General features: G+C 36.8%; 4 protein-coding genes and 10 long non-coding RNA genes across 28 annotated transcripts; 5 read left to right on the top strand and 9 right to left on the bottom strand.

The window, feature by feature from the left end:
* Positions 1-77739: 77739 nt before the first annotated feature.
* Positions 77740-78915, top strand: LOC121696888. The gene is made up of 2 exons (XR_006026350.1): positions 77740-77809; positions 78574-78915. It is a non-coding gene; the product is annotated as an uncharacterized LOC121696888 (long non-coding RNA).
* A 5431-nt stretch (positions 78916-84346) lies between these two features.
* Positions 84347-100726, top strand: LOC121696880. Its single transcript, XR_006026342.1, has 3 exons — positions 84347-84357; positions 95187-95192; positions 100286-100726. It is a non-coding gene; the product is annotated as an uncharacterized LOC121696880 (long non-coding RNA).
* On the bottom strand, positions 97731-161891 carry acadl (acyl-CoA dehydrogenase long chain). Its single transcript, XM_042077948.1, has 11 exons — positions 161740-161891; positions 130197-130379; positions 128807-128944; positions 127993-128157; positions 121655-121721; positions 120312-120476; positions 120138-120239; positions 119933-120046; positions 98456-98583; positions 98256-98342; positions 97731-98121 (listed from the first exon to the last, which is right to left on the bottom strand). The coding sequence occupies exons 1-11, from the start codon at positions 161820-161822 to the stop codon at positions 98028-98030; spliced, it is 1326 nt and encodes a 441-aa protein (XP_041933882.1). The 5' UTR covers positions 161823-161891; the 3' UTR covers positions 97731-98027.
* Positions 157752-160433, top strand: LOC121696876. Its single transcript, XR_006026336.1, has 4 exons — positions 157752-158138; positions 159407-159477; positions 159694-159747; positions 160287-160433. It is a non-coding gene; the product is annotated as an uncharacterized LOC121696876 (long non-coding RNA).
* Positions 161892-163270: 1379 nt separating the features above from the next.
* Positions 163271-240584, bottom strand: LOC121696874 (mitochondrial pyruvate carrier 2-like). 2 transcript variants are annotated; one of them, XM_042077960.1, is made up of 5 exons: positions 240333-240583; positions 198511-198551; positions 198238-198322; positions 184951-185062; positions 163271-163877 (listed from the first exon to the last, which is right to left on the bottom strand). In XM_042077960.1, exons 1-5 carry the CDS (start codon positions 240478-240480, stop codon positions 163850-163852), a joined length of 414 nt encoding a protein of 137 aa, XP_041933894.1. In that variant the 5' UTR covers positions 240481-240583; the 3' UTR covers positions 163271-163849. The 2 variants fall into 2 exon arrangements, with proteins under 2 accessions (XP_041933894.1, XP_041933895.1); XM_042077961.1 differs by lacking the exon at positions 184951-185062 and having other exon boundaries at positions 240333-240584.
* Positions 240585-259091: 18507 nt separating this feature from the next.
* Positions 259092-280697, bottom strand: LOC121696873 (PEST proteolytic signal-containing nuclear protein-like). 4 transcript variants are annotated; one of them, XM_042077958.1, is made up of 5 exons: positions 280589-280697; positions 269506-269653; positions 269279-269353; positions 269106-269161; positions 259092-259535 (listed from the first exon to the last, which is right to left on the bottom strand). In XM_042077958.1, exons 2-5 carry the CDS (start codon positions 269650-269652, stop codon positions 259415-259417), a joined length of 399 nt encoding a protein of 132 aa, XP_041933892.1. In that variant the 5' UTR covers position 269653; positions 280589-280697; the 3' UTR covers positions 259092-259414. The 4 variants fall into 4 exon arrangements, 3 of the variants coding, with proteins under 3 accessions (XP_041933892.1, XP_041933890.1, XP_041933891.1); XM_042077956.1 differs by having other exon boundaries at positions 269506-269702; positions 280589-280684; XM_042077957.1 differs by having other exon boundaries at positions 269506-269699; positions 280589-280675.
* Positions 280698-308970: 28273 nt separating this feature from the next.
* Positions 308971-790317, top strand: dmd (dystrophin). 11 transcript variants are annotated; one of them, XM_042077915.1, is made up of 80 exons: positions 308971-309173; positions 347599-347660; positions 352058-352150; positions 355924-356001; positions 368729-368821; positions 369447-369619; positions 373679-373797; positions 381683-381861; positions 395281-395415; positions 427641-427787; positions 428692-428873; positions 429375-429525; positions 434007-434126; positions 434409-434510; positions 434841-434945; positions 435439-435618; positions 448601-448782; positions 452639-452762; positions 453630-453717; positions 469413-469654; positions 470919-471105; positions 471631-471776; positions 483244-483456; positions 493445-493558; positions 496261-496416; positions 500852-501022; positions 510796-510978; positions 511156-511290; positions 513162-513314; positions 516496-516657; positions 516968-517078; positions 521478-521651; positions 522116-522271; positions 522362-522532; positions 524834-525013; positions 525415-525537; positions 525808-525978; positions 527591-527707; positions 528365-528499; positions 529348-529500; positions 531936-532106; positions 551807-551917; positions 560023-560183; positions 568550-568688; positions 570352-570527; positions 570607-570754; positions 572908-573039; positions 581716-581865; positions 581985-582065; positions 585344-585428; positions 586884-587053; positions 587916-588033; positions 618400-618611; positions 622612-622766; positions 622866-623046; positions 640309-640481; positions 649746-649902; positions 658410-658524; positions 658697-658965; positions 682069-682212; positions 682961-683039; positions 683933-683993; positions 685650-685688; positions 713782-713843; positions 718207-718281; positions 721922-722123; positions 723738-723823; positions 737267-737424; positions 739011-739177; positions 746516-746627; positions 746743-746879; positions 755287-755325; positions 757495-757560; positions 764755-764820; positions 764924-765082; positions 765412-765655; positions 772440-772560; positions 775040-775132; positions 788478-788503; positions 788801-788943. In XM_042077915.1, the coding sequence occupies exons 1-79, from the start codon at positions 309095-309097 to the stop codon at positions 788498-788500; spliced, it is 10782 nt and encodes a 3593-aa protein (XP_041933849.1). In that variant the 5' UTR covers positions 308971-309094; the 3' UTR covers positions 788501-788503; positions 788801-788943. The 11 variants fall into 11 exon arrangements, with proteins under 11 accessions (XP_041933849.1, XP_041933850.1, XP_041933848.1 ...); XM_042077916.1 differs by lacking the exon at positions 788478-788503 and having other exon boundaries at positions 395281-395286; positions 788801-790317; XM_042077914.1 differs by lacking the exon at positions 788478-788503 and having other exon boundaries at positions 772446-772560; positions 788801-790317.
* Positions 329817-350382, bottom strand: LOC121696882. The gene is made up of 3 exons (XR_006026344.1): positions 350373-350382; positions 347099-347112; positions 329817-329927 (listed from the first exon to the last, which is right to left on the bottom strand). It is a non-coding gene; the product is annotated as an uncharacterized LOC121696882 (long non-coding RNA).
* LOC121696890 lies at positions 332822-345541 on the bottom strand. The gene is made up of 3 exons (XR_006026352.1): positions 345530-345541; positions 342382-342386; positions 332822-332898 (listed from the first exon to the last, which is right to left on the bottom strand). It is a non-coding gene; the product is annotated as an uncharacterized LOC121696890 (long non-coding RNA).
* Positions 337870-341330, bottom strand: LOC121696881. The gene is made up of 3 exons (XR_006026343.1): positions 341163-341330; positions 340243-340250; positions 337870-337881 (listed from the first exon to the last, which is right to left on the bottom strand). It is a non-coding gene; the product is annotated as an uncharacterized LOC121696881 (long non-coding RNA).
* LOC121696884 lies at positions 452574-478198 on the bottom strand. The gene is made up of 3 exons (XR_006026346.1): positions 477970-478198; positions 453608-453777; positions 452574-452744 (listed from the first exon to the last, which is right to left on the bottom strand). It is a non-coding gene; the product is annotated as an uncharacterized LOC121696884 (long non-coding RNA).
* Positions 790318-1081165: 290848 nt separating the features above from the next.
* Positions 1081166-1095798, top strand: LOC121697419. Its single transcript, XR_006026447.1, has 3 exons — positions 1081166-1081245; positions 1083415-1083417; positions 1095787-1095798. It is a non-coding gene; the product is annotated as an uncharacterized LOC121697419 (long non-coding RNA).
* LOC121697418 lies at positions 1090156-1102431 on the bottom strand. Its single transcript, XR_006026446.1, has 3 exons — positions 1102273-1102431; positions 1090610-1090615; positions 1090156-1090167 (listed from the first exon to the last, which is right to left on the bottom strand). It is a non-coding gene; the product is annotated as an uncharacterized LOC121697418 (long non-coding RNA).
* A 7106-nt stretch (positions 1102432-1109537) lies between these two features.
* LOC121697371 lies at positions 1109538-1115391 on the bottom strand. Its single transcript, XR_006026435.1, has 3 exons — positions 1115163-1115391; positions 1114572-1114578; positions 1109538-1109549 (listed from the first exon to the last, which is right to left on the bottom strand). It is a non-coding gene; the product is annotated as an uncharacterized LOC121697371 (long non-coding RNA).
* Positions 1115392-1153433: the final 38042 nt, after the last annotated feature.

Raw genomic sequence — 1153433 nt, 5'->3', positions numbered from 1 at the left:
ACGCAGTAGCCGGTGTCAAGAAACTCTATGAGACTCCCGCGACATCTTATGAAGCCAAGAACCTGACTGTTTGTAACTGTTTGCGTCCTGTTTCTTGTGCTTTTTTACTGAGGGCAATCATATTAATCATTGATATCAATTGCAACACCCAGAGCAATAAAAATACATTTTACAAAATTAGGGAATGCCGCGATCGGCGGACTTTGACCTACACACGCAGTAGCCGGTGTCAAGAGACTCTATGAGACTCCCGGGACATCTTATGAAGCCAAGAACCTGACTGTTTGTAACTGTTTGCGTCCTGTTTCTTGTGCTTTTTTACTGAGGGCAATCATATTAATCATTGATATCAATTGCAACACCCAGAGGAATAAAAATACATTTTACAAAATTAGGGAATGCCGCGATCGGCGGACTTTGACCTACACACGCAGTAGCAGGTGTCAAGAGACTCTATGAGACTCCCGCGACATCTTATGAAGCCAAGAACCTGACTGTTTGTAACTGTTTGCCTCCTGTTTCTTGTGCTTTTTTACTGAGGGCAATCATATTAATCATTGATATCAATTGCAACACCCAGAGGAATAAAAATACATTTTACAAAATAGGGGAATGCCGCGATCAGCGGACTTTGACCTACACACAGGCAGTAGCCTGCGTCACGAGACTCTAATCATGTATATACTGAGCACTGCATTAATCAGCGTCTCCTCCGTGGCACACATAGGAAAGGCAGCGCTGTGCTATATAGCACTCTAAGAATTGCATAGCTGGTTCGAATCCGGCCTGATGCACCGGCCGCTGGGCCGTTCCCTCCGACTCACGTTGTTTTACGTGACGCCGTCCTCTGGTCATCGCGTTCCGATCGCCCGCGACATCTTATGAAGCCAAGAACCTGACTGTTTGTAACTGTTTGCGTCCTGTTTCTTGTGCTTTTTTACTGAGGGCAATCATATTAATCATTGATATCAATTGCAACACCCAGAGGAATAAAAATACATTTTACAAAATTAGGGAATGCCGCGATCGGCGGACTTTGACCTACACACGCAGTAGCCGGTGTCAAGAAACTCTATGAGACTCCCGCGACATCTTATGAAGCCAAGAACCTGACTGTTTGTAACTGTTTGCGTCCTGTTTCTTGTGCTTTTTTACTGAGGGCAATCATATTAATCATTGATATCAATTGCAACACCCAGAGCAATAAAAATACATTTTACAAAATTAGGGAATGCCGCGATCGGCGGACTTTGACCTACACACGCAGTAGCCGGTGTCAAGAGACTCTATGAGACTCCCGGGACATCTTATGAAGCCAAGAACCTGACTGTTTGTAACTGTTTGCGTCCTGTTTCTTGTGCTTTTTTACTGAGGGCAATCATATTAATCATTGATATCAATTGCAACACCCAGAGGAATAAAAATACATTTTACAAAATTAGGGAATGCCGCGATCGGCGGACTTTGACCTACACACGCAGTAGCAGGTGTCAAGAGACTCTATGAGACTCCCGCGACATCTTATGAAGCCAAGAACCTGACTGTTTGTAACTGTTTGCGTCCTATTTCTTGTGCTTTTTTACTGAGGGCAATCAAATTAATCATTGATATCAATTGCAACACCCAGAGGAATAAAAATACATTTTACAAAATAGGGGAATGCCGCGATCAGCGGACTTTGACCTACACACAGGCAGTAGCCTGCGTCACGAGACTCTAATCATGTATATACTGAGCACTGCATTAATCAGCGTCTCCTCCGTGGCACACATAGGAAAGGCAGCGCTGTGCTGTATAGCACTCTAAGAATTGCATAGCTGGTTCGAATCCGGCCTGATGCACCGGCCGCTGGGCCGTTCCCTCCGACTCACGTTGTTTTACGTGACGCCGTCCTCTGGTCATCGCGTTCCGATCGCCCGCGACATCTTATGAAGCCAAGAACCTGACTGTTTGTAACTGTTTGCGTCCTGTTTCTTGTGCTTTTTTACTGAGGGCAATCATATTAATCATTGATATCAATTGCAACACCCAGAGGAATAAAAATACATTTTACAAAATTAGGGAATGCCGCGATCGGCGGACTTTGACCTACACACGCAGTAGCCGGTGTCAAGAGACTCTATGAGACTCCCGCGACATCTTATGAAGCCAAGAACCTGACTGTTTGTAACTGTTTGCCTCCTGTTTCTTGTGCTTTTTTACTGAGGGCAATCATATTAATCATTGATATCACTTGCAACACCCAGAGGAATAAAAATACATTTTACAAAATAGGGGAATGCTGCGATCGGCGGACTTTGACCTACACACGCAGTAGCCGGTGTCAAGAGACTCTAATCATGTATATACTGAGCACTGCATTAATCAGCGTCTCCTCCGTGGCACACATAGGAAAGGCAGCGCTGTGCTACATAGCACTCTAAGAATTGCATAGCTGGTTCGAATCCGGCCTGATGCACCGGCCGCTGGGCCGTTCCCTCCGACTCACGTTGTTTTACGTGACGCCGTCCTCTGGTCATCGCGTTCCGATCGCCCGCGACATCTTATGAAGCCAAGAACCTGACTGTTTGTAACTGTTTGCGTCCTGTTTCTTGTGCTTTTTTACTGAGGGCAATCATATTAATCATTGATATCAATTGCAACACCCAGAGGAATAAAAATACATTTTACAAAATTAGGGAATGCCGCGATCGGCGGACTTTGACCTACACACGCAGTAGCCGGTGTCAAGAAACTCTATGAGACTCCCGCGACATCTTATGAAGCCAAGAACCTGACTGTTTGTAACTGTTTGCGTCCTGTTTCTTGTGCTTTTTTACTGAGGGCAATCATATTAATCATTGATATCAATTGCAACACCCAGAGCAATAAAAATACATTTTACAAAATTAGGGAATGCCGCGATCGGCGGACTTTGACCTACACACGCAGTAGCCGGTGTCAAGAGACTCTATGAGACTCCCGGGACATCTTATGAAGCCAAGAACCTGACTGTTTGTAACTGTTTGCGTCCTGTTTCTTGTGCTTTTTTACTGAGGGCAATCATATTAATCATTGATATCAATTGCAACACCCAGAGGAATAAAAATACATTTTACAAAATTAGGGAATGCCGCGATCGGCGGACTTTGACCTACACACGCAGTAGCAGGTGTCAAGAGACTCTATGAGACTCCCGCGACATCTTATGAAGCCAAGAACCTGACTGTTTGTAACTGTTTGCGTCCTATTTCTTGTGCTTTTTTACTGAGGGCAATCAAATTAATCATTGATATCAATTGCAACACCCAGAGGAATAAAAATACATTTTACAAAATAGGGGAATGCCGCGATCAGCGGACTTTGACCTACACACAGGCAGTAGCCTGCGTCACGAGACTCTAATCATGTATATACTGAGCACTGCATTAATCAGCGTCTCCTCCGTGGCACACATAGGAAAGGCAGCGCTGTGCTGTATAGCACTCTAAGAATTGCATAGCTGGTTCGAATCCGGCCTGATGCACCGGCCGCTGGGCCGTTCCCTCCGACTCACGTTGTTTTACGTGACGCCGTCCTCTGGTCATCGCGTTCCAATCGCCCGCGACATCTTATGAAGCCAAGAACCTGACTGTTTGTAACTGTTTGCGTCCTGTTTCTTGTGCTTTTTTACTGAGGGCAATCATATTAATCATTGATATCAATTGCAACACCCAGAGGAATAAAAATACATTTTACAAAATTAGGGAATGCCGCGATCGGCGGACTTTGACCTACACACGCAGTAGCCGGTGTCAAGAGACTCTATGAGACTCCCGCGACATCTTATGAAGCCAAGAACCTGACTGTTTGTAACTGTTTGCCTCCTGTTTCTTGTGCTTTTTTACTGAGGGCAATCATATTAATCATTGATATCACTTGCAACACCCAGAGGAATAAAAATACATTTTACAAAATAGGGGAATGCTGCGATCGGCGGACTTTGACCTACACACGCAGTAGCCGGTGTCAAGAGACTCTAATCATGTATATACTGAGCACTGCATTAATCAGCGTCTCCTCCGTGGCACACATAGGAAAGGCAGCGCTGTGCTACATAGCACTCTAAGAATTGCATAGCTGGTTCGAATCCGGCCTGATGCACCGGCCGCTGGGCCGTTCCCTCCGACTCACGTTGTTTTACGTGACGCCGTCCTCTGGTCATCGCGTTCCGATCGCCCGCGACATCTTATGAAGCCAAGAACCTGACTGTTTGTAACTGTTTGCGTCCTGTTTCTTGTGCTTTTTTACTGAGGGCAATCATATTAATCATTGATATCAATTGCAACACCCAGAGGAATAAAAATACATTTTACAAAATTAGGGAATGCCGCGATCGGCGGACTTTGACCTACACACGCAGTAGTCGGTGTCAAGAGACTCTATGAGACTCCCGTGACATCTTATGAAGCCAAGAACCTGACTGTTTGTAACTGTTTGCGTCCTATTTCTTGTGCTTTTTTACTGAGGGCAATCATATTAATCATTGATATCAATTGCAACACCCAGAGGAATAAAAATACATTTTACAAAATTAGGGAATGCTGCGATCGGCGGACTTTGACCTACACACGCAGTAGCCAGTGTCAAGAGACTCTATGAGACTCCCGCGACATCTTATGAAGCCAAGAACCTGACTGTTTGTAACTGTTTGCGTCCTGTTTCTTGTGCTTTTTTACTGAGGGCAATCATATTAATCATTGATATCAATTGCAACACCCAGAGGAATAAAAATACATTTTACAAAATTAGGGAATGCCGCGATCAGCGGACTTTGACCTACACACGCAGTAGCCGGTGTCAAGAGACTCTATGAGACTCCCGCGACATCTTATGAAGCCAAGAACCTGACTGTTTGTAACTGTTTGCGTCCTATTTCTTGTGCTTTTTTACTGAGGGCAATCAAATTAATCATTGATATCAATTGCAACACCCAGAGGAATAAAAATACATTTTACAAAATAGGGGAATGCCGCGATCAGCGGACTTTGACCTACACACAGGCAGTAGCCTGCGTCACGAGACTCTAATCATGTATATACTGAGCACTGCATTAATCAGCGTCTCCTCCGTGGCACACATAGGAAAGGCAGCGCTGTGCTGTATAGCACTCTAAGAATTGCATAGCTGGTTCGAATCCGGCCTGATGCACCGGCCGCTGGGCCGTTCCCTCCGACTCACGTTGTTTTACGTGACGCCGTCCTCTGGTCATCGCGTTCCGATCGCCCGCGACATCTTATGAAGCCAAGAACCTGACTGTTTGTAACTGTTTGCGTCCTGTTTCTTGTGCTTTTTTACTGAGGGCAATCATATTAATCATTGATATCAATTGCAACACCCAGAGGAATAAAAATACATTTTACAAAATTAGGGAATGCCGCGATCGGCGGACTTTGACCTACACACGCAGTAGCCGGTGTCAAGAGACTCTATGAGACTCCCGCGACATCTTATGAAGCCAAGAACCTGACTGTTTGTAACTGTTTGCCTCCTGTTTCTTGTGCTTTTTTACTGAGGGCAATCATATTAATCATTGATATCACTTGCAACACCCAGAGGAATAAAAATACATTTTACAAAATAGGGGAATGCCGCGATCAGCGGACTTTGACCTACACACGCAGTAGCCGGCGTCACGAGACTCTAATCATGTATATACTGAGCACTGCATTAATCAGCGTCTCCTCCGTGGCACACATAGGAAAGGCAGCGCTGTGCTATATAGCACTCTAAGTATTGCATAGCTGGTTCGAATCCGGCCTGATGCACCGGCCGCTGGGCCGTTCCCGCCAACTCACGTTGTTTTACGTGACGCCGTCCTCTGGTCATCGCGTTCTGATCGCCCGCGACATCTTATGAAGCCAAGAACCTGACTGTTTGTAACTGTTTGCGTCCTGTTTCTTGTGCTTTTTTACAGAGGGCAATCATATTAATCATTGATATCAATTGCAACACCCAGAGGAATAAAAATACATTTTACAAAATTAGGGAATGCCGCGATCGGCGGACTTTGACCTACACGCAGTAGCCGGTGTCAAGAGACTCTATGAGACTCCCGCGACATCTTATGAAGCCAAGAACCTGACTGTTTGTAACTGTTTGCGTCCTGTTTCTTGTGCTTTTTTACTGAGGGCAATCATATTAATCATTGATATCAATTGCAACACCCAGAGGAATAAAAATACATTTTACAAAATTAGGGAATGCCGCGATCGGCGGACTTTGACCTACACACGCAGTAGTCGGTGTCAAGAGACTCTATGAGACTCCCGTGACATCTTATGAAGCCAAGAACCTGACTGTTTGTAACTGTTTGCGTCCTATTTCTTGTGCTTTTTTACTGAGGGCAATCATATTAATCATTGATATCAATTGCAACACCCAGAGGAATAAAAATACATTTTACAAAATTAGGGAATGCTGCGATCGGCGGACTTTGACCTACACACGCAGTAGCCAGTGTCAAGAGACTCTATGAGACTCCCGCGACATCTTATGAAGCCAAGAACCTGACTGTTTGTAACTGTTTGCGTCCTGTTTCTTGTGCTTTTTTACTGAGGGCAATCATATTAATCATTGATATCAATTGCAACACCCAGAGGAATAAAAATACATTTTACAAAATTAGGGAATGCCGCGATCAGCGGACTTTGACCTACACACGCAGTAGCCGGTGTCAAGAGACTCTATGAGACTCCCGCGACATCTTATGAAGCCAAGAACCTGACTGTTTGTAACTGTTTGCCTCCTGTTTCTTGTGCTTTTTTACTGAGGGCAATCATATTAATCATTGATATCAATTGCAACACCCAGAGGAATAAAAATACATTTTACAAAATAGGGGAATGCCGCGATCAGCGGACTTTGACCTACACACAGGCAGTAGCCTGCGTCACGAGACTCTAATCATGTATATACTGAGCACTGCATTAATCAGCGTCTCCTCCGTGGCACACATAGGAAAGGCAGCGCTGTGCTATATAGCACTCTAAGAATTGCATAGCTGGTTCGAATCCGGCCTGATGCACCGGCCGCTGGGCCGTTCCCTCCGACTCACGTTGTTTTACGTGACGCCGTCCTCTGGTCATCGCGTTCCGATCGCCCGCGACATCTTATGAAGCCAAGAACCTGACTGTTTGTAACTGTTTGCGTCCTGTTTCTTGTGCTTTTTTACTGAGGGCAATCATATTAATCATTGATATCAATTGCAACACCCAGAGGAATAAAAATACATTTTACAAAATTAGGGAATGCCGCGATCGGCGGACTTTGACCTACACACGCAGTAGTCGGTGTCAAGAGACTCTATGAGACTCCCGTGACATCTTATGAAGCCAAGAACCTGACTGTTTGTAACTGTTTGCGTCCTATTTCTTGTGCTTTTTTACTGAGGGCAATCATATTAATCATTGATATCAATTGCAACACCCAGAGGAATAAAAATACATTTTACAAAATTAGGGAATGCTGCGATCGGCGGACTTTGACCTACACACGCAGTAGCCAGTGTCAAGAGACTCTATGAGACTCCCGCGACATCTTATGAAGCCAAGAACCTGACTGTTTGTAACTGTTTGCGTCCTGTTTCTTGTGCTTTTTTACTGAGGGCAATCATATTAATCATTGATATCAATTGCAACACCCAGAGGAATAAAAATACATTTTACAAAATTAGGGAATGCCGCGATCAGCGGACTTTGACCTACACACGCAGTAGCCGGTGTCAAGAGACTCTATGAGACTCCCGCGACATCTTATGAAGCCAAGAACCTGACTGTTTGTAACTGTTTGCCTCCTGTTTCTTGTGCTTTTTTACTGAGGGCAATCATATTAATCATTGATATCAATTGCAACACCCAGAGGAATAAAAATACATTTTACAAAATAGGGGAATGCCGCGATCAGCGGACTTTGACCTACACACAGGCAGTAGCCTGCGTCACGAGACTCTAATCATGTATATACTGAGCACTGCATTAATCAGCGTCTCCTCCGTGGCACACATAGGAAAGGCAGCGCTGTGCTATATAGCACTCTAAGAATTGCATAGCTGGTTCGAATCCGGCCTGATGCACCGGCCGCTGGGCCGTTCCCTCCGACTCACGTTGTTTTACGTGACGCCGTCCTCTGGTCATCGCGTTCCGATCGCCCGCGACATCTTATGAAGCCAAGAACCTGACTGTTTGTAACTGTTTGCGTCCTGTTTCTTGTGCTTTTTTACTGAGGGCAATCATATTAATCATTGATATCAATTGCAACACCCAGAGGAATAAAAATACATTTTACAAAATTAGGGAATGCCGCGATCGGCGGACTTTGACCTACACACGCAGTAGCCGGTGTCAAGAAACTCTATGAGACTCCCGCGACATCTTATGAAGCCAAGAACCTGACTGTTTGTAACTGTTTGCGTCCTGTTTCTTGTGCTTTTTTACTGAGGGCAATCATATTAATCATTGATATCAATTGCAACACCCAGAGCAATAAAAATACATTTTACAAAATTAGGGAATGCCGCGATCGGCGGACTTTGACCTACACACGCAGTAGCCGGTGTCAAGAGACTCTATGAGACTCCCGGGACATCTTATGAAGCCAAGAACCTGACTGTTTGTAACTGTTTGCGTCCTGTTTCTTGTGCTTTTTTACTGAGGGCAATCATATTAATCATTGATATCAATTGCAACACCCAGAGGAATAAAAATACATTTTACAAAATTAGGGAATGCCGCGATCGGCGGACTTTGACCTACACACGCAGTAGCAGGTGTCAAGAGACTCTATGAGACTCCCGCGACATCTTATGAAGCCAAGAACCTGACTGTTTGTAACTGTTTGCCTCCTGTTTCTTGTGCTTTTTTACTGAGGGCAATCATATTAATCATTGATATCAATTGCAACACCCAGAGGAATAAAAATACATTTTACAAAATAGGGGAATGCCGCGATCAGCGGACTTTGACCTACACACAGGCAGTAGCCTGCGTCACGAGACTCTAATCATGTATATACTGAGCACTGCATTAATCAGCGTCTCCTCCGTGGCACACATAGGAAAGGCAGCGCTGTGCTACATAGCACTCTAAGAATTGCATAGCTGGTTCGAATCCGGCCTGATGCACCGGCCGCTGGGCCGTTCCCTCCGACTCACGTTGTTTTACGTGACGCCGTCCTCTGGTCATCGCGTTCCGATCGCCCGCGACATCTTATGAAGCCAAGAACCTGACTGTTTGTAACTGTTTGCGTCCTGTTTCTTGTGCTTTTTTACTGAGGGCAATCATATTAATCATTGATATCAATTGCAACACCCAGAGGAATAAAAATACATTTTACAAAATTAGGGAATGCCGCGATCGGCGGACTTTGACCTACACACGCAGTAGCCGGTGTCAAGAAACTCTATGAGACTCCCGCGACATCTTATGAAGCCAAGAACCTGACTGTTTGTAACTGTTTGCGTCCTGTTTCTTGTGCTTTTTTACTGAGGGCAATCATATTAATCATTGATATCAATTGCAACACCCAGAGCAATAAAAATACATTTTACAAAATTAGGGAATGCCGCGATCGGCGGACTTTGACCTACACACGCAGTAGCCGGTGTCAAGAGACTCTATGAGACTCCCGGGACATCTTATGAAGCCAAGAACCTGACTGTTTGTAACTGTTTGCGTCCTGTTTCTTGTGCTTTTTTACTGAGGGCAATCATATTAATCATTGATATCAATTGCAACACCCAGAGGAATAAAAATACATTTTACAAAATTAGGGAATGCCGCGATCGGCGGACTTTGACCTACACACGCAGTAGCAGGTGTCAAGAGACTCTATGAGACTCCCGCGACATCTTATGAAGCCAAGAACCTGACTGTTTGTAACTGTTTGCGTCCTATTTCTTGTGCTTTTTTACTGAGGGCAATCAAATTAATCATTGATATCAATTGCAACACCCAGAGGAATAAAAATACATTTTACAAAATAGGGGAATGCCGCGATCAGCGGACTTTGACCTACACACAGGCAGTAGCCTGCGTCACGAGACTCTAATCATGTATATACTGAGCACTGCATTAATCAGCGTCTCCTCCGTGGCACACATAGGAAAGGCAGCGCTGTGCTGTATAGCACTCTAAGAATTGCATAGCTGGTTCGAATCCGGCCTGATGCACCGGCCGCTGGGCCGTTCCCTCCGACTCACGTTGTTTTACGTGACGCCGTCCTCTGGTCATCGCGTTCCGATCGCCCGCGACATCTTATGAAGCCAAGAACCTGACTGTTTGTAACTGTTTGCGTCCTGTTTCTTGTGCTTTTTTACTGAGGGCAATCATATTAATCATTGATATCAATTGCAACACCCAGAGGAATAAAAATACATTTTACAAAATTAGGGAATGCCGCGATCGGCGGACTTTGACCTACACACGCAGTAGCCGGTGTCAAGAAACTCTATGAGACTCCCGCGACATCTTATGAAGCCAAGAACCTGACTGTTTGTAACTGTTTGCGTCCTGTTTCTTGTGCTTTTTTACTGAGGGCAATCATATTAATCATTGATATCAATTGCAACACCCAGAGCAATAAAAATACATTTTACAAAATTAGGGAATGCCGCGATCGGCGGACTTTGACCTACACACGCAGTAGCCGGTGTCAAGAGACTCTATGAGACTCCCGGGACATCTTATGAAGCCAAGAACCTGACTGTTTGTAACTGTTTGCGTCCTGTTTCTTGTGCTTTTTTACTGAGGGCAATCATATTAATCATTGATATCAATTGCAACACCCAGAGGAATAAAAATACATTTTACAAAATTAGGGAATGCCGCGATCGGCGGACTTTGACCTACACACGCAGTAGCAGGTGTCAAGAGACTCTATGAGACTCCCGCGACATCTTATGAAGCCAAGAACCTGACTGTTTGTAACTGTTTGCGTCCTATTTCTTGTGCTTTTTTACTGAGGGCAATCAAATTAATCATTGATATCAATTGCAACACCCAGAGGAATAAAAATACATTTTACAAAATAGGGGAATGCCGCGATCAGCGGACTTTGACCTACACACAGGCAGTAGCCTGCGTCACGAGACTCTAATCATGTATATACTGAGCACTGCATTAATCAGCGTCTCCTCCGTGGCACACATAGGAAAGGCAGCGCTGTGCTGTATAGCACTCTAAGAATTGCATAGCTGGTTCGAATCCGGCCTGATGCACCGGCCGCTGGGCCGTTCCCTCCGACTCACGTTGTTTTACGTGACGCCGTCCTCTGGTCATCGCGTTCCGATCGCCCGCGACATCTTATGAAGCCAAGAACCTGACTGTTTGTAACTGTTTGCGTCCTGTTTCTTGTGCTTTTTTACTGAGGGCAATCATATTAATCTTTGATATCAATTGCAACACCCAGAGGAATAAAAATACATTTTACAAAATTAGGGAATGCCGCGATCAGCGGACTTTGACCTACACACGCAGTAGCCGGTGTCAAGAGACTCTATGAGACTCCCGCGACATCTTATGAAGCCAAGAACCTGACTGTTTGTAACTGTTTGCCTCCTGTTTCTTGTGCTTTTTTACTGAGGGCAATCATATTAATCATTGATATCAATTGCAACACCCAGAGGAATAAAAATACATTTTACAAAATAGGGGAATGCCGCGATCAGCGGACTTTGACCTACACACAGGCAGTAGCCTGCGTCACGAGACTCTAATCATGTATATACTGAGCACTGCATTAATCAGCGTCTCCTCCGTGGCACACATAGGAAAGGCAGCGCTGTGCTATATAGCACTCTAAGAATTGCATAGCTGGTTCGAATCCGGCCTGATGCACCGGCCGCTGGGCCGTTCCCGCCGACTCACGTTGTTTTACGTGACGCCGTCCTCTGGTCATCGCGTTCTGATCGCCCGCGACATCTTATGAAGCCAAGAACCTGACTGTTTGTAACTGTTTGCGTCCTGTTTCTTGTGCTTTTTTACAGAGGGCAATCATATTAATCATTGATATCAATTGCAACACCCAGAGGAATAAAAATACATTTTACAAAATTAGGGAATGCCGCGATCGGCGGACTTTGACCTACACGCAGTAGCCGGTGTCAAGAGACTCTATGAGACTCCCGCGACATCTTATGAAGCCAAGAACCTGACTGTTTGTAACTGTTTGCGTCCTGTTTCTTGTGCTTTTTTACTGAGGGCAATCATATTAATCATTGATATCAATTGCAACACCCAGAGGAATAAAAATACATTTTACAAAATTAGGGAATGCCGCGATCGGCGGACTTTGACCTACACACGCAGTAGTCGGTGTCAAGAGACTCTATGAGACTCCCGTGACATCTTATGAAGCCAAGAACCTGACTGTTTGTAACTGTTTGCGTCCTATTTCTTGTGCTTTTTTACTGAGGGCAATCATATTAATCATTGATATCAATTGCAACACCCAGAGGAATAAAAATACATTTTACAAAATTAGGGAATGCTGCGATCGGCGGACTTTGACCTACACACGCAGTAGCCAGTGTCAAGAGACTCTATGAGACTCCCGCGACATCTTATGAAGCCAAGAACCTGACTGTTTGTAACTGTTTGCGTCCTGTTTCTTGTGCTTTTTTACTGAGGGCAATCATATTAATCATTGATATCAATTGCAACACCCAGAGGAATAAAAATACATTTTACAAAATTAGGGAATGCCGCGATCAGCGGACTTTGACCTACACACGCAGTAGCCGGTGTCAAGAGACTCTATGAGACTCCCGCGACATCTTATGAAGCCAAGAACCTGACTGTTTGTAACTGTTTGCCTCCTGTTTCTTGTGCTTTTTTACTGAGGGCAATCATATTAATCATTGATATCAATTGCAACACCCAGAGGAATAAAAATACATTTTACAAAATAGGGGAATGCCGCGATCAGCGGACTTTGACCTACACACAGGCAGTAGCCTGCGTCACGAGACTCTAATCATGTATATACTGAGCACTGCATTAATCAGCGTCTCCTCCGTGGCACACATAGGAAAGGCAGCGCTGTGCTATATAGCACTCTAAGAATTGCATAGCTGGTTCGAATCCGGCCTGATGCACCGGCCGCTGGGCCGTTCCCTCCGACTCACGTTGTTTTACGTGACGCCGTCCTCTGGTCATCGCGTTCCGATCGCCCGCGACATCTTATGAAGCCAAGAACCTGACTGTTTGTAACTGTTTGCGTCCTGTTTCTTGTGCTTTTTTACTGAGGGCAATCATATTAATCATTGATATCAATTGCAACACCCAGAGGAATAAAAATACATTTTACAAAATTAGGGAATGCCGCGATCGGCGGACTTTGACCTACACACGCAGTAGCCGGTGTCAAGAAACTCTATGAGACTCCCGCGACATCTTATGAAGCCAAGAACCTGACTGTTTGTAACTGTTTGCGTCCTGTTTCTTGTGCTTTTTTACTGAGGGCAATCATATTAATCATTGATATCAATTGCAACACCCAGAGCAATAAAAATACATTTTACAAAATTAGGGAATGCCGCGATCGGCGGACTTTGACCTACACACGCAGTAGCCGGTGTCAAGAGACTCTATGAGACTCCCGGGACATCTTATGAAGCCAAGAACCTGACTGTTTGTAACTGTTTGCGTCCTGTTTCTTGTGCTTTTTTACTGAGGGCAATCATATTAATCATTGATATCAATTGCAACACCCAGAGGAATAAAAATACATTTTACAAAATTAGGGAATGCCGCGATCGGCGGACTTTGACCTACACACGCAGTAGCAGGTGTCAAGAGACTCTATGAGACTCCCGCGACATCTTATGAAGCCAAGAACCTGACTGTTTGTAACTGTTTGCCTCCTGTTTCTTGTGCTTTTTTACTGAGGGCAATCATATTAATCATTGATATCAATTGCAACACCCAGAGGAATAAAAATACATTTTACAAAATTAGGGAATGCCGCGATCGGCGGACTTTGACCTACACACGCAGTAGCAGGTGTCAAGAGACTCTATGAGACTCCCGCGACATCTTATGAAGCCAAGAACCTGACTGTTTGTAACTGTTTGCGTCCTATTTCTTGTGCTTTTTTACTGAGGGCAATCAAATTAATCATTGATATCAATTGCAACACCCAGAGGAATAAAAATACATTTTACAAAATAGGGGAATGCCGCGATCAGCGGACTTTGACCTACACACAGGCAGTAGCCTGCGTCACGAGACTCTAATCATGTATATACTGAGCACTGCATTAATCAGCGTCTCCTCCGTGGCACACATAGGAAAGGCAGCGCTGTGCTGTATAGCACTCTAAGAATTGCATAGCTGGTTCGAATCCGGCCTGATGCACCGGCCGCTGGGCCGTTCCCTCCGACTCACGTTGTTTTACGTGACGCCGTCCTCTGGTCATCGCGTTCCGATCGCCCGCGACATCTTATGAAGCCAAGAACCTGACTGTTTGTAACTGTTTGCGTCCTGTTTCTTGTGCTTTTTTACTGAGGGCAATCATATTAATCATTGATATCAATTGCAACACCCAGAGGAATAAAAATACATTTTACAAAATTAGGGAATGCCGCGATCGGCGGACTTTGACCTACACACGCAGTAGCCGGTGTCAAGAAACTCTATGAGACTCCCGCGACATCTTATGAAGCCAAGAACCTGACTGTTTGTAACTGTTTGCGTCCTGTTTCTTGTGCTTTTTTACTGAGGGCAATCATATTAATCATTGATATCAATTGCAACACCCAGAGCAATAAAAATACATTTTACAAAATTAGGGAATGCCGCGATCGGCGGACTTTGACCTACACACGCAGTAGCCAGTGTCAAGAGACTCTATGAGACTCCCGCGACATCTTATGAAGCCAAGAACCTGACTGTTTGTAACTGTTTGCGTCCTGTTTCTTGTGCTTTTTTACTGAGGGCAATCATATTAATCATTGATATCAATTGCAACACCCAGAGGAATAAAAATACATTTTACAAAATTAGGGAATGCCGCGATCAGCGGACTTTGACCTACACACGCAGTAGCCGGTGTCAAGAGACTCTATGAGACTCCCGCGACATCTTATGAAGCCAAGAACCTGACTGTTTGTAACTGTTTGCCTCCTGTTTCTTGTGCTTTTTTACTGAGGGCAATCATATTAATCATTGATATCAATTGCAACACCCAGAGGAATAAAAATACATTTTACAAAATAGGGGAATGCCGCGATCAGCGGACTTTGACCTACACACAGGCAGTAGCCTGCGTCACGAGACTCTAATCATGTATATACTGAGCACTGCATTAATCAGCGTCTCCTCCGTGGCACACATAGGAAAGGCAGCGCTGTGCTATATAGCACTCTAAGAATTGCATAGCTGGTTCGAATCCGGCCTGATGCACCGGCCGCTGGGCCGTTCCCTCCGACTCACGTTGTTTTACGTGACGCCGTCCTCTGGTCATCGCGTTCCGATCGCCCGCGACATCTTATGAAGCCAAGAACCTGACTGTTTGTAACTGTTTGCGTCCTGTTTCTTGTGCTTTTTTACTGAGGGCAATCATATTAATCATTGATATCAATTGCAACACCCAGAGGAATAAAAATACATTTTACAAAATTAGGGAATGCCGCGATCGGCGGACTTTGACCTACACACGCAGTAGCCGGTGTCAAGAAACTCTATGAGACTCCCGCGACATCTTATGAAGCCAAGAACCTGACTGTTTGTAACTGTTTGCGTCCTGTTTCTTGTGCTTTTTTACTGAGGGCAATCATATTAATCATTGATATCAATTGCAACACCCAGAGCAATAAAAATACATTTTACAAAATTAGGGAATGCCGCGATCGGCGGACTTTGACCTACACACGCAGTAGCCGGTGTCAAGAGACTCTATGAGACTCCCGGGACATCTTATGAAGCCAAGAACCTGACTGTTTGTAACTGTTTGCGTCCTGTTTCTTGTGCTTTTTTACTGAGGGCAATCATATTAATCATTGATATCAATTGCAACACCCAGAGGAATAAAAATACATTTTACAAAATTAGGGAATGCCGCGATCGGCGGACTTTGACCTACACACGCAGTAGCAGGTGTCAAGAGACTCTATGAGACTCCCGCGACATCTTATGAAGCCAAGAACCTGACTGTTTGTAACTGTTTGCCTCCTGTTTCTTGTGCTTTTTTACTGAGGGCAATCATATTAATCATTGATATCAATTGCAACACCCAGAGGAATAAAAATACATTTTACAAAATTAGGGAATGCCGCGATCGGCGGACTTTGACCTACACACGCAGTAGCAGGTGTCAAGAGACTCTATGAGACTCCCGCGACATCTTATGAAGCCAAGAACCTGACTGTTTGTAACTGTTTGCGTCCTATTTCTTGTGCTTTTTTACTGAGGGCAATCAAATTAATCATTGATATCAATTGCAACACCCAGAGGAATAAAAATACATTTTACAAAATAGGGGAATGCCGCGATCAGCGGACTTTGACCTACACACAGGCAGTAGCCTGCGTCACGAGACTCTAATCATGTATATACTGAGCACTGCATTAATCAGCGTCTCCTCCGTGGCACACATAGGAAAGGCAGCGCTGTGCTGTATAGCACTCTAAGAATTGCATAGCTGGTTCGAATCCGGCCTGATGCACCGGCCGCTGGGCCGTTCCCTCCGACTCACGTTGTTTTACGTGACGCCGTCCTCTGGTCATCGCGTTCCGATCGCCCGCGACATCTTATGAAGCCAAGAACCTGACTGTTTGTAACTGTTTGCGTCCTGTTTCTTGTGCTTTTTTACTGAGGGCAATCATATTAATCATTGATATCAATTGCAACACCCAGAGGAATAAAAATACATTTTACAAAATTAGGGAATGCCGCGATCGGCGGACTTTGACCTACACACGCAGTAGCCGGTGTCAAGAAACTCTATGAGACTCCCGCGACATCTTATGAAGCCAAGAACCTGACTGTTTGTAACTGTTTGCGTCCTGTTTCTTGTGCTTTTTTACTGAGGGCAATCATATTAATCATTGATATCAATTGCAACACCCAGAGCAATAAAAATACATTTTACAAAATTAGGGAATGCCGCGATCGGCGGACTTTGACCTACACACGCAGTAGCCGGTGTCAAGAGACTCTATGAGACTCCCGGGACATCTTATGAAGCCAAGAACCTGACTGTTTGTAACTGTTTGCGTCCTGTTTCTTGTGCTTTTTTACTGAGGGCAATCATATTAATCATTGATATCAATTGCAACACCCAGAGGAATAAAAATACATTTTACAAAATTAGGGAATGCCGCGATCGGCGGACTTTGACCTACACACGCAGTAGCAGGTGTCAAGAGACTCTATGAGACTCCCGCGACATCTTATGAAGCCAAGAACCTGACTGTTTGTAACTGTTTGCGTCCTATTTCTTGTGCTTTTTTACTGAGGGCAATCAAATTAATCATTGATATCAATTGCAACACCCAGAGGAATAAAAATACATTTTACAAAATAGGGGAATGCCGCGATCAGCGGACTTTGACCTACACACAGGCAGTAGCCTGCGTCACGAGACTCTAATCATGTATATACTGAGCACTGCATTAATCAGCGTCTCCTCCGTGGCACACATAGGAAAGGCAGCGCTGTGCTGTATAGCACTCTAAGAATTGCATAGCTGGTTCGAATCCGGCCTGATGCACCGGCCGCTGGGCCGTTCCCTCCGACTCACGTTGTTTTACGTGACGCCGTCCTCTGGTCATCGCGTTCCGATCGCCCGCGACATCTTATGAAGCCAAGAACCTGACTGTTTGTAACTGTTTGCGTCCTGTTTCTTGTGCTTTTTTACTGAGGGCAATCATATTAATCTTTGATATCAATTGCAACACCCAGAGGAATAAAAATACATTTTACAAAATTAGGGAATGCCGCGATCAGCGGACTTTGACCTACACACGCAGTAGCCGGTGTCAAGAGACTCTATGAGACTCCCGCGACATCTTATGAAGCCAAGAACCTGACTGTTTGTAACTGTTTGCCTCCTGTTTCTTGTGCTTTTTTACTGAGGGCAATCATATTAATCATTGATATCAATTGCAACACCCAGAGGAATAAAAATACATTTTACAAAATAGGGGAATGCCGCGATCAGCGGACTTTGACCTACACACAGGCAGTAGCCTGCGTCACGAGACTCTAATCATGTATATACTGAGCACTGCATTAATCAGCGTCTCCTCCGTGGCACACATAGGAAAGGCAGCGCTGTGCTATATAGCACTCTAAGAATTGCATAGCTGGTTCGAATCCGGCCTGATGCACCGGCCGCTGGGCCGTTCCCTCCGACTCACGTTGTTTTACGTGACGCCGTCCTCTGGTCATCGCGTTCCGATCGCCCGCGACATCTTATGAAGCCAAGAACCTGACTGTTTGTAACTGTTTGCGTCCTGTTTCTTGTGCTTTTTTACTGAGGGCAATCATATTAATCATTGATATCAATTGCAACACCCAGAGGAATAAAAATACATTTTACAAAATTAGGGAATGCCGCGATCGGCGGACTTTGACCTACACACGCAGTAGCCGGTGTCAAGAGACTCTATGAGACTCCCGCGACATCTTATGAAGCCAAGAACCTGACTGTTTGTAACTGTTTGCCTCCTGTTTCTTGTGCTTTTTTACTGAGGGCAATCATATTAATCATTGATATCACTTGCAACACCCAGAGGAATAAAAATACATTTTACAAAATAGGGGAATGCCGCGATCAGCGGACTTTGACCTACACACGCAGTAGCCGGCGTCACGAGACTCTAATCATGTATATACTGAGCACTGCATTAATCAGCGTCTCCTCCGTGGCACACATAGGAAAGGCAGCGCTGTGCTATATAGCACTCTAAGTATTGCATAGCTGGTTCGAATCCGGCCTGATGCACCGGCCGCTGGGCCGTTCCCGCCGACTCACGTTGTTTTACGTGACGCCGTCCTCTGGTCATCGCGTTCTGATCGCCCGCGACATCTTATGAAGCCAAGAACCTGACTGTTTGTAACTGTTTGCGTCCTGTTTCTTGTGCTTTTTTACAGAGGGCAATCATATTAATCATTGATATCAATTGCAACACCCAGAGGAATAAAAATACATTTTACAAAATTAGGGAATGCCGCGATCGGCGGACTTTGACCTACACGCAGTAGCCGGTGTCAAGAGACTCTATGAGACTCCCGCGACATCTTATGAAGCCAAGAACCTGACTGTTTGTAACTGTTTGCGTCCTGTTTCTTGTGCTTTTTTACTGAGGGCAATCATATTAATCATTGATATCAATTGCAACACCCAGAGGAATAAAAATACATTTTACAAAATTAGGGAATGCCGCGATCGGCGGACTTTGACCTACACACGCAGTAGTCGGTGTCAAGAGACTCTATGAGACTCCCGTGACATCTTATGAAGCCAAGAACCTGACTGTTTGTAACTGTTTGCGTCCTATTTCTTGTGCTTTTTTACTGAGGGCAATCATATTAATCATTGATATCAATTGCAACACCCAGAGGAATAAAAATACATTTTACAAAATTAGGGAATGCTGCGATCGGCGGACTTTGACCTACACACGCAGTAGCCAGTGTCAAGAGACTCTATGAGACTCCCGCGACATCTTATGAAGCCAAGAACCTGACTGTTTGTAACTGTTTGCGTCCTGTTTCTTGTGCTTTTTTACTGAGGGCAATCATATTAATCATTGATATCAATTGCAACACCCAGAGGAATAAAAATACATTTTACAAAATTAGGGAATGCCGCGATCAGCGGACTTTGACCTACACACGCAGTAGCCGGTGTCAAGAGACTCTATGAGACTCCCGCGACATCTTATGAAGCCAAGAACCTGACTGTTTGTAACTGTTTGCCTCCTGTTTCTTGTGCTTTTTTACTGAGGGCAATCATATTAATCATTGATATCAATTGCAACACCCAGAGGAATAAAAATACATTTTACAAAATAGGGGAATGCCGCGATCAGCGGACTTTGACCTACACACAGGCAGTAGCCTGCGTCACGAGACTCTAATCATGTATATACTGAGCACTGCATTAATCAGCGTCTCCTCCGTGGCACACATAGGAAAGGCAGCGCTGTGCTATATAGCACTCTAAGAATTGCATAGCTGGTTCGAATCCGGCCTGATGCACCGGCCGCTGGGCCGTTCCCTCCGACTCACGTTGTTTTACGTGACGCCGTCCTCTGGTCATCGCGTTCCGATCGCCCGCGACATCTTATGAAGCCAAGAACCTGACTGTTTGTAACTGTTTGCGTCCTGTTTCTTGTGCTTTTTTACTGAGGGCAATCATATTAATCATTGATATCAATTGCAACACCCAGAGGAATAAAAATACATTTTACAAAATTAGGGAATGCCGCGATCGGCGGACTTTGACCTACACACGCAGTAGCCGGTGTCAAGAAACTCTATGAGACTCCCGCGACATCTTATGAAGCCAAGAACCTGACTGTTTGTAACTGTTTGCGTCCTGTTTCTTGTGCTTTTTTACTGAGGGCAATCATATTAATCATTGATATCAATTGCAACACCCAGAGCAATAAAAATACATTTTACAAAATTAGGGAATGCCGCGATCGGCGGACTTTGACCTACACACGCAGTAGCCGGTGTCAAGAGACTCTATGAGACTCCCGGGACATCTTATGAAGCCAAGAACCTGACTGTTTGTAACTGTTTGCGTCCTGTTTCTTGTGCTTTTTTACTGAGGGCAATCATATTAATCATTGATATCAATTGCAACACCCAGAGGAATAAAAATACATTTTACAAAATTAGGGAATGCCGCGATCGGCGGACTTTGACCTACACACGCAGTAGCAGGTGTCAAGAGACTCTATGAGACTCCCGCGACATCTTATGAAGCCAAGAACCTGACTGTTTGTAACTGTTTGCCTCCTGTTTCTTGTGCTTTTTTACTGAGGGCAATCATATTAATCATTGATATCAATTGCAACACCCAGAGGAATAAAAATACATTTTACAAAATAGGGGAATGCCGCGATCAGCGGACTTTGACCTACACACAGGCAGTAGCCTGCGTCACGAGACTCTAATCATGTATATACTGAGCACTGCATTAATCAGCGTCTCCTCCGTGGCACACATAGGAAAGGCAGCGCTGTGCTATATAGCACTCTAAGAATTGCATAGCTGGTTCGAATCCGGCCTGATGCACCGGCCGCTGGGCCGTTCCCTCCGACTCACGTTGTTTTACGTGACGCCGTCCTCTGGTCATCGCGTTCCGATCGCCCGCGACATCTTATGAAGCCAAGAACCTGACTGTTTGTAACTGTTTGCGTCCTGTTTCTTGTGCTTTTTTACTGAGGGCAATCATATTAATCATTGATATCAATTGCAACACCCAGAGGAATAAAAATACATTTTACAAAATTAGGGAATGCCGCGATCGGCGGACTTTGACCTACACACGCAGTAGCCGGTGTCAAGAAACTCTATGAGACTCCCGCGACATCTTATGAAGCCAAGAACCTGACTGTTTGTAACTGTTTGCGTCCTGTTTCTTGTGCTTTTTTACTGAGGGCAATCATATTAATCATTGATATCAATTGCAACACCCAGAGCAATAAAAATACATTTTACAAAATTAGGGAATGCCGCGATCGGCGGACTTTGACCTACACACGCAGTAGCCGGTGTCAAGAGACTCTATGAGACTCCCGGGACATCTTATGAAGCCAAGAACCTGACTGTTTGTAACTGTTTGCGTCCTGTTTCTTGTGCTTTTTTACTGAGGGCAATCATATTAATCATTGATATCAATTGCAACACCCAGAGGAATAAAAATACATTTTACAAAATTAGGGAATGCCGCGATCGGCGGACTTTGACCTACACACGCAGTAGCAGGTGTCAAGAGACTCTATGAGACTCCCGCGACATCTTATGAAGCCAAGAACCTGACTGTTTGTAACTGTTTGCGTCCTATTTCTTGTGCTTTTTTACTGAGGGCAATCAAATTAATCATTGATATCAATTGCAACACCCAGAGGAATAAAAATACATTTTACAAAATAGGGGAATGCCGCGATCAGCGGACTTTGACCTACACACAGGCAGTAGCCTGCGTCACGAGACTCTAATCATGTATATACTGAGCACTGCATTAATCAGCGTCTCCTCCGTGGCACACATAGGAAAGGCAGCGCTGTGCTGTATAGCACTCTAAGAATTGCATAGCTGGTTCGAATCCGGCCTGATGCACCGGCCGCTGGGCCGTTCCCTCCGACTCACGTTGTTTTACGTGACGCCGTCCTCTGGTCATCGCGTTCCGATCGCCCGCGACATCTTATGAAGCCAAGAACCTGACTGTTTGTAACTGTTTGCGTCCTGTTTCTTGTGCTTTTTTACTGAGGGCAATCATATTAATCTTTGATATCAATTGCAACACCCAGAGGAATAAAAATACATTTTACAAAATTAGGGAATGCCGCGATCAGCGGACTTTGACCTACACACGCAGTAGCCGGTGTCAAGAGACTCTATGAGACTCCCGCGACATCTTATGAAGCCAAGAACCTGACTGTTTGTAACTGTTTGCCTCCTGTTTCTTGTGCTTTTTTACTGAGGGCAATCATATTAATCATTGATATCAATTGCAACACCCAGAGGAATAAAAATACATTTTACAAAATAGGGGAATGCCGCGATCAGCGGACTTTGACCTACACACAGGCAGTAGCCTGCGTCACGAGACTCTAATCATGTATATACTGAGCACTGCATTAATCAGCGTCTCCTCCGTGGCACACATAGGAAAGGCAGCGCTGTGCTATATAGCACTCTAAGAATTGCATAGCTGGTTCGAATCCGGCCTGATGCACCGGCCGCTGGGCCGTTCCCTCCGACTCACGTTGTTTTACGTGACGCCGTCCTCTGGTCATCGCGTTCCGATCGCCCGCGACATCTTATGAAGCCAAGAACCTGACTGTTTGTAACTGTTTGCGTCCTGTTTCTTGTGCTTTTTTACTGAGGGCAATCATATTAATCATTGATATCAATTGCAACACCCAGAGGAATAAAAATACATTTTACAAAATTAGGGAATGCCGCGATCAGCGGACTTTGACCTACACACGCAGTAGCCGGTGTCAAGAGACTCTATGAGACTCCCGCGACATCTTATGAAGCCAAGAACCTGACTGTTTGTAACTGTTTGCCTCCTGTTTCTTGTGCTTTTTTACTGAGGGCAATCATATTAATCATTGATATCAATTGCAACACCCAGAGGAATAAAAATACATTTTACAAAATAGGGGAATGCCGCGATCAGCGGACTTTGACCTACACACAGGCAGTAGCCTGCGTCACGAGACTCTAATCATGTATATACTGAGCACTGCATTAATCAGCGTCTCCTCCGTGGCACACATAGGAAAGGCAGCGCTGTGCTATATAGCACTCTAAGAATTGCATAGCTGGTTCGAATCCGGCCTGATGCACCGGCCGCTGGGCCGTTCCCTCCGACTCACGTTGTTTTACGTGACGCCGTCCTCTGGTCATCGCGTTCCGATCGCCCGCGACATCTTATGAAGCCAAGAACCTGACTGTTTGTAACTGTTTGCGTCCTGTTTCTTGTGCTTTTTTACTGAGGGCAATCATATTAATCATTGATATCAATTGCAACACCCAGAGGAATAAAAATACATTTTACAAAATTAGGGAATGCCGCGATCGGCGGACTTTGACCTACACACGCAGTAGCCGGTGTCAAGAGACTCTATGAGACTCCCGCGACATCTTATGAAGCCAAGAACCTGACTGTTTGTAACTGTTTGCGTCCTGTTTCTTGTGCTTTTTTACTGAGGGCAATCATATTAATCATTGATATCAATTGCAACACCCAGAGCAATAAAAATACATTTTACAAAATTAGGGAATGCCGCGATCGGCGGACTTTGACCTACACACGCAGTAGCCGGTGTCAAGAGACTCTATGAGACTCCCGGGACATCTTATGAAGCCAAGAACCTGACTGTTTGTAACTGTTTGCGTCCTGTTTCTTGTGCTTTTTTACTGAGGGCAATCATATTAATCATTGATATCAATTGCAACACCCAGAGGAATAAAAATACATTTTACAAAATTAGGGAATGCCGCGATCGGCGGACTTTGACCTACACACGCAGTAGCCGGTGTCAAGAGACTCTATGAGACTCCCGCGACATCTTATGAAGCCAAGAACCTGACTGTTTGTAACTGTTTGCCTCCTGTTTCTTGTGCTTTTTTACTGAGGGCAATCATATTAATCATTGATATCACTTGCAACACCCAGAGGAATAAAAATACATTTTACAAAATAGGGGAATGCCGCGATCAGCGGACTTTGACCTACACACGCAGTAGCCGGCGTCACGAGACTCTAATCATGTATATACTGAGCACTGCATTAATCAGCGTCTCCTCCGTGGCACACATAGGAAAGGCAGCGCTGTGCTATATAGCACTCTAAGAATTGCATAGCTGGTTCGAATCCGGCCTGATGCACCGGCCGCTGGGCCGTTCCCGCCGACTCACGTTGTTTTACGTGACGCCGTCCTCTGGTCATCGCGTTCCGATCGCCCGCGACATCTTATGAAGCCAAGAACCTGACTGTTTGTAACTGTTTGCGTCCTGTTTCTTGTGCTTTTTTACTGAGGGCAATCATATTAATCTTTGATATCAATTGCAACACCCAGAGGAATAAAAATACATTTTACAAAATTAGGGAATGCCGCGATCGGCGGACTTTGACCTACACACGCAGTAGCCGGTGTCAAGAGACTCTATGAGACTCCCGCGACATCTTATGAAGCCAAGAACCTGACTGTTTGTAACTGTTTGCCTCCTGTTTCTTGTGCTTTTTTACTGAGGGCAATCATATTAATCATTGATATCAATTGCAACACCCAGAGGAATAAAAATACATTTTACAAAATAGGGGAATGCCGCGATCAGCGGACTTTGACCTACACACAGGCAGTAGCCTGCGTCACGAGACTCTAATCATGTATATACTGAGCACTGCATTAATCAGCGTCTCCTCCGTGGCACACATAGGAAAGGCAGCGCTGTGCTATATAGCACTCTAAGAATTGCATAGCTGGTTCGAATCCGGCCTGATGCACCGGCCGCTGGGCCGTTCCCTCCGACTCACGTTGTTTTACGTGACGCCGTCCTCTGGTCATCGCGTTCCGATCGCCTGCGACATCTTATGAAGCCAAGAACCTGACTGTTTGTAACTGTTTGCGTCCTGTTTCTTGTGCTTTTTTACTGAGGGCAATCATATTAATCATTGATATCAATTGCAACACCCAGAGGAATAAAAATACATTTTACAAAATTAGGGAATGCCGCGATCGGCGGACTTTGACCTACACACGCAGTAGCCGGTGTCAAGAGACTCTATGAGACTCCCGCGACATCTTATGAAGCCAAGAACCTGACTGTTTGTAACTGTTTGCGTCCTGTTTCTTGTGCTTTTTTACTGAGGGCAATCATATTAATCATTGATATCAATTGCAACACCCAGAGCAATAAAAATACATTTTACAAAATTAGGGAATGCCGCGATCGGCGGACTTTGACCTACACACGCAGTAGCCGGTGTCAAGAGACTCTATGAGACTCCCGGGACATCTTATGAAGCCAAGAACCTGACTGTTTGTAACTGTTTGCGTCCTGTTTCTTGTGCTTTTTTACTGAGGGCAATCATATTAATCATTGATATCAATTGCAACACCCAGAGGAATAAAAATACATTTTACAAAATTAGGGAATGCCGCGATCGGCGGACTTTGACCTACACACGCAGTAGCCGGTGTCAAGAGACTCTATGAGACTCCCGCGACATCTTATGAAGCCAAGAACCTGACTGTTTGTAACTGTTTGCCTCCTGTTTCTTGTGCTTTTTTACTGAGGGCAATCATATTAATCATTGATATCACTTGCAACACCCAGAGGAATAAAAATACATTTTACAAAATAGGGGAATGCCGCGATCAGCGGACTTTGACCTACACACGCAGTAGCCGGCGTCACGAGACTCTAATCATGTATATACTGAGCACTGCATTAATCAGCGTCTCCTCCGTGGCACACATAGGAAAGGCAGCGCTGTGCTATATAGCACTCTAAGAATTGCATAGCTGGTTCGAATCCGGCCTGATGCACCGGCCGCTGGGCCGTTCCCGCCGACTCACGTTGTTTTACGTGACGCCGTCCTCTGGTCATCGTGTTCCGATCGCCCGCGACATCTTATGAAGCCAAGAACCTGACTGTTTGTAACTGTTTGCGTCCTGTTTCTTGTGCTTTTTTACTGAGGGCAATCATTTTAATCATTGATATCAATTGCAACACCCAGAGGAATAAAAATACATTTTACAAAATTAGGGAATGCCACGATCGGCGGACTTTGACCTACACGCAGTAGCCGGTGTCAAGAGACTCTATGAGACTCCCGCGACATCTTATGAAGCCAAGAACCTGACTGTTTGTAACTGTTTGCGTCCTGTTTCTTGTGCTTTTTTACTGAGGGCAATCATATTAATCATTGATATCAATTGCAACACCCAGAGGAATAAAAATACATTTTACAAAATTAGGGAATGCCGCGATCGGCGGACTTTGACCTACACACGCAGTAGTCGGTGTCAAGAGACTCTATGAGACTCCCGTGACATCTTATGAAGCCAAGAACCTGACTGTTTGTAACTGTTTGCGTCCTGTTTCTTGTGCTTTTTTACTGAGGGCAATCATATTAATCATTGATATCAATTGCAACACCCAGAGGAATAAAAATACATTTTACAAAATTAGGGAATGCCGCGATCGGCGGACTTTGACCTACACACGCAGTAGCCGGTGTCAAGAGACTCTATGAGACTCCCGCGACATCTTATGAAGCCAAGAACCTGACTGTTTGTAACTGTTTGCGTCCTGTTTCTTGTGCTTTTTTACTGAGGGCAATCATATTAATCATTGATATCAATTGCAACACCCAGAGGAATAAAAATACATTTTACAAAATTAGGGAATGCCGCGATCGGCGGACTTTGACCTACACACGCAGTAGCCGGTGTCAAGAGACTCTATGAGACTCCCGCGACATCTTATGAAGCCAAGAACCTGACTGTTTGTAACTGTTTGCGTCCTGTTTCTTGTGCTTTTTTACTGAGGGCAATCATATTAATCATTGATATCAATTGCAACACCCAGAGGAATAAAAATACATTTTACAAAATTAGGGAATGCCGCGATCGGCGGACTTTGACCTACACACGCAGTAGCCGGTGTCAAGAGACTCTATGAGACTCCCGCTACATCTTATGAAGCCAAGAACCTGACTGTTTGTAACTGTTTGCGTCCTATTTCTTGTGCTTTTTTACTGAGGGCAATCATATTAATCATTGATATCAATTGCAACACCCAGAGGAATAAAAATACATTTTACAAAATTAGGGAATGCCACGATCGGCGGACTTTGACCTACACACGCAGTAGCCGGTGTCAAGAGACTCTATGAGACTCCCGCGACATCTTATGAAGCCAAGAACCTGACTGTTTGTAACTGTTTGCGTCCTGTTTCTTGTGCTTTTTTACTGAGGGCAATCATATTAATCATTGATATCAATTGCAACACCCAGAGGAATAAAAATACATTTTACAAAATTAGGGAATGCCGCGATCGGCGGACTTTGACCTACACACGCAGTAGCCGGTGTCAAGAGACTCTATGAGACTCCCGCGACATCTTATGAAGCCAAGAACCTGACTGTTTGTAACTGTTTGCGTCCTATTTCTTGTGCTTTTTTACTGAGGGCAATCATATTAATCATTGATATCAATTGCAACACCCAGAGGAATAAAAATACATTTTACAAAATTAGGGATTGCCGCGATCGGCGGACTTTGACCTACACACGCAGTAGCCGGTGTCAAGAGACTCTATGAGACTCCCGCGACATCTTATGAAGCCAAGAACCTGACTGTTTGTAACTGTTTGCCTCCTGTTTCTTGTGCTTTTTTACTGAGGGCAATCATATTAATCATTGATATCAATTGCAACACCCAGAGGAATAAAAATACATTTTACAAAATAGGGGAATGCCGCGATCAGCGGACTTTGACCTACACACAGGCAGTAGCCTGCGTCACGAGACTCTAATCATGTATATACTGAGCACTGCATTAATCAGCGTCTCCTCCGTGGCACACATAGGAAAGGCAGCGCTGTGCTATATAGCACTCTAAGAATTGCATAGCTGGTTCGAATCCGGCCTGATGCACCGGCCGCTGGGCCGTTCCCGCCGACTCACGTTGTTTTACGTGACGCCGTCCTCTGGTCATCGCGTTCCGATCGCCCGCGACATCTTATGAAGCCAAGAACCTGACTGTTTGTAACTGTTTGCGTCCTGTTTCTTGTGCTTTTTTACTGAGGGCAATCATATTAATCATTGATATCAATTGCAACACCCAGAGGAATAAAAATACATTTTACAAAATTAGGGAATGCCGCGATCGGCGGACTTTGACCTACACACGCAGTAGCCGGTGTCAAGAGACTCTATGAGACTCCCGCGACATCTTATGAAGCCAAGAACCTGACTGTTTGTAACTGTTTGCGTCCTGTTTCTTGTGCTTTTTTACTGAGGGCAATCATATTAATCATTGATATCAATTGCAACACCCAGAGGAATAAAAATACATTTTACAAAATTAGGGAATGCCGCGATCGGCGGACTTTGACCTACACACGCAGTAGCCGGTGTCAAGAGACTCTATGAGACTCCCGCTACATCTTATGAAGCCAAGAACCTGACTGTTTGTAACTGTTTGCGTCCTATTTCTTGTGCTTTTTTACTGAGGGCAATCATATTAATCATTGATATCAATTGCAACACCCAGAGGAATAAAAATACATTTTACAAAATTAGGGAATGCCACGATCGGCGGACTTTGACCTACACACGCAGTAGCCGGTGTCAAGAGACTCTATGAGACTCCCGCGACATCTTATGAAGCCAAGAACCTGACTGTTTGTAACTGTTTGCGTCCTGTTTCTTGTGCTTTTTTACTGAGGGCAATCATATTAATCATTGATATCAATTGCAACACCCAGAGGAATAAAAATACATTTTACAAAATTAGGGAATGCCGCGATCGGCGGACTTTGACCTACACACGCAGTAGCCAGTGTCAAGAGACTCTATGAGACTCCCGCGACATCTTATGAAGCCAAGAACCTGACTGTTTGTAACTGTTTGCGTCCTATTTCTTGTGCTTTTTTACTGAGGGCAATCATATTAATCATTGATATCAATTGCAACACCCAGAGGAATAAAAATACATTTTACAAAATTAGGGAATGCCGCGATCGGCGGACTTTGACCTACACACGCAGTAGCCGGTGTCAAGAGACTCTATGAGACTCCCGCTACATCTTATGAAGCCAAGAACCTGACTGTTTGTAACTGTTTGCGTCCTATTTCTTGTGCTTTTTTACTGAGGGCAATCATATTAATCATTGATATCAATTGCAACACCCAGAGGAATAAAAATACATTTTACAAAATTAGGGAATGCCACGATCGGCGGACTTTGACCTACACACGCAGTAGCCGGTGTCAAGAGACTCTATGAGACTCCCGCGACATCTTATGAAGCCAAGAACCTGACTGTTTGTAACTGTTTGCGTCCTGTTTCTTGTGCTTTTTTACTGAGGGCAATCATATTAATCATTGATATCAATTGCAACACCCAGAGGAATAAAAATACATTTTACAAAATTAGGGAATGCCGCGATCGGCGGACTTTGACCTACACACGCAGTAGCCGGTGTCAAGAGACTCTATGAGACTCCCGCGACATCTTATGAAGCCAAGAACCTGACTGTTTGTAACTGTTTGCGTCCTATTTCTTGTGCTTTTTTACTGAGGGCAATCATATTAATCATTGATATCAATTGCAACACCCAGAGGAATAAAAATACATTTTACAAAATTAGGGATTGCCGCGATCGGCGGACTTTGACCTACACACGCAGTAGCCGGTGTCAAGAGACTCTATGAGACTCCCGCGACATCTTATGAAGCCAAGAACCTGACTGTTTGTAACTGTTTGCCTCCTGTTTCTTGTGCTTTTTTACTGAGGGCAATCATATTAATCATTGATATCAATTGCAACACCCAGAGGAATAAAAATACATTTTACAAAATAGGGGAATGCCGCGATCAGCGGACTTTGACCTACACACAGGCAGTAGCCTGCGTCACGAGACTCTAATCATGTATATACTGAGCACTGCATTAATCAGCGTCTCCTCCGTGGCACACATAGGAAAGGCAGCGCTGTGCTATATAGCACTCTAAGAATTGCATAGCTGGTTCGAATCCGGCCTGATGCACCGGCCGCTGGGCCGTTCCCGCCGACTCACGTTGTTTTACGTGACGCCGTCCTCTGGTCATCGCGTTCCGATCGCCCGCGACATCTTATGAAGCCAAGAACCTGACTGTTTGTAACTGTTTGCGTCCTGTTTCTTGTGCTTTTTTACTGAGGGCAATCATATTAATCATTGATATCAATTGCAACACCCAGAGGAATAAAAATACATTTTACAAAATTAGGGAATGCCGCGATCGGCGGACTTTGACCTACACACGCAGTAGCCGGTGTCAAGAGACTCTATGAGACTCCCGCGACATCTTATGAAGCCAAGAACCTGACTGTTTGTAACTGTTTGCGTCCTGTTTCTTGTGCTTTTTTACTGAGGGCAATCATATTAATCATTGATATCAATTGCAACACCCAGAGGAATAAAAATACATTTTACAAAATTAGGGAATGCCGCGATCGGCGGACTTTGACCTACACACGCAGTAGCCGGTGTCAAGAGACTCTATGAGACTCCCGCGACATCTTATGAAGCCAAGAACCTGACTGTTTGTAACTGTTTGCGTCCTGTTTCTTGTGCTTTTTTACTGAGGGCAATCATATTAATCATTGATATCAATTGCAACACCCAGAGCAATAAAAATACATTTTACAAAATTAGGGAATGCCGCGATCGGCGGACTTTGACCTACACACGCAGTAGCCGGTGTCAAGAGACTCTATGAGACTCCCGCGACATCTTATGAAGCCAAGAACCTGACTGTTTGTAACTGTTTGCGTCCTGTTTCTTGTGCTTTTTTACTGAGGGCAATCATATTAATCATTGATATCAATTGCAACACCCAGAGGAATAAAAATACATTTTACAAAATTAGGGAATGCCGCGATCGGCGGACTTTGACCTACACACGCAGTAGCCGGTGTCAAGAGACTCTATGAGACTCCCGCGACATCTTATGAAGCCAAGAACCTGACTGTTTGTAACTGTTTGCGTCCTGTTTCTTGTGCTTTTTTACTGAGGGCAATCATATTAATCATTGATATCAATTGCAACACCCAGAGGAATAAAAATACATTTTACAAAATTAGGGAATGCCGCGATCGGCGGACTTTGACCTACACACGCAGTAGCCGGTGTCAAGAGACTCTATGAGACTCCCACGACATCTTATGAAGCCAAGAACCTGACTGTTTGTAACTGTTTGCGTCCTGTTTCTTGTGCTTTTTTACTGAGGGCAATCATATTAATCATTGATATCAATTGCAACACCCAGAGCAATAAAAATACATTTTACAAAATTAGGGAATGCCGCGATCGGCGGACTTTGACCTACACACGCAGTAGCCGGTGTCAAGAGACTCTATGAGACTCCCGCGACATCTTATGAAGCCAAGAACCTGACTGTTTGTAACTGTTTGCGTCCTGTTTCTTGTGCTTTTTTACTGAGGGCAATCATATTAATCATTGATATCAATTGCAACACCCAGAGGAATAAAAATACATTTTACAAAATAGGGGAATGCCGCGATCAGCGGACTTTGACCTACACACACAGGCAGTAGCCTGCGTCACGAGACTCTAATCATGTATATACTGAGCACTGCATTAATCAGCGTCTCCTCCGTGGCACACATAGGAAAGGCAGCGCTGTGCTATATAGCACTCTAAGAATTGCATAGCTGGTTCGAATCCGGCCTGATGCACCGGCCGCTGGGCCGTTCCCGCCGACTCACGTTGTTTTACGTGACGCCGTCCTCTGGTCATCGCGTTCCGATCGCCCGCGACATCTTATGAAGCCAAGAACCTGACTGTTTGTAACTGTTTGCGTCCTGTTTCTTGTGCTTTTTTACTGAGGGCAATCATATTAATCATTGATATCAATTGCAACACCCAGAGGAATAAAAATACATTTTACAAAATTAGGGAATGCCGCGATCGGCGGACTTTGACCTACACACGCAGTAGCCGGTGTCAAGAGACTCTATGAGACTCCCGCGACATCTTATGAAGCCAAGAACCTGACTGTTTGTAACTGTTTGCGTCCTGTTTCTTGTGCTTTTTTACTGAGGGCAATCATATTAATCATTGATATCAATTGCAACACCCAGAGCAATAAAAATACATTTTACAAAATTAGGGAATGCCGCGATCGGCGGACTTTGACCTACACACGCAGTAGCCGGTGTCAAGAGACTCTATGAGACTCCCGCGACATCTTATGAAGCCAAGAACCTGACTGTTTGTAACTGTTTGCCTCCTGTTTCTTGTGCTTTTTTACTGAGGGCAATCATATTAATCATTGATATCAATTGCAACACCCAGAGGAATAAAAATACATTTTACAAAATTAGGGAATGCCGCGATCGGCGGACTTTGACCTACACACGCAGTAGCCGGTGTCAAGAGACTCTATGAGACTCCCGCGACATCTTATGAAGCCAAGAACCTGACTGTTTGTAACTGTTTGCGTCCTGTTTCTTGTGCTTTTTTACTGAGGGCAATCATATTAATCATTGATATCAATTGCAACACCCAGAGGAATAAAAATACATTTTACAAAATTAGGGAATGCCGCGATCGGCGGACTTTGACCTACACACGCAGTAGCCGGTGTCAAGAGACTCTATGAGACTCCCGCGACATCTTATGAAGCCAAGAACCTGACTGTTTGTAACTGTTTGCGTCCTATTTCTTGTGCTTTTTTACTGAGGGCAATCATATTAATCATTGATATCAATTGCAACACCCAGAGGAATAAAAATACATTTTACAAAATTAGGGAATGCCGCGATCGGCGGACTTTGACCTACACACGCAGTAGCCGGTGTCAAGAGACTCTATGAGACTCCCGCGACATCTTATGAAGCCAAGAACCTGACTGTTTGTAACTGTTTGCGTCCTGTTTCTTGTGCTTTTTTACTGAGGGCAATCATATTAATCATTGATATCAATTGCAACACCCAGAGGAATAAAAATACATTTTACAAAATAGGGGAATGCCGCGATCAGCGGACTTTGACCTACACACACAGGCAGTAGCCTGCGTCACGAGACTCTAATCATGTATATACTGAGCACTGCATTAATCAGCGTCTCCTCCGTGGCACACATAGGAAAGGCAGCGCTGTGCTATATAGCACTCTAAGAATTGCATAGCTGGTTCGAATCCGGCCTGATGCACCGGCCGCTGGGCCGTTCCCGCCGACTCACGTTGTTTTACGTGACGCCGTCCTCTGGTCATCGCGTTCCGATCGCCCGCGACATCTTATGAAGCCAAGAACCTGACTGTTTGTAACTGTTTGCGTCCTGTTTCTTCTGCTTTTTTACTGAGGGCAATCATATTAATCATTGATATCAATTGCAACACCCAGAGGAATAAAAATACATTTTACAAAATTAGGGAATGCCGCGATCGGCGGACTTTGACCTACACACGCAGTAGCCGGTGTCAAGAGACTCTATGAGACTCCCGCGACATCTTATGAAGCCAAGAACCTGACTGTTTGTAACTGTTTGCGTCCTGTTTCTTGTGCTTTTTTACTGAGGGCAATCATATTAATCATTGATATCAATTGCAACACCCAGAGGAATAAAAATACATTTTACAAAATTAGGGAATGCCGCGATCGGCGGACTTTGACCTACACACGCAGTAGCCGGTGTCAAGAGACTCTATGAGACTCCCGCGACATCTTATGAAGCCAAGAACCTGACTGTTTGTAACTGTTTGCGTCCTGTTTCTTGTGCTTTTTTACTGAGGGCAATCATATTAATCATTGATATCAATTGCAACACCCAGAGCAATAAAAATACATTTTACAAAATTAGGGAATGCCGCGATCGGCGGACTTTGACCTACACACGCAGTAGCCGGTGTCAAGAGACTCTATGAGACTCCCGCGACATCTTATGAAGCCAAGAACCTGACTGTTTGTAACTGTTTGCGTCCTGTTTCTTGTGCTTTTTTACTGAGGGCAATCATATTAATCATTGATATCAATTGCAACACCCAGAGGAATAAAAATACATTTTACAAAATAGGGGAATGCCGCGATCAGCGGACTTTGACCTACACACACAGGCAGTAGCCTGCGTCACGAGACTCTAATCATGTATATACTGAGCACTGCATTAATCAGCGTCTCCTCCGTGGCACACATAGGAAAGGCAGCGCTGTGCTATATAGCACTCTAAGAATTGCATAGCTGGTTCGAATCCGGCCTGATGCACCGGCCGCTGGGCCGTTCCCGCCGACTCACGTTGTTTTACGTGACGCCGTCCTCTGGTCATCGCGTTCCGATCGCCCGCGACATCTTATGAAGCCAAGAACCTGACTGTTTGTAACTGTTTGCGTCCTGTTTCTTGTGCTTTTTTACTGAGGGCAATCATATTAATCATTGATATCAATTGCAACACCCAGAGGAATAAAAATACATTTTACAAAATTAGGGAATGCCGCGATCGGCGGACTTTGACCTACACACGCAGTAGCCGGTGTCAAGAGACTCTATGAGACTCCCGCGACATCTTATGAAGCCAAGAACCTGACTGTTTGTAACTGTTTGCGTCCTGTTTCTTGTGCTTTTTTACTGAGGGCAATCATATTAATCATTGATATCAATTGCAACACCCAGAGCAATAAAAATACATTTTACAAAATTAGGGAATGCCGCGATCGGCGGACTTTGACCTACACACGCAGTAGCCGGTGTCAAGAGACTCTATGAGACTCCCGCGACATCTTATGAAGCCAAGAACCTGACTGTTTGTAACTGTTTGCCTCCTGTTTCTTGTGCTTTTTTACTGAGGGCAATCATATTAATCATTGATATCAATTGCAACACCCAGAGGAATAAAAATACATTTTACAAAATTAGGGAATGCCGCGATCGGCGGACTTTGACCTACACACGCAGTAGCCGGTGTCAAGAGACTCTATGAGACTCCCGCGACATCTTATGAAGCCAAGAACCTGACTGTTTGTAACTGTTTGCGTCCTGTTTCTTGTGCTTTTTTACTGAGGGCAATCATATTAATCATTGATATCAATTGCAACACCCAGAGGAATAAAAATACATTTTACAAAATTAGGGAATGCCGCGATCGGCGGACTTTGACCTACACACGCAGTAGCCGGTGTCAAGAGACTCTATGAGACTCCCGCGACATCTTATGAAGCCAAGAACCTGACTGTTTGTAACTGTTTGCGTCCTATTTCTTGTGCTTTTTTACTGAGGGCAATCATATTAATCATTGATATCAATTGCAACACCCAGAGGAATAAAAATACATTTTACAAAATTAGGGAATGCCGCGATCGGCGGACTTTGACCTACACACGCAGTAGCCGGTGTCAAGAGACTCTATGAGACTCCCGCGACATCTTATGAAGCCAAGAACCTGACTGTTTGTAACTGTTTGCGTCCTGTTTCTTGTGCTTTTTTACTGAGGGCAATCATATTAATCATTGATATCAATTGCAACACCCAGAGGAATAAAAATACATTTTACAAAATAGGGGAATGCCGCGATCAGCGGACTTTGACCTACACACACAGGCAGTAGCCTGCGTCACGAGACTCTAATCATGTATATACTGAGCACTGCATTAATCAGCGTCTCCTCCGTGGCACACATAGGAAAGGCAGCGCTGTGCTATATAGCACTCTAAGAATTGCATAGCTGGTTCGAATCCGGCCTGATGCACCGGCCGCTGGGCCGTTCCCGCCGACTCACGTTGTTTTACGTGACGCCGTCCTCTGGTCATCGCGTTCCGATCGCCCGCGACATCTTATGAAGCCAAGAACCTGACTGTTTGTAACTGTTTGCGTCCTGTTTCTTCTGCTTTTTTACTGAGGGCAATCATATTAATCATTGATATCAATTGCAACACCCAGAGGAATAAAAATACATTTTACAAAATTAGGGAATGCCGCGATCGGCGGACTTTGACCTACACACGCAGTAGCCGGTGTCAAGAGACTCTATGAGACTCCCGCGACATCTTATGAAGCCAAGAACCTGACTGTTTGTAACTGTTTGCGTCCTGTTTCTTGTGCTTTTTTACTGAGGGCAATCATATTAATCATTGATATCAATTGCAACACCCAGAGGAATAAAAATACATTTTACAAAATTAGGGAATGCCGCGATCGGCGGACTTTGACCTACACACGCAGTAGCCGGTGTCAAGAGACTCTATGAGACTCCCGCGACATCTTATGAAGCCAAGAACCTGACTGTTTGTAACTGTTTGCGTCCTGTTTCTTGTGCTTTTTTACTGAGGGCAATCATATTAATCATTGATATCAATTGCAACACCCAGAGCAATAAAAATACATTTTACAAAATTAGGGAATGCCGCGATCGGCGGACTTTGACCTACACACGCAGTAGCCGGTGTCAAGAGACTCTATGAGACTCCCGCGACATCTTATGAAGCCAAGAACCTGACTGTTTGTAACTGTTTGCGTCCTGTTTCTTGTGCTTTTTTACTGAGGGCAATCATATTAATCATTGATATCAATTGCAACACCCAGAGGAATAAAAATACATTTTACAAAATAGGGGAATGCCGCGATCAGCGGACTTTGACCTACACACACAGGCAGTAGCCTGCGTCACGAGACTCTAATCATGTATATACTGAGCACTGCATTAATCAGCGTCTCCTCCGTGGCACACATAGGAAAGGCAGCGCTGTGCTATATAGCACTCTAAGAATTGCATAGCTGGTTCGAATCCGGCCTGATGCACCGGCCGCTGGGCCGTTCCCGCCGACTCACGTTGTTTTACGTGACGCCGTCCTCTGGTCATCGCGTTCCGATCGCCCGTGACATCTTATGAAGCCAAGAACCTGACTGTTTGTAACTGTTTGCGTCCTGTTTCTTGTGCTTTTTTACTGAGGGCAATCATATTAATCATTGATATCAATTGCAACACCCAGAGGAATAAAAATACATTTTACAAAATTAGGGAATGCCGCGATCGGCGGACTTTGACCTACACACGCAGTAGCCGGTGTCAAGAGACTCTATGAGACTCCCGCGACATCTTATGAAGCCAAGAACCTGACTGTTTGTAACTGTTTGCGTCCTGTTTCTTGTGCTTTTTTACTGAGGGCAATCATATTAATCATTGATATCAATTGCAACACCCAGAGGAATAAAAATACATTTTACAAAATAGGGGAATGCCGCGATCAGCGGACTTTGACCTACACACACAGGCAGTAGCCTGCGTCACGAGACTCTAATCATGTATATACTGAGCACTGCATTAATCAGCGTCTCCTCCGTGGCACACATAGGAAAGGCAGCGCTGTGCTATATAGCACTCTAAGAATTGCATAGCTGGTTCGAATCCGGCCTGATGCACCGGCCGCTGGGCCGTTCCCGCCGACTCACGTTGTTTTATGTGACGCCGTCCTCTGGTCATCGCGTTCCGATCGCCCGCGACATCTTATGAAGCCAAGAACCTGACTGTTTGTAACTGTTTGCGTCCTGTTTCTTGTGCTTTTTTACTGAGGGCAATCATATTAATCATTGATATCAATTGCAACACCCAGAGGAATAAAAATACATTTTACAAAATTAGGGAATGCCGCGATCGGCGGACTTTGACCTACACACGCAGTAGCCGGTGTCAAGAGACTCTATGAGACTCCCGCGACATCTTATGAAGCCAAGAACCTGACTGTTTGTAACTGTTTGCGTCCTGTTTCTTGTGCTTTTTTACTGAGGGCAATCATATTAATCATTGATATCAATTGCAACACCCAGAGGAATAAAAATACATTTTACAAAATTAGGGAATGCCGCGATCGGCGGACTTTGACCTACACACGCAGTAGCCGGTGTCAAGAGACTCTATGAGACTCCCGCGACATCTTATGAAGCCAAGAACCTGACTGTTTGTAACTGTTTGCGTCCTGTTTCTTGTGCTTTTTTACTGAGGGCAATCATATTAATCATTGATATCAATTGCAACACCCAGAGCAATAAAAATACATTTTACAAAATTAGGGAATGCCGCGATCGGCGGACTTTGACCTACACACGCAGTAGCCGGTGTCAAGAGACTCTATGAGACTCCCGCGACATCTTATGAAGCCAAGAACCTGACTGTTTGTAACTGTTTGCGTCCTGTTTCTTGTGCTTTTTTACTGAGGGCAATCATATTAATCATTGATATCAATTGCAACACCCAGAGGAATAAAAATACATTTTACAAAATAGGGGAATGCCGCGATCAGCGGACTTTGACCTACACACAGGCAGTAGCCTGCGTCACGAGACTCTAATCATGTATATACTGAGCACTGCATTAATCAGCGTCTCCTCCGTGGCACACATAGGAAAGGCAGCGCTGTGCTATATAGCACTCTAAGAATTGCATAGCTGGTTCGAATCCGGCCTGATGCACCGGCCGCTGGGCCGTTCCCGCCGACTCACGTTGTTTTACGTGACGCCGTCCTCTGGTCATCGCGTTCCGATCGCCCGCGACATCTTATGAAGCCAAGAACCTGACTGTTTGTAACTGTTTGCGTCCTGTTTCTTGTGCTTTTTTACTGAGGGCAATCATATTAATCATTGATATCAATTGCAACACCCAGAGGAATAAAAATACATTTTACAAAATTAGGGAATGCCGTGATCGGCGGACTTTGACCTACACACGCAGTAGCCGGTGTTAAGAGACTCTATGAGACTCCCGCGACATCTTATGAAGCCAAGAACCTGACTGTTTGTAACTGTTTGCCTCCTGTTTCTTGTGCTTTTTTACTGAGGGCAATCATATTAATCATTGATATCAATTGCAACACCCAGAGGAATAAAAATACATTTTACAAAATTAGGGAATGCCGCGATCGGCGGACTTTGACCTACACACGCAGTAGCAGGTGTCAAGAGACTCTATGAGACTCCCGCGACATCTTATGAAGCCAAGAACCTGACTGTTTGTAACTGTTTGCGTCCTATTTCTTGTGCTTTTTTACTGAGGGCAATCAAATTAATCATTGATATCAATTGCAACACCCAGAGGAATAAAAATACATTTTACAAAATAGGGGAATGCCGCGATCAGCGGACTTTGACCTACACACAGGCAGTAGCCTGCGTCACGAGACTCTAATCATGTATATACTGAGCACTGCATTAATCAGCGTCTCCTCCGTGGCACACATAGGAAAGGCAGCGCTGTGCTGTATAGCACTCTAAGAATTGCATAGCTGGTTCGAATCCGGCCTGATGCACCGGCCGCTGGGCCGTTCCCTCTGACTCACGTTGTTTTACGTGACGCCGTCCTCTGGTCATCGCGTTCCGATCGCCCGCGACATCTTATGAAGCCAAGAACCTGACTGTTTGTAACTGTTTGCGTCCTGTTTCTTGTGCTTTTTTACTGAGGGCAATCATATTAATCATTGATATCAATTGCAACACCCAGAGGAATAAAAATACATTTTACAAAATTAGGGAATGCCGCGATCGGCGGACTTTGACCTACACACGCAGTAGCCGGTGTCAAGAGACTCTATGAGACTCCCGCGACATCTTATGAAGCCAAGAACCTGACTGTTTGTAACTGTTTGCGTCCTGTTTCTTGTGCTTTTTTACTGAGGGCAATCATATTAATCATTGATATCAATTGCAACACCCAGAGCAATAAAAATACATTTTACAAAATTAGGGAATGCCGCGATCGGCGGACTTTGACCTACACACGCAGTAGCCGGTGTCAAGAGACTCTATGAGACTCCCGCGACATCTTATGAAGCCAAGAACCTGACTGTTTGTAACTGTTTGCCTCCTGTTTCTTGTGCTTTTTTACTGAGGGCAATCATATTAATCATTGATATCACTTGCAACACCCAGAGGAATAAAAATACATTTTACAAAATAGGGGAATGCCGCGATCAGCGGACTTTGACCTACACACGCAGTAGCCGGCGTCACGAGACTCTAATCATGTATATACTGAGCACTGCATTAATCAGCGTCTTCTCCGTGGCACACATAGGAAAGGCAGCGCTGTGCTATATAGCACTCTAAGAATTGCATAGCTGGTTCGAATCCGGCCTGATGCACCGGCCGCTGGGCCGTTCCCGCCGACTCACGTTGTTTTACGTGACGCCGTCCTCTGGTCATCGCGTTCCGATCGCCCGCGACATCTTATGAAGCCAAGAACCTGACTGTTTGTAACTGTTTGCGTCCTGTTTCTTGTGCTTTTTTACTGAGGGCAATCATATTAATCATTGATATCAATTGCAACACCCAGAGGAATAAAAATACATTTTACAAAATTAGGGAATGCCACGATCGGCGGACTTTGACCTACACGCAGTAGCCGGTGTCAAGAGACTCTATGAGACTCCCGCGACATCTTATGAAGCCAAGAACCTGACTGTTTGTAACTGTTTGCGTCCTGTTTCTTGTGCTTTTTTACTGAGGGCAATCATATTAATCATTGATATCAATTGCAACACCCAGAGGAATAAAAATACATTTTACAAAATTAGGGAATGCCGCGATCGGCGGACTTTGACCTACACACGCAGTAGTCGGTGTCAAGAGACTCTATGAGACTCCCGTGACATCTTATGAAGCCAAGAACCTGACTGTTTGTAACTGTTTGCGTCCTGTTTCTTGTGCTTTTTTACTGAGGGCAATCATATTAATCATTGATATCAATTGCAACACCCAGAGGAATAAAAATACATTTTACAAAATTAGGGAATGCCGCGATCGGCGGACTTTGACCTACACACGCAGTAGCCGGTGTCAAGAGACTCTATGAGACTCCCGCGACATCTTATGAAGCCAAGAACCTGACTGTTTGTAACTGTTTGCGTCCTGTTTCTTGTGCTTTTTTACTGAGGGCAATCATATTAATCATTGATATCAATTGCAACACCCAGAGCAATAAAAATACATTTTACAAAATTAGGGAATGCCGCGATCGGCGGACTTTGACCTACACACGCAGTAGCCGGTGTCAAGAGACTCTATGAGACTCCCGCGACATCTTATGAAGCCAAGAACCTGACTGTTTGTAACTGTTTGCCTCCTGTTTCTTGTGCTTTTTTACTGAGGGCAATCATATTAATCATTGATATCAATTGCAACACCCAGAGGAATAAAAATACATTTTACAAAATAGGGGAATGCCGCGATCAGCGGTCTTTGACCTACACACAGGCAGTAGCCTGCGTCACGAGACTCTAATCATGTATATACTGAGCACTGCATTAATCAGCGTCTCCTCCGTGGCACACATAGGAAAGGCAGCGCTGTGCTATATAGCACTCTAAGAATTGCATAGCTGGTTCGAATCCGGCCTGATGCACCGGCCGCTGGGCCGTTCCCGCCGACTCACGTTGTTTTACGTGACGCCGTCCTCTGGTCATCGCGTTCCGATCGCCCGCGACATCTTATGAAGCCAAGAACCTGACTGTTTGTAACTGTTTGCGTCCTGTTTCTTGTGCTTTTTTACTGAGGGCAATCATATTAATCATTGATATCAATTGCAACACCCAGAGGAATAAAAATACATTTTACAAAATTAGGGAATGCCGCGATAGGCGGACTTTGACCTACACACGCAGTAGCCGGTGTCAAGAGACTCTATGAGACTCCCGCGACATCTTATGAAGCCAAGAACCTGACTGTTTGTAACTGTTTGCGTCCTGTTTCTTGTGCTTTTTTACTGAGGGCAATCATATTAATCATTGATATCAATTGCAACACCCAGAGGAATAAAAATACATTTTACAAAATTAGGGAATGCCGCGATCGGCGGACTTTGACCTACACACGCAGTAGCCGGTGTCAAGAGACTCTATGAGACTCCCGCGACATCTTATGAAGCCAAGAACCTGACTGTTTGTAACTGTTTGCGTCCTGTTTCTTGTGCTTTTTTACTGAGGGCAATCATATTAATCATTGATATCAATTGCAACACCCAGAGCAATAAAAATACATTTTACAAAATTAGGGAATGCCGCGATCGGCGGACTTTGACCTACACACGCAGTAGCCGGTGTCAAGAGACTCTATGAGACTCCCGCGACATCTTATGAAGCCAAGAACCTGACTGTTTGTAACTGTTTGCCTCCTGTTTCTTGTGCTTTTTTACTGAGGGCAATCATATTAATCATTGATATCAATTGCAACACCCAGAGGAATAAAAATACATTTTACAAAATAGGGGAATGCCGCGATCAGCGGACTTTGACCTACACACAGGCAGTAGCCTGCGTCACGAGACTCTAATCATGTATATACTGAGCACTGCATTAATCAGCGTCTCCTCCGTGGCACACATAGGAAAGGCAGCGCTGTGCTATATAGCACTCTAAGAATTGCATAGCTGGTTCGAATCCGGCCTGATGCACCGGCCGCTGGGCCGTTCCCGCCGACTCACGTTGTTTTATGTGACGCCGTCCTCTGGTCATCGCGTTCCGATCGCCCGCGACATCTTATGAAGCCAAGAACCTGACTGTTTGTAACTGTTTGCGTCCTGTTTCTTGTGCTTTTTTACTGAGGGCAATCATATTAATCATTGATATCAATTGCAACACCCAGAGGAATAAAAATACATTTTACAAAATTAGGGAATGCCGCGATCGGCGGACTTTGACCTACACACGCAGTAGCCGGTGTCAAGAGACTCTATGAGACTCCCGCGACATCTTATGAAGCCAAGAACCTGACTGTTTGTAACTGTTTGCGTCCTGTTTCTTGTGCTTTTTTACTGAGGGCAATCATATTAATCATTGATATCAATTGCAACACCCAGAGGAATAAAAATACATTTTACAAAATTAGGGAATGCCGCGATCGGCGGACTTTGACCTACACACGCAGTAGCCGGTGTCAAGAGACTCTATGAGACTCCCGCGACATCTTATGAAGCCAAGAACCTGACTGTTTGTAACTGTTTGCGTCCTGTTTCTTGTGCTTTTTTACTGAGGGCAATCATATTAATCATTGATATCAATTGCAACACCCAGAGCAATAAAAATACATTTTACAAAATTAGGGAATGCCGCGATCGGCGGACTTTGACCTACACACGCAGTAGCCGGTGTCAAGAGACTCTATGAGACTCCCGCGACATCTTATGAAGCCAAGAACCTGACTGTTTGTAACTGTTTGCGTCCTGTTTCTTGTGCTTTTTTACTGAGGGCAATCATATTAATCATTGATATCAATTGCAACACCCAGAGGAATAAAAATACATTTTACAAAATAGGGGAATGCCGCGATCAGCGGACTTTGACCTACACACAGGCAGTAGCCTGCGTCACGAGACTCTAATCATGTATATACTGAGCACTGCATTAATCAGCGTCTCCTCCGTGGCACACATAGGAAAGGCAGCGCTGTGCTGTATAGCACTCTAAGAATTGCATAGCTGGTTCGAATCCGGCCTGATGCACCGGCCGCTGGGCCGTTCCCTCTGACTCACGTTGTTTTACGTGACGCCGTCCTCTGGTCATCGCGTTCCGATCGCCCGCGACATCTTATGAAGCCAAGAACCTGACTGTTTGTAACTGTTTGCGTCCTGTTTCTTGTGCTTTTTTACTGAGGGCAATCATATTAATCATTGATATCAATTGCAACACCCAGAGGAATAAAAATACATTTTACAAAATTAGGGAATGCCGCGATCGGCGGACTTTGACCTACACACGCAGTAGCCGGTGTCAAGAGACTCTATGAGACTCCCGCGACATCTTATGAAGCCAAGAACCTGACTGTTTGTAACTGTTTGCGTCCTGTTTCTTGTGCTTTTTTACTGAGGGCAATCATATTAATCATTGATATCAATTGCAACACCCAGAGCAATAAAAATACATTTTACAAAATTAGGGAATGCCGCGATCGGCGGACTTTGACCTACACACGCAGTAGCCGGTGTCAAGAGACTCTATGAGACTCCCGCGACATCTTATGAAGCCAAGAACCTGACTGTTTGTAACTGTTTGCCTCCTGTTTCTTGTGCTTTTTTACTGAGGGCAATCATATTAATCATTGATATCACTTGCAACACCCAGAGGAATAAAAATACATTTTACAAAATAGGGGAATGCCGCGATCAGCGGACTTTGACCTACACACGCAGTAGCCGGCGTCACGAGACTCTAATCATGTATATACTGAGCACTGCATTAATCAGCGTCTTCTCCGTGGCACACATAGGAAAGGCAGCGCTGTGCTATATAGCACTCTAAGAATTGCATAGCTGGTTCGAATCCGGCCTGATGCACCGGCCGCTGGGCCGTTCCCGCCGACTCACGTTGTTTTACGTGACGCCGTCCTCTGGTCATCGCGTTCCGATCGCCCGCGACATCTTATGAAGCCAAGAACCTGACTGTTTGTAACTGTTTGCGTCCTGTTTCTTGTGCTTTTTTACTGAGGGCAATCATATTAATCATTGATATCAATTGCAACACCCAGAGGAATAAAAATACATTTTACAAAATTAGGGAATGCCACGATCGGCGGACTTTGACCTACACGCAGTAGCCGGTGTCAAGAGACTCTATGAGACTCCCGCGACATCTTATGAAGCCAAGAACCTGACTGTTTGTAACTGTTTGCGTCCTGTTTCTTGTGCTTTTTTACTGAGGGCAATCATATTAATCATTGATATCAATTGCAACACCCAGAGGAATAAAAATACATTTTACAAAATTAGGGAATGCCGCGATCGGCGGACTTTGACCTACACACGCAGTAGTCGGTGTCAAGAGACTCTATGAGACTCCCGTGACATCTTATGAAGCCAAGAACCTGACTGTTTGTAACTGTTTGCGTCCTGTTTCTTGTGCTTTTTTACTGAGGGCAATCATATTAATCATTGATATCAATTGCAACACCCAGAGGAATAAAAATACATTTTACAAAATTAGGGAATGCCGCGATCGGCGGACTTTGACCTACACACGCAGTAGCCGGTGTCAAGAGACTCTATGAGACTCCCGCGACATCTTATGAAGCCAAGAACCTGACTGTTTGTAACTGTTTGCGTCCTGTTTCTTGTGCTTTTTTACTGAGGGCAATCATATTAATCATTGATATCAATTGCAACACCCAGAGGAATAAAAATACATTTTACAAAATTAGGGAATGCCGCGATCGGCGGACTTTGACCTACACACGCAGTAGCCGGTGTCAAGAGACTCTATGAGACTCCCGCGACATCTTATGAAGCCAAGAACCTGACTGTTTGTAACTGTTTGCGTCCTGTTTCTTGTGCTTTTTTACTGAGGGCAATCATATTAATCATTGATATCAATTGCAACACCCAGAGGAATAAAAATACATTTTACAAAATTAGGGAATGCCGCGATCGGCGGACTTTGACCTACACACGCAGTAGCCGGTGTCAAGAGACTCTATGAGACTCCCGCGACATCTTATGAAGCCAAGAACCTGACTGTTTGTAACTGTTTGCGTCCTATTTCTTGTGCTTTTTTACTGAGGGCAATCATATTAATCATTGATATCAATTGCAACACCCAGAGGAATAAAAATACATTTTACAAAATTAGGGATTGCCGCGATCGGCGGACTTTGACCTACACACGCAGTAGCCGGTGTCAAGAGACTCTATGAGACTCCCGCGACATCTTATGAAGCCAAGAACCTGACTGTTTGTAACTGTTTGCCTCCTGTTTCTTGTGCTTTTTTACTGAGGGCAATCATATTAATCATTGATATCAATTGCAACACCCAGAGGAATAAAAATACATTTTACAAAATAGGGGAATGCAGCGATCAGCGGACTTTGACCTACACACAGGCAGTAGCCTGCGTCACGAGACTCTAATCATGTATATACTGAGCACTGCATTAATCAGCGTCTCCTCCGTGGCACACATAGGAAAGGCAGCGCTGTGCTATATAGCACTCTAAGAATTGCATAGCTGGTTCGAATCCGGCCTGATGCACCGGCCGCTGGGCCGTTCCCCCCGACTCACGTTGTTTTACGTGACGCCGTCCTCTGGTCATCGCGTTCCGATCGCCCGCGACATCTTATGAAGCCAAGAACCTGACTGTTTGTAACTGTTTGCGTCCTGTTTCTTGTGCTTTTTTACTGAGGGCAATCATATTAATCATTGATATCAATTGCAACACCCAGAGGAATAAAAATACATTTTACAAAATTAGGGAATGCCGCGATCGGCGGACTTTGACCTACACACGCAGTAGCCGGTGTCAAGAGACTCTATGAGACTCCCGCGACATCTTATGAAGCCAAGAACCTGACTGTTTGTAACTGTTTGCGTCCTGTTTCTTGTGCTTTTTTACTGAGGGCAATCATATTAATCATTGATATCAATTGCAACACCCAGAGGAATAAAAATACATTTTACAAAATTAGGGAATGCCGCGATCGGCGGACTTTGACCTACACACGCAGTAGCCGGTGTCAAGAGACTCTATGAGACTCCCGCTACATCTTATGAAGCCAAGAACCTGACTGTTTGTAACTGTTTGCGTCCTATTTCTTGTGCTTTTTTACTGAGGGCAATCATATTAATCCTTGATATCAATTGCAACACCCAGAGGAATAAAAATACATTTTACAAAATTAGGGAATGCCACGATCGGCGGACTTTGACCTACACACGCAGTAGCCGGTGTCAAGAGACTCTATGAGACTCCCGCGACATCTTATGAAGCCAAGAACCCGACTGTTTGTAACTGTTTGCGTCCTGTTTCTTGTGCTTTTTTACTGAGGGCAATCATATTAATCATTGATATCAATTGCAACACCCAGAGGAATAAAAATACATTTTACAAAATTAGGGAATGCCGCGATCGGCGGACTTTGACCTACACACGCAGTAGCCGGTGTCAAGAGACTCTATGAGACTCCCGCGACATCTTATGAAGCCAAGAACCTGACTGTTTGTAACTGTTTGCGTCCTGTTTCTTGTGCTTTTTTACTGAGGGCAATCATATTAATCATTGATATCAATTGCAACACCCAGAGGAATAAAAATACATTTTACAAAATTAGGGAATGCCGCGATCGGCGGACTTTGACCTACACACGCAGTAGCCGGTGTCAAGAGACTCTATGAGACTCCCGCGACATCTTATGAAGCCAAGAACCTGACTGTTTGTAACTGTTTGCGTCCTGTTTCTTGTGCTTTTTTACTGAGGGCAATCATATTAATCATTGATATCAATTGCAACACCCAGAGCAATAAAAATACATTTTACAAAATTAGGGAATGCCGCGATCGGCGGACTTTGACCTACACACGCAGTAGCCGGTGTCAAGAGACTCTATGAGACTCCCGCGACATCTTATGAAGCCAAGAACCTGACTGTTTGTAACTGTTTGCGTCCTGTTTCTTGTGCTTTTTTACTGAGGGCAATCATATTAATCATTGATATCAATTGCAACACCCAGAGGAATAAAAATACATTTTACAAAATTAGGGAATGCCGCGATCGGCGGACTTTGACCTACACACGCAGTAGCCGGTGTCAAGAGACTCTATGAGACTCCCGCGACATCTTATGAAGCCAAGAACCTGACTGTTTGTAACTGTTTGCGTCCTGTTTCTTGTGCTTTTTTACTGAGGGCAATCATATTAATCATTGATATCAATTGCAACACCCAGAGGAATAAAAATACATTTTACAAAATTAGGGAATGCCGCGATCGGCGGACTTTGACCTACACACGCAGTAGCCGGTGTCAAGAGACTCTATGAGACTCCCACGACATCTTATGAAGCCAAGAACCTGACTGTTTGTAACTGTTTGCGTCCTGTTTCTTGTGCTTTTTTACTGAGGGCAATCATATTAATCATTGATATCAATTGCAACACCCAGAGCAATAAAAATACATTTTACAAAATTAGGGAATGCCGCGATCGGCGGACTTTGACCTACACACGCAGTAGCCGGTGTCAAGAGACTCTATGAGACTCCCGCGACATCTTATGAAGCCAAGAACCTGACTGTTTGTAACTGTTTGCGTCCTGTTTCTTGTGCTTTTTTACTGAGGGCAATCATATTAATCATTGATATCAATTGCAACACCCAGAGGAATAAAAATACATTTTACAAAATTAGGGAATGCCGCGATCGGCGGACTTTGACCTACACACGCAGTAGCCGGTGTCAAGAGACTCTATGAGACTCCCGCGACATCTTATGAAGCCAAGAACCTGACTGTTTGTAACTGTTTGCGTCCTATTTCTTGTGCTTTTTTACTGAGGGCAATCATATTAATCATTGATATCAATTGCAACACCCAGAGGAATAAAAATACATTTTACAAAATTAGGGATTGCCGCGATCGGCGGACTTTGACCTACACACGCAGTAGCCGGTGTCAAGAGACTCTATGAGACTCCCGCGACATCTTATGAAGCCAAGAACCTGACTGTTTGTAACTGTTTGCCTCCTGTTTCTTGTGCTTTTTTACTGAGGGCAATCATATTAATCATTGATATCAATTGCAACACCCAGAGGAATAAAAATACATTTTACAAAATAGGGGAATGCCGCGATCAGCGGACTTTGACCTACACACAGGCAGTAGCCTGCGTCACGAGACTCTAATCATGTATATACTGAGCACTGCATTAATCAGCGTCTCCTCCGTGGCACACATAGGAAAGGCAGCGCTGTGCTATATAGCACTCTAAGAATTGCATAGCTGGTTCGAATCCGGCCTGATGCACCGGCCGCTGGGCCGTTCCCGCCGACTCACGTTGTTTTACGTGACGCCGTCCTCTGGTCATCGCGTTCCGATCGCCCGCGACATCTTATGAAGCCAAGAACCTGACTGTTTGTAACTGTTTGCGTCCTGTTTCTTGTGCTTTTTTACTGAGGGCAATCATATTAATCATTGATATCAATTGCAACACCCAGAGGAATAAAAATACATTTTACAAAATTAGGGAATGCCGCGATCGGCGGACTTTGACCTACACACGCAGTAGCCGGTGTCAAGAGACTCTATGAGACTCCCGCGACATCTTATGAAGCCAAGAACCTGACTGTTTGTAACTGTTTGCGTCCTGTTTCTTGTGCTTTTTTACTGAGGGCAATCATATTAATCATTGATATCAATTGCAACACCCAGAGGAATAAAAATACATTTTACAAAATTAGGGAATGCCGCGATCGGCGGACTTTGACCTACACACGCAGTAGCCGGTGTCAAGAGACTCTATGAGACTCCCGCGACATCTTATGAAGCCAAGAACCTGACTGTTTGTAACTGTTTGCGTCCTGTTTCTTGTGCTTTTTTACTGAGGGCAATCATATTAATCATTGATATCAATTGCAACACCCAGAGCAATAAAAATACATTTTACAAAATTAGGGAATGCCGCGATCGGCGGACTTTGACCTACACACGCAGTAGCCGGTGTCAAGAGACTCTATGAGACTCCCGCGACATCTTATGAAGCCAAGAACCTGACTGTTTGTAACTGTTTGCGTCCTGTTTCTTGTGCTTTTTTACTGAGGGCAATCATATTAATCATTGATATCAATTGCAACACCCAGAGGAATAAAAATACATTTTACAAAATTAGGGAATGCCGCGATCGGCGGACTTTGACCTACACACGCAGTAGCCGGTGTCAAGAGACTCTATGAGACTCCCGCGACATCTTATGAAGCCAAGAACCTGACTGTTTGTAACTGTTTGCGTCCTGTTTCTTGTGCTTTTTTACTGAGGGCAATCATATTAATCATTGATATCAATTGCAACACCCAGAGGAATAAAAATACATTTTACAAAATTAGGGAATGCCGCGATCGGAGGACTTTGACCTACACACGCAGTAGCCGGTGTCAAGAGACTCTATGAGACTCCCACGACATCTTATGAAGCCAAGAACCTGACTGTTTGTAACTGTTTGCGTCCTGTTTCTTGTGCTTTTTTACTGAGGGCAATCATATTAATCATTGATATCAATTGCAACACCCAGAGCAATAAAAATACATTTTACAAAATTAGGGAATGCCGCGATCGGCGGACTTTGACCTACACACGCAGTAGCCGGTGTCAAGAGACTCTATGAGACTCCCGCGACATCTTATGAAGCCAAGAACCTGACTGTTTGTAACTGTTTGCGTCCTGTTTCTTGTGCTTTTTTACTGAGGGCAATCATATTAATCATTGATATCAATTGCAACACCCAGAGGAATAAAAATACATTTTACAAAATAGGGGAATGCCGCGATCAGCGGACTTTGACCTACACACACAGGCAGTAGCCTGCGTCACGAGACTCTAATCATGTATATACTGAGCACTGCATTAATCAGCGTCTCCTCCGTGGCACACATAGGAAAGGCAGCGCTGTGCTATATAGCACTCTAAGAATTGCATAGCTGGTTCGAATCCGGCCTGATGCACCGGCCGCTGGGCCGTTCCCGCCGACTCACGTTGTTTTACGTGACGCCGTCCTCTGGTCATCGCGTTCCGATCGCCCGCGACATCTTATGAAGCCAAGAACCTGACTGTTTGTAACTGTTTGCGTCCTATTTCTTGTGCTTTTTTACTGAGGGCAATCATATTAATCATTGATATCAATTGCAACACCCAGAGGAATAAAAATACATTTTACAAAATTAGGGAATGCCACGATCGGCGGACTTTGACCTACACACGCAGTAGCCGGTGTCAAGAGACTCTATGAGACTCCCGCGACATCTTATGAAGCCAAGAACCCGACTGTTTGTAACTGTTTGCGTCCTGTTTCTTGTGCTTTTTTACTGAGGGCAATCATATTAATCATTGATATCAATTGCAACACCCAGAGGAATAAAAATACATTTTACAAAATTAGGGAATGCCGCGATCGGCGGACTTTGACCTACACACGCAGTAGCCGGTGTCAAGAGACTCTATGAGACTCCCGCGACATCTTATGAAGCCAAGAACCTGACTGTTTGTAACTGTTTGCGTCCTGTTTCTTGTGCTTTTTTACTGAGGGCAATCATATTAATCATTGATATCAATTGCAACACCCAGAGGAATAAAAATACATTTTACAAAATTAGGGAATGCCGCGATCGGCGGACTTTGACCTACACACGCAGTAGCCGGTGTCAAGAGACTCTATGAGACTCCCGCGACATCTTATGAAGCCAAGAACCTGACTGTTTGTAACTGTTTGCGTCCTGTTTCTTGTGCTTTTTTACTGAGGGCAATCATATTAATCATTGATATCAATTGCAACACCCAGAGCAATAAAAATACATTTTACAAAATTAGGGAATGCCGCGATCGGCGGACTTTGACCTACACACGCAGTAGCCGGTGTCAAGAGACTCTATGAGACTCCCGCGACATCTTATGAAGCCAAGAACCTGACTGTTTGTAACTGTTTGCGTCCTGTTTCTTGTGCTTTTTTACTGAGGGCAATCATATTAATCATTGATATCAATTGCAACACCCAGAGGAATAAAAATACATTTTACAAAATTAGGGAATGCCGCGATCGGCGGACTTTGACCTACACACGCAGTAGCCGGTGTCAAGAGACTCTATGAGACTCCCGCGACATCTTATGAAGCCAAGAACCTGACTGTTTGTAACTGTTTGCGTCCTGTTTCTTGTGCTTTTTTACTGAGGGCAATCATATTAATCATTGATATCAATTGCAACACCCAGAGGAATAAAAATACATTTTACAAAATTAGGGAATGCCGCGATCGGCGGACTTTGACCTACACACGCAGTAGCCGGTGTCAAGAGACTCTATGAGACTCCCACGACATCTTATGAAGCCAAGAACCTGACTGTTTGTAACTGTTTGCGTCCTGTTTCTTGTGCTTTTTTACTGAGGGCAATCATATTAATCATTGATATCAATTGCAACACCCAGAGCAATAAAAATACATTTTACAAAATTAGGGAATGCCGCGATCGGCGGACTTTGACCTACACACGCAGTAGCCGGTGTCAAGAGACTCTATGAGACTCCCGCGACATCTTATGAAGCCAAGAACCTGACTGTTTGTAACTGTTTGCGTCCTGTTTCTTGTGCTTTTTTACTGAGGGCAATCATATTAATCATTGATATCAATTGCAACACCCAGAGGAATAAAAATACATTTTACAAAATTAGGGAATGCCGCGATCGGCGGACTTTGACCTACACAAGCAGTAGCCGGTGTCAAGAGACTCTATGAGACTCCCGCGACATCTTATGAAGCCAAGAACCTGACTGTTTGTAACTGTTTGCGTCCTATTTCTTGTGCTTTTTTACTGAGGGCAATCATATTAATCATTGATATCAATTGCAACACCCAGAGGAATAAAAATACATTTTACAAAATTAGGGATTGCCGCGATCGGCGGACTTTGACCTACACACGCAGTAGCCGGTGTCAAGAGACTCTATGAGACTCCCGCGACATCTTATGAAGCCAAGAACCTGACTGTTTGTAACTGTTTGCCTCCTGTTTCTTGTGCTTTTTTACTGAGGGCAATCATATTAATCATTGATATCAATTGCAACACCCAGAGGAATAAAAATACATTTTACAAAATAGGGGAATGCCGCGATCAGCGGACTTTGACCTACACACAGGCAGTAGCCTGCGTCACGAGACTCTAATCATGTATATACTGAGCACTGCATTAATCAGCGTCTCCTCCGTGGCACACATAGGAAAGGCAGCGCTGTGCTATATAGCACTCTAAGAATTGCATAGCTGGTTCGAATCCGGCCTGATGCACCGGCCGCTGGGCCGTTCCCGCCGACTCACGTTGTTTTACGTGACGCCGTCCTCTGGTCATCGCGTTCCGATCGCCCGCGACATCTTATGAAGCCAAGAACCTGACTGTTTGTAACTGTTTGCGTCCTGTTTCTTGTGCTTTTTTACTGAGGGCAATCATATTAATCATTGATATCAATTGCAACACCCAGAGGAATAAAAATACATTTTACAAAATTAGGGAATGCCGCGATCGGCGGACTTTGACCTACACACGCAGTAGCCGGTGTCAAGAGACTCTATGAGACTCCCGCGACATCTTATGAAGCCAAGAACCTGACTGTTTGTAACTGTTTGCGTCCTGTTTCTTGTGCTTTTTTACTGAGGGCAATCATATTAATCATTGATATCAATTGCAACACCCAGAGGAATAAAAATACATTTTACAAAATTAGGGAATGCCGCGATCGGCGGACTTTGACCTACACACGCAGTAGCCGGTGTCAAGAGACTCTATGAGACTCCCGCGACATCTTATGAAGCCAAGAACCTGACTGTTTGTAACTGTTTGCGTCCTGTTTCTTGTGCTTTTTTACTGAGGGCAATCATATTAATCATTGATATCAATTGCAACACCCAGAGCAATAAAAATACATTTTACAAAATTAGGGAATGCCGCGATCGGCGGACTTTGACCTACACACGCAGTAGCCGGTGTCAAGAGACTCTATGAGACTCCCGCGACATCTTATGAAGCCAAGAACCTGACTGTTTGTAACTGTTTGCGTCCTGTTTCTTGTGCTTTTTTACTGAGGGCAATCATATTAATCATTGATATCAATTGCAACACCCAGAGGAATAAAAATACATTTTACAAAATTAGGGAATGCCGCGATCGGCGGACTTTGACCTACACACGCAGTAGCCGGTGTCAAGAGACTCTATGAGACTCCCGCGACATCTTATGAAGCCAAGAACCTGACTGTTTGTAACTGTTTGCGTCCTGTTTCTTGTGCTTTTTTACTGAGGGCAATCATATTAATCATTGATATCAATTGCAACACCCAGAGGAATAAAAATACATTTTACAAAATTAGGGAATGCCGCGATCGGAGGACTTTGACCTACACACGCAGTAGCCGGTGTCAAGAGACTCTATGAGACTCCCACGACATCTTATGAAGCCAAGAACCTGACTGTTTGTAACTGTTTGCGTCCTGTTTCTTGTGCTTTTTTACTGAGGGCAATCATATTAATCATTGATATCAATTGCAACACCCAGAGCAATAAAAATACATTTTACAAAATTAGGGAATGCCGCGATCGGCGGACTTTGACCTACACACGCAGTAGCCGGTGTCAAGAGACTCTATGAGACTCCCGCGACATCTTATGAAGCCAAGAACCTGACTGTTTGTAACTGTTTGCGTCCTGTTTCTTGTGCTTTTTTACTGAGGGCAATCATATTAATCATTGATATCAATTGCAACACCCAGAGGAATAAAAATACATTTTACAAAATAGGGGAATGCCGCGATCAGCGGACTTTGACCTACACACACAGGCAGTAGCCTGCGTCACGAGACTCTAATCATGTATATACTGAGCACTGCATTAATCAGCGTCTCCTCCGTGGCACACATAGGAAAGGCAGCGCTGTGCTATATAGCACTCTAAGAATTGCATAGCTGGTTCGAATCCGGCCTGATGCACCGGCCGCTGGGCCGTTCCCGCCGACTCACGTTGTTTTACGTGACGCCGTCCTCTGGTCATCGCGTTCCGATCGCCCGCGACATCTTATGAAGCCAAGAACCTGACTGTTTGTAACTGTTTGCGTCCTGTTTCTTGTGCTTTTTTACTGAGGGCAATCATATTAATCATTGATATCAATTGCAACACCCAGAGGAATAAAAATACATTTTACAAAATTAGGGAATGCCGCGATCGGCGGACTTTGACCTACACACGCAGTAGCCGGTGTCAAGAGACTCTATGAGACTCCCGCGACATCTTATGAAGCCAAGAACCTGACTGTTTGTAACTGTTTGCGTCCTGTTTCTTGTGCTTTTTTACTGAGGGCAATCATATTAATCATTGATATCAATTGCAACACCCAGAGCAATAAAAATACATTTTACAAAATTAGGGAATGCCGCGATCGGCGGACTTTGACCTACACACGCAGTAGCCGGTGTCAAGAGACTCTATGAGACTCCCGCGACATCTTATGAAGCCAAGAACCTGACTGTTTGTAACTGTTTGCCTCCTGTTTCTTGTGCTTTTTTACTGAGGGCAATCATATTAATCATTGATATCAATTGCAACACCCAGAGGAATAAAAATACATTTTACAAAATTAGGGAATGCCGCGATCGGCGGACTTTGACCTACACACGCAGTAGCCGGTGTCAAGAGACTCTATGAGACTCCCGCGACATCTTATGAAGCCAAGAACCTGACTGTTTGTAACTGTTTGCGTCCTGTTTCTTGTGCTTTTTTACTGAGGGCAATCATATTAATCATTGATATCAATTGCAACACCCAGAGGAATAAAAATACATTTTACAAAATTAGGGAATGCCGCGATCGGCGGACTTTGACCTACACACGCAGTAGCCGGTGTCAAGAGACTCTATGAGACTCCCACGACATCTTATGAAGCCAAGAACCTGACTGTTTGTAACTGTTTGCGTCCTGTTTCTTGTGCTTTTTTACTGAGGGCAATCATATTAATCATTGATATCAATTGCAACACCCAGAGCAATAAAAATACATTTTACAAAATTAGGGAATGCCGCGATCGGCGGACTTTGACCTACACACGCAGTAGCCGGTGTCAAGAGACTCTATGAGACTCCCGCGACATCTTATGAAGCCAAGAACCTGACTGTTTGTAACTGTTTGCGTCCTGTTTCTTGTGCTTTTTTACTGAGGGCAATCATATTAATCATTGATATCAATTGCAACACCCAGAGGAATAAAAATACATTTTACAAAATAGGGGAATGCCGCGATCAGCGGACTTTGACCTACACACACAGGCAGTAGCCTGCGTCACGAGACTCTAATCATGTATATACTGAGCACTGCATTAATCAGCGTCTCCTCCGTGGCACACATAGGAAAGGCAGCGCTGTGCTATATAGCACTCTAAGAATTGCATAGCTGGTTCGAATCCGGCCTGATGCACCGGCCGCTGGGCCGTTCCCGCCGACTCACGTTGTTTTACGTGACGCCGTCCTCTGGTCATCGCGTTCCGATCGCCCGCGACATCTTATGAAGCCAAGAACCTGACTGTTTGTAACTGTTTGCGTCCTGTTTCTTGTGCTTTTTTACTGAGGGCAATCATATTAATCATTGATATCAATTGCAACACCCAGAGGAATAAAAATACATTTTACAAAATTAGGGAATGCCGCGATCGGCGGACTTTGACCTACACACGCAGTAGCCGGTGTCAAGAGACTCTATGAGACTCCCGCGACATCTTATGAAGCCAAGAACCTGACTGTTTGTAACTGTTTGCGTCCTGTTTCTTGTGCTTTTTTACTGAGGGCAATCATATTAATCATTGATATCAATTGCAACACCCAGAGGAATAAAAATACATTTTACAAAATAGGGGAATGCCGCGATCAGCGGACTTTGACCTACACACACAGGCAGTAGCCTGCGTCACGAGACTCTAATCATGTATATACTGAGCACTGCATTAATCAGCGTCTCCTCCGTGGCACACATAGGAAAGGCAGCGCTGTGCTATATAGCACTCTAAGAATTGCATAGCTGGTTCGAATCCGGCCTGATGCACCGGCCGCTGGGCCGTTCCCGCCGACTCACGTTGTTTTATGTGACGCCGTCCTCTGGTCATCGCGTTCCGATCGCCCGCGACATCTTATGAAGCCAAGAACCTGACTGTTTGTAACTGTTTGCGTCCTGTTTCTTGTGCTTTTTTACTGAGGGCAATCATATTAATCATTGATATCAATTGCAACACCCAGAGGAATAAAAATACATTTTACAAAATTAGGGAATGCCGCGATCGGCGGACTTTGACCTACACACGCAGTAGCCGGTGTCAAGAGACTCTATGAGACTCCCGCGACATCTTATGAAGCCAAGAACCTGACTGTTTGTAACTGTTTGCGTCCTGTTTCTTGTGCTTTTTTACTGAGGGCAATCATATTAATCATTGATATCAATTGCAACACCCAGAGGAATAAAAATACATTTTACAAAATTAGGGAATGCCGCGATCGGCGGACTTTGACCTACACACGCAGTAGCCGGTGTCAAGAGACTCTATGAGACTCCCGCGACATCTTATGAAGCCAAGAACCTGACTGTTTGTAACTGTTTGCGTCCTGTTTCTTGTGCTTTTTTACTGAGGGCAATCATATTAATCATTGATATCAATTGCAACACCCAGAGCAATAAAAATACATTTTACAAAATTAGGGAATGCCGCGATCGGCGGACTTTGACCTACACACGCAGTAGCCGGTGTCAAGAGACTCTATGAGACTCCCGCGACATCTTATGAAGCCAAGAACCTGACTGTTTGTAACTGTTTGCGTCCTGTTTCTTGTGCTTTTTTACTGAGGGCAATCATATTAATCATTGATATCAATTGCAACACCCAGAGGAATAAAAATACATTTTACAAAATAGGGGAATGCCGCGATCAGCGGACTTTGACCTACACACAGGCAGTAGCCTGCGTCACGAGACTCTAATCATGTATATACTGAGCACTGCATTAATCAGCGTCTCCTCCGTGGCACACATAGGAAAGGCAGCGCTGTGCTATATAGCACTCTAAGAATTGCATAGCTGGTTCGAATCCGGCCTGATGCACCGGCCGCTGGGCCGTTCCCGCCGACTCACGTTGTTTTACGTGACGCCGTCCTCTGGTCATCGCGTTCCGATCGCCCGCGACATCTTATGAAGCCAAGAACCTGACTGTTTGTAACTGTTTGCGTCCTGTTTCTTGTGCTTTTTTACTGAGGGCAATCATATTAATCATTGATATCAATTGCAACACCCAGAGGAATAAAAATACATTTTACAAAATTAGGGAATGCCGCGATCGGCGGACTTTGACCTACACACGCAGTAGCCGGTGTCAAGAGACTCTATGAGACTCCCGCGACATCTTATGAAGCCAAGAACCTGACTGTTTGTAACTGTTTGCCTCCTGTTTCTTGTGCTTTTTTACTGAGGGCAATCATATTAATCATTGATATCAATTGCAACACCCAGAGCAATAAAAATACATTTTACAAAATTAGGGAATGCCGCGATCGGCGGACTTTGACCTACACACGCAGTAGCCGGTGTCAAGAGACTCTATGAGACTCCCGGGACATCTTATGAAGCCAAGAACCTGACTGTTTGTAACTGTTTGCGTCCTGTTTCTTGTGCTTTTTTACTGAGGGCAATCATATTAATCATTGATATCAATTGCAACACCCAGAGGAATAAAAATACATTTTACAAAATTAGGGAATGCCGCGATCGGCGGACTTTGACCTACACACGCAGTAGCCGGTGTCAAGAGACTCTATGAGACTCCCGCGACATCTTATGAAGCCAAGAACCTGACTGTTTGTAACTGTTTGCCTCCTGTTTCTTGTGCTTTTTTACTGAGGGCAATCATATTAATCATTGATATCACTTGCAACACCCAGAGGAATAAAAATACATTTTACAAAATAGGGGAATGCCGCGATCAGCGGACTTTGACCTACACACGCAGTAGCCGGCGTCACGAGACTCTAATCATGTATATACTGAGCACTGCATTAATCAGCGTCTCCTCCGTGGCACACATAGGAAAGGCAGCGCTGTGCTATATAGCACTCTAAGAATTGCATAGCTGGTTCGAATCCGGCCTGATGCACCGGCCGCTGGGCCGTTCCCGCCGACTCACGTTGTTTTACGTGACGCCGTCCTCTGGTCATCGCGTTCCGATCGCCCGCGACATCTTATGAAGCCAAGAACCTGACTGTTTGTAACTGTTTGCGTCCTGTTTCTTGTGCTTTTTTACTGAGGGCAATCATATTAATCATTGATATCAATTGCAACACCCAGAGGAATAAAAATACATTTTACAAAATAGGGGAATTCCGCGATCAGCGGACTTTGACCTACACACACAGGCAGTAGCCTGCGTCACGAGACTCTAATCATGTATATACTGAGCACTGCATTAATCAGCGTCTCCTCCGTGGCACACATAGGAAAGGCAGCGCTGTGCTATATAGCACTCTAAGAATTGCATAGCTGGTTCGAATCCGGCCTGATGCACCGGCCGCTGGGCCGTTCCCGCCGACTCACGTTGTTTTACGTGACGCCGTCCTCTGGTCATCGCGTTCCGATCGCCCGCGACATCTTATGAAGCCAAGAACCTGACTGTTTGTAACTGTTTGCGTCCTGTTTCTTGTGCTTTTTTACTGAGGGCAATCATATTAATCATTGATATCAATTGCAACACCCAGAGGAATAAAAATACATTTTACAAAATTAGGGAATGCCGCGATCGGCGGACTTTGACCTACACACGCAGTAGCCGGTGTCAAGAGACTCTATGAGACTCCCGCGACATCTTATGAAGCCAAGAACCTGACTGTTTGTAACTGTTTGCCTCCTGTTTCTTGTGCTTTTTTACTGAGGGCAATCATATTAATCATTGATATCAATTGCAACACCCAGAGCAATAAAAATACATTTTACAAAATTAGGGAATGCCGCGATCGGCGGACTTTGACCTACACACGCAGTAGCCGGTGTCAAGAGACTCTATGAGACTCCCGGGACATCTTATGAAGCCAAGAACCTGACTGTTTGTAACTGTTTGCGTCCTGTTTCTTGTGCTTTTTTACTGAGGGCAATCATATTAATCATTGATATCAATTGCAACACCCAGAGGAATAAAAATACATTTTACAAAATTAGGGAATGCCGCGATCGGCGGACTTTGACCTACACACGCAGTAGCCGGTGTCAAGAGACTCTATGAGACTCCCGCGACATCTTATGAAGCCAAGAACCTGACTGTTTGTAACTGTTTGCCTCCTGTTTCTTGTGCTTTTTTACTGAGGGCAATCATATTAATCATTGATATCACTTGCAACACCCAGAGGAATAAAAATACATTTTACAAAATAGGGGAATGCCGCGATCAGCGGACTTTGACCTACACACGCAGTAGCCGGCGTCACGAGACTCTAATCATGTATATACTGAGCACTGCATTAATCAGCGTCTCCTCCGTGGCACACATAGGAAAGGCAGCGCTGTGCTATATAGCACTCTAAGAATTGCATAGCTGGTTCGAATCCGGCCTGATGCACCGGCCGCTGGGCCGTTCCCGCCGACTCACGTTGTTTTACGTGACGCCGTCCTCTGGTCATCGCGTTCCGATCGCCCGCGACATCTTATGAAGCCAAGAACCTGACTGTTTGTAACTGTTTGCGTCCTGTTTCTTGTGCTTTTTTACTGAGGGCAATCATATTAATCATTGATATCAATTGCAACACCCAGAGGAATAAAAATACATTTTACAAAATAGGGGAATGCCGCGATCAGCGGACTTTGACCTACACACACAGGCAGTAGCCTGCGTCACGAGACTCTAATCATGTATATACTGAGCACTGCATTAATCAGCGTCTCCTCCGTGGCACACATAGGAAAGGCAGCGCTGTGCTATATAGCACTCTAAGAATTGCATAGCTGGTTCGAATCCGGCCTGATGCACCGGCCGCTGGGCCGTTCCCGCCGACTCACGTTGTTTTACGTGACGCCGTCCTCTGGTCATCGCGTTCCGATCGCCCGCGACATCTTATGAAGCCAAGAACCTGACTGTTTGTAACTGTTTGCGTCCTGTTTCTTGTGCTTTTTTACTGAGGGCAATCATATTAATCATTGATATCAATTGCAACACCCAGAGGAATAAAAATACATTTTACAAAATTAGGGAATGCCACGATCGGCGGACTTTGACCTACACACGCAGTAGCCGGTGTCAAGAGACTCTATGAGACTCCCGCGACATCTTATGAAGCCAAGAACCTGACTGTTTGTAACTGTTTGCGTCCTGTTTCTTGTGCTTTTTTACTGAGGGCAATCATATTAATCATTGATATCAATTGCAACACCCAGAGGAATAAAAATACATTTTACAAAATAGGGGAATTCCGCGATCAGCGGACTTTGACCTACACACACAGGCAGTAGCCTGCGTCACGAGACTCTAATCATGTATATACTGAGCACTGCATTAATCAGCGTCTCCTCCGTGGCACACATAGGAAAGGCAGCGCTGTGCTATATAGCACTCTAAGAATTGCATAGCTGGTTCGAATCCGGCCTGATGCACCGGCCGCTGGGCCGTTCCCGCCGACTCACGTTGTTTTACGTGACGCCGTCCTCTGGTCATCGCGTTCCGATCGCCCGCGACATCTTATGAAGCCAAGAACCTGACTGTTTGTAACTGTTTGCGTCCTGTTTCTTGTGCTTTTTTACTGAGGGCAATCATATTAATCATTGATATCAATTGCAACACCCAGAGGAATAAAAATACATTTTACAAAATTAGGGAATGCCGCGATCGGCGGACTTTGACCTACACACGCAGTAGCCGGTGTCAAGAGACTCTATGAGACTCCCGCGACATCTTATGAAGCCAAGAACCTGACTGTTTGTAACTGTTTGCCTCCTGTTTCTTGTGCTTTTTTACTGAGGGCAATCATATTAATCATTGATATCAATTGCAACACCCAGAGCAATAAAAATACATTTTACAAAATTAGGGAATGCCGCGATCGGCGGACTTTGACCTACACACGCAGTAGCCGGTGTCAAGAGACTCTATGAGACTCCCGGGACATCTTATGAAGCCAAGAACCTGACTGTTTGTAACTGTTTGCGTCCTGTTTCTTGTGCTTTTTTACTGAGGGCAATCATATTAATCATTGATATCAATTGCAACACCCAGAGGAATAAAAATACATTTTACAAAATTAGGGAATGCCGCGATCGGCGGACTTTGACCTACACACGCAGTAGCCGGTGTCAAGAGACTCTATGAGACTCCCGCGACATCTTATGAAGCCAAGAACCTGACTGTTTGTAACTGTTTGCCTCCTGTTTCTTGTGCTTTTTTACTGAGGGCAATCATATTAATCATTGATATCACTTGCAACACCCAGAGGAATAAAAATACATTTTACAAAATAGGGGAATGCCGCGATCAGCGGACTTTGACCTACACACGCAGTAGCCGGCGTCACGAGACTCTAATCATGTATATACTGAGCACTGCATTAATCAGCGTCTCCTCCGTGGCACACATAGGAAAGGCAGCGCTGTGCTATATAGCACTCTAAGAATTGCATAGCTGGTTCGAATCCGGCCTGATGCACCGGCCGCTGGGCCGTTCCCGCCGACTCACGTTGTTTTACGTGACGCCGTCCTCTGGTCATCGCGTTCCGATCGCCCGCGACATCTTATGAAGCCAAGAACCTGACTGTTTGTAACTGTTTGCGTCCTGTTTCTTGTGCTTTTTTACTGAGGGCAATCATATTAATCATTGATATCAATTGCAACACCCAGAGGAATAAAAATACATTTTACAAAATAGGGGAATGCCGCGATCAGCGGACTTTGACCTACACACACAGGCAGTAGCCTGCGTCACGAGACTCTAATCATGTATATACTGAGCACTGCATTAATCAGCGTCTCCTCCGTGGCACACATAGGAAAGGCAGCGCTGTGCTATATAGCACTCTAAGAATTGCATAGCTGGTTCGAATCCGGCCTGATGCACCGGCCGCTGGGCCGTTCCCGCCGACTCACGTTGTTTTACGTGACGCCGTCCTCTGGTCATCGCGTTCCGATCGCCCGCGACATCTTATGAAGCCAAGAACCTGACTGTTTGTAACTGTTTGCGTCCTGTTTCTTGTGCTTTTTTACTGAGGGCAATCATATTAATCATTGATATCAATTGCAACACCCAGAGGAATAAAAATACATTTTACAAAATTAGGGAATGCCACGATCGGCGGACTTTGACCTACACACGCAGTAGCCGGTGTCAAGAGACTCTATGAGACTCCCGCGACATCTTATGAAGCCAAGAACCTGACTGTTTGTAACTGTTTGCGTCCTGTTTCTTGTGCTTTTTTACTGAGGGCAATCATATTAATCATTGATATCAATTGCAACACCCAGAGGAATAAAAATACATTTTACAAAATAGGGGAATGCCGCGATCAGCGGACTTTGACCTACACACACAGGCAGTAGCCTGCGTCACGAGACTCTAATCATGTATATACTGAGCACTGCATTAATCAGCGTCTCCTCCGTGGCACACATAGGAAAGGCAGCGCTGTGCTATATAGCACTCTAAGAATTGCATAGCTGGTTCGAATCCGGCCTGATGCACCGGCCGCTGGGCCGTTCCCGCCGACTCACGTTGTTTTATGTGACGCCGTCCTCTGGTCATCGCGTTCCGATCGCCCGCGACATCTTATGAAGCCAAGAACCTGACTGTTTGTAACTGTTTGCGTCCTGTTTCTTGTGCTTTTTTACTGAGGGCAATCATATTAATCATTGATATCAATTGCAACACCCAGAGGAATAAAAATACATTTTACAAAATTAGGGAATGCCGCGATCGGCGGACTTTGACCTACACACGCAGTAGCCGGTGTCAAGAGACTCTATGAGACTCCCGCGACATCTTATGAAGCCAAGAACCTGACTGTTTGTAACTGTTTGCGTCCTGTTTCTTGTGCTTTTTTACTGAGGGCAATCATATTAATCATTGATATCAATTGCAACACCCAGAGGAATAAAAATACATTTTACAAAATTAGGGAATGCCGCGATCGGCGGACTTTGACCTACACACGCAGTAGCCGGTGTCAAGAGACTCTATGAGACTCCCGCGACATCTTATGAAGCCAAGAACCTGACTGTTTGTAACTGTTTGCGTCCTGTTTCTTGTGCTTTTTTACTGAGGGCAATCATATTAATCATTGATATCAATTGCAACACCCAGAGCAATAAAAATACATTTTACAAAATTAGGGAATGCCGCGATCGGCGGACTTTGACCTACACACGCAGTAGCCGGTGTCAAGAGACTCTATGAGACTCCCGCGACATCTTATGAAGCCAAGAACCTGACTGTTTGTAACTGTTTGCGTCCTGTTTCTTGTGCTTTTTTACTGAGGGCAATCATATTAATCATTGATATCAATTGCAACACCCAGAGGAATAAAAATACATTTTACAAAATAGGGGAATGCCGCGATCAGCGGACTTTGACCTACACACAGGCAGTAGCCTGCGTCACGAGACTCTAATCATGTATATACTGAGCACTGCATTAATCAGCGTCTCCTCCGTGGCACACATAGGAAAGGCAGCGCTGTGCTATATAGCACTCTAAGAATTGCATAGCTGGTTCGAATCCGGCCTGATGCACCGGCCGCTGGGCCGTTCCCGCCGACTCACGTTGTTTTACGTGACGCCGTCCTCTGGTCATCGCGTTCCGATCGCCCGCGACATCTTATGAAGCCAAGAACCTGACTGTTTGTAACTGTTTGCGTCCTGTTTCTTGTGCTTTTTTACTGAGGGCAATCATATTAATCATTGATATCAATTGCAACACCCAGAGGAATAAAAATACATTTTACAAAATTAGGGAATGCCGCGATCGGCGGACTTTGACCTACACACGCAGTAGCCGGTGTCAAGAGACTCTATGAGACTCCCGCGACATCTTATGAAGCCAAGAACCTGACTGTTTGTAACTGTTTGCCTCCTGTTTCTTGTGCTTTTTTACTGAGGGCAATCATATTAATCATTGATATCAATTGCAACACCCAGAGCAATAAAAATACATTTTACAAAATTAGGGAATGCCGCGATCGGCGGACTTTGACCTACACACGCAGTAGCCGGTGTCAAGAGACTCTATGAGACTCCCGGGACATCTTATGAAGCCAAGAACCTGACTGTTTGTAACTGTTTGCGTCCTGTTTCTTGTGCTTTTTTACTGAGGGCAATCATATTAATCATTGATATCAATTGCAACACCCAGAGGAATAAAAATACATTTTACAAAATTAGGGAATGCCGCGATCGGCGGACTTTGACCTACACACGCAGTAGCCGGTGTCAAGAGACTCTATGAGACTCCCGCGACATCTTATGAAGCCAAGAACCTGACTGTTTGTAACTGTTTGCCTCCTGTTTCTTGTGCTTTTTTACTGAGGGCAATCATATTAATCATTGATATCACTTGCAACACCCAGAGGAATAAAAATACATTTTACAAAATAGGGGAATGCCGCGATCAGCGGACTTTGACCTACACACGCAGTAGCCGGCGTCACGAGACTCTAATCATGTATATACTGAGCACTGCATTAATCAGCGTCTCCTCCGTGGCACACATAGGAAAGGCAGCGCTGTGCTATATAGCACTCTAAGAATTGCATAGCTGGTTCGAATCCGGCCTGATGCACCGGCCGCTGGGCCGTTCCCGCCGACTCACGTTGTTTTACGTGACGCCGTCCTCTGGTCATCGCGTTCCGATCGCCCGCGACATCTTATGAAGCCAAGAACCTGACTGTTTGTAACTGTTTGCGTCCTGTTTCTTGTGCTTTTTTACTGAGGGCAATCATATTAATCATTGATATCAATTGCAACACCCAGAGGAATAAAAATACATTTTACAAAATAGGGGAATGCCGCGATCAGCGGACTTTGACCTACACACGCAGTAGCCGGCGTCACGAGACTCTAGAACATACATAGCAAAGAAAGACATAGCAGCTTGGTCCGTTTGAATACCTACATTACAAAGTTTGAATGAAGTTTCTATGTCTTTTCAACTTTGAAACTTTTATACTTTTTAAACTATTGAAGAAAAACTTTTTAAAAATCCCCATAGACTTAACATTGCCGATTATGACATCATAATACGGCCATTAAGCAATTAGAATCCTATGGCAGGTGTTCAGGCCACCTGCAGCCTCAGGCTTTAAGCATACAATCTGGGTCAATTAAGACTACACATCCTATTCAACTGTTTCCTCTGCCCAAAACTGTTTCAAAATAAAAGTCCTCACTACAATAACCCACTGTTAAACAATGTAACCCATTAAACTACTGAACTTTTTACATTCAACTTTTAAACGGTCTACTTTTAAACTATCATTAAACTATCTATTAAACTAGCTGTCTATCGACAACTTTTAAACTATCTACATTCAACTTTTAAACTTTTAAACTATATACATTCAACTTTTAAACAGTCTAGTTTTAAACTACCATTAAACTATCTATCTATTAAACTAGCTGTCTATGAAGAACTTTTAAACTATATACATTCAACTTTTAAACAGTCTACTTTTAAACTATCATTAAACTATCTATCTATTAAACTAGCTGTCTATCAACATCTTTTAAACTATCTACATTCAACTTTTAAACGGTCTACTTTTAAACTATCATTAATATATTATTTTACGTTAATATAACTCTGAAACGTGTTGTCACGACTAACTCAAGAAACACTACACCAGTGTGCTGTAAAGGTGTTTGAGTCGTGACTCACTCGGATCTTTCACCCGTGTCTTTAAATTAACCCATGAGTCGCGAGTCTCTAGTATCATTAACTCGGATCAGTTGAGTCCTACTACAATTCAATCTAAAATGATAAACAGCGCCACACACAAACCTCTTGCAACATTAGCTAGCCTCCTAGCCCTAGCCATCGTAGCTGCCAAAAATGTAACAATTTCATAGGCAACCACAACTCCACAAATCAACTCAAGCGACTGAGTGAGCAGGCAGTCCGAGATAACTGGTTAAAGCCTGTGTTGCAGGTTAAACACCACTGTTGATTAATGGGTACATAAAGCACTCAATATATGTATATCATTTTAAAAATGTCTCCAAATGGTGTTAAATGCCAGTTTTTGTTGTTTTTAGCATTAGCGGGTTTTTTGTACGCAATTCTGTGATGACGTCACTTTGGGGACTACTTGATCTGCGCTTCATTCATTTCAATGCATTTCAATGGACATCGCGGTTACACTTTCAACATAATGTTTGTATATTTACACTTCGAATTTCGTACAGCATTTATATCACAGCTACCCTATGATCTACCAATGGTAATAACGGTGCCTGATATCAATTTAGTATTTTTTCTGAATTTCGGGAGGTCTCGTTTTGGAGGGTATATGTTTTACATTCATTCCTATGGGAAACGGTCGCGGTTACACTTTCAACATAAAGTTTGTATATTTACACTTCGAATTTCGTTACAGCATTTATATGACAACGACCCTATGGTCTAACAAAGATAACAATGTCTTCCGATTTTAGTTTAATGCAATTTTCTGAATTTGAGAGGCCTCGTTATGAGGCTATAATGCACCTATTCAGTTCAATGTATCGATATTATGCTTATAACATTACGACACTTTTTTTGTTACTGTCAGTGAACAGCACCGAATGAAAGTCAACATGTTCTTTATATCTAGTGATAGTGATCATGTCGTTAGTTCAGATAAGTAGGCTACCGGGCAAGCTTAGTCAGAAGATCAGAATATGAAGCATCATGATAGCTAGCTGTGCTAACTTTTTAGTCCCACCTGTGAGCCACCCCAGTTACTTAGCTTCTAGCCGCCGCCGATTAGGCTGGTCGTGTCTTCAGCATGAATATTTTCGATAACTACTGCTCGTGATTGATTGCCATTGACATCGTCAGGGTACGGCTTACCAAAGAGGGAGATAATATGGGCAAGTCGCAGTTTTGCAGGTGCTTGTGTGGGCTGTGCCGTCCCGATGGAAACTGTGGTGGAGAGCTGCAGTAACTAGGGAAGCGAGTGCATTTTGGCCGCTGGTCGAGGAGCTCCCCCGTGATCTGCATATGACATGATCTATCTAGCTATCTATCTACCTGTCTATATACATATCTAGGCTATCTATAGCCTATCTATTTATCTATAATCTGCGCTATCTACTGCTGAACAATCCCTTACTCGTCTCTCTTTACTCCTCTCGTTACTCTCAAGGGTCTCAAGGTGGGCTTTGGTCTGTAGTCTCCCCAAGGTGACGTAATGCAATGCATTGTGGGGGAAAGGAGAATCACTTCAAATGCTGTGAAATATTACCTGCTTTTTCGTATTATATTCCGTTTTGTGATACCCAACAACATCAAATACAATGGATAACAGTTTAAATGTTTATTATCAACAAGCAAATTGTGCAAATTCGTTGGAAAATGAACCCTGCAACACGGCCTTTAACTTCCCGCAGAGCCGGAAACATTGCAGACTCGCAGACCATGGGACTCAGATTGGAGCGGCTGAGTAGCAATCCGGGTTAGTCGGATCGGCCGGCCGGTTAGGCTACGTTGAGTACGAGTCAGTTTAATCAGCCGGCTACGTTGTCATGAGTGGATCTGCGAGAGTGAGTAGCTCCTCGAGGTGAAAAGCAATTCCACAACAAAAGCCATTCTTTCACTTCTGAAATAACATTCAATGTTCTGCATGTAGCCTAGACATAATTAGTTTTGGTGTATAGATGTAGCATATTAAAATGCAATTAGGTTGTGCAGACAGTCCGAACTGCACGCTCATGGAGCTGCTTGAGTATCCCAGCAAACACATAACCTTTAGGGAACGTTCCCTAAAGGTTCCCTAAAGGTAAATATTTTGAACCTTTAAAGAACCTTTAGGGAACGTTCCCTAAAGGTTCCCTAAAGGTAAATATTTTGAACTTTTAAAGAACCTTTAGGGAACGTTCCCTAAAGGTTCCCTAAAGGTAAATATTTTGAACTTTTAAAGAACCTTTAGGGAACGTTCCCTAAAGGTTCTTTTTTTTTTACCTTCAGCTAACCTTCTATGAACGTTCCCTAAAGGTTCTCTTTGAGGATGCATAGGTAAATATGGGATGTCTTAATTATAAGATTCTGAATAAGCAAAATCGATTGTGTGGAGGGAAGAGAAAAGCTGTTCGTGTAATACAGACTAGCTGATGATGTCTGCTTTTCTGTGTGCTTCTAGTGAGCTTGTTGCTCTGAGTGTGTGTGCCCCCGGATGGAAAAAATGCAGAGAACAAATTTCTAGTAGGAATCTCCAACAGTCTAACTTAACTTAACAACCATGTTGGTCCAGTTTAGATGGCAGTCCTCGACCAACACATACCAACACCCCTGTTAATCCAGTTTAGATGGCAGTCCGATACAAACGCATGCTAACATTCAACAACACGATAACATTCTACTATGAAAACAACAATAACAATAAAAATAACAAAAACACAATGCTAAAAACCATGTTGGCCTAGTTTAGATGGCACTCCTACACAAACATATGCTAACATTCAACAACACGATAACATTCTACTATGAAAACAACAATAAAGAGACACTGACACAAGTGTTAGGTTTATAAAACGACTTTATTTGTATTTTCTATTTAGAACTGTCTTAACATGGTTAACAAAACTTCAATTAAATACACACACACACACACATACATAGACATACACACACACACACACACACATACATACATACATATGCACACACACAATTAGTATACACACACACGCAAAACACAATTAAACTATACAAGACATTCAATGCATTTCACAACCATATTGACACCAGATCTGTGGTGTGTGCGTTCCATTAAAACTGTATCTAAGATGACTAATGTTACCTATAAATGGTTTACCTAATTGTTTTAATGCTGCGGCTGATCTTCTAGGTAAACATGGTATGGGATCCCATCTGCGCATCTTCCAGGAGTCCTTGACAGAACTTACCCCACAGGACCTTCCTCCTCATGAAGACCTGTGAAGAAAACAGATCATACACACATTTAACTGGTTACCCCACCCCACACACACTCACTTCCACTCAATTTGTTTCAAAGATATGGGCCAAACACCACTTTATTTTTTCTCTTCTATTTCCGAGGCTACTCATTCTTACTGTTGTTGACTTATTGACAAACATTTCATTTTAATTTCTAATGTTAACTAACACTGTACGCATTTAAGTTGAGCTGGCACATAATAATAATAATAAAAATATATAATAATAGCAAGAACTCATTGCCGGTTAATTGTTATCCATGTGTACTTTACATCCCAAACCTATGTCTTGTTTGCATTTTTGTATATTATGTTGATATGTGCCTACATTATTATTTATTATTATTATTTGTTGTCTCTATTGTAGCCTACAGTATGTAGCCGATCTATATTACTCTTTGTTTATGTGTATACTAATGCTGTCAAAATATCACGTTCATTTCAATTTATTAATTACAGAAACTAAATGTCTTCAAAAGTTTGTTGAAGGTGTTTACATTTATTTCCATTCCAATAACATTACTTTTCTTTGTCTCGTTTTCCTACTGTTTAGTTAAATATTTTCTTGAACTGCTCTATTTCTTATCCTGGACTGCCACCTACTGGATAGAAAAGGCAACAGCCTAGTAATTATGTGAATAAAAATCTACAAGAGTATATATTTAATTAGATTATTTGTTTAATCGACTGATAGCCCTAGTGTATACTAGTACATGTCTATTTGTTGACTGTACATAGAGTTAACACATACCAAAATCAAATTCCTTTTGTACCTAAGTAGGCCTAAATAAAATTCTGATTACCTTAAAGGAGAATTCCGGTGTGATATTGACCTAAAGTGTATCGAAACATGATACCGAGTGTGAACGTATGTCTCATAGCCCATCTCGACTTGTCCCCTGCACTCCAAAATCTGGCGCTAGTTAGCCGATGCTACCAACATCTTTTTCAATAGTGGTGCTTCTGCATCGGGCTAGCCATGCAAATAAATCACTGTTTTACACACATTTACGAGGCTCAATGTATCTCCACACTTCATTGGTAGACTTCCGAGGGCCCTGACATTTAAAACGAGACATTGAGAACTTTGAAAAAGCACTGGTAGTTTACTTACAAGACGATTTATACAGACAGTATCTTCACGAAGTTTAGCGTTTGCAGCCATCTTGAATTTAGTCACGATAAGTCGAGCAACGAGTAAGAATGAACAGCTATGATAAGGGATCAGATTCCAAAAATAATTCAGTGGAAATGCATGGATTCCAGTTTCTTAGCAGCAACTGGAATCCATGCATTTCCACTGAATTATTTTTGGAATCTGATCCCTTATCATAGCTGTTCATTCTTACTCGTTGCTCGATGGCTAGCCCGATGCCGAAGCACCACTACTGAAAAAGTTGTTGGTAGCATCGGCTAACTAGCGCCAGATTTTGGAGTGCAGGGGACAAGTCGAGATGGGCTATGAGACATACGTTCACACTCGGTATCATGTTTCAATACACTTTAGGTCAATATCACACCGGAATTCTCCTTTAACTATCACACAGTAGGCCAACAGGCCCGCCGAGGCACCCACCAAAACAGATCGAACACTATGGGTGTGTTCGAAACGGGTAAAGTTGCTGCCTTTTAAGATATCTAACTGGGGAGCAAGGCAGCAAGTGCGGTTCGAAACCGAAAAAACAAATTCTGCTGCCTTTTAAGATATCTTAGAATTCCCAAATAACGGTCATTTTTGAAGGCAGCATCGATGCACACTTCATGCTGCCTCCTACCCATAATCCCTTGCGGCAACGTCTGAAACAGCTGTGAAAGGTAAACAAACATGGCTGATGACATCGGTAATGGCTGCTGAATCTGTTTAAAATGTCATTTGTGTGATCTTATTTTGCTTAGATTTGCAGATTACAGATTAGAAATAAACAATTTACTATCTGATTATGCCATTGTTGTAACCATTAATAGCGTCTGGTCTGATATATCTGCCGGCCGTAAAACTAATTTATACCGTTAGCCTGCTAGCTTACGTAAGCTAATTTAGTTTAACGTCAGGCCTTTGCTAACGTCATACCGTAGTGTTAACCAAAGATTCTAGAGTGCTACGCTCATTTTTAAAAGATGCATTTAATCCAAAGTCATGTCTAGTGAGACAGCTCTCTATGTAGGGAGGGAGGCAGTAGGCAGCTGTCTCCCGTTTGGAACACACCCTATGTTTCCCGCACTCTGATTTAGAAAAGCATTCTAAATTCTAGAAGCTCGTGACAATAACGTTACTTCACTAAACTGCCACTTACTGAAGTGACTTCTCTGCTGGCGACGGTCTGCTTTTACAAAAAGTTATTGTAGAAGATCTGCTATTTTTAAATAGAAATCTATTTATCATAATATCAAATCACCGCTAGAGACCACGGTCACCGCCACCGGTAAGTTATGTTACATTACGTTACATTACGTTACGTTACATTACATTAGCAGAGAGAGCTAACGTTATAAGCTAGTTAACGTTATGCTACCACTAATCCTATGGGAGCTATGCTAGCTAGCTAATGTCTGAACAGTTAGCTCGGTAGCTAACATTATTTACCATCCATTTCTTTATTATATTAAGTAGTTAAACAATCTAGTAGCACCGCTTATTCAATGACCGAAATGTAATCGTAAGCGTACAATTTTCCCCATAACGTTAATGAAATAGTTTGACGCGAAGACCGCAATCGTAACTTAAATATAGGAACGTCAGCTATAATCAACCGTCCTGTATTTCCAAACCTCTTACGTGTAGCACTATGCGTCACTTAATATTAATTTCTACACAAACCAAGAACCAAACTAGATTTGTTCAAATCTCCACACCTATGGCTATCGAAAAATATATGGTTCAAATGTTGAAGTATTAAAAAACATTGTTGTTTTACAATTTTCGAACGAAAGGGTTAGTAATGGGTGGTTTTACGATAGCTAACGTTAACGTTAACATTTGGACTAGATTCGAAGCTAAGTTATCATCGATATTCAAGGGCAATCCTCTATTAACCAACACATGAAACTACATTTCTACAAGATAAGTCATATAATGACGACCACGAAAGGTGTAGGCTTTATGTAGTTAATCTGACGACAGGTCTACAACCTACAAAGACATTGGCCACATTAATGATGGCATAGGCCAAGTTAGTAAGTTAGCTGTTAACGTTATGCACGCTTCGTTCTCCCAAAACAGTGAAGGCGAGAAATCCACACAGTCGTATAACACAATACTGAATTTTGGGATAAAAGTACCAGTCAAGTCAAGATTATATGTGTGCATTTATACCTACTGTGAGAGCTCCAGTGGCAGTGATCACAATCAGTACAGTTTTAACGTGTCTCTCTAGCACACCACACAATGTAACTACGGGCTCTGGTAACGCAAATAAACAGGAAATCATGAACATCAACATCCGGATGCACACCATTTAGACTGTTTCGTGGGGAAATGTCAAGCTACGACCTATTCCATGAGAAAAAGATGGACAAACATTTCCATAACAATTGGGTTCTATCAAATTATTTAATTATTTTGGATTGGGCCAGAGCCGAACAACATCCACGAGTAAATCCATTAACCCCACTCTTACTCATTACATTAAATTATATTTTGAGCTATTGGTGTAGCAGAGTTTCTTCACTTATTTTGTATTGCCCATTTCCGTCCAGCACACAATTTTAGAATTTGGATGTGCATTGCTGTTGTACAGACGGTAAACTTTGAATGGGTTTACTTAATGGGCAGCCGTGGCCCACTGGTTAGCACTCTGGACTTGTAACCGGAGGGTTGCCGGTTCGAGCCCCAACCGGTGGGCCGCGGCTGCCCTTGAGCAAGGCACCTAACCCCTCACTGCTCCCCGAGCGCCGCCGTTGTAGCAGGCAGCTCACTGCGCCGGGATTAGTGTGTGCTTCACCTCACTGTGTGCTGTTTGTGTTTCACTAATTCACCGATTGGGTTAAATGCAGAGACCAAATTTCCCTCACGGGATCAAAAAAGTATATATGCTTATGCTTAAAAATGTCCCAACACTTTTTGTCAATATGTTTTTTTTTTTCGCTCTATCTCTTTTTGTGAAGACAACAAAATAGTAATCTAAGGCTGTTTTTTGGGGGTAATATACAGGAGTATAATTTTGCATGGTAAGTATCAAGTGTCAGGTAAGTAAAGTGTCAGGTTAGTATTAGCTCTTCCTTGCTTGCTTGGACCATTCAAGAATGGACAGGTTGCAAAGACAGCAGTATACTCGTCGATGGAAGCTTGCTCAAAGGACTCTGATGACTGTCAACCAACAACAAAGTGAAGAGATTGAAGAGGAGGAACAAAACAATGGAGCAGCAATGGAGCAGGAACAAGACAATGTTGATTCTGACTTGGAGGTTACAGAACAAGGGGAGAGAAGCAACTCAGAAGAGACAGAAGAGGATAGTGAGGAACAGGTGGGTGCAGTTGCTTCTCTGGCCTCTGACTTTGACATGACAGAAGTGGAGGCAAGTACCTCCACAGAAGAGTCTGAAGTGGAGGACGATCCTCATTCAGTTAAGGATTTTCTTCAGGGGTGGGCCTCAAAACACCAGATCTCCCACACTGCCTTGGATGACCTTCTGAAGGGTTTAAAAATGCCACCCTGAATTGCCATCAACTGCCCGTACTCTGATGCAAACTCCAAGACACATTGAAGTCAATACGAAATCGGGCATGCAATACATACATTTTGATTTCAAGGACACACTCACGGAACAGCTGCAGCTTTACCCCAGAGAAGTTATTGAAGTGGTAGGAGAAATAGAAATCTCTTTGAATGTGGATGGCTTACCACTTTTCAAGAGCAGCAAGACAACAATGTGGCCTGTCCTTTGCTGTATTCACCTACAACCACAAACGGTGTTTCCTGTGGTCCTAACACTAGGCTCCTCTAAACCAAACTCACTTGAGTTCCTGGAGGAAATGGTAGATGATCTTCAGGACCTACTGAGAGATGGTCTCAACAATGGAGCCATCAGAGTGAAAATTCGCTGTATTGTCTGTGATGCACCTGCTCGAGCTTTTGTCAAACGCATCAAACAATACACAGGTTATCATGGCTGTGACAAGTGTGATCAGAGAGGTGTATGGGAAGGAAGGATGACATTCCCAGTAGTGTATGTTCTCAGCCTAAGAACAGATGACAAGTTCCGCCGCCGGATGGAGGACCGCCAATGCAACGAGGACATTCCGCCAACACCACTGATGAGGCTCCCAGTAGACATGGTTGAGCAGTTTCCCATTGATTACATGCACCAAGTCTGCTTAGAAGTCATGAAGAAACTCCTACAAGTATGGATAAAGGGGCCGCAGAGGACACGCATGTCTTCTGGTCAAGTAAATCAGGTAAGCGAGAGGTTGTTGTCATTGAGGAAATCGATGCCCAGTTGCTTTGCCAGAAAACCTCGGAAGCTGGAGGATATCGACAGATGGAAAGCCACAGAGCTACGCCAATTTGCAGTATACACAGGCAAAGTGGTGCTGAAGGGCATACTAAAGGATGAGCTGTATGATCACTTCATGCAGTTCAGCATAGCCCTGAGTCTCCTCCTTAGCCCACACCAACAGGAGCACAACAAGTATGCTGAGGAGCTGATGGCTTATTTTGTTAATCAAGTCAAGGACCTTTATGGAAAGCATTTCATGGTGTACAATGTACACTCTCTTGTGCATGTCGCAGCAGAAGCAAGAAGATTTGGATGTCTGGATGCTTGCAGTGCATTTGTGTTTGAGAATTACATGCAAAGACTAAAACGGCTTGTGAGATCGGGAAAACAGCCACTTGTACAGGTAGCAAAGAGGCTCATGGAGATGAAGCAACACCAAAGGAACGTCATACTGCCAGAGAAAAGTAAAGTGTCACGACCAAACAACAGCTTTGTTATCGATGGCAAATGCTACGAGGTGATCGAAGAAACAGACAACAAAGATGATTCTGGAAGTCCATTGTTACGGTGTCGGGTATATGAATCACCTCTTCCCTTGTTTTTGAGTCCTTGTGACTCGCGCATTTTTGGGTGTTTCAAGGTGCACTCAAAGCGCTATTCAGTAATGATGGTTCCAGAAGCCAACTGCACCAAGAGAGCAATAATGGTGGAAAACAGAGATGACATTGTCTTCATGGAAGTCCTCCATGCAACTTAACCACACAACAGCTGAAACTGTTGCTGAGTGGATCATAAACGGCCCCAGCAACGAAGAGGACTGTCACAAGGAGTGTTTAAAAAGCCCACCACCGTCAACATAGAGCCGCACAACAAACGACAATGGCTGAAACTGTTGCTGAGTGGATCATAAACGGCCCCAGCATCGAAGAGGACTTTCACAAGGAGTGTTTAAAAAGTCCACCACCAACAACATAGAGCCGCACAGTTTTGTGTTAGTGACGGACTGTGCCTAGGTCGATGGTGGTTGGCTAGGGTTTTTATGGTTATGGTTCAGTCCGCATCAACGGGACGGACCAACCTAGCCAACATAGACCATGCCTAGGCTAGTTAATAGTATTTTGGGTATTGGCTATTTCAATGTGTTAATATGGTGGCAGCATGGAGTGTCTCCAGGACGCTGGTTTCACTGTTAAGCCTTCATGAGGTGTCGTGGGCCTAACTTAATGAAACATCGGTGGATAAGGGTGCCCACTTGATAACCCCAGTGACATGCCACATACTATGCACTGCTGTTGGATGGGCCATTTGGCATACATAGAGTCTGCTAAGTTAATGTTTCTATACATCGTTGTTCAATCTAACCCAACCTAACACTGTGAAATGTGTAGTTTACGTCTGCCCATAATTTGTCTACTAACAATCAAAATGAGACTGTTCTTTCAGATTGTTCTGTTTAACCTAACACAATCTAACACTAACTTAAGCATGAAGTAGTCAATGGGTCTGTTCGAAACCGAAGACAGCTCCCTGCTCACTAGACATGACTTTTGATTAACTGCATCTTTCAAAAAGTGAGTGTAGCACTGTAGAATCTTTGGTTAACACTACGGTATGACGTTAGTTGGTTACAACAATGGTTTAATCAGATAGTAACTTTTTTTTTTTTTTTCGAACCGCACTTGCTGCCTCGCTCCCCAGTTAGATATCTTAAAAGGCAGCAGTTTTTCCCGTTTCGAACCCAATGAAATGACCCAATGACCTCTACATCTATGTTTGTCCTTGTGAAATGTCAGTCTTTCCCACAGATTGAATTATTTGAATTAAGTAACTCTTCACCCCTCAGCAACCAATCACAACAAATTGAGTCCTAATCTGTGGAAAAGACAGAAGTTTTTGTCTAGCAACAGTTTAACTTAACATTATAAAGGAAACGTTATATTTTCCCCATTAACACCATTGTCCGTCTTGTCCCGTCATACTAACACCCCACTCATTGGCCTGTACCTTGACGTGGTGAGTGGGCTTTCAACTGAACGGGCCATGCATGCTCAACAAAGCAATATAACATGCATGCTAAACAAAACAATACAACATGAATGCTCAACAAAGTAATACAACATTCATTACTTTACCATGCTTACCTTAACTTCCTTTCCTTTGTAGAAATGGCAGATAAAAAATATGCTGTGGTGGAGTTTCAGGACGGTGCAATGGCTGCTGTTCCCAGCACCTGGGTGGTCCAAAAACAAAAGGTACTTTTAATGTTAATGCCTAGATAAGAATTATGTGTTTTCTGTAGGGCTGTCAATCGATTAAAAAAATTAATCTAATTAATTACATACTCTGTGATTAATTAATCTAAATTAATCGCATATATAATTTTTGCTGTGAAAATATTTTAAATATTTGAATTCAAATGAATCATTGAATAATCAGCATAGTGACATTAAAGTTCAAAAACTCTTATTATTTTCACTGTTCAAATAATTGCCATAATAATCTATGATATGACCTAATATGCTGAGGAAATAAATTCAAATGTGCTTCGGGAAGAAGCTTTTTTTTCACATACAAGGCATTTCAGGCCACAGATATAACCTAGGGGACACAATGAAAATGAATTAACACTCCCCTCAATGTCAACACTTATTTATTTTCATTGATGTGTGACTATAGAGTTGATGAACTCCGGTGATATGCAAATTCCTTGCTGCAGACATTGCAGAGGACTTTATTCAACACTTTATTTTTAATCAACACCATCAGGCCATTTTTTAAAAGTAAATGTTCCAATCAATGATCCAGACTGCACGTTTTCGTCTTTCTCCTTAATTTTACAGTCTAATTTTTACTAACTAGAACGGCTCGGGGTCAAAGGTCATACGGAATCGATTAATCTGCACTAATTTTTTTAATCAGTTATTTTTTCTCAAATTAATTAATCAAAATGAATCAAATCAGTTATTTTGACAGCCCTAGTTTTCTGCAATACATGACTACTTTCATAACTTTACAGGGAACATTTTCATACTGGACCAATAACGAGGTCACCAAAAAAGTTAAAAAGGCGGTCCTGCCGGACAAGGACAAATGGAAGAAATTCCAAGTCAAAAAAATATGGCTATGGACAGGTAAAAAAATATTTAAAAAATAACTAATGGCAGAAATCAGACATGTGTTAAGGCTGAAGAATTGCAAACCTGGTTATATGGAGGCAAAACATTGTACTTAGCATATTACTAAACTGCATGAAAGATTTCTCCCATTCTTTCCCTTAAGATTCATACAGCAGGGCGGCCGAGATGGCAAAAACAGCTACTTTTACTTCAAATTTGGAGAGTGAGGTGGAAATCAGTAAGTACCATACCGAGTCCTCTGATGGTAAGTCTCCATTGCTGCCACTTCCCTCTAGAACCATGACTGCTCTGACCTAACCACTTCAAAATCACCCTTGAAGACCCTTATCAGATCTGCTGTTGTTGGTGTTAACAAGCTCATTTTTCTTAACTTTGCAGATGAAATGCCCCCCCCCCCCCCCCAAAAAACATAAAATAACAGAGCCCGTCCCAACTCCTCCCAGAGCCCTCCCACCTCCTCCAGAATGTAAGTACAAGTCTCCATTGCTGCCACTTCCCTCTCAAACCGTGACCGCTCCAACCTAACCACCTCAAAATCACCCTTGAAGACCCACTTTATCAGATCTGCTGTTGTTGGTGTTAACAAGCTAATTGTTCTTAACTTTGCAGATGAAATCCCCCTCCCCCCAAAAAAAGCCCTCCCACCTCCTCCAGAATGTAAGTACAATTCTAGGTTTCTAGGTTCTAGGTCTATATTCAGCTATTAACGACTTCTATTGACTAAAAAAAAAACATTCTACTTGATAGACAACAACGGAAACACAAACGAGAGTGAGAGTCTGAGACTCCCGGTAAGGCGTAAACAAAACCCTTAAATGTTCTGCTGTACTCATACCTTCACTGATGCCGTCTCCTTTTTCTTTTGGATCACTAGACGAGCTATCTGAAGACATGTTTTCCAGGGGAAAACAACGTCGGCCGGGAAGCCTGGAGTCTCCAGGGTCTCCAGGGAGTCTAGCGTCTCTGACAAATACACTTGTGCAGGGTAAGTGAAATACACACATCGAAATTACAAATAAAAATATATATAAAAGTGTTTAAGTGTTAAAACTGCATTTCACAATCATTCATTTCTTGAAATTCCAGTTACTGGTCTATCTCCACTGGCGGGTCCTTCAAATGGTAAGCACGGTGTTGTGAAATAATCCTGTAAATACAAACAAACAAACAAATATTCCAAAATTCAGTAATATTGAAAATCACTAATATTTCTGTTTTACAACAGGCAATTAAATATACAAACTGTTCTATCACTGTTCCTTTTATCACTTTTCCTGTCCTAACTATTGTATTGGTGTCACAAAACAGTGTATTATTGTTGTTGTTATTATTATTACTTATTATACAGCTCTTCACAATGCAAATAGAACGCTCCATTGACTTGAATGGGATTTCCCAAAGTTCTACCGGTCATTATTTTCATCTTGCTTTGCCCTGAAGGGACTTATTTTCCCAATAATGACCGGCATAATATACATTATCCTTTACTAATACATCATATAATGTATTAATGTCTCGACATTTGTAACATCAAATGCAAATATGTCTTCTTTTCTAATTTGAAGCAGAGCACACTACAACACAGTTGGCAAATGACAGTAAGTCTAAATACTGTCAGTCAGCTGTCCTTACTTAAAGGTGCCATGTGTAAAAATTGAGGTATTAGCATGCTAAATTACTAGCCACAGCCCGACAGGTGTCATAATACCAGTTTCTGCCATGGGAGGCGGTATGCAGGCAACATAACCGCCAGCCAAACTGCAATACACGAATAACTCGCACGGCTTGTGGGCGTACTTGAACCAAAGAGTATACACCTGTCGGGCTGTGGCTAGTAATTTAGGCTAAATTTAGGCTAGTAATTTAGGCTATTTAGGTAAAAAAGGCTTTAATAAGATAGTATCTACATAAAATATCCAGTTCTTTATTTCTTTACAAAATTGTGATACATTCCTTTTTTTTATCTTTTAGATTTTCAGAGGAAAGTGCTAATGAAATTAGATATCATAATTGAACAGCAACAGCAAATTTTAAATTTGACCAAGCAAAACATGCCACCTGGGAACGACACAGACAACGTCCTCGACCATCCCTGCGAGACCCTGGAGGACCTGGAGAGACTGGAAAAGGAGATGGAAGACAGGGCAAAAAAACAAAGAATGGTGACCAATTTCATTTCATGCGCACACACACACACACAGGGCTATAGGGGCTGGGAAATATAAAAGGTATATTGTATAAAAGGTATACATTTCTCCAAAGGTATGCATTTTGATTATATACGCATAGCGCAATATAGTCATCTTCACCATTGTGCCCACAACTGAGCTGATGATGTATAACAGGGCAGTGGCAGCTAACAATGATCTCTCCGTGTCTTTCAGACTATGTACCTGCGCTCACTCGGCGGAGCAAACCTGAATGCTGCCGTTAGGCGAATGCTCCTCCGAGTGGGCAACAATGACCTCTGGTCAACTTTTAGTTTCAAAGGGAAGGCTGGGCAAGCGCCCTTTCAGTAAGCTACAGCTTTGCGAAGCAATGATTGGTAAGCTGTTGCTTATTGCAATAAATACTTTATTTACTTATTACAAGTAAAGTTGGGTATTGTTTGGGTTTTCGGTGTCACACCATATGTACGATGGTGTTAAAACATGGATCTGTTTGACAACTCTAAATCTTTACTATGTGTTTTAGGAGCATGCCAGAAATTATTTAAAATAAAGCCGGACCAGGCAGAAGATGCCATTGGCCAGGCGCTTAAGTTGGCGCCACACAGGAAATTAAAGTGGTAAATGAGTCATAATGATTGCACCATAACAGCCCTCTTATAATTTATTTAATCAAACATTACTAACAATCTTGCAATGTTTTTCTTTGTTTAAGATGGAAGAGGAAAGAGGAAAGGAAACACAATGTAAAATAAAATCTGTTTTATGGATCACATGTCATGTCATTTACTTGATATAGTGGATAAGGTGTATGATAATTAGTACAAATTCCAGTGATATCTGTGTACAAATTCAAGTAATGTCTGTGTTCTACTAATAGTAGTGGCCTAGTGCTATATATGTATATCTATAGAGCAATAACTGCAGATCAGTGGTACAGATAGGTGGACAGGTGGTAAGGTGAATTGGAGAAAACAACTCTGCAAAGATGAATGAAGCTCCAGGGAAATGCTGATAAGTATTGACAACTCATGATGGGTCAAATTAATTGAGAACGTACTTATGAATATCTGGCATTTCCTGTGTGGAAAATTAAAACTATAATTTATTTGTTTCAGTGTTCAAGACCTTTACATGGATCCCTGCGATGTGCACTTTCAACCTCTAATGTAAGTTGTGTACGCACTATTACTGCTTTTAAACAAATCTTGCAAAGGAAAATGAATCAATATCAGTCTATAAAAATGGTGTCCTTTTATCCAAATACAAAAACGTGTGTCTTTTCAGTGTGCACTTGTGATTCAATACTCACATTTGATTTTAGTTGTCCTCCCAAGGATGCTATTGGAAAGGATATGAAAATGAGCACTTTGGTCAGCTGTCACCCATGGCCCATGTCTAATCCCACTTGTGACCACACAACAGAGGCCTGCTTTGGTAAAGAAAACGGTACGACTATGTCTTGAGCATTATGCATTTACTAGCCATAGCATGTAGTCAGTTTCAGATCATACGGTACGTTTCAGATCATGCAGGTTTTACAGGCTCAAAATATAATATGGGCTATTGCCATTCGCTGTTAAATTACATTTTCTGAAAAAGTTAGTTATACTACCTGTGTCTATGCATATCACGAATTGTTTGACAACTGGCTTTTTTGTGTCTTTCAGACCAACACATGGAGTGGAGGCCAGACGTGTCACTGGATTCTAGAGACCATATCAGCTCAGGTACTGCTACTGCACACGTAACGTTACATTGTAAACATTGAATCAAATACTAGGCCAAAACCATGCCTTGGAAAATGCACTATGTTTCACACACACATGGTTAAAACAACATGCCTGCATAACGATGTAGCCTTTTGGTGTGGGACATGTTTTCAAAAGCATTGGACAATTAACATACCTGCAAATCTCTCGTCCAGTAATCCAGTGTGCTTTTTGATCCAAGGAAAACAGGTAACCCAAAGATGTGCATTTGAAAAAAACACGTAGATTTAGTGTCATGTCTTCTCTCGTTCGCAGGAGCTGCATTGAAAGACCCATCATCCAAAGGCAGAAGAAGGACTCCCGGATTTAAACCAAGTGTCGCCTGAATAAATTGTGTGTCATTCTCGTCTGCAATTCCCCAGCGAATACTTAATAAAACATTTCATGTTTTACATGCTGTCTGCTCATTGACCATTATAAATCTAGTGTTGTGAACATAGCCTGTTAAGGTGGCAAGAATAAGTCGCCAATATTACATCTATAATAATAATAATAATAATAATAAAGCTTTATTTGTATAGCACCTTTCATACACAGAATGCAGCTCAAAGTGCTTTACATTTGAAGCATGTAACACAATAGTAGTCAGTCAGTCATTATCAATCACTTTTCTTTGCTGTTTATGATATGCTCAGCAACATATCAAAAATATAGAAAATGACGTCATAAGACTGGCAGCCTTAACCCTCTTACCCCCCACAAGCACGCCATATGGCAACTGTGGCAAGGAAAAACTCCCATATTCCAGGAAGAAACCTTGAGCAGAACCTGACTTAATAGGGGGAGCCCATCTGCTTCTGGCTGGCTGCGCCCTCCAATAGTAGCAGATGTAGAATAATCTGAAAATGTAGTCTACAGGATAAGATGAGTTAACTAAAAGCTTTCCTGTACAGGTATGTTTTCAGATCTTTTTAAAAAATATTTACTGAACTCGCCTGCTTGATGTACAGAGGCAGGGTGTTCCATAGTTTGGGGGCATAATGGATAAACGCAGCTTCTCCACTTTGTTTGTGGAGCACTTTGGGTACGATTAAAAGATTAGAATTGGATGATCTAAGTTTCCTTTGTGGTTGATAAGATATTAAAAGCTCAGAGATATATGAAGGTGCTATGCCATTCAGAGCTTTGTAAGTAATTAACATAACCTTAAAATCAATTCTATAGGAAATAGGGAGCCAGTGCAGTTCAGCCAACACAGGGGTGATGTGTTCTCTCTTCTTAGTCTTAGTTAAAAGTCTAGCCGCAGAGTTCTGTATGAGTGCCAATTTCTTTAGATGTTTTTTGGGAAGACCAGTGAAAAGTGCATTGCAGTAGTCTAACCTGCTAGTGATAAAGGCGTGAATTAGTTTTTCTGCATCTTGTTGAGTTAAAAAGGGCCGCACTTTGGCAATGTTTCTCAAGTGGAAATAGGCTGTCTGAGTAACTTTACTGATATGGGGCTTAAAACTTAACTCTGCATCTAAGATGACACCGAGGCTTGTTACTTTTGGTTTGACCTGGTGTGCCAAGTTCCCCAGATTACTAAGAATAATATCTCGCTTTAGTTTTGGTCCAACCAGAAGTACCTCTGTTTTGTCATCATTTAGTTTCAAAAAGTTTTTGCTCATCCACTGATTAATGGAGGTTAGGCATGCAGTGAGGGAGCAAAGGCCATCTGGGTTAGTTGGCTCAACAGAAAGATACAATTGGGTATCATCTGCGTAGCTGTGGAAGTTTACATTATGTTGACTTATGACGTTTCCCAATGGAAGCATATATAGAGAAAATAGCAGGGGACCAAGGCAGCTCCCCTGGGCCACACCAAAAGGCAAGTCATGTTTTTCAGATACATGATCTCCTAGACTGATATAAAAATCTCTGCCAGTAATGTAGGTTTGAAACCAGTTTAGAGCATTATCAGAGAGACCCACCCACTTCGCAAGGCGGTGAATTAGGATGCTATGATCAATGGTGTCAAATGCCGCACTCAAATCCAGAAGAATAAGGATTGAGACTTTGTTTGAGTCGGTAGCTAGTCTGAGATCATTGACTATTTTTACTAGAGCCGTTTCTGTGCTGTGATTTGATCTAAAACCTGATTGGAATTTTTCAAGGATACTGTTTTCGTTGAGGAAGGTATTTAACTGATTACAAACAACTTTTTCAAGTACTTTGCTCAAAAACGATAGATTTGATATAGGCCTGTAGTTGCTCAGATTGGTATGGTCAAGATTTGACTTTTTAAGTAAAGGTTTCACAACAGCGGTTTTAAAAGCAGTTGGAAATATACCTGTTTCTAATGAGGTATTTATTACCTTGAGAAAAAAGGGAGCTAAGCCATCATATACTTTTTTGAGGAATGTAGTAGGGATTGGATCTAAAACACATGTTGAGGAGCCGGTTTGAGTTATAATTTTGGGGGGCTGTTTTTGGGTGTACTATCAAACATATTACTTGTGTTACCAATAGCCTCCCTTATAGAAATGACTTTGTTTTTGAAGAAGTCTGCAAATTCTTCGCATCTTAGAGAGGATGCCTGACTGAGTGTATCAAAAGGTGTTTGATGCAATAGCCTATCAATGGTAGAGAACAACACCCTAGAGTTTCCACTGTTTTCAGCAATTACCTTAGAGAAGTGGTTCCTCCTCTCATTCCGAATAGCTCTATTATAATTTGCAATTTTTTCTTTTAGAATGGCACGGTGAACCTGTAACTTAGTTTTTCTCCATGTTCTCTCAGCTTTCCTACATGATCTTTTTAGATCATGGATATTTTCGTTCATCCAAGGTGTCAGTTTGCTACAGGGCCTTTTTTTAGTCTTTAAGGGTGCCACTCTGTCAAGCAGAGCGCCTAATTCACGATTGAGAGCCTCTACCATTTGATCAATGGGATGATGTAAAATATCTAAATTTATGGAGTCTATAAGAGCTATGAACTGCTGTTCTGCTCTAATGTCCAAGAGTCGCGATTTGATTGCAATTTCGGGATGAATTTTTGGAGTATGTAGTACAATATTAAAAGATACACAATGATGATCAGACATATTTATATCATTTACTGATAAGTCTGTGACTTCTATCCCTCTGGAAATGACTAGATCGAGGGTGTTGCCAAGGTTGTGGGTGGGTCCTGTAACATGCTGCTGGAAGTTAAGTATTATTATTATTATTATTATTATCATCGCCTATTATTATTATTATTATTACTACTACTAGTAGTAGTAGCCTACAGTGGGCAGTGCTTCGACTTGGCCAGCTTCACTCGCGGTCAGCGCGTGGGATCACGCGGTATCACGCGACTTTAATTTGTATTTTTCCAGTGAGACGCTGCAACAACCCAAACAACCGGTAGATGGCTCAAGTGAGCAGGGTGTCTCGTAAAAAGAAATGGAGCCTGGAAAACCCTACACAGACTTCACTACAGACTTTAGCAGACTGGTTTAGAAATAATGTAATAGCCAGAAATATGCCTGCCCTGCCCTAATAAAGAAATATTTGGTTAACTGCGAGTGAATCCCGTTTACAGCCGTAGAGACGCAGGACAAATTAAACATTCTGGTTTTCTCCGAGTGCAACGATGATAGACAGACATCATTTGGACAAAATATAGAGTATTAACCTCCGTTGCTCAGCCATACCAAATGCCTTCCTGTTACGTCCTGTTATCACGGAGTTACAGGTGATAAACGATTTTTGATGGTCACAAGTTTACTTCATTAGGGACTGTTCGTTATTTATTTAAGGGGCTACCGGAGGAGTTTTGGGAGCATTAGTCCAAAAAGACGTGACCCTCCCTCGCCAGCAATACATTTTTCTATGACCCTCCAAAGTGATTATGAAAAAATCACTGTCAACTTTTTCCGGGTTTATCTCCTACTGTATTTTAACGTTTTCACATATTTGGCCATAAGCCGTTTATCATAGGCTATCACGAAACCAAACTACAAAGGCGAACACTTTAACAGGGGGAATTAATTGGGCATGAATCATGCTGAACGCTATTTCGCTACCTTAGAATAATAAGGTTCTATCTGCGTTTTGAGTAGGTACAACCGGGACGATTGAAACGGGGACGAATGAAACATTCCGGTTTTCTCCGAGTGCAACGATGATAGACAGTTTGGACAAAACATGGAGCATATTAACCTCCGTTGCTCAGCCAAATGCCTTCCTGTTACGTCCTGGTATCACGGAGTTACAAGCGATAAACGATTTTTGATGGTCACAAGTTTACTTCATTAGCGGTTTATTTTTTTGGATTATTAAAGAGTGTTTTTCTTTTAAAGGTTTGACTTCGTGCTTATTCAGTAGAGCATTTAGTGCTCTCCCCAATCCCAGACGTTCACATTGCATGTTTGTTTGTAATGGATGCAACCGCGAGATAGGCTATGCGTTTGACAATGAGTTGTTAACAGAACCAAGACATATAGCCCAGCAGCAATCTAGGGACTGATCGTTATTTATGACCGCCGCGCAGCGAAGCGGCGGTCATATAGGTTTAGTCAGATTTTTTTTTTTTTTTTCTTTTTTTGTTTTTTTCTTTTTCGCATGCCCAAATTTCCGTCAATGATTCCCGGGACACTGAAAGACCGGGGTACACGAAACTTGGTGGGCATGTAACCCCACATGGATAGCATGGAACCATCATTTTTCGTTTTGATCTGTAGCCCCCCCGCTGGACTGGACCCCCCGAAAGGAGGGTAGGGCAAACACAGTTTTCTGTGAATATCTCGAAAACTGTAGGGTTTAGGAGGACCATTTTTTTTTTGTATGTTGATCTCAAGGGGCCATGTCAACCCATTCCATAACCACTCATTTCATGTATAGCGCCACCTAGTTAAACACAAAAAAGTAAAAATGAGGTGTTGTAATTGAAGGTATCTGTGACCTAACATAGTCAAAACTGCACGAAATTGGAATTGTAGGATCATTATGACACCCTCTGTATGCACGCCAAGTTTTGTGGAATTCCGTTCATGGGGGGCCACACAATAAATTAATTTATGTTACTATACACCAACTGGCCTGTAGGTGGCCGGAGACAGTTTTCTGTGAATATCTCGATAACCGTAGGGCCTAGGAGGTCCACCTTTTTTATGTATGTTGGTCTTAAGGGGGCATGTCAACCCATCCCATTACCACTTATTTCATGTATAGCGCCACCTAGTTAAAAATTAAAAAGCAAAAAATTAGGTGTTTTCATCACAATATCTCTGGCTGACAAGGTCAAAACTGCACGAAATTAAAAGTGTAGGATCATTATGACACCCTCCGAATGCATGCCAAGTTTTGTGTACTTTCGTTCATGGGGGGCCTTACAATAAAATAATTTATGTGTACATTTAGTGACGTACACCAACAAGGATTCCCAGGACACTGAAAGACCGGGGTACACAAAACTTGGTGGGCATGTACCCCCACATGGATAGCATGGAACCGTCATTCTTCGTTTTGATCTGTAGCCCCCCCGCTGGACTGGACCCCCCGAAAGGAGGGTAGGGCAGACACAGTTCTCTGTGAATATCTTGAGAACTGTAGGGCCTAGGATGACCAATTTTTTCCGTATGTTTGCCTCCAGGGGTCATGTTAACCCATTCCATGTGCACACATGTGCATAAACAGATACACACGCACACACATACATTTACAGTAATCATACGTATGACACATTCTCACACAGTAGACATATGTACGCATGCATGCACATGCACAAACACACATACGCAGGCAAACACACAAGCACGCACATACACACACACACACACACCCACACACATAAACATACATTTGTACACGCACACATGCACACAATTCAAGAATTTTTCCCGTCATCTACTCCCTGAATTTTTGGTCATTGATACCCGGGACACCGAACCACCGGGGTACATGAAATGTGGTGGGTATGTAGCCCCACTAGACTTTTACGGAAAAATTTCATTTCGTCCCCGGGGTTCAGTAGGATTAAAAGAAAGCCAAAATAAATATTCATCATCATCATCATGGCTGCATTTTCAGTATTGGCGAGAAGTAGTCGTTTGTCCACTAGATGGCGCATCGTTGCAGTGAGACGTAATTTTGTTGGACGTTAAAAGTGGGTTGGAAAAAACAATGGACGCTTCATACAAGGACTGTAATTTACCGCAGCGAACATCTAATAAGGATAGGACGATGTTCACATGAAGTGTAATTCCCATTTCTTCTTGAAGCCGAAATAAATCTCAGGATGTTTATCGGACATGCTTGGTTTTTACTGCAGGTACGTTAATCTTGTAATATCAATAAGGACCTAGGTAACGTTACCGTTAGCGTTGGTTGAGTGATGGAGGCATTTGATTTATTGCATTTGTAGAAAACTATAAATGCGGTTATACCAAGCAAATGTATAGCAGCACTGTTTGTATCTTTCGACTGTCATTAATTGCACGTGCTACAAAATCATTCTGTGCAATGGAAGATTTACCAACGTTACACCGGTCTGATACAGTTTTGCCTATACATGCGTGAGACTGAGACGCCTGTTTATTTTGTTTTAAGTGCGTGCATGGTGTGAGAGGGGAATCGATGTGCTTTGATTACAGCTTGGTAGTTGTAGTCTTGTGAAATTAAAAAGCACGTGTGTGTGAAGTATCCAAACAATGACACCTTCATTTCATTATGGCTGCTTTAGCAACACACCTTAAGCTACTGTGTAGTGGGTCCCATTTAGAAGTGGCTACTTCATTCGCGCTTTCCTTGACTCATGGAGCTGCTTGAATGTTATTACAATTTTTCGCCACGATATGACAGTTTAAGTCCGCTTGATACTGTAAGGCGTAAGCCATTGGTTTCCAAAGGAGATTTTATTTGTGTCGCCAGCATAGCCTATTGGCAATTTATGTTGTAAATAGGCCTACCTTATAACCCTACCTGTAGCTTAGGGAAGCTAACAGCTTTCTATTAGGATCTAGTTTGTTATTTACCGTTTTGTCATAACTCCCTGATGCATTTTTGCATTTAGAATAACCAGAGCGTGTATATCTCAATCGGAAAATTAAACAATATCGGGTGCCTATGGACTAGGCTGGGTGAACCCAGCCTGATCTGCCCGCTATTTATTTTTTGATTTCTTAAAAAGATTGAGCTTGGTCTGATGAAAGCCAGACTAGCCATGGACCTCAGTTAAACAATGCAAGGGAACATGAATCAGCCTATATTTGCACTAACAATAACGGACAAAAGCTCTTCAACTTTGGCCCATTAAAATGTGTATGAACAGTCTAGCGACGCATTTCATCAAGGCCCATTTGGACATGTCAGTTATTTGCACCACTGGTTAGATGTAAAACAGCATTTCGTTTCAGACTAGGCTAGCTGTTGAAAACGGCATGGAACTGACAGAGATGTTTTTGTTTAAAAATACATAAAAAATAAATAAATAAATAAATAAATAACATTATGCTGATACCTTTTGCTTTTCCCAAATACAATGTAGCCTACAGGTGTAAGTGACCTTTCATCAATCCAGTTGCAATGGATGAACTGTGATGAACTGCCCTACTTGTGATTGTTTAGAGATTTTAAAGGTTTTATAACAATTCTACATCTTCTTTGGCTATTCTACAATCTATTCACCTTTTCAGCACCAGTAGGGTACTTTCTGTGCAGCCGCACACACGAGTTGCTATAGCAACCGCTGCTGTGCTTCATACACTGAGGAGATAAGCATGCAATTGTGGTTGAAATACTCCCGAAACACAAAGAAAACAAACCAAAATATATCTATGCAAGAACATGGGATGTTGTTGTATTCCAAACAATAAGCCAACAGTCGTGGAAGGGCATTACTACGGTTAAATCTCACTATAATCTCCTAGCTGTGCGATATGTCCCATTACAACCCATTGATTTGATTCGTGTTCTTGCCGTCCACTAGGCTATTTTGCTGTGGCGCGAACAAAACGTGACGTCACTTGCAAGGGGTGAATACCAGCATAGGCTTAATTATTTCCTTTACTCCTACCACAATAAAACTTTACACAATGAAGTCAAGTCAAGTCAGTTTTATTTAGTATAGCGCATTTAACATGCACAGAGTGCAACCCAAAGCGCTCCACATACAAGACATTGACAAAAAACAAAAGACAATAAGACAAAAAATGCCAGACGGAGCGGCGTAGTCGCCAGCGTTGACACCTCATGACAAAAACATTTAAAAAAATAACAAACACAAAAGATGCTGGACGGAGCGGCGTAGTCGCCAGCATTCCCGTGACACTAAGACATACAAGACAGACAACACAGCAAATTGAAAATAAATAAATAAAATAATAATAATAATAATAATCATGTTAAAATTAGTCCAATTTCCAACCGGCTGAAAAAGTCCAAGGGCAATGATGACCCACGTGAAACTGCCAATGCGAGACCAACAAAGTTCTTTCACTGACCAACTCAGAGAATTTACTGGCAGTCTAGAGAGCAGAGCACTGGAAGAACAACAGTCTGAAGTCATGATGGGCGATCTTCCTGCTGATCAGCAGCTCGGTGGCTTTAGCAAGGACCGTTTGTTGCTTCATGGCTCCCGACGTCGCCATCAGAGCTCCCCACGTCAACACTCAATCCAGACTGCAGGCACCCAGCATCAGAGGCTAGCAGTAGTGATGGGCAAATGAAGCTTTGGTGAACCACTAAACCACAGCAGTGTGAAGCTAGCAACAGTAATGAAAAAAAAAAACAATATGGCTGCCACATGTAGATTTTTCAACATAAAAGTCCTTACCCAAACCAGTATATGTAACCAAAAATATTGGTTTGCTAAGGACTTTTATGTTGAAAAATGTGTGGCGGCCATCTTTTTGCTTTTCAGCTAGTGTTGCTAGGTTCACACTGCTGTGGTTCAGTGGTTCACCAAAGCTTCATTTGGCCATCACTAGCTAGCAGTGCTATACATTAACGTTATGGTAGCTCGCAGGTCAGCCGCAGCTCGGTGGTCGTGGCAGCTGCAGATCTCTCGCAGAGTAGGCCCATTGCCCTGAGCAATCTTTCTGTCCAGACGAGTCCAGACAGAGGATGTGCAGTGTCAGATGGAAGAGGGACGGCTAGTCAAGGCAAGCTCATCAGCCCAGTTGAATAGAAACTAACATTACCGTTAGTTATCAGCCAGAAAAAAGGACCAAGAATAACACTCAATTGTCATTTTCATCTCTTATCTGTATAAACTGTTCCTGGTATCAAGAAATGCAAATCTTCACACTAGCTGTTAAAAACTTCTGATTTACTAGTTAAAACGTACAACTTCGTATACTGTTTACCACCATTGAAACTCTGTGTGAACTTCTTAGTTTACCGCTGGGAAACCGAGGGACCGTACCACTATGGGTAAATAGAGGGGTTTCGCGGGTTGCATGATCCAGACTACAACGTTGAGTTGTCATGGACTACAGGTAGGAACTACATCCTGTGTGTTTTGAAAATAGTTTTCATACACAACGCAATGAGTAGGCTAATAATTGGATATAGGTCATTGCTATGCATCTGCTAAAATGTATGGTCAGTCATACCTTGTCAACCCACACATAAGGCAAATAATAGCCTACTATGACAACATTCAGTTTTCTTTTATTTACCACAAAGTCCGGTATAATACAGCCTAAACCATGTTGGGCATTAAGTCAAGTATCAGTAGCTTAATCCATGTAGGCTAGTTAGCTGGTTTATTTGTCGTCTTCCAGAAATGCAAACCAACGTGGACGCGCGAGGACGCTCGTGCCCAACATTAAACTCGTCATCTACCAATCAGCATGTAAAGACTGGTGCCGGAAGTTGCAACCATGTAACGCCATGTTTTCAAAAATGTCGGCGGCCAAATCCCATGCTAAGTGGCTGAAGCTAACCCTTCAAATCCTGACCCCTGGGTTATACCCCTGGCAGGTACTACCAAGCCAGGCAGTTTTTAGGTTAGAGGCCAGTCTAAAAGCAGCATTGTCGTCAGCATTGGCAGTAGGATGATTGGATGAAGATTGGGCCTATGTATTTGTCATACATATGAATGGTGTTTCTGCCTATGCAAATTAGGACATATTAAGCGAGCGTTACTTTTCATATACTTTTACTATGTAGTGTTATTGTGGTAAGAGTAAAGGAAAAATTAAGCCTATTTGGGTGTATTTCGGACATATTCGATTAGTGTATAGCTCATTATATTCAAATTATTTTTCAAAGAAACTTGTTATACAAAAACTTTTAAAGAAAAGGAAAGGAAAAAAATATCCCCATTGGTGGGTGTATTGTTGCCTGGCCTTCTTGGCACACATCTCGGATTGAACATTATTAATATTAAAAATGAACATAATTTCCTCAACCAGGATTTCTTAGGACTTTTAGTATGTTGTTCTGGACATGAAATGATCTAAGCTGCAAAAAATTATTTTACAATTAGTCGTAAAATGCTACTTTGCCTGGACTACCATGGCGGTGGAGTGCATTACCTGTCATTTTCTCGGTAATAATTGTACCTGCTGCATCTCAGTCTTCCTGGAGCTTTCTCCGAGTGGTCCTTGGCTCTTGGCCTACTCTTCTAACTATCATTCTGACTCTCTGGTCAGAAATCTTGCGAAGAGATCCTGTGCATTTGCCGGTTGATGATGCAGTGATGTTCCTTCCACTTGCAGATAATGGCTCCAATACTGCTTACTGGATGACTCTGAAGTTTTGAAATGCATCTGTAACCAGTTCCATTGATATGTTTTGCTACAATAAGGTTGCAAAGGTCTTGGGAAAGCTCTTTGCTTTAACCCATCATGATTCCAGTTTGTTCCTTGCCTTTGTATAATGCTTTTTCTTAGCGTGTTCAATACTTTTTTCCTCTGCCTTTCCACCTTTTTACTCATAACTATTAATGTTTGGATTTTTTAATATGTGTGGATTACCTAAATTAATACTAATGTCTGGTGAAAATGTCATGCGAATAGCCTCACTGGAAGTATACTTACTGAAAACAATGTTGACGTGTTAAATACTAATTTTCCCCACTGTATTTATTTACGATACATTATTCATTGGGGCAATTGCTGTGTCACTAGCTACTTTTTAGAGTTTAACACGGTTTTAAACTCACCGGTGACGCAAGAAGTCCCGTGACGTCTTGAGCTTCACTGCTGTGTCATATGTAGGCCTACCTGTGGTTTAACCTGCTGCTGCGTTTTACCTTGATCTCAATTGTTGTGTCTTCAAGGAAATTCACATCACACACCAGAGAGCGTATTTAGCGTGGTTTTAGGAGAGACTAAACCATAGTTTGCAGGATGAGACCTATATTATATTATTATATAGGCTCCATTATAACCACACATAGGCTACACACACTGTTGGCTAGAATTATTGGTTACACTTTACTTGACAGTATCGACATCAGAGTGACATGACAGTGTCATGAACGTGTTATAAACAAGTCATAAACGTTTGACATAACGCTTCTGACATTTGGTTTTTGTCATAACAAGTTAGGGTTAAGATTAGGGTTAGGGTTAAGGTTAGGATTAGGGTTCATGTGTCATGACAGTGTCATGTCACTCTTATGTCGATACTGTCAAGTAAAGTGTTACCGAAATATTTGTATTATTAATAATAACGTCTACTACATTTGGTCTTATTACACCAGATACAATAGCCTACAATAAAGACTACAAAATAGGAGTTGCTTAAATAGGCAAATGCCTAACTAAAATCGACAAAAAACAGATTATTTGTCAGTAAAATAAATGGACGCACAGCAGATCATACTGTTACGAAACATAAAAGGTCAATTCCCATTTATGCAGTCAATGGAAATGGTTCGCAATAATGGCTTGGCGAATGCACTTCCTGCCTGTTAGATCAGCAGCATCAGGCCAGAAGTAGCCTATTAAAGTCCTCCAAGGCCTTGTGGCTGAGGGAAACGGGGCTCATCCCAGTCGATTGCCAAATTGTGGAGGACTGCACAGGTAACTATTATGTTGCTTACCCTTTGTGGTGTGGTTCGTAGACTGCTGTTGAAAATGCGTGCGTCATGCACACTGCCAGGCCATCTCGCTACTAGGTTACATTGCGAATGCACATGTTGTTATCGCAAACCATTTGACAGTTTATAGAACAATTGATTGACTGATTTAATTTCATTAACACAGTGGATGAGATGATGGAAGAATCAGATTCCAGATTTCCACAAGACTATTTCACGATATATTGCAACATTGTTTGCGTTTATCACTTTTAAAATTGACTTTACATTTCCAAAGTTTTTTGGCGGTAATTATGAAGGTCTGACCGAAACATTGTTCTGTAGTGTTCTGATGAAATAATTGCATGTGGAATGGACAGTGTGTGAGATCTCTTTTAAACTACTGGTAATTATAACACAAAAAAAAAATATTTTGCTGCAACAATCATTAAAACATATCCCCCAAAATCCTGAAATGCGTCCACCATTAAGTTAAGACTGCATCTGCTGGGTTAAAACTCAAAATCAGAGTAGTTCTGGTTTAACCCGAGTTTAACTTGGAATTAACTAATCCTGTGTGAGTCGTTACACAGCAATCACGTTCAACTTCATGCTCAGCTGCGTGTTAAACTCCAAAACCTCGGTTTTAAAAAGTATGGTTTTAAATCGCAGCGCAGCTAGCTGCCATGCTAACTCACAGAGCAATTGGCCCATTAAGTCTAACTAAGTGTAGTCCACGTGAGATGGGATGACCAACGCCATCTCCCATCAGCCTGGAAGGATACTTAAAACCTAACTATTTTCTTGTCTACTTAGAGCAGCTGGTGGATCTTTAGGTGAAGTCAATGCTGTCTTTCCTTTGATGCGCATCATTGTAAATAAAACTCTGTTCCTGATTTTTCCTACCATTTGTCTGACTGGGTCTTTATTCATCTCTGGTATCAAAATTACCATCAAGCCAAGATCAACTAATGAAATGAAATAAACCCTTCACACAATACCTAACACACACAAACTCACTGCAAGACCCCAAAAACATGGACACTACAAGTGTCTGCATTACTAAGCCAACTAGGGCATCAATTTCAAAGCTGAATCAAAGTTTCCAGGTTCAATTTTATTTTCAGCCAGCTTTGCAACCAAGATCAAGCAATGAAATGAAATTAACCCCTCACACAGACACAAATGATGAAACTTTTATTGCCCCAAAGAGAATTTGTTTTGCACTCAAGTGAGCCACATTGAACATCAAGTACAGACGACAATCAGTTTAAATTAGTCTTCTATGAGTTAATTCACGTCTTGTCCTTTCCAAACAAACTCTGGTTGCACCTTCACCTTCTTAACACCTGTCTTGCCAATCGACCTAATTAATGACTTCTACCTGTCATGGTGTGCCACTGTGCTACAACCTGATCCAGGCACACCAATAGATGATTCAAGCTCATCCTCAGAATGCACAGTAGCTCAATTATTAAGGCAAGTGCATAATGTGAAGGTCCTGGGTTCAAACCTCACCTGAGGCACATTATGGGCTGTATTTTGGGCACCAGCGCATGGCGTAAAGTTCATTTTCCACCCGCGCAAAGTTTAATTCAGTATTTTGCACGTTTATTTTTTAAACATTGCGCCCAGGGGTGTGGCAGTTAACAACCTAGGGAGGGGCCTGGCGCGTTGTCTAAAAATCGCTATCGTACACCACCTAAACTTGGTCAGAAGTCAATGGCGAGTTGTTCATATGCTATTTTAAGAGCGCATGTCAACAGTCATATTGGCAGGTGCACGCCCCATCCTTCTATCATTCATGAACGCACACCAGTGCACGTCCATGCAAAGCATTACAAATTGCACGATTACAATGGGAAACATAATTAGAATAAAGATATTACGAAATACTGTACATCTCATGATGAGTAGTTATTCACCATCATTTGCAAATTGGTAATGACGGTTAAAAGTGATTAGGGGAGAGGCGAGAGACACGTATGGAGCACAGCTGAAGATGCACTGTCACGAGATATAAGCAATTCCTCTAGCATAAATGTTGTTTTATTCAGTCATTTGAGCAATATTAGGGTAAGTGTTGCTTTTTCCAGCCTATGTTTTCGATGGTAACCCATTGTCAGTCAATAGTGAAAGTAACTGCATATAACTGTCTCCTTGGTGAAGTTGAGTATGAGTATGGAGAATGACTGACTCCTTGGTGAAGTTAGTTTCACTTTGCCAGTGAGTTCAAATAATAGACAGTTGCAAATGCGTGAAGGCTATGCTAGGTTTTAGTAAAACATGGTTTAAGATTGACTATTCCATACGGTCTCGCAAGCAGCCTCCTTCAAATGCGCCGTTGAATGCCAAAATACCGATGCATTTATTTGACATATCACGCTTTGCGCCGTTAAAGGGAATGACAGATGTCATTCTCATTGGTTTAAAATGATGTTATGCCCTGCACTTTAGAATGTCATGATAGGGCCCTATGTCTATTTTTAAACTGAGTTAAAATTTCTCACTTGAATTTGGAAATTGTGACAATTTGCTTACATGAATTCAGTTTGTGATACTCCCTCACTCAACTCTCAACTGTGAGTTGGTCAGTAGCTCACAGTCATCCACCTGCAGCTCAGGAGACCCGGGTTTGAAACCCTCCTGAGACAGTACTCTGCCCATGCTTCCATGATCTTTTAAGACTTGCTGGTGCTGTTGTCCTTTACAGGACATGGTGTTCTAAGCGCCCAAAGGTCTAAAGCTGAGATCTGCAGTTGCAACTGTGACTTAAAACAACAAATGCTATATATTTTAAGTTTATTTTTGAAGCTTTCTCCTTTCATTGGGACAGGACTAGAGGTTGACAGGGAATGAGCAAGAAAGAGAGATGGAATTAGGATTGGGAAATAACTACAGGTTGGAAACAAACCCATGTCCTTTTGGGCACTTAGACCCGAAGGTGGCCACTTACCACACAGCTCCGAAAGACAAAATCATTTTTTTTTTTTTTATCACAAAAACAGAATTATTCTTTTTGCTAAAGAGTTCTTAAGTTACCTTTTCCAAGGATGTCCATGAAAATTCCATAGACAGATAACAGGCTTTGAGCAAATTGCTGTACATTTCACGTATGACACCGTTTCTGTGTATATCAGAACAAAATCAAGTCAAATGTAATTCCTTATTATGTACAACATTTATTTTATTCAAAAATATAGCAAGTAAACAATGGCACGGACCATTCAAGTCTGATTTGATGGCTCCTACTGTAAAGCATTAATAATGGCTCGCACAACACATTAAAACGGCACATTTAATCTTTTCAGTCACTAAAATGGCACAATGCTACAGGAAATCATAACTCGAAGACAAATAATTTCATTAACCCTGATGCAGATGCACATTCGTCTTGACTCATTGACATTTACCAGTAGTGCATTTACTGTACACTGAGGTTCACCATCACCCCTCTCTCTATTGTTGTCCCACAATGGTACGGGCAATCAGCTCTTTCATGATTTCATTAGTTCCTCCATATATGGGCTGAACTCGGGAGTCAGCAAATGCTCTTGATGGGTTGAGAGAGAGGGAGAGAGAGAGAATAATTACCTCATAAAACACAAATATACTGTATAAAAAAGTGTAAAGTAAACAGGTGGATAAGGGCCTGTGAGTACAAGTCAGGCCAACTTTGTAACTTACTTTGCAATAGGATACTCCCACATGTACCCCCATCCACCATGCATTTGCAAACACTGAGTTGCTACTTTGTTCTGCAACTCAGACGTCCTGAGGGAGGATGACAGAAATCTTAGGTCAACTAACATGCTTTTTGTGAGCCTCTTCCAAAATCTTGGCAGACTGCTGCCAAAAATGATGATGACATTTCTCCTTACTCTCACCAGTACTTAGCCATAGATGCAGTGGAAGAGTCCAACCGTCTCAAAGCATGTAGCTGGAGGCAGGTATCTATAAATGCTCTGCCTACACAAATTTCAGTCTTAAGTTCTGCCAGCTTGTGTTGAACAGTCTGAAAGAGGAGAATAGTTATAATAGTTATAATAGTTATATAAAGACAGGCAAGAATACCTGAGATGCTGTCTTACACCCTGAGATTGACTATGCCACCAGCGGGATAAAGTAAACATATCTTAAAGGAACACGCCACCCAATGTCAGTAGTAATATATGTTCTCACCTTAACTTTTACGAGTTGAGTCATACCTCTCCCGTTAATTAATATTACTACGCTAGGTCGAAGTACTCCCAAGTGCTATTGCGCCACACATTGTAGTTCTCCTGTTTATTCGCTTGGAAAATCGCCACGTTTCATGTTGTGTGACCTTACACATTTTTATCAACTACTCGTGCAACTGTATTTAAGTAGGGAAAACGTGGATGTTTTTGATTACTGCGATCTTCCTCCCTCTATGGCTACATCTGAGCCCGCTAGCATAGCAACATGCTAACACATTCGCGCAGCGCACCAGAGCGTTTGAGTGCACGTACCGACACGGGAGAGGTATGACTCAACTCGTGAAAGTTAAGGTAAGAACATATATTACTACTGACATTGGGTGGCGTGTTCCTTTAAACTGCTAAAAACCAAAGATTCTACAGGAGAGTAGAGTAAAGCACTAGATCAGGCACAAGGCTTCAGCATCTGGCACACATCTGTGTGCCATCTTGTAGCTCCTCAGTCAGTGAGGAAACAACCTAACACATGGACTTATACATACATGTGAAATGGGGGATTTTCTTGCCATGTAATGATCCAATAATGACCGATTCCATGTTTCTAGGAAAGAAAAAACTTGTGGAGCTTTTTAATGCATGTTGATGACAACATGCATTAAAAATATACCACTGGAAGGAGTTGACTTCCACCACTGACGAGGCTCAAAATAGCATTACTCTTCGATGGAAGTGTGAAAAGGGTCCCTACAGACATATCAAAGTATTTTAAACTTCGTAAGTATACAGAAAGGTTTAAAAAATTGTTTATGAAGTCAGTGCATATAAACTCATCTTCCAGTGGTCACCATCTTGAGAAAGCCTGTACAAGTCAGTGTCAACTGTCAAGATGGCGGTGACCGGGAGATTAGTTAAGGTAATGCACTGACTTCATAAACAGTCCTCATTCAGTGTATGAAGTCATTAAATGTCCAGTCAGAGTTTTTGCCAATTACAAAGGGTGGTCCAGTTCTCTTCAAGTCAAGTCAAGTTTATTTATATAGTGCATTTCATACACAGAGGTCATTCAATGTGCTTTACATAAACAAAAGCACAGAAGGGCAATAGTCAAATAATAGTTTAAAGGATAAAGATCATAATAAAAAAGAAAATATAAAAAACGCACAAGGTAAAATCATTTAAAAATAAAGAATAAATAAAAAGACAAAATAAAAGACACAAGGTAGAAGACAGATTCAGAATTTGTAACTCAGTGCAGTTAGCAGAAGGCATCTGAGAACAGTTTGGTCTTAAGTCTAGATTTAAAATTGGCTACAGTTACAGGCCTTTTTGATGTCATGTGAAGTTGGTTCCAGAGCTGAACTGCATTACAGCTAAAAGCTGCTTCATCATGTTTAGTCCTAACAGCAGGTTTTACTAACAGCCAGGTTTTTCTCCTGAGACCTGAGAGGTAAAAAGCTGTAGAAATCTGGGGTATTTCTGTATGTATTCTGATGTGTTCATCTGTGTTACTTTTGTGTGTAGTAGAGACGTGGAGAGGTACATGCCATTGTTTCACTCCTTAGTTCTAATCCTTAGGCGCCTGTGTGGCTGCACATAGGATTTACCATCAACAGGTCAGACTGCCATGTTCATGGCCGTAGTGATAGCATGGGCAGAATGAGATATCACCTTGTTATTCTGTTTTCAGGGCTAGTACTTTTCCTATTATTTTTGAGCTATGGCTGGTACCTTCCACGTTGGCATGATTTACGTTGATATGATTTTAGTATAACAGGCTTTGTCTCAGGTTTGGACTTCGAGACGGATCGAGGAAGCGACTCGGGGAGCATCTTATGCCAAGACGCTCAGCAGCAGCCCGCTTCTACTAACTACCACACCTGTTAGACTCTGTGCAGTTTTACTGTTTGAGACTTAGCCTGTGCTCGGTTAGTGAGTGTTGTACCATCTACAATAAATTCTTTTAATCACCGATCCTGATCCAGCCGTCAAGCTTTATTGACCATCTTCAGTACAGACATCAGAACTAAAACACAACGCAAAACGATCGTGAATCCAACATTTGGTTTCCGTGACCCGAACGCAAGAGGAGGGGGAAGACGAGAACATCCATTCGGCGAGGTCAGACTGAGTCTTCGGGTTCAAACAGACATCGAGGGCAGATTTTGAAACTTCACATCTGTAAGAAGAGTCTACTTTGGGGCCCCGGGCTGATGTGACCAACCCCAGCTGGAAGCCTACCAAGAGGGAGGACGCTGTGCGCGTGTGCACCCGCCGCAGTGAAGAAACTCTGACCAGGTGAAAGCAAAGAGTTTTTTCTCCTCTGTGCGTGAAAAGAACCAAGAGTAAAGTTAAAAAATAAACATAATTTAGGGAGTAAATTAGAATTTTTTTGATTTAAAGCTGCACATTAATGAGAGTATTGAAGTTTGTGTCATTAAGTGTTTTGACAAGTAACGTGCCTATATCAATGATTGATGAGCTCTAGATGTCATTGGATATAAGAAGTTTTCTGATAAAAAAAGTAAACGGTTAAAGTGTACACATATTTTGGGTAATTGGAATAGATTCGTGAACGAATTAAAAGAAGTAATCGATTAACTACGGACAAGCTTGGGGGATTAAAGCTTTTATTTTTCTGTACTGCCATTACATGCTGAGCTGTGTGGGTTTTGTGATAAAGTGTGATAAATGCTGTGCGGGTGCCGAAGAGAAAATAGAAGGAGTTACTGTTGCTACAGTCATTATTGTTGCTGAAGTGAACTGTGTGGTTGTTTCTCAAGGTCTTTGTTTAGTTTAAAGGCCTAGGACTAAACTTAGCGTTACAGTGATACGGAGAGGAGACAAAATCACCAGAGGGGGGTGTTTTGGTTGTGCAGTAGGTGAAAAGTGGAATAGGGTTTCCAACCTATGTTTTTGTTGACTTGGTCAACTGTGAATTTAACGAGAGATCGTTAAAGGTGTGAGTGAGACGTTGTCGTTGTCCAGACGTTTTTGGGGAGAAAGGAAATAGTCTGAGTTAAGTGGAACTGACACTGGTGAAAGTTATTGTTGTGGCTTCATGCTGTGAGTAAAATAATTTACCAGGTGCCAGGTTACGGAGCGAGAGAGATAAGGAGAGAGTGTTTTCTTTTCCCTGGCGGGAGCAGCGAGCGTGTGTGTGTGTGTGTGTGTGGAAAAAAAAGAAGAAGGACAGAGAGAGAGAGAGTTTTTTTCTCTGGCCAAAGCAGAATCGCAAAAGTTGGCACTAAAACATCACACACTACTGACAAATTTAAGTAAAAAGTTTAAATAAAGGACCTCGTCCTTGTCCGAACACATAGTCCAATTCGTATGGCTTCGGGCCCCAATAATAATTTGGAACAAGACATTGTGCAAGAGAGTAAGAAATCAGAGATGGTTCGCGGGCGCAATAAGCAAAAAGAAGATAAGCAAGCAGCTGACCATGATGAGGAGAAAGTGAAGCCTCAGCAGGAGGAGACATTCGCTGAAATATAAGATTATGTGTCAGATTGGATGGCGAAGAAATTTCAATTGGGCAAATTTGAGGAAAAATTGAGAACAGATTTTGAAATTGATCCAGCATCTATTGTCCAGGGGCGCTGGCCACCTAAGAAGGTTCGTGAGGTGTATTTGAGTTGGAAAAAGCACAACAGACATCGTGAGCCCTATGCCTTTTTGTTAATGAGCCAACTAAGGCGATCCTTTATGGGGGCTATGCGGGCATCCTGCTCGCAGGAGGTGGATGCCGAAAAACACCGTACTACATGTCTGGCAGAAGAATTGAAATCTCAGGCAGGGAAAGCTGGCAAGAGGTTGCAGACGGCCGCAATTGTGGAAGAGTCATTGAGAAGGAAGATCCAAGAATTGGAGACAGAAATTCGAGACAAGACTTGGAGAAGTGAGATGGAGGAACAGTTGGCAGAAGCAGACATGTTGCTAGAACACACTGGAATGAGGCGAAGAGGAGCAGTCCCAGCGCGCCACTCTGAGGGGAGGAGCCAACTCCTCCCACTACCACCGCCCCATCAAGGGGAGGGGGGCGTGGAGGGCAGCACAGCACCCGCCTCTATCCGACACTGCACGGCTTGGACCCAGCAGCGCCACCTGCCATGGGGGAGGCTTCTGGAAGTGCAGTGGACATCTCTGACACTATTGAGCTGGGAGGCAGTTTCATCGCACACTATCCGGCTATTGGAGGTCTGTTTGAGCCAATGAACAGCACCCCACCTGGCGGGTACCAACAGCCAACAGGGAGAGGCCCCTGTTACCAACAATCTACAGCTGATGCTCAAGCCAGCATGGGCCTAGCAACAGGCCCTGGCCTCTACGCTTCATATGTGACCCACTACCAACAACCTGCTAAACCCCAGCAGGGCCATTACCAGCCACTGGCCACTGCTACAGCACCCACTCCAACACCATCCATGCTGTTACCAGTGCCACCTGCAACCAATCCCCAATACCTGCCACCCGAACAAGCCAACCAAGCACCAGCGAATGATGACGCAACTGCTGTCCCCGTGACTGACGCCCCATCCACATCTGATGCAAGCCAGGGAGCGGCTGCTCCCGTAATTAAGCCCAAGACCAAGAGGCACAGACCACCAGCAGAGGGATGGGATGTCTGGGATGAATCAGCTGATGAGGCCCTCATATGCCCAGTACGCACAGTAGCCAACGCTGATGGTGTGTCTGTGTTCTACCAACCAGCAAAGGGCGACGAAATCCAGAAGTGGTCCGCCGCCATACAACACCCTCGGGATGCCGGACGGCATACCTGGACGAAGAAAAAAGAACTCAAGGAGATGAGAGACCTGCACCCTTTTGACGCATTGAAGATCCTACATCGTTACGTTACTGCCTTGCTTGAAGGCAACTACCAAAAGACCAGGCAGTCGTAAAAGTGAAAGCACACACAAGGCAAGACACCCTTGAGGCAAGAGGCAATGCATTGGCGGATGCGGCGTCAAGAACAGCCGCAAGAAAAAGAGAGGGAGGGGATAACGAAACGACTAACGAGAATGGACACGGAAATGGAAACACGGACGGATCTAACGGTAACAGGAAATTCTTTTGAAAATAACAACGAGAAATGCATGATGAGAGTGACCAAGAAGATCAAGGAAACAGCTGAAGAGGGAAAACGGGAAAGTTTGGCCAACATCAAAGACATGCAGAACAGCGCAAGCCGAGAAGAGAAGTGGACTTGGATTGAAAATGCGGCGAAGCTCCATGACGACAACCTGTGGAGGTTTGGAACACGAACAGTGGCTCCAGAAAGTCTTCTGCCATACCTGGCGACGCAAATTCATTCGCTTGGACACGTGGGAGTGGAAAAAATGAGGAACAGATTCATACAGGTCTGGTGGGCCCCAAAGTTCACAGCAACGGCCAGGGACATCGTCAAGCGGTGTGCCACCTGTCGGCAAAACAACCACGACAGAAAGGTCAAGCTGCCAACATTGAAAACACCTGCTCCACCAGGGCCTTTCAGAGTTCTTCAGATAGATTACATCACCCTTCCAAAGTGCAAAGGCTATCGCGACGTTCTGATTGTCCTGTGCAAGTTCTCTAGGTGGATCGAGGCGTTCCCTGCACGATCCGGAACTGCACTACACACTGCCAAAGTCCTCGTGAAAGACATCATTCCACGATACGGATTGCCGGAACAGATCTGCTCAGACAACGGAACACACTTCACTGGAGCAGTCTGCGCCGAGGTGGCCCGCATGCTGAATGTGCAATGGTCCCTGAACTGCCCTTACCACCCAGAATCCTCTGGGCAGGTGGAGAGAGCCAACCGGACGCTGAAGGAACGACTGGCCAAGAAACATCAAGAAGGCATTCCTTGGGTTGACGCCTTACCAACAGTCCTGTGTAGCATGCGTGCTACAAGCAACAGGGACACAGGACTCAGCCCATTTGAGATCGTGACTGGCAGGCCTTTCTCAGCACCAGGCACGATTGATCTGAGGAAAGCCGACATCCACCTGACATCAGATGCAATGCTGAACTACTGTGTGCAATTGACAGAAGCGGTCCAGACAGCGGCTAACCAAGTGAAAGAGGCCTGGGGAGACCCCCCGGAAGGTGGGCACTCTCTAGTGCCAGGTCAGTGGGTGATGAATCACAAGCCCCAAAGGTTAGCGCTAGAAGCGAAGTACGATGGGCCATATCAGATCTTGTTGATAACACAGTCGGCAGTAAAGGTCCAGGGCAAAACCAAATGGATACACGCGAGCCACTGCAAACTAGTTGATCCGCCGGAAACATGACACGCCGAGCAGGGTACGAATTATATCTCATTTTCCGCCCGTCTTCTTTTTAGAAATAGGGTGTAGACCAGGGAGGAAGATTCACGGAAGACTTTCATTTTGGCGGTGGATTTGTTGTTTTCACGGGAGGTCAGAGGAAAAAATGAAAAGGGTAGGGACACCAGTGTAGAATCTTTCCCTGTAAAACCGAGCCTGCTTGGAGTGTTGTGCTAATTGACTCTTGGTGACACAAACTCATGCTCAGAAAGGTGATAGACTTGGACAAGTCTTACCTGTTTTTTTTATTACTGGCATTAGCCATTATCTAATTCAGGAGTGATTACATATACCTGTGAAATGTTTAATCATTATTTGCTTGCATATTATATTGTCATGTTACAATCAATACTATAACTTGATTATATATTACATTTAATCATTATATGATTGTTCTCACTGCAACCATGACTATCCTCCAACTGATACTGCTCTTCCTTTTCACTCCACATGTACCTATGAGGTTGCCGGGAGCCACGGACATCATCCAGGACAGAGACTTTTGCCTTTGAACTGAACTGTTGCCTGCCGGTCTCCTTCACTTCTCCCCAAAAAGACTCTGTTTCCCAAAGGAATCCTCAACTCCATCGTTCTCTAACAGCGATCAGCTCACTGAATTCTGTGTTGTGTAACTGTTGTTGTGTGTCTCCTTTATCAACTGAAAAATGTCACTGAGAATGTTGTTTTGTTGTGCTGTTATCCTGTGTCACCTGGTTATTGTTACTGATACTCTGTATGACAGCCATCATGATGTGCACAAGGACAACACTTTTCTGAAGACGGCTCATGGGTTGGCCCAGGCCAAGCGTAAGCATTCGTGTTGGGTATGCGGGTTAATGCCATCTGCCTCTGAAGTGTATCCTTACATAGCCATCCCCTTTACCATCCCAGAGTATGTAGCAGCCTTTAACAGTACTACAAATGGTTCCCCTGATGACATCTTTCCCAATCCTCCATGGGCCAGAGGGCCCCCTACTAAGCTTAAATTGAGTTATGCCCCACGTGGTGTGATCTGTTGGGTGGCCGACAAGAGTGGACGGTCGGTGGTAGGTCAGAGCATCTGCCCATATGAAGTTCAGGTTGGACAGACTGAGGTTTCCATTGAACAGTCAGGTGAAGTGGTCCTTATTCCCCTTCCCCCGATGATGCGTGTTCCAGGTGGGACGCCAGGAAGCACGGTCGTCACTAATGCACTAGCCCCTGTGTGTGTGGACAGTATGCATATTCCTATCTTCACCCTAATTGGCAAGGCTCCTGTTATTTATCTTATGTTGTTCCAGCTGTGAGGATTGTGGGGAGGGAACATTCATACACCCTAGGACTAAGCGGGACACTTTTGGGGGTCACAGTACTGTTGCAACCCCGACACAGAGATTCTTTGCCGCTTTAATTCCAACTTATGGCCTAACTGTGGCGCTTGATGAGATTAGAGATCTGGTACACATTGTTGATGTAGTAGCTAATGACACTGCACGCGCTCTTTCAGACATTAACCGAGAACTGTATGCAGTAAGACAGGTTGCCCTTCAGAATAGACTCTGCCTGGACGTGGTTTTGGCCAGTAAGGGAGGTGCTTGTGCTCTGATTGGACAGGAATGCTGTACTTATGTGCCTGACTCGACCGGTAATGTCTCCAATTACATCAAAGATATTTACACCCACGTGCAGCAGCTTAAGCGGGATAATGGTAGCTGGTCCCTGGGAGGTTGGTTGAGTAGCTGGGGTGGGCCCCTATTTGCTCAGATTGTCCAGTTCATTATGCCCCTGCTCATTCCCATCTTTGTCATCTACTTAGCTATCCAAGTGGTGTTGTGTATCATTAAGCGTGCCACCACTACCATTCCAAGATTGGCCCCTGTTAGAGTACCTCCTGCCCAGCCTCGGGATGAACCGAGGATGTGGGTTTGATTCCTTTCCTTTTTAATTTTTTTTATGTGTGAGACAATCCTCCGGAACGAAATCAGTTATTATGTTTTTCTTTTAAGACACCGGCACTTCCTCCTTTTCAAAGTGCTAGAGAAGTAATCTTGTCTTGGTTTGTCCTCTGTTCTTTAGACCACATCAGACTCCTTTTATTTGTTTTGTATGATCTATAAAAATCTGTGTTTTTTAATTGATCAAGAGGGGGGACTGTAGAAATCTGGGGTATTTCTGTATGTATTCTGATGTGTTCATCTGTGTTACTTTTGTGTTACTTTTGTGTGTAGTAGAGACGTGGAGAGGTACATGCCATTGTTTCACTCCCTAGTTCTAATCCTTAGGCGCCTGTGTGGCTGCACATAGGATTTACCATCAACAGGTCAGACTGCCATGTTCATGGCCGTAGTGATAGCATGGGCAGAATGAGATATCACCTTGTTATTCTGTTTTCAGGGCTAGTACTTTTCCTATTATTTTTGAGCTATGGCTGGTACCTTCCACGTTGGCATGATTTACGTTGATATGATTTTAGTATAACAGGCTTTGTCTCAGGTTTGGACTTCGAGACGGATCGAGGAAGCGACTCGGGGAGCATCTTATGCCAAGACGCTCAGCAGCAGCCCGCTTCTACTAACTACCACACCTGTTAGACTCTGTGCAGTTTTACTGTTTGAGACTTAGCCTGTGCTCGGTTAGTGAGTGTTGTACCATCTACAATAAATTCTTTTAATCACCGATCCTGATCCAGCCGTCAAGCTTTATTGACCATCTTCAGTACAGACATCAGAACTAAAACACAACGCAAAACGATCGTGAATCCAACAAAGCTGATTTAAAAAAGCTGATTTCGAGGCAACAGAGCTAAGTAAATTTGTGTGTCATCTGCATAGCTATGATATGAAATCAAAATATAGCCGCAAGCAGCAATGAGGGGGCCAAGCAGATGAACAGAAGTTGGGATTGAGATTGGTATTGCATTGATCTGGACCGGACTTGACTGGACTGGATTGGATTGGGAATGGGTCTTCAGTCCAGGTACAAAATTTGGTTTCCATACGTAAAAGCATTGCTGACATATGAGCCTACTTCCTGTGATTATAGATTGGATTGGACTGGACTGGACTGGATTGGACTGCACTGGATTTGATTGGACTGGATTGGGATTGCTGAGATATGAGCCTACTTCATGTGATTGTTGATTGGATTGGACTGGATTGGTCTGCATTGGATTGGATTGGGATTGCTGAGATATGAGCCTACTTCATGTGATTGTTGATTGGATTGAATTAAATTGGACTGGATTTGATTGGACTGGATTGGATTGCTGAGATATGAGCCTACTTCATGTGATTGTTGATTGGATTGGATTGAATTGGACTGGACTGGATTGGATTAGAATGGACTGGATTGGGATTGCTGAGATATGAGTTTACTTCATGTGATTGTTGATTGGATTGGATTGGATTGGATTGGACCGGATTGGATTGGGATTGCTGAGATATGAGCCTACTTCATGTGATTGTTGATTGAACACTCACCTCCACATCACAGGCTATCGTACCCCCACCATCACTGGATATTGCACCCCTCCCCCACATAGCGATCACGAACAATGAGGTGACAATGACTTCAGTCAACAGCAATCACACACAAATCCCAGATGCACCCCTCCCCCTCCCCACACCCCCCATCATCACAGCAGATCAAGCTTTCCTTACCAGCCTGTCAAGTTGCCCCGCATCCTTCTTCTTTGTGCTTCCTCCCTAGCATACCACTGCATAGAAGAGGACACTGGCAACAACAGACTGGTAGAACATCCTGAGGAGCTTGCTGCACACATTGAAGGACCACAGCCTCCTCAGGAAGTACAGCCTGCTCTGCCCTTTCTTGTAGAGTGTGTCCGTGTTGGCTGACCAGTCCAATTTATTGTCCAGGTGGAGACCCAGATACTTGTAGGTGCTTACCACCTCCACATTGACCCCATCAATGGAGACTGGTAGCAGAGTGGGCTTAGACCTGCGTCAGAAAACTTCTGTATGTGGCATGACTCTGTGTTGTAGCAGAAGTCAGATGTGTACAGGGTGAACAGGACTGGTCAGGTAATCTGTACCAGGTTACCAGGTGAGCATCCACACCCATCTGCAATAGCTTGTCTCCTAGTCTGAGGGGTTGGATGGTGTTAAAAGCACTTGAGAAATCAAGTGATGTCTTGATGTCTTTCACAGTGTTGGAACTTGTCCGAGGCGTAGACTCAAGTTAAAGATGTGCTTCAGTGGCTTCCCCAGTTCAGCAGCACAGGCCTTGAGTAGCCTTGGACACAGTCTGTCAGGCCTTCTTGGGGCGAAGTTTCTTTAGTTGAACTCTTACTTGATCTGCTGTGATGATGGGGGGTGTGGGGAGGGGGAGGGGTGCATCTGGGATTTGTGTGTGATTGCTGTTGACTGAAATCATTGTCACCTCATTGTTCGTGATCGCTATGTGGGGGAGGGGTGCAATATCCAGTGATGGTGGGGGTACGATAGCCTGTGATGTGGAGGTGAGTGTTGCACTGGTATTGAGGGGGTGTGGGGGTGCATGGGGGCTGGGGAATGACCACCTCCTTGATGTCCCTGTCAAGGCTGCCAGAGTCGTGGACACCTCAACAGGCACAGGAAAGGATGCGTCAGGTGGTGGCAGGACGTGAGGTGATGGTGGCTTAGGTCGTTGGGTGTCACCGGGATGCAGAGCTGGAGAGACTGGGAGGCTGGGAGGTGGGGGTAGGGCAGGCACGCAAACAAGAGCAATGTCTGAGTCAGCAGGGGGTGGTGGACAGACCACTGCCATTGGAGCTGGAGCAGGGCAGTCAAACCTGTTGTAGAAGTGGTTCAGCTGGTTCGCCCTGTCCAGGTCCCCCTCAACAGAGCTGCTGCTCTTCTTCAGGCCCCTGGCAAAGGCATCCTATGTAGCATGGAATTGCCCTCTTTCCACAGGAGCAGCTCTTCTGACAACCCTTAACACATGATATTGCCATCCATTGACACAGGCCAGGCAGGCTGTGTAGAATACTGCCCAAGCGATTCATCATTATTATAGTATTCATATTAATAGCGACTTGAAATACAACCCCAAAACAGAAAAAGTTGGGACGTTGTGCAAAATGCAAATAAAAACTAAATGTGATAATATACAAGTCTCGTAAACCCATATTTAGCAGCAAAAAGGACACAGACAACATATCTAATGTTGAAAATGAAAATTTGGACTATTTCATGGAAAATATATGTTCATTTTGAATTTGATGCCAGCAACATGTTGGGACGGGAGCATGTTTATCACTGTACTGCTTCACCTCTTCATTTAACAAAATTCTGTAAATGTTTAGGAACTGAGGAGACTATTTGCTAGAGTTTTGAGAATGAACTCTAGCAAATAGTCATTACTACACGATTTCAGTTGCTCAACAGTATGGGGCATTCTTAGTCATGCTTTCCACTCCATTATGCACCTAATTTAACAAATCTGAACTGCAGACAGGCCATTTTAGCACCTGGACTCTTCCTCTATGGAGAAATACTATTTAAATGTGTGCAGAATTCATTTGGCCATTGTTTTCCTGAAATATTCAAGGTCTTCTCTAGAATAGATATTGACTGGATGGCAGTATATGTTGCTCAAAACCTGTATACATCTTTCAGAATTGATTGTGCTTTGCCAAATGTGCAAGATGCCCATGCTGTAGGCACTAATGCTCCTCCACATAGTCATAGATGTTGTTTTAATGCTCAGTTCGAAACCCAAGTTGGATACATGGATAGGCCCTCTCCTCTTTAGCCCAGATGAGTCCATGATTTCCAAAAACAATGGCAAATGTTGATTGGTCTAACCACAGGACATTTTTCCACGTTACCTCAGTTCATTTTAAACAAGCTCAGGCCCAGATAAGACGGTGGTATTTTCTGTATTGTGTCTCAATACAATTTTGGTTGTTAGAATTTTGGCTGCAGTTTTTGAATTGAGTATCAAACAGTGCACATAGACAATGGTTATCAGAGGTTGTCCTGAGCCCATACAATGACAGGTGTGGAAACAGGTCTGGTGTTGATGCAGTGCCATCTGAGGTCCAGAAGACCACGACCATCCAATGTGTTTTTCAGCTCCTTCCCTTGTCCTGTAGATGATGGACCCCCCAAATACTTCACAATTTCATCTTAAGAAGCATTAAAATGGCATTGTTTCATCGTTTGTGTACACAGGTTTACACAGAATGATGAATACCCGTACATCTTTACTTCTAAGAGACCCTGCTGGGATGCTCTTTTTCATACCCAATCATGTTGCCTGTTACCCTAATTAGTTTTGAAACATTCCTCCTTTTGTTTTCTTTATCATTACACACCTTTTCCAGCATTTTGTTATCCCTGTCCCAACTTTTTTTGAAACATGTTGCTGGTATCAAATTCAAAATTAAAATATATATTTCATGAAATAGTCAAATTTGTCATTTGATATGCTTTTTCAACATTTGATATGCTGTCTGTGTCCTTTTTTCAAGTAAATATGAGTTTAAGAGATTTGCAGATTATTACATTCTGTTTTTATTCACATTTTACACAACGTCCCAAGTTTTTCTATTTTGGGTTGTAATTGTTTTATAATGAAAACTGAAAAGCACTTAGACTAGGCCTACCATGAAATTTCTCAACCTCGATTTCGCCAGCTTCTCGATATTTTATCGCTGCCAATGTCTTTGCAGTCCACAGCAGCAATAAGTGGTTATTTATTGCCTTCTAGTGGTGAAATGAAAATCCAAGTAGCCTAGCCTATTTTGCATGGGATTTCCAACAATACAGGAAGTAGCGTTAACATAATCGTGCACCACTGCTGAAGAAGACGTTGTGTTTTTGATGTGTTTGTGGACTAAGTTTGTGCATAGTAAAAGTGCAAGGATACAAAGACAGAACTGACTGATATCTTATTCATGGACTGTTTTACAAGATCACCTTTTCGGTAAGTAGTATACGTAAAACTATTTGATCAATCAAAACTATTTTCTTTGCAGCAGGCTAAGCTAGAACTAGTGCTAGTGGAGAAACATGGATAATTAGCAACAAAAGTTCGAAGTCTTTCAATGTAACGTTACATGATCACAACTTTATTTCATACTGCTTGTACAATCAAGATATCGTTTGAAAGCTGTATTCCCGTTGTGTTGGTAGGGCTGTAGATTTCACAACTAAAATGATATATAGCAGAGATATGAAAGCAGTTATGGATGATGGCATTTGATCGCGGCTGCTAGCTGCCTGATAGGGAACTGCAAAGAGCTTCAAAAGCGCATTTTTTTGCGGGGGGACATACATACTTTGAACACATCCTACAAGTTTCCAGCAGCTTGTTGACCGGGTTGTCCACCCAGGTTGTGATCCTCAGACATCATAGATTTCATTTTTATATGACAACCTTTTACAACAGCCCATGTCTGATTTAGTAAAAACGGGTGTTTTGCCCCCTGGGTAAAAGTGAAACTAACTTCACCAAGGTGCCAGTCAACGAAGACATTTATATGCAGTTACTTTCATTATTGACTGACAATGGGTTACCATCGAAAACAGGCTGGAAAAAGCAACACTTACTAATATTGCTCAAATGACTGAATAAAACAACATTTATCCTGCAGAGGAGTTGCTTATCTCGTGACAGTGCGTCTTCAGCTGTACTCCTGTCTCTCGCCTCTCCCCTAATCACTTTTATCCCATTATTATTACCAATTTGCAAATGATGGTGAATAACTACTCATCATGAGATGTACAGTATTTCGTAATATCTTTATTCTAATTATGTTTCCCATTGTAATCGTGCAATTTGTAATGCTTTGCATGACGTGCGCTGGTGTGCGTTCATGAATGATAAGGATGGTACGTGCACCTGCCATTATGACTGTTGACATGCGCTCTTAAAATAGCATATGAACAACTCGCCATTGACTTCTGACCAGGTTTAGGTGGTGTATGATAGCGATTTTTAGACAACGCGCCAGGCCCCTCCCTATTGCCACACCCCTGTTAGTGAATGTTGTGTGTGATGTCTGTATGCTATGAGACCTTGAATTTCCCCTTGGGGATCAATAAAGTATCTATCTATCTATCTATCTATCTATCTATCTATCTATCTATCTATCTATCTATCTATATATATATATATATATATATATCTAACCCTATAATTAGGCTGGAGAATAAAATGGTCAGTTTTGGCAGATTTCCTGAATAGTGAATTTGCAGCCAATAGTACTACTCACTTCGCAACACTACAGACTCATGTACAGTAGGTGGCGGTATGCAACAAATGAACAATGCAATATGCCAATAAACTAAAGAAGACGACTACTCACTTCAAGATCTGCTTATGTTATGCACCAAAGCCAGTTTATAGTAACCTGACCCTAACCAGATGAAGTTCGTTCCGCTTAGCTCCGCCTAACTTCACTCACATCCATCTGGGACCTCTTCCATTGAGTGTGATTTCTGCAACCGACTTTATGGTTCAGCCAATCAGGACGCAGGGCGGGAGTTTCATAGATGTGACATAGCGTAGAAGCGGCTGTGAGACTGTTATTAGCGTCACGGGTTGGCTTCGATGTGAGTGGTTGAAGAAGCACGTCAATAGATGACGGACAAGTGGCTTATTCAATCATATGCAAGCATTTTTTGATTAGGCCCAGCCTTCTGAAGCAACACTTCAATGGATCGGTTCCAGATGGATGAGTGGAGCTAGGCGGAGCGAAATTCATCTGGCTAGGGTCAGGTTAAGTTTATAGTACATTGCAACAGAATTGGAGAAGGGATCAAATACTGAGGAAGAATCAGTCCCTCAATGATTGGAATTAAATGTTTGACTGTCAAGTATTGTTCTTTTGTACTTCTACGTTTTCTCTGCTGGCCCTTCAGCAGTTCGTTTGCTGTGCCAATGCGTGTGTTATTTTTAGCTCGTAGACCACCTATTAAAAATATACGTTTTCGATGTCCGGAGACGGAGAACGGAGAGCCATATGTGCTTACTTTTTTTTTTTTTAACAATCTCTATGCTACTCACCAAAACGTAGGCATGGAAACATGATGAAGTATCCAACTGTCGTGTGTTAAATTTTTGTGATTACGAGCCAGTGGTTTTCAAACATTATGCGCGACTCGGACATCTGACGAAATGCAACAGGCTCATATAGTCCTCGCATTCGCAAAATGAGGACATACATTAGACTGCTCAGATAATAACAGGTGTGCCTCCTCAGTTTTGCACGGTTTTAGTCAAGTTATAGGCCGGTTTTAGTCAAGTTATAGGCCTGTTTACCTTTAAAGGTTCTGTTTCATTTTGCAATGAGCAGTGTGTGTGTGTGTGTGTGTGTGTGTTACAATAATAATAATAATAATAATAAAAAAAAACATTTGAAAAAAAATTCTGACCGCCCGATTCACGTTGGCTGGGGGGCAGGGGGGCCCATCAGACATTTGTGCCCAGGTGTCTATGAATTGGTAATCCGGCCCTGCCCCCAACAAATCGCACCTTTCCACCTCTGGGCTATGATGTCCAGGAGGAGGAGGGGCCTGAGGCTAATGGCCTACAAGCTGATCTGATGTCTGATGTGTGGAATATGGGGAGGGAAGCATACCTGTCAACACTCCCGTTTTTCCCGGGTTCTCCCGTATTTCAAGGTCATCTCCCAGCACCCTCCCATTTTGTTATTTCTCCCGGAAAACTGTAATTTGCATGGCCATCAAACATCATTTTAAAATCATTGATCCATTCATTTTTTCTATTAGTCTGACATCTCCCAGGTCGTAAGCAAGTGGGCTAGTTGAATGGCCTACTCCAGAACTAGCTGTTGTGAAATTGTTGGGAATTTAATTGATTAACACATCACATAAACTGTTATTGAGTGATACACTGCAATTGTGCCCTCGGAACCAAATCTGACAGCAAGCAGCTTTGGCGTTTTGGAAGTAGGCTGCAGGCAGGCAGCTGGTGGATACATAACTGGCATGCGTAAGGTAATGGTAAGGTAAAAGCAACGACCGAAATGCAGTGTTGAAACACGTGTATGAAACGTATTAAATATGCAAACACAAATCCGATATAAACACTAACACCCCCCCCCCCAACAAAAAATCTCCCGTTTTTGGAAAGCTAAATGTTGACAGGTATGGAGGGAAGTGGCAGTGTTTTTTTTTTTGCGCGTCTGTAGAAGTCAGCCAAATATGAGGGGACTGACATGAGATTCTCTGTGCTTAATGAAAATATACATTAATCCCAAATCACAAAATAATGGTTGAATATTACTGATGATATTTCATTGTTATTTAAGAACATGCAACGCGCACAGGGCACTAAAAACATCTTGCTCGTAAAAAATCATCATACCGCATACTGTGACGGGTCGGTTATTTAGCCTACTTACTGTAGGCTGCGCAAACCACAGGCCTTTATTTTGGGCAAGCCTGCATTCGAGGCAGGCCTTTAAGGCTTCTGTTGAAGAATTTGATATAAAGCCTGCGGTAACAGTTGTCCTCCTGCCCCCGCTACCACAGCTGTGTAAGTGAGTCCCTGGATAGTGTGGCATGCTCACGCATTATGTCTCCTTGCAAACTTGACTATAGCGAAACCATTAATGAAAGCAAAGCAACCATTTACGTCTTCATAAAATAACAACTTGCAGATATGCCTTCATAGCTTTGGGCTTCATTCAGCATTTTGTTCTTCCACTGGAAATGACTCTTCTACATTTGCTGCCTGCTGCATCCTTTCTGTTTTTATTGTTTAGAAAACGTTTGAGGTCTTGAGTTAATGCATTAAACATTGTTTGCTGGTAACCCGCCACAAATAGCCTACAGATTCTTGCGTGCATACATTATCATTCTCTCTCCAAAATGTGCCCGTTCTATAGGCTGGCAAAGTGCGTAATTCTGCGGCATAAAGCAGATGTATTTGTTTATTGTACAGACAAATAAAAATAACCTGTCAAGCAGTCAATTGACTACACTGCAGTCAAGAAGTAGGGCAAATTAATTTACGAAACCAAAACCTGGGTCATAGTTGTCTAAGCCTCTATTGCGTAGCCTGTTAAAAACGTTGCTAGATAGTAAATTGCTAGCCTGGCCTAATTGCCTTCCTACGTACTTCCGCTCGATTTTCATCTCCCTCCACGACTTCGTCTGGGATTCCGGCCATTGGCCTCGCTCGCAGCGGTATATTCGACTCCGCGCCAACAGTGAGCAGGAGGCGAAAGTTGTGAGAGACGACGTCGAGATTCTGCGCTGTGTTTGAATTGTAGTCCTTGGGGAGTTGGCAATGGCATAAGTTAATGAAGCAATTCAGTCCGTTCTGGCTACGCTTCCAAATATTCAGGAATTGAAGTCCGAACAAAAGGAGTGTTTAACACATTTCATTTCGGGCAAAGATGTTGTGGCCCTACTCGGGATTTGGGAAACGTTTGATTTGTATCGCGCAGTAGCCTCGATATTAAATTACAGCATGTGTGGCAGACCCGGTATGAATGAAGCGGCGTGTTTTCAATGATCACATCTAGCTTTGACAATTGTGATGATATTGTATCACCGAGGCTATTTGCCCCTGTGTTGGGCTTTCCCCTGCGTTCCCCTGTGTCTTCTGTGTTCCCGGCCTGTGCTTGTTTGTGTGTGTGTGTGTGAGTGCGCGCAAGTGTTTGTGTCTCTCCCTCATAGAATGTGTCAATGAGTTCTGATGTGCTTTGATTGGGGGGAGGTGTCCGGGAGGGAATATTTAGGGGTTCAGATAGGTTAGGGATTGCTAAGAGGAGGGAATAGAATAGGGGGATCTAGCAAGTTTAGTCAGAGTAGAAGTGGATTACGTGCGAGTGATTTGTGTTGCGTTGTGTTGTTGGCCGATGAGTGTGAATGACGAGTGATTGAGACCGTGATTTATCAGCGATCAGTTTGTTGTTTTGTAGTGGACACCTCCTGTTGCCCGTGCACTAGCCTGTACATCTATAGGAAATAAACTACCAGAGTTTTGGAATGATATATCAGCCTTCCCGTCTCCTAACTTCTCATCGGCGTTACAATATGTTATCTTCAACCTTACTGTTGAATAGTAATCTGCTATTTGCTATTCTTCCACTAACTCTTACATTTGTATCGCAAAGCTGGCATGGTCATTTACATCCATCTTGTTCGCTTTGGTGGCGAATGGTTGTTGTGCAATTTCTGAGCATTGTAGTGTAGCTTCACGATCAAGCTGGCGCATAACATACGTCACGGCCAAACGTTAGCGATTGGGTGAAATCAGATCCAATCGTTTTAAACTTCTACAGAGTCCACGCATCCAGCTTGCAAACGTTCGTCAATAGCCGAGATCCCAGACCCTTGTAGAAGCGAAGCGTACCAAGGGGATGGCAAATGGCCAGGCTAGTAAATCGCCAACGACATTGTTTTCTGCAGAAGCCTACCCTAGGCTACAGATTAGTTCTGAACAGTTATTTTTCTACTGGCTCAATTATCAAAAAGGTGCTTTCTCTTCGTCCTCCACACATTAAGCAGGTAGTTCCGTAGAGAGACGTTAGAATAAATTAGCATTTACGATTGACAACGTTGTGATAAGTAGGCTACTAACTTTGCAAAGTTAACTTGAATGCATCAATTTTGAACAAAGTTGTGTAGGCTACACCGCGCCAGTTGTAGTCTGCATGAACAGTTCTTGCATAAGACACTGTTTTGATTTGCGTAGGGGAGGTGCGGGCTGAAGCCAACCTGTTTGAGGGAGAGCGGTACAAGGAGAGAATGCTTGCTATCCTGCGCATATCTCTACAATGAAATAATGTGTCTAGGCTAATCTATATTTTCAATAAGCAATCACTGCATGCCTATGGAAACAATAAGTCAATATATTAGAGATATTAAGAGTAATGCAGGAATGGACGTTACAGTTATTCAGTAACTGTAACGAATTACTGAAAATTGAATTGCTTGCTGTCATTGTACAATAACATAGACAACAAATTAAGATATTTTTTCGTTTTGTGGAGCGGCATCGGTAGGCTATAAAAAGCAGATTTCGATTTTCGTTAACCACTGTGTAGCCAAGACTTATGCCATACCCAAGTAGCCTAAATCAAGGTCATTTTTAATTATGCATGATTTATTTTGTTATTGAATTCGTAGGCTGGGATTCCTCTCAGCAACAATTAGAACCCGATTGACGCAAAGTGTGGAAATAAAAAAAATTAAAAAAAAATCACGAAATGAAATCAAATTGCATCATATTTACAGTCTATACTTCTCTGCGTTCCCCTGCGCACCCATTACTCTCGTTTGAATTACGATGCACAGTGGCTGAAAGTGGTACTACAGTTTCATGCAGCTTCACGTCACGTAATGCGTGAATTTCAAAGTAATGCCCACTGTACGTTTGTCATGATTTTTAAGAATCAGAATTACCAGTTCCAACACTAAACACTAATTAATTACTATGTGTTCGTACAGAAATAAATGTATAATTTCATACATAAAAAAATATTATGTAGGCTATATATGGCCTGATGAAAGTGGACAGCTAAGAGCTAAGAGATATTGACTAGGCTACCGAAGATCTGCTCCAAGAAAATCCTCATAAAAGACAGATAGACAGCCAATCTGAACACTTGCTTGTGCCCCAACCAGCTGAAAAGGCCTAGCAAAAAAGCTGCTTAAGACTATACCGCACGGTCACTCATCTAAAATCTAGTAGCCCAGTCTGTACCAACCTCATATACTGCCAGACAAATTCATAGAATCAAGGGAGTAGCTGCTAAAATGCCATTGCAAAGCAGCAAAAAGGTGTTTGAAGCCGCTGGTGCCTCTGGAGTCCCACGAACCTCAAGGTGTAGGATCCTTAAGAAGTTTGCAAGTGTGCATAGACCTACTATTCAGCCACCCCTAAACAATGCTCACAAGCAGAAAAGGTTGCAGTGGGCTTAGGAATACATGGAGACTAATTTTCAAACAGTTTTGTTGAGTGCCGTGCAACACTAGATGGTCCAGATGGATGGAGTAATGGATGGTTGGTGAATGGCCACCATGTCCCAACAAGGCTGAGTCGTCAGCAAGAAGGTGGCGGAGTCATGTTTTGGGCTGGAATCATGGGGAGAGCTGGTAGGCCCCTTTAGGATCCCTGACGGTGCGAAAATGACCTCGGCAAAGTATGTAGAGTTTCTGACTGACCACTTTCTTCCGTGGTACAAAAACAAGAACCGTGCCTTCTGTAGCAAAATCATCTTTATGCATGACAATGCACAATCTCATGCTGCAAAGAATACCTCTGGGTCATTGGCTGCTATGGGCATAAAAGGAGAGAAACTCATGGTGTGGCCCCCATCTTCCCCTGACCTCAACCTTATAGAGAACCTTTGGAGCATCATCAAGCAAAAGATCTGAGGGTGGGAGGCAGTTCACATCCAAGCAGCAGCTCTGGGAGGCTATTCGCCTTATTCACCCGGCGGCCATTACGAGGCTGAGGGGTACACTTGCCATTACACCTCAGTCCAGCAGATGGTGGTGGTAATGCACTCCGTTTGCAAACTGCCAAAAAAAGCTCACCGAAAAAGGAGAAGGGTTCACTGGCCTGTTCTTCTTCAGTGAGTTTTTTTAGCAGTTTGCAAACAGAGTGCATTACCATTGTTTATCTGAACTAGCAAAAGTAATAGGAATGTGGGACTTGACAAAGGGTAGACATGCATGGTCGTGTGATCTGCGTATCAATAGTGTAATGTGAATGCACAACATTTCAAGTTCGTTTCTCTGTGGACGCGGAACAAATTCGTAAACAAAACGAAAACAGACCTAATGTAAACGTAGCCCAAGTAGTAGAAAGCAGTACATAGTTGAAACCATTACATAGTATCCATTCATCGTGACTATCTTGATGGAAAATGAGACGATGGAAGTGTCAATGTTTACATATTACTCACCTGTAGATGTGCTATGGTCTTGCCAAATGCTTTCCTCTGCATGACATAGTTCCTCGTTTCCTCAAACATGAACTCACAACTGGCAATAGCCATAATGGCTATCAGCAAGCGCTCCTGAGACACACAGGAAGAAAGATTAAATCACAGAGAATGGAACTGTCCTCTTAACTACATTATCACACTAATATTATTTGTTTTTGTTTACCTGTGGCAGTTCATTCATTAGGTAGTAGAACCCTCTGTTGACTTCCCCTAATAATGCATCTCCTGGGAGACGTACATCCTCAAAGAACAGCTCTGCAGTGTCCTGTGGGCAAGGTCCTTGTTAAAGGTACTCTGTGATCAAGTTATGTGGTTGTGCAAATCTGCAAGTGCATACCTGAGCTTTCAGGCCAATTTTCTCCAACTTCCGACCCTTCTGAAAGCCCTTCATTCCATTCTCCACCAGGAAAAGGCTGATGCCATGAGCTGCTGTACGGGCCTCACGATTTGTCACAGCAACCACAATCACCAGGTCACTCATCCACCCATTGGTAATGAAGACCTGAAATATGAGGAGTGTATACAGTAGTCATGATATAATTTTGTGTCACTTGACATGTGAGTGATATCACACAGTGCTAATGCTAATACATTTTACATTACATTTGCTCATTTAGCAGACACTTCTATCCAAAGCGACTTAGATATGACAATTATATTACAAAGACCATTGTCTCTGGAGCAATTTGGGGTTAAGTGCCCCGCTCAAGAGCACAACAGTAGAAGTCAGGAATTGAACCCACAACCTTTCAAACTACAGCATGCTAGCCCAGCTCCTTAACCACTACGTTACCACCGCCCAACGTTCCTTATGTGATGTTAAATAACTTGAGAAACGTCACATAATTTATGGTATGTTAACTGCTTTTCCACCATTATTTATCAGTCAAACAGCCTAAGTTTTAATCTTAGGCTTTTCCACTGTGACAATTATGATCTGTCAGCAGACCATCTAAAGCACTATTATTGAAAGACATTGGCAATACTGGATATGGTGAAGCATAGGCCATAGAAAGATGTGACTATGGCCTTTGTAATTTCTAAAGTGATGTTAAATAAGTTGTACTCTTCAAAACCTTAAATAAACAAATGTTTGTGTCATTGTTGCTTATAGCCATCAGCCAAACATCAAAACAGTTCTCTTTCGGTTCGACTCACTTGACATTTCACTTTGGGATGCACCTCCTAAAGGTAATTGACTGAAACCTATTCAATCACACCTATAGGCCTACTTGGTCAATGCAATATGAAGTCCATATATGGCTCTTGTCCCGCCTATTCACTCGCAGTGTTCGTAGCAAGCCCTTTGTTAGCGTTACCAAATCTGGAAAGCTTCAACTTCAATGTCACTTTTCCCACTGGCATCATGCAGTACTTATTGGTTAGTATTCACTATACGCTGGTTGGTTGGTCAGAAGCACTGGTCAGTGAGATGTTTAGAGAAAGAGTCATAGAAACTAATGGATGTTCTATTTGACAAGTTGTTGATGGCACTGGACTATAAAAGCCTTCAGCTCAACATCTGTTAGCAATAATTTATTTTGGTTGCCTGAACTATAAATTGACCTTTAAACTGATGGCAAATAAGAGTAAAGGTAGTAATCTTTGATATATTCCATATACTATTCAAAGCAAATATATGAGTAATTATGGGAGTAATAAAGGTCAGTTCAACCAAACCTTGTTTCCATTTAGGATCCAGTCATTGCCATCTCTCTTGGCATAGGTCTTTACACCCTGCAAATCACTTCACAAAATAAAAGAGAAACAGTTAATACTCTTGACCTGGGGCAAACACACACACAGAGACAGGCGGGTGGGATATGTAGAGGGGGGCTTTGTGTTGTCTGTTGTGGGGAAGCACAGAGTGAGTCCATCTTATGCTACATCCACACTTTTCCTGGTTTTGTTTGAATCCAAAACACTTTTGTTTGTGCCTCTTGTCCATACTACTCTGGGATGTTCAAGCTACCGAAATGAAATTTGAATTGAGGTTTTTGAACAATATTTACTTGAAACCGTGTACATGGAGGATAAACCTCAATGTTTTTTTTTTCAGTGTTGAAGATGATTGTTGATTGTAATTGATTTTTTCTCTCTACCTGAACTCATGATAAAACATGATTTTAAAATAATTTCTGTAAGTTTCAAAATAAGTTGTCAAAAAGGTCATATCAGCCTTTGCCGCATATAGGCTAAAGATTTTAGTATTTAAAAACAGAAGGCCTACCAAGTCAGTACTGTAGGTGGCAATGCCGCTCTGACCACAATATGGTGCCAACGCCTGTATTAACCCTTAGAGCCCTAAGCTGTTTTTAGGGCATTTTCACTACCTTTATTCATAAGGATTTATTCTGGTCATTGTAAGTGCCACACACACATATTATATATTGTTTTTTTCAGCAGAGTCTAGGCTATCTGCCATCATTTCATGTATTAGTACTAGCATTGATTTTATTTAGATTTTTAAAGAATTAAAATACAAAAAGCGTATTATAAAAATTATTATATTTTGATATGTATCTCACCACAGCAAGCTCATAGCTCTACATGCATTTCATTTGTGTGTAGGGCAGACTGTCCTGAATCTAACAATATAATTGCCATGTTGGAGGTATACTCTGGGGCTGAGCAATTTACAGAAATATGTGGTGTATGTAAATGTTTTTTATTTATTGATGAAAAATGACCTTTCTGCGCTCCATATCTGTGACACGAACTGATCTGACCTGACTTGACCCGAGTTTGCGTGTTAGCCTGCGTGTGTATGCACTCATAATGATTCTCAACTTTTTTATTTTCATACTTGATCGTACAGACAAGTGGGTGGTCTCGTTGGAAAGCCCCACTTCTGCCCTGTCACTCTATAAAGGTTTCATCTCGCTGCGATGAACAGTTCCGGAGCAATGTAAGGCCATCCTTAAAAATATTTTCGTTTGCCGTAACCCGACCGACCCTGTCAATTTAGAACCGACCCAAATATTTATTTTTTTCCCCTTTTAGTCCGACCGACTTGCCGGTTGTAAACTTGCGTTAATACCGACCGATTGTTTTTTTTACTCTAAACAACCAATACAAATGCAATAAAATAATATTTCTTTTAGTAGGCCCAAGTATTGTGAATATAAATTGCCTACATGCAAACGTGGCTCACTTAAATAAAACCCTGTGGCGTCATCTCTACACCATTGGTTTTACGCATGTCACACTATGGCCTACGCTTCGTTTCATTCACACAAACTGATAATGCTTTTACTTGGCATGAAGTTCTGGAAGAACTGTGGCCAGATCTTTTCTCATCCCTTCTCCCCCCCTAGTCTAACGGTGACCGTGTCGGAGTATAGAAATTGGTTGTGGTCTATTTAGCATTTCTCAAAATATGGGTCCGCAACATGGAGACTGCTGGTCCGCGGAGTCGTGGAGTGAAATTTGGCCCGGTGCTTCATTTGATAATTTGCTGCGCAGTTGATCAAGAAACCGCGGATCGACGAAAGAATAAAACAAACGTTTCTGCTATCGATGTCATTAAACATGGAGCCCTACGATTAAGTGGTGGTATGAGCATTCATTCAATGCGCGTCTGCGTGAGAGAAACTGAAACTAATCGATAACGTTGGTATCAAAGCTCCGCTTCAACCTGTTGGAAGGCTATTTATTTATTTAACGAAACTTAATAGAACGACGTTGTTTTTTGGAACTTCCTTAGAAACAGAGCAGAGACTGTATAATACACTGTATAGCATTGAGTATTGTAGGCCTATAGTCAAATTTCAATATAACGTGGCCAAGAGCTTGTAGCCTTCTTTCTGGGTACATGTAGATGAGCCCTATGACCCCAAAGTCTGCCATGACCGGGCCTCAGGTCAAAGAAGTTTGAGAAAGGCTGGTCTATATAACCTGCATCAGAATGAGGTTTGCAATGGTGCGCCTGAAGGTACGGGTTGAAGACCCAGTCAGTTACGTCACGATATGCACATTTGTGTAAATTCATTCCTACGTAATCACCATGACCAAAATTGTACTTTTTTTTTACTTTGAATCTTGAAAAAAAAATTTTTTGGCTGTTACTGCAAACAAAAATATTTTTAAGGATGGCCTAACAGAGAAGAAAGGGTGTGTTTTTTGACGCACTTTGCATCAATTGGGTTCTAAGGGTTAACTCATGTAATAATTACTTATCATTCCCTAATGTTAATGGGGCACATATAATTGACATTGCCTGATGCAAGATTTCTCATTCACCAATTTATAAGACTGATTTGTAGCTGCACAGTTAAACACCATGGAGATTTAGGATGACATGCAAAAACAGCGCTGTTGTAGTCTTATGAAAGTAAAAGTCTATTTCAAAGTTGGATGGATTCTTGGCTCATGCTGCTCACTTCAGCCATTTATTAATAGCAAAACCTGTCGATTAAGTGTGTTCGCAAATTTAATTAAACTCACAGACATTGCTGGTGTAATTATTGCAACCATTATTATTTTATTAATTGAATGTTAACTGGTGTTCAATAGTGTTTCTGCATACTCTGTGTAACTTAACTCTGCAAGTCAATTAGTGCAATTAATTAGTGCAAGTGCAATTAATTGAATTTTGATCTTTATTATGGCTCCGAACGATCTCAAAAAATGTAAAAAGAAAAAAATATTATTTTGCCACATTCCGTTTAGAAAAAGAATTTCGGGAATAGATGCACAAAAACATGCAGCACACTGATTCACGTTGCTTATTTTTGCCCTGCACACACTCTCTCTCTCTCTCAAATGACAAAACACGCCACTCCCCTCTGTGCACATTCGGCTGCTCCGAAAGTCTGGCTGAGGAGAGGCTCCATTCTAAAAGGCTCAAGCATTTTGAGCTGTGTGTGGTCATACAGTCGGTTGTGTGGCGAAATTGCAATTCAATCTGTTATTTACGAAAATGTAGCATCGTTAAAACATGCCAGAGTTGTAACTAATGCTAATTCTCTGCTAAGTTTGTTGTCAACTACAGTAAACTACTCTGAAAAGTTATGGCAAGATAATCTAATGTTAGAACACGCCTGGTTGTGGTATACACAGTGGCGTTGTTAGACCTGGGCATTCAAGGCTATAGCTCCGGATGTCTTGGGAATAGCCCCGGATCTCTAACCTGACCCTCGCCAGATGAATTTTGTTCCGCTTAGCTCCGCCTAGCTTCACTCACATCCATCTGCGACCTCTTCCATTGAGAGTGATTTCTGCAACCGACTTTATGGTTGAGCCAATCAGGACGCAGGGCGGGAGTTTCATAGATGTGACGTAGTGGAGAAGCGACCGTGAGACTGTTATCAGCGTCACGGGTTGGCTTCGATGTGAGTGGTTGAAGTAGCACGTCAATAGATGACGGACAAGTGGCTTATTCAATCATATGCAAGCATTTTTTGATTAGGCCCAGCCTTCTGAAACACCTTTCCAATGGATCGGTTCCAGATGGATGAGTGGAGCTAGGCGGAACGAAATTCATCTGGCGAGGGTCAGGTTACCGGATCTCTATGCCTTAAAAGATGATAATGAAAATCGCCCTAGAGGTTTTTATGAGGTTCTAATCGAACGCCACTGCCAGCAGCCACAACTGCAACATTGTTACTAACACTGACCTGGCGTTCCTTACAGAGTCGGAATAATTTGTTGCAAATTCAACATCAGTGTTCTATTCTTCAGTGTTCTTTTCTTGTTTTCTTACAATACAGCCTATAAGGCCTAAAGAAAACTAATTTATAATAGAGCTCGCTGTTACAGTGTACCTACCTGATTAGGTACAGTGGTACAACCTGTGTAACAACATGTACTATCAGGTACTATCATTGTACTTGCATTATGTATTTGTGGGTACCTACATATAGTTGTTACATTGTAATACTGAGTGCTTTTACAAAACTTTGCCAATTTGCCAAAATTTTCATCAGAGGCAAAGAGCTGACCTGAGACCTGCTGGATGGGGTAAATCTGGTCATGGTAGATTTGATATACAAACCATTCTTAGCTCCGGTCAAGGCCTCATTGTCTTCAGTGTACATGTAACAGCTGTGCTGCTACAACCTTGTTACTCTTTGATACAGTGGAATAAACATATTAAGTGTACCAGTTAATTACTTACATGTACATATGACATGTATGTTGTGTCTTTGATGTCTGAAGACAATGAGGCCTTGACTGGAGCTAAGAATGGTTTGTATATCAAATCTACCATGACCAGATTTACCCCATCCAGCAGGTCTCAGATCAGCTCTTTGCCTCTGATGAAAATGTAGGCAAATTGGCAAAGTTTTGTAAAAGCACTCAGTATTACAATGTAACAACTATATGTAGGTACCCACAAATACATAATGCAAGTACAATGATAGTACCTGATAGTATATGTTGTTACACAGGTTGTACCACTGTACCTAATCAGGTAGGTACACTGTAACAGCGACACATTAAAATAAAGTGTTACCCAAAGTAGTCTAGGCCTACACGAGACTAAACCAAATATGGCTGAAATACATAGGCCATCATGATCAACAGTGACGCAGAACCATGGATTTTTTCCGTTTATAACATGTTTTGTTTATAACTTAAACCAACATAAAGTAAAAATGTTGACCAAATTATTTAGTATAGGCTTACTTGATGATAATACATAGCCTGCCCCCTAACAGTCCTCTGGGCCTATGTACAAAATAGTGAATCATGTGATAGGCCTACAGATATTGATGCTGATTGAGAGCAACAATGAACATTGTAGGTCCTACACCTCTCCTCCTAAAATAAATGGTAGGCTCTAACTGTTATATGCTACTGCGCCAGGATTGTGTAGGCTACATCACTAGTTTTACAAGCGCACACACTAAATGGAGAGCTAGGGTTAATGCAGACTGCGCCTTTAAATAGGCGACTTTTTATCCATCAGCACAATGCTACAGCAGGCTATTTGCACTAAATATAAATAAAGTACATACATTATTGGGAAACTACAATTAAATCTCAAAGTAAAATGGAAGCGTATCAATCACTAGAAAGATATTATAAAATGGCTGAATACTTATGCATCATAAAAGATCCCCAGATTGAAACCAGTCACTAGGTACAGATTCAGTGACCAAACATTGGCCATAGAGAGAGGCCGCCACAAGCAAACATGGCATCCAAAAGAGGAGAGGGTATGCACATGCTGCACACAAGAAATCAAAAATGAAAAACATTTTCTTTTACATTTTAATTGTAAAACATGTGAAAACTTTAGATCAATATATTTCACAAAATGTACAGAATGACACTAAAATGAATTACTTTTTAGGAGAGTACCTAATAACAACCTATAATCCTTACTACCACTAGCGGCACGATATGTCAAAGAATGCCATAAAGCAAGAGATAGCCACTATGTATTTTTTTTCCTTTTTTGGATTTTGTATTCTTTCCTTCTTTATTTTTTTTCTCCATTGCTACTGTGTGTGTGTGTTGGAGGAGGGGGTGGAGTGTGCGTGTGTGTGCGTGTGTATCATATGTGTTCTAATGTTCTATTATTTTTATTATTCTCCATAGTCCATGTCAATTGTTGTAATTTTTACTAATTGCTAATTCTTTTGATGTAATTACTACTTGGCAACAGTGTAACACTTACAGTCATGCCAATAAAGCTCACTTCAATTGAATTGAAATTGAATTGATAGATAGATAGATAGATAGAGAGAGAGAGAGAGAGAGAGAGAGAGAGAGAGAGAGAGAGAGAGAGAGAAAGAGAGAGAGCGCAAGGCATGGAAAGACTGCGTGAAGGTGCACATAGCCCTACAATGAAATAGGATTGTCTCTTATTTAAATAGTACAACATGCAAAATCCTTGTGAGGTAGACAATGTGGCGGGCCGTTGCAAATAAGGCAATGTATGGGAAACACTGCACTCTACCTAATCTGAATGCTGTCTGAATGTCCTTACTCGTACAGCAATCAAGCTCCGCTCTAAAATCTTTGATTAGGCAGGACTAAATTTACTCCTGAAAGTGAAAACTGATTACCTGCCTGCTCCTGGTTCTGTCATGGCAATGGCACCAATGCATTTTCCAGCAACCATTGGGGGGATGAATTTCTCAATTTGGGTATTGCTGCCATAGTGACTGATGTATGGCATCACAATGTCAGAGTGAAGAGAGAATCCAGGCCCTGAGCAGTTAGAGTACATCCTAAAAGGGGCAAAATATAAAATAAACATTTACATTTACAAACAAATTCAAAACACAAAAAGTAGCCTATAACTTAATTGAATTTAGTCTCCACAATTGACTACGTTGTGATAAGAACTTTGCAGAACAAATTTGCACAGTGTGGTAATGATTTAGCCAGTTGTCTTTTATGTACCAATGTGCCAACAATCCTTGCACTATTGTTAGTAATTTGATTTATGTGCATGCAGAGGACAGGAAGGTCTGTTGCAGAGAGAGAGAGTAAGATAGAGAGACAGAGTGACAAGGATTTTATCCCATTTAAATAGCATATCAGAAAATCATTGAGTGGCGGTCAATGTTGATACTGTAGCGGGCCGCCACATACAGTATAAGCCAAAGTATGGGAAACGCAGCTCTACATTGTTGAATTCAGGCGTGATATATGTGAATAACACACACACACAGACAGACATTTCTGTCATTAATAGAGAGATATTACATTAACTGCATGTCATTATTATTACATTTGTGGGAAATTATTATGTTTGTGGGTTTATGACCTTTAAGTAGTGTAGATTTTTATTATGTGTGATTTATTATATTTGTGGAAATTATTATGTTGGTAGGTGTTACACAAGAATGCAAAAAAAAAAAAAAATACACTCACTGTTCCTCCCACACCACAGCAGCAGACAGCAGATCCCCTCCAAGGCCTCCATGTTCCTCAGGTGTAAAAACTCCCAAAAGACCACACTCACCTGCCTTTTCCCACACCTCTCTGCTTACCTGGCCTGCTTTCTCCCACCTGGACAAACATGAGTTCAATTAGCAATTAGACAATATGGAAAATATTACTCAAATGCGTGTAAATGCGTAAGTTTAAGAAAGTCTATTAATGTCAAATGCACAATTCAATAATACAAATGGACATTACGTATGGACTGCTTTGAATGATGATTTCTTAAACTAGCCTACCTTGTCACAGATTGAGTGGGCCATAGACTCCTTGATAATCCCAAACGTAATTTTCTATTCTAACGCGGGTTCTGCTGTGCATGGGCCAAATTGTGCTCCAGCATCAGAATCAGGGTAAGGGGTGATGAGTGTCGGAAGGCATGGGTATCCTCTATCCCCCAGTACCCATCAAGTTCTCTTGTAATTGCACATATAACATTAAGTTACAGCCTACACATTAATTAGTCTGTAGTGGAAAGTCTAAAGATATTATGCCAGGTTTGTATATAGTTTGGTTACCTAGCAACCGAGGCTTAAAGACGACAAGTGGGTGCGTTCAAAGTCGCAAACATAGGCAACATTAATGCGACATTAATGCAGCAACAGACCACGAATATTCGCCTCTTTTTAAGGCAAACTGAAACACGTTTTATTAATTATTATTAATTTTATGATGGATTACACACTCGACATTCTGAAATGTCCTGCACGATCAAGGCCAAATTAAGTTATCACGCAGCCACTGTGTCAGCCACTGTGTCACTGAGTGCTGACGGTGACGGTGCGTTTCTGATGTCAGATTATTATGTAGGCTAGCCTACTAGACTGTTCTCACGTTGCAGCGCTTTACTTATATGAAGTAGCATTAATCAATATGAGGGGCAGAGGGGGATAAATGTTGTCCCCACCGGGGATAAAAATAATTTAGCAGAGGTAGGGATAGGAAAACCAGAGGGGGGGGGGAATCCTCACCATCCCCCCCCTACAAATCGCACCCTGCAAATAACGGTCATGATATAAGGGCAACAGAAATTTATTCAAAATATTGAAGTAGAAAGTCCTGCAAAGCCTAAATGTTATGTCTTCATACGAGGACACAGGGTCTTAGGAGCATAAGTTCACACAGTAAAGCAACATTTGTGGAAGGGCTTATCTAAGAAGAGAACGGAGATGTGTCCCTATACAACTCATTGCTATATCTCATTCACTATGCATGCAAAAAGTGAGGAATTTAGGTCTTGGGCTATTTGGAACAAAGTTAAATCATAAATGACTTCATACATAGAATAAATGTATTGAAATGAATGTGAATGTTTGCTCACTCTGTATGGTGTGGCATCACCTCCTCTTGAAAGAACCGGCGTACACTTTTACGGAAGAGGTCATGTTCTTCAGAAAAGATCTGCCTTGTTCCAATATCCATCATGGTCTTTGCACTTGAGGTTTCGAGTCGATAGCAGTCCACATTTTTCCCTTGCTGAGCATGTGTTCCAACATGTTGCAATCTGGGATTAAAAAACAGAATGTTTTTGAAACTAGAACATGTTTCAATATGAGACATGTATTGTGTGAGGAAATAGGCCTTCAGATTTTCCTAGTACTGTACATACAGGTGAGTCACAAAAATGAGAATATAGTTGAAAGGTTCGTTTTTCCCCATTAATGTATTTCAAAATGTGAATCTATCATATATTCTTCATTCCTTAGATATAAAGTGAAATATTTCAAGCCATTTTTTGTTTTAATCTTGATGATTACTACTTACAGCTCCTAAAAACCAAAAATCAGTATCTCAATATTAGAATAAAAAGGTTAGGCTTATAATACCGAAATATCAACCTTTTGCAAATAAATTAACTAGTCTGACTAATCGAAAGTAGTTCACTTAAACACTGTACACAAGTACTGCATCACTGTGGCGCGGTATGGAGGCAATGAACCTGTGGCACTGCTAGAGTGGAAGCCCAGGTTGCTCTGTTAGCAGCAATAAGGTCTTTTTGTATCGTTAGGTCTGGTTTAGTGTCTGATTTTCCTCTATGGGGTTCAGGTCAGATGAGTTGTCTGATCAATCAAGCACAGTAATACCATGGTAAGCAAAACAGTTATTAGCAGTTTTGGCTCTGTGGGCAGGTGCCGAGTAGTTTTGTCACAATATCAAAATTATGACTTTGATACAATACGTGCCATAAATATCTTGGTACTCAATACTGAAACGATACCACAGCGAAATCCTAAAATATCTGGAAAAGAAAGGACACAGACCTCCTCCAAGTGTATTTTCAAGTGTATCTAAGTATCTTGTGTTGAATTTGGGGCACTTTTGTGGTGTGCAGGTAAATTCTGGGTTCTAAACTTCCTTCATAATTATTATTTTTAGTCAGTAAAATAGTAGTTTGTGTGTGATTACTGTAAGTGCTTTAGTGTTTTTTTATGAAAGGGATAATGTATTGTCCGCCGGTAATTATCAGAAAATAAGTCCTGAGAGGGCGAACAGAGCTGACAATTACCGGCGGACAATACACTATCCGGCTTATTATACAGTGGGTCCCATTTAGAAGTGGCCACTTCATTTGCGCTTTTCGTGATTCACGCAGCCGCGTGAAATGTACAGTGGGCATTACTTCAAATTGGCCAGCTTCACGCATGATTCGCACATGACCTCACGCGCGATCACGCAACTTTAATTTGTATTTCTCCAACGACGCTGCAACAACCCAAACAACCACCAGATGGCTCTTGTTGGCTCTTGGCTCTTACAGTTAACACGATAGTACCCAAATTTCAATAGCCACAGAATGGACTTCGTTTGGTAGGTTTTAGGAATCATTAGCCTACATGCTTTAGGCTACTTCAGGACATGGCTGCCGTCACCAGTATTAGTCCAGTCATTTTAAGCCAAAATAGGGGTCAAGGTTGAACAAATTGCAACACAAGCAAACTTAGCTGATTTTGAATCCTCAATATGTCCTGAGTAAGGGAAAAAAAGCCCCGAAGAATCCCGATAGGGGAAAGTTTCGAAAAAGACCCAAATATACCCTATTCATGCGCCTATACAGTATTTTTCTCACGTGAATAGGGGGAAAAAAATAACCTTCACATATCACCATGAAAATTACTGAGTTGATTACTTACATCAAGACAAACAAAAAATGTATTATAAGTTTTTTTGAAATTGTTTGTTAACATGGGCAAACGGGGCATAATGTAATTACGTATACTGTAGTTAATTTGTATAAATACCACAACGGAGCTAATAGTCCAGGCAAAGGTCTGACCCAAAACTAATTGCAACAGAATTTATTTTTATATTTCAATTGGTGATCTTTACACCATAGTAAAAGACTATGAAAATCCAGTTGGTGGAAATATGTTAAAATGAGGGTTGTTTTATGCATTATTCTTCAGCAAATACTGACAAAACTGTAATTAGAATGTTGTAGAATACACATTCTAAAGAATATCTGACCCCATCTAACTTAACATGGAATTTTAGAATCTTGCATTGTTGAGGAACATTTTTATTTTCAAAGATTGAATTCCTTTGGCTTATTTCAGACTGGTTTGTTGCAAAATTGGTGTCTATTTTTACATTGTGGCCCTTTGAATCAATGGAAATGGTTGTTGAATCTTTAAATAGAGCCAAGTGGGTTTTTGCATGTAAGTGTTCCACAATGTGTAATCTGTACAAACACATAGTTAGGCATTATTCAGCTTAGGAAAGTGGTTTTGGTGTTTACGTAATCGGATTTAGAGGTCATTGAAACATACAGTATATCACACTAAAGTATCAGTCCATCATTTTGCAAGTCTTATAGTAATTGACCTCTTGCCCAGGGGTTGACTGATATACTGTCTGTCCAGTCAGAGGGGCCTGTATGATGCCCCTTTACTTTGCACAATTATTGTCTAAAACAATAATCGGACAGCACAGTATGTTTATGTTAGTGAATGCAGGAAAATTGTAAAGGCAAAGTTGAAGATGGACATGATCATGTCCTAATTCGACAGAAGGGTGCAGATGGGATAACTGCAGTTAGCCTCCAAGTGACTCTATTGTTGTGACATCTGGCAAAAATGCTATACTAATAAATATAGTTTAAGATTAATAATTAACAATGCATGCCTATGCATGGGTCATGGTTTTACCAAAGTCATAGAACAGTCAAAACTATACATATTCTAAAAGTATATGCACTGTACATGAAATATAGCATCAATCAACTTATGTCCCATCTTCCTCCATACCATGCATAACACATACTCCTCTATTCTGTATAGGCGAATCAAGTGAACAGCTGATACATTTTGGCCTGCACTATTAAGGGAAACAAATTAAACACCCTGAACTGTATATTTTCTGAAAGCATATACCCTCCGGAGGAGATATAACACCATTTAAGACATTTCCCATCTTCCTCTATGCCATGCACCATACATTGCCCTCTATTCTGTAAAGGTGAATCTAGTGTAAAGTGGATACATTTTGGCCTATACTGTCCAGGGAAAACAAATTAAATACCATAAACTATATATTTTCTATAAGCATATACCCTCTAGATGATATATAATACCAGTTAAGACATGTATTATCTTCCTCCATGCCTTGGACAATTTGTTTGTCAAATGTTGCAATTAGTTTTGGTCACTAGCTATACACAATTACATCATGCCCTGTTTGCCCATGTTAACAAACAATTTCAAAAAACTTATAATACATTTTTTGTTTGTCTTGATGTAAGTAATCAACTCAGTAATTTTCATGGTGATATGTGAAGGTTATTTTTTTTCCCCCTATTTGCGTGAGAAAAATACTGTATAGGCGCATGAATAGGGTATATTTAGGTCTTTTTCTAAACTTTCCCCTATTGGGATTCTTCGGGGCTTTTTTTTCCCTTACTCAGGACATACTGAGGATACAAAATCAGTTAAGTTTGCTTGTGTTGCAATTTGTTCAACCCTTTCTCCTAAAATGACTGGACTATATTGCCACAGCAATACTACTTTTCAAAGTAGGCTAGTATTGCACCACCCCCGAAACGCACTAAGACATTTTCCTTGTAGACATACCCATGGTTACACTAGACAGGCAACTGTGCTCTGTTCCCAGAGCATGCTTTCTCTGTCTATGATCTGCAGGCTTATAGGGTCTCCTCAACGAGGAGATTGCTAGTCAGCAGATAATGTGCAGCAATTGAATGGTAGCCTATGGAACCGCGGACCGAAAGAAAAATAAACTAAACATTTTCCTGATTAGAAAATATTTCTTAATTTAGTGTTATCAAATAAAGAGACATGCAATTAGGGGGTAGTGGTGTGGTCATTGTTAACGTGCGACATTTCTCCATATGTGTCAGACACCAAACAGGACGAGGACCACAAAAGCGTCACGTTCAAAAGTTTATTTAAGGGTTGGGGGTTTCAGGGGTTCCGGGGGGGGTACAGGAGTTCCAAGAGTCTGCGTGTGTGTGTTCCCCCAGTAGCCGAACAGCGATGGCAGGAGCTGGATGATCCGGGAAGTCCTGGGGGAAACACACACACAACAGCAATTGAAACGAAGCAGCAGTACAGTCAAGGACTAGGCGGTATTCGTAGAAGAGGGACGGAAGGCAGGTCAAGATTACCGGGGCTGGAGAACACAGAAGTAGTCGAGCGGGCCCGGGATCACAGGCAAAGAGTCAGAGGCGTTTTCAATAAACAGGCAGGTAACTGGTGCTGGTTGCAGACGATCTGACAAGTGTGGACTGAAAAGCAAGGCTTTATATAGAGGGCATGATGAGTGGTGAATGCAGTGCAGCTGGTAGGTAACGAGGGTGAGGCAGAGCAGAGCAGGAACAGGTGGAGGTCATCAGACTTCAATCAGCACGTGTTACCAGGCAGAGAGAGAGCTCATGACAGAACCCCCCCCCTAAGGGACGGCCCCAGAAGTCCCCAAGAGTGACACCACGTCGGGAGGGCGGAGGGGAGCCGGTGGAGGGCTAGAATTCCTCCGAGCGGTCCGAGTGAACATCCTCATCCTCGGAGGGAGCTGGAGGGTCGTGGACAGAAGACGGGACAGGTACCGAGACAGGGTCAGGGTCAGGCACATGACAGGAAGCCGGGCGGGCAGGACGGTTAGGGACCCCTCTGGGGCGGCCCCTACGGATTGCAGGTTGATCAGGATGCAGACGGTGGAAGTCGGCGATGAGTGTCCGGTCCACAATCCGACTGGCTGGCACCCAGGTTCTCTCCTCAGGTCCATAGCCCTCCCAGTCGACGAGATACTGGAGGCCCCTACCTCGCCGTCTGGACCGAAGCAGGCGTCGAACGGTGTACACCAGCCCACCGTCAACGAGGCGAGGAGGAGGAGGAGGAAGCGGCACGGGGACCAGCGGGCTTTCATGCGTCGGCTTGACTTTCGAAACATGGAAAGTAGGGTGCACCCTCATGGAGGTTGGCAACTGGAGCCGGACTGCGGTTGGGCTGATGACCCTCTGGATAGGGAACGGGCCGAGGAATCGAGGTGCCAGTTTACGCGATTCCACCCGCAGTGGGAGATCCTTGGCTGACAGCCACACCTTCTGGCCAACACGGTAGGCGGGTGCCGGCGATCTTCGGCGGTTAGCCCCAGTGGCATAGCTGACAGCTGACTTGAGTAGCGTGGCACGAGCTTGTGACCAGGTACGACGGCAACGGCGGGCATAGGCGAGGGCAGACGGGCAGGACACATCTCCTTCCTGGCTGGGGAACAGGGGGGGCTGGTAGCCATACACACACTGGAAAGGTGACATACCAGTGGCAGAGCAGGTGAGGGAGTTGTGAGCATACTCTATCCACATCAGTTGTTGTGCCCAAGCCTGGGGTTTGCGAGAAACCATGCACCGCAGCGCCTTCTCCAGCTCCTGGTTTGCCCGCTCGGATTGACCATTGGACTGGGGGTGGAACCCAGAGGTGAGACTCACTGTGGCCCCTAGAAGACGGCAGAACTCCTTCCAGAATGTAGAGGTAAATTGCGGGCCTCGGTCAGAGACAACATCCCTGGGCAGCCCGTGTAGACGGAAGACATGATCAAGAACAGCCTGGGCAGTCTCTCTGGCAGATGGCAGTTTAGGGAGGGGAATGAAGTGTGCCATCTTGCTAAACCGGTCAACCACAGTGAGAATGACAGTCATCCCACCTGATGGTGGGAGGCCAGTTACAAAGTCCAAGGAGACGTGGGACCAGGGTCGTGTGGGCACAGGCAAGGGCTGGAGTAAACCAGCGGGGGGCCGAGTGGAGGACTTGTTCTGATTGCAGGTGGGGCAGGCACGGACGAATTCTCGGACATCCCTTCTCAAAGACGACCACCAAAAGCGCTGGGCAAGGAGATGGCAGGTGCGGGCGGAGCCCGGGTGGCAGGCAAGGCGGGAGTTGTGTCCCCACTGTATGACCCGGGACCTCAAATTATCTGGGACGAAGAGACGACCGTCTGGGCATGCACTGGGACTGGGATGGTCACGGAGGGCCTCTTGAATTTCCTCCTCGATATCCCAGGTCAGGGCAGCTACGACGCAGGGATCGGGCAGAATTGATGCAGGTTCCTGGGAAGGGGCGTCATCCTTATGAAACTGACGGGAGAGAGCGTCCGGCTTGGTGTTCCGAGAACCTGGGCGGTATGACAGGGTGAAGTTGAATCTGGTGAAAAACAAGGCCCAGCGGGACTGTCTGGGGTTAAGACGTTTGGCATTGCGGATGTATTCGAGGTTTTTGTGATCGGTCCAGACCAGGAACGGAACTGTGGACCCCTCCAGCCAGTGACGCCACTCCTCCAGGGCAAGCTTGACAGCCAACAGCTCACGGTTTCCAACATCATAATTGCGCTCTGCAGGTGAAAGCCGGCGAGAGAAAAATGCACAGGGGTGCAACTTGTTGTCCTCCTCTGCCCGTTGAGAGAGTATGGCCCCGACTCCCACGTCTGAGGCATCCACCTCGACAACGAACTGCCGGTCTGAATCTGGCATCTGGAGGATGGGGGCAGTGGTGAACCGGGCCTTGAGGGTATGAAAGGCTGTGTTGGCCTCTGGGGTCCAGAAAAAGGGGTGTTTGATGCTGGTCAGAGCTGTGAGGGGAGCGGCGACGGAGCTGTAGTTCCGGATGAATTTCCGGTAGAAATTGGCAAAACCGAGGAATTGCTGCAGCTTCTTCCTATTCCCCGGAACTGGCCAGGAGGTAACTGCCGAGACCTTTGCGGGGTCCATCTGGATATTGCCTTCAGCGACGATGTATCCCAGGAATGACACAGTCTGAGCATGGAACTCGCATTTCTCCGCCTTGACATAGAGAGAGTTCTCCAGGAGCCGTCGAAGAACCAGCTGGACATGACGGGTGTGTTCGGACAGAGTTCTGGAGAAAATTAAGATGTCGTCCAGGTACACGAAGACGAATTTATTCAGCATGTCCCGCAGCACATCATTCACCAGCGCCTGGAATACCGCTGGGGCGTTGGTGAGGCCAAATGGCATTACCAGGTACTCATAATGGCCGGTGTGGGTGTTGAATGCTGTCTTCCACTCGTCACCCTCCCTTACTCGCACTAGGTGGTAAGCATTTCTAAGGTCCAGTTTGGTGAAAATAGTGGATCCCTGGAGCAATTCAAAAGCAGAGGTGAGTAAAGGCAGAGGGTACCGGTTCTTCACTGTGACATCATTCAGACCTCGATAATCAATGCAGGGGCGAAGAGAACCATCTTTCTTTCCCACAAAGAAGAACCCGGCACCAGCAGGAGAGGAAGACGGGCGGATGAGTCCAGCTGCCAGGGAGTCCCTGATGTAATCCTCCATAGTTTTTCTTTCAGGAGGGGATAGTGAGTAGAGGTGACCTTTGGGTGGAGCAGTCCCAGGGAGGAGATCAATGGCACAGTCGTACGGACGGTGTGGGGGCAGAGATGTGGCTTTGGTCTTGTTGAACACCTCTCGGAGGCCATGGTAACATTCAGGGACATTAGAAATGTCGTGGGCAATGCTGGGGGGTACTGAGCCGGGGGGCAGCGAGGCAGCACGCAAACAGGTCAGGTGGCAGGCATTTCCCCACTCTTTCACAGTTCCGGAGGCCCAATCGAGGTGAGGATTGTGGAGACGGAGCCAAGGGTAGCCCAGGATTAGGGGTTGGCCTGGAGAGCTGAGCAGGTGGAAGCGGATGGTCTCTCGGTGGTTTCCTGACACCATCATTGAGATGGGGGCTGTGATGCTGGTAACTGTGCCAATTGCGTGACCGTCCAGGGCCCGGGCTGGAACAGGAGTGGACAAGCGATGGCTTTCCAAGCCCAGCTGACGAGCAAGTCCTGTGTCAATAATGTTTGCTTCTGCGCCAGAGTCCACCAGGGCTGCCAGGGTGTGGGTGGAATCAGACAGGTGAAGACAGACTTGGATGAGGGGTTTACGGCTGATGGAGGGCTGAATGTTCATTGAGCTCATCCGGATTCCTCCTACATCTGGTGAGCTCCGGCTTTTGCTGGACAGGTGGCGACTCGATGACCATCACCACCACAGTACAGGCACAAGTTGGAGGTGATGCGTCGCTGGCGCTCTGCAGGGGTTAGGGAGGTGCGGCCGATCTCCATCGGTTCAGACTGGTCCGGCTGGCTAGATGGTGTGGCAGGTGCGGACAGAAGGGCAGTTGGGACACTCCGTGTGCTGGTGGATGGACTCTGGCGCCCTCTCTCATGACGGCGGGCCTGGATCCTGCGGTCGATGCGGACAGCCAGAGCAATGGCTTCATCAAGAGTGGGGGGTTGATCATGGGAAACCAGCTCGTCCTTTATGTAGTCCGCCAGGCTGTGGAGGAAAGCATCCACCAATGCTTCCATGTTCCAGGAGCTCCGACTTGCCACGGTTCGAAAGTCGATGGAGTAATCCGCAACAGTCCTTCTGCCTTGGCGAATACTCATCAGGATCCGAGATGCCTCGGCTATTGTGGATTCCAAATCGAATACCTTGAGCATCTCCTCTGCGAATAGGTTGAAGGTTGCACATGCTGGGGTCTGGCGCTCGAACTCCGCCGTTCCCCAGAGTCGAGCTCGGCCCGTCAGGTGAGTGATCACGTAACCGACCCTCGCCCCTTCAGTGGCAAAAGTCCTGGGTTGCAGGGTAAACTGGACACGGCAGCTCGTCAGGAACGCCCGTACCTGGGTTGGGTCGCCGCTGAACCGCTCTGGATTGCCGATCCTGGGTTCTGGGGCTCCGGCAGCCACGGTAGCAGTGGACTGGGCAGGAGACTCGGGTGCTGGGCCGGTGAGCAGGCTGGCTGGGGCTGGGCCGGTGGGAGCAGGCAGAGGAGAAAGGTTGGTGAGAAGTTGAATGATCATTGCAAGTTGTTGCTGTTGCTGCTGGAACTGCTGACGCTGGCTCAAGCCGGCTTGAAGTAGGGAGGCAATGTCAGCAGTGTTGCGGTTTACCTCTCTCTCTGTCTCTTCCAGGCGTTGCATGGCGGTGGGTGGTTCTGGTTCGTCGGTTTCCATGCTGGTTCGACCGTGCGCTGGGTCCATGTTTGGTCAGATCGTACTGTCAGACACCAAACAGGACGAGGACCACAAAAGCGTCACGTTCAAAAGTTTATTTAAGGGTTGGGGGTTTCAGGGGTTCCGGGGGGGGTACAGGAGTTCCAAGAGTCTGCGTGTGTGTGTTCCCCCAGTAGCCGAACAGCGATGGCAGGAGCTGGATGATCCGGGAAGTCCTGGGGGAAACACACACACAACAGCAATTGAAACGAAGCAGCAGTACAGTCAAGGACTAGGCGGTATTCGTAGAAGAGGGACGGAAGGCAGGTCAAGATTACCGGGGCTGGAGAACACAGAAGTAGTCGAGCGGGCCCGGGATCACAGGCAAAGAGTCAGAGGCGTTTTCAATAAACAGGCAGGTAACTGGTGCTGGTTGCAGACGATCTGACAAGTGTGGACTGAAAAGCAAGGCTTTATATAGAGGGCATGATGAGTGGTGAATGCAGTGCAGCTGGTAGGTAACGAGGGTGAGGCAGAGCAGAGCAGGAACAGGTGGAGGTCATCAGACTTCAATCAGCACGTGTTACCAGGCAGAGAGAGAGCTCATGACAATATGAGGTAGTGTTAAGCAGTGAAGTGATAGCCTATTGCAGGTAGGCAATGTTCAGACAGATGACGGGCACTGCTTTCTCTGTTGGTATTTCTGTCCCTCAGAAAACTGCGTTAAAATGGTATTTTTAGCAGTCAAAATGTTTTTTTTTTTACACATTTGAATGGTAGGCTATGGATACATTACTTGGGCTTAGGAAGCAAAAAAAAAAAAATATTAAACCCTACAGCAAGTAGCCTGCCTTGGTAGGGACGTTATTTTATTATATAGCTTAGGAAAGCTAACAGCTTTCTATTAGGATCTAGTTAGTTAACTTTCACGGTTTTGTCATAACTCCCTCTGTGCATTTTTGGGGAGCGAACACGTCGCAGACGGGACGCCAGAGCGATATCTCACTCGCAAAATGAATCCAATTTGCATAATAATTTGGAAGCAAGTTTCATGCCAAACAACCCAAGATTGACTGAGATATAAGGTCACTTCCTGTTTGGTGGATTCGCCACTAATTTTGATTGGCTGTGACAGGCAAATGATTATGTCAATGGCTCCAGAAAGTAATGCACTGATAAAGCATAGTCTGAAGATGGTCTGTGCCAATTTTGGTAAAGATCGGATAAAATGTGTTACCTGTGAAAATGTTTACATGTTTCCAAAAAAAATCCAAGATTGCAGCTAGATTGATTACAGTGACATCATAAGTTGGCATTTGTCGGCCATAAGACCTTCCATAGTATTAACAGACACCACTTCTAAGTTTTAATTCCAAACACATCAACAGTTTCAAGCCAAAATGCATTTTTACGAAGTGCAGCGCCCGCTATACGTCATAGGTCACCAAATGTATTGAGCTTCCTCCTAATTGGGTCCTTAGTCAATGTACCAAGTTTAGCTTTGATACATGAAAGAGTTGCTGAGATATAACTTCACTATCAATTTCGAATGGCTGTTACAGGCGAAAACTTTTGACAATTGTTTCAGAAAGTAATGCACTCATAAGGCATGGTCGGAAGATGGTCTGTGCCTATTTTGGTGGCGATCAGATGAAATTTGTGACCTGTGAAATTGTTTCAGTGTTTTTGATAAACTCCAATATGGCGGCCAGATCAATTACGTTGACGTCACAAATTGGCATGTTTCAGCCTTAGGACTTCCCACAGTATTAACAGACACCCCCTAGTACGTTTTAATTTCAAAAACATCAACAGTTACAAGCCAAAACGTAATTTTGCTAATTGCAGCGCCCCCTAGAGGTAAAATGTTACCAAATTTCTTGAGCGTCCTCCTTATGGGGGCTGAAGTCCATGTAATAAGTTTGATTAATGAAAGGGTTGTTGAGATATGAGCTCACTTCCTGTTTGGTTGCTTTGTCACCAATTTCGATTGACTGTCATGGGTAAGCGCTTTTGAAAATGGGTCCAGGAAACAATGTGTCAAGTTTTGTGACGATAGGAAAAAATATGGTGGAAAATCCATCATGGCAGAAATTGAATAATCATAGAACAAGGATACCTCATTGTTGAAAATCGTGCAAACCGGTCAAAAGCAACGTGCCTGAACGCATCCAACTTTGACCAGTTGGTGCCGACATGAAACTGGAATGAATTATGACACTGTCCCCAGTCAGTGTGCCAAATTTCACAACTTTTTACTAGACTGTTCTATAGGCTGCCATAGACTTCAATGACAGAGGAAAGAAAACATAAAAACACAATGGGGCTTCGCTGCTTGACCCCCAATTACGGTCAAGACTATGACTTATAGAACACGCCTGTGTATTAGGGCCTAGATAGGGTATTTCGATGAGTAGGATAATTTAGCTCCACACAAAGGGCATGTTTGTTTGTTTGTTTAATTTAAGGCCATTTCAGCAATTAAGGCTATTTCTTGGACAGAACATTGTTGAACTTTTTTTTTCAAAGGGCATGTAACTGGAGAGTGCTATTAATGTGTTGATTCAATTCCCCACCTCTTGGCTCTCATCTCTGACCTACATCAAGAATAACCTCGATGCTGCACTGTTCACAATCCCCACTCCTGTTAACAGACTCTGTAGTCAGAGACAGACACAGATACGTGTCCCATTAAACTGACAGTTGCCAGTGCGGCCTATATCTAATTTATTTAGTTCATATTGGACTACTAGTTTTAAGGTTTTAAACTAGCTATGTTTAAAAATTGTCAGTGAAATATGTTACTATTTGGAAAAATGTAGAGATGAACCGATTGATCAGCTGGTGACCCAAATTGGCTGATTTACACATGATCGGCCATTTGACCAATGCCGGTCAAATGCACTCCCACACCACACTTTAAACATCACCCAGTAGAGTTAGATGTACAGTAAAGTTAAAGATGCCAGTTAATATAATGCTGAAACAAACAAACAAGGGGAGAAATTAATGGACATTATATGCCAAAGAAAATAGATGGGTCTTTGATTTAAGTAGTTTGATTTAAAACTACTGATGGTGGGACAGGACTTAATTCCTATAGGGAGATTATTCCAGAGTCTAGGGGCAGCAACAGAAAAAGCCCCTTTAGATCACCTTTAGATTTTAGGGTTGCATTTGGGACTGAGAGAAGATGTTGTGAGGAAGACCTCAGTGGCCTAGAAGGACAGTAGGGACTTAAAAGGTCACAGATATACTGTGGTGCCATTCCATTTAGGGCTTTGAAAACAAAAAATAAAACTTTAAAATTAATTCTTTATTTGACAGGTAACCAGTGGAGTTGGGCCAGCACAAGATTTATGTGCATATGTTTCTTTGTTCCAGTAAGAAGCCTAGCTGCTGCACTTTGGACTAATTGAATTCTAGCAAGAGTAGATTGGTTCAGACCTAAATACAGAGAGTTACATTAGGCTGCGCCTAACGTAACTGACTGCATTCATGATCAACTACGGCACACAACGGGCGCCCCGGTTTTTATTCTGGGGGATTTCAATCACTGGAAATTATGCTACCAGGTTATGAACTACTCAGGGCTTAAAATAAAAAATAAAAAATTCGGTTATAATGAAAAATGTTACACTATTGTGCACATGCCATTATAAAGTAGTCGATGCTTTCAGTGAAAGCCCTTACCACAGTATGTTTCCAGTGAAAACATCATCTGATGGCAGGTTCACAAATATAAAACAGTTCATTCTAACTACAAATGCAATTGCAATGTTTTATTGCGCTACTCTGTATGGTTAGGCCAGGGATGCGCAAACTTTTTGGCTCAAGGGCCACACTGGGTTTTGCAAATTGGCCGGCGGGTCTTTTATAGTCTATCATTTAGTAACAAATGCTGTTTGTTACTAAATGTTGATGCTGTTTAACACATTTATAAATTGTGCACTGTCGCTTTAAGAACAATTCACGTTTAGTTCTCAATGATCTTCTGCCAGCTCCGCTCCGCTATGGCTACTGCTGTACCTATGGCTGTGCCCTCTCACAGTTTATAAATGGTCAGTAGTGGGAACTACTGTTGCCTTCATGATTTCTATTTAAAAGTTTCTTATAAGAAGGAGATATCAATTATCAACAATGACAAGCCAGCTGGAACCTGCCGCTCTCTCTCCCTCTCGTGAGCGCTCAGACGCGTTCCCAATTAAATGGAGAAGCATATCGTTCAAGTTAGATCTGCTGCAAAGGCGATAACAAAGAGTAGGCATCATCTATCATCTCTATGTAACATGATGTTTTGACTTTGATATTGTAAACATTCTCAAAGAAGAGTGAAAAGCAGTTTGCAGTAAAGCTAACCAATGTCGTCTCTCGCAGGAAAAAAATAGCGAGCAGCCTGATAACCAAATTAAATGCTCGGCGGCCCGGATTAATGTCCTTGGCGGGCCGAGTACGGCCCGCAGTTTGCCCACCCCTGGGTTAGGCTATATTACTTGCATGAGAAAAAAAATCCCGAGCAGCTTTCAGCCATTACCAAACATTTTGGCCTACACGCATTTTTATAAAATTTCATTGTTTGAATGTTAGCAAGAAACAACGGGCTACTTTGGAGTGGTCATAGTAGTAGTAGTAGTAGGCCTTTATTGTCACATAGTCACAAAGTAACCAGCGAAATGAACCATCAACCTGTCCATACATTACACAAACATACATATAATATGACAAGGGGGGTAGACAGGACAGGGAGACAGGGCGTTGAGGAAGCATAACATGAGGAGAGGGGAGGAGAAAAAAAGGCAACCCCCAGACTATGCTCCTGTGGGGAGTACAGTGTGGGAACAGGAAAAAAACACCTCAGCAACATTAGCACATACACTTTACACAACATGAGAGACACACGGCTTGCAACAAGGGGGAGGGAGTGGGGGGGGGGTGGAGGGGATACCAGTGCAGGCAGGCAGCCATCCGGTCCTGCAGCCATTTCGGCGCTGGTCACAGACCCGCTTGACAGACTGGGGGGTACAAGCGGCGAAGGCGTGGGATGGGGGGTAGTGGGGGGGTGAATGCATGTCTGTATATATGTTAGATGTATGTGTAGGCCTGGTGAAGCACTCCGCCTGGTGCCCAAAGTCTTAGTGCCTCAGTCCGCAGGATTGTCAAAGCGATAACACAGCAAGTTGCTATGGAGACTGACTGGGACATGACCAAGGCTGAGTCCACAATCAGCAGGTGTCTGTGGGGGGTGGGGAAAGGGATGCAAGAGCGTCTCGCTGCAGTGCTCTTCCGGCAAAGATGCATCCTCTTAGGCTAAAAGATGCATAAATTAGGCTACTGATGATGGCAAGAATAATAATTATGTTATATTCAACTCTGACTAAACACAGTCCTCACATGGATTACCAAGTATCTAGTTGTTTTTAAAGGCAGTTGTTGGAATCCACTTCGTTGTAGGCTAAATACTCTAGACTATGATTATCTGCAGTTGCGGATTCACTCGCAGAAATGCACAGTTGCACACGCATTAAGCTCTACCAATCGTAGCCAATTTTGTGCCTCCACCTTTGATAACACCACATAAACTAGTAGTTAACAATGGATATTTTGATTGAGATTTCTTTGTTTTCATTTTCTAACACTCCGTAATTTCACACCATCAATGATTATCAGGTGAGTGACAGAAGCACTGTAAGCTCCTTTTCCCTCCAGTACTCTTGCGCTCCCCATGACACTTTCAGTTGTCTGCTACAGCTTCCTACAAGGACATGCAGCCAAATCCTGCCCTACTCTGCCTTTTGATTGGCTAAACACGTTTGTTAGGTTGCGAGAGCTGCCATTAGTAGGTTAACTCAGAGCGTTATCTCGAACAACAAAAATGATGACCCTCATTTATAATGATTTCCCGACTTTTTCTTCGGAGGAAATGTTCCTCACAGCTGCGACACGTCGGAAATCTGACAAGGTGCCGGAATACTTTAAGCAAGCCCTGCAATACGTGAGATGTGGACAAGCACCAGTGGCTTCAAATACCTGTTTGCTGCTTTGCAATGGCATTTTAGCAGCTGCTCTCTTAATCCTATGAATTTGTCTGGCAGAAACCTTCCTTATTATGCCTTTGTCTGCACGAACCCGCCTGTGCTCTGAATCAGCGACAAATTTCTTCACAGTACGATGAGTATGCTTACCTTTTCCAAGGTAGTACACAATTTCGTGCTTTTCAGCAGCAGAGAGATCCTTTTTCTTTCCCACATTGCTTGAAACCTGTGGCATGCTTAATAATGTGGAACATCCTCCTTTGATTGGGCTCACCTGGCAAACTAATTATTAGGGGTGTCACCATTCTCCAAATCCTCGATTCGATTTAATTTTCGATTTTAAAGTCACGATTCGATTTGATTTTCGATCTTTTTTTAATATTACTATTAATGCATTCCTTATATGCTACTTACTTTTTTTTGGCCTATACTGCTTTTAGTTTTGAAACCGTTACAACCGCGAGGTTGTAATGTAAACAGAACAAACATTAGGCTAAACAGAGACCTGTGGGGTATACTACGAAGCATGTTATGGTGGCCTTACATTGTACGATTTTTTAAGTATATTTTTTGGGGCTTTTTATGCCTTTAATTATAAGACAGTGGAGAGTGACAGGAAGTGAATGGGAGAGAGACCAGGGGTGGGATCCAGAAAGGACCACGGGGCGGGAATCGAACCCGGGTCGCCGGCGTACGGTGCAGGTGCCCCAGCCAGTTGCGCCACAGCTGGGGCCTATATCAAACATGTTTGATATTATCGCAAAGTCTTTTTAGTCGTGGCTCATGCAAATAGTGACGTAACAATATAAAAACCAATAGTGACCTCTCTCCAATACCAGGAAGGGGCAAAGTAGGTGACAGCTGTAGCCTATATGATTATTTGTTATTTCATTTCTTATAAATTATTAGTCGGCTATTCCACAGAACAACTCTATAGCTGTTAGGGATGTCACACATGAAACAATGCTGCAGAAACACGAAAAAATGCCTTTGATAGGAGTAGGCTATCATATGAGTTCCTGTTGATATGTAGTGCATGATGGAAATAATTTAAAGGGATCTAGTAGTAGCAGTCTTGTAAATAGTGACCCTGCATGATTCCTAGTTGTTGCAAAATCATATGCACGTCCATAGTGGCATATTTGCACGCACAACACTATTAAAGTGCATGTCCACCTGTAAGATATATGACAGAATCCTACACGTGAGATAACTTCGTTTTTCAAAACAATTGATTGGTCAGTGGGCGGTAGATTACACGATTTGAGCTATAATTTAGCACATAACCTCCTCCCGACCAGGTTTAGTTGCGAGCATAAGATACCATGGTGATATAGCGACGCTAAAAAAGATACACTTTCGTGTCACAGCATACCCTGGCTTTGAGCATACCTCGCTAACCCACTAATTAGTATACCCCACTGGGGCCTATTGCACAAAACTAGGATTAGGGATTAAGCCGGGATTGGTTATCCTGGCTCAATTTATCTGTGATCCAGTTGCACAAAAGCGGGATAGGGGGCAGCAGTATATGTTATGGTATAAGTTACCATGGCGATTTATTCTGTGGAGCTAGCCTGCTCCAGACCAGGCTAAGTTCCAGGATCTATTTAATCTCATCCCTTATCTCAGTCAGCTGTCACAACAAACGGACACCAATAGTTATTCCATTGCCCACTACACATTGTTATCACATATACCTAGACCCACTGTAATTATTTAAATGTTTGTGATCATGAATTAACTTTTATATACACGCCATTCCCGACCTGTCATGCGAATGTGACGTCACGGGAGCGCCGTAACCATTTTGTACGTGGTGGTCGCGACACTAGTTGCAATATTCTCTTAAACAGAGGTGTCGCTGTTTGTTGCTGTTGTGAAAAGGCTATCGCTACCTACTTCACACCATAGAAGAAGCAATGAAGCCACTCTAGTTGCCATGGTGAATCAGTGAATCTGTGATTGGTGGCGGGGTCTATTTGAGGGAGCCGTGAGCGTGCATTATCCAGGATAGGTTTCACCTGGCTTGATGAATCCGTGTCTGCTCATCCTGGCTTGCTCATCGTGCAACCAATTAAGCCTGTACGCTCTTGTTTTGGATTCATTGAGCGCAGCTCAGTAACTTATTCCGGATGTCTTAATTCTGCTTTTGTGCAATAGGCCCCAGAACATAGTGAAATGAAACAACACAGAATAATAATTTGATTGTTTCAGCGCACTCCGAAGAGACCCAAGGTTAGTGTTCGTGGAATATGTTCTTTGTGCATTTTAAGCCTTAACCCTTAGAACCTGATTGACACAAAGTGTGTCAAAAAACACACCCTTTCTTCTCTGTTACATTGCTCCGAAACTGTTCATCGCAGCGAGATGAAACCTTTATTGCATGACAGAGCAGAAGTGGGGCTTTCCAAATAGACTACACACTTGTCTGTACGATCAAGTATGAAAATTAAAAAAAAAATCATGAAATTAAATCAAATTGCATCATATTTACAGTCTATACTTCTCTGCGTTCACCTGCGCACTCTCGTTTGAATTACTCGCAAACCCGTGATCGCATCGATATGGCAAGCATCAGATGCAAGAGGGGACACAGGGCTATCCATTGGTACCATGTTTATCGATCCTTCTGGCTTATAAAGACGGACAAAGTGACTGCACACCCATTGCACACCCATTGCTCTCGTTTGAATTACTCACGGACCCGTGATCGGATAGATAGATAGATAGATAGATAGATACTTTATTGATCCCCAGGGGAAATTCAACATATACCACACATGTCAGATGAAAGAGGAGACTCAGAGCTATCATTTGATACCAAGGACATCCTTCTGGGTTATAAAACAGACAAAGTGACAGCAAAATAATAACTTCATATAGCTGGACTTACCCCACGTTTTTGTCTGTTCTTGTGGCAGCATGTTTATAATCCAACGCTATCGTGTGTTTCTCTATGGCAAAGCATGTTCATAATCCTAGCAAATTCCTGCATTGCATCCCAATTTGTTCAACAAAGACACACCTTTTTGCCTTTACTTTGTTCATGGCAATGCAGTAAAAAGTTGAGAATCATTATGAGTGCATACACCATAGGCACGCAGGCTAACACGCAACCTCGGGTCAAGTCAGGTCAGATCAGTTTGTGTCACAGATATGGAACGCAGAAAGGTCATTTTTCATCACTAAATAAAAAATGGCATTTATTTCCGTAAATCACACACCACATGTTTCTGTAAATTACTCAGCCCCAGAGTATCCCTCCAACATGGCAATTATATTGCCCGATTCAGGACAGTCTGCCCTACACACACATGAAATGCATGTAGAGCTATGAGCTTGCTGTGGTGAATAAAGGTAGGGAAAATGCCCTAAAAACAGCTTAGGGTTCTAAGGGTTAAAGTAATTTTGAACTGTAGCTAGATCATCTTTTCACTTGCTAAGATGAGTAGTCTAAGTTAGTGTTAATTGACGTGAATGAACAACAAAATACTTCCACACCGGTGATTTCAGAGTAGCAAGAGGGGTTTCGATTTCGTTAGGTTGATGTGTATATTTTAACTGGCTGCAACCTAAAATTAGAGGAGTGTGATGCCGCAGTTCAGCACGTGCGAGTGCTTTGTGCATCTTGGCATACATGCTGGTCGTGACATTAGGGGTGTGGCTACATCGTCGATTCTACTTTTGAGTTCGAAGTTCGAGATTGAGATGTAAAATCGAAATCGTGACAGCCCTACTAATTATCATAGGTGTCTGAGGGTGATTTCAATTATCCAAAGAGCCCTGAATACCATCCATGAGACACTTAAATCCAATTTGCATTATAATTTGGAACACAGTGTATTTTTTTTAGGGCTGTAACGATATGCGTATCGAAACCGAAATCGCGACACTCATACCCACGAACCTGTGTCGCGGTGTGAGAAGGCAGAATCGTGACGCACCCCTTCTAAGAGTTTCCCGCAGCGCTTTGCAGCTTACACAGCCGCACATAAGCAACACACATCTCCCGCCTTACTTACCAGTACGTTGTCCAAAAATAAACAAATAAATACATTTCATAGCTCTTGTAGTTTTCAATGTAGACTATGTGTGCAACTTCACCAAACAGTATAGTAGTAAATCCCCTCTCCATGCCCCGCTCTCTCTCTCTCCTTCGCACGCAAACAAACAACTGCCACCACTGTCCATCGACGGAGATGCTGTGGAGAGAGTGAGCAGCACAACATTTCTGGGGGTGCACATCAGCGACGACCTCTCCTGGACCACCAACACAGCATCACTGGCGAAGAAAGCCCAGCAGCGCCTCTACTTCTTGCGCAAATTGAAGAAGGCAAGTGCCACGCCTCCTGTCATGACTACATTCTACAGAGGGACCATCGAGAGCATCGTCTCCAGCAGCATCACAGTGTGGGGCGGAAGCTGCACAGATCAGAACAGGAAGACCCTCCAGCGCACTGTTAACACAGCTAAGAGGATCATTGGAGCACCACTCCCCTCCCTGCAGGACATTTACACCACCCGCCTCACCCGCAAAGCACTAATGATTGTCAAGGATACAACCCACCCTGCACACAAACTGTTCAGCCTCCTGCCCTCTGGAAAGCGTTACAGGAGCCTCCGCTCCCGCACCACCAGACTGGCAAGTAGCTTCATCCACCAAGCAATCAGGATGCTGAACACTCTACCCACTCTCCCATCACTGACAGCCCCCCCCACCCACCAGCCAACCAGGAACCTAGGAAACTAGGATCCTGTCTACCAAACCCCCCCCCCCCCCCAGTTACTTCATGTAACTGTTAAGACTATAGAAATATACAACACAACTACCTCTATTTTTTTTTAATATATGTCCTATATTTCTATTTTGATACATACATGTTCTATATTTCAGTCTTGCACTTTAATTTAATGTTTATTGTCTATGGCTATGTCCATAGTATGTCTATGTCTGTATTTAAAGCATGTCTATGTCTGCATGGGAAAGTAAGAAACGAAATTTCAATTCTTTGTATGACCAGTGCATGTAAAGAAATTGACAATAAAAGCCGACTTGACTTGACGCTCAAAGGACACGCGACCCACAGCATGCACATTTAATCCAAAGAAAACATTCACAATTGTGAAAGCAAGGATGCATAGAAGACGACTAACTAAATTACTATTAAATCTGGTTAGCATCACTAGCATGCTGCACACATTTGTTTAAATGGTGCTTTAAATCGCTTGCACAAAATCCAAGAACAGACATGTTCATGTTCAATGTTAATGAAGACGAGAGAGTGAATAGTGGCAAGCTGAGGCGAGCCCGAAGGCTGCCAACGAGGGCCCGGCGCTAATTGTAAAGCAATTCACGAAAGACGCACTGAACAGAAATGCTGATGTGGTACATGAAAATTTAGCTAAAAATGTGGAGAATGCAATGATAACGGGTGAGGAATGTTTAGAAGACAGACTATCGTAAATCCTCAAATGATGGCTGGGGTCTTTTATTTAAGCTGCACAAAGCACAGCACCTTTATTTGGGGCAGGCTTGTATTTGAGGCAGCTAGGCCTTTATTTCTTTTGTAGTGCGTTTTATTGTGAGACATAGGCCTACTTTTCGTCTTTTTAAATGTAGGTTACTGCTTCAGCCTCTGGCAAGCTCAGAAGGGGGGCGTCAAGCGACTGGTAGCTTGAGAGCGACGTGTTGGAGACTCATTGTAAAGGGACCATTGTAAAGGGAGGTAAATCACGAGGAGGAGGAATCTGTGTACATCCGTGACGAATGGTGCCGGGACACTGTAGTAGTATGCAAACATTGCTCACCACTGGCAGAGTTTATGATCATAAAGTGCCGTCCTTTTTACCTGCCAAGGGAAATTACTGCGATTCTGCTAGTCGCAGTATACATCCCGCCTACCAACAACAACAGCGATAAGAACGCGGCTCTTAGTGAACTGTACCAGGCTGTCAGTGAACAACAGACGGCACACCCAGACGGTTTCACCATCTTCACTGGAGATTTTAACCATGCTGATCTTAAAACTGTACTTCCAAAGCTACACCAGCATGTTGATTTTTCAACAAGAGGAGATAACATCCTGGACCTGGTCTACACTACACACAAAGGAGCATACAAAGCCACCCCCCTCCCCCACATTGGACTTTCAGACCATATCACTGTTATGCTAATGCCCGCATACAGACAAAGGGTAAAAACGAACAAACCGGTTCGTAAGCAGGTAAAAGTGTGGCCTGAGGGAGCCTCCGATGCTCTTCAAGACTGCTTTGACACAACAGACTGGGGAATGTTTAAGCAGGCAGCCACTTACAACAACCGGACAGACATAGAGGAGTATACAGACACTGTAACCTCTTACATCACCCACCAAGTGCATCGATGATGTGACCCACACAAAAGACATCATCACTCGGGCTAACTGGAAGCCATGGCTGACAGGGGATGTCCTCAGGCTGCTGAGGGCCAGAGACAAAGCCTACAGAGCTGGGGATGAAGCTGGCATGAGAACAGCGAGAGCCAACCTGTCCCGTGGCATCAAGGAAGCAAAAAAGGAATACACTCACAAGATAACCACCCACTTCAAAGACAGCAGGAACGCACAAAGCCTATGGCAGGGCATTCAGGCCCTCACGGACTACAAGCCCGCGCCACAGAGCTGTGAGAGCAACATCCCTCTGCTTAACAACCTGAACCGCTTCTTTGCTCGCTTTGAAGCACAAAACAGCACCTGCCCACAGAAGACCCATCCCCCTCTACATGAGCAGCCCCTGTGCCTCTCTGCCGACAGCGTGAAGAGGACACTTGCTGCTATCAACACCCGTAAGACAACAGGTCCAGACAACATCCCAGGTCGTGCGCTGAAGGACTGCGCAGGGGAGCTTAAGGATGTCTTCACAGACATCTTTAACACTTCCCTGAAGCAAGCCATCGTCCCATCATGTTTCAAAGCTGCCACCATCATACCTGTGCCGAAGAAAACTGCTCCATCCTGCTTCAATGACTACCGCCCTGTGGCACTGACACCCATCATCATGAAGTGCTTTGAGCGGCTTGTCATGTCACATATCAAATCCATTCTCCCCCCCACCCTGGACCCCTTCCAGTTTGCATACCGAGCCAAGCGGTCTACAGAGGATGCAATCTGCTCTGCCCTCCACCCAGCCCTCACCCACCTGGAAAAAAGAGACTCATATGTGAGATTGCTGTTTATAGACTTCAGTTCTGCATTCAACACCATAATACCACAACAACTCATCTGCAAACTAGACAAACTTGGACTCAGTACCTACCTCTGCAACTGGCTACTGGACTTCCTCTGTCAGAGGCCCCAAGTAGTACGTGTTGGCAACAATACCTCAAGCAGCATCACACTGAGCACAGGGGCCCCCCAAGGCTGCGTGCTCAGTCCGCTGCTCTTCACCCTGCTGACGCATGACTGCACTGCAACCTACAGCAACAATCACATAGTGAAATTTGCTGACGACACAACTCTGGTGGGTCTCATCACCAAGGGCGACGAGACTCAATACAGGTTGGAGGTCGACCATCTGACCACGTGGTGCAGGGACAACAACCTCCTGCTGAACGTCAGCAAGACCAAAGAGATTGTTGTTGACTTCCGGAGAGGTCACACCCAACACCTGCCACTGACCATCGACGGTGCTGTGGTGGAGAGAGCGAGCAGCACCAAATTCCTGGGGGTGCACATCAGTGAAGACCTCTCCTGGACCACCAACACTGCATCACTGGCGAAGAGAGCTCAGCGCCGCCTGTACTTCCTGCGGAAACTCAGGCGAGCAAGTGCTCCACCAGCCATCATGACCACATTCTACCGAGGCACCATTGAGAGCATCCTCTCCAGCTGTATCGCTGTGTGGGGCGGAAGCTGCACTGAATACAACAGGAAAGCCCTGCCTTTTTCCTCAAAAAGAAATTCAAGGACTTTTAAGAGGACCTCAATTTATTTATGTGCGTTTTCAACTTTCAAGGGCCTTGACATTTTTTTTAGATTCAAACTTTCAAGGATTTCAAGGACCCGTGGGAACCCTGGAAAGTGCACAGAACTTGTTCATTTGAGAGCGCTCTCTCGCAGCTGTAGACGGTAATGTTTCATGTAGGGTTCATGTCAGTTAATATGAATTAACATTTAAAAACATGTTCAATATATTTTCATATATAAGTCGCACCTGACAATGGGTGTGTTCCAAACGGAGACAGCTGCCTACTGCCTCCCTCCCTACAGAGAGAGCTGTCTCACTAGACATGACTTTGGATTAAATGCATCTTTTAAAAATGAGCGTAGCACTCTAGAATCTTTGGTTAACACTACGGTATGACGTTAGCAAAGGCCTGACGTTAAACTAAATTAGCTTACGTAAGCTAGCAGGCTAACGGTATAAATTAGTTTTACGGCCGGCAGATATATCAGACCAGACGCTATTAATGGTTACAACAATGGCATAATCAGATAGTAAATTGTTTATTTCTAATCTGTAATCTGCAAATCTAAGCAAAATAAGATCACACAAATGACATTTTAAAAAGATTCAGCAGCCATTACCGATGTCATCCGCCATGTTTATTTACCTTTCACAGCTGTTTCAGACGTTGCCGCAAGGGATTATGGGTAGGAGGCAGCATGAAGTGTGCATCGATGCTGCCTTCAAAAATGACCGTTATTTGGGAATTCTAAGATATCTTAAAAGGCAGCAGAATTTGTTTTTTCGGTTTCGAACCGCACTTGCTGCCTTGCTCCCCAGTTAGATATCTTAAAAGGTAGCAACTTTACCCGTTTCGAACACACCCTATAAGTTGCAGGCCAGACCAGCCAAACTATGAAAAAAAGTGTGACTTATAGTCCGGAAAATACGGTATTGAACAAATTGCAATCTACATGCCATGTCAAACAGTACAAGTAGTACAACCGAATATTAAATAGATTGTTTGCAAACTATGGTAATGTTATACTAGTGTGAACATTGCACTTTCATCACGTTAGCAAACTATGATCACAGTTGTTATGTCTCATCAAAATTCACTGATGAAGGTTCGCTTTATCCCAGAAAACCACACTCGTTTCACTTAGGCTATAAGCCTAGACTGAAGCTGAAGAGATGAACTTGGCACTTATCATGTAGTGGTGTTTTCTATAGCCTATTCGTTGTCACCTGTCGTTCTTTGTGAACTCTTTAAAAATGTTGGGATATAGGGGAGCGCGGGGAACAAAATAACACGGGGTTAAATATAACATGGACTTTTTTCCTAGTTGCAGAGGGTTGATCGGGGCATGCTATTGGTCAGTTAACCACATTACTAGGAGAAGGTGTTCCACAAATGTTCAGTCAGTATGGACGTGTTTTCACGGAGATCTACAGCAAAGCGTCTTTTGGAGGCATCAAAGTAAATGTCTAGGTGGTACTTATCTTTTGATTACTGAGTTATGGGTGCAGCTCACTGACTTTTATCTTGTATCATCTTAATAATCGTTTGTTGGCTAAAATTGAACACCGTTTTGAAAAATGTAGTCAACTCACAGCAGGAGCTACCTTCGTATAACAAACATGACGCAGCGGGGTTAGTTGTAACCTGTAACCTGCAGGAATGAATGCTATGGTACGCACGCCACGGTGTGGCTTACGTGGTTAATTGATGATTGGTGATTTGACAAGACAGTTTAGAGAATTGGAGTAGCTCAGAGAGATAATCTCTCAATAACTCAGTAGAAGGCAGAGCTTTCTGCTACCGTGCACCCCTCCTCTGGAATAAGGTCATCCTTAAAAATATTTTCGTTTGCCGTAACCCGACCGACCCTGTCAATTTAGAACCGACCCAAATATTTATTTTTTTCCCCTTTTAGTCCGACCGACTTGCCGGTTGTAAACTTGTGTTAATACCGACCGATTGTTTTTTTTACTCTAAACAACCAATACAAATGCAATAAAATAATATTTCTTTTAGTAGGCCCAAGTATTGTGAATATAAATTGCCTACATGCAAACGTGGCTCACTTAAATAAAACCCTGTGGCGTCATCTCTACACCATTGGTTTTACGCATGTCACACTATGGCCTACGCTTCGTTTCATTCACACAAACTGATAATGCTTTTACTTGGCATGAAGTTCTGGAAGAACTGTGGCCAGATCTTTTCTCATCCCTTCTCCCCCCCTAGTCTAACGGTGACCGTGTCGGAGTATAGAAATTGGTTGTGGTCTATTTAGCATTTCTCAAAATATGGGTCCGCAACATGGAGACTGCTGGTCCGCGGAGTCGTGGAGTGAAATTTGGCCCGGTGCTTCATTTGATAATTTGCTGCGCAGTTGATCAAGAAACTGCGGATCGACGAAAGAATAAAACAAACGTTTCTGCTATCGATGTCATTAAACATGGAGCCCTACGATTAAGTGGTGGTATGAGCATTCATTCAATGCGCGTCTGCGTGAGAGAAACTGAAACTAATCGATAACGTTGGTATCAAAGCTCCGCTTCAACCTGTTGGAAGGCTATTTATTTATTTAACGAAACTTAATAGAACGACGTTGTTTTTTGGAACTTCCTTAGAAACAGAGCAGAGACTGTATAATACACTGTATAGCATTGAGTATTGTAGGCCTATAGTCAAATTTCAATATAACGTGGCCAAGAGCTTGTAGCCTTCTTTCTGGGTACATGTAGATGAGCCCTATGACCCCAAAGTCTGCCATGACCGGGCCTCAGGTCAAAGAAGTTTGAGAAAGGCTGGTCTATATAACCTGCATCAGAATGAGGTTTGCAATGGTGCGCCTGAAGGTACGGGTTGAAGACCCAGTCAGTTACGTCACGATATGCACATTTGTGTAAATTCATTCCTACGTAATCACCATGACCAAAATTGTACTTTTTTTTTACTTTGAATCTTGAAAAAAAAAAATATTGACCTACCTACCGACCCATTTTTAATTTTTTTTGGCTGTTACTGCAAACAAAAATATTTTTAAGGATGGCCTGAGCGTATTACAGTAATATGGGATATTCTACGGGAAAATATTAAAACGGCGGGGAAAAATGATAAACCCGGAAAAAGTGTTTTTTTTTCGGTCCCTGTGATTATTTGTGAAATTGTGCAAACGGCCTTTTCAAGTCATTCACAAGCTCCCAAATTACGCTCGTCTGAGAACTTGAGTTTTGGATAATGTTCAGCTTCGGCAGCTTTACAATGACTGAGGAAGCCTAGAGGCGAGTCCATAGCAACAAGTTCATGTGTTTGAATTTGTTATTACCCATTGTGCTTTGTTGAATGGTCTCAATCTTTTATTGTTTTATAGAGCTGGTAAGTCCCGCCCTTTCCGCTATCCCCGCTGGACCTCTAGATTGAAAAATCGTTAATGCAAGTGAATGTGAGAAAATAATTATTTTCTGGTCCCGTTTGAATTTTGCCATGAATGTGAACATATGTTGTCTGTGAATTTTTAATATAAATTTTCGTGTAAAGAATGCTACAATTGAGCAGGTAGAAGTTTGATGCGGTTAAACTTTGTGTGAGAGCACTTTGTGGACTACAACTTTCCGCTAGACGACAGATCACTAGTTTCCCATAACAACCATCAGTTGGTCGAGATGTAGAGGGTTATTAAGATCGACTTTGAACACAGTGAACCATACAACTTTACAATCACACTGTATCATAGTGTTAATGTGTTGAGTGAAGCTAGACATGTTTCAAATATTTTTGTTACCATGTGTGTTTATTCCTGCCGTTACAAAAACTAGCATCTCAGCTAATGTTAGCGATTAGCTCACGTCACAGGCGACATGTAGTCTTTCTCGTTATGTCTTTTCCACAACTGATAGCCGAAGAATCATATAATATCCTGTCAAACTCGTAACATGAAAAATTATATTAAAAATTCACAGACGACATATGTTCACATTCATGGCACAAATCAAACGGGACCAGAAAATAATTATTTTCTCACATTCACTTGCATTGACGATTTTTCAATCTAGAGGTCCACTGGGGGTTTAGCGGATGGGCGGGACTTACCAGCTCTATTTCATGTGAATACTTACTAGAGGAGTAACTTATTTCAAGTAGGCTAATGCAGTTGCAGGAAGTGTGCATTTAGTTTCCATGCTTATTGTGTTTCCACAACGATGTTAGTGAGTAAATCTACTGAAATGGCCACCATCTTGGTGAAGTGTGATGTGTAAGATCAGAAAGCAGAGGTTGATTTCAGAGTGATAGCCTAAGTCGATGTGTTTTCATAGCGCTTAAAAGTGTGGGCGGAAGGTATCGACAATTGGCCGAGGAGGGTGATGTCTTTTTTGAAAATGATGCTGAAGGGTCGTTGAAAATTTTCTAGCAGGGAGGGGGTCATGTAACCTTTGATTGAAGCACTCAAAATCCCTCCCGTTTGTAAATAACGAACAGTCCCTAAGTGAAATTAAATTGAAAATAATCCGCTGGATAGGTAGGCCTGGTTTAGCCTACTTATTGCAGGATCGAATCCAGTTTAATGCTATAAAGTTTGTAAAAATATAGCCTATACATGCAGTGTAGTGTACCCACACAGCAAAGGAGTCTGTGGCGGACCCGCCCTCAAGCCGCCAGATCCGCCGGACAGTCAACCTCCGATTTGGCTATGGGCACAGAACACAATCCGACTCCGCCAGCGCGCCCTCAAACCGCGGCGGACCCCGTGCGAATGCGCATATCGAACGCGCCCTCTCAAGTTAACGGCTCTTTCCTCAGTTTTCTCGTTGATGGAGTGGAAGACGGCGGCGTCTGAAGGCTCACTGTAAGTATGCTCCTATATGCTTTCTTTTGAAGTTACCTAGTCTATCCAGTGAAAATGTACTTCCATAACACAAATTACTTACTTATCTAGCTTTGCTTGCTGATATAATCCGATTAGAAATTGCTATACCGTAACGTTAATGGCCAGCTTGATGGCTGTAGCTTCTAGTGCTAGCTCATATTAGCTGCCAAGTTACACACCAGCTAGTTTCTAGGTTGCGCACGCTAATTTAGCTCACCTTTCACAGGGCTAAATCCTGTCTAACTTGAGCTTTGTTAACATTTCATAACTTAACTCAAAATTATGTTTAAAATGAGCTAAGCTAACTTCATGTGTTTGCCTGCGAACAACAAAGTTGGCTTGCGTGAGCTAGCGTTAGCTTGTTGGCTAACGATAATGTTAACAGGAAAATTAGTTTTTTTTCTTAGTGATTATGGACTCGGGCGCTGTCTTAAAGAAAACCTAGGCTACTTTGGATGTGTTTAAACATCATTTCGTTCTGGTAGGGGGCTGATTTTACATTGGTTAACGTTACCTGTCTTGGATAACTTGAACGTTAGCAGCTGATAAGCTAATTAAGGTTATAATGATATTCCCTGTCATAGCCCGATGTGAGTCGTGCATGCTCAGATGTGTTTGTTGGTGTTTGTGTTTGTTTTTGAACTTTGTTGACAATATTTATACTTAAAACAAACTGCTTCGGGATTAGTGCCCTTATATTTTGTAAAAGTTAGCGAGAAGTCGGCTAACTGGCATACTATGGGCTCTGCTATGTGGCTGCACAAAATAAGCAGGGAAGGATTTTCGATCAGCCGATATAAAAAGTCCGTTTTTGCAGACGTTTCCTGGTTCCAAAACCGGGCTTTTGCTAACTTTTATCTAATATAAGGCCACAAATCCCGAAGCTATTTGTTTTATGTAGACATACCGCCGTCAACAAGTTCATGGAATGATGATGAATGTTTCTTGGAGTAAGATTTAATGAGAAGGGGCAGTATTTGACTTTTGCCTCTTATAACTACTTTTTCACATCTTTACATGCTTCATTGTGGAGCGGAGGTCTTTCTACCGGTCAAGTATCATTGCCTTGTCACAGACCAGACGATTTTCAACGGAACTATGAGCTAAAATGATCAGCATCACACTCTCTGGATCCCGATATAAAGCTCATTTTTTAATGGAGTGTAAGATTGGTAATGTTACATATTTGGCAGTTTCTTTCTGATGATAAAAGTAATGTATATTTATGTTCTACATCTGTGTTACAGGTCATTCACCAGTGGCTCCAGTCTGGTTTGGGGGTCTACCCTTTCTCATCCTGGCCTGCCAGCCAAGTAAAGTAAGCTATACAGTTTTACATTTGATTTATTTGACTTTTGGTCCACACTTAAAAAATAATAATAATAATAAAATAACCACATGCTTTTGTAACTGCCTTTATCAGTTCAGGATGAATTGAATGTAAATCTCAACATACAAAAATATGCTTGTCTTCTGTAATAAAATCCACCTACTTCAAAAGCTCTCTAATGAAATGCACATATTTTTATTTTAGAAGAGAAATAACTACAGACCTCTGCTGCTGATACCGGTTCAGGATGAATTGCAGGTAAATCTCAACATATAAAATGCTTTTATCAGCTTTGATAAATACCTCATTTCTAATACCCCCAAATGCTGGACTGTGTAACTAACAAGTAGTTGTGTCTGGGAACTGCTTTTCTGATGCCTTTTTTGTATTTTAAGGGAACAGGTCTTTGCCAAAATGTGGTCAATTCCATAACTCCTCATCACACTTACAGGAAGGCTACACTGCGCACGTAACTGAAGCATTCAGTTTGCAGAGCATCTGTTGCAACAATTGGCTTCCACTGTAGTCAATGGAACTGGTTACACCAGACGTGACGGCGTACAGTATGTTTAAAAACATTGGATTAGTCTTCTAAAATTATTTTTACACTCTGCGAACCGAGTGCTTCACTTGCGGACTCGGTGTAGCCCAGGCCTTACAGGTAGTAGATTTTGTCACAGTTAGACAGAGCCGATAGCAGCCTGCTGACGGCGGTAGCTTTATATTCATGTAGCAGACATTCCGTTTAAAAGTAGGTAGTTCATTTAGGTCATTTTGTTATGCTTCTATGATTACAGATGCTGCGAGTCAGTGGTTCAACCAGCCAACAAACAGGAAAAGCTCAAGGCGGAGTCTTAACTGTCAACAACTCTACCCAAAAAAATCAGGCTACTTATTTCCCACTAAGAAAAACAGTGGTCTGGTATGAAGGTTATCTGTGTTTTGGAACATGTTCTTAATATTCATTAAATAATAATAATAAAAAAAGTTTGACACTTTATGGTTGCATTTCATTTTACCTCTAATACCTGTTCAATGTATTTAGTGTCTACGATGACCTCTCATTGAGCATTGAGGTGCGGTGAGGAGCATTGAGACAAGTTTCCACAATTGGACAGTTAGCAATTGCATAAAGGATTTACAGTTTGTAACTGATGGATAACTTGTAGGCTATTGTAGTGTAGCAGAGCTGAATTGATGTAGCCTACTGCTAGTTAAACCCCTATTTTCATACTTGCTGTTTCACAATGAAGGCATTTGGTTGTAAAATCACAACGTGTTTCACATGATAGATTTTGACTTCATGTCTTGAACTGAATGTATTAAGTCATTTGTATTATTTGTCATATTGGTTGGTACAATACTTTACATTAAAACCTAGTGCAGTCTAGGTGTTGGCCAGATAGGTTAAGCTATATATTTCTGTAGTAGTAGCTAGTTTTTGGCCATGAAATATGCCAGGGATATGGGCCAGATGAACTGCTTCATGAACGGATCCTAAACGGATCCTGGACGGATGATTAGCGGGTCCGAAATGATTCCGCGGCGGATGCCTCTCATATGACCGGGTCCAAAGCGGACCCGGAGCGGATCTGTGGCTCATTCGCGGATCCAAAGCGAAACCGTGGCGGATGTATCCATTTATGTACGGATACGCAATGGGACCGCCGCGGTGTCTGATCGGATCCGCGAACCAGCATCGTGCAAGTGGACACAGTTTCGGATCCGATTTCTGGATCCGTTCCGGAGTTCACCGTACCTCCGCGGCGGATACGTTTCGTAGTCCGTTTGCTGTCTGGGTAGTGATCGTGGCGTAGATATGAAATGCTACTTCAAATCCATCTAAAACAACTTGTTTGTGAATGTTTGACAACTCCTGCAGCTGTGAGGAGCAACGCGAGCACGCGCAAGGAAACCAGTAGCAGATAGGTGGGGGAAACCAGAATGGCACACAACACCATAGCCTACAGGCGCGCCTGATATCACATAATTACACTTGTTTGCACCTTCAACAGCATGGCTTAACTTTACCTGGTTAACGCCCACAAATGCCCATAATGTTTGTGTGGAAGAATGACATACGGAGAGCTTAGCTTACGTTAATAACCACACAAAGTTACAAAAATATTTCTATAAGTTAATGTTCACGTTACCTGAGGCCAAACACAATCGAAAAGGTCAGTGTCAGATTTCACATTATACTTCAGGGTTTACGATTAATTGCCGTCAAATAGGACACGTTGAAGTTACCTGTCAACGCCAAAGTATTGTCCGCAAAGGTCAGTTCTCCTCATTCGAGAAGAATACTTCTGAAAAACTTTAAGGACATTCATCTCAGGAACTAAGTTACTGTCAACTTTGGTCTACACTGTTCTGCCAGTGGCTCCTCAGGAAAATGTCAATATGGCTGCCGCTTTGTCATAATAAAAGCCTGTTTCCGAAATGCATCAATATGCTCTGTCGCTATCCACTTTGTAGAGTTTAAAAGGGTGGTTCAGGATTTTGGATAGGACCTCATTTCCAAGTTAGCAAGTGTGATATTTATTAGTGGAGACATGTTTTTTCAAAATGTTTCATCCAGTCCTTCTAGTTGCAGAGTTCACAGGTGCTGGCTAGCACAAGTCAACAGTATGTGTTAGCCTGCCACAAAAAACAGTCTTACCCACTCCAATTATAACGCCAGACAATCAATGTAAATGTATGCAGGGGCTTACCTGGGCTATGGGGCCTCTTAAAAATAATAATAATAATAATAATAATCAACTAGAAATGCATTAATTGCTGACAAAGATCCTTAATATAGACCCTTTCAACAATAAAAACAAAAACAATGCTTGAACGTTCTATTTGGTTCCCAATCTACTTCCTCTGCATTAAGATAACATATGGAATGTTAAAATGGAAAGCCTTGTGGGGCCAACTATGATGCTGATAATGGAGCTCTCAGGAACGGATCGCGGACCCGCCGTGGCTCCGCGCTGCATCCGCTCCGCATCCGTGATTAAAACCATAACTCCGCGGCGGGTCCGTTTGGGACCCGCAAATTGATACATGCATCCGCCGCGGACCCGCAACGGACTCATAAAGGCTCATCTGGTCCGGGTCCGTTTTGGACCCGTTTATCTAATTTTCAAAATCCCTTCTGTTCTTGCTGTAGGATAAAATAGGATAAACTATAGGATAAAACAAAAACTATCACTAGGCCTAGGCTAGGCTACTACAGCAATATAGGCCTAAGATTAATCTGCATTGCCTCATATTTTAACTTAACAATACTGTCAATAAGCCTAACAGAAAAGGTTTAAGTACCATTTACTGTACAAAAGTGATCACTACTCAATGGAAATATAAAGTTGACATTTATGGAAAGTTACAGGTTATAGGCTATTCTGTTTTAGCCTACGTTGCCTAGGCTACTCTACATTAATTTTGTGGTCAAACCACTTGGGGAAGGAGGGGGGGGGGGGGGGGGGTCCCCTGTGAGTTCATACATCAAATGTGAGATGAATCTGATGAAACTTCTAGTAATGGTAGAGGTAAGACCAGTGAAATAGCCATTCTATCTGTTGCCAGGTGGTGATACTATGCCAGAAATGCATTTTGGACATTACCATAATAACAATAATAATAATAATAATAATAATAATAATAATAATACATTTTATTTAAAAACTCCTTTCAGGACACCCAAGGTCGCTTCACAGATAAAACAAATAGAAGGAAAAAAATATATATATCAAAAAAGGAGTATAATCAATAAACTGAAGTTTCAGCCAAATCAGCCAATGCTTCGTGACTTTGACACATTTTGTGTTTATTCAGAGAACTATTTAAATTCATTGCGCCACCATTTCGACACATTTTAACACCTTCACTATTTATCATCAACAACATCTTGACATCATGTCCTCTAATTTTGATATAGTTCGGATGAACCACCTAGGAGGAGTGTGTCGAAATTGATCCACCACATTGATCCACCATTGATCCTCCATTGTAATAGATCACATTTCATCAAAATTATTATTATCTCGACTTTCAACGTGAAATAGGCCCTTAGAGTGTGCCTGCTATGGAAATTATGCAGGGCCTATGTTATGACATCACAAAATTGTGGAAATGGAAGGTCGATCAGGAATACACAAGGCACCAAACTACACGTTTAAGTAAGCCTGTTGGTATTTTCAAAGTGTGCTTCTGAACATACTCAGTCAGGTTCTCCATACACTGAAGTGATTTTTTGGAGAACAGTTTGAGAGAAAAATGTTTTAATGGAGAATGTATGCTCTTAATCACACAAATATTATTATTATTTTTTCATTTCTAATGAAGTCTTTGGTTCGTCACGGATCTGGTTCTTCTAGTTCTGCTTTAGTCCTTGATTATATCTGAAAACAGAAAAAAATAAAGAGATCATCACTTCATGTTCTCAGCAAACAAATGCATATACATCATATATGTACTTAAACAATTATAGGGGTCTCTTTAATTAAATTCAGTAGGCCTATACATCTGTTCTTTATTCTGATTCATGAGATAGCTGAAGCGTTATCAAGTTCTTCAATTCAGAACTCATTTTCTTAGACATATTATCTGGCTCTTCAAAATGTTGCAGAAAGTTCCACATGAACATTAACAGGCCTTTCCAATGCAAAGTAGAGGGTGACAATTTTTTAGGAATCCCGCAGGTCACGGTATTCCCACGGGATTCCCGCGGTATGGGAGTCAATTTCATTGTTGGTTACGTGATAGGGACGGGATAGAGCATAGCAATAGACGGCACCGAAAATCAAAAAATCCAGTGGAAACTAGATGGCAGAAGTGTGTAGGCCAATCTGCCCACCAGCTTTTTCTACTTTGTCACCTACAGAGTTTGACAGGTACGATCTTTCAAAACGCCATGTTATTTCCCATAGACATTTGACGACCGAAGGTTGGATGGATACGGAAGTTACGGAGGCGGGACTTATTCTGGAGAGGTCTATCAACGGGAGCGGGCGGGAGCGGGGCGGAGCCTGAAATTAAAGAAAAAAAATTATGCTGCAATGCGGTGAGTGCGCCCAAAGATTGCGAGGCATTTCAAGAGAACCACTTACAACTCACAATACGTTTGTTGATTGGCTACTGCTAGCCGCAGAGTAGCCTATAAATACCCCAAATAAATACCTGTGCTTTGCGCAGCCTAAATGAATAGTACACCCCGGACATAATTTGAGGATTTACGGAAAGTATGCAACGATGTTGGACACCTGGCGATGCTCTGGCCGTCTACTGTGCCTCTGACTCCGCTGCCACATTTGGATGGTAACTCGACAAGTGACCGCGAAGATTGGATGTCCTGGATGCGTACAGTGGGTATCAGTTAAGTTTGGACGGTTTCCTGCATGAATTGCGCACACCATATTCTCGGCAGAAATGGCACAAACTGCAGTTGACACAAACAACCACAAGTTCTGCCACTACTATTTTTGATGCGACTTGACTTACTGCTTCCATGACGCAGTTTCCAAGTCAATTTAAGTTTAAGCTTTCACTTGACAAAACATTCTAATATGAAAATGTAGATGCAATTGTTGTAAAATGGTGCAGCTCCTTTACGAGAGCCCTGTGCGCAGGGATGGATAGAGAGAAAGCGAGAGGGGATATGTATGTTAGAACTGAGATGCGTGTGGAAAAAGTAGACGTGCTGTTGAGACTGGAGCGAGTCATATTCAAAAAAATTCAAAAATAAATCTGCAGATAAAACCAATATCCTCATTCATTGCAACCGTAACATGCCTGCTTGCCGACGTTCAAACGAAAAAGATATCAAAGCACTTTTTGCGTTTGAATGTAGCACGATGTTTAAACAGCTGGACAAATGATTTAGGTAATTGATTATAGCCTGTACACCAGCAATTGTTGAACCTGTACAAGGACATTGACAGTAGCCCAGCCTAACAAGCATGTTGCAAAAGACATTGAAAGACACAATTCATAAATAAATCATGTAATCTGCAGCGCTTTATTTAACAAACTGCAAGCAACAGGAGGGTTGAGTCTAAACGACACTGAGTTTTTTGAAGTTTTAGAAATATTTTCGTATTTATGTTGTATACCCTATTTGTCACCTTCGTTCACATAGAGTTGATAGACTAATGGTAATGCAGGGGACTGCGACAATGGCAAGCAGGGTTAGATTCCTGATCTATGCATAATGCACAAATTTTGCCAGGGCGGATAAGCATAGTTGTAATGGGCATGAATAAAAAAGGCAAAATACGTCCTTTGCCGAACCCAAATTTTATCTTAACGAAACAACTCTAAATATCAGAGTGGGATAGGTTGGGATATTGTAGAAATTTCACTTAAATTGCAACCGCAACATGCCTGCTTGCCAACGTTCAAACGACAACGAAAAAGATATCAAAGCACCAAACAAACAACAAGAGGGTTGAGTCTGAATGACACTGAGTTTTTGAAGTTTAGAAATATTTTCGTAATAAAAATGGTCATTTAACCAATAAAGGCTGAAAACTTATAGGCTACATGCAACCCAGCAGAAGACTATTATATTGGCAAATCATTGAACACCATTGGGTCAGGCATCAGCATAGTGCTTGGTGTCAGAATTTAAGCACGATAAATGCAAATGACTGAAGTTACCACTCACTGTCAATGACATGTGCAGAGTAGGCTACCCTAACACCAAGGTAATGTGTGGAATACCACCTATGACTTATCCTTTTTTTTGGCCATTTAAACATAGATTTTTATTCACATAATTACTAGGTTGTTGCCTTTTCTAGGTGGCAGTCCAGGATAAGAAATAGCAGTTCATGAAAATAAACTAAAGGTACAAAGACATTTTTAACGCGTTATTATTATTAGTCCACGCGTCTGTAATTAATTCAGCGAAATTAACATGTTATCCTGACAGCCCTAATATAAATCATTAATAATACTACTATGTCAATGTTATGTCTAAAGTATAGGAATGCATACTATATCCAGTCAAATTTTGTAGTATGCAAAGCCACCACTTTTGTGTCGTTTAGTATGGACGTATACCGAATTACACCTTTTTCCTTCCATGCCCCCAGGCTTGTGATTGGGGAATCCTCCATGAGCCAAAGGCAAAGCAGGAATACATGGAGCAGACTTGTATGATTATCCAGGAGAGGGGAGTTTTCCTTTCTGACAGCGGCCTGCTCGGTGGCTCTCCAGATGGGATGGTGGCCAATGACCTCATCATTGAGGTGAAATGTCCCTATTCAGCAAGAACCAAGACCAACCTGCAGGCAGCGGAGAGAAAGGACTTTTTTCTAGAATTGGATGAAATCACTGGCTTACTGAAGCTCAAGAAAACCCACAATCACTGGCATCAGATTCAGGGCAATCTGCACATGACAGGAGCCAGCAGTTGTCATCTTGTGGTATGGACTCCTCTTGACCTTGTAATCCTGCTCATCCAGGATTGTTTCCTACCTCGCATTCTGTCAGAACTGTAAAATGGTTGGTGTACTGACCCTGCATTCATGACCTGTTCTAGTGCAGGGTTTCATTCTGCTGCAGCTTGCTGGGTCACCAAGGTATTTCTTCTTTGTTTTGTTGCACATTCTCATCACACAGTACATAACACACTACACATAGTCAGATGCCATTTACACTGATACTCCTAGTCTCTTTAAGGGGTAAGGCCTCATTTTATCATTCATGATATAATTTTATCAAATGACCATTTATATTTGTCTACTGCATGGTCTTCCATATTTTGTTGTGCTTGATTTGAGCCAGGCGATTGTGGTATCAAGAGGAATCAAATGGAAATGTTTGTATTCAAAGTTAACTGACTGGGAGTGGGAGCAACTGTGTGACGACTCATTTTTGTCTGCTAGTTCAGCTTGTTTTGCACCTAGCCTATCGAAGTGTACGTCCAAGTAGTTCCCTCAATTATTCATCCAATTGATGGTGGCTTAAACTGAATGATTTTGATGTGACAGACAAAAATATAGACATGATTAAGACATACGTAAAACAATGACATTTATTTTTAAGGATTTCAGTTTCAGGCATGAATTGGTGTGGTGTCTTTCAAATCACAACCATTGTTCTAATGATTTAAGCAAGGACACTTAAAAATGTTGTGACAGACAATTCATGCTATTTCACGGAGAATGGGCTTCTGTAAATTCGTAAGACAAACACATACTTTAAGGATCTTGTTGGCATGCTTCTTATACTGATATGGGATGTAGGTCAAAATATCAAACATTTTCAGACGTTGTATAGAACGCTCCACATGAATCCTTGCACTGGCAACAAGTCTGTTGTGGTTAACTTCCTGCACTGTGAACTGTCCATTGACAAGGAACGTTGGGATGTTCAGTGAAACTCCCTCAGGCAAAATGTCACGAATAATGAATCCCTTATCTGCCATCACCGTATCACCTGGTTCTAGCTGTTGGAGTACTCCGCAGTCAGCTGTTATCACCTTGTCCGAGGTACTTCCACCATATAGGTCACTGACGAAGGTAATAACTCCATTGGGAGCCACGCCAATCAGAGCTTTAAGTGTGTTGCGTCCTTTGTAATGACTGTACCGATGACTCTGGGTGTCCAGTCTTTCTGTGTTGGAGACAGCCACTTCAGTGCAGTCAAGCACAATCCGACAGTCAGGAAATGGCTGGAAGCAATCTGGCAGGGATGTTTGGTTTTTGACTCTGGAGGGGATGTTGTTTTCCATCATGCCGACATATAAAATGTCATACAGTGCACTGCTGATGGTGGTGAAGATGTTTGTGACTGTGGTACGGCAGCAATTGAACCTTGTTGCAAGGTCTAGGATGCCACAATTCAGTCGGAGCTTCATCAAAGTCAGGAGTAGCTGATCGATAAGGGGCATAATTTGTACATTCCAATTGAAATGATACTGGAGATCAAATTTGGAGAGAAGGGCTTCCAAAAAGAGGACAGTGGCAACATCTGGCAAGCCAGTGTAGTAATTGACTTTGTCAGGGTGGGAGGAGATTTGACTGAATGAAAATGTTTGTTTTTGTTTCTCCAATTCTCGTTTCAGTGTGTCTGAACACTCTTTACACTCTTTAAACTACATGAAGAACCCAAAGTATTTCCATACAGCACTTTTTAGAGTTGGTGACGTAATTGTCCGCTCATGCTGGCCATTCTGTATCTTCCATTTTCGAAACAGGGGGGCTATTGAAAGGGCTCTGGCTCCAGTCATTATTTGTGTTACTGGCTATTAGCTTGATTTGGTCATGGGCCAATGCTACAATACGTTTGAGATGGCAAACAATAAAATAAAAAAAAACTAATCAAGACTGTAAAAATGTGCTACACATGGCACTAAAAACCGAATAGTTTATTTATTGTTCGACTACGGCTATTTCACGTCATGTTCGAATGCATATTCGAATATCGAATAAAAAGTGACAGTCCTATTAAAGAAAGCAACAAGTAGCCTAGCCTACAACTTCTGTTGCTGCGTGCGCTGTTATTCTGATAGTTTTGGATTCAGTGGCAGGATTCCTGCTCAAATAAAAGATGGGCGTGATGATGTGTATGCTGTGCATTTACGGTGTTAATGGACTCCTAGAGTGGCTCTGTCTATTGGACTGACGATGGACACCTGTAGAGGACTGATGGGATTGTAATAGACAATGATTACGTGCACCTGTGAAGAGGGAGAAGTTCGTTGACATTGGTTGATTAACCACTTGTTTTCACCTGGCCCGGTGCTTTATATGAGCGTGCGAGGTGACCGGGAGGAGAAGGCCATGAGAGGAAAATGCGACAGCAAGTGGCACAAGGGCAGAGAGCCCACCATCACCGCAAGCTAAGTACCCTGCTATGGGAAGTTATATTTCTGTAGCGTTACTTGCTACGAAGTGGGGAACGAAGTGGCGGGTGGCTCATGAATGTTTGTTGTCCGTTGCAGTTCAGGATTACATCGGCCGGGCAACAACGCGATCTGGGAGAAACCATGTTAAATTCAAAAGCATCTAGGTAGTCACAGAAGGTTGTAGGGGAGGAAAAGAGAACAAACTGTGTAACCTACCTGTGTTACACTCAAACTTATTAACTATGATGTATACCATTTTAAAGGGCTAGCTCTCCTGATTACAATGGTGGGTATATTTGATCTCTGCCATGTAGCATGGCCACAAAATAAGCCTTTTTGTCTCACAAGGGCATCAAATATGAAAAAATGCAATGTTTTGAGCAGTCTGCAAAGGTCTAATAAATGTATCATAAATTTTGACTGAGTAGAGGACAAATTTGTGAATCTACCATACACTCTAGGTTTTACTCTATCTACAACAGAAATTAGGGGAGGGGGGGGGATTTGTGCCATAAGGCCATCAAGTATAAAAAATGGAATGTCCGGTGCAGTCTGCCAAGGTTTAAACCACCGCCTAGCAGCAACCAACATAGCAACTGAAAAAAGGACCGAAGGCTCTCATAAACAATGTAGTGACCAAAAGGGGATCTACTGTACATGAGCGTTTCTCAGCCAACAGCTGGCAGTCTGTGCAACAATGACTGCAGAGTAGGGGGGTTTGGCATCTGATTCCCAAAGAGGCTGACATAAGTGTTATGGAGCAACTGAGATCTTTGAACCTCTGAGCAAGTTTACAGATGCACTTTCCTCAGAGACATGTGTGACACTACTAAGCCTGTTCTTGACTGCATCACTGGTGTAGAAAAATGACCAAGGACAAAGGAAATGTATCAGGTAATGATTGAATACCTTAACAAGAGACACTGCAGAAACTGCTTATCTAATAAAATCTAACCAAGTGTAATTAATCTTATATCAAGATCAAAAAATCTATTTGGTATTGTTATCAGTATGAAGAGAGGGTAAGGGTACATGAATTATCATGAATTCATGCATGAATTTATTCATGATGTATGCCTTACTTCATTCATTTCTAACTTGCTTAATAATATTCAATACATCATAAAAGTCAATCATCAAACAATGTCTCTGTAGGCAGCCTAGGCTCTGAGATCTGCACTCAAAAACAATTGCTAACAAGTGTTGAAAACCACTCAAAGGCAAAATAAAGTGTTCCAACCAAAAACCGACGAGATGCGCGTTCAGGAGAGTTTCAATTGCACGGGAGTGGTCCCGGGCTCCCTGTTTTGTTTCAACATAAACAGAAGTAACGTTACCCTACTTTTAAATCTAAAAATCTAATGATGTGCTGGTAACGTTTGCAAAATAGCGATTTTTGAAAATTTTCTTATGAAGAACAGGATCTGTACAATATAAAACAATGATCGTTTTAGAATCCTTATTACTGTATGTGTAATGAATCTTGTTTATATGAAAGTTTCACTTTTTGAAAAATTACGGTGGGGAGGAATTACTTTTATTTTTTTTTAAATGCTCTTGTATTTAATTTGTTTGGTTTGAGTAGTGATCTACAAGGGGAAACTATGTACCCGCTGGCACTGAGGGAACATTGATTGGTGGGAGGCAGGGGCGCCGCTAGGGTTGTATTTCATAGTACGCACCATAGGTGCCCCCCACCCCCAAAAAAAAAAAAGATACTCGACCTTATTTACAAGATTTGCGTTTTTGGTAAATGTAGGCTATAGTCTATTATGTAGGCCTCTCTTTATTGAGTCTAAGAAAAACCTTTACATAAATTGGAACAGAAAGCCCTTCTTAGTCACGTCAACCTACCCATGTCATCCCTTATCAAATAGCCTACCGCATGAAGCGTCTAACTTTTACAACACTGACTGCAGGCTACGTGGGCTGTAGGGGTGTTTTCAAGCTTTTTAAAAGTTCTGGGATGAGGGAGATTTCTCCCCCGGGAATTTTTTTAAAATTCTGGTTGCACACTATTTAAACGCAGTTTGGGAAGGACAGGAATACCGTTACAGAGCAGGGGCTCTGGCTCAAATTAGGTGAACATACCTTATGCACCTTATTAACTTCACTGCCCAACCCGCGAAAAAGGGAAAGAAAAAAACAAGTTTATGTCCTTGTTCCAAACAGTGCTTTATTTTTTTTAAATAAGCCTACAGAGGAAAGCAAACAATTCAACATTTTAAACATGTGTAGACCGTGACCGTAGAGGACAATCTCTCGCTGCTGTCAGTGTCAGCATCACTGCTAACAACAGTGCGTCTTTTAACGTTACGGTTAAACGCCTGAAAAATATGAAGCTGCTGCTATTGTTTTCTTTTCATGACTGAATGATTTAGGCTATTATCCTATAATTGCATGGAACGTTGTGTTTTTAAGCGTCAGAATTGACCCATGCAAAGCCACGCCACACAGGCCAAGGCATGGCAATGCTACGTTTTCATATTTTATAGTCTATGATTTCCATGCACACCATATTCCGGTTTTATTCGGAACAATGCCAATATTCAGATTGTACGTGAGTCAATAAATATAGGCTAGTTGTCACACAAGTGTTTTTTTATTGTTGTAGGCTAATATTGAATGATTTCATAAATAAAGCTGTGAAAAAATTGTACGCACAGTGCGTACAGGATTACGCCTGCCGGCGCCACTGGTGGGAGGCACAAAAGCTTCCTTTCAATAGCTGGCAAGATGAGGCAACTCTGATGCATGGCCCCTTCACCACAGTGGATCCTCTTTGGCTGGAATGAATAGCAGAGACATGTAGACAATGATCTCATCCTTCACAGTATTTTCTGGGATGTCCTTATTAGATTTCTGCTTCCTTGTTGAGTTCATCTTTTTAGCAAACCACCTCACAAGAATTTGCTGATCTACTATCTTTTATGGCCTCTCGCTCTGACAATTTCATGATTTTAGGGGATTTTAACATTCACATCTGTTGCCCATCAAAACCTTTGGTTAAGGACTTTTTATGCCTTGTGGACTCTTTCAATCTTGTGCAATCTGTTATGGCCCCGACGCATCAGAAAGGCCACACATTAGACCTAGTATTGTCTTATGGTTTCAATGTTTCATTTTTTGATTTTATTTTAATCTATTTTGTTTGGTCCCCCTGTATCTCCCCCTAAGTCCTATTCCTTTGCCCGTTCTATTAATTCCACCACAGCCACAACATTCTCTAATACTTTCATCCTCTCTCACTCACCTACTATTTCTGTTGCTATTTCCACCTGCTCTGACATTGAAAAATTAGTCACTCTCTTTAATGCATCATGTCTTGAGACCTTAGACTGTGTTGCCCCACTAAAACAAAAGCGTGTCAAAACTATCACCACTCCATGGTTAAATGCCACGACCCGTTCTGTCAGAAAATCTTGCAGGAAAGCAGAGCGCAAATGGAAAAAAGAGAAGCTTCAGGTCTTCTATGACCTTTTCAGAGATTCTCTAAAGACCTACCAAAACTCTGTTAAGGCAGCAAAGGTTGAGTATTATGCTCAGCTTATCAACAATAATGCTCATAGGCCAAAAGTTTTATTTAATACCATTAACTCTATTATAAATCCTGCCTCTGCGTCATCTACTCTTGTCCCTTCAACAGAAATCTGTGAGAAGTTCCTCAACTTCATCGATAAAATTGACAAAATAAAATCTCAAATCTCACCTCCAGATTCGGATCCCTCAGTGATAGAACTTTCACCTAGCTGCCTCCAACAGTTTCAGGCTATATCTTCCTCCCAGCTTTCTGAGGTTGTCTTTCATATGAAATCTACATCCTGCCACTTAGATGTTTTACCTGCACGCCTTTTTAAAGAAGTTTTTACCATCATCTGCCCTCTTGTATTGGCCATAATTAATCACTCACTAACCAATGGAGTGGTCCCCTCAGGTTTTAAACGTGCAATTGTGCAACCTTTACTTAAGAAACCTAACCTTGAGCCCAGTGACCTGAAGAATTATAGGCCTATTTCTAAATTACCTTTTCTGTCAAAGATACTAGAAAAGGTTGTCCTCTCTCAGGTTTCTTCTTATCTGAGTGAGTTCAATATATGTGATAAATTCCAATCAGGTTTTAGATCTCTGCACAGCACTGAATCGGCCTTGCTTAAAGTCCAAAACGACATTCTCTTAGCAGTTGATTCTGGATCTTGCGCCCTCTTGGTGCTTCTTGATCTGAGTGCAGCATTTGACACCATTGACCATAACATCCTATTAAAACGCTTGGAGGATGAAGTTGGTCTCCAGGGTTCTGTTCTGCAATGGTTCTCTTCTTATCTTAGTGATGGATCATTTTCAGTTAGTTTAGGCAATTTCTCCTCTTCCTCTGCCCTTATAAAGTGTGGTGTTCCTCAGGGTTCCATTTTGGGCCCTCTTTTATTCTCTCTTTATATGCTACCCCTTGGCTCAATTTTTAAAAAGTATAACATTCAGTATCACTGCTATGCAGATGACACTCAGTTTTACCTGCCTGTTAACACTAATGGCATTTGTTCTTTGGAGAATATTTTTAACTGTCTCAGTGACATCAAATGCTGGATGGCAAGACATTTTCTTCAACTGAACGAAAGTAAAACTGATATAATTATTTTTGGCCCTCCAAGTGATGTTTCTATCTTGAAAAATGCACTAGGACCTCTCTCTGCAAACTGCCACAGTGAAGTAAAGAATCTTGGGGTTTTCTTTGACTCCTCTTTAAATTTTAATAAGCAAATAAATAGTGTGGTCAAAGGCAGCTTTTTCCAGTTAAGAACCATTGCAAAACTGAAGCCCTTTTTGTCCTTCTCCGATCTTGAAACTCTTATACATGCTTTCATAACATCTAGACTAGATTATTGTAATTCATTATATGCAGGCCTGACCCACTCCACTCTCAACAGACTTCAGCTAGTTCAAAATGCAGCAGCTAGATTATTAAGTGGCTCTAAGAAACGTGAGCATATAACTCCTGTGTTGGCTAAGCTGCACTGGTTACCTGTGGAGCACAGAGTTAAGTTTAAAATTTTACTTTTTGTCTTCAAAGCCCTCAGTGGTTTGGCACCTAGTTACATAGGTGACCTACTAATTCCTTACAGCACTCCAAGATCACTTAGGTCTTCATCTCAGAATCTTCTCTATATCCCCAAAACACGCCTTAAGACTAAGGGTGATAGAGCCTTCTCTGTTGTTGCCCCCCAACTCTGGAATAGTCTACCTGTACATATTAAGTCCTCTCCAACCATTGACTGCTTTAAGTCTAACTTAAAGACTTTCATTTTCTCCCAAGCTTTTAATCTACCTTAATACCCCCCCCCCCCCACACACTCTTTATTCTTTATTTTATTTTTGACCAATTTGTGTATTATTTCAATTATTTATTTATTTTCCCCCCATGTTATATTGTTGTACCATTGTCATTGTTTTATGTTTGTTTGTAAGCACTTTGGTTCAACTCAGTTGTTTTAAATGTGCTATAGAAATAAAGTTGACTTGACTTGACATTGCAGAACCACTCAACTTTATTAATTTATGGTGAATAAATGTTATATTACTGTGCACAGCCTGACGTGACGATGCTAGCACGTTAGCAGCGGTTAGCCAACGTTAGTTATCTACAAGTCTGAGTGATTTATTATTAGCTGTGCAAAGTCTGAGTTGAAATGTCCAGGGATATTCCAACTCATGGAACGTCTCTCGGCCAATCAGAAACAAATAAATAGTTCCATAGAACCCAATTGTTGTATTATTGAATAGTACTAGTGAGGCGGCTAAAATCAGACAGTAATCTAAAATCTTTGCTAAAATGTGTAACGATATAACACAATACGTACATACACTCAGTGTACGTGATCGGGAGGATTATTTGAAAAAACTAAGGCTACATTATCAGATAGGACCATCCTGACAGACCCATACCGTCAGTGATTGGAAAGACAGGTTTGCCATCAGTTGAATGGCCGGACATTATTGAAAAACCGAGTGTCTACAGTAAGGAGAAGCTGAGGGTGTATAAATCATTGAATGCATATAACTATCTCCTAAATGGTCATGTCCAAGACTTACAATAGGCCTACAATGACGTGGTGAGTTTTGTGTTTGCCGAACCGACATTTTACCGAGCCAGCGCCCGCCCATGTCACAAGGCAAAGATGTATTGCAAACGTGCTAATTACCAACCATTTCGTTTGAAAATTCTAAAACAATGTTTTTTAATACTTCAAAATAACATTTGATAAATGAACCTCACATTTTTCAGTAGCCATAGGTGTCTAGATTTGAACAAAATCTAGTTTGTTTATTACCGGGCCTTTTAATGCCTGAAATATCCAATTTTGTTTACCACGCTCGGAGTTAGTGCTGGGCCTTACACAGTAGTAGCCTAGTAGCTAGTAATCAAGGATTTGGTTTAGCTCTTAGAGTCACAGTAAAATTAAAAATTTGGTAGGCTACATAGCTTATTTAGATACACTTATGGTGTGGGCGCTTGCGTTTTTTTAGGAATCCGCAGTCTTGGTTTGTATAGAAATGAATAAGTGACATAGGCCTACATGTAAAGAGGTTGGAAATACAGGACGATTGGTAGGCTAATATGTGAGGTTCCGATACAAGGCTTGGGTTATCGTGAGTCAAACGAACAACTACGTTCTCACTGAAAAATGTAGCCTAGGCCTACTTATTTCAAATTTAACCGATGACTTTTTCGGTTCTGGCACCCGACAGCACAGCAAGATGAGACCATGATAACCTTTAGCCTCCCGAATATGACTGTTCGTTTAGCTTCCCAGCTGAGGTGATGGTTTGTTTTGCCTCCAGTGAACGTAATGACGTAGGCTCAGAAGGTACCTATAGCCTAGGCAAATATGAAACGGAGATGTAACGTGGCTACCAGCGGGATTTTGAACTTCCATTTTTCATGCATTTTAGAGCAAAAAATACCTTCCTCGACATCAACAGATGTTATCCAACACCCCACATCTCCACTCAGGTCCAGATTACGAAATCAATCGTAGACACCTCTGATAATTAGTTTGCTATAGTTTGATAATTAATATAAACGAGCCCAAAGGAAAACTACTTAAGAAGGATGCTCCACATTGTTAAGCATGCCACAGGTTTCAAGCAATATGGGAAAGAAAAAGGATCTCTCTGCTGCTGAAAAGCGTGAAATTGTGCACTACCTTGGACAAGGTATGAAAACATTGGATAAAATGTATGCGTGATCATTGTACTGTGAAGAAATTTGTCGCTAATTCAGATCACTGGCGGGTTTGTGCAGACAAAGGCATATTAAGGAAGGTTTCTGCCAGACAAATTCATAGGATTAAGAGAGCAGCTGCTAAAATGCCACTGCAAAGAAGCAAACAGGTATTTGAAGCCGCTGGTGCCTCTGGAGTCCCACGAACCTCAAGGTGTAGGATCCTCAAGAAGTTTGCAAGTGTGCATAAACCTACTATTCGGACACCCCTAAACAAAGCTCTCAAGCAGAAATGATTGCAGTGGGCTCAGGAATACATGAAGACTAATTTTCAAACAGTTTTGTTTACGGATGAGTGCTGTGCAACTCTAGATGGTCCAGATGGATGGACTAATGGATGGTTGGTGAATGGCCCCCATGTCCCAACAAGGCTGAGACGTCAGCATGGAGTCATATTTTGGGCCGGAGTCATGGGGAGAGAGCTGGTAGGCCCCTTCAGGGTCCCTGACGGTGTGAAAATGACCTTGTCAAAGTATGCAGAGTTTCTGCCTGGCAACTTTCTTACGTGGTACAAAAACAAGAACCGTGCCTTCCGTTGCAAAATCATCTTTATGCATAACAATGCACCATCTCATGCTGCAAAAAATACCTCAAATACCTGGATCATTGGCTCCTATGGGCATAAAAGGAAAAACTCATGGTGTGGCCCCCATCTTCCCCTGACTTCAACCCTATTAAGAACCTTTGGAGCATCATCAAGCAAACGATCTGTGAGGGTGGGAGGCAGTTCACATCCAAACAGCAGCTCTGAGAGGCTATTCTGATAGCTCTGGGAGGCTATTCTGCAAAGACATTAAAGGAGAATTCCGGTGTGATCTTGACCTAAAGTGTATTGAAACATGATACCGAGTGTGAACGTATAGCTCATCTCGGCTTGTCCCCTGCACTCCGAAATCTGGCGCTAGTTAGTCGATGCTACCAACAGGTTTTCAAAGGGGGTGCCTCAGGCATCGGCCTAGCCATGCAAATAAATCACTGTTTTACACCATTTACGAGGCTCAAAGTAGCTCCACGCTTCATTGGTAGACTTCCGAGGGCCCTGACATTTAAAACGAGACATTGAGAACTTTGAAAAAGATTCCAAAAATAATTCTGTGGAAATGCATGGATTCCAGTTGCTGCTGCTGGAATCTATGCATTTCCACGGAATTATTTTTGGAATCTGATTTTCCAAAAAATGGCTTCCTGACCATTTGTATTGGTCTTTGTGCAATCAATTAAGCCTGTACGCTCTTTATTTGGATTCATTGAGCGCAGCTCAGTAATCCCGGATGTCTTAATTCTGCTTTTGTGCAACGGGCCCCTAGACCTAAGCTGAGCTCTAATCAGCTAGTTAAGTCAACACACCAGCAATGGTTTCCGGAGTCTTTAGTCTCTGTTCTAGGAAATGGACTTGATATTCAATATCCATGATACTCAATTTTTTGAGTCTCTAACATTTGAATTTGCTTACTTTGTACTGTTAATAATTTGTATAGTGGATTTGTATTTGTATAGTTTCTTTTATAGTGCCCTCCAGAATTATTGGCACCCCTGGTAAAATTGGTACACAAATTGTAACCGAGGCATTTTTTTGCATTTATATTCAACTTTTTTTAAATCAGTTTCTGTGAACTTTCAGCAGTAGTTCATGACTATTTTTCACTATGGTATAATGAGACCCATGTTTATCTAGCCCCCACACAAGCCGAGTAGGATGGTAAGAAAGGCAAACAATTCCATAAGGATCACTGTTAGAAAGTTGCAGGAAGAAGTATCATCTTGGGATCACCAAGTCTCTCAAAATATTCCCCGCAGAAGCATGGATTCAGATTGAATTTCAGTCACAAAATGTAAATATAGCCGCAAGCGGCAATGGCGGGCCCGAGCACCTCTGGGCCGCAACCCGTGACATTTCAGAATCCAACAAAGCACCGACATGGTGCATTTGTAAAATGTACATATTTGATGTGTGTGCTATTTGTTTTTGCATGTTGTTTTCTGGCCCATTTACTTGCTTGGCCAGGTGGGGGTGGCAGGCCCATTGTGTGTCGTCATAATCATAATATAAATTAACCTGAGAGATTTCAGATTATTAATTTTAAGCAAAGAACATTTCTGATACACTTTTTGGCCAGATGGTGGCGCTATATTAGGCATTTGAATTACACATGTGAATATCATCACAATAATGATATCCAATATTTTGCAAAGTTTCAGATCAACCAATATAGGCATTACTAATTTCTGGCACATTTTCCTGCTTAGCCAGGTGGTGGCGCTATGCCAGGCAGGCCCATAGGGTGTGCTAGGCATGTGAATTATATGTGTGAATATTATCACAATAATGATATCCAATATTTTATAAAGTTTCAGATCACATACCTGCAAACTCAGAAGGGCTGAAAAAGGTGACATATTTCCGAAAGACGCCCACCCCACCCCCCCCCCCCTGCGCGCAGAGGATTTGAAAAAGTTTTACATTTTAACTACATGCACATAGGTAGACCTGAATTGAATTGAATTGAATATTATCATATTATATTATAATAAACGTGCAGTAAGCAGAATTTAAATATGGCTGCTTTTGACACTTTTACATTTTAAAATGACATAGTCCTAACAGTAGGCCTACCAGCTGTTTTGAGTTAAGGCCATGTTTAGCCTAATTGAATAACTTAATGATGGAGAAGATATTTTCAGACCTGCCATTCTTGAAGAAATGTCAGTATTACCTCAAACCAGGGAAAACACATTGCCCACCTTGGCCTTCATGTATGCAGCCAAAAACAGACCAAACAACATAAATGTTGACAATCTGTTTTAAAGCCTAATCCTTATCTATAAAAATCACTGGTGTTGACAGAAAGGGACTGTGGATGTCCATTTTCTGGTCTCTATTCTAGCATGTCTGGTTTATTAGTACCTCTTTTCAATCCATTATTATGTGATATTTTTTTGTGAAGAAATACATCTATCCCTCATGTATATATTGGTGTCTTTCTGCTCCTCTCGTGTCTACTGAGGCTGCAATGATCACATTCCAACTAAAGGGGCGGGTCTCAGCAATGTGCGTTATTAGTCTACTATAGAAGCCTAGCTCTCGCTTGTTTGCGCGCTAATTATCAAGAATTATGATCTATATGCTACACAGAAAACAAACAAATTAAACACCTATCACTGAGCAAGTCAAAATATTTTGCTAGGTCCACTTTCAGATTTGTTGCAAATAACTACATTTGGCCTTGGAAAGGTCTGCGCTCCCTGAGAATGTCATGTCTAACCATCATCGACACATGGAAAATATAATGCTAAATGAAATAACTCGTGAACTAGCAATAACTTTCCAAAACAATATTAAACTATTAAGCCGAGCTAAATTCACAATCGCACTCAGTGCAGAGTCGTTTTGTTTCGCAAAGCAATTCAAAGCGGCCAGCTGCGGGAACGTAAATTTGCGAGTAAACACTTGTTATCCTCACCTCAGCAATTCTTTCATTTAACCCACCCGAGGGCAAGAGATGACAATATGAGAGGGCAATATGATGTTTTACCTTGAATTTATAGTCAGAGAGACTGTAGCATGTGTCCTGTGTTTGTTAGCTAACATTTTCTTTTCTTCCTTGGTCATATCGCTGCTGCAGGCCATAGCAGGCAGGCTATGCGTAACAGAAAGTGAGGGAGATAAAGCCCGCCCTCAGAAACAACTGATAGGTAGGTCTTCAAAAATAGCACAAAGAGAGGCCAATCACTTGTCTATAAATCTCGCATGAAATCGACAATAGTCTCACTCCAGACTAAGTTGCACCCCCCCCACCCCCTGAAAAAAACTCTTCGGATCTACACGATTCACGTGAATGACATATTTTGATTCAAAAACGGCGATTTTCGCCGAAAGGTGACTAGTTTGCAGGTATGAGATCAATCACTTAAGGCATTTTACATTTCTGGCACATTTCCTACTTGGCCAGGTGGTGGCGCTATGCCAGGCAGGCCCATTGGGTGTCTGAATATCATCATAATCATAATATCTATTAACCTGAGGAGTTTCAGACCATTCATTCAATGCACTGTGACTTTGACACATTTCCTGTTTATATGGTGAGATATCAAAATCATGACATATTACAACATATAAAAAATCCCTTCGCAATTTAACATCAGCAACATCTTGGCATCATATTAGCCAAATTTTACATGAATCTGACAAACCGTCTAGGAGGAGTATGTTAAAATTGATCATGTGACATCAGTGTAATTGCCATTCTTTCTGTTGCCAGGTGGTGGCGCTATGCCAAATATGCATTATGGGCATGTGAATATCATCACTCCCATGGTATTCAAAGACCTGTGAAATTTAAAACATTTCAAGCCATGCATGGTGAAATAAGACACATTTATTGTTTATGTGGAAGGGTATTAAAATTCATAGTTTTGCCATTTCGTCAAATTACAACATATCAAAAAAAGCTTCACAATTTAGAATCAGAAGCATATTGGCATCATGTATACCGACTTTCACATGAATCGGATCAACCGTCTAGCAGGAGTATGTTAAAATTGGTCATGTCCACAACGCACAAAATCCCAATTACCTCACTTCCTGTGGGTGTGGCTAATGGCATGTTAATACAAAAGTTGTTTGTTTTTGGGAGATACATACACCCACCAAATTTGGTGTGTGTATCTAAAACTATATGCCAACCACAAGTCACAGTGACATAAGGGGGCGCTATGGAGTTCCTGGGCAATGCCCGGTGCCAAGCTTTTATCTCTGTCTATTCACTGTATCACTTGATGTGTGTGCCAAATTTCATGCGTTTTCACCCATGGGAAGCACCTCTTTTGGCATCATGATTCATCACATATTTCATCACATATTAGTCTGCACAAAATCCCAAATACCTCACTTCCTGTTGGGCGTGGCTAATGCATTGTACATACGAAAGTCGTTCATCTTGGAGATACAGACACCTACCAAATTTGGTGTGTGTAGCTGAAAGTATATGCCCACCACGGGATCAGTCATCTAAGGGGGCGCTAGCGAGTCTCTGGGCCATACCCGGGGCCAAGCTTTTTTACCTAGCTGCTTTGTGTGACACCTGATGTGTGTGCTACATTTCAAGACTTTTCGATTATGTTAACCACCTCAAAATATTTGCCAACCACGGGATCAGTCACCTAAGGGGGCGCTAGTGAGTCCCTGGGCCACGCCCGGGGTCAAGCTCTTGTACCTAACTGCGATGCGTGACACTTGACGTGTGTGCCAAATTTCAAGAGTTTTCGACCATGTTAACCACCTCAAAAACAGGAGAGCAAAAAAGTGGAATAACAATAATAAATATAGCGGCAATGGCGGGCCCGAGCACCTGCGGGCCGCAACCCGTGACATTTCGGAACCCAACAAAGCACCGACGTGGTGCGCTTCTGAAATGTACATATTTGATGTGTGTGCTAATCTGATTTATCTGATGCATCTGATGGTGATTTCCAACAGACATGGAAAAAACACATTCCTTATCTTGCCAATTGGCGGCGCTATGTAAGGCATGTTAATAAGACATTTGAATTTCATCATCATGACATCTAATTGTGTGTAAAATTTCAGATAAATCAGTCAAAGCATTTAACATTTTTGGCACATTTCCTGGTGGTGGTGCGCTTCTGAAATGTACATATTTGATGTGTGTGTGAGTAATCTGATGCATCTGATGGTGATATCCAACAGACGTGGAAAAAACACATTCCTTATCTTGCCAATTGGTGGCGCTATGTAAGGCATGTTAATAAGACATTTGAATTTCATCATCATGATATCTAATTTTGTGTAAAATTTCAGATAAATCAGTCAAAGCATTAAACATTTTTGGCACATTTCCTGCTTGGCCAGATGGTGGCGCTATGCTAGGCCTGTGAATTACGCATGTGAATATCATCACAATAATGATATCCGATATTTTATAAAGTTTCAGATCAATCACTTAAGGCATTGTCCATTTCTGGCACATTTCCTGCTTGGCCAGAAGGTGGCGCTATGCCAGGCAGGCCCATTGGGTGTCTGGATATCATCATAATCATGATATCTATTAACCTGAGAAGTTTCAGACCATTCATTCAATGCACTGTGATTTATGACACATTTCCTGTTTATGTGGTGAGATATTAAAATCATATCAAATATATTACAACATTCACAAATCCCTTCACAATTTAACATCAGCGACATCTTGGCATAATGTTTGCCAAATTTCAAATGAATCTGACAAACCGTCTAGGAGGAGTATGTTCAAATTGATCATGTGACATCAGGATAATTGTCATTCTTTCTGTTGCCAGTTGGTGGCGCTATGCCAAACATGCATTATGGGCATGTGAATATTATCATTAACATGGTCTTTAATGACCTGTGAAATTTAAAACATTTCAAGCCATGCATGGTGAATAATGACACATTTATTGTTTGTGTGGAACGCTATTAAAATGAACAATTTCGCCATTTTGTCAAATTACAACATGGCAAAAAAAGGCTTCACAATTTAGAATCAGGAACATCTCGGCGTCATGTATACCAAATTTCACATGAATCGGATCAACCGTCTAGGAGGAGTATGTTAAAATTGATCATGTCCACAACGCACAAATTCTCAATTACCTCACTTCCTGTGGGCGTGGCTAATGGCATGTTAATACAAAAGTTGTTTGTTTTTGGGAGTTACATACACCCCCCAAATTTGGTGTGTGTATCTAAAACTATATGCCAACCACAAGTCACAGTGACATAAGGGGGCGCTAACGAGTCTCTGGGCCATACCCGGGGCCAAGCTTTTTTACCTAGCTGCTTTGTGTGACACCTGATGTGTGTGCCAAATTTCAAGACTTTTCGATTATGTTAACCACCTCAAAATATTTGCCAACCATGGGATCAGTCACCTAAGGGGGCGCTAGCGAGTCCCTGGGCCACGCCCGGGGTCAAGCTCTTGTACCTAACTGCGATGTGTGACACCTGACGTGTGTGCCAAATTTCAAGAGTTTTCGACCATGTTAACCACCTCAAAAACAGGAAAGCAAAAAAGTGGAATAACAATAATAATAATAGTGAAAAATAATAATCCTTACAAAAACAATAGGGCCTTGCGCCCTTCGGTGCTCGGGCCCTAATAATAATCCTTACAAAAACAATAGGGCCTTGCGCCCTTCGGTGCTCGGGCCCTAATAAAACATTACAATTGGTAAAAAAATGGCAATATGATTTAAAAGACAGATAATGTAACTTATTGCAATGTAAATGTAATTTAAAGAGGCCCTATGCTAGCCTAGAAATCTAGACGCGCCCCTAGCGGCCAGGGCTAGTCTAGCAACTCTCCGTTGGCTTGTAAGCTCCAGAAATCGAAACTCAATCAGGCCAATGAAATCGTGTATAGAGTCGTTAGGTGGGCTTAACATGATGATTGATGGCAGAGTTGCAACGGTTTGGCTTGAATTCCCTGCTACTTGAAAACAAATAAGATGGATGTTGCTGTTGGCGAACAGTGTGACACGAGTTAAGCTTTTATTAAGTTGGCAAACGTTTGAACTAGCCAACTAGCTCCGCTGGTGGGAAACGCATGGGACTCCTAGCGCTGCCGCTGTCCTATTGCGTGCAGAGGGAATTTGAAAGACAACTGATTATACCGCCCCTCGGACTGAGCACTGCGAACGGTGAGTACCCAGACCCTACATTTTAATGTGGGTCTGGCTCGTCAGGCTAGCCCTATGCAACAATTTTAGCAAAAATGATCTTAATTATGCAGGTTGAGAGTCGTTCTAATGGTTCTACAACACTTTTTGGGTCGTTTGGTGGGTGCTTCGTCTCCCCCTAGTGCTTCTCCGCGGAAAAACCGAATATGCAACTTTCTGGTCGCGGTCCGAACACATCCGGATGTAACTCGGCGGAAATACTCGAAAATGTAGTCAGATTGTAGTTTCTAAGAAGACTGCAAAACGGACTCCGACTTGGCTTTGTTGCTGTTGAAATTGTAAGTAGCCTACCCTTGGGTGAACTTCGTTTTTGTAATGTGAGCCCTATGTGTTTAGCTTGGTTTATTGATGGGGGTTTAGTGTAGCAGTCACTTGCTACCGAAGCTGCAGGGGGAGCTATGTCGTAAAAAATGCGAGCCCAAATCAGGTGAAAGCCCAGAAACGGCGAAGGAATAACCAGACCTGCATATGGCTTCTCCAATTAAATAAATAAATATCCTCATGTATTAAAACAATAAAATTGGTAACAATTAGCAATAGGATTTAAAAAATAATCCTCATTTAATGTAATGTATTAGTAAAATCAAGTTTTCCTTCATGGTCACAACTAATATGTAATTGTGGAGACCTCCAAATCCTGAAGAGTTGAAATGATCCAGCAAGGCCAAGGAAAGAATTTACAGCAAAGAGGTTCCAGACTCGTGGGATGATAACCAAGGAGTAGCGTGCCCAGATGAAGCCTATAGCCACAGAAAATAGTAAAAACACATAAAAACACAACAACTTAGAAAACATTCTCACTTACAACATGCTGTGGCATTCACCACTATTAAGATTCATGCAAGGAACCACTTACTGCTGAATGTGTACTTTAATTGCGGCTGCTCAGCTAATGTAACATTCTTTTTTGGATTTGGAAACTTTCCTTAAAGGTTTGTTTGGTTGTACTATGGTTTACCAGTAAAAAGTTTTTCTAACAAAAATATAACTCTAGTTTACGTACCTCCCTAACGTTCTCCTGACATGTAAATTGTGGAAAACTTGGGGTAACCTTGAGAGAATGTCCAGTCCACATTGGGAGTGGTTTTGTTATCAAATGTTATCAAATGTCGGGCGGGGGTATGTCGGGCGGGGGTATAAGGCGTTGGCCTTAGGAAACTGAGGTCGTTTGATATGGGCATGTTTTACCATGGGATTCTGGCAAGTGTTCTTTTTTATGCTATTGTATGTTGGGGCGGTAGCTTAACAGTTGAGGACAGGAACAGGTTTAATAAACTGATAAGGAAAGCAGGTTCCATCATTGGTTCATGCCCAAGTTCTGTGGAGGAAATCCTAGAACAGAGGGTGATGAAGATGAGGAGTGTGCTGCCAAGGGATGACCACCCCTTGTACAGCATGTTCACTAAAAGTTGTAGGAGCCAAAGGCTCCTTCTATCTAGATGCTTCACAGAGAGATTTAGGAGGTCCTTTGTTCCTACAGCGATCAGACTTTTAAACAAGAGCTGACTATTGTTGCTTTTGCTTTATATTGCTGTGGTTATTGTGTCCTTTCAGTGCCTGTGTCTGTGCATACCTATTAATTTGTTGTTTTAGTGTATGTTGTACTGTGCCCTGTCTTAAGTATCAACTGTCCTACTGATGTATGTTGTTGTGTGTGGTTGCCAGGTAGCAAAAGAATTTCCCCCTTGGGAATTAAAGCAACACCAAAGAGTTTTATGTACCTTAAAATAATGTTTCCAAAATCGTTTCAGTGGTTAATCAACTCGTAACAGGGTGAACGGCACTTCTGCATTCGCTTCGCAGCCCTCTATCGGCTGTAACCGCACTGTGTAAGTTTGCCAGATCAGGTAGCGGTTCTGAAGTTCGATGGAATGAGACATAAGAAACTACAAATTTGACTTGCATCTGATGTCGCAATATATCGTACTTTCATAAAATCATGCAACATATTCTACCTTGTCTGACATTGTTATTTGCAAAGCCAGTGCTGGATAAACAATTAGCATGCGTGCGACAGACGAAAAGTTATTTGGTGTTGCTTTAATACAGTGCAATCAATCAATCAATCAATTAATTACGAGATAGCGTGATCATATTTTTATAACCTCGTAATTATGATAAAAGATCTCGAAATTGTGAGATGAAGATATCTAAACATGATGGATGCTTGCTGGAAGTTGCGCTCTTCCTACAGGAGCAATGGGCCAATCCCAAATTGAGCTCTGAGGACTAAGGACTAAAGACTCACAGACTTAATTGATCTCAGGTGCTAAGTGAGTGAGTGTGTGAGGCCACATGACCCATCTCAGACCCCGTTTACATGTACATGGTTATTTTGAAAAACGGAGACATTTCCCTTTGTTTGTGCCCTTCGTTTACACACAAACAGAGAATTCGCCTCTGAAAACAATTCTTTCTAATAACTCCGGCCAGAGTGGAGATTTTGGTAAACTTTGTTTGCATGTTTGCAGAAAGAGGAAGAGATTCATTGCTGTTGTTTCTATTTTTGGGATTCTGATTGGCTAACGTGTGCTTGAGCTTCTCGTTACACTGCCACCTACAGGTTTGGCATGCTCTTGACTGCATTTAAACCCGGGTTAGTGTAAATGAAATTTTTTCTGAAAACTGACAGATGTGCATGGTGTTATTTTTGAAAACAGAGAGGCTGAAATGTCCGTTTATAAAAATAGCCGGCCATGTGTAAAGGTAGCTTCAGGTAGGTATAAATGGGATTGGGACAGCACTTCACAAGATCACATGTTGCCATGGCGACGTTTAATAACAAAGATGTTGCTGACACTTGCCGGTTTGAGAATTTTCATTTTAAGTTTGTTGCTTAAAACGTTGCTAACAGGTTCAAAATGTTGTTTGAGAGCATACAGTAAATATGTAAATTGGTGGAGTTTTGAGCAAGAACGTCATTTGCATTAACACCAAATTGTCTTACAGTGAAAGCGAACGGGGCATACATTCACGTCAAAAACAAACTATTTTACACCACTGACAATGTTAAAAATAGAAAGACACTTCTGTGGTAGTGTGGTGAGGTTGTCCATCGAAGTATTGTAAGCATACAATAAGTGTTTCGAAAGATTAAAAAAAATATTTTATGAAGGGTGTGTTTTTGGTTAGCTGTCTTTCTGTTGTGGCCACTGTGAAGAAAAGGCTTTTTAACAACATTTACATTCATTCATTTAGCAGACAATTTTTATCCATAGCGACTTTCATATGTCAATTAAATTAAACCAATGACACAACAGTGGAAGCAGGGAATTGAACCCCCATCTTTTCAGGCTACTGCATGCTAGCCCAGCTCCCAGTGATCATTATTAGTATTAGGAAATGGTTTATAAAACATGTATCCACACCCTAATTAATCATTAGTGCATGTGTATGTAACATCTGTTAAATAATGGAAATAATACTAAATCAACAAATTATTATTGCATCATGTATTAAGTATTAAAAATAATTATTACATCCGGTCCCTTGCGTTGGCCGTGAAGCCCCTTTGAAAATCATAGGTTTACAGGCCACGGTGGCCTTGGTGCCCCCTTCTTTCAATATTCTGCTTTTTGTCCTCCTAATAGCGATTTTTATTTAGCCTGTGGCCTGTCAAAATAATCTTAGCATTCACAGTGCAAATTAATTTAGTCTTTTACGCAGTGGAGTAAGTGACAGCGCAAGAAAGTGCGTCCAAATTCACCCATTCTTCTCAGTTGAACTACTCGCGAAGTAGCCTATTCATCACACAGACATCACAAGTATCACAATTATGAACATATTTTCGATGCTTAAGACATTATTTTGTACTTGACCTTGGTATTAAAAGTAACTTATGGATACTTTATTGTAGAGGGCAGGTATTTTGGTTTTCCAACATCCAACTTTACACTTTACATACAGTGGGCAGTGCTTCGACTTGGGCAGCTTCACTCGCGGTCCACGCGCGGATCACGCGGTATCACGCGATTTTAATTTGTGTTTTTACAGTGACGCTGCAACAACCGGTAGATGGCTCAAGTGAGCAGGGTGTCTCGTAAAAAGAAATGGAGCCTGGAAAACCCTACACAGACTTCACTACAGACTTTAGCAGACTGGTTTAGAAATAATTTAATAGCCAGAAATATGCCTGCCCTGTAGCCTAGAAATCTAGACGCACCCTAGCGGCGGCAAATTCATTTGCTCAGTCTGTACATCTAGTATCAAACCATAGGGATTTCTATCACAGAGCTCTATTTTGTTAGAGAGTCTTAAGGCGGACTTAACAGGATAACGACAGTCCTGCGACGGTGAACAACAAGGAAGGTGGCTATGGTGAACGAAGAGCGGTTGTTTGAATCGTTGTTAGCGTCAACTTTGGAGGAGTTGGACTTGTGCTTTTCTTTGAAAGTTGAGCAACACAATGCACTTAAGTCATTCCTTTCGAAGAAGGATGTATTTGCCGTTTTGCCGACCGGATACGGATATGGTCGTAGCGCTGGCCTATTGCATGCCTAGGCAGTTTGAAAGACAATTCTCTGCCCGCCCCTTAGATTAAGCGAGGTGAATGGTTCGATTCCAGACTATACATTTCAATGATATAGCATGGCCCGCCAGGCTACCTGCCCTGCCCTAATAAAGAAATATTTGGTTAACTGTGAGTGAATCCCATTTGCAGCCGTACAAGAAACGCAGGACAAATTAAACATTCTGGTTTTCTCCGAGTGCAACGATGATAGACATTTGGACAAAATGTAGAGCATATTAACCTCCGTTGCTCAGCCAAATGCCTTCCTGTTACGTCCTGTTATCACGGAGTTACAGGCGATAAACGATTTTTGATGGTCACAAGTTTACTTCATTAGTGGTTTATTTTTTTGATTATTAAAGAGTGTTTTTCATTTAAAGGTTTGACTTTGTGCTTATTCAGTAGAGCATTTAGTGCTCTCCCCAATCCCAGACGTTCACATTGCATGTTTGTTTGTAATGGATGCAACCGCGAGATACGCGTTTGACGGCAATGAGTTGTTAACAGACATGAACCAAGACATATAGCCCAGCAGCAATCTAGGGACTGTTCGTTATTTATTGAAGGGGCCACCGGAGGAATTTTGAGTGCTTCAATCAAAAGTTGCATGACCCTCCCTTGCCTGCTAGAAATTGTTCAATGACCCTCCGACAGAATTGTTAAAAAAGACATGACCCTCCCCTGCCAATTGTCGCTGTCTTCCGCCCTTGCTGCTTTGCGCCACAGCTACACACTGTGATAACGTTCTTAAATCAATCTTTCCTTGCAGCTTGCATGCTATCAGTCCTTCGTTTTCAAATGTGTTGCGCCTGTTTACACAATTTCACAAATAATCATATGTGATTAATAATATGACAAATAATCACGGGGACCGAAACAATGCATGCCAACTTTTTCCGTGTTTATCACGTATTTTAACTTTCCCCCGCTGTCTTGCCGTTTTAATGTTTTCCCGTAGAATATCCCATATTTTAATACTCTCATAACAGCCCTGCCATCGGGCCTGTCTCTGTGTTGCCCTGTTGCTACCCCTTGCCCTTCCAACGAAACAGATGTCTTCAAATTATCGTTTTCCTTGAAGGCGAACTTAGTGATGTTAACCTATTTAAGTTTAACGGTGTGATTGTCGTGAGAGCACGATTCATTGGCGCTTGCATGTTCGGCCTTATGTCTACGTGCGCACTTGAGGCTACTCAGCTACTAGGGAAAGAATTTCCCCTGTTTGTATGTTCATTCCAAGTTGGCCTACCATAACTTACCAACTCTGCACTGTAGACCCTAACTGGCTATTCATATTTTTCTGTGAAATAAGAAAATGTATTTGTTCAACTTTATGAAGCAGAATTACGCACTAGGCTACTTGGAACATATCACATTTGACAAAGGACAGATGTGCTAGTGACAAAATATTAACTTTCAGTGTTTTATGATGTCTTTGTCATGGGGAAGTGTTTTTCCCCATGAATTTATTCTAGGCTACTGTAGTGACTGCCGTGAGAAGCGGGTTCTGTGTTTCGTTCATGTCAGTGACTGACGCGAGAGAAGTGGGGTCTGTGTTGTGTTGCATTGCATTTTCATTGGGCATGCCATGCCGTGCCGTCCACAGCTCTTCAGTCCTGACAAAGCCGAAATTACTCCTTTTGAAACAATGAGTGCAGGAAGCGCGTTTGGTTATATTGCTTGACGGTGGGGATCCCAAGCAGCTTTCAGCCATAAGGCTACTTTGAGAACATTTCCTAATTCACCCGACACTAATATTCAAAATGTTGACAACTATTTCGGCATAGCCTATAAAGCAGTTTAATTAAATGGAATGTTAGTTGTAAACAAACAAGCTACTTGGTGAGGCTTGACCTCACAGATGTGCTCGTGCCTTAGATGGCAAGAAAAATCTTCACGATATAGGCCTATTAACTGACCACCCGATTCACATTGGCTGGGGGGCAGGGGGGCCATCAGACATTTGTGCCCAGTTAATCCGGCCCTGCCCCCAACAAATCACACCTTCCCACCTCTGTAACGGCTTAAAAGACGTCGAGAGGACTCCTAAATCACAGACCTATTCACAAACCTGCGGCATTTCGCCGTGTTTTGAAATCCTATGCAGCTACAGGAGCTTCCAATCGTGAGGAGTTACAGGCAATTTTGCATTGTAGGCATAACTAACATGCAATAACGCCACCAACAACAACCAAAACTAGGCTACTCATTGTCAACATGTAGCCTAAATTAAATGTAACATTATTGTGAATCAAATTAAAATGTTCTCTTTTGCAAATGTAGGCATAGTAACAGATTTAATTTAATAATGTTACAAAGATACTACATCAATCCGTATGTTTCATTAGGCTACTAGGCTATTTGTTTTGCCTTACTCTTGATTCATTTAGGCTAGGCCTTTTTATTCAGGGGCCATATTCACAAAGAACTAAGGCTAAAAGTAGCTCCTAACTGGCGAATTTAGGAGCAACTCCTAAAAATAATGGGCATGTCACTCCCAACTTTAGGACTCCTAATTTTTTTCACTAAAAGTAATTCACGAAGCATTTTAGACCTAAAAGTAGCACCTAAGTCTGGGACAGCTTAAAAGAAGTCGAGAGGACTCCTAACTCACTAAGACCTATTCATAAACAGCTTTTTGTGGCATTTTACGTTGCGATGTTTTGAAATGTGTAGCCTATGCAGCAACAGGAGCTTCCAATCGCGAGGGAACAATTTTGCATTCATAAAAGGAATGCAATAACGCCACCAACAACAACCAAAGAGAAACTCCTAGCTAAAATATTTTATTGCTATTTAGGAGTATAGCCTACTCCTAGTGGTAAGATAAAAGGCTTTGTGAATATGACCCCTGGTGTCTAACCCAATGAAGAATTTTATATAAATCCTGCGCTAACAGTAATCCTCATGCCCCTGAAACCACAGCTGTGGATAGTGTGGAATGTTCAAGTAATAAAACAATCCAATGTGTGTCTCAATTGTCCCCTGCTGACCACCTCACACATTTCTCTAGATTTTGCAACGAACTTACATGACACAATGCCATAAAATATGCCAGTTTTAAGACACAGAATAATGTTTGTAATGATACCAGTTAGGCCTACGTTTAACAGTAACAAGTGTAATGAGCTAGTCATTGTCGAAGGTGCATGGTGAAGTGAAATTCTTACTTTGGAAAACAAACATTTGCTGATATCATCAGAATATTGCAACAGATTATATGTGTTCTGGACTGCAGGTAACTTGTTAAGCCAGTGGTTCTCAAACTTTTATTTCATTCCCCACTTTGATCAAGGGGCATGACTGATGATGGTGGAGATAACGTGTTATCCCGAGGCCTTTGCAAGTCAGCATCTCCGACGGTAGTCTACCCTATTAAAAATATACGTTTTCGATGTCCCAAACGGAGAGCCATACTTTATTGTTTTTAACGATCTCTATGCTACTCACAAAAATGTAGGCATGGGGACATGATGAAGTAGGCTATCCAACTGTCGTGTGTTAAATTATTGTGATTACGAGCCAGTGGTTTTCAAACATTATGCGTGACTCGGACATCTAACTAAATGCAACAGGCTCATATCATCCTCGCATTCGCAAAATGAGGACCAGTGTTTTGTCAAATTGCAAATAGCTATTCGTTTTAACGATTTTTTATGATAGTATGAAGTACTTTTTGTATAGGCTACTATCTTAATCTTGGAATATGGGGAGGGAAGTGGCGCGTCTGCAGAAGTCAGCCAAATATGAATGTAATTCTGCGGCATAAAGCAGATGTATTTGTTTATTGTACAGAAAAATAAAAATGACATGTCAAGCAGTCAATTGACTACATTGCAGTCAAGAAGTAGGGCAAATTAACGTGGGTCATAGTTGTCTAGTCTGTTAAAAACGTTGCTAGATAGTATCAAATCACCAACAACATTGTTTTGCAGAAGCTACAGATTAATTCTGAACAGTTATTTCTCTACTGTTTAAAGGTAGCCTCCTGCTTTTTCAGAAGGGGCGGCAGTCAGGCTACTGACAGAGCGATGTACAGTGGCAGAGCGACGCACAGTGTCTGAAAGTGGTACTAAAGCTTCACGCCTCGTAATACGCGACTGAAGTGGCCATTTGAAAGCGATGCCCACTGTACAAATGTGAATTAATATTTTAGAAATTAAAAAAACATTTCCATGCAAAGGTCATCCTTACCATGGGGAAAAAAAAGTTATGCACACGCAAATAGAACCATTGTTAAGATCTTCATTTAGGTCTATATGTCAGGATTCTCGTATGGACTGTTTTTGTCTCCCCCTACCTGTTGGAGTGTGATCATTCTAGACTTTATTTTTGTAGCCATGTGTTGGGTCGTGTGCCCGGAGTCACACCCATGTCCTTATTTGGGCAACTTCCTGCCTTTGTTCAAATTCCCTCCAATTTCTCTGTTCACCTGTCTCTCATTTTGTGTTGATTTGTGGAGTATTTAAACACTGCCCTTTTTAGTTCACTTTGTCAGATCGTCACGGTATGTACTGTTTGCTACCTGACTGCCACGTGAGTGAGACTAGCGTGAAGCTCTTTAAAGAGAAATTATAGTTTACTGCTCTTCTCGGTTTTGAACTCTGCCTGTTCTTGACGAAGTCTTCTGCCTGTCGGTTTTAGATCCCTTGCCTGTACCTGTCTGTCTGTATCTGTCTGCCTGCCTGTTTACGAAACCTGCCTGTACCTGGACTCTGATTTGCCTGCTGGACTATTTGTGAATAAAGCCTTTTGATCTGCAAATGATTCCTGTTCGTGACACTATATTTCATAGTTTGTAACTGATCTGATTGAATCTGAGAATTACACTCTTTTTACATCATAAATATGGTGTGCAACCATACAGAAACAACATTTTTCACATGGCAATATTATACATATTCAAAAAGTGGATAAATAGATTCAAGGTTCCAACAAATTGAATCATTTGACAAATTTCAGATTGGCAAGGGAATGGTAGAGCAATGTGTATGCTAGCTTGCCTTTAAGAGCACAGCTCCTTACATTTGTATGGCTCTTGTTTTTAAGTCAGCAAATTCCATCGCCATGTCACATCCATAACGTTTTATAGGAAAAGTTTATGCTACACATACAGTGTTGATACGACAATGTCCAAAGTGTCTGTGCAAAGCTGATTTATGTACGGGATAATGTATTGACGCTGGTCATTATCGGGCAATAGGTCCTGACAGGGCGAACCGGACCCCGACGTGCAACGGAGGGGCCTTCCACCCTGAAGGGACCAATTTCCCGATGATGACCGGCGTTCTATACATTATCCCGCTTATTACATGGCTACTTGCCAAAACGAAACGATAAACTCCCCACGATATGTCTCTTTAGCCTACATAGAGGCTATAGCCTGTTACCGTTTATTGTGACTTTTGCTGAGAAACAAATGGTTTGCAAAAACACACGCTGAACTTGAATCAAACATTCTTTAGAACACAGCTGATCAACCGTCTGCTTTTCACTTTTGAATGAAGTTCCAGTACTTGCGGAGTGATATGAAAGACGTGAATTAGAATCACAAAACCCATTTGCCTTGACAGCGCTCTGTTATACTTAACAACGGTCTGTTATCGCTTCGACCTGAAGGGACTTCTGATTTTCTGATAATTACCGGTGGACCTTTATCCCGGTTATTATACGAGAAAAGAAACTTAACACAATGGGTCTTTCGTGGCTTCCGCTGACAAAATAAATAGTTCACAGATAGAACTTGACAGTTTCAGATGTTGAGTGGCAACGTATTAATAGCTGACTTTCACTTTCAATGAAATTCCATTGCAATAAGCGAACAGACTTCTTGTGTATGAAAGACGTTAATTAGAAGCACAAAACCGGTTGCCATTGACAGCAGTGATTATATACTTTGCCGGTGATATAGATTTAACAGACCACCGAACGTTGGGAAGGCCATTCATGTGAATGGAACTTTCTGCAGCACTAACAAATTGTGCCCCTTTCTTACTTTAAAAAACTTTAATGGTGCATTATGGATGTGACGTTATGGATGTTACATAATGTGAATTTACAAGACTGGAGACTTTATTTTACCTCAAAGCCGATAAACATATCTTCTGGTGGCATGCCAGTTTCAACGCATTTCACCTTAGTGTTTACAATTGACATTTCAGAGATTATTAGGCTGATCAAAACCACAGGGAGGCCTAAGCATTAGCAAAACACATAAACATAATATTAAAATACCTCCAGTGATTGACAGCCTATTTTCGAGTGGCCAAATAGGGGAGACCGGGGCTGGTTGGAACAGGGGCAGGTTGAAACACTGTTAATATCCAGGCTACTAGAGGGAGCTGCAACAAAATTCCAACACTAAACTGACGGCCTTATTGAGTAGAGTAAACTCACGTATGTAACTGGTCTCCAGGTCATTAACCCTTTAGGTGAGAACAACTTTTTGATTTTGTAGTGTCAAAACTTAGAATATGCACCTCCCACTAAATACATCCTAGAAGGGTAATAGTTAGGGATATAAAAAAAATATTCATTATAATTGATTGCTAGGGGACTCATCTATAATTTAAAATGAAGTTTAAAAACCTGAGGTGACTGATATTAGCAGGCTAACAGCATTTGTGCAAAAAAGTTTGACCTAATGTGGGCGGGGCAGGTTGGCACACTGATTTTGGGGTTAGTTGGCACATACATTCCCTATGGCTATTTTGTGACAAATCTATAAACTTTGTATTTTACACATAAAAACATCATCAATCTTTATTTTAACATTGTTATTGTAATTACTGAACATAGTTTTACATTTGGAAGCATTTCAGACCTTTTTAAACATTTGAAGTAAAAAAAAATCGGTAGGGACCAAATTGGTCTTGACAGTGAGCCCTACTGAAGAAAAACACACAGAAAATAAATCAGCAAAGCCCTACAGGTAGTGATATAGATGAGCACTTCAAACAAAATCAAAAGAAGTACTGCAAAGGACTATAACATAGGTGTTCCAACCAACCCCGACTACATGTGCCAACCAACCACGTGCATGGGGCAGGTTGGCACACGTGCACAACACCACTTTAATCATAATAACTCAAAACAAGGGATCATTTGTTGACATTGAATATATACATTTTGTAGCTGAGATCCCAAGCTTTCAGTTAATCACAATTTGACCATTTCAACGCATTGTAAGACGGAGAAATATAACCAAGAGTGAAAAGTGTTCCAACCAGCCCCGGTCTCCCCTAACAAAAATCTCAGTGATTATCTTTCCGTAATTGTCATACTGTTGTTTGTTGTACAGTAACTGGATCGTTGTCGTGAAGATGGATGACTGCAGCTGGAGTTAACTTCCTTCTGTTGCAGATGTGTTCAGCCTGTCGTTCACGTCTGCTTAACAGTTTCATTTGAAATGTGACGATCCACTATTGACAAAGGTTTACAACACGATATGCCAGCATTTTAAGTGTCAGATCCTCTGTAGCTAATAACCACAGAGTAACATGAGTTAACGCCAGCAATAAACATGTGTGTGTGTGTGTGTGTGCACGCGTGCATGTACTGGTTACATTTTGCTTAACCAAGGTTATACTTCAATCCCACTTCAGTCATTTTAACTTTTGATATTACTGGTTAAACTCTTTTTGTAGTTTTATTAGTTTCAATTTCTGCCATATTCAACAGTTTGTGTGTGTGTGTGTGTGTGTGTGTTCACGTGCATGTTCACGTGCATGTACTGTATGTGTCCAAATCACAAATGAGTGGGTAGGTTGATGCGGGCTTTCATTAAATTTTCCAATACAATTGAGAGTTTTATATTAAAATAACTTTTTCTTAGTTTTACATTGGTTGTACCACCTGACATGTAAACTGTACAATTCCAACTATGAAGAGCAAGTAGCTATTCTTTTTAGCAATATTTGAGAGAGATTTACACATTTTTCACTCGTCAGTAAAGGTCACTTGGGGTCCTCTTGATGAGGCAATATTCTGTTTACTCTTTTCCTTCTTCAATTCAAAATAAACATTCTGTAATATTTCAGATATACAAATTTCCGGACAAAAGTTTTCTTTAAATTTTCCAAACAATTTAAGACCTATTAAACTAGGATTTTTTCTTCAGCTGTGCTTTATATACACCTTTCGCTATAGACCAGGTTTTTCTTTGTCAATTGCTTAAAGATTTTTAGAGAGTATATGAGAGCGATTTTTGGATCACGTGCCAGCACACCTTATGCTGCTAATTATCCTGGACACAAGGTTTAATAGAAGAGGAGTGCATGGTGAAAAATCAACACTTTATTGCTTCAAGCCACCTTGCACTGGATGCATAATATAGTCTTCTTAAATTAAGTCAAAATTTTATTTAACTTTGCAGTGTACGTTTAATTCTATATTTGATACTTTTCACATAGTGTTAATTTGCATCTCTTAACTCACCACATTTCTCTAGGTCACTTGATATGACTTAGAAACACAACTGAGACCTAGCACAAGGTCTTGTGAAGCTGTGTTCAAAAGTAGATCAATATAGAATGAAAATATGAGTACTTTAGACCATTATTTGCCAAGGTATGCTCATGCTTTTTGTAACTCCCCATAGGACTTTTGGTTATCCAAAATGCATACTGACAATCAAATGCTTACTGTCTATGACCCCCTTTGTGTAGAAGCATAATCTTGGTCTCAAATGAAAGGTAACACATTGAAGTTTCATGCTTGCATTTGAATTGTACTTCAGGGGTTCTGATATGGAATGACTACACTAAATATGGAATAATTACACAAAAATATAAATCTTTGCAATTTATATTTCAATTCAATTGGTGTGTATAAGATGGACTATACATCTGCTCAACTTATATTGGATAAAATAACATGATTATTAAATGTCTATGGATTCCTGTGAATATTTCAAGACCCATACACTGTAAATCTAGCATATTGCTAAGGATATACACTGCAGGTAGGGAAGCACCAAAGGCAGAGGAGTGCATTTTTGATTAAATTTAAGTGAGACATAGTTAGATTAATCTGACAATGTAAAGCACTACACATATTTTGCATGAAAAAAAATTGTCATGTATTGATTCCCAAGAGTCCAAGCTTTCAAATTATGTATATGTCAATCAAATAATTATGCTACATAACAATCTGATGTATAAAAATGATTTAGAATGTTGGGGGGGGGTGGGGGAGGGGGTAACCGCCCCGCCAGCGGGTCACTGCAGATTAAGTAATATTTCCACAACTTTCACTTGCAAGATTTGCCAATAGAACAAGAAGATTTTCAGTGCAAAAATGTCAAAAATAAGTCAAACTGTTCCAAGTTGTCTCAATTTGCACAGAGCAAGCTGTTGTCATATGGCTGAGGTCTCAAGGAATAGTTACAACAGGGGCCCTGCTCACCTGTGGTTGTTAGCACAGCAGACTGATAGGTGCTGAGTTTCTCTGCAGGGCGAGTGAAGTCAGAAATGCCAGCAATTACCAATCCCTGCCAGAAATGTAAAATCATAAAGCTGAAGCTGAATCATCTCTATTTACTAATAAACAATAGTTTCATACCATTATTGAAAATCAATTGAAAAATGCAAGCTATAAAGTGTAAAGATTTCCTTGAATTCTGACAGAATGACTAACCTGATGAGGATGTATCAGGTTAGAGGAATGTGAACAACTTACCCATTTAACCCATGGAGCCCAGAAGAAGACTGTCTTTGGACCTATGACCGAGAGAAGAAAAAAATACTTTCAATTCAATTCCTACCAAACCAGATCCAACAACTGGCTCACTCTTAGGGTCCCTAATGCACATACTGAGCTTGGCAAAGCTGCATTTGTTTTCGATGGCCCTAGTACCTGGAACGCTCTGCAAGAAACACTAAAATTAGAGGTACTTCCCTCTGCAACTGTTTTTAAGCAATTGGTGTCAAAACATATATATGTTTAAAAAATGTAAAAATATAATTTCAAATATATATTTATTATATATATATATATATATATATATATATATATATATATATATATATATATATATATATATATATATATATATATATATATATATATATATGGTTTTTTAATGCATGACCTTTCTTTGTAAATTCGTTATCATTGTAAATGAGGGAAACCTCAATGCCCTATGAGTATAAATAAAGGTTTGAATTGAAAAAGACTTGCACTTGCAATTAAATACTAAAAATCTGGTTAGATTTAGGCCCTAGCCGTGGCGCAACTGGCTGGGGCACCTGCACCGTACGCCGGCGACCCGGGTTCGATTCCCGCCCCGTGGTGCTTTCCGGATCCCACCCCGATTCTCTCTCCCACTCACTTCCAGTCATTCTCACTGTCCTGTCTAATTAAAGGCATAAAAAGGCCAAAAAAATATACTTAATTTTTTTTTTTTTTTTTTTTTAAATAACATAAAAAAAAAAAAAAAAAAAAAAAAATCTAGTTAGATTTAAGCGTTTATTAAATTCAATTCAAATCACTTTATTCATCACCAGGGGCCATTGCGTGTAAACATTATGGTCAGTGCATGGTCATGGTCAGTAGTGAAGACCTAAATACATTTAGGGGTGTGTCCAGTCCACATTCGGGGTAATTTTTCAAACGTCAGGCGCTTGGCACAAAAAGGTTGTTCTTATGTTTCTTAATCAGTCATGGGTGTGTTTTGGGTGTAACATCATTTAAACCAATGAGAATGACATCTGTCATTCCCTTTAACAGCAAGCAGCGCAACTTCAAACAGTGCATCGGTATTTTAATAGTTAGTGGCGTATTTGAAGGAATCTGCTTGCATGCTAGACCGTATGGAACAGGTATTCCACTAAGCCATGCTTTACTAAAACCTGTTTGTGACTAGCAGAGTATAGCCTACACACACAAATTTGCACTAGTCTATTATTTGAACTCCTAGGCAAAGTGAAACTAACTTCACCGTGGTCTCATGGTCAACGACAAAACAGTTCTACACAGTTAATTACTTTCAGTATTGACTGACAAGGGGTTACCATCAAAAACGTAGCCTGAAAAAAGCAGCACTTACTACAATAATGTTGGAATGACTGAATAAAAAATCTTAAGGATATTTATCCTGCAAAGGAGTTGCTGCTTATATCTCGCTTACATGCGCATTTCGCTATAAACCAGGTTTTTGTTCGTCTGTGGCGTAATGATTTTTAGAGGGTGGAAGATAGCGATTTTTGGAACATGCGCCAGACCACACCTTCTGCCACACCCCTGGGCACAAGGCTTAATAAAAGTGATGCGCATGGCATAAAATTTGCCCCTGACTTGAGTGTAAGATAGGAATAAACTTTGCGCTGTGATAAGAATAAGCTTTGCACCGTGTTTCTGATCATCAAAATAGAGCAATAAGTTTTTAGTGACATTGCATTTGTATTTGGTTCCACACATTGTACCTACAGCACCCAAATCAGAAAAGGTAGGGGCATTGTGTAAAATGCAAATAAAAACGGAATGTGGTTATCTGCAAATTTCATAAACCCATATTCAGTTGCAAAAAGGACATAGAATCATGTTGAAAATGTCAAATTTGACTTTTTCGTGGAAAATATAAGAACATTTTGGATATGATGCCAGCAACAAGTCTCAAATAAAGAGCTGGAACGGGGCAACAAAATGCTGGAAAGGTTGTGTAATGATAAAGACAAAAACAAAAGTCATGATCCGCTTTGGATCAAAAATATCCCTGCCATGTCACGTTCTCTCTTTGCTCCAGGTTTTGCCCAGCCCACGTCTCACTTGCTCTTCCCTGTTCTCTGCTGCACACACCTGTGGCTAATTGGTCCTTGTCTGTGCCTGTATTTAAACCCTGCTCTGAGGGTCATGCAGTGCTGGATTAACTCCTCGCCTTCCTCGTGCTGTCTGGAGCCTGAATCTCAGTTCTGAAACTTCTCTCGCTCTCTCCTGCCTATCTCTGGATTAATCTGCCTTGGATTGTGGTTCATGTTACCTTTGGATTTCTTGGATTGGCCTTTGTTGGACTGCCTGGACTGGGTTTTAATCCTAGCCTGGTTACAAAAGTTACAAATAGCTTCAAAATTGAAATTTTAATAACAAATATAGACCAAGAGACACCGGCCACTTGTGTAACTGTTGGCTTTTACAATAGGAATCAAAAAGGTGACGAAAGATCGTTTTTCATTAGCTCCTCTAATGAGAGGATGGTGATGGTTAGCAGCTGTGAAGTGTTTCTTTTCTCAAGAAAGACTACTGTCTACAGAAATGTAGGTTAAACATATCATACAACTATCTACAATCATCCAAAAATGAATGGCCAGAGATGAATTACCAGAGAGCTATTAATTAAGGGAAAAAGTGCAACATCTAAGTAGTAGTAGGCCTTTATTGTCACAGTCACAAAGTAACCAGCGAAATGAACCATCAACCTGTCCATACAAACATACATATAATATGACAAGGGGGGTAGACAGGACAGGGAGACAGGGCGTTGAGGAAGAATACAGCATAACATGAGGAGAGGGGAGGAGAAAAAAAGGCAACCCCCAGACTATGCTCCTGTGGGGAGTACAGTGTGGGAACAGGAAAAAAACACCTCAGCAACATTAGCACATACACTTTACACAACATGAGAGACACACGGCTTGCAACAAGGGGGAGGGAGTGGGGGGGGGGGGGGGGGTGGAGGGGATACCAGTGCAGGCAGGCAGCCAGCCATCCGGTCCTGCAGCCATTTCGGCGCTGGTCAGACCCGCTTGACAGACTGGGGGGTACAAGCGGCGAAGGCGTGGGATGGGGGGTAGTGGGGGGGTGAATGCATGTCTGTATATATGTTAGATGTATGTGTAGGCCTGGTGAAGCGCTCCGCCTGGTGCCCAAAGTCTTAGTGCCTCAGTCCGCAGGATTGTCAAAGCGATAACACAGCAAGTTGCTATGGAGACAGCCTTGGTCATGTCCCAGTCAGAGTCCACAATCAGCAGGTGTCTGTGGGGAAAGGGATGCAAGAGCGTCTCGCTGCAGTGCTCTTCCGGGGGAGTTGTTTTCCAGCAGCGGCCTTGGCCGAGGCCAGTGCTGGTTAAGGGGCGCCAAAAGCAGATAAGATTGTAGTTGTTTGGTCTTGGGGCGGGTAGCCGCATTCCAATTTGCACGTCTACCCTCTTAGTCCATTCTGGTCCAATTGCCTTTGTAAAGCAGTGAGTTTCTCCATGATGTTATCCAACTTAGTATCCAACCTAGCATCCATCTGATCCATCCTGGTATCCATCAAATGCTTGATAGTCCCAGTCTGGGTGACGACGGCTCTGCCCACTGCTTCAATCATAACGGGCAGCCTTACAGGGCTTTGAACAGCTGTCACCGTTTTTAGATTTCCTCGATAAACCAGGGCAATGCCTAATCCAATCAGCATAAGACCTGTTATCATGGTTCCGAATAGGTAGATATCTTCAATGTCCTCCACAGAAAGAGCCGCCAGGCACACGACCCGCCACTTCTCCCACGCGTCCATCGAGTAGCCAGCTGCGAACGTTCCGGCAGGGCAGTCGGGTTCCCCCTAGCCTGGGTGTTCCCATGCTGCCTTGCGCGCGTTTTGATTCACGCTGATAAGGCAGCCTGGAGACCATGGAGCAAATTTTCGCCTGAGATAGGGAACCAATCACAGAACAGGTGGGAAAGCAAGACGATGATGAGCTATGCACAGATGCATTTGATAGACATCCGTGGCACCCAATAAACGGATCTGGGCATTTTTTTCAAATACAAGAAAATGAACGTTTGGCTCCCAGACCACGTCTCATTGAGAAGTGGTGGCGCTAGCCAGGCTAGGTTCCCCCGAACCCAAGCTTCTCGTCGAGAAGATGGTGTCAATTGCGTTGAGAGACCAGTTGATCAAATCCATGATTTTTTAGTTTGGAGAGCAGTGCAGAGAGAGTCTCTCAAAGTATAAGACAGTAGACTACACGAGACAAAGAAGCACAGCAGGGAAGACTATCCTATAGCATGACTTATGCTTATAGTTCTATTCCAACGTTGATTTCTACCCAACGTATAGTAAAAAGAAAAGACAAATTTAAAACTAGAAACCTAACAAATATTCTTTCCATACCTCAGCATATTCCTCAAAAGCCAGAGGCATTTTCAGCTAACATGGGTTTACTAAATATAGGTGCACTTACTACCAAAACCTTTGCAATCAATGATTTTATTAGTGAAAAAAAATTGGATTTTCTGTTTCTTGTTGAAACCTGGCTGACTTCAGACAGCGAAGCTGTTCTTGTTGAGACTTGTCCCCCAAATTATAATTTCTTCCACTCAATTAGACAAGGCAAACGAGGTGGTGGAATTGCCTCCATTCTCTCAAACAAATATAGTTGCACACGAGTCAACTTTGGCGAATTCGCTTCCTTTGAGTATATTGCCCTCACTCTGAAGGCTGACCCAGCTGTACTTCTATTAACCTTATACCGCCCTCCTAAACTATGGACTGGCTTTCTCGACCAGTTTTCTGAACTTATGTCGCTCATCATCACTAGCTATGATCGGATAATTGTAAATGGCGACTTCAATATTCATGTCAATAAGACAACTGATGCTAAAGCCAGTAAGTTCCTTAATGTGTTGGACAGTTTAGAGCTAAAGCAGCATGTTACAGGACCCACCCACAACCTTGGCAACACCCTCGATCTAGTCATTTCCAGAGGGATAGAAGTCACAGACTTATCAGTAAATGATATAAATATGTCTGATCATCATTGTGTATCTTTTAATATTGTACTACATACTCCAAAAATTCATCCCGAAATTGCAATCAAATCGCGACTCTTGGACATTAGAGCAGAACAGCAGTTCATAGCTCTTATAGACTCCATAAATTTAGATATTTTACATCATCCCATTGATCAAATGGTAGAGGCTCTCAATCGTGAATTAGGCGCTCTGCTTGACAGAGTGGCACCCTTAAAGACTAAAAAAAGGCCCTGTAGCAAACTGACACCTTGGATGAACGAAAATATCCATGATCTAAAAAGATCATGTAGGAAAGCTGAGAGAACATGGAGAAAAACTAAGTTACAGGTTCACCGTGCCATTCTAAAAGAAAAAATTGCAAATTATAATAGAGCTATTCGGAATGAGAGGAGGAACCACTTCTCTAAGGTAATTGCTGAAAACAGTGGAAACTCTAGGGTGTTGTTCTCTACCATTGATAGGCTATTGCATCAAACACCTTTTGATACACTCAGTCAGGCATCCTCTCTAAGATGCGAAGAATTTGCAGACTTCTTCAAAAACAAAGTCATTTCTATAAGGGAGGCTATTGGTAACACAAGTAATATGTTTGATAGTACACCCAAAAACAGCCCCCCAAAATTAAGGTCCTTTAGCACTATTACTCAATCTGAGCTTGGTAAAATTATAACTCAAACCGGCTCCTCAACATGTGTTTTAGATCCAATCCCTACTACATTCCTCAAAAAAGTATATGATGGCTTAGCTCCCTTTTTTCTCAAGGTAATAAATACCTCATTAGAAACAGGTATATTTCCAACTGCTTTTAAAACCGCTGTTGTGAAACCTTTACTTAAAAAGTCAAATCTTGACCATACCAATCTGAGCAACTACAGGCCTATATCAAATCTATCGTTTTTGAGCAAAGTACTTGAAAAAGTTGTTTGTAATCAGTTAAATACCTTCCTCAACGAAAACAGTATCCTTGAAAAATTCCAATCAGGTTTTAGATCAAATCACAGCACAGAAACGGCTCTAGTAAAAATAGTCAATGATCTCAGACTAGCTACCGACTCAAACAAAGTCTCAATCCTTATTCTTCTGGATTTGAGTGCGGCATTTGACACCATTGATCATAGCATCCTAATTCACCGCCTTGCGAAGTGGGTGGGTCTCTCTGATAATGCTCTAAACTGGTTTCAAACCTACATTACTGGCAGAGATTTTTATATCAGTCTAGGAGATCATGTATCTGAAAAACATGACTTGCCTTTTGGTGTGGCCCAGGGGAGCTGCCTTGGTCCCCTGCTATTTTCTCTATATATGCTTCCATTGGGAAACGTCATAAGTCAACATAATGTAAACTTCCACAGCTACGCAGATGATACCCAATTGTATCTTTCTGTTGAGCCAACTAACCCAGATGGCCTTTGCTCCCTCACTGCATGCCTAACCTCCATTAATCAGTGGATGAGCAAAAACTTTTTGAAACTAAATGATGACAAAACAGAGGTACTTCTGGTTGGACCAAAACTAAAGCGAGATATTATTCTTAGTAATCTGGGGAACTTGGCACACCAGGTCAAACCAAAAGTAACAAGCCTCGGTGTCATCTTAGATGCAGAGTTAAGTTTTAAGCCCCATATCAGTAAAGTTACTCAGACAGCCTATTTCCACTTGAGAAACATTGCCAAAGTGCGGCCCTTTTTAACTCAACAAGATGCAGAAAAACTAATTCACGCCTTTATCACTAGCAGGTTAGACTACTGCAATGCACTTTTCACTGGTCTTCCCAAAAAACATCTAAAGAAATTGGCACTCATACAGAACTCTGCGGCTAGACTTTTAACTAAGACTAAGAAGAGAGAACACATCACCCCTGTGTTGGCTGAACTGCACTGGCTCCCTATTTCCTATAGAATTGATTTTAAGGTTATGTTAATTACTTACAAAGCTCTGAATGGCATAGCACCTTCATATATCTCTGAGCTTTTAATATCTTATCAACCACAAAGGAAACTTAGATCATCCAATTCTAATCTTTTAATCGTACCCAAAGTGCTCCACAAACAAAGTGGAGAAGCTGCGTTTATCCATTATGCCCCCAAACTATGGAACACCCTGCCTCTGTACATCAAGCAGGCGAGTTCAGTAAATATTTTTAAAAAAGATCTGAAAACATACCTGTACAGGAAAGCCTTTAGTTAACTCCTCTTATCCTGTAGACTACATTTTCAGATTATTCTACATCTGCTACTATTGGAGGGCGCAGCCAGCCAGAAGCAGATGGGCTCCCCCTATTAAGTCAGGTTCTGCTCAAGGTTTCTTCCTGGAATATGGGAGTTTTTCCTTGCCACAGTTGCCATATGGCGTGCTTGTGGGGGGTAAGAGGGTTAAGGCTGCCAGTCTTATGACGTCATTTTCTATATTTTTGATATGTTGCTGAGCATATCACAAACAGCAAAGAAAAGTGATTGATAATGACTGACTGACTACTATTGTGTTACATGCTTCAAATGTAAAGCACTTTGAGCTGCATTCTGTGTATGAAAGGTGCTATACAAATAAAGCTTTATTATCCTAAGCATGGCAAGACTATATTTTAATTTTTCTAGTGAAATTCATGCTCATCAATCACATTATTCCTAGCTTCTGTCCCTCTGTTTCAAGTTAACATGAGTGTCATTTGATTATATAATCAGAACAAATGCAAAGAAATTAAAACACAATAGGCTAAACGTCCTGTGCCGGTCAGTAGGCTAACTCCCATCTCGTATGGCAAAATAAACTGATTTGATTGATTATGAATTGTGTCGCGATCACACACAATTGAACTTAACACAGCAACCTCAAACACCACTGTTGAACCTCATGCTTAAGGCATGTAAGAAATAAGCAGTTTATGAACTATCCTTACCTCTTTTTATCAAGTCAATATTATGACCAAAATAATAACATTGGCATATTTAAAGGCTGTTGTGAGCTAGCACAACAACCTAATATATGCTGCAATGGCTAATCATTTCATATAATAAATGATCATTTCACATTCTGACTTTTCTGGTTGATTATATATCCATGCTGATCATCTTTGATTGTGCCAGCAGTGTTTTGTGTTATTACAGGATTTATGATTTTAACGCTATTACATGATGCTGACTGACTGCTGCATCAAGGCTTTAGGCTAACCAAAACCTGTCCTTGTTCAGTTAAATTCTTAACAAACTATAACTTACTGTTTAATTCTGTGTCAACTTTCAGAGAGAAGACATGTATGACTCCTTTGTGGCCAAATTTCACAACTTCTAAGAAAGTGTATCGTCTTTGTGTAAACCGGGTTTTGAACAGGGAAAATAGAAAAAAGTTAGCCTACAACTGTGCCCCTTCTCCCATACGGATCAACACCCCAAATCAGGACAATTTTAGTGAAATAACGTTCCTGTGACAGGCTATCAAATATTGAACAATGGGATAACGTTTCATAATCACCTTTATTGATGCCTGACATGTTGATATTGATGAAATACAGTACAGAGATGTAGCTTAATGAAAGGCAACTGCAGACAACAACGTTCAATAGGTTCAAGTGTCCCTTGCCTACCAGTTGGCGGTAAATAAAGCGGGGAGAACCGGCACAATTGTAACACTTTTTTATTTTTCCAATTCAAACTCGATTTACACAAAGACGATAGACTTGAGAGATGTGAAATTTGACCAGAACAGAGTCGTACATGTCTACTCCATGAAAGCTGAAACAGAATTTTAAAAATATGTTATAGTTTGTCAATAATTTAACTTAACAGCGACATGTACCTTTGTTACAACCTTGACGCAGCCATAAAAAAGTGCGGTACAGTTGTAACAGTATAGCGTAATGAATCTAACATTGTTAAAATCTTGAATCCTATATATCCTATACATATTTTACCACAAAACACTGCTGGGTTAAACAAAGAGCATCTGTTTTCATATAAAATCAACAAAAAAGTCCAAATGTATGACTGGCCATGAGTGGTATGAGTGGCCATATCCACTTGATAAAACCAGTAAATATAGTTGATAAACTGCTTATTTCTTACATGTCTGAAGCATTTGGTCCAACAGTGATATTTCAAGTTGCTGTGTTAACTTTAATTGGGTGATCGCGACACAAAAATCATAATCCATAACTCGCAATGAGAATGTTCGCGCATGCGCGATATAATCCAGTTCATTTTGCCATAGAGACAAGTGTTACAACTGACCCGCACAGGTATTTTCATTTAATTGCATTTGCTGTGACTATATAAATCAAATGGCACTCATGTTAACTTGAAACAGAGGGACTGAAGATATGAATGACATGTGATTGAAGTCCACACACTCAAATTTCATGAAGCAAACTTAAACAAACAGTTGCGGTTAAAAAATAAATAAAAAATCGCGATGCACCTTTTGCACCTTTTTGCTTAATATCTCTGGTCGTATTTATAGTAGACCATTCATATTTGGATGGCTGTAAGATTATACATAATTACATGATATGTGTCTGTTTACGTTTCCGTAGCTACACCATATCTTGAGAATAAAACACATTACATTTGTACAGTTCTCCCCAATATAAAAAAGAATGTCAAAATACAAAATGCACATACTGGAACTACACTTATACATACCAATATTGTACTGATCTTTTATATTAATACTGTCATACTGTAGACTAGGGCTACAATATGTGTATCGAAACCAAAAACACTTATATCCATGAAATTGTCGCGGTGTGAAAAGGCAGAATTGTGACTCCTCTCTTTCAGTGTTTCCCGAATCGCTTTACAGCTTAGACAGCCACCTAAGCAACACACATCTCCTGCCTTAACTACTGCTACGTTGTCCAAAAATAAATAAATAATAATTTCATACCTCTCGTAGCTTTCATCGCAGAACTATGCGTGCAACTTAACCAAACACTATAAAAGTACCTTAAACCCCCTGTCCTTGCTCCGTGTCTCTCTCTCTCTCTCTCTCTCTCTCTCTCTCTCTCCTAATGGACATGTCCCTTAGTGTGCACATTTAATCCAAATAAAACATTCACAATCGTGACAATCTTGGCAGCATAACGGCGTCTATAATAATAATAATCCTTACAGAAAAAATAAGGCTTTCGGTGCAGACGGGTCCGGTGCTTGGGCCCTCATAAAACACAACATACTGAAAAATCTTACATCTTTATAATACACTGGTCCAATCGTAGAGGAGAATTCATTGTAATGACATAGTAGGGCTATAGAGGTAAAATAATCTTTTAAAATGTCTACAAGACTTGTGCTCCTGATCTGGGCTGAGGATAAACAAAGATGTTTAAGGCAAAACAGCCCCAGTCCCAACATTTGTGTTGATTCTACGTCTAGCATCATTGTTTCCACAAGAAACAATTGAGATGTTAAAGGGGCCGTGCCACGTAAAGTGAGACAATTTGGGAAAACCTTTCTGCTCAACCTCCTCACATTTTTTTTATTTTTAAAGGAAGTTTAAGTTATACCTTTTCATTGTTGCCAGAACTTTCCTGGAAGTTTGCCTTTTTGTAAGGGACCTCGCAGTTTCAAAATGCAAAGGACCTCGCAGTTTCAAAATGCAAAGGACATGAATCAAAAGCATGATTTTTGGTATGCAAACAGTCCACATACTTTAGTGTCATCCATGTGTCAGACACCTGACAGTCTGTCACACCTGTCAAATGACAATGGCCTAAATATGGGGTTATCTGTAAAAACACCAATCTTTATGACCATCCTGGATGAACAGTATGAGGTGCAAGCCAAATGTGTCTATTTGGTGCAACAGTTTGCCACCCTTTAGACCGCTTAAAAGTGTTAGATCTAACTTTTCTTATTACTGTCCCCTAAGGACATGTCTAAACTTGACCATTAAAGGATAATGCAACAATCGCTAGCGTTTCGTTAGCCTGCCTCTGTGCTGTGGATGCAGGATGTAAACCGATCCTGCTTCGGTCGACGGGTACGATACACTGAACTTGCAAGCGGGATATTCTTCCTACAGGCAGTAGGGGCAGGCGAGAGAGTCTTCATTCGCCCTGTAATGAGTTATTTAACCATATACCGACTAGGGCTGTCACTTTTGTGAAAAAATCCTGTTTGATTTGAGACATAAATGTTCATTGAATCGATAAAATTGATTTTTGATGTCTAAAGACGTTTCCATTTTCAACGCCAAATATAGGCCAATCCACAAACAACTAACAGGCATTAGGACGAACGTAAAGAGGGCGCTTGTAGACGCAAGCCAGCAATATTTCTGATGATTTATTGGCGTGAAGTTTCGTGCACAATGACAAACAGAAGTGCAACATTCTCGAAAACCAGTAAGCCGAGTGGACTGCCATTACATCAGTGACATGACTGCAGGCTTCAACGTAGCTGTGTCTGTGTTTACGATTAGAAATGTCAAACAAATTTCGCCTAAGTAGAACTCGATTGCACAGTTTGCGTAGCCTACCGCTTTGTTCTTCTCCATAGTTTGATATGCCAAAAATCCGAAGTAATTCCACATCTCAAGTTATTAGGGCCCATCACTCGTCTCTCTACATGTCGCACAAGTTGATCGCGTTGTCCTCCATTTTTTGGCAAAACACGAGCAGCACAGCAGCTGATTGAAGCTGTTCCCGGTGCGTAAAATTGGTGGGAATTTTCTTTTTAGCTTTCGCAATGCTTACTGCACTTCGGAATTCTTTTATATTCTTATATTCTTGTTTGTGAATTTTGTTACATCTATTTTTTTATTTGTTTATTTCGTTTAAAATTAATAGTGTAAATATTTGGTTAAAATCGATTCCCTATTTTAGTTTTCGAAACTTGTGTTGTTTGGTCCAATCGATTGTGCAATTGATTTTCGAACGTAAAGTGACAGCCCTAATACCGACTTACGAAGATAAGTACTTAACACGAAAATGTTGCCTGGTTCCCTTTAAGACTTTACAATTATTTTAGTGACTTTTGACCACTAGGGATGCTATAATTATCAACACTTTCACCTATTTAAACCAAACTTGGTATGTGGACTTAGGAGTACATCTTGAGGACACACAATCAATTTGAATCCAGTCCAGTCCAGTCCAATCCAATCCAATCAAGTCCAATCCAATCCAACCTAACACAACACAGTCAAGTCCAGTCCAGTCCAATCCAATCCAATCAAATCCCAAAGTATTGCTTGCAGCTATATTTTTAAATGACTTTTTCACCCGCCCCTGGCTAACAAGCTGTCACACAGCTGTCGCATTACTTTTCAAGAGATGGCAATTTCAAAGGGAGTTGAATAGCATTCATGTGAGTAGCTGTGGCCTATTTCTTTCTAGCCTTGTTAAAACCAAACTTTAAAGAGGTATAGGTGGGCATGGCCAGTGTAAATGTCTTTGCCTGATTGCTGACATAATTTCAAAACTTAGGAGGAAATATCAACAGGAGTTAATGTAGATTAGATTCAACAATACACAAAAGATATAGTGCAGTGTAGACAGTAGTATACAGTTGTTTTCAGAAGGTGGTTTAGAGTAGTATTAATTAAATATAAGTATGTGCAGTGTATTAGCAGTAACCTTATAAGAGCAGAATAAATATGGTTATGTAATATGAACAATGTATAAACAACATGTGAAGAGTTCAGATGCAAAACCCTCTAAATCCGTCTGACCACTTTTCTTTTAAATGAGCATTTAAATTCAGGCTCCTATAGGTTTTTGCCTATAAATCGATATTTCAGACCAGGAAGAGAGTGGTATTTAGTGGGTTTAGAAGTTAAATTATTTGATTAGCGTATACTATGTGTGGAGCGCATCCCCTCACCATCTTTCTCATTTTTGACATAGGTGGCATTTAGAGGCTTTTGCATCTGAACCCTTCATGTACAGATATGTGCAATGTAGTGGCAGTACCATTATAGTAGTAGTAAGAACAATATAGATATATGCAGTGTATTAACAGAATATAATACAGAAAAACTGAATAAATATGGATATTTAGTATGAACCATATAAACAGATATGTACAGCTATGTGCAGTGTGGTAAAAGTACCATTGTATTGCAGAGACAGTAACATTATAATAGTATTAAGAATAAGTGTATGTGCAGGATGAAGAGCAGTAGAATATGGATATGTATATGTGTAATTACAGTATGTAAATGTGTAAATAAATAGACACTATGGATGGGATAGGGTAGTGCAGTTGTGGGGGGGGATGTCGGCCTCCTTGTTGTCCCTGTCAAGGCTGCCATGGTCGTGGACACCTCAACAGGCACAGGCAAGGAGGCATCGGGCGGGGGCAGGGCGGGGGGTGATGGGGGCTTAGTTTGTTGGATGTCACTGGGATGCAGAGCTAGAGTTTAGTAGGGTGACAGCCGCAGGAAAGAAGCTTCCTTTGAACCTACTGGTTCGGGTGCGGAGAGACCTGTAACGCCTCCCAGAGGGGAGTGGGGTGAACAGTCTGTGGTTGGGATGAGAAGTCTTTGATGATGCTGCGTGCCTTATGCAAGCATCGCTTGCTCTGGATGGCCCCGAGGGGAGTGAGAAACCGGTCATGCAGTTTTCACCACCCTCTGCAGTGCTTTCTAGTCATGTGCAGAGCAGTTGCCATACCAAACTGTGACAGTTTAGTCCAGGCAAAGTAAGGTCTGACCCAAAACTAATTGCAACAGAATTTATTTTCACATTTTTATATTTCAATTGGTGATCTAAACACCATAGTAAAAGTCCATGAAAATCCAGTTGGTGGAAATATGTTAAAATGAGGGTTGTTTTATGCATTATCCTTCAGCAAATACTGACAAAACTGTAATTAGAATGTTATAGAATAAGCATTCTAAAGAATATCTGACCCCATCTAACTTAACATGGAATTTTAGAATATTGCATTGTTGAGGAACATTCTTTTATTTTCAAAGAGTTAGTACAGGCTTATTTCAGACTGGTTTGTTGCTAATTGGTGTCTATTTTTACATTTTGGCCCTTTGAATCAATGGAAATGGTTGTTGAGTCTTAGAGCCAGTGTGTTTTTGCATGTAAGTGTTCCACAATGTTAAAGTTATACAAACACATAGTTAAGCATTATTTAGCCTAGGAAAGTGTTTTTGGTGGTCTGATTTAGAGGTCACTGAATCATATACAGTATAGGCCTATCACACGAAAGTATCAGTCCATCATTTTCCAAGACTTATAGACTTAGTAGTAGTAACTAGAAAAGCATTTCCTGAAGGAAATACAGTGCATGAAAATGCAAAAAATATGATGTAAAATATCATACAGAGTAAAAACAAACTATATTGGTTGCTAGGTAGATGAGGTTTAATATAGTTGGCATGACTGAACAGTTAAATAGGTGGATAGTTTAAATGGTTAAATTATTTAGGTAGATAGTTGACGATAACTGACACTTGGAATGGCTCTAATGTTTGCTAGTAGTTATGCTAACTATGTTAACAAAGATAATAATGTTAACCAAGTTACTATGCTAACTAGCATGCTAACAATGTTAAAATGCTAAGTATGCTAACCATGTGACTTAGCTAACTTATCTAATTATTTTTAGCAGTTATGCTAACTAGCATGCTAACTATGCTAACCATGTTACTTAGCTGACTTAGCTAATCATTTTAAGCAGTTTTGCTAATAATGCTAACTAGCATGCTAACTATGCTAACCATGTGACTTAGCTAACTTAGCTAATCATTTTAAGTAGTTTTGCTAAAAATGCTAACTAGCATGCTAACATGCTAGCATGCTAACTATGCTAACCATGTGACTTATCTAACTTAGCTAATCATTTTTAGTAGTTTTGCTAAAAATGCTAACTAGCAGCATGCTAACCATGCTACTTAGCTAACTTAGCTAAGTAGCTACAGTAGGTAGGAGTCATAGTTGATGACAAGTAACAGTTACAATGGCTGAACAGTTAAAAAGTTCAGTAGTTTAAAGGGTTAAATTGTTTAACAGTAAAATATTATAGTGAGGACTTTTATTTTGAAACAGTTTTTGGCAGAGGAAGCAGTTGAACAGGATGTGTAGTCTTAATAGGGCCAGTTTGTATGCTTAAAGCCTGAGACTGGCAGTTGGTCCAGGTGGCCTGAACACCTGCCATAGGATTCTAATTGCTTAACGGCTGTATTGTGATGTCATCAGCCCATGTTAAGTCTATGGGGAAATTTTGAACAGTTTTTAATTAATAGTTTAAAAAGTATAAAAGTTACAAAGCTGAAAAATACATAGCACCCATGTCCTAAGTAAGACCTACGTAACATAGTTTGAATGAAGTTTCTACGTTAAACGGTTGAAGCTGCATTAAACGCGTTAGAAGAAGAAGAAGAAGAAGAAGAAGAAGAAGCCTAGGAAGAACAGTACAGTGCATTTTCATGCACTGTAACTAGAAAAGCATTTCCTGAAGGAAATACAGTGCATGAAAATGCAAACAATATGATGTCAAATATCATACAGAGTAAAAACAAACTATATTGGTTGCTAGGTAGATGAGGTTTAATATAGTTGGAATGACTGAACAGTTAAATAGGTGGATAGTTTATATAGGTAAATGATTTACTTGGTAGATAAGGTTTAATATAGGTGGAATGATTGAACGGTTAAATAAGTGGATACTTTAAATGGTTAAATTATTTAGGTAGATAGTTGACGATAACTGACACTTGGAATGGCTCTAATGTTTGCTAGCAGTTATGCTAACTATGTTAACAAAGATAATAATGTTAACCAAGTTACTATGCTAACTAGCATGCTAACAATGTTAAAATGCTAAGTATGTTAACCATGTTACTTAGCTGACTTAGCTCATCATTTTAAGCAGTTTTGCTAAAAATGCTAACTAGCATGCTAACATGCTAACTATGCTAACCATGTTACTTAGCTAACTTAGCTAATCATTTTAAGCAGTTTTGCTTAAAATGCTAACTAGCATGCTAACATGCTAGCATGCTAACTATGCTAACCATGTGACTTAGCTAACTTAGCTAATCATTTTTAGCAGTTTTGCTAAAAATGCTAACTAGCATGCTAACATGCTAGCATGCTAACTATGCTAACCATGTGACTTAGCTAACGTAGCTAATCATTTTAAGCAGTTTTGCTAAAAATGTTAATTAGCATGCTAACATGCTAACTATGCTAACCATGCTACTTAGCTAACTTAGCTAACTAGCTACAGTGGGTAGGAGTCATAGTTGATGACAAGTAACCGTTACAATGGCTGAACAGTTAAAAAGTTCAGTAGTTTAAAGGGTTAAATTGTTTAACAGTAAAATATTATAGTGAGGACTTTTATTTTGAAACAGTGTTTGGCAGAGGAAGCAGTTGAACAGGATGTGTAGTCTTAATAGGGCCAGTTTGTATGCTTAAAGCCTGAGACTGGCAGTTGGTCCAGGTGGCCCGAACACCTGCCATAGGATTCTAATTGCTTAACGGCCGTATTGTGATGTCATAATCATAATGTTAAGTCAATGGGGAAATTTTGATAGTTTTTAATTAATAGTTTAAAAAGTATAAAAGTTACAAAGCTGAAAAATACTACGTAACATAGTTTGAATGAAGTTTCTACGTTAAACGGTTGAAGCTGCATTAAATGCGTTAGAAGAAGAATAAGAATAAGAAGAAGAAGAACTAGAAAAGCATTTCCTGAAGGAAATACAGTGCATGAAAATGCAAAAATATGATGTAAAATATCATACAGAGTAAAAACAAACTATATTGGTTGCTAAGTAGATGAGGTTTAATATAGTTGGAATGACTGAACAGTTAAATAGGTGGATAGTTTAAATGGTTAAATTATTTAGGTAGATAGTTGACGATAACTGACAGTTGGAATGGCTCTAATGTTTGCTAGCAGTTATGCTAACTATGTTAACAAAGATAATAATGTTAACAAAGTTACTATGCTAACTAGCATGCTAACATGCTAGCATGCTAACTATGCTAACCATGTTACTTAGCTAATCGTTTTTAGTAGTTTTGCTAAAAATGCTAACTAGCATGCTAACATGCTAGCGCTAGCATGCTAACTATGCTAACCACGTTACTTAGCTGACTTAGCTAATCGTTTTTAGCGGTTTTGCTAAAAATGCTAACTAACATGCTAGCATGCTAACTATGCTAACCACGTTACTTAGCTGACTTAGCTAATCGTTTTTAGCAGTTTTGTTAAAAATGCTAACTAGCATGCTAACATGCTAGCATGCTAACTATGCTAACCATGTGACTTAGCTAACTTAGCTAATCATTTTAAGCAGTTTTGCTAAAAATGCTAACTATCATGCTAACATGCTAACTATGCTAACCATGTTACTTAGCTAACTTAGCTAACTAGCTACAGTGGGTAGGAGTCATAGTTGATGACGAGTAACAGTTACAATGGCTGAACAGTTCAAAAGTTCAGTAGTTTAAAGGGTTAAATTGTTTAACAGTGAAATATTGTAGTGAGGACTTTTATTTTGAAACAGTTTTTGGCAGAGGAAGCAGTTGAACAGGATGTGTAGTCTTAATAGGGCCAGTTTGTATGCTTAAAGCCTGAGACTGGCAGTTGGTCCAGGTGGCCCGAACACCTGCCATAGGATTCTAATTGCTTAACGGCCGTATTGTGATGTCATCAGCCCATGTTAAGTCTATGGGGAAATTTTGACTAGTTTTTAATTAATAGTTTAAAAAGTATAAAAGTTACAAAGTTGAAAAATACATAGCACCCATGTCCTAAGTAAGACCTACGTAACATAGTTTGAATGAAGTTTCTACGTTAAACGGTTGAAGCTGCATTAAACGCGTTAGAAGAAGAAGAAGAACTAGAAAAGCATTTCCTGAAGGAAATACAGTGCATGAAAATGCAAAAAATATGATGTCAAATATCATACAAAGTAAAAACAAACTATATTGGTTGCTAGGTAGATGAGGTTTAATATAGTTGGAATGACTGAACAGTTAAATAGGTGGATAGTTTATATAGGTAAATGATTTACTTGGTAGATAAGGTTTAATATAGGTGGAATGATTGAACGGTTAAATAAGTGGATACTTTAAATGGTTAAATTATTTAGGTAGATAGTTGACGATAACTGACACTTGGAATGGCTCTAATGTTTGCTAGCAGTTATGCTAACTATGTTAACAAAGATAATAATGTTAACCAAGTTACTATGCTAACTAGCATGCTAACAATGTTAAAATGCTAAGTATGTTAACCATGTTACTTAGCTGACTTAGCTCATCATTTTAAGCAGTTTTGCTAAAAATGTTAACTAGCATGCTAACAGGTTAGCATGCTAACTATGCTAACCATGTGACTTAGCTAACGTAGCTAATCATTTTAAGCAGTTTTGCTAAAAATGCTAACTAGCATGCTAACATGCTAGCATGCTAACTATGCTAACCATGTGACTTAGCTAACTAGCTACAGTGGGTAGGAGTCATAGTTGATGATAAGTAACAGTTACAATGGCTTAACAGTTAAAAAGTTCAGTAGTTTAAAGGGTTAAATTGTTTAACAGTGAAATATTGTAGTGAGGACTTTTATTTTGAAACAGTTTTAGGCAGAGGAAGCAGTTGAACAGGATGCGTAGTCTTAATAGGGCCAGTTTGTATGCTTAAAGCCTGAGACTGGCAGTTGGTCCAGGTGGCCCGAACACCCATAGACTGTATATATAGAACTGGACAGTGTGCCGTCTGTTAAGAGTGATGCGAGCGTTAGTCCAGAGCCCCCTGGTGGCTGGCTGCAGTACAATGTGTAACTCCGCCCATCCCCATGTATTTCAATGGCCAAGTAGCCAACTTTCCGTGTCACTTTTCTCATCTAAAACTATTTTTGTATCAACAACTTTTTATTCGAAAAAATAGTTTTCAAGATGCTTCAATACACACAATTTTTCTTTTCTCGCTGAAATTATTTTTTTTAATGTTATATTAACAAATCTAAAAGGGCGTGTTTACACCTATGATTGACAGCTGGCTGCAGACACTACCGCGTCATCGCTCACTTATTTTAACACCTGATTTCGACCCTATGATTTCGACACATAATCTAACCTAAATAAGTGTTGCTGTTATTATCATTAGGCTATATCTTATCACAGTCTGACTAAATACATATTGATAGTCATACATTGTGTAGTTGCTGGTAAGAGACATCGTTGTTAGTTGTGACAGATTCTTTGTGAAAAAAGATATGTTCTGTTCTTTCGTAGATGCTAAGTATATTAGCTCATAGCATGCTACATCATGCTAGCATTAGCCAGTTGATAGGTAAAGTAAAAGGGCTCTGCTATATTGATCCGAAGTGACGTTAGCCATAGTCACCATCATTTACAGTCCTACTTGTTTGAAATGGTTTAACGTAACCAGTGATTGCCGCCATCATCGTTGCAACTTCATTTGGATATACTTTGTCACTGGAGAAGGCGATGTAAAGTTTCATTAACGTTAACTCTTGCTTAGTTTTGCGAATGGCAAAAAACGCCACCTAGCCTGCTAGGTCGACAACCTCGGTATGCCCATTTATGAATCAGCCCGACAAATAACGTTACTTGTGTTTTAGTGAACACATTATTGGACCATAGCTTAACGTGAGGAGGGATTCAAAGTTACAAATGGCCAATTTGCTTAGTATGCTCAGAACAGCGGTATCTGAAAATGCGCTAAGGTATCGTTGTTACCTGCGATTGCACTGCTGGAGAAGCATTTTGCATGAGAAATCCTCCCGTAGCATTTTGCGGGGTAAATCCTCCCGTAGACGTACATCATTTCAAAATAATACGTCTAAATTGAAAACTGTGACAACTCATTGATAGGCCCTCTCAATATGTCTGTAATCGTATGCCTCTACCACAGGCTTGCTAGTCTTTCACCAGAGAGGGTGCTCCATTATAAATCAAAAATGTAATACTGCAGCCTTCATGTCAGCTATAAAAAATATGAGAACATGGACCTACTACATCAGGACAGGATACTCTAAACATTTTACACATAATCAGGAAGCTACTTTGCTGTTCAGTGTGTGATTTAAATAAAGTGGTACTACGTTTAAAGAAACATTTTTATTCTTTGTTTCAAGTGCATAAGAAAATACCACATTATGATGGTTATGGTTACCCTTAACAAATACAAAACAATATAATACTTAAAACAGGGATCAATCAATAGCCTAATGAAATAAACAATGAGGGGGGAAAGCAATAATAAATAATAATGCCCATTCAATCAATAATATAATAACAATAACATGGTAAGACTACATTAAGGAGAATATCAATAATAAACAATGTCAAATTAATCAACAGCCTATAATGAAAATAAAACAGTACTACTGCATACAAACCATAATGTATAAGAAGTGCTTAAAAGACCAAAAACTATCACAAGAACGAAGAGCACTGGGCAACTCATTCCACCAACATGGTACCACTGAGGAAAAGAGTCTTGAATTTGACCTAGCGTTTAAGACTGGTCGACACAACAGAAGTTCATCAGAAGACCACAGTGGGCGGTTGGGGATGTATATCTTGATCATTGAATTAAAATAACAAGGAGCAGATCCAGTCAATGTCCTATAGGCCAAAGTGAGAGATTTAAATTTAATTCTGTCTACTGTAGGGAGCCAATGGAGAGTAACTAGGAGAGGAGTTACGATGTGTCCTCTTTGGCTGATTGTGGCATGTTGCAGCATTCTGAATGATAGATCACACAAAATAAATAAAAAACATTCAATATTGATTTAGTATCAACCAATAATTAATCTGATATTAACATTCTTGTAACATCTACATCTTTGTGTAGGCTACAGTTAAATACTAAGCAATGGCCTCTGACTTAAATACCAAGGCAGTTAAATGACCGTGGTATAGTCTACGTGATACACAGGACTACACAGTAAACCCATTTAAAATAGGCAAGGATATGTATTTAATAACATTTGGGGTTGCTCACAGTATACCCACCACTACAACTAACTAACTCTACTACACCACTAGTTAAATGGCGCATTGCAATTTACATTTTGTGTGAGTTCAGGGGCATACAGAAAGTTGAAGTTTGGGTGACATCAATAAAGAAAATAGAAACAAAGGGATGTGTACAGCCTCAAGTATAAATGATGTCACATTAACAGAAGGTTCAGAGCAGAAGCAGACCTTTCTTGGTGCCATACAAGTTATTGAAAGTCATGTGTTTTCAGAACGTAGTGGTGCTGTGCCATGTCCCATGTATAAGGGGCTTCAGGTTGATCCAGTGACGGTGGGTGATGATGTCAGGGAGATGGATGTCAGGGTACTTGGAGAAAGGGGGAGGACATGCCACCTCAGACCACCCCAGCCAAACATCTTCACGTAGGCATTCCCTTGCTTGCAGACTAATGTAGACCATGGAGACCACCTTGCCGCCACCTCCAGTACATTCAGTCATCACCCATATCTTACCTGCAAAAAGGAAAGTTACAATAAAGTTAGTCAGACAATTTTACAACATTACAAAGCATCTAATCAGGCACTCAACACCACTAGTAATACCAATTAATTAAATATATGTGTGCAATAAACTTCACAGCCTACCTACAATGTTAACTACACATTTAAATATGCGGTGTGAATGTTATTAACTTGCGTCAGCTTGAAAAATAACGTTATCAGTATGACTGATCATGGACGTTAGATGACAAACTAAGGTCTTTCTCAAATGTTCACCGATATCCCTGGGAAGTGACTGGTTCTTGGCGTAGCAGCTAGTGTTTAATGCAGGCGTTTCATTTATCGATCATTCACTTATGCGGTCTACAACTACTGACCTACCGATCTATTTTTTACAGTCTATGCTACCGACCTACCATCACAGAAGTAGCTCTAACAGAGGTGTCGTTAACGTTAGAAAAAATGGCTAGTAGTTACATTAACACGAGGTTGATGAGGTCCATGCTTCACATTACGTTAACGTTAACTTGCGTTGCTTTATCACATCATACCGTTGCTTTATCACATCATATACTGTACTGACTGTCTAGTGTTATTAATCCCCATGTACAGTCAATGGTAACTCCATGTTGAGATGGCATACATGATATTTGAAAACAGCAACAACTAATAAAACCAATTATATCATGCATCGACTGTTAAGGGAGCTGTGTGCTAATCTTCACTTCAATGACTAACTTAGCCTCCCGGTAACGTTAATGTAGCTGCTAACGTTAGCATGTAATTCGCTGTCCGCATTTCTGTTGTTAGCTCATTAGTATTCACCATACTAAATTGTCACAGTCTATAATCAACATAATAAGCTCTCTTAGACGTATTTAAGAACACCAATAGACAAAAAAACGTTTCAGTTGATACGCAACACTTACCAGACAAGAACAAACCGATTGTTGTTTGTACTGTTTAGCTAACTCAGTCACAGCCGTAAAATTCATCCAGCCAGCTAGCCTTCAGCGCCGAGTCGACCTGCGTTGTGGAAAGGAGAAGGGGGCGGGTTTCACTTGACAAGGGGCGTGTTTAACTCGCTGAGTGGCAACTGAGTGGGCGTGCCTGACCGCGACTCCTCTTCACTGCGCATGCTTCAACTTTTGCTGCGCAGCCGCACTTCAAATTGGCTCCAAATTTTCCAAGATGGCGTCGCCTCGGCGGCTTCAATTCCATAGAACACTGTAGAATGCCGCCACACTGTCCAGTTCTATATATACAGTCTATGCGAACACCTGCCATAGGATTCTAATTGCTTAACGGCCGTATTGTGATGTCATAATCATAATGTTAAGTCAATGGGGAAATTTTGATTAGTTTTTAATTAATAGTTTAAAAAGTATAAAAGTTACAAAGCTGAAAAATACATAGCACCCATGTCCTAAGTAAGACCTACGTAACATAGTTTGAATGAAGTTTCTACGTTAAACGGTTGAAGCTGCATTAAGTGCGTTAGAAGAAGAAGAAGAATAAGAACTAGAAAAGCATTTCCTGAAGGAAATACAGTGCATGAAAATGCAAAAATATGATGTAAAATATCATACAGAGTAAAAACAAACTATATTGGTTGCTAAGTAGATGAGGTTTAATATAGTTTGAATGACTGAACAGTTAAATAGGTGGATAGTTTATATAGGTAAATGATTTACTTGGTAGATAAGGTTTAATATAGTTGGAATGATTGAACGGTTAAATAAGTGGATAGTTTAAATGGTTAAATTATTTAGGTAGATAGTTGACGATAACTGACACTTGGATTGGCTCTAATGTTTGCTAGCAGTTATGCTAACTATGTTAACAAAGATAATAATGTTAACCAAGTTACTATGCTAACTAGCATGCTAACAATGTTAAAATGCTAAGTATGTTAACCATGTTACTTAGCTGACTTAGCTCATCATTTTAAACAGTTTTGCTAAAACTGCTAACTAGCATGCTAACATGCTAGCATGCTAACCATGTGACTTAGCTAACTTAGCTAATCATTTTAAGCAGTTTTGCTAAAAATGTTAACTAGCATGCTAACATGCTAGCATGCTAACTGTGCTAAGCATGTGACTTAGCTAACTTAGCTAATCATTTTTAGCAGTTTTGCTAAAAATGCTAACTAGCATGCTAACATGCTAGCATGCTAACTATGCTAACCATGTTACTTAGCTAACATAGCTAACTAGCTACAGTGGGTAGGAGTCATAGTTGATGACAAGTAACAGTTACAATGGCTGAACAGTTAAAAAGTTCAGTAGTTTAAAGGGTTAAATTGTTTAACAGTGAAATATTGTAGTGAGGACTTTTATTTTGAAACAGTTTTTGGCAGAGGAAGCAGTTGAACAGGATGTGTAGTCTTAATAGGGCCAGTTTGTATGCTTAAAGCCTGAGACTGGCAGTTGGTCCAGGTGGCCCGAACACCTGCCATAGGATTCTAATTGCTTAACGGCTCTATTGTGATGTCATCAGCCCATGTTAAGTCTATGGGGAAATTTTGACTAGTTTTTAATTAATAGTTTAAAAAGTATAAAAGTTACAAAGTTGAAAAATACAAAGCCCACATGTCCTAAGTAAGACCTACGCAACATAGTTTGAATGAAGTTTCTACGTTAAACGGTTTAAGCTGCATTAACTGCGTTAGAAGAAGAAGAATAAGAAGAAGAAGAAGAAGAAAAAGCCTTGGAATAACAGTACAGTGCATTTTCATGCACTGTAATAAGAAGCCTAGGAAGAACAGTACAGTGCATTTTCATGCACTGTAATAAGAAGAAGCCTAGGAAGAACAGTACAGTGCATTTTCATGCACTGTAATAAGAAGAAGCCTAGGAAGAACAGTACAGTGCATTTTCATGCACTGTAACTAGAAAAGCATTTCCTGAAGGAAATACAGTGCATGAAAATGCAAAAATATGATGTAAAATATCGTACAGAGTAAAAACAAACTATATTGGTTGCTAAGTAGATGAGGTTTAATATAGTTGGAATGACTGAACATTTAAATAGGTGGATAGTTTAAATGGTTAAATTATTTAGGTAGATAGTTGACGATAACTGACAGTTGGAATGGCTCTAATGTTTGCTAGCAGTTATGCTAACTATGTTAACAAGCATGCTAATATGCTAGCATGCTAACTATGCTAACCATGTTACTTAGCTAACTTGGCTAATCATTTTTAGCAGTTTTTTTAAAAATGCTAACTAACATGCTAACATGCTAGCGCTAGCATGCTAACATTGTTAACCACGTTACTTAGCTAATCGTTTTTAGCAGTTATGCTAAAAATGCTAACTAGCATGCTAATATGTTAGCATGCTAACTATGCTAACCGTGTTACTTAGCTAACTTAGCTAATCATTTTTAGCAGTTTTGCTAAAAATGCTAACTAGCATGCTAACATGCTTACATGCTAACTATGCTAACCATGTGACTTAGCTAACTTAGCTAATCATTTTTAGCAGTTTTGCTAAAAATGTTAATTAGCATGCTAACATGCTAGCATGCTAACTATGTGACTTAGCTAACTTAGCTAACTAGCTACAGTGGGTAGGAGTCATGGTTGATGACAAGTAACAGTTACAATGGCTGAACAGTTAAAAAGTTCAGTAGTTTAAAGGGTTAAATTGTTTAACAGTGAAATATTGTAGTGAGGACTTTTATTTTGAAACAGTTTTTGGCAGAGGAAGCAGTTGAACAGGATGTGTAGTCTTAATAGGGCCAGTTTGTATGCTTAAAGCCTGAGACTGGCAGTTGGTCCAGGTGGCCCGAACACCTGCCATAGGATTCTAATTGCTTAACGGCCGTATTGTGATGTCATAATCATAATGTTAAGTCAATGGGGAAATTTTGATAGTTTTTAATTAATAGTTTAAAAAGTATAAAAGTTACAAAGCTGAAAAATACATAGCACCCATGTCCTAAGTAAGACCTACGTAACATAGTTTGAATGAAGTTTCTACGTTAAACGGTTGAAGCTGCATTAAACGCGTTAGAAGAAGAAGAATAAGAAGAAGCCTAGGAAGAACAGTACAGTGCATTTTCATGCACTGTAATAAGAAGCCTAGGAAGAACAGTACAGTGCATTTTCATGCACTGTAAAAAGCCTTGGAAGAACAGTACAGTGCATTTTCATGCACTGTAAAAAGCCTTGGAAGAACAGTACAGTGCATTTTCATGCACTGTAATAAAATGCCTTGGAATAACAGTACAGTGCATTTTCATGCACTGTAATAAGAAGAAGCCTAGGAAGAACAGTACAGTGCATTTTCATGCACTGTAATAAGAAGAAGCCTAGGAAGAACAGTACAGTGCATTTTCATGCACTGTAATAAGAAGAATAAGAAGCCTAGGAAGAACAGTAATAGTAATAGTAATTGACCTCTTGCCCGGGGGTTGACTGAGAGACTGTCTGTCCAATCAGAGGGGCCTGTATGATGCCTCTTTACTTTGCACAATTTTGGCTAAAACAGTAATCAGACAGCACAGTATGTTTATGTAAGTGAATGAATGAAGGAAAATTGTAAAGGCAAAGTTGAAGATGGACATGATAATGTCCAAATTCGACAGAAAGGTGCAGCTAACTGCAGCTAGCCTCCAAAAAGGTGACTGTTGTGACGTCTGGCAAAAGGTGCATGCTATACTAATAAATATAGTTTAAGCTTAATAATTAAAATGCATGCCTACTACTAAAAGCATATGCCCTGTACATGAAATATAGCATTAATCAACGTATGTCCCATCTTCCTTCATACCATGCATAATACAAACTCCTCTACAGCTGATACATTTTGGCTTGCACTATTAAGGGAAAAAAATTAAACATCATAAACTATATATTTTCTAAAAGCATATAACCTCTAGAAGTGATGTGACACCAATTAGGACATGTCCCATCTTCCTCCATGCAATGCACAATAAATTGCCATCTATTCTGTATATGCGAATCTAGTGTAAAGCGGACACATTTTAACATATACTGTCTAGGGAAAGCAAATTAAACACCCTAAACTATATATTTTCTGAAAGCATAAACCCTCCAGGAGATATAACACCATTTAAGATGATTCCCATCTTCCTCCATGCCATGCACATACATTGCCCTATATTCTGTATAGGCGAATCTAGTGTAAAGCGGATACATTTTAGCCTATACTGTCTATGAAAAACAGATTAAATACCCTAAACTATACATTTTCTGAAAGCATATTACTTGTAGATGAGATATAACACCAGTTAATATACATATTCCTGTATTGCATTTACTCTGTATTAAAACACATTGATTTTAATATATCGCTGAAAAAGCTAGAGCATTCCAAAATGTTCAATGTTAACATTTAAAATCATATTATTGTTTAATTTGACCATCATTTGTCCTCAGATTCACCCCTGTGGGCTGAATAGTAATTGAGATATAGGGCTATATTTGTCTAATACGCATGGTCACTAGCAAATAGCTTAGGGGTTTGTCCAGTCCACATTGGGTGTGGTTTTGTTTTCAAAAGTCCGGCAAAAAGGTGGATCTTATGTTTCTTAATTAGTCATGGGTGTGTTTTGGGCGTAACATCCTTTAAACTAATGAGTGACATCTGTCATTCCCTTTAACAGCAAGCAGTGTGACTTCAAAAAGCACATTGATATTTTGATAGTCAGCGGCACATTTGAAGTAATCTGCTTGCATGCGAGGCCGTATGGAACAGGTATTCCACTAAAATATGCTTTACTAAAACCTAGCAGAGTATAGCCTACACACATCTGCACTTGTGTATTATTTGAACTCATTATCAAAGTGAAACTAACTTCTCTGTGGTGTCATAGTCAACAACAAAACAGTTATACACAGTTAAATACTTTTACTATTGACTGACAATATGTTACCATTGACAAAATAGCCTGAAAAAGGCAAAACTTACCCCAATAGTGTTTAAATAAATAACACACTTAAGGACATTTATCCTGCAGAGGAGTTGCTTACATCTCGTGACGGTGCGTCTTCAGATGTGCTCCATATGTGCCTCTCGCCTATTCACTTTTAACCGTCATTATCAATTTGCAAATGATGGTGAATAATTACTCATTGTGAGACGTATTTCCTGATATCTTTATTATAATTATGTTCCCCATTGTAATCGTGTAATTTGTAATGTTTTGCATGGATGTGCGCTGGTGCACATTCCTGTGGACGAGAAAAGCAGGGTGTAATTTTGCACTCGCCCATCACTGTTGATAATGCACTCTTAAAGGGACACCAGGCAACGTTTTCGTGTTAATTACTCTTCGTAAGTCGGTATATGGTTAAATGACTCATTACAGGGCGAATGAAGACTCCCTCGCCCGCCACTATGCCTGTAGGAAAAATATCCCGCTTGTAAGTTCAGTGTATCGTACCCGCCGACCGAAGCAGGATCAGTTTACATCCTGCATCCACAGCACAGAGGCAGGTTAACGAAACGCGATTGTTGCAAACGTGTGTATAATGGCAGAGCCGGCGAAGAAGCAGCGAAAACCCTTGACGGAAGATGCAAACAAAAAGGAAAAGAGCTTCAGACCGAGCGTGGGGGAGTTTCGTAGAGAAAAAGCATCAGGCTTTTATCAATTTTTTTGATGCTGAACCCTATATTGACCCGCCTAAAGTTACTCAACTTGCACTGGATCATCTTCCTGATGTCAATAGGCTATTATCACAAGTGTGTTTCTAAGTCAGCACCAGTCAGAGGCTACATTCAATGTTTTGCACTTTTATGTCATCACATAACCAAAAGTATTGGTTTTACCAAAAATAGTTGTCAATATTTTAAACTACAAAAATACATCCCTATAAAGTATTTTGATACAAAATACAAAGCCATTTTATTCAACCCAGTCAAATACAAATTACGAATATACAATATATTTTGTATTTGAAATATGGAATACATGTACCATAAATAGCCTACTGCTCATCCCTGTGTAGGCATCACTTGTTCTGAGATACCATGTTTGGTTCAGGAGATATAATGAAGAATATAGGTGTAATTCAGTTATAGTGGAACATTTAATGGTTGCCACCGTGACCATTAGGGTTTTATAATAATGGTTTTATATCTGAAAATGTTCAGGGCTCCAAACTGTACAAGTTCACCAAGTTTCATGCTTATATGAAAGAATTTGACCTAATTTTCACATATCCCCTGTACTATGAAAGTTCAATAAAACTGCCAAAGGTGCAGCTTTTCGCCATTGACCTATGCACAAATAATTCCAATTTTGACAATGTTCCACCACTTGGATTTTCATGGACTTTTGGTATGTAATATGGGAAGGTTTCATGAACTGAATACAACAAAAATTTCTGTTGCAATTAGTTTTGGGTTGGGTGATTTTTTTTTTTTTTTTTTTTTTTCTCATAGATTGCCTGGACTAAGTTGGTGAGGATGCTTTCGATGGTGCAGCGGTAGTAAGTTCACCAGGATCTGAGGAGACGGATGGACCTTCTTTAGTCTCCTCAGAAAGAAGAGACGCTGGTGAGCCTTTTTGATCAGGGTAGAGGTGTTGAGGGTCCAAGAGAGGTTCTCAGAGATGTGGACACCCAGAAACTTGAAACTGGTGACACGCTCCACCTCTGTCCCGTTGATGAGAATGGGTGTGTGTGTGTGCCAACTTTGGACTTCCTGAAGTCCACAACGAGCTCTTTGGTCTTCTTGGTGTTGAGAGCCAGGTTGTTATCAGTGCACCACTATGTTAGGTGCTGGACCTCCTCCCTGTAGACCAATCACCTTAGTGTTGTCTGCAAACTTGACAATGCTGTAATAGCCATGTATAGGTGTCAGTTGTAGGTGAAGAGGTAGTAAAGGAGAGGGCTCAGCACACAGCCCTGTGGTACGCCGGTGTTCAGGGTGAGGGTTGAGGTGGTGAGGTTATCTAACCTAACAGACTGTGGTCTGTTGGTTAGAAAGTCCAGAATACAGTTACAGAGGTATTAATGCCCAGTTCACTGAGTTTGGTGATCAGTTTGGAGGGGATGATGGTGTTGAATGCTGAACTGAGGTCAATGAACAGCATTTTCACATATGTGTTGCTATTGTCAAGGTGGAAAAAGGGCAGAGTGAAGTGCCATAGAGATGGCATCTTCTGTGCTTCTTACAGTAGGCGAATTCGAAGGGGTCCAATGAGGGTGGTAAGCAGGTCTTGATGTGGGCCAGGACCAGCCTCACAAAGCACTAGTTATTATATAGTTATTAATCTAATTACGTATATGTAACTGACTCATGCCGAAACTACATGCATTACCAACCTAATTTGCCTCCAATACCCAAGTGTAGAGGATGAATTTAGCTCGTAGATAACACACTACACAAGTTACCATAACCTCCAATATCTAACTAACTAACTGTGGAACTTCAGTATAACCAAAGATCCTTGATTGCTCCGCTTTAACCCTCTCTAGTCTAACATAGCCAATTATCCCATCTTAGTTGCAGGGAATACCTTCATATTTCAAGTGATAGAATTAAGGTATGACTTATGTTTAGTGGATGTTATAACAAGTTAAGCTTGTCAAACTCACAGGCAGCTCGACTGACCTCTAGTGTGACACTCCTGTTAGTAAACTGGAAAGAGCTAAAAAATGAAAATGTAATAGTCGCCTAAATCAAACGTACACACATAACTCTCACACCAACCTTATTTTGAGCTCATCTGTACCAGTCTCAGTACTGAAGCGAAACAAAATTGAGGTCTTTGAAAAGCACCATGAATTGCTGAAGGATTTGGGTATTGGTGTACTCACTGAGGAAACAATCAAATCTTCAGAAATATTTGTCTGCAGAATTTACAATGTGCACAGAACAGACTCTGTTTATGCAGAAATGTGGTCATATAGCAGAATCAGGCTTGGAATTTCATAATTTTAGGGGCAAGGCCACTTGGTAAGAGGGTTAAGGCTGCCAGTCTTATGACGTCATTTTCTATATTTTTGATATGTTGCTGAGTATATCATAAACAGCAAAGAAAAGTGATTGATAATGACTGACTGACTATTATTGTGTTACATGCTTCAAATGTAAAGCACTTTGAGCTGCATTCTGTGTATGAAAGGTGCTATACAAATAAAGCTTTATTATTATTATTATTTATTATTGACCTTCAGTTGGGCATATTTGGTGGGGGGCACAAAGGCCACACGTCAGGGCACCAAGGCCAAAGTTAACTATACAGTAGGCTACATAAAGTATATTTAGCCTATTCACAGCAGTAGACCTGCATCAATGTATGAAACGGTACAAAAACATGAAACATGACATTGCATAGAACTGTAAATCATAACTGATTTTAATATTTAGGCCTATAGATATCTAGGCTATATTTAACATTTATTTTCCATTTGGCCTGTTATGAAACCATGTATTGAACCACAGTTCAGCTTTAATAAACTGAAATAGTCTACATGCATGCATTTTGTGATCATTAAGGCTACTTTGACATAAAATAGCCTCAAAGTTTGTGTTGCTATTTTGGCACCCTGCTACTAAAAAAAATTCAGTATTTTGACTCATAATATTCTCATGGACATATACAAAAATGGTAATGCAGATGAAATATAATTCGGCTTGGAAGTAACTTAATGAAACGTGTTTTCAAATAGCCTACAATGTCAGGCAAATTGCTAATGAATCAATAACGGATGTATGGGTTTATGGATTTTTCTCCCTTGCGACACACCCATCCCGCAAAGCAAGGAAACACTGCTTTTAAAAAAGAACATGTTGAACTTAATGTTACATGAATCAGGACCACACATAATAGTTATAGACTTTTTTTGATCATATTCACTGAAACCGACACTATGCTCCGACAGAACAACATAAATCAGCCGTATTTAGAAAAAACCCTGCACTTCTACCTCCACCTAGAGCCTGTTATTTGTTTTGCAAAAATCCACAGCTCCCGGTTCTTCTGGTCCAATCAGAGCAGGGCTGTGTGAGACCTGACTGAATCACAGTCTAGTGCAGTCTGGTGCGCATTGACGAGCAAAAACTCGATGATAGAAACTCGATCGCAAATTGAATAGCCATGTCCGGTATACAGTACGGATGTCTGCTTTAGTTGACTAAATTTTAATCGGTCAAGTTGAAGAGCTGGTGTCCGTTAATATTTGTGCAAATAGGCTGATTTATGTCCCTTGCATTTTCCAACTGCTCCATGGCAGACGCCCCACAGAAATGTTTCATTTTGCGAGTGAGATGTCCACGCTGTCCCCTCTGCGACGCGTTTGCCCCCCAGTTTCAGAGCTATTCTACAGTAAATTCAAAATTGCACAGAGGGCCATGACTGTGGTAAACAAACTATATCATAATAGAAAACTGATAGCTTTCCTGGCTAAATGGTATAAGTTAGGCCTATTAGACAACATAAATTGTGCTGGCGACCCAAATAAAATGTCCTACGACCCACCCGTGGGTCGCGACCCAGTCTTTGGGAAACATTGTTGAAGAGGATAAACCAACATGATTTTGCAATTGAAGCTACATGCTCAGAGAAGTTAAGTCGGTCATCAATTACAACCCTCAGGTTACAGTACGTGCTGATTTAGCTGGGGTCAGTGAAAATGAGTCAAGCTGGATGTTAATATGTTAGGGAATTGCTGTAGACATACATGTGACTGTTGCTGGTTTTAAGCATGTCTTTGTGTGTATTATTTGTACAATTATTATTTGCAGTCTACTACAATACATTAAACTAGCCTGCATTGTCAATTTCATTTGTCTGATGTAAATTTACCCCATTTTATAACCCCCTTCTAGATGCAGTAGGGAGCGTTATTTCTCCCAAGGCCACAGGAAAACCTATTGTGGCTGCTTCACTTGAACAGAGAGTAAAGACAGAAAGGTCATTCCATGTAAAAACAGCCAATATCGGGGTATCATGTACATGGTACCTCTCAGATTTATCTGAAAAGCTATGAAAATACTGTATGCCTTATGTTACCAAACGAGGGAATCTGAAGTTTCAGGTCAATATCTCAAACGGTCCATTTGAATTTCGGTTGCCACGGCCCTAATTGACACATTGGAATTTCACATTTCATCTTTTGGCATTTTTGGAAGCCCATAACGTCTGTTCTAGGTGCCATTCCAACATATAATTTGTTGTGTCAGTGTGCCAGACATCTATGGATGCAGTGCTCGCCAAAACAAACTTGACCAAAAGGACCATGACAAAATTATGTCACTGCTTTTTTTGGATAATAGTTAAAGACACTATTCAATTTAATTTTCAATTAATTTTTTATTTGGAGAGTGACAGGGGCAAGGAAAACTCCCTTCTATTTGTAGTGTTCTTACACTATGTAACATTCTTGTTATTTAGTTCTTTAAAAGTTTCATGGCGGGTCTCTTTCATGGGGGATAAGGGGTTAATCCGTCACAGTCTCAGTATTTAATTGTTTGCCATCACTGAGCATAATACTAAGTTATTGCCACTATTTTCATGCTTTATCATCACTAAATTCTCCCTGATCTACATTCCAGACTTCTGGAAACAACGTCCAAAATGGTGCATTATGAAGAATAAAATTCATATTATGGAGCTTCATAGTCAAAGGTTTTATTTCATTAAAAGAAAGAACAAATATGTATCTTTATCTGGTATAAATCCCATAGGATCATCAAGTGCCCACATCGTCATTTGGGGGTCCAAATATGGGGTTCCAAACGAGTCACCTCTGCCGGAGAGGGTTTTTGGACCCCCATAAAACCCCCACCAGCGGTACCATACCCTTCAAATTAAAAGCAGCACAACTGGATGAACAACTTGAGATGACAAAATGGATAACACAGGACACTGAATGGGATTCAAGCAGTCCAGTCATGGTCTATGTTTAAATGTTTTTCCTACCGTCAGCCAGCTGCACTAAGGCACAAGGGCACGGATACAGAGGACAATTCAGCAGCCTTTTATATCAGGCATGCCTGTTGTGCCTGAATGGACATAACAAAAGGGTGTGTGGGGGGTGCCCCCTCAAATAAAATCTGTGCCTCCCTAGTAGGACCACCACATAGGCTATTACAACGGCAGAAAACTCACACTCTCCGTGTTTCACTCTCTCACACACACACACAACGGAGACACCACTCCGTAGCCTAGGCTACTAGAATCAGAACAATCCAAGATTGTTGCAGCACAGAATGACATGACAGTTCAGCTCGGTGTTCACTAAAGGTTAGCATTATCAACACCACAGCGCAAATTAAGTTCAATAGGCTACTCATGCATGCAAATTAACTAGTTTGTTCTTATCCTAACAAAGTCTATGGCAGAGATAAAATTTTGTTAGACAGGCAACGTTCTCAGCAGTTATTACACGGCGCTGCAGAATGCTCCATTCACTTGAATGGGCCTTCCCAACGTTCGGTGGTCTGCTATTTCTCGATAACAGACCTTTGCTAAGCAGTGTTGGGAGTAACGCCTTACAAAGTAACGTGATACTGTAATTCCACTACTTTTAGTGGTAACGAGCATGTAACGAAGTATTTTTGTAAATCAAGTAACGCAATTACAATTACTGAAATTTAAATGAGTTTGTTACTTGTGTTACTCTGTTGATCTTGAATGAACAACTGCAGACAACATTACAGATGCACATTTGCTGCTGTGTCTAGCCAGTGGTGGCAAGCGTGCTAATTAGGCTAATCAGCTAGTTCAAATGTTTAAGTACTTAATGAAGATATCCAGGGGTTTTTATGCCTCGACTAAGTTGATGTTGCCTATAAACAACAATTCATGTTCATAGAAACAACAAGGTCAATAAGACATAATATATTTCATACCTGTGTTGCAGCATGTAGCCTACCCAGACAGCACACATACATCTGCCCGATGTCGGTTTCAGATCAGCATGGAATCCTCCCATATAATAATGTCACAGGAGTATCGGCCTGAAGTCGCTTCCATGTATGTTGGCTTTTGATTGTTCCTACTACCCAAAGCAGATCCAGCCATTTGTTTTTTTTTACCCCAACTTCCATGTATGTTGGCTTTTGATCGTTCCTACTACCCAACTCAGATCCCGCTCTATCTGTTCTTTTTTTTGTCTTTATAGATCTAATCATTTATAGCCTAGTGTAAAATGTGCAATCTCAAGTTCCGACCTAGGCCTAAATAAATAAAGGTTGTATAAGCCGGGGGTGGGCATAGCTTTGATGAGTCGTTGAAACAATGGCTCATTGTCGTTTTCGATGATTTGCCGACATCCCGGCGATGTCTTGCCAATGGGCACCAGTGTTGCCAGATGCCAGCAAGGTTTTCCAGCCCAAAACCTCGTCAAAAACCGCGAGAATGCACAAAAAACCGCCCAAATTAGCTTTTGCTTGTTTCTCATTTAAACACATTGAAATCATTAACAAGCTTTAAAATGACCCATTTTTCGACTTAGCCTATCCAATTTCAGAAACAATATTCAATCAAATTAACGCAAAAGTAGGCTACACGGACTTCAGACTATTATTCTATAAGCTTATGTTACGGAAAATAATGCAATAGGCTAAACATAGACTATTAATCTGTCTGTTTAGTGTCGATAGACGCTTGGAACAAAAGCATTCAGTAGGCTAGCCTAACATAAAAACATTGAGTGGATATATGAACATACAAAATAGCCTAATGCACAACATTTCAATTATTTATAATAGCAACATGACACATGCATATTCATGTATAACATTAGATGAAAATCGCATTGATTATAGAACAGGGGTGTCGACTCTTTGCAGAGGCAGTGCGTTCATAACTGGTGGGCCAACTATAGGCTACACAAAAAATATTTTCATAGGCCTACCCCAAATGTAGGCTAAAGGCTTGAGTTAAACTTGAGTCTGACACCTGTGATTTAGAACAATTAATTAATAGCCTACCTAGGCGCTATATATTCCCTGAGACAGGCAGTTAGGCCTAGAGTTTTCATGAAAATCGCGCTGAATAGGCTATTTAGGACAGTGCGCTCTTTGCAGAAGCAGTGCGTCCATGCATGGCAACTACACGCAAAAAATATTTTCATACGCCAGATATAGGCTAAAGGCAAACTTGAGTTTGACACCTGTAATTTAGAACAATTAGTAGGCCTACCTGACAGGCAGTTAATCCTAGTTTTCATGAAAGTCGCGTTGAACGAACAGGGGTGTCAGTGCGCTCTTTGCAGAAGCAGAACGTTCATGCATGGGCCATCTCTACACAAAAAACATAGGCCTATGGCCCTAGGCCCTTCGTGAAAATCGCTTTGAGCAATTGTTATTAGGCCTAAAAATAATTAAAAAGTTCTAGTAGGCCTAGGCTTTGTCAAACTTCCTCAACAACTGTCGGGCTGGACGGAACGTGGGCCGTAGTCCTATGTCAAGCCATTCGCGCAAGACCTGCGCACATCCATCAACCCTGAAAGAAGGGGTAAGTCCATCCTGTCTCGTAGGTAATCTTTCAGCAGTGTGCACACTCATGAAGAGATTGACTGTAATGACAAAATGCTCTTTGCCCACTTTGGCATATTGATATTGTCAGTCAGCTAGCTAAGTTTGAAAACCCCGCGAGCTGTGTGTTTGAATGGCGGTCTGCGCCAGAGTAGGGGAGAACCGGACTGAAACACTTTTTAATTAAACGTAATTTACAAAGACATCGTAAAACACTGAAAGCTAATATTTTGTCACAAGCAAACTACATCGGTCCTCTGTCAAATACAGTTGCATTTTCAGCTGTGAACAAAACCATTCAGGATTTATTTAAGGAGAAATCGAACATGTGTTTTGTTTCATTCGTCCCTCCAGACCGGGATAAATGAAACGACATGGGGGACGAAAGAAACATACAGCTTAAACTTCCCACAACTTCAATATTTGACAACATCATGAATGGTACTTGACATATGTGTTAATTTGGATAAATTACTGCTGGGCTTTACTGTCTGCTGTGAATATCTAACAACTAATTGCGGTCATTGTGAAGCGCATATCTCGCGGTTATGGAAATACCATGCACTATGCCATTTATATGGCTAGAATGCATGTTTCGATACATAAGGTGACGTGAGCTGAGAGTGTCTGTTGTGAGTTTAGGGGGGCACGTCAGCCAGAGGGTGTGTGAGTGAGTGAGTGAGTGAGAGACTGCTGCCTGCTGACCAGAGACGGTCGCTGGAAGAAGGGTCTGAAGTGCCTTTGTTTCGGCTACAAAAACCCGCCGAACTGATCCGAAACCAGCCCAATTTTTATACACCCGCCCAAACCCATTTTTGCCCGCAAAATAGATTGCAAAACCGCCCAATTGGGCGGGAAACCGCCCAATCTGGCAACCCTGATGGGCACCACACAGCAGTAGACTCCTAGGCGGATCCGCCTTCAAGTCGCCAAACCCGCGTGACTGTCGCATTCGTTTTGGTGCCGCACAGAGGATCAGCTCCGCCTCCAGGCGGCCCCGTAAATTCTACTGTCAAACAGCGGATCCTGAGTGGACCCATGTCGGATCCGCGGGCACGGACGTGCCTTTACTGTAACGGTTGAACATGACTGTACACCAAGAGCCAAGAAGAGTCATACTAGTGGATATTTTCTTTGCTGGGACATGGTTGCGCTGAACCCTCTCGAGTAAGTGATATTTATTAATATATTGCGACATTCACAATAGCTAAACATTGGCCTTTGTGGTTTTATAATAATCATGTTTATTGATTGTAATGACGTTGTTTGATATTAGGACTAACGTTAATGCAACCAGAGACGTTTGTCATTTTGTGCAACAGGCTAAGTTAACGTTATTGTTAGCTGTGATGCTCATATGAGTCTGTAGCCTATCTGATTTAAAATGGGATAGCAATTTCGGCAGAATATGTTATGGTAGTGTGATTTAAAAAACACACATTGTTATTTAACATTAGTCTGGTCTTGTCTGTTTTAATGTGTCGCTGTTGTCCATATAGTGCTACTATGCTAGCGGCATATAGCTGCTAGCTAGCATGCTGCTAGGCGCAATTGCATAAGTTATTGCTAATGTCTATTAGTGCTATACATATATTGAAATCACGTTTGCGATACAAACCTTGATTAAGGTGATACTGGCACTGGTATTTCAGTCAATGAAGTCAGTGAAGCACTCGTCTGCTATGATGGCTACCTACAACTTTAGCATGTTGATAATGCTCACTAATAATGGTTTAGCCCTAGCCTCTAGCTAGCTGTGCATTAATGTTTGCATTTTGCCAAGTTTGGTCTCATACGTAACTTTAGTGTCTATCTGCCATCTTTGTAATGAAAGCCTTGGCATTTTAATAACTGTTTAAGTCGGTTCAGACAACTATTGGCATCTGTGTGTGATTTATTATGCTAACGTAACTTAACTGTATGGAACTTGGTCCCCATCTTCTATTTTGTTTGTTCTGCGGCGTCAACTTTTATCGGCTGGATTCTAGCATCTAATGTTACGATTGCCTCTGTTGGGTTTGCTTGATCAAGTAAGATACTTTCTGGGTTGTTAAAATGTAATGTGAACACATTCCCGTAGCATTCCAAAATAGACCAGAGATGCTTGTACTCAGTCCCGGCGGCATGGGGGGGCTTTGGGGGGCCTGGCCCGTCCTGGAAGTCATCTGTGCCCGCCCTGGACTAGCTTGGCTGCTCCAACCAATCCCATAGATTGATTTTGAACACTTATTAAATGTAGGCCTAGCCTATATGTTTGTCAGTCTAGCAAGTAGCAAATAAAACTTGTAAAATATGTATTATTCCGTAGCTAATCAATCAGGAACATTAGGTAAGCCCATCACCTAAATGGAGAGGAGGTTACGTGGCGCAGTCTACTTCACTTCTGCACTAACCCCTGTCATCCGATGACAAATATAGCTTATCGGCTCACAGGTAGGCTATATCTCATATCGTAGTTAGTAGAAGTATGCCTAGTAGTTTCTGGGTTTGTTTGATAGCGTTAACCTTTACAGTTTTTTTCTTCTGACCTAGTCGGAGAACAGAGAGCTTACCACTCCAGGGCCGAAGTTATCCGTAACTTCGGGGCTAACTCCCTAACACTCTATCTGAAAGTGGTTAGCAAATGAACGAGGATTTTGGTTTTATCTGCGGATTTATTTTTGCATTTTTTTTTTTTAATATAACTAGCTCCAGTCTCAACAGCACGTCTACTTTTTCCACATGCATCTCAGTTCTAACACACATATCCCCTCTCGCTTTCTCTCTCTCCATCCCTGCGCACAGGGCTCTCTTAAAGGAGCTGCACCATTTTACAACAATTGGATCTACATTTTCATATTGGAATATTTTGTCAAGTGTAAGCTTAAACTACCGTGATCAATTTAAGTTCCAGTGCCCCCCCTGGAAAGGTGTAATGCCCGTCCGTGAATTTGTGTCTGCCGCCGGGTCTGCTTGTACTATATGCATATTTGGAAATTTTGGGATTGCAATAACCATAATGATATCGTTATGTAACAGCCATCGTTTCGGGGACTCTGATGACAGTGAAGAGCCAGAAAATTGTGACTTTGCATCTCTGAGGTACCTTCCAACTCGCCTGGTATATCAGTTGAAGCCTCAAGCCCAAGCCAATTGCACTGGCAAAGTAAGTAATAATCTCTTAACATTGAAATAACTAAATCATAATATTAATATTAGAGATATGGTTAACATTCTTAGTGCTAAAGACATTCCCCTCTTTGTATCTATTCCTCCAGCTCCACCATCTCGCCGAGTGCCAGGCAGCCGAGTCACTACCCCTCAACCTGGAGAAAACTGTTAAGGTAAAGACTGATCTCTGAAATAATATTGAATACAGTGGCCCCATCTATATTAACACAGCAGTAGTCACTCCATTTCAGATCAACAGATTGCATCTGCATTACCATCTCAGATTTTCTGCATACTTTATCCATTACTTTCAAAATCTCAGCCAAATATTTTGTCAGTTAAAACATCTGCATTCATGCAATATTGCCTGAAAAGTTCATTCATTATTATCAGATTGTATTGAAACACATTGATTTCAATGTCAATCCATTCATGGAGTTGATATAGATAGTGCATACCAAAATATTGAAACATACAAATTCATGTCCAGCATGACCAGAGATTTGTTTTTGTTTGCCATTGTTTGGCCCTGTAGATCTCAGCCTACCATGGTTAACAGATCACAACCATTTATCTCCCTTAGCACCTCACCATGGGGCAGGACCGCAACACTCTTCACCACCTCAACTCCCTGCACCTGCATTTAACATACGGAGAGTTACTCAAGGTAGGAACTAAGCTCTGAAATATTAGTGAATAGAAAGGCCCCATGTGTATTATCAGTCATGGTTAACAGATAACTACCATTTAATACAATTTTTTTCCCCCTCTCGCACACCGCCCACCTCACTACGGGCCAGGAACGGCAGTCCCTCCTCAACTCCCTCCACCCCCACACCAGCCCTCAACGTGCAGCGAACAGAGGAGCTTTGTAAGTCATGTTTCTTTTTAAATTTAATCTCCTTAATACCTATCTCATATATTGTATTGTGTAAGCATACTTGGCTTTGGATGCTACATACCATAAACATATCTGTCTGTTTGATTACAGGTGCTGTGAGGAAAAACATGGTGACACGGTCTGCCACGGACACTGAGGTCACCAAACACGCAATCAGGTGTTTCAATCGGAGGTGGATCGGGCAACGAGGAGATGTGTTCCGCCTCCATCCACACAAATGGAGTAATAGGAGAAATAAGCATTAAACAATCTTTTTATTGAACTTCTTGTCATTCACCAGTTATTCATTTTCTGATATTTTAGCTGTGCATAGCGCAGTATTTCATTGAAGTTGTAGCCTATTAGATACAATATTTCATGTCTGCATTGACCTAGGCCTATAAAGCACTAAATTAGGTTTTGACCACAAAATGAATGTAAAGTAGCCTAGGCATTGTAGGCTACTTAACAAAAACAGAATAGCTTATAACCTGTAACTTTCCATAAATGTCCATTTTGTATTTCCATTGAGTAGTGATCACGTTTGTACAGTAAATTGATGTCTTGACTTAAACCTTTTCTGTTTATTGACAGTATTGTTAAGTTAAAAATATGAGGCAATGCAGATTAATCGTAGGCCTATATTGCTGTAGTAGCCTAGGCTAGGCCTACTGATAGTTTTACTTTTATCCTATAGTTGCCTAGTTTTATCCTACAGCAAGAACAGAAGGAATTTTGAAAATGAGATAAACGGGTCCAAAACGGACCCGGGCCAGATGAGCCTTTGAGTCCGTTGCGGGTCCGCGGCGGATGTATGTATCAATTTGCGGATCCCAAACGGACCCGCCGCGGAGGTAAGGTTTTAATCGCGGATGCGGAGTGGATGCAGTGCGGAGCCACGGCGGGTCCGCGATCCGCCTTCGTAGCGAATCCGTTCCTGAGAGCATCTGGACTCCGATACGGGTTCGTTTCGCGGGTCCGTTCCGGAAGCCGTCATACCTCCGCGGCGGATCCGCCGCGGAGTCCTTTTGCTGTGTGGGAACGCTTCTATGTCTTCTAGACTGTAACGGCATTCATCGGCCCGACATCGGTAAGATGTATGTGTGCCGTCTGGGTAGCTGTCTAGCTAGGTTTACAATGCAATCCAATGTCCGAACATAGTCGGCATGGAAATAAAAGACAGTAATCAGGCCAAATAAGGGCCAGAAAGACTTTGCTATCTGGGTAGTTCAGATTCTGATGTCTACAACTCGTTAAATTTGCACACATATCACATGTAAGTGCATTGTCCAATGATGAAATACGTCACAACAAGTCGCGGAACTGAAGGTGCTCGGGCCGGTGATCGCCGCTTGTAGATATATGTCGTTTACTTTTTAAATGATGGCCTATAAGTAATTAGTCCATTTATTTTATTTTATTTTATTTTATTTTATATGCCTACAGGGAGTGCGTGTGAAGCTAAGCCTACATTTTGAAAATTGACGTCGTCAGATCAACTCTTTAGGCTAATAGGTCTAAACAAATTGTAGCCTATGGAGGAAATAAGGCATGTGTGGTGTGAGACTGCGTCTAGGCGTGAGATTGAGACCCCTATCCGAGGTCCCCAACTGTGTCCACATTATGGCCAACATAGGCTATAGGTCCACACTTGGAGTCGAATTAGAAATCAAAATTCTAATTTAATAGCCTACAACCAAACGGGAACACATCCCATAACCACCACGTAAACCTAGACTCGACTGTTTTAAGCTTACGATAGGTTTGCATAACCACACTTTGCAGACAAAATCGAGAAACAGAAAAGCAAATTAAACGTTAACCAGAAGAACCTTGAAACGTTTTAGAAAGAATGATTTACCTGCTGGATGATTGTAGAGTGGTCTTAACTTCGTCGGCAGGATCTGCTCGACATTGTCTAAAGTTTTATGATAAACAGATCTGAGCCCTCCTGAGTAATACCGGACGGTCTGCAACCGTAGGATCTCCCTGACTGTGGATCGAATCATATTATGACAGTTACTGGCAAAAATAAATATTTAAGATAGCCTGCCGACAGACACACCGCAATACAGCCTAACCTAAAGTTTCAGTGCGCGCCTATTGGCCCTTGCGCGATGACGCCCTGCGACCTTAATATCTAAGGGCAAGATAACAGGTGACTTATGATTTCTGTCTGGACCACTATGATAGGCCATACCTGTCAACACTCCCGTTTTTCCCGGGTTTCTCCCGTATTTCAAGGTCATCTCCCAGCACCCTCCCGTTTTGTTATTTCTCCCGGAAAACTCCCGTAATTTGCATGACCATCAAACATCATTTTAAAATCATTGATCCATTCAGGTTGCCAGATTGTGCATGAAATACACCCTACACGATCACTTACTTTGAATTTCAACCGTTTTGTCATAGGCTAAAACCTGGCAACCCAAAACCCAAATAAGGAAGCGGGTGCCAACTGCGCAGCCTGAGTCTCGTCGTAAGCAAGCGGGCTAGTTGAATGGCCTACTCCAGAACTAGCTGTTGTGAAATTGTTGAGAATTTAATTGATTAACACATCACATAAACTGTTATTGAGTGTTGTTGATACACTGAACTTGTTCCCTCGGAACCAAATCTGACAGCAAGCAGCTTTGGAGTTTTGGAAGTAGGCAGGCAGCTGGTGGATACATAACTGGCATGCGTAAGGTAATGGTAAGGTAAAAGCAACGACCGAAATGCAGTGTTGAAACGTATTAAATATGCAACCACAGATCCGGTATAAACACTGACCCCCCAGCCCCCCCCCCCCCCCCCCCGAAAAAAAATCTCCCGTTTTTGGAAAGCTAAATGTTGACAGGTATGTGATGGGCCTATGGGCTAAAAGCTGACAAACCTTTACAATACAATGTGTAACCAGACTGTAGGCTAGCCTAATTTACATGAGGTCTAGGCTACGGGTGCTGCTGATAGGCTAAGAATCAAAGTGTAGTTAAAATGGTCAAAGGGAAGTTAACCTTGGTAAGAATAAGAGAGTTGAGCACAACCATTTAGGGGAGAAGGGTAGCCATTATTTACATTCTTCATCATTCAAATGTGTCAAAGATGTTTTGTTTAGTAACCTTCAAACCAAACAAAAAATCAAAGTGTTCTACAACTTCTGTAAACCAACAACTCTGTGATAACTTATTATAAGGGTAAAGAGATATGTTCTCTGCAAAAAAGTTGGTCTTGTGGCAAGTTGGGCCAAAACAAAGATTTCAGGTAAAACATTTTTATTTTCTTCAAACAATAATTTAATTTACTACAAACATTTAACTGAGAATTTGCCAAATGGATTCAAACTGAACATTTCCAAGACAGGTTTAGGCCTATAACATCAGGAGAGGACCATTATTAAAAAAACAGTATCCACATAGTGGTGATTAATCAATCAAGAGGCGCTTGCAATGACTGTGGCAGGGACTGAGCCTGTGATTCTCTGTGCATAGTAAGGTAAGGTAAGGTGCTCTGTGTGAGTGAGTGTCACGGTGATAGTGCAATGGTGATAGTGCAAATGAGTAAGTCCAACAGTGCAACAGTGCAAGAATAAAGTCTATATATCTATATATATATATATATAACTATTTTAAGAAAAGGTATAAGTGTTGCCACAGTTCGGCTGTGGCATGGAGGGAGGGGTTATGCATATGTGCTAATGTGCTAATATAGCACGCAAACAGTGAGGCAGAAAAACAGTGGTAAAAAGTGGCTAGTGGACAGACAGTATCCAAACATGGAGGGGGTGAAGAGGCAGACAGACTATGCAGAAAAGTCTATCTCTCCTCTTCCTTTAAATGAAGCATTGAACAGTTCAATGGCCTTGGGGACAAATGACTTCCTCAGTCTGTCTGTTGTGCAAGGCAGTGAGCGAAGTCTCCAGCTGATCAGGCTTAACAGCTGCTTCTGTTTAGCAGCTGTTTAAGTCAAGTCAAGTCAAGTCAAATTTATTTATATAGCACATTTCAAAGCAATAGCATTGCACCAAAGTGCTTTACATAAAATAATAATAATAATAAAAATACAAATAATAATAATAATAATAACAATAATACATATAAATACAAGGATACAAGGAAGTTTATTGTCACATGCATATAGTTACTGGAAGTAACAAATGCAGTGAAATTATGTCTGGTGTCAGCCTATTTGTGCAAAGTGGGGGGGTAAAAAGTGCAGTAGAAGAGGGGTTTAGTAGATTAAGTGGCAAGGGCTGCATAAGAAAGGTGGGGGAGGATTGGAATTGGGGGGGGGGGGCACCAACAAGGAGCACCCAAGAGCAACAGGGGCAAGGAAAAACTACCAAGGAAGAAACCTTGGGCAGATCCACGGCTCAAGGGGCTAACCCAACTGCCAGGGGAGATGGGATAGTGTGCTGTGTATGTGGGGAGAGGGCAGTGTGCAATATGTGTGTTGGAGAAGCTTCCAATGTGCTGTGTATTGGGGGGGGGGGGGCAGTGTGCTGTAAGTATGTTGGGGATGTGTGTTGGAGAAGCTTCCTGATGAAATAATGTGCTGTGTATGTAGGGGAGAGGGGGGGGGGGGGGCAGTGTACTGCAAGTATGGTGAAGGGACTTACTATTGCAAGCAGAGTACTGTATGTATGACATATAAACATATAAAAAAAGGGAGAGGTGAGGGAGTCAGGGAGTGTTAAAAGCTAGGGAGAAGAGGTAGGTCTTTAGGTTGGATTTAAAACTACTAATAGTGGGGCAGGATTTCACAACATCAGGAAGGCTATTCCAAAGCTGGGCAGCATAGACAGAGAAAGCTCTGTCACCTTTGGATTTAAGAGAGGCAGAAGGAAAACAAAGAAGACACTGGGAAGATGATCGAAGAGGTCTAGGAGGACAGTAAGGAATTAAAAGATTACATAAATACTGAGGTGCTAAACCATGTAAAGCTTTGAAAACAAACAGAAGAGTTTAAATTAATTCTTTGTTCCACAGGAAGCCAGTGCAGTTTAGCCAACACAGGTGAAATGTGGTTACGTTTCTTAGATCCAGTCAGTAATCTGGCTGCAGCATTTTGGAGTAGATTAGAGTAGATTTAGATACACCTACATACAGTGAGTTGCAATAATCAAGCCTAGAGGAAATAAAGGCATGTATAAGGATTTCTAAATCACTGTAGGAGAGAGGACAATAGTAAAGCTCAAGTCTTCTAAGTTGGTAAAAACTTCCCTTGACAACGCTGTTGACTTGCTTATTAAAAGTCAGAGAAGAGTCTAGGAAAACACCTAGGTTCTTGACCACACTGTGATGGTTAACAGACAGAGGGCCAAGAGACTTGCTTACATTGTTGACAGAATTTGGTGGTCCAAAAATGATTACTTCTGTTTTGCTGTCATTTAGCTGTAAAAAGTTGTTAGCCATCCAATTCTTAATGTCATTAAGACAAAGAAAAAGGTTTGTCAATGAGCAGGAATTTTCAGGGGCCACCGGTATATAAAATTGGGTATCATCTGCGTAGCAGTGGTAACGAATATTGAATTGATTGAAAATGGAGCCCAGGGGAAGCATGTATAAAGAAAATAATAGAGGCCCTAAAATAGAACCCTGGGGGACACCACACTTAATGGGAGCAGATGACGATGAAGCATTGCCTAAATGCACTGAAAAAGATCTATCAGTTAAGTAAGATTTGAACCAATTTAATACAGTGCCTTGCAGACCAACTTCAACATCCAGGCGTTTTAAAAGGATCTTGTGGTCAATGGTGTCAAAAGCAGCACTGAGATCTAACAGGACCAATAGGGCACAAGAGCCAGAGTCAACAGAGAGCAATAGATCATTATGGACCTTAAGTAAGGCAGACTCTGTACTATGAAGTGGTCTAAAACCAGATTGAAACTTGTCAAGGATATTAGAGGTGTTTAAATAGGAAGAGACTTGTGACAGAACAACTTTTTCTAAGATCTTAGAGAGAAAGGGCAGTTTAGAAATGGGCCTATAATTTTTCAAATCAATGGGATCAAGGGAAGGTTTTTTCAGGAGAGGTTGCACAATTGCGTGTTTAAAGCCAGAGGGTACTACTCCATTAGCCAGGGAGCTATTAATGATGCTCAAGATAAAAGGGCAAATAGCCGCAAAAGCTTCTTTGAAAAGGTGAGATGGAAGAATATCAGAGTGGCAAGAAGAAGGCTTCATATGAGAGACCACGTCTGACAACTGTGAGGAAGAGACTGGTTGGAATTGTTAGAGGCGGCAAACTACAGACTGATACAAAGCAGGATCAGAAATTGAGGGTGTGATATGAGACTTTATGTTGTCAATTTTGTCAATAAAGAAATTGAGAAACATCTCACAGGTTTCTGTTGTAGCAGGAAGAGAGGACATCGTAGTAGGAGAATTTATGATAGAATTAATTGTGCTAAACAACACTTTTGGTCTGTGAGCATTTTTGTGAATAAGCTCAGCATAGAAAGCTGCCTTTGCTGCTTTGACAGTTATTTGAGAATCTCTAAATATATCATAGGAGACCTGTAGTTTATCTTTTTTCCATTTTCGCTCTGCTTTCCTACAAGCCTTTCTGAGCGAACGGGTAGTGGAATTTAGCCAAGGAGTAGTTGACCTATTGGATTTACACCGCTTTTGTTTTAAAGGAGCTACAGAATCAAGAATAGATCTGAGGATCTACTTAATCAAGAGTAAGTAGATCCCCAGTGTCGGTGCAGGTGGAAAGAGAATCTAAGACAGCAGGTGAAAGAGAGAGCATAAAAGTATTAGTGAACTGTGGGTTTATAAAGATTGTTTTAAATGTTGCCCATCTGCCACTGACAGTTTCTCAACTTTTGAGGTTTTTATGTTTAAATTAATCTGTGATGTCCCTGTGCTCTGTATTGTTGTTTATCGACATCCTAAACATTGCATGGCAGCATTTTTAATGGAATTTTCATTATCTTCTGTCATTCTCAACTATGATAAGATTATTATTGTTGGAGAGTTTAATATTCATGTTGATGTCTCCACAAATTGTTACTCAGATGAATTCTGAGATGAATTACATAATCCTTTGATTTACTACAGCATGTGTTAGGACCAACTCACAACCATGGGCATACTTTAGATTTAGTTTTTTCTCTTGGCTTGAACAATGTTTTAGTGAAACCTATTGGTGTCAGACCACTTCTGTCTCATCTTTGACAGTGTTCTCCCAGTTGCTGTTCCACCTCTCACACATATTGTTAGTTTTCACAGTTTTAATGATGACACTGCCTGCAATTTCTCCTCTTTCTTTATCAAACTTAGTAATACCATACCTGATGCTGATGGGTTACAAAATACAGGCGACATGCTTAACACATTTAATGAGTTATGCACCACCATACTAGATACTGTTTACCCCTCTTAAAACTAAGAGGAAACCTATTGTCAACAAATATCCCTGGATCACTAATGAAATGCGTAGCCTCAAAAGACTGTAGGAGAACTGAACGCAAATGGAAAGCCACTAAGCTTCTGGTTCATTACCAACATTTGAAAGAACTCACTTCCTCCTTTACAAAGCAGTCAAAGATGCCAGATCACAGTATTTTCCAAACCTTATTGCCACCAATCAAAACAATTCTAGATTCCTGTTCAAATAAACCTCCTTGTATCCTTGTAATACCATTGGTCGCCTCCTGAATCCTACTCCTGCCACTGTATTGGCATCCTCTGCTGATGAGTGTGAAACCTTTTTATAATTTTGTATTGATAAGATTGATAATATTAGGTCAAATATCCCCTCTCCGATGTCTCTTGCTAATGTCCCATGTCCCCCTTTTTGCCCTAATAACCTGAGCCAAGTTGCTTTTAACCCACGTTAAAATAGAAGTGCATTTTAAGAATGAAATTAAAGAATGAAAAGTGTGTAATCCAATATTACAAATGTAATGATGGAACATTCAGTTTGGCTGAAGGTAGCCTGCATGTATGATGGGATTGATTTATGGTTGTCAATAATAGCCTGTTGCCAGTTGAGTTTGCCAAATATAGCCTAGGCTAGGCCAGTAAGTTCCGACTCTACTTTGGCGTGTAATACAGGAAAGTTCCCGACAGTAAACAATCCAAAAATGTCTTAAACGATGTTCTCTAGAGCTCAATGTTCAGTCAGCATCAACAAAGTTAATCAAGCAGTTCAAACCTAGTAGGCTACCAAATGTCATTATCTCACTAGACAAACAAAATTGGGGGCCAAGCAGATGGCTGCAAAGGCACCCATTGTCTTTCTGCCTTTTTTTATTAGTGTGCTTGCTAAAGCAACGCACAGTATTGTTCTTATTATTGTTATTAGCCGTCAGCCTGGTTTTTGGGCCAGCTCCTGCTCCTTGAGCTTTTGAGATATCGACACCGTTCCAACTTTGGAACATTCGGCCAGAACCGTAGTGTAATTTGATATGGTGTCAGTGGCCTTAGTTGTTCTTCCTCCATATTGGATTTTATAGAAAGTGAAGCTAAATTTGAACACATCACAAATTTTGTCCGAGGTACTATTGGAATGATCTGCTTACTTGCATCTCTCAGCCTGGTGTTGCTAACCTACCTAGGCAATGAAAGTAGGCCGACTTGGTTTACTGACATTTGAGTAGGCTATGCAACCCATTGGCAAACTTTTACATCTGGAGATTATGCAACCCATTGGCCAACATTTCATTCAATCAGTTGATCTCTTGGCTGACATGGGATTTTCATTTGCCATTTTGGGGGATTGTTGTCTGATTAAGGCCGAGGGGTTATCCTTTTACCACCTCAATCATAGACATAGTACACATTCAAGAATGGGGTACAACTAGGTTTGGGTCACCTACACCTAGCCAGATCATTCATCCAGTGCCATTTAAGTCCCGTGTGATCTGTACACCTTCCAGGTAAGCATACATGAACAAGTCATGTATTGCCCCGCTTACCCTTGGCTCGGCTCTCCCGTGCTGGCACAACCTGTCAATTCAGGTGCGGCTATCTAACTACATCTAGCATCACCATTTGACAAATTGATGTAAGGATTCAAGAGAAATGGCGGCCATCTTGAAAAATGGTTGTCATTTTTAATTTTTGAGGGACATCACTGTTTGAACGATTGACATAATGACATTTGACAGAAATAGCGGCCATCTTGAAAAAAATGGCCGCCATGTTGAATTTTTGGGTGGCCAGCGCCTTTTTCCCAAAAAAGTGACCCTTAGAGAGTATCTGTGCCAAATTTCATGCTTCTATACCAATTTGAATGATTCTCTTGAAATATGCCATTAATCTACTGCACTAATAGTTTTCCTACCTCTCATGTGTTGCATTATTTTTAGGGCCTGATACCGGAGGTGCTAAATCCCTATTGTTTCCTGAAGGATTATTATTATTATTATTATTATTATTATTATTGTTATTATTACTACTACAGTTTTTAAAATTTGTTCTTTGTCTGCCGTACAGAACTAGCTTCAGTAAGCTAGTTTAGTTTAATATTCTGGCTTTTGCTAAAGTCATACCGTAGTGTTAACCAAAGATTCTAGAGTGCTATGCTCATTCTTAAAAGATACATTCAATCTGAAGTCATGTCTAGTGAGACAGCTCTCTACTTAGGCAGGGAGGCAGCGAGTTGCTCCCTTCAGTTTTGAATAGAGCCTATGTAACGGAGGCAGACTGAGCTAGTGTGCTAGTTGCCGTGTAAATCCTCACAGCCCTAACTTTTAAGAAAGCAACACCAAAGAGTTTTTGTACCTTAAAATAATGTTTCCAAAATTGTTTCCGTGGTTCATCAACTCGTAACAGGGTGAACGGCACTTCTGCATTCGCTTCGTGGCCCTCTATCGGCTATAACCGCACTATGTAAGTTTGCCAGATCGGGTAGCGGATCTGTAGTTCGATAGAATGAGACATAAGAAACTACAAATTTGACTTGAAAAATGTCGCAATACATCGTAATTTCATGCAACATATTCTACCTTGTCTATGGACATCGTTATTTGCAAAGCCGCTGCCGTTGCTTTAAGAACGCTTCTAACCGCTGAGTTGGAAGCCTGGGCTTTTGGCTTGGCTCAGTGGTTAGAGCGTTCAGGAATCCATAATGGTCTGGTGGACGCCCCTCTCGCACATGATTGGATAAAGTCTCTGATGCAGTCCAGGACATGATTGAAGGAGCGTTCTGATCCAACTCACTTTTCTCTTATAACTCCATACTGTTGCCTGCCATGGTATCACTCATTCAATCCTCCAGCTCGAAGGACCACTGAAGGAACTGTAGGGGGCTGTGTGGTTCGGGGTAGAGTGAGTGTGTGGTGAGCAGGCAGTCTTGTTCAGGGGAAGTGATGACAGTGGCGGATTTAGCAAATTGGGGGCCCAAAGCGAAGGTATGTATGGGGCCACCCCATCCGATCTTTAAAAGAGAACGGGAAACAAAACTTCCCCTTAAAACCCTGCATACACTTTACTCCAAAATGAAGATGGAAAGCAGATAACACACAAAGTGTACTACAAACTAATAGTCATGATAGAAACCAACAGAGCAACCCCCCCCCCCCCCCCCCCCCAAAAAAAAAAAAAACCCGGTGATGGCCCTTTTATACCTGTTTTCTTTTCTCCTACTCATATAGGCAACTTTTAAGAGTCTAATTTAAATATATTTCATTTAATATAGGCTACTTGCATATTAATTGATATACTTTACACTTCTGTATACTATCTTGTCATAGCCTACACCAGAATGAGCATCAGGTGGCTAAAAAGCAGTCATTTTCAACCTATTCAACCTAAAGCTGCTTTGCACTGCTTGTCTGATTACAACTTCACCATAGGGTAGCCTACACACAATTTAACCTTACGGCAATGGCTAGGCCTATATGGATCTATTTAAGCTAGGCTTCAATGTCACACGGACAGACAGACAGAATTTGTTTTACTCATCCAGCCATCTGTCCATGCAACATAGCCTAAATGAATGCTATAGATTTTTCTAACTTGTATGCTCAATTTTGAACTATCTGCTTTGCTTGTGAATGAAGTTGTAGCCTACTTTCCTTGTTCAATGTGCTTGTTGAATGATGCTGGCAAGCGTCTCTGTTTCCCTGTCATCATGTTATTGCTCTCGTCTTGTTAGCCCGTCTACGTTATTAGACATTCTCTGGTTGTAATAGTATAGAGTCTTTATTGTCCTATAAGGATATTCTTTTTCACACATGTCATTGTTACATTCCATGCAGGATGTACACAGCCTCATACATATAACATATAACACATAACACCCCCCCCCCCCCCCCCCCCCCGTTCCCTCCCTCCTCAACACAATACAAGCAAAAAGGTGGACAGTGCAGACAACATAAAACACAAAAGAATAGGGGGAATGGGTAATTGTCACAGGAGTTTGTTTAGTGCAGTGATTGCTGAGGGTATACAACTTTTAAAGTGCGCTTTTTTCCAGTCCAGGGCTCTGTATCTGCGGCCAGATGGGAGTAGGGTGAAGAACCGGTTCAGGGGATGGTCAGGGCTGCTTACAATGGTGCGTGCAGAGCGTGTGGTGGCTGTCATTTGCATCAGTGAGGCTGGGGGTGGGAAGCTGTATTATCTTGGATGCTAAGTGTGAGATTTTAATGAGTTTGTTCTTGCTGGTGACATTTAGAATGGTGAAGAAACAGGGGGAGCAGTAGAGTAGAAGGGGTTGGATGATGCTTTTGTAGAGTAGCAGAAGGAGATGGGGGGCAACATACAGTGATCTTAGTTTGCATATTGCATACAGTCTCTGTTGTGCACGTTTCTGTGTAATGGTGACATGTTCATTGAAGTTAAGCTTATTGTCAATGCAATTGTGATCTCACCCGAAGTTGCTGCACCTTCCAATGAGAGTTGTGTGAGCTGTTCTTATAATCACCTAGATGTCGGGGGGGGGGGGTTGGAAAAGTTTGAGAACCCCTCCATTAGGCTATTTGGGCACCGTGGTAAATGCACTGGTGCGGTTAATATTTAATTTGATTAAAACACTGTCTAAGTAATGGCAGAGGAGTGAAATACTTGAGCACTTCTAAACTCCTAAAAGTGCAATTGAATAGGAGATAACGGATCTGATAAAAAAAAAAAAACAATATCCGTCAGTGAAGTTTGAGAGCCAATTAGGACAAAGTTCTGCCATCAGAGTACGTGTTGGTGCAGCAAAAAGAGAGCAACTGCATGAGGTAACGTCAAAGGCGGGGACAGCTGTGGTGCAAACAGAAGGACCCATGCTACATACTGGTTAAGTGCCCATGAGGACTCAGATTCAAGCCTAGACCGACGTCATTTCACAATCACACTCCCATGGTCTCTCTTCCACTCATTTCCTGCCTACTGTCTTTGTCCACTGTTCCACCTTCAATAAAGGTTAGAAAAGCCTATATGGAGAAAATGAACAGGCCTAGTGCCTTCAATAACCTATATAATTTGTTCAAAGGTTCTCTAAGTCTTCAGTTTATAAGATAAAGCATACTGTGTATGGCCGGATGATGATTCAGTGATGTTCCTTCCACTTGCAGATAATGGTTCTAATGGGGGCAGCCATGGCCTACTAGTTAGGGCTTCGGACTTGTGACCGGAGGGTTACCGGTTCAAACCCCGACCAGTAGGAACGGCTGAAGTGCCCTTGAGCAAGGTACCTTACACCTCACTGCTCCCCGAGCGCCGCTGTTGTTGCAGGCACTGCACCGGGATTAGTGTGTGCTTCACCTCACTGTGTGTTCACTGTGTGCTGAGTGTGTTTCACTAATTCACGGATTGGGATAAATGCAGAGACCAAATTTCCCTCACGGGATCAAAAGAGTATACTTATACTTATACTGGATGATTCTGACGTTTTGAAATGCATCTGTAACCAGTTCCATTGATATGTTTTGCATAAGGCTGCAAAGGTCTTGGGAGAGCTTTTTGCTTTAACCCATCATGAAATGTTTCTTGTGTGACACCTTGGTAACGAAAAACCTTTTTATAGCCCATCAGTATACTAACCCAGCTTATATTAATTTGCACAGATAGGAGGGATTATTACTCTAACAACTTCCAGTTTGTTCCTTGCCATTCCTTGCCTTTGTGTACTGCTTTTTCTTAGCGTGTTCAATACTTTTTTCCTGTGCCATTCCACTTTTTTACTCATAACTCTACTTATGGACTTTAATGTTTTGGATTTTTTTTATATGGGTGGATTATCTGAGTGAATACTAATGGCTGGTGAAAATGTCATGCAAATAGCCTCATTGGAAGTATACTTACTGAAAAAAATGTTGACGTGTTCAATACTTATTTTCCCAGCTGTATAGCAAACATCTACTCATGAGCCACTAGCTGCCTGTTGACCGCATACGCTGTAAAAAAAAAAACGCTGTCCCTGTGGACAACCCAGGCTCCAAAAAACAGTCTCTAGACCATGAAACATAACTAACTGTTCCAGCCAATCACCGACGAGATGCGCATTCATGACCGTTTCAGTTGCACGGGAGGCAGAGCTAGTGAGCGGAGCGGATGGAATTTTGTTGGAGCGCGGAACGCTTTTTAATTTAGAGGCCGGAGCGGCCGCTCTCTTCCGCTCCAATACCGCTCACACCACGAGTCTGAGGCATGCCCAAATCCACCCAGAATTCATGTCTTCCTAATGAAACCAAGACCGTTAAATTTCAAAGATATTGGCCATAATAAGTTTGTTGATGGGAATGGAGTTCGCTAAATATTTTAGAAAGGAAACTGAGTCACAGGGACTACAAGCGTACTATTCCTATAAAAGAACTAGATACTAACAATGTACAACAAGACCATGTGGTGAGTGGTGACACTGTTCCAATGAGTAAAGATTAATTTTGGAAATTAAGAAGACACATTTCGCGAAAACATGTGTGCTACGGAGAGCAAAGAAAAACGTGAGCAATTTGAATGCTTCATACCAAGCAGGCGCCTGAAGTAAAACTTGGATGCTAAGCCTGTATTCTTTAGGCAATTAATCACACTGATTACTTTAGTTTAAAGCTTATGTGTATTGATGTTGCCAAGCTTGTTCGTTGTTGAACTATCTAGTACAGGGCGATATGTAGCAAAAAAAGGTGTTTGGAACATTTCATATATATTTTTGCAAATTATGTTTTTTCACTTCTTCAGACCCTATAATTTGCAAAACTACCTGTTTCCAATTTTCCCCCGGACTACACAGGTCCAAAATCCAAGATGGCGGATATATCACCAAAAATTGGAAATAATTGCCTTTTTAAACATTTTAAATGGATATATGTTGGGTATTATCATTATATACATACATTTTCTAATAAAATTGAATGACTTAGGTAATAAATATGACCATGGGTGACATGAGATGTCATGATTATCAACCAGTGATGGGTGTAACCACCATTATGCTATTTATTTAGCCTGGAAAATCCAGACCCTGAAAATCTAGAAAGATTAAGGGTCTGGCCAAGAACAATGTAATGGCCAAACTCGAGGGGCAGCAACAAGCATGCATTTCAAAATCTTACTGCATGCAATTGGATAACACTAGACCATGTTTACTCTGAATGATTTTGGACTTCGACGCAATCGGATAACACTACGACCAATGTGTACTGTCCTCCAACGTTGCAGCGCTGTCTTCATCAGTTTAGCTGATTCCCCGGAATGTTGGGGTAAAAGTAACGTGCATCATTGCTCCTTGCCAGAGTGTCTCGCAGAGACAATTCCATTGTGCTCTCGCGAGAACTCAGAATTTCCAGGGTACTATTTATTGGCATACCCGGAAAAACACATTGACTGATTAAAAGTTTCCTTCACATAACCCAATAATCATTTGAATTAAAGTAATGTTCTGCACTCACCACAATAGATTAGATTAGAGTAGATTAGATTCAACTTTATTGTCATTGCAGAGTACAAGTATGAAGACAACGGAATGTGGTTTGCGTCTAACCAGAAGTGCAAAAAAGGAGAAAAGTGCAATGTGATATAGAAATTATAGACAGGTGGTGCATAGACAGGTCAAGAAATATAGTGCAGTGTAGACAGTAGTATACAGTTGATTTACAGTAAGGTATAAGGTAGAGAGGTTTACAGTAATATAAATATGTAGAGTGTATTAGCAGTTACCTTATAAGAGCAGAATAATTATGGCTATGTAATGTGAATGTATGAACATACATTGGGGGGGTGGGGGTCTGCCGGTTCACACACACAAAGGTGGCAGTAGCAGTAAGTCATTTTGGCAAAACCCCACATATCTACAAATGTCACACAGACGCTTGCCCTTCGCAGGGTACCAGACATCAACAAAGACAGTCTCATTATCATGGGCACTGGAGAACGTTGACAAAAGATACATCTCAGCCTATAAATCTTGACGCACCATAGCGGCAGCAAATGTAATTTGCAGCCAGGGTAGTCTTGCAACTCTCTTGACTTGTGAGGTGGAAAAACCAAACTTCGGTCAGGCCAATCACATCGTGTATAGAGTCGGTGGATCTTTTGGGTATCCTATCTGGAAATTGAAAGTCAACCGTTTGTCCCGCCATTTACCGTTAATCCCGTGGGAAAGGAAAGGTTTCTGTTTCAAGTCAATTAAGTCATGTAGGCTTGTAGTAGGTCCTCATCCATCTCCAGACGTGTTAGCTGGATGTGAGAAATTTGTGTCAGCTCCTCAAAACATGGTTTTCAAACAGCTAAAGCCCTTTGGTGGAACATGTTTAAAACTCTAAAACCCAACCTGGGAGTGGAAAAACTTGGGAACTAGGGAAATCCCATCCCTATGATGGCCCTACCATTGCCTATTGCTGTCCCCATGCTCGGATTCCTGCCCGTGCAGCCTAGCGACCCAGTACTTGCCCGATGACAACTCCTAATTCCTATGGACAATTCATCCCCTACACTGGACTATTTGAACTTAACACTAAATAGGATTCATGCATTATCATACTGGTTATGTAACCATCCAACCACTTTGTAACATATACCTCAGATGGCTCTAAATACCATGTTCTATTCTCTGTATATAGACCTTACTGTCCTGTAACTGACCCCAGGCAGATGGGTCAGGCCCTTGAGTCGTGGATCTGCTTGAGGTTTCATCCTATATGTTTCTCCAATTCTTGGGAGTTTTTCCTCGCCCCTGTTACTCTGTCTGAATGTTTAACACTCTGTTAAGCGCCATGAGACCTGTGTAATGTTTTGACTCTATAAGTGAAATTAAATTGAAATTGAAATTCTGAGAGCACACAGGCAAGCAAATGTTTGGGCACAAGCTACAGTGCCTGCTCCAAAGATTCTTGACTCACTATCACTGGGATGGAGACAAATTGTTGATGGGTTCTATCAAAACTTCCACCAGCACCAGAGGCTGTTGTGGAACTTGTGAAGTGTTGTTGTCTTGCCAGCCAATGAAGTAGAAGGTGTTCTTGCAAGAGTAACAACTTACCATTCACGCAACTTTGCAGGTGTGAAGGCTCTGAGGAGATGGCTCTGAGGAGATGTTTTATTAAAAAGACAGTGACAGTGGTGAGGATAAATACTTGAGTGACAATGACAATGTTTTGTTGAACTCTTCAATAATGAAACAAGATGCAGATTTTTTTTTGCTTTCATTTTTTCCATTTTTTTGGCAAATGATGAAATACATATTTTGAAAAAAGTCTGTATCTTACTTGTCTACCTTATTAGGTGTATATTTATCAAAAAGTTGACCACTTTAAGCCTTTATATTTTTTTTCCGCATATCCGCCATCTTGAATTTTGGCACTGAAAATGAAGAAAAACATTGGAAACAGGTTGTTTTGTATTCAATGGGGTCCTAGCAAGTATAAAATCACCAGTTGCAAAAATCTATATGAACCGTTCCTAAAATTACACAATTCCCCTAACTAATCAGTATTGTATTAGCCTATCTTTTAAAGTAAATGTCCTATGAGTGAAATTGCCGTTGCTCGTTCTTTGGGATTTAAGTTTTGTAAAAATTTCGCGTCGCTCTCATTGAGGTTGAATCAAGGGGGCAGGCGAATTCCCGGAAGTAGAAGCATCGATGTAGCGGTGGTTATCAACTCTCTGCTAACCCCATAGAACGCCCATTCATTTAGGATTTTTTTGAACTCCCATAACTTCATATAACATATATCATGTGCCGATATTTTAGCTTCTGTGTTATCTACATAAACAATAAAAGGCAAAACAAGACTCGACTACCTCGTACGTAACGTTAGGTTCCCGTAAGAAGAATGTTTAGCATGTCCGGTTGAAGGGAAGCTAACGCACTGAAGGGAGATAACCGTATTGTCTGGATAAGAAGCGTAGTCCAGCCAGCACGGAAACTCGTGAACAAAGCTATGTAGCCTACAATAGCATTGTATGTCAAGGTAAAGCATAGAGGCAAGTAAACCTAATGAAAAACAGTAGTTTTACCGTTAGGTAGTCTAACGATAATCATTTCAGAGGTTTTCGATAGATTGACCGTAGGTCAGAAAAGTGGAAAGAAGATTAGCTTCAAGGCTATAACTTTTTTGTTTTGTTTTACCATGACTGTTTTTGAAGATGATCATGTGTGGTAGTTTCAACATTAACACGACTTGATATCACTTGTGAGGATGATATTAATAATAATACATAAATAAATGTTTAACTTTGATGACTTTGAAGGCGAAGGAAGTGTGAGAAGAATTTATGTGTATCTATCATATGAGTTACAAGATTCAGTTCGATGGCTAACGTCACAAAGTTAAGTGCGAGTCTGCACAGTACTGGGGGGACCAACTGAAAAATGACTCAGTGCCCTCCCATTGAGAACGAGTCTGTTCGTCCATTTCTTTTGCTGTCTATGGGTTGAATGGAGACGAAATTCGCCCTGGTTGGGCGAAATGAAAGCAAATCGGCGAGGCAGGCGAAACAAAGTTGGCCAAAGTTTAACTTTATTTAAATGAGGACCATTCGAGAACCAATCAGGTCTGCGTCTTTGTGTTTGGAGGCGGGAGTTACAATAAAGTCTGACCAAGATGACGGAGACTACCAGAATCGCGAGGTGTTTCTCTGTGTGTTTCCACACAGCGAAACACCTCGCGATTTTCGGCCAGCGAAATTTCGCCTCGGGGGCGTGACGCCGAAACCGCTAACCTTTTGACTGCAGTGTCTAGCCAGTGGTGGCAAGCGAGCTAATTAGGCTAATCAGCTAATTCAAACGTTTAAGTACTTAATGAAGATATCCAGGGGTCTTTATGACTCGACTAAGACTATGTTGCCTATAAACAACAATTCATGTTCATAGAAACAACAAGGTCAATAAGACATAATATATTTCATACCTGTGTTGCAGCATGTAGCCTAGCTGTCTAGCTAGGTTTACAATGCAATCCAATGTCCTAAAATACTAGCATTTCGCCTGTCAGCTAGCTAAAAAGATCGAGTGCTTAAACTAACATATATAGTGGTCTATTTAGTGGTGTATGTGCTCTGACTAAGTTCGTGTGGCATATAAAACACAATTCGTGTTGATACAAGTGCCAATGTTCGTGTAGAAACATTCTAATCACATACAAATGTTTGTGTTACAGCTCAGGTAGTCTCCGCCATCTTGGTCAGACTTTTTTGTAACTCCCGCCTCCAAACACAAAGACGCGGACCTGATTGGTTCTCGAATGGTCCTCATTTAAATAAAGTTAAACTTTGGCCAACTTTGTTTCGCCTGCCTCGGCGATTCGCTTTAATTTCGCCCAACTAGGGCGAATTTAGTCTCCATTCAACCTCAATGAGAGCGACGCGGAATTTCGTTGTGTGGAAACACACCGTTAGGTGACAATTCGGCTTGTAGATTATTTCTCCCTCTTTTAAATTGGAGCGAGCGTGGAGCGATTTAACTGGAGCGAGAGGATTTTTAAGTGGAGCGGGGAGCGAAATTGAGCAGAGCGGCCTGATGTGAATTTGAGCAGAGGAGCGGCCGAGTGAACAGCCACCTGAGCGAGGAGTGGGATATTTGCACCGCTCAGCTCCGCTCACTAGCTCTGACGGGAGGAAGGGACACCCAATCGTGCTATGAGAACCTTTAATCGCTAGTGCAACAGTGTAGAGGTCTGCACTCCCACAAAGGACATGTTTTGAAAGCGCTATGCAGAAGCGGGCAGGATGAGAGAGGTGTGTTTGCGAGTGTGAGAGAAAAGATGATTGATTTCACAAGATGAGTCACTGCACTCCCGCAAATTAAATATATGCGTAAAATAATATACAAATGATTGAAGTAGTGTATAGAATTATAGTTGAGCTGGATATTGTGTTAGGCAGCATTAAAAAAAGCAGGTTTAAACAGCTTAACTGACGGATACGTAACGGAGGGTTACCGGTTCGAACCCCGACCAGTAGGCATGGCTGAAGTGCCCTTGAGCAAGGCACCTAACCCCTCACTGCTCCCCGAGCGCCGCTGTGGTTGCAGGCAGCTCACTGCGCTGGGATTAGTGTGTGCTTCACCTCACTGTGTGCTGAGTGTGTTTTACTAATTCACGGATTGGGATAAATGCAGAGACCAAATTTCCCTCACGGGATCAAAAGAGTATATTATCATTTAGGCCTAAATGGGTTCAATTATTTCCTGCTGCTCCGTTGTTAAAACACTCAATCGAAAGCATGACAGAGGAAGATACGATGGGGTATTAAGGCCACACATGAGGAAAAAAAATATTTTTGCATTAAACTTGACATTTTGAGAATAAAGTTGACATATCATATGGACTTTAATCTCGACATGTCCATCAGAACACTGAGAGCGACCGCTCCAAAGGGTAGGCTACAACCGGGATGATTGAAAAGGACGAACGAAACATTCCAGTTTTCTTCGAGTGCAACGATAGACAGACATCATTCAGACAAAACATAGAACATATGAACCTCCGTTGGTCAGCCAAATACTTTCCTGTTACGTCCTTTTAACAGAGTTATAGGCGATAAATTCGATGGTCAAAAGCAAACTTCATTAGCAGTTTATTATTTGTTTTATTATTAAAGGGTTTTTTCATCTTAAGGTTCAACTTCATGCTTATTAGCCTAGACTAGCCTACTAAATGAAGTCGACACGTCGAGATTAAAGTCAACATGATATTTCAACTTTAAGGTTAAAATATTTTTTTTCTTCATGTGTGGCCCTAAATCTCCGTCGTAGGAAGAGGACACCACTAGGCTACTTCAGATGTTCCTTACTAAAGAACGAATGCCAGCTAGCATAGCTGTGTTACAGTAGCCTACATTCAGAATCAATAAACTTAAAATCAGACATCTGGCAGCCCTTTTCAGTTGTGTGTGTCAAGTGCTCCTTTTGTGAGACAGAAGGCAAAACTGAATATGAATATCCCTCCTGCAGGAGTGGGACTAAAAATGACACATTATTGCGGGAGAGGGGCAGAATGTTGCGGGAGCGGACGGGCGCGGGACTGATAAATCTGACCCGCGCAAACCTCTACAACAGTGCATATGGTCCTATTATGGACATGAGATATCATCAAGAAACTAGGGCTGATAATAAAGATTCATAAAGCTTTACTCAGTTTTCTACATTGACACACCTGTGTGCAAATCCTGTGAAAATATAGACCTCACAATGGACTTAAAGGTCCCTGCTTCCTACTAAACACGGTGGTAGTGGTAGTGATTGAATGTTGATTTCAACATAGATACAAAGACTTTTATTACCAATTTCCAAGCACTATCAACACTACCAATCACCAAAACATCCAATATCAGTGTGTGAAAGCAAGTAAACAAGCTTGGCAGTTAAATCAGCCACAATGACAAACTGGTTAACCATTTGGCAAGAAAAAAAAGTCCCTCTATGTAAAAAGTACACAGAATCATTTGGAGAAATAATCCCTTAAGGTAAATACAGAAATTAATCATGAGAATTAAGGGAAAACAAAAACTCACAACTAATAAGTGTCCTACAAGTTATTTACATTTTTACACCACACAAGAAAAGGTCCCTTAGTCAGAATGTCTAAGGTCTGGGCTGCTGGTCACTCTGGGCTTTCAGCTTGCGCTCCCATAGCTTTTGGTGATCAGAGAAACCCTGTTTCCCTTTGTTGAATGAATTGGGTCCTGCTGATGTTGGAGTCTCCCTGTAGACATAAACAGTTTGCTGTGAGGGACAGGGTATCTCAGACTTTTACCGTGAAAATGTTATAAAGTCCGACAAATTTAAATCTCTTTGGTCCCCATGTCCGATCATGAAAATAATTTCCTCCAATCATTTATGCAAAAATAAGTGTTATTAAAGGGATATTCCACCATTTGGGGAATTACTCATTTTCCACCTCCCCTTGAGTTAAACAATTGATTTTTACCTTTCTCCAGTTCATCCAGCCGTTCTCTGAGTCTGGCGATACCACTTTTAGCTCCAGCCTAGCATAGATCATTGAATCGGATTAGACCATTAGCATCTCGCCTGCTAGAATCACGTTTAAAAGTGACTAAGATTTCTGGTAATTTTCCTATTTAAAACGTGTCTCCTCTCAAATTAGAAAGTGTAATAAGACCAACGGAAAATGAAACATGCCGATTTTCTAGACTGATTTGACATGGAACTATACTCTCACTCGGGCGTAATAATCCAGTCATTAACCAATTTGTCTGCTGCAGCTCAACCTTGTTGCTGGAAGTTAGCCTACGGGGACTACTTTGAGGTGCTGCATGATTTCATTGTGCTGCTGTGCCCATGGTATTCCTTGATTACTACACTGGAATGAGAGTATAGTTCCATGTCAAATCAGCCTAGAAAATCGCCACGTTTAATTTTCCATTGGTCTTATTACACTTTCTAACTTGAGAAGTTTAAAATAGGAAAATTACCGGAAATCTTAGTCACTTTTAAACGTGATGTTCGCAGGCGAGATGCTAATGGTCTAATCCGATTCAATGATCTATGCTAGGCTGGAGCTAAAAGTGGTCGCCAGAGAACGGCTGGATGAACTGGAGAAAGGTAAAAATCAATTGTTTAACTCAAGGGTAGGTGGAAAATGAGTAATTCCCCAAATGGTGGAATATCCCTTTAATCTCATATTAAGATCAAAAAACCCATTTGGTATTGTTTTAGTATGTTTGACTTACTTAGCGCTAGGGTTGGGCACCGAAACACGGTTCTAATATGGCACCGGTGCCGACGCAAACGGTAGTAACTGCATCGAATAACAAAGTGGATTTCGGTGCCTCATTTCGGTGCTTAAATAGCGTTTTTTTTTTGTTTTTTTTTTTAATAGGCATCGCTGCATGTCATGCGCCATCTCTAACGTCTTGCTCTGATAGCAACACATCCAGATACAGTTACCCAACACAAACACTGGATGTATAAACCAGAGGGGTGCACTAGGAGAGTGGATGGACAGTGTTTGACAGCCTGTGTGAGCCCAAGTAGCTTACTTTAAAGCGATATCACGAGCTCCTGTCAAAATCTAGCAGTGGGCCTAACTACACACAAGCAAAAGGCTATGAAACAACATAAACAGTAGGCCTATGTTACACAATATCCTTGCTAATGCGCTAACTGGCATTTATTTAAAATGTTATCAGCAAAGTTATAAGGTGAAAACTTTATTTCAAAGTGTGTTCTAAACAACATAATGGCATGATATTAATCTTTCATGTGCATGAGGCCCATATAGCAATGAATATGAAGATTATGTTAAAAGTTAGCTGGCAAAAACATAAATATGTAGGTTACATACCTGATGTCACTGTCACTGAGCTGTCAAAGAGGCTACGAAACCATCTCCGTACGTTATCGCTAATTAAACTCAGCTGACTGGTGTTAGCGCATATCCCATAGTTGCTGTTAAAATGGCTACCAGGCTAGCGTTGGGAATCTAAACACTTCAACACCGACATGTAGCCTAACATGTTCAAAACTATTGCGTGTTATGGGGGAAGACATGAAACTTCTTGAAGCATTTGGGAACACACTGAATTAACTGGAAAGTAGAGTCCCTGTAGATTAGCTTGCTTGCAAATGCCGTTGTCCATGACCTGGCAGTTTTATGGCAAGCGGTTTTAACATACCTTATGGCAAAACGCCCACACTGGGTAAACTTGAAAGCAGAGCTTTAGCCTACCATTGTGTGTGCATGCATGGCAAGCTGTTTTAACATTTAAATGTATTATTCGTAGGAGCAATGAGATATTGTAAATTGAATATGCCAGTTCAATTTCATGTTCAAATTTGTCTTATCAACAATAAAAAAAAAAGCAATTCATGCTTTAGACCATTTTAATTTAAAACATTTTAAAAACAAAGTACCGGTTCAGGCACCGTTTCGGCACCGGCACCGTTTTAAAAGTATCGATTTAGCACCGGTATCGGATAAAACCCAAATGATACCCAACCCTACTTAGCGCTCTCTTGAAAGATAATTTTGATTTAATTTAAGAAGACCGACTTATTTTAAAGAGTCTTATCAAGACAAATTTACTCAACGCACTGGCAGACAAATTTGCTTGATTTCAGGATGAGATCCCCGAGGTTCCCACGGATCATGGAATTTCTGGAATATCATGGAATTTTGGAAAGTCTATTCCAGTCAGGGAATTTTATCACGTTTGGGTCAAAGTCATGGAACATCAGGGAATTTTGTTGTATAAGTTTAAAATTTACTTACCAAAATACATTAATACAAATATTTCTATGCAGAACTGGTGTATATCTGGTTATTTGCTTTACTGCTTCCTTGAGTATCTCAACTTTGTTTATTCAATGGCCATTTATTCATCTCCCACTCCAAAAAGTAAAATATTCTTGAACGCTATACGTTAGTAAATAGTATAGTAAGTCATGGAAATTCTGTTTATTTGTCAGGGAAAAGGAATTTTACATTTGACTTAGAGTGGGAACCCTGGGGCAGTCGTGGCCTACTGGTTAGAGCTTCGGGCTTTTAACTGGAGGGTTGCCGGTTCAATCCCCGACTAGTAGAAACGGCTGAAGTGCCCTTGAGCAAGGCACCCAACCCCTCACTGCTCCCTGAACGCCGCTGTAGCAAGGCAGCTCACTGCTCCGGGTTGTGTGTGCTTCACCTCACTGTGTGTTCACTGTGTGCTCTGTGTGTTCACTAATTCACGGATGGGATAAATACAGAGACCAAATTCCTTGTATACGCAAATATACTTGGCCGAGAAACCTGAAAAAAAATCAAATAAATCTTAAATTAAGTCACATGATTTTACGAGAAAGCGCTAGATAAGTCTTTTTATACTGAAAACAATACTTTTGATCTTGATAAAAGATTAATAACACTTGATTAGATTGTATTAGTTTTCGCAGTATGTTAATATGTGCTAAAACAAACTTTCTACACCTCCCTTCTATTTTGAATGTATAATAATTTTATGGATGTATATGCAAGTTAACGTAAAGAAGCACGGATCATTTTCAAAAAATCTATTTCATATTGTTTTTAGTATGAAGTCTTATCTAGCGCTCGCTCAAAAGATAATTTTGACTTATTTTAAGGAGTCTTATCAAGACATATTTGCTCAACACACTGGCAAACAAATGTGCTTGTGAGAGGTCTTAAAATAAGTCAAACTCTTTTTAAATTAAGTCATAAGATTTGACTTTTTTTCTGATTGATTTTTTCTTTATACTAAACCAACTACCAACTAGATTTTTTGATCTTGATATAAGATTAATAACACTTGGTTATTTTTATATTAGATCAGCAGTTTCTGCAATGTATAAATGCATGCTCTTTTATAATCATTATACTGTGCCCCCCTAGCCTGACGAGCCAGACCCCCTGGGCCCTCACCGTTCGCAGTGCTCAGTCCGAGGGGCGGGGATAATCAGTTGTCTTTCAAATTCCCTCTGCACGCAATAGGACAGCGGCAGCTATGAGTCCCATGCGTTTCCCACCAGCGGAGCTAGTTGGCTAATTCAAACGTTTGCCAACTTAATAAAAGCTTAACTCGTGTCACACTGTTCGCCAACAGCAACATCCATTGTTCATTAGTTTACTTAGCTAACATGCTAGCGGGTCTCTCATTGATACTGCCTGGGGTTAAGGCTGCTAAATGCTGTCTAAAAACAAGCAAATTTATCTGCCAGTGCATTAAGCAAATTTAAGTATAAGTATAAGTATATCAGAGTTTCCGCTATAAAAAAATGGTGCCGGTCAAAGTGACCGGCAGAGGTTTCGTTTTCCGGACATTTTGATGATATGCCGGTCAAATATCCTATTATCGCTTCTTAATTAGTAGTCAAGTTGAGGAAAACTGGAGACAGGCTATGTAGCTTAAAGAATGACATAATCAGGCTGAATAGAATGCAACATGTTCATTAGCCTAACTTACGTAAACATGCCTAACAAGATCTAGCCAGTATGTATGTTTTCATGGACAGCAAGAGTCCGCTTCGTTCATTGTTTTAACGTTGTTTGTTGCTGCTACCCATTATCTCCAGTGGTTCCACTGTTTAACTTGCACAGATGCGCACACACAAGAATGAGCGCTCACACCACTACCCCCTAAGGCTATGCCTCTTTATTTGATAACAATACATTAAGAAATGTTTCCTATTCTGGGAAATGTTTAGTTTCTTTTTCTTTTGGTCCTCGGTTCAATGATAACGTTTAATTGTGCCGGAAATTATCCGCGGACCAGCGATCTCCTTGTTGAGGAGGCCCTAACCCTGCAGATCATAGACAGAGAAAGCATAGGCCTACGCTTTGGGTACAGAACACAGTTGCATGTACACAGAGAATGACAGTGTCTTGGAGCGGCCGCAACCCCGCAACTCCACTTCCTACGTCATGATTCCGACAGATACGCCCGACACTTCTGCTTTTTATCTGGTGGTGGTGGAGTTGACCGAACATCTGAGGCTTCAGACGTTGCCAATTTATCATCATCCATCGCGTCTGGCCTCTGAAAAAACTTTTAAGGCTAGTCTGCCTGGGCCTGGCCATGTTTGAACCGCCTCACTCATTTGTTCGTTGTTTAACATGGACGTTTTAAGCGTGCGCTTCCTATTTGAAATGCAGCATAGGCTATGCGTGTTGTTTAATAGCTTTCTAAACGGTACATTTAAAAACATAGCCAGAGGACGTATTGCTTTAATATAGGCTTACATTTTAAGGCTTGTTTTCAAATTCAGATTGCGTTAGGGGAACGGGATTATTAGCCAATTTCAATCGGACAATTTGACCGGAGAGATTTAATTTTGTCGGACATTTCATTTTTTTTCCGGCCAATGTCCGGTAATTACCGGACAACGGACACCCTGAAGTATATATACTCTTTTGATCCCGTGAGGGAAATTTGGTCTCTGCATTTTTCCCAATCTGTGAATTAGTGAAACATACTCAGCACACAGTGAACACGCAGTGAGGTGAAGCACACACTAATCCCGGTGAAGCACACACTAATCCCTGCAACAACAGCGGCGCTCGGGGAGCATTGAGGGGTTAGGTGCCTTGCTCAAGGGCACTTCAGCCGTGCCTACTGGTTGGGGTTCGAACCGGCAACCCTCCGGTTACAAGTCCAAAGCGCTAACCAGTAGGCCACGGCTGCCCCCAAATTTGGGTAACACTTTACGGTAAGGGTACATGAATTATCATGAATTTATGCATGAATTAATTAATGATTTATGCATTACTTCATTCCTTTATATCTTATGAATCATCAGGAATTGACACGAGTTTAAAGTCTCTCATTCATGATAGGGCTGCACGATATATCTAAAATCTATCGTTATCGTGATATCAACGCTTGCGATGGACATACTGCAAAGATTACTTAATTTTCGATAAATTTCGATACATTTTCTGTGCCGTGTGCATTCCATACAGTCTATGGTGTATTCACATTCTGAATGTCAACATATTTTACCAAACCAATGCCGTCATGCTGCCCTAGAAGCCCCGTCCCCTACCAGTTTAGGTGTGTGGTGTTTTAGGTGTTGAGGCGGGAGCTAAGTCGTGATGGCTGAAGATAGTGAGTCGAGCGAGGTAGGCTACATTTGGGTGAAGAGGAATTGGTGACTAAAAGGAAAAGCATGTCTGTTATATGGGAATATTTTGGTTTTATGAAGGATGACGTGTTACAAACACAGCGCCAAATGCGTCCTCCTCTACCGTGTTAAAATAAACAATTTCTTTCGTTATCGTTATATCAGAAGATATCTGTCTTTCACTGTAAGGCTTGTATTTCATGATTTGCATTTAGCAAAAGCCCCAGACAGCAGCAGAGAGGTAATCAGGATTCATTATTTGTAAAAGGTGTTTAGCCTACTTCTTAGCCTGGACTGTGCGATTGCAGCCCAATTATTTTCACTTTCCGCTGCCCTCGTAGTCGGCATGCCGGTAGCCTAGTAACGTGGGGATGCGCAGCATATGAGGTTACGCGAAATAGCTTACGTAGCTTTTTTGCTAGGCCCATCGAAGGCTGGCAATGTGGAATATTCCGCTGGTTGGTGCACAAGTGTTCAGATTGGCTGTCTATCCGTCTTTCACAAGGATTTTCTTGGAGCAGATCTTCCACACAACTTCGATAGCCTAGTCAGTAGGTCTCTTAGCTATCCACTTTCATCAGGCCATATATAACCTAGTCTACATAATATTTTATATTGTTTATGTAGAAAATTATACATTTATTTCTGTAATTATACATTTATCCCCCCCAACCCTACAGTCTATGCTAGCAGCAAGCAGAATGGTGAAAAACATTAAATATACTGCTCAAAAAAATGAAGGGAACACTTCAATCATACACTGGATCAGTACTCTGACACTGTTTGGTTCTGAGCACAAGTAAAACTTTTGAGGCGAGTGTTTTATTTTGCAAGAACTGTCAGACATTCTGTGAATGTAGTTTGAGAATGGAGAAAAGGGTGGAAGGGTTTCAAAAAATGTGTTTTAACAATTGTGGAAAACCTAAGTGTTCCCTTAATTTTTTTGAGCAGTATATTGAAATATCGCAAGTTATATCGTTATCGCAGTACTCAATAATGTTATCGCATGTTTTCCTAATATTGTGCAGCCCTAATTCATGACCTCATGCATAAACAACACCATCAACTAAAGCATAAGTTAAGGTGGGTACATCATCCTGATTTGATTTCTTAATCATGATTACATACATTTAAGGTTAATTACTCATGATTTCATCATGTTTGTGGCCCCTCAACTAAAGTGTGAACAATGGCATGTGCTTAGAGAACTGCACAAGTTGTGATCAAATTGGAATTTGAGTAGTGATGACCACATTTTTGGCAGAAAGAAATCATCATGATCATTCTTAATAAATCATAATGATGTGCCCACCATATTTAATGCTTTAGTTGATGTGTTGTTCATGTATGAGGTCACAAATGACAAACTATGAACTCATTCCTGATGATTCATGAGATATTAAGGAATAAGGAAGTAATACATAAATCATGGATTAATTTATGCATAAATTCATGATGATTCATGTACCCTTACCGTAAAGTATTACCCAAATTTGTCCTAAAAACAAGCAAATTTGTCTGCCAGTGCGTTGAGTAAATTTGTCTTGATAAGACTCCTTAAAATATGATGAAATAATAATCTTTTAATAGAGTACTAGGTAAGTTTCTTCATACTAAAAACAATACCAAATAGATTTGATCTTAATATAACATTAAATAACACTTGGTTGGATTTTATTTTTTTTTGCAATGTATTATTACCTCTTTTCAATCCATTATTATTAGATATTTCTTTTGTAAAGAAATACATCTCTCCCTAATGTTATGCCAACATATTCAGCTGAATATAGGCTACAGTAAATAGAGGCTTATGGACAATACATCTATCCCTAATGTTATGCCAACATATTCACCTGAATATAAGCTACAGTAAATAGAGGCTTATGGACATCTGCTGTTGTCAGTGTGCAGACTATCCCTTAACTCACAAAAGCCTACATGTTTTTTTTCTTTCTTTTTTCCCCTCCGAAAATACATTCAATGTTCAATTATTACCTGTTGACTAATGGTGCTTACACACAATGGCATGCAGTGCAGTGCTGGAGACGCATCTTGTTCACATTACATGGGCTTACGTCATCCGTTGCTGAACTGAATTGTGGGTCCACTGCGTCGCGTTGCTCCCGTCGCCCCTGACGAAAAAAGTTCAACTTTTGCTGCACCGACGGAGAGCAACAGAAGGCACCAGCCAATCAAATTACGGTTATACACTGCAAAAAAAACAAAATCTAACCAAGTGTTATTAATCTTATATTAAAGATCAAAAAAACTATTTGGTATTGTTTTTAGTATGAAGAGACTTACCTAGCGCTCTCAAAAGATAATTTTGACTCAATTTAAGAACACTTTGACTTATTTTAAAGAGTCTTATCAAGACAAATTTAGTCAATGCACTGGCAGCCAAATTTGCTTGTTTTCAGGATGATGCATCTTAAAAGAAGTCAAACTCTTCTTAAATGAAGTCAAATGATTTTACGAGAAAGCGCTACGTAAGTCTCTTTATACTGAAAACAATACCAACTACATTTTGATCTTGATATAAGATTAATAACACTTGGTAAGATTTTATTAGATAAACAGTTTTTGCAGTGTAGGCCTACTTCAAGTCATTTGCATAGTAGGCTACACACCCTCTGGAACACACCCACTGGCATGCGGAACGCACCTGTGTGTAAGCACCATAATGCAAATTACTGATTGCTTTTAAAGAAATTCACTTGAACACGCAATCAGTTTCTTTTAGATGGCGATGTCTTTCTGCCATCTGTAAGGCTGCAATGATTATTGCACATTATCCCAACTATATCCCAATAGCTGCGTGATCTCCATCTGGAAGCCTAATATTTGGTCATGTTTATTTTCGTGCTAATAATCAAGAAGAAATTATCTATATGCTTCAAAGAAACACTCATCACTGAGCAGCTCAAAATATTTAGCCTAGGTCCACTTTCAGACTCGGCTACATTTGGCCTTGGAAAGATCTGCGCTCTCTGAGAGCCTTTTAGTTATGGAAACTTTAACCATTAGCGACACATGGGAAATATAATGCTAACTGAAATAACTGGTGAAGAAGTAATAACTATCCTAGACAACAAACTATTAGGCCTAGGTGAATTCATAACTGCAATCAGTGGAGATGTTTTCAGTTTCGCGAAACGGCAGCTGGAGTAATACGAATTTGAACACAAGCTCACCTCAAATCTTTCATTTAACCCACCGTTGGCCGAAGAAAAAATAGCACAAAGAGAGACCAATCACTATGCTTTGTCTGTCATTCTCACTTGTCACTTTCTCTCTTTCTCTCACGCTCGCATGAAATAAGATTTGTGGGAGATTCTAATTTTCGCACTCCAGGGAGCTTTCCGGAGAAGTTGGATGTTTGCTCGTTTTTGAAAAGTAAAAATCGTACCGGCGCACTTTGATGTGAAAATGTGTGGTTGCTACGCAAAAGGTGTACAGGTTGGCAGGTCTGCATACTGAAAACAATACCAAATAGATTTTCTGATGTAAATATAAGATTAATAACACTTTTACGATTTCATTTTTTGTAATATTTGACAGCATTTCACCAAATTGTCGGGAAAATTGAAACCTTGCCTGTCACACAGACTGGTGCTGATTTTTCGGAAAATGTGACTTATGTGACTGATTTGATCTTCATGCAAATCATGGGTGGAGACTGAATATGTAGCCCCACCTGCCGATGTTCTTCATCCTCATTTTGGCCTCTGGGGGCATTTCCTCTGGTTCACTCTGTGGTAGACCAAATTATGTAGCAAATTCTCAAGTCAGTTACCTAGATTTCACATGTGTCAGGACTAGACTGATATGAAGAGGTAATCAGGAACTAACACTAAATAAAGAACTCACATCCTCATCCTCATTGAATACAGCAGCCAGGGCAGGTTTCTTTGCTGGCAATGATGGCACGGTCTCTTTAATTTTCTGGGTCAGTGATGAAGGGAAAAACAGATTAGCTACAGGTAGCATTAGCTACATTAGAAACATTAAAATAAGTAAATGCAATACTCTGTATAATCAGTGCATATCACTTTTTGGAAAAAAGAAACCCATGAACACATTTGGGGTTCACTTACATTAGTTCCTAATTTGATTGAGATCGGAGCAGGTTTTTTCAGAGATTGGCTATATCCAGGCCTTGCTACTTTAGGGGGTGCTGGCTGTTCCACAGGGCCATCCCGAGCCGATCGCTTCCCAGAATATCCTTCTACTCCCACAACCATGCTGGAAGAGACAGTCTTAGTTTTCACATTGCCTCCCTGCCCCGGTCCTGCTGGAGGCAACACAACTTACCAAGGTGAGTGATTGCTGCCTAACATACAGTGAGTGATATAATCAAAATATAAGTTTCCCAGAAAAACTTGCTCCAATACCACATACCTTGCAATAGTACAGGAGTTCTCAAACTATTATTATTATTATTATTATTATTATTATTAGTAGTAGTAGTAGTAGTAGTAGTAGTAGTTATATAAAACAATAATATACATAAAAAGTGACATACGTGTCAACATTCCTCAATGTGCTTTTGTTATTTTTTGCATTTTGTACACTGGTATTAATTTGACCAACCTAAATCAAGAAAGCAATCTTAAACACACAACTTTAAACAGAAATAAATTGGCTACAAAATGTTACGAGTTTAAATGGCCCCTCATCTGAGTGTTGTATGTTTTGAATGGTGATCAAAATACAATAATTCCTTGTTACTATTTTTTTAGATTAATTTAGATTCAACTCTGTCATTTAGTACAGGTACAGAGCTAATAAAATGCAGTTAAGTAATGAAATGCAGTTAGCTAATGAAATGCAATAGGAGTCCAAGCAGTGAAGCTGCGGTAACCATATTGTTTTTGTTCTGATTATTCTTCCCTATTACAGGGCTCTAGAGTGCAACCAACATTTTTTTATGCGACTCATTTTTTTTCATGAGTCGCACTGGTGCACCTAACATCATAAGGTGGTGAGTGCCTAGTGTTGTCACGATACCAACATTATGACTTCGATACGATACCTGCCATAAATATCTCGATACTCAATACTGAAACGATACCACGGCGAAATCCTAAAATATCTGGAAAAGAAAGGACGCAGACCTGTTGAATTCGGGGGAACTTTTGTAGTGTGCAGGTCAATTCTGGGTTCTAAACTTCTAAACTTCATACATATTATTTTATATTCAGTAAAGCAGTAGTTTGTGTGGATTAAGTCCTTTATTGTTTCATTTACATTGTGTTGTGTTCTGGCAATAAAGTACCTTTTAAATAGCCAAAGTAGGCTAGATCACGGTCAGTGTTACTGCATGCAAATTACTGCATGCAAATCACTGAATGCTATGCAGAGGGGCCTAATCTTTAGGCCATATGATGTAGGCTACCCTAGGCTTCCTGTGTCTATGGGATTTCTTTGACCGTTGTAAAGGGGAAAGGTGAAGAGTCTTCTTTGCTCCCAGTGTACAAGTACAACGTTCCAACCAGGTCTCCGTCAGATAGGCCTAAACCATTACCTGTCGCAATATATCTCTGTACATTATGTCTATTTCTTTGATAACATTATTTGCTACCACGTAACAATAGGCCGCTATTATTATTATATTAGTAGGACTCAACACGCTTCATTATATGCTGTGGGCTTTAATTAGCGCATTTCGGGTAGTCTATCCTACATCAGGGCAATAATTATTGAACAAATTGCAGTCTACAAGCCATGACAAACATTACCAGTAGTAGGGTACTGACTGAATATTAAATAGATCGTTTGCAAGTTATGGTAATGTTATACTAGTGTGAACATTACGTTTTCATCACGTTAGCACGCTATGATCAGTCGTTATGTCTCGTCAAAATTCACTGATGAAGGAAGGTTCGCTTTATCCCAGAAAACCATAGTCGCTTCAGTTAGGCTAGACTAAAACTGAAGAGATGAACTTAGTACTAATCGTTTAGTGGTGTCGTTCTGTCGTTATTTGCTACCACGTTCTTTGAACTCTTTAAACATGTTGGGATGTGTCTGCGAGGTGCTTAGCCAAGTTCTATGCGTAGCCTAGGCCTACTGCTTTTGAATGACTTTGAAACATATTTTACAAATGGGCCTCTGTGTACCTGATGGCTTGCCTTCACTATCCGCGATGTATCCAAAATAGTTCCAGATTTCACTTAACCTTTTGTTTTAGCCACAATCCGAGGACTGTCGGCAAAGAACTATGTTGACGTTGGCTGCGCACTCACTCACTCAGAAATGCCTGCTTGACACGCCCGCTTGCCTAGATGCGTGCAAGGAGCATGGAGAGTGGGAGCAGTCCACAGACACAGAACAAGTATCGGTTCTAAAAATGTCGGAAATCATATTGTTTTTTGCATGAAGGCATCGTGATACCTTTCTAGTATCGATACACCATGCAACACTATGAGCGCCTAGACTTTCCTCGCACATGCCGTCTCTCCACAAACTTAGCGTTTGCTCCTTTGACTAGTGTTGCACGGTGCACCAATACAATGGAAGTGACGCAATCATATATATCTATGATCGCAATACCCTGAAATTTGAAACGTCTAGCTTTATTAGTATCGATACTTCTAAGAACGACAGTCAGTGCTTCCCATAGGCTAATAATATTCTATAATAGATAATAATAATAGATCTCAAAAGCCCTCAAAAATAAAATATAATTAAAATGTGTGATGGGTCCTCCTCACATGGAAGATCTAATGTTCAGTTTCAGTCAGCAAATAGTCCTGTTGAGAGAAACTAGGAGCATTTACAGGGCTTGTCACTAGAAGCCATCTTGCATAGGTCAGGTAAGCTACCCTATGTGTAGAAATATATTCTGATTCTGATACCAAGTCAAAAATTGCAATTTCGATACTTCTTCGATACTTTCTTAAAAATGTACTTGATTTGGGGGCCCCCACCACCTTGACGTCATCAGTAATATTGAATATAGTAGTGGGATCATTCACAACCGTGGCCATCCTAGATTCTGCTTTACTCACACTGAACACACACTGAAAATGATGGCTTATGTGATATGTTTCTATTTCATATCTTTTTTAATTCATATAGAGTGTATTTAGTTAATAATGTATAGTATTTTACTAGTAATTACTAGTAGCTAAACATATTTAGTAATTTGAATGCTTCATATTGATTTTTAAACTATTACACTTAGGCATATCTTTAATGTGGTGTGTAGGTCTAATTGAGTGCACATTGGTGATGTGTAGGTGTAATTGAGTGCCTGTCACTTTAAGAAATACATGAGAGTAATTAGCCTTCATCCTGACGGTTTTAGGCTAGGGAATAAAAGTTGCACATAGAGCATAAGGATATGTGGATGCAATTCATTATGTCTTCTATGTCATTAGATAAAATAAATGTTCAAAAAACTAACGTTGAAAAACTAACTAAGTCGAAGACAATCTTTCTGGGATCAAGTGTTTTGCAATGTTCACTAATGATTTTAGTGAGCATTACTGGCAGATGTGATCCGAGCTAGCAGGATAGTTACCAATGAGCTCTCTCCAGATGTAAAAGTTTACCATGGTTGCGTAGCCTATTTGCTTAAGTGCAAAGTGGTTCTCTCTGTGTGTGTGTGTGTGTGTGTGTGTGTGTGTGTGTGTGTGCACGCGTGTGTCTGCGTCTTCATGAGGCTATGTTCAATTCAACTCAGTAGTTGATCCGTCCGGTCAATAGCACCGCATTCACGCCACTTCATGATTAGATTAACGTCATCAGACAGGCTGTAAAAGTGTATGCGGGAATTTCTCGCATTATGATGGCTAGAGTTGCGGGACTTGAACAAATTATGCGCAATACCCGCAATCCCGCAGTGAAATTTAGGCCCTGATAATAAGGCCTGTCAATCGATTAAAAAATGTAATCAAATTAATTACATACTCTGTGATTAATTAATCTAAATTATTCGCAGGCATCCATTTTTGCTATGAACAAATCTTAAAAACAAGTTTGGCACATGAGTGAATCAATGAAGAGCCAAATGAACATTATAGACTTATAGACTTAAAAGTTCAACATCTCTCTCTTTAATTATAATTTTCGCTTTGGCTCAGGCATCAGCGTAGTGACTGGTGTCAGATTTTTAGCATGATAAATGCAAATAACTCACTGTCAATGACATGTGCAGAGTAGGCTACCCAAGGTTGGCCTTTTTTGGCCATTCAAACATGTTGTAGATTTGTATTCACATAATTACTAGGTTGTTGCCTTTCCTATCCAGTAGTTGGCAGTCCAGGATAAGAAATAGAACAGTTAAAGAAATTAAACTAAACAGTAGGAAAACGAGACAGAAAAGCAGCATACAAGTGCGAACGGAAATGTAGTGTGTGAAGTTATTGGAATGTAAATAAATGTAACCACCTTCAACATACTTTTGAAGACATTTTGTTTCAAGTGTGCAACAAATGTAGTCAATTTATTAAGGGAGTTTGTTGAATAGTCAGTCATAGGGTAGGCTCAGCAAAACGTTAACAAAGTTAACTTTGACAAGGCTGGCGGCTAGCATTATTATCATCAAGAGGTGTGCTAACTCGTAGGTAAGGTCTACCTCCAGATTGTTTTGCATTGAGATGCTACTTCAGACTTGACAAACTCGTATGCTAGGCAACAGAAATTCCTTAATGCAGAAATAGTAGATTGATGCTGCTGTCAACAGTATTGGATTGGTCTGGGCGTTCTTTTTAAAACATAGGCTAAATGTTTCATTCAAAGCAGTGCTTTCTCGTCTGCCTCCTTTAGTCACGATAGCCAGACTGCACTGGGTCAAATATTACTATGAAATGTGATTAATCAGCGTTAAATTTAACGCATTGTTATTTCTGTAATTAATTAATTGAAATTAACACATTATTTTGACAGCCCTAAAAAAATCTATTTTGGCACACACCGTTATTGGTTGCCATGACCAACCCAATGCCAAAGCATAGCATATGTGTGAAGAAGAAATCATTTTGTAATAATGCCACTAAACATTTCTAATATTAGAAATGCATACTTTCATAGGTAAATGCATTGGCCTCCTATCGGCATGAGGCTCGTTAACAGCATCACACTCACAGCATAGCCTCTATTTTCTCCCCTTGCTCTCCCTCTTCAAGCAATGTTTTTGCTTTGCTCTGTTCGCGGATGAAGTGAAGTCAGATTTTGTGACTGACGTGTATGTTCATCTAAAATGATTTATTCTCCATACATATGTTTTGGTAGCGGGTTGATGGAGAGGGAATCCGCTATGTTTTTGTGACAAATTAAGCTGACAGGCAGAGCGCTGTTTTTCCTGCCAGACGGTCAAAATTCTATCTTTGTGACATAACCGCTACAGGGAACACCTGCGCAGAAAGAAGTAATGTACTCCCAAAAATTGGAGTACCTGTTAACATGGGTGGATTTTTCGATTGGATTGTCAGAACGGAGTACACCACCTCTCTCGATCCGATTGAAAATTGAATCCGATCGGTGGACGTGTTTACATGAAGCATTTTTATTTCGATTGAGCCATTACTCCATTTGTAATCGGATTAAACATGTCCATGTAAACGTGGCTATTGTAAAAGCAGTCCAGCTGAATCATTGGAGAAGACTCCCATGCTTTGGACATCGACTTAATCTTTCCATAGGTAAATATGAACACTTGTATGTTTAAAATAATAATAACATTAATAACCTAAATAATTATAATTAAAAGGAAATTTTTTTTTTTTTTTTTAAAAAGTAAAAAAATAAAAAAGTTTTTAATTAGCAGGTTCAGCTTTCTGCAAAAAGCTGTTTGTTGTTTTACAGAGAGAAGTGTAATGCAGTCAGTGTGTGCAAAAAAATTGTTGCTATTTCATATTCCTGGAAAAGGAAGAGGGGCCTGGCCATTGCTCAGGTTGAACTGGGCTTACCACAGCACCAGCATAACAGAGACACCTAGCAGGGGGGGGATCGTGACAGAGGACGATCAAAAGGCTGATTGAGCAGGAGAGCGCAATTAGTCAAGTGTTAAAGGCTGAAAAACAAGGCATTTGGTGCCCAGCTGGCAGGACATGTATTGCTGGAGGCTTTAAAAAAGGTGTTGAGCCCACTTCAGTACACAGATGCCTTGTCTGGTGAACAGTAGGCCTATGTTAGCATTTCATACCTTAAGCCAGTGCTTCACCTTGTCAATAACATTCTTGCTGAGGGAGAAAATTACACTCAGCTGACTAAGGATGTGAAGTCAGCCATTTTTGCGTACTTAAATGATAAGAAGTATAATCCTGACACAAGACCTGCTAGATTTGGCTTCCCTTCTAAATCCCACATTCAAATCTACCTAGATCAAAACTGAAAAGGTGGAAGATATCAATACAAGAGCAGTTGAGATCAAATCCCTGCTGACAGAGCAACAGGCAGGCACCAGTGGCACATCATTAGCTCCCCTACCTCCCCGCCACAAGTGGAATCATCAGCAGCTGAACACCAGGTGAAAAGAAAAGACAATGGCCAGCTTTTTTTAAAAGCAGGCTAGCAGTAGCAAAGTTTAATCACGATCACGGCTTCCCACGATCAAATTTGTGTGATACCGCTACAAAACAAATCAAGCGCTCCTTAAACCTGTCTGACCATGTGCCTGCATGCAGCCAATGAAAGCTGTTCCCTGCACTGCTCAGCCTGATGCACTGCTCAGTTTGGATGCACTGTGGACTAGTAGCGTTATGTTAACTAAGTATATATACTTTTTAACTATTAGTAGGCTAGACCAGTGGTTTTCAAAGTGGGGGCCGGGGGCCGTGAGGGGGTGCCAGGGGGGCCTCAGCAAGTCGGAAGGAAAAATAAAAGAAACAAATAAATACATTTGAAAAATGTAAAACATACCTTTTACTATGAGGGTTGTTATACAATGCCATTAGAATAATTTGTCGCATATCTGAACATTATATTCTTCATGATAATGACTGGGAATAATAGTAAAGTGATAGCTCTCATATAGAAGAGAGCCCCAAATGCAATTTTTACACACTGTGTGCTCCAAAGTGCTTGTGGCTAAAATAATTATTAGGATTAGCTTAATGTATTTTTACATTTGCCGTAGTATTGTTGATGGGGGGGTCCTTGGCCAGAACCTAGTGGTATTTGGGGGGCCTTGCCGTGGAAAAGTTTGGGAACCCCTGGGCTAGACTATACAAAAAACAACGACCAAAAATCAAATGTGTGGCACAGCAGAAGGCCAAGACCTTGTCCCTCGAAACGGATCATCCGCTGTTTGAAAACATTTCGGATTTCAGGCAAGTGAATGTAGCAGTGAAATACTTTGTCTATTATTTTATTTAATTTTTGTGGTGAATTTCATCAAATCAATGCACATTATTAATGATTGTATACATATATATATATATATATATATATATATATATATATATATATATATTATATAAATATATAGAAATTACTATTATTATTATTATTATTATTCTCGTGCTAAGTGCTGCACGAAGTTGCTAAGCAACCAGTGTTTACAGCATTCCCCAGTTGCAAAGTGGATGCTGTAAGGGGTAAGCCGCTATCATTTTCCTCCAATAGAAACGGCCTTAATTATTTATTTAAAAGTATTGTTCTTGAATAGAAATCACCTGAAAACAATGTCATGATCTTTTAAAAGTATTATTTAATCACTTGTAACCTTGTTTTAGCGAATGTGTATGAGAAATCAATAACTTTAGCGTTCATAGTGTCTTAATGTATGCCGTAATGTAGCCTAAACAATTATATTGTACATAAAGTTATTATCAGCCCACAACGAGTGAAAACGATGTCATAACTTTGTTTTATACATTATCATACTGTATGTGTTATTCGTATTATTGGAAGCTTCGAAAATCGTTAAATTAGTTTTTACCGTTATTAGCGTTTCATTAGTATTTACCGTTACTGTGTGTAGGGAATGGGAACGAGACTGCTGTGCGTGTGCGCATTCTAAAGTGCCCCTTTGTGCCCCATTCTGTGCCCAGGTATGAAATGTCTAACGGTTTTCTTTTAATATAAAGTGGGTTCTGTCACCTATTTACATTGTTGTAGGCTATAATGCCACTATGTATATTTATTATATTACATGATTCATTCTATGTATGACCTGTATTAAGCCAAAGCCTATGATAAAGGCCTAGTATAAAGCTAAGGAGCCTACCCGTTTTATATGAGTTTGTTGTTTATATTTATTTATCATATTGTAGGCCTATACCTTCTATTGTATTATATCGTATCTTTGTCATTTATATCTAATTATTATCATATGTATAACTTAATATTTATAATTACTGGTATACTGTATGAGTTGCAAAGTGGATGCTGTAAGGGGGAATGGGAACGAGACTGCTGTGCGTGTGCGCATTCTAAAGTGCCCCTTTGTGCCCCATTCTGTGCCCAGTAAACAGTTGCAGATACCCCATCCTGCTGTGTGTGTACTTCATTCATCTTGCCCTGTGCATTCAACTGGTCCTAACCACTTAACATCTGCTACATGAAGTTAACTAAAAACATAAGCAAAGCAGGGCTCTCAACTCATACCATGAAACACATCACATGACGTAAACCACACATGCCTTTTTTATCACGTTAACTTTAAGTCCATTGCACAATTGTGCATCTATGTCCGTTTTATGATGGCAAACGCTTCCGATAGGAGTTGCTCGGCCTACTGCCATTGAAAGGACACACAACTGGCGAGATAGTCTTTGGGAATATTTCAGCATTTTTCGAAAAAAAAAATTATCTGGACATGAAACGTGTGTGTGCATGCTTGTGACAGACGGTGCTCCATCCATGGCCGGTAAAATAAGTGGTTTGGTAGCACGTTGGTCTGCTATTGCTCCTCAGTTAATGTATTTACACTGCATTGTGCATCAGACGGTGTTGTGCGCAAAACTAAGCGGGCAGCTTAAAATTACTATGGATAATGTGATGGCCACAATCAATTTTATTCGCTCCACATCAAGCCTCCAACATTGCTTATTTTGCCAGCTGCTGTCAGATATGTCTGCAGAGCACCACTACCTGCTTTTACACAACGATGTCAGATGGCTGTCATAAGGCAGGGCACTGGAGCGCATCTGTGATCTCCGAGAGGAAATCGCAACTTTTCTCCGCAGCAGCAGGCACAAAAAAGCGGAAGCACACCTGGATCGCATACTAGGCAACATCTTCATGGCTGATGTGTGCTTTCTGAGCGACATATTCAAACACCTAAATTGCTTAAATGTGGGACTGCAAGGCAGAGACAAGACTGTCATTGATCTCGTGGAAAAAATGCACGCATTCCACCTCAAACTGGACCTTTTCGCAATGGACTTGACAACAAGCCGATTACTGCATTTTCCGACGCTCCGAAAATGCATATCATCCCCAGCACAAATCACAGATGTGATGACCGATTTCATTGCAAGGCTGAAAGAGAACTTTTCAGGTCGACTGGATGGACTTGTTCTGCCCACAGAGGTGATGAGCTTTGTCAGAGATCCCTTCATTGCTGCAACAGACGGAGACTTATCTGCCAGAGCAAAGGAAGCCATCCCTTCCATTGATGAGGGGAAATTCATTCTAGAAGTTGTTGACTTGCAGTCATCCCTGACCATGGCTCAAGAGCTTAGTACTAAAGGTCCAGCAAAGTTCTGGAGTGGTGATAACATGCACCAGTTCCCCAATGTTAAGAAAGTAGCAATCTTTGTGCTCAGTATGTTTGGATCAACATACACATGTGAATCAAGCTTTTCACACATGAATGCTATCAAAAGCAATTCTCGTTGCTCCCTGACTGACAGTAACCTTCACCAGTGCCTTCGGATTGCATTGACGTCTTATGAGCCAAAAATCACTGAACTCATTCAGACTAAAAAATGCCACTTCTCCCAAAAAAATCAGCAGGGTAGGCATAACTGCTGCTAGGCCTATCAGCATAATATGCTAATGAGAATGAATGATTTAAAACAGTTAGCAATGGGTGGATAACCTTCTCATTCATGCACAGCAGATAACTTTTACTTGCTTTGAGTATTATTATTTTGTGTTATTATTAAGGCTAGTTAAAAATGCACTTGTGAGGTGTCAGGGTCAGATATGAGTGTTCAGTGTTCATTTCACGAGGCAAACAAATGCCATTGCTTAATTGCACTTTCTTGATTATCTACACAAGATGTGCCTAGGTCAGATGTAGCCTAACCAAATATATAATTAGGCTATGCTTATAATTTCAAAAACAAAAGCAGCATCTCTCAGGTTCTGTTTAATCTTTTGTTTTTTAATGCACCTGATTTGAAGCAAATGTTAGGCCTCTTGTAGGCTCTGTTTTTATGCACTTTGATGTACTAGGGTAATTTTTTTCTTTGGTTGGTTATTTAAAAAGTGTAAAAAAAAAAAAGTATTACTAGGCTACCTCAATTGGTTGGTTATAACTATTTTATTGTTTAAGTGACATTATTCATTGTTGCCAAGTTGAAAGGTCAATCAAATAATAAACATTGCTTGCTAGGCATTACACGGTTTTGTGTTGGTTTGAATAATTACCTCCTGCTTTCTGGTCGCTGAACATGTGTGGCCCGGCTCAAGTCTGTGGTTTTAAAATGTGGCCCAAATGAATTTGTAATTGAATACCCTGGTGTACACCCTTGGCCTCACTGTCATGGATGGTACACTTTCCGAACGTTCGCCATTGATTTTCACGCCAGGTTTTGAATTGTGCTCTACCTCGGTGTAGACTATTATCATTGGTTCCTTGCTAGTTGCAAATTATTCCCCAAATACCTAGCATGCTATCTTGTCTGCGACACGGCGAAGACCGACCGACAGAGTTCGCTTAGCTGCTACGCACTGATTTGCCCCCAAACAAGGGTTATTTGGGCTTTCTTTTTAAAATGAGTCTGCTACTTCAAAATCGAGGCCGAAATCCTGTAGTCTGATTATGCCAACAGTTATCTAACGTTATCATGAGAGCAAAATGCTTTGGTGGTGTTTGTCTCAAGTGGCTAGCTGCTAGTTAAGTTAACGAGGAGCCACTCTACCGTTGCATGTATTTACTACGGGTATGGACGAAGACTGAGTAGTAGCAGAAAATAAGCGTGAATAATAACAATAATAATAATTAAAAAAAAAAAGAAAACATTAAATGATTATATTCAGTTTCTCTGTGAATATCACCTTCATCTTCTGTCAGCTCTTCAGAGATGTGTTTCCTTTCCGCCATGTTTTGTGACGTATCTGTTGCTTCCTATTCTTCTTCTCTTTTTTGGCAGATTGCAAGTTGTATTGGTGCATACCGCCATCTACTGCACAGGAGTATGTAAGTGACTGCTTCCGGTCCATGAAAAGACCTACCGAGCATAATAATAATAATAATAATAATAATAATAATAAATAAATAAATAAAATTGATTTATATAGCACTTTTCAAGCACAGAGCACGATGACAGTAAAATGTTTTCCAATATTCACAAAATCCGTAGCTTTGTTCAAGCTGAAATTCCTAATTTCTCCTCAAAACCACAAGATACACAACAAGACATATTTCTAGAACCAGTTTTTAGAGAGAATGGTTTCATTTTGTACATGCATGGTAGAATCTTTTCTGAATACAATCATTCCTTGTCTTCCATTAAGACACTCTGGGAATAGGATCTTGGAGTGTTTGGTGAGGATATTTGGGAGAGGATATTGTATTGTGTCCATTCCTCCTCTTTGCCAAACATGGACTACTACACAATTTAAAATTATCCATCGCACTCACTGGAGTAAGAGAAGCTCTCTAGAATTTACCCTCACATAAACCCCAGCTGTGATCGATGCCAGCAGGCTCCATCCTCCTTAATTCATATGCTTTTAACTTGCCCAACTCTCCATAATTTTTGGACTGAAATTTTAAATATCTACTATATTAAATGCGCTCTCTGACCCTATCCCAGTAACTATCCTGTTTGGAGTCCTACCCTCTACCCTAGTGGTGCCTAAATTCAAGGCTGACTTTATAGCATTTGCCACCCTATTGGCTAGGAGATTCATCCTACTCAGATGGAAATCCTCCACTCCTCCCACAGTTATCACTGACTGAGAGATAGTTTGTCCTACTCCAAGCTAGAGGGCTACATTGCAAGGTTCCATCACTAAATTCTACAAAATATGGAATCCTTTTCTTGAACATCTGAAATCAATTCAGTTCCCTCTGCCAATCTGTAATCTGTATTGTACACATAAGCTACACACATTGTATACATTGTGTGTAGCTTATGTGTGCTATAAGTAAGTGGAAATAACATTTAATGTACAAGATCGTGTCATTCACAAAGCCAACTTTTTTTTTTTTTGTTTCATTGATATTGTAATTGCATACTATCAGCGTGAAAAGAAAACCAATAAAAATCATTTACAAAAAAATAACTCCCTCGCACATTTGCTTTCCCTCTCATGTTGCAATATACATTCCAGTCATAATGAAACTGCACAGAAATTCTGATTCCCCTCATTCAATTTCAATTTATTTTCACTTATAGAGCGCCAAAACATTACACATGTCTCATGATGTAAAAACTGAGACTGGGGTTAATTAATATTTAATAAATAAATTATAGTGAGCTATACATAATAAAAAAGGCTATGTGTAGTTTGGAATCAAATTGAGTGGAATTCAACAACATTTGTTAATTGCATTTTACTCAGTTTTGTGTGAATAAAATTAGCTGTAAATCACTGAGTAGTATTTAATTGTATTTCATCAGGAAAGTCAAAGATACAGAAAATTAGTAAATTTTACTCATTGGGAGATTGTTGTTTTTAATCACCTTAGTAACATTCCACTCAAGGCATTTCGCACCACATAGATGGAACACACACACATTTCATGGAAACTTTCCCAAAGTTAAGACCCGTTTCATTTATTGTTGCCCTATGCAGTCGAACATTATTTTTATCTAAGTTTGCAAATCAATTTTGTTGTGCTGTAGCCTAACTCAAACTGAAGTCTTGTCTTTGTTTCTACTTAGCCTAAAGCTAGGGCTAAACAGTGTCTAGCTAAAATATGACAATTTCATGTGAAAAGTACGGTATAATGTTATAGGCTACAGCAGGCTATATATACAGTATGCTGCCTCTTATCTAAGCTTGTTATATATATAACTACATAGGCTATACAGTCTATGCTTTTACCAATTTCCCTCGCCTCAACCAGAGCTTCTAAAGCCAACTTTAAGCTAGCTAGCAAGTAGCCTAGCCAAGTTGACTTTAGAGACAGCTTTTCTGCACAAATGTAGGAGTAGATTTTTACTCTCAGAGGTGAGTAATTGCAAGTTACATTTACAGCATTTCGTTTTCCGAAAGTAAATTGCTCTCATGTAACGTTTAGGCTGTTTGAAGGTAGCCATGTTGCTGAAATAAGGCTACCTAGCCTGCTTAACTTCGGGAGGTCAGTTTTGTATTGCTACAGTTTGAAACAATTAACGTGCGCTGTTTCATATATTAGGCTACCTTTTTTTTTTTTTTTTTTTAAATGTTGTAAGACCTATCATGTACACTAGTTTCTATCTTTCAGATCCAGCTGATGCATTTTACAGAATCACAATGGTGAATCAAGTTAATGGCCAAGCTGCTACACCAAAGCTTCTGAATCTCTTCCAAGCCAAGGGTGGAACCATAGAGCTGCACAGTCCCGCCCACAGTCGATGCCGGATGTAAAAATTCAATGCAATTTCTCCATTGACAATTGCGGTATAAGCCATAAAAACTTAACTGCACGTGGTAGACTTAAAACCAGCTACGGCTGTACTAAGCGATTGTATATGCTCCTATAGACACCAAGAGTTCATGGGGCACTAACCTTGTTTTGAGATAAATGCCTTTTATTCGCGATCTCTTGGATAAGTACTTCATTACCCACAATGCTGAACAATCCCACAAACCCACAGTGATGCCTCTGATTGGTGGAAAGGCCGTCATAGTTTGAAACTTTCTCAGCAAAAAATATTGACAAAGATGGCGGAGTCTTTTACTGCCTATGGCGAAAATCTTAATGTGATTAAAAACTTTCTTGACGAATATTGGTACTTGTATCAACAAGGATTGGGGTTTATACATCACACGAACTTAGTCAGGGCCAATACACTATCAAATAGACCACTGTAAATGTTAGTTTAAACACTCAAACTTTTCAGGTTAACCTTTAGCATTTCTGACATTGTATGTCATTACATAATGCAGCTAACATTAGCCTACATGCTGCAACACAGGTATGAAATATATTATGTTTTAGTGAGTGTCCAAAGGGGTGAAAGCCACTTTAAATCGGGTCACATTATTGACTGTTGTATGTCCGAGAGTCAGTTTGTGGGTTTTGTAAGGGCCAGCATTAGGGACAAGACCTACAAAGTTGTGGTGAGTTAAGCAGGGAGGTTGGTAACGTTAATGCTGCTAGCAGTACTAGGTAACATTAGCTAGGCTACTGTAGCCTTCATACTGTATGATTCATATCAATCATTAACCTAGGAATACTTCGTGCATTTAATGAACATTTTATGTAATAATTCACGGCAAATTAATAAACTGAATATGGTGGTCCAAGAGCAGACCATGCACCAGTCCATGCATCAGCCCAACTGAGCAGTGATGACAGCATAGGATGAGTCAGGTAACGTTACGAAGCACTGCCGTTAACGTTAACCGCTTTCACACACACACACACGATATAAAATACACGATGATAAATATAAAATTCAATATCAAAACACTATTATTTACACGATTACTCCTGAAATAACTGCTATTAACTGCACAATCACTATATAAAAATCACTGTTTGGAGGAAATAGTTTGCGTGCTGTCGCCGGTTGGAAATGGCAAAATACATCGCGCCGATTTTGCCTATATTATTCAGTGAGGCGCGGTGGTTTATGGGATGAGTAGTTCCTTCGCTCGGAAATGAAAATATGTACACAGTCTTGTACCTTTGACTTTTTTTAAATTTTCTCTTCGTTTTTTCACTCGAAATGATATGTTGTATGCTTATGAGTTATGCCGTAGCTGGTTAGCCTAAGACATGCTGTAAAACTCTTTAGATACAGATTTTTCCAAACGTCAATGGGACAAATGAATGGGAATCTTACATCCGGCACCTAACCGCATTTTGGCTGTGGGCGGGACTGTGCAGCTCTAGGGTTGAGGTTGCAGGCCATCCTACTCAAGGTATCCTTCAATGAGTTATGTTAGCTAATATTTTATTTAAGGAAGGGTTAGGAATGGGTTGGAATATCGTTTGCATTACTTAAATGTACAAGAAATAATGCTAGCCTGCAATTCAGGCTCAGATGCTATGCACTATTGCTTTGCTGGGACCAATGACTTCCTGGAGCCATAGTTGGTTACCTGAAAACGTCAGGTAACCAACTATAAATACAGGAAGTGTTTCAATAGACGTGTCCCTGAAACAGCACATCAATGAGCCTTGATGGGGTTTCATATACCGGTAATACAATTTCAGCTTTAAAAAGTTTTAGGTCAGTGAATGTTTTCCAGCCCTTGAATAATGTTTATTTTTGTCATTTCAGGCTCCAACCAATCCTAACGCTAACTTGACCAGAGATGTTGTCATCGGTGTTTGGGGGATCTTTAGATCATCTTCTAAAAAAGTATGATGTAAGTACATATTAAAATATGAAGGTCATCCCTATATAAAGTGTATTTCTCCCAATAATCCTTGCCAAGCTACTGATGTTTGCAGATTTGCACTACTATGTCTCTTTCTAATTTGCCTCTAAAAGTTCCTTGCTAAGGTTTTCTTTCCAAACGGCAGCCGATAGCCACTTTTACAGACCTTATTAATAAGCAGAGCAGCAGAGTTAATCCAGTTGCTGACCCTTGGCTTAACGAATGACTTTAGAGATAGGCTGGTCACCTATCAACCTGTCTTTGTGAATGTAGAGTAAAATACTCATCAATACAGAGCAGGGCTGAACAGTCATACACAATGTTCTTACTATTCCAGGATGCTGATGAAGATAGTGTGCCACAGGACCTTGCTGTACAAAAAATGGAAATCAACAGCATCGAGACCAATACATCAGAGGGTCCCGATGACGTTGGTATCGTGGTAGAGGGAATGAAAGTTCTGACTGCTCTGGATAACTTTCCAAGGGCTTGCTCCATGCTCCTTGGGTGGACAAATTCAGTGAATCCGGCCTATACCAAGGAGCCCAGATATACGTTTGAAATCCTCCAGAAACTCCTCTTTGAGCTGGACTGTTCAAAGCCAAAAGGTGAACATTCTCAAGAACAAACTGCTAGCTTAGGAAAATGGACCCTTGCAAAATGAAAAGGAATTGTTGTGACATGGTTACCTTCAAATGCTTGAGTTGCTCAACCATACTCATTTTAAGAGAAGTGACTTTTTTACTTATTATTGGAAAAATTATCTTGTGATTCTACTGTGTACAACAAGGATGCAAATTGGACATGATTTAGTCAAAGAATTTCAGTTACACAAATGAGTAATGTGATCGTTCCAGTAGAAATTAATCCAATTCTATCTGCTCTGTCTCTTACAAGTCCAAATGCATTTTGCATTTAAAAAATGTTGGGTAAACCTGGGAGACAAAGTTGCACAAATAAATGAAATGATACATGTTTACCTCTTATTATTTTTATGCATGGTGATCTGTTGACATAACTTAAGTAAATGTTGGTATTATAAGGTATGATATTTAGTGATTTAGAAGGCATTTAGACAAGGCACTGAAATGTGATTTATATAATTAATTTTATTTAATGAATGCAAATAACCTTCATCCAGACATTTAGTAATCTTATAACAAATTCCACCAGATAATTAGTAAATATAAATAACTTTTGCCCAAATAATTAGTAAATATAAATTAGGTTGGACCAGATATGTAGTAAATCTAAATTAATTTTGCATAGAAAGTTAGTAAATGCAAGTCAGTTTTGCTTGTGAAATTAATTTGGATTTACTCAATAGTTTTAGGCTATATAACTCATCATTTGGCATGCAATTACTAAATCTTACACATTTTAACTGTTGCTGTTATTACAGTGTATTTAATTTTTTGTGTGTAAATCTAGTTGACTTATTCAATGAATTTTAATCAAAGTTGTAGTACTTAAAATCTATTCAATTATATCACTTGTCACTTTGTTGCCACAATTTTTTTAAGTAACCATTGGTCACATTTTTTACAGTGTAGGAAGAAACCTCAAGCAGATCCACAACTCAAGGGCCAGATCCATCTGCCTAGGGTCAGTTACAGGGCAGTAAGGTCTGTATACATGATATTGAATAGGTTAGTTAGGTGTAGAGAATAGAACATGGTGTTTAAAGCCACCTGAGGTATAACCAGACACAGAAAGTATTAGAAAGTTCAAATAGAACCAGTGTAGGGGATGTATTGTCCATAGGGATTAGGAATTGTCATAGGGCGGTAGTGGGTCGCTAGGCTGTGCGAGCCAGGAATCCAGGCAAGGTGGACAGCAGCAGGCGATGGCAGGGCAGTCATAAGGGACTTCAGGTGCGATGAGGGCCAAACACAAGGATGGCTGATGACTGGTAATGGTTTACCTCAGGAGTGAGGTAAGGGGGAAGAAGGAAAGATATAGAGTGGGTTAGTATTACTATAAGTCATGATAGTTAGTATTAATAAATATATCAACAGTACTATATAGTGTTATACTATAGAGAGAAAAGGCAAGAGATGGAGAGTTGATAGAGGGAGAGAAGGAGTTGAAAGGCAAGACAGAGAGAAGAGGTAAGATGGGGGTTGAGGGAGAGAAGCGGAGATGTACGACGTGACCCATGAAAAGTCCATGACAGCGCTATAGCAGCATAACTAAGGCATGGTGAAGGGTAGTCAACACCAACGCAGGTGGTCAGTGGCCACCATGGCACGCATGGACTGAGGCGCCAGTCACACGAGGACACAGCAGAGCATTCCAATAAAAACGCTGAGATGGGTTCCCCACATTGACTTTCACTTTTCAGCTCGACGGACCAGATCGGACCAGATCAATGTTGCAGATGATGTGATGCCTGATGGGCAGGAGGCAAGAATTTGTAAGTGTTTAATTAGTTTGACTGATTTGGGCATGATTTGTCTATAATGTATACATTAGGGATTAGGGATTGTCATAGGGCGGTAGTGGGTCGCTAGGCTGTGTGGGCCAGGAATCCAGGCAAGGTGGACAGTAGCAGGCGATGGTAGGGCAGTCATAGGGAAGGGACTTCAGGTGCTGAGCTTCATCATGAAGTGCTTCGAGAGGCTAGTCTTGGCCCACTTCAAGACCTGCTACCCACCCTCACTGGACCCCTTCCAATTCGCCTAAGAGGACGCTGGCACATGTGTTTAAATAGAGATTATGAATCACAATGAATGACTCATTCATACATGGGCAAATTTAATCAGATGCCTGGCTCAACCGGAATGAAACTTTCTCACCTTGATTGGAACTTCAATCAGGTTGAAAGGGGTGGTGTAATCCTTTTAGAATGAAATTGGACAGCCATGTAAACACTCAAATTTCACAGCAAAATGGTTTCACAGCAAAACCATAAAAATGGTTGCTTTTTGATGCTGTTACATCACTGTTTTGATTATCTTCCTAGTGTTAATTTCGTCAGACGAGACGAGAGGAAATATGTTCGTCAACGACCTTTTTTTTCATGACTAAGACGAGACGATGACGAGACGGCAGTAATGTCCTGAAACACTGACTAAGACTATCTTAAGATGAATTATTGTTGACAAAAAAAGACGAGACTAAAATGTTTTGCATGAAATAAGAACTAAGATAAAATCTCTTCATTTTCGTCTACAAAATGAGAAGACAGAATATCTAGCTGTTACGTTTTCAAAATATTCCGAATGAGTTCATACGCAACAGCTTTCCTGTAGGCTAGTCTACGTGCTGTTGCTGCAACCCTGTGGCTGCAACACGAAACTACATGGAACAAGAACACTGGAGATTTCTGCCAGAGTTAACCAACTAACTACCTAAGCTTTATGCCACAATGCTACATACCCAGAAGTTGAAGCTTCTCTCATACAAATTAACATCCACCAGAATGTCCATACGAAAATGTTCATCATGTAATGTCAACTATTTAACCAGTTAGACTGATGATGCAAAGTTTGCTAGCAAGTAAGCTAATATGGAAAGTTCGCTAGCAAGTTAGCTATGGCTAAGATGGAGAGTCTGTTTGGGGAATGTGTTGTGTTTGGGCGCATATCGCCACCTAGCGAGGCGGAGTAAAACATTAATACTTTGGTCTACGACAGTGTTTCTCAAACTTTTTCAGTTTCAGGACCACTTAACTAACCCTAGCTAAAAAAAAAAAAAAGATTAGACCTACTTCAACAGTAGCCTATAATTAGTCTACACTATAGGCCTACTCACTGAACCACCTTGCTTATTGTCTTTGCACTTTGCTTATTGTGTGGATTCATACTGTATGATTTAAACTGGCATATCTTACATAGACAGTGTTGCAGAACTGTTTTTACATACAAGTTGGTTCAATATTGCAAACAACTCATCTATATTATATTTTACCACGTCTGCTCGCGGACCACTTGGGATAGCTTGCGGACCACCAGTGATTCCCGGACCACACTTTGAGAAACACTGGTCTACGAATATGACAGTGGTCCAGTCAAATCTTTTACTGTCTATGGTCAAATCCCAGCCGAGCTATAACTGTAGCTCGACTTACCTGTGCATGTAAACATACTGACTGACAAAAAATCTGAATGAGTAATTATAACAGACGAGTAGCCCTGTGGACACACAATACTGTTGGAAAATTGAGATGTGTGAAACACTATTTGACTCAAATGGTAATCAGAAATAATTTGTTATAAAAAAAGACTAAAATGTGTTGACTAAAACTGACTAAGACTAAGATACCTTTAGTTTTCTTTTGACTAAAACTAGACTAAAATGACGAGACTTTTAGTCGACTAAAACTTGACTAACAAAAATGATATTTGAATGACTAAATATGACAAAGACTAAAAAGGACATTTCGTCACAAGACTAAGACTAAGACTAAATTAAAAATAGGTGACAAAATTAACACTATATCTTCCATAACATTACATAGCCTGATAAATTTAACCACTTCTATGGCCACTTTGACAGTGACAAGGAGATGGATGTCAAGGCTGCAGAGAACACCAAAGCCTCACATTCAACCCCCCACCGATGTAGCATGTGAGGCTGCTGGTCCTGATGGCATCCCGGACGCGTCCTCAGGGCTTTGCAGCTGACTTAGGTTTGGACTGACATATTTAATCTGTCACTAGCCCAGGCAGCTGTCCCCGCATGCTTTAAAACCACCTCCATCGTGCCGGTGGCAAAACACTCCACTGCAGTGAGCCTTAAAGGGACACCAGGCAACGTTTTCGTGTTAATTAATCATCTAAGTTGGTATATGGTTAAATGACTCATTACAGGGCGAATGAAGGCTCTCTCGCCCGCCCCTACTGCCTGTAGGAAGAATATCCCACTTGCAAGTTCGGTGTATCCTACCCGCTGACCTTCAGTCTCACAAAGTCTCAGAGATCACGAAAAGCAACATCAGTTTACATCCTGCATCCCCAGCACAGAGGCAGGCTAACGAAACGCTAGCGATTGTTGCAAACGTGATAATGGCAGAGCCAGCGAAGAAGCAGCGAAAACCCTTGACGGAAGATGCAAAGAAAAGGAAAAGAGCTTCAGACCGAGCGAGGGCTCGCACACGTACTGTATCGACACGTACAGACGGTAGGGGGAGCTTCATAGAGAAAAAGCATCAGGCTTGCCTGGTATCTCTTTAAAGGTGCTCTAAGCGATGCTGGGTAACGTCACTTCTGTTGACTTTCAAACAAAACAGAGCTAGCTCGCTACTTCCTCCCCCTCCCTCCCGTGCTGCTTCCGTGCAATTGAAACTCTCCTGAACGCACATCTCGTCTGTGATTTGCTGGAGCAGTTTGTTATGTTTTTATGGGCTAGGTTTGCCCAGGTTGTTTTTGTTGCCATTTTTGGAGCCTGTGCTGTGCACAGAGATTGCATTTTTTTTACAGTGTATTCAGGGCACAGACAGCTAGCGGTTGGTTAGGTGATGTTTGCTAGCCTGACGTAGCCATACTCAATTCTAGTCAGAATATAAGTCTGATACTGCTCCATTGGGACGTAATTATGGGGCGTGTTTCAACCGATACAGGGGGGGAATGCCTCTCCACTCAATTAGATAGACCTAACCAATCAGAGCAACGAAATAACTTACCGTGAGATGTAGGAAGAACACACGAACCATCCGTCTTCTCCACAAATGCCTTAACATTGTTTTCTGGTCTTTTGTAAAAGTTATTATGCCGTCAATATCTCCTACAACACTCATATCCACTCCGTTTTTAAAAATAATTCTGTTGAACACTGATATGCTACAAACATGTTATAAACAGCTGGGAAAGGCTGTCGCAAATCCCTCAAACAGGTGCCCAATCAGAGATTTCAAACAAACGAGGGAACAACATGTCACAATGCAACACGCTGTTTTCCCTTGATGAAAGTGAAACCATGAGTTTTCCCACATCTTAACTTTGGCCAAAGTTTTCAGAAATAATCGTTTTCAGTGATAAAACCTCATTGAAATAATATGCTTTAATATGCTTTTTCCATATGGGGTCTTAGGCCTAGTCCACACGTACCAAACCGATCTTTTTTTCCTCCGTCTTCCTTGGAACCGTATCAAGAATATTTGCGTCCAAAAGAATCCATCTCAACACGTTACTTCTTATCCCAGGCCTATAGGTGGCACTGTTTCTTTACAGAAATTGACCAAATCTTGAGCTGTAGGCTATACAAACAGACAGAATAGGCTATGACAAAATGGCTAGTGCAAGGAAACCAGAATTGTTTGTGTGGACTTGTAGTCAACTGTAAAACTAATAAACTTATTTTTTACGGTTTGTGAAGGGTGCAGTCCCGTCCTTTATTTGGCTAACGCAGGTCAAAATAATCTCCTTTACTTTCTTTGGTTGTAGGATAGTCCGCGATTCACATTAGTTTTGGTTATCACCGCAAGTGCAAAGGCTAGGCGTACCCAAGTTCTAGGCCATTCCGTCGACACATTTATAATATTGCTATAATAGCCTACCTTTGTTAGTAACAGTCGATACTTTTGCCTGCATCAAATCGTGCATTCGCATTTAGTGTGCATCTATAGGCTTAACATGAGTTCTAAGCGTCTTTGTATACTCATATCTGACTTCACTATGAATGCATTTATTTATGAATCGTTAGATTAATCGATGCATCAAAAAATAATCGCTAGATTAATCGTTTCAAAAATAATCGTTTATCCCAGCCCTAACGCTCGGCCAAGACGAAGCAAAACCTCTGCGTTTAACCCAAAAAGCGTCTCCGTGTGGACAGGCCCTTAGAAGCCATCTGTCTCCTTCTAGCCACAGCGTTTTTGTTGCAAACATAATCAACCTAAGCATGCTAAGATGACGTGATGGACGACGCGGTGTTGCTCACCTGTCTATCATCGTAAAACCCGATTTGATTGGTCCGCCAGATTTGGTGCGAGCATATTGCTCCACAACGGAGCAATGCCAGACCGTACTTCCCGAACTCAAATGTTGTGGGCGGGACTAAGTTTGGCTTGCACCCAGGCTAGATGTTTGCAGTAAGTGACATAAAAAGTTTTAGCCTAAAAAACGCGTGGCATCACTTAGAGCAGTGATTCCCAAAGTATGGGCCACGGCCCACTGGTGGGCCGCCAAGGTATTGTAGGTGGGCCGCGAGAGCCTCGTAATAATTCCGTAAATAGAGAGAGAAAATAATGTATGACATGAAAACACAATTCACTATTCTCTATTTCAAAGAAAATGCTGTAATTTCGCAGCGAAGGTTCTTCTGCCATCCAGATTCTAACGTATTTGCTACCTTAACCTAAACCTAAAATATTAGATTTTTATTTACAGTGCTCATGAGCACACACCAGGGGCCTCATGTACAAAGACTTGCGTGGATTTCATACTAAAACATTGCGTACGTGCAAACCTGAAAAGTAGTACAGAGCATTCCAGCAGCTTTTCTTTGTACATCCCAATTAACGTGAAATTAAGCGTACATGCATGAGCATTACACTCCACCCTCTCTCCTCCCTCAATCACACTCATTTTAATATGTTAACTAGAAGGCCACTCAAGAGCGCAGACTTCCACGAAGACAAAATGGCTTATCCCGCAATATTAAAGCAACACACAAAGAGTTTTTTGTACCTTAAAATAATGTTTCCAAAATTGCATCAACTCTTAACAGGGTGAACGGCAATTCTGCATTCGCTTCGCGGCCCTCTATTGGCTATAACCTCACTATGTAAGTTTGCCAGATCGGGTAGCGGATCTGGGCCCACTTCCCCGATAACGACGGAGACACACTCTTCAGAGGGTTTTCTACGATTCATCTTACGATCGTTCGTTTGGTTTTTCCGACTGTTTCCCGAACATGCTCGTAGCGTGAACGCGCATGCACTGCTCTTAAGATGCTCTTAAGGGGAGCTGTCCACGTTAATAGTTCTGAAATATCCTCTGATTTGACGGTGATGTCAGGTGACTGCACGTCACAGCTATAGGCCTACCATTTAAACTTCGGATCTACACATTAATTCACATCAATACGAAAATAGAAACACTTTGACATCTGCATGTAAGCATCCCAAGTAGGTTATAGGCCTACCACACAGAGACAAATAATTGTAATTATTTTAAGATTAGATTGTTGCACCATGCAATAATTTTTCGCGGTGCCACTTAAGAACACGTTTGAAGATAAGAAAGAAGTCGAGTAAGAAAGAGAGGAAATGTGTAGGCTTAGATTTTGATGCAGTAGGCTACAGACTAAACCACATGTTGCTTTCTCTGCTTTTTACCTCATAGGCCTAATAAAATATTCACTTAGCAAAGATAATGTCAAACTATTCTGGCAACGTCTCGTTTCATAACTTGATTGCATTTTTGTCCGCTTTTCATCACATTATATGACCATTAAATGTAGGCTATTTTGCACGCTAAAATCTGATTCATCACAGGTAAACACAATAAAGAATGGGAACGTAAATTGGATTATGTATTCTAAGTTGTAATTCCTCTGTATGTCCTGTTGGTGACCTCAGTGAGAAGTACTGTTAAGACGCTCTTAGCCGGTAACGAGTACTCTGGAGCACTCGTAGATCTACGAGTGTTTTCACGATGCTCTTAAGCTACGATGGTTTCGGGAAACAGTCGGCAAATCTTAAGACGTTCGTAAGAGGGACTTTACGACGCTCTTTGGCTTAAGATGCTTTCGGGGAAGTGGGCCCTGTAGTTCGATGGAATGAGACATAAGAAACTACAAATTTGACTTGCATCTGATGTCGCAATACATCATACTTTTATAAGTCATGCAAAATATTCTACCTTGTCTGTGGACATTGTTATTGGCAAAGCCGGTGCTGGATAAACAAATAGGCTAGCGTGCGTGCGACAGAGGGAAAGCTCTTTGGTGTTGCTTTAATAACAATGAAAACTCATTTGTGAATCCATTCATACTCGAACCTGCTCCAAAGCTTAATAATTGAAATCATCAAATTAATTTTACCAAGTAGGCTATGTGGGAATAAGCACTGACGGAGCTCAGGCCATGGTGAGGAGACTCAACGGAGTTGTGAGAAGGGTCAAAGCCGTAGCTTCGCAGGCCACATCTGTCCATTGCTGCCTACACAGAGAGGCATTAGCGACAAAAATGATGCCTGCAGAGTTGAAGACCGTTTTAGATGAAGCAGTGAAAACGGTCAATTTCATAAAAAGTAGTCCACTACAGTCACGTCTGTTTTCTATATTATGTGCAGGGATGGGGAGTGAGCACCGACAGCTTCTTCTGCATGCATACCGAAGTCCGGTTGCTTTCGCTTGGCAAGGTGCTCACTCGACTTGTTGAACTACGAGACGAACTCAGGATGTTTTTCGTTGACTCTTGGTTTGAGTGGTTTCTAAACCATTTCAAAATTTTCTCAATGTTATATTATATATATAATGTTATATATGCATTTCTCATGTACGACTCACAGCGGCGATAAAAGTTCTATGGGCCGGCCCGCACCTCAGCTGGTCGACCGGGAAAACTCCCGACCGTCCCGATTGCCACTCCGCCCCTGCATAGAAGAGGGAGTGGGGCGCCGTGAGCACTGAGCGAGCAGGTAGGCCTACGAGTAGTGAGTTGCTGTCTATGGAAAAAGATGGATACAGCAAAAAAGCTGTCGGTGGCTAAAAATAGAAAAAGACAGAGGGAAAGGGAGATGGCATGTCAAGGGATGCGACAGCAGTTAAATAAGTGGATGGTGAAAGGCATCAGGTAGGATTTAAAGTGTGACCAGGGGCGTAACTATCGGTAAGCAGGGTACGCGGTTGCTTACGGGCCCGGATCAATCAGTGGCCTAACCTGACCCTAGCCAGATGAATGTCGTTCCGCTTAGCTCCGCCTAGCTCCGCCTAGCTTCACTCACATCCATCTGGGACCTCTTCCATTGAGAGTGATTTCTCCAACCAACTTTATGGTTTAGCCAATCAGGACGCAGGGCGGGAGTTTCATAGATGTGACATAGCGTAAGCGACTGTGAGTCTGTTATTAGCGTCACGGGTTGGCTTCGATGTGAGTGGTTGAAGTAGCATGTCAATAGATGACGGACAAGTGGCTTATTCAATCATATGCAAGCATTTTTTGATTAGACCCAGCCTTCTGAAGCAACACTTCAATGGATCGGTTCCAGATGGATGAGTGGAGCTAGGCGGAGCGAAATTCATCTGGCTATTGCCAGGTTATCAGTGGCCCGCATCACACTAGAAATACATGATTGACGGCCGGGCCCCCCTATCGCAATAATCGTCACTCGCGACCGGGCCTTTCACTGTAAAACGGACATTGTTCAGAGCTTAACACAGCCCAGCATAGTCCATGTTAAGATTATCTTTGTTGGACCAAACCAGGTAATAAATAAACTTGTTTGAGTTTAGGAGCAATGCACCTTGTCTAAAGTTATTCATTAGCCTTTAGGTTAATAGATGATGTCTGCCTATTCATCTATTGCGTCTATCAGCGTTGCTAGGTTACGGGGACGCTGGCGAGACACGCCGCTCCGTCTGGCATCGTGTTTTTGTTTGTTTTTATGTAATGTTCGTAATTTTATGTAATGTCATGTTTATTTTTTGTATTGATTTGTCTAGTTAAATGTTTTCCCTATTTATTTACGCTATTTTTGATAGTTTTCGTGTTATTCTTAGTCCTTTTTACTCCTAAATCAGCTGATGTCGTTGACATTTGTCCATTGGGAGCTTGCTATGGCTAGCTTTTGCCCTAGCTGGGCATCGGACATCCTTCCATCTATCCGTGAGCGGTGCAGCACTTCACTGTCTGGTCGAGGGGATCTCTCGGGACAGCCGGACCTAGGCTCTACTCTGCGAGAGATCTACCGTGGCCGCCAAGCTGTTGCTGACCTGCGGGCTACCTTGCCAACTGCAGACTGGTGTTAACAGTGAGGAGCTGCATTCTCACGGAGCGGCAGACGGTCGCTGTTGGGTCCACCGAGTTGCGGATCTGCGCGATCGCTCAGTACTTTGGACTGTGCTTCCATCATCTCCAGACTGCAGTCTAGCAGGCCTAGCTTCTGACGTTGGCGTTGTCTCCGGACTGCCAGTGAGTTCACCGGGTTGGTCAGTTGCTGAAGAACTTTGTTGGCATTGCATCGGTTGTGAAGACACAGCTCTGTGCGCAGTTTTCGCGGATCATTGTCCTTGGACATTTTCGGCTTGTTTGGAGATTGGACTAATTTTAACATCACTTTTTCCCCTTTTAAAATATATTTTCTTTTTTTTTATTTGTTTATTTGTTTTGTTGTATGTCTTGGTGTCACAGGTACGCTGGCGACTACGCCGCTCCGTCCGGCATTTTTTGTATTTGTTATTTTTTAAATGTATTTGTCTTGTCTTGATGTCATGGGTACGCTGGCGACTACGCCGCTCCATCCGGCATCTTTTGTCTTGTTGTTATGTGTCTTGTTTGTGGAGTGCTTTGGATTGCACTATGTGCATGTTAAATGCGCTTTAAAAATAAATCTGACTTGACTTGACTTGACTATTCACCTATTGCCCATCTTAATGGTTTAAAGTTCACGTATTCTCCATCAAATAGACTCGTTATACATTTTCGCGTGCAAAAATGCAACATACGGTTAGCTGTCTAATATTGTTCACGCTAATGACATTGAAAAAATATGCTTCTTGCTACACTAGGATACTCACCGTTTTTTCCTAACATAATTTGAATTGGAATTCTCAAAGTTTCATGTAGCTCACCTGTGACATCCATCACCTCTGCTCGGCGACTCACATCACTATTCCAGCTGATACATCGGACGCACCTATCTGCGCTCACACATAGCCTACTTTCGCTTTCTAAGAATATCAAAATTACGTTATATATATAGGCTATATATTTATTTTTTTTGGTAAGGGGGGCAGCTCAGTCAAAGAGGGCAGACAGGAAGTTCTATTATGCACTAGTGTATGTTTGTGGCTAAATGAAAGATTTAGCATAACATAATGACTTATCATTAATGCAATTTCATATAGTAGCCTAACCAGCAGTGTTTTTTCATGTGTTAGGCTATAGTGCGCCGTCACCAGCAGTGTTTTTTCATGTGTTGTGCGCCTTCACCAGTATTTTTGTTTTTGTGGTGCGCGTACTCCTGATTTTGTCAGTCATCTCATCTCTTATATGCTGTGTCTCAAGGATCCTATCCTGTCCTATTTATTCATGGTAGCCTACTCGTGGACATTGCGTTATCACGTGCTGTAGAAGGGGGGCCCGCCTTGATAATCCTGCATATGGGCCCGGTGTTGGCTCGTTACGCCACTGAGTGTGACGTCTGTGCTTGGAGGCTTGCAAATATTCATGTTAACAGACTAGCATTTGCTAAGCATATGCCGATTAACAAATAGCTTATTCCAGGGATGGGCAACTGGCGGCCTCCTTCTCACTCAGTGCGGCCCGCGGATCAATTTTGAAACGTCATTCAAATGTTCGTTTCACGTGTTTTTACCACATCTGAACAGGATCCTTATTGTAATGATATGGTCCACCGATAGGGGCGCTTCCTATATAAAAAAAATCCAGCGCAGTCGAGCTTTCATCACCACAGCCAGCGAGCAAGGAAGAGATACAGAGAGCGGTTTGTAAAGAAAACTCAGAATCGTAGACAAGGTGGGAAAGGTTCAGACAAGGTGGGAAACAGCTGATCTTAATGCAGAATTCAAAGTCAACTTCTGTGTTTAGTAGGCTATGCTTAGAAATGAAATCCGCCGTAAACTTAAGTCAACACTACAATACCATGCATGAAGATAACTAAAAGTAGGCTACATCGGAGTTGCTAGAGCCGCTGTCGTAGCCGACCTCAAAGTAAAGCAGGTGGAAACCCTGGTTAGAGCCTTTTTACAAGAGTCACTATTACTCGCAAATTGCAGTGGGAAAAAGGTTTATTGTGAATGTGTAATATTTTTTAGTTTATTTCAAGTTCATTGGTGAATAGAAGCAATATTAAAAATGCATTTGAGTATAGAACATATTAAATTAATGCATGCTGGTTCAATAAACCGTGCAGACATAAGCTACTGTATATATTTTTCATACTCCTGATTGCATATCCCAGTGGTGGACGTGTGCGATCACATCTGGCCCTCTGACAGCGACAAGAACATTTTGTGGCCCTCTCTATCATTGAAGTTGCCCATCCCTGGCTTATTCCATTCAGATAGCTAGGTGGCTACCATGCTCATACTGCACTTTTAATGGCAAACAAAAATGTCACAGTAGCAACAACTCCCCAGATAGCAAAATGTATTTGGCCCGGATCGAAATAATGCCCCTGTCTGTTTTGGTGGCAACACATTTCACCTTAGTGTTTACAATCTGAGCGATTATCTTCCCGTAATTGTCATACTGGTGTTGTACAGTAACTGGATGATTGTGTTAGCTGGTAAGGATGGCTGACTTTACAGCTGGAGTTAACGTAGCAACCTCCTTCTGTTGCAGATGTGTTCAGCCTGCCGTTCACATCTGTTTACAGTAACAGTTTAATTTGAAATGTGACGTTCATTGACAAAGGTTTACAACACGATATGCCAGCATTTGAAGTGTCAGATCCTCTCTAGCTAATACCCACAGAGTAGCATGAGTAGTGCCAGTAATAAACTAGATGTACCGCATAGCGGTACAAAATATGATACTCCTGCAACTCATGTGCATGTAAATGAGTGTGTGCATGTGTGAGTTTGCTTTTGTGTATAAGAGTGTGTGTGTGTGTGTGTTAGGGTGGTAAACAGTGTGGGTATGTGTGCCTGCACACGTGCGTGTGTGTGCCTGTGTGTGTTTATGTGTGTGTGGGTCTTTGTGCATGTGCGTGTATATGCTTGCCTGTCTGTGTGTGTGTGTGTGTGTGTGTGTGTGTGCGCAAATGAGTGGATATGGGCTAGGTTGATGCGGGCTCTTGAGACTAATATACCATAATCATTTTACCATCTTGAGTGCAACGGTTTAGGTAGGGCTAGTTATTTAGCCTAGTGCAGTGGGGGAGTGGCCAACAAATGTCATGTTCCCTGGTGTTTCAGTAACCCGGAATCATTGACCAAAATTGATGACAGTAAAAGTAAAAAACATATTTCTTTTTTATATTTTAAATGACTTGTCCTGATTCTTCCTGTGGATCTTAATGGGCACTGATGAAGTAATCATTTCATTGCTAGTTTTTCATAATTACTATTTAATTTTTTTCATATCAAAATTCACTACTTAAGTTTGTGTTTTATGTAGTTTGTGGAGGACTGGTTCAGACACGTCACATCCATAACGTGAAACTGTCACATCCATAACGGCAGTTTTTCCAAAATAATGCATTACGAAAATGACGCATAGTTTCAAAAACACACTTTTTATGTCCATTCAAGTCTCCTTCATGCTACATACATCACGGTTTCGCCAGTTTCCTCTTTAAAATTCACAGAGTTTGTAGAAAACGTGTAATCTGTCATAAAAGTGTGTCTATTTCATGTCACATCTATAACACTAATAAAATGCCTTGTATTCTTAGGATGTAAATGATTATATAAAATTTGAGGACTTGTCAGTATTCAGAGGACAGAGGTTACATTAAAAGTTATGCAAATTAATTTACTGATACTAATTTTGCCCCTGCTCTAAGGCATTTTGTTTACCAATATGAGTCCAACTGTCACATCGATAACGCTGGAACTGCCCTGTGTATTAACTGTAAAAAATGTGATCCAGCTCGTCTTGGATCCTGAAATGGAGAAGAGAGAAAATCAATGTGCTGCAATACCCCCTGTAAACAGCTGTTGCAATAAAAACAGTTTCTGTCAAGTAGGCAAAATTACATTTTGAGGCCTTGATAAAGCACAAAGCGTTCTAGAAGTATGTTAGGCCATATTGACAGCCAGATTTGAATAGAGCAGCCATAGACTGTATGAGAGCAGTACCATAACTCTGGTTTATAACTTTGTCAGTATCAAGAAAAATATCACTGGACCCACACTGTTTAGACCTGTTTGGTCAAAAAATGTTCAAAGTCCAGTTTAGATGCTGTTTAGAGTATTACACGCTTACTTAACACTGTGTACGGCAGTTGCTCATACCTGTGTTCAATGGCAGGGAGAGATCATGCAAGCATTCCGGCAGGCAAGCAAGATGTTAGGCAGGCAGACATGCAGGCAGGAGGGCAGGAAGGGCAGAAAGGCAGGGAGGGAGGTACAGCAGGCAGGCAAGCAGATGGTACGCAGTGATGTAGATCCAGCAGTTCAATAATCCGAAGGGAAAGGGGTATTCCAAAGGGTATTCCAAAAGGTGTTTTAAATGTTCAACTCTAAAGCTTCAAAAATGGTCAAGATTCAAACTATCCAGATTCAAGTTTCAAGCTACAAACTTCAAGCTTCAAGCTTCAAGCTGTAAAAAACTATTTGTGTCCAGCATCTTCCATTGTCTAACTAAGACTGACTAAACCACATGGAAGACGCCATCTTGAAGTGAACAGGTGACCAGGTGACCTAGGACCATGTCAAAATAAAAGCTCCATACAGAAGCTAATGAATCTCAAGCAAACTAAGAGTCTTTCAGTTCAATAGGGTTTAAAATTGAAATTGGCTCCTACATATCCGGCCCCTTATCCGGCCCCCATTAAAAAAGAGTATGAGGACCTGTCATTATTACCACCTTCATTTCTCAGAATATTTTTTTTTAAATCTGCAGTAATTCGATTTGCATAGAACAGTGGTTCTCAAATGGGGGTACGTGAAGACACTCCAGGGGGTACGTGAGATTTTAAAATATATTATACATGTATTTAAAAATACTTTAAAACCAATTATTTAATACATATTTCAGGATGAATTTTATATTTCAGTAGGCTATTCAATTTCATTATCCTAAAAACCCAGAGTCCCCCCCATACCAGGATGGTTCGACCCAACCTGTCACATGCCACCCGCCATCACCTGTTAATCACTGTCAAAACTCAAACGATGGAGTCGTGGTTGAAGTATATAGCGGTAATTCTTGTGAAAACACGGAGGGACATGTGGCAAAGAAGGCCAAACCAGAGCCGGCAAAATTACTGCTGTATCTTGTTTTATTGCTCTGTTTTAAGTATTTTTTTTCTCAACTAAAAATGCTTTGCGTTGGTCAGGGGGTACTTGGCTGAAAAGGTTGAGAACCACTGACATAGAACATATTAAAAAAATGATTATTTGTTATCCTGCAATCAAAAGCCACAACAAATTAGTGTTATGTCTTGCAATTAAATCAATTACTACTACATCTTAAATTCTATCACACAAAAAAGTTTTTGCATATAGCTGTTGCCCCAATACTGTTCCTCCAGAAGAAGACCTCCAGGAAAAGCAATGTATCATAAAAAACTAACTTGTTTTTTTCAGAGCAGGTGGACATAGGTCAACTTTGTACAGAAAAATACGTTTTTTACCATCGTAGTATTTGCGAGACAATGCGTAAAATTCTCGTAAATAATCATAATCATCTGATATCTCTGCGTCTGCAACGTCTCTCCTTTCACTCTCATATGCCATTTTCCGAGAAGGCTGCTGGCCACACTACACTGGCGTTGCTAGGGAATAGAGCATCACAGTCCCGCCCCTCCTCCGAGAGAGCTTAGTTTCCGGAAGTAAATTTCCCATTCATTTCTCCCATTGACGTTTTGGAAAAAGCCGTATCTAAAGAGTTTTAGAGCATGTCTTAGGCTAATCAGCTATGGCGTAACTCATAAGCATACAACATATAATTTCGAGTGAAAAAACGAAGAGAAAGTCAAAAGTCAAAGGTACAAGACTACATATTTTTATTTCCGAGCGAAGGAACTACTCATCCCATAAACCACCACGCCTCACTGAATAACATATAAGCAATACACGAACTGGCGCGAAATGCCATTTGAACAATTTCCAACCGGCGACAGCACGCAAACCCTTTCCTCCAAACAGTGATTTTTATATAGTGAATGTGCAGTTAATAGCAGTTATTTCAGGAGTAATCGTGTAAATAATAGTGTTTTGGTATTGTTATATTTACCATCATGTATTTTATATCATGTGTGTGTGAAAGCAGTTAACGTTAGCAACATTGTGCAGTGCTTTGTGTCTGACTGCCATCCTGATGCATGGACCGGTGCATGGTCTGCTCTTGGACCACTATATTCAGTTTATTAACTTGCTGTGAATTATTACACAAAATGTTCATTAAATGTAGGAAGAAGTATTTCTAGGTTAACTCATTGAATGCCGCGCTGTTTTCGGAAGCTTTGGCCCAGAGTGCCAGCAATCTTGATCATTGTTGTCGATTTTTGTAGAGCTACAGTGTATTCTATGTTATAGCTATGAACACATACTATGGCTTGTTTGAAAGGTGAGACTTTAAGCTCTCAGTGGGTACAAACCGTTTATTTCTACATGCCTCTGTTCCTAAGAATTCACAAACTATACGGTGTGTTAGAGTGTAGTTTTGTAATAAAAAAAAAAAGCTAAAAACGTAATATTACGTTTTTGGCACTCAACGCATGGGAAGGAAAAACGTAATATTACGTTTTTGGCACTCAATGAGTTAATGATTGATGATATGACTCGTACAGTATGAAGGCTACAGTAGCCTAGCTAATGTTAACTAGCATTAGTACTCCCATGCTCAAAAACTTTTTTTCCTTTTTGCTTTTTGCTTTTTTCTTAAATCGGGCGCTGATGTGAAATGATGTCACTGAGCCCGAGATCCATTCTTTTGCCAGTACTGTACTTCTTCTTACATTTTAACATGAATATCGGTACTTTCTACTCCTTACATTTTAGAAAACTGGCTTGTTACTTTAGTTTCAAATATTTTCAGTGGAGTTAGCTTACCGTTATTATTTTTCGAGTCATCAATAGCGGATGGGAATATACGTTGCACTTGAAACATGTTCTGAATGGCTTTTCTAAAAATCTGATACCACATGGCGCTGTCCACCTCATGGCCACCTTACACCAAACAACTTTGACAAGATTTGGGAAAGATTCTTGAAAGATTGTAGTCTTTTAACTAATGCCCCCCATTCAAGCTTTACTGAAAAGACTCCAATCTTTCAAGAATCTTTCCCAAATCTTGTCAAAGTTGCTTAGTGTAAGGAGGCCATTACCGTGATCACAGAATTCATAGTTTACCCACCTCTGATTTTACCACTACATTCCTGGTCTTGAAATATTCACAGGAATCAAATATTCATGTTGTTTTATCCAATATTAGTTGTACAGATGTATAGTCCATCTTATATACACCCATGAAGCCAACAAAGAAAATGCAAAAATAGAGACTTTGGCCTAATTATTCCATTTTGTGTAGTCATTCTATATCAGAACCTGACATAGGCTACAATCCAAATAGTCTACAAAAAAACTCAGAAATGGATACTTTTATAGTCAGTATGCATTTTGGGTAACCAAAAGTCCTATGGGGAGTTTCCATAGGGCATTACAAAATGCATGAGCACCTTGGCAAATAATGATCTAAGTACTTGTTTTTCATTCTACATTGATCTACTTTTGCACACAGCTTTGCAAGACCTGGTGCTAGGGCTCAGTTGTGTTTCTAAAATCATATCAATAGACCTAGAGGGCTGAAATGTGGTCAATTCAAGATGCTTGTTATCCAGCAGAAAGAAAAAACAATATTCTAGGCTCTGTAACTCTGTGCCAGTGCTTCCTAAGAAACTACAGGATCTTAGCTTTCTAAAGATGTCCAGCATTTGATGGTAGGCCAAAAGAACACCCCCTGAAGTAGGCTGTGCAATGTTGTGGGGGGAGCCTAGAAATGGCCCAATAGGTTATGGGAAGATTTAAAAAGAGTAGTGTAGTTTAGTTTAGTGTGCATGGAAAGTGCAATTCAGTCTAGCAGGTAATGAATGTACAGTTAGTTTAGCATTATGTTCATGCATTATCTCACTAATTAAGCTTAACCAATTTTATTATAAGGGTCCCCCATACTGATAGTTATAAGGGGCCCTACGCTGATAGCGTACTAATATATGATAGCGTACTAATATATTAATTAAGCTTAACCAACTTTATTATAAGGGTCCCCCAGACTGATAGTTATATATTACTAATATATTAATTAAGCTTAAGGTGAGACACGGCAGGTGAAAACATTGTTTTTTTCATGCACTGGTCAATTTCTAGATTTTTAGTTAGTTTGTTACTTTAGCATGTATTCTATCACACTACTACAACAAAAAAGTCCGATTTACATATTTAGGTGTTTATTTAATTATATTGTGTCTACTCGCGCCTGCATATTTCTCCAAGCAAAAGTTCAGCAAAAAGTTAGCATTCTAACCTTGCATGAGATAATTTTCTCGTTAATTCAGAAAATCAGAATAACTCGTTAATTCAGAGAAACAGGGCTGTTTTTCTGTATTGATGAGATAGTTAACTCAACAATTCAGAAAAACAGGATGTGCTAAGTCATTAATTCAGACAAACGGTGCATTTTTTTTATTGGTCATGAATGCAATACGCTTCCGTACTAAGGGATGCAGTAACACCACCAACAACAACCAAAACTTGCCTACTCATTGGTTACATGTACATTAAATGTAACGTTTCATTGTGAATCAAATTAAAAGATTCTCCTCTTTGCAAACGTTGGCATAGGCATATGGTGACAGATTCATTTAATAATGTTGCTGCGTGAATCACGGTAAGCGCGAATGAAGTGGCCACTTCTTAATGGGACTCACTGTATGGAAGTAGGCTAAGTAAAATAGAGATGTTTAAAATAAGATAAAGTTAGGATATGCCCGCTTGACAACGGCAGAGATAACTGGCCTTTGGCCATAGCAACCATCCATTTAGAACGACTGGCCTTCATAGCAACCAAGGATCTTAGCTGTGATTCATGTAGCTACAGTATGCATGCAATGTGATGCAAAGTATAGAAAGGTGATGAAATATACAGAGACAGGTCAAGAAATATAGTGCAATGTAGACAGTAGTATACAGTTGATTTACAGAAGGTGGTTTAGAGTAATATGAATTAAATATAAATATGTGCAGTGTATTAGCAGTTATCTCATACAATAAGTAGAATAATGTATGTAGATGTAGCAGTAACATTATAATAGTAGAAATAATATATATATGCAGTGTATTAACAGAATATAATAAAACAGAATAAATATGGATATTCAATATGACAAATATATAACAGATATGTACATAACATACAGCTATGTGCAGTGTGGAAACAGTGTCATTGTAGTGCAGAAACAACAATGTTAAACAACATTAGAGTAGTAAGAATAAGTCTATGTGCAGGATGAATAGTATAAAGATCAGTAGAATAACTGTGTATAAATGTAATTACAGTAGGCCTATGTACATTTGTAAATAAATAGAAAACTATGGGTGAGAGGGATAAATTAATTTTATTTAATCGTAAAAGTAAATTGCATTCAATTAAATTGCAATTAAAAATATTTCCAGTAGGCTTTAAGGTCACGCAAAAAGTACAACCAAAGCTGAGCTTGATCAACTAGAACGTCTAAAGAACCAGAACTTTAGTGTAGTTTTTTGCTGGGTCCCAGGCCATGTTGGTCTGAGGGGAAATGAGAAAGCGGACAGTGCAAGCCCTCAATGAAGAAGTCACAGAATGTCAAATCCCTGCCCCAGACCTTAAACCTATACTGAACTCTTACATCTCAGATAAGTGGCAATCTGAATGGGATTAATGTACCAACAACAAGCAAGGAATGTGAATTTTGGCACATTTTCATGATCCACTGGGTCGTTATGTGCCACACAAAATACAGTGTTGCTAAAATTACTCCTATTGTGGCTATTAGAGACATGCGTTCATGAGTATCCAGCTACATTCAATGAGTTAAGTAAAATACATTCACACACACAAAAAAAAACATCACTAATGTTGTGGACATTCCTTTATTCTGAGATACATCAATAGGCTCTCAAAACAATCCCAAACAGACATAAGGTCTTTATAGAGCAAATCCATATAGATTATTTGTCAAATAAACCAGTAAAACAGAATTAGGGGATGGAATATATAACATTCACACTCATAGCTCATATTTTTAAAATAAATCAGTGAAAAAGTATCCTGACAAACAAGCAGCATTTTAATGCCTTAGTCATATTTCATAATTTCAATTTTTTCTCTAGGTTACCTGATAGCCCAGTTTGAGAGGTGCAAGATCCGTGATATTATTTATTTTTGCAGCCAATCACTGCTGTTGTTTTATTTTATTGATTTGATTTTAGTCATAGAAGCTAAATTCGAAGGCAGGCCACAGGTAAAATCCAACGAACCGCATTCACCCCGCAAGGCAATAGTTGAATAGAGCTTTTGAGGTATTGCCACTGCTCCAACACTGAAAGGCACTGTTAGAATGCTTGGATCAAGCCAGGTTCAGCATAGCGTATGTCACTGTCTGCTCACGTTGGTGACCGGACCAGGGCAAGCACACTTTCGCAGTTCCCGCCGGAAATGCAGTCTAGTTATAAAGTGTTACCCATAACTCTGCTTGTCACTTGTATATAAAAGAGTCATTTACATTATTGCAGTGACTCTGAGATTATCAGTAAAACATTTATAATACAACATGTTTGTGTCTACAACTTACAGTGTATTTAAAAGTTAATGTAAATAAAACATGAAATGCAGTTCCACACACAGGAAGACATCCTATATTTTCCAGGGTATCCAAAAAGTGTGTATTATTTTGTATTGCATCATATTTGCTTTTTATTTAAATGAAAACAACCCAATGACATCAATTGTCGTTTTCCGGTGAGGGTATCCCAAAGTTCAGTGCTATATGGTGCAATGGTGCAATGGTGCAAACTCAATCATCTTCAACTCAACACTTCAAAGACCAAGGATGTGGTGGTGGATTTCCGCAGGTCTAAGCCCACTCTGCTACCAGTCCACATTGTTGGGGTCAATGTGGAGGTGGTTAGCACCTACAAGTATCCGGGTCTCCACCTGGACAATAAACTGGACTGGTCAGCCAACACTGATGCACTCTACAAGAAAGGGCAGAGCAGGCTGTACTTCCTGCGGTCCTTCAATGTGTGCAGCAAGCTCCTCAGGATGTTCTACCAGTCTGTTGTTGCCAGCGTCCTCTTCTATGCAGTAGTATGTTGGGGAGAAAGCACAAGGAAGAAGGATGCCGGGCGAATTGACAGGCTGGTAAGGAAAGCTGGCTCTGTAGTGGGAGCTGAACTGGAGTGCATCACTTCACTATCTGACAAAAGGACCCTGAACAAACTGATCAACATCTTGGACAATGAGTGTCACCCACTCCACAGCACTATTGTTAAGCAGAAGAGCCTGATCAGCTGGAGACTTCGCTCACTGCCTTGCACAACAGACAGACTGAGAAAGTCATTTGTCCCCAGGGCCATTGAACTGTTCAATGCTTCACTTAAGGGAAGAGGAGAGATAGACTTCTCTGCATAGTCTGTCTGCCTCTTCACCCCCTCCATGTTTGGATACTGTCTGTCCACTAGCCACTTTTACCACTGTCTTTCTGCCTCACTGTTTGCGTGCTATATTAGCACATATGCATAACCCCTCCCTCCATGCCACAGCCGAACTGTGGCCACACTTATACCTTTTCTTAAAATAGTTAAATATATAGATATATAGACTTTACTTCACTTTATTTCTGCATTGTTGCACTGTTAGACTTACTCATTTGCACTATCACCATGACCACTATCACCATTGCACTCATTCACACAGAGCACCTTACCTTACCTTACTATGCACAGAGAATCACAGGCTCAGTCCCTGCCTCAGTCATTGCAAGCGCCTCTGATTGATTAATCACAACTATGTGGATACTGTTTTTAGAATTGATTTAGATTAAGTGTTAGTTAGTATAACTATTGTATTTTAGTATATTTAGCATATTCTTTATCTTCTACTGTCCTTATTGCTTAGTTGTGTTTTTATATTATATACTTTAATTACTCTTTCTGCTGTTAAAGAATGTGTTTGTGTTGTCTGTATGCTGCTGAGACCTTGAATTTCCCCTGGGGATCAATGAAGTATCTATCTATCTATCTATCTATCTATCTCAAACTCTACACACTCACAGTAATTTACTCTATTGTATGATGTAGTGGGAGTGGACATGGTCCAGTTAGGGAAAAAATGGAAAAGGTCTAAGTCCTTCCTAGCCATAGTGAAGACTGGAACAACTGGAAGTAGTGTTTTATTTTTTTTTCTTAAAATATTTCCAGGTGATGATCATTTGTATGGTTTGGATATTAGTTTCACAATTAAAGTTAGAATGATCAGAAGTGTCATTAAAGTTTTTTTTTAAAATGGCATGTACCAGAAACCTGACACCCAACTGTAGAGACCAACAGGGGCATTAGTCTCTGTGCTCTGAAAGAAAAGACAGATATCAAATACTGGAATGAAAACAGAAGGATTTTGCTTGATATGGTTTTCTTGCATTTCTGGCTGATGCATAATCAGCAGTATGATTTCAATATTATTGTGAAACTGCATTATATGAAGAGTTGTTCCTCACTTTATAATGTTAGCAAAGGTTTGGAGAAGCAGTTGAGTCTTCTGAAAAATAATGTTCCCAACCTACCAACTCCCATTGGCCTTTATTTTAAGCATCCACAACACTTACTTCCAATATCTCTCTCACAGTTTTTGCCAAGACAACATATTTTTCGACAAAGTTCAGTAGATTGCTTGTGCAGTTTTCTCTTCTTACAACTCCTGTCTGTAATAGTGTGGCATACCAGGCTGCCTGTCAGTCCAGGCCCTGAATTCTATTTTGAGGTAAGTGTATGCCATCACCTGTTCAAATGTGTCTGGAAGTTGTGACATACAAACACCCCACCACAGAGCCTGCATAATGCCTTTGGGTGTGTAGTCCACTCTGCCTCTACAGCAACGGATGACTAGCAGTGAACATTTTCTTTGGTTCTTTTTCTTTGAACTCCTCACAGTTGTACTGAATCATAGGACTAGAAAGGAACAACTATGGCTGAGGCAGTACACTTTGATGATCAGCGTGACATGCCAGATGATGAATTTGGGGATATTATTAAAACTCGCACAGGTATGTCTTCACTTGAATTATACTAACTTCATGCTTCTGATCTTGCTTGTTCTTGATCCATTGCGTCTTGATGATAAATTATTTTAATTGTCTGGAATATACTTGAGCCATCTATTACTGGTTACCATGGGCAGGATATAACAGCTGTTGTGTCATATTTCAGTAGCCTAAGTTTGACTTGCACTAACATCCTACTCTGAAGAGGAAATGGTATGATTTGTGGTTAAGCACATGTGATTCTGGTTGTTTCTAAAATAGCTTGCTAGACAATGTGCAAGGCGAGGTTGAACCTGGAATCCGATATAGTCTAGGATAGGGGAGGCTATTTTATTTTCTCTGTGCCACATTCTGTCTCAAATTATTTATTCTGAACTCAACTCAACATGCCTTGTTTGGTCGGTCGCAACTTCTGAAGACATTTTATTCCTGTCACACACAATTTCTGTATTGCACTTTGAAATAGACTGTCAATCCACTTATGGTAACAAACATCTGTTGAGGGAAGTGTATAAATAAATAGGAATACTTTGGGTTCTTTTGCTTAGGCCTAACTGTCATCATGGCAACTTGTGAATGTTTTCTTTTTCCAATATTCCTAATTCTTGGCATTATAATTTTACATGAGCATTTTAAAATTGTTAATACTAATTCAATTACTATGCAAAATAAGTTTGCCAATTTAATACCACGCCCATGATCTTACACGCAATCAAAGGTGGGTCAGCAGACAAGGAAGTTCTCAGTAATTGAATTCCTTTCAAGTTACACCACTTCAGTGAACTTAAAAACATTGCTAAACCTCCTATCGTGTTAAAAGGTGATACTAATTACTCAACTGGATTTATGCTTGATTGTACCCTGTGTCATGAGCAATTATTGACATCACTGCCTTTTCCCACTGCATGGTTTGTTTGTAGTGTGCCTTGCTCACATTAGGCCTGTTAGTCTTATTTAATCAAATCGTCCCATTTGAGGTTGTTTTCTTTGTAGTTTTTTTTTTTTTTTAAGTATATTTTTTGGGCTTTTTTGCCTTTATTTGGACAGGACAGTAGAGAGTGACAGGAAGCAAGTGGGAGAGAGAGATGGGGTGGGATCGGGAAATGACTGCAGGTCGGATTCGAACCTGGGTCCCCGTGGGCACTCGGACCCGCATATGGTACTGGTGCCTGCTGCATCACAGCGCCCCCTCGCTATGTAATGATGGTTAATAGAATTTTTTTGTTTGTTTTAGTTTTTATTCCTGGTTATTTGTAATTATATTGTTAATAGCCTATGTATGTTGTAAAAGTATGTTGGTGATTTGTTAGCATTAAAACAGTGTTGATACAACGATACAGATAACCGTACAAAAGTATCAACAAAGAAACTTGATAACACAAGTACCAGTATACACTGGAAGGGACATTTGTTAGTTTTATGTGTTTCAAGTTGATTTGAATCATACCTTCGAAGATGTTAATTTAGTGTGTCTTGTCAAGAATGAGTCAATGTCAAAGTTTCATGACCTTCATGTTATGCCGGTTTTTGTAATACCATGTTGTAACCACATGTTGCCAGATACTTAATTGTCCCAAAGAAGGAATGGGATCTCAGACCCATCTTCAGAGATGGGAAGTAAAGAAGTACAAATACTTTGTTACTGTATTCAAGTAGATTTGTTTCAGATACTGTATTTTTACTTAAACTATCTATTTTTGAGGCGACTTTTTAATTTTACTCCTTACATTTTATAACGAATATCGGTAGGCCTACTTTCTACTCCTTACATTTTACAAAACTGGCTCGTTACTTTAGTTTCAAATAATTTCAGTGGAGTTAACGTTATTATTTTTTGCGTCATCAATAGCGGATGGGAATATACGTTGCACTTGACGCACCACTACAAGATGACTCAACAGATTTGGGCGGCATTCATTCGCGGCAAATCATTGCTGCTTGATGGCAGTAACGTTAACGTTAGCACGTAGTAGTATGTCTCAATTAAATTTAGTCGAAAATGCCCTCCTCTTCTCCTCGCCGTTGGTGCTTCCCTAACTTCTAGCTGCTTAGCAATAAGTAGATGCAGCATTGGGTCTTGAACAGGGATGTAGTGGAGGCTAAACGTAAGTACTGTAAACGCGGTTTACCCACCTAATTATGACCGCCGCGCAGCGAAGCGGCGGTCATATAGGTTTAGTCAGATTTTTTTTTTTTTTTCTTTTTCTTTTCTTTTTTTTTTTTTTTTTCTTTTTCGCATGCCCAAATTTCCGTCAATGATTCCCGGGACACTGAAAGACCGGGGTACACGAAACTTGGTGGACATGTAACCCCACATGGATAGCATGGAACCATCGTTTTTCGTTTTGATCTGTAGCCCCCCCGCTGAATTGGACCCCCCGAAAGGAGGGTAGGGCAGACACAGTTTTCTGTGAATATCTCGAAAACCGTAGGGTTTAGGAGGACCATTTTTTTTTTGTATGTTGATCTCAAGGGGCCATGTCAACCCATTCCATAACCACTCATTTCATCTATAGCGCCACCTAGTTAAACACAAAAAAGTAAAAATGAGGTGGTGTAATTGAAGGTATCTGTGACCTAACATAGTCAAAACTGCACGAAATTGGAAGTGTAGGATCATTATGACACCCTCTGTATGCACGCCAAGTTTTGTGGAATTCCGTTCATGGGGGGCCACACAATAAATTAATTTATGTTACTATACACCAACTGGCCTGTAGGTGGCCGGAGACAGTTTTCTGTGAATATCTCGAGAACCGTAGGGCCTAGGAGGTCCACCTTTTTTTTGTATGTTGGTCTTAAGGGGGCATGTCAACCCATCCCATTACCACTTATTTCATGTATAGCGCCACCTAGTTAAAAATTAAAAAGCAAAAAATTAGGTGTTTTCATCTCAATATCTCTGGCTGACAAGGTCAAAACTGCACGAAATTAAAAGTGTAGGATCATTATGACACCCTCTGAATGCATGCCAAGTTTTGTGTACTTTCGTTCATGGGGGGCCTTACAATAAAATAATTTATGTGTACATTTAGTGACGTACACCAACAAGGATTCCCGGGACACTGAAAGACCGGGGTACACAAAACTTGGTGGGCATGCACCCCCACATGGATAGCATGGAACCGTCATTTTTCGTTTTCATCTGCAGCCCCCCCGCTGGACTGGACCCCCCGAAAGGAGGGTAGGGCAGACACAGTTCTCTGTGAATCTTTTATGGTATGTTGGTCTCAAGGGCCCACATCAACCTGGCTCATAATCACTCATTTGTGATTTGCCCCCCCCCCGGTAAAAAATGAAAATCAGTAGGATTAAAAGAAAGCCAAAATAAATATTCATCATCATCATCATGGCTGCATTTTCAGTATTGGCGAGAAGTAGTCGTTTGTCGACTAGATGGCGCATCGTTGCAGTGAGACGTAATTTTGTTAAAAGTTAAAAGTGGGTTGGAAAAAAACAATGGACGCTTCATACAAGGACTGTAATTTACCGCAGCGAACATCTAATAAGGATAGGACGATGTTCACATGAAGTGTAATTCCCATTTCTTCTTGAAGCCGAAATAAATCTGAGGATGTTTATCGGACATGCTTGGTTTTTACTGCAGGTACGTTAATCTTGTAATATCAATAAGGACCTAGGTAATGTTACCGTTAGCGTTGGTTGAGTGATGGAGGCATTTGATTTATTGCATTTGTAGAAAACTATAAATGCGGTTATACCAAGCAAATGTATAGCAGCACTGTTTGTATCTTTCGACTGTCATTTATTGCACGTGCTACAAAATCATTCTGTGCAATGGAAGATTTACCAACGTTTCACCGGTCTGATACAGTTTTGCCTATACATGCGTGAGACTGAGACGCCTGTTTATTTTGTTTTAAGTGCGTGCAGGGTGTGAGAGGGGAATCGATGTGCTTTGATTCCAGCTTGGTAGTTGTAGTCTGTGAAATTAAAAAGCACGTGTGTGTGAAGTATCCAAACAATGACACCTTCATTTCATTATGGCTGCTTTAGCAAAACACCTTAAGCTACTGTGTAGTGGGTCCCATTTAGAAGTGGCTACTTCATTCGCGCTTTCCTTGACTCATGGAGCTGCGTGAATGTTATTACAACTTTTCGCCACGATATGACAGTTTAAGTCCGCTTGATACTGTAAGGCGTAAGCCATTGGTTTCCAAAGGAGATTTTATTTGTGTCGCCAGCATAGCCTATTGACAATTTATGTTGTAAATAGGCCTACCTTATAATCCTACCTGTAGCTTAGGGAAGCTAACAGCTTTCTATTAGGATCTAGTTTGTTAGTTACCGTTTTGTCATAACTCTCTGATGCATTTTTGCATTTAGAATAGCCAGAGCGTGTATATCTCAATCGGAAAATTAAACAATATCGGGTGCCTATGGACTAGGCTGGGTGAACCCAGCCTGATCTGCCCGCTATTTATGTTTTGATTTCTTAAAAGATTGAGCTTGGTCTGATGAAAGCCAGACTAGCCATGGACCTCAGTTACACAATGCAAGGGAACATGAATCAGCCTATATTTGCAAGAACAATAACGGACAAAAGCTCTTCAACTTTGGCCCGTTAAAATGTGTATGAACAGTCTAGCGACGCATTTCATCAAGGCCCATTTGGACATGTCAGTTATTTGCACCACTGGTTAGATGTAAAACAGCATTTCGTTTCAGACTAGGCTACTGTTACTTAATTTGTGCATTAACAATAACGTTTCAGACTACTGTTACTTAATTTGTGCATTGACAATAAAGTATTACATGAACTAAAGATGACTAAAATCTTATGTAGAAGAAGAAACATTCACAAAAAATCCATCCATCCAAAAATGACCTTTGTTTTTGATAGCTGTTGAAAACGGCATGGAACTGACAGAGATGTTTTTGTTTAAAAATACATAAAAAATAAATAAATAAATAAATAACATTATGCTGATACCTTTTGCTTTTCCCAAATACAATGTAGCCTACAGGTGTAAGTGACCTTTCATCAATCCAGTTGCAATGGATGAACTGTGATGAACTGCCCTACTTGTGATTGTTTAGAGATTTTAAAGGTTTTATAACAATTCTACATCTTCTTTGGCTATTCTACAATCTATTCACCTTTTCAGCACCAGTAGGGTACTTTCTGTGCAGCCGCACACACACACTCAGGCATGCCAAACAAGCATACACAAAAGTTTCAAGAGTGGGGGATGGAGTAAAATATGGAGACAAATTGAAGTGTGATTTATTTTCGCGGAACGGATGTACAGGACTGAGCGGCGGTCATATTTTGTACCGCTATGCGGTACATCTAGTTTCAGAAATAGTTTATCCACCTCTCAAAAGATTTTATTCACCAATTACAACTGTTAACATTTAAAAATCACACTCCACAATAACAATATCAACACTCTATGAACCATTTAATGCCACTTGTATTGTTATAAACATTGGACAATAACCTCCACCATCATCAAACATGTTCTGAATGCCTTTTCTAAACCTCTGATACAGCATGGGGCAGTCCACCTTACCACCTGATCAGAGAATTCATAGTTTACCCACCTCTTATTTTACCACTTCATTCCTGGTCTTGAAATATTCACAGGAATCCATAGGAATTAAATATTCATGTTGTTTTATCCAATATTAGTTGTGCAGATGTTATGGTTATGGTTATGGGATTTTGCAGACGCCTTTGTCCAAAGCGACACACAAATACAAAAACAACATAATATTTAAAATATAACAGGGAACAGATTAGAATGTATAATAATGAGTATAATATAATGTATAATAAGGTGAATAGCAATAATAAACAACAATGTCAATTCAATCAATAGTGTGTAATTATTTCATTTTGTGTAGAACATTTTTGTTCCATTTTGCATATTCCATTCCATTCTATATCAGAACCTGACATACAATCCAAATAGTCTACAAGAAACCTCAGAAATGCATACTTTTATTGTCAGTATGCATTTTGGGTAACCAAAAGTCCTATGGGGAGTTTACATAGGGCATTACAAAATGCATGAGCATACCTTGGCAAATAATGGTCTAAAGTACTCATTTTTCATTCTATATTGATCTACTTTTGCACACAGCTTTGCAAGACCTGGTGCTAGGGCTCAGTTGTGTTTCTAAAATCATATCAAGTGACCTAGAGGGCTGAAATGTGGTCAGCATTTGATGGTAGGCCAAAATAACACACTGCCCTCTGAAGTAGGCAGTGCAATGTTGGGAGGGAAAGCCTAGAAATGGCCCAACAGGTTATGGGAAGATTTAAAAAGAGAGACTGGCACTCTTGCACTCTAGTAACATTTGTGTGGTCCAGGTACCGTTGCATAAAAAATGGTTGTCATTCACAAGACTACTTTTACTTTAAGTAGCTTAAGTAGTTTAAGCCTGTACACAAGACTACTTTTACTTTAAGTAGCTTAAGTAGTTTAAGCCTGTACTTTGTTACTTTTACTTGAATAAAGTTAAATCAGTACTACTAGAAAGATGCATTCTTCAAATTTGGAATAACGCCCAGACAGAAACACAAAGGACCTGAGTTTGGCTGCAATATAGGTAGCGGGAAGCTACGTCAATATGTGAATAAACCAATCACATACAACCAGTGTTAAATTCTGATCTATCTATCTATCTTTTATTAAGTAACTTCGGCCTGACTCCTCTTTGTGCGTCTGACCTCGCTCTGGTCACAGTGTGCATGCACTGTCGGCAAAATACGCTGCCAAACTCACACCCGGAAAGTATCTTGGTTTTGCAGTTGAGGGAAAGGTGTGGGAGTTCACAGTCCCCCTGTGAATTATTTTTTAACTGAACATTCTCAAAGCTCTAGCCCCCCTGAAATAGGACAGCAGCTGCATATTACATTTTTTGAATGGTTGGATGCTGATAGCATAATCTCCAACAATTCTAAAACAGCACCTAACGACCACACTTCGTCTTTTCAGCTTACAAGTGAACTGGGAAAAATACGCACTCACGCTTACCCAATAGCTGGCTTTCGCTGGCCTCAACCTAGACTCCAGACAAATGATAGCCAAGCTACCATCCAAAAGACAGGCGGATATAAGGGGCATGCATAGCCCAGTTTCAAGAAATGATGCATAGTCAGTGTACACAATGCCTAAGACTGCTGGGTCTACTCATCAGATGCGTAATTACCACACCTTCTCTCCACAGCTCGGGAGCCATGTATGAGGAATAAACAGCCAGCGGTGTGTGGACGAGAAGCGCCCACATCAACATGCTGAAACTATAGATAGTATTTCACACACTGAAAGACTGTTTGCTTCATTGCAAAATGCGGACGAAAGGCTCACTATGCCAATGATTTTCTGTGTGTCACTGCACACTCAGTAAACTCTGCTGTGCTGTATTGTTGATTTATTCACTGCCAATGCAAAAGTATATGGGCACTCCCCTAGTGGTCTCAGGGATCTATCGTGCGTCCCAGCGCAATTGACTTTGTATACTCGCGCTTTTGTCTTTCCTATTTTGCAGTCAGCGCATATTGGAATTTTCCCTCCATAGGTACGTGCCTGTAAATTAGGGAATTCGATTGCGCCCACCAGGGCGGTTCAGCGAAAAGACGGGGCGTGTTCCGGCGCAAACGTTCACTGTTGATATTTTGCAGTTTCAGAAAACAATTCCGCCACAGACCAGGAACTCCCTGGTCTAAAGTCTGTGGCGCAAATGCAGATGCTATTTTAAGGGCGCATGCATGACCACAGGCCTGCATGAATTAATGCATTGCACACCAATCTACAGACACCCCCGTGCACAGGCGGAAACATTCAAAGCCTTGATAATATTTGTCTATTTCCCGGTTTTGTTCGTGCATTGGTGACCTAAAAAATTAGTAGCCTATATAGTACAACATCTACATGCAATATCTTTACAACAACAACGCCTAATTATGACCTATTAATTTGGACATTTTTTACAGCCCTATAAAGGCTAAAGTTACCTTTAGTTTTGTTCCAAGTTACGTTGTGTATGGCTTTAAACATCGCGTGCGCTTTAACATCAGCCTAAGCATTATTCCAGCTGCGCTACACAATTTTGCCTACCGTGTTGTAGCCCATCTGAAATAACTCCAAGCTCTGTTATGTTCCCTCCATACATTCGTTATTTTCAAAAAATGTTTTATATCCATGATGGCCTTAAAGTCTTGAGTTAGTGAATTAGCTTAAATCAGCTTTTATGTGCTGTTAACCAGCAAATTGTACAAGAAAGCAGCAAGTATGGCTACAATTTCTGTAGTTGCTGCACCCATTTATTGTTATTCTCTCTCCTGCTCAAACAAATGTTGTGCGAGCACTAAGTTGATGATAAAGTGTTTACAAACTCTACTTAACAGAAAATATTGTAAATAGCCAACTGTCATGCAGTTAATGGGATACTGTGCAGAGTTGAAAGTTAGGTCAACTTGGAAACTGTTTCTCACAGGCCGCCTGTGCTGCGCAAGGCACACTTCGCTCCACTCATCTATACAACGTAGTTCCCATTTCGGTAAACCATACATAATTTCAAAGAAAAATATTACCACTCGAGGAAAATCAGTGTGATGTCCATTAAGATGTGAAAAAATAGGCATACATCTAGCGTACACATTTTCACGAATCACGGATGTGTTGATGACATAAATTAGGAAATATTAGATGACTTAAGGAGACGTGATGTTGAATTGCATGCCGATGCCATTTAACCCAAATGCCCCAGCGGCAGCACGGGAGAGAAGAGATTAACTGACAGAAGATATGCATTGTCTATAGAGAGGTAATGTTAGATTACATTGTACATAGCAAAATATCACCATGCATTCATAATCTCGTGATTCAGTGAGAGTGATCCCAAAACATCGGAAAGTATGTCTTTATGACAATTCTGTATTACATTTTGTCAAGAGGAAAAATCAATAGCTGACAGTTCCTAAATGAACAGTAAAATTATAGCGCTGTGAACGCTCCTGGCTGCGCCTGGCAAATACGCCACCATAATAGCAATCAGCCATGGAACAAGCGTGCCTGTTGTTAAAGGGAATAGGCGAGTTCGACTTGCGGCAGATCTGTGCAGATCTGACTTGATGTGATGCATGCTGGGTTGAACACAATGCATACTGGGATGAAAATAAACAGAAATCCCTTCAGGTATCCCTTCGATTTCTGTTTATTTTCGCATATTCCAACATAAGGAAGCAGCATGAGACTCCCATCAAAATGGTCATGAGGGGATTCCTTCCAAATGGCCCTATCACGTCTTTGAACTGACGTCATGAGGGCGTGTTTCAGCTCGTGCAGCTCGTGGAAGGCAACTGCACAGATCTGCCGCAAGTCAAACTCGCCTAATATCCCGCCGGTAAAATAGCATCAGCACCCAAGATCCGCCCACAAAGTGACTTGCGTTTTGCGCAAAGACACTTCCGTTTCAGACAGTTAAAATATAGCCCTCAGTGTCAGATGTGTTTGTGACAGAGGCGAATGTTTGTACTATGTCAAGCCAACGATGCCACTATGCACGTTTTTGCAGCTTTTACGCGCTTTTTCCATGATTAGAGGCGACTCCGTGAAATGCGCAGTAAAAAAAGTCTGTGAAACTGCGCTGCTTAACGCCGCACTGAAACTATTCAAGAGCGGTGTATAATATGCCGTTTTATACGCTCTTTACGCTGTCGTTGTGTGTACAAAGCGGCATCATATAATAAACACTGCAAATGTGTAACAACCTTTACATTTTGGTTGTGTTAACTGAAACGCACAAGGGGTTCTTTTGTAAGTTAGTCTAATCAACTTTGCAGCAACTGTGCTTACCTACATAGGGATAGACCTGTATTTTTTCAGACTACATAAAATGTGAGTGCAAACACATGGTTTTACCTACAAAGGGTTACACATCAATATCAGTGGGCAAATTAAAATAAAAATCACTGCGAAAATGTTTCTTCCTAAGTGGGATTCGAACCTGCCACCCAAAAGTCTATTCACAGACAGGAGCTTTATCCACTACACTACCGAGTCTTATGGAAACCTGAACTCACCTATTTAATTAACCACCTATTCAACGGTTTGGTTCAGGGAAACCTGCACATGAAATGACACTTGTTAAACTCACCTCAGCATGTCTTTTGCAATCATTTAACCGGTCATGGGCAATGCTAAAATCACTGTTACAAATAGTGCAGCGCGCAATATGCGAAAATAAACAGTTTGTTTTATCCTTATGAGATACTTTTGTGTAGTCTGATGTGAAATGGGTCTTATGTTCCTTTTTTGGGGCACTCTGCCTCTGCCATGATGCTCCTGTTCCTAGATACACTGAACTGAATAATTTGGTTCCGGAGAAAAGACCCCACCCACACTGAAAACGGATTGGTTGATTTAGCGAAACAGTCCAATCATGATGCTCTCCGTCTTGCTTTCGTTAATAGACCTCTGAAGTGTGCCTAAGACCTGCCATCTTTTGATTAAGTCCACAGATGCCCCTTTCATGTGCCGAAATGAATTTTGAAAAAGGGTTGACATTCATAGGAGATATTCAGGTCTGAAAATTGCTATTTTTTGGGTAGGCTATTTGCCAAAAGGCATGGGACAAAGTGAACACATGCAGTCCTGGACTGACTACATGCCTTGTAACTCGTAACTTGTATGTTTTAATCTAACCTTGGATGATGGCAAGAATTTAGGGCTGTGCAATTAATCAAATTTCAATTTCAATTTTGGCTCCAAACAATCACAAAAATAGTATAATCGAGATTTTTTTTTATTTGATTTGATTTATTTTGGATTTGACAGACAACATAATCCAAAGGATAACATGTTAAAAGTGTTAACACTTATTTCCAACATGGTCCATTTAACACATGACATAAGACCTATTGCAGGACAAAGACAATAACATTTAATACAAATCATCCAAGGTTCAGGAGCATTTTAAAATCAGAGAATCACTATTCACATAAAATAATCCATCTACTCTAATTTAAAAAGAGCTGTTACTCTATTCCATAAAAAAGCCTTTACCTGATGTCTAGAAAAAACCCTCTGGTATTTAGAAATTTGAGGGGAAAGGGCAGATTATTCCACAAGATCTATAGAAAAAAGCACTTCTGGTTGCATTGTTGACTCTGGGCACTTTACAAGAACGGAAACTGGCCCTAGTATTGTGATTATGCTGTGTATGAACCATTTCTGTACGAGTGTGTAAATATTTGGGAGCAGAGCCATTTATGACATTAAACATATGATTCAATTTTAACTGCTCAACTCTAACATGTACTGGCAGCAGTCCTACCCTTTTAAAGGCATCTCTAGCAATATGAGTCAGGGGGGGTGGTGCATTTAATAGGTAGCGGATAACATCATTTTGAATCACTTGCAGTCTTTTTTTAAGTTTAACTGATAACCCACAGTACCAGGCAGAACATGCATAATCAAAATGACATTGAATCAGTGATACAACCAGTAATTTCTTGATAGAAAAATCTAAATGCCTTGTCCTGTGATACAGGAATTTCAATTTACCGGCACACTTAGATGATCACTAAATGTTTGATTATTTTAATGTTGTCATCAGTTAACTGTGCTTGTGATTGAAGTATGCCGTTCAGTTGTGAACACTTGCAAATTGTGGTAGGGGGCGGAGAAAGGCACTGATTACCCGATGACCTGCAGGTTTGATAAATAGCACCTAAACTGAAGATCCACTGAGTTCGCTTTCTGCGGTTTGTCCATGGCGCTGATAACAATATGTTCGCAAATGTATGTACATCTGGCCCTCAGTGTAGGCGACCTCAACTCAATAAGCTAATAGCCTATAACTGTAATTCATTTACCGTATTTTCTGGACAATAAGTCGCATCAGTCAAAAAATGCGTCATGAAGAGGGAAAAAAGCGTATATATTATATGTCACACTGCTATTAAGTCACATCCAAGACCAAGAACAGACAGACTATGTAACTGGACACATAGCTGCTACTAACGTTCAAAACTACCGTTGACGTTGGGGAGCTCTGCAGTCTCTCGGAGCATCAGGCTGTCTGTCGGGGGTCCACCGAGTTGCTGATCTGCGGGATCGCCAATGACTTCAGACGGTTAGCTTCTATGCTTCCAGTGATCTCTAGACTGCAGCCTACAAGTAGGCCTACTAACGAAGACGCAGCTGTGCGCCATGTCATTGCCATTGGACTGAGTTGGACTAAGTTAACACAGACTTTTCTTTATTTTAATTTCTTATTTATTTATTTTATTACTTGTTCATTTTTGTTTGTTGTCTGTCTTATATGTCTACCGTAAGGTGTATCGGGTATGCTGGCGATTACGCCGCTCCATCAGGCATCTTTTGTCTTGTGCGTCAATTGTTATTTTGTACATTTGTTTGTTTGTCTTGATGTCGCGGGAATGCTGGCGACTACGCCGCTCTATGGCAAGCCGATTGAGCATTTATTCAGATATCTTGATATCAGGCATAATTGTCATGTACATGCAAGCCATTTCTGTCCACTAGTTAACTAGTGAGCCATTTCTGTGTGAACTAGTTAACTAGTGACAGCCAAAATGCTCACTAGTTAACTAGTAAGGCCCAAATTATCTCTAGTTAACTAGTTCATATGTTTCATATCTTACTAGTTAACTAGTAATGCTCAGCATGTTCACTAGTTAACTAGTGGACACTGAAATGTGCACTAGTTAACTAGTTTAAAGACTTCTATATTTTACTAGTCAACTAGTAAAGTACAAAAATGTTTACTAGCTGACTACTGAATGTCAAATTCCCATTTGTTAACTTCTATGTAATTTGGCCAGCCGCTTGGGCATTTATTCTGATATCTTGATATCAGGCCAACATGCAAGCCATTTTTGTCAACAGGTGAACTAGTGAGCCATGTTTGTGCACACTAGTTAACTAGTGACAGCAAAAAAGCCTACTAGTTAACTAGTGAACACATATTAGCTTCACTAGTTTAGTGAGAGCCAGAAATGTCCACTAGTTAACTAGTAAAGGCCAAAATGCATACCAGTCAGCTAGTTGAAGGCTTTTGGGTCTCACTAGTTAACTAGTGACAGCCAAAAATGTGCACATGTTTACTAGTGAAGGCAAAACTCCTCACTAGTTAACTAGTTGGAGTAGGTCAATGTCACTAGTTAACTAGTGAACCATACATGGCTTACTAGCTAGCTAGGTGATGGCAGCAGGCTCACTAGTTAACTAGTTGATGCATCCTTTATCCAAACTAGTTAACTAGTGAGGTCATAAATGTATACTAGTAAACTAGTTGAAGCCTAAATTCACACTAGTCAGCTAGTGGCGCAGAATTAAAATTAGGAGGCGGAGAACTCTGGAAATTGAGGCTTTCTATTGGCTCCCTATGTCCAAATAGAACATGACAACCAATCACAGCGCAGAATTTCACAAAATCCCACCCACAACATTTGCATGTGGCACACAAGTTAACATGCTGGCCAAAGGAACTTTAACTAGTAAACTAGTGGTTTCAATGTGACACTTACATGTAAACTAGTGAAGGCAGAACTGCTCACTAGTTAACTAGTGAAGATACAAATGCCCACTAGTTAACTAGTGAGGTCTAAAAAGTGTCACTAGTTTACTAGTGTGCACAAAAACACCCACTAGTGAACTAGTGATGGCAATTTCCATTCGACTAGTTAACTAGTGAGGTGCAAAAAGTGTCACTAGTTTACTAGTGTGCCCCAAAATGCCCACTAGTTAACTAGTGAAGGCCATTTCAGCCCCACTAGTTAACTAGTGAGATGCCAATGGTCACTTGTTAACATGTAAAGGCCAAAATACCCACTAGTTTACTAGTGAGGGTGTTGTGGGCCTTACTAGTTAACTAGTGGCATGTATATTTTGTTCACTAGTTAACTAGTTGCACCTAAAAAGAGAAACAAGCTGACCGTTTTTGCCCACTAGTTAACTAGTGGAACAATTGAAGTCTCACTAATTTGCATGTGTGGCAGTGAAGCAGCTCACTAGTTAACTAGTGCCTGAAACGGCTATTATGCAAATTCTACTGAAACGTTTTGTTGCTAGGCAACCATATACAAATGCCTCCAGTTTTATTGCGATTTTCAGACTAATAACTGAAAAACTAAAGATTGTAGACATTAACTGAACGAAGATTACAGCAATACACCACAACTTTGTCACTAGACATGTTATCAAAACATATTTTTATGCTCAAACGATCTTAGTTTATAAAAGTTTGCTCTTAGAACAGCCTGGACAAAGTCAGCCATGTTTTCTAGGTTTCTGAGTCCTAAATGGACCAATCAAAATCCTTGTTCCGCCTTCTTCATTTGCATGCAAGTGCGACATTGCACACTAGTTAACTAGTGGCCAATGTTATGTCCCACTAGTTAACTAGTTGCACAAAATGCCAGCCGTTTGTGTATTTATTCAAATTCCACTAGTTTAGTGTGAGGGGCATTTTTCTCCAGCTAGTTCATTATGGACAGTGTTTTGTCCTCACTAGCTAACATGTAAGGCTCAAAATGCCCTCTATAAGCTAGTGAATAGCATTATAATGCAGATATGCTCACTAGTTAACTAGTGAAGGCCAATTTGTCACTAGTTAACTAGTAAGAGTACCTTTTGCATTACTAGTGAACTAGATAGCTCCAAAAACAGCCACTAGTGTGTGTCTTGTACGCACTAGTTAACTAGTGAGCTGCTTCACTGCCACACATGCAAACTAGTGAGACTTAAATTGTTCCACTAGTTAACTAGTGGACAAAAACGGTTCACTAGTGGGTGTTTTACTAGTATACATTTATGACCTCACTAGTTAACTAGTTTGGGCAAATGATGCATCAACTAGTTAACTAGTGAGCCTACTGCCTACCTGCCTGCCTACACCTAGCTAGCTAGTAAGCCATTTATTTAGTAAGACATTGACCTACTGCAACTAGTTAACTAGTGATGTGTTTTGCCTTCACTAGTAAACATGTGCACATTTTTGAGACCCAAAAGCCTTCAACTAGCTGACTGGTATGCATTTTGGCCTTTACTAGTTAACTAGTAGACATTTCTGGCTCTCACTAGTTAACTAGTGAAGCTAAAATGTGTTGACTTGTTAACTAGTGAGCCTTTTGGCTCCCACTAGTTAACTAGTGTGCATATTTTGGCCCTCACTAGTTAACTAGTTCACACAAACATGGCTCACTAGTTAACTAGTTGACAAAAATGGCTTACATGTACATGACAATTATGCCTGATATCAAGATATCAGAATAAATGCTCAATCGGCTTGCCATACCGCTCCGTCCGGCATCTTTTGTCTTTTTGTTATGTGTCTTGTTTTGTGGAGCACTTTGTGTTGCACTCTGTGCATGTTAAATACGCTATAAAAATAAAATTGATTTGACTTGATTTGACATAGAAGCCAAAAAGACTGAGAATTCTACCGGAAATGTTAATGAAGACAAAGGAGTGAATGCTGAGCTGAAGCGAGCCGGGTGTTAACAAAGGCAAAGTACTGATGTGGTACATAAAAATCTAGCTAGAAATGTGGAGAATGCAATGCAATCAAGCATTTTGGGCGATGTCGAGGCACACACCGGCAGCAGAGCAAATGCTCGGCAAGGCTCTCCGAGAGAGCGAGAGAGAAAAAAAGATTCACGTTTAAAAGAACGTGCGAACTTTCAACGACGCTATACTAAGGAAGCTACCCTTATTTTAGAGACTGTTCACATGCCTTTCTTAACCAGTATGGACATTTAATCTAGATGACCAGACATCCCGATTTCAGTTGCGTGTCCCGAGCCTGTCGGGACGCTAAAATGTCCCGGTTTACACCAACCACTATTAAAGTGTGGTCTTATTATAGCCCGATCATTAACTAAACCCATGTAGAAAGACTATAGCCTAAAGCGTCTGGGGTATGATTTCGATGATGTGTGTGCGTGCACACGTGTGTCAGTCAATCGTAACAGTCTGCATAATCTTTGTAGCCAACCTTTCAGTGTATCTCTGTAAACATTGTTGCAATCGTCATATCTGCCTCATTTTAACAGTTAGGACAATACTGAAGAGAAAGTCATCATTCTCAAAATAACCTATGGCTGAGTTTTGTTTTCAAATGTTTTCATGCATGTATGGATAACGGGTGAGGAATGTTTAGGAGACAGACATCCTCAAATTATGGCCACGGTCTTTTATTTACTAAGGCTGCATAAAGCACAGGCCTTTATTTTGGGCAGGCTTGTATTCGAGGCAGGCCTTTATTTCTTACGTGCATTGTATTGTGAGACATGCGTTTTGTTTGGAGCGGCATACCAGTAGGCTATCAAAACCAGAAGATATTTGGTTTGCTTTGGGATTTAATTTACTTTTGGACTGTTTGATTATATTGCTAAATAAATGTTGGGACTGATGGGCACTGAAATCTGGGGGGTATTTGATGGTTCACTATTAAGTTTCATGTAGTTGAAAGAGTATCGGGATTTCCACCCGCTGTTTATTGCGAGACAAGACATCCGCTTTCTTTCATTCATTGAACGTGTGCTGTGCTGTAATGGAAACCTTATTGCGTAGGCCTACGGTAGCCTAAATAGAGTTATTTTTTTTTTTAATTATGTATGATTTGACATAATAATAATGACTTTTTTATTAAATTTGTGAACTGGAATGGCTTGCGGCAACAATTCTGTTTAAATGTAGGCTAGTACTGCTTCAGCCTCTGGCAAGCTCAGAAGGGGGCGGCAATTGCGACTGGTCGCGTGAGAGCGACGTGTTGGAGACCCAGTGTAGGACAACGACTTTTCATTGACAACAGTATTAAACCAACCAACAATATAAAATATTAAGAAGAGCTCTTTTATTTCATTGAGTTAAATCAAAACAATGTAAGCAATTATAACCCCGGCTTGTAGGCTATTTGGGGGCCAGCCTTTATTTGTCAGAATCTGAGGCCCGGCTATAAATAGAATCCCGGCTATAATTTGAGGATTTACGGTATGTGTGCGTGTTTTAGGCAGAGTGCAAGCCCTAATCTCTGACTGAAAGTGCGCAGAACTTGTGCATTTACATAACAATATTTAATACATTTTCCCGGTGGGCCTAAGAACGAAAAAATGTCTGACCTGTCGCCAAGTTCACCGAGCTCCCGATCTCATTCCACATACTTAACAACTTACACATAACCCTGCTGATGCTGGTAGCTGGTTTTAGCTGGTCTTTGCTGGTTTTCCTTCAGCTCTTGCTGGTCTTTGCTGGTGTAGCTGGTTGGGCCACCAGTTGGATATGCTGGCGTGACCATCTGAGGAAGCTGGTCATGCTGGTGTGACCAGCCTGTCGTGTGGGATACAGCTGGTTTAAGATGGTCATGCTGGTGACCAGCCTGTCAAGCTTGACATTGTTGGTGTAAGATGGTCATGCTGGTTTGCTAGAATGACCAACATAAGCTGGCATGGCCAGTTAAACCAGCAGTGTAGACCAGCAACACCAGCTAAAATGACCAGCTTGAGGTGGTACGACAAGAAAAACCAACTGAATTACCATCATAAAATGGGTAATCCAGCTGAAGGTATGTTTTCGCGTGGTCAAACAAGCTGGTTAACAAGCTAGTCAACCAGCAACTTAAGCTGGTCAGGCTGTTTTTTTCAGCAGGGAATGTAACATTACACTGCAACCAACAGTTAAACATGCCAGTGTAACAATTAAGAATGACTGACAAAAGATTAAGAATGACTGACAACATTTACAGAAAAACAAGATTTTAAAGAATATCAGTGCCTATTTTTACTATTTTCAGTCCATCCCTGCTGAAAAAAACAGCCTGACAAGCTTAAGGGTGTTTTAAGCTTAAAGGGTTAAGACTGCCAGTCTTATGACATGTTATTTTCTATATTTTTGATATGTTGCTGAGTGGATCATAAACGGCCCCTGCAATGAAGAAAAGTGATTGATAATGACTGAATGACTATTATTGTGTTACATGCTTCAAAAGTAAAGCACTTTGAGCTACATTCTGTGTATGAAAGGTGCTATACAAATAAAACTTATTATTATTATTATTATTATTATTATTATTATTACTATTATTCTGGTTGACCAGCTTGCAGTGTTGTAGTACTTGAGTCCGAGACTCGAACTCGAGTCCGAGTCATTAGCTAAATTTAGAGACTCGTGACTTGACTTGAACTTGAGCACTGAATGACTCAAACTCGGACTCGTGCATTCGCACTCGCGATGACTCGACTTTTTTTTGTAATATATCATAAGGCTATAATTGTAGTATGTCATTAGGCTATAATTTGCTATATGATTTTAATATCTAAATTATGTGTAGCCTAATGATAATTTTAGTGCAAGGGAATGTTAGGCTACTGCTTGTTCACATGCAAAGCAAACTAAAGTTAACTTTAACACCAAAATGCCTGGAGACATGGCCGCCGCCATGTCAATGTAGTATTGCCAGGCAATATTAGTTCCCATAATTAACATGACATTACCTAAGATTACACTCAACCTAGGCTAAACATCACACACAGCTGCTGGATAGCTGATCATCGTGACATGGTGAACAGTGTTTTTCCTGACTGACGTGAGAAGTGAGGTTCCATTAATTCATTTTCATTTGGGGTGTGCCCTGCCGTGCTTCTGTCTGTTAATTTGCAGCAGGCTATTATCGGATCAAAAGAAAAATAAACTAAAAGTTTTCCCGATCAAGATATAGCATACTTCTTAATTTTGGTGTCTTAATATAGAAGCATAACATTAAATTGCCTAGTAGAGTGTCAATGTAGGCCTAAGTGTCTGCGCAAGTGAAACTGACAAACTGAACCTCTCGTGGGTAGGCCAGAAACAACTATATTTAAAACCATGAATGAAGTTGATTACTGTTACTGTTCAAACGAGCGATTTGATAGCCTAATCCACTGCACGAAAAAAAAGGAAATAGCAACTTGTTCTATTTCTAACAGATGAATATCGTAGCAAATAGTAGCCTATGTCGGTATGGCGATGGCAGCTTAAAAAAACATTTATTTCACTCATCTCGCTGAAATGAACATAGAATGTGGCCTGTTGCGCAAATAAATTAATTAGGCATATGATCTGCATCTCCGTTAACCAAAAGCTAGTTTTCATCTCCATTGTTGGCGTGAAATATGTCTCCATAGTGTCAGTGAAGTGATAACATTATGCAGTTGCAGGTAGCCAGTGTTCACGTCACGGGAGTCAGAAAGAAGCTACCAAGACGGACCCTGCTCTGTTTCTGTCCCTCCCAAACTGCGCTAAAATTGTTTAGTCTATTTAACAGCCAGAATTTAAAAAAAAAAAAATGCCTGGGGGAGGCCCTTTTATGATCCACACTACCTCTTACAAAATAGGCATACTCCAACGTCCATCTAGCTCTTGTGAAGTATGAACTTCTACAACACTGCCTACAGAGTACAATTGTCAGCAGTCAGTTACAGCATAATGTGACTTAATGGCCTGTGTGATTGGGATGTGGATTGCTCATCTATTATGAGTAGGCCTATAGGTTATGGTATGGCTATGGTATGGTATTCTCTCCGATATAATAAATACAACACATTGGGTTTGGCAAGAAATTTGGCAATACTACTTTCACAAGTGATGGCACCCCTGCATGGAGACAGAAGATTGTCCGTTTTGCTTTTAAGGATTTCATCTGCAATGGGAAAAAATGGAACGACATGTAGGCTATGCTTACTTAAGTGCTGGACCTGGACTCGACTTGATCAATAGGGACTCGACTCGGACTCGACGTGGATCAATAGTGACTTGACTCGGACTTGACTCGGATGAGTAGTGGACTCGACTCGTACTTGACTTGGAATTTTTTTTTAATGACTTGAACTTGACTTGGACTTGAACACTGGGGACTCGAACCTGGACTCGGGGCATAGTGACTTGACTACAACACTGCCAGCTTGTTAACCAGCTTGTTTGACCACCGTATGATGGTTGACCTGCTAGACCAACAAATCTTGCGAAAACATACCTTCACCTGGTTTACCCAGCTAATGGCGGCCTTACATTGTACGATTTTGGTCTGTTTTCACAGTCGGCGACTACATTTCCAAAGTCGGACAGAAATCATGGGAGTTGTACTGGAATCGTGGCGCACTCCCGTCAACTAGATCGTTAAGTGTAAGGTGCCAATCTTAGCGGTTTTAAGTCAGTCGGAGTTAGTCCTTTTCTAGTTTTGCCGTTACGACAATATCAAACATGTTTTATATTATCGCAAGTCTTTCTAGTCGTGGCTCATGCAAATAGTGACGTGAACTATAAAAAACAATAGTGACCTCTCTCCACCAAACAGGAAGGGGCAAAGTAGGCGACAGCTGTAGCCTATAATTATTTGTTATTCTTATAATATTTGTCATTTCTTATACATATTTAGTTGGCTCTTCCACGTGACAGAACAACTCTATATCGGTTAAGAATGTCACGCATGAAACAATGCTGCAGAAACACGAAAATACGACTTTTATAATTTTCAGTTCCTGTTTATCTATTGTACGATGGGTTTAAAGGAATCGTGTTGCAGTCTTGTAAATAGTGACCCTGCAAGATCCCTAGTCATTGCAAAATCATAGTCTGTGACTTAAAACTCTACTATGATGTTGCAGTGTATTCTGTAGACAAACATGAACATGGTTAGAAGTCATTCACACCAGTGCGCCTAAATATTTTTTTGCACTCACACGCCATAATTTTTACTCGCATATGCAAGTAAAATGGAGCCCTAGTCTGAGACATGCCGATTTTATGCTGGTCAAATGCACTTGCGCGCCGCACTTGAAACCATTACATGTGACCATTACATGTGCATTTGTTCTAGACAACTTCCTTTTTGTTCCAAATAAAATGGAGTCGGTTTTACCCAGATGTATTGAAAGCCTGTTGTCTTGCTAGTGTAACGGATGCCAGCTATCTTAGCTGTGCTTGTGGAACGTTGGTAAACCTCACTCCCCGACGCCTCAAGAGTGCTGCTGGCCTCCCGATCCGAGGTGCTGCTGTTCGCGGCTTCGAGTCCGGGCGTGTGCAGGGCTGAATCGCGCAGGTTACACTAACACTATCTAATTCATTACCTAGAATCTTCTCAATCTCACTGATATCACTCCCAGAGACCAGTAATGCAGAGTCATCAGCATATAAAAGCAGCTTACATTTCACTGCAGCTAGCATGTCATTGAAAAAACAATTCGTTTGCCACATTCCGTGACGAAATAGGTTTTTTGGAAATACATACAATTTCAATTTCAACACGCCCCTCCTCTCTGTGCACAGGCCACTCAATCAGTTTTGGGATCCGTGTGTGCTCCTGCAGTCAGTAGCATCATGGGCCGGTCGTCAGGGGGGGGAGGGACTAAGAGAATTTTTTAAGCCTTAGGGTAGGGTTTCTCAACGGGGGCGGTACGGCCCCCTGGGGGGCGTTCGTACTACCTAGGGGGCGCTGGGAACGTGAGAGTTTTTTTTTTTTTTTTTTACATTTTAAACTTTCATGGTTTTCACATATTTTCATTCATGGGTTTCTAACCCCTCTACCGTCCCAGCTACATTTTTCTGTTTATCTATGCTCAGTGGTCATACAGTGCAGTTCGGGCCTGCACACGCCCGGACTCACGTTCCCCAGCCCCAGCTATCGTCATCTCTATAGCCCGTTTTCCGCTCGCTGTTGTTCTGCAGCTGCTCTGAGCGTAGTCTCCACGAAAAGACCGTTGCTAATCCGTTGGATTGTTACGGTGCATATGTTGTTCACGTGATGTGCACTTGATTTTTGTCCATGATAAAATGACACCAACCCAACCAGTCTCCTATTGCTTAGGGACATTTTCTTATAATTCCAGAAGAAACCAAAACAGCACAGAAATGGGCTCGTTTTTTTATTATAGCCCACCCAGGGGTGATTTTTTTTTTTTTTTTTTTTTAATTGTGTGTGTGCGTGTGTGGGGGGGAGGGGGGGCACCAGAGGATCAAAGTAAGGTCAGGGGGGCGTTTGCTCAAAAAAGGTTGAGAACCACTGCCTTAGGGGAAGGCCCAGGAGAATATTTTTGGCCTGGGGGGAGGGCCGATCCATGATATTTTTTTCCCCTGATCAATGATCCGTTTTCGATATTTTAAAAGGTTTGTAGGCCAAAACATGATTCACGTCTCTTTGACAGAGTGGGCGAGCCCAAAAAGTTGCAACCCTACCTGAATCTCCCACAACTCCCCTCGTAAGCTTGCAGGTCACCTGCGGTTATGAGTCATAAACCAAATATTTTAATGATATTCGGGTCATTTGCGGCCGTGTCAGTTAAAATTAATTAAATATATATTTTCTACAAATAGGCCTACTTAAAATATCACGAGAAGGCTAGCATCAATACAGTAAAGCATCAATACAGTAAGTCAACAGTAAAGAAGCTGAAGAGTTAAAATAATAAAGACACCCCTTCAGGAAAAGCGATATAGGCTATGGGAAATATTGGGAAAAGTTCTTAAAGAAGATGACAGTAGTACAAGTTATGGTCTATGTAGGCCTACTTTTTATTTAAAAGTATGACAGCCGGAACTGGCAGCCTGCAGGAATAAATCTTATGGCACAGACTACACAGCCATATCTACCAGTATGTATAGGTTCGCGCATGCATAAAAGTTACCTTAGTTCGTTGTGTTTGTGACTTTGTGGATGTGCTTTAGTAAAGCTTTGTGCTTCATTCAGCATTTTAAACCAGTTCTTACGCTAACGTTTTGACCAGCAATGTATCTCTCTTGCCTACCTTGCCTCCCCATTTCTATTTTCGAAAGAAGTATGTCCATGGCCAAATCTTATCCTAGTGTTCTAATCCTTGGTGGTTGCGTGCGTGCTTGCGCTCTTGCGCTCTTATTCTCATTCTCTCTCCTGCGCAAACATTATGTCCTGCATGCCTGCGTGCAGTTCTACTGCATAAAGTTTCGCAAATAAATTAGTTTGTTTTACAGAAATGGACTACTGCATGCAGGCTATAACCAAAAGCACACATTTTGTAAATAAGTCGGATCGCGGGTCGGGTATAATTTTGTCCTAATTAATATTCGCGGTCCGAGTTGCGGTCGGGTTGATAAAAATATCGGGCGACCGCGGGCCGCTTGTGACCAAACCCGCGCAACACTGGTTTGTAGCCCACGTGTGTGTGTATGTGTGCTTATGACATTTGCTGGCCGTTTTAACCTTGTAAACGTCATAAAACGCCAGTTTTATTTGATTCACGTAAGGGGGAGTGCCTAGGAGAATTTATTTGAGCCGGGGGGAGGCCCCTGGGGAAAAAAAATTGACCAGGGGGGAGGGCCAGGCAGAACATTTTTAACCAGATCGTCTGGCGACCGCCCCCCCCCCCCCCCAAATATCGTACAGTCCCCTATCTGGGTGTTGGCGTCCCTCCTGTTTTCAGATTTAACCTCAGCAAAGTAACAATTCTTGTAGGGCTGTTCAATTATGGCAGAAATCATAATCACGATTATTTTGGTCAAAATTGAAATCACGATTAATGATTATTCAACACATATTGTGTAACAAATAAAAACACAGAGATGTGTTAAAAAACAACGGAAGTTGTGTTGTTTTCAACACATTCATTTTAAGAGTGTAATGTCATCCTCGTGCACCTGTCTACTTTCATTGCACTTTTCTAATCTTTTGCACTTCTGGTTAGACACAAACTGCATTTCGTTGTCTTTGTACTTGTAGGCTACTTGACATGTCTATTTTTGTGGAATAGACTAACCTACAGCTGTGTTCGATGATCTTCAAGTAGACCTAATGTTGAGCAAAGTCCTACCTGTTCAAATCATGAATTGTTTCAGTTTCAGTGTATCCGATCATTTCATTCATTTATTGATGTCAGATCTAGATGAAAGCTGACTATTGAAAACAACTCTGAATATACGCGAGTAGTTTTACCATTTAGCCTAGGCCTACCTTTGATTTTAAGTCTCGTTGTCAGTGTCTTTAGGAGGATTACCAACAGGACCTTAGGCTACTTGTAGGATCGGTTAGGCTCTGTAGGATAAAGCACGTCGCGCGCAACAGGAGCTTCATACGCCGCGATTTACAGAATCCTCGCATTTGTGGTTGGTTCTGCCAGAGAACCTGTAATAAACAACTGAAGTTGTACCGAAGATATCAAATGCTGGTTAAGAAGCTTTATCTTACAGGGATACTAAGGCCAGTAGCCCATGTGGATTTCTGCGACCCATTTTACAGGAATCTTGGTGATCATGCAGAAAGACGGATAGATATCGAATCTTGTCAGGTAAAGCGAACTGGAGTAGCTTGAAACACAAGTGAGACTTGTGACACATAATGAGCGTTATGTAGGCTACTGTGGTGATGGGAAGACTGCTTTGGTTGTGAAAACATGTTACGGTGATTTAATTTAAGATAGACAAGTTTTGATGTCTCCTTCAGGTGAGGTAGCCTATGGGCATATTAGATTCATGAATAAGGCTTGTCTGCCTATAAGATCGCCTTTCACATATCTTACTGATGTGAAACTAGCATGGATGATCTCCCATATATTAGCCTATAGCAATAGGGAGATTTGCTCTGTGTTTCAGGGGATCAAAACAAGGTTGATGTGCAATGTGCAGCGTTGGACCTTCTGGATTATTTGGATTACTAAAGCTACAGCTCACGTGATAACCCAGTGGGCTACAGTCCATAGCCTATTGGCTACCGCTAACTGTCTGAAACATAGCCTACGTGGGACTAATAAATAGCCTAGGCATAACATTAGTCATGTGTAAGAATGACATCTAGGAATCACGCAGAATGCCAGCGTGACACTGTAATATGTATTTGTATGTAGCCTATGATTTAAAACACCCTGTCACATAGGGCAGATAGGCTGTAATCCCATATGCAAATAACCTGCCTGGTCTAGGTCACACATAATCCACCTGTCTATTTGTTTCAGTCCTATCACACTTAAACGTTTGGGAACCTAACTGGTAATGGTTAGATCAATCATTCCACGCTTCATTGTCCACATATTTGTTTATTATGTGATTAACACATGTGCAATTGTAGTTGGCCTCCTCAGTTTGAGCCTGCAAATTGATGTGAGTGGAAACTGAGCATATCATTGAAGCCTTTTTGTAAAGTTTCACTTGGTTCATATGACACCCTTAAATGGTTTTATAGAACTCTTTAGAAGTGTTAATCGAAGGATCCCTAGAGGGTTCTTTGAAGCCAAACCAAATGGTTCTATATGGGTTCTATAACTATTTAGGGGTTCTTACAACACCAGTTCTATAACTATTTAGGGGATATTCCAACACCTTTTAATCAATAAAATAGTAATAAACTGTAAAATATAATAAATTAACTTTACTTTAAAAAGTATGCAAACTCATTACCTCAGTTAGATTAAGGTCACTAAATGTATAGAAAGTTAGTGAAACTTGTTTATCCTGAGTGTGCAATATTTATTTTAAAGTAATATTAGTAGAGATGTGCCGATTACAATTTCCTGGTCCGATTCGAGTTTCCGATTTTTCATAGTTTGACCTGCCGATACTGATTTTAGACCGAATCCGATTTTTTTTTTCCAACCATTATACAGCATATTCAAAAATGTATTTTCTGTCTTTTCTTTAATAGACATTTAATCAGCTTTTCAATATAGTGGGGCTGTTAAGCTCTTAAAATAAGGACGATCATGCTTTTTATGAAAGAAGCATGAAACTTTTAGGGTTTGTTCTTGATGACCTAAGCTTTAATTTAAGATCTGGAGGCATTCACAGTTTGACCTCTGAGGTCAGATAGAGGTCACTGACCTCTGTAATATGTTGTGACACTACAGTAGCCTAGAAATCTAGACGCGCCCCTAGCAACTCTCCGTTGGCTTGTGAGCTCCAGAAATCGAAACTTAATCAGGCCATTGAAATCGTGTATATAGTCGTTTGGTGGGCTTAACATAATAATTGATGGCAGAGTTGCAACGGTTTGGCTTGAATTCCCTGCTACTTGAAAACAAATATCCTATTGTGTCCAATTGCGTGCAGAGGGAATTTGAAAGACAACTGATTATCCCGCCCCTCGGACTGAGCACTGCGAACGGTGAGTGCCCAGACCCTACATTTTAATGTGGGTCCGGCTCGCCAGGCTAACACTACAGGTGAATGGAGTAAAAAAATTAAATAATACATCACCATGAAACTTTCTCAGTTGATTACTCATGTTAAGCTAAGAAAAAATCTATTGAAAGTTTGTTTTATATTTTAATGTTTAAATATGCAAATTAGGCCTTATCTCATTAAAAATGTGCTAATTTGCATACATTTTAAAAAACAAAATCAGATTGTCTGATAAAGCCAGGCTCAAAATATTTTTTTCATTTTGTTGTCATATGAGATGGGAAAAGAATTATTGAGGGGTTTATGGACATCTACTTCTATTATCCTGTAATTCACCTGTACCTCTGTGATATGAAATTTCTAGGCCCGAAATTAGAAATGGGTGTATCTTAGGATCTAAATGTGATAGAAATATAAACTAAATATGTTTTTCCATGTTGGAACTCATCTATAGCATTGATAGCACTCTCAAGAGGTCAACATCATTAAGTGCAGTGAAGATCACTGGCAAAACATCTACTTCTGTTATCCTGCATATACAGTTAAGAACAAAATTATTCATACTAGGGATGTTAAAGGAGAATTCCGGTGTGATATTGACCTAAAGTGTATTGAAACATGATACCGAGTGTGAACGTATGTCTCATAGCCCATCTCGGCTTGTCCCCTGCACTCCAAAATCTGGCGCTAGTTAGCCGATGCTACCAACAGCTTTTTCAATGGTGGTGCTTCGGCATCGGGCTAGCCATGCAAATAAATCACTGTTTTACACCATTTACGAGGCTTAATGTATCTCCACACTTCATTGGTAGACTTCCGAGGGCCCTGACATTTAAAACGAGACATTGAGAACTTTGAAAAAGCACTGGTAGTTTACTTACAAGACGATTTATACAGACAGTATCTTCACGAAGTTTAGCGTTTGCAGCCATCTTGAATTTAGTCACGATAAGTCGAGCGACGAGTAAAAATGAACAGGTATGATAAGGGATCAGATTCCAAAAATAATTCTGTGGAAATGCATGGATTCCAGTTGCTGCTACTGGAAGAAACTGGAATCCATGCATTTCCACTGAATTATTTTTTATTCCGTTTTTTAGAAGATAAATGTTGGCATTATGATGGGGGCTCACGGACATGCCCCCTGAGTAGCGCTGTAGCTGCCTGGCTGCATTAGCTGCTGGTTGTAGCAACTCGAGCTACAGTAGGTAAAATTTGTTTTCATTTTGTTTCATACCGACAGTACTCAGGTTGTCACGTGACCTATTGAAACGAAGCTTCGTTACCTCACTGACATGTCATGCAGGTCTCAAAACACAGCACAGACTCACCCAAATAGGTAAACTGTTAATGCATTAAATAATTATATACATAATGTCTAACATAAGTCTGTGTATCCCCCATCTTCATGCTCTGGCCAGTATCAGGCTCTTACGGGCACATCTGTTCCACATGAATGTAACTTTAGCCAGTATGCTAGGCTATATGTAGCCTACATTAGTAGCCTAAACAACGTCAAGAATAGTGCCTATGAAGGAGCTTTTAGCTCGGTTGACTGCACGCTCGACTCCCGATCCGGGATAGTAGCCTACTGTTCACGGGTTACATTTTCCAAAGCTGGTGATGTCTTCAGTAAAAAGAGCCGATTAAGCGCCAGCACAGCAGAATAAATCATATTCTGAAATAAATATAATTTGTATTTGAGTATTCGTGCATTTCTGCAAATTCATGCATGTCTGTAATGTTGGTGTAGGGATTTTTATTGACCACCAGATGGCGTTGTGGAGTAGTGTGTCAAAAGCTTCTTAGCATCAAACCAGTTTGGCTGTAGAAGTGCCACTGTTTCAAAAGCCTCGCTCGGCACATCCTACTCGTGACCTCGAGAAACAAAGATCTGAATGTGAAACCTTGCCAGATTTCTTCTTTAAGACCTCAAGGATAAAATAGATAAAGAATGTATCCTTAATACCGCCGTCAGGAAACGTTTCCTTAAAGTTTGCAGAAGGTTACACAAAACTATACCTTTAGAGGACGTTCTGGGAGTGTCAGTTAAAGGATAAAACATTTATCCTTAGTATAACTGTCAGGGAACGATCCTTTAAAGTCCGCTTAAGGTTACACAAAACTATAGCTTTAGAGAACATTCTGGGAATGTCAGTTAAAGGATAAAAAATGTTTATTTAATATAACAGTCAGGGAACGTTCCCAAAAGGTTCCCTGATGGTGAGGTTAAACCATAGACTGTATATATATCTTCGTTCTTGTGATAGTTTTTGGTCTTTTAAGCACTTCTTATACATTATGGTTTGTATGCAGTAGTACTGTTTTATTTTCATTATAGGCTGTTGATTAATTTGACATTTTTATATTGATATTCTCCTTAATGTAGTCTTACCATGTTTTTGATATTATATTATTGATTGAATGGGCATTATTATTTATTATTGCTTTCCCCCCTCATTGTTTATTTCATTAGGCTATTGATTGATCCCTGTTTTAAGTATTATATTGTTTTGTATTTGTTAAGGGTAACCATAACCATCATCATCATAATGTGGTATTTTCTTATGCACTTGAAACAAAGAATAAAAATGTTTCTTTAAACGTAGTACCACTTTAAACACATCACACACTGAACAGCAAAGTGGCTTCCTGATTATGTGTAAAATGTTTACAGAGTAAACCTGATGTAGTAGGTCCAAGTTCTCATATTTTTACAGCTGACATGAAGGCTGCAGTATTACATTTTTGATTTATAATGGAGCACCCTCTCTGGTGAAAGACTAGCAAGCCTGTGGTAGAGGCATACGATTACAGACATATTGAGAGAGCCTATCAATGAGTTGTCACAGTTTTCAATTTAGACATATTATTTTGAAATGGGGTACGTCTATGGGAGGATTTACACATCACTGGCAAGACCTGATCAAATCATACCAATGCAAAATGCTTCTCCAGCAGTGCAATCGCAGGTAACAACGATACCTTAACTCAGCATTTTCAGATACCGCTGTTATGAGCATACTAAGCAAATTGTCCATTTGTAACTTTGAATCCTACCTCACGTAGGATTCAATAATGAATGGACATTATGGTCCAATAATGTGTTCACTAAAACACAAGTAAAGTTATTTGTCGGGCTGATTCATAAATGGGCATACCGAGGTTGTCGACCTAGCAGGCTAGGTGGCGTTTATTGCCATTCGCAAAACTAAGCAAGAGTTAACGTTAATGAAACTTAACATCGCCTTCTCCAGTGACAAAGTGTATTCAAATGAAGTTGCAACAAGTAGGACTGTAAATTATGGTGACTATGGCTAACGTCACTTCGGATCAATATAGCAGAGCCCTTTTACTTTACCTATCAACTGGCTAATGCTAGCATGATGTAGCATGCTGTGAGCTAATATACTTAGCATCTACGAAAGAACAGCGCATCTTTTTTCACAAAGAATCTGTAACAACTAACAACGATGTCTCTTACAAACAACTACACAATGTATGACTATCAATATGTATTTAGTCAGACTGTGATAAGATATAGCCTAATGATAATAACAGCAACACTTATTTAGGTTAGATTATGTGTCGAAATCAGGTGTCGTTAAAATAAGTGAGCGATGACGTGGTAGTGTCTGCAGCCTAGACGGTAAAACATAATGGACAAAGCGTCGTGTCTGCAGCCAGCCAGCTGTCAATCATAGGTGTTATTGTCAATCATATGTTATTATTAACATTAAAAAAATTATTTCAGCGAGAAAAGAAAAATTGTGTGTATTGAAGCATCTTGAAAACTATTTTTTCGAATAAAAAGTTGTTGATACAAAAATAGTTTTAGGTGAGAAAAGTGACATGGAAAGTTGGCTACTTGGCCATTGAAATACATGGGGATGGGCGGAGTTACACATTGTACTGCAGCCAGCCACCAGGGGGCTCTGGACTAACGCTCGCATCACTCTTAACAGACGGCACACTGTCCAGTTCTATATATACAGTCTATGGGTTAAACAGCTGTAAGATGTAAGACTACCCACCCCCATCTGAATAATTCCCACTCACTAGGTTAGGAATTTCCTGTCAAAGATCTTCTATTTTGGTCGTAGCCTATCGTTTCCAACAGTAGGCTAGGCTACACAAAATATCCAAATGTCTTTTACGCACCTGATATCATCCATATTTCCACAAACAGAAACTCCCCAGGACACGTCTCGTTCTTGTTGGCATATTTAAGCAATATCACACGAGTGGGAGCGGGGTTGGTAAATGATATCCCAGCGGCTGTAATTTGGCTGTAGGTACGAGGCCGAAGGCCATATAACGTAGCCTAGCCTATACTGGAAACGACCCAGGCCATCTGGTAATAGGCAGCAAATTTTACAAATGCTTTCAAACTTTTGAATAGGCTACATCAGAGGTTCCCAAACTGTGAGGCGCGCTTCCCCTGGAGGGCGCCAAATAATTTGAGGGGAGGCGCGGAAGGTGGATTCAAAAAAGAAGGAAAAACGTTTATTTCATTTTAGAACTATCTATGTTTTTCAATGATTAGGTAATTGTCAACATTAGAACATCGAAATAAATCAAGAGATGTATACTAAATCTAAGTGGAAAGTATTATTGATCCCTATCCTGTGTGAGAATGTATTGTGCCAAACTTTATAACGTAACTTAGCAACAGTAAAAGTTACCAGTGAACGGTTAGCCCAAGAATTCTCGTCGGCAATTAAAAATTCCACTGGAGCTCCAAGCTGGAGCGCGCGGAGGTGTCACTGTTTTCAGAGGGGAGGCCCACATTGATGGAGTTTGGGAACCCATGGGCTACATCAACTCTCCTGGGCTTATATACCAACCCAAATAAAGTTTTACCCATTATCATTTAACATTGTTAGGCCATGTTACATCATACATGCAGGTGTCTGAATTGATTCTGCTATAGTTATTGTATTTAGCAGACGCTAAACTCCAATAACTTGACTATTAGGCTACTTTACTACGAAAATTCAAACAGAACCGTCAATGACGTTTGTCACATTCTTTATTATTCCTGCTTAAGAAATTGCATTTTATCACTGGCAGTCAGAGGTTTTCTGGTGGAGAATCCTCCATCACCGTGTCACCGACCTTGCTGCCCATGGATGTAAACATGGACTCAGTTCCAGAGTAGGGCATGGCCAACAACAGCTCATTTGAATTTAAGGCAACAGGCCCCAGAAACAGCCTATTCTGAAAGGGAAACTGAAACTGGCAAGAATGGAGCTGCTGATAATGGGTAATCTGAGGAGATTTTTTTGCAAACAGCTTCAGGGACATGTTTTGTGCTGGTTTCTCTTGGTTAGTGGCGTAATGCGTTTTAGGTCGTGTACGATAGCGATTTTGGTTGAGCCAGACCACTCCTTAGGTTGTTAATTGCCACACCCCTTGGCAAGAATGGAGCTGCTGATAATGTGTAATCTGAGGAGAATTTTTTGCAAACAGCTTCAGGGACATGTTTTGACCAGGTTTCTCTTGGTCAGGTCTAGGTCTATTTTGACTTGTTAACAAACTAGATCGTAACAGAAAGCTGTTAGCTTTCCTAAGCCACATAAGGTATAAGATAGGACTATTACACAACATAAATTGTCACTAGGCTATGCTGGTGACACAAATAAAATCTCCTTTGGGAACCAATGGCTTACAGTATCAAGCGGACTTAAGCTGCCACCTCGTGGCGAAAAGTTCTAGCAGCTGCGTGAATTACGGAAAGCGCAAATGAAGTGGCCACTTCTAAATGGAACCCACTGTACAGTAGCTGAAGGTCTGTGGCTAAAGCGGCCATAATGAAAGTGTTATCATTGTTTGGATACTTCACTCACATGTGCTTTTTAATGGCATAGACTACAACCAGGGGCGTCACTAGGAGTGCAAAAGATCCGGGGCTTTAGCCCAGCAATTTTTTTTTATTTTTTATGGGGGTCTGGGGTTTTTTCCCCAAGGAAATTTTGAAAATTGGGCTGTTAAAGATGCAATTTCAACATAGTTTGAGAAGGAAAGGAAGGCCAATCGTTTGGGTCCTCATCATCATATTTTAATAACTAATAAAGCTAATTTTCCCTCACTAGACCTAAGCCTACTGAGTATATGGTATTTATGGGGCATTAAGAGAAAATAATCGTCATTTAACAGAGACCTCAAACCCAAACAATTTTTTATGCCTGTGAGTTGATGAATGAATGCATCATTTTCAGGTGCTACTCTAATTGCTAACTGTAAATGGAATAATCCAACACAACTCAATTTTCAGTTTGCATGAAATCATTGGTATGTTTGCCTAGGACTACCTGTGGCTACCCTGGCTCTTCCACTCTGTTTATAACCTATGGTAGCTTGCAGTGTTCAAAAAATCCTGTTGACTACTGTACTAGTAGACTTAAAGGTCTACTACTAAAAAAAAGTCATATAACCATTCCAATGACTCTGAAGCTGGTAAATGAAGGTAAATTAAGCTAAAAAACTTGCATATTAAGCTAAAAAAACTGCATAGTGTGCCTTTAATGGAACAAGTTCATGGAAAACGAATGCTTATGAAGAATGTGATTCAATCCCACAGAGCCGGTAGGAGACGTAAGTACGTTTATCTCTTTAGTTATCCAAATGAAGTGTCTTAAAGCTAGCGAGGCTGGCTACTAGCTAGTAACACAGACCATTAATTCAAAGCTAGAGCTGGCTGCTTTTTTCACGAACCTGAGCTGATGAAAGTATCAGGGGTTGGGGAAGATTATGTCCCCCCCCCCAAAAATACCTTCTTGTATACATATTAACTAACTATACGCTGCAATAGTAGGCTATTAAACTGTAGACGGTCTCTGGTAACATCAGTTTGACAGAGGGGGGAAGACTGATATTGAATTTGCAACAAATTATTCTGACTCCATAAGGAACGCCAGGTCAGCATTAGTAACAATGTTGCAGTTGTGGCTGCTGGCTGTGGCGTCCGATTGGAACCTCATAAAAATCTCTGGGGCGATTTTAATCATTATTTTTTGAGGCACAGAGATCCGGGGCTATTACCAAGACATCCAGGGCTATAGCTTCGAATGCCCAGGTCTAACGACGCCAATGACTACAACTACCAAGCTGGAATCAAAGCACATCGATTCCCCTCTCACACCCTACACATGCACTTCAAACAAACAAATAGGCGTCTCAGTCTCACGCATGTATAGCCATAGGCAAAACTGTATCGGACCGGTGTAACGTTGGTAAATCATCCATCGCACAGAATGATTTGCACGTGCAACAAATATGTGTACACAGCCCTGCCCTGGATATATCTCTCAAAGTATGCTCTAAAATATTTGGTTTAAATAAAGATGTAGATCATCAGGGGTGCGTTAATAATTCTACATTGCGGCGAGTTGACACAAATTTCACTTTGACGAATTTATGTAGTCAATTATGTCGTCTCAGCCCTAGTTACTTTACTTTGAACCATGTTCTTCCTTACTTGAAACACCTTTGAAAATAGAGGATTGAAGTAGCCTAGTGGGTGTTTGGGAATGAGCGTTAGCTCAGATGCTTGAGACTTTTTGTGGTCTTAATGGAACATTTTACAAAGCACTGACAGGGCCACCAAGGACTGAGCGAAACAACAGCAGAAAAACCTATTTAGCAAGCAGAAATGCCCCAGCCCGGTGTTTAGGATGCATCATAAACAAGTTATCTTTTCCATTAGAAAACCATCGCGTTAGCGAACGCGTAGTGGCTAACTCACTTAGCTCCTGTTAGTAGGCTATGGTCAAAAAAGAATGAGATGACAGTTGAAAGATACAATTACAGTGCTGTTATCAATTCGCTTGGTATAACCGCATTTATGGTTTTCTACAAATGCACCGATAATCAAATTGGCCTCCTTCACTCAACCAATACTAGCGGTAACATTATTTTACCTGGTCCTAGGCTATTGATATAAATTGTATAAGATTAACGTAACGTAAAAAACCAAGCATGTCCGATAAACATTCTCAAGGCTTCAAGAAGAAATGGGAATTACATTTCATGTGAAAATCATCCTACCCTTATTAGACATTCTATGCGGTAAAGAACAGTGTTGTCCTTGTAGGAAGCATCTATTGTTTTTCCAACCCACTTTAGATTAACTTCCAACAAAGTAACGTCTTGCTGCTGCGCCATCTGGTGGAAAAACTATGTAACAACAATACTGGAAATGCAGCCGAAATGATGATGAATATTCGGTTTTCCTTTAATCCTACTAAATTTGTAATTATGTATCGGCTGTTATAATTATAGTATGTGCATGTCTGTGTGTGTGTGTGCCTGTGTGTGTGTGTGTGCATGTGTATATATGTGTGTGCGTGTGCGTGTGTGTGTGTGCGTGGATTTGTGTGTGTGCATGTGTGTGTTTCTGTCTGTGTGTGTATGTGTGCATGCATACATGTGTGTGTGTGTGTGTGTGTGTGTGTGTGTGTGTGTGTCTGTGGATGTGAGTGCGTGCGTGCGTGCGTGTGTGCGTGCGTGCGTGCGTGCGTGCGTGCGAGCGTGCGTGTGCGCGTGTGTGTGCGCATGTACGTGTGTATGTTGATGTATGTATGTGTGTTTGTGAGAAAGAGTGCGTGTAAGACAATATCCTCTTCCAGCATCCCTTCGCTCAACACCACCATCTACAGGTCAATGAGTGTAGAGTGAAAGGACAGCTATTTATCTTGCTGACATTACATCCAGTCCTCATCAATTTTACTTGTAACATAAAAGGAACTGGTCTCCTCTGCAGCTTTGCTGTTTGGACCCATGACTGTATTAAGGGTGAGACCCCAAGTACATTTGTCTCTCGCAGAGGTCTGTGCTCTATTGTGTTAGGCACTCATTAAAGGAACCGTATGTAAGAAATGTATTTCAATTAATCATAAAATGGTCCTGATATGTCACTAGACATTAGGAAATCATGTTCATTTCAAATACTTATATCACTGACAACAGTAGTCCGGCCAGGATATTGTCATTTAAAAAGTGAAGTTGCAGCCCTCAACTGATGTTGTTGTTGTGTTTTGTCATGTCATGTTGTGTTTTGGCCTGATGCGCCACCCTCCACCTATCTACTAATCACAAAGTCAGTAGTGTTTCGGCATCTGGGTTGGCAACCTGGAGTCAGGGGGGAGGGGGAGGGGGAGGGGATACACCGCACTACAGTAATTTGAAAGTGATTGCAGTACCAGTTTTGGACACAATCTTACATATGGTTCCTTTAATTTACCATTATGGAACACTGAGTGGGTACGTACATTTGTGTACATCTGTCCTATGCCATAAAGCTAAATTAATGGGATTCATGTAAATAATTAAGTGTAAGACCAGGGCTCTACAGTGCGCCCATTTCACTCGCACATGCGAGTAAAAATGATGCCGTGCGAGTGCAAAAAAATATTTAGGCGCACTGGTGCGAATGACTTCTAACCATGTCAATGTTTGTCTATAAAATACACCGCAACATCGAGAAACATTACTGGTGCAAACCATAGAATCACGTCGCGAATGCAGCATAATAACTACACCTCCCATCAACGTTAGCAATTTCGCGTTGTGACTTGCTAGTAGTCGCTTCTATCAAATCCAAGAGCGCGCAGAAAAAGCGGAAAGTTAGACTAGCCAGCCAAGATGCAAAGATTGAAGAAATTAGTTCTTCTATCCACCGAATTCATTGGATATAGGAGGAACAGGATGAGATTCTGAGAATGCAGTGAGAGAAGGAAAGGTAACCTAACATGCCTTTTAGCCCAGTCGATGTATTGGCTGCAATATGCAAAATATAGCTGTAGCGAACCGGCACAAAAGTAGCCTCCCGTAATACTCCCATTTTATTCAAAGGTAGAACGCTACTGACAACTCCAGGCTTCCACGCATGCTTGTTTGTTTACACCGAATACAAGCTGGAGTGCAAAATGAAAGTAGGCATAACGTTTGCCTACTGCCCCCATCAATGCAGATATTTCAAATAAACACTAAAAGTATAAAACATATATCCAGATTAGCCTATGTTGGGTTTTGTGGAAGAGAAAATGGACTGTTTTAGTAGTAGTATTAGGCAGTATGCTGTCAGATAGGTCACCATGGGCATATTTGGATTAGCTATAGATTGATTCACAAATAAATAAATTAGCCTACATTTGGCAGGATACTTAATAAACAGGCTAAATGCAAATATGGCAATGTATTATATTATTTTACATTAACAAAATGTAGGAAAATAGAACAGACTGAAAATAAAGTAGGCATTGATCTTTGAAATCCTGTTTCCTGTAGCCTAAATGTTGTCAGTCATTCTTAATATTTGCAATTGGTGCACTGGCATGTTTAACTGTTAGCTGCAGTATAATGTTACATTAAGTTAAGTACAGAACTGACTGTGCGCCCAAATTTTTGTCTGTGCTCCTACATTTTTTAACTTGGGCGCACAAGTGCTCCTGAAAATAAATGTTAGTGTAGAGCCCTGAAGACTTTGTTTTGTTGTTGCCTACGAGTTACTAGAAGAATGCAGATGGCAGACATTAGGCTGGTAATGAAAGTTAGAACTGTGCAGGCCTACTTTCCATTAAGTAGGCAAGTGATTCTTATGGCTGGGTCAGATTAAAGTTTTTTTGTCTTCCACAATTGTCTTTTAGGATGGACCATATCAGACTATCCGATAATACAACCATAAATTCGTCCTGCGTCTTGGTTGGGAGATTGGCCATATTACAAGATCATGTAAGGGTGGCCAAGAAGTGCAAAACAAATTTACATTTGCGGGTGTATACAGTACTTACAATGTCCAAGCACAAAATTACATGTCATAAAACAAAATTACAATCTAAAACAAAGTGTTACCGAAGAAAGACAGTTATACAACATTTCCAACTTTTTGTTGCCCCCTCTCCCAACTTTTTTGAGATGGGTTGCTGGCATTGAATTCAAAATGTGCTCATACTTTTCATGAAATAGTCCAATTCGTCATTTTTATATTTTCAATTGATATGTTGTCTAGGTCCTGTTTGCAGCTAAATATGGGTTTACGAGATTTGCAAATTATCACATTCTGTTTTTATTTGCATTTTACACAATGTCCCAACTGTTTTGGAATTAAGTTGGATACTGTATGTAAACATGTCAGTATTGTTTAGAAGATGTTCTGCTGTATACCCAGAGGAAAATTTAGATATCTTGTTTCACAAAAATAAATCCAGTCTTATTTGGAGGTTACTGTATCCTGGACTTTTTTCAGTAAAAACCCCTTTAGGAGAGATAACAAGCTAAATAAGATCAGTGGATTAAGGAAACAAAACAAGAACATTTAAGATCTTAAATTGAACATAATTTGGACTGAGACAAAAGAAAGGCTTTAGAGTTTCTTTTTTTAAATTTCTAAGGCATTGCCTATTGTCTCATTAATCAAGTACAATTTAAGTCTCATTTAGGTTCAACTCACTTCAAAATACTCTTCTGCCATTCTTTTTCTCGTAAAGGGATTTTAGGGGGTCTACGTTTTATCAACCAGCCCTCAGTGGTTAAATTCCCCAAAAACCCTTTTGGATTTAGCATTTGGCCATGGTTGTTCTGAGAAATTCCAAGCTGATAAGCTAATGTTTGTTCTCTAAGCTGATGTGTGGGTGCTACACATTGGTGGTGGTTAGTGAGGTTCCCCCTTCACCATTGAAAGCTTTGGGTGTCTTGAAAGCGCTATAGAAAGACAATGTGTTGTTGTTATATTTCTGCTATATCTTGTGCAAGTGCTATGCTATTGACATGTCTTAATCTATCAACGGGTGGTGGGCTTGGGAAGGTAGAAACCACTGTTGAGCCCTCTGGAAGCTTTTTTTTTCTTAAAGAATCAAAGTTAATACCATTAGCTTTAGGTACAAGCTGTTGTTTTACTGTTTGTAACTGTATGTGACTATGACTATGCAAAGTCAGGCATAGAACATTGTGGTAGTAGATAAAAATCTCTTCTTAATGAGGCTGCTATAAATATACTTCCTGCAGGTCAGTTACAGTTGCAGTGCTAGTTAGACAGCATTGCAGAGACTACTAGCATACAGACAGTTTGAACATAGAAATGTGAATAATTTTTTAAGGTTCTAGTAGAGCTGTAACTTAAACAAGCAAAATATCTGGGGGGAGGATACATCTGAAAATATTTGATACAGGTTGTTGTGCAGATGTTTATTAACCTAGTCATTTAGGCTAGATTCAATCCCAAATTGTGATGGCAAATAATTTAGTGTTTATGTGTTTCCACATGTTTGGGGATAAAACTACAAGCTGGAATAACATTGCTTTTTTCTATACAGATGAGAGGGAAGACATTCAGAAGAAGACGTTCTCAAAATGGATAAACTCTCAATTCTCCAAGGTATGCCATATTGTTGAGGTTGTTTGTTATTGATTAGGAAGGTTTATTATAGGCTAGGTGATGCTTACAGTGTACATCATTGCATTTTGTATAATTTGCTCCAGTTTTACGTTTATTCATGTAAAAGATTTCTCTTGAGCACTTAAAAGTGTTAACATTTGTTCACAAATGGGAGAAATCTCTGTTAGTGAGCACCTCACTAACCTATCCATATGACAAGTATGACATCCAAAGATGCTGATAAAATGCATGATTACTGTATAGATGTTCCCAGGCTATTGACAATAAAAGGCCACTCTAATATGTGCACAACACAATGCTACAGATGTCACAAATGTGGGGGAGCATGCAACTGAAGGATTGTCGACCAGAACTGTTGCCTCTGAACTGAATGTTAAGGTGAAGTGCTCACTAATACGTATTCAAAAACAAAGATTATCTTTATACGTTCTATTTATTATTGTAGTGGGCGGGGTTCGCCACAATACTGTTTTCTCTCGAGGAAGCTGGTTCTTATATCCTCTGGAATGCAACTCCTCCTGGCAATTTGACCGTATTGCAATTTTGATGTGACCTATGTGCTCTTCATAGTAACCGGTATCAACGATGCATACAGTTATGACCAAAAAAAGAAATCCTTAGGCAAAATGAACTCCCCACACTGCAAAAACTGCTTATCTAATAAAATCTAACCAAGTGTTATTAATCTTATCAATATCAAAAAATCTAGTTGGTATTGTTTTCAGTATAAAGAGACTTACCTTACTTACCACTTTCTTGTACAATCATTCTCGTCTGCCATTGCGTTAAACACATTTGTCTGAAAAACAAGGAAATTTGGCTGCCAGTGCGTTGAGCAAATTTGTCTTGATAAGACCAATTTTAGTGCATTTGTTAATCGACTTGTTAAACCTTTCCTTCAAGGTGGCCGCGACAGGAAGACAACTAAGATAGCCTAAAAACACTTACAATGTTTACAATACTTCAATTTGTCTGTAGACAACCTCACCACACTACCACAAAAGTGTCATTCTATTTTGAACATTGTCAGTGGTGTAAAATCGTTTTGATTGTATGCCTGGTTCGCTTTCACTGTAAGACAATTTGGTGTTAATGTAAACAACGTTCTTGCTTAAAACTCCACCAATTTACGTAATTATGCTTTCAAACAACATTTTGAAATAAAGCCGCAAGCGGCAATGGCGGGCCCGATCACCTCCGGTCCGCAACCCGTGACATTTCGGAATCCAACAAAGCACCGACGTGGTGCATTTGTGAAATGTACATACAGCGGGGAAAATAAGTATTGAACACGTCAACATTTTTTTCAGTAAGTATACTTCCAGTGAGGCCATTCGCATGAAATTTTCACCGGACATTAGTATTAACTTATCGTAATCCACACATATATAATAATCCAAACATTAATGTCTAAAAGTAGTGTTATGAGTAAAACAGTGGAATGGCACAGGGAAAAAGTATTGAACACGCTAAGAAAAAGCAGTACACAAATGCAAGGAATGGCAAGGAACAAACTGGAATCTATTAGTAGTTAGAGAAATTATCCCTCCTATCTGTGCAAATTGATATAAGCTGGGTTAGTACATACTGGTGGGCTATAAAAAAGGTTTTTTGTTAGCAAGGTGTCACAAAAGAAACATTTCATGATGGGTAAAAGCATAGAGCTCTCCCAAGATCTTTGCAACCTTATTGTTGCAAAACATATTAATGGAACTGGTTACAGATGCACTTCAAAACTTCAGAATCATCCAGCAAGCAGTATTAGAGCCATTATTTGCAAGTAGAAGGAACATCACTACATCATCAACTGGCCATGCACAGGATCTCCTTGCAAGATTTCTGACCAGGAAGTCAGAAGGATAGTCAGAAGAGTAGCCCAAGAGCCAAGAACCACTCTGAGAAAGCTCCAGAAAGATTTGGAGGCAGCAGGTACCATTGTTACAGAGAAAATCATAGGTAATGCACTCCACCGCCATGGCCTCTATGCAAGCTCATCACGCATGACTCTATTGCTGAAGAAAAACATGTCAAAGCTCGTTGAAAGTTTGCTACACAACATTTGAACAATCCTATGAAATACTGAGAGAATGTATTCTGGTTAAAAATTTAACTTTTTAGATGTCATACTACACACCATATTTGGAGGAGAAATGGCACTGTGCATCACCCTAAAATTACCCTACCAACAGTGAGGTTTGGAGGTGGTGGCATCATGGTGTGGGCTGTTTTTCATCTTATGGTACTAGCAGACTTCATACAGTTGAAGGAATGATGAATGTAGTAATTTTGTTCTGGGAGAATCTTGGTTGAGACATGGCTAGACCTTCCAGCAGGACAATGATCCAAACCATTCAGTAGTTTTGGAAGTTAACTAAAGATCAGGATTCACAAGAGGGACCCCTGAAATCTTCAATATTAAAGGACTATCTGTTTAAAAGAATGGGCCAAACTCACACCAGAATACTGTGACTGATTAGTTTCATCATACAGGAAATGCCTTGAAGCTGTCATTATGAATAAAGGCTTTTCCACAAAGTATTTAAGAAATTTCAGCAGGCGTGTTCAATACTTTTTTCCTGTGTCATTCCACTTTATTGCACATAGTTTGGATTTTTTTATATGGGTGGATTATCTGAGTTAATACTAATGTCTGGTGAAAATGTCATGCAAATAGCCTCATTGGAAGTATACTTACTGAAAAAAATGTTGACGTGTCCAATACTTATTTTCCCCACTGTATTTGATGCGTGTGCTATTTGTTTTTCCATGTTATTTTCTGGCACATTCACTTGCTTGGCCAGGTGGGGGCGCAATGCAAGGTAGGCCCATTTGGTGTCTCTGTTGGTATTTCTGCTTTCTCTGTTGGTATTTCTGTCCCTCTGAAAACTGCATTAAAATGGTATTTTTAGCAGCCAAAATGTATTTATTTTTTCCAGGGGAGAAACCCCCGGACCCCCGCTCACATCATCCACACCCCCTCTCAGAAAATACTTCCAATGTCCATGTCGTGACTTCATGAGCTAAACCATTAATGAAAGCAAAACAAACATAAACAAAACAGCCAGATGCCTCTTCATAAAATAACAAAGACACCTTCATAAACAATAACAAGTTTAATCGTGAGACTACCTATCGTTTGGAGCAGTGTAGGCTATATTAAAAGCAGAAGATTTTCAGTTTGCTTCGGGATTTACTTCACTTTTGGATTCTTTGATTAGCCTATAGTGCTAAATGTTGGGACTGTCGCAGGAGACTTACTGTAGGCCTATCAGCCATCTAAATTAAAGCTAATCAGGGAATAATAATGTGGAAACAACTGAAACAATGGGTAAATATGTGGTCCATATTGTAGCATATTGGCACGCATACACTCAAAGCAGCAAAAGCGGCTAACCCTGCTCACAAGTGCCACCTGGTGGTTGTTTGGATCATTGCACATTCACTGGGGAAAATTAAATAAAAGATGCGTGATTCATGAAGCCGGACAATTGAATGTAGAACCCACTGTAGGTCTTTACTATTTGCTTTATGATGAAAACCAAAATTTACCCACATCTACCCATGGAGAAAACACGAAAGTAAAACAGATAAATGAAAAAAATAAATATTGCAATACTTTGCGCTACTGTATCGATATAATTGCGTGCGCAAAATATAGCTATACTGAACAGGATCTATTTTTTTCCCCACCACTACCTTGCACTACTGCAACTGTGGCATAAGAATTTCGCTATTTAAAAGCATTTGCGACAGGGCTACATTAAATTCTGTTGGAATTTCCTTTCTTTGATATTAAAATGAACACGAAAGCTGGCGAAATAACTATAGGGTTAATTGTCATCACGTAAATATTGTATATATTTAATTGTCATCTTGTATATATTCAACAGGTCAGCAGCACATAGATTCACTAAAGGATTCCCTGTCTTCATTGACATAATATCAAATTGTATAGTAGTCTATGGTACAGTATCTATGTGACCCATATTCCCACAATTCTTTACAATTCTTAGCAATTTGACGACACAATCCAGAGCTCTATAGCAGTGTTTTTCTCTGGTGATCTACAGCATTTTTTGTGCTCTGCACATTGCATTGTTCTCAATTGCAAAGACGTGAAGATTTTGCAATGTCTGCCAGACAAAGCAACAGTAGCTAAAAGAGAAAGGACTTGCGAATTGATATATCTGCCCGTCACAATTAGAATTTTCTTGAAAATGTATTTAATAATCATTTTATTCTTTGTATATTGTATTGCTTATTCTTTCCCTCAATGATTTATATAGGTTAAATAATTCCAATAAAATAGTACAAGATTAATACTGGCAGGGTAATGCCAGTGTTTGTTTTCATAAAGGTTTGTGTTTGTTTTCTAGGCTGGTAAACCTCCCATTGAAGACTTGTTCACTGACCTTTGTGATGGTCGCCGACTCCTAGAACTTCTGGAAGGCTTGATTAAGCATGAACTGGTTGGTATACTTTATATTTTAGTGATATTATTATTTTGGTGGTCATGACAATTTAAAGGCAACAGAATTAAACAGCAAAAAAGAGAATAAAGCTTTTTATGAAATGTCACTACAGTGGGCATCGCTTTCAAATGGCCACTCAATGGCCGAGTGTACGAGGCGTGAAGCTGCGTGAAGCTTTAGTAGTACCACTTTCAGCCACTGTACGTCGCTCTGCCACTGTACATCGCTCTGCCTGCCGCCCCTTAGGCTATTTGGGTATGGACTTGGTATGCTGGATGCTGCACGACGCAACATTCTATCTCCCGCCTGTTGCTGCATAGCGCAACATTGACTCTCCCGCTGGTTGCTGTGTAGCGCAGCATGCTTTTTATTTAATGTTTCTAGGTGTGCAGAGGCTTAGATAGTAAGGTTTTGGTAGACGTTGACAATTCTTAGTATTTTTTCAGAAAACCCTCAGGAAATTATTTAGTCTAGAATGCCATAGGATTCTATAGATGTTTTTAGAAGGCATTTCAGGAGTAAATGGGTTAAAGCCTGAGAGAGTACATAGTTTAAAAGTTGAATGTAGATAGTGTAATTGATGACAGAAAGTTGAATGGATGTTGGTAGGCAGATTGTTTAATGGATGTTGATGGATAGTTTAATGGGTGGATGAGTAAATGGTTTGAAGAGGATGAATGGATAGAAAGTTGGATGGAGTGCGCCTTAAGCCCTCCTTACACTGACAGACTTTGGAAAGATTTGCAAAGATTTGGAAAAGATTTTTGAAAGACTACAGTCTCAGACCCTCTCACATCTAAAGACCAGTAGTAGAGTTTTAAGTCACAGACTATGATTTTGCAATGATTAGGGATCTTGCAGGGTCACTATTTACAAGACTGCAACTAGATTCCTTTAAATTATTACCCATCATGCAATAAATAAACAGGAACTGAAATGATAGCCTACTAAACTCAAAGTTGTAACGTATCATGTTTGATATTGTCGTAACGGCAAAACTAGAAAAGGACTGCACCTGACTGACTTAAAACCGCTAAGATTGGCACCTTACACTTAACGATCTAGTTGACGGGAGCGCGCCGCAATTCCAGTACAACTCCCATGATTTCTGTCTGACTTTGGAAATTTAGTTGCCGACTGTGAAAACAGACCAAAATCGTACAATGTAAGCATGGGCAGATTATGAACTTTCGGGCCCCTGGGCCCAAATGTTTTAAGGGCCCCCCACTAATTGTCGCATATGTGGGAGGGGGGGGGTTGGAGGTCTTCCCCCAGAACATTTTTAATTTGTTTGATGTGATTTCCTGTATTCTGGTGCATTTTGGGGATGGCCAATACTAAATTCAATCAAATTCATAGCCTACATCCTGATGTGTTGATATTGAGGCAATGATTCCATGCAAAGGCTTGGGCTTCAGGGCCCCCTGACCCCTTGGGCCCCTGGGCCTGGGCCCGGTAGGCCCGTGCAGTAATCCATCCCTGAATGTAAGGCCGCCATTATATCCTTGTAGAATGGAGAGACACAGAGAGACACAGAGAGTTGGCCTAGTTCAGCAGAAAGCAGTTGATAAAGGTGCAATCAGTTTAACTGGCTCTTTGATGTGGCCTAGTTGAGCAGCTGGCAGTTGATACAGGTGCAAATCAATTTAATTAGCCCATTGTGATGTCATAGTGTCAATGCAAAATCTATGGGGAAAAATAAGCTTGTTTTTTGTTAATATCTCAAAAAAAGTTTACAAAAACGAAAAATACATTGCTTAAGTGTATTTTTCACGACCTATGTTACAGAGTTTGAACAATATACGGTAAATACTTTTAACTTGTAATTTCATCATTGGTTGGGGCCATATTTGAAGTAAGGGACTTTACAGAGGATATTTTATTTAGTTCATGTATTATAATATTTTATTTAGTAACAATGCCACATTCTATTTGGGCTATGTGTATTGTTAGTGACATAATCCAAAGCAAAAAATAAATAAATAAATGAAAATGATACCTCCCATCAGCACATCATGGTTGCCATGATCGAGTTGCACTGTATTAATTTATGAGTCATTGACAAATAAGGCTTTTAAAAGTATTTTAAGAAGTTGGAAGACTGTGTTTAAACAAGTCTTAATAGCTGCACAACATTTAGTGAATGCATGTAACTAGATTGTGGTGGATCAATCGTAGTGCCCTCTTAAATCGTAAAATATTATATGGTCTCAGTTCACTGTTGAATGGGTAGGCATAGCCTACCCTATGCTTGCTCAAAATATATGCTTTGTCTAGTAGAGGTGCTTCAAATTGGCGCTTCTAAAAACCGCCTGTCTTAGAATATGTAGAAGAGTCGGTCCAGGGCAATACTGCGCAAAACTGTCACATCCATAACGCCAACACAGTGCTATGGTAGCCTATTTAGTTGCCGTTATGGATGTGACAGTTTTGCGTGGTATTGCCCCCGTATCGTTATATCTGTTCTCGCTGTCTAGCTTTCTCCTCTTTGAGCAATCCATGATTTGAAAATAACTTACTTATCGTTAACTTAGATATCCATCTGATTGTTTCTCGTCCCGTCTCCTCTCCTCGCTCGTTTCAGGCTGTCAGTAAGTCTCTTCACCATAGTAACTTTACTCACTGACTGAACTTTATCAGAATGCAAAGATTTCACTGGCTGACTAGCAGCAAGCGAAATGATGGTTCCTGGAACTACTGAAGTAATTGCTGTTATCCTAACCTACGAAACATTTAGCGCATCTTTGAAATCTAAATTAGGTTATTATGGTCCGGGTCCGGATAGGATCACGTCAGGGTCCGGACTCGGACCGTGGTCCGCCATTTGACGACCTCTGATTTAGACGCTGCGCTGTGTAGTTCGGATCTTTTCGGATTAAACCATAGAGATTCTGATGCAATTCAATCTTTGGCTACGGATTTCTTTGGACAACTGACAACAGAGATTGACAGCGACAGCACTGGGGCTATTTTAATTCCAAAGGCAAAGGGAACTTTATCAGGATGCATAGTCTTGTGGTGATTGGTTGATAGGAAATATACATAATATGCTCATTTACACTTCAGCTGATTTTTCTCAGAACTTGTTTTTTTTCTGAGATGAGGGTAGCTTTTACATTTTTGCCAGTTTCTCTGGGTTGGCTAAACAGAATTGAACAAATGACCCCTTGTTTTAAACCCTAAGGTCTGTGGATTATGAATATCCAATAAACCCATTTTTTTCTTTCAAACTGGACTCAAACTGGACTCATTTTGTTGTGGCACGCCCCATATGATGAATAAAAAAGTATATTGTTTAATAGAATAATTAGGTGCAAGACATTTTTTCAACCATTTCTTCACATTAATCTACTATTTCTTGGTTTAAATTAATGTTTTACCTGGTTGCACCTGACTTTTGCTACTAATTTCAAATTATACAGGAATCTTTTTAGACACCTATATAAACTTTTGACTTTACTAGCAAGTTCATCCATTCAATTTTCAATTCAATAAAGAGTTTATATTAAAATAACTTTTCTTAATTTTACATTGGTTGTAAATTGGCTGTTCAATTCCAAGTATGAAAAGAAAGTAGCTATTTTTCATCAATATTTGAGAGAGATTTACAAACTTTTCACTGGAAGTACAAACTTTTCACTGGAAGGGCAGTAAACATTTCAGTAGTCATAGATAATATTTAGAGAGATGATGTAATGTTCAGTTAAAAGGCAATCAATTAAATGTACTCCTATGTTCTAATGGTATGCTGCATGTTTTTGTTTCATCAGATAAAGGAAAAAGGTTTCACAAGAGTGCACTCTCTCAATAATGTGAACAGGGCACTTCAGATTCTACAGAAGCATAATGTAAGTATAGATATTGTTTTACCTGTATCTGTTCTGTCTGGATGTCATCTGTGCAGTATGCACACATATCTACATCCACAATAGGCTCTTACAGTGTATAAGGAGGCTACTCCAGTGTCACAGTGGCGTTCTCTTTCAGTCAAAGTGCTTCAATGTCACCTTTTGTTATATGTATAACCTGCTAGGCACATATTCCTCTCTGAGTTCTTGATGTTTTTGAATGATATGTCACATGTCACCAGGTATGTCACTCAGCTATTCAACTGCCTGCATGCAATCCAGAGCAGGTTAACACACCACACACTCATTAGGTTGCAGGCTCTAGTGTAGGGCTACACTAGTGTAGGGCTCCCTTTGACTCAGAAGGATGTACTTGGTATCAATGGATAGCTCTGTGTCTCCTCTCATCTGACATGCTTGCCATATCTATGCAATTATCTATTTAATATTCAGTCAGTAGGCCTACTGGTAATGTTTGTCATGGAATGTACTGTAGACTGCAATTGAATTAGTTAGGTATCTCTGCAACCGTTTATTTGTTGCCCCTGACAACAATACAGACAAAAGTCAGGATCTTCGCCACTAGCCGTTGACAATTTGTAAAACACGCGAAAATGTACATAACAGACTGGGGGAATATAATAAGACATTGAATTAAAAGTGTACCTGACAACAATACAGACAAAAGTCAGGATCTTCGCCACTAGCCATTGACAATTTGTAAAACACTATAAAAGGGAAATAAAATTAGCTTTAGGATTATCATCATAACAACAGCTACAGCGAATATGCTAATCATGGTATACATAAACGTCAGTCGATTAAAGATTAAAAACACAGTAAAAAGAAGATGACAATTTCTAAATATATACACAAACAACAGTGCATGTATAATTATGAAGCAATATATCTTTAGAATGACTCATGTTACAGCAGATCATATAAATTAACTGAAGTGCAAATCTTTTCAACCTACCCCGAAACAAAACCCCGGGACAAAAACACTGCATAATAAAGGAAACACAAAGCTCCTTAACTACACTTAGGTTAACATGCCGGTTACATGCAAATACAGCCAGTGAACTTAACATTTGCACAGTATTACAGAAATCACTCGGGCTCCCTCATTACCCAAAACCCGTAAGAAGATTAATCATTAAAATAAAACTAAATAAAAACATACACTGTTAACGAAGGGATGGGGGTCACAAGTTTGTCAAAACCCTATGTTGCATAGATTGCATAAACCTCATAACAGGTCTCACCACCCTCCCATATCTAGTTTGGGCAGTGTGTGCACCATCACTAACTAGGGGTGAGGTTGACCTTTATGGAGCTGGGCCCTCCATGGACCTTCACCGCCAGCGTCCATGGAGGGCCCAGCTCCATGATGATGACCACTCCCGCTATAGTCAAAAGGGTGACAAGACCAGTGGAACACATCTTGGACACAATCAGGGTTGAGGGATCTTGCTTCCTTAAGGAGCGTACCATATGGCACTCGTGTGAGTCGGTGGAACACACTGGGCTTCACAAAAGGCTCATGACTAAGAGCATCTGCTACCACATTCTTGGGACCTGGGACGTATTGGATGTTGAAGTGGTATGGAGCAAGCTTTGCCACCCATCTCTGTTCACAAGCATCCAGCTTCGGCTTTGTAAGAATATATGTCAGTGGGTTATTATCAGTCCACACTGTGAAGAATTGGCCCCGCAGCCAATAACTGAATTTGTCACAAACTGCCCACTTGAGTGCCAAGAACTCCAGTCTGTGTGCAAGATATCTTGACTGAGCATAGTTCAGTGATTTGCTGGAAAAAAGCTATTGGTCGTGCAACATCTTCGTCTCCACCCACCTGCGATAGTATAGCTCCCAGTCCATTTCTCGATGCATCAACAGACAACAGAAAGGGCTTGGTGAAGTCTGGGTGTGCCAGAGTGACTCTATCCAGTAGTGCCTGTTTCAGAACGTTGAATGACTCACTGCACACAGAGATCCAATCAACAGAAGTCAACTATCTTTTCATGGTTGGCTTCCTTCGGCCTTTACCATGGCGTGGCTTCTTCATGCCTGAGGTGAGGTTGAACAGAGGTTTGCTGATGCGAGAACAGCACTCAATGAACTGTTGATAGAAGACCACCATCCCAAAAAACGACCTGACCTTTGACGGAGAAGGGATGTCTGAGCCATGTTCCATGAGGTCTTGCTCGGTGATGACGTTTGATCCTTCTCCACGCATGACAAGAGCTGCAGCAGATTTTCCTCATTTGTATCCTTTTGGCTTGAGGTCAACATCTTTTCCCAGTAGTCTCCTGATGCTTTCTTCACATGTATTAGATGCTTGATCACTTTCCTGCCTAAGATGAGATCATCACTTTGTCCATCAACAGTGAGGGTTGGGACTGAGACACTGCAGTCAAACACTTCCATCTGGAGGACACACACTCCAACAGGGTTTGTCTTCAGTCCACCGCAACCAACCAAGGTGATAGACATAGGAGATAGTGCATCAGGTATAAACATGTCAGCTTTCTCAAGCAAGGAAAGTGCATATGAACTCAGAGTGCAGGCCATGGATCCACTATCAACCATAGCTTTAAGGTTTACAGTGCCCTGAACTAAAACATTAGTGTAAAATAAATTGTCATGGGTGTTTAGTCTCTATGTGTTTTGATATATTACTTGGGACATATCTTCGACTGAGTCACAAAACTGAGAGTAAACCGATTTCAAATCAACATCATCACACATTGGGGATTTTCTTTTAGGCCCACCACTGGTCCCCTCCACATGTGGGCCGTCTAGTTTTCCTGCTGACAAAGAATACTGCTGTTTGGCTGTGTAGATTGTGAGAGAGGCTGAGGGGCCACTGTACATGCTGAAGCTGTGTGGCCAGGTGAATAACATACAAAACACAGACGATGGGTAAGGCAGTGGTGGACTGTGCTGTGGCTTGCCTTTCCACAGACTCTACATGGGCCGTGTGATCCGTCAGCATCTCGTGGCCTCCGATAGAATCTACGTGGGCCATTGTGTTAAAGAGAACCCTGTGCCAGGACTTGTTCCAGTAAGGAAATGACACATTCTAAAAGACTGACTTTCTGTGGTCGGTGTGTTAGCTGGTTTTGGTTGTACGACAAGAGGTTGTTCTGCAGCCTGGGCATATGAGTGGAACACTTCTGAGGGCCTAACAGGAGGTGGCACACTACAAGTAGATCACTGCTTGAGTCTGTGTTCTCCGTTGCCGAACTGAATTGTAGGTCCGTTGCATCGTGTTTCTCCCGTCGCTCGCGTTGAGAAGTTCAGCTGTTGCTGCACCGACAGACGGCACCAGCCAATCAAGCCAATCGACTGACGGCACCAACCAATCAAATTATGGTTATACTTCAGGTCATTTGCATAGCTACCGTCGGGAACACCCACTGGCATGCGTTGACGGAATGCAACTGTGTGTAGAAGCCCTTAGTGATGACGTAACAGTTTGGGAGTTGTGTGGCAACTGCATCCTCCTGATATTGTTGGCCTTGTGTAGCCCCTTCAACCTGCTCATCTTTATCGTTCTGCTCCACACTAGGCCTGTCAACTTCATCAGGATTTAAATTTCTAACTTCATCTGTGTATAGCAATGTCTTCTCAATTTCCTCTGACATGATGGACTATGTAAAGTCAGCAATGTGTTTGAAAGGCAGGGTAATTTAGAACTAAAATTTAAGCAGTTGCATCATAGGCTACGATGAGGTCAATATTCGACAACTAGGCTGATTTGTAATTCAAGTGTAAGCAGCAAAATCAGTTTTAGGCTACAATTTAATCAGTGTTCAAAGGTAGCCTAAATATCAATTCCTGTATAACAACAATATAACATAGACTGATAATGTCAGGGAATGTCGGCTTGGACCCATGTGCAGAATTTAGAAAAACACACTAATGTTTTTAAATTTAATGATTGACAAACTTACTAACAGACAGGACTGTGACGGGGTGAACAGAGAGACGATCCGACAAAGGACAGAGAAACAGGGGGGCAGAAATGCACAGACTAATTAACAGAAAGACAGAGGACTGGACAAGACCAACAAGACAATAGCGGGTAACAGGTGTGGAAACAGAAACGGAGGGAAAACTAACAAGACAGGAAGCACAGACCAAATAAAGAGATGGGGCGGAGACAAAGACAGGTGACGGGCAGGTACACACAAAGCACATGACAGAAAACAATATACTGAATAGCCACCAGGGTGGCACAAAGTCATCAGTCCAGGCTAGATCCTGACAGTAATCCCCCCCCCCCCCCCCACTGACGCCTCCTGGCGTCCCCTGAAAAGTCCAACCCAGGGTGGGCGGAGGGGGCCTGGACGGAGGGACTGGTCCGATAGACCGTGACCACGGGGCAGACTCAGACGGGCCAGAGGGCTTGGGCAGGGCAGGAGAATCGCACAAGACAGACATGGGGAACTCACAGACAGAGACAGACAGAGGCAGACACAGGCAACATAGCAGACTCAGACACAGACAACACAGGAGACACAGACGACACCACAGACACAGGTGCAGGAGGAGAGACATGAATGAAGAGAGTGACAGGGACAGTGGGCTTTTCTCAATACAAAGTACGCTAAAGAACAGTCTCCCGTTCTTGAAAGTTTGAACTTGAAAAGTTAAGATCGTGAGTCCAGACTCTGGAGAACGCGAGGACACAGGACGCTCAATTTGCAGTTTGAGACAGTAGCGTTCCTGCCAATGGCAGCTTCTCTCGGAACAGCTCGGGAGTCTAGTCATTTACCTATTGCTCTATTGGTCTACCCAGTATTTCTGACATTTACAATAAAATGTATAATTCACCAGCTTGTTAAAGTTTGTTTCTCATTGATTTTTTTTTATTAAATATTAATAACAATATATTCACTTGCCTATGGCGGGAACAATGTTTGAAGTTCGCAGTTTAAGTGAGAGTTATGATTAACGTTAGTTGTGAAGCCTGTAGCCTACCGTTTATAGCCTAAACATGGATCGGATTGTAGCAGCAATTATGATAGGTAGGCCTATTATGTATCAATGCTACCATTTCTCTTATGTGAGTGTCACGGCTGAGCTGACGTAATGCATTGTGGAATCTTCAAGCCACCAAGTCACCACCCGATGCATCCTTGATAAAACCAACGATTCGAGAACACTTCCGGGAATGTTATGCGTTCTTGAATAAATGCGAACTTGTGAATTGGAACAGTACTGAGACAGAGATGGGAACAGAGACTGGGACGGTGACCAGGACAGTGACCGGGACGGTGACTGGGACAGAGAAGGGCTCGGGCGGAGGCAGAAAGCGATTGCATCAACGTTTTTTGGTATATCCAGTTTTTAATATTTTTTTCCTAAGTGTTTACAACCTAGTGTTAACTAATAATTTTTGCAAACTGGACTACGAACAAAATACTAGTGCATTCCTGGATCTACATCCTTATGCATGCTTCCTGCCAGGACTTTTACGGGCTTTTCCCAAATCACGGAAGAAACGTTGACGCAGCGGTATAGTAGCAGATAATCAGGCAAGTGTTATTTAAATAAACTCCTTAAAACTCCTGGTGCACTTATAAACTTTCTAATGCCTCGTTATTGGACTAAAGGCCATAGTTGTACTACTGTAGAAGTTTCGTACCATTCAGGGCATTATTAGTGGGGTAATTTACGAGATAAAAGTTGGTTCCATTACGACTGCAGAACGTCATTAGTTTCTGACAGCGCTACTCGACCAAGGGAAAAAAGGTTTTGGGAGGGTGTTTGGCTCGGGGTCATGGTGCAAAGGACCCTAGGGTGAAATTACTCCGAACCATCGCTTTAAGTATGGCGCTCATACAATTAAAATAAATCTTAATTCCATGTTAGCACATATGAGGGTCTTAGTTACCCTTTAAGCTATTCGGTGAATGAAAGTATCCTTCATTATCTTTCAAATGCACTGGAGGGAGAGCACTATTGAAAGTTTCAGCAACAGTTCACAGATACTTGCGCCACTTCCAAGCTGCGACTTCAAAGTGCTTGCTTGCTTAGCCTTACTTATCTGCTTGCTGCTTCAGTCCTTCAAACGGAATCGTTCCCAAGGTGCATTGTAGCCTACGTCCTTTAGCAACACGTAAAGTCTATTTTCTTGCCAACTTCAGCATGCAGGTAACGTCTGGTCCTCGACTTCACCGCAGTAGTGTTCTACTATGCCGCCCTTAGTCACACACTCCAAGGCCAGGTTCAAATCACTGATGTTATTAGCGTCAACAAACACTAAAACACCGTAGAACTAGACAGGATAAATACAAGACAAACAATCAATCAATCATGCAACTAAGACATAACATACCACTTTTGCCCACTTGTGGACTAAGAGAGGGTTGGTACAGCTTATGGTTCTTTCATTGATGAAGATGATACACCGCATAGCTCCTTGCCGGTAACAAACTTTTCGACGCTCATTCAAATACAACAGCTTACAGGAAGTGATACGCTATAACGTGCACAACTTATTTAAACTAATAAATTGTCCTCATCAGACCACAGCCCCACACAGTGGAGAACCCAAAAATTCACTTGTGATTGCAAATACAGGTTCTTTATTCAGTTATTCAAACATTACTGGGGTAAGTGTTGCTTTTTTCAGGCTATGTTTTCAATGGTAACCCATTGTGAATCAATAGTGAAAGTAATTACCTGTGTATAACTGTTTTGTCATTGACTTATACTCTGCTAGGTTTTAGTAAAGCATGGTTTAGTGAAGTGGTTCTCAAATGGGGGTACGCGTACTCCTGGGGCTACGTGAAGGCACTCCAGAGGGTACGTGAGATTTTAAAATATACATATATTTAAAACACTTTAAAAACAATTATTTAATACATATTTCAGGATGAATTTTATATTTCAGTAGGCTATTCAATTTCATTATCCTAAAAATCCAGAGTCCCCCCCATACCAGGATGGTTCGACCCAACCTGTCACATGCCACCCGCCATCACCTGTCAATCACTGTCAAAACTCAAATGATGAGTCGTGGTTAAAGCGTAGCGGTATTCTTGTGAAAACACAGAGGGACATGTGGCAAAGAAGGCCAAACCAGAGCCGGCAAAATTACTGCTGTATCTTGTTTTATTGCTCTGTTTTAAGTCTTTTTTTCTCAACTAAAAATGCTTTGTGCTGGTCAGGGGGTACTTGGCTGAAAAAATATTTCACAGGGGGTACAAAAAAAGGTTAAAAAAAGGTAAAAAAGGTTGACTGGTTTAGTGGAATACCTGTTCCATTGGGTCTTATACGTGCAAGCAGATTCCTTCAACTGCGCCGCTGACTGTCAAAATACTGATGCACTGTTTGAAGTTGCGCTGCTTGCTGTTAAAGGGAATGACTGATGTTACACCCAAAACACACCAATTACTGATTAAGAAACATAAGACCAACCATTTTGCGCTGGGCGCCGACATTCGATAACAAAACCACCCCAAATGTGGACTGGTCAAAACCCGAAATTTGTTTAAGCTATTCGGCAGTGACCATGTGTTTTAGATCACCAAAGTATAGCCCTAAGTCTGTTATTGTTAGTTAGCTGAAGGGTGCGACAGTGGCACGCCTGGTTAATGCATGGATCTCGTTGTAAATTTGTAATGCAAATAAACAAATAAACTGAGCCTACATTGCAGAGCCCCTTCAACTTTATTAACTCATGGTAAATGAATGTTGCACTGCTGTGCAGTGCTTATCTCTCATTAGGATCATAGATGCTAGTACATCTATGCTAGCGATTAGCTAACTATGCTAAGATTAGCTATCTACAAGTAAGCTTGGTCAATTATTATATACAATGCTGGCTTACATTAGAACAATAACTGTGCTTGTCTAGCTTATTTAGCCTACATTGAGTTTATTTAGCCTAGTATGTGGTTTAATCCACCGATGTGATGGAGCTCTGTCGTTATGTGTGTACAAGGAGAGACCCTTTGCTTAGGGAAAAGCCAGAAGGAGAGAATTTTAATGTAATTTAACATAATTACAGAGACCATACAATATTGAAAGCCATTATTCTGTGTATTGGTGTTGCATTAATCCCATACAGTACAGCGGGAAAAATAAGTATTGAACACGTCAACATTTTTTTCAGTAGGTATACTTCCAGTGAGGCTATTCGCATGAAATTTTCACCGGACATTAGTATTAACTTAGGTAATCCACACTATGGTGACCAGACGTCCCGAAAAATTCGTGACAGTCCCGATATCCAAGCAGTTGTCCCGAATCCCGAATCCTGCCCTAATTGTCCCGAAAATTATACTCAGAATACTGAATAGTTATTTTCTGATAAACAATAAAAACTGTCCATAGAGAGGTTGAGTCGACTGCATGCAGCCCCCGACGGCAGCTAAGTGTCTGGATGCAGCCCGGCTACTTTGTTTCCTTTTGACGTTCTATAATTAGGCGCGAATATGCACTGATTTCGCGAAGCCGAGGACATTGAATGTGCAGGCAGCGCAGCAGGCAGAGCCAGCGTGTGTGCAAAAAAAAAATATGTTGGAAGTTCGGCCTAATGTCCATGTCGTTTTAACATAATCTACTTAATCTAACAATTATTTTGTATTCTTACTTAATGACCCATAATTTTGGCAAGGCTTGTTATTAGCATTAGGCTATTATCCTTATTCTGAAAGGTCTGATTTGCGCTGTTACGCAGTCATTGTTTTTTTTTTTTCCCCACAATGACATTTTGAGTTCATGATTTCTCTCTTGTATTTTGAGGCAGACTTGCTGTTTGAATAAAAATGTGTTTTGGTACAGGTTTGAAAATTCGCTGTAGGCCTACCATCCCCCGCCCCCCGGCGGAAAAAAAAAGCGTCCCGAATTTCAGCCAATCTCATCTGGTCACCCTAATCCACACATATATAAAAATCCAAACATTAATGTCTAAAAGTAGAGTTATGAGTAAAAAAGTGGAATGGCACAGGGGAAAGTATTGAACACGCTAAGAAAAAGCAGTACACAAAGGCAAGGAATGGCCAGGAACAAACTGGAATCTATAAGTAGTTAGAGAAATTATCCCTCCTATCTGTGCAAATTAATATTAATATTAATATTAATATTAATATTGCAAATTAAAAGCTGGGTTAGTACATACTGGTAGGCTATAAAAAGGTTTTTTGTTACCAAGGTGTCACACAAGAAACATTTCATGATGGGTAAAAGCAAAGATCTCTCCCAAGACCTTTGCAACCTTATTGTTGCAAAACATATCAATGGGACTGGTTACAGATGCACTTCAAAACTTCAGAATTATCCAGCAAGCAGTACTGTAGCCATTATCTGCAAGTGGAAGGAACATCACTGCATCATCAACTGCCCATGCACAGGATCTCCTTGCAAGATTTCTGACCAGGAAGTCAGAAGAGTAGCCCAATAGCCAAGGACCACTCGGAGAAAGCTCCAGAAAGACTTGGAGGCAGCAGGTACAATTGTTACAGAGAAAATCATAGGTAATGCACTCCACCATGGCCTCTATGCACGCTCATCCCGCATGACTCTATTGCTGAAGAAAAAACATGTCAAAGCTTGTTGAAAGTTTGCTACACAACATTTGGACAATCCTATGAAATACTGAGAGAATGTATTCTGGTCAGGCAAGAGCAAAATTTAACTTTTCGGATGTCATACTACACACCATATTTGGAGGAGAAATGGCACTGTGTATCACCCTAAAAATACCCTACCAACAGTGAGGTTTGGAGGTGGTGGCATCATGGTGTGGGCTGTTTTGCATCTCATGGCACTAGCAGACTTCATACAGTTGAAGGAATGATGAATGGAGTCATTTTGTTCTGGGAGAATCTTTCCATCCACCAGGATGATGAGGATGAGACATGGCTAGACCTTCCAGCAGGACAATGATCCAAACCATTCAGCAAAGGAAGATCTCAATTGGTTTCAGAGAAATTAAATCAAGGCCCTGACTTCAATCCAATTGAACAGTTTTGGAAGTTAACTAAAGATCAGGATTCACAAGATGGACCCCTGGAATCTTCAATATTAAAGGACTATCTGTTTAAAAGAATGGGCCAAACTCACACCAGAATACTGTGACTGATTAGTTTCGTCATACAGGAAATGCCTTGAAGCCGTCATTACAAATAAAGGCTTTTCCACAAAGTATTTAAGAAATTTCAGCAGGTGTGTTCAATACTTTTTTCCTGTGTCATTCCACTTTATTACACATAACTCTACCTATGGATTTTAATGTTTGGATTTTTTTATATGGGTGGATTAACTGAGATAATACTCAGGTCTGATGAAAATTTCATGCAAATAGCCTCATTTGGAAGTATACTTACTGAAAAAAATGTTGACGTGTTCAATACTTATTTTCCCCGCTGTATATCGTTTGACCATCTTTTTCAAGTCATATCTCCAGATAAAAATCACATGGAACTGTGAGCTGATGATCTTTCCGGGCTTTCCCAATGGCTTTGATTCAAAGAAAAAAAATGACCTATCACAAGAGGGCCAGTGCCTCCTTTGGTTCCCTCCCCCAAAGTGTCAAAAGTCAACCCACACGACCAAAGCCCCAGATAGCAAACAATCGTTGGCATTGTTTGGCAGCGTTGGAGGTGGAAACAATGTCACAACAATGGCAGCCCCTCAAGCAATTGTATACCAAATGTTGGTTAGTCATGTTCGGCGTCATAGCCAATGTATCACTTAGACGTCAACAAAAAACAATTATTATATGAGGTATATGCAACAGCGTTTCAAAAAACGTTAAAGCAATGTCTGAATGAATAGTTTGTCAAAGTAAAACAGTACAGTACAAAAATTTCATTTTTGCTTTGAGGTTTATTTATAAAGAGTCAAGGCGTGCTTGAGGTGAAGTTTCAATGGCAGCTGCTTCTCATAATATCAATTTATCTATGCTAACAAAGCTGTAAACTGACACCTGCAGTTTCGAATACAGCAGAGAGACTGGAATAACAGTACCAGCTGTCTATTACAAACAAATCAGGAGACAGGAGAATATAAACTATGCTGCTCGAAACCCCTAGATTTTGGGGTTGCTCCTCCCACAACGCGTAACTCCCTCCCGCGTGTAAATGACACAAGGGGAGAATTTGCAGAGTGAAATGCACATAGTTACACGCTTTTTTTGACTTACACACTCTTACGCACATGGGAGAATCCCCCCCCCCCCCCCCCTTAATCAGCATGACACAGCGGCCAGAATGTAGCCTAGCCTAGTACAAACAGGTCATAGACCATTCCAACAGCTGACAGGTAGGCTAATAAGAAAAAGGAACCTGTAACTCACCCATTAGAAATTCACTCTTCTAAATATTCTCTTCAGTGAAGTTATTCACGATAGAATTGAAATCCAGCCTCCTAGCAAAAGATTAGATGGACACCCAAGCACTATAGCTGAAGCAAACATAAATTTTTCAGTGACCCTATCAGAAATGACAGGCTACATTTCCCAACTCCCAGCAGGCCTTGTAAATTTTAAATTGTAAATTGTAAATTTTGAAAATACAAATAAACAACAAATATGATAAGTTGCAGGGTTTTTTTCTGTTAATAAACTTATGTTCATAAGTTGCTTATTATTTGTTCTGACCAACATTTAATTTTGGAAGATCTAACAAGAATGAAAGCGCACTACAAAAATATGAACTATAGTCACCATGACCGTTATGTACGCGGAAAAAAGGGCTATAAATAGCAGTCATTCAACTTAATGCATGAGGTACTGTAGGTGTTCCTCCTGCGAGAATGAATATCAGTTATCAGAATATCAGTTCATTGTGAATCAGTTTATGCTACCATGTTACAACAGACTTCACTTTCCAGTGAGTATGAAGCTATGTTGATATGTGTTGTTGGTTTGATGTATGTCTAGGCTAGGTTATCATGTTGCAATGATAAAGATACCGGTAATCTACAAGTGATAGCTCTCTGCTATGTGTCTGATATGTAGCCTCGCTGGTCCTTAGTAGATTGTTTAATGATTTTCTATTGAAATGCCAACGAATGCCAACAACACAACAACGTTGCCCCACTGGGCAAAATAACGTTGGCCCAAAGTCAGTAAACAACATCATGCTAGCTGCTATGCCGTTGGGGCAACATGTGTTTGCTATCTGGGGCTGTACTTCGAGAGAGCGAGCAGAACTCATCTTCTAGAGCGTATAGCCCCTAATGGTTGTTTTGTGCACTCAAAGCTGTTTTTTCCTCGTTCGCTGTTGTGTCTGCGCGTGTGAATTAATATTTTTTGCTTGTGAAGATATTTCACTGAGCTCTTGACATATGCCACTAAAATAATGCCATAAGAAACAGTCATATCCAGACATTCCACAGAGGATATCTTTACACCAAGAGTAAAAACAAGGTGTAATATATGGTCAAGGTTATACATTGGTCCACACATATATTTGAAGTTAGAAGAAACTATGTTTAAGAAGTCAGCACAAACATTAGTAAAGTCGTCCACATGGTTGGTAGGGTACTGGGAAGCAGGCGAGACGGACACCGCTGCTTATGTGGATCACACAGGTGGTTGGTGTGGTACACAAAGTTGAGCTGTGTTTTGTGTTTAGTTTTTGGTCTCTCTTGGTCTGACCTACCTATGGTAATGAAATTAAAAAAGTGTTAGCTAAATGAATAAATGTAAATGTAAATGTGATGTGAGTTCAGTCTGATAATGTTAATTTCTTTATGTTTTAGGTTGAGCTTGTAAACATTGGTGGAGCTGACATTGTTGATGGCAATCACAAACTTATACTTGGCCTCATCTGGAGTATAATTCTCCACTGGCAGGTGAGCTATGATAATGATAGTGAGGAAAAGTATTTTATACATGGACTGGTATGGATCTGTTATTGCACATCAGTATAGAGTGTAGTGAATGCAGGAAATGTTGCTAGTTGACAGAATACTTACCAAACTGAAGACTAAGACTAAGACCACTACTTCAGTGGTTCCATGTTGGTGGAATGAGTTGCCCAGTGCTCTCCATTCCTGTGATAGTTTTGGGTCTTTTAAGAGGGGCCTAAAGGCATATCTGTTCAATATGCACTTAGTTCATTAAGAGCTTCTTATGCGTTATGGTTTGTATAAATTGTAGAATATATTCCCTTAACATAGTCTTACCATGTTATTGTTTTTATATTATTGATTGAATGGACATTATTGTTTATCATTGCTTTTTCATTTACATTGTTTATTTCATTAGGCTATTGATTGAATTGACATTGTTGTTTATTATTGCTATCCTCCTTATTATAGTCTGGCCTTAATTGGTCCCCTGTTAAATTTAAGTATTGTATTGTTTTGTATTTGTATGTCACTTTGGACAAAAGCGTATCCATAACCATAACCATACTTACATTCATACATACAGAACATAAGAGACCAGACTTTAAGAATCATATTTTGTGTCCAGGTAAAAGGTGTTTTGAAGGATCTGATGGCAGGATTACAGCAGACTAGTAGTGAGAAGATCTTGCTGAGCTGGGTCAGGCAATCCACTAAAGCATATCCACAAGTCAATGTGCTCAATTTTTCCAGCAGTTGGGAAGATGGCCTTGCCTTCAATGCCCTCATACACAGTCACAGGTAAATTTCATACAGTTAAACATTTCAGTGGATGTTACAGAAATGGAGGAATAAAAAGCTATATGGAGGATATATACAGGATAAAGTCTTTATGGAATGGACATTACAGCTGAAGGGATTAACATTATTCAACCTTTTTAGGTTAAATGGGTAAAAGCAGTGAGACGCCAACAAATCAAAAAATGTACAGCATCTCCAAACCTCCATCCCAGTTTCAATTTCAAAATTAAATTTTACATTGTAATAATGCTCTTACATTTACTTTTAGTGATTTAGCTGATGCTTTAAAAAAAAAAAAAAAAAGCAATTTACAAAAAGGGTAACATTCAATGTACAGGGCAGTGGTAGCGTAGTGGTTAAGGAGCTGGACAAGCATACAGTAGCCAGAAAAGTTGTGGCTTCCACCAGTGTGCCCTTGAGCAAGGCACTTAACCCGAGTTGCTCCGGGGACAATAGCCCTTGTAAAATAATTGACGTATGTCGCTTTGAAAAGGTCCAGATTTAATGTTGTGAGGGAGGCTGTTCCAGTGTTTATATTGCAATAAACTGCAAAAGATTGATTACTCTTAGTCTTTAATCTATACTCTGGAATAGCCAAAAGACTCAGGGCCAGATGTACTAACACTTTTGCGCCCACTTCAGGCGTATTTGTTTTGCAACGTGCGTGTAAAAACATTGCGAGGTATGTACAAACATTGAGGTCAAAGCGCAGACTGCCTCTCGTGGGAGCGGAAAATGGCAAACCGTGCTTTTCCGTGTCATGCATATGCATTCATGGGAGGATCCAGGGGAAAGTGAGAGTTTAGCGTAAAGAGATGGGAGGGGAAGTGTAAAGAGCGCCTAATTATGTATTCTGCGGTATACAAAAACTGCTTGTGAAAGGGCACGTCTATTCTGCGCCTAAAAACTTCCGCCTTGTAAAAGCAGGTGTTAATCCAAATTGCAGTTAAATGCGTCAATAACGGCTCATACACACAGTTGCGTGCGTTGCAGTGTTGGAGATGCATCCCGTTCACTTTACATGGGCTTATGTCATCCGTTGCCGAACTGAATTGTGGGTCCGTTGTGTCGTGTTGCTCCCGTCACTCGCGTTGAGGAGTTCAGCTGTTGCTGCACCGATGGACGGCACCAGCTAATCAAATTACGAACAAGTGAACAACAGACAGCACCAGCTAATCAAATTACGGTTATACCTTAAGTCATTTGCATAGCTACCGTCGGGAACACCCACTGGCATGCGTTGACGGAATGCAATCACTATTTAGAACACCAGCTTTGTGTCTTTGTACTATATCAAAAGCAACCTTAACTTTTGTTGGCCTTTCGAATGTCTTACTTTCACTTTCACATCATTCACTTAAACTATCCTACTTGCTAGATTTGACCAATCTTCCATAGCCTATGTGCACAAGTAGTTTGAGTAGAACTACTGATCTTCATTATCTCCCTGCTTGTTGACATCTTATCATGTATGTTATTATTTCATGATCGCCAAACGTCTGATTCTTTTTAAGTCAAAGTCAAAGTCAAAGTCAGCTTTATTGTCAATTTCTTCACATGTTCCAGACATACAAAGAGATTGAAATTACGTTTCTCACTATCCCACGGTGAAGACAAGACATATTTTACCAATTTAAGTCCACAGACAAACATAACATTCAAGTAAACAAAAAAGTAAGTAAATAAGAGGGCACATATAATAATGAAAAAAATAAGAGCAGCAAAATTTGGTTGAAATTGTGCATAGACAGTCAATAAAATACTAGTGCAAAGTCAGGCCAATAAAAGGCTTGGGTAGTTCTGTTTGACCTAAGTAAGAAAGAAAGTGACATAGTAGTGCAAGTTATGTAAGAGCAGCAGAAGTGTTGTGTTTTCAGGACAACAACAACAAGTTGTAAGTGTACAAGTGTGTAAGTGTACAAGTGTGTAATCAGTTAACTTCATTCAACTGCGCTCGTATGTAGGCTCTGCTGTTCAGTTTTGGACATTCGTAAACTGCGGTAGGGGGAAAGGCAGAGAAAGGCACAGATTACACTATGAATTGAGAGTTTGATAAATTTGATAAACTTGGGTCTGACAGCGTTCGCTATCTGCGGTTTGTCCATGGTGCTGATGACGCTACATTCGTAAATGTACGTACATCTGGCCCTCAGTTTGGAAGATCTGAGGGGCCTTGCAGGACAGTAGAGGTTTAGTAAGTATATTCAGATTCTAGTCTGTTTCTGAATCACCAAGGAAATTTCCAAGGAAAAACACCAGGAACCTAGTATTTTCTTTGGAATTGAGTAAACTGCTGCATTTGTTTACAAGAAAGATGTGTTTGCTGCACTTCTGAAACAATCTGGTAAGATATTAATGCACCAAATTTCACTGCTGGTTACGCTCCTGGAAGTTTTAAAATGGGTTTGGAAAAGTTTGGAATGGGCGTCAATGGGATCCTTTCCAGACAGACACAGAGCATATTGAAATTTGCTAGTGTTCCTTTTGTTAGCCTACCTGTTTTATTAATTTAGTCTTAGTCTTATGTTAAAAGTCCTTTTTAATCATATTTTGTCATTCAAATATGATTTTTGTTAGTCAAGTTTTAGTTGACTAAAAGTTTCGTCATTTTAGTCTAGTTTTATTCAAAAGAGAACTCAAGGTTTCTTTTGTCAAGTTTTAATCAAAACATTTTAGCCTTTTTTGAAAAAAACCAAATGATTTCTGATTGCCATTTCAGTCTTATAGTGTTTGACACATCTACTGTACATTTCCCCCAAATATTCATGTCCACAAGGCTTCTCATCAGCTATAATTCTCATTCTGACTTTTGGTCAGTTAGGGGTGCGTTTCCCAAAGCCATAGTTGCTAACCTGTTAGCAACTTAGTTGGTTAGCAATGGGAAATTACATTGCAATCAACAAAGTTGCTGACTTAGTTAGCAACTATGGTAGATAGATAGATAGATAGATAGATAGATACTTTATTGATCCCCAGGGGAAATTCAAGGTCTCAGCAGCAGCATACATACAACACAAACACATTCTTTAACAGCAGAAAGAGTAATTAAAGTATATAATATAAAAAACACAACTAAGCAGTAAGGACAGTAGAAGATAAAGAATATGTTAAATATACTAAAATACAAATTATACTAACACTTAAAACAATATATAAAAATATACTAATGGCATATGGTTTTGGGAAACGTGCCCCAGTACATTTACATGCGGAGTTAAGTCAACAGTTATAGCTCTGCTGCGGGATTTGACTGGAGCACTGCTCCGTTTACATGATGAAGGAAAACTCCTTTTGTAGACCCAAGTACAGATGTCTTACTCCACTACGCTAGATGGTGATATGCGCCCAAACACCACACATTCCCCAAACTTTCCATATTAGCTTCATTAACCTACTTGTTAGCAAACTTTGCATCATCAGTGTAACTAGTTAAATAGTTGACATTTCTTGCTGAACATTTTCGTATGGACATTTTAGGCAGTGTTAATTTGTATATGTATGAGAGAAGGTTAAACTTATGAGTATGTTGCGTTGTGGCATAAGGCTTAAGTAGTTAGCTTGTTAGTAAAAGTAGAAGTTAGTTAGTAGTTAACTCTAGAAGAAATCTCAGGTGTTCTTGCTCCATGTAGTTTCGTGTTGCAGCCACAGGGTCAGAGCAACAGCACATAGCCTAGCCTAAAGTAAAGCTGCTACGCATGAATTCATTTGGGATATTTTGAAGGCGTAACAGCTGGATATTCTGTCTCCTCATTTTGTAGACGAAAATGAAGAGATTTTATCTATCTATAATGCATGTTAATATAGTGTTAGTGTTTCAGGACATTGGTGCAGTCTTGACATCTTCTCATCTTAGTCATGGAAAAAAAAGGTCTTTGACAAATGTATTTCATCTTGTCTGATGAAATTAACACTGTTGCTAACAGGTTGGTCTAGGTTCATTCAGCCTACATGTACCTTGGGCCCTAAGTGTTAACACCAAGTTATGGTAGACTATGCACCTATTGAATACCTTTACAAAATGTGCTTTGAGCTCTGATGGATATCTTTCTTCATGAAAAGGCCTGAACTCTTTGACTGGCGAGTGATTGAGGAGAAGAGTTCAGCATTGGACAGACTGGAACATGCCTTCAGTATGGCAGAAAAACATTTGGGGATTGATAGACTTCTGGATCCAGAGGGTAAGATCATTTTCATTTTATGGTCGAAACCAGGGTGTGGTTTTTTTAAAAATTAGGGGGGTAGGGTGCTGAAAAATATTGTAATTATCACTGCCATGGAGTGGAAGTGTGAGATCACTAAAGCAAAGACACTTGGCATTGGCTGCTGAAAACCCTGAAATACAGTGCAACCGGATTCAGACCCTTTCAAGTTTTCCGGCTTCAGGCTCATCTTAAAATGGATTCAGTTAATTTTTCCTCTCATCAATCTACACACAATACTCCAACACTACATACAAAATCAGGTGTTTGGAGTGTTTTGTACATTTATAAAAAATAAAAGTCTGAAATACTTTTACAATTCAATTTACATAAGTTTCAGACCTTTTGTTATGACACTTGCAATTGAGCTCTGGTGCATCCTACTTCTATCAATGGTCTTTGAGATGCTTCTACAACTATTATTGCCTATTATTAACTACTACAGCAATTAGAGTCCACCTGTGCCTTTATTCAGGGCCGTAGTCACCATATTCAGATATGACCAAAATGTCCACCCATTATACGGACATAGAAAAATAAATAAAGAAAAAAAGCTATACTACAGGAAACCAATAAGCACCACCGTCTGAAATGTAATCAAATGTAAATAACGCATAAATGAGTTAGTTAGAGAGAGAGAGTACACCCCTGAATGGTTTGTCCTGGTGGTTTTGCAAAAGCTACCAGTACAATTCTCACACAACCTGTTGGAAAGGTGTAGCACAGGCTAAGGAACCCCCATTCATTTTTGGAGCCAATTAGACTCAAAGGGAATTTTGAAGCATTTTCCATACTGTAGCCTATTTTCTCACAATGATAACAGAAGTGAAACTTATAGTGCCCTTTTAGTTTAAATGATGAATTTGTGCGTGCCCGTGTCAGTCATTTCACGTCTTACAACATAAATAATGCATTCATATGCTAGTAGTAATTAAGTAGGCTTCTTACAAAAAGGTTGTTGCATCTTGCATGTTACATATAGATACACACTCAATTGCGCATCCATGCAGGCAAAACGTAGAAAACACAACTTAGAAAAAAACGTCTACAATGCTCTGGCGGTGATACCATGCATTATAGCCTGGATTCTGACAGAAATTGCGTTTTGTGCCAACATGTAGAAACACTACTACAGCTTTTATTTGAATGGACGTAGGCCTTAGTTAAAAAAAAAAATACTCAGGATTTAGTCAAAGAGCCATTAGATTCTGTGTAATATAGAGGTTAACAAAGATACTCTAGTTTGTATTTAATTTTAAAATATACATTTTGGAGGAAAATGGAGGACCACAGGCCTATGTCCAGGGATGGATTACTGAATGGGCCTACTAGGGGGCCCTGAAGCCCAAGCCTCTGCATGAAGTTGTTTCTTCTCCACGGCAGCCGTGGCCCAATGGTTAGCACTCTGGACTTGTAACCGGAGGGTTGCCGGTTCGAGCCCCGACCTATTTTTTGTGTACATATGGGTTACATACATTTAAAATTGTTACAAATTTGAAAATAATTTCACAAATTATTTTCAAATATCATTTTCATCAAACCCTAATCTTAAAGTTTTGGATTCATTTAATTTTGAAAGAGTATTAACTGAATTTGGGTAAAATTGTCAACACGGTGTAACCACAAAAACTTGACCCAAATAATTACACTTGCTGAAAAAAATGTGAAATTCTCTCCAAAATCCCTTCTAAACTAATCTGGCATGATCTTGCACAAGAACTTTTCTATATTTAATACAAGTAATGAAACCCCATTGTTCTGAATGTTTGAATTAATATGGGGAATCGTGTCTGTCACATCAACCACTTAAAATGTCAAGTGGTGTAACCACCAGGAGCAATTTTGTATGTATTATGTCAGAGAATTATGTGACAGGAAATTATGTCATAGATAAGGACCCTTCAAGACCCCAACTGCTATGAGTCAAGGTTAGCAACTCTCTTAAAGTAACATAATAGTGTTTTTAGGCCATGGCCAGGCAAGCTTAGGTTACATGTCAAATATATGACCTTTTAAAAATGTTGATAAATCATAATAATCACAAAATATTCAATTTAATGTAAAAACTGTGTTTGAATATTCACATAAAGGTGAAGTGTGTACATAGTCATAGTCCATAATAATGCCTGCAAATTTTGCTTTTAAATAGAAATGTCAAATGGTGTAACCGGTTACACCATTTGACTCTTTTCTGTTTGAGACCAGTTTGATCAGATTCAGGGCCAAGAGTATGTAATTTTAGGTGCCAATTATATTATTTTTATAATTTAAATAGTGACTAACTGCTTAGCATGAACAATAGCTTTAAAAGGGTTTAATTAGATTGCAATTTAAGCGATATTTGAAATGTCAAAGCTTTTCATTTTAAATTTAAACTTCCATAATTATGTTTTAATATGATGTATGTAAACAGTATGTTCAAATTATAAATAAATAATATAAATACATTTATTATATATAAAATGTGCCTCTTGTCCCCCAATGGATGCCACTTACAAGCAAGAAAAACCACAGAGTGCATGTGAACGCAGATCCTGCTGTTGGTTGGTTGTTAAGAAATGATCATACCCACTTTTTCACTCACTCTTATTCTCTCTCACACACACTTCGGGCCCTAATTTAGCAATATAAAATGCATGGTCACTAGCAAATAGCGTAAATACATTTAGGGGTTTGTCCAGTCCACATTCGGGGTGGTTTTGTTATCAAACGTCAGGTGCCTGGTGCTAAAAGGTGGCTCTTATGTTTCTTAATCAGTCATGGGTGTGTTTTGGGCTTAACATCCTTTAAACCAATGAGGAGGACATCTGTCATTCCCTTTAACAGCAAGCAGGGCAACTTCAAACAGCGCATCAGTATTTTGATAGTCAGCGGTGTATTTGAAGGAATCTGCTTGTACGCAAGACCGTATGGAACAGGTATTCCACTAAGCCATTCTTTACTAAAACCGAGTAGAGTTTAGGCTACACACATCTGCACTTGTCTATTAATTGAACATATAGGCAAAGTGAAACTAACTTCACTGTGGTGTCATATTCAACGACAAAACAGTTGTACACAGTTAATTACTTTCAATATTGACTGACAATGGGTTACCAGCAAAAACATAGCCTGAAAAAAGCAAAACTTCCCCCTATAATGTTCGAATGACTGAATAAATAACCTAAGGACATTTATTCTGCAGAGGAATTGCTGCTTACATCTCGTGACAGTGACGTGTTTCATATGCGCCTTTCACTATAGACCAGGCTTTTCTTGGTCAGTGGCATAATGCTTTTTAGATGGTATAAGATAGCGATTTTTAGATCATGTGCCAGACCACACCTTATGCCGGTAATTTCCACACCCCTGGGCGCATTATTTAATAAAAGTGAAGTGTAAGATAGGAAAAAACTTTGCGTCAGAATAATAATACGCTTTGCGCCAGGTTTTGCATCGCGAAAATAGAGCCCTTTATCTCACTCTCTTTGAAAATAATGGGTATAGACTGAAATTGTATGAGAACTGAATTGAAATCAAATAGAACACAAGTTTCTTCATTGATGTTATGACATGATATTTGATATGGAATATGATGAATGACATGAATACATATCAAAATATCCAATTCAGTTTACCTTGATGCCTATTTTCTGTGTCAATTTCTTGTCCTATTGCTATAAACGTTTTATGGTCAATTGGTGTAACCGATTTATGTCAATTGGTGTAACCAGTATTTTGTCTAAAATACTAATAATGTACAAAAAAATGTATATGGATAATGATTTAATACTCTACTGTAATAATGGTTGTTTAAACCATTTTTACTCAAATGGTCAACGAATAGACAGAAAACAAGATGTTTACAGCATATGGTCTTGGCTCAGTACAATGAAAAACCCATATAATTTAAATTTAGAAATAAATATAATAAAACATATTCTCATAGGATATTACAAAATAAACTAATAATTTCATGAGTGCAATTGCATGAACTCATTAAATATTAGATATTTGTCATTTTTGTGGTTACACCATTTGACAATTTAACAGGCTGTTAGTTCTATCTTTTGTTAAAAAATAGCATACACGTCATATTAAATAATATGAATACAACAGAAATACAAAGTATACACTTTAGCAAACCTCAGGCATGTTTTGTTTTAAAGGTTTAAACATATTTTTAATTTTCTCATCTTACCAACCCTTATCTGTCACTAACCCTTCTACTGATTATAAAGGACAACAGTTGAAACAGACCACATCAATTAAAGGGGTACTTTTGAATTGAAAATGAAACATTGAACATGTGCAATTTACAGAATGGGACAGACTCATATCTAGGTACATATGGAATGGCAAAAAACCGAGGATAAAATACAAAACTCTGCAGCTTAGGAAGGAATATGGAGGAATGGGGCTTCCGTGCTTGTTAGAATACTATTTTGCAGCTCAAATTAGGCCTCTTATATGTTGGTGCAATCCTGGATACTCTGCCAGGTGGAAGGACCTTGAAGTGGCAATGTCAGAGGTCCCCCTTCAGGCAATTATCTCTGATGGGAAATTAACCAAACACCTCCTGGACAAGGCAAATCCATTTATTGGTTTATCTCTTCAAATTTGGGAACAAACTAAAAAAAGGTGCAAAATACAAAAAATAGCTAAACTGTTAAAATGGTGCGCTTTTGATAGTGATTTCCCCCCTAACTTAAGTGATGAAAGATTTAAGACATGGGCAAAGAATGGTGTTACTGCTTACTGCACTCTTATACAGAAGGGGTCATTAAAGAACTTCCAAATTATGAAGGAAGATTATGGTCTTGAACAGCAAGATTTTTACAGATTCCTCCAGATGAGACATTGTTTTGATACACTTAAGAAAGACGTAGATATGGCAAATTTAGAGAAAGGATTGATGAAAATCTTCATATCTGCTTATAACTGTGAATCTAATTCTAAAATCATATCCAAGATATACAGCTGTTTCTCACAGATGAAATCACAAGAGTCACTGTATATTAAGGAAAAATGGGATAGTGAAATTAATGATGTCATCTCTCAGGAGGATTGGTACATTATCTGCCAAACACAATGGAAAACCACTAGTTCTCTATGCTGGCGGGAATTCTGTTGGAAGAATCTTGTACGTTTCTTCATAACCCCCCAACAAAAGCAACACTACACTACTGACTCAGACTGTTGGAGACTATGTCAAACAGATAATGCAAATCACTATCACATATTTTGGTCCTGCCCAGTGCTAGTCCCTTACTGGATAAGTGTCCATCAGGTTTTACAAGAGGTTTTCCGAGTTACTATTCCCTTTAGATTTGACATTCTATACTTGAGTAACTTTCCAAAAGAGATACATGCTAAGGACAAGAAACTTATGTCCATCTTACTAGCAGCATGTAGAAAGGCCATAACTCGTAAATGGCTAAAGCAACAGGCTCCTTTGATTGATGACTGGATAGACATAGTTTATGATATATACAAAATGGAAAGATTGACATATTATCTCCAACTCCGGCAAGAAGATTTTGACAGCATATGGGTTAAGTGGACCTTTTATATTGCTCCCAGAAGAGTAGATTTTATATAACGTATACTGTATATACTTAATTTAAGTACACACATTCCTCCCAGTTCTATAATGTATATAGTTCTGTTTATGGTACCAGACATACCTTTTATTGAAGGCCATGGACAAGTTATCAAAAGACAGTCAAGTGTCTTCTTTGTTTGCTTGTACTATATGTTTGCTTTTTCTGTATGTGAATCACATGAGAAATGTGACGGGTAATAACCTGGAGATTGGCCAGATGTTTTTTTTGATTGTACTAATGTGAGTGGTATTGCTTATCTAAGTCTTATGTCTTATGAGTGTACAGTTGTTGGGCAGGATGCAAGGTGTCTTTAATGATGAATATTTTCTGTAATGCTCTGGATACCAATAAAAAAAAAAAAATAAATAAAAAAAAAAGAAACATTGAACATGAAACATCCTTCATAGCTCAAGTTATCCTGTAAGTGGCTTGTGCAGCCAGGTGCATAGGTGCAAACACAAAACGCAAGTAGCTTTGAGGGCGGATCTCGGGCACTGTTGCTATTATACCGGAAGGATAAATTACTCTTACGCCCGACGCAAATTTAAAATAGGTTTGTCTGAAGTAGCTACATTACTCATAGGTGTGGTTTGGGTATAACATGCCCAATAAACCAATCAGAGCGTCATCTCACTTTCCCTTTAAAAGCAGGCACGCTTGTTTCATGGAAGATTGCTATTATAATGGCTGATTTGCCAGGCACACGCCAGGAGCGGTTCAAAGCTGAGGAGACAAACGTTCTTGTCAGGGCCGTAAAAGACAGAGAAGTGGCATTGTATGGGGATGGGAGAAATCCACCCAAATTAGCTTCGGTTAAACAGGTGTGGGAAGAAATTGCCACAATTGTTTCAATGTTACAAAGACATACTTTACAATGTTTTGGGCTCACGGTTTTGGGCTGCATGGTGATATTTTTGCAATGTAGTCTAACATTAGACTGAGATTACTTTGCTTACCTCACTATAGACGATGCAGCTCACAGCAAACATTATGGCCAAGCATGTACCCTTAAAATAATATCTGAATAATGCGCCACTGACTTTAGACTAAATTATGCTTTTAAACGCCACTGACTTTAGATGTAATTATACTAAAGTTTGACTTGGGTACATTCACAAAAACACCCTAGGATGCATTTTGGCGAAAGTTACGCTTTGAAAACTTTGAATATCTTTGATCAATTTCAGTCTGGTTTTAGAGCTTTGCCTAGTACAGAATCTGCCCTGCTGAAAGTACATAGCAATATTCTACTCTGCATTGATTCTGGCTTCTGTGCCATTTTAGTTCTGCTCGACCTTAGCTCGACCAAATGTTTGAAGGACAGAGAAGGTCTGCAGGGCCCAATTTTAAGATGGTTTAACTTTTATCTGACAAACTGAAAAAGCTTTTATCAAGTGTGATGTGACCGTGAGAGTGTAGTGCTATAGCTAACTGGCTGCTTTAGCTGCTGGCTGCAGCAACTCAAGCTAGGTAAAACCGATTGTTTTCGGGGTTTTCGGTGACTTCGTGAAATGGAGATCTATGTGAAAAATCTTCAAAGGCAAAATTCCTCTAACAACCCCACACCACACAATCGGCCCTACAATCGAAAGTTTTAAATCCATTCTCTTGATTTTAGCACAGCATGAGGCTGCTTTATTTTTGTCAATTTCACCCCCTGTTGGACAGTTTTCTTTTGATTTTATCTTTTACCCTACTTACTTGCTGCTATTTTATTTCTACGTCAGTACATATTACTTGATTTGTTTTCTATTTTACTTGCTTTTATTTTAACTTTTTCTTGCTTTTATTTCTATTTCCATTTTTTCTCCATCTTAGTACATTTTATTCCTTTTTTTCTTATTTTACTTGCTATTATTATTTTTACCTTAAAATATTTTACTCTCTCTTAATTCTTTTTTTTTACTTGCTATTTTATCCTTACCTTTATTTGTCTTATATTGAATGTAAATATCTATCCCAAATGTAACCAAGATCCACGCACAGCCTGGTTAGGTGCAGGTAGATTACATGAACATACTTAAATAGCAAAAAATGAGAGAACCTGAGGACGCTGTATGTGAAACGTGTTGTTCGCTGTGAATAAAATCGAGTAAACGTCAACAGTGTGTGGTAAATATCTATCTGTTAAATTAAGTCATTGCATCAATCTAATTTGTCGGCCTCAAATGTGAAGTACTTTAGGTTAACTCCTGTTGTTTTAAATGTTGTATATAAACAAAGTGACTTGACATTATACGTCAAATTATTTCTATTGATCCATGTACAACCTCTTCTAGATGTGGCAACCTCACATCCTGATAAGAAGTCAATCATCATGTATGTCACATCCCTGTTCCAAGTGCTACCACATCTTCTTACCATGGAAGCCATCCAGGAAGTTGACACCTTACCTGCAACACGTATCACACAAGAGGAGCTCATACAGAGTCACATTCAACATCACTACTCACAGCAGGTATAGTAATCAGTTGATTGTTCAAAAGAAAATGGTTAATAAATGGTATGCAAAGCTGATGTTTTATTAACATGTTAATGTAATATTATGTTATATGTTCCTCAAAGTTAACTGGGGTGGGGGCACAGGATAATATCACCTACCTGTCATAGTTGATGTGACAAACTCACTTATCACAATGTGTGTTAGTAGCCTACTCATTACATTACATTTGGCTGACGCATTTTTAACCAAAGCGACTAACAACATGGTTAACAGTTTAAGCTTTTTAAAGCAATTTTCTCAACAGTTCTTGGACAATTAAAAAAAAAGGTCTAGTACAATAAGAATAAGTGCATCAGTGAGTTGGCCTGAGCGTACCGGTGGCAGAGCTAGACTTTTGGAAAAAGTACGTGCTGTTGAGACTGGAGCGAGTCATATTCAAAATAATGCAAAAAAAAGCAATTATCCTCATTCATTGCAAAGCATGCCTGCTTGCCGACGTTCAAACGAAAAATATATCAAAGCACCTTTTGCGTTTGAATGTAGCACAAAAAAATGTTTAAACAGCTGGACAAATGATTTAGCTAATTGATTATATAACCTGTACACCAGCAATTGTTGAACATTTACCTGTACAAGTACAATGACAGTAGCCCAGCCTAACAGCATGTTGTAGGCCTACTGTAGAAATTTCACTTAAATTGCAACCGCAACATGCCTGCTTGCCAACGTTCAAACGACAACGAAAAAGATAATAAAACAACAAGAGGGTTGAGTCTGAATGACACTGAGTTTTTAGACACTGAGTTTTTGTAGTTGAAAAAAATGGTCATTCTTCAATCTCCTTCACTGACGCCTATGGAAAAGGCTTAACGTCCCAAAACAACGATCAATGATCATCAAATTTCTCTCTCACATTGCTCCTCATAACCATCTATAAAAAAGTGTTTTTTCTTTTCTTTTTGAGCACATCCGAATCCCAGGACATAACGCACTGGACCTTATAATAGGCTCGAGATATAATTCCAAAGGGGGCAGATATGGGCCACTGCACTTAAAACTTAAAAAGATGAAGCTTTCCGAACTTTGAAATTGCGATCAGTGACTGGCATCGGGTGAACGAAGCTTTTCGAAGTTGAACAGGCTATTAAAAACTATTTGCGCACCTCCATGTCACAGGAGAGACTGGGCTCTCCCTTCTATGAAAAAGACGTTGGGCTACCTGCAAACTGGCCTATGACTTCATTGCTGAGTTTGCGGCAAAGCAAGAAAATGTTTTTTTTCCTGAGTCAGGATATGGCGAGTCAGTGTCATTTATTTGTCCAATGTTAGCCTATAGATACAGACCAGTACATCTTATCAATAGTTTGAATGTCGTGTGTGTTTCTGCTCATTGACAAATACCGTTCAGCACAATGATTCATGCCCAATTAATTCCCCCTGTTAAAGTGTTCGCCTTTGTTACAATATTTGGTTTCGTGATGTAGCCTATGATAAACACCATATGGCAAAATATGTGACTCAGCTAATGTTATAGGCTATACAATTGAATTTCCCCTCTTAAAGGCAAGCTGGTGTAGCTTATTAGACTAGGCTACTATTAAAATACACCGACGGTAGCCTTGGCTATGTGTAAAGTAAGCTATCGCATGATTTCATGCACGTAAGTGAAAAGGGCCTTGCATCTGTCAAGTTCGCACAGGGCCTCGCATCCCCTTGCGACGGCCCTGCAGCTCCTCCTAAGACAGCGAGGAAAAAGTTAAAATACGCGATAAACCCGGGAAAAGTTGACAGGTTTGTTTCGGTCCCGGTGATTATTTGTGAAATTGTGCAAACGACAGCCTTTTCAAGGCATTTCAAGGAAGGAGTCGTAGCATGCAAGCTCCCAAATTGACCCAGTAGCCTAAGGCATCAATAAATTGTTGGGACTGGGGAGGGTCATGCGTTTTTTCTCAATCACTTTGGAGGGTCATAGAAAAAAAACATATGCAGAGTCTATTTTCTTTATTCTTCAGTAAAAGGTGCAGAACATTATTAAACTTTGACTAACATTTCGATGTGTTGAGGTTTTTGACTAACGAACATCGAAACGTTAGTCAAAGTTTAATAATGTTCTGCACCTTTTACTAAAGAATAAAGAAAATTAAGAAGACATCTGAGCTGCACCGGCGTCTCTCCTTCTCTCTAACACTTTTTGGCTTTGGCTAAATATTTCTAAAATCATTTGAGTTTCACTAGTCACATGTTTTAACAAGCAACACTTGTTATTGAACTAATAACAGACGTGTGTCGAAAATTGACTTTATTTTCCATACGGAGAAATAACATATGCAGAGTCTAACCAAGGTCAATCTTGCCAAAAAAGCCCTCAAACCTGAAAACACATGAGGCAAAAGTGCAAAACATCACAAAACTAACACGCGCATATTTTTGTATTGCAATCATTGTAGCCTACAGTTGTAACAGCGCGTAACAGTCGTTTTACTCCCCAGATGCGCTCATTATAAAGAACGTGTCCCAAAAACAGCTATCAATTAATCACCAAACGTCTTATAAACAAGTATTGCCAGGAGCAACACCTTGCAAAAAATGATAACAATAGGCCTAGGCCTTTATATGGCTCTGCTCCTGCCTAGATTCGAACTCAGAACTACCTGAAAGTTGCAGACCTGTTCTGGAAATACGTGCATTAACCCACTCGACCGTCAGACAACGCTATCTGCTTCGAGTAGGCCTATTGGGTAGGACTGTAGCCTACACTGGTTGCTGTGGCACAATCTTGAGTGACCGAATTCGTTTTTCTTTGTCATATGAATGCTGTCATTTTGTTAACATTACTGTTAAGGAGATGCTGTAGGCAAAGTCTATATTTCAACCTCGTTAGTGTAGTAAAAAAAATCAGAACTATTCACAAGGTTTCTGGGCAGCATATTTATGTTCTGTTAGCAAGCGAACTTCTCATGACTACCGACAAAGTAGCCTACTGCCAGCTGACGAAGCTCTCATTTTAAAACATTACTGAGAGACAGACACTGTACAATCAAGAAATCTTGCCACTGAATCCAAAACTATGTTTAACATTATGTACAAGGCTTAGGCTACAGTGGACTAGCATGTTGCAGGGGCTGCTAAAAACACAGAGAAACGCACTGAAAACTCGGCCAATCACAGCCTTTGCTGTCGAATGCGCCGTCTGGTTCGACCGTGGAACTCCACAGCGGACTATGCTGCCCCCAAGCGGCTGCAGTTGTACTTACATTTCACCATTCACCATGATCGTGAATGAAGTGTCAATTTTTAACTGGGACCCACTGTAGCATATGCCTGTATGAGGGCACTCAAGTAAGTGTGAGCAGAACCAGAGACTACTTTGTAGGCAAGCGTTAGAGACTTGAATTAGCCAGTGCAGCTGGATGAGCAGCGGGGTAACATGTGCCCTTTTGGGTTGGTTGTAGACCAGATGTACTGCTGCGTTCTGAATCATCTGAAGGGGTTTCACTGTGCAGGCTGGGAGACCTGTCAAGAGGGCATTACAGTAGTCAAGTCGTGAGATGACTATTGCCTGTACCAGGAGTTGGGTAGCATCAGCAGACTGATTTGGAACCAAAACGTTGTTCTGTGAAAGGAATTCAGAGACCTGTTTGGAGACTGCTCGTTCGATACCTTTGGATAGGAAAGGTAGGAGTGAGACAGGGCAGTAGTTCTCAACTTGAGCAGGGTTGAGAGAAGTTTTGTTAAGTAACGGTGTTACCAGGGCTGTTTTGAACGTTGTTGGAAACGTGCCAGAGGTTAGCGAAGCATTGATCACATGTGTGATAGCTGGTGTGATGGTCGGGCTGATGGACTGAAGTAGGCTCATAGGTATAGGGTCCAACAAGCATGTGGTAGGACGGCTACATGTCAGGAGTCTAGATACCTCATTCTTGGAGAGAGGTGCGAATGCTGAAAAAGATGTCCCAGCAACTGCTAAAGGTTGTAGGAGTGTAACATCTGAGTCTGTTGTGTCTTGTGGGCCTGTAGAGAATTGACTGCCACTTTGTTTGTAAAAAATGAGTTAAGGGTATCCGCAGTAAGGCTGGATGGAGGAGGAGGTGGCTGAGAGTAGCGATTTGAAGGTTGAGAACATTTTTCGAGTGTCTGGCTGTGTTGATTTTGTCATTGTAGAAAGCTGTCTTAGCAGCAGTGATGCTGGCTGAAAAGGAGGATAGGAGTGTCTGGTAGTTTTTGAGGTCATCAGTTAGTTTAGATTTGTGGCATTTCCTCTCCGCAGCTCTGAGTTTGGTGCGCTGCGATTGGAGGGTATCATTTAGCCATGGATGAGACTGTTTGGATCGAGCTGGTGTTGTAGTAAGAGGGCACAGTTCGTCCAGACACAAGCTCAGTGTGGAGCAAAGCGAGTCTGTGGCAACATTAATCTCCAGAGAGGAGAAGGTGCTGAGTGGAGGTAGACCGGAGGCAACCACAGAGAAGTGGGTTGGAGACATGTTGCGGATGTTGCTGCGGAAGGTGACCATCGGCTGAGGAGCCGGAGGCAGTTCTGTCAGAATCAGATGAAGAAGTGGTCGGAAAGATGCACCGTCACCATGAGGATGTCTGTGGTGCAGTTCCGAGTGAGGACCAAATCAAGTTCTTTGCCAGCTTTGTGAGTAGGTGGGCTGCGAACCAGTTTGAGGTCAAAAGAGTGGATCAGGGCCAACAAGTCCGCTGAGCCTGGGGCGTCTAAGTGGATGTTCATATCGCCGAGGACGAGTAGTGGACAGTCATGCTCAGGGATGGAGGACAGCAGTGTGTCTAGCTCGTCCATAAAGTCGCCTAGTTGGCCTGGTGGGCGGTAGATGACCAGCACATGAGACATATTGGTGTGAAGGCAGCAGCGGGGTGAATTTCCATTTGTTGGAGATGAGCAGGCCCGTTCCACCTCCTCGTCCAGATGGGCGAGGGGCGTGGGAGAGCGTAAAGTTAGTGGAGAGTGCAGCCGGGATGGTTTGATCCAAGTCTCAGTGAGAGCAAGGAGTTCCAAAAAAAGGTGTTTGGCATATCCAGCTATGAAGTCCGTTTTGTTGACTGCGGGTTGGCAGTTCCACAAGCCCATGGAGAAGGAGGTTTCTGTAGGTGAGGACCGTTTAAGTTGCTGGAGGTTAAGCAGATTTCTGCCCCTTTTGGCATGATGCCGTTTTCTGTGATGGCCGGTGATAACAGATATGGTGGAATGGCACATTTTTTGCCTTTGTCGGCGCCTGTGCTCGGTGAACTTGCACAGGTAAACTTGCTCGTCTTGACCGCGTCTGTCTTAAACGAGGACGGCTAAAACGAGGGCTGATGCTTATGCTGGTGCTTCAGCAATAGCCTCTGTTGTTATGATAATAGGAATTGATTGCAGCTGTTCTCGCGTCTCATTAATGATGAATCAGTGTAGACCGCCCTCTGACGTTAGCACAGTCCGCTCACTCGCACCGACCGAAACTCGCAGTTTCAAGTAGCCTCCTACCCTCAGCTGTTCTCAAACGCCTAGAGTTCAATTCTAATGAATTGAGGAGGATTGGCCAATAGTAGCCTATGTGTTTTTCTTTTCTTTCTCCCAGCGCACTGCAGTTGTTGTCTCTCATTTATAAAGGCGGCTAATTTAGAATGTTAAACAAATGTTAAGAATTGTATTGCATCTTAGGCCCTATGACAAGCAGATATGATTAGACCAGTATAGCCTTCTGACGTTCGGCATAAAGCTCAATGCCTAGACAATGCAGCATTGTGGCAGCCATGTTGGTGCACATTGAAAACACTTCCCCCATGATCATATAAGGTCCACATCAATTCCCTCCCCAATTCACCCTGTGACATTAATCCTATCTAGCGTCATTGACTCCTGGGATCTGACCTATCTGCTCGCTTCAGATTGTCAAAAAGAGGACTAGCGTATTCTTATTAAAAAAGCAAAGTTTATTCCTATCTTACACTCAAATTTTACACCAAACGCTTCTCTTTTATTGAACAATGCGCCCAGGGGTGTGGCAATTAACAACCTAAGGTGTGGTCTTGTGCATTATCTAAAAATCGCTATCTTACAGCATTTAAAAAGCATTACGTCACTGACTAAGAAAAACCTGGTCTATAGTGAAAGGTGCATTTGAAGCTGAAGATGCACTGCACAAGATGTAAGCAGCAAGTGCTCTGTAGGATAAATGTCCTTAGGTTTTTTTTTTCAGTCATAGAACATTATTGGGGTAAATGTTGCTTATTTTAGGCTATGTTTTCAATGGTAATCCATTGTCAGTCAACAGTGAAAGTAATTAACTGTGTATAACTGTTTTGTGGTTAACTAGGACAGTGGTTCTCAACCTTTTTTCAGTGATGTACCCCCTGAGAAATATTTTTTCAGCCAAGTACCCCCTGACCAGCGCAAAGCATTTTTAGTTGAGAAAAAAGACTTAAAACAGAGCAATAAAACAAGATAACAGCAGTAATTTTGCCGGCTATGGTTTGGCCTTCTTTGCCACATGTCCCTCCGTGTTTTCACAAGAATGACCGCTACGCTTCAACCACGACTCCATCGTTTGAGTCTTGACAGTGCGCTACCTTAAAATAATAAGGTTCTATCTGCGTTTTGAGTAGTTCTGAGATATTGAGCTTCAAAGTTTTAGAATTCCATAGTTACATGGTAAATGGAACAAGTTCTTTTTGATATAAAGTCCAAATATGTACACAACTTTAAGAAACACCTCATCTGAACTTTCAAAGAATAAAAATATGTAAATAACTCCATTTTGACAAAAATGTCAGATAGAACCTTATTATTCTAAGGTAGCGAGTGATTGACAGGTGATGGCGGGTGGCATGTGACAGGTTGGGTCGAACCATCCTGGTATGGGGGGGACTCTGGGTTTTTGGGATAATGAAATTGAATAGCCTACTGAAATATAAAATTTATCCTGAAATATGTATTAAATAATTGTTTTAAAAGTATTTTTAAATATATGTATATTTTAAAATCTCACGTACCCCCTAGAGTGCCTTCACGTACCCCCAGGGGTACGCGTACCCCCATTTGAGAACCACAGTGAAATTAGTTTCACTTTGCCCATGGTTTAGTGGAATACCTGTTCCATACGGTCTCGCGTGCAAGCAGATTCCTTACAAATGCGCCGCTGACTATCAAAATACTGATGCGCTGTTTGAAGTTGCGCTGCTTGCTGTTAAAGGAATGACAGATGTACTTTTCATTGGTTTAAAAGATGTTATGCCCAAAACAAGGGCTCAGGATTTGGGGGGTTAGCTTCAGCCAATTAGCATGGTATTTGGCCGCCAACATTTTTGAAAACATGGCGTTACATGGTTGCAACTTCATGTACCAGTTTTTACATGTTGATTGGTAGATGACAGCTCATGCATGAGTTTAGTGTTGGGCACGAGCATCCTCGCGCGTCCATTTTGGTTAAGCATTTCTGGAAGACGACAACTATAACGACTGCCTACTTGGATAAGCTACTGATACTTGACAGAGGGCCCTATCATGACAGTCTAAAGCGTATCGTCACTCGTCAAAAGCTTATTCAAATTTAGTAGGATGTCCAGTCCACATTGGGAGTGTTTTCGTTATCAAACGTCGAGCGCATGAAAGCGAGAGCTGCCATTGGTAGGTGAACTCGGTATCAAACTACAAAAATGATGACCCTCATCTAAAATGATTGCCCGACTTTTTCTCCTGAGGATATCTTCCTCATATACGTGGCACGGTGCCAGAGTACTTTAAGCCCTGGGGCTGAGTTTCTGTGGATATATCATTGAATTTCAAAAATGTGTTTTAATAAATAAAACACATTAAAACAGGGTGCCAACTAGGGTGGCAAGATATATCTTTACAGTGGCAGCTGCCACTGTATGCCCCCCTGTAGAACCGCCACTGGCTACTTCTGTTTATCACAATAAGTTTCGGTTTCGTCTTCCCCTCTCGTCGCTGAAACTAGCGCACAACCTCAATGTCATTGTTCTCAGCCATTCCCTCTGTTTGCTGATTAAAGAGGTAAAGATTGGCTGGAGAAAACCCGCACCGCAAACCCAGACGACGTACTGAAGGAAAATGAAAATTGAGCAGAATTATGTAGGGGGGCGGAGCCAGGCTACTTTATACGGGCTATGATGCTGGATGACGCTGCCCTAACGTAACATTGAAGAATGTGATTGGTGCTCAAGAAAAACTGACATGTAACTAAGAAATTGTTAGATTGGATAAAATAATGAATAGCATAAGACAGCCCCCTCTTTTTTTAATTGACGTCAAAGTTGTAAGTGGGCTTAAATGGTGCCTGGGCTTAATGGGTACGTTAACCCTAGTCATTGAGCCAGACTGACTAATTTAAGTCAATCGGTACCATTCAGGGGAAGAAGTCTCATAGTGATTTTTGACAAGTTATACCCTATAATTAGAAAATATGTGATCATCAATGTATCATTGCATTTGGGGTAACTTTTTGTTTTATCAACCGGTTTATGTCCAATGTATGTCTATGGAAACATATCTTACAGGTAAAATTGGGTAACTAAAGCCCACAGAGGACAATGAAGTATAAATAATACTAATATATTAATGGCGGGAATTAACTTGGCTGTGAGGAGTTGGCTGAAAATTCAGCCCATTTATCCTATCTAGTCTCTCCTGCGCGGGCTCAACTCCTCGGTCTCCTCGCCTTCCCTTCCCATTTTCTGACAGTTGGTAACTCTTTGCTGGTGTTACAGCCGTGTATTACACAACATAGGCCTACCATCACATTACATTTTGTAAAATAATACAATAAATAAATGGCCTACAGCGATAATACCGACAGCTGCATTAAATAGGCCTACCTGTGCATTGGCTATGTCAACAATATGGCCACTACCAACATTATTACCTGATTATTACGTAGATCGAATAAGACCAATAGCCATTAAAGAAAATCTATTATTGCCATCAGAACTCTGAACCAGAATTCTTTACACTTCAAATGCACTTACAAACACTAAAGTGTCCAGATATCAGATATACTTGTTACGGATTGCAGACCAAGACCCAAACGCAGACCAAATGCAATCAAGCAGGTTTTTATTGAAGATCCACAGTTAGTAGCAAAACCCACAAATGACAGTTGGGTTATAAAAGGTGAACATAAAGTCCAAAGGTAACTCACAGAAGATCCAGGAAAAAAGGCTCCAAAAACAGACAAAGCACTGGCAAACACAGACAGGCTAGGCACAGAACTTGACATCAGGCTTCAAGTCTATGATCTAACACAGGTCACAAAACAGGCTGAACTTAAGTAGCAGAAAGGAGGGCTCTAAATAAATGCAACAGCAAACTAGGGGCAGGGAGAAATCAATTACAACAATGAGCAAGGCAGGTGAGACTCAAACGAGGGGCGGAGTTCAAACTCAAAACAAAGGCACATGGAGTCAAAAACAAGTACATGACATGCAATGGTAGGGCAACCAGAGTCCATAGGCAATGGAGCCAAATACTGACAATACTCCTATATGCTGGAGGATTTTACAGAGGAGGTTGTTCATATGATGTAATGGAATATATATATATATAATATGGGTTTTCAGCGAATGTATGAAGACATTCTCAAAAAATACAGCATTTCAGGAATGACATTGCACTCAAATATGTCACCAAACTGAAAAACAAAAAGAAGATTTTGAACCTGACTTGAACCTGACTTGAACCTGATGTTAGGATTCCTGTACTTGAAATGTATGCAAATTATTGCATATTTCATCAGATAATGGCTCATGTATGTGTAACGGATGCCAGCTAGCTTAGCTGTGCTTGTGGAACGTTGGTAAACCTCACTCCCCGACAACTCAAGAGTGCTGCTGGCATGCGAGCCAGTAGCCTGGGCTATTGGCTCAACTGTCAGCACGCTCGCCTCCCGATCCGAGGTGCTGCTGTTCGTGGGTTCGAGTCCCGGCGTGTGTGCAGGGCTGAATCGCGCAGGTTCAACTCCACGCAGGTTACATTGGTGCCGTGACCCGGATCGGGAATGAGGTTTAGGGGGGTGAGTGTAACGGATGCCAGCTAGCTTAGCTGTGCTTGTGGAACGTTGGTAAACCTCACTCCCCAACGCCTCAAGAGTGCTGCTGGCATGCGAGCCAGTAGCCTGGGATATTGGCTCAACTGTCAGCACGCTCGCCTCCCGATCCGCGGTGCTGCTGTTCGTGGGTTCGAGTCCCGGCGTGTGCAGAGCTGAATCGCGCAGGTTCAACACAACACAGGTTACATATACATAATACTTATACTAATAACAATACTGAGATCATGTTAATAATCAGCTGTGGAAGTTTTGTGGGGATATCTTTTAGACTAAGATTATGCCTATTCACCTGTAATATATTCTCTCATAAGCCTATAATAGACATAAACAGGGTGATAACCAGTGATGGAATGTAACAAAGTACTTTTGACTTTTACTCCATTACATTTATATTATATTTACATTTATTTATACTTTTTACTCCACTACAATTCTACAATACATACATTTTATGATATTTTTTTTCCTCCTAAATACATACCCAGGGACATGCACAGGGCAGGGTTAAAGACGCTACCTGTATACCGATACAGATATCTGTCAGTTTATTTCTGTAGAGGCCCTGATATCATTGTAGATCCGCAAGGGGAAATGTGTTTACTTAGGCACATGTTGTAGGAAGACAAACTATACATTTTTGCCTTAGAAAGTGAAAGTAGCCTCTCATATGCGTGATCGTGGATAGGTGCGTCCGAAATGTCAGCTGGAATAGTGATGTGAGTTGGCAAGCAGAGATGTATGGATGTCACTGGTGGGCTACATGAAACTTTGAGAATTCAAATTCAAATTCTGTTAGAAAAAAATGTTGAGTAGCCTACATTAATGCCGCAAAAAGCATATTTTTTCCCAATGTCATTTACGTAAACAATGTTAGACAGCTAACCGTATGTTGCATTTTTGCATGTGAAAATATATGTATAATGGGTCTATTTGAAGGAGAATATGTGGACTTTGAACCATTAAGATGGACAATAGGTGAAGCAAATAGGCAGACATCATTAGCCTATAGTAACCTAAACGCTAATGAATAACAGGTGTATTGCTCCTAAACTGGCAGCATGGGGCGTTCAGAGACAAGGCAATGATGGCTGTAAGAAACTTTCAAAATAATCCTTACAGGGGAGTAGCCTAATGTCAAGTCAAGTCAAGTCAGTTTTATTTAGTATAGCGCATTTAACATGCACAAAGTGCAACTCAAAGCGCTCCACATACAAGACATGTGACATAATGTGAACACTGTTCCCCACAACATTAGTCTACAATTAGGTTTAAAAAGCCTAAACAGCTCAATCGGCATAGCCTAGGATGCAGGTTATAAACGTTTCAAATAAACTTTATGGCACACACACCTGACCATCCTGACCAACCTGACCAACTTCAGGCACACACACCTGACCATCCACGTAATGTAAACGGAAACTTGATTCATCAGACCAGGCCCTCTAGTTCCATTACTCTGTGGTCCAGTTCTGATATTCATGTTTCCATTTTTTGCACTTTGAGCAGTGAACAGGGGTCAGAATGGGCACCCTGACAGGGCTGTGGTGTAGCTCCATACACAACTATCTGTGATGCAGGAGCAGGAGGTACCCACCCCAGGCCACAACAGCACACTCTGCCCCTCAACCCTGGAAGCTTTTGCCTGTGCTTTTCTGTGGGTTTTTGCCCACCACAGCAGGAACAATTGGAGGCCAAGGTCTCCTGTTAGCTTGGCCAAACCTTGCCAGCCAGAGTCGGGCTGTCTCCCTCTCTTGCATGTAATCTAAAAAATCGCTTTTTCCTATTTAGCTACTTTAGATAGTCAAGTTTGACTGTCACAGAGCTCTGGTGGGTACATCCAAGGACATCACTAAACCATCCAATTAGATTTCATAAATGAAATAGATAGACATGCATGCAATAATTACATTATTGGACCTGCATTTTCCTGAATATTCAGATAAAAAGACTGAAAGATTGATTTGCTAAGGTTTCCAAAATAATTAAAACATGTCAGAATCATCTAGGCCCACGGTTGTCAAACTGGGGTACGCGTACCCCCAGGGGTACGTGGACTGATTTCAGGGGGTACGCGAAAAAATATCTAAGTCATATGCCTTTTCAAACGTTTTCTCTATCCCACGTTGGTAACTTAACTTCCGCATTTGCACTGCACATTAAAAACTTATTTTCTCCGCATTAACAAAATATTCGAGAGTGGAGACAGAGAGGGTAAAACAGCATTTCTCAAACTGTGGGCCGTGGAGACATGCCAGGTGGGGCGCGAGCTGACGTGAAAAACAGGAGTTTTTTTATTTATTTTTTTATCTGTAGCCTAGGCAGCATCCGATGCGCAATGGACGCACTGTGTTATTCATAGGGAAGCGCTCGTGTCAAGGCAGCTTAGTTAGTCCCGACCTGAATGAGATTTTGAACGAGGTTGTGAGAGTGGTGAATTTCATCAAGACCCGGCCCTTAAAAGCGTGTCTATTCTCCGCACTTTGAGAGGAGATGGGAGCTGACCAAAAGGCTGTACTGTTTCACAGCGAGGCAAGGCTTTCCCGAGGTAAAGTGCTGTCGCGTGTTTGAGCTCCGAGTCGGAGGAAGAGCGCATGTTTGAATCTGCAAGCGCGTTCACTAATGAACATTTCTTGACGAAGCTGGCCTATTTTAGCGATATATTTGGAAAGCTCAATGAGTTAAATCTCCAGTTACAAGGCAAAGACAAGCACCTAGTAGATAAGATCACTGCATTCAACGAGACGATTGTGTGTGAGATTAGGTGCAGATCTATTTAAAATCATTATATTCAGCACATTTGTAGGCCTATCATATGTTGACTATTGATGAGATTTGTATCATATGTTTATGATCCTATTCACTATTCTCGACAAAATTGATAAAAATAAATATTATTACAATAAAAAAAAAAACTTGTTAACAATTGGTGGTGTTGGGGGTACTCCGGAAGATCATAATGTCTCAGGGGGTACATGGCTGTTAAAAGTTTGGGAACCACTGATCTAGGCCTTTGTATCTGAATCTGGTTCCTAATTTTAGACAGTTAATTGGATGAGAGATTCATAAGTCTACATTGTTCTGATCCTTTTGGTCTTGTCTGGTCCATTGGCATGACCAACATTTTGGACTGTGATTTTGGGGAGCTCTGCTTTATTTTGTGTTGCTCATGAATAAATGTGTTTTATTCAGGCAAGTTCAATTTAACCAAAGATGTGGCACATGCTTTGGTACAATACATCAAATGGCAACATTTAACTTTAACATTGTTTATAGTCCTTAACAGAATACTACTACTACTTCTACTAATTATAATAACAATTGCTTAAAAAGTCTGTCTGTCTGTCTCTCTCTCTCCCTGTCTTTCTCTCAGATCACAGTGAGTGTTGCTCAGGGTCGGGTTCGCAGCCCGTCCCCTTCAGCTAGGTCCCATTATAAAAGCTATGCCTTCACACAATCTTCATATATCCAGTCACCTGAGCAAAAGAGGAGTCACTCAATCACACAGGTGTGTTTGTCCCTAAGTTTTCTAACAACCTCTAGTCCTCAGCAGAATCATCGCCTCTTTGGTTTTTATTAAATTGTAGATTAACAAAAGTTTCCCATTTTACCACACCAATTAGTTATAAAATCACTTGTGTTATATAATCTTCTATCCCAAAATGTGGAAGTCTAGAAGAGATATTGATGTTCTATTTTGAGTATACAGTATCCTTCATTTTTGCTTTTGCCTCATTGTCATAAGAATTGTTTTTAAGATGTATGCAAAATCTGAAAAAGTCAATACTAAGATTAGAGTTGACTCTAATGCTGTGACTGACATTTGACTAGTATTGAGGATAGAAGAGCTGTCAGGTCAGCTCTGTAGTATTAGTATTGCTATGTTTTTTTCTGTATAAGTATCAGTATAACTTTCTAAGTGACCCTCAAGTAACATTTGTTATAATTTGTTAAATTTCATGTAATTTCATGAAAGGGCATACAAAATCCCTTAGAGGAGATTTGTTTATTAAGGACCATTCTCCCTAAGATTTCAAAGAGGAATTAAATGAACACATTTACATAACTACAAAAACTACTTATCTAATAAAATCTTATTAAGGAGTCTTATCAAAACAAATTTGCTCAATGCACTGGCAGCTAAAATAACTTTTTAAGGACACATTTGCTTAACGCACTGGCAGACCAATTTGCTAATTTTCAGGATAAGACGTCTTAAACTCTTCTTATTGGTTATATTTTATTTTTTGCAGTGAATTTGGGGTTCAAATTACAATTATCAAATATATTGGTTTAACAACCTCTTAGTTGGGTCATCTATAGCAGTTCCGTGACCGTGGAGAGCGAACGTTTTTTCTCACTGGATTTGTCATCTATAAAGGTAAAAGAAAAAAATTAGCCGGGGTACCCCTCACAATTTATTGAGTGCCCTATATCCAACATGGCTGCCGACAGCCAAGCTGGAAATTAACTTTTTAATGGTTTTGCCCACAGTGCTGCATAATACATTGTTTCTGAGACTATTTGGGTCAAGAAATTAATAAATGATGTAGACTTATTGATTTGACCTATTTTTGACCTTCAAATTCAAGATGGCCACCAATTTTTGGCTATTTAAATGTCATTTTTTCAAAATAGTTATAGAGTTTGTAAAATTACAACTTACACATAGGTCATCAGATGTCTGTCATTTTTCTTCTTATTTATTTATTATGATTTATTCATTGAATTAACTGAAACGACTCTCCATCTGAATCTGTTGAATCTCCACACTGAATCCTGTCATCATCAATGCTACTCTCATCTGAACAGTCATGAGGTGTGAGCTGCTGGGGCAAGGGGGGAAGAGGGGTGGGACGCACTGGTCGACACTTTCCATTCACTAGTTCCCAGCCGTGACCAATGGGAGAAGGATGCTCTTGCAGGTTGTAATGGAGCTGGCAATATGTAAGGTAGTTTGTTAGCCTAGAAATCTAGACGCACCCTAGCGGCGGCAAATTCATTTGCTCAGCCTGTACGTCTAGTATCAAACCATAGGGATTTCTATTGGCTGACGCCGTGGACGTCATCCAATCACAGCGCTCTATTTTGTTAGAGTCTTAAGGCGGGCTTAACAGAAAGACGACAGTCCTGCGATGGTAGCAACAAGGAAGGTGGCTATGACGAACGAAGAGCGGTTGTTTGAATCGGCATTGGCGTCAACTTTGGAAGAGTTGGACTTGTGCTTTTCTTTGAAAGTTGAGCAACACAATGCTTAAGTCATTCCTTTCGAAGAAGGATGTATTTGTCGTTTTGCCGACCGGATATGGTAAAAGTTTACTTCCCCGTTCACTGTTTTCATCGCTCTGGCCACGTCATCCTGCTCTTTGTTCTGATTGGTCGTAGCGCTGGCCTATTGCATGCCTAGGCAGTTTGAAAGACAATTCTCTGCCCGCCCCTTGGATTAAGCGAGGTGAATGGTTCGATTCCAGACTATACATTTCAATGATATAGGATGGCCTGCCAGGCTAGTATTCCGGAATTCCGGAAACAAGGTCAGACTACAGCAACTTGTAAAGGAACAGCTGAAAAGACTAGTGGGTCAGGTGCAGGGTGACATCATATACTGCAGGGGAGAAATGTCAACCAACCTATATCCTATATCATCGATTACTGGCAGTGACCACACTTCAGGGTTCTATGGCCATGGGAATAAGAAGGTGTTGGAGAAGGTGAAGACGAGTGGGTGAGAGTCTGGAATTAAAACATGTCGGAGCAGATATGAAGGGTTTTGTCCTCTCCATCATTTATGCTGAGTGTACAAATGTGAGCTGCAGGCAGGCCAGAGTTTCCAAATGGCACAAACTGAAGAATAAGTGTTTCTTTGACTCTTTGAATCTTCATATGGAAAGGACAAACTACCTTACATATTGCCAGCTCCATTACAACCTGCAAGAACATCCTTCTCTCATTGGTCACGGCTGGGTACTAGTGAACGGAAAGTGTCGACCAGTGGGTCCCACCCCCCTTGCCCCAGCAGCTCACACCTCATGACTGCTCAGATGAGAGTAGCATTGATGATGAGAGGAGTCAGTGTGGAGATTCAACAGATTCAGATGGAGAGTCTTCTCAGTGAATTCAATAAATAAATCATAATAAATAAATAATAAAAAAATGACAGACATCTGATGTCCTATGTGTATGTTGTAACTGTTCTGTCCATAACTGAACTCAGTATGAGCAGAATTTCCATTTGAGCCTAATATTAAGGCTCTATGACGATTTTTAAATATTGACATTTAAAGAGCCAAAGATCAGCGGCCATCTTGAATATGAAGGTCAACAATAGGTGAAATCAATAAATCTACATAATTTATTAATTTCTTGACCCAAATAGTCTCAGAAACCATGTATTATGCAGCACTGTGGGAAAAACTGTTAAAAAGTTAATTTCCAGCTTGGCTGACGGCAGACATTTTTGTTAAGGGCACCCCAGCTAATTTTTTTCTTTAAACTTTATAGAAGACAAATCCAGTGAGAAACGAACCTTCGCTCTCCACGGTTACGGAACTAGATGATCCCAACTACTCTCCCTTCTCTGCACACTGCAACAAAATAAAATATAACCAGGTGTTATTAATCTTATATTAACATCAAAAAATTGATTTGGTATTGTTTTTAGTATGAAGAGACTTATCTAGTGCTCTCTGGAAAGATTAGTCTGGCTTTCACCAAACCAAGCTCAATCTTTAAGATTGAACATTGGTCTGGGGAGTCCGCTATGTATTTTCTACTGTACAAGAGGCGTGATCAATAGGCATAGTTCAAATGAATCTGTACACAATTGGATAGTCATTCACCAATATGACCAACGAACCAGGTGACCCTGTTTGCAGAGTGACGCAAAAACTCCAGGCTCTCCTGCTATCGTCATCGTTTTAAACCTGCCAACAGTGCGCCAGGTGGATAAGCCAGCTTGTGATTGGTCCCGACAAAATTGTATCTGCAATCTGCTTTTTTGCACTTCTGATTAGATGCAAACTGCATTTTGTTGGCTTTGTACTTGTACTCTGCACAATGACAATAAAGTTGAATCTAATCTAATCTAAAACATTCTATTTGGAGGTAAACTCTTAACAGGTGGATAAACTCTATTTCTGACATTTGAGCCGTGGGTAAACTTAATTTACTTGCATTTAGTCTCCACTACAGCCCTGGTTAACATTACATTATATTACATTTAGTCATTTAGCACATGCTTTTATCCAAAGTGACTTAACATTCAAGCTATATGTTGCAGCAGAGACCTTTGTGTTAGGTTAACCATTTCAAAAGCACTAAATTAAAATACAACTGACATGGTCATTTATGGAGATCAAAGACAAATATACAAGAATGAAGCTATCACAGCCACCAGGCAGCCAATACGTTTGCGTGCGTTTACTTCGATAACATGACTGCCAAAGTCTAAGTAGCCTGTTTAACATCCAAAGACAGTAATTGTTACATTACATTACATTACATTTGGCTGACACATTTTTAACCAAAGCGACTAACAACATGGTAAACAGTTTAAGCTTTTTAAGCAATTCTCTCAACAATTCTAAAAAAAGGTAGAGTACAATAAGAATAATCATCATCAGCATCAGTGAGTGCTGTTTTTAAAAAGTCGAGTGTCAGTTCTAGTCAGGTGGTAAGTGCTAGGATCAGCAAGACTAGTTGTAAGTAGTGCTACGAGACGAGATGGTCTCTGAAGAGCTGGGTCTTCAGGAGTTTTTTTTAAGATGGAGAGGGATGTCCCCGCTCTAGTAGGAACTGGTAGTGTGTTCCACCAACGAGGAACAACAGATGACAAAAGTTTGTATTGGCCTGAGCGGTGGCCGAGCTGGATGTCATTCGTCTCCTCACATTCCTTCTTATTTCGGATTTAAAATGCACAGTGTATTAGATTAGGCTATAATTTAAATTTAAATTTAAACACTATTTTCCTCTTTCCATCTCACAAACTTTAGCCTACTATAGGCTACAGTATGGCGCATTATCATTCATCTTTTGGCTATTTCGCAAAAGCCTCTTGTTCTGATATTTATTCATTTTATATTCTTACAACATAAACACAACACCAATAAATAGGCTACAATATAACCACTAGAGTTATTTGCTGTTTACATCAGAATTGTCCACAGTGTTATGGATCCATTTGTCTGCAACACAACATAGGCTACAACAACATCTATGTTTAGAAATACAGGAGCAGCTTAGGCTACTATATGCTGAAGAGTGATGACATATCAGCATGCCAGAATATCCCCAAACTTAGAATGTACATTAAAATTGATCTTTTTGGTAGGCTAGTCATTTCCAACTTCCCAAGCTGATGGTGCTCATAATTCAAAATCCCTATGTTATTTTCCCATTGGAAAAATTACCAGATACCAAATCTCAAAGATGGCAGCTTATTTGTAGCTGAACTTCAGAGGTCTATGCATGAGACACCTGCATATCAATTCGTTCACACGCCACACCTTGTATTGCTGTTGTACCTAAATTAAAAACAAAAAAAAAATCAGATGTTAGCCACCAACCCCAGTGCTGGAGCCTACCATCCCCCCTCATATGAGGCTGACTTCTGCGCTTTTGCGGCACAATTCAATAGTAGCCTATTATGGAGCTGCGGACCGAAAGAAAAAGAAACTAAACATTTTCCTGATTAGAAAATATTTGTTAATTTAGTGTAATCAAATAAACAGACATGCAATTAGGGGGCAGTGGTGTCAGCGCTTATTCAATGTATGTGCACGTCTGCACAAGTAAAACTGAACCACTGGAGATGACGTGTGTAGAAGCAACAAACAACGTTATTTAAAACAACAAACGAAGCGGATCCTTGCTGTCCATGAAAACAGCATAGAGACTAGCTAGTCTAATCAAAACATGGAAATAACAGGTCTTTGAATTGACACGTGAAATTAGACTGTTGTAGGCTTATAGTAACAAATATCGTAGCAAATAGCCTATGATGATGACACAGCTTTTAAAACATTTATTTTACTCTCGCTGGAGAACGGGCTGTTACGCAAACAAAATTGAATTAGGGTGATGATCTGCATCTCTGTTAACCAAAAGTTATGGGTTTGCTAACCCATTCGCACAATAAATAATTTCTGAAAGGTTCTCTCCATTGTTAAAGTGCGACATTTCTGTCAAGCAGTGAAGTCATTGAACATTGCCTTTGTGCAATAGGCTGACAGAAGACGGGCACTGCTTTCTCTGTTGGTATTTCTGTCCTTCTGAAAACTGTGTTTTTTCCTGGGGAGAAACCCCGGACCCTCGCTCACATCATCTGCACCCACTCTCAGAAAATACTGTCGTGACCTCATGAGCTAAACCATTAATGAAAGTAAAACAAACAAAACAGCCAGATGCCTCTTCATAAAATAACAAAGACACCTTCATAAACAATAACAAGTTTTATCGTGAGACTGCGTGTCATTTGGAGCAGCGTATTGGGCTATATTAAAAGCAGAAGATTTTCAGTTTGCTTCTGGATTTAGGCCTAATTCACTTTTGGATTGTTTGATTATAGTGCTAAATGTTGGGACTGTCGCAGGACATGTATTGTACGCCTATCAGCCACGGAAATGAAAGCTCATCAGGGGGTAATATTGTGGAAACAACTGAAAAAACGTTGGGTAGGCAAAATATATGGTCCATACTGTAGCATACTGGCGCGCATAGACTCAAAGCGGCAAAAGCCGACGTTCCTAACCCGAGACCAATAAGGGGTCATCAGGTGGAAAGAACAGATAGAGCTGTGTGTCGTCTGCATAGGAGTGGTATGAGAAGCCATGCGAATGGATAATTTGTCCCAAGGAGGTGGTGTAGATAGCAAAGAGAAGGGGGCCCAGCACTGATGTCTGGGGGACCGCTGTGGTGAGATAGTGAGGTGCAGATAGCTGTCCAAGCCGTGCTACATTAAACATTAAACATTGTACTTCTCAATAGTTCAAAAACAGTACAGACTAGCTCTGATAGACCAGCATAAAATAAATATGGACATATAAGAGAATAATGTAGACAAAGTAATATAAAAAAAACTATAGCAGTGCAAGAATAGGTTGAAGTAATAGGGTTACAGCCAGGCTTGGAATTTTACCATTTTAGGGGCAAGGCCACTTGGCCTTCAGTTGGGCATATTTGGTGGGGGGCACAAAGGCCACATGTCAGGGCACCAAGGCCAAAGTTAACTATACAGTTGTAGGCTATAAAAATGATCAAAGATGTATTTAGCCTATTCACAGCAGTAGACCTGCATCACTCTATGAAACATTACAAAAACATGAAACATGACATATTGCATAGAACTGTAAATTATCTGATCATCTAATATTTACAGATATCTAGGCTATATTTAACATTTATTTTATATCTGGCCTGTTATGAAAGCATGTATTGGACAATTTAAGCACAGCTCAGCTTTAAGAAACTCAAATAGCCTAGATGCATGCTTAGCATTTTGTGATCATTAAGGCTACTTTCACAAACTCTTAGTCAGCTGTCCTCTGATTTTAATATTTAACGATATCTAGGCGATATTTATTTTGTATTTGGCCTATTATCAAATCATGTAGAACAATTTAAACACATTGTAAAAATGGAAGCCCAAATTTGGAGACATCCATGCATGTAGAAATGTGCTGCAAATTCAAAACTGGATTACTCTGGTACTCTGATATATGGTTTGTCATGTGTTGAACGAAGGGTTTGTGAAGTATTCCACCGAGATGAATGGGTAGGGAGATGGGCGCAGAACCTTAAGTAGAATTTATGATTAAATGTAATTATATTATTTACTTTTCTTGCGAACCATTCACGACAGCAATTAGCGGCTAACATCATTTAAAAGCTGAGAAAAGCTCTTTCATGTGACGTGATACTTGTGATGTCTGTGTGATAAGAATGGGTGAATTTGGATGCACTTTTTTTAGCCGTGCGCTGTCACTTTCTCCACTGTGTAAAAGACGAAATGAATTTGCGCTGTGAATGCTAAGATTATTTTGACTGGCCATAGGCTAAATAAAAATCGCTATTAGTCAGACGCAAAGCAGAATATTGAAAGGGGACACCAAGGCCACCGTGGCCTGTAAAACTATGATTTTCTCTCCATTTACATCTCTACATCTCTACATGCATCTCACCACAACAAGCTGCCAGCTAGACATGACTTACATGTACTGTATGTGTAGGACAGACTGTTATGAATCTGGCAATATGTATAAGAATATATAAGAAGCATGGTGGAGGGGAACTTTGGGGCTGAGCAATTTACAGACAGTGGTGTCCGCCTTACAGAAATAAATGCCATTTTTTATTTAGTGATGAAAAATTACCTTTCTGCACTCCATATCTGTGACATGAACTAATCTGACCTGACTTGACCCGAGTTTGCGTGTTAACCTGTTTGTGCACTCATGATGATTCTTTTACAACAACTTTTTACTGCATTGCCATGAACAAAGTGAAGGCAAAAAGGTGTTTCTTTGTCGAATAAATTGGGATGCAATGTGAGCCTTAAATTGGATGCCATGCAGGAATTTGCTAGGATCTCAAAACCTGATTATGAGCATCCTTTGCCATAGAGAAACACATGATAGCATTGGATTATGAAAATGCTTTGCCACCACAACACACAAAAACGTGGGGTAAGTCGAGCTGTATAAAATTATTATTTTGCTGTCACTTCGTCTGTTTTATAACCCAGAAGGATGTACTGCTCTGTGTCTCCTCTTTCATCTGACATGCGTGGCAAATCTATCCGATCACAGGTTCGCGGTATTCCCGCGGGAGTCCTGTGGTACGGGAGTCAAATTCACTGTTGGTAACGTGATAGGGACGGGATAGAGCAGAAATCAGTTTGTTGATTGGCTACTGCTAGCCGCAGAGTAGCCTATCAGAGCAATACAAAGCAGCTGCCCTGTTCACAAGCTCAATCAGCGTCAGCAACTACACTGAAAACTGAAGTTGTTTTCTAATGCCATATCAACGCGAGCTAATCACTAACGTTATCTGAGATGCTAGTTTTTGTAACGGCAGGAATAAACACACATGGTAACAAAATCAATCAAAACATGTGTAGCTTTACTCAACACATTAACACTATGATACAGTGTAATTGTCAAGTTGTATGGCTCACTGTGTTCAAAGTCGATCTTAATAGCCTAACCCTCTTCACCTGCAGACAAATGGATCCATAACACCGTGGAAAATTCCGATGTAAGCCTAAACAGCAAATAACTCAAGTCGTTATATTGTATATTTGTAGAAGTTTCTTTGTTTCGAAAGTTGAGTCCGCATTTTCCTCTAGACTTAAACGTGTTCTTATTTGTGCTGAGGCTGTGTATTGGTGTTGTGTTTGGCTATGTTGTAAGATTGTGAAAAGAATAAATATCAGAAGCTTTTGCGAAATAGCCGAAAAATGAACGATAATGCACCTTTACTGTATACATAGATTTTAACGGACCATGTTGAAGAGCTGATGTCCGTTATTGTTAGTGCAAATATAGACTGATTCATGTCCCTTGCAATTGCAACTGTGAGGTCCATGGTAGGCGCCCGACAGAAATATTGTTTCATTTTGCGAGGTTCTATTCAACATCAGGTCACTTTCTGCCCAGGTGTGTCACTTGATTTCCGGTTCCGGTCGGCGTGCTCCGTATGTAACTATCTAAACTTCCAAACTTATCTATATTAAATCTCCTTGTTACCATCTACTTTCTACGGATTTACTGGCTACCGATTATATCTCGTGAACAAACTGTTGCATAAACTGTTGTTGCTCGAGGCTTTGGATTATCGGACTCTATAACCTTGATCGCCAAACTTTTCTGTCAAACGTTAACGTGAAACGTTAAGCCAGTATCAAGGGCTGCAAATAATACCGGGCCAAGGAAACGCTATCTGGAAGAAGAAGGCATCAAATTCCTTCTAACGTCTCTCAAAACTAGTGACTCAATATAAAAGTGAGATCTCAACTTCTGTCCCTGTTGCCTCTCCCCGGCCTCTGCTGAGAACCAAGCCTGCTCTGCTGGCCAGCTCCACTCCACACCAGCCTGAGCCATGGCGTAGAAGCAAGCATCACAAGCACGGCAGACGGTCCGGACGGCACTCAGGCCCAGCCCAACCTATACGACTGGAAAATCGCTATGCCATTCTGACCGAGGATGAGGAGCCCCTCCTGCCCCGAGACAACCATCCTGGTCCCTCCTCAAAGTCGGCGCCCCCCCCGACCCCCTCTTCCCCGGACCTCATCAACCTCCACCCTGGTCATCGGCAGTTCCATGGTTAGAGACCTCTGCATTCCCCCATCATGTAGCGGTCCCTCCAAGGTCTACTGCTTCCCTGGTGCCAAGGTCCTTGACATCCAGCAGAAACTCCCAAGCATCCTGGCCTGCCACACCAAGGTCAACAACATTATCGTACACGTGGGCACGAACGACATCAGAGATAAGCAGTCAGTAGCACTGCAGGAAAACTACAAAACTCTCATCACCACTCTGATGGGCACAGAAAAACGCTTTGTCATCTCTGGGCCTCTCCCTACCTACAGAAAAGGTGCTGAGAGATGGTCCAGACTGTTCGATCTCCACACCTGGCTCAAACGCTACTGCGCTTCCCTAAGCATCCCCTATGTCAACAACTGGGGCTTGTTCTGGAAGAGGCCCAGTATGCTGAAGCGTGATGGTCTCCACCCAAACCAACATGGAGCCAGGCTACTCTCTGACGTCCACACTGAGGCATTGACATTCTGTAGAAAATATTACAGATTCACGCCCCCCAGGTATTGATTCGAATGGCATTATACATGTGGATGGGTCTGAGAATGTTTTCTGCAGGGTAACATACAATACTACTACCATAGATCAAGCTGTGTCATGCAATAGCATGACTTATGCTTATAGTTCTATTCCAACGTTGATTTCTACCCAACATATAGTAAAAAGAAAAGACAAATTTAAAACTAGAAACCTAACAAATATTCTTTCCATACCTCAGCATATTCCTCAAAAGCCAGAGGCATTTTCAGCTAACATGGGTTTACTAAATATAGGTGCACTTACTACCAAAACCTTTGCAATCAATGATTTTATTAAAAAATTGGATTTTCTGTTTCTTGTTGAAACCTGGCTGACTTCAGACAGCGAAGCTGTTCTTGTTGAAACTTGTCCCCCAAATTATAATTTCTTCCATTCAATTAGACAAGGCAAACGAGGTGGTGGAATTGCCTCCATTCTCTCAAACAAATATAGTTGCACTAGAGTCAACTTTGGCGAATTCGCTTCCTTTCAGTATATTGCCCTCACTCTGAAGGCTGACCCAGCTGTACTTCTATTAACCTTATACCGCCCTCCTAAACTATGGACTGGCTTTCTCGACCAGTTTTCTGAACTTATGTCGCTCATCATCACTAGCTATGATCGGATAATTGTAAATGGCGACTTCAATATTCATGTCAATAAGACAACTGATGCTAAAGCCAGTAAGTTCCTTAATGTGTTGGACAGTTTAGAGCTAAAGCAGCATGTTACAGGACCCACCCACAATCTTGGCAACACCCTCGATCTAGTCATTTCTAGAGGGATAGAAGTCACAGACTTATCAGTAAATGATATAAATATGTCTGATCATCATTGTGTATCTTTTAATATAGTACTACATACTCCAAAAATTCATCCCGAAATTGCAATCAAATCGTGACTCTTGGACATTAGAGCAGAACAGCAGTTCATAGCTCTTATGGACTCCATAAATTTAGATATTTTACATCATCCCATTGATCAAATGGTAGAGGCTCTCAATCGTGAATTAGGCGCTCTGCTTGACAGAGTGGCACCCTTAAAGACTAAAAAAGGCCCTGTAGCAAACTGACACCTTGGAGGAACGAAAATATCCATGATCTAAAAAGATCATATAGAAAAGCTGAGAGAACATGGAGAAAAACTAAGTTACAGGTTCACCGTGCCATTCTAAAAGAAAAAATAGCAAATTATAATAGAGCTATTCAGAATGAGAGGAGGAACCACTTCTCTAAGGTAATTGCTGAAAACAGTGGAAACTCTAGGGTGTTGTTCTCTACCATTGATAGGCTATTGCATCAAACACCTTTTGATACACTCAGTCAGGGATCCTCTCTAAGATGCGAAGAATTTGCAGACTTCTTCAAAAACAAAGTAATTTCTATAAGGGAGGCTATTGGTAACACAAGTAATATGTTTGATAGTACACCCAAAAACAGCCCAACAAAATTAAGGTCCTTTAGCACTATTACTCAATCTGAGCTTGGTAAAATTATAACTCAAACCGGCTCCTCAACATGTGTTCTAGATCCAATCCCTACTAGATTCCTCAAAAAAGTATATGATAGCTTAGCTCCCTTTTTTCTCAAGGTAATAAATACCTCATTAGAAACAGGTATATTTCCAACTGCTTTTAAAACCGCTGTTGTGAAACCTTTACTTAAAAAGTCAAATCTTGACCATACCAATCTGAGCAACTACAGGCCTAAATCAAATCTATCGTTTTTGAGCAAAGTACTTGAAAAAGTTGTTTGTAATCAGTTAAATACCTTCCTCAACGAAAACAGTATCCTTGAAAAATTCCAATCAGGTTTTAGATCAAATCACAGCACAGAAACGGCTCTAGTAAAAATAGTCAATGATCTCAGACTGGCTACTGACTCAAACAAAGTCTCAATCCTTATTCTTCTGGATTTGAGTGCGGCATTTGACACCATTGATCATAGCATCCTAATTCACCGCCTTGCGAAGTGGGTGGGTCTCTCTGATAATGCTCTAAACTGGTTTCAAACCTACATTGCTGGCAGAGATTTTTATATCAGTCTAGGAGATCATGTATCTGAAAAACATGACTTGCCTTTTGGTGTGGCCCAGGGGAGCTGCCTTGGTCCCCTGCTATTTTCTCTATATATGCTTCCATTGGGAAACGTCATAAGTCAGCATAATGTAAACTTCCACAGCTACGCAGATGATACCCAATTGTATATTTCTGTGGAGCCAACTAACCCAGATGGCCTTTGCTCCCTCACTGCATGCCTAACCTCCATTAATCAGTGGATGAGCAAAAAATTTTTTTAAACTAAATGATGACAAAACAGAGGTACTTCTGGTTGGACCAAAACTAAAGCGAGATATTATTCTTAGTAATCTGGGGAACTTGGCACACCAGGTCATACCAAAAGTAACAAGCCTCGGTGTCATCTTAGATGCAGAGTTAAGTTTTAAGCCCCATATCAGTAAAGTTACTCAGACAGCCTATTTCCACTTGAGAAACATTGCCAAAGTGCGGCCCTTTTTAACCCAACAAGATGCAGAAAAACTAATTCACCCCTTTATCACTAGCAGGTTAGACTACTGCAATGCACTTTTCACTGGTCTTCTCAAAAAACACCTAAAGAAATTGGCACTCATACAGAACTCTGCGGCTAGACTTTTAACTAAGACTAAGAAGAGAGAACACATCACCCCTGTGTTGGCTGAACTGCACTGGCTCCCTATTTCCTATAGAATTGATTTTAAGGTTATGTTAATTACTTACAAAGCTCTGAATGGCATAGCACCTTCATATATCTCTGAGCTTTTAATATCTTATCAACCACAAAGGAAACTTAGATCATCCAATTCTAATCGTTTAATCATACCCAAAGTGCTCCACAAACAAAGTGGAGAAGCTGCTTTTATCCATTATGCCCCCAAACTATGGAACACCATAAAATTATAGTCATCTCAAAAAATTATATAAAAAAAAAAAGTGAAAATCAGTCAGTCAGTCAGTCCATAAGCCATCTTGAAGAGATATGTTTAAAGTCTGTTTTTAAAGTCAGTAATTGAGTCACAGTGTCTGATGTAGTCTGGCAGTGAATTCTACAGCTTGGGGGCGATGTAGCTGAAAGCCCTCTCTCTCTGGGTGCTGAGGTTCACATTAGGGACATGCAGTAGGCCTGCTGAGGAGGATCTCAGTGAGCGGGCAGGAGTGTAGACTTCTAGGAGGTCAGTGAGGTAGGTGGGGGTATAATTGTGTAGGGTCTTGTATGCCAGGAGTAGGACTTTGAAATGTATTCTGTAGGCCAGAGGTTCACAAATGGGGGTACGTGAAGGCACTCCAGGGGGTACGTGAGACTTTAAAATATACATATATTTAAAAATACTTTAAAAACAATTATTTAATACATATTTCAGGATGAATTTTATATTTCAGTAGGCTATTCAATTTAAGTATAAGTATATATACTCTTTTGATCCCGTGAGGGAAATTTGGTCTCTGCATTTATCCCAATCCGTGAATTAGTGAAAGTAGTACACAGCACACAGTGTACACACAGTGAGGTGAAGCACACACTAATCCCAGCGCAGTGAGCTGCCTGCATCAACAGCGGCGCTCGGGAAGCAGTGAGGGGTTAGGTGCCTTGCTCAAGGGCACTTCAGCCGTGCCTACTGGTCGGGGTTCGAACCGGCAACCCTCCGGTTATAGGTCCGAAGTGCTAACCAGTAGGCCACGGCTGCCCAACAAAAAAATTCATTATCCTAAAAACGACCCAACCTGTCACATGCCACCCGCCATCACCTGTCAATCACTATCAAAACTCAAACGATGGAGTCGTGGTTGAAGCGTAGCGGTAATTCTTGTGAAAACACGGAGGGACATGGCAAAGAAGGCCAAACCAGAGCAGACAAAATTACTGCTGTATCTTGTTTTATTGCTCTGTTTTAAGTCTTTTTTTCTCAACTAAAAATGCTTTGCGCTGGTCAGGGGGTACTTGGCTGAAAAAATATTTCACAGGGGGTACATCACTGAAAAAAGGTTGAGAACCACTGCTGTAGGAAACTGGAAGCCAGTGCAGTTGCATCAGTAATGGTGTTACATGACTAGTGTATTTGAAGCCTATAATAATCCTTGCTGCAAAATTCTGAATTAGTTGGAGCCGATGGAGTAGCTTGTTAGGGATTCCAGACAAGATGGAATTACAGTAGTCAAGGCGGGGGTCACATACGCATTTAAAAGGACTTCTGCACTCTGATGGGTGAGCGCTGGGCGAAGCCGTGCAATGTTCCTTAGATGGAAAAAAGCACTTCGAGACATACTGTTTATGTGTGCACTAAATTAAAGTGTATTGTCCAGTATGACACCAAGGCTCTTGACCTGGTTGGAGCAAGGGATGGTGCTGCCATCTATACAAAGGGTGAAAGGTTCCATCTTAGCAAGAGCTGATTTGGAGCCAACCACTAACAGCTCAGTCTTACTGCTATTCAGCTTCAGGTAGTTTTGTGTTATCCACAAGTTTATGTCATTGAGGCAGGCAGTAATTGCAGCTGGCGGAAGAGTGGCAGTGGGTTTTGTAGATAAGTAGAGCTGGGTGTTATCAGCATAGCAGTGAAATTGAACACCATGTTGCCTGAGGATAGTGCCAAGTGGGAGGAGGTAGATAATAAACAACAGAGGGCCCAACACAGACCCCTGGGGTACCCCTCTTGTCACAGCACTGCTCTCAGACTTGCAACTCTGCATTTGTACATACTGTGTCCTTCCAGAGAGATAGGAGGTGAACCACTGGTGAACACTGCCCCGCACTCCGATATTGGCTAAACATTCCAGGAGAAGATGGTGGGAGATGGTGTCAAAGGCTGCACTGAGATCAAGGAGAATCAGAATGGAAATAAGTCCATCATCAGCTGCACAGAGGAGGTCATTAGTAATCTTAATCATGGCCGTTTCAGTACTGTGCATAGGATGAAATCCAGACTGGAATGGCTCGAAGAGGTCATTGTCCTTCAGGTGATCCTGGAGTTGAGTTGCCACTATCTTCTCAAGAACTTTGGAGAGAAAAGGCAAGTTGGAAATAGGCCTGTAGTTGATGAAGTTGTCAGAATCCAATCCAGGTTTTTTCATCGTTGGTCTGACAATACCAGTTTTAAAGGATGGTGGTACAGTGCCAGAAAGAAGAGAGGTGTGAAATATTGATGTAATCATCGGAGCAATAGATGGCAGGCAGCTCTTAACCAGGCTTGTTGGAACAGGGTCCAGCTGACAGGTGGAGGAATTGCACTTTTTGATGAGGCCACAGATGGTACTTTCAGCAGGGAGACTGAATTCACAGAGTTCACTGATGGAAGGTGAGCCCAGAGTGCTCAGTGAGTATGGTTGTTTCATCTGAGTAATGGAACATTCTAATTGTTGGTGGATTGCCTCAATTTTGGTATTGAAAAAGTTCAGGAAGGCTGAGCAGCGTTCATCAGAGCGTTCCTGGTGGGTGATGTTATCAGGTGGCTTAAGGAGACCATTGACAGTAGAAAAGAGAGTCCTGGTGTTTCCTTGTCCTTCACTGATTATCTTTGCATAGTATGATATTTTTGCAACACAGAGTGCGTTTTTATACTGATGCAGGTGTTCAGAATACATGTCTTTGCACATTAAGACCAGTCTTTTTTGACAGCCGCTCCAGGCGTCGGCCCAAGGATTTCATATGCCGAAGTTCAGGTGTAAACCAAGGAGCGGAGTGCACAAATAAACTGAAAGGCTGAGGAAGTCATTTGTCCCCAGGGCCATTGAACTGTTCAATGCCTCACTAAAGGGAAGAGGAGAGATAGACTTCTCTGCTTAGACTGTCTGCCTCTCCACCCTGTCCATGTCCATGTTTTTTTTAGTACTGACTGCCCACTACTGCTTACTTTTACTACTGTTTTACTATTGTACACAGCCTAATGTTTTCACTACTGTTTTACTGCTACACTGTTACCTCAACCTGTTCTTGCACTGAAATAGTTTTTTATTTTACCTTGTCTACATTACACTTTACTCTCCTATTTGTCTATATTATTTATGCTGGTCTCTAGACCTTACTGTTGCACTGTTGGACTAATGTTGGACTACTTTTTGTACCTTCACCATGACACCCACTCTCTTGAGCACCTTGCCAGGCACACACAACTAAGGACTATGGTTGGACTACTGTTTGCACCTTCACCATGACACTCACTCCCTTTAGCACCTCACCTGGCCCTGTCAGTACAAGCGTCTTATGCTTGATCACCCTCAAGCACATTGGACTTTCTTAATTTAACTTATATAGTGTATTTAGTATTTAGTTTTGTTAGTTTTCTTATCTTATCTTCTACTGTCTTTATTGTACAGTGGAGTTTAGTTATATGTTTATACTTATACTAATGTTTACCATTTCTGTTGTAAGTGCATGTTGTGTTTTATGTCTGTATGCTACTGAGACCCTTGAATTTCCCCTTGAGGATCAATAAAGTATCTATCTATCTATCTATCTATCTATCTATCTATCTATCTATCTATCTAAAACAGTTTGCGTCTTCATAGGAGCAAGTCTGTCAAGTGCTGTAGACATGGAGTCATTATAGTGGTCAACTAAATCATCCAATGAAGTATTAAAAGCAGGGGAGGGATAAGTGGCAATTAGAGAAGTAAGTTCCTCTGGGTCCACCTTTTTAATGTTGCATATGACATCACACGCTGAACCTTGGACTTCATGACAGACAGATTGGTGTCAAACAGTACAGCTTTGTGATCAGAGATGGGTAATTCAGCAGTACTGATATTGACAGGCCTGATACCAGAGCAACAGACCAGATCTAAAATATGTCCTTTGTTGTGGGTTGGAAAGTCAACATATTGTGTGATCCCAAAGGAGTCAATTGTCTTTTGTAAATGCATTAGAACATTTGTCCATATGTATTTTAAAAATCCCCCATCAGGATGACATTAGGAGACATTGCATTCAAAGCAGTAAGAACAGTTGAAAGTTCAGGAATAAACATATTTGATGGTTTAGGTGGTCTGTACAATACCGCAATAATGGTGGGTGTGGGTCAGAGCTAGTGAGCGGAGCTGAGCGGTGCGAATATCCCGCTCCTCGCTCAGGTGGCTGTTCACTCGGCCGCCCCTCCGCTCAAATTCACGTCAGGCCGATCCGCTCAATTTCGCTCCCCGCTCCACTTCAAAATCCTTCTGCTCCAGTGAAATCGCTCCACACTCGCTCCAATTTAAAAGAGGGAGAAATAATCTACAAGCCGAAATGTCAACTTAGAAAACTTAAATCCCAAAGAACTAAGAGAAACGGCAGTGTCACTCATAGAACATGTATTGTAAAAGCCTAATGCAACACCGACAGTGCAACAATGAACAAGCTTGGCAACGTACACATAAGCCTAAAACTAAAGGGATCAGTGGGATTAATTGCCTAAATAATACAGGTTTAGCATCCAAGTTCTACTTCAGCCTTACTTAAAGCATAGGCTATTCAAATTGCTCTCCGTAGCACACTCATCTTTCCGCGAAATGTGTCTTCTTAAATTCCAAAATAAATCTCACTGGAACAGTGTCACCACATACTTGTTCTTGCTCTACATTGTTTGTATGTAGTTGTTTTTTATGAAATGGTACACTTCTAAGCCCTATGACTTTCAGTTTCCTTTCTAAAATATTTAGCGACTTCATCCCCAACGAACTCACTGTAACGTCGGCACACTGGACTATGTGCTACGGACTCTGGGACAATGCATTCTGGGATACGGGGGAGAACTCTTGGGGTTGTTTCTGTGTGTTAATGCCTTTATTTAGTGTTTTAATGTCTGTGTTTTAGTGTAGCATGTTACCCTTTTACCCTCGTGTGTGATCCTTTTTGTGTGGGGGGCTGCGTCCACCCCTGTATGTGTAGTGTGTGTGTGTGCATTTGACCTGCCTAGTGTGTACTGTTTTCGTGGTCTGCGTCCCTGCCCCTGTTTCTGATTGCTAGCCACTGAAAGCAGTCTCCGCACCAAGTTGCGGCTAAGCCCAATCCGTTACATTACTATGGCAAGTGTCTTTGTTTTGGAATATAATGGACTTGATTTCATTATGAAGACGTGAGTTCTGGGTGGATTTGGGCATGCTTCAGGCTCGTGGTGTGAGCGGTGCCAGGGCGAAATTGGAGCGGAACAGAGCGGTCTCTAAATTAAAAAGCGCTCCGCACTCCAACAGAATTCCATCCGCTCCGCTCCTTGCTCGCTCGCGCTCTGCTCCGCTCACTAGCTCTGGTGTGGGTCCTCTGAGTTTAACAGCCAGCAGTTCAAAAGAGGTGTGATCAGGCACAGAGAGTGGTGTCAGTTTCACATTCTCGCGATAGAGCAGTGCGAGACCACCTCCCCTCCCGGATGAGTGGGATTTACAGATGTACACAAATCCATACGGGACTGCTTGGTTCAGGTGGAAGAAATCATTGCTCTGCTGCCACGTTTCCGTGAGGCATAGAAAGTCCAGTTTATGGTCCACAATGAAGTCGCTGACGAGAGAAGCTTTGTTGGTGAGCAATCTTATGTTGAACAATCCAGCTTTCAGTCGGTTTGACTGACTGTGCACATCCGATCTGGGCAGACGGGCAAGCACAGTATGGTCAAATGACCACGATCAACAGTCCAGAGACAGGGGATTACCGTAAAACTCCAAATAATAGCCCGGGCTTTTATTTTCCCAAATCGCCAAACTGCACCGGCTAGTATTAGAGACAGGCGTCTATATGAGACAGGCCTTTAATTCCCTTTTCACAAAACTTTTCCTCTGAAAAGATGGAAAATATTATCGAATTAATTATTTCAAACACATGTCTACCTATATGACTAGGCTATCTGATGACAATTACGGATCATCGTTCATTTAGTGTTGAGATGTTGTTCATTGAGTGAGATACAGTAAGATCCAAATAGCATAACCAGAACAGATGAAACACATTTTAATTAAACGTAATCTACAAAGAGATATCGTATATCACACTGAAAGCTCATATTTTGTCACTAGCAAATAGCCTATATCGGTCCTTTGTCAAATACAGTTGCATTATCAGCCCTGACCAAAACCGTTCAGGAATTATGCAAAAGTGGAACGTGCTTATGTTTCATTCTCCCTCCTTTTCGGCACGAATGAAACAGCATGAGAGAGCATGAACCATATTGTTTCTCCCGTTTTGTATTTGCCAAATTTGACAACAGTCTACATTCAAAGCATAGCCTACTTCCAGGCGCGCGGGAACATATTTTTGACCTGGGGTGCTGAATAACAAAATAATCATGGATGTCCGACGATTTCTCCCCCAGCATATGATTCGAATTTAGACAGCTAAATACGCCATTTCACCGCCGTGTATGAGTAGGTCTAATAGTGAGAAGTTTTATAATGCCTTGGGCAGCCACATTCCACTGCAACTATGCGCAGCACTTGCCACTCCGACTCATCAATAAAAACTGTGCACGCACACACCAGTCCCATAGAAGTGCACTTGACTTTACATCATTAACCTATTTCAGTAGGTTATAGGCTATAGCCAGAGAATGTCCGTATAGACGGGCTTTGACATAGCCTAGTCTAAGGTAAATTCCTTTTCTGACTTCTTTCTCTTTATCGCCATGGCATTTAGAATAAAGAATAACGTTCGCGAACCGTTCTGGTTTTGTTGCCAGCATAAAAACAAGCTTACCATCGGCCTATCCGCAAATTTTAAACACAAGGGATGAATTTAACGATGACGGAAGTCAGACATATAGGCATAGTTCATATTGGAAAAAAAGTTATACAATTTGGAACTCTAGCTTTTCCCCACCTCAGTCTTTTAATTCCATCTAATCATAACGTGCGCAGTCTGCGCCATACTTAAGCCCAAATCAGACCCAAGATTTGCAACGAGATGAGCAGCAACTTGATGCAACATTCTAAAACCTTGCAACTGTGACCAGCCATGTGAATGCTTTGCGACGTCTTGTAACGACGTGCTGTTTTCTGTAACGGTTTCGTCTCATTGCGAATCTTTAAACAGACGATCTGACGGGTTTTAGAAGATTAAATACAACCCGAAACTAAAAAACAGACCAGGCCTCTACTGAGACCGGCCTTTAACCCAAACCTCTAGCCACGCCAGGCGTTTAAAAGAGACAGGCGTCTCTTAGGGACTCTGCGATTATTTGAAGTTTTACGGTATTTTGCCATCCTTGTGAGCCATGCAGATTTGGTCGCGACGAGATCCTTGGTGGACATACTTTGGACGTCGGAGAATGTCACGTTGACACAGAAGCTCCGCAGAAGGTGCATAGTTCCCCCATAGCCGGTAAAGTTCACTTATTAAATATTTCCTCATCCTTACTCCAGCAGATGTAGCCAATGCAGGAATTTGTTGTGGGTAAGTAGGCCTAGTCCTAGAGGGCTGTTGGCTTAGGCTACTGCGATGAAGTTTAACGTTAACTGCATCCTCCGGTCAAAGACGCTAGGTCAGGCATGTCAGACTTCATCTCCGTATAAAAACAAGTACAGTGGAGAGATGATAAAATGTGTAGCTATATATATTATAACTATTGAACTTTGTTAATTAACTGAGCTGGCTTTGATTCAGGCCACCTGCAGCAACTGTCACTTCTCAGATCCTGTTCAACTGTTTCCTCTGCCCACAACTGTACAATAAGTCCTCACTACAATAATTCCTACTTAAACAATTTAACAATTTAAACTATCCAACTATTTAACTGTTCAGCCATTCCAACTGTCAGTTATCATCAAATATGCCTCCAGCCAACTATATTAAACCACCACCTACCTAGCAACCAACACAACAGCCATTGAAATAAAGCATCTATGTCAGTTTCCATAGCAACCAACATGATTAACCTAGCAACCTGCATAGCAACCGCCATAACTAGCCTAGCAACAGTCTAGCAATCATGTCAAATACCCTAGCAACAACCTATCAACCATTTGCACAATGACAACCTAGCAACCAACATAGCAACCAACATGATTACCCTAGCAAACACCATAACTACCCTTGCAACAGCCTAGCAACCACGTCAAGTACCCTAGCAACAGCCTAGCAACCATGTTAAATACCCTAACAACAGCCTAGCAACCACTTCCAAAGTTACAACCTAGCAACCAATATAGCAATCAATGAGATTAACCTAGCAACCAGAATAGCAACCACCACAACTAACCTAGCAACAGCCTTGCAACCACCTCAAGTACCCTAGCAACAACCTATTAACCACTTCCACGATGACAACCTAGCAACCAACATAGCAACCAACATGATTGCCCTAGCAACCAGCCTAGCAACCATGTGAGTTACTATAGCAACCACCACAACAACCCTAGCAACACCTTAGCAACCATCTTAATTACCTTAGCAACAACCTAGCAACCACCACTATAATGCCAACTTAGCAACCACCATAACAACCAATATTATTACCCTAGCAACCACATAGCAACCACTTTATATTGCATAGCAGCCACCATATGAACCCTAACAACACCCTAGCAACCATAGCAACCACTTTATTTTGCATAGCAACCACCATAAGTACCCTAGCAACACTAGCAACCATATGATTTACCTTAGCAACAACCTAGCAACCACCATTACAGTGTAAACCTAGCAACCACCATATCAGCCAACATGATTACCCTAGCAACCAGCATAGCAACTACTTTATTTGGCATAGCAACCATCATATGTTCCCTAGCAACATCATTGTAACTATCTCTGCATTATCTGTTTTTACTCTGTATGATATGTTACATCATATCTTTTGCATTTTCATGCACTGATAATTCCCTGAAGTCCTCACTACAACATTTCACTGTTAAACAATTTAACCCTTTAAACTACTGAACTTTTTAACTGTTCAGCCATTGTAACTGTTACTTGTCATCAACTATGACTCCTACCCACTGTAGCTAGTTAGCATGTTAGCATTGTTAGCATTTTTAGCAAAACTGCTAAAAATGATTAGCTAAGTTAGCTAAGTAACATGGTTAGCATAGTTAGCATAGTTAGCATGCTAGTTAGCATAGTTATCATAACTACTAAAAATGATAGCTAGGTTAGCTAAATCACATGGTTAGCATTGTTAGCATGTTAGTTAACATAGTTAGCATAACTACTAAAATGATTAGCTAGGTTAGCTAAGTCACATGGTTATTATATTTAGCATGTTAGCATTGTTAGCATGCTAGTTAGCATAACTACTAAAAATGATTAGCTAGGTTAGCTAAATCACATGGTTAGCATAGTTAGCATGTTAGCATGCTAGTTAGCATAGTTAACATAACTAAAATGATTAGCTAGGTTAGCTAAGTCAGATGGTTAGTATAGTTAGCATATTAGTAAGCTAGTTAGCATAGTTAGCATAACTACTAAAAATAAGCTAGGTTAGCTAAGTCACATGGTTAACATAGTTAGCATTGCTAACATAGTTAGCATGTTTAGCAAAACTGCTAGAAATTTTTAGCTAAGTTAGCTAAGTAGCATGGTTAGCATGTTAGCATTGCTAGCACTGCTATAAAACATTAGCTAAGTAGCATGGTTAACATAGTTAAAAATCTTAGCATAACTGCTAGCAAACTATAGAGCCATTCCAACTTTCGTCAAATTATCGTCAAATATCTACCTATACACATTCATTAAACTTCCAGTCTGTCAACAACTTTTAAACTATTTACCTTCAACTTTTAAACAGTCTACTTTTAAACTATCAACTTTTATTAAGCTATGCAACCACCATGTCTATCCTAGCATCACCGTAGTAACCATCTCTGTATTATCTATTTTAACTATGATACATGATATTTTACATCACAACTTTAGCATTTTCATGCACTGGTAATTCCTTGGAATTGCATTTCTAGTCTATTCTTATTATTCCGCTGGTCACTTTTTCTGTGTGCTATTTCTCTTGAACTGTTTAACTTAGAAAGTTCATTCAAACTTTGTAGCATAGGTCTTCAAATGGACATAGCTGCTATGTATTTTCATTTTTGTAAACATTATACTTTTTGAGATATTAACAGAAAACAAGCTTATTTTTTCTCATAGACTTGCATATGGCATTACAATAGAGCAGTTAAGCAATTACAATCCGCCTTCAGGCCACCTGCAGCAACTGTCACTCTCTCAGGCTTTAAGCATACGATCTGGCTCTCTTAAGACTACAAATCCTGTTCAACTGTTTCCTCTGCCCACATCTGTTTAACTGTTCAATTTAACAATTTAAACTACTTATTAACTATTTAACTGTCAGTTATCATCAACTATGACTCCCGCCCACTTTTTTTCTCTATCTGACCTCCATCTTTTTGCTTGGATTATATTTTAAACAACATTTAACAATATTTTATTCAGCAGCCATTTTTGCATTTTCATGCACTGGTAATTCCCTGGAATTACATTCTCTAGTTATTAGTAGTAGTAGTAGCCTAGTTGTCATAGTAGTAGCAGTAGCAGTCGTAGTATCATTATTTGTTCTATGGCCAAGTGCTCCAACTGCTAGAAAATGTGAAAGCAACATTGAATAAAAGTGTAAGCAACCCAGAAAGTATCTTACTTGATCAAGCGAACCCTGCACAGGCAATTGTAGGTGCTAATAGTAGAATCCAGCCAATAAAAGTTGGCACTAGTGTATGCCGCTAGTATAGACTACATGCATACATATATGTATAACAGCAACACATTAAAACATACCAGACCAGACCAAATAAAAATGTGTGTTTCTTAAAAACGTCACACTACCATAACATATTCTGCCAAAATTGCTATCCAATTTGACAAATGTAAAGTTCTAAGTTACTGCTAGTCCTAATATCAAACAACGTCATTACAATCATTAATATACATGATGATTAAAAAAACACAAAGGCCAATGTTTACTGTGAATGTCGCAATATATCAATACACTTACTCAAGAGGGTTCAGCGCAACTGTGTCCCTGCAAAGAAAATCTCCATATGACTGATATGATGACTCTCGTCTCGGCTCTTGGTGTACTGTCAAGTTCAACCGTTACAGTTCAAACGTTACAGTAAAGGCGCATCTGCGGAACCACATGGGTCCGCTCAGATCCGTTGTTTGACAGTAGAATTTACGGCGCTTCCCGGAGGTGAATCCTCTGGGCGGCGCTAAAACGAATGTAATAATCATGCGGGTTAGGTGACTTGAAGGCGGATCCACCTAGGAATCTCCTACTATGTGGGATGTGTCACAATTCCAGTGAAAATGCTGATACAAAGGATGATAATATATAAATGATTGATGATGATAAATATTGCACATCCCTATTTTCTATACATTTTCCACCAGTTAGAATGAAAATGGAAATATATGTTATTTTATGCACCCTCTTTCTGTCACTTATTTTTTAGTCTGTGCTCTTAAAGGGATATTCCACCATTTGGGGAATCACTCTCCCCTTGAGTTGGGGTTGTTTCTGTGTGTTAATGCCTTTATTTAGTGTTTTAATGTCTGTGTTTTAGTGTAGCATGTTACCCTTTTACCCTCGTGTGTGATCCTTTTTGTGTGGGGGGCTGCGTCCACCCCTGTATGTGTAGTGTGTGTGTGTGCATTTGACCTGCCTAGTGTGTACTGTTTTCGTGGTCTGCGTCCCTGCCCCTGTTTCTGATTGCTAGCCACTGAAAGCAGTCTCCGCACCAAGTTGCGGCTAAGCCCAATCCGTTACATTACTATGGCAAGTGTCTTTGTTTTGGAATATAATGGACTTGATTTCATTATGAAGACGTGAGTTCTGGGTGGATTTGGGCATGCTTCAGGCTCGTGGTGTGAGCGGTGCCAGGGCGAAATTGGAGCGGAACAGAGCGGTCTCTAAATTAAAAAGCGCTCCGCACTCCAACAGAATTCCATCCGCTCCGCTCCTTGCTCGCTCGCGCTCTGCTCCGCTCACTAGCTCTGGTGTGGGTCCTCTGAGTTTAACAGCCAGCAGTTCAAAAGAGGTGTGATCAGGCACAGAGAGTGGTGTCAGTTTCACATTCTCGCGATAGAGCAGTGCGAGACCACCTCCCCTCCCGGATGAGTGGGATTTACAGATGTACACAAATCCATACGGGACTGCTTGGTTCAGGTGGAAGAAATCATTGCTCTGCTGCCACGTTTCCGTGAGGCATAGAAAGTCCAGTTTATGGTCCACAATGAAGTCGCTGACGAGAGAAGCTTTGTTGGTGAGCAATCTTATGTTGAACAATCCAGCTTTCAGTCGGTTTGACTGACTGTGCACATCCGATCTGGGCAGACGGGCAAGCACAGTATGGTCAAATGACCACGATCAACAGTCCAGAGACAGGGGATTACCGTAAAACTCCAAATAATAGCCCGGGCTTTTATTTTCCCAAATCGCCAAACTGCACCGGCTAGTATTAGAGACAGGCGTCTATATGAGACAGGCCTTTAATTCCCTTTTCACAAAACTTTTCCTCTGAAAAGATGGAAAATATTATCGAATTAATTATTTCAAACACATGTCTACCTATATGACTAGGCTATCTGATGACAATTACGGATCATCGTTCATTTAGTGTTGAGATGTTGTTCATTGAGTGAGATACAGTAAGATCCAAATAGCATAACCAGAACAGATGAAACACATTTTAATTAAACGTAATCTACAAAGAGATATCGTATATCACACTGAAAGCTCATATTTTGTCACTAGCAAATAGCCTATATCGGTCCTTTGTCAAATACAGTTGCATTATCAGCCCTGACCAAAACCGTTCAGGAATTATGCAAAAGTGGAACGTGCTTATGTTTCATTCTCCCTCCTTTTCGGCACGAATGAAACAGCATGAGAGAGCATGAACCATATTGTTTCTCCCGTTTTGTATTTGCCAAATTTGACAACAGTCTACATTCAAAGCATAGCCTACTTCCAGGCGCGCGGGAACATATTTTTGACCTGGGGTGCTGAATAACAAAATAATCATGGATGTCCGACGATTTCTCCCCCAGCATATGATTCGAATTTAGACAGCTAAATACGCCATTTCACCGCCGTGTATGAGTAGGTCTAATAGTGAGAAGTTTTATAATGCCTTGGGCAGCCACATTCCACTGCAACTATGCGCAGCACTTGCCACTCCGACTCATCAATAAAAACTGTGCACGCACACACCAGTCCCATAGAAGTGCACTTGACTTTACATCATTAACCTATTTCAGTAGGTTATAGGCTATAGCCAGAGAATGTCCGTATAGACGGGCTTTGACATAGCCTAGTCTAAGGTAAATTCCTTTTCTGACTTCTTTCTCTTTATCGCCATGGCATTTAGAATAAAGAATAACGTTCGCGAACCGTTCTGGTTTTGTTGCCAGCATAAAAACAAGCTTACCATCGGCCTATCCGCAAATTTTAAACACAAGGGATGAATTTAACGATGACGGAAGTCAGACATATAGGCATAGTTCATATTGGAAAAAAAGTTATACAATTTGGAACTCTAGCTTTTCCCCACCTCAGTCTTTTAATTCCATCTAATCATAACGTGCGCAGTCTGCGCCATACTTAAGCCCAAATCAGACCCAAGATTTGCAACGAGATGAGCAGCAACTTGATGCAACATTCTAAAACCTTGCAACTGTGACCAGCCATGTGAATGCTTTGCGACGTCTTGTAACGACGTGCTGTTTTCTGTAACGGTTTCGTCTCATTGCGAATCTTTAAACAGACGATCTGACGGGTTTTAGAAGATTAAATACAACCCGAAACTAAAAAACAGACCAGGCCTCTACTGAGACCGGCCTTTAACCCAAACCTCTAGCCACGCCAGGCGTTTAAAAGAGACAGGCGTCTCTTAGGGACTCTGCGATTATTTGAAGTTTTACGGTATTTTGCCATCCTTGTGAGCCATGCAGATTTGGTCGCGACGAGATCCTTGGTGGACATACTTTGGACGTCGGAGAATGTCACGTTGACACAGAAGCTCCGCAGAAGGTGCATAGTTCCCCCATAGCCGGTAAAGTTCACTTATTAAATATTTCCTCATCCTTACTCCAGCAGATGTAGCCAATGCAGGAATTTGTTGTGGGTAAGTAGGCCTAGTCCTAGAGGGCTGTTGGCTTAGGCTACTGCGATGAAGTTTAACGTTAACTGCATCCTCCGGTCAAAGACGCTAGGTCAGGCATGTCAGACTTCATCTCCGTATAAAAACAAGTACAGTGGAGAGATGATAAAATGTGTAGCTATATATATTATAACTATTGAACTTTGTTAATTAACTGAGCTGGCTTTGATTCAGGCCACCTGCAGCAACTGTCACTTCTCAGATCCTGTTCAACTGTTTCCTCTGCCCACAACTGTACAATAAGTCCTCACTACAATAATTCCTACTTAAACAATTTAACAATTTAAACTATCCAACTATTTAACTGTTCAGCCATTCCAACTGTCAGTTATCATCAAATATGCCTCCAGCCAACTATATTAAACCACCACCTACCTAGCAACCAACACAACAGCCATTGAAATAAAGCATCTATGTCAGTTTCCATAGCAACCAACATGATTAACCTAGCAACCTGCATAGCAACCGCCATAACTAGCCTAGCAACAGTCTAGCAATCATGTCAAATACCCTAGCAACAACCTATCAACCATTTGCACAATGACAACCTAGCAACCAACATAGCAACCAACATGATTACCCTAGCAAACACCATAACTACCCTTGCAACAGCCTAGCAACCACGTCAAGTACCCTAGCAACAGCCTAGCAACCATGTTAAATACCCTAACAACAGCCTAGCAACCACTTCCAAAGTTACAACCTAGCAACCAATATAGCAATCAATGAGATTAACCTAGCAACCAGAATAGCAACCACCACAACTAACCTAGCAACAGCCTTGCAACCACCTCAAGTACCCTAGCAACAACCTATTAACCACTTCCACGATGACAACCTAGCAACCAACATAGCAACCAACATGATTGCCCTAGCAACCAGCCTAGCAACCATGTGAGTTACTATAGCAACCACCACAACAACCCTAGCAACACCTTAGCAACCATCTTAATTACCTTAGCAACAACCTAGCAACCACCACTATAATGCCAACTTAGCAACCACCATAACAACCAATATTATTACCCTAGCAACCACATAGCAACCACTTTATATTGCATAGCAGCCACCATATGAACCCTAACAACACCCTAGCAACCATAGCAACCACTTTATTTTGCATAGCAACCACCATAAGTACCCTAGCAACACTAGCAACCATATGATTTACCTTAGCAACAACCTAGCAACCACCATTACAGTGTAAACCTAGCAACCACCATATCAGCCAACATGATTACCCTAGCAACCAGCATAGCAACTACTTTATTTGGCATAGCAACCATCATATGTTCCCTAGCAACATCATTGTAACTATCTCTGCATTATCTGTTTTTACTCTGTATGATATGTTACATCATATCTTTTGCATTTTCATGCACTGATAATTCCCTGAAGTCCTCACTACAACATTTCACTGTTAAACAATTTAACCCTTTAAACTACTGAACTTTTTAACTGTTCAGCCATTGTAACTGTTACTTGTCATCAACTATGACTCCTACCCACTGTAGCTAGTTAGCATGTTAGCATTGTTAGCATTTTTAGCAAAACTGCTAAAAATGATTAGCTAAGTTAGCTAAGTAACATGGTTAGCATAGTTAGCATAGTTAGCATGCTAGTTAGCATAGTTATCATAACTACTAAAAATGATAGCTAGGTTAGCTAAATCACATGGTTAGCATTGTTAGCATGTTAGTTAACATAGTTAGCATAACTACTAAAATGATTAGCTAGGTTAGCTAAGTCACATGGTTATTATATTTAGCATGTTAGCATTGTTAGCATGCTAGTTAGCATAACTACTAAAAATGATTAGCTAGGTTAGCTAAATCACATGGTTAGCATAGTTAGCATGTTAGCATGCTAGTTAGCATAGTTAACATAACTAAAATGATTAGCTAGGTTAGCTAAGTCAGATGGTTAGTATAGTTAGCATATTAGTAAGCTAGTTAGCATAGTTAGCATAACTACTAAAAATAAGCTAGGTTAGCTAAGTCACATGGTTAACATAGTTAGCATGTTAGCATTGCTAACATAGTTAGCATGTTTAGCAAAACTGCTAGAAATTTTTAGCTAAGTTAGCTAAGTAGCATGGTTAGCATGTTAGCATTGCTAGCACTGCTATAAAACATTAGCTAAGTAGCATGGTTAACATAGTTAAAAATCTTAGCATAACTGCTAGCAAACTATAGAGCCATTCCAACTTTCGTCAAATTATCGTCAAATATCTACCTATACACATTCATTAAACTTCCAGTCTGTCAACAACTTTTAAACTATTTACCTTCAACTTTTAAACAGTCTACTTTTAAACTATCAACTTTTATTAAGCTATGCAACCACCATGTCTATCCTAGCATCACCGTAGTAACCATCTCTGTATTATCTATTTTAACTATGATACATGATATTTTACATCACAACTTTAGCATTTTCATGCACTGGTAATTCCTTGGAATTGCATTTCTAGTCTATTCTTATTATTCCGCTGGTCACTTTTTCTGTGTGCTATTTCTCTTGAACTGTTTAACTTAGAAAGTTCATTCAAACTTTGTAGCATAGGTCTTCAAATGGACATAGCTGCTATGTATTTTCATTTTTGTAAACATTATACTTTTTGAGATATTAACAGAAAACAAGCTTATTTTTTCTCATAGATTTGCATATGGCATTACAATAGAGCAGTTAAGCAATTACAATCCGCCTTCAGGCCACCTGCAGCAACTGTCACTCTCTCAGGCTTTAAGCATACGATCTGGCTCTCTTAAGACTACAAATCCTGTTCAACTGTTTCCTCTGCCCACATCTGTTTAACTGTTCAATTTAACAATTTAAACTACTTATTAACTATTTAACTGTCAGTTATCATCAACTATGACTCCCGCCCACTTTTTTTCTCTATCTGACCTCCATCTTTTTGCTTGGATTATATTTTAAACAACATTTAACAATATTTTATTCAGCAGCCATTTTTGCATTTTCATGCACTGGTAATTCCCTGGAATTACATTCTCTAGTTATTAGTAGTAGTAGTAGCCTAGTTGTCATAGTAGTAGCAGTAGCAGTCGTAGTATCATTATTTGTTCTATGGCCAAGTGCTCCAACTGCTAGAAAATGTGAAAGCAACATTGAATAAAAGTGTAAGCAACCCAGAAAGTATCTTACTTGATCAAGCAAACCCTGCACAGGCAATTGTAGGTGCTAATAGTAGAATCCAGCCAATAAAAGTTGGCACTAGTGTATGCCGCTAGTATAGACTACATGCATACATATATGTATAACAGCAACACATTAAAACATACCAGACCAGACCAAATAAAAATGTGTGTTTCTTAAAAACGTCACACTACCATAACATATTCTGCCAAAATTGCTATCCAATTTGACAAATGTAAAGTTCTAAGTTACTGCTAGTCCTAATATCAAACAACGTCATTACAATCATTAATATACATGATGATTAAAAAAACACAAAGGCCAATGTTTACTGTGAATGTCGCAATATATCAATACACTTACTCAAGAGGGTTCAGCGCAACTGTGTCCCTGCAAAGAAAATCTCCATATGACTGATATGATGACTCTCGTCTCGGCTCTTGGTGTACTGTCAAGTTCAACCGTTACAGTTCAAACGTTACAGTAAAGGCGCATCTGCGGAACCACATGGGTCCGCTCAGATCCGCTGTTTGACAGTAGAATTTACGGCGCTTCCCGGAGGTGAATCCTCTGGGCGGCGCTAAAACGAATGTAATAATCATGCGGGTTAGGTGACTTGAAGGCGGATCCACCTAGGAATCTCCTACTATGTGGGATGTGTCACAATTCCAGTGAAAATGCTGATACAAAGGATGATAATATATAAATGATTGATGATGATAAATATTGCACATCCCTATTTTCTATACATTTTCCACCAGTTAGAATGAAAATGGAAATATATGTTATTTTATGCACCCTCTTTCTGTCACTTATTTTTTAGTCTGTGCTCTTAAAGGGATATTCCACCATTTGGGGAATCACTCTCCCCTTGAGTTAAACAATTTATTTTTACCTTTCTCCAGTTCATCCAGCCATTCTCTGAATCTGGCAATACCACATTTAGCTCCAGCCTAGCATAGATCATTGAATCGGATGAGACCATTAGCATCTTGCCTGCTAGCATCACGTTTGAAAGTGACTAAGATGTCTAAGATGTAATTTTTCTATTTAAAGCTTGTCTCCTCTCAAGTTAGAAAGTGTAATAAGACCAACGGAAAATGAAACGTGGCGATTTTCTAGGCTGATTTGACATGGAACTATACTCTCATGCAGGCGTAATAATCCAGTCACTAACCAATTTGTCTGCTGCAGCTCAACCTTGTTGCTGGAAGTTAGCCTACGGGGACTATTTTCAGGTGCTGCATGATATCATTGTGCTACTGCGCCCATGGTGTTCCTTCATTATTACACTGGAATGAAAACAGGAAAATTACCGGAAATCTTAGTCACTTTTAAATGTGATGCTAGCAGGCGAGATGCTAATAGTCTAATCTGATTAAATTATCTATGCAAGGCTGGAGCTAAAAGTTGTATCGCCGGACTCAGAACGGCTGAATGAACTTGAGAAAGATAAAAATCAATTGTTTAACTCAAGGGGAGGTGGAAAATGAGTGTAATTCCCCAAATGGTGGAATATCCCTTTAACTACATATCTCTTTGTTTTTCTTCTCCACCTTTTGTATTGTGATTCCCTAATTGTTCTATCTCTCACTTTTGTATCTCTGCCCCTCTGTCTTTTTGAAATGTATGGAACAGGAATTGAGTAATGTGGGGCTTGAAGCATACCAAAGTGCTTTGGAGGAAGTTCTAACATGGCTTTTGTCTGCTGAGGATGGCCTGCAGTCACAGCCCCCAATTTCTGAGTGTGTGGAAGAGGTCAAAGAGCAGTTCCATACACATGAGGTACAGCTCTGCCTGTTCTTTCCATTATTTATTTATCATTATTATTATTATTATGTCTGCATACAGTCGTTGGTTAGTTGTTTAGGTTTGATATTACCCTTTTTGCTTTTGAAATGAATCCTATGATGAATTTTACTAAGTGAACAGTATTTCAATATAGCCTAAAATAGAATATGACTGTAAAAAGTCCAGTCACCTTTGAAAATATGTTCATTTAACATTGTCCATGTCATGGACACTTCTATTCCAATTAGAAACGGAATAACAGCTCAATCGGAATACAAATTTTCATATAAACACCTCAATCGGAATGAAAGTTCCTGATCCGATCAGAATTTTAATCGGAATGAAAGAGGTGGTGTAGTCTGCTCCTATTCTAAATGAACACCCATGTATATGGTCATTCAGATTGACTGCTGTATCTTCCCAAGGAAAAGTAGGCAACAATGCCTATTCCGATCAAAGATTCTAAAGCGCTTGAAAGCACCTGATCGGAATAGAACAGCACAAATAGCACAAAATGTTCAATCGAAATAATTTAATCAGAATGACCAAAAAAACTGTCCATGTAAACATGGCTATTGTTATTCAGGGAATGCAGATTATAATTTTGCAAGTCAGTGCACATGAAGATATACAGATGATGGAGTTGTAGATGATGGCTTCATTGTTTAAAAAAAGCAGTGGACCAACTGCCCAGCAGGTAAACCCCAAGTGGTCAAATAGGGAATGCATTTTGGGGGCAAGTTCTTGAATCAATCAAATGTGCGAGTTGTTTGTGTTTTCATACATTTCATCTACACAAAAACAGTATCACCATCAGTCAAAATGTTTGCTGAACTTTTTACTTTTGTTAATGATACACTAAATTTTAACATGTGTATATATATATGTCTGTCTTCAGGGCTACATGATTGAGCTCACATCTCATCAAGGCAGTGTAGGGCATGTGCTTCAAATGGGAGGGCAAATTTTGGCAGAAGGAAAACTAAGTGAGGAAGAAGAGGGAGAGGTGAGAGAACAGATGAACCTCCTTAATTCACGTTGGGAACACCTGAGAGTAAGCAGCATGGAGAGACAAAGCAGGTATAGTTACACACACACACACACACACACACACACACACACACAACATGCAGAATTTGAAGGGTTAGTTTTAGATCCATAGCTGGAGTAAAGTGTTAAACCTAAACTATGGCTATGACAAAAACATACATTTCTCTGTTTTGCTGGATTACTAATTTGTTTATTAAAAGTATATTACAATTATATAGGCTAAAACAATCCAAACTTTATCCTTGAATACTATCATACATCATCATCATCATCACCAGAAACCCGACACCAGTATTGCTATAATCCATGTGATGATTATTCGTGGGCAGACATGGTGACTCGAGTCTGAATGACCTCCTTACACCAAACAACTTTGACAAGATTTGGGAAAGATTCTTGAAAGATTGTAGTCTTTTGAGTAAAGCTTCAATGGGTGACATTTGTTTTAAGACTCCAATCTTTCAAGAATCTTTCCCAAATCTTGTCAAAGTTGTTTGATGTTTGTGGTATTAATATTATACTTCCTTTCAGGCTCCACGAAGTTCTGATGGAACTGCAGCACCAGCAGCTGAAGCAACTCGCTGATTGGCTAGAATTAACAGAAGGCCGGATCAAACGGATGGGGACTCAGACACTTGGACCAGACTTGGAAAATATTAAGCAACAAGTAGAGGAACATAAAGTAGGTCTGATGTCAGTTTAGGACAGTACCACATATTTAAAAGCTAAGGGCCAATTTCTGCCAGTTTCACTGTTCAATTGGATGTAAAGAGTCACTGTATCATTGGAGTTTGGAAGTAAGTTTTTCTTTTGTGTTGAAACTTTGCCTAAGGACTCATGAGTCATGCATTTGGTTTTAATCTCAATTGTATTGTGACAAGGAGGTAGGCATTGGTATGCATGCCACTGGCATAAAGGTATGGTGGAAGAGGAAAGGTGAGTTATACAATTGATAGGCAAAGTGCAAAGTCTCTTTTCAGCTTTTCTGCCTTTAATTTGACAGCATAGTGTAGAGAGTGACAAAAAGCAAGTGGGAGATTGGGTGAAATCGAGAAACTCGAATCCGGGTCCCTGTGGGCAGGTGGATCTGAATATGATATGGGTGCTTTAACCAGTTGCAGTACAGCACTTAAAGTGCAAAGTATTAATTTAAGTTAAAGTTTAAGCCAAAGTCCTTTAAGGCAAGTCCCTCCACTCGGCGACCATATTTCAACGTATTTTGGGCACATATCGGGCATCTATTTTGGGCAGAATTGTGCGTGAGCAAGGCTTCACAACACCAACCTCACTCCAGTGGCAAGATCACAACAAATGATTGGTACAATGTATTCACATCTTCAACTTTTGGCCTCGGAAGGGGCAGGATCTGTGTAAACAACTGCCATATTGGCATTACGAACAAACTCTATGCCTTTCTATGGAGGATTTTTTGAGTGCTGTGTCTCCTAATTAGAAAGTCTCTGGTTTAGCACCATGGGCAATTGACACGTAACTAGGGCTGCACGATATATCTAAAATCTATCGTTATCGCGATATCAACGCTTGCGATGGACCGCAAAGATTACTTAAAGGAACCATATGTAAGATTGTGGCCAAAACTGGTACTGCAATCACTTTCAAAATACTGAAGAGCGGTGTATCCCCTCCCCCTCCTCCCTGACTCGAGGTTGCCAACCCTGATGGCGAAACACTACTGACTTCGTGATTAGTAGATAGGTGATTGTGAATTGCAGATTGTGAAGGATCAAACTACTTTGTAACTTTGTAACTTGTCGTAATATCAAAATGGTTATGCTCTGTTGCCAAGATATCCACTACAATTAGCTTGCAAACCAGCAAGTGCTGGGCCAGCTCTCTCACAATACAGTTTTATACTATGTAGGGCGTCTTTTTATTTGTTTGTTCATTGACATTCTGTAGAAAATATCACCGATTCATGCCCTCCAGATACAGATTCCAATGGCATTGTACATGTGGATGGATCTGAAAATGTTTTCTGTAGGGTAACATAGTACTACTACTACTACCCTAGATCAAGCTGCAGGACAGTAAGGTCTGTATACATGACAAATGCATATAATAGTCAGGTGTAGAGAATAGGACATGGTGTTTAAAGCCACCTGAGGTGAAAGTTAAAAGAGGTGGGATGATTACATATCCGGTATGATAATGCATTAATCCTAATTTAGTGTCAGAAAGTTCAAATAGTCCAACGTTGGAATTGTCCAGGGGAATAGGAGTTGTCAAAGGGCATGTGGTGGGTCGGCAGTACGGGCCAGGAATCCAGGTAGGGGGACAGTAATAGGCAATGATAGGGCAGTCATAGGGATGGGACTTCAGGTGAGATGGGTGAGATGAGGGCCAAGCACACGGATGGCTGATGACTGGTGATGATATACCTCACAAGTGGAAGAAAGAGAGATGTAGAGTGGGTTAGTATTACTGAAAATCAAAATGGTTAATGTCAATAAGTAATCAGTGGTACTAGTCAAAGTCATATCTTGACCATACTATCCTGAGTAACCACAGGCCTATATCAAACCTACCTTTTCTGAGAAAAGTATTTGAAAAAGTTGTTTGTAATCAGCCTAATACCTTCCTCAACTAAAACAGTATCCTTGAAAAATTCCAATCAGGTTTTAGATCAAATCACAGCACAGAAACGGCCCTAGTAAAATAGTTAATGATCTCAGACTTGCTACTGACTTAAACAAAGTCTCAATCCATATTCTTCTAGATTTGAGTGCGACATTTGACACCATTGATCAAAACATTCTAATTCACCGCCTTGTGAAGTGGGTGGGTCTCATAGTTGGTGTGTTCCTTAAATGTATATTCATATAATCACAGCAAATACTAACAACATGCTAAGGCTAACAATCTGCATCAACAGGACCTAAGCATACGCATTTGTTAGCCTAAGCATTTGTAAGCAAAGCCTATATGTTATTATTATTATTATTATTATTATTATATAATATTCTTAATTGTGTTAAATGTTCCAAATGTAAAGCACTTTGAGCTGCATTATGTGTATGTAAGGTGCTATACAAATCAAATAAAGCTAATTATTATTATTATTACTATTCTTATTATTACTATTATTATTATTATTATATTATGATTATTATTATTATTAATATTATTATTCATGAACACAGTATCAGAGCAGGGAGCTGGTTGCCTATGTTAGCTAGTGTAACCTTTGTTGTGTTGAACCTGTGCGATTCAGCCTTGCAAATGCCCAGACTTGAAGTTTGGGAACTTTATCAGGATGTATAGTACCCTAGATCCATGAAATAACTGGCCTTTAAAAATAAAAATCTGCCTGCCTCTATGAAAATTTAACATAGGGGTATGAATACTTATGCCCGTGTATTTTAAAGGGATATTCCACCATTTGGGGAATTACACTCATCAACTAATCAAATCAACTAATGGAACTATACTCTCATTCAAGTGTAATAATCCAGTCACTAACTAATTTGTCTTCTGCAGCTCAACCTTGTTGCTGGAAGTTAGCCTACAGGGACTATTTTCAGGTGATGCATGATATCATTGTGCTGCTGTGCCCAGGGTGTTCCTTGATTATTAAGCTGGAATGGGAGTATAGTTCCAGTCAAATCAGCCTAGAAAATCGCCACATTTCATTTTCCGTTGGTCTTATTACACTTTCAAACTTGAAATAGGAAAATTACCGGATATCTTATTGTCACTTTTAAACGTGATGCTAGCAGGCGAGAATCTAATGGTCTAATCAGATTCAATGATCTGGAGCTAAAACTGGTATCGCCAGACTCAGAAAACAGCTGGATGAACTGGAGAATGGTAAAAATCAATTGTTTAACTCAAGGGGAGGTGGTAAATGAGTGTAATTCCCCAAATGGTGGAATATCCCTTTAAGGAAGAACATTTATTTATTTACGATACATTATTCATTCACAAAGAAAATTGGTGTCCTTAAAGGTTGGATATTTCCTCATTTTTTTTACTTAAAGTGAGACAGGGCAGGTGAAAACCGGGCTCACGGCCCTCGAACCCGCCACCTCAACACTCACCGGCATGGGAGTCGAACGCTCTAACCACTGAGCTAAAAGCCCAGGCTTCCAACTCAGCGGTAGAAGCGCTCTTAAGGGTGTGAGGATTTACACGGGCAACTAGCATGATAGCTCAGTTCGCCTCTGTTACATTACCATTTATTCTTTCACACTACTACAACAAAAAAATCTCAATTTACACATTTAGGTGTTTATTTCATGACATTAAGTCTACTCATGCCTGTATATTTCTCCTAAATTCACAGAAAGTTGCCATTTTAACCTTTCATGCACTACCGTGATAATGATCCGAAATTGTATCAGCAACCAATCACGGAAGTTCAAAGGCGAGTCTAGGCTGAAAACGGAATCTCATTGGCTGTGTTTCAAGATTGGCTGATTTCTCAAAATGAGTTTCCTCTCCCACTCTAAGAATGAAACCTCCACTTCAGAAGCACTTACATACACCAAACCTTTCATTCTTATACCTAACTGTATTTACAAGACTTTTATTGAGGGGTTTGTTGATATATTTATTCCTAGCCTGATTTATATGACATTTTATTCCTAAAAACATGGCAAAAATCGATTTTTTAAGGCTAATGACAGTATTCTCATTTACAGCAGAACAAAAGTAGATATTCATAAATCTCTCTGTAATTTTTTCCCAACTAATATGTGAACACAATGAAATAATAATGTTGAACCTGGCTTTATCCAAAGCTCAGATTTCTTGTTTTAAAATGTATGCAAATTAGCACATATTTAATTAGATAATGCTTAATTTGCATATTTAAACAATAAATGATAGAACATTTTTCTCATATTAAGGTAAGCTATCAACTGGGGAAGTTTTTATATCCTCTAACTGCTTAATAAGTGAATACAATTGTGTGTTATGTTTGTTATAATTACTGAAACAGCATCTCTGCATTCAAAGCTAATTCAGCTAGCTACCAACTCTCGGTCTGATAGCTTTTCGTCCGTGGCCGTTTTCACCCGATACTGTTTTGCCTGACAGAAATCAAATCTTGCACAGGAAATGCTGCACAATAGTTCAGTCATTTGTTTTGATTTTCTGTTGTTTTATAGACAATATTAAGGACCTTTCATTTTGTCATTATAGCTTTTGCAAGAAGATCTTGAACTGGAGCAGGTTAAGGTAAACTCTCTGACTCATATGGTTGTTGTTGTGGATGAGACAAGTGGAGATCATGCTACAGCTGCGCTGGAGGAGAAACTGAAGGTGAACAGTGTTTCCTTTTTTTAATGTTTTTTTTTTCTTTTTTAAAGTTCAACATTGTAGAAAAGTGCTACATACTCTATGGGCCATATCATTTACCCTGTCATTGGGGTAAAGGCAATGGCTCAGTAGTCGTTCAGGCATGAAACTGGTGATTGTTCAGGCATGAAACTGGTGATTGTTCAGGCATGGGGATAATGGTGAACTTTCAACATGTGGGTTGTTTCGCTGACGCCAGGTTAGACCATTTATGACCAAGACATGACCATTTATTGGTTCCTACAGCATCTTGGAAACCGCTGGGCTGCCATTTGTAAGTGGACAGAAGAACGTTGGATCCTTTTACAGGAAGTCCTTCTGAAGTGGCAGGATTTTACAGAAGTACAGGTATAATACTTCCAGTCAACTACAGAATAATTGCCACCCTTCATTGCCACTCTTCAATGTCAATTCATTATGTCACTGACCTTAAAGCGTAACTCCGGAGTAAAAGGAATGTTTGTATTGTAAGATTCAGCCAGATCTGCGCAGTGCTATGTCATATATATGTTACGCTATATAAGTCAGAGAGATGGGCCAGTTCAGCATACAGTATATATGACCATATTTTGTAATCTTGCAGTGTGTTGTTTCTGTTTTATCATTTGCTGTTTTATTGTGTTTGTGTGTGTGTGTATGTGGGTATCTGTCTGTCTGTCTGTCTGTCTGTCTTTACAGTGTGAGTTTGAAAGATGGTTAACGCAGAAGGAACAGCAGGTGAACTCAATTTACAGAATATCTGATTCGCAGAGTGATGCAGCAACCAGACTCAGAAACCTTGCTGTAAGTCTGTGCTTATTACTCTCTATTGCAAAACAGCTCCTGGTTGAGCAACATTTTCATGTAGTAGAAGTAGCCAGAACTTCTTTAAAAAATCTACGCAGCAATTTGCCATCTTTGATGTATGTTTTAAAGGCAACTTGTATTGCTATAATCATTGTCATTCTCACTTGCCACCTAGACTGTGCACAATGGAGTTATGTTGATAATATTTGAAAATGTAAGTGTTAAAACTGATGTGAAAAATGGTTACATTTGTCTTGTGCAGTTAGCTAGCCCAGACTGGTAACCCAAGCAAGACAAACTATTGTGTGATGGTTAGGCATTTCCCTTGTTCCCTTGCTCAATTTCATAGAGAAACTATTGAGATTTGCTTTGTAGTGGCACATGACTTACCATTATGGAAGAATAGAGCACTTCAGCCTTAGTGAGAGCATAGGGCCCTCGAGAGGTATGTGTATTCATGATGTTTAAAAGTGTGTATATGTCTATACAGCTGCTGAAAGCAGAACTGGAAGTGAAGCAGCATTCTCTTGACCATCTCCGCTCCTTGAGCCAGGCCCTTATCTGCAGTGTCAAAAATAAGGAAGTAGCTCAAAAACTGGAAGCACGGCTGGAAAACTTAAACCAACGCTGGGACTGCCTTCTGCAGCTGCTTGAGAAAAGTACTAAGCAGGTATTTATTTCCTCTTAATGAAAAGTGCTTAGCTCCGCGTTCCAGGTTCCACCCTGGCGTAAGACCATTTCCTTGTGGTAATACAAGGGTACTTCAGGTAACAATGTCATGGCTCATTTTGCCATATGTATTATCAATGTCAACAGAGGTTTTGAAGTAGTTTTTAAAAGTCTGCACACAACTAGCCTACTTAAGAAAGTGAAAAATGTGGACCGATAGCTTACTTATTTTATGACGTATTTTATCTTAAAAAATACTAAGGCCTATCATAGAGTGGACTGATTGAAAAATCCTTATAGATGTTAGTTTATATTTTCTGTTCATTCTTGCAAAACATTTTGGTCAATTTAATATTGACCAGAAAAAATCCAAATGCCCTCGTCTATAGACAATAGAGAGAGGAAGGAAAATGACATTTGTGCTCATGATATTCTGCTGTGTACAACCCACCAATGTAATAACTTCCCACCAACGTAATAAACCACCAATGTAATAATCCATTAATTATTAGGTACCACTTTATTGTACTGGGTCCTTGTTCCAGTGTATCTACATAACAACCAATGTAACAATATGTTATATTGCATACTTATGTTGTCCAATTTTGTGTCCATTCCCTGTATGCAGTTTGCGGTTACACTTTACTTGACAGTGTCGACATAAGAGTGACATGACACTGTCATGAACGTGTCATAAACAAGTCATAAACGTTTATGCCATAACGCTTCTGTTATTAAGTGACATTCGTTTTTTTTATGTGTCATGTGTTCATGACAGTGTCATGTCACTGTTATGTCGATACTGTCAAGTAAAGTGTTATCCAGTTTGCTTGCATAAAATGATTCCACGGATTTTGCAACAACCCGGCAACAAACAAACAACAATTCTGACTGCAAGGTCCTAAATTCAAACGAGCGATAGGCTAATGGTCCCAAATTTATCAACGTTTCAGAATGCCACACAGCTAGATCACGAGTGGCAGACAGAGCGACATGTCACTTATGCTACCAAAGGCTGTTTTTGAGTCACATCTTTGCAAATCTCATATGATGATGCATCTTTCTACAAAATGGGTTGTCTTCTATATCATTAAGCTACTCAATAGGGTAAACATAGCCTTACATCAAAGCTTTAGGCTTATGCAATTTCAATCAGCTACAGACAATGAGTGGCAGACAGAGTGTGTCACTTATAGGCCAGAGATTGTTGAGTCACATCATTTCAAATTTCATACGATCATTCCACAAAATGGTATGTCTTCTCTATCAGGAAGTTATTCAATAAGCTTAACAATAAACATGTAGCCTTAACTCAAAATAGCTGTCAGGCTTTTGATCTGTAAAAATGTCACATGCAGCTATGCCTAAATTTGCTTAGCCTACTGCACAATAATCATAGGCTAATATATTGTAATATAATTTTCAGTATTCATTATTGAATGCTTAGCTGGAATAATGTTTTTTCCTATCCTATTTTTAAGCAGGTGTACCTGCGGGCATGTAATTGTGCAACCACAAAAGCAGTCAACAGTCAATATAGCTTAGTTTAAGGCAGGTCGTCCACTAGGGGGCGGCAGGGAAAAAAGATGCAAAAAGGTCCAAAAGCGGAAAAAAAAGGTTCTTCAGTCAAAAAAGGCCTATTCTTCAACCTAGGAGCACAAATAAACAAGATACAGTTTTCAAGCAAGTTTAACAGCACACTGGCTATTAAGCCAAATCCTTTGCATTTCATTTAATGTTACAAAAAAACAGAGGCAATCTTGCCTACAAAAAGACCCACAACGTACTGGTTAAACAAAAATATAAAAGAACAAAAGAAATAACAGAAATAATGGTTACAAAGGGAAAGCTCTCCCCAAAAACAAGGGGCGCAACAAACGTGACTTGCTCTCAGTTAATATTTACATTTATAGGCAGCCCGAGTGTCGGTGGAAAAGAAAATGTAGAAATTAAAATATCCCAAAAAAGAAAAGGATACCCCCAAGGAAACCTCCCCGGTGGTCTATATATTAAACTTATTTAAGTTGCACCGTTTGCAATTGAACAGTAGCGCTCATATGTGAGATTGCTGTTTATAGACTTCAGTTCTGCATTCAACACCATAATACCACAACAACTCATCTGCAAACTTGACAAACTGGGACTCAGTACCTACCTCTGCAACTGGCTACTGGACTTCAAGTAGTAAGTGTTGGCAACAATATCTCAAGCAGCATCACACTGAGCACGGGGGCCCCACAAGGCTGCGTGCTCAGTCCGCTGCTCTTCACCCTGCTGATGCATGACTGCACTGCAACCTACAGCAACAACCACATAGTGAATTTTGCTGACGACACAACTCTGGTGGGTCTCATCACCAAGGGCGACGAGACTCAATACAGGTTGGAGGTTGACCTTCTGACCACGTGGTGCAGGGACAACAACCTCCTGCTGAACGTCAGCAAGACCAAGGAGATTGTTGTTGACTTCCGGAGAGGTCACACCCAACACCTGCCACTGACCATCGACGGTGCTGTGGTGGAGAGAGTGAGCAGCACCAAATTCCTGGGGGTGCACATCAGTGAAGACCTCTCCTGGACCACCAACACTGCATCACTGGCGAAGAAAGCTCAGCGTCGCCTCTACTTCCTGCGGAAACTCAGGCGAGCAAGTGCTCCACCAGCCATCATGACCACATTCTACCGAGGCACCATTGAGAGCATCCTCTCCAGCTGTATCGCTGTGTGGGGCGGAAGCGGCACTGAATACAACAGGAAAGCCCTGCAGCGCATAGTGAACACAGCTGGAAGGATTATTGGTGCTTCACTCCCCTCCCTGAAGGACATTTACACCACCCACCTCACCCGCAAGGCGACCACAATTGTGAGTGATGCAAGTCACCCCGCTCACAATTTGTTTGATCTACTGCCCTCTGGGAAGAGGTACAGAAGCCTGCGCTCCCGCACCACCAGACTCACCAATAGCTTCATACACCAGGCTGTTAGGATGCTGAACTCTCTCCCCCCTCTCCCCCCTCCACCCTCAGCTACATAACATCCTGGACTTTGGACCCACAATGGCTGCATTGCACTACTCCACTTGCACTACTCCACTTGTACACTTGCACACTTTGCAACTTGTTGTTGTTGTTGTCCTGTTTTCCTGAAAACACTTCTGAACACACTTCTGCTGCTCTTACATAACTTGCACCACTATGCCACTTGCATACTTAGGTCAAACAGAACTACCTCAGCCATTTATTGGCCTGACTTTTGCACTATTATATTGACTGTCTACTGTATGCACAATTGCACAATTTCAACCCAAATTTTGCTGCTCTTATTTCTTCATTGTATGTGCCTTCTTATTTACTTTTTATATTGTTTACTTGAATGTTATGTTTGTCTGTGGACTTAATTGGTAAAATATGTCTTCCTATGTGGGATAGTGGGAAACGTAATTTCGATCTCTTTGTATGTCTTGACATGTGAAGAAATTGACAATAAAGCAGACTTTGACTTTGACTTTAAATAAAGCGCAGAGAAAACAAAGTGGGTCTGAAGGCCAGCTGTTACAACTTCACTACAGTAAATGGCTTGCTAAACAATGGAAAACAGTTCATTAACGCAAAGCGATCAAGGAGCTTGGATTGGATAAGTGTGAACCCTCACAGAACTACAAACAACTCCATTGTGTATCTCCTGCAGAACAATGGTAAAACAGTTCTTAATGCGAGGAGATCACGGAAAGCACAGAGTGCACAACAAAAGGACACACACAATACCTGTTGTCACGTTCGGAAGTTGCAGGGAAACGCAGGCGAACCCAACACACAGTGGACACAGGTAGGGTAGTGCAATTGTCTGGGGGAGGACGCTGTTGAAGGGCAAAAGTCTGCAGAATGTCTGCCTCCTTGTTGTCCTTGTCAAGGTTGCCATGGTCGTGGACACCTCAACAGGCACAGGCAAAGAGGCATCGGGTGAGGGGGCGGGGGCGGGGGGGGTGATGGACAGAAGGACAGACATGGGGCGCTAAGTTTGTTGGTTGTCACCGGGATGTAGAGCTAGAGTTCAGTAGGGTGGCAGCCACAGGGAAGAAGTTTTCTTCTGAACCTACTGGTGAGACCTGTAACCTGTAACCTGAGACCTGTAATGCCTCCCAGAGGGGAGTGGGGTGAAAAGTCTTTGATGATGCTGCGTGCCTTAAGCAAGCAATTCTTGTCCTGGATGGCCTCGTTTGAGGGGAGTGAGGAACCAGTGATGCGTTGGGCAGTTTTTACCACCCTCTACAGTGCTTTCCGGTCAGAGGCAGAGCAGTTGCCATACCAGACTGTGACACAGTTGGTGAGGATGCTCTCGATGGTGCAGAGGTAAAAGTTCACCAGGATCTGAGGAGACAGACTTGAATGACTTGCAGACAGCTCCGAACAAAGAGGAGGTCACGGCCCCATTAAGAGGCAAAGTTAGTCTGTGAAAACAAAATGTACTGTTAAGATCGATATCTATTAACGTAGCCTATCTATTTCCTTATAGCCTACAGCAGAATGAAAGCATAGTGCAATCTTACCATTGCTCCGGTTTGTAGCGCCTACGTGTCTCCGAGTGAACCCTGTTAGGCTATGGCTGGCTACCCCGGCTCTGATTTCGCAACAGCAGATGTCCATTCTCCTGGCGAGACAAGTAGGCCTAACCAGTCACCATTCCTCCCATCAAAGGGAAGTGCTCGTTTAAAGGTCCCCTCTTCTAGAAGGAATGAGCGCCGATGATGGCGGGCGCGTTGTTTATTAACCAAATTCACATCCTCATATATCCAAGTAACGTGAAGTAGTAGCCTAATCAAACTGTAGGCTAGCCTTTCAAGGATACAAGGATACAAGGAAGTTTATTGTCACATGCATATATTTACTGGAAGTAAGAAATTATGTCAAATTATGTCTGGTGTCTATTTGTGCATTTATGGGGGGGGGGGGGGAAGTGCAGTAGAAGAAGGGTTTAGTAGATTAAGTGGCAAGGGCTGCATAAGAAAGGTGGGGGAGGATTGGAATTGGGGCGGGGCGGGGGGGTCACCAACAAGGAGCACCCAAGAGCAACAGGGGCAAGGAAAAACTCCCTTACCAAGGAAGAAACCATTGCCAGGGGTCTTGGTGTGTGTGTTGGGGGGATGACAGGGGAGATGGGATAGTGTGCTGTGTATGTGGGGAGAGGGCAGTGTGCAATATGTGTGTTGGAGAAGCTTCCTGGGGGGGGGGGGGGCAGAAAGGCTAGGCAATCAAGGACATGGGTAGATAGATGGAGGAGAAATCAAAAATAATAAATAAAAAGTTCTATGGAGATGTGCAAAAGTTGGAGAATGTCAGGTGTGTGTGTGTGTGTGTGTGTGTGTGTGTGTGTTTTGATGTGTGATGAAATAAGAAAATAAATAAAAGGTCTGTAGCATAGGGAGAGGGATGTGAAAGTGCTAAAAGTCATGTAGGTAGGTGTGTGTGTGGGGGGGGGGGGAGGTCATGAGTGCTGAGGAGTGAATGAGTGCAAATTCAGTAGTGTGAATTCAGAGTTGGGAAATGTTTGAGAGTGCTGAGGAGTGAATGTGTGCAAAGTCAGTATAGTGTGAGTTCAGAGTTCAGATGGCCTGGGGATAAAAACTTCTCCTGAGTCTCTCAGTTCTGGCTTTGTGACTACATAGGCGTCTTCTTGATTTCAGCGGTAGGAATAATCCATTGTTAGGATGAGAAGAGTCCTTCAGAATCTTTTGGGCTCTTAGGAGTACTCTTCTGGAATAGATATCTTGTAGAGCAGGGAGTTGAGTTCTTATAGTACGTTCAGCTGAGCGCACTACTCTCTGCAGAGTACTACAATCTCTAACTGTGGAGTTCCCATACCAGGTGATGATGCTACCAGTTAGAACACTCTCAACCGCACAATGTTATGAATGCATGGTGATATGTTTGCAATGTAATCTAACATACCTCACTATAGACGATGCAGCTCTTCTGTCAGATAAGCTCTCCTCTCCCGTGCTGCTTCTGAGGCATTTGGGTTAAATGGCATAGGTATGCAGTCCAACATCAGGTCTCCTTAAGTCCTGTAATATTTCCTAATTTATGTCATCAACACATCCATAATTTGTGGAAATATGTACCCTAGATTTATGCCTATTTTTTCAATTAATCTTAATGGACACCACAATGATTTCCCTCGTGTGGTAATGTTTTTCCTTGTAATTATGTATGGTTTGCAGAAATGGGAACTACTGTGTCTGTATAGATGAGAGGAGAAAAGTGTGCGTTGTGAAGCACACGCTACATTATGGCCAACCAAGCGCGCCTGCAGGTGTAGCCTACTACGGCCGTACCTTACCATCAGGCAACTCAACAACGAGAATTAATTTCCTCTGTGTGTATTCACACCAAGTTGACCTAACTTTCCGACTCTGCACAGTATCCCATTAACTGCATGACAGTAGGCTATTTACAATATTATCTGTAAAGTAGAGTTTGTAAACATGCTATCATCAACTTAATGCATGCACCACTTTAGTTTGAGAGCACAGGCACACCAAACAGGGCGGGGTCTAAGACCTGCCAATATCCGTCACATATCCCCCCCCTTAAGACAGAAGCCCACCTAAATGGGATTCTGTAAATACTGTAACATAAAACATCCCTTTCACAAAACACATATAGACCATCCCAAATACCAGGACATACACAACCCACTCACCCAACACCGTGGTCACATCCACTCGACACTCACTACTAGGGTCAGATGTAAACCCCACCATGCATACCCTCACCACTCCTCACGCTCACCAACCACCAAACCTCCTGACCCACAGCAATTCCGGCGCTTGGAAAAGTAATCTAAGCGGGACAGGAGCAGAGATACAGGAGAGGAGAGAAATGAGTGAAACAGACAATCAACCTATCCCACCACACCCAGGCCGCGGGACAACGCATCTGCCAATACGTTATCCACGCCCCGAATATGGTGAATCTGTAAGTCATACGGTTGCAAAAACAACGCCCAACGCATCAGGCGTTGATTCGGATTCTGTAGTGAATGTAGAAAGGTCAGTGGATTGTGATCTGAAAACACGACCACTGGATGAACTCCCCCACCCACATATACATCAAAGTGCTGAAGAGCCCACACCAAGGCCAGCGCTTCTTTCTCGATTGTCGAATAGTTGAGTTGGTAGCCATTAAACTTTTTTGAAAAGTAACAAACTGGACGGTCTATACCATTAACATCTGATTGTAACAGCACTGCACCTGGCCTAACCTGGCTGGCATCCACATGGATTTTAAACGGACAGTCAAGCCGGGGAGCAGCCAGGACAGGCGCAGTGGTGAGCAACAGTTTGGCATTATCAAAAGCGCGTTGGCACTCGTCAGTCCAACAAAAACTCCGATAATATCCGACCATGCCTAAAAATTGCATCAACTCTTTTTTTGTTGAAGGAGGTGGGAAACTGTCAATGGCCATCACTTTGGCCCGTACCGGTCGTACCTCTCCCTGCCCCACCACCTTCCCCAGATAAACCACCGTAGCCTGCGCAAATTCATATTTCGCTAAATTTACGGTATTGTTGGCCGCCAAGAACCTCTCAAATAACGCCGCCAATCTAGACAAATGTGAAGGCCAGGTATCACTCACTGTTACAGCGTCGTCTAAATAAACGGCGCAACCCTCAAGCCCCGATATTACACGGTTCATCAAGTGCTGGAAACTTGAGGGCGCGTTACGTAATCCAAAACTCATAACGTTTTATGAGTACAGGCCCGACGGAGTGACAAAAGCAGAGATCTCCTGTGCCCGTGGCGTTAACGAGATTTGATAATAACCTTTGAGAAGGTCACATTTTGTAACAAATTTTGCGGAACCTACACGGTCTACGCAGTCCTCTATCCGAGGAAGTGGAAAGGAGTCGGGCTTCGTTACCATGTTCACTTTGCGATAATCTGTACAGAATCTAAACGTACTATCTGGTTTTGCTACCAGCAAGCATGGTGACGCCCAACTAGAATACGACGGTTTTGCCAGACCATTCTCAAGCAAATACTGGACCTCACCGTCCAGAATTTTCTGTTTGGCTGGTGGAACGCGGTAGAACCGCTAATTGGATCAGCCCCACCAACATCTATATCGTGCTCAATAGCATTAGTGCATGTCGGTACATCGGAACATAATGATGAATAGGATAAAATCAGTGATTTCAATTCACCCCTCTGTTCATCGGACATATGACCCAACAGGCCATCAAGATTGTTCAACATTTCTGAATTTTTCAGACGTGGCAACAGTAAACAGTCGTCAGGGCCACCCTCCTCCTCCCCCTCGGCTGCCACCCTCAGGGGAGGAGAAACCGTACCCCCAACTGCCAGAGCAGCAGTCTTAACCTCATCTCGATCATTTTGGGACGATGGAGTGTAATACCGTTTTAATAAATTGATATGACACAGCTGAGACGATTTCTTTCGATTTGGTGTAGCAATTAAATAATCCTGCTCAGTGACTTGACGAACCACCGCATAAGGGCCCGAAAACTGTGCACGAAAAGGTGAACCAGGGATTGGCAACAACGCCAATTCCTGATCCCCCGGAGTGAACAGTCGTACCTCTGCATGACGGTCGAAAACCTTTTTCATCCGTGCCTGAGATTTAATGAGGTTAGTTTTTGCACACTGCCCAGACAAAAACAACCTGCGACGAAAGCCATTAACGTAATCAATGAGGTTAACTGGAGGGTCCGATTCCTGCAAACCATCTTTTAAAACGGACAGTGGACCGCGAACATTATGTGCAAATACTAATTCATTCGGACTGGATCCCAGACTATCCTGCGAGACTTCCCGAGCTGCCTGTAATACCCGTTCTCTGTATTTCTTCGGCACGACAATCTGTAATAAAGTGTCAGTCAACTCGTTGTTATAAGAGACAAATTTACGCACAAGCAAGCCGTCAATGAGAAAATATCCCCGGTCTGCGCTCGGCATTTTCTCTTCCGATAAGGCCCCACCCAATAGCTCTGCCAACCCATCATCCTCTCTCTGGGCCTGAACAAAATCACAGCGTTCGAACAACGATGGCAAATTAGGTAGCTGTGGGCATACACGTTTAATGTCGGAGAGCTCACCAGAACCATTCACTGCCTGCGCGCGAAAGGCTCTCGTCTACGACATTTCCACCCGAATCATCCCGTATTTTACCTTCAGCAATTAGTCTTAAGCGCTCTCTTTGAATGTCGTTTTCCCTTTCCTCCTGTCGGTCACGTAGTTTAATCTTTTCATACTCAAACTCGCGCTCCTTTTCCCTTTCAATGCGCTGTTGCTCTAGTTCATATTCTCGACTTTTACGCTCTGCTTCTATTCGCTTCAGCTCCACTTCACGCTCCTGCTCACGTTCTGCTGCCTCTAAACGCTTTTGCTCCAGCTGTAATTTCAAGAGCTCCATTTGTTGGTCAAAAGTTAAAGCATTTGGTTCAGAACGCGACCCTTCATTTGAACGGGTAGGAGTAGAGGCCGCTGTTGGAACTACGGGGTCAGGGGCTGAGCCTATCTCTATAATGGACATGTTTTCCAATTTTGATCTTACCTGATCTTTTAGTTCTTGTTTTTTTAATTCTTTCGGCAGAGTGTCGTCAAATTGGTAATGCTCCGCAACTTTGCGCAACTGAGCTATAGTTAACCCATCCAAACATGCCTCCGATGGACACGCAAAAAAACTGTCCAATGTTTCCATTACTGCAATTTTACCCTGAACCCAAAAATGCCTACCAAATCAGATTTTCCTTCAAAACATGGCTCAGACGCAACAGTGTACAATCCGCCGATAATCTAACACAGGTGCAGATAACCACCCCAAAAACCCACAAGACCAGAGCTGCCCCGGATCTAACTGAAAACAACAGCCCTGAATATTTCCACTGCCTAGTCTTCAGTGTGCCCTCATGCAATTGAGTTGCAAGCAACCCCAGCGCGTTCGACACACCAAACACAACAAACACATACACAATAGCACCCAGCGGTAAGCGCTCTTCACCTTGCGCGGGGGTTTCACGTCTGCTCAGGTAGGCTCTAACCTACCATCCCCCCCAATTAGCAACTAAACTACACCTGCGCCAAATTACCACAGCCTGCACGTCTTACCTGCAGCGAAACGTAACGAAAGCTGCAAGCAGCCCCTAAATGGCTCTCCTCCACGGCAAATCAAACAACAAAACCTCAATCAATTAGATCGCCAACCGAAATCTCAGTAAATTACCAAATACTAACTTATCAATTGAAAAAAATAAACAATTTCAGCGCGTGTCTCCCCAATTTATAATTAACTGCACAGGCAATTTACGCCCGCCAGTAAGGCCAATGCAAAACAGTGTACTTCACGGAAAATTACCTTACCAAATTCCGGAAAAAATCACGGAGAGTCCCCATATGTGACATGCCAGCTCAATGCATGAAACATGAATGGGGAGACCACACGCTGATTCCGTAATAATAAAGATAATTTATTAAATAAAGGTAAATTTAACAGAAACTAAAAGGAAGCCTCGCTCGCTGTTGTGGATGCAGGCGATTTATAATCCTGCCAATCAGGCACACCTGAGCACCAACACCTGCTCAACAGGAACAGAGAAAGAGGGGTAGAGAGCACAGGCACACCAAACAGGGCGGGGTCTAAGACCTGCCAATATCCGTCACATAGGGCTGTATAAAGTTGTCCAAATGAATGTATCATAATTAGGCGTTGTTGTTGTAAAGATATTGCATGTGGATGTTGGACTACTTTTTTATGGCTACTTTTTAGGTGACCAATGGACAAACAAAACCTGGAAACGGACAAATATTATCAAGGCTTTGAATGTTTCTGCGTGTGCACGGGGTGTCTGTAGATCGGTGTGCATTAATTCCTGCAGACGCCCCTGTGGCCATGCATGCGCCCTTAAAATAGCATCTGAAATTGCTCCACTGACTTTAGACCAGGATTTTTATTATTGTTTTCTGAAACTGCAAAATATCAACATGAATGTTTGCGCCGGAACACGCCTCCTCTTTTCGCTGAACGGCCCCCTTGGGTGCAATTGCATTTCCTGATTTACCAACTGTGCCTGTGGAGGGAAAATTCCAATATGCGCTGAATGCAAAATAGGAAAGACATAAGCGTCATTATACAAAGTCAATTCACCCTTCGCTAAGCCACACCCGAAAACTGCCACAGGCCAATCGTGGCTTAGCAACCTGTCACTAGGCACGGGAGGTCTGACAAGCTTTTCGAGTTTTGCCATGTTAACCTGTGGAGACTGAAGGCCTGTTGGTAATGAAGGGCACTTATTTTGATGTGTGGTGCCCTAACCCACGTAAAGACACAGTGAAATAACATGTTACACTATAGAAATATGATATAATTGGGAACACACACAAAAATGGCATATTGCATGATATTTCCATAACCGCGAGATACACGCTTCACGATAACGGCAAGAAGTTTACCAAGATGTATAGCCCATCAGCAATCTATTTAAAATAACACCTATTTGAAGTACCATTCATGATATGTTGTCAAATATTGAAGTTGTGGTAAGTACTGTACATAGCTTAAATGGTATGTTTCTTTCGTCCCCCATGCCTGTTCCATTCATTCTGGCCAGGAGAGTCGAATGAAACAAAACGCACATTCAGCTTCTGCTTAAATAACTCATGAACGGTTTTGTTCAGAGCTGAAATTCCAACTGTATTTCACAGAGGACAGATGTAGGTTGCTAGTGAAAAAATATTAGCTTTCAGTGTGGTACGATGTCTTTGTAAATGACATTTCATTGAAAGTCCCGGTTCTCCCCCTATGTAATAGACGTGCAGGGTGGTAAAGCTTGTCAGACATAGAAACAGTAACTAAGGTGGGCGGGACTTAGCGAAGGGTGAATTGCGCTTGAGTGCGCGATATGGGCCAAGGTCTCTTCTCTTTATCTTGGCTTTTGGCTCTGACTCTTCCCTGCTCCCTCTCTCTCTTTCTCACTCTCTCTCCCTTTCTCCCTCTCTTTCATTCCATCTTCCTCTCTCTCTCCCTCTCATTCCCTCTCTCTTTCTATCCTTTAATATTTGGGTTTGTAATCTTATTTCGTATACTGTTTCATCTGGTGTATCTGTTATTCTTAACTTGTTATTTTGTTAAGCTTAAGTTTGTGTCTTGATAAGCTTCCTTTGTTACTGTTTGATACTTTGTTACTTTACTTTGTTACAGTAGACTATGTGAGTTTACTTTTACATTCAACTGAAGTGATATTGATTACATTTACCTTTTAAGGCTTAGTGCCAAATAAATTGTTCATTTGCCTACCAATCGTATTCTTCAATTCTCGTAGTATGCCATGCCATGCTCTTCCATAGCTGATAAACTAGTTACTTGGTAATTGTTTCGAGTTCGAGTATTAATTAAATGGAGCCAGATTAATCGAGTTTGTAATAATAACAGTTACCAATTAACTATTCACTCCATTCATTTGTCCATTGTTCATACACGCGATCAACAGGATAACGGCCCAACATATTTTTCATTCCACGTGTAATAATTTGCTGCCACGGACCAACAGAAAAAGAAAATAAACGTTTCTGCAATCAGGAGGAAATACTTGCTAATTTGGTGTCATCAAGTGTTGCTATGAGTAATTCAGTTCAATGCATGCTTGTGCGTGTCTGCGCGAGAGAAACTGTGGGCCTGCTCTCTCTTTCAAGTGAGGATAGCCCGACATTGTCAGCGGCTTTTTCTCAAATCTTACAGTGTTCACCGCCAACATTATTGCACCATATCTTACAGGCGGAAAAATGGTTTATTACTATGGTACTAAGCAACAGTTATTATGTTGGTGGGAAATTATTACGTTGGCAGGATTATTACATTTGAAACATGCAGAGTTTTATTACATTGGTGGAAGGCTATTATATTGGTGGGTGCTACAAGCACTCATGCATTTCTGATTAAGAAGACATACAGTTATTTTTCTTTTCCCAGATTTCACCATCTGTCAGATTACAGACCACATCACAGACAGAAGTCAAGCAAACTGTCATGGCATCTGTAACTAAAGTTACTACTCGAGAGAAGGTCATGATGAAATACTCAAAGGAGAAACTGCCCTCCTCTCCTCCCCAGAAGAAAAGACAGATTGTAGTTGATGCTGAGCTCCAGAAACGGTATGTGAGTTTTCTTATATCACAAGAAACTACCTACTACTACTTCTACTGCTACTACCAGTGCTTGAAGTGGAGGAAAAGGTGCCAGTACTTATCAGGGTTCACATATATCAGGCGGTGTAGCGTTTCTCAAACTATGGTGGAGCGAAATTATTCCTGGTGCTCCGTGTAATAATTTGCTGCCACGGACCAACAAAAAAAGAAAATAAACGTTTCTGCAATCAGGAGGAAATACTTGCTAATTTGGTGTCATCAAGTGTTGCTATGAGTAATTCAGTTCAATGCATGCTTGTACGTGTCTGCGCGAGAGAAACTGAAACCACTTGATAACGTTGGAAGCAAAGCTCCGCTTCAACCTGTTGGAAGGCTATTTAATTATGTAATGGCATTTGATAGAACGACGTGGATTCTTCCATAAAAACAGCTTATAATTGTCATGGTATATAAGAGACTATATAATACACTGTCTAGCATTAAATTGTATAGTCAAATTTGAATATAACATGGCCAAAAGCTATTGTAGCATAAATAGTCTTCCTGTTAACTCATTGAGTGTCAAAAACGTAATATTACGTTTTTCCTTCCCATGCGTTGAGTGCCAAAAACGTAATATTACGAAACTAGACACTCTAACACACCTTATATGTGATTTTGGGAACTCTGTGATGAATGGAAATGAAATATATGATGATCGTGAAACTCATGAAAACGCACAATCTGGACATTTTATCTGGACATTTTATCATAACTCGGTTGCCGCTTTGGGTCGAATCAGTGACGCATGCACGTCAGGTCAAAACCAGGCCATTTTCGTGGGTCTATCACTAGGTGGCAGTCTCGCCAGGTCTCGCTGATCACTTCCCGGAAAGTTCACACAAGTAAGTAACAGGCAACACTTCATATTTCATGAAAGATGTTATATCTCCATTTCTGGAAAAAAACAGCGATTTTGATGAAAACTAGCCACTGTTTAGCTTGGGATTTCTCAGGAACAGAGGTGTGTAGAAATACACGGTTTGCACCCACCGAGAGCTTAAAGTCTCACCTTTTAATCGAGCTATTGTATGTGTTCATAGCTATAACACAGAATATGCTGTGGCTGTACAAAAATAATCAACAATGGTCTAGATTGCTGGCACTCTAGGACAAAGCTCCCGAAAACAGCTTGGCATTCAATGAGTTAAAGATTTCAAGATCAGTGATTTACACCTATCATTTACCATACACAAAAGCTGGTATTGTGTTTCCTGAATCCTTACATTCAGGCGTTCAAATTAAATTTCATTAAAAAGCATGTCAATATTTTTTTTCCATTTGCCTACCAATGTTTATGATGCTTGCATGAGGGAAACATCCCAAAACAATGGCACCCATGTAATTGCTACATAAGTATTCACAGCCTTTGCACAATACTTTGTTGTGGCACCTTTGGCAGCAATTACAGCTTCAAGTCTTTTGGAATATGAAGCCACAAGCTTGGCACACCTGTCTTTGGCCAGTTTCACCCATTTCTCTTTACAGAACCTCTCAAGCTCCATCACGTTGGATGGGGAGCGTCAGTGCACAGCCATTTTCAGATCCCTCCAGAGATGTTCAATGGGATTCAAGTCTGGACATTCACAGAGTTGTCCTGAAGCTACTCCTTCAGTGTGCTTAGGGTCTTGTTGAAAGATGTACTGTCCCAATCTGATGTCAAGAGCGCTCTGAAGCAGGTTTTCTTCCAGGATGTCTCTGTACATTGCTGCATTCATCTTTCCTTAAAGATGATAATTCATGTATTCTTACCGTAAAGTGTTACCAATTTTGTTTTAACTCTTGTTCTTTAATGCTTTTATCAACTATTACTCTTCAGTTTTGTTTGTGTCGCAGGACCAGCCAAACTATGAAAAAAGTGTGACTTATAGTCCGGAAAATATGGTAGTAGTAGTAGTAGTAGTATTAAATACGGTAGTAGTAGTAGTAGTAGTAGTAGTAGTAGTATTCTTACAATGTGAATGCTGACTTTTATTTCTGTTGAACTATTGTCAAACTCTATATTGTTATTCCAATTCAAAAAATTAAGTTGAGGTGTGTATTAAGCATCAGTTTCTGGACATTGTCTGTTTAGCTGTTAATGCTGCTAAATTAAATAGAAACAGCCCTGTTACCGCATAATTGAAAGCAAATCACTTGTTTCTGGGTAATTACCGAAACTATATACACTACTGTATCTTACCATTTCATGACTTTATTTGAAACTTCACCATTATCTCATTACAACAAAATAATTGTATATGAACTCCCAGATATTACCATTTTGTTACTGATTTATTTCCACAACAAATGGTGGATTATTGTTTTGAAAGAACAAAGAAGCTACAGTACTCTTTCGGTTTTCAGTACTCTCGGTTTGCCTTTCTGAAACTTCTTTGACCTGTGCCCAGACCCAACCCCCCCCCCCCACACACACACACACACACACACACACACACAGACACACACCCAGTCTAAGGATGGGCTCAGAAATATATCTATATGGGTACATAAAAGTATCATTTTGATAATCAATATTACAACTATTATTGTTATGCTCTGTTGTTATCAGTGTTGCCACAGTTACCTTGAAAAAGTAAAAATCTGATTACTGATTACTCCTTTAAAAAGTAACTTAGTTACTTTACTGATTACTTGATTTTAAAAGTAACTAAGTTAGATTACAAATTACTTTATTAGTTACTTTCAGCAGCTGCCGACAACACCCCCACCGCCTCAACATAAAAATCTAACCTACTTACAGTAGATACTGAAATTCAGATGTTTGTTCAATAATGTCTAGTCAGTACACCAAATAAGGAAGGCCTATTGATAGAAATTGTGATAGTAAAATATGTAGATTTTGGTAGTTTGGCCTTTTCATGTAGCCTTGGCAACTAGCCATCTAGTATAGGCCTGAGTAATATGCAAATGAAATTACACTTGTTAAACTCACCTCAACAAGTCTTTTGCAATCATTTAACCCGCCGTGAGCAATGCTAAAGTCACTGTTACAAACAGTGCAGTGTGCAAGACAATCATTATGTTTTACTCTTATGAGACAATTGGGTACACTTTTGTGTAGTCTGATGTGAAATGGGTCTTAAATGTTCCTTTTTGAGGGGCACTGACTCTGCCATGACGCTCCTGTTCCTAGATACACTGACTGAACTGATTAATTAAGTTCGGGAGAAAAGAGATATAAGCCCACCTACACTGAAAACTGATTGATTTAGCAAAACAGACCAGGATGCTCTCTGTCCTGGATGCACTTTAAATTAATTTAAATTTTCTTAATCCATTGAAAGATAAATTTACTTGTTTTTACATCTTAATTTAAGAAGATTTAAGAAAAACAATACTAAATAGATTTTTTTATCAGTTTTTTGCAGTGTAGTCTCCTATGGATGGAATTGTTCTAAATTAGGTTTGTACCTAAATATTGTGGTAGTAGTAAAGTGTTACATTTTAAAACAAAAATAAATTCCACTCACATGGTGGTGTTGCTCCACAAATTAGTTGTAATAAGCTGTGCTCATGGACCTACTGTTTATGTCACAGACAGGTCAGGTAAGAATCTGGGGATTCAAGATATGTGGATTTGTGATATTAGTCATATCATATGAATATGGATCATATATCAGACATATGAGGCTACAAGCACGTTTTACAGTGGCCGGTGTATAATACCACAAGTTGCAAAACCATGGCAGCCACCTTAAGAAAATAAACACCAAATACACACCAGTGTTGCTAATGTGGAAAGAATAATACTGTTATGCATGTCTGAAACAGCTTTTATTACTACTACAGTGTGGGCAAAAAACAATATGCTGTTTGACAGGTTTGACATGGACTTCACTGAGATTCACAGCTTCATCACTCGTGCAGAGGCCATTCTCAAAAGCCCAGAGTTCTCTGTGTCCCGCAAAGAGAGAAATCTGGCAGACCTGCAAGATAAAGTGCTGGTATGGATATTTATGCACAGTGAAGCACACATTCTATATGCACACATACACTTTATTTATAAAAGTAGCCTACACAGTACTAACATCCACATGCAAAATCTTTACAACAACAATGCCTAACAACAACCTATTCATTTGGACAACTTTAGACAGCCCAATAAAGGATACCGTTCACGTATGGCTTTAAACAGCTGTAATGCTAGCCTAACGTTTTGGCAAGCACACCAATTTTCCCATTTGAAATAACTCCTCTAGCTTTGCTGTCTGTATCCATCCTTTCTGTTTTCGTTGTTTAAAAAAATGTGTTATATCCATGATGAGTCTTGAGTTAGTGAATTAGCTTATAACATTGTTTGCTGATAACCAGCATAGATAGAAAAAGAAAACAAGTAGCCTAGCCTGCAACTTCTGTAGCGTGCGTGCTCCTGCTCAAACAAAAGGTGCGCGCTTCAGCATTAAGTTGATTTTGATAATGTGTTTACAAACTTTACTTTACAGAAAATTGTAAATAGCCTACGGTCATGCAGTTAACTATTGTTATGTCTGGCTATTGTCAGAATAATCTGTCAATGGAATAATTTGTCTGTTTTTGTCCTGCAAATTTGGTCAGATAAGATAAGTAGTGTCCAATTTCCTATATAAAGATGTGTATGTCCTCCGAAGGGGTACAACCCAGTGGAGAACACTCCCAATGTAAAGGTAGGGTGAAGGGAAAAGAAATGTGATTTCCCTCAATAGATTGACATTTCCCTTAATAAAAAAGTTGGACTCTTGATAAGGTGACCACTGCAGCTAATTAATTGATTGAATTGAATTATTAGATATTTGAAGGAATGTTTATATACCCTCATCTGTGCTCATTATCAGGCAATAGAACGAGAGAGACCAGACAAGTTCCGGAAGCTTCAAGAAGCTACACGGTCAGCTCAGGCTCTCATGGATCAACATGATGAAGGTAAGGTTACTAGAGCAGCATTTGTACATGTTCCCACCATTATCTCTGTAGTAACTGTCCCTGAAATAAATAAAAAATATATTAAAGTAACAATATTTTCTACAATATTATTGGACAGAAAATAAATCCAAAATAAGTCACACCCATGCACTTTGTCATAGATTTTTTCAGAGTTAATGCCTCTCCAACTAAATCTGTTTCTGTAGAAAAGAGGGCCAAGAACATCGTAAGTTATGAATATAACTAATGTTCTCTGAAGAAGAGCACAAAACATTAACTAATTGTAATTCATTCTCAGATTCAACCAACCATTAGTTTTAGGTTTATGGTTCTGAGCAGACACCGAGCGACTTTCAATGACATCAATAAACATTATTGTTTAGTCTACTTTAATCAGCAGCGAACATATTTTGGGGATGCCATAAATCTAACATTAGGCTACATCACGAGAGCCTTTCCAAACTAGGCTACATTCTAAACTAGGCTAATTCACTTGTAGCCTGCCATGGTGTCCTGATGTCTTCAACTGTGTTTTTTACTGTCATGAACACATTGCTGTGCTGATTTTGATTTTGATTTTGACATTGATTCTTTGACTCAGAAGTTTTGTACATGTGTATTACATTTTTGTGTATCACAAAGTTATTTGCTACTGTGTAAATTATTTGTACAAGTGTCAATATTACTAATATGCACTACACTTACAAATCTGTTCTACGGATTGGTTTTACAGCTACAAATCATCCTACAGTTGTATAGTGCACACATTTCTCTGTTACTACCAGACAAGGTTGAAGCAGAGCGGTCAGTAAGCAAGAATCAAGAATCTTGTTACTGCTCCATGATTTTTATTGAAAACAATGGCCAAAACGATATACATGGAATTAATGTAACGGCATGAAATATTTGCTTTCAGTCTTCTATGATTTTTCCTTAAATGCCGTTAAATTAAACTAGAAAATATTTCCAAGGAACTGCAAAGTGTGCTTGCTAAGATGCGGTTCACCAATGGGAGCAGGTAGTGGAATAGGATGCGTTGAACTTGGCTTAATCCAAAGATTCCAACAGTACCTCATTTTTCAACATTGGATATACGGGTCAAATGTTACGGGCATTAACGCACGTCTGAAACAAAACACATTTTTGCTAGTTGCAGCGCTCCCTAGATGTTGAAGGGCATACCATTTTGTGTGCGTTGGATTCCATGTACCATGTTTGGTTTTGATACAAAGTGTTGTTGAGATACAGTGGGCAGTGCTTCGACTTGGCCAGCTTCACTCGCGGTCCGCGCGTGGGATCACGTGGTATCACGCAACTTTAATTTGTATTTTTCCAGTGAGACGCTGTAACAACCCAAACAACCGGTAGATGGCTCAAGTGAGCAGGGTGTCTCGTAAAAAGAAATGGAGCCTGGAAAACCCTACACAGACTTCACTAGACTTTAGCAGACTGGTTTAGAAATAATGTAATAGCCAGAAATATGCCTGCCCTGCCCTAATAAAGAAATATTTGGTTAACTGCGAGTGAATCCCGTTTGCAGCCGTAGAGACGCAGGACAAATTAAACATTCTGGTTTTCTCCAAGTGCAACGATGATAGACAGACATCATTTGGACAAAATATAGAGTATTAACCTCCGTTGCTCAGCCAAATGCCTTCCTGTTACATCCTGTTATCACGGAGTTACAGGCGATAAATGATTTTTGATGGTCACAAGTTTACTTCATTAGGGACTGTTCGTTATTTATTTAAGGGGCTACCGGAGGAGTTTTGGGAGCATTAGTCCAAAAAGACGTGACCCTCCCTCGCCAGCAATACATTTTTCTATGACCCTCCAAAGTGATTATGAAAAAATCACTGTCAACTTTTTCCAGGTTTATTGCCTACTGTATTGTAACGTTTTCACACATTTGGCCATAAGCCGTTTATCATAGGCTATCACGAAACCAAACTACAAAGGCGAACACTTTAACGGGGGAATTAATTGGGCATGAATCATGCTGAACGCTATTTCGCTACCTTAGAATAATAAGGTTCTATCTGCGTTTTGAGTAGGTACAACCGGGACGATTGAAACGGGGACGAATGAAACATTCCGGTTTTCTCCGAGTGCAACGATGATAGACAGTCATCATTTGGACAAAACATGGAGCATATTAACCTCCGTTGCTCAGCCAAATGCCTTCCTGTTACGTCCTGGTATCACGGAGTTACAAGCGATAAACGATTTTTGATGGTCACAAGTTTACTTCATTAGCGGTTTATTTTTTTGGATTATTAAAGAGTGTTTTTCATTTAAAGGTTTGACTTCGTGTTTATTCAGTAGAGCATTTAGTGCTCTCCCCAATCCCAGACGTTCACATTGCATGTTTGTTTGTAATGGATGCAACCGCGAGATAGGCTATGCGTTTGACAATGAGTTGTTAACAGAACCAAGACATATAGCCCAGCAGCAATCTAGGGACTGATCGTTATTTATTGAAGGGGCCACCGGAGGAATTTTGAGTGCTTCAGTTGGAAGTTGCATGACCCTCTCTTGCCTGCTAGAAATTGTTCAATGACCCTCCGACAGAATTGTTAAAAAAGACATGACCCTCCCCTGCCAATTGTCTTCCGCCCGCGCCACAGCCACACACTTTGTGATAACGTTCTTAAATCAATCTTTCCCGTGAGCTTGCATGCTACCAGTCCTTCCTTTTCAAATGTGTTGCGCCTGTTTGCACAATTTCACAAATAATCATATGTGATTAATAGTATGACAAATAATCCCTGTGCACGGGGACCGAAACAATGCATGCCAACTTTTTCCATGTTTATCACGTATTTTAACTTCCCCCGCTGTCTTGCCGTTTTAATGTAAACTTAATCTTAACTCTCATAACAGCCCTGCCATCGGGCCTGTCTCTGTGTTGCCCTGTTGCTACCCCTTGCCCTTCCAACGAAACAGATGTCTTCAAATCATCGTTTTCCTTGCTTGAAGGCGAACTTAGAGTGATGTTAACCTATTTAAGTTTAACGGCGCGATTGTCGTGAGAGCACGATTCATTGGCGCTTGCATGTTCGGCCTTATGTCTACGTGCGCACCTGAGGCTACTCAGCTGCAAGAGAAATAATTTCCCCTGTTTGTATGTTCACTGCAAGTTGGCCTACCATAACTTACCAACTCTGCACTGTAGACTGGCTATTTATATTTTTCTGTGAAATAAGCAAATGTATTTGTTCAACTTTATGAAGCAGAATTACGCATAGGGTACTTGGAACATAATACATTTGACAAAGGACAGATGAATGTTGCTAGTGACAAAATATTAACTTTCAGTGTTTTACGATGTCTTTGTCATGGGGAAGTGTTTCCCCCCATGCATTTATTCTAGGTTACTGTCAGTGACTGCCGTGAGAGAAGCGGGTTCTGTGTTTCGTTCATGTCAGTGACTGACGTGAGAGAAGCGGGGTCTGTGTTGTGTTGCGTTGCGTTAATTTATTTTCATTGGGCATACCATGCCGTGCCGTCCACAGCTCTTCAGTTCTGACAAAGCCAAAATTACTCCTTTTGAAACAATGAGTGCAGGAAGCGCGTTTGTATGTTTATATTGCTTGACGGGGGGGGGGGGGGGGGGGGGGGGGTGTCCCAAGCAGCTTTCAGCCATAAGGCTACTTTGAGAACATTTCAATTCACCCGACACTAATATTCAAAATGTTGAAAACTATTTCGGCATAGCCTATAAAGCAGTTTAATTAAATGGAATGTTAGTTGTAAACAAACGAGCTACTTGGTGAGGCTTGGCCTCAGATGCGCTCGTGCCTTAGATGGCAGGAAAAATCTTCACGATAGGCCTATTAACTAACCACCCGATTCACGTTGGCTGGGGGGAAGGGGGGCCATCAGACAATTGTGCCCAGTTAATCCGGCCCTTCCCCCCAAAAAATCACACCTTCCCACCTCAGCTTAAAAGAAGTCAAGAGGACTCCTTACTCACAGACCTATTCGCAAACCTGCGGTTTTGAAAATCCTATGCAGCTACAGGAGCTTCCAATCGCGAGGAAGCAATTTTGCATTGTAGGCATAACTAACATGCAATAACGCCGCCAACAACAACCAAAACTAGGCTAATCATTGTCAACATGTAAATTAAATGTAACATACTCTCCAATCCATACTCCAATCGCGAGGGAACAATTTTGCATTCATAAAAGGGATGCAATAACGCCACCAACAACAACCAAAACTACTCATTGTTAACATGTAAATGAAATGTAACGTTTCATTGTGAATCAAATTAAAATGTTCTCCTCTTTGCAAACGTAGCCTAGGGATATTGTGACAGATTAATTTAATAATGTTGCAAAGGTAGGCTACTGCATCAATCCATAGGCCTATGTTTCATTAGGCTACTAAGCTATTTGTTTTGCCTTCTTTATTCATTTAGGCTAGGCCTTTTTATTCAGTTATTAATCATCTTCCGTCCTTCTCACTACTTGTGTAGCGCACGCATTCTCCGACCTGTCACCTGTCAGTCATCATCGGAAGAGAGGTGTTTGGAATTCCCGCGTTACAATCGTCAGCCAATCAAGGTGGTCACTTCAGTCAAGCTCGTGCATGAATAATGACGTCATCCATAGCCACGAAGACTCAGTTTAGGAGTTGTCTGAAAGGCTTTGTGAATAACTTTTAAGAGAAAACTCCAATATAAAATCTTTAAGTGCGATTTAGGAGTAGCCTACTCCTAGTAGTAAGATAAAAGCCTTTGTGAATAGCCTACGGCCCCAGTTATTCATCATCTTCCGTCCTTGTGTAGCGCACGCATTCTGAGACCTGTCACTCATCATCGTAAGGGAGGTGTTTGGAATCATGCCCGCGTTACAATCATCAGCCAATCAAGGTGGTCACGCTTGCCCATTTACCCAAATTAATTGTTGAATATTACTGATGATCATTGTTATTTAAGAACATGCAGTGTGCATAGGGTACCAAAAACATCTTGCTCGTAAAAAAACATCATAACGCACATTCTGGCGGGTCTGTTATTTACTGTAGGCTGCGCAAACCACATGCCTTTATTTTGGGCAAGCCTGCATTCATTCATTCATTCAACCTTTATTTATTCTCGGAGGGTCATTGAGGGAAGCCCTCATTTTCAATGAAGCCGAAATTACAGAAGCGAAGCAAAGCGCTCCGCAAACAAGACAACATTCGAGGCCTTCTGTTGAATTTTATATAAAGCCTGCGCTGACAGTAATCCTCCTGCCCCTGATAGGCCTACCACAGCTGTGGATAGTGTGGAATGTTCAAGTAATAACACAATCCAATGTGTGTCTCAATTGTCCCCCGCTGACCACCTCACACATTTCTCTAGATTTTGCAACGAACTTACATGACACAATGCCATAAAATATGCCAGGTAGGCCAGGTATTGTCGAAGGTGCATGGTGAAGTGAAATTCTTACTTTGGAAAACAAACATTTGCCGATATCATCGCCGATCATCAGAATATTGCAACAGATTCTGTGTTCTGGACTGTAGGTAACTTGTTAAGCCAGTGGTTCTCAAACTTTTATTTCATTCCCCACTTTAATCAAGGGGCATGACTGATGATAGTGGAGATAACGTGTTATCCCGAGGCTTTTGCAAGTCAGCATCTTCGACGGTAGTCTATTAAAAATATAAGTTTTCGATGTCCCAAACGGAGAGCCATACTTTATTGTTTTTAACGATCTCTATGCTACTCACAAAAATGTAGGCATGGGGACATGATGAAGTAGGTTATCCAACTGTCGTGTGTTAAATTATTGTGATTACGAGCCAGTGGTTTTGAAACATTATGCGTGACTCGGACATCTAACTAAATGCAACAGGCTCATATCGTCCTCGCATTCGCAAAATGAGGACCAGTGTTTTGTCAAATTGCAAATAGCAATTCGTTTTAACTATTTTTTTTATGATAGTATGAAGTGCTTTTTGTATAGGCTACTATCTTAATCTTGGAATATGGGGAGGGAAGTGGCGCGTCTACAGTCAGCCAAATATGAATGTAATTCTGCGGCATAAAGCAGATGTATTCGTTTATTGTACAGAAAAATAAAAATGACATGTCAAGCAGTCAATTGACTACATTGCAGTCAAGAAGTAGGGCAAATTAATTTACGAAACCAAAACGTGGGTCATAGTTGTCTAAGCCTCTATTGCGAAGCCTGTTAAAAACGTCGCCAGATAGTATTAAATCGGCAACAACATTGTTTTCTGCAGAAGCCTACCTACCCAAGGCTACAGATTAATTCTGAACAGTTATTTATCTACTGGCTCAATTATCACACCACTGTTTTGATTTGCGTAGTTGCGTTAACCCCAACACTGACAATAATGTAGACAGCAAATTTCGATTTCGATTTTCGTGTAGTCAAGCCTTAAGCCATACCCAAGTAGCCTAAATCGAGGTAATGTTTAATTATGCATGATTTATTTTGTTATTGAATTCGTAGGCTGGGATTACTCTCGGCAACAATTATGTAAGGGACGGCAGGCAGAGCGATGTACATTGGCAGAGCGACGCACAGTGGCTGAAAGTGGTACTAAAGCTTCACGCAGCTTCACGCCGCGTAATGCGCGAATGAAGTGGTCATTTGAAAGCGATGCCCACTGTATGTGACCCTGCCTGTGATAACCTAGCTAAAGTCGTTTTTTAATGTTATGTATTTTTTTTACATCAGATCATTCTACACAAATTCTCCATGATATACCTAATATTGACTTGAGTTAGGCCATTTCAAAGATTTGGAGAATTTCGAGCTCTGAATTTTAGAGTTTTGAGAAATTCCAATTTGAAAATAAGTGAGCAGTGGCGCTGCATACAGTCAGACAGTGTCCAAACACCGAATTGTTTCAAGAGGTAGCATGCATGACACGTCCTTAAAATAGGTTGGTTAGATTCACAACAAGTTAATCTTAAAATCAGCTCTCCTGAAATGTCTGTTGTGAAACGAAGCAATCCATTGAGAAATCTATATCCGGGTTAAGTCACAACTTTCCTGCCACACGGAAGTAGTTGCGCTGCATACGGTCAGTCAGTGTCTAAACACTAAATTGTTTCAAGAGGTAGCATGCACAATACGTCCTTAAAATAGGTTGGTTAGGCTCACAACAAGTTCATCTTCAAGAAAATAATCAGTTCTCCTGTAATGTCCGTTGTAATGCAATCCATTGAGAAATCCATACCCGGCTTAAGTCAAAACTTTCCTGCCATACTGAAAACAGAGCTAGGTGACGGTACTGCGCATTGATATTATGGTCTGTATTAACTTTCTAATGGGAAAGAATAAGTTCCTGAACAAAATGACACCCAAATTATAGGGTGTTTATCCGCCAACATTAAACTCACAGCCGATTGAAAATGTGACATTGTGGAACTAACTTCCGGTATTTCTCTGGGAAAAAGGTAATCGTAACGTCAATAAAAGCATTAATTTTAATATTTATCATGTCAGAAAAGATCATTTAAACACTACATTTCGAAACATTAGTATCTAAGCTATCATTTAAAAGTATAAACAAATATCCCATATTTTTGTCATTTTTTATGACTAGGACTACTTAATACTATTATAATGTTGCTGTCTCCGTACTACAGTACAATGGTACTGTTACCACACTGCACATAGGTGTACATACTGTACATATCTGTTTATATGGTTCATACTAAATATCCTTATTTATTCATTTTTTCTGTACTATATTCTGTTAATACACTGCATTACTACTACTATAATGGTACTGCCACTACATTGCACATATCTGTACTACATTGCACATATCTGTACATGTTGTTCATACATTGTTCATATTACATAGCCATATTTATTCTGCTTTTATAAGGTTACTGCTAATACACTGCACATACTTATATTTATTTATACTACTCTAAACCAACTTCTGAAAACAACTGTATACTACTGTCTGCACTGCACTATATCTTTTGTCCTGTCTATGCACCACCTACTTTGTATATCACATTGCACTTTTTCTGCTTTTTTGAACTTCTGGTTAGACACAAATTGCATTTTGTTGTCTCTGTACTTGTACTCTGCACAATGACAATAAAGTTGCATCTAATCTAATCTAAAAAAAAACCCCGCTGAAAAACGGGAATAACGCAAAAATGAGAAGCGGTAGTCACACCAGGATATACCGGTTTGGGCCTGAATTTTTAGAGTTGGAACCGTGTTGATAGCTCAAATGCTTTAGGAGGAGTATGTGCTCCAAAAAAATGGGCAGATGGAATAATATGAAAACTTAAGAAGAACAATAGTGGGCTTGCTTGATCAACCCACTAATTAAAAGAAAACTTAAGAAGTAGAATTGTGTGCTACACAGTAAACATCTGTATGACATCTTGCAGTTGTGCGTATCTGGCTAATTCTTACAGTATAAACAATCATCACGTTCAGCCAGATCTGCACAATGCTGGAAGAAGTTGAACACACCCACTGATTTGACGCTAACAGAACAGAAGTAAGGCAGTGTGTGTTGCCCTCAGAAATCCTCGTTGATATAACCTCTTTTTTCACTTTAAAAGTTTGCAATATTTTAGTTTATCTGTAGGATACCATTGGACACTACCACCGAAGTGTAAGGGTATTTTGAACTTTGTCAGTGGACATATGCCCGCTGCAACATGCTATAAAGCATTTTGTTGCTAATGCAAATAAGGGTCTAGCTCAAAACTCCTAAGATGAATGTAAATTTTCTTAAATTGGGTCATTTATGTAGTAGAAATGTGAAGTCATTGAAGTCAGTGCTTTCCTGAAAAATACGTTATTATGTGGATGAAAGCCAAAAATATGTTATTATGTGGATGAAAGCCAACAACTCCCAGATTTCCTCACTGCTCTAGTTGCATTAGTTGTGCGATATTCCCGCACCGCTGTTACAGAGAGAAGGTGCCCAATCTCCTTCCCCTTCTCATCTTCTGTGTGTGTGAGACCTTCTGCGCAGGTGTCTGCACGCAAAATATATATTTTTTTTTAAAGTATATTTTTTTGGGCTTTATGCCTTTAATGATAGGACTGTGGAGAGTGACAGGAAGCGAATGGGAGAGAGAGCAGGGGTGGGATCCAGAAAGGACCACAGGGCAGGAATCGAACCTGGGTCGCCGGCGTACAGTGCAGGTGCCCCAGCCTGTTGCGCCACAGCTGGGGCCCAAAAAATAAAATTTAACCAAGTGTTATTAATCTTATATTAAGATAACAAAAAAATCTTTTTGGTATTGTTTTTAGTATGAAGATGCTTACCTACGGCTCTCTCGAAAGATCATTTTGACTTAATTTAAGAACGCTTTGACTTATTTTAAGAAGTTTTATCAGACAAATTTACTTAACGCCCTGGCAGACAAATTTGCTTGTTTTCAGGATGAGATGTCTTAAAATAAATCAAACTCTTCTTAAATTAAGTCAAATGAGTTCAAGAGAAAGCGCTAGGTAAGTCTCTTTATAGTGAAAACAATACCAACTAGATTTTTTGACCTTGATATAAGATTAATAAGACTTGGTTAGATGTTATTAGATAAGCAGTTTTTGCAGTGTGCAAAGTGCCCACTCCCCACACAGTCACATATGATTGACTTCATGAACGTTACAAAACTGATTAGTGCAAATGAGCACTCCTGCTGCCCTCGGCAGCTGCACATAGCCTAGCCTACTTTCCCGTATGAAAAAACATCCTTTAGAACAGGGGTTCCCAAACTTTTCAACCCGCGACCCCCAAAATAACCGTGCCTTAACGACAACACAAAAGAACAGAGCAGCCTGTTATGATTTTACATATAGAAATTTACTATATGATAAAAGCAGAATACCTTAGTCAAAAAATAATATCCATGTAACATGAGTGCACATTATTGCTGTCGTGCAAACTTAGTTTTGAAACATTACTTTAATTTCCATTTTAACAGAAGAATATCTCAGTCAGGGTAATATCCACAAACTGTTGTAAACATATGTACATTGTTGCTGCGCAAATTTACATTTTGGCAACTATGTTTCAGCGTTAATCTCTAACATCTAATGAGATGGATGCACGCTATGCACGGAACACAGCAAGTCCATTCTTGGTTTAATTGTGGAGACGGCCACACGGAGATCATCCTCCACATTTAGACGCGATCTGTATTTGTTTTTAATATATGTCAGTGCAGAGAAAGTTTTGCAGTCGCACAGGTATGTGGAGCCAAAAGGCGTCAGTACGTCCATCACGGCAAGCGTCTTGGAATTAAAATCTGTCTTTAAAGTGCGGTCAAGTGACAGCTCTTTTATTTTTCCCAAATTTATTTGATTTATGGAAATCATTTCGCGACCCACCCCTCGGCGTCCCGCGACCCCCACTTTGGGAACCCATGCTTTTGAATGTTGTAGCCTGAAATATCGGATGCCACAACAAGGCATTTCATTCCCTTTAACAGCAAGCAGTGCAACTTCAAACACTGCATCGGTATTTTGATAGTCAGTGGCGCATTTGAGGATGTTGTAGACTAAAATATCCTCATTTAGGATGTTGTAGCCTAAAATATTAAAGTTGTAGGACATTTAGAGCCCTATTTTAGCAATCTAAAACGCATGGTCACTACCGAATAGCTTAATTAAATTTAGTGGGTTGTCCAGTCCACATTGGGAGTGGTTTTGTTATCAAACGTTATCAAAAGTCAGGCAGATGGCGCAACAAGCATTTCTATATTTCTTAATAAGTCATGGGTGTGTTTTGGGCGTAACATCCTTTAAACCAATGAGAATGACATGTCATTCCCTTTAACAGCAAGCAGTGCAACTTCAAACACCGCATCGGTATTTTGATAGGCAGCTGGCGCATTTGAAGGAATCTGATTGCACGCGAGACCATATGGAACAGGTATTCCACTAAACCATGCTTTACTAAAGCCTAGCAGAGTATAGCCTACATGCATCTGCACTCGTCTATTATTTTAACTCATTGGCAAAGTGAAACTAACTTCACAGTAGTGTCAGTCAAAAACAGTTATGCACAGTTAATTACTTTCACTAACTTTCACTGTTGACTGACAATAGGTTACCATTGAAAGCCTGAAAAAAGCCAGACTTACCCCAATAATATTCAAATGATTTAATAAAAAAACTAAGGACATTTATCCTGCAGAGGAATTGCTGCTTACATCTCATGACAGTGTGACTTTAGCTGTGCTTCATATGCGTCTTTCACTATAGATCAGGTTTTTCTTGGTCATTGGTGTAATGCTTTTTAGATAATGTAAGATAGCGATTTTTAGATAATGCTCCAGACCCCACCTTAGGTTGTTAATTGCCACACCCCTGGGCACAAAGCTTAATAAAAGTGAAGTGAATGATGCAAAACTCGTGTGTAAAATAGTAATAAACTTTAAGTCGGGATGATAATCCGCTTTGCACCAGGTTTTGCGTTGCGGAAATAGGGCTATAGGGATAACGTTATACAGAATTAATGGACGAGGGGGAGGCAAAGAACTCCCAGATGCACAGCGGACTCCTCCTGAGTCCATTAATTTCATATAACAGGACACCTCGAAGGCCTTTATACCGCTTATCACCCTGGTTGCCACTATAGGTAATAGTCATACCTTTATAGCACGCAAAGGAAACAAGCGATTCCATTTAAAAAGAAGCCAACTTTGTTTTGTTGTACAATTGTCTTTGCCCCTGACAGCAATAGCATGGACAGTTAGCTTGTTTACAGTTGATTCCATTGTTACGAAGCCTGCTTCCAGGCTCAACCGTCGTCTTACTATGGTTGTTATAGTTACCATTCATAACCATTGATATGGAATGGTGATTAAACTTGTGTTTTTACCAGATCTACTTCATAGATGTCTCGTTATTCAGAATTAATAGCCACCCCACCAGCCAATCAGAAAAGAGTATTTCTTCTCTCCCCGTGATAACATAGGTCAAACTACGCATGTTTAGCTTAAACTGTAGCCTATGTATATTTTGTCCTCTATGCCTGTTTCATTCTGGACCATGAGGCTGGAATTAAACATTATGTCGTCAACCTTTTTTCGGAATTGCAGTCACTATTTCTCTAATAGGCTACTCTAATGGAGCAACATCCAACATGAATTTGAACTTTTAATTAAAAAGAACATACATTGTAGGTGTGTAGGTTTAAGTTGAGTTACTGTCACTCTGAGATTGTGTCAGTAGTGTGTAGGTGTAATTGAGTGCCTGTCATTCTAAGACGTTTGTGAGGGAGGAACCCTTGCAGTTTTAACACAGTTAAAAGGCAACTGATATGTGTGGATGTTATTCATAATGTGTTTTCTATGTAGTTAAATAATAAAACAAAGGTTTGTACCTTTATTATTTTACCTTTATTATTATAATTTCTATGTAGTTAAATAATAAAACATAAAGGTTTGTACTTCTTCTCCTTGGGACAAGCACTTTTGAGTCTTGGAAAACACTTTTCCATTTACATTGGGATTTTGCAAATAATCAGTGAGCTGCGTACATGAGGGGTTAGGTGCCTTGCTCAAGGGCACTTCAGCCGTGCTACTGGTCGGGGTTCGAACCGGCAACCCTCCGGTTACAAGTCCGAAGCGCTAACCAGTAGGCCACAGCCGCCCCTGTCAACGTATGGGACACTGCACGGACATCAGGTTTGCACACCGGATCTTCTACTACCTTCTGACATCATCGTTACTTTACATTACATTATTACATCACATTTGGCTGACGCTTTTTTAACCAAAGCGACTAACAACATGGTAAACAGTTTAAGTTTTAGAGCAATTCTCAACAATTTTAGGACATTAGAGTACAGTAAGAATAAGTGCATCAGTGAGTGCTGTTTTTAACAGTTACTTGTCAGTTTAAGACGGCTGGTGAGTGCTAGGATCAGCAAGACTTGTTGTAAGTGTTGCTATGAGAGGAGATGTTCTCTAAAGAGCTGGGTCTTCAGGAGTTTTTTTGAAAATGGAGAGGGATGTCCCTGCCCTTGTAGGAACTGGCAGTGTGTTCCACCAACGAGGAACAACAGATGAGAAAAGTTTGGATTGGCCTGAGCGTACCGGTGGTAGAGCTAGACGTCGTTCGTCAGAAGACTGCAGTGGTCTGGAGGTAGCGTACAGTATGTCTGTATGAGGGCATTCAAGTAGGTGGGAGCAGAACCGGAGACTACTTTGTAGGCAAGCGTTAGAGCCTTGAATTTGATGCGGGCCGCCATAGGTAGCCAGTGTAGCTGGAAGAGCAGCGGGGTAACATGTGCCCTTTTGGGTTGGTTGTAGACCAGGCGTGCCGCCGCGTTCTGGATCATCTGAAGTGGTTTCACTGCGCAGGCTGGGAGACCTGTCAGGAGGGCGTTGCAGTAGTCAAGTCATGAGATGACTATTGCCTGAACCAGAAGTTGGGTAGCATCTTGAGTCAAGTAAGTCCTGATTTTCCGTATGTTGTAGAGTGCAAAACGGCATGACCGGGCGACTGAGGCAACATGATCTGAGAAGTTTAGTTGGTTGTCGAGAACAACTCCTAGATTTCTTGCAGTCCTGGTAGGTGAAACAGACAGGGAGTCAAATTTGATGTTGATGTCGTGGTGTATGGTAGGTTTAGCTGGGAGGACCAGCAGTTCAGTCTTTGAGAGGTTCAGCTGGAGGTGGTGTGCCTTCATCCATGTAGCTATGTCTGAGAGGCAGTCCGAGATCCGTGCTGAAACCAAGAGGTCATCAGGTGGAAAGGACAGATAGAGCTGTGTGTCGTCTGCATAGCAGTGGTGCTACTTCTCAGCTTTCTCCGCAGAGCCGTTAGCTTAGCTTAAAAGAAAGATAGCGGACACTATTTCCTCATTCTGGGAGTGAGGTCACACCACCGTAGACAGTAAAAGAAAGCCTACCCCTTATGGTTTTTATGGGAGGCATTTTTTCAGACAAAAAATATAAATATCTTGGTGGGCACTGTACTCTGATCCGCATAGCCTTCCCTAGCTCAACCTGAACCCTCTGTAGCTCAGAGTGGAATAGACTGCTAGCGTGCTGATGAGTTTAGCAGTTCGAGTCAGCACTGTACCCTCTGTCCAGCTTTAGTACTAGTAGTGTTGTGATTTTTAGGAACCGCCCGAATTAAACGGCCGTGGAGGAGATAGACCTACGTAATATTATTCGTAGAACTAAACCTGTGTCATGAGAAAACAAGTTAGTCATTCTCTTTAACAGCCTATATTGTGGGTATATCAACCAACTACGGATATTGATATTGCATTGAACTGAAACTGAATTGATGCACTCTCTGATGCAGGAGAACGGGGTTCGATTCCTGCTCACTGCAACAATTTGGAAGGTGCATTTCTCACAGCTAAACCAAGCTAGATAGAGAGATACAGTATATAGAGAGATAGAAGGTTGGGCTTGTGAACTATAGGCTACATGGTCCTCGCTTTAGATTGGGGGGCTGCAAAATGTACTACAAATAGGTAAGAAAGGTCTTATAAGCGTATTAGTTATCCACCTCTTTGTCTTATACACCATTAACAAGCATTAATAAGCTGCTTGTTAACACTTACAACTTTTAACAAATATGCTTGTAGTAACTTAAAAGGCTGCTTATTAACACTTACAAGCTGCATGTTAAAAGTTAGTTAACAACTAACAACAGTAACTAACTGTTAGTAATGAATTGTTACAACAGTTATAACAACAGTTAACTAACTGTTAGTAATGAATTGTTAACTGCTTATTATGCACTGTTAATACCTAATAAGCACATGTTATTCTAAAGCGTTACCGTTTAAGTCTTGTACAGTATGTGCAGTGTCCGAAATAAACCCCAGGCTAAAAGCCAAGCTCATTCATTTGCTCACCAGAAACGGGATTTTTACCCTGACATTATTTATTTTATAACGTCGGCCATGGAGGTAACGAGTCTCTCCTGGTTTTCTGACCATGGTCGGAAACGAAGCAATCAGGAAAGGTTAACACTAGCAGGTTACGGAGACAGGTTACACTAACAGAACGGAGCCTATAAAATTATGTGTTTCTCCTGCAATGCATCTCTATTATTGCGCGGGCATAAATTCTCAGAGTTTTGCGGGTGCAGGTGGGAGTGTAACACGCACGTTGCGGGAGTGGGCGGTAATGGTCAGAAATTCAGTGGGAGCGGGCGGGAGTGGGATGAAGAAAACAGTCCCGCGCAGGGCTCTAGCGGAAAGTTTCACGATTTCCTTCAACCACTTTCAGTTCCCTCATTGGTCCTGAAAAGTGACATCATTACAACAGGTCCACCCAGGTTCGAATCCGACCTGCGGTCATTTCCCGATCTCTCTCTCCTACTTACTTCCTGTCACTCTTTGCTGTCCTGTCCAAATAAAGGCAAACAAGCCTAATAATATACTTAAATAAATACAGATAATATACAAAAAAAATACAGATACAGTATGTCTTGTCTCAGGGGGACATGAGGAAGGGAAGCTCGCTCGTTCGTTCGAAAATACTACCAGGTTTCTACTGATACAAAGAATACCTGATTGGCTATTCAAACAGGAAGCATTAAATTTGTCTCAAAGGTGTTCGTAAAAACTATCCGTACAGACATTTTGTGTTTTGATAGTTTGATTTTCCTTAAGATGGCATTTCAATTCAAATGTGAAATTTAACTCTCCTGTGTCATCATGTTTATACACGTCAACTTCAGTGTTGTTCTCTTATCTCTCTGCAGGTGGTTCCATAACAGAGAATATTTATCTGGCAGCACAACAGCTGAGCAGTCGCTGGGAGGCATTCTGTGCCCTGTTAGTTGAGCGACTTGCCTGGCTAGACTATCAGAGCCGTATTCTGGCCTTCTACAATCTTTATCAACTACTGGAGCAAAGTGTGGCCTCTGCAGACAGCTGGATAAAGTTGACGCCACTGCCTCCCAGTGAACCTGAGCCGATCAGAAACCAGCTTGATCGTTGCAGGGTAACAGTGACATATCTCTACATTCTGCTAGATTTTATGGTTTTAAGCCCCCAGGTAGCGCTGCATGGAAGGCACTAGGGTTAGGCAAGAGTTAAGGTTAGAGTTAGGGGTTAAGGTTAGGGTTAGGTGCCGTGAAGTCGACGGTCGCAGTGCTGCCTTGAAGTCGACGGTGGGGGCTTAAATCACCATTGAGCGTTCTGCTAGAGGAATGCTGAATATGTGTCTCCACACGTGTATCCACATAAACATACAATCTACATGTGGATTTGGAACAATTACTGTGAAAACCATGGACACTATAGATAGATATATAGATAGATATATAGATAGATAGATAGATAGATAGATAGATAGATAGACAGATAGGTAGATAGACACTTTATTGATCCCCAAGGGGAAATTCAAGAATAGGATACATAGGATCTCTCAAAACATTAATCAGTGACTGAGCATGCACACTATTTTATTTCATAGGGAAAACAGGGGTACAAATAAACAAAAAAGATATTTCCAGAGAAACAGGCAAAATGCAATTACTCTTAGTAGAACACCTTAGATTGCACCAGAGCAGCAAACAGAAGAAAACAAATTTAAAAAAATGTGTGCACTGACATATGTACTGAACAAAGAAAGTACTGTAATACAATTAACTTGATATGAACACAATACCATGGCTGTCATTAAGTGTTCTTAATGTCAATTTAATCAGTATTTCAAATTCATTGTATACAGTATTATGTTTCTGGTACACAACACAGTAATAGTGCTTCAATTAGTTCAAATTCTATATATATTATGTATCGTACATCTTATTTCACTATTAAAAAATTATTGAATCACCAAGGTGAAAGTGTGTAAGATTTGATTTTAAGATTTGTAAGATTTGCAGTTTGCAAGGAGTTGCAAGAGTAGGGGATAGGGGGGACTTAAGAGAGATGTACCTTATTTTCTTTACATTGTATAGAAGGTTATGACACCATATGGTGGTCATATTACACATTGCTATGAAGAACTTCTAGTTGAATACTAAACATAGATACAAAATAACCATTTAATTCAGCATGTTTAGATGACACAGCGATCTTCTGTGCCAAAAGAAATAGATATTACAACCAGATGATGGCACGACTGATAGCATCACATTGGCGTTGGTTGCTGTAGATGTCAGGATTTCAGTTAGAAATGGGAGCTGGATGTCTGTTAATTGACATTTTTTCATATTGTATTTTGACTTATATTTGCCTTTTTCGCAAATGTTTCACAGGATGAGATTTCACGTCTCACAGCTTTGGAGCCATCTTTGGATCAGCTGAAGGACCAGTTGGATGAACTGAAAGGCACTGAAATGCCTTCAGAGCCTGTTTTCTTTGACACGGATATACCAAGTCTAACCGAACATTACTATAATGTTCTGGAGGAGTTACGCAAACGTGAAAAACAGTTAATTTTGGGTAAAGAATTCACAAGATCACTATGCATACAGACCAGCCTCTTTGTCTGCTTGAGTGAGATTCATACGATTTTACTAGATCTCTTTCAAGATGCCCTTTAAAGATGTCCTTCATGCTCTCAAAGACCTAAACTTTCAATACTATATACTTTCTCATTTGTTAATACTCTTTTATTCATTCACACTTATATGGAAGGAATTATCTATATATTTAACCCTCACAAAACAGATCCACAAGCTTGTTCGAGGACATTTTGGTAAAAAAAAAGGTCATAGTGTTCTAGGTGTACGGCCTGTAGAATTCCAGCAATTTCACAAGTTCACATTATAGGCTGATTAAAGGAGACATAATGATTGATATGATGACTTTTTTTAATGAACTCAAATGTCAACACACAAGATTAGATCATGATAATGATAGCAGTAGTTATCACTACTGACTAAAAGTTATTGACTGCTACAAATGGCTGATTATAGCTTGATTTAATTAACATACATTATATCTGTGTTACATATATGGATGCAGTGCAAGAAAGTTTGCCCCCTGCACGCTACAAGGAAACTGTGGCAACTCTTCTGTCCTGGCTGCAGCAGTGTGAAGCTAAGCTTGCTGCCCCATCAGCTGCTGTGACAGAGCTGCCAATCATGGAACAACGACTCAAAGATATACAGGTTTGATTCTATTTGTTCCCTGCCTACTTTATGTTGGGCTTATGTGTGGAAGTTGCAACAGTAGGTCCTATTTCAGTTCAACTCCTACAAAGTCTAGCTCAAATCTTGCTCTGAAAGAGTTGTTGAATGAAGAGGAAAGCTAGGTTATACACTTGAACTACACTGCAAAAAAATAAATCTAACCATGTGTTATTAATCTTAGAATAAGGTCAAAAAAATCTATTTGGTTTTGTTTTTAGTATGAAGACTTACCTACGTACCTACAGTAGCACTCTCTCAAAAGATCATTTTGACTTAATTTAAGAAGACTTTGACTTATTTTAAGTAGCCTTATCAAGACAAATTTACTTAACCCTTAAAGGTGTAGGTTTTTGAACATTCTAAGTTCCGCAACAATTGAAGGTTCTAAAATTCTATGTTGAATTCAATGAACCCAGATATTCTTTAGAATGTTAATTTCCCAACATTCCCGTCACACCGGTGTGACGGTACTCCTTTAAGGGTTAAAGGAGAATTCCGGTGTGATATTGACCTAAAGTGTGTTGAAATATGATACCGAGTGTGAACGTGGTGTCACCTCCCTAGGTTGTTAATTGCCACACCCCTGAGCGCATTGTTTAAAAAAAAAACGTGCAAAATAAGAAAATAAACTTTGCGCCGGGTGGAAAACGAGTTTTACTGTCGTTAATAGCCCTTGGAATGTGCCTTATATCCTTGTAGAATGGAGAGACACAGAGAGAGTTGGCCTAGTTGAGCAGAAAGCAGTTGATAAAGGGGCAATCAGTTTAATTGGCTCTGTGAGGGGGCCTAGTTCAGCAGCTGGCAGTGGATACAGGTGCAAATCAGTTTGATTAGCCCATTGTGATGTCATAGTGCCAATGCAAAGTCTATGGGGAAAAATAAGCTTGATTTATGTTAATATCTCAAAGTATAAAGTTTACAACAACGAAAAAATACATTCCTCAAGTGTCATTTTCAAGACCTATGTTTTGAAGTTTGAAGTTTGAACAAAGTTTCTACGTTAAATGGTTGAAGCTGAATTAGACGCAAAAATTTGGTGGGAAGAATAATAACTAGAAATGCAATTCCCAAGGAATTACCAGTGCATGAAAATGCAAAAAATATTATGTAAAATATCATACAGAGTAAAAACAAATAATGCAGATATAGTTCCAATAGTGTTGCTAGGGTACATATGATGGTTGTTATGCCAAATGAAGTGGTTGCTATGATGGTTGCTAGGGTAATCATGTTGATTGCTAGGTTGACATTGTAATGGTTGCTAGGGTAAATCATATTGTTGCTAGGGTACTTATGGTGGTTGCTATGCAAAAAAGCGGTTGCTATGGTGGTTGCTAAGGTAATCCTGTTGGTTACTAGGTTGTTGCTAGGGTAATTAAGATGGTTGCTAGGGTAGTTGTGGTGGTTGCTATAGTAACTCAAGTGGATGCTAGGCTGGTTGCTAGGGTAATCATGTTGGTTGCTATGTTAGTTGCTAGATTGTCATCATGGAAGTGGGTGATAGGTTGTTGCTAGGGTACTTGAGGTGGTTGTTAGGCTGTTGCTAACTTAGTTGTGGCCGTTGCTATGCTGGTTGCAAGGTTAATCTCATTGGTTGCTATATTGGTTGCTAGGTTGTAACTGTGGAAGTGGTTGCTAGGCTGTTGCTAGGGTATTTGACATGGTTGCTAGGCTGTTGCTAGGGTACTTGAGGTGGTTGCTATGTTGGTTGCTAGGTAGTCGGTGGTGTTGCGTTTTGTGTCCACTCTGGTGTCTATGGGGCTCCCGTAAAACAGTAGGGATCGCTACTCCTGTAGGTGTGGGTGCATTTGTCTTCGGAATGTGAGGATTTCACAGGGTAAAAGAGGAAGTATCTTTCAGTGTGTGTGTCTGGTGCGGGAGCCCCTTTTCGACGGGTTTAGGCTGTACAAGAGGGTTGATTTGATGGAGAGGCTCTCCCTATCTGAATCAAAATCCCTAATTTGGGGTTTAGGGGCTAAGGAAAATAGACCACTTCAGAGTCTCTCTCTATCTCTTAGTAGCTATTCCCTGTTCCCTTCGACTTGTACTTCAAAATGTGGTTAACTTCACTAAAAGAGGAAGAAATTCAGAGCTGTATTTGCCATAGTTGTTTGTCATCAAAATCTGAGAGAGGGTAAAAACTCACTACAGACATTCGTCTGTCTGTCTAGATCGGATGGAAGATCAACTACCCTATTCTTTTGGGAGCTTTGTCAAATTGAAATTAAGGCTGTAATATATAAAAACTTCAATTGACCACATCGGATCTATAACAATTTAGATTCTATCTATAAATGGGTAGTTGACAAATGGCCAAGAAAAAGTACTTTTTTTGGAAAACATCACTTTTTTAGAAAAAATACATATATTTATGGAGTATGACAACTGCAGTTTCAGAAAATAGTACTGGTCACTCATTTTGTCAATGACTTAACATATTATTTTCACGTTTTCAGTCAACTGCATTGTAAATGTGTCCTATGGTGTGACATTTAAAAAAGTACGAAGAAATTATATTAAATAACATAAAAAAATACCTCAGACAGAATTGTTCACATTATTAAAACATTAATTTCTTAAAGTGATATTTATTTTACATCAAAATACTAATTAGAATCATTTTCACCATGAATAGATGAACTTGATTAACTTTTTCCTATGAATGTCAATAAAACTTATTCGCCAACCCTACAAAACTGTTTGAAATTGTAGCTATCTAAGAGGAGATATTATTGTAACTCCCCTAATGCCAAACCTGACTTTTTCTAAAAGATATTTTGAAATTAAGATTATTTTTCTGTTGTTTTATGTTTGTCACACCATAGGACAAAACGTCACACCAAAGGACAAAGATAGTCATTGCATAAAGAGAGTCAGAATATATGAAGTGTTTATTGTAACATTGATAAAGGAGAACATTTGTTTTTTTATTTTTCAAAAGTATAAACTGTGCAAAACACGTAGCACACCAAAAGTAACTTTGATTCTTATAGATCCATCAATAAGGAAACATTGATGCATAATATCTTTGAAAAATTCAATAAAATGTAATTTCAAAACAATACTGTGACATTGTCAAACAGCAAAATTAAATAGTTAAACAGTAACAGTGAAGATAAAGGGCCCTATGGTGCACCCTGCGCTACTACTACAGATTCTAAGGTGGCGCAACGCGCGATGCAAGGCTTATTCTTATCTTACACTCAATAAAGAGAGGAATTTTTTGCCATGCGCTCCACTTTTATTAAACCTTGCACCCAGGGGTGTGGCAATTAACGACATAAGGTCTGGCGCATGATCCAAAAATCGCTATCTTACACCATCTAATAATCATTACGCCACTGACCAAGAAAAACCTGGTCTATAGCGAAAAACTGATATAAAGCACAGCTGAAGACATACTGTCACAAGATCAGCAAGCAGCAACTCCTGCAGAATAAATATCCTTAGGATTTTCTATTCAGTCATTCAAACATTATTGGGTTAAGTGTTGCTTTTTTCAGGCTATGTTTTCGATGGTAACCCCTTGTCAGTCCATAGTGAAAGTACTTAACTGTGTTGAACTGTTTTGTCATTGACTACGAGACTATGGTGAAGTTTTACTTTGCCTATAGTTCAAATAATAGGCGAGTAGATGCATATAGGCTATACTCTGCTAGTCACAAATAAGGTTTTAGTAAAGCAAGGTTTAGTGGGATCCCTGTTCCATATGGTCTCGCGTGCAAGCAGCTACAGTGTACCTTCAAATGCACCCCTGACTATCAAAATACCGATGCGCTGTTTGAAGTTGCGCTGCTTGCTGTTAAAGGGAATGATACATATCATTCTCATTGGTTTAATGGATGTTACACCCAAAACACACCCATTACAGATTGAGAAACATAAGAACAACCCTTTTGTGCCCAGCGCCCATCGTTTGATCACAAAATCACGCCATTAAATTAGTGATTGTAGACTGGCTATAATGTCTAGAAACTAGACCATCTGTTTCTAAACCCCAAAATAGGGCCCATAATCCTCAACAGGGAATTTCCATTTTAAAAACATTGCATAACATTCATGTACTCCATTCCATCTAAAATATATTCTAAGAGCAGTTTTTAATCATACTTTACACAGTCATCTACAATGAAATTCTATTCGTTAGTGGCAACACTGGAAGTTCAGAGGGAGGTTGGGTCAAAGGTCTTGCAGGAGGTTCCACTGGCTCCTCCAGTACACTGTCAGGAGACTGTGGTGTGGTTAAGAATGTCAAGTAATGCCTTTTCCTTTGCCCTGCTTCTTTTTTTGATTCCTTCCAAATCTTCCTCAATTCGGTTTGTTTCTTCCTTCCTAGTGCTTTAAAGGTTGTATCAGCGGTAGCGGGGATACGTCACTTCTGTTGATGTTCAAACAAAACAGAGAGCTAGCTCGCTACTCCCTCCCCCTCAAGTGCGCATCTTGTTGGTTATTGGTTGAAACACTCTATTTTGCATTTGAGTGGGTTGCCAACCCTTGTTGGTAGCAATTGTTTTTGTGTACAGATCTCGGAGCCTAGGCTGCCTACAGAGACACGATTTTTTTGACGGCCTGCTTATGGGGCAGACAGCTAGCGGATTGTTAGGAAAGATTAGATGAATGTGATCATTTATGTTTGGGCCTTTTTTGGGCCTGACATCGCTGATACAACCTTTAATGTTGAATGTATCCAATTCCCAGAGAGCCTTCTGTTCATGATATTTGTTAGAAATAATGATAGAATATAGATGAATGGATCAACAGAGAAATGAATGTAATGTATACTCAATTATGAACTCTCTTTTGCACTCATCTCTCTCTCAGTTCTTTCTGTTCTAAAAAAAGAGTTTTATATTTATGTACTTTATGTTATAGTTGTTTTAGTAACACTTCAGAACATTTTATGTAGTCTCCAAAAAACAGCAATAAACATTTTAATTTAAGTCATTATTGAATTTAAAATCATCAAAACTGGTCAAAAAAGAATGAAAAGTATGTTAACAAACTTTATTCATTTGTTTTAATAGCTTCTTAAGGAGGTATTGTCCTATCGTGTGACATCTTTGTCCTATGGTGTGACAGGTCAAAGTGTCACACCAAATGACATGTCCTGTCACACCAAAGGACATTTAAGCTTTTGTGGTAGTTAATAACCATGCTAATACTAGCTGAACTGTCATTAGCAATTGGCATCATGCATTTGCATAATATTACATAGTCCTGCAGTTAAAAATACAAATTTAGATTAAATTTTTTTTATTTAGGGGTGTCACACCAAAGGACAAAAAAACTTAACAACTTCAGTGGTCTGAAAACATAGTTAAATATTTGAACAATTCTGAGAGAAATACTTACAATGTGCACTGCTCATGGGCTTTATAGGAGTCTTCAGTCACATGACCTTGAATGGGGTCTTTCAACTAAATGTAGTTGTCCATAATATTGCCGAACTTAATATCAAGTTATTGCATAACGCCAAAGGACATTTTTTTCTGTGACAAACTTTATGAAATTCCTACAATTTTAAAAATGTATGTATAGGAAAAATGATTGGCACTTAGTAAAATAGACACTTGCACAATTATGCCAGGAGTGTTCATTAACATTTTTAAACATTATTTTCTTTATTTATAAAAGTTGATATTTATGAAATGATGTTGTCTACCGTCACACCATAGGACGATTTTGAGGTTTGGCTCAAAGTAAAAAAAATAAAAAAATAACTCTGGTATTAAAACAAAAAATGCATGTAAAAAAAGAAAATGTTTAATCATTTACAGTATTTTAAATGATAAAAATGTGATATAAATGATTTTTTATCTTCTGTGACGGTGAAAAAGCCATGTCACGTCAACTACCCAAATACACTTATCAGACACTAAAAATACACTTAAAAAATAAATACACTTTATCAGACAGATTTCCGTATCCTCGCTTGGGTGTGTGATGTGCATTTAGACCACAACGGGTCCTAGACTTTAGCTTCACAAACAATTTGTCGCGCCAAATAAATTTGCTAACAAAGCCTTTTTGTTTTTTTGTCTGCCCTGGAGCATAGGACTATCCTTCCCAAATGCCTGGCTGAGTTCGCTACTTCTGTGTGTGTCAGTGCAGTATGTTTTTTGCCCATATACAGTGTCTTAGAAAGTAGCCCTCAAACGGATGCCTTACTTACCCGGAGCGAAGTCAAATCTTTGGAGCAGGAGGCCCTATTGCAAGGTATCCGGGGTTCTCAGCAACACAGGCAGAAAAATACGGGAAAAAAACGCTAGACGGTCTTTTTACAAACTCCCAATCAAAGGTTAGGATTTTGACTTTTATTAAATACAAACAAAAAATACAAGGAATGAAAACTGTCTAAGTCTAAAGGCTAAATGCTTGGTCCAAAGAAAATGAAAAGGAAAAAGAAGAACAAAAAACCAAAGAACCCTGAACAAGGGGCCGTTCTCTTTTTATACCCCTCTCAGTCAGGCAGAACATGTCCAAGTTTGGTATTATGTCTTGCCATGAAATATTGGTTCTGCTTTTTTTTTTTTTTTGCTTAGTTGCCAGTCAGCTTTTTGTTTTGCTGACAAACAGTTTCTTACAACTGGTACATTATGTTCTTACACTCTGTCTTTACATTTTGTTCAAAGCACATGTCATTTAGCATAACACACTTTAATTCTAACACAAACTTTTTATATCTAAGCAAACACATTTTATGTAAATATTAGCAAAACACTTTAAGTTTTATAAGCAAACTTTCTTATATGTTCAAGAAAAAACACTCTCTACATTTAAGCAAAATCATAACAGGTTATTCTAGCAAAAACAATTTATGTTTTTAATTAAGAAAATACACTCCAATTCTAAGCTTCTAAGTTTTTAAACATTATAAGTCTAACTTGTTTCACACTGGTTGTCTATCATTATCTTGCCGCATTTGCACATTTTTATTTGTTTTAGAGCAAGCTGGATTTAAGCAGTTATATGACTAAAAGTCTTTTAATAGTAAATTATGATTCTGATTATTCATTATCACATCTTCATATTGTAAAGTCACGCTACAGTGGTTTAAAGGAGAAGTTCGGTGTGATGATTGACCTAAAGTGTGTTGAAACATGATACAGAGTGTGAACTTTTGTCTCATAGCTAATCTCGGCTTGTCCCCTGCACTTCGAAATCTGGCTCTAGTTAGCCGATGCTACTTACAGGTTTTCGATGGGGGTTGCTGGAATCCATGCATTTCCATGGAATTATTTTTGGAATCTGATCCCTTATCATACCTGTACTCGTCGCTTGACATATCGTGACTAAATTCAAGATGGCGGCGAACGGTAAACTTCCTGAAGGTTTTAAATGTCAGTGGCCGGTTGCACAAAGCACCTTAAGTTTTTTCCCTTAAGTATGACCCTTTTCTCCTTAGGTAAGGGATTTACTTAAGGGTGTTAACGATAACGTTAGCCTACGTAAACTACACAATAACAATACGGCATGTTTCTGATAGAAGCTAGGCCTATTTGACAGAGTAAGCATATTAACAGAGAGGTTTTATTTTAATTATCAGGTTAATATACTTCATTTATCAGCATCAATTCAGTTAATAATATGGTTAAGGTATAGTCAGATGTCCCTTAGGTTTTTCCCCTTAGTTAGACTACTAAGGTCGTTTGTGCAACAGTTTAAGGGATTTCTTACAAGATAAGGACAAACCCTTAAATACTTAACCCTTTAGGCGCCAGAGGTTTTTTTTCGAAACGTTCGATTTTGACATCTTCATTTCAAAAGGCTATATCTTAAAAGTGATAAGAGATACAGACTTTCTGTAAATTAGAGAAATATTAAGGATGACCCAAAGTTTATGTAGGGATTAAATGTTTATATCTAATTTGCATATTATGATGTCATATGGTGGCGGCCATCCTGGATTATAGAATTTTCATGAAAAGTCGCATGTTTGAATGATAAAATGCACCACTTCTTTCCCCCCAAAATGTCCCTTACCTTCTGTATGCTATATTGCACAATACTGAATGCTCAGGTAAATAGTAAGTAGTGAACAAACTGTGTAAATCATTACTAATAAATGGCAGAAACAAACCAATTGCATGTAGCGGTAGACTGGCCTTTTGCTGTAGAGATTTTCCATTTACTACATACAGTAGGCACTCTGATTCCATGTATGGGGCACATATATATTATTCAGATGACACACAAACACAAGTAGACAAGACCTGTTTAGTTCAAAAGCTCATTTGCCACGGCAAGGCACAGATCAGGAGTGAGATGACGAGACAAGACAAGAGACAATGTTAGTATTTTTTTCTTTTTGTTGTTTTTGTTGATGTTTTTTTGTTTTTTTTCTTAGCTGACAAAGACACACACATCACAAGGACATGAACACACAAAAAGGAACACATAGTGTATGTCCTAAATGATTAGGGAAATAGATAGCAAATCAACAGTGTAAATCATTACTAATAAATGGTTGACTTTTTTTTTTTTTATGTAGCAGGCCTTTTGCTGTAGAGATAATGACTCCCTATCCCTATCCATACAGGGCCGGCATTCCCATCATCTTGTGATAGACTATGCATGACATTTTTGTGGAAATACATAGCCTACATGTGCACTAGTGTCTAATAACAACAGACACAATTGTTTGAATTCATTTTGGTTTATATGCATAAACCATTTATTTGTATATGAATCATTCAAAAAGTTGTACATTATTGAATTAATATATTAATGATTCATAAATAGGCTACATATCAGTCGGTCTACATGGCTAATAGTTGGTCGGTTTGTCTCATGATGGTCTGTGCAGTGGAATAACTTCATGATTGACCATAATGACACAGAAAGTGTTTATGTAATCACTATTTGAGTATGTATCCTTTCCACTGCATAAATTACAGATTTAGAAATAGATTTTTATTACCATGATGATCCTGGTTGGAAACAACGTGAGTAAAATCGCCAAAATAGCCTAGTGACTCTTTTACAATCTAGCAAACCAAAGTTTATTATGTCCCTTTCTTTGGGCTGATTTCTGAAATTGTGTTCCTGAACATTTCTAGCATGTGAGTTAAGAGTAAGAGTTACCTTTGATTCAATACTGGAGGCTAGGGCTGTCACTTTTGTGAAATCCCGTTAGATTTTTGAGACATAGATGTTCATTGATTGTAAAATCGATTTTCTATGTCTAAAGACGTTTCCATTTTCAACGGCAAATATAGGCCAATCCACTGACAACTAACAGGCATTAGGACGAACGTAAAGAGGGAGCTTGAAGACACACAAGCCAGCAATATTTCTGATGATTTATTGGCGTGAAGTTTCGTGCACAATGACAAACAGGAGTGCAACATTCTCGAAAAACAATAAGCAGAGTGGACTTCCATAACATCAGTGAAAAAACTGCAGGCTTCAACGTGGCTGTTTACAACAAATTTTGCCAACGTAGGAACTCACGACTGCACAGTTTGCATACCGCTTTGTCCTTCTCCATAGTTCACCCAAAACCCGAAGTGCTTCCATATTGAACTTCTCAAATTATTAGGGCTTATCAGTCGCCTCTCTCATGTCGCACAGGTTGATCGCGTTGTCCTCCATTTTTTGGCAAAACACCAGCAGCACAGCAGCCGATTGAAACAGCTGTTTCCGGTGCGTGAAATTGGAGGGAATTTTCTTTTTAGCTTTTGCAATGCCTACTGCACTTTAAGAATTCTTTATTTTCTTTTGCTGCTTGTGTGGTCAAAAATATCCAGGCAACACTCAGGCCCCCTACTACAACCGCTGGTAGGGGGCCCCAAGCAGCCGCCTACCTATACCTCTATGTTAAGACTGTCACTGATATTAAGTTGTCATAAGCAGCCTTCATTGGTTTGGAAATGGACATGTGTAATGACATGTTGCTTCACATTTCTGTTTCTAATTAAAAGTGAATTATGAGCCTGGTAACCACTTAGCTATCTGAACGGAATGCGTTTCAGTCGGCTCACATATCATGTGCTTGGAAACAAACATGCTTACATGCTTGGAAAACAAATTATTGAAGTCTCACCAGTTCCATGCTGCAAAGGCAAAGTAGTAGACTAGTCTTTATATTCTTGTCCATGTACCAAATCACATTGATTGCAGCCTATGTTAAAGAGCCCTCTCACCAATCTTGAGTTTAAAAATGGTCAGTAGTGGGAACCGGATAACTCTCTTGTGTCTCTCCTCCGCGCGCAAGATGTATTCCCAATTTAGTGGAGTGAGTAAAGTTAGATTTGCTACGTAGTGGAGATTGAGAGAACCCAAAAAATATCATCCTTGTTTGTAACATGGTGTTGGTGCATTTTGACATTGTAAACATTATCGAGGAAGAGTGAAACGCTGTTTGCAGTAAAGCTACTATTATATATTTACTGTATTGGTTGAATGTGGATGACCCCTCTGTCCTTTGGTGCCCTACACACAGTGCGTGATGCACGTGGTGGGAGTGGCGGCACTGACTACATAGATACAACAAACATACAAGGTACATAGACAAGGTTACATAACAGACAAAAGAAAAGAAAACACATACTGTGGGTGCATGGACAAAGCAGAGGCAAAGCTAGAGACATGAGCAATGAAAGGGAGGGGAAAACTGGGAAAGTCTGTTTAACAGGAAAAAGCAAGAAAGATGGTAAAGATGGTAAGGTCAGGAGAACAACTTTTCTCTTACTGCATGTGAATACACTGTTTAAGTTAGTAAACTGGAAGACTTACTGTGCGAACACATCGCTTAGACAGACAAACTTTATACTTACTACGCGTGAACACGTGATTTAAACTCGTAAACTAAAAGACTCACTGTGTGCGAACGTTTACACAAATGTCCGTATGTTTTCATAATGAACTTAGGCAGATTACCATCCCTGCACACGTGTGTGGTGAGGAATCTTTAACTGCACAAGGCATAAAGGCGACTAAAGCCAATCATCCACGTTTGTTTTCTAAACAAAGCAATATCACTCACGCAGCCAAGACTGAAAGCAAATATTCCATCAGTGTTGTATTAATCCCATGCATATAATTTTGGCATTGTACTGTATTGTTTTGAACTTACATATCTATTGTCACATAATAAAAATCACTATTACCTCTAATGCAACTCTATGTTCTATGCTGAAGTTATGTGAGTGTGGTAGGTGCTGAACTGCTTTTGGCTTATGTCTGTTTGATGGGCGGTGCTTAGCGATAGTTCAGATAATGACACTACCTCAAACTATTTAATATATTTGATGATTTTGAACAGTAGGTTATCTTTCAACCATGCAAGATTAGATGATCTACATCATCTAATGAGTGACCATAAATCCTATACAGCAATTGTTATCCTGTTAACCCAGCATGTTATATAAATGTCAATAAAGAGACTTTAATGTGAGTTTGGTCATGGTTCTCTGACTAAAATTCTGTACGTATGTGTGTTTAGGGGCTTAAGAGTACTCTGCAAGACCACCAGACTGAGGTGGACTATCTGACATCTACAGTGGAGCAGGTGTTCCAGAAAGCTCCTCCAGAGATGTGTCAGCGCTATCGTAACGAGATGGATGCAATCATGACCCGCTGGAAAAGCCTAACTGTGCAGCTAGATGAGCACTCATGCAAGATACAGGAGCATATAAACCAGCTGTCACAGTTTCAGGTTTGTGTGTGTGTGTGTGGGGTGGGGGGGGGGCTGAGATCCTGTCTCTTTCAGTGAAGTTACTAATGCCCTTGTGCCATAAGCGGAGGGAGCGGGGGGGCAGGGGGGGGCGGTTTGGCCAAATCTATCTTGATTCATTTTTGTATTTACGATGCTTATTTGTACTGATTGCTGGGGGAAAAAATAATAACAAAATGCTTCTAAAGATGCCACTGGTCCGTAATATAGAGTGCGCTCACAATGGGAGTTAGTCTGTCATGCTGCTAAATAGCCCGCACTTTCTTCTTCTGTCAAAGTCAAAGTCAAAGTCAGCTTTATTGTCAATTTCTTCACATGTTCCAGACATACAAAGAGATCGAAATTACGTTTCTCACTATCCCACGGTGAAGACAAGACATATTTTACCAATTTAAGTCCACAGAAAAACATAACATTCAAGTAAACAAAAAAGTAAGTAAAAAAGTAAATAAGAGGGCACATATAATAATGAAAAAAAAAGAGCAGCAAAATTTGGTTGAAATTGTGCATAGACAGTCAATAAAATACTAGTGCAAAGTCAGGCCAATAAAAGGCTTGGGTAGTTCTGTTTGACCTAAGTAAGAAAGAAAGTGGCATAGTGGTGCAAGTTATGTAAGAGCAGCAGAAGTGTTGTGTTTTCAGGACAACAACAACAAGTTGTAAAGTGTACAAGTGTGCAAGTGTGCAAGTGGAGTAGTGCAGGCGGCCATTGTGGGTCCAATGTCCAGGATGTTATGTAGCTGAGGGTGGAGGGGGGAGAGGAGGGAGAGAGTTCAGCATCCTTACAGCTTGGTGTATGAAGCTGTTGGTGAGTCTGGTAGTGCGGGAGTGCAGGCTTCTGTACCTCTTCCCAGAGGGCAGTAGATCAAACAGATTGTGAGCGGGGTGACTTGCATCACTCACAATTTTGGTCGCCTTGCGGGTGAGGTGGGTGGTGTAAATGTCCTTCAGGGAGGGGAGTGAAGCACCAATAATCCTTCCAGCTGTGTTCACTATGCGCTGCAGGGCTTTCCTGTTGTATTCAGTGCAGCTTCCGCCCCACACAGCGATACAGCTGGAGAGGATGCTCTCAATGGTGCCTCGGTAGAATGTGGTCATGATGGCTGGTGGAGCACTTGCTCGTCTGAGTTTCCGCAGGAAGTACAGGCGGCGCTGAGCTCTCTTCGCCAGTGATGCGGTGTTGGTGGTCCAGGAGAGGTCTTCACTGATGTGCACCCCCAGGAATTTGGTGCTGCTCGCTCTCTCCACCACAGCACCGTCGATGGTCAGTGGCAGGTGTTGGGTGTGACCTCTCCGGAAGTCAACAACAATCTCTTTGGTCTTGCTGACGTTCAGCAGGAGGTTGTTGTCCCTGCACCACGTGGTCAGATGGTCGACCTCCAACCTGTATTGAGTCTCGTCGCCCTTGGTGATGAGACCCACCAGTGTTGTGTCGTCAGCAAATTTCACTATGTGATTGTTGCTGTAGGTTGCAGTGCAGTCATGCGTCAGCAGGGTGAAGAGCAGCGGACTGAGCACGCAGCCTTGGGGGGCCCCTGTGCTCAGTGTGATGCTGCTTGAGGTATTGTTGCCAACACGTACTACTTGAGGCCTCTGACAGAGGAAGTCCAGTAGCCAGTTGCAGAGGTAGGTACTGAGTCCCAGTTTGTCAAGTTTGCAGATGAGTTGTTGTGGTATTATGGTGTTGAATGCAGAACTGAAGTCTATAAACAGCAATCTCACATATGAGTCTCTTTTTTCCAGGTGGGTGAGGGCTGGGTGGAGGGCAGAGCAGATTGCATCCTTTGTAGACCGCTTGGCTCGGTATGCAAACTGGAAGGGGTCCAGGGTGGGGGGGAGAATGAATTTGATGTGTGACATGACAAGCCGCTCAAAGCACTTCATGATGATGGGTGTCAGTGCCACAGGGCGGTAGTCATTGAAGCAGGATGGAGCAGTTTTCTTCGGCACAGGTATGATGGTGGCAGCTTTGAAACATGATGGGACGATGGCTTGCTTCAGGGAAGTGTTAAAGATGTCTGTGAAGACATCCTTAAGCTCCCCTGCGCAGTCCTTCAGCGCATGACCTGGGATGTTGTCTGGACCTGTTGCCTTACGGGTGTTGATAGCAGCAAGTGTCCTCTTCACGCTGTCGGCAGAGAGGCACAGGGGCTGCTCATGTAGAGGGGGATGGGTGCTGTTTTGTGCTTCAAAGCGAGCAAAGAAGCGGTTCAGGTTGTTGAGCAGAGGGATGTTGCTCTCACAGCTCTGTGGCGCGGGCTTGTAGTCCGTGAGGGCCTGAATGCCCTGCCATAGGCTTTGTGCGTTCCTGCTGTCTTTGAAGTGGGTGGTTATCTTGTGAGTGTATTCCTTTTTTGCTTCCTTGATGCCACGGGACAGGTTGGCTCTCGCTGTTCTCATGCCAGCTTCATCCCCAGCTCTGTAGGCTTTGTCTCTGGCCCTCAGCAGCCTGAGGACATCCCCTGTCAGCCATGGCTTCCAGTTAGCCCGAGTGATGATGTCTTTTGTGTGGGTCACATCATCGATGCACTTGGTGATGTAAGAGGTTACAGTGTCTGTATACTCCTCTATGTCTGTCCGGTTGTTGTAAGTGGCTGCCTGCTTAAACATTTCCCAGTCTGTTGTGTCAAAGCAGTCTTGAAGAGCTTCGGAGGCTTCTGTAATTGCTGCGTGCGTTTGTTGGGCTATTATTCTATCTCCTGCTCAAACAAAAGATGTGTGCATTAAGGAGATTTTGATAATGTGTTTACAAACTTTACTTTACAGAAAATTGTAAATAGCCTATTGTCGAGCAGTTAATGGGATACTGCGCAGTTGGGAAGTTATGGTGGGCTAACTTGGTGTGAATACACAGGGGAAATTCTCTCTCTTCTCTCTCGTTGTTGAGTTGCCTGATGGTACGCACAGTGCGTACGCCGTACACCTGTAGGCACGCCTGATCACTAAAGTTTGCATCGTTGCAGACCTTGGCTGCCCCGATGCACAGACTAAAAGGTAAAAAAGCCTCTACCTTATCCGAACACAACACGCGAAACACAACTTCAATAGACAAGTAGATAGGCTAGGTCGACAGGACATTGCCTACGAACACTGTTAGTGTCAGCAGAGTTACTGCCTCAGTGTGTTGCCAAATCTTGTAAAAAATAAATAAAAGAAAGTTTAGCATGCATGGACAGTCTTCTTTCAACCCAGATAAAGAAAACAAGATGCATCAGCCTCGAATAAGCACAATATGAAGTGGACTAAGTAAAAACATGATGTTGGGATAAACGCTGACAGTACAGTGGGCATCGCTTTCAAATGACCACTTCATTCGCGCATTACGCGGCGTGAAGCTGCGAGAAGCTTTAGTACCACTTTCAGCCACTGTGCGTCGCTCTGCCACTGTACATCGCTCTGCCTGCCGTCCCTTACATAATTGTTGCCGAGAGTAATCCCAGCCTACGAATTCAATAACAAAATAAATCATGCATAATTAAACATTACCTCGATTTAGGCTACTTGGGTATGGCTTAAGGCTTGACTACACGAAAATCGAAATCGAAATTCGCTGTCTACATTATTGTCAGTGTTGGGGTTAACGCAACTACGCAAATCAAAACAGTGGTGTGATAATTGAGACGGTAGAGAAATAACTGTTCAGAATTAATCTGTAGCCTTGGGTAGGCTTCTGCAGAAAACAATGTTGTTGCCGATTTAATACTATCTGGCGACGTTTTTAACAGGCTACGCAATAGAGGCTTAGACAACTATGACCCACGTTTTGGTTTCGTAAATTAATTTGCCCTACTTTTTGACTGCAATGTAGTCAATTGACTGCTTGACATGTCATTTTTATTTTTCTGTACGATAAACAATTACATCTGCTTTATGCCGCAGAATTACATTCATATTTGGCTGACTGCAGACGCGCCACTTCCCTCCCCATATTCCAATATTAAGATAGTATAAAGTGCTTTTTGTATAGGCTACTATCATAAAAAAAAATAGTTAAAACGAATAGATATTTGCAATTTGACAAAACACTGGTCCTCATTTTGCGAATGCGAGGACGATATGAGCCTGTTGCATTTAGTTAGATGTCCGAGTCACACATAATGTTTGAAAACCACTGGCTCGTAATCACAATAATTTAACACACGACAGTTGGATAACCTACTTCATCATGTCCCCATGCCTACATTTTTGTGAGTAGCATAGAGATCGTTAAAAACAATAAAGTATGGCTCTCCGTTTGGGACATCGAAAACTTTTTTTAATTTTTAATAGACTACTGTCGAAGATGCTGACTTGCAAAAGCCTCGGGATAACACGTTATCTCCACTATCATCAGTCATGCCCCTTGATCAAAGTGGGGAATGAAATAAAAGTTTGATAACCACTGGCTTAACAAGTTACCTGCAGTCCAGAACACAGAATCTATTGCAATATTCTGATGATCGGCGATGATATCGGCAAATGTTTGTTTTCCAAAGTAAGAATTTCACTTCACCATGCACCTTCGACAATACCTGGCCTACCTGGTATCATTACAAACATTATTCTGTGTCCTAAAACTGGCATATTTTATGGCATTGTGTCATGTAAGTTCGTTGCAAAATCTAGAGAAATGTGTGAGGTGGTCAGCGGGGGACAATTGAGACACACATTGGATTGTGTTATTACTTGAACATTCCACACTATCCACAGCTGTGGTAGGCCTATCAGGGGCAGGAGGATTACTGTCAGCGCAGGCTTTATATAAAATTCTTCAACAGAAGGACTCGAATGTTGTCTTGTTTGTGGAGCGCTTTGCTTCGCTTCTGTAATTTCGGCTTCATTGAAAATGAGGGCTTCCCTCAATGACCCTCCGAGAATAAATAAAGGTTGAATGAATGAATGAATGCAGGCTTGCCCAAAATAAAGGCATGTGGTTTGCGCAGACTACAGTAAATAACAGACCCGCCAGAATGTGCGTTATGATGCTTTTTTACGAGCAAGATGTTTTTGGTACCCTACGCACACTGCATGTTCTTAAATAACAATGATCATCAGTAATATTCGACCATTATTTTGGGTAAATGGGCAAGCGTGACCACCTTGATTGGCTGATTGGCTGATGATTGTAACGCGGGCATGATTCCAAACACCTCCCTTACGATGATGAGTGACAGGTGACAGGTCTCAGAATGCGTGCGCTACACAAAGACGGAAGATGATGAATAACTGGGGCCGTAGGCTATTCACAAAGGCTTTTATCTTACTACTAGGAGTAGGTTACTCCTAAATCGCACTTAAAGATTTTAGCTTGGAGTTTTCTCTTAAAAGTTATTCACAAAGCCTTTCAGACAACTCCTAAACTAGGAGTGAGTCTTCGTGGGTATGGATGACGTCATTACTCATGCACGAGCTTGACTGAAGTGACCACCTTGATTGGCTGACGATTGTAACGCGGGAATTCCAAACACCTCTCTTCCGATGATGAGTGACAGGTGACAGGTCGGAGAATGCGTGCGCTACACAAGTAGTGCGAAGGACGGAAGATGATTAATAACTGAATAAAAAGGCCTAGCCTAAATGAATAAAGAGTAAGGCTAAACAAATAGCCTATAGCCTAATGAAACAGGCCTATGGATTGATGCAGTAGCCTACCTTTGCAACATTATTAAATTAATCTGTCACCATAGGCTACGTTTGCAAAGAGGAGAACATTTTAATTTGATTCACAATGAAACGTTACATTTCATTTACATGTTAACAATGAGTAGTTTTGGTTGTGTTTGGGTGGCGTTATTGCATCCCTTTTATGAATGCAAAATTGTTCCCTTGCGATTGGAAGCTCCTGTTGCGCATAGGCTACGCATTTCAAAACATCGCAACGTAAAATGCCACAAAAAAGCTGTTTATGAATAGGTCTTAGTGAGTTAGGAGTCCTCTCGACTTAAGCTGTCCCAGACTTAAGTGCTACTTTTAGGTCTAAAATGCTTCGTGAATTACTTTTTGTGAAAAAATTAGGAGTCCTAAAGTTAGGAGTGACACGCCCATTATGTTTAGGAGTTGCTCCTAAATTCGCCAGTTAGGAGCTACTTTTAGCCTTAAAATTCTTTGTGAATACGGCCCCTGAATAAAAAGGCCTAGCCTAAATGAATCAAGGCAAAACAAATAGCCTAGTAGCCTAATGAAACATACGGATTGATGTAGTATCTTTGTAACATTATTAAATTATTCTGTTACTATGCCTACGTTTGCAAAAGAGAACATTTTAATTTGATTCGCAATAATGTTACATTTAATTTACATGTTGACAATGATTAGCCTAGTTTTGGTTGTTGTTGGCGGCGTTATTGCATGTTAGTTATGCCTACAATGCAAAATTGCTTCCTCACGATTGGAAGCTCCTGTAGCTGCATAGGATTTCAAAACACGGCAAAAGCAGGTTTGTGAATAGGTCTGTGAGTAAGGAGTCCTCTTGACTTCTTTTAAGCTGTCAGAGGTGGGAAGGTGTGATGTGTTGGGGGCAGGGCCGGATGTGCACAAATGTCTGATGGCCCCCCTTCCCCCCAGCCAGCGTAAATCGGGTGGTTAGTTAATAGGCCTATCATGAAGATTTTTCCTGCCATCTAAGGCACGAGCGCATCTGTGAGGCCAAGCCTCACCAAGTAGCTCGTTTGTTTACAACTAACATTCCATTTAATTAAACTGCTTTATAGGCTATGCCGAAATAGTTTTCAACATTTTGAATATTAGTGTCGGGTGAATTGAAATGTTCTCAAAGTAGCCTTATGGCTGAAAGCTGCTTGGGATCCCCCCATCAAGCATATAACCATACAAACGCGCTTCCTGCACTCATTGTTTCAAAAGGAGTAATTTTGGCTTAGTCAGAACTGAAGAGCTGTGGACGGCACGGCACGGTATGCCCAATGAAAATAAATTAACGCAACGCAACACAACACAGACCCCGCGAATTCTCTCGCGTCAGTCACTGACATGAACGAAACACAGAACCCGCTTCTCTCACGGCAGTCACTGACAGTAACCTAGAATAAATGAATGGGGAAAAACACTTCCCCATGACAAAGACATCGTAAAACACTGAAAGTTAATATTTTGTCACTAGCAACATACATCTGTCCTTTGTCAAATGTATTATGTTCCAAGTAGCCTATGCGTAATTCTGCTTCATAAAGTTGAACAAATACATTTCCTTATTTCACAGAAAAATATAAATAGCCAGTTAGGGTCTACAGTGCAGAGTTGGTAAGTTATGGTAGGCCAGCTTGCAGTGAACATACAAACGGGCAATTCTTTCTCTTGTAGCTGAGTAGCCTCAGGTGCGCACGTAGACATAAGGCCGAACATGCAAGCGCCAATGAATCGTGCTCTCACGACAATCACGCTGTTAAACTTAAATAGGTTAACATCACTCTAAGTTCGCCTTCAAGCAAGGAAAACGATGATTTGAAGACATCTGTTTCGTTGGAAGGGCAAGGGGTAGCAACAGGGCAACACAGAGACAGGCCCGATGGCAGGGCTGTTATGAGAGTATTAAAATATGGGATATTCTACGGGAAAACATTAAAACGGCAAGACAGCGGGGGAAAGTTAAAATATGTGATAAACACGGAAAATGTTGGCATATATAATTATTTGTGAAATTGTGCAAACAGGCGCAACGCATTTGAAAAGGAAGGACTGGTAGCATGCAAGCTCACGGGAAAGATTGATTTAAGAACGTTATCACAGTGTGTGGCTGTGGCATGGAAGACAGTGACAATTTGCAAAGGAGGGTCATGTCTTTTTTAACAATTCTGTCGGAGGGTCATTGAACAAGCACTGCAATTTGAAGCACTCAAAATTCCTCCGGTGGCCCCTTCAATAAATAACGAAGTCCCTAGATTGCTGCTGGGCTTTATGTCTTGGTTCAACAACTCATTGCCGTCAAACGCATAGCCTATCTCGCGGTTGCATCCATTACAAACAAACATGCAATGTGAACATCTGGGATTGGGGAGAGCACTAAATTGCTCTACTGAATAAGCACGAAGTCAAAAATTAAAAACACTCTTTAATAATCAAAAATAAACCGATGAAGTAAACTTGTGACCATCAAAAATCGTTTATCGCCTGTAACTCCGTGATAACAGGACGTAACAGGAAGGCATTTGGCTGAGCAACGGAGGTTAATATGCTCTATATTTTGTCCAAATGATGTCTGTCTATCATCGTTGCACTCGGAGAAAACCAGAATGTTTAATTTGTCCTGCGTTTCTTCTACGGCTGCAAACGGGATTCACTCGCAGTTAACCAAATATTTCTTTATTAGGGCAGGGCAGGCATATTTCTGGCTATTAAATTATTTCTAAACCAGTCTGCTAAAGTCTGTAGTGAAGTAGGGTTTTCCAGGCTCCATTTCTTTTTACGAGACACCCTGCTCACTTGAGCCATCTACCGGTTGTTTGGGTTGTTGAAGCGTCTCACTGGAAAAATACAAATTAAAGTTGCGTGATACCGCGTGATCCCACGCGCGGACCGCGAGTGAAGCTGGCCAAGTCGAAGCACTGCCCACTGTAAGCACAACAGCAGCTACAGGCCAAAAGGCATGTTTCTTAATTACAGCGCCCCCTAGAGGTCAAAGGTCACCAGATTTCTTGAGCGTCCCCGTGATTGGGTCCTGAGTCCATGCTCCAAGTTTGGCTTTCATACATGCAAGGGTTGTTGAGATATGAGCTCACTTCCTGTTTGGCGGCTTTGCCGCAAATTTCGATTGGCTGTTACAGCCTAATGCTTCTGTCAATTGTTCCAGAAAGCAATGCACTGATAAGGCATGGTCTGAAGATGGCCTCTGCCAATTTTGGCGAGGATCCGCTGAAATTTGTGGCCTGCGAAAACTTGTACGTGTTTTTGATTAAATCCAATATGGCCGCCGAATTAATTACGATGACATCACAAGTTGGCTTGGGTCGGCCTAAGGACCTCCAACAGTATTAGCAGACACCACTAGTGCGTTTTAATTCTAAGCACAACAGCAGCTACAGGCCAAAAGGCATGTTTCTTAATTACAGCGCCCCCTAGAGGTCAAAGGTCACCAGATTTCTTGAGCGTCCCCCTGATTGGGTCCTTAGTCCATGGACTAAGTTTGGTTATGATAGATGAATGGGTTGCTGAGATATGAGCTCACTTCCTGTTTGGCGGCTTCGCCGCAAAATTCGATTGGCTGTTACGCGCGAACGGTTTTAGTTCCGAAGACAAAAAGCAATGCATTAATGAGGCATGGTCTGTAGATGATATCTTTGAAGTTTGGTATCAATCGGACAACATTTGTGAACTGTGAAGACTTTTAAATGTTTTTGATGAAATCCAATATGGCGGAAAATCCATCATGGCGGAAATTGACGTCATAGGGTGCGTTGAACTCGGCTTGGATCGGATTCCAACGATACCTAATTTTTGACAATCGGCCATACGGGTCAAAAGTTACGTGCGTGAACGCACATCCAACTTTGGCCTGTTGGTGGCGCTAGAGCGCTTAAGTTGCCGACATGAAACTTGGTGACATTAATTATGGGACCCAAATTTCACAACTTTTCACCAGACGGTTCTATGGGCTGCCATAGACTTCAATGGCAGAGGAATAATAATAAGAAACAGTAGAAACACAATGGGTGCCTTCGCAGCTTCGCTGCTTGGCCCCCAATAACGTTCACTTTGCTTTCTGTAAACGTTTGTTCTTCAATAGCACCATGGCTTTATTTGTCCATTCAGAGCTAATGATAGTCAGTCAGCCTTTGCGTAAAGAAATAGGCTATAGATATCAGTCAAACTGTTGTTGGGTTGTGTTGATTTGATTTATCAGACTTGTATTTAAATGACCTGTAATTGACAAAAAAGCAACATGCACATTTGTAAAGATGGACTTAACAAGATAAAGATACAGATACACTCTTGACTCATGTCATTCTTGTCATGGTTTGTGCGGTTATTAATCCAACAGAATGACACTCAAACATTGTGTAAATGGATGGCTGAAGTGGAGGTATTCTTGAATGAAGAGTGGCCAGCATTGGGAGACACTGAGGCTCTGGAGAAGCAGCTGGAACAATGCACTGTAAGTAATTTTGCACAACACACTTTTGTTTTCAGTTGAAAAAAGGCACAGTATTTAAATTTAAGATCGATGATTTAAAATGAAGATTAAATACTGAAGGTATATTATGGGATGAGCTAGGGCAATCTGACCATTTACATTACATTACATTACATTACATTTAGCAGACACTTCTTGACCGAAGTGACTTACATATGTCAGCTATATTACAAGGGATCACATTGTCCCCGGAGCAACTTGGGGTTAAGTGCCTTGCTCAAGGGCACAACGGTGGAAGCCGGGAATTGAACCGACAACTTTCAGGCTACTGCACGCTAGCCCAGCTCCTTAACCACTACACTACCACCGCCCACTTAAGCACCTAAAGTTAGTCACTTTTTCCAACTGGGACAGTGATAAAGAAAAGTTAGGTCGAACACTTTCAAGCTGTTTACAGGACGACATGCTAACACTAAGTTGTCTACAATGTGGAATACTATTGAAAAGTATTTGCATTTCATGCCATCCTTCCAAGAGGATAATAAAATTAACATTTTTATAGAAAAAAGAGCTTATGGCTTTCAAATACCAACCACCAGAAACTAAACATCTCAAATTTTCCGCAGGATAATCCCTCCCTTATGGATTACAAATGTACAAAGTTTTGAAAATGTTACTGCTCTGCATTCAAGACCACTTGAGAACAAAAATGGACCTTTTTCCTATTGCTGAAAGAATGATTTTGTAACACTTTACTTGACGGGTGAGTTCATAACACATTCATAGCAGTTGTCATAAACTGCACATAAAGCATTCACGACTGTTTCATGAGACATGACTCAACATTTATACCAAATCTTTCATGAATGTGGAAGACAGAACGACGACAACTTGTCAAAATAAAAGTCCAACAATCGCAAAGCAGCATTGCCGTTTTTGTTCCAAACCTCTTATCTGATCACGTCAGATCTGAGTCAATGGGCTACTCAGTGCCAAAAAGACAGAACATGGTCAAGCAAATATTTTTTGTTTCATAAATATTTTATGATGTTCATAAATGTCATTTGTGTCATGTTTCATAAATGTTTTATGATGTAACCTTTGCAGATGATTTCTCATCTTTTGCTACTGGTAATGTCCAACCGTTCCAGGTTACACAAATACGGGTCAGCTGAATGTAGGCTAGTTTACCTCCCAGTGTTAAATTCAGTGATTACGAATACTTCACAACTTATATAGTAAAGTGACATTCGATGTAAACTTCATAAGATATTCATGAAACATTTACAAAGGCTGGAGAGATTAAATTAATGGTATCCAGGTTACACAAATACGGGTCAGCTGAATGTAGGCTAGTTTACCTCCCAGTGTTAAATTCAGTGATTACCAATACTTCACAACTTGTATAGTAAAGTGACATTCGATGTAAACTTCATAAGATATTCATGAAATATTTACAAAGGCTGGAGAGATTAAATTAATGGTATCCAGGTTACATAAATACGGGTCAGCTAAATGTTGGCTAGTTTACCTCCCAGTGTTAAACTCTGTGATTACGAATACTTCACAACTTGTATAGTAAAGTGACATTTGATGTAGACTTCATAAGATATTCATGAAATATTTAGCCCATTGACTCAGATGTGACGTGATCGCAATGCTGTTTTGCGACTGTTGGACTTTTATTTTGACAAGTTGTCGTCGTTCTGTCTTCCACATTCATGAAATGTATGAATGTTGAGTCATGTCTCATGAAACAGTCATGAATGCTTAATGTGCAGTTTATGACAGCTGCTATAAATGTGTTATGAACTCACCCGTCAAGTAAAGTGTTAGCAAATATTTAATAACATAGGCAACCAAATTCGCTATAAACTGTCCATAATAGTCAATGTTTTTACACGGCTCTTCATAATGCTGCAGATTGCTCTTTTCACTTGAATGGGCCATACCAACGTTTTAGAAGTCTGATATTTCTCGATAACAAACCGTTATTCACGTCTTTCATATCACTCACCAAGTAATCCGGTCACATGTTTCAATAAAAATTCATTCGAAAGTGAAAGCGGTTGACGGTTGATCAGCTGTGAAAAAGAATGTTTGATTTAAGTTCAGCGTGTGAATTTAATCGGTCATTATCGAGAAAATAAGTCCAAAAAATAATCTGACCTGCTCTCAATGGTGATGGATGGATAAATTGGATGGATGATATGCCATGAAAAGGCCTTTATGTAACAATAAGATTTTGGCAATATACACTCAAGGTGGGTGTGATGTAAAATGATCGAACAAAGTATGGTAGGGAAATTGCAATGTTCAAAAAAGCCCTGTGAACTTGGTTAGGAAACATCATGAACTCTATGAAATACCAAAAAGCTGTCCATATCTGCCAAGAAATAAAAATTAGGGCCGTAATTGGCTTTTTCAACAGAACAATAATCCAGCATTCCAAAAAAGTAACACTTCAAGATTGGATTTTTTTTCTCATTGTTTTCAGTATGACACTAAAATGATTAATCAAGAATGGACTATATTTACCCATCTTCCACAAGAATTTTGGAGCTCACTGTGTCTTAATTTTCTGTGCACTGCCTTTATTATCCTGTCTGGTCTACTCGGTGAGAGTTAGCAGGTTGCTGCTGTGGAGAACTTATATTTAAATTTTCTGTATCTGTATCAAATGCATCTGTAGTTATTTTATTTTTTGTTATTTTCTTGACTAGGCATTGGTAAATGACATACACACCATCCAGCCAAGTGTGAATGGAATTAATGAGGTGGGTCAGGCCCTGAAGAAGGAGGCAGAACCTCCATTTGCAGCTAAACTTTCAAAAGAACTGGAAGAGCTGAACACACAGTGGGAGAACATTTGTAAACAGGTGAAATATTACCCATCTTTAATGACTCATATGGACTCATGACACCCATGTGGAAAATAATTGTACCTCATTATGTTGGTAGTACATTTCATATACCAAAAATAAAAAGGTTAATTACCATTCCATATTAATGCTCTTTTGAATGGTAACTATAACAACCATAGTAAATGATGTTTGAACTAGAAAGCAGGCTTTGCATCAAAATAATCAAATGTAACCAAGCTAACTACTCACTGTTATCACTGTTAGTTATCAAAGAAAGATATGCAACAAACTGAAAAAGTCTATTTCTTTTTAAAATAAACTATGTTTCCTTTTTTGTGCTATAAAGACATGACTGTTGCCAGCATACATGAGTGGCAACCAGGGGATAAGCAGGATAACGGCTTTCAAGGTGTCCTGATGTACAGAATTAATAGACTTGCTGGAGGAAACACAAAGTTGTTTCCTGCCTCATCCATTAATTCTACATAGTGGGACACCTCCGCAGCCTTTATCCCTTATATTAATTAATACATTTCAATTACTTCTTGGTAACACTTTATAATAACTACACACAATTCATCATTTATTAAGCCTTTGTTACTTATTAGTTAATGGTTTGTTCATCATTAGTAATTTCTAATTTATCATCAGTAAAGCATTTGTTCACACAGTTTATGTGTTTATAGTAAATAAGACTCTATCTTAAATATGTTTATACATTATTGTTAATACTTAATAAATGATGCAATAATATGTTTTTGATTAAGTAAGATTTCCATTATTTAACAGTTGTTACATAGACATGCACTAATGATTAGTTAGGATGAGGATACATATTTTATAAACCACTTCCTAATACTATAATTAATAATTAACTCAGGAGTTACAAATGGTTAGTTAATGATATTTTGTGAGCTCATCTAAAGTGAGGACATTGTATGCCTTGCAACACATTTACAAATGAGTTATAAAGTTAACACTTGCATTTATTCATTTAGCCGACATTTTCACCCAAAGCGACTTACACATGTCAATGAAATTAAAGGGAAAGGCCACATTGGTGGACTCTGGGGTTTGAACCCCAAACTTTATGAGTTACTGCATGTTAACCCGGCTCCCTATCCACTACACTACATCTGCCCAGTGATTTTACAACAGTCAATTCAAAAATATAATATAGATATGCATGTTTACTATGAACAAACCATTTTTTAACTGTGTGTAAACATGATTTACAGATGAAAACGAATGTAGGAATAATACTTTGCAAATGAAGAATACAGCATTTAATAATAGTTTACAGATGTTTAATGACAGTGTGTAGAAGAAAACAGATACTCTTGCATAGTTGTAGGGGTTTCTATCTGGGCCAAGGTAGTGTAGTGGATAAGGAGCTGGACTAGCATTCAATAGCCTGAAAAGTTGGGGGTTCGATTCCCGGCTTTCACTGTTATGTCAATGGCCTTCAATTTAATTGACATGTGTACGTCGCTTGTCTGCTAAATGAATGAATGTGAATGTAATCTTTACAACTCATTTGAAAATGTGTTACAAGGCATAGAAAGTCCTCACTTTAGATAAGCTCACAAAATATCATTAACTAACCACTTGTTACCCCTGAGTTAATCATGAATTATAGTATTAGGAAGTGGTTTATAAAATATGTATCCTCACCCTAACTAATCATTAGTGCATGTGTATATTGCATAATTTATAAGTATTAACAATAATTCATCAACATATTTTAGATATAGGATTATTTACTATGAACAAACCATTGATAACTGTGTGTACAAATACTTTATTTATGAGAATTAACATAGGAACAATGCTTTACAAATGATGAACAAAGCATTTTGTAATAGTTTGCAACTGGTTTATAATAAGAAAATGATTTCATTATAAGTGGTTGTTTCATTACTTATTAAGTAAAAATCATGTACTTACAAACATATTTTTTGGATAGGCTTATTTACTATGAACAAACCATTTATAATTGTGTGAACAAATGCTTTACTGATGATAAATTATGTATGAACAAGAAATTACTAATGATGAACAAACCATTAACTAATAAGTAACAAAGGCTTAATGTATTGTGTGTAGTTATTATAAAGTGTTACCAAGTATGCAATAAATTTCAAGCATTACTTCAATAGATAGATAGATAGATAGATAGATAGATAGATAGATACTTTATTGATCCCCAAGGGGAAATTCAAGGTCTCAGTAGCATACACATCACACACAACATGCACTTACAGCAGAAAAAGTAATATACATTAAAAAAAAACACTGTACAATAGAGACAGTAGAAGATAAACATGATACTAAAATACTAAATACTAAATATACTATATAAACTAAATCAAATATCCACATAGTGTGCTAAAGGATGATCAAGCATGACAGGGCAGTAACCCTGAGCCTGACTGAGACTGAGCCTGTAATTCAGTGTGCATTGTAAGGTGCTCTATGAGAGTGAGTGTCATGGTGATGGTGCAAATAAGTAAGTCCAACAGTGCAACAGTGCAAGAATAAAGTCTAGAGACCAGCATAAAATAAATATAAATATGGACATATAAGAGAATATTGTATAATGTAGATAAGGTACAGTGGGTCCCAGTTAAGTTTGGACGGGTTCCTTCATGAATCACGCACCCCATTTTCTCAGCAGAAATGGCACAAACTGCAGTTGACACAAACAACCACAAGGTGTCACTTGGGAGTTCTGCCACTACTATTTTTGATGCGACTTGACTTACTGCTTCCATGACGCAGCAGGGGCACGGGAACTTAAATTGATCACGGTAGTTTAAGCTTACACTTGACAAAACATTCTAATATGAAAATGTAGATGCAATTGTTGTAAAATGGTGCAGCTTCTTTAAGAAAGCACTGTGCGCAGGGATGGAGAAAGAGAAAGCGAGAGGGGATATGTGTGTTAGATGCGTGTGGAAAAAGTATGTGCTGTTGAGACTGGAGCGAGTCATATTCAAAATAATGCAAAAAATAAATCCGCAGATAAAACCAATTATCCTCATTCATTGCAACCTCAGCATGCCTGCTTGCCGATGTTCAAACGAAAAAGATATCAAAGCACCTTTTGCGATTATAGCCTGTACACCAGCAATTGTTGAACATTTACCTGTACAAGTACATTGACAGTAGCCCAGCCTAACAGCATGTTGTAGGCCTACTGTAAAAATTTCACTTAAATTGCAACCGCAATATGCCTGCTTGCCGACGTTCAAACGACAACGAAAAAGATATCAAAGCAACAAGAGGGTTGAGTCTGAATGACATGAGTTTTTGAAGTTAAGAAATATTTTCGTATAAAAAAATGGTCATTCTTCAATCTCCTTCACTGACGCCTATGGAAAAGGCTTATGTGCAGAACATCACAAAACGTGCATATTTTTGTTTTGCAATCATTGTAGCCTACAGTTGTAACAGCGCATAACAGTCGTTTTACTCCCCGTATGCGCTCATTATAAAGAACGTTTAACGTGTCCCAAAAACAGCTATCAACTAATCACCAAACATCTTATAAACAAGTATTGCCAGGAGCAACACCTTGCAAAAAATGATAACAATAGGCCTAGGCCTTTATATGGCTCTGCTCCTGCCTAGATTCGAACTCAGAACTGCCTGAAAGTTGCAGACCTGTTCTGGAAATACGCGCATTAACCCACTCGACCGTCAGACAACGCTATCTGCTTCGAGTAGGCCTATTGGGTAGGACTGTAGCCTACACTGGTTGCTGTGGCACAGTCTTGAGTGACCGAATTCGTTTTCCTTTGTCATATGAATGCTGTCATTTTGCTGTAGGCAAAGGCTATATTTAACATCGTTAGTGTAGTAAAACAAATCAGAACTATGGGGGGGAGGGAATCATAAGACACAAATATATTTTCTTGATATTAAGGCTGGGGAAGGTCCATTTCCAATGAAATCATTCCAGGTAAATTTGGGCTAGCTTCAAGGCTTTGTAATTGGTATTACATTTTGATAGAAATGTGATTGAAATACACAGAGGTTCATTGAAGTTCCAAATTAGCACATTTTGCACAAAACAAAGTGCAACTAAAATATGGACATAATAGTATTTAAGTAATTGTTATGTTTCAGGGACCTTTAAGCAGTAAGCCCTGTGAGGCCGTCAGTTCCATGGATTTTAGAACAACTGAGGGGCATTATTATGCATGACATGAAGCAGAGTGCACTGAAGTTTAATTAATTGGGTTAAAAAAAACAAAGCATCTAGCACTTGCTGAAGTGCAATTAACATATTATTAGCACACATATTTCCATTTGGTACACTTCTTTTCCACAAGGGTACAACAGACATAGAGTAACTTTTGAGATATTTTTAATTGAAAATATTTAGGGGTTGCTGTCAAGTTCACACTGTCCATATACTGAAGTATGTCTGTAATACTTGATTTAGGCATATGCAAAGAAATCTGCTCTTAAAGGGGGTCTTGATAAGACAGTGAGCCTTCGGAAGGAAATGCAGGAGATGCAGGAATGGATCACACAAGCTGAAGAAGACTATTTGGAGAGAGACTTTCAGTACAAGAGTCCTGAAGAATTACACAAAGGTGTGGAAGAGCTGAAGGTAAAACACACAAAAGCTGCATTGTAGTATTCAGCAAACATGAAACATGAAACTTGGTGGACATGTAACCCCACTAAACTTTTACGTTTGGTCCCTGCATGCACAAATACACACACACATGTGGGATGGAGTAGGAGATCTAGAGAATGTGCAGGATCGAATGGCACACCAAACAAATTCTTTCCAAAAAGCGCTCACCCTAGTGATTACCTAACATATCAATTTAAACTAGTTGGCAAGGGGGTGGGAAGTCGAGATATTTCCCATGGTATATGCAGTTATTTGGGATTTCATTTTCTGTCACTATTAACTTTATAAAAAGAAAAATCTAATTTTAGTTACATTCAAGCCTCAAGGATATGGCTCATTGTTGAGTTCAATTGTTTTGTTATATCATATTTCATATCATTATGATCATATTTATCATATCATATTTGCTCACCTTCAGGGTTCACTTTCGATAACTACAGGTGATCTGTATCTTACTGGGAATGTACTGTACAACCCCAAATCCGAAAATGTTGGGACGTTGTGTAAAAATAAAATAAAAACAGAAGGTAATAATATTCTAGTCCCGTAAACGCAATTTCACCGTTTTAGCAGCAAAAAAGACATAGACATGTCAAATGTTGAAAATGAAAAAAATGTACTATTACATGGAAAATATATAACTTTGAATTTGATGCTAGCAACATGTTTCAAAAAAAGTTGGGAAAGGGAATGTTTACCACTGTGCTGTTTCACCTCTCTTAACAAAATGATGAGAATGAAATGTTGTCCTATTCCTGCCCGATATAGGATTTCAGTTGCTCAACAGTTTATTCTTAATCTTGTTTCATTCCACGTTGCACCTAATTTGACAGGTTTGGACTGCAGACAGGCCATTTTAGCACCTGGACTCTTCCTCTATGGAGAAATACTGTTTAAATATGGGCAGAATTATCTTTTGCATTGTTTTCCTGAAATATTCAAGGTCTTCCTTGGAAAAGACCTTGCCTTATATGTTGCTCAAAACATGTGTACATTAGTGCTGTCAGTTAAACGTGTTATTAATGGCGTTAACGCAAAGCCATTTTAACGGCGTCATTTTTTTGCCGCGAGATTAACTTTCTTTCTTTGTAGTTTTTTCACATGCTGTTGCAACAACTAGTAACGTAAGAAAAACTACAACACCACACCGGATCTAGACTGGAAACAAAACAATAGGCACGCCGCACACACTTGTTTAAGCTTGCGAGCCGGCCAAAGCCGTGGCCTACTGGTTAGCGCTTTGGACTTGTAACCGGAGGGTTGCCGGTTTAAACCCCGACCAGTAGGCACGGCTGAAGTGCCTTTGAGCAAGGCACCTGACCCCTTACTGCTCCCCGAGCACCGCTGTTGTTGCAGGCAGCTCACTGCGCCGGGATTAGTGTGTGCTTCACCTCACTGTGTGTTCACTGTCTGCTGAGTGTGTTTCACTAATTCACGGATTGGGATAAATGCAGAGACCAAATTTCCCTCACGGGATCAAAAGAGTATATATACTTATACTTAAAGAGTAGTAGGCTAACGCATTAATTGTGTGCTGCCAAAGATTTTTTATTCATCACTTGTTCTGTTATCAACAATCCTCTTTGGCTGCTACTATTTTGACCCTTTAACTGCCAGATACTTCCTAGCAAAGATTCTAAGAACTTTGCTTCCTAGTAGGCTTCTGCCTTGTCCTCCTTCTGTAGTCATGGAGATAATAAACCCAACGCAGTTCTGAACTCCCAGTTGGCTGAACGGTGTTTTGTGGACACCAATGCCGACATGAGTGTGCACTCTGCTTTCGACATTCAGTTATATTAGATTCCATTCTTCTCAATACAACTCCCCACACCAGCATTGCACTTTGCCGCCGCGTAAATCACAATCAGTTCTATTTGGTCGACGCTGCCCCATAAAATCCATTGTTCATCCAGTGTTTACCAGCTAACTTCGGCGCTGATGTGTGTGGTAAGTGACAGTGCACAATAGACTGTATAAAATGGCAGTGCACTCATGTCGGTGCCAGTGTCGGCTTAGAAATTAAAATGTCACCAAAGCACTTCAAGTTTAAGCTTTAATCTAGCCTAAAAGCTAAACATTGTTTACACTCACACTGTTACACGTGAACTGAACATGGAGATAGGGACTAGGCTATTTCTGTTTGTTAGGCCTATGCACTTCATTGAAATGTGCTGTAGGCCTAAGCTACATTTTGCACACCTGTACACATTTCTCAATATGAAAAGTTCCTTATTTTCAACTGAACTCAAAGATAATGAATATAGGCTATGGAGTATTTTCTGTTTGTTAAGCCCTTTATAATGTGTGTACATTTTGTGCATGCACTTCTGCTGTAGCATTTATTTCAGTTTATATTAGTTATATTTCTGAAGAATACATTGTGTGGTCTGCTGCACATCTTTTGAAATTTGATTTGAAATAATCGGTAACACTTTACTTGACAGGTGAGTTCATAACACATTCATATCAGCTGTCATAAACTGCACATAAAGCATTCATGACTGTTTCATGAGACATTCATACCAAACCTTTCATGAATGTGGAAGACAGAACGACGAGAACTTGTCAAAATAAAAGTCCAACATCGTATTTGTGTAACCTGGATACCATTAATTTAAATCTCTCCAGCCTTTGTAAATATTCCATGAATATCTTATGAAGTCTACATCGAATGTCACTTTACTATACAAGTTGTGAAGTATTCGTAATCACTGAGTTTAACACTGGGAGGTAAACTAGCATACATTCAGCTGACCTGTATTTGTGTAACCTGGAACGGTTGGACATTCCCAGTAGCAAAAGATGAGAAATCATCTGCAAGGGTTACATCAGAAAACAAATACATTTTTATGTAGCAAAAATTATTTGCTTGAACATGTTCTGTCTTTTTGGCACTGGAGCCCATTGACTCAGATGTGAAGTTCTCGTCGTTCTGTCTTCCACATTCATGAAAGGTTTGGTATGAATGTTGAGTCATGTCTCATGAAACAGTCATGAATGCTTTATGTGCAGTTTATGACAGCTGCTATGAATGTGTTATGAACTCACCCGTCAAGTAAAGTGTTACCAAATAATCAAATAGATCTACGTCTTAAAGTTAAGTTAATAAAGTAACTTGATTTGCTTTCATTTGAATCCCAATCAAGATACTTTATATTGTTAATATGGACTCCTGGAAAAGTTCAGAAATGCAAAATAATAGAATTTTAATCATGTGATAAAATGTGTGATTAATCACAATTAACTATAGAAATTCAGTGATTAATCGTGATTAATCATTTGTGAATTGAGTATCAAACTTTGCTCATAGACAATGATTATCAAAGGTTTTCCTGAGCCCATACAATTTTCTTTACAGAAACAGGTCTGGTTTAAATGCAGTGCCATCTGAGGTCCAAAATACCTTGGCCATCCAATATTGTTTTTCAGCTCTATCCCTTGTTTGCAAAGAATTCTCTGGAGTCTTTGAATATTTGTAATGACAACTTGACATTAACGAGGATGACATTACCAGAGGTTGTCTTTGTCATGACAACTTGACATTAAATATGTTTGGAGTGTCCTTATTAAGACAACTTGGCATTAAACAGGATGACATTACAAGAGGATGTCTTTGTCATGACAGCTTGACATAAACAGAAAATCTACCTCTTTTTGTATTCATGACATGTTGACATAAGGATGATTATAATTAGATGTGTAACAGGATATTTCACAACTGACTGTCATGACACCATTATGACAGTGTAACAAATACATTATTTGACCTAAAGGAAAGTGGTACCCTTTTGATTTGTCAGTAAAGGTGCTCTAAGTGATGCTGGGTAACGTCATTTCTGTTGACTTTCAAACAAAACAGAGAGCTAGCTCGCTACTTCCTCTCCCTCCCTCCTGTGCTGCTCCCATGCAATTGAAACTCTCCTAGGCACGCATTTCGTCTGTGATTTGCTGGAATCGTTTGTTATGTTTTTATGGGCTAGGTTTGCCCAGGTTGTTTTTGTTGCCGTTTTTTAAGACTGGGCTGTCCACAGAGATCGCAGTTTTTTTTTTACTGTGTATTCAGGACACAGACAGCTAGCGGTTGTTTAGGTGATATTTGCAGTAAGTGACAAAATGTTTTAGCCTAAAAAACACATGGCATCGCTTAGAGCACCTTTAAGATATCATGAAGAATAAGAATAGCTGTCTTGACATCAATATGACATTCACTAGCTCACATTCCTGAATTTGCATAAAGATATAAAAGCATAATACTGTACATAAAAGCATAATATAAGCATGTTTGGCGAGGTCTGGCCATGGTCCTGAAGGGCTTCACAAATCGTGCCCCCTTATTCTTTAACTATGGAAGACGGGAGGCGTAAGGGGAGGTGGTGGGTTGCAAGCGGAGTAACACTGATGCTGCAACTTCGGCAGGTAAACTGTGAATAAATAACCTGACTGATTGAAGAAGGAGGCTTGGCAAATTCAGTCACGCTCCTCCCGAACTTCCGTTTGTAAACGCCATGTGTAATGAATACATTTGTTGACTTAAAGTAAAGTGATACCATCTTGCTTTGTCTTTTAGATTTCATGAAGGATAAGACTGGATATCATGACACCATTTTTTATTGATTTTCTTGAGGAATCAATACAATTATACATTACAGGTATAATAATCAATTAATCACCTCACCCACCCAGAAAAACCTCCCTCATACCCACCCTTCGCCAGCCTATCCCATAAATTTACCAGACAATAATAAGTCACATAATACAAGTATAAAACAACAACCAAGAACAAACAAAACAAAAAACAAATACACATACAAAGACACATAATGCACATGTCGGGGGGGGGGGGGGGGGGGCTTTGTATGCTCTCATAGTAAGTCAAAAAAGGGGACCAGGTTCTCTCAAAACATTGTATGGAGCCTTTCAGAGTGTATCTGTTTTTTTCCAATTTCAGAAATGACATGGTGTCTCTAATCCATCTGCTAAATCTGGGTGATATTTGTTCCTCCACATGAGAAGCATCTGCCGTCTAGCCAACAGAGAGGTGAAAGCTATGACAACATGGAATTTGCCTTTCAGAGAGCGAGTTTCATCAGTAAAGCCAAAAATTGCACAAATTGGATTTGGGGGGGTGCTCACACCACACATTGTAGAATAGGCCTGACAAATGTCTGTCCAATATGTTCTAAGATGCGGGCAGGACCAGAACATGTGTATGTGATCAGCTGATTGACTTTTACAATGTGGACAAGAGGGGTCAACATCAGGAAAAGTCTTGGCCAGTTTGGCCTTAGTCCAGTGTACCCTTAAAAGGATTTTGAGTTGAATCATGACACCATTTTGATGTCATTAAGATATCATGAAGAAATGCCATCGCACACCAAATTAGCTTTCTAACACATTATCATGGGAAGTAAAAATCTTTGGCTTGTTTTGTAACATGATGACCAAGATCAACACACACACACTCTGTAATCAACATTTTATTCCCAAGGTTTTCACTTGAAAAACATTGAACAGAAACAGTTTAGAAATTAAGTAATCAAAAAGGTGCTGAAAAGGTGCTAATCAAAAAGGTTGTTCTTATCCAGGGCTCTACACTAACATTTTTTTTCAGGAGCACTTGTGCGCCCAAGTGAAAAAATGTAGGAGCACAGACAAAAATTTGGGCACACAGTCAGTTCTGTACTTAACTTACACATAATAACATTATACTGCAGCTAACAGTTAAACATGCCAGTGCACCAATTGCGAATATTAAGAATGACTGACAACATTTAGGCTACAGGAAAAAGGATTTTAAAGATCAGTGCCTACTTTATATTCAGTCTGTTCTATTTTCCTACATTTTGTTAATGTAAAATAATATAATACATTGCCATATTTGCATTTAGCCTGTTTATTAAGTATCCTGTCTAATTTATTTATTTGTGAATCCATCTATAGCTAATCCAAATATGCCCTCGGGGACCTATCTGACAGCATACTGCCTAATACTACTACATTTTCTCTTCCACAAAACCCAACATAGGCTAATCAAGGATATATGTTTTATACTTAGTTATGTTTTATAATTATTTTTTATTTGAAATATCTGCATTGATGGGGGCAGTAGGCAAACGTTAGGCCTACTTTCGTTTTGCACTTCAGCTTGTAATCGGTGTAAACAAACAAGCATGCGTGGTAGCGTTCTACCTTTGAATAAAATGGGAGTATTACGGGAAGCTACTTTTGTGCCTGTTCGCTACAGCTATATTTTGCATATTGCAGGCAATACGTCAACTGGGCTAAAAGGCATGTTAGGTTACCTTTACTTCTCTCACTGCATTCTCAGAATCTCATCCTGTTCCTCCGACATCCGATGAATTCGGTGGATAGAAGAACTAATTTCTTCAATCTTTGCATCTTGGCTGGCTAGTCTAACTTTCCACTTTTTCTGCATGCTCTTGGATTTGATAGAAGCGACTACTAGCGAGTCACAACGCGAAACTGCTAACGTTGATGGGAGGTGTAGTTTTTATGCTGCATTCGCGACGTGATTCTATGGTTTGCACCAGTAATGTTTCTTGATGTTGTGGTGTATTTTGTAGACAAACATTGACATGGTTAGAAGTCATTCGCACCAGTGCGCCTAAATATTTTGCACTCGCACACCATCATTTTTACTCGCATGTGCGAGTGAAATGGGCGCACTGTAGAGCCCTGTTCTCATCTAACTTAGCTTGTAAGTGATGGGCAGGAGGTTTCCTGCCTTTTTCTTGGGTTCATGTGTCATGACAGTGTCATGTGTTCATGACCCGTGTTGGACAAGTTACTCCAAAACCGTAACTTATTACTGTCATTTCAAAGTAATTTGTTACATTCATAATTGTGTCATGACATCCAGTCTTGCCCTTCATGATATCTTAATGACAAAGCAAGATGGCATCACTTTACTTTAGGTCAAAGAATATATTCATTACACTGTCATATTGATGTCATGACAGCTATTCTTATTTAATGCCAAGTTGTCTTAATAAGGACACTCCAAACTAATTTAATGTCAACTTGTCATGACAACGACAACCTCTGGTAATGTCATCCTGGTTAATGTCATTACAAAGTTAGTTGTCATTACAAAGACATCCCAAACATTAAATGTCAACTTGGCATGATCAAGACAACTTCTGGTAAGGTCACTTTAATTAATGTGAAGTTGTCATAATCAAGACAACCCAAGCAATGTCAACTTGACAGAGTCATAGTTATGACAGTGTCATGTCACTCTTATGTTGACAGTGTCAAGTAAAGTGTTACCGAATATTTTAAAAATATTATGTACTGTAGATGATGAACTCCCCAAAGAAGCATTTAAATTACATTGCTTTATCATTTGTCCACACAGATTTACACAGAGTGATGAATACCCCTACATCTTTACTTCTAAGATACTCTGACTCTATGGGATGCTCTTCAATACCCAATAAATTTGACAGTTACCCTAATTAGTGGTGAAACAAAACCTTGGTTTTATTTATCATTACACAACTTTTCTATCATTTTGGTACCCCTGTCCCAAAGTTTTTTGAAACGTGTTGCTGGTATCAATTCACAATTAACATATTTTCCATGAAATAATCAAATTTGTCATTATCAACTTTTGATATATCGTATGTGTCCTTTTTGCAACTAAATATGAGTTTACAAGATTTGCAGATTATTACATTGTGTTTTTATTCGCATTTTACACAACGTTCCAATTTTCTCTGATTTGTTCAATGAGTCATCAAGTATCACAGTTGTAAGACAGCTTGTTGTATTAAAACCAACAAACTGGACACGCTAGCTTATGTATGCATTTTGCTTATCATTTGAAAGCTCTTGACTTTGAACAGTATGACAACCAAGGCCTGGTGTGCCTGCAGCCACAGAAACTTTAAGCAGATCTTGGCTTCAACGGTGACAATGCGACAAAAAGGAAAATTTGGTATATTTTTTTACACTGTAGGAATCACATACTACAAGATATATTCATACCAACACAATCAAATCCGTGACTACAGAGTTTTATTTTAGCATGGGTTTCCTCCGTAAAAAGAGGCCTGCATGTAACTTCACATCATGCATTTAAAGTCCTTAAATTCACCAACATATTTTGGCTTTATTTTTCTATCAAAAACTGACTCTTAACAGCCCCAGTCTTTGAGAAGACATGAAATGTCCACTGGAATTTTGTTTCTTTCTATTACACCTGCCAGGGAATCCTGTTATGTGGCTAAGCTGCTGCCTAGCAGGTAAAACACATTTAAATGGCTATAGCCTACATTTAAAACAATGTAGGCTATTAGCTAGAAATGATGCCACATGTCTACATTCAATATTTTAGCCACTTCGAAAGTTTGTTTAGATACAGTGATTCTGCCGTCATGGAAACGAAACATCACACTTCGGTACTCTATAGCATAGCCTTGAGGGCAAGCTCACTATGTCATAGTAAATTGTTACTTTAAGCCACTGACTAGGCTCAACATTATATTATACTTATATGTTATGGTGAGGAGGGTCCCTGCAAACAAAACAAAATATTTTTAACCTTGTTCCGATGGCCAAGATGGCAGCAAATAGGTACAACTGACTGCATCATTCCTTTTTTGTACCCCTTTTTTACACTTTAAAATACTTATTTCAAGTTCCAGTCAAGTTTCATTTTGGTTTGGTTTATGTAACACACCCTCATTCTTAGGGCCCTATGTTGACGATCAAAAATGCAGAGCATAGCGTATTCTTATCACGACGCAAAGTTTATTCCTATCTTACACTCAAATGTTTTGCCATGCCCTTCTCTTTTATTACACAATGCACCAAGGGGTGTGGCAATTAACAACATAAGGTGCGGTCTGGCGCGTGATCAAAAATCGCTATCTTACACCATCTAAAAGTATTACGCCAGTGACCAAGAAAAACCTGGTCTATAGCGAAAGGCGCATATGAAGCACAGCTGAAGACACACCGTCACAAGATGTAAGCAGCAACTCCTTTGCAGGATAAATGTCCTTTTGGATTTTTATTCAGTCGTTTGAACATTATTGTGGTAAGTGTTTTTTCAGGCTATGTTTTCGATGGTAACCCATTGTCAGTCAATAGTGAAAGTAATTAACTGTGTATAATTTTTTTGGTTGTTGACTATGACACCACGGTGAAGTTAGTTTCACTTTGCCTATGAGTTTAAATAATATACGAGTGCAGATATGTGTAGCCTTTACTCTGCTAGGTTTTAGTAAAGCTTGGTTTAGTGGAATACCTGTTCCATAAGGTCTCGCTTGCAAGCAGATTCCTTCAAATACGCTGGTGACCATCCAAATACCGATGCGCTGTTTGATGTTGTGCTGCTTGCTGCTTGCAGACGTCATTTTCATTGGTTTAAAGGATGTTACGCCCAAAACGCACCCATGACTAATTAAGAAACATAACAATCGCCTTTTTGTGCCAGGCGCCCGACGTTTGATAACAAAACCACCCCCAATGTAGACTGGACAAACCCCTACATTTATTTAAGCTATTCGCCAATGACCATGTGTTTTAAATCGCCAAGATAGGGCCCTTAGTGTTAATGGGAAGACCATTAATTCATAGATATGCATTAACACCTTACTTATCCCAAAACGAAGAAAAATTGTAAGGTGAGCCTCAACACAAAGGAAATCAGCTGGAATCATTTTAATTTTCTTTTTATTCAGCATCTCATGTCAACATTCTGTCTTATCCATCAGAGGGCACAAGAGGAGGTAAATCAGAAGGAACAGAAGGTGAACTTATTAACAGACACTGTGAACAGCTTTATTGCTAAGGCTCCTCCAGTTGCCCACGACTCCTTGAAGGCAGAGTTGGACATCTTGACAACAAACTACCTTCATCTGTGTAGTCGCCTTAATGGCAAAAGCAAGACTTTGCAGGTGCCCATACTTTGCTTTTCTCATTTCTGTAGTTTGATGTTATATATGTGAAATATGCTATTAATGGTAATAATACCCAGATATGTTAATGTGCTTGTTAGATATACATGCTGTCATTATGAGTACCAGTGTGTGTACCAAGATTTCTGAAAGAGTATTCTATGTTCCTAAGAACAGGAGGTATGGGCCTGCTGGTGTGAACTGCTGGCATATTTACAGCAAGAGAATGGTTGGCTGGATGAGCTGGAGAGGAAACTGGATGAGATGGAGAACATTGAAGGTGGAGTGGAAGAGCTTACAGAGACCCTGGAGGTATGCACTCATGCAGCCCTACTCTACCATAGATAATGGTACTGTCAGGGCAGATAGGACCCAAGCGCAAGACTCCTCCAGGCAGAATTTAGAAAAACACACTTTAATGACTGACAAACTTACTAACAGACAGAACTTTGACAGGGTAAACAGAGAGACAATCCAACAAGGAACAGAGAAACAGGAGGGTAAAAATATACAGACCAATTAACAGAAAGACAGAGGACTGGACGAGACCAACGAGACAATAACGGGGAACAGGTGTGGAAGCAGAAACGGAGGGAAAACTAACAAGACAGGAAGCACAGACCAAATAAGGAGATGGGGCGGAGACAAAGGCAGGTGACAGGCAGGTAAACACAAAGCACATGGGGAACCAGAGAAACACAGCACACGCAGGACACTACACAAAGTGGCCACCAGGGTGGCACAAAGTCACTCCATCCAGGCAGGATCCTGACAGGTACTCATCAGGTGTAGCTGTTTAGAAAATACATAATCCTCCCTCCCAATACCTTAAGAGATGCAAACTGCTGTGCAAACCACTCTTTCTAACAGGCCCCTCTTAAAAGCAATTGCCATACCACACTGTGAGGTGAGGACACTCTCTACAGTACTGCCGCACTAAGGCAGAAGATGGTAACTTCGATTTTGGCGAAAATTAGTTTTTTGTCAAGTTTTATCATGTAGACAAACATCAAGTTTCAATTCGGTTGTTTTTTTGGGGAAATAAGGTGATGTTTTTGCCGTAACTTCAAAAAGCTAAGGGGAAACTGTGGTGGAAGCCCATAACGTCAGATACACGCTGCTACTGAACACTTGATTGAAGTTATGGTGCGAAGTTACGACAAGCCGCCTTCTGACCGACCATCATCAAGTTGTATTGCCGTGCTGGAGTTATGTCTAGGCTATCTATGCATTATTCAATTAAATCACCTCAGACACACACTAACTTCAATAAAGTGTATGCAGTAGCCTACATGTTTTGCAGTGCTTGCTTTTTGAAACGTAGCCTAAATGCCAGGATCAAGGAATGACATGCTGGTGCATTAAAGATAGGCTAGGCTATCAAGATTAGCCTAGCTTAAAATCCTAAACTCCTAAACTCAACAACGTATTCAGTAACAAGCGGTGCATTAGAGCAGTGTTTCTCAAACTTTTTCAGACCAAGGACCACTTAATCAATAAAAAAAACCTCACGGACCACCTAGCTAAAAAAAAGAGTAGACCTACTTAAATAGTTACTTACACAATAGGCTTACTCACTGAGCACTGAGCCACGTTGCTTATTTTCTGTGCACCTTGCTTGTGTCAGAGGATTCATATGATTTAAACTGGCATAACTTACATAGGCAGCGTTGCAGAACTGTTTGGATTTACATACATGTTGGTTCAATATGGCAAACAACTCATCTATATTATATTTTACCACGTCTGCTCGCGGACCACTTGGGATAGCTTGCGGACCACCAGTGGTCCCCGGACCACACTTTGAGAAACACTGCATTAGAGCATGGCTTGTAGCCTAGGATATCTTAATTCACAGCCCGTAATACAAGGCTACATGTCAACTGAAAAAAAAATGTTTCTCATAGGCTAGAAATCACCATTGCATATATACAGTATTTATACAACCTCTGGTTATGTCTAACAAAATATAACAGCTGAATGAACATCCTCTATGAGTTTTTTATGTTTTATTTATCTATTCATGTAGAATAAGAATAACAAAAATGACTGAGACTGAAGTGTTTGTGTTGTTTTTACTGGTCCTGTATGATTTTTTTTACCAGGTACTGTATATTTATAGTTCATACTGTACTGTATGTACCATGTGCATTTCACATGTCATCTGTATGCAAATTCAATAGGCTTTGGAGATATTTGTGCGGGAGCACCCAGAGGAAGGACGCACACAGATCCAGGAGCTATCTCAAACACTGATTGATGGCGGGGTAATGGATGAACTCATCGCACACAAACTGGAGGCTTTCAACACCCGCTGGGATGAGCTGATGCAGAGGGTACTTTTGTATTTATTGAAAGCTAAAAGTCACAGTTACTGTTATGAGAAGCTTTGTACTCTCTCAGTATCACTATCTGATTTTTTTGTACTGCCTTAGTTATAAGTTAGTGTCAGCTGCTAAGCAAGGCATATAAAAAGGGAGAGTTTGGTCTATGGAGAAGGAGTGGGAACATGAGACTGTGCATGCTCTTATACACTCACTACATACAAGCTATGCACCCTCAAAATATGGATTCATATGCAAGTTACCTCAAAGAAGCACCATATTTTAAAATGCCCACCACACAAGGGATTTTGTTGGTTTGTTTACTCAGCATATGAAGTTAGCTAGCATGTTAGTAGATATCCCATTACCAACTGCGTTGTCTATTTTTCCCAGACAGTAACTTAGCTAGTTGGCAGACATCAGAAACATTACCAATGTGATGGTTACTCCCTTCACTGCAGCCATGCTTGTTACCGCCGACACGCTATCCGGAGAAATATGCTTTGGTCACCGCTATTGACCGATTTACGACTCCCATTGACTTCTATTCAACGTGTGTAAACAAAACGTCAATTATGTGCTTAAACTAACGCCGCTGACTTATGCCAGCAACCATTTCACTTTATAATAAACTACATTTTGGCACATATATACTGCAGGTATAACAGAATTTGGCTTAAGCAGTGAGGAGAAATTTTAAGCAAAATGTCAGCCCCTAAGATTGTGCCCATTGCTCAAATTTATGGTCGTTTAATGTCGGATGTCAGAGTAATTACATTCCAAAATGTACCTTAATGATACACCACAATTTATAAAGGAACGAAGTTTAAAAAGACACAATATATCAGATGGATTACACGAATAATTGACAAGGAAGTACAAGATTATTCGACTGTCGCTTCTTTTCTAATAAATATAATGGGCTACATTACATATTTCAGGCCACCAGATGGCAGCATGGCACTGCGCTTCAGGTAGCAGTGAAATGCAATAGCGCCATGAAATATTTAAAGGAACCATATGTAAGATTGTGGCCAAAACTGGTACTGCAATCACTTTCAAAATACTGAAGAGCGATGTATCCCCTCCCCCTCCCCCCTGACTCGAGGTTGCCAACCCTGATGGCGAAACACTACTGACTTCGTGATTAGTAGATAGGTGGAGGGTGGCGCATCAGGCCAAAACACAACATGACAATTACAAAACACAACATCAACATCAGTTGAGGGCTGCAACTTCACTTTTTAAATGACAATATCCTGGCCGGACTACTGTTGTCAGTGATATAAGTATTTGAAATGAACATGATTTCTTAATGTCTAGTGACATACCAGGGCCATTTTATGATTAATTGAAATATTTTTCTTACATACGGTTCCTTTAATTGAATAGAAAATTACGGGAGAAATCTTGCTTTTTCTTACTAATTTTTTGTGTAATCCATCTGATATATTATGTTTTTCTTTTAAACGTAATTCCTTTATAAATTGTGATGTAATATGAAGGTACATTTTTGGAATGTAATTACTCTGACAAGCAAGTGATGACGGCTGTCGAGGTGACCTATTATATGTGACTCATAGACAAGGGGGGAATGCAAAGAACTCTGTTATTCTTGCTGTATATATGTTGTACCAAAATGTAGTTTATTATCAAAGTGAAATGGCTGCTGGCATAAGTGTTAGTTTAATCACATAGTTGACGTTTTGGTTACATGTATTGAATGGAAGTCAATGGGAGCCGTAAATTGGTCAATAGCGGTGACCAAAGAATATTTCTCCGGATAACGTGAAGACGGTATACTTGTTGACGTGTGCATTTTTCATGTTTTTTCTTAACAGTCAGAATTGTGAGTTTTAATGCTTAGTAAGATGGGTTTTCAACTGTCAAACCTAGCAAGTAGCAATAGTAAGGAAGGCGTGACTTCCTGTAGCTGAGCTTCGTTATCTGCTATATGCCTGGTATATGTAAATTTGGGGGGCATCCCAAAAGTGCAGAATGTAATTGTTGATTCATGAATTGTGTATAGATTTTGACTGTCAACAGACAGATAAGCATTCACAGAATGTCCTTTAACTGGCATAGTCATGTGATGGCATTTATACATAATGCTCTTGAAAGATAAAAGGCTTATATGAGTTCAAGTCATAACACTGTACGAAAGCCACAAGGATGTGTAGTGGCATAGTCAGCATCTTCCTCATTTATAAAGGAGAGGAAATAGTTGAACTTGTTGATGGAACACAAGTTTTTGTGAGTATGAGACAAATTTCAGATATGTAAAGGCTCATTTAAGCGAAGCAAGTTTTCTTTTGAATGTTATTGTTAACTCGAGGTGATATAAAGACCAGTGCAATTCTATATCTAGTGCTATTTCTTAGGAACGGAAATGAAGAAGTTTCAGAAAAGGCGTAAAGTGGTGTAAGCGTTCAGCAGATTGCTGATCTTACTGATTCAGATTGTCACAGTCCAACAGGGGAGGGTGCATGATAAATGACAGCAGTTTCTACATAGAAACCATGTACTCCTTTAAATGATTTTTGGAAATGTGAGGCTGAACTCACTGTGTGTGTATGTGTGTGTTGTGTGTTGGTGATTTCGCTGGAGATGAGGGGTTGTGTATGTGAAAAAAGCTAATGATTATCAGAGCTAAAGATAGATTGTTAGCCTGAGGATTAGTCTCTAAGCGTGTGTGTGTGTGTGTGTGTGTGTGTGTGTGTGTGTGTGTGTGCGCCTGTGTGCATTGGGGGTGTGGTTATGCTTTGGTTTGTTGTGTTGTGAAGCTGGGGATGATGTAACTCCTAAGTGGAGAAGAAGCACTGCACTGGTCAATGAGCAGGTTTTTTCCTCTTTATATTGTGTAAGGTCTCTTGTGGGTCATACAGTGTTATTGGTTGAACAACTAAAGAAACATGAGGTACCCAACATTCCAGGTATGAACTATGATTATATTTGAGACAGAAATATCTTAGGACAAGTGCTCAGTGTGTGAACTGCTGGTGCGTTCCCATTACTCTGTTAGTAGACACCAGCTGTCAAAGTTTTTATGTTTGTATTTGTGGGTCTGGGGGGAGGGGATTTTGTGTATGAACTATAGTGACTCATGCCAATATTGGATTTGGATTGCTATGATTTCACATGTGTAATAGAATATTAGCCGTTAGGCCCTGAATTGTATCATTTCTGTTATTAGATGGTATATCGTCAGCAGGAGCTTGAACGCCGTATTCAGTGGACACAGGAAAATGATAAGACTCTGCAAAGAATCAACGATTCTCTAAACACCACGGACCGACACCTTACTGCTTACCTCAGTGATCATATTGATGCCGCACAAATCCCGCAGGAAGCACAGGTGAGCACATGTATTTTAGTGTGTCCATTCTTGTAAGATGGCTGATTGATAGCTGTTGAGATATCTGTTTAGTACATGTTTAACCCACCCACACATCAATAAATGCAAAACATATAAACTGATATAATTGACATATTTATTCATTTGGCTAATGCTTTTATCCAAAGTTACCCACTTTTCTTCATGTTTTACATATCCCCTATTTGTATGGGTCTCCAGAGCAATGATGCACTGTTCTATAAACATTTGGAAAAAAACTACCATACTGTATTTTGGCCATAATGTTCTCTTAAAAATAAACCTCCTACAGAAAATCCAGACAGACCTTGCAGACCATGAGGGGACTTTGAATGACATGAAGATGAGGTTGAAAGAAACTGAGTTCTCTGAGTGCATTAAAGGACATCTGGATGGCACATGCGTGAGTAGATTTAGGCAAAACTAGTTTTCACACATTTTAGCATCCTCAAACACCAAAATACCAACATGTAGAAAAAGCCAACTCTTTCAACACTTATTGAACTTAAAGGCGCTCTAAGCGATGTTACGTGGTTTCTAAGCTAAAACATTTTTTGACACATACAGCAAACATCACCTCACCATCCCCTAGCTGCCTGTGCGCTGAACTGTAAAATATGTGGTCTCTGTGGACAGCCCAGGCTTAAAAAACGGCAACAAAAACAACATGGTCCAGCCTGGAACATAAAAGCATAACAGACTCTTCCAGCCAATCACGGACATGATGCGCGTTTAGGAGAGTTTCAATTGCACGGGAGGGAGGGAGAGGGAGTAGCGAGCTAGCTCTCTGTTTTGTTTAAAAGTCAACAGAAGTGACATTACCCAACATTGCTTAGAGCGCCTTTAATCCAGTAAATGCATCAGTCAATAGGTCAAGCTGTGGTCAGGTCCATTTCTTTCAGCTTGGAAATCATTTAGAAAAAGGTTGTTTGAAAATGTTCATTTAGCCTCCACAACAGGCTATGCCAATGGATCCCATAATTACTATAATTTCCCCCCAATAACAATAGCCAAAAGAGATACTGGTCCAAGAGCAGGCCTGATGTGATATGTTACACCCAATAGTTGACCATAGCATTGATTCAGAGGCAATCAGCTGGTCTCAGTCAGTTGATGTCAAACCCTGCTATGCCTACATTTTGCTGTTCAGGGTGCCTTATTATGACCACCCCTAGCATAGCTAGCATAGCGGATAGCGGTCATATAGGTTTAGAGCCCCCCCCTCCTGAGCAAAGTACTTGAAAAAGTTGTTTGTAATCAGCTTACCTTCCTCAACGAAAACAGTATCCTTGAAAAATTCCAATCAGGTTTTAGATCAAATCACAACACAGAAACGGTCCTACACTGTAGTAAAAATAGTCAATGATCTCAGATTTGCTACTGACTTAAACAAAATCTCAACCCTTACTGATTCAAATCCTTCTGGATTTGAGTGCGGCATTCGACACCATTAATCATAACATGGCTTTGGACAAAAGCGTATCCATAACCATAATCATATCCATAACCATAACATTCTTATTCACCACCTTGTGTAGTGGGTAGGTGATAATGTTCTATACTGGTTTCAAACCTTCATTACTTCATAACATAAGATTTTATGTTAGTCTAGGAGATAATGTGTCAACAAAACATGACTTGCCTTTCGGTGTGGCCCAGGGGAGCTGTCTTGGTCCCCTGCTCTTTTCCCTATGCTTTCCTTAGGAAAAATCATAAGTCAGCATAATTAATTAGGGGCAGCCGTGGCCTACTGATTAGCGCTTTGGACTTGTAACCGGAGGGTTGCCGGTTCGAACCAGTAGGAACGGCTGAAGTGCCCTTGAGTAAGGCACCTAACCCCTCACTGCTCCCCGAGCGCCACTGTAGCAGGCAGCTCACTGCGTCGGGATTAGTGTGTGCTTCACCTCACTGTGTGCTGTGTGTTTCACTAATTCACAGATTGGGATAAATGCAGAGACCAGATTTCCTTCACGGGATCAAAATAGTATATACTTATACTTATACTTACTTACTTATAATGTAAACTTCCACAGCAATGCAGATGATACCCAATTATATATTACTGTGGAGCCAACTAATCTAGATGGCATGCTTAACCTCCATTAATCAGTGGATGAGCAACAGTTTTTTAAAGCTAAATGATGACAAAACAGAGGTACTTTTGGTTTGACCAAAATCAAAGCGAGACATCGTTCTTAGTAATCTTGGAAAACTGACACATCAGGTCAAACCAAAAGTAACAAGCTTAGGTGTCGTCCTTGATGCAGAGTTAAGCTTCAAGTCCAATTTCAGTAAAGTTACTCAGGCAGCTTATTTCCACCTGAGCTGGAACTCTGAACTCTGAACTCTAAACTTAGCTGCTAGACTTTTAACTAAGACCAAGAAGAGAGAGCACATCACCCCTGTGCTCCCTGTTACCTATAGAATTGATTTTAAGGTTATGTTAACCCTTAGAACCCGATTGACGCAAAGTGCGTCAACAAACACCCTTTCTTCTCTGTTACATTGCTCCGGAACTGTTCATCGCAGCGAGATGAAACCTTTATTGCATGACAGAGCAGAAGTGGGGCTTTCCAAAGAGACTACACACTTGTCTGTACGATCAAGTATGAAAATAAAAAAAATCATGAAATTAAATCAAATTAAATCATGAAATTAAATCAATATTTACAGTCTATACTTCTCTGCGTTCACCTGCGCACCCATTACTCTCGTTTGAATTACTCGCGAACCCGTGATCGCATCGATATGGCAAGCTTATCAGATGAAAGAGGGGACACAGGGCTATCCATTGGTACCATGTTTATCGATCCTTCTGACTTATAAAAACAGACGAAGTGACTGCAAAATAATAACGTCATGTCCACAAACCAACGCTGCACACCCATTACTCTGGTTTGAATTACTCGCGGACCCGTGATCGGATAGATATGCCACGCATGCCAGATGAAAGAGGAGACACAGAGCTATCATTTGATACCAAGTACATTATTCTGGGTTATAAAAAAGACAAAGTGACAGCAAAATAATAACTTCATATAGCTGGACTTACCTCACTTTTTTGTCTGTTCTTGTGGCAAAGCATGTTTATAATCCAACACTATCGTGTGTTTCTCTATGTTCATAATCCGGTTTTAAGATCCTAGCAAATTCCTGCATGGCATCCAATTCAAGGCTCACATTGCATCCCAATTTGTTCAACAAAGAAACATCTTTTTTGCCTTTACTTTGTTCATGGCAATCCAGTAAAAAGTTGAGAATCATTATGAGTGCATAGGCACGCAGGCTAACACGTAACCTCGGGTCAAGTCAGGTCAGATCAGTTCGTGTCACAGATATGGAGCGCAGAAAGGTCATTTTTCATCACTAAATAAAAAATGGCATTTATTTCCGTAAATCATACACCACATATTTCTGTAAATTGCTCAGCCCCAGAGTATCCCTCCATCTTTATAATATGCTTTTTATATTTTAATTCTCTAAAAATATAAATAAAAGCAATGCTAGTACTAATACATGGAATGATCTGGATAGTCTAGACTCTGCTGAAAAAAACAGTATATAATATGTGTGTGTGGCACTTACAATGACCAGAATAAATCCTTATGAATAAAGGTAGTGAAAATGCCCTAAAAACAGCTTAGGGTTCTAAGGGTTAATTACTTACAAGACTACGAAAGGCATAGCACCTTCATATATCTCTGAGCTTTTAATATCTTATCAACCACAAAGGAAACTTAGATCTTCTATGCTAATCCGTTAATTGTACCCAAAGTGCTCCAAAAGCAAAGTGGAGAAGCTGCTTATGCCCCAAAGCTATGGAACACCCTGCCTCTACATTAAACAGCAACATTCTTTAAAAAAACCTGAAAACATACCTGTATAAGAGAGCCTTTAGTTAACTCATCTTATCTTGTAGACTACTTTTTCAGATCATTCTACATTTGACTGCTGCCATTAGAGCTGCAGCCAGCCAGAAGCAGATGGGCTCCCCCTATTAAGTCAGGTTCTGCTCAAGGTTTCTTCCTGGAATATGGGAGTTTTTCCTTGCCACTGTTGCCATATGGCGTGCTTGTAGGGGGTTAAGGGTTAAGGCTGCCAGTCTTCCGGTCGTTGTGTTCCTTAAACGTCTGTATATAAATTCATATAATCACTAATACTAAGAACACACTAAAGCTAATTGCTTGGAGTCCACATCAACGTGTCCTAAGCATTTGTTAGCCTAAGCATTTGTTAGCAAAGCCTATATACTACTAAGTATTTCTGATATGTTGCTGATTGGATCATAAATGGCCACAGCAACAACGAGGAATGACTGATTCTTTTCTATTATTGTGTTACATGTTCTTTTCTATATTTCTGATATGTTGCTGATTGGATCATAAACGGCCACAGCAACAACGATGAATAACTGATTCTTTTCTATTATTGTGTTACATGTTCCAAATGTAAAGCACTTTGTATGAAAGGTGCTATACAAATAAAGCTTATTATCATTATTATTATTAAAAGTTGCAAGAGTAGGGGGGAGTAGGTTCAAGTGAAAATAAATATAAACATTATGCAGAAAAGAATTATGCTATGAAAGTGCTCCTGTAGTTCAAATTGAAGAGCAACACCAAAAATATCAAGGCCTTAATAAAGGCTATATCTGATGTTCATCCTCAGCTGAGCAGTTGTTGTTATCAGATATAATTTCATCACAATGTTATAGCTGATTACATCTGTGTGTGTGTGTGTGTGTGTGTGTGTGTGTGTGTGTTTTATACCATTTAATTCCCAATTCACTGTTATTCTTGCAGAAAAGGTTGCATGAAGTAAATGCAAAATTTAGGTTGTTCCAGAAGCCAGCCAACTTTGACCAGAGACTCCAGGAATGTGAGAATGTCCTTGCCGAGGTCAAGGCACAATCTGGTGTTTTTGCAGTCCACAGCATGGAACAAGATGTGCTGCAAGCGCAACTTGATGAGTGCATGGTGAGAATTGAGGATATATCATTAAGCACTACAGGTTGATGTGTAACAATGGGTAAAATATACTCTGGCATTCAGTCACATGACATCACAATATGTGACATTCAGTCAGTTGTATTTTGTTTCTGGTGCATCTAAAATTTTTGGGCTTTAAAAGTGAATCAATGCCTACCTAAGGCTTTACAACCAGTTAATAGTATACCATTAAAGACATGCATGGTCACATACTCTGTTTTTCCAATTTTGGAATGGATACTTTTTTATATTTTCATCTTATGTTATTCACTCAACAACCAGCAATTAACATACTGAACGGGTGGGTGCAAATTATTTGACTGGTAGTATACATTCATTTGCAAGTATTATATTTTATAAGTGGTTACATTATTCTAAAACATCCCCCTTTACTCAATCTCTGATCCTCTCATTCACACTCTCAAAACTATGAAATCCTCTTATTTCTGTAGAAGCTGTATAAAAGTCTCAGTGAGGTGAAGGGAGAAGTGGAAGCAGTGATTAAGACAGGGAGGCAGGTGGTTCAGCGCCAACAGACAGAGAAACCAAAAGAACTTGATGAACGCCTTACAGCACTCAAGCTTCTATACAACCAGCTAGGAGCACAGGTCAGTGTACAGCAGTGAATTACAGCAAGTAAAAAGTACATTGTAATGTTATGTATTGTTATGATGTAATTCTGGTGGGTTGATTAACAGGTGACGGAAGGAAAGCAAGAGCTTGAGAAGAGTCTGAAGTTGTCACGAAAACTGCGGAAGGAGTTGAACTGCCTGACTGAGTGGTTGGCAACCACAGATGCTGAGCTCACACGTCGCTCAGCAGTGGATGGGATGCCTAAAAACCTGGAGGCAGAACTGGCCTGGGCGAAGGTACAAGGATTCTTATCCCACATGACTACATTACTACCGTATACATGTAGGAGCTGCTGATATTCAGAACTTTTTCATTAAAACATGCTGAAACCTGTGGACATTAAATAATGCACAATTGTTGCTCCTGACTGAGTTGTAAGATGTCGAATATTCAAATTGTTAGATACTCTACTGAAACATAACGGCATATCAGGAGCTACAAATCTATACAATATGTATTAGAATAAACTACACACTTGTGTATTTGTACCCCCCAGTATGGAAAATGAAATCCAAGAAAAAAAATATATCTCGAGTATAATATGCACTGACTTTTCAGACTGGAATATGGAGATTTCAGCAACAGGCCCTGTTATAATGTATGGAAAAAGGAATGTTTAGTCTGATATAATTAGTAAATATTAAGTAAGTTATATTTGTGTCATTACCAACTAAACCTGTGCACTGATAGTGTTTATTCAGTATGTCATACATCATAGATAAAGCAAACCAACTCAGAAGGGAATTTCAATGTAAGATGTAAAAGTGCACCTGCTATAAAGTCCATATTGTGAAAATCATGATCGGTGTATTTACTATTCAGTCTTATTTTCTCTGAATACTAGTCAAACATTTGGTCAACTATTACATTTAGAGATACATTTGTATACAAAAAATCTGATTAGGCTATGCCACTGTACAACAATTAATTAGTATCAGCACATGCATACACAACTTGTACAAACAAATCAAACACTATTGATAAATATCAATTTCAATTGTTCATGGCTCTTATGGCCTGGGGGAAGAAGCTCCTTTTTAGTCTCTCAGTCCTGACCCTGGTAGAACGAGACATTTTCTTGAAGGTAGGCACTGAAACAGTCTTTGACTGTGGTGATAATATCACTGAATATTTAGTTTTACCTGCACCGACCCATGTACAGTATTTCTCTAGTAATCAGGGTAGCATAGTAATATGGGTGACAGAAAAAAAATGACCCACGAAATTCCTGGTTTTGAAAAACATGTAATATATCCATAAACAGCAGTGTCGCGCAAACTGACCTGCAGCTTTTTTAGACTAGACACAAGACCTAATGACAAGTCACTAAGTAAAATAATGCTGATACTTTACCACCTAGCCTACCGGTATTTTATGATGCCGCACAGGCCATGTGTAACCCACATGAAATGTTTTGCCTACAGCTATGTTCGTGAGCATTTGATAAGCGATGTCATGGGTAAAGAGCGCCTACAGGCATAAATGTTATGGTACACAGATTACGCACAGTCATCTATGCATAAAGTATGGTAGGTTTGCACATTGGTATGCGCATAAAAGTTACCTTAGTTTGTTGTGTTGTCGTGGGTTTTATTGAAATATATCCTTTAGTTTATATATATTTTATATATCTTTTATGTAGTATCTTTATTCTGTGTAATATCATTGGTTTGTGAAACTGGATTCTGTAGTAAGTTCAGTGTGTGGGAAAGGAAGACTGGTTTAAGTGGGAAGAGTAGACCTTTTAGAAAATGTCATAAATAAGGGTTAGTGCCAGAAAATGTAAGCAAAACCTAAAGAATGTAGGAATAACAGGATGAGAGGGCAAAGGTGAAGTACCATACGTTACTTGGTCAGTTATCTGTAAACATAGAGTGTCTTGTCTGGGATGACTTGAAGGGGTATAAAGACTGGACAACAGCCAGAGGATGTTAGCTCACTTTGCTTAGCTTGGCTTTCACTTACTTGCTTTCTTCACTAGCCAATGCTCCGGAGTGCATTAAAGCCATCATCTGCAGTATACATCCACAGTGTTTGATTTGTCTTTTGATGTTGTATTATTTAATTTGGATTTGACACCACAGTGTCTGTGACTTTAAACAGTGTATGTGCTTTAACTTCAGTAAAGCTTTGTGCTTCATTCAGCATGATAATCCAGTTCCTCACCAACAGCGCACATTTTGCAAGTAAGCGAATCAGATTGCTTATTACGTGGATTATGTATAATTTTGTCTTAATTAATATTCATGGTTCGAGTTGCAGTTGGGTTGGTTAAAATATTTGCAGAGCGTGTGACCAGAACCGCGCACCACTGGTAATCAGGACATTTTAGAACATTTTAGCATTTAACTGCATAAAATAGGCTATCAAATCCATTCCCTCCACTTTGGGCCTAAAGTGAGTGCCAGCCACAGCTCTTATAAGCATTGTTGTTAGACTTCTGTTTCAAAAATGTCATTTTTGAATTTATGTTTTTTAATGGCATATAATTAAACAGATCAGAGAAGACCTCAATCATTGTGTGTTTTCACGTGTAGGCAACCCATGATGAGACAGAGAGGAAGCAGCCACACTTGGCTGTGGTACGTGAACTGGCAGAGGCTCTTAAGAGTGTGTTAAAGGGTCAGGAGTGTCTGGTGGAAGATAAGGTCAGCCTGCTTAACTGCAACTGGATTGCTGTCACATCTCGTAGTGAGGAGTGGCTTAATCTGCTACAGGTAGGTCTCACAGGTAATATTTTTGTAGGTCATTATGACAAAGTTATCTTGATGAATCACATGACTGCATTTTATTGCTTGGAGACAACTCACTGAATTATGGTTTAAGTCATTAATGAAAGATAAAATCATTAATCAAAGATTAAGAATAAATCATTACTTTCCACATTAAGAACGTTGGTTGGCAATCTTCCAGTAGTATTAAAAACACCAGTCATCTCCATCCAAATATTGACAAATGGTTGTGTCCATACATGGTTTTACAAAACTACTCCATTCCGCACCTTTATGCATTCTTATGACTGTGCATAGACCATTTGTTGCACCAAACAGTGTGTTGTGTTATAAAAAAATGACTTTGTATGCGTTAAGGTAATATAATCCAATGTCTGTCTACTCAGGACTATCAGAGGCAGATGACCATTCTAGAGGAGAACATGGCAGAGATCACTGCTTGGATGGATCAAGCAGAGAAACAAATGGATGAGTCAGAGCTGCAGGGGGGTGACGAACGTCTGTTTATGGTGTGTTTGACTCTGATATATAATCGTGTTAACAATTTACACCTTTTAGACATTCAGATTTACAGTAATTTGGGTGTATGCTAAATGGACTGTATTGACTGTATGCACAACATGAAGAAGGAACTGTTCAACTTGACAGACACTTTTGCAACTCCTCTCCCGAACTGCCCCTGGCAGTTCTTGCCAACCAGCCTGGAGTTTGACACATGTAGACACATGTAGAGATATTGTAGAGACATGACTTTTATACCTTACCTCTTTTTTTTTCAGAATTTGCGTATGGAACTCGACAACATGCATGGTAAAGTAGAGGTTTTCAATGACCTTGCTGATGACCTAATCAAAAACCATGGCGAACACTGTCAGGCCACAGTGCAACCCAAAGTTGATCAGCTTAATCAACACTTTCATGCTGTTGCTCAGAGAATTACTGATGGACAGGTATCTGCACTCACATCAGTGCTGTACTTCAGACATACCTATCTTGGCATCACAAACTTTAAAATTCAGTCATGTAATTCATTTGATTAATTTTGGAACCTGCATTCTGTTCCATTTCAATATTTTTGTCTATGCCCACTTGCCAAGAATATCATATAAACTTTACTTTTATAAACATTTTATATTTTACTGCTGCTAGTAAACTTCCACATAATCATATGTGGTAAACATTTATCAAGCCAATTTTGTGTCATGCTGGCAGCATAATTTATACATAAAGAGTACCGTATTTTCTGGACTACAAGCCGCTCCGGAGTATAAGTCGTATCAGTCAAAAATGTGTCATGAAGAGGAAAAAAACATATATAGTCGCACTGCACTATAAGTCTTTTATTTAGAAATGTATTTCATGAAATCCAAGACCAAGAACAGACATTTAATATGGAAAGGAAGTTATTCAACTACACAATAGCACACAGAACAACAGGCTGAATAGGTGTCAAGTACTATGTTAATGTAACACAGTTTTTCAGCTACACAATTGAGCCAGCTTGATGTTGGTTAGCTTGGTGACAAGGAAATTAAAAGGTCAGTTCCTGGTTGCACAGTTTGATGTGATGATGTCTCCTTTCTGCCAGATGTGGAATATTAACGATGACTAGACGTTTGTTTGCCTCGTTTGAACTACCGTTGTCATTTGCTGTGTAATTTGTGAGCTAGATGCTAGCGATTAGCAAGATGCTAGCGATTATCAAAATGCTAGCGGTTGGCTGTGTTGAACATTGGAAGTGCCTGGGAAGCTGAATAGGCTAAATTAACATAACAAACCAGCAAGTCACAAGCCTAGAGCACCCCCTTCGCGGCTGTAGGCGGTAATGTTTCCATGGTTCATGCAGAGAATCATGTCATTCAGCAGGAATTAACATTTAATCACGATTTAAATCGCACCTGACTAGAAGTCGCAGCCAACTATGAAAAAAAGGACCAACCAAACTATGAAAAAAAAGTGCGACGTATAGTCCAGAAAATACGGTAAGAGGTCAAGGGCCCTATCATGACATTCTAAAGTGCATCGTCACTCGTCAAAAGTCTATTCAAATTTAGTAGGATGTCCAGTTCACATTGGGAGGGGTTTCGCTATCAAAAGTGGAGCGCATGGCGTAACAAGGTGTTCCTAGGTCTTTTAATCAGTCATATGGGTGTGTTTGGGGCGTAACATCATTTCATTTAAACCAATGAGAATGACATCTGTCATTCCCTTTAACGGCGCAACGCGTGATATGTCAAATAAATGCATCGGTATTTTGGCATTCAAAGGCGCATTTGAAGGAGGCTGCTTGCGAGACCGTATAGAATAGTCATAAACCATGCTTTACTAAAACCTAGCATAGCCTTCACGCATTTGCACTCGTCTATTTGAACTCATTGGCAAAGTGAAACTAACTTCACCTTGTGTGACACTTCACATTGTAAAGACTTGTAAGAGAACATCATATTGCTTATATTGTTTTTAAGTAGTACTTTTGAAAGTTAATACTGACTGGCATAGCTTTAATGACTTAAATGTCTTCAAAATATTTTCGGCCTAACATGTATTTGTATCTATGGTAAGGTGTCTGCTCGGGAGCTGGAGCAGTATCACAGTGAGGCTCTGATTTGGCTAAATCTGTTGGGAGAAGAGGTGGAATATGGTGAAAATCTAAAAGAAGAGGATTTTCAAGAGGATAAGGTGTGTGTGTGTGTGTTGGAGAGAGATAGAAAGAGAGAGAGAGAGAGAGAGAGAGAGAGCTCTCTCAAAAGATCATTTTGACTTAATTTAAGAAGACTTTGACTTATTTTAAGGAGTCTTATCAAGACAAATTTACTTAAAGGAAAATTCCGGTTTTTAGCACTTTAAGGCCCTTTTCTGGTTTGTTTTGGATGAACTAGAGTGGTGGACACCGAAATTTTGATGATTGGTTCTGTCTCGACTTTTCGCACTCGTTTTGAATCGCCTTTGACTTCACAGGGTGGCTGGCAATGGGCATACTGTAGTAGGCTACTCAAACATGTCCTAAAACAACCCTTAACGTTCGTTTTCAAAACTGTGCAACTCACCGAGTGGTTAGCGGTGTTCAGTCAGAAAAGTCGAGACAGGACCAATCGTCAAAATTTCGGTGTCCACCACTCTAGTTCATCCAAAACAAACCAGAAAAGGTCCTTAAAGTGCTAAAAACCGGAATTTTCCTTTAACGCACTGGCAGAAAAATTTGCTTGTTTTCAGGATGAGATTTCAAACTTTTCTTAAATTAAGTCAAATGATTTGTGGATCCATTTGTGGGTATGATGAGGGTATGATGTACTGTATCTGTATATGTTTGTGTGTCTGTGTGTATAATATTTTCAGGACTGTGAGGAAGGGGCAGTGCAGGACCTATTGCTGAAAGGACAGAGTTTGCAGAAGAGAATTAAAGACCCGGATCGCAGAGAAGCTGTCCACAACAAACACTCAAATCTCAGCAGCAAATATGACACTGTGAAGGTACATACACATACACATGAAGTTGATAATCATGCAATACCATGCCATGTGCAATCTGGAAAAAATCATACAGCTGTATGAAACATAAATATATAAATAAAACTATGGCGTGTCATTGCCATAGCATACTTTTTGCAGAAACAAGAATTGAAGAACCAGAAAAAGAGAGAAACATGATATCCACATATTTTGTTTTTAATTTTTTCTTTTCCTCTCAGCAACATGGTCACACCTAATGTCTTTTCAGGCCTCAGAAACCTAATTACAGACCCAATGAGATGAAAAATTAAGATGTATTTTCAAACAATTCAAATCTGAGGACTATGTCATAAGCAATGTTCCAAAGTATCACTAAAGCAGCCATGGTTGCTGTATTGAGCAGTATGTATAACATTTTGGGGTAAAAATGTCTACTGTTTATTCTACTGTTAAAATATGTTTTCATACAGTGACAGAAACATGCCAGTCCAACAGCAGCCATTACAATGCAATTGTACTGTACAATTGTGGCGACAACAGTTGTATACACTGCAAAAAATGAAATCTAACCATGAGCCTAGGGTCTAGTAGAGATTAATACCAGTCAGGGATCATAGGATTTCTGTGGATACACCATAAGACTGTTTAAACAAAGGACTTTCCTTCTGTCATCCTAGGCTGATATGAGTTTGTCATAGAGCACTCTGCCCATTGTGGTCACGTGGGCAAGTTTTATGGTAACAGAAATAGATGCTTGCTTTTGCCTTTCTGATTGATTGTGTTTTACCTAACTGAAATATTTGAAGGTATGATCCTACTGTAAGTAAGATACAGTATTCATTAGGTTTATCTATTGTTTCCATGTCTAGGATCTGCGATTGGCAAGGAAGCACAAGGCTCTTGCCATCGCTCCTCAGTGGTATCAGTACCGCAGAAAATCACATGACCTGGTCCAGTGGTTGGATGATATTGAGAAAACTGTGGCCGAGTTTCCTGATCCTCCTGAAGTGTCAAGGATGAAGGTATTCACACAGAGAGACATACACATAGAGACTTCTTAAAAAAATGCTTCTTCACAGAGACACTTAAATATGACTCAAGCACACTCCCCAAAATGTATAATATTATCCATTGCACTCATGTGACAAGAACTGTTTTGAAAGGTTGATGTTTCATTCATTGCGTGAAAAGAAGATTATTTTGGACTATAATTCCATTGTATTATTACAGGCATGCTATAGATCAGAGTCCTGCACGGGTCCGTTTTTGGAGACCCACCCGCACCCGTAAAGTTCAGCACCAGATCCGACCCGTCACCCGTGATAATATCAAAATTAAATCTGCACCCGCCCAGACCCATTCATATTTGGCCCGTTACCCGACCCGTGCCCGCGATAAATCAAACACGAGCTAAAATCAGTATTAATTATACTTAAATAAAGTATTTTGTTTTTTATCTCGCACCTCTCAACATCACAATATAGGCTAGGCTCTCTATGAAACAGCCTAACAAGTGCTTTCTTTTGCGCTATTGGAGCATGTAGGGCTACAAACATAACTTAATACAAATATTTCACGAGCCCCTGTCAACTTTCACATTTGATTTGAGCATTTCACATTCAATTTAAATCTTAAGCTAATGAACAATATAGCCTAAAGTGTGCTTTCTTTTGCGCGATTCAAGTAGCCTACCATCGGCATCTTTAAATAGGCTATGGACCTGATAACTCGTGCATTTTTCTTTAACATTTTGCATTAGTGCTAAATCTTACAATAACGAACCATAGCACTGCAAAAAATGAAATCTAACCAAGTGTTATTAATCTTATAATCAGAAGTTTTCATACAGTGACAGAAACATGGGCAGTCCTACAGCAGCCAATTACAATGCAATTGTACTGTACAATTGTGGCGACAACAGTTACACTGCAAAAAATGAAAACCAAGTGTTATTAATCTTATAATAAGATCAAAAAATTCATTTGGTATTGTTTTTAGTATGAAAAGACTTACCTAGCGTTCTCTCAAAAGATCATTTTGACTTAATTTAAGAAGACTTTGAGTTATTTTAAGGAGTCTTATCAAGACAAATTTACTTAACGCACTGGCAGACAAATTTGCTTGTTTTTAGGACAAATTTGCTTAACGCACTGGCAGAAAAATTTGCTTTTTTTCAGGATGAGATGTCAAACTTTTCTTAAATTAAGTAAAATGATTTCACGAGAAAGCGCTAGGTAAGTCTCTTTATATTGAAATCAATATAAACTAGTATTTTTTATCCTGATATAAGATTAATAATCTTGGTTATATTTTATTAGATAAGCAGTTTTTGCAGTGAACCCAAAGCTTGCTGCATCAGAACATTACACAAATAGACCTATTAATATTACAAGAAAAAATACAACCTGACCATCACAAACAATAGCAATATGTAGGCCTATGCCTATGCTGGCAACGCTCCAACTACGAGATGCATTGAAGAAATCAAAGTCGCAGTAGTGACATGATGGTACGGGGTATACGTGAATACGGGGCCGACAGTGTTTTCAAAACATTTTGTTTCAGGAGCTCAAAAACACCAAAGTATATGACAAAAGTGTTTGGATTCAAATGAAAACAGGATAGTGTGGATGATCCTTACTTTGTCCAGATACTCTTTGATACATCCCTTTTCACGCAGTGAATTTTATGCTAAGTTGCAGTCAGAGTTAACATGCATCTGTGTGATTCTATGTTTTCTCATCCTATTGTCACCACCCAGCCCTCTGTAATTCAGATTTCTCTGTGTTTCAGATGATCACAGTGACATTCAGCTAATCAGGGGTCAACTGACTTGTTCCCCTCCGTGAATCGTTACACCCGTCATGACAAGTAGCAGTGATAGCACACTATTTGTGGGAAACGTGAATAAGTTGTACAGACCAACCAGGATTTTGTGAGGGTTTATTGTGATTGTTGCAACTAAGTTCTGAAAAATTCTAAATTCTGAAAAATTGCGCTTAGAATCACAATGATTTTTATTTTCGTTTTGTAGGAAATCACACAAATTGTGATCCTGCTACATTCTTACCATGGTTTGAAGTGATTGTTTTGACTAAAAGTGAACAAATGTGCAAAACATTGAAACAATTGTTGTGCTTTTGAGGGGTTTTTTTGTCGCAAATAGATTCCATGACTCCTTTTTTCTGAAATCTGGCGTGAAGAGTCATACATTTGCTTGCAAGATCACAAAATCCTGGTGGGATAACATTAAGGATTCTTAAGGATTCTTAAATAAAATGTAGTACCACATTTTTAATGGCTTGGCTTTCTCATTATTTTTATTCAAGCTTAATAATCCTTTGCAGGTGTGAAGGCTGGTGTGACATTGCAGAGGAGCTGGTATGTCATTTTCTGTACCACAGAGGGTGGCAATGAATTGACCCTGAAGCGTGCGTGTGTGATTTTTGTTCATCAGGAGGTTGGCAGTGCACTGGATCAGAAACAAATGGATCTATGTGATGTCTGTGAGCTGGGAGGTATGCTGTCAAAAGCAGGTGCAGCCAAGCTGGTGGAGCCCAGTCTCCTCCAGCTGAACAGGCGCTGGAAGGAGGTGGAGCTTAAGTTTGCTCCATTTCACCGTCAGATTGTGAGTGTCCCTGTCATTATGCTCTAAACTGTAATTACTAAACCATAGCACAGCTTTCCCTAATTATAACAAATCACTTACATCCAAAAAGCATGAACTGTTTCATGACAAACTATAAATGACAAACTCCTCTGTATCTATTTGCTAGACTGTATGCATGTGTGCACACACACATAGAGAGAGAAGGAGATGGCCTGCACACTGTATATGGGCTCCAAGAAATACTTTATTTATTCTAAAACGTTTTGATCTCAACAGATCTTCATGAATATGTATCAAAAGAGCTGGGCCATATAGCCTTAGCAGAGATTTTTTTCATGTATTGGCACCCCTGGTAAAGTTGAGTAAAAAGAGGATGAACTCCACCTTGAATTGAATCAAATCCATTTTGAGAAAAATAAATATTTCAAGGAAATAAATATTTTTAACAAAAAACATATGCCACAGTTATTAGCAACCCTGTATTTATGGGCGGTTGTAGTGTGGTAGCAGTGGTAGCGTAGTGATTAAGGTTAAGTGGGCTACCATACAGTAGCCTGAAAAAATGTAGATTCAATACTTGGCTTCCACGGTTGTGCCCTTGAGCAAGGCACTTTACCCTGAGTTGCTCCGGGGACAGTGACCCTTGTAATATAATTGACAAATATAAGTCGCTTTGGTTAAAAAGCGTCTGCTAAATCAATAAAAAATATGCATTAAAAACTAAAAAAAGGCAAAGGTATGTAAATACAGTATTTTAATTTCCAAGAGGAGGAACTACTGATCCCATCAGCCATTGTGAATTATACATTTTCCAATGTTTTCCAACTTAACGATAGTTTAACATGCTTCCTTTTGAATGTAAGACAAAAAGATGAATAACTTCCTACCGTTTACAGTGAGTAAATTCAACTTTCTTGGTGAGAAAAACAGTTTTCATCGGATGGCCACGCATCTCTGGTATTGGTATCCATGTTGTTTGAGCGAGCAAACGAATGTGGTTGTGGCGGAATTTAAGTCATACAAGTCAACAAAAGGAGACCGCACCCTCTAGCACCTCATATGCCAATAGTTTAATTAAAAAACGTTTCAGCCTATGGCCTTTCTCAAGTCTTACAATCCACCTGTGAAAGAACACACCTAACATGGTAAACACCCAGCCTTTGGTCTCCTTCTGTTCAGAATATTACGTATCCTGTGACCAGCACCTCAAAAAAAACTCCTACTTTGGGTGTGTGTTTCCATGGCATTTCCATGGCAACGGTGATTTCTACCAATCAAAGGCTCTGCTTTTACACTAGGATTTTGGGTAGTATAGTACTTTTCTGTGAAATTGCAAATAAAACAAATTTTTTCTCAAAACAAGGTTGATGCCCGACTGAACTTTTGGTGTCTATATGAGCATATACAATCGCTTAATCATGCCATAGCTGGCTTTAAGTCTACCTTGGATGGTGACGATTTTATGGTTTATAATCCAGCTCTCAATGGAGAAAATTAATTGGATTCTTTGTTCCGGAATCAGAGTGGGTGGTCACAGTTAAGGTCTATACTCCACAACAAGGAAGTGAGATTTTATGGACTTGCTTGGTGTTAAATCTAACGTTAAATCCCTTAGCTATTCTAAAATCACTGTAACCTACAACCTCCTTGGGTTATTACACAGCCATCTGATTTCATTGACTGAAACCAGTGTTTACAATTATTCACAAATCCCATGCCCTCTTCCAACTGTCAAAGACACAACTTCCGCCACATTTTCCACTCCAGATAATGCACACCAGTTCAAATTGTGCATTCTCTTGTCCTTCCCATGCTAAGGATTTTGGCCTCTGTGTCACTTTTTTATGCCTCAGTGAAACATGAAGTTATGGATGTAGTGAATATGATAATAAAATGGCAAAAGAAGTACTGTGTCTTACTTTTTGTAATAGTGAATTCACAGAATCACTTCTCACAAGGAACATCCATATTTTTTTTCAGTATACCCACACTTGAGTAACATCTTGCCTATAGTATAAAAAAAATCAAAACCAGTTATAGATAGTAATCAGACTTATTGCCTATTTTCAATACAGAAAATACACACAAACAAAACATGTTTGCAAAGATTACAAGCTTAAATGTAGGTACAGATCACGCATCAATGTTGGTAGTAATTGTGTGGGAACAGCATAGTGGTTGCTTAGTTCCTGTGAAATAACAGAAGAACAAACATACAGGGCCCAAAAACACACACATAAAGAACACACACACACACACACACACACACACACAAGAATATGTAGTGCGAAGAAGAGTAGAAGAATGTAGTGAGTCAATATTTACAAATCCAGCTTGCAGAAGTACAGTGATTGAAGTACCACTGCAACAAGATCAGTCCAGTATATTCAATACATTTAGGTATATAACTTGTTTATTCTATTATTGAGTAGCCCAGTGGTAGTGGTGTCATCAACCTGGCTAGACTAAGTTCTGTTTCCAAGAAAGTCAAGGTTTCACCAAACCAGAGCTGAGTTAAAGGAGAATTCCGGTGTGATATTGACCTAAAGTGTATTGAAACATGATACCGAGTGTGAACGTATGTCTCATAGCCCATCTCGGCTTGTCCCCTGCACTCCAAAATCTGGCGCTAGTTAGCCGATGCTACCAACAGCTTTTTCAATAGTGGTGCTTCGGCATCGGGCTAGCCATGCAAATAAATCACTGTTTTACACCCATTTACGAGGCTCAATGTATCTCCACACTTCATTGGTAGACTTGCGAGGGCCCTGACATTTAAAACGAGACATTGAGAACTTTGAAAAAGCACTGGTAGTTTACTTACAAGACGATTTATACAGACCGTATCTTCACGAAGTTTAGCGTTTGCAGCCATCTTGAATTTAGTCACGATAAGTCGAGCAACGAGTAAGAATGAACAGGTATGATAAGGGATCAGATTCCAAAAATAATTCAGTGGAAATGCATGGATTCCAGTTTCTTCCAGTAGCAGCAACTGGAATCCATGCCAATCAAAAAAAAAAACATCAGTAGGAAAACGAGTCCCGAAAGACGGTTCCGTCAACCTGTGCTTTCATGTTCTCATCATCTGTAGCCTACATCTTCCAAAATAGAAGTCGAAACTCTTTTTTCCGAAAGTGTCACCAAGCAATGATTTACATATTCATTCACTAGTTACGAAGAATTTATAAAAATTATACAACTTAAAAAATATTAACTTGACATCTGTGTGGTTCTAAGAATCTTGCTACTCACCATCATCTGCATTCTGTGGTGGTGTAACACGTAGCACAACAGTACACCAAGGGAGGCGTTCATAACGTTCGTGAAGCTTTTATATCGCTTATCACCATGATAATTTCTGTAATTCTAGAGCCATTTCGCATTCTTAGTTATACTGTCCTACTGTTGATAAAGGGTCATGCACATTTAGTAGCCTGTTCAGTGACAGTAAATAGGCTATGCCAGTGGGCTAAATTAAATCTAATGCAAGCCAATTAAGATTCTGTAGCCTATATAGCCTAGGCAACCAATGATTAAAAGTGCTTCATGTGTTGTTGATTGTTTGTGAACTTCAAATCAAAGCTGTGCTCACCTATGAATTCAAGATTAAACATTATATTAGGTTAGATTAGATTCAACTTTATTGTCATTGTGCAAAGTACAAGTACAAAGCCAACAAAATGCAGTTTGCGTCTAACCAGGGGCCGTATTCACAAAGCCTTTTATCTTACCACTAGGAGTACTCCTAAATCGCACAAAAAGATTTTAGCTAGGAGTTTTCTCTTAAAAGTTATTCACAAAGCCTTTCAGACCTACTCTTAGTAAGGAAAAATGACTCCTAAACTAAGAGTGAGTCTTCGTTGCTATGGATGATGTCATTACTCATGCACGAGCTTGACTGAAGTGACCACCTTGATTGGCTGATGATTGTAACGCGGGAATGATTCCAAACACCTCCCTTACGATGATGAGTGACAGGTGACAGGTCTGAGAATGCGTGCGCTACACAAGTAGTGCGAAGGACGGAAGATGATGAATAACTGAATAAAAAGGCCTAGCCTAAATGAATAAGGAGTAAGGCAAAACAAATAGCCTAGTAGCCTAATAAAACATAGGCCTACGGATTGATGCAGTAGGCTAGGCTATTTTTGCAACATTATTAAATTAATCTGTCACCATATGCCTACGTTTGCAAAGAGGAGAACATTTTAATTTGATTCACAATGAAACGTTACATTTAATTTACATGTTGACAATGAGTAGTTTTGGTTGTTGTTGGTGGCGTTATAGCATCCCTTTTATGCCTACAATGCAAAATTGTTCCCTCGCGATTGGAAGCTCCTGTTGCGCATACCCATTTCAAAACATCGCAACATGAAATGCCACAAAAAGCTGTTTGTGAATAGGTCTTAGTGAGTTAGGAGTCCTCTCGACTTCTTTTAGGCTGTCCCAGACTAAGGTGCTACTTTTAGGTCTAAAATGCTTCGTGAATTACTTTTAGTGAAAAAAATTAGGAGTCCTAAAGTTAGGAGTGACACGCCCATTATTTTTAGGAGTTGCTCCTAAATTCGCCACTTAGGAGCTACTTTTAGCCTTAAAATTCTTTGTGAATACGGCCCCAGAAGTGCAAAAAAGCTTAGTTGATTGGTTGTCACCAGGATGCAGAGTTCAGTAAGGTGACAGCTGCAGGAAAGTAGCTTCCTCTGAACCTGCTGGTTCGGGTGCGGAGAGACCTGTAACGCCTCCCAGAGGGTAATGGGGAGAACAGTCTGTGGTTGGGGTGAGAACAGTCATTAATGATGTGGTGCACCTTACGCAAGCATCGCATGTCCTGGATGGCCTCGATGGAGGGGAGTGAGGAACCGTTGATGCGTTGGGCAGTTTTCACCACCCTCTGCAGTGCTTTTCGGTCGTGGGCAGGGGCAGTTGCCATACCAAACTGTGAAACAGTTGGTGAGGATGCTCTCGATGGTGCAGCGGTAGAAGTTCACCAGGATCTGGGGAGACAGGTGGACCTTCTATAGTCTCCTCAGAAAGAAAAGACACTGATCAGGGTAGAGGTGTTGAGGGTCCAAGAGAGGTCCTCAGAGATGTGGACACCCAGGAACTTGAAGCTGGTTACACGCTCCACCTCAGCTCTTTGGTCTTTTTGGTGTTGAGAGCCAGGTTGTTGTCAGTGCACCACGATGTAAGGTGATGGACCTCCTCCCTGTAGACCATTTCATCATTGTTGCTGATGAGACCAATCACCGTAGTGTCGTCTGCAAACTTGACAATGATGTTAGAACCATGTACAGGTGTACAGTCATAGGTGAAGAGGGAGTAGAGGAGATGGCTCAGCACACATCCCTGTGGTACGCCGGTGTTCAGGGTGATGGTTGAGGAGGTGTGATTATCTAACCTAACAGACTGAGGTCTGTTGGTTAGGAAGTCCCGAATCCAGTTACAGAGGAAGGTATTGTTGCCCAGTTCACTGAGTTTGGTGATCAGTTTGGAGGGGATGATGGTGTTGAATGCTGAACTAAAGTCAATGAACAGCATTCTCACTTAGGTGTTGCTATTGTCAAGGTGGGACAGGGCAGAGTGAAATGCCGTAGAGATGGCATCCTCTGTGCTCCTGTTCTGACGGTAGGCGAATTGAAAGGAGTCCAGTGAGGGTGGTAAGCAGGTCTTAAGATGGGCCATCACCAGCCTCTCGAAGCACTTCATGATGATGGGGGTGAGTCTGACCTCACTGTTCATCCATGGCTTCTGATTAGGGAAAATCGTAATCCGTTTGAGGGTGGTGACACTGTTGATGTTGGAATTCATACAGTCCAAAACGGAGGAGGCATAGGAATCAATGTCCATGTGGGAGTCATGGGTGGCCTGAGTTGAGAACACTCTCCAGTCAGTGTTTTCAAAACGCTGCTGAAGTGCTGAGTCAGCTCCCTCTGGCCACACTTTGACTGTCCTAACTGTTGGTTTCACACGTTTGATGAGTTCTGAGTATTTGGGCAGTAGAAACAATGAGAGGTGATCTGAGTGTCCTAGGTGGGGGAGGGGAGCGGCTTTGTAGGCATCAGCTATGTTTGTGTAGACATGGTCTAAAATATTATCTCCTCTTGTGGGGCATGATACATTTTGATGAAATTTGGGCAGTACAGTTTTTTAATTTGAGTGGTTGAAGTCACCCGCGACAATGAAGGCTGCCTCGGAATGCAGAGTTTGTTTACTGATAACAGAATGCAGTTCTTTCATGGCAAGCTTGGCATTAGCATTCGGTGGTGGGCTGCTGTTACTACAGTTGATGTAAACTCACTGGGCTGATAGAAATGTCTACACTTAACCATGAGATACTCTAGGTTCGCTGAGCAGTGACTTTCGGTGATGGTGGTGTTCATGCACCACGTTTTGTTAACATAAATGCACAAACCCCCACCTCTGGTCTTACCAGAGTCAGCTGTTTTGTCGGCACGGAGAATGCAGCGTCCAGCTAGCTCGATAGTGGTGTTGGGTATTTCACTGTTAAGCCAAGTTTCTGTGAAAATCATGATGTTGCAGCTCATAATTATTCTGTGTGTGGTGATCCGCAGCCACAGTTCGTCCATTTTGTTCACCAGGGAGCGAACATTGGCAAGGAAAAGGCTTGGAAGAGCGAGGTCTATGTGGAATTAGCTTTAGCCTCGCTCGAACTCCTCCACAAGATCCCCTTTGTTTACATTTCCTGGACCGTCTGAAGTTCCTTTCGGTCGGTGTGGTGGAGTTCGTAGGTCTTGTTGATTTAGCAATCTCTTAGTATTGCGCTGATAAAGATGTCGGGATTGCAGGAACCAATGTCCAAAAGTTCCTGTCGGGTGTACGATAGGTGCGCTAAACTGTTTTTACCGAAAATACTTGAAATAAACAAGCATATTACCACTAATTTGCAAAATCCGGAGAGACACAGGGCATCGAGATGCGTCCACGCCGCCATCGTCCACTTTGACAGACCTATAAGACTTGAGACTTATGGCAGACTGTAGCCTATTATAAATTATTCCCCACTTAGTGTAATTGACCCTTCGCTAAATCCCACCCCCCTTAGTTACTGTTGCCAAGTCCGACAACCTCAGACCGGTGTTGACTAGAGCTGCTGGACAGCCATTAGCTCATCTGCATTCGATGGGCGGGACTTAGCAAAGGGTCAATTTATGATCACCTATAGGCTACCTAGCCTACATTATAATTTGGAGTGAACCCTGAACATATCAGCCTATGCCAATGTTGGTTTGAGGTTATGCTATTTATTCATTCACTCGTTTGTTCAAGAGTAAAGACAATCAAACTTGCAATTCATTTTAAACCATGATCAGTGTTGTTTAAATTTATGCTTTCATTATTCTACAATTTATATAAGTTATTATCAATTTTTTTTCCTCTCTCGATGTTCAGTTTTATGATTTTCCTTTCAAACCTGTAGATGGCGGGCGCTTGTAAACCGAACTGAAATCCTCTATTTTCCCCTTACTTTTACAACATATATCCTCTTTTTATCAATCTACTGTTTTGGTCTACTTTTCTAACTCGTGCATGAGCAGACACGCTTGAATAAACAAAGGCAAGATGCAGTTAACTTGAGTTAATGGAATGGCTTTAGCCCCAAGTGAAAGTCTACGCTAGTTCAATTGAGTTCAAGCCAGGCTATTTCTGTTAAGCTTCATTAGCAGCGTTGATGGAATACCCCCCAGGATGATTATTTTTGAAACACTGTGGGATTGTACACTGTTTCATTGGTTTTGAGAATGTCTGCAAACACCGGGGCCAGTTGATCAGCACAGTGACAAAGCACACAGATCTGGTTGCTGATTTTACTTTTTTCTCCACCCCAGCCTCCTATATGAAAAAGGTTGGGTCAAAACTTCAGAATCCACAAGTTCCTTGTCTTTCTAAGCATCACTACTTAATACGTATAAACATGCATATGACCAAAAATATTGAAAATAAATATTATTTTAAAATGAGGTAAATTGATGATCAACAAATAGTCGTAAAGCTGTTGCAGATATACGCTTATGCCACATCCCTGCTGGAAACAGCCAGACAAGCTTAAGCTGGTTTGCTGGTTGAACAGCTGGTTGACTTGCTTGTTCGACAACCATATGATGGTTGACCAGCTGTATGTTTTCGCAAGAGTTTTGCTGGTCTAGCTGGTTTACCCAGCATACAATGGAAATCAGCTGGTTTTGCTTGACGTACCACCTCAAGCTGGTAATTTTAGCTGGTGTTGCTGGTTTTACATTGCTGGTTTAACTGGCCATGCCAACTTATGTTGGTCATTCTAGCAATATAGCATGACTTAAACCAACAATGTCAAGCTTGGCAGGCTGGTCACCAGCATGACCAGCTTCCTCAGATAGTTATGCCAGCATGTCCACCTGTTGGCCCAACCAGCTACACCAGCAAAGACCAGCAAGAGCTGGAAGAAAACCAGCAAAGACCAGCTAAAACCAGCAAAATGCCAGAAAGCAACCCACCTGGTCATTTAGATGTTAGTAATCATTCAGCAACTGACCCAACCTTATAGTGCTGGTTTCTCTTTCCCTCGGCCTCACTCTCTCTCTCTTGCTTGCTTTCTTCATCTATCCATTGTCTGTGTGCCTCAATATCTGATCTACTAGTGAGACAATAAAGGTAAATGTCATTGAAATTCGTATAGTTATAAATAAGGTAAAATTCCTGTGCACTGGCTGTTTTTGGATCCCAGATGTTGGTGATGTGCAGGAATATCAGACTTTATACAGTATATCTCTGTCACTACAGTATATAGCTGTGTATTTTCATACCTTAGGGAAAAGAAAGTCATGAACTACTGCAGAAAGTATTGCTCTGATTAACTTGAAGAAGTTGAATATAAATGGAAACATTCCTTCCTTCCATCTGTATATAAGGTTCTCAGGATAAATTTGCTTTCCTTCAAGGTTGGATTTCTCCTTATTGTTTTCATTGTGAGATTACAATAAATCACCAAAAGACTCGTTTTTAGTCAACTTTACTAGGGGTGCCAATAATTCTGGGGTTTGTTTCTAGAATAGTTAGCAACGACGTTGCTCAACCACCGTGGTACGACGCAACTTGCGACCAAACAACGACATTGTTACACCAGTTTCCAGAAAGCATCGTACCTGTGTCGCAATTCGCTACCTCCGGCGTTTGAACACCGTAGTTCCAACAATGTTGTTGATGATGCAGCGATACATATCATTGGTGGAAACAGTGGCAATGTGTAATACCCCACCCCCTAGAAATTCTCTGCCACGGCCTATGTCGACATTTTTGTAATTTAAACTGAGTGATTAATGGCGGCATTGTCATTGCCATCAGCAAAAACCTAAACCTATTGCAAGCATGTAAAACAGTTGACTAAAGCCGACCAATATGTGTCATTATTTGTGGTAAATATCAATGTTGGAAAAAGATATAGCCTTACACAAATTTCAGGGTATCACAAGCTCTAATCACTATCTCGTGGCTTCACAGCAGCACGTCGGCACTCTGGACGCTCGATCAGAGTTCGCATCCTATCTCTCCTTTTCACTTCTGAGTAAGAGTAGGCCTATGAGACACAACAATAGGTTTTGACCATAAATATTTATGCATATAGTTACTCTACATCGAGAGACCAATAGGTACATGACATCAGTCAAAAAAAATTGAATCCACGTGTCACACTAGATCATCTGCAGGTAGCGAGAAGCAAGAGGACAATCTCACTTCATAAGAAAATCAAACCTGCTTTAGCCACTACACCATCACCACACTGTGCTGATTTTAAGTCTGTGAAGATTATAATACTAGCCTATCAAAAAGCAAGGAAATACTCAATCATTGAGTCACAAGATAAACCTCCACTTCGTAATTTTTGTTTAGGCGGTTGTGATTTTTAGTTAGGTGCTCCGGACACCAACTGGAACAAGGAACGACACAAGTGTGACTGCCCAGGGGCAGTAGTTCAAATGACCAAACTTTGAGAGTTCGGACTACCTTTTCTAGAAACACCAAATCCAAGAACGACGGAGTGAACTACCAAGGTTGCAACGCAAGTTAGCCAACAATGCTTTCTAGAAACGACCCCCTGGAGGGTATTTTAAATGTAAGTGCTCTCAGTAAAAAGGGTGAAAAAGTAGGCCTTGCTGAAGTCTTTTTTTAGAAATTTTATATATAACCCCAAATCTGAAAAAGTTGGGACATTGTGTAAAATGCGAATAAAAACAGAATGTGATAATATACAAGTCTCATAAACCCATATTTAGCAGCAAAAAGGACATAGACAACATATCAAATGAAAATGAAAATTTGGAATATTTCATGGAAAATATGTATTCATTTTGAATTTGATGCCAGCAACATGTTACCCTCATGTTGTGTTCGCGTCAAATTTCTCCGATTGACAATTCTTTTCTCCAGGGCTCCCCTCCACCCAACCACCCACCAACCAACCAACCAACCAACCACCACCAAAGGAATAACAACCATTCAGAATTTCTTAGTTTTTTTTTCTAATTGCAGTTTCACCAACAGATGTCGCCCTTGGCCTATGAACCTCTTGAAAATGACCGCATAGAACAACAACTAAACTTATCTAAAGCTGTCTAATTTGGCAAAATCATATCACGTTCAGTTGCAGGGTTTTTCCAACGTTCACCTTACCAAGAGCCATTTCCCACTTAGCACAGCTGTTACAGTACACTGAAGACAATGAGGCCTTGACTGGAGCTAAGAATGGTTTGTATATCAAATCTATCATGACAAGATTTACCCCATCCAGCAGGTCTCAGGTCAGCTCTTTGCCAATGATAGTACCTGATAGTACATGTTGTTACACAGGTTGTACCACTGTACCTAATTAGGTAGGTACACTGTAACAGCGACACATTAAAATAAAGTGTTACCATATGTGTGTTACTATGGATTTATAACAAGTCATAATGCAGCGGCCATTTTTGACTGGGAATACAAAACTAGTGAACATAAAACGAACACGACAGGAGGGTTAAAAAAAGTTGCCACAGGGAATGTTTACCACTGTGCTGCTTTACCTCTTGGGTCATTCCACGTCAATTCAACCAGGGCCCACGCACTTAGGTCTCAAAAAATTCTGAAATGTTACCCAGGAGACAGTGTTGATTTTGTTGGGCCTCTTTTTTGTGTCAAAGTTCACAAGCCCATAGTGCAAGAACTAAACCATGTAGGAGGCTCAAATTTTGCATGCTGGTACATAAATGTTTTTGGCTGGGCTCTGTTTAGGCCTTCAGAAGACATATTTGTACTCAACATAGGCTCTTGATTTATGTTCCTTATTGAGATAAGTAGAAACACTCTCACAAAAAGCAATGAACAGAAAATAGATTCCTTCGGGGTCTGAACAGCAGACCTCACAAGTCTGAAAAATCATTTTGGTTCTCATTTTCAGAGCACCCAAACACCTTGTGGGAAAATACAAAGATTTTTTAAATATTGTTTTCTGTATTCTCTATGATCCCTTCTTTTTAAAAACACCAATTTGAATTGTCTTATCCAAATCTTTCTTTTTTATTTTCCACCCTGAACATGGGCAAAATGCACCATTGAGATCAATATGTTTTATAGAGTTACAACAGTGCCATCTGTGGTTGTATAGAGTAACCTGTGGTAACTCTATACAAAACATATTCATCTCAATGGTGTATTTTGCCCATGTTCAGGGTGGAAAGTCTTGATCCAAAAGACCACAACCATTCAATATTGTTTTTCAGCTCTATCCCTTGTCTGCAAAGATTTCTCTGGATTCTCTGAATGTTTAATTATATTATGTCCTGTAGATGATTAACTCCCCAAATACTTCACAATTTCATGTTAAGAAGCATTAAAATTACATTAAGCGTGTTTCCATCCAACTCATGCGAATTAGTGATGCGCATCCGTGGTAATGCGCATAAATAAAATGTGCATTAGTCAGCGTTTCCAACACCTATTCATTCTAAGTATTTGGGGACACTTTGCCTACGTTGAGAGAAATGGACGCCCTCTTCTCTGCGGTCGGAATAGCCTAGGCCCTAGGCCTAATTCATTCCTTCATTTTGAAAATATTTTGTTTAATATCAATTAGAAGGAGAAGGCGGAGAATGTTTGCGCAATCTGGTGTTGGCAGCTTCCCATCGCCAGAGACCGCCATACACTTGGGAACGACCAAGGTCTCGGCAGTTTTTTTTATTTGGTCAAATTTGGCACTTCACTCTAGAGCTGAAAATGTTTGCCCGAACCCGACGGGTCATGCAGTCATGCCTAAATTCTGCTTACTGCACATTAATTATAGGCGAATATATTATGATATTCAGTCATTATTGAATGCTTAGCTGGAATGATGTTTTTCCCTATCATTCTATTGTTAAAGCAGGCATAGGCTACAGTGGGCATCGCTTTCAAATGACCACTTCATTCGCGCATTACGCGGCGTGAAGCTGCGTGAAGCTTTAGTACCACTTTCAGCCACTGTGCGTCGCTCTGCCACTGTACATCGCTCTGCCTGCCGTCCCTTACATAATTGTTGCCGAGAGTAATCCCAGCCTACGAATTCAATAACAAAATAAATCATGCATAATTAAACATTACCTCGATTTAGGCTACTTGGGTATGGCTTAAGGCTTGACTACACGAAAATCGAAATCGAAATTTGTTGTCTACATTATTGTCAGTATTGGGGTTAACGCAACTACGCAAATCAAAACAGTGGTGTGATAATTGAGCCAGTAGAGAAATAACTGTTCAGAATGAATCTGTAGCCTTGGGTAGGCTTCTGCAGAAAACAATGTTGTTGCCGATTTAATACTATCTGGCGACGTTTTTAACAGGCTACGCAATAGAGGCTTAGACAACTATGACCCACGTTTTGGTTTCGTAAATTAATTTGCCCTACTTCTTGACTGCAATGTAGTCAATTGACTGCTTGACATGTCATTTTTATTTTTCTGTACAATAAACAATTACATCTGCTTTATGCCGCAGAATTACATTCATATTTGGCTGACTGTAGACGCGCCACTTCCCTCCCCATATTCCAAGATTAAGATAGTAGCCTATACAAAAAGCACTTCATACTATCATAAAAAAAATAGTTAAAACGAATTGCTATTTGCAATTTGACAAAACACTGGTCCTCATTTTGCGAATGCGAGGACGATATGAGCCTGTTGCATTTAGTTAGATGTCCGAGTCACGCATAATGTTTGAAAACCACTGGCTCGTAATCACAATAATTTAACACACGACAGTTGGATAACCTACTTCATCATGTCCCCATGCCTACATTTTTGTGAGTAGCATAGAGATCGTTAAAAACAATAAAGTATGGCTCTCCGTTTGGGACATCGAAAACTTATATTTTTAATAGACTACCGTCGAAGATGCTGACTTGCAAAAGCCTCGGGATAACACGTTATCTCCACTATCATCAGTCATGCCCCTTGATCAAAGTGGGGAATGAAATAAAAGTTTGAGAACCACTGGCTTAACAAGTTACCTACAGTCCAGAACACAGAATCTGTTGCAATATTCTGATGATCGGCGATGATATCGGCAAATGTTTGTTTTCCAAAGTAAGAATTTCACTTCACCATGCACCTTCGACAATACCTGGGCTACCTGGTATCATTACAAACATTATTCTGTGTCCTAAAACTGGCCTATTTTATGACATTGTGTCATGTAAGTTCGTTGCAAAATCTAGAGAAATGTGTGAGGTGGTCAGCGGGGGACAATTGAGACACACATTGGATTGTGTTATTACTTGAACACTCCACACTATCCACAGCTGTGGTAGGCCTATCAGGGGCAGGAGGATTACTGTCAGCGCAGGCTTTATATAAAATTCTTCAACAGAAGGCCTCGAATGTTGTCTTGTTTGTGGAGCGCTTTGCTTCGCTTCTGTAATTTCGGCTTAATTGAAAATGAGGGCTTCCCTCAATGACCCTCCGAGAATAAATAAAGGTTGAATGAATGAATGAATGCAGGCTTGCCCAAAATAAAGGCATGTGGTTTGCGCAGCCTACAGTAAATAACAGACCCGCCAGAATGTGCGTTATGATGCTTTTTTACGAGCAAGATGTTTTGGTACCCTACGCACACTGCATGTTCTTAAATAACAATGATCATCAGTAATATTCGACCATTAATTTGGGTAAATGGGCAAGCGTGACCACCTTGATTGGCTGATTGGCTGATGATTGTAACGCGGGCATGATTCCAAACACCTCCCTTACGATGATGAGTGACAGGTCTCAGAATGCGTGCGCTACACAGATGTATGTAGAAGATGATGAATAACTGGGGCCGTAGGCTATTCACAAAGGCTTTTATCTTACTACTAGGAGTAGGCTACTCCTAAATCGCACTTAAAGATTTTAGATTGGAGTTTTCTCTTAAAAGTTATTCACAAAGCCTTTCAGACAACTCCTAAACTAGGAGTGAGTCTTCGTGGCTATGGATGACGTCATTACTCATGCACGAGCTTGACTGAAGTGACCACCTTGATTGGCTGACAATTGTAACGCGGGAATTCCCAACACCTCTCTTCCGATGATGACTGACAGGTGACAGGTCAGAGAATGCGTGCGCTACACAAGTAGTGCGAAGGACGGAAGATGATTAATAACTGAATAAAAAGGCCTAGCCTAAATGAATAAAGTGTAAGGCAAAACAAATAGCTTAGTAGCCTAATGAAACATAGGCCTATGGATTGATGCAGTAGACTACCTTTGCAACATTATTAAATGAATCACCATATCCCTAGGCTACGTTTGCAAAGAGGAGAACATTTTAATTTGATTCACAATGAAACGTTACATTTCATTTACATGTTAACAATGAGTAGTTTTGGTTGTTGTTGGTGGCGTTATTGCATCCCTTTTATGAATGCAAAATTGTTCCCTTGCGATTGGAAGCTCCTGTTGCGCATAGGCTATTTCAAAACATCGCAACGTAAAATGCCACAAAAAAGCTGTTTATGAATAGGTCTTAGTGAGTTAGGAGTCCTCTCGACTTAAGCTGTCCCAGACTTAGGTGCTACATTTAGGTCTAAAATGCTTCGTGAATTACTTTATGTGAAAAAATTAGGAGTCCTAAAGTTAGAAGTGACACGCCCATTATTTTTAGGAGTTGCTCCTAAATTCGCCAGTTAGGAGCTACTTTTAGCCTTAAAATTCTTTGTGAATACGGCCCCTGAATAAAAAGGCCTAGCCTAAATGAATCAAGGCAAAACAAATAGCCTAGTAGCCCAATGAAACATACGGATTGATGTAGTATCTTTGTAACATTATTAAATTATTCTGTTACTATGCCTACGTTTGCAAAAGAGAACATTTTAATTTGATTCACAATAATGTTACATTTAATTTACATGTTGACAATGATTAGCCTAGTTTTGGTTGTTGTTGGCGGCGTTATTGCATGTTAGTTATGCCTACAATGCAAAATTGCTTCCTCGCGATTGGAAGCTCCTGTAGCTGCATAGGATTTCAAAACCGCAGGTTTGTGAATAGGTCTGTGAGTAAGGAGTCCTCTTGACTTCTTTTAAGCTGTCAGAGGTGGGAAGGTGTGATTTTTTGGGGGAAGGGCTGGATTAACTGGGCACAATTGTCTGATGGCCCCCCCTTCCCCCAGCCAACGTGAATCGGGTGGTTAGTTAATAGGCCTATCGTGAAGATTTTTCCTGCCATCTAAGGCACGAGCGCATCTGTGAGGCCAAGCCTCACCAAGTAGCTCGTTTGTTTACAACTAACATTCCATTTAATTAAACTGCTTTATAGCCTATGCCGAAATAGTTTTCAACATTTTGAATATTAGTGTCGGGTGAATTGAAATGTTCTCAAAGTAGCCTTATGGCTGAAAGCTGCTTGGGAACCCCCCCCCTCCCCCCCGTCAAGCAATATAACCATACAAACGCGCTTCCTGCACTCATTGTTTCAAAAGGAGTAATTTTGGCTTTGTCAGAACTGAAGAGCTGTGGACGGCACGGCACGGTATGCCCAATGAAAATAAATTAACGCATTAACGCAACGCAACACAACACAACACAGACCCCGCTTCTCTCGCGTCAGTCACTGACATGAACGAAACACAGAACCCGCTTCTCTCACGGCAGTCACTGACAGTAACCTAGAATAAATGCATGGGGAAAAACACTTCCCCATGACAAAGACATGGTAAAACACTGAAAGTTAATATTTTATCACTAGCAACATTCATCTGTCCTTTGTCAAATGTATTATGTTCCAAGTACCCTATGCGTAATTCTGCTTCATAAAGTTGAACAAATACATTTGCTTATTTCACAGAAAAATATAAATAGCCAGTCTACAGTGCAGAGTTGGTAAGTTATGGTAGGCCAACCTGCAGTGAACATACAAACAGGGGAAATTATTTCTCTTGCAGCTGAGTAGCCTCAGGTGCGCACGTAGACATAAGGCCGAACATGCAAGCGCCAATGAATCGTGCTCTCACGACAATCGCGCCGTTAAACTTAAATAGGTTAACATCACTCTAAGTTCGCCTTCGTTGGAAGGGCAAGGGGTAGCAACAGGGCAACACAGAGACAGGCCCGATGGCAGGGCTGTTTTGAGAGTATTAAAATATGGGATATTACGGGAAAACATTAAAACGGCAAGACAGCGGGGAAAGTTAAAATACGTGATAAACACGGAAAAAGTTGGCATGCATTGTTTCGGTCCCCGTGCACAGGGATTTTTTTGTCATACTATTAATCACATATGATTATTTGTGAAATTGTGCAAACAGGCGCAACACATTTGAAAAGGAAGGACTGGTAGCATGCAAGCTCACGGGAAAGATTGATTTAAGAACGTTATCACAAAGTGTGTGGCTGTGGCGCGGGCGGAAGACAATTGGCAGGGGAGGGTCATGTCTTTTTTAACAATTCTGTCGGAGGGTCATTGAACAATTTCTAGCAGGCAAGAGAGGGTCATGCAACTTCCAACTGAAGCACTCAAAATTCCTCCGGTGGCCCCTTCAATAAATAACGATCAGTCCCTAGATTGCTGCTGGGCTATATGTCTTGGTTCTGTTAACAACTCATTGTCAAACGCATAGCCTATCTCGCAGTTGCATCCATTACAAACAAACATGCAATGTGAACGTCTGGGATTGGGGAGAGCACTAAATGCTCTACTGAATAAGCATGAAGTCAAACCTTTAAATGAAAAACACTCTTTAATAATCCAAAAAAATAAACCGCTAATGAAGTAAACTTGTGACCATCAAAAATCGTTTATCGCCTGTAACTCCGTGATAACAGGACGTAACAGGAAGGCATTTGGCTGAGCAACGGAGGTTAATACTATAATAATATATATATATTATATATAATATATATTTTGTCCAAATGATGTCTGTCTATCATCGTTGCACTCGGAGAAAACCAGAATGTTTAATTTGTCCTGCGTCTCTACGGCTGCAAACGGGATTCACTCGCAGTTAACCAAATATTTCTTTATTAGGGCAGGGCAGGCATATTTCTGGCTATTACATTATTTCTAAACCAGTCTGCTAAAGTCTGTAGTGAAGTCTGTGTAGGGTTTTCCAGGCTCCATTTCTTTTTACGAGACACCCTGCTCACTTGAGCCATCTACCGGTTGTTTGGGTTGTTGCAGCGTCTCACTGGAAAAATACAAATTAAAGTCGCGTGATACCGCGTGATCCCACGCGCGGACCGCGAGTGAAGCTGGCCAAGTCGAAGCACTGCCCACTGTACCTGCGGGCATGTAATTGGGCTACAGGTTTTTTTTACAGGAATGGGATGTTTGAACGGGTTTGAACTGCACTAGTTGTATAAACCTGCGACGTGTGCCGAATAGTTGTTGGCAAAAACTTTGGTGTCAGCAAAACAACTGTGCACCGATGTGTGTTGCCTAATGTTAGTTGCCTAATGTTAAGGAAGTGCCAGAGATTGCTGAGATTCTCTGACGGTTACGTCACACGATGCGAATAAACCGTTTCCATCAACTTTATTCGCATTATACCTTATGCGCATCGAGAGTTAATCCACCCCCCTCTAGCGAATCAAATATAGATGCGCATTAGGATTTTTGATGCGCATTTCACGTGTTTCCAACCGGGATTTCTTATTCGAATAGATTAAATGCGCATTAGGAAGTTGGATGGAACCACGCTAATAGTTTCATCATTTGTCCACACAGGTTTACACAGAGTGATGAATACCCCTACATCTTGACTTCAAAGAGACCCTGCTCCTCTGGGATGCTATTTTTCATACCCAATCGTGTTGCCAGTTACCCTAAATAGTTCCTCCTTTTGTTTTTTTATCATTACACAACTTTGTGTTACCCCTGTCCCAACTTTTTTTAAACATGTTGCTGGTATCAAATTCAAAATTAACATATTTTCCATGAAATAGTCAAATTTGTAATTTTCAACATTTGATATGTTGTCTGTGTCTTTGGGCTTGTCTGTATCCTTTGGGGTTGTATATACTAGTTCAGTGCCTATAAAAAAAATAATGCCAGTAAGGAGGCACTTTGCCATATTGGTGAGGTCAAGACCAACTACATGTCATGTTTTTATAATCATAATAATGATTAGATTAATCATTAAAAATATTTATTTCTTTATGAGATTTTCTTTTTTCTCAGAATAAATGTTCTTCCCTCCAAGGGTGGATTTTTCCTTGTTGTTTTCATTGTGAGAGTACAATGAATTATCAAAAAAATATTTTTTATACCTGTTTTTAGTCATTACCAAAGGTGCCAATAATTCTGGAGGGTAGTATTATCCATATTTTATCTAGAAGTATTTTTCAGGTGCAGCAGTGTGTAGCACAAAGAAAGGACAACGTTTGGTGGGAATGTGCTAGCTAGAAACTGACAGTCTGTACAAGTAGACCATGTCAATAAATTGTAGCAGCATCCCACAGTATCTACTGTCAAAAAGGAAGTATATAATCACAATGTCTTAGATGAAAGGACAATTCCGGCGCAAAATTAACCTAGGCGTTAATAATACATGTGTACCGAGTTTGTCCGTTCTCTGAGATATGTTTTCATGCTAATCGAACATGACCAGTTTAACCACAAACCGCTAATAAGCGTTTAACGCTAGTCTTCGGGGCACACGCAAAGTAAGAAGAAATCGCTATTTACAAGGCTCAAAATAACACCACACTTCCACGGTAGCATAATGAGGGGTCCTACATGTAAACCGAAGCATTGAGAACTTTGTAAGTGTACAGGTAGTTTATTAAAAAGATAGTTTAGAAACAGTACCGTTCACGTATACAGGCTGGCACCATCTTGGGAAAACAGTGACCGTTCAGGTTGTGTTGCTCCAGTCCAACGTCGTGCAACGTATGCTGAATTGTCAGGTGTGCGCGTGTGTGCGTGCTTGTTGTTCCTATTTCATTTTATCCTCTTTTATTTTTCTTACCTGCCCATGGACTGCAGATGGAAATTATCTTTTAGCTATAATCTGGTACAAGCCATCTTTTTACTCCACGTAATTAATGAACCTTGTACATGGTCCCTGTCTTAAATAAACCAATAAACTAAACTAAACTGTTACTAATCCCTAGGTTAATTTTGCGCTGGAATTGTTGTTTGCGTTGGAATGATTTATCAAGCATTAAACATACTAATATACAATGAACAGCAGTATTTACATTACATTCTGTGTTTGCTCTATGATTATTGCAGGAGCTTCATGATCTGCTGCAGACTGTTGCTGAGACAGATGCCATGTTAAATTCACCTGAATACTGGAGAGAGGCATTTTCCTGCTTACCAAACCAGGAAAAATGCCTAGAGGTCAGTTTAATCCTTGTCTTACGTATGTGTTAATTGTTAGTGATGTTTTTGCTAGGAACAGAAATGAAACCAGAAACTTTAAAAAAAATGTATGTTCTGGAACATAAAAGTTTACCGTTGACTTAGTGAGGTTCACTTCTGGACGTTCACTCATCGGGAGAAATGTAATAGAGAAGCTTGCCACCAGCAAGTAGCCTAATCAAGATTGTATGCCAAGCTGTAGCGTGTCTCTCAAACTCAATCATAAGAGGTAAATATACCAAGTATTTCACAAATGTTTGGTTTTGAATACAAATTCTATCTAATACAAATTCTATCTATACGAATTTCCAATGCATTGTTGTAAAAATCTTCATTTATAATACTGAAAAAAAATTAGGCATGTCAGAATTAGAGTGTTACCGCTTATATAATATAGCCTATAGTGCTAACTTCACATGCACAACAAAGTTTTACATAAAAAACCGGGTGAAATTTCACATGGTAGAATGGTGAAAATGCACCTGGTGAACTTTCACACGGATCTAAACACTTCAGTTTTACCTGCTGATGCATATGGAGGCGTAATATGATCTAATTTGATGTTGTTATTCTCAGGGATGGTCTGACCTAAGGAGCTAGGCTAGCATGCAGTAGCCAGAAAAGTTGTGGGTTCAATTCTTGGCTTCCACCATTGTGCATTTGAGCAAGGCACTTAACCCCAAATTGCTCCAGGGACAATGCACTTTGTAATATAATTGAAATATATAAACTTTGGATAATAGTGTGTGCTAAATTAATAAATGTAAATGTAAATAAATGTAAATTTAGGTCTGGTAAGTCAGGAAAGATATGTAGGTCTAATTATGAAATACTGTTTGTCCGTTCTCTGGGATACTCTTAGCGTATAACGCTAGTCTTCAGGGCACACGTAAAAAGTAAAAAGAAATCGCTATTTCTATACCACTAACAATGCTCAAAATAGCACCACACTTCCATGGTAGCTTAATGAGGGGCCCTACATGAGAGAGAGGGGAGGGGAAAGGAGGGGTTGTACAGCGTGACACATGAAAAGTCCATGACAGCACTATGCTATACTGTAGCAGCATAATTAAGGCATGGTGAAGGGTAGTCAACACCAGCGCAGGTATGGCCAGTGACCACCGTCGAACGTCTGGTGTGGACAGATTGCAATGCCCTGTGTCTCTCCAGATTTTGCGAATTAGCTTGTTTATTTCAAGTATTTTTGGTAAAAACAGTTTAGTGCACATATCGTACACCCGACAGGAACTTCTGGACATCGGTTCCTGCAATTCTCAACGTTGTGCATGTTCTCAACTCTTGCTGAGGAGTTCGAGCTAGGCTAAAGCTAACTCCACGTTGACTCGCTCTTCCAAGCCTTTTCCCCGCCAATGTTCGCTCCCTGTGGAAACAAAATGGATGAACTGCGGTTGCGGATCACAACACACAAACTGATTATGGACTGCAACATCATGATTGTCACAGAAACTTGCCTTAACAGCAAAATTCCCAACAGAGCTATCGAGCTAGCTGGACGCTGCATCCGCCATGCAGACAGAACAGCTGTTGACTAGCTGTTGACTAGAGGTTGGGGTTGTGCATTTATAAAACATACCATCACCAAGAGTCACTGCTCAGCTAACCTAGAGTATATCATGGTTAAGTGTAGACTTTTCTATCTGCCTAGAGAGTTTACATCTACTGTTGTGACACCTGCTTATATACCACCGGATGCTGACGCTAAGATTTGCCATGAAAAAACTGCATTCTGCTATCAGCAAACCACAAACTCCATCCCGAATCCCGAAGCATCCCGAAGCAGCCTACATTGTTGCTGGTGACAACTTACTTAAGACTGTTCTGCCTAAATTCCATCAAAATGTATCATGCCCCACTAACTGCATTTTGTTGTCTTTGTACTTGTACTTTGTGCAATGACAATAAAGTAGAATCTAATCTAATCTAAATATAATCTAGAGGAGACAAGACATTGGACCATGTCTACACTAACATCGCTGAGGCATACAAAGCCGTTCCCCTCCCCCACTGAGGACACTCTGAACACCTCTCATTTAGGGTTTTCAGACATACGTGTAAGACCGGAGGTTCTGCAGATGTTAAACGGTTGGGCCGTATATCTGAACAACATAAACAGTCATATGGAAGTCCGAATTTAGCCGGTTGTTCTACTGCTCCCCTCCTAGTATTTTCTCCGGACATTATGTAAATGTGCTGTGTCTGAATGAAGCGTAGAACATGCGGTTAAAATTCACACCTAGTGAGAGGGCTTGTCTGACGTTTCTTTCGTGCGTCCATGTGGCGGGGGCACTTAAATCTGACTTAAATGGCAGTGTCATGATGGAGTGGCATAGTGCTGTCCAGAAAATGAAAATCTGAAAATCCAAAAGACGCAGCTACTGTCCATGAGGGCAGACAGCGTTGTGATAGAACGGCAAGTGACGTTGATGTAGGCTACAACCGCATCGCAAGGCCAAACAAATTCAAAAGAACAAATCATCATAAGCAGAAGGCGCTGAAAAGACAGTAGCTTACAACGACGTCGTTGACGACAATAACAGGAGTATTTAATAAATTGTTAGCCAACACGGTCAGTTTTCTGTTCATTGATAGCCTTCTCATGACCTCACTGCTGAGCCCGATATTTGTTGAGAATGAATATGCCCAGAGAAAATGAAAATGAATAAAACCCAACTTTGTTCCAAGCTCCTTACGTAAATGCAATAGACACATGGGGAGAGGATGCTTTTGGAAAAATAAACCATGAAAAAAAACGAACCACTAAACTGATATGTTAGTATTTTGTTTGTTGTGTATATAATGGCCTTGAAGTCTTGAGTTACTGAATTGGCTGGTACAATGCCTACAAGTTTGTGCATGCTCTCTCCAATGCAAACCAGATTTGGGTTCCATATAGCCAAGTAATTCTGCTACATAATGTTGAAAACAGATAAATGTGTTTATTTGAAGCACACATAGCCTACAAATACTGTAGGTCAGCTTCAAGTATGCACACTTATGCATATATTCTGCGTCATATTTCGCCTCTTGTGAACTCTGCAAGCCCCCGCCCCTCACTCGACAACCACACAGAGATTCTGTAATGTCTGAAAGCCCTTAGAGTTTCTACTGCCCAAGTACTCAGCACTCACTCATCACACATGTGAAACCCACAGTGAGGACAGTCAAAGTGTGGCCAGAGGGAGCTGACTTGGCACCTCAGCAGCATTTTGAAAACACAACGTTTTTCCACTTATGACTCCCACATGGACATTGACTCAAAAGCCTCCTCCGTTCTGGACTGTATCAAGTCCAACATCAACAGTGTCACCACCTTCAAATGAATTACCACTTTCCCTAATCAGAAGCCATGGATTAACAGTGAGGTCAGACTCCTGCTGAAGGAACAAGACATCATATTCAGATCAGGTGATGCTCAGGCCTATATCTCATCCAGGGCTAACCTGAAAAGGGGCATCAATATGGCCAAGCACAACCACAAGCTAAGGATCGAGGATCACTTCAAGAACAACTCTGACCCCCAATGCTTGTGGCAAGGCATCCAGGCCATCACAGACTACAAAACTACTAACTCCACCCCCCTACCACCGACACCTCCTTGCCTGATGAGCTAAACCACTTCTATGGCCGCTTTGACAGGGACAACAAGGAGGTGGCCATCAAGGCTGTGGAGTCTGCAGAACACCAGCCCTTCACACTCTCCCCCAACGATGTGTGTGTGGCACTGAGCAGGACTAATGCACGTAAGGCTGCTGGTCCTGATGGAATCCCCGGATGCGTCCTCAGGGCCTGTTCTGTGCAGCTGACTGAGGTTTGGACTGACATATTTAACCTGTCACTAGCCCAGGTAGCTGTCCCTGCATGCTTTAAAACCAACTTCTTCGTGCCGGTGGCAAAACACTCCACTGCAACGAGCCTTAATGACTTTCGTCCAGTTGTACTCACCATTATCATTATGAAGCGCTTCGAGAGTCTGGTCTTCACCTCAAGACCTGCTTACCAACCTCACTAGACCCCTTCCGATTCACCTACACCCAGAACAGGAGCACGGAGGATGGCATATCTATGGCACTTCACTCCGCCCTGTCCCAATTTGACAATAGCAATACCTATGTGAGAATGCAGTTCATTGACTTCAGGAGGGTATTCCATCGAGAGAAAAAAAATAGGTAGTTGCCTACAGAAATAGGAGAATAATGAAAGCATAGGCCTACATTTAAAACAACAATGCCAATGGTTTGAAAATCAATTGTGAGTTTGATTGTCTTCACTCTTGAACAAAACGAGTGAATGAATAAATAGTTTAAACTCAAAAACAACTTTGGCATATGGCTATTCAAAACTAGGCTATCTATACGTTCTTAGATTAAAAGGGTTCACTCCATATTGTCTAGGTGTAGGTGGTCATAAAATAAATTAGTATCAACGTGATATAGCCTATTGTCTCCCAAAGTGTTTGAAATATATTTATCTATATGGGGCGGTGGTAGTGTAGTGGTTAAGGAGCTGGGCTAGCGTGCAGTAGCCTGAAAGTTGTCGGTTCAATTCCCGGCTTCCACCGTTGTGCCCTTGAGCAAGGCACTTAACCCCAAGTTGCTCCGGGGACAATGTGATCCCTTGTAATATAGCTGACATATGTAAGTCACTTTGGTCAAGAAGTGTCTGCTAAATGTAATGTAATGTATCTGAAATGCAATGGCTTTCAATTTGTCATTTAGGCCTAATATTTAATCTGTGTAGCACACAGTTGATTTGACTTTCATGAACAATTGTCGACACATAAAGCAGTTTTAATTATTAGCTGCCTATAGGCCTACAGGCTACAGAATTATCCTTTGGCTTGCATCAGATATAACCCGCTCGCTACGCGTTACACCATCACAGAACGTGAATGACACAGAGTAGCAAGATTCCTAGAACCACATGCATGTCAAGTGAAAACATATTAAGTCGCATAATCTTCATAAATAGTGAATGTGTAAATCCATGTTTGGTGACACTGTAGGAAAAAAACATTTCTACTTCTATTTTTGAAGTTGAAGGTTGAAAGTTGAAGTTTGAAGGTCTAGCGCATCATCTAAAAATCTTACACCCTCTAAAAATCATTACACCATTGACCAAGAAAAACCTGGTCTATAGCGAAAGGCGCATATAAAGCATGGCTGAAGACGCACTGTCACAAAATGTAAGCAGCCCTTAGCAACCAGTCCCAAATAACTCCTCTGCAGGATAAATATCCTTAGGATTTTTATTCAGTCATTTAAACATTATTGGGGTAAGTGTTGTTTTTTTCAGGCTATGTTTTCAATAGCAACCCCTTGTCAGTCAATAGTGAAAGTAAATAACTGTGTAGAATAGGGCTGTCACTTTTTATTCGATATTCGAATATGCATTCAAACATGACGTGAAATATCCATAGTCGAACTATAAATAAACTATTCGGTTTTTAGTGCCATGTGTAGCGCATTTTTACAGTCTATGATTAGTTTGTTTTTTATGTTATTGTTTGCCATCTCTTCCAGTAGCGTGTGCTCTAAACGTACAGTATTGTAGCATTGGCTCATGACCAAATCAAGCCAATAGCCAGTAACCACAATTATGACTGGAGCCAGAGCCCTCTCAATAGCCACCCTGTTTCGAAAATGGAAGATACATAATGGCCAGCCTGAGCGAACAATTACGTCACTAACTCATCTAAAAAGTGCTGTCTGGAAATACTTTGGGTTCTACACTGTGGATGGTAAAGTAACCGTTAAAGCAGGGTTTACATTGTCCGGTAATTACCGGACATTGGCCGGAAAAAAATGAAATGTCCGTGGCGGGCGGCCGGGTGGACGGCCGGTCAGGGAAGGCAATTCTGGCGGGCGGCCGGGCGGACTGCCGGTCAGGGACGGCAGTTCAGACGGGCGGTTGGGTGGACGGCAGGTCAGGGACTGCGGTTCAGGCGGGCGGCCCGATGGACTGCCGGTCAGGGACTGCACGATGGACGGCCCGATGGACGACCGGTCAGAGCCAGAGACTGTGTCGGAGCTGGATCAGGATCAGGATCCGGAGCAGGATCAGGATCAAAAGCCTGAGTCGGAGCTGGAGCAGGATTGGGAGCAGGATCGGGAGCAGGATCAGGTGCCGGAGCAGGAGCAGGAGCCAGATCCGGAGCAGGGACTGGAGCCAGAGTCGGTACTGGTGCTTCAGCCGGCGCAGGAGTCTGACTTGGGGCTGGAGAGGGAGCTGGAGCCGGAATCAGGGCTGGAGCTGGAGCCAGAATCGGGGCTGGAGCTGGAGCCGGAATCGGAACTGGAGCCAGAATCGGGACTGGGGCGGGAGCCGGAATCAGGGCTGGAGCTGGAGCGGGGACTGGAGCAGGAACGGGGACTGGAGTCATGGGAGCAGGGAGGTCAGGAATAGGAAGGGCCCAGAAGTCGCAGGGAGTTGGCATAGGAGCGAGACGAGGAGCCGGCACTGGAGTGAGGCTAGGAGCCGGGACTGGAGCGAGGAGGCGAGGAGCCGGGACTGGAGCGAGGAAGCGAGGAGCCGGGACTGGAGGGCATCGAGGAGATGGGATTGGAGCTGGAATGGGAGAGGGACCCGGCCATTCCTCCCCAGAGGCCCAGTCGTCCTCGTCGGAGGTCCAGTCGTCCTCCAAGGCACTGGGGAACCTTCTGATGGCGAGCCGGGTTCCCCAAAAGGCTAACTTCCCAAAACCACCAGAAAAATTAGCAACATACTTGCCTGCTGGGTCCTTGTTTTGGTCGGTCATTCTGTCACGGTACGCTGTAAGGAGAGCTGGACCGACAGGGCAAGGCGAGTCGAGGCAAGACGAGATCGAGGCACACTTAGTGAAAACAGGAATCTTTAATGTGAATGCACACTACAGCAAACCACGAAACAACATCAATGACCGACAGGGGACTAAGGGGAGACAGAGGGTTTAAATATAGAGGGGTTAAACAAGGCTAACAAGGCACAAGTGGACAAGAAACAAGAGACAGGTGAACACAGGGCTGGAAATCATAATTAAACTAGCAGACTAATAATGAGGAAAAGGTGAGGGGCGGAGACACAGGGAACTGAGACATGGCAAAACAAACAAATGTACCGGTAGTACTGCTTCAGCCTCTGGCTTGAGAGTGACGTGTTGGAGACCCATGGGAGTTGGAGACCCATGTGGGGAACAGCGTCAATAAAAAGAGAGCCGCACTTGATCCTGATCAAGTTGATAGATTGGTGTTTCTAGCGAACAATATTAAGAAATTAATTAGGATAGGCTACCGGCCTCACTCCTGTCGCTGTAAGTTATCACGTTATTTTTTGGGGGGGGGGGGGGCGGGGTTCGTAGATATTCGAATATATTCGAATAGATTGCTTGATATTTGATATCCGTTCGAATTAGATTTTTCTCAAAAGTGACAGCCCTAGTGTAGAAATGTTTTGTCGTTGAGTATGAGACCACGGTCAAGTTTGTTTCACTTTGCCTATGAGTTCAAATAATAGTCACAAACAGGTTTTAGTAAAGCAAGGTTTAGTAGAATCCCTGTGTTACATACACAGTCTTGCGTGCAAGCAGATTCCTTCAAATGCTCTGACTGTCAAAATACTGATGCTCTGTTTGAAGTTGAGCTGCTTGCTATTAAGGGGAATGACAGATGTCACTCTCATTGGTTTAAAAGATGTTACACCCATGACTGATTAAGAAACAGAAGGACGACTTTGTTGAACAATGCACACGTCACAAAATTTCTGTTCACTCTGATCACAAAATCACATCCTTAAACACCCTTAAACTTTGCATCTCTGACCATGCGTTTCCGATCACTAAAATAGAGCCCTTTGTCTGTGACTATAAAATCTGTGACTTGTCTTCAGATGTGAGAAGGTGTGAGACTGTAGTCTTTTTAAAAGACTAATATGTCCTCTTTAAGCTTTTTGTCATGATTTCAGCTGACTTTTTGGAAATAGTCATCTTTTTTATTGGTTATGACTGCTTATTCTTAATGCAACGGGTCCACATGCTGCCACCAACAAACCACACATGAAACATTAACTTGTTTGTATATTTCATCAATCAGGAGGTGAAACTTAATCTTGAAAAGTTGGAGAGTCCTGTGACTGTGGCTTTGGAGAGGAAAGGGATTGATATTGATGCTGCCAGTGCCCATGAGAATAATCTTCATCATCTTCTGTCTGTCAACTGGGACAACCTAAAAAAATTATACCACAACAGACTAGCGTAAGTTGTTTTTCCCATATTTTAAGTGCCTAATTTGTTTAGGAATGCAGTGTATTGTACAGTGGTTAACAAACCTACATTGATTTTGTAGCCCCTGTATTTATGATGTAATCTTGTTGCAGTAGTGCCATACGTTGATTGCAAAGGTTGAAATAAGTCAACTCAACCAATTCCCTTCCTTGCATGTTTAAAAATGGTGAAGAAATGTAATTTTAGAGCCATGGTGGAATTATCATGAAACTTTGTGGGCATGTAGCCCACTAGACTAGACATGTAGACCCAGCGTTTCCTCTAGATTTGTTTTTAGCAGTGGAAACGGGCCATCCACATGCTTCTATTTCCAAAGGAAAGGAAAAATGAAAGCTGTTCAGCAACAAGCAACCTAATATCATGCTTATCATTGTTAATATTGTGCTATACATGTGGCACAAACAATGTTAGATTTTGTGGACTAGCCAAGCTATATTTGAATGGAGCTGGTAAAAAAAGATCATTACACATTGGGTTTAAAGTGACAGTGCACCATTTACAAAGGAGTTAAACAGCATCAAATGCGTAGTATTTCTTAAGAAATTAAAACTTTAAAACAAAATTACTGTAATTATTATCATTTAAATAATATAAAAGTGTTTTACCTTTGTGGTTACTCATTCATTTTGTGATTTATGTTGTATTTAATATGCCATTTAAGCACTTTAGTCTTTAGGGAGAAAATTACTTTTTAAAAGCCATTAATTAAGATTGACAGCCCTTGTAATTTTATACAAGGGCTGTCAATATATACAAGGATACAAGAATACAAGGAAGTTTATTGTCACATGCATATAGTTACTGGAAGTAAGAAATGCAGTGAAATTATGTTAGGTCTGGTGTCAAATATATATATATATATATATATATATACAATCAATAATAGTGTGCATAGATTTGATGAACTTAGATTTGAAGATAATAAATAATGGTAACTATTTCACTGCTTACACACGCACAAACACACAAACATAAACAAACACACAGGCAACAAACACTGGCTTAACGTTCGGGCAGCAGACGAGTTTGGACATTAATACAGTGGCCCGCTGTGGCATGGTCGTTTGCAATTGACCGTTCGCAAAAGCCGCGCCCCTTAGTTATTGTTACTATGCCTGTCAAACTCAGACCGGAGTTGTCTAGAAATTCAATGGTAGCTGTTAAGACTGTCTGTAAAAGTTACAGCACAAGAGGGTCTTTTAGAGAGCCATGGACCTAAATTCATTCACAATCATTTGCAATCCATTGAAAGACTGCAGTATGACATGGAGACACATGTATAAAAATGAATATCTAGCTTTGTTGGGTGACAAACTTAAATGGGAGGCGAGTGTGATTCACTGATATTAATATTAGCTGTGCTAGATAGACTTGGACACTGGGCCATGTCATGTAAGGAACATGCAAGGCTGTTTCAAGGAATTTGGGGGCCCCAAGCAAAATGGACATGGAGCCCCCCCCCCCCCCCCCCCCCCCATTTCCATATTTTGATATTTAGAAGGGATGCAACTGCTTTCACAACTACCAATGCTTACTGTAAAACATCCCAAGCTAATGTTATATTGACCTAGGCCTACTTGTAGCTTAACATAGCATTTAAGCATTCTGCTGTTTGAGAATTAGACAGACGCACCTGGTGCTTTAAAGACAGTACACAGCTGGCGTGCATGAATACTGCTAGACATGAATGTTCCAGTCTGCTTTGATGCACGGAATTTATTGTGTGGTTTTCCTAACCCCCATCTGGTAAATAGATTATCACGGTCGAATAGTTAGTATAGCAGAGAAGCTATGCCACTTTCATCAAAACCTATTACAAAGCTATAGCAATGTTTAATACGATAAACAGTGATTCTGGAACAGATCTGCGTCTTACAGTATGTAACCATATTCCGTCCGTTCGAAAAAAAAAGTTGCGCTAACTGTTCTAGTTTGTTACAAGCAGCATGGGCTGTCAGGCAGGTAGTTAGTGGGTTTGATCCAGCAAGACCACAGCATGGCGAAGCAATATTGTTCTTCTTAAGTTTTCTTATTTATTATTCCTTTTCACCCACTTTTTGTACGAACTACTGCTCCTAGACCGTTTGAGCTATCGACGCGGTTCAAACTCCAAAAATTCAGGCCCGAACCGGTGTAGCTTGCTTGTTACTTTCGTGTCGCTGGCCCTTGTCGTTTTCACGTTATTCCCGTTTTTCTGCGTTTTTGGGCCCCATTGAAATGAATGGCGGAATGTTCAGGATTCTAATTTCGATTATGACATCACAGCTCTAATTGCTTAAGGTGAGACACGGCAGGTAAAAACATTGTTTTTTAATGCACTGGTCAATTTTGAGATTTTGAGCTAGTATGTTACCTTAGCATGTATTCTATCACACTACTACAACAATAAAGTCCGATTTACACATTTAGGTGTTTATTTCATTATATTGTGTCTACTCCCACCTGTATATTTCTCCTAAATTCTTGAATGCTTGAATTTCCCCTGGGGATCAATAAAGTATCTATCTATCTATCTATCTATCTATCTATCTAAATTCAGCATTCACCTTGCATGCACTCCCGCGACCGTGGTCCAAAACATATCATGTGTACTACCGTTGGAAAGCTCTGTTTTTCCTGTATCACGCTATGTGATCCATATATGGACACTTCCTTTGTATCAGAAACCAATCGCTAAAGTTCAAAGGCGAGTCTAGGCTGAGAACGGAATCTCATTGGCTGTCTTTCAAGGCTGTTTTCTCAAAATGAGTTTCCTCTCACACTCTGAGCTCAAAAACTCCACTTCAGAAGCACGTACATACACCAAACTTTCTAGACTTATGCCTAACTATATGTCAAAGATTTCTACTATTATTCCTAGCCTGACTTAAATGACATTTTATGCCTAAAAACATGGGGAAAATCTATTTTTTTAGGGCTAGTGACATAATTTTCTGATTTACAGGATAACAAAAGTAGATATTCATAAATCCCTCTGTAAATGTTTCCCAAATAATATCTGAACACAATGAAAACATAATTTTGAACCTGGCTGTATCCAATGCTCAGGTTTCATGCCTTAAAATGTATGCAAATTGGCGCATATTTAATTAGATAATGCCTAATTTGCATATGTAAACATTAAATTACAGCAAACTTGTAATACATTTTTTTCTCATATTAATGTAAGTAATCAACTGGGGAAGTTTCATATTGATATCTGCTTGTTAAAAATTTCACCCTATTCACCTGTAGTGTCTCGCCTTAAGCTTGCACCTGGCAGAGTTCTAAGCCATCTGGCAATGTCTAATGGGCTGGGCTGGGCTGTCTGTGTACAGTATATGAAGGTGTGTGCATGTAACTTTTGACCCGTATGTCCGATTTTCATAAATAAGGTACCGTTGGAATCCTTGGATGAGGCAGAGTTCCATGCCCCTGATCAAACCCACTCTTGCAGTTCCTCGGAACCGCAATTCTAGTTAACATAAAAATGTTTTGCTAGGCTAGCCTTCCTTCTGCGACATTACACCATTTGTACAAGACAAGTAGAGCTATTTTATCCAGTGTAATTTATCACTTACCACTATCTTGTTTTTTCTTGTCATCCTCTTCCTTTCTCTTCTTTCTTTTCTGGCTTACGGACGTATAACTCCGCTTCATTATGACTGCCAAGGTTTTATATTTTCGCGGCAGCAGAGATCACGAATCTGGCTGGCTGACTGCTGTCAGCGACTGCTGAGAGGGGCCCCCTTGAGGGGGATCTCGGTATTGCCGGTAACAGTGTCGTTGCACTTTATTGCATTGCACTACTGTGCACAGCCCTATGTTTCTCTGACGTGACGAAGCTAGCACGTTATTAGCAGCGGTTAGCTAACTATGCTAACGTTACAAGCCTCCTCCAAGTGACAATCATTTTATACACAATGCTGGCAATGCTGAAAACAATTAACATCCTTATTTATCTTACTTACATTGAGTTGACTGTGTGGCTTAATCCACAGATGTGGTGGAGCACTGTTTCGTTATGGTTTGCTAAGGAGTAGCACTAGCCTAGTTCTAACCCTTTGCTTAAAATAGTGGAGATCTGGGACAAGAGAATTTAATCTAATTTAACATAATTACAGAAAACTTAAAATCAAGATTGAAAGGCATTTTTCTGTGTATCGGTGTTGCGTTAATCCCACATATGTCATTTGACTGTCCTTTTCAACTCATATCACATAAAACCGGACAAACATCAAGGCTCCCAATTGAGCCGTAAGGTGAAGTTGACGGGCCATGTCTGCCTGCACGGAGCTACTGGACTGCCATTGGCTCATCTGCGTTCGATGGGCGGGGTTTTGCGAACGGTCAATTGTATGGTTGACCTATATTATTTAAACTAATTGATATGGCTTTCGCGGTCGTGGGCACGCGTGCATGTTGCTCCCCGGCCCAGAATAACGTAGGACCGGCCCTGTCTAAAATCAAAAGACTATATCATTGTGCGTGTGTGGTAATGTTAACTTCTGGTCTTGACTCAGAACAGCGCTACAGACACTCGAAAACTTTTCTCAACCTTCAAATCGCTACTCAACCCTCAGCTGCCTCCTCCTCCATCCAGCCTTACTGCAGATACCCTCGCCTCATTTTTTACAAACAAAGTGGCGGCAATCAGCAGTCAATTCTCTACAAGCCCACTCAACGCATCTGACTCAGATACCGCACTCCTACAACCTCTAGGGACTGCTGGAACATCTTTTTCAGCATTCACGCCTCTCTCCGAGAGTGAAGTATCTAGACTCCTGACATGCAGCCGTCCTACCACATGCTCGCTGGACCCTATACCTACGAGCCTACTTCAGTCCATCAGCCCGACCATCGCTCTAGCTATCACACATGTGATCAATGCCTCGCTAACCTCCGGCACATTTCCAACAGCGTTCAAAATGGCCTGGGTAACACCGTTACTTAAGAAAGCTTCTCTCAACCCTGCTCAAGTCGAGAACTACCGCCCTGTCTCACTCCTGCCTTTCCTATCCAAAGGCATTGAACGAGCAGTCTCCAAACAGGTCTCTGACTTCCTTTCACAGAACAACCTTCTGGATCCAAATCAGTCTGGGTTCAAAAGCGGCCACTCTACCGAAACGGCTCTGCTGTCTGTAACAGAAGCCTTAAAAGAAGCCAGGGCAACCGCTCGGTCATCAGTACTCATTCTGCTTGAATTATCGGCTGCCTTTGACACGGTTAATCACCGCATCCTTCTCTCTATACTCGCTAACATGGGAATCTCCGGCTCTGCTCTCTCCTGGTTTGAATCCTACCTCACAGGATGCTCGTTTAACGTATCATGGCTTGGTCAGCTATCTGCACCTCACCATCTCACCACAGGGGTCCCCCAGGGCTCAGTGCTGGGCCCCCTTCTCTTTGCTATCTACACCACCTCCTTGGGACAGATTATCCGTTTGCATGGCTTCTCATACCACTACTATGCAGACGACACACAGCTCTATCTGTCCTTTCCACCTGACGACCCCTTGGTTTCAGCACGGATCTCGGATTGCCTCTCAGACATAGCTACATGGATGAAGGCACACCACCTCCAGCTGAATCTCTCAAAGACTGAACTGCTGGTCCTCCCAGCTAAACCTACCATACACCACGACATCAACATCAAATTTGACTCCCTGTGTGTTTCACCTACCAGGACTGCAAGAAATCTAGGAGTTGTTCTCGACAACCAACTAAACTTCTCAGATCATGTTGCCTCAGTCGCCCGGTCATGCCGTTTCGCACTCTACAACATACGGAAAATCAGGACTTACTTGACTCAAGATGCTACCCAACTTCTGGTTCAGGCAATAGTCATCTCACGACTCGACTACTGCAATGCCCTCCTGACAGGTCTCCCAGCCTGCGCAGTGAAACCACTTCAGATGATCCAGAATGCGGCGGCGCGCCTGGTCTACAACCAACCCAAAAGGGCGCATGTTACCCCGCTGCTCATCCAGCTACACTGGCTACCTATGACGGCCCGCATCAAATTCAAGGCTCTAACGCTTGCCTACAAAGTAGTCTCCGGTTCTGCTCCCACCTACTTGAATGCCCTCATACAGACATACACTACCTCCAGACAAGGATACAAGGATACAAGGATACAAGGAAGTTTATTGTCACATGCATATAGTTACTGGAAGTAAGAAATGCAGTGAAATTATGTCTGGTGTCAGCCTATTTGTGCATTAATGGGGGGGGGGTAAAAAGTGCAGTAGAAGAGGGGTTTAGTAGATTAAGTGGCAAGGGCTGCATAAAAAAGGTGGGGGAGGATTGGGATTGGGTGGGGGGCACCAACAAGGAGCACCCAAGAGCAACAGGGGCAAGGAAAAACTCCCTTACCAAGGAAGAAACCTTGGGCAGATCCACGGCTCAAGGGGCTAACCCAACTGCCAGGGGTCTTGGTGTGTGTGTTGGGGGGATGACAGGGGAGATGGGATAGTGTGCTGTGTATGTGGGGAGAGGGCAGTGTGCAATATGTGTGTTGGAGAAGCTTCCTCATGAGACAATGTGCTGTGTATTGAGGGGGGGGGGGGCAGTGTGCTGTAAGTATGTTGGGGATGTGTGTTGGAGAAGCTTCCTGATGAAATAATGTGCTGTGTATGTAGGGGGGGGGGGGGGGCAGGGACTTACTATTGCAAGCAGAGTACTGTATGTAATGTATGTGAGTGATGACAGTGAAGATGTGTGTGTGGGCGGGAGGGGAGTGGAGCAGTGACTGTGTGTGTGTGTGTGTGTGTAGTGTGTAGGTGGGTAGGTGGGGGCAGTGTGCTGTAAGTATGTAGAGGATGTGTGTTGGAGAAGATCCTGAAGACAATGTGCTGTGTATGTGGGGGGGGGGGGGGGGCAGTGTGCAGCAAGTATGTAGAGGAGGCTTACTGTAGCAAGCAGTGTGCTGTATGTATGTGAAGTGATGACAGTGATGATGTAAGTGTGTGTGTTGGGGGGGGGGGGGGGGGTCAGGGACTTACTATTGCATTAGACCGCTGCGCTCCTCAGACGAACGACGTCTAGCTCTACCACCGGTACGCTCAAGCCAATCCAAACTTTTCTCATCTGTTGTTCCTCGTTGGTGGAACACACTGCCAGTTTCTACAAGGGCAGGGACATCCTTCTCCATTTTCAAAAAACTCCTGAAGACCCAGCTCTTTAGAGAACATCTCCTCTCATAGCAACACTTACAACAAGTCTTACTGATCCTAGCACTCACCAGCCGTCTTAAACTGACAAGTAACTGTTAAAAACAGCACTCACTGATGCACTTATTCTTACTGCACTCTAATGTTTTTAAATTGTCCTAAAATTGATGAGAATTGCTCTAAAACTTAAACTGTTTACCATGTTGTAAGTCGCTTTGGCTAAAAAGCGTCAGCCAAATGTAATGTAATGTAATGTAATGTAATGACTCACTGCAGAATGCAGCGGCTTGTTCACTGCACTGGAGAATCCAGCTAAACAAGTTAAAGAAAACGAAACGAAACTTAGAGCCTCTAAAATCAAATTGACAATTGAAATCAAGACTTAGGATGGAGTGATGTGTAGGACCAATGACGCATCCTCCCCCAGACAAACTCAAAATCTCACAAAAGAAAGTCAAGATCTCGCAAAAGAAACTCGAGATCTTGCAAAAGAAAGTCAAGATCTTGCAAAAGAAACTCAAGATCTCGCAAAACAAACTCAAGATCTCGCAAAAAAGTTTGAAAATGTACTTGGGGTACCAATACTTTTGGACTGCACTATATTTATGTACCTGCAGGTATACACATTTTTAGCACATCTTACAGACCCTCAAATTGTTACCATTAACACAAAGGCAAAATCATAACCACTTAACTTAGATGAAAATAGTGCATAATCAAATAATTAGTAACAAGCAATAATAAATATGCAGACTGTTAACAGTTTGTATGTTACCTGTAAATAACGATGTAAACAGTGTAGAAGAAAAATACATTTGTTTCTGTTAAAAAAGAAGGTTCAATTTACAAAGATAATGTGTTAATGCATAATGAATAATTTTTGCCTCTGGAACAATCAAACACCCTAGCATCCTTCAAACTGGCCCTCAATACTAATTTCTTCAAACTTGCCTTTTCCTGTTAATTGATTCCTCCAGCTCTTTTTTTCATTGCCCACCTATACCTCTAGTTTTGTTTTCTGTTTTGTCCATGTACCTGTGTTTATGTAACTTTATCCATGTACCATGTATTTGCTTGAGTGTCCTGAAAAGCAATCAATATTATTATTATGAGAAAATGGATGAAATGCACAGTAGTTTGTTTGTGTATCAGTCATGAAAGTTAGTACATTTCTCAATCTCACAGGGGTTTTGAGTCCTCCAAAAATAAATGGCAGCTATATACTGACCAACATAAGACCATCGATGATTGGCTGACTGTTGCTGAGCAGACACTGGTCAATGCTGAAGCTGGACTCAACCCTCAAATAAGGAAAAACATTAAGGTATTTATTTCTTGCAGTAAATTATTTTACTTTTACAAATACATTTCTGAATAACTAATGTGATGAACAGTTGGCCATTGAAAGCAGCACTGAAGAAGAACTGTTCTTGGGCCCCCCCTACAGTTGAGATACAATATTTACAGTGGTAACACATGTTGAGTGTAATAGTTATCTGCTCTGGGTGTAATTTAGACGCTGCCACCATCTTTGTTCATCCGGTATGGTCCGGTGTAATGTAAAGGGAGAGGCTGTCACGTTTTCAGAGAGTGGGACTCAGGTTCAGATATGACAAACACCCAGAATTGACTCAGATGAGGAGATTTATTAACAGAGACAAAAAACAGAGCTTCCACAGTCCTGAGAGTAATCCACAGGGAACACACTGGGCCAATCTTCAACAGAAAGCAGTCTTCAGAAAAAGCACAAAAAACAGTTCAGAAAGAAACAGTCGTAGAAGGCAAAACCCCAGCAGGAGAACAGGGCACAGGCAACTGGACACTGCAGAGAGGGTGCAGGTGAAACACAAAAGTCAATCCTCCTTCACGGCAAAAAACAGAAAAAACTTGGCAAAAGTACTAAATCTTCAGGCAGAGAACATAGTCGATGAAAATCAGGCAGAGGTAAGACCAAGGAGATTGTTGTTGACTTCCGTAGAGGTCACACCCAACACCTGCCACTGACCATCGACGGCTGCCTTGCACTACTCCACTTGCACTACTCCACTTGTACACTTGAACACACTTCAGCTGCTCTTACATAACTTGCACCACTATGCCACTTGCATACTTAGGTCAAACAAAACTACCTCAGCCATTTATTGGCCTGACTTTTGCACTATTATATTGACTGTCTACTGTATGCACAATTGCACAATTTCTACCAAATTTTGCTGCTTTTATTTCTTCATTGTATGTGCCTTCTTATTTTTACTTTTTATATTGTTTACTTGAATGTTATGTTTGTCTGTGGACCTAATTGGTAAAATATGTCTTGTCTCCACCGTGGGATAGTAGGAAACTTTGACTTTGAGGTCAAAACCAGGCAGGCAAAAACTCAGTCAGGCAGGCAGGTCGCACTCGAGAACTGCTACGAGAAGACGGAACGTTCTGACAGGGAGGCAGGCTGGTGATGGGGATTTTAAAGCTGAAATTGCGATCAGATGCAGGCTGATTGACGCCGATTGGTAGGCAGATCAGAGACACCAGTGGAAGCAGGCGAGAACCAGGAGCAGACAGAGGAAGGGCGGAGACTCAGACCGACAGCAGTGGTACACAACAGCTCCTGCAGAGGGGGACAAATAGACAAAACACTAGGAGGACAAACCACAAACAGAGTCTGACAGCTGCTTGGTTAAAATGTAACATGTTAAAATGTAACATGTTACCATTACCCTCTTAGTTGTCAGTGTAGCTGGCAAAATAGGCTACATTTTGAATCATTTTTCCTGTTTGCTGGAGGGACACACAACATTTTCACAAGTCAATCTACATTGTTTACCGTGAGACGAGGTAGGTCTTGAAGACAACAGCTAGCCTTGATCAAAACTGAAATACTAAGTGGTCCAAGCATGGGCAGGCCCAACACAAATTTTAAACATCTTGATAACTTGTCATCACATGTTTTCAGGTATTTCATATATGCCATTGATTATTCTTGTATCTAGGTATTAGAAGATGATGTAGGAAGCAGGCAAGAGACAATAACATCCCTGGCTGCCCTTGGAGGTGAGATCAGTGGGCAGATTTTTCCAGAGGACTCAATCTATATACAACAACAGCTTAAGGACATTAATGCACGCTGGGATAGCATCATCTGTAAGCTCAATGAGAAAAAGAGAAGGTGTGTATTAATTTGTGGAAATATTAAGTAACTAATACAAACAACTGGAACTTTATTTAATGTTTATGTTTATTTCTAGATCCACAGACTTGCAGAATACCATTTCAGAAATTCAGATGGATCTTGATGACTTCTTGTCTTGGATAGACAAGGCAGAGGGCATTGTCAGAGAACCCCTTCATCCTGGAGACTGTGAACAGCTCACTTCTGTACTGCAAAGAACCCAAGTAAGATTTAGATATGTATTCCCAGGGTCTGGAACTATTGGGCGGAGCAAACTTGAATAACTAACTTGTTGTAACGGATGCCAACAAGGCAGAGGGCATTGTTAGAGAACCCATTCATCCTGGAGACTGTGAGCAGATCACTTCTGTACTGCAAAGAACCCAAGTAAGATTTAGATATGTATTCCCAGGGTCTGGAACTATTGGGCGGAGCAAACTTGAATAACTAACTTGTTGTAACGGATGCCAGCTAGCTTAGCTGTGCTAGTGGAACGTTGGTAATCCTCACTCCCTGACACCTCAAGAGTGCTGCTGGCATGCAAGCCAGTAGCCTGGGCTATTGGCTCAACTGTCAGCACGCTCGCCTCCCGATTCGAGGTGCTGCTGTTCGCGGGTTCGAGTCCGGGCGTGTGCAGGGCTGAATCGTGCAGGTTCTACACAACGCAGGTTACATTGTCATCTCTGTTCTTTTCAACCAGGACCATATTTAAGGTACCAACTTTCAGTAAGGATCAACCCTATGGGAATCAATGCACACCTTTATCACTAGCAGGTTAGACTACTGCAATGCACTTTTCACTGGTCTTCCCAAAAAACATCTAAAGAAATTGGCATTCATACAGAACTCTGCGGCTAGACTTTTAACTAAGACTAAGAAGAGAGAACACATCACCCCTGTGTTGGCTGAACTGCACTGGCTCCCTATTTCCTATAGAATTGATTTTAAGGTTATGTTAATTACTTACAAAGCTCTGAATGGCATAGCACCTTCATATATCTCTGAGCTTTTAATATCTTATCAACCACAAAGGAAACTTAGATCATCCAATTCTAATCTTTTAATCGTACCCAAAGTGCTCCACAAACAAAGTGCAGAAGCTGCTTTTATCCATTATGCCCCCAAACTATGGAACACCCTGCCTCTGTACATCAAGCAGGCAAGTTCAGTAAATATTTTTAAAAAAGATCTGAAAACATACCTGTACAGGAAAGCTTTTAGTTAACTCATCTTATCCTGTAGACTACTTTTTCAGATTATTCTACATCTGCTGCTATTGGAGGGCGCAGCCAGCCAGAAGCAGATGGGCTCCCCCTATTAAGTCAGGTTCTGCTCAAGGTTTCTTCCTGGAATATGGGAGTTTTTCCTTGCCACAGTTGCCATATGGCGTGCTTGTGGGGGGTAAGAGGGTTAAGGCTGCCAGTCTTATGACGTCATTTTCTATATTTTTGATATGTTGCTGAGTGGATCATAAACAGCCCCAGCAATGAAGAAAAGTGATTGATAATGACTGACTGACTATTATTGTGTTACATGCTTCAAATGTAAAGCAGTTTGAGCTGCATTCTGTGTATGAAAGGTGCTATACAAATAAAGCTTATTATTATTATTATTATTATTATTATTATTATTATTATTATATTATATTATTATTATTATTATTATTATTATTATTATTATTATTATAATGCAGTATCAAACTAGTCTGCAAATACTGGCAAACAAAACTTCTCACACAAAACACGTAAATGAGAAAACATTGGAAAAAGTTGCTTTGTGAAATTCAAGCTTGTGGACTTCAATGACATGTCCTATCTTAAGTCCCCAGGGGCAGCCGTGGCCTACTGGTTAGTGCTTCGTACTTGTAACTGGAGGGTTGCCGGTTGGAACCCCGACCAGTAGGCATGGCTGAAGTGCCCTTGAGCAAGGCACCTCACCCCTCACTGCTCCCCGAGCGCCGCTGTAGCAGGCAGCTCACTGCGTCGGGATTAGTGTGTGCTTCACCTCACTGTGTGTTCACTGTGTGCTGAGTGTGTTTCACTAATTCACGAATTGGGATTTTAAAATGACAAATCGGTTATTGCTATGCAAAGCTGCAGCGGAACACCTACAGTAACCTTACAAATTATGTTACTTTCTCTCATTCACTAATACATCTGCAAAATGTCTGGTAGCCTTCTAAGGTAGGCGTCAATGTTAACTATAACGGTAGCAAACTGGTTGCAAGATTGAGTGAAACAACATATGTTGCTCAACACAAGCATAGACTCACTATGTGTGTGTGTGTGTGTGTGTGTAAAATTAAAGTGTTTATTTCATCTTGGATGACGTCAAATATTCAGTCATTCTACAACAACTCGCTGCTGTGTATTTTCAGGGATGCTTGAGTGACCTGCCAAGAAGGAGAGCATCATTGGAAGACATTCAGCATCGAGCAACCTCACTGCCTATAGAGCATAGCCAACTGCTGGAGACCAATCTCATTCCTGTACTATCCCGCTTCAATCAGGTATATTTCCTTTATAAATTTAATTTATTTTGTTTGTATAGCACCAGTAGCAACTGAAATTGTATCCTAAAGCCTTTTCCTAAATCATTATACCCATACCAATAACATTACAGCAAGTAAAGATTGAAAAGATCTTTCCAAGAAGTTTGCTACGGGTATTCTCACCTCGTTTGTATATACTGAAGCTAACTGACACACAATGCATCCAACATAATTTGCATTTGAATTGTTACCATCAAACCGTAGATAAAGGGTCCCATGATATAATGAGATCAGATTGAAGCACTTTTGTTTATCAGTGCATCCTAACTAAATACAAAGCTTAAAACAGGATGACATATACGATGAAAGATTTTTTCCTTCTATCTGCTGTGTTGTAATGTGTGGACAGTGACGGACTGGGATCAAAAAACGGCCCTGGCGTTTGCTACACACCGGTCATCAATTTTGAAGAAAGATCATTGGACAAACACATTTATCAATTCCCAGCAGGCCTTGTTCCACTGTAACTTTTGATAACAAAACAACCAAATTAAACAGGTTTCGGGTAGAATGTTTTGGGCCCTATTATAACAGAGAGACACTGAGCACGACTAATGCTCTACTAAGCCTAATATTTGGAACTAAGTGTCAGAGACACACACACACCCCTACACACGTTAACATGTACATTATCTGTAACATGGGTAATTTGTAGAACTCGTTTCAGTTTATTCTGTTTATTATTGACAATTTTTCTACCTTAAGGTGATTTTAATCATGGGACAACAATATGGGCTGTTGCTGAGCGACACTCAGTGGGCAACATATTTTTTATCTGAACGATTTGGATACTCAGTGTGCTAGCAATGAATCAGCCAACCATCTGTAAGCTTCTGAAATGTTCAATAAAGATACCAGGATCACAATAGTGAAGCGAGGGAAAAAGAGAAGTTTCGTATATCTTTTTACTCCGCTAAGTGTTTATGTTGAAACCCAAAATGTACATTTTGCTTCATCAAAAGCACAAAAAAACAACTAACATCTATTTTGACTTGCTAAAGTTGTTAAGAAGACATCGTTTTTTTTTCCAGTAAACTGTTAGCTGCCATTACTCCATTGAGATTGAATGGGATTTAGCTAAATGCTAAATACAAGGATACAAGGAAGTTTATTGTCACATGCATATAGTTACTGGAAGTAAGAAATGCAGTGAAATTATGTCTGGTGTCAGCCTATTTGTGCATTCATGGGGGGGGGGGGGGGGGGGCGTAAAAAATGTAGAAGAAGAGGGGTTTAGTAGATTAAGTGACAAGGGCTGCATAAGAAAGGTGGAGGAGGATTGGTATTGGGGGGGGGCACCAACAAGGAGCACCCAAGAGCAACAGGGCAGATCTTGGGCAGATCCACGGCTCAAGGGGCTAACCCAACTGCCAGGGGTCTTGGTGTGTGTGTTGGGGGGATGACAAGGGAGATGGGATAGTGTGCTGTGTATGTGGGGAGAGGGCAGTGTGCAATATGTGTGTTGGGGATGTGTGTTGGAGAAGCTTCCTGATGAAATAATGTGCTGTGTATGTAGGGGAGGGGGGGGGGGGGCAGTATACTGCAAGTATGGTGAAGGGACTTACTATTGCAAGCAGAGTACTGTATGTATGATGTATATGAGTGATGACAGTGAAGATGTGTGTGTGGGCGGGAGGGGAGTGGAGCAGTGACTGTGTGTGTGTGTGTGTGTGTGTGTAGTGTGTGTGTGGGTAGATGGGGGCAGTGTGCTGTAAGTATGTAGAGGATGTGTGTTGGAGAAGATCCTGAAGACAATGTGCTGTGTATGTAGGGGGGGGGGGGGGGGCAGAGGAGGATTACTGTAGCAAGCAGTGTGCTGTATGTATGTGAGGTGATGACAGTGATGATGTAAGTGTGTGTGTTTTTTGTGTGTGTGCTGGGGGTGGGGGGGGGGGGGCAGAAAGGCTAGGCAATCAAGGACATGGGTAGATAGATGGAGGAGAAATCCAAAATAATAAATAAAAAGTTCTATGGAGATGTGCAAAAGTTGGTTTGACGTGTTATGAAATAAGAAAATAAATAAAAGGTCTGTAGCATAGGGAGAGGAATGTAAAAGTGCTAAGTGTCATGTAGGTGTGTGTGTGTGTGGGGGGGGGGGGTCATGAGTGCTGAGGAGTGAATGAGTGCAATGGTGGCGGCCATCTTGGATTATAGAATTTTCATGAAAAGTCGCATGTTTGAATGATAAAATGCACCACTCCTTTCCCCCCCAAAATGTCCCTCACCTTATGTATGCTATATTGCACAATACTGAATGCTCAGGTAAATAGTAAGTAGTAAACAAACTCTGTAAATCATTACTAATAAATGGCAGAAACAAACCGAATGCATGTAGCGGTGCATCAGATGTGCTACAAGAGCTGGCCAACCAGATAACAGACATAGAGAAAAAACACCCAGACTCCCTCACCATTATTTTAACAGTGCAAACCTCACTCAGGAACTCCCTAAATATAGACAGCATATCAAGACCCTGTTTACACGAAGGGAAGACGCAGATATTTCTCTGCAGTTTGGCCTCTCATTTACACGAAAACCCTGTTTTTATCACAGAAAATTATTAAAAACTCCGGCCAAAGTGGAGATTTCTGATAACGCTGTTTATGTGTTGTCGTGTCAACTGGGAGAAACGGGGTTTTTAGGTTCTCAAACGTCCCATTACGCGTCAGAAAATGCTTAACGTCACATGAGCGCTCTATGTTTACAGTTTGTTTGGCTACTGATCATGCATGCTATTAAGGTGGTACTCATTTTTACGTTTGTGCAAATGCTTTTGGCCTGTTTGCATTTGCAAATACAGTTCAAAAGAGAAATAGGAAGTGATTTGTTGCTGTTGTTGGTATTTTCGGGATTCTGATTGGCCAACGTGGGATTGTGGGACAGGTGCCTTGCTCAAGGGCACTTCAGCCGCGGCCCACTGGTTGGGGCTCGAACCGGCAACCCTCCGGTTACAAGTCCAGAGTGCTAACCAGTGGGCCACGGCTGCCCCAACTCACTGACACCTGTGACATCTAACATCAATTTTTGTAAAGACATTTGTGTGCAAACCAGGGATGGAAACTAGCACCCGCCACCCACCAAATGCGGGTGAATTTGTGTACTGGCGGGTGAATTTGGTCAACTTACCAGCCACTGTGGCAGGTAAATAAATAGAACTAGCATACCACAAATTTTGGCACTACCATTAAGAAACTGTCACTATGCTTTTATGTGCCACAGTGGTTCCCATTTTTAAGAGGCCACTTCATTCGCGTTTTCTGTGATTCACACAGCTGCGTGAAATGTATTACAACTTTTCGCCACGAGGTGGCAGCTTAAGTCTGCTGTAGCATTGCCGGTAAACAGGGCCGCACTGGGGGGCCAACACGTCGCAGAGGTATGGAGCTAAATTTGTCTCAATAATATTTGTATATGCGCAGAGGGGGATCCACAAATATTTCTTGATTTGCATGTGTGTTTTGATATCTACAAATAAAAAAATCATATTTGTAACTCGTATTTTGATTTTTACAAATATAGATGTGCACTTGTAAATAAAATGCCATTTGTAAAACCTTAATTTGTGAAATGTGATTCTGCATTTGTGGATCACCAGCACACACATTTTTCCCTTTCCAAAGTTTACGTTTTTGAGACGTTCTTCGCATGAAAGTCGCACAAATCCACACGTAAAAAAAACATATTTGTAACTTGTAAATTGGTTTTCACAATTGTAGATGTGTATTTGTAAATGAAATGGCATTTGTAAAACTGAAAATTGCCTTTGTGAAATCTAATTTTGCATTTGTGAATCACCAGCACACACAGTTTTCGTTTTTGCATTTGTGGATCAGCACACATATTTTTGAGACAAACTTTGCAGCAGAGAAGCCACCCAGATCCACAAGTAGCCAGCTGACACTTTCTAATCCAGTAGATGGCAGTGTTGTTGAAAAGTGGTGTTTAATTTCCATAATCTTTGTTTAGTAAACGCATAATGATATAGTGGTCATAGTGGCATTGGCAATGCATAAACCCATTTATACAGTGTATAGAGATGCCTCTTAAATATTAATAATAGGCAAAATTTGAGCATTAAATATTTAAATATAATTTGATTATTAAAAATAATAATGGATGAAATTCAAATTGGGTTATGGAAGAAGATTGACAGCCCTAGTCCCGGGCCGGCCAGAAAGGACGAATGAAGATGGGCAGATGTAGGTTGCTAGTGACAAAATATTAGCTTTCAGTGTGGTAGCCTACAATGTCTTTGTAAAATAGCCTTCTTTAATTAAAAAGTGTTTAATTCTTCCTGATTCCCTACAACCAGACAGTAAACTGTTGCAAATTGTGTGTTCCCGTCACTCTTTCTCTTTCGTTGCTCTGATTGGTTTTTGGCCTCTCCTATTGCGTCCGGAGGCATTTTGATCGGTGTCCGTTTGGGAACGCCCTTTGGAAATGGGCTGTGAATTAATCTTCCCCAGACCCACTTTCAGTTACAACTGAGAAGGGTCTGGTGTCAACCGGGCTAGGCTGTTCGCAATTTGACTGATTCTTGAGCTCTCAGCGGAGTGTTGATTTGCACGTCTTTTTTAGATGGTGAACGTAAATGAAGGAAAGCCCTCTAATTGGACGGGCAAGACTAACAAGTAGACGGGCCTAAGCCCGTCCAGGCCCGCCCGTGGCTACGCGTATGCACTAAATTAAGAAATATTTTCTAATCAGGAAAATGTTTAATTTATTTCCTTTTAGTCCGCGGTTCCATAATAGGCTTCAGTTGCCTGTTTAGCCATGGGTCTGTATACAAGGAAAATGACAAGTGTCTTAGTGCGCTTCGGGGGTGGGGGAGCGGCCCCACCCACTGCACCCCCATTTCCAACGTCACTGGCCAAAACCGCTTTTTCCATTTGCATTCGCACCGGCCAAGTGGCCATAGGAACTTGTGGGCGTAAGGAGTGATGCGTCGTTACTTGGTACAGGGTTTAAAATAGGTACCCACTCGCCTCGCCAAATGCGAGTAAATTAACTAACTAGCCTACATTTTGAAATTATTTGAATGACCCTCACTATACTGTCGCTTCAAGCATCCTGATGCTGCACACGTTTTGCTTTTTTAACACATTTTTCAGACTTTATGATTTAGCCTACTGACAGTCCGTAGACATGTAAGCGAGTGGAGGAATGAAACTGGAATGATGGAGAAGTTCAACTAGCTTTAACATTAGGCTACCGAGTTGTATTCGTGTCTCTCGTTTCAACAAACAAACAATGTTATTTAAAACAATGAACAAAGCAGATCCTTGATGTCCATTAAAACAGCATAGAGACTGGCTAGTCTAATCCAAAAATGGAAATAACAGGTCTTTGAATTGACACACAAAATTAGACTGTTGTAGGCCTATAGCCTAACTTAAAAGTTGAAAAAAAAAAGTTGGGCATAAGTCACGACTTGTTGTAACAGAGGTACAGTAAATATTGTAGCAAATAGCCTATGGTGATGACACAGCTTTTAAAACATTATTGCAGGTAGGCAATGTTCAGACAGAAGACGGGCACTGCTTTCTCTGTTGGTATTTCTGTCCCTCCGAAAAAACTGTGTTAAAATGATGTTTTTAGCCGCCAAAATGTCTTCATTTTTTCCAGGGGAGAAACCCCTGGACCCCCGCTCACATCATCCGCACCCCCTCTCAGAAAATTCTTCCAACGTCCCTGTCATGACCTCATGAGCTAAACCATTAAAGCAACCTTAAACCTTAAAATAATGTTTCCAAAATCGTTTCAGTGGTTCATCAACTTGTAACAGGGTGAACGACACTTCTGCATTCGCTTCGCAGCCCTCTATCGGCTATAACCGCACTATGTAAGATTGCCAGATCGGGTAGCGGATCTGTAGTTCGATGGAATGAGACATAAGAAACTACAAATTTGACTTGTGTTTGATGTCGGAATACATCGTACTTTCATAAATCATGCAACATATTCTACCTTGTCTGTGGACATTGTTATTTGCGAAGCCTGTGCTGGATAAACAAATACCGTGCATGCGACAGAGGGAAAATTATTTGGTGATGATTTAATGAAAGCAAAACAAACATAAACAATACAGCCAGATGCCTCTTCATAAAATAACAAAGACACATTCATAAACAATAACAAGTTCTTATTGTGAGGTTGTGTGTCATTTGGAGCAGCATATTGGTAGGCTATATTAAAAGCAGAAGATTTTCAGTTTGCTTTAGGATTTAATTCACTTTTGGATTCTTTGATTAGCCTATAGTGCTAAATGTTGGGACTGTCGCAGGAGACGTACTGTAGGCCTATCAGCCATCGAAATTAAAGCTAATCAGGGGGTAATAATGTGGAAACAACTGAAAAAACGTTAGGTAAATATAATGTCCATACTGTAGCATACTGGCGCGCATAGACTCAAAGCGGCAAAAGCCGACGTTCCTAACCCTGTTCACAAGTGCCACCTAGTGGTTGTTTGGGTCATTGCAGCTTCACTGGGTAAAATTAAATAAAAGACGTGTGATTCACTTGAGAATCATGCTTGAAGCCGGACAATTGAAAGTAGAACCCACTGTAGCTTATTTCAGGATGACTGCATAAACATAAATCTAGTGAGATCTGTGGATCTGCGTTGTATCTTCACAGACTAATATTCTCATGTGAATAGTTCTCTTTTGAAGTGGCCCGTATAGCTATTTTAATCTGGCCCGCGACACCTTCACAGAAAACTATGACACACTGCTATTTAGACCTGTGATGCAGACGGACGCACATCTACACACCCATTTGTTGTGGTGAAATATCATACAAACTCTTCATTCAAGAAATTACAAACCACACATCAGAATAAACAGCAGAATTTACCGAACACAAAGATGTAAAGAATCCCCCTATACAATCAGCTGTTCCAGAGTGGTCTGGTTTTGAAATTGAAGCAAATGTCTACATGGTCTTCAACTGTGGGCTTTTGTAATACACAATTTCATAAAATACAAAATAAGTGTTAAAAATATCCCCTAGATATAACTGTAAATATTAAAACCAGAGTTGTTCAATGTAGTTTCACATGCTAAGCATGCATATATTATGTAGTTTCATATACAATGTACATATACAATGTAGTTTCACATGCTAAACATAAGTTTCTTAAAGCTGAGCTGTGCTTAAATTGTTCAGTGCATGATTTCATAACAGGCCAAATAGAAAATAAATGCTAAATGTTAAATATAGCCTTGATACCTGTAAATATTTGAAAAATTGGATAGTTGGATTATAGGATTTCCCAGAACTCACACCAACGAAGTCTTAAAGGAGCCACACCACTTTTATGACAAGACACTACGGCATATGAGTGTGGTTCCGCTGACTTTTAGTTTTGTTGCTACTGTGCTTGGAGGACAGTTGGTAGGTTTATGGCGAAATTCAGCACATTTTATTTGTATCACAATAATGCCGATAACCGAATCATTTTGGTTGCTATAATCATATCACATCACATTTTCATAGCGTTTCTCTAGTGGCTGGTAAAAAAGATTTTTGACCACTTGCTAGAGAAACAGCAAGTGAACTCACATGTCAGTAACCCTTTCACAAATCAAACTTTAATTTGGTACGAGGCGTCAGGGCATGGCCCTGACCATGCACACCAATTTCCATGCCTCTAGGTCTCTAACGCCACCAACAGGTCAAAATGTATTATTTTCATCAGAGTTACAGGAAATTAGCTCATATCTCAGATATGCTTTCACATATCGAAACCAAACGTGGTATATGGACTTGGGACCCCATCCTGAGGACGCATAATACATTTGGAGTCTTTTGACCACTTGGTGGGTGCTATAATCAGAGGAAGTATGCTCATATTTCAGCAACACATAACACATTCACGTATAGAAACCAAACTTGGTATATGGACATGGTATGAGACACCATCCTAACATCACAGAACAAGATAAAATACTCTGTTCATCTATTCTATGACCCCTTTAATACAGAAATATTGCTGTTTTGAATTAACTCCACCATCCACCCCCTCCCCCCCCCACCCCCCCACAGAATTAAAAAAATTGTGCCCCCATGTAAAACGCACATGCACCCTCTGTCTGCACTCTGCAGCCGGATCTGCAAGCAACATACGTCATGTCACCTTCACTCCGATGGGCAGTAGCTGCGTCACATCGTTCAATATTTGCATAACATAGACTTCTTGAATTAACAAAGGTTGGGGTGCAGTAGGAACCCATTCCAGGAGACGATGATTTCAATGACATATCTGACATTCCATTGGTTGGTTTGAATCATTGAAGAGTTTTGAAAGTGCACAAAGGCCAGGAAAAGGACTCAAACAGAAGCATAGGACGTTCAGGAAAGTTATATATTATATTTATATTTATGATGGCCTTCCATGTATAATTGAGAGTTCATTAACTCTGACTCTTTTACATATTTATGGTACCTGCTCTTGTGCACTCCTTAGCCTTGACCTCTGGTACATGAATTAACCAGGAGAAATCATACATTGTAATGCTGTGGTTGAAAATATTTTTTGTGTGAAGTAATTACTCTTTTAGTAGAGGTGTACATTTTAAATTGTTGTTTTTTGTGCAGTTGCATTTTTGTTTACATGTACATTCGTATTTGCAGATGGGTGTGGTGCTACCAGAGCGTGTTTCTGAGATTGAGAGGCTGCTGCAGGAGCTTGGTGTGTATCAAAAGCAACTGAATGAACTTTCCTTGTGGGCTTCTAAAACACGAACAAAGCTAGAGTGCAACCCTGATGCTGTAGACCCGAAGGTAAAGATAAAATATAGATATAGATTAAACATAAACAAATAAAGTGACTGTACACCATCAAACAGCAAAAATGTTATGAATATTGTTTGGCCATCTTGGATCTGTGTTTGTGCTTGTAGACTGAAGAGGAGGTGAAAATGAAAAAGTCTGAAGTGGAAACATTGCTGGCCAAAAATCGCCCCACCTGGCAGCCTGAGCAGGTTAGACAACATACAATGTCTCTTAGCACAACGACACAAGTTGTTCTAATGTTGATGCAGTTGTGGGTCATGGTATAGACGATAACTGCTGCCTAGAGTGCCAGTGAATGGGGGATGGAGAAGTGAAAGCAAAATGAAAATGGAGATGAACTCTGCAGTGCCCCCCAAATTGTTGTAGCTTACTTACAGCACATGAACATATTTGATACGCTGTAGTAATACCATACAACCAGGAATCAGGCAAGTGCAGAATATTTGAGTTGCAAAGTTAGTTCTGATTTTAAGGAATCCCTTTGTCTTAACAATTTGAATGCCACACTGTTTTCGGAAGCTTTCGGAGTGCAAGCTCTGAGAGAATGTATTCTGGTCAGGTGAGAGCAAAATTTAACTTTTTGGATGTCATACTACACACTAGAGCTTAGATCGGGCCCAAAAAATCAAGCCCGACCCTACCCGAGCCTGTGCACATTGTGCCCGAGCCCGACCCGGCCCGACCCGACACATTAACTGTAATTATGAGCCCGAGCCCGATTTAAACCCAACATTTTTTAAATACGTGGGCCATTATAACTGACGTTCTCAACTACAATTCCGAGCTGTTTGAGCTACAGAAATCCGTTTAGAATTATATTAATGAATAATGCAACGGAGGATGAAGAATGTAGGCTAAACTATGTTTGTTTATTCAGAATGGAATGGATTGCAAATGAATCCGAATGAAGAAATGTCACTTACAACGTAAAATGATGTCCCTGCAGCAAAACTCAACGCATTTCTCTGTGAGGGCTTGCCTCGCTCTCAGGTGTATGCTTGGAGAAGTGACAAAAGAGGACATTGAAGGCTGGCTATCATTATTTCTGTCATGGCAAGCCTGCTTCATGTTCATCTTAAAGTCTTTTTGCTGTCATAGGTGAACATTGTGCGCACTTAATGCACGCAACAAAGCATACCTGACAAATGCATACCTCTGACTTTTCTCCAAACTTGCTCGAAGTTATTTCTCCTGTTTTCATTTTTTTTCTTTACATCTTCAAGCTCCACGTTGCACTTAAGCTACACAATAGGCCTACAGCACAGCAGGCCTGGTGTGATGTGTGCGAGTGGAGAAGCTGCGCATGACACGTGTTGCGCAGATGACATAACAAATTACATTTTGTAACTCTGAGCCTAACTTGTATAACTTTGTATACACCTGTTACTTAGGCCTACTTTGATAAATATATAATATTTCTGAGTCTGACTATGGCATAGCTTTAGCTCCCCACCCAAGTAGGCTAATGATTTAAAAAAAAAAAAAAATGCTTGATCAAGGACCCGGCCCGGCCCGCGGGTCGGGTCAAATTCGGGCTCGGGTTCGGGCAGAGAATCTAAACTCTACTACACACCATATTTGGAGGAGAACTGGCACTGTGCATCACCCTAAAAATACCATACCAACAGTGAGGTTTGGGGGTGGTGGCATCATGGTGTGGGGCTGTTTTTCATCTCATGGTACTGGCAGACTTCTTACAGTTGAAGGAATGATGAATGGAGTCATTTTGTTCCGGGAGAATCTTGCCATCCACCAGGATGATGAGGATGAGACATGGCTAGACCTTCCAGCAAGACAATGATCCAAAGCATTCAGCAAAGGAAACTCTCAATTGGTTTCATAGAAAGGAAATCAAGTCCCTGACTTCAATCCAATTGAACAGTTTTGGAAGTTAACTAAAGATCAGAATTCACAAAAGGGGGCCCTGGAATCTTCAATATTAAAAGACTATCTGTTTAAAAAAATGGGCCAAAATCACACCGGAATACATGCTCTTCCCCAAAGTATTTAAGAAATTTATGCAGGCGTGTTCAATACTTTTTTTCATGTGTCATTCCACTTTATTACACATAACTCTACTTATGGACTTTAATGTTTGGATTTTTTTATATGGGTGGATTATCTGAGTTTATACTAATGTCTGGTGCAAATGTCATGCAAATAGCCTCATTGGAAGTATACTTACTGAAAAAAATTTTCATGTTCAATACTTATTTTCCCCACTGTACATGATGTCAACAAGCAGGAAGATAATGAGGAGCAGTAGTTCTACTCAAACTACGTGTGCACATAGTCTATGGAAGATTGGTCAAATCTAGCAAGTAGGAAAGGTTAAGTGGATGACGTGAAAGTGAAAGTAAGACACGAAAGTTAAGGTTGCTTTTGATATAGTACAAAGACACAAAACTGTTGCTCTAAATAGTGATTATGTTGTCTTTGAAAGGTTCTCTTATTGACGCATTTAGCCACAATTTGGATTAACACCTGCTTTTACAAGGCGGAAATATTTAGGTGCAAAATAGACGTGCGCTTTCATGGACAGTTTTCGTACATACAGGGAAATACCTAATTAAGTATACATACTCTTTTGATCCCGCAAGGGAAATTTGGTCTCTGCATTTATCCCAATCCGTGAATTAGTGAAACGCACACAGTGTACACAGTGAGGTGAAGCACACACTAATCCCGGCGCAGTGAGCTGCCTGCATCAACAGCAGCGCTCGGGGAGCAGTGAGGGGTTAGGTGCCTTGCTCAAGGGCACTTCAGCCATGCCTACTGGTCGGGGTTCGAACCGGCAACCCTCCGGTTACAGGTCCGAAGTGCTAACCAGTAGGCCACGGCTGCCCCAAATTATGCCCCTAATTAGGCGCATTTTACGCTTCTCCTCCCATCTTTCTACACGAAACTCCCACTTTCCCCCGACCCTCCTATGAATGCATATGCATGAGACGGAAAAGTGCAATTTGACATTCTCGCCATTTTTTTACGCACACGTTGCGAAGCAAATACGCCTGAAGAGGGCGGAAAAGCGCTAATACATCTGGCCCTGTCTATGAAGTGTAGGCACAAAGTTTTAAGGTGTTGCATGGGCTTATACCCTATCCAAAGTTCTAACTGCTTTCTTTTTCATGAAAAGCATAGCGAAGGGAGGGAGCTGTCACCCCACCTGGCCTCGACAGCTTTTGCTAGTACTTTGTACTATTACTTTCAGTACTTAAGTATATTTATAATGGCCTACTTGTCATACTTGTACTTAAGTGGTGTGCTTATAGATTACTTTTACTTTTACTTAAGACATTTCCTGATCAAATATCTGTACTTCTACTCAAGTGTGGGGGTCCAGATACTTTATACAACTCTGTAAATTAAATTACAGTTAATTCATTTATTAATCTATTATCAATTGATGTATCTACTGATAATTTGTTTGTCTGTCTTTCCATCCATCCACTAACTCTCTTTTTAGCAACAATATGATGGCCTTGCTACTGACTGGAACTCCATTCAAATCCTACTGAATGACTGGAGAGACAAATGCAGTACTGTGGTTTGTAAGTATACCATATTTGTGTCGGTAACACTTTATTTTAATGTGTCGCTGTTACAGTGTACTTACCTAATTAAGTACAGTGGTACAACCTGTGTAACAACATGTACTATCAGGTACTATCATTGTACTTGCATAATGTATTTGTGAGTACCTACATATAGTTGTTACATTGTAATACTGAGTGCTTTTACAAAACTTTGCCAATTTGCCTAAATTTTCATCAGAGGCAAAGAGCTGACCTGAGACCTGCTGGATGGGGTAAATCGGGTCATGATAGATTTGATATACAAAGCATGCTTAGCTCCAGTCAAGGCCTCATTGTCTTCAGTGTACATGTAACAGCTGTGCTGCTACAACCTTGTTACTCTTTGATACAGTGGAATAAACTGGAACAGGTCTTGTCTTGGAACAGGTCTACTAATTCACATGTACTGTGTGGTGTAACAGCAGACACATTTTAACACATCAATTACAGGATGTATATAAGTAGATGTAAGTACTTAACTGGTACACTTTATTTTAATGGGTTTATTCCACTGTATCAAAAGAGTAATAAATGTGTACCAACACAGTTGATACATGTACTACAGTATGTAGGGTAATGGCAGACATGTTCCAAGACACCAATGACACAACATACATGTAATATGTAATTGTAAGTACTTAACTGGTACACTTCATTTTAATGGGTTTATGCCACTGTATCAAAGAGCAATAAGTGTGTACCAACACAGTTAATATATGTACTACGTAGTGAATTAGTAGACCTGTTCCAAGACATCGAAGACATAACATACATGTCATATGTACATGTAAGTAATTAACTGGTACACGTAATAGGTTTATTCCACTGTATCAAAGAGTAACAAGGTAACATGTACTGAAGACAATGAGGCCTTGACTGGAGCTAAGAATGCTTTGTATATCAAATCTATCATGACCAGATTTACCCCATCCAGCAGGTCTCAGGTCAGCTCTTTGCCTCTGATGAAAATTTAGGCAAATTGGCAAAGTTTTGTAAAAGCACTCAGTATTACAATGTAACAACTATATGTAGGTACCCACAAATACATTATGCAAGTACAATGATAGTACCTGATAGTACATGTTGTTACACAGGTTGTACCACTGTACCTAATTAGGTAGGTACACTGTAACAGCGACACATTAAAATAAAGTGTTACCGTGTCTATATAGGATGTGCAAAAAAATCTGTTTTGTATTATTTTCTATTATTATTTTATTTTGATGTCCAGTTTGGAAAGTTGACTAAGAAAGCAACCACAATTATTACTTCAGAAAAGAGTTTTACATTTACATTAGAAACTACAGTACCTAGTACAACTTGTACAACTAAATATGAGAGCTATTGATCTACAAGATTGAAAACCTGTTCATTGATTTAATTTAGAATTTGTTTCTTAATCTTAAACTCATTTTCTGTGCACGTCTTTAGGTCAGAATTTGACTGGCAGTGGCCAAGCAGACATGCCCTCTTTAGATCAATTCAAGCAAGCTTTGACAGAACTCTCTGATTGGTTGTCACATGTTGACCACATGGTGCAGAACCAGAGGGTCACTGTTGGTGACATAGATGAAATAAATCAAATGATTGTCAAGCTGAAGGTGAGTCTGATATATACATAAACTTAATAACATAACATAAACTTACATAAATGTGTAATATGTGCCGAGGGCTAAACCATTGATGATTAATGATACCAAAAAGAATGATCTTAGATTTGTCAATCTGCACTCCACTTTATCACATTGACATGATAAGCATTGCCATAAACATGGAAGGTTTTTCCTTCTGATTAATACTGTATATTGATAAAAATAATATTAGTTAAGCACCTTAAGTAAGTAGAATGTTCAGGTATGTACACCGTTTCGTGAGAGAAATATAAACATCCCCGTCCTTCATCAGTTGCTCTATCCACATGCTAATTAGGCCTAAATTACAAGTGCCTGTTTAGTTTCTGTTTTGGATTAGATTTTTTGTTTTTAGACTTTAAAGACACTTAAATGATAATTTCACATTCTCTGGTTGTGCTGCTAGAGTCTAAATGGACAGTGATATGATTGAATCTGTGCAGTTCTCATGCATGTGTGGCCTAACCAACTACACACAATCCAATGCAGGATAAATCTATAATGAGAATTGTATTGTTGTCGATAATTATCAATCTGCTGAAATTGTAGACTATTTAAATCACATTTCATGACGTTCCTTTTTTTTTCTTTGCATTCAAAAGTAGCAAAAAGTTGTCAATCAGAGAATGCAGAAGTATAATCACTTCCATCTCCTGAGTCACATATGCTCAACATTTTAATTGGTTTGTCTTTGACCCATGTTACACATTTTCACCAAATTCCATTAAAGCGGGCAAGTAGTTTTTGCTTAATTCTGCAAACAAACCAATTTACCAACCAACCAAACTTAATGCAGTTTAGCTAACAGGTTTTTAATTAATGGTTTCCAAAGGAAAGTCTACAGACCCTGGAGGAGAGATGCCATCAATTGGATGCTCAGATAACTACAGCTCAGAACCTTAAGAACAAAACCACCTCTCAGGAGACGCGCTCTGCCATTACAGACCACAGTAAGTCATTAGACATCTGTTTTGCAGTTCATGTTGAATATGATATTCAGTTCCAATTTCCTGTCTGAAAAATGACTCCACTCGCTGTACCTAATCAATCTTCATTTGAAATGTTGGCTGTCAATCTTCACTTCACATCCACTGTTGTTACGGTTTTGTACAGACCACCTAAACCATCAAAGGTGTTTCCCCTATGTATTCAGCAGAGGTGCAGCACCACTCCTAGAATTTGTGCGCCGTTGCAAAAAAGTCACATGATCAGTAGCCTAACTAAAAAAATAAATAAAAAAACACATAAGTAAACTGCGGGAACAGCTGCCGTTCTTTCTTCTCCAGGTTTGATGTCAACAAATAATAGTAGGCTAACATGGAAGCCACAGTCAAGGATTTGTTTATGTTTGTGTTTATGTTTGTTTATTAGCAGATGCAATTTTGTGCAAAAAAACGTATCCTACATTACATTTTAAACAAGGAACCAAATGAAACACGCCAGCGAGGTAGTTCGCCCCTACCTTCAGTATTCCCAGATAAATTCCACGCAGGGTTTTGTTTTTGTTTGTTCTATTTATACAGTCAATGCTTTCAAACCCTGTGTTGATAACATACCTAGGCTGTGAAATTAAGGCCTAGCCTACTGTTGGGTTAAATGGAATTTGAGTGAAAGGATACACAACCATTTACATGGATAGTTCCTTGTCATTCCTGTAAAGCTCACCAAAATCATAGAAATTATCATTGCAAGACACTTCTCTTATAATCCAAGATAGAGTTTCTTTGAGTTGTTAGGCTTTTGAGCATTTATTTTAACATATGACATGGAAAATATAATGAATTTCATCCACATATCGTTATGCACAATGCACAACAAAGCTACTACTGTAAGTTAGCTTAAAACCGTGAGACTCAAGCAAGCCTAACGGGCCACCACGACCTTAAAGTGACAAGCACTCAATTCGACTTCCACAGTACCAATACAGTGTAATGACAGGAAAGGCAAGTCTATATAGTTTATACATTCTATATAGCAAGGGCATAGGTTTGGTCTCAGCTTTGGTGGGTTTGGTGCTTGAAAAGGTAAAATTAGTCTCAGAGTTCACTACTAAGTGTTATTGCCTTGGCTAATGTCATGACATTTGTGGTGTGTAGGCCTAATTGAGAAGAACTTGAAAGTAATTAGCTTTCAGTCTCACAGTTTTAGGCTAGTGGAAAATAGTTACGCATAGTGCAAGGATATGTGGATGCAATTCATTATGTTTTGGTGGCTTCGGACTTGCCAGAGGGTTACCAGAGGGTTGCCGGTTCGAACCCCGACCAGTAGGAACGGCTGAAGTGCCCTTGAGCAAGGCACCTAACCCCTCACTGCTAAGTTTGTAACAACCCCCCCCCCCCCTCATGGCTAATAAGATATTAATTTTGTCACCTTTGTAACATTTTAGTTTTAGTGTACCGTGGTGTATGACTTTAAACAGCGAGTGTGCTTGGTATGATGATCAGCTCATCTAATGCAGGGTAGGACTACGTTTTGACAAGCATACAAATTCACCCTGTTCTTGCCCCATCTGAAATGATTCCTCTACTTTTGCTGCCTCCATCTTTTCTGTATTTGTTGTGTAAAAAAACGTTGTATATGATGGCACTGAAGTCTTAAGTTAGTGAATTGGCTAACAGTGTTATTTGGTAACCAAATAGCCTACACATTGCGCTACACGCTGCGTAGGCTACGTGCATTCTCTCTCCTGCTGATTTGCGTTCAGTACAGGGGCGGAGCTACGTGGTGGCCAGGGGGGGCCACGGCCACCACTGGTCAAAGCTAGGCCACCCTGCTGGCCCCCCCAGCTCCGTTCAGTGAAAAGTAAAAAAAAAAAGAATTGCTGCCGTTTTCGACAACACTTTGCAAAGCAGGGACTGAACCAATTACTGCACAGCTATCTACGACCATTGGCCCAGTCAGGAAGTGTAGCCTACGGTTCTGATCACATCGTGAGTAGGCCTAGTGCAGCAGCAGCAGCAGCGGGACAATTCAAGTCATCTGTTAAAAACACTTGACAGTAGACTAGGCTAGCCTACTACTTAACCTCAGTAACAGGTGAGTTGATGAGTTGGAACATTAATGCTAATAAGATGTTAGAATGTGTCACGAATCATAGCCAAGTGAGCTGCGTTGGGCTGTCCTTGTTAGGTAGCCTAGGCTCTGACATGGATGTGTGGGGCTGATCAAAAATAATCGGATGCCCGCGGGAACGCTGTTACAAGAATATTTCGATAAAATTCGAGTGAAATGCAAGCATATTAGGCACATATCTCCAGATGGCTCCAGGTAGGCTAATAGGGCCTAGCCTAGGCTACTTTATAAATACATAATTTGCTGACTGCGTGTGGTTCTTGCCATAGCTGGTCAGGCAGAGGCAGGCTGCTTTGCCTGAATTCTTTGTTACATTGCTCCGGAACTGTTCATCGCAGCGAGATGAAACCTTAATTGCGTGACAGAGCAGAAGTGGGGCTTTCCAACGAGACTAAACACTTGTCTGTGCGATCAAGTATGAAAATAAAAATAAATATCATGTAATTAAATAAAATTGATTCATATTCACAGTTCACCTGCGCACCCATTACTCTCGTTGAATTACTCGCGAACCCGTGATCGCATAGATATGGCAAGCATATCAGAAGAAAGAGGAGACACAGGGCTATCTATTGGTACCAAGTATATCGTTCCTTCTGGGCTATAAAAACAGACAACGTGACTGCAAAATAAAATAATGTACAAAAACCAACGCTGCACACCTATTACTCTCGTTTGAATTAGGCCCTACTCATGAACAGTTCAGTAGCCAAGTGCGTAATATTGCAAAAGTTGAAAAATAAATGTGTTTATTAGCCTACAGAAAATAAATAGCCTACTATTATACTACAGTGCAGTGAAGAGTTTGGAGAGTAAAGTTATAGGGCAACTTGAAGTTTTATGAAAATAATTTACGAACCAGAACATAAAGACCATGGAGCTTCTATTTCTTGCAGCTGTTAAAACACCCGCTAGATAGTTTAAATACCCACCAACATTCGTTTTTGCAGTAGCCTACAGATTATTTCTGAAAGTTATTTGTCTACTAGGCCTAGCCTACTGGCTGATTTATCAAACGAGTGCTTTCTCGTTTGTCCTCCGCAAACTACAGGTGTTTTAGTAGAGAGCCATTGAATAAGCGATGCCAAGCAATTTCTGTAACACTTTTTGTGACAAATATCTCCTCATTTAATGTAAGTTCCTTCGGACAATAGGCCTATGTTCTACTCTACGTGCAGTTGTCCTCCATCTCAGTTGCATCAGTTTTCTACATTTTGAAGGTTCTAAAATATGATGATATGCTTCACTGAATCCTTCTCTTTTTCTTTCATTTGTCCAGCTAACTTTTCCATTGAAACTAGCCATTTATGATGGATTACACACTCGACATTCTGAAATGTCCTGCACGATCAAGGCCAAATTAAGTTATCACGCAGCCACTCTGTTAGCAGCATGAGTGCTGATGGTGACGGTGCGTTTCTGATGTCAGATTATTATGTAGGCTAGCCTACTAGACTGTTCTCACGTTGCAGCGCTTTACTTATATGAAGTAGCATTAATCAATATGAGGGGCAGAGGGGGATAAATGTTGTCCCCACCGGGGATAAAAATAATTTAGCAGAGTTAGGGATAGGAAAACCAGAGGGGGGGAAATCCCCACCATCCCCCCACCTACAAATCGCACCCTGCTTATACTTATTGTAGTATACGTAAACCTAGTGACAGGGACGCTGGCGAGTCTAACGCAGCTCCGTCTGGCTTGTTTTTATTCAGTATTTTTAATATTTATCACGAATGCATTGAACATTGTGTTACATTTTTATCTATAGTAGTTTAGCTAAGTTTAATAGTTATATATAGTTACTTTTCCCTATAAGTAAGTGCGACAGTTTTATTTTTTACGTGTTCAATGCGTTTCGCCTGGAGTCATCCCACTGACCTGCGCTTTTGACTTCGGTGGACTCCAGCGAAAGTTTGGCCGAAATAGACCACTGCCAGCTGCAACATTTACTGGATTACAGATGAGGCAATACTCACGGAGTGAACTTTACTGCCTTTGGGGAAACTTTGAGCCTCCTGCAGAACTCCTATACCAATGTGACATCCTCCGGCGTCCGAAGTATATCCACCGAGGATCCCGCTGTGACAAAATATACATCAAAAAGGACAACAAGGCGATTCCCTCTCTCTGGTCTGTTAACCGCTGCAAAGTGAAGCATGATCGACGAGTTGATCACCGCCTCTCTGCCCAGGTCAAATGTACACACTCACTTCAACCGAGTAAAAGTTGGACTTTACAACATCAGATCTATCTCCAACAAAGCTCCTTTGATCAGCGACTTTATTACAGACCATACAATCTTCCATCTGAATCAGGCTGTTCCGTCTGGATATGTTTACATCTGCAAGCCACGCTCTTCCGGGAGAGGGGGCGGTCTCGCCCTGCTCTATCGTGAGAACGTCAACTTGACACCGCTCACTTTGCCTGATCAATCCTCTTTTGAACTGCTGGCTGTCAAACTCCAACGATCTACACCTACCATTGTTGCGGTATTGTACAGACCTCCTAAACCATCAAGTGTGTTTTTTTCTGAACTTTCAACTGCCCTCACTGAACTTAATGCAATGTCTCCTAACATTATTTTGGTGGGTGATTTTAATTTACACCTGGATAATTCTACTAAAACATGCACAAAAGACTTTATGGACATGCTTGATTGCTTTGACATCAGTCAATACATTGACTTTCCAACTCACAACAAAGGCCATATTTTAGATCTTGGTGGTATGGTAGGTATAACACCTATCAATTTCAGTACTGCTAAATTACCCATATCAGACCACAAAGTTGTACTATTTGACACCTATCTGTCCATCAGGAAATCCAAAGTTCAGCATGTCATGTCATATCGCAACATAAAAAAGGTAGTGCCAGAGGAACTTACTTCACTAGTTACCTCCTATCCTTGCCCTTCTCCCAATGCTTCAGTAGTGAATCTGGTTGGCAATTACAACAACTGCATGTCTGCAGCACTCAACAGTCTTGCCCCCTTAAAGACACGGACCGTTTCGTTTGTGCACTCCGCACCTTGGTTCACTCCTGAACTACGCCAAATGAAGTCAATGGGTCGGCGCCTGGAGCGACTATCAAAAAAGACTGGTCTTGCTGTCCACCAAGGGATGTACTCGGAGCACATTCTTCAGTACAAAAAAACACCCTCTGTTGCAAAGAGCTCATACTATGCAAGGATCATCAATGAGGGAGAAGGAAACACCAGGGCTCTCTTTTCCACTGTACGTGGCCTCCTCAAGCCACCTGATAGTACCATCTATCAGAATGCATCTGTTGAACGCTGCTCAGCCTTCTTTTTTTAAACAAAAATTGAGGCAATCCATCAGCAATTGGAGTGTTCAATTACTAAGCTGAAACAACCATGCTCCTTGATTGAGTTGGGCTCACCTACAATAAATGCACTCAGTGTGAATTCAGTCTCCCTGCTGAAAGTTACATATCTGGTCTCATCACCAAGTGCAACTCCTCCACCTGTTAGTTGGACTCTGTTCCGACAAGCCTAGTCAAGATGTGCCTACCACCCATCATCTCAATGATAACATCAATAATTAACACCTCGCTCATCACTGGTCAAATCCCTCCTTCATTGAAGACTGCTATTGTCAAACCAACCCTGAAAAAACCTTGGCTGAACCATGATGACCTCAACAACTACCGACCCATCACCAATTTACCATTCATTTCAAAAATTATGGAGAGGGTGGTGGCATCTCAACTCCAGGATAATTTGAAGGACAATGATCTGTTTGAGCCATTTCAGTCTGGATTTCGACCAAAGCACAGCGCAGAGACTGCCTTGGTGAAGGTAACAAATGACCTCCTCTGCACAGCTGATGCTGGACTCATTTCCATCCTAATCCTCCTTGACCTGAGTGCAACTTTTGACACCATATCCCATCAGCTGCTTCTGGAGCGTCTTACCAACATTGGAGTGCAGGGCAGTGTTCATCAATGGTTTACCTCCTATCTCTCTGGCAGGACACAGCTTGTCCAGATTTTGGACCACAAGTCGGAGAGTGCTGCTGTCACAAAGGGAGTGCCACAGAGGTCTGTTCTGGGGCCCCTGCTCTTCATCATCTACCTCCTCCCACAGGGAAATATCCTGAGGCAACATGGTGTTCAGTTTCACTGCTATGCTGATGACACCCAGCTTTATATGTCCACCAAACCGACTGCCTCCCTTCCTCCTGCTGCGATGACTGCCTGTCTGCATGATATAAATCTATGGATGACTAACAACTACCTGAAACTGAACAGTAACAAGACTGAATGTTGGCTCAAAAACAAAGCTGGCAAAGATGGAAAACAGACTCTCCCTATCTATAGATGGCTCCAACATTGCCTGCTCCACCAAGGTGAAGAGTCTTGGTGTTATACTAGACAGCACACTTTCATTCACTGCCCATATTAACAGTGTGTCTCGCAGCGCCTTTTTCCATCTGCGCAACATCGCAAGACTGCGCCTCTCCCTCAATCAGCAGAGTGCAGAAGTACCTGTAAACACCTATGTTACATCCCGCATTGATTACTGCAATTCTATCTTCTCTGGCATTCCACAGAAATCACTCCACCACCTCCAAATAATCCAGAACTCTGCAGCCAGGATAGTAACAGGCACAAAGTCCACAAGCCACATAACACCTGTACTGTTGCAGCTACAGTTGTTTTATCTGTGAAGCGACCTTGGGTGTCCTGAAAGGCGTTTTTAAATAAAATGTATTATTATTATTATTATTATTACTACTGTTTTCTATGGCATATTGTCATTAGATGAAATAACAAACAATTCAAAGAAAATCTTTCTGGGATCATGGAAGAGATAAGTGTTTCGCCATGTTCATTTCTATGACTATAGAAATGCACCATAGTTTATCTTTTATTTCTTTGCATTGTGCAGGCTACACTCACAAATACATTACATACACTGAATATAGAAACAGGAAACTGTCTCAGATCCATTGTTTATTGTTTTTTATGACTGCAAGATTCTAGCTTAAGGTAAGTCAGTGACATGGTAACTATCATGATAGCGCGACTTCTATTATGTTGTGCTATATGCGACTATCCATGCTGCACACCCCTAATCAACATGACTCCTAACCTTGGTTGAAAGATTACAGAAGCTAGTTTAGCTGAAACAATATACTGGGTAACATCACCAGTTAATACAATTTTTCACAGTAGAAACCACATTTGAAAGCCTGGTCATGTTGAGCTAGTTGTAGTTGCCAGTTTACAATGGCAAAGCTTTGTATGTCCATGTTCTTCTTTGGTGGTATAGCTGATCTACAATGCACAAAAAGGGGCAACAATGTACATGCTGAAGGGCAAAGAGAATATTAAAATATAAGTATAAGTATATATAACAGAAGCCTACTAGGAAGCAAAGTTCTTAGAATCTTTGCAAGGAAGTGTCTGGCAGTTTGAGGACAAGAAACGATGCATCAAAGGGTCAAAATAGTAGCAGCCAAAGAGGATTGTTGATAACAGATGTCAGATGATAACAGATGATAAGTGATGATGTAAAATAAAAAATCTTTGGCAGCACGCAATTAATGCGTTAGCCTACTAGTACCAGGTTGCTAGGTTACGGGGACGCTGGTGAGACACGCCGCTCCGTCTGGCATCATGTTTTTGTTTGTTTTTATGTAATGTTCGTAATTTTATGTAATGTCATGTTTATTTTTTGTATTGGTTTGTCTAGTTAAATGTTTTCCCTATTTATTCACGCTATTTTTGATAGTTTTCGTGTTATTTTTAGTCCTTTTTACTGCTTCTAAGTCAGCTGATGTCGTTGACATTTGTCCATTGGGAGCTTGCTATGGCTAGCTTTTGCCCTAGCTTGGCATCGGACATCCTTCCATCTATCCGTGAGCGGTGCAGCACTTCACTGTCTGGTCGAGAGGATCTCTCGGGACAGCTGGACGGTCCTAGGCTACTCTGCGAAAGATCTGCCGTGGCCGCCGAGCTGTTGCTGACCTGCGAGCTGCCATGCCAACTGCAGACTCTGACATTCTTCCATCCATCCGTGAACAGTGCACTTCACTGTCTGGTCGAGGGGATCTCTCGGTACAGCTGGACCTAGGCTAGCTACTCTGCGAAAGATCTGCCGTGGCCGCCGAGCTGTTGCTGACCTGCGAGCTGCCTTGCCAACTGCAGACTAACGTTAACGGTGAAGAGCTGCAATCTCACGGAGCAACAAACGGTCGCTGTTAAGTCCACCGAATTGCGGATCTACATGATCGCCCAGTACTTTGGACTGTGCTCCAGTCATCTCCAGACTGTGGTCTACAAGGCCTAGCTTCTAATGTTAACGTTATCTCTAGACTGCCAGTGAATTCACCGGGTTGGTCAGTTGCTAAAGAACTTTGTTGGCATTGCATTGGTTGTGAAGACACAGCTCTGTGCGCAGTTTTCACGGATCATCATTGCCCTTGGACATTTTCAGCTGGTTTGGAAATTGGACTAATTTTAACATGACTTTTACCCCTTTTTAAATATATTTTCTTTTTTTTTTTTTATTTGTTTATTTGTTTAGTTGTCTGTCTTGTATGTATTGGTGTCACGGGTACGCTGGCGACTACGCCGCTCCGTCCGGCATTTTTTGTATTTGTTATTTTTTAAATGTATTTGTCATGTCTTGATGTCATGGGTACGCTGGCGACTACGCCGCTCCATCCGGCATTGTTTGTCTTGTTGTTATGCGTCTTGTTTGTGGAGCGCTTTGGGTTGCACTATGTGCATGTTAAATGCGCTTTAAAAATAAATATGACTTGACTACTCTTTAAGTATAAGCATATATACTCTTTTGATCCCGTGAGGGAAATTTGCATTTATCTCAATCCGTGAATTAGTGAAACACACTCAGCACACAGTGAACACACAGTGAGGTGAAGCACACACTAATCCCGGCGCAGTGAGCTGCCTGCAACAACAGCGGCGCTCGGGGAGCAGTGAGGGGTTACAGTGGGCAGTGCTTCGACTTGGCCAGCTTCACTCGCGGTCCGCGCGTGGGATCACACGGTATCACGCAACTTTAATTTGTATTTTTCCAGTGAGACGCTGCAACAACCTAAACAACCGGTAGATGGCTCAAGTGAGCAGGGTGTCTCGTAAAAAGAAATAGAGCCTGGAAAACCCAACACAGACTTCACTACAGACTTTAGCAGACTGGTTTAGAAATAATTTAATAGCCAGAAATATGCCTGCCCTGCCCTAATAAAGAAATATTTGGTTAACCCCGGTGAATCCCGTTTGCAGCCGTAGAAGAAACGCAGGACAAATTAAACATTCTGGTTTTCTCCGAGTGCAACGATGATAGACATCTTTTGGACAAAATCTAGAGCATATTAACCTCTGTTGCTCAGCCAAATGCCTTCCTGTTACGTCCTGTTATCACGGAGTTACAGGCGATAAACGATTTTTGATGGTCACAAGTTTACTTCATTAGCGGTTTATTTTTTTGATTATTAAAGAGTGTTTTTCATTTAAAGGTTTGACTTTGTGCTTATTCAGTAGAGCATTTAGTGCTCTTCCCAATCCCAGACGTTCACATTGCATGTTTGTTTGTAATGGATGCAACCGCGAGATAGGCTATGCGTTTGACGGCAATGAGTTGTTAACAGACATGATATACTGTAGCCCAGCAGCAATCTAGGGACTGTTCGTTATTTATTGAAGGGGCCACCGGAGGAATTTTGAGTGCTTCAGTCCAAAGTTGCATGACCCTCCCTTGTCTGCTAGAAATTGTTCAATGACCCTCCGACAGAATTGTTAAAAAAGACATGACCCTCCCCTGCCAATTGTCGCCGTCTTCCGCCCGCGCTGCTTTGCGCCATAGCCACACACTGTGATAACATTCTTAAATCAATCTTTCCCAGTCCTTCCTTTTCAAATGTGTTGCGCCTGTTTGCACAATTTCACAAATAATCATATGTGATTAATAATATGACAAATAATCCCTGTGCACGGGGACCGAAACGATGCATGCCAACTTTTTCTGTGTTTCTCACGTATTTTAACTTCCCCCCACTGTCTTGCCGTTTTAATGTTTTCCCGTAGAATATCCCATATTTTAATACTCTCATAACAGCCCTGCCATCGGGCCTGTCTCTGTGTTGCCCTGTTGCTACCCCTTGCCCTTCCAACGAAACAGATGTCTTCAAATCATCGTTTTCCTTGCTTGAAGGCGAACTTCGAGCGATGTTAACCTATTTAAGTTTAACGGCGTGATTGTCGTGAGAGCACGATTCATTGGCTCTTGCATGTTCGGCCTTATGTCTACGTGTGCACCTGAGGCTACTCAGCTACTAGAGAAAGAATTTCCCCTGTTTGTATGTTCACTCCAAGTTGGCCTACTCCAAGTTGGCCTACCAACTCTGCACTGTAGACCCTACTGGCTATTTATATTTTTCTGTGAAATAAGCAAATGTATTTGTTCAACTTTATGAAGCAGAATTACGCACTAGGTTACTTGGAACATAACACATTTGACAAAGGACAGATGTATGTTAGTGACAAAATATTAACTTTCAGTGTTTTACGATGTCTTTGTCATGGGGAAGTTTTTTTCCCCATGCATTTATTCTAGGCTACTGTCAGTGACTGCCGTGAGAGAAGCGGGTTCTGTGTTTCGTTCATGTCAGTGACTGACGCGAGAGAAGCGGGGTCTGTGTTGTGTTGCATTGCGTTAATTTATTTTCAATTGGGCATGCCGTGCCGTGTCGTCCACAGCTCAGTTCTGACAAAGCCGAAATTACTCCTTTTGAAACAATAAGTGCGCTTGTTTGTATGGATGTATTGCTTGACAGGGGGGGATCCCAAGCCATAGGGCTACTGTGAGAACATTTCCTAATTCACCCGACACTAATTTTCAAATTGTTGAAAACTATTTCGGCATAGCCTATAAGCAGTTTAATTAAATGTAATGTTAGTTGTAAACAAACGGGCTACTTGGTGAGGCTTGGCCTCACAGGTGCGCTCGTGCCTTAGATGGCAAGAAAAATCTTCACGATATAGGCCTATTAACTGACCACCCGATTCACGTTGACTGGGGGGCAGGGGGGGCCATCAGACATTTGTGCCCAGTTAATCCGGCCCTGCCCCCCAACAAATCACACCTTCCCACCAGCTGTGACATCTTAAAAGAAGTCGAGAGGACTCCTAACTCACAGACCTATTCACAAACCGGTTTTGTGGCATTTCGCCTGTTTTGAAATCCTATGCGGCTACAGGAGCTTCCAATCGTGAGGAAGCAATTTTGCATTGTAGGCATAATTAACATGCAATAACGCCACCAACAACAACCAAAACTAGGCTACTCATTGTCAACATATAAATTAAATGTAACATTATTGTGAATCAAATTAAACGTAGGCATAGGCATAGTAACAGATTAATTTAATAATGTTACAAAGATACTACATCAATCCGTATGTTTCATTAGGCTACTAGGCTATTTGTTTTGCCTTACTCTTGATTCATTTAGGCTAGGCCTTTTTATTCAGTTATTCATCATCTTCCATCCTTGTGTAGCGCACGCATTCTCAGACCTGTCACCTTCCACTCATCGTAAGGGAGGTGTTTGGAATCATTCCCGCGTTACAATCATCAGCCAATCAAGGTGGTCACTTCAGTCAAGCTCGTGCATGAGTAATAACGTCATCCATAGCAATGAAGACTCACTCACTCTTAGACTGTTAGTCAAAGATTCTAGAGCGCTCAGCTCCAGAATCTGTTCAGGAGTTGTCATTTTCCCTTACTAAAAGTAGGTCTGAAAGGCTTTGTGAATAACTTAATAAGAGAAACTCCTATAGCTAAAATCTTTTATTGATATTTAGGAGTAGCCTACTCCTAGTGGTAAGATAAAAGGCTTTGTGAATATGGCCCCTGGTGTCTAACCCAATGCATAGCCCATTTACACAAAATAATGGTCGAATATTAGGCTACTGATGATCATTGTTATTTAACAACATGCAGGGCACCAAAAACATCTTGCTCGTAAAAAATCATCATACCGCACATTGTGGCGGGTCTGTTATTTAACCTATTTACTGTAGGCTGCGCAAACCACAGGCCTTTATTTTGGGCAAGCCTGCATTCGAGGCAGGCCTTCTGTTGAAGAATTTTATATAAAGCCTGCGCTAACAGTAATCCTCCTGCCCCCCGATACCACAGCTGTGGATAGTGTGAAATGTTCAAGTAATAACACAATCCAATGTGTGTCTCAATTGTCCCCCGCTGACCACCTCACACATTTCTCTAGATTTTGCAACGACTTTACATGACACATTGCCATAAAATGCCAGTTTTTAGGACACAGAATAATGTTTGTAATGATACAGGTTAGGCCTACGTTCAACAGTAACATAAGTGTAATGAGCTATTCATTGTCGAAGGTGCATGGTGAAGTGAAATTCTTACTTTGGAAAACAAACATTTGCCGATATCATTGGATAGGGAATAGGCCTACTTGTTTATTTTTTACGTAGCCTACAATGGCCAGTTCAGACAAAGCCGAAATTACTCATTTTTAAACATTTGTAAGGTTATATTGCTTGACTTAAATCCCAGAGAGTAGGCTAGGCTACTGCACCCCACAGTGATGGGCCTAGCGGTGTCACGTCTGCCTGTCACAGACGTGGGGAGCTGAAGCTTGGGATACAGTTACTACAGTAACAGTATTTTATTTGACTTCTTATGGAATATTTTTATTTTTTTTTCACTTTTATAAAGGCTTTGTTTGAATGCTGTTGGAACAAATAGTTGATTATAAAGGCAACTTTCTGTTGCAATATTCTGTGTGTTCTGGACTGCAAGTAACTTGTTAAGCCAGTGGTTCTCAAACTTTTTCTTTCATTCCCCACTTTGATCAAGGAGGCATTGACTGATAGTGGAGATAACGTGTTATCCCGAGGCCTTTGCAAGTCTACCCTATTAAAAATATAAGTTTTCGATGACCCAAACGGAGAGCCATACTTTATTGTTTTAACAATCTCTATGCTACTCTCCAAAATGTAGGCATGGGAACATGATGAAGTATCCAACTGTCGTGTGTTAAATTATTGTGATTACGAGCCAGTGGTTTTCAAACATTATGCGTGACTCGGACATCTATGCAACAGACTCATATCGTCCTCGCATTCGCAAAATGAGGACATACAGACTGCTCAGATAACAGGTGTACCTCCAGTTATGCACGGTTTTAGTCAAGTCATTTAAATGTGCTGGTGAAACAGTTGTGTACTCTATTGTTATTTACAGAGGGTCCCCGTTAAAAATTGACACTTCATTCACGATAATGGTGATTCACGCAGCTGGGTGACATGTAAGTACAACTGCAGCCGCTTGGGGGCAGCATAGTCCGCTGTGGCGTTCAACGGTCGAACTGGACAGCGCATTCGACAGCAAGGGCTGTGATTGGCCGAGTTTTCAGTGCGTTTCTCTGTTTTTAGCAGCCCCTGCAACATGCTAATCCACTGTAGCCTAAGCTTTGTACATAATGTTAAACATAGTTTTGGATTCAGTGGCAAGATTTCTTGATTGTATAGTGCCTGTCTCTCAGTAATGTTTTAAAATGAGAGCTTCGTCAGCTGGCAGTAGGCTACTTTGTCGGTAGTCATGAGAAGTTCGCTTGCTAACAGAACATAAAAATGCTGCCCAGAAACCTTGTGAATAGTTCTGACACTAACGAGGTTGAAATATAGCCTTTGCCTACAGCATCTCCTTAACAGTAAAGTTAACAAAATGACAGCATTCATATGACAAAGGAAAACGAATCCGGTCACTCAAGACTGTGCCGCAGCCGTGGGGCAGAAGACGCTTGGTGGCCGTCCACAACGTTATAAACTTAACCTAAATAGTCGGCTGCTGTAAGCTACAATCGGATTTTATTGTATACCCCTGTTGTCTCAATGATGATAACATCTCATTTCCGACTATATTTCAAAGTGTGCCGTTCATTTGCATTATTAACATAACATCGTATTTTGTCATTTTTGGCGAAGACATGCATTCCGTTAGGGATATTGAACATATTTAACATTCTCTAACCATCGTGATTTCGAATTAGTGCAGTTGTCAGCACAAAAACTCATTTTATTCTTTTGCTCTTTTGCATTGCTCTATGCTGTTCTATGGTGCTTTCTGCCTCTTGGTTGCGCACGCATGTTTTCGTGGCGTTTCATAGAAATCCATATATAATGAGCGCATAAAACGACTTGTTGACGTTTTGGGACATTAATCTACATGTAGGCTACGTTAAGCTTTAAGGATTGTATGTCCTTAATTTATTTATATAGGCCTATTTAGGCTACTTGCGCAAACCCTGGATACTTTTATTGCCACACAACAATATTGGTGGTATTTGTTACATTCGCTTCAAAAGGCACCGCTTCAGAAAGCTGCACTGCTTGTGAAAGAAGGGGGTGGGGGAGGGGAGCTTGCAGCCAAGTGTCGGAAAAATGCATAGCCTACAACACAGAACCCGCTTCTCGCATTAGTCACTGACAGTAGACACGCTTCCAGCCTAATGACTTTCACACATTTTGAATGATTTACAGCAGGGGTCTCAAACACCCGGCCCGCGGGCCAAATCCGGCCCGCGTCCTGTCCAATTCCGGCCCGCGACGTATGACAAAATAATAATGTAATCCGGCCCTTGAGGCTATTAATTGCGACAAACAACGATACTGCTTAAAATAGACGATAGATCCAGGTACGGTGACAAATCTCATTTGTAGGCCTACTCTACTCTTCAAACCCAAAATCGCTGCGCAAAGTTTTCAGGAAATACTTGTATTAGGCCTACACGCGAGAAACACAAAGACGTGCATATGTAATGACGCGGAAGCGATGCAGGCCATAGTGTTGCAGAAATTGAAGCAGAAATTAAGCAGAAATAGGCCTACACCAAATGTTGAAAAACGTTCACGTGTGATGAAGTCTTAGGTAAGCTATGTTATTCACCTATTCTAATTCTGAAGAAGACGTTAGCTACATTAGCTTCAAAAGGCACCGCTTCAGAAAGCTGCACTGCTTGTGAAAGAAGGGGGTGGGGGAGGGCAGCTTGCAGCCAAGTGTCGGAAAAATGCATAGCCTACAACACAGAACCCGCTTCTCGCATTAGTCACTGACAGTAGACACGCTTCCAGCCTAATGACTTTCACACATTTTGAATGTCTTTCTATAGGCTAAGCATATAATGGAGATAGAGTAGAAAACTGGATTTAACTAAACAAATGTAACTAAGTAAACTGATTGTTTACTCTACAGTAGGCTATGTTCCCCCTCTCAGGCTGTACAGTAGGCCTATTGAAAGTAGGCTAATGAGCTCAATAGACACGTTAGCGCTTCCATTAGGAAACTTTCGTTGCAGACTTTCACAACTGATTGTTTAGCCTACAGTAGCCTACTGTAGGCCTACTCTACAGTAGCCTAGGCTATAGGTTATGTTCCCCCTCTCAGGCTGTACAGTAGGCCTATTGAAAGTAGACTAATGAGCTTAGACACATTAGCGCTTCCAGCCTAATGACTTTCACACATGGATGATTTACAGTAGACACATTAGCGCTCCACGCAGTGGCGTAACTAGGCCTAGTAGGTGCAGCAAGTGCAGTCGCACCAGGGCCTATGACCTCCGTCGCTACCCCCGCAATGCAATTGCTGGAAAATTCTATACCGGTCCTTTCTGACCAGGCCAAGGCTACAGCGCAGACACTCGCAAATAAATTGGGGTTCAGAGTACATTTGAAAATGTGAAGAGTGAAGCGTCACTTTGACGAACTATCGGAAGATAAACGCTTAACTGATGCAGAGAGATACTTAAAAGTGCAGGTATTTAATGCAACTCTGGACATCATAATCAGTCAGCTCTCCCAAAGATGTGCAAGCATGCGGGAAACTTGTTATGTGTTTGAGTCTTTACGTCCTATGATCCTTCAACTCGCCGGTGATGATGAACTGCTTGAAAAGGCAGTACGTTTGTCAGACCATTATAGCATGGACATTGCACCGACATTCCCAACACAACTCCTCTCATTTAGGTCTTGCTTTAAAGCAGAGATTTCACAGAAGTCATCTATTTTTCAACTTGCCAAAAGGCTGGTGGTAGATTATGACAGTGTAACATCCACATTCGGGGAAGTGTGTACTGCTCTCATGTTGTTTCTACATTGCCTATGACTGTGGCAACAGCTGAGCGATCTTTTTCCAAATGTTCAACAATTGCTGGTGTACAGGCTATAATCAATTAGCTAAATCATTTGTCCAGCTGTTTAAACATTTTTTCGTGTTACATTCAAACGCAAAAGGTGCTTTGATATATTTTGTTTAAACGTCGGCAAGCAGGCATGCTGCGGTTGCAATGAATGAGGATAATTGGTTTTATCTGCGGTGTTATTTTTTGCATTTTGAATATGACTCGCTCCAGCATGTCTACTTTTTTGCACGGTGCTTTCTTAAAGGAGCTGCACCATCTTACAACAATTGCATCTACATTTTCATATTAGAATGTTTTGTCAAGTGTAAGCTTAAACTACCGTGATCAAATTAAGTTTCCGTGCCCCCGCTGAAAGTCTCTTATGCTCTTATCGTTACACTATCAAATCTATAAGTAACCGTGACAAATAGGGTATAAGATATATAAACTCACGCTATTGTATTATCATATATGTTTGGTAATGGCTCAGCTTTCTCTGATTGTTCTACTGACTTGGAAACTGCATCATGGAAGCAGTAAGTCAAGTCGCATCAAAAATAGTAGTGGCAGAACTCCAAAGTGACACCTTGTGGTTGTTTGTGTCAACTGCCGTTTGTGCCATTTCTGCTGAGAAAATGGGGATCGTGATTCCTGAAGGAACCCGTCCAAACTTAACGGGGACCCACTGTATCCCTATTCACCCACACCGTCAATTCTGTGGCGCAGTGCATTAAGGCCGGCTGATGACAGCCGCCGTTACGCAGCAGTTATCAGTCCCCTGTCCAAGAGTTCGAATCTGGGTTAAGCCCATATTAATAGACCATAATAACCAATTTCAATTCTTCAACACGGTCACCGTTAGACTAGAGGGGAGAAAGAATTGGAAAAGATCTGGGCACAGTTCTTCCAGAGCTTCGTGCCAAGTAATAAGCGTTGAGTCAAGATGTTTGTGTGAATGAAACGAAGCGTATAGGCATAGTGTGACATGCGTAAACCAATGGTGTAGAGATGACGCCACAGGGTTTTATTTAAGAGAGCCTATGTTTGCATGTAGGCAATTTATATTCACAATACTTAGGCCTACTAAAATAAATAGTATTTTATTTGTATTACAAGGATACAAGGATACAAGGAAGTTTATTGTCACATGCATATAGTTACTGGAAGTAAGAAATGCAGTGAAATTATGTCTGGTGTCAGCCTATTTGTGCATTTATGGGGGGGGGGGGGGGGGGGTAAAAAATGCAGTAGAAGAGGGGTTTAGTAGATTAAGTGACAAGGACTGCATAAGAAAGGTGGAGGAGGATTGGTATTGGGGGGGGCACCAACAAGGAGCACCCAAGAGCAACAGGGGACAAGGAAAAAGGTAAGGAAAAACTCCCCTACCAAGGAAGAAACCTTGGGCAGATCCACGGCTCAAGGGGCTAACCCAACTGCCAGGGGTCTTGGTGTGTGTGTTGGGGGGATGACAGGGGAGATGGGATAGTGTGCTGTGTATGTGGGGAGAGGGCAGTGTGCAATATGTGTGTTGGAGAAGCTTCCTCATGAGACAATGTGCTGTGTATTGGGGGGGGGGGGGGGCAGTGTGCTGTAAGCATGTTGTGGATGTGTGTTGGAGAAGCTTCCTGATGAAATAATGTGCTGTGTATGTAGGGGAGAGGGGGGGGCAGTGTACTGCAAGTATGGTGAAGGGACTTACTATTGCGAGCAGAGTACTGTATGTATGATGTATGTGAGTGATGACAGTGAAGATGTGTGTGTGGGCGGGAGGGGAGTGGAGCAGTGACTGTGTGTGTGTTTTTTGTGTGTGTGTTGGTTGTTTAGAGTAAAAAAAAATCGGTCGGTCTTAACGCAAGTTTACAACCGGCAAGTCGGTCGGACTAAAAGGGGAAAAAATAAATATTTGGGTCGGTTCTAAATTGACAGGGTCGGTCGGGTTACTGCAAACGAAAATATTTTTAAGGATGGCCTGGCAGTGTTTTTTTGCGCGTCTGCAGAAGTCAGCCAAATATGAATGTAATTCTGCGGCATAAAGCAGATGTATTTGTTTATTGTACAGAAAAATAAAAATCACATGTCAAGCAGTCAATCGACTACATTGCAGTCAAGAAGTAGGGAAAATTAATTTACGAAACCAAAACGTGGGTCATAGTTGTCTAAGCCTCTATTGCGTAGCCTGTTAAAAACGTTGCCAGATAGTATTAAATCGGCAACAACATTGTTTTCTTCAGAAGCCTACCCAAGGCTACAGATTAATTCAGAACAGTTATTTCTCTACTGGCTCATTATCACACCACTGTTTTGATTTGCATAGTTGCGTTACCCCCAACACTGACAATAATGTAGACAGCAAATTTCGATTTCGATTTTCTTTACCACCGTGTAGTCAAGCCTTAAGCCATACCCAAGTAGCCTAAATCAAGGCAATGTTTAATTATGTATGATTTATTTTGTTATTGAATTCGTAGGCTGGGATTACTAAGTCTCCTGCTTTTTCAGAAGGGGCGGCAGGCAGAGCGATGTACAGTGGCAGAGCGACGCACAGTGGCTGAAAGTGGTACTAAAGCTTCACGCAGCTTCACGCCTCGTAATGCGCGACTGAAGTGGTCATTTGAAAGCGATGCCCACTGTAGGTGCCTTGCTCAAGGGCACTTCAACCGTCCCTGCTGGTCGGGGTTCGAACCGGCAACCCTCCGGTTACAAGTCTGAAGCGCTAACCAGTAGGCCACGGCTGCCCCAAAATGTTTTACACTGGCCTTTTTTGGGTTATGTATTGGTAGATAGCCTTGATAACTTAGCCTACCCGACACACCCACTCTTGTCTGCCAGTGCCACCACAAAGTGAAGTATGTAAGGGATAATGTATAGAACGCCGGTCATTATTGGGAAAATAAGTCCCGACAGGGCGAACTGGACCCCGACGCGCAGCGGAGGTCCCTGAAGGAACTTATTTTCCCAATAATGACCGGCGTTCTATACATTATCCCGCTTATTACACGGCTACTTGCCAAAACAAAATAATAATTTCCCCACGATATGACTTTAGCCTACAAAGCCTAGCCTATTTGTTACCGTTCATCGTGGCATTTGCTGAGAAACAAATAGTTCGCAACAACACAGGCTGAACTTGAATCAAACATTCTTTAGAACACAGCTACTTAACCGTCTGCTTTCATTTTTGAATGAAGTTCCAGTCGTTGCGTAGTGATATGAAAGACATATCAGCACAAAACCCGTTGCCATTGGCAGCGGTAATCATATGTTTGCAGCGGTAATTACATGAAAATATTTTACCGTAGAACTTTGGGAAATCCCATTCAAGCCAATGGAGCGTTCTACTTGCCTTGTGAAGAGCCGTGTCATAAGCTTTGACAGTCTTGTGCGTGTCAGATAATCCACTTTTAATTAATTATAAAAGTGTCAATTATCAATTGATTGTAAATAATAATTTTCTGTGTTGTGCCATTTCATTTATGTTTCATTTCAATTTTGAATAACAATGTAAGTAATAATTACTAATCCTTTATATGCTTGTATGTGATGATGGTTATGTCATATTTGTGTCTCTCAATCTGTAAATTTATTTTAACAAAATCCACCAGAAGTCATCAATTAAGGAGTAATTTTTCAAAAGCTTTCTTCCGGGGGGGTTGTATAGCCCTGGACCGATGGACCCCCCTAGTCTCCTACAACTAACAGCATCGCTGCTGGAAAAAAATCTAGGGGAAACACTGAAATATATTTGATACACTTGTTTACCAAAGACTTCATGGCCAACTTGATTGCTTTGGCATCACACACTTTCCAACTCACATCGAAGGCCATATTCTGCAGCTGATCTGCTGCACTGGTATCACAGCTTGCAAGTGCCTCTGAACTACTTATTTCAGACCACAAAATTGTGTAAGGGTAGTGTACACACATTCATACACACAAACACTTGGAGCAGTGAGCTCACTAGCAGCACGCTGAGAACCAGAGCAGTCGCAGCCCTTAATCCGGCCCCTGGGGAGAAGTCAGAGGTTAGGTGCCTTGCTCAAGGGCACTTGAGGATGTGGATGTGGGAGAGCAATGTTCAATTACTACCCCCACCCACATTTTTCCACGGATGCCACGGATGCCCTAAAGTCTGTTGTCTCCAGATGCCGCTTCAATTTCTAAGGCTTCAGCGCATTTGACATCATTAAGCCACACTCAAAACACTGGGCTTTGGGCTCAACATCATCACCTCCATTGACAAAACCATATTTAATGTAATCCAGATTGTATTTTCAAAGTTTTTGGTCAAATATAGAACATTAGCTTGCCAAACTGAGTGCCTCAAATTGATGATTTTGTTTAAAGTTGGAACGAATAATATAGCTTACTACTTTTAAAAATCCATTCTTCATATTTCCCAAAAAATGAACTTCAATTGAAAACTTTTCCCGGCCCACTAAGTGGCGCTGTGCGGCCCACTAATAGTCCTCGCCTACAAAAAAGCTGCCATCTTTGAAATCCGTTATCTGGCGATTTTTCCTATTGGAAAGTAACATGGGGATTTTGAATTATTACACCTGTTAAACTCTCGTGGGGACGAAAAATTCTGAAATGCAGACATTTTCCTGTGGGTACTGTGATCTTCGGAATGTTAAGACGGCAGACTTAGATTTTTGCTACCCCAGAGCTAACTTGCTAGCTAACTTAAAGGACAATTCCGGCGCAAAATGAACCAAGGGGTTAATAACACATGTGTACCGAGATCGACCGTTCGCTGGGAATTATTTTCATGCTAGTCGAATGTGACCAGTTTTATTGCAAACCGCTAATTAGCGTTTAACGCTAGCCTTCGGGGCAGACGTACAGTAAAAAGAAATCGCTATTTCTACCACTAACAAGGCTCAAAACAGCACCACACTTACACAGTAGCATAATGAGGGTATCTACATGTAAACCGAAGCATTGAGAACTTTGTAAGTGTACAGGCAATTTATTAAAAAGAAACACATTGCCGTTCACGCCTGGTTTTGTTGCATTGTTGCATTGCAAGTTAGCTCTGATGTAGCAAAAATCAAAGTGTGCCACCTTCACGTACCAGAGATCCACTCCGTATCCACTCGAAGGCAGAGGACAAAAGTGTGTATAGCAAAACGTTTGTATTTCCGATTTTGTCGTCCCTGCAAGAGTTTAATAGGTGTGTTAATTCCAAATGCCCATGTTATTTTCCATCCCCATGTTATCTATTGCAAAATCTGGAGTGACATCTTGGTCTTAGTGGCAATAAAGCATGTTTTGCATGGGGGGGCAAATCACGAATTAGGGGTTAGGAGACCAACAGACTAAATGTTGTCTTCTTGGGTGCAATGGTTCAGGTACTTATTTAGCGAAAACTACATTTTTCGGCTTTTGGGAGGGCCCAGTGCAGAGTGCCCCTTGGGGACCAAATGCTTATTTTCCGTTTAAGTCTAGTGGGGCTACATGCCCACTAAGTTTCATGAGCCCTGGTGTTTCGGTGTCCCGGGAATCGTTTGCTAACAATTATGCTACACTAGCTACACTAGCTAGCTACTGTACACTAGCGACATATATGGCTGCTCCATACCTTGCTCTGGCATGCCAAATAATCAATTCTAATTTATCCAAAACACAGCAGCAAGGATCATCACACACTCCAAATTTGCAAGCCATATAACATCTGTGCTCATCCAGATTCTTTGGTGCCCTGTTGCATACCAAATTTAAAATATTGCTCCTCACAGATAAAGGCCTATATAATCATGCTTCCACTTATTTCACTGACCTCTTTGAGAACTACACCCCTGCCGGCTCACTGCAATCCTCCTAAGCAGGTCTACCTCAGCATACCAAACATGAACCTCAATATTATGGGAGACAGTGCTCTGTTATATTGCCACAAAAACAGACTATGTAACTGGACTATTGAGGCCAAAAAGATTAAGACGAAGGAGTGAAGGCAGCCAAGAGGAGGGCCTGAAGGTAATTGTAAAGCAAAAGATTCACTGAAAGAAAATGCCATGTGGTAATTTAGCTAAAATGTGGAGAATACAATGCAATCAAGCATTGTGGGTGATGTGGAATCACAAACTGGCAGCAGATTAAATGCTCAAGAGAGAGAAAAAGGACCTGACCGAAGCAAGCCAGGCCCAATGGTAATTGTAAAGCAATTTACAAAAGATTCATTGAACAAAAATGCTGATATGGTACATGAAAATTTGGCTAAAAATGTGGAGAATGCAATGCAAAGGGCGAATATGGACTCACAAGCTGGCAGCAGATTAAATGCTCACTAGAGAGAGAAAAAGATGCGGTTTTAAAAGGACATGACCGAAGCTAGCCAGGCCCGATGGTAATTGTAAAGCAATTTACAAAAGATTCACTAAACAAAAATGCTGATGTGGTACATGAAAATTTAGCTAAAAATGTGGAGAATACATTACAAGCATTATGGGCAATGTGAAGAGACAAGCCGGCAGCAGATTAAATGCTCACGAGAGAGAAAAAGATGCAGCAAGCTGGAGCAAATGCCCGGCTGGCCACCTTCGAGACAGCGAGAGAAAAAAAGACGTGTATTTAAAACTAGGGCCTATATTTCAACGCAGGATTGCGGGTATTGCACATAAGTGCAATATCTTATCTTATCTGCTCATCCCTCCCTGCATCCCTCCCTGCCTCCTTCGACCCCCTCCAATTTGCTTACAGAGCCAACAGGTCTACAGAGGATGCCATCTCAAACCTCATGCACACCACCTTAACTCACCTGGAGGAGGGGAATGGGAATTATGTGAGGATGCTGTTCATTGACTTTAGTTCAGCATTCAACACGATAGTACCTCTCACCTTGGTCACAAAGATGAAGGCCTTAGGACTGAACACCACCCTGTGTCACTGGATATTTGACTTCCTCACCAACTGTTCACAAGTGGTTAGAGTGGGGGGTCTGACATCTGACTCATTAACCATCAGCACTGGTGCTCCCCAAGGCTGTGTTTTGAGTCCACTGCTGTACAACATATACACACATGACTGCAAAGCCAACAGTAGTCATACCTCCATCATCAAGTTTGCAGATGACACAGTGATCTTGGGCCTGATTAGTAACAACAATGAACAGCTGTACTTGGATCAGGTTGATGAGGTGGCACAGTGGTGTCAATCTAACAGCTTGACACTGAATGTCAATAAAACCAAGGAAATGGTAGTGGATTACAGAAGGCAGCAGCAGAACTACAGTTACACCCCACTAATGATCAGCGGGCAACCTGTAGAGAGAGTCACAAGTTTTAAATACCTTGGTGTCCACATTACTGAAGACTTAACATGGACTGTTAACACTCTGTCAATATGTTCTGAAAAAGTCCAGACAACGACTCTACTTCCTTCGTCAGCTAAGGAAATTCAAAGTTTCTACATCCATCATGAAGGCCTTCTACACTTCAGCGGTTGAGAGTGTTCTAACTGGTAGCATCATCACCTGGTATGGGAACTCCACAGTTAGAGATTGTAGTACTCTGCAGAGAGTAGTGCGCTCAGCTGAACGTACTATAAGAACTCAACTTTTCGAACAACTCAACCGGTTTGCATCGACTGAGAGCTTAAAGTCTCACCTTTTAATCGAGCTATTGTATGTGTTCATAGCTATAACACAGAATATGCTGTGGCTGTACAAAAATCATCAACAATGGTCTAGATTGCTGGCACTCTAGGACAAAGCTCCCGAAAACAGCTTGGCATTCAATGAGTTAAGTTTCATGTAATTGAAAGAGTGTCGGGATTTCCATCCGCTTATTGTGAGATAAGGCATCCGCTTTCATTCATTCATGGAATGTGTGCTGTGCTGTAATGGAAACCTTATTCTGTATAGCCAAAGAGGTCTACGATAGCCTAAATTGAATTATTTTTTTAATTATGCATGTTTTACTTCTTTATAAAATTTGTAGGCTGATGCCTGGCAGCAACAATTGTTTGTCTGAATCTGAGGCCCAGCTATATAGAATCCCTGCCATAATTTGAGGATTTAGGTATGCAAGTGTGTTTCAGGCATAGTGCAAGCACTAATCTCTGACTGAAAGTGCACAGAACTTGTGCATTTGATAGTGCTCTCTCGCGACTGTAGACGGTAATGTTTCATGTAGGGTTCATGTCAGTTAATATGAATTAACAGTTAAAAACATGTTCACTTATATATTTTTCATATATAAGTCGCACCTGACTATAAGTCGTAGGACCAGCCAAACTATGAAAAAAGTGTGACTTCCGGAAAATACGGTAGTCTGTCTGCCTCTCCACCACTTCCACTACCTGCTATAACAATGTTTGTGTACTGACTGTCCACTGGCCCACTATTTACTGCTTACACATTACATTACATAGGCAAATAATTCCATAAGAGGAGAATTCCACTGTTGGAGAGTTACAGACAAAAGTAACATCTTGAGGTCCCCCAAAAAATCTTCAAAAGTGACCTCACTGCTTACAGATTATTTAGAGGGAATGCCAGGTAAAAGCCTGTCCAGTCATTTAATTACCAATGTAAATGGCAGGAGTTACTGAATGTTACAGTTACTTTGTCTGGAAGTGTGGTCTATTGTCAGATGAAATGAAAATTGCGCTCTTTGGCTAGAAACACTTTAGGTGTTTTTGGCGTACATAGAAGAATGGCTATACTGAAAAGAACCCCATGCCTAATGAGAATTATGGTGGAGGGGCTGTGCTATTGTGGGGCTGTTTTTATTCCCAAAGGCCTTGGGAACCTAATTAAGGTGCATGGTATCATGAACACCAAGAAAAACCTGAACATTTTCAAAGGAAATCTGTCAATCTCTGCCAAGACACTAAAAGTTGGTCATGATTGGATCATTCATCAGGTCAATGAACTAAAACAAACGTCAGGTCAATGAACTAAAACAAACGTCCAGATCAAAACAAATATTGTTTGCTGAACACAAAATCATGCTTCGGACATTGCCATCTCTGTCCCCTGATCTAAACTCCATAGGAAAACAGTGGGGTGAGTCAAAGAGGAGAATGCACAAGTGTGGACCTAGGAATCTGGACGATCTGGGGAGATTTTGTAAAGCCAAACGGTCTTAAATCCTTTGCTTTGTATTATCTAGATAGATAGATAGATACTTTATTGATCCCCAAGGGGAAATCATCACATCACACACAACATTCACTAACAGCAAAAAAAGTAATAAAAGTATGATATAAAAAACACAACTAAGCAATAAGGACAGTAGAAGATAAGTCAAGTCAAGTCAAGTCGGCTTTTATTGTCAATTTCTTTACATGCACTGGTCATACAAAGAATTGAAATTTCGTTTCTTACTTTCCCATGCAGACATAGACATGCTTTAATATACAGACATAGACATACTATAGACATAGCCATAGACAATAAACATTAAATTAAAGTGCAAGACTGAAATATAGAACATGTATGTATCAAAATAGAAATATAGGACATATATATAAAAAAAAAATAGAGGTAGTTGTGTTGTATATTTATATAGTCTTAACAGTTACATGAAGTTTAAACTTGTGCTTGTGTGACCTGTATATTTACATTGATATGCAGTATGCAGTAATTTCAAGTATATCAGGCTTGATGTGAAGCAGCAACACGTTTGGCTGCGCAGTCACAGTGCAGTTCCACATGGCGGTGTTGGGGGGGGGGGGGGGTTGGTAGACAGGATCCTAGTTTCCTAGGTTCCTGGTTGGCTGGTGGGTGGGGGGGGCTGTCAGTGATGGGAGAGTGGGTAGAGTGTTCAGCATCCTGATTGCTTGGTGGATGAAGCTACTTGCCAGTCTGGTGGTGCGGGAGCGGAGGCTCCTGTACCGCTTTCCAGAGGGCAGGAGGCTGAACAGTTCGTGTGCAGGGTGGGTTGTATCCTTGACAATCAATAGTGCTTTGCGGGTGAGACGGGTGGTGTAAATGTCCTGCAGGGAGGGGAGTGGTGCTCCAATGATCCTCTTAGCGGTGTTAACAGTGCGCTGGAGGGTCTTCCTGTTCTGATCTGTGCAGCTTCCGCCCCACACTGTGATGCTGCTGGAGACGATGCTCTCGATGGTCCCTCTGTAGAATGTAGTCATGACAGGAGGCGTGGCACTTGCCTTCTTCAATTTGCGCAAGAAGTAGAGGCGCTGCTGGGCTTTCTTCGCCAGTGATGCTGTGTTGGTGGTCCAGGAGAGGTCGTCGCTGATGTGCACCCCCAGAAATTTTGTGCTGCTCACTCTCTCCACAGCATCTCCGTCGATGGACAGTGGTGGCAGTTGTTTGTGGCCTCTCTGAAAGTTGACAACAATCTCCTTGGTCTTGCTGACATTTAGCAGGAGGTTGTTGTCTTTGCACCATTTAGCCAGCAGGTCTACTTCTTCTCTGTAGTGAGCCTCATCGCCCTTAGTGATGAGGCCCACCAGTGTTGTGTCGTCCGCAAACTTCACCAGATGGTTGGAGCTGTGAGTGGTTGTACAGTCATGTGTTAGCAGTGTGAAGAGCAGGGGGCTGAGCACACACCCTTGAGGGGCCCCCGTGCTCAGGGTCAGAGTGCTTGAGGTGTTGTCCCCGACACGTACTGCTTGTGGTCTCTGCAACAGGAAATCCAGCAGCCAGTTGCAGAGGGAGGTACTGAATCCTAGCTTGTCCAGTTTGCTGATGAGTTGTTGTGGTATTATGGTATTGAATGCTGAACTGAAGTCTATGAACAGCATTCTCACATATGAGTCTTTATTGTCTAAGTGGGTGAGGGCTGGATGGAGGGCAGAGCAGATTGCATCCTCCGTGGATCGTTTGGCTCGGGATGCAAACTGGAAGGGGTCCAGGGTGGGGGGTAGGGTGGCTTTGATGTGTGACATGACTATATATAAAGAATATACTAAAATACAAATTATACTAAATAACACTAAATCTAAATCAAGTCTAAAACAGTATCCACATAGTGTGCTTAGTGGTCATTAAGCATGAGGCGCTTGCAATGACTGAGGCAGGGACTGAGCCTGTGATTCTCTGTGCATAGTAAGGCAAGGTGCTCTGTGAGAGTGAGTGTCATGGTGATGGTGCAAATGAGTCCAACAGTGCAACAGTGCAAGAATAAAGTCTAGAGACCAGCATAAAATAAATATGGACATATAACTTGCATATCTAACTTTATGGGGTGTCATATGAGAATATTACAAGCTGTTTTATTGGCAAAGGGAGGCTTAAGAGGGTATTACAAGCAGGGGTGTCAATAATTGTGAGCGATGTGTTTTTGTTAAAAATATTTATTTCTTTATGAGATTTTCCTTTTTCTCAAAATAGATTTGCTTCCCTTCAAGGTTGGATTTTTCCTAATATTTTTCATTGTGAGATTACAATAAATCACCAACAGATTATGTTTTATACCGGTTTTTAGTCAACTTTAGCAGAGGTGCCAATAATTCTGGAGGGTACTGTATTTGCACTACCACCTGGACACACACTCTTATAAAGCACCTTATCGTGCATACTGAATCACAGGGTCAGTCCCTGCCCTGTCACTGCAAGCGTCTCATGCTTATGCATCCCTTAGTACATGTGGATTTTTGATTTAGTATCTTTTACTGTCCATATTATTCATGTGGATTTGTTATTATCATCCTGTTTATGTGATGTCTTTAAGCTACTGGGACCTTGAATTTTCCCTTGGGGATCAATAAAGTATCTATCTATCTATCTATCTATCTATCTATCTAATTAGCACAGTTACAGTGGGTCCCATTTTTAAGAGGCCACTTCATTCGCGCTTTCCGTGATTCACGCCAGCATGTCAGCTTAAGTCCGTTGTAGCATTGCCGGTAAACAGGGCCGCACTGGGGGGCCAACACGTCGCAGAGGGGACGCCAGAGCGTGGATATCTCACTCGCAAAATGAAACAATATTTCTGTCGGGCGCCTACCATGGACCTCACAGTTGCAAAATGCAAGGAGACATGAATCAGCCTATATTTGCACTAACAATAACGGACAACAGCTCTTCAACTTGCCCTGTTAAAATCTAAAAAGTATAATTTTAAATCGTAAAAAAAACGTACTGTCAACAACTAAGCAGACATCCATAGACCAAGACATAAGGCTATTACATTTGCGTAGGCTGCAGATAGCCTACCAGTAGTTTCAATTGTAGATAGGCCTATATTCTAGTTAATAGCAGTCACCTCACATTTCTTCTCATTTCGGATTTAAAACGTACAACAGTGCATTAGATTAGGCTATAATTTAAATGGACATTAAACTACTACTATAGGCTACAGTATGGCGCATTATCGTTCATCTTTCGGCTAATTTGCAAAAGCCTCTTGTTCTGATATTTATTGATTTCAAATTCTTACAACATAAACAAATGTTGCGAAATCTCCACATTTTTCCTTTCCACTTTGCGCAGTAATTTAGTTAATTCCAATTGGAGGAAAGAAAGACACATGCAGTTTTCTTGTAGTATTTGTATCTTAATTTGGTAGTCTTATTATCTGCTAGGCTATAAGCCTAATGCAAAACCAATTTCTGATATTTTGTATAGATTGGCTATATGAAGATATCGATAGGCATAAACAGGGTGCCCAATGCGTGAGCCCATTCTGCGTTCACTCCAGCGAGAGTTAAATCAATGTTTTAAAAGCTGTGTCATCACCATAGGCTATTTGCTACGATATTTACCTCTGTTACAACAAATCGTGACTTATGCCAATTCAACTTTTAACTTAGTAATTCAGTTTTACTTGCGCAGACGTGCACATATTGAATGAACGCTGACACCACTACCCCCGTAAATGCATGTGTCTTTATTTGATAACACTAAATTAAGAAATATTTTCTAATCAGGAAAATGACAGTTCTTTGAATTGACACACAAAATTAGACTGTTGTAGGCCTATGGCCTAAGTTAAAAGTTGAATGGGCATAAGTCATGACTTGTTGTAGGCCTAACAGGTACAGTAAATATCGTAGCAAATAGCCTATGGTGATGACACAGCTTTTAAAACATGTATTTCACTCTCGCTGGAGAACGGGCTGTTGCACAAACAAATGAATTAGGGTGATGATCTGCATCTCCGTTTACCAAAAGCTATGGTTTTGCTAACCCATTCGCACAATAAATAATTTCTGAAAGGTTCTCTCCATTGTTAACGTGCAACATTTCTCCATGTGGGGTAGTGTCAAGCGACGATAGCCTATTGCAGGTAGGCAATGTTTAGACAGAAGACGGGCACTGCTTTCTCTGTTGGTATTTCTGTCCCTCCGAAAACTGTGTTAAAATGGTGTTTTTAGCAGTCAAAATGTATTTATTTTTTCCAGGGGAGAAACCCCTGGACCCCCGCTCACATCATCCACAACCCCTCTCAGAAAATACAACGTCCCTGTCGTGACCTCATGAGCTAAACCATATGAAAGCAAAACAAAACAGCCAGATGCTTCTTCATAAAATAACAAAGACACCTTCATAAACAATAACAAGTTTTATCGTGAGACTGCCTGTTATTTGGAGCATATCGGTAGGCTATATTAAAAGCTGAAGATTTTCAGTTTGCTTCGGGATTTAATTCACTTTTGGATTCTTTGATTATAGTGCTAAATGTTGGGACTGTTGCATGAGACGTACTGTAGGCCTATCAGCCATCAAAATTAAAGCTAATTAGGGGGTAATATTGTGGAAACGTTACCCAAAACGTTGGGTAAATATATGGTCCATACTGTAGCATACTGTAGGCTACTGGCGCGCATATACTCAAAGCGGCAAAAGCCGACGTTTCTAACCCTGTGGCAACCTGGTGGTTGTTTGGGTCATTGCAGCTTCACTGGGGAAAATAAAAGACGTGTGATTCACGCGTGAGGTCACTTGAAAGTAGAACCCACTGTACAAGAGTGTAACCTGCAGTCCATTCTACACTGAAAGCCAACCTTTATCTTAATTTGTTCAAAGGATCTAATATTATGAAACTAATATATGAAACTTGTACTAATTTACTTGAATGAAAATGCATCTGTTAAAAAAGTCTCTCTGTTTTATTGTCAACTCAGTTGATAAGTTACAGGTCCACTGGGAAAATTCACATCGCAGCTTAACTGACAGAATTGTGGAGCTGCAGAAGATGGCACAGGACTCATGTGCATGGTGCGATGCCAAGAAGGAAGTGGAGCTACATTTGAAACAAACCCAAGAAAATATGGAGACTTGGAGGGAACTCTCCTACACGGTGGATGTGCTAAAGACCCAAAACCATGAACTCAAGGTAACTCACTCATATGAAACTCCAACCTCAATACATATTAAATGCTACTGCAATCATACAGTACTATTATGAAATATCTGTAATAAAATGTTTATTAAAACATATTACAAGTTACTTGACAAAGTAGTTTTAACCAGTTTCCCCTTTAGTTTTAACTAAAGAGGGGTCTAAAGATGTATCTGTTCAGCTTACACTTAAATAATTAAGTGGCTCTAATGACTTATGGTTTTGTATATTTAGGGTGTTTATTTATTTTCATTATTGATTGTTGATATTGTATTGACTTTAGTGTTATTATTACTATCCCTAATGTAGCCTCACCAACTTTCTATAACTGTTTACTGTTCATTGTAACTATTGTATTGTTAGATTTGTAAGCTAAATTACATAAACATAAAACAATATCAATATGAAGTTCCAGGCAGGTTTTAGATCTAGACATACCGCAAGGGTTAGTCTCTCTGAATGCACTCAATAAACATACAGTACATACAGTACAGGAAAGAAGTGGCAGTCACTGAGGGATTGAGGGGGGGGATTCCAGAGCTTAGGGGCCATGGTGCTGAAAGACCTGCCACCCAGGGTAGAGAGTCTGGTGTGGTGGATAGAGAGGAGATTTTGGTTAGATGTGATGATATCAGATAGGGTGATGTAAGCAGAACTCTTGGTATGAGTGAGTAGTCTGGCTGCGGAGTTCTGAATATATTGTAGTCTTTGAAGTGATTTAGTGGAGAGGCCAATGAATAGGGAGTTACAATAGCCTAGGCGGGATGTAATTAAGGAGTGGACCAAGGTTTGTGCATCAGAGGTACAAAGGAAGGGGCGAAGGCAGGCAATGTTCTGAAGGTGAAATAATGCAGTCATAGTTAAGGATTTAATGTGGGGATCGAAACTAAGGGGTCAAGCAGTATGCCGAGGTTTCTGAAGACTGAAACTATGTTATTTGGACCGTTGAGATTAGGGGCTGATAAGAAGGATTTCGGTTTTTATCTGTGTTGAGTTTTAGAATGTTATCCATAGCATCCATAGCTTTAAGTCAGAGTCAGGGTTGGTGAGGGAGGATGTAGTAGTTCTGCATTTCTTAATTTATTTTAACTGTAGCCCTTTTTGTTTTTGTACCTTCCTGTATTTATTTATTGCACTTTATTGTGAAGCACTTTGGTGCAGCTGAGCCGTCTGTAAATGCGCTATATAAATAAAATTGACATTGACATTGACATTGACATAGTGAGATATAATTGGATGTCATTGGCATATCAATTAAACTGAAGGCGACGTCTACATATGACTTAGCCAAGAGGCAGGACATATATATATAAAGAAGGGCCCAAGAACAGAAACCTTGGATACACCATGAGTGAAAAGGGATGTGGAAGACTTGTGTGGACCCAGAGTGACAAACTGTTGTCTGTTGGAGAGGTAGGACCGAAACCACTGGAGGGCTATGTCTGACAGGCAGGAGATGAGAACATTATGGTTCACCGTGTCAAATGCAGCGCTTAAGTCCAGGAGGATGAGAATGGTTGTTGAACTGTTATCAACAGGCAGGAGAAGGTCATTTATTACTCACAGGAGTGCAGTCTCTGTGCTGTGATGTGTACAGAAACCAGATTGGAAGTGCTCATACAGTATATTGGCAGTGAGAAAGGAGTGAAGTTGTGAAGCAGCCTCTTATTCTAGTACTTTGGCCAGAAAGGGGAGGTTTTAAATAGACGGTATGTGAAGTGAGGTCTGAGTCAGGCTTCTTTAAAATGGGGGTAATTGCAGTAGTTCTGAGAGCAGGGGTAACACCACAGCCGAGGCTAGAGCTAACCAGTAAAGCCATTAGTTCACAGATGGCTGTGGTGCATGCCTTGAGTAGGGGGTGGGGGCAGGGTCAAGCTGACAGGAGGAGTTGTTAGATTTAGTGAGGATATTTAAGAAAGTAAGGGTCAACAGGTCAACAGGTGTAAAGTGGGTGAGTTTAGGGCTCAGAGGAGGCAGAAGGTTGAAAACAATGGTAGATTTGATCAATTTTGTCTTCAAAGAAATGTATGAAAGCCTGGCACAGCTCAGGTGTTTGGGGTCAGGTTTGAGGAGTTTATTGACCGTCCTGAAGAGTGTTTTCGGCCTAGAATTAGAGCAGTTGATGAGTTATGAAAAGTACCTAGAGCGGGCTGCATTAACTCATTGAATGCCAAGCTGTTTTCGGGAGCTTTGTCGTAGAGTGCCAGCAATCTAGACCATTGTTGATGATTTTTGTACAGCCACAGCATATTCTGTGTTATAGCTATGAACACATACAATAGCTCGATTAAAAGGTGAGACTTTAAGCTCTCAGTGGGTGCAAACCGTGTATTTCTACACGCCTCTGTTCCTGAGAAATCCCAAGCTAAACAGTGGCTAGTTTTCATCAAAATCGCTGTTTTTTTCTAGAAATGGAGATATAACGTCTTTCATGAAGTGTTGCCTGTTACTTACTTGTGTAAATTTTCCGGGAAGTGATCAGCGAGACCTGGCGATAAAATGTCCAGATTGTGCGTTTTCATGAGTTTTCGATCGTCATATATTTCATTTCCATTCATCACAGAGTTCCCAAAATCACATATAAGGTGTGTTAGAGTGTCTAGTTTCGTAATTTAAAAAAAAAGCTAAAAACGTAATATTACGTTTTTGGCACTCAACGCATGGGAAGGAAAAACTTAATATTACGTTTTTGCCACTCAATGAGTTAAGGGCATCCCTGTACTTGTGAATGTGTTCAATATAGAGCATTGAGTGAACGGTAAGACCACAGGCGCTCAAGACGGCTGCCTGTAGCCTTAAAAGCTCAGGGGTGTACCAGGGACATGAGCGGCTGGCAGGGTCAAGCCTATTCTTTACAGGGGCTACATCATCATGGTAAATTGGTAAATTGAATACCTCTTTCACTCAACTGAACCAGGGATGCCAATAAATGTGAAGGGTGCTGTAAGTGTGAAACTTAACTCATTGAGTGCCAAAAACATAATATTACGTTTTTCCTTCCCATGCGTTGAGTGCCAAAAACGTAATGTTACGTTTTTAGCTTTTTTTTTAAATTACGAAACTAGACACTCTAACACACCTTATATGTGATTTTGGGAACTCTGTGATGAATGGAAATTAAATATATGACGATCGAAAACTCGTGAAAACGCACAATCTGGACATTTTATCATAACTCAGTTGCCGCTTTGGGTCGAATCAGTGACGCATGCACGTGGGTCTATCACTAGGTGGCAGTCTCGCCAGGTCACTTCCCGGAAACTTTACAGGCAACACTTCATATTTCATGAAAGACGTTATATCTCCATTTCTAGAAAAAAAACAGTGATTTTGATGAAAACTAGCCACTGTTTAGATTGGGATTTCTCAGGAACAGAGGCGTGTAGAAATACACGGTTTGCACCCACTGAGAGCTAAAAGTCTCACCTTTCAAACGAGCCATTGTATGTGTTCATAGCTATAACACAGAATATGCTGTGGCTGTACAAAAATAATCAACAATGGTCTAGATTGCTGGCACTCTAGGACAAAGCTTCCGAAAAAACAGCTTGGCATTCAATGAGTTAAGAAAGAGATGTGAAGATTCTCTGGTATTTTCTCTTTGATGTTCAGTCACATTCAGAGATTTGTTGCCCACCGTGTCTAAGCAAATTTCAAAACTGTTTCAACTGTTTAGAGTCTCTGGATTAGCTCCATACATGTGTTGCACCTGAAAATCATTAAGAGCTCATATTTTTGGATGGATATAGATTTCATATAGTACTGTATATGATGGTTGTTTAGGCACTATTGCCTAACCGTAGGTCACTAGCAGGGTTGTGCAAAATTTGAATTGCAATTCTGCTTCCTGTTTGCTACCTCAATTGAAATGCAAGTGAAATTCAATAATTTATTTGGAATTTAAGAGACAGTTTTAATTCAATTCTGGAATTTTGCACAAGCCTGGTCACTAGGAGTGAAAATTTGTTTTGTTTGTCTGGTTTGCTTTCTTTAGCTGTTGATGAAGGCAATACAGCAGTGGCAGCCACAAGTGGATAAGACCAATCAGCTTGCACAAAAGCTTATCACACTCTACACTCATGATGATACTCATAAAGTAAAACAGTTAAGTGATAACATCAACATGAGTCTTTCCAGCATCAACAAGCGGTGAGTCTTTTCATGGTCCTCTCTTTGCACTCTACTACAGATCTTAGGGATTGGCTTAAATTTTATCAATTGTTTGTGTATTTATGTGTGTATGTTTAGTGTTGGTGAAAGGGAGGCTGCTCTGGAGGCGGCTCTACGGTTTCTTCAGAAATTCTATCTGGACCTAGAACATTTTGTGAACTGGCTCACAGAGGCAGAGACTACAGCCAATGTACTTCAAGATGCCACATACAAAGAGCAACAGCCTACCTCACAGCAATATATCCTTGAACAATTGCAGGTAATTGTGATGAATTAGAATAGATCAGTTGTAAAACACTGCAACAAATCTATTACATCAATGCCATCCATGGTAACATAAATCTAGCCAGATTTACAGTTGTTGTTACTTGTCAAGGAGGGCAAAACTTTAAAGGTTGCATGGGATACCATATTGATTATAATACTTATGTGTAATAGTTCATCTTGTCTCATCAATGTCCTATCAATATTTTATTACACGGCTCTTCATAATGCTGCAGAATGCTCCATTCACTTGAATGGGCCTTCCCAACGTTTGGTGGTCTGCTAATTCTCAATAACAGACCGTTACTAAGTATCTCAGTAACAGACTGCTGTCAAGGAAAATGGGTTTTGTGCTTCTAATTCACGCAAGGACTAGAACTTCATTCAAAAGTGTAAGCAGACGGTTGATCAGCTTTGTTCTAAAGAATGTTTGATTCAAGTTCACCGTGTGCTGTTGTGGACTATTTGTTTCTCAGCAAAAGCCATGATGAAACGGTAACAAATAGGCTATAGCCTAGGCTATGTAGGCTAAAGAGTCATATCGTGAGGAGTTTATTGTTTCGTTTTGGCAAGTAGCCGTGTAATAAACGGGATAATGTATAGAGCGCCGGTCATTATCGGGAAATAGGTCCCTTCAGGGTGGAACAAGACCCCTCTGCTGCGCGTCGAGGTCCAGTTCGCCCTGTCGGGACCTATTTCCCAATAATGACCGGCGTTCTATACATTATCCCTTACGTATCTCATAATTAGGTTCTGTCTGTTAGAGGAGAGAGGGGCATGTGTGGGGCACCACAATGACTACAAACAATACATCATATTGGAGAAAGCTTTGTGCCAAAAAGCCTTGGGTACCCATTTCGGTAACACTTTCTATGAACACAATATCCATAAAGCATTATAAACACATGCATAAAAGGTTATAAAGTATTCATAAAGCCTCATAATCATCAACATAAGTCTATATAGCAACTTATACATAATTATGACTGCATTCATAAAGCATTATGACCAGGGCTGAAATTTCACAGCGTCCACGACGGCCATGGCCATCTTGCCCCTTGTAAACTGTTGTAAATGTAGGGTTTTTTACATTGTTGGAAACAACTGCAATCAAAGTCTGCAAAAACTGGCTACTAGCAAGCAGTGACTTGATATCTTTGTATACAACCCCAGTTGGACTTTAAATCACTACAGAGCCCAAACATGAAAAGTTGAAATGTCTGCTGTGCTGATGATGATTTATCTGTGGTGATAAAATGGTCTCAATTACATTTTTGAAATAAGTGACTGCCTGAATATGATTGCCTCTGATGTTATTCAATTGACTAAAACAAATAGGATTGTCACCTGAAGTGAAGCCACATTGCAGAGAAGAATGTTTGAAAAACATTCAAGGAGGGCCAGTAATAAAGGAGCCCAACAAAAGGCACCAATAATAGGCACTGCCTCTTACCTTATTAAAAATAACCATATTTTTTCATCTCTGCACTTAAATACAGGTCATCGTGTACATTGTAAATATGTTAAAGTCTATGGTTTCCATCCCATTTGTGTTTCCCTTGTGAGATATGTTTGGAATGTGTTTTTTGTATCTATGTAGTACCAACACAGTAGAATATAAAGAACTCCCAGTATGTCGTGGGATGTTTCTTGACCCTGTGTCTCTGAGTTGCACCCACCCAAAGGAAAAACAACAGAATCAGTGTTTTTCTGTCAAACAGCTCTATGTCTGAAGTTGCGGGTGCGCGCGCACACACACACACTCACACACACACACACACACAGGCATATACAGTAGACGATGTACATTTTTGTAAGATTATTCTGTTATTGTGTTATGTTCACCATCACTTGGACATGCTACGTAAGAAGAAATACTGTTTTAAGGTTTGATCTGATTGCTTTATTCTTGCTTATGATTTTAAGCGACAGTATGCACTCTACAATTCATGATGTATGAAATACATTTAGTGGTGAAGGTAGATTTCAAGGATGTGGCACCCTTTTAATAATGGTACTGTGGAGTGCACAGTGGAAACAGTTGCAGTTGTATAATTGCAAGTGGCAGTTTGAGGTGTCATATTACCATGTTGCATGATTTCTGTAGACTGGCTTTTAACTGTCCTTCAGTAATGACAAATGAGACTTCTACCATTCCTTCATTTTGCACTGAAACTGGCATCACAAAGTTCAAAGTATACTGTATGTAGTTCAACATCATTCCTTGTATTGTTATTATTCTTGTCATTACTACCCTTTGTTGTTTGTTTGTTTTTTCCTTCTTTTTATTACTACTACTAATAATAATAATACATATTATTTGTATTACAAAAAACCAAACAAGCAATTTCAGGGCTTTCTACAGTATTCTATAGCAGTCTGTCCGAACATTTTTGGCTGATCTATTTTGCTTTGACAATCAGTTTGTTGATAGAGAACTTATGCTATTTTATATTAGTGAGAGCCCTATCTTACGCCTGGCGCATCGTGGCATTAGGCACAACTAGGGTTGCCAACCGTTCTGTAAAATACGGAATCGTCCCGTATTTGAAAGGAAAAAGATGTGTTGCGTATTGAACTGATACGGAACGCATTTTGTTGAAGCCTTGCTGCCATCATCACTATCCCAGCGAAATGCACTTTTCATTTGAGCCACTGTAAATCACGTAGGCCTATATTACGCTGATAGTAGCGTGAGATGATGTCTTGCTCAGAGTTTTACAGTGCATCTGTGCAAGATAACCAACTAGGCTAGCTTACTTGCTGCTGAGACAGAAAAAAGTCAGAGATAATATAAGGCTTCACCAAATTCAACTGTTTTTGATAGGCTAGATATTTTTTATGCGATGTCTGCCAGTTCAGTTTTATACATTTCAGAGGTTGGTCTGAGTAGAATATAGGCTACAAACAGTTGTTTCTTTATTAAGTGTTTTTGCATCGAAGAAAATGAGTAGGCTAGTTATGCTACATTAGTTCAATACGGAGCCCTGGAGGCGTCATTGCAAGAATTTTTTTTGTGTGTGTATCATGAGAATGTGCACTCATTTGACCAAACTGTGTACTCGTTTTACTCAATTATGATCTCATTTTACTAGATTGTGCATAAAATATAGTATATTATGCGCTCATTTTAGTAAATAGTGCACTCATTTTAGTGCATTCATTTGACACAATTTAGTAAATGGGCCCACAATTTTGTAAAATGATGCACTATTTACAAGCACACATTTTTTGATATACATCTTGCAATACACACACACAGACACACATAGCCTATATCAATACCCCCCCCCCCCCCCCAACTGAAGTCAGTAAGCCGGTATACTACAGCCCCCTATCTTACACCTGGCGCATCGTGGCATTAGGCACAACTAGGGTTGCCAACCGTTCTGTAAAATACGGAATCGTCCCGTATTTGAAAGGAAAAAGATGTGTTGCGTATTGAACTGATACGGAACGCATTTTGTTGAAGCCTTGCTGCCATCATCACTATCCCAGCGAAATGCACTTTTCATTTGAGCCACTGTAAATCACGTAGGCCTATATTACGCTGATAGTAGCGTGAGATGATGTCTTGCTCAGAGTTTTACAGTGCATCTGTGCAAGATAACCAACTAGGCTAGCTTACTTGCTGCTGAGACAGAAAAAAGTCAGAGATAATATAAGGCTTCACCAAATTCAACTGTTTGTGATAGGCTAGATATTTTTTATGCGATGTCTGCCAGTTCAGTTTTATACATTTCAGAGGTTGGTCTGAGTAGAATATAGGCTACAAACAGTTGTTTCTTTATTAAGTGTTTTTGCATCGAAGAAAATGAGTAGGCTAGTTATGCTACATTAGTTCAATACGGAGCCCTGGAGGCGTCATTGCAAGAATTTTTTTTGTGTGTGTATCATGAGAATGTGCACTCATTTGACCAAACTGTGTACTCGTTTTACTCAATTATGATCTCATTTTACTAGATTGTGCATAAAATATAGTATATTATGCGCTCATTTTAGTAAATAGTGCACTCATTTTAGTGCATTCATTTGACACAATTTAGTAAATGGGCCCACAATTTTGTAAAATGATGCACTATTTACAAGCACACATTTTTTGATATACATCTTGCAATACACACACACAGACACACATAGCCTATATCAATACCCCCCCCCCCAACTGAAGTCAGTAAGCCGGTATACTACAGCCCCCCCCCCCCCCCCGCCCCCGTTCCTTCATATCAGAAAGTTGGCAACCCTAGGCACAACACTGGCACAATGAACGTTATTCCACCAAGTGCCTGAGTTGTCAAATTAACTTACATTTCAGTTATAAAAAAGTTATTAAATTACCTTACGTTAAAGAGGATTTCCGGCAATTTCTCACATAGATTTCTGTATCTTGAGGTCACAGGTACTGTCTCTCCCCAAAAAAATGAAAACAATCGGTTTTACCTAGCTCGAGTTGCTGCAGCCAACAGCTAAATCGCTAAATATAGTATATAAGTATATATACTCTTTTGATCACGGCTGAAGTGCCCTTGAGCAAGGCACCTAACCCCTAATTTGTGGAACAAAAAGCAGTGAAATGGGGATTGCGACTGCAACTCCCAGCTGTGCAAGGCCTTTTGAGATCGAAGCCGCTTTCCAGAAAAATATTATGGCCAGGGTGATGACAGTCCTTTAAAATCATTTTTGCCCTTGACAGGCAGTGGCTAGTGTAGATGTCCTGAAGTCCAGAAAATGCAGTGTTGGTGATTTTCTCTGCACACCTAATAACTCTATGCAAGGCCTTCGTATCCTGAGAGTTGCTATTTCCGTACCAGGTTGTGAAGATTGTACAAATGCTGTCTTGCTTTTTTCACTTGGTTGGAGATGTGTGATGTCCATGAAAGGTCCTCATAGATGACTACTCCAAGATATTTAAAGATAGATATATAGATAGATAGATAGATATTTTATTGATCCCCAAGGGGAAATTCAAGGTCTCAGTAGCATACAGACATCACACACAACATGAACTTACAGCAGAAAAAGTAATATACATATAAGAAAAACTCCACTGTACAATAGAAACAGTAGAAGATAAACATGATACTAAATACTAAATATACTATAAAAACTATATCAAATATCAACATAGTGTGCTTAAGGATGCTTAAGGATGATCAAGCATGACAGGGCAGGGACTGAGCCTGTAATTCAGTGCAGCTGAGGATGATCGCTTCCTTGTTGTCCCTGCCAAGGGTGCCATGGTCGTGGACCCCTCAACAGACACAAGCAAGATGCAATATACAGTTGAAAGGGTGGGGATAGTAATTTGGACATATAAGAGAATACTGTATAATGTAGACAAGATAATATAACAAAACTATGTCAGTGCAAGAATAGGTTGAGCCATTGTCAAGTATTGAGAATAAGGCAATTAAGCATCAAGTACGGCCACAGTCCAGGAGGGAGGGAGGGGTTGTGCAAATGTGCTAATATAGCATGTAAACAGACTATGCAGAGAAGTCTATCTCTCCTCTACCCTTAAGTGAAGCGTTGAACAGTTCAATGGCCCTGGGGACAAATTACTTCCTCAGTCTATCAGTTGTGCATGACAGTGAGCAAAGTCTCCAGCTGATCAGGCTCTTCTGCTTTACAATAGTGCTATGGAGTGGATGACATTCATTGTCCAAGATGCTGATCAGTTTGTTCAGGGTCCTTTTGTCTGATATTGAAGTGATGCACTCCAGTTCGGCTCCCACGACAGAGCCAGCCAGCCAGCAGGGCTAGAGACAGATTGAAGATTGCTGTTAACACTGGTGCAAGCTGGTCAGCACATGATTTTAACAACCGCCCAGGAATGCCATCTGGGCCAGCAGCCATTCTGCTGTTCACTCCTCTAAGCGCTCTTCTCACGTCATGCTCAGAGACGGAGATTGACTGGTCTTCGGACAGATTGCACGTAGCACCGTTGTTAAAACTGGCTGCAGGGATAACAGCCTAGTTAAGTTCAAGTAATTTACCAGTGTAGGGTCCACATCTGCCGAGTTGTCCGATCGTCCTCTGTAGTCAGTCATCAACTTCAGACACTCCTGCAGTCGCGATTTCCTAAGTGCGTCTCCACCTTCTCTCTGTACTGCTTCTTCGCCGCTTTCACTGCTTTACGCAGTTGGTAGGAGGCCACGTTGTAGGATGTCATGTCACCAGATAACAGGCCATTGTTGTATGCAGATGTTTGTGCGTTCAAACCCTCCCGGATAGATCTATCAACCCAAAGTTTCTGATTTGGGTACACTTTCACAGTTACCTTGGGGATAATTTCATCAGTCAGCTGCGAAATGAAACTTGTCACCACATCGGTGAACTCATCGATGTTGTCAGAGCTCATCCTGAACATGTCCCAGTCAACATCAGTCAATGCGTCTTGCAGCATGACCTCTGATTGGTCAGTCCACCGTCTCACTTCTCTCACAGCCAGAGCTTCCTGCTTTAGACGTTTATACTTCGGGAGAAGAAGGATGGCAGCGTGGTGATGGATATATTTCTTGGATTACACCAGCTGTAGTTAGTCATTAAGCTCACACCTCCTCCTTTGAACTTTCCTGACTCTTCTGTCCTGTCCGCCCAAAAAACGGAGAATGTGTCATCTGGTAGAATCGCATGGTCCGGGACCTCTGAAGTTAACCAAATCTCCGTGAAACACATTATGTTGCAGTCTCTTACATCCCTCTGGAAGCGAACTCGGGCCCTGAGGGGTTGAATTTCCCCTTGGGGATCAATAAAGTATCTATCTATCTATCTAGCTTGTTGTCCAAGGACATTTGCTAGGAGCACACTAGGCAAGGGTGGTTGGTGTGCTCTAGTCCTTAGTCTGTTTCGGACACCGAAAGAAGAGAAGGTAAGTATTAGTTATTAGTTCTTGTCAGTGTTGGGGAAGTTACTTTTAAAAAGTAGTGTTTGCTTGTTACTCGTTACTTCTCAAAAAGTAACCCGCTACTTTACGTAGTTACCCTCTATGGAAAGTAACTTTTTACGTTACTCGTTACTTTTACGTTACTTTTATGTTGCTCGACTTTGGGCAAAACCCAATATCTGTTCCTAAATGTGTAGGCCTACATAAAGTTCTACTATGGAGGACATAACGGGTATTTCTTTTGTGCTCTTTTTATAAAAAAATGCCACAAACAGAGCACTTGACAAGAAAACATTGGGCTTATAGGCTTTAACACCACCACTAAAGCCCTATAAAACAATATCAAATGACATAGCTTCGATACATCTTGGGCACAAAACACAATATATGAGGGCTTCTTTTATAGCCTTATACTCTTTCATTAAACAGGCGCTCCTCCGAAATTTGGTGCAAAGCTAGTGCAAATCGTATCAATAGGCTGGCAGTTGAGTTAACGGCAGGGGACAAAATCAGGACACAGTGTAGGCTACAACTAACACTCACATTCCTCCCCTTAGTTTCAACAAGTTCGAAGTAATGTGAATACCACCATCACTCAGAAGTTAGCGTTGGCTGCGTCTCGCTTGCTATGATTGCTCTTCATTGCCACCAGCCTCTGTCACGTACCGTGTGGAGCCATCTATGGGAGCTATGATTGCACTTCATGCTACCAGCCTCTGTCACGTAGGCTGCCGTGTGGAGCTTGTGCCTATTGCGTAAGCGCGCAGCTGAGAAAGCAGCGTCGCTGTCAAATCTGTCCCTAGGAAAAGTAACGTTGTGCCGATATGAAAAAGGAACTACGTTACGTTACCAAATGTTCAGTAGTAGCACGTTACACTACTTTTTACTCGAAAAAGTAGTCACGTTACTGTAACTCGTTACTTTGTAACGCATTACATACAACACTGGTTATTATGTGAACATGAAAAAAACTGAGGCCCCATCAGAGCTGAAGTGCACCAGAAAGAGATCTGAGTCCTCGTTCAAATGAACTCACAATGTGAATACAATAAGAACTGAGTCCCTTTTGTTTTGGTCCTCTTTCTGGTCCTCTTGGTCCTCTTTCTGGTCCTGAGTTTGGTTCTTTTTAAAGGTACTATATGTGAAAATGCCCTAAATCGCTAATTTTATGACATTTTATCTATTTTATTGATTGTATGAGTATGTCTATCAAAAATAGTCTCCATCTAAACAAATCTCATGTTCATATAATATATTTTCTATATTTAAGTGTCCAAGCAGCAAAGCTTGTAGCCCTCAATGTGTTTCTACCTTTAACGTTACTTATTATTCATCACCTACTAGGAGCTAGGCAGGGAGGCTGAATAGGCATTCATTGCTTTTCTCTCTTTTCTTCTCATTCTACTTATGTCTTATTATGTTGGGTTGTTACCCAAAATATCAATTTTCAAATTTAATTTTTAGCTCTCCTGATTGTAATAAAGAAAGCAAAGAAGTATCTTCAGAAGTCACAAAGTCCTTCTCAGAAGCAGTACTTTGGGAGGCAGTCTGATTATGCACACCCGGCTCCACATGATGGGGTGAAGCACAAAACTACAGCAGCAGCGTCCCAAATGTACAATTAATACAGTCATAACTAACCCAGTCAAAGGGTCTGTTCCAAATGGAAGGTTTGCTGCCTTGATAGAGAGATGTCTCAACCTTGGGAAATGACTAACTTAAAGAGACTTACACTTACACTGCCGCTGGTGTCTATCGAAACGGGGGGGTTCAGGGATCACGCTAAGTGGTTTTCGGATCCATGCAGTATAACCAATGTTATTGTCATTTTTTTAATCGCGCCCGGAATGTGTCAAAGACGTTCAGAAAATATAGTAGCTGGGAAAAAAAATAAAAAACATTGTTTTATCATTATTTTTTGACCATCAAACCAACCAGGAAGTAAACTGAAATGAACAAGGGTGTTTGTATGGAAGTCATTTCCTGTCCAGGAATGGGTAGATTAACTAGATCAGCAACAGCGCTATCTATCTACCCATAGACCGTAATCTACCCATTTACTTGCATTATAGAAAGTAGTGTCAACATGACTTTGAGGAAGAATATCTCTCTGACTAAGGGCCCGTCCACACGGAGACACTTTTTAGGTTAAACGCAGAGGTTTTGCTTCGTCTTGGCCGAGCGTCCAAACGAATCCTGTAAACGCACTGCCCGAAACCGCACTTTTCTGAAACCTGGTCCCAGAGTGGAGAAATCTGAAACCGTAGCCCGTTTGAATTCGTTTAGACAGCGAAACCGCACATCCTGCTTGTGTATCGATGATGTCATCGCCACACCTCAGCTGCCCTGGACTTGCACTTATAGTATTGCCTAACAATACTAGTTTTCATACGTGACATTACCTACGATTACACTCCGTAAGATAAATATCACAACTGGTGCTGCGCAGCGCCGATAGCTTATGACTTGGTGGACTGAACACTGTTTTTTCACGGTGTTTTTTAATGCATTCTAGCTACTGTCAGTGACGCGAGAGAACTTAAGTTATTAGGAAAGTGCGGTGTAAGTTTAGGCTACATTAATTTGTGCATAGTGCCAGTGTCATTCATTTATTTTACATGTCTTACAACATATATACATGCATTCAGTCGAGTGAAATCAGATATAAGCATACAAAGACGCTTAGAACTCACGTTAAGCCGATGGTAGCACACTGAATGCAAATGCGCGATTTATGCAGGCAAACGTATTGACTGTTACTAACGAAGGTTTTATAGCAATATTATAAATGTGGCGACAGAATAGCCTAGAACTTGGGTAAGCCTTGCGTTTAGTAGCCTAATTGCGGTGATAGCCAAAACTAATGTGAATCACGGACTATCCTACAACCAAAGAAAGTAAAGGTGATTAGTAGGCCTGTTAGCCAAATAAAGGACGGGACTGCACCCTTCACAAACCGTAAAATAAAGTTTATTAGTTTTACAGTTGACTACAGTTGACAGTTCACCATCAGTCCACACAAACAATTCTGGTTTCCTTGCACTAGCCATTTCGCCGTAGCCTATTCTGTCTGTTTTTAAAGCGCAAACTTTGGTCAATTTCTGTAAAGAAACAGTGCCACCTATAGGCCTGGGGTATGAAGTAACGTGTTGAGTCGTGTTGAGATGGATCCGTTTGGACGCAAATATTGTTGATGCGGTTTCAGGGAAGACGGAGGAAAAAAAGATCGGTTTCGTATGTGTGGACTAGCCCTATGATAGTTGTAGTAAAACGTTCAATTCATTCATTCAATTCAACGTTCTCTCCATCATTACCAATTTGCCAATGATGGTGAATAACTACTCATTGTGAGATGTATTTCGTAATATCTCGTATTTCGTAATGTTTTGCATGGATGTGTGCCGGTGCACGTTTGTGTATGAGAGAAGCAGAGGCGTCGCCAGCCGATTTTGCCGGGGCTTCAGCCCCGAATGTTTTGAGTGTAGCCCTGAATGTATTTTGCAAAGTTGACTAACAAATATGAAACTATTATTTGGATCGTGCATTGAAACTGTGAGAAGAGATGGACCTATTTATCACACAGCACAGGTGTCCTCTCACTCTCCTTCATGAAGCAGATCTAACTTGAACGTTACCTAAGGCTACCATAAAACATAATTTGGAACGTAGGCTACTTAGAGTGCGCATGCATGAGAGAGAGAGACAATCAGTCAGTTCCAGGGTTGGGCATGTCATTGTTTGCATTTTCTATTTAGTATAAGAAAGTTATAATGAAATCATAAATGCAACAAGGACAAGGAGGTGGTGGAGTTATGCTGTCGTCATTTAGGCTACAAGTTCAGTTCTGCCCTGCACTCACTCGCCTACAGTTTGGAGCTGGCCAAAAAGTGCTGGCCTATCTAGGCACCTTGCCTTTGTAGAATCGAGTTAGAGAGTCTTCAATGATTCATTCTCCTTAAGCTAAGCATAACATGAATCATATGATCTTGCATCTTGCTATTTAAAACGCCACTGTGTTAGGTGGCTATAGGCTATATTGTTCATTTTTTATAGCAAACAGAAATGTCAAAATAGCAACATGTCATTACATCCTTTAATTGTCAAATTAGTGTCCATAATATGCAATCAAGGTGGCACAAATGAGGCTAGAGTCGTTGGATTCATATATGAAAAGAAAGCAGGCAGGCAAAATGGGAATTATGAGAACCGTTTAGACTCTGACCGTTCTAACTCACCATGGACTTCTGACCAGGTTTCTCTTGGTCAGTGGCGTAATGCGTAGACAACGCGCCAGATCCCTCATTAATTGCCACACCCCTTGGCGCGTAAAAAAAGAGCCAAAATAAGAATAAACTTTGCAACTTTTGTCTTTGGTTAGTCACTTGTTACCCAATCCTCTTGTTATCCAATTAACCTGTACCTTTTTGCCTGTGGCCACGTGTCTCATTTCCTCATTGTGTTAGTGTATTTAAACTCTGCTCTTTGTCTGTGTCTTTGCTAGAGATTAGAGAGATTAATCCTCTTCATGCAATTTTGCTAATAAGGCCAACACCAGTTCTCGCCTCTTCTGCTATCTTCTGCAGCCTTCCCCAGCTTAGCTTTTCATTTTTAATTTCCCTGTCAACAGTCCGGCGCCAGGTCTGTTTTGGCCATCCTCGTCAGTGTCTTTGATGAATCTCTTTGAATCCCTGTGTTTCTCAAGTCATAATTGGATTATACTGCCTTGCTGAATTTTGCCTCTGTTTTAACCTGGACTGTTTAATCTCTGGATTTTGCTGTTGGATTTGTTTGCTCTTTTCTCACGAATGGGCATCTGTACTGTTGACTCGGGCTTGCTGTTTGACTGATTCTCTGGATTTTGACTTGGAATGACATTTTGGGAAAGAACTTCTCTTGAGCATGTTGCAAGTTTTTCATCTGATCTTCTGAGGTTTGGACTTGTTTTTCTATTACCTGGAATAAATTCAGTTGAACTTTTGTTGCTATGCCTTTGAGGATCAGTCTTAGTGGCCTAATGGTTAAAGGTGCCATGTGTAAGAATTGAGGTAAAAATATCCAAAAAATGAGCTACACGCATCAAAAGAATAAGAGGAAATAAGGGCATTTATGATGTCATTTAAAAAATGACAAGGTATAGTGGTGACGAGATATCAACCTGAATTAGCATGCTAAATTACTAGCCACAGCCCGACAAGTGTCATAATACCAGTTTGGCCATGGGAGGCAGTATGCGGGTAACATAACCGCCAGCCAAACTGCAATACACGTGTCTCGGTTGTTACTCTAGGGTAGACAAACTCACTTTCTGGAGGTATACTGCCCCATCTTTTATGGAATGTGGAGTATGAATAGATTTTTTGGCAGACATTACACATGGCACCTTTAAATAGTCAATTTGCCACTCCATTAGCCTGGGTTCAAGACTTGAGTGTGACACACAGTGAGTTCAGGAAGGGGGTTGACAGATGAAGGGATAAGATCAGCAGGACAAGACTGTTCAAACACTTTCCCTGATTTTATGAAATGTTTGTTGAATAAGTTAATGTAATGTTTTGCATGGACGTGCGCTGGTGTACGTTCATGAATGATAGAAGGATGGTGCGTGCACCTGCCAATATGACTGTTGACAATGCGCTCTTAAAATAACATATTCACAACTCGCCATAGACTTCTGACCAGGTGTACAATAGCGATTTTTAGACAATGTGCCAGGCCCTTCCCTAGTGTGTTAATTGCCACACCCCTGGGCGCATTGTTTACGGAAAATTACCAAAAATCTTAGTCACTTTTAAACGTGATGCTAGCAGGCGAGATGCTAATGGTCTCATCCAATTCAATGATCTATGCTAGGTTGGAGCTAAAAGTGGTATCGCCAGACTCAGAGAACGGCTGGATGAACTGAAGAAAGGTAAAAATCAATTGTTTGACTCAAGGGGAGGTGGAAAATTAGTGTAATTCCCCAAATGGTGGAATATCCCTTTAAGGCTAGGTAAGGGATTTCTTTAAGGGTGTTGCACAGAATACCTTAAATGGTTTCCTTAGTTAAGGAAAAACGTTTAGGGATTTACTACATTGAAAGGGATTTGCCGGCACGAAAATTCTATAGTTTCCACGGAGATTGTTCAACAGCTGTAACTGCCGCGATGCCGTTAGTTAACCCACCGAACACAGCTTATGATCTTATCATTCATCTTACCTTAATAATATTCGCGGAAATTATCCAGGTAGCAATTAAAGCATGTTATATACATGAACTGAACAATACTAGTTGGCAAGTTAGAGTTGATCCTGACTGTCATCAGTGCACCAAAAACAGACTTTTTTTTGTTAACGTTTTGCCTAACAAACTGAACCGAACATCATAGGCTTACAAGACATCCACATGAATTGTTAATGTTAGCCTATGTTAAGCCTACGTAAACCACACAATAACAATACGGCTGTTAAATGAAGGTAAATTAAGCGAAAAAACTTGCATATTAAGCTAAAAAACCTGCATAGTGTGCCTTTAACAAAGCAGTGTTCATTTTGGCAGCTAGTCTTAGTCTTTAGGTGAAAATGCTTATTAGACTTAGTCACATATTACTCATTTGTATGCTTCTATAGCATGCTAATCGCGGTTGATATGCTAATGCAGTGGTCTCCAACACGGTGCCCACGGGGCGGCTATGAGGCGCCCCCCAGCGCACCTTCTAAAAATAGCCAACAAGTCGCCTGCAGATCATGCTATAAAAACACGCTCCATTGTAAAGTTTTTAATAGATCTTTAAGTCTAGACCAGAACCATTTTAAGAATTTATGTAGCCATACAACTGTAACATTAAATTGATATTGGTGATACCTATTACCTACCAATTTTAGCTGTGTTTATTTTTAGCCTTTGGCTCCGAATCCGTTTCCCATACAATCTTTAAAAAACAACGGAAGCGGAGCGCATACACACTGCTCGCATGCCTTGACAGTAAAGGGGGAAAAAAACTTGCTCGTCGGGTGTAGCCAATAGGAGTATATCTTTACAAAAGTTATGTGGCCATTCCGTGTTCATCAGATACAGTTCTTACATGATTGTTCAAGGACTGAAAAACAATTGCTTTAGCTCATAGGCCTTTTCTCCTCCGTAAGCTACTGGTGTAGCAATAGCGCTGAACATTTTGTGGCATGCATGGGTTTTTTTTGGTGAAAAGCAAAACCTTTTTTTGTCAGATCATGGAGAAATTGGTGTGCAGTAACTATAAAAGGCGTCTTCATAAGGGTGGTGTGGGCGATTAATATTGAAATGTTAAGACCGAATTTTCATCTAAAATCAGAACAACAACCCCTGAATTCATAATAGTGGGTAATGCTAAAAATTGTAACCTAAATTATTAACTGCACAAAAAGATTGCTTTTTTTGTTTAAAAAAAATATATTCCCCATGCAAACTTTGAAATGAACAAACTGAACAAAAATGTTGAGTAGTGTTGCATATTGGTATTAAAGTATTCAGATGAATCAGATGAAAACACAGTTGCTTAATATATGAAGACTTATATACCTACATAATAGTGATAATTTAAAAGTAAATATCACATAGGCCTATTATTTCTGTTATTATATCCTGTTCAACATGTACTTAGTTGTTTAAGCACTTATGTGTTATGGTTTGTATAATAATGTTTTATTTTCATTAGGTTGTTGATAAATTTGACATTATTGTTTATTATTGATATTCTCCTTAATGTAGTCTTACCATGTCATTGTTTTTATATTATTGATTGAATGGACATTATTGTTTTATTATTGCTTTTCCCCTCATTTTCATTGCTTATTTTATTAGGCTATTGATTGAATTGATATTGTTGTGTATTATTACTATTCTCCTTATTATATTTGACCAACATCCTAATCTGTTTCCTGTTCAATTTTAAATATTATGTTGTTTTGTATTTATGTGTCGCTTTGGACAAAGGTGTCTGCCAAATCCATAACCATAACCATTTAGGAGGATTACCCTCACAAAAAAGGGGTGGGGGTCTGTTTGTTTCAAATGAGTAGCCCTCCATATGATTTCGGGTTCTTCAGGTAGCCCTCATTCCCAAAAAGGTTGGAGACCCCTGTGCTAATGTATCTAAAGCATATTTAACCATTACATTTCAACGCCATACAGCAGTAGTACTATCTCCAGGTCTCAACAAGTAAATCCAAGCAATAGAATATGTTGGTTGCTAGGTTGACATTATATTGATGGTTGCTAGGGTCTATATGGTGGTTGCTATGCCAAAGCTTTGCGCTATGAAATCTCTATTTTAATTGTGCGTTTCCAAGGGCATGGAACTCTGCTTCATCCAAAGACTCCAATGGTACCTCATTTTTGACATACGGGTCAAAAGTTACATGCACACACCTTCACAGCCCAGCCCAGCTCAGCCCAGCTTCATTCTTATTCAGCTGCCAGATGGCTTAGAACTCTGCCAGGTGTTCGCAATTAAGGGTACGTTTGTAAATTCAATCTGACACACTCTGGACGCTCCGAGAGTGTGAAGCTCTGATTAAATACATGATAATTCTGGATTTACGAACGGTTAACTGTGCTCGGAGCGCTCGGAGTGGAAATTTACAAACGTACCCTAAGGCGAGGATCACATCAGCCAGCAGCAAGTGGCAAATGTAACGCAACGCTCAGACCATAATAAGTTTTATCTCATTCCAAAGCAACACAAACGGTTTGTCAATTGAATACGCTCGCGTTGCGCTTTGAAAGTTGAACCAAGCTTGTTCAACGGTAGCGTTATGCCAGCGTTGCCACCGTTCCACTGCCAAACCATAGAGAACAATAGGAAATCTGCCGCTTGCCACTGGCTAATGTGACTCTGGGAGCTAGAGCGGTGATGTCATAATGGGCCAAGATTCCGCCATTAATTTCAATGGGGGAAAAAAGCAATGAAAAACATGAATTAAGAAAGAACGACAAGGGGCAGTTAGCCCATTTATTACAAGTAACATACACCAGTTCGGGCCCGAATTTTTAGAGTTGGAACTGTGTTGATACATCAAACACTCAGGAGCAGTGTTTTTGGAGTGTTCTAGTTCCATCCACTCCAAAAATGGGTGGATGGAACTAGAAATGAACGGTGGTGGTTGCTAGGGTGACATTATAGTGGTGGTTTCTAGGTTGTTGCTAGGGTAATGTTGCTAGGGTAATTAAGATGGTTGCTAGGGTGTTGCTAGGGTACACATGGTGGTTGCCATGTGCTAAATAACGCTGTTGCTATGGTGGTTGCTAGGGTAATCATGTTTGTTGCTATGGTGGTTGCTAGGTTGACATTATAGTGGTGGTTGTTAGGTTGTTGCTAGAAATTACACTTAATAACCAGGGTTGTACAAAATTCCAGAATTGAATTGTGGTCTCCTAAATTCCAATTCAATTCTTGAATTTCACTTGCATTTCAATTGAGGTAACAGGAAGCAGAATTGCAATTCGAATTTTGCATAACCCTGTTAATAACAGAAGAGTTATGTCACAAATGTTTCTGACTTGTTTATAAGGTTTATGACAAGTTCATGACAGTGTCATGTCACTCTTATGTAGATACTTTCAAGTAAAATTGTCTTTTCACTATACATTGGGCAGAAATCAACGTCAGAATTGAACTATAAGTGCATGGCATGCTATTACATGAAACAGCTTGATCTAGAGTAGTAGTAGTACTATATGTTACCCTGTAGAAAACATTTTCAGATCCATTTTAATGTTATTTAAAGGAATACCTGGGGGCCATGAATCTGATATTTTCTATAACATGTCAATGCCTCAGTGTGGTTGTGATGTTGTCAGAGAGCAGCCTGACTCCATATTGGTTTGGATGGAGACCATTATGCTATAGCAGGCTGGGCCTTTCCCAGAACAAGTCAAAGAGTGTAGTTCTCTAAACACATGCCATTATTCAAAACTTATGTTGAGGGCCCACAAACATAATGAACTCATGAGCAACTAACCTAAAATTCAAGTAATCATGATGATCATGCTTAAGAAATCATAACTTCATAATCATAATTTATCATAATAAAACTTGTAATAATGCACCCACTGTACCTGATGCTTTAGTTGATGTGTTGTTCATGCATGAGGTCATGAATGAGAGACTATGAACTCATGTCAATTCCTGATGATTCATAAGATATAAGTTTTAGTTTACCTTTATTGTCATTGTACACAGGATACAACGAAATTTGAGATGAAACAAAGTAATGCATAAATCATGAATTAATGAATGCATGAATTCATGATAATTCATGTACCCTTACCGTAAAGTATTACCATAAAGACTTACTTACTTTCTTACTTACTAACTATTATATATCTTGTATTCTGTTGTGTTATGTTCTATACAGGACTTGCAAGGGGAAGTGGATGAGCACACAGAACAGTTCCACACACTGGATGAGAATGGCCAGCGTATACTGGGCTCTCTACATCACTCTGATGATGCTGCACTGCTGCAGAGACGTTTAGAGAACATACATCAACACTGGAATGAACTGAGGAACAAGACTCTAAGCATGAGGTCAGCAGAAAGGCATAGGATGGACTGAACATTTAGGCGATTTATCTCCAATACATTCCCTGATAGCTGCTTTTGACATTGCTTACATATACAATGTTTGGTAACGCTTTAGAATAACATGTGCTTATTATACGGCTCTTCACAATGCTAGTAGAACGCTCCATTGACTTGAATGGGATTTCCCAACGTTCTACGGTAAAATAAATTCATGTAATTACCGCTGCAAACATATAATTACCGCTGTCAATGGCAACGGGTTTTGTGCTGCTGATCATATCACTCCGCAAGTATTCCGGTCACTTCTTGCATTGGAACTTCATTCAAAAGTGAAAGCAGACGGTTGATCAGCTGTGTTCTAAAGAATGTTTGATTCAAGTTTGATTCAAGTTTGATCAAGTTTGAGAGTGTTGCAAACTATTTGGTTCTCAGCAAAAGCCACGACGAAACAGTAACAAATAAGTGTAAAGAGAGTAACATAACGTGGAGTTTATTTTTTCGTTTTGGCAAGTAGCCATATAATAAGCGGGATAATGTATAGAACGCCAGTCATTATGGGAAAATAAGTCCCTTCAGGGCGAAACAAGACCCCTCCGCTGGCGCGTCGGGGTCCGGTTCACCCTGTCAGGACTTATTTTCCCAATAGTGACTGGCGTTCTATACATTATCCCTTACTTATTAGGTATTAACAGCACATAATAAGCAGTTAACAATTCATTACTAACAGTTAGTTAACTGTTGTTATCCTTTAATAACATTAACTGACTATTAACATGCAGCCTTTTAAGTTACTTACAAGCATATTTGTTAACAGTTAACATTCAGCTTATAAGTGTTAACAAGCAGCTTGTTAATGCTTGTTAAAAGACAAAGAGGTGGATAACTAATACGCTTATAAGACCTTTCTTACCTATTTGTAGCAAATGTTGCAGCAGGGAGACCGGGGTTTGATTCCTGCTCGCTGCAGCAATTTTGAAGGTGCAGTTCTCACAGCTAAACCAAGCTAGATAGATAGATACAGTAGATATATAGAGATACACTGCAAAAAATGAATTCTAACCAAGTGTTATTGATCTTATATTAAGATTAAAAAATCTATTTGGTATTGTTTTTAGTATGAAAAGACTTACCTAGCGCCCTCTCAAAAGATAATTTTGACTTAATTTAAGAAGACTTTAACTTATTTTAAGGAGTCTTATCAAGACAAACTTGCTCAACGCACTGGCAGACAAATTTGCTTGTTTTTAGGACAAATTTGCTTAACGCACTGGCAGACAAATTTGCTTGTTTTCAAGATGAGATGTCTTAAAATAAGTCAAATTTCTTTTAAATTAAGTCAAATGATTTCACAAAAAAGCGCTAGGTAAGTCTCTTTATACTGAAAACAATACCAACTAGTTTTTTTTATCTTGATATAAGATTAATAACACTTGGTTAGATTTTGTTAGATAAGCAGTTTTTGCAGTGTAGAAGGTTGGGCTTGTGGAACTATAGGCTACAGGGTCCTCGCTTTAGATTGGGGGGCTGCAAAATTTACTACAAATAGGTAAGAAAGGTCTTATAAGCGTATTAGTTAAGTAAGTATAAGTATATATACTTTTTTGATCCCGTGAGGGAAATTTGGTCTCTGCATTTAACCCAATCAGTGAATTAGTGAAACACAAACAGCACACAGTGAACACACAGTGAGGTGAAGCACACACTAATCCCGGCGCAGTGAGCTGCCTGCTACAATGGCGGCCCTCGGGGAGCAGTGAGGGGTTAGGTGCCTTGCTCAAGGGCATCCACCTCTTTGTCTTACAGTGGGTACTAGTTAAAAATGGACACTTCATTCTACCTCCACTCAACACCTTCTCCTCTCTGGAGGTTAATGAGGCCACAGACTCGCTCTGCTCCACACTGAGCTCGTGTCTAGACGAGCTGTGCCCTCTTACCACAAGGCCAGCTCGATCCAAACACTCTCATCCATGGCTAAATGATACCCTCCGATCGCAGCGCACCAAATGGCACAAATCCAAACTAACTGATGACTAACTAAAAACTACCAGACACTCCTAACCTCCTTCTCAGCCAGCATCACTGTTGCTAAGACGGCTTTCTACAATTACAAAATCAACAGCACTACAGACACTCGAAAACTTTTCTCAACCTTCAAATCGCTACTCAACCCTCAGCTGCCTCCTCCTCCATCCAGCCTTACTGCGGATACCCTTGCCTCATTTTTACGAACAAAGTGGCGGCAATCAGCAGTCAATTCTCTACATGCCCACACAACGCATCAGACTCAGATACCGCACTCCTACAACCTCTAGGGGCTGCTGTAACATCTTTTTCAGCATTCGCGCCTCTCTCCGAGAGTGAAGTATCTAGACTCCTGACATGTAAGACTTGTTTATAAGACGTTTGGTGATTAATTGATAGTGGGGACACGTTAAACTTTCTTTATAATGAGCGCATAAAACGACTTGTTGACGTTTTGGGACATTAAGCTACGATATGCTTTTTCATGTTAAGGATTTTATGTCCTTAATTTATTTATATATTTAGGCTACTTGCGCAAACCCTGGATATTTTTATTGCCACACAACAATGTTGGTGGTAGGCTATTTGTTGTTACATTAGCTTCAGAAAGCACCGCTTCCGAAAGCTGCAGTGCTTGTGAAAGAAGGGGGTGGGGGAGGGGAGCTTGCAGCCAAGTGTACCTTAGCTTCAGAAAGCTGCACTGCTTGTGAAAGAAGGGGGTGGGGGAGGGGAGCTTGCAGCCAAGTGTCGGAAAAATGCATGCGAGCACAAACCGAGAGAACAGTGAAGGAGTGGCCGATCCTGGAGCTCCGTACTCCTCTGTGTCATAGGCTATTTGCTACGATATTTAGGCTACCTCTGTTACAACAAGTCTGCCCATTCAACTTTTAACTTAGGCTATAGCCTACAACAGTCTAATTCCATGTGTCAATTCAAAGACCTGTTATTTCCATATTTGGATTAGACTAGCCAGTCTGGCAGGGCACACCCAATGGAAATAAATTAACGCAACGTAAAACTCGTTTTCCACCCGCGCAAAGTTTAATTTGGTATTTTGCACGTTTATTTTTTAATCATTGCACCCAGGGGTGTTGCAATTAACAACCTAGGGAGGGGCCTGGCGCATTGTCTAAAAATCGCTATTGTACACCTGGTCAGAAGTCTATGGCGAGTTGTTTATATGTTATTTTAAGAGCGCATTGTCAACAGTCATATTGGCAGGTGCACTTTCCCTATTGGCAGGTGCACATTCCCTTTAACGGCGCTTTGCGCCGTTAAAGGGAATGACAGATGTCATTCTCATTGGTTTAAATGATGTTACGCCCCAAACACACCCATATGACTGATTAAAAAACCTAGGAACACCTTGTTGCGCCATGCGCTCCACGTTTGATAACGAAACCCCTCCCAATGTGAACTGGACATCCTACTAAATTTGAATAGACTTTTGACGAGTGACGATGCACTTCGAGGATAAGCGCAGCGCAGCAGCAGTTTGTGACGTTGTTTATTAGTGTAACCTCATGTATGAAAACTAGTATTGCCAGGCAATACTACTTTGAAAAGTAGTATTGCCCTGGCAATACTGGTGACGGCGGCCATGAGACAGTAGAATGCAGAATGTTTGGAGTTGTTTCGTTAAGATAAAATTCTTATTTAAATTTTGGGTTCGGCAAAGGACGTTTTTTGCCTTTTTTATTCTGTAAAATCTGTATTATTCCGTAGCTAATCAATCAGGAACATTAGGTAAGCCCAGCTATCAGATAAATGGAGAGGAGGTTTTAGTGGCGCAGTCTACTTCACTTCTGCACTAACCCCTGTCATCCGATGACAAATATGGCTTATCGGCTCTTGTCTATCGTAGTTAGTAGAAGTAGGCCTAGTAGTTTCTGGGTTTGTTTGATAGTGTTAACCTTTACTATTTTTTTCTTCTGACCTAGTCGGAGAACATAGAGCTTGTTACCGCTCCAGGGCCAAAGTCATCCGTAACTTCGGGGCTAACACTCTGTAGTTAGCAAATGAACGAGGATATTGGTTTTAACTGCAGATTTATTTTTGCATTATTTTGAATATGACATTATTTTGAATATTAGAACTATCTCAGTTCTAACACACATATCCCCTCTCTCTTTCTCTCTCTCCATCCCTGCGCACGGGGCTCTCTTAAAGGAGCTGCACCATTTTACAACAATTGCATCTACATTTTCATATTAGAATGTTTTGTCAAGTGTAAGCTTAAACTACCGTGATCAATTTAAGTTCCCGTGCCCCCCCTGGAAAGTCTCCAAGTGTCTCATGCGCTATCGTTACACTATCAAATCTACCGTAGTAAGTAACCGTGACAAATAGGGTATAAGATATATAAACTCACGCTGTTGTATTATCATATATGTTTGGTAATGGCTCAACTGTCTCTGATTGTTCTACTGACTTGGACTGACTTGGAAACTGCATCATGGAAGCAGTAAGTCAAGTCGCATCAAAAATAGTAGTGGCAGAACTCCCAAGTTCCACCTTTCGATTCATGCAGGAAACCATCCATGCAGGAAATCATCCAAACTTAACTGATACCCACTGTATACACCATTTGTTAAGCTGCTTGTTAACATTTACAAGCTGCATGTTAACTGTTAACAAATATGCTTGTAACTTAAAAGGCTGCTTATTAACACTTATAAGCTGCATGTTAACAGTTAGTTAATGTGGTAACACTTTACTTGACGGGTGAGTTCATAACACATTCATAGCAGCTGTCATAAACTGCACATAAAGCATTCATGACTGTTTCATGAGACATGACTCAACATTCATACCAAACCTTTCATGAATGTGGAAGACAGAACGACGACAACTTGTCAAAATAAAAGTCCATCAATCGCAAAGCAGCATTGCCGTTTTTGTTCCAAACCTCTTACCTGACCATGTCACATCTGAGTCAATGGGCTAGTCCATTGCCAAAAAGACAGAACATGGTCAAGCAAATCATTTTTGTTTCATAAAAATGTATTTGTTTTATGATGTAACCTTTGCAGATAATTTCTCATCTCTTGCTACTGGGAATGTCCAAGCATTCCAGGTTACACAAATACAAGTCAGCTGAATGTAGGCTAGTTTTAGCCTGACGAGCCAGACCCACATTAAAATGTAGGGTCTAGGCACTCACCGTTGGCAGTGCTCAGTCCGAGGGGCGGGATAATCGGTTGTCTTTCAAATTCCCTCTGCACGCAATAGGACAGCGGTATGAGTCTCATGCGTTTTCCCACTGGAGCTAATTGGCTAGTTCAAACTTTTGCCAACTTAAAAAAAGCTTAACTCGTGTCACGCTGTTCGCTAACAGCAACATCCATCTTCTTTGTTTTCAAGTAGTAGGGAATTCAAGCCAAACCGTTGCAACTCTGCCATCAATCATTATGTTAAGCCCGCCTAACGTGTCGATACACGATTTGATTGGCCTGATAGAAGTTTAATTTTTCCAGCACACAAGCCAACGGAGAGTTGCTAGACTAGCCCTGGCAGCACAACTTGTATACACAACTTCACAACTTGTATAGTAAGTGACATTCGATGTAGACTTCCATAAGATATCCATGAAATATTTACAAAAACGGCAATGCTGCTTTGCGATTAATGGACTTTTATTTTGACAAGTTGCCCTTTTGTAAATGATTTGTAAATGTGCCGTTGTTCTGTCTTCCACATTCATGAAAGGTTTGGTATGAATGTTGAGTCATGTCTCATGAAACAGTCATGAATGCTTTATGTGCAGTTTATGACAGCTGCTATGAATGTGTTATGAACTCACCCGTCAAGTAAAGTGTTACCGTTGATGTTATTAAAGGATAACAACAGTTAACTGTTAGTAATGAATTGTTAACTGCTTATTATGCACTGTTAATACCTAATAAGCACATGTTATTCTAAAGCGTTACCCAATATTTTTGTAGGCCGAAGTCCAATTGGTTTAGGAGGCATAAACTGAGATCTTCACTGAAGACATGGGCTTATTTTCACATGTTAATTTCATTGCATGTATTCTTTTTCTTTAGATATTGCTGTTCAAGTTGTAAGTCAGCTCTCACACAAAACAATCTAACACAACCAGTATCCCTTTCAATTGATAGCATTTGGTAAATGTTTAATGTAATATCAGTTGTCATTTAATTAGGTTGACTGGGGTCAAATTTTTTGGAACCGATATTTAGTAAGACAACAGACATACACAATTCTCTGTTCTAAAATAGATAGTAACGGGCCTTGATTATGATTGGCTGAATTGCGTGTGATGCCATTATAAATCCCAACGCAACCCTTTACATCAGTGGCAGACTGTCAGGGCCTAGCAATTTTCAAACTGATCATGGATCATGAATTCTTTAATACTGTATAAGTGTACGGTTTATCATTTGCCTGGCCTCCCAATCGCTTCTTATTTCAATTTACCACAAATGTGAAACCATGCTGGCAATGGATCTAATAGTGTGGAAGACCTAATAGCCAGGCTTATCTAACTATCAAATGCCTCTTCTGACACAGTAATTGTAATCATTTACAAAAGGGATTACTGGTAAATGGTAAATAGACTGCATTTACAGGTGCATCTCGAAAAATGTTCTTCCTTAAAATATTTCAAAAAGTGAAATTTTCATACTACATTCATTACACATAAAGTGAAATATGTCAAACCTTTTTTGTTTAAATCTTGATTAAGGGCCCTATCACACGCCAGGCTCAACGCAAGGCACATTCTTATGTTACACCGAATAAAGTGATGAAGTTTTCATCATGCACTCCACTTTGCACCCAGGGGTGTGGCAATTAACGACATAAGATGTGGTCTGGAGCATGATCCAAAAATCGCTATCTTACACCCTCTAAAAATCATTACGCCACTGGCCAAGAAAAACCTGATCTGTAGCGAAATGCAGATATAAGAGCACAACTGAAGATGCACTGTCACAAGATGTTAGCAGCCCTTAGCAGCAGTCCCAAACACTTCTTCTGCAGTATAAATATCCTTACGATTTTTATTCAGTCATTCGAACATTATTGGGGTAAGTGTTGCTTTTATCAGCTATGTTTTCGATGGTAACCCCATGTCAGTCAATAGAGAAAGTAAATAATTGTAGAATTGTCAGTGACTATGAGACCGGTGAAGTTGGTTTCACTTATGAGTTCATAAGCCTATGAGTTCAAATAATAGGCAAGTGCAGATGCATATAGGCTATGCACTATGTTTTAGTTAAGCAGGGTTTAGTGGAATCCTTGTGTTCAATACACGGTCGCGCATGCAAGCAGATTCCTTCAAATGCTCAAAAGGTCATTGCTGAAAGGGTGTGTGTGTGTGTGTGTGTGTGTGTGTGTGTGTGTGTGTGTGTGTGCATGTGTTTATCTGTGTGTGTGGGTAAGTGTGTGTGTTTGTGTGTGTGTGTATGTAGATCAACCTATTCTGTTCTTGCTATTTGTCTCACGATACAGCCCCTACTGAAACTATAGAAAGCCCTAGACGAAGAGGCAAGATGTTTGTGGTGCGTCGGAAAATGAGACATTTTATTTGATTTTTTTCCCAAAAAGCGGATAATTAGTATTGAATGGTAGCCTATGATGGAACCGCGGACCGAAAGAAAAAGAAACTAAACATTTTCCTGATTAGAAAATATTTCTTAATTTAGTGTTATCAAATAAAGAGAATGTATGTGCGCGTCTGCGCAAGTAAAACTGAACCACTGGAGATGACGTGTGTAGAAGCAACAAACAACGTTATTTAAAACAACAAACGAAGTGGATCCTTGCTGTCCATGAAAACAGCATAGAGACTGGCTAGTCTAATCCAATAATGGAAATAACAGGTCTTTGAATTGACACACGAAATTAGACTGTTGTAGGCCTATAGTAGCAAATATCGTAGCAAATAGCCTGGTGATGACACAGCTTTTAAAACATTTATTTTACTCTCGCTGGAGAATGGGCTGTTGCGCAAACAAATAAATTAGGGTGATCTGCATCTCCATTCACCAAAAGTTATGGTTTTGCTAACCCATTCGCACAATAAATAATTTGTGAAAGGTTCTCTCCATTGTTAACATGCAACATTTCTCCATGTGGGGTGGTGTCAAGCAGAGAAGTAAGAAGCCTATTGCAGGTAGGCAATGTTAAGACAGAAGACAGGCACTGCTTTCTCTACTGGTATTTCTGTCCCTCCGAAAACTGCGTTAAAATGGTGTTTTTAGCAGTCAAAATTCAATTTTCATGAGCTTAACCATTAATGAAAGTAAAACAAACATAAAACAGCCTACTTCCAGTATGAATACATTCGTATTGTTCTCATCAATGATAACAATATCAGGTCTGATAGCATTTGTGTCACAAAACACAGGCATCTCCACATGGCACAAAGGAAACATTTGGGGCTTAACAAAGCACTTAATATTTGACACTGTAGGTGGAAAGATGGATTGTACACGTTTTGATATAATGTCCACAATCCTGTCATGTCTAGATAATACAGTACTTTATAGAAATCGCAGCCATTCAATATATGTGATGTGGATTCTATTTACTGGTCTTGCCCATGCTGAATACATAAAGGTGAGTGAGAGTCAGGGTACCAGATTGACAAATTAAACTTAGTTGGTAATACCTGATGTCTGGCTTTAACTGTAAAAATGTGTATACTCATTAATTGAGGCATTATGGAGGATGGTATGAGAAACAGAGTGATCTGCTGAGGGAATGCATGCTAGCTTTCCCTGTAGTCTGAGTCCAGTCCAGTGTTGCTGGCGGTGATGTTTGACTGACAGCAGGGAAGTAGACTGCACTCAGGATTGAGTGTGCGTAATGTAGACCTTCCAGTATGGTTGTGCTCAAAGTGATGTTTTTGCCTTTGATCATAGACTCTGAAGGGACAACGTATGTGGTATCTGTTTGACACACACACACACTCACACAGAGGAGGGTAGGGAAGGTCGGTCGCGTGGGGAACCTGAAGTTTGAACACTCCTTCTGCAGAATGCCAAATCTGAAAGCAATTTTGTTTACCAGTAAAGCTACCATTACACTCGGGGGCCAGCTACTTTAGTTTTATTCTCCTTTTTAAGTTGTTTCAACACCAGATTCTGCATTGCGCTGCCAATCTTGAAATAATACGAAACTATTAACGAGGGCAATGTCCACAAAGTGTAAAAAAAGCATTTTCCATCACTTCTGTATTTTTATATTCATTGTCTTAAATGTTGTCTATATATTTAGGCCATATCTGGATGTGAACACACAAAAATGGAAGCATCTGCACCTGAATCTGCAGGATCTGCTAGTATGGCTCCAGCAGAGACAAGATGAATTAAACCAGCAGAAACCACCAGGCAGTGATATACCAACTATCCAGCAGCAGCAAGACAAACACAGAGTGAGTTTCGTCACAACTGTTTGCTTGTCAGAAATGTGGTGCAGCCTGATATATCTGTTTAGAGGACATTAGACATCTGAAAAGATCTAAATCTAGAATGCTTATGGAAAATTTGCTTGAATATAGGGTTAAGTGTCTTGAGATCATCATTTTAGTCAACAAAATGTATGATGGTCAATTATCTAACTAGATTGTGTTATTGTTAAAACTGATTGTGGTTGTGATTTGAATGATCAAGTAATTACAGTGCATGAAAATGCACTGTACTGTTCTTCCTAGGCTTCTTCTTCTTATTAGAGTGCATGAAAATGCACTCTACTGCTATCCGATTTCTTCTTATTATTCTTCTTCTAACGCTTTTTGTGCGTTTAATACAGCTTCAACCGTTTAACTTAGAAACTTCATTCAAACTGTGTTGCGTAGGTCTTACTTATGTGACTTCAGCTATGTATTTTTCAACTTTGTAACTTTTAGACTTTTTAATCTATTAATTAAAAACGACTAAAATTTCCCCATTAACATTAGATTATGACATCACAATAGAGTAATTAGAATCCTATGCCAGGTGTTCAGGCCACCTGCAGCCACTGTCTCAGGCTGTCTCAGTCTTTAAGCATACAATATGGCTGTATTAAGACTACAGATCCTGTTCAACTGCTTCCTGTGCCCACAACTGCTTCAAAATAAAAGTCCCCTTAAACTATCCAACTTTTTAACTGTTCAACTACTGTCAACTGTTCTACTGTTGTAACTGTTGTAACTGTCAGTCAACTATGACTCCCATCAACTGTATCCTCTGCCTTCAACTATTTCAAAATAAAAGTCCTAACTAGCTAGTTAGCATTATTAGCATTGTTAGCATGGTTAGTTAGCATTTTTTGCATAGTTAACATTTTTTGTAAAACTGCTAGAAAACATGAGCTAAGTTAGCTAAATAAATTGTTTAGCATTATTAGCTTGGTTAGCATAGTTAGCATTACTGTGAGCAAACATTAGAGCCATTCCAACTGTCAGTTATCATCAACTATCTACCTATATAGAGCTTTTGAACTATTTGTCTATCAACACGCATTAAACTATCAGTCTATCAACAACTTTTAAACTACCTATCTACATTTAACTTTTAAACTTTCAACATTTATTAAACTATGTGTATCAACTTCCATTAAACTATCTGTCTATTAACAACTTTTAAACTATCTACATTCAACTTTTAAACTGTCTACTTCTAAACTATCAACTTTTATTAAGCTATGCTATGTCTGTCGTAGCTTCAATTTCATGCACTCGTAATTCCCCGGAATTGCATTCTCTAGTTCTTATTATTTTTCTTCTTCTAACGCAGTTAATGCAGCTTCAACCGTTTAACGTAGAAACTTCATTCAAACTATGTTGCGTAGGTCTTACTTAGGACACTTTGTAACTTTTATACTTTTTAAACTATTAATTATTAACTTTTATAAAATCCCCATAGACTTAACATTAGGCTGATGACATCACAATGGACTAATTAACTTGATTTGCACCTGTATAAACTTCCAACTGCTCATCTAGGCCCCATCAAAGAATCAGTTCAACTGATTGCACCTGTATCAACTGCTTTCTGCTGAACTAGGCCAACTCTCTCTGTGTCTCTCCATTCTACAAGGATATAAGGCACATTTCATCCAACTTTCTATCCATTCATCATCTTCAAACCATTCACTCATCCACCCATTAAACTATCCATCAACATCCATTAAACAATCTGCCTATCAACATCCATTCAACTTTCTGTCTATTAACATCCATTACACTAGCTACATTTTTTTAAACTATATACTCTGTCTCAGGCTTTAAGCATACAATATGGCTCTATTAAGACTGCCGTTAAGCAATTAGAATCCTAGGCCAGGTGGCCAGGCTATATTAAACCTCATCTACCTAGTTCAGTCATTCCAACTATTAAACCTCATCTACCTAGCAAATAATTTAACCTTTTAAACTATCCACCTATTTAACTGTTCAGTCATTCCAACTATATTAAACCTCATCTACCTAGTTCAGTCATTCCAACTATTAAACCTCATCTACCTAGCAAATAATTTAACCTTTTAAACTATCCACCTATTTAACTGTTCAGTCATTCCAACTATATTAAACCTCATCTACCTAGTTCAGTCATTCCAACTATATTAAACCTCATCTACCTAGCAAATCATTTAACCTTTTACACTATCCACCTATTTAACTGTTCAACTATTCCAACTATATTAAACCTCATCTACCTAGTTCAGTCATTCCAACTATATTAAATCTCATCTATCTAGCAAATCATTTAACCATTTAAACTATCCACCTATTTAACTGTCCAGTCATTCCAACTATATTAAACTTCGTCTACCTAGCAAATAATTTAACCTTTTAAACTATCCACCTATCTGTTCAGTCATTCCAACTATATTAAACCTCATCTACCTAGTTCAGTCATTTCAACTATATTAAACCTCATCATGTTGGTTGCCAATTAGCACATCATCTGTTTTAACAATATATTTCACACCATATGTTTTGCATTTTCATGCACTGGTAATTCCCTGGAATTGCGTTTTCTAGTTAATAATTAGTGTCCAAGTAAATAATAAATGGGTAGATGAAAGATAAGTTAAACCTTTAGAATAGATAGATAGATAGATAGACACTTTATTGACCCCCAGGGGAAATTCAAGGTCTCAGTAGCATACAGACAACACACACACACACATTCACTAACAGCAGAAAAGTAATTAAAAGTATATAATATAAAAACACAACTAAGCAATAAGGACAGTAGAAGATAAAGAATATACTAAATATACTAAAATACAAATTATACTAACTAACACTTAATCTAAATCAATTCTAAAAACAGTATCCACATAGTGGTGATTAATCAATCAAGAGGCGCTTGTAATGACTGAGCCTGTGATTCTCTGTGCATAGTAAGGTAAGGTAAGGTGCTCTGTGTGAGTGAGTGTCATGGTGATAGTGCAAATGAGTAAGTCCAACAGTGCATCCTGAACAGTCAACAGTGCAACAGTGCATCCTGAATCCTATCAAAAGTACAGCAAACACAACTTTCTTTTCAACAAAGGCTTTATGTACAATTTTTAAAGAAAATTCAATGGGCACAATGCACGTCACAATTCCAGAGTGGCTTATACTGGCAGATCAACTTACTGGTTACACTGTACACAGTTTGACAGAAAATGACAGTTTACTAGTCTGTCGGTTTTAGTAGAGTATTGCAAGTCGAATGTTAACATCAGCTGCTGTCACGTTTTCAGAGAGTGGGACTCAGGTTCAGATATGACAAACACCCAGAATTGACTCAGATGAGGAGATTTTTTAACAGAGACAAAAAACAGAGCTTCCACAGTCCTGAGAGTAATCCACAGGGAACACACTGGGCCAATCTTCAACAGAAAGCAGTCTTCAGAAAAAGCACAAAAAACAGTTCAGAAAAAAGTCGTAGAAGGCAAAACCCCAGCAGGAGAACAGGGCACAGGCAACTGGACACTCCATAGAGGGTGCAGGTGAAACACAAAAGGCAATCCTCCTTCAGTAGGCCAGTCTTCATTCACCGGCAACAAAACACAGGCAGGCAAAAAACAGAAAAAACTTGGCGGCAAAAGTACAAAATCTTCAGGCAGAGAAACATCAGGCAGAGGTCAAAACCAGGCAGGAAAAAACTCAGTCAGGCAGGCAGGTCGCACTCGAGAACTGCTACGAGAAGACGGAACGTTCTGACAGGGAGGCAGACTGGTAATGGGGATTTTAAAGCCAGCCGAAATTGCAATCAGATGCAGGCTGATTGACGCTGATTGGTAGGCAGATCAGAGACACCAGTGGAAGCAGGTGAGAACCAGGAGCAGACAGAGGAAGGGCGGAGACTCAGACCGACAGCAGTGGTACACAACAGCTCCTGCAGAGGGGGACAAATAGACAAAACACTAGGAAGACAAACCACAAACAGAGAGTCTGACAGTACCCCTCCCCTTACGAACGCCACCTGGTGTTCCAGAAGGTGCCCCTAGGTGCAGTCAGACGGAAATCAGAAATGAGAGTAGGCTCAAGGATGTCCTTAGCAGCAACCCAGCATCTCTCCTCCGGACCATAACCCAGCCAGTCGACGAGGTATTGGAAACCCCTCCCACGACGACACGCCTTCAACAGCCGCCTCACAGTGTACGTCTCCGAACCGAGGCGCCAACTTCCGAGACTCCACTTTCAACGGCAGATCCCGGGTAGAAAGCCAGACCCTCTGGCCCACCCTGTACCTTTGAGCGCTGGAACGACGGCGATCAGCCTGGACCTTGTATTGAGCAGCAGAATGCAAGAGCTTGGCCCTTGCCATCTTCCAGGTCCTGCGACAGCGACTGACAAACTCCTGGGCTGAGGGAACACATACATCCATCTCTTGGGACGGGAAGACATATTCAACCCAAGGGAGCAGTTGACACCAAGAGGAAGGGTTTTGAGACACCATGCAGCGAAGAGACGTCTCCAGAGACTAATTCGCACGCTCCGCTTGCCCATTTGCCTGAGGGTGGAACCCAGATGTTAAACAGACAGAGATACCAAGCAGTTTGCAAAAAGCCCTCCAGAACCTTGAGGTAAACTGAGGGCCTCGGTCAGACACAACACTGATTGGGAGACCATGCAGCCTGAAAACATGGGTTATAAAAAGCTGTGCGGTCTCAGAGGCAGAGGGTAGCTTGGGCAAGGGCACAAAATGAACTGACTTGGAGAACCTATCCACAATGGTGAGTATAACAGTGTTACCCTTGGAAGCCGGCAGGCCGGTCACAAAATCCACACGGAGATGTGACCAGGGTCTCTGGGGAATGGGCAGGGACTGGAGCAACCCGGCAGGAGGCTTGTTGGACAACTTATTCTGAGCACAGGTGGGGCAAGCAGCCACAAACTTCTGAACGTCGACCCTCATAGTTGGCCACCAGAAGTGTTGCCTTAGGAAGGTGAGGGTCCTCTGAACTCCTGGATGGCAGGTGAGCTTAGAAGTATGGCCCCATTGGAGGACCTGAGGACGAACCAGAGCAGGCACAAATAAACAGTCCTGAGGGACATTATTAGGGACAGGATGCCCGTCTTGGGCTTGCTGAACTATGGACTCTAGGTGGCAGCAATCAAACACTCTCTGGGAAGGATTAGCTCAGGTTAAGACTTAGCTTCAGGTGGGGAAAACTGCCTTGAAAGAGCATCCGGCTTGCCATTTCTTGACCCTGGGCGATAGGACAGAGTGAAATTAAAACGTGAAAAGAAAATAGCCCAGCGTGCCTGGCGGGAGTTGAGCCTCCTTGCTGTGTGGAGGTATTCCAAATTCTTATGATCCGTAAGAACCAAAAACGGAGCCTCTGTCCCCTCCAACCAATGCCTCCATTCCTCTAATGCCATCTTAACAGCGAGGAGCTCACGATTCCCGACATCGTAGTTCCGCTCTGTAGGAGAAAGGCGGTGAGAAAAAAAAAGCACAGGTATGGAGCTTGTTGTCCTTCTGAGAGCATTGCGAGAGAATTGCCCCAACACCAGTTTCAGAGGCATCTACCTCAACCACAAACTGCCGACGAGGATCTGGAAGAACAAGGAAGGGGGAGGATGTAAACCGGGCCTTGAGGTTCTGAAAGGCCTTTTCAGCTGCTGGAGTCCATCTGAAGGCAATCAAGGTTGAGGTCAAACTGGTAAATGGGGCAGCCAGTGTGCTAAAGTCACAAATAAATCTGCGGTAAAAATTGGCAAAACCGATAAAACACTGAAGCTCTCGCCGGGAAGTAGGGGTAGCCCAATCTGCCACTGCTTTAACTTTTGCTGGATCCATCTCAATACGACCTGCAGACAAAACAAAGCCCAAGAAAGAAACAGTGGAGAGGTGGAACTCACATTTCTCTGCTTTAACGAATAACTGGTTCTCCAGAAGGCGCTGTAGTACTCTGCAGACATGATGGGAATGCTTCTGGGCAGTCTTTGAAAAGATCAGACTGTCGTCCAGGTAAACAAAAACAAATGTATTGATCATATTTCTGAGTACATTGTTAACGAGGCATTGAAAAACAGCTGGAGTGTTAGTTAAACCGAAAGGAAGTACCAAATACTCATAGTGGCCACTAGGAGTATTAAATGCGGTCTTCCACTCATCCCCCTCCTTGATCCAGACCTTTATCTAATAAAATCTTACAAAGTCTTATTAATCTTATATCAAGCTCAAAATAACTAGTTGGTATTGTTTTCAGTATAAAGACACGTACCTAGCTTTTTCTCGTAAAATCATTTGACTTGATTTAAGAAGAGTTTGATTTATTTTAGACGTTTCATCCTGAAAACAAGCAAATTTGTCTGCCAGCGCATTGAGTACAAGTGCGGTTTGGTCTCAGCTTTGGTGGAGACAACCCCTGACTCCCGTTGTCACGATACCAAAATTATTGTTTCAATACCAATACCAAGTGAAGAATCTCGATTTCGAGATTTCACATCAGTGGTTATCATAGAATTTGACTGACCCTCCACACACACACACACACACACACACACACACACACACACACACACACAGAAAGTGATGGTTGTCATATTTCATATTTTGGAATTCATATAAACTTTATATATTTTGTTAATTATTTACAGTATTTTAGTATCTGCATAATTACTAATAACTAAACATATTTAGCAATTTGAATAAATCATAAATTTTAATTATTAGGCTACACTTATCTTTAATATCATCACATTTGTGGTGTGTAAGTCTAATTGAGTGCCTGTCACGTGAACGTAATTACCTTTCAGTCTCACGGATTTAGGCTAGTGGAAAAAAGTTTTGCATAGTGCAAGGATATGTGGATTCAATTCATCATGTTTGCTATGTCATTAGATAAAATAAATGTTCAAAAAACTAACAAGTCAAAGAAAATCTTTCTGGGATGAGATCATAAAAGAGATAAGTGTCTTGCAATGTGAAATACACCATAGTTTATCTTTTATTTATTTGGATTGTGCAGGCTACATTTACAATTACATTAGCCTACATAAACAGAATATAGGAACAGGAAAATGTCTCGGATTCATTGTTTATTGTGACTGCAAGATTGCTAGCCCAATTAACAGTCAGTGACATGGTGACTTCTATTCTATGCTATATGCAACTGCCCGTGCGGCACACACCTATTCAACATGACTCCGAACCTTGGTTGAGAGATTACAGAAGCTAGGTTTAGCTGTGACAATATCCTGGGTAATATCCTAACAGTTAATGCCTAAGGAAAGCCTGGTCACCAGTTGTAGCCTAGCTGCCAGTTGTGTGGCTAGTTATTTTGCCTACTTAGACTCTACATAATGAAAAAGTGCCGTATGTTCCTTTTCTTCTTTGGCGGCATAGCTGATCTACAAAGCACAAAAAGCTACAAAGGGGCAAAATGTGCATGCTGAAGGGCAAAGGGAATATTAAAATGTTTTACATTGGCCTTTTTTGGATTATGTATTGGTAGACATCCCTGATAACTTAGTCTATAGCGACACACTCGCTTGCTCGTCTTTTACTGTCGTTCTGGCATCTGGAATCAGTCTAAATAGCACAAAGGAGTTTGCTAAAATAGTGGTTTTGTCATCTCAAAATATTTATTGGGACTAGTACCTAATAATAATAATAATAATAATAATAATAATAAGCTTTATTTGTATAGCGCCTTTCATACACAGAATGCAGCTCAAAGTGCTTTACATTTGGAGCATGTGACACAATAATAGAGTTATTGTACCTAGCGTCCCCCCCTTAACTTACACCCATGGTTGAGGAAATTTGTCTTGGTAAGACTCCTTAAAATAAGTCAAAGTGTTCTTAAATTAAGTCAAAAGGAACTTTCGTGATAGCGCTAGGTAAGTCTCTTCATACTAAAAACAATACCAAATAGATTTTTTTATCTTAATATAAGATTAATAACACTTGGTTAGATTTTGTTTTTTGCAGTGTACATGCATTAAGTAAATGCACAATTTCTGCACATTTTCAGTTAAAAAATAGGACTCAAAGTGTGATAAGGCATCTAGTAGGTGTACATGTGTTTTAATGAGTATGTGGGATAGTGAAGGTGTATATGTGTGTGATTTTCAATTTGCCCTATGAGTAAGAGAATGTGAAAATTGAGTATAGTTTTGTATAACTCTATAAGTATAGAGATGTTTGTACCTGTATAATAAAATTATTTCTGTAACATCTATTAAAGTTAATAAACATAATTATAAAAACATGCTTCTTTCAGTTTGTCGCACACCCTTTAAAAAATATCTTGTTGGGTGAGAAGCAGAATTTAGAACTTTAGGACTGGACTGGTAGCCAATGTAGTTGGGGTGATGTAAGCTGAGTGCTTAGTATGGGAGAGAACTCTTGCTGCTACATTTGGAAAGTTTACATACTTACATACATATTTTTATTACTGAATTAGTTATTGTTCTTTGTGTTTTCCCAATGATACGAAATACAGGAATTACATTTTGAAGTCCAAGAGAAGGAGCCATTGGTGATCTCCTCACTGGAGGCAGTTAAAGCTTTCCTGTCAGATCAGCCAAACTCAGAACCCCAGGCACCTGATCTCAGGGGTATGAAACAGATGCACACACAAACACAACAGCCTAGGTTAACACAAAAGTGTGAATATATCAAATGTAGAGCTACAACTAACCTTGTGACAAGGCTATAGATTTGTTTTTACTGCATCTTGCACATTTCTTTGAAAGTTCAATGTGTGAGATCTGACCCCTTGTTTTCCAGGAGTTACTTCTGAGGATCGAGCTCAGAATGTTGGTCGAGTTCTACAAAAGGAAATGGATGATGTGAAATCAGAGTGGGCCAGACTTCAAGGAGCTTTGATTGATTGGCAGCGGACACTGGAGAATCGTCTACAGCGTTTGCTAGAGCTGTATAAAACTGAAGATCACCTAGAAATCCAGCTTAAAGAAGCAGAGATGGTGAAAGAATCATGGGAACCTGTTGCAGAACTGCAAATAGACTCACTCCAGGAACACGTTGATTGTGTTAAGGTGAGAGTGCACAAACCTAAGTGCATGCAGTTGGGTGCAAAGTGTGCATCACCGTACTCTAAAAGGGCAAAAGGTATAAAACATATGATGTCAACACAATATTTAATGCATGCACATGTCAGTTTTGCCCAAAGGTTTCTTGGTCATCAAAAGTTACAAGAATGTATAAAAGTAAGAGAATGTATAAAAAATATACCGCCCCACACCCAAACAGAGAGCAGTCCACTAACCGCCTGGCTCCTGAACGAGCAAGACTGGGGGATCTTGGGAGTAGGACCTCACGTTGGTGCTGAAAGCTCTGGTTAATGCACCCTTTGAGCCCTGAGACAATATTGTGTTCAAAATCCTGTCACTCAAGACAATGCTGCTGCATACTCTGACATTAGTCAAGTGTGGGTCAAGTTTGCGATAGGCGATTCGAAGGTTATACTCCTCGTGAACCCATTCTACCAACCCAAGGTCCTGACCAGAGGTGTAAAAATCCGACTTCAGAAAGTAAAAGTCCTACCATGTCATGTCGACACAAAGGGTTTACCACTGTTTAGTGGTCTAGCATAAGAAGCTTTGGGTGTAACCCAGGGGCGTAGCAAGCGTGGGGGATGTGGGTGTTATAACATACACACTATTGCTGGAACACGATTCTATCCTCCACACTTTTTGTCAGATTAAAACGAAAGTAAAATATGTAAATAAATGTTCCCGTAAAGAGTTGGAACCATATACCATAACGCAGACACAGAGAGACACAAATAGGTCTGTTGATTTGATTGAACGGTCATCCAGCCAATCACATCAAGTTAGCATCAGTGAAGAACCAGAGCCACTCTGATGAAATTCAAAGTGTGCGTCTTTCAAGGCTGTGCTGCTGCTTGTGTCTGCATTATAACGTCTGCAGTGAGCAGATTTGAGGTAGAATTGAAATGATAATTGTTACCGCATTATGCTAATTTAGTAAACCAAAATTCACTGTCTGACTGACAGTTTTTGTCACAATGTAGAAATGCAGGGAGTCAAAGTGGAAGCGGGGGTGCGCGCACCTTGGCACTTGTTGTTTCTGCAGAAAGGCCCTTGGCTACTGTTCTCAGAGCATAATGCTTTCTCTGTGTATGATCTGCAACTTTTTCAAACTATGGGCCTCCTCAACAATTAGCCTACTGGTCCACGTATCCGCGAAATTAAGTTATGCCCGGTGCTTCACACGTCTGATTATTTGCAGCAAGAGTGAATGGTATGCAACCGAGGACTGAAGGAAAAATAAACTAGGCTAAAAGTTTCCCCAATCAGAAATACTTATTAATTTGTTGTCATCAATTATATAGACATAGCCCAGTCAGCACACATACATCTCCAAGATGCTTGGAAAATATCTGAACAGCTTAATTAGGCTATTTACATTACATTACATTACATTACATTTGGCTGACGCTTTTTAACCAAAGCGACTAACATGGTAAACAGTACGTTTTAGAACAATTCTCACAATTTTAGGACAGTTTAAAAAAAAACATTAGAGTACAGTAAGAATAAGTGCGTCGGTGAGTGCTGTTTTTAACATTTACTTGTCAGTTTAAAACGGCTGGTGAGTGCTAGGATCAGTAAGACTTGTTGTAAGTGTTGCTATGAGAGTAGATGTTCTCTAAAGAGCTGGGTCTTCAGGAGTTTTTTGAAAGTGGAAAAGGATGTCCCTGCCCTTGTAGGAACTGGCAGTGTGTTCCACCAACGAGGAACAACAGATGAGAAAAGTTTGGATTGGTTTGAGCGCACCGGTGGTAGAGCTAGACGTCGTTTGTCAGAGGAGCGCAGCGGTCTGGAGGTAGTGTAAGTCTGTATGAGGGCATTCAAGTAGGTGGGAGCAGAACCGGAGACTACTTTGTAGGCAAGCGTTAGAGACTTGAATTTGATGCGGGCCGCCATAGGTAGCCAGTGTAGCTGGATGAGCAGCGGGGTAACATGTGCCCTTTTGGGTTGGTTGTAGACCAGGCGCGCCGCCGCGTTCTGGATCATCTGAAGTGGTTTCACTGCGCAGGCTGGGAGACCTGTCAGGAGGGCATTGCAGTAGTCGAGTCGTGAGATGACTATTGCCTGAACCAGAAGTTGGGTAGCATCTTGAGTCAAGTAAGTCCTGATTTTCCGTATGTTGTAGAGTGCAAAACGGCATGACCGGGCGACTGAGGCAACATGATCCGAGAAGTTTAGTTGGTTGTCAAGAACAACTCCTAGATTTCTTGCAGTCCTGGTCGGTGAAACAGACAGGGAGTCAAATTTGATGTTGATGTCGTGGTGTATGGTAGGTTTAGCTGGGATGACCAGCAGTTCAGTCTTTGAGAGGTTCAGCTGGAGGTGGTGTGCCTTCATCCATGTAGCTATGTCTGAAAGGCAATCCGAGATCCGTGCTGAAACCAGGGGGTCGTCAGGTGGAAAGGACAGATAGAGCTGTGTGTCGTCTGCATAGCAGTGGTATGAGAAGCCGTGCGAGCGGATAATCTGTCCCAAGGAGGTGGTGTAGATAGCAAAGAGGAGGGGGCCCAGCACTGAGCCCTGGGGGACCCCTGTGGTGAGATGGTGAGGTGCGGATAGCTGACCAAGCCATGATACGTTAAACGAGCGTCCTGTGAGGTAGGATTCAAACCAGGAGAGAGCAGAACCGGAGATTCCCATGTCAGCGAGTATAGAGAGAAGGATACGGTGATTAACCGTGTCAAAGGCAGCCGATAAGTCAAGCAGGATGAGTACTGATGACCGAGCAGTCGCCCTGGCTTCTTTTAAGGCTTCTGTTACAGACAGCAGAGCCGTTTCGGTAGAGTGGCCGCTTTTGAACCCAGACTGATTTGGATCCAGAAGGTCTGTATTGCGTTCCATTTAGAACGTCTTATTTGATCTGGAACGTCTGCGGCATTTCACTGTCAATGTGTGTCTGCGTGTGTACTGGAGATCTTAATGTCTTAAATACGATCGCGTTCCATTTAGAACATCTTATTTTGATCTAACAAACGGTGGCGTCAAGACACATTTGAGTTCTACATCTGAGAACTAAGATTTCCAGCATGTAGAACTCAAATAGCACGCTTATGAGCGCTCATGCAATTTGTGCGTCCCTGCAGCAAGTGAAACTGGAGGTAACGTGGGCTAAAAGCTACACCAGCATGTTGATTTTCCAACAAGAGGAGACAACATCCTGGACCTGGTCTACACTACACACAAAGGAGCATACAAAGCCACCCCCCTCCCCCACATTGGACTTTCTGACCATATCACTGTTATGCTAATGCCCGCATACAGACAAAGAGTGAAAGCAAACAAACCGGTTCGGGCTAACTGGAAGCCATGGCTGACAGGGGATGTCCTCAGGCTGCTGAGGGCCAGAGACAAAGCCTACAGAGCTGGGGATGAAGCTGGCATGAGAACAGCGAGAGCCAACCTGTCCCGTGGCGTCAAGGAAGCAAAAAAGGAATACACTCACAAGATAACCACCCACTTCAAAGACAGCAGGAACGCACAAAGCCTATGGCAGGGCATTCAGGCCATCACGGACTACAAGCCCGCGCCACAGAGCTGTGAGAGCAACATCCCTCTGCTCAACAATCTGAACTGTTTCTTTGCTCGCTTTGAAGAACAAAACAGCACTTGCCCACAGAAGACCCCTCCCCCTCCACACGAGCAGCCCCTGTGCCTCTCTGCCGACAGCGTGAAGAGGACACTTGCTGCTATCAACACCCGTAAGGCAGCAGGCCCAGACAACATCCCAGGTCGTGCGCTGAAGAACTGCACTGAGGAGCTTAAGGATGTCTTCACAGACATCTTTAACACTTCCCTGAAGCAAGCCATCGTCCCATCATGTTTCAAAGCTGCCACCATCATACCTGTGCCAAAGAAAACTGCTCCATCCTGCTTCAATGACTACCGCCCCGTGGCACTGACACCCATCATCATGAAGTGCTTTGAGCGGCTTGTCATGTCACACATCAAATCCATTCTCCCCCCCACCCTGGACCCCTTCCAGTTTGCATACCGAGCCAAACGGTCCACAGAGGATGCAATCTGCTCTGCCCTCCACCCAGCCCTCACCCACCTGGAAAAAAGAGACGCATATGTGAGATTGCTGTTTATAGACTTCAGTTCTGCATTCAACACCATAATACCACAACAACTCATCTGCAAACTTGACAAACTGGGACTCAAAGTACCTACCTCTGCAACTGGCTACTGGACTTCCTCTGTCAGAGGCCTCAAGTAGTACGTGTTGGCAACAATATCTCAAGCAGCATCACACTGAGCACGGGGGCCCCCCAAGGCTGCGTGCTCAGTCCGCTGCTCTTCACCCTGCTGACGCATGACTGCACTGCAACCTACAGCAACAACCACATAGTGAAATTTGCTGACGACACAACTCTGGTGGGTCTCATCACCAAGGGCGACGAGACTCAATACAGGTTGGAGGTCGACGTTCTGACCACGTGGTGCAGGGACAACAACCTCCTGCTGAACGTCAGCAAGACCAAGGAGATTGTTGTTGACTTCCGTAGAGGTCACACCCAACACCTGCCACTGACCATCGACGGTGCTGTGGTGGAGAGAGTGAGCAGCACCAAATTCCTGGGGGTGCACATCAGTGAAGACCTCTCCTGGACCACCAACACTGCATCACTGGCGAAGAAAGCTCAGCGCCGCCTGTACTTCCTGCGGAAACTCAGGCGAGCAAGTGCTCCACCAGCCATCATGACCACATTCTACCGAGGCACCATTGAGAGCATCCTCTCCAGCTGTATCGCTGTGTGGGGCGGAAGCTGCACTGAATACAACAGCAAAGCCCTGCAGCGCATAGTGAACACAGCTGGAAGGATTATTGGTGCTTCTCTCCCCTCCCTGAAGGACATTTACACCTCCCACCTCACCCGCAAGGCGACCAAAATTGTGAGTGATGCAAGTCACCCCGCTCACAATTTGTTTGATCTACTGCCCTCTGGGAAGAGGTACAGAAGCCTGCGCTCCCGCACCACCAGACTCACCAACAGCTTCATACACCAGGCTGTTAGGATCCTGAACTCTCTCCCCCCTCTCCCCCCTCCACCCTCAGCTACATAACATCCTGGACTTTTAGACCCAAAATGGCTGCCTTGCACTACTCCACTTGTACACTTGCACACTTGCAACTTGTTGTTGTTGTCCTGTTGTCCTGAACACTTCTGAACACACTTCTGCTGCTCTTACATAACTTGCACCACTATGCCACTTGCATACTTAGGTCAAACAAAACTACCTCAGCCATTTATTGGCCTGACTTTTGCACTATTATATTGACTGTCTACTGTATGCACAATTGCACAATTTCTACCAAATTTTGCTGCTCTTATTTCTTCATTGTATGTGCCTTCTTATTTTTACTTTTTATATTGTTTACTTGAATGTTATTTTTGTCTGTGGACCTAATTGGTAAAATATGTCTTGTCTCCATCGTGGGATAGTAGGAAACGCAATTTTGATCTCTTTGTATGTCTTGACATGTGAAGAAATTGACAATAAAGCAGACTTTGACAATAGCTTAAACAACAACGTGGTTTCCTGTAACTATCAATGGAAACAGCATAGAAACTGCTAATCATAATATTTAAATTGACATTAATTAAGATGGCTATATGCAACACAATTTATTTATATTCCCTTTGCATATGTTTGGGTAGACTTAAAACGTTTTTGAATTGGAGCTTACAGTTCTGTCATTATTCTGTGTCCTTTACATTTATTTAATAGGTATTATAGTTAGGCATATTAATAGTCCAGTGATACCTCAAAATTAGGCTGTTGTCTGTTAGGCAATTTATTGTAGCCTGCTAACCCATATGCACAAAACATAATTTCTGAAATGATTTCTTCATTTATAACATGAGATATGTCTCCATGTAAGGTATCTAATAATGAAGTGATAGCAGGTAGATCATGTAGGCCTACATGTCACATGAGACACACAGATGAGGGGTGCTGCTTGTTCTATCCCTCACAAACTGCATTTAAATGGTGTGTTTAGCAGTCAGAATTTCAAAACATTTTCGGGGGAGAAACTCCCGGACACCCGCCAATATAGTCCGCACCCCTCTCAGAAAATACTTACACTGTCCCTGTAGGGAGTTATTTATAATTTGGCCAGATTGTTTCACTTTCCTATCCCACAGCCCCCACACTTTTAAAAAGCTTGATACGCCTCTGGTGTAACCCCTCACCTCCAAATGACTGAGGGCCCACTCCACAAGGGGTGTGGCTCAGGGGCTGAGCTAATGGTTCACTATAGGGGGTGCGACGATCTTTAGTGGGCCCCTATACTGTCGGTGTTTATCCCAAATTCATGTTTTTTATTTAGTCCACTTCATATTGCTTATTAGAGGCTGAGGCATTTGGTTTATGTCCTGATGACCTAGCCTACCGTTCAGTGGCGGTTCTAGGATTTTTCTGAGACAGGGGCCATAAAGGGGCCCCATCATACACTGAGGGGCCAAGAACCGGTCAACATCCATACACAGAAAATCCCTTGTTCAGTAAGGCAGAGGCACGTTGTCTACGTGATATGCAGGACTATACCTGGTATACCCAAAGTCCTTTTAGGCAAGTCCCTCCACTCGATGGCCATATTGCAACGCTTTTTGGTCACTCATCGGGTATCCTATTCGGCAGAAATATGCGTGCGCAAGGCTTCACTCCAGCGGCGAATTCACAACACATGATTGGCACGATGTCTTCACAACACACCATATGATTGGCTCAATGTATTCACATCACACCACAAGATTGGCTCAATGTATTCACATGTTGACGTTTTGCCGAGGAAGGGGTGGGATATGTGTAGACAACGCCAATATTGGCGTTACAAACTAGCCCCATGCATTTCTATGGAGGATTTTTTGAGTGCTGTGTCTCCTCATTAGAAATTCTCTGGTATACCCACTTAAAAAGCATCACCATCTCAGTATACCAACTTAAAACAGACAAGGATAGGTATTAATATTTGGGGTTGATCACAGTATACCCACTACAGCTAACTAGACTACACCACAGCAGTAAGGTGCATACATTTCACCAGTCTTACCTTGTTCAAATACTTGAATGCTAAATGCTAAAAAACAAAAAAGCCAAAACAATTCTTAACAATTTTCCCATTTATTTATAATGTGCATTGAAAACACTATATAAAACTAAAATATAATAGACACTTCAGTGGAAATACATTGATATTTTAAACAGAAATCATACATCATCATACACACATTTTTCGTTCAATTAAACAAGTTTTACTTTAACTGTTTCCCCTTTTGTTGATAAGAGAAACCACTTTCACTGCCAGTTTGCGTACATTAAAACAAACACACACACACACACACACACACACACACACACACACAGCATGTGAGCAACAACTACATCATATTTACACAATTTTTTCAACAAATATTTTTACAATGGTATTATTTGGAATGGTCTTTGAAGCCACCGTCTTGCTTCCAGTTAGAAAAGCCTGATTCTGATTTGAAGACTGGCGATGGGTCATTTGAAAGCGAAAATTACGGAAGGGGTAGCAAAACACTAAAGATGGAATATTCCTACCATTTGAAGTCTTTGTATCAGAAGTCATTGAGTGGCCTCTTCCTATTTCCGTGCTGCATCTTGCGGAATACCAGTTTAGGAGAGGTTGCACAGAACCATCTGCTCTAGAATTGGAAATGTCTGGAGAGAAGAAAATGAAACAAGTTTGAGTAACTTAATTGTTATTAACTTTCATAACCCACTGTCAACCTGGCGTTTCTAAAATGAATGACAAAATATGCTCACTGTAGTGGCAATAGGAAATAGCATCATACCATTAGGAGCAGCTATGCTTGGTGACTAGTGGTTCTGAAGACTGTGGGTTGAAGTCACCAGCTCCTGCGCCATCCCAGTCTGTAGGTGAAACACAAATGCGTGTTTCACAAAATCCATGCTTGTATTCAGCATGTCGTCTGGCAACTGTAAAACCAGTTATTATTTGTTGAATCATATAAAGCTTGAGTGAGTAGAACATTTAACCAATTTATCTCAATGAAACTCTCCTTGTCCTAACACTTTGAGACAGAATTCATGCAAAGCCCATGAATCAAATAAACTCAGAATAGTGGTTAATAACTTTGCAATGATAGCTCACATTAACTACAAAAACGTAGCGTTAGCTATTAGTGTATTCTCATGTTCATGTTAGCAGCTGCCAAACTTTTTCCTCAGGCAAAAAAAAAATGGAACGTTATTTACGTTTGGTAAGGCGCACTAGCGCATGTAATGTTATTAATTTCGGACCCCAAACAAACAGGATGTCCATTTCTCTGCATTTCATATAACACCATTTCAAACACTTCATACATTACCTTTCCATACATGAAATCTGTCAACATGCTAACAAACAATCAAACCTCAACTCAAGTAACCTAACGTTAATTTAATGTTTACAGTTTACTGCAAGCTTGCTGCTGCTTCGTAATTTAATTGACAAACTTAACATATTCACCCCTTGCAAGTGACGTCACGTTTTGTTCGCGCCACAGCAAAATAGTCTAGTGGACGGCAGGAACACGAATCAAATCAATGGGTTGTAATGGGACATATCGCACAGCTAGGAGATTATAGTGAGATTTAACCGTAGTAATGCCGTTCCACGACTGTTGGCTTATTGTTTGGAATACAACAACATCCCATGTTCTTGCATAGATATATTTTGGTTTGTTTTCTTTGTGTTTCGGGAGTATTTCAACCACAATTGCATGATTATCTCCTCAGTGTATGAAGCACAGCAGCGGTTGCTATAGCAACCATAGACTCTGAACAGGACGGCAGATAGCACTTAGGCAAAGTCTTTGGCAAGATCTGAATGTAAACAGATAATACCGTTCAAGTTTTTTTTAAATTTCCTATTTCTTTCAATTCTTTAACTTAAAACATGTAAGAAGTAAGTTTATTCGCTGGGCAACGTACAAACTGACGAGTTACATTAGCCCTAGCACTATGAGCTACGATAAACGTTAGCTAGAATAGCTAGCTTCTAAGTGTGGCAGCTAGTTATTATTTCATGTTCTGATATGACATTCTTAACGTTTTGACTATGTTACAACTGATAAAAGCAAGACAAATAAAGTAACCAAATCGCTTTGCAATATTTTAGTCCAGAAATACTTATGGGTGTTCATTTACCATAATGTTAATTACAGTAGCCTAACATAACGTTATCTCCCCTTGCTGTTACCACCAGTTTTAATAACTTTACATTTGCGATCATGACCCATTTCATCTAACAACACCACTGGCATCTTCTTTGACTATCAGACCCCAAACAGCAATACATTGAACTACAAAGATGTTATAGTAATGGTGTTCAGTTCATCATAATCTTTATGACATAATGTAATTTGCCGTCCGTCTCGTGTCTGCAAGGGGTGAATTGTGACAGCAACAAATAAACGTCCCTTTCACATAATGATGATAACCAACATAGAGATTTGTGACTCACCAAGAAACTTCTGTGGAGGATGAAACGCTGCCATCGGTTCTTCACGTTAGAATTCTAGCTGATACTTTCGTTAGCCAAATGTATCGGTTCTTCACGTTAGCTGATACTTCCGTGAGCCAAATGTATCGTTTCTTCACATTAGCAGAGACATTTCTGGTTAGCCAAATGTATTGTTTCTTTTACAGTTCACTGTTTGCTTTAGCTTTCAAGCTTCATAGGTGCATTACTGCCACCAGTTGTTTGGACAATGGAATTGCATCTCTTATCGTCGTTCTCAACAAGTTTGACACTTATTGATGATTGACGGTACAGGGGCCAGTCAGGGGCCAATGAGATTTCAGATGGGACCCGGGCCCCTGTGGCCCCGCCCCTAGAACCGCCCCTGCTACCGTTTAGTCTGTGCATCAGGGCAGCTTAGGCCTGCGACGATGCGAACTGTAGTGATCAGTCGCGCCTGCAGGTGTAGGCCTACAGCCGTACGCACTGTGCGTACCATCAGGCAACTCAAAGAGAGAGAATTTTCCCTGTGTGTGTTCACACAAAGTTAACCCACCATAACTTCCCAACTGCTTCACAACTGTGCAGTATGCCATTAACTGCTTGACAATAGGCTATTTACAATGTTCTTACAACTTTAATGTACAGACCTTTTGTTTGAGCAGGAGAGGGAATAATAGCCTAACAAACGCATGCAGCAATTACAGACGTTGTGGGCTAGGCTAGTTGTTGCTTTCTTTTACTATGGTTGCCTGTTATCAACACACAATGTTAAGCTAATTCATTAACTCAAGACTTCAAGGCTATCATGGATATAAAACGTTTTTTGGAAACAATGAAAGGGTGGAGGTAGCAAAGGATGGAGGCAGCAAAACTAGAGGAGTTATTTCAGATGAACAAGGTAGGCAAAATGCTTGTCAAAACGTTAGCATTACATCTGGATTATACTGAATAATGTTTACTGATGTTAAAGCACGAACGCTGTTTAAAGCCATAGCCTACACAACGGTAAACTAGAACAAAACTAAAGGTAACTTTACCCTTTATAGGGCCGTATAAAGTTGTCCAAATGAATAGGTCGTTATTAGGCGTTGTTGTTGTATATTGCATATGGATTTTGTCCAAGCTTGCTACTTTTTAGATGACCAATGCACGAACGAAACCGGGAAACGGACAAATATTATTAAGCCTTTCAATGTTTTGTTGCGCGAGGAGGGGTAGATGGTGCACTTACCATTCATTCCTGTTGGCGCGCCTGATAGTGACTGCTGTTGTCGCGGCAAGTGTAGACACAGTGTAGACTAGACCTACATGCTATGTCGCTGATTTTCTGTAGGCTAATAAATGCAGCCTGTAGCATAGGCTACTTCGGCAAACCCAGACCGGTTGTGGCATCAGTTTCGCTTTTAAAACGCAACAGTGTAGCGAGAGGGAGAGTGCGGGCTATTTAATTTGCAGCATGACAGACGAACTCCCATTGTGAGCGCACTCTACGGACCAGTGGCATCGTTAGTAGGCCTAACATTTTTCATTATTATTTTCCCCCAGCAATCAGTACAAATAAGCATCGGTAAATATAACAATTAATCAAGATAGATTTGGCCAAAAGTGGGCCCCCTTTGCGGTCGTGGGCCCGGAGCGACCGCCCCCCCTCCCTCCGCTTATGGTGTGGCTGTATCTTGGAAAGGCAACACCGTTGCCCACTATAGTCTGAATGTTACAAATATGTCACATTACATGTAACTTACATGTACATGTCACACTACGGAGCCACCACTGTCCATTAAATGCTGTGGCTATACCGCAACATCAGACAACAAGCGGTAACTGTTAATTTATACTGTGGTATAGGCACTAGCACTCATCAATGTAGTCAAGTCAAGTCAAGTTTATTTATATAGCGCATTTCATACACAGAGGTCATTCAATGTGCTTTACATAAACAAAACCAAACAATAATAACAAATAAAAGCATAGAAGGACAATATAGTCAAAGAATAGTTCAAAAGGTAAAGATCATAATAAAAAGAAAACATAGAGAATGATTAAAAAGACAAAATAAAAGACACAAGGTAGAATAACTTTCAAGACAGATTCAGAAATTATAACTCAGTGCAGTTGAGCATCTGAGAACAGTTTGGTCTTAAAGGAAAATTCCGTTTTTTAGCACTTTAAGGCCCTTTTCTGGTTTGTTTTGGATGAACTAGAGTGGTGGACACCGAAATTTTGACGATTGGTTCTGTCTCGACTTTTCTGACTCGTTTTGAATCGCCTTTGACTTCTCAGGGTGGCTGGCAATGGGCATACTGTAGTAGGCTACTCAAACATGTCCTAAAACAACCCATTTTTAAAACTGTGCAACTCACCGAGTGGTTAGTGGTGTTTGTTGATTATTAAAATCAAATATATCAGCGCAATGTATGATTTCCATATGTACATGTAATTAACTGGTACACTTAATAGGTTTATTCTACTGTATCAAAAAGTAACAAGGTTGTAGCAGCACAGGTTGGAGCTAAGAATGATTTGTATATCAAATGATCAGATTTACCCCATCCAGCAGGTCTCAGGTCAGCTCTTTTTTGAAAATTTAGACAAATTGGCAAAGTTTTGTAAAAGCACTCAGTATTACAATGTAACAACTATATGTAGGTACCCACAAATACATAATGCAAGTACAATGATAGTACCTGATAGTACATGTTGTTACACAGGTTGTACCACTGTACCTAATTAGGTAGGTACACTGTAACAGCGACACATTAAAATAAAGTGTTAAATCTGTGCTGCTTCAACCTTGTTACTCTTTGATACAGTGGAATAAACCTATTAAGTGTACCAGTTAATTACTTACATGTACATATGACATGTATGTTGTGTTGTGTCTTCGATGTCTTGGAACAGGTCTACTAATTCACTACATAGTACATATATCAACTGTGTTGGTACACACTTATTGCTCTTTGATACAGTGGCACAAACCCATTAAAATGAAGTGTACCAGTTAAGTACTTACATATTACATGTATGTTGTGTCATTGGTGTCTTGGAACATGTCTGCCATTACCCTACTGTAGTACATGTATCAACTGTGTTGGTACACATTTATTACTCTTTTGATACAGTGGAATAAACCCATTAAAATAAAGTGTACCAGTTAAGTACTTACATGGACATTTTTTATATATTATATTATATTATATTATATTATATTATTATATACATCCTGTCAATGATGTCATGCATCCTGTAATTGATGTGTTGAAACATGTCTGCTGTTACACCACACAGTACATGTGAATTAGTAGACCTGTTCCAAGACATCGAAGACATAGCATACATGTCATATGTACATGTAAGTAATTAACTGGTACACTTAATAGGTTTATTCGGTAACACTCCATAATAAGGTGCCATAATAAATAGCAAACTAGTAATTACCTAACCCTTTGTTAATATTTGTTAATTGTTACTAACTATTTGGCACAAGTTAATAGTTTTTTCATCATCAATTAAATATTTGTTGTTTGCATAAAATCTGTATGTTAATGTTTTAGCAAATCTATTAACTCAATTCAATTCAATTTATTTCCTTAGGGGGATAGCCCCTTGAGATAAGATATCTCGTTTTCGAGGGGGTCCCCACTAATATTAACTAACTAATATTGTATTAATATGTGTTAATAGTTAACTAAATGTATTTTTGGCAGTAATTAATAGTTATTTCTTACATCATTTAAATGTTAAATGTTTTATTTACAAACTATGTGTTAATAGAAAAGTTAATGACTTATTAATATATTATTATTTAACTAATTGATATTAAACTGTGCTTCTGCCTATCCCAATATGAACCACTCCCTATAGGACCCTTACAATAGATAGATAGATACTTTATTTATTCCGAAGGGGAAATTCAAGAAAAAAACACGGAGCTACCTTGACATGCCGTCACTCTTGTCGGCGCCAGAAACACTTGCAATAAAGTTGGTTAAGCTTAATTAATATATTAGTAGTATATAGCTATAAGCGTGGGGCCCCTTATAATAAAGTTGGTTGAGCTTAATTAATATATAATACATAATAATAATTAGTAATATATAACTATCAGTATGGGGGACCCTTATAATAAAGTTGGTTAAGCTTTATTAATATATTAGTAATATATAACTATTAGTCAGACAGTGAAGGGACTGAGACCAAAACTGGCTTATCACATTTATTCCTTTAGGAAAAGTTCAAACAAAACATGCCTTCAGTCACTGGCATACATAAAACAGCATCTGCACAAGCAAAATAAAAAGAAGTAGTTGAATGGGCTATATTACATGTATGATTCCTATACCATCACTGTCAGCCCTACTAGCAAGGGAGACATGCAACATGGAATGTTCAGGTGCACAGAACGAGTTTATTAATATTCTGAGACTGACTAAACACTCACAGACGTAGACCATACGGAGGTAATGCATAAACATAATGCTAAACAAAATGTACATTAATTTCCTGCTAGACTGAATTGCACTTTCCATGAGCACTAAGCTAAACTACACTGAATGCATGGAAAGTTGCTAGCGGAGTTTCCAGACTCGTGTGTATGAACTTGTGGTCATAATGAAAACATTAATAAACGTTCTCTAAGTTACTAGAATTGCTACCAAATCCTAACAATACATGTAAAGTAATATAATACAGGTGGTATATCGAAGTTTTCAACGTAAACAACATTTTACAGTTACAAAATTAAAACAAAGTGGAGAGTGCTTTATACAGTCAACCTACCCAATGCAAAGCATACCGCTTCTGATCAGCCATGGCAACAATGTAAGGACAAAACGCAGCAGAGCTGCAGTATACCGTTTCTCCAAAGGGGGCTCCAAAACACCAATCTCAAAAAAGCTGCTTAATTACGGCGAAAATCACATACAAACACTAACACTTTATTTTAATGTGTCGCTGTTACAGTGTACCTACCTAATTAGGTACAGTGGTACAACCTGTGTAACAACATGTACTATCAGGTACTATCATTGTACTTGCATAATGTATTTGTGGGTACCTACATATAGTTGTTACATTGTAATACTGAGTGCTTTTACAAAACTTTGCTAATTTGCCTAACTGTTCATCAGAGGCAAAGAGCTGACCTGAGACCTGCTGGATGGGGTAAATCTAGTCATGATAGATTTGATATACAAAGCATTCTTAGCTCCAGTCAAGGCCTCATTGTCTTCAGTGTACATGTAACAGCTGTGCTGCTACAACCTTGTTACTCTTTGATACAATGGAATAAACCTATTAAGTGTACCAGTTAATTACTTACATGTACATATGACATGTATGTTATGTCTTCGATGTCTTGGAACAGGTCTACTAATTCACTACATAGTACATATATCAACTGTGTTGGTACACACTTATTGCTCTTTGATACAGTGGCATAAACCCATTAAAATGAAGTGTACCAGTTAAGTACTTACAATTACATATTACATGTATGTTGTGTCATTGGTGTCTTGGAACATGTCTGCCATTACACTACATACTGTAGTACATGTACAGTGGGTCCCAGTTAAGTTTGGACGGGTTCCTTCAGGAATCACGCACCCCATTTTCTCAGCAGAAATGGCACAAACTGCAGTTGACACAAACAACCACAAGGTGTCACTTTGGAGTTCTGCCACTACTATTTTTGATGCGATCTGACTTACTGCTTCTATGATGCAGTTTCCAAGTCAGTAGAACAATCAGAGAAAGCTGAGCCATTACCAAACATATATGATAATACAATAGCGTGAGTTTATATATCTTATACCCTATTTGTCACGGTTACTGATAGATTTGATAGTGTAACGATAAGCGCATGAGACTTTCAGCGGGGGCACGGGAACTTAAATTGATCACGGTAGTTTAAGCTTACACTTGACAAAACATTGTAATATGAAAATGTAGATGCAATTGTTGTAAGATGGTGCAGCTTAAGAAAGCACCGTGCGCAGGGATGGAGAGAGAGAAAGCAGAGGGGATATGTGTGTTAGAACTTAGATGCGTGTGGAAAAAGTAGCTGTGCTGTTGAGTGCTGTTGAGACTGGAGCGAGTCATATTCAAAATAATGCAAAAAATAAATCCGCAGATAAAACCAATTATCCTCATTCATTGCAACCGCAGCATGCCTGCTTGCCGACGTTCAAACGAATAAGATATCAAAGCACCTTTTGCGTTTGAATGTAGCACGATTTTTTTTAAACAGCTAGACAAATGATTTAGCTAATTGATTATAGCCTGTACACCAGCAATTGTAACAAATCCCGGGACATAACGCACTGGACCTTATAATAGGCTCTAGATATAATTCCAAAGGGGGCAGATAGGGGCCTACTGCACTTAACACTTAAAAAGATGACTGAAAAATGAAGCTTCCCGAAATTTGAAATTGCGATCAGTGACTGGCATCGGGTGAACGAAGCTTTTCGAAGTTGAACAGGCTATTAAAAACTATTTGCACACCTCAATGTCACACGAAAGACTGGGCTCTCCCTTCTATGAATTGAAAAAGACGTTATGCTACCTGCAAACTGGCCAAAAGGAAGGAGTCGTAGCATGCAAGCTCCCAAATTGACCCAGTAGCCTACAGAAGGCATCAATAGCCTAAATTGTTGGGACTGGGTAGGGTCATGCGTTTTTTCTCAATCACTTTGGAGGGTCATAGAAAAAGTTTTGCTGGCGAGGGAGGGTCACGTCTTTTTTGACTAACGCTCCCAAAACTCCTCCGGTCCCTTAAATAAATAATGAACAGTCCCTAATTGATTATAGCCTGTAGGCCTACACCAGCAATTGTTGAACATTTACCTGTGCAGGACAGTAGCCCAGCCTAACAAGCAGATGTTGCAAAAGACATCAGAGGACTCAATTAATCAGAAATAAATAATGTAATCTGCATCGCTTTATTGAACAAACTGCAAGCAACAAGAGGGTTCAGTTCGCTGTGAGGCCAAACCCAAGAGCAGAGCCTATCTGTTAAGGCACTCGATAGGCTATAATGAGCTGTGTGCGCCTGGAAAGACAATAGAAGATGCTTTCTGAATAGCACAGCGAAGACGGCTCTGGTCATTCCATACCCTCCCCCCACTTCCTGTAGCCTACCATTATGACTTTGCCGTTTTGAGACATTAAGCTTTTTCACGTTAAGCCCCCCTCCCCCACCCCCTTCTTTCACAAGCAGTGGGGAGCGCGGGGCACAAAGTAGCACTTTTTGGTAGACAAAGGAGTGTTCTCCGCGCTTCTGTCGTTTGGCCACAATCCGTTGCAACGAGGCCAGGACAGATATTTTAGAGCAGGGGTGTCAAACTCATTTTCATAGAGGGCCACATCATTGAATTTATAGGTTACTGAGGGCCACATAATCGGCGAACATGTGCATGGTGCAACCATGAAATCGGTATTGCAGTATGGCTTATTCAAAATTGCTGTGAAATAATGGTCCTAACCACTTTAAAACAGTGTGGCTGAAATAAAAAAAACAAACAGCCTACAACAGTAACATTTTCAAATGCAACTTCTATGCCTACAGTATTAGTTAACAACTGATCAATATGCATTCATGGACTGACATTGATGAGAATAAACTGCAGTCAACAATGTGCATAACAATGTCCATAACACATATCACCACTAAAATTAACTGTGGCTAAGAAAGGTACTGTGTGTGTGTGTGTGTGAGAGAGAGAGAGAGAGAGCTATGGTACGTACACCCACCCACCCCCACCCCCGCAAAAACAAATTCACAAATTCACGCCCTACAATATTTGTCCGTTTCCCGGTTTTAGGTCCGTGCATTGCAAAAAAAGTAGCCTACATAGCATAACAATATCCACATGCAATAATACAACAACAACGTCTACGATGACCTATTCATTTGGACAAATTGATACAGCCCTATAGCTAAAGTTAACTTTAGTTTTGTTCTAGCGTACGGTGACGTCTGGCTTTAAACAGCTGTAATCTAACGTTCTGACAAGCACACCAATTGCCTACCTTGTTCTTGCCCATCTGGAATAACTCCTCTAGCTTTGCTGCCTCCATCCTTTCTGTTTTCGTTGTTTAAACTTGTGATATCCATAACTAGTGAATTAGCCCAACATTGTGTGCTGATAACCATATATAGATAGCGGAGTAAAAGAAAACAACAAGTAGCCTAGTTGTGCCTGCGTGCGCATTCTGTCTCCTGCTCAAACAAAATGTGTGCGCGTTAATTTTGATAACGTGTTCACTAACTTTACGCGATAGAAAATTGTAAATAGCCTGATGGCATGCAGCTAATGGGATACTGTGCATAGTTGGGAAGGTATGGTGAGCCAATTTGTTGTGATACACATTACACACACACAAGGGAAGTTTTCTCTCGTTGTTGAGGGACTGACGTGCGGGCCGTTCAAAATCATTGTATGTTTGACATCCCTGTTTTAGAGAGAAGGAGAGACCCCGGTGCAGCTCAGATGTCTTCTTTATTTTATTTATTCTTCAGTAAAAGGTGCAGAACATTATTAAACTTTGACTAACGTTTCGATGTGTCGAGGTTTTTGACTAACGAACATCGAAACGTTAGTCAAAGTTTAATAATGTTCTGCACCTTTTACTAAAGAGCTGCACCGGCGTCTCTCCTTCTCTCTAACATTTTTTGGCTTTTGGCTAAAATCATTTGAGTTTCACTAGTCACATGTTTTAACAAGCAACACTTGTTACTGAACTAATAACAGACGTGTGTCGAAAATTGACTTTATTTTCCATACGGAGAAATAACAAATAATATGCAGAGTCTAACCAAGGTCAATCTTGCCAAAAAAGCCCTCAAACCTGAAAACACATGAGGCAAAAGTGCAAAACATCACAAAACTAATTAAACTAACACGCGCATATTTTTGTATTGCAATCATTGTAGCCTACAGTCGTTTTACTCCCCGTATGCGCTCATTATAAAGAACGTTTAACGTGTCCCAAAAACAGCTATCAATTAATCACCAAACGTCTTATAAACAAGTATTGCCAGGAGCAACACCTTGCAAAAAATGATAACAATGGGCCTAGGCCTTTATATGGCTCTGCTCCTGCCTAGATTCGAACTCAGAACTGCCTGAAAGTTGCAGACCTGTTCTGGAAATACGTGCATTAACCCAGGGGCGCAGGAGATATTTTGAAAGTGAGGGGGACCAAATTGTGAACACAAACCCATAGTGAGATCAGATTTCCAGATATCGGATCGCCACCTCTGGCCCACTTTCGACCATCATATTTTAAACTTGCCAGAATATTAAGATAATACCATTGATTGTTTTCAAAATATTTTTTGATTAAAATGGTCAAAACTGTGAGATGAGCACAACGCCAGATCTGCCTTCGGACCAGCTTCTTGCTATGTGCAATTCTACTTTTATTTAATTTTTTTAGATTTATTTTACACTACTTGGGCCAATGGTAGAATACTCTAAAAGCAACATGATGTTGATATTTTATGAAGCCATGAATGAATCATCATGCCTATGATCCAAACATAGACTACATAATCAAATAGCCTAGTTAGGCCTACAGTACCTAAATTGTCTGGTATAAACCAAATCAACTCTCCACTATGTGTCTGCAGTTAATATTTGTGCAATGTTAGAACATGTTAATAATAATAATAATAATAATAAGCTTTATTTGTATAGCACCTTTCATACACAGAATGCAGCTCAAAGTGCTTTACATTTGAAGCATGTAACACAATGATAGTCAGTCAGTCATTATCAATCACTTTTCTTTGCTGTTTATGATCTAATCAGCAACATATCAAAAATATAGAAAATGACGTCATAAGACTGGCAGCCTTAACCCTCTTACCCCCCACAAGCACGCCATATGGCAACTGTGGCAAGGAAAAACTCCCATATTCCAGGAAGAAACCTTGAGCATAACCTGACTTAATAGGGGGAGCCCATCTGCTTCTGGCTGGCTGCGCCCTCCAATAGTAGCAGATGTAGAATAATCTGAAAATGTAGTCTACAGGATAAGATGAGTTAACTAAAAGCTTTCCTGTACAGGTATGTTTTCAGATCTTTTTTAAAAATATTTACTGAACTCGCCTGCTTGATGTACAGAGGCAGGGTGTTCCATAGTTTGGGGGCATAATGGATAAACGCAGCTTCTCCACTTCATGTTGGCTTAACAAGTTACCAGTCCAGAACACACAGAAAATTGCAACAGAAAGTTGCCTTTATAATCAACTACTATTTGTTCCAACAGCATTTAAACAAAGCATTTATAAAATTGAAAAAAAATATATATTACATAAGAAGTAAAATAAAATACTGTTACTGTAGTAACTGTACCACATTATCCCAAGCTTCAAAGAGCTCCCCATGTCTGTGACAGCCAGACGTGACACCGCTAAATTCTCAGCTTGTTTATACCCCACACTGAACGCGTAAGAAAGGCCCATCACTCTGGGGTGTGGTAGCCTACTCTCTGGGTTTTAAGCACCAAGGTAACTGAAGTATCCAATTTGTGTCTTGAAATTATGTTTGAAATAAATGTCTTAGAACAAAAACTTTGGGTAGGCCTATATACTTGTATTTAATAGTTAAGCTAGTGAAAACGAGTTGATCAGTAGGCTAGTTGAGTTTGTTATCAATAAACATAACAGCTAATGTCATGTTGAGCAGGAGATAGGCTACCATAAATCCTCAAATTATGCCCGGGATTGATTCTATTTATAGCCGGACAAATAAAGGCGGGTTCCTATATTTGCCTATACCATACCAACAATTGCCATCAGTCCACCAGCGCTAGAAGACATTGCTTCGATTTAAGTCAATGAAATAACACCTCTTCTTAATATTTTATTATGTTGTTGGTTGGATTAATAAAGTCGTTTTCCTACCATGGGTCTCCAACACACGCTCTCAAGCTCATTGTCTTGCCGCCCCTTTCGAGCTAATTGCCAGAGGCTGAAGCCTACTACATTTAACGCAATTGTTGCGTGACTTTTTATTAAATTCGTAGGCATTCCAGCCTACGAATTTAATAAAAAGTAGCCTACTAAATTATGCATAATTAAACAATAACTCAATTTAGGCTACTTGGCTACGCAAAGGTTTCTATTACAGCACAACCCCTATTCAATGGCTGCCTTGTCTCACAATAAACAGCGGTGGAAATCCCGACACTTTTTCAACTGCATGAAACATAACAGTGAACCATCAAATATCTCCCAGAGTTCAGTGCCCATCAGTCCCAACATTTAGCAATATAATCAAACAGTCCAAAAGTAAATTAGATCCCAAACCAAACCGAAAATGTTATGCTTTTGATGGCCTACCAGTATGCCGCTCCAAACGAAAAGCATCTCTAATGATGGTTGTTAGTAGACAAACTGCCTTCAGATATCCAACAGAGTGAATATGAGATTGTGCAGTCTTACAGTACTGTAGATGGCTGTGGTTAGTGATGTGATGCTGTTAATGGGGAGTTTTACATAGTTAGCGCAAACCCTATAGGTTATTATTTATTTAGCGTATATAAGGCTTTTTTTCCTTATCAAAAGTGAGGGGGACGACGGCCGTCTCTTCAGCACTGCTTGGGACATATCCCCCACGTCCCCCGTGCCTCCTGCGCCCCTGCATTAACCCACTCGACCGTCAGACAACGCTATCTGCTTCGAGTAGGCCTATTGGGTAGGACTGTAGCCTACACTGGTTGCTGTGGCACAGTCTTGAGTGACCGAATTCGTTTTTCTTTGTCATATGCATGCTGTCATTTTGTTAACATTACTGTTAAGGAGATGCTGTAGGCAAAGTCTATATTTCAACCTCGTTAGTGTAGTAAAAAAAATCAGAACTATTCACAAGGTGGTTTGTTTATATTGTTCATATTTATGTTCTGTTAGCAAGCGAACTTCTCATGACTACCGACAAAGTAACCTACTGCCAACTGACGAAGCTCTCATTTTAAAACATTACTGAGAGACAGGCACTGTACAATCAAGAAATCTTGCCACTGAATCCAAAACTATGTTTAACATTATGTACAAAGCTTAGGCTGCAGTGGACTAGCATGTTGCAGGGGCTGCTAAAAACACAGAGAAACGCACTGAAAACTCGGCCAATCACAGCCCTTGCTGTCGAATGCGCCGTCTGGTTCGACCGTGGAACGCCACAGCGGACTATGCTGCCCCCAAGCAGCTGCAGTTGTACTTACATTTCACCCAGCTGCGTGAATCACCATGATCGTGAATGAAGTGTCAATTTTTAACTGGGACCCACTGTACAGTATCAACTCTGTTGGTACACATTTATTACTCACATTTTTGATACAGTGGAATAAACCCATTAAAATAAAGTGTACCAGTTAAGTACTTACATCTACATATATACATCCTGTCAATGATGTTATGCATCCTGTAATTGATGTGTTGATTGTGAATTAGTAGACCTGTTCCAAGACAAGACCTGTTCCAGTTTATTCCACTGTATCAAACAAGGTAACAAGGTTGTAGCAGCACAGCTGTTACATGTACACTGAAGACAATGAGGCCTTGACTGGAGCTAAGCATGCTTTGTATATCAAATCTATCATGACCCGATTTACCCCATCCAGCAGGTCTCAGGTCAGCTCTTTGCCTCTGATGAAAATTTAGGCAAATTGGCAAAGTTTTGTAAAAGCACTCAGTATTACAATGTAACAACTATATGTAGGTACCCACAAATACATTATGCAAGTACAATGATAGTACCTGATAGTACATGTTGTTACACAGGTTGTACCACTGTACCTAATTAGGTAAGTACACTGTAACAGCGAAACATTAAAATAAAGTGTTACCGCCATGTTCTACTGCTCTTCATACTATTCATCCTGCACATACATTTATTCTTACTACTCTTGTACTGTTACTGCACTACAATGGTACTGTTACCACACTGCACATAGCTGTACATTCTGTACATACAGTACAATAAATATCTGTCTGTATTTTTCATACTGAATATCCGCATTTATTCTGTTTTCTTATTTATATTCTGTTAATACACTGCAACTTTATTATTATTACTACTATTATAATGTTACTGCTACTAAATTGCACATATCTGTACATGTTGTTCATACATTGTTCATATTACATAGCCATATTTATTCTGCCCTTAACACTGCCTATATTGATATTTAATTTAGACTACTCTAAACCACCTTCTGTAAATTAACTGTATACTACTGTCTACACTGCACTATATTTATTGTCCTGTCTATGCACCACCTGCCTATACTTTGTATATCACATTTCACTTTTCTGCTTTTTTTGCACTTCTGGTTAGACGCAAAGTGCATTTCATTGTCTTTGTACTTGTACTCTGCACAATGACAATCAAGTTGAATCTAATCTAATCTAATGAGTCAAGATGGATGTTAATCTGTTGGGAAATATTTGCACCAACAAATATATTTTTTTTATTAAGGCTAGAGATTAGGCAGGCGTAATACCCACTGCCAAAATACCTTGTTTACTCCTCAGATACTGCATGCTATAGTAATACTCTTTGTAATGAATGTAATTGCAGGATTTTCAGGAAGAGATTGGATCAATCCAGGATGACATCAGTTTGGTTAATGGTCTAGCAGCAAGCTTTGAACCCCCAGATGTTCTCTCACAAGTTGATCTGGAACGTCTGGACAATCTCAATAGAAGATGGAGGTTACTACAAGTATGTAATGAACACACTTAAATGAAAAGCAATCCTACAGTTAATTTTGTGTGTCTTATTCGTCCATTCGTCCATTCACTCATCTTCACATTTATTCCAATTATCATCATCATCTTCATCACCTTTATTGCCAGCCTCCATGGTCCATTCAGAAGACACAGACATGACATACAACATACAGTACATTAAAAAGGAAAAGAAAAAAAGACATAGTGCTTCTATAAAAGACAATTATACCAGTGTTTCCACAGTAACATCTAACACATAGATATGTGTATGTTTTAAAGGGAAACTTCAGTCTAACAACCTAAGGTCTATTTTTGGATGATAATAAGTGTACATTTTTTTAATTTGGGACTGAAACTAAGTCAGTTGTTGCTGTTTTGAGTAAGACATTAACTAGGCTCAAAGGAGTTTAAGTAAGTAAGTCAGAAAGGATATACAAAGGTGTGTTCTTGCAACATTGCTCTTTTCCAGGTTGCCGCCATCCGGTGGGGAGAAAGCTTGTACAAGTCGATTACCAAACTCTTCTCCTATTACGTTCATTGACAGTAGCTTATGCCACATTTGGTAATTGATTTGTAAAGACTTTTTTCACACAAGATGACAGCGACAGTCATAAGAGGGGAACTGATGATGAAACCAGCTGGTTCTTGTAAGGTGGCCTAAGACTTTTGCACAGTTCCAGTCTCGGTTTCAGTTTTGTTTACAGTTTGATGGCATTTCTCACATATCCTCTTTCTTCCAGATATCTATAGAAGAATATCAGACACAGCTCACAGATGCACAGAGGGACTTTGCTGCTAGTTCTCTGCATCTTGTGCATTGTAAGTTTCTCCCCAAATGCATTTCTGTTAGCATGTCACCATCAACTATGTTTGGCCATGGGAATCTTAAGGCATGTATATAACAGCACATACAAAATGAGTAAAACACAGAAAACACAGCGAAGATAAAAAACAACAGTAAAGCAAAATGATTAACATTTAAATAACTATTCACTCAGCTATGTGAGTCGCGTCCACTGGATGCCATTCCTTGTTGTTGCTTACTTCATGATATAATTAATCTAAATCAATTCTAAAAACAGTATCCACATAGTGGGTGATTAATCAAGAGGCGCTTGCAATGACTGAGGCAGGGACTGAGCCTGTGATTCTCTGTGTATAGTAAGGTAAGGTAAGGTGCTCTGTGTCAGTGAGTGTCATGGTGATGGTGCAAATGAGTAAGTCCAACAGTGCAAGAATAAAGTCTAGAGACCAGCATAAAATAAATATGGACATATCAGCCAGGTAGGCAAGGTAATAAAATAAATAAATAAATAAATAAATATGGCACCAGACCAAAAATATTTATTTGATCATGACATGTAAGTAATGCTTACAGCAACAGCACAACATATCCCAGCCGTACTGCACGATCTGCTTGTGTAACTTTCACTTCATTTTACTCATGTAGCACAGCGGTGACTAGAGGAAATAAATGGTGTAGGCTGTGACCAGTGGGCACAAATGATGACTGCATAAAGCTCAGTGACGCAGTCTGGTCTGAATCAATCAGCTGTTGTAGTCCCAAAATATTTTCCTATCACTGCCTTGACAACACATTCTAAAACATAATTACATTTTTTAATAAGGTATATAAAAAGTACACGCATAAATGAAATGTAAATACTGCCTGTATGCATTTGACTTTTTTAACAACCTTTTTAACCTTCTAGCCTCTGTGAGCAGCCCTTTCCAACGGCAAGTTTCACCAAGCAATGTGCCATACTACATCAAGTAAGAGTTACCTTGTGTGTCAAGTAGACATATTCCATTTATGTTACTGTGTGTACCATTGCCACTTATTTTCAGTTACCTTTGCAAGAGCAATCACCTCTATTAAGGCAGACATATTTACAGAATTGATCACTGTTGCACTTCTCAGATTTCCATCACAATGCAGAGGGACAACAATGTGTCCATCTGAATTTTCTCCCTGGTACAGAGCAGTTCTAGCTTAATTAGCACCAGACTGCTTCGCAAATTTCAGTTGAAATTGAGAATGGGTCTGGAAAGGTTACATTGACTTAAGACTTCCAGGGGCATAACCAGCAGTGACTTACTTAAACTTAAATTGGTGCATTAATTTTTAAATTTCAATTTATTTATTTTTTTACATTTTAATTTCAATTTCAATTTAATTTTACCTATAGAGAGCCAAAACATTACACATGTCTCATGGCGCTTTACAGAGACAATCAGAGAAAAGGCGAAGAAGGCCCATGGGTAACAGGGCGAGGAAAAACTCCCATTAAACTCTTACCAAATCATTTCAGAAGTGCAGCAATCAAATTGTTCTTGTAAACTAAGAATTTAAGTGCAGTTTTTACTCAGTTCCAAAGAAAATACATGTCCATATATGTTTAACCCATAAGCGCAGCCATTGGTTGTGTTGATTGCACTGCTCTGTCATCATATAAAGCCCGCCCCCTGTCGGATAAGTGATTGTGATTGGTGCCTGGGTTTTTGGAACAGTGTAGTAATTAGGGCTGATGACTTGTGTGCTTCTTAATGTATTATAGCTTACATTAATAAGCCCCTGCACACACCAGAGAAACATAGGTTTGTGGTCAAAATACACAGATGCTCTAGTTGTAACTCTCCACGCCACATGATGGCAATAGAAAACCTCTTGACATTCAAAATACAGGAAGGAATGGGTTGCACAAAGAAATATAAGATTTAGTGGATCAGTATGCTACTTTTCAGTACATCAACATAAAATGTGAATGTAACATTAGTACGAAGATTAGTACTACCAAAAGCCTCATTATCTATAAAGTGCTGATCACACAAAGATGTTAATAACATGGTACACAATAGATCTCTGAAGTTTGCCTACAAAAAGCTGCCATCTTTGCGCAAATAAGGAGATCTGGTATCTTGCATTTGTTTAATATGGGAAAATAACATGGGGATTTTGAATAAACGCACCTGTTAAACTCTCGTGGGGATAAAGAAGTTTAAAATGCAGACGTTTTACTATATATACTTTTGTCCTCTGCCTTCGAAAGGGTACTGTGATCTTCAGTACGTTAAGACGGCACACTTTGATTTTGCTACCCCAGAGCTAACTTGCAGCGCAACTTGCTATAGGTAGTGAGCTTCAATTAACACCCAGATCTCCTTACATTGGCAAAGATAGCAGCTTTGGGTCCTTTTTGTAGGTAAACTTCAGAGGTCTATACAGGTCACATTTGGTCGGTACTCATCAGCATGACAATTCATCAGTTTGGTATGATTAGGTACTTTTATCTATTTGGATCTGTTTTTCCAAAATATATATTTCTATATTGTGATGTTAAATCAATTGAGGCATTTTTATAGATATATTTTACATATGATATATATTTGTGAGCATGTGGTGAATGACATATTTTCCTCTCTGCGCAGAAAAGAAAACAAAACAGGACCTGAAGACCTCCAGACAGAGTGAGATTTCATGACTTAATAAGACATATCCATACATAATATTCAGTAGGATGTAAAAGTGTGCACACACTATACTAATGTCACCTATTATTACAGGAACAGGTAACATATTCTTGAATGTAATGGAAATATGTATAGTTCAGTTTGACAAAACAAACAAAACAAAAACTCAGAGAAAAAATATGATGGGTAAGACAAGATGATGAAAAAAACAGGAAATCAGAATGGACTTTTCTAAGCATTTAGCATGTTCAATGTCAGGAAATATAAATCAGGTCAGTTAAGACATCACACTGGCGTCATATTGGCATACATGGGGCAGTAAAGATTATACTGTATACTGTATAGATTTACATTCACATGTATTCATTTAGCAGGTTGCATTTATCCAAAGCAACTTAAAGCAATAAAATAACATTTAAGCTATTAACATTTAAGCATTTTAACATTTAAGCTACAGAGCTACAGCTACCGCAACAATAACATTTAAGCTACAGTACAGAGGAGAGTATATCTAGGAATCTCCACTGGATATTAAGTACTAGTCAATGTATGGTAGGAGGGGAAGTAGTAAAAGGAAGTAGAGGGGGGAAGAGAGGGAAGGAGGTAGAGGAGGGAAGAGAGGGAAGAGTGTGGTATATGCATCAGTCTTAGAGAGGTTTAGCTGGAGGTGATGTTCTCTCATTCAAGCGGATATGTCAGTGAGACATTAATTAGTTACATCTGCGTGCTACTAGCTACATCTGCGTCGCAGTGATATGAAAAATGTGATGTGATGTGAGTAGATGATTGGGCCCAATGTGGCAGTGTACACAGCAAAGAGAAGGGGCCCCAGCACTGAGCCTTGGGGCACCCCTGTGGCAAGGTAGGGAGATGACATATTAATGACACATTAAATGAACGCCTGGTGATGCAGGATTCAAATCTGGAGTGCACTTTGCCTAAAAATAGGTCAAGCAAGATGAGAACTGAGGACTGAGCTGCTGCTCTGGTAGAGTATAGAAGTTGCTGTATGTAGAAAGGGAGATACGGTGAGAGAATAATGTCTGTATAAAAATACAATCGCCATACAATATTTTAATGCACTCAAAATTCTAACCAATGTCTAAGCAAAGCACTGTATTAAGAGATAACATTTTGAGCTCAGTATTGCCTAAGGATGCACTAGGAAGCGCTTTTAGCACCATTGTAAGTGAGCATAGGCGCAGGTTGAAGTAGATAGATAGATAGATAGATAGATAGATAGATAGATAGATAGATCTTTATTGTCATTGTATGCGATACAACGAAATTCTGTTGGAGCCATCCTCTCCAAATAGCAGCATGGAGTAAAAAGATAATAAATATACTGTATATATTATATATATATATATATATATATATATATATATATATATATATATATATATATATATATATATATGACCATAATTCATATATGTATATATATATGTATATATATATATATATATATATATATATATATATATATGCAAGAAACATCTCATGGATGCACTGGGACACATCTTCAGTGATGTATCCTGGGATCATTGGGTAACCCAGGCAACCCAGCCAGGGTTGATCAAGCCCCGACTTGCGTCCAAGTAGCAAAGTGAACGTCCTGCAAAGCCTCTACAGCCAACCTCTATAGGCTCATAGAAGGTTTTCCAGCCTCTCTCCATGCACTCCTCCACCAGTTCCTCTCATTGGCTTCCTCAATACGCTCTTCCCAGGTCACCGTAAGTTCCAGCATGATCAGATGTTGGATATATATATATATATCAGACATGGGGGACTCAAGTCACATGACTTGACTCGAGTCAGACTCGAGTCACATTTTTTAAGACTTGAGACTTGCTTGATCAACATGTATAAAAGACTCGACTTGACTTTGACTTGCTATTCATGACTTGAGACTTGACTTAGACTTGAGACAAATGACTTGAAATGACTTGACTTTTTATTTTTTTCATAGATATTAAGGAGTTAACTTTACGATTTTAGAAAATCTGCTTAGGTGCTGTTGCATGCGACAGACCAACAGCAAGTGCCAGATCAAATGAGACAGACTGAGGTAGGCTAACTTGCAAATATGGAAGGCTCTACGTTTATACCTAAACATAATAATGTTTGGCTTCACAGATGATGTATCTGACAAGTCAAAGGAGAAATGAACAGCAGTCTGCAAGTGTGCAAAATAGCGACATAACCATCACCACGTTGTTTTTTATCCGAAGTTAGTCGTGTTAAAAACCTAACGTCAAATTTGAGGCATGTTAAGAGTTGGCTTTGAATCTATTATGCTTTTTATTTAACGGCATATTAGGTTCAAATGTGTGAAATGGCAAAATGAAACATTTTCTTGTCTAAGTTTAATCTCGATATATAGCGAAAATGTTGCCAATGTAACCTAAAGTAAGCGCCTCTCTTTCTCCCTCCCTCTTAAACACGTCCCTGTTCCATACGTTACAGCCTAGTAGGCTAACAACAGTAAGTAGGCCTAGCTAACTGACAGCAATCAGCATAGAAAAGCAGTTTATTTCACATGTTTGTGTATAATATGATATAGCATTGACGGTCCTAAACCCTCCTAAAACCCATTGCGCTGTCGCACTTGTCAAAGTTTGGTAGTGACGTCATCGGCAGCGTTTGATTGATTGATTAGTTCACTTTACATTATTGGTAAACTGCAGATGTGACAGGTCAGGACAGGTGTAACTTGAACTGTTTGAATATATTTTCATGGTTTGATGTAGCTTAGGCTACCTAATATTTGAGGCATATTGAAACAATAATAGGCTATTTTATAATAGGTCTACTTGAAAAAGGCCTACATTTATTTTTTATTTGTATACATTTCATCTTATTCTATAAACCGTTCAGATGTAGGCTATTTGGCTTGAATGAATGCAATGTCTATTTGTTTGTTACAAATAAAACTCCAGCAGTTCATAACTAGCCTATTGTAGCTTATTTTAAAATGAAAACATGGGTACATCATCATGAATTTCAATGATTTGGCTATGACTTGATTTGACTTGCTTGACCCAAGCTATGACTTGACTTGACTTGCTTGACCCAAGCTATGACTTGACTTGACTTGCTTGACTGTCACAAAAAATGACTTGGACTTGCTTGAGACTTGCACATGTGTGACTTACTCCCACCTCTGATATATATATACGCATACACCAGAACATTCTCACCCAAGCACATCTCACACATATACATTCATTCCATGTTCTCAATAAATAGCTAGAAACCGTAAACACAGCAGTTATTGCACAGAATCTGATTGCACTGAGGGGGTAAGGGGTGTGTGTGTGTTTTTAAGATTGTATGTATGGATGTGTGTATGATTTCTGTAATATGTTCACAGCTCTGGGGAAGAAGCTGTTCCGTAGTGTATTTGTGCGTTTGCTGGGGGTTCTCAGTGTGCATGAAGGGAGGGTGGTGAACAGGGAGTGTCCAGGGTGTGAGATGTCCTGCCTGATGTTTGTGGCCCGTGTGAGAAGACGGCTTGAGTATAATTCACTCAGGTTTGGTAGGGGGGACCCAATGATCCTCTCGGCCATCTTGACAACCCGCTGCAGGTCCTTTCTTTCTGCTGCTGTGCAGCTGGAGTGCCACACAGTATAGCAGTATGTCACGGTGCTCTCCATTGTGCAGCGGTAGAAGTGTGTCAGAAGTTCCTCCATTATGGTTTGTTTTGTTTTTTCTGTAGTCAATTATTTTTTTTTATTTTGTTTTCTTGGTGTTGAGGTTGAGGTCGTTGTTCTTGCACCAACCGTACAGGGTCTGGACCTCTTCCCTGTAGGCTGTTTCATTGTTATCTGATATGAGTCCCACTATGGTTGTGTCATCTGCAAATTTGATGATGTGTGGGGGGGGCAGTCATGGGTGAAGAGCAAGTCGAGGGCTGGAGCCCTGAGGGACGCTGGTGTATATAATAATGCTAGAGGAGGTGTGATGGCTGATCCTGACACGCTGGGGTCCATTGGTGAGGAAGTCTAATACACTGGCAGAGCAGGTCTCCCAGACCCAATGTTTGCAGTTTGTTGATCAATTTGTCTGGGTTGATGGAGTTGAATGCAGAGCTGTACATGTAGTCAAAGAATAGCATCCTAACATAACTGTTGGGGGTTTCCAGGTGTGTGAGGGCTCTGTACAGTGCTATGGACATGGCATCATCAGTGGATCTGTTGGTCCTGTATGCAAATTGGTGTTGATCGAGGTCAGGAGGGGTGCGGGCCTTAAAGGAGAATTCCGGTGTGATATTGACCTAAAGTGTATTGAAACATGATATTGAGTGTGAACGTATGTCTCATAGCCCATCTCAGCTTGTCCCCAGCACTCCAAAATCTGGTGCTATTTAGCCGATGCTACAAACAATTTCCACAAAAATAATTCAGTGGAAATGCATGGATTCCAGTTTCTTCCAGTAGCAGCAACTGGAATCCATGCATTTCCACTGAATTATTTTTGGAATCTGATTCCTTATCATACTTGTTCATTCTTACTCGTCGCTCGACTTATCGTGACTAAATTCAAGATGGCTGTAAACGCTAAACTTTGTGAAGATACTGTCTGTATAAATCGTCTTGTAAGTAAACTACCAGTGCTTTTTCAAAGTTCTCAGTGTCTCGTTTTAAATGTCAGGGCCCTCGGAAGTCTACCAATGAAGTGTGGAGATACATTGAGCCTCGTAAATGGGTGTAAAACAGTGATTTATTTGCATGGCTAGCCCGATGCCGAAGCACCACTACTGAAAAAGCTGTTGGTAGCATCGGCTAACTAGCGCCAGATTTTGGAGTGCAGGGGACAAGCCTATGTGACGGGTGGGAAAGGGATAAGCTGTTGATGCACCTGGCGTCATTGCGATCAGTTTAGGGAGTCACGTGACGTTTCAGCTCAGGTGACCAGATGTAATGCAGGTAGAATAGTAGGCCTACCTAGCAGTCACTCTTTCTTTTCAAACCAGATGGTGCGTCTAATGCAGTGGTGAGAGCACTGTTTGTCGCGTTTGAACTTTGCCGGCGGTGATCCAACACGAAGCGGATAGTGTTTCAGTCGTCCGGTGCCTGGTCATCATCGGCTGTGGTACATGTAGGGGGCGTCGACATTCAGGAGCAAGTTGTAGCCACTGTTTTCCCCTTATGTAAAACATGACATGTCAGTGGGTTAAAGTTATGCTGTAGGTAGATGTAGCTTTTATACGTGTGTAAAACCACCTCCAAGTTTGTGTTTATTTATTCTTTTGCTGTGTAGGGCGAGGCCTGCTCTTTTCCTTTTATTCCTTTGTCAGCTGGGGCGGGGAGAACACAGAGGGTAGCATACTCTGCTCTGCCTCCAGCCTAGTCAGTGTTGCTGCAGTGAGGCCTGTACTTAGTCTGTGTGTGTAGTGACATTATTTGTTGTGTTGCAGTTTGTAGTGGATTGTTGCGTGTGCGGGGTATATTTGAACTAATTGTAGCACTCCTAGTAGTATATAGCTACCTGTGTGTAGTGATGCTAATTATATTCTTAGGGATAGTATGTAGCTAACTGCTGTGTGAATGTGGCTAGGCCAGTTACATCCTTGCTAGGGTAGGCTATGAAATTGTCCTCTGGATGATTCCATCCTCAGCTGGCACCTCTTTATCCCTCGCCCTTATTGAAGTGATTGTGCCCTCTTTTGGGGTGATTATATTTATTCTGTTTCTTTTCTTATTTGGTAGCAAGCATAGTAGCCTATCTGCAGTGTGTGCACATTGACATAACGCTATGTATATTGTATGTGGAAATATTTAAGAACACTGGTTATGTAACAACTCCTCCTCTACTTCAACTAAAGTATTTATAAATATCTATATATTTCTGCTACAAACAAATCAGACATTAAAGTGCAGTATTTTTGTACACTGGCTACTCCCTCATTCATTCAATTGAATCCCGATAGTGGGGAACACTGGGTTTCCATATTGATCTATTAACTTTGACCCCTAGTGGTGGTGCTAGTGTGGTTAGGTTACACCAAGATGGGCTATGAGACATACGTTCACACTCGGTATCATGTTTCAATACACTTTAGGTCAATAACACACCGGAATTCTCCTTTAATGTGGGCCTTAATGTACCAGTCTCTCAAAGCATTTCATGATCACTGGCGTGAGAGCCACCGGCTGGTAATCATTCAGGCTTGTGATGGCTGAGGTTTTGGGAACAGGGATTATGGTGGCGGTTTTCAGACAGGTAGGGACTGTGGCTTGCTGTAGTGACGGGTTTAAAATGTGTGTGAATACTGAAGCGCATTCCTTCAACGCTCGTCCTAGAACACCATCAGGTCCCGTGGCTTTGTTGCAGTTGATGTTGTGTAGTGCTGTGTTTACCTGGTAGGTCAGAAGAGTGAGTGGCTGATCGCTCTCTGGAGAGGTGGTGCTTGTATGTGGGTCCGGTCCCCTGTTGGAGTTGGAGCTGGAGTCTTCAAAGAGGGCGAAGAAGGTGTTTAGCTGGTCTGGGAAAGAGGGGTCAGTTGAGGTGGGGTTACTGTTGCTCTGTTTGGGGCCGGTAATGTTCCTTACACCCTGCCACATTGCATGGGGGTTGTTTTCATTGAAGTTGTCCTCAATGTGTTGTTTGTATTTCCGCTTTGCAGATATGATGCCTCTAGGTTGACCCTCACCCTCCTGTACTCCTCCCTATCCCCTGATCTCAGCGCTGTGTCCCGGGCTCTGAGCAGCTCCCTCAATCTGTTGTTAAACCAGGGCTTCTGGTTGGGGAGCACTTTAATTTGCTTCTTTGTTGTTGCAATGTCTGTGCAGAAGTTGATGTAGTAGAGGACTGTAGTGGTATGGTGCTCAATGTCTGTATGTTCAAAGAGTAGATAGCACTATCACATCCATCATACATCATCATCTATCATATCACATTCCATTTTGTGCATCATCGTATGAAATTTGCAATGATGTGACTCAACAATCTCTGCCTATAAAGCCTTTAATTGACCACGCTCTGTCTGCCACTCGTTGTCTGTAGCTGATCGAAATTACATAAGCCTAAAGCTTTGATGTAAGGCTATATGTTTAGCCTATTGAATAACTTAATGGTATAGAAGACAAACCATTTTGTAGAAAGATGCATCATCATATGAGATTTGCAATGATGTGACTCAAAAACAGTCTTTGGTAGCATAATTGACACATCGCTCTGTCTGCCACTCGATGTCTAGCTGTGTGGCATTCTGAAACGTCCTTAAACTCCGCTTACCCTCTCTGTCTCTGGTCCTGCGGTGTGCTGTGTGAGAGGAGGAGTGGTTACAGTAGAGGGGAGAAAGCCAATGTGTGCTTCTTTTACCAATATATTTAATGATATCTTTTGCATTACTTATCCAAACAACGTCAACCTTTGCACTGTACTTACTCATGCCCGTAGCAAGACATCTGTCAAGTTTGAAATCAATCAGACTGTTTGACAGATATGCAAGCCTACAGTGCTGTGTGAGAGGGGGAGTGGATACAGTAGAGCGAAGAAAGCCAATGTGTGATTATTTTACCTACATATTTAACAATATCTTTTACATTTCTTATCCAAACAATGTCAAACTTGGCACTGCACTTACTCATGCCCGTAGCAAGACACCGTTTGAAATCAATCAGACCATCGGTTTGACAGATATGCACAGAACACACAGACAAACAGACAGACGTTCTTGTCATTTATAGATAGATTTGAAGCGTCTTTATGAAAAAAACATTTTGGAGACTCATGTGTACCACTAGAGAGAGTCCACATACCACAGTTTGAGAACCACTGGTGTAGGCTACACTCACAAATACATTACATAAACACAGGGGCGCCTGCAGGAATGAATGTAATGGTACACATACCCACCTACCCCCACCCCCTGCGTGCAACAAAACATTAGTTGTAAGAATTTGTCTTTCCCGTTCTTAGGTTTGTGCATTGGTCAGCTAAAAAGTAGCCTACATTGTACTAACAGCCTATCTTTACAACATCTAGGTATGACAGACCTCTCAATATTTAAATAATCTGGATCCATTTAGGATTTCGGAAAATCCTCTGGACATTTACAATAGTTCTCATATTTCAAATATGCGCCAAATATGCAGTCAATATCCAGCCAAAATAATTAATGACACAGGCCTATTTCGCCTAGTGGTAGGCCTACTATGTTTCAATACACAATGGTCAACAGAGGAGCAGCTGGGACTTTTTTAGTGCAGATTTTCCTAATCCAGGCTCAAATTCAGTCCAATTAATTTCATGATTTCAGATACTGCATTTCAGTTAAAACTGAATCAATATGACATTGTCTGATAAGGTAAACTTAGACTACATTATTGAGATTACATGTGGAGTAGCCTACTATTTTTGCCAATTTTGTGACCTAGCCTACTCAAGGACGCAGGATGCTGCTTTAGATGGAGTGTGAATGTGACCTTGATTTTAAAACTTGCCATATTAAGGTAGTTCCTTGTGAAAATGTGCCTGGTTTTAGGAGTGGGATGGCCTAGTCTAAATTACACCTGACTTGTCATACGCTTTGACAGTGCACTGCTCTTTCGTTGATGTTCTGCGCTAATTTGTCTGGGGGAAGGGAACTCACGTTAGCTCCGCCTTGTCTGGCTAGACTTAGCTAGAGAATTGCTGTGCATAGCTGCGACCGAGCGGGTCCTGTGTGAAGATTTCTGCCGCGGTGGAATTCGCCCTTTGTATCACGGTTGACGTTTCACAACACATATTTGGATTGCTCTATGCGACAGGCGATGAGGGAGCAAATAAGAAAGTAAGTAGCTAACTGCTGTGTGATTAGTGTGTCGTGTGTAGCTAACCGATCCGTAGGCGCTATCTTATATGCTCGTAGATCTTGGGGGATGGGGAGGTATGGTGGGGGGGATGGGGAGGTATGGTGGGGGGGAGGGGGATTGCTCTTCACTAACGGTAAGGGTAGGTAGTGCCAGCTGTGGCAGATGTTCTCGGCTGTGAGCGACCCAGCAGGTGTGCCTTGTTACATTGATCCCTTACATCCGCCCATTTTGTCATGGAGAGTTGAAAACCTACGCTTGCAATTCAATGTGTTCTGTGGTCAATCAAGATTATCGGTCGTTGTAGAAACGACGCATCCGCCACCATGTGTTGTGGTGAGCATAACGTTAGCTTGTGGGTTTGATAACCAATTCGTTTGGGTAGTTTATCCCAATGTGTCTCCCGCCAGGATATCCACCACCGTTCTTTGATTTGCGGTCGAATCTGCTGATCACATTGGATCTGCACTGTGGGCTAGGTAGGGCAAGCGACCAACCCAGACTGTTAACGCCCCTCTGATTTTTCATAAAGCGCGCACATATAGACGATTTTATTAATTCGCTGTTGTATCAGTTGTGTCCCAAGACCATTGACACACTCGTTACTATGCCAAAGAATGTGACTCTTATACAAAAACGGACACATAAGTGATAACTGGACACTTGATTGTGGTAGATTTCTTGGATAGAATGGGAAACATAGTCTAACACTAGATACATGAGACCTGGTAATTTATAACAGTCTGCTAAAGTGTTTGTTCATGATCTGAAGGGGATGGGGAACTTGGCCTAATAAAGTAGGCTTACTTTTATGTATCTTGCACAAGTGTAGGCTTGATTAATAGATATAGCCCATATCAACCTTGATACTTGATGCTGAATTAGCTACATGTAGCATCCTTTTGCCAGTAACAAGCCTAGATCAACTGTTTTGATATTTTGCTTTTATTACACTTTACAAGTGTCATTAAATAACTACAAGCATAAAAATATTGGGGGGAAAACACCTATTACATTTCCAAAAGCAAGAAAAAATTTAAAGGCACTTCAAAATGTTTCAAAATAGTTAAAAATACTTCATTTCATGGCTTAGTCACCTATTAGGCTACATTTAACATTTTATCCTAAACAATTGAAATTAGCAAATGCATCACAGTGAGGTCAGCAAGAGTTTGAATAGACTTAAACTGGGGACTAGGACTGAAAGGTAAAATATGTCTAATATTTCCAAACCAAGGTTTGCCAATGGCCCATCCCAATCCACGATTCAGGCTAATGATTCATTAGAAGTACACTATATAGAGCATATCCCACATACATGTAGCAATTCTCACTGAATCATCTCAGCCAGTTTGAGTGATTTTCGATCATTAGAAATATGTGATGGGTGTCCCACTTATCAGTCTGTGTTGAGGTTAAGGCAGTGGGTATGAGCAAGCCTAAGGAACTAACCAGATATCCGTAAACTTCCTACACCAGCTGCAGTCAGGTATCAGGATATTGTTTTGATTTTGTAAAGATGATTCCACCTGACATTGTGCCATGGTTGGATCTGAGTGAGACCCCTGTATTTTCCAGCAGACTCTTCATTTGATGAGCCTGATGTAGCACACGCATAAATAAGCTTTACCTAAATAAGCTCTACACACAAGGGCACAGACACACAAGTCAAGTGATTCTTAAAATAAGTCCACAAAGTAAACCAGCTGTTATTAATGTCTTTAATGTGAAATTGTGGAAACTCACACAGATGCAGCTGATGACGGCATAGTGTGGTTGTATGCACATTCATTTTGACAAGTAATTTTGATATAATGATGAGATAAAATTGCCAGTTAGTTACATTTTAGTAATTTGTATGGTTTATAGTTTAGTTGGTGAGAACTGATAAAATTTTATAGTAAATGAAATGTCATTACATTTCAGTTTTTAGTCATTACATTGGGCGAAAAGGTTCTGTTTCCGGAGATAAAAATAGTATTTATTGATATGACTTGTTTATGGGCATATTCCAGTGGCGGACCGTGCGTTCAGTGGTTAGGCCTTCAATGATGACTATTTTTTGCCAAAAAATTAGCCTGGCTAGCGCCACCACTTCTTAATGAGACGTGGTCTGGGAACCAAACTTTCATTTTCTCGTATTTGAAAACAATGTCCTGATCCGTTTATTGGGTGCCACGGATGTCTATCAAATGCGTCTGTGCATAGCTCATCATCGTCTTGCTTCCCCCTTGTTCTGTGATTGGTCTCCTATCTCAGGCGAAAATTTGCTCCATGGTCTCCACGCTGCCTTAGCAGCGTGAATCAAATCGCGCGCAAGGCAGCATGGGAACACCCAGGCTACCAAAAAAAAATAATAGGGGGGCGTTCCGGGGGGGATACCCCCTGAAGATTTTTTTTTTGCATTTCAGTGTTAAAATGTGCAATTTCCCAGCATTTCACGGTGGGGCCATCCTTAAAAATATTCTTGTTTGCAGTAACAGCCAAAAAAATAAAAAAATGGGTCGATAGGTAGGTCAATATTTTTTTTTTCCAAGATTCAAAGTAAAAAAAAAAAAATACAATTTTGGTCATGGTGATTACGTAGGTATGAATTTAAACAATTGTGCATATTGTGACGTAACTGACTGGGTCCTCAACCCGTGCCTTCAGGCGCATCACTGCAAACCTCAATCTGATGCAGGTTATGTAGACCAGCCTTTCTCAAACTTCTTTGACCTGAGGCCCAGTCATGGCAGACTTTGGGGCCATAGGGCTCATCTACACGTACCCAACCCCACTCCCTCCAAATCAAATTGTCATTATCATTATCACAATCATTATTATGCCTAGATTGTTATACATGCACTTTCACTTAAATATTTTGTGACCTGCACATCAGAGGACTGTTTTAGTAATGTAAGATATAATTAGTTTCATTACTTTTGCATGGTTGCATGATGCTTGCATAAGAAAATAAATACTTCTCAAAACAGCAACAATTATATGGGTGCTATTGTTTTGGGATGTTTCCCTCATGCAAGCATCATACATTGGTATGGAGAAAAAAAATACATGTTTTTTTAATGAAGTTTAATTTGAATGCCTGAATGTAAGGATTCAGGAAACACAATACCAGCTTTTTTGGCGAGCAGATAGGCGTAAATCACTGATCTGTTGATCTTTAACAGATAGTTATATTCAAATTTGACTATACAATACTCAGTGCTATACAGTGTATTATACAGTCTCTGCTCTGTTTCTATGGAAGTTCCAAAAATCAACGTTGTTCTATCAAGTGTCGTTAAACAATTAAATAGCATTCAACAGGTTGAAGCGAAGCTTTGATACCAACGTTATTGATTATTTTCAGTTTCTCTCGCGCAGACGCCTGCATTGAATGAACGCTCATACCACCATTTTATTGTATGGCTACATGTTTAATGGCATCGATAGCAGAAACGTTTGTTTTCTTTTTTTGTCGGCCCGCGGTATCTTCATCAACTTCGCAGCAAATTATCAGACGAAGCACCGGGCCTAATTTCACTCCACGACTCCGCGGACCATCAGTCTCCACTTAGCGGACCCATATTTTGAGAAATACTGAATAGACCACAACCAATTTCAATCAATTCTTCAACACGGTCACCGTTAGACTAGAGGGGAGAAGAGATGGGAAAAGATCTGGGCACACTTCTTCCAGAACTTCGTGCCAAGTAATGAGCGTTGTCGAGATGTTTGTGTGAATGAAACGAAGCGTATAGGCCATAGTGTGACATGCGTAAACCAATGGTGTACAGATGACGCCACAGGGTTTTATTTAAGAGAGCCTACGTTTGTATGTAGGCAATTTATATTCACAATACTAAAATAAATAGTATTTTATTTGTATTGGTTGTTTAGAGTAAAAAAAAAATCGGTCGGTCTTAACGCAAGTTTACACTCGGCAAGTCGGACTAAAAGGGGAAAAAAGATCTTTATTAGGCGAATAGCACCCGGTCATCATCCTTATCAGCAGCAAAGTGATTTACGGGGCAGCCGTGGCCTACTGGTTAGCACTTCGGACCTGTAACCGGACGGTTGCCGGTTCGAACCCCGACCAGTAGGCACGGCTGAAGTGCCCTTGAGCAAGGCACCTAACCCCTCACTGCTCCCCGAGCGCCGCTGTTGATGCAGGCAGCTCACTGCGCCGGGATTAGTGTGTGCTTCACCTCACTGTGTGTACACTGTGTGCTGTGTGTGTTTCACTAATTCACGGATTGGGATAAATGCAGAGACCAAATTTCCCTCACGGGATCAAAAGAGTACACTTAAGTGAATAGGCTGCTAGGCTAGGCTACTTATTTATCACCCATATTCATATTCATGATTACAATCTGCTGCCTGCTACTGTCCGGTGAAGACGTGCAATTTAGTCCATGTCATATTGAAAGTGAACACCAAGTGCGCTCAAGTATGGGTTTGTGCAGACTATTTTGAAATATTTAGGTTGCTTAACTTATTTTCATGACTTGCACGCACATAGGCTATGGCACTGCCACAGGTCTACAATGATGTGTTCATTTAATAGTTTAATCTGACATCAGCAAACTTGCTTCAGACTGTTTGTAGGGCTCTGCTACTTAGCTGTAGCTTTACAGTGCAACTGTTTTAGGTTGTGTTGCTGCTGTGATTACTCAAAAGCTAATGTGGAACTACAGTAGGCTATCCTACAGTGTTTGCCAAACGTATTTATGAGAAAGTGTCTCAACAGAAAATGCCAAGAAAATTTCTCAGCACACCACCATGATATTAAATATAAAAGCCTTGCATTGCCCTATGCTGGTACTACTGCTTGTTGCCTATTTCATAATGTCTGATGGCCACGCCATTGATTTCACCAGTAATGTCCACAAAACACAGATAAATAGTCAGACTAATTAACAGGGCAGGAAACCAAGGCAAATGACAATTTTCACATAGATGCCGATCAAAACAGCTTCACCAAAGCCACATCAACTCACACACAACTTCAAGCTAGCATACAATCTTGTAGCAACGAAGCATTGCGGTTTGCAAGCAGCACAAAAACACTTTTTATATAGAAAGGGGCCAGATTACAAGCATGTATTACAAGTCTATGTTATCAAATAAACATGAAACAAAACTTACCAATTCCTGCATAGGCTACTGACCAGCTACGTGCAGAGCTAGCTGACATTATGTGCATCTTGCTAACATGTAGTCCATGTAACTTAATCAAGGCTTATCAATATATATTTTTTAAACAAAAACGGTCAATATAATGTCCATAGCTATAACCAAAGCCATGTCAGTGTGACATGTACTTTTCCAGTGAATGTCAGTCTGACTGACAGAAGATGCTCACGAAGTTCCTCAAGTCAAATAGATAGCGTCAAAATTTGTGATGAACGGTTCCGGGTATTCTTTTCGAACATTGCAGGCCCAACTGCAGTCAGACCTGCCTTCCTCGCCATAATAGGTCGATTTGATTGGCTAATCAGTCAGATGTAGCCATCAATCAACCCGAATCCAAACATATGATTTATAATGGTTGCTTAGGTACCGAAAACGCAGTGATTCCTTGTGAAGGCCTGATGCGGGCCTTAACAAGGGAAGACATGGGATTGGATAAAAATGTCGCACGCCCTCACTATTTGTTCACACAATCTGTCAATCAAATATAGCGGACAGCGCAGCGGTAGGATATGGTAGTCAAGAACGATCGGGAAGGAGAAGAAGAAGCGAATAATAAATGGTAAAGTAAAATGTTAATAAAGACACTATTATTTTTCATTCGTTTGAAAATAGTTAGGCCTTCAGAGAAGGCCTTGAAGGCCCTGACGGTCCGCCACTGGCATATTCTAGCATGCTCCAGACACGTTACTGTCGATTAATAAGACTTACCTTAACTGATACTTTCAGGAACATTCTGCTGTTAATAAAGTGATATGATAGATAATGTCTGATGCTCAATTGCAACATAAAAACACAAAAGTTGCTTTGGAATATTGTATATCCCCTAGGTCTATTAACATTCAGAATTTTGCTAACCTAAAGCAGGCACAATGGCCCTCATTTCTGAAACAAATGTACTACATAAAACAGGCATAGGACAGGCGTATGCTCATTTCCACACAAAGCATGGCATTTATCAATCAATATCTCAAGTCTCAACTCGTGTACACAAGTTTATGAAGTGGCATAGCACGATGCAGCAGTAAATCGGGGGAGGATTGGAGAGTTTAAGAGTTGAATTCATGGAATATCTTGGACCTAAGACTTTTCCTGCACATTTGTAGCCAACTTGCCGTGAAGTAGCCTGTTATGTTGACACATTTGATGGCTTAGGATAGTCATAGGCCATGGCGCATGACGCATCTCGCGAAAATAAAGTATATTCAACTTAAATCGATATAGTTTCCTGCCACTTTTCTAGCTGTCAAAATGAACAAGGTCAGCTAACTCCGCAACAAGCCCACATTTTGGACAGATGATCCTCACATACAGAATGATATATTTAAAAAAAATCCTGTTAACTGTCCACGTGGTGAAATGAGAAGATGAAAACGGGCTTTTTGAAAATCAAGCCCAATTAAAACAAAATGCAATAATAAAGCAATATGATAATGATAACGACCAAAGTTAATGCATGGACATGACCTTATAATCCATATATAAGTGGAAAAAAAACTCTGATGAATATGTGTCACATACTTTTTGAATGAGAAGCCCTCAAAGGTGATGATGTCTTTTCACATAATGAATTTATAGCCATTTTCAGAGCTTTGCAGAGGGGAAATTACACAACATACGTCTGATCCGATTAGATTTTTTAATTCAACAGGAAAATGTACTTCTATTCACAAAGTTTCACTAATGTGTGTGAAATACCAAAAGAGCCAATACCACGATGCTTAAAATGACTTGAAGTTTCAAAGGGCTGTAGTTTTCCAACAATTAGTTATACAAATATACTATTTAAGATCTATGCATAGATTTGGTCTACAAACACCTGTGAATTTGTTTTGGAGAGGGTCAACTGTCAGCCACTGGGTGATTTGACACGGAATGACCCTATACTTATGTGAGAGGGGAATCAATGTGCTTTGATTTCAACTTGGTAGTTGTAGTCTACGTGATTAGAAAGCATGTCCACTTGTGTGTAGTATCCAAACAATCCAGCTTTTTTGGTTTATAATCCAGTTCTCAAAGGAAAACATAAATTAGATTGTTACTTCTGGAACCTGAGTGAGTTGTGACTCACTGCGCCCATTCATAAATAATACTTCACAAACTTTTTCCTCAACACATGACAAACCATATATCAGAATAAACAGCAGACCTTACAAAGCTACAAAGTAATCCGGTTTTAAATTTGCAGCAATGTCTACATGCATGTCTCCAATTTTGGACTTTAGGTTTCACAATATATTTAAATTGTTCAATACATGATTTCATAACAGGCCAAATACAAAATCAATGTTACAAATATCGCCTAGATATCTGTAAATATTAAAATCAGAGGATATACAGCTGACTAAGAGTTTGTCAAAGTAGCCATAAAGCTGCTGTTGGCAAGATTTTTATGATCATATTCACTGAAACTGACACTATGCTTCGACAGAACTACATAAATCAGCTGGTTTTAGAAAAAACCCCGCACTTCTACCTCCACCTAGAGTCTGTTATTTGTTTTGCAAAAATCTACAGCTCCCGGTTCTTCTGGTCCAATCAGAGCAGGCCTGTGTGAGATCTGACTGTCAATCACAGTTTGGTGTGCACTGACGAGCACAAACTCAATGAGAGGGTTCTCTGTGGTAGTGGGGGAGGGGCATGAGAGTTGTAAACATTCAACATTTTGGCTAATCTCCCCTCAGTCCCCTCAATCTGTCAGACTTGCCAACTGCAACTTTAATGATCACAAAATGCTAAGGATGCATGTAGGCTATTTGAGTTTCTTACGGCTCCCACACAGTTGTGTGCGTTGCAGTGCTGGAGACGCATCCCGTTCACTTTACATGGGGTTATGTCATCTGTTGCCGAACTGAATTGTGGTCCGCTGCGTCACGTTGCTCCCGTCGCTCGCATTGAGAAGTTCAACTTTTGCTGCACCGACGGACGGCACCAGCCAATCAAATTATGAACAAGTGAACAATAGACGGCACCAGCCAATCAAATTACGGTTATACCTTAAGTAATTTGCATAGCTACCGTCGGGAACACCCACTGGCATGCGTTGACAGAACGCAACTGTGTGTGGAAGCCGATAAAGCTGAACTGTGCTTAAATTGTTCAATAGGCCTACATGATTTCCTAATATGCCAAATAGAAAATAAATGTTAAATATAGCCTAGATATCTGTAAATATTAAAATCAGTTCTATGATTTACAGTTCTATGTAATATAATTTTTATGTAGCCTACTGTATAGTTTTTGGTGCTCTGTGGCCTTTGTGCCCCCCACCAAATATGCCCCAAATAAAGGCCAAGGGGCCTTGCCCCTAAAATTATGAAATTCCAAGCCTGGCCTGCAGTATCTTACTAGTCATAGCTAGTCGAGTAAAGAGGGGCACATGTGCTTGAACGTTATAAAAAAGAAAAAGCAGGATTTCAACTCTGAAAATTTCATGGCAACTGTTTTACTTAGCAGCCATAGTATATATACTCTTTTATTGCTCATTCAATGTCCCTAGACATTACCCACCCACTCAACCGCTACTTCTCACCCCTACCCTCTGGCAGGTTTAGAAGCATAAAGTGCAATAAAGCCCGCTTCAGCAGAAGCCTAATCCCCTTAGGAATCCAAACACTCAACAACACAAAGCCCCTCAGATAAATATATGCTGTGCAATAATGTATGTTTTTGTATGTCTTTTATGTAAAAGTCTGTGTCAAATGCCTATGATGTATGTAAGGTGTATGTCTGTATGTGTCATTCATATGTCTGTGATCATGTATGTGCCATCCTGTGCTTGTGACCATGCAGGATGAAAAGCGGGATGGAAAATGTGAAAAAGAATCTCCCTAAGGGGACAACTAATAAACTAACTAACTCTTTTGATCCCGTGAGGGAAATTTGGTCTTTGTATTTATCCCAATCCGTGAATTGGTGAACACACAGTGAGGTGAAGCACACACTAATCCCTAAGCAGTGAGCTGCCTGCTACAGCGCCACTCGGGGAGCAGCGAGGGGTTAGGTGCCTTGCTCAAGGGCACTTCAGCCATTCCTACTGGTCGGCGTTCGAACCGGCAACCCTCCAGTTACAAGTCCTAAGCGCTAACCAATAGGCCATGGCTGCCCCTATAGCCCCTATATAACATATAGCATTATTGACAGTTATAGTTAGTTCTGTCGTAGTGATAATGTTCGTTACCATCCTTACTGCTTTAGACAACATTCTAATATGCCAGTTCTCTCAATATTTAAATAAAATCAGATTTGCCATTAAAACCTTGCCATTAAAACCTTCTCTGTTCCCATTGTGGTAACTTTGAGGACTCATTTACTCATTTAGGCCTATCCACCACAGTATCAACTGAAACTTTCTTCACGAAAAGAAATAGTTCAACTGTCGTTTGTGATGTAGACAGCTAGTGTGACCCCTGATATTATGCATATCCACTTAGGATATCGGAAAAGTCGTGTCTTGACTGAAAATACCTCATATTCTAGGTGGGCCAAATATGCTCCATATTTATAGTGTTGGCCATCGAAACCCTGTGTCGGTGGCACTTAAATCCCCGGCTGTTTTTTTTTTTTCACGAGGCATCACTGCACAGCATACGCCATCTCTAACGTCATGCTCTGATAACTGTATTAGAGCCCTTCATTAGGAAACTAAATTGTTAGACTTATTTAAACACACAGGGCCAGATGTACTAACGTTTTTGCGCCCACTTGAGGCGTATTTGTTTCGCAACGTGCGTGTAAAATCATTGTGAGGTATGTACAAACAGGCTGCAATGATATGTGTAAAAGCGCAAACTGCCTGTCACGGGAGCTGAAAATAGCTAACTGCGTCCAGGGGAAAGTGGGAGTTTAGCGTAAAAAGATGGGAGGGGAAGCGTAAAGAGCGCCTAATTATGTATTCAGCGGTATGTACAAATATTGCTCCTGAAAGCGCACGTCTATCCTGCGCCTAAATACTTCCGCCTTGTAAAAGCAGGTGTTAATCCAAATTGCTGTTCAATGTGTCAATAAGAGAACCTTTCAAAGACAACAAAATCGCTATTTAGAGCACCAGTTTTGTAAGTATTTGTACTATCAAAAGCAACCTTAACTTTCGTTGGCCTTTCGAATGTCTTACTTTCACTTTCACGTCATTCACTTAAACTTTCCTACTTGCTAGATTTGACCAATTTTCCATAGCCTATGTGCACTTTGTTTGAGTAAAACTACTGATCTTCATTATCTCCCTGCTTGTTCTTATCTTATCATGTATGGTATTATTTCATGATTGCTAAACGTTTGATTCTTTTTTATGTTGTCATCAGTTAACTTCATTCAACTGCGCTTGTATGTAGGCTCTGCCATTCAGTTGTGGACGTTTGTAAATTGCGTTTATGGGTGGAGAAAGGCAAAGAAAGGCGCAGTTTACACTAGTTTGATAAATACGACGGAAACTTGGGTCTGACAGCGACTAATCTGACTTCAGTGACTACTTATGGATAGGCCCTGGGTGGGCTCCAGGAACTCCATAGTGTCCCTTTATGTCACTGAGTCTCGTGGTTGGCATATAGTTTCACCTACAAAAGTTGGTTGGGATTTGGACCTCCCTTAGACAAACATAAGTGGAGGGGGGACGTGTGTGTAACTCCTCAAGACAAACTTTCATATGTACACTGCATTACCCACAATCAACAGGAAGTGGGATAATTGGGATTTTGTGAGTTGTGACATATAAACAATTTTGAAGCACTTCTCCTAGACAATTTATCAGCTTCATGGCAAAGTTGGTAAACATGATGTCAAGCCCCACCCACCACATACTGCCAGGCAGGCTGAAATCAATGGTTCCCATGGGTGAAAACAAATTAAATTTGGCACCCATATCATCCCTCACAGTCTCTACTCAGGGACAGAGACTCCATACTGCCCCCTTATGTCATTGAGTTTTGTGGTCTAATTACTAATAGCTAAAAATATTTAGTAGTTTGAATACTTCATATTGATTCTTAAACTATTACACTTTACACATTACTGGGTCATTCTATGCCATCATACAGGTGCCATTTGCGTCCACAACATTTGATGATATGCATAAGGCACAAACTAGTGTGTTTCCTAAAGCTAATAATTCAAGGGTTCTTGTTAACATGATGTTCAAGAAAATGCTATTCTTAGAGGATCACAATATTTTTAACCATTTTTCACAAGTGCATGGCCATTTCCATAGGTACTTTCTGAAGTCTGACCCCCTAAGTTTAGTTTAGTTTAGGTCTGACCCCCTAAGTTCTTTTTCATAGAAAAGTAAACAGAAAAAGTTTAATGTTAATCAATTCAATTTTAGAGGTAACTCAAAGAGGTTGAAATTTCTTATAAATGGGCAAATCGTCGCATTTTTACCATTAAATTATGGCTAGCAGTTGATTCTTCTATCACGTCTCATTGACTAGTTTTGTTCCATTCTTGATAAAAGCTATCAATAAAAACTAAAATGAAGCCAGGTAATTTGTGAATGTTGCCTGGTTATAATAGTACTTCTTTAAACTTTCACTGAAAATGTCTTAACGTTTATCTCATATCATACAGCAGATAGGGGCAGCCTTGGCCCCTATTAGGGTTAGGGCTTCTGTAACATGGCAGCTCACTGCTCCGGGTTAGTGTGTGCTTCACCTCACTGTGTGTTCACTGTGTGCTCTGTGTGTTCACAAATTCAAGGATGGGATCAATGCAGAGACTAGGGTTGGGACGGTATGGATGTTTTCTTACCGCGGTTGGAAAGCAAGAAATTACAGTTTCGCGGTACATGACCTGAAAGAAATAAGCAGTTTATCAACAAGGCTATCACGATTTTAGAACTGTTACATTCATGACGCTTAAAGGAATTATCCAGAGTAAAATGCACTTTAGATCAATTTACGGATGATTGGGAGTACATACGTTGAGTTGACATCAAAATCATGTCATTCGGATGTGTTTTGAGAAAGTTCGATTTTACCGTTTTTAGTCAAAACTCGTTAGCCTGGAAATGACCCGGGCATGTCATTTTGCCGCTACACAACGCTATTTTTATACCTCTAATACAGTTCCAAACAACATTACACTTACGTGGTAGTGTGTAGAGGGTCCCTAAAGCCAAACCGAAGTATCCCGAGGTCTTTATGTGGTCGGATAGAGAGTCCAGAATGAATTTCATCAAGCCAGTACCTTTCCTGAAATGTTGCTGCTGCAGTTGCCATCTTTTTATAAAAATAGCGTTTTGTAGCGGTGAAATGTTGTTGTCGGTGCTCCGCGATGTTAGGTGCTGGACCTCCTCCCTGCAGGCTGTCTCATTATTGTTGCTGATGAGTGCAATCACCGTCTGCAAACTTGGACAATGGTGTTAGAGCCATGTACAGGTATGCAGTCGTAGGTGAAGAGGGAGTAAAGGAGGGCTCAGCACACGCCTGTGTTCAGGGTGAGGGTTGAGTGGGTGAGGTTATCTAATCTAACAGACTGCGGTCTGTTGGTTAGGAAGTCCAGAATATAGTTTCAGAGGGAGGTATTAATGTCCAGTTCACTGAGTTTGGTGATCAGTTTGGAGGGGATAATGGTGTTGAATGCTGAACTGAAGTCAATGAACAGCATTCTCACATAGGTGTTGCTATTGTCAAGGAGGGACAGGGCAGAGTGAATTGCCGTAAAGATGGCATCCTCTGTGCTCCTGTTCTGGCAAATTCTGTTGAAGCACTCTATACTGCAAACAAAATCTACCTCTGGGTACAAATAAAGTAACTTGAACTTGCACTAGTTATAAAGTTATTAATCTAGCTATTAATTCATAGAACATTCAATCATTTTACTAACACAAAGGTTATGAAGAAATATGGGTAACACTTTATAGTAAAGGTACATGAATTATCATGAATTCATGCATGAATTAATTCATGATTTATACATTACTTCCTTTATCCTTTATATCCTATTAATCATCAGGAATTGACATGAATTCATATACTCTCATTCATGATGACCTCATGTATGAACAACACATCAACTAAAGCATTAGGTGTGATGGGTATATCATTGTGATTTATGATTTCTTAAGCATGATCATCATGATTACATGAATTTTAGGATAATTGCTCATGCATTCATCATGTCTGTGGCCCCTCAACTAAAGTAGTGAATAATGACATGTGTTTAGAGAACTCCAAAGTTATGAGAATTTTAACAGTGATGACCACATTTTTGGCAGAAAAATAAAGTCATGATCATGGTTAATACATCATAATTCATAATGATGTGCCCATCGTACCTAATACTTTAGTAATGTGTTCATGTATGAGGTCACAAATGACAAACTATGGACTCAGTAAATTCCTGATGATTAATTAGATATTAATGAATGAAGTAAGGCCATCCTTAAAAATATTTTCGTTTGCCGTAACCCGACCGACCCTGTCAATTTAGAACCGACCCAAATATTTATTTTTTTCCCCCTTTTAGTCCGACCGACTTGCCGGTTGTAAACTTGCGTTAATACCGACCGATTGTTTTTTTTTTACTCTAAACAACCAATACAAATGCAATAAAATAATATTTCTTTTAGTAGGCCCAAGTATTGTGAATATAACTTGCCTACATGCAAACGTGGCTCACTTAAAAAAAACCTGTGGCGTCATCTCTACACCATTGGTTTGACGCAGAGGTGGGACCAAGTCACTGTTTGGCAAGTCACAAGTAAGTCCCAAGTTTTAGCACTCAAGTCCAAGTCAAGTCCCAAGTAAATACAGAGAAGGGCAAGTCGAGTCCAAGTCCAAGTCTCATCAAAGCCAAGTCGAGTCCAAGTCCAAGTCCCAATCTTTTTCAAGTCCTGAACAAGTCATCAGGTACTCTTCACTTAATAATGGCATTATTAGACTATCGATCATAATTTTAACACTTCCATCTAATCCACAGATTTTTTTTTTATAAATACAGATTAAAATATGTTCGATGTTTCTGTCTTGAAATCTTTTACGATATATGCATGCGCATACAATATACACATGTGCATACCTGAGTAATCTGTACAAAACGGATAGCTACATGACAAATAAAAATATTGTTTTTCCAAATTTCGGAGCCCACTGTAAGGATGAGTAATAATTTGACTGATGGCATTTCACTGCGCTAGGCCACAGATTTGCCTGCAAACAATTTATTAGGCTGTCTGCCAGTGGCGACTCATAAGGGAAGCCAAGGTCAACACTTTTATATTATTTAAAAGATAATAATGACACAGTAATTTTGTTTTAAAGTATTCATTTCTTAAGAAATACTACACATGTGATGCTGTTTATCTCATTTGTAAATGGTGCACTGTCACTTTAAGCCCATTGTGTGCCACTGTCCACACATTCTCATAATGATCTTTTTTACCAGCTCCATTCCTATGGCTAGTCCACAAACTCAAACATTGTTTGTGCCACATGAATAGCACAATATTAACAATGATAAGCATTATATTAAGTTGGCACAAACAGCTTTCATTCCTTTGGAAATAGATGCATGTATGACATGATGCTTGCTTGACATTTTCTGTTTGCAATTAAATGTGAATTATGAGCCTGGTAGCCAGTAGCCACCTAGCTAGCTGAGTGGAATGCGTTTCAATCGGCATATCAATGTGCTTCATGTAAACAAATTATTGAATAGGCCTACTTCAGGACTCACCATTTCCATTAAACAAAGGCAAAGACAACTCTTCATATTCTTGTCCACTTTCCAAATTACAGTGAGTGCAGCCTATGTCATAGTGACCTGGATCTCATAGTTTATAACAGTAGTGAGAACCGGATAAATCCGCAATTTCCCCTAATCTCGTATTTGTTGCCTTCATGATTTCCTTTTATACGTTTCTTATATTTAAAAGAAAATATCAATCATCATCAACAATGACAAGCCAGCTGGAACCTGCCACTCGTTTTCTCTCCCTCTCGTGCGTGCTTAGATGGGGTTCTCAATTAAATGGAGTAGGCTAGCATAAGTTCAAGTTGGATCTTAATGGAGAGGACTCGAAAAGTATCATCTTTATGTAACATGCTGTTGGTGCATTTTGACATTGTAAACGTTCTCTAACAAGAGTGCAAATCAGTTTGCAGTAAAGCTACTAGTTATTAGCTAAATGTTGGTCGTTTCTCTGTCTCTTGGTGCCCTACACACAGTGCGTAACGCATGTGGGGGTAGCGGCAGCACTGAACTGTGCTTTGGACTGGCCGCTTGTCTCCGCTATTTTTTTTTTTTTTAGTCGCGGAGGGAAAACATCTCTGGGGTGACTGGTCCACGATCAGGAAATTTAGTTTTTGACTCGAGACATGTCAAGTCGTCACAAGTCAAAGAGGCAAAGTCCGAGTCAAGTCTCGAGTGAATAGTATTCAAGTCCAAGTCGAGTCGCAAGTCATGCCGAATTTTATCAAGTCAAGTCTGAAGTCATTAAAATCATGACTCGAGTCTGACTCGAGTCCAAGTCATGTGACTCGAGTCCACATGTCTGGTTTGACGCATGTCACACTATGGCCTACGCTTCGTTTCATTCACACAAACTGATAACGCTTTTACTTGGCACGAAGTTCTGGAAGAACTGTGGGCAGATCTTTTCTCATCCCTTCTCCCCCTAGTCTAGCGGTGACCGTGTCGGAGTATTGAAATTGGTTGTGGTCTATTCAGCATTTCTCAAAATATGGGTCCGCAACATGGAGACTGCTGGTCCGCGGAGTCGTGGAGTGAAATTAGGCCCGGTGCTTCATCTGATAATTTGCTACGCAGTTGATCAAGAAACCGCGGATCGACGAAAAAAGAAAACAAACGTTTCTGCTATCGATGTCATTAAACATGGAGCCCTACAATTAAGTGGTGGTATGAGCATTCATTCAATGCGCGTCTGCGCGAGGGAAACTGAAACTAATCGATAACGCTGGTATCAAAGCTCCGCTTCAACCTGTTGGAAGGCTATTTATTTATTTAACGAAACTTAATAGAACGATGTTGTTTTTTGGAACTTCCTTAGAAACAGAGCAGAGACTGTATACACTGTATAGCATTGAGTATTGTATAGTCAAATTTCAAAATAACGTGGCCAAGAGCTATTGTAGCCTTCTTTCTGGGTACATGTAGATGAGCCCTATGACCCAAAAGTCTGCCATGACCGGGCCTCAGGTCAAAGAAGTTTGAGAAAGGCTGGTCTATATAACCTGCATCAGAATGAGGTTTGCAATGGTGCGCCTGAAGGCACTGGTTGAAGACCCAGTCAGTTACGTCACAATATGCACATTTGTGTAAATTCATTCCTACGTAATCACCATGACCAAAATTGAACTTTTTTTTTTACTTTGAATCTTGAAAAAAAAAAAATATTGACCTACCTACCGACCCATTTTTTTTTTTGTTTGGCTGTTACTGCAAACAAAAATATTTTTAAGGATGGCCTAATACATAAATCATGAATTACTTCATGTACCCTTACCGTAAAGTGTTACCGAAATGGGTAAAGGCCTGTGTAACTTAATCCGAGACTACATACATTACCAACCTAATTCGCTTCAATTATGTAAAATGTAATGTAAATCAGGTTTTATGGCCAAGTATACTTGGGTATACAAGGAATTTGTCTCTGCATGTATCCCATCCGTGAATTAGTGAACACACAGGTCACACGTTGAAGCACACATTAACCTGGAGCAGTGAGCTGCCTTGCTACAGTGATGCCCGGAGAGCAGTGAGGGGTTAGGTGCCTTGCTCAAGGGCACTTCAGCCGTGGATGTGGGCATGGAAGACTAGTGCTCAACCTTTCCACCACCCACATATTTCCTACTGGTCAGGGATTGAACCGGCAACCCTTTGGTTTCAAGCCCGAAGACCTAACCAGTAGGCCACAATTAAACTTTACATTTCATCACTACACATCTTTCTTGACCCTCAAAAAACATAAGTCTCATTCGTCAAATACTGTGTGCCTGCTCAGTTATAACATTTTAACAATTACATTTTTCAAAGTTTTTTTCAGGTAATTAACATAGGCATAATACTAGATTTTTTTTTTTTCACAGCCTGTATCCTTGATCTGTTGGCCAAGGGAGATTTCTGTGAACAATATGAATTAATTTACATGGTATAATGACATCCGCCCAATGAAAGTGCCCAAAATCGCCATTTTGGCAACCATTTTGTTTATGCTAAGATGGTCATAAACTCAAAATTCAGCTTGGGAACAGGGCTAGTTGGATTCAGCACACCTTAATTATGTTAAAAAAGTCCTGTTCCCAACTTTTACTAAAAAATGCCTCTAGGAAGCACATATCTTAAAAATATCACCTGTCTATAAAGTGCATTTTACTCCGGATAATTCCTTTAATGCTAATGTTACAAAAGTTGGCCACTGCAAGTTTCAATGGCTGCGTCAGGTTGTAACAAAGGTAGGTCCTAGGCAGTGTTGGGGTCGTTACTCAAAAAAAGTAATGCATTACAAGTTACTCGTTACTTCTTTAAATTGTAATGAAATTACTTTACTCGTTAGTTATTTTGGAAAGTAACATGTTACTTGTTATCGTTACTTTACTTTTGAGTTGGTCTCTAACCAGGGTGCAACATTCAAAGAGTTAGGCAACATTGTTAATATTCGCAATTTCAGATTCGGCATTGGTCAGCTAAAAGTAGCCTAGTAGGCCTACTTTCACTAACAATAGCCTATATTAATTTTGTCACCTGCTAAATTTACCTTTTGTTTACTTTTATTTTACTGTTATGTGTGTGTGCTTTAACATCAGTAAAGCTTTGGGCTTCATTCAGCGTTTTGTTCTTCCATTGGAAATGACTCTTCTACATTTACTGAATTTTGAATTGTAATGCGTTACCTTACTTGGTTACCCAATAAAGTAGCAAAATTACAGTAACGCCTTACTTTGTAATGCGTTACTCCCAACACTAGCCTAGGCCTACATGTCGTTGTTAAGTTACTAGAACATATTTTTTAATTATTTTTCAACTTTCATGGAGTAAACATGTATGACTCCTTTCTGGCCATATCACATAGAAGAAAGTTGTATTTGATAACCACTCAAATCAATCTAACCATTGAAATCACCATTAACGGTGGCTTTCTTAATCTATTTCAATAATTTTACAACGTTTCTAATACATTAGTATATTTTTTTTACACTGTAGGAATCACATACTACAACATATATTCATACCAACACAATCAATTTGTGACTACAGAGTTTTATTTTAGCATGGGTTTCCTCCGTAAAAGAGACCTGCATGTAACTTCACAGCTTGCGGTTAAAATCCTTAAATTCACGGACCAGTTTTGGCTTTATTTTTTTGGCAAAAACCGTCGCTCTTAACAGCCGCCAGTCTTTGAGAAGACGTGAAATATCCCCTGGAATTTTGTTTTTTTTATATTACACCTGCCAGGGAATCCGTATTATGTGGGTAAGCTACTGCCTAGCAGGTAAATCACGTTTAAATGGCTATAGCCTACATTTAAAACAATTTATTAGCTAGAAATGGTGCCACATGTCTACATTCAATGCTATTTAAGCCACTTAGAAAGTTTGTTTAGATCCAGTGATTCTGCCGTCATGGAAACGCTACGTCAGACTTCGGTACTCTTTTGAGTCTATATTTTCTCCAAAACTCATAAAACTTTGCAGATAATGTTTTTTCAACAAATATAACATATTCAGGAGGCAGAGACATTGAACCCCAAACTGTAAATGAAATTGAGTGCACTGATGAGTAGAACAGTGCTATGCTGTATGCCAGCAGTGAGGGGTTAGGTGCACAAGGGCACTTCAGCCGTGCCTACTGGTCAGGGTTCGAACCGGCAACCCTCCGGTTACAAGTCCGAAGTGCTAACCAGTAGGCCACGGCTGCCCCAATGCCTCATGGTTCAGTTGCAAATCTCTCTCTTCTTGCATCATAGAATGGCAAAAAACCTTACATAGCATTGAAAATAGCAGTTTAAAAGTAAACTCAAATTAGTTAGAATAATAGTAATATACTTGATATAATAACAATAGCAATACTAATGACAATAATAATAGCAAGTCTTCATAACAATAAACATTACAAACTATGACAATGTAAAATTAACTATCTATCTATTTGTCTTTTCTCCTCAGCCACCAGACACAGACAACAAGCTGGGATCATCCCCAAATGACCGAACTCTACCAGTCTTTAGGTCAGCAACTCAGTATTTTTTTGTGTGTGTTGATTGTGGATCTGTCAGTGCATTAAATAATAGTTTCCTCGAGCTTGATGATGTATGTTAGTGTAACATCTGTAGACACTAACATAACATATCATAAATTTAAATTTGCAAGCATTTATTGGCATGCAATTTGGTGTCATTGACTTTCATCTTGGAGCTGTATACTGCCTTTTGAAATAGGATACAAGGTAGACACTAGCACTACTAAGACAATGCATTACATTTCTGCATTAAATATCTGTTTCAAGAAAACAGAAAAATATGAATCATATTTGGCTTCAAAACTCCTGTTATGCTTACATTAAAGGTATAGTCTGCGATTCTAATTAAATACATGTGAAATTCAATGAAATGCTCTTCATGCTAGATGTCTGCAAATGATGGATTTTCCATTCCCTCTCTTGCAAGATTCAATCCCACTCCCGCAAAATTATGTAAACATTTGTCCACATGTGTTCTAACAACCAGGCAAGATGGATCCAGCAATACAAGAGTTTAAAAATAAATTGTTGAAAAGGTTACAATTGTGTACACATTATGTCAAGGATAAATGAGTAGATCCACATGTCTCCAAATGTCTGAACCTGCGGTACCTCTAGTACTGAGCAGGATTACCATTGCAACAACACATCATTAGTAGGGTAAAACTAACCTGTCTCATGACGGTTAGGTAAGTAACAGTTGGTAAGTATGTTGTTCAGCAATAAATCCAAGAAATAAGATCCTCATAATTTGGGACACTCACTTTTTGAGAAATACTTTGGGACGCTAAACTGCACGTATACCCATGTACGCTCAGAGTCTAACTAATAACAGTACAGTGCCTCATGACAGCAGTATTATAGAGCCTGATGGCAGACGGAATGAAAGAACAGCGGTAGTGTTCCATTTTGCAAGATGGATGCAGCAGTCTATTGCTAAAGGAGCGCTCCCACTGCCCCGTTCAAAGGGTTAGAGGGGTTGGTCATAGATGCAAGTATGTCCAACATTCTCTTCTCTCACCCACCACCTCAATGAAGTCCAGAGAGAGAGAAGAGAATACATAGTTAAATTGAAGGAAAATATGTCAGGAAATGGCTATGAAAAAATAAGTAAACATAGCCATATCTACAGTTAAGAAAAACAATACAAAGTTTCAATAAACTGGAACTGTTTTGTCTCACAAATGTTGCTGTACACAGAGTGCAGTGTGTCCCCTAGAAATGTTTCCAGCAGTGGTGCTATTAGTTGCAGCTAGGCTTAATTTAAATCTCCCAGATTTGGATTGGCACCTATTTCATTGGCTCTGAAACCTCTTTAATCACTATAAAAATCTATAATGTTAAATACATTTTCTCTAATATTTCATATTCTGTCACTCATTTGTCATTGAAGTTTTATGTAAATTGCCTGTTTGCCTATGTTTAATTAAGCAATATAGCACGAGTGACAGTGGAATTGGTAATGGATATTTCCACGGGTGTTGTTCGGCCGAGTGGTGCAGGCAACAGCGGTGGGAATATCCATTACCAATCTCATGATTATGAATGCTATATTGCTTTCATACAACAATTCTACCACAAACTAAATAATCTGAAAACACCCCATTATTGTTGGTTTAACTTTGTTTTATTTCGACATAATTTTTACGCATAAAAAAATAGTTCCATTTTCAATAGACAGCGTCTTGGTTGCCACGTAACCAACATTCCAGATCCCTCTCCGACGGGTCTTTGTGGTTTTTCATATCTTCGTTGAAAGAGAAGGACAGCCATTTTCATCCTGTTTTAAAATGATTGAAACGGGAGGCGAGTGTGATTCACTGATATTAATATTAGCTGTGCTAAATAGATTTGCATGTATGTTACAAGGACACTGGGCCATGTCATGTAAGGATGGTAGGTTACTGCAAAAAAACAAACATAGCCTACATTGCAGAACCACATCAACTTTATTAATTTATTGTAAATAAATGTTACGCTACTGTGCACAGCCCCATGCTTTTCTAACCTGACGATGCTAAGTCTCCTCCAAGTGATAATCATATTATACACAATGCTGGCAATGCTGAGAACTATTAACATCCTTGTTTATCTAATCCACAGATGTGGTGGAGCACTGTTTTGTTTGGTTTGCTAAGGTGTAACCCTTTGCTTAAAATAGTGGAGAGTTGGGATATGAGAACTTTAAATTAATTTGAATTTAACGGTTATTGCTACATTGTGTCAAAGCGTTATAGAATCTTCACATTGTATCGCGGAGTGATTTATTATTAGCTGTGCAAAGTCTGATTTGAAATGACCAGGGATATTCCAATGTATTCCAGATGTAAATGGTTGCATATTACTCTAATGTTGTTAAACCTAACAGTAGACCTTAATTTCACAGCCTAGGCAGGTCCGCAACACCTGAGAAATTGAGAAAAGCCAGCTTACTGATCAACTTACTGTTAGCCTACTATTATTTGTTGATATAAAACCTGGAGAGGAACAAACAGGTTCACTCTCGTGGAATTTGTTTCTCTTACTACTGATTATGTAAACAGGGTCATGATTCAAAATCATTGGTTGGTATATTGTACCATTCATTATATACTAAGTCATGGAAATTCTGCAGTGAGGAGAATGGTAAAACAGAAAAATCCATTAGGATTACTGTTGGAGACATAAAATAGCATATCGGGGTCGCAAAATGTCCAAAAAATATCAGATGCTAGCTTAGCTCCATGCTAATGGATTATTTAGAAGTCATTATTTATTATGTTATACAAAATCCTTTCCTGTCATTTAATTGGAAATGGGATGTGAATCATGTTCTATGGTCAGATTAATTGAAGATAGACTTTTCTTTTGGCAACAAACACTCAAGGTAGGCTTAGCATATGTAGAAGGACGACTGCACTGAAAAGAACCTCATGTCTATGAGATGGAGGGGCTTTTATGGGCTAGAGTTCATGGTATCATGAAACACCTGGACATCTTAAATCAATTTCTGCCCCTACTAAGAAACTAAACATGTGCTGTCAATGGATTTTTCAGCAGGACAGTGATACAAAAAATATGTCCTATTCAACACAAAAATATTTCACCAAACACATATCAAGTTTCTTTCATGACAATCTCCGTGCCTTGATCTAATGCTGCATTCTAGACAATCTCGGAGGAGTTTTCTGGAATGCAGCATAGCACCTATAGAAAACCTCTGGGGTGATGAAAAGAGGAGAGTGCCAATACCAGCGAAGGGAACTGTAAGCTATTTGATTCTGGGTAATTACCCGAAAAATACTGTCATGCCTATTTTCACGATCTAAAACGCATAGTTTTAAGTGAATTTAGGGTCCAGGTCACTTTTGCTAGTTGATCAGATGCCAGGTGCATGGCTCAAAAGGGTTATTCTTACGTTTCTTGATTTAAGCATGGTAACATTAAACCAATAAGGGTGCCATTCCCTTTCAAAGCAAGGATCACATGTGGTAATAAGACCGTGTTGCATTCAGAAACTTCTGCCATTTACATTTGTAACTAAATGACAGGAAAGGTTTTTACCTGTCATGCCTTTTAAATATTTTTTTAGCACTGAGGTTACTATTGAAGGATTTTTTTGGAGACTTGGTGATCCTAAGATGATACCCTTTTGTCTGTAACTCTCCAACAGTGCTTCTCATGGATTCTCATGGACACTTTTTGCCTCTCTTACAATTCTCCTTACTGTGCATGGGGGCAAGATAAACATTGGTCCTTGTCCAAGGAAGTTTGTCACATTTAGAACCTTTTAATTGTTGTTTGAACTGTAAATATGGCATTTTCAACCAAGTACTTAGCTTTTATAGCGATTCCTTGACAAATGTCAACACACTTTTATTTAATTTAATGGATTTTTGTTATCTTTTCATTGGAAAATGACTAGGGGATTTAACCTCTGTGTCACCTTATTTTCATACCTTAGTGAAAAAGTCATGAACTACTGCTGAAAGTTCAGGCACTGAAAAAAAGTGAATATAAATGACAATGCCACTGTTACATTTTTTCAGGAGTGCCAATAATTGTGGCCAATGTGTTTTTGTTAAAAATATTTATTTCTCTGAGATTCATTTTTCTCAGAATAAATTTGCTTTCCTTCAAGGTTGGATTTTCCCTCCCATTTTCATTGTGAAATTACAACAAATCACAGAAAGATAATTTTCTTTATTCATGTTTTTATCAACTTTACCAGGGGTACCAATAATTCTGGAGGGCACTGTATGTAGTATTTTACATTTAATGTAACATGATTTTTCTTATTGTGTACCTCTATTGCAGTGTATTGTGACTGACCGCTCATTTTCATGTTTTCTTTTTCTCATTCTCTCACACAGCGGACCTGAATAATGTGCGTTTCTCAGCCTATAGAACTGCCATGAAGTTAAGGCGTCTTCAGAAAGCCCTGTGCTGTGAGTTGGATCAAAACATTCATGAAAAAAATATTCAGATATTTGAAACATTCTAAGGTTATGTGACTGTACTACACTAACATTATATGCCATGTGCTAACTGCTTGTTACATGGAAGAAGCGTTTATATTGAGCATATTAAAGGTTTGGATAGGACTGCATGAGGACATGAGTGTGTTCATGAGGGGTCAAGATTTTACTTGGTCTTAGGATCCTTACCTTAGTCCTGAGAAAAGGGAAATTCAAAATAGATCTCTGTTTAGCATTTTTCTCCTAGATATAATTAAGATCAATTTAATGTCAGTACAGTATATGCGCACCAGAAACCTAATTTGTTTGGCTATGTCCTTAGGGTCTTTGAGTTTCTGGTGCACACACCAAACTTTGTGGTGCTCTCATGAAAGTTTCTTATATGTCCCTTTAGGCCAGTGGTCCCCAAACTTTTTCTTCCGAGGGCCAGCTCACTATGCCTGGCTCTAAGAGAGGGCCAGAGACTCGGAGTATATCAGTAACCATAAATAGCTTAGTGCTGTGAACAACAGCAGTCTATCTTAGTTGAATATTCCATTACATTTAATCTACTGCAATTTAATACCATTGTTAGCTGTGTTTATGTTGCCATCATGCCATATCAGTGTAAAATGTAGCTCAAATGAAATAATACTGATAAAAAGACTTTAGCATTCCCAAAAGTGTTAGCAGGGAGTCCCAAAAGTATATTTTATTCAAAATGTGTGAACTCTGAACTCTGTGTCTTTGCATACACAGCTCATGTTGTGAACAAGTAGTATCCTACAAATAATTAAAATAACTCAAACTATGAGAGTTTTATGAAGTGCTGGCAAAATCATCTGAAATGACCACCATTCTAACTTAAGGAGTGAATAAAAAATATAAATAATTATCCCGGAAAGTCCCAGAAATAGGACTTGAATAGAAGTTAGTTAGTTATTAACAATTAATTGGTAAACTTTTAGAATACTTTGAGCACTGATGCAGTCAGCATAGGCCTCTTACATGTTTGCAGGTAGGCCTACATTTCATTCTGTTTTCAATGGCAAACGCAAGACAGCGCCAAAACAACCACCAGTGGACAAAAAGAGTATTACATGTGTACTGTTAAGACTCGCCATAGAGAATGAATGGGGGAAATTGCGGAGGTCATAGTTTGACGATGTCATACTCCCGTGCGGGCCATGCTATATAGCCTACCACGGACATGATTTGGGGGGCCATCCGGGCCGTAGTTTGGGGACCACTGCTTTAGGCATTCCATAGAAATTCAACTGTTAGATATTAAAATAGTCATTTTCTCTCCCCTGCACTGATCTGAGCTATGAGCTATGATTTGATATGAACTCTCCTCTTTCTTTTAACCATATCTACACTTAGGAACAAAACTATTCATACCCCTGGCAAATATTGATTCAGTGTTGATTTGCCTTGACCAATATGTTTGTTCTGGCTGAAACTGCCACTGCCACATGCCAAAGGGATGTAAGACAATGTGGGAGAAAAATGGAATTTAAAAAAGAAGCGTAGTTCAGTAGTCTGGTAGTTCAGACATGATCATGCCTCAAATGTTACTTTTATACGCAATATTAATTTTGATAACTTACAGATAGATTTACATAAGATTTACATAGCTTTACATAAGCTACTCCAAAGCTGTTTTTATTGTCAACTAAGTTGTTCCATTCTGCATTGTGAGGAAACTAAGTTTATAGGAATTAGTGCTGTCAAATGATTAAAAAATTTAATCGCGATTAATCGCTGAATTCCTATAGTTAATCACGATTAATCACATATTTTATCATATGGTTAAAATTCTATTATTTTGCATTTCTGAACTTTCCAGGAGTCCATATTAACAATAAATAAATTATTGTGTATCTTGATTGGGATTCAAATGAAAGCAAAGCAAGTTACTTTATTAACTGAACTTTAAGACGTAGGTCTATTTGATTATTTCAAATCAAATTTCAAAAGATGTGCAGCAGACCTGAGGCAACACAATATTCTTCAGAAATTTAGCTGATATAAACTGAAATAAATGCTACCGCTGAAGTGCGTGCACAAAATGTAGGCCTACACACATTATAAAGGGCATAACAAACAGAAAATATTATATTCATACTATATTCATTATCTTTGAGTTCAGTTGAAAATAAGGAAGTTTTCAACATGAGTGCATTGCCATTTTATAGGCCTACAGTCTATGGTGCACTGTCACTTGCCACACACATCAGCGCCGAAGTTTTTAACAGGCAAACACTGGATGAACAATGGATTTTATGGAGCAGCGTCGACCAAATATAACTGAATCGTATTTACACGGCGCCGAAGTGCGATGCTGGTGTGCGCAATCTAATGTAAATGAATGTCGAAAGCAGAGTGCATCGCAAATAGTAGCAGCCAAAGAGGAATGTTGATAACAGAACAAGTGACGGTGAAAGAATCTTTGGCGGCACACATTTAATGCGTCAGCCAAGGCTACTACTCTTTGGCCGACTCGTAAGCCCAAACAAGTGTGTGCAGCATGCCTTTACGTAGCCTACTTACGGCGCATCATCATAAAGATACATTTAATCTGCATCACGTCCCATTTTAGAGGAAAACAAGTTAACATTATATCATTGATAGACAGCTAGTAATCACACGTTGACGTTACATCTATTTTTAATTCACAGGACATTCAATCATTTTACTAACACGGCAGTTATGAAGAATTATGTTTATGTAACTTACTCATGTCGAAACTATGTACATTACCAACCTAAATCGTTTGCAATACCCCATGTTGAGAACAAATTTAGCACTTTACCATAATATCCCATGCAAAACGGTTAGCTTGCTAGCTAGCTAACTGTGGAACTTCAGTATAACATAGCCAATTATCTCACCTACTGTAGTTGTAGGAAATAGGCTACGTTCATATTACAAGTGATAGAATGAATGTGTGACTTATGTTTAGTAAGTTGATGTTATGACATGTAGCAGCTTGCTGAACTTAGTTATAGTCAGCCACGGGCAGTTTGACTGTGCCTATTGATACATTCGTGACATTGTAAACTAGAAAGAGCAAACCATAGGAACATGGTCACATTAATCCCATAAACACACAGATAACTTACACCAACCTTATTTTGTGCCTTTTATTCACGTTTGTTTCAAGATTTAGTAAGTATAAGCCCTTTTCGCTCCCCACTTTGATGCAGCATAGGTTTCCATTATATCAGTCATCTTTTCCCTAAAAGGGGGCGTGTACGTGCAGCACATACAACGTTCCATTCCATTCGTCAGTGCGTATTGTTTAGTTTCCGGTCTAGCTAAATCCAGTGTGGTGTTGTAGTTGTTCTAACGTTACTAGTTGTTACAACAGCATGTGAAAAAACTACAAAGTTTGTTTAACCAAAAAGATTAATCTCGCATTAAAAAAATTGACGCCGTTAAAATAGGTTTACGTTAACGCTGTTAATAACGCGTTTAACTGACAGCACTAATAGGAATATTTCGGTTCATGAAGCATGCCACAATAAGAGGAATGTGATTTTGCTAAAATTAACTAAATATGTTTTGATGTTTGAGTTTGGTTTGAAATAGATTAAAATGTTATTAACTAGTCTGTGTTTGTCTATAGTGGATCTGCTGGGGATGTCGACAGCAGTGGAGGCATTTGAGCAACAAGGACTGAGGCAGAATGAGCAACTGATAGATGTGGTTCAACTGGTCTCTTGTCTCACCAATATCTATACCCGACTGGAGAAGCAGCACAGCAGCTTGGTTAATGTACCACTTTGTGTGGATATGTGTTTAAATTGGCTGCTCAACGTCTACGACATGTATGTACACTCAAGCGTAACACCTTCCATAACAAGTCCTTTTTTTAAGTGTGGTTATATGGTGAGAACAAATTATTGTGACGCATATTTGCACAAAATGTGTATCAATCACACATTTGGAACTTGCTCAAAGGAGCAAAGAAGTTAAAGGATAGGTTCAGTGTGATATCAACCTAAAGTGTGTTAACATGATACCTTAAGTGTGAACCTTTGTCTCATAGCCCATCTCGGCTTGTCCCCTGCACTCCGAAATCTGGCGCTAGTTAGCCGATGCTACCAACAGGTTTTCAATGGGGGTGCCTTGGGCATCGGGCTAGCCATGCAAAATCACTGTTTTACACCATTTACGAGGCTCAAAGTAGCTCCACACTTCATTGGTAGACTTCCGAGGGCCCTGACATTTAAAACGAGACATTGAGAACTTTGAAAAAGGACTGGTAGTTTATTTACAAGACGATTTATACAGACAGTACAATTTAAACTCATTGTATTGGCAATTTGGCATATTATAACGTATCAAAAACAATCATGTATACCAACTTTGAATCTGATTAATCGTCCAGGGGAAGTGTGTAAAAATTCATCATGTGTCAATGCATATAATCCCAAATACCTTACTTCCTGTTGGGTATGGCTAATAGTATTGTAAAGTTGTTTGTCTTGGGGAGTTACTCACACTGACTAGCCATTTTTCAGGATATCTCGTCAATGGTTGCACTGCAGATCACAAAATGTATGTCATAAATTGGTTGCATCATTGTAACCATATTTGTGGTGTAGAGCATAATGCATTAAGAGATCACAGTGTGCGGTTACCCCTCTCGGTAACACTTTATTTTAATGTGTCACTGTTACAGTGTACCTACCTAATTAGGTACAGTGGTACAACCTGTGTAACAACATGTACTATCATTGTACTTGCATTATGTATTTGTGGGTACCTACATATAGTTGTTACATTGTAATACTGAGTGCTTTTACAAAACTTTGCCAATTTGCCTAAATTTTCATCAGAGGCAAAGAGCTGACCTGAGACCTGCTGGATGGGGTAAATCGGGTCATGATAGATTTGATATACAAAGCATGCTTAGCTCCAGTCAAGGCCTCATTGTCTTCAGTGTACATGTAACAGCTGTGCTGCTACAACCTTGTTACTCTTTGATACAGTGGAATAAACCTATTAAGTGTACCAGTTAATTATATGACATGTATGTTATGTTAAGTGTACCAGTTAATTATATGACATGTATGTTATGTCTTCGATGTCTTGGAAAATACATTATGCAAGTACAATGATGGTACCTGATAGTACATGTTGTTACACAGGTTGTACCACTGTACCTAATTAGGTAGGTACACTGTAACAGTGACACATTAAAATAAAGTGTTATCCTCTCTTTTAAAATAGTTTTATAGTTTCACCATGTTTTTACATTTTACTGATTTGAGCGAAAGTCAATAACAAGTTTATACCCCAATAAGTTCATTTAGCCTACTATTTTACTTAGACGAAACTGTCAAAGTATGACATCAATAAACTTTTAAGCGTGCTTATGAGAACAAATCACGTCTAAACAAGTTTATATGACAGTGAATGTTTATTTTGGTTCACAGTGGCAGAAGTGGCAAGATAAGAGTGTTATCATTCAAGACCGGTATCATCTCCCTCTGTAAAGCGCATCTAGAGGACAAGTACAGATGTAAGTACACAACAGTTCAAAGGGTTGAATTAAGAAATATTGTATAGACAACATACAATTCACATACAATACAATCCTGCAGATATTGCAAGTGTGATTGATCTGCAGCAGCAGAGGATGGTTAACCTTCACACTGCAAAGTGAACAAAGAAATGCACTGAATTATGATGGAATTGGGATACATAGGGATGCATGATGATATTGGCCCAACATCTGCAGATAAAAGCTTCATAACTTATCGGTATCGGCCGATATGGACATTTCTGCCGATGTGCCTGGCCGATAAAATGACCTGTTAGTTATGCGCACGCGAAGCAAATGTTTACGTTACTATGAGCGCCAACAACATACTTCAACATGTTGGCTGTGTGCCAGTATTTCCAAATTCCGGAAACTGATAACAAAATTGCTATTTGCAGTGCTTGTAAAGTACCAGTGATGCGAGGAGGGGTAAAACGATACTTTTTTTAACGTTACCAATTTAATTACACATCTTAAGAGCCATCATCCTGAACTCTACAAAGCACTAGCCTAAGCCAGAAAAAACTTTTGTTTACAATGGCAATCAGTTTCTAAAGTGTGTAACGTTAGCTAACGTTAGAAAGCTAGCGTGAGTTTCATGAAGTCCAGAACGAAAAGTTACTAGCCTACATGTTGTAGGTGTCATTCATTTTACTCTACAGACTGACATTTTAAGTTTACAGGGTTACAGCTGCATTTCTGCAACAATGTGTCATATTGTCAACAACACAGTTCTTGGGGAACTCTCTTGTAGGCTGCTGTTCATGTATGACATTAATATGTTTATATGAAAATATTAGGCTACTTAACTCATTGAATGCCAAGTTTTTTTATTGGGAGCTTTGTCCTAGAGTGCCAGCAATCTAGACCATTGTTGATTGTACAGCCACAGCATATTCTGTGTTATAGCTATGAACACATACAATAGCTCGATTAAAAGGTGAGAATTTAAGCTCTCGGTGGGTGCAAACCGTGTATTTCTACACGCCTCTGTTCCTGAGAAATCCCAAGCTAAACAGTGGCTAGTTTTCATCAAAATCGCTGGGGTTTTTTTTCTAGAAATGGAGATATAACATCTTTCATGATGAAGTGTTGCCTGTTACTTACTTGTGTAAACTTTCCGGGAAGTGATCAGCGAGACCTGGCGAGACTGCCACCTAGTGATAGACCCACGAAAATGGCCTGGTTTTGACCTGACGTGCATGCATCACTGATTCGACCCAAAGCGGCAACCGAGTTATGATAAAATGTCCAGATAAAATGTCTAGATTGTGCATTTTCATGAGTTTCACGATCGTCATATATTTCATTTCCATTCATCACAGAGTTCCCAAAATCACATATAAGGTGTGATAGAGTGTCTAGTTTCGTAATTTAAAAAAAAAGCTAAAAACGTAATATTACGTTTTTGGCACTCAATGAGTTAATAAATGTGCCATATTTGAAATAATTTTAAATATTTTTCATGAGTGAATGTCTATTTCTAAAATGATGCAGGGTTGTCCCGTATCCACAGCAAGTATCCAACATATCATAATAACAGGTTAATTAATAAAAATTATAGGTGTATATCGGTATCAGCTATCGGCCAAAATGAGCAGTGTATAAGCCAAGTATAATTGAATTCAGTGTATCTCTGAACAGTACACAAAAAGTAAGCTATATGTACGCTGTGTTCAAAATAAGTAAACCAACAGTACACTTCCATAAACTTATTTTTGCTAAGGGTATCCCGAAGTAGCTTTACACTTAGCCTACACACCAGTGTTTTTCTGTGTGGTTTCCAACATCTTGGTTATCTCCTCATTGGTCCAAATACCAATTAAACATTAAACTTCCTCAATGCTCCAGGTTAGTCCTCAGTTTGTCATTTTTATAGCATTGGCTGTTTAGGCTAACTTTATGCTGAAGAACTATTCGATTTAACATTTTATTTTTATTTATTCTTTATTCTGTATAACATTGCTCATAAAATTCCATATGCTGACGTCAAATATCTGAGTGTAGCACATTAGTAAATCAGGTTAGCACATTAGTATCCCAAAAGCAGTCAGCAAACTGGCCTACCCTATTTTTGCAGTTTTTATTCAAAATGCATCCAATCCCACTGATGAGCTTTATTTTGGGCATACAAAGGAAAGGCTTGATGATTAAAAGATCATGCTGGTTTTGGTGGAAAAAATATGCATGTCATAACTTTACATTAATACACAGGATTAGATGTTAAAATCCCTTGTGCCAAAATCCAAGGTAAAAACATATTCAGAGGCCCCTACTCAAATTAACTTTAAAAAGCACGCTACCCACAAATCTGCCAACAAATGGTCACCAACACAAGACAAATGGCCCATCCAACAGCAGTATATAGTATGCGGCATGTCATTGGGGTTATCAAGTGGGCACCCTCATTCACAGAAGTTTTGTTAAGTTAGGCCCACGACACCTCAGGTCATCCTTAAAAATATTTTCGTTTGCCGTAACCCGACCGACTCTGTCAATTTAGAACCGACCCAGGCCATCCTTAAAAATATTTTCGTTTGCCGTAACCCGACCGACCCTGTCAATTTAGAACCGACCCAAATATTTATTTTTTTCCCCCTTTTAGTCCGACCGACTTGCCGGTTGTAAACTTGCGTTAATACCGACCGATTGTTTTTTTTTTACTCTAAACAACCAATACAAATGCAATAAAATAATATTTCTTTTAGTAGGCCCAAGTATTGTGAATATAACTTGCCTACATGCAAACGTGGCTCACTTAAAAAAAACCTGTGGCGTCATCTCTACACCATTGGTTTGACGCATGTCACACTATGGCCTACGCTTCGTTTCATTCACACAAACTGATAACGCTTTTACTTGGCACGAAGTTCTGGAAGAACTGTGGGCAGATCTTTTCTCATCCCTTCTCCCCCTAGTCTAGCGGTGACCGTGTCGGAGTATTGAAATTGGTTGTGGTCTATTCAGCATTTCTCAAAATATGGGTCCGCAACATGGAGACTGCTGGTCCGCGGAGTCGTGGAGTGAAATTAGGCCCGGTGCTTCATCTGATAATTTGCTGCGCAGTTGATCAAGAAACCGCGGATCGACGAAAAAAGAAAACAAACGTTTCTGCTATCGATGTCATTAAACATGGAGCCCTACAATTAAGTGGTGGTATGAGCATTCATTCAATGCGCGTCTGCGCGAGGGAAACTGAAACTAATCGATAACGCTGGTATCAAAGCTCCGCTTCAACCTGTTGGAAGGCTATTTATTTATTTAACGAAACTTAATAGAACGATGTTGTTTTTTGGAACTTCCTTAGAAACAGAGCAGAGACTGTATACACTGTATAGCATTGAGTATTGTATAGTCAAATTTCAAAATAACGTGGCCAAGAGCTATTGTAGCCTTCTTTCTGGGTACATGTAGATGAGCCCTATGACCCAAAAGTCTGCCATGACCGGGCCTCAGGTCAAAGAAGTTTGAGAAAGGCTGGTCTATATAACCTGCATCAGAATGAGGTTTGCAATGGTGCGCCTGAAGGCACTGGTTGAAGACCCAGTCAGTTACGTCACAATATGCACATTTGTGTAAATTCATTCCTACGTAATCACCATGACCAAAATTGAACTTTTTTTTTTACTTTGAATCTTGAAAAAAAAAAAATATTGACCTACCTACCGACCCATTTTTTTTTTTGTTTGGCTGTTACTGCAAACAAAAATATTTTTAAGGATGGCCCCACATATTTTATTTTTTTCCCCTTTTAGTCCGACCGACTTGCTGGTTGTAAACTTGCGTTAAGACCGACCGATTTTTTTTTTTTTACTCTAAACAACCAATACAAATAAAATACTTTAATTATTTATTTTAGTAGGCCTAAGTATTGTGAATATAAATTGCCTACATACAAACGTAGGCTCTCTTAAATAAAACCCTGTGGCGTCATCTGTACACCATTGGTTTACGCATGTCACACTATGGCCTATACGCTTCGTTTCATTCACACAAACATCTCGACAACGCTCGAACTTGGCACGAAGTTCTGGAAGAACTGTGCCCAGAATCTTTTCCCATCCCTTCTCCCCTCTAGTCTAACGGTGACCGTGTTGAAGAATTGAAATTGGTTGTGGTCTATTCAGTATTTCTCAAAATATGGGTCCGCAACGTGGAGACTGATGGTCCGCGGAGTCGTGGAGTGAAATTAGGCCCGGTGCTTCGTCTGATAATTTGCTGCGAAGTTGATCAAGATACCGCGTGCCGACCAAAAAAAAGAAAACAAACATTTCTGCTATCGATGTCATTAAACATGGAGCCATACAATAAAGTGGTGGTATGAACGTTTATTCAATGCAGGCGTCTGCGCGAGAGAAACTGAAACTAATCAATAACGTTGGTATCAAAGCTTCGCTTCAACCTGTTGAATTCTATTTAATTGTTTAACGACACTTGATAGAACAACATTGATTTTTGGAACTTCCATAGAAACAGAGCAGAGACTGTATAATACACTGTATAGCACTGAGTATTGTATAGTCAAATTTGAATATAACTATCTGTTAAAGATCAACAGATCAGTGATTTACGCCTATCTGCTCGCCAAAAAAAGCTGGTATTGTGTTTCCTGAATCCTTACATTCAGGCATTCAAATTAAACTTCATTAAAAAAACATTTTTTTTTTTCTCCATACCAATGTATGATGCTTGCATGAGGGAAACATCCCAAAACAATAGCACCCATATAATTGTTGCTGTTTTGAGAAGTATTTCTTTTCTTATGCAAGCATCATGCAACCATGCAAAAGTAATGAAACTAATTATATCTTACATTACTAAAGCAGTCCTCTGATGTGCATGTCACAAAATATTTAAGTGAAAGTGCATGTATAACAATCTAGGCATAATAATGATTGTGATAATGATAATGACAATTTGATTTGGAGGGAGTGGGGTTGGGTACGTGTAGATGAGCCCTATGACCCCAAAGTCTGCCATGACTGGACCTCAGGTCAAATAAGTTTGAGAAAGGCTGGTCTACATAACCTGCATCAGATTGAGGTTTGCAGTGATGCGCCTGAAGGCACGGGTTGAGGACCCAGTCAGTTACGTCACAATATGCACAATTGTTTAAATTCATACCTACGTAATCACCATGACCAAAATTGTACTTTTTTTTTACTTTGAATCTTGAAAAAAAAAATATTGACCTACCTACCGATTTTTTTTATTTTTTTGTCTGTTACTGCAAACAAGAATATTTTTAAGGATGGCCTCATGAAAGCTTAACAGTGAAACCAGCGTCCTAGAGACACTCCCCTCCATGCTGCCACCATATTACCACATTGAAATATCCAATACCCAAAATACTCTTAACCAGCCTAGGCATGGTCTAGGTTGACTAGGTTGGTCCGTCCCGTTGATGTGGACTGAACCATAACCATAAAAACCCTAGCCAACCACCATCAACCTAGGCACAGTCCATCACAAACACAAAACAAATGAGCCAGTTAGCTTACCTTAGCTTACGCCCCAATTCAGACAGCAAGCCAATAGCAGATCTGGCCACAAACCCTCGTGCACCGATTTCAATAGGCCTTAATCGTGCACTCCAACCTTGCTTGGCTGCCTCCTCTGCTATTTCAGTGTATTTCGCTCTCTTCAGCTCATTGGCCTCTTCCACTCTGTCTTCCCAAGGACCAGTGAGTTCAATGAAGTAAACTATCTTCTCTGAATCCGACCATAGAATTAAGTCGGGTCTTTTAGTCGGGTAGTTTAGTACTCACTATATGTGAAGGTACCGCCATCTGCTGGCTAAGATCAACCTTCATTTCCCAGCCCGCTCCATTTTCCAACTGGCCGGTTTTACACCTGGCCTTCGCGGACGGGGTTTATCCCCCTGATGTACAAAGTTCATTTGCCTAACCCCTTTACTAGCTGCTAATGAATTGACTTCTCTCCTTTTATCCTCAATTGCCGCTGCCACACATTTCAATACCTGGTTATGACGCCACGTACACCGCCCCTGGGTGAGACTTACCTTGCACCCTGATAGGATATGGTGGAGGCTGCCCACACACGAGCAAAGTATGCATTTATCATCCTCACCAAACCATTGACTTAAATTCTTGGGATGGGAGCACATCATAAGTAGCACCTAACACAAATCTGATCCTACCAGCTTCCATGCCCCATAGATCTTTCCATCTAATCCGTCTTTTTTCCACCCCTTCCCAGTTCACCCACTGCCCTTGTTTTGCCTGCGATACTGCCTTAGTACATCTTACAGTCTCCTCCTGTCTATGCATTTCCTCCACTACCATTTTCCTCTTTTCTCCTGCAGAAGCCTTGCTCCACAAGGGTTTACTTACGCCCACCCCTAGACTGCACATGCTGCACATGGCCCATTATATCCCTATGCCTCAATGCGGATTGAGCTTGCTTAACTGCCTGTTCTGGGTTCCACTTTCTCCCTGCATTAACTGTGGGTGCAACTTTCCTCACCACTGGGTCCGTGGACTGAGTAAGAGTCATTTCCAATCTAGCCTTAGCACACTTAAATTCCTCTGTCAGACTAGATATTGGCTACTCTACAATGCCCTTCCCATACAAGGCTACACTGCTTAAGCAGCCTGGGACTCCGAGCCATTTTCTGACAAAGGAGTTGATAATTTTTTCCAACCTCTCTAACTTTGACAGAGGAACTTCATAAACTGTCAATGGCCACATTAGCCCAGGCAATAAACCAAACTGCAAACACCACAGCTTGAGCTTACCTGGCAGCCCTGACTTGTCAATTTTTGCAATACCTTGCCTAGTGACCTGTCTCAAGTATTCAACCTGTGATTTATCACTAAGGCTTGCATCATACAACCTTCCCAGACTCTTCACTGGTTTCTCCAGAACTGTGAGAATCACCTCTTTATTTATAGCAAACTTCTTATCTATTACCTTCCATTTAACAATTGAGAGACTCCTAGACTTACTTGGCTTCACCTTCATTCTGGCCCATTGCAGATTGCTATTTAACTTATCCAGCAACCTGTTGGTGCATGGAACGGTTGACGTCAAGGTTGTCATGTCGTCCATGAAAGCCCTAATTTGGGTGAGGCGTGGCCCTCCCTGCAACTTCTCCCCACCCACTATCCATTTTGAGGCCCTAATGATGACCTCCATTGCCATTGTAAAAGTGGGGAGATGGTACATCCCGCCATGATTCCTATCTCGAGTTGTTGCCACCCTGTGGTGTACTCAGCTGTAAAACATAATTGAATATCCAGAACGTATGCTTTTACTAGGCTTTTAATGCTACCTGGGATTCTGAAATAATCAAAGGCCTCCCACAACAGACTATGCGGCACTGACCCAAAAGCATTAGCCAAATCCAAGAACACAACATTCAGGTCTCTCTTCTCACGCTTTGCTAACTGAATTTGGTGCCAAGTCATGCTGGTATGCTCTAAGCACCCGGAGAAGCCAGGACTTCCAGCTTTTTGCACTGTGGTATCAATTAGTTTATTCCTTTCAATCCCTTACAATGTGTACAAAAATGTAAGCAAGAGTAAGTTGTACTGCTACACTGGCCCGATTGCTTTCTCACTGTAAAGGAAACGGCTCTAGAGTTTAATTGGAAACGAGCCGAGACCACCTCCTCCAGGTAGGCTCGGTTTGTGTGTTTTGTTCCGAAACGGACAGCGATTGCTGCTCTCACATATACCCAATCAAACCGATCTTTTGGGGGAAACACTCCACATTCGGATTCTACTGTTCCAAACAAACCAGGTGTAAAAAAACAACCTTAACTTTGCTTGAACTGTCATTCAGTTCTATGCAAGTGGTACTTATTGCTGCACTAACATATCCTTGTCTCACTTTACCTCGATTTTCTCTTTTTTTTTTAAAAGTTGCTTTGGATAAAAGCATAAGCTACAGTATATGACTAAATGTAAATGTAAATCTGAAGTTTAGTTTTTCTTCAGCAGTAGGGCCAAGGTTTTAGAAGATGTTTACCTCACAGCATTTGTGACGTGTTATCAGTCAGTCCAGCAGAGGCGTCAAGACAGCTTTTGCCAAAGGAGAGGCAGAGAAATACTTAATAAATTATTTTAAATACTTAATAAATATTTTGAAGACCAGTGTCTCCACAACATCAGTCAAAACGAGCATGCTAATTTAGTTACAAAACAAATGAAAATTTACTGACTGGCTTATCAGCTAGTTGATTCATTTTGCTGGCTAACTAGCCAGCTGGCTATATCTGGTTACAGTGGGTAGTGCACTGATGAAAATATTCGCCAACAACCTTTTTTCCATGACTAAGACAAAGTTGATGAGCTAAAAATAGATCTTTGAGAACGAAACTGTGGTTGTATTTTTGTTTTTGTTAACGAGACGAGACAGGACTAAAATGTTACCTTTTGGACTGTCAAAAGAAACTTCACGTGCTCATACAATTAAACTGTCTATCATGACCACATTCATTGATAATAATGCATGCAACTAGTGACAACAAATGGCCAATTTAGAGGCAGACTACAGTGGGTCCCCGTTAAGTTTGGACGGGTTCCTTCATGAATCACGCACCCCATTTTCTCAGCAGAAATGGCACAAACTGCAGTTGACACAAACAACCACAAGGTGTCACTTGGGTGCCACTACTATTTTTGATGCGACTGACTTACTGCTTTCATGACGCAGCGGGGGCACGGGAACTTAAATTGATCACGGTAGTTTAAGCTTACACTTGACAAAACATTCTAATATGAAAATGTAGATGCAATTGTTGTAAAATGGTGCAGCTCCTTTAAGAAAGCACCGTGTGCAGGGATGGAGAGAGAGAAAGCGAGAGGGGATAGGCCTACAGTATGTGTGTTAGAACTTAGCGTGTGGAAAAAGTACGTGCTGTTGAGACTGGAGCGAGTCATATTCAAAATAATGCAAAAAAAAGCAATTATCCTCATTCATTGCAACCAAAGCATGCCTGCTTGCCGACGTTCAAACGAAAAATATATCAAATCACTCATATATCATTTGCGTTTGAATGTAGCACGAAAAAATGTTTAAACAGCTGGACAAATGATTTAGCTAATTGATTATATAACCTGTACACCAGCAATTGTTGAACATTTACCTGTACAAGTACATTGACAGTAGCCCAGCCTAACAGCATGTTGTAGACCTACTGTAGAAATTTCACTTAAATTGCAACCGCAACATGCCTGCTTGCCAACGTTCAAACGACAACGAAAAAGATAATAAAACAACAAGAGGGTTGAGTCTGAATGACACTGAGTTTTTAGACACTGAGTTTTTGTAGTTAAGAAATATTTTCGTATAAAAAAATGGTCATTCTTCAATCTCCTTCACTGACGCCTATGGAAAAGGCTTAACGTCCCAAAACAACGATCAATGATCATCAAATTTCTCTCTCACATTGCTCCTCATAACCATCTATAAAAAAGTGTTTTTTCTTTTCTTTTTGAGCACATCCGAATCCCAGGACATAACGCACTGGACCTTATAATAGGCTCGAGATATAATTCCAAAGGGGGCAGATAGGGGCCACTGCACTTAAAACTTAAAAAGATGAAGCTTTCCGAACTTTGAAATTGCGATCAGTGACTGGCATCGGGTGAACGAAGCTTTTCGAAGTTGAACAGGCTATTAAAAACTATTTGCGCACCTCCATGTCACAGGAGAGACTGGGCTCTCCCTTCTATGAAAAAGACGTTAGGCTACCTGCAAACTGGCCTATGATTTCATTGCTGAGTTTGCGGCAAAGCAAGAAAATGTTTTTTTTCCTGAGTCAGGATATGGCGAGTCAGTGTCATTTATTTGTCCAATGTTAGCCTATAGATACAGACCAGTACATCTTATCAATAGTTTGAATGTCGTGTGTGTTTCTGCTCATTGACAAATACCGTTCAGCACAATGATTCATGCCCAATTAATTCCCCCTGTTAAAGTGTTCGCCTTTGTTACACTATTTGGTTTCGTGATGTAGCCTATGATAAACACCATATGGCCAAATATGTGACTCATCTAATGTTATAGGCTATAGCCTACAATTGAATTTCCCCTCTTAAAGGCAAGCTGGTGTAGCTTATTAGACTAGGCTACTATTAAAATACACCGACGGTAGCCTTGGCTATGTGTAAAGTAAGCTATCGCATGATTTCATGCACGTAAGTGAAAAGGGCCTTGGATCTGTCAAGTTCGCACAGGGCCTCGCATCCCCTTGCGACGGCCCTGCAGCTCCTCCTAAGACAGCGAGGAAAAAGTTAAAATACGCAATAAACCCGGGAAAAGTTGACAGGTTTGTTTCGGTCCCGGTGATTATTTGTGAAATTGTGCAAACGACAGCCTTTTCAAGGCATTTCAAGGAAGGAGTCGTAGCATGCAAGCTCCCAAAATGACCCAGTAGCCTAAGGCGTCAATAAATTGTTGGGACTGGGGAGGGTCATGCGTTTTTTCTCAATCACTTTGGAGGGTCATAGAAAAAGTTCTTGCTGGCGAGGGAGGGTCACGTCTTTTTTGACTAACGCTCCCAAAACTCCTCCGGTAGCCCCTTAATTAAATAAATAACGAACAGTCCCTAATTGATTAATAGCCTAGGCCTACACCAGCAATTGTTGAACATTGACCTGTACAGGACATTGACAGTAGCCCAGCCTAACAAGCAAATGTTGCAAAATACATCAAAAGACGCAATTAATCAGAAATAAATAATGTAATCTGCATCGCTTTATTTAACAAACTGCAAGCAACAAGAGCATTGAGTTCGCTGTAAGGCCAAACCCAAGAGCAAAGCCTATCTGTTAAGGCAGTCGATAGGCTATATAACTAGCTGTGTGCCTGGAAAGACGATAGATGACGGCACTGGTCATCCCATACCCTCCCCCCACTTCCTGTAGCCTACCATTATGAATGCCTGTAGCCTAAAACGACTCATTGCCGTTTTGTGACATTAAGCTTTTTCACGTTAAGCCCCCCATCCCCTTCTTTCACAAGCAGTGGGGGAGCGCGGGGCACAAAGTAACACTTTTTGGTAGACAAAGGAGGGTTCTCCGCGCTTCTGTCGTTTGGCCACAATCCGTTGCAACCAGGCCAGGACAGATATTTTAGAGAGGAGAGACGCCGGTACAGCTCAGATGTCTTCTTAATTTTCTTTATTTTTCAGTAAAAGGTGCAGAACATTATTAAACTTTGACTAACATTTCGATGTGTCGATGTTTTTGACTAACGAACATCGAAACGTTAGTCAAAGTTTAATAATGTTCTGCACCTTTTACTAAAGAATAAAGAAAATTAAGAAGACATCTGAGCTGCACCGGCGTCTCTCCTTCTCTCTAACACTGTTTGGCTTTGGCTAAATATTTCCAAAATCATTTGAGTTTCACTAGTCACATGTTTTAACAAGCAACACTTGTTATTGAACTAATAACAGACGTGTGTCGAAAATTGACTTTATTTTCCATACGGAGAAATAACAAATAATATGCAGAGTCTAACCAAGGTCAATCTTGCCAAAAAAGCCCTCAAACCTGAAAACACATGAGGCAAAAGTGCAAAACATCACAAAACTAACTAAACTAACACGCGCATATTTTTGTATTGCAATCATTGTAGCCTACAGTTGTAACAGCGCGTAACAGTCGTTTTACTCCCCGGATGCGCTCATTATGAAGAACGTTTAACGTGTCCCAAAAACAGCTATCAATTAATCACCAAACGTCTTATAAACAAGTATTGCCAGGAGCAACACCTTGCAAAAAATGATAACAATAGGCCTAGGCCTTTATATGGCTCTTATATAGCTCCTGCCTAGATTCGAACTCAGAACTACCTGAAAGTTGCAGACCTGTTCTGGAAATACGTGCATTAACCCACTCAACCGTCAGACAACGCTATCTGCTTCGAGTAGGCCTATTGGGTAGGACTAGCCTACACTGGTTGCTGTGGCACAGTCTTGAGTGACCGAAGACAAATTTTTCTTTGTCATATGAATGCTGTCATTTTGTTAACATTACTGTTAAGGAGATGCTGTAGGCAAAGTCTATATTTCAACCTCGTTAGTGTAGTAAAAAAAATCAGAACTATTCACAAGGTTTCTGGGCAGCATATTTATGTTCTGTTAGCAAGCGAACTTCTCATGACTACCGACAAAGTAGCCTACTGCCAGCTGACGAAGCTCTCATTTTAAAACATTACTGAGAGACAGACACTATACAATCAAGAAATCTTGCCACTGAATCCAAAACTATGTTTAACATTATGTACAAGGCTTAGGCTACAGTGGACTAGCATGTTGCAGGGGCTGCACAGAGAAACGCACTGAAAACTCGGCCAATCACAGCCCTTGCTGTCGAATGCGCCGTCTGGTTCAACCGTGGAACTCCACAGCGGACTATGCTGCCCCCAAGCGGCTGCAGTTGTACTTACATTTCACCATTCACCATGATCGTGAATGAAGTGTCAATTTTTAACTGGGACCCACTGTAACTCAAATTGTATTGAAATTCACACCCCTCCTTCTCTTTTGAATTGTTCGCAGAGTACTTGTCACACAGATAACAGACACTAGTCACGTGAAAGAGCAGACCTTAAGCTTTCCAATGAAAGTTGAACATAAAATGTAATCATATTTACAGTCTGCACACAGCTCTGCATACAACTCTTCACTCAATGCATGGCAGACCAAATATCGAAAAAAAACATCAGACCTTACCGAATACGAGGATATAAAGCATGCCTCTGTATAATAAGCCATTCTCAAGTTCCGGTTTTGAAATTGCAGCAAGTTTCCAACTTTGGGCTGGAATTATAATGTATTCTAATAAACTATTCATGTCAGTACATACATTTTTTTTGTAAATTGCTTAGCCATACAGCAAGATGATGACGACACGCCAAAGCGTTTATGAGCTATGTACAGACGCATTTGATAGACATGGGCATTCGTAAAAAAATCGTTTCAAATATGAGAAAATGTACATGTAGTTCCCAGACCCCATCTCAATGAGATGAGGTTTAGCATTAGTCAGGCTAAGCCCAGACTGTCCTGAAAAAAACAAGATATAGCATGTATAGCTGGTCATTGCTATGACCAAGATAAGAGCTTAAAAGTAAAGGTAGTAAAATCACACTGAAAGTAGCCTAGGCCTCCTATATTAGGTAGCGCCAGGGAAATGTGACATACTAAGCAGAAGCAGCATGGAAGATTTTAACCTAGACATGGAGTGAGAAGGAATGGCGACATCCATCCATCCAGCTGCGAGGTCCATGGCAGGTCATTTTTGAGGGAGCTGTTTTGCCCCCCTTGCGGCATGCCCCCCAGTTTGAGAACCACTGCTCTAGAGGATAAATGTTGTCACACACTGCTTATTTTTAAATCATTGTTGAGAACTGCCATTGATACCAGTCTGTCTCCTTTTCTCCTAGTTCTCTTTAGACAAGTTGCAAGTATAACAGGATTCTGTGATCAGAGGCGGCTGGGTCTTTTGCTCCATGATTCCATCCAGATCCCACGGCAGCTTGGGGAGGTTGCAGCATTTGGTGGCAGCAACATTGAGCCCAGTGTCAGGAGCTGCTTCCAGTTTGTGTGTAGCACTTTTGCAAGTCATACATTTTCACATACTTTTTTTTTTATAAATAATGGGCCTCATTCACCAATATCTTCCTAAGAATTCTCCTAACTTTGTTCTTACGAAAACTCTTAAGCAGATTCAAGAAGGTGTTCTTAAACCTCAGAATCGTTCACAGTTTCATTCTTATCATACTGAATCCCTTCTTCTTAAGTTGACAGGGCGTGCCAATTGTTATTAATTAGCATAGGTAAATGCCCTGTCAATCCCCATAAAAGGGATACTGCAGGGCCGTGTGCACACAAATTGAGGCTGAAGCACCAGCTTTCATTTCTACATACTATTCTATTATACAATAAATGAGCAAGACAATTTGATTACCGTATATGACACATGTTTTGAAGTGAAAGCACTGGAATTGAACAGTAAATAAGTTATATTTAGTAGTTATAATAAAAGTGAAAGTGTTATTTGTTTTGTTTATTTATTTTAAAATACCTTAATGCTTTGTGAAATAGTGGCATTTATTTTATTAAAAAAATACTATTATAAGATTTATATTCAAGAATATCATAAATGATAATATAGTTGTAATTTCAATTATATTATATTTTACACAGGTCTGCAGATATGATGAAAATGCAATAACCATTGATTTTGCACAAACAAGTCAGTTCTCAAATGTGCGTAAGAGTGCTCTTGAGTGTTCGTAGATTCTGTTCTTACCTAAGAACAAGAAAAACATTGGTGAATGCCAGAACCTTCGTAAAAACGGCGTAACTGGGTTTCAAGAACAAATTTCTTCGTAAGAACGGTTGGTGAATGAGGCCAATAATGTATAGACTACTGTGTAATAAATATGTATATACATATTTATATGGGTTGTCAAAGTTAATGTGATAATAATAATCTGCCAATCTGGTTTTAACACAGTTTAAAATAAATAGTGCCATTAATCCACATTCTACCCAATAGAAAACTGGGCTATCAGTTATCAGGATGAGACGCATTCTATTGAAATGTGTCTTGTATTTTCTGTATTAAATAACATGGACACCAAAGTGAGTCATAACACTAACTTTGTGTTAAAATGTTGCTCAACAAGCTGTTAACTGCGGCTGCAAGAGGTCTGATTAGACTAGGTAGTGAATTAAGGTTTGTCAGTGAATTCAGTGAAGTCCCCTCTATACGAAGAAATTCTCAAAACAAGGACAGTTACCTTACCAGTTAGTATATCTTTAGAATTGTGCAATACATCTCTGATTTTGTCCGCAGAACTTGCTGTGGTGTTGAAAATATAGTGCTATCTTAATGTCACCAATTTGGAGTTTACAAAACATTGTAGGCTACAAAACGAAAAAAACAATTGTGATGTTCTCATAATTCCCTTCCAGTTTTGTCAGTATTAGGCGAGGTAAAGCTTTTAAAATCACTTTTAAGTATTTACATTACAGTAATAACATTTCATGTGATTAATCATGATTACATTTACTGTAATCACTTGACAGCCCAAATGGATACATATGGTAGACATGGACAATTGGACATATATGAACAGACATTCAGCTACCTCCATTAGTAGCAATGTGTCTTTTGTTTAGGCAAATAATAAACCAGAGTTGGAGGCTGCTGTCTTTCTGGATTGGATGAGGCTAGAGCCACAGTCTATGGTGTGGCTGCCCGTGTTACATCGTGTGGCAGCTGCTGAGACTGCCAAGCACCAGGCAAAGTGCAATATATGCAAGGAGTGCCCCATAATTGGTTTCAGGTAAGACACACACAACCCACATTCCCATGCCAATTCTAAAGTTAGTATGAGAAAAGTATGTATGAGTTAGATTTGCTGTGTCTCATGGTCAGTGCGTGAGACTGAGTTAGCATCTATCGTTGTGTCTGTTAAGATTAAATGCCACTTTAAAATCAAGTAATTTGATCAGAAATAGTTATTATTTACAGAGTTGGAATTTGTAAGAAGCCTTTAGAAAATGCATTAAATGAGTGACTGATTGAAGAGAAATATGACCCCTAAAAACTTGACCAGCAATGATTCTTATGCTCTTTAGCATGCTAGCTAACTAATGCAATGTAATATGTAATTGTTGGCAGCTTGTTTAGAGACTACCCTGCTGAAAAAACAGCAAGAAGCCAGCTTATGCTGGTAACTGGTTTTAGCTGGTCTTTGCTGGTGTAGCTGGTTCAGCCACCAGGTGGACATGCTTGCGTGACCATCTGAGGAAGCTGGTCACAGCTGGTGTAAGATGGTCATGCTGGTGACCAGCCTGCTAAGTTTGACATTGTTGGTGTAAGATGGTCATGCTGGTTTGCTAGAATGACCAACATAAGCTGGCATGGCCAGTTAAACCAGCAATGTAGACCAGCAAACACCAACTAAAATGAACCAGCTTGAGGTGGAACGACAAGCAAAACCAGCTGATTTACCATCGTAAGCTAGGTAAACCAACTGAAGGTATGTTTTCGCAAGAGTTTTTCTGGTCTAGCAGGTCAGCCATCATAGGGTGGTCAAACAAGCTGGTTAACAAGCTGGTCACTCAGCAAACGACTTTAAGCTGGTCAGGTTTTTTTCAGCAGGGTAGCGTTAACTGGCAGTTACGAGCCCACTAACGAGTGTTTCTGGGCCATGAACGATGTATTTCATGTCAAATAGGGTATTAATCTTTTTTGAATTGAGTATTTCATTGATTAATCGAGTAATCGGATAAAAAAATGTTTTGCCTTATTAAGTGCAATTTATTAATATGCAAAAGTCATGCTGTAAACTAGCCCTAGTCACTTCAAAGTAAATATATCTGTTTTATGTAGATTTGTGCATCTGCAGAATTTACCATTGTTACCAAATAGCCTCCCTTACAAAAAATAACTGCATTTATACAGGGCCAGTTATACTGGACCTGCAATGTTACTTTGGGAGGAGAGGGAAAGGTGTAATTTGATTCCATTTTGAACTGAAATATCAACAACCTTCGAGCTACATCCTCTTTAGTCAGCATCAATTTTAGAGACTATCACATGATTCCCTGTATTTTCGGGAGCAGTATATGAGGTGACAGGCTATATATTATCATCAAGCAGGCCTATGCTAATTAATTTAGTCAGAATTATAATTTTATGTTGGTTTAAGTTATAAACCAAGCTAGTGTTGCACGGTGTATCGATACTAAAAAGGTATCACGATGCCTTTACGCAAAAAACTATACGATTTCCAACGTTTTTAGAATCGATACTTTGTTAAAATAATAACGTTCTGTGTCTGTGTGAACTGCTGCTCTCACTGCTCCTTGCACGCATCTAGGCAAGTGGGCGTGTCAAGCAGGCAGCTCTGAGTGAGTGAGTGCGCAGGCAACGTCAACATAGTTCTTTGCCGACAGTCCTCGGCCTTGTGGATACGTAGTAGGCTACACATGGAACTTGGCTAAACACCTCGCAGACATATCCCAACATTTTTAAAGAGTTCAAAGAACGACGGGTTAACGAATATGCTATAGAAAATACGACTACATGGTTAGTGCCAAGTTCTTGTGAAACAAGTATGGTTCTCTGGGATAATCATTGGACCTAATGAGCTGTAATCATTTTGACGAGACATAACGAGCTGTAATCATAGGGTGCTAACGTGATGAAAGCGCAATGTTCACGCCAGAATAACATTACCATAACTTGTAAACAATCTATTTCATGTTCGGTCAGTACTACTGGTAATATTTGTCATGGCATGTAGACTGCAATTTGTTCAATAAGTATTGCCCAGATGTAGGATAGGCTACCCGAAATGCGCTAATTAAAGCCCACAGCATATAATATCACCAAAGCGTGTTGAGTCCTAATAATAATAATAGCGGCTTATTGTTACGTGGTAGCAAATCATGTTATCAAAGAAATAGACGTAATGTAGGAATGCACACAGATATATTGCAACTTTACCAGCAACAATTGCAGGTAATGGTGTAGGCCTGACGAAGACCTGAGTGGCTGGAACGCTGTACTTCTACATTGGGCGCAAAGAAGATTATCCTCACATTTTTCCCTTTGCAACTGTCAAGGAAATCCCATGAACACGGGAAGGCCTAGGGTAGCCTATACTGTGCATCAGATGGCCTAAAGATTAGGCCCCTCTTCATAGCATTCAGTGATTTGCATGCAGTAATTTCAACACTGACCTTGATCTAGCCTAGTTTGGCTATTTAAAGCTACTTTATTGCCAAAACACAACACAATGTAAATGAACTATAACAAACAATAAAGGACTTAGTCACACAAAGTAGACCTAAAAAAAGGCCTAGCCTAAATGAATAAAGAGTAAGGCAAAACAAATAGCTTAGTAGCCTAATGAAACATGGATTGATGCAGTAGCCTACCTTTGCAACATTATTAAATGAATCTGTCACCATATCCCTAGGCTATGTTTGCAAAGAGGAGAACATTTTAATTTGATTCACAATGAAATGTTACATTTCATTTACATGTTAACAATGAGTAGTTTTGGTTGTTGTTGGTGGTGTTATTGCATCCCTTTTATGAATGCAAAATTGTTCCCTCACGATTGGAAGCTCCTGTTGCGCATAGGCTATTTCAAAACATTGCAACGTAAAATGCCACAAAAAAGCTGTTTATGAATAGGTCTTAGTGAGTTAGGAGTCCTCTCGACTTAAGCTGTCCCAGACTTAGGTGCTACTTTTAGGTCTAAAATGCTTCGTGAATTACTTTTTGTGAAAAAATTAGGAGTCCTAAAGTTAGGAGTGACACGCCCATTATTTTTAGGAGTTGCTCCTAAATTCGCCAGTTAGGAGCTACTTTTAGCCTTAAAATTCTTTGTGAATACGGCCCCTGAATAAAAAGGCCTAGCCTAAATGAATCAAGGCAAAACAAATAGCCTAGTAGCCCAATGAAACATACGGATTGATTTAGTATCTTTGTAACATTATTAAATTATTCTGTTACTATGCCTACGTTTGCAAAAGAGAACATTTTAATTTGATTCACAATGTTGACAATGATTAGCCTAGTTTTGGTTGTTGTTGGCGGCGTTATTGCATGTTAGTTATGCCTACACTGCAAAATTGCTTCCTCGCGATTGGAAGCTCTTGTAGCTGCATAGGATTTCAAAACCGCAGGTTTGTGAATAGGTCTGACTTCTTTTAAGCTGTCAGAGGTGGGAAGGTGTGAATTTTTTGGGGGGAAGGGCCGGATTAACTGGGCACAATTGTCTGATGGCCCCCCTTCCCCCCAGCCAACGTGAATCGGGTGGTTAGTTAATAGGCCTATCGTGAAGATTTTTCCTTCCATCTAAGGCACGAGTGCATCTGTGAGGCCAAGCCTCACCAAGTAGCTCGTTTGTTTACAACTAACATTCCATTTAATTAAACTGCTTTATAGGCTATGCCGAAATAGTTTTCAACATTTTGAATATTAGTGTCGGGTGAATTGAAATGTTCTCAAAGTAGCCCCCCCGTCAAGCAATATAACCATACAAACGCGCTTCCTGCACTCATTGTTTCAAAAGCAGTAATTTTGGCTTTGTCAGAACTGAAGAGCTGTAAACGGCACGGCACGGTATGCCCAATGAAAATAAATTAACGCAACACAACACAACACAGACCCCGCTTCTCTCGCGTCAGTCACTGACATGAACGAAACACAGAACCCGCTTCTCTCACGGCAGTCACTGACAGTAACCTAGAATAAATGCATGGGGAAAAACACTTCCCCATGACAAAGACATCGTAAAACACTGAAAGTTAATATTTTGTCACTAGCAACATTCATCTGTCCTTTGTCAAATGTATTATGTTCCAAGTACCCTATGCGTAATTCTGCTTCATAAAGTTGAACAAATACATTTGCTTATTTCACAGAAAAATATAAATAGCCAGTCTACAGTGCAGAGTTGGTAAGTTATGGTAGGCCAACCTGCAGTGAACATACAAACAGGGGAAATTATTTCTCTTGCAGCTGAGTAGCCTCAGGTGCGCACATAGACATAAGGCCGAACATGCAAGCGCCAATGAATCGTGCTCTCACGACAATCGCGCCGTTAAACTTAAATAGGTTAACATCACTCTAAGTTCGCCTTCAAGCAAGGAAAACGATGATTTGAAGACCTCTGTTTCGTTGGAAGGGAAAGGGGTAGCAACAGGGCAACACGGAGACAGGCCCGATGGCAGGGCTGTTATGAGAGTATTAAAATATGGGATATTCTACGGGAAAACATTAAAACGGCAAGACAGCGGGGAAAGTTAAAATACGTGATAAACACGGAAAAAGTTGGCATGCATTGTTTCGGTCCCCGTGCACAGGGATTATTTGTCATACTATTAATCACATATGATTATTTGTGAAATTGTGCAAACAGGCGCAACACATTTGAAAAGGAAGGACTGGTAGCATGCAAGCTCACGGGAAAGATTGATTTAAGAACGTTATCACAAAGTGTGTGGCTGTGGCGCGGGCGGAAGACAATTGGCAGGGGAGGGTCATGTCTTTTTTAACAATTCTGTCGGAGGGTCATTGAACAATTTCTAGCAGGCAAGAGAGGGTCATGCAACTTCCAACTGAAGCACTCAAAATTCCTCCGGTGGCCCCTTCAATAAATAACGATCAGTCCCTAGATTGCTGCTGGGCTATATGTCTTGGTTCTGTTAACAACTCATTGTCAAACGCATAGCCTATCTCGCGGTTGCATCCATTACAAACAAACATGCAATGTGAACGTCTGGGATTGGGGAGAGCACTAAATGCTCTACTGAATAAGCACGAAGTCAAACCTTTAAATGAAAAACACTCTTTAATAATCCAAAAAAATAAACCGCTAATGAAGTAAACTTGTGACCATCAAAAACGGAGGTTAATATGCTCCATGTTTTGTCCAAATGATGACTGTCTATCATCGTTGCACTCGGAGAAAACCGGAATGTTTCATTCGTCCCCGTTTCAATCGTCCCGGTTGTACCTACTCAAAACGCAGATAGAACCTTATTATTCTAAGGTAGCGAAATAGCGTTCTGCATGATTCATGCCCAATTAATTCCCCCTGTTAAAGTGTTCGCCTTTGTAATTTGGTTTCGTGATGGCCTATGATAAACGGCGTATGGCCAAATATGTGAAAACATTAAAATACAGTAGGCGATAAACCCAGAAAAAGTTGACAGTGATTTTTTCATAATCACTTTGGAGGGTCATAGAAAAATGTATTGCTGGCGAGGGAGGGTCACGTCTTTTTGGACTAATGCTCCCAAAACTCCTCCGGTAGCCCCTTAAATAAATAACGAACAGTCCCTAATGAAGTAAACTTGTGACCATCAAAAATCGTTTATCGCCTGTAACTCCGTGATAACAGGATGTAACAGGAAGGCATTTGGCTGAGCAACGGAGGTTAATACTCTATATTTTGTCCAAATGATGTCTGTCTATCATCATTGCACTCGGAGAAAACCAGAATGTTTAATTTGTCCTGCGTCTCTACGGCTGCAAACGGGATTCACTCGCAGTTAACCAAATATTTCTTTATTAGGGCAGGGCAGGCATATTTCTGGCTATTACATTATTTCCTAACCAGTCTGCTAAAGTCTGTAGTGAAGTCTGTGTAGGTTTTTCCAGGCTCCATTTCTTTTTACGAGACACCCTGCTCACTTGAGCCATCTACCGGTTGTTTGGGTTGTTGCAGCGTCTCACTGGAAAAATACAAATTAAAGTCGCGTGATACCGCGTGATCCCACGCGCGGACCGCGAGTGAAGCTGGCCAAGTCAAAGCACTGCCCACTGTAAGAAGGAGATATCAATTATCAACAGTTAAGCCAGCTGGAAAGAGTAGGCCTATCATCTCTATTTAACATGAGGTTTTGACATTGACATTATAAACATTCTTTAAGGAGAGTGAAAAGCAGTTTGCAGTAAAGCTAACCAACGTCGTCTCTATCGCAGGAATAAAATAGCGAGCAGCCTGATAACCAAATTAAATGTTCGGTGGGCCGGATGAAAGTGCTTGGCGGGCCAGATGGGGCCCGCAGGCCGCAGTTTGCCCACCCCTGCCTTATAGGCTGTATTGTAATATGGCATAATTTATGAAATATATGTACTGTATCTTAATTTATGAATAGTTTCCATAAAATGCATCAGATGTCATCAGAGTGCACAGGATGAAAACAATAAATCTTACTGAAAGCTTAGTAATATTAAACTACATTTCATTAGTTGTGTTTCTTTTCTTTTAAATTGTTTGTCTACTGCAATCATATGGGAAAAGTAACTATATACTGCAAATTGTTTTTTGAATCGAGAATCCAGGTGTTGGATTACGTAGTGTTGTAATGTTGCTCCAGGGACACTGTTACAATGCCCTTGTAATATAATTGCCATATGTAAGTCGCTTTGGGAAAAGTGTCTGCTAAATGAATAAATATAAGGTTACACTTTACTTGACAGTATCGACATAAGAGTGAAATGATACTGTCATGAATCTGTCATAAACAAGTCGTAAATGTTTATGACATAACGCTTCTGTTATTAAGTGACATTCGTTTTTTGTCATAACGGGTTAGGTTTAGGATTTAGGGTTAGGGTTAGGGTTCATGTGTCATGACAGAGTCATATGCTCATGACAGTGTCATCTCACTTTTACGTTGATACTGTCAAGTAAAGTGTTATAAGTATAAGTGTTTAAGTCATAAATAAATGGAAGTTACCAACTTGGTGCGCTACCACCACTGTTAAGGGTGACAAGTATATGAGAGTCATGGTAATAATAATAAGCCACCTGAAAATATACATTGTATTGCCTGCACTATTATAAAAAGAAGAAGAAGCCTCAGGATCCTTCAAATACAATAGGGTTCCCACAGCTTCACTGCTTGGACCCCTAATAAATTGACATGCTACATGCTCAGGGAAAGTTGGTCAGGGCCAAGAACTCAGTTGTGCAGATATTTGAGCAGGGGCATACTCGCACAACATGCTTGCAAATGCTTGTCAGAGCAAATGTAGGCAGATTTTCTGGAATTGTATTCTATTTGACATATACTTGTTGCATGTATGAACATAATATTATTATATTATTGAACATAGTATTTTTACTGTTTTACTGTTTCTCTTTCAGATACCGAAGCTTAAAACACTTCAACTATGATATCTGCCAAAGCTGCTTTTTCTCAGGAAGAGTAGCCAAAGGACACAAAATGCAGTATCCTATGGTGGAGTACTGCACACCAGTACGTGTGTGTGTGTGTGTGTGTGTGTCTTGTATATGATAAAGGAAAGTGATATAGTATTGTGCATAGTGTTGTATGAATGAAATCTATTGGTTTCTTTTTACAATTTTCCCAGACAACATCAGGTGAAGATGTGCGGGACTTTGCAAAGGTGCTGAAGAACAAATTCAGAACAAAGCGCTATTTTGCCAAGCATCCACGCATGGGCTATTTACCTGTTCAAACTGTACTTGAGGGAGACAACATGGAAACGTAAGTAAAAAAGCACTACACATTAATCCTTACTCAAGTAAGACATACTTGATTAGAACATGGTCATGAAAAACCTGGAAAAGTCAGAGAATTGTGAAATCCCATTTCCCATTTTCCAACAGTGTGGTAACCAAAGATATAGAATGGTGGTGATGGTGGAGAAAACACATTTTATCACACATTTTATAATTAGGCCCAACTTGTGTGTTGTTATGCTACATGGCAAAGATAAAATATACACACCATTGTAATCATCAGAAACCCTCTAGAATGGTATCCAACATTGTGTGTCATTATGCAGTACAAAAACATTTTGCCAAGATCAATCTTATTTAACCCTAATTTATATTGCAGATAGAGAAAAACATAGAGTGCACGGAAGATTAACAATTTTGTTATCTTGCTTAAGCAATTAATGGGTCTTGATTAAGGGTTATTGATATTTATACAACAATTGGGTTCTATGGAACTATTTATTTGTTTCTGATTGGCCGAGAGACGTTCCATGAGTTGGAATATCCCTGGACATTTCAACTCAGACTTTGCACAGCTAATAATAAATCACTCCGCGAATACAATGCGAAGATTTGACACAATGTTCTCATCCCAGCTCTCCACTATTTCAAGCAATGGGTTACTCCTTAGCAAACCATAACGAAACAGTGCTTCACCACATCTGTGGATTAAGCCACACAGTCCAATGTAAGTAAGATAAACGAGGATGCTAATTGTTCTCAGCATTGCCAGCATTGTGTGTAATATGATTGTCACTTGGAGGAGACTTGTAGATAACTAACGTTAGCATAATTAGCTAACCGCTGCTAACGTGCTAGCATCGTCACGTCAGGCACAGTAGTGTAACATTTATTCACCATAAATTAATAAAGTTGAGTGGTTCTGCAATGTAGACTATGTTTCCGTTTTTTTGCAGTACCATGTCCCTTACATGACATGGCCCAGTGTCCTTGTAACATGCATGCAGCAAACCTAGATATGAATGTGATTTCAGCCCGACTTTCAACATTTCTTTCAAGAAGACATGTAAACCACAAAGACTCGTAACGAGGGATCTGGAATGTTGGTTACCTAGCAACCAAGACGCTGTCTATTGAAAAGGGAACTATTTTTTGATGCGTAAGAACGATGTCGAAATTAACATTTTTAAACAATAATGGGGTGTTTTCAGATTATTTAGTTTGTGGTAGAATTGTTGTATAAAAGCAATATAGCACTCGTGATCGTGGGATTGGTCATGGATATTCCCACGGCTGTTGTTGCCTGCGCCACTCGGCCTCCGGCCTCGTGGCTACGGCCGAACAACACCCGTGGGAATATACGTGACCAACCCCACTCTCACTCGTGCTATATTGCTTAAATATAGTATGGATCAAAATATAAACTATATAACCTTCTAATACATTGTCTTAATATGACCTCTTGATGAAGTAGGCAAGGAATATAGGCCTTGCCCATATGCCTGTCCCAAAAGCGGGTGTAGTTTGATGATTTAAAAAAATAAAAGCCTGGGCTATTAAATGAGGTTTTACGGTAATTAGCATGCATTTTTATTGTTGTACTCTTTGAAGGCAACAATATATTAAACATATTACTCCTGAGCTGTCAAATTCAGAGTACAGTTTTCTCTTGATAAGGGTATCCCTTGCACTCTGTTACCTCTCCAAGCTCAGAGAAAAGGACAGATAGGATAGATACAGTTGTGACTAGAGATACACCGATTGCAATTTTCTGGGCCAATTCCAATTTCCGAAAGTCAAAATCCAGACCTCAATTTAATAGAAATGTTTTGGCTAGATCTGAAGTAGGCAGTACATGCCAGTTGACCCTCCAACCTCTCTCATCTGGCTGAGTTCTGCAAAAAGGAGTGGGCAAAAATTTGCAGAACCAGAGACACTGGTTAATGGGTACAGAAGACGTTTGGATGCAAGAGGACGTGCTACAAGAAATTAACTACATAGGTTCACATACCATATTGGCCTGAATATAAAACAGCCCTGAATATAAGGCCACCCCCCTATTCAGGACAATTTCTTTTGGGGGGAAAAGATCAAATAGCCTAAATAGAAGCAGCTATTTGTAGACCAAATGTTAATTTATTTTATTTTATTTTTGAAAATGCTGGTGATGACACATTGAATAAATTAGTTTATAGGCCTTTTAAATTAAATCATGAGATCAATTTAATTTAAAAAAAAAAGATAGACTGGTACCAATTATGAAAGAAAAGAACCATTGCCTCAATAACTTTCAATTACTGCATCAACCATAACCTACACATCTAACTGTACAGTCTTGAAACAAGCAGTTTCAACACTGACAGATGCAAAAAACACTGACGTTTGATCAGCATTGCCTATCAGTTCCAGGGGGTGGGAATGAGTTTTCCTTAATTTGATCACATACAGTGGGTCCCCGTTAAGTTTGGACGGGTTCCTTCATGAATCACGCACCCCGTTTTCTCAGCAGAAATGGCACAAACTGCAGTTGACACAAACAACCACAAGGTGTCACTTGGGTGCCACTACTATTTTTGATGCGACTGACTTACTGCTTTCATGACGCAGCGGGGGCACGGGAACTTAAATTGATCACGGTAGTTTAAGCTTACACTTGACAAAACATTCTAATATGAAAATGTAGATGCAATTGTTGTAAAATGGTGCAGCTCCTTTAAGAAAGCACCGTGTGCAGGGATGGAGAGCGAGAAAGCGAGAGGGGATAGGCCTACAGTATGTGTGTTAGAACTTAGCGTGTGGAAAAAGTATGTGCTGTTGAGACTGGAGCGAGTCATATTCAAAATAATGCAAAAAAAGCAATTATCCTCATTCATTGCAACCAAAGCATGCCTGCTTGCCGACGTTCAAACGAAAAATATATCAAAGCACCTTTTTGCGTTTTGAATGTAGCACGAAAAATTTTTTAAACAGCTGGACAAATGATTTAGCTAATTGATTTATATAACCTGTACACCAGCAATTGTTGAACATTTACCTGTACAAGTACATTGACAGTAGCCCAGCCTAACAGCATGTTGTAGGCCTACTGTAGAAATTTCACTTAAATTGCAACCGCAACATGCCTGCTTGCCAACGTTCAAACGACAACGAAAAAGATAATACAACAACAAGAGGGTTGAGTCTGAATGACACTGAGTTTTTAGACACTGAGTTTTTGTAGTTAAGAAATATTTTCGTATAAAAAAATGGTCATTCTTCAATCTCCTTCACTGACGCCTATGGAAAAGGCTTAACGTCCCAAAACAACGATCAATGATCATAAAATTTCTCTCTCCACATTGCTCCTCATAACCATCTATAAAAAAGTGTTTTTTCTTTTCTTTTTGAGCACATCCGAATCCCAGGACATAACGCACTGGACCTTATAATAGGCTCGAGATATAATTCCAAAGGGGGCAGATAGGGGCCACTGCACTTAAAACTTAAAAAGATGAAGCTTTCCGAACTTTGAAATTACGATCAGTGACTGGCATCGGGTGAACGAAGCTTTTCGAAGTTGAACAGGCTATTAAAAACTATTTGCGCACCTCCATGTCACAGGAGAGACTGGGCTCTCCCTTCTATGAAAAAGACGTTAGGCTACCTGCAAACTGGCCTATGACTTCATTGCTGAGTTTGCGGCAAAGCAAGAAAATGTTTTTTTTTCCTGAGTCAGGATATGGCGAGTCAGTGTCATTTATTTGTCCAATGTTAGCCTATAGATACAGACCAGTACATCTTATCAATAGTTTGAATGTCGTGTGTGTTTCTGCTCATTGACAAATACCGTTCAGCACAATGATTCATGCCCAATTAATTCCCCCTGTTAAAGTGTTCGCCTTTGTTACACTATTTGGTTTCGTGATGTAGCCTATGATAAACACCATATGGCAAAATATGTGACTCAGCTAATGTTATAGGCTATACAATTGAATTTCCCCTCTTAAAGGCAAGCTGGTGTAGCTTATTAGACTAGGCTACTATTAAAATACACCGACGGTAGCCTTGGCTATGTGTAAAGTAAGCTATCGCATGATTTCATGCACATAAGTGAAAAGGGCCTTGCATCCCCTTGCGACGGCCCTACAGCTCCTCCTAAGACAGCGAGGAAAAAGTTAAAATACGCGATAAACCCGGGAAAAGTTGAGAGGTTTGTTTCGGTCCCGGTGATTATTTGTGAAATTGTGCAAACGACAGCCTTTTCAAGGCATTCCAAGGAAGGAGTCGTAGCATGCAAGCTCCCAAATTGACCCAGTAGCCTAAGGCATCCATAAATTGTTGGGACTGGGGAGGGTCATGCGTTTTTTCTCAATCACTTTGGAGGGTCATAGAAAAAATTCTTGCTGGCGAGGGAGGGTCACGTCTTTTTTGACTAACGCTCCCAAAACTCCTCCGGTAGCCCCTTAATTAAATAAATAACGAACAGTCCCTAATTGATTAATAGCCTAGGCCTACACCAGCAATTGTTGAACATTGACCTGTACAGGACATTGACAGTAGCCCAGCCTAACAAGCAAATGTTGCAAAATACATCAAAAGACGCAATTAATCAGAAATAAATAATGTAATCTGCATCGCTTTATTTAACAAACTGCAAGCAACAAGAGCATTGAGTTCGCTGTAAGGCCAAACCCAAGAGCAAAGCCTATCTGTTAAGGCAGTCGATAGGCTATATAACTAGCTGTGTGCCTGGAAAGACGATAGATGACGGCTCTGGTCATCCCATACCCTCCCCCCACTTCCTGTAGCCTACCATTATGAAGGCCTGTAGCCTAAAACGACTCGTTGCCGTTTTGTGACATTAAGCTTTTTCACGTTAAACCCCCCTCCCCCATCCCCTTCTTTCACAAGCAGTGGGGGAGCACGGGGCACAAAGTAACACTTTTTGGTAGACAAAGGAGGGTTCTCCGCGCTTCTGTCGTTTGGCCACAATCCGTTGCAACCAGGCCAGGACAGATATTTTAGAGAGACGCCGGTGCAGCTCAGATGTTTTCTTAATTTTCTTTATTCTTTAGTAAAAGGTGCAGAACATTATTAAACTTTGACTAACATTTCGATGTGTCGATGTTTTTGACTAACGAACATCGAAACGTTAGTCAAAGTTTAATAATGTTCTGCACCTTTTACTAAAGAATAAAGAAAATTAAGAAGACATCTGAGCTGCACCGGCGTCTCTCCTTCTCTAACACTTTTTGGCTTTGGCTAAATATTTCTAAAATCATTTGAGTTTCACTAGTCACATGTTTTAACAAGCAACACTTGTTATTGAACTAATAACAGACGTGTGTCGAAAATTGACTTTATTTTCCATACGGAGAAATAACATATGCAGAGTCTAACCAAGGTCAGTCTTGCCAAAAAAGCCCTCAAACCTGAAAACACATGAGGCAAAAGTGCAAAACATCACAAAACTAACTAAACTAACACGCGCATATTTTTGTATTGCAATCATTGTAGCCTACAGTTGTAACAGCGCGTAACAGTCGTTTTACTCCCCGGATGCGCTCATTATAAAGAACGTTTAACGTGTCCCAAAAACCGCTATCAATTAATCACCAAACGTCTTATAAACAAGTATTGCCAGGAGCAACACCTTGCAAAAAATGATAACAATAGGCCTAGGCCTTTATATGGCTCTGCTCCTGCCTAGATTCGAACTCAGAACTGTCTGAAAGTTGCAGACCTGTTCTGGAAATACGTGCATTAACCCAGTGTTTCTCAAAGTGTGGTCCGCAAGCTATCCCAAGTGTTCCGCGAGCAGACGAGGTAAAATATGATATAGATGAGTTGTTTGCAATATTGAACCAACTTGTATGTAAATCCAAACAGTTCTGCAACACTGTCTATGTAATATATGCCAGTTTAAATCATATGAATCCTCTGACACAATAAGCAAAGTGAAAATACAATAAGCAAGGTGGTTCAGTGAGTAGGCCTATTGTGCTGATATACTGTTGAAGTAGGTCTAATTTTTTTTTTTTAGCTAGGTGGTCCATGCATTTTTTATTGGTTAAGTGGTCCTCCATCTGAAAAAGTTTGAGAAACACTGCATTAACCCACTCGACCGTCAGACAACGCTATCTGCTTCGAGTAGGCCTATTGGGTAGGACTGTAGCCTACACTGGTTGCTGTGGCACAGTCTTGAGTGACCGAATTCGTTTTTCTTTGTCATATGAATGCTGTCATTTTGTTAACATTACTGTTAAGGAGATGCTGTAGGCAAAGTCTATATTTCAACCTCGTTAGTGTAGTAAAAAAAATCAGAACTATTCACAAGGTTTCTGGGCAGCATATTTATGTTCTGTTAGGAAGCGAACTTCTCATGACTACCGACAAAGTAGCCTACTGCCAGCTGACGAAGCTCTCATTTTAAAACATTACTGAGAGACAGACACTGTACAATCAAGAAATCTTGCCACTGAATCCAAAACTATGTTTAACATTATGTACAAGGCTTAGGCTACAGTGGACTAGCATGTTGCAGGGGCTGCTAAAAACACAGAGAAACGCACTGAAAACTCGGCCAATCACAGCCCTTGCTGTCGAATGCGCCGTCTGGTTCGACCGTGGAACTCCACAGCGGACTATGCTGCCCCCAAGCGGCTGCAGTTGTACTTACATTTCACCATTCACCATGATCGTGAATGAAGTGTCAATTTTTAACTGGGACCCACTGTAGCCTACCACTGAAAAGAGAGCCAGCTTCTCCTCTGATGGGCATGACTTCTCCGACACAATGACAGTCCATTGTGCCGCATCATTAAGGCTAGTTTTGAAGTCGGTGTGGTTAGCTCATAGCAATCTTCAAAACATTCAGCTGTATGACGTCTCTGGTAATGAGCATTTCGTTTTTACGTTTTTCAATCACATATTCACACACTCATCTATCAATCTGTTGGAAACGGCCGCTTTTAGGACTATGGATTTTGATTATGACAATTCTTTTGTTGTGGAGGTGAAGTATTAACAACAGGCAAAAATGATCTCCGTAGAGCTATGTCAACTGAACAGGAATTTGCTGGGGCGCCGCTCTTGGAAGTTGCATGACTGGTTTTCTTGGTAGGGACTCGCTACGTCTATGCTGTATAGATATGCTAGGTGAACGATTTGCCCATTACAAGTTCGTTTACCATCAAATTGGCTTCGTAAAAGGTGAAAATCTTGCATAGTGTGCCTTTAGTTCATAACACTCGTTAGAAAATATTGATATGGCACCATCTACAGACTTTTCGGGTTTTTTTCTAGGTGGGCAATATAAGACGACGAGAAAAAAAACCTTGTCTTATATTCTGGCCAATATGGTACTTTTGCAAATGTCATATATTGGGGCTTTTTGTGAACTAAACTGCTTTTGTTGAAAATATAATGAAACTATATAACTTTCTTTTGTTTCTGTCTATTATTTAGAAGGTCAGCTTTACAAATTGGGGTTTGTATGTGCATTAAATAAGGTTATTTTGATTTTTTTTGTGTAAAAAAACAACTGACCATGTCTGAGGGTTTGCAAACTTGCAAACGTATGTTTTTAGAATAGCCAAACCATTGAGTGACACATTATGGGCCGCTATGGAACAGGAGGTAGAGGAGTCGTTGAGCAACCAGAAAATTAATGGTTCCGTCTAACTCTGTCAAAGTGTATTTCTGAACCTCAAACTACTGTACTCACAATGTGCTGGTTGGCACCGTGCATGGCAGTCTCTCTGTAAAGTGCTTTGAGTGCTCAGATGAGTCCATTTGTCATTTCCCATTTGCCATTTCATAGTAATATTTATGAAAGTAATAGTAATCTGAGGCTTTTTATATTGTCTGAAATGTATCTTGGCTAAAGCCACCCTAGCAGAGTGGTAGTGTTTAGAAACCTGTGCATATGTAAAAGCAAATACATGCAAAAGTGTCACGATTGCTCACCAAAGCTTTCTCAAAACACTATAAGGGCACTCTGAAGGTTGGGATATAATTTTAATTCTGCAAACAGAAATGTTTTACATTAGAAATGTAATCATAACAGGAACATTAATGTCCATGTATGCATTCAGTTATCTAAATCAAGTTCCATAATTCATGATGGAATCCTCATGCATTCAGTGTCAGCATTTCATTTTCTATCAAAACTTCATGCATTCACTGTCAAACTCTCAAGCATTCAATGTTGCATCCTTGTTTTATAAATCACATGTTTATTATAATCTAATAAGCAAGAGATGTATGGTGTTTGTAACAAGAGTGGTGTGGACACAGTGTATTTGATGTCTTATTAGAAAGCTTTTGACAATTTAATATATTGAATTGATTTTATAGTATGGGATTGCTTAACTGAACCATCATGTGCATGAATGGTCATCAAATTGATCAACTTCCTCTGCCTCAATAGCATGTCTTTTTTTGTCTTGCAGTCCTGTTACCCTTATCAACATCTGGCCTGTAGAGCATGCGTGAGTACCCCAAATGCACACATATACAAAACAATCTTACAAATCTCACAAATGAACAAATCCATTCTCAATTAGGGATGGAACAATAAGTATAAGTATATATACTTTTGATCCCGTGAGGGGAAATTTGGTCTCTACATTTATCCCAATCCGTGAATTAGTGAAACACACTCAGCACACAGTGAACACACAGTGAGGTGAAGCACACACTAATCCCGGTGCAGTGAGCTGCCTGCAACAACAGCGGCGCTCGGGGAGCAGTGAGGGGTTAGGTGCCTTGCTCAAGGGCACTTCAGCCGTGCCTACTGGTCGGGGTTCGAACCGGCAACCCTCCGGTTACAAGTCCGAAGCGCTAACCAGTAGGCCACGGCTGCCCCCACAAGATACATTATCCAACTGAACGATACCCCACCTATGGTTAAACACAGAACCGCAATAATTTGGTACATCTGTCATTTAACAAAAGAGCAGCAAACACATGATATACATTTACATTTATTCATTTGGCGTGCACATTTGTCCAAAGCAACTTACAGCAATGGAATAACATTTAGACTATTAACATTTAAGAATTTTTAGATTTCAGCTACAGAGCTACAACTACAGCAATATAACAACATTCAAGCTATTAACAGTTAAGCATTATAACATTTAAACTTTTAAACTACAAGGCTACAGCTACAGTGCAGAGGAGAATATAGCTAGGAGTGTGTCACTATCTGTCAGTACAAGTCCTAGAGGATAGGAGTGCATACATATTAAGTACTAGTAGAAGTCACAGTCACTGCTTATGGCAGAGCTGACAGAATCGATACAGACATCCTCCTTGGTTTTAAAAAGAACAATTCAAGGGCCCTTTGACAATTGAACTCTTTAACAAGTGCGAGCCATTTATGCTTTCACGCAGACTGTCAAACTGTTGCCCTGCAGGCTGTTCCGTAAGTCTGTCTTGATCTATACACGGAGAGTGGATGAAGTTTAAATTATTTTATACTTTTGTGTAAGATTTACTCTTTTGAATTAGAATGTTTGGCGAACGATGATAGATAGCGTGATGACATTCCACCACCAGATCCTGCCGGACGCATCACACGATTATATAGGCCTACCCATAAATCCTCAAATTATGGCCGGAATAATAATTGCCTACAAGTAGCCTATGACTGATGTCGACGAGCACTAAAAAACATTGTTTCGATTTAACTCAATGAAATTAAAGAGCTCTTCTTAATAGTTTATATTGTTGGTTGGTATAATAGCTGGTTGGTTTAATAGCCTACTGTTGCCAATGAAAAGTCGTTGTCCTAATGGGTCTCAACATGTCGCTTTCAAGCTACCAGTCGCTTTTTATTATTATTTTTTATGCGTTCTGCAAAGAAGAGAGACTGGCATTAGTCACGGTTTTGAATGAAAGGGAGAAAACAGTAGGCCTAGAGCAGATATCGCTCATATACCTATACTTTTTTTCTTTTTTTCGACGACATAGTTAAGGCGGCAGGCATGTGCAAAGTGGTAGTCACATTTGCAGACATAGGCTATGGGGGTTTCTGCCTCAGGATTTCGTCACATGGAAAAAAGTCATGATGTCATAGTCGGTTATACTGTAGCCCAATCAAGAATGTCAGTTATAATGTCACCTTCTGTACACATTTAGGCAGCAAGGTAACTTTTGAATTCTATGAAACTTCAGTGAGAAAAATTTAAAATAACTTGACACAGACACACCAACTCTCTCCACTGATAGTTGGATGAAGCAGTTGAAATCTACACTATTGTAGTGCAAATAGCAGAAAGAGACAAGGCCTAGTCAGTCACACTGCCATATTTTATCTGTAGGCAAAATATATAGTTAATTGTTTAAATCAGCAGTTTAATAAAATACTCAAACCATACTGTAACCATGGCCCAAAAACCATGATGCATAACAAACCATGGGCACATTGTACCATTGCATCCCTGTTGTCCATATCCCATTTTTGTATCTCTCTTCAAAATTCAGTACTCATGTCTTTTCTATATTCTCAAATATTTGAGAATAGGCACATCATAACTTAATTTTGTTTCTGAAGTGTGTGTGTACTGTATTTGTAAATGTAGGTGATTTCAGGTATTATTAATTCAGTGTAATTTGTACTAATGTGTTTTGCCCTCACCTTACATTTCCTACAGTCTAACGTCCTCGCCTCAGCTCTCTCATGATGACACACATTCACGGATTGAGCATTATGCCAGCAGGTGAGCAATTTCCCAGAATGGGGTCGTAATCAGATTCTATATTGTCCCACCACAACAAAAGGCATTATAATGCCCCAAAAACCTGCATGAGACAAACACTATTTCAGGCTAACATTATTAAAGAAAATATAGACTAAATAGATAAATATAGACTTGATTGAAATGTTTTAACCTGCAACCTAGGCTACTTACAGATTGTGCTGTTTAGTTTGTTTAATCAACCAGGTGTGCTTTTGAAAAAGTCAATGTATATACCTAGGCTTTGAGAGCTGTTTTGATTACTTTGGGCAAGGGCACTCGGTGCATCATGTATATATATCAGGGGTGCCCAAATTTGCATATTGTGCAAAATTAACATTCTATAAAAGGTAGAATACTTTTTAAAGAAATAAAAAACACTACTATTTACTGTCCTTGTCTTTGCACTGTGTGTACAGTATTTTTATTAATATTAGGAAATGATTGAACGCCCATATGGCTGTTTTAAGGAGTAGAAATATACAGTGTATTTGAAGAAAAGAATATGGAGCAGTCTTGGAAGTTATTTGCATCAATATGAAATAATAATGAATATAGAACACAACATGCCTCTATAGGACAAATTGACACATTCTTCAAATTGATACATGGAAACCATATTTTTTTAACTTTTGTACAACACAATGTGTTTCCATACATTTGAAGTTGAACAAATATGAAGGAATAATACAATAAATGTGCATATAATATTAATACATATAAGTAGTAAACAAAATATGAATACAAATAGATTTGATTGAGCAATGACAACCAGTCAATAGAACATTGAGACAGAATGAAATTCTGACCACCAGATCGCAGGCCAAAAAAAATTGATGGTGGACCAAATTTGACCCACAGCCCCAAATTGGCCAGCCCTGATATATATACCCTTTGTTAATATTTGTTAATTGTTACTAACTTATCTATTTGGCACAAGTTAATAGTTTTTTAATCATTAATGAAATATTAGTTGTTTGCATAAAATCTGTATGTTAATGTTTTAACTATTTTAACAAATCTATTAACTAATATTGTATTAATATGTGTTAATAGTTAACTAAATGTCTTTTTGGCACTAATTAACAGTTATTTCTTGCATCATTTAAATGTTAAATGTTTATTTGCAAACTATATGTTAATAGAAAAGTTAATGACTTATTATTATTTAACTAATTGTTATTAAACTGTGCTTTTGCCTATCCCAATATGAACCGCTCTCCATAGGACCCTTACAATAGATTACATTACATTACATTACATTTGGCTGACGCTTTTTAGCCAAAGCGACTAACAACATAGTAAACAGTTTAAGTTTTAGAGCAGTTCTCAACAATTTTAGGACAATTTAAAAACATTAGAGTACAGTAAGAATAAGTGCATCAGTGAGTGCTGTTTTTAACAGTTACTTGTCAGTTTGAGACGACTAGTGAGTGCTAGGATCAGTAAGACTTGTTGTAAGTGTTGCTATGAGAGGAGATGTTCTCTAAAGAGCTGGGTCTTCAGGAGTTTTCTGAAAATGGAGAAGGATGTCTCTGCCCTTGTAGGAGCTGGCAGTGTGTTCCACCAACGAGGAACAACAGATGAGAAAAGTTTGGATTGGCTTGAGCGTACCGGTGGTAGAGCTAGACGTCGTTCGTCTGAGAAGCGCAGCGGTCTGGAGGTAGCGTATGTCTGTATGAGGGCATTCAAGTAGGTGGGAGCAGAACCAGAGACTACTTTGTAGGCAAGCGTTAGAGCCTTGAATTTGATGCGGGCCGCCATAGGTAGCCAGTGTAGCTGGATGAGCAGCGGGGTAACATGTGCCCTTTTGGGTTGGTTGTAGACCAGGCGCGCCGCCGCGTTCTGGATCATCTGAAGTGGTTTCACTGCGCAGGCTGGGAGACCTGTCAGGAGGGCATTGCAGTAGTCGAGTCGTGAGATGACTATTGCCTGAACCAGAAGTTGGGTAGCATCTTGAGTCAAGTAAGTCCTGATTTTCCGTATGTTGTAGAGTGCGAAACGGCATGACTGGGCGACTGAGGCAACATGATCTGAGAAGTTTAGTTGGTTGTCGAGAACAACTCCTAGATTTTTTGCAGTCCTGGTAGGTGAAACAGACAGGGATTCAAATTTGATGTTGATGTCGTGATGTATGGTAGGTTTAGCTGGGAGGACCAGCAGTTCAGTCTTTGAGAGGTTCAGCTGGAGGTGGTGTGCCTTCATCCATGTAGCTATGTCTGAGAGGCAATCCGAGATCCGTGCTGAAACCAAGGGGTCATCAGGTGGAAAGGACAGATAGAGCTGTGTGTCGTCTGCATAGCAGTGGTATGAGAAGCCATGCGAACGGATAATCTGTCCCAAGGAGGTGGTGTAGATAGCAAAGAGAAGGGGGCCCAGCACTGAGCATTGGGGGACCCCTGTGGTGAGATGGTGAGGTGCAGATAGCTGACCAAGCCATGATACGTTAAACGAGCGTCCTGTGAGGTAGGATTCAAACCAGGAGAGAGCAGAACCGGAGATTCCCATGTTAGCGAGTATAGAGAGAAGGATGCGGTGATTGACCGTGTCAAAGGCAGCCGATAAGTCAAGCAGAATGAGTACGGATGACCGAGCGGTCGCCCTGGCTTCTTTTAAGACTTCTGTTACAGACAACAGAGCCGTTTCGGTAGAGTGACCGCTTTTGAACCCAGACTGACTTGGATCCAGAAGGTTGTTCTGTGAAAGGAAGTCAGAGACCTGTTTGGAGACTGCTCGTTCAATGCCTTTGGATAGGAAAGGCAGGAGTGAGACAGGGCGGTAGTTCTCGACTTGAGCAGGGTTGAGAGAAGCTTTCTTAAGTAGCGGTGTTACGCGGGCCATTTTGAACGCTGTTGGAAATGTGCCGGAGGTTAGCGAGGCATTGATCACATGTGTGATACCTGGATAGATAGATAGATAGATAGATAGATAGATAGATAGATACTTTATTGATCCTCAAGGGGAAATTCAAGAAAAAAACACGGAGCTACCTTAACATGCTGCCACTGTTGTCGGCGCCGGAACTGCTTGCAATAAAGTTGGTTAAGCTTAATTAATACATTAGTAGTATATAGCTATAAGCGTGGGGCCCCTTATAATAGAGTTGGTTAAGCTTAATTAATATATTAGTAATATATAACTATCAGTATGGGGGTCCCTTATAATAAAGTTGGTTAACCTTAATTAATATATTAGTAGTATATAGCTATCAGTGTGGAGCCCCTTATAATAAAGTTGGTTAAGCTTAATTAATATATTAGTAATATATAACTATCAGTATGGGGGACCCTTATAATAAAGTTGGTTAAGCTTTATTAATATATTAGTAATATATAACTAGTCAGACGGTGAAGGGATTGAGACCAAAACTGGCTTATCACATTTATTCCTTTAGGAAAAGTTAAAACAAAACAAGTAGTTGAATGGGCTATATTACATGCATCATTCCTATACCATCACGGTCAGCCCTACTAGCAAGGGAGACATGCGACATGGAATGTTCAGCTGCACAGAACGACAGTTTATTAATATTCTGAGACTCACTAAACACTCACAGACGTAGACCATACGGAGGTAATGCATAAACATAATGCTAAACTAAATGTACATTCATTTCCTGCTAGACTGAATTGCACTTTCCATGCACACTAAGCTAAACTACACTGAATGCATGGAAAGTTGCTAGCGGAGTTTACAGCTAGTCACGTTAGACTCAGTGTGTATGAACTCGTGGTCATAATGAAAACATTGATAAACGTTCTCTAAGTTGCTAGAATTGCACCCAAATCTTAACAATACATGTAAAGTAACATAATACAGGTGGTATATCAAAGTTTTCAACTTAAACAACATTTTACAGGTACAAAATTAAAACAAAGTGGGGAGAGCTTTATTAGGGGTTTGCACGGCGTGTCATCAGATTTGGACATCGCCATATTGGAGATACTCGCCTCTAGAAAGCATTAGGCACTGAAGTAAATCCCTAACATCGTCAAGGAAAATGGTTAATTATTGCCGTGTTTTAGGTTGTACCAATAGGTCAGACTGAGAAAAACATCTGGTGTAGGTATCGACTTCCAAAAGTTATTAAAAAACCAGGGAGAAGGGACAATAATGCCAGAAGTTATCAGAGATAGGGGGGCGCTTGTGGTTGAACTTGGTACTTAGTCTCCCTCACCCAACTCATATGGATCTGCGCTGCCAATAATCCGTAATTTCTCGAAATATCGCGCCTTTTCTTGTGGTCCAAGTCCTGCCCTATATGCCTTTGCATCTTAGACGCATTTTGATGAGCTTTTCTGTTGTTTAGACATGGCTACAATCACGTAAGATATCCAAAGTGCATAATACTCCATTGTACTTCATTCACTGAGTATCGCCAATATGGCCGCACGTGCTGGGTTACCATAGTTACCGGCCAGAATGTGACGTCGGTGCAAACCCCTAATACAGTCAACCTACGCAATCATACCGCTTCTGATCGGCTATGGCAACAATACAAGGACAAAATGCAGCAGAGCTGCAGTATAGCGTTTCTCCAAAGGGGGCTCCAAAACACCAATCTCAATAAAGCTGCTTAATTACGGCGAAAAATCACATACAAACACTAAACTACATTTCTAACTCTAACCAAATAGTACTTCCAAAGGCAAAGAGTACACTACTTTCAAAGACTAGACAGAGGGTCACCAATTACAGGACAGCCAACCACAAAGGTATCCAATAAGGATGAAGTGGAAGAAGAGGAGCGCAAACTCACACAACCAACCACTGGCAGTAGGGTGCCTTATACACCACACAAGACCATAAAGCCATAAACCATAAATTCCATAAATTCTCCACAAAGCTAATCAGAAAAGCTAGATAAATAATAATATGTCATTAACTTTTATATTAGCATATAGTTTGTAAATAAACATTTAACATTTAAATGATGTAAGAAATAACTTAATTAGTGCCAAAAATATATTACTATTATATAACTATTAACATATATTAATACAATATTAGTTAATAGATTTGTTAAAACATTAAAGGAACCGTATGTAAGAAAAATATTTCAATTAATCATAAAATGGCCCTGATATGTCACTAGACATTAAGAAATCATGTTCATTTCAAATACTTATATCACTGACAACAGTAGTCCAGCCAGGATATTGTCATTTAAAAAGTGAAGTTGCAGCCCTCAACTGATGTTGATGTTGTGTTTTGTCATGTCATGTTGTGTTTTGGCCTGATGCGCCACCCTCCACCTATCTATTAATCACGAAGTCAGTAGTGTTTCGCCATCCGCGTTGGCAACCTCGAGTCAGGGGAGAGGAGGAGGGGATACGCCGCTCTTCAGTATTTTGAAAGTGATTGCAGTACCAGTTTTGGCCACAATCTTACATATGGTTCTTTTAACATACAGATTTTATTATTAACATACACCTTGGAAACTAGATGATAATGATGGTGGTAGTTGTGAATAGTACCAACCAAAGTCTGAAGCACCATCATCACAGAAGCTAGCTACTAGTGTTTCTTACTGCAGCTTCTTCTGCTGTGTAACGTAGTTAGCGTTAATCTTTTCACAACAGCGACACCTCTGTTCAGGAGAATATTGCAACTAGTGTCGCAACTACCACGAGCGAGTATAAATGGTTACAGCGCTTCTGTGACGTCACATTGTTGCGCTACCGGCCGGGTGCATCGAGTATGTGGGACGTTTAACCCCTCACTGCTCCCCGAGCGCCGCTGTTGTAGCAGGCAGCTCACTGCGCCGGGATTAGTTTGTGCTTCACCTCACTGTATGTTCACTGTGTGCTGTGTGTGTTTCACTAATTCACGGATTGGGTTAAATGCAGAGACCAAATTTCCCTCACGGGAAATACTTATATATATATATATATATATATATATATATATATATTATATATATATATATATATATATATATATATATATATATATACATACTATATAGTGCAACCTGTATATCATAGCACTTCCTTGAGTTGACAATAACGTTTTACTTACGGCATGTGGCATTGTTCCAAAAAGAACTGAAGCCATTTGATCCTCAAGTCTGGGTTCTTGGGAAAAATGCATTGTTGAAGTTCCATTCGTGCATAGCACACAAGCCCGTTGACATTCAGTCACCCTTGCATACGAAAACTGTCACAGAGCTAAACGAATTTTGTGAGCACGGTCTCAACTGTATAAGTATAAGTATTAGGGGTGTAACGGTTCATGTATTCGTATTGAACCGAAATGGTACGGGTGTCACGGTTCGGTGCATGAATTTACACGGAGAATACACGGTATAAAAATATATAAAACTCGTGTGCGGATTAATTAATGTAATGTGCAATTACTGTTAAGTACGAGAGTTATGAGAGTTCTTTAGCGACACCTAACGCTAATCTGTAGCCTCGCTTTAGCTCTGAAGCTCTGATTGGCGCCTATGTTATTTTTTTTCAGGTCATCGGTCGAGTCGGTCAGTTAGAGATAGCAGCACCAAGTGAGTGGTGGCGACCCACAAGAGTTAGAGGATCCTCTGGTCTTTTTAAGGTCGCAAGTTTGAGAACTTCAGTTACAGTAGTACAGGCGAGAGAGTGGTGGATAAGATGAAACTGTGTGTCGGCGTTGTTCAGCAGTTGTTGGGTATGTGAGTGGAAATATATCGAACATGCTACACATATTCGATTTGGTGTCAATGGCCTCCTTGCCAGATTAACCTGCAGAGCAAATCAAATTTGCTAACAGGTTCTTGGTTCTACCAGGCTAGCTCTAAACAATGTCCAAACCAAAATGTCAGAAAGAAACCTAGTTGTGGCCTGTTAACTTTGCACTGCTGGAAGACATTTCAGTCAGATGATTATTTATTTATTTATTGTTTTTATCCCTGTATCTATGGAATGACTAAGGCATTGAAATCATGCTTCTTAAAAATAACACAGTTAACTAATTGTAATTCAGAGTAATGACCGGAGTTGTATTATATCTAGTTTTCTTATTTAATTATTCAGTGTTTCTAAACTTATCGTTTAATATAACATTTCACACACAAATCAACTTCAATATGTGACGTGTACACACTACTTTACTTGTAGCCTAACTGAAATGTTTGTTGATTTGTTGTTTTTATGCATCTTGTAATTGTACTGGACAAAACAAATCTATGTCTTACAGATTGGCTGAAATGGAAACCAGAAATGGCACGTATTTGACTGACAGCATCTCACCCAATGAGAGCATGTGAGCCACGTATTGTCTATATTGGTTTTTATTGTTTTGATTCTGATTATGTCTGTTATTATTGTTATTATAAAAAATCTTTATGATTGTTTTCCTTTGACAGGGATGATGAGCATCTGTTGATTCAGCACTACTGCCAGAGCCTTAACACAGGTTCCTCACCCTCCCAGCCCCGCAGCCCGGCTCAGATACTTATTTCCATGGAGACAGAGGAGAAGGGAGAGTTAGAGAAAGTCTTAAATGATTTGGAACAAGAGAACAGGTATACAGTGAAACACACGTACTTCCATACATTTAAGAATGTTAATGGTTGTTTCTACACAGTGTCCAGGTATGGTATAATATTGGCATACATGAAGCAGATGTATAGTGGGGTGTAAAAGCTTGCACCCCCTACTCTAAATGGCAAAAAGACATGTCTGATGTTTTCTTGGTAGCTGACTCGCTACTGTTCCTTACTTATTCCTTATTCTGTGTTGCCTTATCAGTTCAAGGTCATTTTATTTTGTTACATATCTTTTAGAACAGTCTATAATATTCATCTGTGTCCTTTAAAATAATCTTATAACATATAGATACTGTTTTTCATAGGAAACTACAAGCAGAGTATGATCGTCTTAAAAAAGCTCATGACCGTCAAGGTCTTGCACCACTGCCATCACCCCCTGAGATGATGCCAGTATCCCCACAGAGCCCCCGTGATGCTGAGCTCATTGCTGAGGCCAAACTCCTCCGTCAGCACAAAGGTCGTCTTGAAGCACGTATGCAGATTCTAGAGGATCACAACAAACAGCTTGAATCTCAACTGCATCGACTCCGACAATTACTGGAGCAGGTGAAACACACATTCAATATTCAATGTTTTTTGACCAGTAATCAAATTTTATATATATATATATATATACACATAGTATTAACTTGCTCGGACGGTTGCGCAATCTGACAGTTTGAGGGTTTGAGATGACAAAACATAAAATATATATAATGTTTAACATTAACAGAATATATGTTGAAATTATACAGGTTTTATAGAATAAAATGATGCTTGTTATGAATTTAAAATGATTTTAAACCAAAGTAATGGACTTGTACACAGAAATCTGCATGTCACATCATTGACCCAGTGGGGTGTACTATGAATCTCGATTAGTGGGTTAGCGAGGTATGTTGCGTTCAAAGCCAGGCTATGCTGTGACACAAAAGTGGATCTGTTTTAGTGTCGCTATATCACCATGGTATCTTATGCTGTCAACCAAACCTGGTCGGGAGGAGGTTAAGTTATAACTCAAATCGTGTAATCTACCGCACACTGACCAATCAATTGTCTTAAAAACGAAGTTCTCACGTGTAGGATTCTGTCATATATCTTACAGGTGGAGCTCCGCCTATACTAACATTTTGGATCTCGAATGCACTTTAATAGTGCGGTGCGTGCAAATATCCCACTATGGACGTGCATACCATACAACAACTGATGACAATTGATTTATTTGATGTTATAGGTTAGACACAAAAAATCACTGCAGTGTAGATTAAGCTATCGCTCATGAATGCGGAAGTAATTGTTTTTAAATAGAGGCGGTCTTGTGCGTCTCCACGTTACACGATTGGCCAAAGTTGCAGAGTTAAGTTTTAAGCCCCATATCAGTAAAGTTACTCAGACAGCCTATTTCCACTTGAGAAACATTGCCAAAGTGCGGCCCTTTTTAACTCAACAAGATGCAGAAAAACTAATTCACGCCTTTATCACTAGCAGGTTAGACTACTGCAATGCACTTTTCACCGGTCTTCCCAAAAAACATCTAAAGAAATTGGCACTCATACAGAACTCTGCGGCTAGACTTTTAACTAAGACTAAGAAGAGAGAACACATCACCCCTGTGTTGGCTGAACTGCACTGGCTCCCTATTTCCTATAGAATTGATTTTAAGGTTATGTTAATTACTTACAAAGCTCTGAATGGCATAGCACCTTCATATATCTCTGAGCTTTTAATATCTTATCAACCACAAAGGAAACTTAGATCATCCAATTCTAATCTTTTAATCGTACCCAAAGTGCTCCACAAACAAAGTGGAGAAGCTGCGTTTATCCATTATGCCCCCAAACTATGGAACACCCTGCCTCTGTACATCAAGCAGGCGAGTTCAGTAAATATTTTTAAAAAAGATCTGAAAACATACCTGTACAGGAAAGCTTTTAGTTAACTCATCTTATCCTGTAGACTACATTTTCAGATTATTCTACATCTGCTACTATTGGAGGGCGCAGCCAGCCAGAAGCAGATGGGCTCCCCCTATTAAGTCAGGTTCTGCTCAAGGTTTCTTCCTGGAATATGGGAGTTTTTCCTTGCCACAGTTGCCATATGGCGTGCTTGTGGGGGGTAAGAGGGTTAAGGCTGCCAGTCTTATGACGTCATTTTCTATATTTTTGATATGTTGCTGAGTATATCATAAACAGCAAAGAAAAGTGATTGATAATGACTGACTGACTATTATTGTGTTACATGCTTCAAATGTAAAGCACTTTGAGCTGCATTCTGTGTATGAAAGGTGCTATACAAATAAAGCTTTATTATTATTATTATTATTATTAAAGTCATCCCAACACCGAGAACGCGCACAGATCTGAGCTGAAAGCCTAGTTTGACAAATATATCACATAACTGCAATCGTAGTATCACTTGACGTATACCCCTGAGTCAAGGCTTTGTCAAGCCTCGATATGTCTACATAGCCTAGATATGTCTAACATGCTTCGTAGTATACCCCACAGGTCATGCTGGATTAATTATAAACAGATGGAATTTTAATTGGTTCAGTTGGCATGATATTCAAACTAGTCATAACTGTGTTAAGGCAAGAACTGTGTGAATTTGTTTCCCTTGCTTTTCCCATCCCTCTACTGAAAAGAGGTGTTTAATGAATAATAATAATAATAATAATAATAATAATAATAATATGTTTTATTTATATGGGCCTGCTTAATTTTAGCCTGACATTGTGTAATGTAATATTAAAACTAAGTATAAGTATAAGTATATATACTCTTTTGATCCTGTGAGGGAAATTTGGTCTCTGCTTTTATCCCAATCTGTGAATTAGTGAAACACACACAGCACACAGTGTACACACAGTGAGGTGAAGCACACACTAATCCCGGCACAGTGAGCTGCCTGCATCAACAGCGGCGCTCGGGGAGCAGTGAGGGGTGCCTTGCTCAAGGGCACTTCAGCCATGCCTACTGGTCGGGGTTCGAACCGGCAACCCTCCTGTTACAGGTCCGAAGTGCTAACCAGTAGGCCACGGCTGCCCCCAAGTGTGTAGGGATGTCCATTTCGGCTATTTTTCATCACAGATAGTCGACACTCCTTAATTGACTATTCACCGTTAACCAATGAGAAAATGCAAGCCCATTTACAGTAGAATGGATAAATGACTGTCACATTAATAAAAAAAAACTTAGAAGAAAAACTGGTTTAAAAAAAAAACTTCATAAAACTTCAAAATTAGAAGTGATTTAAGTGTTAACTTTTGAGTGTGACAATTCACAACTTATATAAATAATGAGCAAAAAGTTACCAGATTTCTTGCTTGCGCGATAAACAAAACAGGTTCAAAACTAAACTAACAGCGCAAATGTGATTAAACGGCAGGTCCTGCAGCCTATATTTTGTGTTAGATGGAACATATTTTTAAACTCAGGCTTATTAAAGTGCCCATATTATGAAAAAATCACTTTTTCTGGGATTTTGATGGGAAGTTGTGCCATTTTCATAGCCTACCTAAAAATAATAAGGCTAGCCTATATAGGCTGTAGTATATTCCAATCTTAAGTATAGCGGACAACTTTAATGATTTTTATTCAGAAATAGCATGTCAGCTGTAGTCATGTGCAAAGTCTATTGACTATTGTCTATTGTGAGATGCGCTGCGGAGAATAGCCGCATATACTGCTCTTATGTCCCCAATATGCAAAGATAGCGCTTAGTGGCCTACTGGAAAAAAGTGATTTTTTCATAATATGGGCACTTTAATAAGCCTGAGTTTAAAAATATGTTCCATCTAACACAAAATATAGGCTGCAGGACCTGCCGTTTAATCACATTTGCGCTGTTAGTTTAGTTTTGAACCTGTTTTGTAGGATATTCGCACCGCTCAGCTCCGCTCACTAGCTCTACTGAGCTAGTGAGCGGAGCTGAGCGGTGCGAATATCCTGCTCCTCGCTCAGGTGGCTGTTCACTCGGCTGCTCCTCCGCTCAAATTCACATCAGGCCACTCTGCTCAATTTCGCTCCCCGCTCCACTTCAAAATCCTCCCGTTCCAGTGAAAACACTCCACGCTCGCTTCAATTTAAAAGAGGGAGAAATAATCTACAAGCCGAATTGTCACCTTAGAAAACTTAAATCCCAAAGAACTAAGAGCAACGGCAATGTCACTCATAGAACATGTATTGTAAAGATAGCCTAATGCAACACCGACAGTGCAACAACGAACAAGCTTGGCAACGTCAATACACATAAGCATAAGACTAAGGGGATCAGTGGGATTAATTGCCTAAATAATACAGGTTTAGCATCCAAGTTTTACTTCAGCCTTACTTAAAGCATAGGCTATTCAAATTGCTCACGTTTTTCTTTGCTCTCCGTAGCACACTCATGTTTCCGCGAAATGTGTCATCTTAAATTCCAAAATATATCTCACTGGAACAGTGTCACCACATAGTTGTTCTTGCTCTACATTGTTAGTATCTAGTTGTTTTGTAGGAATAGTACGCTTGTAAGCCCTATGACTTTCAGTTTCCTTTCTAAAATATTTAGCGACTTCATCCCCAACGAACTTACTGTAACGTCGGCACGCTGGACTATGTGCTACGGACTCTGGGACAATGCATTCTGGGTTACGGGGGAGAACTCTGGGGGTTGTTTGTGTGTGTTAATGCCTTTATTTACTGCTGTTAATGTCCGTGATTTAGTGCAGCGTGTTACCCTTTTAGGTCTTCCTCGTGTGTGATCCTTTTTGTCCACCCCTGAATGTGTAGTGTGTGTGTGTGTGTGTGTGTGTGTGTTTGACCTGCCTAGTGTGTGCAGTGTTCGTAGTCTGTGTCCCTGCCCCTGTTTCTGAATGCGAGCCAATAAATACAGCGTTCAAATCAAACTCTCGCTAAACCTACTCCGTTACATTACTTTGGCAAATATCTTTGTTACATAGCGCCTTTCAAAGCACCCAAGGTCGTTTTTACAGAGTAAACAGTAAAAAATAATAATAATAATAATAATCAGCACACACTAGACAAACATATAAGGCAAAAAATGCCGGACGGAGCGGTGTAGTCGCCAGCATTCCCGTGGTGACAAACAAACAAATTTACAAAACAATAAATGATGCACAAGACAAGACAAAAGATGCCGGACGGAGCGGCGTACCCGAGACACATAACGGTTGACATACAAGACAGACAACAAACAAACAATTAACAAATAAGAAAATAAATAAGAAAAATGAAAGAAAGAAAAAGTCTGTGTTAACTTAGTCCAACTCAGTCCAATGGTAATGATAGCGCATAGCTGTGTCTTCAAGCCAACCCAGAGGATTGAACGTTTTACGTTAACGTTAGGCCTTGTATAGGCTGCAGTCTTGAGATCACTGGAAGCAGTCTGAATAGGGGGAGATCTTGCAGATCAGCAACTCGGTGGACTGTTGACAGCGACAGTTTGTTGTTTAATGATGATCACTGCCGTTTATATGGCGTTTTACAAACAGAAGTTCGGGAGGAGCATGACGGAATTTGCCACGCCTCCTTCTTCAATCAGTCAGGCTATTTATTCGCAGCCTACCTGCTGAAATTGCAGCATAAGCGTTACTCCGCTCGCTAAAATGGATCTACATACCTCCGGTATTCCACCCACTCTTCCTGCTTTTGATGTTCCTAGTCGTGGGCGGCCGTGTCAAGTTGCGTTTCCCCTGGAGCCAAGACGCCGGTCGCGCAGACTGGCTTCCCCAGCTCCTTCACAGGCATCCAATAGCTCGCCTGGTTCTAATGACAGCGAAATCCGCCACACGACCCGAAGAAAGAGAACTACTCCGCTGCCGCGGACCATCTCTTTGATTAGAGCAGAGTTGGATGCGCGTGGGATCGGTTTCCCTCGTTCCGCAAGGAAAGCAGAACTACTTCGCCTTCTCCAACAAACAGTCTCTCTTTCCACTCCTCCTATAGCCGATCATCCGAGCACCAGCGCCGCAGCGCGGAGCTCCGTTCCTCCGGCGTCTCCCCCTCTGTTCATGCAACATGTTTTTTCATCTCAGCAAGTTATGGCAGCCTGCGTGCAGCCCTCTACCTTGCCTCCTGCTACTGCGGCCTCTTTCTCTTTTCCAGCTAATCAACCTTTCCCACCTTTCTCTTTACCGACCCAGGGTGCTGCGCAACCTCCTCCCCCTTCCCCCATAGCGACCGCGTTGCTACCCTTTCCCTTCCCCCATCATCTCCCGCCGGCGCGAACCGCGTTCGAGCCCGCGTTCTTCCCCCAGCCAGGGACCGCGTCCCTGGTTCTCCCTCCCCCCTCTTTCTCTGGATTGGTGCCACCACCCTATCCCGTCTCGGTATCTCCTCGGCCTTTTCCCCCTGCTCACACTCAGTCAGCCAGTAACCCTTTTACTGACTATCCCCATGTTTCTGTTCCCCATATGGGTTCTACAGAGGCCAGCGCCTCTCTCCGTTTGCCCGCTTACACTCTGGACTCAGCAGCGTATATACCTCCCCCACAGCACGCCCCCGCTAACGAGCCTCCTCCGGTGTCTCCTACACTGAGGAATCAAATTTTGTCAGGTGCAGGCATCGATATGTCTTCCCTTCTATCGTCTCTGCCGAATCTCTACTAAACTCGGGACATTGAGTGCGGTCCAGTAACGCTAACACTTAAGTCTACAGGCCCCGCCACTCGCGTCTTATCCTTCCCTGAGTTCGCGGTAGCCTTCATGCGATTTACAGAGGTTATATGTTCAGTGTTCCCTCAGAGGCGCCACAAATTGAATGACTATCTCTCAATTATTGTGGGGCTAGCAGCATCTTCCGGAGGTACTCATTTCTACACATATCACCGGGCTTTTTTCGCAAAATGTGCAGCCCGGGTTGGGCTGTGGAATCAATGTCCTTATTGGGGTGCATTAGATGTTGAACTTCATAACCGCGTGTTTTTGGGCTATCATGTTCAACATTGACTCTCCCCTGCAGCCCTATTAGGCCTACTAATTTGCTAATTGCATCTTTCCATCGCATGGATAGATCCCCTATACAGAGTACGGATGCTCCGTTACTCGCTTCTGGTTTCAAACGCAGCTAAACGATGTTCTAATGCAAGTCGGAATCCCAGCAGGCCGTTACTACTCGCGGCACTACCACCAACGCGGCAAATAACGGTCTGTCCGATCAAGCTCAAAACTCTCGGCCGTGGTCCTCCGACGCCTATCACTAATTTCTTAGCACCTTCCACTCTCCCGTTGAATTTGTTTCGCGTGGTCCTGGCTATAGGGTCCCTCATCTGTGAACTAGTGAAATGGTTTATGTTGTGACTAAACACTCTCCAGGTTTGCTTGATGTTCTTATGCTGGCCTTTGTCCTAGCCACAGACGGAGTCCAAGGTGAATGGCACTGCTCTCTCATCTCCCTCTACATCCTCACAACGCTCTGACTCCAGTCTCCCCCTTCTGCGTGTAGCAGCCAGCCAGACTACTGATACAATGGGTGAGTGAGCATTATCTTTCAACCTCATACATTCTAGAGAAATCTAATTTATTAAAGGAGAAGTTTGGTGTGATATTAGATAGATAGATAGATAGATAGATACTTTATTGATCCCCAAGGGGAAATTCAAGGTCTCAGTAGCATACAGACATCACACACAACATTCACTAACAGCAGAAAAAGTAATTAAAAGTGTATATTATAAAAAAACACAACTAAGCAATAAGGACAGTAGAAGATAAAGAATATACTAAAATACAAATTATACTAAATAACACTAAATCTAAATCAAGTCTAAAACAGTAACCACATAGTGGGTGATTTATGCATGAGACGCTTAGATATTGAGATATTGACCTAAACTGTGTTGAAACATGATACCAAGTGTGAATTTTTGTCTCATAGCTCATCTCGGCTTGTCCCCTGCACTCCGAAATCTGGCGCTACCAACAGGTTTTCAATGGGGGTGCCTCGGGCATCGGGCTAGCCATGCAAATAAATCACTGTTTTACACCATTTACGAGGCTCAAAGTAGCTCCACACTTCATTGGTAGACTTCTGAGGGCCCTGACATTTGAAACAAGACATTGAGAACTTTGAAAAAGCACTGGTAGTTTATTTACAAGACGATTTATACAGACAGTACCTTCAGGAAGTTTACCGTTTGCCGCCATGTTGAATTTAGTCACGATAAGTCGAGCGACTAGTACGAATGAACAGGTATGATAAGGGATCAGATTCCAAAAATAATTCTGTGGAAATGCATGGATTCCAGTTGCCCGATGTTTACAACTCCCATGCCCCTCCCTCACTACCACTGAGCACCCTCTCATCGAGTTTGTGCTCGTCAGTGCTCACCAGACTGCACCAGACTGTGATTGACAGTCAGATCTCACACAGCCCTGCTCTGATTGGACCAGAAGAACTGGGAGCTGTGGATTTTTGCCAAATAATTAACAGGCTCTAGGTGGAGGTAGAAGTGCGGGTTTTTTCTAAAACTGGCTGATTTATGTTGTTCTGTCGGAGTCGGTTTCAGTGAATATGATCAAAAAAATCTTGCCAACTGCAGCTCTAAGCCAAGAACCGTAGGCCTACCTTCTTTGCGTTCTCTCCCTCCTTTTTGTATTTTCTATCCTCTGTTTATGTTCTTTTTTTCTGGCTTAGCACCGGTATCGGATAAAACCCAAACGATACCCAACCCTAGGAGAGGAGTAGGAAGTCAGTTTAGGGATCAAGACATGTGAAAACTTAAATACAGTGTGCTAACAGACAGTGCTAAAGTAATTCAGAAGCACATCAATGAAATTGTTCAAAATGACAAAGAAGCATGGTAACTCACCCAACTCATGCTTGATTGATTGATCTTTAGTTTTTATTAGTGCTGTCAAACGATTACATTTTTTAATCACGATTAATCGCTGAATTCCTATAGTTAAAAGTAGTGAAAAGAATGGAATCTAATGTAAATGAATGTCGAAAGTAGAGTGCATCGCACTCATGTTGGCATCGGTGTCCACAGCAATTTAAAACACCATTCAGCCAACCGGGAGTTCAGAACTGCTTTGGTGTTTATTATCTCCATGACTACAGGAGGAGGACTAGGAGGAAATAAAGTTCTTAGAATATTTGCTAGGAAGTGTCTGGCAGTTTGAGGACAAGAAACAGTGCATCAAAGCCAAGGAGTCAAAATAGTAGCAGCCAAAGAGGATTGTTGATAACAGAACAAGTGACGGTGAAAAAAATCTTTGGCAGCACACGATTGATGAGTCAGCCTAGGCTACTACTCTTAGGCCGCCTTGTAAGCCCAAACAAGTGTGTGCAGCATGCCTTTACGTAGCGGCGCATCATCATGAAGATACATTTATTCTGCATCACGCCCCATTTTAGTGGAAAACAAGATAACATTATATCATTGATTCCAATGGGAAAGACAGCTAGTAATCATACGTTGACCTTACATCTAGTTATTAATTCACAGACATTCAATCATTTTTCTATCACAGCAGTTATGAAGCACGTAGCACGTAGCTACACTTACCATAATATCCCATGAAAAACCGTTAGCTTGCTAGCTAGCTAACTTTGGAACTTCAGTATAACATAGCCAATTATCTCACCTAGTTGTAGGAAATAGGCTACGTTCATATTACAAGTGATAGAATGAATGTGTGACTTATCTTTAGTTGCAGCACGTACAACAGTTCCATTCCATTCGTCAGTGTGTATTGTTTAGTTTCCGGTTTAGCTAGATCCGGTGTGGTGTTGTAGTTGTTCTAACGTTACTAGTTGTTGCAACAGCATGTGAAAAACTAAAAAATTTGTTAGACCAAAAAGAACGTTAATCTCGCGATAAAAAATTGACGCCGTTAAAATAGGTTTACGTTAACGCCGTTAATTTAACGGCGCGTTTAACTGACACCACTAGTTTTTATGCTTTCTACGGTCTTGGAAATAAACCTCTTTTGATGTTCTTGTTTAGGTGATGAGGATTTGTCAAGTCCATCACAAGATGCAAGTTCGGGGCTGGTGGAGGTGATGGAGCAGCTCGGCAGCACTTTTCCTCATAGCCAGGGTGAGTGTACAAGCATCGACACTTAGAATAAAAACAATATATAAAAAGAGAGGGATGAATGTGTGAGTGATGGAAAGAAAGATAGACCAAAGATATCGCTATGGAGATATTTTCTGCAATCGAGTGGGTAATGTGCACATCTCTGGAATAGGTGCTACGCTGGTGTGTCAGTTAGTATATCTGTCTATTAATGACAGGAACGTCTGTCTGTCTGTTTTTCTGTTAAACGCATATGTCGAACCATTCATCCGATTGATTTGATTTGACTTGGCAGGTGTCTTGCTATGGGCACGAGTAAGTGCAGTGCCAAGATGTTTGGATGATTATTATGTGTATCATAAACAATATAGAATGCCTCTGTATGCTGTTTGCTTGCATAAAATGATTCCGCGGATTTTGCAACAACACCCCAACAAACACGGGTATGCAGTGGCTATTCAAAACAATGTAAGAAATGGTGTGCAATAACTTGCGTATATGAGATAATTTTGGTCTCTGCATTTATCCCATCCATGAATTAGTGAACACACAGTGAACACACAGTGAGGTGAAGCACACAATGAGCACACAGTGAGGTGAAGCACACACTAACCGGGAGCAGTGAGCTGCCTTGCTACAGTGGTGCTCGGGGAGCAGTGAGGGGTTAGGTGCCTAGGGGATAGGACGTTTCAGAATGCCATACGTACAGCTACAGGCAACAAGTGGCAGACAGAGTGTGATGTCACTTATAGGCTACCAGAAATTGTTTTTGAGTCACATTGTTGCAAATTTAATATGATGATGCATCATTGCATGGTTTGTGTTCTCTATCATCAAGTTATTCAATAGGCTAAACATATTGCCTTAACTCCTTAGCCCACTTCACATGTCCCTGGTGTTAGAGCCACAGAAGTATGACTCCACCTTTTCCCTGTACTGTCTCTTAGCCCTTTTAATTGATTTTCTCAGTTCATAACATGCTTTACTGTACTCACTTGGGTTGCCAGAATGGAAGGCAGCTGTCCGAACTCGGAGTGCTGGACATACCTCTCCGTTCACCCATGGCTTCTGGTTAGGAAAAGTTTGTGCAGTCACCCTCAGTACAATGTCATCAATGCATTTGCATATGAACCACGGTACATACTCAGTGTAATCGTCGTTGATATTATCAGAAGCAGTCGGAAAAACTCACCAATCTGTTGTGTGGACAGATTGGGGTGATTGTGTGTGTCATACAGGGCAGCTTCTGATTGATACGTCCAGCACTGAGCGAATTGCGTGATCCAGGGTGTTATCACCTCGAGTTGGAAAGCTTGCATGTTAATTAATGGTACTTCGGTAAAACTTTCTTGAGGTTGGCTTTATTGAAGTCGCCAGACACGACGAATGCAGCCTCCAGATGCAGAGTTTCGTGCTGATCGATGATTTCATACAGGTCGTCCAGCGTGATGTTAGCATGTGGTGGAATGTTAAAAGCCAAGAAAAAGACTGCTGAGAATTCCCTGTAAATAGGCCTGCATTTGGCTATGAGATGTTCGAGGTCAGGAGAGCACCCTGTCGATGTCGTTTGTACATTCACACACCAGCATTGTTAACCACAATACACACACCACCTCCTCTTTTCTTGCCCGACTCAGTTATTCTGTCCTGCCGATGGATGGAGAGTCCCTCTAGTAGATTGACAGTCTGTAATCGAGGGGTCCAACCACGTCTCAGTAAAAACAAAAGCATTGCAGTTCTTGATATCCCATTGAAACGCCAGTCTGGTTCTGAAATCATCTAGCTTGTTATTCAGTGATTGGGCATTAGCAAGGAGAATGCTAGGACGGGGAGGACGATGTTGACGATGTTGTCGATGTTGACAATGTTTTCCTCAGTCTGACTGTGAGAATATAGTCCGAGCAGGGTCCATAAAATGAAGTCAGCAGAAAACGTGAAAAACTTAGTTATATAAAAATGACTTTTTATTAGCCAAAATCTCCCAGCATGTGCACACACCTTACCCCGCATGAAACTACAAAACCTGAGACCCGAGAGACACTCTCCGCTTCCCTCTTCTTTCCCCCCTCTCTAATTGCTGTTAGCTCCTCCCCCTGATCAAAGCCCATAAACCTGAAATCAGAATGCTCACTAAATGAACTCAATCATTAATTATCCACAATAGAGAAGAAACCCTTCACCAAATATTTAAATACATACATAATTTACCCATATCTTAAAGCATTACTGTGCGAAAGCACAAAGGGACATGGAAATACAAAACACTGGAAACCATCCAATCACTGGCATTAAACATGTTATCCCATCATATCCCACATTGAGTGACACCCATATGACCGAAGATAAATGCCCCACACAAAACAGTCCTACTGGCACATAACTTTGAGACCAGTCATTATTATTAGGTAGTCCATCACCACAAACAGTTTTTAACTGGGGAGCTGTAGGAGGCTCTTTTAGCCGAGGAGGCCTCTGCTTCTTGGCCTTCTTTTTCCGAGTCTTTTTCCCAAGCCACCTTTTAGACTTTGTCCACTCCCCCAGTTCAATACCAGACTCAGAAGAGTCCTCATCCTCAGAAACGGTCTCAGCTGAAGTTGACACACGACGGTGCTCGTTGCCAATCAGAGGCTGATCCTTAATCATTCCAGGCCCCAGAGCATTTGCACAGAGACCAATGCAGCCTGCAGTTTGGGAGCAAGCCTGCACTGACACCAAACACTCACCAGGGGCTCTATAGCCCTCAACAGGTCCCATCTCAGCTGCTTGTAGGTGCTGGACATTCCGCACCTCGGCTGTAGCAGACTGAGTAGCTGGATTCACATCACACCCTATGTCCCAGGGCTGACGGAAAACACAAGTTGTGACGTGGTGACCAAACTGCCTGCAGTGCCCACACCACTGGTCCCCAGCCTTTGGGCAAGCAAACCAGCAATGATCCTCCTCACGACAGTAGAGGCAAAAGGACCGCTCTGCACTGTAGCGATGACGGTCACATGGCTTCCCACCCAGACAGACACCCATCTCCTCCTGCAGAAAACGCTGAACCCTCCAGTCCTCCTCCCAGGGGGTTGTAGCTGGCTGCAGGGTAATCCACTTTGGCCATGATACAGGAAACTTCTCCCCAACGCGTTCAATCAGACGAGGGGCTGTACCAAGCGCATCCATCTGGTCATTATACCACAGCCACAGGAAGTCTGCTGCATCCTCTTGATCAGGACAGTCCTTGAAAATCCATGACGTACATGAAAATCAAAAACCCGAAATCCAAAATGTGGGGAATGAAAAAAAAAACCTCCCAGTTCACTGCTGACTGATGTTAATTATTCCTGGACACGGCATCCCACCACTGCCACCAAATGTGAGAATGTAGTCCGAGCAGGGTCCTGAAAATTAAGTCAGCAGAAAACGTGAAAATATAAAAATGACTTTTTATTAACCAAAATCTCCCAGCATGTGCACACACCTTACCCCGCATGAAACTACAACACCTGAGACCCGAGAGACACTCTCCGCTTCCCTCTTCTTTCAGCCCTCTCTAATTGCTGTTAGCTCCTCCCCCTGATCAAATTCAGGTGTACCTATTAACAATCTACCTGCTGGCCAATTACCAGCCCCACTCTGAATGAGCACCATGCCAGATAGACAGAAAAACCTTGTTTATACACTAAAGGACTTTTTCCTTGAATTTCCCCATGGGGATCAATAAAGTATCTATCTATCTATCTATCTATCTATCTATCTATCTATCTATCTATCTATCTAAAGCACAATCAATAAATCCAAGTATATATCTTGACATTGGTCTTACGCAAATGTACTGTTTACTATTTGCGATGTGGGGGTGCCAAACCCCACATCGTCACACTGACCAAGATCCCGGCTCTTTTCCCTCTTTTCCTCCAACGGCACTTCTTCCCAGGTAACCAAGGTAAACAACCGGGTAAACAACTTTGGCAACTAGCCGAGCGAAAGTCCCTCGTTACATACTGCAGATTTAGTCTAATATCTAAGAATGAAAAATGAAATCAATCGGTTTTACTTAGCTCGAGTTGCTGCAGCCAACAGCTAAAGCAGCCAGGCAACATGGGGGCTCATGAACATGCCCCCAGAGTGTAGCATCGTAGTACTGTTTGCTGCAGCAACTTGAGCTATGTGATAAATCGCTGGATTTCTCCTTTATTTAAATATGTGATCTCGATATTGTATATGTATTTAGTCACTTTCCAACACTGAACAAACTAGACATCACCACTGGATACATGCGTCAGAGAGTGCATCGCTACTTGTTGAGCTACACTACTGTTCCTGTACTGCTGATGAAAATCTTCATTTTGATTCTATATTCCGATGTTCTATAATCATACTAGCTATGTTTTTTACAAATATGTTTCTGATGGGAAAAGTGGCTGCATGTTAACAGTTAATGTTATTAAAGGATAACAACAGTTAACTAACTGTTAGTAATGAATTGTTAACTGCTTATTATACACTGTTAATACCTAATAAGCACATGTTATTCTAAAGCGTTACCAAGTAATGCATTACATTACTTTTGCACAACAAAAAATTTAACTGCTTTGAGTGAAGAGCACTCGTGAGTTGCGCACTTTCTATCATTAATACTAGATGCTCTTGTTCACACGGAAAACAGTGGCAGTCCTAGCTTGTATAACACCCTGATCTTTATGGAGGCAATTTGTGGTGTGATTCACTCCAGACTAGTCATTAATTAGTTGTGCACTGTTTTGTTTTTTTGCAAATGTTCTTGTCGCCCTCCCAGAAGATGTGCGCACACGCAGACACACACACACACTAAGAATGCACTCACTACTGCAACAGTTTGTACAGCTGAATTTTTTTATTCAGGTAATATTTAGTCTTTTATTTTTAGCTCTTACAAACGGCCGGTTGGTAATTAGGAAAGTAAAGAAGTATTATCTAAAGCCAAGAAGACCCTCTCAGAGGCAGTGCCGTAGGAGGCGGCAGCCTGATTCCACAGCCACACCACACACAGCAACATGCGGCTTGAGGAGGATTTTTTATTTCTTAGTAGGCTATCTGAAATAGGAGAATATAGTCATCTTTGCTCACACACTGTTAGACACTGTAGTGTGATTACTGAATTTAGAACAATAACGCGTTACACTACTATACTGACCAATGTAATGTGATTACAGTACTTTGTAACGCGCTACACCCAACTCAGCAGTCTTGCTGCTGCATTCTGGACCAGCTGGAGGCGAGAGATCAGTGCTTGAGGGAGTCCCAGGTAGAGTGAGTTACAGTAATCCTGCCGTGATGTAATAAAAGTGTGAATTACTTTTTCCAGGTCATTGAATGACAGGGAGGGTTTTAGTTTAGAGTAGGTTGGAGTGGTTAGAGGAAATTACTTCCCATCCCAGCTTTGATCTCCTCAAGGCAATAATTCCCGAGATCTCGAGTGATACATAACAGATTTGCACAGTCATACACGCAGACACACATACATTAATTATTTTATTCATGCAACCTTTGTTTAATTCTCAGAATTTCATTGAGAGTAGCCCTCATTTTCAATTTATGCTAAGACTATCATAATAAAATAGTACAATATAGTTGTAGTGAAATGTACAAAAACAGTTGCAAATTGATGCAGGAAGGTTTACACATTTGGCTATCAGATGAGGCTCCTTCATTAAGGAAAGGGAGGAACACCCTACCTAAAATGTCAGAGAAAAATAAAACATAAAGTGAATTACTAATCTGATAAATGACTGTTAATATTACTATTTGAACACTTTGAATTAACAAAATAGTTCCCCTAGGTCAAAATGCCAACAGCACCCCCTATCGCAATTTAAAAAAAATCACTGTATGGAGGAGCTTCCTCCTCAAACCCCTCATTTAAGTCCATTATAAACACCTCAGAACCCAGCGGCTCGTGAATCCCGTCGTTTTCAATGGGCAAGGGAGGAAGCTCCTCCGTTTGAGTGGACGGGTCTAGCCAGAGGCTCTGGAATTTAGCGGCAACGGTGAACCAATGAGCAGCTAGCTGTTCTGCAAGAACGTTATCTTGTGTTGAACAGAACGCATATTTTATTGCTCGTGAAATAAAGAGTACAATGGAATCAGAGGACAATGTCCCTCTTTTATACATTCAAATACAGTGCGAAGGTTAGGATCAAAGCAGCAGGAAGACCAGTTCCAAAAATTCATATTCCAAAGAAGATGGCAAGGCTAGTGTAGGCCTATGACAAATACTCATGGCTAACTGGTAGCACAGAGAACAATCAGCTATAGCCTACTGCTGGCCTGTCACAAACGTGGACAGTTCAGGGATTTGCTGATACAAAACTTGGATAACTTTAAGCCTTAACTAAACAATTGTTAAATAATGTTTTTGTTGTTAATATGTTCTTGTTTTCACCATTCTAACTGTATCTTTGGATGGTAACATTGTTAATGAATGTTTCAGACCATGATGCATTCCTTTAATGATGTCTTCAATAACATTTGCCTTTCGAGGCTATTTGCCTGTTCTGCAAATGTACAGTGGGCGTCGCTTTCAAATAGCCACTTCAGTCGCGCATTACGCGGCGTGAAGCTGCGTGAAACTTTAGTACCACTTTCAGCCACTGTGCGTCGCTCTGTCAGTAGCCTGACTGCCGCCCCTTCTGAAAAAGCAGGAGGCTACCTTTAAACATAATTGTTGCCGAGAGGAATCCCAGCCTACGAATTCAATAACAAAATAAATCATGCATAATTAAACATTACCTCGATTTAGGCTACTTGGCTTAAGGCTTGACTACACGGTGGTAACAAAAATCGAAATCTGCTTTTGATAGCCTACCGGTGCCGCTCCACAAAACGAAAAAATATCAAATATAAAATAATAATTTGCTGTCTACGTTATTGTCAGTGTTGGGGGTAACACAACTACGCAAATCAAAACAGTGTCTTGTGTGATAATTGAGCCAGTAGAGAAATAACTGTTCAGAATTAATCTGTAGCTTCTGCAGAAAACAATGTTGTTGGCGATTTAATACTATCTAGTGACGTTTTTAACTAGACCTAGGCTGGACAACTATGACCCACGTTAATTTGCCCTACTTCTTGACTGCAATGTAGTCAATTGACTGCTTGACATGTCATTTTTATTTTTCTGTACAATAAACAAATACATCTGCTTTATGCCGCAGAATTACATTCATATTTGGCTGACTTCTGCAGACGCACAAAAAACACTGCCACTTCCCTCCCCATATTCCAAGATTAAAATAGTAGCCTATACAAAAAGTACTTCATACTATCATAAAAATTTGTTAAAACGAATAGCTATTTGCAATTTGACAAAACACTGGTCCTCATTTAGCGAATGCGAGGACGATATGAGCCTGTTGCATTTAGTTAGATGTCCGAGTCACGCATAATGTTTGAAAACCACTGGCTCGTAATCACAATGATTTAACACACGACAGATGGATAGCCTACTTCATCATGTTCCTATGCCTACATTTTGGTGAGTAGCATAGAGATCGTTAAAAACAATAAAGTATGGCTCTCCGTTTGGGACATCGAAAACTTATATTTTTAAAAGGGTAGACTACAGTCGGAGATGCTAACTTGCAAAGGCCTCGGGATAACACGTTATTTCCACTATCATCTGTCATGCCCCTTGATCAAAGTGGGGAATGAAATAAAAGTTTGAGAACCACTGGCTTAACAAGTTACCTGCAGTCCAGAACACACAGAATAGTAGCCTATTCTGATGATCTCGGCAAATGGTTGTTTTCCAAAGTAAGAATTTCACTTCACCATTCACCTTCGACAATGAATAGCTCATTACACTTGTTACTGTTAAACGTAGGCCTAACTGGCATCATTACAAACATTATTCTGTGTCCTAAAAACTGGCATATTTTATGGCATTGTGTCATGTAAGGTCGTTGCAAAATCTAGACAAATGTGTGAGGTGGTCAGCAGGGGACAATTGAGACACACATTGGATTGTGTTATTACTTGAACATTCCACACTATCCACAGCTGTGGTATCGGGGGCAGGAGGATTACTGTTAGCGCAGGCTTTATATAAAATTCTTCAACAGAAGGCCTGCCTCAATAAAGGCCTGTGGTTTGCGCAGCCTACATACAGTAAGTAGGCCTAGGTTAAATAACAGACCCGCCACAATGTGCGGTATGATGCTTTTTTACGAGCAAGATGTTTTTGGTTCCCTACGCACACTGCATGTTCTTAAATAACAATGATCATCAGTAATATTCAACCATTAATTTGTGTAAATGGGCTATGCATTGGGTTAGACACCAGGGTCATATTCACAAAGCCTTTTATCTTACCACTAGGAGTAGGCTACTCCTACATCGCACTAAAAGATTTTAGCTTGGAGTTTTCTCTTAAAAGTTATTCACAAAGCCTTTCAGACCTACTCTTAGTAAATAAAAATGACAACTCCTAAACTAGGAGTGAGTCTTCGTTGCTATGGATGACGTCATTACTCATGCACGAGCTTGACTGAAGTGACCACCTTGATTGGCTGACGATTGTAACGCGGGAATGATTCCAAACACCTCCCTTACGATGATGAGTGACAGGTGACAGGTCTGAGAATGCGTGCGCTACACAAGTAGTGCAAGGACGGAAGATGATTTAATAACTGAATAAAATGGCCTAGCCTAAATGAATAAACAAATAGCCTAGTAATGAAACATAGGCCTACGGATTGATGCAGTATCTTTGCAACATTATTAAATTAATCTGTCACCATATGCCTACGTTTGCAAAGAGGAGAACATTTTAATTTGATTCAAAATGAAATGAAAATGAATTTGAAACGTTACATTTAATTTACATGTTAACAATGAGTAGTTTTGGTTGTTGTTGGTGGCGTTATTGCATCCCTTTTATGAATGCAAAATTGTTCCCTCGCGATTGGAAGCTCCTGTTGCCGCATAGGCTACGCATTTCAAAACATCGCAACGTGAAATGCCACAAAAAGCTGTTGGTGAATAGGTCTTAGTGAGTTAGGAGTCCTCTCAACTTCTTTTAAGCTGTCCCAGACTTAGGTGCTACTTTTAGGTCTAAAATGCTTCGAGTCCTAAAGTTAGGAGTGACACGCCCATTCTTTTTAGGAGTTGCTCCTAAATTCGCCAGTTAGGAGCTACTTTTAGCCTTAAAATTCTTTGTAATACGGCCCCTGAATAAAAAGGCCTAGCCTAAATGAATCAAAGTAAGGCAAAACAAATAGCCTAGTAGCCTAATGAAACATACGGATTGTATCTTTGTAACATTATTAAATTAATCTGTTACTATGCCTACGTTTGCAAAAGAGAACATTTTAATTTGATTCACAATAATGTTACATTTAATTTACATGTTGACAATGAGTAGCCTAGTTTTGGTTGTTGTTGGTGGCGTTAGTTAGTTATGCCTACAATGCAAAATTGCTTCCTCACGATTGGAAGCTACTGTAGCTGCATAGGATTTCAAAACACGGCGAAATGCCACAAAAACAGGTTTGTGAATAGGTCTGAGTTAGGAGTCCTCTCGACGACTTTTAAGCTGTCAAAGAGGTGGGTAGGTGTGATTTTTTGGGGGCAGGGCCGGATTAACTGGGCACAAATGTCTGATGGTCCCCCCTGCCCCCCAGCCAACGTGAATCGGGTGGTCAGTTAATAGGCCTATATTGTGAAGATTTTTCTTGCCATCTAAAGCACGAGCGCATCTGTGAGGCCAAGCCTCACCAAGTAGCCCTGGCGGGCCATCCGAGGTCCGAGGTTGACCGAGGTCCTCCAAAGTCCTGATTGTGACATAGTAAAAGGGGGCGGGGCTTGGGATCGGTCAATTGGGTGGCCACCCGCCCAATCTGGCAACACTGACCATGACACACACTTTAATGAGCACCTTACCACGGCATATCCGGCCTCATGCTTATACATTACATTCATGTGGATCATTCATGCTTATACAGTACAGTACATTCATGTGGATCCTTGTTTTACAGGGTTCCCGCGGGGTCTTAAAAAGCCTAAAATTCAGAACTTTACATTTAAAACGTCTTTTAAACGGCCTTAAAACGTCTTAAAAACGGACAGATTTTCATTCCGAGGTCTTAGAATTCATTTAGTCAGGTCTAAAAAATATTTTACCATTGTTCATTTCCAGAAACGCTGGCTGCAGAAAGTTATTACGAAGTAGCAAAAAAGTATTGAGTCGTAGCTTGCAAAGCAGAGCTCTAGCGTCTTTGCTACCATTGTAACAAAACCAGCAGAATGCTCAGAACATTGGTTCGGTGTGTTGTAGTTCTTTCTGGGGGATATTGGTGTTGGTAAGTAGCCTACGCAGTGATAAATCTACAAATCCTGTGATAAATGCAATACCTGCCCGCAAAATACGTCTGCGTCTCCTCAGAATTTGTTAAAGTTCGGCTACATGTGGAAAATGGGAAAGTGTAGGCCTACTTTCAACGAGACATGGCTAGATCCAGTGATGCCGCGTTACTCTATTTTGACCACTTTTTTCTACTACTATTTCTAGCAATCAGATTAAAGTGACTTATCCAAGTCACTGTGTGTTAGGCCTACTATTTTTGTCATTTACCTTAGTAAAAAATATATTCTTTGCTTTTTTCTTGTCTCGGGCATTAGGCCTAACGCTCACGTTTTCAGCATGATGACTCACGTGTAATACCACGCAGTAACACAAACATAAACAACAATAGAGGGAGGAGAGAGAAGCGCATTTTAGCTTTACAGTCATTATTTTGAGTTTGTGTCCGCTAAACATGATAACATTAAGGTACGTTGTACACTCTATGCTGGTGACAAAGTGCTGTATAGCTAGACATCCCAAGTCTCCCGAAGTTCTGGGAGTCTCCCGATAGCGCCTTCCTGACGCCCGCAAATTAGATAAAATCTCAGGGAATCTAGAACGAACAAGAGCGCGCAAGCCAGACCGGGAATTCAAATCGCTTGTGCATCTGAGTTTAGCGCGCACACGACGGAGAGGGAGAGAGAGGGGGGTGGTGCATGTGTGCCTGAAGCGCACACAGAGAGCATCCTGGCCTGTTTTGCTAAATCAACCAATCAATTTTCAGTGTAGGTGGGCTTTTATCTTTTTTCTCCCAAACTAAATTAATCAGTTCAGTGTATCTAGGAACAGGAGCGTCATGGCAGAGTCAATGGCCCCCAAATTAAGACCCATTTCACATCAGACTACACGAAAGTGTACCCTTGTCTCATAAGAGTAAAATATAACGATAGTCTTGCACACTGCACTGTTTGTAGAATTGCCCATGGCAGCAAAAGACTTGTTGAGGTGAGTTTAGTCATTTAAAGTGTCATTTAATTTGCTATTATTCAGGCCTATACTAGATGGCTAGTTGCCAAGGCTACATGAAAAGCCTTTTCTTTGCAAACACCGCGCTCTCCCGTTTGTTCTCTTTTTGAAAATGAAAAGCCCAAACTACCAAAATCTACATATTCTATCATCACAATTTCTATCTATAGGCCTTCCTTATTTGGTGTACTGACATTATTGAACAAACATCTGAATTTCCGTATCGAAGTAGGCTAAAGGTAGCCTGGCGGGCCATCCTATATCATTGAAATGTATAGTCTGGAATCGAACCATTCACCTCGCTTAATCCAAGGGGCTGGCAGAGAATTGTCTTTCAAATTGCCTAGGCATGCAATAGGCCAGCACTACGACCATATCCGTATCCGGTCGGCAAAATGGCAAATACATCCTTCTTCGAAAGGAATGACTTAAGTGCATTGTGTTGCTCAACTTTCAAAAAAAAGCACAAGTCCAACTCCTCCAAAGTTGACGGCAACGCCGATTCAAACAACCGCTCTTCGTTCGCCATAGCCACCTTCCTTGTTGTTCACCGCCGCAGGACTGTCGTTATCCTGTTAAGCCCGCCTTAAGACTCTCTAACAAAATAGAGCGCTGTGATTGGATGACGTCCACAGCGTCAGCCAATAGAAATCCCTATGGTTTGATACTAGACGTACAGGCTGAGCAAATTAAGTGCGTCTAGATTTCTAGGCTAGGCTAAAGGCTACCTACCTAAAATTACTTTTTTTCAGGTTGGGATGTCTGCTATACATTGTTGACATTACTGTTAAAATGCATTTCCAATAAAGTGAGTATTGGCAAAACTGGTTGTCATTTTTATGTTGAGGCGGCGGGGGGTGTTGCCGGCAGCTGCTGAAAGTAACTAATAAAGTAACTTGTAACCTAACTCAGTTACTTTACTGATTACTTGATTTTAAAAGTAACTAAGTTACTTTTTAAAGGAGTAATCAGATTACTTTTTCAAGGTAACTGTGGCAACAGTGGCTAGATCAGAGCGATGTCTGCTGTTGGTTACAAGTGGTACACAAGTGCAGAGTGTCCACCCAAAACGCACTTTCACACCCAGTTTCAACTCGTCTCATTTTTGACTTCCTTGCTAAAATCTATTCTATTTGAGGGCTAGTTTGTTTTAGATTATTTTTATTTTGGGCTTAAGGTTTAGGGCATTTGGTACGTGACACGGATATTTTTCCTTGAGTATACTACAAGTGAGCAATGTAAAAATCAGTTGGGTTGTAGACGTTGGGTGTGGAAGGTTACTAGTTTGATATGATTGCTTTATCTGTAAATTAAATTAATGCTTTTTCAACGACTTTTCAATGATTTTTTTCAGAATTTCTTTGATTTGAATATTTTTTGGTAATGCGTCGTGTAGGTCTTAAATTTCAATCTTTGTGGTCTTAAAATGTCTTAAAAAGGTCTTAAATTTGACTTATTGAAACCCGCAGGAACACTGTTTTTTTCATTTTAGTCATGTGGATTTGGTTTTTTTAATCATCCTGTTTATGTTGTGTGTGGTGTCATAAGCTACTGGGACCTTGAATTTCCCTTTAGGGATCAATAAAGTATCTATTTATCTATCTATCTATGTATCTATCTATCTATCTATCTATCTATCTATCTATCTATTTATCTACCTCATAGACATTATTTGTTTTATTTGTGAAAATGTGTGTCCTTCACAGCTTATCAAAGTCAGCTGCAAAGCTTTCAAGTATTACATCAACTCTAAATTTGGCTCCAAACTCTAGCCTGCTTGGCTTCCACAATGCTATTAATATTTCCCAATATGTGGATTTCTTGTGGATTAAATAAAAAAAAGCCTGATCAAAATGTCCTGTAGAGTATATTTACTCAAATAAAAGTTCAATTCAGTGCACAATATGCATTCAATACTTATGTCCTCCACTTTGCAACTTTTTTGACGTTTATAATTCCTCACTTACTCTCTCCCCATTTCTTTCCCTGTCCCTGTCTTCTGTTTTGTTTCCTGGCTTGTTTTCTGTTCTCAAGGAGGGCAACGAATAAACCAGTGAGAGGTCAGTGGTGCTTGTAACACTCTCTCTACCTCTCTCATCTTATCTTCCCTTGCTGTACTAATTGGAATCATTGCTTGTCCTCCCTCTACTCTTAACTTTTCTTCTGTTTCATCATACATTCTTAGTCACATCAACTTTACATTTGTGAAATTTGTTTAAAAAAAAAAACATATATTTCTTTGCGCTCATGAATATTTCCAACCATTTCTCATTTTTCTAGAAAGGATATGGAATGAGTGATTATGTGAGGGGAGGGGAGTGATACAGATTGGTAGAGCTGCGTTTCTTTCTCCTCAGGTGTGTGTGTTGGCAGTTTGTTTCATATGGCAGATGATGTGGGCCGTGCAATGGAGTCCCTGGTTAATATGATGACAGAAGATGCAGCAAACTGACTGACATTGGCCTCCCATGCAAGTAAAATGGACATGTTTACAAGGAAGAAAATCTATATGAATCTATTTTTGCTGAGTGATCTTGGTTCCAATACTTGTAGATTTCAGTAGTTTCTTACAGTAAATTGTTTTATTAACAAAGACAGGTTTTAAACTTCTATGCAATTGTTTAAAAACAATCTGTGAATCTTGTCAATGTACTGGCTATTTCTTTCTATGAAACATATTTCAAACATTTGTATTGACTAAAAGGAGTGATTGTAAACATAAGGGTGTTTTATATTTAAAAAAAAAAATATATTAATAACTGAACTGCATATTCATCACATGCTTACTAAAATGCAAGATGGTTATCAAATAAATCATTTTTTGACTGAGTTTCTACGAATGCAGTAAATTGCCAGACAGAAGGTAATGTCCTTCAAGGAAGGAAAAAAATGTTTTCAACTTTTTGTATGAAACACTGATACTGACAAATTCATTATTTTGGTTGATTTGTTATATGATAAAAAGCTGTTTTAGTCTGTCCACTGGAATTACCGCACGATACATTTCTGAAATTTCAGTATAAAAATATGCTCTACATTTACATAAAAATTGTTTAGTATTTGAGTACTGGAGGGTATGATTGTATTGTTTTGTCTTTGAACAATTACCTTTTTACTCTTGCTAGTTGGTGTTTTATTTATGATTGATTTTTCCACCATTAACACTAATTGATAATATTAGCTGCTGATATTTTTTTATAATAGCATCAGAGAAGGTTTTAACAGGATGAAATCTCATGTGCTATGCATAGTAAATGATTATTAATAATCTTCATTATGACCGTATGTCAATGAAAGGTCTTATATACTGTGAGATGATAACTCATCAGTGGTAATGATCAAGTCTGGGTGATTGTCTGATTGTTAGTGATTTCCACTACTGTGGAACTACTGTGGATCTTTACTGACTACTGTTTCTCCACAAAGGCTGGTGCTTCAGTGATAACAAATGATTAATGATTAGGTCAAGGATCTGTCACCCTCCTGCACAATATTTTGTGCATGCCAATAGACTGAACAAAACAAGCACATCCTATGATAGATTAAAATTCATTTTTGCACACTGTTCTAGTCCATGTCTGGTACTGGTATGTTTTGTTTTAGTGAACGTGTGTTATATACATTTGACCTTTTTGTTTTTTTGCCTAATTGGAAAATAAAACTTGTGTGAAATCACTGGTGATGGATAAGGAAAGAATAACCACATTTTCCATGGTATTTCGCATGTTTGAAAAGTACAATTAATTAACTTATATAGAGGATGCTTTTTTGTCACTTAATATTTGACATTTTGACTTTCCTAACATCAGATCTGCCTTACTGTTGTACAATTAATGCTTTACTGTGTACATCAATAAAGCATGACATTCTAGCACATTGTATTTCCTTATGGTACATTTTAATGTTCTACAAGTGTATATTGATTCCCCTGCTGAAAAAATCAGCTACAAACCAGCTTATGCTAGAGATTTCCTGGTCTAGCTGGTGATAGGGTGGTCAAACAAGCTGCTCAACCAGCAAACCAGCTTAGGATCATGTTTGTTTATTATATGTTTTATATTTGAAGAAATAACAGGATTTGAGGTAGCGACAATGACTTGCCGAGAGTGTGTTTTCGTATCTCTATTAGCCAAAAAACTAGGATCAAGACAATATATATTTCACACTCAACAGACAGTTTGTGTAAAATGTTTTATGTCAACTAGACAAGGCTGGTGATGATTCCCTTCACCTCCTTATAAAATACATTATCTACCTGCTAGAGTTTTGAAAATTAAATGCTGTCCCATTACTCCCGGATATAAGATTTCAGTTGCTCAACAGTATGTGGTATTCTTAGTCATGTTTTTTCATTCCATGATGCACATAATTTGACTGCAGACAGGCCATTTTAGCACCTGGAATCTTCCTCTATAGAGAAATAATGTTTAAATATAGCTGCAAGCAGCAATGTGGGGGCCTAGCAGTACTAGCAAGAATGGTGTTGCCATGGCATGAGCAAGCACTCACAGCAACTTTGATGGCAATTGGATAAAGAATGACTGAGATATAAGCTCATTTACTTTATTACAGCGCCCCTAGAGGCTAGAAATTCTGTGCACGTTCTCACAATCAAGTACTGAGTCCCTGTACCAAGTTTGGCTTTAGTACATCAAAGCGTTGCTAAGATACAAGCTCACTTCCTGTATTGCAGTGCCCCCTATAGAGGCCAATTTTTTTCGTACTTTTCAGATTTTGTTGTTTTGTTTGTTTTACTTAAGGTCCGGGGTCAGGACAAAAGACAGATTTTTGACAAATTTCAAAATCTGTCAGATATTGTCCAAATTATTTTTAATTCACGTCTAGACATGTGAAATGCATGAACTAGGGCAAAAAAAATGAAAAAAATTTGGTCTAATTTTTTTTGTACTTTTCAGATTTTCTTTGTTTTTGCATAAGGTCAGCAGTCAGGACAATTAACAGATTTTTTGACAAATTTCAAAATCTGTCAGATATTGTCCAAATTATTTTTTATTTCACGTCTAGACATGTGAAATGCTAACCTGACCCTAGCCAGATGAATTTCGTTCCGCTTAGCTCCGCCTAGCTTCACTCACATCCATCTGGGACCTCTTCCATTGAGAGTGATTTCTGCAACCGATTTTATGGTACAGCCAATCAGGACGCAGGGCGGGAGTTTCATAGATGTGACATAGCGTAGAAGCGACTGTGAGACTGTTATTAGCATCACGGGTTGGCTTCGATGTGAGTGGTTGAAGTAGCACGTCAATAGATGACGGACAAGTGGCTTATTCAATCATATGCAAGCATTTTTTGATTAGGCCCAGCCTTCTGAAGCAACACTTCAATGGATCGGTTCCAGATTGATAAGTGGAGCTAGGCGGAGCGAAATTCATCTGGCTAGGGTCAGGTTAGTGAAATGCATGAACTAGGGCAAAAAAAGTGAAAAAAATGGTCTGATTTTTTTCGTACTCATCAGATTTTATTAGTTTTCACATAAGGTCCAGGGTCAAGACAAAAGACAGATTTTTGACAAATTTCAAAATCTGTTAGATATTGTCCAAATTATTTTTTGTTTTACGTCTAGACATGTGAAATGAATGAACTGGGGAGAAACATTTGGAAAACAAAGTATTTGTTTTTTTCGTATTTTTCAGATTTTCTTTGTTTTTGCATAAGGTCAGCAGTCAGGACAATATACAGATTTTTTGACAAATTTCAAAATCGGTCAGATATTGTCCAAATTATTTTTCATTTCAGGTCTAGACATGTGAAATGCATGAACTAGGGCAAAAAAAGTGATAAAAATTGGTCTGATTTTTTTCGTACTTTTCAGATTTTCTTAGTTTTCACATAAGGTCCAGGGTCAGGACAAAAGACAGATTTTTTACAAATGTCCAAATTGGTCAGATATTTTTATTTCTAGACATGTGAAGTAAATGAACTAGGGCAAAAAAAAAAAAAATAGTTGATTTTTTTACGTACTTTTCAGATTTTCTTTGTTTTTTCATAAGTCAGGACAAGATATAGATTTTTTGACAAATTTCAAAATCAATCAGATATTGTCCAAATTATTTTTAATTTCATGTCTAGGTGTGAAATGCATGAACTAGGGCAAAAAAAGTGAAAAAAAAAATTGGTCTGATTTTTTTTCATACTTTTCAGATTTTCTTAGTTTTCGCAGTCAGGACAAAAGACAGATTTTTGACAAATTTCAAAATCGGTCAGATATTGACCAAATTATTTTTTATTTCACGTCTAGACATGTGAAATGCATGAACTAGGGCAAAAAAATTGGAAAAAAAATTGGTTTGATTTTTTTCATACTCTTCAGATTTTCTTAGTTTTCGTGGTCAAGACGAGAGACATATTTTTGACAAATTTCAAAATTGGTCAGATATTTTTTATTTCACGTCTAGACATGTGAAATGCATGAACTAGGGCAAAAAAAGTGGGGAAAAATTGGTCTGATTTTTTTTCGTACTTTTCAGATTTTCTTAGTTTTCACAGTCAGGATGAGAGACAGATTTTTTGATAAATTTAAAAATCTGTCAATTATTGTCCAAATTATTTTTTATTTCATGTCTAGACATGTGAAATGCATGAACTAGGGCAAAAAAAGTGGGGAAAAATTGGTCTGATTTTTTTCGTACTTTTCAGATTTTCTTAGTTTTCAAAGTCAGGATGAGAGACAAATTTTTTTACAAATTTCAAAATCTCTCAGATATTGTCAAAATTATGTTTTATTTCAGGTCTACACATGTGAAATGCATGAACTAGGGGAAATAATTTGAAAAAAAGTGGGGAAAAATTGGTCTGATTTTTTTCGTACTTTTCAGATTTTCTTAGTTTTCGCAGTCAGGATGAGAGACAGATTTTTTGACAAATTTCAAAATCGGTCAGAAATTGACCAAATTATTTTTTATTTCACATCTAGACATGTGAAATGCATGAACTAGGGCAAAAAATTTTAAAAAAAATTGGTCTGATTTTTTTTGTACTTTTCAGATTTTCTCAGTTTTCACGGTCAGGATGAGAGACAGATTTTTTGATGAATTTAAAAATCTGTCAATTATTGTCCAAATTATTTTTATTTCACATCTAGGCATGTGAAATGTATGAACTAGGGCAAAAAAAGTGAAAAAAAAAATGGTCTGATTTGTTGTACTTTTCAGATTTTCTCAGTTTTCACATAAGGTCCGGTTGACAAATTTCAAAATCTGTCAATTATTGTCCAAATTATTTTTATTTCACATCTAGATATGTGAAATGCATGAACTAGGGCAAAAAAAGTGAAACAAAAATTTGTCTGATTTTTTTCGTACTTTTCAGATTTTCTCAGTTTTCAATGTCAGGATGAGAGACAGATTTTTTGACAAATTTCAAAATCTGTCAGATATTGTCCAAATTATTTTTTATTTCATATCTACACATGTGAAATGCATGAACTATGGCAAAAAAAGTGGAAAAAAAATTGGTCTGATTTTTTTCGTACTTTTCAGATTTTTAATTTTCGTGGTCAGGATGAGAGAAAGTTTTTTTTTTACAAATTTCAAAATCTGTCAATTATTGTCCAAATTATATTTATATTTCACATCTAGACATGTGAAATGTATGAACTATGGCAAAAAAAGTGAAAGAAATTTGGTTTGATTTTTTTGTACTTTTCAGATTTTCTTAGTTTTCATTTAAGGTCCGTGGTCAGGAAAAAAGACAGATTTTTGAAAAATTTCAAAATCTGTCAATTATTGTCCAAATTATTTTTATTTCACATCTAGACATGTGAAATGTATGAACTATGGCAAAAAAGTGAAAAAAAAATTGGTTTGATTTTTTCGTACTTTTCAGATTTTCTTAGTTTTCATTTAAGGTCTGTGGTCAGGAAAAAAGACAGATTTTTGAAAAATTTCAAAATCTGTCAATTATTGTCCAAATTATTTTTATTTAACATCTAGACATGTGAAATGTATGAACTATGGCAAAACAAGTGAAAAAAAAATTGGTCTGATTTTTTCGTACTTTTCAGATTTTTTTAGTTTTCGCGGTCAGGATGAGAGAAAGTTTTTTTTTCACAAATTTCAAAATCTGTCAATTATTGTCCAAATTATATTTATATTTCACGTCTAGACATGTTAAATGTATGAACTATGGCAAAAAAGTGAAACAAAATTGGTTTGATTTTTTCGTACCTTTCAGATTTTCTTAGTTTTCGCGGTCAGGATGAGAGAAAGTTTTTTTTTTTTCACAAATTTCAAAATCTGTCAATTATTGTCCAAATTATATTTATATTTCACATCTAGACATGTGAAATGTATGAACTATGGCAAAAAAGTGAAACAAAATTGGTTTGATTTTTTCGTACTTTTCAGATTTTCTTAGTTTTCATTTAAGGTCTGTGGTCAGGAAAAAAGACAGATTTTTGAAAAATTTCAAAATCTGTCAATTATTGTCCAAATTATTTTTATTTCACATCTAGACATGTGAAATGTATGAACTATGGCAAAAAAGTGAAAAAAAAATTGGTTTGATTTTTTCGTACTTTTCAGATTTTTTTAATTTCCGCGGTCAGGATGAGAGAAAGTTTTTTTTTTTACAAATTTCAAAATCTGTCAATTATTGTCCAAATTATATTTATATTTCACATCTAAACATGTGAAATGTATGAACTATGGAAAAAAAAGGGGAAAAAAAATTGGTCTGATTTTTTCGTACTTTTCAGATTTTTTTAATTTCCGCGGTCAGGATGAGAGAAAGTTTTTTTTTTTAAAAATTTCAAAATCTGTCAATTATTGTCCAAATTATTTTTATTTCACATCTAGACATGTGAAATGTATGAAGTATGGCAAAAAAGTGAAAAGAAAATTGGTTTGATTTTTTCGTACTTTTCAGATTTTCTTAGTTTTCATTTAAGGTCCGTGGTCAGGAAAAAAGACAGATTTTTGAAAAATTTCAAAATCTGTCAATTATTGTCCAAATTATTTTTATTTCACATCTAGACATGTGAAATGTATGAACTATGGCAAAAAAGTGAAAAAAAAATTGGTTTGATTTTTTCGTACTTTTCAGATTTTCTTAGTTTTCATTTAAGGTCCGTGGTCAGGAAAAAAGACAGATTTTTGAAAAATTTCAAAATCTGTCAATTATTGTCAAAATTATTTTTATTTCACATCTAGACATGTGAAATGTATGAACTATGGCAAAAAAAGTGAAAAAAAAATTGGTCTGATTTTTTCGTACTTTTCAGATTTTTTTAATTTCCGCAGTCAGGATGAAAGAAAGTTTTTTTTTTACAAATTTCAAAATCTGTCAATTATTGTCCAAATTATTTTTATTTCACATCTAGACATGTGAAATGTATGAACTATGGCAAAAAATTTGAAAAAAAAGTGGTTTGATTTTTTCGTACTTTTCAGATTTTCTTAGTTTTCATTTAAGGTCCGTGGTCAGGAAAAAAGACAGATTTTTTACAAATTTCAAAATCTGTCAATTATTGTCCAAATTATTTTTATTTCACATCTAGACATGTGAAATGTATGAACTATGGCAAAAAAAGTGAAAAAAAAAATTGGTCTGATTTTTTCGTACTTTTCAGATTTTTTTAATTTTCGTGGTCAGGATGAGAGAAAGTTTTTTTTTACAAATTTCAAAATCTGTCAATTATTGTCCAAATTATATTTATATTTCACATCTAGACATGTGAAATGTATGAACTATGGAAAAAAAAGGGGGAAAAAAATTGGTCTGATTTTTTCGTACTTTTCAGATTTTTTTAATTTCCGCGGTCAGGATGAGAGAAAGTTTTTTTTTTTACAAATTTCAAAATCTGTCAATTATTGTCCAAATTATTTTTATTTCACATCTAGACATGTGAAATGTATGAACTATGGCAAAAAATTTGAAAAAAAAGTGGTTTGATTTTTTCGTACTTTTCAGATTTTCTTAGTTTTCATTTAAGGTCCGTGGTCAGGAAAAAAGACAGATTTTTGAAAAATTTCAAAATCTGTCAATTTTTGTCCAAATTATTTTTATTTCACATCTAGACATGTGAAATGTATGAACTATGGCAAAAAAGTGAAAAAAAAATTGGTTTGATTTTTTCGTACTTTTCAGATTTTCTTAGTTTTCATTTAAGGTCCGTGGTCAGGAAAAAAGACAGATTTTTGAAAAATTTCAAAATCTGTCAATTATTGTCCAAATTATTTTTATCTCACATCTAGACATGTGAAATGTATGAACTATGGCAAAAAAAGTGAAAGAAATTTGGTTTGATTTTTTCGTACTTTTCAGATTTTCTTAGTTTTCATTTAAGGTCCGTGGTCAGGAAAAAAGACAGATTTTTGAAAAATTTCAAAATCTGTCAATTATTGTCAAAATTATTTTTATTTCACATCTAGACATGTGAAATGTATGAACTATGCCAAAAAAGTGAAAAAAAAATTGGTCTGATTTTTTCGTACTTTTCAGATTTTTTTAGTTTTCGCGGTCAGGATGAGAGAAAGTTTTTTTTTTTCACAAATTTCAAAATCTGTCAATTATTGTCCAAATTATATTCATATTTCACGTCTAGACATGTTAAATGTATGAACTATGGCAAAAAAGTGAAACAAAATTGGTTTGATTTTTTCGTACCTTTCAGATTTTCTTAGTTTTCGTGGTCAGGATGAGAGAAAGTTTTTTTTTTTTTTACAAATTTCAAAATCTGTCAATTATTGTCCAAATTATATTCATATTTCACATCTAGACATGTGAAATGTATGAACTATGGCAAAAAATTTGAAAAAAAAGTGGTTTGATTTTTTCGTACTTTTCAGATTTTCTTAGTTTTCATTTAAGGTCCGTGGTCAGGAAAAAAGACAGATTTTTGAAAAATTTCAAAATCTGTCAATTATTGTCCAAATTATTTTTATTTCACATCTAGACATGTGAAATGTATGAACTATGGCAAAAAAGTGAAAAAAAAATTGGTTTGATTTTTTCGTACTTTTCAGATTTTCTTAGTTTTCATTTAAGGTCCGTGGTCAGGAAAAAAGACAGATTTTTGAAAAATTTCAAAATCTGTCAATTATTGTCAAAATTATTTTTATTTCACATCTAGACATGTGAAATGTATGAACTATGGCAAAAAAAGTGAAAAAAAAATTGGTCTGATTTTTTCGTACTTTTCAGATTTTTTTAATTTCCGCAGTCAGGATGAAAAAGTTTTTTTTTTACAAATTTCAAAATCTGTCAATTATTGTCCAAATTATTTTTATTTCACATCTAGACATGTGAAATGTATGAACTATGGCAAAAAATTTGAAAAAAAAGTGGTTTGATTTTTTCGTACTTTTCAGATTTTCTTAGTTTTCATTTAAGGTCCGTGGTCAGGAAAAAAGACAGATTTTTGAAAAATTTCAAAATCTGTCAATTATTGTCCAAATTATTTTTATTTCACATCTAGACATGTGAAATGTATGAACTATGGCAAAAAATTTGAAAAAAAAGTGGTTTGATTTTTTCGTACTTTTCAGATTTTCTTAGTTTTCATTTAAGGTCCGTGGTCAGGAAAAAAGACAGAATTTTGAAAAATTTCAAAATCTGTCAATTATTGTCCAAATTATTTTTATTTCACATCTAGACATGTGAAATGTATGAACTATGGCAAAAAAGTGAAAAAAAAATTGGTTTGATTTTTTCGTACTTTTCAGATTTTCTTAGTTTTCATTTAAGGTCTGTGGTCAGGAAAAAAGACAGATTTTTGAAAAATTTCAAAATCTGTCAATTATTGTCCAAATTATTTTTATTTAACATCTAGACATGTGAAATGTATGAACTATGGCAAAACAAGTGAAAAAAAAATTGGTCTGATTTTTTCGTACTTTTCAGATTTTTTTAGTTTTCGCGGTCAGGATGAGAGAAAGTTTTTTTTTCACAAATTTCAAAATCTGTCAATTATTGTCCAAATTATATTTATATTTCACGTCTAGACATGTTAAATGTATGAACTATGGCAAAAAAGTGAAACAAAATTGGTTTGATTTTTTCGTACCTTTCAGATTTTCTTAGTTTTCGCGGTCAGGATGAGAGAAAGTTTTTTTTTTTTCACAAATTTCAAAATCTGTCAATTATTGTCCAAATTATATTTATATTTCACATCTAGACATGTGAAATGTATGAACTATGGCAAAAAAGTGAAACAAAATTGGTTTGATTTTTTCGTACTTTTCAGATTTTCTTAGTTTTCATTTAAGGTCTGTGGTCAGGAAAAAAGACAGATTTTTGAAAAATTTCAAAATCTGTCAATTATTGTCCAAATTATTTTTATTTCACATCTAGACATGTGAAATGTATGAACTATGGCAAAAAAGTGAAAAAAAAATTGGTTTGATTTTTTCGTACTTTTCAGATTTTTTTAATTTCCGCGGTCAGGATGAGAGAAAGTTTTTTTTTTTACAAATTTCAAAATCTGTCAATTATTGTCCAAATTATATTTATATTTCACATCTAAACATGTGAAATGTATGAACTATGGAAAAAAAAGGGGAAAAAAAATTGGTCTGATTTTTTCGTACTTTTCAGATTTTTTTAATTTCCGCGGTCAGGATGAGAGAAAGTTTTTTTTTTTAAAAATTTCAAAATCTGTCAATTATTGTCCAAATTATTTTTATTTCACATCTAGACATGTGAAATGTATGAAGTATGGCAAAAAAGTGAAAAGAAAATTGGTTTGATTTTTTCGTACTTTTCAGATTTTCTTAGTTTTCATTTAAGGTCCGTGGTCAGGAAAAAAGACAGATTTTTGAAAAATTTCAAAATCTGTCAATTATTGTCCAAATTATTTTTATTTCACATCTAGACATGTGAAATGTATGAACTATGGCAAAAAAGTGAAAAAAAAATTGGTTTGATTTTTTCGTACTTTTCAGATTTTCTTAGTTTTCATTTAAGGTCCGTGGTCAGGAAAAAAGACAGATTTTTGAAAAATTTCAAAATCTGTCAATTATTGTCAAAATTATTTTTATTTCACATCTAGACATGTGAAATGTATGAACTATGGCAAAAAAAGTGAAAAAAAAATTGGTCTGATTTTTTCGTACTTTTCAGATTTTTTTAATTTCCGCAGTCAGGATGAAAGAAAGTTTTTTTTTTACAAATTTCAAAATCTGTCAATTATTGTCCAAATTATTTTTATTTCACATCTAGACATGTGAAATGTATGAACTATGGCAAAAAATTTGAAAAAAAAGTGGTTTGATTTTTTCGTACTTTTCAGATTTTCTTAGTTTTCATTTAAGGTCCGTGGTCAGGAAAAAAGACAGATTTTTTACAAATTTCAAAATCTGTCAATTATTGTCCAAATTATTTTTATTTCACATCTAGACATGTGAAATGTATGAACTATGGCAAAAAAAGTGAAAAAAAAAATTGGTCTGATTTTTTCGTACTTTTCAGATTTTTTTAATTTTCGTGGTCAGGATGAGAGAAAGTTTTTTTTTACAAATTTCAAAATCTGTCAATTATTGTCCAAATTATATTTATATTTCACATCTAGACATGTGAAATGTATGAACTATGGAAAAAAAAGGGGGAAAAAAATTGGTCTGATTTTTTCGTACTTTTCAGATTTTTTTAATTTCCGCGGTCAGGATGAGAGAAAGTTTTTTTTTTTACAAATTTCAAAATCTGTCAATTATTGTCCAAATTATTTTTATTTCACATCTAGACATGTGAAATGTATGAACTATGGCAAAAAATTTGAAAAAAAAGTGGTTTGATTTTTTCGTACTTTTCAGATTTTCTTAGTTTTCATTTAAGGTCCGTGGTCAGGAAAAAAGACAGATTTTTGAAAAATTTCAAAATCTGTCAATTTTTGTCCAAATTATTTTTATTTCACATCTAGACATGTGAAATGTATGAACTATGGCAAAAAAGTGAAAAAAAAATTGGTTTGATTTTTTCGTACTTTTCAGATTTTCTTAGTTTTCATTTAAGGTCCGTGGTCAGGAAAAAAGACAGATTTTTGAAAAATTTCAAAATCTGTCAATTATTGTCCAAATTATTTTTATCTCACATCTAGACATGTGAAATGTATGAACTATGGCAAAAAAAGTGAAAGAAATTTGGTTTGATTTTTTCGTACTTTTCAGATTTTCTTAGTTTTCATTTAAGGTCCGTGGTCAGGAAAAAAGACAGATTTTTGAAAAATTTCAAAATCTGTCAATTATTGTCAAAATTATTTTTATTTCACATCTAGACATGTGAAATGTATGAACTATGCCAAAAAAGTGAAAAAAAAATTGGTCTGATTTTTTCGTACTTTTCAGATTTTTTTAGTTTTCGCGGTCAGGATGAGAGAAAGTTTTTTTTTTTCACAAATTTCAAAATCTGTCAATTATTGTCCAAATTATATTCATATTTCACGTCTAGACATGTTAAATGTATGAACTATGGCAAAAAAGTGAAACAAAATTGGTTTGATTTTTTCGTACCTTTCAGATTTTCTTAGTTTTCGTGGTCAGGATGAGAGAAAGTTTTTTTTTTTTTTACAAATTTCAAAATCTGTCAATTATTGTCCAAATTATATTCATATTTCACATCTAGACATGTGAAATGTATGAACTATGGCAAAAAATTTGAAAAAAAAGTGGTTTGATTTTTTCGTACTTTTCAGATTTTCTTAGTTTTCATTTAAGGTCCGTGGTCAGGAAAAAAGACAGATTTTTGAAAAATTTCAAAATCTGTCAATTATTGTCCAAATTATTTTTATTTCACATCTAGACATGTGAAATGTATGAACTATGGCAAAAAAGTGAAAAAAAAATTGGTTTGATTTTTTCGTACTTTTCAGATTTTCTTAGTTTTCATTTAAGGTCCGTGGTCAGGAAAAAAGACAGATTTTTGAAAAATTTCAAAATCTGTCAATTATTGTCAAAATTATTTTTATTTCACATCTAGACATGTGAAATGTATGAACTATGGCAAAAAAAGTGAAAAAAAAATTGGTCTGATTTTTTCGTACTTTTCAGATTTTTTTAATTTCCGCAGTCAGGATGAAAAAGTTTTTTTTTTACAAATTTCAAAATCTGTCAATTATTGTCCAAATTATTTTTATTTCACATCTAGACATGTGAAATGTATGAACTATGGCAAAAAATTTGAAAAAAAAGTGGTTTGATTTTTTCGTACTTTTCAGATTTTCTTAGTTTTCATTTAAGGTCCGTGGTCAGGAAAAAAGACAGATTTTTGAAAAATTTCAAAATCTGTCAATTATTGTCCAAATTATTTTTATTTCACATCTAGACATGTGAAATGTATGAACTATGGCAAAAAATTTGAAAAAAAAGTGGTTTGATTTTTTCGTACTTTTCAGATTTTCTTAGTTTTCATTTAAGGTCCGTGGTCAGGAAAAAAGACAGAATTTTGAAAAATTTCAAAATCTGTCAATTATTGTCCAAATTATTTTTATTTCACATCTAGACATGTGAAATGTATGAACTATGGTAAAAAAGTGAAAAGAAAATTGGTTTGATTTTTTCGTACTTTTCAGATTTTCTTAGTTTTCATTTAAGGTCCGTGGTCAGGAAAAAAGACAGATTTTTTACAAATTTCAAAATCTGTCAATTATTGTCCAAATTATTTTTATTTCACATCTAGACATGTGAAATGTATGAACTATGGCAAAAAAAGTGAAAAAAAAAATTGGTCTGATTTTTTCGTACTTTTCAGATTTTTTTAATTTTCGTGGTCAGGATGAGAGAAAGTTTTTTTTTACAAATTTCAAAATCTGTCAATTATTGTCCAAATTATATTTATATTTCACATCTAGACATGTGAAATGTATGAACTATGGAAAAAAAAGGGGGAAAAAAATTGGTCTGATTTTTTCGTACTTTTCAGATTTTTTTAATTTCCGCGGTCAGGATGAGAGAAAGTTTTTTTTTTTACAAATTTCAAAATCTGTCAATTATTGTCCAAATTATTTTTATTTCACATCTAGACATGTGAAATGTATGAACTATGGCAAAAAATTTGAAAAAAAAGTGGTTTGATTTTTTCGTACTTTTCAGATTTTCTTAGTTTTCATTTAAGGTCCGTGGTCAGGAAAAAAGACAGATTTTTGAAAAATTTCAAAATCTGTCAATTTTTGTCCAAATTATTTTTATTTCACATCTAGACATGTGAAATGTATGAACTATGGCAAAAAAGTGAAAAAAAAATTGGTTTGATTTTTTCGTACTTTTCAGATTTTCTTAGTTTTCATTTAAGGTCCGTGGTCAGGAAAAAAGACAGATTTTTGAAAAATTTCAAAATCTGTCAATTATTGTCCAAATTATTTTTATTTCACATCTAGACATGTGAAATGTATGAACTATGGCAAAAAAGTGAAAAAAAAATTGGTTTGATTTTTTCGTACTTTTCAGATTTTCTTAGTTTTCATTTAAGGTCCGTGGTCAGGAAAAAAGACAGATTTTTGAAAAATTTCAAAATCTGTCAATTATTGTCCAAATTATTTTTATTTCACATCTAGACATGTGAAATGTATGAACTATGGCAAAAAAGTGAAAAAAAAATTGGTTTGATTTTTTCGTACTTTTCAGATTTTCTTAGTTTTCATTTAAGGTCCGTGGTCAGGAAAAAAGACAGATTTTTGAAAAATTTCAAAATCTGTCAATTATTGTCAAAATTATTTTTATTTCACATCTAGACATGTGAAATGTATGAACTATGGCAAAAAAAGTGAAAAAAAAATTGGTCTGATTTTTTCGTACTTTTCAGATTTTTTTAATTTCCGCAGTCAGGATGAAAGAAAGTTTTTTTTTTACAAATTTCAAAATCTGTCAATTATTGTCCAAATTATTTTTATTTCACATCTAGACATGTGAAATGTATGAACTATGGCAAAAAATTTGAAAAAAAAGTGGTTTGATTTTTTCGTACTTTTCAGATTTTCTTAGTTTTCATTTAAGGTCCGTGGTCAGGAAAAAAGACAGATTTTTTACAAATTTCAAAATCTGTCAATTATTGTCCAAATTATTTTTATTTCACATCTAGACATGTGAAATGTATGAACTATGGCAAAAAAAGTGAAAAAAAAAATTGGTCTGATTTTTTCGTACTTTTCAGATTTTTTTAATTTTCGTGGTCAGGATGAGAGAAAGTTTTTTTTTACAAATTTCAAAATCTGTCAATTATTGTCCAAATTATATTTATATTTCACATCTAGACATGTGAAATGTATGAACTATGGAAAAAAAAGGGGGAAAAAAATTGGTCTGATTTTTTCGTACTTTTCAGATTTTTTTAATTTCCGCGGTCAGGATGAGAGAAAGTTTTTTTTTTTACAAATTTCAAAATCTGTCAATTATTGTCCAAATTATTTTTATTTCACATCTAGACATGTGAAATGTATGAACTATGGCAAAAAATTTGAAAAAAAAGTGGTTTGATTTTTTCGTACTTTTCAGATTTTCTTAGTTTTCATTTAAGGTCCGTGGTCAGGAAAAAAGACAGATTTTTGAAAAATTTCAAAATCTGTCAATTTTTGTCCAAATTATTTTTATTTCACATCTAGACATGTGAAATGTATGAACTATGGCAAAAAAGTGAAAAAAAAATTGGTTTGATTTTTTCGTACTTTTCAGATTTTCTTAGTTTTCATTTAAGGTCCGTGGTCAGGAAAAAAGACAGATTTTTGAAAAATTTCAAAATCTGTCAATTATTGTCCAAATTATTTTTATCTCACATCTAGACATGTGAAATGTATGAACTATGGCAAAAAAAGTGAAAGAAATTTGGTTTGATTTTTTCGTACTTTTCAGATTTTCTTAGTTTTCATTTAAGGTCCGTGGTCAGGAAAAAAGACAGATTTTTGAAAAATTTCAAAATCTGTCAATTATTGTCAAAATTATTTTTATTTCACATCTAGACATGTGAAATGTATGAACTATGCCAAAAAAGTGAAAAAAAAATTGGTCTGATTTTTTCGTACTTTTCAGATTTTTTTAGTTTTCGCGGTCAGGATGAGAGAAAGTTTTTTTTTTTCACAAATTTCAAAATCTGTCAATTATTGTCCAAATTATATTCATATTTCACGTCTAGACATGTTAAATGTATGAACTATGGCAAAAAAGTGAAACAAAATTGGTTTGATTTTTTCGTACCTTTCAGATTTTCTTAGTTTTCGTGGTCAGGATGAGAGAAAGTTTTTTTTTTTTTTACAAATTTCAAAATCTGTCAATTATTGTCCAAATTATATTCATATTTCACATCTAGACATGTGAAATGTATGAACTATGGCAAAAAATTTGAAAAAAAAGTGGTTTGATTTTTTCGTACTTTTCAGATTTTCTTAGTTTTCATTTAAGGTCCGTGGTCAGGAAAAAAGACAGATTTTTGAAAAATTTCAAAATCTGTCAATTATTGTCCAAATTATTTTTATTTCACATCTAGACATGTGAAATGTATGAACTATGGCAAAAAAGTGAAAAAAAAATTGGTTTGATTTTTTCGTACTTTTCAGATTTTCTTAGTTTTCATTTAAGGTCCGTGGTCAGGAAAAAAGACAGATTTTTGAAAAATTTCAAAATCTGTCAATTATTGTCAAAATTATTTTTATTTCACATCTAGACATGTGAAATGTATGAACTATGGCAAAAAAAGTGAAAAAAAAATTGGTCTGATTTTTTCGTACTTTTCAGATTTTTTTAATTTCCGCAGTCAGGATGAAAAAGTTTTTTTTTTACAAATTTCAAAATCTGTCAATTATTGTCCAAATTATTTTTATTTCACATCTAGACATGTGAAATGTATGAACTATGGCAAAAAATTTGAAAAAAAAGTGGTTTGATTTTTTCGTACTTTTCAGATTTTCTTAGTTTTCATTTAAGGTCCGTGGTCAGGAAAAAAGACAGATTTTTGAAAAATTTCAAAATCTGTCAATTATTGTCCAAATTATTTTTATTTCACATCTAGACATGTGAAATGTATGAACTATGGCAAAAAATTTGAAAAAAAAGTGGTTTGATTTTTTCGTACTTTTCAGATTTTCTTAGTTTTCATTTAAGGTCCGTGGTCAGGAAAAAAGACAGAATTTTGAAAAATTTCAAAATCTGTCAATTATTGTCCAAATTATTTTTATTTCACATCTAGACATGTGAAATGTATGAACTATGGTAAAAAAGTGAAAAGAAAATTGGTTTGATTTTTTCGTACTTTTCAGATTTTCTTAGTTTTCATTTAAGGTCCGTGGTCAGGAAAAAAGACAGATTTTTTACAAATTTCAAAATCTGTCAATTATTGTCCAAATTATTTTTATTTCACATCTAGACATGTGAAATGTATGAACTATGGCAAAAAAAGTGAAAAAAAAAATTGGTCTGATTTTTTCGTACTTTTCAGATTTTTTTAATTTTCGTGGTCAGGATGAGAGAAAGTTTTTTTTTACAAATTTCAAAATCTGTCAATTATTGTCCAAATTATATTTATATTTCACATCTAGACATGTGAAATGTATGAACTATGGAAAAAAAAGGGGGAAAAAAATTGGTCTGATTTTTTCGTACTTTTCAGATTTTTTTAATTTCCGCGGTCAGGATGAGAGAAAGTTTTTTTTTTTACAAATTTCAAAATCTGTCAATTATTGTCCAAATTATTTTTATTTCACATCTAGACATGTGAAATGTATGAACTATGGCAAAAAATTTGAAAAAAAAGTGGTTTGATTTTTTCGTACTTTTCAGATTTTCTTAGTTTTCATTTAAGGTCCGTGGTCAGGAAAAAAGACAGATTTTTGAAAAATTTCAAAATCTGTCAATTTTTGTCCAAATTATTTTTATTTCACATCTAGACATGTGAAATGTATGAACTATGGCAAAAAAGTGAAAAAAAAATTGGTTTGATTTTTTCGTACTTTTCAGATTTTCTTAGTTTTCATTTAAGGTCCGTGGTCAGGAAAAAAGACAGATTTTTGAAAAATTTCAAAATCTGTCAATTATTGTCCAAATTATTTTTATTTCACATCTAGACATGTGAAATGTATGAACTATGGCAAAAAAGTGAAAAAAAAATTGGTTTGATTTTTTCGTACTTTTCAGATTTTCTTAGTTTTCATTTAAGGTCCGTGGTCAGGAAAAAAGACAGATTTTTGAAAAATTTCAAAATCTGTCAATTATTGTCCAAATTATTTTTATTTCACATCTAGACATGTGAAATGTATGAACTATGGCAAAAAAGTGAAAAAAAAATTGGTTTGATTTTTTCGTACTTTTCAGATTTTCTTAGTTTTCATTTAAGGTCCGTGGTCAGGAAAAAAGACAGATTTTTGAAAAATTTCAAAATCTGTCAATTATTGTCAAAATTATTTTTATTTCACATCTAGACATGTGAAATGTATGAACTATGGCAAAAAAAGTGAAAAAAAAATTGGTCTGATTTTTTCGTACTTTTCAGATTTTTTTAATTTCCGCAGTCAGGATGAAAGAAAGTTTTTTTTTTACAAATTTCAAAATCTGTCAATTATTGTCCAAATTATTTTTATTTCACATCTAGACATGTGAAATGTATGAACTATGGCAAAAAATTTGAAAAAAAAGTGGTTTGATTTTTTCGTACTTTTCAGATTTTCTTAGTTTTCATTTAAGGTCCGTGGTCAGGAAAAAAGACAGATTTTTTACAAATTTCAAAATCTGTCAATTATTGTCCAAATTATTTTTATTTCACATCTAGACATGTGAAATGTATGAACTATGGCAAAAAAAGTGAAAAAAAAAATTGGTCTGATTTTTTCGTACTTTTCAGATTTTTTTAATTTTCGTGGTCAGGATGAGAGAAAGTTTTTTTTTACAAATTTCAAAATCTGTCAATTATTGTCCAAATTATATTTATATTTCACATCTAGACATGTGAAATGTATGAACTATGGAAAAAAAAGGGGGAAAAAAATTGGTCTGATTTTTTCGTACTTTTCAGATTTTTTTAATTTCCGCGGTCAGGATGAGAGAAAGTTTTTTTTTTTACAAATTTCAAAATCTGTCAATTATTGTCCAAATTATTTTTATTTCACATCTAGACATGTGAAATGTATGAACTATGGCAAAAAATTTGAAAAAAAAGTGGTTTGATTTTTTCGTACTTTTCAGATTTTCTTAGTTTTCATTTAAGGTCCGTGGTCAGGAAAAAAGACAGATTTTTGAAAAATTTCAAAATCTGTCAATTTTTGTCCAAATTATTTTTATTTCACATCTAGACATGTGAAATGTATGAACTATGGCAAAAAAGTGAAAAAAAAATTGGTTTGATTTTTTCGTACTTTTCAGATTTTCTTAGTTTTCATTTAAGGTCCGTGGTCAGGAAAAAAGACAGATTTTTGAAAAATTTCAAAATCTGTCAATTATTGTCCAAATTATTTTTATCTCACATCTAGACATGTGAAATGTATGAACTATGGCAAAAAAAGTGAAAGAAATTTGGTTTGATTTTTTCGTACTTTTCAGATTTTCTTAGTTTTCATTTAAGGTCCGTGGTCAGGAAAAAAGACAGATTTTTGAAAAATTTCAAAATCTGTCAATTATTGTCAAAATTATTTTTATTTCACATCTAGACATGTGAAATGTATGAACTATGCCAAAAAAGTGAAAAAAAAATTGGTCTGATTTTTTCGTACTTTTCAGATTTTTTTAGTTTTCGCGGTCAGGATGAGAGAAAGTTTTTTTTTTTCACAAATTTCAAAATCTGTCAATTATTGTCCAAATTATATTCATATTTCACGTCTAGACATGTTAAATGTATGAACTATGGCAAAAAAGTGAAACAAAATTGGTTTGATTTTTTCGTACCTTTCAGATTTTCTTAGTTTTCGTGGTCAGGATGAGAGAAAGTTTTTTTTTTTTTTACAAATTTCAAAATCTGTCAATTATTGTCCAAATTATATTCATATTTCACATCTAGACATGTGAAATGTATGAACTATGGCAAAAAATTTGAAAAAAAAGTGGTTTGATTTTTTCGTACTTTTCAGATTTTCTTAGTTTTCATTTAAGGTCCGTGGTCAGGAAAAAAGACAGATTTTTGAAAAATTTCAAAATCTGTCAATTATTGTCCAAATTATTTTTATTTCACATCTAGACATGTGAAATGTATGAACTATGGCAAAAAAGTGAAAAAAAAATTGGTTTGATTTTTTCGTACTTTTCAGATTTTCTTAGTTTTCATTTAAGGTCCGTGGTCAGGAAAAAAGACAGATTTTTGAAAAATTTCAAAATCTGTCAATTATTGTCAAAATTATTTTTATTTCACATCTAGACATGTGAAATGTATGAACTATGGCAAAAAAAGTGAAAAAAAAATTGGTCTGATTTTTTCGTACTTTTCAGATTTTTTTAATTTCCGCAGTCAGGATGAAAAAGTTTTTTTTTTACAAATTTCAAAATCTGTCAATTATTGTCCAAATTATTTTTATTTCACATCTAGACATGTGAAATGTATGAACTATGGCAAAAAAAGTGAAAAAAAAAATTGGTCTGATTTTTTCGTACTTTTCAGATTTTTTTAATTTTCGTGGTCAGGATGAGAGAAAGTTTTTTTTTACAAATTTCAAAATCTGTCAATTATTGTCCAAATTATATTTATATTTCACATCTAGACATGTGAAATGTATGAACTATGGAAAAAAAAGGGGGAAAAAAATTGGTCTGATTTTTTCGTACTTTTCAGATTTTTTTAATTTCCGCGGTCAGGATGAGAGAAAGTTTTTTTTTTTACAAATTTCAAAATCTGTCAATTATTGTCCAAATTATTTTTATTTCACATCTAGACATGTGAAATGTATGAACTATGGCAAAAAATTTGAAAAAAAAGTGGTTTGATTTTTTCGTACTTTTCAGATTTTCTTAGTTTTCATTTAAGGTCCGTGGTCAGGAAAAAAGACAGATTTTTGAAAAATTTCAAAATCTGTCAATTTTTGTCCAAATTATTTTTATTTCACATCTAGACATGTGAAATGTATGAACTATGGCAAAAAAGTGAAAAAAAAATTGGTTTGATTTTTTCGTACTTTTCAGATTTTCTTAGTTTTCATTTAAGGTCCGTGGTCAGGAAAAAAGACAGATTTTTGAAAAATTTCAAAATCTGTCAATTATTGTCCAAATTATTTTTATCTCACATCTAGACATGTGAAATGTATGAACTATGGCAAAAAAAGTGAAAGAAATTTGGTTTGATTTTTTCGTACTTTTCAGATTTTCTTAGTTTTCATTTAAGGTCCGTGGTCAGGAAAAAAGACAGATTTTTGAAAAATTTCAAAATCTGTCAATTATTGTCAAAATTATTTTTATTTCACATCTAGACATGTGAAATGTATGAACTATGCCAAAAAAGTGAAAAAAAAATTGGTCTGATTTTTTCGTACTTTTCAGATTTTTTTAGTTTTCGCGGTCAGGATGAGAGAGTTTTTTTTTTCACAAATTTCAAAATCTGTCAATTATTGTCCAAATTATATTCATATTTCACGTCTAGACATGTTAAATGTATGAACTATGGCAAAAAAGTGAAACAAAATTGGTTTGATTTTTTCGTACCTTTCAGATTTTCTTAGTTTTCGCGGTCAGGATGAGAGAAAGTTTTTTTTTTTTACAAATTTCAAAATCTGTCAATTATTGTCCAAATTATATTCATATTTCACGTCTAGACATGTTAAATGTATGAACTATGGCAAAAAAGTGAAACAAAATTGGTTTGATTTTTTCGTACCTTTCAGATTTTCTTAGTTTTCGCGGTCAGGATGAGAGAAAGTTTTTTTTTTTACAAATTTCAAAATCTGTCAATTATTGTCCAAATTATTTTTATTTCACATCTAGACATGTGAAATGTATGAACTATGGCAAAAAATTTGAAAAAAAAGTGGTTTGATTTTTTCGTACTTTTCAGATTTTCTTAGTTTTCATTTAAGGTCCGTGGTCAGGAAAAAAGACAGATTTTTGAAAAATTTCAAAATCTGTCAATTATTGTCCAAATTATTTTTATTTCACATCTAGACATGTGAAATGTATGAACTATGGCAAAAAATTTGAAAAAAAAGTGGTTTGATTTTTTCGTACTTTTTAGATTTTTTTAGTTTTCGCGGTCAGGATGAGAGAAAGTTTTTTTTTTACAAATTTCAAAATCTGTCAATTATTGTCCAAATTATTTTTATTTCACATCTAGACATGTGAAATGTATGAACTATGGCAAAAAAAGTGAAAAAAAAAATTGGTCTGATTTTTTCGTACTTTTCAGATTTTTTTAATTTCCGCGGTCAGGATGAGAGAAAGTTTTTTTTTTTACAAATTTCAAAATCTGTCAATTATTGTCCAAATTATATTTATATTTCACATCTAGACATGTGAAATGTATGAACTATGGAAAAAAAAGGGGAAAAAAAATTGGTCTGATTTTTTCGTACTTTTCAGATTTTTTTAATTTCCGCGGTCAGGATGAGAGAAAGTTTTTTTTTTAAAAATTTCAAAATCTGTCAATTATTGTCCAAATTATTTTTATTTCACATCTAGACATGTGAAATGTATGAACTATGCCAAAAAAGTGAAAAAAAAATTGGTCTGATTTTTTCGTACTTTTCAGATTTTTTTAGTTTTCGCGGTCAGGATGAGAGAAAGTTTTTTTTTTACAAATTTCAAAATCTGTCAATTATTGTCCAAATTATTTTTATTTCACATCTAGACATGTGAAATGTATGAACTATGGCAAAAAAAGTGGAAAAAAAAATTGGTCTGATTTTTTCGTACTTTTCAGATTTTTTTAATTTCCGCGGTCAGGATGAGAGAAAGTTTTTTTTTTTACAAATTTCAAAATCTGTCAATTATTGTCCAAATTATATTTATATTTCACATCTAGACATGTGAAATGTATGAACTATGGAAAAAAAAGGGGAAAAAAAATTGGTCTGATTTTTTCGTACTTTTCAGATTTTTTTAATCTCCGCGGTCAGGATGAGAGAAAGTTTTTTTTTTAAAAATTTCAAAATCTGTCAATTATTGTCCAAATTATTTTTATTTCACATCTAGACATGTGAAATGTATGAACTATGGCAAAAAAGTGAAAAAAAAATTGGTTTGATTTTTTCGTACTTTTCAGATTTTCTTAGTTTTCATTTAAGGTCCGTGGTCAGGAAAAAAGACAGATTTTTGAAAAATTTCAAAATCTGTCAATTATTGTCAAAATTATTTTTATTTCACATCTAGACATGTGAAATGTATGAACTATGGCAAAAAAAGTGAAAAAAAAAATTGGTCTGATTTTTTCGTACTTTTCAGATTTTTTTAATTTTCGTGGTCAGGATGAGAGAAAGTTTTTTTTTAACAAATTTCAAAATCTGTCAATTATTGTCCAAATTATATTTATATTTCACATCTAGACATGTGAAATGTATGAACTATGGAAAAAAAAGGGGAAAAAAAATTGGTCTGATTTTTTCGTACTTTTCAGATTTTTTTAATTTCCGCGGTCAGGATGAGAGAAAGTTTTTTTTAAAAAAATTTCAAAATCTGTCAATTATTGTCCAAATTATTTTTATTTCACATCTAGACATGTGAAATGTATGAACTATGGCAAAAAAGTGAAAAAAAAATTGGTCTGATTTTTTCGTACTTTTCAGATTTTCTTAGTTTTCATTTAAGGTCCGTGGTCAGGAAAAAAGACAGATTTTTGAAAAATTTCAAAATCTGTCAATTATTGTCCAAATTATTTTTATCTCACATCTAGACATGTGAAATGTATGAACTATGGCAAAAAAAGTGAAAGAAATTTGGTTTGATTTTTTCGTACTTTTCAGATTTTCTTAGTTTTCATTTAAGGTCCGTGGTCAGGAAAAAAGACAGATTTTTGAAAAATTTCAAAATCTGTCAATTATTGTCAAAATTATTTTTATTTCACATCTAGACATGTGAAATGTATGAACTATGCCAAAAAAGTGAAAAAAAAATTGGTCTGATTTTTTCGTACTTTTCAGATTTTTTTAGTTTTCGCGGTCAGGATGAGAGAGTTTTTTTTTTCACAAATTTCAAAATCTGTCAATTATTGTCCAAATTATATTCATATTTCACGTCTAGACATGTTAAATGTATGAACTATGGCAAAAAAGTGAAACAAAATTGGTTTGATTTTTTCGTACCTTTCAGATTTTCTTAGTTTTCGCGGTCAGGATGAGAGAAAGTTTTTTTTTTTTACAAATTTCAAAATCTGTCAATTATTGTCCAAATTATATTCATATTTCACGTCTAGACATGTTAAATGTATGAACTATGGCAAAAAAGTGAAACAAAATTGGTTTGATTTTTTCGTACCTTTCAGATTTTCTTAGTTTTCGCGGTCAGGATGAGAGAAAGTTTTTTTTTTTTACAAATTTCAAAATCTGTCAATTATTGTCCAAATTATTTTTATTTCACATCTAGACATGTGAAATGTATGAACTATGGCAAAAAATTTGAAAAAAAAGTGGTTTGATTTTTTCGTACTTTTCAGATTTTCTTAGTTTTCATTTAAGGTCCGTGGTCAGGAAAAAAGACAGATTTTTGAAAAATTTCAAAATCTGTCAATTATTGTCCAAATTATTTTTATTTCACATCTAGACATGTGAAATGTATGAACTATGGCAAAAAATTTGAAAAAAAAGTGGTTTGATTTTTTCGTACTTTTCAGATTTTTTTAGTTTTCGCGGTCAGGATGAGAGAAAGTTTTTTTTTTACAAATTTCAAAATCTGTCAATTATTGTCCAAATTATTTTTATTTCACATCTAGACATGTGAAATGTATGAACTATGCCAAAAAAGTGAAAAAAAAATTGGTCTGATTTTTTCGTACTTTTCAGATTTTTTTAGTTTTCGCGGTCAGGATGAGAGAAAGTTTTTTTTTTACAAATTTCAAAATCTGTCAATTATTGTCCAAATTATTTTTATTTCACATCTAGACATGTGAAATGTATGAACTATGGCAAAAAAAGTGAAAAAAAAAATTGGTCTGATTTTTTCGTACTTTTCAGATTTTTTTAATTTCCGCGGTCAGGATGAGAGAAAGTTTTTTTTTTTTACAAATTTCAAAATCTGTCAATTATTGTCCAAATTATATTTATATTTCACATCTAGACATGTGAAATGTATGAACTATGGAAAAAAAAGGGGAAAAAAAATTGGTCTGATTTTTTCGTACTTTTCAGATTTTTTTAATCTCCGCGGTCAGGATGAGAGAAAGTTTTTTTTTAAAAAATTTCAAAATCTGTCAATTATTGTCCAAATTATTTTTATTTCACATCTAGACATGTGAAATGTATGAACTATGGCAAAAAAGTGAAAAAAAAATTGGTTTGATTTTTTCGTACTTTTCAGATTTTCTTAGTTTTCATTTAAGGTCCGTGGTCAGGAAAAAAGACAGATTTTTGAAAAATTTCAAAATCTGTCAATTATTGTCAAAATTATTTTTATTTCACATCTAGACATGTGAAATGTATGAACTATGGCAAAAAAAGTGAAAAAAAAAATTGGTCTGATTTTTTCGTACTTTTCAGATTTTTTTAATTTCCGCGGTCAGGATGAGAGAAAGTTTTTTTTAAAAAAATTTCAAAATCTGTCAATTATTGTCCAAATTATTTTTATTTCACATCTAGACATGTGAAATGTATGAACTATGCCAAAAAAGTGAAAAAAAAATTGGTCTGATTTTTTCGTACTTTTCAGATTTTTTTAGTTTTCGCGGTCAGGATGAGAGAAAGTTTTTTTTTTACAAATTTCAAAATCTGTCAATTATTGTCCAAATTATTTTTATTTCACATCTAGACATGTGAAATGTATGAACTATGGCAAAAAAAGTGAAAAAAAAAATTGGTCTGATTTTTTCGTACTTTTCAGATTTTTTTAATTTCCGCGGTCAGGATGAGAGAAAGTTTTTTTTTTTACAAATTTCAAAATCTGTCAATTATTGTCCAAATTATTTTTATTTCACATCTAGACATGTGAAATGTATGAACTATGGCAAAAAAGTGAAAAAAAAATTGGTTTGATTTTTTCGTACTTTTCAGATTTTCTTAGTTTTCATTTAAGGTCCGTGGTCAGGAAAAAAGACAGATTTTTGAAAAATTTCAAAATCTGTCAATTATTGTCAAAATTATTTTTATTTCACATCTAGACATGTGAAATGTATGAACTATGGCAAAAAAAGTGAAAAAAAAAATTGGTCTGATTTTTTCGTACTTTTCAGATTTTTTTAATTTTCGTGGTCAGGATGAGAGAAAGTTTTTTTTTAACAAATTTCAAAATCTGTCAATTATTGTCCAAATTATATTTATATTTCACATCTAGACATGTGAAATGTATGAACTATGGAAAAAAAAGGGGAAAAAAAATTGGTCTGATTTTTTCGTACTTTTCAGATTTTTTTAATTTCCGCGGTCAGGATGAGAGAAAGTTTTTTTTAAAAAAATTTCAAAATCTGTCAATTATTGTCCAAATTATTTTTATTTCACATCTAGACATGTGAAATGTATGAACTATGCCAAAAAAGTGAAAAAAAAATTGGTCTGATTTTTTCGTACTTTTCAGATTTTTTTAGTTTTCGCGGTCAGGATGAGAGAAAGTTTTTTTTTTACAAATTTCAAAATCTGTCAATTATTGTCCAAATTATTTTTATTTCACATCTAGACATGTGAAATGTATGAACTATGGCAAAAAAAGTGAAAAAAAAAATTGGTCTGATTTTTTCGTACTTTTCAGATTTTTTTAATTTCCGCGGTCAGGATGAGAGAAAGTTTTTTTTTTTTACAAATTTCAAAATCTGTCAATTATTGTCCAAATTATATTTATATTTCACATCTAGACATGTGAAATGTATGAACTATGGAAAAAAAAGGGGAAAAAAAATTGGTCTGATTTTTTCGTACTTTTCAGATTTTTTTAATCTCCGCGGTCAGGATGAGAGAAAGTTTTTTTTTAAAAAATTTCAAAATCTGTCAATTATTGTCCAAATTATTTTTATTTCACATCTAGACATGTGAAATGTATGAACTATGGCAAAAAAGTGAAAAAAAAATTGGTTTGATTTTTTCGTACTTTTCAGATTTTCTTAGTTTTCATTTAAGGTCCGTGGTCAGGAAAAAAGACAGATTTTTGAAAAATTTCAAAATCTGTCAATTATTGTCAAAATTATTTTTATTTCACATCTAGACATGTGAAATGTATGAACTATGGCAAAAAAAGTGAAAAAAAAAATTGGTCTGATTTTTTCGTACTTTTCAGATTTTTTTAATTTTCGTGGTCAGGATGAGAGAAAGTTTTTTTTTACAAATTTCAAAATCTGTCAATTATTGTCCAAATTATATTTATATTTCACATCTAGACATGTGAAATGTATGAACTATGGAAAAAAAAGGGGGAAAAAAATTGGTCTGATTTTTTCGTACTTTTCAGATTTTTTTAGTTTTCGCGGTCAGGATGAGAGAAAGTTTTTTTTTTACAAATTTCAAAATCTGTCAATTATTGTCCAAATTATATTTATATTTCACATCTAGACATGTGAAATGTATGAACTATGCCAAAAAAGTGAAAAAAAAATTGGTCTGATTTTTTCGTACTTTTCAGATTTTTTTAGTTTTCGCGGTCAGGATGAGAGAAAGTTTTTTTTTTACAAATTTCAAAATCTGTCAATTATTGTCAAAATTATTTTTATTTCACATCTAGACATGTGAAATGTATGAACTATGGCAAAAAAAGTGAAAAAAAAAATTGGTCTGATTTTTTCGTACTTTTCAGATTTTTTTAATTTTCGTGGTCAGGATGAGAGAAAGTTTTTTTTTACAAATTTCAAAATCTGTCAATTATTGTCCAAATTATTTTTATTTCACATCTAGACATGTGAAATGTATGAACTGTGGCAAAAAAGTGAAAAAAAAATTGGTTTGATTTTTTCGTACTTTTCAGATTTTCTTAGTTTTCATTTAAGGTCCGTGGTCAGGAAAAAAGACAGATTTTTGAAAAATTTCAAAATCTGTCAATTATTGTCCAAATTATTTTTATTTCACATCTAGACATGTGAAATGTATGATTTTTTCGTACTTTTCAGATTTTCTTAGTTTTCATTTAAGGTCCGTGGTCAGGAAAAAAGACAGATTTTTGAAAAATTTCAAAATCTGTCAATTATTGTCCAAATTATTTTTATTTCACATCTAGACATGTGAAATGTATGAACTATGGCAAAACAAGTGAAAAAAAAATTGGTCTGATTTTTTCGTACTTTTCAGATTTTTTTAATTTTCGTGGTCAGGATGAGAGAAAGTTTTTTTTTAACAAATTTCAAAATCTGTCAATTATTGTCCAAATTATATTTATATTTCACATCTAGACATGTGAAATGTATGAACTATGGAAAAAAAAGGGGAAAAAAAATTGGTCTGATTTTTTCGTACTTTTCAGATTTTTTTAATTTCCGCGGTCAGGATGAGAGAAAGTTTTTTTTAAAAAAATTTCAAAATCTGTCAATTATTGTCCAAATTATTTTTATTTCACATCTAGACATGTGAAATGTATGAACTATGCCAAAAAAGTGAAAAAAAAATTGGTCTGATTTTTTCGTACTTTTCAGATTTTTTTAGTTTTCGCGGTCAGGATGAGAGAAAGTTTTTTTTTTACAAATTTCAAAATCTGTCAATTATTGTCCAAATTATTTTTATTTCACATCTAGACATGTGAAATGTATGAACTATGGCAAAAAAAGTGAAAAAAAAAATTGGTCTGATTTTTTCGTACTTTTCAGATTTTTTTAATTTCCGCGGTCAGGATGAGAGAAAGTTTTTTTTTTTACAAATTTCAAAATCTGTCAATTATTGTCCAAATTATTTTTATTTCACATCTAGACATGTGAAATGTATGAACTATGGCAAAAAAGTGAAAAAAAAATTGGTTTGATTTTTTCGTACTTTTCAGATTTTCTTAGTTTTCATTTAAGGTCCGTGGTCAGGAAAAAAGACAGATTTTTGAAAAATTTCAAAATCTGTCAATTATTGTCAAAATTATTTTTATTTCACATCTAGACATGTGAAATGTATGAACTATGGCAAAAAAAGTGAAAAAAAAAATTGGTCTGATTTTTTCGTACTTTTCAGATTTTTTTAATTTTCGTGGTCAGGATGAGAGAAAGTTTTTTTTTAACAAATTTCAAAATCTGTCAATTATTGTCCAAATTATATTTATATTTCACATCTAGACATGTGAAATGTATGAACTATGGAAAAAAAAGGGGAAAAAAAATTGGTCTGATTTTTTCGTACTTTTCAGATTTTTTTAATTTCCGCGGTCAGGATGAGAGAAAGTTTTTTTTAAAAAAATTTCAAAATCTGTCAATTATTGTCCAAATTATTTTTATTTCACATCTAGACATGTGAAATGTATGAACTATGCCAAAAAAGTGAAAAAAAAATTGGTCTGATTTTTTCGTACTTTTCAGATTTTTTTAGTTTTCGCGGTCAGGATGAGAGAAAGTTTTTTTTTTACAAATTTCAAAATCTGTCAATTATTGTCCAAATTATTTTTATTTCACATCTAGACATGTGAAATGTATGAACTATGGCAAAAAAAGTGAAAAAAAAAATTGGTCTGATTTTTTCGTACTTTTCAGATTTTTTTAATTTCCGCGGTCAGGATGAGAGAAAGTTTTTTTTTTTACAAATTTCAAAATCTGTCAATTATTGTCCAAATTATATTTATATTTCACATCTAGACATGTGAAATGTATGAACTATGGAAAAAAAAGGGGAAAAAAAATTGGTCTGATTTTTTCGTACTTTTCAGATTTTTTTAATCTCCGCGGTCAGGATGAGAGAAAGTTTTTTTTTAAAAAATTTCAAAATCTGTCAATTATTGTCCAAATTATTTTTATTTCACATCTAGACATGTGAAATGTATGAACTATGGCAAAAAAGTGAAAAAAAAATTGGTTTGATTTTTTCGTACTTTTCAGATTTTCTTAGTTTTCATTTAAGGTCCGTGGTCAGGAAAAAAGACAGATTTTTGAAAAATTTCAAAATCTGTCAATTATTGTCAAAATTATTTTTATTTCACATCTAGACATGTGAAATGTATGAACTATGGCAAAAAAAGTGAAAAAAAAAATTGGTCTGATTTTTTCGTACTTTTCAGATTTTTTTAATTTTCGTGGTCAGGATGAGAGAAAGTTTTTTTTTACAAATTTCAAAATCTGTCAATTATTGTCCAAATTATATTTATATTTCACATCTAGACATGTGAAATGTATGAACTATGGAAAAAAAAGGGGGAAAAAAATTGGTCTGATTTTTTCGTACTTTTCAGATTTTTTTAGTTTTCGCGGTCAGGATGAGAGAAAGTTTTTTTTTTACAAATTTCAAAATCTGTCAATTATTGTCCAAATTATATTTATATTTCACATCTAGACATGTGAAATGTATGAACTATGCCAAAAAAGTGAAAAAAAAATTGGTCTGATTTTTTCGTACTTTTCAGATTTTTTTAGTTTTCGCGGTCAGGATGAGAGAAAGTTTTTTTTTTACAAATTTCAAAATCTGTCAATTATTGTCAAAATTATTTTTATTTCACATCTAGACATGTGAAATGTATGAACTATGGCAAAAAAAGTGAAAAAAAAAATTGGTCTGATTTTTTCGTACTTTTCAGATTTTTTTAATTTTCGTGGTCAGGATGAGAGAAAGTTTTTTTTTACAAATTTCAAAATCTGTCAATTATTGTCCAAATTATTTTTATTTCACATCTAGACATGTGAAATGTATGAACTGTGGCAAAAAAGTGAAAAAAAAATTGGTTTGATTTTTTCGTACTTTTCAGATTTTCTTAGTTTTCATTTAAGGTCCGTGGTCAGGAAAAAAGACAGATTTTTGAAAAATTTCAAAATCTGTCAATTATTGTCCAAATTATTTTTATTTCACATCTAGACATGTGAAATGTATGATTTTTTCGTACTTTTCAGATTTTCTTAGTTTTCATTTAAGGTCCGTGGTCAGGAAAAAAGACAGATTTTTGAAAAATTTCAAAATCTGTCAATTATTGTCCAAATTATTTTTATTTCACATCTAGACATGTGAAATGTATGAACTATGGCAAAACAAGTGAAAAAAAAATTGGTCTGATTTTTTCGTACTTTTCAGATTTTTTTAGTTTTCGCGGTCAGGATGAGAGAAAGTTTTTTTTTCACAAATTTCAAAATCTGTCAATTATTGTCCAAATTATATTTATATTTCACGTCTAGACATGTTAAATGTATGAACTATGGCAAAAAAGTGAAACAAAATTGGTTTGATTTTTTCGTACCTTTCAGATTTTCTTAGTTTTCGCGGTCAGGATGAGAGAAAGTTTTTTTTTTTTCACAAATTTCAAAATCTGTCAATTATTGTCCAAATTATATTTATATTTCACATCTAGACATGTGAAATGTATGAACTATGGCAAAAAAGTGAAACAAAATTGGTTTGATTTTTTCGTACTTTTCAGATTTTCTTAGTTTTCATTTAAGGTCTGTGGTCAGGAAAAAAGACAGATTTTTGAAAAATTTCAAAATCTGTCAATTATTGTCCAAATTATTTTTATTTCACATCTAGACATGTGAAATGTATGAACTATGGCAAAAAAGTGAAAAAAAAATTGGTTTGATTTTTTCGTACTTTTCAGATTTTTTTAATTTCCGCGGTCAGGATGAGAGAAAGTTTTTTTTTTTACAAATTTCAAAATCTGTCAATTATTGTCCAAATTATATTTATATTTCACATCTAAACATGTGAAATGTATGAACTATGGAAAAAAAAGGGGAAAAAAAATTGGTCTGATTTTTTCGTACTTTTCAGATTTTTTTAATTTCCGCGGTCAGGATGAGAGAAAGTTTTTTTTTTTACAAATTTCAAAATCTGTCAATTATTGTCCAAATTATTTTTATTTCACATCTAGACATGTGAAATGTATGAACTATGGCAAAAAATTTGAAAAAAAAGTGGTTTGATTTTTTCGTACTTTTCAGATTTTCTTAGTTTTCATTTAAGGTCCGTGGTCAGGAAAAAAGACAGATTTTTGAAAAATTTCAAAATCTGTCAATTTTTGTCCAAATTATTTTTATTTCACATCTAGACATGTGAAATGTATGAACTATGGCAAAAAAGTGAAAAAAAAATTGGTTTGATTTTTTCGTACTTTTCAGATTTTCTTAGTTTTCATTTAAGGTCCGTGGTCAGGAAAAAAGACAGATTTTTGAAAAATTTCAAAATCTGTCAATTATTGTCCAAATTATTTTTATCTCACATCTAGACATGTGAAATGTATGAACTATGGCAAAAAAAGTGAAAGAAATTTGGTTTGATTTTTTCGTACTTTTCAGATTTTCTTAGTTTTCATTTAAGGTCCGTGGTCAGGAAAAAAGACAGATTTTTGAAAAATTTCAAAATCTGTCAATTATTGTCAAAATTATTTTTATTTCACATCTAGACATGTGAAATGTATGAACTATGCCAAAAAAGTGAAAAAAAAATTGGTCTGATTTTTTCGTACTTTTCAGATTTTTTTAGTTTTCGCGGTCAGGATGAGAGAAAGTTTTTTTTTTTCACAAATTTCAAAATCTGTCAATTATTGTCCAAATTATATTCATATTTCACGTCTAGACATGTTAAATGTATGAACTATGGCAAAAAAGTGAAACAAAATTGGTTTGATTTTTTCGTACCTTTCAGATTTTCTTAGTTTTCGTGGTCAGGATGAGAGAAAGTTTTTTTTTTTTACAAATTTCAAAATCTGTCAATTATTGTCCAAATTATATTCATATTTCACATCTAGACATGTGAAATGTATGAACTATGGCAAAAAATTTGAAAAAAAAGTGGTTTGATTTTTTCGTACTTTTCAGATTTTCTTAGTTTTCATTTAAGGTCCGTGGTCAGGAAAAAAGACAGATTTTTGAAAAATTTCAAAATCTGTCAATTATTGTCCAAATTATTTTTATTTCACATCTAGACATGTGAAATGTATGAACTATGGCAAAAAAGTGAAAAAAAAATTGGTTTGATTTTTTCGTACTTTTCAGATTTTCTTAGTTTTCATTTAAGGTCCGTGGTCAGGAAAAAAGACAGATTTTTGAAAAATTTCAAAATCTGTCAATTATTGTCAAAATTATTTTTATTTCACATCTAGACATGTGAAATGTATGAACTATGGCAAAAAAAGTGAAAAAAAAATTGGTCTGATTTTTTCGTACTTTTCAGATTTTTTTAATTTCCGCAGTCAGGATGAAAAAGTTTTTTTTTTACAAATTTCAAAATCTGTCAATTATTGTCCAAATTATTTTTATTTCACATCTAGACATGTGAAATGTATGAACTATGGCAAAAAATTTGAAAAAAAAGTGGTTTGATTTTTTCGTACTTTTCAGATTTTCTTAGTTTTCATTTAAGGTCCGTGGTCAGGAAAAAAGACAGATTTTTGAAAAATTTCAAAATCTGTCAATTATTGTCCAAATTATTTTTATTTCACATCTAGACATGTGAAATGTATGAACTATGGCAAAAAATTTGAAAAAAAAGTGGTTTGATTTTTTCGTACTTTTCAGATTTTCTTAGTTTTCATTTAAGGTCCGTGGTCAGGAAAAAAGACAGAATTTTGAAAAATTTCAAAATCTGTCAATTATTGTCCAAATTATTTTTATTTCACATCTAGACATGTGAAATGTATGAACTATGGTAAAAAAGTGAAAAGAAAATTGGTTTGATTTTTTCGTACTTTTCAGATTTTCTTAGTTTTCATTTAAGGTCCGTGGTCAGGAAAAAAGACAGATTTTTTACAAATTTCAAAATCTGTCAATTATTGTCCAAATTATTTTTATTTCACATCTAGACATGTGAAATGTATGAACTATGGCAAAAAAAGTGAAAAAAAAAATTGGTCTGATTTTTTCGTACTTTTCAGATTTTTTTAATTTTCGTGGTCAGGATGAGAGAAAGTTTTTTTTTACAAATTTCAAAATCTGTCAATTATTGTCCAAATTATATTTATATTTCACATCTAGACATGTGAAATGTATGAACTATGGAAAAAAAAGGGGGAAAAAAATTGGTCTGATTTTTTCGTACTTTTCAGATTTTTTTAATTTCCGCGGTCAGGATGAGAGAAAGTTTTTTTTTTTACAAATTTCAAAATCTGTCAATTATTGTCCAAATTATTTTTATTTCACATCTAGACATGTGAAATGTATGAACTATGGCAAAAAATTTGAAAAAAAAGTGGTTTGATTTTTTCGTACTTTTCAGATTTTCTTAGTTTTCATTTAAGGTCCGTGGTCAGGAAAAAAGACAGATTTTTGAAAAATTTCAAAATCTGTCAATTTTTGTCCAAATTATTTTTATTTCACATCTAGACATGTGAAATGTATGAACTATGGCAAAAAAGTGAAAAAAAAATTGGTTTGATTTTTTCGTACTTTTCAGATTTTCTTAGTTTTCATTTAAGGTCCGTGGTCAGGAAAAAAGACAGATTTTTGAAAAATTTCAAAATCTGTCAATTATTGTCCAAATTATTTTTATCTCACATCTAGACATGTGAAATGTATGAACTATGGCAAAAAAAGTGAAAGAAATTTGGTTTGATTTTTTCGTACTTTTCAGATTTTCTTAGTTTTCATTTAAGGTCCGTGGTCAGGAAAAAAGACAGATTTTTGAAAAATTTCAAAATCTGTCAATTATTGTCAAAATTATTTTTATTTCACATCTAGACATGTGAAATGTATGAACTATGCCAAAAAAGTGAAAAAAAAATTGGTCTGATTTTTTCGTACTTTTCAGATTTTTTTAGTTTTCGCGGTCAGGATGAGAGAGTTTTTTTTTTCACAAATTTCAAAATCTGTCAATTATTGTCCAAATTATATTCATATTTCACGTCTAGACATGTTAAATGTATGAACTATGGCAAAAAAGTGAAACAAAATTGGTTTGATTTTTTCGTACCTTTCAGATTTTCTTAGTTTTCGCGGTCAGGATGAGAGAAAGTTTTTTTTTTTTACAAATTTCAAAATCTGTCAATTATTGTCCAAATTATATTCATATTTCACGTCTAGACATGTTAAATGTATGAACTATGGCAAAAAAGTGAAACAAAATTGGTTTGATTTTTTCGTACCTTTCAGATTTTCTTAGTTTTCGCGGTCAGGATGAGAGAAAGTTTTTTTTTTTACAAATTTCAAAATCTGTCAATTATTGTCCAAATTATTTTTATTTCACATCTAGACATGTGAAATGTATGAACTATGGCAAAAAATTTGAAAAAAAAGTGGTTTGATTTTTTCGTACTTTTCAGATTTTCTTAGTTTTCATTTAAGGTCCGTGGTCAGGAAAAAAGACAGATTTTTGAAAAATTTCAAAATCTGTCAATTATTGTCCAAATTATTTTTATTTCACATCTAGACATGTGAAATGTATGAACTATGGCAAAAAATTTGAAAAAAAAGTGGTTTGATTTTTTCGTACTTTTCAGATTTTTTTAGTTTTCGCGGTCAGGATGAGAGAAAGTTTTTTTTTTACAAATTTCAAAATCTGTCAATTATTGTCCAAATTATTTTTATTTCACATCTAGACATGTGAAATGTATGAACTATGGCAAAAAAAGTGAAAAAAAAAATTGGTCTGATTTTTTCGTACTTTTCAGATTTTTTTAATTTCCGCGGTCAGGATGAGAGAAAGTTTTTTTTTTTACAAATTTCAAAATCTGTCAATTATTGTCCAAATTATATTTATATTTCACATCTAGACATGTGAAATGTATGAACTATGGAAAAAAAAGGGGAAAAAAAATTGGTCTGATTTTTTCGTACTTTTCAGATTTTTTTAATTTCCGCGGTCAGGATGAGAGAAAGTTTTTTTTTTAAAAATTTCAAAATCTGTCAATTATTGTCCAAATTATTTTTATTTCACATCTAGACATGTGAAATGTATGAACTATGCCAAAAAAGTGAAAAAAAAATTGGTCTGATTTTTTCGTACTTTTCAGATTTTTTTAGTTTTCGCGGTCAGGATGAGAGAAAGTTTTTTTTTTACAAATTTCAAAATCTGTCAATTATTGTCCAAATTATTTTTATTTCACATCTAGACATGTGAAATGTATGAACTATGGCAAAAAAAGTGGAAAAAAAAATTGGTCTGATTTTTTCGTACTTTTCAGATTTTTTTAATTTCCGCGGTCAGGATGAGAGAAAGTTTTTTTTTTTACAAATTTCAAAATCTGTCAATTATTGTCCAAATTATATTTATATTTCACATCTAGACATGTGAAATGTATGAACTATGGAAAAAAAAGGGGAAAAAAAATTGGTCTGATTTTTTCGTACTTTTCAGATTTTTTTAATCTCCGCGGTCAGGATGAGAGAAAGTTTTTTTTTTAAAAATTTCAAAATCTGTCAATTATTGTCCAAATTATTTTTATTTCACATCTAGACATGTGAAATGTATGAACTATGGCAAAAAAGTGAAAAAAAAATTGGTTTGATTTTTTCGTACTTTTCAGATTTTCTTAGTTTTCATTTAAGGTCCGTGGTCAGGAAAAAAGACAGATTTTTGAAAAATTTCAAAATCTGTCAATTATTGTCAAAATTATTTTTATTTCACATCTAGACATGTGAAATGTATGAACTATGGCAAAAAAAGTGAAAAAAAAAATTGGTCTGATTTTTTCGTACTTTTCAGATTTTTTTAATTTTCGTGGTCAGGATGAGAGAAAGTTTTTTTTTAACAAATTTCAAAATCTGTCAATTATTGTCCAAATTATATTTATATTTCACATCTAGACATGTGAAATGTATGAACTATGGAAAAAAAAGGGGAAAAAAAATTGGTCTGATTTTTTCGTACTTTTCAGATTTTTTTAATTTCCGCGGTCAGGATGAGAGAAAGTTTTTTTTAAAAAAATTTCAAAATCTGTCAATTATTGTCCAAATTATTTTTATTTCACATCTAGACATGTGAAATGTATGAACTATGGCAAAAAAGTGAAAAAAAAATTGGTCTGATTTTTTCGTACTTTTCAGATTTTCTTAGTTTTCATTTAAGGTCCGTGGTCAGGAAAAAAGACAGATTTTTGAAAAATTTCAAAATCTGTCAATTATTGTCCAAATTATTTTTATCTCACATCTAGACATGTGAAATGTATGAACTATGGCAAAAAAAAGTGAAAGAAATTTGGTTTGATTTTTTCGTACTTTTCAGATTTTCTTAGTTTTCATTTAAGGTCCGTGGTCAGGAAAAAAGACAGATTTTTGAAAAATTTCAAAATCTGTCAATTATTGTCAAAATTATTTTTATTTCACATCTAGACATGTGAAATGTATGAACTATGCCAAAAAAGTGAAAAAAAAATTGGTCTGATTTTTTCGTACTTTTCAGATTTTTTTAGTTTTCGCGGTCAGGATGAGAGAGTTTTTTTTTTCACAAATTTCAAAATCTGTCAATTATTGTCCAAATTATATTCATATTTCACGTCTAGACATGTTAAATGTATGAACTATGGCAAAAAAGTGAAACAAAATTGGTTTGATTTTTTCGTACCTTTCAGATTTTCTTAGTTTTCGCGGTCAGGATGAGAGAAAGTTTTTTTTTTTTACAAATTTCAAAATCTGTCAATTATTGTCCAAATTATATTCATATTTCACGTCTAGACATGTTAAATGTATGAACTATGGCAAAAAAGTGAAACAAAATTGGTTTGATTTTTTCGTACCTTTCAGATTTTCTTAGTTTTCGCGGTCAGGATGAGAGAAAGTTTTTTTTTTTACAAATTTCAAAATCTGTCAATTATTGTCCAAATTATTTTTATTTCACATCTAGACATGTGAAATGTATGAACTATGGCAAAAAATTTGAAAAAAAAGTGGTTTGATTTTTTCGTACTTTTCAGATTTTCTTAGTTTTCATTTAAGGTCCGTGGTCAGGAAAAAAGACAGATTTTTGAAAAATTTCAAAATCTGTCAATTATTGTCCAAATTATTTTTATTTCACATCTAGACATGTGAAATGTATGAACTATGGCAAAAAATTTGAAAAAAAAGTGGTTTGATTTTTTCGTACTTTTCAGATTTTTTTAGTTTTCGCGGTCAGGATGAGAGAAAGTTTTTTTTTTACAAATTTCAAAATCTGTCAATTATTGTCCAAATTATTTTTATTTCACATCTAGACATGTGAAATGTATGAACTATGCCAAAAAAGTGAAAAAAAAATTGGTCTGATTTTTTCGTACTTTTCAGATTTTTTTAGTTTTCGCGGTCAGGATGAGAGAAAGTTTTTTTTTTACAAATTTCAAAATCTGTCAATTATTGTCCAAATTATTTTTATTTCACATCTAGACATGTGAAATGTATGAACTATGGCAAAAAAAGGGGAAAAAAAATTGGTCTGATTTTTTCGTACTTTTCAGATTTTTTTAATCTCCGCGGTCAGGATGAGAGAAAGTTTTTTTTTAAAAAATTTCAAAATCTGTCAATTATTGTCCAAATTATTTTTATTTCACATCTAGACATGTGAAATGTATGAACTATGGCAAAAAAGTGAAAAAAAAATTGGTTTGATTTTTTCGTACTTTTCAGATTTTCTTAGTTTTCATTTAAGGTCCGTGGTCAGGAAAAAAGACAGATTTTTGAAAAATTTCAAAATCTGTCAATTATTGTCCAAATTATTTTTATTTCACATCTAGACATGTGAAATGTATGAACTATGGCAAAAAAAGTGAAAAAAAAAATTGGTCTGATTTTTTCGTACTTTTCAGATTTTTTTAATTTCCGCGGTCAGGATGAGAGAAAGTTTTTTTTTTTACAAATTTCAAAATCTGTCAATTATTGTCCAAATTATATTTATATTTCACATCTAGACATGTGAAATGTATGAACTATGGAAAAAAAAGGGGAAAAAAAATTGGTCTGATTTTTTCGTACTTTTCAGATTTTTTTAATTTCCGCGGTCAGGATGAGAGAAAGTTTTTTTTTTAAAAATTTCAAAATCTGTCAATTATTGTCCAAATTATTTTTATTTCACATCTAGACATGTGAAATGTATGAACTATGCCAAAAAAGTGAAAAAAAAATTGGTCTGATTTTTTCGTACTTTTCAGATTTTTTTAGTTTTCGCGGTCAGGATGAGAGAAAGTTTTTTTTTTACAAATTTCAAAATCTGTCAATTATTGTCCAAATTATTTTTATTTCACATCTAGACATGTGAAATGTATGAACTATGGCAAAAAAAGTGGAAAAAAAAATTGGTCTGATTTTTTCGTACTTTTCAGATTTTTTTAATTTCCGCGGTCAGGATGAGAGAAAGTTTTTTTTTTTACAAATTTCAAAATCTGTCAATTATTGTCCAAATTATATTTATATTTCACATCTAGACATGTGAAATGTATGAACTATGGAAAAAAAAGGGGAAAAAAAATTGGTCTGATTTTTTCGTACTTTTCAGATTTTTTTAATCTCCGCGGTCAGGATGAGAGAAAGTTTTTTTTTTAAAAATTTCAAAATCTGTCAATTATTGTCCAAATTATTTTTATTTCACATCTAGACATGTGAAATGTATGAACTATGGCAAAAAAGTGAAAAAAAAATTGGTTTGATTTTTTCGTACTTTTCAGATTTTCTTAGTTTTCATTTAAGGTCCGTGGTCAGGAAAAAAGACAGATTTTTGAAAAATTTCAAAATCTGTCAATTATTGTCAAAATTATTTTTATTTCACATCTAGACATGTGAAATGTATGAACTATGGCAAAAAAAGTGAAAAAAAAAATTGGTCTGATTTTTTCGTACTTTTCAGATTTTTTTAATTTTCGTGGTCAGGATGAGAGAAAGTTTTTTTTTAACAAATTTCAAAATCTGTCAATTATTGTCCAAATTATATTTATATTTCACATCTAGACATGTGAAATGTATGAACTATGGAAAAAAAAGGGGAAAAAAAATTGGTCTGATTTTTTCGTACTTTTCAGATTTTTTTAATTTCCGCGGTCAGGATGAGAGAAAGTTTTTTTTAAAAAAATTTCAAAATCTGTCAATTATTGTCCAAATTATTTTTATTTCACATCTAGACATGTGAAATGTATGAACTATGGCAAAAAAGTGAAAAAAAAATTGGTCTGATTTTTTCGTACTTTTCAGATTTTCTTAGTTTTCATTTAAGGTCCGTGGTCAGGAAAAAAGACAGATTTTTGAAAAATTTCAAAATCTGTCAATTATTGTCCAAATTATTTTTATCTCACATCTAGACATGTGAAATGTATGAACTATGGCAAAAAAAAGTGAAAGAAATTTGGTTTGATTTTTTCGTACTTTTCAGATTTTCTTAGTTTTCATTTAAGGTCCGTGGTCAGGAAAAAAGACAGATTTTTGAAAAATTTCAAAATCTGTCAATTATTGTCAAAATTATTTTTATTTCACATCTAGACATGTGAAATGTATGAACTATGCCAAAAAAGTGAAAAAAAAATTGGTCTGATTTTTTCGTACTTTTCAGATTTTTTTAGTTTTCGCGGTCAGGATGAGAGAGTTTTTTTTTTCACAAATTTCAAAATCTGTCAATTATTGTCCAAATTATATTCATATTTCACGTCTAGACATGTTAAATGTATGAACTATGGCAAAAAAGTGAAACAAAATTGGTTTGATTTTTTCGTACCTTTCAGATTTTCTTAGTTTTCGCGGTCAGGATGAGAGAAAGTTTTTTTTTTTTACAAATTTCAAAATCTGTCAATTATTGTCCAAATTATATTCATATTTCACGTCTAGACATGTTAAATGTATGAACTATGGCAAAAAAGTGAAACAAAATTGGTTTGATTTTTTCGTACCTTTCAGATTTTCTTAGTTTTCGCGGTCAGGATGAGAGAAAGTTTTTTTTTTTACAAATTTCAAAATCTGTCAATTATTGTCCAAATTATTTTTATTTCACATCTAGACATGTGAAATGTATGAACTATGGCAAAAAATTTGAAAAAAAAGTGGTTTGATTTTTTCGTACTTTTCAGATTTTCTTAGTTTTCATTTAAGGTCCGTGGTCAGGAAAAAAGACAGATTTTTGAAAAATTTCAAAATCTGTCAATTATTGTCCAAATTATTTTTATTTCACATCTAGACATGTGAAATGTATGAACTATGGCAAAAAATTTGAAAAAAAAGTGGTTTGATTTTTTCGTACTTTTCAGATTTTTTTAGTTTTCGCGGTCAGGATGAGAGAAAGTTTTTTTTTTACAAATTTCAAAATCTGTCAATTATTGTCCAAATTATTTTTATTTCACATCTAGACATGTGAAATGTATGAACTATGCCAAAAAAGTGAAAAAAAAATTGGTCTGATTTTTTCGTACTTTTCAGATTTTTTTAGTTTTCGCGGTCAGGATGAGAGAAAGTTTTTTTTTTACAAATTTCAAAATCTGTCAATTATTGTCCAAATTATTTTTATTTCACATCTAGACATGTGAAATGTATGAACTATGGCAAAAAAAGGGGAAAAAAAATTGGTCTGATTTTTTCGTACTTTTCAGATTTTTTTAATCTCCGCGGTCAGGATGAGAGAAAGTTTTTTTTTAAAAAATTTCAAAATCTGTCAATTATTGTCCAAATTATTTTTATTTCACATCTAGACATGTGAAATGTATGAACTATGGCAAAAAAGTGAAAAAAAAATTGGTTTGATTTTTTCGTACTTTTCAGATTTTCTTAGTTTTCATTTAAGGTCCGTGGTCAGGAAAAAAGACAGATTTTTGAAAAATTTCAAAATCTGTCAATTATTGTCAAAATTATTTTTATTTCACATCTAGACATGTGAAATGTATGAACTATGGCAAAAAAAGTGAAAAAAAAAATTGGTCTGATTTTTTCGTACTTTTCAGATTTTTTTAATTTTCGTGGTCAGGATGAGAGAAAGTTTTTTTTTAACAAATTTCAAAATCTGTCAATTATTGTCCAAATTATATTTATATTTCACATCTAGACATGTGAAATGTATGAACTATGGAAAAAAAAGGGGAAAAAAAATTGGTCTGATTTTTTCGTACTTTTCAGATTTTTTTAATTTCCGCGGTCAGGATGAGAGAAAGTTTTTTTTAAAAAAATTTCAAAATCTGTCAATTATTGTCCAAATTATTTTTATTTCACATCTAGACATGTGAAATGTATGAACTATGCCAAAAAAGTGAAAAAAAAATTGGTCTGATTTTTTCGTACTTTTCAGATTTTTTTAGTTTTCGCGGTCAGGATGAGAGAAAGTTTTTTTTTTACAAATTTCAAAATCTGTCAATTATTGTCCAAATTATTTTTATTTCACATCTAGACATGTGAAATGTATGAACTATGGCAAAAAATTTGAAAAAAAAGTGGTTTGATTTTTTCGTACTTTTCAGATTTTCTTAGTTTTCATTTAAGGTCCGTGGTCAGGAAAAAAGACAGATTTTTGAAAAATTTCAAAATCTGTCAATTTTTGTCCAAATTATTTTTATTTCACATCTAGACATGTGAAATGTATGAAGTATGGCAAAAAAGTGAAAAGAAAATTGGTTTGATTTTTTCGTACTTTTCAGATTTTCTTAGTTTTCATTTAAGGTCCGTGGTCAGGAAAAAAGACAGATTTTTGAAAAATTTCAAAATCTGTCAATTATTGTCCAAATTATTTTTATTTCACATCTAGACATGTGAAATGTATGAACTATGGCAAAAAAGTGAAAAAAAAAATTGGTTTGATTTTTTCGTACTTTTCAGATTTTCTTAGTTTTCATTTAAGGTCCGTGGTCAGGAAAAAAGACAGATTTTTGAAAAATTTCAAAATCTGTCAATTATTGTCAAAATTATTTTTATTTCACATCTAGACATGTGAAATGTATGAACTATGGCAAAAAAAGTGAAAAAAAAAATTGGTCTGATTTTTTCGTACTTTTCAGATTTTTTTAATTTTCGTGGTCAGGATGAGAGAAAGTTTTTTTTTACAAATTTCAAAATCTGTCAATTATTGTCCAAATTATATTTATATTTCACATCTAGACATGTGAAATGTATGAACTATGGAAAAAAAAGGGGGAAAAAAATTGGTCTGATTTTTTCGTACTTTTCAGATTTTTTTAATTTCCGCGGTCAGGATGAGAGAAAGTTTTTTTTTTTACAAATTTCAAAATCTGTCAATTATTGTCCAAATTATTTTTATTTCACATCTAGACATGTGAAATGTATGAACTATGGCAAAAAAGTGAAAAAAAAATTGGTTTGATTTTTTCGTACTTTTCAGATTTTCTTAGTTTTCATTTAAGGTCCGTGGTCAGGAAAAAAGACAGATTTTTGAAAAATTTCAAAATCTGTCAATTATTGTCCAAATTATTTTTATCTCACATCTAGACATGTGAAATGTATGAACTATGGCAAAAAAAGTGAAAGAAATTTGGTTTGATTTTTTCGTACTTTTCAGATTTTCTTAGTTTTCATTTAAGGTCCGTGGTCAGGAAAAAAGACAGATTTTTGAAAAATTTCAAAATCTGTCAATTATTGTCAAAATTATTTTTATTTCACATCTAGACATGTGAAATGTATGAACTATGCCAAAAAAGTGAAAACAAAATTGGTCTGATTTTTTCGTACTTTTCAGATTTTTTTAGTTTTCGCGGTCAGGATGAGAGAAAGTTTTTTTTTTCACAAATTTCAAAATCTGTCAATTATTGTCCAAATTATATTCATATTTCACGTCTAGACATGTTAAATGTATGAACTATGGCAAAAAAGTGAAACAAAATTGGTTTGATTTTTTCGTACCTTTCAGATTTTCTTAGTTTTCGCGGTCAGGATGAGAGAAAGTTTTTTTTTTTTACAAATTTCAAAATCTGTCAATTATTGTCCAAATTATATTCATATTTCACGTCTAGACATGTTAAATGTATGAACTATGGCAAAAAAGTGAAACAAAATTGGTTTGATTTTTTCGTACCTTTCAGATTTTCTTAGTTTTCGCGGTCAGGATGAGAGAAAGTTTTTTTTTTTACAAATTTCAAAATCTGTCAATTATTGTCCAAATTATTTTTATTTCACATCTAGACATGTGAAATGTATGAACTATGGCAAAAAATTTGAAAAAAAAGTGGTTTGATTTTTTCGTACTTTTCAGATTTTCTTAGTTTTCATTTAAGGTCCGTGGTCAGGAAAAAAGACAGATTTTTGAAAAATTTCAAAATCTGTCAATTATTGTCCAAATTATTTTTATTTCACATCTAGACATGTGAAATGTATGAACTATGGCAAAAAATTTGAAAAAAAAGTGATTTGATTTTTTCGTACTTTTCAGATTTTCTTAGTTTTCATTTAAGGTCCGTGGTCAGGAAAAAAGACAGATTTTTGAAAAATTTCAAAATCTGTCAATTATTGTCCAAATTATTTATATTTCACATCTAGACATGTGAAATGTATGAACTATGGAAAAAAAAGTGAAAAAAAAATTGGTCTGATTTTTTCGTACTTTTCAGATTTTTTTAATTTCCGCGGTCAGGATGAGAGAAAGTTTTTTTTTACAAATTTCAAAATCTGTCAATTATTGTCCAAATTATATTTATATTTCACATCTAGACATGTGAAATGTATGAACTATGCCAAAAAAAGTGAAAGAAATTTGGTTTGATTTTTTCGTACTTTTCAGATTTTCTTAGTTTTCATTTAAGGTCCGTGGTCAGGAAAAAAGACAGATTTTTGAAAAATTTCAAAATCTGTCAATTATTGTCCAAATTATTTTTATTTCACATCTAGACATGTGAAATGTATGAACTATGGCAAAAAAAGTGAAAAAAAAATTGGTCTGATTTTTTCGTACTTTTCAGATTTTTTTAGTTTTCGCGGTCAGGATGAGAGAAAGTTTTTTTTTTACAAATTTCAAAATCTGTCAATTATTGTCCAAATTATTTTTATTTCACATCTAGACATGTGAAATGTATGAACTATGGTAAAAAAGTGAAAAAAAAATTGGTTTGATTTTTTCGTACTTTTCAGATTTTCTTAGTTTTCATTTAAGGTCCGTGGTCAGGAAAAAAGACAGATTTTTGAAAAGTTTCAAAATCTGTCAATTATTGTCCAAATTATTTATATTTCACATCTAGACATGTGAAATGTATGAACTATGGAAAAAAAAGTGAAAAAAAAATTAGTCTGATTTTTTCGTACTTTTCAGATTTTTTTAATTTCCGCGGTCAGGATGAGAGAAAGTTTTTTTTTACAAATTTCAAAATCTGTCAATTATTGTCCAAATTATATTTATATTTCACATCTAGACATGTGAAATGTATGAACTATGGCAAAAAAGTGAAACAAAATTGGTTTGATTTTTTCGTACTTTTCAGATTTTCTTAGTTTTCATTTAAGGTCTGTGGTCAGGAAAAAAGACAGATTTTTGAAAAATTTCAAAATCTGTCAATTATTGTCAAAATTATTTTTATTTCACATCTAGACATGTGAAATGTATGAACTATGGCAAAAAAAGTGAAAAAAAAAATTGGTCTGATTTTTTCGTACTTTTCATATTTTTTTAATTTTCGTGGTCAGGATGAGAGAAAGTTTTTTTTTACAAATTTCAAAATCTGTCAATTATTGTCCAAATTATATTTATATTTCACATCTAGACATGTGAAATGTATGAACTATGGAAAAAAAAGGGGGAAAAAAATTGGTCTGATTTTTTCGTACTTTTCAGATTTTTTTAATTTCCGCGGTCAGGATGAGAGAAAGTTTTTTTTTTTACAAATTTCAAAATCTGTCAATTATTGTCCAAATTATTTTTATTTCACATCTAGACATGTGAAATGTATGAACTATGGCAAAAAAGTGAAAAAAAAATTGGTTTGATTTTTTCGTACTTTTCAGATTTTCTTAGTTTTCATTTAAGGTCCGTGGTCAGGAAAAAAGACAGATTTTTGAAAAATTTCAAAATCTGTCAATTATTGTCCAAATTATTTTTATCTCACATCTAGACATGTGAAATGTATGAACTATGGCAAAAAAAGTGAAAGAAATTTGGTTTGATTTTTTCGTACTTTTCAGATTTTCTTAGTTTTCATTTAAGGTCCGTGGTCAGGAAAAAAGACAGATTTTTGAAAAATTTCAAAATCTGTCAATTATTGTCAAAATTATTTTTATTTCACATCTAGACATGTGAAATGTATGAACTATGCCAAAAAAGTGAAAACAAAATTGGTCTGATTTTTTCGTACTTTTCAGATTTTTTTAGTTTTCGCGGTCAGGATGAGAGAAAGTTTTTTTTTTCACAAATTTCAAAATCTGTCAATTATTGTCCAAATTATATTCATATTTCACGTCTAGACATGTTAAATGTATGAACTATGGCAAAAAAGTGAAACAAAATTGGTTTGATTTTTTCGTACCTTTCAGATTTTCTTAGTTTTCGCGGTCAGGATGAGAGAAAGTTTTTTTTTTTTACAAATTTCAAAATCTGTCAATTATTGTCCAAATTATATTCATATTTCACGTCTAGACATGTTAAATGTATGAACTATGGCAAAAAAGTGAAACAAAATTGGTTTGATTTTTTCGTACCTTTCAGATTTTCTTAGTTTTCGCGGTCAGGATGAGAGAAAGTTTTTTTTTTTACAAATTTCAAAATCTGTCAATTATTGTCCAAATTATTTTTATTTCACATCTAGACATGTGAAATGTATGAACTATGGCAAAAAATTTGAAAAAAAAGTGGTTTGATTTTTTCGTACTTTTCAGATTTTCTTAGTTTTCATTTAAGGTCCGTGGTCAGGAAAAAAGACAGATTTTTGAAAAATTTCAAAATCTGTCAATTATTGTCCAAATTATTTTTATTTCACATCTAGACATGTGAAATGTATGAACTATGGCAAAAAATTTGAAAAAAAAGTGATTTGATTTTTTCGTACTTTTCAGATTTTCTTAGTTTTCATTTAAGGTCCGTGGTCAGGAAAAAAGACAGATTTTTGAAAAATTTCAAAATCTGTCAATTATTGTCCAAATTATTTTTATTTCACATCTAGACATGTGAAATGTATGAACTATGGCAAAAAAAGTGAAAAAAAAATTGGTCTGATTTTTTCGTACTTTTCAGATTTTTTTAGTTTTCGCGGTCAGGATGAGAGAAAGTTTTTTTTTTACAAATTTCAAAATCTGTCAATTATTGTCCAAATTATTTTTATTTCACATCTAGACATGTGAAATGTATGAACTATGGCAAAAAAAGTGAAAAAAAAAATTGGTCTGATTTTTTCGTACTTTTCAGATTTTTTTAATTTCCGCGGTCAGGATGAGAGAAAGTTTTTTTTTTTACAAATTTCAAAATCTGTCAATTATTGTCCAAATTATTTTTATTTCACATCTAGACATGTGAAATGTATGAACTATGGCAAAAAATTTGAAAAAAAAGTGGTTTGATTTTTTCGTACTTTTCAGATTTTCTTAGTTTTCATTTAAGGTCCGTGGTCAGGAAAAAAGACAGATTTTTGAAAAATTTCAAAATCTGTCAATTATTGTCCAAATTATTTATATTTCACATCTAGACATGTGAAATGTATGAACTATGGAAAAAAAAGTGAAAAAAAAATTGGTCTGATTTTTTCGTACTTTTCAGATTTTTTTAATTTCCGCGGTCAGGATGAGAGAAAGTTTTTTTTTACAAATTTCAAAATCTGTCAATTATTGTCCAAATTATATTTATATTTCACATCTAGACATGTGAAATGTATGAACTATGCCAAAAAAAGTGAAAGAAATTTGGTTTGATTTTTTCGTACTTTTCAGATTTTCTTAGTTTTCATTTAAGGTCCGTGGTCAGGAAAAAAGACAGATTTTTGAAAAATTTCAAAATCTGTCAATTATTGTCCAAATTATTTTTATTTCACATCTAGACATGTGAAATGTATGAACTATGGCAAAAAAAGTGAAAAAAAAATTGGTCTGATTTTTTCGTACTTTTCAGATTTTTTTAGTTTTCGCGGTCAGGATGAGAGAAAGTTTTTTTTTTACAAATTTCAAAATCTGTCAATTATTGTCCAAATTATTTTTATTTCACATCTAGACATGTGAAATGTATGAACTATGGTAAAAAAGTGAAAAAAAAATTGGTTTGATTTTTTCGTACTTTTCAGATTTTCTTAGTTTTCATTTAAGGTCCGTGGTCAGGAAAAAAGACAGATTTTTGAAAAGTTTCAAAATCTGTCAATTATTGTCCAAATTATTTATATTTCACATCTAGACATGTGAAATGTATGAACTATGGAAAAAAAAGTGAAAAAAAAATTAGTCTGATTTTTTCGTACTTTTCAGATTTTTTTAATTTCCGCGGTCAGGATGAGAGAAAGTTTTTTTTTACAAATTTCAAAATCTGTCAATTATTGTCCAAATTATATTTATATTTCACATCTAGACATGTGAAATGTATGAACTATGGCAAAAAAGTGAAACAAAATTGGTTTGATTTTTTCGTACTTTTCAGATTTTCTTAGTTTTCATTTAAGGTCTGTGGTCAGGAAAAAAGACAGATTTTTGAAAAATTTCAAAATCTGTCAATTATTGTCAAAATTATTTTTATTTCACATCTAGACATGTGAAATGTATGAACTATGGCAAAAAAAGTGAAAAAAAAAATTGGTCTGATTTTTTCGTACTTTTCATATTTTTTTAATTTTCGTGGTCAGGATGAGAGAAAGTTTTTTTTTACAAATTTCAAAATCTGTCAATTATTGTCCAAATTATATTTATATTTCACATCTAGACATGTGAAATGTATGAACTATGGAAAAAAAAGGGGGAAAAAAATTGGTCTGATTTTTTCGTACTTTTCAGATTTTTTTAATTTCCGCGGTCAGGATGAGAGAAAGTTTTTTTTTTTACAAATTTCAAAATCTGTCAATTATTGTCCAAATTATTTTTATTTCACATCTAGACATGTGAAATGTATGAACTATGGCAAAAAATTTGAAAAAAAAGTGGTTTGATTTTTTCGTACTTTTCAGATTTTCTTAGTTTTCATTTAAGGTCCGTGGTCAGGAAAAAAGACAGATTTTTGAAAAATTTCAAAATCTGTCAATTTTTGTCCAAATTATTTTTATTTCACATCTAGACATGTGAAATGTATGAAGTATGGCAAAAAAGTGAAAAGAAAATTGGTTTGATTTTTTCGTACTTTTCAGATTTTCTTAGTTTTCATTTAAGGTCCGTGGTCAGGAAAAAAGACAGATTTTTGAAAAATTTCAAAATCTGTCAATTATTGTCCAAATTATTTTTATTTCACATCTAGACATGTGAAATGTATGAACTATGGCAAAAAAGTGAAAAAAAAAATTGGTTTGATTTTTTCGTACTTTTCAGATTTTCTTAGTTTTCATTTAAGGTCCGTGGTCAGGAAAAAAGACAGATTTTTGAAAAATTTCAAAATCTGTCAATTATTGTCAAAATTATTTTTATTTCACATCTAGACATGTGAAATGTATGAACTATGGCAAAAAAAGTGAAAAAAAAAATTGGTCTGATTTTTTCGTACTTTTCAGATTTTTTTAATTTTCGTGGTCAGGATGAGAGAAAGTTTTTTTTTACAAATTTCAAAATCTGTCAATTATTGTCCAAATTATATTTATATTTCACATCTAGACATGTGAAATGTATGAACTATGGAAAAAAAAGGGGGAAAAAAATTGGTCTGATTTTTTCGTACTTTTCAGATTTTTTTAATTTCCGCGGTCAGGATGAGAGAAAGTTTTTTTTTTTACAAATTTCAAAATCTGTCAATTATTGTCCAAATTATTTTTATTTTTCACATCTAGACATGTGAAATGTATGAACTATGGCAAAAAAGTGAAACAAAATTGGTTTGATTTTTTCGTACTTTTCAGATTTTCTTAGTTTTCATTTAAGGTCTGTGGTCAGGAAAAAAGACAGATTTTTGAAAAATTTCAAAATCTGTCAATTATTGTCCAAATTATTTTTATTTCACATCTAGACATGTGAAATGTATGAACTATGGCAAAAAAAGTGAAAAAAAAATTGGTCTGATTTTTTCGTACTTTTCAGATTTTTTTAGTTTTCGCGGTCAGGATGAGAGAAAGTTTTTTTTTTACAAATTTCAAAATCTGTCAATTATTGTCCAAATTATTTTTATTTCACATCTAGACATGTGAAATGTATGAACTATGGCAAAAAAGTGAAAAAAAAATTGGTTTGATTTTTTCGTACTTTTCAGATTTTCTTAGTTTTCATTTAAGGTCCGTGGTCAGGAAAAAAGACAGATTTTTGAAAAATTTCAAAATCTGTCAATTATTGTCCAAATTATTTTTATCTCACATCTAGACATGTGAAATGTATGAACTATGGCAAAAAAAGTGAAAGAAATTTGGTTTGATTTTTTCGTACTTTTCAGATTTTCTTAGTTTTCATTTAAGGTCCGTGGTCAGGAAAAAAGACAGATTTTTGAAAAATTTCAAAATCTGTCAATTATTGTCAAAATTATTTTTATTTCACATCTAGACATGTGAAATGTATGAACTATGCCAAAAAAGTGAAAACAAAATTGGTCTGATTTTTTCGTACTTTTCAGATTTTTTTAGTTTTCGCGGTCAGGATGAGAGAAAGTTTTTTTTTTCACAAATTTCAAAATCTGTCAATTATTGTCCAAATTATATTCATATTTCACGTCTAGACATGTTAAATGTATGAACTATGGCAAAAAAGTGAAACAAAATTGGTTTGATTTTTTCGTACCTTTCAGATTTTCTTAGTTTTCGCGGTCAGGATGAGAGAAAGTTTTTTTTTTTTACAAATTTCAAAATCTGTCAATTATTGTCCAAATTATATTCATATTTCACGTCTAGACATGTTAAATGTATGAACTATGGCAAAAAAGTGAAACAAAATTGGTTTGATTTTTTCGTACCTTTCAGATTTTCTTAGTTTTCGCGGTCAGGATGAGAGAAAGTTTTTTTTTTTACAAATTTCAAAATCTGTCAATTATTGTCCAAATTATTTTTATTTCACATCTAGACATGTGAAATGTATGAACTATGGCAAAAAATTTGAAAAAAAAGTGGTTTGATTTTTTCGTACTTTTCAGATTTTCTTAGTTTTCATTTAAGGTCCGTGGTCAGGAAAAAAGACAGATTTTTGAAAAATTTCAAAATCTGTCAATTATTGTCCAAATTATTTTTATTTCACATCTAGACATGTGAAATGTATGAACTATGGCAAAAAATTTGAAAAAAAAGTGATTTGATTTTTTCGTACTTTTCAGATTTTCTTAGTTTTCATTTAAGGTCCGTGGTCAGGAAAAAAGACAGATTTTTGAAAAATTTCAAAATCTGTCAATTATTGTCCAAATTATTTTTATTTCACATCTAGACATGTGAAATGTATGAACTATGGTAAAAAAGTGAAAAGAAAATTGGTTTGATTTTTTCGTACTTTTCAGATTTTCTTAGTTTTCATTTAAGGTCCGTGGTCAGGAAAAAAGACAGATTTTTGAAAAATTTCAAAATCTGTCAATTATTGTCCAAATTATTTTTATTTCACATCTAGACATGTGAAATGTATGAACTATGGTAAAAAAGTGAAAAGAAAATTGGTTTGATTTTTTCGTACTTTTCAGATTTTCTTAGTTTTCATTTAAGGTCCGTGGTCAGGAAAAAAGACAGATTTTTGAAAAATTTCAAAATCTGTCAATTATTGTCCAAATTATTTTTATTTCACATCTAGACATGTGAAATGTATGAACTATGGCAAAAAAAGTGAAAAAAAAATTGGTCTGATTTTTTCGTACTTTTCAGATTTTTTTAGTTTTCGCGGTCAGGATGAGAGAAAGTTTTTTTTTTACAAATTTCAAAATCTGTCAATTATTGTCCAAATTATTTTTATTTCACATCTAGACATGTGAAATGTATGAACTATGGCAAAAAAAGTGAAAAAAAAAATTGGTCTGATTTTTTCGTACTTTTCAGATTTTTTTAATTTCCGCGGTCAGGATGAGAGAAAGTTTTTTTTTTTACAAATTTCAAAATCTGTCAATTATTGTCAAAATTATTTTTATTTCACATCTAGACATGTGAAATGTATGAACTATGGCAAAAAAAGTGAAAAAAAAAATTGGTCTGATTTTTTCGTACTTTTCATATTTTTTTAATTTTCGTGGTCAGGATGAGAGAAAGTTTTTTTTTACAAATTTCAAAATCTGTCAATTATTGTCCAAATTATATTTATATTTCACATCTAGACATGTGAAATGTATGAACTATGGAAAAAAAAGGGGGAAAAAAATTGGTCTGATTTTTTCGTACTTTTCAGATTTTTTTAATTTCCGCGGTCAGGATGAGAGAAAGTTTTTTTTTTTACAAATTTCAAAATCTGTCAATTATTGTCCAAATTATTTTTATTTCACATCTAGACATGTGAAATGTATGAACTATGGCAAAAAATTTGAAAAAAAAGTGGTTTGATTTTTTCGTACTTTTCAGATTTTCTTAGTTTTCATTTAAGGTCCGTGGTCAGGAAAAAAGACAGATTTTTGAAAAATTTCAAAATCTGTCAATTATTGTCCAAATTATTTTTATTTCACATCTAGACATGTGAAATGTATGAACTATGGCAAAAAATTTGAAAAAAAAGTGGTTTGATTTTTTCGTACTTTTCAGATTTTCTTAGTTTTCATTTAAGGTCCGTGGTCAGGAAAAAAGACAGATTTTTGAAAAATTTCAAAATCTGTCAATTATTGTCCAAATTATTTTTATTTCACATCTAGACATGTGAAATGTATGAACTATGGTAAAAAAGTGAAAAGAAAATTGGTTTGATTTTTTCGTACTTTTCATATTTTTTTAATTTTCGTGGTCAGGATGAGAGAAAGTTTTTTTTTACAAATTTCAAAATCTGTCAATTATTGTCCAAATTATATTTATATTTCACATCTAGACATGTGAAATGTATGAACTATGGAAAAAAAAGGGGGAAAAAAATTGGTCTGATTTTTTCGTACTTTTCAGATTTTTTTAATTTCCGCGGTCAGGATGAGAGAAAGTTTTTTTTTTTACAAATTTCAAAATCTGTCAATTATTGTCCAAATTATTTTTATTTCACATCTAGACATGTGAAATGTATGAACTATGGCAAAAAATTTGAAAAAAAAGTGGTTTGATTTTTTCGTACTTTTCAGATTTTCTTAGTTTTCATTTAAGGTCCGTGGTCAGGAAAAAAGACAGATTTTTGAAAAATTTCAAAATCTGTCAATTATTGTCCAAATTATTTATATTTCACATCTAGACATGTGAAATGTATGAACTATGGAAAAAAAAGTGAAAAAAAAATTGGTCTGATTTTTTCGTACTTTTCAGATTTTTTTAATTTCCGCGGTCAGGATGAGAGAAAGTTTTTTTTTACAAATTTCAAAATCTGTCAATTATTGTCCAAATTATATTTATATTTCACATCTAGACATGTGAAATGTATGAACTATGCCAAAAAAAGTGAAAGAAATTTGGTTTGATTTTTTCGTACTTTTCAGATTTTCTTAGTTTTCATTTAAGGTCCGTGGTCAGGAAAAAAGACAGATTTTTGAAAAATTTCAAAATCTGTCAATTATTGTCCAAATTATTTTTATTTCACATCTAGACATGTGAAATGTATGAACTATGGCAAAAAAAGTGAAAAAAAAATTGGTCTGATTTTTTCGTACTTTTCAGATTTTTTTAGTTTTCGCGGTCAGGATGAGAGAAAGTTTTTTTTTTACAAATTTCAAAATCTGTCAATTATTGTCCAAATTATTTTTATTTCACATCTAGACATGTGAAATGTATGAACTATGGTAAAAAAGTGAAAAAAAAATTGGTTTGATTTTTTCGTACTTTTCAGATTTTCTTAGTTTTCATTTAAGGTCCGTGGTCAGGAAAAAAGACAGATTTTTGAAAAGTTTCAAAATCTGTCAATTATTGTCCAAATTATTTATATTTCACATCTAGACATGTGAAATGTATGAACTATGGGAAAAAAAGTGAAAAAAAAATTAGTCTGATTTTTTCGTACTTTTCAGATTTTTTTAATTTCCGCGGTCAGGATGAGAGAAAGTTTTTTTTTACAAATTTCAAAATCTGTCAATTATTGTCCAAATTATATTTATATTTCACATCTAGACATGTGAAATGTATAAACTATGCCAAAAAAAGTGAAAGAAATTTGGTTTGATTTTTTCGTACTTTTCAGATTTTCTTAGTTTTCATTTAAGGTCCGTGGTCAGGAAAAAAGACAGATTTTTGAAAAATTTCAAAATCTGTCAATTATTGTCCAAATTATTTTTATTTCACATCTAGACATGTGAAATGTATGAACTATGGCAAAAAAGTGAAAAAAAAATTGGTCTGATTTTTTCGTACTTTTCAGATTTTTTTAGTTTTCGCGGTCAGGATGAGAGAAAGTTTTTTTTTTACAAATTTCAAAATCTGTCAATTATTGTCCAAATTATTTTTATTTCACATCTAGACATGTGAAATGTATGAACTATGGCAAAAAATTTGAAAAAAAAGTGGTTTGATTTTTTCGTACTTTTCAGATTTTCTTAGTTTTCATTTAAGGTCCGTGGTCAGGAAAAAAGACAGATTTTTGAAAAATTTCAAAATCTGTCAATTATTGTCCAAATTATTTTTATTTCACATCTAGACATGTGAAATGTATGAACTATGGCAAAAAAAGTGAAAAAAAAATTGGTCTGATTTTTTCGTACTTTTCAGATTTTTTTAGTTTTCGCGGTCAGGATGAGAGAAAGTTTTTTTTTTACAAATTTCAAAATCTGTCAATTATTGTCCAAATTATTTTTATTTCACATCTAGACATGTGAAATGTATGAACTATGGTAAAAAAGTGAAAAAAAAATTGGTTTGATTTTTTCGTACTTTTCAGATTTTCTTAGTTTTCATTTAAGGTCCGTGGTCAGGAAAAAAGACAGATTTTTGAAAAGTTTCAAAATCTGTCAATTATTGTCCAAATTATTTATATTTCACATCTAGACATGTGAAATGTATGAACTATGGGAAAAAAAGTGAAAAAAAAATTAGTCTGATTTTTTCGTACTTTTCAGATTTTTTTAATTTCCGCGGTCAGGATGAGAGAAAGTTTTTTTTTACAAATTTCAAAATCTGTCAATTATTGTCCAAATTATATTTATATTTCACATCTAGACATGTGAAATGTATAAACTATGCCAAAAAAAGTGAAAGAAATTTGGTTTGATTTTTTCGTACTTTTCAGATTTTCTTAGTTTTCATTTAAGGTCCGTGGTCAGGAAAAAAGACAGATTTTTGAAAAATGTCAAAATCTGTCAATTATTGTCCAAATTATTTTTATTTCACATCTAGACATGTGAAATGTATGAACTATGGCAAAAAATTTGAAAAAAAAGTGGTTTGATTTTTTCGTACTTTTCAGATTTTCTTAGTTTTCATTTAAGGTCCGTGGTCAGGAAAAAAGACAGATTTTTGAAAAATTTCAAAATCTGTCAATTATTGTCCAAATTATTTTTATTTCACATCTAGACATGTGAAATGTATGAACTATGGTAAAAAAGTGAAAAGAAAATTGGTTTGATTTTTTCGTACTTTTCATATTTTTTTAATTTTCGTGGTCAGGATGAGAGAAAGTTTTTTTTTACAAATTTCAAAATCTGTCAATTATTGTCCAAATTATATTTATATTTCACATCTAGACATGTGAAATGTATGAACTATGGAAAAAAAAGGGGGAAAAAAATTGGTCTGATTTTTTCGTACTTTTCAGATTTTTTTAATTTCCGCGGTCAGGATGAGAGAAAGTTTTTTTTTTTACAAATTTCAAAATCTGTCAATTATTGTCCAAATTATTTTTATTTCACATCTAGACATGTGAAATGTATGAACTATGGCAAAAAATTTGAAAAAAAAGTGGTTTGATTTTTTCGTACTTTTCAGATTTTCTTAGTTTTCATTTAAGGTCCGTGGTCAGGAAAAAAGACAGATTTTTGAAAAATTTCAAAATCTGTCAATTATTGTCCAAATTATTTTTATTTCACATCTAGACATGTGAAATGTATGAACTATGGCAAAAAAAGTGAAAAAAAAATTGGTCTGATTTTTTCGTACTTTTCCGATTTTTTTAATTTTCGTGGTCAGGATGAGAGAAAGTTTTTTTTTTACAAATTTCAAAATCTGTCAATTATTGTCCAAATTATATTTATATTTCACATCTAGACATGTGAAATGTATGAACTATGCCAAAAAAAGTGAAAGAAATTTGGTTTGATTTTTTCGTACTTTTCAGATTTTCTTAGTTTTCATTTAAGGTCCGTGGTCAGGAAAAAAGACAGATTTTTGAAAAATTTCAAAATCTGTCAATTATTGTCCAAATTATTTTTATTTCACATCTAGACATGTGAAATGTATGAACTATGGCAAAAAAAGTGAAAAAAAAATTGGTCTGATTTTTTCGTACTTTTCAGATTTTTTTAGTTTTCGCGGTCAGGATGAGAGAAAGTTTTTTTTTTACAAATTTCAAAATCTGTCAATTATTGTCCAAATTATTTTTATTTCACATCTAGACATGTGAAATGTATGAACTATGGTAAAAAAGTGAAAAAAAAATTGGTTTGATTTTTTCGTACTTTTCAGATTTTCTTAGTTTTCATTTAAGGTCCGTGGTCAGGAAAAAAGACAGATTTTTGAAAAGTTTCAAAATCTGTCAATTATTGTCCAAATTATTTATATTTCACATCTAGACATGTGAAATGTATGAACTATGGGAAAAAAAGTGAAAAAAAAATTAGTCTGATTTTTTCGTACTTTTCAGATTTTTTTAATTTCCGCGGTCAGGATGAGAGAAAGTTTTTTTTTACAAATTTCAAAATCTGTCAATTATTGTCCAAATTATATTTATATTTCACATCTAGACATGTGAAATGTATAAACTATGCCAAAAAAAGTGAAAGAAATTTGGTTTGATTTTTTCGTACTTTTCAGATTTTCTTAGTTTTCATTTAAGGTCCGTGGTCAGGAAAAAAGACAGATTTTTGAAAAATTTCAAAATCTGTCAATTATTGTCCAAATTATTTTTATTTCACATCTAGACATGTGAAATGTATGAACTATGGCAAAAAAGTGAAAAAAAAATTGGTCTGATTTTTTCGTACTTTTCAGATTTTTTTAGTTTTCGCGGTCAGGATGAGAGAAAGTTTTTTTTTTACAAATTTCAAAATCTGTCAATTATTGTCCAAATTATATTTATATTTCACATCTAGACGTGAAATGTATGAACTATGCCAAAAAAAGTGAAAGAAATTTGGTTTGATTTTTTCGTACTTTTCAGATTTTCTTAGTTTTCATTTAAGGTCCGTGGTCAGGAAAAAAGACAGATTTTTGAAAAATTTCAAAATCTGTCAATTATTGTCCAAATTATTTTTATTTCACATCTAGACATGTGAAATGTATGAACTATGGCAAAAAATTTGAAAAAAAAGTGGTTTGATTTTTTCGTACTTTTCAGATTTTCTTAGTTTTCATTTAAGGTCCGTGGTCAGGAAAAAAGACAGATTTTTGAAAAATTTCAAAATCTGTCAATTATTGTCCAAATTATTTTTATTTCACATCTAGACATGTGAAATGTATGAACTATGGCAAAAAAAGTGAAAAAAAAATTGGTCTGATTTTTTCGTACTTTTCAGATTTTTTTAGTTTTCGCGGTCAGGATGAGAGAAAGTTTTTTTTTTACAAATTTCAAAATCTGTCAATTATTGTCCAAATTATTTTTATTTCACATCTAGACATGTGAAATGTATGAACTATGGTAAAAAAGTGAAAAAAAAATTGGTTTGATTTTTTCGTACTTTTCAGATTTTCTTAGTTTTCATTTAAGGTCCGTGGTCAGGAAAAAAGACAGATTTTTGAAAAGTTTCAAAATCTGTCAATTATTGTCCAAATTATTTATATTTCACATCTAGACATGTGAAATGTATGAACTATGGCAAAAAATTTGAAAAAAAAGTGGTTTGATTTTTTCGTACTTTTCAGATTTTCTTAGTTTTCATTTAAGGTCCGTGGTCAGGAAAAAAGACAGATTTTTGAAAAATTTCAAAATCTGTCAATTATTGTCCAAATTATTTTTATTTCACATCTAGACATGTGAAATGTATGAACTATGGTAAAAAAGTGAAAAGAAAATTGGTTTGATTTTTTCGTACTTTTCATATTTTTTTAATTTTCGTGGTCAGGATGAGAGAAAGTTTTTTTTTACAAATTTCAAAATCTGTCAATTATTGTCCAAATTATATTTATATTTCACATCTAGACATGTGAAATGTATGAACTATGGAAAAAAAAGGGGGAAAAAAATTGGTCTGATTTTTTCGTACTTTTCAGATTTTTTTAATTTCCGCGGTCAGGATGAGAGAAAGTTTTTTTTTTTTACAAATTTCAAAATCTGTCAATTATTGTCCAAATTATTTTTATTTCACATCTAGACATGTGAAATGTATGAACTATGGCAAAAAATTTGAAAAAAAAGTGGTTTGATTTTTTCGTACTTTTCAGATTTTCTTAGTTTTCATTTAAGGTCCGTGGTCAGGAAAAAAGACAGATTTTTGAAAAATTTCAAAATCTGTCAATTATTGTCCAAATTATTTATATTTCACATCTAGACATGTGAAATGTATGAACTATGGAAAAAAAAGTGAAAAAAAAATTGGTCTGATTTTTTCGTACTTTTCAGATTTTTTTAATTTCCGCGGTCAGGATGAGAGAAAGTTTTTTTTTACAAATTTCAAAATCTGTCAATTATTGTCCAAATTATATTTATATTTCACATCTAGACATGTGAAATGTATGAACTATGCCAAAAAAAGTGAAAGAAATTTGGTTTGATTTTTTCGTACTTTTCAGATTTTCTTAGTTTTCATTTAAGGTCCGTGGTCAGGAAAAAAGACAGATTTTTGAAAAATTTCAAAATCTGTCAATTATTGTCCAAATTATTTTTATTTCACATCTAGACATGTGAAATGTATGAACTATGGCAAAAAAAGTGAAAAAAAAATTGGTCTGATTTTTTCGTACTTTTCAGATTTTTTTAGTTTTCGCGGTCAGGATGAGAGAAAGTTTTTTTTTTACAAATTTCAAAATCTGTCAATTATTGTCCAAATTATTTTTATTTCACATCTAGACATGTGAAATGTATGAACTATGGCAAAAAATTTGAAAAAAAAGTGGTTTGATTTTTTCGTACTTTTCAGATTTTCTTAGTTTTCATTTAAGGTCCGTGGTCAGGAAAAAAGACAGATTTTTGAAAAATTTCAAAATCTGTCAATTATTGTCCAAATTATTTTTATTTCACATCTAGACATGTGAAATGTATGAACTATGGCAAAAAATTTGAAAAAAAAGTGGTTTGATTTTTTCGTACTTTTCAGATTTTCTTAGTTTTCATTTAAGGTCCGTGGTCAGGAAAAAAGACAGATTTTTGAAAAATTTCAAAATCTGTCAATTATTGTCCAAATTATTTTTATTTCACATCTAGACATGTGAAATGTATGAACTATGGTAAAAAAGTGAAAAGAAAATTGGTTTGATTTTTTCGTACTTTTCATATTTTTTTAATTTTCGTGGTCAGGATGAGAGAAAGTTTTTTTTTACAAATTTCAAAATCTGTCAATTATTGTCCAAATTATATTTATATTTCACATCTAGACATGTGAAATGTATGAACTATGGAAAAAAAAGGGGGAAAAAAATTGGTCTGATTTTTTCGTACTTTTCAGATTTTTTTAATTTCCGCGGTCAGGATGAGAGAAAGTTTTTTTTTTTACAAATTTCAAAATCTGTCAATTATTGTCCAAATTATTTTTATTTCACATCTAGACATGTGAAATGTATGAACTATGGCAAAAAAATTGAAAAAAAAGTGGTTTGATTTTTTCGTACTTTTCAGATTTTCTTAGTTTTCATTTAAGGTCCGTGGTCAGGAAAAAAGACAGATTTTTGAAAAATTTCAAAATCTGTCAATTATTGTCCAAATTATTTATATTTCACATCTAGACATGTGAAATGTATGAACTATGGAAAAAAAAGTGAAAAAAAAATTGGTCTGATTTTTTCGTACTTTTCAGATTTTTTTAATTTCCGCGGTCAGGATGAGAGAAAGTTTTTTTTTACAAATTTCAAAATCTGTCAATTATTGTCCAAATTATATTTATATTTCACATCTAGACGTGAAATGTATGAACTATGCCAAAAAAAGTGAAAGAAATTTGGTTTGATTTTTTCGTACTTTTCAGATTTTCTTAGTTTTCATTTAAGGTCCGTGGTCAGGAAAAAAGACAGATTTTTGAAAAATTTCAAAATCTGTCAATTATTGTCCAAATTATTTTTATTTCACATCTAGACATGTGAAATGTATGAACTATGGCAAAAAAAGTGAAAAAAAAATTGGTCTGATTTTTTCGTACTTTTCAGATTTTTTTAGTTTTCGCGGTCAGGATGAGAGAAAGTTTTTTTTTTACAAATTTCAAAATCTGTCAATTATTGTCCAAATTATTTTTATTTCACATCTAGACATGTGAAATGTATGAACTATGGCAAAAAAGTGAAAAAAAAATTGGTTTGATTTTTTCGTACTTTTCAGATTTTCTTAGTTTTCATTTAAGGTCCGTGGTCAGGAAAAAAGACAGATTTTTGAAAAATTTCAAAATCTGTCAATTATTGTCAAAATTATTTTTATTTCACATCTAGACATGTGAAATGTATGAACTATGGCAAAAAAGTGAAAAAAAAATTGGTTTGATTTTTTCGTACTTTTCAGATTTTCTTAGTTTTCATTTAAGGTCCGTGGTCAGGAAAAAAGACAGATTTTTGAAAAATTTCAAAATCTGTCAATTATTGTCCAAATTATTTTTATTTCACATCTAGACATGTGAAATGTATGAACTATGGCAAAAAAAGTGAAAAAAAAATTGGTCTGATTTTTTCGTACTTTTCCGATTTTTTTAATTTTCGTGGTCAGGATGAGAGAAAGTTTTTTTTTTACAAATTTCAAAATCTGTCAATTATTGTCCAAATTATTTTTATTTCACATCTAGACATGTGAAATGTATGAACTATGGCAAAAAAGTGAAAAAAAAATTGGTTTGATTTTTTCGTACTTTTCAGATTTTCTTAGTTTTCATTTAAGGTCCGTGGTCAGGAAAAAAGACAGATTTTTGAAAAATTTCAAAATCTGTCAATTATTGTCCAAATTATTTTTATTTCACATCTAGACATGTGAAATGTATGAACTATGGCAAAAAAAGTGAAAAAAAAATTGGTCTGATTTTTTCGTACTTTTCAGATTTTTTTAATTTCCGCAGTCAGGATGAGAGAAAGTTTTTTTTTTACAAATTTCAAAATCTGTCAATTATTGTCCAAATTATATTTATATTTCACATCTAGACATGTGAAATGTATGAACTATGCCAAAAAAAGTGAAAGAAATTTGGTTTGATTTTTTCGTACTTTTCAGATTTTCTTAGTTTTCATTTAAGGTCCGTGGTCAGGAAAAAAGACAGATTTTTGAAAAATTTCAAAATCTGTCAATTATTGTCCAAATTATTTTTATTTCACATCTAGACATGTGAAATGTATGAACTATGGCAAAAAAAGTGAAAAAAAAATTGGTCTGATTTTTTCGTACTTTTCCGATTTTTTTAATTTTCGTGGTCAGGATGAGAGAAAGTTTTTTTTTTACAAATTTCAAAATCTGTCAATTATTGTCCAAATTATTTTTATTTCACATCTAGACATGTGAAATGTATGAACTATGGCAAAAAAGTGAAAAAAAAATTGGTTTGATTTTTTCGTACTTTTCAGATTTTCTTAGTTTTCATTTAAGGTCCGTGGTCAGGAAAAAAGACAGATTTTTGAAAAATTTCAAAATCTGTCAATTATTGTCAAAATTATTTTTATTTCACATCTAGACATGTGAAATGTATGAACTATGGCAAAAAAGTGAAAAAAAAATTGGTTTGATTTTTTCGTACTTTTCAGATTTTCTTAGTTTTCATTTAAGGTCCGTGGTCAGGAAAAAAGACAGATTTTTGAAAAATTTCAAAATCTGTCAATTATTGTCCAAATTATTTTTATTTCACATCTAGACATGTGAAATGTATGAACTATGGCAAAAAAAGTGAAAAAAAAATTGGTCTGATTTTTTCGTACTTTTCCGATTTTTTTAATTTTCGTGGTCAGGATGAGAGAAAGTTTTTTTTTTACAAATTTCAAAATCTGTCAATTATTGTCCAAATTATTTTTATTTCACATCTAGACATGTGAAATGTATGAACTATGGCAAAAAAAGTGAAAAAAAAATTGGTTTGATTTTTTCGTACTTTTCAGATTTTCTTAGTTTTCATTTAAGGTCCGTGGTCAGGAAAAAAGACAGATTTTTGAAAAATTTCAAAATCTGTCAATTATTGTCAAAATTATTTTTATTTCACATCTAGACATGTGAAATGTATGAACTATGGCAAAAAAGTGAAAAAAAAATTGGTTTGATTTTTTCGTACTTTTCAGATTTTCTTAGTTTTCATTTAAGGTCCGTGGTCAGGAAAAAAGACAGATTTTTGAAAAATTTCAAAATCTGTCAATTATTGTCCAAATTATTTTTATTTCACATCTAGACATGTGAAATGTATGAACTATGGCAAAAAAAGTGAAAAAAAAATTGGTCTGATTTTTTCGTACTTTTCCGATTTTTTTAATTTTCGTGGTCAGGATGAGAGAAAGTTTTTTTTTTACAAATTTCAAAATCTGTCAATTATTGTCCAAATTATTTTTATTTCACATCTAGACATGTGAAATGTATGAACTATGGCAAAAAATTTGAAAAAAAAGTGGTTTGATTTTTTCGTACTTTTCAGATTTTCTTAGTTTTCATTTAAGGTCCGTGGTCAGGAAAAAAGACAGATTTTTGAAAAATTTCAAAATCTGTCAATTATTGTCCAAATTATTTATATTTCACATCTAGACATGTGAAATGTATGAACTATGGAAAAAAAAGTGAAAAAAAAATTGGTCTGATTTTTTCGTACTTTTCAGATTTTTTTAATTTCCGCGGTCAGGATGAGAGAAAGTTTTTTTTTACAAATTTCAAAATCTGTCAATTATTGTCCAAATTATATTTATATTTCACATCTAGACATGTGAAATGTATGAACTATGCCAAAAAAAGTGAAAGAAATTTGGTTTGATTTTTTCGTACTTTTCAGATTTTCTTAGTTTTCATTTAAGGTCCGTGGTCAGGAAAAAAGACAGATTTTTGAAAAATTTCAAAATCTGTCAATTATTGTCCAAATTATTTTTATTTCACATCTAGACATGTGAAATGTATGAACTATGGCAAAAAAAGTGAAAAAAAAATTGGTCTGATTTTTTCGTACTTTTCAGATTTTTTTAATTTCCGCGGTCAGGATGAGAGAAAGTTTTTTTTTTTACAAATTTCAAAATCTGTCAATTATTGTCCAAATTATTTTTATTTCACATCTAGACATGTGAAATGTATGAACTATGGCAAAAAAATTGAAAAAAAAGTGGTTTGATTTTTTCGTACTTTTCAGATTTTCTTAGTTTTCATTTAAGGTCCGTGGTCAGGAAAAAAGACAGATTTTTGAAAAATTTCAAAATCTGTCAATTATTGTCCAAATTATTTATATTTCACATCTAGACATGTGAAATGTATGAACTATGGAAAAAAAAGTGAAAAAAAAATTGGTCTGATTTTTTCGTACTTTTCAGATTTTTTTAATTTCCGCGGTCAGGATGAGAGAAAGTTTTTTTTTACAAATTTCAAAATCTGTCAATTATTGTCCAAATTATATTTATATTTCACATCTAGACGTGAAATGTATGAACTATGCCAAAAAAAGTGAAAGAAATTTGGTTTGATTTTTTCGTACTTTTCAGATTTTCTTAGTTTTCATTTAAGGTCCGTGGTCAGGAAAAAAGACAGATTTTTGAAAAATTTCAAAATCTGTCAATTATTGTCCAAATTATTTTTATTTCACATCTAGACATGTGAAATGTATGAACTATGGCAAAAAAAGTGAAAAAAAAATTGGTCTGATTTTTTCGTACTTTTCAGATTTTTTTAGTTTTCGCGGTCAGGATGAGAGAAAGTTTTTTTTTTACAAATTTCAAAATCTGTCAATTATTGTCCAAATTATTTTTATTTCACATCTAGACATGTGAAATGTATGAACTATGGCAAAAAAGTGAAAAAAAAATTGGTTTGATTTTTTCGTACTTTTCAGATTTTCTTAGTTTTCATTTAAGGTCCGTGGTCAGGAAAAAAGACAGATTTTTGAAAAATTTCAAAATCTGTCAATTATTGTCAAAATTATTTTTATTTCACATCTAGACATGTGAAATGTATGAACTATGGCAAAAAAGTGAAAAAAAAATTGGTTTGATTTTTTCGTACTTTTCAGATTTTCTTAGTTTTCATTTAAGGTCCGTGGTCAGGAAAAAAGACAGATTTTTGAAAAATTTCAAAATCTGTCAATTATTGTCCAAATTATTTTTATTTCACATCTAGACATGTGAAATGTATGAACTATGGCAAAAAAAGTGAAAAAAAAATTGGTCTGATTTTTTCGTACTTTTCCGATTTTTTTAATTTTCGTGGTCAGGATGAGAGAAAGTTTTTTTTTTACAAATTTCAAAATCTGTCAATTATTGTCCAAATTATTTTTATTTCACATCTAGACATGTGAAATGTATGAACTATGGCAAAAAAGTGAAAAAAAAATTGGTTTGATTTTTTCGTACTTTTCAGATTTTCTTAGTTTTCATTTAAGGTCCGTGGTCAGGAAAAAAGACAGATTTTTGAAAAATTTCAAAATCTGTCAATTATTGTCCAAATTATTTTTATTTCACATCTAGACATGTGAAATGTATGAACTATGGCAAAAAAAGTGAAAAAAAAATTGGTCTGATTTTTTCGTACTTTTCAGATTTTTTTAATTTCCGCAGTCAGGATGAGAGAAAGTTTTTTTTTTACAAATTTCAAAATCTGTCAATTATTGTCCAAATTATATTTATATTTCACATCTAGACATGTGAAATGTATGAACTATGCCAAAAAAAGTGAAAGAAATTTGGTTTGATTTTTTCGTACTTTTCAGATTTTCTTAGTTTTCATTTAAGGTCCGTGGTCAGGAAAAAAGACAGATTTTTGAAAAATTTCAAAATCTGTCAATTATTGTCCAAATTATTTTTATTTCACATCTAGACATGTGAAATGTATGAACTATGGCAAAAAAAGTGAAAAAAAAATTGGTCTGATTTTTTCGTACTTTTCTGATTTTTTTAATTTTCGTGGTCAGGATGAGAGAAAGTTTTTTTTTTACAAATTTCAAAATCTGTCAATTATTGTCCAAATTATTTTTATTTCACATCTAGACATGTGAAATGTATGAACTATGGCAAAAAAGTGAAAAAAAAAATTGGTTTGATTTTTTCGTACTTTTCAGATTTTCTTAGTTTTCATTTAAGGTCCGTGGTCAGGAAAAAAGACAGATTTTTGAAAAATTTCAAAATCTGTCAATTATTGTCAAAATTATTTTTATTTCACATCTAGACATGTGAAATGTATGAACTATGGCAAAAAAGTGAAAAAAAAATTGGTTTGATTTTTTCGTACTTTTCAGATTTTCTTAGTTTTCATTTAAGGTCCGTGGTCAGGAAAAAAGACAGATTTTTGAAAAATTTCAAAATCTGTCAATTATTGTCCAAATTATTTTTATTTCACATCTAGACATGTGAAATGTATGAACTATGGCAAAAAAAGTGAAAAAAAAATTGGTCTGATTTTTTCGTACTTTTCCGATTTTTTTAATTTTCGTGGTCAGGATGAGAGAAAGTTTTTTTTTTACAAATTTCAAAATCTGTCAATTATTGTCCAAATTATTTTTATTTCACATCTAGACATGTGAAATGTATGAACTATGGCAAAAAAAGTGAAAAAAAAATTGGTTTGATTTTTTCGTACTTTTCAGATTTTCTTAGTTTTCATTTAAGGTCCGTGGTCAGGAAAAAAGACAGATTTTTGAAAAATTTCAAAATCTGTCAATTATTGTCAAAATTATTTTTATTTCACATCTAGACATGTGAAATGTATGAACTATGGCAAAAAAGTGAAAAAAAAATTGGTTTGATTTTTTCGTACTTTTCAGATTTTCTTAGTTTTCATTTAAGGTCCGTGGTCAGGAAAAAAGACAGATTTTTGAAAAATTTCAAAATCTGTCAATTATTGTCCAAATTATTTTTATTTCACATCTAGACATGTGAAATGTATGAACTATGGCAAAAAAAGTGAAAAAAAAATTGGTCTGATTTTTTCGTACTTTTCCGATTTTTTTAATTTTCGTGGTCAGGATGAGAGAAAGTTTTTTTTTTACAAATTTCAAAATCTGTCAATTATTGTCCAAATTATTTTTATTTCACATCTAGACATGTGAAATGTATGAACTATGGCAAAAAATTTGAAAAAAAAGTGGTTTGATTTTTTCGTACTTTTCAGATTTTCTTAGTTTTCATTTAAGGTCCGTGGTCAGGAAAAAAGACAGATTTTTGAAAAATTTCAAAATCTGTCAATTATTGTCCAAATTATTTATATTTCACATCTAGACATGTGAAATGTATGAACTATGGAAAAAAAAGTGAAAAAAAAATTGGTCTGATTTTTTCGTACTTTTCAGATTTTTTTAATTTCCGCGGTCAGGATGAGAGAAAGTTTTTTTTTACAAATTTCAAAATCTGTCAATTATTGTCCAAATTATATTTATATTTCACATCTAGACATGTGAAATGTATGAACTATGCCAAAAAAAGTGAAAGAAATTTGGTTTGATTTTTTCGTACTTTTCAGATTTTCTTAGTTTTCATTTAAGGTCCGTGGTCAGGAAAAAAGACAGATTTTTGAAAAATTTCAAAATCTGTCAATTATTGTCCAAATTATTTTTATTTCACATCTAGACATGTGAAATGTATGAACTATGGCAAAAAAAGTGAAAAAAAAATTGGTCTGATTTTTTCGTACTTTTCAGATTTTTTTAGTTTTCGCGGTCAGGATGAGAGAAAGTTTTTTTTTTACAAATTTCAAAATCTGTCAATTATTGTCCAAATTATTTTTATTTCACATCTAGACATGTGAAATGTATGAACTATGGCAAAAAAGTGAAAAAAAAATTGGTTTGATTTTTTCGTACTTTTCAGATTTTCTTAGTTTTCATTTAAGGTCCGTGGTCAGGAAAAAAGACAGATTTTTGAAAAATTTCAAAATCTGTCAATTATTGTCAAAATTATTTTTATTTCACATCTAGACATGTGAAATGTATGAACTATGGCAAAAAAGTGAAAAAAAAATTGGTTTGATTTTTTCGTACTTTTCAGATTTTCTTAGTTTTCATTTAAGGTCCGTGGTCAGGAAAAAAGACAGATTTTTGAAAAATTTCAAAATCTGTCAATTATTGTCCAAATTATTTTTATTTCACATCTAGACATGTGAAATGTATGAACTATGGCAAAAAAAGTGAAAAAAAAATTGGTCTGATTTTTTCGTACTTTTCCGATTTTTTTAATTTTCGTGGTCAGGATGAGAGAAAGTTTTTTTTTTACAAATTTCAAAATCTGTCAATTATTGTCCAAATTATTTTTATTTCACATCTAGACATGTGAAATGTATGAACTATGGCAAAAAAGTGAAAAAAAAATTGGTTTGATTTTTTCGTACTTTTCAGATTTTCTTAGTTTTCATTTAAGGTCCGTGGTCAGGAAAAAAGACAGATTTTTGAAAAATTTCAAAATCTGTCAATTATTGTCCAAATTATTTTTATTTCACATCTAGACATGTGAAATGTATGAACTATGGCAAAAAAAGTGAAAAAAAAATTGGTCTGATTTTTTCGTACTTTTCAGATTTTTTTAATTTCCGCAGTCAGGATGAGAGAAAGTTTTTTTTTTACAAATTTCAAAATCTGTCAATTATTGTCCAAATTATATTTATATTTCACATCTAGACATGTGAAATGTATGAACTATGCCAAAAAAAGTGAAAGAAATTTGGTTTGATTTTTTCGTACTTTTCAGATTTTCTTAGTTTTCATTTAAGGTCCGTGGTCAGGAAAAAAGACAGATTTTTGAAAAATTTCAAAATCTGTCAATTATTGTCCAAATTATTTTTATTTCACATCTAGACATGTGAAATGTATGAACTATGGCAAAAAAAGTGAAAAAAAAATTGGTCTGATTTTTTCGTACTTTTCCGATTTTTTTAATTTTCGTGGTCAGGATGAGAGAAAGTTTTTTTTTTACAAATTTCAAAATCTGTCAATTATTGTCCAAATTATTTTTATTTCACATCTAGACATGTGAAATGTATGAACTATGGCAAAAAAGTGAAAAAAAAATTGGTTTGATTTTTTCGTACTTTTCAGATTTTCTTAGTTTTCATTTAAGGTCCGTGGTCAGGAAAAAAGACAGATTTTTGAAAAATTTCAAAATCTGTCAATTATTGTCCAAATTATTTTTATTTCACATCTAGACATGTGAAATGTATGAACTATGGCAAAAAAAGTGAAAAAAAAATTGGTCTGATTTTTTCGTACTTTTCCGATTTTTTTAATTTTCGTGGTCAGGATGAGAGAAAGTTTTTTTTTTACAAATTTCAAAATCTGTCAATTATTGTCCAAATTATTTTTATTTCACATCTAGACATGTGAAATGTATGAACTATGGCAAAAAAGTGAAAAAAAAATTGGTTTGATTTTTTCGTACTTTTCAGATTTTCTTAGTTTTCATTTAAGGTCCGTGGTCAGGAAAAAAGACAGATTTTTGAAAAATTTCAAAATCTGTCAATTATTGTCCAAATTATTTTTATTTCACATCTAGACATGTGAAATGTATGAACTATGCCAAAAAAAGTGAAAGAAATTTGGTTTGATTTTTTCGTACTTTTCAGATTTTCTTAGTTTTCATTTAAGGTCCGTGGTCAGGAAAAAAGACAGATTTTTGAAAAATTTCAAAATCTGTCAATTATTGTCCAAATTATTTTTATTTCACATCTAGACATGTGAAATGTATGAACTATGGCAAAAAAAGTGAAAAAAAAATTGGTCTGATTTTTTCGTACTTTTCCGATTTTTTTAATTTTCGTGGTCAGGATGAGAGAAAGTTTTTTTTTTACAAATTTCAAAATCTGTCAATTATTGTCCAAATTATTTTTATTTCACATCTAGACATGTGAAATGTATGAACTATGGCAAAAAAGTGAAAAAAAAATTGGTTTGATTTTTTCGTACTTTTCAGATTTTCTTAGTTTTCATTTAAGGTCCGTGGTCAGGAAAAAAGACAGATTTTTGAAAAATTTCAAAATCTGTCAATTATTGTCAAAATTATTTTTATTTCACATCTAGACATGTGAAATGTATGAACTATGGCAAAAAAGTGAAAAAAAAATTGGTTTGATTTTTTCGTACTTTTCAGATTTTCTTAGTTTTCATTTAAGGTCCGTGGTCAGGAAAAAAGACAGATTTTTGAAAAATTTCAAAATCTGTCAATTATTGTCCAAATTATTTTTATTTCACATCTAGACATGTGAAATGTATGAACTATGGCAAAAAAAAGTGAAAAAAAAATTGGTCTGATTTTTTCGTACTTTTCAGATTTTTTTAATTTCCGCAGTCAGGATGAAAGAAAGTTTTTTTTTTACAAATTTCAAAATCTGTCAATTATTGTCCAAATTATTTTTATTTCACATCTAGACATGTGAAATGTATGAACTATGGCAAAAAAAGTGAAAAAAAAATTGGTCTGATTTTTTCGTACTTTTCCGATTTTTTTAATTTTCGTGGTCAGGATGAGAGAAAGTTTTTTTTTTACAAATTTCAAAATCTGTCAATTATTGTCCAAATTATTTTTATTTCACATCTAGACATGTGAAATGTATGAACTATGGCAAAAAAGTGAAAAAAAAATTGGTTTGATTTTTTCGTACTTTTCAGATTTTCTTAGTTTTCATTTAAGGTCAGTGGTCAGGAAAAAAGACAGATTTTTGAAAAATGTCAAAATCTGTCAATTATTGTGCAAATTATTTTTATTTCACATCTAGACATGTGAAATGTATGAAGTATGGCAAAAAAGTGAAAAAAAAATTGGTTTGATTTTTTCGTACTTTTCAGATTTTCTTAGTTTTCATTTAAGGTCCGTGGTCAGGAAAAAAGACAGATTTTTGAAAAATTTTAAAATCTGTCAATTATTGTCCAAATCATTTTTATTTCACATCTAGACATGTGAAATGTATGAACTATGGCAAAAAAAGTGAAAAAATATTGGTTTGATTTTTTCGTACTTTATAGATTTTCTTAGTTTTCATTTAAGGTCCGTGGTCAGGAAAAAAGACAGATTTTTGAAAAATTTCAAAATCTGTCAATTATTGTCAAAATTATTTTTATTTCACATCTAGACATGTGAAATGTATGAACTATGGCAAAAAAAGTGAAAAAAAAAATGGTCTGATTTTTTCGTACTTTTCCGATTTTTTTAATTTTCGTGGTCAGGATGAGAGAAAGTTTTTTTTTTTTACAAATTTCAAAATCTGTCAATTATTGTCCAAATTATATTTATATTTCACATCTAGACATGTGAAATGTATGAACTATGCCAAAAAAAGTGAAAGAAATTTGGTTTGATTTTTTCGTACTTTTCAGATTTTCTTAGTTTTCATTTAAGGTCCGTGGTCAGGAAAAAAGACAGATTTTTGAAAAATTTCAAAATCTGTCAATTATTGTCCAAATTATTTTTATTTCACATCTAGACATGTGAAATGTATGAACTATGGCAAAAAAAGTGAAAAAAAAATTGGTCTGATTTTTTCGTACTTTTCCGATTTTTTTAATTTTCGTGGTCAGGATGAGAGAAAGTTTTTTTTTTACAAATTTCAAAATCTGTCAATTATTGTCCAAATTATTTTTATTTCACATCTAGACATGTGAAATGTATGAACTATGGCAAAAAAGTGAAAAAAAAATTGGTTTGATTTTTTCGTACTTTTCAGATTTTCTTAGTTTTCATTTAAGGTCCGTGGTCAGGAAAAAAGACAGATTTTTGAAAAATTTCAAAATCTGTCAATTATTGTCCAAATTATTTTTATTTCACATCTAGACATGTGAAATGTATGAACTATGGCAAAAAAAGTGAAAAAAAAATTGGTCTGATTTTTTCGTACTTTTCAGATTTTTTTAATTTCCGCAGTCAGGATGAGAGAAAGTTTTTTTTTTACAAATTTCAAAATCTGTCAATTATTGTCCAAATTATATTTATATTTCACATCTAGACATGTGAAATGTATGAACTATGGCAAAAAAGTGAAAAAAAAATTGGTTTGATTTTTTCGTACTTTTCAGATTTTCTTAGTTTTCATTTAAGGTCCGTGGTCAGGAAAAAAGACAGATTTTTGAAAAATTTCAAAATCTGTCAATTATTGTCCAAATTATTTTTATTTCACATCTAGACATGTGAAATGTATGAACTATGGCAAAAAAAGTGAAAAAAAAATTGGTCTGATTTTTTCGTACTTTTCAGATTTTTTTAATTTCCGCAGTCAGGATGAGAGAAAGTTTTTTTTTTACAAATTTCAAAATCTGTCAATTATTGTCCAAATTATATTTATATTTCACATCTAGACATGTGAAATGTATGAACTATGCCAAAAAAAGTGAAAGAAATTTGGTTTGATTTTTTCGTACTTTTCAGATTTTCTTAGTTTTCATTTAAGGTCCGTGGTCAGGAAAAAAGACAGATTTTTGAAAAATTTCAAAATCTGTCAATTATTGTCCAAATTATTTTTATTTCACATCTAGACATGTGAAATGTATGAACTATGGCAAAAAAAGTGAAAAAAAAATTGGTCTGATTTTTTCGTACTTTTCCGATTTTTTTAATTTTCGTGGTCAGGATGAGAGAAAGTTTTTTTTTTACAAATTTCAAAATCTGTCAATTATTGTCCAAATTATTTTTATTTCACATCTAGACATGTGAAATGTATGAACTATGGCAAAAAAGTGAAAAAAAAATTGGTTTGATTTTTTCGTACTTTTCAGATTTTCTTAGTTTTCATTTAAGGTCCGTGGTCAGGAAAAAAGACAGATTTTTGAAAAATTTCAAAATCTGTCAATTATTGTCAAAATTATTTTTATTTCACATCTAGACATGTGAAATGTATGAACTATGGCAAAAAAGTGAAAAAAAAATTGGTTTGATTTTTTCGTACTTTTCAGATTTTCTTAGTTTTCATTTAAGGTCCGTGGTCAGGAAAAAAGACAGATTTTTGAAAAATTTCAAAATCTGTCAATTATTGTCCAAATTATTTTTATTTCACATCTAGACATGTGAAATGTATGAACTATGGCAAAAAAAGTGAAAAAAAAATTGGTCTGATTTTTTCGTACTTTTCCGATTTTTTTAATTTTCGTGGTCAGGATGAGAGAAAGTTTTTTTTTTACAAATTTCAAAATCTGTCAATTATTGTCCAAATTATTTTTATTTCACATCTAGACATGTGAAATGTATGAACTATGGCAAAAAAGTGAAAAAAAAATTGGTTTGATTTTTTCGTACTTTTCAGATTTTCTTAGTTTTCATTTAAGGTCCGTGGTCAGGAAAAAAGACAGATTTTTGAAAAATTTCAAAATCTGTCAATTATTGTCCAAATTATTTTTATTTCACATCTAGACATGTGAAATGTATGAACTATGGCAAAAAAAGTGAAAAAAAAATTGGTCTGATTTTTTCGTACTTTTCAGATTTTTTTAATTTCCGCAGTCAGGATGAGAGAAAGTTTTTTTTTTACAAATTTCAAAATCTGTCAATTATTGTCCAAATTATATTTATATTTCACATCTAGACATGTGAAATGTATGAACTATGCCAAAAAAAGTGAAAGAAATTTGGTTTGATTTTTTCGTACTTTTCAGATTTTCTTAGTTTTCATTTAAGGTCCGTGGTCAGGAAAAAAGACAGATTTTTGAAAAATTTCAAAATCTGTCAATTATTGTCCAAATTATTTTTATTTCACATCTAGACATGTGAAATGTATGAACTATGGCAAAAAAAGTGAAAAAAAAATTGGTCTGATTTTTTCGTACTTTTCCGATTTTTTTAATTTTCGTGGTCAGGATGAGAGAAAGTTTTTTTTTTACAAATTTCAAAATCTGTCAATTATTGTCCAAATTATTTTTATTTCACATCTAGACATGTGAAATGTATGAACTATGGCAAAAAAGTGAAAAAAAAATTGGTTTGATTTTTTCGTACTTTTCAGATTTTCTTAGTTTTCATTTAAGGTCCGTGGTCAGGAAAAAAGACAGATTTTTGAAAAATTTCAAAATCTGTCAATTATTGTCAAAATTATTTTTATTTCACATCTAGACATGTGAAATGTATGAACTATGGCAAAAAAGTGAAAAAAAAATTGGTTTGATTTTTTCGTACTTTTCAGATTTTCTTAGTTTTCATTTAAGGTCCGTGGTCAGGAAAAAAGACAGATTTTTGAAAAATTTCAAAATCTGTCAATTATTGTCCAAATTATTTTTATTTCACATCTAGACATGTGAAATGTATGAACTATGGCAAAAAAAGTGAAAAAAAAATTGGTCTGATTTTTTCGTACTTTTCCGATTTTTTTAATTTTCGTGGTCAGGATGAGAGAAAGTTTTTTTTTTACAAATTTCAAAATCTGTCAATTATTGTCCAAATTATTTTTATTTCACATCTAGACATGTGAAATGTATGAACTATGGCAAAAAAGTGAAAAAAAAATTGGTTTGATTTTTTCGTACTTTTCAGATTTTCTTAGTTTTCATTTAAGGTCCGTGGTCAGGAAAAAAGACAGATTTTTGAAAAATTTCAAAATCTGTCAATTATTGTCCAAATTATTTTTATTTCACATCTAGACATGTGAAATGTATGAACTATGCCAAAAAAAGTGAAAGAAATTTGGTTTGATTTTTTCGTACTTTTCAGATTTTCTTAGTTTTCATTTAAGGTCCGTGGTCAGGAAAAAAGACAGATTTTTGAAAAATTTCAAAATCTGTCAATTATTGTCCAAATTATTTTTATTTCACATCTAGACATGTGAAATGTATGAACTATGGCAAAAAAAGTGAAAAAAAAATTGGTCTGATTTTTTCGTACTTTTCCGATTTTTTTAATTTTCGTGGTCAGGATGAGAGAAAGTTTTTTTTTTACAAATTTCAAAATCTGTCAATTATTGTCCAAATTATTTTTATTTCACATCTAGACATGTGAAATGTATGAACTATGGCAAAAAAGTGAAAAAAAAATTGGTTTGATTTTTTCGTACTTTTCAGATTTTCTTAGTTTTCATTTAAGGTCCGTGGTCAGGAAAAAAGACAGATTTTTGAAAAATTTCAAAATCTGTCAATTATTGTCAAAATTATTTTTATTTCACATCTAGACATGTGAAATGTATGAACTATGGCAAAAAAGTGAAAAAAAAATTGGTTTGATTTTTTCGTACTTTTCAGATTTTCTTAGTTTTCATTTAAGGTCCGTGGTCAGGAAAAAAGACAGATTTTTGAAAAATTTCAAAATCTGTCAATTATTGTCCAAATTATTTTTATTTCACATCTAGACATGTGAAATGTATGAACTATGGCAAAAAAAAGTGAAAAAAAAATTGGTCTGATTTTTTCGTACTTTTCAGATTTTTTTAATTTCCGCAGTCAGGATGAAAGAAAGTTTTTTTTTTACAAATTTCAAAATCTGTCAATTATTGTCCAAATTATTTTTATTTCACATCTAGACATGTGAAATGTATGAACTATGGCAAAAAAAGTGAAAAAAAAATTGGTCTGATTTTTTCGTACTTTTCCGATTTTTTTAATTTTCGTGGTCAGGATGAGAGAAAGTTTTTTTTTTACAAATTTCAAAATCTGTCAATTATTGTCCAAATTATTTTTATTTCACATCTAGACATGTGAAATGTATGAACTATGGCAAAAAAGTGAAAAAAAAATTGGTTTGATTTTTTCGTACTTTTCAGATTTTCTTAGTTTTCATTTAAGGTCAGTGGTCAGGAAAAAAGACAGATTTTTGAAAAATGTCAAAATCTGTCAATTATTGTGCAAATTATTTTTATTTCACATCTAGACATGTGAAATGTATGAAGTATGGCAAAAAAGTGAAAAAAAAATTGGTTTGATTTTTTCGTACTTTTCAGATTTTCTTAGTTTTCATTTAAGGTCCGTGGTCAGGAAAAAAGACAGATTTTTGAAAAATTTTAAAATCTGTCAATTATTGTCCAAATCATTTTTATTTCACATCTAGACATGTGAAATGTATGAACTATGGCAAAAAAAGTGAAAAAATATTGGTTTGATTTTTTCGTACTTTATAGATTTTCTTAGTTTTCATTTAAGGTCCGTGGTCAGGAAAAAAGACAGATTTTTGAAAAATTTCAAAATCTGTCAATTATTGTCCAAATTATTTTTATTTCACATCTAGACATGTGAAATGTATGAACTATGGCAAAAAAGTGAAAAAAAAATTGGTTTGATTTTTTCGTACTTTTCAGATTTTTTTAATTTCCGCGGTCAGGATGAGAGAAAGTTTTTTTTTTTACAAATTTCAAAATCTGTCAATTATTGTCCAAGTTATATTTATATTTCACATCTAGACATGTGAAATGTATGAACTATGGCAAAAAAGTGAAAAAAAAATTGGTCTGATTTTTTTCGTACATTTCAGATTTTCGTAGTTTTCACATAAGGTCAGGGGTCAGGAAAAAAGACCGATTTTTGACAAATTTCAAAATCTGTCAATTATTGTCCAAATTATTTTTATTTCACATCTAGACATGTGAAATGCATTAACTAGGGCAAAAAAAGTGAAAAAAAATTGGTCCTATTTTTTGTACTTTTCAGATTTTCGTAGTTTTCAGATAAGGTCAGGGGTCAGGAAAAAAGACCGATTTTTGACAAATTTAAAAATCTGTCAGATATTGTCCAAATTACTTTTCATTTCACGTCTAGACATGTGAAATGCATGAACTAGGGCAAAAAAAGTGAAAAAAATTTGTCTGATTTTTTTCGTACTTTTCAGATTTTCTCAGTTTTCGCGGTCATGATGAGAGGCAGATTTTTTTAACAAATTTCAAAATCTGTCAATTATTGTCCAAATTATTTTTATTTCACATCTAGACATGTGAAATGTATGAACTATGGCAAAAAAGTGAAAAAAAAATTGGTTTGATTTTTTCGTACTTTTCAGATTTTCTTAGTTTTCATTTAAGGTCCGTGGTCAGGAAAAAAGACAGATTTTTGAAAAATTTCAAAATCTGTCAATTATTGTCCAAATTATTTTTATTTCACATCTAGACATGTGAAATGTATGAACTATGGCAAAAAAGTGAAACAAAATTGGTTTGATTTTTTCGTACTTTTCAGATTTTCTTAGTTTTCATTTAAGGTCTGTGGTCAGGAAAAAAGACAGATTTTTGAAAAATTTCAAAATCTGTCAATTATTGTCCAAATTATTTTTATTTCACATCTAGACATGTGAAATGTATGAACTATGGCAAAAAAGTGAAAAAAAAATTGGTTTGATTTTTTCGTACTTTTCAGATTTTCTTAGTTTTCATTTAAGGTCCGTGGTCAGGAAAAAAGACAGATTTTTGAAAAATTTCAAAATCTGTCAATTATTGTCCAAATTATTTTTATTTCACATCTAGACATGTGAAATGTATGAACTATGGCAAAAAAAGTGAAAAAAAAATTGGTCTGATTTTTTCGTACTTTTCCGATTTTTTTAATTTTCGTGGTCAGGATGAGAGAAAGTTTTTTTTTTACAAATTTCAAAATCTGTCAATTATTGTCCAAATTATATTTATATTTCACATCTAGACATGTGAAATGTATGAACTATGCCAAAAAAAGTGAAAGAAATTTGGTTTGATTTTTTCGTACTTTTCAGATTTTCTTAGTTTTCATTTAAGGTCCGTGGTCAGGAAAAAAGACAGATTTTTGAAAAATTTCAAAATCTGTCAATTATTGTCCAAATTATTTTTATTTCACATCTAGACATGTGAAATGTATGAACTATGGCAAAAAAAGTGAAAAAAAAATTGGTCTGATTTTTTCGTACTTTTCCGATTTTTTTAATTTTCGTGGTCAGGATGAGAGAAAGTTTTTTTTTTACAAATTTCAAAATCTGTCAATTATTGTCCAAATTATTTTTATTTCACATCTAGACATGTGAAATGCATTAACTAGGGCAAAAAAAGTGAAAAAAAATTGGTCCTATTTTTTGTACTTTTCAGATTTTCGTAGTTTTCAGATAAGGTCAGGGGTCAGGAAAAAAGACCGATTTTTGACAAATTTAAAAATCTGTCAGATATTGTCCAAATTACTTTTCATTTCACGTCTAGACATGTGAAATGCATGAACTAGGGCAAAAAAAGTGAAAAAAATTTGTCTGATTTTTTTCGTACTTTTCAGATTTTCTCAGTTTTCGCGGTCATGATGAGAGGCAGATTTTTTTAACAAATTTCAAAATCTGTCAATTATTGTCCAAATTATTTTTATTTCACATCTAGACATGTGAAATGTATGAACTATGGCAAAAAAGTGAAAAAAAAATTGGTTTGATTTTTTCGTACTTTTCAGATTTTCTTAGTTTTCATTTAAGGTCCGTGGTCAGGAAAAAAGACAGATTTTTGAAAAATTTCAAAATCTGTCAATTATTGTCCAAATTATTTTTATTTCACATCTAGACATGTGAAATGTATGAACTATGGCAAAAAAGTGAAACAAAATTGGTTTGATTTTTTCGTACTTTTCAGATTTTCTTAGTTTTCATTTAAGGTCTGTGGTCAGGAAAAAAGACAGATTTTTGAAAAATTTCAAAATCTGTCAATTATTGTCCAAATTATTTTTATTTCACATCTAGACATGTGAAATGTATGAACTATGGCAAAAAAGTGAAAAAAAAATTGGTTTGATTTTTTCGTACTTTTCAGATTTTCTTAGTTTTCATTTAAGGTCCGTGGTCAGGAAAAAAGACAGATTTTTGAAAAATTTCAAAATCTGTCAATTATTGTCAAAATTATTTTTATTTCACATCTAGACATGTGAAATGTATGAACTATGGCAAAAAAGTGAAAAAAAAATTGGTTTGATTTTTTCGTACTTTTCAGATTTTCTTAGTTTTCATTTAAGGTCCGTGGTCAGGAAAAAAGACAGATTTTTGAAAAATTTCAAAATCTGTCAATTATTGTCCAAATTATTTTTATTTCACATCTAGACATGTGAAATGTATGAACTATGGCAAAAAAAGTGAAAAAAAAATTGGTCTGATTTTTTCGTACTTTTCCGATTTTTTTAATTTTCGTGGTCAGGATGAGAGAAAGTTTTTTTTTTACAAATTTCAAAATCTGTCAATTATTGTCCAAATTATATTTATATTTCACATCTAGACATGTGAAATGTATGAACTATGCCAAAAAAAGTGAAAGAAATTTGGTTTGATTTTTTCGTACTTTTCAGATTTTCTTAGTTTTCATTTAAGGTCCGTGGTCAGGAAAAAAGACAGATTTTTGAAAAATTTCAAAATCTGTCAATTATTGTCCAAATTATTTTTATTTCACATCTAGACATGTGAAATGTATGAACTATGGCAAAAAAAGTGAAAAAAAAATTGGTCTGATTTTTTCGTACTTTTCCGATTTTTTTAATTTTCGTGGTCAGGATGAGAGAAAGTTTTTTTTTTACAAATTTCAAAATCTGTCAATTATTGTCCAAATTATTTTTATTTCACATCTAGACATGTGAAATGTATGAACTATGGCAAAAAAGTGAAAAAAAAATTGGTTTGATTTTTTCGTACTTTTCAGATTTTCTTAGTTTTCATTTAAGGTCCGTGGTCAGGAAAAAAGACAGATTTTTGAAAAATTTCAAAATCTGTCAATTATTGTCCAAATTATTTTTATTTCACATCTAGACATGTGAAATGTATGAACTATGGCAAAAAAAGTGAAAAAAAAATTGGTCTGATTTTTTCGTACTTTTCCGATTTTTTTAATTTTCGTGGTCAGGATGAGAGAAAGTTTTTTTTTTACAAATTTCAAAATCTGTCAATTATTGTCCAAATTATTTTTATTTCACATCTAGACATGTGAAATGTATGAACTATGGCAAAAAAGTGAAAAAAAAATTGGTTTGATTTTTTCGTACTTTTCAGATTTTCTTAGTTTTCATTTAAGGTCCGTGGTCAGGAAAAAAGACAGATTTTTGAAAAATTTCAAAATCTGTCAATTATTGTCAAAATTATTTTTATTTCACATCTAGACATGTGAAATGTATGAACTATGGCAAAAAAGTGAAAAAAAAATTGGTTTGATTTTTTCGTACTTTTCAGATTTTCTTAGTTTTCATTTAAGGTCCGTGGTCAGGAAAAAAGACAGATTTTTGAAAAATTTCAAAATCTGTCAATTATTGTCCAAATTATTTTTATTTCACATCTAGACATGTGAAATGTATGAACTATGGCAAAAAAAGTGAAAAAAAAATTGGTCTGATTTTTTCGTACTTTTCAGATTTTTTTAATTTCCGCAGTCAGGATGAGAGAAAGTTTTTTTTTTACAAATTTCAAAATCTGTCAATTATTGTCCAAATTATATTTATATTTCACATCTAGACATGTGAAATGTATGAACTATGCCAAAAAAAGTGAAAGAAATTTGGTTTGATTTTTTCGTACTTTTCAGATTTTCTTAGTTTTCATTTAAGGTCCGTGGTCAGGAAAAAAGACAGATTTTTGAAAAATTTCAAAATCTGTCAATTATTGTCCAAATTATTTTTATTTCACATCTAGACATGTGAAATGTATGAACTATGGCAAAAAAAGTGAAAAAAAAATTGGTCTGATTTTTTCGTACTTTTCCGATTTTTTTAATTTTCGTGGTCAGGATGAGAGAAAGTTTTTTTTTTACAAATTTCAAAATCTGTCAATTATTGTCCAAATTATTTTTATTTCACATCTAGACATGTGAAATGTATGAACTATGGCAAAAAAGTGAAAAAAAAATTGGTTTGATTTTTTCGTACTTTTCAGATTTTCTTAGTTTTCATTTAAGGTCCGTGGTCAGGAAAAAAGACAGATTTTTGAAAAATTTCAAAATCTGTCAATTATTGTCCAAATTATTTTTATTTCACATCTAGACATGTGAAATGTATGAACTATGGCAAAAAAAGTGAAAAAAAAATTGGTCTGATTTTTTCGTACTTTTCCGATTTTTTTAATTTTCGTGGTCAGGATGAGAGAAAGTTTTTTTTTTACAAATTTCAAAATCTGTCAATTATTGTCCAAATTATTTTTATTTCACATCTAGACATGTGAAATGTATGAACTATGGCAAAAAAGTGAAAAAAAAATTGGTTTGATTTTTTCGTACTTTTCAGATTTTCTTAGTTTTCATTTAAGGTCCGTGGTCAGGAAAAAAGACAGATTTTTGAAAAATTTCAAAATCTGTCAATTATTGTCAAAATTATTTTTATTTCACATCTAGACATGTGAAATGTATGAACTATGGCAAAAAAGTGAAAAAAAAATTGGTTTGATTTTTTCGTACTTTTCAGATTTTCTTAGTTTTCATTTAAGGTCCGTGGTCAGGAAAAAAGACAGATTTTTGAAAAATTTCAAAATCTGTCAATTATTGTCCAAATTATTTTTATTTCACATCTAGACATGTGAAATGTATGAACTATGGCAAAAAAAGTGAAAAAAAAATTGGTCTGATTTTTTCGTACTTTTCAGATTTTTTTAATTTCCGCAGTCAGGATGAGAGAAAGTTTTTTTTTTACAAATTTCAAAATCTGTCAATTATTGTCCAAATTATATTTATATTTCACATCTAGACATGTGAAATGTATGAACTATGCCAAAAAAAGTGAAAGAAATTTGGTTTGATTTTTTCGTACTTTTCAGATTTTCTTAGTTTTCATTTAAGGTCCGTGGTCAGGAAAAAAGACAGATTTTTGAAAAATTTCAAAATCTGTCAATTATTGTCCAAATTATTTTTATTTCACATCTAGACATGTGAAATGTATGAACTATGGCAAAAAAAAGTGAAAAAAAAATTGGTCTGATTTTTTCGTACTTTTCAGATTTTTTTAATTTCCGCAGTCAGGATGAAAGAAAGTTTTTTTTTTACAAATTTCAAAATCTGTCAATTATTGTCCAAATTATTTTTATTTCACATCTAGACATGTGAAATGTATGAACTATGGCAAAAAAAGTGAAAAAAAAATTGGTCTGATTTTTTCGTACTTTTCCGATTTTTTTAATTTTCGTGGTCAGGATGAGAGAAAGTTTTTTTTTTACAAATTTCAAAATCTGTCAATTATTGTCCAAATTATTTTTATTTCACATCTAGACATGTGAAATGTATGAACTATGGCAAAAAAGTGAAAAAAAAATTGGTTTGATTTTTTCGTACTTTTCAGATTTTCTTAGTTTTCATTTAAGGTCAGTGGTCAGGAAAAAAGACAGATTTTTGAAAAATGTCAAAATCTGTCAATTATTGTGCAAATTATTTTTATTTCACATCTAGACATGTGAAATGCATTAACTAGGGCAAAAAAAGTGAAAAAAAATTGGTCCTATTTTTTGTACTTTTCAGATTTTCGTAGTTTTCAGATAAGGTCAGGGGTCAGGAAAAAAGACCGATTTTTGACAAATTTAAAAATCTGTCAGATATTGTCCAAATTACTTTTCATTTCACGTCTAGACATGTGAAATGCATGAACTAGGGCAAAAAAAGTGAAAAAAATTTGTCTGATTTTTTTCGTACTTTTAAGATTTTCTCAGTTTTCGCGGTCATGATGAGAGGCAGATTTTTTTAACAAATTTCAAAATCTGTCAATTATTGTCCAAATTATTTTTATTTCACATCTAGACATGTGAAATGTATGAACTATGGCAAAAAAGTGAAAAAAAAATTGGTTTGATTTTTTCGTACTTTTCAGATTTTCTTAGTTTTCATTTAAGGTCTGTGGTCAGGAAAAAAGACAGATTTTTGAAAAATTTCAAAATCTGTCAATTATTGTCCAAATTATTTTTATTTCACATCTAGACATGTGAAATGTATGAACTATGGCAAAAAAGTGAAACAAAATTGGTTTGATTTTTTCGTACTTTTCAGATTTTCTTAGTTTTCATTTAAGGTCTGTGGTCAGGAAAAAAGACAGATTTTTGAAAAATTTCAAAATCTGTCAATTATTGTCCAAATTATTTTTATTTCACATCTAGACATGTGAAATGTATGAACTATGGCAAAAAAGTGAAAAAAAAATTGGTTTGATTTTTTCGTACTTTTCAGATTTTTTTAATTTCTGCGGTCAGGATGAGAGAAAGTTTTTTTTTTACAAATTTCAAAATCTGTCAATTATTGTCCAAATTATATTTATATTTCACATCTAGACATGTGAAATGTATGAACTATGGAAAAAAAGGGGAACATAAATTGGTCTGATTTTTTCGTACTTTTCAGATTTTTTTAGTTTTCGCGGTCAGGATGAGAGAAAGTTTTTTTTTTACAAATTTCAAAATCTGTCAATTATTGTCCAAATTATATTTATATTTCACATCTAGACATGTGAAATGTATGAACTATGGAAAAAAAAGGGGGAAAAAAATTGGTCTGATTTTTTCGTACTTTTCAGATTTTTTTAATTTCCGCGGTCAGGATGAGAGAAAGTTTTTTTTTTTACAAATTTCAAAATCTGTCAATTATTGTCCAAATTATTTTTATTTCACATCTAGACATGTGAAATGTATGAACTATGGCAAAAAATTTGAAAAAAAAGTGGTTTGATTTTTTCGTACTTTTCAGATTTTCTTAGTTTTCATTTAAGGTCCGTGGTCAGGAAAAAAGACAGATTTTTGAAAAATTTCAAAATCTGTCAATTATTGTCCAAATTATTTTTATTTCACATCTAGACATGTGAAATGTATGAACTATGGCAAAAAAAGTGAAAAAAAAATTGGTCTGATTTTTTCGTACTTTTCAGATTTTTTTAGTTTTCGCGGTCAGGATGAGAGAAAGTTTTTTTTTTACAAATTTCAAAATCTGTCAATTATTGTCCAAATTATTTTTATTTCACATCTAGACATGTGAAATGTATGAACTATGGCAAAAAAAGTGAAAAAAAAATTGGTCTGATTTTTTCGTACTTTTCAGATTTTTTTAATTTTCGTGGTCAGGATGAGAGAAAGTTTTTTTTTACAAATTTCAAAATCTGTCAATTATTGTCCAAATTATATTTATATTTCACATCTAGACATGTGAAATGTATGAACTATGGAAAAAAAAGGGGGAAAAAAATTGGTCTGATTTTTTCGTACTTTTCAGATTTTCTTAGTTTTCATTTAAGGTCCGTGGTCAGGAAAAAAGACAGATTTTTGAAAAATTTCAAAATCTGTCAATTATTGTCCAAATTATTTTTATTTCACATCTAGACATGTGAAATGTATGAACTATGGCAAAAAAAGGGGAAAAAAAATTGGTCTGATTTTTTCGTACTTTTCAGATTTTTTTAATTTTCGTGGTCAGGATGAGAGAAAGTTTTTTTTTTACAAATTTCAAAATCTGTCAATTATTGTCCAAATTATATTTATATTTCACATCTAGACATGTGAAATGTATGAAGTATGCCAAAAATAGTGAAAGAAATTTGGTTTGATTTTTTCGTACTTTTCAGATTTTCTTAGTTTTCATTTAAGGTCCGTGGTCAGGAAAAAAGACAGATTTTTGAAAAATTTCAAAATCTATCAATTATTGTCCAAATTATTTTTATTTCACATCTAGACATGTGAAATGTATGAACTATGGCAAAAAAGTGAAACAAAATTGGTTTGATTTTTTCGTACTTTTCAGATTTTCTTAGTTTTCATTTAAGGTCTGTGGTCAGGAAAAAAGACAGATTTTTGAAAAATTTCAAAATCTGTCAATTATTGTCCAAATTATTTTTATTTCACATCTAGACATGTGAAATGTATGAACTATGGCAAAAAAGTGAAAAAAAAATTGGTTTGATTTTTTCGTACTTTTCAGATTTTTTTAATTTCTGCGGTCAGGATGAGAGAAAGTTTTTTTTTTACAAATTTCAAAATCTGTCAATTATTGTCCAAATTATATTTATATTTCACATCTAGACATGTGAAATGTATGAACTATAGAAAAAAAGGGGAACATAAATTGGTCTGATTTTTTCGTACTTTTCAGATTTTTTTAATTTCCGCGGTCAGGATGAGAGAAAGTTTTTTTTTTAAAAATTTCAAAATCTGTCAATTATTGTCCAAATTATTTTTATTTCACATCTAGACATGTGAAATGTATGAACTATGGCAAAAAAGTGAAAAGAAAATTGGTTTGATTTTTTCGTACTTTTCAGATTTTTTTAGTTTTCGCGGTCAAGGATGAGAGAAAGTTTTTTTTTTACAAATTTCAAAATCTGTCAATTATTGTCCAAATTATATTTATATTTCACATCTAGACATGTGAAATGTATGAACTATGGAAAAAAAAGGGGGAAAAAAATTGGTCTGATTTTTTCGTACTTTTCAGATTTTTTTAATTTCCGCGGTCAGGATGAGAGAAAGTTTTTTTTTTTACAAATTTCAAAATCTGTCAATTATTGTCCAAATTATTTTTATTTCACATCTAGACATGTGAAATGTATGAACTATGGCAAAACATTTTTAAAAAAAGTGGTTTGATTTTTTCGTACTTTTCAGATTTTCTTAGTTTTCATTTAAGGTCCGTGGTCAGGAAAAAAGACAGATTTTTGAAAAATTTCAAAATCTGTCAATTATTGTCCAAATTATTTTTATTTCACATCTAGACATGTGAAATGTATGAACTATGGCAAAAAAAGTGAAAAAAAAATTGGTCTGATTTTTTCGTACTTTTCAGATTTTTTTAGTTTTCGCGGTCAGGATGAGAGAAAGTTTTTTTTTTACAAATTTCAAAATCTGTCAATTATTGTCCAAATTATTTTTATTTCACATCTAGACATGTGAAATGTATGAACTATGGCAAAAAAAGTAAAAAAAAAATTGGTCTGATTTTTTCGTACTTTTCAGATTTTTTTAATTTTCGTGGTCAGGATGAGAGAAAGTTTTTTTTTACAAATTTCAAAATCTGTCAATTATTGTCCAAATTATATTTATATTTCACATCTAGACATGTGAAATGTATGAACTATGGAAAAAAAAGGGGGAAAAAAATTGGTCTGATTTTTTCGTACTTTTCAGATTTTCTTAGTTTTCATTTAAGGTCCGTGGTCAGGAAAAAAGACAGATTTTTGAAAAATTTCAAAATCTGTCAATTTTTGTCCAAATTATTTTTATTTCACATCTAGACATGTGAAATGTATGAACTATGGCAAAAAAGTGAAAAAAAAATTGGTTTGATTTTTTCGTACTTTTCAGATTTTCTTAGTTTTCATTTAAGGTCCGTGGTCAGGAAAAAAGACAGATTTTTGAAAAATTTCAAAATCTGTCAATTATTGTCCAAATTATTTTTATTTCACATCTAGACATGTGAAATGTATGAACTATGGCAAAAAAAGTGAAAAAAAAATTGGTCTGATTTTTTCGTACTTTTCAGATTTTTTTAGTTTTCGCGGTCAGGATGAGAGAAAGTTTTTTTTTTACAAATTTCAAAATCTGTCAATTATTGTCCAAATTATTTTTATTTCACATCTAGACATGTGAAATGTATGAACTATGGCAAAAAATTTGAAAAAAAAGTGGTTTGATTTTTTCGTACTTTTCAGATTTTCTTAGTTTTCATTTAAGGTCCGTGGTCAGGAAAAAAGACAGATTTTTGAAAAATTTCAAAATCTGTCAATTATTGTCCAAATTATTTTTATTTCACATCTAGACATGTGAAATGTATGAACTATGGCAAAAAAAGTGAAAAAAAAATTGGTCTGATTTTTTCGTACTTTTCAGATTTTTTTAGTTTTCGCGGTCAGGATGAGAGAAAGTTTTTTTTTTACAAATTTCAAAATCTGTCAATTATTGTCCAAATTATTTTTATTTCACATCTAGACATGTGAAATGTATGAACTATGGCAAAAAAAGTGAAAAAAAAATTGGTCTGATTTTTTCGTACTTTTCAGATTTTTTTAATTTTCGTGGTCAGGATGAGAGAAAGTTTTTTTTTACAAATTTCAAAATCTGTCAATTATTGTCCAAATTATATTTATATTTCACATCTAGACATGTGAAATGTATGAACTATGGAAAAAAAAGGGGGAAAAAAATTGGTCTGATTTTTTCGTACTTTTCAGATTTTCTTAGTTTTCATTTAAGGTCCGTGGTCAGGAAAAAAGACAGATTTTTGAAAAATTTCAAAATCTGTCAATTATTGTCCAAATTATTTTTATTTCACATCTAGACATGTGAAATGTATGAACTATGGCAAAAAAAGGGGAAAAAAAATTGGTCTGATTTTTTCGTACTTTTCAGATTTTTTTAATTTTCGTGGTCAGGATGAGAGAAAGTTTTTTTTTTACAAATTTCAAAATCTGTCAATTATTGTCCAAATTATATTTATATTTCACATCTAGACATGTGAAATGTATGAAGTATGCCAAAAATAGTGAAAGAAATTTGGTTTGATTTTTTCGTACTTTTCAGATTTTCTTAGTTTTCATTTAAGGTCCGTGGTCAGGAAAAAAGACAGATTTTTGAAAAATTTCAAAATCTGTCAATTATTGTCCAAATTATTTTTATTTCACATCTAGACATGTGAAATGTATGAACTATGGCAAAAAAGTGAAACAAAATTGGTTTGATTTTTTCGTACTTTTCAGATTTTCTTAGTTTTCATTTAAGGTCTGTGGTCAGGAAAAAAGACAGATTTTTGAAAAATTTCAAAATCTGTCAATTATTGTCCAAATTATTTTTATTTCACATCTAGACATGTGAAATGTATGAACTATGGCAAAAAAGTGAAAAAAAAATTGGTTTGATTTTTTCGTACTTTTCAGATTTTTTTAATTTCTGCGGTCAGGATGAGAGAAAGTTTTTTTTTTACAAATTTCAAAATCTGTCAATTATTGTCCAAATTATATTTATATTTCACATCTAGACATGTGAAATGTATGAACTATAGAAAAAAAGGGGAACATAAATTGGTCTGATTTTTTCGTACTTTTCAGATTTTTTTAATTTCCGCGGTCAGGATGAGAGAAAGTTTTTTTTTTAAAAATTTCAAAATCTGTCAATTATTGTCCAAATTATTTTTATTTCACATCTAGACATGTGAAATGTATGAACTATGGCAAAAAAGTGAAAAGAAAATTGGTTTGATTTTTTCGTACTTTTCAGATTTTTTTAGTTTTCGCGGTCAAGGATGAGAGAAAGTTTTTTTTTTACAAATTTCAAAATCTGTCAATTATTGTCCAAATTATATTTATATTTCACATCTAGACATGTGAAATGTATGAACTATGGAAAAAAAAGGGGGAAAAAAATTGGTCTGATTTTTTCGTACTTTTCAGATTTTTTTAATTTCCGCGGTCAGGATGAGAGAAAGTTTTTTTTTTTACAAATTTCAAAATCTGTCAATTATTGTCCAAATTATTTTTATTTCACATCTAGACATGTGAAATGTATGAACTATGGCAAAACATTTTTAAAAAAAGTGGTTTGATTTTTTCGTACTTTTCAGATTTTCTTAGTTTTCATTTAAGGTCCGTGGTCAGGAAAAAAGACAGATTTTTGAAAAATTTCAAAATCTGTCAATTATTGTCCAAATTATTTTTATTTCACATCTAGACATGTGAAATGTATGAACTATGGCAAAAAAAGTGAAAAAAAAATTGGTCTGATTTTTTCGTACTTTTCAGATTTTTTTAGTTTTCACGGTCAGGATGAGAGAAAGTTTTTTTTTACAAATTTCAAAATCTGTCAATTATTGTCCAAATTATATTTATATTTCACATCTAGACATGTGAAATGTATGAACTATGGAAAAAAAAGGGGGAAAAAAATTGGTCTGATTTTTTCGTACTTTTCAGATTTTCTTAGTTTTCATTTAAGGTCCGTGGTCAGGAAAAAAGACAGATTTTTGAAAAATTTCAAAATCTGTCAATTTTTGTCCAAATTATTTTTATTTCACATCTAGACATGTGAAATGTATGAACTATGGCAAAAAAGTGAAAAAAAAATTGGTTTGATTTTTTCGTACTTTTCAGATTTTCTTAGTTTTCATTTAAGGTCCGTGGTCAGGAAAAAAGACAGATTTTTGAAAAATTTCAAAATCTGTCAATTATTGTCCAAATTATTTTTATTTCACATCTAGACATGTGAAATGTATGAACTATGGCAAAAAAAGTGAAAAAAAAATTGGTCTGATTTTTTCGTACTTTTCAGATTTTTTTAGTTTTCGCGGTCAGGATGAGAGAAAGTTTTTTTTTTACAAATTTCAAAATCTGTCAATTATTGTCCAAATTATTTTTATTTCACATCTAGACATGTGAAATGTATGAACTATGGCAAAAAAAGTGAAAAAAAAATTGGTCTGATTTTTTCGTACTTTTCAGATTTTTTTAATTTTCGTGGTCAGGATGAGAGAAAGTTTTTTTTTACAAATTTCAAAATCTGTCAATTATTGTCCAAATTATATTTATATTTCACATCTAGACATGTGAAATGTATGAACTATGGAAAAAAAAGGGGAAAAAAAATTGGTCTGATTTTTTCGTACTTTTCAGATTTTTTAAATTTTCGTGGTCAGGATGAGAGAAAGTTTTTTTTTTACAAATTTCAAAATCTGTCAATTATTGTCCAAATTATATTTATATTTCACATCTAGACATGTGAAATGTATGAAGTATGCCAAAAATAGTGAAAGAAATTTGGTTTGATTTTTTCGTACTTCTCAGATTTTCTTAGTTTTCATTTAAGGTCCGTGGTCATGAAAAAAGACAGATTTTTGAAAAATTTCAAAATCTGTCAATTATTGTCCAAATTATTTTTATTTCACATCTAGACATGTGAAATGTATGAACTATGGCAAAAAAAGTGAAAAAAAAATTGGTCTGATTTTTTCGTACTTTTCAGATTTTTTTAGTTTTCGCGGTCAGGATGAGAGAAAGTTTTTTTTTTACAAATTTCAAAATCTGTCAATTATTGTCCAAATTATTTTTATTTCACATCTAGACATGTGAAATGTATGAACTATGGCAAAAAAAGTGAAAAAAAAATTGGTCTGATTTTTTCGTACTTTTCAGATTTTTTTAATTTTCGTGGTCAGGATGAGAGAAAGTTTTTTTTTACAAATTTCAAAATCTGTCAATTATTGTCCAAATTATATTTATATTTCACATCTAGACATGTGAAATGTATGAACTATGGAAAAAAAAGGGGGAAAAAAATTGGTCTGATTTTTTCGTACTTTTCAGATTTTCTTAGTTTTCATTTAAGGTCCGTGGTCAGGAAAAAAGACAGATTTTTGAAAAATTTCAAAATCTGTCAATTTTTGTCCAAATTATTTTTATTTCACATCTAGACATGTGAAATGTATGAACTATGGCAAAAAAGTGAAAAAAAAATTGGTTTGATTTTTTCGTACTTTTCAGATTTTCTTAGTTTTCATTTAAGGTCCGTGGTCAGGAAAAAAGACAGATTTTTGAAAAATTTCAAAATCTGTCAATTATTGTCCAAATTATTTTTATTTCACATCTAGACATGTGAAATGTATGAACTATGGCAAAAAAAGTGAAAAAAAAATTGGTCTGATTTTTTCGTACTTTTCAGATTTTTTTAGTTTTCGCGGTCAGGATGAGAGAAAGTTTTTTTTTTACAAATTTCAAAATCTGTCAATTATTGTCCAAATTATTTTTATTTCACATCTAGACATGTGAAATGTATGAACTATGGCAAAAAAAGTGAAAAAAAAATTGGTCTGATTTTTTCGTACTTTTCAGATTTTTTTAATTTTCGTGGTCAGGATGAGAGAAAGTTTTTTTTTACAAATTTCAAAATCTGTCAATTATTGTCCAAATTATTTTTATTTCACATCTAGACATGTGAAATGTATGAACTATGGCAAAAAATTTGAAAAAAAAGTGGTTTGATTTTTTCGTACTTTTCAGATTTTCTTAGTTTTCATTTAAGGTCCGTGGTCAGGAAAAAAGACAGATTTTTGAAAAATTTCAAAATCTGTCAATTTTTGTCCAAATTATTTTTATTTCACATCTAGACATGTGAAATGTATGAACTATGGCAAAAAAGCGAAAAAAAAATTGGTTTGATTTTTTCGTACTTTTCAGATTTTCTTAGTTTTCATTTAAGGTCCGTGGTCAGGAAAAAAGACAGATTTTTGAAAAATTTCAAAATCTGTCAATTATTGTCCAAATTATTTTTATTTCACATCTAGACATGTGAAATGTATGAACTATGGCAAAAAAGTGAAAAAAAAATTGGTTTGATTTTTTCGTACTTTTCAGATTTTCTTAGTTTTCATTTAAGGTCCGTGGTCAGGAAAAAAGACAGATTTTTGAAAAGTTTCAAAATCTGTCAATTATTGTCCAAATTATTTTTATTTCACATCTAGACATGTGAAATGTATGAACTATGGCAAAAAAAGTGAAAAAAAAATTGGTCTGATTTTTTCGTACTTTTCAGATTTTTTTAATTTTCGTGGTCAGGATGAGAGAAAGTTTTTTTTTACAAATTTCAAAATCTGTCAATTATTGTCCAAATTATATTTATATTTCACATCTAGACATGTGAAATGTATGAACTATGGAAAAAAAAGGGGAAAAAAATTGGTCTGATTTTTTCGTACTTTTCAGATTTTTTTAGTTTTCATTTAAGGTCCGTGGTCAGGAAAAAAGACAGATTTTTGAAAAATTTCAAAATCTGTCAATTTTTGTCCAAATTATTTTTATTTCACATCTAGACATGTGAAATGTATGAACTATGGCAAAAAAGTGAAAAAAAAATTGGTTTGATTTTTTCGTACTTTTCAGATTTTCTTAGTTTTCATTTAAGGTCCGTGGTCAGGAAAAAAGACAGATTTTTGAAAAATTTCAAAATCTGTCAATTATTGTCCAAATTATTTTTATTTCACATCTAGACATGTGAAATGTATGAACTATGGCAAAAAAAGTGAAAAAAAAATTGGTCTGATTTTTTCGTACTTTTCAGATTTTTTTAATTTTCGTGGTCAGGATGAGAGAAAGTTTTTTTTTACAAATTTCAAAATCTGTCAATTATTGTCCAAATTATTTTTATTTCACATCTAGACATGTGAAATGTATGAACTATGGCAAAAAATTTGAAAAAAAAGTGGTTTGATTTTTTCGTACTTTTCAGATTTTCTTAGTTTTCATTTAAGGTCCGTGGTCAGGAAAAAAGACAGATTTTTGAAAAATTTCAAAATCTGTCAATTTTTGTCCAAATTATTTTTATTTCACATCTAGACATGTGAAATGTATGAACTATGGCAAAAAAGCGAAAAAAAAATTGGTTTGATTTTTTCGTACTTTTCAGATTTTCTTAGTTTTCATTTAAGGTCCGTGGTCAGGAAAAAAGACAGATTTTTGAAAAATTTCAAAATCTGTCAATTATTGTCCAAATTATTTTTATTTCACATCTAGACATGTGAAATGTATGAACTATGGCAAAAAAGTGAAAAAAAAATTGGTTTGATTTTTTCGTACTTTTCAGATTTTCTTAGTTTTCATTTAAGGTCCGTGGTCAGGAAAAAAGACAGATTTTTGAAAAGTTTCAAAATCTGTCAATTATTGTCCAAATTATTTTTATTTCACATCTAGACATGTGAAATGTATGAACTATGGCAAAAAAAGTGAAAAAAAAATTGGTCTGATTTTTTCGTACTTTTCAGATTTTTTTAATTTTCGTGGTCAGGATGAGAGAAAGTTTTTTTTTACAAATTTCAAAATCTGTCAATTATTGTCCAAATTATATTTATATTTCACATCTAGACATGTGAAATGTATGAACTATGGAAAAAAAAGGGGAAAAAAAATTGGTCTGATTTTTTCGTACTTTTCAGATTTTTTTAGTTTTCATTTAAGGTCCGTGGTCAGGAAAAAAGACAGATTTTTGAAAAATTTCAAAATCTGTCAATTTTTGTCCAAATTATTTTTATTTCACATCTAGACATGTGAAATGTATGAACTATGGCAAAAAAGTGAAAAAAAAATTGGTTTGATTTTTTCGTACTTTTCAGATTTTCTTAGTTTTCATTTAAGGTCCGTGGTCAGGAAAAAAGACAGATTTTTGAAAAATTTCAAAATCTGTCAATTATTGTCCAAATTATTTTTATTTCACATCTAGACATGTGAAATGTATGAACTATGGCAAAAAAGTGAAAAAAAAATTGGTTTGATTTTTTCGTACTTTTCAGATTTTCTTAGTTTTCATTTAAGGTCCGTGGTCAGGAAAAAAGACAGATTTTTGAAAAGTTTCAAAATCTGTCAATTATTGTCAAAATTATTTTTATTTCACATCTAGACATGTGAAATGTATGAACTATGGCAAAAAAGTGAAAAAAAAATTGGTCTGATTTTTTCGTACTTTTCAGATTTTTTTAATTTTCGTGGTCAGGATGAGAGAAAGTTTTTTTTTTTACAAATTTCAAAATCTGTCAATTATTGTCCAAATTATATTTATATTTCACATCTAGACATGTGAAATGTATGAACTATGGCAAAAAAGTGAAAAAAAAATTGGTTTGATTTTTTCGTACTTTTCAGATTTTCTTAGTTTTCATTTAAGGTCCGTGGTCAGGAAAAAAGACAGATTTTTGAAAAATTTCAAAATCTGTCAATTATTGTCAAAATTATTTTTATTTCACATCTAGACATGTGAAATGTATGAACTATGGCAAAAAAAGTGAAAAAAAAATTGGTCTGATTTTTTCGTACTTTTCCGATTTTTTTAATTTTCGTGGTCAGGATGAGAGAAAGTTTTTTTTTTTTACAAATTTCAAAATCTGTCAATTATTGTCCAAATTATATTTATATTTCACATCTAGACATGTGAAATGTATGAACTATGCCAAAAAAAGTGAAAGAAATTTGGTTTGATTTTTTCGTACTTTTCAGATTTTCTTAGTTTTCATTTAAGGTCCGTGGTCAGGAAAAAAGACAGATTTTTGAAAAATTTCAAAATCTGTCAATTATTGTCCAAATTATTTTTATTTCACATCTAGACATGTGAAATGTATGAACTATGGCAAAAAAAGTGAAAAAAAAAATTGGTCTGATTTTTTCGTACTTTTCCGATTTTTTTAATTTTCGTGGTCAGGATGAGAGAAAGTTTTTTTTTTACAAATTTCAAAATCTGTCAATTATTGTCCAAATTATATTTATATTTCACATCTAGACATGTGAAATGTATGAACTATGCCAAAAAAAGTGAAAGAAATTTGGTTTGATTTTTTCGTACTTTTCAGATTTTCTTAGTTTTCATTTAAGGTCCGTGGTCAGGAAAAAAGACAGATTTTTGAAAAATTTCAAAATCTGTCAATTATTGTCCAAATTATTTTTATTTCACATCTAGACATGTGAAATGTATGAACTATGGCAAAAAAAGTGAAAAAAAAATTGGTCTGATTTTTTCGTACTTTTCCGATTTTTTTAATTTTCGTGGTCAGGATGAGAGAAAGTTTTTTTTTTTTACAAATTTCAAAATCTGTCAATTATTGTCCAAATTATATTTATATTTCACATCTAGACATGTGAAATGTATGAACTATGCCAAAAAAAGTGAAAGAAATTTGGTTTGATTTTTTCGTACTTTTCAGATTTTCTTAGTTTTCATTTAAGGTCCGTGGTCAGGAAAAAAGACAGATTTTTGAAAAATTTCAAAATCTGTCAATTATTGTCCAAATTATTTTTATTTCACATCTAGACATGTGAAATGTATGAACTATGGCAAAAAAAGTGAAAAAAAAATTGGTCTGATTTTTTCGTACTTTTCAGATTTTTTTAGTTTTCGCGGTCAGGATGAGAGAAAGTTTTTTTTTTACAAATTTCAAAATCTGTCAATTATTGTCCAAATTATTTTTATTTCACATCTAGACATGTGAAATGTATGAACTATGGCAAAAAAAGTGAAAAAAAAATTGGTCTGATTTTTTCGTACTTTTCAGATTTTTTTAATTTTCGTGGTCAGGATGAGAGAAAGTTTTTTTTTACAAATTTCAAAATCTGTCAATTATTGTCCAAATTATATTTATATTTCACATCTAGACATGTGAAATGTATGAACTATGGAAAAAAAAGGGGAAAAAAAATTGGTCTGATTTTTTCGTACTTTTCAGATTTTTTTAATTTTCGTGGTCAGGATGAGAGAAAGTTTTTTTTTACAAATTTCAAAATCTGTCAATTATTGTCCAAATTATATTTATATTTCACATCTAGACATGTGAAATGTATGAACTATGGAAAAAAAAGGGGAAAAAAAATTGGTCTGATTTTTTCGTACTTTTCAGATTTTTTTAATTTTCGTGGTCAGGATGAGAGAAAGTTTTTTTTTTACAAATTTCAAAATCTGTCAATTATTGTCCAAATTATATTTATATTTCACATCTAGACATGTGAAATGTATGAAGTATGCCAAAAATAGTGAAAGAAATTTGGTTTGATTTTTTCGTACTTCTCAGATTTTCTTAGTTTTCATTTAAGGTCCGTGGTCATGAAAAAAGACAGATTTTTGAAAAATTTCAAAATCTGTCAATTATTGTCCAAATTATTTTTATTTCACATCTAGACATGTGAAATGTATGAACTATGGCAAAAAAAGTGAAAAAAAAATTGGTCTGATTTTTTCGTACTTTTCAGATTTTTTTAGTTTTCGCGGTCAGGATGAGAGAAAGTTTTTTTTTTACAAATTTCAAAATCTGTCAATTATTGTCCAAATTATTTTTATTTCACATCTAGACATGTGAAATGTATGAACTATGGCAAAAAAAGTGAAAAAAAAATTGGTCTGATTTTTTCGTACTTTTCAGATTTTTTTAATTTTCGTGGTCAGGATGAGAGAAAGTTTTTTTTTACAAATTTCAAAATCTGTCAATTATTGTCCAAATTATATTTATATTTCACATCTAGACATGTGAAATGTATGAACTATGGAAAAAAAAGGGGGAAAAAAATTGGTCTGATTTTTTCGTACTTTTCAGATTTTCTTAGTTTTCATTTAAGGTCCGTGGTCAGGAAAAAAGACAGATTTTTGAAAAATTTCAAAATCTGTCAATTTTTGTCCAAATTATTTTTATTTCACATCTAGACATGTGAAATGTATGAACTATGCCAAAAATAGTGAAAGAAATTTGGTTTGATTTTTTCGTACTTCTCAGATTTTCTTAGTTTTCATTTAAGGTCCGTGGTCATGAAAAAAGACAGATTTTTGAAAAATTTCAAAATCTGTCAATTATTGTCCAAATTATTTTTATTTCACATCTAGACATGTGAAATGTATGAACTATGGCAAAAAAAGTGAAAAAAAAATTGGTCTGATTTTTTCGTACTTTTCAGATTTTTTTAGTTTTCGCGGTCAGGATGAGAGAAAGTTTTTTTTTTACAAATTTCAAAATCTGTCAATTATTGTCCAAATTATTTTTATTTCACATCTAGACATGTGAAATGTATGAACTATGGCAAAAAAAGTGAAAAAAAAATTGGTCTGATTTTTTCGTACTTTTCAGATTTTTTTAATTTTCGTGGTCAGGATGAGAGAAAGTTTTTTTTTACAAATTTCAAAATCTGTCAATTATTGTCCAAATTATATTTATATTTCACATCTAGACATGTGAAATGTATGAACTATGGAAAAAAAAGGGGGAAAAAAATTGGTCTGATTTTTTCGTACTTTTCAGATTTTCTTAGTTTTCATTTAAGGTCCGTGGTCAGGAAAAAAGACAGATTTTTGAAAAATTTCAAAATCTGTCAATTTTTGTCCAAATTATTTTTATTTCACATCTAGACATGTGAAATGTATGAACTATGGCAAAAAAGTGAAAAAAAAATTGGTTTGATTTTTTCGTACTTTTCAGATTTTCTTAGTTTTCATTTAAGGTCCGTGGTCAGGAAAAAAGACAGATTTTTGAAAAATTTCAAAATCTGTCAATTATTGTCCAAATTATTTTTATTTCACATCTAGACATGTGAAATGTATGAACTATGGCAAAAAAAAGTGAAAAAAAAATTGGTCTGATTTTTTCGTACTTTTCAGATTTTTTTAGTTTTCGCGGTCAGGATGAGAAAAAGTTTTTTTTTTACAAATTTCAAAATCTGTCAATTATTGTCCAAATTATTTTTATTTCACATCTAGACATGTGAAATGTATGAACTATGGCAAAAAAAGTGAAAAAAAAATTGGTCTGATTTTTTCGTACTTTTCAGATTTTTTTAATTTTCGTGGTCAGGATGAGAGAAAGTTTTTTTTTACAAATTTCAAAATCTGTCAATTATTGTCCAAATTATATTTATATTTCACATCTAGACATGTGAAATGTATGAACTATGGAAAAAAAAGGGGAAAAAAAATTGGTCTGATTTTTTCGTACTTTTCAGATTTTTTTAGTTTTCATTTAAGGTCCGTGGTCAGGAAAAAAGACAGATTTTTGAAAAATTTCAAAATCTGTCAATTTTTGTCCAAATTATTTTTATTTCACATCTAGACATGTGAAATGTATGAACTATGGCAAAAAAGTGAAAAAAAAATTGGTTTGATTTTTTCGTACTTTTCAGATTTTCTTAGTTTTCATTTAAGGTCCGTGGTCAGGAAAAAAGACAGATTTTTGAAAAATTTCAAAATCTGTCAATTATTGTCCAAATTATTTTTATTTCACATCTAGACATGTGAAATGTATGAACTATGGCAAAAAAAGTGAAAAAAAAATTGGTCTGATTTTTTCGTACTTTTCAGATTTTTTTAGTTTTCGCGGTCAGGATGAGAGAAAGTTTTTTTTTTACAAATTTCAAAATCTGTCAATTATTGTCCAAATTATTTTTATTTCACATCTAGACATGTGAAATGTATGAACTATGGCAAAAAAAGTGAAAAAAAAATTGGTCTGATTTTTTCGTACTTTTCAGATTTTTTTAATTTTCGTGGTCAGGATGAGAGAAAGTTTTTTTTTACAAATTTCAAAATCTGTCAATTATTGTCCAAATTATATTTATATTTCACATCTAGACATGTGAAATGTATGAACTATGGAAAAAAAAAGGGGAAAAAAAATTGGTCTGATTTTTTCGTACTTTTCAGATTTTTTTAATTTTCGTGGTCAGGATGAGAGAAAGTTTTTTTTTTACAAATTTCAAAATCTGTCAATTATTGTCCAAATTATATTTATATTTCACATCTAGACATGTGAAATGTATGAAGTATGCCAAAAATAGTGAAAGAAATTTGGTTTGATTTTTTCGTACTTCTCAGATTTTCTTAGTTTTCATTTAAGGTCCGTGGTCATGAAAAAAGACAGATTTTTGAAAAATTTCAAAATCTGTCAATTATTGTCCAAATTATTTTTATTTCACATCTAGACATGTGAAATGTATGAACTATGGCAAAAAAAGTGAAAAAAAAATTGGTCTGATTTTTTCGTACTTTTCAGATTTTTTTAGTTTTCGCGGTCAGGATGAGAGAAAGTTTTTTTTTTACAAATTTCAAAATCTGTCAATTATTGTCCAAATTATTTTTATTTCACATCTAGACATGTGAAATGTATGAACTATGGCAAAAAAAGTGAAAAAAAAATTGGTCTGATTTTTTCGTACTTTTCAGATTTTTTTAATTTTCGTGGTCAGGATGAGAGAAAGTTTTTTTTTACAAATTTCAAAATCTGTCAATTATTGTCCAAATTATATTTATATTTCACATCTAGACATGTGAAATGTATGAACTATGGAAAAAAAAGGGGGAAAAAAATTGGTCTGATTTTTTCGTACTTTTCAGATTTTCTTAGTTTTCATTTAAGGTCCGTGGTCAGGAAAAAAGACAGATTTTTGAAAAATTTCAAAATCTGTCAATTTTTGTCCAAATTATTTTTATTTCACATCTAGACATGTGAAATGTATGAACTATGGCAAAAAAGTGAAAAAAAAATTGGTTTGATTTTTTCGTACTTTTCAGATTTTCTTAGTTTTCATTTAAGGTCCGTGGTCAGGAAAAAAGACAGATTTTTGAAAAATTTCAAAATCTGTCAATTATTGTCCAAATTATTTTTATTTCACATCTAGACATGTGAAATGTATGAACTATGGCAAAAAAAAGTGAAAAAAAAATTGGTCTGATTTTTTCGTACTTTTCAGATTTTTTTAGTTTTCGCGGTCAGGATGAGAAAAAGTTTTTTTTTTACAAATTTCAAAATCTGTCAATTATTGTCCAAATTATTTTTATTTCACATCTAGACATGTGAAATGTATGAACTATGGCAAAAAAAGTGAAAAAAAAATTGGTCTGATTTTTTCGTACTTTTCAGATTTTTTTAATTTTCGTGGTCAGGATGAGAGAAAGTTTTTTTTTACAAATTTCAAAATCTGTCAATTATTGTCCAAATTATATTTATATTTCACATCTAGACATGTGAAATGTATGAACTATGGAAAAAAAAGGGGAAAAAAAATTGGTCTGATTTTTTCGTACTTTTCAGATTTTTTTAGTTTTCATTTAAGGTCCGTGGTCAGGAAAAAAGACAGATTTTTGAAAAATTTCAAAATCTGTCAATTTTTGTCCAAATTATTTTTATTTCACATCTAGACATGTGAAATGTATGAACTATGGCAAAAAAGTGAAAAAAAAATTGGTTTGATTTTTTCGTACTTTTCAGATTTTCTTAGTTTTCATTTAAGGTCCGTGGTCAGGAAAAAAGACAGATTTTTGAAAAATTTCAAAATCTGTCAATTATTGTCCAAATTATTTTTATTTCACATCTAGACATGTGAAATGTATGAACTATGGCAAAAAAAGTGAAAAAAAAATTGGTCTGATTTTTTCGTACTTTTCAGATTTTTTTAGTTTTCGCGGTCAGGATGAGAGAAAGTTTTTTTTTTACAAATTTCAAAATCTGTCAATTATTGTCCAAATTATTTTTATTTCACATCTAGACATGTGAAATGTATGAACTATGGCAAAAAAAGTGAAAAAAAAATTGGTCTGATTTTTTCGTACTTTTCAGATTTTTTTAATTTTCGTGGTCAGGATGAGAGAAAGTTTTTTTTTACAAATTTCAAAATCTGTCAATTATTGTCCAAATTATTTTTATTTCACATCTAGACATGTGAAATGTATGAACTATGGCAAAAAATTTGAAAAAAAAGTGGTTTGATTTTTTCGTACTTTTCAGATTTTCTTAGTTTTCATTTAAGGTCCGTGGTCAGGAAAAAAGACAGATTTTTGAAAAATTTCAAAATCTGTCAATTTTTGTCCAAATTATTTTTATTTCACATCTAGACATGTGAAATGTATGAACTATGGCAAAAAAGCGAAAAAAAAATTGGTTTGATTTTTTCGTACTTTTCAGATTTTCTTAGTTTTCATTTAAGGTCCGTGGTCAGGAAAAAAGACAGATTTTTGAAAAATTTCAAAATCTGTCAATTATTGTCCAAATTATTTTTATTTCACATCTAGACATGTGAAATGTATGAACTATGGCAAAAAAGTGAAAAAAAAATTGGTTTGATTTTTTCGTACTTTTCAGATTTTCTTAGTTTTCATTTAAGGTCCGTGGTCAGGAAAAAAGACAGATTTTTGAAAAGTTTCAAAATCTGTCAATTATTGTCCAAATTATTTTTATTTCACATCTAGACATGTGAAATGTATGAACTATGGCAAAAAAAGTGAAAAAAAAATTGGTCTGATTTTTTCGTACTTTTCAGATTTTTTTAATTTTCGTGGTCAGGATGAGAGAAAGTTTTTTTTTACAAATTTCAAAATCTGTCAATTATTGTCCAAATTATATTTATATTTCACATCTAGACATGTGAAATGTATGAACTATGGAAAAAAAAGGGGAAAAAAATTGGTCTGATTTTTTCGTACTTTTCAGATTTTTTTAGTTTTCATTTAAGGTCCGTGGTCAGGAAAAAAGACAGATTTTTGAAAAATTTCAAAATCTGTCAATTTTTGTCCAAATTATTTTTATTTCACATCTAGACATGTGAAATGTATGAACTATGGCAAAAAAGTGAAAAAAAAATTGGTTTGATTTTTTCGTACTTTTCAGATTTTCTTAGTTTTCATTTAAGGTCCGTGGTCAGGAAAAAAGACAGATTTTTGAAAAATTTCAAAATCTGTCAATTATTGTCCAAATTATTTTTATTTCACATCTAGACATGTGAAATGTATGAACTATGGCAAAAAAAGTGAAAAAAAAATTGGTCTGATTTTTTCGTACTTTTCAGATTTTTTTAATTTTCGTGGTCAGGATGAGAGAAAGTTTTTTTTTACAAATTTCAAAATCTGTCAATTATTGTCCAAATTATTTTTATTTCACATCTAGACATGTGAAATGTATGAACTATGGCAAAAAATTTGAAAAAAAAGTGGTTTGATTTTTTCGTACTTTTCAGATTTTCTTAGTTTTCATTTAAGGTCCGTGGTCAGGAAAAAAGACAGATTTTTGAAAAATTTCAAAATCTGTCAATTTTTGTCCAAATTATTTTTATTTCACATCTAGACATGTGAAATGTATGAACTATGGCAAAAAAGCGAAAAAAAAATTGGTTTGATTTTTTCGTACTTTTCAGATTTTCTTAGTTTTCATTTAAGGTCCGTGGTCAGGAAAAAAGACAGATTTTTGAAAAATTTCAAAATCTGTCAATTATTGTCCAAATTATTTTTATTTCACATCTAGACATGTGAAATGTATGAACTATGGCAAAAAAGTGAAAAAAAAATTGGTTTGATTTTTTCGTACTTTTCAGATTTTCTTAGTTTTCATTTAAGGTCCGTGGTCAGGAAAAAAGACAGATTTTTGAAAAGTTTCAAAATCTGTCAATTATTGTCCAAATTATTTTTATTTCACATCTAGACATGTGAAATGTATGAACTATGGCAAAAAAAGTGAAAAAAAAATTGGTCTGATTTTTTCGTACTTTTCAGATTTTTTTAATTTTCGTGGTCAGGATGAGAGAAAGTTTTTTTTTACAAATTTCAAAATCTGTCAATTATTGTCCAAATTATATTTATATTTCACATCTAGACATGTGAAATGTATGAACTATGGAAAAAAAAGGGGAAAAAAAATTGGTCTGATTTTTTCGTACTTTTCAGATTTTTTTAGTTTTCATTTAAGGTCCGTGGTCAGGAAAAAAGACAGATTTTTGAAAAATTTCAAAATCTGTCAATTTTTGTCCAAATTATTTTTATTTCACATCTAGACATGTGAAATGTATGAACTATGGCAAAAAAGTGAAAAAAAAATTGGTTTGATTTTTTCGTACTTTTCAGATTTTCTTAGTTTTCATTTAAGGTCCGTGGTCAGGAAAAAAGACAGATTTTTGAAAAGTTTCAAAATCTGTCAATTATTGTCAAAATTATTTTTATTTCACATCTAGACATGTGAAATGTATGAACTATGGCAAAAAAGTGAAAAAAAAATTGGTCTGATTTTTTCGTACTTTTCAGATTTTTTTAATTTTCGTGGTCAGGATGAGAGAAAGTTTTTTTTTTTACAAATTTCAAAATCTGTCAATTATTGTCCAAATTATATTTATATTTCACATCTAGACATGTGAAATGTATGAACTATGGCAAAAAAGTGAAAAAAAAATTGGTTTGATTTTTTCGTACTTTTCAGATTTTCTTAGTTTTCATTTAAGGTCCGTGGTCAGGAAAAAAGACAGATTTTTGAAAAATTTCAAAATCTGTCAATTATTGTCAAAATTATTTTTATTTCACATCTAGACATGTGAAATGTATGAACTATGGCAAAAAAAGTGAAAAAAAAATTGGTCTGATTTTTTCGTACTTTTCCGATTTTTTTAATTTTCGTGGTCAGGATGAGAGAAAGTTTTTTTTTTTTACAAATTTCAAAATCTGTCAATTATTGTCCAAATTATATTTATATTTCACATCTAGACATGTGAAATGTATGAACTATGCCAAAAAAAGTGAAAGAAATTTGGTTTGATTTTTTCGTACTTTTCAGATTTTCTTAGTTTTCATTTAAGGTCCGTGGTCAGGAAAAAAGACAGATTTTTGAAAAATTTCAAAATCTGTCAATTATTGTCCAAATTATTTTTATTTCACATCTAGACATGTGAAATGTATGAACTATGGCAAAAAAAGTGAAAAAAAAAATTGGTCTGATTTTTTCGTACTTTTCCGATTTTTTTAATTTTCGTGGTCAGGATGAGAGAAAGTTTTTTTTTTACAAATTTCAAAATCTGTCAATTATTGTCCAAATTATATTTATATTTCACATCTAGACATGTGAAATGTATGAACTATGCCAAAAAAAGTGAAAGAAATTTGGTTTGATTTTTTCGTACTTTTCAGATTTTCTTAGTTTTCATTTAAGGTCCGTGGTCAGGAAAAAAGACAGATTTTTGAAAAATTTCAAAATCTGTCAATTATTGTCCAAATTATTTTTATTTCACATCTAGACATGTGAAATGTATGAACTATGGCAAAAAAAGTGAAAAAAAAATTGGTCTGATTTTTTCGTACTTTTCCGATTTTTTTAATTTTCGTGGTCAGGATGAGAGAAAGTTTTTTTTTTTTACAAATTTCAAAATCTGTCAATTATTGTCCAAATTATATTTATATTTCACATCTAGACATGTGAAATGTATGAACTATGCCAAAAAAAGTGAAAGAAATTTGGTTTGATTTTTTCGTACTTTTCAGATTTTCTTAGTTTTCATTTAAGGTCCGTGGTCAGGAAAAAAGACAGATTTTTGAAAAATTTCAAAATCTGTCAATTATTGTCCAAATTATTTTTATTTCACATCTAGACATGTGAAATGTATGAACTATGGCAAAAAAAGTGAAAAAAAAATTGGTCTGATTTTTTCGTACTTTTCAGATTTTTTTAGTTTTCGCGGTCAGGATGAGAGAAAGTTTTTTTTTTACAAATTTCAAAATCTGTCAATTATTGTCCAAATTATTTTTATTTCACATCTAGACATGTGAAATGTATGAACTATGGCAAAAAAAGTGAAAAAAAAATTGGTCTGATTTTTTCGTACTTTTCAGATTTTTTTAATTTTCGTGGTCAGGATGAGAGAAAGTTTTTTTTTACAAATTTCAAAATCTGTCAATTATTGTCCAAATTATATTTATATTTCACATCTAGACATGTGAAATGTATGAACTATGGAAAAAAAAGGGGAAAAAAAATTGGTCTGATTTTTTCGTACTTTTCAGATTTTTTTAATTTTCGTGGTCAGGATGAGAGAAAGTTTTTTTTTACAAATTTCAAAATCTGTCAATTATTGTCCAAATTATATTTATATTTCACATCTAGACATGTGAAATGTATGAACTATGGAAAAAAAAGGGGAAAAAAAATTGGTCTGATTTTTTCGTACTTTTCAGATTTTTTTAATTTTCGTGGTCAGGATGAGAGAAAGTTTTTTTTTTACAAATTTCAAAATCTGTCAATTATTGTCCAAATTATATTTATATTTCACATCTAGACATGTGAAATGTATGAAGTATGCCAAAAATAGTGAAAGAAATTTGGTTTGATTTTTTCGTACTTCTCAGATTTTCTTAGTTTTCATTTAAGGTCCGTGGTCATGAAAAAAGACAGATTTTTGAAAAATTTCAAAATCTGTCAATTATTGTCCAAATTATTTTTATTTCACATCTAGACATGTGAAATGTATGAACTATGGCAAAAAAAGTGAAAAAAAAATTGGTCTGATTTTTTCGTACTTTTCAGATTTTTTTAGTTTTCGCGGTCAGGATGAGAGAAAGTTTTTTTTTTACAAATTTCAAAATCTGTCAATTATTGTCCAAATTATTTTTATTTCACATCTAGACATGTGAAATGTATGAACTATGGCAAAAAAAGTGAAAAAAAAATTGGTCTGATTTTTTCGTACTTTTCAGATTTTTTTAATTTTCGTGGTCAGGATGAGAGAAAGTTTTTTTTTACAAATTTCAAAATCTGTCAATTATTGTCCAAATTATATTTATATTTCACATCTAGACATGTGAAATGTATGAACTATGGAAAAAAAAGGGGGAAAAAAATTGGTCTGATTTTTTCGTACTTTTCAGATTTTCTTAGTTTTCATTTAAGGTCCGTGGTCAGGAAAAAAGACAGATTTTTGAAAAATTTCAAAATCTGTCAATTTTTGTCCAAATTATTTTTATTTCACATCTAGACATGTGAAATGTATGAACTATGGCAAAAAAGCGAAAAAAAAATTGGTTTGATTTTTTCGTACTTTTCAGATTTTCTTAGTTTTCATTTAAGGTCCGTGGTCAGGAAAAAAGACAGATTTTTGAAAAATTTCAAAATCTGTCAATTATTGTCCAAATTATTTTTATTTCACATCTAGACATGTGAAATGTATGAACTATGGCAAAAAAGTGAAAAAAAAATTGGTTTGATTTTTTCGTACTTTTCAGATTTTCTTAGTTTTCATTTAAGGTCCGTGGTCAGGAAAAAAGACAGATTTTTGAAAAGTTTCAAAATCTGTCAATTATTGTCCAAATTATTTTTATTTCACATCTAGACATGTGAAATGTATGAACTATGGCAAAAAAAGTGAAAAAAAAATTGGTCTGATTTTTTCGTACTTTTCAGATTTTTTTAATTTTCGTGGTCAGGATGAGAGAAAGTTTTTTTTTACAAATTTCAAAATCTGTCAATTATTGTCCAAATTATATTTATATTTCACATCTAGACATGTGAAATGTATGAACTATGGAAAAAAAAGGGGAAAAAAATTGGTCTGATTTTTTCGTACTTTTCAGATTTTTTTAGTTTTCATTTAAGGTCCGTGGTCAGGAAAAAAGACAGATTTTTGAAAAATTTCAAAATCTGTCAATTTTTGTCCAAATTATTTTTATTTCACATCTAGACATGTGAAATGTATGAACTATGGCAAAAAAGTGAAAAAAAAATTGGTTTGATTTTTTCGTACTTTTCAGATTTTCTTAGTTTTCATTTAAGGTCCGTGGTCAGGAAAAAAGACAGATTTTTGAAAAATTTCAAAATCTGTCAATTATTGTCCAAATTATTTTTATTTCACATCTAGACATGTGAAATGTATGAACTATGGCAAAAAAAGTGAAAAAAAAATTGGTCTGATTTTTTCGTACTTTTCAGATTTTTTTAATTTTCGTGGTCAGGATGAGAGAAAGTTTTTTTTTACAAATTTCAAAATCTGTCAATTATTGTCCAAATTATTTTTATTTCACATCTAGACATGTGAAATGTATGAACTATGGCAAAAAATTTGAAAAAAAAGTGGTTTGATTTTTTCGTACTTTTCAGATTTTCTTAGTTTTCATTTAAGGTCCGTGGTCAGGAAAAAAGACAGATTTTTGAAAAATTTCAAAATCTGTCAATTTTTGTCCAAATTATTTTTATTTCACATCTAGACATGTGAAATGTATGAACTATGGCAAAAAAGCGAAAAAAAAATTGGTTTGATTTTTTCGTACTTTTCAGATTTTCTTAGTTTTCATTTAAGGTCCGTGGTCAGGAAAAAAGACAGATTTTTGAAAAATTTCAAAATCTGTCAATTATTGTCCAAATTATTTTTATTTCACATCTAGACATGTGAAATGTATGAACTATGGCAAAAAAGTGAAAAAAAAATTGGTTTGATTTTTTCGTACTTTTCAGATTTTCTTAGTTTTCATTTAAGGTCCGTGGTCAGGAAAAAAGACAGATTTTTGAAAAGTTTCAAAATCTGTCAATTATTGTCCAAATTATTTTTATTTCACATCTAGACATGTGAAATGTATGAACTATGGCAAAAAAAGTGAAAAAAAAATTGGTCTGATTTTTTCGTACTTTTCAGATTTTTTTAATTTTCGTGGTCAGGATGAGAGAAAGTTTTTTTTTACAAATTTCAAAATCTGTCAATTATTGTCCAAATTATATTTATATTTCACATCTAGACATGTGAAATGTATGAACTATGGAAAAAAAAGGGGAAAAAAAATTGGTCTGATTTTTTCGTACTTTTCAGATTTTTTTAGTTTTCATTTAAGGTCCGTGGTCAGGAAAAAAGACAGATTTTTGAAAAATTTCAAAATCTGTCAATTTTTGTCCAAATTATTTTTATTTCACATCTAGACATGTGAAATGTATGAACTATGGCAAAAAAGTGAAAAAAAAATTGGTTTGATTTTTTCGTACTTTTCAGATTTTCTTAGTTTTCATTTAAGGTCCGTGGTCAGGAAAAAAGACAGATTTTTGAAAAATTTCAAAATCTGTCAATTATTGTCCAAATTATTTTTATTTCACATCTAGACATGTGAAATGTATGAACTATGGCAAAAAAGTGAAAAAAAAATTGGTTTGATTTTTTCGTACTTTTCAGATTTTCTTAGTTTTCATTTAAGGTCCGTGGTCAGGAAAAAAGACAGATTTTTGAAAAGTTTCAAAATCTGTCAATTATTGTCAAAATTATTTTTATTTCACATCTAGACATGTGAAATGTATGAACTATGGCAAAAAAGTGAAAAAAAAATTGGTCTGATTTTTTCGTACTTTTCAGATTTTTTTAATTTTCGTGGTCAGGATGAGAGAAAGTTTTTTTTTTTACAAATTTCAAAATCTGTCAATTATTGTCCAAATTATATTTATATTTCACATCTAGACATGTGAAATGTATGAACTATGGCAAAAAAGTGAAAAAAAAATTGGTTTGATTTTTTCGTACTTTTCAGATTTTCTTAGTTTTCATTTAAGGTCCGTGGTCAGGAAAAAAGACAGATTTTTGAAAAATTTCAAAATCTGTCAATTATTGTCAAAATTATTTTTATTTCACATCTAGACATGTGAAATGTATGAACTATGGCAAAAAAAGTGAAAAAAAAATTGGTCTGATTTTTTCGTACTTTTCCGATTTTTTTAATTTTCGTGGTCAGGATGAGAGAAAGTTTTTTTTTTTTACAAATTTCAAAATCTGTCAATTATTGTCCAAATTATATTTATATTTCACATCTAGACATGTGAAATGTATGAACTATGCCAAAAAAAGTGAAAGAAATTTGGTTTGATTTTTTCGTACTTTTCAGATTTTCTTAGTTTTCATTTAAGGTCCGTGGTCAGGAAAAAAGACAGATTTTTGAAAAATTTCAAAATCTGTCAATTATTGTCCAAATTATTTTTATTTCACATCTAGACATGTGAAATGTATGAACTATGGCAAAAAAAGTGAAAAAAAAAATTGGTCTGATTTTTTCGTACTTTTCCGATTTTTTTAATTTTCGTGGTCAGGATGAGAGAAAGTTTTTTTTTTACAAATTTCAAAATCTGTCAATTATTGTCCAAATTATATTTATATTTCACATCTAGACATGTGAAATGTATGAACTATGCCAAAAAAAGTGAAAGAAATTTGGTTTGATTTTTTCGTACTTTTCAGATTTTCTTAGTTTTCATTTAAGGTCCGTGGTCAGGAAAAAAGACAGATTTTTGAAAAATTTCAAAATCTGTCAATTATTGTCCAAATTATTTTTATTTCACATCTAGACATGTGAAATGTATGAACTATGGCAAAAAAAGTGAAAAAAAAATTGGTCTGATTTTTTCGTACTTTTCCGATTTTTTTAATTTTCGTGGTCAGGATGAGAGAAAGTTTTTTTTTTTTACAAATTTCAAAATCTGTCAATTATTGTCCAAATTATATTTATATTTCACATCTAGACATGTGAAATGTATGAACTATGCCAAAAAAAGTGAAAGAAATTTGGTTTGATTTTTTCGTACTTTTCAGATTTTCTTAGTTTTCATTTAAGGTCCGTGGTCAGGAAAAAAGACAGATTTTTGAAAAATTTCAAAATCTGTCAATTATTGTCCAAATTATTTTTATTTCACATCTAGACATGTGAAATGTATGAACTATGGCAAAAAAAGTGAAAAAAAAATTGGTCTGATTTTTTCGTACTTTTCAGATTTTTTTAGTTTTCGCGGTCAGGATGAGAGAAAGTTTTTTTTTTACAAATTTCAAAATCTGTCAATTATTGTCCAAATTATTTTTATTTCACATCTAGACATGTGAAATGTATGAACTATGGCAAAAAAAGTGAAAAAAAAATTGGTCTGATTTTTTCGTACTTTTCAGATTTTTTTAATTTTCGTGGTCAGGATGAGAGAAAGTTTTTTTTTACAAATTTCAAAATCTGTCAATTATTGTCCAAATTATATTTATATTTCACATCTAGACATGTGAAATGTATGAACTATGGAAAAAAAAGGGGAAAAAAAATTGGTCTGATTTTTTCGTACTTTTCAGATTTTTTTAATTTTCGTGGTCAGGATGAGAGAAAGTTTTTTTTTACAAATTTCAAAATCTGTCAATTATTGTCCAAATTATATTTATATTTCACATCTAGACATGTGAAATGTATGAACTATGGAAAAAAAAGGGGAAAAAAAATTGGTCTGATTTTTTCGTACTTTTCAGATTTTTTTAATTTTCGTGGTCAGGATGAGAGAAAGTTTTTTTTTTACAAATTTCAAAATCTGTCAATTATTGTCCAAATTATATTTATATTTCACATCTAGACATGTGAAATGTATGAAGTATGCCAAAAATAGTGAAAGAAATTTGGTTTGATTTTTTCGTACTTCTCAGATTTTCTTAGTTTTCATTTAAGATCCGTGGTCATGAAAAAAGACAGATTTTTGAAAAATTTCAAAATCTGTCAATTATTGTCCAAATTATTTTTATTTCACATCTAGACATGTGAAATGTATGAACTATGGCAAAAAAAGTGAAAAAAAAATTGGTCTGATTTTTTCGTACTTTTCAGATTTTTTTAGTTTTCGCGGTCAGGATGAGAGAAAGTTTTTTTTTTACAAATTTCAAAATCTGTCAATTATTGTCCAAATTATTTTTATTTCACATCTAGACATGTGAAATGTATGAACTATGGCAAAAAAAGTGAAAAAAAAATTGGTCTGATTTTTTCGTACTTTTCAGATTTTTTTAATTTTCGTGGTCAGGATGAGAGAAAGTTTTTTTTTACAAATTTCAAAATCTGTCAATTATTGTCCAAATTATATTTATATTTCACATCTAGACATGTGAAATGTATGAACTATGGAAAAAAAAGGGGGAAAAAAATTGGTCTGATTTTTTCGTACTTTTCAGATTTTCTTAGTTTTCATTTAAGGTCCGTGGTCAGGAAAAAAGACAGATTTTTGAAAAATTTCAAAATCTGTCAATTTTTGTCCAAATTATTTTTATTTCACATCTAGACATGTGAAATGTATGAACTATGCCAAAAATAGTGAAAGAAATTTGGTTTGATTTTTTCGTACTTCTCAGATTTTCTTAGTTTTCATTTAAGGTCCGTGGTCATGAAAAAAGACAGATTTTTGAAAAATTTCAAAATCTGTCAATTATTGTCCAAATTATTTTTATTTCACATCTAGACATGTGAAATGTATGAACTATGGCAAAAAAAGTGAAAAAAAAATTGGTCTGATTTTTTCGTACTTTTCAGATTTTTTTAGTTTTCGCGGTCAGGATGAGAGAAAGTTTTTTTTTTACAAATTTCAAAATCTGTCAATTATTGTCCAAATTATTTTTATTTCACATCTAGACATGTGAAATGTATGAACTATGGCAAAAAAAGTGAAAAAAAAATTGGTCTGATTTTTTCGTACTTTTCAGATTTTTTTAATTTTCGTGGTCAGGATGAGAGAAAGTTTTTTTTTACAAATTTCAAAATCTGTCAATTATTGTCCAAATTATATTTATATTTCACATCTAGACATGTGAAATGTATGAACTATGGAAAAAAAAGGGGGAAAAAAATTGGTCTGATTTTTTCGTACTTTTCAGATTTTCTTAGTTTTCATTTAAGGTCCGTGGTCAGGAAAAAAGACAGATTTTTGAAAAATTTCAAAATCTGTCAATTTTTGTCCAAATTATTTTTATTTCACATCTAGACATGTGAAATGTATGAACTATGGCAAAAAAGTGAAAAAAAAATTGGTTTGATTTTTTCGTACTTTTCAGATTTTCTTAGTTTTCATTTAAGGTCCGTGGTCAGGAAAAAAGACAGATTTTTGAAAAATTTCAAAATCTGTCAATTATTGTCCAAATTATTTTTATTTCACATCTAGACATGTGAAATGTATGAACTATGGCAAAAAAAAGTGAAAAAAAAATTGGTCTGATTTTTTCGTACTTTTCAGATTTTTTTAGTTTTCGCGGTCAGGATGAGAAAAAGTTTTTTTTTTACAAATTTCAAAATCTGTCAATTATTGTCCAAATTATTTTTATTTCACATCTAGACATGTGAAATGTATGAACTATGGCAAAAAAAGTGAAAAAAAAATTGGTCTGATTTTTTCGTACTTTTCAGATTTTTTTAATTTTCGTGGTCAGGATGAGAGAAAGTTTTTTTTTACAAATTTCAAAATCTGTCAATTATTGTCCAAATTATATTTATATTTCACATCTAGACATGTGAAATGTATGAACTATGGAAAAAAAAGGGGAAAAAAAATTGGTCTGATTTTTTCGTACTTTTCAGATTTTTTTAGTTTTCATTTAAGGTCCGTGGTCAGGAAAAAAGACAGATTTTTGAAAAATTTCAAAATCTGTCAATTTTTGTCCAAATTATTTTTATTTCACATCTAGACATGTGAAATGTATGAACTATGGCAAAAAAGTGAAAAAAAAATTGGTTTGATTTTTTCGTACTTTTCAGATTTTCTTAGTTTTCATTTAAGGTCCGTGGTCAGGAAAAAAGACAGATTTTTGAAAAATTTCAAAATCTGTCAATTATTGTCCAAATTATTTTTATTTCACATCTAGACATGTGAAATGTATGAACTATGGCAAAAAAAGTGAAAAAAAAATTGGTCTGATTTTTTCGTACTTTTCAGATTTTTTTAGTTTTCGCGGTCAGGATGAGAGAAAGTTTTTTTTTTACAAATTTCAAAATCTGTCAATTATTGTCCAAATTATTTTTATTTCACATCTAGACATGTGAAATGTATGAACTATGGCAAAAAAAGTGAAAAAAAAATTGGTCTGATTTTTTCGTACTTTTCAGATTTTTTTAATTTTCGTGGTCAGGATGAGAGAAAGTTTTTTTTTACAAATTTCAAAATCTGTCAATTATTGTCCAAATTATATTTATATTTCACATCTAGACATGTGAAATGTATGAACTATGGAAAAAAAAGGGGAAAAAAAATTGGTCTGATTTTTTCGTACTTTTCAGATTTTTTTAATTTTCGTGGTCAGGATGAGAGAAAGTTTTTTTTTTACAAATTTCAAAATCTGTCAATTATTGTCCAAATTATATTTATATTTCACATCTAGACATGTGAAATGTATGAAGTATGCCAAAAATAGTGAAAGAAATTTGGTTTGATTTTTTCGTACTTCTCAGATTTTCTTAGTTTTCATTTAAGGTCCGTGGTCATGAAAAAAGACAGATTTTTGAAAAATTTCAAAATCTGTCAATTATTGTCCAAATTATTTTTATTTCACATCTAGACATGTGAAATGTATGAACTATGGCAAAAAAAGTGAAAAAAAAATTGGTCTGATTTTTTCGTACTTTTCAGATTTTTTTAGTTTTCGCGGTCAGGATGAGAGAAAGTTTTTTTTTTACAAATTTCAAAATCTGTCAATTATTGTCCAAATTATTTTTATTTCACATCTAGACATGTGAAATGTATGAACTATGGCAAAAAAAGTGAAAAAAAAATTGGTCTGATTTTTTCGTACTTTTCAGATTTTTTTAATTTTCGTGGTCAGGATGAGAGAAAGTTTTTTTTTACAAATTTCAAAATCTGTCAATTATTGTCCAAATTATATTTATATTTCACATCTAGACATGTGAAATGTATGAACTATGGAAAAAAAAGGGGGAAAAAAATTGGTCTGATTTTTTCGTACTTTTCAGATTTTCTTAGTTTTCATTTAAGGTCCGTGGTCAGGAAAAAAGACAGATTTTTGAAAAATTTCAAAATCTGTCAATTTTTGTCCAAATTATTTTTATTTCACATCTAGACATGTGAAATGTATGAACTATGGCAAAAAAGTGAAAAAAAAATTGGTTTGATTTTTTCGTACTTTTCAGATTTTCTTAGTTTTCATTTAAGGTCCGTGGTCAGGAAAAAAGACAGATTTTTGAAAAATTTCAAAATCTGTCAATTATTGTCCAAATTATTTTTATTTCACATCTAGACATGTGAAATGTATGAACTATGGCAAAAAAAAGTGAAAAAAAAATTGGTCTGATTTTTTCGTACTTTTCAGATTTTTTTAGTTTTCGCGGTCAGGATGAGAAAAAGTTTTTTTTTTACAAATTTCAAAATCTGTCAATTATTGTCCAAATTATTTTTATTTCACATCTAGACATGTGAAATGTATGAACTATGGCAAAAAAAGTGAAAAAAAAATTGGTCTGATTTTTTCGTACTTTTCAGATTTTTTTAATTTTCGTGGTCAGGATGAGAGAAAGTTTTTTTTTACAAATTTCAAAATCTGTCAATTATTGTCCAAATTATATTTATATTTCACATCTAGACATGTGAAATGTATGAACTATGGAAAAAAAAGGGGAAAAAAATTGGTCTGATTTTTTCGTACTTTTCAGATTTTTTTAGTTTTCATTTAAGGTCCGTGGTCAGGAAAAAAGACAGATTTTTGAAAAATTTCAAAATCTGTCAATTTTTGTCCAAATTATTTTTATTTCACATCTAGACATGTGAAATGTATGAACTATGGCAAAAAAGTGAAAAAAAAATTGGTTTGATTTTTTCGTACTTTTCAGATTTTCTTAGTTTTCATTTAAGGTCCGTGGTCAGGAAAAAAGACAGATTTTTGAAAAATTTCAAAATCTGTCAATTATTGTCCAAATTATTTTTATTTCACATCTAGACATGTGAAATGTATGAACTATGGCAAAAAAAGTGAAAAAAAAATTGGTCTGATTTTTTCGTACTTTTCAGATTTTTTTAATTTTCGTGGTCAGGATGAGAGAAAGTTTTTTTTTACAAATTTCAAAATCTGTCAATTATTGTCCAAATTATTTTTATTTCACATCTAGACATGTGAAATGTATGAACTATGGCAAAAAATTTGAAAAAAAAGTGGTTTGATTTTTTCGTACTTTTCAGATTTTCTTAGTTTTCATTTAAGGTCCGTGGTCAGGAAAAAAGACAGATTTTTGAAAAATTTCAAAATCTGTCAATTTTTGTCCAAATTATTTTTATTTCACATCTAGACATGTGAAATGTATGAACTATGGCAAAAAAGCGAAAAAAAAATTGGTTTGATTTTTTCGTACTTTTCAGATTTTCTTAGTTTTCATTTAAGGTCCGTGGTCAGGAAAAAAGACAGATTTTTGAAAAATTTCAAAATCTGTCAATTATTGTCCAAATTATTTTTATTTCACATCTAGACATGTGAAATGTATGAACTATGGCAAAAAAGTGAAAAAAAAATTGGTTTGATTTTTTCGTACTTTTCAGATTTTCTTAGTTTTCATTTAAGGTCCGTGGTCAGGAAAAAAGACAGATTTTTGAAAAGTTTCAAAATCTGTCAATTATTGTCCAAATTATTTTTATTTCACATCTAGACATGTGAAATGTATGAACTATGGCAAAAAAAGTGAAAAAAAAATTGGTCTGATTTTTTCGTACTTTTCAGATTTTTTTAATTTTCGTGGTCAGGATGAGAGAAAGTTTTTTTTTTTACAAATTTCAAAATCTGTCAATTATTGTCCAAATTATATTTATATTTCACATCTAGACATGTGAAATGTATGAACTATGGCAAAAAAGTGAAAAAAAAATTGGTTTGATTTTTTCGTACTTTTCAGATTTTCTTAGTTTTCATTTAAGGTCCGTGGTCAGGAAAAAAGACAGATTTTTGAAAAATTTCAAAATCTGTCAATTATTGTCAAAATTATTTTTATTTCACATCTAGACATGTGAAATGTATGAACTATGGCAAAAAAAGTGAAAAAAAAATTGGTCTGATTTTTTCGTACTTTTCCGATTTTTTTAATTTTCGTGGTCAGGATGAGAGAAAGTTTTTTTTTTTTACAAATTTCAAAATCTGTCAATTATTGTCCAAATTATATTTATATTTCACATCTAGACATGTGAAATGTATGAACTATGCCAAAAAAAGTGAAAGAAATTTGGTTTGATTTTTTCGTACTTTTCAGATTTTCTTAGTTTTCATTTAAGGTCCGTGGTCAGGAAAAAAGACAGATTTTTGAAAAATTTCAAAATCTGTCAATTATTGTCCAAATTATTTTTATTTCACATCTAGACATGTGAAATGTATGAACTATGGCAAAAAAAGTGAAAAAAAAAATTGGTCTGATTTTTTCGTACTTTTCCGATTTTTTTAATTTTCGTGGTCAGGATGAGAGAAAGTTTTTTTTTTACAAATTTCAAAATCTGTCAATTATTGTCCAAATTATATTTATATTTCACATCTAGACATGTGAAATGTATGAACTATGCCAAAAAAAGTGAAAGAAATTTGGTTTGATTTTTTCGTACTTTTCAGATTTTCTTAGTTTTCATTTAAGGTCCGTGGTCAGGAAAAAAGACAGATTTTTGAAAAATTTCAAAATCTGTCAATTATTGTCCAAATTATTTTTATTTCACATCTAGACATGTGAAATGTATGAACTATGGCAAAAAAAGTGAAAAAAAAATTGGTCTGATTTTTTCGTACTTTTCCGATTTTTTTAATTTTCGTGGTCAGGATGAGAGAAAGTTTTTTTTTTTTACAAATTTCAAAATCTGTCAATTATTGTCCAAATTATATTTATATTTCACATCTAGACATGTGAAATGTATGAACTATGCCAAAAAAAGTGAAAGAAATTTGGTTTGATTTTTTCGTACTTTTCAGATTTTCTTAGTTTTCATTTAAGGTCCGTGGTCAGGAAAAAAGACAGATTTTTGAAAAATTTCAAAATCTGTCAATTATTGTCCAAATTATTTTTATTTCACATCTAGACATGTGAAATGTATGAACTATGGAAAAAAAAGTGAAAAAAAAATTGGTCTGATTTTTTCGTACTTTTCAGATTTTTTTAGTTTTCGCGGTCAGGATGAGAGAAAGTTTTTTTTTTACAAATTTCAAAATCTGTCAATTATTGTCCAAATTATTTTTATTTCACATCTAGACATGTGAAATGTATGAACTATGGCAAAAAAAGTGAAAAAAAAATTGGTCTGATTTTTTCGTACTTTTCAGATTTTTTTAATTTTCGTGGTCAGGATGAGAGAAAGTTTTTTTTTACAAATTTCAAAATCTGTCAATTATTGTCCAAATTATATTTATATTTCACATCTAGACATGTGAAATGTATGAAGTATGCCAAAAATAGTGAAAGAAATTTGGTTTGATTTTTTCGTACTTCTCAGATTTTCTTAGTTTTCATTTAAGGTCCGTGGTCATGAAAAAAGACAGATTTTTGAAAAATTTCAAAATCTGTCAATTATTGTCCAAATTATTTTTATTTCACATCTAGACATGTGAAATGTATGAACTATGGCAAAAAAAGTGAAAAAAAAATTGGTCTGATTTTTTCGTACTTTTCAGATTTTTTTAGTTTTCGCGGTCAGGATGAGAGAAAGTTTTTTTTTTACAAATTTCAAAATCTGTCAATTATTGTCCAAATTATTTTTATTTCACATCTAGACATGTGAAATGTATGAACTATGGCAAAAAAAGTGAAAAAAAAATTGGTCTGATTTTTTCGTACTTTTCAGATTTTTTTAATTTTCGTGGTCAGGATGAGAGAAAGTTTTTTTTTACAAATTTCAAAATCTGTCAATTATTGTCCAAATTATATTTATATTTCACATCTAGACATGTGAAATGTATGAACTATGGAAAAAAAAGGGGGAAAAAAATTGGTCTGATTTTTTCGTACTTTTCAGATTTTCTTAGTTTTCATTTAAGGTCCGTGGTCAGGAAAAAAGACAGATTTTTGAAAAATTTCAAAATCTGTCAATTTTTGTCCAAATTATTTTTATTTCACATCTAGACATGTGAAATGTATGAACTATGCCAAAAATAGTGAAAGAAATTTGGTTTGATTTTTTCGTACTTCTCAGATTTTCTTAGTTTTCATTTAAGGTCCGTGGTCATGAAAAAAGACAGATTTTTGAAAAATTTCAAAATCTGTCAATTATTGTCCAAATTATTTTTATTTCACATCTAGACATGTGAAATGTATGAACTATGGCAAAAAAAGTGAAAAAAAAATTGGTCTGATTTTTTCGTACTTTTCAGATTTTTTTAGTTTTCGCGGTCAGGATGAGAGAAAGTTTTTTTTTTACAAATTTCAAAATCTGTCAATTATTGTCCAAATTATTTTTATTTCACATCTAGACATGTGAAATGTATGAACTATGGCAAAAAAAGTGAAAAAAAAATTGGTCTGATTTTTTCGTACTTTTCAGATTTTTTTAATTTTCGTGGTCAGGATGAGAGAAAGTTTTTTTTTACAAATTTCAAAATCTGTCAATTATTGTCCAAATTATATTTATATTTCACATCTAGACATGTGAAATGTATGAACTATGGAAAAAAAAGGGGGAAAAAAATTGGTCTGATTTTTTCGTACTTTTCAGATTTTCTTAGTTTTCATTTAAGGTCCGTGGTCAGGAAAAAAGACAGATTTTTGAAAAATTTCAAAATCTGTCAATTTTTGTCCAAATTATTTTTATTTCACATCTAGACATGTGAAATGTATGAACTATGGCAAAAAAGCGAAAAAAAAATTGGTTTGATTTTTTCGTACTTTTCAGATTTTCTTAGTTTTCATTTAAGGTCCGTGGTCAGGAAAAAAGACAGATTTTTGAAAAATTTCAAAATCTGTCAATTATTGTCCAAATTATTTTTATTTCACATCTAGACATGTGAAATGTATGAACTATGGCAAAAAAGTGAAAAAAAAATTGGTTTGATTTTTTCGTACTTTTCAGATTTTCTTAGTTTTCATTTAAGGTCCGTGGTCAGGAAAAAAGACAGATTTTTGAAAAGTTTCAAAATCTGTCAATTATTGTCCAAATTATTTTTATTTCACATCTAGACATGTGAAATGTATGAACTATGGCAAAAAAAGTGAAAAAAAAATTGGTCTGATTTTTTCGTACTTTTCAGATTTTTTTAATTTTCGTGGTCAGGATGAGAGAAAGTTTTTTTTTTTACAAATTTCAAAATCTGTCAATTATTGTCCAAATTATATTTATATTTCACATCTAGACATGTGAAATGTATGAACTATGGCAAAAAAGTGAAAAAAAAATTGGTTTGATTTTTTCGTACTTTTCAGATTTTCTTAGTTTTCATTTAAGGTCCGTGGTCAGGAAAAAAGACAGATTTTTGAAAAATTTCAAAATCTGTCAATTATTGTCAAAATTATTTTTATTTCACATCTAGACATGTGAAATGTATGAACTATGGCAAAAAAAGTGAAAAAAAAATTGGTCTGATTTTTTCGTACTTTTCCGATTTTTTTAATTTTCGTGGTCAGGATGAGAGAAAGTTTTTTTTTTTTACAAATTTCAAAATCTGTCAATTATTGTCCAAATTATATTTATATTTCACATCTAGACATGTGAAATGTATGAACTATGCCAAAAAAAGTGAAAGAAATTTGGTTTGATTTTTTCGTACTTTTCAGATTTTCTTAGTTTTCATTTAAGGTCCGTGGTCAGGAAAAAAGACAGATTTTTGAAAAATTTCAAAATCTGTCAATTATTGTCCAAATTATTTTTATTTCACATCTAGACATGTGAAATGTATGAACTATGGCAAAAAAAGTGAAAAAAAAAATTGGTCTGATTTTTTCGTACTTTTCCGATTTTTTTAATTTTCGTGGTCAGGATGAGAGAAAGTTTTTTTTTTACAAATTTCAAAATCTGTCAATTATTGTCCAAATTATATTTATATTTCACATCTAGACATGTGAAATGTATGAACTATGCCAAAAAAAGTGAAAGAAATTTGGTTTGATTTTTTCGTACTTTTCAGATTTTCTTAGTTTTCATTTAAGGTCCGTGGTCAGGAAAAAAGACAGATTTTTGAAAAATTTCAAAATCTGTCAATTATTGTCCAAATTATTTTTATTTCACATCTAGACATGTGAAATGTATGAACTATGGCAAAAAAAGTGAAAAAAAAATTGGTCTGATTTTTTCGTACTTTTCCGATTTTTTTAATTTTCGTGGTCAGGATGAGAGAAAGTTTTTTTTTTTTACAAATTTCAAAATCTGTCAATTATTGTCCAAATTATATTTATATTTCACATCTAGACATGTGAAATGTATGAACTATGCCAAAAAAAGTGAAAGAAATTTGGTTTGATTTTTTCGTACTTTTCAGATTTTCTTAGTTTTCATTTAAGGTCCGTGGTCAGGAAAAAAGACAGATTTTTGAAAAATTTCAAAATCTGTCAATTATTGTCCAAATTATTTTTATTTCACATCTAGACATGTGAAATGTATGAACTATGGAAAAAAAAGTGAAAAAAAAATTGGTCTGATTTTTTCGTACTTTTCAGATTTTTTTAGTTTTCGCGGTCAGGATGAGAGAAAGTTTTTTTTTTACAAATTTCAAAATCTGTCAATTATTGTCCAAATTATTTTTATTTCACATCTAGACATGTGAAATGTATGAACTATGGCAAAAAAAGTGAAAAAAAAATTGGTCTGATTTTTTCGTACTTTTCAGATTTTTTTAATTTTCGTGGTCAGGATGAGAGAAAGTTTTTTTTTACAAATTTCAAAATCTGTCAATTATTGTCCAAATTATATTTATATTTCACATCTAGACATGTGAAATGTATGAAGTATGCCAAAAATAGTGAAAGAAATTTGGTTTGATTTTTTCGTACTTCTCAGATTTTCTTAGTTTTCATTTAAGGTCCGTGGTCATGAAAAAAGACAGATTTTTGAAAAATTTCAAAATCTGTCAATTATTGTCCAAATTATTTTTATTTCACATCTAGACATGTGAAATGTATGAACTATGGCAAAAAAAGTGAAAAAAAAATTGGTCTGATTTTTTCGTACTTTTCAGATTTTTTTAGTTTTCGCGGTCAGGATGAGAGAAAGTTTTTTTTTTACAAATTTCAAAATCTGTCAATTATTGTCCAAATTATTTTTATTTCACATCTAGACATGTGAAATGTATGAACTATGGCAAAAAAAGTGAAAAAAAAATTGGTCTGATTTTTTCGTACTTTTCAGATTTTTTTAATTTTCGTGGTCAGGATGAGAGAAAGTTTTTTTTTACAAATTTCAAAATCTGTCAATTATTGTCCAAATTATATTTATATTTCACATCTAGACATGTGAAATGTATGAACTATGGAAAAAAAAGGGGGAAAAAAATTGGTCTGATTTTTTCGTACTTTTCAGATTTTCTTAGTTTTCATTTAAGGTCCGTGGTCAGGAAAAAAGACAGATTTTTGAAAAATTTCAAAATCTGTCAATTTTTGTCCAAATTATTTTTATTTCACATCTAGACATGTGAAATGTATGAACTATGCCAAAAATAGTGAAAGAAATTTGGTTTGATTTTTTCGTACTTCTCAGATTTTCTTAGTTTTCATTTAAGGTCCGTGGTCATGAAAAAAGACAGATTTTTGAAAAATTTCAAAATCTGTCAATTATTGTCCAAATTATTTTTATTTCACATCTAGACATGTGAAATGTATGAACTATGGCAAAAAAAGTGAAAAAAAAATTGGTCTGATTTTTTCGTACTTTTCAGATTTTTTTAGTTTTCGCGGTCAGGATGAGAGAAAGTTTTTTTTTTACAAATTTCAAAATCTGTCAATTATTGTCCAAATTATTTTTATTTCACATCTAGACATGTGAAATGTATGAACTATGGCAAAAAAAGTGAAAAAAAAATTGGTCTGATTTTTTCGTACTTTTCAGATTTTTTTAATTTTCGTGGTCAGGATGAGAGAAAGTTTTTTTTTACAAATTTCAAAATCTGTCAATTATTGTCCAAATTATATTTATATTTCACATCTAGACATGTGAAATGTATGAACTATGGAAAAAAAAGGGGGAAAAAAATTGGTCTGATTTTTTCGTACTTTTCAGATTTTCTTAGTTTTCATTTAAGGTCCGTGGTCAGGAAAAAAGACAGATTTTTGAAAAATTTCAAAATCTGTCAATTTTTGTCCAAATTATTTTTATTTCACATCTAGACATGTGAAATGTATGAACTATGGCAAAAAAGCGAAAAAAAAATTGGTTTGATTTTTTCGTACTTTTCAGATTTTCTTAGTTTTCATTTAAGGTCCGTGGTCAGGAAAAAAGACAGATTTTTGAAAAATTTCAAAATCTGTCAATTATTGTCCAAATTATTTTTATTTCACATCTAGACATGTGAAATGTATGAACTATGGCAAAAAAGTGAAAAAAAAATTGGTTTGATTTTTTCGTACTTTTCAGATTTTCTTAGTTTTCATTTAAGGTCCGTGGTCAGGAAAAAAGACAGATTTTTGAAAAGTTTCAAAATCTGTCAATTATTGTCCAAATTATTTTTATTTCACATCTAGACATGTGAAATGTATGAACTATGGCAAAAAAAGTGAAAAAAAAATTGGTCTGATTTTTTCGTACTTTTCAGATTTTTTTAATTTTCGTGGTCAGGATGAGAGAAAGTTTTTTTTTACAAATTTCAAAATCTGTCAATTATTGTCCAAATTATATTTATATTTCACATCTAGACATGTGAAATGTATGAACTATGGAAAAAAAAGGGGAAAAAAAATTGGTCTGATTTTTTCGTACTTTTCAGATTTTTTTAGTTTTCATTTAAGGTCCGTGGTCAGGAAAAAAGACAGATTTTTGAAAAATTTCAAAATCTGTCAATTTTTGTCCAAATTATTTTTATTTCACATCTAGACATGTGAAATGTATGAACTATGGCAAAAAAGTGAAAAAAAAATTGGTTTGATTTTTTCGTACTTTTCAGATTTTCTTAGTTTTCATTTAAGGTCCGTGGTCAGGAAAAAAGACAGATTTTTGAAAAATTTCAAAATCTGTCAATTATTGTCCAAATTATTTTTATTTCACATCTAGACATGTGAAATGTATGAACTATGGCAAAAAAGTGAAAAAAAAATTGGTTTGATTTTTTCGTACTTTTCAGATTTTCTTAGTTTTCATTTAAGGTCCGTGGTCAGGAAAAAAGACAGATTTTTGAAAAGTTTCAAAATCTGTCAATTATTGTCAAAATTATTTTTATTTCACATCTAGACATGTGAAATGTATGAACTATGGCAAAAAAAGTGAAAAAAAAATTGGTCTGATTTTTTCGTACTTTTCCGATTTTTTTAATTTTCGTGGTCAGGATGAGAGAAAGTTTTTTTTTTTACAAATTTCAAAATCTGTCAATTATTGTCCAAATTATATTTATATTTCACATCTAGACATGTGAAATGTATGAACTATGGCAAAAAAGTGAAAAAAAAATTGGTTTGATTTTTTCGTACTTTTCAGATTTTCTTAGTTTTCATTTAAGGTCCGTGGTCAGGAAAAAAGACAGATTTTTGAAAAATTTCAAAATCTGTCAATTATTGTCAAAATTATTTTTATTTCACATCTAGACATGTGAAATGTATGAACTATGGCAAAAAAAGTGAAAAAAAAATTGGTCTGATTTTTTCGTACTTTTCCGATTTTTTTAATTTTCGTGGTCAGGATGAGAGAAAGTTTTTTTTTTTTACAAATTTCAAAATCTGTCAATTATTGTCCAAATTATATTTATATTTCACATCTAGACATGTGAAATGTATGAACTATGCCAAAAAAAGTGAAAGAAATTTGGTTTGATTTTTTCGTACTTTTCAGATTTTCTTAGTTTTCATTTAAGGTCCGTGGTCAGGAAAAAAGACAGATTTTTGAAAAATTTCAAAATCTGTCAATTATTGTCCAAATTATTTTTATTTCACATCTAGACATGTGAAATGTATGAACTATGGCAAAAAAAGTGAAAAAAAAAATTGGTCTGATTTTTTCGTACTTTTCCGATTTTTTTAATTTTCGTGGTCAGGATGAGAGAAAGTTTTTTTTTTACAAATTTCAAAATCTGTCAATTATTGTCCAAATTATATTTATATTTCACATCTAGACATGTGAAATGTATGAACTATGCCAAAAAAAGTGAAAGAAATTTGGTTTGATTTTTTCGTACTTTTCAGATTTTCTTAGTTTTCATTTAAGGTCCGTGGTCAGGAAAAAAGACAGATTTTTGAAAAATTTCAAAATCTGTCAATTATTGTCCAAATTATTTTTATTTCACATCTAGACATGTGAAATGTATGAACTATGGCAAAAAAAGTGAAAAAAAAATTGGTCTGATTTTTTCGTACTTTTCCGATTTTTTTAATTTTCGTGGTCAGGATGAGAGAAAGTTTTTTTTTTTTACAAATTTCAAAATCTGTCAATTATTGTCCAAATTATATTTATATTTCACATCTAGACATGTGAAATGTATGAACTATGCCAAAAAAAGTGAAAGAAATTTGGTTTGATTTTTTCGTACTTTTCAGATTTTCTTAGTTTTCATTTAAGGTCCGTGGTCAGGAAAAAAGACAGATTTTTGAAAAATTTCAAAATCTGTCAATTATTGTCCAAATTATTTTTATTTCACATCTAGACATGTGAAATGTATGAACTATGGCAAAAAAAGTGAAAAAAAAATTGGTCTGATTTTTTCGTACTTTTCAGATTTTTTTAGTTTTCGCGGTCAGGATGAGAGAAAGTTTTTTTTTTACAAATTTCAAAATCTGTCAATTATTGTCCAAATTATTTTTATTTCACATCTAGACATGTGAAATGTATGAACTATGGCAAAAAAAGTGAAAAAAAAATTGGTCTGATTTTTTCGTACTTTTCAGATTTTTTTAATTTTCGTGGTCAGGATGAGAGAAAGTTTTTTTTTACAAATTTCAAAATCTGTCAATTATTGTCCAAATTATATTTATATTTCACATCTAGACATGTGAAATGTATGAACTATGGAAAAAAAAGGGGAAAAAAAATTGGTCTGATTTTTTCGTACTTTTCAGATTTTTTTAATTTTCGTGGTCAGGATGAGAGAAAGTTTTTTTTTTACAAATTTCAAAATCTGTCAATTATTGTCCAAATTATATTTATATTTCACATCTAGACATGTGAAATGTATGAAGTATGCCAAAAATAGTGAAAGAAATTTGGTTTGATTTTTTCGTACTTTTCAGATTTTCTTAGTTTTCATTTAAGGTCCGTGGTCAGGAAAAAAGACAGATTTTTGAAAAATTTCAAAATCTGTCAATTTTTGTCCAAATTATTTTTATTTCACATCTAGACATGTGAAATGTATGAACTATGCCAAAAATAGTGAAAGAAATTTGGTTTGATTTTTTCGTACTTCTCAGATTTTCTTAGTTTTCATTTAAGGTCCGTGGTCATGAAAAAAGACAGATTTTTGAAAAATTTCAAAATCTGTCAATTATTGTCCAAATTATTTTTATTTCACATCTAGACATGTGAAATGTATGAACTATGGCAAAAAAAGTGAAAAAAAAATTGGTCTGATTTTTTCGTACTTTTCAGATTTTTTTAGTTTTCGCGGTCAGGATGAGAGAAAGTTTTTTTTTTACAAATTTCAAAATCTGTCAATTATTGTCCAAATTATTTTTATTTCACATCTAGACATGTGAAATGTATGAACTATGGCAAAAAAAGTGAAAAAAAAATTGGTCTGATTTTTTCGTACTTTTCAGATTTTTTTAATTTTCGTGGTCAGGATGAGAGAAAGTTTTTTTTTACAAATTTCAAAATCTGTCAATTATTGTCCAAATTATATTTATATTTCACATCTAGACATGTGAAATGTATGAACTATGGAAAAAAAAGGGGGAAAAAAATTGGTCTGATTTTTTCGTACTTTTCAGATTTTCTTAGTTTTCATTTAAGGTCCGTGGTCAGGAAAAAAGACAGATTTTTGAAAAATTTCAAAATCTGTCAATTTTTGTCCAAATTATTTTTATTTCACATCTAGACATGTGAAATGTATGAACTATGGCAAAAAAGTGAAAAAAAAATTGGTTTGATTTTTTCGTACTTTTCAGATTTTCTTAGTTTTCATTTAAGGTCCGTGGTCAGGAAAAAAGACAGATTTTTGAAAAATTTCAAAATCTGTCAATTATTGTCCAAATTATTTTTATTTCACATCTAGACATGTGAAATGTATGAACTATGGCAAAAAAAAGTGAAAAAAAAATTGGTCTGATTTTTTCGTACTTTTCAGATTTTTTTAGTTTTCGCGGTCAGGATGAGAAAAAGTTTTTTTTTTACAAATTTCAAAATCTGTCAATTATTGTCCAAATTATTTTTATTTCACATCTAGACATGTGAAATGTATGAACTATGGCAAAAAAAGTGAAAAAAAAATTGGTCTGATTTTTTCGTACTTTTCAGATTTTTTTAATTTTCGTGGTCAGGATGAGAGAAAGTTTTTTTTTACAAATTTCAAAATCTGTCAATTATTGTCCAAATTATATTTATATTTCACATCTAGACATGTGAAATGTATGAACTATGGAAAAAAAAGGGGAAAAAAAATTGGTCTGATTTTTTCGTACTTTTCAGATTTTTTTAGTTTTCATTTAAGGTCCGTGGTCAGGAAAAAAGACAGATTTTTGAAAAATTTCAAAATCTGTCAATTTTTGTCCAAATTATTTTTATTTCACATCTAGACATGTGAAATGTATGAACTATGGCAAAAAAGTGAAAAAAAAATTGGTTTGATTTTTTCGTACTTTTCAGATTTTCTTAGTTTTCATTTAAGGTCCGTGGTCAGGAAAAAAGACAGATTTTTGAAAAATTTCAAAATCTGTCAATTATTGTCCAAATTATTTTTATTTCACATCTAGACATGTGAAATGTATGAACTATGGCAAAAAAAGTGAAAAAAAAATTGGTCTGATTTTTTCGTACTTTTCAGATTTTTTTAGTTTTCGCGGTCAGGATGAGAGAAAGTTTTTTTTTTACAAATTTCAAAATCTGTCAATTATTGTCCAAATTATTTTTATTTCACATCTAGACATGTGAAATGTATGAACTATGGCAAAAAAAGTGAAAAAAAAATTGGTCTGATTTTTTCGTACTTTTCAGATTTTTTTAATTTTCGTGGTCAGGATGAGAGAAAGTTTTTTTTTACAAATTTCAAAATCTGTCAATTATTGTCCAAATTATTTTTATTTCACATCTAGACATGTGAAATGTATGAACTATGGCAAAAAAGTGAAAAAAAAATTGGTTTGATTTTTTCGTACTTTTCAGATTTTCTTAGTTTTCATTTAAGGTCCGTGGTCAGGAAAAAAGACAGATTTTTGAAAAATTTCAAAATCTGTCAATTATTGTCCAAATTATTTTTATTTCACATCTAGACATGTGAAATGTATGAACTATGGCAAAAAAGTGAAAAAAAAATTGGTTTGATTTTTTCGTACTTTTCAGATTTTCTTAGTTTTCATTTAAGGTCCGTGGTCAGGAAAAAAGACAGATTTTTGAAAAGTTTCAAAATCTGTCAATTATTGTCCAAATTATTTTTATTTCACATCTAGACATGTGAAATGTATGAACTATGGCAAAAAAAGTGAAAAAAAAATTGGTCTGATTTTTTCGTACTTTTCAGATTTTTTTAATTTTCGTGGTCAGGATGAGAGAAAGTTTTTTTTTACAAATTTCAAAATCTGTCAATTATTGTCCAAATTATATTTATATTTCACATCTAGACATGTGAAATGTATGAACTATGGAAAAAAAAGGGGAAAAAAATTGGTCTGATTTTTTCGTACTTTTCAGATTTTTTAGTTTTCATTTAAGGTCCGTGGTCAGGAAAAAAGACAGATTTTTGAAAAATTTCAAAATCTGTCAATTTTTGTCCAAATTATTTTTATTTCACATCTAGACATGTGAAATGTATGAACTATGGCAAAAAAGTGAAAAAAAAATTGGTTTGATTTTTTCGTACTTTTCAGATTTTCTTAGTTTTCATTTAAGGTCCGTGGTCAGGAAAAAAGACAGATTTTTGAAAAATTTCAAAATCTGTCAATTATTGTCCAAATTATTTTTATTTCACATCTAGACATGTGAAATGTATGAACTATGGCAAAAAAAGTGAAAAAAAAATTGGTCTGATTTTTTCGTACTTTTCAGATTTTTTTAATTTTCGTGGTCAGGATGAGAGAAAGTTTTTTTTTACAAATTTCAAAATCTGTCAATTATTGTCCAAATTATTTTTATTTCACATCTAGACATGTGAAATGTATGAACTATGGCAAAAAATTTGAAAAAAAAGTGGTTTGATTTTTTCGTACTTTTCAGATTTTCTTAGTTTTCATTTAAGGTCCGTGGTCAGGAAAAAAGACAGATTTTTGAAAAATTTCAAAATCTGTCAATTTTTGTCCAAATTATTTTTATTTCACATCTAGACATGTGAAATGTATGAACTATGGCAAAAAAGCGAAAAAAAAATTGGTTTGATTTTTTCGTACTTTTCAGATTTTCTTAGTTTTCATTTAAGGTCCGTGGTCAGGAAAAAAGACAGATTTTTGAAAAATTTCAAAATCTGTCAATTATTGTCCAAATTATTTTTATTTCACATCTAGACATGTGAAATGTATGAACTATGGCAAAAAAGTGAAAAAAAAATTGGTTTGATTTTTTCGTACTTTTCAGATTTTCTTAGTTTTCATTTAAGGTCCGTGGTCAGGAAAAAAGACAGATTTTTGAAAAGTTTCAAAATCTGTCAATTATTGTCCAAATTATTTTTATTTCACATCTAGACATGTGAAATGTATGAACTATGGCAAAAAAAGTGAAAAAAAAATTGGTCTGATTTTTTCGTACTTTTCAGATTTTTTTAATTTTCGTGGTCAGGATGAGAGAAAGTTTTTTTTTACAAATTTCAAAATCTGTCAATTATTGTCCAAATTATATTTATATTTCACATCTAGACATGTGAAATGTATGAACTATGGAAAAAAAAGGGGAAAAAAATTGGTCTGATTTTTTCGTACTTTTCAGATTTTTTTAGTTTTCATTTAAGGTCCGTGGTCAGGAAAAAAGACAGATTTTTGAAAAATTTCAAAATCTGTCAATTTTTGTCCAAATTATTTTTATTTCACATCTAGACATGTGAAATGTATGAACTATGGCAAAAAAGTGAAAAAAAAATTGGTTTGATTTTTTCGTACTTTTCAGATTTTCTTAGTTTTCATTTAAGGTCCGTGGTCAGGAAAAAAGACAGATTTTTGAAAAATTTCAAAATCTGTCAATTATTGTCCAAATTATTTTTATTTCACATCTAGACATGTGAAATGTATGAACTATGGCAAAAAAAGTGAAAAAAAAATTGGTCTGATTTTTTCGTACTTTTCAGATTTTTTTAATTTTCGTGGTCAGGATGAGAGAAAGTTTTTTTTTACAAATTTCAAAATCTGTCAATTATTGTCCAAATTATTTTTATTTCACATCTAGACATGTGAAATGTATGAACTATGGCAAAAAAGTGAAAAAAAAATTGGTTTGATTTTTTCGTACTTTTCAGATTTTCTTAGTTTTCATTTAAGGTCCGTGGTCAGGAAAAAAGACAGATTTTTGAAAAATTTCAAAATCTGTCAATTATTGTCAAAATTATTTTTATTTCACATCTAGACATGTGAAATGTATGAACTATGGCAAAAAAAGTGAAAAAAAAATTGGTCTGATTTTTTCGTACTTTTCCGATTTTTTTAATTTTCGTGGTCAGGATGAGAGAAAGTTTTTTTTTTTTACAAATTTCAAAATCTGTCAATTATTGTCCAAATTATATTTATATTTCACATCTAGACATGTGAAATGTATGAACTATGCCAAAAAAAGTGAAAGAAATTTGGTTTGATTTTTTCGTACTTTTCAGATTTTCTTAGTTTTCATTTAAGGTCCGTGGTCAGGAAAAAAGACAGATTTTTGAAAAATTTCAAAATCTGTCAATTATTGTCCAAATTATTTTTATTTCACATCTAGACATGTGAAATGTATGAACTATGGCAAAAAAAGTGAAAAAAAAAATTGGTCTGATTTTTTCGTACTTTTCCGATTTTTTTAATTTTCGTGGTCAGGATGAGAGAAAGTTTTTTTTTTACAAATTTCAAAATCTGTCAATTATTGTCCAAATTATATTTATATTTCACATCTAGACATGTGAAATGTATGAACTATGCCAAAAAAAGTGAAAGAAATTTGGTTTGATTTTTTCGTACTTTTCAGATTTTCTTAGTTTTCATTTAAGGTCCGTGGTCAGGAAAAAAGACAGATTTTTGAAAAATTTCAAAATCTGTCAATTATTGTCCAAATTATTTTTATTTCACATCTAGACATGTGAAATGTATGAACTATGGCAAAAAAAGTGAAAAAAAAATTGGTCTGATTTTTTCGTACTTTTCAGATTTTTTTAGTTTTCGCGGTCAGGATGAGAGAAAGTTTTTTTTTTACAAATTTCAAAATCTGTCAATTATTGTCCAAATTATTTTTATTTCACATCTAGACATGTGAAATGTATGAACTATGGCAAAAAAAGTGAAAAAAAAATTGGTCTGATTTTTTCGTACTTTTCAGATTTTTTTAATTTTCGTGGTCAGGATGAGAGAAAGTTTTTTTTTACAAATTTCAAAATCTGTCAATTATTGTCCAAATTATTTTTATTTCACATCTAGACATGTGAAATGTATGAACTATGGCAAAAAAGTGAAAAAAAAATTGGTTTGATTTTTTCGTACTTTTCAGATTTTCTTAGTTTTCATTTAAGGTCCGTGGTCAGGAAAAAAGACAGATTTTTGAAAAATTTCAAAATCTGTCAATTATTGTCCAAATTATTTTTATTTCACATCTAGACATGTGAAATGTATGAACTATGGCAAAAAAGTGAAAAAAAAATTGGTTTGATTTTTTCGTACTTTTCAGATTTTCTTAGTTTTCATTTAAGGTCCGTGGTCAGGAAAAAAGACAGATTTTTGAAAAGTTTCAAAATCTGTCAATTATTGTCCAAATTATTTTTATTTCACATCTAGACATGTGAAATGTATGAACTATGGCAAAAAAAGTGAAAAAAAAATTGGTCTGATTTTTTCGTACTTTTCAGATTTTTTTAATTTTCGTGGTCAGGATGAGAGAAAGTTTTTTTTTACAAATTTCAAAATCTGTCAATTATTGTCCAAATTATATTTATATTTCACATCTAGACATGTGAAATGTATGAACTATGGAAAAAAAAGGGGAAAAAAATTGGTCTGATTTTTTCGTACTTTTCAGATTTTTTTAGTTTTCATTTAAGGTCCGTGGTCAGGAAAAAAGACAGATTTTTGAAAAATTTCAAAATCTGTCAATTTTTGTCCAAATTATTTTTATTTCACATCTAGACATGTGAAATGTATGAACTATGGCAAAAAAGTGAAAAAAAAATTGGTTTGATTTTTTCGTACTTTTCAGATTTTCTTAGTTTTCATTTAAGGTCCGTGGTCAGGAAAAAAGACAGATTTTTGAAAAATTTCAAAATCTGTCAATTATTGTCCAAATTATTTTTATTTCACATCTAGACATGTGAAATGTATGAACTATGGCAAAAAAAGTGAAAAAAAAATTGGTCTGATTTTTTCGTACTTTTCAGATTTTTTTAATTTTCGTGGTCAGGATGAGAGAAAGTTTTTTTTTACAAATTTCAAAATCTGTCAATTATTGTCCAAATTATTTTTATTTCACATCTAGACATGTGAAATGTATGAACTATGGCAAAAAATTTGAAAAAAAAGTGGTTTGATTTTTTCGTACTTTTCAGATTTTCTTAGTTTTCATTTAAGGTCCGTGGTCAGGAAAAAAGACAGATTTTTGAAAAATTTCAAAATCTGTCAATTTTTGTCCAAATTATTTTTATTTCACATCTAGACATGTGAAATGTATGAACTATGGCAAAAAAGCGAAAAAAAAATTGGTTTGATTTTTTCGTACTTTTCAGATTTTCTTAGTTTTCATTTAAGGTCCGTGGTCAGGAAAAAAGACAGATTTTTGAAAAATTTCAAAATCTGTCAATTATTGTCCAAATTATTTTTATTTCACATCTAGACATGTGAAATGTATGAACTATGGCAAAAAAGTGAAAAAAAAATTGGTTTGATTTTTTCGTACTTTTCAGATTTTCTTAGTTTTCATTTAAGGTCCGTGGTCAGGAAAAAAGACAGATTTTTGAAAAGTTTCAAAATCTGTCAATTATTGTCCAAATTATTTTTATTTCACATCTAGACATGTGAAATGTATGAACTATGGCAAAAAAAGTGAAAAAAAAATTGGTCTGATTTTTTCGTACTTTTCAGATTTTTTTAATTTTCGTGGTCAGGATGAGAGAAAGTTTTTTTTTACAAATTTCAAAATCTGTCAATTATTGTCCAAATTATATTTATATTTCACATCTAGACATGTGAAATGTATGAACTATGGAAAAAAAAGGGGAAAAAAAATTGGTCTGATTTTTTCGTACTTTTCAGATTTTTTTAGTTTTCATTTAAGGTCCGTGGTCAGGAAAAAAGACAGATTTTTGAAAAATTTCAAAATCTGTCAATTTTTGTCCAAATTATTTTTATTTCACATCTAGACATGTGAAATGTATGAACTATGGCAAAAAAGTGAAAAAAAAATTGGTTTGATTTTTTCGTACTTTTCAGATTTTCTTAGTTTTCATTTAAGGTCCGTGGTCAGGAAAAAAGACAGATTTTTGAAAAATTTCAAAATCTGTCAATTATTGTCCAAATTATTTTTATTTCACATCTAGACATGTGAAATGTATGAACTATGGCAAAAAAGTGAAAAAAAAATTGGTTTGATTTTTTCGTACTTTTCAGATTTTCTTAGTTTTCATTTAAGGTCCGTGGTCAGGAAAAAAGACAGATTTTTGAAAAGTTTCAAAATCTGTCAATTATTGTCAAAATTATTTTTATTTCACATCTAGACATGTGAAATGTATGAACTATGGCAAAAAAAGTGAAAAAAAAATTGGTCTGATTTTTTCGTACTTTTCAGATTTTTTTAATTTTCGTGGTCAGGATGAGAGAAAGTTTTTTTTTTTACAAATTTCAAAATCTGTCAATTATTGTCCAAATTATATTTATATTTCACATCTAGACATGTGAAATGTATGAACTATGGCAAAAAAGTGAAAAAAAAATTGGTTTGATTTTTTCGTACTTTTCAGATTTTCTTAGTTTTCATTTAAGGTCCGTGGTCAGGAAAAAAGACAGATTTTTGAAAAATTTCAAAATCTGTCAATTATTGTCAAAATTATTTTTATTTCACATCTAGACATGTGAAATGTATGAACTATGGCAAAAAAAGTGAAAAAAAAATTGGTCTGATTTTTTCGTACTTTTCCGATTTTTTTAATTTTCGTGGTCAGGATGAGAGAAAGTTTTTTTTTTTTACAAATTTCAAAATCTGTCAATTATTGTCCAAATTATATTTATATTTCACATCTAGACATGTGAAATGTATGAACTATGCCAAAAAAAGTGAAAGAAATTTGGTTTGATTTTTTCGTACTTTTCAGATTTTCTTAGTTTTCATTTAAGGTCCGTGGTCAGGAAAAAAGACAGATTTTTGAAAAATTTCAAAATCTGTCAATTATTGTCCAAATTATTTTTATTTCACATCTAGACATGTGAAATGTATGAACTATGGCAAAAAAAGTGAAAAAAAAAATTGGTCTGATTTTTTCGTACTTTTCCGATTTTTTTAATTTTCGTGGTCAGGATGAGAGAAAGTTTTTTTTTTACAAATTTCAAAATCTGTCAATTATTGTCCAAATTATATTTATATTTCACATCTAGACATGTGAAATGTATGAACTATGCCAAAAAAAGTGAAAGAAATTTGGTTTGATTTTTTCGTACTTTTCAGATTTTCTTAGTTTTCATTTAAGGTCCGTGGTCAGGAAAAAAGACAGATTTTTGAAAAATTTCAAAATCTGTCAATTATTGTCCAAATTATTTTTATTTCACATCTAGACATGTGAAATGTATGAACTATGGCAAAAAAAGTGAAAAAAAAATTGGTCTGATTTTTTCGTACTTTTCCGATTTTTTTAATTTTCGTGGTCAGGATGAGAGAAAGTTTTTTTTTTTTACAAATTTCAAAATCTGTCAATTATTGTCCAAATTATATTTATATTTCACATCTAGACATGTGAAATGTATGAACTATGCCAAAAAAAGTGAAAGAAATTTGGTTTGATTTTTTCGTACTTTTCAGATTTTCTTAGTTTTCATTTAAGGTCCGTGGTCAGGAAAAAAGACAGATTTTTGAAAAATTTCAAAATCTGTCAATTATTGTCAAAATTATTTTTATTTCACATCTAGACATGTGAAATGTATGAACTATGGCAAAAAAAGTGAAAAAAAAATTGGTCTGATTTTTTCGTACTTTTCAGATTTTTTTAATTTTCGTGGTCAGGATGACAGAAAGTTTTTTTTTTTACAAATTTCAAAATCTGTCAATTATTGTCCAAATTATATTTATATTTCACATCTAGACATGTGAAATGTATGAACTATGGAAAAAAAAGGGGAAAAAAAATTGGTCTAATTTTTTCGTACTTTTCAGATTTTTTTAATTTCCGCGGTCAGGATGAGAGAAAGTTTTTTTTTTACAAATTTCAAAATCTGTCAATTATTGTCCAAATTATTTTTATTTCACATCTAGACATGTGAAATGTATGAACTATGGCAAAAAATTTGAAAAAAAATTGGTTTGATTTTTTCGTACTTTTCAGATTTTCTTAGTTTTCATTTAAGGTCCGTGGTCAGGAAAAAAGACAGATTTTTGAAAAATTTCAAAATCTGTCAATTATTGTCAAAATTATTTTTATTTCACATCTAGACATGTGAAATGTATGAACTATGGCAAAAAAAGTGAAAAAAAAATTGGTCTGATTTTTTCGTACTTTTCAGATTTTTTTAATTTCCGCAGTCAGGATGAAAGAAAGTTTTTTTTTTACAAATTTCAAAATCTGTCAATTATTGTCCAAATTATTTTTATTTCACATCTAGACATGTGAAATGTATGAACTATGGCAAAAAAGTGAAAAAAAAATTGGTTTGATTTTTTCGTACTTTTCAGATTTTCTTAGTTTTCATTTAAGGTCCGTGGTCAGGAAAAAAGACAGATTTTTGAAAAATTTCAAAATCTGTCAATTATTGTCCAAATTATTTTTATTTCACATCTAGACATGTGAAATGTATGAACTATGGCAAAAAAAGTGAAAAAAAAATTGGTCTGATTTTTTCGTACTTTTCCGATTTTTTTAATTTTCGTGGTCAGGATGAGAGAAAGTTTTTTTTTTACAAATTTCAAAATCTGTCAATTATTGTCCAAATTATATTTATATTTCACATCTAGACATGTGAAATGTATGAACTATGCCAAAAAAAGTGAAAGAAATTTGGTTTGATTTTTTCGTACTTTTCAGATTTTCTTAGTTTTCATTTAAGGTCCGTGGTCAGGAAAAAAGACAGATTTTTGAAAAATTTCAAAATCTGTCAATTATTGTCCAAATTATTTTTATTTCACATCTAGACATGTGAAATGTATGAACTATGGCAAAAAAAGTGAAAAAAAAATTGGTCTGATTTTTTCGTACTTTTCCGATTTTTTTAATTTTCGTGGTCAGGATGAGAGAAAGTTTTTTTTTTTTACAAATTTCAAAATCTGTCAATTATTGTCCAAATTATATTTATATTTCACATCTAGACATGTGAAATGTATGAACTATGCCAAAAAAAGTGAAAGAAATTTGGTTTGATTTTTTCGTACTTTTCAGATTTTCTTAGTTTTCATTTAAGGTCCGTGGTCAGGAAAAAAGACAGATTTTTGAAAAATTTCAAAATCTGTCAATTATTGTCAAAATTATTTTTATTTCACATCTAGACATGTGAAATGTATGAACTATGGCAAAAAAAGTGAAAAAAAAATTGGTCTGATTTTTTCGTACTTTTCAGATTTTTTTAATTTCCGCAGTCAGGATGAAAGAAAGTTTTTTTTTTACAAATTTCAAAATCTGTCAATTATTGTCAAAATTATTTTTATTTCACATCTAGACATGTGAAATGTATGAACTATGGCAAAAAAGTGAAAAAAAAATTGGTTTGATTTTTTCGTACTTTTCAGATTTTCTTGGTTTTCATTTAAGGTCCGTGGTCAGGAAAAAAGACAGATTTTTGAAAAATTTCAAAATCTGTCAATTATTGTCAAAATTATTTTTATTTCACATCTAGACATGTGAAATGTATGAACTATGGCAAAAAAAGTGAAAAAAAAATTGGTCTGATTTTTTCGTACTTTTCCGATTTTTTTAATTTTCGTGGTCAGGATTGGAGAAAGTTTTTTTTTTTTACAAATTTCAAAATCTGTCAATTATTGTCCAAATTATATTTATATTTCACATCTAGACATGTGAAATGTATGAACTATGCCAAAAAAAGTGAAAGAAATTTGGTTTGATTTTTTCGTACTTTTCAGATTTTCTTAGTTTTCATTTAAGGTCCGTGGTCAGGAAAAAAGACAGATTTTTGAAAAATTTCAAAATCTGTCAATTATTGTCCAAATTATTTTTATTTCACATCTAGACATGTGAAATGTATGAACTATGGCAAAAAAAGTGAAAAAAAAATTGGTCTGATTTTTTCGTACTTTTCCGATTTTTTTAATTTTCGTGGTCAGGATGAGAGAAAGTTTTTTTTTTTTACAAATTTCAAAATCTGTCAATTATTGTCCAAATTATATTTATATTTCACATCTAGACATGTGAAATGTATGAACTATGCCAAAAAAAGTGAAAGAAATTTGGTTTGATTTTTTCGTACTTTTCAGATTTTCTTAGTTTTCATTTAAGGTCCGTGGTCAGGAAAAAAGACAGATTTTTGAAAAATTTCAAAATCTGTCAATTATTGTCAAAATTATTTTTATTTCACATCTAGACATGTGAAATGTATGAACTATGGCAAAAAAAGTGAAAAAAAAATTGGTCTGATTTTTTCGTACTTTTCAGATTTTTTTAATTTCCGCAGTCAGGATGAAAGAAAGTTTTTTTTTTACAAATTTCAAAATCTGTCAATTATTGTCAAAATTATTTTTATTTCACATCTAGACATGTGAAATGTATGAACTATGGCAAAAAAGTGAAAAAAAAATTGGTTTGATTTTTTCGTACTTTTCAGATTTTCTTAGTTTTCATTTAAGGTCCGTGGTCAGGAAAAAAGACAGATTTTTGAAAAATTTCAAAATCTGTCAATTATTGTCCAAATTATTTTTATTTCACATCTAGACATGTGAAATGTATGAACTATGGCAAAAAAAAGTGAAAAAAAAATTGGTCTGATTTTTTCGTACTTTTCCGATTTTTTTAATTTTCGTGGTCAGGATGAGAGAAAGTTTTTTTTTTACAAATTTCAAAATCTGTCAATCATTGTCCAAATTATATTTATATTTCACATCTAGACATGTGAAATGTATGAACTATGCCAAAAAAGTGAAAGAAATTTGGTTTGATTTTTTCGTACTTTTCAGATTTTCTTAGTTTTCATTTAAGGTCCGTGGTCAGGAAAAAAGACAGATTTTTGAAAAATTTCAAAATCTGTCAATTATTGTCCAAATTATTTTTATTTCACATCTAGACATGTGAAATGTATGAACTATGGCAAAAAAAAGTGAAAAAAAAATTGGTCTGATTTTTTCGTACTTTTCAGATTTTTTTAATTTCCGCAGTCAGGATGAAAGAAAGTTTTTTTTTTACAAATTTCAAAATCTGTCAATTATTGTCCAAATTATTTTTATTTCACATCTAGACATGTGAAATGTATGAACTATGGCAAAAAAGTGAAAAAAAAATTGGTTTGATTTTTTCGTACTTTTCAGATTTTCTTGGTTTTCATTTAAGGTCCGTGGTCAGGAAAAAAGACAGATTTTTGAAAAATTTCAAAATCTGTCAATTATTGTCAAAATTATTTTTATTTCACATCTAGACATGTGAAATGTATGAACTATGGCAAAAAAAGTGAAAAAAAAATTGGTCTGATTTTTTCGTACTTTTCCGATTTTTTGAATTTTCGTGGTCAGGATGAGAGAAAGTTTTTTTTTTTTACAAATTTCAAAATCTGTCAATTATTGTCCAAATTATATTTATATTTCACATCTAGACATGTGAAATGTATGAACTATGCCAAAAAAAGTGAAAGAAATTTGGTTTGATTTTTTCGTACTTTTCAGATTTTCTTAGTTTTCATTTAAGGTCCGTGGTCAGGAAAAAAGACAGATTTTTGAAAAATTTCAAAATCTGTCAATTATTGTCAAAATTATTTTTATTTCACATCTAGACATGTGAAATGTATGAACTATGGCAAAAAAAGTGAAAAAAAAATTGGTCTGATTTTTTCGTACTTTTCAGATTTTTTTAATTTCCGCAGTCAGGATGAAAGAAAGTTTTTTTTTTACAAATTTCAAAATCTGTCAATTATTGTCCAAATTATTTTTATTTCACATCTAGACATGTGAAATGTATGAACTATGGCAAAAAAGTGAAAAAAAAATTGGTTTGATTTTTTCGTACTTTTCAGATTTTCTTAGTTTTCATTTAAGGTCCGTGGTCAGGAAAAAAGACAGATTTTTGAAAAATTTCAAAATCTGTCAATTATTGTCCAAATTATTTTTATTTCACATCTAGACATGTGAAATGTATGAACTATGGCAAAAAAAGTGAAAAAAAAATTGGTCTGATTTTTTCGTACTTTTCCGATTTTTTTAATTTTCGTGGTCAGGATGAGAGAAAGTTTTTTTTTTTTACAAATTTCAAAATCTGTCAATTATTGTCCAAATTATATTTATATTTCACATCTAGACATGTGAAATGTATGAACTATGCCAAAAAAAGTGAAAGAAATTTGGTTTGATTTTTTCGTACTTTTCAGATTTTCTTAGTTTTCATTTAAGGTCCGTGGTCAGGAAAAAAGACAGATTTTTGAAAAATTTCAAAATCTGTCAATTATTGTCAAAATTATTTTTATTTCACATCTAGACATGTGAAATGTATGAACTATGGCAAAAAAAGTGAAAAAAAAATTGGTCTGATTTTTTCGTACTTTTCAGATTTTTTTAATTTCCGCAGTCAGGATGAAAGAAAGTTTTTTTTTTACAAATTTCAAAATCTGTCAATTATTGTCAAAATTATTTTTATTTCACATCTAGACATGTGAAATGTATGAACTATGGCAAAAAAGTGAAAAAAAAATTGGTTTGATTTTTTCGTACTTTTCAGATTTTCTTGGTTTTCATTTAAGGTCCGTGGTCAGGAAAAAAGACAGATTTTTGAAAAATTTCAAAATCTGTCAATTATTGTCAAAATTATTTTTATTTCACATCTAGACATGTGAAATGTATGAACTATGGCAAAAAAAGTGAAAAAAAAATTGGTCTGATTTTTTCGTACTTTTCCGATTTTTTTAATTTTCGTGGTCAGGATGAGAGAAAGTTTTTTTTTTTTACAAATTTCAAAATCTGTCAATTATTGTCCAAATTATATTTATATTTCACATCTAGACATGTGAAATGTATGAACTATGCCAAAAAAAGTGAAAGAAATTTGGTTTGATTTTTTCGTACTTTTCAGATTTTCTTAGTTTTCATTTAAGGTCCGTGGTCAGGAAAAAAGACAGATTTTTGAAAAATTTCAAAATCTGTCAATTATTGTCAAAATTATTTTTATTTCACATCTAGACATGTGAAATGTATGAACTATGGCAAAAAAAGTGAAAAAAAAATTGGTCTGATTTTTTCGTACTTTTCAGATTTTTTTAATTTCCGCAGTCAGGATGAAAGAAAGTTTTTTTTTTACAAATTTCAAAATCTGTCAATTATTGTCAAAATTATTTTTATTTCACATCTAGACATGTGAAATGTATGAACTATGGCAAAAAAGTGAAAAAAAAATTGGTTTGATTTTTTCGTACTTTTCAGATTTTCTTGGTTTTCATTTAAGGTCCGTGGTCAGGAAAAAAGACAGATTTTTGAAAAATTTCAAAATCTGTCAATTATTGTCAAAATTATTTTTATTTCACATCTAGACATGTGAAATGTATGAACTATGGCAAAAAAAGTGAAAAAAAAATTGGTCTGATTTTTTCGTACTTTTCCGATTTTTTGAATTTTCGTGGTCAGGATGAGAGAAAGTTTTTTTTTTTTACAAATTTCAAAATCTGTCAATTATTGTCCAAATTATATTTATATTTCACATCTAGACATGTGAAATGTATGAACTATGCCAAAAAAAGTGAAAGAAATTTGGTTTGATTTTTTCGTACTTTTCAGATTTTCTTAGTTTTCATTTAAGGTCCGTGGTCAGGAAAAAAGACAGATTTTTGAAAAATTTCAAAATCTGTCAATTATTGTCAAAATTATTTTTATTTCACATCTAGACATGTGAAATGTATGAACTATGGCAAAAAAAGTGAAAAAAAAATTGGTCTGATTTTTTCGTACTTTTCAGATTTTTTTAATTTCCGCAGTCAGGATGAAAGAAAGTTTTTTTTTTACAAATTTCAAAATCTGTCAATTATTGTCCAAATTATTTTTATTTCACATCTAGACATGTGAAATGTATGAACTATGGCAAAAAAGTGAAAAAAAAATTGGTTTGATTTTTTCGTACTTTTCAGATTTTCTTAGTTTTCATTTAAGGTCCGTGGTCAGGAAAAAAGACAGATTTTTGAAAAATTTCAAAATCTGTCAATTATTGTCCAAATTATTTTTATTTCACATCTAGACATGTGAAATGTATGAACTATGGCAAAAAAAGTGAAAAAAAAAATTGGTCTGATTTTTTCGTACTTTTCAGATTTTTTTAATTTCCGCAGTCAGGATGAAAGAAAGTTTTTTTTTTACAAATTTCAAAATCTGTCAATTATTGTCCAAATTATTTTTATTTCACATCTAGACATGTGAAATGTATGAACTATGGCAAAAAAAGTGAAAAAAAAATTGGTCTGATTTTTTCGTACTTTTCAGATTTTTTTAATTTCCGCAGTCAGGATGAAAGAAAGTTTTTTTTTTACAAATTTCAAAATCTGTCAATTATTGTCAAAATTATTTTTATTTCACATCTAGACATGTGAAATGTATGAACTATGGCAAAAAAGTGAAAAAAAAATTGGTTTGATTTTTTCGTACTTTTCAGATTTTCTTGGTTTTCATTTAAGGTCCGTGGTCAGGAAAAAAGACAGATTTTTGAAAAATTTCAAAATCTGTCAATTATTGTCAAAATTATTTTTATTTCACATCTAGACATGTGAAATGTATGAACTATGGCAAAAAAAGTGAAAAAAAAATTGGTCTGATTTTTTCGTACTTTTCCGATTTTTTTAATTTTCGTGGTCAGGATGAGAGAAAGTTTTTTTTTTTTACAAATTTCAAAATCTGTCAATTATTGTCCAAATTATATTTATATTTCACATCTAGACATGTGAAATGTATGAACTATGCCAAAAAAAGTGAAAGAAATTTGGTTTGATTTTTTCGTACTTTTCAGATTTTCTTAGTTTTCATTTAAGGTCCGTGGTCAGGAAAAAAGACAGATTTTTGAAAAATTTCAAAATCTGTCAATTATTGTCAAAATTATTTTTATTTCACATCTAGACATGTGAAATGTATGAACTATGGCAAAAAAAGTGAAAAAAAAATTGGTCTGATTTTTTCGTACTTTTCAGATTTTTTTAATTTCCGCAGTCAGGATGAAAGAAAGTTTTTTTTTTACAAATTTCAAAATCTGTCAATTATTGTCCAAATTATTTTTATTTCACATCTAGACATGTGAAATGTATGAACTATGGCAAAAAAGTGAAAAAAAAATTGGTTTGATTTTTTCGTACTTTTCAGATTTTCTTAGTTTTCATTTAAGGTCCGTGGTCAGGAAAAAAGACAGATTTTTGAAAAATTTCAAAATCTGTCAATTATTGTCCAAATTATTTTTATTTCACATCTAGACATGTGAAATGTATGAACTATGGCAAAAAAAGTGAAAAAAAAATTGGTCTGATTTTTTCGTACTTTTCCGATTTTTTTAATTTTCGTGGTCAGGATGAGAGAAAGTTTTTTTTTTACAAATTTCAAAATCTGTCAATTATTGTCCAAATTATATTTATATTTCACATCTAGACATGTGAAATGTATGAACTATGCCAAAAAAAGTGAAAGAAATTTGGTTTGATTTTTTCGTACTTTTCAGATTTTCTTAGTTTTCATTTAAGGTCCGTGGTCAGGAAAAAAGACAGATTTTTGAAAAATTTCAAAATCTGTCAATTATTGTCCAAATTATTTTTATTTCACATCTAGACATGTGAAATGTATGAACTATGGCAAAAAAAGTGAAAAAAAAATTGGTCTGATTTTTTCGTACTTTTCCGATTTTTTTAATTTTCGTGGTCAGGATGAGAGAAAGTTTTTTTTTTTTACAAATTTCAAAATCTGTCAATTATTGTCCAAATTATATTTATATTTCACATCTAGACATGTGAAATGTATGAACTATGCCAAAAAAAGTGAAAGAAATTTGGTTTGATTTTTTCGTACTTTTCAGATTTTCTTAGTTTTCATTTAAGGTCCGTGGTCAGGAAAAAAGACAGATTTTTGAAAAATTTCAAAATCTGTCAATTATTGTCAAAATTATTTTTATTTCACATCTAGACATGTGAAATGTATGAACTATGGCAAAAAAAGTGAAAAAAAAATTGGTCTGATTTTTTCGTACTTTTCAGATTTTTTTAATTTCCGCAGTCAGGATGAAAGAAAGTTTTTTTTTTACAAATTTCAAAATCTGTCAATTATTGTCAAAATTATTTTTATTTCACATCTAGACATGTGAAATGTATGAACTATGGCAAAAAAGTGAAAAAAAAATTGGTTTGATTTTTTCGTACTTTTCAGATTTTCTTGGTTTTCATTTAAGGTCCGTGGTCAGGAAAAAAGACAGATTTTTGAAAAATTTCAAAATCTGTCAATTATTGTCAAAATTATTTTTATTTCACATCTAGACATGTGAAATGTATGAACTATGGCAAAAAAAGTGAAAAAAAAATTGGTCTGATTTTTTCGTACTTTTCCGATTTTTTTAATTTTCGTGGTCAGGATGAGAGAAAGTTTTTTTTTTTTACAAATTTCAAAATCTGTCAATTATTGTCCAAATTATATTTATATTTCACATCTAGACATGTGAAATGTATGAACTATGCCAAAAAAAGTGAAAGAAATTTGGTTTGATTTTTTCGTACTTTTCAGATTTTCTTAGTTTTCATTTAAGGTCCGTGGTCAGGAAAAAAGACAGATTTTTGAAAAATTTCAAAATCTGTCAATTATTGTCCAAATTATTTTTATTTCACATCTAGACATGTGAAATGTATGAACTATGGCAAAAAAAGTGAAAAAAAAATTGGTCTGATTTTTTCGTACTTTTCCGATTTTTTTAATTTTCGTGGTCAGGATGAGAGAAAGTTTTTTTTTTTTACAAATTTCAAAATCTGTCAATTATTGTCCAAATTATATTTATATTTCACATCTAGACATGTGAAATGTATGAACTATGCCAAAAAAAGTGAAAGAAATTTGGTTTGATTTTTTCGTACTTTTCAGATTTTCTTAGTTTTCATTTAAGGTCCGTGGTCAGGAAAAAAGACAGATTTTTGAAAAATTTCAAAATCTGTCAATTATTGTCAAAATTATTTTTATTTCACATCTAGACATGTGAAATGTATGAACTATGGCAAAAAAAGTGAAAAAAAAATTGGTCTGATTTTTTCGTACTTTTCAGATTTTTTTAATTTCCGCAGTCAGGATGAAAGAAAGTTTTTTTTTTACAAATTTCAAAATCTGTCAATTATTGTCAAAATTATTTTTATTTCACATCTAGACATGTGAAATGTATGAACTATGGCAAAAAAGTGAAAAAAAAATTGGTTTGATTTTTTCGTACTTTTCAGATTTTCTTGGTTTTCATTTAAGGTCCGTGGTCAGGAAAAAAGACAGATTTTTGAAAAATTTCAAAATCTGTCAATTATTGTCAAAATTATTTTTATTTCACATCTAGACATGTGAAATGTATGAACTATGGCAAAAAAAGTGAAAAAAAAATTGGTCTGATTTTTTCGTACTTTTCCGATTTTTTTAATTTTCGTGGTCAGGATGAGAGAAAGTTTTTTTTTTTTACAAATTTCAAAATCTGTCAATTATTGTCCAAATTATATTTATATTTCACATCTAGACATGTGAAATGTATGAACTATGCCAAAAAAAGTGAAAGAAATTTGGTTTGATTTTTTCGTACTTTTCAGATTTTCTTAGTTTTCATTTAAGGTCCGTGGTCAGGAAAAAAGACAGATTTTTGAAAAATTTCAAAATCTGTCAATTATTGTCCAAATTATTTTTATTTCACATCTAGACATGTGAAATGTATGAACTATGGCAAAAAAAGTGAAAAAAAAATTGGTCTGATTTTTTCGTACTTTTCCGATTTTTTTAATTTTCGTGGTCAGGATGAGAGAAAGTTTTTTTTTTTTACAAATTTCAAAATCTGTCAATTATTGTCCAAATTATATTTATATTTCACATCTAGACATGTGAAATGTATGAACTATGCCAAAAAAAGTGAAAGAAATTTGGTTTGATTTTTTCGTACTTTTCAGATTTTCTTAGTTTTCATTTAAGGTCCGTGGTCAGGAAAAAAGACAGATTTTTGAAAAATTTCAAAATCTGTCAATTATTGTCAAAATTATTTTTATTTCACATCTAGACATGTGAAATGTATGAACTATGGCAAAAAAAGTGAAAAAAAAATTGGTCTGATTTTTTCGTACTTTTCAGATTTTTTTAATTTCCGCAGTCAGGATGAAAGAAAGTTTTTTTTTTACAAATTTCAAAATCTGTCAATTATTGTCCAAATTATTTTTATTTCACATCTAGACATGTGAAATGTATGAACTATGGCAAAAAAGTGAAAAAAAAATTGGTTTGATTTTTTCGTACTTTTCAGATTTTCTTAGTTTTCATTTAAGGTCCGTGGTCAGGAAAAAAGACAGATTTTTGAAAAATTTCAAAATCTGTCAATTATTGTCCAAATTATTTTTATTTCACATCTAGACATGTGAAATGTATGAACTATGGCAAAAAAAGTGAAAAAAAAATTGGTCTGATTTTTTCGTACTTTTCCGATTTTTTTAATTTTCGTGGTCAGGATGAGAGAAAGTTTTTTTTTTACAAATTTCAAAATCTGTCAATTATTGTCCAAATTATATTTATATTTCACATCTAGACATGTGAAATGTATGAACTATGCCAAAAAAAGTGAAAGAAATTTGGTTTGATTTTTTCGTACTTTTCAGATTTTCTTAGTTTTCATTTAAGGTCCGTGGTCAGGAAAAAAGACAGATTTTTGAAAAATTTCAAAATCTGTCAATTATTGTCCAAATTATTTTTATTTCACATCTAGACATGTGAAATGTATGAACTATGGCAAAAAAAGTGAAAAAAAAATTGGTCTGATTTTTTCGTACTTTTCCGATTTTTTTAATTTTCGTGGTCAGGATGAGAGAAAGTTTTTTTTTTTTACAAATTTCAAAATCTGTCAATTATTGTCCAAATTATATTTATATTTCACATCTAGACATGTGAAATGTATGAACTATGCCAAAAAAAGTGAAAGAAATTTGGTTTGATTTTTTCGTACTTTTCAGATTTTCTTAGTTTTCATTTAAGGTCCGTGGTCAGGAAAAAAGACAGATTTTTGAAAAATTTCAAAATCTGTCAATTATTGTCCAAATTATTTTTATTTCACATCTAGACATGTGAAATGTATGAACTATGGCAAAAAAAGTGAAAAAAAAATTGGTCTGATTTTTTCGTACTTTTCCGATTTTTTTAATTTTCGTGGTCAGGATGAGAGAAAGTTTTTTTTTTTACAAATTTCAAAATCTGTCAATTATTGTCCAAATTATATTTATATTTCACATCTAGACATGTGAAATGTATGAACTATGCCAAAAAAAGTGAAAGAAATTTGGTTTGATTTTTTCGTACTTTTCAGATTTTCTTAGTTTTCATTTAAGGTCCGTGGTCAGGAAAAAAGACAGATTTTTGAAAAATTTCAAAATCTGTCAATTATTGTCAAAATTATTTTTATTTCACATCTAGACATGTGAAATGTATGAACTATGGCAAAAAAAGTGAAAAAAAAATTGGTCTGATTTTTTCGTACTTTTCAGATTTTTTTAATTTTCGTGGTCAGGATGAGAGAAAGTTTTTTTTTTTTACAAATTTCAAAATCTGTCAATTATTGTCCAAATTATATTTATATTTCACATCTAGACATGTGAAATGTATGAACTATGCCAAAAAAAGTGAAAGAAATTTGGTTTGATTTTTTCGTACTTTTCAGATTTTCTTAGTTTTCATTTAAGGTCCGTGGTCAGGAAAAAAGACAGATTTTTGAAAAATTTCAAAATCTGTCAATTATTGTCCAAATTATTTTTATTTCACATCTAGACATGTGAAATGTATGAACTATGGCAAAAAAAGTGAAAAAAAAAATTGGTCTGATTTTTTCGTACTTTTCCGATTTTTTTAATTTTCGTGGTCAGGATGAGAGAAAGTTTTTTTTTTTTACAAATTTCAAAATCTGTCAATTATTGTCCAAATTATATTTATATTTCACATCTAGACATGTGAAATGTATGAACTATGCCAAAAAAAGTGAAAGAAATTTGGTTTGATTTTTTCGTACTTTTCAGATTTTCTTAGTTTTCATTTAAGGTCCGTGGTTAGGAAAAAAGACAGATTTTTGAAAAATTTCAAAATCTGTCAATTATTGTCAAAATTATTTTTATTTCACATCTAGACATGTGAAATGTATGAACTATGGCAAAAAAAGTGAAAAAAAAATTGGTCTGATTTTTTCGTACTTTTCAGATTTTTTTAATTTCCGCAGTCAGGATGAAAGAAAGTTTTTTTTTTACAAATTTCAAAATCTGTCAATTATTGTCCAAATTATTTTTATTTCACATCTAGACATGTGAAATGTATGAACTATGGCAAAAAAGTGAAAAAAAAATTGGTTTGATTTTTTCGTACTTTTCAGATTTTCTTAGTTTTCATTTAAGGTCCGTGGTCAGGAAAAAAGACAGATTTTTGAAAAATTTCAAAATCTGTCAATTATTGTCAAAATTATTTTTATTTCACATCTAGACATGTGAAATGTATGAACTATGGCAAAAAAAGTGAAAAAAAAATTGGTCTGATTTTTTCGTACTTTTCCGATTTTTTTAATTTTCGTGGTCAGGATGAGAGAAAGTTTTTTTTTTTTACAAATTTCAAAATCTGTCAATTATTGTCCAAATTATATTTATATTTCACATCTAGACATGTGAAATGTATGAACTATGCCAAAAAAAGTGAAAGAAATTTGGTTTGATTTTTTCGTACTTTTCAGATTTTCTTAGTTTTCATTTAAGGTCCGTGGTAAGGAAAAAAGACAGATTTTTGAAAAATTTCAAAATCTGTCAATTATTGTCCAAATTATTTTTATTTCACATCTAGACATGTGAAATGTATGAACTATGGCAAAAAAAGTGAAAAAAAAATTGGTCTGATTTTTTCGTACTTTTCCGATTTTTTTAATTTTCGTGGTCAGGATGAGAGAAAGTTTTTTTTTTTTACAAATTTCAAAATCTGTCAATTATTGTCCAAATTATATTTATATTTCACATCTAGACATGTGAAATGTATGAACTATGCCAAAAAAAGTGAAAGAAATTTGGTTTGATTTTTTCGTACTTTTCAGATTTTCTTAGTTTTCATTTAAGGTCCGTGGTCAGGAAAAAAGACAGATTTTTGAAAAATTTCAAAATCTGTCAATTATTGTCCAAATTATTTTTATTTCACATCTAGACATGTGAAATGTATGAACTATGGCAAAAAAAGTGAAAAAAAAATTGGTCTGATTTTTTCGTACTTTTCCGATTTTTTTAATTTTCGTGGTCAGGATGAGAGAAAGTTTTTTTTTTTTACAAATTTCAAAATCTGTCAATTATTGTCCAAATTATATTTATATTTCACATCTAGACATGTGAAATGTATGAACTATGCCAAAAAAAGTGAAAGAAATTTGGTTTGATTTTTTCGTACTTTTCAGATTTTCTTAGTTTTCATTTAAGGTCCGTGGTTAGGAAAAAAGACAGATTTTTGAAAAATTTCAAAATCTGTCAATTATTGTCCAAATTATTTTTATTTCACATCTAGACATGTGAAATGTATGAACTATGGCAAAAAAAGTGAAAAAAAAATTGGTCTGATTTTTTCGTACTTTTCAGATTTTTTTAATTTCCGCAGTCAGGATGAAAGAAAGTTTTTTTTTTACAAATTTCAAAATCTGTCAATTATTGTCCAAATTATTTTTATTTCACATCTAGACATGTGAAATGTATGAACTATGGCAAAAAAGTGAAAAAAAAATTGGTTTGATTTTTTCGTACTTTTCAGATTTTCTTAGTTTTCATTTAAGGTCCGTGGTCAGGAAAAAAGACAGATTTTTGAAAAATTTCAAAATCTGTCAATTATTGTCAAAATTATTTTTATTTCACATCTAGACATGTGAAATGTATGAACTATGGCAAAAAAAGTGAAAAAAAAATTGGTCTGATTTTTTCGTACTTTTCCGATTTTTTTAATTTTCGTGGTCAGGATGAGAGAAAGTTTTTTTTTTTTACAAATTTCAAAATCTGTCAATTATTGTCCAAATTATATTTATATTTCACATCTAGACATGTGAAATGTATGAACTATGCCAAAAAAAGTGAAAGAAATTTGGTTTGATTTTTTCGTACTTTTCAGATTTTCTTAGTTTTCATTTAAGGTCCGTGGTAAGGAAAAAAGACAGATTTTTGAAAAATTTCAAAATCTGTCAATTATTGTCCAAATTATTTTTATTTCACATCTAGACATGTGAAATGTATGAACTATGGCAAAAAAAGTGAAAAAAAAATTGGTCTGATTTTTTCGTACTTTTCCGATTTTTTTAATTTTCGTGGTCAGGATGAGAGAAAGTTTTTTTTTTTTACAAATTTCAAAATCTGTCAATTATTGTCCAAATTATATTTATATTTCACATCTAGACATGTGAAATGTATGAACTATGCCAAAAAAAGTGAAAGAAATTTGGTTTGATTTTTTCGTACTTTTCAGATTTTCTTAGTTTTCATTTAAGGTCCGTGGTCAGGAAAAAAGACAGATTTTTGAAAAATTTCAAAATCTGTCAATTATTGTCCAAATTATTTTTATTTCACATCTAGACATGTGAAATGTATGAACTATGGCAAAAAAAGTGAAAAAAAAATTGGTCTGATTTTTTCGTACTTTTCCGATTTTTTTAATTTTCGTGGTCAGGATGAGAGAAAGTTTTTTTTTTTTACAAATTTCAAAATCTGTCAATTATTGTCCAAATTATATTTATATTTCACATCTAGACATGTGAAATGTATGAACTATGCCAAAAAAAGTGAAAGAAATTTGGTTTGATTTTTTCGTACTTTTCAGATTTTCTTAGTTTTCATTTAAGGTCCGTGGTTAGGAAAAAAGACAGATTTTTGAAAAATTTCAAAATCTGTCAATTATTGTCAAAATTATTTTTATTTCACATCTAGACATGTGAAATGTATGAACTATGGCAAAAAAAGTGAAAAAAAAATTGGTCTGATTTTTTCGTACTTTTCAGATTTTTTTAATTTCCGCAGTCAGGATGAAAGAAAGTTTTTTTTTTTACAAATTTCAAAATCTGTCAATTATTGTCCAAATTATTTTTATTTCACATCTAGACATGTGAAATGTATGAACTATGGCAAAAAAGTGAAAAAAAAATTGGTTTGATTTTTTCGTACTTTTCAGATTTTCTTAGTTTTCATTTAAGGTCCGTGGTCAGGAAAAAAGACAGATTTTTGAAAAATTTCAAAATCTGTCAATTATTGTCCAAATTATATTTATATTTCACATCTAGACATGTGAAATGTATGAACTATGCCAAAAAAAGTGAAAGAAATTTGGTTTGATTTTTTCGTACTTTTCAGATTTTCTTAGTTTTCATTTAAGGTCCGTGGTCAGGAAAAAAGACAGATTTTTGAAAAATTTCAAAATCTGTCAATTATTGTCCAAATTATTTTTATTTCACATCTAGACATGTGAAATGTATGAACTATGGCAAAAAAAGTGAAAAAAAAATTGGTCTGATTTTTTCGTACTTTTCCGATTTTTTTAATTTTCGTGGTCAGGATGAGAGAAAGTTTTTTTTTTTACAAATTTCAAAATCTGTCAATTATTGTCCAAATTATATTTATATTTCACATCTAGACATGTGAAATGTATGAACTATGCCAAAAAAAGTGAAAGAAATTTGGTTTGATTTTTTCGTACTTTTCAGATTTTCTTAGTTTTCATTTAAGGTCCGTGGTCAGGAAAAAAGACAGATTTTTGAAAAATTTCAAAATCTGTCAATTATTGTCCAAATTATTTTTATTTCACATCTAGACATGTGAAATGTATGAACTATGGCAAAAAAAGTGAAAAAAAAATTGGTCTGATTTTTTCGTACTTTTCCGATTTTTTTAATTTTCGTGGTCAGGATGAGAGAAAGTTTTTTTTTTTTACAAATTTCAAAATCTGTCAATTATTGTCCAAATTATATTTATATTTCACATCTAGACATGTGAAATGTATGAACTATGCCAAAAAAAGTGAAAGAAATTTGGTTTGATTTTTTCGTACTTTTCAGATTTTCTTAGTTTTCATTTAAGGTCCGTGGTCAGGAAAAAAGACAGATTTTTGAAAAATTTCAAAATCTGTCAATTATTGTCCAAATTATTTTTATTTCACATCTAGACATGTGAAATGTATGAACTATGGCAAAAAAAAGTGAAAAAAAAATTGGTCTGATTTTTTCGTACTTTTCCGATTTTTTTAATTTTCGTGGTCAGGATGAGAGAAAGTTTTTTTTTTACAAATTTCAAAATCTGTCAATCATTGTCCAAATTATATTTATATTTCACATCTAGACATGTGAAATGTATGAACTATGCCAAAAAAAGTGAAAGAAATTTGGTTTGATTTTTTCGTACTTTTCAGATTTTCTTAGTTTTCATTTAAGGTCCGTGGTCAGGAAAAAAGACAGATTTTTGAAAAATTTCAAAATCTGTCAATTATTGTCAAAATTATTTTTATTTCACATCTAGACATGTGAAATGTATGAACTATGGCAAAAAAAGTGAAAAAAAAATTGGTCTGATTTTTTCGTACTTTTCAGATTTTTTTAATTTCCGCAGTCAGGATGAAAGAAAGTTTTTTTTTTACAAATTTCAAAATCTGTCAATTATTGTCCAAATTATTTTTATTTCACATCTAGACATGTGAAATGTATGAACTATGGCAAAAAAAGTGAAAAAAAAATTGGTCTGATTTTTTCGTACTTCCGATTTTTTTAATTTTCGTGGTCAGGATGAGAGAAAGTTTTTTTTTTACAAATTTCAAAATCTGTCAATTATTGTCCAAATTATATTTATATTTCACATCTAGACATGTGAAATGTATGAACTATGCCAAAAAAAGTGAAAGAAATTTGGTTTGATTTTTTCGTACTTTTCAGATTTTCTTAGTTTTCATTTAAGGTCCGTGGTCAGGAAAAAAGACAGATTTTTGAAAAATTTCAAAATCTGTCAATTATTGTCCAAATTATTTTTATTTCACATCTAGACATGTGAAATGTATGAACTATGGCAAAAAAAGTGAAAAAAAAATTGGTCTGATTTTTTCGTACTTCCGATTTTTTTAATTTTCGTGGTCAGGATGAGAGAAAGTTTTTTTTTTACAAATTTCAAAATCTGTCAATTATTGTCCAAATTATATTTATATTTCACATCTAGACATGTGAAATGTATGAACTATGCCAAAAAAAGTGAAAGAAATTTGGTTTGATTTTTTCGTACTTTTCAGATTTTCTTAGTTTTCATTTAAGGTCCGTGGTCAGGAAAAAAGACAGATTTTTGAAAAATTTCAAAATCTGTCAATTATTGTCCAAATTATTTTTATTTCACATCTAGACATGTGAAATGTATGAACTATGGCAAAAAAAGTGAAAAAAAAATTGGTCTGATTTTTTCGTACTTTTCCGATTTTTTTAATTTTCGTGGTCAGGATGAGAGAAAGTTTTTTTTTTTTACAAATTTCAAAATCTGTCAATTATTGTCCAAATTATATTTATATTTCACATCTAGACATGTGAAATGTATGAACTATGCCAAAAAAAGTGAAAGAAATTTGGTTTGATTTTTTCGTACTTTTCAGATTTTCTTAGTTTTCATTTAAGGTCCGTGGTTAGGAAAAAAGACAGATTTTTGAAAAATTTCAAAATCTGTCAATTATTGTCAAAATTATTTTTATTTCACATCTAGACATGTGAAATGTATGAACTATGGCAAAAAAAGTGAAAAAAAAATTGGTCTGATTTTTTCGTACTTTTCAGATTTTTTTAATTTCCGCAGTCAGGATGAAAGAAAGTTTTTTTTTTACAAATTTCAAAATCTGTCAATTATTGTCCAAATTATTTTTATTTCACATCTAGACATGTGAAATGTATGAACTATGGCAAAAAAGTGAAAAAAAAATTGGTTTGATTTTTTCGTACTTTTCAGATTTTCTTAGTTTTCATTTAAGGTCCGTGGTCAGGAAAAAAGACAGATTTTTGAAAAATTTCAAAATCTGTCAATTATTGTCAAAATTATTTTTATTTCACATCTAGACATGTGAAATGTATGAACTATGGCAAAAAAAGTGAAAAAAAAATTGGTCTGATTTTTTCGTACTTTTCCGATTTTTTTAATTTTCGTGGTCAGGATGAGAGAAAGTTTTTTTTTTTTACAAATTTCAAAATCTGTCAATTATTGTCCAAATTATATTTATATTTCACATCTAGACATGTGAAATGTATGAACTATGCCAAAAAAAGTGAAAGAAATTTGGTTTGATTTTTTCGTACTTTTCAGATTTTCTTAGTTTTCATTTAAGGTCCGTGGTCAGGAAAAAAGACAGATTTTTGAAAAATTTCAAAATCTGTCAATTATTGTCCAAATTATTTTTATTTCACATCTAGACATGTGAAATGTATGAACTATGGCAAAAAAAGTGAAAAAAAAATTGGTCTGATTTTTTCGTACTTTTCCGATTTTTTTAATTTTCGTGGTCAGGATGAGAGAAAGTTTTTTTTTTTTACAAATTTCAAAATCTGTCAATTATTGTCCAAATTATATTTATATTTCACATCTAGACATGTGAAATGTATGAACTATGCCAAAAAAAGTGAAAGAAATTTGGTTTGATTTTTTCGTACTTTTCAGATTTTCTTAGTTTTCATTTAAGGTCCGTGGTCAGGAAAAAAGACAGATTTTTGAAAAATTTCAAAATCTGTCAATTATTGTCCAAATTATTTTTATTTCACATCTAGACATGTGAAATGTATGAACTATGGCAAAAAAAGTGAAAAAAAAATTGGTCTGATTTTTTCGTACTTTTCCGATTTTTTTAATTTTCGTGGTCAGGATGAGAGAAAGTTTTTTTTTTACAAATTTCAAAATCTGTCAATTATTGTCCAAATTATATTTATATTTCACATCTAGACATGTGAAATGTATGAACTATGCCAAAAAAAGTGAAAGAAATTTGGTTTGATTTTTTCGTACTTTTCAGATTTTCTTAGTTTTCATTTAAGGTCCGTGGTCAGGAAAAAAGACAGATTTTTGAAAAATTTCAAAATCTGTCAATTATTGTCCAAATTATTTTTATTTCACATCTAGACATGTGAAATGTATGAACTATGGCAAAAAAAGTGAAAAAAAAATTGGTCTGATTTTTTCGTACTTTTCCGATTTTTTTCATTTTCGTGGTCAGGATGAGAGAAAGTTTTTTTTTTACAAATTTCAAAATCTGTCAATTATTGTCCAAATTATTTTTATTTCACATCTAGACATGTGAAATGTATGAACTATGGCAAAAAAGTGAAAAAAAAATTGGTTTGATTTTTTCGTACTTTTCAGATTTTCTTAGTTTTCATTTAAGGTCCGTGGTCAGGAAAAAAGACAGATTTTTGAAAAATTTCAAAATCTGTCAATTATTGTCAAAATTATTTTTATTTCACATCTAGACATGTGAAATGTATGAACTATGGCAAAAAAAGTGAAAAAAAAATTGGTCTGATTTTTTCGTACTTTTCAGATTTTTTTAATTTCCGCAGTCAGGATGAAAGAAAGTTTTTTTTTTACAAATTTCAAAATCTGTCAATTATTGTCCAAATTATTTTTATTTCACATCTAGACATGTGAAATGTATGAACTATGGCAAAAAAGTGAAAAAAAAATTGGTTTGATTTTTTCGTACTTTTCAGATTTTCTTAGTTTTCATTTAAGGTCCGTGGTCAGGAAAAAAGACAGATTTTTGAAAAATTTCAAAATCTGTCAATTATTGTCAAAATTATTTTTATTTCACATCTAGACATGTGAAATGTATGAACTATGGCAAAAAAAGTGAAAAAAAAATTGGTCTGATTTTTTCGTACTTTTCCGATTTTTTTAATTTTCGTGGTCAGGATGAGAGAAAGTTTTTTTTTTACAAATTTCAAAATCTGTCAATCATTGTCCAAATTATATTTATATTTCACATCTAGACATGTGAAATGTATGAACTATGCCAAAAAAAGTGAAAGAAATTTGGTTTGATTTTTTCGTACTTTTCAGATTTTCTTAGTTTTCATTTAAGGTCCGTGGTCAGGAAAAAAGACAGATTTTTGAAAAATTTCAAAATCTGTCAATTATTGTCAAAATTATTTTTATTTCACATCTAGACATGTGAAATGTATGAACTATGGCAAAAAAAGTGAAAAAAAAATTGGTCTGATTTTTTCGTACTTTTCAGATTTTTTTAATTTCCGCAGTCAGGATGAAAGAAAGTTTTTTTTTTACAAATTTCAAAATCTGTCAATTATTGTCCAAATTATTTTTATTTCACATCTAGACATGTGAAATGTATGAACTATGGCAAAAAAGTGAAAAAAAAATTGGTTTGATTTTTTCGTACTTTTCAGATTTTCTTAGTTTTCATTTAAGGTTCGTGGTCAGGAAAAAAGACAGATTTTTGAAAAATTTCAAAATCTGTCAATTATTGTCAAAATTATTTTTATTTCACATCTAGACATGTGAAATGTATGAACTATGGCAAAAAAAGTGAAAAAAAAATTGGTCTGATTTTTTCGTACTTTTCCGATTTTTTTAATTTTCGTGGTCAGGATGAGAGAAAGTTTTTTTTTTTTACAAATTTCAAAATCTGTCAATTATTGTCCAAATTATATTTATATTTCACATCTAGACATGTGAAATGTATGAACTATGCCAAAAAAAGTGAAAGAAATTTGGTTTGATTTTTTCGTACTTTTCAGATTTTCTTAGTTTTCATTTAAGGTCCGTGGTCAGGAAAAAAGACAGATTTTTGAAAAATTTCAAAATCTGTCAATTATTGTCCAAATTATTTTTATTTCACATCTAGACATGTGAAATGTATGAACTATGGCAAAAAAAGTGAAAAAAAAATTGGTCTGATTTTTTCGTACTTTTCCGATTTTTTTAATTTTCGTGGTCAGGATGAGAGAAAGTTTTTTTTTTACAAATTTCAAAATCTGTCAATTATTGTCCAAATTATTTTTATTTCACATCTAGACATGTGAAATGTATGAACTATGGCAAAAAAGTGAAAAAAAAATTGGTTTGATTTTTTCGTACTTTTCAGATTTTCTTAGTTTTCATTTAAGGTCCGTGGTCAGGAAAAAAGACAGATTTTTGAAAAATTTCAAAATCTGTCAATTATTGTCCAAATTATTTTTATTTCACATCTAGACATGTGAAATGTATGAACTATGGCAAAAAAAGTGAAAAAAAAATTGGTCTGATTTTTTCGTACTTTTCCGATTTTTTTAATTTTCGTGGTCAGGATGAGAGAAAGTTTTTTTTTTACAAATTTCAAAATCTGTCAATTATTGTCCAAATTATTTTTATTTCACATCTAGACATGTGAAATGTATGAACTATGGCAAAAAAGTGAAAAAAAAATTGGTTTGATTTTTTCGTACTTTTCAGATTTTCTTAGTTTTCATTTAAGGTCCGTGGTCAGGAAAAAAGACAGATTTTTGAAAAATTTCAAAATCTGTCAATTATTGTCAAAATTATTTTTATTTCACATCTAGACATGTGAAATGTATGAACTATGGCAAAAAAGTGAAAAAAAAATTGGTTTTATTTTTTCGTACTTTTCAGATTTTCTTAGTTTTCATTTAAGGTCCGTGGTCAGGAAAAAAGACAGATTTTTGAAAAATTTCAAAATCTGTCAATTATTGTCCAAATTATTTTTATTTCACATCTAGACATGTGAAATGTATGAACTATGGCAAAAAAAGTGAAAAAAAAATTGGTCTGATTTTTTCGTACTTTTCCGATTTTTTTAATTTTCGTGGTCAGGATGAGAGAAAGTTTTTTTTTTACAAATTTCAAAATCTGTCAATTATTGTCCAAATTATATTTATATTTCACATCTAGACATGTGAAATGTATGAACTATGCCAAAAAAAGTGAAAGAAATTTGGTTTGATTTTTTCGTACTTTTCAGATTTTCTTAGTTTTCATTTAAGGTCCGTGGTCAGGAAAAAAGACAGATTTTTGAAAAATTTCAAAATCTGTCAATTATTGTCCAAATTATTTTTATTTCACATCTAGACATGTGAAATGTATGAACTATGGCAAAAAAAGTGAAAAAAAAATTGGTCTGATTTTTTCGTACTTTTCCGATTTTTTTAATTTTCGTGGTCAGGATGAGAGAAAGTTTTTTTTTTTTACAAATTTCAAAATCTGTCAATTATTGTCCAAATTATATTTATATTTCACATCTAGACATGTGAAATGTATGAACTATGCCAAAAAAAGTGAAAGAAATTTGGTTTGATTTTTTCGTACTTTTCAGATTTTCTTCAAAGTCAAAGTCAAAGTCAAAGTCAGCTTTATTGTCAATTTCTTCACATGTTCCAGACATACAAAGAGATCGAAATTACGTTTCTCACTATCCCACGGTGAAGACAAGACATATTTTACCAATTTAAGTCCACAGACAAACATAACATTCAAGTAAACAAAAAAGTAAGTAAATAAGAGGGCACATATAATAATGAAAAAAATAAGAGCAGCAAAATTTGGTTGAAATTGTGCATAGACAGTCAATAAAATACTAGTGCAAAGTCAGGCCAATAAGAGGCTTGTGTAGTTCTGTTTGACCTAAGTAAGAAAGAAAGTGACATAGTGGTGCAAGTTATGTAAGAGCAGCAGATGTGTTGTGTTTTCAGGACAACAACAAGTTGTAAAGTGTACAAGTGTGCAAGTGTGCAAGTGGAGTAGTGCACGCGGCCATTGTGGGTCCAATGTCCAGGATGTTATGTAGCTGAGGGTGGAGGGGGGAGAGGAGGGAGAGAGTTCAGCATCCTTACAGCTTGGTGTATGAAGCTGTTGGTGAGTCTGGTAGTGCGGGAGCGCAGGCTTCTGTACCTCTTCCCAGAGGGCAGTAGATCGAACAGATTGTGAGCGGGGTGACTTGCATCACTCACAATTTTGGTCGCCTTGCGGGTGAGGTGGGTGGTGTAAATGTCCTTCAGGGAGGGGAGTGAAGCACCAATAATCCTTCCAGCTGTGTTCACTATGCGCTGCAGGGCTTTCCTGTTGTATTCAGTGCAGCTTCCGCCCCACACAGCGATACAGCTGGAGAGGATGCTCTCAATGGTGCCTCGGTAGAATGTGGTCATGATGGCTGGTGGAGCACTTGCTCGCCTGAGTTTCCGCAGGAAGTACAGGCGGCGCTGAGCTCTCTTCGCCAGTGATGCAGTGTTGGTGGTCCAGGAGAGGTCTTCGCTGATGTGCACCCCCAGGAATTTGGTGCTGCTCGCTCTCTCCACCACAGCACCGTCGATGGTCAGTGGCAGGTGTTGGGTGTGACCTCTCCGGAAGTCAACAACAATCTCTTTGGTCTTGCTGACGTTCAGCAGGAGGTTGTTGTCCCTGCACCACGTGGTCAGATGGTCGACCTCCAACCTGTATTGGGTCTCGTCGCCCTTGGTGATGAGACCCACCAGAGTTGTGTCGTCAGCAAATTTCACTATGTGATTGTTGCTGTAGGTTGCAGTGCAGTCATGCGTCAGCAGGGTGAAGAGCAGCGGACTGAGCACGCAGCCTTGGGGGGCCCCTGTGCTCAGTGTGATGCTGCTTGAGGTATTGTTGCCAACACGTACTACTTGAGGCCTCTGACAGAGGAAGTCCAGTAGCCAGTTGCAGAGGTAGGTGCTGAGTCCCAGTTTGTCAAGTTTGCTGATGAGTTGTTGTGGTATTATGGTGTTGAATGCAGAGCTGAAGTCTATAAACAGCAATCTCACATATGAGTCTCTTTTTTCCAGGTGGGTGAGGGCTGGGTGGAGGGCAGAGCAGATTGCATCCTCTGTAGACCGCTTGGCTCGGTATGCAAACTGGAAGGGGTCCAGGGTGGGGGGGAGAATGGATTTGATATGTGACATGACAAGCCGCTCAAAGCACTTCATGATGATGGGTGTCAGTGCCACAGGGCGGTAGTCATTGAAGCAGGATGGAGCAGTTTTCTTCGGCACAGGTATGATGGTGGCAGCTTTGAAACATGATGGGACGATGGCTTGCTTCAGGGAAGTGTTAAAGATGTCTGTGAAGACATCCTTAAGCTCCCCTGCGCAGTCCTTCAGCGCACGACCTGGAATGTTGTCTGGACCTGTTGCCTTACGGGTGTTGATAGCAGCAAGTGTCCTCTTCACGCTGTCGGCAGAGAGGCACAGGGGCTGCTCATGTAGAGGGGGATGGGTCTTCTGTGGGCAGGTGCTGTTTTGTGCTTCAAAGCGAGCAAAGAAGCAGTTCAGGTTGTTGAGCAGAGGGATGTTGCTCTCACAGCTCTGTGGCGCGGGCTTGTAGTCCGTGAGGGCCTGAATGCCCTGCCATAGGCTTTGTGCGTTCCTGCTGTCTTTGAAGTGGGTGGTTATCTTGTGAGTGTATTCCTTTTTTGCTTCCTTGATGCCACGGGACAGGTTGGCTCTCGCTGTTCTCATGCCAGCTTCATCCCCAGCTCTGTAGGCTTTGTCTCTGGCCCTCAGCAGCCTGAGGACATCCCCTGTCAGCCATGGCTTCCAGTTAGCCCGAGTGATGATGTCTTTTGTGTGGGTCACATCATCAATGCACTTGGTGATGTAAGAGGTTACAGTGTCTGTATACTCCTCTATGTCTGTCCGGTTGTTGTAAGTGGCTGCCTGCTTAAACATTTCCCAGTCTGTTGTGTCAAAGCAGTCTTGAAGAGCATCGGAGGCTCCCTCAGGCCACACTTTTACCTGCTTACGAACCGGTTTGTTTGCTTTAACCCTTTGTCTGTATGCGGGCATTAGCATAACAGTTATATGGTCTGAAAGTCCAATGTGGGGGAGGGGGGTAGCTTTGTATGCTCCTTTGTGTGTAGTGTAGACCAGGTCCAGGATGTTATCTCCCCTTGTTGGAAAATCAACATGCTGGTGTAGCTTTGGAAGTACAGTTTTAAGATCAGCATGGTTAAAATCTCCAGTGAAGATGGTGAAACCGTCTGGGTGTGCCGTCTGTTGTTCACTGACAGCCTGGTACAGTTCACTGAGAGCCGCGTTCTTATCGCTGTTGTTGTTGGTAGGCGGGATGTATACTGCGACTAGCAGAATCGCAGTAATTTCCCTTGGCAGGTAAAAAGGACGGCACTTTATGATCATAAACTCTGCCAGTGGTGAGCAGTGTTTGCATACTACTACAGTGTCCCGGCACCATTCGTCACGGATGTAAACACAGATTCCTCCTCCTCGTGATTTACCTCCCTTTACAATGGCCCTGTCTGCTCGATAGCATGCTAGCTGCTCCAGTTGTACAGCAGAGTCCGGAATGTTGTCATTTAACCAAGTCTCAGTGAAGACGAGCACACAGCAGTTACTTACTGTCCGGTTCGTTGATCTCAGCAGTCGTATGTGATCCATTTTGTTGTCCAGTGATCGTACATTTGCCAGGAGAATGGATGGTATGGCTGGGCGAGTTGGGCTGGCCGCTAGCCTGGCCCGGACGCCTCCGCGCTTGCCCCTCTTCTGCTTCCTCGCACACCGCTTCCGACGCTTTCTTTCCGGGGGAGGAGTAGCAGGCGAGTCCGGTGTTGTTGCAGGCCGGAGTAGTCCGAGTTCCTTTAGCGTCTCTGTTGCAAAGTCCAGAACGCTGCAAAACTTGCTTTTGCAGATGTCGATTAAAAACTGCCTGCTGTACTTGTAGTACGACGTAGTAAGACGAGACGAACACGTAAAACTTTCGGACAAACACTTTTTAAACGAACAAAACACCGTACGGTTAGGACAGAGAGAGGTCGCTGCGTGTGTACGCGCCGCCATCTTGGATAACTACTTGGAAAACTACTTCTTAGTTTTCATTTAAGGTCCGTGGTCAGGAAAAAAGACAGATTTTTGAAAAATTTCAAAATCTGTCAATTATTGTCCAAATTATTTTTATTTCACATCTAGACATGTGAAATGTATGAACTATGGCAAAAAAAAGTGAAAAAAAAATTGGTCTGATTTTTTCGTACTTTTCCGATTTTTTTAATTTTCGTGGTCAGGATGAGAGAAAGTTTTTTTTTTACAAATTTCAAAATCTGTCAATCATTGTCCAAATTATATTTATATTTCACATCTAGACATGTGAAATGTATGAACTATGCCAAAAAAAGTGAAAGAAATTTGGTTTGATTTTTTCGTACTTTTCAGATTTTCTTAGTTTTCATTTAAGGTCCGTGGTCAGGAAAAAAGACAGATTTTTGAAAAATTTCAAAATCTGTCAATTATTGTCAAAATTATTTTTATTTCACATCTAGACATGTGAAATGTATGAACTATGGCAAAAAAAGTGAAAAAAAAATTGGTCTGATTTTTTCGTACTTTTCAGATTTTTTTAATTTCCGCAGTCAGGATGAAAGAAAGTTTTTTTTTTACAAATTTCAAAATCTGTCAATTATTGTCCAAATTATTTTTATTTCACATCTAGACATGTGAAATGTATGAACTATGGCAAAAAAGTGAAAAAAAAATTGGTTTGATTTTTTCGTACTTTTCAGATTTTCTTAGTTTTCATTTAAGGTCCGTGGTCAGGAAAAAAGACAGATTTTTGAAAAATTTCAAAATCTGTCAATTATTGTCAAAATTATTTTTATTTCACATCTAGACATGTGAAATGTATGAACTATGGCAAAAAAAGTGAAAAAAAAATTGGTCTGATTTTTTCGTACTTTTCAGATTTTTTTAATTTCCGCAGTCAGGATGAAAGAAAGTTTTTTTTTTACAAATTTCAAAATCTGTCAATTATTGTCCAAATTATTTTTATTTCACATCTAGACATGTGAAATGTATGAACTATGGCAAAAAAGTGAAAAAAAAATTGGTTTGATTTTTTCGTACTTTTCAGATTTTCTTAGTTTTCATTTAAGGTCCGTGGTCAGGAAAAAAGACAGATTTTTGAAAAATTTCAAAATCTGTCAATTATTGTCAAAATTATTTTTATTTCACATCTAGACATGTGAAATGTATGAACTATGGCAAAAAAAGTGAAAAAAAAATTGGTCTGATTTTTTCGTACTTTTCCGATTTTTTTAATTTTCGTGGTCAGGATGAGAGAAAGTTTTTTTTTTTTACAAATTTCAAAATCTGTCAATTATTGTCCAAATTATATTTATATTTCACATCTAGACATGTGAAATGTATGAACTATGCCAAAAAAAGTGAAAGAAATTTGGTTTGATTTTTTCGTACTTTTCAGATTTTCTTAGTTTTCATTTAAGGTCCGTGGTCAGGAAAAAAGACAGATTTTTGAAAAATTTCAAAATCTGTCAATTATTGTCCAAATTATTTTTATTTCACATCTAGACATGTGAAATGTATGAACTATGGCAAAAAAAGTGAAAAAAAAATTGGTCTGATTTTTTCGTACTTTTCCGATTTTTTTAATTTTCGTGGTCAGGATGAGAGAAAGTTTTTTTTTTACAAATTTCAAAATCTGTCAATTATTGTCCAAATTATTTTTATTTCACATCTAGACATGTGAAATGTATGAACTATGGCAAAAAAGTGAAAAAAAAATTGGTTTGATTTTTTCGTACTTTTCAGATTTTCTTAGTTTTCATTTAAGGTCCGTGGTCAGGAAAAAAGACAGATTTTTGAAAAATTTCAAAATCTGTCAATTATTGTCAAAATTATTTTTATTTCACATCTAGACATGTGAAATGTATGAACTATGGCAAAAAAAGTGAAAAAAAAATTGGTCTGATTTTTTCGTACTTTTCAGATTTTTTTAATTTCCGCAGTCAGGATGAAAGAAAGTTTTTTTTTTACAAATTTCAAAATCTGTCAATTATTGTCCAAATTATTTTTATTTCACATCTAGACATGTGAAATGTATGAACTATGGCAAAAAAGTGAAAAAAAAATTGGTTTGATTTTTTCGTACTTTTCAGATTTTCTTAGTTTTCATTTAAGGTCCGTGGTCAGGAAAAAAGACAGATTTTTGAAAAATTTCAAAATCTGTCAATTATTGTCAAAATTATTTTTATTTCACATCTAGACATGTGAAATGTATGAACTATGGCAAAAAAAGTGAAAAAAAAATTGGTCTGATTTTTTCGTACTTTTCAGATTTTTTTAATTTCCGCAGTCAGGATGAAAGAAAGTTTTTTTTTTACAAATTTCAAAATCTGTCAATTATTGTCCAAATTATTTTTATTTCACATCTAGACATGTGAAATGTATGAACTATGGCAAAAAAGTGAAAAAAAAATTGGTTTGATTTTTTCGTACTTTTCAGATTTTCTTAGTTTTCATTTAAGGTCCGTGGTCAGGAAAAAAGACAGATTTTTGAAAAATTTCAAAATCTGTCAATTATTGTCAAAATTATTTTTATTTCACATCTAGACATGTGAAATGTATGAACTATGGCAAAAAAAGTGAAAAAAAAATTGGTCTGATTTTTTCGTACTTTTCCGATTTTTTTAATTTTCGTGGTCAGGATGAGAGAAAGTTTTTTTTTTTTACAAATTTCAAAATCTGTCAATTATTGTCCAAATTATATTTATATTTCACATCTAGACATGTGAAATGTATGAACTATGCCAAAAAAAGTGAAAGAAATTTGGTTTGATTTTTTCGTACTTTTCAGATTTTCTTAGTTTTCATTTAAGGTCCGTGGTCAGGAAAAAAGACAGATTTTTGAAAAATTTCAAAATCTGTCAATTATTGTCCAAATTATTTTTATTTCACATCTAGACATGTGAAATGTATGAACTATGGCAAAAAAAGTGAAAAAAAAATTGGTCTGATTTTTTCGTACTTTTCCGATTTTTTTAATTTTCGTGGTCAGGATGAGAGAAAGTTTTTTTTTTACAAATTTCAAAATCTGTCAATTATTGTCCAAATTATTTTTATTTCACATCTAGACATGTGAAATGTATGAACTATGGCAAAAAAGTGAAAAAAAAATTGGTTTGATTTTTTCGTACTTTTCAGATTTTCTTAGTTTTCATTTAAGGTCCGTGGTCAGGAAAAAAGACAGATTTTTGAAAAATTTCAAAATCTGTCAATTATTGTCAAAATTATTTTTATTTCACATCTAGACATGTGAAATGTATGAACTATGGCAAAAAAAGTGAAAAAAAAATTGGTCTGATTTTTTCGTACTTTTCAGATTTTTTTAATTTCCGCAGTCAGGATGAAAGAAAGTTTTTTTTTTACAAATTTCAAAATCTGTCAATTATTGTCCAAATTATTTTTATTTCACATCTAGACATGTGAAATGTATGAACTATGGCAAAAAAGTGAAAAAAAAATTGGTTTGATTTTTTCGTACTTTTCAGATTTTCTTAGTTTTCATTTAAGGTCCGTGGTCAGGAAAAAAGACAGATTTTTGAAAAATTTCAAAATCTGTCAATTATTGTCAAAATTATTTTTATTTCACATCTAGACATGTGAAATGTATGAACTATGGCAAAAAAAGTGAAAAAAAAATTGGTCTGATTTTTTCGTACTTTTCCGATTTTTTTAATTTTCGTGGTCAGGATGAGAGAAAGTTTTTTTTTTTTACAAATTTCAAAATCTGTCAATTATTGTCCAAATTATATTTATATTTCACATCTAGACATGTGAAATGTATGAACTATGCCAAAAAAAGTGAAAGAAATTTGGTTTGATTTTTTCGTACTTTTCAGATTTTCTTAGTTTTCATTTAAGGTCCGTGGTCAGGAAAAAAGACAGATTTTTGAAAAATTTCAAAATCTGTCAATTATTGTCCAAATTATTTTTATTTCACATCTAGACATGTGAAATGTATGAACTATGGCAAAAAAAGTGAAAAAAAAATTGGTCTGATTTTTTCGTACTTTTCCGATTTTTTTAATTTTCGTGGTCAGGATGAGAGAAAGTTTTTTTTTTACAAATTTCAAAATCTGTCAATTATTGTCCAAATTATTTTTATTTCACATCTAGACATGTGAAATGTATGAACTATGGCAAAAAAGTGAAAAAAAAATTGGTTTGATTTTTTCGTACTTTTCAGATTTTCTTAGTTTTCATTTAAGGTCCGTGGTCAGGAAAAAAGACAGATTTTTGAAAAATTTCAAAATCTGTCAATTATTGTCAAAATTATTTTTATTTCACATCTAGACATGTGAAATGTATGAACTATGGCAAAAAAGTGAAAAAAAAATTGGTTTTATTTTTTCGTACTTTTCAGATTTTCTTAGTTTTCATTTAAGGTCCGTGGTCAGGAAAAAAGACAGATTTTTGAAAAATTTCAAAATCTGTCAATTATTGTCCAAATTATTTTTATTTCACATCTAGACATGTGAAATGTATGAACTATGGCAAAAAAAGTGAAAAAAAAATTGGTCTGATTTTTTCGTACTTTTCCGATTTTTTTAATTTTCGTGGTCAGGATGAGAGAAAGTTTTTTTTTTACAAATTTCAAAATCTGTCAATTATTGTCCAAATTATTTTTATTTCACATCTAGACATGTGAAATGTATGAACTATGGCAAAAAAGTGAAAAAAAAATTGGTTTGATTTTTTCGTACTTTTCAGATTTTCTTAGTTTTCATTTAAGGTCCGTGGTCAGGAAAAAAGACAGATTTTTGAAAAATTTCAAAATCTGTCAATTATTGTCAAAATTATTTTTATTTCACATCTAGACATGTGAAATGTATGAACTATGGCAAAAAAAGTGAAAAAAAAATTGGTCTGATTTTTTCGTACTTTTCAGATTTTTTTAATTTCCGCAGTCAGGATGAAAGAAAGTTTTTTTTTTACAAATTTCAAAATCTGTCAATTATTGTCCAAATTATTTTTATTTCACATCTAGACATGTGAAATGTATGAACTATGGCAAAAAAGTGAAAAAAAAATTGGTTTGATTTTTTCGTACTTTTCAGATTTTCTTAGTTTTCATTTAAGGTCCGTGGTCAGGAAAAAAGACAGATTTTTGAAAAATTTCAAAATCTGTCAATTATTGTCAAAATTATTTTTATTTCACATCTAGACATGTGAAATGTATGAACTATGGCAAAAAAAGTGAAAAAAAAATTGGTCTGATTTTTTCGTACTTTTCCGATTTTTTTAATTTTCGTGGTCAGGATGAGAGAAAGTTTTTTTTTTTTACAAATTTCAAAATCTGTCAATTATTGTCCAAATTATATTTATATTTCACATCTAGACATGTGAAATGTATGAACTATGCCAAAAAAAGTGAAAGAAATTTGGTTTGATTTTTTCGTACTTTTCAGATTTTCTTAGTTTTCATTTAAGGTCCGTGGTCAGGAAAAAAGACAGATTTTTGAAAAATTTCAAAATCTGTCAATTATTGTCCAAATTATTTTTATTTCACATCTAGACATGTGAAATGTATGAACTATGGCAAAAAAAGTGAAAAAAAAATTGGTCTGATTTTTTCGTACTTTTCCGATTTTTTTAATTTTCGTGGTCAGGATGAGAGAAAGTTTTTTTTTTACAAATTTCAAAATCTGTCAATTATTGTCCAAATTATTTTTATTTCACATCTAGACATGTGAAATGTATGAACTATGGCAAAAAAGTGAAAAAAAAATTGGTTTGATTTTTTCGTACTTTTCAGATTTTCTTAGTTTTCATTTAAGGTCCGTGGTCAGGAAAAAAGACAGATTTTTGAAAAATTTCAAAATCTGTCAATTATTGTCAAAATTATTTTTATTTCACATCTAGACATGTGAAATGTATGAACTATGGCAAAAAAAGTGAAAAAAAAATTGGTCTGATTTTTTCGTACTTTTCAGATTTTTTTAATTTCCGCAGTCAGGATGAAAGAAAGTTTTTTTTTTACAAATTTCAAAATCTGTCAATTATTGTCCAAATTATTTTTATTTCACATCTAGACATGTGAAATGTATGAACTATGGCAAAAAAGTGAAAAAAAAATTGGTTTGATTTTTTCGTACTTTTCAGATTTTCTTAGTTTTCATTTAAGGTCCGTGGTCAGGAAAAAAGACAGATTTTTGAAAAATTTCAAAATCTGTCAATTATTGTCAAAATTATTTTTATTTCACATCTAGACATGTGAAATGTATGAACTATGGCAAAAAAAGTGAAAAAAAAATTGGTCTGATTTTTTCGTACTTTTCAGATTTTTTTAATTTCCGCAGTCAGGATGAAAGAAAGTTTTTTTTTTACAAATTTCAAAATCTGTCAATTATTGTCCAAATTATTTTTATTTCACATCTAGACATGTGAAATGTATGAACTATGGCAAAAAAGTGAAAAAAAAATTGGTTTGATTTTTTCGTACTTTTCAGATTTTCTTAGTTTTCATTTAAGGTCCGTGGTCAGGAAAAAAGACAGATTTTTGAAAAATTTCAAAATCTGTCAATTATTGTCAAAATTATTTTTATTTCACATCTAGACATGTGAAATGTATGAACTATGGCAAAAAAAGTGAAAAAAAAATTGGTCTGATTTTTTCGTACTTTTCCGATTTTTTTAATTTTCGTGGTCAGGATGAGAGAAAGTTTTTTTTTTTTACAAATTTCAAAATCTGTCAATTATTGTCCAAATTATATTTATATTTCACATCTAGACATGTGAAATGTATGAACTATGCCAAAAAAAGTGAAAGAAATTTGGTTTGATTTTTTCGTACTTTTCAGATTTTCTTAGTTTTCATTTAAGGTCCGTGGTCAGGAAAAAAGACAGATTTTTGAAAAATTTCAAAATCTGTCAATTATTGTCCAAATTATTTTTATTTCACATCTAGACATGTGAAATGTATGAACTATGGCAAAAAAAGTGAAAAAAAAATTGGTCTGATTTTTTCGTACTTTTCCGATTTTTTTAATTTTCGTGGTCAGGATGAGAGAAAGTTTTTTTTTTACAAATTTCAAAATCTGTCAATTATTGTCCAAATTATTTTTATTTCACATCTAGACATGTGAAATGTATGAACTATGGCAAAAAAGTGAAAAAAAAATTGGTTTGATTTTTTCGTACTTTTCAGATTTTCTTAGTTTTCATTTAAGGTCCGTGGTCAGGAAAAAAGACAGATTTTTGAAAAATTTCAAAATCTGTCAATTATTGTCAAAATTATTTTTATTTCACATCTAGACATGTGAAATGTATGAACTATGGCAAAAAAGTGAAAAAAAAATTGGTTTTATTTTTTCGTACTTTTCAGATTTTCTTAGTTTTCATTTAAGGTCCGTGGTCAGGAAAAAAGACAGATTTTTGAAAAATTTCAAAATCTGTCAATTATTGTCCAAATTATTTTTATTTCACATCTAGACATGTGAAATGTATGAACTATGGCAAAAAAAGTGAAAAAAAAATTGGTCTGATTTTTTCGTACTTTTCCGATTTTTTTAATTTTCGTGGTCAGGATGAGAGAAAGTTTTTTTTTTACAAATTTCAAAATCTGTCAATTATTGTCCAAATTATTTTTATTTCACATCTAGACATGTGAAATGTATGAACTATGGCAAAAAAGTGAAAAAAAAATTGGTTTGATTTTTTCGTACTTTTCAGATTTTCTTAGTTTTCATTTAAGGTCCGTGGTCAGGAAAAAAGACAGATTTTTGAAAAATTTCAAAATCTGTCAATTATTGTCAAAATTATTTTTATTTCACATCTAGACATGTGAAATGTATGAACTATGGCAAAAAAAGTGAAAAAAAAATTGGTCTGATTTTTTCGTACTTTTCAGATTTTTTTAATTTCCGCAGTCAGGATGAAAGAAAGTTTTTTTTTTACAAATTTCAAAATCTGTCAATTATTGTCCAAATTATTTTTATTTCACATCTAGACATGTGAAATGTATGAACTATGGCAAAAAAGTGAAAAAAAAATTGGTTTGATTTTTTCGTACTTTTCAGATTTTCTTAGTTTTCATTTAAGGTCCGTGGTCAGGAAAAAAGACAGATTTTTGAAAAATTTCAAAATCTGTCAATTATTGTCAAAATTATTTTTATTTCACATCTAGACATGTGAAATGTATGAACTATGGCAAAAAAAGTGAAAAAAAAATTGGTCTGATTTTTTCGTACTTTTCCGATTTTTTTAATTTTCGTGGTCAGGATGAGAGAAAGTTTTTTTTTTTTACAAATTTCAAAATCTGTCAATTATTGTCCAAATTATATTTATATTTCACATCTAGACATGTGAAATGTATGAACTATGCCAAAAAAAGTGAAAGAAATTTGGTTTGATTTTTTCGTACTTTTCAGATTTTCTTAGTTTTCATTTAAGGTCCGTGGTCAGGAAAAAAGACAGATTTTTGAAAAATTTCAAAATCTGTCAATTATTGTCCAAATTATTTTTATTTCACATCTAGACATGTGAAATGTATGAACTATGGCAAAAAAAGTGAAAAAAAAATTGGTCTGATTTTTTCGTACTTTTCCGATTTTTTTAATTTTCGTGGTCAGGATGAGAGAAAGTTTTTTTTTTACAAATTTCAAAATCTGTCAATTATTGTCCAAATTATTTTTATTTCACATCTAGACATGTGAAATGTATGAACTATGGCAAAAAAGTGAAAAAAAAATTGGTTTGATTTTTTCGTACTTTTCAGATTTTCTTAGTTTTCATTTAAGGTCCGTGGTCAGGAAAAAAGACAGATTTTTGAAAAATTTCAAAATCTGTCAATTATTGTCAAAATTATTTTTATTTCACATCTAGACATGTGAAATGTATGAACTATGGCAAAAAAGTGAAAAAAAAATTGGTTTTATTTTTTCGTACTTTTCAGATTTTCTTAGTTTTCATTTAAGGTCCGTGGTCAGGAAAAAAGACAGATTTTTGAAAAATTTCAAAATCTGTCAATTATTGTCCAAATTATTTTTATTTCACATCTAGACATGTGAAATGTATGAACTATGGCAAAAAAAGTGAAAAAAAAATTGGTCTGATTTTTTCGTACTTTTCCGATTTTTTTAATTTTCGTGGTCAGGATGAGAGAAAGTTTTTTTTTTACAAATTTCAAAATCTGTCAATTATTGTCCAAATTATTTTTATTTCACATCTAGACATGTGAAATGTATGAACTATGGCAAAAAAGTGAAAAAAAAATTGGTTTGATTTTTTCGTACTTTTCAGATTTTCTTAGTTTTCATTTAAGGTCCGTGGTCAGGAAAAAAGACAGATTTTTGAAAAATTTCAAAATCTGTCAATTATTGTCAAAATTATTTTTATTTCACATCTAGACATGTGAAATGTATGAACTATGGCAAAAAAGTGAAAAAAAAATTGGTTTGATTTTTTCGTACTTTTCAGATTTTCTTAGTTTTCATTTAAGGTCCGTGGTCAGGAAAAAAGACAGATTTTTGAAAAATTTCAAAATCTGTCAATTATTGTCCAAATTATTTTTATTTCACATCTAGACATGTGAAATGTATGAACTATGGCAAAAAAAGTGAAAAAAAAATTGGTCTGATTTTTTCGTACTTTTCAGATTTTTTTAATTTCCGCAGTCAGGATGAAAGAAAGTTTTTTTTTTACAAATTTCAAAATCTGTCAATTATTGTCCAAATTATTTTTATTTCACATCTAGACATGTGAAATGTATGAACTATGGCAAAAAAGTGAAAAAAAAATTGGTTTGATTTTTTCGTACTTTTCAGATTTTCTTAGTTTTCATTTAAGGTCCGTGGTCAGGAAAAAAGACAGATTTTTGAAAAATTTCAAAATCTGTCAATTATTGTCAAAATTATTTTTATTTCACATCTAGACATGTGAAATGTATGAACTATGGCAAAAAAAGTGAAAAAAAAATTGGTCTGATTTTTTCGTACTTTTCCGATTTTTTTAATTTTCGTGGTCAGGATGAGAGAAAGTTTTTTTTTTTTACAAATTTCAAAATCTGTCAATTATTGTCCAAATTATTTTTATTTCACATCTAGACATGTGAAATGTATGAACTATGCCAAAAAAAGTGAAAGAAATTTGGTTTGATTTTTTCGTACTTTTCAGATTTTCTTAGTTTTCATTTAAGGTCCGTGGTCAGGAAAAAAGACAGATTTTTGAAAAATTTCAAAATCTGTCAATTATTGTCAAAATTATTTTTATTTCACATCTAGACATGTGAAATGTATGAACTATGGCAAAAAAAGTGAAAAAAAAATTGGTCTGATTTTTTCGTACTTTTCCGATTTTTTTAATTTTCGTGGTCAGGATGAGAGAAAGTTTTTTTTTTTTACAAATTTCAAAATCTGTCAATTATTGTCCAAATTATATTTATATTTCACATCTAGACATGTGAAATGTATGAACTATGCCAAAAAAAGTGAAAGAAATTTGGTTTGATTTTTTCGTACTTTTCAGATTTTCTTAGTTTTCATTTAAGGTCCGTGGTCAGGAAAAAAGACAGATTTTTGAAAAATTTCAAAATCTGTCAATTATTGTCCAAATTATTTTTATTTCACATCTAGACATGTGAAATGTATGAACTATGGCAAAAAAGTGAAAAAAAAATTGGTTTGATTTTTTCGTACTTTTCAGATTTTCTTAGTTTTCATTTAAGGTCCGTGGTCAGGAAAAAAGACAGATTTTTGAAAAATTTCAAAATCTGTCAATTATTGTCAAAATTATTTTTATTTCACATCTAGACATGTGAAATGTATGAACTATGGCAAAAAAGTGAAAAAAAAATTGGTTTGATTTTTTCGTACTTTTCAGATTTTCTTAGTTTTCATTTAAGGTCCGTGGTCAGGAAAAAAGACAGATTTTTGAAAAATTTCAAAATCTGTCAATTATTGTCAAAATTATTTTTATTTCACATCTAGACATGTGAAATGTATGAACTATGGCAAAAAAAGTGAAAAAAAAATTGGTCTGATTTTTTCGTACTTTTCCGATTTTTTTAATTTTCGTGGTCAGGATGAGAGAAAGTTTTTTTTTTTTACAAATTTCAAAATCTGTCAATTATTGTCCAAATTATATTTATATTTCACATCTAGACATGTGAAATGTATGAACTATGCCAAAAAAAGTGAAAGAAATTTGGTTTGATTTTTTCGTACTTTTCAGATTTTCTTAGTTTTCATTTAAGGTCCGTGGTCAGGAAAAAAGACAGATTTTTGAAAAATTTCAAAATCTGTCAATTATTGTCAAAATTATTTTTATTTCACATCTAGACATGTGAAATGTATGAACTATGGCAAAAAAAGTGAAAAAAAAATTGGTCTGATTTTTTCGTACTTTTCAGATTTTTTTAATTTCCGCAGTCAGGATGAAAGAAAGTTTTTTTTTTACAAATTTCAAAATCTGTCAATTATTGTCCAAATTATTTTTATTTCACATCTAGACATGTGAAATGTATGAACTATGGCAAAAAAGTGAAAAAAAAATTGGTTTGATTTTTTCGTACTTTTCAGATTTTCTTAGTTTTCATTTAAGGTCCGTGGTCAGGAAAAAAGACAGATTTTTGAAAAATTTCAAAATCTGTCAATTATTGTCAAAATTATTTTTATTTCACATCTAGACATGTGAAATGTATGAACTATGGCAAAAAAAGTGAAAAAAAAATTGGTCTGATTTTTTCGTACTTTTCCGATTTTTTTAATTTTCGTGGTCAGGATGAGAGAAAGTTTTTTTTTTTTACAAATTTCAAAATCTGTCAATTATTGTCCAAATTATATTTATATTTCACATCTAGACATGTGAAATGTATGAACTATGCCAAAAAAAGTGAAAGAAATTTGGTTTGATTTTTTCGTACTTTTCAGATTTTCTTAGTTTTCATTTAAGGTCCGTGGTCAGGAAAAAAGACAGATTTTTGAAAAATTTCAAAATCTGTCAATTATTGTCCAAATTATTTTTATTTCACATCTAGACATGTGAAATGTATGAACTATGGCAAAAAAAGTGAAAAAAAAATTGGTCTGATTTTTTCGTACTTTTCCGATTTTTTTAATTTTCGTGGTCAGGATGAGAGAAAGTTTTTTTTTTACAAATTTCAAAATCTGTCAATTATTGTCAAAATTATTTTTATTTCACATCTAGACATGTGAAATGTATGAACTATGGCAAAAAAGTGAAAAAAAAATTGGTTTTATTTTTTCGTACTTTTCAGATTTTCTTAGTTTTCATTTAAGGTCCGTGGTCAGGAAAAAAGACAGATTTTTGAAAAATTTCAAAATCTGTCAATTATTGTCCAAATTATTTTTATTTCACATCTAGACATGTGAAATGTATGAACTATGGCAAAAAAAGTGAAAAAAAAATTGGTCTGATTTTTTCGTACTTTTCCGATTTTTTTAATTTTCGTGGTCAGGATGAGAGAAAGTTTTTTTTTTACAAATTTCAAAATCTGTCAATTATTGTCCAAATTATTTTTATTTCACATCTAGACATGTGAAATGTATGAACTATGGCAAAAAAGTGAAAAAAAAATTGGTTTGATTTTTTCGTACTTTTCAGATTTTCTTAGTTTTCATTTAAGGTCCGTGGTCAGGAAAAAAGACAGATTTTTGAAAAATTTCAAAATCTGTCAATTATTGTCAAAATTATTTTTATTTCACATCTAGACATGTGAAATGTATGAACTATGGCAAAAAAGTGAAAAAAAAATTGGTTTGATTTTTTCGTACTTTTCAGATTTTCTTAGTTTTCATTTAAGGTCCGTGGTCAGGAAAAAAGACAGATTTTTGAAAAATTTCAAAATCTGTCAATTATTGTCCAAATTATTTTTATTTCACATCTAGACATGTGAAATGTATGAACTATGGCAAAAAAAGTGAAAAAAAAATTGGTCTGATTTTTTCGTACTTTTCAGATTTTTTTAATTTCCGCAGTCAGGATGAAAGAAAGTTTTTTTTTTACAAATTTCAAAATCTGTCAATTATTGTCCAAATTATTTTTATTTCACATCTAGACATGTGAAATGTATGAACTATGGCAAAAAAGTGAAAAAAAAATTGGTTTGATTTTTTCGTACTTTTCAGATTTTCTTAGTTTTCATTTAAGGTCCGTGGTCAGGAAAAAAGACAGATTTTTGAAAAATTTCAAAATCTGTCAATTATTGTCCAAATTATTTTTATTTCACATCTAGACATGTGAAATGTATGAACTATGGCAAAAAAGTGAAAAAAAAATTGGTTTGATTTTTTCGTACTTTTCAGATTTTCTTAGTTTTCATTTAAGGTCCGTGGTCAGGAAAAAAGACAGATTTTTGAAAAATTTCAAAATCTGTCAATTATTGTCAAAATTATTTTTATTTCACATCTAGACATGTGAAATGTATGAACTATGGCAAAAAAGTGAAAAAAAAATTGGTTTGATTTTTTCGTACTTTTCAGATTTTCTTAGTTTTCATTTAAGGTCCGTGGTCAGGAAAAAAGACAGATTTTTGAAAAATTTCAAAATCTGTCAATTATTGTCCAAATTATTTTTATTTCACATCTAGACATGTGAAATGTATGAACTATGGCAAAAAAAGTGAAAAAAAAATTGGTCTGATTTTTTCGTACTTTTCAGATTTTTTTAATTTCCGCAGTCAGGATGAAAGAAAGTTTTTTTTTTACAAATTTCAAAATCTGTCAATTATTGTCCAAATTATTTTTATTTCACATCTAGACATGTGAAATGTATGAACTATGGCAAAAAAGTGAAAAAAAAATTGGTTTGATTTTTTCGTACTTTTCAGATTTTCTTAGTTTTCATTTAAGGTCCGTGGTCAGGAAAAAAGACAGATTTTTGAAAAATTTCAAAATCTGTCAATTATTGTCCAAATTATTTTTATTTCACATCTAGACATGTGAAATGTATGAACTATGGCAAAAAAGTGAAAAAAAAATTGGTTTGATTTTTTCGTACTTTTCAGATTTTCTTAGTTTTCATTTAAGGTCCGTGGTCAGGAAAAAAGACAGATTTTTGAAAAATTTCAAAATCTGTCAATTATTGTCAAAATTATTTTTATTTCACATCTAGACATGTGAAATGTATGAACTATGGCAAAAAAGTGAAAAAAAAATTGGTTTGATTTTTTCGTACTTTTCAGATTTTCTTAGTTTTCATTTAAGGTCCGTGGTCAGGAAAAAAGACAGATTTTTGAAAAATTTCAAAATCTGTCAATTATTGTCAAAATTATTTTTATTTCACATCTAGACATGTGAAATGTATGAACTATGGCAAAAAAAGTGAAAAAAAAATTGGTCTGATTTTTTCGTACTTTTCCGATTTTTTTAATTTTCGTGGTCAGGATGAGAGAAAGTTTTTTTTTTTTACAAATTTCAAAATCTGTCAATTATTGTCCAAATTATATTTATATTTCACATCTAGACATGTGAAATGTATGAACTATGCCAAAAAAAGTGAAAGAAATTTGGTTTGATTTTTTCGTACTATTCAGATTTTCTTAGTTTTCATTTAAGGTCCGTGGTCAGGAAAAAAGACAGATTTTTGAAAAATTTCAAAATCTGTCAATTATTGTCCAAATTATTTTTATTTCACATCTAGACATGTGAAATGTATGAACTATGGCAAAAAAGTGAAAAAAAAATTGGTTTGATTTTTTCGTACTTTTCAGATTTTCTTAGTTTTCATTTAAGGTCCGTGGTCAGGAAAAAAGACAGATTTTTGAAAAATTTCAAAATCTGTCAATTATTGTCAAAATTATTTTTATTTCACATCTAGACATGTGAAATGTATGAACTATGGCAAAAAAGTGAAAAAAAAAATTGGTTTGATTTTTTCGTACTTTTCAGATTTTCTTAGTTTTCATTTAAGGTCCGTGGTCAGGAAAAAAGACAGATTTTTGAAAAATTTCAAAATCTGTCAATTATTGTCCAAATTATTTTTATTTCACATCTAGACATGTGAAATGTATGAACTATGGCAAAAAAGTGAAAAAAAAAATTGGTTTGATTTTTTCGTACTTTTCAGATTTTCTTAGTTTTCATTTAAGGTCCGTGGTCAGGAAAAAAGACAGATTTTTGAAAAATTTCAAAATCTGTCAATTATTGTCAAAATTATTTTTATTTCACATCTAGACATGTGAAATGTATGAACTATGGCAAAAAAAGTGAAAAAAAAATTGGTCTGATTTTTTCGTACTTTTCAGATTTTTTTAATTTCCGCAGTCAGGATGAAAGAAAGTTTTTTTTTTACAAATTTCAAAATCTGTCAATTATTGTCCAAATTATTTTTATTTCACATCTAGACATGTGAAATGTATGAACTATGGCAAAAAAGTGAAAAAAAAATTGGTTTGATTTTTTCGTACTTTTCAGATTTTCTTAGTTTTCATTTAAGGTCCGTGGTCAGGAAAAAAGACAGATTTTTGAAAAATTTCAAAATCTGTCAATTATTGTCCAAATTATTTTTATTTCACATCTAGACATGTGAAATGTATGAACTATGGCAAAAAAGTGAAAAAAAAAATTGGTTTGATTTTTTCGTACTTTTCAGATTTTCTTAGTTTTCATTTAAGGTCCGTGGTCAGGAAAAAAGACAGATTTTTGAAAAATTTCAAAATCTGTCAATTATTGTCAAAATTATTTTTATTTCACATCTAGACATGTGAAATGTATGAACTATGGCAAAAAAAGTGAAAAAAAAATTGGTCTGATTTTTTCGTACTTTTCAGATTTTTTTAATTTCCGCAGTCAGGATGAAAGAAAGTTTTTTTTTTACAAATTTCAAAATCTGTCAATTATTGTCCAAATTATTTTTATTTCACATCTAGACATGTGAAATGTATGAACTATGGCAAAAAAGTGAAAAAAAAATTGGTTTGATTTTTTCGTACTTTTCAGATTTTCTTAGTTTTCATTTAAGGTCCGTGGTCAGGAAAAAAGACAGATTTTTGAAAAATTTCAAAATCTGTCAATTATTGTCAAAATTATTTTTATTTCACATCTAGACATGTGAAATGTATGAACTATGGCAAAAAAAGTGAAAAAAAAATTGGTCTGATTTTTTCGTACTTTTCCGATTTTTTTAATTTTCGTGGTCAGGATGAGAGAAAGTTTTTTTTTTTTACAAATTTCAAAATCTGTCAATTATTGTCCAAATTATATTTATATTTCACATCTAGACATGTGAAATGTATGAACTATGCCAAAAAAAGTGAAAGAAATTTGGTTTGATTTTTTCGTACTTTTCAGATTTTCTTAGTTTTCATTTAAGGTCCGTGGTCAGGAAAAAAGACAGATTTTTGAAAAATTTCAAAATCTGTCAATTATTGTCCAAATTATTTTTATTTCACATCTAGACATGTGAAATGTATGAACTATGGCAAAAAAGTGAAAAAAAAATTGGTTTGATTTTTTCGTACTTTTCAGATTTTCTTAGTTTTCATTTAAGGTCCGTGGTCAGGAAAAAAGACAGATTTTTGAAAAATTTCAAAATCTGTCAATTATTGTCAAAATTATTTTTATTTCACATCTAGACATGTGAAATGTATGAACTATGGCAAAAAAGTGAAAAAAAAATTGGTTTGATTTTTTCGTACTTTTCAGATTTTCTTAGTTTTCATTTAAGGTCCGTGGTCAGGAAAAAAGACAGATTTTTGAAAAATTTCAAAATCTGTCAATTATTGTCAAAATTATTTTTATTTCACATCTAGACATGTGAAATGTATGAACTATGGCAAAAAAAGTGAAAAAAAAATTGGTCTGATTTTTTCGTACTTTTCAGATTTTTTTAATTTCCGCAGTCAGGATGAAAGAAAGTTTTTTTTTTACAAATTTCAAAATCTGTCAATTATTGTCCAAATTATTTTTATTTCACATCTAGACATATGAAATGTATGAACTATGGCAAAAAAGTGAAAAAAAAATTGGTTTGATTTTTTCGTACTTTTCAGATTTTCTTAGTTTTCATTTAAGGTCCGTGGTCAGGAAAAAAGACAGATTTTTGAAAAATTTCAAAATCTGTCAATTATTGTCAAAATTATTTTTATTTCACATCTAGACATGTGAAATGTATGAACTATGGCAAAAAAAGTGAAAAAAAAATTGGTCTGATTTTTTCGTACTTTTCCGATTTTTTTAATTTTCGTGGTCAGGATGAGAGAAAGTTTTTTTTTTTTACAAATTTCAAAATCTGTCAATTATTGTCCAAATTATATTTATATTTCACATCTAGACATGTGAAATGTATGAACTATGCCAAAAAAAGTGAAAGAAATTTGGTTTGATTTTTTCGTACTTTTCAGATTTTCTTAGTTTTCATTTAAGGTCCGTGGTCAGGAAAAAAGACAGATTTTTGAAAAATTTCAAAATCTGTCAATTATTGTCCAAATTATTTTTATTTCACATCTAGACATGTGAAATGTATGAACTATGGCAAAAAAGTGAAAAAAAAATTGGGTTTGATTTTTTCGTACTTTTCAGATTTTCTTAGTTTTCATGTAAGGTCCGTGGTCAGGAAAAAAGACAGATTTTTGAAAAATTTCAAAATCTATCAATTATTGTCCAAATTATTTTTATTTCACATCTAGACATGTGAAATGTATGAAGTATGGCAAAAAAGTGAAAAAAAAATTGGTTTGATTTTTTCGTACTTTTCAGATTTTCTTAGTTTTCATTTAAGGTCCGTGGTCAGGAAAAAAGACAGATTTTTGAAAAATTTTAAAATCTGTCAATTATTGTCCAAATCATTTTTATTTCACATCTAGACATGTGAAATGTATGAACTATGGCAAAAAAAGTGAAAAAATATTGGTTTGATTTTTTCGTACTTTATAGATTTTCTTAGTTTTCATTTAAGGTCCGTGGTCAGGAAAAAAGACAGATTTTTGAAAAATTTCAAAATCTGTCAATTATTGTCAAAATTATTTTTATTTCACATCTAGACATGTGAAATGTATGAACTATGGCAAAAAAAGTGAAAAAAAAATTGGTCTGATTTTTTCGTACTTTTCAGATTTTTTTAGTTTTCATTTAAGGTCCGTGGTCAGGAAAAAAGACAAATTTTTGAAAAATTTCAAAATCTGTCAATTTTTGTCCAAATTATTTTTATTTCACATCTAGACATGTGAAATGTATGAACTATGGCAAAAAAGTGAAAAAAAAATTGGTTTGATTTTTTCGTACTTTTCAGATTTTCTTAGTTTTCATTTAAGGTCCGTGGTCAGGAAAAAAGACAGATTTTTGAAAAATTTCAAAATCTGTCAATTATTGTCCAAATTATTTTTATTTCACATCTAGATATGTGAAATGTATGAACTATGGCAAAAAAAGTGAAAAAAAAATTGGTCTGATTTTTTCGTACTTTTCCGATTTTTTTAATTTTCGTGGTCAGGATGAGAGAAAGTTTTTTTTTTACAAATTTCAAAATCTGTCAATTATTGTCCAAATTATATTTATATTTCACATCTAGACATGTGAAATGTATGAACTATGCCAAAAAAAGTGAAAGAAATTTGGTTTGATTTTTTCGTACTTTTCAGATTTTCTTAGTTTTCATTTAAGGTCCGTGGTCAGGAAAAAAGACAGATTTTTGAAAAATTTCAAAATCTGTCAATTATTGTCAAAATTATTTTTATTTCACATCTAGACATGTGAAATGTATGAACTATGGCAAAAAAGTGAAAAAAAAATTGGTTTGAATTTTTCGTACTTTTCAGATTTTCTTAGTTTTCATTTAAGGTCCGTGGTCAGGAAAAAAGACAGATTTTTGAAAAGTTTCAAAATCTGTCAATTATTGTCCAAATTATTTTTATTTCACATCTAGACATGTGAAATGTATGAACTATGGCAAAAAAGTGAAAAAAAAATTGGTTTGATTTTTTCGTACTTTTCAGATTTTCTTAGTTTTCATTTAAGGTCCGTGGTCAGGAAAAAAGACAGATTTTTGAAAAATTTCAAAATCTGTCAATTATTGTCCAAATTATTTTTATTTCACATCTAGACATGTGAAATGTATGAACTATGGCAAAAAAGTGAAAAAAAAATTGGTTTGATTTTTTCGTACTTTTCAGATTTTCTTAGTTTTCATTTAAGGTCCGTGGTCAGGAAAAAAGACAGATTTTTGAAAAATTTCAAAATCTGTCAATTATTGTCCAAATTATTTTTATTTCACATCTAGACATGTGAAATGTATGAACTATGGCAAAAAAAGTGAAAAAAAAATTGGTCTGATTTTTTCGTACTTTTCAGATTTTTTTAATTTCCGCAGTCAGGATGAAAGAAAGTTTTTTTTTTACAAATTTCAAAATCTGTCAATTATTGTCCAAATTATTTTTATTTCACATCTAGACATGTGAAATGTATGAACTATGGCAAAAAAGTGAAAAAAAAATTGGTTTGATTTTTTCGTACTTTTCAGATTTTCTTAGTTTTCATTTAAGGTCCGTGGTCAGGAAAAAAGACAGATTTTTGAAAAATTTCAAAATCTGTCAATTATTGTCAAAATTATTTTTATTTCACATCAAGACATGTGAAATGTATGAACTATGGCAAAAAAAGTGAAAAAAAAATTGGTCTGATTTTTTCGTACTTTTCCGATTTTTTTAATTTTCGTGGTCAGGATGAGAGAAAGTTTTTTTTTTTTACAAATTTCAAAATCTGTCAATTATTGTCCAAATTATATTTATATTTCACATCTAGACATGTGAAATGTATGAACTATGGCAAAAAAGTGAAAAAAAAATTGGTTTGATTTTTTCGTACTTTTCAGATTTTCTTAGTTTTCATTTAAGGTCCGTGGTCAGGAAAAAAGACAGATTTTTGAAAAATTTCAAAATCTGTCAATTATTGTCAAAATTATTTTTATTTCACATCAAGACATGTGAAATGTATGAACTATGGCAAAAAAAGTGAAAAAAAAATTGGTCTGATTTTTTCGTACTTTTCCGATTTTTTTAATTTTCGTGGTCAGGATGAGAGAAAGTTTTTTTTTTTTACAAATTTCAAAATCTGTCAATTATTGTCCAAATTATATTTATATTTCACATCTAGACATGTGAAATGTATGAACTATGCCAAAAAAAGTGAAAGAAATTTGGTTTGATTTTTTCGTACTTTTCAGATTTTCTTAGTTTTCATTTAAGGTCCGTGGTCAGGAAAAAAGACAGATTTTTGAAAAATTTCAAAATCTGTCAATTATTGTCAAAATTATTTTTATTTCACATCTAGACATGTGAAATGTATGAACTATGGCAAAAAAAGTGAAAAAAAAATTGGTCTGATTTTTTCGTACTTTTCCGATTTTTTTAATTTTCGTGGTCAGGATGAGAGAAAGTTTTTTTTTTTACAAATTTCAAAATCTGTCAATTATTGTCCAAATTATATTTATATTTCACATCTAGACATGTGAAATGTATGAACTATGCCAAAAAAAGTGAAAGAAATTTGGTTTGATTTTTTCGTACTTTTCAGATTTTCTTAGTTTTCATTTAAGGTCCGTGGTCAGGAAAAAAGACAGATTTTTGAAAAATTTCAAAATCTGTCAATTATTGTCCAAATTATTTTTATTTCACATCTAGACATGTGAAATGTATGAACTATGGCAAAAAAGTGAAAAAAAAATTGGTTTGATTTTTTCGTACTTTTCAGATTTTCTTAGTTTTCATTTAAGGTCCGTGGTCAGGAAAAAAGACAGATTTTTGAAAAATTTCAAAATCTGTCAATTATTGTCAAAATTATTTTTATTTCACATCTAGACATGTGAAATGTATGAACTATGGCAAAAAAGTGAAAAAAAAATTGGTTTGATTTTTTCGTACTTTTCAGATTTTCTTAGTTTTCATTTAAGGTCCGTGGTCAGGAAAAAAGACAGATTTTTGAAAAAATTCAAAATCTGTCAATTATTGTCAAAATTATTTTTATTTCACATCTAGACATGTGAAATGTATGAACTATGGCAAAAAAAGTGAAAAAAAAATTGGTCTGATTTTTTCGTACTTTTCAGATTTTTTTAATTTCCGCAGTCAGGATGAAAGAAAGTTTTTTTTTTACAAATTTCAAAATCTGTCAATTATTGTCCAAATTATTTTTATTTCACATCTAGACATATGAAATGTATGAACTATGGCAAAAAAGTGAAAAAAAAATTGGTTTGATTTTTTCGTACTTTTCAGATTTTCTTAGTTTTCATTTAAGGTCCGTGGTCAGGAAAAAAGACAGATTTTTGAAAAATTTCAAAATCTGTCAATTATTGTCAAAATTATTTTTATTTCACATCTAGACATGTGAAATGTATGAACTATGGCAAAAAAAGTGAAAAAAAAATTGGTCTGATTTTTTCGTACTTTTCCGATTTTTTTAATTTTCGTGGTCAGGATGAGAGAAAGTTTTTTTTTTTTACAAATTTCAAAATCTGTCAATTATTGTCCAAATTATATTTATATTTCACATCTAGACATGTGAAATGTATGAACTATGCCAAAAAAAGTGAAAGAAATTTGGTTTGATTTTTTCGTACTTTTCAGATTTTCTTAGTTTTCATTTAAGGTCCGTGGTCAGGAAAAAAGACAGATTTTTGAAAAATTTCAAAATCTGTCAATTATTGTCCAAATTATTTTTATTTCACATCTAGACATGTGAAATGTATGAACTATGGCAAAAAAGTGAAAAAAAAATTGGGTTTGATTTTTTCGTACTTTTCAGATTTTCTTAGTTTTCATGTAAGGTCCGTGGTCAGGAAAAAAGACAGATTTTTGAAAAATTTCAAAATCTATCAATTATTGTCCAAATTATTTTTATTTCACATCTAGACATGTGAAATGTATGAAGTATGGCAAAAAAGTGAAAAAAAAATTGGTTTGATTTTTTCGTACTTTATAGATTTTCTTAGTTTTCATTTAAGGTCCGTGGTCAGGAAAAAAGACAGATTTTTGAAAAATTTCAAAATCTGTCAATTATTGTCAAAATTATTTTTATTTCACATCTAGACATGTGAAATGTATGAACTATGGCAAAAAAAGTGAAAAAAAAATTGGTCTGATTTTTTCGTACTTTTCAGATTTTTTTAGTTTTCATTTAAGGTCCGTGGTCAGGAAAAAAGACAAATTTTTGAAAAATTTCAAAATCTGTCAATTTTTGTCCAAATTATTTTTATTTCACATCTAGACATGTGAAATGTATGAACTATGGCAAAAAAGTGAAAAAAAAATTGGTTTGATTTTTTCGTACTTTTCAGATTTTCTTAGTTTTCATTTAAGGTCCGTGGTCAGGAAAAAAGACAGATTTTTGAAAAATTTCAAAATCTGTCAATTATTGTCCAAATTATTTTTATTTCACATCTAGATATGTGAAATGTATGAACTATGGCAAAAAAAGTGAAAAAAAAATTGGTCTGATTTTTTCGTACTTTTCCGATTTTTTTAATTTTCGTGGTCAGGATGAGAGAAAGTTTTTTTTTTACAAATTTCAAAATCTGTCAATTATTGTCCAAATTATATTTATATTTCACATCTAGACATGTGAAATGTATGAACTATGCCAAAAAAAGTGAAAGAAATTTGGTTTGATTTTTTCGTACTTTTCAGATTTTCTTAGTTTTCATTTAAGGTCCGTGGTCAGGAAAAAAGACAGATTTTTGAAAAATTTCAAAATCTGTCAATTATTGTCAAAATTATTTTTATTTCACATCTAGACATGTGAAATGTATGAACTATGGCAAAAAAGTGAAAAAAAAATTGGTTTGAATTTTTCGTACTTTTCAGATTTTCTTAGTTTTCATTTAAGGTCCGTGGTCAGGAAAAAAGACAGATTTTTGAAAAGTTTCAAAATCTGTCAATTATTGTCCAAATTATTTTTATTTCACATCTAGACATGTGAAATGTATGAACTATGGCAAAAAAGTGAAAAAAAAATTGGTTTGATTTTTTCGTACTTTTCAGATTTTCTTAGTTTTCATTTAAGGTCCGTGGTCAGGAAAAAAGACAGATTTTTGAAAAATTTCAAAATCTGTCAATTATTGTCCAAATTATTTTTATTTCACATCTAGACATGTGAAATGTATGAACTATGGCAAAAAAGTGAAAAAAAAATTGGTTTGATTTTTTCGTACTTTTCAGATTTTCTTAGTTTTCATTTAAGGTCCGTGGTCAGGAAAAAAGACAGATTTTTGAAAAATTTCAAAATCTGTCAATTATTGTCCAAATTATTTTTATTTCACATCTAGACATGTGAAATGTATGAACTATGGCAAAAAAAGTGAAAAAAAAATTGGTCTGATTTTTTCGTACTTTTCAGATTTTTTTAATTTCCGCAGTCAGGATGAAAGAAAGTTTTTTTTTTACAAATTTCAAAATCTGTCAATTATTGTCCAAATTATTTTTATTTCACATCTAGACATGTGAAATGTATGAACTATGGCAAAAAAGTGAAAAAAAAATTGGTTTGATTTTTTCGTACTTTTCAGATTTTCTTAGTTTTCATTTAAGGTCCGTGGTCAGGAAAAAAGACAGATTTTTGAAAAATTTCAAAATCTGTCAATTATTGTCAAAATTATTTTTATTTCACATCAAGACATGTGAAATGTATGAACTATGGCAAAAAAAGTGAAAAAAAAATTGGTCTGATTTTTTCGTACTTTTCCGATTTTTTTAATTTTCGTGGTCAGGATGAGAGAAAGTTTTTTTTTTTTACAAATTTCAAAATCTGTCAATTATTGTCCAAATTATATTTATATTTCACATCTAGACATGTGAAATGTATGAACTATGGCAAAAAAGTGAAAAAAAAATTGGTTTGATTTTTTCGTACTTTTCAGATTTTCTTAGTTTTCATTTAAGGTCCGTGGTCAGGAAAAAAGACAGATTTTTGAAAAATTTCAAAATCTGTCAATTATTGTCAAAATTATTTTTATTTCACATCAAGACATGTGAAATGTATGAACTATGGCAAAAAAAGTGAAAAAAAAATTGGTCTGATTTTTTCGTACTTTTCCGATTTTTTTAATTTTCGTGGTCAGGATGAGAGAAAGTTTTTTTTTTTTACAAATTTCAAAATCTGTCAATTATTGTCCAAATTATATTTATATTTCACATCTAGACATGTGAAATGTATGAACTATGCCAAAAAAAGTGAAAGAAATTTGGTTTGATTTTTTCGTACTTTTCAGATTTTCTTAGTTTTCATTTAAGGTCCGTGGTCAGGAAAAAAGACAGATTTTTGAAAAATTTCAAAATCTGTCAATTATTGTCAAAATTATTTTTATTTCACATCTAGACATGTGAAATGTATGAACTATGGCAAAAAAGTGAAAAAAAAATTGGTTTGATTTTTTCGTACTTTTCAGATTTTCTTAGTTTTCATTTAAGGTCCGTGGTCAGGAAAAAAGACAGATTTTTGAAAAATTTCAAAATCTGTCAATTATTGTCAAAATTATTTTTATTTCACATCTAGACATGTGAAATGTATGAACTATGGCAAAAAAAGTGAAAAAAAAATTGGTCTGATTTTTTCGTACTTTTCCGATTTTTTTAATTTTCGTGGTCAGGATGAGAGAAAGTTTTTTTTTTTTACAAATTTCAAAATCTGTCAATTATTGTCCAAATTATATTTATATTTCACATCTAGACATGTGAAATGTATGAACTATGCCAAAAAAAGTGAAAGAAATTTGGTTTGATTTTTTCGTACTTTTCAGATTTTCTTAGTTTTCATTTAAGGTCCGTGGTCAGGAAAAAAGACAGATTTTTGAAAAATTTCAAAATCTGTCAATTATTGTCCAAATTATTTTTATTTCACATCTAGACATGTGAAATGTATGAACTATGGCAAAAAAGTGAAAAAAAAATTGGTTTGATTTTTTCGTACTTTTCAGATTTTCTTAGTTTTCATTTAAGGTCCGTGGTCAGGAAAAAAGACAGATTTTTGAAAAATTTCAAAATCTGTCAATTATTGTCAAAATTATTTTTATTTCACATCTAGACATGTGAAATGTATGAACTATGGCAAAAAAGTGAAAAAAAAATTGGTTTGATTTTTTCGTACTTTTCAGATTTTCTTAGTTTTCATTTAAGGTCCGTGGTCAGGAAAAAAGACAGATTTTTGAAAAATTTCAAAATCTGTCAATTATTGTCCAAATTATTTTTATTTCACATCTAGACATGTGAAATGTATGAACTATGGCAAAAAAGTGAAAAAAAAAATTGGTTTGATTTTTTCGTACTTTTCAGATTTTCTTAGTTTTCATTTAAGGTCCGTGGTCAGGAAAAAAGACAGATTTTTGAAAAATTTCAAAATCTGTCAATTATTGTCAAAATTATTTTTATTTCACATCTAGACATGTGAAATGTATGAACTATGGCAAAAAAAGTGAAAAAAAAATTGGTCTGATTTTTTCGTACTTTTCAGATTTTTTTAATTTCCGCAGTCAGGATGAAAGAAAGTTTTTTTTTTACAAATTTCAAAATCTGTCAATTATTGTCCAAATTATTTTTATTTCACATCTAGACATGTGAAATGTATGAACTATGGCAAAAAAGTGAAAAAAAAATTGGTTTGATTTTTTCGTACTTTTCAGATTTTCTTAGTTTTCATTTAAGGTCCGTGGTCAGGAAAAAAGACAGATTTTTGAAAAATTTCAAAATCTGTCAATTATTGTCAAAATTATTTTTATTTCACATCTAGACATGTGAAATGTATGAACTATGGCAAAAAAAGTGAAAAAAAAATTGGTCTGATTTTTTCGTACTTTTCAGATTTTTTTAATTTCCGCAGTCAGGATGAAAGAAAGTTTTTTTTTTACAAATTTCAAAATCTGTCAATTATTGTCCAAATTATTTTTATTTCACATCTAGACATGTGAAATGTATGAACTATGGCAAAAAAGTGAAAAAAAAATTGGTTTGATTTTTTCGTACTTTTCAGATTTTCTTAGTTTTCATTTAAGGTCCGTGGTCAGGAAAAAAGACAGATTTTTGAAAAATTTCAAAATCTGTCAATTATTGTCAAAATTATTTTTATTTCACATCTAGACATGTGAAATGTATGAACTATGGCAAAAAAAGTGAAAAAAAAATTGGTCTGATTTTTTCGTACATTTCCGATTTTTTTAATTTTCGTGGTCAGGATGAGAGAAAGTTTTTTTTTTTTACAAATTTCAAAATCTGTCAATTATTGTCCAAATTATATTTATATTTCACATCTAGACATGTGAAATGTATGAACTATGCCAAAAAAAGTGAAAGAAATTTGGTTTGATTTTTTCGTACTTTTCAGATTTTCTTAGTTTTCATTTAAGGTCCGTGGTCAGGAAAAAAGACAGATTTTTGAAAAATTTCAAAATCTGTCAATTATTGTCAAAATTATTTTTATTTCACATCTAGACATGTGAAATGTATGAACTATGGCAAAAAAGTGAAAAAAAAATTGGTTTGATTTTTTCGTACTTTTCAGATTTTCTTAGTTTTCATTTAAGGTCCGTGGTCAGGAAAAAAGACAGATTTTTGAAAAATTTCAAAATCTGTCAATTATTGTCCAAATTATTTTTATTTCACATCTAGACATGTGAAATGTATGAACTATGGCAAAAAAGTGAAAAAAAAAATTGGTTTGATTTTTTCGTACTTTTCAGATTTTCTTAGTTTTCATTTAAGGTCCGTGGTCAGGAAAAAAGACAGATTTTTGAAAAATTTCAAAATCTGTCAATTATTGTCAAAATTATTTTTATTTCACATCTAGACATGTGAAATGTATGAACTATGGCAAAAAAAGTGAAAAAAAAATTGGTCTGATTTTTTCGTACTTTTCAGATTTTTTTAATTTCCGCAGTCAGGATGAAAGAAAGTTTTTTTTTTACAAATTTCAAAATCTGTCAATTATTGTCCAAATTATTTTTATTTCACATCTAGACATGTGAAATGTATGAACTATGGCAAAAAAGTGAAAAAAAAATTGGTTTGATTTTTTCGTACTTTTCAGATTTTCTTAGTTTTCATTTAAGGTCCGTGGTCAGGAAAAAAGACAGATTTTTGAAAAATTTCAAAATCTGTCAATTATTGTCAAAATTATTTTTATTTCACATCTAGACATGTGAAATGTATGAACTATGGCAAAAAAAGTGAAAAAAAAATTGGTCTGATTTTTTCGTACTTTTCCGATTTTTTTAATTTTCGTGGTCAGGATGAGAGAAAGTTTTTTTTTTTGAAAAATTTCAAAATCTGTCAATTATTGTCCAAATTATTTTTATTTCACATCTAGACATGTGAAATGTATGAACTATGGCAAAAAAGTGAAAAAAAAATTGGGTTTGATTTTTTCGTACTTTTCAGATTTTCTTAGTTTTCATGTAAGGTCCGTGGTCAGGAAAAAAGACAGATTTTTGAAAAATTTCAAAATCTATCAATTATTGTCCAAATTATTTTTATTTCACATCTAGACATGTGAAATGTATGAAGTATGGCAAAAAAGTGAAAAAAAAATTGGTTTGATTTTTTCGTACTTTTCAGATTTTCTTAGTTTTCATTTAAGGTCCGTGGTCAGGAAAAAAGACAGATTTTTGAAAAATTTTAAAATCTGTCAATTATTGTCCAAATCATTTTTATTTCACATCTAGACATGTGAAATGTATGAACTATGGCAAAAAAAGTGAAAAAATATTGGTTTGATTTTTTCGTACTTTATAGATTTTCTTAGTTTTCATTTAAGGTCCGTGGTCAGGAAAAAAGACAGATTTTTGAAAAATTTCAAAATCTGTCAATTATTGTCCAAATTATTTTTATTTCACATCTAGACATGTGAAATGTATGAACTATGGCAAAAAAGTGAAAAAAAAATTGGTTTGATTTTTTCGTACTTTTCAGATTTTCTTAGTTTTCATTTAAGGTCCGTGGTCAGGAAAAAAGACAGATTTTTGAAAAATTTCAAAATCTGTCAATTATTGTCAAAATTATTTTTATTTCACATCTAGACATGTGAAATGTATGAACTATGGCAAAAAAGTGAAAAAAAAATTGGTTTGATTTTTTCGTACTTTTCAGATTTTCTTAGTTTTCATTTAAGGTCCGTGGTCAGGAAAAAAGACAGATTTTTGAAAAATTTCAAAATCTGTCAATTATTGTCCAAATTATTTTTATTTCACATCTAGACATGTGAAATGTATGAACTATGGCAAAAAAGTGAAAAAAAAAATTGGTTTGATTTTTTCGTACTTTTCAGATTTTCTTAGTTTTCATTTAAGGTCCGTGGTCAGGAAAAAAGACAGATTTTTGAAAAATTTCAAAATCTGTCAATTATTGTCAAAATTATTTTTATTTCACATCTAGACATGTGAAATGTATGAACTATGGCAAAAAAAGTGAAAAAAAAAATTGGTCTGATTTTTTCGTACTTTTCAGATTTTTTTAATTTCCGCAGTCAGGATGAAAGAAAGTTTTTTTTTTACAAATTTCAAAATCTGTCAATTATTGTCCAAATTATTTTTATTTCACATCTAGACATGTGAAATGTATGAACTATGGCAAAAAAGTGAAAAAAAAATTGGTTTGATTTTTTCGTACTTTTCAGATTTTCTTAGTTTTCATTTAAGGTCCGTGGTCAGGAAAAAAGACAGATTTTTGAAAAATTTCAAAATCTGTCAATTATTGTCAAAATTATTTTTATTTCACATCTAGACATGTGAAATGTATGAACTATGGCAAAAAAAGTGAAAAAAAAATTGGTCTGATTTTTTCGTACTTTTCCGATTTTTTTAATTTTCGTGGTCAGGATGAGAGAAAGTTTTTTTTTTTGAAAAATTTCAAAATCTGTCAATTATTGTCCAAATTATTTTTATTTCACATCTAGACATGTGAAATGTATGAACTATGGCAAAAAAGTGAAAAAAAAATTGGGTTTGATTTTTTCGTACTTTTCAGATTTTCTTAGTTTTCATGTAAGGTCCGTGGTCAGGAAAAAAGACAGATTTTTGAAAAATTTCAAAATCTATCAATTATTGTCCAAATTATTTTTATTTCACATCTAGACATGTGAAATGTATGAAGTATGGCAAAAAAGTGAAAAAAAAATTGGTTTGATTTTTTCGTACTTTTCAGATTTTCTTAGTTTTCATTTAAGGTCCGTGGTCAGGAAAAAAGACAGATTTTTGAAAAATTTTAAAATCTGTCAATTATTGTCCAAATCATTTTTATTTCACATCTAGACATGTGAAATGTATGAACTATGGCAAAAAAAGTGAAAAAATATTGGTTTGATTTTTTCGTACTTTATAGATTTTCTTAGTTTTCATTTAAGGTCCGTGGTCAGGAAAAAAGACAGATTTTTGAAAAATTTCAAAATCTGTCAATTATTGTCCAAATTATTTTTATTTCACATCTAGACATGTGAAATGTATGAACTATGGCAAAAAAGTGAAAAAAAAATTGGTTTGATTTTTTCGTACTTTTCAGATTTTCTTAGTTTTCATTTAAGGTCCGTGGTCAGGAAAAAAGACAGATTTTTGAAAAATTTCAAAATCTGTCAATTATTGTCAAAATTATTTTTATTTCACATCTAGACATGTGAAATGTATGAACTATGGCAAAAAAGTGAAAAAAAAATTGGTTTGATTTTTTCGTACTTTTCAGATTTTCTTAGTTTTCATTTAAGGTCCGTGGTCAGGAAAAAAGACAGATTTTTGAAAAATTTCAAAATCTGTCAATTATTGTCCAAATTATTTTTATTTCACATCTAGACATGTGAAATGTATGAACTATGGCAAAAAAGTGAAAAAAAAAATTGGTTTGATTTTTTCGTACTTTTCAGATTTTCTTAGTTTTCATTTAAGGTCCGTGGTCAGGAAAAAAGACAGATTTTTGAAAAATTTCAAAATCTGTCAATTATTGTCAAAATTATTTTTATTTCACATCTAGACATGTGAAATGTATGAACTATGGCAAAAAAAGTGAAAAAAAAATTGGTCTGATTTTTTCGTACTTTTCAGATTTTTTTAATTTCCGCAGTCAGGATGAAAGAAAGTTTTTTTTTTACAAATTTCAAAATCTGTCAATTATTGTCCAAATTATTTTTATTTCACATCTAGACATGTGAAATGTATGAACTATGGCAAAAAAGTGAAAAAAAAATTGGTTTGATTTTTTCGTACTTTTCAGATTTTCTTAGTTTTCATTTAAGGTCCGTGGTCAGGAAAAAAGACAGATTTTTGAAAAATTTCAAAATCTGTCAATTATTGTCAAAATTATTTTTATTTCACATCTAGACATGTGAAATGTATGAACTATGGCAAAAAAAGTGAAAAAAAAATTGGTCTGATTTTTTCGTACTTTTCCGATTTTTTTAATTTTCGTGGTCAGGATGAGAGAAAGTTTTTTTTTTTTACAAATTTCAAAATCTGTCAATTATTGTCCAAATTATATTTATATTTCACATCTAGACATGTGAAATGTATGAACTATGCCAAAAAAAGTGAAAGAAATTTGGTTTGATTTTTTCGTACTTTTCAGATTTTCTTAGTTTTCATTTAAGGTCCGTGGTCAGGAAAAAAGACAGATTTTTGAAAAATTTCAAAATCTGTCAATTATTGTCCAAATTATTTTTATTTCACATCTAGACATGTGAAATGTATGAACTATGGCAAAAAAGTGAAAAAAAAATTGGGTTTGATTTTTTCGTACTTTTCAGATTTTCTTAGTTTTCATGTAAGGTCCGTGGTCAGGAAAAAAGACAGATTTTTGAAAAATTTCAAAATCTATCAATTATTGTCCAAATTATTTTTATTTCACATCTAGACATGTGAAATGTATGAAGTATGGCAAAAAAGTGAAAAAAAAATTGGTTTGATTTTTTCGTACTTTTCAGATTTTCTTAGTTTTCATTTAAGGTCCGTGGTCAGGAAAAAAGACAGATTTTTGAAAAATTTTAAAATCTGTCAATTATTGTCCAAATCATTTTTATTTCACATCTAGACATGTGAAATGTATGAACTATGGCAAAAAAAGTGAAAAAATATTGGTTTGATTTTTTCGTACTTTATAGATTTTCTTAGTTTTCATTTAAGGTCCGTGGTCAGGAAAAAAGACAGATTTTTGAAAAATTTCAAAATCTGTCAATTATTGTCAAAATTATTTTTATTTCACATCTAGACATGTGAAATGTATGAACTATGGCAAAAAAAGTGAAAAAAAAATTGGTCTGATTTTTTCGTACTTTTCAGATTTTTTTAATTTCCGCAGTCAGGATGAAAGAAAGTTTTTTTTTTACAAATTTCAAAATCTGTCAATTATTGTCCAAATTATTTTTATTTCACATCTAGACATGTGAAATGTATGAACTATGGCAAAAAAGTGAAAAAAAAATTGGTTTGATTTTTTCGTACTTTTCAGATTTTCTTAGTTTTCATTTAAGGTCCGTGGTCAGGAAAAAAGACAGATTTTTGAAAAATTTCAAAATCTGTCAATTATTGTCAAAATTATTTTTATTTCACATCTAGACATGTGAAATGTATGAACTATGGCAAAAAAAGTGAAAAAAAAATTGGTCTGATTTTTTCGTACTTTTCCGATTTTTTTAATTTTCGTGGTCAGGATGAGAGAAAGTTTTTTTTTTTTACAAATTTCAAAATCTGTCAATTATTGTCCAAATTATATTTATATTTCACATCTAGACATGTGAAATGTATGAACTATGCCAAAAAAAGTGAAAGAAATTTGGTTTGATTTTTTCGTACTTTTCAGATTTTCTTAGTTTTCATTTAAGGTCCGTGGTCAGGAAAAAAGACAGATTTTTGAAAAATTTCAAAATCTGTCAATTATTGTCCAAATTATTTTTATTTCACATCTAGACATGTGAAATGTATGAACTATGGCAAAAAAGTGAAAAAAAAATTGGGTTTGATTTTTTCGTACTTTTCAGATTTTCTTAGTTTTCATGTAAGGTCCGTGGTCAGGAAAAAAGACAGATTTTTGAAAAATTTCAAAATCTATCAATTATTGTCCAAATTATTTTTATTTCACATCTAGACATGTGAAATGTATGAAGTATGGCAAAAAAGTGAAAAAAAAATTGGTTTGATTTTTTCGTACTTTTCAGATTTTCTTAGTTTTCATTTAAGGTCCGTGGTCAGGAAAAAAGACAGATTTTTGAAAAATTTTAAAATCTGTCAATTATTGTCCAAATCATTTTTATTTCACATCTAGACATGTGAAATGTATGAACTATGGCAAAAAAAGTGAAAAAATATTGGTTTGATTTTTTCGTACTTTATAGATTTTCTTAGTTTTCATTTAAGGTCCGTGGTCAGGAAAAAAGACAGATTTTTGAAAAATTTCAAAATCTGTCAATTATTGTCAAAATTATTTTTATTTCACATCTAGACATGTGAAATGTATGAACTATGGCAAAAAAAGTGAAAAAAAAATTGGTCTGATTTTTTCGTACTTTTCAGATTTTTTTAGTTTTCATTTAAGGTCCGTGGTCAGGAAAAAAGACAGATTTTTGAAAAATTTCAAAATCTGTCAATTTTTGTCCAAATTATTTTTATTTCACATCTAGACATGAGAAATGTATGAACTATGGCAAAAAAGTGAAAAAAAAATTGGTTTGATTTTTTCGTACTTTTCAGATTTTCTTAGTTTTCATTTAAGGTCCGTGGTCAGGAAAAAAGACAGATTTTTGAAAAATTTCAAAATCTGTCAATTATTGTCCAAATTATTTTTATTTCACATCTAGACATGTGAAATGTATGAACTATGGCAAAAAAAGTGAAAAAAAAATTGGTCTGATTTTTTCGTACTTTTCCGATTTTTTTAATTTTCGTGGTCAGGATGAGAGAAAGTTTTTTTTTTACAAATTTCAAAATCTGTCAATTATTGTCCAAATTATTTTTATTTCACATCTAGACATGTGAAATGTATGAACTATGGCAAAAAAGTGAAAAAAAAATTGGTTTGATTTTTTCGTACTTTTCAGATTTTCTTAGTTTTCATTTAAGGTCCGTGGTCAGGAAAAAAGACAGATTTTTGAAAAGTTTCAAAATCTGTCAATTATTGTCAAAATTATTTTTATTTCACATCTAGACATGTGAAATGTATGAACTATGGCAAAAAAGTGAAAAAAAAATTGGTTTGATTTTGTCGTACTTTTCAGATTTTCTTAGTTTTCATTTAAGGTCCGTGGTCAGGAAAAAAGACAGATTTTTGAAAAATTTCAAAATCTGTCAATTATTGTCCAAATTATTTTTATTTCACATCTAGACATGTGAAATGTATGAACTATGGCAAAAAAAGTGAAAAAAAAATTGGTCTGATTTTTTCGTACTTTTCCGATTTTTTTAATTTTCGTGGTCAGGATGAGAGAAAGTTTTTTTTTTACAAATTTCAAAATCTGTCAATTATTGTCCAAATTATATTTATATTTCACATCTAGACATGTGAAATGTATGAACTATGCCAAAAAAAGTGAAAGAAATTTGGTTTGATTTTTTCGTACTTTTCAGATTTTCTTAGTTTTCATTTAAGGTCCGTGGTCAGGAAAAAAGACAGATTTTTGAAAAATTTCAAAATCTGTCAATTATTGTCAAAATTATTTTTATTTCACATCTAGACATGTGAAATGTATGAACTATGGCAAAAAAAGTGAAAAAAAAATTGGTCTGATTTTTTCGTACTTTTCAGATTTTTTTAATTTCCGCAGTCAGGATGAAAGAAAGTTTTTTTTTTACAAATTTCAAAATCTGTCAATTATTGTCCAAATTATTTTTATTTCACATCTAGACATGTGAAATGTATGAACTATGGCAAAAAAGTGAAAAAAAAATTGGTTTGATTTTTTCGTACTTTTCAGATTTTCTTAGTTTTCATTTAAGGTCCGTGGTCAGGAAAAAAGACAGATTTTTGAAAAATTTCAAAATCTGTCAATTATTGTCAAAATTATTTTTATTTCACATCTAGACATGTGAAATGTATGAACTATGGCAAAAAAAGTGAAAAAAAAATTGGTCTGATTTTTTCGTACTTTTCCGATTTTTTTAATTTTCGTGGTCAGGATGAGAGAAAGTTTTTTTTTTTTACAAATTTCAAAATCTGTCAATTATTGTCCAAATTATATTTATATTTCACATCTAGACATGTGAAATGTATGAACTATGCCAAAAAAAGTGAAAGAAATTTGGTTTGATTTTTTCGTACTTTTCAGATTTTCTTAGTTTTCATTTAAGGTCCGTGGTCAGGAAAAAAGACAGATTTTTGAAAAATTTCAAAATCTGTCAATTATTGTCCAAATTATTTTTATTTCACATCTAGACATGTGAAATGTATGAACTATGGCAAAAAAAGTGAAAAAAAAATTGGTCTGATTTTTTCGTACTTTTCAGATTTTTTTAATTTCCGCAGTCAGGATGAAAGAAAGTTTTTTTTTTACAAATTTCAAAATCTGTCAATTATTGTCCAAATTATTTTTATTTCACATCTAGACATGTGAAATGTATGAACTATGGCAAAAAAGTGAAAAAAAAATTGGTTTGATTTTTTCGTACTTTTCAGATTTTCTTAGTTTTCATTTAAGGTCCGTGGTCAGGAAAAAAGACAGATTTTTGAAAAGTTTCAAAATCTGTCAATTATTGTCAAAATTATTTTTATTTCACATCTAGACATGTGAAATGTATGAACTATGGCAAAAAAGTGAAAAAAAAATTGGTTTGATTTTTTCGTACTTTTCAGATTTTCTTAGTTTTCATTTAAGGTCCGTGGTCAGGAAAAAAGACAGATTTTTGAAAAATTTCAAAAAATCTGTCAATTATTGTCCAAATTATTTTTATTTCACATCTAGACATGTGAAATGTATGAACTATGGCAAAAAAGTGAAAAAAAAATTGGTTTGATTTTTTCGTACTTTTCAGATTTTCTTAGTTTTCATTTAAGGTCCGTGGTCAGGAAAAAAGACAGATTTTTGAAAAATTTCAAAATCTGTCAATTATTGTCCAAATTATTTTTATTTCACATCTAGACATGTGAAATGTATGAACTATGGCAAAAAAAGTGAAAAAAAAATTGGTCTGATTTTTTCGTACTTTTCCGATTTTTTTAATTTTCGTGGTCAGGATGAGAGAAAGTTTTTTTTTTACAAATTTCAAAATCTGTCAATTATTGTCCAAATTATTTTTATTTCACATCTAGACATGTGAAATGTATGAACTATGGCAAAAAAGTGAAAAAAAAATTGGTTTGATTTTTTCGTACTTTTCAGATTTTCTTAGTTTTCATTTAAGGTCCGTGGTCAGGAAAAAAGACAGATTTTTGAAAAATTTCAAAATCTGTCAATTTTTGTCCAAATTATTTTTATTTCACATCTACACATGTGAAATGTATGAACTATGGCAAAAAAAGTGAAAAAAAAATTGGTCTGATTTTTTCGTACTTTTCAGATTTTTTTAATTTCCGCAGTCAGGCTGAAAGAAAGTTTTTTTTTTACAAATTTCAAAATCTGTCAATTATTGTCCAAATTATTTTTATTTCACATCTAGACATGTGAAATGTATGAACTATGGCAAAAAAGTGAAAAAAAAATTGGTTTGATTTTTTCGTACTTTTCAGATTTTCTTAGTTTTCATTTAAGGTCCGTGGTCAGGAAAAAAGACAGATTTTTGAAAAGTTTCAAAATCTGTCAATTATTGTCCAAATTATTTTTATTTCACATCTAGACATGTGAAATGTATGAACTATGGCAAAAAAGTGAAAAAAAAATTGGTTTGATTTTTTCGTACTTTTCAGATTTTCTTAGTTTTCATTTAAGGTCCGTGGTCAGGAAAAAAGACAGATTTTTGAAAAATTTCAAAATCTGTCAATTATTGTCAAAATTATTTTTATTTCACATCTAGACATGTGAAATGTATGAACTATGGCAAAAAAGTGAAAAAAAAATTGGTTTGATTTTTTCGTACTTTTCAGATTTTCTTAGTTTTCATTTAAGGTCCGTGGTCAGGAAAAAAGACAGATTTTTGAAAAGTTTCAAAATCTGTCAATTATTGTCCAAATTATTTTTATTTCACATCTAGACATGTGAAATGTATGAACTATGGCAAAAAAAGTGAAAAAAAAATTGGTCTGATTTTTTCGTACTTTTCAGATTTTTTTAATTTTCGTGGTCAGGATGAGAGAAAGTTTTTTTTTACAAATTTCAAAATCTGTCAATTATTGTCCAAATTATATTTATATTTCACATCTAGACATGTGAAATGTATGAACTATGGAAAAAAAAGGGGAAAAAAAATTGGTCTGATTTTTTCGTACTTTTCAGATTTTTTTAGTTTTCATTTAAGGTCCGTGGTCAGGAAAAAAGACAGATTTTTGAAAAATTTCAAAATCTGTCAATTTTTGTCCAAATTATTTTTATTTCACATCTACACATGTGAAATGTATGAACTATGGCAAAAAAAGTGAAAAAAAAATTGGTCTGATTTTTTCGTACTTTTCAGATTTTTTTAATTTCCGCAGTCAGGCTGAAAGAAAGTTTTTTTTTTACAAATTTCAAAATCTGTCAATTATTGTCCAAATTATTTTTATTTCACATCTAGACATGTGAAATGTATGAACTATGGCAAAAAAGTGAAAAAAAAATTGGTTTGATTTTTTCGTACTTTTCAGATTTTCTTAGTTTTCATTTAAGGTCCGTGGTCAGGAAAAAAGACAGATTTTTGAAAAATTTCAAAATCTGTCAATTATTGTCCAAATTATTTTTATTTCACATCTAGACATGTGAAATGTATGAACTATGGCAAAAAAAGTGAAAAAAAAATTGGTCTGATTTTTTCGTACTTTTCCGATTTTTTTAATTTTCGTGGTCAGGATGAGAGAAAGTTTTTTTTTTTACAAATTTCAAAATCTGTCAATTATTGTCCAAATTATATTTATATTTCACATCTAGACATGTGAAATGTATGAACTATGCCAAAAAAAGTGAAAGAAATTTGGTTTGATTTTTTCGTACTTTTCAGATTTTCTTAGTTTTCATTTAAGGTCCGTGGTCAGGAAAAAAGACAGATTTTTGAAAAATTTCAAAATCTGTCAATTATTGTCCAAATTATTTTTATTTCACATCTAGACATGTGAAATGTATGAACTATGGCAAAAAAAGTGAAAAAAAAATTGGTCTGATTTTTTCGTACTTTTCAGATTTTTTTAATTTCCGCAGTCAGGATGAAAGAAAGTTTTTTTTTTACAAATTTCAAAATCTGTCAATTATTGTCCAAATTATTTTTATTTCACATCTAGACATGTGAAATGTATGAACTATGGCAAAAAAGTGAAAAAAAAATTGGTTTGATTTTTTCGTACTTTTCAGATTTTCTTAGTTTTCATTTAAGGTCCGTGGTCAGGAAAAAAGACAGATTTTTGAAAAATTTCAAAATCTGTCAATTATTGTCAAAATTATTTTTATTTCACATCTAGACATGTGAAATGTATGAACTATGGCAAAAAAAGTGAAAAAAAAATTGGTCTGATTTTTTCGTACTTTTCCGATTTTTTTAATTTTCGTGGTCAGGATGAGAGAAAGTTTTTTTTTTACAAATTTCAAAATCTGTCAATTATTGTCCAAATTATTTTTATTTCACATCTAGACATGTGAAATGTATGAACTATGGCAAAAAAGTGAAAAAAAAATTGGTTTGATTTTTTCGTACTTTTCAGATTTTCTTAGTTTTCATTTAAGGTCCGTGGTCAGGAAAAAAGACAGATTTTTGAAAAATTTCAAAATCTGTCAATTATTGTCAAAATTATTTTTATTTCACATCTAGACATGTGAAATGTATGAACTATGGCAAAAAAGTGAAAAAAAAATTGGTTTGATTTTTTCGTACTTTTCAGATTTTCTTAGTTTTCATTTAAGGTCCGTGGTCAGGAAAAAAGACAGATTTTTGAAAAATTTCAAAATCTGTCAATTATTGTCAAAATTATTTTTATTTCACATCTAGACATGTGAAATGTATGAACTATGGCAAAAAAAGTGAAAAAAAAATTGGTCTGATTTTTTCGTACTTTTCCGATTTTTTTAATTTTCGTGGTCAGGATGAGAGAAAGTTTTTTTTTTTTACAAATTTCAAAATCTGTCAATTATTGTCCAAATTATATTTATATTTCACATCTAGACATGTGAAATGTATGAACTATGCCAAAAAAAGTGAAAGAAATTTGGTTTGATTTTTTCGTACTTTTCAGATTTTCTTAGTTTTCATTTAAGGTCCGTGGTCAGGAAAAAAGACAGATTTTTGAAAAATTTCAAAATCTGTCAATTATTGTCCAAATTATTTTTATTTCACATCTAGACATGTGAAATGTATGAACTATGGCAAAAAAAAGTGAAAAAAAAATTGGTCTGATTTTTTCGTACTTTTCAGATTTTTTTAATTTCCGCAGTCAGGATGAAAGAAAGTTTTTTTTTTACAAATTTCAAAATCTGTCAATTATTGTCCAAATTATTTTTATTTCACATCTAGACATGTGAAATGTATGAACTATGGCAAAAAAAGTGAAAAAAAAATTGGTCTGATTTTTTCGTACTTTTCCGATTTTTTTAATTTTCGTGGTCAGGATGAGAGAAAGTTTTTTTTTTACAAATTTCAAAATCTGTCAATTATTGTCCAAATTATTTTTATTTCACATCTAGACATGTGAAATGTATGAACTATGGCAAAAAAGTGAAAAAAAAATTGGTTTGATTTTTTCGTACTTTTCAGATTTTCTTAGTTTTCATTTAAGGTCCGTGGTCAGGAAAAAAGACAGATTTTTGAAAAATGTCAAAATCTGTCAATTATTGTGCAAATTATTTTTATTTCACATCTAGACATGTGAAATGTATGAAGTATGGCAAAAAAGTGAAAAAAAAATTGGTTTGATTTTTTCGTACTTTTCAGATTTTCTTAGTTTTCATTTAAGGTCCGTGGTCAGGAAAAAAGACAGATTTTTGAAAAATTTCAAAATCTGTCAATTATTGTCAAAATTATTTTTATTTCACATCTAGACATGTGAAATGTATGAACTATGGCAAAAAAAGTGAAAAAAAAATTGGTCTGATTTTTTCGTACTTTTCCGATTTTTTTAATTTTCGTGGTCAGGATGAGAGAAAGTTTTTTTTTTTTACAAATTTCAAAATCTGTCAATTATTGTCCAAATTATATTTATATTTCACATCTAGACATGTGAAATGTATGAACTATGCCAAAAAAAGTGAAAGAAATTTGGTTTGATTTTTTCGTACTTTTCAGATTTTCTTAGTTTTCATTTAAGGTCCGTGGTCAGGAAAAAAGACAGATTTTTGAAAAATTTCAAAATCTGTCAATTATTGTCCAAATTATTTTTATTTCACATCTAGACATGTGAAATGTATGAACTATGGCAAAAAAAAGTGAAAAAAAAATTGGTCTGATTTTTTCGTACTTTTCAGATTTTTTTAATTTCCGCAGTCAGGATGAAAGAAAGTTTTTTTTTTACAAATTTCAAAATCTGTCAATTATTGTCAAAATTATTTTTATTTCACATCTAGACATGTGAAATGTATGAACTATGGCAAAAAAAGTGAAAAAAAAATTGGTCTGATTTTTTCGTACTTTTCAGATTTTTTTAATTTCCGCAGTCAGGATGAAAGAAAGTTTTTTTTTTACAAATTTCAAAATCTGTCAATTATTGTCCAAATTATTTTTATTTCACATCTAGACATGTGAAATGTATGAACTATGGCAAAAAAGTGAAAAAAAAAATTGGTTTGATTTTTTCGTACTTTTCAGATTTTCTTAGTTTTCATTTAAGGTCCGTGGTCAGGAAAAAAGACAGATTTTTGAAAAATTTCAAAATCTGTCAATTATTGTCAAAATTATTTTTATTTCACATCTAGACATGTGAAATGTATGAACTATGGCAAAAAAAGTGAAAAAAAAATTGGTCTGATTTTTTCGTACTTTTCCGATTTTTTTAATTTTCGTGGTCAGGATGAGAGAAAGTTTTTTTTTTTTACAAATTTCAAAATCTGTCAATTATTGTCCAAATTATATTTATATTTCACATCTAGACATGTGAAATGTATGAACTATGCCAAAAAAAGTGAAAGAAATTTGGTTTGATTTTTTCGTACTTTTCAGATTTTCTTAGTTTTCATTTAAGGTCCGTGGTCAGGAAAAAAGACAGATTTTTGAAAAATTTCAAAATCTGTCAATTATTGTCCAAATTATTTTTATTTCACATCTAGACATGTGAAATGTATGAACTATGGCAAAAAAGTGAAAAAAAAATTGGTTTGATTTTTTCGTACTTTTCAGATTTTCTTAGTTTTCATTTAAGGTCCGTGGTCAGGAAAAAAGACAGATTTTTGAAAAATTTCAAAATCTGTCAATTATTGTCCAAATTATTTTTATTTCACATCTAGACATGTGAAATGTATGAACTATGGCAAAAAAAGTGAAAAAAAAATTGGTCTGATTTTTTCGTACTTTTCCGATTTTTTTAATTTTCGTGGTCAGGATGAGAGAAAGTTTTTTTTTTACAAATTTCAAAATCTGTCAATTATTGTCCAAATTATATTTATATTTCACATCTAGACATGTGAAATGTATGAACTATGCCAAAAAAAGTGAAAGAAATTTGGTTTGATTTTTTCGTACTTTTCAGATTTTCTTAGTTTTCATTTAAGGTCCGTGGTCAGGAAAAAAGACAGATTTTGAAATTTTTCAAAAATCTGTCAATTATTGTCAAAATTATTTTTATTTCACATCTAGACATGTGAAATGTATGAACTATGGCAAAAAAAGTGAAAAAAAAATTGGTCTGATTTTTTCGTACTTTTCAGATTTTTTTAATTTCCGCAGTCAGGATGAAAGAAAGTTTTTTTTTTACAAATTTCAAAATCTGTCAATTATTGTCCAAATTATTTTTATTTCACATCTAGACATGTGAAATGTATGAACTATGGCAAAAAAGTGAAAAAAAAATTGGTTTGATTTTTTCGTACTTTTCAGATTTTCTTAGTTTTCATTTAAGGTCCGTGGTCAGGAAAAAAGACAGATTTTTGAAAAATTTCAAAATCTGTCAATTATTGTCAAAATTATTTTTATTTCACATCTAGACATGTGAAATGTATGAACTATGGCAAAAAAAGTGAAAAAAAAATTGGTCTGATTTTTTCGTACTTTTCCGATTTTTTTAATTTTCGTGGTCAGGATGAGAGAAAGTTTTTTTTTTTTACAAATTTCAAAATCTGTCAATTATTGTCCAAATTATATTTATATTTCACATCTAGACATGTGAAATGTATGAACTATGCCAAAAAAAGTGAAAGAAATTTGGTTTGATTTTTTCGTACTTTTCAGATTTTCTTAGTTTTCATTTAAGGTCCGTGGTCAGGAAAAAAGACAGATTTTTGAAAAATTTCAAAATCTGTCAATTATTGTCCAAATTATTTTTATTTCACATCTAGACATGTGAAATGTATGAACTATGGCAAAAAAAGTGAAAAAAAAATTGGTCTGATTTTTTCGTACTTTTCAGATTTTTTTAATTTCCGCAGTCAGGATGAAAGAAAGTTTTTTTTTTACAAATTTCAAAATCTGTCAATTATTGTCCAAATTATTTTTATTTCACATCTAGACATGTGAAATGTATGAACTATGGCAAAAAAGTGAAAAAAAAATTGGTTTGATTTTTTCGTACTTTTCAGATTTTCTTAGTTTTCATTTAAGGTCCGTGGTCAGGAAAAAAGACAGATTTTTGAAAAATTTCAAAATCTGTCAATTATTGTCAAAATTATTTTTATTTCACATCTAGACATGTGAAATGTATGAACTATGGCAAAAAAAGTGAAAAAAAAATTGGTCTGATTTTTTCGTACTTTTCCGATTTTTTTAATTTTCGTGGTCAGGATGAGAGAAAGTTTTTTTTTTACAAATTTCAAAATCTGTCAATTATTGTCCAAATTATTTTTATTTCACATCTAGACATGTGAAATGTATGAACTATGGCAAAAAAGTGAAAAAAAAATTGGTTTGATTTTTTCGTACTTTTCAGATTTTCTTAGTTTTCATTTAAGGTCCGTGGTCAGGAAAAAAGACAGATTTTTGAAAAATTTCAAAATCTGTCAATTATTGTCAAAATTATTTTTATTTCACATCTAGACATGTGAAATGTATGAACTATGGCAAAAAAGTGAAAAAAAAATTGGTTTGATTTTTTCGTACTTTTCAGATTTTCTTAGTTTTCATTTAAGGTCCGTGGTCAGGAAAAAAGACAGATTTTTGAAAAATTTCAAAATCTGTCAATTATTGTCAAAATTATTTTTATTTCACATCTAGACATGTGAAATGTATGAACTATGGCAAAAAAAGTGAAAAAAAAATTGGTCTGATTTTTTCGTACTTTTCCGATTTTTTTAATTTTCGTGGTCAGGATGAGAGAAAGTTTTTTTTTTTTACAAATTTCAAAATCTGTCAATTATTGTCCAAATTATATTTATATTTCACATCTAGACATGTGAAATGTATGAACTATGCCAAATAAAAAAAGTGAAAGAAATTTGGTTTGATTTTTTCGTACTTTTCAGATTTTCTTAGTTTTCATTTAAGGTCCGTGGTCAGGAAAAAAGACAGATTTTTGAAAAATTTCAAAATCTGTCAATTATTGTCCAAATTATTTTTATTTCACATCTAGACATGTGAAATGTATGAACTATGGCAAAAAAAAGTGAAAAAAAAATTGGTCTGATTTTTTCGTACTTTTCAGATTTTTTTAATTTCCGCAGTCAGGATGAAAGAAAGTTTTTTTTTTACAAATTTCAAAATCTGTCAATTATTGTCCAAATTATTTTTATTTCACATCTAGACATGTGAAATGTATGAACTATGGCAAAAAAAGTGAAAAAAAAATTGGTCTGATTTTTTCGTACTTTTCCGATTTTTTTAATTTTCGTGGTCAGGATGAGAGAAAGTTTTTTTTTTACAAATTTCAAAATCTGTCAATTATTGTCCAAATTATTTTTATTTCACATCTAGACATGTGAAATGTATGAACTATGGCAAAAAAGTGAAAAAAAAATTGGTTTGATTTTTTCGTACTTTTCAGATTTTCTTAGTTTTCATTTAAGGTCCGTGGTCAGGAAAAAAGACAGATTTTTGAAAAATGTCAAAATCTGTCAATTATTGTGCAAATTATTTTTATTTCACATCTAGACATGTGAAATGTATGAAGTATGGCAAAAAAGTGAAAAAAAAATTGGTTTGATTTTTTCGTACTTTTCAGATTTTCTTAGTTTTCATTTAAGGTCCGTGGTCAGGAAAAAAGACAGATTTTTGAAAAATTTCAAAATCTGTCAATTATTGTCAAAATTATTTTTATTTCACATCTAGACATGTGAAATGTATGAACTATGGCAAAAAAAGTGAAAAAAAAATTGGTCTGATTTTTTCGTACTTTTCCGATTTTTTTAATTTTCGTGGTCAGGATGAGAGAAAGTTTTTTTTTTTTACAAATTTCAAAATCTGTCAATTATTGTCCAAATTATATTTATATTTCACATCTAGACATGTGAAATGTATGAACTATGCCAAAAAAAGTGAAAGAAATTTGGTTTGATTTTTTCGTACTTTTCAGATTTTCTTAGTTTTCATTTAAGGTCCGTGGTCAGGAAAAAAGACAGATTTTTGAAAAATTTCAAAATCTGTCAATTATTGTCCAAATTATTTTTATTTCACATCTAGACATGTGAAATGTATGAACTATGGCAAAAAAAAGTGAAAAAAAAATTGGTCTGATTTTTTCGTACTTTTCAGATTTTTTTAATTTCCGCAGTCAGGATGAAAGAAAGTTTTTTTTTTACAAATTTCAAAATCTGTCAATTATTGTCAAAATTATTTTTATTTCACATCTAGACATGTGAAATGTATGAACTATGGCAAAAAAAGTGAAAAAAAAATTGGTCTGATTTTTTCGTACTTTTCAGATTTTTTTAATTTCCGCAGTCAGGATGAAAGAAAGTTTTTTTTTTACAAATTTCAAAATCTGTCAATTATTGTCCAAATTATTTTTATTTCACATCTAGACATGTGAAATGTATGAACTATGGCAAAAAAGTGAAAAAAAAAATTGGTTTGATTTTTTCGTACTTTTCAGATTTTCTTAGTTTTCATTTAAGGTCCGTGGTCAGGAAAAAAGACAGATTTTTGAAAAATTTCAAAATCTGTCAATTATTGTCAAAATTATTTTTATTTCACATCTAGACATGTGAAATGTATGAACTATGGCAAAAAAAGTGAAAAAAAAATTGGTCTGATTTTTTCGTACTTTTCCGATTTTTTTAATTTTCGTGGTCAGGATGAGAGAAAGTTTTTTTTTTTTACAAATTTCAAAATCTGTCAATTATTGTCCAAATTATATTTATATTTCACATCTAGACATGTGAAATGTATGAACTATGCCAAAAAAAGTGAAAGAAATTTGGTTTGATTTTTTCGTACTTTTCAGATTTTCTTAGTTTTCATTTAAGGTCCGTGGTCAGGAAAAAAGACAGATTTTTGAAAAATTTCAAAATCTGTCAATTATTGTCCAAATTATTTTTATTTCACATCTAGACATGTGAAATGTATGAACTATGGCAAAAAAGTGAAAAAAAAATTGGTTTGATTTTTTCGTACTTTTCAGATTTTCTTAGTTTTCATTTAAGGTCCGTGGTCAGGAAAAAAGACAGATTTTTGAAAAATTTCAAAATCTGTCAATTATTGTCCAAATTATTTTTATTTCACATCTAGACATGTGAAATGTATGAACTATGGCAAAAAAAGTGAAAAAAAAATTGGTCTGATTTTTTCGTACTTTTCCGATTTTTTTAATTTTCGTGGTCAGGATGAGAGAAAGTTTTTTTTTTACAAATTTCAAAATCTGTCAATTATTGTCCAAATTATATTTATATTTCACATCTAGACATGTGAAATGTATGAACTATGCCAAAAAAAGTGAAAGAAATTTGGTTTGATTTTTTCGTACTTTTCAGATTTTCTTAGTTTTCATTTAAGGTCCGTGGTCAGGAAAAAAGACAGATTTTGAAATTTTTCAAAAATCTGTCAATTATTGTCAAAATTATTTTTATTTCACATCTAGACATGTGAAATGTATGAACTATGGCAAAAAAAGTGAAAAAAAAATTGGTCTGATTTTTTCGTACTTTTCAGATTTTTTTAATTTCCGCAGTCAGGATGAAAGAAAGTTTTTTTTTTACAAATTTCAAAATCTGTCAATTATTGTCCAAATTATTTTTATTTCACATCTAGACATGTGAAATGTATGAACTATGGCAAAAAAGTGAAAAAAAAATTGGTTTGATTTTTTCGTACTTTTCAGATTTTCTTAGTTTTCATTTAAGGTCCGTGGTCAGGAAAAAAGACAGATTTTTGAAAAATTTCAAAATCTGTCAATTATTGTCAAAATTATTTTTATTTCACATCTAGACATGTGAAATGTATGAACTATGGCAAAAAAAGTGAAAAAAAAATTGGTCTGATTTTTTCGTACTTTTCCGATTTTTTTAATTTTCGTGGTCAGGATGAGAGAAAGTTTTTTTTTTTTACAAATTTCAAAATCTGTCAATTATTGTCCAAATTATATTTATATTTCACATCTAGACATGTGAAATGTATGAACTATGCCAAAAAAAGTGAAAGAAATTTGGTTTGATTTTTTCGTACTTTTCAGATTTTCTTAGTTTTCATTTAAGGTCCGTGGTCAGGAAAAAAGACAGATTTTTGAAAAATTTCAAAATCTGTCAATTATTGTCCAAATTATTTTTATTTCACATCTAGACATGTGAAATGTATGAACTATGGCAAAAAAAGTGAAAAAAAAATTGGTCTGATTTTTTCGTACTTTTCCGATTTTTTTAATTTTCGTGGTCAGGATGAGAGAAAGTTTTTTTTTTTACAAATTTCAAAATCTGTCAATTATTGTCCAAATTATATTTATATTTCACATCTAGACATGTGAAATGTATGAACTATGCCAAAAAAAGTGAAAGAAATTTGGTTTGATTTTTTCGTACTTTTCAGATTTTCTTAGTTTTCATTTAAGGTCCGTGGTCAGGAAAAAAGACAGATTTTTGAAAAATTTCAAAATCTGTCAATTATTGTCCAAATTATTTTTATTTCACATCTAGACATGTGAAATGTATGAACTATGGCAAAAAAAGTGAAAAAAAAATTGGTCTGATTTTTTCGTACTTTTCAGATTTTTTTAATTTCCGCAGTCAGGATGAAAGAAAGTTTTTTTTTTACAAATTTCAAAATCTGTCAATTATTGTCCAAATTATTTTTATTTCACATCTAGACATGTGAAATGTATGAACTATGGCAAAAAAGTGAAAAAAAAATTGGTTTGATTTTTTCGTACTTTTCAGATTTTCTTAGTTTTCATTTAAGGTCCGTGGTCAGGAAAAAAGACAGATTTTTGAAAAATTTCAAAATCTGTCAATTATTGTCAAAATTATTTTTATTTCACATCTAGACATGTGAAATGTATGAACTATGGCAAAAAAAGTGAAAAAAAAATTGGTCTGATTTTTTCGTACTTTTCAGATTTTTTTAATTTCCGCAGTCAGGATGAAAGAAAGTTTTTTTTTTACAAATTTCAAAATCTGTCAATTATTGTCCAAATTATTTTTATTTCACATCTAGACATGTGAAATGTATGAACTATGGCAAAAAAAGTGAAAAAAAAATTGGTCTGATTTTTTCGTACTTTTCCGATTTTTTTAATTTTCGTGGTCAGGATGAGAGAAAGTTTTTTTTTTACAAATTTCAAAATCTGTCAATTATTGTCCAAATTATTTTTATTTCACATCTAGACATGTGAAATGTATGAACTATGGCAAAAAAGTGAAAAAAAAATTGGTTTGATTTTTTCGTACTTTTCAGATTTTCTTAGTTTTCATTTAAGGTCCGTGGTCAGGAAAAAAGACAGATTTTTGAAAAATGTCAAAATCTGTCAATTATTGTGCAAATTATTTTTATTTCACATCTAGACATGTGAAATGTATGAAGTATGGCAAAAAAGTGAAAAAAAAATTGGTTTGATTTTTTCGTACTTTTCAGATTTTCTTAGTTTTCATTTAAGGTCCGTGGTCAGGAAAAAAGACAGATTTTTGAAAAATTTTAAAATCTGTCAATTATTGTCCAAATCATTTTTATTTCACATCTAGACATGTGAAATGTATGAACTATGGCAAAAAAAGTGAAAAAATATTGGTTTGATTTTTTCGTACTTTATAGATTTTCTTAGTTTTCATTTAAGGTCCGTGGTCAGGAAAAAAGACAGATTTTTGAAAAATTTCAAAATCTGTCAATTATTGTCAAAATTATTTTTATTTCACATCTAGACATGTGAAATGTATGAACTATGGCAAAAAAAGTGAAAAAAAAATTGGTCTGATTTTTTCGTACTTTTCAGATTTTTTTAATTTCCGCAGTCAGGATGAAAGAAAGTTTTTTTTTTTACAAATTTCAAAATCTGTCAATTATTGTCCAAATTATTTTTATTTCACATCTAGACATGTGAAATGTATGAACTATGGCAAAAAAGTGAAAAAAAAATTGGTTTGATTTTTTCGTACTTTTCAGATTTTCTTAGTTTTCATTTAAGGTCCGTGGTCAGGAAAAAAGACAGATTTTTGAAAAATTTCAAAATCTGTCAATTATTGTCCAAATTATTTTTATTTCACATCTAGACATGTGAAATGTATGAACTATGGCAAAAAAAGTGAAAAAAAAATTGGTCTGATTTTTTCGTACTTTTCCGATTTTTTTAATTTTCGTGGTCAGGATGAGAGAAAGTTTTTTTTTTACAAATTTCAAAATCTGTCAATTATTGTCCAAATTATTTTTATTTCACATCTAGACATGTGAAATGTATGAACTATGGCAAAAAAGTGAAAAAAAAATTGGTTTGATTTTTTCGTACTTTTCAGATTTTCTTAGTTTTCATTTAAGGTCCGTGGTCAGGAAAAAAGACAGATTTTTGAAAAATTTCAAAATCTGTCAATTATTGTCCAAATTATTTTTATTTCACATCTAGACATGTGAAATGTATGAACTATGGCAAAAAAAGTGAAAAAAAAATTGGTCTGATTTTTTCGTACTTTTCCGATTTTTTTAATTTTCGTGGTCAGGATGAGAGAAAGTTTTTTTTTTACAAATTTCAAAATCTGTCAATTATTGTCCAAATTATTTTTATTTCACATCTAGACATGTGAAATGTATGAACTATGGCAAAAAAGTGAAAAAAAAATTGGTTTGATTTTTTCGTACTTTTCAGATTTTCTTAGTTTTCATTTAAGGTCCGTGGTCAGGAAAAAAGACAGATTTTTGAAAAATTTCAAAATCTGTCAATTATTGTCAAAATTATTTTTATTTCACATCTAGACATGTGAAATGTATGAACTATGGCAAAAAAAGTGAAAAAAAAATTGGTCTGATTTTTTCGTACTTTTCCGATTTTTTTAATTTTCGTGGTCAGGATGAGAGAAAGTTTTTTTTTTTTACAAATTTCAAAATCTGTCAATTATTGTCCAAATTATATTTATATTTCACATCTAGACATGTGAAATGTATGAACTATGCCAAAAAAAGTGAAAGAAATTTGGTTTGATTTTTTCGTACTTTTCAGATTTTCTTAGTTTTCATTTAAGGTCCGTGGTCAGGAAAAAAGACAGATTTTTGAAAAATTTCAAAATCTGTCAATTATTGTCCAAATTATTTTTATTTCACATCTAGACATGTGAAATGTATGAACTATGGCAAAAAAAAGTGAAAAAAAAATTGGTCTGATTTTTTCGTACTTTTCAGATTTTTTTAATTTCCGCAGTCAGGATGAAAGAAAGTTTTTTTTTTACAAATTTCAAAATCTGTCAATTATTGTCAAAATTATTTTTATTTCACATCTAGACATGTGAAATGTATGAACTATGGCAAAAAAAGTGAAAAAAAAATTGGTCTGATTTTTTCGTACTTTTCAGATTTTTTTAATTTCCGCAGTCAGGATGAAAGAAAGTTTTTTTTTTACAAATTTCAAAATCTGTCAATTATTGTCCAAATTATTTTTATTTCACATCTAGACATGTGAAATGTATGAACTATGGCAAAAAAGTGAAAAAAAAAATTGGTTTGATTTTTTCGTACTTTTCAGATTTTCTTAGTTTTCATTTAAGGTCCGTGGTCAGGAAAAAAGACAGATTTTTGAAAAATTTCAAAATCTGTCAATTATTGTCCAAATTATTTTTATTTCACATCTAGACATGTGAAATGTATGAACTATGGCAAAAAAAGTGAAAAAAAAATTGGTCTGATTTTTTCGTACTTTTCCGATTTTCTTAGTTTTCATTTAAGGTCCGTGGTCAGGAAAAAAGACAGATTTTTGAAAAATTTCAAAATCTGTCAATTATTGTCCAAATTATTTTTATTTCACATCTAGACATGTGAAATGTATGAACTATGGCAAAAAAAGTGAAAAAAAAATTGGTCTGATTTTTTCGTACTTTTCCGATTTTTTTAATTTTCGTGGTCAGGATGAGAGAAAGTTTTTTTTTTACAAATTTCAAAATCTGTCAATTATTGTCCAAATTATTTTTATTTCACATCTAGACATGTGAAATGTATGAACTATGGCAAAAAAGTGAAAAAAAAATTGGTTTGATTTTTTCGTACTTTTCAGATTTTCTTAGTTTTCATTTAAGGTCCGTGGTCAGGAAAAAAGACAGATTTTTGAAAAATTTCAAAATCTGTCAATTATTGTCCAAATTATTTTTATTTCACATCTAGACATGTGAAATGTATGAACTATGGCAAAAAAAGTGAAAAAAAAATTGGTCTGATTTTTTCGTACTTTTCCGATTTTTTTAATTTTCGTGGTCAGGATGAGAGAAAGTTTTTTTTTTACAAATTTCAAAATCTGTCAATTATTGTCCAAATTATTTTTATTTCACATCTAGACATGTGAAATGTATGAACTATGGCAAAAAAGTGAAAAAAAAATTGGTTTGATTTTTTCGTACTTTTCAGATTTTCTTAGTTTTCATTTAAGGTCCGTGGTCAGGAAAAAAGACAGATTTTTGAAAAATTTCAAAATCTGTCAATTATTGTCAAAATTATTTTTATTTCACATCTAGACATGTGAAATGTATGAACTATGGCAAAAAAGTGAAAAAAAAATTGGTTTGATTTTTTCGTACTTTTCAGATTTTCTTAGTTTTCATTTAAGGTCCGTGGTCAGGAAAAAAGACAGATTTTTGAAAAATTTCAAAATCTGTCAATTATTGTCAAAATTATTTTTATTTCACATCTAGACATGTGAAATGTATGAACTATGGCAAAAAAAGTGAAAAAAAAATTGGTCTGATTTTTTCGTACTTTTCCGATTTTTTTAATTTTCGTGGTCAGGACGAGAGAAAGTTTTTTTTTTTTACAAATTTCAAAATCTGTCAATTATTGTCCAAATTATATTTATATTTCACATCTAGACATGTGAAATGTATGAACTATGCCAAAAAAAGTGAAAGAAATTTGGTTTGATTTTTTCGTACTTTTCAGATTTTCTTAGTTTTCATTTAAGGTCCGTGGTCAGGAAAAAAGACAGATTTTTGAAAAATTTCAAAATCTGTCAATTATTGTCCAAATTATTTTTATTTCACATCTAGACATGTGAAATGTATGAACTATGGCAAAAAAAAGTGAAAAAAAAATTGGTCTGATTTTTTCGTACTTTTCAGATTTTTTTAATTTCCGCAGTCAGGATGAAAGAAAGTTTTTTTTTTACAAATTTCAAAATCTGTCAATTATTGTCAAAATTATTTTTATTTCACATCTAGACATGTGAAATGTATGAACTATGGCAAAAAAAGTGAAAAAAAAATTGGTCTGATTTTTTCGTACTTTTCCGATTTTTTTAATTTTCGTGGTCAGGATGAGAGAAAGTTTTTTTTTTACAAATTTCAAAATCTGTCAATTATTGTCCAAATTATTTTTATTTCACATCTAGACATGTGAAATGTATGAACTATGGCAAAAAAGTGAAAAAAAAATTGGTTTGATTTTTTCGTACTTTTCAGATTTTCTTAGTTTTCATTTAAGGTCCGTGGTCAGGAAAAAAGACAGATTTTTGAAAAATTTCAAAATCTGTCAATTATTGTCCAAATTATTTTTATTTCACATCTAGACATGTGAAATGTATGAACTATGGCAAAAAAAGTGAAAAAAAAAATTGGTCTGATTTTTTCGTACTTTTCCGATTTTTTTAATTTTCGTGGTCAGGATGAGAGAAAGTTTTTTTTTTACAAATTTCAAAATCTGTCAATTATTGTCCAAATTATTTTTATTTCACATCTAGACATGTGAAATGTATGAACTATGGCAAAAAAGTGAAAAAAAAATTGGTTTGATTTTTTCGTACTTTTCAGATTTTCTTAGTTTTCATTTAAGGTCCGTGGTCAGGAAAAAAGACAGATTTTTGAAAAATTTCAAAATCTGTCAATTATTGTCAAAATTATTTTTATTTCACATCTAGACATGTGAAATGTATGAACTATGGCAAAAAAGTGAAAAAAAAATTGGTTTGATTTTTTCGTACTTTTCAGATTTTCTTAGTTTTCATTTAAGGTCCGTGGTCAGGAAAAAAGACAGATTTTTGAAAAATGTCAAAATCTGTCAATTATTGTGCAAATTATTTTTATTTCACATCTAGACATGTGAAATGTATGAAGTATGGCAAAAAAGTGAAAAAAAAATTGGTTTGATTTTTTCGTACTTTTCAGATTTTCATAGTTTTCATTTAAGGTCCGTGGTCAGGAAAAAAGACAGATTTTTGAAAAATTTTAAAATCTGTCAATTATTGTCCAAATTATTTTTATTTCACATCTAGACATGTGAAATGTATGAACTATGGCAAAAAAAGTGAAAAAAAAATTGGTCTGATTTTTTCGTACTTTTCAGATTTTTTTAATTTCCGCAGTCAGGATGAAAGAAAGTTTTTTTTTTACAAATTTCAAAATCTGTCAATTATTGTCCAAATTATTTTTATTTCACATCTAGACATGTGAAATGTATGAACTATGGCAAAAAAGTGAAAAAAAAATTGGTTTGATTTTTTCGTACTTTTCAGATTTTCTTAGTTTTCATTTAAGGTCCGTGGTCAGGAAAAAAGACAGATTTTTGAAAAATTTCAAAATCTGTCAATTATTGTCCAAATTATTTTTATTTCACATCTAGACATGTGAAATGTATGAACTATGGCAAAAAAAGTGAAAAAAAAATTGGTCTGATTTTTTCGTACTTTTCAGATTTTTTTAATTTCCGCAGTCAGGATGAAAGAAAGTTTTTTTTTTACAAATTTCAAAATCTGTCAATTATTGTCCAAATTATTTTTATTTCACATCTAGACATGTGAAATGTATGAACTATGGCAAAAAAGTGAAAAAAAAAATTGGTTTGATTTTTTCGTACTTTTCAGATTTTCTTAGTTTTCATTTAAGGTCCGTGGTCAGGAAAAAAGACAGATTTTTGAAAAATTTCAAAATCTGTCAATTATTGTCCAAATTATTTTTATTTCACATCTAGACATGTGAAATGTATGAACTATGGCAAAAAAAGTGAAAAAAAAATTGGTCTGATTTTTTCGTACTTTTCCGATTTTTTTAATTTTCGTGGTCAGGATGAGAGAAAGTTTTTTTTTTACAAATTTCAAAATCTGTCAATTATTGTCCAAATTATTTTTATTTCACATCTAGACATGTGAAATGTATGAACTATGGCAAAAAAGTGAAAAAAAAATTGGTTTGATTTTTTCGTACTTTTCAGATTTTCTTAGTTTTCATTTAAGGTCCGTGGTCAGGAAAAAAGACAGATTTTTGAAAAATTTCAAAATCTGTCAATTATTGTCCAAATTATTTTTATTTCACATCTAGACATGTGAAATGTATGAACTATGGCAAAAAAAGTGAAAAAAAAATTGGTCTGATTTTTTCGTACTTTTCCGATTTTTTTAATTTTCGTGGTCAGGATGAGAGAAAGTTTTTTTTTTACAAATTTCAAAATCTGTCAATTATTGTCCAAATTATTTTTATTTCACATCTAGACATGTGAAATGTATGAACTATGGCAAAAAAGTGAAAAAAAAATTGGTTTGATTTTTTCGTACTTTTCAGATTTTCTTAGTTTTCATTTAAGGTCCGTGGTCAGGAAAAAAGACAGATTTTTGAAAAATTTCAAAATCTGTCAATTATTGTCAAAATTATTTTTATTTCACATCTAGACATGTGAAATGTATGAACTATGGCAAAAAAGTGAAAAAAAAATTGGTTTGATTTTTTCGTACTTTTCAGATTTTCTTAGTTTTCATTTAAGGTCCGTGGTCAGGAAAAAAGACAGATTTTTGAAAAATGTCAAAATCTGTCAATTATTGTGCAAATTATTTTTATTTCACATCTAGACATGTGAAATGTATGAAGTATGGCAAAAAAGTGAAAAAAAAATTGGTTTGATTTTTTCGTACTTTTCAGATTTTCTTAGTTTTCATTTAAGGTCCGTGGTCAGGAAAAAAGACAGATTTTTGAAAAATTTTAAAATCTGTCAATTATTGTCCAAATCATTTTTATTTCACATCTAGACATGTGAAATGTATGAACTATGGCAAAAAAAGTGAAAAAATATTGGTTTGATTTTTTCGTACTTTATAGATTTTCTTAGTTTTCATTTAAGGTCCGTGGTCAGGAAAAAAGACAGATTTTTGAAAAATTTCAAAATCTGTCAATTATTGTCAAAATTATTTTTATTTCACATCTAGACATGTGAAATGTATGAACTATGGCAAAAAAAGTGAAAAAAAAATTGGTCTGATTTTTTCGTACTTTTCAGATTTTTTTAATTTCCGCAGTCAGGATGAAAGAAAGTTTTTTTTTTACAAATTTCAAAATCTGTCAATTATTGTCCAAATTATTTTTATTTCACATCTAGACATGTGAAATGTATGAACTATGGCAAAAAAGTGAAAAAAAAATTGGTTTGATTTTTTCGTACTTTTCAGATTTTCTTAGTTTTCATTTAAGGTCCGTGGTCAGGAAAAAAGACAGATTTTTGAAAAATTTCAAAATCTGTCAATTATTGTCCAAATTATTTTTATTTCACATCTAGACATGTGAAATGTATGAACTATGGCAAAAAAAGTGAAAAAAAAATTGGTCTGATTTTTTCGTACTTTTCCGATTTTTTTAATTTTCGTGGTCAGGATGAGAGAAAGTTTTTTTTTTACAAATTTCAAAATCTGTCAATTATTGTCCAAATTATTTTTATTTCACATCTAGACATGTGAAATGTATGAACTATGGCAAAAAAGTGAAAAAAAAATTGGTTTGATTTTTTCGTACTTTTCAGATTTTCTTAGTTTTCATTTAAGGTCCGTGGTCAGGAAAAAAGACAGATTTTTGAAAAATTTCAAAATCTGTCAATTATTGTCAAAATTATTTTTATTTCACATCTAGACATGTGAAATGTATGAACTATGGCAAAAAAGTGAAAAAAAAATTGGTTTGATTTTTTCGTACTTTTCAGATTTTCTTAGTTTTCATTTAAGGTCCGTGGTCAGGAAAAAAGACAGATTTTTGAAAAATTTCAAAATCTGTCAATTATTGTCAAAATTATTTTTATTTCACATCTAGACATGTGAAATGTATGAACTATGGCAAAAAAAGTGAAAAAAAAATTGGTCTGATTTTTTCGTACTTTTCCGATTTTTTTAATTTTCGTGGTCAGGATGAGAGAAAGTTTTTTTTTTTTACAAATTTCAAAATCTGTCAATTATTGTCCAAATTATATTTATATTTCACATCTAGACATGTGAAATGTATGAACTATGCCAAAAAAAGTGAAAGAAATTTGGTTTGATTTTTTCGTACTTTTCAGATTTTCTTAGTTTTCATTTAAGGTCCGTGGTCAGGAAAAAAGACAGATTTTTGAAAAATTTCAAAATCTGTCAATTATTGTCCAAATTATTTTTATTTCACATCTAGACATGTGAAATGTATGAACTATGGCAAAAAAAGTGAAAAAAAAATTGGTCTGATTTTTTCGTACTTTTCCGATTTTTTTAATTTTCGTGGTCAGGATGAGAGAAAGTTTTTTTTTTACAAATTTCAAAATCTGTCAATTATTGTCCAAATTATTTTTATTTCACATCTAGACATGTGAAATGTATGAACTATGGCAAAAAAGTGAAAAAAAAATTGGTTTGATTTTTTCGTACTTTTCAGATTTTCTTAGTTTTCATTTAAGGTCCGTGGTCAGGAAAAAAGACAGATTTTTGAAAAATTTCAAAATCTGTCAATTATTGTCCAAATTATTTTTATTTCACATCTAGACATGTGAAATGTATGAACTATGGCAAAAAAAGTGAAAAAAAAATTGGTCTGATTTTTTCGTACTTTTCCGATTTTTTTAATTTTCGTGGTCAGGATGAGAGAAAGTTTTTTTTTTACAAATTTCAAAATCTGTCAATTATTGTCCAAATTATTTTTATTTCACATCTAGACATGTGAAATGTATGAACTATGGCAAAAAAGTGAAAAAAAAATTGGTTTGATTTTTTCGTACTTTTCAGATTTTCTTAGTTTTCATTTAAGGTCCGTGGTCAGGAAAAAAGACAGATTTTTGAAAAATTTCAAAATCTGTCAATTATTGTCCAAATTATTTTTATTTCACATCTAGACATGTGAAATGTATGAACTATGGCAAAAAAAGTGAAAAAAAAATTGGTCTGATTTTTTCGTACTTTTCCGATTTTTTTAATTTTCGTGGTCAGGATGAGAGAAAGTTTTTTTTTTACAAATTTCAAAATCTGTCAATTATTGTCCAAATTATTTTTATTTCACATCTAGACATGTGAAATGTATGAACTATGGCAAAAAAGTGAAAAAAAAATTGGTTTGATTTTTTCGTACTTTTCAGATTTTCTTAGTTTTCATTTAAGGTCCGTGGTCAGGAAAAAAGACAGATTTTTGAAAAATTTCAAAATCTGTCAATTATTGTCAAAATTATTTTTATTTCACATCTAGACATGTGAAATGTATGAACTATGGCAAAAAAGTGAAAAAAAAATTGGTTTGATTTTTTCGTACTTTTCAGATTTTCTTAGTTTTCATTTAAGGTCCGTGGTCAGGAAAAAAGACAGATTTTTGAAAAATGTCAAAATCTGTCAATTATTGTGCAAATTATTTTTATTTCACATCTAGACATGTGAAATGTATGAAGTATGGCAAAAAAGTGAAAAAAAAATTGGTTTGATTTTTTCGTACTTTTCAGATTTTCATAGTTTTCATTTAAGGTCCGTGGTCAGGAAAAAAGACAGATTTTTGAAAAATTTTAAAATCTGTCAATTATTGTCCAAATCATTTTTATTTCACATCTAGACATGTGAAATGTATGAACTATGGCAAAAAAAGTGAAAAAATATTGGTTTGATTTTTTCGTACTTTATAGATTTTCTTAGTTTTCATTTAAGGTCCGTGGTCAGGAAAAAAGACAGATTTTTGAAAAATTTCAAAATCTGTCAATTATTGTCCAAATTATTTTTATTTCACATCTAGACATGTGAAATGTATGAACTATGGCAAAAAAAGTGAAAAAAAAATTGGTCTGATTTTTTCGTACTTTTCAGATTTTTTTAATTTCCGCAGTCAGGATGAAAGAAAGTTTTTTTTTTACAAATTTCAAAATCTGTCAATTATTGTCCAAATTATTTTTATTTCACATCTAGACATGTGAAATGTATGAACTATGGCAAAAAAGTGAAAAAAAAATTGGTTTGATTTTTTCGTACTTTTCAGATTTTCTTAGTTTTCATTTAAGGTCCGTGGTCAGGAAAAAAGACAGATTTTTGAAAAATTTCAAAATCTGTCAATTATTGTCCAAATTATTTTTATTTCACATCTAGACATGTGAAATGTATGAACTATGGCAAAAAAAGTGAAAAAAAAATTGGTCTGATTTTTTCGTACTTTTCAGATTTTTTTAATTTCCGCAGTCAGGATGAAAGAAAGTTTTTTTTTTACAAATTTCAAAATCTGTCAATTATTGTCCAAATTATTTTTATTTCACATCTAGACATGTGAAATGTATGAACTATGGCAAAAAAGTGAAAAAAAAAATTGGTTTGATTTTTTCGTACTTTTCAGATTTTCTTAGTTTTCATTTAAGGTCCGTGGTCAGGAAAAAAGACAGATTTTTGAAAAATTTCAAAATCTGTCAATTATTGTCAAAATTATTTTTATTTCACATCTAGACATGTGAAATGTATGAACTATGGCAAAAAAAGTGAAAAAAAAATTGGTCTGATTTTTTCGTACTTTTCCGATTTTTTTAATTTTCGTGGTCAGGATGAGAGAAAGTTTTTTTTTTTTACAAATTTCAAAATCTGTCAATTATTGTCCAAATTATATTTATATTTCACATCTAGACATGTGAAATGTATGAACTATGCCAAAAAAAGTGAAAGAAATTTGGTTTGATTTTTTCGTACTTTTCAGATTTTCTTAGTTTTCATTTAAGGTCCGTGGTCAGGAAAAAAGACAGATTTTTGAAAAATTTCAAAATCTGTCAATTATTGTCCAAATTATTTTTATTTCACATCTAGACATGTGAAATGTATGAACTATGGCAAAAAAAGTGAAAAAAAAATTGGTCTGATTTTTTCGTACTTTTCCGATTTTTTTAATTTTCGTGGTCAGGATGAGAGAAAGTTTTTTTTTTACAAATTTCAAAATCTGTCAATTATTGTCCAAATTATTTTTATTTCACATCTAGACATGTGAAATGTATGAACTATGGCAAAAAAGTGAAAAAAAAATTGGTTTGATTTTTTCGTACTTTTCAGATTTTCTTAGTTTTCATTTAAGGTCCGTGGTCAGGAAAAAAGACAGATTTTTGAAAAATTTCAAAATCTGTCAATTATTGTCCAAATTATTTTTATTTCACATCTAGACATGTGAAATGTATGAACTATGGCAAAAAAAGTGAAAAAAAAATTGGTCTGATTTTTTCGTACTTTTCCGATTTTTTTAATTTTCGTGGTCAGGATGAGAGAAAGTTTTTTTTTTACAAATTTCAAAATCTGTCAATTATTGTCCAAATTATTTTTATTTCACATCTAGACATGTGAAATGTATGAACTATGGCAAAAAAGTGAAAAAAAAATTGGTTTGATTTTTTCGTACTTTTCAGATTTTCTTAGTTTTCATTTAAGGTCCGTGGTCAGGAAAAAAGACAGATTTTTGAAAAATTTCAAAATCTGTCAATTATTGTCCAAATTATTTTTATTTCACATCTAGACATGTGAAATGTATGAACTATGGCAAAAAAGTGAAAAAAAAATTGGTTTGATTTTTTCGTACTTTTCAGATTTTCTTAGTTTTCATTTAAGGTCCGTGGTCAGGAAAAAAGACAGATTTTTGAAAAATGTCAAAATCTGTCAATTATTGTGCAAATTATTTTTATTTCACATCTAGACATGTGAAATGTATGAAGTATGGCAAAAAAGTGAAAAAAAAATTGGTTTGATTTTTTCGTACTTTTCAGATTTTCTTAGTTTTCATTTAAGGTCCGTGGTCAGGAAAAAAGACAGATTTTTGAAAAATTTTAAAATCTGTCAATTATTGTCCAAATCATTTTTATTTCACATCTAGACATGTGAAATGTATGAACTATGGCAAAAAAAGTGAAAAAATATTGGTTTGATTTTTTCGTACTTTATAGATTTTCTTAGTTTTCATTTAAGGTCCGTGGTCAGGAAAAAAGACAGATTTTTGAAAAATTTCAAAATCTGTCAATTATTGTCAAAATTATTTTTATTTCACATCTAGACATGTGAAATGTATGAACTATGGCAAAAAAAGTGAAAAAAAAATTGGTCTGATTTTTTCGTACTTTTCAGATTTTTTTAATTTCCGCAGTCAGGATGAAAGAAAGTTTTTTTTTTACAAATTTCAAAATCTGTCAATTATTGTCCAAATTATTTTTATTTCACATCTAGACATGTGAAATGTATGAACTATGCCAAAAAAAGTGAAAGAAATTTGGTTTGATTTTTTCGTACTTTTCAGATTTTCTTAGTTTTCATTTAAGGTCCGTGGTCAGGAAAAAAGACAGATTTTTGAAAAATTTCAAAATCTGTCAATTATTGTCCAAATTATTTTTATTTCACATCTAGACATGTGAAATGTATGAACTATGGCAAAAAAAGTGAAAAAAAAATTGGTCTGATTTTTTCGTACTTTTCCGATTTTTTTAATTTTCGTGGTCAGGATGAGAGAAAGTTTTTTTTTTACAAATTTCAAAATCTGTCAATTATTGTCCAAATTATTTTTATTTCACATCTAGACATGTGAAATGTATGAACTATGGCAAAAAAGTGAAAAAAAAATTGGTTTGATTTTTTCGTACTTTTCAGATTTTCTTAGTTTTCATTTAAGGTCCGTGGTCAGGAAAAAAGACAGATTTTTGAAAAATTTCAAAATCTGTCAATTATTGTCAAAATTATTTTTATTTCACATCTAGACATGTGAAATGTATGAACTATGGCAAAAAAGTGAAAAAAAAATTGGTTTGATTTTTTCGTACTTTTCAGATTTTCTTAGTTTTCATTTAAGGTCCGTGGTCAGGAAAAAAGACAGATTTTTGAAAAATTTCAAAATCTGTCAATTATTGTCAAAATTATTTTTATTTCACATCTAGACATGTGAAATGTATGAACTATGGCAAAAAAAGTGAAAAAAAAATTGGTCTGATTTTTTCGTACTTTTCCGATTTTTTTAATTTTCGTGGTCAGGATGAGAGAAAGTTTTTTTTTTTTACAAATTTCAAAATCTGTCAATTATTGTCCAAATTATATTTATATTTCACATCTAGACATGTGAAATGTATGAACTATGCCAAAAAAAGTGAAAGAAATTTGGTTTGATTTTTTCGTACTTTTCAGATTTTCTTAGTTTTCATTTAAGGTCCGTGGTCAGGAAAAAAGACAGATTTTTGAAAAATTTCAAAATCTGTCAATTATTGTCAAAATTATTTTTATTTCACATCTAGACATGTGAAATGTATGAACTATGGCAAAAAAAGTGAAAAAAAAATTGGTCTGATTTTTTCGTACTTTTCCGATTTTTTTAATTTTCGTGGTCAGGATGAGAGAAAGTTTTTTTTTTACAAATTTCAAAATCTGTCAATTATTGTCCAAATTATTTTTATTTCACATCTAGACATGTGAAATGTATGAACTATGGCAAAAAAGTGAAAAAAAAATTGGTTTGATTTTTTCGTACTTTTCAGATTTTCTTAGTTTTCATTTAAGGTCCGTGGTCAGGAAAAAAGACAGATTTTTGAAAAATTTCAAAATCTGTCAATTATTGTCAAAATTATTTTTATTTCACATCTAGACATGTGAAATGTATGAACTATGGCAAAAAAGTGAAAAAAAAATTGGTTTGATTTTTTCGTACTTTTCAGATTTTCTTAGTTTTCATTTAAGGTCCGTGGTCAGGAAAAAAGACAGATTTTTGAAAAATGTCAAAATCTGTCAATTATTGTGCAAATTATTTTTATTTCACATCTAGACATGTGAAATGTATGAAGTATGGCAAAAAAGTGAAAAAAAAATTGGTTTGATTTTTTCGTACTTTTCAGATTTTCATAGTTTTCATTTAAGGTCCGTGGTCAGGAAAAAAGACAGATTTTTGAAAAATTTTAAAATCTGTCAATTATTGTCCAAATCATTTTTATTTCACATCTAGACATGTGAAATGTATGAACTATGGCAAAAAAAGTGAAAAAATATTGGTTTGATTTTTTCGTACTTTATAGATTTTCTTAGTTTTCATTTAAGGTCCGTGGTCAGGAAAAAAGACAGATTTTTGAAAAATTTCAAAATCTGTCAATTATTGTCCAAATTATTTTTATTTCACATCTAGACATGTGAAATGTATGAACTATGGCAAAAAAAGTGAAAAAAAAATTGGTCTGATTTTTTCGTACTTTTCAGATTTTTTTAATTTCCGCAGTCAGGATGAAAGAAAGTTTTTTTTTTACAAATTTCAAAATCTGTCAATTATTGTCCAAATTATTTTTATTTCACATCTAGACATGTGAAATGTATGAACTATGGCAAAAAAGTGAAAAAAAAATTGGTTTGATTTTTTCGTACTTTTCAGATTTTCTTAGTTTTCATTTAAGGTCCGTGGTCAGGAAAAAAGACAGATTTTTGAAAAATTTCAAAATCTGTCAATTATTGTCCAAATTATTTTTATTTCACATCTAGACATGTGAAATGTATGAACTATGGCAAAAAAAGTGAAAAAAAAATTGGTCTGATTTTTTCGTACTTTTCAGATTTTTTTAATTTCCGCAGTCAGGATGAAAGAAAGTTTTTTTTTTACAAATTTCAAAATCTGTCAATTATTGTCCAAATTATTTTTATTTCACATCTAGACATGTGAAATGTATGAACTATGGCAAAAAAGTGAAAAAAAAAATTGGTTTGATTTTTTCGTACTTTTCAGATTTTCTTAGTTTTCATTTAAGGTCCGTGGTCAGGAAAAAAGACAGATTTTTGAAAAATTTCAAAATCTGTCAATTATTGTCAAAATTATTTTTATTTCACATCTAGACATGTGAAATGTATGAACTATGGCAAAAAAAGTGAAAAAAAAATTGGTCTGATTTTTTCGTACTTTTCCGATTTTTTTAATTTTCGTGGTCAGGATGAGAGAAAGTTTTTTTTTTTTACAAATTTCAAAATCTGTCAATTATTGTCCAAATTATATTTATATTTCACATCTAGACATGTGAAATGTATGAACTATGCCAAAAAAAGTGAAAGAAATTTGGTTTGATTTTTTCGTACTTTTCAGATTTTCTTAGTTTTCATTTAAGGTCCGTGGTCAGGAAAAAAGACAGATTTTTGAAAAATTTCAAAATCTGTCAATTATTGTCCAAATTATTTTTATTTCACATCTAGACATGTGAAATGTATGAACTATGGCAAAAAAAGTGAAAAAAAAATTGGTCTGATTTTTTCGTACTTTTCCGATTTTTTTAATTTTCGTGGTCAGGATGAGAGAAAGTTTTTTTTTTACAAATTTCAAAATCTGTCAATTATTGTCCAAATTATTTTTATTTCACATCTAGACATGTGAAATGTATGAACTATGGCAAAAAAGTGAAAAAAAAATTGGTTTGATTTTTTCGTACTTTTCAGATTTTCTTAGTTTTCATTTAAGGTCCGTGGTCAGGAAAAAAGACAGATTTTTGAAAAATTTCAAAATCTGTCAATTATTGTCCAAATTATTTTTATTTCACATCTAGACATGTGAAATGTATGAACTATGGCAAAAAAAGTGAAAAAAAAATTGGTCTGATTTTTTCGTACTTTTCCGATTTTTTTAATTTTCGTGGTCAGGATGAGAGAAAGTTTTTTTTTTACAAATTTCAAAATCTGTCAATTATTGTCCAAATTATTTTTATTTCACATCTAGACATGTGAAATGTATGAACTATGGCAAAAAAGTGAAAAAAAAATTGGTTTGATTTTTTCGTACTTTTCAGATTTTCTTAGTTTTCATTTAAGGTCCGTGGTCAGGAAAAAAGACAGATTTTTGAAAAATTTCAAAATCTGTCAATTATTGTCCAAATTATTTTTATTTCACATCTAGACATGTGAAATGTATGAACTATGGCAAAAAAGTGAAAAAAAAATTGGTTTGATTTTTTCGTACTTTTCAGATTTTCTTAGTTTTCATTTAAGGTCCGTGGTCAGGAAAAAAGACAGATTTTTGAAAAATGTCAAAATCTGTCAATTATTGTGCAAATTATTTTTATTTCACATCTAGACATGTGAAATGTATGAAGTATGGCAAAAAAGTGAAAAAAAAATTGGTTTGATTTTTTCGTACTTTTCAGATTTTCTTAGTTTTCATTTAAGGTCCGTGGTCAGGAAAAAAGACAGATTTTTGAAAAATTTTAAAATCTGTCAATTATTGTCCAAATCATTTTTATTTCACATCTAGACATGTGAAATGTATGAACTATGGCAAAAAAAGTGAAAAAATATTGGTTTGATTTTTTCGTACTTTATAGATTTTCTTAGTTTTCATTTAAGGTCCGTGGTCAGGAAAAAAGACAGATTTTTGAAAAATTTCAAAATCTGTCAATTATTGTCAAAATTATTTTTATTTCACATCTAGACATGTGAAATGTATGAACTATGGCAAAAAAAGTGAAAAAAAAATTGGTCTGATTTTTTCGTACTTTTCAGATTTTTTTAATTTCCGCAGTCAGGATGAAAGAAAGTTTTTTTTTTACAAATTTCAAAATCTGTCAATTATTGTCCAAATTATTTTTATTTCACATCTAGACATGTGAAATGTATGAACTATGCCAAAAAAAGTGAAAGAAATTTGGTTTGATTTTTTCGTACTTTTCAGATTTTCTTAGTTTTCATTTAAGGTCCGTGGTCAGGAAAAAAGACAGATTTTTGAAAAATTTCAAAATCTGTCAATTATTGTCCAAATTATTTTTATTTCACATCTAGACATGTGAAATGTATGAACTATGGCAAAAAAAGTGAAAAAAAAATTGGTCTGATTTTTTCGTACTTTTCCGATTTTTTTAATTTTCGTGGTCAGGATGAGAGAAAGTTTTTTTTTTACAAATTTCAAAATCTGTCAATTATTGTCCAAATTATTTTTATTTCACATCTAGACATGTGAAATGTATGAACTATGGCAAAAAAGTGAAAAAAAAATTGGTTTGATTTTTTCGTACTTTTCAGATTTTCTTAGTTTTCATTTAAGGTCCGTGGTCAGGAAAAAAGACAGATTTTTGAAAAATTTCAAAATCTGTCAATTATTGTCAAAATTATTTTTATTTCACATCTAGACATGTGAAATGTATGAACTATGGCAAAAAAGTGAAAAAAAAATTGGTTTGATTTTTTCGTACTTTTCAGATTTTCTTAGTTTTCATTTAAGGTCCGTGGTCAGGAAAAAAGACAGATTTTTGAAAAATTTCAAAATCTGTCAATTATTGTCAAAATTATTTTTATTTCACATCTAGACATGTGAAATGTATGAACTATGGCAAAAAAAGTGAAAAAAAAATTGGTCTGATTTTTTCGTACTTTTCCGATTTTTTTAATTTTCGTGGTCAGGATGAGAGAAAGTTTTTTTTTTTTACAAATTTCAAAATCTGTCAATTATTGTCCAAATTATATTTATATTTCACATCTAGACATGTGAAATGTATGAACTATGCCAAAAAAAGTGAAAGAAATTTGGTTTGATTTTTTCGTACTTTTCAGATTTTCTTAGTTTTCATTTAAGGTCCGTGGTCAGGAAAAAAGACAGATTTTTGAAAAATTTCAAAATCTGTCAATTATTGTCAAAATTATTTTTATTTCACATCTAGACATGTGAAATGTATGAACTATGGCAAAAAAAGTGAAAAAAAAATTGGTCTGATTTTTTCGTACTTTTCCGATTTTTTTAATTTTCGTGGTCAGGATGAGAGAAAGTTTTTTTTTTACAAATTTCAAAATCTGTCAATTATTGTCCAAATTATTTTTATTTCACATCTAGACATGTGAAATGTATGAACTATGGCAAAAAAGTGAAAAAAAAATTGGTTTGATTTTTTCGTACTTTTCAGATTTTCTTAGTTTTCATTTAAGGTCCGTGGTCAGGAAAAAAGACAGATTTTTGAAAAATTTCAAAATCTGTCAATTATTGTCCAAATTATTTTTATTTCACATCTAGACATGTGAAATGTATGAACTATGGCAAAAAAAGTGAAAAAAAAATTGGTCTGATTTTTTCGTACTTTTCCGATTTTTTTAATTTTCGTGGTCAGGATGAGAGAAAGTTTTTTTTTTACAAATTTCAAAATCTGTCAATTATTGTCCAAATTATTTTTATTTCACATCTAGACATGTGAAATGTATGAACTATGGCAAAAAAGTGAAAAAAAAATTGGTTTGATTTTTTCGTACTTTTCAGATTTTCTTAGTTTTCATTTAAGGTCCGTGGTCAGGAAAAAAGACAGATTTTTGAAAAATTTCAAAATCTGTCAATTATTGTCAAAATTATTTTTATTTCACATCTAGACATGTGAAATGTATGAACTATGGCAAAAAAGTGAAAAAAAAATTGGTTTGATTTTTTCGTACTTTTCAGATTTTCTTAGTTTTCATTTAAGGTCCGTGGTCAGGAAAAAAGACAGATTTTTGAAAAATGTCAAAATCTGTCAATTATTGTGCAAATTATTTTTATTTCACATCTAGACATGTGAAATGTATGAAGTATGGCAAAAAAGTGAAAAAAAAATTGGTTTGATTTTTTCGTACTTTTCAGATTTTCTTAGTTTTCATTTAAGGTCCGTGGTCAGGAAAAAAGACAGATTTTTGAAAAATTTTAAAATCTGTCAATTATTGTCCAAATCATTTTTATTTCACATCTAGACATGTGAAATGTATGAACTATGGCAAAAAAAGTGAAAAAATATTGGTTTGATTTTTTCGTACTTTATAGATTTTCTTAGTTTTCATTTAAGGTCCGTGGTCAGGAAAAAAGACAGATTTTTGAAAAATTTCAAAATCTGTCAATTATTGTCAAAATTATTTTTATTTCACATCTAGACATGTGAAATGTATGAACTATGGCAAAAAAAGTGAAAAAAAAATTGGTCTGATTTTTTCGTACTTTTCAGATTTTTTTAATTTCCGCAGTCAGGATGAAAGAAAGTTTTTTTTTTACAAATTTCAAAATCTGTCAATTATTGTCCAAATTATTTTTATTTCACATCTAGACATGTGAAATGTATGAACTATGCCAAAAAAAGTGAAAGAAATTTGGTTTGATTTTTTCGTACTTTTCAGATTTTCTTAGTTTTCATTTAAGGTCCGTGGTCAGGAAAAAAGACAGATTTTTGAAAAATTTCAAAATCTGTCAATTATTGTCCAAATTATTTTTATTTCACATCTAGACATGTGAAATGTATGAACTATGGCAAAAAAAGTGAAAAAAAAATTGGTCTGATTTTTTCGTACTTTTCCGATTTTTTTAATTTTCGTGGTCAGGATGAGAGAAAGTTTTTTTTTTACAAATTTCAAAATCTGTCAATTATTGTCCAAATTATTTTTATTTCACATCTAGACATGTGAAATGTATGAACTATGGCAAAAAAGTGAAAAAAAAATTGGTTTGATTTTTTCGTACTTTTCAGATTTTCTTAGTTTTCATTTAAGGTCCGTGGTCAGGAAAAAAGACAGATTTTTGAAAAATTTCAAAATCTGTCAATTATTGTCAAAATTATTTTTATTTCACATCTAGACATGTGAAATGTATGAACTATGGCAAAAAAGTGAAAAAAAAATTGGTTTGATTTTTTCGTACTTTTCAGATTTTCTTAGTTTTCATTTAAGGTCCGTGGTCAGGAAAAAAGACAGATTTTTGAAAAATTTCAAAATCTGTCAATTATTGTCAAAATTATTTTTATTTCACATCTAGACATGTGAAATGTATGAACTATGGCAAAAAAAGTGAAAAAAAAATTGGTCTGATTTTTTCGTACTTTTCCGATTTTTTTAATTTTCGTGGTCAGGATGAGAGAAAGTTTTTTTTTTACAAATTTCAAAATCTGTCAATTATTGTCCAAATTATTTTTATTTCACATCTAGACATGTGAAATGTATGAACTATGGCAAAAAAGTGAAAAAAAAATTGGTTTGATTTTTTCGTACTTTTCAGATTTTCTTAGTTTTCATTTAAGGTCCGTGGTCAGGAAAAAAGACAGATTTTTGAAAAATTTCAAAATCTGTCAATTATTGTCCAAATTATTTTTATTTCACATCTAGACATGTGAAATGTATGAACTATGGCAAAAAAAGTGAAAAAAAAATTGGTCTGATTTTTTCGTACTTTTCCGATTTTTTTAATTTTCGTGGTCAGGATGAGAGAAAGTTTTTTTTTTTTACAAATTTCAAAATCTGTCAATTATTGTCCAAATTATATTTATATTTCACATCTAGACATGTGAAATGTATGAACTATGCCAAAAAAAGTGAAAGAAATTTGGTTTGATTTTTTCGTACTTTTCAGATTTTCTTAGTTTTCATTTAAGGTCCGTGGTCAGGAAAAAAGACAGATTTTTGAAAAATTTCAAAATCTGTCAATTATTGTCCAAATTATTTTTATTTCACATCTAGACATGTGAAATGTATGAACTATGGCAAAAAAAGTGAAAAAAAAATTGGTCTGATTTTTTCGTACTTTTCCGATTTTTTTAATTTTCGTGGTCAGGATGAGAGAAAGTTTTTTTTTTACAAATTTCAAAATCTGTCAATTATTGTCCAAATTATTTTTATTTCACATCTAGACATGTGAAATGTATGAACTATGGCAAAAAAGTGAAAAAAAAATTGGTTTGATTTTTTCGTACTTTTCAGATTTTCTTAGTTTTCATTTAAGGTCCGTGGTCAGGAAAAAAGACAGATTTTTGAAAAATTTCAAAATCTGTCAATTATTGTCCAAATTATTTTTATTTCACATCTAGACATGTGAAATGTATGAACTATGGCAAAAAAAGTGAAAAAAAAATTGGTCTGATTTTTTCGTACTTTTCCGATTTTTTTAATTTTCGTGGTCAGGATGAGAGAAAGTTTTTTTTTTACAAATTTCAAAATCTGTCAATTATTGTCCAAATTATTTTTATTTCACATCTAGACATGTGAAATGTATGAACTATGGCAAAAAAGTGAAAAAAAAATTGGTTTGATTTTTTCGTACTTTTCAGATTTTCTTAGTTTTCATTTAAGGTCCGTGGTCAGGAAAAAAGACAGATTTTTGAAAAATTTCAAAATCTGTCAATTATTGTCAAAATTATTTTTATTTCACATCTAGACATGTGAAATGTATGAACTATGGCAAAAAAGTGAAAAAAAAATTGGTTTGATTTTTTCGTACTTTTCAGATTTTCTTAGTTTTCATTTAAGGTCCGTGGTCAGGAAAAAAGACAGATTTTTGAAAAATGTCAAAATCTGTCAATTATTGTGCAAATTATTTTTATTTCACATCTAGACATGTGAAATGTATGAAGTATGGCAAAAAAGTGAAAAAAAAATTGGTTTGATTTTTTCGTACTTTTCAGATTTTCTTAGTTTTCATTTAAGGTCCGTGGTCAGGAAAAAAGACAGATTTTTGAAAAATTTTAAAATCTGTCAATTATTGTCCAAATCATTTTTATTTCACATCTAGACATGTGAAATGTATGAACTATGGCAAAAAAAGTGAAAAAATATTGGTTTGATTTTTTCGTACTTTATAGATTTTCTTAGTTTTCATTTAAGGTCCGTGGTCAGGAAAAAAGACAGATTTTTGAAAAATTTCAAAATCTGTCAATTATTGTCAAAATTATTTTTATTTCACATCTAGACATGTGAAATGTATGAACTATGGCAAAAAAAGTGAAAAAAAAATTGGTCTGATTTTTTCGTACTTTTCAGATTTTTTTAATTTCCGCAGTCAGGATGAAAGAAAGTTTTTTTTTTACAAATTTCAAAATCTGTCAATTATTGTCCAAATTATTTTTATTTCACATCTAGACATGTGAAATGTATGAACTATGGCAAAAAAGTGAAAAAAAAATTGGTTTGATTTTTTCGTACTTTTCAGATTTTCTTAGTTTTCATTTAAGGTCCGTGGTCAGGAAAAAAGACAGATTTTTGAAAAATTTCAAAATCTGTCAATTATTGTCCAAATTATTTTTATTTCACATCTAGACATGTGAAATGTATGAACTATGGCAAAAAAAGTGAAAAAAAAATTGGTCTGATTTTTTCGTACTTTTCCGATTTTTTTAATTTTCGTGGTCAGGATGAGAGAAAGTTTTTTTTTTACAAATTTCAAAATCTGTCAATTATTGTCCAAATTATTTTTATTTCACATCTAGACATGTGAAATGTATGAACTATGGCAAAAAAGTGAAAAAAAAATTGGTTTGATTTTTTCGTACTTTTCAGATTTTCTTAGTTTTCATTTAAGGTCCGTGGTCAGGAAAAAAGACAGATTTTTGAAAAATTTCAAAATCTGTCAATTATTGTCAAAATTATTTTTATTTCACATCTAGACATGTGAAATGTATGAACTATGGCAAAAAAGTGAAAAAAAAATTGGTTTGATTTTTTCGTACTTTTCAGATTTTCTTAGTTTTCATTTAAGGTCCGTGGTCAGGAAAAAAGACAGATTTTTGAAAAATTTCAAAATCTGTCAATTATTGTCAAAATTATTTTTATTTCACATCTAGACATGTGAAATGTATGAACTATGGCAAAAAAAGTGAAAAAAAAATTGGTCTGATTTTTTCGTACTTTTCCGATTTTTTTAATTTTCGTGGTCAGGATGAGAGAAAGTTTTTTTTTTTTACAAATTTCAAAATCTGTCAATTATTGTCCAAATTATATTTATATTTCACATCTAGACATGTGAAATGTATGAACTATGCCAAAAAAAGTGAAAGAAATTTGGTTTGATTTTTTCGTACTTTTCAGATTTTCTTAGTTTTCATTTAAGGTCCGTGGTCAGGAAAAAAGACAGATTTTTGAAAAATTTCAAAATCTGTCAATTATTGTCCAAATTATTTTTATTTCACATCTAGACATGTGAAATGTATGAACTATGGCAAAAAAAGTGAAAAAAAAATTGGTCTGATTTTTTCGTACTTTTCCGATTTTTTTAATTTTCGTGGTCAGGATGAGAGAAAGTTTTTTTTTTACAAATTTCAAAATCTGTCAATTATTGTCCAAATTATTTTTATTTCACATCTAGACATGTGAAATGTATGAACTATGGCAAAAAAGTGAAAAAAAAATTGGTTTGATTTTTTCGTACTTTTCAGATTTTCTTAGTTTTCATTTAAGGTCCGTGGTCAGGAAAAAAGACAGATTTTTGAAAAATTTCAAAATCTGTCAATTATTGTCAAAATTATTTTTATTTCACATCTAGACATGTGAAATGTATGAACTATGGCAAAAAAGTGAAAAAAAAATTGGTTTGATTTTTTCGTACTTTTCAGATTTTCTTAGTTTTCATTTAAGGTCCGTGGTCAGGAAAAAAGACAGATTTTTGAAAAATTTCAAAATCTGTCAATTATTGTCAAAATTATTTTTATTTCACATCTAGACATGTGAAATGTATGAACTATGGCAAAAAAAGTGAAAAAAAAATTGGTCTGATTTTTTCGTACTTTTCCGATTTTTTTAATTTTCGTGGTCAGGATGAGAGAAAGTTTTTTTTTTTTACAAATTTCAAAATCTGTCAATTATTGTCCAAATTATATTTATATTTCACATCTAGACATGTGAAATGTATGAACTATGCCAAAAAAAGTGAAAGAAATTTGGTTTGATTTTTTCGTACTTTTCAGATTTTCTTAGTTTTCATTTAAGGTCCGTGGTCAGGAAAAAAGACAGATTTTTGAAAAATTTCAAAATCTGTCAATTATTGTCCAAATTATTTTTATTTCACATCTAGACATGTGAAATGTATGAACTATGGCAAAAAAAAGTGAAAAAAAAATTGGTCTGATTTTTTCGTACTTTTCAGATTTTTTTAATTTCCGCAGTCAGGATGAAAGAAAGTTTTTTTTTTACAAATTTCAAAATCTGTCAATTATTGTCAAAATTATTTTTATTTCACATCTAGACATGTGAAATGTATGAACTATGGCAAAAAAAGTGAAAAAAAAATTGGTCTGATTTTTTCGTACTTTTCCGATTTTTTTAATTTTCGTGGTCAGGATGAGAGAAAGTTTTTTTTTTTTACAAATTTCAAAATCTGTCAATTATTGTCCAAATTATATTTATATTTCACATCTAGACATGTGAAATGTATGAACTATGCCAAAAAAAGTGAAAGAAATTTGGTTTGATTTTTTCGTACTTTTCAGATTTTCTTAGTTTTCATTTAAGGTCCGTGGTCAGGAAAAAAGACAGATATTTGAAAAATTTCAAAATCTGTCAATTATTGTCCAAATTATTTTTATTTCACATCTAGACATGTGAAATGTATGAACTATGGAAAAAAAGTGAAAAAAAAATTGGGTTTGATTTTTTCGTACTTTTCAGATTTTCTTAGTTTTCATGTAAGGTCCGTGGTCAGGAAAAAAGACAGATTTTTGAAAAATTTCAAAATCTATCAATTATTGTCCAAATTATTTTTATTTCACATCTAGACATGTGAAATGTATGAACTATGGCAAAAAAAGTGAAAAAAAAAATGGTCTGATTTTTTCGTACTTTTCCGATTTTTTTAATTTTCGTGGTCAGGATGAGAGAAAGTTTTTTTTTTACAAATTTCAAAATCTGTCAATTATTGTCCAAATTATATTTATATTTCACATCTAGACATGTGAAATGTATGAACTATGCCAAAAAAAGTGAAAGAAATTTGGTTTGATTTTTTCGTACTTTTCAGATTTTCTTATTTTTCATTTAAGGTCCGTGGTCAGGAAAAAAGACATTTTTTTGAAAAATTAAAAAATCTGTCAATTATTGTCCAAATTATTTTTATTTCACATCTAGACATGTGAAATGTATGAACTATGGCAAAAAAAGTGAAAAAAAAATTGGTCTGATTTTTTCGTACTTTTCCGATTTTTTTAATTTTCGTGGTCAGGATGAGAGAAAGTTTTTTTTTTACAAATTTCAAAATCTGTCAATTATTGTCCAAATTATTTTTATTTCACATCTAGACATGTGAAATGTATGAACTATGGCAAAAAAGTGAAAAAAAAATTGGTTTGATTTTTTCGTACTTTTCAGATTTTCTTAGTTTTCATTTAAGGTCCGTGGTCAGGAAAAAAGACAGATTTTTGAAAAATGTCAAAATCTGTCAATTATTGTGCAAATTATTTTTATTTCACATCTAGACATGTGAAATGTATGAAGTATGGCAAAAAAGTGAAAAAAAAATTGGTTTGATTTTTTCGTACTTTTCAGATTTTCTTAGTTTTCATTTAAGGTCCGTGGTCAGGAAAAAAGACAGATTTTTGAAAAATTTTAAAATCTGTCAATTATTGTCCAAATCATTTTTATTTCACATCTAGACATGTGAAATGTATGAACTATGGCAAAAAAAGTGAAAAAATATTGGTTTGATTTTTTCGTACTTTATAGATTTTCTTAGTTTTCATTTAAGGTCCGTGGTCAGGAAAAAAGACAGATTTTTGAAAAATGTCAAAATCTGTCAATTATTGTCCAAATTATTTTTATTTCACATCTAGACATGTGAAATGTATGAACTATGGCAAAAAAAGTGAAAAAAAAATTGGTCTGATTTTTTCGTACTTTTCCGATTTTTTTAATTTTCGTGGTCAGGATGAGAGAAAGTTTTTTTTTTTTACAAATTTCAAAATCTGTCAATTATTGTCCAAATTATATTTATATTTCACATCTAGACATGTGAAATGTATGAACTATGCCAAAAAAAGTGAAAGAAATTTGGTTTGATTTTTTCGTACTTTTCAGATTTTCTTAGTTTTCATTTAAGGTCCGTGGTCAGGAAAAAAGACAGATTTTTGAAAAATTTCAAAATCTGTCAATTATTGTCCAAATTATTTTTATTTCACATCTAGACATGTGAAATGTATGAACTATGGCAAAAAAAGTGAAAAAAAAATTGGTCTGATTTTTTCGTACTTTTCCGATTTATTTAATTTTCGTGGTCAGGATGAGAGAAAGTTTTTTTTTTTACAAATTTCAAAATCTGTCAATTATTGTCCAAATTATATTTATATTTCACATCTAGACATGTGAAATGTATGAACTATGCCAAAAAAAGTGAAAGAAATTTGGTTTGATTTTTTCGTACTTTTCAGATTTTCTTAGTTTTCATTTAAGGTCCGTGGTCAGGAAAAAAGACAGATTTTTGAAAAATGTAAAAATCTGTCAATTATTGTCAAAATTATTTTTATTTCACATCTAGACATGTGAAATGTATGAACTATGGCAAAAAAAGTGAAAAAAAAATTGGTCTGATTTTTTCGTACTTTTCAGATTTTTTTAATTTCCGCAGTCAGGATGAAAGAAAGTTTTTTTTTTACAAATTTCAAAATCTGTCAATTATTGTCCAAATTATTTTTATTTCACATCTAGACATGTGAAATGTATGAACTATGGCAAAAAAGTGAAAAAAAAATTGGGTTTGATTTTTTCGTACTTTTCAGATTTTCTTAGTTTTCATTTAAGGTCCGTGGTCAGGAAAAAGGACAGATTTTTGAAAAATTTCAAAATCTGTCAATTATTGTCAAAATTATTTTTATTTCACATCTAGACATGTGAAATGTATGAACTATGGCAAAAAAAGTGAAAAAAAAATTGGTCTGATTTTTTCGTACTTTTCAGATTTTTTTAATTTCCGCAGTCAGGATGAAAGAAAGTTTTTTTTTTACAAATTTCAAAATCTGTCAATTATTGTCCAAATTATTTTTATTTCACATCTAGACATGTGAAATGTATGAACTATGGCAAAAAAGTGAAAAAAAAATTGGTTTGATTTTTTCGTACTTTTCAGATTTTCTTAGTTTTCATTTAAGGTCCGTGGTCAGGAAAAAAGACAGATTTTTGAAAAATTTCAAAATCTGTCAATTATTGTCAAAATTATTTTTATTTCACATCTACACATGTGAAATGTATGAACTATGGCAAAAAAAGTGAAAAAAAAATTGGTCTGATTTTTTCGTACTTTTCAGATTTTTTTAATTTCCGCAGTCAGGATGAAAGAAAGTTTTTTTTTTACAAATTTCAAAATCTGTCAATTATTGTCCAAATCATTTTTATTTCACATCTAGACATGTGAAATGTATGAACTATGGCAAAAAAAGTGAAAAAATATTGGTTTGATTTTTTCGTACTTTATAGATTTTCTTAGTTTTCATTTAAGGTCCGTGGTCAGGAAAAAAGACAGATTTTTGAAAAATGTCAAAATCTGTCAATTATTGTCCAAATTATTTTTATTTCACATCTAGACATGTGAAATGTATGAACTATGGCAAAAAAAGTGAAAAAAAAATTGGTCTGATTTTTTCGTACTTTTCAGATTTTTTTAATTTCCGCAGTCAGGATGAAAGAAAGTTTTTTTTTTACAAATTTCAAAATCTGTCAATTATTGTCCAAATTATTTTTATTTCACATCTAGACATGTGAAATGTATGAACTATGGCAAAAAAGTGAAAAAAAAAATTGGGTTTGATTTTTTCGTACTTTTCAGATTTTCTTAGTTTTCATTTAAGGTCCGTGGTCAGGAAAAAAGACAGATTTTTGAAAAATTTCAAAATCTGTCAATTATTGTCAAAATTATTTTTATTTCACATCTAGACATGTGAAATGTATGAACTATGGCAAAAAAAGTGAAAAAAAAATTGGTCTGATTTTTTCGTACTTTTCAGATTTTTTTAATTTCCGCAGTCAGGATGAAAGAAAGTTTTTTTTTTACAAATTTCAAAATCTGTCAATTATTGTCCAAATTATTTTTATTTCACATCTAGACATGTGAAATGTATGAACTATGGCAAAAAAGTGAAAAAAAAATTGGTTTGATTTTTTCGTACTTTTCAGATTTTCTTAGTTTTCATTTAAGGTCCGTGGTCAGGAAAAAAGACAGATTTTTGAAAAATTTCAAAATCTGTCAATTATTGTCAAAATTATTTTTATTTCACATCTACACATGTGAAATGTATGAACTATGGCAAAAAAAGTGAAAAAAAAATTGGTCTGATTTTTTCGTACTTTTCAGATTTTTTTAATTTCCGCAGTCAGGATGAAAGAAAGTTTTTTTTTTACAAATTTCAAAATCTGTCAATTATTGTCCAAATCATTTTTATTTCACATCTAGACATGTGAAATGTATGAACTATGGCAAAAAAAGTGAAAAAATATTGGTTTGATTTTTTCGTACTTTATAGATTTTCTTAGTTTTCATTTAAGGTCCGTGGTCAGGAAAAAAGACAGATTTTTGAAAAATGTCAAAATCTGTCAATTATTGTCCAAATTATTTTTATTTCACATCTAGACATGTGAAATGTATGAACTATGGCAAAAAAAGTGAAAAAAAAAATTGGTCTGATTTTTTCGTACTTTTCCGATTTTTTTAATTTTCGTGGTCAGGATGAGAGAAAGTTTTTTTTTTTTACAAATTTCAAAATCTGTCAATTATTGTCCAAATTATATTTATATTTCACATCTAGACATGTGAAATGTATGAACTATGCCAAAAAAAGTGAAAGAAATTTGGTTTGATTTTTTCGTACTTTTCAGATTTTCTTAGTTTTCATTTAAGGTCCGTGGTCAGGAAAAAAGACAGATTTTTGAAAAATTTCAAAATCTGTCAATTATTGTCCAAATTATTTTTATTTCACATCTAGACATGTGAAATGTATGAACTATGGCAAAAAAAGTGAAAAAAAAATTGGTCTGATTTTTTCGTACTTTTCCGATTTATTTAATTTTCGTGGTCAGGATGAGAGAAAGTTTTTTTTTTTACAAATTTCAAAATCTGTCAATTATTGTCCAAATTATATTTATATTTCACATCTAGACATGTGAAATGTATGAACTATGCCAAAAAAAGTGAAAGAAATTTGGTTTGATTTTTTCGTACTTTTCAGATTTTCTTAGTTTTCATTTAAGGTCCGTGGTCAGGAAAAAAGACAGATTTTTGAAAAATGTAAAAATCTGTCAATTATTGTCAAAATTATTTTTATTTCACATCTAGACATGTGAAATGTATGAACTATGGCAAAAAAAGTGAAAAAAAAATTGGTCTGATTTTTTCGTACTTTTCAGATTTTTTTAATTTCCGCAGTCAGGATGAAAGAAAGTTTTTTTTTTACAAATTTCAAAATCTGTCAATTATTGTCCAAATTATTTTTATTTCACATCTAGACATGTGAAATGTATGAACTATGGCAAAAAAGTGAAAAAAAAATTGGGTTTGATTTTTTCGTACTTTTCAGATTTTCTTAGTTTTCATTTAAGGTCCGTGGTCAGGAAAAAAGACAGATTTTTGAAAAATTTCAAAATCTGTCAATTATTGTCAAAATTATTTTTATTTCACATCTAGACATGTGAAATGTATGAACTATGGCAAAAAAAGTGAAAAAAAAATTGGTCTGATTTTTTCGTACTTTTCAGATTTTTTTAATTTCCGCAGTCAGGATGAAAGAAAGTTTTTTTTTTACAAATTTCAAAATCTGTCAATTATTGTCCAAATTATTTTTATTTCACATCTAGACATGTGAAATGTATGAACTATGGCAAAAAAGTGAAAAAAAAATTGGGTTTGATTTTTTCGTACTTTTCAGATTTTCTTAGTTTTCATTTAAGGTCCGTGGTCAGGAAAAAAGACAGATTTTTGAAAAATTTCAAAATCTGTCAATTATTGTCAAAATTATTTTTATTTCACATCTAGACATGTGAAATGTATGAACTATGGCAAAAAAAGTGAAAAAAAAATTGGTCTGATTTTTTCGTACTTTTCAGATTTTTTTAATTTCCGCAGTCAGGATGAAAGAAAGTTTTTTTTTTACAAATTTCAAAATCTGTCAATTATTGTCCAAATTATTTTTATTTCACATCTAGACATGTGAAATGTATGAACTATGGCAAAAAAGTGAAAAAAAAATTGGTTTGATTTTTTCGTACTTTTCAGATTTTCTTAGTTTTCATTTAAGGTCCGTGGTCAGGAAAAAAGACAGATTTTTGAAAAATTTCAAAATCTGTCAATTATTGTCAAAATTATTTTTATTTCACATCTACACATGTGAAATGTATGAACTATGGCAAAAAAAGTGAAAAAAAAATTGGTCTGATTTTTTCGTACTTTTCAGATTTTTTTAATTTCCGCAGTCAGGATGAAAGAAAGTTTTTTTTTTACAAATTTCAAAATCTGTCAATTATTGTCCAAATCATTTTTATTTCACATCTAGACATGTGAAATGTATGAACTATGGCAAAAAAAGTGAAAAAATATTGGTTTGATTTTTTCGTACTTTATAGATTTTCTTAGTTTTCATTTAAGGTCCGTGGTCAGGAAAAAAGACAGATTTTTGAAAAATGTCAAAATCTGTCAATTATTGTCCAAATTATTTTTATTTCACATCTAGACATGTGAAATGTATGAACTATGGCAAAAAAAGTGAAAAAAAAATTGGTCTGATTTTTTCGTACTTTTCCGATTTTTTTAATTTTCGTGGTCAGGATGAGAGAAAGTTTTTTTTTTTTACAAATTTCAAAATCTGTCAATTATTGTCCAAATTATATTTATATTTCACATCTAGACATGTGAAATGTATGAACTATGCCAAAAAAAGTGAAAGAAATTTGGTTTGATTTTTTCGTACTTTTCAGATTTTCTTAGTTTTCATTTAAGGTCCGTGGTCAGGAAAAAAGACAGATTTTTGAAAATTTTCAAAATCTGTCAATTATTGTCCAAATTATTTTTATTTCACATCTAGACATGTGAAATGTATGAACTATGGCAAAAAAAGTGAAAAAAAAATTGGTCTGATTTTTTCGTACTTTTCCGATTTATTTAATTTTCGTGGTCAGGATGAGAGAAAGTTTTTTTTTTTACAAATTTCAAAATCTGTCAATTATTGTCCAAATTATTTTTATTTCACATCTAGACATGTGAAATGTATGAACTATGGCAAAAAAGTGAAAAAAAAAATTGGGTTTGATTTTTTCGTACTTTTCAGATTTTCTTAGTTTTCATTTAAGGTCCGTGGTCAGGAAAAAAGACAGATTTTTGAAAAATTTCAAAATCTGTCAATTATTGTCAAAATTATTTTTATTTCACATCTAGACATGTGAAATGTATGAACTATGGCAAAAAAAGTGAAAAAAAAATTGGTCTGATTTTTTCGTACTTTTCAGATTTTTTTAATTTCCGCAGTCAGGATGAAAGAAAGTTTTTTTTTTACAAATTTCAAAATCTGTCAATTATTGTCCAAATTATTTTTATTTCACATCTAGACATGTGAAATGTATGAACTATGGCAAAAAAGTGAAAAAAAAATTGGTTTGATTTTTTCGTACTTTTCAGATTTTCTTAGTTTTCATTTAAGGTCCGTGGTCAGGAAAAAAGACAGATTTTTGAAAAATTTCAAAATCTGTCAATTATTGTCAAAATTATTTTTATTTCACATCTACACATGTGAAATGTATGAACTATGGCAAAAAAAGTGAAAAAAAAATTGGTCTGATTTTTTCGTACTTTTCAGATTTTTTTAATTTCCGCAGTCAGGATGAAAGAAAGTTTTTTTTTTACAAATTTCAAAATCTGTCAATTATTGTCCAAATCATTTTTATTTCACATCTAGACATGTGAAATGTATGAACTATGGCAAAAAAAGTGAAAAAATATTGGTTTGATTTTTTCGTACTTTATAGATTTTCTTAGTTTTCATTTAAGGTCCGTGGTCAGGAAAAAAGACAGATTTTTGAAAAATTTCAAAATCTGTCAATTATTGTCAAAATTATTTTTATTTCACATCTAGACATGTGAAATGTATGAACTATGGCAAAAAAAGTGAAAAAAAAATTGGTCTGATTTTTTCGTACTTTTCCGATTTTTTTAATTTTCGTGGTCAGGATGAGAGAAAGTTTTTTTTTTTTACAAATTTCAAAATCTGTCAATTATTGTCCAAATTATATTTATATTTCACATCTAGACATGTGAAATGTATGAACTATGCCAAAAAAAGTGAAAGAAATTTGGTTTGATTTTTTCGTACTTTTCAGATTTTCTTAGTTTTCATTTAAGGTCCGTGGTCAGGAAAAAAGACAGATTTTTGAAAAATTTCAAAATCTGTCAATTATTGTCCAAATTATTTTTATTTCACATCTAGACATGTGAAATGTATGAACTATGGCAAAAAAAGTGAAAAAAAAATTGGTCTGATTTTTTCGTACTTTTCCGATTTATTTAATTTTCGTGGTCAGGATGAGAGAAAGTTTTTTTTTTTACAAATTTCAAAATCTGTCAATTATTGTCCAAATTATATTTATATTTCACATCTAGACATGTGAAATGTATGAACTATGCCAAAAAAAGTGAAAGAAATTTGGTTTGATTTTTTCGTACTTTTCAGATTTTCTTAGTTTTCATTTAAGGTCCGTGGTCAGGAAAAAAGACAGATTTTTGAAAAATGTAAAAATCTGTCAATTATTGTCAAAATTATTTTTATTTCACATCTAGACATGTGAAATGTATGAACTATGGCAAAAAAAGTGAAAAAAAAATTGGTCTGATTTTTTCGTACTTTTCAGATTTTTTTAATTTCCGCAGTCAGGATGAAAGAAAGTTTTTTTTTTACAAATTTCAAAATCTGTCAATTATTGTCCAAATTATTTTTATTTCACATCTAGACATGTGAAATGTATGAACTATGGCAAAAAAGTGAAAAAAAAATTGGGTTTGATTTTTTCGTACTTTTCAGATTTTCTTAGTTTTCATTTAAGGTCCGTGGTCAGGAAAAAAGACAGATTTTTGAAAAATTTCAAAATCTGTCAATTATTGTCAAAATTATTTTTATTTCACATCTAGACATGTGAAATGTATGAACTATGGCAAAAAAAGTGAAAAAAAAATTGGTCTGATTTTTTCGTACTTTTCAGATTTTTTTAATTTCCGCAGTCAGGATGAAAGAAAGTTTTTTTTTTACAAATTTCAAAATCTGTCAATTATTGTCCAAATTATTTTTATTTCACATCTAGACATGTGAAATGTATGAACTATGGCAAAAAAGTGAAAAAAAAATTGGTTTGATTTTTTCGTACTTTTCAGATTTTCTTAGTTTTCATTTAAGGTCCGTGGTCAGGAAAAAAGACAGATTTTTGAAAAATTTCAAAATCTGTCAATTATTGTCAAAATTATTTTTATTTCACATCTAGACATGTGAAATGTATGAACTATGGCAAAAAAAGTGAAAAAAAAATTGGTCTGATTTTTTCGTACTTTTCAGATTTTTTTAATTTCCGCAGTCAGGATGAAAGAAAGTTTTTTTTTTACAAATTTCAAAATCTGTCAATTATTGTCCAAATTATTTTTATTTCACATCTAGACATGTGAAATGTATGAACTATGGCAAAAAAGTGAAAAAAAAATTGGGTTTGATTTTTTCGTACTTTTCAGATTTTCTTAGTTTTCATTTAAGGTCCGTGGTCAGGAAAAAAGACAGATTTTTGAAAAATTTCAAAATCTGTCAATTATTGTCAAAATTATTTTTATTTCACATGTACACATGTGAAATGTATGAACTATGGCAAAAAAAGTGAAAAAAAAATTGGTCTGATTTTTTCGTACTTTTCAGATTTTTTTAATTTCCGCAGTCAGGCTGAAAGAAAGTTTTTTTTTTACAAATTTCAAAATCTGTCAATTATTGTCCAAATTATTTTTATTTCACATCTAGACATGTGAAATGTATGAACTATGGCAAAAAAGTGAAAAAAAAATTGGGTTTGATTTTTTCGTACTTTTCAGATTTTCTTAGTTTTCATTTAAGGTCCGTGGTCAGGAAAAAAGACAGATTTTTGAAAAATGTCAAAATCTGTCAATTATTGTCCAAATTATTTTTATTTCACATCTAGACATGTGAAATGTATGAACTATGGCGATAAAAGTGAAAAAAAAATTGGTCTGATTTTTTCGTACTTTTCAGATTTTTTTAATTTCCGCAGTCAGGATGAAAGAAAGTTTTTTTTTTACAAATTTCAAAATCTGTCAATTATTGTCCAAATTATTTTTATTTCACATCTAGACATGTGAAATGTATGAACTATGGCAAAAAAGTGAAAAAAAAATTGGTTTGATTTTTTCGTACTTTTCAGATTTTCTTAGTTTTCATTTAAGGTCCGTGGTCAGGAAAAAAGACAGATTTTTGAAAAATTTCAAAATCTGTCAATTATTGTCAAAATTATTTTTATTTCACATCTACACATGTGAAATGTATGAACTATGGCAAAAAAAGTGAAAAAAAAATTGGTCTGATTTTTTCGTACTTTTCAGATTTTTTTAATTTCCGCAGTCAGGATGAAAGAAAGTTTTTTTTTTACAAATTTCAAAATCTGTCAATTATTGTCCAAATTATTTTTATTTCACATCTAGACATGTGAAATGTATGAACTATGGCAAAAAAGTGAAAAAAAAATTGGTTTGATTTTTTCGTACTTTTCAGATTTTCTTAGTTTTCATTTAAGGTCCGTGGTCAGGAAAAAAGACAGATTTTTGAAAAATTTCAAAATCTGTCAATTATTGTCAAAATTATTTTTATTTCACATCTACACATGTGAAATGTATGAACTATGGCAAAAAAAGTGAAAAAAAAATTGGTCTGATTTTTTCGTACTTTTCAGATTTTTTTAATTTCCGCAGTCAGGATGAAAGAAAGTTTTTTTTTTACAAATTTCAAAATCTGTCAATTATTGTCCAAATTATTTTTATTTCACATCTAGACATGTGAAATGTATGAACTATGGCAAAAAAGTGAAAAAAAAATTGGTTTGATTTTTTCGTACTTTTCAGATTTTCTTAGTTTTCATTTAAGGTCCGTGGTCAGGAAAAAAGACAGATTTTTGAAAAATTTCAAAATCTGTCAATTATTGTCAAAATTATTTTTATTTCACATCTACACATGTGAAATGTATGAACTATGGCAAAAAAAGTGAAAAAAAAATTGGTCTGATTTTTTCGTACTTTTCAGATTTTTTTAATTTCCGCAGTCAGGCTGAAAGAAAGTTTTTTTTTTACAAATTTCAAAATCTGTCAATTATTGTCCAAATTATTTTTATTTCACATCTAGACATGTGAAATGTATGAACTATGGCAAAAAAGTGAAAAAAAAATTGGTTTGATTTTTTCGTACTTTTCAGATTTTCTTAGTTTTCATTTAAGGTCCGTGGTCAGGAAAAAAGACAGATTTTTGAAAAATGTAAAAATCTGTCAATTATTGTCAAAATTATTTTTATTTCACATCTAGACATGTGAAATGTATGAACTATGGCAAAAAAGTGAAAAAAAAATTGGGTTTGATTTTTTCGTACTTTTCAGATTTTCTTAGTTTTCATTTAAGGTCCGTGGTCAGGAAAAAAGACAGATTTTTGAAAAATGTCAAAATCTGTCAATTATTGTCCAAATTATTTTTATTTCACATCTAGACATGTGAAATGTATGAACTATGGCGAAAAAAGTGAAAAAAAAATTGGTCTGATTTTTTCGTACTTTTCCGATTTATTTAATTTTCGTGGTCAGGATGAGAGAAAGTTTTTTTTTTTTACAAATTTCAAAATCTGTCAATTATTGTCCAAATTATATTTATATTTCACATCTAGACATGTGAAATGTATGAACTATGCCAAAAAAAGTGAAAGAAATTTGGTTTGATTTTTTCGTACTTTTCAGATTTTCTTAGTTTTCATTTAAGGTCCGTGGTCAGGAAAAAAGACAGATTTTTGAAAAATGTAAAAATCTGTCAATTATTGTCAAAATTATTTTTATTTCACATCTAGACATGTGAAATGTATGAACTATGGCAAAAAAAGTGAAAAAAAAATTGGTCTGATTTTTTCGTACTTTTCAGATTTTTTTAATTTCCGCAGTCAGGATGAAAGAAAGTTTTTTTTTTACAAATTTCAAAATCTGTCAATTATTGTCCAAATTATTTTTATTTCACATCTAGACATGTGAAATGTATGAACTATGGCAAAAAAGTGAAAAAAAAATTGGTTTGATTTTTTCGTACTTTTCAGATTTTCTTAGTTTTCATTTAAGGTCCGTGGTCAGGAAAAAAGACAGATTTTTGAAAAATTTCAAAATCTGTCAATTATTGTCAAAATTATTTTTATTTCACATCTACACATGTGAAATGTATGAACTATGGCAAAAAAAGTGAAAAAAAAATTGGTCTGATTTTTTCGTACTTTTCAGATTTTTTTAATTTCCGCAGTCAGGCTGAAAGAAAGTTTTTTTTTTACAAATTTCAAAATCTGTCAATTATTGTCCAAATTATTTTTATTTCACATCTAGACATGTGAAATGTATGAACTATGGCAAAAAAGTGAAAAAAAAATTGGGTTTGATTTTTTCGTACTTTTCAGATTTTCTTAGTTTTCATTTAAGGTCCGTGGTCAGGAAAAAAGACAGATTTTTGAAAAATGTCAAAATCTGTCAATTATTGTCCAAATTATTTTTATTTCACATCTAGACATGTGAAATGTATGAACTATGGCGAAAAAAGTGAAAAAAAAATTGGTCTGATTTTTTCGTACTTTTCAGATTTTTTTAATTTCCGCAGTCAGGATGAAAGAAAGTTTTTTTTTTACAAATTTCAAAATCTGTCAATTATTGTCCAAATTATTTTTATTTCACATCTAGACATGTGAAATGTATGAACTATGGCAAAAAAGTGAAAAAAAAATTGGTTTGATTTTTTCGTACTTTTCAGATTTTCTTAGTTTTCATTTAAGGTCCGTGGTCAGGAAAAAAGACAGATTTTTGAAAAATTTCAAAATCTGTCAATTATTGTCAAAATTATTTTTATTTCACATCTACACATGTGAAATGTATGAACTATGGCAAAAAAAGTGAAAAAAAAATTGGTCTGATTTTTTCGTACTTTTCAGATTTTTTTAATTTCCGCAGTCAGGATGAAAGAAAGTTTTTTTTTTACAAATTTCAAAATCTGTCAATTATTGTCCAAATTATTTTTATTTCACATCTAGACATGTGAAATGTATGAACTATGGCAAAAAAGTGAAAAAAAAATTGGTTTGATTTTTTCGTACTTTTCAGATTTTCTTAGTTTTCATTTAAGGTCCGTGGTCAGGAAAAAAGACAGATTTTTGAAAAATTTCAAAATCTGTCAATTATTGTCAAAATTATTTTTATTTCACATCTACACATGTGAAATGTATGAACTATGGCAAAAAAAGTGAAAAAAAAATTGGTCTGATTTTTTCGTACTTTTCAGATTTTTTTAATTTCCGCAGTCAGGATGAAAGAAAGTTTTTTTTTTACAAATTTCAAAATCTGTCAATTATTGTCCAAATTATTTTTATTTCACATCTAGACATGTGAAATGTATGAACTATGGCAAAAAAGTGAAAAAAAAATTGGTTTGATTTTTTCGTACTTTTCAGATTTTCTTAGTTTTCATTTAAGGTCCGTGGTCAGGAAAAAAGACAGATTTTTGAAAAATTTCAAAATCTGTCAATTATTGTCAAAATTATTTTTATTTCACATCTACACATGTGAAATGTATGAACTATGGCAAAAAAAGTGAAAAAAAAATTGGTCTGATTTTTTCGTACTTTTCAGATTTTTTTAATTTCCGCAGTCAGGCTGAAAGAAAGTTTTTTTTTTACAAATTTCAAAATCTGTCAATTATTGTCCAAATTATTTTTATTTCACATCTAGACATGTGAAATGTATGAACTATGGCAAAAAAGTGAAAAAAAAATTGGTTTGATTTTTTCGTACTTTTCAGATTTTCTTAGTTTTCATTTAAGGTCCGTGGTCAGGAAAAAAGACAGATTTTTGAAAAATGTAAAAATCTGTCAATTATTGTCAAAATTATTTTTATTTCACATCTAGACATGTGAAATGTATGAACTATGGCAAAAAAGTGAAAAAAAAATTGGGTTTGATTTTTTCGTACTTTTCAGATTTTCTTAGTTTTCATTTAAGGTCCGTGGTCAGGAAAAAAGACAGATTTTTGAAAAATGTCAAAATCTGTCAATTATTGTCCAAATTATTTTTATTTCACATCTAGACATGTGAAATGTATGAACTATGGCGAAAAAAGTGAAAAAAAAATTGGTCTGATTTTTTCGTACTTTTCCGATTTATTTAATTTTCGTGGTCAGGATGAGAGAAAGTTTTTTTTTTTTACAAATTTCAAAATCTGTCAATTATTGTCCAAATTATATTTATATTTCACATCTAGACATGTGAAATGTATGAACTATGCCAAAAAAAGTGAAAGAAATTTGGTTTGATTTTTTCGTACTTTTCAGATTTTCTTAGTTTTCATTTAAGGTCCGTGGTCAGGAAAAAAGACAGATTTTTGAAAAATGTAAAAATCTGTCAATTATTGTCAAAATTATTTTTATTTCACATCTAGACATGTGAAATGTATGAACTATGGCAAAAAAAGTGAAAAAAAAATTGGTCTGATTTTTTCGTACTTTTCAGATTTTTTTAATTTCCGCAGTCAGGATGAAAGAAAGTTTTTTTTTTACAAATTTCAAAATCTGTCAATTATTGTCCAAATTATTTTTATTTCACATCTAGACATGTGAAATGTATGAACTATGGCAAAAAAGTGAAAAAAAAATTGGTTTGATTTTTTCGTACTTTTCAGATTTTCTTAGTTTTCATTTAAGGTCCGTGGTCAGGAAAAAAGACAGATTTTTGAAAAATTTAAAAATCTATCAATTATTGTCCAAATTATTTTTATTTCACATCTAGACATGTGAAATGTATGAACTATGGCAAAAAAAGTGAAAAAAAAAATGGTCTGATTTTTTCGTACTTTTCCGATTTTTTTAATTTTCGTGGTCAGGATGAGAGAAAGTTTTTTTTTTACAAATTTCAAAATCTGTCAATTATTGTCCAAATTATATTTATATTTCACATCTAGACATGTGAAATGTATGAACTATGCCAAAAAAAGTGAAAGAAATTTGGTTTGATTTTTCCGTACTTTTCAGATTTTCTTAGTTTTCATTTAAGGTCCGTGGTCAGGAAAAAAGACAGATTTTTGAAAAATTTAAAAATCTGTCAATTATTGTCCAAATTATTTTTATTTCACATCTAGACATGTGAAATGTATGAACTATGGCAAAAAAAGTGAAAAAAAAATTGGTCTGATTTTTTCGTACTTTTCCGATTTTTTTAATTTTCGTGGTCAGGATGAGAGAAAGTTTTTTTTTTACAAATTTCAAAATCTGTCAATTATTGTCCAAATTATATTTATATTTCACATCTAGACATGTGAAATGTATGAACTATGGAAAAAAAAGGGGAAAAAAAATTGGTCTGATTTTTTCGTACTTTTCAGATTTTTTTAATTTCCGCGGTCAGGATGAGAGAAAGTTTTTTTTTTACAAATTTCAAAATCTGTCAATTATTGTCCAAATTATATTTATATTTCAAATCTAGACATGTGAAATGTATGAACTATGCCAAAAAAAGTGAAAGAAATTTGGTTTGATTTTTTCGTACTTTTCAGATTTTCTTAGTTTTCATTTAAGGTCCGTGGTCAGGAAAAAAGACAGATTTTTGAAAAATTTAAAAATCTATCAATTATTGTCCAAATTATTTTTATTTCACATCTAGACATGTGAAATGTATGAACTATGGCAAAAAAAGTGAAAAAAAAAATGGTCTGATTTTTTCGTACTTTTCCGATTTTTTTAATTTTCGTGGTCAGGATGAGAGAAAGTTTTTTTTTTACAAATTTCAAAATCTGTCAATTATTGTCCAAATTATTTTTATTTCACATCTAGACATGTGAAATGTATGAACTATGGCGAAAAAAGTGAAAAAAAAATTGGTCTGATTTTTTCGTACTTTTCAGATTTTTTTAATTTCCGCAGTCAGGATGAAAGAAAGTTTTTTTTTTACAAATTTCAAAATCTGTCAATTATTGTCCAAATTATTTTTATTTCACATCTAGACATGTGAAATGTATGAACTATGGCAAAAAAGTGAAAAAAAAATTGGTTTGATTTTTTCGTACTTTTCAGATTTTCTTAGTTTTCATTTAAGGTCCGTGGTCAGGAAAAAAGACAGATTTTTGAAAAATTTCAAAATCTGTCAATTATTGTCAAAATTATTTTTATTTCACATCTACACATGTGAAATGTATGAACTATGGCAAAAAAAGTGAAAAAAAAATTGGTCTGATTTTTTCGTACTTTTCAGATTTTTTTAATTTCCGCAGTCAGGATGAAAGAAAGTTTTTTTTTTACAAATTTCAAAATCTGTCAATTATTGTCCAAATTATTTTTATTTCACATCTAGACATGTGAAATGTATGAACTATGGCAAAAAAGTGAAAAAAAAATTGGTTTGATTTTTTCGTACTTTTCAGATTTTCTTAGTTTTCATTTAAGGTCCGTGGTCAGGAAAAAAGACAGATTTTTGAAAAATTTCAAAATCTGTCAATTATTGTCAAAATTATTTTTATTTCACATCTACACATGTGAAATGTATGAACTATGGCAAAAAAAGTGAAAAAAAAATTGGTCTGATTTTTTCGTACTTTTCAGATTTTTTTAATTTCCGCAGTCAGGATGAAAGAAAGTTTTTTTTTTACAAATTTCAAAATCTGTCAATTATTGTCCAAATTATTTTTATTTCACATCTAGACATGTGAAATGTATGAACTATGGCAAAAAAGTGAAAAAAAAATTGGTTTGATTTTTTCGTACTTTTCAGATTTTCTTAGTTTTCATTTAAGGTCCGTGGTCAGGAAAAAAGACAGATTTTTGAAAAATTTCAAAATCTGTCAATTATTGTCAAAATTATTTTTATTTCACATCTACACATGTGAAATGTATGAACTATGGCAAAAAAAGTGAAAAAAAAATTGGTCTGATTTTTTCGTACTTTTCAGATTTTTTTAATTTCCGCAGTCAGGCTGAAAGAAAGTTTTTTTTTTACAAATTTCAAAATCTGTCAATTATTGTCCAAATTATTTTTATTTCACATCTAGACATGTGAAATGTATGAACTATGGCAAAAAAGTGAAAAAAAAATTGGTTTGATTTTTTCGTACTTTTCAGATTTTCTTAGTTTTCATTTAAGGTCCGTGGTCAGGAAAAAAGACAGATTTTTGAAAAATGTAAAAATCTGTCAATTATTGTCAAAATTATTTTTATTTCACATCTAGACATGTGAAATGTATGAACTATGGCAAAAAAGTGAAAAAAAAATTGGGTTTGATTTTTTCGTACTTTTCAGATTTTCTTAGTTTTCATTTAAGGTCCGTGGTCAGGAAAAAAGACAGATTTTTGAAAAATGTCAAAATCTGTCAATTATTGTCCAAATTATTTTTATTTCACATCTAGACATGTGAAATGTATGAACTATGGCGAAAAAAGTGAAAAAAAAATTGGTCTGATTTTTTCGTACTTTTCCGATTTATTTAATTTTCGTGGTCAGGATGAGAGAAAGTTTTTTTTTTTTACAAATTTCAAAATCTGTCAATTATTGTCCAAATTATATTTATATTTCACATCTAGACATGTGAAATGTATGAACTATGCCAAAAAAAGTGAAAGAAATTTGGTTTGATTTTTTCGTACTTTTCAGATTTTCTTAGTTTTCATTTAAGGTCCGTGGTCAGGAAAAAAGACAGATTTTTGAAAAATGTAAAAATCTGTCAATTATTGTCAAAATTATTTTTATTTCACATCTAGACATGTGAAATGTATGAACTATGGCAAAAAAAGTGAAAAAAAAATTGGTCTGATTTTTTCGTACTTTTCAGATTTTTTTAATTTCCGCAGTCAGGATGAAAGAAAGTTTTTTTTTTACAAATTTCAAAATCTGTCAATTATTGTCCAAATTATTTTTATTTCACATCTAGACATGTGAAATGTATGAACTATGGCAAAAAAGTGAAAAAAAAATTGGTTTGATTTTTTCGTACTTTTCAGATTTTCTTAGTTTTCATTTAAGGTCCGTGGTCAGGAAAAAAGACAGATTTTTGAAAAATTTAAAAATCTATCAATTATTGTCCAAATTATTTTTATTTCACATCTAGACATGTGAAATGTATGAACTATGGCAAAAAAAGTGAAAAAAAAAATGGTCTGATTTTTTCGTACTTTTCCGATTTTTTTAATTTTCGTGGTCAGGATGAGAGAAAGTTTTTTTTTTACAAATTTCAAAATCTGTCAATTATTGTCCAAATTATATTTATATTTCACATCTAGACATGTGAAATGTATGAACTATGCCAAAAAAAGTGAAAGAAATTTGGTTTGATTTTTCCGTACTTTTCAGATTTTCTTAGTTTTCATTTAAGGTCCGTGGTCAGGAAAAAAGACAGATTTTTGAAAAATTTAAAAATCTGTCAATTATTGTCCAAATTATTTTTATTTCACATCTAGACATGTGAAATGTATGAACTATGGCAAAAAAAGTGAAAAAAAAATTGGTCTGATTTTTTCGTACTTTTCCGATTTTTTTAATTTTCGTGGTCAGGATGAGAGAAAGTTTTTTTTTTACAAATTTCAAAATCTGTCAATTATTGTCCAAATTATATTTATATTTCACATCTAGACATGTGAAATGTATGAACTATGGAAAAAAAAGGGGAAAAAAAATTGGTCTGATTTTTTCGTACTTTTCAGATTTTTTTAATTTCCGCGGTCAGGATGAGAGAAAGTTTTTTTTTTACAAATTTCAAAATCTGTCAATTATTGTCCAAATTATATTTATATTTCAAATCTAGACATGTGAAATGTATGAACTATGCCAAAAAAAGTGAAAGAAATTTGGTTTGATTTTTTCGTACTTTTCAGATTTTCTTAGTTTTCATTTAAGGTCCGTGGTCAGGAAAAAAGACAGATTTTTGAAAAATTTAAAAATCTATCAATTATTGTCCAAATTATTTTTATTTCACATCTAGACATGTGAAATGTATGAACTATGGCAAAAAAAGTGAAAAAAAAAATGGTCTGATTTTTTCGTACTTTTCCGATTTTTTTAATTTTCGTGGTCAGGATGAGAGAAAGTTTTTTTTTTACAAATTTCAAAATCTGTCAATTATTGTCCAAATTATTTTTATTTCACATCTAGACATGTGAAATGTATGAACTATGGCAAAAAAGTGAAAAAAAAATTGGGTTTGATTTTTTCGTACTTTTCAGATTTTCTTAGTTTTCATTTAAGGTCCGTGGTCAGGAAAAAAGACAGATTTTGGAAAAATGTAAAAATCTGTCAATTATTGTCAAAATTATTTTTATTTCACATCTAGACATGTGAAATGTATGAACTATGGCAAAAAAGTGAAAAAAAAATTGGGTTTGATTTTTTCGTACTTTTCAGATTTTCTTAGTTTTCATTTAAGGTCCGTGGTCAGGAAAAAAGACAGATTTTGGAAAAATGTAAAAATCTGTCAATTATTGTCAAAATTATTTTTATTTCACATCTAGACATGTGAAATGTATGAACTATGGCAAAAAAAGTGAAAAAAAAATTGGTCTGATTTTTTCGTACTTTTCAGATTTTTTTAATTTCCGCAGTCAGGATGAAAGAAAGTTTTTTTTTTACAAATTTCAAAATCTGTCAATTATTGTCCAAATTATTTTTATTTCACATCTAGACATGTGAAATGTATGAACTATGGCAAAAAAGTGAAAAAAAAATTGGTTTGATTTTTTCGTACTTTTCAGATTTTCTTAGTTTTCATTTAAGGTCCGTGGTCAGGAAAAAAGACAGATTTTTGAAAAATTTCAAAATCTGTCAATTATTGTCAAAATTATTTTTATTTCACATCTAGACATGTGAAATGTATGAACTATGGCAAAAAAAGTGAAAAAAAAATTGGTCTGATTTTTTCGTACTTTTCAGATTTTTTTAATTTCCGCAGTCAGGATGAAAGAAAGTTTTTTTTTTACAAATTTCAAAATCTGTCAATTATTGTCCAAATTATTTTTATTTCACATCTAGACATGTGAAATGTATGAACTATGGCAAAAAAGTGAAAAAAAAATTGGTTTGATTTTTTCGTACTTTTCAGATTTTCTTAGTTTTCATTTAAGGTCCGTGGTCAGGAAAAAAGACAGATTTTTGAAAAATTTCAAAATCTGTCAATTATTGTCAAAATTATTTTTATTTCACATCTACACATGTGAAATGTATGAACTATGGCAAAAAAAGTGAAAAAAAAATTGGTCTGATTTTTTCGTACTTTTCCGATTTATTTAATTTTCGTGGTCAGGATGAGAGAAAGTTTTTTTTTTTTACAAATTTCAAAATCTGTCAATTATTGTCCAAATTATATTTATATTTCACATCTAGACATGTGAAATGTATGAACTATGCCAAAAAAAGTGAAAGAAATTTGGTTTGATTTTTTCGTACTTTTCAGATTTTCTTATTTTTCATTTAAGGTCCGTGGTCAGGAAAAAAGACATTTTTTTGAAAAATTAAAAAATCTGTCAATTATTGTCCAAATTATTTTTATTTCACATCTAGACATGTGAAATGTATGAACTATGGCAAAAAAAGTGAAAAAAAAATTGGTCTGATTTTTTCGTACTTTTCCGATTTTTTTAATTTTCGTGGTCAGGATGAGAGAAAGTTTTTTTTTTACAAATTTCAAAATCTGTCAATTATTGTCCAAATTATTTTTATTTCACATCTAGACATGTGAAATGTATGAACTATGGCAAAAAAGTGAAAAAAAAATTGGTTTGATTTTTTCGTACTTTTCAGATTTTCTTAGTTTTCATTTAAGGTCCGTGGTCAGGAAAAAAGACAGATTTTTGAAAAATGTCAAAATCTGTCAATTATTGTGCAAATTATTTTTATTTCACATCTAGACATGTGAAATGTATGAAGTATGGCAAAAAAGTGAAAAAAAAATTGGTTTGAGTTTTTCGTACTTTTCAGATTTTCTTAGTTTTCATTTAAGGTCCGTGGTCAGGAAAAAAGACAGATTTTTGAAAAATGTCAAAATCTGTCAATTATTGTCCAAATTATTTTTATTTCACATCTAGACATGTGAAATGTATGAACTATGGCAAAAAAAGTGAAAAAAAAATTGGTCTGATTTTTTCGTACTTTTCCGATTTTTTTAATTTTCGTGGTCAGGATGAGAGAAAGTTTTTTTTTTTTACAAATTTCAAAATCTGTCAATTATTGTCCAAATTATATTTATATTTCACATCTAGACATGTGAAATGTATGAACTATGCCAAAAAAAGTGAAAGAAATTTGGTTTGATTTTTTCGTACTTTTCAGATTTTCTTAGTTTTCATTTAAGGTCCGTGGTCAGGAAAAAAGACAGATTTTTGAAAAATTTCAAAATCTGTCAATTATTGTCCAAATTATTTTTATTTCACATCTAGACATGTGAAATGTATGAACTATGGCAAAAAAAGTGAAAAAAAAATTGGTCTGATTTTTTCGTACTTTTCCGATTTTTTTAATTTTCGTGGTCAGGATGAGAGAAAGTTTTTTTTTTTTACAAATTTCAAAATCTGTCAATTATTGTCCAAATTATATTTATATTTCACATCTAGACATGTGAAATGTATGAACTATGCCAAAAAAAGTGAAAGAAATTTGGTTTGATTTTTTCGTACTTTTCAGATTTTCTTAGTTTTCATTTAAGGTCCGTGGTCAGGAAAAAAGACAGATTTTTGAAAAATTTCAAAATCTGTCAATTATTGTCCAAATTATTTTTATTTCACATCTAGACATGTGAAATGTATGAACTATGGCAAAAAAAGTGAAAAAAAAATTGGTCTGATTTTTTCGTACTTTTCCGATTTATTTAATTTTCGTGGTCAGGATGAGAGAAAGTTTTTTTTTTTACAAATTTCAAAATCTGTCAATTATTGTCCAAATTATATTTATATTTCACATCTAGACATGTGAAATGTATGAACTATGCCAAAAAAAGTGAAAGAAATTTGGTTTGATTTTTTCGTACTTTTCAGATTTTCTTAGTTTTCATTTAAGGTCCGTGGTCAGGAAAAAAGACAGATTTTTGAAAAATGTAAAAATCTGTCAATTATTGTCAAAATTATTTTTATTTCACATCTAGACATGTGAAATGTATGAACTATGGCAAAAAAAGTGAAAAAAAAATTGGTCTGATTTTTTCGTACTTTTCAGATTTTTTTAATTTCCGCAGTCAGGATGAAAGAAAGTTTTTTTTTTACAAATTTCAAAATCTGTCAATTATTGTCCAAATTATTTTTATTTCACATCTAGACATGTGAAATGTATGAACTATGCCAAAAAAAGTGAAAGAAATTTGGTTTGATTTTTTCGTACTTTTCAGATTTTCTTAGTTTTCATTTAAGGTCCGTGGTCAGGAAAAAAGACAGATTTTTGAAAAATTTCAAAATCTGTCAATTATTGTCCAAATTATTTTTATTTCACATCTAGACATGTGAAATGTATGAACTATGGCAAAAAAAGTGAAAAAAAAATTGGTCTGATTTTTTCGTACTTTTCCGATTTATTTAATTTTCGTGGTCAGGATGAGAGAAAGTTTTTTTTTTTACAAATTTCAAAATCTGTCAATTATTGTCCAAATTATATTTATATTTCACATCTAGACATGTGAAATGTATGAACTATGCCAAAAAAAGTGAAAGAAATTTGGTTTGATTTTTTCGTACTTTTCAGATTTTCTTAGTTTTCATTTAAGGTCCGTGGTCAGGAAAAAAGACAGATTTTTGAAAAATGTAAAAATCTGTCAATTATTGTCAAAATTATTTTTATTTCACATCTAGACATGTGAAATGTATGAACTATGGCAAAAAAAGTGAAAAAAAAATTGGTCTGATTTTTTCGTACTTTTCAGATTTTTTTAATTTCCGCAGTCAGGATGAAAGAAAGTTTTTTTTTTACAAATTTCAAAATCTGTCAATTATTGTCCAAATTATTTTTATTTCACATCTAGACATGTGAAATGTATGAACTATGGCAAAAAAGTGAAAAAAAAATTGGGTTTGATTTTTTCGTACTTTTCAGATTTTCTTAGTTTTCATTTAAGGTCCGTGGTCAGGAAAAAAGACAGATTTTTGAAAAATTTCAAAATCTGTCAATTATTGTCAAAATTATTTTTATTTCACATCTAGACATGTGAAATGTATGAACTATGGCAAAAAAAGTGAAAAAAAAATTGGTCTGATTTTTTCGTACTTTTCAGATTTTTTTAATTTCCGCAGTCAGGATGAAAGAAAGTTTTTTTTTTACAAATTTCAAAATCTGTCAATTATTGTCCAAATTATTTTTATTTCACATCTAGACATGTGAAATGTATGAACTATGGCAAAAAAGTGAAAAAAAAATTGGTTTGATTTTTTCGTACTTTTCAGATTTTCTTAGTTTTCATTTAAGGTCCGTGGTCAGGAAAAAAGACAGATTTTTGAAAAATTTCAAAATCTGTCAATTATTGTCCAAATTATTTTTATTTCACATCTAGACATGTGAAATGTATGAACTATGGCAAAAAAAGTGAAAAAAAAATTGGTCTGATTTTTTCGTACTTTTCCGATTTATTTAATTTTCGTGGTCAGGATGAGAGAAAGTTTTTTTTTTTACAAATTTCAAAATCTGTCAATTATTGTCCAAATTATATTTATATTTCACATCTAGACATGTGAAATGTATGAACTATGTCAAAAAAAGTGAAAGAAATTTGGTTTGATTTTTTCGTACTTTTCAGATTTTCTTAGTTTTCATTTAAGGTCCGTGGTCAGGAAAAAAGACAGATTTTTGAAAAATGTAAAAATCTGTCAATTATTGTCAAAATTATTTTTATTTCACATCTAGACATGTGAAATGTATGAACTATGGCAAAAAAAGTGAAAAAAAAATTGGTCTGATTTTTTCGTACTTTTCAGATTTTTTTAATTTCCGCAGTCAGGATGAAAGAAAGTTTTTTTTTTACAAATTTCAAAATCTGTCAATTATTGTCCAAATTATTTTTATTTCACATCTAGACATGTGAAATGTATGAACTATGGCAAAAAAGTGAAAAAATATTGGTTTGATTTTTTCGTACTTTATAGATTTTCTTAGTTTTCATTTAAGGTCCGTGGTCAGGAAAAAAGACAGATTTTTGAAAAATGTCAAAATCTGTCAATTATTGTCCAAATTATTTTTATTTCACATCTAGACATGTGAAATGTATGAACTATGGCAAAAAAAGTGAAAAAAAAATTGGTCTGATTTTTTCGTACTTTTCCGATTTTTTTAATTTTCGTGGTCAGGATGAGAGAAAGTTTTTTTTTTTTACAAATTTCAAAATCTGTCAATTATTGTCCAAATTATATTTATATTTCACATCTAGACATGTGAAATGTATGAACTATGCCAAAAAAAGTGAAAGAAATTTGGTTTGATTTTTTCGTACTTTTCAGATTTTCTTAGTTTTCATTTAAGGTCCGTGGTCAGGAAAAAAGACAGATTTTTGAAAAATTTCAAAATCTGTCAATTATTGTCCAAATTATTTTTATTTCACATCTAGACATGTGAAATGTATGAACTATGGCAAAAAAAGTGAAAAAAAAATTGGTCTGATTTTTTCGTACTTTTCCGATTTATTTAATTTTCGTGGTCAGGATGAGAGAAAGTTTTTTTTTTTACAAATTTCAAAATCTGTCAATTATTGTCCAAATTATATTTATATTTCACATCTAGACATGTGAAATGTATGAACTATGCCAAAAAAAGTGAAAGAAATTTGGTTTGATTTTTTCGTACTTTTCAGATTTTCTTAGTTTTCATTTAAGGTCCGTGGTCAGGAAAAAAGACAGATTTTTGAAAAATTTCAAAATCTGTCAATTATTGTCCAAATTATTTTTATTTCACATCTAGACATGTGAAATGTATGAACTATGGCAAAAAAAGTGAAAAAAAAATTGGTCTGATTTTTTCGTACTTTTCCGATTTATTTAATTTTCGTGGTCAGGATGAGAGAAAGTTTTTTTTTTTACAAATTTCAAAATCTGTCAATTATTGTCCAAATTATATTTATATTTCACATCTAGACATGTGAAATGTATGAACTATGCCAAAAAAAGTGAAAGAAATTTGGTTTGATTTTTTCGTACTTTTCAGATTTTCTTAGTTTTCATTTAAGGTCCGTGGTCAGGAAAAAAGACAGATTTTTGAAAAATGTAAAAATCTGTCAATTATTGTCAAAATTATTTTTATTTCACATCTAGACATGTGAAATGTATGAACTATGGCAAAAAAAGTGAAAAAAAAATTGGTCTGATTTTTTCGTACTTTTCAGATTTTTTTAATTTCCGCAGTCAGGATGAAAGAAAGTTTTTTTTTTACAAATTTCAAAATCTGTCAATTATTGTCCAAATTATTTTTATTTCACATCTAGACATGTGAAATGTATGAACTATGGCAAAAAAGTGAAAAAAAAATTGGGTTTGATTTTTTCGTACTTTTCAGATTTTCTTAGTTTTCATTTAAGGTCCGTGGTCAGGAAAAAAGACAGATTTTTGAAAAATTTCAAAATCTGTCAATTATTGTCAAAATTATTTTTATTTCACATCTAGACATGTGAAATGTATGAACTATGCCAAAAAAAGTGAAAGAAATTTGGTTTGATTTTTTCGTACTTTTCAGATTTTCTTAGTTTTCATTTAAGGTCCGTGGTCAGGAAAAAAGACAGATTTTTGAAAAATTTCAAAATCTGTCAATTATTGTCAAAATTATTTTTATTTCACATCTAGACATGTGAAATGTATGAACTATGGCAAAAAAAGTGAAAAAAAAATTGGTCTGATTTTTTCGTACTTTTCAGATTTTTTTAATTTCCGCAGTCAGGATGAAAGAAAGTTTTTTTTTTACAAATTTCAAAATCTGTCAATTATTGTCAAAATTATTTTTATTTCACATCTAGACATGTGAAATGTATGAACTATGGCAAAAAAAGTGAAAAAAAAATTGGTCTGATTTTTTCGTACTTTTCAGATTTTTTTAATTTCCGCAGTCAGGATGAAAGAAAGTTTTTTTTTTACAAATTTCAAAATCTGTCAATTATTGTCCAAATTATTTTTATTTCACATCTAGACATGTGAAATGTATGAACTATGGCAAAAAAGTGAAAAAAAAATTGGTTTGATTTTTTCGTACTTTTCAGATTTTCTTAGTTTTCATTTAAGGTCCGTGGTCAGGAAAAAAGACAGATTTTTGAAAAATTTCAAAATCTGTCAATTATTGTCAAAATTATTTTTATTTCACATCTACACATGTGAAATGTATGAACTATGGCAAAAAAAGTGAAAAAAAAATTGGTCTGATTTTTTCGTACTTTTCAGATTTTTTTAATTTCCGCAGTCAGGCTGAAAGAAAGTTTTTTTTTTACAAATTTCAAAATCTGTCAATTATTGTCCAAATTATTTTTATTTCACATCTAGACATGTGAAATGTATGAACTATGGCAAAAAAGTGAAAAAAAAATTGGTTTGATTTTTTCGTACTTTTCAGATTTTCTTAGTTTTCATTTAAGGTCCGTGGTCAGGAAAAAAGACAGATTTTTGAAAAATGTCAAAATCTGTCAATTATTGTCCAAATTATTTTTATTTCACATCTAGACATGTGAAATGTATGAACTATGGCAAAAAAAGTGAAAAAAAAATTGGTCTGATTTTTTCGTACTTTTCCGATTTTTTTAATTTTCGTGGTCAGGATGAGAGAAAGTTTTTTTTTTTTACAAATTTCAAAATCTGTCAATTATTGTCCAAATTATATTTATATTTCACATCTAGACATGTGAAATGTATGAACTATGCCAAAAAAAGTGAAAGAAATTTGGTTTGATTTTTTCGTACTTTTCAGATTTTCTTAGTTTTCATTTAAGGTCCGTGGTCAGGAAAAAAGACAGATTTTTGAAAAATTTCAAAATCTGTCAATTATTGTCCAAATTATTTTTATTTCACATCTAGACATGTGAAATGTATGAACTATGGCAAAAAAAGTGAAAAAAAAATTGGTCTGATTTTTTCGTACTTTTCCGATTTATTTAATTTTCGTGGTCAGGATGAGAGAAAGTTTTTTTTTTTACAAATTTCAAAATCTGTCAATTATTGTCCAAATTATATTTATATTTCACATCTAGACATGTGAAATGTATGAACTATGCCAAAAAAAGTGAAAGAAATTTGGTTTGATTTTTTCGTACTTTTCAGATTTTCTTAGTTTTCATTTAAGGTCCGTGGTCAGGAAAAAAGACAGATTTTTGAAAAATTTCAAAATCTGTCAATTATTGTCCAAATTATTTTTATTTCACATCTAGACATGTGAAATGTATGAACTATGGCAAAAAAAGTGAAAAAAAAATTGGTCTGATTTTTTCGTACTTTTCCGATTTATTTAATTTTCGTGGTCAGGATGAGAGAAAGTTTTTTTTTTTACAAATTTCAAAATCTGTCAATTATTGTCCAAATTATATTTATATTTCACATCTAGACATGTGAAATGTATGAACTATGCCAAAAAAAGTGAAAGAAATTTGGTTTGATTTTTTCGTACTTTTCAGATTTTCTTAGTTTTCATTTAAGGTCCGTGGTCAGGAAAAAAGACAGATTTTTGAAAAATGTAAAAATCTGTCAATTATTGTCAAAATTATTTTTATTTCACATCTAGACATGTGAAATGTATGAACTATGGCAAAAAAAGTGAAAAAAAAATTGGTCTGATTTTTTCGTACTTTTCAGATTTTTTTAATTTCCGCAGTCAGGATGAAAGAAAGTTTTTTTTTTACAAATTTCAAAATCTGTCAATTATTGTCCAAATTATTTTTATTTCACATCTAGACATGTGAAATGTATGAACTATGGCAAAAAAGTGAAAAAAAAATTGGGTTTGATTTTTTCGTACTTTTCAGATTTTCTTAGTTTTCATTTAAGGTCCGTGGTCAGGAAAAAAGACAGATTTTTGAAAAATTTCAAAATCTGTCAATTATTGTCAAAATTATTTTTATTTCACATCTAGACATGTGAAATGTATGAACTATGCCAAAAAAAGTGAAAGAAATTTGGTTTGATTTTTTCGTACTTTTCAGATTTTCTTAGTTTTCATTTAAGGTCCGTGGTCAGGAAAAAAGACAGATTTTTGAAAAATTTCAAAATCTGTCAATTATTGTCAAAATTATTTTTATTTCACATCTAGACATGTGAAATGTATGAACTATGGCAAAAAAAGTGAAAAAAAAATTGGTCTGATTTTTTCGTACTTTTCAGATTTTTTTAATTTCCGCAGTCAGGATGAAAGAAAGTTTTTTTTTTACAAATTTCAAAATCTGTCAATTATTGTCAAAATTATTTTTATTTCACATCTAGACATGTGAAATGTATGAACTATGGCAAAAAAAGTGAAAAAAAAATTGGTCTGATTTTTTCGTACTTTTCAGATTTTTTTAATTTCCGCAGTCAGGATGAAAGAAAGTTTTTTTTTTACAAATTTCAAAATCTGTCAATTATTGTCCAAATTATTTTTATTTCACATCTAGACATGTGAAATGTATGAACTATGGCAAAAAAGTGAAAAAAAAATTGGTTTGATTTTTTCGTACTTTTCAGATTTTCTTAGTTTTCATTTAAGGTCCGTGGTCAGGAAAAAAGACAGATTTTTGAAAAATTTCAAAATCTGTCAATTATTGTCAAAATTATTTTTATTTCACATCTACACATGTGAAATGTATGAACTATGGCAAAAAAAGTGAAAAAAAAATTGGTCTGATTTTTTCGTACTTTTCAGATTTTTTTAATTTCCGCAGTCAGGCTGAAAGAAAGTTTTTTTTTTACAAATTTCAAAATCTGTCAATTATTGTCCAAATTATTTTTATTTCACATCTAGACATGTGAAATGTATGAACTATGGCAAAAAAGTGAAAAAAAAATTGGTTTGATTTTTTCGTACTTTTCAGATTTTCTTAGTTTTCATTTAAGGTCCGTGGTCAGGAAAAAAGACAGATTTTTGAAAAATGTAAAAATCTGTCAATTATTGTCAAAATTATTTTTATTTCACATCTAGACATGTGAAATGTATGAACTATGGCAAAAAAGTGAAAAAAAAATTGGGTTTGATTTTTTCGTACTTTTCAGATTTTCTTAGTTTTCATTTAAGGTCCGTGGTCAGGAAAAAAGACAGATTTTTGAAAAATGTCAAAATCTGTCAATTATTGTCCAAATTATTTTTATTTCACATCTAGACATGTGAAATGTATGAACTATGGCGAAAAAAGTGAAAAAAAAATTGGTCTGATTTTTTCGTACTTTTCCGATTTATTTAATTTTCGTGGTCAGGATGAGAGAAAGTTTTTTTTTTTTACAAATTTCAAAATCTGTCAATTATTGTCCAAATTATATTTATATTTCACATCTAGACATGTGAAATGTATGAACTATGCCAAAAAAAGTGAAAGAAATTTGGTTTGATTTTTTCGTACTTTTCAGATTTTCTTAGTTTTCATTTAAGGTCCGTGGTCAGGAAAAAAGACAGATTTTTGAAAAATGTAAAAATCTGTCAATTATTGTCAAAATTATTTTTTTTCACATCTAGACATGTGAAATGTATGAACGATGGCAAAAAAAGTGAAAAAAAAATTGGTCTGATTTTTTCGTACTTTTCAGATTTTTTTAATTTCCGCAGTCAGGATGAAAGAAAGTTTTTTTTTTACAAATTTCAAAATCTGTCAATTATTGTCCAAATTATTTTTATTTCACATCTAGACATGTGAAATGTATGAACTATGGCAAAAAAGTGAAAAAAAAATTGGTTTGATTTTTTCGTACTTTTCAGATTTTCTTAGTTTTCATTTAAGGTCCGTGGTCAGGAAAAAAGACAGATTTTTGAAAAATTTCAAAATCTGTCAATTATTGTCAAAATTATTTTTATTTCACATCTAGACATGTGAAATGTATGAACTATGGCAAAAAAAGTGAAAAAAAAATTGGTCTGATTTTTTCGTACTTTTCAGATTTTTTTAATTTCCGCAGTCAGGATGAAAGAAAGTTTTTTTTTTACAAATTTCAAAATCTGTCAATTATTGTCAAAATTATTTTTATTTCACATCTAGACATGTGAAATGTATGAACTATGGCAAAAAAAGTGAAAAGAAAATTGGTCTGATTTTTTCGTACTTTTCAGATTTTTTTAATTTCCGCAGTCAGGATGAAAGAAAGTTTTTTTTTTACAAATTTCAAAATCTGTCAATTATTGTCCAAATTATTTTTATTTCACATCTAGACATGTGAAATGTATGAACTATGGCAAAAAAGTGAAAAAAAAATTGGTTTGATTTTTTCGTACTTTTCAGATTTTCTTAGTTTTCATTTAAGGTCCGTGGTCAGGAAAAAAGACAGATTTTTGAAAAATTTCAAAATCTGTCAATTATTGTCAAAATTATTTTTATTTCACATCTACACATGTGAAATGTATGAACTATGGCAAAAAAAGTGAAAAAAAAATTGGTCTGATTTTTTCGTACTTTTCAGATTTTTTTAATTTCCGCAGTCAGGCTGAAAGAAAGTTTTTTTTTTACAAATTTCAAAATCTGTCAATTATTGTCCAAATTATTTTTATTTCACATCTAGACATGTGAAATGTATGAACTATGGCAAAAAAGTGAAAAAAAAATTGGTTTGATTTTTTCGTACTTTTCAGATTTTCTTAGTTTTCATTTAAGGTCCGTGGTCAGGAAAAAAGACAGATTTTTGAAAAATGTCAAAATCTGTCAATTATTGTCCAAATTATTTTTATTTCACATCTAGACATGTGAAATGTATGAACTATGGCGAAAAAAGTGAAAAAAAAATTGGTCTGATTTTTTCGTACTTTTCCGATTTATTTAATTTTCGTGGTCAGGATGAGAGAAAGTTTTTTTTTTTTACAAATTTCAAAATCTGTCAATTATTGTCCAAATTATATTTATATTTCACATCTAGACATGTGAAATGTATGAACTATGCCAAAAAAAGTGAAAGAAATTTGGTTTGATTTTTTCGTACTTTTCAGATTTTCTTAGTTTTCATTTAAGGTCCGTGGTCAGGAAAAAAGACAGATTTTTGAAAAATGTAAAAATCTGTCAATTATTGTCAAAATTATTTTTTTTCACATCTAGACATGTGAAATGTATGAACGATGGCAAAAAAAGTGAAAAAAAAATTGGTCTGATTTTTTCGTACTTTTCAGATTTTTTTAATTTCCGCAGTCAGGATGAAAGAAAGTTTTTTTTTTACAAATTTCAAAATCTGTCAATTATTGTCCAAATTATTTTTATTTCACATCTAGACATGTGAAATGTATGAACTATGGCAAAAAAGTGAAAAAAAAATTGGTTTGATTTTTTCGTACTTTTCAGATTTTCTTAGTTTTCATTTAAGGTCCGTGGTCAGGAAAAAAGACAGATTTTTGAAAAATTTAAAAATCTATCAATTATTGTCCAAATTATTTTTATTTCACATCTAGACATGTGAAATGTATGAACTATGGCAAAAAAAGTGAAAAAAAAAATGGTCTGATTTTTTCGTACTTTTCCGATTTTTTTAATTTTCGTGGTCAGGATGAGAGAAAGTTTTTTTTTTACAAATTTCAAAATCTGTCAATTATTGTCCAAATTATATTTATATTTCACATCTAGACATGTGAAATGTATGAACTATGCCAAAAAAAGTGAAAGAAATTTGGTTTGATTTTTCCGTACTTTTCAGATTTTCTTAGTTTTCATTTAAGGTCCGTGGTCAGGAAAAAAGACAGATTTTTGAAAAATTTAAAAATCTGTCAATTATTGTCCAAATTATTTTTATTTCACATCTAGACATGTGAAATGTATGAACTATGGCAAAAAAAGTGAAAAAAAAATTGGTCTGATTTTTTCGTACTTTTCCGATTTTTTTAATTTTCGTGGTCAGGATGAGAGAAAGTTTTTTTTTTACAAATTTCAAAATCTGTCAATTATTGTCCAAATTATATTTATATTTCACATCTAGACATGTGAAATGTATGAACTATGGAAAAAAAAGGGGAAAAAAAATTGGTCTGATTTTTTCGTACTTTTCAGATTTTTTTAATTTCCGCGGTCAGGATGAGAGAAAGTTTTTTTTTTACAAATTTCAAAATCTGTCAATTATTGTCCAAATTATATTTATATTTCAAATCTAGACATGTGAAATGTATGAACTATGCCAAAAAAAGTGAAAGAAATTTGGTTTGATTTTTTCGTACTTTTCAGATTTTCTTAGTTTTCATTTAAGGTCCGTGGTCAGGAAAAAAGACAGAATTTTGAAAAATTTAAAAATCTATCAATTATTGTCCAAATTATTTTTATTTCACATCTAGACATGTGAAATGTATGAACTATGGCAAAAAAAGTGAAAAAAAAATTGGTCTGATTTTTTCGTACTTTTCCGATTTTTTTAATTTTCGTGGTCAGGATGAGAGAAAGTTTTTTTTTTACAAATTTCAAAATCTGTCAATTATTGTCCAAATTATTTTTATTTCACATCTAGACATGTGAAATGTATGAACTATGGCAAAAAAGTGAAAAAAAAATTGGGTTTGATTTTTTCGTACTTTTCAGATTTTCTTAGTTTTCATTTAAGGTCCGTGGTCAGGAAAAAAGACAGATTTTTGAAAAATTTCAAAATCTGTCAATTATTGTCAAAATTATTTTTATTTCACATCTAGACATGTGAAATGTATGAACTATGGCAAAAAAAGTGAAAAAAAAATTGGTCTGATTTTTTCGTACTTTTCAGATTTTCTTAGTTTTCATTTAAGGTCCGTGGTCAGGAAAAAAGACAGATTTTTGAAAAATTTCAAAATCTGTCAATTATTGTCAAAATTATTTTTATTTCACATCTACACATGTGAAATGTATGAACTATGGCAAAAAAAGTGAAAAAAAAATTGGTCTGATTTTTTCGTACTTTTCCGATTTATTTAATTTTCGTGGTCAGGATGAGAGAAAGTTTTTTTTTTTTACAAATTTCAAAATCTGTCAATTATTGTCCAAATTATATTTATATTTCACATCTAGACATGTGAAATGTATGAACTATGCCAAAAAAAGTGAAAGAAATTTGGTTTGATTTTTTCGTACTTTTCAGATTTTCTTAGTTTTCATTTAAGGTCCGTGGTCAGGAAAAAAGACAGATTTTTGAAAAATGTAAAAATCTGTCGATTATTGTCAAAATTGTTTTTATTTCACATCTAGACATGTGAAATGTATGAACTATGGCAAAAAAAGTGAAAAAAAAATTGGTCTGATTTTTTCGTACTTTTCAGATTTTTTTAATTTCCGCAGTCAGGATGAAAGAAAGTTTTTTTTTTACAAATTTCAAAATCTGTCAATTATTGTCCAAATTATTTTTATTTCACATCTAGACATGTGAAATGTATGAACTATGGCAAAAAAGTGAAAAAAAAATTGGTTTGATTTTTTCGTACTTTTCAGATTTTCTTAGTTTTCATTTAAGGTCCGTGGTCAGGAAAAAAGACAGATTTTTGAAAAATTTAAAAATCTATCAATTATTGTCCAAATTATTTTTATTTCACATCTAGACATGTGAAATGTATGAACTATGGCAAAAAAAGTGAAAAAAAAATTGGTCTGATTTTTTCGTACTTTTCCGATTTTTTTAATTTTCGTGGTCAGGATGAGAGAAAGTTTTTTTTTTACAAATTTCAAAATCTGTCAATTATTGTCCAAATTATTTTTATTTCACATCTAGACATGTGAAATGTATGAACTATGGCAAAAAAGTGAAAAAAAAAATTGGGTTTGATTTTTTCGTACTTTTCAGATTTTCTTAGTTTTCATTTAAGGTCCGTGGTCAGGAAAAAAGACAGATTTTGGAAAAATGTAAAAATCTGTCAATTATTGTCAAAATTATTTTTATTTCACATCTAGACATGTGAAATGTATGAACTATGGCAAAAAAAGTGAAAAAAAAATTGGTCTGATTTTTTCGTACTTTTCAGATTTTTTTAATTTCCGCAGTCAGGATGAAAGAAAGTTTTTTTTTTACAAATTTCAAAATCTGTCAATTATTGTCCAAATTATTTTTATTTCACATCTAGACATGTGAAATGTATGAACTATGGCAAAAAAGTGAAAAAAATATTGGTTTGATTTTTTCGTACTTTTCAGATTTTCTTAGTTTTCATTTAAGGTCCGTGGTCAGGAAAAAAGACAGATTTTTGAAAAATTTAAAAATCTATCAATTATTGTCAAAATTATTTTTATTTCACATCTAGACATGTGAAATGTATGAACTATGGCAAAAAAAGTGAAAAAAAAATTGGTCTGATTTTTTCGTACTTTTCCGATTTTTTTAATTTTCGTGGTCAGGATGAGAGAAAGTTTTTTTTTTACAAATTTCAAAATCTGTCAATTATTGTCCAAATTATTTTTATTTCACATCTAGACATGTGAAATGTATGAACTATGGCAAAAAAGTGAAAAAAAAATTGGGTTTGATTTTTTCGTACTTTTCAGATTTTCTTAGTTTTCATTTAAGGTCCGTGGTCAGGAAAAAAGACAGATTTTGGAAAAATGTAAAAATCTGTCAATTATTGTCCAAATTATTTTTATTTCACATCTAGACATGTGAAATGTATGAACTATGGCAAAAAAGTGAAAAAAAAATTGGGTTTGATTTTTTCGTACTTTTCAGATTTTCTTAGTTTTCATTTAAGGTCCGTGGTCAGGAAAAAAGACAGATTTTGGAAAAATGTAAAAATCTGTCAATTATTGTCAAAATTATTTTTATTTCACATCTAGACATGTGAAATGTATGAACTATGGCAAAAAAAGTGAAAAAAAAATTGGTCTGATTTTTTCGTACTTTTCAGATTTTTTTAATTTCCGCAGTCAGGATGAAAGAAAGTTTTTTTTTTACAAATTTCAAAATCTGTCAATTATTGTCCAAATTATTTTTATTTCACATCTAGACATGTGAAATGTATGAACTATGGCAAAAAAGTGAAAAAAAAATTGGTTTGATTTTTTCGTACTTTTCAGATTTTCTTAGTTTTCATTTAAGGTCCGTGGTCAGGAAAAAAGACAGATTTTTGAAAAATTTCAAAATCTGTCAATTATTGTCAAAATTATTTTTATTTCACATCTAGACATGTGAAATGTATGAACTATGGCAAAAAAAGTGAAAAAAAAATTGGTCTGATTTTTTCGTACTTTTCCGATTTTTTTAATTTTCGTGGTCAGGATGAGAGAAAGTTTTTTTTTTACAAATTTCAAAATCTGTCAATTATTGTCCAAATTATTTTTATTTCACATCTAGACATGTGAAATGTATGAACTATGGCAAAAAAGTGAAAAAAAAATTGGGTTTGATTTTTTCGTACTTTTCAGATTTTCTTAGTTTTCATTTAAGGTCCGTGGTCAGGAAAAAAGACAGATTTTGGAAAAATGTAAAAATCTGTCAATTATTGTCCAAATTATTTTTATTTCACATCTAGACATGTGAAATGTATGAACTATGGCAAAAAAGTGAAAAAAAAATTGGGTTTGATTTTTTCGTACTTTTCAGATTTTCTTAGTTTTCATTTAAGGTCCGTGGTCAGGAAAAAAGACAGATTTTGGAAAAATGTAAAAATCTGTCAATTATTGTCAAAATTATTTTTATTTCACATCTAGACATGTGAAATGTATGAACTATGGCAAAAAAAGTGAAAAAAAAATTGGTCTGATTTTTTCGTACTTTTCAGATTTTTTTAATTTCCGCAGTCAGGATGAAAGAAAGTTTTTTTTTTACAAATTTCAAAATCTGTCAATTATTGTCCAAATTATTTTTATTTCACATCTAGACATGTGAAATGTATGAACTATGGCAAAAAAGTGAAAAAAAAATTGGTTTGATTTTTTCGTACTTTTCAGATTTTCTTAGTTTTCATTTAAGGTCCGTGGTCAGGAAAAAAGACAGATTTTTGAAAAATTTCAAAATCTGTCAATTATTGTCAAAATTATTTTTATTTCACATCTACACATGTGAAATGTATGAACTATGGCAAAAAAAGTGAAAAAAAAATTGGTCTGATTTTTTCGTACTTTTCCGATTTATTTAATTTTCGTGGTCAGGATGAGAGAAAGTTTTTTTTTTACAAATTTCAAAATCTGTCAATTATTGTCCAAATTATATTTATATTTCACATCTAGACATGTGAAATGTATGAACTATGCCAAAAAAAGTGAAAGAAATTTGGTTTGATTTTTTCGTACTTTTCAGATTTTCTTAGTTTTCATTTAAGGTCCGTGGTCAGGAAAAAAGACAGATTTTTGAAAAATTTCAAAATCTGTCAATTATTGTCCAAATTATTTTTATTTCACATCTAGACATGTGAAATGTATGAACTATGGCAAAAAAAAGTGAAAAAAAAATTGGTCTGATTTTTTCGTACTTTTCAGATTTTTTTAATTTCCGCAGTCAGGATGAAAGAAAGTTTTTTTTTTACAAATTTCAAAATCTGTCAATTATTGTCCAAATTATTTTTATTTCACATCTAGACATGTGAAATGTATGAACTATGGCAAAAAAAGTGAAAAAAAAATTGGTCTGATTTTTTCGTACTTTTCCGATTTTTTTAATTTTCGTGGTCAGGATGAGAGAAAGTTTTTTTTTTACAAATTTCAAAATCTGTCAATTATTGTCCAAATTATTTTTATTTCACATCTAGACATGTGAAATGTATGAACTATGGCAAAAAAGTGAAAAAAAAATTGGTTTGATTTTTTCGTACTTTTCAGATTTTCTTAGTTTTCATTTAAGGTCCGTGGTCAGGAAAAAAGACAGATTTTTGAAAAATTTCAAAATCTGTCAATTATTGTCAAAATTATTTTTATTTCACATCTACACATGTGAAATGTATGAACTATGGCAAAAAAAGTGAAAAAAAAATTGGTCTGATTTTTTCGTACTTTTCCGATTTATTTAATTTTCGTGGTCAGGATGAGAGAAAGTTTTTTTTTTACAAATTTCAAAATCTGTCAATTATTGTCCAAATTATATTTATATTTCACATCTAGACATGTGAAATGTATGAACTATGCCAAAAAAAGTGAAAGAAATTTGGTTTGATTTTTTCGTACTTTTCAGATTTTCTTAGTTTTCATTTAAGGTCCGTGGTCAGGAAAAAAGACAGATTTTTGAAAAATTTCAAAATCTGTCAATTATTGTCCAAATTATTTTTATTTCACATCTAGACATGTGAAATGTATGAACTATGGCAAAAAAAAGTGAAAAAAAAATTGGTCTGATTTTTTCGTACTTTTCAGATTTTTTTAATTTCCGCAGTCAGGATGAAAGAAAGTTTTTTTTTTACAAATTTCAAAATCTGTCAATTATTGTCCAAATTATTTTTATTTCACATCTAGACATGTGAAATGTATGAACTATGGCAAAAAAAGTGAAAAAAAAATTGGTCTGATTTTTTCGTACTTTTCCGATTTTTTTAATTTTCGTGGTCAGGATGAGAGAAAGTTTTTTTTTTACAAATTTCAAAATCTGTCAATTATTGTCCAAATTATTTTTATTTCACATCTAGACATGTGAAATGTATGAACTATGGCAAAAAAGTGAAAAAAAAATTGGTTTGATTTTTTCGTACTTTTCAGATTTTCTTAGTTTTCATTTAAGGTCAGTGGTCAGGAAAAAAGACAGATTTTTGAAAAATGTCAAAATCTGTCAATTATTGTGCAAATTATTTTTATTTCACATCTAGACATGTGAAATGTATGAAGTATGGCAAAAAAGTGAAAAAAAAAATGGTTTGATTTTTTCGTACTTTTCAGATTTTCTTAGTTTTCATTTAAGGTCCGTGGTCAGGAAAAAAGACAGATTTTTGAAAAATTTTAAAATCTGTCAATTATTGTCCAAATCATTTTTATTTCACATCTAGACATGTGAAATGTATGAACTATGGCAAAAAAAGTGAAAAAATATTGGTTTGATTTTTTCGTACTTTATAGATTTTCTTAGTTTTCATTTAAGGTCCGTGGTCAGGAAAAAAGACAGATTTTTGAAAAATTTCAAAATCTGTCAATTATTGTCAAAATTATTTTTATTTCACATCTAGACATGTGAAATGTATGAACTATGGCAAAAAAAGTGAAAAAAAAAATGGTCTGATTTTTTCGTACTTTTCCGATTTTTTTAATTTTCGTGGTCAGGATGAGAGAAAGTTTTTTTTTTTTACAAAATTCAAAATCTGTCAATTATTGTCCAAATTATATTTATATTTCACATCTAGACATGTGAAATGTATGAACTATGCCAAAAAAAGTGAAAGAAATTTGGTTTGATTTTTTCGTACTTTTCAGATTTTCTTAGTTTTCATTTAAGGTCCGTGGTCAGGAAAAAAGACAGATTTTTGAAAAATTTCAAAATCTGTCAATTATTGTCCAAATTATTTTTATTTCACATCTAGACATGTGAAATGTATGAACTATGGCAAAAAAAGTGAAAAAAAAATTGGTCTGATTTTTTCGTACTTTTCCGATTTTTTTAATTTTCGTGGTCAGGATGAGAGAAAGTTTTTTTTTTACAAATTTCAAAATCTGTCAATTATTGTCCAAATTATTTTTATTTCACATCTAGACATGTGAAATGTATGAACTATGGCAAAAAAGTGAAAAAAAAATTGGTTTGATTTTTTCGTACTTTTCAGATTTTCTTAGTTTTCATTTAAGGTCCGTGGTCAGGAAAAAAGACAGATTTTTGAAAAATTTCAAAATCTGTCAATTATTGTCCAAATTATTTTTATTTCACATCTAGACATGTGAAATGTATGAACTATGGCAAAAAAAGTGAAAAAAAAATTGGTCTGATTTTTTCGTACTTTTCCGATTTTTTTAATTTTCGTGGTCAGGATGAGAGAAAGTTTTTTTTTTACAAATTTCAAAATCTGTCAATTATTGTCCAAATTATTTTTATTTCACATCTAGACATGTGAAATGTATGAACTATGGCAAAAAAGTGAAAAAAAATTGGTTTGATTTTTTCGTACTTTTCAGATTTTCTTAGTTTTCATTTAAGGTCCGTGGTCAGGAAAAAAGACAGATTTTTGAAAAATTTCAAAATCTGTCAATTATTGTCAAAATTATTTTTATTTCACATCTAGACATGTGAAATGTATGAACTATGGCAAAAAAGTGAAAAAAAAATTGGTTTGATTTTTTCGTACTTTTCAGATTTTCTTAGTTTTCATTTAAGGTCCGTGGTCAGGAAAAAAGACAGATTTTTGAAAAATTTCAAAATCTGTCAATTATTGTCCAAATTATTTTTATTTCACATCTAGACATGTGAAATGTATGAACTATGGCAAAAAAAGTGAAAAAAAAATTGGTCTGATTTTTTCGTACTTTTCAGATTTTTTTAGTTTTCGCGGTCAGGATGAGAGAAAGTTTTTTTTTTACAAATTTCAAAATCTGTCAATTATTGTCCAAATTATTTTTATTTCACATCTAGACATGTGAAATGTATGAACTATGGCAAAAAATTTGAAAAAAAAGTGGTTTGATTTTTTCGTACTTTTCAGATTTTCTTAGTTTTCATTTAAGGTCCGTGGTCAGGAAAAAAGACAGATTTTTGAAAAATTTCAAAATCTGTCAATTATTGTCCAAATTATTTTTATTTCACATCTAGACATGTGAAATGTATGAACTATGGCAAAAAAGTGAAAAAAAAATTGGTTTGATTTTTTCGTACTTTTCAGATTTTTTTAATTTCCGCGGTCAGGATGAGAGAAAGTTTTTTTTTTTACAAATTTCAAAATCTGTCAATTATTGTCCAAGTTATATTTATATTTCACATCTAGACATGTGAAATGTATGAACTATGGCAAAAAAGTGAAAAAAAAATTGGTCTGATTTTTTTCGTACATTTCAGATTTTCGTAGTTTTCACATAAGGTCAGGGGTCAGGAAAAAAGACCGATTTTTGACAAATTTCAAAATCTGTCAATTATTGTCCAAATTATTTTTATTTCACATCTAGACATGTGAAATGCATTAACTAGGGCAAAAAAAGTGAAAAAAAATTGGTCCTATTTTTTGTACTTTTCAGATTTTCGTAGTTTTCAGATAAGGTCAGGGGTCAGGAAAAAAGACCGATTTTTGACAAATTTAAAAATCTGTCAGATATTGTCCAAATTACTTTTCATTTCACGTCTAGACATGTGAAATGCATGAACTAGGGCAAAAAAAGTGAAAAAAATTTGTCTGATTTTTTTCGTACTTTTCAGATTTTCTCAGTTTTCGCGGTCATGATGAGAGGCAGATTTTTTTAACAAATTTCAAAATCTGTCAATTATTGTCCAAATTATTTTTATTTCACATCTAGACATGTGAAATGTATGAACTATGGCAAAAAAGTGAAAAAAAAATTGGTTTGATTTTTTCGTACTTTTCAGATTTTCTTAGTTTTCATTTAAGGTCCGTGGTCAGGAAAAAAGACAGATTTTTGAAAAATTTCAAAATCTGTCAATTATTGTCCAAATTATTTTTATTTCACATCTAGACATGTGAAATGTATGAACTATGGCAAAAAAGTGAAACAAAATTGGTTTGATTTTTTCGTACTTTTCAGATTTTCTTAGTTTTCATTTAAGGTCTGTGGTCAGGAAAAAAGACAGATTTTTGAAAAATTTCAAAATCTGTCAATTATTGTCCAAATTATTTTTATTTCACATCTAGACATGTGAAATGTATGAACTATGGCAAAAAAGTGAAAAAAAAATTGGTTTGATTTTTTCGTACTTTTCAGATTTTCTTAGTTTTCATTTAAGGTCAGTGGTCAGGAAAAAAGACAGATTTTTGAAAAATGTCAAAATCTGTCAATTATTGTGCAAATTATTTTTATTTCACATCTAGACATGTGAAATGTATGAAGTATGGCAAAAAAGTGAAAAAAAAATTGGTTTGATTTTTTCGTACTTTTCAGATTTTCTTAGTTTTCATTTAAGGTCCGTGGTCAGGAAAAAAGACAGATTTTTGAAAAATTTTAAAATCTGTCAATTATTGTCCAAATCATTTTTATTTCACATCTAGACATGTGAAATGTATGAACTATGGCAAAAAAAGTGAAAAAATATTGGTTTGATTTTTTCGTACTTTATAGATTTTCTTAGTTTTCATTTAAGGTCCGTGGTCAGGAAAAAAGACAGATTTTTGAAAAATTTCAAAATCTGTCAATTATTGTCCAAATTATTTTTATTTCACATCTAGACATGTGAAATGTATGAACTATGGCAAAAAAAGTGAAAAAAAAATTGGTCTGATTTTTTCGTACTTTTCCGATTTTTTTAATTTTCGTGGTCAGGATGAGAGAAAGTTTTTTTTTTACAAATTTCAAAATCTGTCAATTATTGTCCAAATTATTTTTATTTCACATCTAGACATGTGAAATGTATGAACTATGGCAAAAAAGTGAAAAAAAAATTGGTTTGATTTTTTCGTACTTTTCAGATTTTCTTAGTTTTCATTTAAGGTCCGTGGTCAGGAAAAAAGACAGATTTTTGAAAAATTTCAAAATCTGTCAATTATTGTCCAAATTATTTTTATTTCACATCTAGACATGTGAAATGTATGAACTATGGCAAAAAAAGTGAAAAAAAAATTGGTCTGATTTTTTCGTACTTTTCCGATTTTTTTAATTTTCGTGGTCAGGATGAGAGAAAGTTTTTTTTTTACAAATTTCAAAATCTGTCAATTATTGTCCAAATTATTTTTATTTCACATCTAGACATGTGAAATGTATGAACTATGGCAAAAAAGTGAAAAAAAAATTGGTTTGATTTTTTCGTACTTTTCAGATTTTCTTAGTTTTCATTTAAGGTCCGTGGTCAGGAAAAAAGACAGATTTTTGAAAAATTTCAAAATCTGTCAATTATTGTCAAAATTATTTTTATTTCACATCTAGACATGTGAAATGTATGAACTATGGCAAAAAAGTGAAAAAAAAATTGGTTTGATTTTTTCGTACTTTTCAGATTTTCTTAGTTTTCATTTAAGGTCCGTGGTCAGGAAAAAAGACAGATTTTTGAAAAATTTCAAAATCTGTCAATTATTGTCCAAATTATTTTTATTTCACATCTAGACATGTGAAATGTATGAACTATGGCAAAAAAAGTGAAAAAAAAATTGGTCTGATTTTTTCGTACTTTTCAGATTTTTTTAGTTTTCGCGGTCAGGATGAGAGAAAGTTTTTTTTTTACAAATTTCAAAATCTGTCAATTATTGTCCAAATTATTTTTATTTCACATCTAGACATGTGAAATGTATGAACTATGGCAAAAAATTTGAAAAAAAAGTGGTTTGATTTTTTCGTACTTTTCAGATTTTCTTAGTTTTCATTTAAGGTCCGTGGTCAGGAAAAAAGACAGATTTTTGAAAAATTTCAAAATCTGTCAATTATTGTCCAAATTATTTTTATTTCACATCTAGACATGTGAAATGTATGAACTATGGCAAAAAAGTGAAAAAAAAATTGGTTTGATTTTTTCGTACTTTTCAGATTTTTTTAATTTCCGCGGTCAGGATGAGAGAAAGTTTTTTTTTTTACAAATTTCAAAATCTGTCAATTATTGTCCAAGTTATATTTATATTTCACATCTAGACATGTGAAATGTATGAACTATGGCAAAAAAGTGAAAAAAAAATTGGTCTGATTTTTTTCGTACATTTCAGATTTTCGTAGTTTTCACATAAGGTCAGGGGTCAGGAAAAAAGACCGATTTTTGACAAATTTCAAAATCTGTCAATTATTGTCCAAATTATTTTTATTTCACATCTAGACATGTGAAATGCATTAACTAGGGCAAAAAAAGTGAAAAAAAATTGGTCCTATTTTTTGTACTTTTCAGATTTTCGTAGTTTTCAGATAAGGTCAGGGGTCAGGAAAAAAGACCGATTTTTGACAAATTTAAAAATCTGTCAGATATTGTCCAAATTACTTTTCATTTCACGTCTAGACATGTGAAATGCATGAACTAGGGCAAAAAAAGTGAAAAAAATTTGTCTGATTTTTTTCGTACTTTTCAGATTTTCTCAGTTTTCGCGGTCATGATGAGAGGCAGATTTTTTTAACAAATTTCAAAATCTGTCAATTATTGTCCAAATTATTTTTATTTCACATCTAGACATGTGAAATGTATGAACTATGGCAAAAAAGTGAAAAAAAAATTGGTTTGATTTTTTCGTACTTTTCAGATTTTCTTAGTTTTCATTTAAGGTCCGTGGTCAGGAAAAAAGACAGATTTTTGAAAAATTTCAAAATCTGTCAATTATTGTCCAAATTATTTTTATTTCACATCTAGACATGTGAAATGTATGAACTATGGCAAAAAAGTGAAACAAAATTGGTTTGATTTTTTCGTACTTTTCAGATTTTCTTAGTTTTCATTTAAGGTCTGTGGTCAGGAAAAAAGACAGATTTTTGAAAAATTTCAAAATCTGTCAATTATTGTCCAAATTATTTTTATTTCACATCTAGACATGTGAAATGTATGAACTATGGCAAAAAAGTGAAAAAAAAATTGGTTTGATTTTTTCGTACTTTTCAGATTTTCTTAGTTTTCATTTAAGGTCCGTGGTCAGGAAAAAAGACAGATTTTTGAAAAATTTCAAAATCTGTCAATTATTGTCAAAATTATTTTTATTTCACATCTAGACATGTGAAATGTATGAACTATGGCAAAAAAGTGAAAAAAAAATTGGTTTGATTTTTTCGTACTTTTCAGATTTTCTTAGTTTTCATTTAAGGTCCGTGGTCAGGAAAAAAGACAGATTTTTGAAAAATTTCAAAATCTGTCAATTATTGTCCAAATTATTTTTATTTCACATCTAGACATGTGAAATGTATGAACTATGGCAAAAAAAGTGAAAAAAAAATTGGTCTGATTTTTTCGTACTTTTCCGATTTTTTTAATTTTCGTGGTCAGGATGAGAGAAAGTTTTTTTTTTACAAATTTCAAAATCTGTCAATTATTGTCCAAATTATTTTTATTTCACATCTAGACATGTGAAATGTATGAACTATGGCAAAAAAGTGAAAAAAAAATTGGTTTGATTTTTTCGTACTTTTCAGATTTTCTTAGTTTTCATTTAAGGTCCGTGGTCAGGAAAAAAGACAGATTTTTGAAAAATTTCAAAATCTGTCAATTATTGTCAAAATTATTTTTATTTCACATCTAGACATGTGAAATGTATGAACTATGGCAAAAAAGTGAAAAAAAAATTGGTTTGATTTTTTCGTACTTTTCAGATTTTCTTAGTTTTCATTTAAGGTCCGTGGTCAGGAAAAAAGACAGATTTTTGAAAAATTTCAAAATCTGTCAATTATTGTCCAAATTATTTTTATTTCACATCTAGACATGTGAAATGTATGAACTATGGCAAAAAAAGTGAAAAAAAAATTGGTCTGATTTTTTCGTACTTTTCAGATTTTTTTAATTTCCGCAGTCAGGATGAGAGAAAGTTTTTTTTTTACAAATTTCAAAATCTGTCAATTATTGTCCAAATTATATTTATATTTCACATCTAGACATGTGAAATGTATGAACTATGCCAAAAAAAGTGAAAGAAATTTGGTTTGATTTTTTCGTACTTTTCAGATTTTCTTAGTTTTCATTTAAGGTCCGTGGTCAGGAAAAAAGACAGATTTTTGAAAAATTTCAAAATCTGTCAATTATTGTCCAAATTATTTTTATTTCACATCTAGACATGTGAAATGTATGAACTATGGCAAAAAAAGTGAAAAAAAAATTGGTCTGATTTTTTCGTACTTTTCCGATTTTTTTAATTTTCGTGGTCAGGATGAGAGAAAGTTTTTTTTTTACAAATTTCAAAATCTGTCAATTATTGTCCAAATTATTTTTATTTCACATCTAGACATGTGAAATGTATGAACTATGGCAAAAAAGTGAAAAGAAAATTGGTTTGATTTTTTCGTACTTTTCAGATTTTCTTAGTTTTCATTTAAGGTCCGTGGTCAGGAAAAAAGACAGATTTTTGAAAAATTTCAAAATCTGTCAATTATTGTCCAAATTATTTTTATTTCACATCTAGACATGTGAAATGTATGAACTATGGCAAAAAAAGTGAAAAAAAAATTGGTCTGATTTTTTCGTACTTTTCCGATTTTTTTAATTTTCGTGGTCAGGATGAGAGAAAGTTTTTTTTTTACAAATTTCAAAATCTGTCAATTATTGTCCAAATTATATTTATATTTCACATCTAGACATGTGAAATGTATGAACTATGGAAAAAAAAGGGGAAAAAAAATTGGTCTGATTTTTTCGTACTTTTCAGATTTTTTTAATTTCCGCGGTCAGGATGAGAGAAAGTTTTTTTTTTACAAATTTCAAAATCTGTCAATTATTGTCCAAATTATATTTATATTTCAAATCTAGACATGTGAAATGTATGAACTATGCCAAAAAAAGTGAAAGAAATTTGGTTTGATTTTTTCGTACTTTTCAGATTTTCTTAGTTTTCATTTAAGGTCCGTGGTCAGGAAAAAAGACAGAATTTTGAAAAATTTAAAAATCTATCAATTATTGTCCAAATTATTTTTATTTCACATCTAGACATGTGAAATGTATGAACTATGGCAAAAAAAGTGAAAAAAAAATTGGTCTGATTTTTTCGTACTTTTCCGATTTTTTTAATTTTCGTGGTCAGGATGAGAGAAAGTTTTTTTTTTACAAATTTCAAAATCTGTCAATTATTGTCCAAATTATTTTTATTTCACATCTAGACATGTGAAATGTATGAACTATGGCAAAAAAGTGAAAAAAAAATTGGGTTTGATTTTTTCGTACTTTTCAGATTTTCTTAGTTTTCATTTAAGGTCCGTGGTCAGGAAAAAAGACAGATTTTGGAAAAATGTAAAAATCTGTCAATTATTGTCAAAATTATTTTTATTTCACATCTAGACATGTGAAATGTATGAACTATGGCAAAAAAGTGAAAAAAAAATTGGGTTTGATTTTTTCGTACTTTTCAGATTTTCTTAGTTTTCATTTAAGGTCCGTGGTCAGGAAAAAAGACAGATTTTGGAAAAATGTAAAAATCTGTCAATTATTGTCAAAATTATTTTTATTTCACATCTAGACATGTGAAATGTATGAACTATGGCAAAAAAAGTGAAAAAAAAATTGGTCTGATTTTTTCGTACTTTTCAGATTTTTTTAATTTCCGCAGTCAGGATGAAAGAAAGTTTTTTTTTTACAAATTTCAAAATCTGTCAATTATTGTCCAAATTATTTTTATTTCACATCTAGACATGTGAAATGTATGAACTATGGCAAAAAAGTGAAAAAAAAATTGGTTTGATTTTTTCGTACTTTTCAGATTTTCTTAGTTTTCATTTAAGGTCCGTGGTCAGGAAAAAAGACAGATTTTTGAAAAATTTCAAAATCTGTCAATTATTGTCAAAATTATTTTTATTTCACATCTACACATGTGAAATGTATGAACTATGGCAAAAAAAGTGAAAAAAAAATTGGTCTGATTTTTTCGTACTTTTCCGATTTATTTAATTTTCGTGGTCAGGATGAGAGAAAGTTTTTTTTTTTTACAAATTTCAAAATCTGTCAATTATTGTCCAAATTATATTTATATTTCACATCTAGACATGTGAAATGTATGAACTATGCCAAAAAAAGTGAAAGAAATTTGGTTTGATTTTTTCGTACTTTTCAGATTTTCTTAATTTTTATTTAAGTTCCGTGGTCAGGAAAAAAGACAGATTTTTGAAAAATTTCAAAATCTGTCAATTATTGTCAAAATTATTTTTATTTCACATCTAGACATGTGAAATGTATGAACTATGGCAAAAAAAGTGAAAAAAAAATTGGTCTGATTTTTTCGTACTTTTCAGATTTTTTTAATTTCCGCGGTCAGGATGAAAGAAAGTTTTTTTTTTACAAATTTCAAAATCTGTCAATTATTGTCCAAATTATATTTATATTTCACATCTAGACATGTGAAATGTATGAACTATGGAAAAAAAAGGGGAAAAAAATTGGTCTGATTTTTTCGTACTTTTCAGATTTTTTAATTTCCGCGGTCAGGATGAGAGAAAGTTTTTTTTTTACAAATTTCAAAATCTGTCAATTATTGTCCAAATTATATTTATATTTCAAATCTAGACGTGAAATGTATGAACTATGCCAAAAAAAGTGAAAGAAATTTGGTTTGATTTTTTCGTACTTTTCAGATTTTCTTAGTTTTCATTTAAGGTCCGTGGTCAGGAAAAAAGACAGATTTTTGAAAAATTTCAAAATCTGTCAATTATTGTCAAAATTATTTTTATTTCACATCTAGACATGTGAAATGTATGAACTATGGCAAAAAAAGTGAAAAAAAAATTGGTCTGATTTTTTCGTACTTTTCAGATTTTTTTAATTTCCGCGGTCAGGATGAAAGAAAGTTTTTTTTTTACAAATTTCAAAATCTGTCAATTATTGTCCAAATTATATTTATATTTCAAATCTAGACATGTGAAATGTATGAACTATGCCAAAAAAAGTGAAAGAAATTTGGTTTGATTTTTTCGTACTTTTCAGATTTTCTTAGTTTTCATTTAAGGTCCGTGGTCAGGAAAAAAGACAGAATTTTGAAAAATTTAAAAATCTATCAATTATTGTCCAAATTATTTTTATTTCACATCTAGACATGTGAAATGTATGAACTATGGCAAAAAAAGTGAAAAAAAAATTGGTCTGATTTTTTCGTACTTTTCCGATTTTTTTAATTTTCGTGGTCAGGATGAGAGAAAGTTTTTTTTTTACAAATTTCAAAATCTGTCAATTATTGTCCAAATTATTTTTATTTCACATCTAGACATGTGAAATGTATGAACTATGGCAAAAAAGTGAAAAAAAAATTGGGTTTGATTTTTTCGTACTTTTCAGATTTTCTTAGTTTTCATTTAAGGTCCGTGGTCAGGAAAAAAGACAGATTTTGGAAAAATGTAAAAATCTGTCAATTATTGTCAAAATTATTTTTATTTCACATCTAGACATGTGAAATGTATGAACTATGGCAAAAAAGTGAAAAAAAAATTGGGTTTGATTTTTTCGTACTTTTCAGATTTTCTTAGTTTTCATTTAAGGTCCGTGGTCAGGAAAAAAGACAGATTTTGGAAAAATGTAAAAATCTGTCAATTATTGTCAAAATTATTTTTATTTCACATCTAGACATGTGAAATGTATGAACTATGGCAAAAAAAGTGAAAAAAAAATTGGTCTGATTTTTTCGTACTTTTCAGATTTTCTTAGTTTTCATTTAAGATCCGTGGTCAGGAAAAAAGACAGATTTTTGAAAAATTTCAAAATCTGTCAATTATTGTCAAAATTATTTTTATTTCACATCTACACATGTGAAATGTATGAACTATGGCAAAAAAAGTGAAAAAAAAATTGGTCTGATTTTTTCGTACTTTTCCGATTTATTTAATTTTCGTGGTCAGGATGAGAGAAAGTTTTTTTTTTTTACAAATTTCAAAATCTGTCAATTATTGTCCAAATTATATTTATATTTCACATCTAGACATGTGAAATGTATGAACTATGCCAAAAAAAGTGAAAGAAATTTGGTTTGATTTTTTCGTACTTTTCAGATTTTCTTAGTTTTCATTTAAGGTCCGTGGTCAGGAAAAAAGACAGATTTTTGAAAAATGTAAAAATCTGTCAATTATTGTCAAAATTGTTTTTATTTCACATCTAGACATGTGAAATGTATGAACTATGGCAAAAAAAGTGAAAAAAAAATTGGTCTGATTTTTTCGTACTTTTCAGATTTTTTTAATTTCCGCAGTCAGGATGAAAGAAAGTTTTTTTTTTACAAATTTCAAAATCTGTCAATTATTGTCCAAATTATTTTTATTTCACATCTAGACATGTGAAATGTATGAACTATGGCAAAAAAGTGAAAAAAAAATTGGTTTGATTTTTTCGTACTTTTCAGATTTTCTTAGTTTTCATTTAAGGTCCGTGGTCAGGAAAAAAGACAGATTTTTGAAAAATTTAAAAATCTATCAATTATTGTCCAAATTATTTTTATTTCACATCTAGACATGTGAAATGTATGAACTATGGCAAAAAAAGTGAAAAAAAAATTGGTCTGATTTTTTCGTACTTTTCCGATTTTTTTAATTTTCGTGGTCAGGATGAGAGAAAGTTTTTTTTTTACAAATTTCAAAATCTGTCAATTATTGTCCAAATTATTTTTATTTCACATCTAGACATGTGAAATGTATGAACTATGGCAAAAAAGTGAAAAAAAAAATTGGGTTTGATTTTTTCGTACTTTTCAGATTTTCTTAGTTTTCATTTAAGGTCCGTGGTCAGGAAAAAAGACAGATTTTGGAAAAATGTAAAAATCTGTCAATTATTGTCAAAATTATTTTTATTTCACATCTAGACATGTGAAATGTATGAACTATGGCAAAAAAAGTGAAAAAAAAATTGGTCTGATTTTTTCGTACTTTTCAGATTTTTTTAATTTCCGCAGTCAGGATGAAAGAAAGTTTTTTTTTTACAAATTTCAAAATCTGTCAATTATTGTCCAAATTATTTTTATTTCACATCTAGACATGTGAAATGTATGAACTATGGCAAAAAAGTGAAAAAAAAATTGGTTTGATTTTTTCGTACTTTTCAGATTTTCTTAGTTTTCATTTAAGGTCCGTGGTCAGGAAAAAAGACAGATTTTTGAAAAATGTAAAAATCTGTCAATTATTGTCAAAATTGTTTTTATTTCACATCTAGACATGTGAAATGTATGAACTATGGCAAAAAAAGTGAAAAAAAAATTGGTCTGATTTTTTCGTACTTTTCAGATTTTTTTAATTTCCGCAGTCAGGATGAAAGAAAGTTTTTTTTTTACAAATTTCAAAATCTGTCAATTATTGTCCAAATTATTTTTATTTCACATCTAGACATGTGAAATGTATGAACTATGGCAAAAAAGTGAAAAAAAAATTGGTTTGATTTTTTCGTACTTTTCAGATTTTCTTAGTTTTCATTTAAGGTCCGTGGTCAGGAAAAAAGACAGATTTTTGAAAAATTTAAAAATCTATCAATTATTGTCCAAATTATTTTTATTTCACATCTAGACATGTGAAATGTATGAACTATGGCAAAAAAAGTGAAAAAAAAATTGGTCTGATTTTTTCGTACTTTTCCGATTTTTTTAATTTTCGTGGTCAGGATGAGAGAAAGTTTTTTTTTTACAAATTTCAAAATCTGTCAATTATTGTCCAAATTATTTTTATTTCACATCTAGACATGTGAAATGTATGAACTATGGCAAAAAAGTGAAAAAAAAAATTGGGTTTGATTTTTTCGTACTTTTCAGATTTTCTTAGTTTTCATTTAAGGTCCGTGGTCAGGAAAAAAGACAGATTTTGGAAAAATGTAAAAATCTGTCAATTATTGTCAAAATTATTTTTATTTCACATCTAGACATGTGAAATGTATGAACTATGGCAAAAAAAGTGAAAAAAAAATTGGTCTGATTTTTTCGTACTTTTCAGATTTTTTTAATTTCCGCAGTCAGGATGAAAGAAAGTTTTTTTTTTACAAATTTCAAAATCTGTCAATTATTGTCCAAATTATTTTTATTTCACATCTAGACATGTGAAATGTATGAACTATGGCAAAAAAGTGAAAAAAAAATTGGTTTGATTTTTTCGTACTTTTCAGATTTTCTTAGTTTTCATTTAAGGTCCGTGGTCAGGAAAAAAGACAGATTTTTGAAAAATTTCAAAATCTGTCAATTATTGTCAAAATTATTTTTATTTCACATCTAGACATGTGAAATGTATGAACTATGGCAAAAAAAGTGAAAAAAAAATTGGTCTGATTTTTTCGTACTTTTCAGATTTTTTTAATTTCCGCAGTCAGGATGAAAGAAAGTTTTTTTTTTACAAATTTCAAAATCTGTCAATTATTGTCCAAATTATTTTTATTTCACATCTAGACATGTGAAATGTATGAACTATGGCAAAAAAGTGAAAAAAATATTGGTTTGATTTTTTCGTACTTTTCAGATTTTCTTAGTTTTCATTTAAGGTCCGTGGTCAGGAAAAAAGACAGATTTTTGAAAAATTTAAAAATCTATCAATTATTGTCAAAATTATTTTTATTTCACATCTAGACATGTGAAATGTATGAACTATGGCAAAAAAAGTGAAAAAAAAATTGGTCTGATTTTTTCGTACTTTTCCGATTTTTTTAATTTTCGTGGTCAGGATGAGAGAAAGTTTTTTTTTTACAAATTTCAAAATCTGTCAATTATTGTCCAAATTATTTTTATTTCACATCTAGACATGTGAAATGTATGAACTATGGCAAAAAAGTGAAAAAAAAATTGGGTTTGATTTTTTCGTACTTTTCAGATTTTCTTAGTTTTCATTTAAGGTCCGTGGTCAGGAAAAAAGACAGATTTTGGAAAAATGTAAAAATCTGTCAATTATTGTCAAAATTATTTTTATTTCACATCTAGACATGTGAAATGTATGAACTATGGCAAAAAAGTGAAAAAAAAATTGGTTTGATTTTTTCGTACTTTTCAGATTTTCTTAGTTTTCATTTAAGGTCCGTGGTCAGGAAAAAAGACAGATTTTTGAAAAATTTCAAAATCTGTCAATTATTGTCAAAATTATTTTTATTTCACATCTAGACATGTGAAATGTATGAACTATGGCAAAAAAAGTGAAAAAAAAATTGGTCTGATTTTTTCGTACTTTTCAGATTTTTTTAATTTCCGCAGTCAGGATGAAAGAAAGTTTTTTTTTTACAAATTTCAAAATCTGTCAATTATTGTCCAAATTATTTTTATTTCACATCTAGACATGTGAAATGTATGAACTATGGCAAAAAAGTAAAAAAAAAATTGGTTTGATTTTTTCGTACTTTTCAGATTTTCTTAGTTTTCATTTAAGGTCCGTGGTCAGGAAAAAAGACATATTTTTGAAAAATTTAAAAATCTGTCAATTATTGTCCAAATTATTTTTATTTCACATCTAGACATGTGAAATGTATGAACTATGGCAAAAAAAGTGAAAAAAAACTTGGTCTGATTTTTTCGTACTTTTCAGATTTTTTTAATTTTCGTGGTCAGGATGAGAGAAAGTTTTTTTTTTTTTAAATTTAAAAATCTGTCAGATGTTTTCCAAATTATTTTTTATTTCATTTCTAGACATGTGAAATGCATGAACTGAAATCTCATTGGCCCCTGACTGGCCCCTGTACCGTCAATCATCAATAAGTGTCAAACTTGTTGAGAACGACGATCAGAGATGCAATTTCCAAACAACTGGTGGCAGTAATGCACCTATGAAGCCTGAAAGCTAAAGCACACAGTGAATTGTTTACTGTGTGCTTTAACTGTGAACTGTGAAGGAAAGAATACATTTGGCTAATGTGAAGAAAGGATATATTTGAAAGGATATATTTGGCTAACGAAAGTATCAGCTAGAATTCTAACATGAATGGCAGCCTTTCATCCTCCACAAAAGTTTCTTGGTGAGTCACAAATCTCTATGTTGGTTATCATCATTATGTTAAAGGGCCGTTATTTGTTGCTATCCCAATATGTTAAGTTTTTCAATTAAATTACGAAGCAGCAGCAAGCTTGCAGTGAACTGTTATCTGACTTAGGCAGTGAACTGTTAACATTAACTTAACGTTAGGTTAAGTTGAAGTTTGATTGTTATTCATTGTTAGCATGCTGATAGATTTTATGTAAGGTAATGTATGAAGTGTTTAAAATGGTGTTATAGACGACATGCTGAATACAAGCATGGATTTTGTGACACGCATTTGTGATTCACCTACAGACTGGGATGGCGCAGGAGCTGGTGACTTCAACCCACAGTCTTCAGAACCACCAGTCACCAAGCATAGCTGCTCCTAATGGTATGATGCTATTTCCTATAGCATATTTTGTCATTCATTTTAGAAACGCCAGGTTGACAGTGGGTTATGAAAGTTAATAACAATTAAGTTTCTCAAACGTGTTTCATTTTCTTCTCTCCAGACATTTCCCATTCTAGAGCAGATGGTTCTGTGCAACCTCTCCTAAACTGGTATTCTGCAAGATGCAGCACGGAAATAGGAAGAGGCCACTCAATGACTTATGATACAAAGACTTCAAATGGTAGGAATATTCCATCTTTAGTGTTTTAGTGTCCCCTTCCGTAATTTTTTCTCTTTCAAATGACCCATTTGTTAGTCTTCAAATTAGAATCAGGCTTTTCTAACTGGAAACAAGACGGTGGCTTCAAAGACCATTCCAAATCAAACCATTGTAAAAATAGTTGTTGAAAAAATTGTGTAAATATGATGTAGTTGTTGCTCATGCTTATGTGTGTGGACTGTGCGTGTGTGTTTGTTTTAATGTAACATCGTGCCAATCATGTGTTGTGAACTTGCCGCTGGAGCAAGATTGGTGTCGTGAAGCCTTGCGCACGCACATTTCTGCCAAATAGGATGCCCGATGAGTGCCCAAAAAGCGTTGCAATATGGCCGTTGAGTGGAGGGACTTGCCTAAAAGGACTTTGGGTATACTTCGTATAGTCCTGCATATCATGTAGACTACGTGCCTCATTTGCTCAGCCGTTGCCAAGCTCAGTGATGAGCTCTCAGTCTGGAAGAGCACATTCTCAGCCATGTTTTTGCCATCCCACACATAAGAATATTCTTAGAACCAATACTGGAGTGTACTTGCTTATATTGTTCATGCACTGATTGGTAATGGAATAGAGAATTACTTTTCTGTTTAATAGGAACATACTGGGCAAAACACTCTTTACCTGCCTCATTCTGACCTAGACAGATTTGAACTGGCTCAACATAGTTGAAGCTGTTCTTGAAAACTGTTTTCTAACTTAACTCTAACTTTTCATAACTTAAAATGGTTGGCAGATACCTCAGACTTATTTGCTGGTTTACTGTGTCTATTTCTCGATGCTTTGTACAATATCTAAGCAAGAAAAGCAATGAGGATGCATTTGAACCACTAGGATCTGGAAAGAAATAAGATACTTGTGGTGTATCTAACGCTTGCAGATTTAATGCCACATTGTAAAAATACAATGCAGTCCAGCACTGATCAAATGCAACTTGTTCTTCTCTGAGCACGATTTTAAGTATTTTGGTCAAGACTTGGTTATGAGCACCCTCGTCAATGACCTTAAAGATCTTGAGCTCAATGGTGTTACTCTGTCTGATGGAAAGGTCTTCAAGGGAACTCTGTGTGCCATTGCAGGTGACAATCTGGGCTCACATAGCATAGAAGGCTTTGTGGAGAACTTCAGCAGGAGTTCACACTTCTGCAGATATTGTGATAGCAGAGAAGCGTTCCATGCAGATCCTCTTATCCAGGTCACAAAACGCACAGTGCAGTCATACAATGAGCAGTGAAGGGCAGTGTACATCTTGTGGAGGTGTTTGACTCTGTGTTTAATACGCTCAAATACTTCCATGTATGTCAGTCAGGGTTGCCTCCATGGGTTGCCTTGGCCACGATCTTTTTGAAGGCTAAAATGTTTAGCTATCTTGAGTTATTCGACGAATAAATCAGTTCAAGTAGGGATGCTAATGACAAACCGTGTGAGGTCCAGAGGGTGGGAAACTTGGGGGACATGCTGTGCAGAATTAGTATTTTCTGAGAATGTTGCCTGTTTTGATCGGAGACAAAGTACAAAATCCAGGTGACAACCAAAGTATGGCAATTGGTTTTGCAACCAAGAGAAGTTGTGGCCCTCAGTTGTGCACCTGCAATTTTAAATGGCCAGATAGCATACCTAAGAGTTCTGATTGATGAATCTAAACCTTTCCGAATCTAAACCTTTCCTGACAACCGACTAAAGTCATTATCCTGACCGCATTGTCCAATTTGGGCCACTTATTCGCCTATGGACTTTAAGATTTGAGAGCAAATACACATATTTTAAGCAGTGTTTGAGAAAATTTGGCAACTTTAAGAATCCATGTTCTACTCTTGCAGAGAGACATCAGGCCTTTCTGAGTGCTGGTACCTTCATGTGTTTCCGTGGAGAGCGGCACACAGTTTTTCTCAGATGACTACAATGATGTAATCAGAGAGGCAGTTGCACATCATAATTTTGAGTCCACAAATACTCTGATAGTCCAATGAAGTGACTTTGAAGGGGAAAGAACATGCTCATTGTGATTGATGATGATGAGGGGCTTGTTACTGGAAAAATCAAGGTGGTTCCTTTTCATAAGGATTCAGCAGTATATTTTATTGCTGAAAAGTATCATTACCTTTTCATGTTCAAGCCAATCAAGAAACAGTGAGCCAAGCAACAGACTTTCTACGATACTGAAAACATGGCCAGAAACATTCCAAGTCTTTTGGGAAGAAATGCCACAGGAAGTTCGTTCTGCAATTGCAAGAATGGCAAGAGACCTAAACCAGATGGAGGGTGCAGGTGGAGCAAAAAGAGAAGAAGTTAAAAATCTAATGGAGCTCACATTCTCTCTACAACGTTGCCATGTAAATTGCACTTCCACCTCCAGACATTGAAGATGTGAAAAGAAAATAGCCTTTTCTTTTCACGCCAAGATATATATACGCCCATTTTGAGCTGCTCACAGGCATCAATGTGCTTCGTAGCTTGGAACTCAGTATGGAGGAATGTGGAAGAGCCATCAGAGATTACTTCAGGGGTACAAAAGGGTTCATGCTACGTTTTAGACATATGCAGTAGAAAGACCTGTACAAATGGTTACCCTTTAAATTTGGAATGCCAAATCTATTTAGCATTTTGACTGTAGCTACTTCCCCATTTGCTTCTAGGTTACTCTCACCTACCAGTAGTGTGTTTATATCTTTTCTTCTTTAAAATCTTATTATGGTAGGCATGATGTATTTGTTCCCTACAGATGTCTGCTACTGCAGCTGACGTTGAGACAACTCTCAGTCTTCTTGCAAGTCCTCACCTGATACTGCCTGGTATACATACATTTCATTTATATTCATTGATAGGCACTATATATATCATATTGGCCATTTATCTCGAGTTTACAAACGTTTTCACAAGGTAACATGCATTCCCATGTTGCTATGACTTGAAGGCCGTGAGGGCCGGGCGGGACTTGCAGCTGTGTTTGCAATCTACTACATATTCAACCTATCAAGATGAGGCAGCCTACATTCTTGAATAAATTCAGAGGTAAACCCCTTTTATTCCTTGTCATTATTATATGGATATATCCAAATTAATGTGTTTGTATTTTTTGCATAAAATGGTATAATTGACAGCAGTGGTGGTTCTAGGATTTTTCTGAGACAGGGGTCACAAAGGGGCCACATCATACACTGAGGGGCTAAGAACCCGTCAACATCCATACACAGAAAATCCCTTGTTCAGTAAGGCAGAGGCACGTAGTCTACGTGATATGCAGGACTATACGCAGTATACCCAAAGTCCTTTTAGGCAAGTCCCTCCACTCAACGGCCATATTGCAACACTTTTTGGGCACTCATCGGGCATCCTATTCGGCAGAAATGTGCGTGCGCCCTTCACGACACCCTTCACGACACCAATCTTGCTCCAGCGGCAAGTTCGAAACACATGATTGGCACGATGTCTTCACATCACACCACATGATTGGCTCGATGTATTCACATTGTCGAAGTTTTGCCGAGGAAGGGGTGGGATATCTGTAGACAACGGCCATATTGGCGTTACAAACTAGCCCCATGCATTCTATGGAGGATTTTTTGAGTGCTGTGTCTCCTCATTAGAAAGTCTCTTGTATACCCACTTAAAAAGCATCACCATCTCAGTATACCCACTTCAAACAGACAAGGATAGGTATTAATATTTGGGTTTGATCACAGTTTACCCACTACAGCTAACTAGACTACATAACAGCAGTAAGGTGCATACATTTCACCAGTCTTACCTTGTTCAAACACTTGAATGATAAATGCTAAAATAAAAAGCCAATACAATTCTTAACAATTTTCCCATTTATTTATAATTTGCATTGAAAGCACAATATAAAACTAAAATATATTAGACACTTCAGTGGAAATACATTTTTAAACAGAAATCATACATCATCATACACACATTTTTCGTTCAATTAAACAAGTTTTACTTTAACTCTTTCCCCTTTTGTTGATAAGAGAAAACACTTTCACTGCCAGTTTGCGTACATTAAAACAAACACACACGGAGACACACACATAGCATGAGGAACAACTACATCATATTTACACAATTCTTTCAACGACTATTTTTACAATGGTTTGATTTGGAATGGTCTTTGAAGCCACCGTCTTGCTTCCAGTTAGAAAAGCCTGATTCTGATTTGAAGACTGACGATGGGTCATTTGAAAGTGATACCATTTGAAGTCTTTGTATCAGAAGTCATTGAGTGGCCTCTTCCTATTTCCGTGTTGCATCTTGCGGTACCAGTTTAGGAGAGGTTGTACAAACGATAAAACGCTTACCATCGATTCTTCAAGTTAGAATTCTAGCTAGCCAAATGTATCCTTTCTTCATATTAGCATACACATTAGCCAAAAAATGTATTCTTTCCTTTACAGTTCACTGTGTGCTTTAGCTTTCAGGCTTCATAGGTGCATTACTGCCACCAGTTGAAATAATAATAATAAGAAGAAGAAATCGGATAGCAGTAGAGTGGATTTACACTGTCATAAGAATAAGAGGACTTCGAAGAAGGCTAGTAATAACTAGAAAATGTAATTCCAGTGAATTACCATTGCATGTAAATCGTGAACTAGTCTTGTGGAAATCTGGAATCTGATTCTTCCATCACCCGTCAACTGTGTTAATGAAATTAAATCAATCAATTGTCGTGATTAGAACATTACAACGCTGTACTTCACCCCAACGATATAACTATAGCAAATAAGGAAGCGCAGAGAGATCTCCACGAAGTTTTACGTTCATGTACGCTTGGGGTGCTTGGAATAGTGGGCTGCAAGCGAGGTGTACTTGCGCCTTCCCGCAGGCTGTAGCGAGGTGTACTTGCACATTCCACTCATTTTCGAAGGCACCGTGCGTAAATCCAGCCTTTACGAATCAACATAAGGCTACATCACCTGATAATTTGGTCTGCCTAAACATAACAAATATGCACTAAGGCAAAAGGCATTTGTGCGGTATACATAATTAAAAACTGACTTTAACGGTTGTGAAACACTTTGATATGTCAAACGTGCAGACGTTTTGCAATAATATAAATAAGTAATAACATTATTTTTATAATATTACTGTTTCCATTACAGCTTTATAAACTGTCAAATGGTTTGGGACAACAAAATGCGCATTCTCAATGTAACGAGATGGCCCGGCAGTGTGAATGATGCACATATTTTCAACAGCAGCCTATGAACCACACCAAGCAAGCGACAAAATAGTCACCACAATTGGTAATCGACTTTTCCCTCAGTCTCAAGGCCTTGGAGGACTGTATTAGCATCTTGATCCTGATGCTGCTGATCTAGCAGGCAGGGGGTGTATTTCGCAAAGCCATTATTGCTTAAGTGGTAACCATTTCCGTTGACTGAATATAAGGGAATTTACCTTATATGTTCCCTATAGTACCACTTACAACCACGTTTTTCCTCCATTGTACTACAACTGGAAAGCTTATTCACATGCCAGGTTACGCTTTAACCCTTTCGTGCCCGTGCCGAACATTGCATTTTTGGTGCTGGATGACCTCCTTAAACAAAAAACCTTATTTCTTGAGTATAATACATACCATCAATGGGATATACATACCATTGTAATCAGAAGGGTCAGTTCTATCAAATGATGGTTGGTAATGTTGATATAGTAATGAACAGTCTTTGAAAATCCTCTCCAAATGTATACCGAAATTTGTTAAAATAGAATTTCATTCGCATAAAAATGAATTTTCATCATATTTCTATACGAGATAGAGAAAAATATAGAGTGTATGACATGTTCAGCAAGTTGTGGGCTATTTAACAAAAAAGACTGAATTGTAATACCATTAACCTTTCAAAAGTTATGATAAATTAAGTGATAAGTGTATAAAAATGCAGGAAACGGGATTTAGAATGTTGACAGAATTCGCATTCTCTTTCTCACCAAAAACATAAAAGTATGCATAAAAACTAATAATGAAGTCAGACACAATGGTTTAGATGTATTTGGTCCATAAGAATAAACCATTTATTTGTATATAAGCAAATGCTACAGTCAACAATAATGATATATAAAAGAAAAACATGTACCTTACCAGTAATACAGGAAGTAAGTATACTGTATATTTATTGAAGATCAATTCAGAAGAGACAATAGAATACATTTGATTCAACAGATACAACTTCCTTATATAAATTAGTGTAATTTGAAAATGATATACATCTATAAAATGTATTATTTATGAAAAGCAACTTCAACATCATTAGATTACATAGAACAAGCCTGTTGAGAATAAACACATACACACATATAAACACAAACTCACACACACACACACACACACACACAGAGGAGGATAGGGAAAGGTGGGGTGGGGAACCTGAAGGTTAAACACAGAGGACCTATGACTCATAACGAAACGCATCCCCTTCTGTAGAATGCCAAATCTGACAGCAATTTTGTTTACCAAAAAAGCAGTCACCTACCGCAAAACTCCAGGCCATACAAGCTACTTTAGTGTTATTATGTATTGTTTTTATAACAAAGCCAACAATTTTTCTTTGGCTCCTGCTGTACAGGAATATGTACTTGTTGAAAAGATGACAGAGTAGTAGTTGGAGCAGCTGAAGGCGAGGCTGAAATTTTGACGGAAATGCCTGCCAGCTTGTTGTGATAGATTTTCGCCAAAATCTTTCTGGCTGTAGCTACCAAACCTAGGTTCAACACCAGATTCTGCATTGCAAAACTTGAAATAATAAGAAACTACTGAAACAGCAATGTCAATGGAGAAAAAGTGTACACAATATGTTTTTCTCATTTGGTCAACGCTCCCTGATCCCTTCAGAGACTTGGTTCCCCAGTAGCAATGGATATTAGGGAGGGAGTTCTGTGTAGGTCTTGTCATCCTCCATCTGAAACAACATTAAAATCATACAAATGTAATACATTTATTAATTAAAAAAATAAAATCACAAAACTACAGATGTGTGCATGTGTGCACATACATACACAAGGAGAGGTAGCCTAAACTATTGAAGCATTTTGAGTAACTCAAAAATATTTAGAAGTATGAAAAGTCATTTTATTACACATGGGTTTAGCTACCCTAAATCTGATTGCCTGGCTGGCATTAAGATAAAGACAGATTACATTTCACCTAGTAACTAACTGCTTAAATGCAATAATGACATTTCTGACATAATATGTGATTTCACATCATGTTTTCTATAAAACTACATATTGAGAAGAGTAGAATATCAAGTCATGCCATCTTAGAAAATGTTGAGACAAGCACGTCTGATGTTTGACATTTAGAAGCAAGGTAAAACAGTTCACTACAAACTGCCTAGCGAGGTACCAACCCGATGAGAGGCAATACGTTAATTAGCACTACATTTCTGATAGAATCCGTGATTTCACATCTTGTTTTCTACAACTACATATTGAGAGGAGTAAAAATATCGCTCAACTTATTTCATGTAAGAGAACGTAACTTAGAAACGCGGCGCCCATTGATTTATTCAGCTTTGGTATCCTATACTGACTTGCCAATATAATGCTTACCTAACAAGCAAATTGGTACTAGAAAACAAACTTAGGTTATATACTAACAGGTTTTTAAATGAAATTGTCAAATGAAAATAACTGATATAAAAAGCAAACGAGAATACTGCAAGCAGTTCAGAGTAATGCAGCTAGCTAAAGTTACATGACGATGCACTTAGCCCCCGCTATGCCATAATGTTGACGCTGATGAGAAAGCATATTACTATCAAATAACATGATTTTATGACTACAAATTAAGATTAACCATAACTAGAAACGATGTAAAATATATATTACCTCAGTTTATCCAGCTGTGTGGTTTCCAGTCGAGGTAAACTCCAACGAAGTGCAGGTGGCATCTAGCGGTCCATGTTAAAATGTACGACTGAAGTGAAAAGTTTTTTTCACGACTCATCTTCAAGTATCCAAAACATTTCGCGCCATAAACCCCTTAACCAATCATATCAAATTGAAGCTTATGTTGTCAGCATTACGGGGAAGATTTCAGAAATAAAATCAGTCATTGGACAGCTTAGATATTAGATGATTGGTCATCGTTAAAATTTTAACGAAATTAGAACGGTCGGGCTTGTAAGGGTTAATGTATGCCAGAAAGAAGGCAGAAAGGCCAAGAGTAGAGAGTAGGCCAAGTAGGCCTTTTGTAGCCTATGTAGACAACACAAACGTTATAGCTCAACTTCTGTATGCTGTTTTTCTGTATTCTTGTTTTAACAAGACTTTGGTTGTATGGTCCATTTCGTAAGAGTAACCTATTCATGGCTTTCATGAATTCCATTATAGGAGTATTAATTAAGCACCATACATTCTAATGAAAGACAAACTATGATAGCATACCGTGATAGTGTTTACTTAGGCTACATAAGAAGCAACAGCGTCGAATGAAAACGTAGGATGGCCTATTTGATACACAAACAAGCGGTTTACAACGTTAACAAATGGGTTAAATAAAAACAGGAGCATATTTGTTAGCTTTAACTCAAATGGTAGAAGCTATAACATACAATATAATAAATCAATGCAGTCTGCATTCATAATTCTAGATGCTTGATTTTATACAAAGTGACCTGATGTACTAGAACCAGGAAAACTTTAGGAAGAACTTTAGGAAAAAATCCTATCTAAAGATAGGAATTTGGCCATTACAGAACCATCCTAACTCAAGAATTTCCTAACTTAGGAATCCTAACTTAGGATGGCACATCCTAAGTTGCAAAATTTTGCTAATGCAACATAACTGCCAAAACTGACTGCAACAGTATTGCAACAGTACTGCAACAGAACATGACTGTTAGGGACATCATAACGGTTTTTTTTTTACAAAATTAGTTAAAGTGAAAACTTAAAGATGTAGGCCTATAAGCTATGTGTTTTAATCATTTACAACATTTATAACAAATAAATATTAATCTTTATTACAGAATATTACACTATTATTTATTATTATAATTATGTTTTTTGTTTTTCATCCTATACAGCAAATAAATAAATATTGACACACTCTCTTGCATCCTACATAGGCCTAACCCAAGGCCTATTTCTCTGATATTATGGTTTGTCCATCTTGAGCAACCAACTGTAAAAGATTCTTTAGAATACCATCTTTGTAATCTGACATTCTAATATAGATATATCATAGATAAAGGCAGTCTCGTACACATTTTAATCATAGAAACAGGCATGACTGGACGATTGCCAATTTAAAAATCTAACTGTTACAGATAACAGTTAAGATAAGATAGGTCTGAGATAAGATAGGACACAGCCATGAGTTTAGGAAGTGCTTCTATAATAGGAATATAGGATTTTTCCTATCTTTGAAACTTAATTTAAGATAGGATAAGGGCAAAGATATTTTTCTGTAATGAGGCCCCTGAAATGATCGCACGTGTGATTCAGAGAAAACGAACGTACGCACAAAAAAACGTATTTACACCACCCTTCCAGATGTGCCCATTATAAATCACAAATGAACGTCAACTTGTGTGCAGCCGGATGGTTTTAGGTCTCCACCTTGTGTTTACACCCCCTCATCAATATCATTAGCATATATTTTAATGAAATCAATGGCCTAAAATATTTAGCTTATGTAAAATTATATATTCCAGCAAAGCTTTGCATCCATGTTCATTGTCCTCTGCTTGCTTTCATTCCTTCTGCTTGCAGTAATGTCAATAATCAACATTTCGTATGTTTGTAAATATATGTATGTTTCGTATGTTTGTAGAAAAAGTAGCCTAGTAGCCTAGTTCGCCGGTCATTTTTCATTCATTCTGCATATCTTTGCTATAATTTTCTTTCAATAATGTTCAATGGCTTAAACATTGTCCTTTATTGTTTGCTTTAGGCTTACATTTATATTTTATCCTACATTATTCTGATCTTGGGCACTGCCGGTCAAAAAAAGCAAACAGGTGCGCACTCTGCACCTCTTTACACAACTCCGACGCAACACTAAATATGAAGATGCCCTACTTTCAGAGGATAACTTTCGTCCCTTGGTTGTGTAGGCTATATTATGATATAAAATATGTATAGTTTACAGTCAAATATTACCTTTCTGTTACGAAGCTGGGAGTAGGCCTATGAGCGCAAAATTAGGATATAGTGGAGGCTAAACGCGAGTAAACGCAGTTTATTCCACCTCTGAAATTTCAGAAATAGAGTTTAGGCCTTAACCACCTCTTATTAGAGTTTATCCACCTCTCAAAAACGTTTATTCACTTTTAACATTCAAAACTGTATGATCAAATTACTATCCTATATTTCCAATACTGCACAATAACCTCCAACATTATCAAACTGTTCGAATGCCTTTTTCAATGCCTAAACGGGCAATTGGACATTTAATGGTCAATATTAGATTGGTGAGAACACTTAATACTAGATCACCTGTAAGAATTTATTTTGTCAACTCAACGTATGTACTCCCAATCATCCGTAAATTGATCTAAAGTGCATTTTACTCCGGACAATTCCTTGGACCATTCTTAGTATATTGATAACCAACTCCGCTATTAGTTTTAACAGCTAATAGCATAGTTGGTTATCAGAAACTTTTTTTCTAGATATTACGATGTACTTATAGGATGTACTACAACTGGAAAGCTTGATTCATGTGCCAGGCTGTGCTTTAATTTATAGGCCAGAATAATGCAGAAATTAGTAGTAGTAGTAGTAGGCCAAGTAAACATAGTCTATGTTATACCTCAAGTTTTGTAGTGCGGCAGACTTTGGGCATACGGTCCTTTTCTTAACAGTATCATATTCATGACTATCATCAGGTTTAAATTACATCCTTTCCCACAGGTGTATTTAATCGACCCAGAGCCATAGTATTCGTACCGTCTGGTTAACGTTAACATTAGTTAAAACGCTGCTGAGCACATGCTTATCTGGGAGCTACGTTAGGTTTGGTTGTGGTTAGCTAACGTTGTCGAAATCTACAGCTAACCAGTCACTTTAAAGTTGACGTTTATTAAATGGGTTTCCTTACATAATGAATACCGATAGGGTAGCAAAGTACTAACGTTAACCATTTCCCTAACGTTATAACGCTAGTTTGGCTTACCTAACATTTCACACAACATAATGTTTGACGAGATTAATGAGTCAATACCAAAAACCTGTCTGTATTAGAAATGTGCCTCTGAAGGAGAGTTTTACGTGCAAGTAAAATGGGAATCATGGCAGGCTGGTCAGACCATAAAGTTAAGAAGAGTCACAGCTCCAGATTGCAGCGGTTTATCGCTTTCAGCTGCAGGTCACGTCATAATACAAAAGGTTGCCGCCATGGCGGAATTTATTGCTCGTTTTTTTATCGTAAATATAAAAAGTCTGTTTCAAGACCAGCGGCTTCCATTGCATTAGACGTTGAATTTGATCGGAAAAAGAATAATAAAGAGGATAATAGGGTTAGTGATAATAGTCCATTGCATGAAAATGTACTGTCATGTTCTGCCTAGGCTTCTTTATATAAAGAATTTCATAGTGCATCGTCACGAAACTAGCTAGCTGTATAATTCTGAACTGCTTGCAATATTCTCGTTTGTTTTTCTAACCTTTTCTAACCTGTAGGTACGTTTGTTTTCTAGTACCAATTTGATTGTTTAGTAAGCATTATACTGTGACTTCTGTGAAATTCTGTCAACATTCTAAATCCCGTTTCCTGCATTTTTTTACAATGATCACTAAAATTATCGTAACTTTTTAAATGTTAATGTTATTCCAATACAGTCTTTTTTGTTAAATAGCCCACAGCTTGCTGAACATGTCTTATAGATATATTTTTCTCTATCTTGTAGAGAAATATGATGACAATTCATTTTTATGTGAATGAAATATACAGGATATACATTTTTGGAGAGGGTTTTTAAATACTGTTCATATTACTGTAATTACCATATGTATTTTACATCATTTCATAGAACTGATCCTTTTCATTACAATGGTATGTATATCAGATTTTTGGTATGTATTATATTCAGGAAATAAGGTTTTTTGTGTGAGGAGGTCATGCAGCAGCAACAATGGAATGTTCGGCACGGGCACAAACCTGTAGGTACGTTTGTTTTCTAGTACCAATTTGATTGTTAAGTAAGCATTATATTGGCAAGACAGTATAGCAAACCAAAGCTGAATAAATCAATGGGCGCCGCGTTTCAAGTTGCGTTACGTGAAATGAGTTTAGCAATATTTTTACTCCTCTCAATATGTAGTTCTAGAAAATAAGATGTGAAATCACATATTCTGTCAGAAATGTAATTAACTTATTGCCTTTCCTCGGGTTGTTACCTGTAGTACATTCTGTAGTGTGAACTATTTTACCTTGCTAACTTTTAAATGACAAAACATCAGACGTGCTTGTCTCAACATTTTCTAAGATGGCATGACTTGAAATAGATGAAGCACAACTCCTCTCCTCTGTAGTTATAGAAAACTGATGTGAAATCAAATATTCTGTCAGAACTGTCATTTTTGCATTTCAGCAGTTTGTTACTAGGAGAAATGTAATCTGTCTTTATCTTGATGCCAGCCAGGCAATCAGATTTCATACTTGGAAATATTTCGAGTATATTCTGAGGATGCTTCAATAGTTTAGGCTACCTCATCTTTTGAGTACATACATACATGCACAAATCTGTAGTTTTGTGATTTTATTTTTCACATTATATATAGGTATTTGTATGATTTTGCTGTTGTTTCAGATGGAGGATGACAAGACCTACCTATACCTCACAAGCCTGAAGAGGTAGCTGACTGCTCATGAGCTTGCGCTCATAATGCTGAAGACAATGGGATGGTGGACAAAGGGGATGGAGGAAGAATGTATAGATTTATGTGCCGTGCTTAGGATGGTGCAGACTTCTACACAGTGTGAAATAGAATTATGTTCTTTTTTACTCATGTTTTTTACTCACATTGTTGTCATGTGATTTTACCAACCTTGGGAACTATTGCACAAAACTAGGATAAGGGAATAAGCCGGGATATCTTTGTTATCCTGGCTCAATTTATACGTGATCCAGTTGCACAAAATCAGGATAGGGGGCAGCAGGAAATGTTATGGTATAAGTTACCATGGCGATTTATTCTGTGGAGCTAGCGTGCTCCAGACTAGGCTAAATTCCAGGATCTATTTAATCTCATCCCTTATCTCAGTCAGCAGTCACCACAAACGGAAACCAATTCCACTGCCCACTACACATTGTTATATGTCACTGTCATTATTTAAACGTTTGTGATCATTAATTAACTCTTACATACTCGCCATTCCTGATCTGTCATGCAACGTGATGTCACGGGAGTGCCTAACCATTTCGCGCGTGGTGGTCGCGGCACTAGCTGCAATATTCCCTTAAACAGATGTGTTGCTGTTTGTTGCTGTTGTGAAAATGCTATCGCTACCTACTTCACACCGTAGAAGAAGCAATGAAGACGCTCTAGTTGCCATGGTGAATTAGTGAATCTGTGATCGGTGACGGGGAGGGAGCCATGAGCGAGGATAGGTTTCACCTGGCTTGATGAATCTGCGTCCTGGCTTGCTTGTTGTGCAACCAATTAAGCCTGTAAACTCTTGTTTTGGATTCATTGAGTAACTTATCCCGGATGCCTTAATTCTGCTTTTGTGAAATAGGCACAAGAAGGAATGCTATCTATCACAACAGCCGGCAGGCATTTCCGTTGACAATTTTGCGTCACCTTCAGCTGCTTCAACCATCAAGTACATATTCCTGTACAGCAGGAGCTTGTTATAAAAAAGGTACATAATAAAACTAAAGTAGATTGTATGGCCCTGGAGTGTAACGGTAGGCGAATTTGTTTTATTGATAAACAAATTGCTGTCAGCGGTTGCGTTTAGTAATGAGTCATAGATCTTCTGTGTTCAACCTTTAGCTTCCCCACCCCACCTTTCCCTATCCTACTCTGTAAGTGTGTCTGTGTGGGTGTTTTTGTGTTTGAGTATAAGTTTGTGTGTATGTGTTTATTCTCCACAGGCTTGTTCTAAGTATGTAATCCACTTTCAAATGTTTAGAACACATTGAGTTTTGAGTGATGTTGATTCCTAGATTACACTTATACACTTATACATGAATGCATACTTTTATTTTGTTGGTGAAAAAGTGACTTCTGTGAAATTCTGTCAACATTCTAAATCCCGTTTCCTGCATTTTTTTTACAATGATCACTAAAATTATCGTAACTTTTGAAATGTTAATGTTATTCCTTTTTTGTTAAATAGCCCACAGCTTGCTGAACATGTCTTATATAGATATATTTTCTCTATCTTGTAGAGAAATATGATGAAAATTCATTTTTATGTGAATGAAATATACAGGATATACATTTTTGGAGAGGGTTTTTAAATACTGTTCATATTACTGTAATTACCATATGTATTTTACATCATTTCATAGAACTGATCCTTTTCATTACAATGGTATGTATATCCCATTTTTGGTGTGTATTATATTCAGGAAATAAGGTTTTTTGTGTGGAGGTCATCCAGCAGCAACAATGGAATGTTCGGCACGGGCACGAAAGGGTTAATTTGTTCTATTGGCTGACAGTACTCTGTTATCCAGTTGATGCCTTGGTGAAATACTGGTCTCTGCCACATACTACCACTGCTTTATTATATAATTATTTCAAGGTTCTTGGGATGTTTTTGCCATGCTATTGTTATGAAATTGCAATGTTTTTATATACTTACTATACTTTTATATAAGGTGGCATAACATTGTGATTACCTTGCAATAACTTAGCAAAACCATTCCAACATCCTTGCAATATGTATATAATAACCTATGGAATAACTTACATGCAAATTACATTTTAACATCATGGCTAAAACAACAGAAGGACATTGAAATGCTGTTGGAATATAATTGAAATAAAAAAAACGTTCCAACAACCTTGAAATCAAAATTGAATTTGTGAATGACCTTGCATATAATTACTAATATAATAGCAACCTTGAAATAAGTATGGAATAATGCAAATAACCTTGCAATATCATTTGTGACATTGCAAAGTCATTTTATACTTATTACAAGGTTGTTGGGATGGTTTTGCCTTGTTAATGCAATGAAATTGTGCAGATAACAATGAAGAATGTATAATTTCATTTCAAACATATGAAAGTGAGCAAAACATATGAAAGTGACAAAATGAAACATATATAATGTTGTGTGGTGGAGTGAGTAGTTTGAACTGATAACAATGGAAATTGAATAATGTTATTTCCTGAAATGCCCCCTACACTAAGGTTAATTATAACTGATTTAAGGTCTTGGAATGATTTTGCTGTGGAAATTGCAGTAAATCGAAAGAGACAATTTCTCACGTTGAGCACATAAATGCATGTGTCGTTTATTTACATAGAAAAAAATACTGAAACTAAAATGGCGCTGTCCAGCAACAAAACCGGCATGGGACTACACGTCATCACACATTCATAACATTTAAAGGGACCACGATCCCTGAACAGTTATACTTACACATGAAGTAACTACAGACAGAACAAAGTGCTGTGTTTAATATAAACGGTGTGTAGAACCACACTTAATAACAAAGGTGAATTATGCCGGTCACATTCCCCCAGAATTCACCATATCAGAAGTACAATCAACAGTCAACGGGGGAGGTGGGCGTATTAACCGTTCACAACGGATGTGCTGTACCGGAGGTCGATGAGACCCAACTGCGGCAGGTGTCCCGTCATGACACGGGTGTGGGGCATGGCTTGGGAGAGAGGGGAGTAGGGGGTGGGGGCAGAGCTGGAGGCCGTCCGCGTCGTGGGGGCTGGGCCAGGTCAACGGGCCTGGCCACATCCAAGTGAGCCGGTTTGAGGCGGTCAATGGAGAGTCGCTCCGGTTTGCCGCCCATGTCCACCACAAAATGTTTGTCTCCTGCCTCCAAAACACGGTCCTCTGTAGGCATCGTGGCGCATGAAAACATAATCAGCCGTCTGAAGCCCAGTGGGAATGTGCGACTGAGGGAGGCCGTGACGGGAAGTAGGGACAGGTGCGAAAAGCCTCGCATTGTCCAATAGAGTTGACCGCTGGAGAGTAAGCAGACCAAGTAACCGTGGTGCTAGGGACAAAATCCCCTGGGACCCGCAGCGGCTGTAAGTCCTCCTTTGGCGCGGTCCTGACATCACCCACGGGAGTTTGTCGATCCAGTTGCTGTCTTTGAGGCTGGCACACAGGGTAGCCTTCATTGACCTATGAAAACGTTCACAGAGTCCGTTAGCCTGCGGGTGATATGCAGTCGTGTGGTGGAGTTTCACCCCGAGGCTCGGTGCGACAGCATTCCACAGCTCAGACGTGGAAGCGCCTCGGTCCTGCGCGCCTCGGTCACAGGATATATAGGGGGTGCCGAAACGAGCAACCCAGGTTCCGATAAATGCCCGTGTCATCTCAACAGTCGCCACAGAAGTCAGTGGCACAGCTTCAGGCCAGCGGGTGGTCCTGTCAACCATGGTTAACAGGTATGTGAAACCGTGAGAAGATGGCAGAGGGCCGACCAGATCTACATTCACATGGTCAAAACGTCTCTCTGGAACCGGGAACAACTCTAGCTGTGCTTTAGTGTGACGGTGTACTTTGGCCCGTTGGCACTCAACACAGGTGTTAGTCCAGTCCCTAACGTCCTTCTTGAGGCCGTGCCAGACAAACTTTGCTGCAACCAGTCTCTGTGACGCTTTCGAACCTCGGTGTGAGAGACCATAGATGGCATCAAAAACTTGTCTCCATCCTGTGGGAACGATTGGCTGAGGACTGCCTGTAGAGACGTCACACAAGAGCGTGGTGCCAGCATCTCCAAAAACCATGTCCTCATTCTGCAGCCCTGTAGTTGAGGTCCTCAGGAGTTGCACATCCGGGTCTATGGTCTGATCTGCTGACATGCAGTGGTAATCAAAGCAAAGATGGACTGCCCCCGCCACAGCCCGTGACAGACAGTCCGCCACGTCCGCCAGTCCGCCAGTCTTACCAGCAATATGTTGCAAGTCTGTAGTGAACTCTGAAATGTAGGACAGATGGCGTTGCTGGCGGGCGGACCACGGCTCAGCCACCTTGGCCATGGCAAAAGTCAGTGCCTTGTGGTCTACAAAAGCAGTGAAGTGTCGACCTTCCAGCAGGGAACAAAAATGTCTGATGGCGAGGTAGAGACCAAGCAGCTCCCGGTCGAAAGTGCTGTACTTACGCTCGCTGGGACGCAGCTGACGGCTAAAGAAAGCCAGCGGCTGCCAGGCCCCGCCTACTCACTGCTCGTAGACAGCACCGACAGCGTAGTCCGAGGCGTCCGAGGTGATGGCGATGGAGGCTGTTGAAAAAGGATGCGCCAACATGGTGGAATTCGCCAGGGCTGCCTTAGTGGCAGCAAAAGCCTTGTCCCTGCTCTCTGACCACCACAAGGTGCTTGGGCTTACCTTTCTCGTGCAAAGGCCGCATAAGCTGAGCAGCTCGAGGGATGAAACGGTGGTAAAAATTCACCATGCCCAGGAACACCTGTAGGGATTTGACAGTGAGCGGGCGTGGGAACTTTGTTACTGCCTCCACCTTTGATGGGAGAGGGACTGCACTGTCCTTAGTGACTCTGTGTCCCAGGAAGTCAACGGTGGAGAGACCAAACTGGCACTTGGCGGGGTTGACAATTAGCCCGTGTTGTCTAAGTCGCTCAAAAAGTGTTCGGAGGTGCGCCAGGTGTTGAGACTTGGACGTGCTCGCTACGAGGATGTCATCCAGGTACACAAAAAGAAAAGGTAGGTCCCACAAAACAGAGTCCATGAGGCGTTGAAAAGATTGTGCGGCGTTTTTAAGGCATGCGCAGGAACTCAAAAACACCAAACGGCGTGATCACGGCTGTTTTGGGAATGTCCAGTGGGTGCACCAGTACCTGATGATATCCCTGGACAAGGTCCACCTTGGAAAAAATCACCTTATCTGCCAGGTGAGCTGAAAAATCCTGTATGTTCGGGACTGGGTATCGGTCAGGTGTTGTTGCCTCATTAAGCCGCCGGTAGTCGCCACACGGGCGCCAGCCACCGCCCGGTTTGGGGACGAAGTGTAGGGGTGAAGCCAACGGGCTGTCGGATCGACGGACTATACCCAGGCATTCCATGTTTGCAAATTCAGCCTTTGCAACGGCAAGCTTGGTCGGGTTGAGGCGCCAAGCGCGAGCGTAGACGGGTGGATCAGTAGTGGCGAGATGATGCTCCACACCATTCTCAGTGGATGCAGAGAAAGTGGACTGAGTGAGCGCTGGGAACTCGGCAAGTAGACGGTGGAAGTCATCTGAGGCTGATAGCATGCTAGACAGTCGTATGGAGTCAGTTCCGCTTAGCGTGCACGTATAAGAACAAAATGTGACGGCGTCAATCAAACGGCGGTTCTTAACATCTACCAACAGTCCATGTGCACACAGAAAATTGGCTCCGAGTAGGGGAACGGCAACCTTTGCTGTAACAAAGTCCCAGCCAAACCGCTGTCCTCCGAAACACAATTCAACGTACCTCGTTCCATATGTGCGGATGGGGCTACCATTGGCAGCTTCCATAGGGGGGCCGTGGCTGTCAGTCACCATGTCCAAACAGAATGCAGGCAGGACGCTCTTCTGTGCGTCCGGAGATGCTGTCACGGATGAAAAGCAGCCTGCCTACGCGGCCGACGCTCATGGCCACTACTGAGCGCCGGCCCTAGCATTTCCCGAACCGCCGAAACTGCACGGCGAACGACATTTGTTAGCCTTGGGTCCAAACTTGACATGATAAAAACACAAGCCTGAAGACTGTTGGGGGCCAGAAGACTGCTGCCGACGAGAAGTAGTTGCAGCGATGAGTGTCACAGGAGCGATGTGTGCGGGAAAAAGCGCGGCCACACAATGTCCCTGACCAGGAAGTCAAGTCAAGTCAAGTCAAGTCAGATTTATTTTTAAAGCGCATTTAACATGCACATAGTGCAACCCAAAGCGCTCAGCCTCTTCAGCCAGCCTCCGGGTCTGTGCTCACCCAAGAGATCCAGCATACGGTCCATGAGCTCAGGTGGTTTGCTGTCACCCAATCCTTGAAGGGAGAAAAGCCTGCTGGCTCTCTCAGCGTCTGACAGTTCAAAAGTTTTCAACAGGTGGGTTTTGAGTGCTATATACTCTCTGTTGCCGGAGGGTTTTAAAAGGAACCGTATGTAAGAAAAATATTTCAATTAATCATAAAATGGCCCTGATATGTCACTAGACATTAAGAAATCATGTTCATTTCAAATACTTATATCACTGACAACAGTAGTCCAGCCAGGATATTGTCATTTAAAAAGTGAAGTTGCAGCCCTCAACTGTTTTTGATGTTGTGTTTTGTCATGTTATGTTGTGTTTTGAACTGATGCGCCACCCTCCATCTATCTACTAATCACGAAGTCAGTAGTGTTTCACCATCCGCGTGTGCAACCTCGAGTCAGGGGGAGGGGGAGGGGATACACCGCTCTTCAGTATTTTGAAAGTGATTGCAGTACCAGTTTTGGCCACAATCTTACATATGGTTCCTTTAAGGTCCGGGTTCAGGAAAAAAGTGAGATTTTAGACAAATTTCAAAATCTGTCAATTATTGTCCAAATTATTTTAATTTCACATCTAGATATGTGAAATGCATTAATTATGGCAACAAAAATGAAAAAAAATTGGTCTGATTTTTTTCTGACTTTTCAGATTTTTTTTGATTTTCGCCGTCAGGATGAGAGAAAGTTTTTTTTTTGCAAATTTGAAAATCGGTCAGATATTGTCCAAATTATTTTTTATTTCAGTCGTCCAACCAGGATATTGTCATTTAAAAAGTGAAGTTGCAGCCCTCAACTGTTTTTGATGTTGTGTTTTGTCATGTTATGTTGTGTTTTGAACTGATGCGCCACCCTCCATCTATCTACTAATCACGAAGTCAGTAGTGTTTCACCATCCGCGTGTGCAACCTCGAGTCAGGGGGAGGGGGAGGGGATACACCGCTCTTCAGTATTTTGAAAGTGATTGCAGTACCAGTTTTGGCCACAATCTTACATATGGTTCCTTTAAGGTCCGGGTTCAGGAAAAAAGTGAGATTTTAGACAAATTTCAAAATCTGTCAATTATTGTCCAAATTATTTTAATTTCACATCTAGATATGTGAAATGCATTAATTATGGCAACAAAAATGAAAAAAAATTGGTCTGATTTTTTTCTGACTTTTCAGATTTTTTTTGATTTTCGCCGTCAGGATGAGAGAAAGTTTTTTTTTTGCAAATTTGAAAATCGGTCAGATATTGTCCAAATTATTTTTTATTTCAGTCGTCCAACCAGGATATTGTCATTTAAAAAGTGAAGTTGCAGCCCTCAACTGTTTTTGATGTTGTGTTTTGTCATGTTATGTTGTGTTTTGAACTGATGCGCCACCCTCCATCTATCTACTAATCACGAAGTCAGTAGTGTTTCACCATCCGCGTGTGCAACCTCGAGTCAGGGGGAGGGGGAGGGGATACACCGCTCTTCAGTATTTTGAAAGTGATTGCAGTACCAGTTTTGGCCACAATCTTACATATGGTTCCTTTAAGGTCCGGGTTCAGGAAAAAAGTGAGATTTTAGACAAATTTCAAAATCTGTCAATTATTGTCCAAATTATTTTAATTTCACATCTAGATATGTGAAATGCATTAATTATGGCAACAAAAATGAAAAAAAATTGGTCTGATTTTTTTCTGACTTTTCAGATTTTTTTTGATTTTCGCCGTCAGGATGAGAGAAAGTTTTTTTTTTGCAAATTTGAAAATCGGTCAGATATTGTCCAAATTATTTTTTATTTCAGTCGTCCAACCAGGATATTGTCATTTAAAAAGTGAAGTTGCAGCCCTCAACTGTTTTTGATGTTGTGTTTTGTCATGTTATGTTGTGTTTTGAACTGATGCGCCACCCTCCATCTATCTACTAATCACGAAGTCAGTAGTGTTTCACCATCCGCGTGTGCAACCTCGAATCAGGGGGAGGGGGAGGGGATACACCGCTCTTCAGTATTTTGAAAGTGATTGCAGTACCAGTTTTGGCCACAATCTTACATATGGTTCCTTTAAGGTCCGGGTTCAGGAAAAAAGTGAGATTTTAGACAAATTTCAAAATCTGTCAATTTATTGTCCAAATTATTTTAATTTCACATCTAGATATGTGAAATGCATTAATTATGGCAACAAAAATGAAAAAAAATTGGTCTGATTTTTTTCTGACTTTTCAGATTTTTTTTGATTTTCGCCGTCAGGATGAGAGAAAGTTTTTTTTTTGCAAATTTGAAAATCGGTCAGATATTGTCCAAATTATTTTTTATTTCAGTCGTCCAACCAGGATATTGTCATTTAAAAAGTGAAGTTGCAGCCCTCAACTGTTTTTGATGTTGTGTTTTGTCATGTTATGTTGTGTTTTGAACTGATGCGCCACCCTCCATCTATCTACTAATCACGAAGTCAGTAGTGTTTCACCATCCGCGTGTGCAACCTCGAGTCAGGGGGAGGGGGAGGGGATACACCGCTCTTCAGTATTTTGAAAGTGATTGCAGTACCAGTTTTGGCCACAATCTTACATATGGTTCCTTTAAGGTCCGGGTTCAGGAAAAAAGTGAGATTTTAGACAAATTTCAAAATCTGTCAATTATTGTCCAAATTATTTTAATTTCACATCTATATATGTGAAATGCATTAATTATGGCAACAAAAATGAAAAAAAATTGGTCTGATTTTTTTCTGACTTTTCAGATTTTTTTTGATTTTCGCCGTCAGGATGAGAGAAAGTTTTTTTTTTGCAAATTTGAAAATCGGTCAGATATTGTCCAAATTATTTTTTATTTCAGTAGTCCAACCAGGATATTGTCATTTAAAAAGTGAAGTTGCAGCCCTCAACTGTTGTTGATGTTGTGTTTTGTCATGTCATGTTGTGTTTTGAACTGATGCGCCACCCTCCATCTATCTACTAATCACGAAGTCAGTAGTGTTTCACCATCCGCGTGTGCAACCTCGAGTCAGGGGGAGGGGGAGGGGATACACCGCTCTTCAGTATTTTGAAAGTGATTGCAGTACCAGTTTTGGCCACAATCTTACATATGGTTCCTTTAAGGTCCGGGTTCAGGAAAAAAGTGAGATTTTAGACAAATTTCAAAATCTGTCAATTATTGTCCAAATTATTTTAATTTCACATCTAGATATGTGAAATGCATTAATTATGGCAACAAAAATGAAAAAAAATTGGTCTGATTTTTTTCTGACTTTTCAGATTTTTTTTGATTTTCGCCGTCAGGATGAGAGAAAGTTTTTTTTTTGCAAATTTGAAAATCGGTCAGATATTGTCCAAATTATTTTTTATTTCAGTCGTCCAACCAGGATATTGTCATTTAAAAAGTGAAGTTGCAGCCCTCAACTGTTTTTGATGTTGTGTTTTGTCATGTTATGTTGTGTTTTGAACTGATGCGCCACCCTCCATCTATCTACTAATCACGAAGTCAGTAGTGTTTCACCATCCGCGTGTGCAACCTCGAGTCAGGGGGAGGGGGAGGGGATACACCGCTCTTCAGTATTTTGAAAGTGATTGCAGTACCAGTTTTGGCCACAATCTTACATATGGTTCCTTTAAGGTCCGGGTTCAGGAAAAAAGTGAGGTTTTAGACAAATTTCGAAATCTGTCAATTATTGTCCAAATTATTTTAATTTCACATCTAGATATGTGAAATGCATTAATTATGGCAACAAAAATGAAAAAAAATTGGTCTGATTTTTTTCGGACTTTTCAGATTTTTTTTGATTTTCGCCGTCAGGATGAGAGAAAGTTTTTTTTTTGCAAATTTGAAAATCGGTCAGATATTGTCCAAATTATTTTTTATTTCAGTAGTCCAACCAGGATATTGTCATTTAAAAAGCTAAGTTGCAGCCATCAACTGTTGTTGATGTTGTGTTTTGTCATGTCATGTTGTGTTTTGAACTGATGTGCCACCCTCCATCTATCTACTAATCACGAAGTCAGTAGTGTTTCACCATCCGCGTGTGCAACCTCGAGTCAGGGGGAGGGGGAGGGGATACACCGCTCTTCAGTATTTTGAAAGTGATTGCAGTACCAGTTTTGGCCACAGTCTTACATATGGTTCCTTTAAGTTCCGGGTTCAGGAAAAAAGTGAGATTTTAGACAAATTTCGAAATCTGTCAATTATTGTCCAAATTATTTTAATTTCACATCTAGATATGTGAAATGCATTAATTATGGCAACAAAAATGAAAAAAAATTGGTCTGATTTTTTTCTGACTTTTCAGATTTTTTTTGATTTTCGCCGTCAGGATGAGAGAAAGTTTTTTTTTTGCAAATTTGAAAATCGGTCAGATATTGTCCAAATTATTTTTTATTTCAGTCGTCCAACCAGGATATTGTCATTTAAAAAGTGAAGTTGCAGCCCACAACTGTTTTTGATGTTGTGTTTTGTCATGTCATGTTGTGTTTTGAACTGATGCGCCACCCTCCATCTATCTACTAATCACGAAGTCAGTAGTGTTTCACCATCCGCGTGTGCAACCTCGAGTCAGGGGGAGGGGGAGGGGATACACCGCTCTTCAGTATTTTGAAAGTGATTGCAGTACCAGTTTTGGCCACAATCTTACATATGGTTCCTTTAAGGTCCGGGTTCAGGAAAAAAGTGAGATTTTAGACAAATTTCAAAATCTGTCAATTATTGTCCAAATTATTTTAATTTCACATCTAGATATGTGAAATGCATTACATTACATTACATTACATTACATTTGGCTGACGCTTTTTAACCAAAGCGACTAACAACATGGTAAACAGTAAGTTTTAGAACAATTCTCACAATTTTAGGACAGTTTAAAAAAAACACATTAGAGTACAGTAAGAATAAGTGCGTCGGTGAGTGCTGTATTTTAACAGTTACTTGTCAGTTTAAAACGGCTGGTGAGTGCTAGGATCAGTAAGACTTGTTGTAAGTGTTGCTATGAGAGTAGATGTTCTCTAAAGAGCTGGGTCTTCAGGAGTTTTTTGAACGTGGAAAAGGATGTTCCTGCCCTTGTAGGAACTGGCAGTGTGTTCCACCAACGAGGAACAACAGATGAGAAAAGTTTGGATTGGCTTGAGCGTACCGGTGGTAGAGCTAGACGTCGTTCGTCAGAGGAGCGCAGCGGTCTGGAGGTAGTGTAAGTCTGTATGAGGGCATTCAAGTAGGTGGGAGCAGAACCGGAGACTACTTTGTAGGCAAGCGTTAGACACTTGAATTTGATGCGGGCCGCCATAGGTAGCCAGTGTAGCTGGATGAGCAGCGGGGTAACATGTGCCCTTTTGGGTTGGTTGTAGACCAGGCGCGCCGCTGCGTTCTGGATGCATTAATTATGGCAACAAAAATGAAAAAAAATTGGTCTGATTTTTTTCTGACTTTTCAGATTTTTTTTGATTTTCGCCTTCAGGATGAGAGAAAGTTTTTTTTTTGCAAATTTGAAAATCGGTCAGATATTGTCCAAATTATTTTTTATTTCAGTCGTCCAACCAGGATATTGTCATTTAAAAAGTGAAGTTGCAGCCCTCAACTGTTGTTGATGTTTGTCATGTCATGTTGTGTTTTGAACTGATGCGCCAACCTCCATCTATCTACTAATCACGAAGTCAGTAGTGTTTCACCATCCGCGTGTGCAACCTCGAGTCAGGGGGAGGGGGAAGGGATACACCGCTCTTCAGTATTTTGAAAGTGATTGCAGTACCAGTTTTGGCCACAATCTTACATATGGTTCCTTTAAGGTCCGGGTTCAGGAAAAAAGTGAGATTTTAGACAAATTTCGAAATCTGTCAATTATTGTCCAAATTATTTTAATTTCACATCTAGATGTGAAATGCATTAATTATGGCAACAAAAATGAAAAAAAATTGGTCTGATTTTTTCGGACTTTTCAGATTTTTTTTTATTTTAGCCGTCGGGATGAGAGAAAGTTTTTTTTTTGCAAATTTGAAAATCGGTCAGATATTGTCCAAATTATTTTTTATTTCAGTCGTCCAACCAGGATATTGTCATTTAAAAACTGAAGTTGCAGCCCTCAACTGTTGTTGATGTTGTGTTTTGTCATGTCATGTTGTGTTTTGAACTGATGCGCCAACCTCCATCTATCTACTAATCACGAAGTCAGTAGTGTTTCACCATCCGCGTGTGCAACCTCGAGTCAGGGGGAGGGGGAAGGGATACACCGCTCTTCAGTATTTTGAAAGTGATTGCAGTACCAGTTTTGGCCACAATCTTACATATGGTTCCTTTAAGGTCCGGGTTCAGGAAAAAAGTGAGATTTTAGACAAATTTCGAAATCTGTCAATTATTGTCCAAATTATTTTAATTTCACATCTAGATGTGAAATGCATTAATTATGGCAACAAAAATGAAAAAAAATTGGTCTGATTTTTTCGGACTTTTCAGATTTGTTTTGATTTTAGCCGTCGGGATGAGAGAAAGTTTTTTTTTTGCAAATTTGAAAATCGGTCAGATATTGTCCAAATTATTTTTGATTTCAGTCGTCCAACCAGGATATTGTCATTTAAAAAGTGAAGTTGCAGCCCTCAACTGTTGTTGATGTTGTGTTTTGTCATGTCATGTTGTGTTTTGAACTGATGCGCCAACCTCCATCTATCTACTAATCACGAAGTCAGTAGTGTTTCACCATCCGCGTGTGCAACCTCGAGTCAGGGGGAGGGGGAGGGGATACACCGCTCTTCAGTATTTTGAAAGTGATTGCAGTACCAGTTTTGGCCACAATCTTACATATGGTTCCTTTAAGGTCCGGGTTCAGGAAAAAAGTGAGGTTTTAGACAAATTTCGAAATCTGTCAATTATTGTCCAAATTATTTTAATTTCACATCTAGATATGTGAAATGCATTAATTATGGCAACAAAAATGAAAAAAAATTGGTCTGATTTTTTTCGGACTTTTCAGATTTTTTTTGATTTTCGCCGTCAGGATGAGAGAAAGTTTTTTTTTTGCAAATTTGAAAATCGGTCAGATATTGTCCAAATTATTTTTTATTTCAGTAGTCCAACCAGGATATTGTCATTTAAAAAGCTAAGTTGCAGCCATCAACTGTTGTTGATGTTGTGTTTTGTCATGTCATGTTGTGTTTTGAACTGATGTGCCACCCTCCATCTATCTACTAATCACGAAGTCAGTAGTGTTTCACCATCCGCGTGTGCAACCTCGAGTCAGGGGGAGGGGGAGGGGATACACCGCTCTTCAGTATTTTGAAAGTGATTGCAGTACCAGTTTTGGCCACAGTCTTACATATGGTTCCTTTAAGTTCCGGGTTCAGGAAAAAAGTGAGATTTTAGACAAATTTCGAAATCTGTCAATTATTGTCCAAATTATTTTAATTTCACATCTAGATATGTGAAATGCATTAATTATGGCAACAAAAATGAAAAAAAATTGGTCTGATTTTTTTCTGACTTTTCAGATTTTTTTTGATTTTCGCCGTCAGGATGAGAGAAAGTTTTTTTTTTTGCAAATTTGAAAATCGGTCAGATATTGTCCAAATTATTTTTTATTTCAGTCGTCCAACCAGGATATTGTCATTTAAAAAGTGAAGTTGCAGCCCTCAACTGTTGTTGATGTTGTGTTTTGTCATGTCATGTTGTGTTTTGAACTGATGCGCCAACCTCCATCTATCTACTAATCACGAAGTCAGTAGTGTTTCACCATCCGCGTGTGCAACCTCGAGTCAGGGGGAGGGGGAAGGGATACACCGCTCTTCAGTATTTTGAAAGTGATTGCAGTACCAGTTTTGGCCACAATCTTACATATGGTTCCTTTAAGGTCCGGGTTCAGGAAAAAAGTGAGATTTTAGACAAATTTCGAAATCTGTCAATTATTGTCCAAATTATTTTAATTTCACATCTAGATGTGAAATGCATTAATTATGGCAACAAAAATGAAAAAAAATTGGTCTGATTTTTTCGGACTTTTCAGATTTGTTTTGATTTTAGCCGTCGGGATGAGAGAAAGTTTTTTTTTTGCAAATTTGAAAATCGGTCAGATATTGTCCAAATTATTTTTTATTTCAGTCGTCCAACCAGGATATTGTCATTTAAAAAGTGAAGTTGCAGCCCTCAACTGTTGTTGATGTTGTGTTTTGTCATGTCATGTTGTGTTTTGAACTGATGCGCCAACCTCCATCTATCTACTAATCACGAAGTCAGTAGTGTTTCACCATCCGCGTGTGCAACCTCGAGTGAGGGGGAGGGGATACACCGCTCTTCAGTATTTTGAAAGTGATTGCAGTACCAGTTTTGGCCACAATCTTACATATGGTTCCTTTAAGGTCCGGGTTCAGGAAAAAAGTGAGGTTTTAGACAAATTTCGAAATCTGTCAATTATTGTCCAAATTATTTTAATTTCACATCTAGATATGTGAAATGCATTAATTATGGCAACAAAAATGAAAAAAAATTGGTCTGATTTTTTTCGGACTTTTCAGATTTTTTTTGATTTTCGCCGTCAGGATGAGAGAAAGTTTTTTTTTTGCAAATTTGAAAATCGGTCAGATATTGTCCAAATTATTTTTTATTTCAGTAGTCCAACCAGGATATTGTCATTTAAAAAGCTAAGTTGCAGCCATCAACTGTTGTTGATGTTGTGTTTTGTCATGTCATGTTGTGTTTTGAACTGATGTGCCACCCTCCATCTATCTACTAATCACGAAGTCAGTAGTGTTTCACCATCCGCGTGTGCAACCTCGAGTCAGGGGGAGGGGGAGGGGATACACCGCTCTTCAGTATTTTGAAAGTGATTGCAGTACCAGTTTTGGCCACAGTCTTACATATGGTTCCTTTAAGTTCCGGGTTCAGGAAAAAAGTGAGATTTTAGACAAATTTCGAAATCTGTCAATTATTGTCCAAATTATTTTAATTTCACATCTAGATATGTGAAATGCATTAATTATGGCAACAAAAATGAAAAAAAATTGGTCTGATTTTTTTCTGACTTTTCAGATTTTTTTTGATTTTCGCCGTCAGGATGAGAGAAAGTTTTTTTTTTGCAAATTTGAAAATCGGTCAGATATTGTCCAAATTATTTTTTATTTCAGTCGTCCAACCAGGATATTGTCATTTAAAAAGTGAAGTTGCAGCCCACAACTGTTTTTGATGTTGTGTTTTGTCATGTCATGTTGTGTTTTGAACTGATGCGCCACCCTCCATCTATCTACTAATCACGAAGTCAGTAGTGTTTCACCATCCGCGTGTGCAACCTCGAGTCAGGGGGAGGGGGAGGGGATACACCGCTCTTCAGTATTTTGAAAGTGATTGCAGTACCAGTTTTGGCCACAATCTTACATATGGTTCCTTTAAGGTCCGGGTTCAGGAAAAAAGTGAGATTTTAGACAAATTTCAAAATCTGTCAATTATTGTCCAAATTATTTTAATTTCACATCTAGATATGTGAAATGCATTACATTACATTACATTACATTACATTTGGCTGACGCTTTTTAACCAAAGCGACTAACAACATGGTAAACAGTAAGTTTTAGAACAATTCTCACAATTTTAGGACAGTTTAAAAAAAACACATTAGAGTACAGTAAGAATAAGTGCGTCGGTGAGTGCTGTATTTTAACAGTTACTTGTCAGTTTAAAACGGCTGGTGAGTGCTAGGATCAGTAAGACTTGTTGTAAGTGTTGCTATGAGAGTAGATGTTCTCTAAAGAGCTGGGTCTTCAGGAGTTTTTTGAACGTGGAAAAGGATGTTCCTGCCCTTGTAGGAACTGGCAGTGTGTTCCACCAACGAGGAACAACAGATGAGAAAAGTTTGGATTGGCTTGAGCGTACCGGTGGTAGAGCTAGACGTCGTTCGTCAGAGGAGCGCAGCGGTCTGGAGGTAGTGTAAGTCTGTATGAGGGCATTCAAGTAGGTGGGAGCAGAACCGGAGACTACTTTGTAGGCAAGCGTTAGACACTTGAATTTGATGCGGGCCGCCATAGGTAGCCAGTGTAGCTGGATGAGCAGCGGGGTAACATGTGCCCTTTTGGGTTGGTTGTAGACCAGGCGCGCCGCTGCGTTCTGGATGCATTAATTATGGCAACAAAAATGAAAAAAAAATGGTCTGATTTTTTTTTTTACTTTTCAGATTTTTTTAGTTTTCGCGGTCAGGATGAGAGTTTTTTTTTTTTAATTTAAAAATCTGTCAGATGTTGTCCAATTTATTTTTTATTTCATGTGTAGATATGTGAAATGGATGAACTATCGCAAAAAAAGTGAAAAAGTGATTTTTTTCTTACTTTTCAGATTTTTTCAGTTTTCGCGGTCAGGATGAGAGACAGAGTTTTTAACAAATTTAAAAATCTGTCAATCAGGGGCGGTTTTAGGGGCAAGGCCAAAGGGGCTCGGACCCATCTGAAATCTCATTGGCCCCTGACTGGACCCTTTACCGTCAATCACCAATAGGTGTCAAACTTGTTGAGAACGACGATCAGAGATGCACCTTCCAAACAACTGGTGGCCGTAATGCACCTATGAAGCCTGAAAGCTAAAGCACACAGTGAACTGTAAAGGAAAGAATACATTTGGCTTGTGTGTCTCTGTTAACCCTTTCGTGCCCGTGCCGAACATTCCATTTTTGGTGCTGGATGACCTCCTTACACAAAAAAACTTATTTCTTGAGTATAATACATACCATCAATGGGATATACATACCATTGTAATCAGAAGGGTCAGTTCTATCAAATGATGTAAAATACACATGGTAATGTTGATATAGTAATGAACAGTCTTTGAAAATCCTCTCCAAATGTATACCGAAATTCGTTAAAATTGAATTTCATTCAATTTTTCATCATATGAGATATGAGATAGAGAAAAATGTAGAGTGTATGACATGTTCAGCAAGTTGTGGGCTATTTAACAAAAAATACTGAATTGGAATATCATTAACCTTTCAAAAGTTATGACAAATTAAGTGATAAGTGTTAAAAAATGCAGGAAACGGGATTTAGAATGTTGACAGAATTCACATTCTCTTTCTCACCAAAAAATAAAAGTATGCATAAAAAGTAATAATGAAGTCAGACACAATGGTTTAGATTTATTTGGTCCATAAGAATAAACCATTTATTTGTATATAAGCAAATGCTACAGTCAATAATAATGATATATAAAAGAAAAACATGTACCTTACCAGTAATACAGGAAGTATACTGTATATTTATTGAAGATCAATTCTTAAGACATAGAATACATTTGATTCAACAGATACAACTTACTTATATAAATTAGTGTAATATGAAAATGATATACATCTATAAAATGTATTATTTATGAAAAGGAATACAATCAACTTCAACATCACTCAAAAATCAATGTGTCTATAAACATTTGAAAGTGGATTACATAGAACAAGCCTGTTGAGAATAAACACATACACACATATAAACACAAACTCACACACACACACACACACACACACACAGAGGAGGATAGGGAAAGGTGGGGTGGGGAACCTGAAGGTTAAACACAGAGGACCTATGACATAACGAAACGCATCCCCTTTTGTAGAATGCCAAATCTGACAGCAATTTTGTTTACCAAAAAAGCAGTCACCTACCGCTAAACTCCAGGCCATACAAGCTACTTTAGTGTTATTATGTATTGTTTTTATAACAAAGCCAACAATTTTTCTTTGGCTGCTGCTGTACAGGAATATGTACTTGAAGAAAAGATGACAGAGTAGTAGTTGGAGCAGCTGAAGGCGAGGCTGAAATTTCGACGGAAATGCCTGCCAGCTGTTGTGACAGATTTTCGCCAAAATCTTTCTGGCCTGGCCTAGGTTCAACATTCTGCATTGCCAAACTTGAAATAATAAGAAACTACTGTACACAAGTGTACACAATATGTATTTCTCATTTGGTCAACGCTCCCTGATCCCTTCAGAGACTTGGTTCCCCAGTAGCAATGGATATTATTAGGGAGGGAAGTGAAGTCCCATGTCAATGATCAATCCCAGAAAACTGTGAAACTCTTCTGGGGTCTCTTCGTCCCATGCCCCTGCACTGTGTGTTTGCATACAACGGCCTACTAAGCACAACCTCCCACCCGTTCCGGTTTGTAAAACCACATATGAATCAACATAATAAGTCTATTTCACAGTGTTTTAGTGGCAGTCTACATCACCCTACGCACGTCACCTAAATCTATACCTTCTTCCTCCATCCTCACATGGTCTTCAACATTGTGAGCGCAAGCTCATCAGCAGTCAGCTACCTCTTCAGGCCTGCAAGGAGGTCTGTGTAGGTCTTGTCATCCTCCATCCTAAACAACAGTAAAATCATACAAATGTAATACATTTATTAATTAAAAAAATAAAATCACAAAACTACAGATGTGTGCGTGTGTGCATATACATACACAGGAAGAGGTAGCCTAAACTATTGAAGCATTTTGAGTAACTCAAAAATATTTAGAATCTTTAGAAGTATGAAAAGTCATTTTATTACACATGGGTTTAGCTACCCTAAATCTGATTGCCTGGCTGGCATTAAGATAAAGACAGATTACATTTCACCTAGTAACTAACTGCTTAAATGCAATAATGACATTTCTGAAATATTATGTGATTTCACATCATGTTTGCTATAAAACTACATATTGAGAAGAGTAGAATATCAAGTCATGCCATCTTAGAAAATGTTGAGACAAGCACGTCTGATGTTTGTCATTTAGAATCAAGGTAAAACAGTTCACTACAAACTGCCTAGCGAGGTAACAACCCCGATGAGAGGCAATACGTTAATTAGCACTACATTTCTGACAGAATCCGTGATTTCACATCTTGTTTTCTACAACTACATATTGAAAGGAGTAAAAATATCGCTCAACTTATTTCATGTAAGAGAACGCAACTTAGAAACGCGGCGCCCATTGATTTATTCAGCTTTTGTATGCTATACTGACTTGCCAATATAATGCTTGCCTAGCAAGCAAATTGGTACTAGAAAACAAACTTACTTACAGGTTATATACTAACAGGTTTTTAAATGAAATTGTCAAATGAAAATAACTGATATAAAAAGCAAACGAGAATACTGCAAGCAGTTCAGAGTAATGCAGCTGGCTAAAGTTACATGACGATGCACTTAGCCCCCGCTATGCCATAATGTTGACGCTGATGAGAAAGCATATTACTGTCAAATAACATGATTTTATGACTACAAATTAAGATTAACCATAACTATAAAAGATGTAAAATATATATTACCTCAGTTTATTCAGCTGTGTGGTTTCCAGTCGAGGTAAACTCCAACGAAGTGCAGGTGGCATCTGGCGGTCCATGTTAAAATGTACGACTGAAGTGAAAAGTTTTTTTCATAACTCATCTTCAAGTATCCAAAACATTTCGCGCCATAAACCCATTAACCAATCATATCAAATTGATGCTTATGTTGTCAGCATTACGGGGAAGATTTCAGAAATAAAATCAGTCATTGGACAGCTTAGATATTAGATGATTGGTCATCGTGAAAATTTTAACGAAATTAGAACTGTCGGGCTTGTAAGGGCTAATGTGAAGAAAGGATATATTTGGCTAACGGAAGTATCAGCTAACGTGAAGAACCGATACATTTGGCTAAGTATCAGCTAAAATCTAACATGAAGAAGCGATTGCAGCCTTTCATCCTCCACAGAAATTTCTTGGTGAGTCACAAATCTCTCTGTTGGTTATCATCATTATGTAAAAGGGACGTTATTTTTCGTTATCCCAATATGTTAAGTTTTTCAATTAAATGACGAAGCTTGCAGTGAACTGTTAACTGACTTAGGCAGTGAACTGTTAACATTAACTTAACTTTAGGTTACTTGAGTTGAAGTTTTATTATTATTCATTGTTATCATGCTGATAGATTTTATGTAAGGTAATGTATGAAGTGTTTAAAATGGTGTTATATGAAATGCAGAGAAATGGACATCCTGTTTGTTTGGGGTCCGAAATTAATAATATTACATGCGCTTGTGCACCTTACCTAATGTAAATAACGTTCGATTTTTTTTGCATGAGGAAAAAGTTTGGCAGCTGCTAACATGAACATGAGAATACATGCCTAATAGCTAACGCATTGTAATTAATGTGAGCTATCATTGCAAAGTTATTCACTATTCTGAGTTTATTTAATTCATGGGCTTCGCATAAATTCTGTCTCAAAGTGTTAGGACAAGGAGAGTTTCATTGAGATAAATTGGTTACATGTTCTACTCTATTCGCTCAAGCTTTATATGATTTAAAAAAAAAAACAATAACTGGTTTAACAGTTGCCAGACGACATGCTGAATACAAGCATAGATTTTGTGTTTCACCTACAGACTGGGATGGCGCAGGAGCTGGTGACTTCAACCCACAGTCTTCAGAACCACCAGTCACCAAGCATAGCTGCTCCTAATGGTATGATGCTATTTCCTATTGCCACTACAGTGATCATATTTTGTCATTCATTTTAGAAACGCCAAGCTGACAGTGGGTTATGAAAGTTAATAACAATTAAGTTTCTCAAACTTGTTTAATTTTCTTCTCTCCAGACATTTCCCTTTCTAGAGCAGATGGTGCTGTACAACTTCTCCTAAACTGGTATTCTGCAAGATGCAGCACGGAAATAGGAAGAGGCCACTCAATGACATGATACAAAGACTTCAAATGGTAGGAATATTCCATCTTTAGTGTTTTAGTGTCCCCTTCGGTATTTTTTTCTCTTTCAAATGACCCATTGTCAGTCTTCAAATCAGAATCAGGCTTTTCTAACTGGAAGCAAGACGGTGGCTTCAAAGACCATTCCATATCAAACTATTGTAAAAATAGTTGTTGAAAAAATTGTGTAAATATGATGTAGTTGTTGCTCCTGTGTCCTGCTCGTGTGTGTGGACTGTGCGTGTGTGTTTATTTTAATGTACGCAAACTGGCAGTGAAAGTAGTTTCTCTTATCAACAAAAGGGGAAAGAGTTAAAGTAAAACTTGTTTAATTGAACGAAAAATGTGTGTATGATGATGTATGATTTGTGTTTAAAAATGTATTTCCAATGAAGTGTCTATAATATTTTAGTTTTATATTGTGTTTTCAATGCACATTATAAATAATTGGGGAAATTGTTTGTTTTTTTTAGCATTTAGCATTCAAGTATTTGAACAAGTGAAATGTTGTGAAATGTAAACACATTACTGCTGTGATGTAGTCTAGTTAGCTGTAGTGGGTATACTGTGATCAACCCCAAATATTAATACCTATCCTTGTCTGTTTTAAGTGGGTATACTGAGATGGTGATGGTTTTTAAGTGGGTATACCAGAGACTTTCTAATGAGGAAACACAGCATAGAAATGCATGGGGCTAGTTTGTAACGCCAATATGGCCGTTATCTACACATATCTCACCCCTTCCTCGGCAAAAATTCGACATGTGAATACATTGAGCCAATCATGTGTTGTGAACTTGCCGCTGGAGCAAGATTGGTGTCGTGAAGCCTTGGACACGCACAATTCTGCCGAATAGTATGAGTGCCCAAAAAGCGTTATGGCAGTTGAGTGGAGGGACTTGCCTAAAAGGACTTTGGGTATACTTCGTATAGTCCTGCATATCATGTAGACTACGTGCCTCTGCCTTACTGAACAAGGGATTTTTATGTGTATAGATGTTGACCGGTTCTTGTCCCTTTGTGGCCCCTGTCTCAGAAAAATCCTAGAACCACCACTGCCGTAAGTCAGTCAACAGGCTAAACTAAAAATACCGGAGAAATGTCAATAGCGACCTAGCCATTTAACCCTTAAAGGGTTTTGAAGTTCCGCAACAATTGAAGGTTCTAAAATTCTATGTTGAATTCAATGAACCCAGATATTCTTTAGAACGTTCATTTCTCAACATTCCTGTCACACCAGTGTGACGGTACTCCTTTAAGGGTTAAGTGTGATAAAATAAAAGTCTGGTGTTTATGTATGTAACGCTGTATAATTTCATGTATGAAAGTTGTACTGTAGCAGATGTCTCTTTAAGAATTGCGGCCGGCCGTGGCCTTTACAGGAGAATATAGAACGGCCGTCAACGGCCGCTATGGGGTATAGCCATGGGTTTAACCATACTGATACATACAGGGTTGTTGGAATCCCAACCTTATTTCAAAGTCCTTCTGATGTTTTAGCCATAGTTTGCTACCATAACTTAAACTTAACCTCAGTCTTATTTGCTGGTTACAATAACTAGGTCAATAGATTTTACTGTGTCTAGTTCTCGATACTTTGTACAATAAGATTAATATTTTGATACGACAGTCAATGGGTTTGCCATTCTGAGTACCGTTTTGGTCAGTCTATGTTTTTCGGTGGTGAGCGACGCAGAGACAGGCACTGCAAAGCAACCCGACGCAGAACAAAAAAATGGTCACGACGCCGTAGGAGAGGCGGCGTAGCTAAGCTGTTGAGTTGACGAGGAAGCATGTTGAGCACCACCATAATGCTTGGTATCCCCTGTGTCTTTGTCGCTCACCACCATCACTGTATGGCCGAAATGGTATTCTACTCAGAATGGCAAATCCCATAGACTGTCGTGCCAAAATATTAATCTCATTTGCTTGGCCCTTTCTTGCTTGATATTGTACAAAGCATCGAGAAATAGACACAGTAAACCAGCAAATAAGTCTGAGGGATCTGCCAACCATTTTAAGTTAAAAAAGGTTAGAGTTAAGTTAGAAAAACAGTTTTCAAGAACAGCTTCAACTATGTTGAAGCCAGTTCAAATCTGTCTAGGTCAGAATGAGTCAGGTAAAGAGTGTTTTGCACAGTATGTTCCTATTAAACAGACAATTAATTCTCTATTCCATTACCAATCAGTGCATGAACAATATAAGCATGTGTGGGATGGCAAAAACATGGCTGAGAATGTGCTCTTCCAGACTGAGCATCACTGAGCTTGATCCTGTATCAGGATGCATTTGACCCACTAGGATCTGGAAAGAAAAAACAAGATATTTGTGGTGTATCTAACGCTTGCAGATTTAATGCCACATAACAGATCCAGCACTGATCAAATGCAACTTGTTCTTCTCTGATCACGATTTTAAGTATTTTGGTCAAGACTTGGATATGGGAACCCTCGTCAATGACCTTAAAGATCTTGAGCTCAATCTTTCTAATGGAAAGGTCTACAAGAGAACTCAGGTGACAACCTGGGTTCACATAGCATAGAAGGCTTTGTGGAGAACTTCAGCAGGAGTTCACACTTCTGCAGATATTGTGATATCAGCAGAGAAGCGTTCCATGCAGATCCTCTTATCCAGGTCACAAAACGCACAGTGCAGTCATACAATGCAGTCATACAATGAGCAGTGAAGGGCAGTCTTACATCTAGTGGAGGTGTTAAAATTTGACTGTGTTTAATACACTCAAATACTCCAGTCAGGGTTGACTCCATGTCTTGGCCACGATCTTTTTGAAGGCTAAAATGTTTAGCTATCGAGTTATTCGACGAATAAATCAATTCAAGTATCTTGGTAGGGATGCTAATGACAAACCGTGTGAGGTTAATCCAGGGGACATGCTGTGCAGAATTGGAATTTTCTGAGAATGTTGCCTGTTTTGAGACAAAGTACAAAATCCAGGTGACAACCAAAGTATGGCTGTTGGCCAGATAGCATACCTAAGAGTTCTGATTGATGAATTGCCGAATCTAAACCTTTCCTGACAACCCACTAAAGTCATTATCCTGAGCGCATTCTCCAATATGAGCCACTTATTCGCCTATGGACTTTAAGATTTCAGAGCAAACACACATATTTTAAGCAGTGTTTGAAAAAAATTGGCAATTTTAAGAATCCATGTTCTACTCTTGTAGAGAGACATCAGGCCTTTCTGAGTGCTGGTACCTTCCTCCCTCCATGTGTTTCCGTGGAGAGGGGCACACAGTTTTTCTCAGATGACTACAATGATGTAATCAGAAGTAATTGTTGATGTAATTCAAAAGAAAATAGCCTTTTCTTTTCACGCCAAGATATATGTATATGCCCATTTTGAGCTGCTCACAGACATCAATGTGCCTCGTAGCTTGGAACTCAGTATGGAGGAATGTGGAAGAGCAATGACAGATTACTTCAGGGGTACAAAAGGGCTCATGCTACGTTTTAGACATATGCAGTAGAAAGACCTGTACCTGGTTACCCATTAAATTTTGAATGCCAAATCTATTTAGCATTTTGACTGTAGCTATTTCAGAAACCTACCCCATTGGCATAGGTTACTCTCAACGACCTGTAGTGTGTTTATATCTTTTCTTCTTTAAAAGCTTATTATGGTAGGCATGATGTACTTGTTCCCTACAGATGTCTGCTACTGCAGCTGACGTTGAGACAACTCTCAGTCTTCCTGCAAGTCCTCGCCTGATACTGCCTGGTATACATACATTTCATTTAGATTCATTTATATATATCATATTGGCCATTTATCTCGAGTTTACAAACGTTTTCACAAGGTAAAATGCATTCCCATGTTGAAGGCCATGAGGGCCGTGTTAATCTCTGAGGGCATCACACCAACATTTGCCACGGGACTTGCAGCTGTGTTTGCAATCTACTACATATTCAACCTTCATTATCAAGTTGAGGCAGCCTGCACTCTGGAATTAATTCAGAGGTAAACCCCTTTTATTCCTTGTCATTATTATATGGATAATTCCAAATTAATGTGTTTGTATTTTTTGCATAAAATGGTATAATTGACAGCAGTGGCGGTTCTAGGATTTTTCTGAGACAGGGGTCACAAAGGGGCCACATTATACACTGAGGGGCCAAGAACCCGTCAACATCCATACACAGAAAATCCCTTGTTCAGTAGTCTACGTGATATGCAGGACTATACGCAGTATACCCAAAGTCATTTTAGGTAAGTCCCTCCACTTAACGGCCATATTGCAACGCTTTTTTGGCACTCATCGGGCATCCTATTTGGCAGAAATGTGCGTGCTCCCTTCACGACACCCTTCACGACACCAATCTTGCTCCAGCGGCAAGTTCACAACACATGATTGGCACGATGTCTTCACATCACACAACATATTTGGCTCAATGTATTCACATGTAGAAGTTTTGCCGAGGAAGGGGTGGGATATGTGTAGACAACGGCCATATTGGCGTTACAAACTAGCCCCATGCATTTCTATGGATGATTTTTTGAGTGCTGTCCTATAATTTGCATTGAAAACACAATATAAAACTAAAATATATTAGACACTTCAGTGGAAATACACTATTTATTTATACACATATATTTTTTAAACAGAAATCATACATCATCATACACACATTTTTCGTTCAATTAAACAAGTTTTACTTTAACTCTTTCCCCTTTTGTTGATAAGAGAACCCACTTTCACTGCCAATTTGCGTACATTAAAACAAACACACACACATATAGCATGAGGAAAAACTACATCATATTTGCACAATATTTTCAACGACTATTTTTACAATGGTTTGATTTGGAATGCCACCGTCTTGCTTGTTAGAACAGCCTGATTCTGATTTGAAGACTGACAATGGGTCATTTGAAAGCGTAAAAATTACGGAAGGGGTAGCAAAACACTAAAGATGGAATATTCCTACCATTTGAAGTCTTTGTATCAGAAGTCATTGAGTGGCCTCTTCCTATTTCCGTGCTGCATCTTGCGGAATACCAGTTTAGGAGAGGTTGTACAGAACCATCTGCTCTAGAATGGGAAATGTCTGACGAGAAGAAAATGAAACACGTTTGAGTAACTTCATTGTTATTAACTTTCATAACCTACTGGTTCTAAACCTGGCGTTTCTAAAATGAATGACAAAATATGCTCACTGTAGTTGCAATAGGATATAGCATCATACCATTTTGTAGGGATGTGCCGAGCGAGGCTTTTGAAACAGTGGCGCTTCTACAGCCAAACTGGTTTGATGCTTCGAAGCTTTTGACACACTACTCCACAACGCCATCTGGTGGTAAATAAAAATCCCTACACCAACAATACAGATAAAAGCTCCTTCATAGGCACTATTCTTGACGTTGTTTAGGCTACTAATGTAGGCCTAGCATACTGGCTAAAGATACATTCATATGTGGAACAGATGTTCCCGTAAGAGCCTGATATATACTGGTCAGAGCATGAAGATGTTAGACATTATGTATATAATTCTTTAATGCATTAACAGTTTACTTATTTGGGTGAGTCTCTGCTGTGTTTTGAGACCTGCATGACGTGTCAGGTGTTACTGTGTTAATGAAATTAAATCAATCAATCAATTGTCGCGAATAGAACATTACAACGCTGTACTTCACCCCAACGATATAGCTAAATGCCTGGGGTGCTTGGAATAGTGGGCTGCAAGCGAGGTGTACTTGCGCCTTCCCGCAGGCTTTAGCGAGGTGTACTTGCACATTCCACTCATTTTCCATGGCACCGTGCGCCTTTACGAATCAACATAAGGCTATATATCACCTGATATTTGGTCTGCCTAAACATAACAAATATGCACTAAGGCAAAAGGCATTTATGCGGTATACATAATTAATATCACAACTGACTTTAACGGTCAATATGTCAAACGTGCAGACGTTATGCAATAATATAAATAACATCACTGTTTCTAAGTAATAACAACATTACTGTTTTTATTACAGCTTTATAAACTGTCAAATGGTTTGGGACAACAAAATGCGCATTCTCAATGTAACGAGATTGCCCGGCAGTGTGCATATGATGCACATATTTTCAACAGCAGCCTATGAACAACACCACAAAGGGCAAGCGACAAATCGACTTGACTGAGCCCCTTTTCCCTCAGTCACAAGGCCTTGGAGGACTGTATTAGCCTATTTCTGTCCTGATGTTGCTGATCTATGATCTCAGGCAGGGGGTGTATTTTTCAAAGCCATTATTGCTTAAGTGGTAACCATTTCCGTTGACTGAATATAAGGGAATTTACCTTATATGTTTCGTATAGTACCACATACAGCCACATTTTTCCTCCATTGTACTACAACTAGGAAAGATGATTCACATGACAGGTTACGCTTTAATGTAGGCCAGAATGAAGGCAGAAATGAGTAGGCCAAGTATGCCATACTATTGTAGCCTATGTAGACAACACAAACGTTATAGCTCAACTTCTGTATGCTGTTTTTTTGTATTATTGTTTTAACAAGACTTTGGTTATATGGTCCATTTCGTAAGAGTACCCTATTCATGGCTTTCATAAGTTCCATTATAGGAGTATTAATTAAGCACCATACATTCATAATCTAGGCACGTGTGGAAAGGGATCTAATAAAACCCATCAATAGACAAACTATATGATAGCATACCGTGATAGTGTTTACTTCGGCTACATAAGAAGCAACAGCGTCGAATGAAAACGTAGGATGGCCTATTTGATACACAAACAAGCGGTGTACAACGTTAACAAATGGGTTAAATAAAAACAGGAGCATATTTGTTAGCTTTAACTCAAATGTGAATGGTAGAAGCTATTACATACAATGTAATAAATCAATGCAGTCTGCATTCATAATTCTAGGTGCTGTATTTTATACACCTGTGGAACGTGACCTGATGTAAACTTGAACCAGAACGTCAATATCTGTCACGTCTGTAATTACGTTAACGTTCCAGTTAATGCGAGACACGACAAGTAAAAACATCGTTTTTTTATGCACTGGTCAATTTCGACATTTTTGGCTAATTAATCTTGGCATGTATTCTTTCACACTACTACAACAACAAATCTGATTTACACATTTAGGTGTCTACTCGCGCCTGAATATTTCTCCTAAATTCACTAAAAGTTAAGTTCTAACGTTTCATGCTGTACCGTGTTGGTGATAGGAAACATATCATGTGTTGGAAAGTTTTCTGCATTATTTCTTGCATGACGTAGTGCAAACTAAATATGGACACTTTCTTTGTATCCGCAACCAATCATAAAAAGTTGGCAGGTGTACAAACAGACAGGCACACACATAAATACACTGTTATCACCACACTGGTCTGATCTGGGTCCTCATTAGAAGTATTGAAGTATGTATTCAGAAGTATGTTTCCTAACTGCATTTAGGAAAAAATCCTATCTTAAGATAGGAATTTGGTCATTACAGAACCATCCTAACTCAAGTATTTCCTAACTTAGGAATCATAACTTAGGATGGCCTAAATGCAAAATAACTGCCAAACTGACTGCAACAGTATTGTTGCTTAGCCTATGACAAAATGATGAACATGACTGTTAGGGACATCATAACGTTTTTTTTTTCACAAAATTAGTTAAGTGAAAACTTAAAAATGTAGGCCTATTAGCTATGTGTTTTAATCATTTACAACATTTATAACAAATAAATATTAATCTTTATTACAGAATATTAGACCTTTTATGTTACTGCTACTAATTAATGTTTTTTGTTTTTCATCCTATACAGCAAATAAATAAATATTGACACACTCTCTTGCATCCTACATAGGCTTAACCCAAGGCCTATTTCTCTGATATTATGGTTTGTCCATCTTGAGCAACCAACTGTCAAAGATTCTTTAGAATACCATCTTTGTAATCTGACATTTTAATCATAGATACAGGCAGTCTCGTATAAATTCTGAGATAAGATAGGACACAGCCATGAGTTTAGGAAGTGCTTCTATAATAGGAATATAGGATTTTTTTTACCTATCTATGAAACTTAATTTAAGATAGGATAAGGACAAGGATATTTTTCTGTAATTAGGCCACTGAAATGATCGCACGTGTGATTCAGAGAAAACGTGCGTACGCCACCCTTCCAGATGTGCCCATTATAAATCACAAATGAACGTCAACTTGTGCTCAGCCGGATTGTTTTAGGTCTCCACCTTGTGTTTACACCCTTGTGTTTATCATTAGCATATGTTTTAATGAAATCAATGGCCTAAAAGATGTAGCTTATGTAAAATTATATATTGAAAACATTGTATAGGCCTAGCCTATGCCATCTGATGTTAAAACTAGCCTATATGCATCAGATCGAATAGCTTACCTAATTATGTTTTTTCCAGCAAAGCTTTCTGGAAAGAGATCGTATGCATCCATGTTCATTGTCCTCTACTTCCTTTCATTCCTTCTGCTTGCAGTAATGTCAATAATCAACATTTCGTATGTTTGTAAGTAAGCTAGGCCTACTTTGTAGAAAAAAAAAGGGTAGACCTAGCATAGGAAGGAAACACCTACGTTTCCAATATGACCCTGGGGTAATATGCTGATTTAGCCTACAAAACAGAGGACTAAATTATAAGCGTGATATGTCATATAGGCTTAACGTTTCTTTTAGTGTAGGCTATATTTTTGCTGAAAAAGTAGCCTAGTTCGCCGGTCATTTTTCATTCATTCTGCATATCTTTGCGATCATTTTCTTTCAATAATGTCCAATGGCTTAACCCTCTATACCCCAGTGGAATTCTACAACAATGCCCCAGATTCCTGGGAATTCTAAGAGAAAAGGGCATTTTGAGAAACATTTCAAATAACCAAGAATAACTAAAAATCTAATGAAAAGTGTCAATTGTAAGTTTCTTTCAGTTTAAAGATTAGAAATTGCTCTTTAAAATGATATATGATCCATTAAAAATTATATATTCATGTTTCCCATAGACGGCCATAGGCCTACTCACTTACAGTCTCAAAGTTTTTCACTAACAAAAAGTTATAAATACAAGATACTATATGAGTACTGATTTCATTGAAATAGACTGGCATATCTTGCACTTATTTGGGATTTAGCTGGACAGTGAGCCTTACAGCTAAAAAATGATGAGGATATGAACTATCGTAGGCCATGAAGCATAGCGCATGAAATCGTGACTCATTTGATAAGCATGTCACCAACAACAGGGACTGTTAATCCTGACATGGATTTACGTTTTGTTTTATATGCACATCATGTTATATAATTTATCTAAACTTGATCAGTTGATGATAATGAACCTGTTGCACTCGTTCACTAACCTTCAACCTATCCTGTGCTAACATTACAAGTCTCAGACTAACGTTAACGTTACATCAGTGAAGGTAGCAAATTAGCAGGCTTTTTTGTAATCACGAAGATGACGAGACATTTGCCTACTTGTATACAAATACAATTTCCTGACATCCATAAGCAGAAAACACAACGGTGGTTCCCGCTTTGGTTATTAGTCAACAAAAACTCATTTAGAGAGACATACATAAGTAGTAGTTTGCAATAACTATCTGTAAGTGGGATAACGATAATGTTAGCTTTACTGTACATGCCAGAAAGGGGTAATGTTAATGTTATGTGTTAAGATATAACTGCAAATAAACCTGGCATGGGTTTATCATAAACTTTATTGTTAATTAGGCCATGACCCATCATTGAATTATGCCTATATTTTGCTGGTGCTACTAAACTCAAACTGACTTTCACAGTGACAGCCATACGATTTTTTTTATGCCAGAGAGGCAGCTAAGTCAGTCATGACAAACGGGAGGATGCTAACGTTAAATTTATTACACTTTCATGTTTTTATTTTGTCATTTTCTTACATCAATATGATCGTCACTTACATCAAAACATGGTGGATGCACATCAATACCATCTCATCTAATGAGAAAAGACGCGGACGCTTGTTAGAAGCCATAACTCCAGAGGCACAGTAAGTCCTCAGCCGGTCAGTCAACAGGCTAAACTCAAAAATACCGGAGAAATGTCAATAGCGACCTAGCCATTTAAGTGTGTCAAAATAAAAGTCTGGTGTTTATTTATCCACTAACGCTGTATTATTTCATGTATGAAGGTTATGTCTCTTTAAGAATTGTGGCCGGCCGCGGCCGTTACAGGAGAATACAGAACGGCCGTCGACGGCCGTTACGGGGTATAGATATATAAACATTGTCCTTTATTGTTTGCTTTAGGCTTACCTTTATATCCTACATTAACTCCGACGCAACACTAAAAATGAAGATGCCCTGCTTTCAGAGGATAACTTCCGTCCCTTGGTTGTGTAGGCTATATATGATATAAAATATGTATAGCTTACAGTCAAATATTACCTTTCTGTTACGAAGTTGGGAGTAGGCCTATGAGTGCAAATTAGGATGTAGGGGAGGCTAAACGCGAGTAAACGCAGTTTATCCACCTCTGACATTTTAGAAATAGAGTTTAGGCCTACCCACCTCTTATTAGAGTTTATCCACCTCTCAAAAACGTTTATTCACTTTTAACATTCAAAACTGTATGATCAAATTTACTATCCTATATTTCCTTATATTATATACTGCACAATAACCTCCAACATTATCAAACTGTTCGAATGCCTTTTTGAATGCCTAAACGAGGGCAATTGGACATTTGATGGTCAATATTAGATTGGCGAGAAAACAATACTAGATCACCTGTAAGAATTTTGATGTCAACTCAACGTATGTACTCCCAATCATCCGTCAATTGATCTAAAGTGCATTTTACTCCGGATAATTCCGTGGACCATTCTTAGTATGTTGATAACCAACTAGGCTATTAGCTTTAACATCAGGAACTTTTTTTCTAGATATTACGATGTACTTTTAGGATGTACTACAACTGGAAAGCTTGATTCATGTGCCAGGCTGTGCTTTAATTTATAGGCCAGAATAATAAAGAAATTAGTAGTAGTAGTCCAAGTAAACATACTCTGTAGTCTATATTGACAACACGTTAGTAGTGTGGCAGACTTTGGGCATACGGTCCTTTTCTTAACAGTAGCATATTCATGACTATCATCAGGTTTAAATACACCCTTTCCCACAGGTGTAGTTAATCGACCCAGAGCCATAGTATTCGTACTTTATCTGGTTAACGTTAACATTAGTTAAAACGATGCTGAGCACATTCTTAGCTGGGAGCTACGTTAGGTTTGGTTGTGGTTAGCTAACGTTATCGAAATCTACAGCTAAACCAGTCACTTTAAAGTTGACGTTTATTAAGTGGGTTTCCTCACATAATGAATTTTAACGGATAGGGTAGCAAAGTGCTAACGTTAACCATTTCCCTAACGTTATAACGTTAGTTTGGCTATGTGTGACCTAACATTTCACATAACATAATGTTTGACGAGATTAATGAGTCAATACCAAAAACCTGTCTGTAATTAGAAATGTGCTTCTTAAGGAGAGTTTTACGTGCAAATAAAATGGGAATCATGGTAGGCTGGTCAGACCATAAAGTTAAAAAGATTCACAGCTCCAGATTGCAGCGGTTGATCGCTTTCAGCTGCAGGTCATGTCATAATGCAAAAGGTTGCCGCCATGGCGTAATTTATTGCTCTTTTTTTATCATAAATATCTCAAAAAGTCCGTTTCAAGACAAGCGGTTTCCATCGCATTAGACTTTGATCGGAAAAAGAATAATAAAGAGAAGAACAGAGAAGAACATAATAGTCCATTGCATGAAAATGTACTGTACTATTCTACCTAGGCTTCTTGCAATTTCATTGCATGAAAATGTACTGTACTGTTCTGCTAGCTAGCTGTATAATTTTGAACTGCTTGCAATATTCTCGTTTGCTTTTTATGTCAGTTATTTTCATTTGACAGTTTCATTTAAAAGCATTTTAGATTTCTAAAAGCTTACAGGTTTTTCTAAGCTTTTATAACCTAAGTTTGTTTTCTAGTACCAATTTGCTTGTTAAGTAAGCATTATATTGGCAAGACAGTATAGGAAACCAAAGCTGAATAAATCAATGGGCGCCGCGTTTCATGTTGCGTTACGTGAAATAAGTTTAGCAATATTTTTACTCCTCTCAATATGTAGTTCTAGAAAATAAGAGGTGAAATCACATATTCTGTCAGAAATGTAATTAACTTATAGCCTTTCCTCGGGTAGTAGTGCAATCTGTAGTGTGAACTATTTTAGCCTGCAAACTTCTAAATGACAAAACATCAGACGTGCTTGTGTCAACATTTTCTAAGATGGCATGACTTGAAATAGATGAAGCACAACTCCTCTCAATATGTAGTTATAGAAAACATGACGTGATATCAAATATTCTGTCAGAAATGTAATTATTGCATTTCAAGCAGTTTGTTACTAGGTGAAATGTAATCTGTCTTTATCTTGATGCCAGCCAGGCAATCAGATTTAGGGTAGCTAAATCATGTGTAATAAAATGACTTTTCATATTTCGAGTATATTCTGAGGATGCTTCAATAGTTTAGGCTACCTCTTCTTTTGTGTGCATACATGCACAAATCTGTAGTTTGTGATTTTATTTTTTACATTAATAAAGGTATTTGTATGATTTCACTGTTGTTTCAGATGGTAGCTGACTGCTCATGAACTTGCGCTCATAATGCTGAAGACAATGAGGGGATGGAGGAAGAATGTATAGATTTATGTGCCGTGCGTAGGTTGGTGCAGACTTCCACACACTGTGTGAAATTGTATATTGTATATTCTGAAAATGTATGTGTATATCCACATATCCTCCACAGGTTTGTTCTAAGTATGTAATCCACTTTCAAATGTTTAGAACACATTTAGTTTTGAGTGATGTTGATTCCTAGCTTTTCCTAAATAATAATACATTTTAAATATGTATATCATTTTCATATTATACTGATTTATATAAGGAAGTTCTATTTTTTTGTAATCAAATGTATTTTATGTCTCTCTGACTTCATGTATTAATGGTAAGGTACAGTATGTTTTTTTATGTCATTCTTATGGACTGTAGCTTATATACAAATAAATGGTTTATTTTTATAGACCAAATAAATCTAAACCATTGTTTCTGACTTGATTATTAGTTTTTATGCATACTTTTATTTTGTTGGTGAAAAAGTGACTTCAACATTCTAAATCCCGTTTCCTGCATTTTTTTTACACTGATCACTAAAATTATCGTAACTTTTGAAAGGTTAATGTTATTCCGATACAGTCTTTTTTGTTAAATAGCCCACAGCTCTCTGAACATTTCATATAGATATATTTTTCTCTATCTTATAGAGAAATATGATGAAAATTCATTTTTATATTTATTGAAATTAAATTTTGACAAATTCCGGATATACATTTTTGGAGAGGATTTTGAAATACTGTTCATTACTGTATCAACATTACCATATGTATTTTACATCATTTCATAGAACTGATTCTTTTCATTGCAATGGTATGTACAGTGGGCATCGCTTTCAAATGACCACTTCATTCGCGCATTACGCGGCGTGAAGCTGCGTGAAGCTTTACTACCACTTTCAGCCACTGTGCGTCGCTCTGCCTGCGGTCCCTTCTGAAAAAGCAAGATCTACCATAAAACATAATTGTTGCCGAGAGTAATCCCAGCCTACGAATTCAATAACAAAATAAATCATGCATAATTAAACATTACCTCGATTTAGGCTACTTGGGTATGGTTTAAGGCTTGACTACACGGTGGTAACGAAAATCGAAATCGAAATTTGCTGTCTACATTATTGTCAGTGTTGGGGTTAATGCAACTACGCAAATCAAAACAGTGGTGTGATAATTGAGCCAGTAGAGAAATAACTGTTCAGAATTAATCTGTAGCCTTGGGTATGCTTCTGTAGAAAACAATGTTGTTGCCGATTTAATTCTATCTGGCGACGTTTTTAACAGGCTACGCAATAGAGGCTTAGACAACTATGACCCACGTTTTGGTTTCGTAAATTAATTTCTTTGACTGCAATGTAGTCAATTGACTGCTTGACATGTCATTTTTATTTTTCTGTACAATAAACAAATGCATCTGCTTTATGCCGCAGAATTACATTCATATTTGGAACTTACATAGTCCAATGCATCGTTCCACTACGTTAGTGTTTCCCAAAACCATAGTAGCAATGAACGTTCACAACCAGTATCGTAAAGTTGTGTAGTTACAACTACGCCTCTCGACCTGTGGTAGAATGCTAGAAGCATAGTTCCAGGGATCTTCATGTCAAAGACGTCACTGACGCCAGTTATTTGTTTGCAAATTAATAATGATAAATACATTTAGGTTTCTAATTGATATTTACACTTCTAACCACCATACATCCATATTTTAAAATGCCCAAGGCAGAAAATACATAAATTAAAAGTCAATTTGCAGCCATGTGCACGTAAGTAAAAGGCAGATAAATAATAAGGTTATTTTATCGCACTTTTTGACGAGTCAGATGAGAATATGTAGCCTTTGATTTTCATGGAGGGGGGGGGTCCTTGTTAGTTTTACGCAAACCAAGCCAAGAAGGCTGATTCTTATTTTGATAATATGATCTGCACAAAAGATAAACTTAGGTAAACAACGATGTCAATATTGTTGTCAACGTCTTAATCCAGATTCAAACTACTTGGACAGGGGACTGGTAACTGCTGTCAAACGGCGGCTGTCATCTGCCGGCCTTAACGCAATGCGCCACAGAAGTATGTGCAGGTGCCCGTTCACGTGCTACTAAATGTCATTAACCACCTTAGTCTCTTAGTCTTAGTCTACTGAAGTTTTGGGAAACAGTCGTAACTTACATGTTGGTTAGTTGAACGATGCATCCTGTTAGTAAAAAGCTAACCTCCGTAGTTGTACGGGAAACGCCCCCCAGATCAGCTTGTAGGCCATTAGCAATCTGTTTATTTTAATTTATGAAGCCTACACAGTATATTACATGCCACATTCTCACTTTCAATAGACAGATGCAATAGCCATTGGTCAAGTATTGAGTATAAAGCAATTAAGATAGTACCCTATACAAAAAGTACTTCGATCATACTATCATAAAAATTCGTTAAAACGAATAGCATTTTGCAACTTGACAAAACACTGGATTAAATATCGTAGGCACAGGAGAAAACTTGTACATCCATTGGTCCGTGGGGAGATAATGTGCCAGTTGCCTCTCCCTTCTGTATGACTTGTTCGGCTGTGAGCTTGTTTCGCCAAAAAAAAAAACTATTGCAGATATCAATGCGTCTTTGTTCATGGGTTTGGCCTCACAGCAGAGGCTTAGACAACTATGACCCATGTTTTGGTTTCATAATTTGCACTACTTATTGACTGCAATGTAGTCAATTGACTGCTTGACAGGTTATTTTAATTTTTCTGTACAATACACAAATACATCTGCTTTATGCCGCAGAATTATGCACTTGGATATTTTGGAGAGAACGCACGCAAGAATCTGTAGGGTATTTGTGGCTGGTTACCAGCAAACAATGCATTAACTCAAGACGTCAAACATTTTCTAAACAATACAAAGAGAAAGGATGCAGCAGGCAGCAAATGTAGAAGAGTCATTTCCAGTGGAAGAACAAAATGCTGAATGAAGCCTAAATTTATGAAGGCATATCTGGCAAGTTTTTATTTTTTGAAGACGTAAATGGCCTAGTAAATGGCCTAGTTTGCAAGAAGGAGACATAAAGCGTGAGCATGCCACACTATCCACAGCTGTGGTAGCGGGGGTAGGAGGATTACTGTTAGCGCAGGATTTTTATAAAATTCTTCAACAGAAGGCCTGCCTCGACTGCAGGCTTGTGGATTGCGCAGCCTACAGTAAGTAGGTCTAGTGAGTTAGGAGTCCTCTAGACTTCTTTTCAGCTATCTCAGAGGTGGAAAGTTGCATTCGTTGGGGGCAGGGCCGGGTTAACAATTCATAGACCCTTGGGAACAAATGTCTGATGCCCCCCCCCTGCCCCCCAGCCAACGTGAATCAGTGTCAGGTGAATTAGGAAATGCCTTATGGCTGAAAGCTGCTTTGGGATCCCCCCTGTCAAGCAATAACCATACAAAAAGTTAAAAACAGATGACATGATGCGCATCACTGACATAATGCGCAAATAATATAGCCTAGATATTCCAATATATTCGAATACATGTGTTTATTTTAGAAGGGATATTCGAACGTCATTTTTGAGCAATTTTGACAGCCCTAGTCCACTGTAGGCTACGCCAATCGTCTATTAACACCTTCCACTAACCCCGGTGAGTGGGGGGTTGCTATAATGCGTGTGAAATAGCACCATTGAGTAGTCTATGCGAAATAGCCTTAAAATCGTTCCGGTGTTGTGTGCCTTCTGGTTTCTCCACCTACTGGTTTCCTTGCGCGTGCATGCGCTGCAGCAGTTGTCAGACATTCACAAACAAGTTGTTTTAGGCGGTTTGAAGTCGCTTTTCATACGCCATGAGCGCTCGGCTACATTACAGCCACTCAGACAAAAGACATGTAAAAAATATATGTTTTGAAAACTAGCATTAAACTGGATTCGATCCCGCAAAAGCAACACATGCGTGACTCTCTCCAGAGATTCCCTGATTCCTGATTCCCTACTCTTTGAGCCAACTAATATGTTACGCGAATAAATTAACTATTGTAGGCTACCATTAATTAATAATGTAGGCAACTCCCAGGAAACATGTTGTCCAGGCTATCTGAAACAAGGGGTTGCCTCTCATCTACAACAACTGGTTACGTTGATCTGCTACAGTCGTCAGTGCACTGTGCACAGTAGGCCTATGCCACTCTTTGTGGTTGATCAACTAAAAATAAAAGATGTATTTGGTGATGACGTTATTGTAGGCCTAGTAGACCTAAATTCTGAGAAATTAAATGGTACGAGAAACGATCTACATAGCGCACCAGACCGCGATGTCTTCAAGGGTTGAATGAAGGGAGTTTGCAAAAATTAGTGTATTTTTCAAGTCAATAAACATTCTTAATTTTCGAATGTCTTTTTTCAGGGAACATCTGACTTTTAAAAACCATAGGCCTGGTAGTCGCAGTTATAAGATAAAGGCAATACCATTTGTATCACTTTAATGCAGTTCAGTGAATTAGCAAGATACCATCAGAAGGCAACAATCATAAAGCACAGTGCGCGCGCGCGCTCTCTCCCCTGCGCATAAAGGTGTCTGCGTGTTGTAGGCTAGATTTGCATGAGTTCTTTCTTTTGCTTTCTTTTGTTTTGTGAGTTGCGACCACCTAGGCTATGTTATAGACGTTCTATGAGGTACCAGTGTTTAGCTGTGTCACAAAACAATAAGCTTTGTCAAACTACTTTTAAAATGATATTCAGGGCTATATACATTTTAAACATTCGGGGCTGAAGACCCGACAAAGCCTTGCGTTAATTCTTCAGGTGGGAAGTGTCAGGAATTTTCATACGAGAGACGCTCTCATTGGTGGTTATGAAGTAGGACAGCAACATATCCAATCACATTATGAGAGATGCTGAATTTAACATAAACTGCGATGTTTGATTTTAAATGAATGTAAATTTAGCCGGGACTGTAAAGCTGTCACACGTGGGTGCTCGATGTTTTCAGTGGGTGCCCGAGAGACGGAGCATCCACGGTATCGGCGCCTATGACAAGCATATCTCGCGGTTGCATCCATTTCAAACAAACATGCAATGTGAACGTCTGGGATTGGGAAGAGCACTAAATGCTCTAAATACTGAATAAGCACAAAGTCAAACCTTTAAATGAAAAACACTCTTTAATAATCAAAAAAATAAACCGCTAATGAAGTAAACTTGTTACCATCAAAAATCGTTTATCGCCTGTAACTCCGTGATAACAGGATGTAACAGGAAGGCATTTGGCTGAGCAACGGAGGTTAATATGCTCTATATTTTGTCCAAATGATGTCTGTATCATCGTTGCACTCGGAGAAAACCAGAATGTTTAATTTGTCCTGCGTTTCTTCTATGGCAGCAAACGGGATTCACTCGCAGTTAACCAAATATTTCTTTATTAGGGCAGGGCAGGCATATTTCTGGCTATTAAATTATTTCTAAACCAGTCTGCTAAAGTTTGTAGTGAAGTCTGCGTAGGGTTTTCCAGGCTCCATTTCTTTTTACGAGACACCCTGCTCACTTGAGCAATCTACCGGATGTTTGGGTTGTTGCAGCGTCACACTGGGAAAATACAAATTAAAGTCGCGTGATACCGCGTGATCCCACGCGCGGACCGCGAGTGAAGCTGGCCAAGTCGAAGCACTGCCAACTGCATATCCCATTGATGGTATGCATTATACTCAAGAAATAAGGTTTCTTGTGTGAGGAGGTCATCCAGCACCAAAAATGGAATGTTCGGCACGGGCACGAAAGGGTTAATTTTGTTCTATTGGCTGATAGTACTCTCTGTTATCCAGTTGATACCTTGGTGAAATACTGGTCTCTGCCACATACTACCACTGCTTTATTATGTAATTATTTCAAGGTTCTTGGGATGTTTTTGCCATGTTATTGTTATGAAATTGCAATGTTTTTATATACTTACTATACTTTTATATAAGGTGGCATAACATTGTGATTACCTTGCAATAACTTAGCAAAACCAACATCCTTGCAATAACGTATGGAATAACTTTGCAAATTACATTGCATGGCATGGCATATTATTCCATGAAATTTGAAATAAGTATGGTATAACACTGTGATTCCCTTGCAACAACTTAGTAAAACCATTTTTTTACAAATTTCAAAATCTGTCAATTATTGTCCAAATTATTTTTTTTCACATCTAGACATGTGAAATGCGTTAACTATGGCAACAAAAATGAAAAAAAAAAATTGGTCTGATTTTTTTCTTACTTTTCAGATTTTTTTAGTTTTCGCGGTCTGGATGAGAGAAAGTTTTTTTTTACAAAGTTCAAAATCTGTCAGACATTGTCCAAATTATTTTTTATTTCGTGTCTAGACATGTGAAATGCATGAGCTATGGGAAAAAAAAGTGAAAAAAAATTTGGTATGATTTTTTCGTACTTTTCAGATTTTCTTAGTTTTCATATAAGGTTCGGGGTCAGGAAAAAAGACAGATTTTTGAAAAATTTCAATATCTGTCAATTATTGTCAAAATGATTTTTTTTCACATCTAGACATGTGAAATGCGTTAACTATGGCAACAAAAATGAAAAAAAAAATTGGTCTGATTTTTTTCTCACTTTTCAGATTTTTTTAGTTTTCGCGTTCAGGATGAGAGAAAGTTTTTTTTTACAAATTTGAAAATCTGTCAGACATTGTCCAAATTATTTTTTATTTCATGTCTAGACATGTGAAATGCATGAACTATGGTAAAAAAAGTGAAAAAGAAAAAATTGGTCTGATTTTTTGTACTTTTCAGATTTTCTTAGTTTTCATATAAGTTTCGGGGTCAGGAAAAAAGACAGATTTTTGAAAAATGTCAAAATCTGTCAATTATTGTCAAAATTATTTTTTTTCACATCTAGACATGTGAAATGCGTTAACTATGGAAACAAAAATGAAAAAAAAAATTGGTCTGATTTTTTTCTTACTTTTCAGATTTTTTTAGTTTTCGCGTTCAGGATGAGAGAAAGTTTTTTTTGACAAATTTGAAAATCTGTCAGACATTGTCCAAATTATTTTTTATTTCATGTCTAGACATGTGAAATTCATGAACTATGGTAAAAAAAGTGAAAAAGAAAAAATTGGTCTGATTTTTTGTACTTTTCAGATTTTCTTAGTTTTCATATAAGGTTCGGGGTCAGGAAAAAAGACAGATTTTTGAAAAATTTCAAAATCTGTCAATTATTGTCAAAATATTTTTTTTTCACATCTAGACATGTGAAATGCATGAACTATGGTAAAAAAAGTGAAAAAGAAAAAATTGGTCTGATTTTTTGTACTTTTCAGATTTTCTTAGTTTTCATATAAGGTTCGGGGTCAGGAAAAAAGACAGATTTTTGAAAAATTTCAAAATCTGTCAATTATTGTCCAAATTATTTTTTTTTCACATCTAGACATGTGAAATGCGTTAACTATGGCAACAAAAATGAAAAATAAAATTGGTCTGATTTTTTTCTTACTTTTCAGATTTTTTTAGTTTTCGCGTTCAGGATGAAAGTTTTTTTTGACAAATTTGAAAATCTGTAAGACATTGTCCAAATTATTTTTTATTTCATGTCTAGACATGTGAAATGCATGAACTATGGTAAAAAAAGTGAAAAAGAAAAAATTGGTCTGATTTTTTGTACTTTTCAGATTTTCTTAGTTTTCATATAAGGTTCGGGGTCAGGAAAAAAGACAGATTTTTGAAAAATTTCAAAATCTGTCAATTATTGTCAAAATATTTTTTTTTCACATCTAGACATGTGAAATGCATGAACTATGGTAAAAAAAGTGAAAAAGAAAAAATTGGTCTGATTTTTTGTACTTTTCAGATTTTCTTAGTTTTCATATAAGGTTCGGGGTCAGGAAAAAAGACAGATTTTTGAAAAATTTCAAAATCTGTCAATTATTGTCCAAATTATTTTTTTTCACATCTAGACATGTGAAATGCGTTAACTATGGCAACAAAAATGAAAAAAAAAAATTGGTCTGATTTTTTTCTTACTTTTCAGATTTTTTTAGTTTTCGCGGTCTGGATGAGAGAAAGTTTTTTTTTACAAAGTTCAAAATCTGTCAGACATTGTCCAAATTATTTTTTATTTCGTGTCTAGACATGTGAAATGCATGAGCTATGGGAAAAAAAAGTGAAAAAAAATTTGGTATGATTTTTTCGTACTTTTCAGATTTTCTTAGTTTTCATATAAGGTTCGGGGTCAGGAAAAAAGACAGATTTTTGAAAAATTTCAATATCTGTCAATTATTGTCCAAATTATTTTTTTTCACATCTAGACATGTGAAATGCGTTAACTATGGCAACAAAAATGAAAAAAAAAAATTGGTCTGATTTTTTTCTTACTTTTCAGATTTTTTTAGTTTTCGCGGTCTGGATGAGAGAAAGTTTTTTTTTACAAAGTTCAAAATCTGTCAGACATTGTCCAAATTATTTTTTATTTCGTGTCTAGACATGTGAAATGCATGAGCTATGGGAAAAAAAAGTGAAAAAAAATTTGGTATGATTTTTTCGTACTTTTCAGATTTTCTTAGTTTTCATATAAGGTTCGGGGTCAGGAAAAAAGACAGATTTTTGAAAAATTTCAAAATCTGTCAATTATTGTCAAAATTATTTTTTTTCACATCTAGACATGTGAAATGCGTTAACTATGGCAACAAAAATGAAAAAAAAAATTGGTCTGATTTTTTTCTTACTTTTCAGATTTTTTTAGTTTTCGCGTTCAGGATGAAAGTTTTTTTTGACAAATTTGAAAATCTGTAAGACATTGTCCAAATTATTTTTTATTTCATGTCTAGACATGTGAAATGCATGAACTATGGTAAAAAAAGTGAAAAAGAAAAAATTGGTCTGATTTTTTGTACTTTTCAGATTTTCTTAGTTTTCATATAAGGTTCGGGGTCAGGAAAAAAGACAGATTTTTGAAAAATTTCAAAATCTGTCAATTATTGTCAAAATATTTTTTTTTCACATCTAGACATGTGAAATGCATGAACTATGGTAAAAAAAGTGAAAAAGAAAAAATTGGTCTGATTTTTTGTACTTTTCAGATTTTCTTAGTTTTCATATAAGGTTCGGGGTCAGGAAAAAAGACAGATTTTTGAAAAATTTCAAAATCTGTCAATTATTGTCCAAATTATTTTTTTTCACATCTAGACATGTGAAATGCGTTAACTATGGCAACAAAAATGAAAAAAAAAAATTGGTCTGATTTTTTTCTTACTTTTAAGATTTTTTTAGTTTTCGCGGTCTGGATGAGAGAAAGTTTTTTTTTACAAAGTTCAAAATCTGTCAGACATTGTCCAAATTATTTTTTATTTCGTGTCTAGACATGTGAAATGCATGAGCTATGGGAAAAAAAAGTGAAAAAAAATTTGGTATGATTTTTTCGTACTTTTCAGATTTTCTTAGTTTTCATATAAGGTTCGGGGTCAGGAAAAAAGACAGATTTTTGAAAAATTTCAAAATCTGTCAATTATTGTCAAAATATTTTTTTTTCACATCTAGACATGTGAAATGCATGAACTATGGTAAAAAAAGTGAAAAAGAAAAAATTGGTCTGATTTTTTGTACTTTTCAGATTTTCTTAGTTTTCATATAAGGTTCGGGGTCAGGAAAAAAGACAGATTTTTGAAAAATTTCAAAATCTGTCAATTATTGTCCAAATTATTTTTTTTCACATCTAGACATGTGAAATGCGTTAACTATGGCAACAAAAATGAAAAAAAAAAATTGGTCTGATTTTTTTCTTACTTTTCAGATTTTTTTAGTTTTCGCGGTCTGGATGAGAGAAAGTTTTTTTTTACAAAGTTCAAAATCTGTCAGACATTGTCCAAATTATTTTTTATTTCGTGTCTAGACATGTGAAATGCATGAGCTATGGGAAAAAAAAGTGAAAAAAAATTTGGTATGATTTTTTCGTACTTTTCAGATTTTCTTAGTTTTCATATAAGGTTCGGGGTCAGGAAAAAAGACAGATTTTTGAAAAATTTCAAAATCTGTCAATTATTGTCAAAATATTTTTTTTTCACATCTAGACATGTGAAATGCATGAACTATGGTAAAAAAAGTGAAAAAGAAAAAATTGGTCTGATTTTTTGTACTTTTCAGATTTTCTTAGTTTTCATATAAGGTTCGGGGTCAGGAAAAAAGACAGATTTTTGAAAAATTTCAAAATCTGTCAATTATTGTCCAAATTATTTTTTTTCACATCTAGACATGTGAAATGCGTTAACTATGGCAACAAAAATGAAAAAAAAAAATTGGTCTGATTTTTTTCTTACTTTTCAGATTTTTTTAGTTTTCGCGGTCTGGATGAGAGAAAGTTTTTTTTTACAAAGTTCAAAATCTGTCAGACATTGTCCAAATTATTTTTTATTTCGTGTCTAGACATGTGAAATGCATGAGCTATGGGAAAAAAAGTGAAAAAAAATTTGGTATGATTTTTTCGTACTTTTCAGATTTTCTTAGTTTTCATATAAGGTTCGGGGTCAGGAAAAAAGACAGATTTTTGAAAAATTTCAATATCTGTCAATTATTGTCAAAATTATTTTTTTTCACATCTAGACATGTGAAATGCGTTAACTATGGCAACAAAAATGAAAAAAAAAATTGGTCTGATTTTTTTCTTACTTTTCAGATTTTTTTAGTTTTCGCGTTCAGGATGAAAGTTTTTTTTGACAAATTTGAAAATCTGTAAGACATTGTCCAAATTATTTTTTATTTCATGTCTAGACATGTGAAATGCATGAACTATGGTAAAAAAAGTGAAAAAGAAAAAATTGGTCTGATTTTTTGTACTTTTCAGATTTTCTTAGTTTTCATATAAGGTTCGGGGTCAGGAAAAAAGACAGATTTTTGAAAAATTTCAAAATCTGTCAATTATTGTCAAAATATTTTTTTTTCACATCTAGACATGTGAAATGCATGAACTATGGTAGAAAAAGTGAAAAAGAAAAAATTGGTCTGATTTTTTGTACTTTTCAGATTTTCTTAGTTTTCATATAAGGTTCGGGGTCAGGAAAAAAGACAGATTTTTGAAAAATTTCAAAATCTGTCAATTATTGTCAAAATATTTTTTTTTCACATCTAGACATGTGAAATGCATGAACTATGGTAGAAAAAGTGAAAAAGAAAAAATTGGTCTGATTTTTTGTACTTTTCAGATTTTCTTAGTTTTCATATAAGGTTCGGGGTCAGGAAAAAAGACAGATTTTTGAAAAATTTCAAAATCTGTCAATTATTGTCAAAATATTTTTTTTTCACATCTAGACATGTGAAATGCATGAACTATGGTAAAAAAAGTGAAAAAGAAAAAATTGGTCTGATTTTTTGTACTTTTCAGATTTTCTTAGTTTTCATATAAGGTTCGGGGTCAGGAAAAAAGACAGATTTTTGAAAAATTTCAAAATCTGTCAATTATTGTCCAAATTATTTTTTTTCACATCTAGACATGTGAAATGCGTTAACTATGGCAACAAAAATGAAAAAAAAAAATTGGTCTGATTTTTTTCTTACTTTTCAGATTTTTTTAGTTTTCGCGGTCTGGATGAGAGAAAGTTTTTTTTTACAAAGTTCAAAATCTGTCAGACATTGTCCAAATTATTTTTTATTTCGTGTCTAGACATGTGAAATGCATGAGCTATGGGAAAAAAAAGTGAAAAAAAATTTGGTATGATTTTTTCGTACTTTTCAGATTTTCTTAGTTTTCATATAAGGTTCGGGGTCAGGAAAAAAGACAGATTTTTGAAAAATTTCAATATCTGTCAATTATTGTCCAAATTATTTTTTTTCACATCTAGACATGTGAAATGCGTTAACTATGGCAACAAAAATGAAAAAAAAAAATTGGTCTGATTTTTTTCTTACTTTTCAGATTTTTTTAGTTTTCGCGGTCTGGATGAGAGAAAGTTTTTTTTTACAAAGTTCAAAATCTGTCAGACATTGTCCAAATTATTTTTTATTTCGTGTCTACACATGTGAAATGCATGAGCTATGGGAAAAAAAAGTGAAAAAAAATTTGGTATGATTTTTTCGTACTTTTCAGATTTTCTTAGTTTTCATATAAGGTTCGGGGTCAGGAAAAAAGACAGATTTTTGAAAAATTTCAAAATCTGTCAATTATTGTCAAAATTATTTTTTTTCACATCTAGACATGTGAAATGCGTTAACTATGGCAACAAAAATGAAAAAAAAAATTGGTCTGATTTTTTTCTTACTTTTCAGATTTTTTTAGTTTTCGCGTTCAGGATGAAAGTTTTTTTTGACAAATTTGAAAATCTGTAAGACATTGTCCAAATTATTTTTTATTTCATGTCTAGACATGTGAAATGCATGAACTATGGTAAAAAAAGTGAAAAAGAAAAAATTGGTCTGATTTTTTGTACTTTTCAGATTTTCTTAGTTTTCATATAAGGTTCGGGGTCAGGAAAAAAGACAGATTTTTGAAAAATTTCAATATCTGTCAATTATTGTCAAAATATTTTTTTTTCACATCTAGACATGTGAAATGCATGAACTATGGTAGAAAAAGTGAAAAAGAAAAAATTGGTCTGATTTTTTGTACTTTTCAGATTTTCTTAGTTTTCATATAAGGTTCGGGGTCAGGAAAAAAGACAGATTTTTGAAAAATTTCAAAATCTGTCAATTATTGTCAAAATATTTTTTTTTCACATCTAGACATGTGAAATGCATGAACTATGGTAAAAAAAGTGAAAAAGAAAAAATTGGTCTGATTTTTTGTACTTTTCAGATTTTCTTAGTTTTCATATAAGGTTCGGGGTCAGGAAAAAAGACAGATTTTTGAAAAATTTCAAAATCTGTCAATTATTGTCCAAATTATTTTTTTTCACATCTAGACATGTGAAATGCGTTAACTATGGCAACAAAAATGAAAAAAAAAAATTGGTCTGATTTTTTTCTTACTTTTCAGATTTTTTTAGTTTTCGCGGTCTGGATGAGAGAAAGTTTTTTTTTACAAAGTTCAAAATCTGTCAGACATTGTCCAAATTATTTTTTATTTCGTGTCTAGACATGTGAAATGCATGAGCTATGGGAAAAAAAAGTGAAAAAAAATTTGGTATGATTTTTTCGTACTTTTCAGATTTTCTTAGTTTTCATATAAGGTTCGGGGTCAGGAAAAAAGACAGATTTTTGAAAAATTTCAATATCTGTCAATTATTGTCAAAATGATTTTTTTTCACATCTAGACATGTGAAATGCGTTAACTATGGCAACAAAAATGAAAAAAAAAATTGGTCTGATTTTTTTCTCACTTTTCAGATTTTTTTAGTTTTCGCGTTCAGGATGAGAGAAAGTTTTTTTTGACAAATTTGAAAATCTGTCAGACATTGTCCAAATTATTTTTTATTTCATGTCTAGACATGTGAAATTCATGAACTATGGTAAAAAAAGTGAAAAAGAAAAAATTGGTCTGATTTTTTGTACTTTTCAGATTTTCTTAGTTTTCATATAAGGTTCGGGGTCAGGAAAAAAGACAGATTTTTGAAAAATTTCAAAATCTGTCAATTATTGTCAAAATATTTTTTTTTCACATCTAGACATGTGAAATGCATGAACTATGGTAAAAAAAGTGAAAAAGAAAAAATTGGTCTGATTTTTTGTACTTTTCAGATTTTCTTAGTTTTCATATAAGGTTCGGGGTCAGGAAAAAAGACAGATTTTTGAAAAATTTCAAAATCTGTCAATTATTGTCCAAATTATTTTTTTTCACATCTAGACATGTGAAATGCGTTAACTATGGCAACAAAAATGAAAAAAAAAAATTGGTCTGATTTTTTTCTTACTTTTCAGATTTTTTTAGTTTTCGCGGTCTGGATGAGAGAAAGTTTTTTTTTACAAAGTTCAAAATCTGTCAGACATTGTCCAAATTATTTTTTATTTCGTGTCTAGACATGTGAAATGCATGAGCTATGGGAAAAAAAAGTGAAAAAAAATTTGGTATGATTTTTTCGTACTTTTCAGATTTTCTTAGTTTTCATATAAGGTTCGGGGTCAGGAAAAAAGACAGATTTTTGAAAAATTTCAATATCTGTCAATTATTGTCAAAATGATTTTTTTTCACATCTAGACATGTGAAATGCGTTAACTATGGCAACAAAAATGAAAAAAAAAATTGGTCTGATTTTTTTCTCACTTTTCAGATTTTTTTAGTTTTCGCGTTCAGGATGAGAGAAAGTTTTTTTTGACAAATTTGAAAATCTGTCAGACATTGTCCAAATTATTTTTTATTTCATGTCTAGACATGTGAAATGCATGAACTATGGTAAAAAAAGTGAAAAAGAAAAAATTGGTCTGATTTTTTGTACTTTTCAGATTTTCTTAGTTTTCATATAAGTTTCGGGGTCAGGAAAAAAGACAGATTTTTGAAAAATGTCAAAATCTGTCAATTATTGTCAAAATTATTTTTTTTCACATCTAGACATGTGAAATGCGTTAACTATGGAAACAAAAATGAAAAAAAAAATTGGTCTGATTTTTTTCTTACTTTTCAGATTTTTTTAGTTTTCGCGTTCAGGATGAGAGAAAGTTTTTTTTGACAGATTTGAAAATCTGTCAGACATTGTCCAAATTATTTTTTATTTCATGTCTAGACATGTGAAATTCATGAACTATGGTAAAAAAAGTGAAAAAGAAAAAATTGGTCTGATTTTTTGTACTTTTCAGATTTTCTTAGTTTTCATATAAGGTTCGGGGTCAGGAAAAAAGACAGATTTTTGAAAAATTTCAAAATCTGTCAATTATTGTCAAAATATTTTTTTTTCACATCTAGACATGTGAAATGCATGAACTATGGTAAAAAAAGTGAAAAAGAAAAAATTGGTCTGATTTTTTGTACTTTTCAGATTTTCTTAGTTTTCATATAAGGTTCGGGGTCAGGAAAAAAGACAGATTTTTGAAAAATTTCAAAATCTGTCAATTATTGTCCAAATTATTTTTTTTCACATCTAGACATGTGAAATGCGTTAACTATGGCAACAAAAATGAAAAAAAAAAATTGGTCTGATTTTTTTCTTACTTTTCAGATTTTTTTAGTTTTCGCGGTCTGGATGAGAGAAAGTTTTTTTTTTACAAAGTTCAAAATCTGTCAGACATTGTCCAAATTATTTTTTATTTCGTGTCTAGACATGTGAAATGCATGAGCTATGGGAAAAAAAAGTGAAAAAAAATTTGGTATGATTTTTTCGTACTTTTCAGATTTTCTTAGTTTTCATATAAGGTTCGGGGTCAGGAAAAAAGACAGATTTTTGAAAAATTTCAATATCTGTCAATTATTGTCAAAATGATTTTTTTTCACATCTAGACATGTGAAATGCGTTAACTATGGCAACAAAAATGAAAAAAAAAAATTGGTCTGATTTTTTTCTTACTTTTCAGATTTTTTTAGTTTTCGCGGTCTGGATGAGAGAAAGTTTTTTTTTTACAAAGTTCAAAATCTGTCAGACATTGTCCAAATTATTTTTTATTTCGTGTCTAGACATGTGAAATGCATGAGCTATGGGAAAAAAAAGTGAAAAAAAATTTGGTATGATTTTTTCGTACTTTTCAGATTTTCTTAGTTTTCATATAAGGTTCGGGGTCAGGAAAAAAGACAGATTTTTGAAAAATTTCAATATCTGTCAATTATTGTCAAAATGATTTTTTTTCACATCTAGACATGTGAAATGCGTTAACTATGGCAACAAAAATGAAAAAAAAAATTGGTCTGATTTTTTTCTCACTTTTCAGATTTTTTTAGTTTTCGCGTTCAGGATGAGAGAAAGTTTTTTTTGACAAATTTGAAAATCTGTCAGACATTGTCCAAATTATTTTTTATTTCATGTCTAGACATGTGAAATGCATGAACTATGGTAAAAAAAGTGAAAAAGAAAAAATTGGTCTGATTTTTTGTACTTTTCAGATTTTCTTAGTTTTCATATAAGTTTCGGGGTCAGGAAAAAAGACAGATTTTTGAAAAATGTCAAAATCTGTCAATTATTGTCAAAATTATTTTTTTTCACATCTAGACATGTGAAATGCGTTAACTATGGAAACAAAAATGAAAAAAAAAATTGGTCTGATTTTTTTCTTACTTTTCAGATTTTTTTAGTTTTCGCGTTCAGGATGAGAGAAAGTTTTTTTTGACAAATTTGAAAATCTGTCAGACATTGTCCAAATTATTTTTTATTTCATGTCTAGACATGTGAAATTCATGAACTATGGTAAAAAAAGTGAAAAAGAAAAAATTGGTCTGATTTTTTGTACTTTTCAGATTTTCTTAGTTTTCATATAAGGTTCGGGGTCAGGAAAAAAGACAGATTTTTGAAAAATTTCAAAATCTGTCAATTATTGTCAAAATATTTTTTTTTCACATCTAGACATGTGAAATGCATGAACTATGGTAAAAAAAGTGAAAAAGAAAAAATTGGTCTGATTTTTTGTACTTTTCAGATTTTCTTAGTTTTCATATAAGGTTCGGGGTCAGGAAAAAAGACAGATTTTTGAAAAATTTCAAAATCTGTCAATTATTGTCCAAATTATTTTTTTTCACATCTAGACATGTGAAATGCGTTAACTATGGCAACAAAAATGAAAAAAAAAAATTGGTCTGATTTTTTTCTTACTTTTCAGATTTTTTTAGTTTTCGCGGTCTGGATGAGAGAAAGTTTTTTTTTACAAAGTTCAAAATCTGTCAGACATTGTCCAAATTATTTTTTATTTCGTGTCTAGACATGTGAAATGCATGAGCTATGGGAAAAAAAAGTGAAAAAAAATTTGGTATGATTTTTTCGTACTTTTCAGATTTTCTTAGTTTTCATATAAGGTTCGGGGTCAGGAAAAAAGACAGATTTTTGAAAAATTTCAATATCTGTCAATTATTGTCAAAATTATTTTTTTTCACATCTAGACATGTGAAATGCGTTAACTATGGCAACAAAAATGAAAAAAAAAATTGGTCTGATTTTTTTCTCACTTTTCAGATTTTTTTAGTTTTCGCGTTCAGGATGAGAGAAAGTTTTTTTTGACAAATTTGAAAATCTGTCAGACATTGTCCAAATTATTTTTTATTTCATGTCTAGACATGTGAAATGCATGAACTATGGTAAAAAAAGTGAAAAAGAAAAAATTGGTCTGATTTTTTGTACTTTTCAGATTTTCTTAGTTTTCATATAAGGTTCGGGGTCAGGAAAAAAGCCAGATTTTTGAAAAATTTCAAAATCTGTCAATTATTGTCAAAATATTTTTTTTTCACATCTAGACATGTGAAATGCATGAACTATGGTAAAAAAAGTGAAAAAGAAAAAATTGGTCTGATTTTTTGTACTTTTCAGATTTTCTTAGTTTTCATATAAGGTTCGGGGTCAGGAAAAAAGACAGATTTTTGAAAAATTTCAAAATCTGTCAATTATTGTCCAAATTATTTTTTTTCACATCTAGACATGTGAAATGCGTTAACTATGGCAACAAAAATGAAAAAAAAAAATTGGTCTGATTTTTTTCTTACTTTTCAGATTTTTTTAGTTTTCGCGGTCTGGATGAGAGAAAGTTTTTTTTTACAAAGTTCAAAATCTGTCAGACATTGTCCAAATTATTTTTTATTTCGTGTCTAGACATGTGAAATGCATGAGCTATGGGAAAAAAAAGTGAAAAAAAATTTGGTATGATTTTTTCGTACTTTTCAGATTTTCTTAGTTTTCATATAAGGTTCGGGGTCAGGAAAAAAGACAGATTTTTGAAAAATGTCAAAATCTGTCAATTATTGTCAAAATTATTTTTTTTCACATCTAGACATGTGAAATGCGTTAACTATGGAAACAAAAATGAAAAAAAAAATTGGTCTGATTTTTTTCTTACTTTTCAGATTTTTTTAGTTTTCGCGTTCAGGATGAAAGTTTTTTTTGACAAATTTGAAAATCTGTAAGACATTGTCCAAATTATTTTTTATTTCATGTCTAGACATGTGAAATGCATGAACTATGGTAAAAAAAGTGAAAAAGAAAAAATTGGTCTGATTTTTTGTACTTTTCAGATTTTCTTAGTTTTCATATAAGGTTCGGGGTCAGGAAAAAAGACAGATTTTTGAAAAATTTCAAAATCTGTCAATTATTGTCAAAATATTTTTTTTTCACATCTAGACATGTGAAATGCATGAACTATGGTAAAAAAAGTGAAAAAGAAAAAATTGGTCTGATTTTTTGTACTTTTCAGATTTTCTTAGTTTTCATATAAGGTTCGGGGTCAGGAAAAAAGACAGATTTTTGAAAAATTTCAAAATCTGTCAATTATTGTCCAAATTATTTTTTTTCACATCTAGACATGTGAAATGCGTTAACTATGGCAACAAAAATGAAAAAAAAAAATTGGTCTGATTTTTTTCTTACTTTTCAGATTTTTTTAGTTTTCGCGGTCTGGATGAGAGAAAGTTTTTTTTTACAAAGTTCAAAATCTGTCAGACATTGTCCAAATTATTTTTTATTTCGTGTCTAGACATGTGAAATGCATGAGCTATGGGAAAAAAAAGTGAAAAAAAATTTGGTATGATTTTTTCGTACTTTTCAGATTTTCTTAGTTTTCATATAAGGTTCGGGGTCAGGAAAAAAGACAGATTTTTGAAAAATTTCAATATCTGTCAATTATTGTCAAAATGATTTTTTTTCACATCTAGACATGTGAAATGCGTTAACTATGGAAACAAAAATGAAAAAAAAAATTGGTCTGATTTTTTTCTTACTTTTCAGATTTTTTTAGTTTTCGCGGTCTGGATGAGAGAAAGTTTTTTTTTACAAAGTTCAAAATCTGTCAGACATTGTCCAAATTATTTTTTATTTCGTGTCTAGACATGTGAAATGCATGAGCTATGGGAAAAAAAAGTGAAAAAAAATTTGGTATGATTTTTTCGTACTTTTCAGATTTTCTTAGTTTTCATATAAGGTTCGGGGTCAGGAAAAAAGACAGATTTTTGAAAAATTTCAATATCTGTCAATTATTGTCAAAATGATTTTTTTTCACATCTAGACATGTGAAATGCGTTAACTATGGCAACAAAAATGAAAAAAAAAATTGGTCTGATTTTTTTCTCACTTTTCAGATTTTTTTAGTTTTCGCGTTCAGGATGAGAGAAAGTTTTTTTTGACAAATTTGAAAATCTGTCAGACATTGTCCAAATTATTTTTTATTTCATGTCTAGACATGTGAAATTCATGAACTATGGTAAAAAAAGTGAAAAAGAAAAAATTGGTCTGATTTTTTGTACTTTTCAGATTTTCTTAGTTTTCATATAAGGTTCGGGGTCAGGAAAAAAGACAGATTTTTGAAAAATTTCAAAATCTGTCAATTATTGTCAAAATATTTTTTTTTCACATCTAGACATGTGAAATGCATGAACTATGGTAAAAAAAGTGAAAAAGAAAAAATTGGTCTGATTTTTTGTACTTTTCAGATTTTCTTAGTTTTCATATAAGGTTCGGGGTCAGGAAAAAAGACATATTTTTGAAAAATGTCAAAATCTGTCAATTATTGTCCAAATTATTTTTTTTCACATCTAGACATGTGAAATGCGTTAACTATGGCAACAAAAATGAAAAAAAAAAATTGGTCTGATTTTTTTCTTACTTTTCAGATTTTTTTAGTTTTCGCGGTCTGGATGAGAGAAAGTTTTTTTTTACAAAGTTCAAAATCTGTCAGACATTGTCCAAATTATTTTTTATTTCGTGTCTAGACATGTGAAATGCATGAGCTATGGGAAAAAAAAGTGAAAAAAAATTTGGTATGATTTTTTCGTACTTTTCAGATTTTCTTAGTTTTCATATAAGGTTCGGGGTCAGGAAAAAAGACAGATTTTTGAAAAATTTCAATATCTGTCAATTATTGTCAAAATTATTTTTTTTCACATCTAGACATGTGAAATGCGTTAACTATGGCAACAAAAATGAAAAAAAAAATTGGTCTGATTTTTTTCTTACTTTTCAGATTTTTTTAGTTTTCGCGTTCAGGATGAAAGTTTTTTTTGACAAATTTGAAAATCTGTAAGACATTGTCCAAATTATTTTTTATTTCATGTCTAGACATGTGAAATGCATGAACAATGGTAAAAAAAGTGAAAAAGAAAAAATTGGTCTGATTTTTTGTACTTTTCAGATTTTCTTAGTTTTCATATAAGGTTCGGGGTCAGGAAAAAAGACAGATTTTTGAAAAATTTCAAAATCTGTCAATTATTGTCAAAATATTTTTTTTTCACATCTAGACATGTGAAATGCGTTAACTATGGCAACAAAAATGAAAAAAAAAAATTGGTCTGATTTTTTTCTTACTTTTCAGATTTTTTTAGTTTTCGCGGTCTGGATGAGAGAAAGTTTTTTTTTACAAAGTTCAAAATCTGTCAGACATTGTCCAAATTATTTTTTATTTCGTGTCTAGACATGTGAAATGCATGAGCTATGGGAAAAAAAAGTGAAAAAAAATTTGGTATGATTTTTTCGTACTTTTCAGATTTTCTTAGTTTTCATATAAGGTTCGGGGTCAGGAAAAAAGACAGATTTTTGAAAAATTTCAATATCTGTCAATTATTGTCAAAATTATTTTTTTTCACATCTAGACATGTGAAATGCGTTAACTATGGCAACAAAAATGAAAAAAAAAAATTGGTCTGATTTTTTTCTTACTTTTCAGATTTTTTTAGTTTTCGCGGTCTGGATGAGAGAAAGTTTTTTTTTACAAAGTTCAAAATCTGTCAGACATTGTCCAAATTATTTTTTATTTCGTGTCTAGACATGTGAAATGCATGAGCTATGGGAAAAAAAAGTGAAAAAAAATTTGGTATGATTTTTTCGTACTTTTCAGATTTTCTTAGTTTTCATATAAGGTTCGGGGTCAGGAAAAAAGACAGATTTTTGAAAAATTTCAATATCTGTCAATTATTGTCAAAATTATTTTTTTTCACATCTAGACATGTGAAATGCGTTAACTATGGAAACAAAAATGAAAAAAAAAATTGGTCTGATTTTTTTCTTACTTTTCAGATTTTTTTAGTTTTCGCGGTCTGGATGAGAGAAAGTTTTTTTTTACAAAGTTCAAAATCTGTCAGACATTGTCCAAATTATTTTTTATTTCGTGTCTAGACATGTGAAATGCATGAGCTATGGGAAAAAAAAGTGAAAAAAAATTTGGTATGATTTTTTCGTACTTTTCAGATTTTCTTAGTTTTCATATAAGGTTCGGGGTCAGGAAAAAAGACAGATTTTTGAAAAATTTCAATATCTGTCAATTATTGTCAAAATGATTTTTTTTCACATCTAGACATGTGAAATGCGTTAACTATGGCAACAAAAATGAAAAAAAAAATTGGTCTGATTTTTTTCTCACTTTTCAGATTTTTTTAGTTTTCGCGTTCAGGATGAGAGAAAGTTTTTTTTGACAAATTTGAAAATCTGTCAGACATTGTCCAAATTATTTTTTATTTCATGTCTAGACATGTGAAATGCATGAACTATGGTAAAAAAAGTGAAAAAGAAAAAATTGGTCTGATTTTTTGTACTTTTCAGATTTTCTTAGTTTTCATATAAGTTTCGGGGTCAGGAAAAAAGACAGATTTTTGAAAAATGTCAAAATCTGTCAATTATTGTCAAAATTATTTTTTTTCACATCTAGACATGTGAAATGCGTTAACTATGGAAACAAAAATGAAAAAAAAAATTGGTCTGATTTTTTTCTTACTTTTCAGATTTTTTTAGTTTTCGCGTTCAGGATGAGAGAAAGTTTTTTTTGACAAATTTGAAAATCTGTCAGACATTGTCCAAATTATTTTTTATTTCATGTCTAGACATGTGAAATTCATGAACTATGGTAAAAAAAGTGAAAAAGAAAAAATTGGTCTGATTTTTTGTACTTTTCAGATTTTCTTAGTTTTCATATAAGGTTCGGGGTCAGGAAAAAAGACAGATTTTTGAAAAATTTCAAAATCTGTCAATTATTGTCAAAATATTTTTTTTTCACATCTAGACATGTGAAATGCATGAACTATGGTAAAAAAAGTGAAAAAGAAAAAATTGGTCTGATTTTTTGTACTTTTCAGATTTTCTTAGTTTTCATATAAGGTTCGGGGTCAGGAAAAAAGACAGATTTTTGAAAAATTTCAAAATCTGTCAATTATTGTCCAAATTATTTTTTTTTCACATCTAGACATGTGAAATGCGTTAACTATGGCAACAAAAATGAAAAAAAAAAATTGGTCTGATTTTTTTCTTACTTTTCAGATTTTTTTAGTTTTCGCGGTCTGGATGAGAGAAAGTTTTTTTTTACAAAGTTCAAAATCTGTCAGACATTGTCCAAATTATTTTTTATTTCGTGTCTAGACATGTGAAATGCATGAGCTATGGGAAAAAAAAGTGAAAAAAAATTTGGTATGATTTTTTCGTACTTTTCAGATTTTCTTAGTTTTCATATAAGGTTCGGGGTCAGGAAAAAAGACAGATTTTTGAAAAATTTCAATATCTGTCAATTATTGTCAAAATGATTTTTTTTCACATCTAGACATGTGAAATGCGTTAACTATGGAAACAAAAATGAAAAAAAAAATTGGTCTGATTTTTTTCTTACTTTTCAGATTTTTTTAGTTTTCGCGGTCTGGATGAGAGAAAGTTTTTTTTTACAAAGTTCAAAATCTGTCAGACATTGTCCAAATTATTTTTTATTTCGTGTCTAGACATGTGAAATGCATGAGCTATGGGAAAAAAAAGTGAAAAAAAATTTGGTATGATTTTTTCGTACTTTTCAGATTTTCTTAGTTTTCATATAAGGTTCGGGGTCAGGAAAAAAGACAGATTTTTGAAAAATTTCAATATCTGTCAATTATTGTCAAAATGATTTTTTTTCACATCTAGACATGTGAAATGCGTTAACTATGGCAACAAAAATGAAAAAAAAAATTGGTCTGATTTTTTTCTCACTTTTCAGATTTTTTTAGTTTTCGCGTTCAGGATGAGAGAAAGTTTTTTTTGACAAATTTGAAAATCTGTCAGACATTGTCCAAATTATTTTTTATTTCATGTCTAGACATGTGAAATTCATGAACTATGGTAAAAAAAAGTGAAAAAGAAAAAATTGGTCTGATTTTTTGTACTTTTCAGATTTTCTTAGTTTTCATATAAGGTTCGGGGTCAGGAAAAAAGACAGATTTTTGAAAAATTTCAAAATCTGTCAATTATTGTCAAAATATTTTTTTTTCACATCTAGACATGTGAAATGCGTTAACTATGGCAACAAAAATGAAAAAAAAAAATTGGTCTGATTTTTTTCTTACTTTTCAGATTTTTTTAGTTTTCGCGTTCAGGATGAGAGAAAGTTTTTTTTGACAAATTTGAAAATCTGTCAGACATTGTCCAAATTATTTTTTATTTCATGTCTAGACATGTGAAATTCATGAACTATGGTAAAAAAAGTGAAAAAGAAAAAATTGGTCTGATTTTTTGTACTTTTCAGATTTTCTTAGTTTTCATATAAGGTTCGGGGTCAGGAAAAAAGACAGATTTTTGAAAAATTTCAAAATCTGTCAATTATTGTCAAAATATTTTTTTTTCACATCTAGACATGTGAAATGCGTTAACTATGGCAACAAAAATGAAAAAAAAAATTGGTCTGATTTTTTTCTTACTTTTCAGATTTTTTTAGTTTTCGCGGTCTGGATGAGAGAAAGTTTTTTTTTACAAAGTTCAAAATCTGTCAGACATTGTCCAAATTATTTTTTATTTCGTGTCTAGACATGTGAAATGCATGAGCTATGGGAAAAAAAAGTGAAAAAAAATTTGGTATGATTTTTTCGTACTTTTCAGATTTTCTTAGTTTTCATATAAGGTTCGGGGTCAGGAAAAAAGACAGATTTTTGAAAAATTTCAATATCTGTCAATTATTGTCAAAATGATTTTTTTTCACATCTAGACATGTGAAATGCGTTAACTATGGCAACAAAAATGAAAAAAAAAATTGGTCTGATTTTTTTCTCACTTTTCAGATTTTTTTAGTTTTCGCGTTCAGGATGAGAGAAAGTTTTTTTTGACAAATTTGAAAATCTGTCAGACATTGTCCAAATTATTTTTTATTTCATGTCTAGACATGTGAAATGCATGAACTATGGTAAAAAAAGTGAAAAAGAAAAAATTGGTCTGATTTTTTGTACTTTTCAGATTTTCTTAGTTTTCATATAAGGTTCGGGGTCAGGAAAAAAGACAGATTTTTGAAAAATTTCAAAATCTGTCAATTATTGTCAAAATATTTTTTTTTCACATCTAGACATGTGAAATGCATGAACTATGGTAAAAAAAGTGAAAAAGAAAAAATTGGTCTGATTTTTTGTACTTTTCAGATTTTCTTAGTTTTCATATAAGGTTCGGGGTCAGGAAAAAAGACATATTTTTGAAAAATGTCAAAATCTGTCAATTATTGTCCAAATTATTTTTTTTCACATCTAGACATGTGAAATGCGTTAACTATGGCAACAAAAATGAAAAAAAAAAATTGGTCTGATTTTTTTCTTACTTTTCAGATTTTTTTAGTTTTCGCGGTCTGGATGAGAGAAAGTTTTTTTTTACAAAGTTCAAAATCTGTCAGACATTGTCCAAATTATTTTTTATTTCGTGTCTAGACATGTGAAATGCATGAGCTATGGGAAAAAAAAGTGAAAAAAAATTTGGTATGATTTTTTCGTACTTTTCAGATTTTCTTAGTTTTCATATAAGGTTCGGGGTCAGGAAAAAAGACAGATTTTTGAAAAATTTCAATATCTGTCAATTATTGTCAAAATTATTTTTTTTCACATCTAGACATGTGAAATGCGTTAACTATGGCAACAAAAATGAAAAAAAAAATTGGTCTGATTTTTTTCTTACTTTTCAGATTTTTTTAGTTTTCGCGTTCAGGATGAAAGTTTTTTTTGACAAATTTGAAAATCTGTAAGACATTGTCCAAATTATTTTTTATTTCATGTCTAGACATGTGAAATGCATGAACAATGGTAAAAAAAGTGAAAAAGAAAAAATTGGTCTGATTTTTTGTACTTTTCAGATTTTCTTAGTTTTCATATAAGGTTCGGGGTCAGGAAAAAAGACAGATTTTTGAAAAATTTCAAAATCTGTCAATTATTGTCAAAATATTTTTTTTTCACATCTAGACATGTGAAATGCGTTAACTATGGCAACAAAAATGAAAAAAAAAAATTGGTCTGATTTTTTTCTTACTTTTCAGATTTTTTTAGTTTTCGCGGTCTGGATGAGAGAAAGTTTTTTTTTACAAAGTTCAAAATCTGTCAGACATTGTCCAAATTATTTTTTATTTCGTGTCTAGACATGTGAAATGCATGAGCTATGGGAAAAAAAAGTGAAAAAAAATTTGGTATGATTTTTTCGTACTTTTCAGATTTTCTTAGTTTTCATATAAGGTTCGGGGTCAGGAAAAAAGACAGATTTTTGAAAAATTTCAATATCTGTCAATTATTGTCAAAATTATTTTTTTTCACATCTAGACATGTGAAATGCGTTAACTATGGAAACAAAAATGAAAAAAAAAATTGGTCTGATTTTTTTCTTACTTTTCAGATTTTTTTAGTTTTCGCGGTCTGGATGAGAGAAAGTTTTTTTTTACAAAGTTCAAAATCTGTCAGACATTGTCCAAATTATTTTTTATTTCGTGTCTAGACATGTGAAATGCATGAGCTATGGGAAAAAAAAGTGAAAAAAAATTTGGTATGATTTTTTCGTACTTTTCAGATTTTCTTAGTTTTCATATAAGGTTCGGGGTCAGGAAAAAAGACAGATTTTTGAAAAATTTCAATATCTGTCAATTATTGTCAAAATGATTTTTTTTCACATCTAGACATGTGAAATGCGTTAACTATGGCAACAAAAATGAAAAAAAAAATTGGTCTGATTTTTTTCTCACTTTTCAGATTTTTTTAGTTTTCGCGTTCAGGATGAGAGAAAGTTTTTTTTGACAAATTTGAAAATCTGTCAGACATTGTCCAAATTATTTTTTATTTCATGTCTAGACATGTGAAATGCATGAACTATGGTAAAAAAAGTGAAAAAGAAAAAATTGGTCTGATTTTTTGTACTTTTCAGATTTTCTTAGTTTTCATATAAGTTTCGGGGTCAGGAAAAAAGACAGATTTTTGAAAAATGTCAAAATCTGTCAATTATTGTCAAAATTATTTTTTTTCACATCTAGACATGTGAAATGCGTTAACTATGGAAACAAAAATGAAAAAAAAAATTGGTCTGATTTTTTTCTTACTTTTCAGATTTTTTTAGTTTTCGCGTTCAGGATGAGAGAAAGTTTTTTTTGACAAATTTGAAAATCTGTCAGACATTGTCCAAATTATTTTTTATTTCATGTCTAGACATGTGAAATTCATGAACTATGGTAAAAAAAGTGAAAAAGAAAAAATTGGTCTGATTTTTTGTACTTTTCAGATTTTCTTAGTTTTCATATAAGGTTCGGGGTCAGGAAAAAAGACAGATTTTTGAAAAATTTCAAAATCTGTCAATTATTGTCAAAATATTTTTTTTTCACATCTAGACATGTGAAATGCATGAACTATGGTAAAAAAAGTGAAAAAGAAAAAATTGGTCTGATTTTTTGTACTTTTCAGATTTTCTTAGTTTTCATATAAGGTTCGGGGTCAGGAAAAAAGACAGATTTTTGAAAAATTTCAAAATCTGTCAATTATTGTCCAAATTATTTTTTTTCACATCTAGACATGTGAAATGCGTTAACTATGGCAACAAAAATGAAAAAAAAAAATTGGTCTGATTTTTTTCTTACTTTTCAGATTTTTTTAGTTTTCGCGGTCTGGATGAAAGTTTTTTTTTACAAAGTTCAAAATCTGTCAGACATTGTCCAAATTATTTTTTATTTCGTGTCTAGACATGTGAAATGCATGAGCTATGGGAAAAAAAAGTGAAAAAAAATTTGGTATGATTTTTTCGTACTTTTCAGATTTTCTTAGTTTTCATATAAGGTTCGGGGTCAGGAAAAAAGACAGATTTTTGAAAAATTTCAATATCTGTCAATTATTGTCAAAATGATTTTTTTTCACATCTAGACATGTGAAATGCGTTAACTATGGCAACAAAAATGAAAAAAAAAATTGGTCTGATTTTTTTCTCACTTTTCAGATTTTTTTAGTTTTCGCGTTCAGGATGAGAGAAAGTTTTTTTTGACAAATTTGAAAATCTGTCAGACATTGTCCAAATTATTTTTTATTTCATGTCTAGACATGTGAAATGCATGAACTATGGTAAAAAAAGTGAAAAAGAAAAAATTGGTCTGATTTTTTGTACTTTTCAGATTTTCTTAGTTTTCATATAAGTTTCGGGGTCAGGAAAAAAGACAGATTTTTGAAAAATGTCAAAATCTGTCAATTATTGTCAAAATTATTTTTTTTCACATCTAGACATGTGAAATGCGTTAACTATGGAAACAAAAATGAAAAAAAAAATTGGTCTGATTTTTTTCTTACTTTTCAGATTTTTTTAGTTTTCGCGTTCAGGATGAGAGAAAGTTTTTTTTGACAAATTTGAAAATCTGTCAGACATTGTCCAAATTATTTTTTATTTCATGTCTAGACATGTGAAATTCATGAACTATGGTAAAAAAAGTGAAAAAGAAAAAATTGGTCTGATTTTTTGTACTTTTCAGATTTTCTTAGTTTTCATATAAGGTTCGGGGTCAGGAAAAAAGACAGATTTTTGAAAAATTTCAAAATCTGTCAATTATTGTCAAAATATTTTTTTTTCACATCTAGACATGTGAAATGCATGAACTATGGTAAAAAAAGTGAAAAAGAAAAAATTGGTCTGATTTTTTGTACTTTTCAGATTTTCTTAGTTTTCATATAAGGTTCGGGGTCAGGAAAAAAGACAGATTTTTGAAAAATTTCAAAATCTGTCAATTATTGTCCAAATTATTTTTTTTCACATCTAGACATGTGAAATGCGTTAACTATGGCAACAAAAATGAAAAAAAAAAATTGGTCTGATTTTTTTCTTACTTTTCAGATTTTTTTAGTTTTCGCGGTCTGGATGAAAGTTTTTTTTTACAAAGTTCAAAATCTGTCAGACATTGTCCAAATTATTTTTTATTTCGTGTCTAGACATGTGAAATGCATGAGCTATGGGAAAAAAAAGTGAAAAAAAATTTGGTATGATTTTTTCGTACTTTTCAGATTTTCTTAGTTTTCATATAAGGTTCGGGGTCAGGAAAAAAGACAGATTTTTGAAAAATTTCAATATCTGTCAATTATTGTCAAAATGATTTTTTTTCACATCTAGACATGTGAAATGCGTTAACTATGGCAACAAAAATGAAAAAAAAAATTGGTCTGATTTTTTTCTCACTTTTCAGATTTTTTTAGTTTTCGCGTTCAGGATGAGAGAAAGTTTTTTTTGACAAATTTGAAAATCTGTCAGACATTGTCCAAATTATTTTTTATTTCATGTCTAGACATGTGAAATGCATGAACTATGGTAAAAAAAGTGAAAAAGAAAAAATTGGTCTGATTTTTTGTACTTTTCAGATTTTCTTAGTTTTCATATAAGGTTCGGGGTCAGGAAAAAAGACAGATTTTTGAAAAATTTCAAAATCTGTCAATTATTGTCAAAATATTTTTTTTTCACATCTAGACATGTGAAATGCATGAACTATGGTAAAAAAAGTGAAAAAGAAAAAATTGGTCTGATTTTTTGTACTTTTCAGATTTTCTTAGTTTTCATATAAGGTTCGGGGTCAGGAAAAAAGACATATTTTTGAAAAATTTCAAAATCTGTCAATTATTGTCCAAATTATTTTTTTTCACATCTAGACATGTGAAATGCGTTAACTATGGCAACAAAAATGAAAAAAAAAAAATTGGTCTGATTTTTTTCTTACTTTTCAGATTTTTTTAGTTTTCGCGGTCTGGATGAGAGAAAGTTTTTTTTTACAAAGTTCAAAATCTGTCAGACATTGTCCAAATTATTTTTTATTTCGTGTCTAGACATGTGAAATGCATGAGCTATGGGAAAAAAAAGTGAAAAAAAATTTGGTATGATTTTTTCGTACTTTTCAGATTTTCTTAGTTTTCATATAAGGTTCGGGGTCAGGAAAAAAGACAGATTTTTGAAAAATTTCAATATCTGTCAATTATTGTCAAAATGATTTTTTTTCACATCTAGACATGTGAAATGCGTTAACTATGGCAACAAAAATGAAAAAAAAAATTGGTCTGATTTTTTTCTCACTTTTCAGATTTTTTTAGTTTTCGCGTTCAGGATGAGAGAAAGTTTTTTTTGACAAATTTGAAAATCTGTCAGACATTGTCCAAATTATTTTTTATTTCATGTCTAGACATGTGAAATGCATGAACTATGGTAAAAAAAGTGAAAAAGAAAAAATTGGTCTGATTTTTTGTACTTTTCAGATTTTCTTAGTTTTCATATAAGTTTCGGGGTCAGGAAAAAAGACAGATTTTTGAAAAATGTCAAAATCTGTCAATTATTGTCAAAATTATTTTTTTTCACATCTAGACATGTGAAATGCGTTAACTATGGAAACAAAAATGAAAAAAAAAATTGGTCTGATTTTTTTCTTACTTTTCAGATTTTTTTAGTTTTCGCGTTCAGGATGAGAGAAAGTTTTTTTTGACAAATTTGAAAATCTGTCAGACATTGTCCAAATTATTTTTTATTTCATGTCTAGACATGTGAAATGCATGAACAATGGTAAAAAAAGTGAAAAAGAAAAAATTGGTCTGATTTTTTGTACTTTTCAGATTTTCTTAGTTTTCATATAAGGTTCGGGGTCAGGAAAAAAGACAGATTTTTGAAAAATTTCAAAATCTGTCAATTATTGTCAAAATATTTTTTTTTCACATCTAGACATGTGAAATGCATGAACTATGGTAAAAAAAGTGAAAAAGAAAAAATTGGTCTGATTTTTTGTACTTTTCAGATTTTCTTAGTTTTCATATAAGGTTCGGGGTCAGGAAAAAAGACATATTTTTGAAAAATTTCAAAATCTGTCAATTATTGTCAAAATATTTTTTTTTCACATCTAGACATGTGAAATGCGTTAACTATGGCAACAAAAATGAAAAAAAAAAATTGGTCTGATTTTTTTCTTACTTTTCAGATTTTTTTAGTTTTCGCGGTCTGGATGAGAGAAAGTTTTTTTTTACAAAGTTCAAAATCTGTCAGACATTGTCCAAATTATTTTTTATTTCGTGTCTAGACATGTGAAATGCATGAGCTATGGGAAAAAAAAGTGAAAAAAAATTTGGTATGATTTTTTCGTACTTTTCAGATTTTCTTAGTTTTCATATAAGGTTCGGGGTCAGGAAAAAAGACAGATTTTTGAAAAATTTCAATATCTGTCAATTATTGTCAAAATTATTTTTTTTCACATCTAGACATGTGAAATGCGTTAACTATGGAAACAAAAATGAAAAAAAAAATTGGTCTGATTTTTTTCTTACTTTTCAGATTTTTTTAGTTTTCGCGGTCTGGATGAGAGAAAGTTTTTTTTTACAAAGTTCAAAATCTGTCAGACATTGTCCAAATTATTTTTTATTTCGTGTCTAGACATGTGAAATGCATGAGCTATGGGAAAAAAAAGTGAAAAAAAATTTGGTATGATTTTTTCGTACTTTTCAGATTTTCTTAGTTTTCATATAAGGTTCGGGGTCAGGAAAAAAGACAGATTTTTGAAAAATTTCAATATCTGTCAATTATTGTCAAAATGATTTTTTTTCACATCTAGACATGTGAAATGCGTTAACTATGGCAACAAAAATGAAAAAAAAAAATTGGTCTGATTTTTTTCTCACTTTTCAGATTTTTTTAGTTTTCGCGTTCAGGATGAGAGAAAGTTTTTTTTGACAAATTTGAAAATCTGTCAGACATTGTCCAAATTATTTTTTATTTCATGTCTAGACATGTGAAATGCATGAACTATGGTAAAAAAAGTGAAAAAGAAAAAATTGGTCTGATTTTTTGTACTTTTCAGATTTTCTTAGTTTTCATATAAGTTTCGGGGTCAGGAAAAAAGACAGATTTTTGAAAAATGTCAAAATCTGTCAATTATTGTCAAAATTATTTTTTTTCACATCTAGACATGTGAAATGCGTTAACTATGGAAACAAAAATGAAAAAAAAAATTGGTCTGATTTTTTTCTTACTTTTCAGATTTTTTTAGTTTTCGCGTTCAGGATGAGAGAAAGTTTTTTTTGACAAATTTGAAAATCTGTCAGACATTGTCCAAATTATTTTTTATTTCATGTCTAGACATGTGAAATTCATGAACTATGGTAAAAAAAGTGAAAAAGAAAAAATTGGTCTGATTTTTTGTACTTTTCAGATTTTCTTAGTTTTCATATAAGGTTCGGGGTCAGGAAAAAAGACAGATTTTTGAAAAATTTCAAAATCTGTCAATTATTGTCAAAATATTTTTTTTTCACATCTAGACATGTGAAATGCATGAACTATGGTAAAAAAAGTGAAAAAGAAAAAATTGGTCTGATTTTTTGTACTTTTCAGATTTTCTTAGTTTTCATATAAGGTTCGGGGTCAGGAAAAAAGACAGATTTTTGAAAAATTTCAAAATCTGTCAATTATTGTCCAAATTATTTTTTTTCACATCTAGACATGTGAAATGCGTTAACTATGGCAACAAAAATGAAAAAAAAAAATTGGTCTGATTTTTTTCTTACTTTTCAGATTTTTTTAGTTTTCGCGGTCTGGATGAGAGAAAGTTTTTTTTTACAAAGTTCAAAATCTGTCAGACATTGTCCAAATTATTTTTTATTTCGTGTCTAGACATGTGAAATGCATGAGCTATGGGGAAAAAAAGTGAAAAAAAATTTGGTATGATTTTTTCGTACTTTTCAGATTTTCTTAGTTTTCATATAAGGTTCGGGGTCAGGAAAAAAGACAGATTTTTGAAAAATTTCAAAATCTGTCAATTATTGTCAAAATATTTTTTTTTCACATCTAGACATGTGAAATGCATGAACTATGGTAAAAAAAGTGAAAAAGAAAAAATTGGTCTGATTTTTTGTACTTTTCAGATTTTCTTAGTTTTCATATAAGGTTCGGGGTCAGGAAAAAAGACAGATTTTTGAAAAATTTCAAAATCTGTCAATTATTGTCCAAATTATTTTTTTTCACATCTAGACATGTGAAATGCGTTAACTATGGCAACAAAAATGAAAAAAAAAAATTGGTCTGATTTTTTTCTTACTTTTCAGATTTTTTTAGTTTTCGCGGTCTGGATGAAAGTTTTTTTTTACAAAGTTCAAAATCTGTCAGACATTGTCCAAATTATTTTTTATTTCGTGTCTAGACATGTGAAATGCATGAGCTATGGGAAAAAAAAGTGAAAAAAAATTTGGTATGATTTTTTCGTACTTTTCAGATTTTCTTAGTTTTCATATAAGGTTCGGGGTCAGGAAAAAAGACAGATTTTTGAAAAATTTCAATATCTGTCAATTATTGTCAAAATTATTTTTTTTCACATCTAGACATGTGAAATGCGTTAACTATGGAAACAAAAATGAAAAAAAAAATTGGTCTGATTTTTTTCTTACTTTTCAGATTTTTTTAGTTTTCGCGTTCAGGATGAGAGAAAGTTTTTTTTGACAAATTTGAAAATCTGTCAGACATTGTCCAAATTATTTTTTATTTCATGTCTAGACATGTGAAATGCATGAACTATGGTAAAAAAAGTGAAAAAGAAAAAATTGGTCTGATTTTTTGTACTTTTCAGATTTTCTTAGTTTTCATATAAGGTTCGGGGTCAGGAAAAAAGACAGATTTTTGAAAAATTTCAAAATCTGTCAATTATTGTCAAAATATTTTTTTTTCACATCTAGACATGTGAAATGCATGAACTATGGTAAAAAAAGTGAAAAAGAAAAAATTGGTCTGATTTTTTGTACTTTTCAGATTTTCTTAGTTTTCATATAAGGTTCGGGGTCAGGAAAAAAGACATATTTTTGAAAAATTTCAAAATCTGTCAATTATTGTCAAAATATTTTTTTTTCACATCTAGACATGTGAAATGCGTTAACTATGGCAACAAAAACGAAAAAAAAAAATTGGTCTGATTTTTTTCTTACTTTTCAGATTTTTTTAGTTTTCGCGGTCTGGATGAGAGAAAGTTTTTTTTTACAAAGTTCAAAATCTGTCAGACATTGTCCAAATTATTTTTTATTTCGTGTCTAGACATGTGAAATGCATGAGCTATGGGAAAAAAAAGTGAAAAAAAATTTGGTATGATTTTTTCGTACTTTTCAGATTTTCTTAGTTTTCATATAAGGTTCGGGGTCAGGAAAAAAGACAGATTTTTGAAAAATTTCAATATCTGTCAATTATTGTCAAAATGATTTTTTTTCACATCTAGACATGTGAAATGCGTTAACTATGGCAACAAAAATGAAAAAAAAAATTGGTCTGATTTTTTTCTCACTTTTCAGATTTTTTTAGTTTTCGCGTTCAGGATGAGAGAAAGTTTTTTTTGACAAATTTGAAAATCTGTCAGACATTGTCCAAATTATTTTTTATTTCATGTCTAGACATGTGAAATGCATGAACTATGGTAAAAAAAGTGAAAAAGAAAAAATTGGTCTGATTTTTTGTACTTTTCAGATTTTCTTAGTTTTCATATAAGTTTCGGGGTCAGGAAAAAAGACAGATTTTTGAAAAATGTCAAAATCTGTCAATTATTGTCAAAATTATTTTTTTTCACATCTAGACATGTGAAATGCGTTAACTATGGAAACAAAAATGAAAAAAAAAATTGGTCTGATTTTTTTCTTACTTTTCAGATTTTTTTAGTTTTCGCGTTCAGGATGAGAGAAAGTTTTTTTTGACAAATTTGAAAATCTGTCAGACATTGTCCAAATTATTTTTTATTTCATGTCTAGACATGTGAAATTCATGAACTATGGTAAAAAAAGTGAAAAAGAAAAAATTGGTCTGATTTTTTGTACTTTTCAGATTTTCTTAGTTTTCATATAAGTTTCGGGGTCAGGAAAAAAGACAGATTTTTGAAAAATGTCAAAATCTGTCAATTATTGTCAAAATTATTTTTTTTCACATCTAGACATGTGAAATGCGTTAACTATGGAAACAAAAATGAAAAAAAAAATTGGTCTGATTTTTTTCTTACTTTTCAGATTTTTTTAGTTTTCGCGTTCAGGATGAGAGAAAGTTTTTTTTGACAAATTTGAAAATCTGTCAGACATTGTCCAAATTATTTTTTATTTCATGTCTAGACGTGAAATTCATGAACTATGGTAAAAAAAGTGAAAAAGAAAAAATTGGTCTGATTTTTTGTACTTTTCAGATTTTCTTAGTTTTCATATAAGGTTCGGGGTCAGGAAAAAAGACAGATTTTTGAAAAATTTCAAAATCTGTCAATTATTGTCAAAATATTTTTTTTTCACATCTAGACATGTGAAATGCATGAACTATGGTAAAAAAAGTGAAAAAGAAAAAATTGGTCTGATTTTTTGTACTTTTCAGATTTTCTTAGTTTTCATATAAGGTTCGGGGTCAGGAAAAAAGACAGATTTTTGAAAAATTTCAAAATCTGTCAATTATTGTCCAAATTATTTTTTTTCACATCTAGACATGTGAAATGCGTTAACTATGGCAACAAAAATGAAAAAAAAAAATTGGTCTGATTTTTTTCTTACTTTTCAGATTTTTTTAGTTTTCGCGGTCTGGATGAGAGAAAGTTTTTTTTTACAAAGTTCAAAATCTGTCAGACATTGTCCAAATTATTTTTTATTTCGTGTCTAGACATGTGAAATGCATGAGCTATGGGAAAAAAAAGTGAAAAAAAATTTGGTATGATTTTTTCGTACTTTTCAGATTTTCTTAGTTTTCATATAAGGTTCGGGGTCAGGAAAAAAGACAGATTTTTGAAAAATTTCAAAATCTGTCAATTATTGTCAAAATATTTTTTTTTCACATCTAGACATGTGAAATGCATGAACTATGGTAAAAAAAGTGAAAAAGAAAAAATTGGTCTGATTTTTTGTACTTTTCAGATTTTCTTAGTTTTCATATAAGGTTCGGGGTCAGGAAAAAAGACAGATTTTTGAAAAATTTCAAAATCTGTCAATCATTGTCCAAATTATTTTTTTTCACATCTAGACATGTGAAATGCGTTAACTATGGCAACAAAAATGAAAAAAAAAAATTGGTCTGATTTTTTTCTTACTTTTCAGATTTTTTTAGTTTTCGCGGTCTGGATGAAAGTTTTTTTTTACAAAGTTCAAAATCTGTCAGACATTGTCCAAATTATTTTTTATTTCGTGTCTAGACATGTGAAATGCATGAGCTATGGGAAAAAAAAGTGAAAAAAAATTTGGTATGATTTTTTCGTACTTTTCAGATTTTCTTAGTTTTCATATAAGGTTTGGGGTCAGGAAAAAAGACAGATTTTTGAAAAATTTCAATATCTGTCAATTATTGTCAAAATT

This window comes from Alosa sapidissima, chromosome 22 (assembly GCF_018492685.1).
Source record: "Alosa sapidissima isolate fAloSap1 chromosome 22, fAloSap1.pri, whole genome shotgun sequence".
In the NCBI taxonomy this organism is placed as follows: Eukaryota; Metazoa; Chordata; class Actinopteri; order Clupeiformes; family Clupeidae; genus Alosa; species Alosa sapidissima.
Note: the sequence above shows the minus strand (reverse complement) of the source record. Positions and strands in the feature narration are given on the sequence as shown.

What these genes read in the sequence shown, in the direction of transcription:
- LOC121696874 (XM_042077960.1), bottom strand. Translation starts at nt 240,480, where the DNA reads ATGATTCGATCCACAGTCAGGGAGATCCTACGGTTGCAGACCGTCCGG. An exon ending in ACTCTACAATCATCCAGCAG is followed by an intron (nt 198,552 to 240,332) that starts GTAAATCATTCT and finishes TCTCGGTCATAG; the next exon opens with GTCCAAAGACAGTCTTCTTC. An exon ending in CAACTCTTCAGGATTTGGAG is followed by an intron (nt 163,878 to 184,950) that starts GTCTCCACAATT and finishes TTCTGTTTTCAG; the next exon opens with ATATAATCAAGGACTAAAGC.
- LOC121696873 (XM_042077956.1), bottom strand. Translation starts at nt 280,634, where the DNA reads ATGGCGGAAAGGAAACACATCTCTGAAGAGCTGACAGAAGATGAAG. An exon ending in CAATCAAATTAGGAACTAAT is followed by an intron (nt 269,354 to 269,505) that starts GTAAGTGAACCC and finishes TCACTGACCCAG; the next exon opens with AAAATTAAAGAGACCGTGCC. An exon ending in AGGATGAAGAACATCGGCAG is followed by an intron (nt 259,536 to 269,105) that starts GTGGGGCTACAT and finishes TTATGTCTACAG; the next exon opens with GGAGACTCCAACATCAGCAG.
- dmd (XM_042077913.1), top strand. Translation starts at nt 309,095, where the DNA reads ATGGCTGAGGCAGTACACTTTGATGATCAGCGTGACATGCCAGATGAT. An exon ending in TGAAAAACAGTTAATTTTGG is followed by an intron (nt 471,106 to 471,630) that starts GTAAAGAATTCA and finishes ATATGGATGCAG; the next exon opens with TGCAAGAAAGTTTGCCCCCT. An exon ending in CCACCTGGCAGCCTGAGCAG is followed by an intron (nt 582,066 to 585,343) that starts GTTAGACAACAT and finishes CTCTCTTTTTAG; the next exon opens with CAACAATATGATGGCCTTGC.
- acadl (XM_042077948.1), bottom strand. Translation starts at nt 161,822, where the DNA reads ATGAATGTCCTTAAAGTTTTTCAGAAGTATTCTTCTCGAATGAGGAGA. An exon ending in AGACCATAGCACATCTACAG is followed by an intron (nt 98,584 to 119,932) that starts GTGAGTAATATG and finishes CTCCTCTTTCAG; the next exon opens with ACTGTTCAACACAAGCTGGC. An exon ending in TGGGAGTATCCTATTGCAAA is followed by an intron (nt 98,122 to 98,255) that starts GTAAGTTACAAA and finishes CAACCCATCAAG; the next exon opens with AGCATTTGCTGACTCCCGAG.